General features: G+C 44.4%; 5 protein-coding genes, 4 long non-coding RNA genes, 1 other non-coding gene and 1 pseudogene across 68 annotated transcripts; 5 read left to right on the forward strand and 6 right to left on the reverse strand.

Moving 5' to 3' along the window:
* Window positions 1-51,736: 51,736 nt before the first annotated feature.
* Window positions 51,737-59,013, reverse strand: LOC144579968 (uncharacterized). Its single transcript, XM_078354573.1, has 3 exons — window positions 58,377-59,013; window positions 55,362-58,314; window positions 51,737-52,274 (listed from the first exon to the last, which is right to left on the reverse strand). The coding sequence occupies exons 1-2, from the start codon at window positions 59,011-59,013 to the stop codon at window positions 57,443-57,445; spliced, it is 1,509 nt and encodes a 502-aa protein (XP_078210699.1). The 3' UTR covers window positions 51,737-52,274; window positions 55,362-57,442.
* Window positions 58,346-99,810, forward strand: CTNNB1 (catenin beta 1). Of its 7 annotated transcripts, none has more exons than XM_078354742.1 (16): window positions 58,346-58,511; window positions 83,882-83,942; window positions 84,386-84,613; window positions 84,818-85,071; window positions 85,198-85,436; window positions 85,525-85,726; window positions 87,025-87,169; window positions 92,820-92,923; window positions 93,008-93,346; window positions 93,618-93,776; window positions 95,226-95,345; window positions 95,862-96,012; window positions 96,096-96,217; window positions 97,469-97,529; window positions 98,517-98,737; window positions 99,043-99,810. In XM_078354742.1, exons 2-15 carry the CDS (start codon window positions 83,930-83,932, stop codon window positions 98,723-98,725), a joined length of 2,346 nt encoding a protein of 781 aa, XP_078210868.1. In that variant the 5' UTR covers window positions 58,346-58,511; window positions 83,882-83,929; the 3' UTR covers window positions 98,726-98,737; window positions 99,043-99,810. The 7 variants fall into 7 exon arrangements, with proteins under 7 accessions (XP_078210868.1, XP_078210866.1, XP_054102809.1 ...); XM_078354740.1 differs by having other exon boundaries at window positions 99,203-99,810; XM_078354743.1 differs by lacking the exon at window positions 58,346-58,511 and adding exons at window positions 58,972-59,233; window positions 84,050-84,181 and having other exon boundaries at window positions 98,517-99,810.
* Window positions 99,811-106,274: 6,464 nt separating this feature from the next.
* On the reverse strand, window positions 106,275-783,821 carry ULK4 (unc-51 like kinase 4). 23 transcript variants are annotated; one of them, XM_054246822.2, is made up of 38 exons: window positions 783,790-783,821; window positions 776,116-776,301; window positions 768,945-769,044; window positions 766,077-766,216; window positions 757,665-757,827; window positions 749,969-750,070; window positions 749,019-749,102; window positions 746,579-746,654; window positions 743,752-743,844; window positions 742,497-742,612; window positions 742,273-742,342; window positions 740,392-740,488; window positions 734,737-734,847; window positions 731,298-731,358; window positions 729,398-729,579; window positions 727,837-727,883; window positions 717,338-717,416; window positions 677,928-678,035; window positions 659,974-660,057; window positions 643,978-644,139; window positions 634,258-634,440; window positions 603,723-603,850; window positions 569,050-569,183; window positions 567,139-567,260; window positions 566,929-566,985; window positions 557,146-557,197; window positions 556,950-557,044; window positions 531,454-531,505; window positions 531,211-531,355; window positions 511,117-511,209; window positions 463,456-463,504; window positions 408,687-408,792; window positions 335,200-335,337; window positions 307,930-308,096; window positions 298,707-298,805; window positions 245,815-246,000; window positions 108,854-108,939; window positions 106,275-106,488 (listed from the first exon to the last, which is right to left on the reverse strand). In XM_054246822.2, exons 2-38 carry the CDS (start codon window positions 776,251-776,253, stop codon window positions 106,425-106,427), a joined length of 3,969 nt encoding a protein of 1,322 aa, XP_054102797.2. In that variant the 5' UTR covers window positions 776,254-776,301; window positions 783,790-783,821; the 3' UTR covers window positions 106,275-106,424. The 23 variants fall into 23 exon arrangements, 15 of the variants coding, with proteins under 15 accessions (XP_054102797.2, XP_054102795.2, XP_054102799.2 ...); XM_054246820.2 differs by having other exon boundaries at window positions 783,645-783,795; XM_054246824.2 differs by lacking the exon at window positions 783,790-783,821 and adding an exon at window positions 777,652-783,731.
* LOC118149053 (U8 small nucleolar RNA) lies at window positions 733,076-733,207 on the reverse strand. Its single transcript, XR_004736219.2, has one exon. It is a non-coding gene; the product is annotated as a U8 small nucleolar RNA (small nucleolar RNA).
* A 2,211-nt stretch (window positions 783,822-786,032) lies between the features above and the next one.
* Window positions 786,033-791,312, reverse strand: LOC144579978 (uncharacterized). The gene is made up of 2 exons (XR_013528779.1): window positions 790,334-791,312; window positions 786,033-787,107 (listed from the first exon to the last, which is right to left on the reverse strand). It is a non-coding gene; the product is annotated as an uncharacterized LOC144579978 (long non-coding RNA).
* Window positions 791,313-795,215: 3,903 nt separating this feature from the next.
* Window positions 795,216-797,574, forward strand: LOC118148826 (gem-associated protein 2 pseudogene; annotated as a pseudogene).
* A 62,390-nt stretch (window positions 797,575-859,964) lies between these two features.
* Window positions 859,965-868,973, reverse strand: LOC144579981 (uncharacterized). The gene is made up of 2 exons (XR_013528781.1): window positions 867,602-868,973; window positions 859,965-860,473 (listed from the first exon to the last, which is right to left on the reverse strand). It is a non-coding gene; the product is annotated as an uncharacterized LOC144579981 (long non-coding RNA).
* A 5,157-nt stretch (window positions 868,974-874,130) lies between these two features.
* TRAK1 (trafficking kinesin protein 1) lies at window positions 874,131-1,041,327 on the forward strand. Of its 31 annotated transcripts, XM_078354750.1 has the most exons (19): window positions 890,390-890,523; window positions 892,312-892,417; window positions 895,700-895,813; window positions 904,362-904,660; window positions 938,792-938,986; window positions 989,913-989,989; window positions 998,170-998,286; window positions 1,001,236-1,001,336; window positions 1,002,205-1,002,313; window positions 1,004,701-1,004,779; window positions 1,007,228-1,007,358; window positions 1,008,277-1,008,351; window positions 1,009,232-1,009,369; window positions 1,013,863-1,013,939; window positions 1,016,462-1,016,698; window positions 1,018,010-1,018,326; window positions 1,025,674-1,026,030; window positions 1,035,305-1,035,407; window positions 1,038,561-1,041,327. In XM_078354750.1, the coding sequence occupies exons 6-19, from the start codon at window positions 989,939-989,941 to the stop codon at window positions 1,039,354-1,039,356; spliced, it is 2,688 nt and encodes an 895-aa protein (XP_078210876.1). In that variant the 5' UTR covers window positions 890,390-890,523; window positions 892,312-892,417; window positions 895,700-895,813; window positions 904,362-904,660; window positions 938,792-938,986; window positions 989,913-989,938; the 3' UTR covers window positions 1,039,357-1,041,327. The 31 variants fall into 31 exon arrangements, with proteins under 31 accessions (XP_078210877.1, XP_078210878.1, XP_078210873.1 ...); XM_078354751.1 differs by lacking the exons at window positions 890,390-890,523; window positions 892,312-892,417; window positions 895,700-895,813 and adding exons at window positions 874,131-874,398; window positions 874,959-875,026; XM_078354760.1 differs by lacking the exons at window positions 892,312-892,417; window positions 895,700-895,813 and adding an exon at window positions 1,036,220-1,036,298.
* Window positions 875,742-880,775, forward strand: LOC144579980 (uncharacterized). The gene is made up of 2 exons (XR_013528780.1): window positions 875,742-877,247; window positions 878,811-880,775. It is a non-coding gene; the product is annotated as an uncharacterized LOC144579980 (long non-coding RNA).
* Window positions 1,041,328-1,057,025: 15,698 nt separating the features above from the next.
* On the forward strand, window positions 1,057,026-1,063,471 carry LOC108588898 (uncharacterized). Its single transcript, XR_013528782.1, has 3 exons — window positions 1,057,026-1,058,384; window positions 1,058,603-1,062,654; window positions 1,063,053-1,063,471. It is a non-coding gene; the product is annotated as an uncharacterized LOC108588898 (long non-coding RNA).
* A 3,081-nt stretch (window positions 1,063,472-1,066,552) lies between these two features.
* On the reverse strand, window positions 1,066,553-1,073,572 carry CCK (cholecystokinin). The gene is made up of 3 exons (XM_002759760.6): window positions 1,073,506-1,073,572; window positions 1,072,232-1,072,447; window positions 1,066,553-1,066,965 (listed from the first exon to the last, which is right to left on the reverse strand). The coding sequence occupies exons 2-3, from the start codon at window positions 1,072,443-1,072,445 to the stop codon at window positions 1,066,832-1,066,834; spliced, it is 348 nt and encodes a 115-aa protein (XP_002759806.1). The 5' UTR covers window positions 1,072,446-1,072,447; window positions 1,073,506-1,073,572; the 3' UTR covers window positions 1,066,553-1,066,831.
* Between the last annotated feature and the right edge of the window lie 79,861 nt (window positions 1,073,573-1,153,433).

The raw sequence follows: 1,153,433 nt of genomic DNA on the forward strand, positions 1-1,153,433 counted from the left end.
TGGGCTACATTCCCATGCTTTTTGGCTTTCATTAACTCTCAGGCTCTGTAGACAGGTCTATTGTCAGTCAAACCTAAACTGGGTAGAAAATCCACAGATTACCAGGGTCACCTCTTTCTCCATTCTTGTGGTTCCCATTCAGATATTTTTACCCTAAAAACAATGCCTCTCTTTTGTAACTCCCAGAAGTTTCTGAAATAGGTCAAGAAAGGCCACTCACTTAACTCCAAAGTTCACTACCTGACAATTTGTCCCCAGTCTGTATCCCAACTATATCCAGCCTCACTCATCAGAGAAGATTATACAAGGAACTCAGTCCAACTCCAGAAAAACAAAAATAAAACTAACACTCACACACCATTACAAAGTTTCCACACAAAAATTACAGTTCTTAGAGAATATAAAAGTTCCAGCAATGCAATCAGTCTTCCATTGTCGCCACTGAGAAAGTAAAATCCTGAAATCAAGTATCTCCCACTTTGCTACTTAAAAAAATCGGGCCAGGCATCATGGCTCACATGTGTAATCCAGCACTTTGGGAGGTCAAGGCGGGTAGATCACAAGGTTAGGAGATTGAGACCATCCTGGCTAACATGGTGAAAGCTCGTCTCTACTAAAAATACACAAAATTAGCCAGGCATGGTGGCATGCACCTGTAGTCCTAGCTACTTGGGAGGCTGAGGCAGGAGAATCACTTGAACCTGGTAGGTAGTGGTTGCAGTGAGCCAAGATCACGCCACCGCACTCCAGCCTGATCAACAGAATGGGACTCTGTCTCAAGAAAAAGAAAAAAAAAAACAGAAATCAATTTTGCAAAATGTCCTTTCCATGTTTCTTTTCATTCTGCACACCCCAATCTGAGGATCGCTCTCCAGAATCTGGGGGGAGTCTTGGTTTCTTTCAATAGTTACAACATGGACTGGCTTGTTGAGACTGGTCTGACTCTTCCGATGTCTTCCAGGAAAGATTTATCCAATGCTAAATCTCCCATGGCTGCTACTGCCTCAAGTTTTAGATTAACAGGTCACATAGAACGACTCAGTTTCACCATGAAACACCCTCTGTCCTTCTGGTCACTCCAAAGGCTCATCGTGTAAACACGGCTTGCTTTCTTCCCAAAAGTGAGGGAGGAAACAAGAGAACAGCTTTAATCGTATCACTTCTACCAAAACCTGCGGTGGCTTTCCATTGCTTAAAGAATAGAACGTTACTAAATCTGTCTCCTGTCATTCAAGGACTTCCAGGATCTGGCCAACCCCCAGTTCTCCATCTCTGCATTCTGTTCATGCCATTCTGCTCATCTCCCATGTCCTCTCTTCCCTTTCCATTGCTTCTCAAGACTCACTTCATTGAAGTTCAGTTTAGGTTCCAGCTTTTCCAGGAGGCTTCCCTGGCTATGCCATCTACACACAGTGGTGTCTCCCCTTATGCCACCCCACCCAATCCCTAAACTCAGGGACTATACCTGTGCTGCTCACATGCCACTGACCACATAAACTGTCTTGTCTCTGGGCTCCCTAGTAGCGAAGAGCAAAATTGGTATCCTACATGGCCTTAGCAAGAGCCCTGCACAAAAAATGTGCTCCTACCCTCAGAGGGAATTGATATTGGCCGTTGAAAAGTCTCACTCGACAGGGATTTGACCTTATGCTAGTCAAGGTTTGGTTGTAAAGAATAAAGTCTGTTCTTGCCATGCTAGGCAAGAACAAATTATTACAGGCTCTTTAGAGCTTGTAGGATCGCGGGAAGCACTCAACAAACAAGTTGAGCATTTTAAAATGACTCCCAAAGCTACAGGAATAACTGAGCCACCAAAAGAGCTGCTGCCTCTCCCACAGTCGGGGGCCACTGTGGAGACAGAACCACCACCAGGAGACCATGACATCCAACCACTGAAAGCACGCTTCCCCCACCCCCCAGCTACACTTGGCATCTAAAATCCTCGGAGATAGTCGCTGGACCCTGGGACAAATACAGCCGGCTCCGCAGTGCCCCTGGCAACAGAAAGAGCAGACGGTAGGCCCCTGCTCCCTTCAGCTGCCCCACACTCACAAGGGTGCTCCTGAAAGGCCAAGTTCTAAGTTCTATCCAGACCTCAACCTGCAAGGGAGTCTGGGAAATGTAGTTCTTGGTTTCCCGGTCTCTGTAAGAAGGGAAGACCCTAGAAGGGTGGAATTGCTGATGAGAGTCAGCCCATCATATCTACCACAAATCCGCGGGTGTGTTAACCTTGCCTGTGAGCTTTATTGCAAACTAATGTATATTTGAATTTATCTGTGGTGCCTGACATTTTATCCTGGCGACCGCCATTCACCCCAGCTCTGTGAATGCTTTAGTATACCGAGGCAGTGTTTCTTAAATGCTATTGGCAGAATTCTTCCAGACTCCCAGTGTCTGTCAAAATTCTTTTTATTACAATGTTATTTAAAATGTAGAAACATAAAAATAGCTATAAAATTCTCATGGTTACAAAATCTTTTAAAAAATACCATAAAAATTAATATGCAAATTAAACCCGAGCAGAACTTTAAAACGAATGAAAGTCAAAGCAGCAACATTGCTCTAGGATGATGAATGATGTTGTTTTGCTCACAGGAAATCACCAATGTCGGACATAAACGTAGGAAAATTTATTTGCGCGTTTTACGTTTCACATGTTAATGGTCTGAGTTTTTGATTTTGAGTAAGACGGCCCATTGTTTTAGTCACTGTCAGTATCATTATCATTAGTTCTTTTTAACAATGAACTCATTTTTTAGCCACTGATTTTAATGGGCCAATCAATTTAATGGTGCACTCCAAAATAGAGTGCTGAAATTTTTAAAGCACCATTTAATTAAAACTTCTTCAGCGCACAATTACTAGTACCTTTATTGTTAATGAAGTGTGGAAGTTTGGTTTGCACAAAGTAGTGGTTTGTGCTGCTGTGAGGGTGGGTCTGACTGCCACGATGCCGGCTTGGTAGAGGTCCAGATGACTATACCACCATGGGCAGAGTGATGACTCAGGCCTCTCACCTCCTTTCTCCATACGAACTACTGGAAATCATTTGTTCCTACGAGTTCATTTGAGCTTTACTTGGCACCAACATGCTCATAAACATAAATGAAAATAGGGATAGCACATGATTAGAACAGTTCCTATGACAAAAGAAACTCTTCCCTGCAAATCAACAAGAACAAGTCAGTAAATGCAATAGGGGGAAAAAATGTACAAAGAGTATGAACAGGCAATTCAAAGAAGTGGAGGTAGAATGGCAAACAAGCATGAGAATTGATGCTTACACTGGCACAATTAATCACTAATTAAAATAATTATGAGATACCACTTTATAGCCATAAAATTGGCAAATTAAAAAGTCAGAACCATATCTTAATCATAATGGGCAAGCATTTGGGGGAAAAGGAACCTTTGTGCACTAATGGTGAGCGAGAAGGCTGGGTGCTGCACTACCAGCAAAAACCCAGCATCACTTAGTAAAATGAAGTATCCCTGTACCCGACGGCCCAGAGATCCGTCACTCTGGATATAGACCCAAGAAGAGCTGACACTCACATCCATGAAGAAACATGTGTGAGGGGGTTTTGGCAACTCTCTTTGTTTGTTTTTGGAAGCAGGGATATTGTGGTCACTGAGGCATCCAGCATTAGCAGAATGGATAAAAAAATTATGGTGCCGACCCACTAAGGAACACAGGAAGCAAATGGAAATAAGGAATTAGTGGTTCACAGAGCAACATAGACAAATATTTTAAAGTACTAAGCAGGTTAAAATTAGAATGAGATCTCTATTACAATACCATGTTAAAAATGAAAACACTTGCCTATTGCAAATACTGTGCATTTTTCAAAGGTGTATACCTATTACAAGACACATACCAAACACATCAGAATGTGCCTGGAGAGAAAAGGGATATGGGAATGTGCATAAAGAATAAGACAAGAAAAAGTAAAACATCAAAAGGAAGTGAAACCAAACAAAACAAAAAGTGCCCCTGCCTGAACTTACAACAATAACAGAGGCACATGGTGGACTCTGCTTTCTCTAGAGATCCAAAAAAGAAAGCAGGAAAATGCAGAGTATGGACATGTGATGTTATCTTGAAAGTAGAATCAATGGGATTTGATGATTGGATTCAGATGTGGAGATAAGATAAAGAGAGGTCTTTAAAAAATAACTTCTAGCATTCTGGTAATAAAGTGATTTGCTAAGATTACCTTTATGGAAAAAGATAATGTTGGAGAGTAATCATATTAGAAGAATAAGGAAACAAAAATGAAGAGTTCGGTTTTACTGAAGGCCTAAGGGTCATCCTGGTAGAAATGTGGAGCTGGATTTGGACAGGATCTCAGAAGAGAGGTCCGGGCTGGTTTATCACTTAATTAACAGGCTCAGTTGCAATAATGCAACAAAAAGCGTTCCAAATACAGATGCTTAATACAGTAGAATTTTACTGTGGTGTGACTCTGCTCCATGAGATAATTCAGGGCCCAGGCACATTCCATCGTCTTCCTACACCATCCTCAGAGTGTGTCCTCACTGGCAATGGCAAAGCTAAGTTCCCGCCTTGTCTGTGCCCCAGCCTGTGGGGAAGAAGAGAGAAAAGTCCAAGGCAAGTGGCTTGTATTTAAGCTGGAGATTAGCCAAAAGTTGCACCCACCGCTTTTGCTAACATCCTATTGGCTCAGACTTGGTGAACCCTCAAAGCTGGCCACACCTAGTCACAAGAGAGGGGGGGTATGTAGGGTCTAGCTGAGATGGCCAGGGTCTGGAAACAACTCGATTCCTAAGGAAGAAGAGGAGAGTAGCTCTGGGGAGATAACTAGAAGTCTGCCCAAGCTGGCAATTCAAGTCATAGACGTGCAAGTGGAGCTGAAAACCAAAACTGCAGATAAAATAGTGTAAGACGATGGCACAGGTAATTAAGAAAACAGGCTGACACCAAGCCCCAAGGCACTCCTGTATCTAATGAGGAGGGACTAGGGCCCAAAACGTAGACTGAAAACTAAGATGTATAAGGAAACCCAGCAGAGTGTTGGGGTGGATCACGAGGTCAAGAGATGGAGACCATCCTGGTCAACATGGTGAAACCCTGTCTTTACTAAAAATACAAAAAATTAGCTGGGCACAGTGGTGCGTGCCTGTAATCCCAGCTACTCAGGAGGCTGAGGCAGGAGAGTTGCCTGATCCCAGGAGGCGGAGGTTGCGGTGAGCCGAGATTGTGCCATTGCACTCCAGCCTGGGTAACAAGAGCGAAACTCCGTCTCAAAAATAAATGCTCCCAAGAAGGAACCCTCCCCCAGTGAGAAATAGGAGCCAGAAACAAATACCCCAACTTCCTCCCCCAACACAGGGACAATCACTCCCCCACTGAGAAACAGGAGAGCATAAATAAATACCCCAGCTTCCTCCCCCAACACAGGGACGATCTCTCAAGAATCCCCAGGGGGCCCAGCATGGTGGCTCACACTTGTAATCCCAGCACTTTGAGAGGCTGAGGCAGGAGGGTTGCTTGAGACCAGGAGTTTGAGAATAACCTGAGCAACATAGCAAGACCCCAAAAAACTACCTGGACATAGTGGCACGTATCTGTAGTGCTAGCTACTCAGGAGGCAGGGAGGGAGGATTACTTGAACCTAGGAGTTTGTGAGGCTTCATTAAGCTATGATTGAACCACTACGCTGCAGCCTGGGTGACAGAGTGAGACCCTGTCTCAAAAGAAAAAAATGAATCTCCAGTGACTTGAGCCCCCATTGCTGGCAGAGGTGACCTGCTCATTTATTCACCCTGGAGTGGCTTCCTTCCTTCCCGCCTCACTTTCCTGAATCCCTGGGTGCTTTAGGGGAACGCCAAACCAAAGGAAGGCCCCAAAATGCACTGTGCAAGTGTTACTGTGACTCCACACTTTTGTTCAGAGCAGGCTGAGGCTGGAGCCTTCCCTCAGGGCCCCAGCCACAGACCAGATTTATTACAAAACCCAGAAGACTGTATCTCCAGGTCACATCATCCCGCAATCCTGCTGGCTCTGGCTGTGACAGATCAGACTACGTTCTAAATTCAGTGCTCCACTGAGCTACAACAACAAGCCAGAGAGAAAAAAAACACCTCACCAGACACTCTACTCCCAAGAAAATAAATAAAATCTGTGTCTCTGACGGTGAGGTCGGGAGATGTTTTATTTTTCACACATTTGCACTGAGCCTTCACAGGCCGAGCCCATGAATCCTCCGTCTTTATCTCGACACTATATTAAGTGGGAAATAAACTGAGTGATAGTCATAGCTTCTTGCAAGAAGCTGAGGGAGAAAGCCGTTGGCAGCGTTTGGCAGAGCCCACCAGGGAGGAAGCAGCTCTCTCAGGGACGGGATGGGGGGCGGCACTTCTGGTTCTGGAAGCAAATCTGCTCAGCACCTACCTGCCTTTATTGTTCCCTAGGAAAAGCCAGCCACTCCAGGACTGTGACCTTCTCATCCCTCCCTCCAGCACGGGGAGGAAGCGCTGCATCCCGTGCTGCTTTGCAGGTGAACGTGAGTGCGTGCATATCGCTGCATGTCTAAAAGTTTGCAAATGTGGCTGAGCATTTGAAGTCTGTATCTGTGCTCTAGGACCCGTTTCCCCCACATATTGTGAAACTGTAGGTGGTTCACACACGTAGCCATAGAATGGGAAGGGAGGAGGTGTGGAAAACAAAGACAGGGACATTAGTGGCCAGATAAGGAAGTCCTCGTGAGTTACCTGACTACGTTTAAGAGGATGATGAAACCGTTGAAGGGATTTAAAAGAGCGAGTGACATGTCAGCTTGGTATTGCAGAAAGGTCATTTGGTTGCGACATGGAAAACGTTGGAAAGGGTAGAGAGCGGAAACGGGTAGGAAGAGCAGGTAGAAAACTATTCCCAGCAAGAGACAACCAAGAGTGTAGCAGTGGCAATGAAAACATGGGGCAGGTTCCAGAGAGATTTAGGCAACGCTGACCATCAGTGACTGAGCAGCTAGAGCATGGTGAGGGGTAAAAGAAGCATCAAGGTTGAGACCCAGGTCTTGCTTGGTCAACTGCGTGGAAGACAGTTACGTCAATAAGAGATGCACAAGAGAAGGAAAAGGCAAGTTTGGCTGGGGACGGGGGTGCTGCTTTGTGCCTACTGGCCGTCAGAGGCTCGTGAGATTCATGAGTAAAATGTCGATAAAGGACTTAGCCTTCCCAAGCGACCGACCAGGACCCTCAGGCCTGGGAGAGGCTTCAGGGGGCGTCCAGGCCAGGTCATCTGAGCAAGGCCTTGGGAGGGGGCGCATTTCCACCCACCTCGATGAGGCTGCCGGGGTAGGGAGGAGCCGGGGTGTGGAGGGAATCGTCTGAACCAGGGTTCCAGAAGTTTATCCCAACAATGGCGTGCTGGATGGACTCAGGGAAAAGGCTGAAGAAAGGGACCTGAGGAACAAGGAAATTTGAGATTGCAATAAGAGTGATGTTTTCTTTTAAGCGTTGAGAGTTAGACGGACCAGAGACCCGATCCCTAACTGTGTGGCCTTCAGCTGGTCAAATTACCACCACCAGTAAATAGAGAGCACTGAACATCTACCCCTGGGGCTGAGACTGCATCTCAGTGCCTGGGGCATGCTGGGTACTTCATAAACATTCATTTCTTTGTGTCTTCCTCAATCAGCCTCTCTCTAATTAAACTCTGCCTTCCAACTGTCCTGTTACTGCCACTGCGACTTCATTTCCCCAACTCTTTTCTTTTTTTTTTTTTTTTTTTTGAGTCCGAGTCTCACTCTCTCACCCAGGCCAAAGTGCAATAGCGTGATCTCAGCTCACTGCGACCTCTGCCTCCTGGATTTAAGCAATTCTCCTGCCTCAATCTCCTGAGTAGCAGGGACTATAGGTGCGTGCCACCATGCCCAGCTAATTTTTGTACGTTTTTAATAGAGACAGGGTTTCACCATATTGGCCAGGCTGGTCTCAAACTCCTGACCTCGTGATCCGCCTGCCTGGGCCTCCCAAAGTGCTGGGATTACAGGCGTGGGCCACCGCATCCAGCCCCATTTCCCCAACTCTTTAAACCCACCCTGTTCAATTCCCAGTTCAGCTACTCAGAACTCTTCCTAACTCCTTTACTTTGCTCCATGAGGCTGGGTCCATCCACGAAGCCTCCACATACGAATGGGGTCCATCCACATGTGAATGTATGTGGCTGAGGATGGGACTTGATTGACTAACTGGACATTCTGGCCCAACATGTAGAAGCCTGTGAGGTTCTGCTTCCCAACCCATTTTTAAGAGAATACACTTGCTCAGATCTGTCAGAAAGACTCCTCTCATGTATTAATTATGCCCCCACTAATTACACAGCAGGGTTCTAGCAGCATTATTGAAAGGGAGGGGCACAGGGCAGCCAAGGGAGTGATGACCCTGGCCACTGCCTCGTGTTTCAGGCCGGTCTGGATCTCAGAAAAGACTCCAACAACTTTGTTCCTCATGCTGTACACACAAAGGTGGGATTTACAGCCCCTGGTCTGATGGTAGCTGGAGCTGCATGTGTGATGAGGCTGGAGGTGAAAGGGAATAAAAGAGGAACGTTCCTGCTCCCTAATCCTGGAACTGCCCCTGTGACATGATGCGGCCATCTGCTTAATAACAGGGTTCGAAAAGAGCGTGGGGAAGGAACACTCCATGCACAATGCCCACTTCCCGTGTCAGAAACATTAAAATGCACAATGCCCACTTCCCATGTCAGAAACATTAAAATGCAGAAGAGAAAGGAATATGTGAAAATCGAGGGAACATGGTATCTGCTTTGCAAGCACAAAAGGAAGAGGAAAGCTCCTGCTCCGCCTGCCTCCCTCTCTCAGGAGTCTCCTCTGTCTGGAGTCAGCAGCCCCTTGCACCTCAGAGACCCATCAGGCTTAAGTTTCCAAGAAGCCAGCTGGACCCCAGGGAGGCACTGGCCCCTAGAAGTGATTGGGGCGCTCCTCCATCACTCGGAAACCAGCAGCTGCCAAGTAGAGGCCCTCAGGTCCCTGGACAGGCTGGGAAAGGTAGACCCAGAGCCATTCAAGGACAGTCCCCCCACCTGCCCCATGGTTTTGGCACCTGCTGCTTCTTTCCTCAGGCAGAGGCAATGGTTTCCATCTGCAGCCCTGGTCGAGATACTCCTTGGGAAGGGTAAATCCTTATAAACTATGTGTGGCCTGAAAATATGTGCTATTTATTTACATGGTGGTGCTGGTGAATAGCTTGTTCATCCTGAGAAAAGACTGGCCAACTGGGTGGCTTCAGGGCTTTCAAAACAGCCTGGTGGAATCTTTTAATATGCTTGATAATAGTTTTAATAATCTAAATAGCACATGTTGATTATAGAAAAGTCAGAAAAATCAAAATTAAAACTCTTGTACATAAGCGTGTGCTTGTCCACAAAGGCACCTGTACGAGGGAAGTTCGTTGCAGGATTCTTTGAGATGCAAAGAAACAGAAATTCCTCAGAGCCCAACAATGCGGAAAGGCCTAAGTAAATTACATTCTTGCAGCATAGAAAGAGTTAATGATAAAGTGTCATGAAAAATACAGACATAGAGGAACAGATATAGTGTAATTCCATGAATGGAAAAATTACTGTTTGTTTTTTGTTTTAAACAGAGTCTCACTCTGTCGCCCAGGCTGTACTGCAGTAATGGCGCAATCTCAGCTCACTGCAACCTCCACCTCCCTGGTTCAAGCAATTCTCCTGCCTCAGCCTCCTGAGTAGCTGGGATTACAGGCACCCACCACCCCTGCGCCAGCCAATTTTGGTATTTTTAGTAGACAGGGGGTTTCACCATGTTGGCCAGGCTGTTCTCAAATTCCTGATCTCCCAAAGTGCTGGAATTAGAGGTGTGAACCACCATGCCCAGTTGAAAAATTACTTTCAAAATTTGTGTTTGCAAACATAGAAAAACGTCTGCAAAGAAATACACTAAATTGATATATGTTTCCTCTAAGGAGGGAGTTGACAGAGTGGAGGGGGGTAGAACCCTCTGTTTTAGCTTACATGGATCTGAATTCTTTGAAATTTTTGATGAGTATTATGTATTACTTTTTCAAACTTAGAATTTAAAAAATGCAGAAACCCACATTAGCATCAAATAAATAAAAACCACTTATAAGACTAACCCCTGAAAATAACCCTAGTTGATATGTACCCTTCCAGGTTTCATTATGCGAATACAATTATATTCATAGCTTACATTTGTTTCTAGATAACATAGGCACCTCCTTCCAAGTCAATAAGCAAACATTATGTTTTCAAGGACTAGTTCCGATTTTATTATATGGATGCGTTAGATTTATTTAGACATTTAGATTGTTTTTGTCTTCATTTTCAAACAAAAATGATGCTGTGGTGAACATTTTTTCTGCTAGATTTTTGCATGTGATCATAATTATCTCCTTATAACTAATTTCTAGAAGTAAAGTTTTTGGGTGAAAGGGTGTGTACATTATAAGATTCTTTATATATATTGTCAAATTGCTCTCTAGAAAGGTTGACTATCCCTTGTCTACAAAACTCTGAGAACTATAAATGCTTTCCTAAGTTTAGTATCTAAACTCCTGTGATGGCACACCCTGACCTGAATAAACACGAGGCTGTTTACAGTCTTTGTTTATCCCCCTGAATTTGAGTATCTGTACATTTCACTGCAGACACATAAATGCGTTTGATCATGAGGTATTCCCCTCATTCCTGCAGCGAGTGTTATGTAATTACAACTTATACATCATATTGCTTTTCTAAAATCTGAAAAAGTCTAAATTCCAAGGGGCAAAGCCTGTCAGCAGGATCATGACACTGACTCCTAGATCATGGCTTGTGAGCAACCCCAGGTATCTGGGGGTTGATGGCTGTGCCTGCCTCATAGAGGCAGCCTTTGAAGCAGACCCAGCCTCTGGCTGCTACATGCAAATCTCCCTCTTCAGCCCAGCCCCTGAGCGTGTCACTCAGTCTCCCACAGGCTGGGCCAATGCATTAAGAACACAATGGTGGGGGCTGCAATCAGAGGTGCTGCTCAGTGAGGGTGGCTTTGGCCTATGGGAGAGGGATCTGAATCCTAATAAAGCCTGTCTCTCAGACCCTACAAGAACAACCTCAGCCACTTGTAGACACCAGCAGCTGAAAAGAGTCTTGATGCCGAGTCTTCCAGAGGGCGTCAGAGATCCCGGTGTCCTCAGATAAACAGTGCTTCCGCTGGGGCTTCTGAATGCCCGAGACAAATTAAGCAGGGAAGTGGGTCAAAGAGATTCCCAGGTAATATTTCTATATACAGTACCTCTCAGTGGCTCCTAATGTGAGTTACTGATTGGTTTTGAATATCAGTAAATTATTTAAATTATTATTAGGAGTCGTATTTGACACAGTCTCCCTTTGTTGCCCAGGCTGGAGTGCAGTGGCGCCATCTCGGCTCACTGCAACCTCCACCTCTGGGGTCCAAGTGACTCTCCTGCCTCAGCCTCCTAAGTAGCTGGGATTACAGGCATCCGCCACCACACCTGGCTAATTTTTGTATTTTTAGTAGAGACGGGGTTTCGCCACATTAGCCAGGCTGGTCTCGAACATCTGACCTCAGGTGATACACCTGCCTCAACCTCCCAAAGTGCTGGGATTACAGGCATGAGCCATGGTACCTGGCCTGAATGTTCTGTACCTAACTTTTCTCATCTGTAGAGCAGGGATTATTATGAAGGTCAAAAGACATCATATAGGTAAAATAAATCCCATAAAATAGTGCTTGATACGTGGTAATTATTAAATGTATGCTATTATTGCTGTTTTATTATTATCTGGGGTGATTACTTATATCAGATGAAAAATAGAAATTCTTTGATCATGAGCCTGGACAGTTTATTATAGAAAATAGTAGAAAAGAACAACAAAGAATGGCCATGGTCAAGGCTCCACCTCTAACTGCCAGACCAAAGGGAATCTGTGAGTCTTTCTGGTTAATCAAATGAATGGAAGAAGATATAAAAGAAGAGGTGAAGTCTCAAGACAGCAAAACAAGGGAACAGACAACAACTGGGGGGCTGCAGGGAGACTCTGCGAGCCCTGCCTGCAGCTCTGGGCTGTGCAGGGAAAGGGGGAGCTGGCGGTGTAGAACAAACCAGTAGAGGGCAAGCTGCTGAGAAAAGGGGGTCCAGGTCAGGCAAGGCAGGTCCATCCTTTGTCACTGCCATTGTTGAAATGAGCAGTTTGAAAAAACAAAGTTTGAAAAGAGGAATTTCTCTCTAGAATTGTAAACGTAAAAGGCATTTTAAAAAAACCTCTGGAGACTGAAAAGGATTAAAAGAAGGCAAGGATGTAAGACATCTCTATCTTACACTAGAATAGTGTCCAGCAGATGAAGTCTGTTTCCCAGAGAATACGTAGGCAGGTGTAGGGGTGGGTGGAATGGATGCAGTGCCCAGGGCATCAATTAAGTGTCACAAGTCACCGTAATTTTTGCCTCTCCATGGCCAACCCTGAGCTCCACCCAGAATTTGCCTAGGTTAGGAAGGCCAGGCAGAAAGGCAGAGGCATCCCCCACCTCAGAGAGAAGCAGTCAGGGTGAAACACCAAGGTGGGGAAGGGAAGAGGGGGCAGTTGTGGGCACAGACCAGGAGGGAGCCAGTCACGCCCCACGTGATCAGTTTCAGGTGTTCGTTCTCCACCCCCGCAGGGAAGAGGGGGCAGTTGTGGGCACGGACCAGGAGGGAGCCAGTCACGCCCCACGTGATCAGTTTCAGGTGTTCGTTCTCCACCCCCGCAGGTGGTCTGGGCACTGTGCAGATATCCTTGCCATCCACCCACATTGCACAAAGCAGGCAGAGAAGAGCTGTCTGAGGCCCAAGAGGGCTTGACTTCTTGCTTGACAAATGCCAGTTATGCCCACTCTGGGCAAAATAGGTTACAAAACATATCACAGAGAGGGGGCACAAATTCTAAAGAGCACCAAAAGTAACTTCAATTCACCAATTTTAGGGAACCAAAGACCTTCTTGGAGTTAACAGCATATCATCAGAGTTGTAAAGGACTATTTCAGGATAAAAAAAATCGCCTCAGGAACTCTCTTAGGGATAAGTCCAAGCTGGAATTCGGAAATAAAATGGAAAAAGGCGAGGAGACACAAAACGTGAGTACTTATTTTCTGTGAGTTCACACGTACCTACGTACGCGCATACGTGAGTGTCCGAGAGGCGGGAGGAGCAGAGGAGATCTGCGGAACCCTACTCCAGTCTCATGTGCATGACACAAAGAGGAAACGACTGGGACCAGCTCCACCAAATCTCCATAATGGAAGGTTTCGCATGGGCCAGCTGTAGGTCATCGTTTTCTTTCTTGAATGTTCCACTATTTTTGAAATGTCCAAGGCTTATGGTTTTGGTTCTGGCTTTTACAGAAGATGTTACATCCCAATGCCCTGCCTCGTAGGAGGCTTCCTGACCCTCGCTGTGCCCACTTTGTCCCTGGCCACCTCCCATGAGGGTACGTGTGAGGAGACGCAACAGTTAAGCCCTAAAAAAGTCCCGCTTCACCTTCCTCCCACTCTGCTCGCAAGACAAAACTGAATTTTTCCATGGTAACCTGCAGCCTCCTCTGTTAGACACAACAGCTTCACAGAGACAACTTCCAAACAGCAGCTTCTAAACAGCAGCTTCGTGGCCTCCTCCTGCCCGTACGGAAGACTTGGAAAAAGGCGGAGGAGAGCACACCAAATCGCTGGCTGTTGGTCAGCGGGCTGGTGGCAGCAAACCTGGTTGTTCTCATTTTTCTTTATGCTCTTTTTATAATCTGAATTTTTAAAATAATGACATATATGTTATATTGCTATATAAAAATAAACTAGATTTTTTAAGGAGAAAAAAGTCAAACTTCATTGCCCCGCCATGCTCTCAGCGTAGCATTCAATTTCTGAATGGCTCACAAGGCTTCAAGAGCTTGTGTCTGACTAGTTCGTGACATTTTAAATACTTGGTTGAAATACGTGCAACTGTTATTTTTCTTAGTTAAAATAGTCAGCTACTGGCAACTTGATATGGCTGAACCTACCAGGGCCTTCATCCTCACCTCTGCTGCCCCTCGACCTGCAGACTTACTTGCCCCCAGCCTGGCTTTCCTCCGCCTCCCTCCTTTCCACCCACTCCTTCCTTCTTCACTTCTACCCTTTCTTTAACTCTTCCAGGCGCCCTGCGTATCTTCCACGCAGCCTTAACTGATCCCTCAATGCTGGATTAGAGACTTCTCCCATGGGCTTTCCAAACATTCTACCCATTCACTCATTCATTCACTCAACAAATAATTATTAAACACCAACTGCATGCCAGCATAAATCTAGGAAATAGGGACACAGTCATGAAAAGGACAAAGTCGCCTAACCTCTAGTATAACATAATTTGGTTGGGTTTTTATTTCTGTTTATTTATGTTTTGTTTTAGAGTCAGGGTCTTGCCACGTTGCCCAGGCTGGTCTTGAACTCCTAGCCTCTAGTAATCCTCCCACCTCATGCTCCCAAAGTGCAGGGATTATAGGTGTGAGTCACCATGCCTGGCCTGGGTCCTTACGTCTAATTTCCTGTACTAAACTGTGAACTCTTACAGGTCAAGCTCTGTGTCTCACACACCGTTGAACGGTCACAGCTCAGCGTACCCAGCACACAGTATTCACATGCTTGTTAAATAAAAAGTAAATGAATACCCCGTTTCATCAAAGTATGATCCAACTTATTTTCCTTCTGTTACAGTTTTTTTTTAAGGTTGTTACTCTTACAATTTATCTTCTAACAGAAGGGAACAGCTGATAAAAGAAGCCCTCCTTTGTTCTGCCTTTCCTGTTCTCTCTGGAGTGCTCGAGGGGTGAGGTCAGGGAAGGGAAGGAGAAAACCCGCCCGCCTGTGCTGGAGTCACAGGAAAGCAACTGCAAGGCTCCCGCTGCGAAAGGGGGTTGGGGGGTGGGCAGAGGAGGAGGACGGTGACCAGCCTGGACAAACCCCAACCTGAGAAGAAATGCGTATTTAAAACCTACACCCAGCCTTGGGACCTGCCCGGCAAAAGCAACATATATACATATATGTTGCTTTTGTTGTGCTTTTGCATATGTGTGTATATATATATACATATGTGTGTGTGTATATATATATACACATGTGTGTATACATATATGTTGCTTTTGTTGTGCTTTTGCATATGTGTGTATATATATATACATATGTGTGTATATATATACATATATGTGTGTATACATATATGTTGCTTTTGTTGTGCTTTTGCATATGTGTGTATATATATATACATATGTGTGTGTATATATATACATATATGTGTGTATACATATATGTTGCTTTTGTGCTTTTGCATATGTGTGTATATATATACATATGTGTGTGTGTGTATATATATACATATATGTGTGTATACATATATGTTGCTTTTGTTGTGCTTTTGCATATGTGTGTATATATATATACATATGTGTGTGTGTATATATATACATATATGTGTGTATACATATATGTTGCTTTTGTTGTGCTTTTGCATATGTATGTATATATACATATATGTGTGTGTATATATATATATACTTTTGTATATGCTTTGTATATGTATATATATACACACATATATGTGTGTGTGAATATATGTATGTATATATATACATATACAAAAGCATATAAATACACACACACACACACACACACACACACACATATATATATATATATATTTTGCTTTTGTTATTTGCCCAGCACCTGTATATATATATATATATACATAGTCCTTGCCTATATATATATATAGGTTGCTTTTGCTGGGCAAATAACAACATAACTGAGCCTCAAACCCCAGCTTGCTACCCCAAAGTCTTTGCTTTTTCCTGGAGAGGCAGAGCTGGGAGACTTTACAGCCCACGACTCTTGGCTTCCACTCAACTGTAACGACTTTGGGTGACTAATCCACCCACATTATTTACTGAGCACCTATTATGTTCTAGCGCCTGTCTAGGTAGGCGGTAGTGGGGGAGGCAGATTCCCACACTTGAAAATCCCCAGAATGAGAGTGATATGATTTGTGGCATTCATAAAGTTGTGCAACTCCCCTGGGTGAATCAGAGTCTGAAGCACTGGAAGCCTTTATAGGAGGAGGTGGCCTCTTCAGCCTGCCCCTCCCAGAGCACAGGCTCTGCTGCTGGAGTCCTGCCTCTTGAGATGGTCCTAAGCAGGCGGGAGTCCTGAGAACCAGGACATTACAAGACGGAAAGGAAGTACTCCTTGATTGAACACCTGTGATGAGCCAGGCCCTGTACCCAAACCTATACACTATGTGCATCGATCCTTAAAACAATTTTCTACAGATTAAGAGACTGAGGCTTCAGAGAGAGGATTGTGAGAACCAATTTCTGGGGCATCTGCTGCAAGGCGCCCCACACCTGTATCGCTTACTCATAGTCATCAGACATTAACCACACTTGCCACGACAACTGGTCAGTGGCCACTTACAGTTTGTCCATATTGGACGGCACAGATTCTACAGAACATTTCCGTCACCACCGACGGTCCTATTAAACAACACTGCACCAAACCATGAGAGTCGGCAGCTTATGAAAACACTTCCCACTGCCCTGTATTTTTTTTTTTTTTTTTTTGGAGACGGAGTTTCGCTCTTGTTACCCAGGCTGGAGTGCAATGGCGCAATCTCGGCTCACCGCAACCTCCGCCCCCTGGGTTCAGGCAATTCTCCTGCCTCAGCCTCCTGAGTAGCTGGGATTACAGGCACACGCCACCGTGCCCAGCTAACTTTTTGTAATTTTTAGTAGAGACGGGGTTTCACCATGTTGACCAGGATGGTCTCGATCTGTTGACCTCGTGATCCACCCGCCTCGGCCTCCCAAAGTGCTGGGATTACAGGCTTGAGCCACCGCGCCCGGCCTGCCCTGTATTTTTAACCCCCCTTCCACTCTCACTTTCTCCAAAAGCGGCCGTGTAGTAGGGGACGACGTAGGTGCTCAGTAAATGTTTCCTGAATGGAAAAGGAAGACACAGCCTAAAGATGAGAAGGAGGTGGCTGCGGAGTTGGAAGTGGGCCTGATTTATTCAAGAAATGTTCGGTAGCTGATTGAGAGCTTGGGCAGACCAAGGAGTCCTTTCTCTGTCACCCAGCCACACCCATGGAAACACAGAGCTGAATGGTGATGTAATTTATGGGAGCGGTAAAAGGCATACCTACCCATTACCTCTTCAAATGACTCATGTCTGTATGTGCTCACAGTGAGTGTTTTAAACAGACCAGAACAGTGGTTCGTGCCCATGAGGACAGGTGTCTTTTTAAAATAAAAATTTTTAGTCCTACTCAAGTCAGAACTTCAGAACTAGGATCCTGGAGTTACTGTAATCCAGTTCTTTTATGGTTCAGTTGGGGAAACTGAGGCCCATCCTAGTGACTGGTCCACAGTCACACAGCCAGTTGGAGGCAGTAGTGTCCTCCTGCCCGCCCACCTGCCACCTGGAATACAGGCTAGAATGAGAGTAGATGATCTTTGTCGCAGTGGATGGACCAGGAAAGGGGAAGCTTGGTGTGTGGAGAGCCGGGGGTGAGGTAATGAGGAAACCAGGAATAACATAAGACAACGGGTCGGGACCAACCCCACAGCAATGGAGTCAACCAGGGCTGCACTGAGAAAGGGAAGGTGCTGTGGCCTGAATGTCTGTGTCCTTCCGATACTTATATGCTGAGACATAATCACCAAGGCAATGGCATTAGGAAGGTGAGTCGTTCGCAAGGACAGAGCTGTCAGGAATGAAATCCGTGCTTTTATAAAAGAGGCCCCAGAAAACTAGCTAGCCCCTTCCACCACGTGAGAACACAACGAAAAGGCCCCATCTGTGAACCAGGAAGCAGTTATACGGCTGAACCTGCCAAGGCCTTTATCCTCACCTATGTGCTGCCGTAGGTGAGGATAGAATCCCTCATCAGACTCCAAACTCACCAGCACCTTGATCTTGGGCTTCCCAGCTCTGGAACTGTGACGCATGGATTTTTGTTGTTTGTGAGTCACCTGGTTTATGGTATTTTGTTATAGCAGCCCAAACACACTAAGACAGAAGGCAATCGGAAAAAAACGAAGGCTGGCGGTGGCAAGTGCTGGCCCGATGGTGGAAATGAGCATTGCCGTGCGCTGCTGGTGGGGCTGCGCGTGGGTGCGGCCCTCCGAAGGCAGTTTGGCTGGCAGAATTTAAAATGCGTCTCTAGTCCCAGCAATCCCACGACTTCTGAGGAGGAACACTTGCACATGTGTACACAGGACGTGTACAGGGCCATTCATTGCAGCATTGCCTGTGATCATGGAAAACTCAGAACAACTCAAGTGTGCAGTGGTGGGAGGGATACGTAAAGTACACCACACCCACAACAGGGGACACTGAGGCAACGCAACAGCGTGTGGAGGATCCATCCAGGGCCACCACAGTGCTTGTCTTTCCATGAATTAAAATAAGATGATCCCCTCCGGGTGAACCAATTACAGAAAGGCGTCCCTTCCTCAGGGCTAATCTAGTGGATATGGGCGGAGTTCCAGCCTTCCTCACCCTCCTGGCTGTGACCAGACCAGCAGCTCTGAATCCAGTCCCGCCATCTGAACGACCCCGTCAAATGGATAAACAGGATGCCTTCAATATATTTGAGCGTGTATTCTTTATGTTTTCTCTAAGGATAGCAATACAAAATATGTGTGTTAATGAGTAGAAAAGGGAGGAATACGCGCCTTCCCTGCAGTAGGCGTCACCCCTGGGGAGGCCGGGGGTAAGAACCGTTGGTCAGAGCGGTCTTTAACTTTATCAGATGTGTTTAGATTTAACTTTCACAAGAAGAATGTACTTTCCTATAATTTGTAAGACTAAAGTTAAATTTTAAACTAAAAAGAATGGGAAGGTGAGCTTTGGGGACAGAAGGAGAAACTTATGCCATCCTCGGTGACACCCACCATCACCGCCACCACTGCCAACCGCAGATTTAAAGGCACACGGCTGAATGGGCCAGAATCCCACACAAGTTCATTCTGACCTCAACTCTGGGATGAGGTGGAGTAGAAAGTGACGGGGACCTCAGATTCGATGAAAAAAACCTTTTAGAGATCAGAGAAAAGTCGGCTTGCTCAGGCCACATCTCTTCTAGGCACATCTGCAGGCAACCTAAGTGACTTCAGCCCTAAGAATCCCAGCTTCGTCCCCAAGTCTGGAAAACAACAGAGAAAATAGGAAGAAGGGGATGGAGGCTCCCCATGCCCACTTTCTCCTGGAGCGCATTTGCAAGGAGCACCTCTGTGCCCAGCAGAAAGTGGTGACAAAGTCCACGCAGCAACTTCAGCAAGATCAAAGGAAGCACCCAGTGACTTTGGGGCCTCATCACAGGGAATAGAAGGTGAGGGAAGTTGGCTGGTCTTGAAATTGTCTTTTAATGGTTTGATTTCACGGTCCTCTTGTTACTTAAGTACCATTCATCTTCCTCCAAATCTCCAGCAGGAGTTTCATGTGGCTTGGCAGTTCAATTTCCTCTCAGCCTACTGGATGAGACCAAAGGTCCGCCGGTCACTCATCTAGGGAAGGCTCACTGTGAGCCATCAGAACCGGCCCCACCAGGCTCAGCATCCCTCTCCTTGCAAGATCGACAGCCCCCATGAGAATGGATTTATATCTCAAAACATGCTACTCTTGTCATCTCCATTCAGGAGCAACGCTTGTAGTGATTGTTCATGCTTCAGATGCTGCTTAATTATCTCTCAGAACGACTGGCCACTAAGTCAAGGAGATGTCACTGAATGACAGTGACGTTTGACTCAAATGTGTAACTGCAAAGGTACAGTAGTCCTGGATCTGCTCCCCTATTTCCTGCACATACCTCCCTTCCGTTAGTTACACCACCCTCTGTCATGCCCACCCGGCGCGGCCATAACCTGCTGCCCAGGTGCCATTTCTCTGCTGTACACTCTCTCCCGAGGCTCCCAGGAGCATGTCCCAGGGCCTGCTCCACATGGAGAAAGGTTGGCGCCCATGGCAGGGCTGTAAATTGACTCGGAGAGAATTAAAACTGGAATGAAAGGGCAGCCTACAGAATGATAGAAAACAAAGGCTGAAAAGCTAAGTCAGCATCCAAAAACTATGGCTACAGAAGGAAGAAACACTGGCTCCAGGCTGATCCGCCATGTGCCCATCAGCATAGTCTCGCTGTTATTAAACCCCGTGTATAGACATACCTCACGGTGGACTGCGGGCTGACCAGTGGTTTTCACTCTTGCTTCAGTCTCTCCATCTCCCCTCACTTGCCCGGCTCAGTCGAGCCCTCTGTCTTTGTTCACATTTCTGCTACTTTTGGGGACCATGACTCTCTTAGGTGCTTCTCCCAGAAGTAGACAGGAGTCAAGGATTCCAGATGCGATTGTCTGGGAGGTGATCTCAGGAAACACTGCTAGGGAAGTGGGGAGGTGAGATGGGGAAAGGAAGGGAAAAGGAGGAAGCCAGTAAGGAACGTGTGGTCAAGCATGTAGTCACGATGGGAGAGCCAGGCCCATCCTCGGAGACCTCGGAACTCACTTCAGGGGCAAAGAAATTAGGGCATTTATCCCGCATCTCCCACCCACGGTTGGCTGAGGGCTCCTCCCAGGGCTTCACCTCTTCAGCCCTTGCTGCCTGCCCAGCTCACTGTGGAAAGCAGACCTCGGGCTGAGACTCCTGTGCACGTAGTAGGCAGCTGTGAAACGTGCTGGATGGTGAGTCCAACAGATATGAGCAGTAACCCTTCAGTAACTGCTGCAACTCTTCACTTCGTTTCTGCTTTAACAAACTGTCATTTATCTTTTCAGATCCATGTGAAATTCAGCCTCCTCCGAGATGTCACCTTCCACACTCCCTCCCCACAAGGAAGAACTGATGGCTTCCTCCTCCGAGCTCTGCTGGCTGCTATGCTCACACTTCAGTTAAAGCAGCAGCTGTGTTCTGTTCTTGCTCTGACTGTTGTTCTTCCCAAAGAAGTTTGAGTTTGAAGATCAAGCCTAAGCCAGGTGGGTACTTTCGCACAGTCACCCAGTCATTTAATCTGTACTAGTGAGCACCTACTCTGACAAACGCTGTTCCAGGTGCTGAGGATACAGAAGCAAAATATATATATCTAAACACGAACTCCTTGCTTTCTTGATTTTAACAGTTGCGTGTGTGTGTCTCTGTGTGTGTAGATAACATATGAAAACAAATCAGTGTAAGATGTGAGTGGTAATAAATACAATGAAGAAAGACAGAGCCCGGCATGGAATAGAAACTCAGTATGCGTGGTCTCGTCTTTTACATGGGATGCCAGGGGAAGGCCTCTCTGATGAAATTGTATTTGAATGTAGGTGCTGGATAAAGGGAAGGGGGTGGTCCATAAGGATACGCAGGGGAAGAGCAATCTGGGCTAAAGGAATCATATGTGCAAAGGGCCTTAGTTGAAAGCATGAGGTGTGTTCTGAAAACATCAGGAAGCATATGCCATGTCCAGCTCGTGGCTGCTGTGATCATGCCCTGACCGTAAGACTCACCGCAGATCCCTCGTTTGGCTCAGCTGTCTCTCCTCCTCTGCACTTCTGTGTGACACTGTGACTAAATGTGTGAGATGACCAGGTGTAGGGACTGTGACTGCTGATCCTTTGCGTGTCGCTGGTGCCAACCTCAGTGCCTGTTCTGATGTAGGTGCTCAAAAAAATTCTTCTTAAACTGAAGTCCTCACTATTCTCCATACAAAACTTGGGAAAATAGAGATCAAATCACAGAAAGGGTCCATTTGAAGTGCGCGCGCGCACACACACACACCTATGCGCACGCACAAGTACACACATGCACATGCACACACGCGTGCACACACGTACACACCACACACACACACACACACACTACAGAGCACCTCTGCTTGCAAATTAAAATGAACACAGATGCTGGGAAGTAGCTTCAGAATTCTTGAAGGTAGTGGCCACTCTTGGGTGAAACTAGGACTCTGAGAGTTACAGCCCTAAAAAGCCGTCTTTTCTCTCAGGGGCGCTGAATTGTCTCCAGTGGTTGAACGTGTTTTCCAGTCTGGCCAGAGTGAATTTTGTGTGCTAAACGATGATGTATTACAGCTTTCCAGAAACCCCCCAATGTTCACGGCCTCTTCGTGGAGCAGAGGGAACAGGTGCTGAGAACTGACTCAGATATGGGCCTGACTGATTGTATTTTAAGGCTGTAACAGATGACAGGCTGTTTCAGAAAAAATGCCGTGGGCCTTGACATTAGTAAGGACGCTTAGGGTTGCAAGGACAATAGTGTTTTGCCTATTCAGCACCCTCTTCCCTTCCTTTAGGAAGTCACATCTTTCCTACTGCAAACACACGACTGGAGGGAGGGGAGAGGTGACAGTCACAGCTCCCTTGGTTGCACGATCAGCGGCTCCGTGAGGTAGGCAGTCTGACTGTTCCATTTTATGCGGGAATTACCTGAGGTTCCGCAAGATGAAGTTTCTGCCCAAACTTTTATTTTTTTAAATATATATTTTATTGCACTTTAGGTTCTGCGGTACATGTGAAGAACATGCAGGATTGTTGCATAGGTACATACATGGCAATGTGGTTTGCTGCCTCCATCCCCATCACCTACATCTGACATTTCTCCCTATGTTATCCCTCCACAACTACCCACTCCCTGCTGTCCCTCCCCTAGTCCCCTGCAACAGACCCCTGTGTGTAATGCTCCCCTCCCTGTGTCCATGTGTTCTCATTGCTCAACACCCACCTATGAGTGAGAACATGTGGTGTTTGATTTTCTGTTCTTGTGTCAGTTTGCTGAGAATGGTTTCCAGGATCATCCATGTCCCTACAAAGGACAGAAACTCATCATTTTTTATGGCTGTATAATATTCCATGGTGTGTATGTGCCACATTTTCCCTGTCCAGCCTATCATCAATGGGCATTTGGGTTGGTTCCAGGTCTTTGCTATTGTAAACAGTGTTTCATATGTATGCATGTGTCTTTATAATAGAATGATTTATAATCCTTTGGATGTATACCCAGTAATGGGATTGCTGGGTCAAATGGAATTTCTATTTCTAGGTCCTTGAGGAATCACCACACTCTGCCCAAATTTACTAAACCAGAAAGTAATAGGGCCAGTGGTCAAACCTGGTTCTTTGTGATTCCAGGATCCTTGCACCTCACTGGAAATTACAGGGAGTGGGGCAGCAATAGGGCAGAGGGGATGCAGACAGGAACGGGAAGCTGACATCAGGGCAACATGGTCCTGTAAGCCCAGGCCCCAGAGCTCAGGCAAGAGCCAAGGCGGAGCATCTGAGCATTTCCATGGTGGGACTAGATTCAAGAACCAGCTTAAGAACAAGATTCAGGGATCCAATGGACTTTTGAATGCTTGGAATTTCTCGTAAAGACACTAACTACCCTGGGGTCGGGGGTTAAGGTGTTATCTCCTTTCCCAAGAAACCAGAAGTCAGAACAAGACCATGCCTGAGTCTGCAGAGGCTTGCCTTGCATCTGAAAGGCCACTGGGGGCAATCCACAGGGCCCCATTTAAAGAGAACCTTCACATGCCAGTTCTAATAGGCTCAACCCAGAAGTACTGCCCATTTAAAATCACCCTTGACCTGTGACTTGAGTATCTTCAGAGAGCAACTAAACCAGCAGGGTATTGCCAAGCCTATCCGTGATGACTCTGGTATCAATATAGCATCTCCAGGGGCAGAAGGCAGAGCAGGGCCTCTCAGAGGTAGGGCCCTGTGTTGGTCAGGACTAAGAGACAGACTCAATTCTAACCAGCTTAGGCAAAAGAGGCAAAGTTTATCATATAAGACCACGTGACGGGCAGGCCCGGTCACCTGGAACCGGGGACTCAACAGCAGTTCCTTATCCCTTCTCTTCTCACGGCTTTACTTCCTCCTAGGAGGCCTCCTTTCCTTTCATGAAGCTGAAATCATGTTCCCCAGAGCTCTGGACATGTATTCTTTCAACTTCATCCAAGAGAGGAAGCTCCAATCAGATAAATCTCAGAAAAGGCCCTGATTTGTCCATTTCAAGACCAGCCACTGTTGCCAGTGAGGGAGGCACCATGACTGGCCCCATCAGGTCAAGGATGCAGGGCACCAGGAATCCAGGATCCAGTCGCCTTTACTGGAACTTCACAGAGCCATAGGTATCAGATGGAGGATGGGCAGTTCCCCAAATAGCATGGGAGCATAGCAAGGACAAGACCCCACAGGAACTGCTGAGGCCTGGCAGCCAAACCAGCAGTATCTATTTCAGCTCAGGACCTTTTACCCTCATCAGTCCAACTCCCATTCCTCCCTGGTGAGAACAAAGGGAGGGAAGGGAGTCTGAAGCCTATTCATTTTGAGAAATACAGTGGTTCGAGAGTTTGGGCTCTTTCCTAGGTGAAGGGGAAAGGGAGACGGTCTTTGCTATGGAGAAAACCAACATAAACAAGACTCATACTTCCTGGTTATCGGGCTCTCATTCTAGAACTCCGCATAGTGCAGCTCTCATCCACACAGCAAGGTCAATAGTGGTGTCCCATCTTGCAGATGAGGAAAAACAGGTTGAGTTCACAAAAGTGATTGCCGTGGATCACACAGGTGAGAAATGGGGAAAGCTAGTGAATTGAGCCTGTGTTTTCCCATTGGAGGCACTTCACAGGTGAGACTATTTCTTCCAACCTATAGAGTTTCTCCTCAATAACATTTGCACCTGGCCTGAAGTAAGGTACGTGCCCTGGGGGTGAACATCTTATCTGGCATTTTTCAGACTTCTCCTGCCCCCCTGTAGATATCTGTGCAGACTGCCATAGCCTGTCTGACACCCAAACCCACCGGGAAAATGACCTGAGCCACTGAGTAGTGGTCTCTTCCTTCATGCCTTTTGGTATCGAGGTAGCAAAACACTTTACAAATCATCGTAGCAGCATGTTGACCAGGTCTTACGTGAAGATGAGGTAGTGCTGATAATCCCCGCATTCTAAAAAGATGACGGGGTTTATTAGGTAAGAGGCAGAAGAAATGACCCCTCTGTAATCGACCACCAGCCCCACCCCTGGAGAGTACTCAAAGGAAACTACTGCGAGAAAGAAGGTAAAGAGGTCGTGGGGATCAGTGGAGAGAGCTGTGTGGCTTTCTGAGGAGTACAGGTCCCTGGAGAAAACAGACTTCTCGCCTCCCCACAAAGGATGGGGAGACAGGAGTGCTTTCTTCTCTTCACACCAATGGGAAACACGGTCAGGAAAGTAACGTGAAGATTGGGGATGTCAATGAGACTTCTCTCTCCTAGGCGCTGTATCACTGGCCACAGGTGGAGAGGAACATGTTTAGAGAATGCTTGGAGAATACGTAAGTGTCTTCTGAAGGTGAGGAGCACATGTCAGCGGCCTCATGAAGGTGAGGAGTACGTGAGTGGCCTCGTCTTGCGTGGGGTAGGAAGCTTAGAAGAGACTCAGATGAACAGTGCCTAGTAGGAAGAAGGGAGGCACCTCCACCCCAGCAGGAGTGTGAAGGTCAGAAGAGGGAGCGGGAACCACCGTCCCCCAACCAAGAGAGGAGACTCCACTTCAGAAAGGGCAGCAGGGACCTGGACTTCTGGTGTGGTTGACAGGAGACAGGGCCGCCCTGAGAGTCTTCCGTAACGGAAATGGAATGAAACTGAGCACCATCCCCAAGGAAAACACATCCACTGTCTACGCAGAGACAGCCACATCAGAAAAGACCTCAAGCCTCAGCCAGTACCGGTTTGAACCACAGAGAAACCAAGGCCACTCTACCACCTGAGACTCATGTAAGTTGACCCCTGCTTCTCACCTCTCTCTCCTTCCCCAGTGTAGACAAGCTAGAGACAGAAGAGGGAGGAGGAAGAAGGGAAAGGGAAGCTCATGCTCTCCCTCCATTTAGGTTCTTTGAGCCACAAGTCTAGATGGCAATAGCAAGGAAGAGACCATGGTGTTACTTAGAGGATTGGTGTTTTTAACAGAACCAGCCTGTGTTTAATCATCAGAAGTGGCCAGAGAGTTAGAGAATCTGTCAAGATCAAGGTTGAGAGAGGCAGACATCACAGTGCACAGCAATGAGTGGGAGAAAATGTCTCATGTTGGTATCTCTATTGCACTGAGTATTCTCAGTGAGTCACTTACCATTTGGATTCTCTCAATTGACCTATTTTCCCTGAGCCTCTTGAGCCATTCAGAGTTCATTTTTATGTGTCCTTTTAGCTGTGAGAAACAAGACCAGAGCCCTCCTTCTCTTTGTTTCGCCTGTATCTTCTTGGCTCATTATCTTGCAGAGCAGACAGGCTTTCTCTGGGTGACTGAAAACAAGGCCGCCACCCTCTCCAACTTCAGATTCTTCCTGATCCATCCCCCAGGCACAAGGCCCTCCTCCAACTCCAGCTGAAAAAAATCCCAGGGAAGGACTTTGATTGGCCTTGTTTGAGTCACATGTTTCCCTCACCAAGGGGTTAGTCTTGTGATGACCACACAGTCCTTCACCATGTGTCTGGAGTTAGGGCAGAAGAAGGTGCAGCGCCCCCAGAACACGGGTGGGCAGTGCTGGAGCGGGTAAGATGCTATGGATGGCGCACACGATACTCACATGCATTCTAAGCACAGTTCTTATCCTACTGACATCTTGGAATTCTTGTTTATCTACATAGTTTTAAACGATAGTTTAGATCATATGGGTCTTTTAAAAGCTTCTTTGAACAGAATAAAGTGATGTGAATGAAAGGGAGTGTCTGCAGTTTCCATATTTTAGGTTTCTCTTCTCTCAAAGTTATAAAGGCCCATTTGTAAACAAGTACCTCTCTTTGGCCATCCCTTTTTTTCCCCTTGGACAATAAGAAGATTAAAAAGTCATGTGGCTAGTGTCTACCGTTTGGACAGCACAGATTATAGAGCATTTCCCTCATTCCAGAAATTTCTGTTGGACGGCACCGATGTGGACACTCCACAGAAGCCAAACACACAGCAGAATGAGCCAAGAACACGCTGGTGATGAGGGCAAGACACGTACAGAACAAGGAGGGAGCAGACGCCGGAGGGCAGGTGAGTCTACGGGAATGGCTGGGGGACACATGTGGCCCCAGGGTTGGGGGTGACACCTTAGTCTCTTAGGTGGGAACCAAAGCCCTTACTGCTAGTTACTGGAAGAGCCCACGCCAGTGTCAGAACCAGCACTTGTGGGCTGGGCCAGCAGCTCATTCCTGTAATTTCAGTGCTTTGGGCAGCCAAGGTGGGAGGACTGCTTGAGGCCAGGAGTTCAAAACCAGCCTGGGCAACATAGGGAGACATCATCTCCCCATGTCTCCTGCTTACTGGAAGCAAGGTCAGTGGAAGGAGGGAAGCAAGTACAGCGGGCTGGAGTGGGGCACGCAGCGTAAGGGCAGGAGCAGATTTGTTCTGCACATTCCCTCCCTGTGGAGAGGCCTCACATGGGGTCCAACTTGTCAGGAAAGAAAAAGAAATGAAAACAAAATCACGTAAGCTGCCCTTCCTGGAGAGTCTTAACCTCTTTTTCTCTCTTTCTAAACTTTCTGATCAAAATGAAGCCAGGAATAAAGGCCTGGAAGGAGTCGGGCAGAGCATCCAGCCCAGAGTATTCCTTGTTATAGACGCCCCGGCATGCAGCCGTCCCCCATGCCAGGCACGCTTAGGCTGTCCTGGTCACCTCTGCTTAGCTAGTCCCTGACAGTGTCTGGCACAGAGTTGCTGGTATTCAGAAAATGACGTTGAATAAATTAATCAATCCCCTTTCAGTTACATAAGGAAACAGTGGTTGCCCAGGAAGACATCCATCTGTTCAGTGTGGGCATGAAGGGGATAATGGATATTGAGGTACATGGTTTAAGGCGGTGGCTGCTGCAGCACATCATGAGAGCTGGTTTGGTTTTACTTTTAGAGACAGTGTCAGTCGGCCAGGCTGGAAAGCAGGGCCATGATCATAGCTCACTGTAATCTTGGATGCCTGGGTGATACTCCTACCTCCACCTCCTGAGTAGCTAAGACTAGAGGGGCATGCCACCACACTTGGCTATTTGTCTCCCGATGTTGCCCAGGCTGGTTTTGAACTCCTGGCCTAAAGCAGTCTCCCCGTCTTGGCCTCCCAAAGTGCTGGAATTACAGGGATGAGCTGCTATGCCCAGCCCACAAGTGCTGGTTCTGACACTGGCCTGGGCTCTTCCAGTGACTAGCTGTGCTCCTTGGGCCTCACTTTCCTTATCTGTGAAATGGGAGTATTGCATTTGATGTGCTCCTTGGCTCTGCCCAGCTCTCAAACTCTCTGCATAATAACGCCTGACCTAGGCCGGGCGCAGTGGCTCAAGCCTGTAATCCCAGCACTTTGGGAAGCTGAGGCGGGTGGATCACGAGGTCAACAGATCAAGACCATCCTGGTCAACATGGTGAAACCCCGTCTCTACTAAAAATACAAAAATTAGCTGGGCATGGTGGCGCGTGCCTGTAATCCCAGCTACTCAGGAGGCTGAGGCAGGAGAATTGCCTGAACCCAGGAGGCGGAGGTTGCGGTGAGCCGAGATCGCGCCATTGCACTCCAGCCTGAGTAACAAGAGCGAAACTCTGTCTCAAAAAAAATAAAAAATAACGCCTGACCTTTCCTTCTTTGACCTAGAACACAGGCTTTCCTCCAACTAAAAGTGTAGTAAAGAGATTTCTGCTGTCTTTTTGGTGGGGATAAAAGAGCTTATTAAAGGGGGCAGGTAATTAACCCCTCCCTATCAAAGGTGAGTTTGGGAGTGTCCCCAGTCCACCTGGCGCCATCTTACCTGCGCTTTAAGTTGTATAACTATTCATGATTATGTACCTGTCTGTGTGAGACCACAGTGCTGGGGAGAAGTCCTCCCTAACCTCAACAGAAAGCTGGAAGCCAGCTTGTGTGATTGATTTCTGGAAGCAGAAAGAAGAATGTACAGCTCTGAGAAGGGGTTAATGCAGGAGGTCATAAAATTACAGGCAAGGAATTTAAATTAAAAAAAAAAGGCTAAGGAAACAGGCACCTTCAGGTAGGTAAGCAAAAAATAAATAAATAATAAGGCAGGAAATAACATGTAAGCCTACCTACAGCCTCTGTGCTTCCTGCATGTCTAACTAATATGCCTCTTGTTTGGGAAAATCAAAGCTGGTGAGTTCAATGTCATTATCTTCACTTTAGAGAGAAAAGTGGCCAGGAGAAGTTCTGTTGATGAATGTGCCTTACTGAGAGCCTATTAAGTACCAGGCATAAGTTATACAGCAGTGTATGTGATGCTCTTGAAACTACAGCTCACTGAGAGCTGTCAGACACTGAAAACTCGTTAGCCAAATAACTAATTATAGCGATGTGATGTACAAAAAGAAAAGTCCGGGGCACTCACTGGGGTGCGAGCAAGTCACAGGTGCAGCGATCTAACTTGCTGCAGTCAGAGAATGGCTCTGAGGAAGGAAGTGGGAATCTGAAAAACAGGTGGGGGGTCTCTGGGTGAGGGGCGGGAGGTCACCAGGTGAGGGCGGGAGGTCTCCGGGTGAGGGCAGGAGGTTGCCGGGTGAGGGCAGGAGGCAGATTGTGAACACTGTGCGACAAGCAATCTGCTAGAAATCCCATGCTAGCTGGAAGTCAGGTTGTTGCCATTACCTGTTTCCCCCTTTTCTCCTGTGCTTCAAGGCCCAAAGAGCATGGTCAGTTACCGGTGGAGCTCGCACCAGTATCAGATCCAGCACTCTGATGGGGTGCTGCAGCCACCGCCTTAAACCATGTACCTCAATATCCATTATCCCCTTTGTGCCCACATTGAACAGATGGATGTCTTCCTGGGCAACCACTGTTTCCTTATGTAACTGAAAGGAGATTGATTAATTCATTCAACGTCATTTTCTGAATACCAGCAACTCTGTGCCAGACACTGTCAGGGGCTAGCTAAGCAGAGGTGACCAGGACAGCCTAAGCGTGCCTGGCACGGGGGACAGCTGCATGCCGGGGCGTCTATAACAAGGAATACTCTGGGCTGGATGCTCTGCCCGACTCCTTCCAGGCCTTTATTTTCTTGGCTTCATCCTGATCAAAAAATTTGTAAAGAGAGGAGAGAGAGAGAGAAAAAAAAAAAGGATTGGTCCCAGCCAAATGGAGCTCAGCAATCATGGCCTTAGGAAGATCCCCCGCCCCCGCGCCCGACGGTGCTGGGGCTCCTGTCACCTTGTAGAATCCAGGTTTCCTTCCTAGCCCGAAGGTAATTTGCAATTATACGTTTATGTCTGAGATTGTTAGATTAATGCCTGTCTTCCGGGTTAAGCATGAGGTACAGGAGAGAAGGGACCAGTCCTGCTTTTGGTCACCGCTGTAGCCTCAGCACCTAATCCAGGACTAGGATGGAGAATATGCCCAATATCCATTTGTTGAGTGCATATGTGAATAAAGCTGAGAAGTGAGAGAAGTCTCATAACTGAAGAAAAGCAGAAACAGTTAATAAGCAGAACGACTTGACTTCCAGTTAGTGCAGGGACCTTGAGCATGTTGCTGGCACAGTGTTTGCATTCTAAGTGGCAGTTATTATTTAAGATAACTTTAAATAACCTGAAACTGGAGAAATAGCTGAAGCTTTCCTTCTAACACTGTGATGATTATCCCTGTTTTGGGGTGAGAGAAGTGCCGCAGCTTGACCGTAGCCACAGCTCCAGAGCTCTCGGCCTGATGCACACCCTAGAATCCCTTACACCTTGGTAAGAACCAGTCAAAGACGAGGCTGCCTTCTTCCTGCCTCCGGCCCACATGGTCCTATCATGAGCTCTTAGCAATCACCTCTGAAAAGCTCTGTAACACCTTCTCGGTTTTTTGTCTGTACCACCTAGACAATTATTTGCTTAATACTTTTCCTTAAATCAACCCAATGGGTTACTTTGAAAAGTTCAAAAGAAAGAACACTATCGCTTTTTCTTAAATATTGGAGAACTGAAATAAACATGATGAAAACAAAACACCTTGACTAAATTCAGACACGAATGTTTGAGAAAGGAGGTCGGCCTGAGGGCCGCTCTCTGCGTTGAAACAGAAGACACACTAGAGGAATGCTTTTACGCAGAAGGAAAGGCTCCCGGGTGGGAGAAAGGATGGGCGGGAGGAAATGCGGCGCACCTGCGACGGCAGATATCAACATTTTTCACGGCTGAAAGCAAAGACTACAATGTGTGCATGTGAGGTGTGTGTGTGTGTGTGTGTGTAAAACAGACGAACACAACAGCAAACAGGCTGGAGCAGGATAAATAGATTTAAATTGTAAGGGTCTTGCATTGTTCCGGTTGTAATAAAAGTGCTGATCTGAAGTAGACTGCAATAAGTTAAGGATGTATCTTATGATTTTTAGGGTAACCAGCCGCTAGAATGATAGCCCAATGCCCAACAGAAACGCTAACACAGGAGATAAAGTGGGCAGGGGAAAGAAGGCAGCAGAGATGTGTCAACAAAGGGAAAACAGCAGCGCCAGGGCAGACCAAGACTTCAGATCTGGATGGAGCTCAGAAAGAAAAGAAACTTCCTGCTTTTGATTCCGTGTTTTCTAACGCTGCACACATGGCCTACCTGGAAGTCACCTCCTGTTACCCGCAAAAAGGGGATATAGGCCTTGAAGGCTGCTTCACCCAGTGGCTGTGGTAAGGAGGCCATTTGTTACTGGGATTGGTGCTTGGAATCAGATGTTCGTATCCTCCTCCCTTTTCTCATGGGACGAATGTCAGAGCAGAATGGGACACTACATGAGGAGCCAGGTATCACTTCTAACCGGAGGCCTTTCTTCAAACCAGTGGTGGTCACTGGGAATGATTTCGTCCACCAAGGGGCATCTGGCAATGTCTGGAGACATTTGTGGTTGTCATAAGTTGGGGGAGGGGCCTGCTCCTGGCATCTAGGTGCAGGGATACTGAGGAATATCCTTCCACATGCAGGGCAGCCTCAACCAACACAGAAGTATGTGACCCCGAATGCCAATAGTGCCAAGGAGGAGAAACTCTGCCTTAGGGCGTAACTAATCACAACACCAAGCAGAAGTCTTGACTGGAAGCTGAGAGAGTCGGCAACACAAAAGCACTGTCCTGAGTTCCTCGCTGGTGGAAAAATGTTCAGCCCCGCTTCCCTGGGCTGGAATCAGCTGCATCACTAACACTGAGACTCTTCTCAGAGAGTTTGGTGACTTTCTAGAACACAGAAAAAGCCCTGGCTTCACAAAGCTCAGGTCCTGCAAATTAGGTAAAGGCCTTTTCTGACACCAAACTCCAGAGATACAGCCTTGTAGGAGGACAGTAAGACAATGAGCAGATGCTGTTTTGACATGACACGTCCGCAATACTCACTGAGTGAAGAAGCGACCTCCTTAATAAATATAGACGAGGCCTGAGTCCGTTTACCCATCTTCGCTCTACTTGGTTGTACAAAACACAGCCTGGTGTATTTCTCTTTTCTTTGCATCTGTGCATCTCACCAGGCACAGCTGTCACCCTTGCCAGAGTGGAGGCTCTGGAGCCAATGTGCTTTCTCCACAGTAGCGCCAAGCCTCAGGGGATGCTGCCCTCCTGTCTCCTGCTGACAGCTGGGGCTCTGCAGAGACTCAGAGGCAAGAAAGCAACACTCCCTGGAGGCCCCCTGCTCCCTGGCAGGCATCCCCAGGGATTCAGGACAGGCAAAGATTTCTCTCAGGGGCAAAGACTTGACTGCACCCCAGGCCTCCCTCCCACATGATGGTGGCCTGTGCAGGGGAGAGGAAGGAGGAGCGAGTGGGGCAGCCAATTGCAAGGCCTGGGAAGCAGGAAGGGAGGGCTAACACTCCTCTGAGAACACTAATCTCCCCATCTTCTGGCACCGCACAGAATCTCCCTATGGATTCTTCTTGAAGTTCTCCAAAAGCATCAGCTTCTGGAGGTGCAGCCTAGAACCCTAAGGATCTCCAGGGTGGGTAGTGCACATCCATGCTGGGATCTGATTGGTCACCCCGCTGCGTTAATGTCAAAGCCGTGGCTGTGTTACGTACGTTTTCTTTCCCTGGGTGGCTCATCCACAGCTGGTGCTAACCGCCACGGTGCAGACCTCACCTACGTCCTGCTGTTCACCACACTCAGCCAGTTCTACTCAAGTCTCACTGATATCCCTTCTCATTCCACCCTCTTCATCTCTGTTGCCTCGTCTTGGTCTAGGCGGGTCATCTCTTGCACGAATGACGAATGGATCTCTCTCACCTTCTGCCTTGTCTCTATGGCCCTCTGCAGACACCGGTAGAGGAGCATACACCTCCTCCTGGTGATTTTTCAGAAATATGATTCTGAGCATCCCCCCGCTTAAAACCTTTGGAATACTTACCCTGGCTTCCAGAAGCTTCAGATTCCTTAGTGCTGGGCAGAAGTTCCTGTCGGAATCTAGCCTTTCCTTTTCTCTTGAGCTCATTGCTGGCCAGTCAAACCCCCGGGGAGAGTGGTAATTATATGGGTCAATCAGAGAGAGAAAGCAAAACCGGCTGGCCCCATGGCTTTGCTCATTTTAAAGGTCATCCAGGGTGAGGCAGCCATTCACACCAGGGAGGCCAGTCAGAGTTGAGAGCATGGCTTCTGACTCTGAGGGGCAAGGGCGTCTGCTGTTGGCCCCAAACCCTGCTTCATCTCCTCTGCACTCCTCAAGAGACCATCTTTCAGGATTCTGGCCCCCTGTCGGGGTCATCACTGTCTCCAGCCACATCTGTGATGGGGTAATACCGGCCATTCCCTGAGCTGCTACTGCACATTCCGGGCACCTGTCCTGTCTTGCTGAATCCTGGCCCCCTGTCGGGGTCATCACTGTCTCCAGCCACATCTGTGATGGGGTAATACCGGCCATTCCCTGAGCTGCTACTGCACATTCCGGGCACCTGTCCTGTCTTGCTGAATCCTGGCCCCCTGTCGGGGTCATCACTGTCTCCAGCCACATCTGTGATGGGGTAATACCGGCCATTCCCTGAGCTGCTACTGCACATTCCGGGCACCTGTCCTGTCTTGCTGAATCCTGGCCCCCTGTCGGGGTCATCACTGTCTCCAGCCACATCTGTGATGGGGTAATACCGGCCATTCCCTGAGCTGCTACTGCACATTCCGGGCACCTGTCCTGTCTTGCTGAATCCTGGCCCCCTGTCGGGGTCATCACTGTCTCCAGCCACATCTGTGATGGGGTAATACCGGCCATTCCCTGAGCTGCTACTGCACATTCCGGGCACCTGTCCTGTCTTGCTGAATCCTGGCCCCCTGTCGGGGTCATCACTGTCTCCAGCCACATCTGTGATGGGGTAATACCGGCCATTCCCTGAGCTGCTACTGCACATTCCGGGCACCTGTCCTGTCTTGCTGAATCCTGGCCCCCTGTCGGGGTCATCACTGTCTCCAGCCACATCTGTGATGGGGTAATACCGGCCATTCCCTGAGCTGCTACTGCACATTCCGGGCACCTGTCCTGTCTTGCTGAATCCTGGCCCCCTGTCGGGGTCATCACTGTCTCCAGCCACATCTGTGATGGGGTAATACCGGCCATTCCCTGAGCTGCTACTGCACATTCCGGGCACCTGTCCTGTCTTGCTGAATCTTCACAGCAACCACACAATGCAGTGTAATCGTTGTGACCATTTTGCAGATGACCAAACTGAGGCCCAGAGGTCAAGCAGCATGAAGATTACACAGCCGGAAAATGGCAGAGCTGAGATTTCTGATCACAGGCATGTCCTATGCATTGGCCATACATTTCCCCGGTTAAGATGGGGGTACTGAAGGTGCTTCCAAGTTCAAGATGGGGAGGGCACTTGACAGCATGTTTCTTACTCTTCTGTGTGTATTTTCAGCATGTGTTAGCAGCCACTAATGTGCCATCTCCTTTGAAATGACGCTTTTGTCTTCCTTAAGGACTTACTCATCCTGTTTAATAGCAGGATTCCAAGTGTCTTGGTGGTAAGGTGCCTTTGCCTTAGCCCTCCTGCAAGAATGCTGGAAGTCTTGGCCAGATTTGAGAGAAAGAAGGAAACTCTGCTTGTTCGCCCTAATCTCAGAGGATGCAGGCAGGGACTCTCAGTTCAGAAAGTGACCTCCCACAGACCCAGAAGGGACTAGCTGCATCGTGAGCTGAAAACCATCGCTAGGCCTTTCCCAGAGACTGGAAGGGGTTCTGGTACCTCCGAGACAGCAGCTGAGCTGTGTGCTCTGTTTCCCCTCCAATGTGAAGAAAGCCTCACCACTTCCTATAGAAGAGAGGCTGTGAGACCGCAGCCCAGAGGAGGCTGGAAAGGGGGTCCCCGCCGTGGTCACATAAGAGGAGTGGCATTACACGTAAAGACCTGCCCTTGGGAACACAGAGGAGCTTTCCCAGAGGCCGCTGAATGCTTGAAAACGGAGTCTCTCCGGCTGCCCTGCTTGTCTCTCCGGCTGTTCATCTATTTTGTTTGGATTTAAAGGTCAGTGAAAATGCACAGCACAGGGTTATTTAGGGCCTTTCTCGGAGGATGTGGATGCCTTTTCAGTGGCCACACAGAATTCCACCTGTGTTACTCTCCCCGCCTTCTGCAGTATGGGGGAGCTGTGTCCGAGCCCTGGCCCTGTCAGGAGGTGAACCTGGCTGGTGGGGGACTGAACTGCATTCCTGGTATTCAGGAGAATACCTCTCCCTCAAGATTTATGGGCTTCATTTTATGTTTAAATGGTTTCTGTCAAAATTCCAAGAGGTTTTAGTGACTAATGGGAAGCAAAGAAAGGGGAAGAATACTCCAGGTGGTAGAAACAGCACGACAAAGCCTGCTCAGAAGGGAAGGCCATTTGTGCGGTGAATGTCCGCCGAGCATCTACCACACGTCGTCGTCTGATTCCCAGATAAAAGAGTTTGGACAGACTCTCCATGGCTGTTGCAAGGCCTGGCCCCTCTGGGAGACTGAAGGCCTGTTGTCATTTCTTCCAACTAGGGTTAGAGAGCAGTGTCTCAGAGGAGCCCAGTTCACACCAACCCTTCCTGGCCACGGAGGAGCTTCGGAAAATGGAGCCCAGAAGCAGATCCAAGATGGAAACACAAAGACAAGGAACTTGCTCTTTCCTAGTTCTAAATCTGGCACGTCCCCGAGTCCCTGGCAGAGTCACACCCCATCTAGACTTGATTTGGGCCCTGCTGATGTCTACACAAACTCACCCATCTGAGACCAAGGCACACCCCCCACGGGCCACCTAGAGCCTCTTGCCAAACACTGGGAAGCTCATCTCGTCCGCAGCAGCCTCTCAGCGCGATTTCACCATCTACGCTCCAGCTTCTCCTTCAAAATAAATGCATTCAATGCAAAGGCACAGAGTGGACGGAACTTCTTTCTAAATGCTGATTTCATGCCCCTCCCAAAGGCAGGCTTTTGTTCTGTTTAATTTTTACATCAGATCATTGAGAAACTCTAGGGTGGATTTGTCAAAGGAAACTGATAATTACCAATGCTGTACATTTTATATTGTTCATTATTTTGTTAACATCTGATTCTGAAAAATATTCTTCATGAATGGGCTGGAAGCTCATTCCTATTTCTGTGCAAAAACATCTTAGTGTAATAATAATAAAAATTATTATAATATATAATATAAAATTAATAATTTATATTAATTATATGATATTAATATATTATTATTTTTATAATTGTTATTATAATATATAATAATAATAAAATTATTAGCACTAAGAAGATGTTTTTGCACAGAAATAGGCTTCTTACCTGCCAGCTGCAGTTAAATGTGTGTGACTTGCTTTCCGGCAGCCAATAATATCCAGCAGGCTCCTTTCCACCTGCCTCCAGGTGAAAAAAAAAAAAAGCCTTAGAACCCAGGAGCTGGGATGTGTTTTCCTCTGCAGAAAGGTTCCCATCTTGTTCCAGTAGGATTCCTGGTAGGTGGAAAACAGATCAGCAGGCAAGTGAAGTCAGAGGTGAGCCTCGAACAGCACTGCAAAGGCAGTCGAGGGGCCGGTGTCCTGAAGACCGGTTGAGGTGGAACCCTGGGAGATCCCGCATTTGCTAAGAGGAGCAGAGAGTGTGTGCGTCAGTGGATTCATTCCACATTCATGAATACGCACAGGCCTCAGCAGAGGGTATTTAAGCAGTGGGTATTGCTTATTTCTGGATGCCTCCCAACATCTTCTCTTTGCGGGAGTTCGATGGTCTGTGATGCATCGCAGGGTAGAAGCTGGAATCGCTCCTGCCCATCCACTCATGCTGCTAAGATACAGGCAGGGGATTTAGGCTCTACTGACCTGATATGCTCACTTGAGGTTTTCACTGGGAAACTAGTACCGTGAAGTTGGTGCCACAGGGAATTCATTCTGCTGAACATAGCAGCAGATTATTCTAAGAAGCATTCAAGCCCCAGACTCCGGGGAATGAACACAGTATTTGTGCCCAGGGGTGTATTCCCGGAAGCAGATCTGTGAGGAAATCTGGCCACTGTTCTTGGTCACCAGGCTTTCATGTCTGAATCTCTGGCCTTCTCAGAGATCCTGTGAATTATCTAATATTCTTGAACAAATTCCCTTTCCACTTACAGTTTCCGAGGTTTTGCAACTGGGACCTCAGACTGTGATCAGAGCTTTATGTAACCCGCAAGTGACAGAAACTCAAAGGAAATTTGCTGAGTTGAGTTGTGTAAACAAAAAAAATCCAGTAGGCCTATGTGTGGTTTCGGATATGGTCAAATCCAGGGGCCAGGACTGGCTACATAATTTTCAGGGCCCAATACAGAATCTAAGTGTGGGATCCCTTTGGAAAAATCATTAAGAATTTCAACATAACAATATAAGAGCATTCAACCAAGCACAGGGCCCTTCTAAGCTCAGACCCCTGTGTGACTGTACAGGTTGCATGCCCATAAATCTAATCCCACTGGGGATCAAACAATGTCACGGAGATTTCAATGTCTCTCGCTACCTCTTGGCTCTGCTTTTTTCTGTGTTGTCTTCTTTCTCGAGCCAGTTTTCTCTACATGGTGTCCCCTGGCAGCTCCAAGCCTTAAGCCCAACAGAGAGAGAGGGGCCCTTTCCTAATTTCCAAAAAATAATTCCAGAAGTTGGTCCTACTGGACCACATACTTCTTGCAGAAGATGGAGTCGTCCCCACTGGAGCCATGTGACTTTAGAGTGGAGGAGAGGCGAAGCAGTGAATGGTACTAGCAAAAAGGAGAATAGACGGAGGGCAGGCAAAAGCAGCAGAGGGGACTACTGCACAAGGCACACCTGCTCTTAAGATGCTTATAAATTAATAGGAAATATGATCCCACAAGAAAATGTGAGAGTTAATGTTTGTCAACGTGCACTCCGCTCACTTCCAGCCTCCCTTCAATTAGGTTAGAACCTGAGCTAGTTCTGGATTGCAAATCCACGTAGTTAATTAAGAGCTAGTGCCTCTCTTCCATCTTTCTCCTTCTTGAGGCTACATGTTCCAGAAGCATAAAGATGAGGAAAAGCACGCAATATGCATTGCATTATATGTAAGCAAAAAATAAATCCTTTTTGTAATAAGCCATTGATATTTCTGACTTTGCTTATTACTGCTGCAAAGCATAACTTATATTAATTAGTGCATTTGAGAAGACAGAAAATAAGGCTCTCTGGACTCTTTGTGCCCTCTAGCTCCATGTGCTTGGAGTTTAAAAGAGCGCTATGGGTTGTTACGGTCAGAACATGTCTTACGGTGGAGGAGACTGAACCAAGGTCTTGAAATATAGGTAGGATTTAAATCAGCAGGGAATACTGTCATCCTAAGTAGAGATTTGCATGAATAAGTTGTACCGCATGAGCCCATGACCATTATGATGTTACCTAAGTTTGATTCTTTTCTTTCATTGTTGTAACATGTAAACTGCAGGTTTATCCATGCCTCCACTGGGATGTGTAGGGGCAGGAAAATGTGTGCAGATAACCTCTCTAGGCTGTTGCCCTCTGGTGCATGACTCCAAAGAGCACAGCCCTCGGCTGGACAGGGAAAAAGTAAGATGTGGCCGAAAGTGCTTTCCATCTCAGGTCTAGGAAGCAGCATTCCCCAAAGGCCAGTCCCAGAAGGCAACTGTCATAAAGGGTTTGGAAATCAATCCAGCTCTTTCTTCTGCATATTGGCATGTGAAACGCTTTGAGAATCCCACAGTTAAGTAACCTGGATAACTTGGTCCATGCGTTTTCCAAAGTGATTACACCGCGGTACTTCTTTTTCCCATAACACCAACAAAGGGCGCTCATGGACACTGCTGCCCAGTCGCCATACCATCTTATAACCTGACCTGTCTGTTGTACAAAGTGTGTATTGTAGATTTTATAATGAAAATTATGAAAAAGCTGTAAATGAGAAGTTCCTGGAGTTCAGACCTACTAGTCACTGCAAAGCCAGAGAGACAGTTATAGTCAATACTCAGCTAATCTCCGCTTCATAGTGAGCTCGATCTCAGAGAAAGAGAAGGACAGAGGGGAGGAGAGCGATGTGTCCACTTGGACTGCTCTTCACTGCAAGTGGCAGGGACAGCAAGAAAAAGTCTAGCTTACCTTAAGTAAAAACCATTTCTTCTCCCATAATAGATCTCAGGGGCAGGGCTTCTGACTTTCCCTTGAACTCCCCCTTGTTCCCATAATACAGCTGCCCGGGTTCCAGACCTCACGTTTGTGGTCAAGGCAGGAGGAACAGTGTCATGCAAAGGCATGATACTGGTTTTCTCTGTCCCTTTAATCAAGAAAGCAAGAGCTTTTTTGGCTGTCCCCAGCAAATAGTTTCTTCCATCTCACTAAATATGTCCCTAAATATGTCACATCTGAAGGGCAGCTGGGAAAGTGAGTTTGGCCTGTCTCAGAGCAGGCGAGGGAGGGAGGAAGGAATCCACCTGAGGTTAGTCAGCAGCATCTGCCTCATTCTGCTTCCAAATGTAATCAGAAAGACTCAAAATCTGTACTTAGATAGTTTCTTATTTCTGTGTGTTAAGACGTAGCTGATACTGCCTTTGTTTTATCTTACTGAAGTAAAACAAACATGGAGAAAAATACATATATTATAATGTATACCTTGCTGAATTTTCACAAGGTACACACACCCATGAAACAGCACCCAGTTTAAGAAACAGGACATTCCAAGCTCCCACCTCCCCCAGAAGGCCCCTCACATCCTCCTCCAGGAGGCAGCCACCTGTATGACTTCCCTAGCATAGATCAGTTTCATCTTGGCTTCACTCCGCAGTTTTAAGTGACAGAGGCTTGGCAACTTCTATTGTGTTTTAGGTGTGTTTTGTATCAGTATGGCAATTTTAGATGGTAGATGTTCAAAGGACACGTATGACATGTGAGGGGTATTGCGGGCTAGATCCTAAAGCACCAAATGATCTGCCTGGTCAGTACCTTTGTAAGTGAGAAATAATTCATTTGCACATTCGCATTTATACTAACCACGTGCCCCAGGTGCCGGGGGAAACCATGAACTATTGTTAAACAAATGAATCCTGGGTGCCACTCATCCTGGAGAGCATGGCACAGTTGCCCATGCAAGAAGCAGCTCACCTGCAGATCAGCTTCCACCTGTGCCTCTCTGAAGGACTCACAGTAGGAACTGTCATTTATTTTCCCCATCCTGAAATCTTTCCCCATCAGTAGTGTCTCAGGCCTCTTATCCTTTCTCCATTTTTCCCACTCTAGAAAATAACTGTTCCAGCTGAGCATGGTGGCTCACACCTGTAATCCCAGTACTTCGGGAGGCCAAGGTGGGCAGATCACCTGAGGTCAGGAGTTCAAGACCAGCCTAGCCAACATGTTCAAACTCCATCTGTACTGAAATTACAAAAATTAGCCAGACCTGGTGGCATGTGCCTGTGATCCCAGCTACTTGGAAGGCTGAGGCAGGAGAATTACTGGTACTGGGAAGGGAGAAGCTGCGTGCACCACTGTGCTCCCATCTAGGCAACAGAGCAAGACTCCATCTCAAGAAAAGAAAAGAAAGTAATTGTCTCTCTGTATAAAGTACCCTCAAAGTCCTCAAAGTGAATTTTATTCAAGCCATGTATACTATATTTTATCTCATAGAGAACGTATGTTCTAAATTTGGTAAATCAATGAAACTTCAACCAGTTGAAAGCTGATGATTATATAAATCACTGACAATCGTGTGAATTTTTTTAAGCAGAAGAAAACTATAGTAACTATGTACTAACTGGGTACTTTTTATGTGTTAGATGCTGGGTTAAGTGTATTGCATTTATCATTTTATTTAATTCTCACAACTACTTAATGAGGCAGAGGCTTCCACATCTTACAGATGAGGACAGAGAGGTTTGTGACTTGCCCAAGTTCTCACAGCCAGTAAGGGCTGAAGAGCAAACTGGAACCTAAGCTGTCTGACTTAGGAAGGCATGCTGACATGCTCAGCTGGTAGGAAACCTTATCCTGGCCCTCATCCTGCAAAGGCCAGGAAGTAGAAGTGGGTATCTTCTGAAGGCAAAGCAGTTAGGGTCTCCTAGGACAGTGGCAGACTTGGGTGAAAAGAGTGAGAGGCCAGGAGGACACTCAGGGGCCTCACCTGGGACCCAGGTTAGAGTCCAAGTGAGGGTAGATCTCCCTTACAACCCACACCTTCATGCAGGTGCAGAGAGCATCCTGAATGGGGGAGGGGCAGGGTGGAGTCACTTTCCTTCGGGCTGGTAGCACTCAGCCGGAGTCCCCTACCCCTACTCTGGTCAAAGCTGCCCTGGAACCACAATCCCAGCCCGAGGAACTGGGTTTCATCGAGGCCTTTGAGGGAGTGTAGGAAAAATGACAAATCCTAGCTGATCCCTTACCTGCCCAAGCACTGCAGTGCTCCAGAGAGAGAGGCCAGTCCAGACCCCCACAGCCAGTTGGCATGCACAGACCCGCTCTACCCATAGCATGTCCAGGCAGGAATGCTGACCGCACTGGACACATTGGTCAGCCAGATATGTGGAGTATGGTCTTAGGTTGCATTCTCTAAAAGCAGATTCTGAGATAAAGATTGCTGTTCAGGTGATTTACAAAGGAAGTGCTGCCATGAAGATGTGTAAGGAAACGGGAGGCAAGACAAGGAAGGAGAGGATGCCAAGCAAGGCTGTGTCAGAGTCCCCTGGGGGGTGGCTTCAGCCTGATCCCACAGGGAGCTCTGGAGAGTGAGTTATGCCTCAGAGTTGTTTGGACCTGAGATGAGGGAGATGGCATTTCATCTCTCCCCATCTGCACCCCTCAGTCATTGACTAAGGACCACTCTCCATGTGGGTGAACACAGAAAATTTCCAGGCTGTGCCAGTGGACAAAGTGGGTTCCAGTAGACAAGGATAATCTTCTGAAAAGGAGCTCAGGGCCAGGCAGGATGGTGCACCCCTCCATCCCTCCAGTCTAGTCCCAGGCTGAGGCGGGAAGATCACCAGAGCCCAGGAGTTTGAGGTTATAGTACATTATGATAGAGTAGCCACTGTCCTCCAGCCTGGACAAGAGAGTGAGATCTCATCTCTAATAATTAATTAATTAAAAGAGAGTGAAGCAAAGGAATGCACATACTGTACCGGCTCATGGGGTGAACACCAAAGTGGGGAAGGGTTCACAAAACTGTACAGGTGATCTAGGATGTAGGCAGGACACACACCCTGCATTCAGCTCCCACCTGCGGCATCCCTCAGAACTGCAGAACTGTGACGTGCCACCGGGAATGTTCATGCGTGATCCTTTGAGCCAGTAAATCAGGAAGCACATTCCTGGTGATGGGGAGGTCGTGATGATAGGTAATATGTACTTCTGACGTTCTATTTACCTAACTTTTAAAAATTAGTCTTTGCCTATCTGTAGCACATCTAAAAATTAGATTCCCTGTTTTGAAAGGAATCCATTACATAATCGCGTTTATAAGACCCCTACGAGTTTCTGAGTCTGTCGCAGGAACAAACTTTGCACAGACTCTGCTCATGTCTTCTGACACCTGCACTCAGTTACAGGCGGCCTTGTGCTGCTCCTAAGAGAGGAATATCCTGAGATTCACTAAGGATTGGATGCTAGAAAAATAGGACTAATTGTTAATGATAAAATATATGAGCAAATTGTACAATAGCTTTATTGAGGTATGATTCACATACTGTATCATTTCCCATTTAAAGTGTACAATTCAGTGGTTTTTAATATTTTCACAAAGTTTTGCAACCATTCCCACAATCAATTTTGCAATATTTCCACCACTCCAAAAAGATACCTCACACCCACTGACAGTCATTCCTCATTTCCCCCTAAATCCCCAGCCCAAAGTAAAAAGTAGATAGGGCTGGGAGACAGTCCCTCTTGTTCCTCATTTCAGGAACCATCCAGAAAGCCTATGGGAAAGAATCGCTCTGGAAAGTCCCCCACTCCCCACATTTGCTTCACAGAGTCACTACTTTGGAGTGCCTTCGTGATTGCCAAGCTCAGTGACTGGCAAATCAAGAGAAAGAAAGAAAGGGAAAGCCCGTGACACACTCAGTACAGCCAAGCTAGTGAATCTGGTTCCTGTTCCAGACTAAGAAATGTGAGCATTTGCACGCCCTGCCACATGAAGAGCAGCAGCCGCCTATGGCACGGGAGGCAGGGCTGTGGCCTGGCTTCTTCCTGAGCACCAAGGGGATGATGTCAGGCCACCCTTCTAGGCCACCCATCCTCAAATTCAGACTCGGGGAAACGGGGCACCCCTTATACAGGAAGCTGGCAGCACTGGGCAGGACTGGGTGAACCAAGTTATACATTTGCATAAAATCCTCCCTACCTTTTGGGAGAGGAAAAAGGAAAGCCTGTTAGAAAATCCTTTGGAAATATAAATTGACAATATTACTAAGGGGTTTATACCTGATCAAACATGTTTTATCTTTCCAACTGAGGCGAGAAGTCCAGAAAAAGTTATCCATGAGACTCAGGGTTATTAAGTCAATTAAACATGATAACCTGTATCTAATTTTGCTGTATAAAAATCTTGGCTAGAGTGTAGCATGATGGGGTTGGATGCATTCAGTAAACAATTATTTTAAGACCTTTTCCACTGAAATATAAGACTAAGGCAGTGAAAAGAATACATATTCTGAACATCACACCGGCCCCATTAGGAGGGCTCTGTGATCACATTATTATGTGCTTTGTCTTCAAACAGAGACTTCCCTGTCTTTTTCACCCATAAGCAGAACAAGTCCTCTCCATGCTCATTATCAGGCTTGCAGAGCCCGTTCTCTCTGATGTGCCTCCCTCCCTCACTTTGGAGCTCCACTTCCTTGAGATCTGTCATTGTCACCTTTATTATAATGGTCCTTACAATCCCACAGCTAGTGACACCCAGGGGAGGAGTATTCTGATGAGGAGGGTGGGGGTACCCGGGAGATGTCTGCGATGGAAGTTTCCACAGAGGCTACACTGAAAACTTGCAAGAGAATGGAGGACTGACAGGGAGATGGGCATTAGGCCACCCAGTTTTACTCCCCTGCTCTCATGCAAGAAAAAGTGAGTAAGATCTTTGAAAGTATTTGGGAACGTCGATCTTACAGTTACTCCATTTGCAACAAGCAGGAATATTTTCTTCCCAGGTAATACAAGCAGAGCCTGGTACACACAGAGGCAGGTGAGTAAACAGGTAGAGGTAGCAAGCTTTCCTTCTTTCTTTCTTTCTTTTTTTTTTTTTTTTTTTTCGAGATGGAGTTTTGCTCTTGTTGCCCAGGCTGGAGTGCGGTGGCTCAAACTTGGCTCACTGCAGCCTCCGCCTCCTGGGTTCAAGCAATTCTCCTGCCTCAGCCTCCCAAGTAGCTTGGATTACAGGCATGTACCACCACGCCTGGCTACTTTTGTATTTTTAGTAGAGATGGGTTTCACCATGTTGGTCAGGCTGTTCTTGAACTCCTGACCTCTGGTGATCTACCGTCCTCGGTCTCCCAAAGTGCTGGGATTACAGGAATGAGCATGTCTTCTTTCTATCACATGTGGGCAAAAGGAGCTTAAAACCCCCATGAGAGGAAGGAATGATGGCTGGTTTCCTTGTCTCATGCTAAGTAGGGACTCCGAGTGAATGGCAAGTCAGTATCAAGCAGGACAGTAGAATATGATGGGCTTCTTTCCTTCTTTCTAAGAAGAAACTACATGTCTGTTGTGAATGCTGCTCATGTAGAACAAAGTCAGAGATCAGGGACTACGATTCACCCACATTTGGGGGTAGAATTGGCCCAAGATATCATCAAAAGGTGTCAGAAGCACAAAAACAATGTTTTAAAAACCACAGCTATGCTGGAAAGGTTCAGTCCTTCCAGTTTTCTGCTTTGGCCAAAACAATGGAATTTGTTTTCAATTCATGTGCCATGTGATTTGTGTGACAGTTTATGATAGACTAGAGGTGAATAAAAGTCACGCTGTCTATTATCTATCTATACTTTCTGTCTATCATCTGTCTAAATAGCTATTGGCATTTTTCTCCCTAAGAGTGAACAACTATTAATTGAAACTGTACACAGCAATGTGATAAGTGGAAAAAGTCAGATTTTAAAAATCATTAGGGCCCTCTCAATCTTTTTCATTGGTTTTTGGGCCTGCAATTAAAAACATGCTGGCTGGACATGGTGGTTCATGCCTGGAATTCCAGCATCTTGGGAGGCCAAGGCAAAAGAATTGCTTAAGCCCAGGAGCTCGAGACCAGCCTGGGCAACATGGCAAGACCCTGCCTCTGCAATAAATAAATGAATAGCCAGGTGTGGTGGCATGCACCTGTGGTCCCAGCTGCTTGGGAGATTGAGGCAGGAGGATTGCTTGAGCCCAGGACGTCAAGCCTTGTTTGTGTCACTGCACTCTAGCCTGGGCAACAGAGCAATACTCTTTGTCAGAACAAAAGAAGAAGGAGAAGGAAAGGAGAAGCAGCAGCAGCTGCAATTGCAATTTTAGGAAAGACTGGATCCAATACCATATGAAAATGGCACAGAAGTTGCCCTGCCATTTTATGCAGAATGAAAGAAAAAATGAAGAGCTATGGGAAAGGAAGAAAACGAACACCTTCAGGGAAGATAGGTTGTAGGCTCGTAAAATAAAAAGATACAGAAGAGGCTGTTCCATAAAGATGGAGAGATGCGGTAGCAGGAAACTCTTCTGCTAATAAGGGAAGTAAAGGCCAGGTCAAGAGGAAAGGCAAGACACTCTTAATGGTTTGCAAGAGGAAACAGGCTCGGGGCAGTGAAATACAACATCTTGTTCAGAGTAATCCAAGGGCAGTCTTCACGGTGGGCGTCGATTCTGCGAGTGATTATGGTGGAAAAACAATCATCACAGTGAAGATAAAAGCTGGGGAACCTCTTCTAAGATAAGTTCCAAATAGAGTAAAGATATAAATATAAAATAAAAATTGTTATTAGAAAATACAGAATTACTCTTCTGTAACTTGGAATAAGAAAAGCATTTCTAACTGTAAAATGCAGAAGACACAAAAGAAAAGGTTGATTTGCCTAGATAAAAATCTCCTGAACGGCAAAAAGAAAAAAGGAAAAGACGGACGAGGAAGTGGAAAATGAGAAAGAAGAGGAGGAGGAGGAGACCAAAATTTAAAAACCATAAAAACATCATAAACAAGCCAAACACACTGAAAAAAATATTTGTATCACAAAGACTGAATCTTCCTACTATAGAGAATTTGTAGAAATTGAAGAGATCAATAGGCAAAATATATACCTATCAGTTTACAGAAATAGAAAAATATTCAGATGCATGAAAATATGTTCAACCTCATCCAAAAGAGGAATGCACAAATTACAGTGACATGTCATTTATAAAATTCTGAAAATCTGATGACAAACTGTTTGACTGGGTTCTCCCACGTATTTTAGTCTAAGTGGTTTATTTAGGGGATGATTTTAGGAAACACCCCAGGGAAGTGAGGAGGAGAGAAAAAGAAGTCCAGACAGGATGTGTTATCAAGCCGTTTAACACAGTGGAGATCTGGAGCCTGGGGACTGTGGGAGACAGTGTAGAACACACTTTCGAGTTACCCCTCTAGAAATGAGAAAGCAGGGTGTTTATCCACCTGCTCCACTCCTTATCATTGCTTGATGGCACTTCTGCCCTATCCCCACACTCACACACAAGTCAAACCTGCTTCCTAAACCAAAAAAAAAAAAAAAAAAAAAAAAGCCCTGGGGCAGAGAGTTGCAGCTGTAGTATAGAAATGACTTGTCTACAGGGCATGGGTGGGGCATCGCTGTATCTTCCACACACCCTCCATTGATGAAACTGCCAGAGAATAGTCATTCTCATTTGTTGCTGGTGAGAATGGAAATTGTCACAAAACTTATGATCATTGGGAATGCCTACTAGATATTGACAATTTGACAATATTGCACTGATTCGTCTCTCCTGGTGCCTATTTTTTTTTTTTTTTTGACTCAGCAGTCCCACTTCTCTGGGAATTGATCCTACAGCTAATATTTGCACGTGTAGCAAATGACAAATGTGCAAAATTATGATGCAGCACTATTTGTGATGAGAAATTCTTGGGAACAATCTAGTGTCCATCAATGGGGAGGGGTTAAATAAACTAAGGTACCATGGAATGCCGTGCAGTTATAAAAACAAACGAGGCCGCACTCTCGGTACTGATGCAGCCGCACTCTCGGTACTGATGCAGCCGCACTCTCGGTACTGATGCAGCCGCACTCTCGGTACTGATGCAGCAAGGTTTCCAGGATACGGTAAGTGACAAAAATAAAGTCCAAGAAAATTTCTGTCTTTTGCGTTTAAAAAAGAGAGGGAAAGTAACACAAATTCATGTTTTCATAGAGAGATGGACAGGATACAGAAGAAATTAATACTAGCATTACGGTAAGAGTGGCGGTGGTGGTGGGAACTGGTGGGCAGGGTGAAATTATATACAGGAATATGTATTTCTAAATAAATACCTGGAGGATTTTCCAAAGCAAGGACCAGTTTGCCACTTCATGGAGCCGATGACGTGTGGCCTTTTCACAAACGCACATCTGAGTGTTAAACATAAGATTGAGCACATAGAGTAGTTTAGAAATTATTTTAATGAAAAAAATGGATGTTCTACAAGAAAGTGATCTTCAGTTCTATTGAAGACCATGGAGACTTTTATTTCTAGTGTTTGGAGATAGATATTATAGCTAAACAAACTAATTTTAATAGAAAACATATATTTTACAAAAAGAAAGAAAGGGAAAGGCTATGTAACTCAATCAGGCTGAGCTAATGACTAGTATACCAGTCCAAGAGAAATACACGCATGCACGCACGCATGCATGCACGCACACACGCATGCTTGCACACCCACACGCACGCACGCATGCATGCACACCCACACGCACACGTGTGAATGCATTACTTAATTGGAAAATTAAATTTAGAAATACTGATGGATATCTGATGGCATGGAATTACGGGGAACTTTTCACTCTATCTCATACATTTTTATCTGTTTGAATGCTTTAAGTGATGCATGTATTATTTTGAAATCTGGAAAAATAGTAGAGAAATAATGACTAAATACAAACTAGGGAGGCAGACAATAGAAAATAACCCAGATAGAAGGTTTATCCGCCCAGGGGTTGAGCTGCAAGGAACAGCAATGACTGATTAAAGCAGTAAGGAAATGTATTGGAAGGATATTGGATAGTTCACAGAATTCCCAGAAAAGGTAGAAGCAACAGGCTTCAAATGCAAGTAGAAATCCAAGGGGGCTAGGGAGCAATAACTACAGAACCATCTGATGAATTGCCTTCTTACCCATTGGCCCTGGCTCCCTCTGAGTCAGACCAGAAGTGTCAACTGAGGCACCAGACTATAACGGTTTTAGATGTCAGAATGAAATGTACGGTAGACCACCAGGCCGAAAGGTCAAAGCAAGTGACCCAGAACTGGGAACACTGAGCACATTAAAGATATGAGAGGCTAAGACTGGGGGGCAGTCCTTGAAGAGGACCTTACAAGGGATTAGTGGAGTCCCATCATGCTAAGGGAGAGGGAGTCAGAAGGGTTTGCAGGAGAGCTGCGAATGAACCCATAAAAATGCCCACCTTTAGATACTGGCTGGACCCAAAAAGCAAAAGCCAGTTTATGACCGTAACCAGTCTGTTAAGAAATGTTGTATTCCTCTTATCTTTCCACATGGCCCAACCCTAAAGGGAACCAAAATAGCAGGTAGCCAGTGGGGAGAACGTGATGGTGAGAGGGAGAAGGCAGCTCACCCTCTTCACAGCCCTGGCTGGGAGTGGGAGAATTTTTACCTTTGCCTAAATATAAAAGCGTGATTAATAAACTGGGACTGTGTTTTGCAACTCAGTAACCATAGCACTTTGTTGTGACAAAGTGAGGGAAAGTCACTCAGAAACACTGCCAGGGAGGAAGCTTAAGGGAGTGGGCAAAAATAAAGTTGGTTTCCAGATGACCTGTCACAATTCCAGTAAAGTGACCACCACATAGAAACAGGACATCAGTGCTGCAGTCACTGAAATAATTAAAGCTGCCTCAGCTTCTTCGTGTCATCTGTACCAAAGTCCCAAACAGAACCATCTGACTGGTGGAGGGAGGACTTCATGCCCTGGCTGCCATGGTTCATGTGGCCCACATTATCTGCCTGCGGAACTCCTCACGCTTAGGAAAAAGGATTCAGGGGAGCAGGCAAAAACCTACCCACGTGCACTGTCATTCACAGCTTTGCATTCACTTCTGATGGGCACTGGACCCCGCTAAATGTGGGCAGGGGTGGCGGAGAGATGAGAGAGGACTGCAGGAAGGGTAACACAGGCCCTGCTCGCAATGAAGCAGCATTTCCCTACACTCCAGCCACTACAGCATAAACGTATTTCACTTTTACCTAGAACCTGAGAGCTTAAAACACTGTTTCATGTCATTTCATTTGCTCTTGACCACAATGCAGTGAGATAATTCTCCAGTGTCCCATGGGGTGACAGGCACAGAGTTGGTATTCAGTAAGTATCTGTTGAATGAATGAACAAGTAAAGGCATGAATGGGTGAGCAAGAATTAAACCCAGTGAAGTACACGCTTTGCAGTTGGTCAGCAGAGTTCAGGACTGTCCAGGGGAACTTACAGTAATGATATTTTTGTGCTGTGCAACATATTAGCTGCATATGGCTACCGAGTGCTCAAAATATGGTGTTTAATTTTAATTTTAGTAGCCACATGTAGCTCATGGCTATTTAACTGAACCGCACAGGTCCAGAGTTCAAATCCCAGCTCTGTCTTTATTTAGCTTATAACTTGAGCAAACTTTGTAATTTCTCTAAGTCTCATTTTCCAAAATGTAAAATGGGGAAAATGATGTTTTCCTACCTCAATAGTTGTGATGGTTAAAAGAGACTTCTATATGAAGAGTGAAGTTCACTGGGTTGTAAAGGGCAAAGCTCTTTCCTGGTGGCAGCTCAATAAATGGAAGCCACCACTGGGATGATTGTGACTTACTACGGCAGTAATGCCAAGACGCAGAGACAAGACTAAGAGCCTGCTCAGGTCACATGGCTAATGCACATAAGAATGGGGTTTGCATCTTCTGTATTCGTGATAGCAGTGGCTTTCTAACTATCAAGTTAAACAAGGCTCCAAGACCCCATTACGAGCCCTAATCAGTGTTCATCCATGAAAAATGAGTCTTCCACATTTGTTTGCAAATACTATTCAAAATCAGATGCCACTGCAATTAATAAACATATTTGTTCAAAATCAATACTGAATTTATAGCTTTTTGTCATTATATAGATTTTCAACAAACAGCTGCTAAAATTGCCACTATTATTGAGGCCCTGTGAATCTTTTGACATTGAACAGGCATACTTATTCTCTTTAATTACTTTTTGTTAAAATAGTGTGTGTGTATATATACACAGACACACACTGTCTTTTGTGTGTGCGTATATATCAAGAGACACTGGTGATGCAGGACACTCCACAAACCTGTATATACTTTCGGTACACTTGCTAGAAAAATGAATGGCAGTTTTTACCAAAGGGAGTTTATTTAAAGTCAGTTAATAGAAAAGATCAAGGTATAATTCCCTAAAGGATTCTGCAATAATCAGTAACTATAATAAATCAAGCTCTGAGTTTAGTTTAAAAAATGAATTTCACAAATTCAGAATAGGTGAAATAATGCTTTGAAGCTAATTATGGGAAAGATTTGAGAGTTTTAGAGCAGTTATCCTGAGTGGAGAGACTATGATCCGGAAGGCACATGAGGGTCCACCGGAATGAGGAAAAAGTTACTACAACCACTATATTTATTTTTTTTAAAAAAAGAAGTCAGGCTTCACTGATATTTAATATATGTAATTGGCAGCAGTACATATATATAATTTTAGTAGATATGTGTCTGTGGGTGCACATACAAAATTATTTTACTAAGAAGACTGTACCATTAAAAATCTTTAGAAATGCTTGTGTCAGAAGATAAGCAGCACACAACCCGCAGTATGATGTGATTATTTAGAACAAGACAAAATCTGAATTTTCTTTGTTCTATTACTTAGCTTTCCTATGTGACAAACCACCCCAAAACAAATTGGCTTACAACAACTACCATTTTTAATTGTTCAGAATCGGCACAATGTCACTTGTACTGACAGTCTATGAATCAGCGTCCTGAAAGGTAAGTCACAGGAGAAAGTGTTGAAGGAACTGGGATGGGTTTGCTATGAAAAGAGGACACTAGTAAGAAAAAGGAATATGTGTTAGACATTTACTATCTTTATTTCTTATAGCTTAGTTGCCAATACAATTTATAATGGACAGAAAAATGTTTTGAATGGATAATCCCTTGAAGCAACAGAAATTAAAGCACTTTTTTTCTTTCCCCAAATCGATTTTATAATTATAGAACTATACGATTTCAGTGAGTTCCATTTGGTAGAATGACACAGTCAGCTGACATGAAAATGACTAGAAATTCCCAGTGGAGATGTGTTTATCTCATACTTGTCCACTTTCCTCATTTTTTTCATGAAATTGGCCAGTTCTTTCTCCTCTTTTTAAAAGAAAATCAATATGACCTTTACTTCTTTTTCTTTTTCCCCCTAACTCAAATTCTACAATTGTACATTCAAAACATGAACAGATTTGAAAACAGATTATGAAGGAAAAGCTTTAGTACAAACAAAAGAAAGATGGAGTAAAATGCGTGTCCGTCGCTGCATGGGAAATGGTGTGGCAAACATGTGGTACCTCCGCACAGAGAAAGGTAGTGACTAAGAACGTTGCTTGTCCACCTAAAAAGAGGATGCAAAATAAAATATGTTTTAAAGAAAATCCATGCAAATGCTGTGTCCCTTCCAGGTGTAGCTGGAACAGCACTCTGTTTGAATAATTTTATACCTTCACCTAGAACTACAATTTCTGCAAAGTTATACCAAAAAATGCTCTTAAAATTTATGCATTGTATAAGCAAATACTGTATTATAAGATTTAGCATTAAATGTTAAGATCATCCAATATAATAAATGTTAATAATCGATAGCCTTGAAAATTTGGCCATGATAAAATTTATTTATTTTGCTTTCTAACAAACAAAAAATTAAGACTGCAATACAAACAAAAATGTCGTTTCTTTTGGCAGCATTATTAGAAGAAAAATCGGAAATGACTACATCCTTACCCTAAGAATGTTTTAGCCAAGTAGTTAAAAAAAATTCAATCTGTATGTTCTTCCACTCTTCTAGGCCCAAAGTTAATTTTTACTGAGTGGTACAAAATAGAAAAAGGACATTTGCTTCTGGCACTGTGACCCTCTCTAGGCCCTGCCCGTGTTACTCTGATACAACATATTTCTGGCACACACTTGTGATATAACCAGCAACCACTCTCCTTAAACACTCAACTGGACAGCAGGTGAAAGGGAAAATAAATTTTCTTTTCCATCGATAAAGAGTGCTACACTATAAACACACTCCATTCTTTGATAAAATGGATGATTTTACAAAATTATTTAGTTAGGTAATTGCTCAACTTATTTTTTTTTCCAGCTATACACATGGAAACATCTAATTTTTGTTCTGAAACCAATGAAGCTCAAACATATTATAAACAACTTATAATTTTTTAAAAGAAATATATAGCTGATCCATATGTTTTACAACTAAGACACAGTATAAAACCTCTATGTTTAAAAACGCCATACTCTCCATAGATACTCACACATACATATACACACCGATGCAACTCCACACTTACCCACTGATGACTAAACCTTTTAGCATGGATTGGTGAAGGGCAGGGGGAAAAGAACTGGGGAGAATTTTTTTCTCAATAGGCATGTTTACTAAACAGGACATTTTACTCAGTATTTTGTTTTAGTGTGGGGGGGATCCTAATCGTATTTAGACTTTATATGGCATGGGTTACTCAGTTCACAGCAGAAGCACCTGCAGCGAATTAATTTGTTGTAGCACATTAATTATCTCATAGCTTCTATTTAGGCTGCAGCTGTTGCTATTATGTTAATAATATTTTTTATTACCACTGTATACAACAGGTTATGTCAATAATAGAAATATCTCTTTCTCTCTCTCTTTTTTGGCATCTCCCCCCCCCCTTGTTGTTTTCATTTTTCTATGTCGGAAGGGGAGACTGAAAGAAATTTAGGCAAATTAAGCCCCAAAGCGCACTATAATTTTCTATTTCTGAACTGATTTGTAAGAGAATGGGTAAGTGAAATTAGCAAAGAATCACCCCACACAAAGATGGCGCGTGCAGAATTTGTGAAAGCGAAAAAGAAGACGAAGGAGAAGCAAAGAGGACGGAATACTGCGGTGCTAGGGTGGTGAGTGTTTGGATGGGGGCGGGGAAAGAGCTGCAGTTTTCATGAAATAATAAGGTGGGGGAAAAAAGGCATACAAAGAGTAGGTTTTTCATTGTTTGTAAAATATAAACACAGATGAATTCTGTCTTTGGTTTGTTCATGCTTTTCACTCTGCACAGCAGGGATGTTCTTAAGAAGTTGCCCTCTGCGAAATTTCACTAAATGGGAACCGTGGACCCTGCATGATGGGATTATAATCACACCAGCCACTCCTTTTACATAATTTTTTGTTTAAGATCCAGTAAGACTCCCTGTTTTTAATACATATAAAGCAATAGACATGTATATGTCGATAAACTGAGGGTTTGCATCCTTATTGCCTAGTGCAAGCTAAAACAAAAAACCGGTGATATCACATCTACAAATCTCAATGGATTCAAAAACAATATGAAAATTTTAGCTGACAAGAACATGTCTGCTGCCTGCAGTCCCTGCAATAGCTCACCATGTTGCCTACTAACCAAAAGATCAAAAATTATCGATTTCATGGCGCTGCGAGGTCTGGAAGGAAAAGCTACTTTAAAATTTGCATTGTTTAAGAAATGACTTAAAGAAAAGAATCATTTTTTTTCCTGAACATTTTGGAAGGTGAAAATGGCTTGTTTTAATCTTATCCATGATTTGCTATAATTCTATTATTTTTAGCAGCTGGAGTCCAGAAATGATTTTTTTCGGTGAATTTAGGATTTTGCCGCAGTATACATCTGCAGTCCCAGAATCCTCCGGTAAGTTAATCCTTCTTGCGATGGGAAACGCCTTTAACCTTCTTGTGAATGAAATATCTGCAACCATTTTGAAATTTTTAATAGAGGGGTGTGTGTGTGTGTGTGTGTGTGCGTGTGTTGCGGGTGTGTCTCCGAAGCATGATTTCTTAGAAATGCAGCGGTTCTTTTCTGAGTTCTTAGAAACATTGAGAAACATACATACCTTCATGTTCTTTGCATATCATGGATGAAGTCTCCATTGCTTCTCCTTCATACTTTGTACGGTAGCCATTAAAATATACTTCATCAGTATGGCAAACCAGTGAAGGCCTCGAGAACACATACCTCCAAGCATGTAGGGTGTTCCTGACATAACTGAAGTGACCAGGCCACAGCAACCACCATGGCCACTGCCTCCCGCCACCTTCAGCGCCCCTCCCTCGCTCTGCAGTGTACATCAGCTGCAGGCTTTCCACAGCGGCTTTTCGCCGAACTTGCCCAGTGGGTTCCTAGATTACTTGTGTGCGAGAATAGCCAACCATGTAGTCTGACAAGAGGTATTTACAACTACTTAGCCTGTTCAGCTGGAAAGAAATCAAAAGATAACACTGAACCCTGAGATGAGTATTACAAATCAAAAGTCCCAATCCATAAATAGCCCACTTGATGAACTGCTGAATGAGAAGCTGGTCCGGATTGCTGTCCAGTGTTTTTACATCGTCATAAGAAATATTCTTAACAAGCCTTCTTAGAGAGTTGGGATTGTTTTTAAATGCATGGAATATTATTCTTACCTTTCTGCTGGGTGGGGAGCCTTCCAAGGGGACTTGGATGTAGAGTCCGAGAGAGACCACACCCTAGCTTCACGGCTTGTTTTCTACGGTTTCTGCTTCTCTTAAAATAGGGTTCACAGTCACAATTTTACATTAATTTAAGAGACCTAATCAAAAGGAGCCAGTCATCGGTTCCCTCTCTCTAAGGGAAGCTCATTGTCTTAGGTGCTCAATAAATGTTTAATTAATGGATTTGATAGAGTTAAGGATCCAAAAAGTGAACGAACCTTCTTTACAACGCTGGCGTGATTCATATTTCTGTCTGAAGTGTGAAATAATCCGGGCTGCTTTTTTTTCTCTCTTTCTCTTAAAGGTAATTCAAAAGCATCTGTTTTAGGGAAGGGATGCCTTACATTCAAGTTCTGTCTTCTACTGCTTGATATGCCAGTGGCCTGATAGCATGACAAGAAATATCTTCTCTCTTAAACTAGCTGGAGACGCTTGGTTTCTAAGAACACAGCTTAAAAATTAGAACCACTTGCCTGTCGCCATTTCATAAAATTAATTTATGTCAAACCCAGGATGACTGGTTCTAGAAGGAAAAGGCTTTTAGATAACCAACTGTTTTTATGAAATGTATTGTCCAAGGTCAATTTTTAAAAAATTATTTAACAAAATTTCTTACTTCACCAAACTCAGGTATTTTGATGTTGTATTTTGCTTTGGTTTAGTGATAGTATTTGTCTTCATTCCATAGAAGATATTCAGCTCATATTTTTGGTGAGACAACTGGAACAATTTCTGCCTTATGAAACATGCAAATAAAAATTAGGAGCAATGCTAAGTTTAACTAACTTGCTTTAATGCTAGTCAACCCGTAATTCTTCAGTGAACTTATTATGATGGGAAAAACAGCATGTTGCATTGTTGCAAATTTTACCTTTTTTTTTTTTAATAACATGTATTTGTTTATGGTGTCAATACGGATTAAAAATCTGAATTCTAAATTTGAAGTATTTAAACTATAGAAAAATGATTCCATTATTTTGGTAATGGAACACAGAAACAGAAATATAGAAATGTTTTTTTACTTTAGATCTTCCAATGGTGCAGATATTTCTTAGCCAATTTCAAGAGTGCCTTATTCAACAACAAAAAAACTGCATATAGGAAAACAACATTAAAAAAAAAAACCCTTCAAAAGTGGTGAATCTGTCGTCTGATTTTGAATGTATGACTTTAATCAAATCAATTGCATATTCCTTAACTCTGCAAATGACAATTAAAATTAGGACTCAGTACCTGAAAACGCCATTTATACTTGTGAGTTTGTATTAGAAACATGGCTTTAATGAAATACCTTTTTCGGTTCAATCTTTGAATTGTGAGTACAACCAATAGCTATACTTAATTCTACAGAATTACTAAGGAAAGATACTAATGAGAAGGTCTTTCTAGACAATGGATCTCACTGAACGTCATCTTAGTGTGTGGACTTTTTCCACTGCAGTGGCCCACATGTGCTATGGTGACAGACGGCAGTTGGCATTACCATTTATATAGTAAAATATCTTTAAGACAAAAATAAAAGTTATTTCAAGAATATGCTGTCCCTGAAACATGAGCTATGCCTTAAACTACATATCCTACCTCCATGAGTGAATACGTAAGTGGGTTTCCTGCCAGCATGTATGTGTAAAGACCTATTGTTTGCATGTATTAATTGCGGTCCTGGGATAAAAGCACAGACGTAACTTTCACTGCTGCTTTTTGTACTCTCTCCAATGTTTTGGAGGAAAAATAAGCACAAACAATAGAATAGAGAAAGTGAAGCGATCGTAATTGTTGCAGCTTTGACAAACGCCAATTTTGCTGCATTACAATGGGAAACATTTTTCAGCCTATCAAAATTAATTAAAAAACGTTTTTAAAGTCAGTTAAAAATATTAGAGGCTGTCTAATCGATCGCTTTTTCTATAAACATACTTTGGTTTCTCAAGTAATACCGTAAAAACCTTCTTCTCCAAAGAAAAAATCCCCACAAATAAATCTATTGATACCTAGTGACAAGTGGAACCAGATAAAAATGGAATCTATAATAATTAAGCTAATGGACAGTGCTCCGGAGCGAATCCATTTCCACTAGTTACTTGCTCACAGTAGGTACTCAGAAGGACTTGTTGAACTGCGGGCTTGGCGCCCATTCTCCGGGAGTTCACAGCCCTCGCGAGCGGGATCGAGGGCGGCTTGGCCCGGTGATTCAGGTCGAAACTCAAGCTGAGCCGCCCGCTGCGGGGGGGGACCCACCATCCGGACAGTGGGGGGCCTCTGGGTGCCGCGAGACTGGGCTGCCAGCCAGGTCCAGCAGGGAGTGCGCGGCACAGACCGCAAGGTCGTAAGGCCCCGACACCCGCGCCGGGCCGGGAGTCCGCAGACTGGCGACGGGGCAGCGGCGGCGGCGGCGGCGCCCAGGAGCGCCCCGAACTTCCGCCCTCCGAGGACCCGTCCCGCCCGCCCCGCGCGGCCCCCGAGGGCCGGGGCCGAGGAGCCACCTTCCGCAGGCCGCGGGAAAGGCGCGCCGAGTCCTGCAGCTGCTCTCCCGGCTCGGGAAACGCGCGGGGCGGGGGCGTCGGGCTTGGGACGGGGGAGGAGACGGGGCCACCTTCCCTCACCCAGGCCTGCAGGGGCCCGGCCTCCCCGACGCAGACCACGGCGCCCTCCGGGGCCGCCCTCCGGTCCCGCGCAGCAGGCAGCCGCCAGCCTGCGCCCGGGGAGCGTCCGTGGGGAGCGTCCGCGGCGAGCGCGGCCCCCGCCCCGACCCGGAGCGCTCTCACGGCGGCGCACTGCCGGGCCGCGCACGGCTGGCGGCGCGGGACTACTTTCCCCCGCCCTCTCGCGCCCCGCCCCGTGTCCTCGCGCGGCGGAACGCTCCGCGCGGTGCCGGCGGCGGCAGGATACAGCGGCTTCCGCGCGACTTATAAGAGCTCCTTGTGCGGCGCCATTTTAAGTCTCTCGGTCTGTGGCAGCCGCGGTAGCCCGGCCCCGGGAGCGGAGAGCGAGGGGAGGCGGAGACGGAGGAAGGTCCGACGAGCAGCCTCAGTGCCCGCCGAGCCGCCACCGCAGGTCGAGGACGGTTGGACTCCCGCGGCGGGAGGAGCCTGTTCCCCTGAGGTGCTTGGGCGCTCCTTTCCTTATCCTTCCGGGGCTGCTCCCGCTTCCTCTCGGAGCCAAACTTCGTCGCAGGCGCGCGGTCCGGGCGGCGGGCTGGGAGCCGGGCCGGGCACAGCCCGGAGGCCTGGGGTGGGGAGCGGGGGTTCGGGTGGGGGACGGCGGGGGCGGGACGCGCCCGGGGCGCGGAGGGCGGTGGCCGGGCCCGGGTTCCGGTCGCGCTGCCCCTCAGGGGCCCCGGGGGCATCGCTTGCAGGGAGGGGGTGCCGCGGGGTCGCGTCCAGGAGCCCGGATGGCCGGCGGGTGGGAGTGGGGGTGGGGGTCTGTGGTTTCTGTGCGGGGCTCCGGCCTTGGCCGAGTTTGGGGGAGGGACCCTGTGCCTCGGGATGCGCTGGGGCCCGGGGTGGGGTGGGGGGCGGGGTGGGGACCGGGGGCTCCGCCTTTTCAGCTCCTGCGGCGAGTTGGGGTTCGGGGGCTCAGGCCGGAGCGCCACCCTAAGTCCCATCTGTCCTGGGGATCCGCCGAGTGGACTTTCTCTTAAGATTTCGGAAGAATAGAAGTGTTAATTTTATTATTATTAATTTTTGGTAATGCCCTGCCTGTGTGAGTTTGAATCGAAGCAACTTTAAACCTTAGAGTAAACTCTGAGTGCGGTCGGTGCGATGCGTCAGTAGGGTGTGCACGTAGAAAATCCGTGTCTTGCACTATTTTAGCGTACCGTGCAGGTGAGTGAAAGCGGTGGATAAAGTAGGGGAGTCTTCTGGGTTTATGGTAGTGGGCATGAGACCCTAGTGAAACAAGGGGGTGGAGGAAGGGCGAAGGTGATGGCTCACTGTTTGTTACCACGTAAACTGCAGGATTCGGCCTCTGACTCGGACCGCTTCGAGGATTTTGTTCGTTTGAAATAATTTAAATTTATTCAAATAGTTTGATGGCAGCTAAACTTGATTTTTAGAGCACGTTTTCTTTTCAGCGGAGTGAATGAAATTTTCCTTCTTTGCAAAACGGCCAAATGCAATTCAAGCAGTTGAAACTTCTCTGTTTTGTCTGGAGAGAGGACTTTGAACCGAGACTTTTCGAAGTTGAGTTCCTATAGCCCGCTTCTGAATCTGCCAAGCTGGAAAGCTTTGGCACTGGGTGTAGTTGTTCCCTTCGTTCTGTTCCCTTGTGGAGGGACATTGTCTCATACTTTGTATCTTGCAGACATCTGTGGTCTCCCCCGTCCCCGGCCCCCCACCCCTCGAGTTTGTGAGTGGTGAATGAAGAAAGACCAGGCTGCTGGTATGCAGAGGTCGGCAAAAGGAAATCGAGGAGTGGTTTTAGTGCAATGAGAGCTTTGTATCGTGAATAATGGTGGCTTAGGCTTGAAGGGACGGCAGCATTTCCTTTGGTAATGTCTACGCTAATGTTTTTCAGATCGCTAAGTTGTAAAGTAGTTTGTCTGGAATTTAGGAAGCCATTTCAGTGTTTGTCACTTGGTGAACGAACATTCAGTACCTTCAGATGTCTTCGTGTCGATCGATTTGTATTCATCCTGAGAAATAGTAAATATAGCCTGAAGTGTTATTTATATTACTATCCGCTTAAATTGTTGACATAAATTTCTACTTTGGAGTCGTTTCGTTTGAACTAAGGCTGCTGCGACATTTATTTTACTTTTATATTTAAATCTTTGAAAAATCTCTGATTAAAAAAAAGTACCTTTAAGGGTTTGAGGATGTCCTTTCACACCAGACAAAATTTAGTTAATTTGCGCCCAATATTCATTAATTTGACCTAACCTTTGTTCTGAAGGCCATGTACAAGGACAAGGCCCTGAGATTATTGCAACAATAACTTGAAAAACTTTCAGAAGTCTTTTCTGTAGGATTAAAGGAATGCTGAAACTATTCAAGTCTGAAGTCCTGGGGGTGGGGAGAAGTAAAAACCTGTGCTAGAGAGCTTAGTATAGCATGTAACTTTAGAGTCCTCAGGAGTCGTGAGTCTCCCACAGACCAGAGCAACCATTTAAAAGTTTTCAGGAGAAAACAACTTAAAAAAAAAATAAGGCGGCTAATAAAAAATGAAGCATTTAACAGTGTTCAGGTTTCAGAGTATCGAGGGGTTTTTAAAACTGTTACTGGATTATTTCCTTTACCAAGATGATGATATAGAAAAGTGTATTGCCAATATTAAAATTATCAGATTGAGCTTCTTACTGTTCCTGATGACTGGATAAAAATTGGCATAAATGAGGGTCTCTGTGCTTGTTTTCATAACATCGCCACCAAGATAGAAAATGAGGAGGCAAGTTTCTTTAAGAGTATTTTGAAATGTGTTACCAAAAACTGTCATAGATACCCTTTTTTGTTATAGGGCGTGGTGGGGAGAGGTGCATGCTAAATATTGTTGAAACTAGGGATGTGGAGAATTCACAGTTTCAATATCATTATTTTGTTACTATAAGTAGCAGTGAAATTACAACTCCTGCAACAGACTACATATTCAGTTAAATGAAACTTCAGTGTTATTGAAATGAAATAACACGTCTGTCCTGTTACAAGATTATTTTATTTCTCTTTGGTGGTTTCCTAGCTGCTGATAACCAATAATGGTAGATGAGTAGGTGGTAAATTTTAAGTTTGTACTTTGAGCCTAGTAGGAAGCATGCTTGACTGCCAACCCAGGTCACAAAGAATGAAGGCTTTCAGAATTGGACAAACGTCTAACTCTTCTGTAATGTGGCGAGTTGATTTGCAACATTGTTTTTGGAAATACTGTGTTAACTTCGTTGTTTTCTTGTAGTCCTCTTTTTATTGGAACTGTGGTATCTACTGTTGAAACTGCTTGACTGAGAACATTCTTATACTGTAAAAGTAAATAGTAAACAGAGCCCAGAAGTGCTTCTGATTCGTCCATCGTATTTAGCCATTGCCTCCTATACCCTCATTGAGAAGATACTGACGTGCAGGCAGGTTCAGTTATCCTTCTTTAACAGACTATATAATGTTGCAGTTGTGATTGTGATAGGTAAGTGGGCCAATCGGTTAAAATAAATACATACTTCTCAGGTTTCACAAAAGGAAAATAAATGATTGTGTTGATTGAAAAGAGTAGGAGTTAACTTCTATAGTTTTTCATCACTTAAACTTAGGAGAAAGTTATTTATTTCCTCCGTTTACTTAAGAGTGCTGCTTTGTGTTTCATGCAGGGCTGAGCTTGACTCAGTTGGAAACCTAGGCTATCTGTTGAGGCCTGAACCCTGCTGTCCTTGAGGTATGCATGTAATTGCTTCCTCCCTAAGGAAAAAGCAGCTCTTGAAAGATAAAGTCAATCACGTTGGGAACTCATTTTTAGGGTTTAGCTACCTTTTTTTTTTTTTTTTAAACTTATGGTCATCTCTTTCGTTAAGAGACATTCCCCACTCTCAGAGTTTCCCTTCGAGCCTGAAGCAGCAGAGTAAGTAGTGTTGGAGCAGGTTCATTCCATGCTTGGGTCATGTTGAGTGCCCTCCAGTGGATGTAGTATAATGCTTGTGACTTTTTTTTTTTTTAATTCCAGAGAAGTTTATGTGGAATATATTTGCGAATATCTCTGATGAGGGAGAATCAACTAAGAAACCTTTGGTTTCTAAAGTAATTCATTCATATCATTACTGCTAATTAAAAGACAGGCTTGAGAAAATGTCATCTCAGCCAATATTTGCAGTAGAAAAGTAGGGAGTTTTTTTAAGGTCACTTTGAATAGGCAGTTCTGCTTAAATATATCATGATGATAAACCAGAATCTCAATGTAGTACTTTAGGAGATAAAGGATCATAATGTTTAGCTATATTGATGGATTAGAGCAACTGAAATTCTCAGAAAAAATTAATGAAGAGGTGAATTGTCAATTTGTCTAAAATCAGTCACAGAGTAAAAGATGAGTAAGTGCTCAAGTTGATTATATCAGGAAATACATAGAAATAAAGGTATTGAGCCAATGTGTGTGACCTTAGTGACCACCAGGCTGGTCTCATCTGTACACAGTGGTGGGCTGTGATGAATTGTGTTTTGCTCTTTCAGTTTTTCCATAAAAGCTTTCTCCAGGTTCCTATGTTAAAGTTTATGGTTTTTCTATTAATATTATTTTCTGAAAATACTTGTTTCACATCAGAATCTTAATTACCAACTGGAATGAAGCTTATTCTAAATTAGCTTTTGGAAGTCAAATGGTCAGCTTATGGAAATTTTTCAGGTTTTAGATTTTTAAAAGTTTGTTTTTCAGAATATGTTTCTGGAATGACATTTAAATGTTAGTAAGTGTAGGGAGGGGAAACGACAGCTATCAGTGATTGCTTTACTTTGCCTTTGTAATTCTGTGTGGTTTTGTGGAAACATTGGTATATGATTTTTCACTAAGAAATGTATTATTGCTATATTTAGTTTTTTTTTTTTTTCTTTTTTTTAACCAAATAGGCAAGAACGCCTCAAGTGCTTTATGTGAATGATTATTTCTGGATGTATTAAATATTCCTCCATCAAGGACCATACTTGTAAATTAGTGATTTCCAAGTTGGTGCTTAGTATTGGCAGCATTTACTGTGTATAAGCTTCTGTTCTGATTTTTCAAGAGTTTTACGAGAAATGAGAGTAGATTTAAAAGTCCTTTGGAAAATTATGTACATACAGCGTACTGAAAAAATTGTTACTGGGGATTTAATTTGTCTCTTGAAATGGGCTACTTGCCTTCATTAATGTAGGACACTGCAATTTGATGTTTAAGTAATGTTACCAAGAATAAGATTGCTTTCACAAGCCTTACAGGATTGGTCTTACTGCATTATAGGGGGAATGGCTACTCAAATGTCTCCAGGGCCACTTAGTTATTGGCTAAATGGGACCATGTGGACAATGACAAATTGGAGTGCAAATGTCCCATTTAAGCAGCCAGTCATAAGCAGCTCCAGTCATCGTGTGGGAATATAGTTTATGTTGCCAGATCATCTAATTTTTTTTTCCCCCTAAGAGAAGTAGGAAATCCAGATTAATGTACATCTCTTGATTTGCAAGTGTCAGTGAACAAAATTCATATTTTAAGATGCTATATTCAGCACAAATTAAATATACTTACTGGCTGAATACTGCAGTAGACCCATTTGAAGTATGGTGTTTTCATGATTCTGTGAAATGACTGGTTCTGTGAATGTACATAGTTTAGCAGATAACATTAAGCTATTAGGTTTGTATTTAGGCACTTGGAAATACCTTGTGTCGATTACAGATTAGGAACTTAAGAGCAAGATTCATATTACTAACTTATTTGTGAAGACTGGAAAACTCACATTTTTAAAGTTAGGAATTAAGATGGCCTGGTTCAAGGAAAAGGGGGAGAAGTAACTTGCTTATTACTCGACCATCTTAAATAGAGTTCTTTAAGTGTATTTTAAGAGGTCTCAAAACAATCTGTGAAGGCACTTGGAATACTGGACAAATTAAATTCTGTATATACAACTCATGTCAGCCTCAGATATTACTGGCCTTTAAATCCTGTCCCTTTTACCAGAAGTTTGCATTTGTAAGCTAAGCTATTACTTTTAGATTAGATCCAAAACTTAAAAACAGTTAGGTAGTTAAAAATTAATTGATATGTTTTACTTAAATTAATGGCATATGGCTTTTTTGGTCAATATAAGTTTATGCAGGCAGTTAAATAGATTTTGGTTAAATCTTTTGCTGCTAACAAGGAATTTCCAGAATTTGAAAAGTGGGGTGGCCAAGTGTGGTGGCTCATGCATGTAATCCCAGCACTTTGGGAGGCCGAGGCTGGCAGATCACCTGAGGTCAGGAGTTGAAGACCACCCTGGCAGACATGGTACAACCTTGTCTCTACTAAAAATACAAAAATTAGTCAGGTGTGGTGGCAGGCGTCTGTGATCCCGCCTCGGGAGGCTGAAGCAGGAAAATCTCTCGAACCCAGGAGGTGGAGGTTTCAGTGAGCCGAAATTGTGCCGCTGCCCTCCAGCGGGGCAACAGAGGGACACTATCCCAAAAAAGAAAAGTGGGGTGTTTAGCCTTCAAATTCCATGTTTAAATGGACTAAAAATGCAAATTATAGGCCAGCATTGGTTTAAAAAGCATCACCTGAAAATAGTGCTGTATGGTCTGTAGTCATTTTTATTACAGTATGATGATGTAAAATACAAGCAGATCAGTGAACCTTTCAGGAAACATTAATCCTAGAGGTGCCCCGGCCTATCTCACAATCTCCATGTGACTCTTCATAGAGCCACTGTAAAGTTTCTTTTGTAATATCCTAGAAGTTTCCTACCTCTCATATCTTTTGAATTTGTTTTTCAGGCTTTTTTCCTCCCCTCTTGATGAGGTTTTGAGAAGTGTGAACAGCTGAATGATGCTGGGGTGAAACTGCTTCATCGTACTTCTATTTTCTCTGCTATTTATTTCCGTCTTTTAATTAATTTTTTCACTAATATCACCACAGTTTTACTCTGATTTAGTAATTCACATGTTACTGGCCTAATATTTTCTTTTTAACTGACTTGTAACAGATACGTTAAACCGTTTAAAACTTGAGGAATATTTTTAACCTACTTGAGTAGGTTAATCCATCTTCATGGCATACAGACCTTATGATTAATAAATTTAAATGCTGGTAGCGGAGTTGGAAGCCAAAGATGTACAAAAAAGCGGAAGGGTTAGGTTTAGTTTGATAAGCTTCTCTTACAGGGTTTTGTAATCTTGGAAATACATATATATGGATATATATATAGTATACCTTATTGGACATCCGTATAAAAATGTAAGAAGTTAAATTTACTGCCCATTTTCTTGGGAGTGCAATTTGAAGATGATCTTAAGTGGTGATAGTAATTTGCTATACTGAGGGATAGTTGTTGCAAACTGCTCCCAATTTTGCGTTACTATGAAGTAAACTGAACAGCTGTAACGGATTAGGAACTGCTCTCTCCTTTTTTTTTTTTTTTTTTTTTTTTAGTATAATTAACTGGTTTTAAGTGTAGGAAGTGAATGTCTTTGAAGTTTTGCATATACTAGATGAATGCCACCTGCATAAGGGAGGAAGAAGGGATTCTTGGAAATATTTTTCAATCCAGGTAACTATGGAGGCTTCCAAATGGAGTTCTGTTGCCGGTGTAGGAAAGTGCTGAGGCAGACCCTTAAATTTCTTACTGAGCCATTGAAAGAATGTCTTCAAACTTTGCTTATACTTTATAGTTCATTTAGGTACAAACGTACAAACTAAATGTTACTTAGGAAACGTAGTGCTCTTTAAATATGTTATAAATTTAGTATATCAGTTTTCTGGCATTTTGCTGAATTTTGTGAAGTTTGAAGCCCACCTCCTTTGTTAGTCTGTGTCTTGTATTTGTCGTCTGCTGATCACTATTTTCCTGCTTTAATTGTACTGTCATTTTTCCTAGATCCTGATTGAGAGTGCCAGCCATTCTGTTCCCCATAGCATAAGAAATAAGAGGCTAGAAAGTTTAGAGATGAGATGTCTCGGAATGCCAGAAGATCAGGGGTCACCCTTGAGGTAGAGTAATTATAGTTAAAATGGTATTGCTGATAAGTGGATGCTGGGAAATATTAAAATTTTGATTTTTTAGAAGAATATTTCTTATGCTTGAAGAATGCCCTGATTGTATGCTAAAGGGCCTTAGGTTTTTCCTGATTGCCATTATACCCCAGATTCCATTACATTTGTCTGAAATGTCTTAAGGCAGAAGGGCAGTTTCATACCTTCCCTTTTCTCAGCTTCCCCTCTCTCCACCATCAGGAGCTAAGTAGGAACTCCTTCACCTTGTTAGCATCAAGCTTCATCAGGGGTCTGTCTTGACATGAAGGAAGTAGTAGTACTGCCTTCTGGTCAGAGGCCAATCCTGAGGCTTGCCTTTTCAAGGATACTGTTACTTTAGTTACACTTGCTCTTCTTTGTTAACTCACCCCCCAGACTCTAATCCTGTTGCTTTTTTTGGTCCAGTCTCCCACCTTTCATCATCGGAAATCCATTCATTGTAACTTCTATAACTCGGTCAATCTGTTGTGTGAATGTTCCTTTCTTTCTTATTCCAACTGTAACCTAGCTTTCTCCCTGAGGATGCTACTTCTCTTGCAGCTCTCTGCAGTGGTGAGTTTTTCCCTGCTTGCACACCTTATAATACTGAACTCTAAGATGTGTGCACTAAATGTCTGCTTTTGTTCCTCATTGTCAACTTTTTGACCTTTCTTCTCCAAAACTTAAAGCTTTGACTTTCATGTGATCACATTATACCACCCACTGCCCATCTTTATTTCAAGCATTTACAAACGTTTCTGGGTCATTCACATTTTTCCTTGATCACTTTCTTAGCGCTTGCTCATTGTCACTTCTCTTTTATTTCTGTCATAATTCTTGGGGACATCAGTATCCATGTAGAGCAGTACTGGTCAAGACTTGGTCTGGTAACTGTTTGTAACCTGTATGAATTAAGGAAAAGTTTATGCCAGAATGAAGTCACCTGTGTCACTAAGTTTACTGTTTAGTTCAGCTTACTTTTTTTGTAGCAAGATTTTGATGAAGGAAGCGATATCCTGATTTACAATCTGGTACAAGCTTTGATGTACAAGATGCTTCCAATATCCTGGTCTCTTAGTTCCTTAATTTCCTCTCCTCCAGTGATCTTGTTTTCTACCCTAACTACACATTCCTGTTGTCATATCCTGGAATACTTAGTCTTTTATCAGTAAGTGTGCTCCCTTCCCCCAATCTCATTTCAAACACCCCAGTTTCTAATTCCTTTAGTGAATATATCAGCTCCAGCAACCCATCAGTCCCATTGGGACCTATAGTTTATGCAAGCTTTTCCCTGTTCCTCACCCTAACTTCTACACAGCTGAAGTTTCATATTGATTTATGATCACTTTCTTGTATACATGTTCAACAATCTTGTCCCTCCCTGGCTTCATGCCCAGTGATCCCTAGTATCTATGACCGTGTCCTTTATCCTCTCCTCTGCCACTGTGGACGAACTGTAGCCTTCCAAGATAGGGCCACCCAGTTCATTTGTACACCAGATCTCATCCCCTCTTGCTCTCTAGAACTTCACTTGTATCAATGGTTTTTCCTACTCTTCCTGCTCTTTTTAGGAACAAACATGCTGTTATCCCATTCTAAAAAAAAATTTTCTCCCTGTCTCTCCTTTCACTCACCACCTCAGTCTCTGCTTCTCTTTCCAGCAAAATACCTTGAAAAGTTGCTTTATGCACTCACTGTTTCTTTTAAACCCCTACCAGTGACCACCATGTTATAAATTTGTAGTTGTCATCTCCCTTAATCTCTTAGTAGTATTTGGCACCATTGCTACAGTTGCTTGAAATGCCTTTTCATTGGTTTTCACCATGTTTGTTAGGAGGTTTTCTTCTTACTTCACTGGCAGTTCCTTCTTTTTTCGTTATCTTTCTGACCTCTGTTGGAGTGGCTGAAGGGTTAGTTTTTGAATCTCTCCTTTTTTGTTGTGCATGTTTACTCCAGTATCATAGTTTCATACAGATGGTATTTACATGTATTTGCTAATGACTTCCAAATTGACATCCTTAACCTGATATCCAGCTATTTTTTGGTCAGCATTTTGGATGTCTTAAGCTTCTCAAACTTAATATAGATCTAAAACTGACCTCCCAGTTTTCCCCACAGCTGCATCTTAGTCTTTTCTGAAATGCAGTTCTGCCTTTCCGGTTATCTAGCTTAAAACCTTGCAGTTCTTGACTCATCTTTCATACCCCATATCCAAATTCTCTCTGCAAAGCTTGTCTGTTCTCCCTTCGAAATACAGTCATGTGTCATTCTATGATGGGGATACATTCTGAGAAATGTGTCATTAGGAGATAATCATGGTTGTGCGAGAGCATCATGGAGTATACATAGACAAACCTAGATGGCTTAGCCCAGTAAACATCTAGGCTATATGGCGTGGCAAATTACTGTAATGAATACTGTAGGCAATTGTAACATAAAGATAAGTATTTTTATGTAAACATATTGAAACATAGAAAAAGTACAGTAAGCCTACAGTCTTGAGAATAAAAAATGGTTCGCCGGTATAAGGCATTTACGATGACTGGAGCTTGCAGGACTAGATGTTGCTCTGGGTGAGTCAGCGAATGACTAGAGTCCTTGTGAAAGATATGGGACATTACACTAGTGTAGACTTTATAAACACTGTACACTTAGGCTGCACTACATTTTTTTAAGGTTTTAAGAGACTTTTTTCAATAATAAATTAGCTTTAGCTTACTGTCACTTTTACTTGATGAATTTTACTTTAAAAAATTTTTTGACACTTGTAATAACACTTAGCTGTTATAACACTTAGCTGGTATTACATTGTACAGCTCTACAAAAATTTCCTTTATATCACTATTCTATAAACTTTTTTCTATTTTTAAAATTATTTTTTACCCTTTACCTTTTTTGTTAAAAACTATGAATACATTAGCCTAGGCCTACAGAGGGTCAGGATTGTCAATATCACTGTATTTCACCTCCACATCTTGTCCTTCTGGGATGTCATCAGAGGCAGTAACAGAAATGGAGCTGCCGCCTCCTTGGAGAAAAGTGCCTTCTGAAATGCCTCTTGAAGGATCTACCTGTGGCTGTTTTAATAGTTAATTTTTTTTTTAATTTAAAGAAATAATAGAAGGAGTGCACTCTAAAATAATACCTGTAATGCAGTCATTGTCATTATCAAGTAAAGACAGGGTCTCACTATGTTGCCATGGCTGGTCTTGAATTCCTGGCCTCAAGTAATCCTCCCACCTTGGCCTTGCAAAGTGCTAGGTTTACAGGCATGAGCCACTATGTCTGGCCTGCTGTACTTTTATACAGCTGAAGTGTACGGTAGGTTTGTTTACACCAGCAACGCCACAAACACCATGAGTAGAGCATTGTGCTGCCATGTTACGATGGCTACATCGTCACTAGGTGATAGGACTATTTCAGCTCCCTTATAATCTTTTGGGACCACTGTTGTATGTGCAGTTCGTCATCAACTGAAGTGTCCTTACGTGGTGCATGTCTGCATATCCAAAAATCTTAATCATTTCTCACTGAAGCCATGCCATGCCATCTTTTGTTGGTATTATTATTTTTCAGCTTTACTTTAGATTCAGGGTGTGCATGTGCAGGTTTGTTACAAGGGTATATTGTATGATACTGAAGTTTGAGGTACAGTTGAACCAGTCACCCAGGTAGTGAGCATAGTACCCAGTAGATAACTTGTCTACCCTTCCTCCTCCTTCCCTCCCTGCTCTTGTCCATGTCTGTTGTATCTTGATGTCTGTGTGTACCCAGTGTTTAGCTCACACTTCCAAGTGAAAACGTGTGGCGTTGGATTTTCTGTTCCTGTGTTGATTTGCTTGCAGTAAACAGTCTCCAGCTGCATCCACATTGCTACGTAGGACCTGATTTTGTTTTTTATAGGCTGCATCAGATTCCATGGTGTATATGTAGCACATTTTCTTTATCCAGTCTGCTGTGGATGGGCATTTGGGTTGGTTTTATCTTTGCTGTTATGAATGGCTTTTGCCTGTATTATTGGGAAGGCCTAACTGGTCTCCCTGCTTACACCTGTTTCCCCCTTAAATGTGTTTTCAACATGGTAACCAGAATAACCCTTTTTATAACATTAAATGATGTAACTTTTTTGTTCAGAAACTTCCAGGGGCTTAGCATCTCATTCAGTAAAAGCTCAAGCTCGTATATATTCAGACCACATCCTTCATCACCTGTTACTTTTCTCCTCTTCCTCTTCAGCCTTTTTGTTTTTCTTCAAACTGATCCAGCATTCAAGACTGATGTCAGATATTTTGTCCATTGAAATTTTCCTTGTTCGCTCAGTTGGACTTGGTGATTTATTTTCATTTATTTGATGTATCTAATCACAATCTGAAAGTTTGTCTACTTGCTTATTTTCCCCCCTTTGAGGGCCCTTGCTCTGTTTTTGTATCCCTGGTAGCTGGACAGTATCTGGAACCTAAAAATGCTTGATAAAGTTTTGCTAAATGAATACTCTAGAATCGCCCAACCTTTTTTTTCTTCTCCTTTTCACGGACTGAAAGATACCCTCTGTATATGGTTCCACTTTTCACTCTCATCCCAGTTTGTGATGTGTTATTCCAATATGTTGTTATTAATATAATTCCAATGAACATGCTCTTGCTGAGATCACCACTGGACCTACACGTTGGCCAATCAAATGCAGACTTTATAATTTTAGTCTTGATGGACTTCTGCATTTGGCACATTTATTACTTTAGCACGGCACTGTCCACACTTTCTGAGACAGTGGAAATGTTCTCTATCTGTGCTGTTTAGTTGGTAGCAACCAGCTACATGGGCCTATTAAAACTTGAAATGTGGCTGTGTGATTAGTGGCTATTGTATTGGAGAATGCACTTTTAGAAACTGCTGTTTTTTCTTACATGGCACTAGATTTATTATCACAATCTAATTGTGCAGGCCAGATAGGTAGGACTCATCTTTATTCCTCTTACCTAATTTAATTTTCTCAGCTACTGTATCCAGTTCATCCCATCAACAGAGCCTGTTGTTTCTACCTCCTAAATATTTCTTTAGCTGCTTCTTGTCCCTAGCGCCGCCACCATCTATCAGCCGGACTATTGCTATGGCTGCCTTACTGCTTTCCCTTGTTTCTTGTTTTCTTCTATTTTTTTTTTTTAATTATAGCACGAGCTTTTAAAAATGCGAATGATAGTATGTTATTCACCTCCTTATAACCTTTCATGACGTTAGTGTCACATAGAATAGAAAACATCTTTCTTACCAAAGGCTAGAGAGCTCTACGTGTTCTGGCTATTTTTAACATTTCACTGCACTCACCCTTTTCCTCTATAATCAGACTACTCTGATCTCAAGGGTTAGTTCTTGAAAGATGATCATGTTATTTCATGACTTTGGGTTTTTGCACCTTATTTTCTATTTCTGGAATGTTTCTTCTCTGTTCCTTACATGCTGGCCTTTTTGCATCCTTCTTTAGGTCTCAGCTTATGGGTTACCTTCAAGAAGGCTTTGACCACTCTAAGTGAGACTTCCTTCCACTTCTGCTGTGTTCCACTCCCTTCTCCCACTTGTTACTTAGTTATATACTGTTTTGTAATTGTTTATTTGGTTGTCTGTCTCCCTCTCCAGAATGCAGGGACCATTTCTGCATTCGGCACTACTGCACACCCAGAATCTATTACAGATCCTAGCATGTAGCTGATGCATAAATATTTGTTGAATGAAAAACTATACATTGTATTATACTGTTGGTATTGCTGAAACTATTGTGTAAATAAAGGAGTTGTGGGAAAATTTGATTAACATCATAATCTGGTAAATTGAGAAAACAGCATATACTAGTGGAGCACTCATGCATAGTTTGAGGTTATGACTCATTTATTGGTGTGTCTTTGGACTCACAATAGAAGAAAGATGAGGGAATAGTCCTAAAAGTTCTGTACTGAAATAACAAAAAGCAGTCACATTTTGATAAAACAAGCTTCCTAGCTGACTCCTTCTGTCATCTTCTTTTCCTAACTGTAAGAGAGCCTCATAATTATGAGGCCTATTACTAGAGTAAGGCTGTCAAAGGCAGCAAAATGTCTCTCTGTTTGCAAGGATAAGATAAACTTGACATGTATGGTGGGGGAAGAAGTTTTCAAAAGTTTGAGAATCTGTATTGTCTTAACGAATAGATGCTGCTTTAACTTGGGTTATTTCCTAATGGCAGGCATGAAGTTTGGATCATATGGTTTGATTTTAGCTGCAGTCCTTAGCTATGGGGGGCAGCATCAGCAACCTGTGACACATAAATGAAAAATACAGGGCCAGGGCCCTTCCCCAGCCCCTCTGATAGAGAATCTCTTGGTATTTCTGGATGTTCCAGGTTAGTCTGATTAACACCCTTGGTTAAGAACCATTGGAAGGACCTGGTTGCCAGTTTAAGGGGACCTTCAAGCAAGCCTTTAGTCTTCATAGTTTAAAAAAAAAAAAAGATTTTTAAAAGTCATGCATATGTTGTGACTGAATTATGGTTTAGCACGTAGTGCTTTTAATGGCCTGAAACGGTTTTCCCAAATAAATTGTCTTGGTATAGCTTTCATGTGTGATTTGGTTTAGTTTCATGTTTTTGAAGATACTAATGAGGAAAAGAAAACTTTGTGATTTCTCTTAGTAACCCACTTAAAAACCTTTTTATTACAGGTCCTCACATTTAGGCTTAATGTGCATTATTAAAATGTGAAAATACATGTTCTTTTGTTCTCAGTGAAAGTATGTAACAAATAGATGAGGGGTTGGCAAACTACTGTCCACCGTCTGTTTTTTTTATGGCCTGTGAACTAAGAACCATTTTTAGATAGCTAAAAAAAAAAAAATCAAAAGGATAGTATTTTGTGATGTGAAAATGTTATGAAATTCAAATTTCAGTTCCTGCGAATGAAGTTTTATTGGGACACAGCTATCCATGCTCAGTAGTATGCATATTGTCTGGCTGCTTTTACTGCAGTAGCACAGTTGAGTAGTTGTGATGAAGAGTTTATTGCCCACAGAACCTAAAATATTTACTTTCTGATGCTTTTCAGAAAAACTTTTCTGAACCCTGTTCTCGATGATACCCATTGTTCATAAATGAATCTCTCATGGTTCTGAAGGCATTTAAGAAATCTCTTAGGTTATAAATAAATGTTGTTCCCTCTCCAAGCCTCCGTATTACATTTTGTGTGTTCTTCTGTCCACTTTTGAGCATTTTCTTTTTATTAACACGTTTAGTTCATCAAATATTTAAGAGCTTAATATACGCGAAGCACTTAAACTTTAGAAACAGTGAGAAGCTGTTTTAAAGGTACTGTCTCAGCTGTCACAGAGTTCACTCACTGGGTGCTTTAAATTTTCTTTTTTTAAAAGCATGCTGGTATAGTGGGGAAGGGAAACTCTTAATAACAAGTGGAGTAGAGAAAGGTTATCATTAAGGGATATAATTTGGAAGTCATTGAGTACCTCCCCATTAATTCTGCCTGTAGTCTGAATGTGGAGATTAACATCTAGAAACTTTCTTGAAATAAAATCTTCAATTTCTTTGGCATATCTGGTACTGTCTACCTAGGCACACAAAGTATGGTGTATATAGTGATTCAAATCTCAAATACTGAAATAATTTTTGGGGGGCTATAGTCACTGTTGAAAGGATATCATTCATTTTTTAAAACATATAGTTCTTTACTATTATATGTGATACCTTTATATAAAATTGGCTACCCCCTTTCTTTGATTTATCTGCAACGTTGACTGTTACCAGTTGTCTCTAACTTTGGTATGGGGGTGGCAAATATGATTAGATTGAAAGGGTACATGACTGAGCTACAAACAGACCTGGATTTGAATTTTAACTGAATGGCTTATTAGGTAGTCTTACATTAATATAGGCTAGTCAGTTTTCTTGTGATTTTGAGGAATGGTACCTTCTTTTTTTTTTTGAGATGGAGTTTCGCTCTTGTTACCCAGGCTGGAGTGCAATGGCGCAATCTCGGCTCACCGCAACCTCCGCCTCCTGGGTTCAGGCAATTCTCCTGCCTCAGCCTCCTGAGTAGCTGGGATTACAGGCACACACCACCGTGCCCAGCTAATTTTTTGTATTTTTAGTTGAGACGGGGTTTCACCATGTTGACCAGGATGGTCTCGATCTCTCGACCTCGTGATCCACCCGTCTCGGCCTCCCAAAATGCTGGGATTACAGGCTTGAGCCACCGCGCCCGGCCCGGAATGGTACCTTCTTTATGAGGTTGCTAGGAAGATTCAGTGAGATAGGCTCAGAACCAAAGCTGCTAGGAATTTAATTATCCTTGTTAAGTATGTCAAAGGCAGAATTCATTGTTTAGCTGATCCACAAGGCAGTATCCCAAAATTATGCTGTAAAAGATACTAAGATGTTGTAAGTGACTCAGAAACTTGGTGACTTTATAGTGCAGTTGATCCTTAGAATACTGTCACTTTAACAGAGTAAGATATAGGAATGAACAAATATTTATTAAATTACTAAAATACGAAATTTATTGATACATATAAAGTGACATTTGCTTAAAGATCGAAAAATTTGCAATACTATTTCCTTGCTTTAGAAAATATTTTTAGCAATTTGTTTCTGCCTTGAGGCAAAATGGTTGACTGAGTAGTTGCCACATTTCTTTTGTACAAAGTCCATTTCATACGTCACCTAGCTTTCATGCTTAGAAACATTTCCTTAACGTTATATTTCAGTATTTGGCTAACCTATATAGGGTTAAATTATATAACCCTAATATCTATAACCCTAACTTTTTGGACAAATTATTTCTAATAATACATTTATGTATTTGGTTCTGCAAATATATGCAAAAATATACCTAAAAAGATATACAGATGCCTTGCATACTTGCTATATATATATATGGTCTACATAAAATATATCTACATATATATTTATATATAAACATATAGATAGATAGATTTTTTATGTAGACCTTTTTCATTCTCTTTGATGACTGCATGGTAGTCCACCACCCCCTCTCACCTGGACAGCTATAGTAACCTCCTAAATGGTCTTTCTGCTTTGCTACTGCCCCCTGTTGTCTTTTTTCCTTCCCCCTTATAGCTGCTAGAGTGAGCTTTAGAAAGCTTAAACCATACATCACATTGCTTCACTGGCTTCCCAGTATACTTTGGATTTTATTTTACATCCTAACTGATCTGATTCTCTTAATGGTTCCCCGCCTTTAGTTCACTGGTGACCTTTTAATACCTTTACCACATTAAGCTCATTCCTTCATTTTCACTCGTTCTCTGCCCCATCTTTATGTGGCCAGCTGCTCCTCCTCTGATGAAATGTCTCTTCCTCACAGGCCTTCCCTGACCACCTGCTAGAGTAGCACACCTGCCACCTCATAAGCTTGTTTATTAGCAGTTCTCACTCTAAATTTTCTTTTGGTTTTTATTGCTTAATTCCCTAACAGTAGACTATAAGCTTTGCTGTATGTATGACCTTGACTCTCTTACTCATTGTAATACCAGTAATATAAAGGGTGTTTAAAATTTGTTCAGTGGGTGAATATATTCCATTTAATGGATAAATTATTTTTTATTCAGTCCCATGTTGATGGACATTTGAATAATTTCCATCTTTTTCTCTATGAATGCTTCAGTATACAGAACTCTTAGCATGCTTTTGGCAGTATTCTCACAGAATACATTTCTGTTATAAAAATTGAATTTTTGGCCGGGCGCGGTGGCTCAAGCCTGTAATCCCAGCACTTTGGGAGGCCGAGGCGGGTGGATCACAAGGTCAAGAGATCGAGACCATCCTGGTCAGCATGGTGAAACCCCGTCTCTACTAAAAATTACAAAAAATTAGCTGGGAACGGTGGCGCGTGCCTGTAATCCCAGCTACTCAGGAGGCTGAGGCAGGAGAATTGCCTGAACCCAGGAGGCGGAGGTTGCGGTGAGCCGAGATTACACCATTGCACTCCAGCCTGGGTAACAAGAGCGAAACATCTCAAAAAAAAAAAAAAAATTGAATTTTTAAGTCAAAGGGTAGTTGCACTTATATTTAATGTATAGTGCCAGCTTACTGTCAAAAGTTCTTGCTAGTTTAACCATATTTTTAATTAGCGGTAGATATTATCAATGTTTTCAGTCTTTGCCATTCTGATAAGCAAAAAGTAAATGGGTTTAATTTTGTATATAGTCATTGCTCACTTTTTGTTTTTCCTTTGAAAGGCTATTTCTTGCTCTTTCCCTGCAGTGTCATTTTTTTTTTCTTACTGACTTGTTCCCAGTTTTTTTTGTACTGTGGATATGAGCCTTTAATTATGTTACACAGGTTCTAGCATGTCACTTTTTGGAATATTTTATATGTGGTGATTTGTTGCTCAGACTTTAAAAACTACACACACAAATTATGTTATGTTTCCCTTTTTGGTTTTAATTTCAGCTCCTGCTTAATCAGTAATCAGTTGGGCATGGTTTTATTCTTACACACACATATTTTATCTCATGTTATTTTTTACATGTAAATAGTGAATATAGATTTAATTTTAATGTAAAATAAGGATGAAAAAAATGATAGTTGGAATTACAAGCCCATTTCTCCTAATACTTTTAATCAGGTAATCTACTAATTGAAATATTACCTTCTTCATTTATGAAATTGCCGCGTTACATCTGGGTGTTTTTCTGCCTACTGCAGTCTCTTACCCATTTCTTCCCAATAATACAATACTTGAATTGCTGTGGTTGTTGATTTATGATGTTATCTTAGGAATGTGATTGAACTGGTTCCTTCTTATAATTCTTCTGAAATCAAGACAAGAACAAGACACATCTTTCCATTTACTCTTGTATATATCTCATTTTACTGTTATGAATGAAATCTGTCCTATTTTTGTACAGGAAAATAGTTTTTGTATGTACTTGTGATGACCACTTATATTAAAAATTTAGTTAAATTAAGAGTTGCTTTCTGTTCAGCCTTGTCAGACTATAAAATCCACACGAAATGGGTATAAAAGTGTCTCAGGAATGTTAACTGGTATCCTAAAGTTTAAAAGTATTTAGCCAATCATTTTGTCAAGTTGGGAGATGTAGTGGAAACACTGTCTCACAGAGCTGCAGTCTTTATCCTTGTGAGATAGACTTGTAGCCTTGTTAGCATTCGTGACTGTTACCTTTTCAAGGAGATGGTAATATTTTATCCTGGTATTTGAGACTTGAGTTAGTAGTGTTTAAGCTGATTTACCAAAAGTGTACATAAAATACTCATGTCTCTTTTAGTTAGCTCCACTTTGTTTTTAAAAAATTAAGTACAAAGACTTATTTTCAAATTACATTTGGGCTTTAAATTATTTTATCTGAAGTGCTATTTTCTTAATTCAGTTTTTGCTCTACAAGATAACAGAACACCTGTATACTCACTTCCTAGATTAACAGATAGTTTTGCTGTATTTGTTTGATTTTTTTTTTTTTTTTTTTTTTTAAAACCAAAAAACTGCTAAAGAATTGAAGTCGTCTTTTTTTTGAGACAGGATTTCACCCCAGTTTCCCAGGCTACAGTGCAGTGGCGTGATCATGGCTCACTGCAGCCTCAACTTTCCGGTCTCACGTGATTCTCCCACCTCAGCCTCCCAAGTAGCTGGGACTACAGGGGCATGTGCCACCACACCCAGCCAATTTTTACATTAGTATTTTTAGTAGAGTCAGGGGTTTGCCATGTTGCCCAGGCTGGTCTTGAACCCCTAGACTCAAGCAATCCATCTGCCTTGGCCTCCCAAAGCATTGGGATTACAGTTGTGAGCCACCGCCCCTGGCCGAATTGCAGCCATCTCTAATACTTTTTTCTATCCTATTCCCTTTGCTGACCCCAGGCCTACTCTATTGATAGCCTACTATTAAGAAGCTAGTATATATTCTTTGTATACTTTTACTTCATAAACTATATGAAGCATTGTTTTGTTTTTTAAGTTAATTGGTATAAAATTATATTTTGGAAATTATAGAAAACGTGCCTGTGAGATAAAGCCTACTCAGGATGTATCTTAAAGGAGATAGCCATGTTTTAACATGTCAGTGTTTTTGGCTGCGTATGTTAATATAAGTTGGAGGAAAATGATCTGCTTTTTGTGATAATTTGTTCTTGGAGATGGAGTGAAAGATTGCTTTAAGGCACTGTCTTTTTTTTTTTTTCCCTGAAGGACCAGTACTATTTATTTTAGGATTATGTTACTGACCAAAGATGCGTATGGAGTTACTCATTGGTGAGACTAACAGTAAATCAACATGCAAAGGGTATTCCCATAATCTAATTATTTTAAATAGTAAAATTCTAAGAAATACACTTGGCCTAAGTGTGCTATATCAATGAATGTTCAAGGGGCTTTTTATGTATAATGTATACATGTACTTCAAAAAAATATAAAAGGATGACATGAAAAATCTGGCAAGGCAAAAGGCTACATTACATGTAGTAAATAAATAAGCATTTATCCTTATCAGAATTTAGAAAACCTTGTAGGATGGGTGGGTGATGGTATGTATGTTAGGTGTGTGGACATATCTATTAAAAGTTGTGTGAGATGACAGCTGATGCCGACCAGTCCTTGGTAAGATGGCCACTTGTTCAGTACGTTCTGTGAAAATTGTGTCAGTTTATGCTGTGTCAGTATTTTGGAGCTGTGCATGAAGGGACTTAAAATTCTTACCCTTTAACTCAGTAATACTATTTCTAGAACATCTGGTGGTGGAGGAATTAAGGGAATTATTTATACGCAAAGATGTTTATTGCAGCATTGTTGGAATAGATAAAATGGAAGAACAAGCTAAGAGTGGAGGAGATATGCTTATAGTATAGACATATGACACAGTCCAGATGGTAATATTTTATAGTAGTTTGATGAGGAGTGATTTTTATATTCCTGTTTTTAAAAATACATAGCAATCAGTTTAATATGCCAAATATACCAAAATGTCATCATTTACTGTGTGGTGGATTCATATGATGGAGATGACAAATAGAAATTCTAATTTATACTAAGCATATATTACTTTCTGGCTGAGGTAGGAAAACAATTAGGAAGAAATGAAGAGATCATTCTGTAAACATCCTAATTTTTCCCAGCCAAAAAGAGATTTCATATATTTATTTTTTTGTTTACCTTCTGTTTCCTACCTGAGAAGATTTCATATTTCCAGTAGCCATCTGTGTACCTATTTAAAGACAATACCAAAGGCATACATCTTAGCGTTCAGAGGAGCAAGGGTCACTTGATGTTTGATGCTTATTGGCCATTCTAGGATGACAAGACACCTCGGGAACACACACACACACACACACACACACACACACACACACACACTCCACCCCACCCCACCCCTCCCTGAAGAAAGCTGTGATGGAAGAAAGCAGAAAGGAAACTGGATTGAGTTGTTACTTAAAATGTTAGTGTTGGATGCAATGTGCTAACAGGAAGATTTGAGGAAACTGCATACATTTACTAGATGGCAAAGTATTACTGGTGACAGTTAACGAAAATGTATGTGCATGTGTTTTTGGATTTACAAATTAAATTTTACTAAGAGCTTTTAAAAAACCCCTGGAGGTTTATCAAAAGTTTATCATGCTTATGCCATAGAGTAGCACTTTCTAACTTTAAAACAGGGAATAATTCTTTGGATCTTGATTATTGTTAAAGGGAATTATGAATTGCAACTATAAAACTATGGTTTTAAAATATGTGTGCTTTATTTTTATGTAGCAGATTTACTCCTAGTTAATAATACTCAAACGTCTTGAAATCCAAGGTCATTAAGATAATTCTGTCCTGATGGGAAGAGGAAATATAACTTTAGTGTGAAATCTATTATATATTAGTTGTGTCAAGGTTTTTGCCATTGACTTTGACAGGAGACATTTATAGGGTTAAAAGCAGAAATAGCAAGATGAATTTTGAAGTATCCTTTATAAATTATGTAGTTGGAAAGAGTATCATGTTCATATTGCCAAAATATAAGATGCATGGATGCATCAGACTGAATGGAAAATACATGAGAGGTTGGCCAGTCCCCTCTTTGTCAGAACATCACTTGGTGATGGTAAAGCTGTCGGAACACACAGTATTCTAATGTAGCCTGTAGCTTAATGATCATCTGTCTTGAAACATTTAGTGTAGAACTTTGACAAACCTGGATGCCATAATGTACTGCACACCTAGCCTATGTGGTATAGTCTGTCGTTCCTAGGCTGTAAACCTGTACAGCATGTTACTGTAGGCAGTTGAAACAGTGGTATTTGTGTATCCTTTTTTTTTTTTTTTTTTTTTTTTAAGAGACAGGGTCTTGCTTGTTGCCCAGGCTGGATACAGTGGCGTGATCATAGCTCACTGTAACCTTGAACTCCTAGGATCAGTGATCCTCCTTGCCTAAGCCTCCCGAGTGGTTAGGACTACAGGCACAAACTACCACACCTGGCTAGTTTTTAAAATTTTGTTGTAGAGATGGAATTTCACTGTATTGCCCAATCTGGACTTGGAACTCTTGTGCTGCAGCAGTCCATCCACCTCCCAACATGCTGGAATTATAAGCCACTTCACCTGGATTGTTTGCGTAAACATAGAAAAGATCTAGTAAAAATACAGAATTACAATCTTACAGGGCCACTGTAGGATATGCAGTCCATCTTGACTGAAATGTCATTATGTGGTGTATGATTGTACTTCATAATTTTTAAGCACTCCTGCCTCTTGATTGGTACTTAGTGGATTTTTATCGTTTTTCTTTCTTGATAAGTCTTTCTGAAATGCCTACTAGTTGGACCTTTGAACTCCTGAATTGATTATTATTTATTCTCTTGTATTTTTTGTACTCTAGGAAGTTTTCTCAACTTTAGTTTCTATTCAGTTTTCTTATTATTTATTCTCTTCAGTCTTTATGGAGATACTAAATTGTTCTGTTTCACTCTCTACCACACTCCTAAAAGTTTCATCTCAGTTTCTATGCAGTTAATTTTTCTGTTGCTTTTTAAAAAACATTTTCCTGAAGTGATTGGTAAGTTTTGGCTAATTGGGAGCGCTAGAATTGGGACCTTAATGGTTGGCAGGGTGTGGTGGAGGAGATGCCAGCCTTAGTCTGAAGGCTCAGGGCAGAAAAAGGAGGAGGAAGGCTTTCCTTTTTGTTTCTGGAGCAGTTTTCTGCCCTAGTTCTTGCTGGGCAATCTGTTTGATTTCTTTAGTGGTTAATGCTCAGATTTTTAGTATATTTGGATCTGCCTCCAGAGCAGGTACGGGGTGAGAGGGACTTTGCTGTTACCTAATTAGATCCCCATTTCTACCCTTTGTTGAAGAGCAAGATGAATTTTTATTCATGTTGCATAAATTTTAAAGGCTAAAAAATAATATATGTAATGTTGGGAGGTCCCAGTGTACAAATGGCTGTTGTAAATTTGGAACATGAACTTGATTTTTTCCATTCTAAAAATGAAATCATTATAAATCATGGTCAGCTTACTAGGTCAGCCTGTACAGAGTTTACCCAGTATTGTGGGTAAGTGTTTTTTCTTTGCAGCAACAACAAGGGAAAACAGTTGTGTAAAGTTCTTGGAAGCCGATGTATCAAAGCACTTCTTAAGTAGCTATATGGCACATAGACATGACCAGTTGGTTTCTGAGTCTGTTGGCACCGGCCAAAGCACAAGTTGGTGTAGAACATGTTTTGAGTCTCCTTTTGCAGAAATATATTGCAGGTCGGAGTGGGGAGCCAATGTTTTGGAAGGGTGGCTAAGTAGTTAAATAGCCACTCTTAAAGACAGGCAATAGAAAGCAGCTAAGGTCGGGCGTGGTAGCTCACATCTGTAATCCTAGGACTTTGGGAGGTCAAGACAGGAGGATTACTTGAGACCAGGAGTTCTGAGACCAGCCTGGGCACCACAGTGAGACCCCATGTCCACCAAAAAAAAAAGAAGAAAAAAACTAGGCCTGGTGGCACAGGCATGTAGTCCCAGCTACTCCAGAGGCTGAGGTGGGTGGGAGAATTGCATTAGCTTAGGAGTTCAAGGCTGTAGCGTTCTATGATCATGCCACGGCACTCCAGCCTAGGTGACAGGGCAAGACCCTGTCTGAAAAAAAATAGACGCTAAAACAGCCTCAGTGTGCAGAGAATAGGGTGCCTTCCAGCATAGTATTTTCAAAGTGTGGTCTGCAGATAACTTGCCTGCATCCTAGAATGCTCATTAAAAATGGAGATTCCTATGCTTCACTCCAGTCCTATTAAAGCAAAACATGAAACACACAATCCTGCTTAGCAAATTATCCTAAAATAGAAGATTCTCAAGGACCGAATCACCTTTACTATTTCCTGTCCTTCATTTCGCATCGTATGTAAATTGTCAGTTGTTTCCACCATGGACACTGAACAACTGTCTGCAACTCTTGTCAGCTGTAGATGTCAAATGATCCTGGTGATTGTAAAAATCGAGTAATGGAAGCACAGTGTTAGAAATAATAAACACATACTCTTTTACATAGAGAAAATAGGACACAGTAAGGAGCTTCCTTCTTCATTAAACATTGACACGTCGCATTCATTGAAAACAAAGTCTGGACGTAGTCGCTCACGCCTATAATCCTAGCACTTTGGTAGGCTGAGGCGGGCGGATCACCTGAGGTTAGGCATTTGAGACCAGCCTCACCAACGTGGGGAAATCACGTCTCTACTAAAAATACAAAAATGAGCAGGACGTGGTGGCGGGTACCTGCAGTCCCAGCTACTGGGGAGGCTGAAACAGGAGAATCACTTGAAGCTGGGAGGCAGAGGTTGCAGTGAGCCGAGGTTACACCACTGTACTCCAGCCTGGGGAACATACCAAAACTGTCTTCAGGAAAAAATAAAAGAAAAACACAGATCACACTTACATATTTTATTCCATATCTTTACATACCCAGTATGTTTGTAGTTCAAGATGAATTTGTTTGGGACAGATTCTGTAATAAAGGAAATTTTGTTATTAGAAATACCTAGAGGCCTGTAAGTCCTTAAACTGTTCTCATTTGCAAATAGTTTCCTGTGTGAGGCAGTGTTTTTTTCTGAATGTTGCATAATAAAGTAAAAATACATACATTAGATGTTAAGATTTATATATATGATATTAATCAAAATAATACCTATCCCTGTTGGTGGTAACTGTATTTATAATAAATCATTGCTGTAAATTTGAACTTAGAAAAATTTCACTCATAAAGGTGCTTTTGTATTGCAAACTTTCATTTGAAAATTAATTTTTCTTTGTACTAAAAATCTTAAAATTTACCAGTCATCAAAGTTTGCTTTACGAGAAATAATTTTTGATGGCACTATATCAGCAAAGAAAACAACTAACTTGTTAATGAAAATGTGGTGTTTTAAAAATCCCTTTGGACCTCTGTTATCCAAAGGGGGATCTGTGAATTTTTCCCTGAAAGGTTGCAAAAGGAGAGACCTTTAGGAATTCAGAGAGCAGCTGATTTTTGAATAGTTTTTTCCCCTTCCCTAGATTTTATTATTATCTCATCACCATCCTGAATATCTGTAACTTAAATTTCTGCTGTTAATAAAAAGACATGTTTGGTAAGGAGGAGTTTTCACTGAAGTTCAGCAGTGATGGAGCAGTGGTTGAGGTGTCTGGAGGAGACCTTGAGGTCTGCATTTCACTAAATAACCTGGTAAATGAGGACATGGGGTGTTTTTATGGGCGTAGTAATGACATTTAACCGGTATCCCAGTGAATTAGGAGTATCAATCAAACTAGATTTAAATCCTAATGACTTTTGATTAACTTTTTTTAGGGTATCTGAAGTATACCATACAACTGTTTTGAAAATCCAGCGTGGACAATGGCCACTCAAGGTTTGTGTCGTCAATCTTTCGTTACTGAATTGGGGCTCTGCTTCGTTGCCATTAAGCCAGTCTGGCTGAGATCCCCCTGCTTTCCTCTCTCCCTGCTTACTTGTCAGGCTACCTTTTGCTCCATTTTCTGCTCACTCCTCCTAATGGCTTGGTGAAATAGCAAACAAGCCACCAGCAGGAATCTAGTCTGGATGACTGCTTCTGGACCCTGGATACAGTACCATTCTTCCACTGATTCAGTGAGTAACTGTTAGGTGGTCCCCAAAGGGCTTAGGTATTTCATCACTGAGCTAACCCTGGCTGTCATTCTGCTTTTCTTGGCTGTTTTTCAGATTTGACTTTATTTCTAAAAATATTTCAATGGGTCATATCACAGATTCATTTTTTAAAAATTAAAGCAACAGTTCCAATGTACTAATGGCAATACTGTTTCATATTTATAGCTGATTTGATGGAGTTGGACATGGCCATGGAACCAGACAGAAAAGCAGCTGTTAGTCACTGGCAGCAACAGTCCTACCTGGACTCTGGAATCCATTCTGGCGCCACTACCACAGCTCCTTCTCTGAGTGGTAAAGGCAATCCTGAGGAAGAGGATGTGGATACCTCCCAAGTCCTATATGAGTGGGAACAGGGGTTTTCTCAGTCCTTCACTCAAGAACAAGTAGCTGGTACAGTATTATTTTTCATTACCTTACTGAAAGTCAGAATGCAGTTTTGAGAACTAAATAGTGAATTTAGTGTATCATAGTTTAAATAAAATGTTGTGGTGAAGAAAAGGGAGTACTTGCAATGTTGCTTTTACCATTTAGGATAGCAGATACTTAGATAAATGCTGAACTATGGATAGTGAGTGTTGATTTAACCTTTTCCAGATATTGATGGACAGTATGCAATGACTCGAGCTCAGAGGGTACGAGCCGCTATGTTCCCGGAGACACTAGATGAGGGCATGCAGATCCCATCTACACAGTTTGATGCTGCTCACCCCACCAATGTCCAGCGTTTGGCTGAACCGTCACAGATGCTGAAACATGCCGTTGTAAACTTGATCAACTATCAGGATGATGCAGAACTTGCCACACGCGCAATCCCCGAACTCACAAAACTGCTCAATGATGAGGACCAGGTGAGCAGTGACATGGCTACCTTTTTAGTCTGCTTCAAAGGAAATGCTCAAAAGGAGTAGTTTCAGAATGTCCACCCAATACCAGTACTGGAAAACTAACGATGTTTCTTAATTCCTTTATTATAGGTGGTGGTGAATAAGGCTGCAGTTATGGTCCATCAGCTTTCTAAAAAGGAAGCTTCCAGACACGCTATCATGCGTTCTCCTCAGATGGTGTCTGCTATTGTACGTACCATGCAGAATACAAATGATGTAGAAACAGCTCGTTGTACTGCTGGGACCTTGCATAACCTTTCCCATCATCGGGAGGGCTTGCTGGCCATCTTTAAATCTGGAGGCATTCCTGCCCTGGTGAAAATGCTTGGGTAAGAAAACATTGTCAGAATGCTTGAAGCTAAAAAGTAGAAGAGTATAGTCATAGTATTTCTCATGAGGCTTGTTTCTTCTTCCCAGTTCACCAGTGGATTCTGTGTTGTTTTATGCCATTACAACTCTCCACAACCTTTTGTTACACCAAGAAGGAGCCAAAATGGCAGTGCGTTTAGCTGGCGGGCTGCAGAAAATGGTTGCCTTGCTCAACAAAACAAATGTTAAATTCTTGGCTATTACGACAGACTGCCTTCAAATTTTAGCTTATGGCAACCAAGAAAGCAAGGTAAGAGAATTGTTCTTTATGTGGTTTTCATGGAGCATCAGGGACTGACAGTGTCATATCATTCCATGCAGTGTTCCTAACCTTTTTGGCATCAGACACCAGTTTCGTGGAAAACATTTTTTCCATGAATGAGGTTGTGGGGATGGTTTCTGGATGATACTGTTCCACCTCAGATCATCAGGCACTAGATTCTCATAAGGAGCATGCAGCCTAGATCTCTCACATGTGCAATTCACACTGGGGTTTCCACTCCTACAAGACTTTCATGCTGCAGCTGATCTCACGGGAGGTGGAGCTCAAGCTGGCTAATGCTCACTCACCTCCTGCTATGCAGCCCAACTCATTTCTATTTAAAATCTTTGAGTTTTCATATGTAAAGCACTGTGCTAAGTCGTAGGGATATGATAGGCAAGCTTCTCTTCACACTTTTGTTCTAAGGTGGGATGTAGATGCTGAGAATAATAACCTAATTAATATTTAATTTATGTAGTGGGAAGAAGTGGGGCTATGAGAACACATAACAAGTGAAACAGGCCCTCTTTTTCAGGGTTCAAGGAGGCCTCTTGGAGGAAGTGATAGTTGAGTTCAGTGTTCAAGAATGAGAAGGGATTCACTAGGTGAAGGTTAGGTAAGAAAACAGCATCTTTGAAATGAAGGAAGGAGATGGAAAGTTTTGAGAATTTAAGAAATACTAATGAGGAAGGAGGAAGAAAGGCTTGAGGTGAGGCTATTGAGATAGACTCAGCAGATCTCATAGGGCTTTGTAGAACATGTTTAAAAGCACAATAGGAAATTTCAGAATCATGAAATGAAATTTGTTTTTAGAGAATTGGGACAGTGTCAAGAGGGAGGATATATAGGGAATGAAAGGGCAAGAGTGAATGATCCTTTTATAATATCTGTTTTTAAGGTGGATATAATTAGGAAAATTAAAAGGGCCAATTGATTAGGAGTTTTAAGTACCAGTTCTGGTTCAGATTTCAGTGAGTCAGTTTTGAGGGCATTACTGTTGCATACCAACATGGTTTCTAAATTTTTTTTTGTTTTTCTATGAGCAGTATGGGAAGAAGGAAATTGGACCAAAACTGATAACATTCTTGGGAGGACTGGGATGTCTGAATTTGAGTGGAATGCTTTAAAGGGACAAATTGAATAGGGCCCCAGTGTGGGGATCTGAGTGATGGGGTCCAATGGCAAGCTGGCTGAAATTCTTGTGTAATAAAATAGGTTGGTAATACAGCTTTTCTCAGACATTTGATCACGATTTCATGACCAACAGTATATGTACATCTTTCTAGCTGATTATACTGGCCAGTGGTGGACCCCAAGCCTTAGTAAATATAATGAGGACCTACACTTATGAAAAACTACTGTGGACCACAAGCAGAGTGCTGAAGGTGCTATCTGTCTGCTCTAGTAATAAGCCGGCTATTGTAGAAGCTGGTAAGTATATGTATCTGTGTCTGTAGTTCTATTTAGATTACTTTTATTAGAAAAAGGTGATAGCTACCCAGGAGGCTGAGGCAGGAGAATTGCCTGAACCCAGGAGGCGGAGGTTGCGGTGAGCTGAGATCGTGCCATTGCACTCCAGCCTGGGTAACAAAAAAAAAAAAAAAAAGAAAGAAAGAAAGAAAAAGGTGATAGTACTTTAACGACTGAAAATAGACGGTCTTAGTTTGCAGCCAAGATTACATTCAGAGTATGTGTCATCAGAGTACAGTAGCTAAATATTTAAGACTAGGTAGAGTTCTTATTATCTATCAGAAATTAATGGCACATATTGTACTTGATAAAATTTGTTTGTAATTTGTTTTGAGTAAACCTGAGATTTGCTAAGAGACCTATGAATTTATAGGAGAAATGACAAATTCTAGTATAGTACAATTTTATGAAGTAAAATGATTGCTTTATTAGTAGATGCTCATGAGCAGTGTGTTTTTTTTTTTTTTAACTTTTAGGTTCATTATATAGGTAAATTGCATGTCACAGGTTTACGTGCAGATTATTTTGTCACCGAGACAATAAGTATTATACCCAATAGGTAGTTTTTCAGTTCTTTATCTCCCACCCTTAAGTAGGCCCCAGTGTCAGTTGTTCCTTTTTTTGTGTCCATGTGTACTCAATGTTTATCTCCCACTTAATAAGTGAGAACATGTGGTATTTGGTTTTCTGTTCCTGTGTTGGTTTGCTTAGGATAATGGCCTCCGGCTCCATCCATGTTGCTGCAGAAGGCATCTTGTTCCTTTTTTATGGCTGCATAGTATTCCATAGTGTATATGTACCACATTTTCTTTATATAGTCTACCATTGATGGGCATTTAGGTTGATTTCCATGTCTTTGCTATTGTGAATAATGCTGCGATGAACATATGTGTGCATGTCTCTTTATGGTAGAAAGATTTCTTTCTCTTTGGGTGTATACCTAACAGGATTGCTGGGTTGAATGGTAATTCTGTCTTAAGCTTTTTGAGAAATCACCAAATTGCTTTCCACAGCGGCTGAACTAATTTACTTCCCACCAGCAGTGTATAAGCATTCTTTCTCTCAGCATCCTTGCCAGCATCTGTTGCTTTTTGACTTATTAGTAGCCATTCTGATTAGTGAGAGACATTATCTCATTGTGGCTTTGATTTGCATTTTTCTAATGATCAGTGATGTTGAGCTTTGCTTCGTAAGCTTGTTGGCCACTTGTATGTCTTCCTTTGAAAAGTGTCTGTTTGTGTCTTTTGTCCACTTTTTAATGGAATTGCTTCTTTTTTGCTTGTTAAGTTTATTGTAAACTCTTGATATTAGACCTTTGTCAGATGCTTAGTTGGCAAATACTTTCTTTCATTCTCTAGGTTGTGTTTACTCTGTTGATTTCTGTTGGTGTTCTGAGCTCTTTCTACTGTCCCATTTGTCAATTTTGGTTTCTGTTGCAGCTGCTCTTGGCATCTTCGTCATGAAATCTTTGCTAGGTCCAATGTCCAGAATGGTATTTCTTAGGTTATCTTCCAGGGTTTTTATAGTTTTAGGTTTTATATTTAAGTCTTTAATCCATTCTGAGTTGATTTTTGTATATGGTAAAAGAAGGGGTACAGTTTCAGTCTTGCATGTGGCTAGCTAGTTATTCCAGCACCATTTCTTGAATAGGGAGCCTTTTCCCCATTGCTTTTGTTGACTTGTTAGGTGTGCGGCCTTATTTCTGGACTCTGTTGTGTTCCATTGGTCTGTGTGTCTGCTTTTATACCAGTAGCATGCTGTGACTGTAATCTTATCTTAATAGTATAGTTTGAAGTGGGGTAAAATGCCTCCAGGTTTGTTCTTTTTGCTCGGGATTGCTTTGGCTATTCAGGCTCTTTATTGGTTTCATATAAATTTTTAAATAGTTTTTTTTTTTTTTTAATTCGGTGAAGAGTGCCATTGGTAGTGTGATAGGAACAGCATTGCACCTGTGAATTGCTTTGGGCAGTGTGGCCATTTAGCAATATTGATTCGTCTTGTCCATGAGCATAGCACGTTTCTTCACTTGTTGGTGTCACCCTGAGTTCTTTGAGCAGTGCTCTGCAATTCTTGTGGCAGAGGTCTTTCACCTCACTGGTTAGCTGTATTTCTAGGTATTTTGTTCTTTTTGTGGCTGTTGTAAATGGGATTGCATTCTTGACTTCAGCTTGCAGCTTGGCTGTGGTTGCTGTATGAACACACTTCTGACTTTATACATTGATTTTTATATCCTGAAACTCTGATGAAGTTTATTGGATCAAGGAGTTTTTAGTCAGAGATTATGGGGTTTTCTAGGTATGGAATCATATTATTTGCAGAGACTTCCTATTTGGGTGCATTTTCTTTCTTTCTCTTGCCTGATTATATGCAGTGTTTAGCCCCGATATTCTGTATTCTCAGTTAATAGATGGTCTAAGTTGGACAAACAGGTTTTTTTCTATTCTAAGTATTTTTTAAGGAGTAAACTTGTATGTGGTAGTTTGTATCTTGTGTATGTTGGCAATTGGGGTAAATAGATGGTTTGTACTAGGGCCTCGTGTGTGTGTGTAAAATAGTTACTCTTTAGCGACCTAGCATTTTTTATCCTTTCAGTAACCCACTGACAACATTTACCCAGAATTTCAAAACAAGCTTCAAATCAATATTGAAAGAGGGAAAAATATAAAGGCATTTAATGGAAGAAAATGTTGGGAGTAAAGTATAGGGCTAGCAACATGCATTTTTCCCACTTACCGACAGTACTTTTACTTGGGAATTTATGGGAAAGACATTATGATTGTTAACTGCTGGCAGTGGAACCATAGGCTTGGGAATAGACAAGCGTGGCTGAGTTCATAGTAGAATGGGGGGATGTAAATTCTGTCAGCTGTTTCCGCAGTAACCTGTAGAGTAAGCTGAAAATACATTTATTTATCAGAATCCCTGGAATGTTACTTTTGACATCAAGTCTCATAGTGTTTATATGAAGTGACTGGAAGGTCTGTAGACAGCTGGACATGTGTGGGACTGGAAGCCCAGGAATCTTGAGGTTCTTCCAGGTTATTCTTACATTTGTTCATTCTGAACATAGCATCTAACATATTTTAAGAAATGGAATAGGTACGTGGTATACATGGGGAACACAGCAGATAGGGTCCCTGTGCTCATTCTTACTGTCTTGTGGAGGTGACAAAAATAGTTTAAAATTTGTAGTACTTGTAAATATTAGAATGAATGTTATGAGAGAAATGAATAGCAAATAGCGGGAGGGGACTTGGCTAATTAGATGAGCAGGAAGGGGCCTCCTTGAAAAAGGGATGTTAAATGGGACTGCAGGATGAGAAGGAACCTATCTCTTGTCTGTATGAGAAGTCAGCGTTAAATGCTTTCCAGGTAGAGAAGAGGAACACCATGTTTTATGTCTTAGAACAGGGAGGGGTGTCCAGTCTTTTCGCTTTCCCGGGCCACATTGGAAGAATTGTCATGGGCTACACATAAAATACACTAATATAGCTGATGAGCTAAAACCAAAAAAACTGCAACAGAATCTCACAATGTTTTAAGAAAGCTACACATTTGTGCTGGGCTGCATTCAAAGCTGTCCTGGACCGTGTGGCCCATGGACTGCAGGTTGGACAAGCTTACCTTAGAAGGAAAGAGATCGTGGAGATCCAAGTGCGAAAGTCTGCATAAACAGAACTTAGTAAGTAACGAGGCGGACGGCCTGGTGTGAGACGACTTCAAGGTTAGGTAAGCATAGCCATAACATTCAGGACTTTCTAGGTTTCTGTAAGATATTTACTCTTCATGGAGTTTATTCATGCCTTATTCCTGCTTTGGAGTCATAGATACAGAATACTTTGGTCAGTTTGGAAGGCTAGGTGGGGTTCAAATTCTAAATGGTTCTTCAAGGTTACACTAAAGAATGTCTACTATCTCAAAAAGATGCTGAGACACTTTTGACAGTTGTTTATCAATGGCAAAGTACACAGTGATGTGTTTAAAATACTAATAGCAGCTTTGTATAAATTAACAGTTTGATTGACCAAAAGCTAGAAGATGAGACTGCTGAGATGTTACAGGTTTTTAGGCATGAAATAGTTTGGTTTTAGAGCTACATGGCAAAGGAGAAACGCCCAGGGCATGTGAAAGAATCATAGAATATAACAACAGGAGCTCAGGGAGCAACCAGCAGTGGTTTGTGGAGAGGACATTGGTGCCATGAAGATAAATGGAACCTCCTGAAGGCATTCTTAATTTAAGAAGCTGACTTAAAGTGACTTAAAAGGTCAGTACGTAGTTGGAAATGTATGAATGCAAGAGAGGCAGGCTAGAGATTGGCAATTTCCCTCTTAGTATATAGGGATAAGGGCAGCAGGGAAGGGGAGGTAGAGGTGCCCCAGGGTCATCTGCATGGGACTTTTTTTACCCTAGAACTGCAGAATGTGTGTGTTTTAAAAGTCTGTAGGCCATTCTGATGGACATCTCGGGTTAAAATCCATTCTTTTTAAAGTTAATGGTTGTATAAAGGGAGGGAATGAAGTCTTAATGAGGGAAAGAAGGTAGTCATTTCACAAATACTGAGCATCAGTCATATGCAGGTCATTCTATTAGCAGCTGGAGCTACTATGAGAAAGGAACACAATAGAGATGATCTTTGTCTTGTAGGGACAGTTGACTAACTTACAGTCATGATAAACACTATGAAGGAGAAGTTCAGGGTATCATAAGAATTACAGCAGATAGACCTCATCTGAAGAAATAAAACAGACCTCAAAGATGAAGAAGGAGATGAGGAAAAGCATCTCTTCCACATTCAGAAGTGATTTAAGTTGAAGATGGATGGGGAGAGTTCATCTAGTATGTGGGCATTGGGCTTCCATATATCCTCCTTTTCCAGAGTAAATGTCCCTCATTGAAGGGTCCTAAAGGATGGAAGGTTGCGAACCTTGGGAACACATGTTTTGTAGTCAGTGAATTGTATAAAGTCCCTGGCAGTAAGTGTTTCCATGCCGTCTTTCTGGATTCTTCTTACCCCAGGAACTTACCTAGCTTCTTCAGTCAGGTGTCATCTTCATGTGAGGTGACCTAATTACTTAAAATTGTAGCTGTACTCCATTGTTTTATTTTCCTCCATAGTGCTTTAATACCATCTGACATACTCCGTATTTCTTAATTGTATATTTGTTTGTCTGCCTCTTCAACTAAATCATAAATTCTGAGGATAGGAACTTTTGAATATTTTTGCTCACTGGTGCATCTCCAGTGCAGAACAGGACCTGGTACTGAATAAATATTTTCGAAATGACTGAATGGATGAAAAGAAATAAGAATAAGAAATAAGAACTATCCCTTAGGAGTATTACCTAAGGGGGACAGTGGAGATAACAAAGGCTTTTTCCGCTTAGGAAAGGAACAGTAGCTATTTGACAGTTTGTCACTAGTGAGGTAAACTGGCAAAGCGAGGGAAACTGAGCATCATTCTAGAAAATGGGAGGACATACAGCACTTAGGTGAAAGGAAAGTAACTCTGGAAATGAAGAAGGACACCTTCTAAGAGTAGAAAGATATTTAGGGTTGATAGGAACTTCTAGCGAATGACTATTGCTTTATATCCTTTTTAATTTTCCAGGTGGAATGCAAGCTTTAGGGCTTCACCTGACAGATCCAAGTCAACGTCTTGTTCAGAACTGTCTTTGGACTCTCAGGAATCTTTCAGATGCTGCAACTAAACAGGTAAACTCTGACTCAACTGGCACCGTGGGAATAGAGTCAAGATGAGTATGTACTTGTACTGACCATCTGATTCTATCTCCATAGGAAGGGATGGAAGGTCTCCTTGGGACTCTTGTTCAGCTTCTGGGTTCAGATGATATAAATGTGGTCACCTGTGCAGCTGGAATTCTTTCTAACCTCACTTGCAATAATTATAAGAACAAGATGATGGTCTGCCAAGTGGGTGGTATAGAGGCTCTTGTGCGTACTGTCCTTCGGGCTGGCGACAGGGAGGACATCACTGAGCCTGCCATCTGTGCCCTTCGCCATCTGACCAGCCGACACCAAGAAGCAGAGATGGCTCAGAATGCAGTTCGCCTTCACTATGGACTCCCAGTTGTGGTTAAGCTCCTACACCCACCATCCCACTGGCCTCTGATAAAGGTACATTGTCAAAGTAGAGTTTACCTTTGTTGCAGAACTGAAAATGAAGCACCTTTAGCTGTTAGATGGCTGTCCAACCATAGTGATCAAATAAATAGGAGTTGTATTCCTTAGTAAGTAGGAAGTATGGCTGCGATGGGGGGGGATTCTGAAATGTTTGTGTAGTCACAGCCCCCTTCAGTTGTTACCAGCAGACTTAGTGTGGTGGGAATTGTTGGCCAAGAAAATGATTTTGTTGAGTTGTATGCCAGTTCTTCCATCTGTTTTTCAGGCTACTGTTGGATTGATTCGAAATCTTGCCCTTTGTCCCGCGAATCATGCTCCTTTGCGTGAGCAGGGTGCCATTCCACGACTAGTCCAGTTGCTTGTTCGCGCACATCAGGACACCCAGCGCCGTACATCCATGGGTGGGACACAGCAGCAATTTGTGGTAGGTGATACCTGGCTATCTAAAAGGAGTGCATAAATCCAAAGGCTCCTGAACTTCTTTCGTTATTGGTCCCCCCATCCCTCTTCCTGAAGGGCTGCTAATGACCCCCCTCACTCAAAAAAACTGGCACATTTCTGTGGCTGCAGAGAAGATAAGGCATAGTGTGGCCCCAGTAATAGTTCCTTGGACACGTCCTCGACATGGTCAGTCTTAAAAAGGTGGGGTTACTGTGGGGTTAGGCGTTTCATGCAGTGTTCTCATTTAATCTACACAAAGGCCCACGTTTTTAAGAAGAGGTAGAGTCCAAGTCTAATTTCAGAGCTGCTTATCCCTTGCCTCATCATGAATTTTAACTATAAATATTTAGCAGTCTGTTTTATTTTTTCTGTGAGGGTTAAACTTTTTTCATAGACCGAAGAATCTAGTATTGATGTTATTTCAGAAATAAGTAGTACTATTTTTGGACTCTTACCCACAATAATCTCAGTCTCAAGCTTTGATATTAAGTTTGAGTCTTAAAAGTAGCATCATTAAAAGTATAAAGACACTTCTGATTTCTCAAGACTTTAAAACCTTACTTAATTAGGTTAGTTTAGAAAACAAAGATGTAGCCTACCAGCCATTGGGAATCTTGTTTTGCTGGTTGCTCTGCGGATGTTACTCACACTGGGCTTTCGCTTTCTTCATTTATTACTGTTTGTATTGGCCCATCTCCATGGGGTGACTTCATAGAATGTTGAGGGGCACTTTTTAAAATCTCTTTTCTAGGAAGAAAGGAGTTTTTGTATACTTGTAAGAACCAAATTATGTATAAAAGCTGCTAAATGTAGCAGAATCATAACCCCTTTTAAAACGCAAATACAGAAACAGGAGAAACAGATGGTACTTGCATATTGCAAACGCTAACTTCCTTCTCCTGTGCATGAGGCTGTCAGCTCAAGTGTCTTGGAAGAGTGAGGAGTGGATTTTCTGCTGGCAACTCTAGTTAGTTTTAGCAGTTGGTGCTAAAACTTGGCAAAGTTTTTACCAAATACATGGAAGATGTACAAAAATAGAGGAGGGATGTAAAAGAGAAACGTTGATTCAGTCTGAGCCTTACTTTCTCATCTTCTCTTTTTATATACCATTTACCCAGAGTAGTTGGTGCCCTCACTGTAGGAAAGTTGCCTTTTGGATTCAGCGCTGTATTGGAAGCTCCGTTGTACTGTGTATGGAGGGGGTGGGAGGTGCTAGTTGGAATTAGTGCTACCAGGAGGCCTCTTTTCAGTGACATTCAACTTAATGGAATCCTCCTTCATTCCTGAACTGATTGCAAGTTATGGGGAACTTCAGGTACATAATGTAAATAACTGTAGTCAAATAACTGTTTCTCAGCACGCAAAGCCTTTCAAGTTCAGAAACCTTACAGAGGGAGAATGCTCTACTTGTTAACCCTGTTTCTTCTGGTAGGAGGGAGTCCGCATGGAAGAAATAGTTGAAGGTTGTACTGGAGCCCTTCACATCCTAGCTCGGGATGTTCACAACCGAATTGTCATCAGAGGACTAAATACCATTCCATTGTTTGTGCAGGTATGTTGGTTTTAAGTGAAGTGTTCTATGTTTTGTGTCTATAAAATTTCCAGATTGTAATGATTAATAAAATTTCACAACATTAGGGACCAAAATAGGGACCAACATTTTAATTTTATGAAAATTACCTTCATTGTTTTGGTTGGTAGGAGAAACATTGAGACCAGAGCCTCAAGCCGAGGGAGGAGACTTCACATTTCACTTTTACAGGCATCTAGTTTTAGATGGGGAGAGCTGGCCTGGGCTGCCAGGGGCATGGGCCCCAAACCAATTCTGGGGTTTTCCAAATCTCAGATGAATCAGAGTTGCCTCTGCAGAAAAGTTTCATAGCTAAAAAAGTATTTTAGAAATCTAATGCTCTAGAGCATTAAACGCCCTAGGACATAAAATTCAGAGAATATTATTTACAACACTGCGAGTGCCTCTTGCACTCCAAACTGGGAATGTTTGCACCACAGTGGGGTGCTTGCCATGTTTTTAGCTTTAGATTTAATTAGGTTTGCGTTTTCTCCTTAGCTGCTTTATTCTCCCATTGAAAATATCCAAAGAGTAGCTGCAGGGGTCCTCTGTGAACTTGCTCAGGACAAGGAAGCTGCAGAAGCTATTGAAGCTGAGGGAGCCACAGCTCCTCTGACAGAGTTACTTCACTCTAGGAATGAAGGTGTGGGTAAGTAAAAAGGAACCGAAGCTTTTAGCAGATGTGTACACTGAAGTCAGTTTTTCATCAAGAGCCTTTTCCTTGTTTCTCAGCGACGTATGCAGCTGCTGTTTTGTTCCGAATGTCTGAGGACAAGCCACAAGATTACAAGAAACGGCTTTCAGTTGAGCTGACCAGTTCTCTCTTCAGAACGGAGCCAATGGCTTGGAATGAGGTGGGGAAAGTGAGCAGTTATCTGGTGGTTTCCTAGGGCGGGAAAGGCAGCTTGTTCTTTCCTCTCAGAACACTTAGTGCACATTCACGTGCATTGACGGCTTCCCTGGCTGGAGTATTCTTCTCTATGCTGTCTAGCGACTGCTCTGAGGAAGAAATGTAATAGAAGCTTTTAAAGAGCCTATTCAGAATCCTTACAGACAAACTGTGCTCTTAAAATGACAGTTCCCAAGAAAGATGAAAAATGTTACCAGATTAAAGATTGTTCAGAAGGGTGTAAGGAAAGGGACAGGGTTAAACACTGTTAGAAGTCAGTTTATCCTGTCTCTACTAAAAATACAAAAAATTAGCTGGGCATGGTGGCACGTGCCTGTAATCCCAGCTACTCAGGAGGCTGAGGCAGGAGAATTGCCTGAACCCAGGAGGTGGAGGTTGCGGTGAGCCGAGATCGCGCCATTGCACTCCAGCCTGGGTAACAAGAGCGAAACTCCGTCTCAAAAAAAAAAATCCGTTTATCAGTATCTTTTACTAAACTTTAATGAAACTTTTTACTTGAATTTCTGCTATGGATCTGTCTTCAGTATTTGTCCTCCATAGGGGTGCTGACTGAAACATTGTTTCTAATAAAACCAGAACCACCTGGAAGTTTGTTTTATCCACTCTACAGTGATCAGTGATGGTACAAGTCCTAGTCATACAGTGGATTATATTTGTTGAGTGGAGAGAGATTGTTAGGTTTAAAACGATGCAGCTCTTAAGGCCAGGAGTTTTAAGACCAGCCTGGGCAACAGAGTAAAACCCCATCTCTACAAAAAACTTAAAAATTAGTTGTGTATGGAGATGGATACCTATAGTCCTAGCCACAGTGGAGGCTGGAGCAGAAGGATCTCTTGAACCCAGGGGTTAAGAGGCTGCCCTCAGTGACAGAGCCAGACTCCAACTCAAAAAAAAAAAAAATGCAGAGCAAATTACCAGTGACTAGTGTCACTTGGGTTTTTAATACATCTTATTAACATGTTCCTATATTATATATAATATATACTTGTTGAAATATCAAGTCAGTATTTTTAATATGAGGTGCAAAGAGAAAAAATGTATCTTTGAGGGGTGGAGTTTTGAAGAACTTCATTTTCTAAGCATGTCTGTAATGTTGGAGTTACTTGTTCCTTTTACAATCTGAAAGTATGCTTCAAAAAAAATGAGAGTGTACTTTTACTTTCTATTCTTCCTTGCCTTGTGCCTGTTTATCTAGACTGCTGATCTTGGACTTGATATTGGTGCCCAGGGAGAACCCCTTGGATATCGCCAGGATGGTATGTGCCTCATATTTCTTAACTCCAGATCAAGCTAAAGTTCTAAAACCTTATCAGAAGAGCCACTTTGCTCATCTGGGAAACCAGTGTTGGCAGAAAAGTAGTGGCTTCCATTAAAAGCAGTTCCTAAATTCCACAGTCAGCAACAGTATCTCTAATGGAGCACAGGGAATGCAGAGGCACACACTGAGCATCAGTAGGGCTACACCACCACCAGAGAAACGCTGCTGCCAGGCCTCTGCCATGCAGGGTGCTGCAGTTTACCTGGTTCTTCATTCTCTTTGGCCAGAGGACTCACAGTACCTTTGTCTACAGCCTACCCAAGGCAGAAAGGCTCCGATTGGGGTTGGGGGTTACATAGTTGCATTATCAGGGTTTTCTTGAAAAGTTCATTCAAATCTGGATAATGAACATGGAGGATGGGGTAGACCACTAACAACTATAACTACCTTGGATTTATAACCTCATCTGCTTCTACCTAATTATGAAACCACTAAAGTGCAGGATTCTTGCTGTGACAAATACATGTCAAGCCTGAGGTAAAATTTGTTGAGGTTTAATTGAAATGGTGCCTTGAGCTTTTTTAGGACTTTTGTGGGAGTCACTGATAGATTACACCTGCCAGACCTCAGTATTTATTGTCTTGATCCTCTTCCCATGACTTCTCACTGCCTAGGTGGTCACACACAATTAGATCATTGCTGTTCATCTTTGGGAACCCCAAGTCTGATGGGTAAATGCAGAGTGTTCAGGGTTAGGCTGACGGTGTGACTCGGCCCTGCTGGTGTGCTGCTCGCATAGTCTCATGGGTGGCCCAGCACTGAGTCATTACTTGGCTAAAGAAAGCTATAAGTTGAAAGAGACTAGAAAGCATTGTTTTCCAACAAGTTTGCTGCTAAACTTCGGATGCCCTAACCGCAGTGTTAACGTCTGTGTCTGTTTGTCTCCTCTCTCTGGCCTGTTTTGTTGCCACTCTGCTTCTTCTAGACCCTAGCTATCGTTCTTTTCACTCTGGTGGATATGGCCAGGATGCCTTGGGTATGGACCCCATGATGGAGCATGAGATGGGTGGCCACCACCCTGGTGCTGACTATCCCGTTGATGGGCTGCCAGATCTGGGGCATGCTCAGGACCTCATGGATGGGCTGCCTCCAGGTGACAGCAATCAGCTGGCCTGGTTTGATACTGACCTGTAAATCATCCTTTAGGTAAGAAGTTTTAAAAAGCCAGTTTGGGTGAAATACTTTTACTCTACCTACAGAACTTCAGAAAGACTTGGTTGGTAGGGTGGGAGTGGTTTAGGCTATTTGTAAATCTGCCACAAAAACAGGTATATACTTTGAAAGGAGATGTCTTGGAACATTGGAATGTTCTCAGATTTCTGGTTGTTATGTGATCATGTGTGGAAGTTATTAACTTTAATGTTTTTTGCCACAGCTTTTGCAACTTAATACTCAAATGAGTAACATTTGCTGTTTTAAACATTAATAGCAGCCTTTCTCTCTTTATACAGCTGTATTGTCTGAACTTGCATTGTGATTGGCCTGTAGAGTTGCTGAGAGGGCTCGAGGGGTGGGGCTGGTATCTCAGAAAGTGCCTGACACACTAACCAAGCTGAGTTTCCTATGGGAACAATTGAAGTAAACTTTTTGTTCTGGTCCTTTTTGGTCGAGGAGTAACAATACAAATGGATTTTGGGAGTGACTCAAGAAGTGAAGAATGCACAAGAATGGATCACAAGATGGAATTTATCAAACCCTAGCCTTGCTTGTTAAATTTTTTTTTTTAAACTATATCTGTAATGGTACTGACTTTGCTTGCTTTGAAGTAGCTTTTAATTTTTTTTTGGCAGTAACTTAGTTTTTTAAGTCTCTTGTAGTGTTAAGTTATAGTGAATACTGCTACAGCAATTTCTAATTTTTAAGAATTGAGTAATGGTGTAGAACACTAATTCATAATCACTCTAATTGTAATCTGAATAAAGTGTAACATTGTGTAGCCTTTTTGTATAAAATAGACAAATAGAAAATGGTCCAATTAGTTTCCTTTTTAATATGCTTAAAATAAGCAGGTGGATCTATTTCATGTTTTTGATCAAAAACTTTATTTGGGATATGTATGGGTAGGGTAAATCAGTAAGAGGTGTTATTTGGAACCTTGTTTTGGACAGTTTACCAGTTGCCTTTTATCCCAAAGTTGTTGTAACCTGCTGTGATATGATGCTTCAAGAGAAAATGCGGTTATAAAAAATGGTTCAGAATTAAACTTTTAATTCATTCAATTGTGTCACTTTTTTTTTTTCTTGTCATTAAATGGTTTGTGACAGTGGTTACTTGATCCAACTCAGCTCCATGCTGAGGAAGATACATAGTGAAGTAATTTGTTGTAGTGATAGAGAAGGCAGGCCCTCTCTAGGTGAGATTTGCCAAGTTTCTTTAGCATTTGGCCCTGCATTACATTGCACCCCCCAAAAAAGTGTTTCCACCTTGTACACTGATTAATTCTGGGCTTTTGTGAGAGAAAGCCAGACAGTGTCTATCCCAGTCCCCTTCAGATAATATTTCATTATTACCTAAATGGAACGAAACTAACTACCTGGGTTTGGACTTCAAGCACCTTCACACGAGTGTGACTCACTGGGAGAGGGGAATTCCTTTAGCTCCACTTTGAACTAATAAATAGGTTTAAGTGTTGACATTTATCTGAACATAAACAGAACTAGAATGAGCCTTTCACGCTATCTGCCAGATGGTCCTATCATCCCAGTGGTAGGTCTGACAAGCTTAGTTCATCTCATCTCTTCAAGTAGACCTGTTAAGACCTGTGTTTGGGCTTTTAAAATGTGAAAGTGTTTTGTCTTTAGGGAGAGCTGTTTGATTTACTGTTTTTGATACATTCAGTTCCTTTTTGTTAAAAAATCAGCTTCATCAGAGGAGGACTTTTTGTGACTGCCCTCAGTTTTCAAAAGTAAGTGCTTCATTGTGGTCTAAAATGTAATTAATTAGGGTTTGAAATTAAACATTCACATAGCTGACGAGGTGGTGGGTCTCAGGTTCTGTCTCAGGTGTAATAAACCAAACCAACCAGTATTTCAGGAAGCCTAGAGCTGTTGGGAGGTTAACACAGTGAAGCTCTTTAGTGAATTCAGCTTTTAACATAAAGAGCCATTGCAGGGTGTTTAAAGAACTTTTTAAAAGCAGAAAACATTTTCAGAGCTTTGCTAATTCATTGTATTTTTGAAGTTTAAAAACTTACTGTGCGAGTTGATCCAGTTCAGCAAGGTGGTTCTGGAATTTACTTAAAAGTACTAAAGGTGAATAATAGCCAAGACGCTTAGGAAAAACAGGAGTATTTGCTGCTCCAGCAGCTGTCAATGCCTATAAACTTAATACAAAACTCAAGGTAGGTAACCCTGTTAGAGGAATAGGGATAGAAATAATAGAGATTAATACAGAGTAATACATAGGCACCTAAAGACTTCAGAGACAGCACTGGAGATCAGTGTGGGAAGAGTGACTTTCTCATAAAGATGTGAAACAGCCACTGGAATAAGACAAACCAATACAGAAAAACATCCATGACCAGCAGAAGATTTTAAATAAAGGCAGTATTACTGATTTTTCTTTTGCCTCAACCTCCAGTAAAGCTTGGTAGGGCACAATATGACCATCTACACTGGACACCCATGTGTCCAGCAGTCTGTTCACCCAAGAGACATCGCAGTAAAAAACGACAGCTTCAAACAGTGATGTGTCAGTATGGTACGCGAATCTCTCAAACATAATACTCAACAAAAGCAAGTCACAGACGCGCGCTTTCGGACTCCATTGAGTCACCGATTCAAAAGGAGGGACAAGCTATTTTAGGGAAAATATCCACAGACAAAAGCAAGGAGATGATGAGACGACTAGCAATCACAACAATGGTTACCTGAAAAGCGAGGTGAGGATGCTGGCAAGGCGCCCACCGTTCCTCTTCGTGGTGGGGAAGATGGTGAGGTCGAGTTTGTAGTACTAGAAGTGGTGAGGAGGAAAAGGCAAGGCCTAAATGGAATGCTGCCTACCTGCATTTCCAGGTGCAGGACGTGAAAATGACAAGATGAACATGGTCGTTGAGAAGAGCAGGGCTTCCCAGCGTGAGTTTTCTTTATTCACTTGTGCTGTAGTTACGAGACAGCCTGGGGAATTAAGACATTTGGTCCCATTGCGGCGACCACTATTGAACTAAAGAAGGAAGCTTTTCTATGGTGGAGCAGATGTTAAGCTGTGGGGCTTTGAAATCTGATGATCTGAATCCTTAATGAAAGATCTTCACACTCTTAACTCTTGGTTGCTATAAGAAAAAGATGTGAATTGTGCTGTTTTGTTTATAAAGTGAAGAATGCTGAGTTGATCTGCAGTTCTATTAAGTGAGAACCAGCCTTTCCTTGTCTTAAGCAGATCACTCACCGAAGCGCAATTATGAAATGAAGGGGGCCGCAGGGGCTGGCAGGGGCTGGCAGGGCCGTTCTCCCTTTTTCCGTATATAGAAGCCTCGTTCACGGAATTCTGTATCATGTTCATTCCACCACTTGAGACTGCAGTAAGCACAGAGCGAGGTGACAGGCTTCAGAGTTCAGGTTGTGGGAGAAGGTCAGAGCTCAGAACAGGAACGGGTATGCAGGAAGGCAAAGGAGAAACCCTATCCCTGTGCATTTCCAAGGTAGGTTTTGGCATCAGCAGGGAAATGCCTGTGTGTCCATTAACGTAATTTCCATGATAGACTGAGAGCCACTGTGTGACAAGGCAGTTCTCGGAAGTATCTGAAGTATATTCACAAGTCTGTACAAGGAATTCATTGTGGCCCTAATCAGAGATGGCAACCCAAACACCTACCAAAAGGGGACTAACCACAAAGCAAATTTTGATGCATCTATTTGGTGGACCACACTGCAGTCAAAAGGGAGAAACTGCTCAGCACATAAAGCTTTGTTTTGGTATAAAATGGTCTTCAAAATACTTTATTAAGAGAAAAAGCAAGGGGCAGAGTATACAGCTGCTGACATATGGGTAAAAATGGGTGGGTGCAGAATCTTTCTGTGAGACATAACATAGACCATCCCTGGATACATATCAAAGACCCTGGTGGCGGCCAGGCGCGGTGGCTCAAGCCTGTAATCCCAGCACTTTGGGAGGCCGAGGCGGGTGGATCATGAGGTCAAGAGATCGAGACCATCTTGGTCAACACGGTGAAACCCCGTCTCTACTAAAAATACAAAAAAAAAAAATTAGCTGGGCACGGTGGCGCGTGCCTGTAATCCCAGCTACTCGGGAGGCTGAGGCGGGAGAATTGCCTGATCCCAGGAGGCGGAGGTTGCGGTGAGCCGAGATCGTGCCATTGCACTCCAGCCTGGGTCACAAGAGCGAAACTCCGTCTCAAAAAAATAAATAAATAAAAGACCCTGGTGGCACTGGGCACCTTGCAGGAGGAGACAGAGTGACAGAGAGGCTCTGCCATCTTTCAGGTGTTTTCACCAGGCTTCTGGATTGAATAGTACCATTCAAGTGTAATTATTAATCAAAACACCTAATGAATACATTTGTCCACCGCCTCAACATCACCAAGCCTCTGCTGGGGGAGACCAGAGGCCGGATTTTAAGGGCCAGTTCAAAAGTCCTTGTTCTAGGCCCAGCTTCTTGCTCCCACACACCCCTTCTCAACCCCACCGAAGCTTGAGGCCAAGGCTGCCTAGCTTTGCCTGGTCCCCCCAGCCCCACTCCAGACACTCTCCCACGAGGCCAAGCCTTTCTTGTAGCCTCTTCTCTCCTTTCCTACTAATTGCTACCTTAGCCCCTGTATGTGTTAAGATTTATTCCTACATTGCGTTTTTCTGTTGCCAGGGAAAAAGGGCATCTGCATCAATTGGAGGCAGGAGAGACCAGGGGAGGGAGATTGCTTTCTCATCGCCTGGTCTTAGAGCCTTCGCCACCAGAGCCCCCATTTTCTATCTGGAACACAGGAATGATGGCTGCCCTGTGTTGACAGAACCGACCTGAGAACCTCATTAGCTCATAGGACAAACATGAAAAGAGAAACTGCAAAGAACCGTAAGACTACGTTCTGTTGCTACATTCCACTGGCTCACCTCCTTACACGCCGCGAGTGATGGTCAGCAGCTCTCAGGACACCTGTGAGCAGAGTTACTCCAAATGGTGCTGCACGGTGGGACAGCTCCGTGGGTATCCACACTTGGCTGTAAGTGAAGGCAAAGTCTTGGAACTTTGGATCCGCTGTTAGTGGAGGGAGAGGAGGAAGCCCTGTGTGCAGCCACTCAACTGGGCCTCCTGTGCCCTACTGCTTGTCACCTCCTTTGTCTCTCAACTCTGTGACTTAGTGACACCATCCATCCTTGAAGAGAGCCAGTGCGTAGCAGCCAGTTAGCAGAGAGCCAAGTTTGGTGATGGAAGGGAGGAGAGGGCTAGTAGGTGCCTAGGCCTGGGCCCCTTGCCACTGCCAGAATCCTAAGAGCTGAGGGGTCAGGGACCAGCTCTGCTCTCAGAATGGAGCCACTTAGGAATGTCAAATAGTAAGGTACAGGTCAAGGCGGGGAGCAGGTGGGGACAAGGAAGGGTTACTGCTCTAAGCCGCCCTCTGCGCAGCCGGGCTGCTCATACCCTGACCTCGGAACTCAAAGGGACCTGGGCTGGTGCTTTCCATAGGCACCTTCCTCTAGGACGCAGCCTCACCAGAGTACAAGGCTTGGCATGGACTAGCTTCAGTGACCCGACGCCTTCGGCAGGGCAGTGGCTCTGCTTTCGACCATCATCTCCTTGTCCTCACCTACCCAGATAAGCTTTTCCCCAAATGCAACACGGGGGCTGAGGGCCAGGAGTGGTCCACTGAACAGAATGGTTCTGGAATAGTGAAAGTTTCCTGTCCTATGTTAAACAGCAGACTCTTCCTTGCTCAAGTGAAAAGGGGGAAGAAGGAAGAAGAATCTTCCCTTGCTCTGAAATACCTTGAGAGGACTCCAGACCCAGAACCCCAGGGAAGTTCCCGCAAGAACTAAAGAAGGGAGAAGGCAAAGAAAACAGACCTGAACCTGTTCCTGCATCCAGCAGGCAACATCACTGGGGCTGAGGACCAAGTGTCTGGCTGCTCCATCAGCTACTCCCCGCTCACTCGAAGGCAAGTCCAGCCAGGCCAGGGCCACGTGGGCGCAGACAGCTGGAGATGAGCAGACTGCCGGGGAGGACTTACACAGTGAAGCCTGCTCACCACGGGCAGCGAGTAGGCTCTGCGCGGTCCAGTGAAGCTGCTGGGTCCTGGGTCACGCCCAGAGGACACACTCTCATGTCCCAATTCATCACAGCTTGAGCTTTGGGCTCGTCATCCCAATAGGGGTGACGGTATGGAGTCAGAGTCCGGGACTCAGCCAAGCTATGGGCCTTGGGCAAGTGGAAATGGCTCCTCTGAGTGTTTTCTCATCGATGAAACGTAGAAGGCCTACTTTGCAGGTTGCGCTGGGGATCACATGAGGTAACTGGCATTCCCTTTGATGCGGCTGTGCACAGAACTGTTTTCACTGTAAAGCAGTGAAACTATCTGAACCATAACACAGGGACGATGTCTGCCCTGTGTTCACAGGGCTGCCCGAGAACCTCATTAAGGAACAAGGTGGTGATGAGGATGCCTCTGGCTGGCCTGCAATGAAATGCTTTACAATGGAAACAACAGTCCTGTGCACAGATGCATCCAAGGGAATGCCAAACTGCCCAGATTACTGTGTCACAGAGGCTGGGCTGTTGGTGCAGCATGGCCCCTGAGGGGCAGGAGAGGGGCCACCGATGGGCCGGCATGGCCACTGCCTGGGATCGAATCCATCTGAGCATGTTAGAGAGCAAATCCCCTCAGCAGAAGCACCAGGGCACTGGAATTGGGAAGGGGGTTGGCAGCCACTGATTTAGTCTAGCCTTTTCATTTTGCAGATGGGGAAAATGAGGCCCCAGCAGAGCCAAGGCATGACCTCCACTTACCCATCTATCTGATTGGAGCTGCCTAGGGCCCACCTCTACCTACCCAGTCCAGATTCAAGAATGAGCCTGTCCACTACAGCAGTCCCACAGCATCCACCAAATACTGTCAAGGGCTTGACCGACTCTTACATAGGAGGTTCTAAGGCGTACGTGTGGGGGAACATGAGGCAGGAGCTGGAAAGGTTTTGGGGATACGGGATTAGGTGGCAGAAGCTGAGGAGAATGATTCTACTCTGACGCCATCATCCCATCGGGATGGGCAGACCTTCAGGGAAACCACTGTTCTTGAGCATTTTGCATTCCTTCAGGCAAACTTTTCACTATCTATGCTGGTCAGTGAGTCTTACCCTCCTCCCCAGAGTTCTCAGAATCAGTTTCTCCTGAAATGAACGAAAGCCAGGCAGGTAAAAGGGGAGGAAGACAAGAGGTTCAGAGATGAGCTTCCAAAGGCTTCTCTGAAGCTGGGTGGGAGAGCGTTCCTGCCTGGTCCTGCCCTTCTGCTCTTCCCGGAGGAGAGGGGCTCACAGATGCTGCTGGCAGGCTGAGGACTGTGCTTCTCCTCACTGCCTCCTTACCACAGGCAGTGCCAGCCTTAGACGAGGCCCACCTGGCCCACACACAGGGAAAGAACATTTCTGAGGACAGCTAACAAACCTGGGCTTCCCTGACGCATTCCACAGGAACTGAGGAAGTCTGGGCCCTGGGGATAGTGAGCACTTTGGCCGGCAGGTTTTGGGTTCAGCTGACTTTTATTAGGTCCAAATACAGCTGTGGGGGGATGCGGCAAAGAGGTCTGGGAGCCGACCTCACTTCTGAATCCGAGGGCTGGGGCCACAGGGTGGACTCCTGCTTGGTGGGCTCCTCCTCGGTGCTCTCTCACCTAGTGTCCAACAGCTTGGAGGATTTCCAGGGCCAAGGGAGCCACCATGCTGTTGGGAAGTGAACTGTGAGAAAAACCAAAATAGGAACACTTACAAGGCACCTCTAAGGTAAAATGCCCCCCCTTCAAAGGGACCAGCCTCTTTTGCACCCGAGTATTTGATGGACCAGCCACAGGATGCTCTTGGGAGGCAGAGGCAGGAAAGCCTGGCTCACAGTCCTGGTGGGGCTCAGAACTGGCCATGCCACCACCTCTGAGCTATTTCTGAGTTCCCGGCCCCAGCCACCACACACTGTCTGAGCCACCTCTGCCAGAAACACTGCCACTGAGCTACTGAGCCACTAAGCCGCTGAGCCATAAGCAGCCAGACTCCACCAGGCCTGGGGCCCTCAGTGGGCCTGCCCAGCTCCCGCCTGGAGCAGACTGTGTGTACCAGACCCACTCCACACGTGAAGCCTCCTGCTCCATTGCCCTTTCCAGCCAATCAGCCAGGAGCTTTCTTACTCTTATAAGTGTGACCGTGCAATTAAGAGCTTAAAATGGGAACTTTGTTACCGGAGCAGATTGAGACACGTTTAAACCTATGTGTAGCCACTGTTAGCAAAGGCAAGGCTGACACCAGTGATCCTTGAGGTGTAAACTAGCTTGTGGCACAGTCGACCGCACAGAAATACAGCTGTTACCACACAAATGGTGGGGGCACTGCATAAAAGGCAGGGTGGCAATGGGACGGGCCATGACCAGGAGACCGTGCCATGCATTCCTGCTCCGCGCATCAAAGCCCCTGTGGGACGGCAGGAATCTGTTTGAACTTGGCCCGCCCCTGGCTGATGCAGGCTAGACTAGTGTGGCCATGCTGTCCACCCGCACACAGCAGGCCCAGTGAGGCTGGCAAGGAGGGCAGAAACTGCTGGCAGAGCAGCACCCGAGCTGAGGGCAATGCCATCTGCTCATTCTTGGTCGACAAGAAGCGCCTTTCTGGTTAGGCCATCTGAACGAAGTCCAAACGAGACCACTTTGGAGGAGCAGCTTCCCACCTGACACGAGATCTGCCTGCACAGAACTGAGCGTGGGGGCAGGACAGACCACCAGCCTCACAGAGCACTGAACTTTGACACATTTGGTCCAAATTGGGGTCCAGCATGAGGATATGCTATTTTTGGCTAAAAGGCAGTTGGGGGTCCGTACTGGGAGGCGTCCCACACAGTGCAGGTACCTGCAGAGCGAAAGGGCTCTCTCGAGCTGCTGCCACACTCCACTCCCTGTGCCCTCCTTAGCGTAAGTCTGGGTAGGTGGCTTCATAATGGCATTTTGCACAAGGCCGGTGTCGGATGGCATGTGCTCCTCAAAACAGTCTCGCTGGAGGCCCGCAGGCCAGTCCAGGGAGTCACCGTCCACGCCTTACATGGTAGGGGCTGAGCAAGGTGCAAACGGGCCCTTGACAGCAAAGTCTGTCTCTCCTGCCCCTCACCTCACAGCAAGTCATGACGAACTTACTTCTATGGTCTACACTGAAGAGGAAAGGGGCACGTTAAAAATGATGGTACCCTCCTTCCCCCTCCCTATCCAGGATCAAACGCAAAAGGCTGGTTGCAACTGAGCCTTCTCTGCAAACTCGCCTTCTTAGCCACACTTCAGCCACTTATTTTTCTTCAAATTACTAACAAACCCAAAGTACACCAGGAAGCAGATTTCACAGAAACATGTAGTTCTAAAAACAGAATCTGCCAGGAAACCACAGAAGCATTCCAGGTCCAGCGAAGGTCAGGGACCCCGTAAGAGGCGGGTCCTCCCCAGGTGGGGAAAGGTCCACCGAGCAGCAGGCTCTCTGCAGGCTGGCTGGGACGCTGCTGCTCCTACAGCTTGTAACATGCTCCTGGGTGACAGGCCTATCCGGTCTGTTCTAGACACGCTGACTGTACAGCCACGGGTGGGAGGCTGGCCTGGCCTCATGCTGTCAGCAGCTGGTGTCAAATACTCAGTTCCCTGTGGTGCCTCTGAGCTGCCGGCTGAGGAAGGTGGCCTGGGGCTGCAGAGGAGGCTAAGCTGTCACATCTTCCCCAGCCCTGGTCCTTCGCAAGGCGGTGATGAGGACACCTCTGGCTGGTGCTGATGGGAGCACATGTGCTCAGCCCAGGGCTGCGTTTCTCATGTGTTTCCTTGCTCCTCCCACTTGATCATCCACTCAACCTCCTAGGTGCCTCAACATGGGGCACAGTTTCCACTAGCAGGACTCAGATCCCTGTGTCCCCACCTACCCCACCGTAACTGCGGATTCCCAGTGGGTGGAGTGGTAGAGCTTCCCTTCCCACATGGGGAAGGTGGTGGTTCCTGGTGTGGAGGGGAATGGGTGGGAGGAGCAGAGAAGGGAACGGCTGAGTGTGTTTGCCGATCCGGAGTGACTGCACTGATCTTCCCGACCCACTTACCCACGCCCAGGGGCCAGCCGCTCCAGGGCCTGCAGGAGGCTGTCCGCGTTCTTGAGGGTCTCCAAGTGCTTCTCATTGGAGGTGACCTACAGGCACGGGAGGACGAAGACAGTGGTCAGCTGATGCATCCCCGACTCATGCCCTGTTGGATGGGCACCCAGAGTGTCAGGCCTACATGGTGCTGTGGCTGCCTGAGGCACTGGGGGGTGTCCCCTCAGCTTGTCTGTAACCCCCTGTACCCACCCTTCCCCACAGAGCGCTGCTGACCAAGGGGAGAGAGGCAGGACCCCACCTGGGGAAGGCACAAGGCAGTCTGCTGGGGCAGGAGAAGGCCAGTTCAGGGCAGGGTGCCTCCTGCGGATCTCAGGGAAAGAACCCGGGAACCTGAACTTCCTAGTTAAAGCAAAACCCCGCTGTCTGTGCTGGGATCAGGAGGCCTGACCAGCAGCTGTGAATCTGCTCTGAGCCCAACGTGCTCTTTCACATGGGCAGAAGGGTGCCCAGAAGGTGACTGGGGACCTGGGGGAGAGGCATGAGGAACTCAACCCCAGGAAGTGTGCCCATGCTAATCGCCACAGTCCTGGGAGGAGAACACTTGGGCACCCCTGACTCTGTAGCACCTATTTGCAGAATCATAAACTCTTGGGCCTAGAATAGGCTCAGGTGGGGATTTGTCCAACTCTGGCACCCAGAGACCTCACAATTCAGCCCCTCTGTAAAATGAGTCCATGTCCTGAACAGAGAAGAGAAGGCTGTGATTCTACTAACAGACTTGCTCTTAATTTACCATCACCTCCTATTGTTCGTTAGTTTAACGTTTCTTGTAATAAACACTTGTACGGCACTTCATATTTCAGAAGCCTGCTTCCTGTGTGTTTTCTCAGCTATTCTTCTCAACAGCTGCATTATTGTATCCCTAGATCTGAAGATGCTGAGCATTTTTTTTTTTTTTTTTTGGAGACGGAGTCTCGCCCTGTTGCCCAGGCTGGAGTGCAGTGGCATGATCTCAGCTCACTGCAACCTCTGCCTCTGGGGTTCAAGCGATTCTCCTGCCTCAGCCTCTTGAGTAGCTGGGATTATAGGCATATGCCACCATGCCTGGCTGATTTTTGTATTTTTAGTAGAGACGGGTTTTCACCATGTTGACCAGGCTGGTCTGAAACTCCTGACTTCGTGATCTCCCTACCTTAGCCTCCCAAAGTGCTAGGATTATAGGCGTGAGCCACCGCACCTGGCCTTGAGGCTGAACATTTTTTAACCAATCAATCATGATAGAGAGGTCACGGGGTAACTAACCCTGGACATGAACTCTGGATTACATATGAATGCATTTGCACATACGCTGAGATCCCCTCCCACTTCCTGAGTGTGCCAGCGAACAGCTGCTAGTTCAACTGCTTCAGGTGTGATTTCTGCAAAGATTTACACCTCAGAAGAGCTGCATGTAAATTTGTTCTAAAATTGCACCCAACTTGATGTGTTCAAAAGGTTACTGCTTAAAAATGTCAGCCATAGTTCAGTTACGTCTGAAGTATACACAGACTTGCACTGCAGATCCACTCCACATCAGGGGTCTTCAGCGAAGATTCCCACCTGACTTTTCTCAGAGCTGCCTCAAACAGGTCAGCTGACTGCATCCAGGCTCACTGCCCCGGCATGGTCCGGTCCCGCCATGAGCCTCTGTGCAGAGGCTGCGCTCCAGGGAGATCACCCACACGTTGCAAACCCATGGCTAGACTACTTCCAGCCACAAGGCTGGTTAGAAGGTGCAAAGAGAAAACTACCGTGACAGTCACGTGATCAAGGGAAGAGCCCAAAACGTATCATGTGCAACTGACGTAAATACAGGCATAAACAAAGCCAACTGAGAAATATGTGGTTTGGCCAATTACCTGACTCTTCTTAACAACAGCTGCCGGGCACCGGGGCTTACGCCTGTAATCCCAGCACTTTGGGAGGCTGAGGCAGGTGGATCACAAGGTCAGGAGATCAAGACCGTCCTGGCCAACATGATGAAACCCCATCTCTACTGAAAATACAAAATTAGCCAGGCGTGGTGGCATGTGCCTGTAGTCCCAGCTACTCAGGAGGCTAAGGCAGGAGAATTGCTTGAACCTGGGAGATGAAGGTTTCAGTAAGCCAAAATCACACCATTGCATTCCAGCCGGAGCAAAAGCATGAGACTCCATCTCAAAAAAAAAAAAAAAAAAAAAAAAAAAAAAAAAAAAAAAAAAATTTAAAGTCCTCACTAGATGGACTCAAGAGCAGAATGGAGACAGCAAGAGGAATGAGTCGTCGGTGAACTGGAAGATAAATCAGTAGAAATTATCCAATCTCAGCACCAGAGATTAAAAAAAAAAAAAAAAGACTGAACACAAATGAACAGCACTTCAGGGACCTATGAGACCATAACAAGAAGTTTGTACCACTGGAGTTCCAGAATGAGAGGACAGAGATTAACTAAAACGAAAGAAATCTACAGATTCAAGAAACAGAGTAAACCCCAAACAAGATAAGCCCAAAGACATGTACATCCAAACCCATCAAAATCCAACTTGCCACAGACAAAGCAAAGGAGGCAGAAACAAAATGGATACATCACCTACAGGGTAACAGTAATTTGAATTACTGTGAATTTCTCATCTGAAACTAAGGAAGGCAGAAGATTTTAAGGCGCTAAACGCATGATATACCAAACGAGTTATAAACCTAGAAGATATTCAGAAACGATATCATGGTTTCAAAATGTTATTTAGGAATGAAGGTAAAATACAGACATTCTCAGATAAATGAAAACTAATAGAAGCAGAGCTGCTCTAAAAAAATTTGCTAAAGGAAATTCTTCGGAGAGAAAGGAACTAATCCAGAAGGAAACCTGGGACATCAAGAATGAAGGAAGAGCAACAAAAATGGCAAATGTAACAGGATATTATCTCTCTTTAAAAGCTGTTTGGGGCTATAGAAAAAAATACATATAATGTATTGATGGAGGTTTCAATGTATGTAGATAGAATATATAAGACAGCTGGAACTAAGATGGGGGAGGGCAAAGGAACCTACATGGTGGTAAGGCTTTTATGTTCCATTTGAAGGAGTAAAATATTGTCATATGTAGACTCTGAAAGGTTACATATTTTATAACTCTAACACCAACCACTTTAAAAAAAATTATAAAAAGAGATGTGGTAAAAAGAAAAAACCCACAATAGATAAATTAAAATTTAATATTAAAAATGTTCAAGTAGCTGAAAGAAAGCAGGAAAAGGAAAAGTGAGAAAATAAGACACTGTACCTGATCAGAAATCAAATAGAAAGGTAGACTAAGTCATAACATACCAAGAATTACATTACATGTAAATGGTCTAAATGCAGCAAGGAAGAAAGTTCCTGGATGATTTTTAGAAATGACCCAACCACATACTGTCTGTAAGCATCCTAATTCAAATATAATGAGTAGTGGTTTAAAGCAAGCGGATGAAAAACAATAGCACGTACACATTAATCGAAAGCAAGCTCCAGCATCTACAGTAATGTACGGCAAAGTACACCTCACAGCACAGAAAATAACCAGGGATGGATTCTGATTAAAGGGTTTTATAACCAAGTAGACATAACAAGAAACGTGTATACATCTAACAAAAGAAATTACACATACACAAAGCAAAAACAGATACAACTGAAAAGAAAAACAGACAAATCCACAATCATAGTTGGAAATTTCAAAACTCCTCTCATGACAAGAAATAGGATGCGGAGACAAAAATCAGCAAAGATGCAGAAGAACCAAGGGACCCCATCTGCCACCTGCGTCCTGTTGATACATATAGATTACTGACCCCGTCAACAACAGCATTCATTGTTCATATTGCAAGAATCCGGGAATACTTAACAATGTATACAGTATTCCATGTCAAAAAACATACCTTAACACATTAACACATGTAAAACAATATATTATCTGACCATAATGGAATTAAACTGGAAATTAATAACCAAGATAACAGGAATATTTATAGTCACTTGGAATTAAACAGCACACTCCTAAATAATCCAGGGGTTAAAGAGGACATTCCAATAAAAATTAGAAAATAATCTTAGCTGAATGAAAATGACCTTGATACAACATGTCAACATCTGGAAGGGGCTAAAGCAGGGCTTAGAGGGAAATTTATAGTACTAAATACTTATTTTAGGAAAAAAGAAATGTTCCAAATCCGTAATTTAAGGTTCTACATCAAGAAACTAGGAAAAAAGGGCTGGGCGCAGTGGCTCATGCCTGTAATCCCAGCACTTTGGGAGGCCAAGGAGGGCAGATCATTTGAGGTCAGGAGATTGAGACCAGCCTGGCCAACATGGTGAAACCCTGTCTCTTCTAAAAATACAAAAACTAGCCAGGTGTGGTGGCGGGCACCTGTAATCCCAGCTACTCAGGAGGCTGAGGCAGGAGAATTGGTTGAACCCGGGAGGCAGAGGTTGCAGTGAGTGGAGATTGTGCCACTGCACTCCAGCCTGGGCAATAGAGTGAGACTCCATCTCAAAAAAAAAAAAAAAAAAAAGAAAGAAGCTAGGAAACAAGAAGCAAAACAAATGCAAACTGGGAAGAAATCAAGAGGACTGTGGTAAATGTAGGCCCTCAAATATAAATTCTTACATTAAATGTGGATTTACTAAATGCTCCAAGTAAAAAATTAACATTTCAAGCTTTATATAAACAAAATAAAATACATCTCATATATAATTACATGCATCTATAACATATAATTATAGCTATATACACACATAAGTATCTACAACACTATATGTTATATATATAAATATATAGAGATATTTATATCTCTATATATTTATATATATATATTACTTGTGAGAAACATATTTTAAATATAAGGGCACTGAGTCCAGGTGTGGGGGCTCACGTCTGTAATCCCAGCACTCTGGGAGGCTGAGGCAGGCAGATCACCTGAGGTCAGGAGTTTGAGACCAGCCTGCCTAACATGGGGAAACCCCGTTTCTAATAACAATACAAAAAATTAGCCAGGTGTGGTGGCACATGCCTGTAATCCCAGCTATTTAGGAGGCTGAGGCAGGAGAAGCACTTGAACCCGAGAGGCTGCAGTGAGCCAAGATTGCACCAGTGCACTTCAGCTTGGGTAACAAGAGTGAAACTCCATCTCAAAAAATAAAAATGAAAAATATATAAAAATTATATATATAATTTTTAATATAATATATATATATATATATCACCAAACGGTTGAAGGTTAAAGAATGGAAAAAGAGATGACATGCTAACAGTAACCCAAGAAGGCTGGCATAGCTAACACCAGATAAAGCAGACTCTAAGGCAGTCATCATCATGAGAGATAAGGAAGGATATTTCATATTTATAAGGAAATAAATTGGCCAGGAAGATACAGCAATTCTAAATTTCTGTGCTCATAATCACAGCCTCAAAATGCATCAAACAAACTAATGACAGAATCAAAGTGAGAACTGGATAAACCCACAATCGCGTGGAGACAGTTTTCATTCTCTTCCAGCAACGTGCGTACAAAAAGCAGAGGGAGGCTGAGGTCCTACACAACGCGACTGAAGAACTGTCCTAGCTGACATGCATAAACAATTCACCTAGAAGCTGCACAACATATACTCTTTTCAAGTGCAGATGGGAACTTTCCAAAATATACCATCTGCTGGGTCGTAACGCAAGTTCTGACAAATTTCAAATCTGATAAAATATGTCAATATTTTAAACAACTCAAAATAAACAATTTCAAATCTGATAAAGTATGTTAGCATCTGTATGATAAACTATAAAATGCTGATGAAAGGAAATAAAGAAATGGCTATACTATGTTCAAGGATCAGAAGGCTGAATAAAGATTTCTCCCAAAATATAGGTCAAATGAAATTCCTACCAAAATATCAGCAGGAATCTTTTTAATGTGGAACAACTAAGTCTATTACTTCTTGGCCTCTGGCTAAGATCAAGTGAAGAATAACTGACTACAAAACTTTCGTGGAAAGGCAAAGGAGCCCAAAGAGCTAAAATAATTTTGAAAGAGCAGAATAAGTCTAAGGAGCCATACTGCCCAACCTTGAGAGGTCCTGCATGATCACGGCAACCCTGACAGTGTGTATTGGCAGAAGGCCAGACCCAGGCAATGGAATAGACAAGGGAGCCCAGAAACAGAACTGCACAAATATTGTTAAAATTTTGACAAAGGTGCAAGGTAAATTCAAGGAGGGAAGAACAGTGTTTTGAACAAGCAGTGCTAGAACAAATGGATTTGCACATACGGGTACACCTCAACCTAGACACGTTTTACATCTTATGTAAAATGTAATTTTAAATGGATGACGGATCTAAATATAAAATGTAAAACCTAGACAACTTCTAGAAGAAAACTCAGAAGAAATTCTGTGACCTTGGGTTTGGTGATGAGTTTTTAACATAAAAACATGATCCCGTAATTATAAATTGGACTTTATCAATATTAAAAACTTTATTTTTTGAAAACACTGATAAGATGATGAAAAGATAAACCACAGACCTGGAGAAAATATTTACTACTTACATATCTGATAAAGGACTTACATCAAGAACATGAAAGTAACTCTTTAAAAAAAATTCTTTTTTTTTTTTTTTAACAGGGTCTCACTCTGTTGCCCAGGCTGGAGTGCAGCAGTCACAGCTCATTGCAGCCTCATACTCCTGGGCTCAAGTGGTCTTCTTGCCTTGGCCTCTCGATTCTCACCTTGGCTGGGATTACAGATGTGAGCCACCATGCCTGGCCAAAAAGAACTCTTCACATTCAATATTAAGAGGACAAGCAGCCTAGTTTTTAAAATGAGTCAAAAATCTGAATAGACACATCACCAAGGAAGACATACGGGTGGCAAATGAGAAAAGGTAACTCAACATTGTCTGTCACTAGGGAAATGCGCACTGAAACTGTTGCACTGCATACCTATTAGAATGACTGAAATGCATAAAACTGACAGTGACAATGTTCCTAGGCATGCAGAGTAATAGCCATTCTCATTTACTGCTGGTGTGAATGCAAAATGGAACGGGGCTTTGGAAGATAATGTGGCAATTTCTTATAAAACTACACATACGGGCCGGGCTCAGTGGCTAACACCTGTAATCCCGACAGTTTGGGAGGCTAAGGCTGGTGAATCACTTCAGCCCAAGAGTTCAAGACCAGCCCAGCAACAAAGTGAGACCTTGTTGCTACAAAAAAAATAAGTAAGGCCAGGCACGATGACTCACACCTGTAATCCCAGCACTTTGGGAGGCTGAGGTGGGCGGATCACCTAAGATCAGGAGTTCGAGACCAATCTGGCCAACATGGTGAAACCCCATCTCTACTAAAAATATAAAACTTAGCTGGGCAGGGTCCAGCTATTCAGGAATCGCTTGAGCCTGGAAGGTAGAGGTGGCCATGAGCCAAAATTGCGCCACTGCACTCCAGCCTGGACAACAGAGTGAGACTTAATCTCTAAATAGATAAATAAATAATAATTAGCTGGGTGTGGTGGTGTAGACCTGTGGTCCCAGCCACTCGGGAGGCTGAACTGGGAGTATCGCTTGAGCCTGGGAGGTCAAGGCTTCAGTGAGACTTGATCAAGCCACTCACCCCAGTCTGGGTGACAGAGCAAGACCATGTCTCAAAAAAAAAAAATTAAACATAGTCCTATCATATGGCCAAACAATTGCACTCTTGGATATTTATCCCAGTGAACTGAAAATTTATGTCCACACAAAAACCTGTATTCAAAATCCTTCACGCTTTCGTTCATAAGCACTAAAATGTAGATGGAACCACGCTGTCCTTCCACAGTGAAATGGAAAAGCAAGGAAGCCATGCGCGCATCGCTTGGAGATAATCAGATCGGCAGAGTCTGGGTTGGCTTTTAGAATGAGATATTAGTAAAAATAAGTCTGAGTACTTTTTGAAAAAATTATGTGACCTTCGGTTTGGTGATGAATTTGCTAAATTATCGTAAACCATGACACCAAATCATTTCCTATAGCTGGTAATCCCCATGATATGAGGATTTCAAGTGGCTCTGAAATGAATGATCCTTGGGAGGGGGCTTCCGTCTCCCAGAGTTGAGTGTCCTCTTAGGCCACGGAAGGTTACAAATTGAGATGGGAACCAGCCTTCTTTTAGAAACACAGATTCCACTGTATCTTCCAGACTACGTGGCCTTGAAACTTCTATTTTCTCAGTACTTACATTTTCTTCAAAAACCAAATTATGGGTCTACTCAAAAGTCATCCCGCCTACTCCTCTTACAGCTACCTAAGCAGATAATATTCTGGGCAAACTGAAACCCTCAAAGAAATCTCTCCATTCTGAAGGAATTAGGAGTAAATGTGACCCTTGTCCACCGTGGTGCTGAATTCATGACTAAGAGACTGTTGGAGAGCTTATCCTGGCTGTGGTTACAGAAGTCAAGAAAAAGTACTGCAGGGACTCAGGGAAGAAAACAACGCGAAGTGTGCAAGCACAATACCTTCTACCCGAAATTACTGTCTGCGTTACTCGCAGTCGGTCAGCCAAGAGAGGCGAACTGAATTTTATTTTGCAATCATGTACTATAGCAGAGGTTCCAGGACCTCTGAGTCCATGAGTGGATTTCATATTTCAAAACATCGAATAGCAGCATCCATTTCCTGGGAACAGTCACGCCGGCCTCACATTTCTCCACTTGATGATGAAAATATATCAGCCAAGTCTGGAGTGCTAGTCCTTATCTCATGCTGCTAAGACATCTGCCTGGTAACTAAATGGCTAAAATCAATCAAAATGGAAACATGAATTATACTAAATATAGAAAGTTCACCTGGTAGACAGGTATTGTTCAAAATATGGGTCTTTAAAGGAAAAATCATAAAAGAATTTGCAATTTGAGCTTAGAATGAAGATAAACTTGGAAAGACAATTCCTGTATATCTGTTGAAAATCTATATATACGTACATACATATATAATCAGTTAACACACTTTTTGTAAATACATAATTTTATGCACCCTCTGCTACGGTCACTTTAACATGGCGCTGTGTCAATCCAGCATTCGCCCACAAATTGAAAGGAGATGTTAGTGTCCCGCAGAGTCATCTTCACATTCTCCTCCAGGCTCAGGAATCGTAAGGTAGTGGCCTTATACACAACACCCCGCGTTACAGAGTCTGGGCTGCTCTTCTCTGGATTTCCGCTTCCCCAAATGCAGACTAGCAAGTGGAGTCATCGTATACCCCCGATAGTGGCAGAAGCCTGCAGTTGGCAGCCTCTTCAGTTCACAGGAGAGGTCGAGAGAACAGAGAAAACAATGGTGTGCCCAAGGCAAATCGGCCAGTGAGGGACAAAGCCAGGCCCGGTGCTGATTGAAGGCCTTAAAAAACACTCACACCAGAATTCTCTTCTATTTTCCATAGCCATGGGCGCGTCAGGAATTCATGCTCACCCCACCCTCCTCCTAAAGCTCGTCAGAGGCTCCGGTGCAGGCTTCTGTACCTACACCTGTTTTCTGGAGTGGAGAGGTATGCGGCTGTACTGAGTCAGGTACGGGCAGGTTGCAGGACTTCATGAGTGTGCATAATATGTCTGTATCTGTAGTGATCTTGAATGTGTGTGGCAAAGGGAAGTCAAGTTAACTTCAGCTTTCTAATCATGAGTTCCTCTCAACAGGCCCAGGCAGTGCTGGCAGACAAGAAAGAGCCATCAGGAGATGAAGTGGGAGCAGCGAGACGACCCAGGTGCTTCTTGCTGCTTGTTATTACAGACACACGCTTCACACAGGGGAGGATTATTCTAATTCTGTGGCCCTCAGATCTCATAAATACAAGTAAAAACAAGTGGGTAACTGTGACAACTTTACTTCAGAGAGTTTACATTTAAAATATAACTCTATCCATCCAGCCCCTTCGTTCTGTTCTCTTAGTGTACTTTGCCTCCTCTTCAGCTGGGTTTTCAGGCCACTTCAAAGCCTTATCCCAACTGCCCGTGGAGACAGGCATCCCCTTGCCACCTGACACCAGGAGGGAGTCTGGAGGAGAATCTCTCATGGGTGTGATGCAATCTGGCAGGCCCGCCTTCACTTTCTCCCTGGCGTTGCGGTGTGCATTCTGGGTCCTTCCAGAAACGTCTTGAGCTGCTGCCAGGGTCTCACCTTTCGTATTCAGATTAAAGCAAGACTGTATTAGCACATCTTGCTCTGCGTCCAGGCCCATACGCTCAGTGCGTCTTCCATGTAGTGCTCAGTGCACTGAGACTGGATGGAGCGACTGTCATACATGGCCTTCAGCTGCCTCACAGCCTCTGTGCCTTCCCTGGAGTCCATTCAGAAACTATGTGCCTCAGCAAAAGCAGGTGAGGCCCGTTCTGTCCAGGGTTAGTGAGCAGAGGGGATGGTCTGAAAGAGATCAAGAGGTGTCCCTAAGGATGCCCATCAGTGCATCTGCTGATCACCAAGGGTAAGGGGGTAACAGCTGGAGCTCAAAGGAAGAGGCAGAGCCTTACAGAAGAGGTGGACCCAGTCACAAAGCCTTGCTCACCTAGATTTAACCCAGTTCCCCATGAATGAGCTTCTCTGGAGGGTGACGGAGACATTGCACTAAACGCCTGGAGCGGTGCTGGAGCATAAGCAGCACCACGTTTCTGTCCAGGAGGCCTGCAACGTGAGGCAGCCCTTCACTGTCGGCATTAGCTCACCGGGAGGCCCCCAGCGTACTGAGGCCTGCAACGTGAGGCAGCCCTTCACTGTCGGCATTAGCTCACCGGGAGGCCCCCAGCGTACTGAGGCCTGAGGAAGTGCTGGCATCAGGAATATCGTGATTCCTCGAGGTGAAGGAAGCTGGGAGAGGAGAGGAGGAAAATGGCAGGTAACCTCTGTTCGACAGCACCCATGAGTCTCCACGGGGTGTACTCCAGACAAGCCAGGTGGGAGGGGGGTCTGCCAGGGCATTAGGAGATATGTGGGGGCAAAGTTGACAAAACCCAGATTTCAGGTAGGAGCCACTGGGCTTCACTTTTACCTATAGGATTAAATGAGTCAAAAAGCCCTGGAGTAAAAAATGGCTTGAGATTGGCGGCAAGAAAGGAAGCTACCATCCCTGAGCATCTGCTATATTCGGGGAGTTACGCGCTTTCCAACATTTTATTTTCCTTTTGACAACTTGAAAAACAAGTATCAACTATGCTCACTTTACAGAGGAGGAAATGAGGGCCGGGCGGGCTCAGCAGCAGAGGCAGTGCCTTGGTGGAGATGTGAGCCAGCAGGTGGCTGCTGGGGTGGGCGTGGGGTAAGCCACGCATTGAGGACCCTCTCTTGTAGGAATAAATGCTGAAGGAGACCCATTCTGAGGGAACGGGTCCGCCTCATTCACCACATGGAAACAGAACTCCCGAGATTGCTGACGGAAACAAAGTAACTCAGGCACTCTTCGAAGAGGAGGAGAAAAGGAGCTTCCAAAATGGGCAACAGGATTCCACAGTCTCAGATCTGGAAGGAGCTGGGTTAATTGACAGTTGTTAGCGATCTCTTCCACGATTCTATTAGACGAGCCTTTTATCTTTCGGTAAGTTTGAAGATACGGTGGACCTGTCGTCTCTGTGAGTGAAGTCTTCAGCCTCCCCTGAAACTCATGTTTCAGCTGTTAGTCAACAGTCGGTCAGTTGCTGCCAGCCATGATTTCTGCCCTTAATAGCACGCTCTACTGAGTAGACACCTCTGCGGCAGTGAATCCACAGCGGGGAAGGGAGACTGGGACAGGGCACAGGGCTGGGCCTCCTACTGATCGCCACGGGCCTCAGAGAAACCACCACGAACTCCAGAGGCATCAAGCTGGGATTTATAAGGCAGGACAGAAGGCCTCAGGGATGCTGGGACACAAGAGGTCCAGGTGGCCAGGCCTTGAGAGCGGAGGCAGGGCCGACACTGCAGAATTCTCAGCCTCAGTCAGGAGGGCAGGTGAGGGACCATCTCAGACCCAGGCCACAGGGGGCCAATGTGTGAACCCGAGGCGGTCAGCTCTGAGAATGACGTGCGTGCTTCCTGGGACGGGGTCAGCCACCTCTGTGAGATGCACCCTCACCTCGGCCTCCTGCTGAGCACGAGTCAGAGCCAGGCTGAGCGCGGCTGAGCACCCACTGGAACAGCCGATGGCACCACGCAAGCTCGGTCACTGGCTCTGTCCTCCAAACTTCCTTGTGCTTCTGTGGCTCTCTAATGAAACATTAGGGGCCGCCGAAATTCCTTCAACTTGACAAAATTAGGAGGAAAATAATATGGAAAGGAAAATTAAAGCACATCTGGTTTACATTATTAAAGCCGTCAGGTATCCATTAATCAAAATTTAGGCCTGCCGTTGACTGCCGGACAGCTGAAAATGCCCATGCTGACTGTTATTCTTGTCAAGGGACTTCATCAAATTACCAACTCCGTTTGGAGACATTTCACAATGACCGTTTTGAGAGAACGAACAGCCCCTCTGCCAGACCTCACCCGTCCCCCCTTAAAGGCTGGGATGAAGCTTTGAGACTCTGGCTCCAGAAGGGAAGGGAATCATCATGAAGCCTGCGGGTTTTTACCTCACAGAGACAGGTCAGCTGACCCAAAAGCAACCGTTCTGCACAGCTTGGTGGTGACAAGTATCTCCGTGTGTGGTGGGGTTGGAAGGCTCCCAGGAGGCGCCTGCTGGCCCACACCCCCCGCTCTGGGTGAATCAGAGGACCACACAGGACCCAGCAGAACCTGTCTGCACAGGAAATAACTTCCTGGCTAAGTGTCAAATCAGCCTTGAGATAAAATTAACTGAAGCAAGGTCTCCCAGGCCTCCAAGGGCACCATCAAAGAGCCGGGATGTTCCTCTCTCAAAGGGTCTGACAGGCTGAGTGGATCAACCTCCTCTGGCCTCTGCTCCTTATCCTTGTGGACAGACCCAGCTGAGGGGGCGGCGGGTACTGGGGGCAGGACAGGGTTGGGGCCCTGGGCTCAGAGGAGCTGTGACCGCCGTGTAGCAGTCACTCCGCTGGGCAACCTCGGACACGGGCAGCAGAGCCCTGGTCCAATGAAGTACCTAACGGGTGAAGCTAAGATTCTAGAAAAGCCTCAGGCTGGCTGCAGACTCTGCCTGCACACTCTGCAGAGTAGAGAAGGATGCATGAAGAGAGGCCTCACAGACTCAAGGTCACTGAGACCAAGAGGCCCTCCCTCACAGTCCGGGTGAGCTGCACGGGTAATTCTTAGGCACAGGCTGTTTGGCTGCAAGCAGGCTGGACTTTGTCATTGTTTCTTTGCAGTTTTCTTGATGGCTCATAATACAAGGTTAGGCTTCTTGGAAGCCTAAGAATGTTATCCAAAAAGGCTGTTTTCAGATGGGTTAGAGTATAAAGAGTATAAACAGCTTACAAGTGCTTCATGAACGCCCAGTTCGAATGCAAAGGCATTCTTAGAAGGTTTTCATTGAATACAGGCAGGAAAAGAAATTGAGACCAAGAAAATGATTTCAACAGAGGGGTGAAGAGGGGGCTCCTGTTCTTCCCTCCAACAGCCCCCTTTACTTCCAGGCTCCTCTAAAAAGCACTTTGCTAGGAGTCGACTTACATGGAGCAAGACAATGATGCTGGAGAGCACGGCCAGCTCTGTGGCTTCTAAGTGGAAAATGTCACCCTCTTGCCAGCCACCCACGTGCCAGGTGTGTGTGTGAGTAACTGTGTGTTTGTGGGGGTGGAGGGGTGGGGTTAAGGCTTTTGCTTTCTTTTTAGCTTTTATTTTTCAAAAAAATTTTGAGCTCCGGGATACATGTGCAGAGCATGCATTTCGTTACATAGGTGTACATGTGCCGTGGTGGTCTGCTGCAGCTACTGACCCACCCCCTAAGTCCCCTCCCTTCGCCCACCACCCCCAACAGGCCCCAGTGTGTGATGGTCCCCTCCCTCCGTCCATGTGTTCTCATCTTTCGTCTCCCACTTATGAGTGAGAACATGTGGTGTTTGGTTTTCTGTTCCTGTTAGTTTGCTGAGGATGTTGACTTCCAGCTTCCTCCATGTCCCTGCAAAGGACATGATCTCATTCCTTTTCATGGCTGCATAGTCTTCCATGGTGTATATGTGCCACATTTTCTTTACCCAGTCTATCACTGGTGGGCATCTGGGTTGGTTCCTTGATTTTGCTATTGTACACAGGGCTGCAGTGAACATACGTGTGCATGTGTCTTTATAGTAGAATGATTTCTATTTCTTTGGGTGTATACCCAGTAATGGGATTGCTGGGTCAAACGGTATTTCTGGTTCTAGGTCCTTTAAAACTTACCTTAGACAGACTCTTCACCCTGAAATAGAGGACATGGTGGATGGTAAAAGGTGTGAGCTATGAACACCTTACCACTACAAACTCTGCTGACTCTTAGAACCTAGTTTGACAACAGCCACAGTGGAAAGTCCTGCACGTGACCTTCTCCTGCCCGCACAGATCAGTGTGAGTCCTGCTGCTACTCTGGTGTACAGACGAGGAAACTGCCACCCCAGGAGGCAAAGGGACTAGCCATGGTCTTCCCGACTTCGAATCCTCAATCTCAACCATCAAAGGACACTAAGAATGAAGGAGTCAGGAGCGTAGCTGAGGTGTCTGCCGCATTGAGAGAGCCCGTGACGTCGGAGTCCAGCTGCGGCTGCGCTCCAGCCAATGGCTTCACAGCACAGCTTACTACTTTACGGAGGTAAACTTACTAGTTTACCTCTAACTGGGGGTGACTTTGACCCCCAGGAGACATTTGGCAATGTCTAGAAACACTTTTGGAGGTCACACCTGGGGTTCAGGGGAGGTGGACTGGCATCTAGTAGGTGGAGCCAAAAATGCTGCCATACACTCCATGCTGCACAGGACGGTCCCTATGATAAAGAACTATCTGACTCACAATGTCACTAGTGCTGAGGCTGAGAAACCTTACACTAGGCCATCAGATCCCTGCTGAGTCAGACTGCGTCTCTTCCTCATGTTATACCAGGATACCTTTCTTTGGAAGGTTACTAACCACCCCCTCACCAGACTATACGCCCTTCTTTTCCTCTCTCCTTACGTTGGACTCCCAGACCAGTCTTTCCTCCAACACACAATAAATAATCTTACTTCTGCAGTACTGGGTTGGTGGCTATCACTTGGTGACCTCCTGTCCCAGGGGGAACCTGTACTTCAGGGTCCTTCCGGGCTGCCCAAGGTAGAGAGGCTCTGGCAGACTAGCATTAAATGCCTCATAATCGCTTATGCCTGTAATCCCAACACTTTGGGAGGCCGAGGCAGGTGGATCATTTGCGGTCAGGAGTTCGAGAGCAGCCTGGCCAACATGGCTAAACCCTGTCTCTAATTTTGTAAAAATACAAAAATTAGCTGGGCATGGTAGTATGTGCCAGTAGTCCCAGCTACTCAGGAGGTTGAGGCAGGAGAATTGCTTGAACCCGGGAGGCAGAGGTTGCAGGGAGCTGAGATTGCACCACTGCACTCCAGCCTGGCACCTGGTGATGGAGTGAGACTCTGTCTCAAAAAAAAAAAAAAAAAAAGGTCCTACACTCCATCATCTTCCCAGAAAGTAAAGACGCAGCTCTTCAGATGAAGGCTTTCCACACAGCTGCCACAGGGTCAGCGAGAAGCAGCCTTCGGTTGCAGCTCACAATGGCCAGCCCCTCAGCGGCTCCCTGGACCAAGGGCTCACTGGCCACGCTGACCCAACCAACCGAGAAGAGAGACTGCATAGCCTGACTGACTGGCACACACTTGTCACCAGGTATGACCCACCTGAGAATGTGAAACCAGCTTTATCACACACTCTGAAATCAGCTCCGTATGAGTTTTAGAGCCTAACAGGGTTCTGGCCGAAGATACGTGATGAGCAGGATGATTTTGTGTTCAGGGAATAATCACTCACAAGTGTCCCCTGCAAATGGATAATTCCATCTACCCCATTAACTTCACTACTGATTTTAATGCAAATCCACGAAAGGAATACGGTTCCCAGATGGTAGAAATGTGACACGTTACTCAACATGTCCTCGAACGGGCAATCCTAGAAGCAGAGACCTGGCCTGGGGTAGAATACCAGCTCCAGGAATTGATGGTCCTGTACAAACGCACAGTCTTCCGACACCTGGACGAGGTCGCAGAAGGCAGCACCATCCAAGGGCTCCCTTAACTGAGGGCATCAGGAGGCTACAGTCCATTTCACCCCATTACAAAACGGTGCCACCAATCAATTGCTACCATGACGATATACTTTGGTTCATGATAATGAAACATGACTTAAGGTCATAAGGATTCTAAAACTACTCAGGAGGCTGAGGCAGGAGAATTGCCTGAACCCAGGAGGCGGAGGTTGCGGGGAGCCGAGATCGCGCCATTACACTCCAGCCTGGGTAACAAGAGTGAAACTCCATCTTAAAAAAAAAAAAGAATTCTAAAATTGTTTTTAGGAAATATGACATATAAAGATGCAAACTTGTGAAAAATAAATTATTATACAGATTATCTACAGAAGAGAAGGACCTTCATAGAATCCTTATAAACATTACAATCTCAATAGTACAAACTTAAGTTATCCAAGTTATAAACATTTGGTTTTACCATTTCTTATAAAGTTAAATTACCTAACAGAGAGGTGTACAATAAAGTGCTTGCACGTGACTGGTTAAAGGGTGCTGGGGAAAATCCTTAACTCTTTGGAGACTCATCTTTTTGCTACCCTTAGTACTGTGCGATGACTCTACTCTAGTTTGAAGGTGCAATGAAAATACTATTATCAGTATGAACTGGTAAGTGTGAAAATTATAGAGTGTTTTCTATATAAGTTGGAATATATAGGTATCATATTAGGATAAATACACACGACATAAACGCACATGTACAGCCTAAGATAATTACGAGCAAAGTTGTTAGCTAAAGTTGGAGGTCAAGAGATTACGCAGGGAAAAAAAGCATTCTGCCACACGAAATAAAAAACTACCCGCTCAGACACGAGGCCTGGAGTCCAGAGAAAAGAGGCGGCCATGTGGCACAGTCGGGTGGGGAAGGACACAAAGCCCTCAACAGGAGAGTCTGACAGCGGGGCTGGACAGTCACACTGAGGACTCGGTCCATCATGCCCGACCCAGCTGGGGGCCTGTGATCTTGACGCAAGCCCTGACTGGCCCCACACGCGTCCACGGCTGTCCACTCTTCTCCCCGTAGGCCCGAGAGTTGTCCCGCACATCTGGGGGTTGGTCCTTGGAGTCAGTAAGCTGAAACGAAGACCTCAAGCCCTTTCCCTTTTCTCTCCGTCCCTTTTTTAGTTTTTGTTGTTTTTCTCTGAGTATGTAAGTGATGTGGGAGGAATTACCATTTTAAACTTCAACCTTCTGGATACAAGGTGGCCTTAGAGGCACACACGGTTAGTAGCTGGTAATCGTAAGAGCTAACAAGTATTGAGTGCTTACTGTATGCCATGTACCGTTCTGAGAACTTAGAAATGAGCTCATTTAAGCGTCTGTTAAATACGACTAATATGCCCTCACTGTATATGAGGAGATTGTGGCAGGAAGGTTAAATTTCCAAAGAAATCATTACAAATCTTACATAGAGCAATTAAAATTCAAATCCTGTAAATGACAAAGTCTGAGAACAGAGTATATTTTTTTACTTCTATTTATTCACTCATTCACCGGCGATACTATAATAACCTTTTTTTTCTAAATATAACCATCTTTCTAAATTATTTCTTTAAAGATATACTATTCATACTGTACGTTATTTTACCTACTTGTTGTAGGGCTTATAAAACTGTGATTTCTATAATTTTCTGTGTCTTTCTCATATTCTACTCTGTCTTAATATACTATTTTTGATAGTTTTATTGAAGTTTAACTGACATATATTAAACTATACAATTTGCTAAGTTTGAATATGTGTACAATCGTGAAACCAACACCACATCAAGACAGTGACTGTACCCACCATTCCCAAAGTCTCCTCATGCCCATGTGCACTCCCTCCCTTCTCACCACACCCAACTCCACCTTCTGGGCACCCGCTGATTTACTTGCTGTCATACTACTTTGCATAACCCAAAACTTTATGTAAATGGAATCATGCTGTTTACATTCTTCTGTGGCTTCTCTCACAAACCGTGATGATTTTGAGATCCATCCGTACTAGAGCATGTATCGATCATTCATCTTTGCTGATGAGTAGCACTCTACTGTGTGGATATACCACAGCTTGTCTGATCACCTGTCGACATTTGGATTGCTTCCAGATTTGGGCCATTACAAATAAGGCTCTAGGAACTCTCATAGTTTATACTGAGAACATCATGGGTGTGTAGTTACCATTTCTGATGCTTCTCATTCCTTTGGGCGGAGTGCAGTGACACAATCTTGGCTCACTGCAACCTCTGCCTCTCAGGTTCAAGTGATTCTTGTTCCTCAGCCTCCCAAGTAGCTGGAATTGCAGGCATGTGCCATGTCACCTGGCTAACTTTTGAATTTTTAGTAGAGAAGGCTTTCACCACATTGGCCAGGCTGCTCTTGAACAACTGACCTCAAGTGATCCACCTGCCTTGGCCTCCCAAAGTGCTGGGGTTAAAGGCATGAGCCACTGTGCCCAGTCCCAGATTTTAATTTGGTATCATTTTCCTTCTGCCTGAAGGGCCTCTTGTAGTATCAGTCTGCTGGCAAAAAATCAGTTTACCTTCTGTATATCTGAAAATGTCTTTTGTTGCTTTCAACTTTGAAAGGTTTTTTTTTTTTTTTTTTTTTTTTTGCTGGAAATAAAATTCTAGGTTGACAGTTTCTCCCCCGCTTTGGTAAAGACGCTGCTTCCTTGTATTCCCACCTGCACTGGTTATAAGAATTCGCCATCACCCTTTGTTCCTCCACGTGTAAATCTTCCTGTTCCTCTGGCTCCTTCGAAGATTTTCTCTTTACTACTGGTTTGGAGCAGTTGATTGTGATATGCCTTGGTGTATTTTTCTTTATGTTTTTAGTGCTTGAGGGTCATTGACTATATTGCATCTCTGGGTTTGTAGTTTTCATGAAGTTTAGAAGAATTTAGAGCATCATTCCTTCAAATATTTTTGCGGCCCTCTTCCATCTCCCCTTTTTCACTGACTCCAATCACACATATATTAGGCCACTGAAAGTTATCCAATAGTTATGTTTGTTTATTTCTGTGTTTCATTTTGGATAGCTTCTATACGTTCAAACTCAGTAATTTTTCTTCCACAATGTCTAATCTACTGTTGATGCCATCCCATGTATTTTTCCTCAGGTGTTAGTTTTCATTTCTTAACGTTTTCCTGAGGTCTTTTTTCGTATCTTCCATGTCTCTGGCTAAACTTTTTGAACAAGAGAATCGAGTTATAACTTTTAACATCCTTGCCTGCCCATTCTAACGTCTGTGTCACTTCTGGATTGGCTTTGACAAGCTGTATTTTTCTGCCTCTTTTCATGACTTATAACCTTCGATGCCAGACGTTGTAAAACTTATCTTGCTGGGTGCTTGATATAGTTGCATTCCTAAAAATGTTCTTGGTCTTTGCTTTGAAATACAGTCAAATTACTGGAAACATTTTGTTTTTTTTGAGGTCTTCATTTTGAATCTCCGGCAAATTATCTCCCCTGCTGGGGCAGGACCCTTCTGCGTATTCTACCGTAGGCCCCAGGAACTATAAAGTTTTCTAGTTTGCCTGGTGGGCATGGGCACTATTCCTGGCCCGGGGCCAGCACGGGGCACTGTTCCCTTTAATCCCTTTGGATGGCTCTTTTCCTCACCTCACATACAGGTGCTGAAATACTCAAGGGAAACCATCGTAGATTTCCAAGGTTCCTCTCCAGTACTGTGTACTACTGACCACTAGCTGGCTTGGTCTCTCTGGACTCAGCTCTGTCTCTTCAACTTGGACTCTGCTGGGCCCCAGCTCAGTTCCTCTCTCCTACAGTTTAGATATGATCTGCTTGGTCTCATCAAACCTAACGTTGAAATTTGATCCCCAGAGTGGGGGTGTCGGGAGGTGGGGCCTAGTGGGATGGGTGTTTGGGCAAGGGACCGGATCGCTCATGAATGGCTTGGGGCTATTCTAGCAGTATTGAGTTCTTGCTTTTGCAAGACTAAATTAGTTCTCGCCAGAGTGGACTGGTTCCCGTGACAGTGGGTTTGTTATAAAGCCCCTCAGATTTCCTTCTCTTCACACACATCTGCTTCCTCCTCGACCTTCTATACCATTTCGTGATACAGCACAAAAGCCCTCACCAGAAGGCAGGCCGTGTCCTTGAACCACCTCAGCCTGCACAACCGTGGGCTAAATAAGCCTCCTTTCTTTATACATTACCAAGTCTCAGGTTTTTTTTGTTTTAACAGCAACACAAAATAAACTAAGACACCCCCCCGTACTCTGTGGCCTGTAGACTCTCAAGGCAGTAAGCTGGGGCTGTCACAGGACTCACCCATTTTGTGTGCCATCTCTCAGAGGCCACTCCCTTTCATTGCCTGGTGTCCAGTGTCTCGAAAACCATCGCTTTATGTATTTTTTTCCTTTACTTTTGGCTGTTTTAAGACAGGAGGGTAAAGCTGGGCCCTATTACTCCATCTTGACCAGATACAGAAATTCTCATGTATTAATTTGTGACGCTTACATGTCCAAAATTTATGTAGCCATTTCTCTACTGTTGGATACCTGCGATATTTCCAGGTTTCATTTTTGTGTGTGTGCACTGGTTTGCCACATATTTGAAGGCTGCACAGTAACACAGCCAGCCACTAGTAACTGTTCACTAATAATTCTGTGTGGGAGTGTCTGGGATGCTTGCGCTCTGTGCTGTCCACTTAACTGGCTCTCATACACATCAGTTCAGTCCCAGTGGTAATGTTTTCTTTCAAAACACACAAATTAATCAACTTTTGAAAAAAGGTTCAGGGACAGACTCATGGATTTAAAGATGAGTGGCAACCACAAACCTTAAATTAAATTATTCCTAAGACTATTGTGGCATCAGATACAGCCCAGTTATTGTAGGCACTGGTCTGGAGTATATGGCTATAACTATACTGAACCAGGATAAAATGTGGGGGGTTTGATTTACTAGTTCCCTTAGATTTCTGATATGCCAAACAACCAGAGCAGTCAACCACACTCTTCGGAGCCGTGTTCCAATTTAATATTGCTCCAGTTTGCTGGAAGTTCTCTGAGTCTCGCGTATCTCATGGACTCGTGTACTAAGGACTTCTATTTATGTGGTGGCAGGGAAGATAAAAGGGTATGAGAAAAGATGCCTCCACGACAGCTACCCAACTCTGCTAAGCCTTCGGATTCAGTGCACTGCCTACTAATGACCCTGTGTGGGAATGCCTGAGACATCTGTGTGCTATAGGCTCATATTCCAGTGGGGCCAAAGTACAGGGAACTGGGTTGTCCCACAGTCCTCATGAGAAAGACACAGGCAATCTTGTGGTGCTTGGCAAACACCTCAGAAGTGACTTCCTTATTAATTCCTATAAAGAATGTTGGGACAGTGGCAAGTGTGTCATTTGCTGGTTGGTTGGGCTTTGGTGATCCTCTGGGTCAGCGACCCCTTGCTATGGAGGAAACCTAGAAGTTCTCTTTACCTTCTGCCAAGTTGGAAACAATTTGCTGGTTGCAAAGAACGAAGTTCTACAGCACTTCGTTAAGGGTTACAGTAAAGCATTGGTATGGATTTTGCTTTTGAAAGTATTTGTCTTATTTGACCTGATATTTAGGTGATTTTGAGGCAATCCATTAAGTACATAGAAACAAAACATTAGATCAAAAGATCAAACTTAAAAAGAATGCCTACAAGATCAAAGCCTCTGTTCATCCTCTTCCTGCAGGAGTGTCTAGCAGAGGGAGAAAACATTTCTTTTGAGAAATATCCTTTTCAAAGAAAGATTAGAATCTGGCTTTAAGAGAATGGCCAAAGGGTGGGGAGATAGGGGGTGAAAAACATCAGTCATGGCATTCAGAGCAAGCTTTTCCGGCTACCAGTCCTGACAAGTTGGTATATCCATCAGATGTCTGAATGCTCAGGACAAAACAGCCCAGCTGCCACTGAACTTACGTAGAATCTTTCTAACATTTGCAGAGCCCAAGGTGACACCATCTGCCCAAGAAATGTGCGTCTCTGCCATTCCCTCCAAATAAGACTGACCCAGCTGCTGCTGCCATCCGCGCCCAGGCAGAACAGGTGGTGAATGATCTGTCCTCACTGGACACGGGCTTTGTCTATGGCTGTAGGAAAGATGGAATACCAACACAGAATGGGACATCCATGATGCAGAAGGATGAAGAATTAGCTCCTCTGCCAGCTCTGACTCCAGGTTTCCACGATGACGGAACAGGTAACAGACAGGACTACTGCCGATTTCCAAGGGTACGGCTTAGCATCTCAGAAGAGCAAATGAGCTAGAGAAGATGTGTCTGTGAATGTGAGACATCTGCCACACAATGTGTCTCACACTGTGCAGGTTTCTGGGCACTGACTAGTTAGCTCTTCCATTCTCTCATAGTTACCTAATGATAGAAAGTGTAGAGCACATTTGGCACCCTTACCCCAACTCCAATTTAACAAAAGCCTCCGTTCTTCAGGTCTCTGAGGAATCTCCGTCCTCTGGTTACCTTTCTGGACCTTTGAGCCTCCAGGGCCAACCTTTCACTTCCGATCTTGAGAATCTGTATTCTCGATTTGTCCCAAGACTCAAAGTTTTGGACTCTTCCTTATTCCCTGGCCCATCCAGGTCAAAGCTCCAGCCCTTGCACCCTTCACTTGGCTAAAAGGGGAGGTCAGAGGATAAAAATAGGTGATCAAAAAAGAATAAATTCTCAAAATAGATTGACTGAAAGCAAAACCCTGGAAATGGGTTTTGCAAAATGACATTCTGCAAGGAAGCAACTATGAACAGAACAAAAAAGGAAACAATAAATAGGGTAAATAGTTGCAGCATTTAGCACAGAGGGCTTGGGTGTTTTCCTAGTAAAGAACTCCGGCAAATCAGTAAGTATAAGGTCAACTCACAGAAACTGGGCGAAACATGAAGACAGTAAACTACGTGAAAGAAATTCACATGGCCTTCAGATAGGAATCTGGGCTTAATTTCACAGTAACATACAAATGAAAACTATGCAAGATTAACCAAGAAAAGAAGAGAGAAAATCCAAATAACCACCCTAAGAAACAAAGCGGAGATTTTACAACTGGCACCACTGAAATGCGGAAGGTGATCCAAGGCTACTATGAACACCTTCACGCACCAACTAGAAATCTAGACCAGATAGATGAATTCCTGGGAAAATACAACCCTCCTAAATCAGGAAGAATCCAACACTCTGAACAGACCAGTAATAAGCAGTGAGAATGAAACGGTCATAAAAATGTACCACCAAAAATGTCCAGGACCAGATGGATTCACAGCAGAATTCTATCAGACATTCCAAGAACGGGTATCTATCCTTTTGACATTATTCCACAAGACAGAGAAAGAAGGAACCCTCTCTAATTCATTCTATGAAGCCAGCATCACCCTAATACCAAAACCAGGAAAGGTAATAACAGAAAAGAAAACTGCAGACTGATATTTCTGAAGAACATAGATGCTAAAATCCTTAACAAAACACTAGCTAACCGAACCCAACAACACATCAAAAAGGTAGTCCACCATGATCAAGTGGGTTTCATATGAGGGATGCAGGGATGTTAACATATGCAAGTCAGCAAATGTCATAGACCACATAACAGAATTAAAAATCACATGATCATCTCAACAGATGCAGAAAAAGCATTTGACAAAATCCAGCATCCCTTTATGATTAAAACTGAGCAAAATCAGCAGACAAGGGACATATCTCAATGTAATAAAAGCCATCTATGACAAACCCACCCACGGCCAACATAATACTGAATGGGGAAAGGTTGAAAACATTCCCTCTGAGAACTGGAACAAGACAAGGATGCCCACTCTCCCCATTCCTCTTTAACATAATACTGGAAATAAAGGGCATCCAAGTCAGTAAGGAGGAAGTAAAACCATCACTGTGTGCTGATGATATGATCATCACTTACCTTGAAAACCTGAAAGACTCCAGAAAGCTCCTATAACTGATTTAAAAATAATTCAGCAAAGTTCTGGATTAAAAAACTGCAAAAATCAGTAGCTCTTTTATACACCAACAGTTACCAAGCAGAGAATCGAATCAAGAACTCAACCCCTTTTACCACAGCTGCCAAAAAAGCAAAAAACAAAAACATACGAATATACCTAACCAAGGAGCCAAGAGACCTCTGCAAGGAAAACCACAAAATACTGTTGAAAGAAGCTGCACACAACACAAATGGAGCACGTCCTATGCTCACGGTCATAGATGGGTAGAATCAATATTGTGAAAATGAACTCACTGCCAAAAGCAATCTACAAATTCAACACAATGCTCATCAAAATACCACAGCCATTCTTCACAGAATTAGGAAAAAACAGTTCTAAAATTCATATGGAACCAAAAAAGATCCTGCACAGCCAGAGCAAGACTAAGCAAAAAGAATAGATCTGGAGGCATCACACTACCTTATTTCAAACTATACTATAAAGCCCTCATCACCAAAACAGCATCGTACTGGTTTAAAAATAGGTACATAGGGCTGGGCATGGTGGCTCATGCCTGTAATACCAGCACTTTGGGAGGCCAAGGTGGGCAGATCACAAGGTCAGGAGTTCAAGACCAGCGTGGTACACATAGTAAAACCCCACCTCTACTAAAAATACAAAAATTAGCCGGGCATGATGGCACATGCTTATAATCCTAGCTCCTCAGGAGGCTGAGGCAGGAGAATTGCTTGAACTGGGACCTGAGAGGCAGAGGTTTCAGTGAGCCAAGGTTGTGCCACTGCAGTCCAGCCTGGGCTTCAGAGTGAGACTCTGACTTAAAAAAGGTACATAGACCAGTGGAACAGAAGAGAGAACCCAGAAATAAACCCAATTAATTACAGCCAATGATCTTCAAACAAAGCAAACAAAAACAGGAAGTGGGGAAAGGACACCCTTTCAACAAGTGGTGCCGGATAATTGGTAGCCACAGGTAGAATGAAACTGGATCCTCATCTCTCACCTTACATAAAAATCAATTCGAAATGGATTACGTACTTACACCTAAGACCTGAAACTATAAAAATTCTAGAAGATAACATTAGAGAAAACCCTTCTAGACAGTGGCTTAGGCAAGGACTTCGTGACCAAGGACCCCAAAGCAAAATGCAATCGAAACAAGATAAATAGCTGGGACTTAATTAAACTAAAGAGCTTTTGAACAGCAAAAGGAACAGTCTGCAGAGTGAACAGAAAATTCACCAAGCATGAGAAAATCTTCAAAATCTATACATCTGACAAAGGACTAATACCCAGAACCTACAACACAAATCAGTAAGAAAGAAAAGAAACAGTCCCATCATAAAGTGTGCTAAGGACATGAATAGATACACAAACGGCCAATAAACATGAAAAAAACATTCAACATCACTAGTGATCAGGGAATTGCAATCAAAACCACAGTGTGATAGCAAGAATGGCCATAATCAAAAAGTCAAAAAACAGGAGATGCTGGCGTGGACGCAGTGATGAGGGAACACTTCTGCACTGCTGGTGGGGAGGTAAACGAGCACAGCCGCCCTGGAAAACAGTGTGGAGACTCCTTAAAGAACTGGAAGTAGAACTACCATTTGATCCAGCAATCCCACTACTAGGCATTCACCCCGAGGAAAAGAAGTTATTATCCGAAAAAGATACGTGTCTACGGCAGCACAATTTGCAACTGCAAAACTGTGGAACCAATCCAGATGCCTGTCAATCAATGACCGGATAAAGAAAAGGTGGTGCGTATGTACACGGATGGAATGTTACTCCCCGTAACAAGGAACAAACGGCATTTGGATGGAGCAACCTGAATGAGACTGGAGACTATTATTCTAAGCAAAGTAACTTAGGAAGGGAAGAGCAAACATCGTCGGTTCCCTCTGATACGTGGGAGCTGAGCTATGAGGGCGCAAGGGCATAAGAAAGACACGATGGACTTTGGGGACTTGGGGGGAGGGGGCGAGGGATAAAAGACTACAAATGGGGTGCAGTGTACACTGCTCGGGTGATGGGTGCACCGAAATCTCACAAGTCACCACGAAGAACTGACTCATGTAACCAAACACCACCTGCACCCCAATAACCTATGGAAAAATTCAAAACAATGGCAAAATACCATTTCTACCTAGCTGATGAGCAAACAGCCAAGGAGGAAGTGGGACAGGAAACACGCTGCAATATGCTTAGTGGCTGCCATTTCTGTACAGAGGGGAGGAGAATGAGTATCTAACACTTCCTCGCATATGCATAAAGCATCTCTGGGGTAATACACAAAAAAAGATAATAAAGGCTACCTCCAGGGAGGAGAATATGGTGGCTAGAGACGGGACTGGATCAGAGAGTGTTTATTTTATACTCTCCTCATTGATGGAAGTGAAAGCTGAACTGCTTTCATCAATATCTAGAGAAAGAGTATCTTTGTGGGACCTCGTTTTGATGCATATGCTGATAGGCCAGGCTGAGTGAGGGGCTATTTTATATTCAGAGATTGATATACAGTAATTCCCTTTAATATCATTATGGTGCATCATGATTAGTTTATAAAGGTCTTTCATGCATTACCTTCTTGAATCTTTGTAATCACCCTCTGAGACGGGCATTATTTTAATCTCTATTTTTCAGAGGGAGTGACTGGGGCTCAGAGAGACAGCCAGCTTTTTTTGGCCAGAGAGTCAAGATCCAGAGCCAGGATTTGGCACAAGTTAACGTGGTAGCCACATGAGGTTGCATTTATAGATATGCCCAGCCTAGGACAGATGTGACAAGCCCACCTTATCCCATGGGGAAAAGCAGATGAGGGAGTGGGAACGGCTGGAAAGCTGAAGCGAGGATAGCCAGCAGACGGTGCCTGAGACCTGTCCAGGAGGCCTTCAGGAGGAGGAGGCAGGGCAGTGATGAAAGTAGAACGGCTTCTCCAGGGTCCAGCTGGCATCCTAAACTACAGGCACAACCGTGACCAAGGGAAAAAGGAGGCTGATGCTGGGTGAAGACCCCAGGCCTACATTCAGGAGTGGCACTGGAATACAGATTTTGGGCAATGCTTCCTGCTGAAACCACAGGGTACCTTCCTTCTAGTCCATCCTCAGACCCTCCCAGACTTGGGGCCTGCTCTCCACACACACAGCATTCCTCCCTCCCTCTTACTGTCAAGGTCCCTCTGTAAGACCTTCAGCCTGGGAGAGACAGTTGCTCAGGAAGCAGAGGTTAAACCACTCTCCAGGGGCGTCTGTCATCTTAACTGTGCTTATAGGGACCAGAAGGCTACAAGACCTAGAAGTTCAGACCACGTCGTTCTCAGTGGTTTCATGTCATGATGTGCTGTCCATGCAAACGACCCACCGGCGAGACAGGTGTTGCAGACGGCTGTAATGAGGCCGGTCAGCAATCCTGGCACATCGAAGGGCCTGGCAATAACCCTAGGGGCTTATGGCAGAAACTGGCAAAAATCTCAATGGAAAATGGCAAGATCAGGGTAGGAACTGAATTTGGGGGGCAACAAAAAGAGCAGAGAGAAGGAAAGTTACTGGACAGGCAAGGGGTTCATATAGGCGGAATTCAGTGAGAGTTAGGGACTTTTTTCTTCTAAGAAGGAAGAAGAAAGAAACTTTCTGTTTAACTTAGTGGAAGGAAGGAAAACAGGACTGAGTGGGACTCAATTTCCTGCTAGCTCCAGAATGGAAATGATACGAGGAGAAAAACAGCGCCGCTTCTTCTGTTTTCTGCCCCTGGGGTATGGACTCGGCTGGGAATGGAATATGACGCTTATCTTTATATTGAATTTTCTTGGTCCAAAATTCAGAAACAAAATAAGGCCAAATGGGTCCCCGTGGAGAGAAATTTTGTTGTGTTCCTTTGCTTTGTAAAGAACAGGACAGACAGTTACAACAGATGGAGGATACATTCTTGTCTCCTTTTGAGCACTCTTCAAACAGAGACCTGATTTCCCAGCTAGAGACTTGGGTCTCATGGAAGCTGAGATTTCCTCTCAACCAAATACTCGCAGTGAGAACCTTGCACCCTCCTAGGATGATACTAACATTGGCCAGAGCACACACACAGGAACTAGAGTCACCCTGGAAAGGACTGCACCGAGGACGACGTCAGGTTTGTTCACAAGTACTGTTTACCAAGGTTACACAGGGGACATCTGAGGACAGGGCGGGCATGGCCTGCTTTCATAAACTAGGTTGAAACGTCTTTTGGATCTTGATCCCATGAGCCTGGCTGAATATAATCTGATTGGGTTAAATGTCTTTAGAGTTTCTTTCAGGCTGCTTGAGTCTGAGGCAGGTATGAAAAGAAATGGAGAACACGATTTCTTCTCAAGGATGAGAATGACACTGAAATTCAGTTTGAGTCTAGTTATTCTCTGTATATAGTTTCGCGGAAAACTAAAGCTAATTTCACAAACAGAAAACCTGAAATACAAGTAGATATCTCTGTGCCCATAAAAAAGCCTATCTCCCCCCTTCCCCTTCCTCATAGAAGTCCAGTTTTAAGTACCCACTCCTCGCCCACAAGGCTTGCTCCCAGGAAGATGAGCCCCCCGAGCACCAGGGCAGTTTCTGACCAGTCTGAGCTAAAGCCAGTACAGTGATTCTCAGGAAAGCACCAACCCTAATCTGGTCAAAGATACTTTAGGAAACCTGCGGGTGCCTTCTGGAAAAGGTCTCCATCTCTAAGCCCCAGGCAGGTCGTCTTAGAGAGCCTTTGGAGGTATGTCTTCGTCTGACTCTTCGTATGATGGGTGGAATTGCTGAAAACACCCTGCTAAAGTCCAAAAGAGCAGCACACGTGAAGCGGATGAAAATTCAAGAAAGAAGCCAGGCAGGCGTTGAAACCCCCATACCTCTGGATTCTCTGGGAAACAGAATTTATATTTACTCACTGCTCAAACCAACCTGACATGGTGTTTCTGTTATTTGCTGATGATGTAACTAATAATGAATACATAACCCTAAGAATACTCTGAGGGGCCTTATACCTCCAATGTATCAGCATGTGGCACTCAAGAGAAAGCCTGCCAAACCCACTCGCAGACCTGCCCAGGGGCTGTGTTTCTTGAGAGAAATAACCCACCTTGAAGTACTTCTTTCAATAGCCGAGGTTTCCAGCCTAGTCTAGAAATGTGATGATGGAAGATGGCACACCTTTGGGTCTCACTCTGTTCAGGGTCATGATGGAGCAGGCACGTGGCAGGCCCCACCTCTGCCTGTTGAGCTCCGCAGCACTGAGCGCACACTGTGGGTGGAGGAGGCACTCTCTGCACGCACAGTAGGCATGCAGGAGCTCTCTGTCACAGCACCACAGGAGCGGCAGAGCAGCCAGCAACTCCCACGCCTTTCTGCCTTTTTCTCTGTTCTTTTTCTGTTAGAGCTGTGCCTCATCTTTTAAAATTTTTAGTCAACCTATTTGAATTGCTTTGCTTTATTTTTTATGCTGCTGTTGTTATGCCAATTATAAGCCACATGGTAAAAATGTTCTAAACCCTAGAAGACTTCATGACCAAAACACCAAAAATTGGCAACAAAAGCCAAAATAGACAAATGGGACCTAATGAAACTCCACAGCTTCTGCACAGCAAAAGAAACAATCACCAGAGTGAATCGGCAACCAACAGAATGGGAAAAAATTCTTGCAGTTTACCCATCTGACAAAGGGCTGATATCCAGAATTTATAAAGAACTCAAACAGATTTACAGGAAAAAAACAAGCCCATTCAAAAATAGGCAAAGGACATGAACAGACACTTTACAAAAGACGACACACATGAGGCCAACAAACATATGAAAAAATGCTCATCATCATCACTGGTCATTAGAGAGATGCAAATCAAAACCACATTGAGATACCATCTCATGCCAGTTAGAATGGTGATCATTAAAAAATCCGGAGACAACAGATGCTGGAGAAGATGTGGAGAAATAGGAACACTTTTACACTGTTGGTGGGAGTGTAAATTAGTTCAACCATTGTGGAAGACAGTGTGGCGATTCCTCAAGGACCTAGAAATAGAAATTCCATTTGACCCAGCAATCCCATTACTGGGTATATATCCCAAGGACTATAAATCATTCTACTATAAGGACACATGTACACGAATGTTCATTGCAGCACTGTTTACAATAGCAAAGACCTGGAACCAACCCAAATGCCCATCGATGATAGACTGAATTGGGAAAATGTGGCACATATATACCATGGAATATTATGCAGCAATCAAAAATGATGAGTTCGTGTCGTTTGTAGGGACATGGATGAACCTGGAGAACATCATTCTCAGCAAACTGACACAAGAACAGAAAATGAAATACCGCATATTCTCACTCATAGGCGGGTGATGAAAAATGAGAACACATGGACACAGGGAAGGGAGTACTAAACACTGGGGACTATTGGGGGCAACAGGGGAGGGACAGCGGGGGGTGGGGAGCTGGGGAGGGATAGCCTGGGGAGAAATGCCAAATGTGGGTGAAGGGGAGGAAGGCAGCAAAACACACTGCCATGTGTGTACCTATGCAACTGTCTTGCATGTTCTGCACATGTACCCCAAAACCTAAAATGCAATTTAAAAAAATAAAAATAAAATGTCCTTACTTTCGGAATAACGTGCCATCATGTGAGTGTACTGAACAATTTTAAATTACAGCTATCACTGAGTTTCCTGGCTCAGGTGTTGGCGGGAGGACACGGTGCACTGAGAGGACTGGGACACATGATTAAGACCCCAAGGGCGACTCTGCCTACTCTAAATTCTCCATCAGATTTTACAATCGCCTGGACCCAACACCCACTGACAATTATGATGAACCCTGGAGCATTACTGAAGATATCCACAAAACAGGGTGGGCTCAATATGGTTTTGGTGCCTGATAACACATACTTGATGCTGACAAATGGCTGAGGACACAGTAAAAGCCTGGACAGTGTGCTAGGGCATCCCACAGAGCCTCGGGGTGAAGGTGGCCACGGAGCCCAGGGTGGACAGAGTGGGAGGAACCTCGGGGCCTATTCATCCAACCCGTCTTCTTGGACAGAGGACACTCAGAGCTCAGCACCAGAGGGGAGAAGCCCGAGGAACGGAGCAAGTCAGTCTGATACCAGCAGCTGACCCCAAGCCTGCATCTTCTTATTAGGTCAACCTTATTTATTCTTGAGATGCAGTTCTGCTCTTGTTGCCCAGGCTGGAGTGCAATGGCACCATTTTGGGCGCACTCCAACCTTTGCCTCCTGGGTTCAAGCGATTCTCCTGCCTCAGCCTCCCAAGCAGCTGGGATTACAGGCATCCACCACCCGGCTAATACTGTACTTTTTGTAGAAATGGAGTTTCACCATGTTGGTCAGGCTGGTTTAGAACTTCTGACCTCAAGTGATCTGCCCACCTTGGCCTCCCAAGTGCTGGGATTACAGGCATGAGCCACTGTGCCCGGCCCAACTTTATTTTGGTGTAAGACTGAGTAAGCTTTCTGCCATAAGATATTACAGGGATGCCGATGACGGCAGTGACAGAGGCTGACAGGTAAGTGTACGGAAAGTTTACTGTGACCAGTCACCTTATATGTATTCACTCATTTATAATCATGCAACAAGTAGATGCACAAACTGTTATTACTACCTCCCTTTACCAGATGGGGAAACTGAGATACAGGTTAAAAGTCACTTCCACCAGCTGGAAAGTAGGAGGAGCAGGGATCTGAACCCTCAGTCTGGCTTCAAAGCCCCTGCTCTTACTCTTCAGGTTACACTGCTGCTCTCCTAGGCTTTCGTCCTCTTCTACAGGCTTCCACCCCTCCGTGATCCCCTTTTGGCTCTGTGGTGGTCTGAGTGACTAGCAGGTTTCCACTAGGAAGGGGTTCTGGCTGCGCTCTGTCGCTGAGGCACTTGGCAGCGAGGAGGCAACATTATAAAGAAGGTACCAGGTGTTGACCGGAATCACCTGAACTCCTCTAGGTCACATGCTCCCCGTGGGAAAGGACTGTGGTTCACATATGCTCCTAAGCTGAAGACCAGCTCCTGATACTCAGGACTGTTCTCATCACCCTTCTATGTTCCTGCCTGCATGCAGGACTCCAGAAAACTACACTTCCCTGACTCCCATGCCAGCAGGTTCCTTTCCATTCTGCTGGTGAAATTAATCACATGACATTTGGAAGGTGGGCAAAGAGAGGCTGTTATTCACTGGATGCAATGCAGGCAGTGCCTGGGGATTAGTAATGGCCAGTGTGAGGTTTGCTAATGGCTTCTAGGCCTCCTCCCGGGAATTCCGTAGCATTGGCAAATGGGACTTGTGAGTGTGTATGTGGTTTGCTGTGATCCTTGCAAGTCCCAACTCCTTGAAAACTTGCAGAAGCTTCTGATTTTCACTCTCATCAACATTTCAATCTCCTGTCTTCAATTCCTTCCTGACTGGAATACCGAGAGTAACTTGTCTTCTTCACTAGACATTGATATAAAATGTGTACAGGATTACAGTGCTTTTCATAATAGGAGAGAAAGAGAAAAAAAGAGAGAGAGAAAGAAAGAAAAAAGGGAGGGGGGAAGAGAAATGGAGGGAGGAAGAGAGGGAGGGAGGAAGGAGAGAGAAAGAAGAAAGTAAGGAAGGGGAGGGGAGGGGAGGAAAGGAAGGAAGGAAGAAATGAAAGAAAGGAGAGAGGGAGGGAAAGAAGAAGGAAAAAGGAAGAAAGGGAAGGAAAGATGGAGGGAGGGAGAAAAGAAAAATAGCATAATATTTCCCAAGAGAGGAATGGATAAGCAAACTATTTTGTAATCATGTGATAGAACATTACCTCCAGCAGTTAAAGACTAATCTACATGAGTAAACATAGTTAAGCCTGAAAAACAGAAAGGGACACGAGGGGGCTTGTGGGGTGCTGCAATGATGCCTGACAGGCTGGGTGCTGCTGGCTGCACAGGTGCATTTGCTCATGAACATTTGTCCTGTGGCCACTTGTGATTTTCTCTAGGTATGTCACTTATCAAAAAGTTCACGAATAAACAGCAGCAGCAACAATAACTACTTCTAAGTGGAAGGTGAAGACTGTAACTAATTTGGAAAGGCAAGTCTTTCAACTCACAGCAACACTTTGAGATAGGGATTATTTTCCCACTTAATAAACAGAGACTCAGAAGGATCAAATGACTTGCCAACAATTCCCTGGATTCTTGTCCAAGCCTCTGGGTCCAGGACCTCAGCTTATAACTAATGCCCTCTACTGCAGGTGGATCACCTGAGGTCAGGAGTTCGAGACAAGCCTGGCCAACATGGCAAAGCCCAGTCTTTACTAAAAATACAAAAAAATTAGGTGTGGTGGTGGGCACCTGTAATCCCAGGTACTCAGGAGGCAGGGAGAATTGCTTGAACCCAGGAGGCAGAAGTTGCAGTAAGCTGAGATCGTGCCACTGCATTCCAGCCTGGGTGACAGAGGGTGACTTGTTTTAAAAAAAGAAAAAGAAAAAAAGACTGGGCACGGTGGCGCATGCCTGCAATCCCTACACTTTGGGAGGACAAGGCAGGTGGATCACGAGGTCAGGAGTTCAAGACCACCTTGGCCAAGATGGCAAAATCCTGTCTCTATTAAAAATACAAAAAATAATACAGTGGGCGTGGTGGTGCGCCACTGTAATCCCAGCTACTCGGGAGCCTGAGGCAGGAAAATTGCTTGAACCCAGGTAGTAGAGGTTGCAGTGAGCCAAGACTATGCCACTGCACTCCACCAGCCTGGGCGACAGAGCAAGACTCCATCTCAAAAAAAAAAAAAAAAAAAAATTAACACACCTTGTGGTCCCAGCAATTTCGGAGGCTGAGGCAGGGGAATTGCTTGAACCCAGGAAGTGGAGGTTGAGGTAAGCGGGGATCAGGACACTGCACTCCAGAGAGAGAGACTCCATCGAAAGAAAGAAATAGAAAAAGAAAAGAAAAATAGGACTGATAACCTAAAGAATATAAACAAGGTAGAAATGAATAAAAATAAGGCAAGGAAGGTATCATTCAGGTAACCAAGCCAGGCAACAACTTAAGCTTCACAGGAAAACAATGGTGGGATTGTCACAAGAAAATAAATGTGTACACAAACATACATACAAATAAAAGTTGAAAACAAAGCTGGCAGTATTCCGTGCAAGGTCAAGGTCTGAAGAGAATGAGATTAAAGTCAGGAAGTGGAAAGAGAGGCGAAAGTCATGGTGGCGAAGGTCAGTCCTCCGCTCACTCTGTCACCCGGTGCTGGGCCAGTCACAGACCTTGAGATGCATACGACACAGCCTCACTCTCAAAGACTCACCATCACATAGAGAACGAAACTCCCCAACAACATGCTACAGGCTGTAACATCAGACAGGAGCCTCTGAAGGTCACCTAGTGTCAGGAGCCTGAGCTTTGTAGTCTGACACCCTGGGTTCAACTCTTATCTCCACTGTTTTCTGGCGATATTATTCTCAGCAACATGCAAACTAAACTCCTTTGGCCTTGTTTCCTCAATGGTAAAATAATAGCAGCTCACAGAGCTGCTGACATAATTACACTGGAGACAATGCCTGGCATACAGTAACTTGTTGTCTATTCTTAGCTATTATTTTATATAAAGTGCTATGGAGCCCTATGAAAATGCTAATTTCATCTGCAGTAGGCATGAAAGGCTTCATGGCAAAGGTGACATTCATCTGCATCTTGAAGGATTAGAGGCAGTGTGAAAGGTGGAGAGAAAGCGAAATAACTCTCAGTAAAAAGAACAGTGTGAACCAACATATGAAGCTGTGGAAGACTGTGTGAATTCAGGACCGGAGGGCTGATGTCACTGGTAAAGTCTGCGATGCAGGATGCTGAGAGATGCGTGGAGAGATGCTACTGTCTGAGTGTGTCCTCCAAAATACATGCTGGACACAAGTCTCAGAGCCGCAGTGTCAGGGGGTGGGGCCTAATGGGAGGTCACGTTTAGGCCACAGGGGCTTTGCTTTCGTGGACGGTTTAGTCCTGCTATAGAAGAGCCTGCAGGAGCTGGTCTGCTCTCTTCTGCTCTTCTGCCATGTGAAGACAGAACCTGCTGCCCCTTGGGAGGATGCAGCATTCAAGGTGCCATCTTGGAAGCAGAGACTGGACCCTCACCAGACAATGAACCTGCCCATGCCTTGATCTTGGACTTCCCAATCTACAGAACTAAGATAAATTAATTTCTATTCTTTATAAATTACCTGGTCTGTGGTATTTTTATAGAAACAAATGGACTAAGAACAGATAATTTGGCTTTATGTACCATGTTAAGGAGTCTGCATTTTATTCTATTGGTAGGAGAGAATCATGAGGTTTTCTGAAAAAGAATGTAATCGTATGTGTTTCATAAAAACAATGTGACTTTTGGTTGATGTGGCTGGCAGTAAGGACGTGAAAAGTCCCCCTTTTGTCCACACACTGAACCAAAACATAAAAAAAAAAAAAATGAGGAACAAGGCAAAAATGGCCTCTCTCACTACTCATTTTCAACACTGTACTAAAAAGTATCAGCTAATGCAGTAACAAGAAAAGGAAATAAAAGATCTGTATGAGAAAAACTATAAAAATCTGATGAATAAAATTTAAAAAACTAAATAAATGGAGAGACATTCCATGTGCTCATTGGATAGGGACACTCAATACCATCAAGATGTTGGCTCTTCTCAACTTGATCTATAGCTTCGATGCAATCCCAATCAAAATCCCAGGAGATTATTTTGTGAATGCTGACGAACTGACTCTAAACGTTCTGTGGAGAGATAAAATACCCAGAACAGCCAAGAAGAACAGAGTTGGAGAGCTGACACTTTCCAACTTCAAGACATACCAAAAAGTGACAGTAATCAAAACAGTGTGATACTGGTGAAATAAAGACAAATAGACGAATGGAATAGAATAGAGTGCCCAGAAACAGACCCACATAAACACAGTCAATGGATCTTTGACTTAGAGTAAAGGGAAAATAATGGAGCAAACATAGTCTTTTCAACAAATAGTGCTGGAACAATGGGATAAGCACATGCACAACATGAATGTGGACACGGATCTTTCACTCTTCACAAAAATCAACTCAGAACGAATCAGACTAAATGTAAAATGCAGGACTGTAAAACTCCTAAAAGATAACATAGGAAAAAAAATCTAGACAACGTTGGGCATGACAATGACCTTTTACCTACAACACCAAAGCCATGATCCATGAAACAAACAACTGATAAGATGGGTTTTGTTAAAATTTTAAACTGCTGTCACAGACTGGGAGAAAATATTTGCAAAAGACACATCTGATAGACTATTGTCAAAAATATATAAATAATTCTTAAAACTGAAAAATAAGGAAACAGTTGACTAAAAAAAAATTAGCCAACGACCTTAACAGACACCTCACTGAGGAAGATACATAGATGGCAAATAAGCATATGAAAAGACCCCACATCGTGTGACGTGGAGAAATGTAAATTAAAACAATGAGACACCGCTACACATCTTTGAGAGTGGCCCAAATCTTAAACACCGAGACACCAAATGCTAGCAAGGAGGTAGAGCGACAGGAACTGTCCCTCACTGCTGGTAAGAATGCAAAATGGTGGAGCCACCTTGAAAGATTAAGTACGCCCTTACCTTACTACCTAGCACTTGTGCTCTTCTGTATTTACTCAAAGTGAAAACTTTCGTCCACATAAAAACCTACCCATTTATAAGCAGCGTTGCTCATAAATGCCAAAATCTGGAAGCAACCAAGGTAGCTGTCATTCAGTAGATGAATGAATAAACTGTGGTATATCCAGACAAGGAACTATTATTCAGCACTGAAAAGAAAGGAGCTATCAAGCCATGAAAAGACATGGAGGAACCTTAAATGTATATTATAAACGAAAGAAGCCAGTCTGAAGAAAGGCTACCAACTATATGACATTCTGAAAAGGCAAAACCCTAGAGGCAGTAACATGATCAGTGGTTGCCTGGGATCTGGGAGGGGGAGGGGAGGAACAGCCAGAGCACAGAAGGTCTTTAGGGCAGTGGGGCCATTCTGCCTGATGCTGTAACGGTGGAGACATATCGTTATGCATTTGTCCAAACCCACAGAATCTACACCACCAAGAGTGAACCTAATGTATACTATGAACCTGGAAATATGTCAGCAGGTTCATCCACCGTGACCATGTCCTGTCTGGTGGGGGATGCTGATGGTGGGGGATGCTGTGCACGTGTGGGGGCCCGAAGTATATGGGAAATCTCTGTACTTTTAATTTTGCTGTGAAGATAAAACCCCTCTAAAAAATTAAGTTTCTAATTTAAAAAAAGAAATATGTAACTGGCCTGAAAGAAAGTAAAAGGGCTCCTGGAAGGTACTGAAGAGAAGGGTTGGAAATAGAAACCCTCTGGGGACCTTGGCCAGGGCGTTAACCCAGGGGCACGCTTCAGCATCAGCCTGGTGGGCGCTCGAGGACACAGGCCCCAGACTTGGTAAACCGAGTTGAGCTTCCTGGCTGATGCTGGGTTCATGAAGGTCTGTCCTGCCTGCGGAACAGGCAAGAACATTCTTCCCACTGGGTGGGAACTCTGTAGGGAGGCTGCCATGGACGGAAAAAGAATTATTCCTGAGACATCAGAGGCCTTTGGTGGGAGGTGACATTTATGCTAAGGCCTGAAGGAAAAATGGAGGCAGCCACACCAGGGAAAGGACAAATGAGCAGAGGGAACTCCAGGCAGAAGCGCTCTAAGAAAACAAAACTCCTCATGGCTGGGAGCTGATGAGTGAGGAGAGAGGAGACAATGGCAGACCTGGAGGGACCCGAGTCAAGAGGACATCCAGTGGAGTGAGAACAAACAGAATGAGGCCCAGAAGGGAGGGCGAGAGGGAGGGAAGAAGACACACGTGAACGTGGAGAGGAAGGAGAGGGATGAAAGAGGGCAGAAGTGACGGACGGCAGGAAAGAGAGAGGGATGGAGGAGGAAGAACCGTGTTGAGGAAACAGAAATCAAACACGGTGAGATCTAACCCCACGTTTCCCTGTGCGGGAGCCCATCACGCTTCTGCTTCCCACAAACTGGGCCTGAAACAGTAAGAGGGGCTGCGTTGTGCTGCGATGGGACCTCTCCACGGCTGGGAACGTGCTCTCTCTGCTTCACTGAAGCCCATCTGTCCTTGAGGGGCCCACTTTCTCTCCCTCCTGCCGCCTCCATGAGCACCTGCTATGCCTCAGCCTCATGGAGGTCCACATCCATCCGCTGTGTGTAGACTTTGTGATCCTGGGATGACTTCTGAAACCCGAGCGCCTGCTTCTCTGCCATCGCTGGGCAGGGGTTGGGGCGACACGGCTTCTTCCTGCCACAAATGCTTGGAGAGCGGAACAGAGGGCATGTCTCAGCTTTCTGAGTTTGAGATTGATGTACCACGTGAGGGTCCATGAAGTGCTCCAGCATACTGCACCGGCAAAACAGGGGACGACCTGATGCTGTGCTGATGCTGACCCCACTTAAAAGGAGTGGCAGAAGCTTCTTCTCTTAACACATATTTAGTGCAAGAGGTCGCAGCCCTGCCACTCAGGAGAAACACTGATACCACCACGAAACACACGGATTTCCAGGTGCCTTCGGATCCAGCAAATCAGTGTCTTTGGGAGTTAGGGGCCAATCCTGTTTTTAAAGTCCCATAGATTGAGAGCCACTGAATTCAACTGAAGCCGAAGAAAAGTAAATAAAATAACTGATCTGTTTCCTCCAACACCTGAGACGCTTTCTGATGGCCCACTGCTGGTCTCAAAGGTGAACTGCCTGGCCAGACACAGCCACTGTGTCCCATAAGAGGCTGAGGATGGTAAGGCTGTCAGAAGTCTTCGGGTGGGACAATGCATTATCACACTGCAGAAGAGCATAAACATCAGCCCGCTGTATCCAAGGTCACAAAGGATGATGCTTCCCTGGCAATGCTACACAAACACTTTCAGCACCTACAGGTCAAAGGCCTCACACAAGTCAGTAAGTCCTCAGTCAACAACTGAGCAGGCAGCTGCCTCAGAGGCTCGCGGGAGATGCAAACTGCCCATCGCCACTCAGGGTGTTCCCTCTATCATCTGATTCTGCTGAGAAATGGAAAACTCAGACACGCAAATAATATCATACGCCATACACAGCAAATAATACGCAGCTTAAAATGCAATCAACGGAAAATAATATTTGGTTTATAAGACTAACGCATGAACCAGAAACCTACTGAAATACTTTTAAAAACTGGCTTTGGTTTTTCTGCCGGATGAACTATTTCAGTTTTCTGTCGATATGAAGAGATAACATTAGGATTCATGGGACAAGCACAATAGCTTTTTCTAAGAGTTTGAAGAGTTTAGGGATCTGTTCAATTTCAAATTGGACAGTCTCCAAAGTCAGTCCCCACAATGCTATTGCAGCATTGCCTCTGTCTAATGTGCTCTTGCTGTTAAACTGGTCAGTTAACCAGAATTCGTGTTATTCAGAAACATTTAAATCTTCCTATTGTTGTTTTTGCTCCCTCAAACCAAATAGAAAATAAGGTTCTGACCCAGATGCAGGGAAGACAGGTCTCAGCCTCCATAACCACACCGTCTGTTGCCGAAGATGAAGTCACTTGACAACCACCTCTCCGAACTGTGTGAGCAAAGTGATGCCCTGGGAAGGCTGTGAACTTTCATGCCCATCAGAGGGTCCTCAAGTCACAGAGAGGCAAACAGAGGAGACACTCAAAATATTTAAGAAGCTGCTGGTATGGCCTTGGGCCAAGCCGTCAGGATGGGCGCCACGACCAACTCAAAGGGGTGCATGCTGGTGTCTTGGCTGAATCTCAGCCCTGGGGTGAAGCATCAGATTCGGAATACCTGCACTCTTTAAAGCCTCATTGAAGGTTGTAAGGAAACTTGACAATTCAGCGAGTCAGGGTTAGTGAGTGATGCTTGCAGAAGTGGCTGCAATGACTCTCCTCCCAGCACCCACACCTCTGACAATGCAACACCACAGCTCCTCCCATCGACACGTAGAGTCTGTTTTCCATCCTTGAATCTGGGCTGGCCTTGTGACTCGTGTTGGCCAACAGGATGTGATGGAAGTGACGTTGTGCAGTTCCAAGCCTGGAACTCAAGAGGCTTTGCACACTTCGGTTCTCTGGTTTGCATCAATCTCTGTCTAGGAGAACAAGCCTGGACTATCCTGCTGATGAATGAGAACCCACGTGGCCCAGTCGTCCCAGCTAAGACTCCAAATACAGAGGACAGGCCAGCCGAGATCAGCAGTACCACCTACCCAACCAGCAGCTGACCAAGGATGCATGAGGGAGTGCAGCATTCCACGCCTAACCCTAACACACTGGATTTCAGGTTTCCTTATAACCTTCAACGGTTCTTTAAAGAGTTCAGGTATTAAAATCTCAAGCTTTATCACAGGGCTGGGATTCAACCAAGACAATCCCATCAAGACAAGCAACAGGCTTCCTGGCAGTGCCCAGCCTAAACGGCAGGCCGGCAGAATCATGAGCTACGTACGTGGCTCTTGTTAGAAGTCAGCAAATGTTGGCGTGATTTGTTAATGCTGCGATATTTAACTGAAGGAGTTGGTGGTCTCCTGAAAACGGAGATGAGGAGATTCTTATGTTCTGTGATCCTTCTGCTAAGGAGGAATAACTTTTCATTCCAGGGAGCACACTATTTTCATTGCTTAACTTCTAACCATCATATTTTAGCTTACATACTTCTCCACATTGCCAATCAGTATTTATTATGATAATCTCCAATGACTACAAATATTCCACTGAAGGAGTACAGTACCATTTACCTAATCATGCTCATGTTGGCAGACTTTCAGATTGCTTCACATTTCTGAGATTTATAAATAAGCTTATACATCTAACATATTCCACGTTTTGGATGATTTCTTTATGAGAGATTCTTAGGAGCAGAATTAGGAAGTCGAGGTTATTAACAGCAATATGGCTCTTGAAATAGGCCATCAGATACTTTCTACAGGGAATGAACCAATTTTCACCAACACCAGCAGAAGAACAGCACCAGTTTCCTCACACACTTGCCAGCACTGGATTTATTTTCAGGAGGTACAAATTTAGCAGATGAAAAGTGGAAAAATGAGAGCATTGGTCACATTTCTTTGAATGGATAAAATCCTGGAGCCACCATTGAGCTGCCTGATTTATATATTGCTGAATAAATGAGGCTGGCACACAATTTTGAAACTGCAAAGAACTAAGGAAGAGGTCAGTGCTACTCAGATATTTAATTCTGGAGCAGTCACAGCTCTAAAGTGTGGAAACCGGTGGGTATTTGCTTTTCTAAAACAAGTTTTAGAGGATGATCACTCATGTGAATATGTGTAAGTTTCCTCTCAATGTATGTTTCTAAGGGACATTATTTAAGATAATCATATTGAAGGGATAACAACTTGAAAGCAAATAAACTCTACAGGATTTTGCCCTAAGTTTTCACCAGTTTCTGTATTAACATTATTCTAGGCCGGGCGCGGTGGCTCACGCCTGTAATCCCAGCACTTTGGGAGGCCGAGAAGGGTGGATCACGAGGTCAAGAGATTGACACCATCCTGGTTAACAAGGTGAAACTCCGTCTCTACTAAAAATACAAAAATTAGCTGGGCATGGTGGCGCGTGCCTGTAGTCCCAGCTACTCGGGAGGCTGAGGCAGGAGACTTGCTTGAACCCAGAAGGCAGAGGTTGCGGTGAGCTGAGATCGTGCCATTGCACTCCAGCCTGGGTAGCAACAGCAAAACTCCATCTCAAAAAAAAAATTATTCTACAGTTGCCAAACACTACCCAAACAATAGGACACACCTGTGTGAACCTTTATCTTCATCAAGGTCTACAACGAATGTGCAACGTCACTGCGCAGCCTGGTGAGGCTCCTGTACCCTCTACAGTACCCCCAGAGGGTTGTACTGAAGGACCACACAGAGCCCAGTTAGGAGAATGCTATGGGGACACCCTCCTTGCCATGATACAAGTGATCTGTGGCCACAGCAGTTCACTGAAGTTCACAAAAGAGTTTTCTCTTCTCTCTTATGATTAAATTTTGGTTACTTTACAGAATACACACACACACACACACACACACACACACACACACACACACACACGGTATCTTGCTAGCCTGGGATAGCCAAGACCTGAAGTCACAACAGGGAAGTAGCTGAGCACAGACTGAGAAGGAGGACCATAAAAGGCTGTGAGGTGTGTCAGGTGTGACTGAATTCCTCAGGCTCAGGGACTTGTCCAAGACCTTGCAGCCCATGTGGATGGAGCAGGACTAGGCTCAGAAACGGTCAAAGGCAGCTGCTGGATTTCACCACAAAATGAAAAGCGTGATTTCTGAATCATTCATAGCCTGGGGATCCTCCACACTGCCTGCTGCCTTCATTAGTCAGACTGTGAGCTGAGTGACGCAGGCAAAATCAATCCCCTGCAGGGATGGTGCTGTTGATGCCCAGAATATTAGACTAACTAGATTTTTTCCCTCTTTTAACCAGCTGGCATTTTATTTCATTTTTTAAAAGAAATGCTATTCAATCCTTTAAGATGAGGGGAAATGTGCACTTCACTGTAACGACAGAATGGAATGGACAGCATCTTCCCAGTACCCAAGATACCTTCTAATTGGCTCTAAGTTATACACCAGGAACTGGTATACCACGAGAGCACTAACTTATTTAATGGTATATAGCTAGCTGAAGAGATCTACACCAACGCTGATTTATTTAACGTTCAACCAGACAATAGCTTAAGCACGGGGTCAAAGGGTTGATCACTATTTTCTACAGAGACAGACTTTCTGGTGTGCTGTTTAGAGTATTACAAAGGAATACATCTGAGCAAATGCATTTACTTTTAGTAACGCATTTTGAGTGTCTTTATTTCAAATATCTATCAATACAAATGAAGAAACGTGAAAAAAACATAAAATCAAAAGGCTGAATTGCATTCAATGCACCTTGTCAGATGTGTCACCACTGAATTGCCATTCAATGCACCTCGTCAGATATGTCACCACTAAAGTGTCTCACAATCAGTGTCTGTATGAAAACGAAATCAGTTATTAGTCTTGGGAAGGGGCATTCTATTTCTAAACGTTATTTGATGTTCACTATGTGAAGTAAAACTCACGTTTAAGGTTCTAAAACAATCTTGGTTTTTTTATTAAGAGAGGCCCAGACCTAACTGATACTGAATGGTAGTCAGAACAAGAATATGGATAAATGATGATCATGTGAAGCACCTGCGCGAGGGAGGTGAGCATTTCCTACGCTCTCACGAAAACCACTTACATACAAGCACTGTGGAGAAAGTTTGGCAAACAAAGACTCGAACAGATATACTGAAAGGTGTTGGCTGTTAGTTTAAAATGTGTTTAACTTTTCTATCAAAGATAAATGGAGTTTTTCCTCAACTCATTATTGAGTAGAAACAAAAAAGCCTTTGAATCAAGACTTAAAGGAATGGTTTAAGCAAGTGAGCAAATAGGGTTTATCTTATGCCTGGAAACCAGGAATGAGAGAGGAAAGAGACGCCAGCAGTCCCGCTTTTAAGTGCGGGGGTGGGGGTGGGGGTGGGGGTGGGGGCTGCTGAAGAAAGAATACAGAAGACTGGATGGTTGATGGGAACAAGGAGTGACAGATTATTCTCTGAATAATCAAGTCCGTCTCTAAAGAGGCAGTTTCATGGAAACTCAGCATGATGTAATGAGCCATTTATTTAACTATCTGCAAAGTTCTTGAAAGATTTAGAATGTTGCCCAGCTGCGGCTCGGGTTTATTTACCTCCCAATTACTCCAAAAAGTTCGGATTCCAACTAGCAAAACACTCCTTATTTTAAGTGAACAGACAATTTTAAAATAAAGAGTAATAACAAAAAGCTCTGATTCCAAATTAAAAATCCACAACGAATGTCTGCTGGGGGACTATGGGTAACTGAAAGCATTTCGGTGATCCATGTTAGCAAAGTATCTGCTGGCTCTACATGTCAAATTTCAGATAAACAAGTTCATTTAAATGCAGAAATCTGAATCATCTACTCTAATTCAATGTGGGGGAATTTTATAACATTAAAGAATGAAATCTTTCTAAAATATAGAACACACTAAAACAGACTGTAGCCAAAGACTGGAAGACAGAACAGTGCATTTATGTCACAAGGGACAAAATCAGTATCACATTCAAAAGTCATGAAATGCCAAGCATTCAAATATAAATGAGAAAACATTATAATTATTTTTAAGTCATTATAATTTTTAAAAATTATATGACTGGGCATGGTGGCTCACACCTGTAATTTCAGCACTTTGGGAGGCCAAGGCGGCCAGATCACCTGAGGTCACGAGTTCGAGACCAGCCTGACCAACATGGAGAAATCCCGTCTCTACTAAAAATACAAAACTAGCCAGGTGAGGTGATGCGTGCCTGTAATCCCAGCTATTCAGGAGGCTGAGACAGAAGAATCGCTTGAACGCGGGAGGCGGAGGTTGTGGTGGGCCGAGATGGTGCCACTGCACTCCCGCCTGGGCAACAAGAGTGAAACTCATATAAAAAAAAAATATACACACACACACACACAGACACACACTGCATTGCCTCTGCTGATAATTATTTGCCTTGTCTTTTAACTGATTTTGACTCATGCTCTTCTCAGAGTTTGGACCGAAAGATTCTCCTATTTTTGAATAACACTTAAAAGAGCTTCAAACTCAGAAACCTATTTGGGATATTTCACTCTGCCTAAGATTAAATTCTTAAGATTAAATTGTTGAAGGTATCACAGCGAGAAGTAAAACTCTCGGGAGGCTATTGACAATCAGCATTTCTAGTTCACCCTAGAGTATTAATCCACTTCCCAAAGAAAGAGGAGTGGTATTGATTAAAATTAAGACCTTGTAACTACAGAAATGTACCACCACATTTATATTCGAGCATATCAAGAATAACATACAGCTGTCTCTGTGAATTCAGTGGGGTTAGTGAGGTCTGAGCTTGAGTTTTCCCTATTTCTTTGCCTGTATGGTAAAATATAGACAACCAACTTTTTATTCACAAATGGAAGTGAGTTTCTGCAGACATGCCTGGCAGCGTCCTCTGAAATAAGGGGCTTCCTGGACCAGGGAGTAGTGATGTTCTTCAACATCACAGCCGTAAATGTGCTTTTTCTGTACGGTGGTTTCTTTCTTACCTGCTCAAGTCTATAATTCAGGGTCACCTTGGGTAGCATGGCCTGGGAATCCACCTGTCCCGGGAGGTAAGCTGGGAGAAGAGCAGCCTGCAGTAGTGTCTGGGATTGAATCTGGGGCTATGGGAGCAAGAGGTGTGTGGGGGAGGCAATAAAAGGCGTTCAGAGCTCTCCAAGAATATTTAGAAATATTTGGGAGGGGGGAAGATACATGCCAAATAGGTGCTATCACTATTGTACTTGGATGCTAAAGAAACAGAGAATATCTGAAGGCTGGAAAATGTGGGGCAACTCAGACTGATACATCAATCAGTGAACGATCTGCCTAGTGTAGGAGCCACTGGGCATCTCCACGCCCAGTGAAATGAAGGTGAAGGTCTACATGTAAGAGAAGGCCATGCAGAAAGAATCTGTGCACGGACAGCCCCAGGCGGGGACAGGCTGACTTCGGGGAAACAGAAGCGGTTAAAAGATTGATGAGGGTAGCACCTGGGTTCTTAGTTTTTAGTAGCAAGCTGCAGAGATGAACCCTAGTTGACTCAGCAGAGACAGTCTGGGACTTGGGACTCTGAGGGGAGCTGGAAAACTTGAAGCGAAGCTGCCAGGAGCAAAGCCCATCACCGCCACCACTGCTACAAGGCACTCCAGGACTACGAGTGGAAAGCCGCGAGGGATGCTGCAGCTGTGACCGCCGAGAGCCCTGCTGCTGCTCCATCGTGCCAGGAGGTGAAGCTGGCAAACCAGGGTCCTGCGCTTTTCCAGGCAGCGAGCTCATCGTCTCTTCCTGCAATGTCACGAGCTCCTGCGTCGATGTGTGGAATGAGGGGGTCTGACAGGGACAGCTGAGATCTGCCTTTGGCCCAGCTGCAGGGTGGGAGGAGGAGTGAGAATGCAGTATTATCAGCTGAGGCTAGCCTTTGTTTCCTGCCAAGTGTGATGGATGAGGTGGGGCACATTCCCCTAATACAGAGAAGGGTACGCAGGCTGGGCCACCAAAATGACACACGCTCTGCAGAAGACAGTTACTATCTGGTTGTGTTGCTCAAATGGTAGGGAGAAAAACGAGGAAAGATGTGAATAGGAATGAGGAGAGATGCCAGAGCTTGATGGAGATGAGAACAAATGGGGTGCTGACGTAGAAGGCGACTCCAGACTGGAAGAGGAGAGGGAGTGGAGACGCAGCAGCAGGCAAACGCCGGGAAAGGGCCACTCGGCCTGATTCCACGCACCACCCGTGGGAATCCTCTTCTGTGCTTTGACAGTGCGAAAAAGACCGTGCCGAGGAGAAAGACTTAGAACTTAGGGAGGGAAGCTCCAGCCCTTAGCGAAGGTAGGCGCTTTTTCTTTTAAACTAAGAATGCTCATATTTTTCCCGATGATAAAGATGCATCGTGGGAGACTTCCATTCCAATAACCTAACATTAGAGACTGGATAGACACCCTGTAAATGTGCTGATAAAACAGAGCCCTCATCCCCTTACAAATAAAGCTAAATTAGGCTGGGTGTGGTAGCTCACACCTGTAACCCTAGCGCTTTGGGAGGCTGAGGCAGGCGGATTCCTTCAGTTCAGGAGTTTGAGACCAGCATGAGCAATGCAGTGAGACTCCATCTCTACAAATATATTAAAAAATTCAGCTGGGTGTGGTTGCAAGAGCCTGTAGTCCCAGCCACTTGGGAAGAGATGCAGGAGGACTGCTTGAGCCTAGCAGTTTGAGGTTACAGTGAGCTATGATTGTACCACTGCACTCTAGCCTGGGTGACACAGCAAAACCTCATCTCATTCACTCACTCATAACGTACATATGTACATACATACATACATGCACAGCATGTATGCGTAGAGTATACATAGTATACAGCTAAAGTGGTAAGGAAACAGGAAACTCCTCAGTAGGAAAACACACAGAAAAAGTTAAACCTGCAGCTGTTGTGGCTGCCTCAGAACATGCCCATTTTGCTACCCAGAAACTTGAGTTTCCACAGCATGCAGGGGCAGACACAAGAAGAAACGTGAAAACAACACGTTCATGCCCTCAGGAAGAGAGTAAAAATTATGCCCGCTCTGACACGGGGACAGCTGAGGAAGCCTGACTTGCAGGGCCTGAGCGCTGAGTCCGAGCTAAACGTCCATGACATCGGTAACTATGGTCTGGCTTGTATATGGTTTGCTTTACAACTACTGTAGGTCCAGAAAACTTAGTGAAAACACACATGTGCATGTACATGTACACACAGGAGTGTGTCTTTGAGGGTAATACCCTCAGGGTACCTGGAAGAAAAAAAAAACAGTGCATGAGGGACATGTCCTCAATACAGACGGTGCAGCATCCCTACAAAAAGATAACTCTGAAGGTGACTATCTCACAGACTCAAATTACAAATACAAGGAACTTCATGTAACTAAATTATTGAATAAAAACTACAAAAAAGAATGATTACATTGATGACAGGTATAGAAGGAGGCATCAGGAAAGAGAAGATCAGGACAGAGATACGGGAAATAATTAAAAGAAAACTCCATTTAAATACAAAAAGCGAAAAAAACATGGTTGTTGAAATTTAAAATTCAAAGACTGGGTTAAGCAGTAGATAAGCAATAGAGGAAGAGAGAACAAGTAAGTAGAAAAATAGATGTAGGCTGAGCATTCCTAATCCAAAATCCAAAACCCAAATTGCTACAAAATCTGAAACTTTTTGAATGCTGACATGATGTCCTAAGGAAATGCTCACTGGAGCATTTCAGATTTCTAGATTAGAGATGCTCGAACCATATACCTATGCAAATATCCCAAATCCAAAACACTTGTGCTCCTTTTGGATTAGGAATATGTGACCGGTGTGAAGAAGGCATTCAGAACACAGAACAGAGAGCTCAGGTGAAGGAAAATATGTATAAGAAGTTAAGAGGGAAGACTTAGAGAAGCCAAGACTCACTGAATGAAAGCTTACATAGAGACAGCTTTATTGCTTTCATAACTTTCATAAAGTATGAAAATTGAAAGAAAGCTCATAACTGTAAAGCATGAAAGCTATTGAATCATAACTTTTGTACTTTCTAGAAAATTATCAGATAACACCTCTTAAATGTTGCTGCAAGAAGCAATATTTTGCTACAGGAATATTGCTTCAGGAAGCAACATTTTTGAGATGTTTCATGAAACACATAAACACGGTTGTGAATCTGTAGAACAACAAAGTTAAAGGGGACATATATTTTAAAAGAGGGGGGTCTCACTATGTTGCCCAGGCTGGAGTGCGGTGGTTACTCACAGGTGTGGTCACTGCATTCTACAGTCCCAAATTCCTGGGGTTGAGAAACCCTCCTGCCTCAGCCCTCCCAGTAACCGACACTGCAGGCACATGACATTGTACCCAGCTACGAGATTTCAAAATTAGAGGAAAAAGACTGATTACCTATTCAAAAATGGCAATTAGACTCAAATTAGGCTTTTTGACATTTACAGCAGAATGGCAGAAGACAGTGGGGCAACGTTGTAAAAGTACCGAAAGACCATAATAGACTAAATGTTTTAGAGCGATTGCTTCAGAATAGCATAATTTTAGTTATACAATCATGCAAGATGTCGGTTAAAATAAAGACACTTTTCTAAAAAACAAAAATAAAGTTTATCAGTAAAAACCCTTAAGGAAAAAGTTACCAAATGAAGTATTTTTAGAAATGAAGGATTAGAATCCAGAAGGAAAGAATAAGCGGCACTAAAAAATAATAAGCAAATGAAGTTTGGTAAACACACGGGTAAATCTAACCGATGCCTTTTAGAAAAATGAAAATAACATGACACATTTTAGAGGTATGTTTACAAATGGGTCTAAAACACTAGATGACAGTAACATATAGGGTGGAAAGGGGTAAACCGCGCGGAAGAACTTAACGTCGGTGCGTTGTTTGGGAGAAGGCTAGAAACCTTGAACTTCAGTGTTTTTCAAACTATCTGTTGCGAAGGCCACTCAACTTTTCTCCAGTCCATCATGGACGGATCTTTTATAAAACATAATAAAAATGAATCACTAGGAAAATGATCCTATCCTTGGATGTACTGGCAACATCAAATGAACCCATACGTTTGTAAATGCTTATCACGTTGTGAGTTAATACACAACAGTCCTTAGACTGGTGACGATCTGTGGGTCACACTCTGTGCCACGCTGTTTTTAAACTTTGTTAAATCAATTACACCTGTTAAGTTTTTAAGATAATTACCAAATAAAAGAAAAAGACTACCTTTCAAATCAATAGTAGAAGAGGGAAAAAAAGGTATACATTTGTTTACCTTACAATCAATGTATTGAAAGCTGGCAGTGGGGGCATGGGAAAGCAGGGTGTGGGGAAAATCAGAAAAACATAGTAAATAAACAACACAAAATAAAATAGCAGAAAAAACTAACTCTAAACATGATCACAATAAATGCAAATAGGATAAACTAACAAATTAAAACAGATTGTCAGAGCAGATAAAAACAACAAAATCTATGCTATTTACCTGAAATTTATCTAAAGCATAAAAACAGAAAGGCTGAAAGTAAGAGGATGGAAAATCAAAGAAGTGTAGGTCCAGCTGTGGGCAGTGGCTCACGCCTATAATCCCAGCACTTTGGGAGGCTGAGATGGGAAAACGGCTTGAGCCCAGGAGTTGGAGACCACATGTGTAATGTGGCAAAACTCTGTCTCTACAAGAAAAATTAAAAATTAGCCATGTGTGATGACATGTGCCTGTGGTCCCAGCTACTTGGGAGGCTGAAGTGGGAGGATTGCTTGAACCTGGGAGGTTGAGACTGCTGTGAACCATGATCATGCCACTGCACTCAGCCTGGGCAACAGAGTGACACCTTGTCTCGAAAAACAAAACAAAAAAAAGAAAGAGAAAAGGAAGGAGGCATGGAAGGAATGGAGAAAAGGAGGGAGGGAGGGATGTTGTGATGGTTAATTTGATGTGACAATGTGGCTGACCCATAGTACCCAGGTATTTTGCCAAACATTATTCTAGATGTTCAACAAACTAATGAACAAGCTCAATGTAGTGGACATTGTAATGGTTAATACTGACTGTCAACTTGATTGGCTTGCAGGATGCAAAGCATTGATCCAGGGTGTGCCTGTGAGGGGCTGCCAAAGGAGATGAACGTTTGAGTCGGCTGGCTGAGAACGGCAGACCCACCCTTCATCTGCATGGGCACCATCTAATCAGCTACATGCACAGCTCGAATATAAAGCAGGCAGAAAAACATGAAATGACCAGACAGGCCTAGCCTCTCAGCCTACATCTTTTTCCCGTGCCGGATGCTTCCTGCCCTCAAACATCAGACTCCAGGTTCTTCAGTCTTGGGACTCAGATGGGCTCCTCTCCTTGCTCCTCAGCTTGCAGATGGCCTATTGCAGGACCTTGTAATCACGTACATTAATAAACTCCCATACATATATCGCCTATTAGTTCTGTCCCTCTGGAGAACCCTAATACCGACATATATAGAGCATTATACCAATTAAGTGGAGGACATATTTCTTCTAACACACACACATTGATTATTTATTTATTTTATTTTACTTTTTAAGCAATGGTTCTTACTCTGTTGCCTAAGCTGAGGTATAGTGGCATGATCACAGCTTACTGCAGACTCAACCTCCTGGGCTCCAGCTATCCTCCTGCCTCAGCTTCCTGAGTAGCTGGGGCTACAGGTGTGCACCACCAAGCCTGGCTAATTTTGAAAAAATTGTTTAGAAATGGGATGTCACTGTGTTGCTCAGGCTGGTCTCAAATTCCTGGCCTCAAGTGATATTCCTGCCTCGTTTCTTGAGTAGTTGAGATTACAGATGTGAGCCACCATATGGAGTTGAATATTTATTTTAAAATGTTCAATTACTGGGCCATAAAGCAAGTTTCAAAATGTTTTAAGAATCAGAATCCATTACAGCTCATGTTCTTGGACCACAGTGCAGTTCATTTAGAAGTCAATAACAACAAGCAACCTACAGATTTTGATATCTAAAACCACATTTTTCAATAACTCATAATTCAAAGAAAAACATTAGAACTAAGTGATAACACAAAATTAGAACTAAGTGATAATTGTTTAAAAAAATCAGAACTAAGTTATAATGAAAACACTAAACATTAAAACTTGGGGGCCAGGCCTGGTGTCTCAGGCCTACAAACCTAGCACTTTGGAAGATGAAGGATGGGGGGATGCCTGATGCCAGGAGTTTGAGACCAGCCTGGGCAACACAGGGAGACCTCATGTCTACCAAAAAAATTAAAAAAAAAGAACTTGAGAAGATGGCACTGTAGGACCAACTCAGGATTGCAGCTCCCAGTGAAAACACAGAGGGTGAGTGGATGCCCCATTTCCAGATGGATCCTTATGGCCCACAGACCAGGAGATTCCCAGGTGTAGGAGCTGCACAGGCTGCCGGCATGGCTGTTTGGGCCGGGGCCACAGCACAGCGGCACTCCGTACAAAATACACTGGTTTGGTTGCCCCGTTAAACCGGCAACTGGAGATTTCAGAAGGCAGAGTAGCACATTCATCTGATTAAACGGGACTTAAACAGAAAGCCAGGCCAGGAGATTCCTGGGCAGCAACATTGTTCCAGCCAGTGCAGTGGGTTGCTGCACGGGAAATCACACAGATCCCAGCGCCCTTTCAGCAGGCGACTGGAACACCTGGGAGAGAGTCAACCGTTTAACTTAAAAAAAAAAAAAAAAAAAGGGCTCTGAGGCAGAGAGCCAGGTGATCAGGCTCGGCGGGTCCACACCACAAAAACAAAACAGAACTGGAAACGCTCAGGGTTGAGAGTTTCATGGTAAGCACAGCTGAACCCAGGATGGTGCAGCTTGGTGGGGGAGGGGCGTCTGCCATTACTGAGGCACTCGACCCCTATGGAGGTACTCTGCCATTGCTGATGCAGCCTGCCATTGCCAAGGCAACCCACCATAACAGAGAGTGTCCACCACTACAGAGGCGGGCCACCATCGCCACGGTAGCTCTAACCACACCCATACAAACAGGACTACAGGGAATTACACACGGCAGCAGGGCGGAGCCCACGGCAGCAGGGTGGAGCCCACGGTAGCTCAGCATAGCCACTACAGGCAGGCAGTGATTAGACTGCCTCCTTGCTGGGCAGGACAGAGCAACGGATACTCATAAAGTCCTAACTCCCCAGGACAGAGCACCTGAGGAAAAAAAGGGGCTTTATGAGTACTGCTGCAGCAGACTTAAACTTACCTGCCTAGCAGCCCTGCACTTGAGCTCCTATAAAGTACAGACTGTCTCCTAAAATATAAAGTACAGACAGTCTCCTCAAGCAGCTCCCTTTGGATAGACCCCCGTATATCCAAAGAGTCACCTCACAAAGGACTGGGATCAGACTGACATTTGGTGGGCATCATTCAGGGACAAAGATAGCAGAAAAAGAAACTGGTAGCAACCCTCATGGTTCTGCAGCTGCTACAGGTGTACCCCAGGCAAGCAGAGCCTGGAGTGGACCTCAGTAGTCCTATAGCAGAGGGGCCAGACTGTTAGAAGGAAAACTAAGTAACAGAAATACTTCATCATCAACAATCTGGACGTCCACTCAGAGACCCAATCGATAATCAGCAACTACTCAGACGACAGGTGGATAAATCCACAAAGATGGGAAGAAACCAGCACAAAAAGGAGGAAAACACCCAAAACCAGAACACCTCACCTCCTATAAGGGACCACAACTCCTCACCAGCAAGGGAACAAGCTGGATGGAGAATGAGTGTGATGAAATGACAGAATCACACTTCAGAAGATGGGTAATGAGAAACTTCTGTGAGCTAAAAGAACATGTTCTAACTCAATGCAAAGAAACTAAGAACCCTGAAAAAAGATTTGAGGAAATGATAACAAGAATGGACAACTTAGAGAGAAATATGAGTGAATTGAAGGAGCTGAAAAACAACACGAGAACTTCGCGAAGCATGCACAAGTTTCAACAGCCGAATTGACCAAGCAGAAGAAAGGATATCAGAAGTCAAAGATCAACTCAATGAAATAAAATGAGATGGCAAGATTAGAGAAAAAAGCACATAAAGGAATGAACAAACTCTCCAAGAAATGTGGGACTATGTGAAGAGACCTAATCTACATTTGATAGGTGTACCAGAATGTGACGAAGAGAATGAATCCCAGCTGGAAAATACTCTTCAGGATATTATCCAGGGAAATTTCCCAAACCTAGCAAGGCAGGCCAATATTCAAGTCCAGGAAATACAGAGAACACCACAAAGATATTCCGCAAGAAGAGCAACCCCAAGGCACATAATTGTCAGATGCACCAGGGTTGAAATGAAGGAGAAAATGCTAAGGGCAGACAGAGAGAAAGTTCGGGTCACCCACAAAGGGAAGCCCATCAGACTCAGCAGATCTCTCGGCAGAAACCCTAGAAGCCAGAAGAGAGTGGGGGCCAATATTCAACATCCTTAAAGAAAAGAACTTTCAGCCCAGAATTTCATATCCAGCCAAACTGAGCTTCAGAAGTGAAGGAAAAATAAAATCCTTTGCGAACAAGCAAGTACTCAGAGATTTTGTCACCACCAGGCCTGCTTTACAAGAGCTCCTGAAAGAGGCACTACACATAGAAAGGACCAACCAGTACCAGCCATTACAAAATGATACCAAATGCTAAAGAGCTTCAGCAAAATGAAGAATTGGCATCAACTAACGGGCAAAACAGTAAGAGAGCATTAAAATGGCAGTATCAAATTCACACATAACAATATTAACCCTAAATGTAAATGGACTAAATGCACCAATCAAAAGACACAGACTGGAAAATTGGATAAAAAGCCAAAACCCACTGGTGTGCTGTAACCAGGAAACCCATCTCACATGCAAGGATACACAAAGGCTCAAAATAAAGGGATGGAGGAAGATTTACCAAGCAAATGGAGAGCAAAGAAAAGCAGGAGTTGCAATTCTCATCTCTGATAAAATAGACTTTAAAGCAACAAAGATCAAAAGAGACAAAGAAGAACAATACATAATGGTAAAAGGATCGATACAACAAGAAGACCTAATGATCCTAAATATATATGAACCCAATACAGGAGCATCCAGATATATAAGGCAAGTTCTTAATGACTTACAAAGAGACTTCGACTCCCACGCAATAATAGTGGGAGACTTTAACACTCCACTGTCAATATGAGACAGATCAACCAGACAGAAAATTAACAAGGATATCCAGGCCTTGAACTCAGACCTGGAACAAGCAAACCTGATAGACATTTACAGAACTCCCCACCCCAAATCCACAGAATATACATTGTTCTCAGCACCACATCAAACCTACTGTAAAATTGACCACATAATTGGAAGTAAAGCACTGCTCAGCAAATGCAAAACAACTGAAATAACAAACAGTCTCTCAGACCATAGTGCAATCAAGTTAGAACTCAGAATTCAGAAACTAGCTCAGAACCACACAGCTTCATGGAAACTGAACAACTGGCTCTTGAACGTTGACTGGATAAACAATGAAATGAAGGCGGAAATAAAGAAGTTCTTCAAAACCAACGAGAACGAAGACACAACATACCAGAATCTCTGGAACACATTTAAAGCAGTCTCTAGAGGAAAGTATATAGCAATAAGTGCCCACATGAGAAGAGTGGAGCGATCCAAAATTGACACCCTAATGTCAAAATTGAAAGAGCTAGAGGAGCAAGATCAAAAAAACTCAAAACCTAGCAGAAGACAAGAAATAACTAGGATCAGAGCAGAACTGAAGGAGATAGAGACATGAAAAACCCTTCAAAAAATCAATAAATCCAAGAGCTGGTTTTTTGAAAAGATCAACAAAATAGACAGACCACTAGCCAGACTGATAAAAAAGAAAAAAGAGAATAACCAAATAGATGCAATAAAAAAAATAAAGGGGAAATCACCACAGATTCCACAGAAATTCAAAACATCATCAGAGAGTATTACAAACAACTCTATGCACATAAACTAGTAAACCTGGAAGAAATGGATAAATTCCTGGACACTTGTGTCATCCCAAGCCTAAACCAGGAAGTCGAAACTATGAACAGACCAATAACAAGGTCTGAAGTTGAGGCAGCAATTAAGAGCCTACCACACAAAAAAAGCCCAGGTCCAGATGGGTTCAGAGCCAAATTCTACCAGACACACAAAGAGGAACTGGTACCATTCCTTCTGAAACTATTTCAAATAATCCAAAAGGAGGGAATCCTTCCCAAATCATTTTATGAGACCAACATCATTCTGATACCAAAACCTGGCAGAGACTCAACAAGAAAACAAAACTTAACGCCAATATCCATGATGAACATAGATGCAAAAAGCTTCAATAAAATACTGGCAAGCCGATTGCAACAGCAAATCAAAAAGCTTATCCACCATGATCAAGTAGGATTCATCCCGGGGATGCAAGGCTGGTTCAACACATGCAAGTCTATAAACGTAATTCACCACATAAACAGAACCAAAAAAATGAAAACCACATGATTATCTCAATTGATGCAGAGAAGGCCTTTGACAAAATCCAGTAGCCCTTTATGCTAAAAACCCTCAATAAACTAGGTATTGATGGAACGTATCTCAAAATAATAAAAGCTATTTATGACAAACCAACAGCCAATATCATACTGAATGGGCAAAAACTGGAAGCATTCCCTTTGAAATCTGGCACTAGACAAGGATGCCCTCTCTCACCACTCCTATTCAATATACTACTGGAAGTTCTAGCCAGAGCAATCAGGCAAGAAAAAGAAATAAAGGGTATTCAAATAGGAAAGGAGGAAGCCAAATTGTCTCTATTTGCAGACGACATGATAGTATATCTAGAAGACCCCATCGTCTCAGCCCAAAAACTCCTGAAACTGATAAGCAACTTCAGCAAAGTCTCAGGATATGAAATCAATGTGCAAAAATCACAAGCATTCGTCTACACCAATAACAGACTTAAAGAGAGCCAAATCAAGAATGAACTACCATTCACAATTGCTACAAAGAGAATAAAATACCTTGGAATACAACTAACAAGGAACGTAAGGGACCTCTTCAAGGAGAACTACAAACCACTGCTTAACGAAATAAGAGAGGACACAAACAAATGGAGAAGCATTCCATGTCCATGGTTAGGAAGAATCAATATCATGAAAATGGCCATACTGCCCAAAGTAATTTACTGACTCAATGCTATCCCCATCAAGCTACCATTGACTTTCTTCACAGAACTGGAAAAAAACAACTGGAACTTTGTATGGAACCAAAAGAGAGCCCGCATAGCCAAGTCAATTCTAAGCAAAAAGAACACAGAAGGAGGCATCACACTACCAGACTTCAAATTATACTACAAGGCTACAGTAATCAAAACAGCATGGTACTGGTACCAAAACAGAGATACAGACCAATGGAACAGAACAGAGGCACCGGAGGCAACACAACATATCTACAACCATACAATCTTTGATAAACCTGACAAAAACAAGCAATGGGGAAAGATTCCCTGTTTAATAAATGGTGTTGGGGAAACTGGCTAGCCATGTGCAGAAAACAGAAATTGGACCCCTTCCTGACACCTTACACTAAAATTAACTCCAGATGGATTAAAGACTTAAACGTAAGACCTGGCACCATAAAAACCCTAGAAGAAAATCTAGGCAAAACCACTCAGGACATAGGAGTAGGCAAGGACTTCATGACCAAAACACCAAAAGCATTGGCAACAAAAGCCAAAATAGACAAATGGGACCTAATCAAACTCCACAGCTTTTGCACGGCAAAAGAAACAGTCACTAGAGTGAATTGGCAACCAACAGAATGGGAAAAAATTTTTGCAGTTTACCCATCTGACAAAGGGCTGATATCCAGAATTTACAAAGAACTCAAACGGATTTACAGGAAAAAAACCAACAAGCCCATCCAAAAGTGGGCAAAGGATATGAACAGACACTTTACAAAAGATGACATACATGAGGCCAACAAACATATGAAAAAATGCTCATCATCACTGGTCATCAGAGAAATGCAAATCAAAACTACATTGAAATACCATCTCACACCAGTTAGAATGGTGATCATTAAAAAATCTGGAGACAACAGATGCTGGAGTGGAGAAATAGGAACACTTTTACACTGTTGGTGGGAGTGTAAATTAGTTCAACCATTGTGGAAGACAGTGTGGCGATTCCTCAAGGACCTAGAAATAGAAATTCCATTTGACCCAGCAATCCCATTACTGGGTATATATCCAAAGGACTATAATTCGTTCTGTTATAAGGACACATGCACACGAATGTTCATTGCAGCACTGTTTACAATAGCAAAGACCTGGAACCAACCCAAATACCCACTGATGATAGACTGGAATGGGAAAATGTGGCACATATACACCATGGACTATTATGCAGCAATCAAAAATGATGAGTTTGTGTCCTTTGTAGGGACATGGATGAATCTGGAGAATGTCATTCTCAGCAAACTGACACAAGAACAGAAAATGAAATACCGCATATTCTCACTCATAGGTGGGTGAAGAACAATGAGAACACATGGACACAGGGAAGGGAGCACTACACACTGGGGTCTATTGAGGGGAATAGGGGAGGGACAGCAGGCGGGGGGAGCTGGGGAGGGATAGCATGGGGAGAAATGCCAGATGTGGGTGAAGGGGAGGAAGACAGCAAATCACACTGCCACATGTGTACCTATGCAACTATCTTGCATATTCTGCACATGTACCCCAAAACCTAAAATGCAATTAAAACAAAACAAAAAAAAAACAAACTGCACACCTGGAGTCCCAGCTACTTAGGCTGAGGTGGAAGGATTACCTGAGCCCAGGGGTTTGAGGTTACAGTGAGATATGATCACACCACTGCACTCCAGCCTGGACAACAGAGTGAGACCTTGTCTCAAAAACAAAAACAAACAAACGAACAAACAAAAACTAATCAGCCAAAGAAAAAACTTGTGGAATGCAGTGTAAGTAGCTCCCAAAGGGTTATCTGTAGCCCTGAGTGCTTATATTAGAAAAGAAGAAAGGCTGAAAAGCAATGAGCTCATCGTAAATAAATTAGAAATAGAAAAGCAGAAGAAATTCAAAGAAAATAATTACTGAGCAAAGAGTAATGCAACAAAAATGAACATATGCAAAAAAATTAACAAAGGCAAGAGATGGCTTAAGAAGGCAAACCTTTGGAAAGGTTTCTCCAGTGAAAGAGAAAAGACACAAAACACCACGAGGAATGAAAAGAGGGGAATAAACAGAGACACGGCAGAGATGAGAAGCAGCAAGGTAATGAGTGGCGAGTGTTGTTCTATGGGCAAGTTATCTAACGTCATGGGCAATGTAGGGTTATCTGAAGTACCAATTGCATATGGGTGCTGTGAGAATTAAACTCGCTGATATAATGTGCTTAAGTCAGTCTGTGGCAATACAAACTAATAAATTAGTGCTTACTGAATGCTGGCTGTTACTCCTATTGCTGGTGCTTACTTGTTCTCCTGTGTTTTCTTAGCTAGTTGGACTATTAACATTGTCAAACAACAGCTTTTGGTGCTGATCGTCTTCTCATTTTTGCATTGTTTTCTATTTCATTAATTTCTGCTCTTACATTTAGCATTTTATTCCTCTGCCTTCTTTGGGTTTATTCTATTATTCTTTTACAAGCTTCTTTAGTTGAACATTCAATGCATTTACTTTTGACGTTCCTTGTTTTTAAAATTCATCTTTAATGATAAAAATTTATCTCTAGCTAAAGTTCTAAAGTGCTGCTTTAGTTAAACCATATAATTTTATTTCTTCAGTTCTATAGTGGTTTTAAAACAGGCCCGAAAGTTCTTTTATACTACTGCCATCAAAAATAAAATTTAATTTCCCTCCTTTTGAATACAGACCAGGCTTAAGGACTGACCTTGAACAGATATAAGGTTTGACTTCCGAAGTTAAGTGACTTCTGAAGCTAGGACATAAAATGTGGCACAGCTTCTGCAAGGCTCTAGAGCTTGTGAGATGACCTTCCTTACAACCTAGCCACTGCGTCCTGGGAAGAGGCTACATGAGGAGGTCACGTACAAGGGGCCCAGCTTGTGCCACAAGCATTGACTGCCACCGAAGAGTGAGCCCTCAGACGATTCCCACACCCCAGTCTGAGCTGTGCCAGCTGATGTCCTGTGGAGCAGAGGTATAGAGACAAGTTGACTTCACTGGGCCCAACCAAACCTCAGATCTGTCAGCAAGATCGACGTTATCCGTGTAGACTACTACGTTTTTTAAACATTTTTAAATGCTCTATATCTTTTGGGGGTGCAAGTGCAGATTTCTTATATGCATATGTTGTGTAGTGGTCAAGTCTGGGTTCTAGTGTACCCATCACGTCAACAGTGAACACTACACCCAACTGGTAATTTTTCAGCCTTCAACCCCTCCCCTTCCCACCCGCCCACCCCACTTCTGGAGTCTCCAGTATCTAGTATTCCCCCTGTATGTCCATGTGCACCCACTGTGTAGCTCTCCCTTATGAGTCTGGACATGACATTTGACTTTCTGTTTCTGAGTCATTTCACTTAGGATAATGCAGGTCACTCCGATTTAGCATGGTTTGTTTTGTGGCAGTCTAAAACCACAACGGTTCTAAATATTTTCTATTCTAAGGTTGTCGAATTACCTTAATGGCACAAGTGTACATACGTCCCGCAGTTTCCAAACACATAATGCTAGTGGTAACAGTGGTGATGGGGGTGGCGCATTTTATTACTAATTTTTAATTTAATTATGGGTAGAAATATAGTCTGAGTATATAATTTATTTAAAATTTGTTTAAAAATTTAGTGATGGTCTGTAAGTGTAATTGTTCTAGGCATCCTAAAGAACACATCTTCATCTGGTACAGTGTGTGTGTGTGCGCGCACGTGTGTGTACGTGTGCGCATGTGTGTGTGTGTGTGTGTGTGTGTGTGAGAAACCACGGATCTAAGGGAGATTATATATGGATCTTTATGAGACAAGTGGTTTTCAAACTTTTTGGTCTTAGACCTTTTTATTTTTAAAAATTGAGGATCTCAAGGGAATTTGTTTATGCAGGGTATATTTATCAATATTTACTGTATTGGAAATTAAAACCAGGACATTTAAAAATACTTATAAATTCATATAAAAAACAATAAAACTGTGCAAATTAGCATGTCTTTTTAAATGTATTTTCTAAAACAAGAAAAATCAGGAACAAGAGTGACACAGTTTTACATTTTTGCAAATCCTTATATGTCTGCCTTACTGGAAGACAGATGCTCCTATCTGCTTGTACATTCAAACTGCTGGGATATACTGTTTTGGATGCAGTTTTCTAAAATTTAGAATTCCCATTTTTGCTTGAAAACTCAAATTTATGGCGACAAGTGCCGTCAGTTGTTTTTCTTGAAGTCACAGACTTTGTTCATTTCTAACAAAATGCCTGCCAGATGCTCAGGTCTAATCATAGTTAGCCCGTCAGTAGTTACGTGTTTGAGTAAAAACGGTGTTCCAGGCTTCTGGAATAGTGGTGTGAGGAGGTACGAGGGAGACCCATTCCCAGAGAAACAGGCGTAACTTGTAGAAATTTAAAAAACAATCATTTAATGTGTCTGAAATTGTCTTAAGTGTACAGAACAAATGAAGAAATGTTTATTCAAGAAAATCTACTAAACCTCAGTAAGAACAGTGTTAGTCTGCGGCATTTCAGCCACAGTCCTGTCCGTCCCTCCGCCTTCCCAGCTCAGCATGACAGAAACTCCACTCTAGGCTGGTGTAACCAAGAGCAGGGCTCAGTCTCCCATCACATCCCATCGGGGGGCAAGGGATCCAGGTAAACACTTCCTCAGAGGAGATGTACAAGCGGCCATGAAGCACATGCAAAGACAGAGGCCCAGTGTCGTGAGCCATCAGGACAATGCACACCCAAACCACGACGAGATGCCACTTCCCACCGACTAGGACGGCCGCAACCAAAAAGACAAACAGTAACCAATGTTGGGGATGATGAGGAGGTCGAGAAATCAGAGCTCTCATACACGACTGGTGGGACTGTAAATGGTCAGCTGCTTTAGAAAAGAGTCTGGGAGTTCCCCAGATGGTTAAACACAGAGTTATCAAATGACCCAGAAATTCCACTCAGAAGTACGAACACAAGAAAAATGAACACATGTACACAAAACACAAATGCTACTGTTTATGGCAGCATTATTAATAATAGCAAAAGGGGGAAAAGCCCAAATGACCATCAACTGATAAATGAATTTAAAAAATGTGAGCTTTGTCCATACAATCAAATATTATTTGGCAAAAAAAAAAAAAAAAAAAAAAAAGGCGCTGACACATGCTACAAAATAGGTAAAATCTGAAAGCACTGTACTAAGTGAGACAAGTCAGACAGAAAAGGCCACATATCGTATGATTCCATTTGAAATATCCGGAATAGACAAACCCATAGAGACAGAAATGCTAGCAGTTTCCAGGGCTTGAGAGGGGAATGGGCAGTGACTGCTAATAGGTAGGAGGTTTCTTTCTGGGGTGAAGAAAATATTGAAAAGCTGGTGATGGTTGCATAACTGCTAATACACTAAAAACCGCTGAGCTGTGCATTTGAAATGGGTGACTGGTATGATATGTGAATTGTATCTCAATAAAGCTGTTATTTTTTAAAAACGGAGAATGAAATCATATTCTTTACAGCAAAATGGATGAAGTTGGAGGCCATAATCCTAAGCAGATTGATGCAGGAAGAGAAAACCAAATGCCGTATGTTCCCACTTATAAGTGAGAGTGAAACACGGAGCACACATGGGCACAGAGATGGGAACCGTGGATTGCTAGAAGGGCGGGAGGGGTGTAGGCTGAAAAACGACCTACTGGGTACTGTGCTTACTACCTGGGTGCAATATACTCACCACGTGACAAACCTGCACATGAACCCTCTGTATCTAAAACAAAACTGGAAATTTAAAAAATCGACATATTTTCCTTCTCTCAGGTGTGCAAACTCCAGGAAGGCAGCACTGTTTGTTTGTTTGTTTTTGAGACGGAGCTTCGCTCTTGTCGCCCAGGCTGGAGTGCAGTGTCGTGATCTCGGCTCACTGCAACCTCCGCCTCCTGGGTTCAAGTGACTCTCCTGCCTCAGCCTCCCAGGAGCTGGGATTTCAGGTGTGCGCCAACGAACCCAGCCAGCAGCACTTTTATTTGGCTCACCACCACGTATGCTGTCATCTAGAACAGTGTCTGCCATGTAACAGACACTCAAATCATTATTAAGTGAGGTAACATCTTAAAATGTTTCCCTCTAGACTTTTGCTCTTTGTTCATATATTTTTCTATGCAATTTTAATTGAATATATTAGGTATTTTCTAAAAACATTAAGACTCTCCTTACACATACTATTTAATGATTGGAAATTTTGATGTAAAATAGTCAACTACATCTATTTTTTTCAACAATTCAAACTCATGTCTTCTGATTTTGAAATACTGTCATTTCATTTTTTTCCTTCTCGTCTGTACACAGCTGATTACTGGTAATTCTAAATGATCTAACACATGGATGGGTTAAAGTTCTATGAAGAAAGAGGAGATGAACAGGACGGTTCCAGACAGGAAAAGGCATGCGTGTTCCTCTACCCACACCCCCATTTACCAAAATGCAACAATCATTTTTTTCTTGGTCAAATAACACATCCCTCTGAATAACACATCACTAATTTTCTTATAATAATAACTCAAGATAAATAGCTGATGCTGGACAGAATTACAATTTTGAAAGAAAAAAATTACCAAAATATTCCAGAAGGTGATTTATGCTGCAGCCCCGTGCCATCCAAACCACAGACTGAGGCTCTGCCACCCCAGAATACCTTCCAGTGATTACAGTCAAGAAAGATTTACTTTCTGGGCCTGAGGCTTGGAAAGTTGCTGCCAATTCTTCTCCTTTTATATCTTCTTACTGTTAAGTCACAGACGCTGCAGGGAATTAGTCACTTGACCTCCCTGCTCCTGCTAGTGCCATTTCATTGACCCTTTAAACTAATCGGCGTAGCTAGCACTGTTGTCTCAGGGGTTAAGGTAAATTATTAATGAATTTAAAGGCAAAAGTTGCTCTCACCTCATCTTACCTCTTGAGAAAATCCTAATGGGTAAACTCATAAGTAAAAAAAAAAGAAAGAAAGATAAAAAAATGACTTTCTTCAGTTCTTCCATTCCATGAATGTTGTGAGAAATAAACAGTAATAGATGGGATTTTCTTTGGCAGAGAGAATTAGGAAGATATTTTCGAAAATTAGAGTCTCAAAAAAAAAATAACTGATTTGTTGGATAAACTTGGTATTTTAACTTTAAGAAGTCTACATTGGTTTGAAGTGGGTTGTTAGGTTTGATTTTAAAGATGATTTTTTGCATATTTTAGTAAAAATATGTAATTCGATTTGGTTTTAAATTCAGTAAGTAGGCACAGTTATATCTCGTTTTTGGTTCAAAACTTTAGTTTTCTTAAGTATACGTGAAGCTTAATTAGTACTGAGAGTCAAAATAAAGATTTGGAAGAAATGTCACAAAAAAAGGATTTGTGTTTGGGATTGTACCTGCCATTACGCTAAAAATATTTTAATGAGAATCTTCTCTATAGTTAGAGCGCTCTGCAGAGGGTCCAGTGCTTGTGGTGTGTCCTGAGGGAAAGCCTGAGGAGCAGGTCAGCCAGGCCACCTGAGTCATCCTGGAGTGACAGCAGTGTGGACTGTGAGGTCAGAGCAAATCTAGAAAAACAGCTTGGACGTGGTTGATCAATATTCTGTATCCAAGCATGGCTTGCAAAGAAAACAGCTGTATTTGGAATGAAGAGGGCTTAATCAGTGGTGCCCCTTTATAACCTGTAAAAGATGACAGATTCATCCAGAAACTCAAATCTACTTCCAGTGTTATGTTAACTTGGTTTTAAAAAGAACAATGATATGGAAGAATCAGTAACACTGAGGATATTGCGGTGAACTTGGGGGAATAAAAAACTGGGTCTGAAAAGATATGATTAGCTGTCACAGGTCTATGAAAATGAGTTTGGGTATTTCTCGCATGACTTCTAAAAATAGGGTCTTTATTTTACTTACATGTAATATTAAAGGTAGTACAAGACATTTAAGTGGCAGTGTGGAGGCTGTGGCAACCTTTGGAATGTACTTAAAAGCTGCATTATTCTGCCAGGTGCACCTGGGCATCTTCGTGTGGGACACTACGAACTAGTACCATGAAGTACTTGTGATTTAAACTCTTTAACTTATATATACTTCAATTTACATCCTTCAAACAAGATGGTCTCCATCCCAAGAGCTGTTAAGATGCCTTGTTTCTACTGACTTCTCAATGGCTCAAAAAGGCTAAAAGAACTCTTCATATGTGCATGATTATCTGATTATCATAATTCATCAAGAATTAGCCAAGTGTTTAAGTACTGTCAATTTCAAAAGGGAGAACCTGTAAGCCTGTGACTCTGAAAATCTAGTTTTTATTAAGTAAGAAGAAGCCTTCACATGAATTGTTTTACTATGCTAGACACATCTTGGGACATGGGCAAAGCAGGATGCCATCATGTCTAACCCGGCAAAGCAAAGGCTATCATATTCATTTTTTAAACATCTAACATTTACTTGATGTTGACCATGTGCCTGATACTTTTCTAAATACTTTATGTATTAATGTCATGTAATCCTCATAAGAACTACATGAGATAGGTATTACCATTGTGTCCAATTTATAGAGCTGGAAATGGAGATTCAGAGAGGTTAAATAACGCTCCCAGAAACATTAAATGAATAAATGGTGTGGCCAGAGTCAGTGAATTAATAAATGGAGAACCCAAGCCTAATCACTGTTCTACCAATAGTAAAATCAGCCACTATTGATTCCACAGTTTCTTCATGCACAACTTCTCATAACTTAAAGCTTAGTAATGATAAAAATGTTGTATTTGAAATATGTTTATACACTTGTGTTTTCTTCAAATTATGGTATATGCTACACATGATTGGAGAATCTGCCGCCTGAATTCTGATTCTAGCTCTGCTGTTTACTGGTTATGTAACTTAAAGGGAACTCTTCTAGTGGCTTTGGGCTTCTGTTCGTTCTCAGGAGCATGAAAGGTAGGGTGTGTATGCAGCACTCATCTCTTCCTGAGCACTCAACAAGGGGCAACCACTACAGTTATGAGATATTCTAGGGGAAAGTCCTGTGTAAACCATGCTGTATAATGCAGGGATGTCACAATTATTACCTTGATAGTGATGACAAATGTGATAAAACAAGTCAACTGTTGCAAGATCATAAATATTTTTCAATAACAAGGAGAGTGGATGCATCCCAGAGAGTCTAGTAACTCTAGCATAAATTCCTTCCGTTTCCATGGAACTGAGGAAGCCACTGAACTAGCCTGGCCCCAGAACACAACTTCTTCTTGCCACTGTCCCGGACGAGAATCCTTCTCAGTTTTGAATATTCTTCTAAAGTGATCCCGAGAGACCTAACCTTTAAATAAGCCACCTAGGGCTGGGCGTGATAGCTCATGCCTGTAATTCCAGAAGTTTGGGACACCAAGGTGGGCGGAATATTTGAGGTCAAGAGTTAGAGACCAGCCTGGCCAACATGATAAAACGCTGTCTCTGCTAAAAATACAAAAATTATCCTGGCATGGTGGTACACACCTGTAATCCCAGCTACTCGGGAGGCTGAGGCGAGAGAATCGCTTGAACCTGGGAGGTGGAGGTTGCAGTGAGCCAAGATCAGGCCACTGCACTCCAGCCTGGGCGACAGGGTGAGACTGTCTCAAAAAAATAAAATATAATATAAAAATAAACAAAAAAGCCATCTAGGCTGCTCTGGAACAAGTTTTAAGATGCAGTAATTTAATGCAGTGATATCTTACTGCCTTTTGTTTTTTAAGCCTGGAAACTATCCATGGATCTTAACTGCCAGGCCTCTCTGGTTTATTTTTTCCATTTATAATGAGACAAACTTACACCCTGGGAAGGTGCTTCCTCCCAATATCTCACATTTCTATTGAGAACCCCAGGGGGCTCCTTTAAAAGAGGAGGAGGAGAGGTGTTAATTAAGGTGGTAATAGGTTCTAGTCCTTAGAAGAATCAGTGCCTGTTGGAAACTCTGCATTGTGAAAAGAGCTAGGGCTATAAAATATTCAACAACTCTTCGGTGTAGAAACCCTGCTTCGCACATCCCGGCTGCAATGACTACAGTACCCAGTGGCTGCGTTGGTGCCGCAGGTTCCGCGGCATTCGCTCTGCTCGAAGTCCCTTATTTGTGTTGTTGTGGATGGTGTCCTTTGAAGTGATGCATCTGCTATGACTGGGTTACAGTAGGTAGTCAGACATGAGCAGGGCGGGAGACCTCCCCCACCACCACCCAGGAATGGGAGGTGACCATGAGGTGATGGTCAGGTGGTTGTCAGCTGTCTCTAAAACAATCACTGCTTTCAGCCAGAGCCAGGAAAGGCGGGCAGCCTCCCGACAGATAAAACACCTGACACTGGTGATGAGCAGCTTCCTGAGAGCACCTCAAAAACTGGGCGAGTGGGCTCAAGCAAGTGCACTCAGAGGCAAAAGGGTGGCGCTTAAGGCATGTCTGACCGTTCTCCCGGAACACTTGCCTGCTAGGGGAAACACCTCCAGTGAGCATGCGCACCACTTCGGCAAACACGGGGCATGGCTCTGCCCAAGCGCCGGCAGGCCACTGCGCATGTGGACAAGCCCCTGCGCATGCGGACGGCCCACTGCACATGCGGACGGCCCACTGCGCATGTGGACAAGCCCCCGCACATGCGGAAGGCCCACTGCGCATGCGGACGGCCCACTGCGCATGCGGACAAGCCCCTGGCATGTGGACGGCCCACTGCGCATGCGGACGGCCCACTGCACATGCGGACGGCCCACTGCACATGCGGATGGCCCACTGCACATGCGGACGGCCCACCCCGGGGGAAGAACAGGGGAGAGGCGACGCCGACGCCCAAAGGTGCCGGCCTGTAAGAGCTCACGTGAGAAGTCAAACCACACGCCGGAGTCTCTCAGGTCGTCCCCTTGGCCCTTCCCCGGTGAGGAAGGACACCTCTCCCTCTTGCGCTTCTAAGACCACTTGCCCTTAGCCTTCTAGAAGTAAACGTTGAACACAGAAGGGACAAGGGCAGTGGAGGGGACAGACCCAGTGCCACTCGCAGACCTGGGGGAGCAAGATCAACCCCTGCAGCCCCGATCCTGTGTGCAGATCACAGGCAGGTATGGCGGCGTCTTTCCCGGAGGCTCTGCTCACATTGCATCCACCGGGAGTCACGACTGCACCCGCGCGCAAGCCTTACCTCATGGACCACGACCCTCTCACGTGCACCCTCTAAGAGCGAGAGCCTTTAAACGCGGCAGGATTCTCCAGTCGTGGGGCTCAGTTCTTGGGACGCACGTCTGCCCAGACTCCGGGCCAAATGCAACGGCCACTTCCTTCCCAGTTGGGTGTTCGAGGTTTGTTTGCAGCCGCTCCGGCCTCACCAGTATACTTTCTTCCTTTTATTCCTGCTTTAAAACTTTTACTTATTTTGAGGCAGAGTCTCGCTGTGTGCCCAGGCTGGACTGCAGTGGCGTGATCTCAGCCAGGGCAACCTCCACCTCCCGGGTTCAAGCGATTCTCATGCCTCTGCCTCCTGAGTAGCTGGAACTACAGGTGTGCACCACCACGCCATACTACTTTTTGTATTTTTAGCAGAGATGAGGTTTCGCCATGTTGACCAGGCTGCTCTGGAACTCCTGGACTCAAGCAATCCACCTGCCTCAGCTTCCCAAAGGGCTGGGATTACAGGCATGTGCCACAGCGCCTGGCCTTTAAAACTTTTTAATAAACTTTCACTCCTGCTCTAAAACTTGCCCCAGTCTCTTCTTCTGCCTTATGCCCCTCAGACCAATTCTTCTGAAGAGGCAAGAACTGAGGTTGCTGCAGACCCGTGTGGATTCGCCACTGCTAACAATTTGACCCACATAAGATAGTATCTCTCAAAGTACTGACTGCAGACCACCTGAACTGGATAAAAAGCAGGTGACTGAGCCCCATTCGTAACCAACCAGAATCTCACCAGGGACCAACAATGGACATTTCTTCAAAGATCGCTGGTAATTCCCACCAACACTAATGTTTGAGAGCCAATGGAATAAGAATTAATGAATGCTTATTTCTTTCCAAGTTATTTAATGTTCAGCAGATACTGATTGCTAGACTACATCTCAAACATATTAAACTATATCCAGGAGTTTTGCTTCACTCAAACAAAACCAGAAATAAATGTGTGCCAAAGATTTACAGGATGACATTCCGAAAATTCTGGTGAGAACAAGGCATATTGTAGAAGGTTATCTTTATGACTAGGGATTAGGGAAAGTTCTTAAGCAGGGCTCTGTGAGTATATATAATAGCCGTGTGTGTGTGTGTGTGTGTGCGCACACGCGTGTGTGTATGCTTTTAAACTCCTTTCATGTTGCCACACCCACAAATGTCAGCTGCATATTCAAGGACATATATTAAATTCACTAGAGTGGGGATGGGGGAATGGGAGTGGATATTGGAGAGGGAAAAAATAAATTAAATCCCAACCCCTTCCTGAACAACAGTAACACACACAAAGACACACACCAAAACCCCGAAAAACAGACGCATGGCACTTCTGTCTAGTAAGAAAAACTTTACATTTAGCTATACAGAGAAATGAACATTTTTGCTAATCAGGGTGTAACTGACTAAAGATCTTCATTGATCTCAGTACTACTAAACCATAGAAAGCAAATTCTTCACCAGCTGGCCAGGAGCTGATCCAGGAAACCTACACCCATGCACGTAGCTTTGCCTTCTGCCCCCACATCCTCCCAGTGTCCTGTCCAAATCTCACTCCTACGAGCACTTGCAGCTGGAGCAAAAGCAGACATAGTCAAGGGGCTGCATGAACCCCTTTAAGGGTGTTTTTAATTGAGTCAGCAAAAAGTAACAAGCAAAAACTGCAACTCAGAAGCACCGAAGTATAGAGACTTTCGGATTTAGAAAATATATAGAAAAATAAATAGATTTGAAATGTTTCCCCTTTTTTGTGGATGGCATAGATCAGTTACTTTCCTGGGTTTATCACCTAAGAAGGTGGCAAAGTTTGCACCTGGTTATCTTGAGCTTTTTCAAGATCCAGCAGCACTCCTGTTATTTCACTTTAAGAGATTATAACTGTCACTGCAGGCTGAGCCCAGCAGGAAGCCAGGTCAGCCCAAGCTCAGGGTTCTAAGGTCATGGTTACTTCAGCTGGGGCCTTAGCATCAAGAAGGCAGCCCATTCTCTTCCTTTCAATTCACTGAGCAGGTTCAGAGACTCTGGTGTGCCCAGCCTGTGCTCAGGACCCACAGGGACATAAAGAAGATGCAGGCCCTGCTCCCGGGAAGGAGACATCTAGTTGTGTCACTATACCCCTACTGCACAGAGGCTACTACTCAGTTGTCTGCAAGTAAGAAAGCTAGTCTGACTGAAGGGGACCGCTGAACACCTGCTTCCTTCATGAGACCTTTTATCCAATTCACTGCATTTTTGAGTGTCTACTCTGTGCACAGAACTATACAAAGGTACGTGTACTCTGTGTACACAAAGGCCTATACACTCCATGCGCAGAACTATATAAAGGCACAGAGCTAGACAAAGGATCCATGCCTTATTTTGCCTGGAAGAGAAAATATGGAAAGTTAATAAAAGCTCAAGAATCAGATAAAACCACCATCAGGTAGAGAGGTTCACTGCCAATTAGAGGAGCAAGCACTCGGAGTGCTGAGAAGGGGAGGGGCTGGCTCAGCTATTCAGAGGGTAGATGGAAGTGGCTGTGGGCCGTGAGGGATGGAGGGGTTTGAACAAGTGGAAAGCAGGATGGGGGAACAACATAAACAAAAGCAAAGGTTTGAGTGGAAGGTCACCTTCTCTCTCTGGGCCTCCACCTGCCAGATGTTTCTCTCCTTTCATCAAAGGCAGTATGACAGCATTTTCCTCCTTCATCTCGTGTGCTGTGGTCTTAGGAGAGCCTCCTTTGGTGTTCTTGTTTTCCAGCCAGTGCCTCATGATAAATTATGCACCTTTCACTCTTGAGTGGAGGAAGTAGGCTAACACATTAAGTCGGAAAAACAGGTACCACGAGAGGAAAAACAAATGACCCTCTTTCCGAAGAAGGTAACTACCCAGCCAAATGAGATCATCTACACCAGCAGGGAGACGGGGAGGACCAGTAGGGCTTGTTAAGTGGTGAGAATGTCCCTGAGTTCTTCAGTGTAACCTACAATTTTCTGATGGTTTAAATGATATGTTTTTCATTAAAGTACAGCTTGACATCATACACGTAGTCCCTAGTGACCAAAAGATAGGTATAATGGCAATATTCTCCCAGGAATTACCAAGAAAACCACCCCTTTTCCAAGAAAAAGGCAATATCAGAGCTTGGTCACTCAGAAAAGAAACCCGGGAGGTGGGGGGATCCAGGGAGTTTGAAGAATTAAAATGAGATAGAGATAAACTGGAGACAGAAAGGCTTTTCAAAACCTAAATACAAATTCTTCACTGGGCTCCTAAAAGAAAGATCAGAGTTGAACTCCAGTTATCAAAAGGAAAGCAGATTTCATGCTGCGATGTGATAAACACATACTTTTGATGCAAATACTTATCCATTCAGTAAATTCTAGAATATATATTACTGTTTTGGTGAAAATGGTTTCAAAGAGACTGAAATTGCATGTGAGGAGAAAAGCTTATGACACTGAAGAAGGTATTTTAAATAAAAGGATGGATCTTATTTTGTATATAAAACATGTAATAGCTATATATAAATAAAGTATGTGTATATGAATGCATGTGTAAACAAATAGCTAAGTAATGGGTTCTGTGTATGATAAAATCAAATCAGGTCTATATCACATCCCAGCAAAAATCACTCTACACAATGATTGGGCTCCTGGACCCCCACGGGCTGGGACTATTGGCTTTAGCACAGCATGAGCATGGATGGGGGCTCCCAGAGAACAGACTGCTCTGATCTCTCTCATTCTCTCAGCAGGAAGCAAATTCACAGCATTCCAATCACGAGTAGCACCATTATACCTCACAAATCAATACAGACAACTCTTCAAATTCGATTCTTAAATACAAGTTTGCAGCTAATTCCTGCAAGGATTTCATTATTAACCGAAGTACAATTTAGAATCTTTGATTGAAATGCCTGCCTGCTACAATTCCCAGTTCTCTTTAACTAGATTACCCTACATTTGCTGAAAAAATGTACTAACCTTAAGTTAAAGAAAGTTATATTTACACGCATGTATATAAATAAACACACACACACACGAACAGATGCATAGTAGAGTAATAACATATGCTACCGCCTCTGTTAACAGTAAGAAGAAAAGTAACAGGTTGAAGGCAGACTTGAGGGAAAGAAGCTGACGGTTGCAAGATGGAAGGCTGGGGATTTCTGAATAAAAGAAAATGCTGCATGAAATGTGTTTTTGGCAGTCATGCGTGAAGTACATTTTACATAAGCTTTAAGGTGCGTCTAAAGGTTTCTTCCTCTCTCTGTCTCACTTTACCTGGACTGGTTAGGACAGATGGTTTGACTATTTCAAGGCCATTGAGAAATGGTCTTCTTTGATAGCGCATGACACTTCCAGAGGGACAAAGTAAAAGACACAGAAGGCAGGGACACCCCCTTAGCCAGACAATCAGAGGGACCCCTGACTCAGAAGCCAGATTCCCTTCTCACCCCATTAAGGGCAGGGCCTTTAGGACACTGTGGCAAATGTTTCACATAAGGACTATCAAGTAAATGCAATCTCCTGGCCAACCAGCTTAGGAATAACTATATAAAACTGGTCAGTATCTGGTAACACTGCACTTACATGCGATGCTCTCTGCCCTACTGTTTCCAAGCTTTTCATAACGTAGACAGGCATAGAATTTCACCAAAATTTCTTCTGGTGAAATGATTTTTTTTTTTAAAGAGGGTTGGGAAAAAAGGATGGCTTCCAGGTGAGGAAAAAAAAGATGATCTAGAACCTTCTCCATTTACCCTCACATCCTGAGCTATCGACTGGAAGAAGGTGTCTTGTTAAGAGAAAGCCCATAGAGCACTTTCAGGAGCAAAGTACACCAAATCCCTGGCCTTTCAAGTTTACCTTATTATATCAAGTGCACTTTTAAATCATGCCGAGAAATTGCCTCTGTGGTCATTTATGATTTCTCTCACTTTTTCCTACAGAGCCTCTAGTTCTTCTTATGTCCTCCTGCCCATACTCTGGTGCCTTGTCCCTGGCTACCAGCCTTCTCTGTAGTTTCCAGAGCCCACACACCTCCAGGACCCACTAAGGGAAGCTGCTTCCAAATTCCTAATTATTAACATAATTAACACCTTTTCATTCTAGAATAGGCCAGTAGTCACCTTTCAACTGCAGCAATTATGGAAAAAAGACAGCCAGATGTGTAGTAATTTCATAATAACTACACACCTAGGAAGCACCAGAGGAGACTGCAGGTTTCAGATCTGCTTAAGTATGCAGTGATGCTAATTAGGATGATAAGCTGTATTTATGCGGCGCCATCCGGCCCCAGCAACCCAAACTCTAATAGCATCAAGGCATACAATTAACAGTCACATACAAAGAGGTACAACATTCAGAAGACAAGAGGAACCTTTCCAGAAAGGGGCACAGGCAGAGGGAAAGCTTAAGACATGTCGGCATTTATTTTCTCGTGGAACAGGCTGTTCCAGTGAGTCAGAGGTGATGGCACAAGAGTGAAACTCAAGCATCTCCCTTCTTCATGTCGTCTGGAAAGAGGGATTATCCTACTGGCTTAGATGAAGACTTGGCATGTCAGAGCCTGAGACTGGGAAAATGTGCGTACGCCAGACGTCAGACCCCTGCAGGATGCAAAATGACCTCAGCCGGCCCTAAAAAGATGTAACTGAATGGGATAAAGACGAAAAACCTACTGCTGCTGAACATAATGGGGAGGATGAGGCGTCTCAGCAGCATGTGCAAAAGACCATGTGTGGGCACGTTGAGTCCACGGAGTGACACGGCGTCTACAGGTGGCCCTGTGACCTGCGCATCATCAACAGAAAAACCATGTTAGGGTTAGCAAGAGGGCCAACTAGCTCCGTTTCCTATTATCAGACCACAGACGGAGAATCATGTTCACCTCCGGCCAACGCATTTTCAGAGGGACGCTGACAAATGAGACAGTAGACAAGAGAGCCCAGAGTAGTGGTGAGTGCAGAAATCACGTGAGAGAAGCAGCAGTACAGAGAAGTGAGAGGGTGAGAGCAGAGGGAGGTGAGTGCAACACACTGATAGTCTCTAGAGCTGCATTAATTCTGTGTGATACCAGTGAGCAAAATTAGATTCTGCTGGTAGAAGTTAGATGCAGAAATTGCAGGCTTCATAGAAGGCAATATATGTAAATCCAATAGAAAGTTTTGAAAGGTGCTGAGCTTCCTGGTACTGGATTCGTTTAAACAGAACATGGACAATCCCTTAGAGTTACTGAATTGATGCCCCCAGCAGAAGTAACAGTGAGGCTGCCTCTGGGATTTAGCCAAGGAGAGAGAGCCCCATAGAGTGGGGTAGACACATGGTGCCAAACAGGAAGCCACAGCCAGGTTCTTGTCTGGGTTCAGACATAGGATATTCATTGGTTCCTTATTCCTTTGATTTTTTTGCTTTTACATATTATTTAAATTAGCAAACAATAAAATTGATTTTGTTTATAGTTCTATGAATTTTAACACATTAATCTCATGTTTACCACCACCACAATCAAGATAAAAAACTTTCTATCACTGAAAAAATTCCTCTGTGCTGCCCTTCTCCCAGACCCTGGTAATCACTGATAAGTGTCTCTGTCTTCACAGTTTAGTCATGCTGAGAATGTCCCGTGAATTCCGTCTGAAGTAGTATGTAACCTTTTGAGACTGGCTTGTTTCGGTCAGTAGAAAGCTTCTGAGATTCATCCGAGTTGCTGCAACGTATCAATACTTCAAATTCGTAAACAGAATATGGCTGGGAACAACCGGCTACTCCGAAATATGTTTTTTCAGGTTTTCCAAATTTGGCTCAATCTGGGGAGCAGTGAATTCAGTTTAAAGATGATCATAGTATCTGCTGCCTCTAGTGATCTTTTTCTTTGTATTGGTGTTTAATTTTACAGGAACTTTAACTCTAGACAAAAAAAAAAAAAAAAAAAAAAGCATGCTCATTGAAAAAGCCCAAATGCTTCAGGTCAATACAAATATAAGTGATTAAGAGGATAAAAATTTCCAGCTGGGTGCAGTGGCTCATGCCTGTAATCCCAGCACGTTGGAAGGCCGAGGTGGGCGGATCACCAAGTCAGGAGATCAAGACCATCCTGGCTAACAATGGTGAAACCCCATTGCTACTAACAACACAAAAAATCAGCCAAGTGTGGTGGCACATGCCTGTAGTCCCAGCTACTCAGGAGGCTGGGGCAGGAGAATCACTTGAACCCGGGAGGCAGAGGTTGCGGTGAGCTGAGATCGCCCTACTGCACTCCAGCCTGGGCAACAGAGCAAGACTCCAGCTAAAAAAAAAAAATGGTTTGACAACAATTCCTCATAGACTTTTTTCTGAACTTACTTTGTCACATATTTGAAATTCATAAAAAATGAACCTCACTATACAGTTGTGTAACCCAATATCACAAACATCTTTTCCTATCAATGCATCTAGCTCCATGTCATTAAGAACTGCACAGTATTCCATTATAAAAACGGATCAAAATTTACATAATAGATACCCCATTGATGAACATTTAGATTGTTTCCAAGTTTTCACTAACACAATGTAGCAATACACACTCTTCTTTATATAAGAGGTTTTAAATCATTTGGATGAAAAAATAAAGCTCTTTGTAAGAAAGGATATTTATTAGAAGAGCATATTAGATTTGACAAATGGCATTTGGAAAATAAAAATACAAAACCATATGAAATTACTGACCCGAATTAATATTCCCTAACTTGTACTAACAGGAAGGTGTTTCAGATGAATATCACATTAATTGACCTCACTTCCACAGGCCTAGTGGTTCCCCTCCACACAGTTAAAGTTGTTTCTCCCCCGAAGCAAAGAGCTGTTTCCTGCCACAGATTTCACAAGCCTGCTGTCACTGAGGTCTCTGCACTCAGTGGACTGGCGTCAATGCCGGACAGATTCGAATTTGCCAGCACAAGGATGCTCCCGGTCTCTCCAAACCCCTCTCTCCTATTTCTTTCTTGTTTCCTTCAACCAACTTCTATCCGCTTATACCCTCTCCCAAGCTTCTGGGGTCTCACAATGCTTTCCCAGGGAAATGCACCCTATACTGACTGCTCTCTGCAAGTTTTACAAGTTATCTGACAATCTGAGCACTTCTGGACTCACATCCTCTCCCACTTCCTCAGCCAGTGCTTACCTGCACATTTCTTACAGGCAAAACCAAAATTGGGTTATGCCCAACTCCTCTCCCACTTTTCTACAAACCCAAGTCAGGAATAAGGGTTCAAGGACACCATGGGAGCACAGAAACGCAGTTACAAAAGCCGTCGATGGCACTGTAAGAAGCTGTCGTCCTGGCGAGGGGTGACCGCGTAGTCAGAGGATGGAGCCAAGTCATCTAAAAATATCCGAAGAACCCTTTGTCCCCAGCACTTTGTGGTTTAAAAGACCTTTTATTATGGCAACACTGAGGCCTCACAGTAGTTCCAGGCAGCTGGGCTAAGGCTCTGGGAATAGTCTAGCCAAGGCCGCAGCAGTAGGCTGAGGTTCCAGCTTTTTACAAAGCCATGCTCTCACGCTCATATTGGCTACAGAGGTCAGACAGAAGCAAGGTGGGGACGTCAAAGGAAGGTGGAAGAGGCCAGGAGGACAGGCCAACCTCTGCCAGTCTCTACTGGGTGTCATGTGAAGTCTACAGCTCAGCACTTCAAGAGTCTGGTCTTTAACCCATACACACCCCTCCTGAAAACACCAAAGCAGCTTCAAGGCCCCTGCTCTTCCTAAACTTCCTAGTGAACTCTTTCGGGCACAGCAGCCACTTGGGTGAAAGAAGAGAGCTATCCACAAGCAGACTTGGGTATCCGTTAGCACTGTAGGTCTGGCCTGCGAGCACTCACTAGGGTTCAAGATGTAGTTCGTCTGGCTTGTACCAAGCAGATGTCCAGCTGCGGGCGGGGGCAAGGAGCACTTCGGGCCCACAGCTGAGGAAATGGCACAGCAGCGATGCATGTAAGAGACATTAAGAGAGCAGAATCGCTTGGGCAAGTCAATCCACACCCGGCGTGTACTCCAGGGTTCTCAACAGCTCATCTACTCCAATTATCCAGAGTGAATGGAGTGTTCGTGGGATAATAATGTGTGCAATTATACAATAAAACCTGACTGTTTCATATTAATTCCTTGCCTTTAGATCCTTGGCAAAAAGTGAAAACAAGAAGAAAAATGTCTGTCCAAGGTTTTCTAATGCTCTTTATTACCTGTCCGGTCCCCAATCCCAGGATACCAAACTGTCACAATGTCATTTAGGATTCCTCAGTTTCTCATTTTTTTCTATATTTATTTACGCATTTTCTTAAGCATTTTACAGATTTGAGGTAGAAATAAACTTTTTTTTTGGTGACCCACTTCCTTCACCCCTCCCTAACCAAATTCAAAGAATCTCTAAAGTTGTTTTGAGACAAATTTCTTAGCACTCAGTTTTATCCATGAGGGTCATTTAATGAGTTTTCCCTGAAAACTCAGTTAGTCTGTGTTTGGATGGCTGTCAATTACTTCTGATTCTTTCTTGGTGCCTTATAAACAGCAGGTGAACAATGGATGTTTGTGAATATGGATTAAGTAGAAGATTAGAAGGAAATATACCAAAATTATCATTAATAATTTATCTGGGACCATGGTATGACTTTCCTTTTCACCTGTCTTCCAAAGCTTTCTATATGCTAAATAAATAGTCATTAAACATAAAATAAAATTCAAAATTGTACAGGCTGCAGAAATAAAAGACATAATTAAACGAAGACCTTGGGATGTCCAGTCATAAAAGCTCACGACTCTTTCTTTAGCGCCCACTGGAAATCTGAGCGTGGCCACTGTGGGGAGTACAGGATAGGGCTACTGCTCCAATAAGCAGAGATTCTCCAGCCAAGAGGAAAAAAATATAATACAAACCAACAAACCTATGTTTCCATCTCAAAGCTTATCTGTTCCAAAAGCACCAATTACAAAGCAGATCTGGGGGACACAATAACATTTGTGACCGCCAATCAAACATTCAAATGATTTAGGGAAGTTCTGGAAAACAGTCAACTCCAGGCATGAATCACAACCTGATTTTATCATGATTATGACACTAGTGCCACAAAAGGGTGGTGTTTCCAGCTTCCCATCTTCCCGATGGCAGTCGTGATGGGGAGCCAGCAATCTTACCTGCTCAATGGATGAAGTCTGTACTGCTTTGCCTGGATGAGCAGATGGCGTGCCAGGCAAGGCAAAAGTCACTTAAGATCTTTTCTTTAAGAAGGTTGGTCCCTATCTCTAAAATCTTTAGACCAACTTTAACCAACATTTAAAGAATATTATTTTTAAAATAATTTCAACGTTTACTTTAGATCCAGGCGTATACATGCAGGTTATGTGCACACATTGTGTGATGCTATGGCTGACCCCATCACCCAGGCAGTGAGCACAGCACCCGATGGTTAGCTCCAGCCCTCTCCCCTCCACCTCCAGCAGACCCCAGTGTCTGTTTTTGCCATCTTTATGTTCATGAGCACCCACTGTTTCGTTCCCACTTACAACTGAGAACATGTGGTACTGGCTGTTCTATTCCTGCACTTAACCAACTTTTAAAAATACTTTGTAGTCATCTCATGTGAAACAAAGAACAAATGTTTTTGGAACAAAGCATTGCACACTGAGACCTAGAGGGTAGGAGGAGAACACACTTCTGGGCAACTTATGCAAAGCCGTGATAATCCCAACAACAGGAGAAAGAATCTTTCTTGAAGGTTCCATCGGTATAAGAAGCAGAATAAGCTGAGGATGTTGTCTGTAGTATTTCAGAGTAAGCACAGAATTGAAACCTGTGGACAGATGTGGCCTAGACAGTTTCAAAATGAAAAGCTGATGGCTCGTGGGATCAGGGAAGTGATGAGACCAGAGCCCAGGCCGCCGCACGCGGCCGCAACGTGCCTGTACTCAGAGGGGACCTGCTGCTTGGCGGTCACTGCTCATTTCCACCTGTGATTCCTTTTACATTCCTTTCAACAGGATTCACTGTAAAGTACTGAGAAATTCGTTCTGAGAATAAAAGTTTGCAGGACAGGATAACTAAGAAACGCATGCAGGGCACACACAAATCCGATTTGGGGGGGTCTCCACTGGGCATTGGCTTGGGGAAAGAGAACTCAGATCAATCAGCACATGCTTCCCACTCACCCCGGCCAGAATTACTCTTTCTTTGCCTTGGTGTCTGGTACTCTCTTAGGTCTGAAATCTTGCACATCTCACCTAAGGGTAAGCAAGGGTAGTGCCATCTTGTGACAAGTTTCATTTTTCTTCATCTGAAACATTACTTGTGTTCTTTTGTGATCTAGGCAAGATTGAACAGAGCTGCTTTCATGCTCCCGTTTGCTGTGCAGGATACACAGGGTCAGGATGCTGGCTATTCGGGTTGAGAACAGTAGAGAATAAACCAATTTGGCAGCACATCAGAATCAGGGGACATCAAAAATTCAGATGCCTGGGTCTGGAGTGGTGGCTCACACCTGTAACCCCAGCACTCTGGGAGGCTGAGGCGGGCACATCACAAGGTCAGGAGATTCAGACTATCCTGGCCAACATGGTAAAACCCCATCTTTACTAAAAACGCAAGAATTAGCCGGCCAGGGTGGCACGCACCTGTGACTGCACCACTACACTCCAGCCTGGGTGACAGAGCGAGACTCTGTTTAAACACACACACACACACACACACACACACACACACCACACACGCACAAAGAATTCAGATTCCTGAACACCAGGACTCAGTGATTCAGCTGGTCTGGGCTGTGGCTCAGTTGACTCCACAGCAGCTTGGGCCATGGACTGGTGCTGGGGAACTACTGATCTAAGTGAAATAGTGCCAAGTTCATAAAGCTTCCAGACTCGGTTTTCTTATTTTAATAAAGCATCTTATTTATTATACGATGTCAAGATCTTGAGAGGAGAATAAAAGTCCACAGGACAGGGTAACTAAGACAGACAGACACACACACACACACACACACACACACACACACACACAGGCAAAACTGAGGGCAGGATGAGGTCATATTTGGAGAACTGCTTCTTTCCCGGTTGTGTGTTATGAGAGAGAGTTGCTGTGGTGATGGGAAGAGGGCTGAACACGGAGGGCTTGTGAAAGGGGCTGCAAACCGACAAGGGCTTACCCTACAGAAACCTTGTTGAAATTATCTCTGCAACTTGGGTTGAGAGGCTGCCTCATCTATTCTCTGTCAGAGACCCGCTGCATTTCTTCAGGTTCTATTAGCCACTGTCATCCTGGGGGGATCCCAAGCCTCTGCCACAAGAGAGGACAGAAGTCCCACCTGATATCCTAGGATTCTTCCAGCCCTCCATTTATGAACCTATACGATGACTCTGGAGGATTTTTTATGAACTATTTTTCTGCAGAGGCCATGTGGGAAAAAAATTGGTACACACACTTTAAAGTGTGCCCATAAGTATATATAAAACTAAAAAGCGAGCCACGGGAAGCAACACTCTGGTGTGGGTATGCAGGTTCTCCTCTCTGCTGGAGCCTGCTGCGTCTCCCGCTCCACTTCCAGGCTCTCCAAATGGGGCAGCAGGAAGTCCCCTTGTGAGGTTACATATCATTAAGACAAAGAAAGAGTTCTAGGTCTTTGAAGTCCACTGCCTAAAGAAATATGTCTGAGACGTGTATTTTAATACACGAAAACATATTTGAACATTTGAGGAAAAGAATTAACCACAAATAGCATAATAAGTTTCATGTTTAATTAACTTCTGTTTTGATTCATCTTTTGAAGGACCAGAGATAAAGAAGACGCATAGAGGAAAGGAAGAAGTGAAGAGGGCAGAAGCTGCCCCGAATGTCATAGCTAGAGGGGAAGGAACTGCCAAAATGATGGCCCATTTACCAGGGATGAGAATTTAAGGCAGGATAAAAATACATGGAGTTGAGGATGAAAGAGAGAAAGGTCAACAAAAGTAAACTGCTATTTACACAAATAAACAAAACTTTGCCATTCTACATTAATTTTTTAAAGGTTTTTTGTTTGTTTGTTTTAGCAATGGCACACAATTCCTTCGTTATAATAGTGCCGTTTGCTAGAGAAGTGGAATGGCTAATTAAGTCAGGAACCTCATCGAGGATATGAAGTATCCTCATCAACAGTGAAGTTTTAAATTAGCTTCACTTAAATCAGGAGATGAGCACAGGTCATTTGATGCTGGTTAGCTTCCCAGTAAAGACGATCTGCTCCCTGTTAAAAAAGCACATTTCATGGCCTGGAATTTAAAGACTGATGACAGAAATCAGCAGCAGCTTAGGATCTCTATTTTCATTCATTTAATAAGTTCCTAGCTATTTAGGTAAGAGTAACTCCATCTTCATATTATCAAGTTTAATGGGGTTGGAAGTGGGTAAAATCACCACATCTTGGTGGTAACTTATGTTTATTAGGAAGACACTAAGAAATGGAGAAATTGTGAGATAAAGACTTTTCCCCCTTGTAAAAACATCACAACCACTGATGCCACAAGATATAAGAAAATGATGTCCTGTGATAGTGTCAGCAAACAGCTATTTTGTTGAAGAATACTGTGCCCGATGCTAACCTACCCCACGGAAACTGGTAACTACGAAGCAGCTGTGTCCTAGAGGCATAAGAAATTTCCAGGAGTTAGATGTCAGCAGCAGGAGGGCAAAAAAAAATGTACTTGGTCTTTGAATATCTTCAAAATTCTCATCTCAAATTATTTATTTTAGATATTGAAAAGCGTCCACCCCAAGCCTCTAAGGGAATATGTAGAGGTGAAAAGGAACACATCCACGAGGCAAAACACTCTACATTCTTTTAAAGAAATATCTAACCTGAGAAAACCAGCAGACACTGTGCCACAGCTGCAAGCCGGCCCTAGAACAAGGCTTTCTGAAAAATACTGCAAGGGAGGAAGAAACGAGCCAGGACAGCTGAATGTGCATGTGATCTCTGCCATCAAGAACTACGGTGAGCCTGTCCTCGAGCCAAACTTCCTCAGCTCTGGAGACCAGGCTAGACCAGGAGGACAAGTGGGAGAAGGACGGCTCAACTCACCGTCCCGGCAACACGCCTGGGCTCCCCAGTAGGACCCCAGTCCTGCCACCAGGAAAACCATCACGACCTCTTGGAAAAAAACACCTTCCGTACAAATCAATTGGCAAGAATTCTAGGAAAATAACATGCAGCAGTGTCCTCTCCAATCAAAAGCTGGAGAACTTCAAGCTCCCTCTCAAACACTCTTTAACGTTACTGGGGTCCAGATTAGAAATGAAAAACTGTGTCAGCGGAAGGCCCTATGGACTTCTGTTCTGTGTCACTTCTTCTGGACGAGCACAGAAGTCTACTTCTGCTCACCAGCTCTCAGGGAGGAGTCTCGCCTTGTGGCGTAAGGCGAGAACTTGCTGGAACAGGCAGGCACAGGTTGACTGAAAGGCACAGAAGGAGAAACAACATCTGAAACTCTTATTTTACCCCAAGCTCATGCCCACCTCCTTTCCAAATGCCCATGGTCTGTGCCTTTGGTCACACCACTAACTCCCTCTGGTAGGTCACCTGCATTTCTACCCACAAAGCCCGGGACTGGATGGTGCCTGGAAGGACTGCATCTCCTGGGCAGCCTGGAAGACTGGCAGCTCAAGTGAATGCTCGCTGTGTATCTGGAGCATGTGGGAGGCACTCATCAGGAAGCGGTGTGACTACAGCTCACTGTCGGTCACATGGAGGAGCCTAACCAATCTGGAACTCAGCTTCTTCATCTGTAAAACCGGGGGGCTACACTGCAGCTGCGAACCACTCTACCAAGGATGCTATGACACTAACTTGGTCATAGCAGGTCACACTTCCTCAAATGTCATCTATCGGATTGTCACAAAAATACCTCCACTGGGGCCTTCCTTCACTTCATTTTCTTTTCTTTCTTTCTTTCTTTTTTTTTTTTTTTTTTTTTTTTTGAGATGAAGTTTCACTCGTTACCCAGGCTGGAGTGCAATGGTGCGATCTCGGCTCACCGCAACCTCCGCCTCCTGGGTTCAGGCAATTCTCCTGCCTCAGCCTCCCGAGTAGCTGGGATTACAGGCACGCGTCACCGTGCCCAGCTAATTTTTTGTATTTTTAGTAGAGACGGGGTTTCACCATGTTGAGCAGGATGGTCTCTATCTCTGGACCTCATGATCCACCCGCCTCGGACTCCCAAAGAGCTGGGATTACAGGCGTGAGCCACCGCGCCCAGCCCACTCCATTTTCTAGATGGGGAAACAAAGGCTAAGGGAGAATGCTTGCCACATCACGAATCCACAGCAAATTCAGGCCTCAGATCCAGGGCTTATTACATAAGATCCCATGGCTCCAGATCAGGAGGATTCCATTTTATACTGAATTTTATATTTCTGGCTGCCAAGTACTGCTTTCTAATATACATTATATGTACATAAAATTGAGAAGTTTGGTAATTTTGGTAAGTTAGAATTGACATTGATCCGGCAGACTCCCTGTATGAGGCTGGGATGAGAGAGGAGTGCAGGAACAAGAGCTGTCATGTCTCTTTGTCGCTGTTGCTGCCTAGAAGGACCTGTGTGAGGGATAGGCCTCCTCGCCTCCTCTGCCCTGAGGGGTAAGCATGAAGGGAGGAGGATACCTGGCAGCTGAGGGGCACATCAACACCAACCACGTGTGCTAGAATAGGGAGGACGGGAAAAACACACATGGATGTGTAGATGTGCAGGTACACACACGTGTGCACACAGATGTAAGCACATACATGCACATATATAGAATTCTGAGGGCCTGGGGCCCAGCAACTAAAATTTCACAGAATTTTAGAGTTTGTAATGTACCCTTCACGCAATATGCCGAGGTACTGCTGTCCTCATTTCCTAAGATGGAATTTTCGTAGCCATTTAGCAGCAGAACTAGCTTCAACCACAGAGAGAAAATCCAAATTTGATTCCTCTCCCACTGCACGGGCCTGAACTCAGCCCTCTGTGTTTCCTGTCATAACAGGAATTCCACAATCTCAGGCTGCTCTAGGTGTGGCAGTCCTTGAGGTTTTGCATCGGGGACAGGCTGGCATCCACAGACGGATGGACACTGAAAGCCTTTCTGTCAATCCTCGTCGCTGAAAACCAGAGGGCAAGATTATGAGAGCTAATCAAGTTCCCGTGGCTGCGAAGCCGCTTCTCTCAAAAGCAGAGCGTTTTCTCAAATGGAAGAAAGTAATTTCTCTGCCAAGAAAGCTTTTATGTTCACCTTCAAAATAGCATTTCTGCTTCGCAAAGAGCCTTTCAGAGGGACAACTTCTTTGAAAGGAAGTAAATAAGAAGAGAGAAAGTGCCCGCAGCTCCAATTTTTCTCCAAGAGGACTGCAGTCCTTTGACATAAGAGCACCTGGCAGCTGGAATTCCAGCTTCTCTTTCCCCTCCTTGAAACAGGCATGGGGAGGCTGCTGCAGATGGGGCAGGACGGACCCCGGAGACTCTCTCTCTCTGCTGTGTAATGGAGCCCTCAACATTCTAACTGTGAAAACGGAGGAAGAACTGCAGCGGTCCCAGGCTTTATACAGAAATACTCAGATGCCGGAGCAAACAAGCCAACATTAATTTCTGGATTATGTGGGTTCCTTAGCCAGCCTTACCCATGAGTGGATCTCTCGATCTGAATACTTTCCCCACAAGCCTTTCTACAAATTTTCTCTATCGCTCACCCTCTGCTTTAAAATTCCTAATGTGAGCCGATGGAATAAAAGCCATTATTTTAAAAATCGCATTTGCCTGGTCGTAATTTACCAGGAAAATCTCCAGTCCCCACTCCAGAGAAAAGATCCAGTGTACTTTGTAGGGTACAACAGTGTGTTAGCTAGGGTTCTCCAGAGAAAAAGAACTAGTAGGATAATGTGCACATATACATGTTTGCATGAGTATGTATGTGTGTGTGTGCATATATGTATCTCAGATGTTTAACATATATATATATATTTATGTATATATCTCAGATGTTATAGATTCCAGGAAGATCCTGAAGGCCTGAGAACCAGAATGCCAAGAGCAGAAGAGCAGGGGCAGACTGACAGCACAGCATAAGCAGTCAGGTAGAGTGAATCCTCCCTTCTTCCACCTTTTTGTTCTATTCAGGCCCTCAGTGGGTTGGTGATGCCCGTCTGCTCTGTGGAGGGCCACTTGCTTTATTCGGTCTGCCAATTCAGTGCTAATCTCTTCCAGAAACACCCTTACACGCCCAGACATCATGTTTAACCAGCTATCTGGGCATCTCCCAGCCCAGTCAGGTTGACGCATAATTTAGCTACCACAAGCAGAAGGATGGGGCTCACAGCTGTGGTCAGGTGCCAGGGTGAGGCCCGGTGGACATTGCCAGGGCTTTCCCCAACCCCCTGGATCTTTTTTCTGGCCTTCACTCCTGTCCAGGGGCCTGCACCAGTAGCTCACGGCAGAGGAAGGCCCTTGGCCTATTAGCTGCTCTGTGTGCACTCTCAGAGAGCTGCCACTACCCAGGATTTACGTCCCACACCGTGGCCTTTGCCAATGACTGACTTGAGTGTGATGTGAAAAGCCCAGTCCCCTGGCCTCACCTACAAATTGTAAGATGAATCCAGCACTCTCTGTGGAATCAGGATGAAGCCGCTCTCCATGTGTTCCTGCAGGGCTCCCTCTGTACTCAGTTTTCTCTTCTTTCTGTCCTGCTTCTCCCACTCCCTTACGGGTTATTCCTGGGAGCACTTCCTCAATATACAACTTATGCCCAAATCTCATCTCAGAGTCTGCTTGTGAAGGACCCTAAGACCGAGTTCCTTGCTGGCAAGCGCCAGGTGGAACGGGGCTTTTCCGATGAGGTAGGAACAAGGCAATCTCATCTGCGTTTCAATTTTTTGCTTTGGGCCACTCTCATACAGTGAAGGTAGGAATTGTATTTTAGGATTTTGAATTCTCCACACAGCTAGAGGAAAAACATCCCTTTCTAAAGACAGCAGCTAGGCTTACCAGTGTATTTAATCATATTCACAGCCCAAGACCCATCTATTACTGGTGCCTAACACTGTGGGCAGTAGGGATGGTAATGCCTGCTGTTTTTCTCAACAGTGATTAATATTATTTGCATAAATTTGTAGAGGCGCTTACTACAAAGAAATAAAGTATCCACCTAAGCAGTGCATGAAAATCAGCATAATATGAACCAAAAGAGGAAATTAAAAAGGAAAATGTCACCAGAAATTTTAGCTTATCAATCTTCATTCTTCCTCTTTAGCAGTGTTTCCCCTGCTGCTTATACCACATTTGCATAATTAAATTGCTGGAAGCATGTGTTTTAATTTGGATGGAAAGTATATATTATTTCTACTGTGTAAAAATTATTTGATGTTTGATTGGGTTTTTAATGCTCACTCTTCAAATTACTGAAGAGAAAAAAACAGTTTTATTTTTCTGTCCTTTTTTCCCCCAACCTATTTGACCAAGAGGTGTTTGGATAATGCTAGAAGGTAACAAGTACAAAATTAAGGCAAACTAATGCAAATACAGGCCTGTAGGAGGGGAGGGAGAGGGGCACGCGCCCAGGGAAGGCTGGCTGTCCACGGCTCTGGGGCCTTGTTTTGGCTTTGCCATGCATTGGCCATGTGACCTTGGGTGGGGGGCATTTCTCTTTTTCATTCATTCATTTGTTCATTGAGAAACATCTACTGATGTCTACTCTGGGCCAAAAACAAATGACCTAGATCAGCACTGTCTAATAGAGTAGTTACTAGTCAATTTAAGTAAAAATTGATGAAAATTAAAATCCAGTTCCTCAACAGTATGAGACACATCTGGAGTGCTCAATAGCCACGTATGGCCAGGAGCTACTGTAACGGACAGGACAGATGCGAACGTTTTCATCATCACGGAAGGTTCCGGACAGTACTCAACTAAATGATCTCTACAGGTTCTTTCATCTCTGATGTGCTATGATTAGAGTGATGTGAAAATAAGCCCAGGTTCATAATGGTGGCCACTCTCAGTGCGAAGCTGAAGTTTCCGTCGTTTCATAGACATTCTCTGACATTCTCTGGGAATCTTATATGGAAATGGATGGGGTTGGGGCGGACACACAGGGGACAAAGGAGCAGGTTTCTCCTCTTGAAGTGTCCGGCTGAGGAGACAAACGTGTGCAAACAGGATATCTGAGGACAGGGGAAAGAGAATAATTTGTAAGCTGGATATAGAGCCATCCTCCTCAAATTTCCAAATGGAAGTCCAGCTGTGTGCCACCCCACAGCAGGGAGCATCTCAGGACAGTGGCATAACTGGTATTCCATCTTGATTTAGAGGCTACAATGTTCTCCAATGTATGAATTCATAACTGTCCACGAATCACTGCAGCTATACCATCAAGATGTTTAGACTCCTGCTGTCCATGTTTCAGAATAAACAGCGAGGGAGGAATGCACAGACTGATATGGGCTTTACCGTACACAGCCAGGCCCTGTGAGAGCTTATATTATTTTCAAACAAATATTCATTTCAGCTTGACCATGTAACTTTTTACTTCAGGGTGGATAAAGATACTTCCTACCTCCCTGATTTTACACTTGACCATGAGAGGAGACTTGATTTAGCTAATGGCATGTTAGAGGATACTATGCCAGCAGAGGCTTGGAATGTATTTTGAACAACTGGGTTTGGACTTCTGTGCTTCTGCTGCAGCTTCAGAAAGCTCTGACTGACCCACTGGCCTTGAATAATGGAGTAATGTTAAATCCAACCTGCAGGCTGGTAGGATGCAGCCCACTTGTAGAGGTAAAGAGCAAGGGAAATGAACAAGAAGGGTAGAGAACAAGCAAAAGGAAGGGCGGGGGGCTGCACCTGGCAATCAAGAAACCAGGGAAATGACTTAATGGTGGCTGCATTTGGTCCTACAGGCTCCAAGATGGAAGGCCTTGCTAAGCATCCCCACAGAGACCCCATTCCTACAGCTTACTTTCCTGTAAGGTCCACCCCTCAGAGGAGCAATACAAATAGCCAAATGAACGGAAATAAGATACTTTAGAATTTCTAATATTGTTTAAGAAATGAAATGGAACATGAAGCATCTGTAAAATTGTTTCATGAAGTCAAAAAGGAGTTTCCTGAACTAGCTATAAATGAATTCTACTATAGTAAAAGCCAACGGAGCACATTTTAGCAGATGAGTCAATTCAAGTGCTTTTGGGGTGAAAAAATTTTAAATATAGTTTATGATAAGATACATATAGTTTATGTTTCTGGGGTGAACAAAATTTAAATACAGTTTATGATAAGTGTAAGGCTGGGTGCCTCGCCGGGAGGCTGGACACACCCACCTCTGCACTCAGCACCTGACTCTGCACCCGGCACCAGGCTCTGCCACATGGCTCCCCTGGAAAGCTCTGGCTGATGCAACCCTGGCCAGCTCTCCCACTGGAAACCCCACCCAACAACCGAACAACCAATGGCAGCCTGCCCCGTCCCAATCCCGCTCCCCTGGAGCCAATCAGAGCACCCAGCTGTTGCTCGTTCATCACAGCCATAAAAACCCCACGCCCCAGGAAGTTGGCAAGTCAGTGTGACTTCTCTGGCCCCCTTTCCCTGGACCACAGAACCTCACCCGGGAGCCAATTAAATTTCTTTATTTCAATAACTGGCCTCAGTTGCCTCATTCAAACCTTACAATAAGAACTGGAATAAACTGCGGTAATGGTTTAGTAAGTTTCCCTCACTCCTTTTAAGTTCTTGGCTGGTGTTGAGTAGAGAAGCATATGGGGAGAGTAAATTAATGAGTTGACGGTTCAGAATCAAGCTTTTCTATGAGTTTTCATGCAGAGCAACAGGCAAATGCATCCAATCATATCAGAAATGCACAGCCATGAGCCTCTTCACATTTCCGGAGACAGATCAGAATGGAGAGGAAAAGGGCTGCCTGGAAGGCTAACAGACTTGTACTACAATCTAATGCGTCCATCTCAAATTTCCATGGAGCCCAAGGCTTCCAGTATGTTTTTCTTGTCTGTGTTACAATCAAAGCTGATTTAGAGGCCTTTAATATTTAGGATGTTGCTACTGTGATTACAGCTGAAGTCACGTAGGAAATACACAAGCAGCTACTCCCTCAATAGACCAATAATGAGTTATGAAATTGAGACTGTAATAAATAGCCTAGCAACCAAAAACAGCCCAGGACCAGACAGATTCACAGCTGAATTCTACCAGAGGCACAAAGAGGTGGTACCATTTCTACTGAAAGTATTCCAAAAAACTGAAAAGTAGACTTCCCTCTAACTTATTCCATGAGGCCGGTATAATCGTGATACCAAAACCTGGCAGAGATACATCATAAAAAAGAAAACTTTAGGCCAATCTCTCTGATGAACATCGACGTAAAAATCCTCAATAAAATACTGGCAAACTGAATCCAGCAGCATATCAAAAAGTTGTCCATCATGATCAAGTTGGCTTCAACCCCGGGAAGCAAGGTTGGTTCAATATATGCAAATCAATAAACGTGATGAATTCTGCCATTCAATTCTTTTAGACTTAGTTTAATATTTTCAAGTGTATAGAATACGTTCATTTTCATTGGGAATTACTTTTTGTAATAACTGCACAATTAATAAAGACATACATTTGTGTGCTGTGGAAAACGAGTCTGAAGTAAAAGTAATCGAAAAGGAAGACAGCGAGCGGAGATACTCTATCTTTGAGCTCTCTTCTTCTGAAATAATTCCTTTAAAAATCATTCCCCAAGTATTCTTAAGCATTAAGCATTTAACATGACAAAAGTGTGAGTCAGTCATTTGCGTATGAGGGCCCAGTCACATATAGACTCAATGCTTTTTCTGATGAGCTTCAAACTTTTCTAACGGCTTAAAAATAATCTACAATACATAGAGTCATTACTCAGGATTTATCTTCAAAGAACTCCAGTTACAGAATGTAGTCACTGGAATCCCCCCTTTTTAGACACAGGAACAAATATTTAGCGGAAAAAAAAACCCACACAGGATTCACATGTAAAGATTTATACCTTTTTCTGAATAGAGCAGGCGCTAAATAAAAGTGCCGTCGCTGGGGCTCTAGCTGAGTTCAAAGGCGCACTGCCACAGCTTTAAAGTTTGTTCCAATAATCAACTCAGTCCAAAGTTAGGCATGTGCTAACTAGACTTGCCATGTGCATACTGCTTTTAAGTCTTTAGCATGCAAAATGTCTCTTCACTATTGGAAAAAATCATAAAATAAAACATTCTTATGTTGGATATTTTGTTCATAGTCTAAAAAGCAAAACCAGACAGGCACAGCAAGTACACAAGACAGATGTTCTGTGCTCCAGCTCTCAAACATCACCAGATAGTGAATTCTCCCAGACCAGGTTCGGATTTGTCTCGCCGACTTCATTTCTTCCTCCTCTTCCCTTTCACGCACGCCACCCCCTATCTACAGCTTCCTTTCTACTCTGATATATACATGGTTCCTTCACACTTTCCAGCTTCCATACGCACACCCAGGCAGTGCCTCGTACCTGGAATGCTCTTCCCGCCACATCTGCATGACCAAATCATGCACACGTTTCCAAGCTCACCTTGGATACCTCCTTCTCTAAGAAATTTGCCATAGTATCTCCAGAGAAAAGGAGTCTCTCTGTCTATGGGCCACTCCTTTTTTTTTTTTTTAGACAGGGTCTCACTCTGCTGCCTGGCTGTAGTGCAGTGGTGTGATCTCCACTCACTGTAACCTCCACCTCCTGGTTTGAAGCGATTCTCCTGCCTCAGCCTCCCAAGTAGCTAGGACTACAGGCTCACACCACCAAGCCCAGGTAATTTTTGTATTTTTAGTAGAGATGGGGTTTCACCATGCTGGCCAGGAAGGTCTTGAGCTCCTGACATCATGATCCTCCCGCCTCAGCTTCCCAAAGTGCTGGGATTACAGATGTGAACCACCACGTATGGGCCACTTACTATTCCACATCATGTCATCTACTCTGGGCCCCCTGAGGGCAGGGTAACCCTTAGTGTACTGCTTTACTTCTAAGAAGCATCAGTACCTGTTACCTGCATGAGCAATAAGGTATTAGGAAGACAGAAGCAGGCAGAGTTCCTAAATTAATAAGCTTAAAAAGTGCATGGACCACCGGGCATGGTGGCTCATGCTACACGTGTAATGCCAGCACTTTGGGAACCTGAGGCAGGTGGATCACCTGAAGTCAAGAGTTCAAGACCAGCCTGGCCAACATGGTGAAACCCTGTCTTTACCAAAAATACAAAATTAGCCAGGTGTGGTGGTACACATCTGTAGTCGCAGCTATTTGGGAGGCTGAGGCAGGAAAATTGCTTGAACCTGGGAGGCTGAGGTTGCAGTGAGTGGAGATGATGCCTTTGCAGGCCATCCTGGGCAAAAAAGCAAAACTGTCTCAAAAAAAAAAAAAAAAAAGTACATGGACCCAGAGGTGGCAAAAAGAAGAAAATTTCAAATGTGAGAGCGTGAAGTTTTGGCACAGGCATAGCATTCACCTTCAGCAAATACAATTGAGCATTTCTGGGTGTCGGGGACAAGGCGGACTGCAAAACGAGGTAAAGACTATCATTTATACCAAGTGCAGGGTTGCGCAATGGATTTCCCGACATGGATATCTTTCTCAAAACAACTCTAGAATGTCTGTATTATTATCCTGGCTTTAAAGGGGAGGGATGGGGGCCAGAGAGGATGAGGGAGCTCAGAGAAGCCCAAACAGCTAAAAATCCTTCTGCCTCCAAGGTCCCACCTTTTATGCTGCCTGAGAACTTTCCAAGAGAGATAAATATAACTGAGCACATACACTAAACCTCAGTAAAACGTGAGTAAATGTAAGACTTCTTCGAGTACGGTTAGTTTTATAGCAAGAAAAATCAAACGAGGTTAACAGAAGTCCTTTATGTCATCATACTTCCAAGGAACTTCCATATTTATGAATTTTCAGACATATCAGATTTGGCATAATCTGAATTAGTAAAAACTGAACAAATGGGGTTTGGCCAGATCCCTTAGTTCTTAACTTCTGGGAGACTCAGAAAGCCCAGAGACTCCAGAGAAGTGTCGTCTGTAACGTCACTTAGAACCAATCTCCAAGAGACCCAAGGAACCAAAGCACCCTTATGAAGCTGTGGGCTAAGTGGGTTATTTTTCCCCAAGTCAGCCTCTGAAATGCTGGTGCAAACAGAAGTGGGGCTGTGGAGCCCTCCTGCCTGACGTGATGCATTCTGAGCACATCTGGAAGACCAGAGGCTCTCTAGCGCTCCAGCCATAACACAGGTCACATAGGAGAAGGCCGAAGTCCTACTGAATTCTCCATATATCCCCATTCCCAATTCATCATTCATAGAGCTGACTTTTCTCACACCACAAATATCCATGTATCCTATTCATATCTCGTATAACTCCTGGAAGGCATTCATAGACTCTTGTGATTCGGCATTTCCTGAATAACATACGCTCAGAAACAGCGGGTTCCTAGGCACATCCTTAAGGAGACCTGACTACCTAGGTTGGTTTGGGAGAGCTGGCCTCTAGGTCCATCTGACTTGGGATGACTCACACCAGACTTCTCTACCCTCTAGTCCTACATCCGAGTCTTCCTTGGGGACCAGCATAAAACTGTTCCATTCACCAATACTCGACATTCTACGGGCAGACACGTGAGGGGAACTTTAGGAGAAGTGGTAGCAGAACTACTACTGGTAGTCATAATAAAAAAGCCGCTTCTAAATCCCTGTCCCTCTTACAGAACTAAACTCTAGAAAAGGCAAAGTCGGGCAAAAATAGAATCTTCTTCACCCTCAGTCCATTTGTCAAAAATAAGCATAAAACTCCGATATCCCCTTGGGGTTCTGGCCACACATACAAGGCATGTAAGTTTCTCTTTGGACGGGTCTTGCTGAATGGGATGGAGAACCCAAGATATTTTATTCCTACTTTCAGTGAAATTGCTCAATATTTCTATAAATAATTTTCCCCCATGAAGTAAAGGAAATATCACCACAGTACCACTATGAAGGCTACACACATCTTTCTGAAAAATAAGATGAAGATTATTTTGTCCCTTTTGCCATTATTAATATGAATATAAATTCTCTGTGCTAGTTCATTGGCATAGTTTCCAGGCACACAGTATATATAATTTAATACTATATTATGATAAATGTGATTTGTGAAAGTCATTTATTCACAAACAGACCTTTCCATATTTTATGTAAACCTGCTATTCATTATATTTAACATTCTCATATTTAACCTAAGAAGATAATAAAAGTGTAAATTGAAAAAATAGTTTCATGAAACCCTAACTTAACTGTCTCTGTATTTCTCAGCAGAGGGGCATCATGTTCTTTGCTCCTTTGCTTTTGATTTTGTTCTTGTATTTTGAGTCATGTGCCTTTTTAAGAATAAGACCAAAGTTATGATTCCTCTTCTAGAAAAACATGCACAAAACAGAAACACAAGGTTTTCATACAACTAATTCATTTCATTGGAAATTTATTACCTTGATATAAATAGAAATCTTTATAAAGAATTATATATCTTTTGCTGTTTATGTTTATTATGCACATAATAACAAACATAAAAAAACAGCAAAATATATATAATAAAAAGTAATGCTGCTTAAAAATAAACAACTTGGGGCTTGCATAAGCTGAAATTGTGGTGTACTGTTTGACAGCCAGGAGTGGGTGTGTGTTTTAATAACTAGAGCTAGTTGTATCCAGCAATTCCAGAATCATCTTGACTTTGCAGAAAATTCATGGTTTACTCTTAACTGTCTTTCATAAGTGTCACTGTGCTTGGCAAGGTCTGACTCACTGGGGCTGCCTCTGTCATCACAGAAGAGACGGAGAAATCCAAGGAACCGTCTTAACGGAAGCAGGAGCAGCCTTCACGGGAGCTGGCTGGTGTTGTCGGACGTGTGCAGATTTCCTTCTGCAGAGAAATTAACAAGGCTTTGTCCTGTGGGAGAACAACCTGCAGATTCTCTTCTTCCATCACAGAGAGGTTCACAAGACAATTGCGTCCACCCACCTCTTCCGGAATCAAAGTGCAGAATGTCTCAGAAGCATCAGGAAAAGAGACTATGAGACTTTGTAATAACCGATTTCCTGCGTTCATGTGGCAGACATCGAAAGACAACCTGTAAGCAGGTCGGGTGATAGACTTCTCCCTGGCAGACTGCTCTGAGAACGCCTTTCCTGTCCACTCCACGTTGGAGCATACAGGACGGAAGGTGAGTCAAGTCGTGTGTTCTCTGGAGAGCCAGCTGACTTCTGGGGAGCATGAGCTTTACATCCAGCATATGACTTGGTGTACCCCGAACAAGCTGGTGGTTCAAGGCCTCGGTTCTCCTCAAACGCAACTCACCACAGAGGGAAACAGGACTTCCGTGGGATTGGTAGTGAATGGCCTGGTGCCAGAGCGTGTGAGACGAAGACACTAATGGTGCTTTCTTCCTCTTCGCAGGAAGTTAAACAGGAGCCCTTTGACTGCAGCAACAGGCACCTGACAAAAGCCATAGGCTGGTTTCTGAGGAATACATCAGGAATTTTACAAAAATGCTGCGGAAGGAAAGTGGCAAAGCCGCCAGTCTCTCCAGAGTGTATTTTCAAATGCTGAAAATTAGAACCTCCAGGGATTCCAGTGGTGCATTTGACAAGGCACTGCTTCATCCTTTCTCTTCCTATTCAAGCGACAGACTGCAGCACGCCACCCCCAGCTTCTCCAAAATGCTGCAGGAGCCTCACTGGCTGCTTAAAGATGAGGCTCTCCCCTTGGGACAAATCCAAGTTTCTGCCTTTCCACAAGGAGCCATCTTCTCACAGAGAAGATCCATGTGCCTGGTGAGTCTCCAAGCAAGATGAGAAGAAGGCGCTCCTTTTCCATCTGTGTCCAGCGTCAGACACCCCAGGGACCACTATGCTCATCCCACTGATAGGGTGGAAGATCTGACTTTCCGTCCTGCCTAGGTCACCCGCTTCTAAAACTGCATTCTTAACAGGGTGAAAACTGGCTCTGCAAGTGGGACTAAAGCTCAGATATGACCACGGTTTGTGCCTCTCCAAAGGACCAAGGACATACACGGACACAGTGTACATTAAAACTGCATAGAGAGAGGTAGTCGGGAGAATAAGCCAAAAAAGTTTCCTTAAAGTGCCTGTGAAAGAAAGGCTGAGCAACCTTGCTCCAGCGCATCGGAAGAAGGGAGCTGGGGTGTCTCCAGCCTGTTCCCATGCTACCCGGCCATGGCCTCGTATGCGTTACTTGGCTGCTGGCTTCCTCTGACCTGGCTCCTGGTTACCAGCTGGACTAGAGGACTACTGATGCCCCTTCCTGCTCCCCGATAAATGCTAAAACCATCATTGTGGGCACAGAGGCATGGTGAGGGTCACACACACACTTACACGGTCCTTGCCAAGAGTACACACTGCTTCCCCTTCCTTTATCCTCCAGACACGACTGACTAGTACTTATCACAGTATTTACAGATAGCATCAGAAGGGACTGCAGTTTCTAACAGAAAACTTAAATCTCTGCATCAAATTTTCATGTTCTCCTAGAGGAATCAGCCATATCCCACTGCCGGGGGCCCCTGTGAACCCACTGCTTTCCTTGTTCCCTTCATATTGCGGGGACCCCTCTCTTTCAGTTACGAGCTGCTTCTCCTCGCGCTCTCAGTCCCGTCCCATGCTCAGAATTCTGGTCACCAGGAAGCAGCCGGAAATAGTAAATGCCACATGAACTTCTCCTCCCAGGACAGTCATCTTTTGGTTTGCCCCGCAGAGCAGCTTAGATCGTCTGCTTATCCTCCTCCCTTGGACTAGGTTCCCAGCCTCATCTCTGCAGAGCTCAAAGCCCAAACAGGAGAGTCCTGGGCTTGCATGAAGGCAGATGATTCAGGGGCCTAACTAGGTTCTGGTTAACAGCGAAGCATGAACCTTCAAGGTCAAACAAGGCCAAGTCGCAAAACAGCAGGGCGCATGCATTGTTGGATCTTAAACAAAAGAGAACAGCACCGTCTTGAACAGCACTCAATCGGGAGTCTGGGAGTCAGAACAGCACCCACGGACCTGTGGATCTGGCCTCGCCTTCCCCTCCCCAGCTTTCCTCTACTGGACCTGCTTTCAAGGCCGGCAGTATGTGGCAGCCTTCCTTTTTGGATTTGGGAAATCTAAGAAAGGACTTGACTTTGACCGATTCCTGCCTACTATGTAGAAATGTTAAGCTTGGTACCCACTGCACCCGGGTCTCCCCATCCTACAACCCTTCCTGGAATTCTGATTTCCCCTGGCTCTAAGAACAAGCAGGACCTGGCTCCACGAAGCACTGGCCTGCCTTGCTGACGACAGACTAGATTAATCTCCATGCAGAGGGCCGGTGATACGGATGCAAATTTGCATTAACATATTTTAACAATCTGGAACAGTAGAATGTTAACATAAACTCAATAATAACTAAAGCAGGTTGGGTGTGGTGGCTCATGCCTGTAATTTCAACACTTTGGGAGGACAAGGGGAGAGGATTTCTGGAGCCCAGGAGTTTAAGACCAGTCTGGGCAACATAGCGAGACTCCGTTTCTACAATTTTTTTTTTTTTAATTAGCTGAGTGTGGTGGCTCATATCTGTAGTCCTAGCTCCTTGGTAGGATGAGGCAGGAGGATCACTTGAGTCCAGGAGTTCAAGGTTCTAGGGAGCTATGATTACCCCACTGCACTCCAGCCTGGGTGATGGAGCAAGACCCTTTCTCTGGTAACAAGAACTGCTGAACAAAGACAGACCCAGCCTTACATCTATAGAGCATGCCTCCTAGACCAGTTAAAATAATGCCAGATGAAGCAACAGATCCCTCCCCATGCCTTCCTTCACCCAAATCTCAGTAGCCGAACACCTTAGAATTGTATTTCTTGTTTCTTCTGACAGACAATTCAATACAAATTACAAAGGTGGACTGCTACCTGGTGCCTCAGAGACTCATGCTCCTTCCACTGTGGGGCTCCACCGTGCCATGAGGGTTCCAGAGCCCTCGGCATGTGGCTGGCAAGGGCAGAGAGAGGGCTGAGAAGGCACCTCTGCCTGCCAAGAAAATTCAACCAGAAGTCACACACATGTGCTCACACAGCATTAGTGAAAACTGAACATAAGGGAGGCTGGGATGTGCGGTCCAGCGTGAGCCACACAGGAGGATGAATGCGTTTGGCCCACTGCTGACCACTCTGCCATTCCCTGCCTTCTCCCCTCAGTCCACAGTGGCTGAGCAGGGGCTGTGCTGATATCATGGGGAGGGGCCTTATGAGACCATGGAGTTCAATCTGCTTTTACTGAAGTCTTGAGTAACGTGGGGGTTCTTTCCCAAGTGTCACTGCCCATAATTTCTGTATATTGTACCCTCTATAAATCAATCCTCTCTGACTGTTTCAGAGATTTCAGTAGAACTTGGTTTTCAACCGGCTAGCTCGTTTATGGACCACATTTGCAGACAGTTCTCATTTAATTACAAACACTGTCTGACAACGGTGTGTGGTAACATGTCTCTTACCCGTTAGACTGGGGATTCTCTGAGGTCAGGACACAGTAGAGAACTCTTGGTTATGCTCTCAGCTCTTAAACTGGGGACGAGCAGAAGCCAGGTTATGAAAGGGTCCTGGAAGATTAGGAAATGAGGTCCCACTCTGAGATGGGGCAAACTGTGCTAGGTTCAGGCAAGCCCACTAAAGCTGTGTTTATAAGATTGCAACTTGTTTTTACAACTCTGTATTCATTACAGACACGTGTAATTGCAGACCAGCACTTCTGTGCAGGCTTCTCCAGGCTGAACATTTGACCTCTATTTTATTACAGAAATCCAGAACGGTTTGCTGACCTCACCTCTGCCTGTGGATGCTCCTCCCGCTGATGATGGCCATCTTTCCCTTCCCTGAACATACGCGTCAAAGTGCTGTGCGGTTCCTGTTTGTCAGTCCTAAAGGAGTTGCTCTGGCCTCTCTACCACACTGGAGAGCAGCTAGAAAACTCCTGTTTGCCAAGAACATGACTGTGCTGAGGGTAAAGACATTACCTTTCCAAGAGTGTCTACCAAGGAGTGCTTAATAGACCCAAAGAAACATCTCTAATGGTAGAATTATAGAAACTAATAATGACTTTCAGAGAAGAACTGAAAGGCAGATGCTCTGAGGTGGAATGGCACTCCCATACTCTCCAGTTACCTTAGAATGGCAGCTTTTGGTCCACCCATATCTAAGACTGGACCTGGGAAAGAGATACAATCCTGGGTTGAGTCTCAGCCTCCAAACCCAAAATGCTCGTGGGCTTGTCAAAAACCCTACAAAACCTAACTTCTATTTACAGATCAATTATTGTACCCTGGTGATCTTTTCAAAGAGCCATTCTCTGTAGGATATACTCTTAACAGAGACTTTGGGATATCAAGTCTTCAGGGCAGTTGAGTATTCACAATCAACTTTCTTATTGTAAGAGAGCTGACTGTCAAGATTGTTGTTTGCAAAAATATTTTAGAAGGCCTCAAATCAAACTGTATAATCAGCACTCATGTTGGATGCAAATTAGAAGACTTTATATTCTTATACTGCATCATACGAACTAATCATCCTAGCACATCACTCAGAGAAAGCATCTGCCAACTGAAATTGAGAAAAACCGTTCGCAGTCTATGGAACTGTGCATCACCACAGATTAGACCTGTTATAAATTTATAATGATTTCATATAAAAACACCACATTTTAATAGCTGCAAGAAATGACAGGGGAGGGCTGGTATAAATGTTTAACTAGCACTCGCTCACATTTTACACTTTGTTTATTTCATTACCGGATATGCTAAAATGAAACAGCTAGCTTAGAAATGTCATCAAATTCAAAATGGAAAACTTGAGAACAAATACTCCATACAAACCATTTTTCTAGCCTGAAGGATATCCCAGAGCCTCTCTCAGATGAGCACCTGGATATGTAACTGTCACAAAATTTTTCCTTATAACTTACTTAAATTGTTTATCGTTCTGACCTTGGCGAGATGGAAAATAGGTCATGGCCTTGTAACTGAATTTTCTCCTGTATTTGAGGCTGCCACTGAGAAACCCAGTCCCCCATGTTCTTCAGGCCAAACTGCTCTTTGGTGCTTCTGTGACTTCACATGCTTTTCTATAAAGGAAAGCGGGTCACTCAAAACACATCGAGTCCTGTCAATATGAGACCGAGACGTGGCAGTCCTAGTTCACTGCTGACCACTACACAGACACACGGACGAGACCTGACGCTGCCTGGCAGGGACGCACTGGATTTGTCAGTGTCAGGTGTGTATCATCTCTTGCCCCTTCTCTTGATAGTCTCTCCTTCTCCAGATTCTCAGTGACTGTTCTTCTCTAACACAGTCACTCACAGAGGTGTGAGGATATGGTGGCATCCCAAACCACAGCATCAGTAATGATATCCTTACACCTATCAAGTGTAGCTGAACCAGACTAGAAATTCCGTGCCTCACAAGCCAGTGCAAAAAGGCAGCTGTGGGATGTGTACAACATGATTCCTTTTTTGTTTTTTTTCTTTATCATTTTAACTCGTTGTAATGCTTTAATTGTTTTTTCTAAAGGTCATTAAATAAAGATTTAATTTTGCTAAAAAAACAGATATTCTTCTGGTTAAGGTGTTTCACAAGGAAGACAGAATCAGAGCGGAAGCTGAAACCTGGCAAAGCCCATCAGAGCCAGGGCCTTCCAAGTCCGGAGGAGGAGGAAGGCAGAGGGAGCAGAAGTGAAGGCAAGAGGGCAGCCTGGGAAGGGGGGTGCAAGGCAGGAGGAGACCTAGCAGTTCAGGCAGCAGGTTGAAAACACCTGCTCCCCACACCTGCAGATGAAACAGAAAGGCTCTGAGGAAGGTGAAGGGTGTGACGGTAACTGGGGTGTGGGATCTACAACCTAAGCCCTTTCTACTTTTCAGGCATCTTCTGCAGCCACTGGAGGGTGTTGGACCCCAGGGTAGAGCAGTTCTTTTATCTGGAGATTAAAGGAAATAATCACCCTAGAAGCTTGGAATATGTGAGGACATTTAGGTAAACATTTGATCTTCAGAAAAATAAGTAAAGAAAAAAAAAAACCATTTGATCTTCACAGAAATCTATGAAGCAGATGCTATAATCTCTAGTTTTTGATAAAGAAAATAAGTACTTAAGGAAGTTAAGTAACTTGCCCCAGGTTTCCCAGGGTAAAGTGGAGATTTCAACCTAGGCTTGACATGAAACCTTGCCTCCTCATGAAAGATACCTTAGGGAGAGTGACAGCCCTAAGTCAGCAGCCTTGATCCAAGTGTGAGGATGCGTCCATGGCGTGTGGGGTACAATGCTCTCCGGAGTGCTGGGCTGGCAGGACCACCCCACAGCCTCAGAGGGGTGGGAGCCGGAAGATGCAATTACAGATGGCACGTGCTCTGCTTCCCACGGCGTCCGTTTCTGAGAGTAGGGCACTGGGATCTCACAGCTAAATGGGGTGGAGCTGAGAGATCCCTGATGCTGGGCACTGCCACCTGTGTCTGCTCACCGCCATCTGTCCCACGCCCAGCACAGGGCTCAGAACTTGTTTGTGGAAGACATTCATGACATAGTAACAGCTCGGGCACAGGTAGAGGTCTGCCGCCTGCCCGTCTGACACTGTCCCCTGCCCCTTACACTGTACCTCCAAAAGGAGACATGGGTTTGATGTAAGCTCACTGAATTCAGCTTGCTGTGACAGAAGTCATGGAGGACCCAAAGACAAATGACAGCATGACAGCTAACACGCAGCATCTGCTCTAACTGCTTTTACAGAAGTAACTCCTCTGTTCCTCCCAAGAGCCTCACGTATACGAGGAGAACACTATTAGAAGCCCATTCTACAGATGAGGAAACTGGAGGCACAGACAGGTTAAGTAACATATCTAAGTCAGAGGGCTAGTAAGTGCTGGAGCCAGGTTCAAACTTGACAAATTTGGCTCCAGAACTTGTGCTGTCCACCATTACACCACACTGCCTCTCATATGACCTCCAGCTACAGGGCATCGGAGGGTGAGCCCAGCACTCCGGAGAGCATGGCGTGCCCCACACGCCATGGAGGCAGCCTCGCACTTGGATCAAGGCTGCTGACTTAGGGCTGTCACTCTCCCTAAGGCAGTGACGTGGGCTCTGCAGAACAGACTGTGGCTCAAGCCCATCCCAGGAGGAACAGGTGCAGTTTACAAAAACTACTCATTTATTTAAACAAGCCATATTCCTAGTACAATTCTAGGAGCTAGGTATAGGGCACTGATAAGAATGTACACCTTCACTATCTTCGCAGTGCTTGTATGTGAGAGAGGCAGATAAACAACAGAAAATAAACAAGCAAATAGGCAAAGCACATTAAGATGAGACAATAAGTGTAAAAAAGCTAAAACAGGAGGCAGAGGGTGCAGAGGCAGAGAAAAGGCCCCAGATCCTGCAGGCTGGTCAGGGAAGGCCTTTCTGACAGGGTAGCATGCGGGTAATGACCTGAAGGAAGAAAGGAGGAAGCATGTAGTGTGGAAGAATCTTCCAGAAAGAAGGCAGAGCACATACAAAGGCATGGAGGTACAAGTATGCTTGGTGTGTCTCAGAAACGGCCTGTGCATCACGATGGGAGTGAGCAGGAACAAAAGAGGTTGGAGAGGGGGTGAGACATGTGGGTAGTGGAGGCTGACTGCAAGGGCCTCGTAGACAAGGTAGAACTGGATTTTACTCCAAGATGGACAGCCATTCCTCAGCTTGCATGCCATAAACTTAGGTTTTAACACGATGGCTCTGGCTGTCGTGTTGAGTGGACTGGGGCACCGGCAAGGGGCAACGTGGGAAGCAGGAGGCAAGGCAGTGACAGTAAGCCATGTGTGGGTGATGGACTGGGAGCAGGGGAGGTGGTAAAAGGATCAGATTCTTCACATACTTTGAAAGTAGAGCCCACAAAATGTGCTGGTGAATGGGGTGGAGTATGAGAGCGGGGAGCATTAGAGATGGCTTGTTCCTTCACTCCCTTTGGGCCTCTGCTCAGAGTTCACCCTACTGAAGCAGCATGCCTTGCCGATGCAAGGTCTGACTTGGGAAACTTGAAACTGCCATGACTAAGATGGACAGGAGTGAGGAAGGAGCAGGTCTGGGGAGGCCAGGAGAAGTCTCAGGTGCCAGTGAGTCAAGTGGGCAAAGACGTGGAGCATGTAAGTGACTCTGTCAGACCCCACTTCGGGCTCTGGGTGGGCTGAAGGGACAAATACAGAGGCCTAAGTGTAAAGATGATAGAAAAAGCCAGAAATTGGATGAGCTCCCCTGGGGAGCAAACCCAGATGGAGAGGAGTCGTCGTCTCAGGAGCCAGTCTTCAGGCAAGCACTGCGACGTTTAGAGACCCAGCCACGGACACCGAGAGGAATGGCTCCTGTGTCGGGAGAAGCAAGAGAGCAGCGTGTCCCAGAAACCAAGGAAGAGTCACCAGCTGTGCCAAAGGCCAAATTACTCACTAGTCACCAGCAAGAGTCATGGGTGCAGATGCTTGGCTAGCTGGAGGCGGTGCAGGAGTTTTGGTAGGGAGGCAGGTAGGGAGATGAGGCAGAGTTAGACAGGACTCAGATCTGGAGAGGCCTTTATTTTCCTTTTTAAAAGATGGGTGATATCTGTATACAGAAATCAACTCGAGATGGAGTAGGGACTTAAAAATAAAGCCCAAAACTATGAAAACCTTCAGGACATGGGCACCGGCAAAGGCTTCACAATGAAGATCCCAAAAAGAACTGCAGCAAGAGCAAAAATTGACACATGAGATCGAGTTAAACTGAGAAGCTTCCGCACAGCAAAGGAAACTGTCATCAGAGTCCACAGCCTACAGAATGGGAGAAAATTCTTTCAATCTATCCATCTGACAAAGGGCTCATATCCAACATCTACAAGGAACTTAAATATTTACCAGAAAAAAAAAAAAACATTAAAAAGTGGGCAAAGGATATGAACAGACACTTCTCAAAAGAAGGCACATATGCAGCCAGCAAACATGGAAAAAACTCAACATCACTGATCATTAGAGAAATGCAAATCAGAACCACAGTGAGATACCATCTCATGTCAGTCAGAACGGCTATTGTTAAGAAGCCAAAAAACAATGCTGGTGAGGTTGTGGAGAAAAAGGAACACTTTTACACCACTGGTGGGAATGTAAATTAGTCCAACCCATTGTGGAAGACAGCAGGACAATTCCTTAAAGACCTGGAGGCAGAAATACCATTTGGCCCAGCAATCCTGTTACCAGGTGTATGTCTAAAGGAATATATGGGTAAAGGGATGTAAGTCATTCTGTTATAAAGATACATGCATGTGTATATTCACTGCCGCACTATTCACAACAGCGAAAACATGAACTCAACCTAAACGGCCTGTCAATGACAGACTGGATAAAGACAATGTGGTACATACACACCATAGAATACTATGCAGCCAGAAGAAGGAATGACATCATGTCCTTTGCAGGGACACGGATGGAGCTGGAAGTCAGTATCCTCAGCAAACTAACACAGGAACAGAAAACCAGACACCATAGATGTTCACTTAGAAGCGAACACATGAGAACACACGCACACATGAAGGGGCCTGTCGGAGGGTGAGCGGTAGGAGGAGGGCGAGCATCAGACCGAACAGCTAGCAGAAGCTGGGCTTAATACCTAGGTGATGAGACCATCTGTGCAGCAAACCACCATGGCACACGTTTACCTGTGTAACAAACTGCACAGCCAGCACACGTACCCCTCAACTTAAAAGCTGGAAATCAAAAAAAATGAAAAGGAAGGAAAAAAAAGATGACTGATATACCAGCATATCATATTCTAACGGGAAAGAGCCAGGAAGCGCGCTTTGACAATGCAGGAGAGAGAAGGGGGATATCTGCTACGGATGTCCTTGAGCGAGCGGGAAAAGCCAGATCTGGCGCAGAAGCTGAGAGCTCGGCCTCAGGGAGGAGTCGGGTCCTCTGGTGAGAGGAAACAGCAGCCTGTAGCACAGACGCAGGCAGGTGGCAGATGTCAGGAAGAGAATTTGAGGTGTTCTCTGCTTATCTTTTCTGTTTTCTCAATGACATATGAAGATCATCAGCTGAGAGAGAAGATGATGGGTTTAAAAATCTTTTATAAGATTTTAAATAGAAAATGGTAAAGCTGTTGGGCGCTGTGGCTCACGCCTATAATCCCAGCACTTTGGGAGGCTGAGGCGGGTGGATCATCAGGTCAGGAGTTTGAGACCAGTGTGGCTAACATGGTAAAACTCCGTCTCTACTAAAAATACAAAAAATTAGCAGGGCGTGGTGGCAGGCACTTGTAATTCCAGCTACTCAGGAGGCTGAGGCAAGAGAATCCCTTTAACCTAGGAGGCGGAGGTTGCAGTGAGCTGAGACTGTGTCACAGCACTCCAGCCTGGGCAACAGAGAGAGACTCCATCTCAAAAAAGAAAAAAAGAAAATGGTCAAGTTAGATCTGATTGAGAAAACTCCAATTTGATAAGATAAAACCCAGGAAAAAATACATAAAATTAACAAAAAATATGAATTCCTTGCCCTATTGCTCAAAAAGGGCTTTTGGACACAAACTCATTTCTTCCTAGGAGCAGGCTTGGGTATATTCTTTGTGGAAGAAGCTGACTAAATCTAGAACTTGTTGGACATACAAATCAAACTGTTTAGAACTTTGAAAGCTATACAGTTAAAAGTACATCATTATTTGGAGATTGTTTTATATCACAACACTACTGTGAGATAAGTTTTTATATCCCAATGTGACCAGAACCTTTTTTTAAAGCAGCATTTTTCTGGGTGGTGGTTAAAGTCTTTCTTATTTTGTTTTCTGCACATTTTAGCATGAGTGTGAAATATTCATGATAAAATACAGCAGCTTATGCTTAATTTTGATATGATGAATTTTCATTCAATGCAAGTAAAATGTTTAAAGATAGACTAGCATTTTGGTATTGTTTCTAGGGAAGTCAGCTATTTTTTATCTATATCATTATGAAGAGCTTCAGCAGGCTTGTAAAACAAGATAACTGAATGACACTTCACTTGATGTTCTGCTGTTTATATCATGTGGGTCACTGCATATTTAGAAAGGAGTTCTAAAGAAGTGAACAAAGATTAATTTGTGTTGGGAAGAGTTTTGCTGATAAAGCTTATCTCAGCCTTCTGCTTCCTGAGATTATAGTTGGTTCAATACCTCCTCGATTAACCAGAAGTGCCCACTTTTCAGTTGTGTCGGACAGCACAGGGTTAACTATGGTAAGACAGTCAAGTCTAGCAAGTTTATTTCAGGTGTGAAAACCTGCAGGCGTAGACTTGTGGCTTAGAAACACAAAACATGCAACCCCTCCGGTGCAGTGCGGACTGGAGTATTCAGAAACTTATTAGGTATGATGATGCTATATTGTTCCGGAAAAGACAATTTTAACAGAAAAGGTAGAATTCAAATTTGTGACTGAATTAAAAACTGACATACTGAAGCTACTGCTAAAGCAGAGATGGGTTAAGAACATTAGAATCAGCCACACATTCCTCAACATAGATCCCTAGAGGATTTTGTCAATTCTTCCTTATCTAGGGTAAGTATGACACAATACACAATAATGATGATATATATAAGCGATACTCATACATTCAAACTGTAAGCTAGAATGTCTAGGTTCAAATCCTGGCCCCGCCTCTTGCTCATTCAGCCTCCTATGCCTCAGATTCTTCTCACCTGTAAAACGGGGTTAATCTCTCCTCTCATTAGGTCCTTCTAATATTCACGTCAGTGACTCAGCGGCCAGCTCAGGGTCAGCAAACACTCAACACAGGGTGGATTTTACATCATTATTAAGACAAAGGTCAAACACTAACTTCACAGAAAACCGTTTCCCAGTCTATAGAGATATCTGACTAACAGTTGGTGACAATAACCAGAACATCCCTGGGAGAGGCACTTAGTAACAGAGAACCTTCCAGCTTCCCGACAGCTCAGAAGCCCGGGAGATCCAGGCACTGAGAGCGCAGAGCCCTGATCTGGCTGCACTGCTCCTGGAAAGCTTCTGTGCAGTGATGCAGTCTCCAGTGTCATTCCTTGCAGCTGAGGCCTTGCCAGCAGGCTGGCCATTCGCCAACCTTTGTAGTGGTAATGGAGGCAGGAGACCTGCAACTTTGCAGTGGACTCTCTGAGCGACCCTGCCTGTCCCTACGATGCCCCAGGGCCACTGAAGAGACAACACTGGAGGCTCCAGCTCTCAGTGGCCATGCAATTAAGCCTAACAAGGCACAAGGAGCTCCCCAGGGGCACCAGAGATGCCCACGGTAATTGGCAATGGTCCTCAGGTTCCCCAGAGGCTGAGGATTATCTGTTGGCAGCAGGGAAGGGACAGAGAAGGGTCAAGACTTTGAGGGAGGCCAGATGGGATCACCTATCTTCATGCATAAGTCATGAGCAGCTCTGTTGACTGCTCCATGCTCTCCTGAGTCAGACACAGCAAGGTGGATGCCTGGTTTGGGGAAGCAGAAACAGAAGCTTCCTCCGTGTCGGGAGACGCTGGCCCGGGATAACTCCCTACCTCTCTCTGTGGCTCCAATGAAGCTGACTTCACAGCTCTGGTCCTTGCTGAGGCAAGCAATACAAATGTGTGCATTTTGCAGTGTACATTCTAGTTCACCCTCAGCAGAAGGTGTGTACCACTGACAGGATGGGTGTGCATGATCAAAGGGAAATGGGCCTTTCCTGAAGAAATCAGGATGAAAGCTTGTGATACAGTAGGGATATACTCCTGGGTGCCACACATTTAAGCTGACAAATGCCATTTCCAAAATATCTATCTGTGGGCATGGGCATGCATACATGTTTTTCATGGCTTTCTCTGTGCCAAGCACTATGACACATACTTTGAATATCTGCCTGCTGTAATTTTCATAAAAGGGCCCTATCAGGTAAATTACCACTCAGTGTTGAGATGTTAAGTGATGTGTCCAAGGAAGGGACAGCGTGAAGATCTGAACCCTCCGTCCAAGTCTGTCTCTCTCTCTTTTTTTCTGTAGATACAGGGTCTCACTCTGTCCAGGCTGGAGTGCAGTGGTGTGCTCTCAGCTCACTGAAACCTGACCTCCCCAGCTCAAGCTGTCCTCCCACTTCTGCCTCCCGAGTAGCTAGGACTACAGGCATGCCCCACCATGCTTGGCTAATTAAAACAAAATTTTTTTTTTTTGTAGTGACAAGGTCCCAATATGTTGCCCAGGCTAATCTTGAGGTCTTGGGCTCAAGTGATCTTCCCTTGCTGGCCTCCCAAAGTGCTAGGATTATAGGTGTGAGCCACTGCACCAGGCCCAAGTCTCTTCCCTTAATCCAGTCACTTGCTGGTGATTGATTACCTGGAAGGGCCCACTCAATACTCCCCACTCCACCTCCTGCCCATTTCCTGACCTTTGCCCCTGAACTGACTGATCAGTAACAACACTGGCCCAGCTGCCCTCCACCAGGCCTTGTGGGGCCCCCTGCATGCTACTATAGTCTTAAGGCATCAGTAAGTGGATGTAATCATTTTAACACAGAAGACAACTCTCCTGTTTTGGCTAGCCTGTTTCACAGGTTTATTAAATCAATATTTATTTTTCCCAGTATTTCTCTTCCAGTGCTGCTCAAAGTCTCTCCATTTGTGAATTCTTTACTAGATAAACAAGACTTTAGAGGCGAGAGACTGTAAACAGATATGCCAATGCTGACTGTTCTCATTATCATTTAATAAAGAAAAATTAAAGAAATAGAAAGGCTTTTCCCAAGTGGATGTTAGCAGGCCTTCTAGAAATAAACAAAAACAAATTGGAGTTCCGGTCCTCTTTCCAGCAAACATAACCGAACATATCTGGAACTGGCTAGAGACAGACCCGATTCTGAAAAGCGAAACTCTCAGATGCAAATCTTTTTTATGGCTTCAATAATCACCCACTCTGTATTGGTCAGAAGCAGCCTAGAGAGCAGCATTTCTCAAAAGATATGCATATGAATTATCTGGGGGATCTCATTAAAATGCAGATGCGGATTCTGCAGGCAAGGGGTGGGGCCAGATTTTGAATAGCAGGGGCTAGAGGTCCTGTCATCTCCATCACACAGAGTATCCCAGAGATGGCAGTATTTCAGCACTTCCACCCCACTCAGGATTCTGAATCCAGAAGTTCTTTTTGCCAGATAATCTCAATATCTGGTGTGGGAAGTCTGGCTGTCTTATCAGGGCTTCTTCACATCACAGTAAACAGTAACACTTGCCTCATTTAAGAGAAAGAAGAAGGGAATAAACCAAATTTTTCACTATTTGGTAGCCTTCGCAATCTTGAAGTCTGATGAAATTTTAATGAAGCAGATTCAAAATAGTCTCAAATAACCAGCTTCATGTTCTAATGTTTTGCAATCGTGTGGGCAAAAAATATTATGTATCTGGAAAATAAGACAACTAAGTTTTTTGCTGCAGCCAGAGAATGAATATCGCATAGGAATAAAAGTGATGACGACACCACCAATACGAGCAGTTTGAAGGCACATGCGAAGCACTTTGCTTATACTATATCTCACTCAGCCCTTGTAACGGTCTTACAGCAGAAATACCATTACGTCTGGTTTTTATGACAGAAAACAGAGACTCAGTGAAGACAGGTTACTTGCCCAATTATTTACCAGATAAAAGTGTGACTTGAACCCAACTCTGCCTAACCCACAAGCCCCTGCTCTTCACCATTATGTTACACGAGCATTTCACTGCAAATGCATAAGCAACACCTTGTAAGAATTAATGGAAAGACAACTATAGCGTAAGGTCAGATCAAATAAACTACAGGCTTTTGTAAAAAAGTAATAATAAAGTGAATATTATTGATTTCCGTGATTAAAGACATAAAGCAAGTTGGTTAAAATCAAATACTCCATATTGCAAAGTTAACTGTTCCAAAACCGTTTGGATAGACTCACTATTTACCTCAACAAAGGGTGATCTGTTAATTACACGTAGCGAAAGGCTGCACAGGTTAAATCTTCCAATTCAGAAGGATGGGACAGTCGCACAAAACGGGCCAATAACGGCACCATTTCAAGAGCTGGGGATGTCCTCAAAGCAAACAGCAAGTAGCACAGCGGGTGTGCGTTCAGCGCCCGCAGCAGCGCGCCCGGGCAACGCGAAGGAACCCCAGCCAAACGGCTTCACGGCTTCACTGCAGGTGCAACTCACTTCTGGAATCTTCTCAAAACTTACTCAGTGGAAAACCAAGGCAAACAGAGTTGCGGCGGTTCTCACTTAAGAGGGGCAACCGCTTAGGGGAAATACGAGGGAACGTAGGTAAGACGGTCTTTTATTTGTGTATTATGACGTTGGAAATATAACTCCCCAGAAAATATGTGCGCCTGAAAGTAATAGTATATATTTTATGCTTTAACAGTACAACACAACTGTATTTATTTGATCTAAGTAAATATGTAACAATATCCAGTTCAACTGATTCTACAAATGAAATGCCCCAAACACTTGTCTTTGGAAAATATGGCTGCGAGCTCATGCGTATGCATGCGTGCACACACACACACACACACACACACACACAGATACCATTTTATCTATATATCTATTGTACATATACGCACAGACACATACACTGTGTGCAGGTATACTTATATACATATCTGTATATGTCCACAATTTACTATTATGTACCATTGTCTATTACATGGCTGTAGATATACACATGAATATATACGATATGCAAATTGCTCTCACGCAGACAACATGGGGGAAATGTTCACAGGCCACAGCTGAGTCTCCTGTCCCTTCTCTCTATGGTGGGAGGTATTCAGTATTAGTACATCACCAGACCTGTGGTGCCAATACCCAGTTCCCATAAAGGCTTTTGAAGTTTTTAGATCTATGTGCCATGATTCTTAACATCTCTCTGGCTGTGCTCAGAGAGAACTCTTCAAGGTGGTCTTATAAGTAAGTCACTTGACTTCTGTCAGAGTCTGTTGTTATTCAATCTCTCTGCTGGGATTTAAAATTTGAAAGTCATATTTTATTTTAAGGAAATCTTAATTTTTTTTTTTTTTTTTTCTTTTTGAGACAGACTCTCGTTGTGTTGCCCAGGCTCTTGGCTCACTGCAACCTCCATCTCCCAGGTCCAAGCGATTCTCCTGCCTCATCCCCCTAGTAGCTGGGATTACAGGCACATGTCACCATGCCTGGCTGATCTTTGTATTTTTAGTGGAGGCAGGCTTTTGCCATGTTGGCCAGGCTGGTCTCGAACTCCTGACCTCAGGTGATCTACTCACTTCAGCCTCCCAAAGAGCTGGGATTACAGGCATTAGCCACCATGCCTGGCCCTAATTAGAGTATTTTTAAAGACCTGTTTCTTACATTATCTTTGTTTTTTCCATGCCTGTTGGCCTTTGGGTTCCCCTGTGGCCATTCTTTGGCTATGGACTTCCTCAAATGCCCAGCAATTCTTCCTCATCTGTTCATGTTCATAAATGAAGGTCTATGAGTACTTGCAGCCTGATGAGATAGCTCAGTAAGTTTTAAGATTGCGCTTTGATTTTCTTGGGGATCTCCTAAGTAGATGTTGCTGAAAGCTGTAGGCAGCCTCACCCTGGAGTTAGTGAAAAGCGGATGAGAAAAGAAGAAATATATCCATTCAGAGGAGGAATAGGGATGGAAGGTTGAGGGTCTTCTCTGGTGGAGAGCAATGACTCGAGGGACAGGACCACCCAGTCCAGAACTGACACACTCTTGTGCCCATCCCCAGGGCACCCTGGGGAATACCCCATGGTGAGCAGCATCATGGCTGGAGGGGTCTACGCTCAGCCCTCCCGGAGTCTGGGATTCCTTCAGAACTTTTCCATGACCTGCTTCCTGCTTATGGCAGTCTCTGGTCTTCTCAATCCTGAACTCCTTTTCTGTGAGAACTCCTTTTCTGTGTGTCTTCTAGTAATTTCTCAAATCAGGTATTTATTATTGATACCTTACCTGTTTACAGTGAGACTGTGCCTTTTTACTTATTTTCCTACTCATTTTGACCATTTCAATGGAATTTTGTGGAAGCCAGCAAAATAAACACATGAACTTTTCACTATTATGATTTAAAATCCTAATTCATTTAGAAGTATGTTAATATATGTATATATGTATGTGTATGCATGTGTATAACTATGCATACGTACATGTCGTGTGTGTGATTAGAAAGAAAACAACCAAAATATTGTAGCTATGTTAACCCATGCATTATATATTTAAGGAAGACATTATTTTCTTTACTTATGTATTTTCCAAGTTATCACCATAACTATATATTCCTTTTTTTGGTGTTGTGACTTTTTAAAATCACAAATTCACAAACCGCAAAATTCACCACTTTAAAGTGTACAACTCAGTGCTTTTCAGTACATTCACAGTGTGCAACCATCACCACAATCAATTTTAGAAGACCTTCCTCATTCCCAAAAGAAACTCATACCCATTAGCAGTCACGCCCACTCCCCCCTCGAGCCCCTAGCAACCACAGTCTTTCTGTGGATTCCACACATCAATAATCTATGTGTCATTCCAGGTATTTTACATACATGTAACCATCCATCACGGTGCTTTGTGTCTGACTTAACTTGGCACAATATTTCCAAGGTCCATCCATGTTGTGGCATGTGTCAATACTTCATTCCTTTTCATGACTGAATAATATTCTATTTTATGGCATACCACAATTTATTTATCCATTCATCAATTGAATCACATTTGGGTTGTCTCTGCTTCTTGGCTGTTATTAACAATGTAGTTACAAAATTCATGTACAGACTATATATTGCTTTTGTAATTTAAAAAATACTGCTTTAAAAATTGCAAAAATAGTTTTTCAAAAATAGTACATCAAACTTTTCACTCATTTATACCTGCTTTGCTCCCACCTAGAGCATATGGTTTTCTTATACTCTTAAAATCTGCCCAATACCTGCAAACACCTGGGTAGAATAAATTAACTAGGAATAAACAGGCATTCTTCCATGAATTGGTGGTAAACTAATAGAACTAATAATAAACCTTGAGAATTTTCTTTTCAAAATGATGAGAGTACTCTAATGTATGTTAACAACTGCTATGGCATTTACAACTATTATTTCAGAAGTAGGTCTTCCTTGTAAGAACATCACCTTGGAACCCTAGCACAGTGGCCCCTGCCTGTACCTGCACTTTGGGAGGCCAAGGCAATCGGCTGCTTGAGTCCAGGAGTTCGAGACCTGGACTTAGCATGGCAAAACCTGGACTCTACTAAAAATACAATAGATTAGCTGGGTGTGGTGGCACATGCCTGTGGTACAATCTATTCAGGAGGCTGAGGTGCGAGGATCACCTGAGCTTGGGAGGTCAAGGCTGCAGTGAGCTGATACTGTACCACTGTACTCTCACCTGGACAAATGGAATGAGATCCAGCCTTTAAAAAACAAAACAAAAAAAAAGAATATAATCTTGGAATATATCTTATTCTGTCAAATACAACAGTCATAAAACAATACTTTGTGTATTGAATTAAAACCTGCCCAGGCCATGAAAAAAAAATCTATTTTTCCACCCACTCATAGAGTACAGCCTTTAGACAGGGATTATTTCCATTACATTTTCATCAGAGACTGGCAAAGAAAATACATCATGTTATTACAGAGCCTGGAAACGTAATGACTTCCAGGTTGCTAAGCAACGCCACAATGTTAAAGGCCCCAGTATCTGTGATCTCTGGAGACACTCTCAAATTTCATTAAAACCTGCTCATAACCATCACACACAAGATCCATGTGGGGTTTATAAACAGGCTTGGTTTCCTGATATGACAATGGAGGAATAAAAAAAAAACAAGTAGCATCAAAACTTTTGTGGAACTTAAAACCAAACATTTTGGAGACCCAATTGATGAAATCCACAATGTTTCCAGGAGCATTTCAGTAGAAAGAAATAAGTGTTCAGTGGGGATTCCCAGACAAAATGGCTGAATAGGAACAGCTCCAGTCTGCAGCTCCCAGTGAGACCAATGCAGAAGGCAGGTGACTTCCTGTATTTCCAGCTGAGGTACCCAGTTCATCTCTCTGGAACTGGTTAGACAGTGGGTGTAGCCTATGGAGGGTGAGCAGAAGCAGGGTGGGGTGTTGCCTCACCTCAGAAGCACCAGGGATCAGGGAACTCCCTCCCCTAGCCAAGAAAAGCTGTGAGGAACTGCACCATGATGAACAGTGCACTCCAACCCAGACACTACGCTTTTCCACGGGTTTGCAACCAACACGGCAGGAGATTCCCCCGGGTGTCTGCCCGACCAAGGCCCTGAGTTTCAGGCACAACACTGGGCGGCTGTTTGGGCAGACACTGAGCTACCTGCAGGAGTGTTTTTTCATATGTCAGTGGTGCCTGGAATGCCAGTGAGGCAGAACCGTTCACTCCCCTGGAAAGGGCACTGAAGCCAGGGAGCCAAGTGCTCTAGCTCAGCGATCCCACCCCCACAAAGCCCAGTGAGCTAAGACACTCTGGCTTGAAATCCTTGCCCTCAGGGGCACCCACCAGATGCCAGGTGGAGCTCTTCTCTGTGAAGTGTCTGCATCTGGTGGGTGCCCCTCAGGAAGAAGCTTCCAGAGGCAGGAGCAGGCAGCAACCTTTGCTGTTCTGCAGCCTCCACTAGTGATAGCCAGGCAAACAAGGTCATGGTGGAGCCCCCAGCAAACTCCAGCAGACCTGCACAAGAGGGGCCTGACTGTCAGAAGAAAAACTAACAAACAGAAAGCAACAGCATCAACATCTACAGAAAGAATGACCATGAAAAAATCTCCATCCAAAGGTCACCAACAGCAAAGACCAAAGGTAAAGAAATCCATGAAGATGAGAAAATAGCCCCAAAAGGCTGAAATTTGCAAAAATCAGAATGCCTCTTCTCCTCCAAAAGATCACAACTCCTCGCCAGTGAGGAAACAAAACTGGACAGAGAATGAGTTTGTAATAACAAACTCCTCTGAGCTAAAGGAGTGCGTTCCGACCAAATGCAAGGAAGCTAAGAACCTTGAAAAAAGGTGAGAGGAATTGCTGACTAGAGTAACCAGTTTGGGGAAGAACATAAATGACCTGATGGAGCTGAAAAACACAGCATGAGAACTTTGTGAAGCATACACAACTATCAATAGCCAAACTGATCAAGTGGAAGAAAGGATATCACAGACTGAAGATCAACTTAATGAAATAAAGTGTGAAGACAAGAGAAAAAGAGTGAAAAGGAACGAACAAAGCCTCCAAGAAATATGGGACTATGTGAAAAGACCAAACCTACGTTTGCTAGGTGTACCTGTAAGTGACAGAGAGAATGGAACCAAACTGGAAAATATCCTTCAGGATATTATCCAGGAGAACTTCTCCAACCTAGTAAGGCAGGCCAACATTTTAATTCAGGAAATAGAACACCACAAAGATACTCCTCAAGAAGAGCAACCCCAAGACACACAATCGTCAGATTCATCAGCGTTGAAATGAAGGAAAAAATGTTAAGGGCAGCCAGAAAGAAAGGTCAGGTTACCCACAAAAGGAAGCCAAGAAGCCCAACAAACTAATAGCGAATCTGTCTGCAGAAACCCTACAAGCGAGAGTAGGGACCAGTATTCCACATTCTTAAATAATTTTCAACCCAGAATTTCATATCAGCCAAACTAAGCTTCAGAAGTGAAGGAGAAATAAAATCCTTTCCAGACAAGCAAATGCTGAGGGATTTTGTCACTACCAGGCCTGCCTTACTAGCGCTCCTAGAGGAAGCACTAAATATGGAAGGAAAAAACCAGTAACAGCCACTGCAAAAACAAACCAAAATGTAAATAACATAAACACTATGAAAAAACTGCATCAACTAATGGGCAAAATAACCAGCTAGGATCATAACAACAGGATCAAATTCACACATAACAACATTAACCTTAAATGTAAATGGGCTACATGCCCCAATTAAAAGACACAGACTGGCAAATTAGATTAAGAGTCAAGACCCCATCGGTGTGCTGTATTCAGGAGACCGATTTCACATGAAAAGACACTCATCTAAATAAAGGGATGGAAGAAGATTTACCAAGCAAATGGAAAGCAAAAATAGCAGGGATTGCAATCCTAGTATCTGATAAAACAGACTTTAAACCAACAAAGATCAAAAAAGATTAAAAAAAAAAAAAGACAAAGAAGGGCATTACATAATGATAAATGGATCAATGCAACAAGAAGAGCTAACTAACCTACATATATATGCATCCAATACAGGAGCACTCAGATTCATAAAGCAAGTTTTTAGAGACCTACAAAAAGACTTAGAATCCCACACAATCATACTGGGAGACTTTAACACCCCACTGTCAATATTAGATCAACGAGATAGAAAATTAACAAGGATATTCAGGACTTGAACTCAGCTCTAGACCAAGCAGACCTAACAGACATCTATAGAACTCGCCACCTCAAATCAACAGAATATACATTCTTCGCAGGACTACATCACATTTATTATAAAATCGACCACATAATTGAAAGTAAAACACTCCTCAGCAAATGCAAAAGAATGGAAATTGTAACAAAGAGTCTCTCAGACCACAGTGCAATCAAATTAGAACTCAGGGTTAAAAAACTCAAATCGCACAACCACATGGAAACTAAACAACTTGCTACTGAATGACTACTGGGTTAATTACAAAATGAAGGCAGAAATAAAAAAGTTATTTGAAACCAATGAGAACAAAGACACAATGTACCAGAATCTCTGGAACACAGCTAAAGCAGTGTTCAGAGGGAAATTTATACCACTAAATGCCCACAGGAGAAAGCAGGAAAGATCTAAAATCTCTAAAATTGACATCCTAACATCACAATGAAAAGAACTAGAGAAGCAAGAGCAAACAAATTCAAAAGCCAGCCAAAGAAAAGAAATAACTAAGATCAGAGCAGAACTGAAGGAGCTAGAGACATGAAAAATCCTTCAGAAACAAACAAAACAATCAATGAATACAAGAGCTCTTTTTTTTTTTTAAAGATTAACAAAAGAAGAAAAAAGATAAGAATCAAATAGATACAATAAAAAATGATGAAGGGGAGATCACCACCAATCCCACAGAAATACAAACTACCATCAGAGAATACTATAAACACCTCTGTAAATAAACTAGAAAATCTAGAAGAAATGGATACATTCCTGGACACATACACTCTCCCAAGACTAAACCAGGAAGAAGTCAAAACCCTGAATAGACCAATAACAAGTTCTGAAATTGAGGCAGTAATTAATAGCCTACCAACCAAAAAAAAAAAAAAAGCCCAGGACCAGATGGATTCACAGCTGAATTCTACCAGACACTTAAACAAATGTACAAGAGAAAAACAAACCACCCAATCAAAAAGTGGGCAAAGTATATGAACAGACTCTTCTCAAAATAAGACATTTAGGCAGCCAACAAACATATGGAAAAAAGCTCATCATCACTGGTCATTAGAGAAGTGCAAATCAAAACCTCATTGAGATACCACCTCATGCCAGTTAGAAGGGCGATCATTAAAAAATCAGGAAACAACAGATACTGGAGAGGTTGTGGAGAAATAGGAACACTTTTAAACTGCTGGTGGGAGTGTAAATTAGTTCAACCATTGTGGAAGACAGTGTGGCGATTCCTCAAGGACCTAGAAATAGAAATTCCATTTGACCCAGCAATCCCATTACTGGGTATATATCCAAAGGATTATAAATCGTTCTATTATAAGGACATATACACACGAATGTTCGTTGCAGCACTGTTTACAATAGCAAAGACTTGGAACCAACCCAAATGCCCATCCATCTTAGACTAGGTAAGGAAGATGTGGCACATATACACCATGGAATACGATGCAGAAATAAAAAGAAGGAGTTCATGTCCCTCGCAGGGATATGGATGAAGATGAAAATCATTATTCTCAGCAAACTCACACAGGAACAGAACACGAAACACTGCATGTTCACACTCATAAGTGGGAGTTGAACAATGGGAACCTGTGGGCACAGGGAGGGGAACATCACACACTGGGGCCTGTTGGGGGCTGGGGCGAAAGGGGAGGGAGAGTATTAGGAGAAATAACTAATATAGATGACGAGTTGATGGGTGCAGCAAATCATCATGGCACATGCGTATCAACGTAGCAAACCTGCACACTCCATGCCTGCATCCCAGAACTGAAAGTATATTAAAAGAAAGTGAAAAAAGAAAACAAAAAATTAGAATCCTGAAAAAAGTATGTACTGTATGAAACTATGAGACTTTCTTTGAAGAAGAGATAAAAATGTTCTATGTATACACTGGAAATGGAGGTAGAATAATCTGAAATCCGAGCCCTAATCATTACTTGCACGGAGGGTCCTGACAGCAACATGCTTTCAACTGAAAAAGGAAATCAAGATGCCACGAGAAACAATTCTCAGGAACGCTTTCAAAACATGTCCTTTAACGGTGGTGTTGGAGAAGACTAATCCCTGGGACAGAAAACGTGACAACAATCCTCAGTATTTCATGGGTTTTACTGGGAATCCAGTCGAGGCAGGTTGGCGCAATTGCCTAAAATGCCAGTGAGCCCTGTTCTATGACACACGTGCGGGGCACCCATCCCTGCCCAGCCATCTCCTAAATGTTCTAAGCTGAAAGATCAAAAGGAGACCATGTGGTTAGCTCAGCCTTACTCATCACCCCTACAAGCCAAAGTATTTTTTAAAAATCAAAGTAAATGCCTACTGAACAGATCAAAAGGGTCATTTACTATGATGCTTGATTTTAAAGGCAAATTCTTGAATAGAAACTATACATGCATGCAGGATCATAGGTTTGCTACACTAAATGGGTAGTCAGAGTGGCAGAGGATATGTAATACATAAAAATTTATTTTCAGTACCCTAGTCCCCAGGAACTCTGACTGATTAGGGAAAACCCAAGTCTTTAGGGGCATAAACAAGTTCACTGATAAATTGATGGGTAGTTGGCACATACTGCTCTCATACCAAACTGAGGAAAAAAAATTAAAATCTTGAAAAAGATGTGAGATTTCATAAAATCAGGGCCAGTGATGACAGAAGAATCACACCCAAGTCTTTGATGAGTGAGAGTCTGACAGAGCACAAAGCTAGCGGGTTAACAGTTGGAGAAGAGAAAATCTTTTCGAGGGTGAAAGACAAGGCAATTCAGAAGAAAATGCTAGTTTGAATAGCAATGGAAAACTAGGAAGATCTTACACAGTTCTACAACAAGAGACCCGTTTTTATGATGGGTCCGGGAAGGCTCAATATGGAGAATGTTACAATGTGCCATCGTGCAATTCTGATAATGTGAAACACGACACCAGCAACGTTTAGAATCATTGGTAAAGCCCCAAGTGATGGAGCAGAAAGGTCTGTCTACAGGCCTCTTGCCACACCCTCACAGCAAGACTGTGCCTCTGCTGATTCCCAGGGCAGGGAGACAGGGATCACCTCCATCCCAGCTGGAGTCAGGTTCAGGAGGAGTCCCAGAAACTCTTCAGGCTCCAGGTTCCTACAGCTCACTCCCGGCCTCACCCATCCAGGTGGCTGGGGAGAGTCAGGGCCAGCCTCATTCCTCATTGTGCCCAAGTTTTCGTAGGTGGCAAAGCCCAGGTCCCCCAGGTCAGCCTTCTTCCCCTGGGCTCTCATCCCCTCGAGCCTCTGTACTTCCTGTATTCTGACTCTCATCTTCACCCCTCCTCTTGAATCCCTTCTACTCACTGTGCCCTTTGGACAGAGTCGCCAGCAAAACCTCCTTTATCCTCAGACTCTTCCCTTCACCTTTCTGTGCTGTAACTGAAACTGAGCTTTTCCCTCGCGGCATGCTCCTCCTGCATGTGTGTCATAGCCCTGAGCTGCTGGGCTGGAGAAGGCTCCATGGTTCCTACTGCTGCCTCCTGCCCATTCTCCACCCCTCCTCCATGCATCTCCTGCCCCTCTGCCCCAGCTTGAATCTTATGCCTCCAGCGAACACCTTCTCCTCTTACCCGTGGCAGTTACCTGTGGGTCATCGGGTCACTCACACTCCAGACCTCAGCTCACCGGCAGTGTCTTCAAAGCCGCTCCTATCAAGCGTTTGGTCATTTCAAAGTCCACAGAGAGGGCCCTGCCAAAACTCCTCGTTTCTTTGGCTTTCCCTCCAGTAGTCTCGTCCTCCTCCACGCCTGATTTACTCACTCATTTTAACCTATTCCTGGTCACTACAATTAACCAGCAACCCTCGGAATCCACATCCAGGCACCCCACCTTCCATCACCGCCTCCCACCACTCTGCTCTGGTCCGGACCTCTGTCCGCTGGAATTCCAGACCCGCAGATCCAGCTGCCGGCTTGCCATTTCCACATGGCTGTCTGACAGGCATCTGAAGTGTCAAATGTTCACAATGGAGCTCCTGGCTTTCTCTAAGCCCTCAAATCAGCAATTCCTCCAGTTTTAGCCATCTCACTTGTCTTAGGCCAAAACTGGAATCATCTCTCACTATTTCTTTCACAGTCTCCAGCTACTCTGTCAGCAAATTCTATTGGTTCTGCTTTCAAGATATATCCAAAATACGACCCCTTTTTACCCTCTCCAAGTCATGATCGGGACTCTCCCGACACAACAGCCTCCCGACATGTATCTCCTGTCCTTCCCGCTCTTTAATGACTGTTCTCAATGCAGCAGCCAGATGGTCTCGCCCTTCAGCTCAAAACCCTCCAATGGGTTCCGCTTCCCTGGGGATAAAGGCCAGTGTTTATGAGGTTTGCAGGGCCTTTGTAGCCTCTTTCCTCCACAGCACCCCTCCCTGTTGTCTCCCTCACATCCCACATGTCTCCTTCTTGCTCAGTCTGCTCTGGACACAGGGGCTTCCTTATAGGCCCTAGAGCTCACCAGGGATGCACCTGCCTTGTGGCCTTGGCACTTGGTACTCCCTGCTCCAAACATGCCCTGACTGCTATCTCCACTTCAGATGTCACCACAGAGACACCTTCCCTAGCCACATCATCTAAAAGCTGCAAACAGCCTGCTGCCTCTCCTACCTTCCTTTCTCTCTACATTTTTCTTCTAGGTGCTTTTGCTATCTAAAATACAACACAGTTTATGTAATAAATGTGGCTATCATCTCACTCTCCCAGCACGCTCCATTACAGCAGCATTTTCTGTCTTGTTCACTGCTGTGTCCCCAACACTGAGAACCATGCCTGCCACAGAGCAGGCACTCAGTATCTACTTGTTGAGTGAATGGTCACTCGGTCTTATTGAGGACCTTTTCTGTGTGGTATTGAAAAACGCTGAATAACTCATTAGAATGACTTTATAACACTGTTAAAAGACAAAGTAAGTTCACTTCGATAAATGTTAGTTTCATGTTTTAAGACCAAATCCCAATGACCCTTCCGTCATTATTTAACATAATTGCTAGATTGCCAGTTTAAATAAATCTATCTATATTAAGGGGTTAATTTTCCAGTGTCGCTTATACGGGAACAAAAAGGAACTGCTGTGTTATAAAATCACATACCTAAACCTTGTCAAGTAGTTCTGTTGACTGAATTCAAGACACTAGTTTACAAAAAGACAAGAGGTCATACTTTACATGATATGTTTAAATCCAACTTATCTAACATTTGAACTGAAAATACTCTCTTGCAGAAATATGGTAAATATCAACTGAACTAATCTCTTTATCTTTATATTTTTCTGTGATTATTTAAAACCTGTGACCTGACTCTGGTTATTTGCTTTATATATAGCCTATCTACTTAGAAACAGTCCTGCTAAGAGCCATATTCCTATGAACATGTGGATATTATTTATTATTTCAATTAATGAAATTAATTTCTTAAAATTAATATACATCATATAAAGAAAAATATTTAAAATATTTTAAAAACAAAATTTAAAAACATTTAGTGTAGATACTCATAAGAGAATGCCCCCTCAGAAAATTGCCATTGCTGTTTACAACCACAAGGAAGTATTTATCTTTTTTTTTTTTTTTTTGACGGAGTTCCCCACTTGTTGCCTAGGCTGGAGTGCAATGGCACAATCTCAGCTCACTGCAACCTCCACGTCCTTGATTCAAGAGCTTCTCCTGCCTCAGCCTCCTGAGTAGCTGGGATTATAGGCACCTCCCCCACCATGCCTGGCTAATTTTTTTTTTTTTTTTTTTTGAGACAGAGTTTCACTCTTGTTACCCAGGCTGGAGTACAATGGCGCGACTCACCACAACCTCCGCCTCCTGGGTTCAGGCAATTCTCCTGCCTCAGCCTCCTGAGTAGCTGGGATTACAGGCACGCGCCACCGTGCCCAGCTAAGTTTTTGTATTTTTAGTAGAGACGGGGTTCCACCATGTTGACCAGGATGGTTTCGATCTGTTGACCTCGTGATCCACCCACCTCGGCCTCCCAAAGTGCTGGGATTACAGGCGTGAGCCACCACACCCGGCCCAAATTTTTATATTTTAAGTGGAGATGGCGTTTCACCATGTTGGCCAGGTTGGTCCTGAACTCCTGACCTCAGGTGATCCACCCACCTGGGCCTCTCGAAGTGCTAGGATTACAGGCGTGAGCCACCACGCCTGACCTGAAAGTATTTTTCAAACATACTCATTCTAACAGCTAACATGCTTTAAATGCTCACTGTTTTGAGAATGGTTTTGTTAAGAGCGTGTCATTAAGATATCCCAAATTACCAAAGGACTCTGCAGCATTCTGCAGGGCAAGAGCGCACAGTGAAGCTGGTGACGGTCAGAATGATTGCTAAGCATCAGGAAAACGCCACAGGAACTTGCAATGACTGTTATGTGAACCAGACGATAATTCCCGGTAAACGGAAATGTTCAGGGGTTGAATGAAGAAATGATCCCTCACAATAAGCTTTTCTTTTGTGTTGCTCCCACCTCTCCCCTTGGTTCTCAGGAGGCTGCAGAACGCAAAGCGCCGGGGACTCTTGGCTTTTACTTACAGCTTACATTGGGCAGATTCTCAGCGAATCAGTGTCACAGAAGGAGGCAGTATTCCCAGCAACTGTTCTCCCTTTTTGAGAGCTATTACGTCTGTTTCCAAGAATAGTAGATTGGTCTTTTCCACATTTTAAGTATTTCCCCTCAGGTGTTAAAATCAACCATTTTGCTCCAAAAACATTATCAAATTTTTATAGTTTTAACCCTTTTCTTTAAAAAGTCAATGTGGGGAATAAAAATATTCACACAGTTCCAATGTATCTCTCCAAGGATTACTTAGTGATTGCCAGGGAAACACATGCCTGCATGGTGAGACATGTGGACCGTCTCAACCAATCAACCAAACTTAGCATCACTGAAAGTGGAGATGACTGACATCACATGTTTTTTTGTTTTGTTTTGAGACAGAGTCTCGCCCAGGCAGGAGTGCAATGGCACGATCTCGGCTCGCTGCAACCTCTGCCTCCCAGGTTCAAATGATTCTTCTGCCTCAGCCTCCCAAGTAGCTGGGATTGCAGGCACCACCACCACTCCCAGCTATTTTTCGTAATTTTAGTAGAGACAGGGTTTCACCATGTTGGCCAGGCTGGTTTCAAACTCCTGACCTTGTGATCTGCCTGCCTCAGCCTCCCAAAGTGCTGGGATTACAGGCATGAGCCACCATGCCCAGCCATGTGCTTCTTAATATGATACAGTATAAGGGGGCACTATCAATGGGACACTCTGATCCAAAATATAAGGAAACAATCATTCTACTCCAGAGTATGGGATATTTTATAAAACACGTGACTCAGGCTTTTCAAAAACTCAATTTCATGAGGAAAAAAAGAAGAAAGGTTTTTCTAGATTAAAAGAGACCAGGAGACAATAATGAAGTTCAATATGTGAGCCTTGGTTGGAATGTGGTGCAAAAAAAAACCAAAACCAAACAAACTATGATAGTCATTTTTTGACAACTAGTAATCCCAGCATTTTGGGAGGCTGAGGCAGGTGATCAGTTGAGCACAGTTTAAGACAGGCCTGGGAAACATGGTGAAACCCTGTTTCTATTTTTCTGAAATCAGATGAGATGGGGCGCATTCAGGGTGTTATGGCCGTAGACTCTGTCCCTGCTTTTTGTTTTTTTCTTTCTTTAAAGACAGAATCTTGCTCTGTTGCCCAAACTGGAGTGCACTGGCACCATCTCAGCTCACTGCAAACTCCGCCTCTCGGGTTCAAGCGATTCTCCTGCCTCAGCCTCCCAAGTAGCTGGGATTACAGATGCCCGCCATCATGCCTAGCTAATTCTTCTATTTTGAGTAGAGACGGGCTTTCACCCTGTTAGCCAAGTTGGTCTCAGACTCCTGACCTCCAGTGATCCACGTGCCTTGGCCTCCAAAAGTGCTGGGATTACAGGCATGAGCCACTGCACCCTTAAGAGATATTCCTGAGATTTTGAGCAAGACAGACTCAGGAAATGGCTAGTGGAATAGGGTCATTTAGAGCCAGTCCTTCTCATTCTTTAAAAAAAGAAAATTAGCGGCCGGGCGCTGTGGCTCACGCCTGTAATCCCAGTACTTTGAGAGGCCAAGGTGGGTGGATCACGAGATCAATAGATCGAGACCACCCTGGTCAACATGGTGAAACCCCGTCTCTACTAAAAATACAAAAAATTAGCTGGGCATGGTGGTGCGTGCCTGTAATCCCAGCTACTCAGGAGGCTGAGGCAGGAGAATTGCTTGAACCCAGGAGGCAGAGGCTGCGGTGAGCCGAGATCCTGCCATTGTGCTCCAGCCTGGGTAACAAGAGTAAAACTCCGTCTCAAAAAAAAAAAAAAAAAAAAAAGAAAGAAAATTAGCTGGGCATGGTGATGCATGCCTGTAATCCCAGCTACTTGGAAAGCTGAGGTGAGAGAATCAACTGAGCCCCTCAGGTCAAGGCTGCAATCCCCATGATGGCACCACTGCTCTCCAGCCTGGACAACAGAGTGACACTGTCTCAAAAAATAAAAGAGAGAGAGAGAAAGTGAGAAAGTATTAAGTAGATATTAATGATATGAAATTGTTAATTTTCTTGGTTGTGATAATGGTATTGTGGTTAGAGACCAAATGTCATGATGTCTTCACTTTCACATGACTTAGAAAACACATACACACACAGAAATATGGTAAAATGATAATTCCTGATTACACAGGTGTTCATCCTATGATTTTTTCAACTTTTCTGGGATTTTGAGACTTTTATAATAAAGAATAAAAGTATCATCAGTGGCAACAGAAACCTGAAAGAGCATAAGGTGCTAGAGAGAGAGTAGGGAGGGAATTTTATGTGCTAGGATTACAGGAAGGGAGTGGGGGAGCTGAATCTCTTGAGAAAATAAATGAAAATAGAAGGAAAATTATGCTGCACAGGGGCTACGAATGACAGACTGGGGAAAAAGGAAGGGCAGACAACTAGCCTGGGCAACAGAGTGAAACTGTCTCTGAAATTAAAAAGAAAAATTATATCAACTAGGTACGCACAGCCACGTGTGCAAACAGATGCAGGAAACGAGAAAATAGTTTCACAAGGCAATATCCTATGAACGACAATTAAGATTTGTTACTCTGCTCTATTTCATTTTTCCTTAAATAACAAATGCTATACTGTGAAACTTTAAATTGCTTTCAACGGATCATGATGTGCAGTTGGAGAAACACAAATCTCAGTCAACTTGCTTGCTTTGTCAGTAGTGAAAGTTAGAGAGGCTGTGGCTTGTCTACTATTGCAGTATGAGTAGCTGACTGAAGGGCCGGGATTGGAACACCAGGCTTCAGGCTCCTCTCAATCCCACATTCCTCCTGACTTCCACATTGTTTCATCGTTAAAACATACATGAAGCTTTTCAACCTCCTTAACTGACAGTATTTCCCAAATCTCAAGCCATGGCTGATTATTATTGTTAATACTACTCCTGGGAAGAAATACTCTGTATCCAGCCACTCAGATCATAAACATCCTGACAGCAAAGGGCTTGCCTGTCTTGTTCTTCAATATACCTTCAGCACGTCGGTATCTGGCTCATAAGAGATGCTCAATATACTACTGCTGACTGAATTAATGACTCTACTCTTGTGGATTTAGCCATTATCTCAACATTGATAACTCCTATATATACATATTCCTTTTTATAAAACTAGAGTCTAATTTTGTTTTTCATTTTGTGGCCTGCTTTCATTTTCATCCACCCTAATTTTCAAACACCAGATCACTTTTTCACGATGTTATTCGTCGTTTTTAACCGAACACGTGTAAAATTAAACTTATATTGAATGGATCTTTCTCTACCACTACTTAAGGTACTAATAATATTCCAGGTATCTGAATGAGGAATTCTTATGAAGTGGGGTCCACAGACTCCAATTTTCTCAAAAGTCAGGCAGGAAACAAATGTTTGAATCACCTGGGTATAAAACAGGGAGAAGTGGAGCCACAGCCAAACCAGAGAACCCAGCACCACCTAAAACTTTTGTTGACCCTTTGTGTTCAATTTGTGAGCCATACTTAACTGACATTCCCCTGCCTCAGAGAGCTACACTCGATTGTTCACCAGACCTGGCTGATTTTTCCTATTAAATGTCTCTCGCAATGGTTCTGTACCACTCATCCCTACGTGCAATCAAACTGCAGGTACTAGGAGACTCCACGGAGGGAGGAAAGCAGAGAGCTGATATTTGGGGAAGTGAGACCTGTTCAGAGGAATCTTAAGGAACTTTCCCTGTCACCTCCCGTGACACGTGATCTTGTCGACACCTATGGTAAAGATCTACCTGTCACCTCAACGCTCTTGAGGTGGACTGTCATCTTATCAACAGTAATACAGAGGTCTGAGTCCTGGGACGGACTGGCTATAAATGACTGTTCCACTAGCCATTTCCTGAATCTGTCTTGCTCAAAATCTCAGGAATATCTCTTAAGGGAATGTTGTAAAAATTTTAGGCACTATTTCTTTCCTTTTTTTTTTTTTTTGATAGACTTTAAAAAAATTGGCAAATAATTATTGTACATTCATGGGGTACACAGTGACATTTCAATACATATAATGTATAGTAGTCAGATCAGGGTAATTAGGATAGCTATCATTTCTTTGTGTTGAGATGTTAAACATCTTTCTGTAGCTCTTTGACACTGCACGTTATTAGGAACCATGGTCATCCCACAATGGTATAGAACGCCAGGACTTCCTCCTCTTATTTAGCTGTAATTCGGTTTCCTTTGACATATCTTTCCCTATCCTTCCTCTCTTCCCCTTCCCCTCCCAGCCTCTGTTCTACTTTTTACTTCTAAGAGAGCAACTGTTTTTAGCTTCCACATATGAGTGAGAACATGCAGTGTTTGTCTTTCTATGCCTGGTTTACTTAACGTAGTATCATCCAGTTCCATCCATGTTTATTTGTTGGAACAATACAACAAAGTCATTCAGAGTTCCCAGTTTTACTTGCAAACCCTATGGCAATCAGTAGCGGAGAGAGCTTACCCAGCAGAACTACAAATGGGTGTGTACACATGTAAGGAAAGGTCTCTTTCAGAAATGCTCAAGAGCATCCTTCCGGGGTTTCAGGGAACCTTCTAAAAACCGGATTTCATAACATTGAATAAATTTACTTTTAACTCATTTGGGTGCATAATGTTTCCCTTAGAAATTTTACTGGTTTTACAACAATCCCCATTTTTCTTTCCTTTAAGAATACAAATCAAGAAAAGAAGGTTTTAACCACAAGAAAAATAAGATAGGAAAGAGAGGTATAATTTTACCTTTTTATTATATCTCAAGGAATCCTTACTTTTCTAGTAGAAACGGTGTCCCTTCTGATTCCAAATTCTACACCCCAACCCAGTGCTGAAATATTAAAAGAATGGCTGCAGAGGGACTGCTGGCAAGATGGCCGAACAGGAACAGCTCCAGTGCACAGCTCCCAGGAAAAGTGATGCAGAAGGCGGGTGATCTCCACATTTCCAACTGAGGTACCTGGTTCATCTCAATGGGACTGGTTAGACAGTGGGTGTGGCCCAAGTAGGGCGAGTTGAAGCAGGGTGAGGCATTGCCTTACCTGGGAAGCGCAAGGGGCCAGGGAACTCCTTCTTACAGCCAAGGGAAGCCGTTAGGGACTATCTCCTGCACTCTGGCCCAGATACTGCACTTTTCCCCTGGTCTTCACAACCTGAAGACCAGAAGATTCCCTCCAGATTCCTTATTTGTGTAAACACCTCTACACAAATAAACCAGTAAATCTAGAAGTGGATAAATTCCTGGATACTTTCACCCTCCCAGGACTAAACCAGGAAGAAGTCGAATCCCTGAATAGACCAATAACAAGGTCTGAAATTGAGGCAGCAATTAATAGCCTACCAACCAAAAAAAGTCCAGGACAAGACAGGTTCACAGCCAAACTCTACCACAGGTACAAAGACTAGCTGGTACCATTCCTTATGAAACTATTCCAAACAATGGAAAAAGAGGGAATCTTCCCTAATTCATTTTATGAGACCAACATCATCCTGATACCAAAACCTGGGAGACACAACAAAAAAAAGAAAATTTCAGGCCAATATCCATGATGAACATTGATGTAAAAATCCTCAATAAAATAGTGGCAAACTGAATCCAACATCATCACATCAAGAAACTTATCCATCACAATCAAGTCAGCTTCATCTCTGAGATGCAAGACTGGTTCAACATACGCAAATCAATAAACGTAACCCATCACATAAACAGAACCAAAGACTAAACAACACGATTATCTCAACAGATGAAGAGAAGGCCTTTGACAAAATTCAACAGCTCTTTATGCTAAAAACTCTCAATGAACTAGGTATTGATGGAAAGTATCTCAAAATAATAAGAGCTATTTATGACAAACCCACAGTCTATATCATATTGAACAGGCAAAAACTAGAATCATTTCCATTGAAAACTGGCACAAGATAAGGATGCCCTCTCTTACAACTCCTATTCAACATAGTATTAAAAGTTCTGGCCAGGGAAATTAGGCAAGAGAAAGAAATAAAGGGTACTCAATTAGGAAAGGAGGAAGTCAAATTGTCTCTATTTGCAGATGACATAATTGTATATTTAGAAAATACCATCATCTCAGCCCAAAATCTCCTGAAACTGATAAGCAACTTCAGCAAAGTCTCAGTATACAAAATCAATATCCAAAAATCACAAGCATTCCTATACACCAATAATAGACAAACAGAGCCAAATCATGAGTGAACTCCCATTCATAATTGCTACATAGAAAATAAAATCCCTGGAATACAATTAACAAGGGATATGAAGGACCTCTTTAAGGAGAACTACAAACCACTGCTCAAGGAAATAAGAGAGGACACAAACAAATGGAAAAACATCCCAAGCTCATGATTAGGAGGAATCAATATTGTGAAAATGGCCATACTGTCCAAAGCAATTTATAGATTCAATGCTATCCCCATCAAGCTACCATTGACTTTCTTCACAGAATTGGAAAAAAAACACCTTAAATTTCATATGGAACAACAACAACAACAAAAAAAAAAAAGCAGCAGCCGCCCACATAGCCAGGACAATCCTAAGCAAAACAAACAAACAAAAAAACAAAGCTGGAGACATCACGCTACCTGACTTCAAACTATACTACAAGACTACAGTAATCAAAACAGCATGGTACTGGTACGAAAACAGAGGTACAGACCAATGGAACAGAACAGAGGCCTCAGAAATAATGCCAAACATCTACCACCATCTGGTCTTTGTCAAACCTGACAAAAACAAGTAATGGGGAAGGAAGTCCCTATTCAATAAATGGTGTTGGGAAAACTGGCTAGCCACATGCAGAAAGCTGAAACTGGATCCCTTCCTTATACCTTACACAAAAATTAACTCAAGATGGATTAAAGATTTAAACACAAGACCTAAAACCCTAAAAACCCTAGAAGAAAACCTAGGCAATGCCATTCAGGACATAGGCATGGGCAGGGATTTCATGACTACAACACCAAAAGCAATGGCGAGAAATGCCAAAATAGACACATGGGATCTAATTAAACTAAAGGGCTTCTGCACAGCAAAAGAAACTGTCATGAGAGTGAGCAGACACTCTGTGGGATGGGAGAAAGTTTTTGCCATCTATCCATCTGACAAAGGGCTAATATCCAGAATCTACAAAGAACTTAAACAGATTTACAAGAAAACAACAACCCCATTAAAAAGTGGGCAAAAGATAGGAACTGACACTTCTCAAAAGGAGACATTTATGCAGCCAAAAAACATAAAAAAGCTGATCATCACTGGTCACTAGAGAAATGCAAATCAAAACCACACTGAGATACCACCTCATGCCAGTTAGAATGGTGATCATTAAAAAATCTGGAGATAAGAGATGCTGGAGAGGATGTGGAGAAATAGGAACACTTTTACACTGTTGGTGGGAGTGTAAATTAGTTCAACCATCGTGGAAGACAGTGTGGCGATTCCTCAAGGATCTAGAAATAGAAATGCCATTTGACCCAGCAATCTCATTACTGGGCATATACCCAAAGGATTACCTCATTCTACTATAAAGACACATGTATGCATATGTTTATTGCAGCACTGTTCACAAAAGCAAAGACTTGGAACCAACCCAAATGCCCATCAATGATAGACTAAAGAAAATGTGGCACATATACACCATGGAATACTATGCGGCCATACAAAACGATGAGTTGGTGTCCTTTGCAGGAACGTGAAGCTGGAAACTGACACTCTCAGCAAACTGACACAAGAACAGAAAACCAAACACTGCATGTTCTCGCTCATAAGTGGGTGTTGAACAATGAGAACACATGGACACAGGGAGAGGAATATCACACACCAGGGCCTGTCAGGGCATGGGGAGCTAGGGGAGGGATAGCATTAGGAGAAATACCTAATGTAGACGACGGGGTGATGGATGCAGCAAACCACCATGGCTCATGTATACCTGTGTAACCAACCTGCACATTCTACACATCTATCACACAACTTAAAGTATAATTTTTTTAAAAAGTAAAAATAAAAGGATGGCTGCAGAATTCCTAGTTTCCTCATCTGGTATCTTAAAAAAGGTAATGACTCTATACAGGAACAAATGCTACATTACACTCATTTTCAGCAACACGACATGCCTGTTCTCATTGGAATGAGGACTGGTGACCTACATGGGAATTCAGAAGGAAAATGATGGCGAGCACAGCAAGACTTTCTAAAGGCCACAGGGTCAAGATTCTTCACGCAACAGGCATTTGTAACAATCCTCACTACTAATCATCTTCAGAGAATTACTGCAAATCACACTCCTTCAACCTCTGCTGCACCAGGTAGACGGGTGAGAAGGTGACAGAAAGCACTCTATCGACTGTTTTTCTGCTTTCAGAGCGTAGTGCATAGCATATACTTAAGCCAATTTCAGGCACAGAACACATTTGTGGTGGTTCATGTGTAGTCAATATTCTGAGCGCTGGAGTAAGCCAGCTTTAATTAAGACACAAGCAGCTAATCTACAATCACTGCCCTGGGACAACTCCCATTGATATCCAGTTTAAGGGAAAGGTAAACTTGGGAGACACTTGAAGGATTTCCATCACATTTTTTAAGCTAAAGCAGAAAGTGTAATTATAAAACCTCCCAACTTCCTGTTAAATTACAGCAGATAATTAAATCGTTAGGTTTCTTCAACATTTTCTGGATGTTCTAAATACAGACTAAGTAAGAAAGAGCACCCTAGAGGCAAAACACATCCCACCTCCATTAGCAGAAATTAAACATCCTATTGCTTTGTTAGTGAAAAATACAGTTTTGGAAAATGACTGTCACAAGATTGGAACTTTAAAAAAAAATGTCAAGAATCCAGGGCCATTTCTGTGATGCACAGGGAGAAATCTGCCACATTATTCCCCAAGGTGATTCTCTAACAACCACTGTTTACCAGTCACTGACATGCTCAGTACCTGTAAATTATGGGGCCAAACCTATCTCGGGCTTGCCCTCTCTGAATCCATCGGGGCTGGCTCAGTTTCGGGTACAGGAGGCCACTCTTCCACCAGGGCTTTATAGGAGATGATTCACCAGCTTAGAATGCTCTTCTCTTTAGACATGCTCCTGGTGGGAGTGTGTACTTAATCAATGTCCTCTGACTAGGTGGTCCTCAGGAACTTGTCTTTTCCTCCTCCTTATGGTCAAGGAAATGCATTTTCGGGCTTCCTTAATCCAATTACTGGCGCCAGGTAATAAATCTAGATTGTCTCTCTTTCTCTATGGAATCTGATTCTTCTGCTCCAGTGAGCTCAGCCTGAGAGTTGGGTCTCCCTGGAGTCACGGGAATTTCTGCTTGTACTCCTCATATCAGCGAAGTTCCTGTCCTCCATCCACGTGCATATCCAATCTCATGCAGTCCTCAGAAACGTGACAGGGCTACCGTGGAGAAGACCGAGCTTCAGACTCTGGGGCAACCACACGTCTTTTACGGTCCTTCTCAGTCTGACCTATGTGTGTCTGCCAAGTGCTAACACGGGCTCCCAACAGGGACTAAAGAGCAGAAATGAACTGCTAATAACAAAATCGCTGTATTTTATGAACATTCCTTATTCAGCTCAGTAAATACTTCCTACACACCTATTCTGTGACAGCTACTATGGTAAAGTTTGGTTCCACTGTGAGGAAAACAATCCAATAAAGATGCTGCCAGCAGCCTTTTGTCTCAAAGACCAGAATTCCTCAATTTCATCAAAATGTCCAGACTGCAAATGCTCCTAAAGCTCACGTCTAGTAAAGCTCTGCCGTTCCCCGGCCCATTTCTTACGTCTTCCCAATCTGGCTCCATGGATTCCTGAGCCTTTGCTCAGGATGCACTCCTTCCTGCTCAGCGTGTAGAATACCAACACAGTCTTCCCACACTCAGCTTAAACATCATGTCTTGCCAGCTTCCTCCCCTGAACGATCGTTCCCGAGGAAACTTCTTGGCTCCTGCACCGTGGCACTGATTGGATTGTGCTTTGTAATGAAGCTGGTTGCTTCCCTGTCTCTCTGGCTAGAGATCCCTGAGGGCAGGGAGCAGCAAGATCAGGTCTTACTGTTTCAGGGCGCCCGCCCGGTGCAGTGCTGTGCACACAGTCGTAACTCTACCTATGACTTGAGTTTCTATGAATAAAAGAATGACTCTCTCAGGTGCTGTCTGGACCAACATTCAGTCAAATTCTGCCGGACAAATACCTGTGGAATTCAGATCAGTCCTTGGCAAAGCAACAGCCTGGGCCAGCTATTCGGAGGGAAAACGGGCCGGGGCAATCCGACCTGGGCTTGATACCAGCTCTACCCATTTCCTAGTTGGTGGCCTTGGAAATTATTTCCGTTTTACAGGTTACGTGTCTCCTTGAGCCTTAGTTTATAACCTGTAAAATGGGAATAATTTGGGAACAATCACTGGAACTGATCTCTAGGGATGCTGTAGAGATGGAAGCAGATTAATGCACCAAAAATCCCAACACAGGGACTTCCGCACAGTAGTACCCAGCATCTGAGGAACACCTTTTCCATGGCAGATATCGTAACACTCCAAAGATACAGCAGATAACAAGACCGACCACATTACTACCCTGGAACAAGGGTAATGTAAAGACAAGAGCAGAAAGCAAGCCAACAACTACAAAACAGAGGCTGCCAGAGAACTGAAAACAGAACAGCAGAACAAAGAGGAAGGACTAAATCAGTCCAGAAGCACGAGACGGGTGCGTCACATTCCTCTTTGGGTCGCCTGCTGTTTCTCTCCAAAGGTACTAGTCTCTGTACAGATGCTCCCTGACTAGTGATGGGGCTACTTCCCAATAAATCCATCCGAAGTTAAAAACAACGTAAATCAGAAATGCATTTAGTACGCCTAACCTACAAACCATCACAGCGCAGGTTCAGTGCTCAGAACGCCTACATCCGCCTACCTTCAGTGCTCAGAACGCCTACATCCGCCTACCTTCAGTGCTCAGAACGCCTACATCCACCTACAATCGAGCAGAATCATCTAATACAAACCCTATTTTGTAATACAGTATCGACTATCTCATGTAATTTATTGAAGACCATATTGAAAGTGAAAAGTAGAACGGTTGTATGGGTACTTGAAAACCAGTTTCTGCTAAGTGAGCACCAGTTTGGCCCCACTGTAGAGTTGAGAAATCCTGAGCTGAACCGTGGTAAATCGGAGACCATCTTTCTTCCATTTAATCAGAACTGAGCTTCAGGATGAGGTCACACCTGAGCCGACCGGGGCCCCTAGAATTTCTAATTGTCTGTTTTACGTGACTTGGCCCGACACTGACTGACCCAGGGTAAATCAGAAAGCTTTCCGAAGATTGTGAGGCATTTATCACACACGGCAGGCCTGGAAACATTATGGGCATTCTTGAACAACTGAAGGAGAGACATCAAAGGGGTACAGTGACCTCACAGACACCCTCCAGAGGAGGGAAGAAAACCATGTATTTTAACTCTCGGGACCGTCTGTTGCTGTTGCTGAGCAAACAGTTGTTGTAATCCCAAACCAGAATGTTTTTGCATCGTACTTCCTAAACACCACACAGAAAGGCTCCACAGTTCCTTGGAGGAATGGCTGATTCCAAGGCCACATCAGGGATACAACATGAGGCTGGAATATCACATTATGGTGGAAAGCACTCCCCACATCCCCCCGAAAAAGATGCAGAATGTCAAAAGACAGCAGACATCCAAAAGCCATTCCCATTAGCCAAATCTGGGGCAGCTGTGGATTGTCACCCACTGAAAAATCTACGAGCCAATCCTGATAACAGATATGTTTTAAAAGATCAATAAATGGGGCCGGGTATGGTGGCTCACAAGGTCAAGAGATCGAGACCATCCTGGTCAACATGGTAAAACCCCGTCTCTACTAAAAATACAAAAAATCATCTGGGCATGGTGGCACGTGCCTGTAATCCCAGCTACTCGGGAGGCTGAGGCAGGAGAATTGCCTGAACCCAGGAGGCAGAGGTTACAGTGAGCCAAGATCGAGCCATTGCACTCCAGCCTGGGTAACAAGAGCGAAACTCTGTCTCAAAAAAAATAAATAAAAATAAATAAATAAATTGGACAGAGAAGGTGGGATGACACAAACGTCCATCAATGTAGGATACATTTTTAAAATGTGGCATACACACATGATGGATTATTAGTCAGCCTTTAAAAAGGGAAGAAATTCTGGCACATGCTACATCATGGATTAACCTTGAAGTCGCTCTACTAAGTGAAAGAAGCCAAACACAACGGACAAATTCTGTATAATTCCACTCGTACAAGGGACCCAGAGTAGTCACAGTCATGGAGATGGGAAGTGGAGTGGCAGTTATCAGGCGCTGGGAGGAGGAGGACTGGGAAGTGACGGTTTAACGGGCACAGAGCTTCAGTCTGGGAAGATGGAAGGGCTGTGGAGACGGACAGCAGTGATGGCCACACAACAATGTGAATGTGCTGGATGCCACTGAACCACTGACTTAAAAATAACTCAAGTGACAAATTTTATGTTATATACATTTTACCACAATAAAAAGAAAATAGAAGAGCAGCACCAGGACCAACTTTTGTTTTCACGTAGAAAGGTAAAAATCACTGGGATTCAACTTTTCTTCCACACACAAAATCTGCCTGGCCCTATGTGGTAGGTCAGAAATTATACAGAAGTCATTTTATTTTTTAAATTGTATTATTATTATTATTTTGAGACGGAGTCTCTCTCAGCCAGGCTGGAGTGATGTGGTGTGATCTCAGCTGACTGCGACTTCCACCTCCCAGGTTCAAGCAATTCTCCCGCCTCAGCCTCCCGAGTAGATGGGATTACAGGCATGCTCCACGATACCTGGCTAAATTTTGTATGTTTTAGTAGAGACGGGGTTTCGCCATTTTGGCGAGGCTGATTTCGAACTCCTGACCTCAAGTGATATGCCTGCTTCAGCCTCCCGAAGTGCTGGGATTACAGACGTGAGCCACCGTACCTGGCTAGAAGTCATTTTAAATAGTAAAGCAAACTAAAAGATGGTGGAATCTGTTTATTTCAACCAAGTGGGGGTCTAATTAATTAATCTGTATGATTAATTTGATCAGTGTTTTAGTAAATAATATAACTTATTTCCAAAGACAAGTCCATAATATCTGCAATTCTAAAATCTAGAAAACTCTGAAAATAAAAACTTTTTTTTGTAAGTTTTGCTCAAAAACCCATTTGGTAGAAAAACCTGACCTGAACTCACATGAGCCCATGTTTGGTCTTTCGTTACCCCTGCTTGGCATAAATATTCATACATTTTTCCGCAGAAATATCACTGTGCTTATGATGGCATTGCCTGGGGGTCTCCTACAGGCATCGTATAATATACAGTATAAGTACCATGCCAAAACTGAAAATTCTAAATTAAAACAAAAATCTGGTCCTGAGTTTCAAAGAGACTGTAGATCGCTATAAAATTTAACCATATCAGATATCAGACCAATATTTTCCAAGTTTTTGACATTCTCTACCAAATTCACAGATTGGACATACCTACAGATCACTTGCATTATTATATTCTCTAGTACTTGTCTTCAGATTGACTCACCTTTTTCTTTAAATAAAGTAATTGTTAAAGAAACAGCTCCACTGTAAAACATGAGCACCTGAGAGGCCTGCTCTGTCTAAAAGGGGAGTTTTGAAGGGCTAGAGAGGTATTAAACCTGCAACAACAAACTGAAGCTTTTGCCTTGAATAACCAGAAAGACCAAAAGAAAATGGAGATGAAATAACGTGACTCCACGTTATCTAGTGCCAGGCTGGTGCACCATCTCCAAGACCTACTCTCCTCAGAATATGCACCCCACACCTGGGGAACTGACCCAGACCATCACAATCCTGCCACACAGGAATGGCTCCACTGAGATTAGTAAGTCTTGTTTGGGGCTGGGGGGAGCGGCCACACCCATACAAAAGCACAGTATAGCAGTGAGGGGCCAATCTCCTTTTCTCCCTTCCAGCTCTGTCACCCACCACCTGTCATGCAGGTTCAGCAGGGTCACTCGCTGCAACTGTCTACTTATCAAGTCGGTGCAAGTCACCCTGAGTACGGCTCTCAGCCTCCACGGGCCAAAGGACACTTCAAGGTGTCAGGATCTAGAAGTCAAAACAGACTGACAAACCAGAAGACGACAGGTGAATGGAACCTCCACCCTGTTCTAACTTAAACACTGGCGACTGTAAAGAGAGGCCTTCAAAATCAGCGGAGAAAGGTTTGCTGCAGAAACGGAATAGGTTTTCAAAAGCACTTTCAAATAGACAACAGCTACACATACATTTTTAAATAAAGTAAGCGAAGCAGAAGGGAAAGTTTTTCCTTACAGTAGAATGCTGGGAGTTAGAAACGTTGGGGATGAGAAAATATCCATTTTGCAACAACTACCAAACAACAGTAACCAACTATACGTAGATTAAACCAAGCGATCAAAATTAAAACCACCAATAAGGGGCAAACAGCCACCAGGAGCCTCTGGATGAGATGGACTGAGAAGGACCAGTTTACTTCTAGATTACTCATGAATCAAATCGTGAAGAAACACCACACAGACCCAAACTCAGGGAGATGCTACAAAATACCTGCCCTATAAGCTTCAAAAATATCATCAAAGACGAAGAAAGACTGAAAGACTAACGTGTGTCTACCAAACACATAATCTCCACTGTATCCCATCCCAGAAAAACACCTATGAAAGTTACTGGGACAGCTGACCCAACTAGAATATGGACAGAGGACTGGTAAGGGAATTTTATCAGTGTTAAATTTCCTGATTTTGACTGGTTAAGTACCAGAATATCAATTTTACTTTAGGAAATACATACTTAGATGTTAAGGGGCGTGAAGCACCGTGTCCCTAACATATTCCCAAATGATTCAGAGATGCAGATCAACAGGATATGACAAATGTCAACAGCGGGCGATTAAGGAGAAAGGTAACAGGGAGTTCTTACCACTCTTGCAAATTTTCTGGAAATCTGAAATTAGGTCCAAGAAATGGCTACTTACTGTCCATGTGGCAGCCAGCGACGTCACCCACAGTGTCCCCAGTTTCTGTGTGAACTCACCATTCTCCTGAGAATCCTTAACAGAAGCTTCTGCTCCTTTGGGTCTTCCTTGGATGTCAGTAAATGAGCAAAAATTTCCACATTTTCAGGAGAGAGGCTGTCTGGGTTTTCCCCTCCATACAGCTGAACCAGTATAGACAGACACTTGGATGAGACATCAAAAATCTCAGGATCTTCATTAGAAAGCTGAAAATTAACAAATATGCCTATTTAAATTCTGTTGAAGATGGTATCACTATTACTCAAAAAGCACAATAAAACTTGGCTTAATAATGGGGTGTCAGCCTGAGTAGTCTGCAAAATACTTTTTTACTTTTTTTGTTGCTGTTTTGAGACAGGGTTTCACTCTGCTGCCCAGGCTGGAGTGCAGTGGTGTGATCACAGCTCACTGTAGCCTCAACCTCCTGGGCTCAAGTGATCCTCCTGCCTCAGCCTCCTACAAGTAGCTGGGTGCAAAGGTACACAGCATCATCATGCCCAGCTAATTGTTTTTTTTTGGGGGGGGAGGGGCAGGGTAGAGATGTGGCCTCCCTATGTTGCCCAGGCTAATTTTGAACTCTTGGGTTCAAGGAACCCCCTATCTTCAGCCTCCCACAGCGCTGGGGATAACAGCCATGACACTTTTTAAATGTATCTTTTTCAAAGTGTATACAGCTGCTCAAACAAAGCTAACAGCACAAAATCAGAAGGTCCTATATAGTCCTTTCTTCTTTTAAAACGTTTTTCTATAATTTTATTTTTATTGATACATAATTATACATTTTATGGGGTACACTGTGAGGTTTCAATACACATATACAATGTGTAATATTCAAATTAGGGTAGATAACATATCCATACACATATCTTTTACTTGTGGTGAGAACATTCAGAATCCTCTCTTCCAGCTATTTTGAAATATACATTATATTTACTATAATGTGGCGAAACCCTAGCCCCACATTCCTCTACTGAATTGTAACTTTGTACCCACTGACTTGCTTCATGGTAACTCTGTATTTAACCTTTTGAAGAACTGCCAGAACCTTTTCCAAAGCCGCCACCTGTACCAGGAAGGTATGAAAAGTCCATTTTCACTGATATTTGTTATTATCTGTTTTTTTTTTTTGAGACGGAGTTTCACTCTTGTTATCCAGGCTGGAGTGCAATGGTGCGATCTCGGCTCACCACAACCTCCGCCTCCTGGGTTCAGGCAATTCTCCTGCCTCAGCCTCCTGAGTAGCTGGGATTACAGGCACGCGCCACCGTGCCCAGCTAATTTTTGTATTTTTAGTAGAGACGGGGTTTCACCATGTTGACCAGGATGGTCTCGATCTCTTGACCTCATGATCCACCCGCCTTGGCCTCCCAAAGTGCTGGGATTACAGGCTTGAGCCACCGCGCCCCGATTATCTGTCTTTTTAGTTGTAGTTATCTTTGCAGGTCTGGAGTAGTCACTCCTTGTGGTTTTCAGATGTACTTCCCTGATGGCTAATGATGGAGAGTATCTTTTCAGGTGCTGATTGATCATTGGCATATCTTTGGAGAACTGTCTGTGCAGACCCTTAGCCCATTTAAAAAACAGGCCATTTGTTTTTATATGGTTGAGTTCTAAGAGTTCTTTACATAATTTAAATTCAAGTCCCTTATAATTATATTATAAATAAAAACTTTTTTTTTTCCTTTCTGCAAGTTGTCTTTTCACTTTCTTGATATTGTGCTTCAAAGTAAAAAATGTTTTTAACTTTGAAAAACTCTTAACAACTTTTTTTTTTACTTGGGTATATGTATCATTTCAGTAACATATAGCTAAGAACGTTCTCATTATTTATTTTTGTTTTTGTTTTTTGGGAGAAAGCATCTCTCTCTGTCACCCAGGCTGGAGTGCAGTGGTGCACACAGCTTACTGCAGCCTCAACCTCCTGACTTCAAGCAATCCTCCCACCTCAGCCTCCTGAGTAGTTGAGACCACAGGGGTGCACTGCCACAGCTGGCTAATTTGTAAATTTTGTGTAGAGATGGTCTCATCATGTTGCCAAGGCTAGAGTTCAAGAACTCTTGGGCTCCAGCTGTTATCCTGCCTTGTCTTTCCCAAAGTGCTGAGCGTACAGGCAAGAGCCACCGCACCCAGTCATGCCCATGTTTCTTCTAAGAGCTTTATAGCTTTAGCTTTTTACATTGAGGTCTTTGATGCATTTTGTGTTAATTTTTATATATGGTGTAAGCAGAGGTCCAATTTTATTCTTTTGCATGTGAATTAACCTTTTATTTTGAGATATTTGTAGATTCACATGCAGTTCTAAGAACCAGTACAGAGAGATTCCATATATTCTTAACCCAGTTTCCCCAATGGAAATATCTTGTATAATATCTATGGTACAATATCACAACCAGGAAATTAACCATCAACCATATTCTGATTTTACTAATTTTATATGTGTGGGTGTGTGTACTCATTGTATTTATCTCTGTGCAACTTAATCACGTGTGAAGATTTGATGACAACCACCACCACCAAGGTAAGAATTCCATCACAAGGTGGTGGCTCACGCCTATAATCCCAGCACTCTGGGAGGCCAAGGCGGGTGGATCACGAAGTCAAGAGATCAAGACCATCCTGGTCAACAAGGTGAAACCCCGTCTCTACTAAAAATACAAAAGTTAGCTGGGCATGGTGGCACGCCCCTGTAATCCCAGCTACTTGGGAGGCTGAGGCAGGAGAATTGCTTGAACCCAGAAGGCGGAGGTTGCGGTGAGCTGAGATCATGCCATTGCACTCCAGCCTGGGTAACAAGAGCAAAACTCCATCTCAAAAAAAGAAAAATAAGAATTCCATCACAAAGATCGCATTATAGTAAGAGTCAACTGTCACTCTCCTTCAGCCCTAACCCCTGGTGACCACAAACTGATTTGCCATTTTGTCATTTTAAGTATGTTACATAAATGGAATCACACTATACATGGTTTTTGTCACTCAGCATAATTTCTTTAAAATCCATTCAAGTTTTTTGCATATCAGTAGTTCATCTATTGAGTAGTAGTCCATGACGTAGATGTACCATAGTTTAACTCACCACAAAGAAAATTTGAGTTGTTCCCAATTTGGAGCTATTCCAAATACAATTACTGTGAACATCCATACAAGTTTTCGTGTGAACATTAGCTTTCATTCCTCCGGGATAAATGCCCAAGAGTACAAGGGCTGGGTTGTATGCGAGACTCATATTTAGTTTTTTAAGAAACTGCCAAACTGTTTTCCAAGGCGGCTATGGTGTTTTACCATTTTGTAAAGTCAGCATCAATGTCCAAAAGATCCAGTTTCTCAGCATCTCCCCTAGCACTTAGTGTTATCATTTTTTTTTGAGACGGAGTTTCGCTCTTGTTACCCAGGCTGGAGTGCAATGGCGCGATCTCGGCTCACCACAACCTCCGCCTCCTGGGTTCAGGCAATTCTCCTGCCTCAGCCTCCCAAGTAGCTGGGATTACAGGCACGCGCCACCATGCCCAGCTAATTTTTTTGTATTTTTAGTAGAGACAGGGTTTCACTATGCTGACCAGGATGGTCTCGATCTCTCGACCTCGTGATCCACCTGCCCCGGCCTCCCAAAGTGCTGGAATTACAGGCTTGAGCACCGTGCCCGGCCCATTTTTTTTTTTTTTTTTTTTAGCTGTTGTGATAGGCAGGTGATGGTATCTCATTGTAGTCTAAATTCACATTTCCCTAATGGCAAATGCTAGTGAACGTCTTATCACATATTCATGACTTTGCCCCTTGTTAACTGGATGTTTTTTCTTTATTCTTGATATTTCAAAGTTCTTTAAACATTCTAGATACAACACCTTTCTCAGGTAGATGGTTTTGAAAATATTTTGCCCCAGTCTGTAGCTTGCCTTTTTATCCATTTTACTGAGTCTTCTGCAGAGAAAAAAAAAGTTAATTTTGATGAATTCCAATCACTGGTTTTAACTCTCGGCAATTCTGCTTGTGGTGGCAAGAACAACAAACTCTTTGCCAAAACACTTGTCCTGAGGCCTTTCTCCTGTATTTTTTTCTAAAGGTTTTATAGTTTACGTTTATTTAACTTACATTTAAATTAACTTAATTTGGGGTTAATTTTTGTATAAAATACGAGGTGTGGGTAGAGGGTTTTACTGTTGTTTGGTTTTGCCACCGTGCATCTAATTGCTCCAGCACCATTCTTGAAAAGGCTGCTGTCCTGTGGTATTGCTTAATGAACGGGCAGCTAGAGAAAGCTGGTCTCAGAAAGGCAGAGGAGCCTTGTCTGTGAAAATTAGAACCAAGGGGCTCCACAGTCCTCTGGCATCACTTCCATTTGTATCTATGGTTAGAAATGTACATGATAGGAACTCTAGGAATCTTATGGATCCCTCTTTTAGGGTCTCTGGTCAACGTGGCCACAATGTGACACTTAATGCTGCGTTCCTGTTTGAGGCGGTCATCTGCGAGGGCTCCTGCGTGTGTGCAGGGTAACTGTTCACATCTCGGATCCCTGATGATCCTGGGAGCCACCCGACACTTCTGCCACAATTTCTCCGTTTCAACCATTATACAATCAGTCACACAAGGGATACACTTGGCATATGGACCGCCCATCACTGCCTGCACTAAGTCCAGCATGGCTTTGATGGAAAAGTTGATAAAGTTTGTATCCACAGGATGCGGCAGGGTGGGCCCAGCTGTGTACTGTACTGGAAAACAAGCAGGCACGGTGCTGAGGAACTTGTCTGGCACTCTATGACCGTCCTTCTCCTCCGTCTTAGGTTTTAACCTGCCCTTCTCTTTGAGCCTTTGATCTGAGACTGAGCATTCGCTCCATGCTCGCAAACTGTCCCGCTTTCTTCTGCTTCCCCATGGCCGTGTCAGACCCTTGTTTCTTCTGGAATCTATTCATCGTTAGCACATGTTAGTATACAGAAACGCATCTGATTTTCTACTGAGGTATCACTGATATATAAAAACTTGCACATACTTCATGTATACATTTTGATGAGTTTTGTTTATTGATCTTGTATCCTGAAACCTTGATGAACTCACTTATTAATTCTAGGAATCTTTTTCAAGGTTCTTTGACATTTTCTACACAGATAATTGTGTCACCTGCAAATGCAGATAGGTTTATTTCTTCCTTTTCTTTCTTTCCTCGCCCTACTGCACTGGCTAGAACTTCCTCTCGGATGTTAAATGAGCTTAGTGTGAGTAGACACTCTTGCCTTGTACCCGATCTTAGGAAGAAAGGATTGAGTGGTTCATTATTAAGTACTATGCTCGCTGTAGATTGTTATAGCTGCCCCTATCAGGTTGAGAAGATTCCCTCTCTAATTCTAGTGTGATAATTTTTTATCATGAATAGGTGCTGGTTTTGTCAACCACTTTCTTCTGTATCAATCCATACAATCATGTAGTATTGAACCTGTTCATATGGTAAAATACATTAGCTGATGTTTTAACGTTGAACAAGCCTTACACTTCTGGAATAAATCCTGCTCTGTTCATTCTCTTTATACATTGATGTGTTTGAGTTACTAATACTTTGCTGAGGAGTTTCATATCTAAGTTTACAGGAGACACTGGTTGTCGTCTTTTTTGGAGTGAACTTTGTCTTAGTTTAGTCATCTAGTAATTGCACAACATTTCGTTTCCATTAACAATAGCTTTTTCCGTGTTCCCAGCACTGTGAGATATATTTAACCCTTCTCTGTTTTCATAGAATTTAGATACTTGGTGAGATTGAAGTAGGCTTCTATTTCAATCTACTCTGATATGTCTTTGTTTTTTAGTTCAAATAACTGGAGGATGTTTATCATAAGTAATATTTTAAATGGCAGTTTATTTTCTGGATCCTTGTAGATCCGAAAATGTCTTTGTTTTGCCATAAAAAGTAAGTATTTTACAGGTATAAAATCTTTCCATTTTCCCTGGCTTAACAAGGAAGGGTATACCCAGCTGCCTGAAACAAAAAACTAGCATACAAACGTATGAAGCGATGGTTCTTAAGATACTAGACATAAGATAATGAAGGACAGAGATACCTAAGAGATGGGACACAAAAACGATGAGACCTCTCCTACTGTCCTAGATTAGAGACTTGAGAGAGCTTCCAGGCCTATGTGCAGGGGGGACAACAGAGGTGGACCCCAGTGGACTCCTTCAGTTGAGGAGACAGAGCAAAAAGTCCTGAAAGACCAAGGCAGCTAGAGTTAATAGGACGAAGTGACAGAGAGAACAAATCAGGGTGAGGCTCACTCAGGAAGAAACAGATAACCTGGGTAGCACATTATCCATTAGAGAAAATAAATTTATGGCTAAAAATCATCCTACAAAAAAACAAAACAACAACAAAAACCTAAATACTCCAGAGTCAGACGGCTTTACTGGTGAATTCTCCCAAACATTTAAGGAAGAAGTAATACCAATTCTACGCAAAGTCTTCCACAAAACTAAGAAAAGGGAACACTTCTGAACTTCTCTGAGAGGAGTACCACCCTGATACCCGAACCAGAAAAAATCATTACAAACAACAACAACAATAAAAACAAAAGCCCACTATAGGGGCTTAAGAATATACATGCCAAAACCCTTAACAAGATAGTAGCAAACCAAATCAGCAATATGTGAAAAGCATTATAGACCATTACCAAGTGGGATTTATGCTAGGAATTCAAAATTAGTTTAACATCTGAAAATCAATCAACGTTAGATGCAATAGCATTAGAAGAACAGAAATGACATGATCTTCTCAACAGTCACAAAAGAAACAAAAGAAGCACTTCACAAAATGTACTAAAAACACTCAGCAAGTTAGGAACAGAAGGGAACTTTCTCAACTGATAAAAGATCGCTATGAAAAACCTATTGCTGACATACTTCATGGCAAAAGAGTGAACTAACTTCCCCTAAGATCATGAACGAAGAGAGATGTCCACTCTTTTTGTATTCATTATTATAATGGAGGTTCTATCTAGAAAAGTACGTAAGAAAACTAGCACCCAAAAAGAAGCAAAACTATCTCTATTTGCAGAAGACAATCTTATACATAGAAAATCCTGAGGAACCCTTTAAAGAAACTTTTAGGACTAATAAACAAGCTCAGCAAGGCTGCAGGATACGAGATCAATATACAAAAATCAATTGCTTTTTTTGTTTTGTTTTGTTTTTTTTTGAGATGGAGTCTTACTCTGTCGCCAGGCTGGAACGCAGTAGCACAATCCTGGCTCACTGCAACCTCCACCTCCTGGGTTCAAGGAATTCTTCCACTTCAGCCTCCTGAGTAGCTGGGACCACAGGCACATGCCACCATGCCCGGCTAATTTTTGTGTTTTTAGTAGAGATGGGGTTTCACCATGTTGGCCAGGATGGTCTCGATCTCTTGACCTCGTGATCTGCCCACCTCATCCTCCCAAAGTGCCAGGATTGCAGGCGTGAGCCACTGCGCCCCACCAAAAATCAATTGTATTTCTATACACTAACAATGAACAATCTGGAGTTGAAATTAAGAAAATAATTTCATTTATAATAGCATGAAAATAAATGGCATATTTAGGAATAAAGGCAGCAAAAATATAATACCTATTGAAAAGTACAAAACACTGTAAAAACATTAAAAAATTAAAGAAAGTCTACATAAATTTAAAAAAAACTTGCATTGTTTATAAACTAGAAGACCGAACATTGTGAAGATGGCAACATACTCAAAACTGATCTACAGATTCAAAGCATTCTCTATCAACATTACGGTTGTCTACTTCGGCACAAATTGATAAGCAGATCCTAAAATTCGTATGGAAATGCCCAGAACCAAGAGTAGCCAAAACAACATTACAAAAGAAGAACAAGGTTGGAAGACTCCAACTTCCTAATTTTAAAATTTACTACAAAGCAACAGTAATCCAACAAATGTGGCATTGGCCATAAGAGAGATATACAGACCAATGGGATAGAATTAAGAGCCCAGACAAACCTTTACATGCATGTCAACTGGTTTTTAACAAGGGTTCCAAGACAATTCAATAGGGGGAAAATAGTCTTCTCTACAAATGATGCGGAGACAACTGGATATCTACATATAAAAAAATAAAATTAGACCCCACATCACACCATATAAAAAAATTAACTTGATCAGTGGCTGGCAAGATGGCCAAATAGGAACAGCTCTGGTCAGCAGCTCCCAGCAAGATCAACGCAGAAGGTAGGTGACTTCTGCATTTCCAGCTGAGGTACCTGGCTCATCTCACTGGGGACTGGATAGACAGTGAGCGTAGGCCACAGACAGTGAGCTGAAGGAGGGTGGGGCACCACCTCACCCGGGAAGCACAAGGGGTTGGGTAACTCCCTCTCCTAGCCAAGGGAAGCCACAAGGGACTGTACCCTGAGGAATGGTGCGTGCAGCCCAGCCCACATGCTACACTTTTCCCATGGTCTCTGTAACCCGCAGACCAGGAGATTCCCTAGAGTGTCTACACAACCAGGGTCCTGGGCCTCAAGCACAAAACTGGGTGGCCCTTTGGACAGACACCAGGTTAGCTGCAGAAGTTTTTTTTTCATATGTCAGTGGCACCTGGATTGATAGCGAGACAGAACTGTTCACTCCCCTGGAAAGGGGGCTGAGGCCAGGGAGCCAAGTGCTCTAGCTCAGCAATCCCACCCCCACAGAGCCCAGCGAGCTAAGACACTAGCTTGGAATTCTTGCTGCCAGCACAGCAATCAGAAGTCGACCTGGGACACTTGAGCTTGGTTGGGGGAGAGGCATCCACCATTACTGAGGCTTGAGTAGGTGGTTTTCCCCTCACAGTGTAAATGAAGCCTCCAGGAAGTTCGAACTGGATGGAGCCCACTGCAGCTCAGCAAAGCTGCTGTAGCCAGACTGCCTCTCTAGATTCCTTCTCTCTGGGCAGGCATCTCTGAAAGAAAGGCAGCAGCCCCAGTCACGGGCGTACAGATAAAACTCCCATCTCCCTGGGACAGAGGACCTGAGGGTAGGGGTGGCTGTGGGCACAGGTTCAGCAGACTTAAACCTTCCTGCCTGCTGGCTCTGAAGAGAGCAGAGGATCTCCCAGCACAGCACTCAAGCTCTGCTAAGGGATAGACTGCCTCCTCAAGTGGGTCCCTGACCCCATGCCTCCTGACTGGGAGACACCTTCCAGCAGGGATCAACAGATACCTCATACAGGAGAGCTCTGGTGGCAGCTGGTCGTGCCTTTCTGGGATGAAGCTTCCAGAGGAAGGAGCAGGCAGCAATCTTTGCTGTTCTGCAGCCTCCGCTGGTGATACCCAGGCAAACGGTCTGGAGTGGATCTCCAGTAAACTCCAGCCAACCTGCAGCAGAGGGGCCTGTTAGAAGGAAAACTGATAAACAGAAAGAAACAGCATCAACATCAACAAAAAGGACATCCACAAAGAAACCCCATCCAAAGGTCACCAAAAGCAAAGATCAAAGGTAGATAAATCCATGAAGATGAGAAAAAACGGTGCAAAAAGGCTGAAAATTACAAAAACCACAAAGTCTCTTCTCCTGCAAAAGATCACACCTTATTGCCAGTAAGGAAACAAAACTGGATGGAGAATGAATTTGACGAATTGACAGAAGCAACTCCTCTGAGCTAAAGGAGCATGTTCTAACCCCATGCAAGGAAGCTAAGAAGCTTGATAAAAGGTTAGAGGGAATGCTAACTAGAATAACCAGTTTAGGGAAGAACATAAATGACCTGATGGAGCTGAAAAACACAGCAGGAGAACTCTGTGAAGCATACACAGTATCGGCAGGTATCAGTGATTCTGCCGAATCGATCAAGTGGAATAACGGATGTCAGAGATTGAGGATCGACTTAATGAAATAAAGCATGAAGAAAAGATTAGAGAAGAAAGAAAGAAAGGAACGAACAAAGCCTCCAAGAAATGTGGGACGATTTGAAAGACCAAACCTAGCTTTGATAGGTGTACCTGAAAGTGATAGGGAGAATGGAACCAAGTTGGAAAACACTCTTCAGAGTATTATCCAGGAGAATTTCCCCAACCTAGCAAGACGCTAACATTCAAATTCAGGAAATACAGAAAATACCAGAAAGATACTCCTTGAGAAGGGCAACCCCAAGGCACATAATCATCAGATTCACCAAGGTTGAAATAAAGGAAAAATGTTAAGGGCAGCCAGACAGAAAGGTTGGGTTACCCACAAAGGGAAGCCCATCAGAGTAACAGTGGATCTCTTGGCAGAAACCCTACAAGCCAGAAGAGAGTGGGGGCCAATATTTAACATTCTTAAAGAAAAGAACTTTCGGCCCAGAATTGCATATCCAGCCAAACAAAGCTTCATAAGCAAAGGAGAAATAAAATGATTTTCACACAAGCAAATGCTGAGAGATTCTGTCACCACCAGGTCTGTCTTACAAGAGCTCCTGAAGGAAGCACTAAATATGGAAAGGAACAACCAGTACCAGCCACTGCAAAAAAGTACCAAATTATAAAGACCATCAACACTATGAAGAAACTGCATCAACAAATGGGCAAAATAACTAGCTGGCATCATAATGACAGGATAAATTCACACAAAACAATATTAACCCTAAACATAAATGGGCTAAATGCCCCAATTAAAAGACACAGACTGGCAAATTGGATAAAGAGGCAAGACCCATCTGTGTGCTGTATTTAGGAGAACCATCTCACATGCAAAGACACACATAGGCTCAAAATAAAGGGATGGAGGAAGATTTACCAAGCAAATGGAAAGCAAACATAGCAGGGGTTGCAATCCTAGTCTCCAGTAAAACAGACTTTAAACTAACAAAGATCAAAAGAGACAAAGAAAGCCATTACATAATGGTAAAGGGATCAACGCAACAAGAAGAGCTAACTATCCTAGATATATATGCACCCAATACGGAAGCACCCAAATTCATAAAGCAAGTTCTCAGAGACATACAAAGAGACTTAGACTCCCACACAATAATAGTGGGAGACTTTAACACCCCACTGTCAATATTAGATCAACAAGACAAAACTAACAAGGATGTTCAGGACTTGCACTCAGCTCTGGACCAAGCAGACCTAACAGACATTTACAGAACTCTCCACCCCAAATCCACAGAATATACATTATTCTCAGCACCACATCACAATTACTCTAAAACTGACCACATAATTGGAAGTAAAATTCTCCTCAGCAAATGCAAAAGAAGGGAAATCATAACAGTCTCTCAGACCACAGTGCAATCAAATTAGAACTCAGGATTAAGAAACTCACTCAAAATTGCACAACTACATGGAAACTGAACAAGCTGCTCTTAAATAACTACTGGGTAAATAATGAAATTAAGGCAGAAATAAATAAGTTATTTGAAACCAATGAGAACAAAGACACAACATACCAGAATCTCTGGGTCACGGCTAAAGCAGTGTTTAGAGAAAAAATTATAGCACTGGATGCCCTCAGGAGAAAGTAAGACCTAAAATCAACACCCTAACATCACAATTAAAAGAACTAGAGAAGCAAGAGAAAACAAATTCAAAAGCTAGCAGAAGACAAGACATAACTTAAGATTAGAGCAGAACTCAAAGCGATAGAGACACAAAATACCCTTCTAAAAAAAAAAAATCAGTGAATCCAGGAGTTGGTTTTTTGAAAAGATTAACAAAACAGACAGACCCCCAGCCAGACTAATAAAAGGAAAAGAGAGAAGAATCAAATAGACACAATAAAAAATGACAAAGGGGAGATCACCACTGACCCCACGGATATATAAACTACCATCAGAGAATACTACACACACCTCTACACAAATAAACTAGAAAATCTAGAAGGAATGGATAAATCCCTGGACACACTCGCCCTCCCAAGACTAAACCAGGAAGAAGTCAAATCCCTGAATAGACCAATAACAAGTTCTGAAATTGAGGCAGCAATAAATAGCCTACCAACCAAAAAAAGCCCAGGACCAGAAGGATTGACAGCCAAATTCTACTGGAAGTACCATCCCTTCTGAAACTATTCCAAACAATAGAAAAAGGGGTACTCTTCCCTAAGTCATTTTATGAGGCCAGCTTCATCCTGATACCAAAACCTGGCAGACACAGTAACAAAGAAAATTTCAGGCCACTATTCCTGATGAACATCGATTTGAAAATCTCAATAAAATACTGACGAACTGAATCCAGCAGCACATCAGAAGGCTTATCCACCATGATCAAGTTGGTTTCATCCCTGGGATGCAAGGCTGGTTCAACATATGCAAATCAATAAATATAATCCATCACATAAACAGAACCAATGACGAAAACCACATGATTATCTCAATAGATGCAGAAAAGGCCTTTGTTAAAATTCAACAGCCCTTCATGCTAAAAACTCTCAATAAACTAGGTATTAATAGAACATATCTCAAAATAGTAAGAGCTATTTATGACAAACCCACAGCCAATCTAATATTGAATGGGGACACGTTAGAAGTATTCCCTCTGAAAACCAGCACAAGACGAGGAGGCCTTCTCTCACCACTCCTATTCAACATAGCATTGCAAGCTCTGGCCAGGGCAATCAGGCAAGAGAAAGAAATAAAGCATATTCAAATAGAAAGAGAGGAAGTCAAATTGTCTCTGTTTGCAGACAACATGAGAACTCCACTCTCTCAGCCCAAAAACTCTTTAAGAAATACCATTTGAACCATCAATCCCATTACTGTGTATATGCCCAAGGGATTATAAACCATTATACTGTAAAGACACATGCATACACATGTTTATTGCATCACTGTTCACAATAGCAAAGACTTGGAACCAACCCACATGCCCATCAATGACAGACTGAATAAAGAAAATGTGGCACATGGGCCGGGCGCGGTGGCTCACGCCTGTAATCCCAGCACTGTGGGAGGCCGAGGCGGGTGGATCACGAGGTCAAGAGATCGAGACCATCCTGGTCAACATGGTGAAACCCCGTCTCTACTAAAAATACAAAAAAATTAGCTGGGCATGGTGGCACGTGCCTGTAATCCCAGCAACTCAGGAGGCTGAGGCAGGAGAATTGCCTGAACCCAGGAGGCAGAGGTTGTGGTGAGCCGAGATCGCGCCATTGCACTCCAACCTGGGTAACAAGAGTGAAACTCCGTCTCAAAAAAAAAAAAAAGAAAATGTGGCACATATACACCATGGAACACTATGTAGCCATAAAAAAAGAATGAGTTCATGTCCTTTGCAGGGACATGGATGAAGCTGGAAACCATCATTCTCAGCAAACTAACACAGGAACAGAAAAGCAAACAACACATGTTCTCATTAACAAGTGGGAACTGAACAGTGAGAACACATGGACACAGGAAGGGGAACATCACACACTGGGCCTGTCGGGGGTGGGGTGAGGGGCTAGGGGAGGAATAGCATTAGAATAGATACCAATGTAGATTAGGGGTTGATGGGTGCAGCAAACCACCATGCCACATATATACCTATGTAACGAGCCTGCACATTCTGCACAGGTACCCCAGAACTTAAAGTAGAATAATAATAAAAATTAAGATAGATCAAAACTTAAAAATAAGAGCTAAATGTGGTTGGGTGCAGAGGCTCATGCCTCTAGTCCCAGCACTTTGGAGGCCAAGGCAGGTGGATTGCTTGAGCTCAGGAGTTTGAGAACAGCCTGGGCAATGTGCTGAATCCCCATCTCTACAAAAAATACAAAATTTAGACAGACACGATGGCACACACCTATAGTTCCAACTACTCAGGAGGCTAAGGCAAGAGGATGGACTGAGCCCAGGAAGTGAAGGTTGCAGTGAGCAGAGATCATGCTACCGCACTCTAGACTGGGCAACAGAGCAAGACTCCACCTCAAAATATATGTATATAAGATATAGAAAACACAGGAATAAGTCTTGTGACCTTAGGTCAGACAATAATTTCTTATGTTTTATGCCAAAAGCATAGCAACAAAAGAAAAAATAGATAAACTAGACTTCATCAAGATCTAAAACTGATTTGCTATAAAGGATATAATCAAGAAAGTGAAAAGGCAAACTACAAGGGAAATATTTTATAAATCTGAAACCTAATAAGGAACTTGCACATACATGATACATTCTTACAACTCGCTAATTTAAAAAATGATCAAATTTTTGAAAGAGCAAAAGGTCGATCTGAACAAATATTTCTCCAAAGAAGGTATGAATATAGTCAATTCATGAAAAGATGCTCAATATCATCTGTCATCAAGAAAGTGCTAATTAGTGGGTGGGCATGGTGGGCGCATCACCAGAGGTCAGGAGTTTGAGACCAGCCCGGCCAACATGGTGAAATCTCATCTCTACTAAAAATACGAAGATTAGCCCGGCGTGGTGGCGTGTGCCTGTAGTCCCAGCTACTTGGGAGGCTGAGTTAGAATAATTGCTTGAACCCAGGAGGCGGAGGTTGCACTGAGCAGACATCATGCCACTGTACGTACTCTAGCCTGGGTGACAGACGAGACCCTGTCTCAAGAAAAAAAAAAAGAAAAAAGAAAATGTAAATTAAAACCACCATGATAATATTGCTTCATACTCCACAGAGGGAGTATAATAAAAAACACAGACAGCAACAAGCAGTTGGTGAGTATGTGGAGAAATGGAAATCCTCACAAACTGCTGGTGGAAATGTTAATGGTGCAGGCACTCTGGAAAATAGTCTGGCAGTTCCTTTAAAGGTCAGACATAGATTTACCATATGACCCAGCTCCCAGATACATATTCAAGAAGAGAAACTATATGCTTATACAACAATCTGTACACAAATGTTCCTAGCAATGTTATTCATAAAAGCCAAAATGTGAAAGCAACTGACATGTCCATCAACTGATGAATGGGTACACAAATGGGATACATGTCATGGAGTATGGCTTAGGAATAACAGGGGATGAAGTCCTGATCCTTGCTACAAGCATGAAGGAGTCTTGAAAACATAAAGCGAAGAGAACAACAACAGAAAATCGAACTATGTATTTCCATATATATGAAATATCCCAAATAGCCAATTTAGAGAAACAGAAAGTAAATTAGTGATTGATCAGAGTTGTAGCAGGAGGGAATGAGAAATGACTTTTAATGAGTTTGCTGTTGGGGATGATGAAAATATTCTGGAATTGGAAAATGGTTGCACAACATACAAAAATACTGAATTATGTACTTTTGAAGAGTTAATTGTATGACATGTGAATTACTGCTGAATGAAACTGTTTTTTAAAAACCAATGGTAATTGTACACGAAGTGTTCAAGAAAACTGAAAAGAAATTTCTAATTCATTCTCTGAGTTCAGCATTATCCAAAATAGACAGCTTGGGAAAAACAACACAAAACTAAACAAAGGCAGCATAAGTGACGCCATTCTCCCACGTGTCTTTGTCTCTACATGGCTGTCTTCTCAAAAGGACAGCAGACATCCTGGATTAGGGACCTATACCTCTGGTATACCTCATCCTAACTCATTCTATCTGCAAGAGCACTATTTACAAATACAGGTATCCTAGAGTAGTGGAGGTTAGGACGTTAACATATCTTTTCCACGGGGCACAGTTACCCCATAACAATGTACCCCAAACCACAAGATCTTCTCAGGAGAAAAAGCATTCGACAATATCCAACACCTATTTACAACGTAGAACTAGGAGTAGAATGGAACTTCTAGTAAACCAAAAACAAAATGCCAAGGTTCCCCAACCACCTGAATGGCCTTCCTTCTCAGCCACAGCACTCTAAAATTTAACCTGAAAGACCGGTTCGGGGCAGTGGGGGGTCCAGACATGCCTCATTCCACCCTCCAGCATCAACATCAACACATATCTTTTGTCTGATAAGAAACATTCACAATCTATTCTCAGTGAAATCTGCTTAGAGGCTTTATCTGCAGGATAAAATGTTCTCTGCAGCCTCTTATCATGACCCAGACATTCCTTTCTCTCTTTTTTTTTTTTTTTGAGATGGAATCTTACTCTATCCCCCAGGCTGGAGTGCAGTGGTGAGATCTCGGCTCACCGCAACCTTAGCTTCCAGGGTTCAAGTGATTCTCCTGCCTCAGCCTCCTGAGTAGCTGGGATTACAGGCGCATGCCACCATGCCTGGCTAATTTTTGTGCTTTTAGTAGAGACAGGGTTTTGTCATGTTGGCCAGGCTGGTCTCAAACTCCTGACCTCAAGTGATCCACCTGCCTCGGCTTCCCAAGGTGCTGGGATTTCAGGCATGAGCCCAGCAACCGTTTTTTTTAAATTTTTTTATTTTTATTTTTTTGAGATGGAGTTTCGCTCTTGTTACCCAGGCTGGAGTGCAATGACGCGATCTCGGCTCACCGCAACCTCCGCCTCCTGGGTTCAGGCAATTCTCCTGCCTCAGCCTCCTGAGTAGCTGGGATTACAGTCACACGCCACCATGCCCAGCTAATTTTTTGTATTTTAGGTAGAGACGGGGTTTCACCATGTTGAGCAGGATGGTCTCGATCTCTTGACTTCGTGATCCACCCACCTCGGCCTCCCAAAGTGCTGGGATTACGGGCGTGAGCCACCGCACCTGGCAAGCCCAGCAACCTTTCTACTGACAATAACTCTTTCAACAAATTGTCAATCAGAAAAATTTTAAATCTACCTATAATCTCAAAGCCGCCCCTGCCCCCTTTTCTGTGGACATTCCTAAACCAGATAAAGGTTGTGTAGGAGACTGAATGCTTCCCCCTGAGATTATGAAGACAGACAGGATGTCTCTTCTCACCACTGTTTGGAAAATTCCGGCCAATGCAATCATCACAACCCCTACCAGAAGTTCCACCCAGTGGCATCCAGATTGGAAAAATAGGAATATAGTAACTTTATTTGCGTAAGTCTGATCCTGTATGTAGAGTATCAGATATAATTAACAAACAAGGTACTAGAGTACATGATTGAGTTTAAGGATGCAGGATTCAAGAAAAACACATAAAATCAATTGTAGTTTTCAGGTAAGTAGCAATCAGAAATTGAAATTAAAACAAACAGTATCAGTATAATAGCATCAAAAAATTGAAAATGCTTAGGGATAAATTTGACACAGGATGCAGGATATACACATGAAAAATACAAAATATTGCTGAAAGTAAAAAGGACTTAAATAAACGGAGAGATACACCTTGTTCATTATCCAGAAAACTTGATATCATTCCCAATATTTTCCCCAAATTACTCTGTATATTCAATACAATCTCATTAAAAACCCACAAGTTGTGGTGTTTTTGAAATTTAATTAAATTTTTTTTTTTTTTGTAGAAATCCGCAAGCCATATCAACATGTCATATGGAAATGTAAAGAACACGGAATAGCCAAAACAAATCTCAGGAGATGCCCAGAGGCTCACACAGTCAACTGATTTCTGATAAAGGTCCATGGCAATAGAGTTGAGATTACATTTTCTGTTTTCCTTGGGACAGAGTGGAGTGCAGGCTGGAGTGCAGTGTCGCAATCTGGGCTTACTGCAACCTCTGCCTCCCAGGTTCAAGTGACTCTCATGCCTCAGGCTAAGTAGTAGCTGGAATTACAGGCGTGCAGCACGACATCTGGCTAATTTTTTGTATTTTTAGTAGAGACAGGGTTTTGCTATGTTGCCCAGGTGGTCTCGAACTCCTGGCCTCAAGTAATCTGCCTTCCTCATCCTCTCAAAGTGCTCGGATTATAGGCATTAGCCACTGTGCCTGGCCAACGGAATACATTTTCAACAAATGCTCAAATATGCAAAACCATAAGCTTGTACCTAGCCTTTGCATCATGTAACAAAATGAACTGCAAAAGGATAAAAGGCTTTAGTAGCCAGTTCTCACGTTGCTGATAAAGACATACCTGAGACTGGGTAATCTGTAAGAAAAAAAGAGGTTTAGTGGACTTACGGTTCCACATGGCTGGGGAGGCTTCACATCATGCAGAAGGTGAAAGGTATATCTCACATGGCGGAAGACAAGAGAAGAATGAGAGCCAAGTGAAAGGGGTTCCCCCTTAAACAATGATCAGCTCTTGTGAGACTTACACATTACCACGGGAACAGTATGGGGGAAACTGCCCCCATGATTCAATTATCTCCCACTGGTCCCTCCCACAACATGAGGGAATTATGGGAGCTACAATTCAAGATGAGATTTCGGTGGGGGCACAGCCAAGCCCTAAAAGCTGAGACTATAAAACTGCTAAGAGAAAATACGGGAGAAAACATTTTGGTCTTGGACTGGGGAAAGGTTTAATAGGTATAATTGCAAAAACATGAATTACAAAAGGAAAAATTGATAAAAACCAACTTTAAAAAATTGCTCTTCAAAAGTCATTGTCTAGTTAATAAAATGATCAATAAAAAGTAGATATTACCACCTCTACCCTCATCATCACAAAGTGTAACTTAATGGAGATCCATGGAAAAATTTTCTTTCAAACTTAAAATCAGAAAATCTTTCTTGCCCCATGGAACTCTTTCCTTCTTTTCCTCCTCCTTTCTGGGCAATACACCTTGTAAACAACTATAAATATTTTTTGTCTGGCAACCAGGACTCCCCAAATCAAAACTATGACCCGACTTTGGTGATTTTGTTAGCCTCCTTTTTCTGGAAACTTCACCCTGTATTATTTCTGTTGCTGTCTTCATGCTCCCCACTTTACTTGGGGTTCCCAGACTTAGAAAAAGGAGGACCTGAATAAATCTGAACTTCAGATTTAAAAAGTCATTTTTAGCATAAGTATGTCCATTTGGCATCTTATATCTTCTGTCAACCGTAACTTTATTGCAGACATTCTTATTGGCCACCTCAAATGCTTCTCAGGAGAGATGAGATACAAATACATACACACATACAACTTGGAAATGCTTCCTAGTAAAGTTACATTTGGATTTTAAAAGCCTTTTTAAAACAATTTAAAATTACAGTTGTGTTTACTTCTCGTTATTCAATCTACTCAGTGTAACGCATTTCAAAGTCTTTCACATTTTATATTCTATTTTAAAAATAACACCTGGTGCAGTGCTTTGTCAAAAAGTATATGAAAATATTTATTTTCAGACAAGATATTAACTAACCAAGAAAGGAAAAATAATCACTAAATTCTACCTCTTTTTATATTACCAGAAAGCACATGAAGAAGAGACTCTCCATGTTGTTAGGACATCTTTGACAAAAGATCTCCCATTCGGACATCAATCCTGTTCCTCTTCATTTTCCTGTATCACTCTTGCCCAAACTCAGCCGAAGGGGCAGCAGAAAGCATCAAGAAGCTGATGAATGGTGCTAACTCCAGGTAACGCAGCTCAAGGGATCACTGCTGCCCAAGGCCTTGGCACCGTCCCCTTTCTCCTGAGAAGGGTACTTAGTCTCCTTTGACCCCAGACACCCTATATTTTTTAATGTGGGAATTCAGAGGGCAGAAAACCCGCCACCACCTTTACTGATGTAGTTTTAAGTCAACATATCACAGACTAGAGTACCAGGGTGTCAAAAAAGAAAGGTAAAACAAGTTGAAAATCACAGCAAGGGAAGCGCAACCTTGCCTCCTGCACTGCCCTACTTAACTCTCCTAAGGCTCTTCCTATGTCCAACACGTCGACGACTAAAGAGGCAGAAAGCGTCACCCATTCCTACGTCTAACCCGTCGACGACTAAAGAGGCAGAAAGCGTCACTCATTCAAAGAGTCATAACCATCAACACAGGAGATGTAAATGATTCTACTGAAGCAGCGAAGTTTCGGACCCCACAGAGGATGAATGTGTTCACAGTGAATGCTGGGACGCTGAGTTCTGCGGAAAGCCTCTGGCCTGGTCGTGTCTTTTGTGCTCTCTCCCAGCAGATTCTGTCGCCGCTGACTGGATGAGTCCCGTGGTTGTGACACAGCCACCCAGGAAGTAACCAGCGCCCCACGACGCTCCGCTTGTGCCCCTACAGTCCATTTTCCCCATCTCACCAGCACCCACCTCTGCCCCTTGCTCGTTGCGCCTAAACCCTCTGGCTTTCCTTCACTCCTCTAGACGTCCCAAGTCTGCTGCTGCTCAGGCCATTTGCGTCATCTGCTATCTCCTCTGCCTGGGGTGTTCGCTGCCTGTTTTCAAAAGGGTGCCTGCACACAAATCACAGCTCAGCTCAAATGTCGCCTCCTGCCAGAGTTCTTCCTTGGCCTCCCAATGTAAAGAGCCTGGTCTTATTCCCACTCTGGCTAATTACCCAGGAGGAAAAGGAGAGAGAAAGGGGCAAAAGGGAGGCTGGGAAATGTAGTTTTTATTCTGGCTACTGACGTGAACTCTGAGTGTGTGTATTTAGCTATACATACTACTCTGATATACTGTTGATTTAAGTTAAAGCCACTTGGAAAACAGCAGGTGTGAAAAGATCACGCTGACCTCCATGCTGTTTCTCAAAAGCAGGAGATGAAGTTCCCGTGTGAAAGATGACACATTCTTATTGTCAAGGATGAGACAGTGAGGCTGATGGAATTCTGTTCTAATGAGCCTTGTTGAAGTAACCCTTACCATTCTAGCTACTTCCACACCCAACAATCTACCCCAGTCCAGGCTCCTTTGCCTTACCATTTTCACAACTACAAGGTGACCCTTGAACAACAGGGTTAGGAGCACTGACCCTGTGCTCCTAACACAGTCCAAAAATCTGCTTGTAACTTTGGATTCCCCCAACTTAACTACCAAAAGCCTACTGTTGACGGGAGGCCTTAGTGATACTATTTGCACATAGACCAGTATCTTACATGTATCTTACGTATTCATGACATACGTTTTTCTCAATTCTGGTAGGGGGCGGGTATTTCTAGGCTACACAGTTTGTCTGCAAGTTTTCTCAAACTGTCACAAATCTCTAAAAGTTTTTCCAAAAAATGTTTATAAGTCCACATATAAGTGAACCTGCACAGTTCAAACCTGTGTTGTTCAAGGGTCAACTGTGCTACTCATTGTCCAATTCAGAATATAAGTGACGGCTTTAACTACTTCTTCTGGTCTTTACTATTGCCTTATGAGAACTCCCATGCCATGTGAAAACCTGTTCTAAAACAATGTGTATGCTTCAATCTATCTTAGGTCAATCTAATCCTCGGGACTGCTCAGGACCCTACGAGGATGGAGGTGGAGTTCTGCGGTTCCCACAGCATGCACAGGAGAATGGATATTGGTGGACAACGTTAAGTCTCTGCCAAATGCACCTACCATGAGTCAGGCATTGTGTAGATGCTACAGGAACAGGTGGACCACGCAGGTGAGGCCCTTCCCTCCTGGGGCTCTCACTCTAGAGGGGCTGGCAGACAATGCATGAATGGGCACATTGCACAGTATCAGGCCAATTTGCATCGGGTTGTTAGCAAGGGTTCTCTGAGAAGTGTTCTTTGGACAGACAGGCAGTGCAAGTGAGGGAAGGAGCCAGGTGAACGTTGGAAGAGCGAGCCTTACAAGGTTAGAACACCAAGTTCAAAAGTCCTGTGGCATTACTATCATGCATCAAAAAGTAAGATGGATAGATACATAGATGATAAAATAAATGCAGAGAACTTAAACGACGCAGGTGGCAATTACGTACATGCTCACTGTGCAGTTCTTTCAGCTTTTCTGTTTGAAAACTTTCATAATAAAAATGGTGGTGGGGAAAAGGGGAGGAAAAAAAGCCCAGTGGCAGCAGAGTGCTTGGTGATTCTGAGGACCAGCAGGCAGGCAGCATGACTCAGTGAATGTGCAACGAGAGGCTAGAAAATAAGGTCAGAGAGGAGAGCAGGTAACAGGCAGCCTCAGAAAGGCCAGTCAGATCGCCACCCTACGGCTCACACCACCGCCGGCTCAGACGCTCTTGTGCAGGTATTTTTTAGGCAACAGACTTCTAAGAATGGAGCTCAGGGGACAGGTCATGACTAAAGACACAAATTTGGAAATCCTCAAAGCACAGACACCATAGAAAGCAAGGGGCTGAATGACATCACTGGTGGTGAGAGGCAGAGGTGGTGGGGCTTGGAAAGCTTCTCTTCGGGGAGGGCTCACCATCACTACCATCACTTCAATCACCAGCACTCTGCAGAAAATCAGGACTGCTGTACTCTGAGGTACTGTCTGATTTCTGCTCAGCTTCAGCGTCACTGGGGGCAAAGTGCTGCCATCACTGTGGAGGCACGGGGGGGATGTGCTGGGCTGCCTGGTCGCTGGCATGCAGTAACTGAAGAAGGGCGTAAGAGGGAGGAGATGGCAGAGCTGTTCCCTACAGACTTCTGAAAATGCCCCTTCCATCTCCTCCCGAGGCCAGGGGCACTGTGAGAAAGCCACTGCCTACCGCCACGTGACCCCTCACAGGGTATTTGGTGGAAGCCCTATGCCAAAGGCTTCCACGTGCCTTCCACAGGCTCCTGTAGGGCCCCCGCCTCCCAGAAGTAGGTTGAAATCTTCATGTGCCACTGACTTCCTTTTCCCCTTTCTCCTCATTCATGTAAGTTTATTCCTTTTTGAGTTCCTGTGTTTTTCTCTAAAGACGTTCTGGGAGAGACAGAAGATAAATGTAAGGACAAAAAGAATAACAAAAAGAGGCCTTTCTGTTCAAAATTTTCGTGGCTAGTCTCTCACATTTATTTTGTAGGACTATTGTTAATATGCTAAAAAAAAAAGGGTAGGTGAGATTATGATAATTACTTTAAATTTATATTTTAATTTTGGAAGATTAGTATTTTCGATGACAGTCTTCTCACCAGGTACCTGGCACGTCTGTGATTTCATTTACATCATATTTTACCTACAGTCTTCAAATTTTTCTATAGTTATCATGTACAAGTAGTCATGAGTTGTATTTTCTTGTTACCTTTATTTTTGGGCATTTTATAGGATGATTTTACACTTCTGTGAAACAGATTTCCTCCCATTTCCAGTTCTTTACATTTTTTTTTTTTCTTTTGAGGTGGAGTCTCACTCTGTCACCCAGGCTAGAGTGCAGTGGTACAATCTCAACTCACAGCAACCTCCACTTCCTGGCAGCAATTCTCCTGCCTCAGCCTCCCAAGCAGTTGTGATTACAGGCACCAGCTACCATGCCTGGCGAATTTTTGTATTTTCAGTGGAGATGTGGCTTCACCATGTTGGCCAGGCTGGTCTTGAACTCCTGACATCAGGTGATCTGCCCACCTTGGCCTCCCAAAAAGGTGGGATTACAGGTGTAAACCACCGTGTCTGGTTCTTTCAATTTAATGTCAGTATTTTAAAAAGGCAGCCAGACACGGTGGCTCATGCCTGTAATCCCAGCACTTTGGGAGGCTGAGGCAGACAAATCACTTGAGGTCAGGAGTTTGAGACCAGCCTGGCCAACAAGGTGAAAGCCTGGCTCTACTAAAAACACAAAAATTAGCTGGGTGTGGTGGTGCATGCCTGTTGTCCCAGCTACTTGGAAGGCTGAGGCAGGAGAATCGCTTCAACTTGAGAGGCAGAAGTTGCAGTGAGCTGAGATTGCAGTGAGCACCCAGCTTGGGAAACAAATGAGTGAGACTCTGTCTCAAAAAAAAAAGAAAAGCTATTAATTTCTGTGTATTATATAATACCTGCTCACTAAAATTTGCCGTTTAGTACAAACAAATTTTTTGTTTTCTTTTTTCTAGGTATGAAAATCTTATTAAATGCAAATAATCATTTCAGACTGCAGATTTACTTCTCTTACTGTACAGCATGGTCTACGTCACACTGACCCACCCTCCCCATCACTGTGGACTAGCAGTGGCATTCTTCTTTTGCAATTTTAATGACAATGCTTTTAGAGTTTCTTTATTTAAAACGTTTACTATTGACTCTTAGAAAATAACCTTCAACGTGTTTGGGAGACTCACTCTACCTTCAATGGAGTTCTAAAAAAGAATGAATTGCTGGCTGAACTTTTTAGCATCAATAATTATAAACACGTTTTTGCTCACTTTTACTTTCTTAAAATATTAAATGTTTTTCTAGTGCTTGAACTGTTCCTGAATTCCACAATCAAATCCTATTTGGTTACATTAAGTAACATACTGCTAAATTTAATCTGTTTGGGGAGGAGGGGATTTTCTTGACTATAATCCTAAATGAAAGTTACCTTTAATTGTTCTGTACTAAGGTAGATTAATATGAGACTTACTATAGCTTCTCAAAAATGCACCAGGAAGCTTTAACTCTCTACATGCCAAATCATTTAGATAGCATCCGAGTTGCCTACTAATGCGCATGTAGAACCATCCAAGCTTGACAACATTCTAATTAAAGACCCTGTAGATGCAAAATATCACAGCACCGTAATCCACTTGTTTGCTGTTTGCTTTTTTCATATTTGAAGATTTTTTTTTCTTTCGGTAATAACAAATGAAATTTCGGTATTTACCCTTTAAACTGGCAGCCCTTCTAACTGCTTGTGAAAGAAATCTTAGCAGAATAATAGAGAAAAATGTTTCCTCTTTCCCTGAAGCTACAGAAAAGCAGATTCTACTCTCCATCATAAAACAGCCCTTGAAAATGTTATTTCTAATAAAGAAGTCTTGTAAGATCCCTGCAAGGCAGAAAGGGCGATCACATCCTGTGAAACCAACATTTATCTTTTAAAACACACAAAATTCTGATTAGTTGTCTTACCTAACAGCTTTGCTTTGGTGAGAGTTATATTCACATCTTTGAATTGCTACAGGGTGTAAATACTTGTAAGATTTCTTTGTTGGATTTTTTCTTTTCTATCTGCTTGTGGTGAACTTACACCTTGCAGATTCCTATTCTTATTTAAATAGAGGTTGAGATGCTAAAATGTTACATGATTTGAGAACTTTGAAGTTTGATATTATTATCTACTCTGATGTCAATTTTGATAATTTATACTTTTCTGTAAAATCATCCACTTCTGTGTTTCACACTTAGTGCCTTAGTGCCACACACATTCACATGCCTGTATTTCCTTTCTTACCGCTGTAGCCACCGTTCGAATGGAAAGTTTGTGATGTCATTTTTACCATCAAATGGCCAAAAAAAAAAAAAAGACTCAGAAAATGCAGTGCTGGTAAAAATGTAGAAAAGCAGGTACATTTATACAGTTTAGTTAGAATATAAACTGTTAGAATCTTCTGAAAAGTTATATGGTAATTAGTACTTATAAAATAAAAGCACGTTTATATCTCACCATCACACGTCTGGAGTTTATCTAATCAAGGGAAATTCAGAAGTACCACCCGAAGGTGTGTATTGTGCTACACTGATAATACAGAAAAGAAAATAATTGAAGACATTCTGCATGGCCATCCATCAGAAGATGTTTAAATCACATTCATACTATAAAATACCATGCTATTAAAAAGAATGAGATGAACGTGTAAGTACAGACTTGGAAAAGGTGTCCATAATATTGAAATAAATAAAAATATAAGCAAGTTACAAAATATTTATACTATTTTGTGTATGATCCTGTCTTCAGCAATGAAAGCAAAAACCAAAGAAAGAAAATGCCTGAGGTAAGTGCCTGTGACAGTGACCGGGGAAAAGAATGCCAGGGCCCGTGCCAGACGCAAGCAGTGGCTACACTGCAGTGGGGTCCTGAGAGAGGAAGACCTCAGGCTTACCTGAATCACGTCTAGATTGCTTGAATTGTTAATGTGCTTATGGTATGTTTTCTAACTCAAATGTCTGAAATAAATCTGCCTTTCCTACTCCTAAAATTTAAAAAAGGGAGAATTTGCTAGGCACCCTATATAATGACCCTCGTTTAGTGGGGTCAAATCCAAGACTTGCTATGGGAAGCACAGGAAGGGCTCGGCTGCCTTTAACAAGTCCAGAAACAGAGCGTCATGGTTTCCTGTGACCATCAAACGGGGAACAAAGAAACTGGAAAATCTGGCTTTTTGGTTATAAGATTCACAAGCATCTCATGGAGGAGGGGCCGAGATGGCCGAATGGAAAGAGCCGCAGCTGGAGGCGCCCACCAAGAAAGTAAACGGCCACTGAGGTTTGCAGGTTCTCTAGCTGGGACTGACTAGGCGGTTTTCTGGACCCATGGAGAGTGAGGAAAAGTGGGGTGTATGACAGCCCACGTGAGAGCCACCCAGGGCAAGGGAGCTTGCACCCCCAGCCAAAAGAGGCAGTGAATGAGCATGCCACCCTGCCTGAAAACCACGCTTTTCCCAGGGATCTGTGCAACCGGCGGATCAAGGGACCCCCTCGTGGGCCACACCACCAGGGCCTTGGGACCCAAGTACAGAGCTGTGCAGATTCTTAGTGGCCACTGGGCTGGAGACAACCTAAGGTTATGGAGTCCCTGGGGGGAGGGCTGACAGCATCCCTGAGGTTGCCTGTGCCTACCAAGACTGAGCTCTCGGGGCAGGGGTGGCCGTCACTGCAGCTCCAGTCTGCCGTCTTCCCCTGCTTGTTGGGGAGATGGATGGTTTGAATCCAGGAGGAATTCTCCACAGAGTGGCACAGAGGCTGTGGCAGGCAGTGGCCAGACTAACCTACCCCTCCTCACTGGGTGGGGCCTCCCTGTGGGAATTTCAGCAACTCCACCCAGGAGTGTAGGGTCAAAACCCTGATCTCCCTGGCCTGGGCCCCTGTGGGGAGAGGCAGACACATCTTTTAGGAGCAGCCAACTTAGTCTTGCCCCTGCTGGCTCTGAGGAATCCGAACAGTGTGGACATGTGTGATCTTCCCCAGTGCAGCACCCCTCCACCAGAAGAACCACGAATGCTTCGCTAAACGTGTCCCAGATCCCAGGCCTCCTGACTGGGTGAGAGCCCTCACAACAGTTGCCATACACCTTATACTGGAGCATTCTGGCTGGCATTAGGTCTGTGTGCCTGAGGGACAGAGATCCCAGAGGCAGGAGCAGGCAGCCATCTTTGCTTTTATGGAACTTCCACTGGTGACACCTCCAGGTGTGGGAGGGACCCAGGTGAATAGGGTCTGGAGTGGACACCCAGTAGAAGCACCCCTATGGAACAGGGGCCTCACTGTTAAAAGAATAAGAAATAAATAGAAAACAACAAAAACAGCATCGACAAAAAATGACCCCACCAAAACCCCATCCAAAGTTTCAAAGATCCAAGCTAGATAAATTCACCAAGATAAGAAAGAATCATCAAAAAAAAAAAAAAAAAAAGGCTGAAAACTAAAAAAGCCTTCTCCTCCCCAAAATCACAACAGCTCTCCACCAAGGGCACAGAACTGGGCAGAGGCTGAGATGGCTGAATTAACAGAAGTAGCCTTCAAGGGTGGATAGTAACGAACTTCACTGAGCGAAAGGAGAATGTTGTAACCCAATGCAAAGAAGCAAAGAACCAAGATAAAACATTGCAGGAGCTGCTGACCAGAATAACCAGTTTACATAAGAACACAAATGAACTGATGGAGCTGAAAAACAGTAGAACATCACAATGCAATCACGAGTATCAATAACCAAACAGACCAAGCAGAGGAGAGTTTCAGAGTCTGAGGATGATCTTGCTGAAATAAGGCAGGCAGAAAGGATTAGAGAAAAAAATAAAGAAAAGGAACAAACAAAATCTCGGAGAACTATGGAATTGTGCAAAAAGACCAAACCGATGACTGAGGTACCTGAAAGAGACTGGGAGAATGGAACCAGGCTGGGGAACTCACTTCCAGATATCACCCAGAACTTCCCCAACCTAGCCAGACTGGCCAACGTTCAAATTCAGGAAATGCAGAGTACCCCAGTAAGAAATTCCGTGAGATCAACCCCAAGATACATAATCAGCAGACTCTCCCAGGTCAAAATAAAGAGAAAAAAATGTTAAGGGCAGCCAGAGAGAAAGGCCACGTCACTTACAAAGGGAAGCCCATCAGACTAATGGTATAACGTCTCAGCAGAAACCCTACAAGCCAGGAAAGACTGGAGGCCAATATTCAACACAATTCTCAAAGAAACGAATTTCCAACCCAGAATTTCATCTCTGGCCAGACTAAGCTCATAAGTTAAAAAAAAAATAAAATCCTTTTCTGACAAACAATTGCTGAGGGAATTTATCACCACCAAGCCTGCTTTACAAGAGCTCCTGAAGGAAGCACTAAATAGGCAAACGAAAAACCAGTATCAGCCACTGTAAAAACACACTGAAGTACAAAGACCAGTGATACTGTGAATCAACTGTATCAACATGTCTGCAAAATAACCAGCTAGCATCATGATGACAGGATCAAATTCACAACACATAACAATGTCAACCTTAAATGTAAACAGGCTAAATGTGCCAATTAAAAAGTACAGATGACAAGCTGGATAAAGAGTCTAGATCCATCAGTGTGCTGTTTTCAAGAGATCTAACTCATTTACGAAGAAACAAAAAGGCTCCAAATAAAGGGATGGAGGAAAATTTACCAAGCAAATGGAAAGCAGAAAAAAGCAGGGGTTGCAATCCTAGTTTCTGCAGACTTTAAACAAAGATAAAAAAAGACAAAGAAGGGCATTACATAATGGTAAAGGGGTAAATGCAACAAGAAGAGCTAACCATCCTAAATATATACACACCTAATACCAAAGAACCCGGATTCATAAAACAAGTTCGCAGAGACCTACAAAGAGACTATAGACTCCCGCACTATGCTAGTAGGAGATATTAACACCCCACTGTCAATGCTACTCAGATTGAGACAGAAAACTAACAAGGATATTCAGGACTTGAATTCAGCTCTGGATCTAAGGGACTTGATAGATATCTATAGAACTCTCCACCCCAAAACAACAGAATATACGCTATTCTTGGTGCTAAATGTCACTTACTCTAAAACTGATCACATAATTGGAAGTAAAACACTCGTCAGCAAATGCAAAAAAACTGAAATCACACCAAACAGTCTCTCAGACGACAATGCAATCAAATTAGAACTCAAGATTCAGAAACTCACTCAAAACGACAAAACTACATAGAAACTGAACAACTTGCCACTGAATGACTCTTGAGTAAATAAAAAGAAAAAAAAAAAAAGACAGAAATCAAGAAGTTCTTTGAAACCACTGAGAACAAACAGACAATGTATCGGAATCCCTGGGATACAGCTAAGCAGTATTAACAGAAAAACTTACAGCACTAAATGCCCACATCCAAAAATGAGAAAGATCTCAAATCAATACCTTAACATCACAACTAAAAAACCAGAGAATCAAGAGCAAACAAACCCCAAAACTAGTGGAAGACAAGAAATAACCAGGATCAGAGTGGAACTGAAAGACAGAGACACAAAAAAACCCTTCAAAAAAATCACTGAATCCAGGAGCTGATTTTTTGGAAAAAAAATTAATAAAGTAGACACTAGTAGACTAATAAAGAGAAGAATCAAAGAGACACAATAAAAAAATGATAAAGGGGATCACCACTGACCCCAGAGAACTATAAACAATCATCAAAGAATACTATTAACACCTCTATTCAAATAAACTAGAGAATCTAGAAAAAATGGATACATTTCTGGACACATACACCCTCCCAAGACTGAATCAGGAGGAAGTTGAATCCCTGAGCAGACCAATAACAAGTTCTGAAATTGAGGCAGTAATAAATAGCCTACCAAATAAAAAAAGACCAGGACCAGATATGTTTACAGCTGAATTCTACCAGAGGTACAAAGAGAAGCTAGTACCATTTCTTCTGAAACTACACCAAACAACTGAAAAGAAGGTACTTCTCCCTAACTCATTTTATGAGGCCAGCATCATCCTGATACCAAAACCTGGCAGAGATACAACAACCAAAGCATCAGGCCAATATCCCTGACAAACATCGATTAAAATAATCCTCATCAAAACCGAATCCAGCAGCATATCAAAAAGACTATCCACTATGATCAAGCTGGCTTCATCCCTAGGATGCAGGGTTGGTTCCACATATGTAAATCAATAAACCTAATTCATCACATAAACAAAACTAAAGACAAGACCACATGATTATCTTAATAGATGCAGAAAAGGCCTTTGGTAAAAGTTAACATCCCTTCATGCTAAAAACTCTCAATAAACTAGGTATTGTTGGAACATACCTCAAAATAATCAGGGCCATTTATGACAAACCCACAGTCAATATCATACTAAATGGGCAAAAGCTGAAAGCATTCCCCTTGAAAACCGGCACAAGACAAGGATGCCCTCTCTCACCACTCCTCAACATAGTACTAGAAGTTCTGGCCAAGGGAATCAGGCAAGAGAAAGAAATACAGGGAATTAAAATAGGAAGACAGGAAGTCAAACTGTCTCTGTCTGCAGATGACATTATCCTATATCTAGAAAACTCCATTGTCTCAGCCCAAAAGCTTAAGCTGATAAGCAACTTCGGCAAAGCCTCAGGACACAAAAATCAGTGTGCAAAAATCACCAGCTCCCTATACACCAACAACAGGCAAGTAAACAGCCAAATCATGAATGAACTCCCATTCACAACTGTTATAAAGAGAATACAATATCCAAGAATACAGCTAACAAGAGAAGTAAAGGACCTCTTCAATGAGAACTACAAATCACTGCTCAAGGAAATCAGAGAGGACACAAACAGATGGAAAAACATTCCATGCTCATGGATAGGAAGAATCAATATCTTGAAAATGGCCATACTGCCCAAAGTAATTTATAGATTCAGTGCTATTCCCATTAAACTACCATTGACATTCTTCACAGAATTAGAAAAGATTACTTTAAAAATCATATGAAACCAAAACAAGAGCCTGCATAGCCAAGAAAATCCTAAGCAAAAGCTGGAGGCATCAAGCTACCTGACTTCAAACTATACTACAAGGCTACGGTCACCAAAACAGCATGGTACTGCTACAAAAACAGATTCATTGACCAATGGATTAGAATAGAGGTCTCCGAAATATGACCACAGATCTACAATCATATGATCTTGGACAAACCTGACAAAAATGAGCAATGGGGAAAGAATTCCCTATGTAATAAATGGTGCTGGGAAAACTGGCTAGTCATATGCAGAAAAGAAACTGGATCCCTTCCTTACAATGTATACAAAAATTAACTGAAAACAGATTAAATACTTACATGTAAAACTCAAAACTATACAAAACCTAGGCAATATCATTCATGATACAGGCATGGGCAAAAACTTAATGACAAAAACATCCAAAGCTATTGCAACGAAGGAAAATTGACAAATGGGATCTAATTAAACTAAAGGGCTTCTGCACAGCAAAAGAAACTATCATCAGAGTGAATAGACAACCTACAGAATGGGAGAAAATTTTTTCAATCTATCAATCTGACAAAGGTCTAATATCCAGAATCTATAAGGGACTTAAACACATTTATAAGAAAAAAACAATCTCATTAAAAAGTGGGCAAAGGACATGAACAGATACTTCTCAAAAGACGACATATGCAGCCAATGAACATATAGAATAAAAGGTCAACATCACTGATCATTAGAGAAATGCAAATCAAAACCACAGTGAGATACCATCTCATGCCAGTCAGAATGGCAATTATTAAAAAGTCAAAAAACAACAGATGCTGGAGAGACTGTGGAGAAAGAGAAATGCTTTTACACTGTTGGTGGGAGTGTAAATTAGTTCAACCACTATGGAAGGTAGTGTGGTGATTCCTGAAAGACCTACAACCCTTTGACCCAGCAATCCCATTACAGGGTATATACCCAGAAAATATAAATCACTCTGGTATGAAGATACATGCACGTGTGTATTCATTGTAGCACTATTCACAATAGCAAAGACATGGAATCAACCTAAATTTCCATCAATGAGACTGGATAAAAAAAAATGTGGTACATACACACACTATGCAGCCATAAAAAGAACAAGATCATGTCCTTTGCAGGGACATGGATGGAGCTGGAAGCCATTACCCTCAGCAAACTAATGCAGGAACAAAAAACCAAACACCACATGTTCTTACTTATAAGTGGAATCTGAACAATGAGAACACATGGACAATAGGGGAGGCACAACACACACTGGGGCCCGTGGGAGGCCGGGGTACATGGGGAGGGAGAGCATCAGGACAAACAGCTAATGAACGCTGGCTGGGCTTAACACCTAGGTGATGGGTTGACAGGTACAGCAAACCACCATGGCACGCATTTGCCTATGTTACAAACCTGCTTCTCTCACACATGTATCCCAGACGTAAAAGAATATTTCTCTTTAAAAACTGTATTACAGAATTATATGGTCTAGAAGTCTGTTAAAATTGCTGTTTACTGAAACCAGGATATGGAAAAATACATGAAATCCTCTTCATACTAAAATAATTCCTTTCTGAAGAACTCATACTTAAATAATACAAGATAAAGGTAAAGAATATATATTACATGAAAACCAATAGGAGATAATAAATTTATTCCTTAAAGGTGTTATTTCCATAAAAAAATAGATGCTTTCTAATAAAATTGCAAGGGTAGTAAAAACCACCACTTCCTAACAGCAGAAACTTAACAAACTAGGCAATTTTTACAACTGAAAGAAAATTCTCTATATAAAATGGCTTAGACATAGCTAAGCCTTTATTATCTAGGCACTCAGCGTAAGTTCCATAAGGTAAAGTTTCAGCTTTATAAACTGATGGTTCAGTTATTCAGAGGCTGATCCAAAATTGAATTAGAATGAGTCTGTCTGCAGTTTTACACTACAGAACTTGGTTGCCCCAAAGTGCCTTTACTGTGAGCTCTGCTCCATGTGCCTTCATGATCACTGGAGCTGAAGTGGCCGTTTGTGCACCAGTAGGGCTGTTAGGGCAGCTAATTTTAGAGCTACAATGAAATTATTGGAAATACCCCCGGGTACATTATTTCAGCACATTAATGAGGCTGTTCACAAAGAGAGTTTATTACAATAAGAGATGGATGTTTATTAGATCAGTAATATGATTATAGAACATGCTGCATGGGAAAGGCCTCTGGGAGCCACAGGCAGGATAATTTTGCAGGCATTAAACAAAACAAAGAAGCCAAACATCATTATCAAAACTGCTGCATTTACTGTATCACAGTTATGGGTAAGTAAGTATCCACACTATTAAATATCCACATTATTTTCCTTTCAAAGAGGATGCATGGGCATGCTTTCTGAGCTTACATGCAATGAGGTTTGGGGGTGGGGGTGGCAAAAATGAAACAAATCACACTCAGAGAATTTACTGTTGATCTTAAATAAGGGCCACTTTTAAAGACACCTAGGAATTGTATTTTGTTGACTGTAGCCATCACAGTCTTTCACTACATGTACTACTGAGTAATAAAGATAATAGGCCGGGCATGGTGACTCATGCCTGTAATCCTAGCACTCTGGGAGGCCAAGACAGGCAGATCAGGAGGTCAAGTGACCCAGACCATCCTGGCCAACATGGCGAAACCCTGTCTCTACTAAAAATAGAAAAATCAGCTGGGCATGGTAGTGGGCACCTGTAATCCCAGCTACTCGGGAGGTTGAGGCAGAAGAATCACTTGAATCCAGGAAGTGGAGGCTGCAGTGAGCCAAGATCATGCCACTGCACTCCAGCCTGGCAACAGAGCAAGACTCCACCACACACACACACACACACACACACACACACACACACACACACACACGCACACACGCATAAGATAATACCACTACTGATAACAATATAACAGATAAAAGCAAACATCCTGGTAAGGGGGTGTTTATCATATGCCCAGTGCTGTGCTAAGAGTTCTTCATGCATTCATCTTTTAGTTTTCTCAACAATCCTGAGGTGTTGTAATTCCCTCCCTTTTTTTGATGTGGAAAGAGACGCTTACTAACTTGCTAACAGTCATTCATCTGGCAATCAGGAAAGCCTGCTCAACCACAGTTAAACAAATGGGTGCTCAGGGGCGATCCAACTGAATCACAGAAATGCCCCATATTTCCTGCCAAACAGCCTCGTATCGAATGTCAGGTTAATTAGATAACGTCGCTTCGTTTTCAGTTTTTAAAGATGCGACCATTTTTTTCATTGTTGGTACCTGTAAATGCACAGCTCCATACTATTACAGGATCATCCCTGCTGATGACAAGGCAACAGCAGCTTCTACAGTTCACAAGCCTGGTACACACACATTTGAAGAGGGCGAGATTTTACCAGTACTGACAAGGTAAACTGCCATCAGTATGACCTTGAAATAGAGATTAGGAAAAAAATACAGGCATAATTATGTTACCCATTAACACCTCAACTTTAAATGGAGTTTTCCTCATAAACCCCCAGAAATCAACAAAGTATGTCTTCAGTCTTTTTCTCTCGGATGACCCAATGAAGAAAAGAGGTATTTCCAGAGGGAAAACCAGTCCTGAAAATGCTACTTTCTCTAGAGGATCACATAGTGTAAAAACAAGCCTCTTCTGTGTAATTCTGGGGGCCTATGCCAGAACAGCTTTCCCACCTGGAAGCCACTACTCACCTCATTTCTCTGGTATAAAAGAATCACTATCAATCATCTCCTTTTGGTTAGTTTTATTAGGAAGCAGCAAATTGTATTTTCATAGAAGATGCTTCGCTATTATTTTCCAGGACGTACACTACTCCCAATTACTTTATGATTATGGTGCAGACGGTAAATATAACCAATCACATTCAGTCAAAGAAATAACTTCATAAGATATGCAGGTGCCACTCCACTTATTTAATATGTGGCAAAGGATAACTAGACTCAATGGAACAAAATTTTATCAGTACTTGATGCTTGAAATCTTTTACCAATATACCACTACACAGATGTCTACCTATTCCTTACAATAACATAATTCTGAATAAATAAAATAAATGTAAAATATAAAGCCACGGAAGTACTAGAAGAAAATGTGGGTGACTGTATTTATAATACTGGAGTGGAAAGACTTTTTCAAGCATAACATAAAACTCAGAAATCTTAAAGACAAGGATAAATTTGATTGAACAGAACTATCTTTATAGTGAAAATACATATAAAAATTAAAAACACGAAAATAAACTGAAAAAGCATATTTGTTGTGACAAAAGGATACGCTTATTAATATGTACAGAGCTCTTACAAATCAATAAAAGAGGCGAACTAAGTAGAAAAACAAGAACAAAGATTACACTAAAGCAATTTAGTAACTGCATAAAAAGACACACAAATGACTAACCTACGAAAGATGCTCAACTTCACAAATGATTAAAGAAATGCAAAACACTAAAGACCTATCAGGATTCATGCATCAGAATGGCAAAAAGCTACTATTTCATAAAACTCAGTATCAGCAGGAAGACACAGGCGATCTCTTATTTTGCTGAGAATGAAAACTGGTCCTCCAGCTTTTGGGAAGGGCAGTTTGGCACTCGGTATCAAAACTAAAAATGCGCAACCTTTTACCTAGAATTCTATTTCTAGAAATTTGTCCTATAATTATATAAGCACAAGTAAACACAGTATACTAAACAAAAAAAATTTCAGTGCAGCACTATTTGTCAGAAAAATGTACCCCCTCCACATACACACACCTAGAAGCTTAAACATCCATTAATAGGAAACCTCACCAATCTGATTATGCTATGTTCATACAGTATGACAGTCATTCAAAATAGTTTTACAGATTGGGCATCTCAAATCCTAAAATCCAAAACCCAAAATGCTCCAGAATCCCAAAGTTTTTGAGTGTCAATATGATGCCACAAATGGAAAACTTCACACCTGAGTGTGATGGGTCACAGTCAAAACACAGATATACAATACAAAGATGATCAGTATTCTTGAAGGAGAAATAAAATTATCTTCATGCTATATGTACAAGGTGTAGATGCAACATAAATGAATTTTGTGTTTAGACTTGGTTCCTTTCCCTAAGATATTTCATTTTTTATGGGCAAATATTCCAAAATCCAAAACACTTCTTGTCCCAAGCATTTTGGATAAGAATACTCACCCTGTATTTATATGTACTGATAGGGAAATTTTGTTAAAATATATTGAGAAATGGGAGAGAAAGCACATTGCAGATCCACATGTATACTATGATTTCATTGTATAAACAGGGGCATATATACATTTATTTATACACACATACACACACACATATAATTGTAAAAGCAAACATTATTTTCTGTGAGTCTGGACAAGAGAGGAAGATACTTCTCATTTATTAACCCTTCCAAAGAGTTTGCATTAGTTTTACTGAACATATATAAGTATTATTTTTAAAAGAACACTAGTACATAGAATCTATTTGTCAAACACTCAAAATATTTGGAGATAACAAATGTAAGATATTGTAAATCATGCAGGTATATTTAAAACTCAGAAGACAGCAAATCTGCCCATCATCAGGATAGCAATTCATTTTTCATTTATACTTTTTGGTACCTTATATGTGAAAAGTTTCAGCAAAGAAATATATTATTATTTTTTTTATGTCATAGTGTGTTTGCCTGGTGTTAAAGATAAAAGTGTTTTAGTTTGAATTGACTTTAAAGAATAACTTACAGAGAAAGCTTAGCACTTAATTTATTTTTCCCTCAGTGATAAGGGAAACTGATCACTGGGTTAAACATTGAATTTTCTGTATTTGCAGTGTTTCTGCATGATAGATTTTGTAATTATCTTGGCCTCCAACTTCCAAACAGCTTTGAGATTTCATTTACATGAAATGTGAGTATCTTTTTTTGCTTCAAGTGAATCTTTAATTCACTTATAACCGTAATTATAAAAAAAGTTACGAGTTGAAAAATTCATCCTTCAAGATTCACACTGACAAACTCAAAGATAGAAACAGCTTAACAAAACGATTTATACTTAAGTTTACTCCTCTGTAAAATGGGTAACTACCTGCTGCATATGAAAGCATCAGTCCAACCAGGCATGCTCCTGATCGTAGAGGGATCTCTCAAGTCTTTAGTCATGTGGCTCCCAAGGATGCTTTAAGCCCAGGGACAAAAAGAACTGTGAAAATCTAACAACTAATGATCACAGTGTGTCCAGCCAAAATGGAAATAAAAATATCTAATAGAATATACTTATGCTAATGATCCGAAATAATTATATACCTCTTTCTAGGAAGGATGGTTAAGGAGATCAAATCAATCAAGGCTGACTGGTTTTACCAGATGCCGACGGTGTGGCCCAAAATAAATCAGCAATGATTAAATAATAGTTATGTGAGAATAAATAGTAACTCTGAACTGAATATGCATACAATTCCTTTTGGACTCAAGTGATACTTTAATAGCAGGAAAATGGAAAATACATGTAACCAACTACCTTAAGAACACAGACAGGCTGGGTGCAGTGGCTCACGCCTGTAATCCCAGAACTTTGGGAGGCTGAGATGGGTGGATCACCTGAGGTCAGGAGTTCGAGACCAGCCTGTCCAACATGGTGAATCCCTGTCTCTACTAAAAATATAAAAATTAGCTGGCTGTGGTGGCAGGCACCTGTAATCCCAGCTACTTGGAGGCTGAGGCAGGAGGATCACTTGAACCTGGGAGGTGGAGGTTACACTGAGCCTGGGCAACAAGAGAGACTCCATCTCAAAAATAAATAAAACAAAACAAAATAAAATAAACAATATGGACAGTTCCCAGCTTATCATGGTTTTACTTAAGGTTCTTTTGTCTTCATGATGGTGGGACGTAGATGCGCATTCAGCAGAAACAGTACTTTGGGCACTCACACAGCCATGCTGTTTTCACTCTCGGTACCATAGTCAATAAATACATGATATGCAACCCTTGACTGTAAAATCGCTTTGTAGTAGATGGTTTTAACCAACTGGTGGCTAACATAGGTATTCTGAGCACATTTAGGGCAGGCAAAGCTAAGCTATGAAGCTTGGGAGGTCGGGGCTATGAAACACATTTTCAGCTTACAATACTTACAACTGACGACGGGTTTACGGGAGGCATGACCCCATTGTAAGCTGAGGAGCGGCTGTATTTTTGGTTGATGCTTTTCAAAAATGCTATCCTATATTGTAGAACATAGTCTTATTTGAAACTGATACCGGCCAGGCGCGGTGGCTCACGCCTGGAATCCCAGCACTTTGGGAAACCGAGGCGGGTGGATCACAAGGTCAAGATATCGAGACCATCCTGGTCAACATGGTGAAACCCCGTCTCTACTAAAAATACAAAAAATTAGCTGGGCATGGTGGCGCGTGCCTGTAATACCAGCTACTCAGGAGGCTGAGGCAGGAGAATTGCCTGAACCCAGGAGGCGGAGGTTGCGGTGAGCGGAGATCGTGCCATTGCACTCCAGCCTGGGTAACGAGAGCGAAACTCCGTCTCAAAAAAAAAAAAAAAAAAAAAAGAAACTGATACCATGTATTTTTCATTATTTGTTACTTTATATTAAATTTTTCATGATCTCTTGGGTGAATTTTTAAATGATTGAGTTTGAAGGGGCCAGCAGGGCTCTTCCAGTGCAACCAATGCCTTGTAGGCAGAAAACTGTCATTTTAACTCCCTGAATCTTTCAAATGAACAGGATGAAAAAGGAGTCTTTATGCACTGTGTCAATCAACTGTACTGTGTTTTTGGACAGAAATATGTTAGGGGCCATCTGCCCAAAATGTCCTGACTTGCTTGGTAAGTGGGACCAGCCAGCCATGTTCTTTCATAGTAATTAGGAAGCAGACCCAAGGGCTTCTGCTTGTTTCAAAAATCAGGGCCCCCATGTCCTCTACAGCAGAGGGGCGCAATGCAGCTCCCTCAGGAAAGGCAGCAAGAATTCATTAAGATTAGCAAATGTCACAAGTAATATTTATGAAAGGAATCTCATCTGCTTTCTTCTAAAAGAAAGTACTATTCTTATCGTTTCATGAATACAGCACAAGGTGTCAAGACATGAACTTACAGAGTCTGACAGTGGAAAAGCAAAATACCTATATTGGAGATACAGTTTTATGCTCTGCTAAGTCATATCTAGCTGCTTATTTTGGATACAAGAAAACAGCACTACAGAGTGTCAATGTACTGCCACAGGAAAGCCAATCAAACTATGTCTTCACTCAACAGAACAGTACTCTGATTTTTTCTGGCAAAATTAGAGTGAATTCTGATGAAAACAGCTACTATGAGAAACTCAGAGTTGCCGAGCTGGTGAATATTTATGAAGTTTTCTTACTATACTGGCCACTGGCAGGGAGGATGGAAGGGGTGTGTACTTTTGAATGATCTAAGAAGCTTGGGGTTTCTCTATCAGATTTGACTCTAGGATTTCAAACCCTAAATTAGGAGAAAAATTCACTTTTCACTGAAAATGATAAAGTATATTAGGAAAAATGCTCAATATTCTGAAGCTAAAATCACAATTTAGATATTTCTCTCCATGTCACAGGGAAAATGTTGGGTATCTCCAGTGTGGAAAGAGCCGGCAGAGAGCTGCCACCTTGCTTTGCTTTTGCGTCTTACACACTATACTCTGGGCAGAGCAAGAAGATATCTTGGTCCCTGTAGATGCAAAGTGAGAGATGCTTCTGAGATCAGGTCCTCTGAGTAGATGAAAGTTTCCAGGGCTGAGGTGGCCTGTCACTTGCCCTGCTTCACCTCATGAACACTAAACACCTTTCATCTTATCACTCACACCCCAAATCAAAATAAGATGCCAAGATTTTCATTTTCTAATTCCAATTAAAAGAATTTCAAGTAGCATCATGGAAAGACTTTTTGAAGGGATGCAAGGAAGAAATTCTGTTTACAAGTCCTCTCAGTCCTTTCAGAGCACCTGAAAATTAGTTCCTGGAGGAAGAGAAGGAAGTGAGAAGCGTAACAGAAAATCATCTGCAAAGAAGACTTGGTGCTCTGGGGATGGAAAGTGGTCGGGGGAGCTGTGCCTCAACTCAGGAGAGATGAGAGTCAGGACATAGTTTATTTGTTTAGTATTTTCAAAATGAAAATAACTTTATCGTATTCTGGTTTTTAAAATAAATGTTTATTGTGAAAAACAAAAAAAAGGAGGATCAGCGCAGGGACAGCAAAGAAAGGCACCTTTTAAAATAAAACGTTATCCAGAAATACCCTAGTAATCCTTTGCTGTTTCTCCAGCTTCACTTCTTTTTGTACATTTTATACACACATATATAGACTGTGACATAAATCAGACCATAATTTTTTGTAACCAGATTTTGGCACTTCGTGTATCTTATTCATGGGTCCAACAATTATTTACTGAGAACCGGCTATGTTGAGCACTTTAAAATGTGACGGGGTAAAGCTGGCAACTATACAAGCATGTGACTTCCAGTCTAGATGGTGCATGAGTTCAAAATTTACACCCCTCCCCCATAATAACTATAATAATAGAAGCTTTTAAAAAAATACAGCTAGTTATCCCTGCGGGCCTGAATGGAACACATACACACAGCAGCCTGAAGTTCAAAAACCGTCAGAAGTAGCTACCAAGAAATAAGATCTTCACTGTAAGGAGACTATCACTCCAGGTGTGGCAAGACAAAAGCCAGCCGGAGAATGTGGAATGGGGGTTGGTGTTCCCTGTCAACAAAAGTAGACAGAAGAAGCTTTTCCAGCTGCGGGGCTCCTGCTAATGAATAAAGCTATTCTACTGTTGAAACAGCAGCCACAGAACGTGGGCCAAATTCACTGCAGGCTCAGTATCTGAATTTGGGGATAGAAATTTGGGCCTCGCATCTGTTTCTGGATGTGGGGATCCAGGGCAAGGCACCTACAGTGCTGCTAGACGGAAAGCAGTTGCTTTACAGAAAAGAAACAAGAGTATCACAAACACAAATACCTTTCACTCTTGATGAATTTGGGCAGGAAGCGAAAGAGAACCACCAAACAAGATGGCCACTAGGTGAATTCACCCAAAAAGAAATGAAAATAATAAAGCAGCCTAAAAATGAGTTATTTTCAACAGCTTCCTCGAGTCCTGATTGACATGCAATGACGTACACATTAAGTACACAGCAATCAAGACCGTGAACATAACTGTCACCCTCAAAATTTTATTTTTGCTAATCCCTCACTATTTTGATTACGGTAGCTTCACAGTACGTCTGGAAATCAGATAGTGTTAGACCTCCAACTTTATTCATTTTCAAAGTTGTTTTGACTATCCTTAGGTCTTTTATATTTCATGTGAATTTTAAAACTAGTTGGCCAATCTCTACAAAAAAAGCCTGTTGGGATTTTGACTGGGACTACACCGAGTTTACAGATCGATTTTGGGAGAACTAGCATCTTAACATTGAGTTTTCCCTCTCTTGAACCAGGTATCTCTCTCCACATACACAGAAGTCCTTTAATTTCTCTCAGCAATGTTTTGTGGTTCCATACCTTTTGTTAGATTTATCCCTAATATTTCATATTTTAATGCTATTGCAAATAGCATTTTTTATATCAATTTCAAATTGTCCATTGCCACAGATTTTTTTGTATATTGATTTTGCAATGTGGACAAACATCTTTTCTAGTAGCTTTTTGTTGGTTCCATTGGATTTTTGACATAGACATCCTATCACCTATGGATAAAGACAGTTGTACTATTTATTTTCCAATCTGAATGATTTTTATTTTTCCTGCCTGACTGCACTGGCCAGGGCCTCTAATACAATGGCAAATGGAAGTGGTGAAAGCAAACATCTGTGTTTCAGATCTCAGGCAAGAAGCATTAGGGCTTCTACCACTAAGTATAATGCCAACCATAGATATGCTCTATCGGGTTTTATCAGAAACAAATGTTAGATGTTTACCAAGTACATTTCTGACTCCACTGAAACAATCATATGGTTTTCCTTTTCTAGCCTGCTAATGCAATATATTACTTGATTGATTTTTAGATGTTAAACCAGTCCTGCATTACTGAGATAAATCCCACTTGCTCATGATATATTTTTTCTTTTAATATATGGTTAGGTCTGGTTTGCTAAAATTTTGTTTAAAGTTTTTACATCTATCGTAAAGGATACTGGTGGTATTCTGGGAACACCTTTCTTTGGTTTCTAGTGTCAGGGTAATGCCAGCTTCTAGAGTGAGTCAGGACACAGAAGGTCAATTTTCTGGGAAAGATTCTGTAAATTTGGCATTTCTGAAATGTTTCACTGAATTTACCACTGAAGCTATCTGGGACTGGAGGTTTCTTTATGGAAACATTTTAAACTAAAAATTCAGTTTCTTTAATACATACAGGGTTATTTAGGTTACCTGTTTTTTTCCTTGAGTTTGATAGTTTGTGCTTTTCAAGAAAGTTCTCCATTTGATCTAAGTTCTTTCATTGATGGGCATGTTATTTATAATATTCCCTTATTCCCTTTAATATCTGTAGAATTTGTAGAGATGTCTCTCCATATTCTTCTCTCATTTCTGATATACGCAATTTGTATCTTCTCTTTCTTCCCTGATCAGTACGATAATTGGTTTATCAATTTTGTTGACCATCTCAAAGAACTGGGTTTTGATTTTACTTATGTTCTCTACTGTTTTCCTAGTTCCTTGTCTCTGATCTGATTTCTGTCATCTTTATTATTCCCTTTCTTCTACTTACATTGAGTTTAATTTGCTCTTCTTTCTCTAGTCTTCTAAGGTAGAAGGTAAAGTCATTGATTTGAGACCTTTTCCAAACTTTTCTAACAGAGGAGTTATGCGCTATAAATTTCCCTCCCCAAGTACTGGTTTAGAAGCATCCCACAAATTCTGATATGTAGTGCTTTTACCTTCATTAAATTTGAAATACTATTTAATTTTTTTGATTTTTAATTCGACCCATAATTTTTTTTTTTTTTTTTGAGGCGGAGTTTTGCTCTTTTTACCCAGGCTGGAGTGCAATGGCGCAATCTCGGCTCACTGCAACCTCTGCCTCCTGGGTTCAGGTAATTCTCCTGCCTCAGCCTCCTGAGTAGCTGGGATTACAGGCACATGCCATCATGCCCAGCTAATTTTTTTTTTTTTTTTGTATTTTTAGTAGAGATGGGGTTTCACCATGTTGATCAGGGTGGTCTTGATCTCTTGACCTCATGATCCACCCGCCTCGGCCTCCCAAAGTGCTGGGATTACAGGCTTGAGCCACCATGCCTGGCGCGACCCATAATTCTTTAGAAGTGTGTTAGTTTCAAATATTTGGGGATCTTCCAAGCATCTTTTTCAAATTGGCTTTTAATTCCATGATGGTGAGTTCTAATAATTATCATTCTATAATTTCTATATATTCTAAAATATATATTTGCATAATTATAAATGTATATATATACTTTCTATGACCTGAATAATCTTAAGTTTGAGGCTTGTTTCATGGCTCAGAATAAGGTAGATCTTGGTAAAATGTTCAGTGAACACTTCAGAGAATGTATTTGCTTCTTTTGTTAGGTGCTCTGTGAATGTGAATCGGGTCAAGCTAGGTGGTGGTGGTGCTCAAGTCTACCGTTTCCTTGCTGATTTTCTTTCAACTCTGTCAATTATTAAAAAACGTGCACTGAAATATTTGATTTAACCTGCATATCTGTCTTTTTCCCTTGTGCTTCTAACAACTGTTGTGCTTCACGTGGCTTGTGTGGCACTGTTAGGTCTACTTGATTGACAATCTTATCATTAGAACATGACCTTCTTTATCATGGGCAATAGTTTTGCTCTGAAATGGACTCTGTCTAATATTTTAAAATAGCCACTCTCCAGCTCTCTTTTGATTAATGTTACCATGGTGTAACTCCTTCCTTCTTTTACCTTTAACTTGTGTGTGTCTTTATAGCTAAGACACGCTTCTTGTAGGCAGTATATAGTCCGGTCTTGCTTTTTTATCCTCAAAATGGGGAAAAATGAAAAAAAAAAAGCCCCAAAGTGGACTGTTAGCTGATGGGAAAGGGCTATCACTGATTTATCAGCGGGAGGACATTAGGGAGCTAGGACAGGACGAAGTGGGTAGAAATTTAATATCATTGTTTATGCTAAGGAAAAACAGGTAACGTAAGATAAAAATGGAGACAAAATGTTTTGTGTTTATAAAGGTGATAAAATTTTAAAGTAGCTTAAAGAAACTCTGAAACATACAAATGATTTAAGGAAGACAACAGAAATCATGGGTTGTTCTACCACCCAGAGTAAACCACGGCAAGCATTTCAGTGTGTGTGTGTGTGTGTGTGTGTGTCCTGTATTAAACAGAAGAGTCCTCACTTTACATGGAAGTACGGGACCATTAAAGCCACCACGCGAACGGGAAACATGCAAAATAATCTTAATAATGAATGGAGAAATTAGGGTTGTTCCATGATCTTTAAAATTTTTTTTCAAAATATTGAAAACCTTATTATTTTTAGAGACAGAGTCTCCGTCACCCAGGCTGGAGTGAAGTCGTGTCACCATAGCTCACTGTTACCCTAAACTCCTGGGCTCAAGCGATCCTCCCACCTCAGCCTCCCAAAGCACTCAGATTACAAGCATGAGCCACTGCACCTGGTCCTTATTATTGATTATAAATGTGTCCTTATAAATGTGTAGGGGAATTAAAAAAACAGTAAAATATTTATGTAATACTCTGTAATTTGAAACATCAAGAACACTGAGAATTAAAGCATCTTATTTCTTTGTAATACACCAAGAGTAGTTTGAATAATGCTTTTCTTCTCATCATATAATTTATCATGCGGAGAAAGCACATGGTCCAAGACTCGGTGAACTGTCATCCTGCTTTCTAACTTGGGTCAACTCTCAACATTTTATCCTTTGCACATTGAGTGTCATGGATATTTCCCAGAGTTCCTTTCATGTGAAGTGTTTGGCTTGCGTCACTTCCTCTGGGACATCTTCATTCTTTTCATGAGGAATCATTCATTCATTCCTCCTTCCTTCAATCAGTCATTCAAGGAGGAATCATTCATTCATTCCTCCTTCCTTCAATCAGTCATTCAAGGAGGAATCATTCATTCATTCCTCCTTCCTTCAAAGAGGAATCATTCATTCATTCCTCCTTCCTTCAATCATTCATTCAGGGAGGAATCATTCATTCATTCCTCCTTCCTTCAATCAGTCATTCAAGGAGGAATCATTCATTCATTCCTCCTTCCTTCAGTCATTCAGGGAGGAATCATTCATTCATTCCTCCTTCCTTCAATCAGTCATTCAGGGAGGAATCATTCATTCATTCCTCCTTCCTTCAATCAGTCATTCAGGGAGGAGTCATTCATTCCTCCTTCCTTCAATCAGTCATTCAGGGAGGAATCATTCATTCATTCCTCCTTCTTTCAGTCATTCAAGGAGGAGTCATTCATTCATTCTTCCTTCCTTCAGTCATTCGAGGAGTCATTCATTCATTCCTCCTTCCTTCAGTCATTCAAGGAGGAGTCATTCATTCATTCCTCCTTCCTTCAGTCATTCAGGGAGGAGTCATTCATTCATTCTCACCACCTTTCTCTGACTACATATGCAGAGCTTCTCAAATGGTAACAGTGTCAATCATCCTGGAGTCAGCTATTTCTCCTGCAACTCCACTTACATTCCTTTCAAATTTCACTTCCCAAGGGATTTTTAATTTCTTTGCTGCGATCATCTTTGGACAACTCCTTCTTCCCATTATGAATTTTTGGACTGATATTAACATTGAACTGAAATTTGTTCATATCACAACCATGCGGCGTGTCTCTAGCACGTTAAGTGACATCCTAATACCTTATTGTTAGAAATTTTTTCTCACAAGATTAAATGTGCTTAAGAAACGTGGCATTTTGAGTATCACAGAATCTACCATAAGGATGGAATTTAATTAATTTCCAATTGCACATATAGATTATCAACCAAGTTTTCAGTACTAAAAATGGTGCTGTAAAGTACATCTGTTTAAACAAATAATCCTGTGCTTCTCTGATTAATTCCTTTGCATAAGTTTCTATAAGTGGAATGATTATATTAAAAGGTATAAATAATCTTAAGGCTTTTAATACAGATCAATTAACTATTTAATTTACCAACATATATTCCCACAGCCAGTTTCCAACTCTGAAGACTGGAAAAGTAAAAACTTGCATTTCATTTAATTTTACTCTATTACCAGTAAACTTATAGGTGTTTGGTGAAATTAACATTGGGCATTTGTACTTTTGCTGTTGTGAATTACCTGCTAATTTCCTTGATCACTTTTCTCTTGGGGGTATCTATTTCAAAACGATTTAAGTGACTTCTTTATACATATCACCTCCTTACAAACACTATGCCTCATAAATGAATTTGTTGTAAGTTGTGAAACTCCAAAAACTATCAGTTATTACCACTCTGCCCAGTTCTTACATAAGTGAGATGTATAAATGTAATGTTTACTAAAATTCTGATGTGTTTTTACTGGTTCTAATATCTAGCTTTTAGATTTGGTTATTAGAGTCTATTAAGATTCACTTTCCTCACTGATGCACATAAAAACTCACCCATTAATTATGCAAAAGCATTTTTGTCCTACATTTTGAAATCAAGGCAAGTATGTTGAGAAAGAAAAGAAAATACAGCTTTAAAAACCTTTTAGGGAGGGAAGCTCTGCTTTCGGCCTGACCCGGGTTTCACAGCTCCACATTCGGTTCTTTCTTCAAGCCCTCTACCTCCCATCTCTCGCTTAGCGGTCTGTCCCGTTGCCCCGGTGAAATGTATTCATATGAAAGCACTGCTTCCTGAAAGAGGGCTTGACAAGAAGACGGGGGAATGCCAGAGTGTGGTCATCACAGTGAGGGGGACTTTCCGGAGGAGCTGCTTTATGGCATGCCTCACATCCCACCACAGAAACCAACGTTTTCTACTCAACCTAGAGCAGGCAGCCTCAGCCAATAACAAAATGCCATTAAAAAAACATATGGCTACATGACAGCCACTCAAGACAATGGCATAAAACGTAACAGGAGAGAGCAGAGCTGCAGTTCCCGGGCCTCTCTTCCCTAAAGCGCCACAAACCTAAACACTGAATGTCTCGGCCCCGGGGACTTGCCTGTTAGAAAAGGGTACCGGTGCTGTGGGATCTATTTTGACTGCTCAGAGGCTTCTGTGCTCAGGAATGCTGCCGGGATCCCAGGGCTGCGTTTTTATGCATTGGAGTGGCTCTAAGTAAAGCAATTTTCCAGCAATACATGGGTGCCTGGTAAATGGTATCTGCCCTTTTGTATCCTTTCTTGACAATCAAAGACAGGGCTTGGGTTGTTTCAGAAATACAGGCTGCCCAGTGAATGTCAGGGCAAACCCCACGAAGAAGAGGGCAACCTAGAGAGAAGCCTAAAGGGTGCAGTTTTAGAGTGAGTGAGCCGGGCTGCTAAGCCATCCCACCACCACCTCCCACCAGAGGCCAGCGCAGCACAGCAGGAGGGCTGCGGGCCAATTCTCGGAGTAAGTTGTGCTTGGGTCCTTGTCCTTCCAGACTGACTCTATCCTCAGTTGCACTGGGGAGATATGTCACGTTCGTTAGCTCTTCCTTTCCTGCACAAATATAATTAAATCCCTTCTCTGCACCAGGCCCCAAAGTGAAGCAAACAGATGTGGCTCCTGCCTTCCTGGGGTTTACAGTTTAGTGGCAGGGACAGAGACATAAACAAGTGATTGCGGTACAAGGTCACAGGAAGTGTTAGAACTCGGAGGCAGGGGATGCTACGGAAGCCGGTGTCTGAGACACGCTAACCCCGTCTTTGGGCCTGTAAGCAGCTTCCTGAGTAAAAGAAGACACTGAAGCCAAGACCCGAAAGCCAAGGAAACGTCGGCAAAATGAAAGGAGAATGAGCTGAGGGAACCAAGACATGTTTAAAGAACGGAAAGAAGTTGGTACACAGAACAGAATATGACAAGGAAAACCGAGAGAAAGTGCTAGAAACGTAAGAAAGGCTCCAATTATCTATGATTTTGTAAACCTATTCAGAAGGTGGAGTTTATTAAATCGATGAATGACAGGATGAGTTTGTATTTTGGAAAGGGCACTCTGCCTGTACCATGGAGAAGACAGCAGAGGGAGCAAGGACAGGCAGAGAACCCAGGTGGAAGGCTCCTGCGGTCCTTCAAGGGCAGGAGGCCAGTGCTGGCCTTCATGACAGTGCTCATGGCAGGAAGGAGAAAACGGCAGGATGTGATGTGTGATGTGTTTGGGTGGGAGAACAGCCAGGGCTTGACGAGGCAGGGCAGGATGATGAGACAAAGACAGGAATGATCCCACATTCTGGGCTTAGGCAATTGAGTGGAAGTTCGTTTCCTGAAAGCACAAACGGAGCAACACTTTTACTATTCAATTTTTTTTTTTGAGATGGAGTCTTGCTCTGTCACCCAGGCTGGAGGGCAGTGGCACCATCTATCTAGGCTTAATTCAGCCTCCGCCTCCCAGTTTCAAGCAATTCTCCCGTGTCAGCCTCCCGAGTAGCTGGGATTACAGGCACGCACAACCCCCGGCTAATTTTTGTGATTTTATTAGAGAAAGGGCTTCACATTACTGGCCAGGCTGGTCTCAAACTCCTGACCTCAAGTGATCTGCCCACTTCAGCCTCCCAAAGTGCTGGGACTACAGTTGTAAACCACCAGGCTTGGCCCCAGATTCTATTAAAAAAATTTTTTTTTTTTTTTTTTTTTTAGAGACCAGGCCTCACTGTGTTGCTCAGGCTGGTCTTGAACTCTTGGGCTCAAGCGATCCTCCCGCGTTGGCTTCCAAAGTAGGAACACTTTTGAGGAGATGCTTATTATGAGTTTGTTTTAACCCTATTGAATCTGAGGTGCTTCTGGTGTATCCAGTGGAAATGTCCAGAAGGCAGACGGGCGGTGGCTCCTCAGAAAGACGCGTATCACCTTTAAATGGAGTACTGACTCCTTGGCAGAGCTGCTCAGTACAGAACGAACAACATCTCTTGGGCTTGACCTGTAAAAACGACCACCTCCCCTGGGCTCCATCACCATAAACCATCATCACCGTAAAGCATGACCTGCATTTCATGCCTCTGACAGTGAAGTCGGCAGGAAGGAGAAGAACAGACAAGTACAAGTCCACCACCATTTAAAAAGAAAAGTCTGCTCATGTGTTTTTGAAAGAAAGAAATGTATTAATAAAAATGGAAAACAGAAATGGACTTTTTCAACGCTGTGTTTTATGTTAATTTACCTATTTTTAAAACTGGCACAGTGATCTCAGAAACATGAATTGATAAGAATCGTTAGATGCTCAGGCGACAGCTGGGTCTCCCAGTTACCGAGCACGGTCATACTGGTGCAAGCCGGGGACCGGGTCCTACATGGACTGTCGGGAAACAGCTTTCAGTGGCCAAAAAAGGCACACACGATTCATGTGAGATAAACAGAATCATATAAATTACTCTAAATACTGGCATCTCTGATACATAATAAAGAATATTTTAAAAATACCACCCCCTATAAATTTGAAGATATCTATTTTAATTGAGGGACAGGGAGGCTGCAGCATAATTTCTTATCCTAGGTAACTATCAAGTTTAAAATCGCATCTAGAATATGTAGTTTGGCTTCTCATTTTCTTTTTTTCGGAAATAGAATGCTGTGGTCAAACAATCCCCTCTGCTTTATCTTTCCTTCAGGAGACACAGTGGACTTGTCAGCCACGTCTTATACTGTGGTTACCAACTGAGGGTTTGAAGTTCCCCTGAAATTGTGAACTGCATGAAGAACTTTGCATATAAGCAAGTCCAGGCAATTTTAAGGTAAGAGAGTCAAGAATAATCAGATTGTCAAAACAGACTTAAAATCTCTGTCTTACATAAACGTTTCACTATGGTTTCCCACAGTGTATATTATAAATATAGGGCACAAATTATAGGTTGACAGGTTTCATATTCGCTTAAGGGTAAGTAGGTTTACTTTCATAAGACCATATCTGGAAAAATCCTCAAAGGCTAACAAGTTCATTCTGTTGCCTTTAGGCCAAATGCTTCCAAAATCATCCACGTCAGATGAAAACTGAAAGTGTGTTTACTTTTCCCTACGGGAAAGCAATTCCAGCACCTCATTCTGTAACCTACCACATTTTTTAACAACCACTGTAAAATTCATCTTTGCTCTGTATGTGCTCTGCTTTAGGTCCTCAATAGCCTTATTGCTATTTTTCTTCACTTTATACACAGCTATAAATGTGTATTAATCTTTCCAAGAGAAGACATATGGCAATGTTCTTGTCACAGGCCATTTTTAAGCCCAATGGTTCCAATGATAAATGAGTATACACTGTACACAGTGAAGCCCACACACATCAGACACACATGCCAGAACCTAACTGTGATCAAGCTACATGTAACAGGAGTTCAGTGTCACAAAGAGCTGGGAGAAGCCTCTTGGAGGACAGTTTTATTCCGGGCAGTCACCTGGCCTGAACACTGCACAGCATCATCACTGGGCTGTAGGCTCTAAGCCAGACAGTGGAAGCCACAGCTCCAGCAGGATTCTGCAGAAACGCAGGAAGACCTCTGACCAGGAGGGAGGATTCAAGGAAACTGGACCCTGTGCTTTTACACATGTCAATATTCAAGGTAAGAAACCAGAAGACAATCTGGAAAAGGACAGGGAACAAGAGGGGGCCTCTGGGAGGGACTTGTAACACAAGGGAGGAAGCCTGAAGAAGACTCCAAGACCCGTCTTGTAAAGAATCCTCAGCTGAGCAGAGGTCCAGCACTGGAGGCGGGCTGGATGACAGAGACAAAAGGAGCGCCTTATGAGGGCAGTAGAGTCTATTCCGGCAGATCATAGCAAGCAGTGGATAAGGCTGAAAATCAGACATAATATGTGATCAAAGAGGAACTTTTAGAGAAATGACACTTGAGCATGCTAGGCGCCTTCCCGGGCATCGTCTCACTTAATCCTCAGGCTCACAGGCAGAGCGCCCAACCCAAGAGCACACAGCTAGGCGGCAGAGCCAGATGTTGGCTTTCTTTTTTTTTTTTTTTTTTTTAGACAGAGTTTCGCTCTTGTTATCCAGGCTGGAGTGCAATGGCGCGATCTCGGCTCACCACAACCTCCGCCTCCTGGGTTCAGGCAATTCTCCTGCCTCAGCCTCCTGAGTAGCTGGGATTACAGGCACACGCCACCATGCCCAGCTAATTTTTTGTATTTTTAGTAGAGACGGGGTTTCACCATGTTGACCAGGATGGTCTCGATCTCTTGACCTCGTGATCCACCCGCCTTGGCCTCCCAAACAGTTTTCTTTAAGATAACTCAATTTACTTTTACTTGTAATGTATTCATATTATGAAGAAAATTCATTAAAAAAAATAGACACAGATATTAGCAAAAAAGTACATGCAAAGATGCTTAATACTACTGGTCATTACAGAAATGCAACTGAAACCACAATAAGACACCACCATCACCTTTTAGGAGAGTAAAAGAAAGTTTTTTAATAATAATTTGTAACAAAACAAAACATTCCTCCTCTAGAGTGAGTGTGACACTAAGATTTCTCAGTAGGTGGTGCTAGAGGAACACAGCTGGGGTTGGACACGCCTGCTCCTTCTGGTGGGTGCCCTTGGTAGGTGCAGGTGTGATGACTTTGGTAATGAACTACCCTAACCATGTGCCCGGAATTCACAGCCCCACAGCAACCCTCAGCCTCATCCTGCTGCCCTTTCAACATGGATACTGTGCACTTGCACTCCAGCTCCCCTGGCTGACGGGTGTCCTGCAGAGGTAACCCCAACAAGCGTGCCAGGCTACCCACCCACAGTGGATACCCTGTGGTTGCTTCCTGCTTTCCCAAGGACTGTGGACCAGGTCTGCTCCTGGAAATGGGCAAAGTGCACTGTGTTGTGGGCTGTTGCTATGCCCCCAGTGAGGTCTAACTCACAGGCTCAGGGAGATGGTTGCCCTTTCAAGTTCATCCTTCCTTGAGTATTTTCCCTCAGCTTTAAGGTACCGTACAGAGAGTTTTAAAAATCTTAGTTACTTTTCTATAGTAGTAGCTTAATACTGTTCAATATTAAAATTATATTTTAATCACTGTGTGGTTTCTATTTCCTGATTGGACCTAGACTGATATAAGTACAATATCTTATTCTTTTTGCCGATAGGGAGTATTTGCTAATAGTTCATTTTTTACTGTTTTTATTTTTTCTTCTAATTTTATTGTAGTATTGTGGTTAAAAAATGTGGTCTATACAATTCCTCTTAACTGGAATTTACTGATCCTCTTTTCACGTAAAGCATGGTCAGCTATTTAAAGATGTGCTTCAGAACACTGAGATAGAGAGGGTTTGCCCTCGTCCGTGTCTGTGCTTCTGCCCTAGTCTGTGTCTGTGCTTCTGCCCTCGTCCGTGTCTGTGCTTCTGCCCTAGGTCCGTGTCTGTGCTTCTGCCCTAGGTCCGTGTCTGTGCTTCTGCCCTAGGTCCGTGTCTGTGCTTCTGCCCTAGGTCCGTGTCTGTGCTTCTGCCCTAGGTCCGTGTCTGTGCTTCTGCCCTAGGTCCGTGTCTGTGCTTCTGCCCTAGGTCCGTGTCTGTGCTTCTGCCCTAGGTCCGTGTCTGTGCTTCTGCCCTAGGTCCGTGTCTGTGCTTCTGCCCTAGGTCCGTGTCTGTGCTTCTGCCCTAGTCCGTGTCTGTGCTTCTGCCCTAGGTCCGTGTCTGTGCTTCTGCCCTAGTCCGTGTCTGTGCTTCTGCCCTAGGTCCGTGTCTGTGCTTCTGCCCTCGTCCGTGTCTGTGCTTCTGCCCTAGGTCCGTGCCTGTGCTTCCGCATTTCTGGACGGCCCTACATGCCAAGTGTAACTCTAAAAGATCTTTTTGAAAAGAAACTGATTCCCATAGTAATGTCTTCTTCCTTCTTGGAATTCATTTGTTGAATTTCTTCACTTCACATTCGTTAAGAAAGTAATTTGATTTGAGATTCTGCCTTACCTAAGTATCTATTTAAATGAATAAGCCACCTGGTTTTAAAACTGAGATTTACTTTTCCAGGCCAAATAATCTTCTGAAAGTTCTTTTGGCTCTAGTTTTGAAGGGAATGAAAGTAACACAGAAATTCAAGAGATCATGAAATTCAAATGAAATTACTTCGACTTCAGTAATGTTCCAAAAGACACGCACACAGGTGATATCTTACCAGCGGAATGAGCAGGCTGATGAGGTCTGTCAGAGGCTTGCTGAGCAGCAGCAGGTCTTCGGCAGCCTGAGTGTCCTTTCCCGAGCCAGACTTCCGGGCCTGGAACAGGGAGAAGAGAAATGAAAGAGGGTCTCGGTGGTGAGTCAGCTTGGCTGAAGGAGACAGGACCACTCGGTCTGGCAGACACAAGGGGCTGAGGAAGCATTCCACCCCGGTTCCCAAGGACAGGGTACGCGGTGGCCCCAGAACAGATACCATGCTTCGTTGTAACACAACACAGAGTGTAGATACTGCCACTGCCGCCAGCTCAGGCTACACAGGCTGGCCTGCACAGCACACAGATAAAGCATTACAAGGCTGCTGCGGGAGAAATGATGGTGAGGTCCCATACACTGCAGTAGGGAAGCACTTTATCTTTGAGAAGGAGTCTGGCTGTCACCCAGGCTGTAGTGCAGTGGCATGATCTTGGCTCACTGCAGCCTCCGCCTCCTAAGTTCAAGCGATTCTCCTGCCTCAGCCTCCCGCATAGCTAAGATTACAGGCGCCTGCCACCACACCTCGCTAGTTTTTGTATTTTTAGTCGAGATGAGGTTTCGCCACGTTGGCCAGGCTAGTCTCTAACTCCTGACCTCAGGCAATCCACCCACCTCAGCCTCCCCAAGTGCTGGGATTACAGATTCGAGCCACTATGCCGAGGCAGGAGCGCTTTATCTTAACAACCATCCAGAGACCAGGTGCTGAAGAAAACTGAACTTTAGAGAAGCTAGGTAGTTTGTGTAACATTTCACAGATAATGGGTGACAGTGACAAGGCCAGAGGACCAAAGCCAGGCTGCCTCCAAGTCACAAATGCTAATCTCCCCTGAGCACATTTATGCACATACAATATACACCAAGTACGTTCTGCTATGCTTTCCTTCTCTATATGCACACATATGCTCAAATAACATCCAGAATATTTGTCCAACATAGTACCGCATGAAAAGGCTTCAAATGTGGCTCTACATTCCTGCATCCCTGTAGACTTAAATGGCAGTTAAAGTTAATGAGTGGTTTTTACATTGTGTCTTCTCCCAGGGGTTTTATAGAATTGTCTAATTCTGAAGGAGACTTCTATCAGAGACAATTTTATACTGAAGAAAGGTACTGATTATTTCTTTGCATTTGCTATAACACGTACACATTCACATTCTTCCTCTCTGTTTCTACTTTTACTCAGAAGAAACAAAACCACTTTTCAATAATGACCTTTGCCAGAGCCAAGTGAGCAGGCTGCCCTGCACTGTCATTCACCCGGACTCCGGGCCCTTCTCACAAATGCCTAGCTTCCTTCTGCACTTCTGGCCCATGCACAGAATTTCAGTTGCCTCTTTTCTTTGGTTCAGAAGAACCTGACTGAAAATCGGATGCCTGTCTTTGAACACCCTGCACGTCTCAACAGGTGAGAACGAGGGTCATCACCAGCGTGGAGTTTCCCTGTCCTCTCACTTCCCTGACTGACTTCATTGGAGATGGAGAATTTCCTTTCAGTAAACAAATGTGCAGCCCTATCCCAGAGGCCTGAACCTTCCTGAACGCTGGCCGTTGATCCCTTGCCCTCTGAAGCATGATCTGACATGGAATATCAGCCCTTCCACATCACCACATTATCCCTCAGAGCAGACTGGTTTCCTCCCGGGAAAGGTAAGGCCATCCTGCAAATCGGCAATGGGGCAGCAGCGAGGGGCAGGATGCCTCCTTTCCAAACACACAGAAGCAAGCGAATGGGGCCACAGCACAGAAAATTGTGAGGCTTTTTCCATCAGGATGTCCCAGGGTCCTCCGGATCCTCCAAGACCTACAGGGTGGGTCACAGTCACCAAGAAACATCGACCCCACCCACCAGTATCCACGTGCCACCTCCTTACAATGTTGCCAAGAGTTCCAGAAGGAGGAGGAAGCTACTGCTGTGCACAAGCACAGGGACACCGGCCTGGATGCAGCAGTGAGCACTGACGCCCCCATAAAGGAGACTGTGTGCAGCACAGGGACACCGGCCTGGATGCAGCAGTGAGCACTGACACCCCCATAAAGGAGACTGTGTGCAGCACAGGGACACCGGCCTGGATGCAGCAGTGAGCACTGACACCCCCATAAAGGAGACTGTGTGCAGCACAGGGACACCGGCCTGGGTGCAGCAGTGAGCACTGACACCCCCATAAAGGAGACTCTGTGCAGCACAGGGACACCGGCCTGGATGCAGCAGTGAGCACTGACACCCCCATAAAGGAGACTGTGTGCAGCACAGGGACACCGGCCTGGGTGCAGCGGTGAGCACTGACACCCCCATAAAGGAGACTCCGTGCAGCACAGGGACACCGGCCTGGGTACAGCAGTGAGCACTGACACCCCCATAAAGGAGACTGTGTGCAGCACAGGGACACCGGCCTGGGTGCAGCGGTGAGCACTGACACCCCCATAAAGGAGACTGTGTGCAGCACAGGGACACCGGCCTGGGTACAGCGGTGAGCACTGACACCCCCATAAAGGAGACTGTGTGCAGCACAGGGACACCGGCCTGGGTACAGCGGTGAGCACTGACACCCCCATAAAGGAGACTCCGTGCAGCACAGGGACACCGGCCTGGGTACAGCAGTGAGCACTGACACCCCCATAAAGGAGACTGTGTGCAGCACAGGGACACCGGCCTGGATGCAGCGGTGAGCACTGACACCCCCATAAAGGAGACTCCGTGCAGCACAGGGACACCGGCCTGGATGCAGCAGTGAGCACTGACACCCCCATAAAGGAGACTGTGTGCAGCACAGGGACACCGGCCTGGGTGCAGCGGTGAGCACTGACACCCCCATAAAGGAGACTCCGTGCAGCACAGGGACACCGGCCTGGATGCAGCAGTGAGCACTGACACCCCCATAAAGGAGACTGTGTGCAGCACAGGGACACCGGCCTGGGTGCAGCGGTGAGCACTGACACCCCCATAAAGGAGACTGTGTGCAGCACAGGGACACCGGCCTGGGTGCAGCGGTGAGCACTGACACCCCCATAAAGGAGACTGTGTGCAGCACAGGGACACCGGCCTGGGTACAGCGGTGAGCACTGACACCCCCATAAAGGAGACTGTGTGCAGCACAGGGACACCGGCCTGGGTACAGCGGTGAGCACTGACACCCCCATAAAGGAGACTCCGTGCAGCACAGGGACACCGGCCTGGGTACAGCAGTGAGCACTGACACCCCCATAAAGGAGACTGTGTGCAGCACAGGGACACCGGCCTGGATGCAGCGGTGAGCACTGACACCCCCATAAAGGAGACTCCGTGCAGCACAGGGACACCGGCCTGGATGCAGCAGTGAGCACTGACACCCCCATAAAGGAGACTGTGTGCAGCACAGGGACACCGGCCTGGGTACAGCAGTGAGCACTGACACCCCCATAAAGGAGACTCTGTGCAGCACAGGGACACCGGCCTGGATGCAGCAGTGAGCGCTGACGCCCCCACAATCAAATGCAGATGCCCAGGCTGCCTCGCCTCTCTGCCTCTCTCCAATTCTCCAGCATCACAGTCCCTCGTGTCAGCTACTGACTCCTGGGCGTGCAGCCCTCTGTGGGCATCGTGCGTGGGGCCTGTGTCCCTGACGTGACGCCATGACTGTCTGCGCCATCCAGGTCCTCCGCCCTGGCCTCTGGTCCCACTGAGCCCTTTCCAGAGCGCACTCTCTTCTGTCACTGCTGTGTGAACTCACCCCACTCCCAGCAAGCCCTCAGCTGTTACAGCCCAGGTGAGAGGGTGCCAGCCTGGGCTAGGGTGGCAGCGGCAGGGTTGAGAGAAGCAACCTGATGGGTTTGATATTTCTAGTAAAATCTACATGATTTGTTGACAGATTAGATGTGGGACAGCAAAAAGAGGGAAATTTCAAGAATGCATCCCAGGTTTCTGGGTTGCATGGCAGGGTGAGCGGGGAAGGGCTTGCTGGCAGGGAAATGGATTTGGGAGGCAGATCTTGAGTTCAGCTTTGGTCTATGGGGCATTCTAGGGGTCACAGTGTGCAAGCTACTAGCTATACAAGTGTTCATTTCACTGAAGAACTTCAGGTAGAAATATATATTTAATAGCCTTAAGCATATATAACTAAAGAAGCTGGCATTCCTTTGGAACCTGTCATCCTTTTAGTTAAACCATGAGATTCTAGAGAGCAGAGACGGAATAATATCCATCTCTGCATTGCAAACACGCACCGTGATGGTGTTTGGGGGCACAGTGAGTGTTGAATGGATCCGAGCCACACCATTGATGGTGATGCTCCAGTGTGTCCTAAAACCCGCTGGGGGTATAAGACAGGAACTGGGCTGGGTGTGGTGGCTCATGCTTGTAATTCCAGCACTTTGGAAGGCCAAGGCAGGCCACCTGTCAACTTCTGAGACATATTTAACATTAAATGGCAATACAGCATTACCTAAAATGAGATTACAGAATACAGCTAACTTGTCAGTGTTTTTTTAAGAAAAAAAAAAAAAAAAAGGCCAGGTGTAATACCATTCTCTTACTTCTAACATTGCCACATGAATCTAGTGCACAGAAGTAGGCAATCAACAGAGGTCTGCTAAATAAACATAGAGATAAGGCATCTGTAAAGAACAAGAGACAGCTAATTTCTCAAGTAGTTCCAGTCTTATTTATTCGGAGATGGAGCCTCACTCTGTTGTCCAGGCCTGAGTGCAGTGGCACGATCTCAGCTCACTGCAACCTCTGCCTTCTGGGTTCAAGCAATTCTCCCGCCTCAGCCTCCTGAGTAGCTGGAATTACAGGTACCCTCCACCACACCTGGCTAATTTTTTGTACTTTTAGTAGAGACAGGGTTTTACCATGTTGGGCAGGCTGGTCTCAAATTCCAGACCTTGTGATCTGCCCGCCTTAGCCTCCCAAAGTGCTGGGATTACTGGTGTCAGCCACCACGCCAGGCCTTTATTTTTATTTTTTGAGATGGAGTCTCACTCTGGCACTCAGGCTGGAGTGTAGTGGCATGATCTTGGCTCACTGCAACCTCTGCCTCCCAGGTTCAAGTGATTCTCCTGCCTCAGACTCCCGAGGCTCCCAGCTGGTAGTACAGGCATGTACCACCACACCCGGCTAATTTATTATTATTATTATTATTTATTATTTTTAGTAGAGACAAGGTTTCACCATGTTGGCCGGGCTGATCTTGAACTCCTGACCTCACATGATCCGCCTGCCTGGGCCTCCCAAAGTGCTGCAATTGCAAACATGAGCCACCACGCCCAGCCCAGTTCCTGCCTTATGACTCCAGCAGGTCTTAGCACACACTGGAGAATAACTGTCAATGGTGTGGCTTGGAACAATTCAATCCAGCAGCCTCTGTGCTCCCCAGACACCATCACGCTACACGTTCGCAACACAAAGATGAATGATTCAGTTCCCACTCTCTAGGATCTCAGGGTTTAGCTGAAAGGACAACAAGCTCCATATAACCGTGCTACGGCAGAATATGAGAACTGCCACAGTAGAGGTGGAAATAAAGTTTGGGTGAAGGAGAGGATGATGTCACAGTTGACTTCACCATCTGGACGGTGGGTCCACTAGAAGTCATGGAGTGTGGGTATTTCACACGTGGCACAGTTCATGAGGAAAGGCACAGGCGTGCCAAGCACAGCATCCATTTACAAGATGGCAGTGCAACGGTCTGCTTGGGGTATGGGAGCACGGAGCTCAGGCAGATGAGCTGGGGAGGCACCCTGGGGCTGGACTGCACAAAGCCTCAAATGCCTTGGCAAGGAGTCAGAGTTACAGATAACGAGGTGCCACTCAAGTTTTTCAAAGGAAGGGAGAAACTATGAGGACGATGGGCTGTGACAGAGAAATCTCATCTGCTTTCAACAACCAGACAGAGGGTGGTTCATGGTGAAGGTCAACAAGGGGAAGGCCGTGAAGGAATCAAGTTGGATAATTGTAAGACATGCTAAAAATAGCCCCCCAAAATAGACAGCCTGTATGTGTGTGAGAGGAAGGAAGCCTCAGTAGTCTCATCACAGCCTTTCAACAACGCGGACACATCTGCAAACTGAGAGCAGCATAACGGCCCTACTATCGGGCGGCTGATGTAAGGAGCTTCCCCACGCCACCTCAGAAAGGATAAACAAGGTCCAGATGGGAAAGTCAGGTGACCTGAATTATAATAATAAAGATTTCTCTTCCCCAGAAAAGCCCTCTGTAATCTCAGTGCTGGGTTCAGTCCCCCGTCCCATTATCCGCTGAACAGCATCAAACACGTTTCAATTGCTGCGTTTTCACACAAGCAGTAAGATGAAGACCTGCTTCGTTATTTGTACATTGACAGTTTCCCTATTAAACTGCAAGAACCAACAGCCTTTCTCTCTTGATTCCTGCTGAAATTACAGGAGCCTATGGTAGGCTCCTCTGTGGAAAGTAACTCATGAGCCTGCTAGGAGTCCGTCAGTAAATATGAACGGACTGCTGCTCCAGGCACCAGAACACAGAAATGAGACATTCAGGACCCACAGGAGGCCCCTGTAACAAGAAAGGAAGCACCTTTCTTCTTGTTGCATTGATGATAAGAAAACACTTCTTGGCCACCTTCACTGGGCCAGGTATATGTACGCCACTTTATATTTATATATAATTACATATATTTTATTCTCCCATTGAAGTCTCCCAGCCACCCTGCAGAGCAGTGATCACACCTACTTTGCAGATGAGGAAACTGACACTCAGGTGCAGTGACCTGCCCAAGGTCATACAGGGTGGAGAGTGGTATAGAGGTGTGTCTGGGCTTTGAATCTAAAGCATTCCAGCCTGCATGGCCCACGTGTTCCCACCACACCAGTGAGTCTCAGGCACTTTGTCTCTGCCTCCATATCTTTCACACATAACATTCAGGGGTGAGCAGGGACCAGTTCTAAATCAAGGGAAGGAAGTGTGTAGGGAATGAACTTCTGATGGAGACTCATACATGCCTGCCTCCGCTCCCCGGGACACATGCTTGCATCGCACCACTCTCCTCCCTGGAAAAGTGCTTTATGAATCTAAGCATCATTATAATTTTAGACGCTGGCCTCTCTCAATTCTTCTGCTCAAAGAAGCTGCTATCAGACATAGATATAGGTTTTAAGTGCAGAAGAATCCCCAGTGTGAGAAGATGTCTATAAATGGAGGGGGTGAGTTAGAGTTTTGGGAAGTACTTATGGCTCCGTGTTTCACGGCAGGTATGTCTTTGATTCACGTTCCATTTCTTTTCCCAACTCCTTCACCTAATTCAGCCTCAAGGACTCCCCCTCCTTCATATTGACACATCAAAGTCGGTGGTCAAAGCCAAAAGCAACACACAGCAGATAGTATGAGGGATGATTTAGAGAGAGGACAGCAGTGAAATGTACAGTGCTGTTGAAGACTATGAAAACAGAAAGAGCGGTCCACCAGGAAAATGGAAAGTTGGAAACAGAAAATTCAATTAATACAAAAATACTGTGTATTAAGAGGTTTGCTTTTAAAACATCCCTAAATATCTACCTCATCTCTTGCAGTAAAAAAAAGAATTTCTGGCCGGGAGCGGTGGCTCAAGCCTGTAATCCCAGCACTTTGGGAGGCCGAGATGGATGGATCACGAGGTCGAGAGATCGAGACCATCCTGGTCAACATGGTGAAACCCCGTCTCTACTAAAAATACAAAAAATTTAGCTGGGCACGGTAGTGCGTGCCTGTAATCCCAGCTACTCGGGAGGCTGAGGCAGGAGAATTGCCTGAACCCAGGAGGCGGAGGTTGCGGTGAGCCGAGATCGCGCCTTTGCACTCCAGCCTGGGCGACAAGAGCGAAACTCCGTCTCAAAAAAAAAAAAAAAAAAAAGAATTTATATTGTTCTGAAAATTTTTAACTTCTGATCCTTTTTTTTTTTTCTGGTCTACAGTTTACAAGACAGTCTTTTACAGATTATCATCAGGCATCCTGCAAGAAAGCTACCAACTACGTCTCAAAGGGTTACAGAATCAACGACTATGGAAACCCAAATAACAGTATTCTCTGAAGAGAAACTTACCAGAGGAGACAGGAAAGGAGAAATATGCCATTCCGGATTATTTAAGTATTCAACAGTGCTTTGCTATTAATTTGGAATTATTATAAATGAGGAAATAAAAGCCACCAGGTAATTCAAAGACAATGGCGTTTTAATTAGTCTACTGGCTTTACAGTTTGGGTTAAACACTTGGTAACTAACAATATTTGTTGAGGGGATCTTGGAATGGTTTCTTAAATCATGTGAGACAAGCTCAACACTTGAGCAGCTTAGCTGTGGATAAAAGCTGTCATTCGTCATAACCATGAACAACAGACTATCCAAGGGTCTGGGATTTATTCTTGGCTCTGCCACGTGACTTGGCAAAGTATGAAAACAGTTTGGTTTCAACTTTAGCTTCTGCATCTATCCAAGCTAGGACGCTGCCATCTGATAGACATCTCTTGCCAATTGTATTGGGATTTTAAATACAACAATAAATTCACATTGGCCCTGTCACTTTCACTTGATCTAAATATCAGCTGAGTCAATTGGTTAGAGCATTAACTGAAACAGGCACAGGAAGGTGCTCTGTAAAACCACACCTCCTTCCTGCCTTAGAGCACGATGCTAAGTAAATACAGATGACAGTTCATGGCTAACTGGCTTTTTCCGTAGCCACTGAGTACAGCTCTAGTCCTCAGGACCATCTCACAATTCCACGGTCTCAGTCATAAGGGAAAGCAAGTCAGCTTATGAGTTACGTAAGTATGTCTATGTACCTACAAACACACATACACGAGTATGTACATAAACCCCAATCCATTATTCCTAGAAAGCTGACCTGCCCTGCAGAAGGGGAACTGGAGAGCCACGTCGGGACGTGAACGGCTGCACACGGCTTGGCTAACCTCGGGTGTGCCTAAGGGAAATGCTCTCCTGGGTCAGGAGTGCTTTCCCACCTAATGCTCGCTAAGTCTTCGCTTAGCAGGCCTCTCCTTCTTTCCCTGAAGATTCTGACCAAATTCTCTGTTCTTGACGTTGGTCACCCAAAGACGACTGTTTGGAAGACACTCTCCACAGAGTGATGTGTTCTTTAAAATAAGTAAAAATACATTAAAAGAAGATGAAGAATAGAATGAAAGGGAAGCATGGCATGGCGTAGGGCTGCTCCAGACACAGGAAAACGGATTCTCTACCTGCAAAGCCAACCTCACAATCCCGGAGGTATAGGTCAGCATGCTGTGCAAAATTTCCAGCAGGGAGAAGAGCAGTGCCGCTGCCATCTCGTTGTTGGTTTTATTGTCCACATCTAAGCACAGTGTGGCAGTTTCAGTGAGTAGGTTACAGATGTGACTGACAAGTCCTGAGGGTAAAAAAGAAAAAGAAAAAAAAAACTCATCATAAAGTACAGAAATGTGTCCTATGAACCAAACAGAGAGGCACTCTGGCTCTATGCTGAATAAACCCTAGGCAGTACTTCAACCGTGCCAGATCCACTGAGGAAAGCTGTTGAAAATACAGGTTTCCAGGCCTCACTCCCAGAGAGTCTGCTAAGCAGTCGGGGATAGGGCTTAAGAAAGTACCCGTTAGAGAAGTTCCCCCACGTGATCTCAATGCAGACGTTCCAAACCACAGCCTGAGAAACACCGTCTTGCATGGGCCGGCTTCACGGGGTCTGAGGACTGACAAGAGCTGCCCCAGATTCTCGTTTGAAGGCAGTCTTCCGTGCATGACCAAGGACCACAGTGGACCCAGGGGCCTGGCCTATCAGTGGCTCTACTAGCAACTGCGTGGTCTCAACAATGCAGCTCAAAAATCTAAGATTCGGTATAATTTTCAGAAATGTGAAATTTAGAAATCACCAGGTGCCGTTCCTTTGTCTCTGCAACCCTCGTATTAACAGTATGGCTGGTCTTCACCAAAGTTTAGTCTGACACAGTCCATTACGACAAATACATTTGCACATTTCGGTGGTGTTGTTCACATTTAAATTGACATTTTTATGCTGTCGTATAGCGTTAGCCTCTGAATTCACAAACGTGAAATAATGTTATCACCTAAATGATAAGCGGGAACCTTGGCACCAGCAGAGCATCATAAATTCGATGTTCCTTTAAAAAAAAAAGTGAATTTTCAAAGATAAACATTTTATACGAGCAGATGGGGAAAAGCGCAGTGAGGAAGCCTCGTGTGTCTGATGCGTATTAAAAGCTGTATTTTATTGGACCTGCAATCTACTTGTCCCTAGTCCAGACCAGCAACTGAATGGAAGCTCAGCTGCGCACAGCCACACGGGTTTCGGTATCTGTTCCACGCAGTGCACCTTGTCACTTCCAGCAGAACAATCCAGTCCTCCTGACAAATGCAAAATTCTCATCAAATTGTTATCAGACTGCAAAAGTGAACTAATTTCATCACTACAAGCAGAGACACACCAAAAAGATACACATCATTCAAAGTTATACTCCCTGTGGCAAAAAAAAGGTATAAATCTCACACAACTGCTAAGACGCTTATAAAAACAAAAACAAAACCGAGTTTCAAGGCTGAAAAGAAACACACTTGAAAGTACAATGAGTTACTGTCAAAATTTCCTTATCAAATGACAAGGTCTGATAACCCACATCATCAATGGTACATAGCGCAGCAAAGCAATTATTACAGCGTGTGCACTGCACCAGCAGGCATTCTCCTCAGAGTTACAATGCATCACCCGTGCAGGCTATGAATCAGCACTTGGCATCTGGGAGCCGTGGACAGAGCAGAAGGGCTTGAAAACATAGTATCTGCTAAACATTTGCTGCAAGAGAACAGGTTTTTCATTTGGGGTCCCTGATGACTTTGTGACATGTCACGGAGATGGTCAAAGGTAAAGGGGCTGAGTACCGGTGGCGTTCAGCGCTGTGAGCAGCAGAGAAAGCTATGGTTCTTTAAGAAGCAGAGGTGGCCATTCTAACTGGCGTGAGATGGTATCTCAATGTGGTTTTGATTTGCATCTCTCTGATGATCATTAAAAAATCTGGAGACAACAGATGCTGGAGAGGATGTGGAGAAAAAGGAACACTTTTACACTGTTGGTGGGAGTGTAAATTAGTTCAACCATTGTGGAAGACAGTGTGGCGATTCCTCAAGGCCTTAGAAATAGAAATTCCATTTGACCCAGCAATCCCAGTACTGGGCATATATCCAAAAGACTATAAATCGTTCTACTATAAGGACACATGTACACGAATGTTCATTGCAGCACTGTTTACAATAGCAAAGACCTGGAATCAACCCAAATGCCCACTGATAATAGACTGGATTGGAAAAATGTGGCACATATACACCATGGAATATTATGCAGCAATCAGAAATGATGAGTTTGTGTCGTTTGTAGGGACGTGGATGAATCTGGAGAACGTCATCCTCAGCAAACTGACACAAGAACAGAAAATGAAACACCGCATATTCTCACTCATAGGCGGGTGATGAAAAATGAGAACACATGGACACAGAAAGGGGAGTACTAAACACTGGGGTCTATTGGGGGGAAAAGGGGAGGGCCAGTGGGAGGGGGAGGTGGGGAGGGATAGCCTGGGGAGAAATGCCAAATGTGGGTGAAGGGGAGAAGGAAAGAAAAGCACACTGCCATGTGTGTTCCTACGCAACTATCTTACATGCTCTGCTCATGTACCCCAAAACCTAAAATCCAATAAAAAATTAAAAAAAAAAAAAAAAAAAAAAAGAAGCAGAGGTGGGCCCCGGAGCACCCATCTCATCTACATACTGCTTACTTCAGAGTAAACAGCTGGTGGGTGTCAATGTTCTTCTTGATCTTCCTTCAGTCTTCAAGGAAGGAGTGCAAAGAATGAATGCAATTAAATCCCTGCTGGGACAGAGAGTATGTCTAGTCTGCTGTGTAAAAGCAGGCAACAAATGCCAAGCTCTGGCTTTACACACTGGAGTCACCAGCACCCAAGGGAAGGTTCTCAGATAAGACTAGAAATGAAGTATGAGATAAAAATATTTCTCCACAGCAGTGATAATGCCAGCAAAACCCATTAATACGATTGATAGGAAGCTGATCTCGGCCAGATTTTCAGAGTTCTTCATAGCCAGAACTTTCACTTCAGGGTCAAAATGCATGTTTTTGATGTTTAAATTTTTTTATTAAAACAAGGAAAGTCATGAGACTGTTCAGAAAAATAAACTTTCATTACCCTTTTCATCTATATCAACATTTTGACTATTTTATCTGTCTTGAAGCATTTTAAAGTGAATGCCAGACATCTTATCTCTCCTGTAAATACTTACGTATAACAGATACTTTTTTTTAACTATAATAAAATTGCCACTTTAAAAATTAATGTATTTCTAATATATTCCTCAACTGTCTCAAAACTACATTTTTTTTTTTTAACAATGAGTTTGTCTAAATCAGGATGCAAACCAGCTCCATAAATTCCACTTGGTCATGGACCTTAAGTCTCCTCTAATTTCTACTCACATTTTTAATCCCATGTATTTGCTGGATAAATTAGAAGAGTTTTCTTCTGGATTTTCTCATGGAATTGTTCCTATACCCCTACATGTCCTATAAATTGGTAGCTGCACCTAGAGACTTGATTTCATTCAGGCTCGATTCCTGTGGATGGACTCCTTGGATTTCCTGTTGCATCTTGTCCAGAAAGATACACCATTTGTCTTAGTGAAGTTAAAACTGATCCATGGACTGCAGGGTTGTTATTTTGAAAAGGAAAAGCAAGATAAATGTGTATTATTTCCTGTCATTTACCGGTTTTCAGAAGAACGATTCTGGAGTGTTAGCAACTACCACAGATAAGCAAGGTGGGAAGTGGGTACGGTAGAGGAAGACAGACACGGCCAAGGTGACAAAAGCAGTCATTCTGTAGCATCATTGTGGACATAATGGATTTGTAAACAATATGTATTACGGGTTCCAATGGATTTCAACTATTATTCATGAGTATGCTCAATATGTCCTATTTTTGGCCACTAAGAGGCCCCTGAAAGTATCCTTGTTTCTGCCATAGCAATGTGACTTGAGTTCATATTGTAGAATTCCTGTCTCTGACTGGACATTAAACACTTCTCCAAGAAGCCTGGTTTGGCTCAATGAGAATCTGTATTTAGAGGCCATGGTCTCAGCACTCGGGATGTTCACTGCTACTGGGTCACTGACTCAGTAAACGGAGAGCTATCTCTTTAAGAAAAATGAGTTCAGGCAGATATCTCTAATGGCAGAGTGCAGAAACAGACCCACAATTACACAGTCAAGTGAATTTCAACCAGAAACTCTTCAGAAAAAAAGAAATCCTTTTCAACAAAAGGATGAGGAAAAGCTAAGTATCCAAATCGGGGGGAGGGGGGGAAGAGAGATACCTGACCACCACCTCACACAATATACAAAAACTAATTTCAGATGAATGACAGATCTAAATATATAAGCTAAAAATATACAGGTTATAGGAGTAAACATAAGAAAAGATCTTTGTGGCAAGATTTCTTAGGATTCCCAAATATCTGGTCTTTAAAAAAATCAGTGAGACTTCATTAAAAATTAAAGCTTTTGCAAATCAGAAGAAACTATTAAGAAATAAATAAGAAAACCAAAGGCTAGGTGAAAATACACACTCTTTCTTTCTGTATAAGTGTATATATATATGTGTGTATCCAAAAACCTATATCCAAAATATACAAACAACTCCCACAACTCATTAAAAAAAATCAAATTTTTAAAAAATGGGTAATATATGTGAAGAGCCAGTTCACAAAATATGTAATAGTCAATAAGTATATGAAAAGTGTTCACTATCACTATCATCAGGAAATGCAAATTAAAATCATAATGGGATATCGCCACACATACATATAAATAATTATAATCTAAAAAACCAATACCAAACGTTAGCAATGATGCACAGCAACCAGGACTCACATATATTACTGATAAAAAACCGTTGGCATTTTTATTTTTAATAAATTTACATATACTTTACCATATTATCCAGAAATCCTACTCCAAGGGATTTATCCAAGTAAAATGAATACATATATCCACATAAAGATTCATTAGAGCCTTATTCAAAATAGCCCCAAACTATGGCCGGGTGTGGTGGCTCACACCCGTAATCCTAGCACTTTGGGAAGCCAAGGTGGGCTGATCACTTGAGGCCAGGAGGTCAAGACCAGCCTGGGCAACATGGTGAAACCCCATTTCTACTAAAAAGACAAAAAATTAGCTGGGCATGGTGGCTCAAACCCGTAATCCCAGCACTTTGGGAAGCCAAGGTGGGCTGATCACTTGAGGTCAGGAGTTGGAGACCAGCCTGGCCAACATGGTGAAACCCCATCTCTACTAAAAAGACACAAAATTAGCTGGGCGTGGTGGCACACACCTGTAATCCCAGCTACTCAAGAGGCTGAGGCAGGAAAATTGCTTGAACCCTGGAGGCAGAAGTTATAGCCAAGAGGTATAGGTAATGGCCAAGATCGTGCCACTGCATTCCAGGCTGGGTGACAGGGTGTGACTGTCACAGACAAAAAGTCCCAAATTAGAAACAGCCCAGGTATCCCTCAACAGGAGACTAAACAAATTGAGATATAATCATACAATGAAATATTACTCTGCAGCTAAAAACCTCAAACACTGAACTTTAAAAGAACATAGACGGATCTCAAAAAAAAAAAAAATGCTGAGAGATAAATTCCAAAAATTAAAGAATTCTATGAAGTTAAGTTGTCTGAACATATTTTTTTAAGGCTCTAAAGAAAACTTGTCTCTATTCACTGGGATCAGAAGTTATTTCTAGGAGAGGGGAAGATGGAATTTTCTAGGGTTACAGAAATGGTCTATATTTTCATGGGGTGTTGGTTACAGCAGTACATGCATTTTTCAAAACAAATGTAAGATTTGTACCTTTTACTGAATATAAAATATACTTGAATTAGAAAACACAGAGCTAAGAAAAAAACAAGATGAGACAAACTAGAGGAACGCGTGAGGAAGATAAATAAAACAGTCTGTGCTGTTAATAGCAGAATTTACTGAGCATTTGCTCTGTTCCTGGCACTATGTTCTCACTGGAAGAAACGGGGGAGTGAGTTTCCAGGTAATTTTAGGTTAATTTTTTTTTTTTGAGACGGAGTTTCGCTCTTGTTACCCAGGCTGGAGTGCAATGGCACGATCTCAGCTCACCGCAACCTCCACCTCCTGGGTTCAGGCAATTCTCCTGCCTAGGTTAACTTTTAAGATACACTGAATTTGATATAACAAGGGGGCATCAAAAGAGCCAATGTCCAAGGAGATTAAGCCCTGAAAACAGTTAAAACTGGAAAAACAAAAAAACAAACAAACAAAAAAAATGTGAGCAAAAAAGCAAAATATGATCCAAGAGAACAGAAAATTTCCCAAAGGACACTCAGCGTTAGAAAGAAACAGAGTCAAAGACTTGGGGTTGAATAAGTCCCAGACAAGGGCAAGGATTTACAGAGGAAATAAAGGCAAAGGCACTAATATAATAGAGTAGGAATCAGGACAATATGAAGTGATGGATATCAAGGAATAACTAGAATTAAAAAGAAAATGGGTGTCAGGAACGCCTAGTTGGATGTCTTCAAAATGGAAGAATAGGTCAACTTAGGCTTCACCATGCTCCACAGAAAGTTCTATCAACAACTATCCAGATATGAACACTTCGGCAAAATCCTCTAGAACTGAGGTCACCTGTGTGGCTTATGGGACTTTTCCCACATGAAAAGGGTAGGAGAAAGGGACTTATTTTGGCTATGCCACCCTTCCTCCTCCCAGAGGTCAGCATAGTGCCACAGAGAGAGGATACTCCAGAGACTGGGGTTTCTACAGAGGAAAAAGAAAACCAGAGGACGACGACCATCTTCCCTAGCATTCTGTGACACTTTCCAGAAAGCCCACTCCTATCCTACCTCACAGGGAACACAGGAGAAAATGGTACCACCAGACCAACTGGGATTAGGCAGAAGCAAAGAAAAGAGGTGGAGTTCAAGCAAACAGGACACAGATATGGTGTTAGCTTTGTGTACCTGTCAGCAGCAGTGCCCAATCAGTTGATAATCCATCTGACTTGAAAAGCTGAGCCAGTCTTTGCAGAAGTGATCCACAGTTCTACCTAGCTTAAATCCCTACACAGCCAGCCTCCAGGACCAGCATCACACCGTGCATCCAGGGAGAAAGGCAATCATCACAGCAAATCCACAAAGAGCACGGGCTCTATCTGACACACCCAGGAGTTTAAACAGCACTCAGTCCAGCTTCATGGCTCACCTCAAGAGCCTGCGTGGACAGAGAGACAAAACTCAACTGAGCATTTCTAATGAACACAGCAGCTGCTCCCATCTATTCCAAACAGCATCCTAATCACAGCCTTTCCTGCAACCCTGTTGAACTGCTGAACTCAAACAGTAAAACTACCCAGAGAATATAACCCTGTGGCTCAGCCCAATCACAGGCCACTGTATTGCCAGAGATCAACCAGCTGTTTTCACTGAATAGAAAAGCCCAGCCAACTGCCTCATCGAAATTGAAAGCAAAGGCAGTGTCCCAGCCATCTAGAGAGCCCAAAACAAACTCTGCCTGCCCATGGCCATTAAAGTTGGCCTATCTGCAATAAAAGCTAAATGAAATAGTAAAGGTCTATCCCTGCCAAACAAACAAAACACCCTAACAACCTAAAAACATGGCTATCTCCTCAACTGCACAAATACCAATGCAAGAATAAGAATAACAAAGAATCAGGAAATTGTAATATCCCCAAAAGAAAATAACAAAGCTCCAAATATAGACCCTAAGGAAAGGGTCAAATTTTATAAACAGAAATACTAGAGACAATACTAAACTAAAAAGTGCAAACAAAAAGCTTCAATATTAGTCTCCCTCAAACTGATGAATCAGTCAACTCGAAAATAAAACATCTGAAATCATCCAATCAGAACTGCAAATAAATAAATAAGAGTGAATAAAGCCTACAGGGAGTATAGAATATCATTAAGAGACCTAACCTATGTATAAGAGGAATTCAAGAAGGAATAAAAGAGAAAAAAAATCCAGAAAGCACTTTTAAAAGAAATAATGGCTGAAAACTTTTTTAAATTTAGGGGCAGATGCTAATCTTCAGGTAGAGGAAGCACAGAGGTCTTCAATCAAAGTAAACCTAAAGAAGAGTTTACCAGGACACATAATCAAATTATGAAAACTCAAAGATGAAGAAAAAATGCAGAGAGCAACAATAAACATTAATCCAAGCGAGTTCCAATACAACTCTCAGCAGATTTCTTAACAGAATTTCTGCAGGGCAGGAGACAGGGGGATGATTTATTCCAAGTGCTGAAGGAAAAAATGCTGTCAAACAAGAATACTTTACCCAACAAAAGCTGCCTTTCCAAAACAAGAGATAAACTTCCCAGACAAACAAATGCTTAGGGAATTCACCACTACTAGATCTGCCTTATCTGACTGGCTACAGGGAGTTCTTTAAGTTAGAACAAAAAACCACTAATTAATAACACAAAAATCACAAAACTCAATGGTATAAGCAATACAAAGCCATATTTAGGATACTTTAGAACTCTAATGGTGGCACATAAAGCAGTTTTACTCCTGGTATGAGAGTTCCAGGGAAAAAACTAATAATAACTATAGCTAAAATAAATTGTTAAGAAATGCATATTATAAAATGATGTAAATTCTAGTATCAAAAACGTGACATAGGGGCAATAAAAGTGTAAAGTTAAGAGGTTATTGGCTTGAAACAGACTGTTATAAGATGTTCTATGTAAGCCTCATGGTAATAACAAAATAAAAATAGATATAGACACACAAAACAAAAATAGAAAAGACTGAAAGCATATCACTATAGAAAACCATCAAACTGCAGAGGAAGGCAAGAGAGGAAGAAAGAAACAAAACAACTAATAAAATGACAGAAGGTCTCACCTATCAATAATTACCTTGAATGTAAGTGAATTAAATTCTCCAACAAAAAGACACAGTAACAGAATGATTTAAACAAACAAAAAAACAAAACAAAAACCAAAAGACAAGACCCAACTATAAGCTGCCTATAAGATACTCACCTCACTTTTAAGGACACATACAAACTGAAACTAAGAAAGTGGGAAGATAGTTCATGCAAAGGGAAACCGAAAGAGGGCAGGGATACTTATATTTATATAATACAAAACAGACTTTAAACCAAAATTACAGAAAGAAACAATGAAAAATGTCATATAATAATAAAAGGGTCAATTCAACAAGAGACTATAACAACTGTAAACATATATGCACCCAACATCAGAGCACCTAAATATATAAAGCAAATACTAAAAGATCTAAAGGGAGAGAGAGACTGCAATACATAGTAAGGGACTTATCCAACTTACAGCAATGGACAAATTATCCATTTATAATTATCCAGACAGAAAATTAATAAGAAAACACAGGACTTGAACAACACTTCAGAATGAACTAACAGACACATGCGGAACATTCCATTCAACAACATTCTTCTCAAGCACACATGGAACATTCTTCAGGATAGATTACATGTGAGGAAAAAGTCTTGACAAGTCCTCATCAGTATTCACAAATTTAAGAAGACTGACATAACAGCCTTTACCAACTAGAAAGGTATGAAACTGAAAAATCAACAACAGGAGTAATTTTGGAAAATTGACAAACACATGAAAAACAACACATTCCCGAACAAACAATGAGTTAATGTTGTTTGTTCCTAAACAGGAAATTTAAAAACAAATTGAGACAAATTAAAATGGAGATAAAAAATGCTAAGACTTTTGGGATACAGCAAAAACAGTTCTACAAAAAAAGTTTATTGCAATAAGTGCCTATATCAAAAAAGAAAGATCTCAAATCAAAAAACTTAATATTATGCCTCAAAAAAGAAACAAAAGAACAAGCTAAGCTCAATTTTAGCAGAAAAATATCAGCAGAAAACAATGAAACAAAACTAGAAAAGCAATATTATGTAAACTAAAACTTGTGGGTTTTTTGAAAAATATAAAAATAAAAATCGAGAAACCTTTAACTAGACTAAGCAAAAAAAGAGATGACTCAAATAAAATCAAAAATGAAAGAGAAGACATTAAACAGAAATATAAAGAAATCATAAAAGACTACTATAAACAATTAAATGCCAAAAAATTGAATAACTGAGAAGAAAGAATGTATTCCTAAACACATATAACCTATTAAGACTAAATCATGAAGAAAAAAAAAATTGGGGCCAGGCATGGTGGTTCATGCCTGTAATCCCAGCACTTTGGGAGGCAAAGGCAGGAGGATCACCTGAGATCAGGAGTTCTAGACCAGCTTGGCCAACATGATAAAACCCTATCTCTAATAAAAATATAAAAATGTACCAGGTCTGGTGGTACATGCCTGTAATAGCATCTACTGTGGATGATGAAGCAAGAGAATCACTTGAACCCAGGAAGCAAAGGTTGCAATGATCAGATTTCATATCACTGTACTCCAGTCTAAGTGACAGAGTGAGACTCTGTCAGAAAAAAAAAAAAATCTGAACAGATCAAAAGAAGATGGAAAAAATAATGAAAAGTCTTTTGTCAAAGAAAAGCCCAGGACCTAATGGCTTCAGTGTTAAATTCCACCAGACTTTTAAAGAAAACCTAACACAAATCCTTCACAAACTCTTCCAAAAAATAAAAGAGGAAATGATCCTTCCAAACTGTTTTTATAAACCCAGCATTACCCTCATACCAAAGCCAGACAAGGATATCATAAGAATAGAAACTCAGAGGCCAATGTCTTTGATAAACACAGATGTAAAAATACTCAATAAAATACTAATAAACTGAATTCAGTAATACATTAAAAGAATCATTCACTATGAGATTTTTCTCTGGCATGTAAGGATGGTTCAATATATGCAAATAAATATATCAAATAAGAACAAAGGAAAAAATTATATAATCAACAGATGCATAGAAATAATTCTACATCCTTTGCCTACATTTTGCTGGGGTTGTTTTTTTCTTATAAGTTTGTTTAAGTTCTTTGCAGACTGAACATTAGCCCTTTGTCAGATGCTGACCACAAAAATTTTTTCCCATTCTGTTGGTTGCCGGTTCCCTCTAATGACAGTTTCCTTTGTTGTGCAGAAGCTCTTAATTACATTCCAGAAGACATTTATGCAGCCAACAAACATATGAAAAAATGTTCATCATCACTGTTCATCAGAGAAATGCAAATCAAAACCACATTGAGATACCATCTCATGCCAATTAGAATTGTGATCATTAAAAAATCTGGAGACTACAGATGCTGGAGAGGATGTGGAGAAATAGGAACGTTTTAACATAGTTGGTGGGAGTGCAAATTAGTTCAACCACTGTGGAGGACAGTGTGGCAATTCCTCAAGGATCTAGAACTAGAAATACCATTTGACCCAGCAATCTCATTACTGGGTATATACCCAAAGGATTACATCATTCTATTATAAAGACACATGCGCATGTATGTTCACTGTGGCACTGTTTACAATAGCAAAGACTTGGAACCAACCCAAATGCCCATCAGTGATAGACTGGATAAAGAAAATGTGGCACATATACACCATGGAATACTATGCAGCCATAAAAAGGGATGAGTTCATATCCTTTGCAGGGACATGGATGAAGCTAGAAACCATCAATCTCATCAAACTGACACAAGAACAGAAAACCAAACACTGCATGTCCTCAATCATAAGTGGTTGCTGAATGACAAGAACACTTGGACACAGGGAGGGGAACGTCACACAACAGGGCCTGTTGCAGGGTGGGGGAGCTAGGGGGTGCGGGGTTAGGGAGGGATAACATTTGGAGAAATACCTAATGTAGACAATGGGATGATGGATGCAGCAAACCACCATGGCATGTGTATACCTATGTTACAATCCTGCACGATCTGCACATGTACCCCAGAACTTAAAGTATAATAAAAAATAAAAATAAAAATAAATAAATTTTGACAAAACTCAACATCTTTTCATGATTAAAAACTCTCAACAAACCAATGTACCTCAACACAATAAAGGACATAGATGATAAGCATAGGTAGCGTTATAGTCAATGATGAAAAAGTAAAACATTTTCCTCTAATATCCAGAAGAACACAAGGATGCCCACTCTTGCCACTTATATTGAACACAGTATTGGAAGACCTTACCAGAGTAATTAGGCAAAAGAAAAAAAAAGCATCCAAATAAAAAAGGAAGAAATGGAATTGTTGCTGTTTCTCAACAATGCAATCTTGTATATGGAAAACCCTAAAGATTCCACCACAAAATTGCTAGAAGTAATAAATACAGGCCAGGCACAGTGGCATACACCTGTAATCCCAACAATTTGGGAGGCCAAGGTGGGGGGATCATTTGAGGTCAGGAGTTCAAGAACAGCCTGTCCAACACAGTGAAACCCCGTTTCTACTAAAAATACAAAAATTAGCCAGGTGTGATGGTGGTGTCTGTAATCCCAGCTACACAGGAGGCTGAAGTAAAAGAATCGCTTGAACCAGATAGGTGGAGGTTGCAGTGAGCTAAGATTGTGCCACTGAACTCCAGGCTGAGCAACAGAGTGAGGTTCTGTTTCAAAAAAAGAAAAGAAAACCTAATATAGGGATATTTATTTAAAAAAAAAACTGATAACTAAGTTTCAGGGTACAAAATCAACACAAAAAAAGCAGTAGTGTTTCTATATACTAACAACAAACTTTCTAAAAAAAAAAAGAAATTTAAAAAAATCTCATTTACAATAGTTGTAAAAATACTCAGAAATAAATTTAAGATAGTCAAAGAACTGTACCAGGAAAACTATAGAAAATTAAAAAGAAGTGAACAAAGAAATGAATAAACAGAAAATTGTCCCGTGTTCATGGATTGGAGGAATTGATATTGTTAAAATAGTGATTCTGCCTAAAGCAATCAACAGATTCAATATAGCAATCCCTCATAAAATTTCAAAGGCATTCTTCATAAAAATAGTCAAAACAACTGTAAAATTCAAATGAAACCACAAAATAAATTCATATGGAGCCCCTAAATGGCCAAGGCAATATTAAACAAAAAGAACAAAGCTAGAGATGTCACACTTCCTAATCTTTTTTCTTTTTTTTTTTTTTTTTTTGAGACAGATTCTCACACTGCCACCCAGGCTGAAGGGCAGTGACATGATCTCAGCTCACTGCAATCTTTACCTCCTGGATTCAAGCAATTCTCCTGTCTCAGCCTCCCGAGTAGCTGGGACTACAGGTGTGCAGCACCATACCTAATTTTTTTTTTTGTATTTTTAGTAGAGATGGGGTTTCACCATGTTGGCCAGGATGGTTTCGATCTCTTGACCTAGTGATCCACCTGCCTTGGACCTCCCAAAGTGCTGGGATTACAGGCATGAGCCACCATGCCTGGCCCCACACTTCCTAATTTTAATATATACTACAAAGTAATAGTAACTAAAAAGCATGGTACTGGTATAAAAATAGAATAGACAGGCACTGGCAAGATGGCAGAAGAGGAACAGCTCTGGTCTGCAGCTCCAAGTGAGATTGACACAGAAGGTGGATGATTTCTGCGTTTCAAACTGAGGTACCTGGTTCATCTCACTGGGACAGGTTGGACAGTGGGTGCAGCCCACAGAAGGCGAGCCAAAGAAGGATGGGGTGTCACCTCACCCAGGAAGCACAAGGAATCAGCAGTTTCTCTCCCCTAGCCAAGGAAAGCTGTGAGAGACTGTACCAGGGAGAAAGGTGCATTCCGGCCCAGGTACTGCACTTTCCCTGTGGTCTTCAGAACTGGCAGACCAAGAAATTCCCTCTGTAGCCCACACCACCAGGGTCCTGGGTTTCAAGTGCAAAACTGGGTGGCTATTTGGGCAGACACCAAGCTAGCAGCAGCAGGTTTTTTTTTTTTCCCCCATACCCCAGTGGCACCTGAATTGCCAGCAAGAAAGAACCTTTCACTCCTCTAGAAAGGGGACTGAAGCCAGGGAGCCAAGTGGTCTGGCTTGGGGGTGGGGGTCGCACCGCCATGGAGCCCAGCAAGCTAAGATGCACTGATTTGAAATTCTCACTACCAGGACAGCAGTCTGAGGTAGACCTGGGACACTCAAGCTTGGTGGGTGGAGGGGTGTCCACCATTGCTGAGGCTTTAGTAGGCAGTTTTACCCACAGAGTGTAAACCAAGCCACTTGGAAGTTTGAACTGGGCAGAGTCCACTGCAGCTCAGCAAGGCTGTTGCAGCCAGAGTGCCTGTCTAGATTCCTCCTCTCTGGGCAGGCAATCACTGAAAAAAAAAAAAAAAAGGCAGCAATTCCAGTCAAGGACTTAAAGATAAAACCCTTATTTCTCAGGCAAAGAGCACTGGGGGGAAGGGATGGCTGTGGGCACAGCTTCAGCAGATATGAACATCCTGCCCGACAGCTCTCAAGGCAGTAGCTGATCTCCCAGCACAGAGCTTGAGCTCTGATAAGGGACAGATTGCCACCTCAAGTGGGTTCCTGAAACCTGTGTAACCTGATTAGAAGACACCTCCCAGTAGGGGCCAACAGACATCTCATACAGGAGAGCTCTGGCTGGCATCTGTCCAGTTCCTCTCTGAGACTAAGCTTCCAGAGAAAGGAACAGGCAGCCATCTTTGCTGTTCTGCAGCCTCTACCAGTGATTCCCAGGCAACCAGGGTTTGCAGCAGACTCCAGCAAATTCTGGCACACCTGCAGCAGAGGGGCCTGATGGTTAGAAGGAAAACTAACAAACAGAAACAAATAATATGAATATCAACAAAAAGGATGTCTACTCTAAGACCCCAACCAAAGGTCACCAACATCAAAGACCAAAGGCAGATAAATCCATGAAGATGGGAGAAACCAGCACAAAAAGGCTGAAAATTTCAAAAACAAGAATGCCTCTTCTCCTCCAAAGGAACACAACTCCTAGCCAGCAAGGGAGCAAAACTGAACAGAGAATGAATTTGAGTAACTGACAGAAGTAGGTTTCAGAAGCGGGTAACAACAAACTCCTCCGAGCTAAAGGAGCATGTTCTAACCCAATGCAAGGAAGCGAAGAACCTTAAAAAAGGTTAGATGAGATGCTAACTAGAATAACCACTTTACAGAGGAACATAAAAGACCTAATGGAACTGAAAAACACAGCATGAGAACTTCATGAAGCATACACAAGTATCAATAGCCAAATCAATCAAGCAGAAGAAAGGTTATCAGAGAATGAAGATCAACTCAATGCAATAAAGTGAGATGGTAAGATTAAAGAAAAAAACAGTAAAAAGGAAGGAACAACGCCTCCAAGAAATATGGAACCATGTGTAAAGGTCAAAACCACCTTTGATTGATGTACCCGAAAGTGATGGGGAGAATGGAACCAAGTTGACACTCTTCAGAATATTATCCAGGAGAACTTCCCCAACCCGGCAAAGCAGGTCAACATTCAAATTCAGAAAATACAGAGACCACCACAAGATACTCCTCAAGAAGAGCAACCCCAAGACACATAATCATCAGATTCACCAAGGCTTAAATGAAGGAAAAAGTGTTAAGGGCAACCAGAGAGAAAAGTCAGGTTCCCCACAAGGGAAGCCCATCAGACTAAAAGCAGATCTCTCAGCAGAAACCCTACAAGCCAGAAGAGACTAGGGGCCAATATTCAACATCCTTAAAGAAAAGAATTTTCAACCCAGAATTTCATATCCAGACAAACAGTTTCATAAGAGAAGGAAAAATAAAATCCCTTCCAGACAAGCAAATGCTGAAGGATTTTGTCACCACCAGGTCTGTCTTACAAGAGCTCCTGAAGAAAGCACTAAACATGGAGAAGAACAACCAGTACCAGCCACTGCATAAACATACCAAATTGTAATGATCATCGATATTATGAAGAAACTGCATCAACTAAAGGGCAAAATAACCAGCTGGCATCATAATGACAGGATCGAATTTACATATAACAACATTAACCCTAAATGTAAATGGATTAAATGCCCCAATTAAAAGACACAGACTGGCAAGTTGGATAAAGTGTCAAGACCCATCTCACATGCGAAGACACACATAGGCTCAAAATAAAGGGATGGAGGAAGATTTACCAAGCAAATGGAAAGCAAACATAGCAGGGGTTGCAATCCTAGTCTCCAGTAAAACAGACTTTAAACTAACAAAGATTAAAAGAGACAAAGAAAGCCATTACATAATGGTAAAGGGATCAACGCAACAAGAAGAGCTAACTATCCTAGATATATATGCACCCAATACGGAAGCACCCAAATTCATAAAGCAAGTTCTTAGAGACATACAAAGAGACTTAGACTCCCACACAATAATAGTGGGAGACTTTACCATCCCACTGTCAATATTAGACAGATCAATGAGACAGAAAATTAACAAGGATATCCAGGACTTGAACTCAGATCTGGACCAGATGGATGTAACAGATATCTACAGAACTCTCCACCTCAAATCAATAGAATATACGTTATTCTCAGCACTACATCACACTTATTATGAAACTGACCACATAATTGGAAGTAAAACACTCCTCAGCAAATGCAAAAGAATGGAAATCCTAATAGTCTCTCACACTACAGTGCAATCAAATTAGAACTCAGGATTAAGAAACTCACTCAAAACCACACAATGACATGGAAACTGAACAACCTGCTCCTGAATGTTTACTGGGTAAATTACTAAATTAAGGAAGAAATAAACATGTTCTTTGAAACCAGTGAGAACAAAGAGACAAAGTACCAGCATCTCTGGGACACATTTAAAGCTGTGTGCAGAGGGAAATTTATAGCACTAAATGCCCACAAGAGAAAGCAGGAAAAATCTAAAATTGACACCCTAACATCACAATGAAAAGAACTAGAGAAGCAAGAGCAAACAAATTCAAAAGCAAGCAGAAGACAAGAATCAGAACAGAACTGAAGGAGACAGAGACACAAAAAAATCCTTCAAAAAAAAAAAAAATCAATGAATCCAAAGTGGTGGTTTTCTGTTTTATTTCTTGTTTGTTTTTTTTTAGAAAGATCAAAAAAATAGACTGGTAGTGAACTAATAAAGAAGAAAAGAGAAGAATCAAATTGACACAATAAAAAATGATAAAGGGGATATCACCATCAATCCCACAGAAATACAAACTACCATCAGAGAATACTACAAACAACTCTATGTAAATAAACTAGAAAATCTAGAAGAAATGGATAAATTGCTGGACACAGACACCCTCGCAAGACTGAACCAGGAAGAAGTCAGATCCCTGAAAAGACCAACAACAAGTTCTGAAATTGAGGCAGTAATCAACAGCCTACAACCAAAAAATGTCCAGGACCAGATGGATTCATGGCCAAACTCTGCCAGTGGTACATAGAGAAGCTGGTACCATTCCTTCAGAAACTATTCCAAACACAGAAAAAGAGGAACGTTTTCCTAACTCATTTTATGAGGCCAGCATCATCCTGATACCAAAACCTGACAGAGATACAATCAAAAATGAAAATTTTAGGCCAATATCCCTGATGAACATTGATTCGAAAATCCTTGATGAAATACTGGCAAACTGAAACCAGCAGCATATCAAAAAGCTTATCCACCATGATCAAGTCAGCTCATCCATGGAATGCAAGGTTGGTTCAACATACGCAAATCAATAAACATAATCCATCACATAAACAGAAGCAAACGCAAAAATCGCATGATTATCTCAATTGATGCAGAAAAGGCCTTCGATAAAATTCAACACCCCTTTGTGTTAAAAACGCTCAATAAACTAGGTACTGATGGAACGTATCTCAAAATAGTAGGGGCTATTTAGGACAAACCCACAGCCAATATACTGAATGGGCAAAAACTGGAAGCATTCCCTTTGCCAACAGGCACAAGACAGTGATGCCCCCTCTCACTACTCCTATTCAATGTCATACTGAAAGTTCTGGCCAGGGTAATCAGCAAGAAAAAGAAATAAAGGCTACTCAAATAGGAAGAGAGGAAGTAAAAGTGTCTATGTTTGCAGACGACATGACCGTATATTTACAAAACTCCAACATCTCAGCCCCAAACCTCCTTAAGCTGATAAGCGACTTCAGCAAAGTCTCAGGATACAAAGTCAGTGTGCAAACATCACAAGCATTCCTATACACCAATAACAGACAAGCAGAGAGCCCAATCATGAGGGAACTCCCAATCACGACTGCTACAAAGAGAATAAAATACCTAGAAACACAACTTACAAAGGATGTGAAGGACCTCTTCAAGGAGAACTACAAACCACTGCTCAAGGAAATAAGAGAGGACACAAACAGATGGAGAAACAGTCCATGCTAATGGTTAGGAAGAACCAATATCATGAAAATGGCCATACTGCCCAAAGTAATTTATAGATTCAGAGCTATTTCCGTGAATCTGCCATTGACATTCTTCACAGAATTAGAAAAAACGACTTTAAATTTCATATGGAACAACAACAAAAGCCCATATAGCCAAGACAGTCCTAAGCAAAGGGAACAAAGCTGGAAGCATCATGCTGCTTGACTTCAAAGTTCACTACAAGGCTACAGTAACAACAGCAGCATGGTCCTGGTACCAAAACAGAGATATGGACCAACGGAACAGAACAGAGGCCTCGGAAATAACACCACACATCTACAACCATCTAATCTTTGACAATCCTGACAAAAACAAGCAATGGGGAAAGGATTCCCTATTTAATAAATGCTGTTGTGAAAACTGGCTAGCCATATGTGGAAAGCTGAAACTGGATCCCTTCCTTATACCTTATACCAAAATTAACTCAAGATGAATTAAAGATTTAAACATAAGACCTAACACTATAAAAACCTTAGAAGAAAACCTAGGCAACACCATTCAGGACATAGGCATGGACAAAGACTTCATGACTAAAACACCAAAAGCAATGACAACAAAAGCCAAAATAGACAAATGGGATCTAATTAAACTAAAGAGCTTCTGCACAGCAAAAGAATGTATCATCAGAGTGAACAGGCAACCTACAGAATGGGAGAAAAATTTTGCAATCTATTCCTGACAGAGGGCTAATATCCAGAATCTACAAAGAACTTAAATAAATTTACAAGAAAAAAACAACCCCATCAAAATTGGGCAAAGAATATGAACAGATACTTTTCAAAAGAAGACATTTATCAGCCAACAAACGTTTAAAAATGCTCATCACCACTAGTCATTAGAGAAATGCAAATCAAAACCACAGGATACCATCTCATGCCAGTTAGAATGGTGATCATTAAAAGTCAGGAAACAACAGATGCTGGAGAGGATGTGGAGAAAGAGAAACACTTTATACTGTTGGTGGGAGTGTATATTAGTTCAGCCATTGTGGAAGACAGTGTGGCAATTCTTCAAGGATCTAGAATTAGAAATACCATTTGACTCAGCAATCCTGCTACTGGGTATATACCCAAAGGATTACAAATCGTTCTACTATAAAGACACATGTATGCATATGTTTATTGCGTCACTGTTCACAATAACAAAGACTTGGAACCAACCCAAATGTCCAAAAGTGATAGACTGGATAAAGAAAATGTGGTACATATACATCATGGAATACTATGCAGCCATAAAAAAGGATGAGTTCATGTCCTTTGCAGGGACACTGATGAAGCCAGAAACCATCATTCTCATCAAACTAACACAGGAACAGAAAACCAAATATTGCATGTTCTCACTCCTGAGTGGGAGTTGAACAGTGATAACACGTGGACACAGGGAGGGGAACATCACACACCAGGGCCAGTTGGGTGTTGGGGGCTAGGGGAGGGATAGCATTAGGAGAAATACCTAATGTAGACGACGGGTTGATGGGTGCAGCAAACCACCACGGCTCATGTGTACCTAAGTAACAAAGCTGCATGTTCTGCACAGGTATCCCAGAACTTAAAGTATAATTAAAAAACAAAAAACAAATAGAGACACTGACCAGTAGAAGAAAACAGAGAGCCCAGACATGAAACACCAATTGACTCCTGAGAAAGGTATCAAGAACCTTTAATGTGGAAAGGACCATCTCCTTCAATAAATGGTGCTGGGTGAATCAGATATCCATACACAGAAGAATAAACTGGACCCTTACTCTCACTGTATATACAAAAATCAGCTCAAAATGGATTACAGACGCAGATGTAAGACCCGCTACTGTAAAACCACTAGCAGAAAACACAGAGGGAAAACTACATGACACTGGTCTCGGTAATAACTTTTTAGATTTGACCTCAAAAGTGCAGCAACAAAAACAAAAGTCGTCAAAGAGAACTGCATCAAAATATAAAATTTCTGCACAACACAGGGGAAAACACAGTGAAGAGACAAGCTACAGACTGAGAGAAAATACGCACCAGCCATACATCTGATAAGGTGTTAACATACAAAATATGTAAGGAACTCAACAGCGCTGCAGAAAGAAAAGAGTCTGATTTAAAAACAAACAAGGAACTTGAATAGACATTTCTCAAAAGAAGACATACAAACAGCCAACATGTATGTGAAAAGAAGCTCATCACCAGGGAAATACAAATTAAAAGCACAATGAGCTATCACTCACATCTGTCGGGGTGGTTATTATCTTTTTATTTTGATTAATTAATCTTTTTAGTCTGCTTTAGGCTTTGTTTTTAGTGCAAGAAGGGTGGTTATTACCAAAAAAGAAAAGATAAGAAACCTTGGCAAGCACGTGGAGAAAAGGCAATGCCTGTACCCTGCTGGTGAAATGTAGCTTAGCATGACTATTGTGGAAAGTATATGGAGGCTCCTTCGACAATTAAACACAGAATTACCATATGATCCAGAAATCCCACTTCTGGGTCTTTACCCGTAAGACCTGAAATCAACACGCTGAAGAGGTATCTGCACTCTCATGTTCACTGAAGCACTATTCACAGTAGTCAAGTTACAGAATCAATCTAGGTGTCCATCAAAGATAAAAGGACAAAGAAAACGTGGTACGTACACACAAAGGAAATGTATTCAGCCTAAGAAAAGAAAAAAAATTTCTGATTTGTGACAACATGGATGGACTTGCAAAGCATGCTATGTGAAATAAACCAGACACAGGAAGACAAATACCACCTGGTCTCATATCTACAGCATCTAAAACAACAAGATACAAAGAAGCAGAGAGCAGAACGGTGGTTACCAGAGACTCAGAAGCTGTGCAGATGGGGAGATGACGGCCAAAAGGTACAAAACCTCTACTAGACAGAAGAAATAAGATTGTTTTCTCTGACATATAATGCAGAGCACAGGGAATACTGTAAAGAATGATGTATGCTTCACAGTCACCAAGACAGTATACATTTCAAATATTCTCACCACAAAAAAATAAGTATTTGAGATGATGGACATTTTAACTAGCTTAATTCTTCCACATTATATTAAAAAATTACAGTATCACTTTGCACCCCATAAACATACAACTATAATTTACCAGTTTACAGTTTTTTTTTAAAGGATTAGAGTCATTTATTAAATGATTTTTTTGGCAGAGAACCATCACATTGTTAGGCCAATTCACTTTCTCTTACTTCCATCACGGGTCCCAGCAGTCAACTTTTTTTTAGGGCCATTAAAAATACATGTGTGTGTATATATGTATATAAAGAGATCAATGTTCCTCTGTTTGAAAAGTAACTGCGCAGGAGCTACTGCAGATGTTATAATGAATTATAGACCACAATATGAGATGCGTGAGTGCTGCGAGGCTGGCTAGGCTCACTCACTAGCTTAGTGATAGTCTTCTCTCTCCCAGCCTTGCAGTATCAATGATTTGACTTCATGCCTCTGTAAAATGACAAATTGTATGGGTCCTGATGTTTTATTTATTTTTTATTTTTGTTTTTTTAGAGATGTTGGCCAGGGTAGTCCTAAATTCTAGCTTCAAGTAATCCTTCCACCTCGGCCTCCCAAAGCGCTGAGATTAGTCATGAGCCACCACACTGTGCCAGTCCCTGACTTTTGAGGTCACTTCAAATAGCTGAAATCAACCTTTATGTCCACAAATACCCAAAGTCTACCATCTACGCAATCTTTTTAAGATCCTATCACTTTTATATGAAAATATTCATTAAAACCAAATGCCCAAAAAGAAAAAAATTGTGAAAACTCTAGGCCAGGGGCGGTGGCTCACGCCTGTAATCCCAGCACCTTAGGAGGCCGAGATGGGTGGGTCACCCGAAGTCAGGCATTCAAGACCAGCCTGGCCAACATGGTGAAACCCCATCTCTACTAAAATTACAAAAACTAGCTGAGTATGATGGCGGGTGCCTAAAATCCCACCCACTTGAGGGGCTGAGGCATGGGAACCACTTGAACCCGGGAGATGGAGGCTGCAATGAGCCAAGATTGTGCCACTCACTCCAGCCCTGGCAACAGAGTGAGACTCTGTTTCAAAAAACAAAATTGTGAAAACTCTATAGGTGTTTCAATGAATAATGTTTTAAATTGGTCTTTGAACTCAGTTCCAGGGGGGTATCAGGTATTTTCTGTTCTCTCTTCTTTTTTTTTTAGACAAAGTTTCATTCTTCTCGCCCAGGCTGGAGTGCAATGGTACGATCCTGGTTCACCACAACCTCCATCTCCTGGGTTCAAGCAAATCTCCTGCTTCAGCCTTCCAAGTATGTGGGATTACAGGCATGTGCCACCATGTCTGGCTAATTTTGTATTTTTTTTTTAATTGCATTTTAGGTTTTGGCATACATGTGAAGATTTTAACTAGCTTAATTATTCCACATTATATTCATAAATTACAATATCACTTTGTACCCCATAAACATACAACTATAATTTACCAGTTTACAGTTTAAAAAATTAAAAAAAAAAAAAACAATGTTAAACTGGGTAGTTCAAAAGCTGAGAAAAGTTCACGGATTTTGCAATTTCCAGACCACTGATAACTATCATCAGTAAACTGCTAGGTACTGCAGACTGAAGTCAGACCTCAAGTCACCGGACTTTCCATGCTGCATTTTCCCATGTACCATGCAGGTGCTGACGTGTTTGCTCCTCTACCGTTTCAGAATGTGCTCACAGGAGAAGTCAGGAAATAGGGAGGGAGGGAGGGAAGGAGGGAAGAAAAGAGGAAGGGGAGGAGCAAAGGAAGGAGGGAGGAAAGGAAGGAGGAAAAGAGGAAGGGGGCACAGGAGGCTAGGAGAGGAGGAGGAAAGAAATAAGGAAGGGAGGCCAGGCATGGAGGCTCACGCCTGTAATCCCAGCACTTTGGGAGGCTGAGACGGGCAGATCACGAGGTCAAGAAATCGAGACCATCCTGGCCAACATAGTGAAACCCCGTCTCTACTAAAAATACAAAGAAATTAGCCGGGTGTGGTGGTGCATGCCTGTAGTGCCGGCTACTCGGGAGGCTGAGGCAGGAGAATTGCTTGAACGTGGGAGGTGGAGGTTGCGGTGAGCCATGACTGCGCCACTGCACTCCAGCCTGGCGACGGAGCAAGACTCTGTTTAAAAAAAAAAGGAAAAAGAAACAAGGGAGGGAGGGAGTAAGGCTTAAACCTGCATTTGCATAGGGCTGACACCACCAGTGGTCCATAGCCCCTAAGGGTGCAAAGGGAGAGGGACCAGCTGCTGTTAGTCTCCCGCCTTTCCCGTGGGAACTGAAAATCAGACTACTAATGCTGGTTAAGCTCTGTCAACAGGGAAACATAACGCATTTTTCTAAATGAAGAAATAAATCTACAAAGAAGCAAAGCAAGTCAAGGTAGAAACCTGTGGTCTGGAGGGGGGAAAAATCAGCACTTCCCTGTCTCCCTACTTTTCTTCTTCACCAATGAGTCATGATCAAGACAAGATATTCCACCTCCAAAGAGATGGAATGAAGGTCATGGAGGCTGCCAAGGCTGCATTCTCCAGAGTTCAGACTTTCCAAGAGATCAAAGTGTCAGCGGAGATGGGCGTGTGGCTCTCTGTTCTCATCTTCCACTAAGGAGGCTGGTGACAACATGGCACAGCCAGAGGGCTGACCCCTTGGAAACGCTAAGCCATTCCTTTTTAAATGTTTTCCTCCTCCTCCTCTCTCCTCTCTCTTATCCAGACCCAGTCTAAGGTACAATAATTACTTGTGGCTTAGATCAGCTCTGCTTCAGACTTTTGGGAAAATGTATAGCCTTTTTTTGCTAATAAAAAATGACTTTTGCCTCTTCTACTTATTTAGCTGATACACAACTACTTGAAAGGGCAAGGTAAGCTTTCTTACATGAACGTATCAACACCGAAGACTGAAGTTTAAACACTGAGGTAAATGTACAGGGAAAGCCAAAGCCACCTTTGCCTCCAGGCTAGTAGGTAGGTATAGGAAATAGAGGAACATGTACCTCAGCGTAATGAAAAGGGCGTCTGCGCCCTGCACGCCTGTCATCTAAGATGCTGCTGGGATGCGTCTGGGGCAGTGTCCTAGTGCTTCCCCAATCTCTTGTCAAATGCTACCACAGTAATTTAATATTCCATCCCAACATCTCTAAAAGAAACCAAAATTCATTAATTCAAAGAACCCAAGAATTATTCTGCATTAATTATAACCAACTCCTAAAAAAATCCAAGACCTATTTTGTATTAATCATAAGCAAATCCCTAAAGGAGTCTCTCTATAAGTTATTTTCAAGTGTTTAATGTTCTGAAAATATTAATATACATGAACCGTTCCAACTCCAATCACTGTGTCCTTATTATTAGTTTCTCACAATCTGTGGGAGTGAGAGCTAATATAAGCATATACTTCGAATTTCCAAGCTTTAGAAAGTGCTTTATATTTCATCTTTAATGATTTGAAAATACAACACTCTTAAATGAAATACAACCTTCCTACATAGAGGCTTTCTTCTGGGTAATGTTACGCTTACATTATGCAGACCTGTGGTCACTAACAATAGGGTTCTTTAAAATCAACTGAAACACACTATCTGGAAAAGATGTTTAAAAGTATTTGTAAATTCAATGTGGGGACATCATTCTTTCCCCAATTGATCAATGCTTAACCACTAAAACCAGAAGTCACATTAAATCACGTAAGTTAAAGTTCGTTTTTAAACTGAAGAACTTGGAGGGTGAAAGGGGCAATGCTGTCCTGGACGCACTGACAGGTTACAAATGGAAGCATCTGTCAACTCTGGGGTCCTGAGCCACGGAGCACCCAAGGGCATGCAGTCTCTTCCGGCCAAAGGTTAACAGGCAGCCACTCACCTACAGGGTGGTCCCACATGACGGTATGACCAAACATCTCTGCGGTTAGACATTTCTGAGCCATCTCAGTGTAGGGTCTGCCTCTGCTATTTCAGCCCTGTTACGCATGGGTCTACCATGTCACCTAGGTTGGCATTAGTGACCACATAGGTGTCTACACTGTGCTTGTCACCAGGCCAGTACCTCTCCCCAGCTCTGGTCCTCCTCCGGCATTTGTACTCCTAACTCCGCAGTCCCTTTGGACTAGAGCTTTCGGTTTGGCTCCTTTACCTGAAATCCTCACCCTCACCCATGGGTCCAAGCTCCAGGGCTCATCGGAGTTTGCCCTTTCCGAGTCCGGTGGTGGGGGGGGACATCAAACACGTTTAGCTCCATGACTGTGACTAGCTAATTCACAATTCTGGGCTTTACTGAAAAGTAACCCATCAGACTCTATAATCTGGAAGAGCCCTGATGAATCACACACTGAGACGTCTCAAATATGACAGAAGCTAATGTTTCAACAAAACGTTCTCTTTCAAAAATCCAGAGAGACTCTGTATTCATTACTTTCATTCTGAATTACTTTCCCAGGAAAACTTTGTATATGAGAGTATCTGAAACTGGCCCCGCCCCCTTCTGAGCCCACAATGGTCTCTGGGTCCTCCTATGATTGGCATAGACCTTTGTGTCGAATTATTCCAAGCATATAATTTATTCCGGTAGCCTGTCCCAGGGGGCTACCATGCCCTTTTCTGGTTTAGGCAAAAATCCTGAATTTTGCTGCATGGCCAAAAAGAAGTCCAAGTTACATAATGAGAATGAAAAGTTTTGGATAGAATGAACTCCATTATAAAATCCCTGAAAGAAGTTTAACACTTAAGGGATTTCTGCACTGAAGAGACACTCATTTTGACTACTCAGAGACAGCTCAAGTGGCTTAGGATTAATTTAAACAAATATACCTGGAGGCATTTTTGTGAAAATACGGCAAGTAGGAGTGGCCACTAATCTCATACTCAAAACGTATGATACGATGTTATTTACGGCTAATTCAAAAACTAAATTCTGTTAACTGAAATGCATATAAACTTACTGTCCAATTATCTCAGGTAATAAGATGGCTAAGGAACAACTGATCATATATTCCAATGCCCAGGAAACGCTGGGGAGAGAGAGTAGAGTGAAGGTGTAGAGAAGAAAATCCTCCTGGAGTGGGGAGATCCTTCATCAGCAACACAGCCCTGGGCCTACCCCACAAAGCCTGAAAGCCTTATCAATTCAATTTCAACTATATTTCAGCATGTGCTCAATGAAGAAGAGATTTTTGCAAGCTGGGCAATGAGCTGCACATCCTCCAGAGCCCGACACCTCAGAAAATCTTCAGCCCTTCTTTCTCTGCCCCTGTCATCTACCTCTGAGATGGTAAGTAAATATTCAGGAGAAAAGCAGCATCACTCTTTTATTCACTGGCTCATCCGCAATACGCTAAGCATTTGTAAAGTAACTTTCACAATGCTGGGCTAAAGCAATTACAAAAAAACGTAAGGAATAGTCCCTACACAGCACATATAAATTACTGGAATATGAACTGGAGCACAGGATAAAGCACAAGTTGGAGAAGATGATGATCAACGGGAAGGCAGGGAAAGCTCTTGTGGGAAGGAGGAACGTGAAGTGGACTTTGCAGGTGCTGGGATTGGACAGGTAGAATGCGAGAAGAAAGGCAAGCCAGGCTTGGTCAGTAAACAATGAGAGGCTCGCAGTTGGGATTTGAACTTGCTGTGTTCAGGCAGTTGTGGGACGGCTAGCAGCCAGGGCCTGTGAAAAACAGCTGTGAGAGGCAGGGCAGAAGGGCAGAGAGACGTGGTGTGCAGATTCTACGACCCCTAAAGGACAGGAGACACTAGACTTTATCCTGCAGGCAATGCAATGTGGCGACAATTTCTCCCACTGTGTTTTAAATTATAAAAGCAATATATATTCTTTATAGACAAATTCCTAAGTTTTCCTTATCATACTCTACAAAAATTCAGATAATACTAATGTGTATATTTGCATATAAAAGTATTATACAGACAATGAAAACTTCATGGACGTCCCATTTCCTCAAAATGCACCATATGTACAAGTTTGCTATAGTGTCTAAGTATATGAAATACTTGCAAATACAAAGACATATTACACATGGGATATATTCTCTCACTTACTTTTTTCACTGAAGAATACAGCTGACGCCTGAACAACATGGGTTTGAACTACACCCACTTGAATGCAGATTTTCTTCTGCCTCTGCCACCCGAGACAGCAAAACCAACCCCTCCTCTCTCTTCCCGGGCCTCCTCGGTCTCCTCAGTGGAAAAACAAAAATGAAAGACCTGTATGATGATCTGCTTCTACTTAACGAATATATCTTCTCTTCCTTGTGATTTTCTTAATAATGTTTTTCGGTAGCTTTATTGTACTGCATTCCCCAGTTCTAGTGAAGAACATAGCATATGTATTAGTTCCTTCTCACACTGCCAATAAGACAGACCCAAGACTGGGTAATTTATAAAGGAAGGAGGTTTGATTCACTCATACTTCCACAAGGCTGGGGTGGCCTCAGGACACATACAATCATGGTAAAAGAGGAAGCAAACACATCCTTCTTCACACGGCAGCAGCAAGACCTGCAGAGTGAAGGGGGTAAGGCCTCGTACAAAACCGTCAGATCTCGTGAAAACTCACTATTGTGAGCACAGCCTGGAGATAACCGCCCCCATGATTCAATTACCTCCCACCAGGTCCCTCCCGCGACATGTGGGGATTATGGGAGCTACAGTTTAAGATGAGATTTGGGTGGGGACACAGCCAAACTGTATCAGTGCGTAATACATAAAACAGACAAAATGTATGCTAATCGACAGCTTTATATTGTCGGTAAGGCTTCCAGTCAACAGCAGGCTGTGAGTAGTTAGGTTTTTGGGTGGTCAAGAGTGACATGAAGGCATTTTCCATGTGGGGTGCTGGCACGCCTAACCACCACAGTGTTCAGGGGTCAACTCTGAATGAGACATATTACCACATTTTTAACACATAACTCATTGTTTTAATTTAAACTGCAGGGTCCTGTTCTAAAAATACGAACCCTTAGTATCATTAACAATGCCTAGGCAGAGAAACAGTGAAGCTCAGGTGTTGGAGGCATGTGAACCAGACTGACTCCATCTTGAATAGGGTAAGGCAAGGCTGAAATCGACTGGGCTGCATTCCCAGGAGGACAGGTGTGGATCTTTTAGGTTAAGGAAACAGATTAATAACATGCTACTAAACAGACCTAGACGTAGGTCCTGATATCCTAGTGCCTTGAGAACAAAAGCATTTTTAATTTTGCTTTAAAGATAACGTTGATTTTTGCAAAATAATTAAGAACACTAATCCTTTATCACAAACCCTCGTAGTAGAGCACATGTCCCTGTGATTTTCTGTTGTTGTTATGCTATAGACAAACAAGCATCGTACCTAGGGTGGTGTGGTCTTCCTCTTACCTTTGGGAATGTCCTACTCTGTGTGTGGAGTAGCTATTCTTTGGCCATTTTACTTTTCTTTTTTTTTTTTTTTTTTTTTTTTGAGACAGAGTCTTGCCCTGTCACCCAGGGTGAAGTGCAGTGGCGTGATCTTGGCTCACCACAACCTCCACCTTCCAGGTGCAAGTGATTCTCCTCTCTCAGCCTCTACAGCAGCTGGGACTACAGGCACACGCCACCACGCCAAGCTAATTAAAAAAAAATTTTTTTTCCTGGTTATCTTTAGTAGAGATGGGCTTTCACCATGTTGGCCAGGCTGGTCTTGAACTCCTGACCTTGTGACCTGCTCACCTCGCCACTTTACTTAACAAATGTGCTTTCACTTTGCATTGCGGACTCGTCCCAAATTCTTTTTTGTGTGAGATCCAAGAATCCTCTTTTGAGGTCTGGGTCAGGGCCCCTTTCCAGTAACACGGTTACCACCTAATTACTGCACAGCAGGCATTCTGCACAAGGGCACTGGCTTCCAGGCCACAGCCAGAAAAGGGCAAGGAAGGAGAAAACGGCATCTGAGAAACGCGTTTTAACATTTGAAAGCGACATCTTATTTCAAGGACAGTGGAGCCAGAAACTGGGTTACAAGTATAAAAAAGCAAGCTGTCGCCAGAGAGGAGGAACTTGGGGGCAAGGGGCTTCAGGCGCCACGTTTGGGTACTCAGTTCCAGCTGTACCTGGGACATAAAAATGGTTCTTGCCTAAATGAAGACATTCTCCTTTTCACTTGGCTACGGTGAGTTGAGTTTCTGCTATGAGCAGCTAAGAGTCCTAAGCGACACAAGGACTGGAAGTTTTGTTTTTTAAATCTTCTAGATTAGCAGTCTCCAGTTGTCAAAAGTCAAGTTACTTTCTTGACTTCGTACATTTTCCTTCCTGTTCCCTTTCTTTCTGTTTGTTCAGAGTTAGAAGTCTTACAGCAGTCCCAGGCTACCTTCCTCTCTCTGCAGAGACAAGTACTTTCAATTCATTTTTTAAAAATATTTAGGTCACAGAGAGCTTTTCATAGTTTATTTTGTTGTTTTGTTCAGATTTGTTGTTGTTTTTTAATTTTTGTGAGTATGTAATAGGTGTAAGGTGTATATCTTTATAAGGGATATGAGATATTTTTGTACAGGCACATGATATGTAACAATCACATCACGGTGAAAGGGGTCGCCATCACCTCAAGCATTTATCCTTTGTGTTTCCGACTCACCTAATTATAGTCTTATTTATAAATGTACAATTAAATTAGTACTGACGACAGTCACCCTGGTGTGCTAGCCAATGCCAGATCTTATTCATTCTTCCTTTTTTTGTGCCTGTGAGCAGCCCCACTTTGGGCTTCCCTCCCACTACCCTTCCCAGTCTCTGGCAATAACAACATTCCACTCTAGCTCTGTCATTTCAACTGTTTGATTTTTAGCCTCCACAAATAAGTGAGAACATGTGAGGGTTCACTTATTTTACTTGATTATTTTATTTGCCTCCATTTCTTTAAATAACACGTTTGTTCTGCTACTTTAAGATTTTTTTAGTTTTAGGCATTATCTACTGACTTCCTAGCATGGAACATGCAGACGAAGCTCTTTCCCGTCCCCGTCTCATAGGCATACTATTTCCACCCCCACGCCTCCCGCATGGTTACCTCTTACTTTTGCTCAGATCGATGTTCCGTGATTTGCTATGATTGTATAAACACTATTCCCAAGTAAATAAAATGGAAAATAAGGATTATCCTTTCCTGAGCAACGTTCTGTTTTCCCTTAATAGTTTAGAATACTCAATTCTCATTTAAATGACGTTTTGAGAGTGTGATAAGCTGAATCATGCTCCCCTGCCCCACCCAAGGACATCCACATCCAAATCCCTGGACCCTGTGAATATAATCTTACATGGCAAAGCGGACTTCGCAAATGTGATTAAGCTAAGAATCCTGAGACAGGAGATTTGCCTGTAATATCCAAGTGGGCCCATTAGAATCACAAGGATCCTCATGAGAGGGAGGCAGGAGGCCAGGCTGAAGAGCAGGAGAAGCAAGAACCTGAAGTGGTGCAGGGAGGGGACCAGGAGCCACAGAACGCAGAGGGCCCCTGAAGGTATTCAGCTTGGTTTTTCAAGGCAAGGAAACAGAAGCCCCCGAAGGAATGATGCCCTGAGAATATCTTGACTTTGGACTTCTGACCTCCAGAAGCTTGTGGCTTTTCTACTATGTCAATAGGAAACTAACATAAGAAGGGAGCAAAAGTCATTTCTTTAGCCTAGTCTGCTGTCTTTTCCAAGAAGCTTTCAGCCACTGTTCCTAGTAATGAGTGCACTTCTGAGTGAGAATCAGGTGATGCACCAAGAATTTAGAGAATCCAATTTGATATCAATATCAATAAATACAGGGTGTCTCCAATGTTTATCAAATACATTTATCAAGTAAATATTGGACACACCCTATATGTAGTACATTGTTCTGTGGGAAAAGTTTATAAATCGGCTCATTTTTGGTCTGCCAAAATGGGATGAAAACTGTATTGTTCAAATTGTAACAGAGAAAACCCACTGGACTGGGAGCCTGGAGACGTACATCCTGCTCTGAGCACTGACACATCTGAGTGACCTTTTCACCAAGGCTTCATTTCCTCATCTGAAAATGGAGAAGGAGCACCATGTGCTATCTAAGGTTTCTTTCAGCTTTGCTACTTTCTGAGTGAGACTGTGGTAAATGAGTATTATTTACCTCCAAACCTGTTAAAGCTCTACACAAAATTATTTCCATAAATTTTCAATAAAGATGTATGATAACAAACTGACAATCATTTGTAAGTCGATATTCTGAAGCTAAATATCAGACACTGGAATAACCTAGAGTAAAGCGGCAGCAATAACAGCAAACAGCTTCACAGGTGAAATGGAGTCAGGAGGTCAGGTGACTTCACCGAGGCCATGCGGCTCCACGGTCTGTGCTATTACCCATTTTGCAAGACTGCTTTCCTGTAACTACAATGACAGAAAAAGGGAAAAGGAGGAAAATAAGATCATCTGGCAAGTTTAAAGAGTGAGTGCAAGAAACAAACAAAAACCCAGAAGTGTTTTAAAAGGTGTAGCTGGGAACAGAGAAGAGTCAGAAAGGAAAGGGGAGGGCTTCGGATGGGAAGCTGAAGGTCTCCCCCGACTACAGAAACGCAAAGGGCTACAAAATAACTAAATAAGAAGCAACAGGAAATTGTCACAGCAGCAAGAAATTCCACCTTGAAAACAAATCTGCTTTGTTAAAATCTCATTTTGCAGAAGTTATTTCAGCATTTGTATAGAGCAGGGCAGTCTGTTATCCCACGACAATCTTCTACTTCAGCGGCATCTTTCTGCCATAGCTAATTAACAGCTGCCACTCAGAGTGAGTCCATTCCAGCTGATGTTGCAGGAGGTGTGCAGCAGTATTCAACATTCAACACCAGTGCTGTCAAGTAAATGACAACAATCAGCAGGGAGCGCGCTTCATTTTCAGCCTTCTGGGGGAGAAAATAAATTCTAAGAAGAATTGATATGCAGCTTTTACATATCAAATCTCTAAAAAATTGAAGTCACACCGAAATCAATTCAAGTTGTAAGCGGACTTCTAAATGCTCACTTTTAAATATGGATGTAAAAAATAAAGCTGACAGACATAACCATAAAGCAAAATAAATAAGGAAACGTGGTTAAAAGCCAAAGACCATGATGTTCATTCTTTACCTCCTTGCACTTGATCTCTGGATGGCTCTAAACACATCTGACCTTTTGAAAATGCTGCTGTTCCTTAGTTTGCTGGACCCCTCACTCTTCCGGGTTTCCTCCCTCAGCATTCCTTTCTGGTTTCCCAGAGCTCTCTTCCCTTTACCCCATGACCCAGTGTGTGCACTTATCTAACGAGTACCTGTCTTTCTACTACACCACACATTCCACAGGGGAGGACACACACCAGCTCGGGCTGTCACTACATCACCTGGCCTTGCACAGCCCCCAGCTCACAGTGGGTGCTCAAGAAACATGTGCAGAGTAACTGACATTAAAACACAAGCAAAGAAGGCTTCCTTCTAGAAATCTGCTGCCAATGAATCATTAGAAAACCGTTAATGAACATTAAAGTGTGCAGAAATAAATGAAGGTCACCCAAATGAGAACAACAGGAGCTACTGGGAGGTGTGTATGGTAAGGGAGTTGGCCTCATTTACATCTGATGGAGACTCAAAGGCGGGCCGGGGAGTGGGAGAGTTTTATCGTGAAGAGACTGAAGGGTGTCAGGTAAGCACTGGCTGGATGTTGTTGGCACGGGGAGGCTGCATGGAGGTGGAAGGCCTAACAGAAGGAGGGCACTGGTGCTCTTTGTATGGGGAGCATTTTTGTCTGTGGTTGGTCCCGAGTTGGAAGTAGGGGCGAAAATCAGAGAAGCTAGTAGTCACTTAGCAACTTGGGCCAATTTCTGCAGAGGCTGTGGGTTAGCCTTCCGGACTAATTGCTGCAGAGGCTGTGTATCAAGTGTTCTCTTTCCATACACGACCTGGCCATTGACCATCTGTATATACAATCTCAAGGGAAACACTAGAAGCACATCCATTCAAGTCAGGAAACAAGACCAGGAGGCCTACTCTCCCAGTTTTTACTCGGATTTGGTTAGGAAATCTAGCCAAAGCAATAAAGAATGGAAACAAGCTGAAAATACCAGAAACAAGTAAAATTATCATCAATTATAGAGAAAGTGGTTGAGAACCTAGAGGAAATGAGAAGAAACCATTACTAATCAGCATGTAAAGTTTTCTTTAATATCGGAAATATCCAGAAAAAATATATAATTAAAAAATTTCTTTCAGAACTAAACTACTACTTAAGCTATTTCTTAGGAATCAATTTGATCAGAAATGTGAGACCTATGTAAAGAAGAATCTAACACATTATGTAAAGATATGAAAGGAAAACTGAGTAAAATGGAAAGATACAAGACCTTCATTTAAAAGTATCTGTAAAGACACAAATACAATCCGAATTGGCATATAATTAATATTGGTGATCAAAATTGTACTGAGATTTTTGAGGAACATAACAAAGTTATGTGTTAAAGTTGATATTAAAGTTCATTGAAAAGATAAATGCACAAGAACAGTGGGATAAGAGAATTAAGTACTTGCCCTATTAAACATCAAAATATATTCCAATATTACCATAATTAAGATATTCTGATTCCAATACGGGAATTAAGAGCTGTACCAATGGGACAACACAGGAAGTCTAGATGTAGACAACAGGAGTCTGATGTGTAGACATATGAATTCTTGTATAAACAGGGATTTCAAATTCTATAAAGAATAAGTAATTATGGTATAACTGTTTAACCATGAACAAAAGTAAGGCTAAATCTCTACACTTCATATCTTCATATCATTCATAGAAACAAATCCTAGCCAGATTAAGCTTCTAAATATAAAAACAATCTCTCGGCCAGGCGCGGTGGCTCAAGCCTGTAATCCCAGCACTTTGGGAGGCCGAGGCCAGTGGATCACGAGGTCAAGAGATCGAGACCATCCTGGTCAACATGGTGAAACCCCGTCTCTACTAAAAATACAAAAAATCAGCTGGGCATGGTGGCACGTGCCTGTAATCCCAGCTACTCAGGAGGCTGAGGCAGGAGAATTGCCTGAACCCAGGAGGCGGAGGTTGCGGTGAGCCGAGATCGTGCCATTGCACTCCAGCCTGGGTAACAAGAGCGAAACTCCGTCTCAAAAAAATAAAAAAAGATAAAAACAATCTCTCAAGTGGGAAAGGTTACCAGAAGGCATAACAGAAAACATTGATAAATTTGACAACAAAAAAGTCTGTAATTGCTACATGACAAAAGTCTCAATAAAGTTAACATATATTTTTAACAAAAATTACAAACGTGTAAATATCCCTAATATAAAAAATCTTTTTCTAGTGATTCTTACAAATCACCAAGAAAAAGACAAATACCCTAGTTGCTCATGAGCAGAGAATGAGGGACAGCTATTTACCAAAGAAATACAAATGATCAATAATTCTGTGAAGAGTGCTCAACTTCACTACTCGGAAGGGGAAGGAAATAATGAGATTAGAAACCATGATAAAAGATGAAATAGAACCACATGCAAGTCATAGAATGGCAGCTATGACAAAATATGGAGAGCCAAGTCAGAGAACAATACATATAGAATAATCCAATTTGAGTTTCTAGCACATACAGATATTGAGAGTAACCTTTCAATGGAACACTTCCTCCTTTCAAGCACCGTGCTATTTTACACACAGTGTATTTACACACATTATCACATCCTCTGCAGTCACTCAGTTATTATTCCCATCATGCTGCAGAGGAGAAAGTGGAGCCCGTCCAGAGAGTCGGAAATTAGGCACGAACCCAGTCAAGCCAACTCCAGACCCGGATTCTTCCTCATCACCTAGTTCTGCTTGGTAAGCTCTATACACACGCCTAACCCAGATCATCTCTGGGAGTGAGTTCACTTTTAACTTCATACGCTTCGGCATTATTTGAATTTTTTATCATGAATATGTATTACTTTTGTGATTGGAAAAGATACAGATATTTAACATCTTGCCAAGAATTAAAAAGAAGGATTCACAGTTCTTCTGCATTTTAAATGGTGGCCTGAAACTCACCAGTTTGCTAGCAGTGAGTGAGGCTTCTCTTCAGGGTCCAGTTTGTACCCCTGTAACACCAAGTGAAACTCTTGCCGCATTCTGACACTTCGGTAACGTTTGCTCCATTTTGAAGAAAGTTTCAAGTGTCTTAGCTATGAGAAAGCTTGACACCAAGAAAAATACCACTCGGCCCCTTGTGGGACATTAAAGTGCTGGCTTTGCTTGCCTAAATGGGGTGACTTTGGCACAGGGGCACGATGTGAAAATCGAGGATATAAAAAAATAAAGCCGAGAAAATGGCACACTCCAGCCACCCTTCCTGAAGGTCTCGGAGTACGAGGGACTCCTTCCTTCTCAGGAGCCCCTCCTGGTCAGCACCCATCCCACTGAGGCTCTATCTCAGTCCCTTCTGCCTCCTGCAAACCCCCACCCCGACCCCCAGTTCATCCACTTTCATCTCCCCCTTTCATCTGTCTTTTCTCAAATATGCCAATTTCTCAATTCCCAAGGAAACCTTCAACTGGTGCTCCCTGAAAATTCCATCCTATCCTTCTTTAACTGACAACATCAATATGTTTTATTTCTATTTTTCCTATTAAAGTCATGATTTGAACTTTCAAAAGATAATTTACTGACAAACACTTCAGCAGCAGATCATCTATTCTCTGCACTGGCTTATTTTGCACTGCCCTGGTGGGTTTCCAGTGGCTCATCACTAGCTGACTTGCAATATAATCCTTTACCAGGTACAGTGGGAAGGTGATGAGGTCTTCAGAAGACTCAAAGTATTCAACAGAGGGCAGGGTGTGATCTAACTCATGCTTTCCTTCTCTTACTTGGCCCAGTGCCTCACAATCCTCATGTAAGGAAGCCAAATCCTACTAACAGTGCAATGAGCCAAAGAGCAGCATCCTCCCCTTCCTGGCACACTCTTTTCTGCCCATGACCCCCACCTAGGTGGGAATAGATGCTTTCTCCCTAACCTTCATCTGTCTAGACACTATCCGCAAAGTCCTTGCCTGTACAGGAAATGTAGCTACTTTGTAATTTTTTCCAACGAAGTCAGCACTAACACACTCTAAGATTTAGTAAACACAAGTTCTCCTGTGGATTCAAATCATCCCATTCCAGGAAAACTGCCCCCAGATGTCACCTCCTATCAGTCTTGGCTAGTAAAACTCTAGTTACTAGATTCTAAACATCATAAAGCCTAAAACACTAATATTAATATTAATACACACAGGGTGTGACTAGGATTATTCTCACATAGGAATTTTTTCTTTCCAAACTTTTACCTGATTCAGAGGATAGGACTCTCAAACTGACATCTTCAGGAACAGTCGAAAGGCATGAAGACGTTTCCTGTCGCTGTGATTTGAAACCTTGGTGGCAATGCTATCTTCTCCCACCCAACCCGTAGCTGTTACTCAGTCCTGACTGTGCCCCTTCTGCTGTGTCTCTGAAATGATTCTGTACGTTACAGCTCCTTTCCTGTTCCAGTTCTGGTGTTCATCACTACGTATGTCACTGCTTCAGCTCTCTACCAGTTCCCTCTGCCTCTGATCTCCAGCACATGATTGGGGCAGCCTCACGGTGCTTAACATCACTGACATAATAGAAAGTCCCTCCACTGATGAGGAGGCTGAGCAACGAGCCATCCCTTACCTGACCATTCTGAGTCCAGCCCAGCATTCAAGGCCCTCCACATTCCAGCTCCGCACATACCACACTTCCAGACAGAATGTATGTTCACAGCTGACTGCGGTCTCACCCTTCGCTCCTGCCTTTGCCCTGCTCCCGCTGTTCTTTTCAGCTGACGTGGTCTTGCCTTCTTACATGACTGACAGCCTCTGCTGCCCTCAAGGTCCACAATCCTCTGCTCGCTGTTTCCTTCTTTGAGCGCTTCTGTTCATGCTACTCATTTCTGCATCACCACCACATACTGCTTTTTATCCTTTCGCATTAAATGTTTCCCAAGTTTCTCAAAGAATGGAACTCAAATGGAAGGAAAAACACATTTTGGGACTATCAAAGGTATTCACTAAATAATTTCTGAATGACTCGATCAACAAGTAAATTAACTGGGATGAGAGAGACCACAATATAAGACTGCCAGTGTGTAAGGACAGGACCTGCATCCTTGGCATCATTACACCCAGATATGCTCTCAGTAGCTGATGCCAGTCAGTGCCCAATACATGTCTGTGTAAGAAAAACAGGATTTGTTGCAAAAAGAAAAAACAAATCAGTGAAAGAGAGTAATAACATAGAAAACCGAAGATCCAATTTACAAGAGCAAGGAAAAGATGAGGTGACTGAGAATACATTTAACAAGAACTGTCCAAGGCCTACTGACGAAATACTTAAAACAATATTGAGGGGCACAGAAGCAGGCAGACTGAAACAAACTGCCAGACCACGTTTTTGAATAGGAAAGCTCAATTTCTAAAACATGTCAATTCTTCCTAATCTATTAATTCAAAGTAACTGCAATAAAAATAAGTAGTCAATATGTTTCTCCATCTATAGAAGGTAATTACCAAGTTGTTTTGGAAAAAAATAAAAAGAAAACTGCCAAAGATGGAAACATAACTGGAAGCAAAAACAACCACAACATATCTCAATATATAACAATAGTACAAAAATTAAGATAGTTTGGCACTGCTACATAGGCAGACAAATCAAAGAGAAAAAGTGAAGAGGCCTAAAATCTACAAAAAAATATGTAGAAATTAAGTATAAAAATATGGCATTTCAGATCAGTGGAGAAAAGGTGAAATATTCAGTTAACAGCATCAGTACTGCTGAGCAGTCACAAAATAAGTCCTCCTCCCACAACTCCTAACACAACGCATTCCAGGTGGCCCAATGATTTGATAAACTGAATCCATAAAATTAACAGGAAAAAAGAGAATTCTGAAAATTCCGAGTTGAGAAAGCATCCATAATATAACACAAAAGCCAGAAGCCATCAAAGATTTATAAGTAATACTTATTAAAATATTGTATTTCTGTAGTGAAATACAACACTAACAAAATCAAAAATCAAACAATAAAGTGGTAAATATTTGTAAACATATCAAATTTGGAAACACACCAAATAAGTGAAAAAGAGGTCAATTTTCACTTCATTTAAAAAAAAAAAAAAAATACTGACAAACCAATAAGAAAATACTAAAAAGTGTAGAATGAACAAAAAGAAGGAAATATAAATCACTCTTAAATAAATGAATAAATGCTCATAAGTAAACTTCAAACTAAAATCACAATGAGAAAGACTCAAGACTGATAATCCGACAATGTTGATACAACTAGTACCAAACTAGTCCTGTCATAAACGTTAAGCCCACAAAAACATACACGAGGCAACTGCATTCCAAATGTTAGATAAAAGAAGTCTAAGACTCTGATTCGTGAGAGGAAAAACACGTACGATGAATGAGCCCCATAACTACCCTGGCACTCTGTCTGGAAGAATTTTCTAGACTAAGACACACGGTGACAGGGTTCAAGGAGAGGGAGTAGTCTTCCTTTGCTTGAGAGAGGGAAGAGCTTGGAGTTAGAGTTTGCTGAGGGAGGTAGAGTTTTCCTGGTAGAGTAAAATCCTCGATAAAATACTGGCAAAATGAATCCAACAGCACATCAAAAAGCCTATCCATCACGATCAAGTTGATTCATGCCTGAGAGGCAAGGCTGGTTCAACATATGCAAATCTATAAATGTAATCCATCAGACAAACAGAACCAATGACATAATTATCTCAATAGATGCAGAGAAGGCCTTTGACAAAATACAACAGCCTTCATGTTTAAAAACTATCAATAAACTAGGTATTGATGGAATGTATATCAAAATAATGAGAGTTATTTATGACAAACCCACAGCCAACATCATACTGAATGGGAAAAACTGGAAGCATTCCCTTTGAAATCTGGCACTAGACAAGGATGCCCTCTCACCACTCCTATTCAATATAGCATTGGAAGTTCTAGACAGAGCAATCAGGCAAGAAAAAGAAATAAAGCATATTCAGTTAGGAAAAGGGGAAGTCAAATTGTCTCTATTTGCAGACGACATGATTGTATATTTAAAAGACCCCATCATCTCAGCCCCAAATCTCCTTAAGCTGATAAGCAACTTCAGCAAAGTCTCAGAATACAAAACCAATGTGCAGAAATCACAAGCATTCCTATACACCAGTAACAGACAAACAGAGAGTCAAATCATGAGTGAGCTCCCATTCACAACTGCTACAAAGAGAATAAAATACCTAGGAATACAACTAACGAAAGACATGAAGAACCTCTTCAAGGAGAACTACAACCACTGCTCAACGAACTAAGAGAGGATACAGATAGAAAAACATTCGACGCTCATGGTTAGAAAGAATCAGTATCATCAATTATAGATTCAGTGCTATCCCCAACAAGCTACCACTGACTTTCTTCACAGAATTAGAAAAAAACACCTTAAATTTTATATGGAACCTAAAAAGAGCCCATATAGCCATGACAATCCTAAGGAAAACAAAAACAAAAACAAAGCTGGAGGCATCACACTACCTGACTTCAAACTATATTACAAGGCTCCCTAATCAAAACAGCATGGTACTAGTACCAAAACAGAGATACAGACCAACAGAACAAAACAGAGGCCTCAGAAATAACACCACACATCTATATCCATCTGATCTTGGACAATCCTGACAAAAACAAACAATGGGGAAAGAATTCCCTATTTAACAAATAGTGTCAGGAAAATTGGCTAGCCATATGCAGAAAGCTGAAACTGGATACCTTCCTTACACTTTATACAAAAATTAACTCAACATGAATTATAGATTTAAACATAAGACCTAACACCATTAAAAACTCTAGAAGAAAACCTAAAGGACATAGGCATGGGAAAGGACTTCATGACTAAAACACCAAAAACGATGGCAACAAAAGCCAAAATAGACAAATGGGATCTAATTAAACTAAAGAGCTTCTGCACAGCAAAAGAAACTATCATTAGAGTGAACTGGCCACCAAAAGAACGGGAGAAAATGTTTGCAATCTACCCATCTGACAAAGGGCTAATATCCAAAATCTACAAAGAACTTAAACAAATTTAAAAGAAAAAAAAATCCATCAAAAAGTGGGTGAAGGATATGAACAGACACTTCTCAAAATAAGACCTTTACTCAGCCAACAAACATGAAACAAAAGCTAATCATCACTGGTCATTAGAGAAATGCAAATCAAAACCACAATGAGATACCATCTCACATCAGTTAGAATAGTGACCATTAAAAAAATCAGGAGACAATAGATGCTGGAGAGGATGTGGAGAAATAGGAATGCTTTTACACTGTTGGTAGGAGTGTAAATTAGTTCAACTATTGTGGAAGACAGTTCAACTATTGTGGTGATTCCTCAAGGATCTAGAACTAGAAATACCATTTGATGAAGCAATCCCATTACTGGGTATATATCCATAGGATTATAAATTGTTCTATTGTAAAGACACACATACACGTATGTTTACTGCAGCACTCTTCACAATAGCCAAGACTTGGAACCATCCCAAATACCCATCAGTGATAGACTGGATAAGACGTGGCACATGTACACCATGGAATACTATGCAGCCATAAAAAAGGATGTTCATGTCCTTTGCAGGGACATGGATGAAGTTGGAAACCATCATTCTCAGCAAACTGACACAAGAACAGAAAACCAACCACCACACATTCTCAGTCATAAGTGGTTGCTGAACAGTGAGAACACACGGACACAGGGAAGGGAACATCACACACTGGGGCCCTTGGGTTTGTGGGGGCTAGGGGAGAGATAATAGGGGGTGAGGGCATAGGGGAGGGACAGCATTAAGACAAATACCTAATGTAGACGACGGGGTGATGGATGCAGCAAACCACCATGGCACGTGTATACCTATGTAACAAACCTGCACGTTCTGCACATGTACCCCAGAACTGAAAGTATAAGAGAAAAAAATAACACATAAAGCAGAAACTGATATAATTAGACAGAAAACCCCATCCTAACTGGAGATTTTAACACTTCTCTTTCAGTCACAGAAGCAATGAAAAAAAAAAGCATATAGAAAATCAGCTATAGAAACTCTGAACAGCATTATCAAATATCCTGATGTCAATGATTTCTATAGACTCCTACAGCCACAGCTGCAGAATATACATTCTTTCCAAGTAGACATGAAACCTTCTCTAAGAGAAACCACATGCGAGGCCAAAATCAGTTTAGGAATTTTCAAAAACGGAAATGCTTAGAATGTGTTCATTCAACATAACTGAAAATAAATTAGAAATCAATACAATAAAGTATCTAGAAGAGCCCCAAGTGTTTGTAAATTAAGGAACAGGCTTCTAAAATACTCATGGGTCAAAGAAAAAATCTCAAGGGAAATTAGAAAATATTTCAAAATGAATGATCATGAAAATACAATAGAGCGTGGAGTTGTGTAACTCAAATACTAGAAATGAAGAAAGATTTAAAACCAATTCTATATATTCTCACCTAAGGAATCCAGGGAAAAAGAACCAATTAAGCCCAAAGTAAGTAGAAGAAATGAATTAATGAAGCTAAGAGCAGAAATCAATGAAATTGAAAATACAAACATTAGAGAGTTTATTCTTTTAAAGATTGATAAAAATCCCTAGCAACACTGAAAGAAAAAACCACAAATTGAAATACATTATTACTATTCTTCAATAAAAAGGAACAAAATACTGATATGCTACAAAGGGATAAATCTCAAAAATGCTGTGGTAAGTGTAAAAAAGCCAGATCCAAATAGCTAAATATTCTGATTCCATTTACATGAAATGTCTAGAAAAGACCAATTTACAGAGCACAAACATGAACCACGGGTCCGCCTCATTCATTCATGCCCTTGCCAATATTTGTATTGAGCTAGGCACTCTAGAACACTGGCTTCAAAAGCTTTGTAACTGATGGAAAGGCTTTTGCTAGAATAAGCTTATGAAGAGCCCCAGTATGCAACAGAGCATCTTTAGCTCTGTCGAAAGAAGAGAAGAGTGTCTTGCTTTTGATCTCCCCTGGGTAATCAAGAGTTGAACATAACAAACAAAAAATTATGAATTAAGTATTTGCAAAACCTCCAAAATACAACAGAATCCCAGTATTTCCTGGCAAAGTGGCAGCTTCTTTCCTATCTGTAGGGTGTTGAGGGCAGGATACCTCGGGCAAATTTTTACTGATTGGCACAAAACATATGGTGGGCTCACAGCCTGGGTTTAACCCACTGCAAAGTGAAAAGAGCGGGAGATTAAGCCTTCCCTTCTAGGTACAGTAGTGACATTTAAAGACTTTTTTTCTGTTGTCCAGTTTTACTTTTGACTTTGGCAAATAAATTAATGTAGTGAAATTTGAATGAATGTGTGAATTACATAAAGGCCTGCCAACTTTACGTTTAACAAAACGGAGCATCCCAGGGGCAAAAGACAACACGTGCATGGCACACGGGGGTTAAGAATGAGGTTGTCTGTGGCCAGAAAGTGCCCACGTGAAAGTCCTTCCTTAATGTGAGAGTTCTGATTAGTGACATTTAACTGTGTCTAATTTTGAATAAATTATATGCAGCTTAGCTATAAAACCATTCAGACTTTCTACTTCTTGAATAAAGTTTGGTTAGGCTATATCTAAGTTTATTTTTCTATGTTTTCAAATGTACTGGCATAGTATTTCCTCAGTATTCCTTTATTCTCTCTCCAGTTACTGCTCTAGCAATGTCATTTTCTCTTTTTCATTCTTAGTTCTGTTTATTTGCACTTTCTCTCCTTTTTCTCTTAAGGCTATCTCGAGTTTTTTTCTATTTTATTAGTCATCTCAAAGATCTATCAGTTGGCTTTGCTGATCTTCTCCATTAATGAACTGTTCTGCTTCATTAATTTCTGCTTTTTTCTTTATTATTTTCTTCTTTCTTTTTCCTTCAGGGGTTGTTTTTTTTCCTTCCTTTTTTAGCTTCCTAAATTGCAAGCCTAGCTCAGCTCATTAATTTTCATCTTAACTTTTTTTTTTCCTGGCACTGGTTCTCAACAGTGCAAAACCCTGGTTTTAAAAACTATCAATGCCAAGATCCCACTATTCAAAAATCTTTATTTCTTTGGTCTAAAGGGGGGCCAGGATGGGAGTTCTCCTAAGTTACCTTTTACCTGCTGTGATGACTAAAGGGAGCATGTGTATGGAGGGCAAGGAGAGGCCCACCTCAATAGTGGTAGGCAACCTGCCCTCAGGAATCAGGGCTGTGGAGTGAGGGTCTGCACGTCCCTAATAGCCCTCTGGCCAAACCCCTGGATCAAAGCCACGGTGGAATTCCCAGAAATGCTGGTGGCTATCCCAGAGACACAGCATCCTCACCTATACACTCACTGGATACCACGGAGGCCAATAGATAATACCAAGCACAGACAGCTCTGGAATGATCTAGAGACTGCAGCTGAACCCTGCAACCTCCAAACCCTGGAACTCGGGGCCAGCAGACAGTGCAGCCTCATGCCACTCATCTCAAGTCGGACCATGACAACCCCTCCTTCATGCACCTGGACTTTTTACTCTGCTTACCGCGTGCGATGGCACATTTTTGTTATAACTATGCTCTTGTACGCTTTCTGGTTTTTCGTGGATTAGTTTACACGTCTTTGTTTTTGCTTCTCCAGGAGGCCTTCACTGTTGTTGTGTTCTCCAGTAATCTAAAAGGTTTATATGTTGTTTTAAGGTCTATAGTTACTAACTGGCAAATCAGCACAGCTCAACATCAATAGACCTAAGGCGATACAAATCAAAACCACAGGAGATACCACCACACGGCCACTGGAATGGTTAAAATTAAGTAGATCGACAATTCCCAAGTGTTGGTGAGAATCTCAAACAACTGGACTTCACATGCTGCTGTTAAGAATGCCAAGTGGCACAACCACTTTGGAAAACTGAAAGGCAGTGTTTTAAAAATTAATTTTTTAAAATAGACAAAAATTGTATATATTTATAAGGTACAGTGCTTTGATGATTTGACGTATGTATATATTACAGAATAATTAGATTAAGCTAATTTACATAACCATCACTTCACATACATTTCTGTGGCCAGCAGAATTGCAATCTACTTTATTGGCAACTTCTAAGTATACAGCCATGACTGTCAACTGTAGTCGCCGTGCTGTACAACAGACCTCGCGAACTTACTCCTTCTAACTGAAACTTTGTGTCTTTTGACCAATATGTCCCAATCATCCCCAATCCCTGCACCTCACCCCACCCCACCCCAATTCCTGCCGCCACCATAACACCTGGTAACCACCGTTCTCCTCTTTGCTTCTGAGTTTGACTTTTCTGGATTATGCTTGTAAGTGAGACCATGTGGTATATTTCTCTTTCTGTGCCTGTCCTCCAGCTTCATCCGTGTTGCCACAAATGACAGGATCTCCTTCTTTTTAAAGGCTGAAGAGTATTCCATTGTGTACATACTCCATACTTCCTTTATCCATTCATCCAGTGATGGACATTGAAATTGATTCTATCCTAGCTACTGTGAATAACGCCGCGATAAATACGAGAATGCAGATGTATCTTGTGGCATATGAATTTCATTTCCATTGGATATATTTCCAGAAGTAGAACTGCTGGATGACATGGTAGTTCCATTTTTAAATTTTTGAGAAAATCATACTATTTTCCACAATGACTATATTAATTTACATTCCCACTAACAGCGTACCAGGGTTCTCTGTTTTCACATCTTTGCCAGCACTTGTTATCTGTTATCTTTTGAATAATAGAGACAGGCAGTTTCTTGTAAAAACACATTTATCATATAACCCAGCAGTCTCATATCTAGGTATTTGCTCAAGAAAAATGACAACAGACGTGAACAGAAAGACTCACATGTGAGGGTTCATATTATCTTATTCACAACACTAATATTAGGAACAACCCAAAAATGCCCATCAGCTGGGAAATGAATAAATGAAATACAGCCATACGACAGACTATTCAAAAGAAAAATACCATCGATACATGTGACAACATGAATGAATCTCAAAACCATTCTGTACTGTGAAAGAAGGCAGACACAAATGTTTACGTATTGTATGATTCCATTTATATAACATTTTTTTCAAAATTCAAAACTATGTAGTCGTTTAAAAAAAAAAGTGGTTGCCAGCAGATGGGAGGGTTGAAGGAATTCACTTCAAGGGACACAAGGAAACGGAGGTGATAAAAATGTTCCACATCTTGATTATGGTGGTAGCTTCACAAGGGTATACGCATCAAATTGGACATGCAAGTAGTGCATTTTATTGTTTGTAAATTATCTCAATAGACCTGGTTAAATGTACAAATAGCACCTATCCATCAATTGGTGTAAAAAAAATGCAATGCCCTTTGACACAGCAATACAACTATTGATAAATTAACCTAAGTGGGGGGAATCTTTAGATACGCTTTTCAACAGTTACAGAAATTCCAAAAGGTACTGGAATGGTAACCAATTCTCTGGTTGACAAGGAGGACAGAGAACATCTAGTCCCATACCTATGTGAAAAGGAATCCTACATATCTAAAGGACTAAATTAGAATTATGAGCGCGTGTCAGTTAAACTGAACTTCAGCCTTCTAGAAGAAAGTAAGGCTCTTCTCAGCAAACCAACATTTAATTTCAAAACTCACAGGAAACCTAGTCAGTGCACCAAAACGATCTCAGGAAGCTGGAAGGGTTGTGGCTACAAGGAGTGCACAGGCAAACAACAAACTCAACGACAGACCAACACTTAGTTGTTGACAAACTCAGCATGTGTAAAGCACTTCACACGTTATTCATACAAATAAGCATGACCCAGCTGTCCTTTATGCTATGGGCACACTGTGACCTAAAGCTGACCTACGAAACAGAAGGGGACACAGGTGTCAGTCTGCAGATGCCAGCTGTCAGTGTGAGCTCTGCAGGGCACCCCACCTTCTGCCAGAACTCCTTACTAGCATGAGGAAATCAGATTAAAAGTCTAAAGGCCCTGTACACTCCAAAATTCTCTGAGGAAAATTCCTGCTAATGTCAAAGGACATCTAAATTTTTAAGAAATCATTTATGTAGATCAGAAAATTGAAAAATATAAAAACACTGTTCTGAACTTGTTTAAAAACTAAATAATGATGCCTCTTTACATCTTTTCAGATTATATTTAAAAGTAGAACACATATGTAATTGGCATTTGGTATGTTTTCGTCTTTAAACAAAAACAAAATCTGATGATTAACACCTGACATTCTCAATGTCCTAAAATGAAATAAAACAATACTCTCTCTTTCTGAAAAACATCTAGATCTTACTCATGTATGTAAACATATTTTAATAGTAAGCAGCTGCCTTGAAAAGAGCTAGAACTGGAAATGTTAACTCTGGAATCTCAACATTTGAAACCAGTCATTTGAATCAATGCTTTGATTTCAGAAATAGAAAAGGCCATCTTGGTTGAATCAAAATATACAACACCAAAGCTAACAAAACAAAAACAGCCAAATTACCCTACAGAAATAGAGAAATACTAGGGTACTTTCTTTTGGGTCATTTAACTTCAAATTAAGCCTGGAGTATTTAGCTGGTCAGGTGGAGAATGCTCGTCCCTACACATTGGCATGACTCTCCCTCCCTCCTCCACGTCTCTGCTCAAACATCATCATGAAAAAAGACTTCCCAATCACCTCTAACAACCTTCATCTTGCATGTCCTACCCGCTAACTGTTCATGTCAACATCTGACATACTTTTACAAGTTATTTACTGTCCCTTCCCTAAAACATAAGATAGGGGAGGGGCTTATTTTATTTTTTTTTTTAGTCTTGCTCTGCCACCCAGGATGGAGTGCAGTGGTGCCATCTCAGCTCACTGCAACCTTCACCTCCTAGGTTCAAGCAATTTTCCTGCCTCAGCCTCCTGAGTACCTGAGATTACAGGCATGTGCCACCACACCTAGCTAATTTTTTTTAATTTTTAGTAGAGGTGGGGTTTCACCATGTTGGTCAGGCTGGTCTTAAACTCCTGACCTTGTGATCCACCCACCTCAGCCTCCCAAAGTGCTGGTATTACAGGCTTGAGCCACAGCACCCGGCCTGTTTGTTTTATACGTTGTTGTGACCAGTGCCTAGAAGAGCAGCTGGAATTAGTTCTCAACAAATATTTAAATAAATGAATATGTGAATGACTAAGTGAATGGAAATAAAAGCCATTTCTGTTATTCTGGACTATAATATGACTCAGGCTTGCAGACTGACATATGCAAATATGGAAGTGAAGAGCATAATTTTGAATCTCATTTTCCATCAATGTCTGATTACCTACTGCTTAAATGTGACAAGCTACAAAAGGGAGGAAAATCATTATTAGATCCCAACCTATCATCTATAACAATCTAAATACAAGTAATCATATGTTTAATTTTACATAATAGCTTTCAGATGGAAAAAAAAATCCATAGGCATAATGTTGTAAAAAATCTCCAGTGAATTTTGTACTATATCTGAACATATCCACATCCATCTATAGTTACACTTAGATCTCTCTATATAAACTGTAAACATGTATTTAGAAATAACATTTCATTTACAGATACATCATTTTCAATCTAATCAATAGTCATAACTTAAAACTCACTAGAGTTGTTGCTTTTTATGCATAAACACACACAGTGTCCCCTAAAGGGAAAGAATATATTCTTGATGACATCCATATACCAATATTAACTCTCAGTGTAGCTAAATAAGCATAACATCCCCATCTTACATATGAGGGGGTAGTTCAGACATGTGTGCTGGCTGGGTGTGCAGGGTCACCCCGCTATTAGGCAGCAGTGTCAAGTAACAGTCTGGTCTGATTGAATCTAGGATGCACGTACACCAACGGTAAGCTACTGTCTGCGTATATAAAGAGACATTTTCAGAAAGACTTTTTACTGATGTGTAGTAGACACAGAAAATGTGTACGTAACACAAGAAGCTCAGAGAACACCTGTGAAACTCATCATAGAAAGATCATCACCCAGGCACAAAGTCATCAGGTTATCTAAAGTCAAGACAAAGGACGGGATCTAAAGAGCTGTGAGGAAAACACCTCGGGTAACCCACGAAGGAAAAACCATCACAGGAACAGCAGAATTGCTGTGAGGAAAATACATCAGGTAACCCACGAAGGAAAAACCACCACAGAAACAGCAGATTCCTCAGCAGAAGGCCTACAAGCCAGACAGGACTGGGGTTCTGCTTTTAGCCTCCTTGAACAAAATAATTACCAGCCAACAATTTTGTATCCAACTAAACTAAGCTTCATAAATGAAGGAAAGATAAAGTCTTTTCCAGACAGACAAATGCTGAGAGAACTGGGCACTACCAATGGCATTATGAGAACTGCTAAAAGGAGCTCTAACTCAAAACAAATCCTCAAAATACACCAAAACAGAACCTCTTCAATGCATACGTTTCACAGGATCTATATAACAATAACACAATGAAAAAAACCCAAGGTATTCAGGCAACAAATAGCAAGATGAATAGAACAGTACCTCATATCTCAATACTAATGTTGAATGTAAGATGGCCTAAATGCACCACTTTAAAGACACCGAGTGCAAGAATGAGCAAATTCACCAAACACGTTTCTGCTGTCTTCAGGAGACTCACCTAACACATAAGAAGAACTCATACAAGCTTAAGATAAACAGGTAGAAAAAGACATTCCATGCAAATGGACACCAAAAGTGAGGACTAGCTATTCTCATATCAGACTAAACAAAATTTAAAGCAACAGCAGTTAAAAAAGACAAAGGGGGGCATTAAATAATATGACCAGTCTAACATGAAAATATCACAACCCTAAATATATACACACCTAACACTTGGGCTCCCAAAATTGTAAAACAATTACTGCTAGTCCAAAGAATGAGACAGAAACACAATAATGGTGGGGGTTTTAAATACTCCACTAACAGCACTAGGCAGGTCGTCAAGACAGAAAGTCAACAAAGAAACAATGGACTTAAACTATGCCCTAGAAAAAGTGAACTGAAAAGACATTTACATAACATTCTACCCAACTACTATAGAATATACATTCTGTTCATCAGCGCATGGAACATTCTCCAAGATGGACCATATGATGAAGCACAAAATAAGTCTCAGTAAATTCTTAAAAATCAAAATAATATCTAGTACGTTCTCAGACCACAGTGGAATAAAATCGGAAATCAACACCAAAAGAAACGCTCGAAACCATGCAAACACATACAAATTAAATAACCTGCTCCTGAATGATCGCTGGATTAACAATGAGATGAAGATAAAAATGATTCTTTGAACTGAATGATAATAGTGACACACGTAACAGGAAAGTTCATTGCATTAAATGCCTACCTAAAAAAGTCTGAGAGAGCACAAATAGACACTCTAAGGTCACACCTCTTGAAACAAGAACAATCCAAAACAAAACCCAGCAGCAGAAAATAAATAACAAAGATCAGAGCAAAACTAAATGAAATGGAAACAAACAAAAAATATAAAAGATAAATGAAACAAAAAGCTGGTTCTTTTAAAAGATAAATAAAATTGACAGACCTTAGTGAGATTAACCAAGAAGACAGAAAATCATTAAATAAGCTCAATTAGAAACAAAATGGGATATATTACCACTGACGCCACGGAAACACAAAATATTATTCAAGGCTACCATGAGCACCTTTTCTCACATAAACGAGAAAACCTAGAGGAGATGGATAAATTCCTGAAAATATAAAACTCTCCTAGATTAAACCAGTAAGATACAGAAACTCGGAAGAGAGCAACAACAAATAATGAGATTGAAATGGTAATTTACAAATTGCCAACAACAAAAAAAGTCCAGAACCAGATGTATTCACAGCTAAATTCTATCGAATATTCAAAGAAGTGGTACCAACCCTAGTGACACTATTCCATAGAATAGAGAAAGAGGAAATCTCCCTAAATCTTTCCATAAAGCTAAAATCACCCTAATACCAAGACTAGGAAAAAACATACAAAAAAAGGAAACTACAGATCAATATCCCTGATGAACACAGATACAAAAATCCTCAACAAAATACTAGTGAACCCAATCCAACAGCGTATCAAAAAGATAATCCATCACTATTGAGTGGGTTTCATACCAGGGATGCAGGGATGGTTTAACATACATCAGTCAATAGATGTGATACACCACATAAACACAATTAAAAAGAAAAATCAATCCTCTCAATAGATGCAGAAAAAGCATATGACAAAATCCAGCACAGTTTATGATTAAAATCCTCAGCAAAACTGGCATAGCAGGGGCATAACTTAAGGTAATAAAAGTCATCTATGAAAAACCCACAGCCAACATCATTCTGAACAGGAAAAAGTTGAAAGCATTCCCCCTTAAAACTGGAACAAGACAAGGATGCCCACTTCCATCACCTCTTTTCAACATAGTACTGGAAGTTCTGGCCAGAGCAATCAGACAAGAAAAAGAAATAAAGGACATCCAAATTAGTAAAGAGAAAGTCCAACTGTTGCTGTTTGCTGATGATCTCGTCATATACCTAGAAAACCCTAAAGACTCATCCAAAAAGCTCCTGGAACTGGTAAATGAATTCAGCAAAGTTACAGGATATAGAATTAATGTACACTATTCAGTAATTCTGGGATACACCCACAGCAATCAAACTGAGAATCAAATCAAGAACTCAATCCTGTTTACAACAGCTGCAAAATAAATAAATAAATAAATGAAATATTTAGGAATATACCTAACCAAGGAGGTGAAAGATCTATACAAGGAAACCTACAAAACACTGCTGAAAGAAATCATATACAACACAAACAATGGAAGCATATTCCATGCTCATGTGAGTAAACTGTGAAAATGACCATACTGTCAAAAGCAATCTACAAATTCAATGTAATTCCCACTGAAATAGCACAATCACTATTCACAGAACTAGAAAACACACTCCTAAAATTCATAAAATAGAGCTGCATAGCCAAAGCAAGACTAAGCAAAAAGAACAAATCTGGAGGTATCACATTACCCAACTTCAAACTATAATATAAGGCAACGGTCACCAAAACAGCATGGTACTGGTATAAAAATAGGCATATAGACCAATAAAACAGAATAGAGAACCCAGAAACAAAGCCACATACTTACAGCTAACTGATCTTTGACAAAGCAAACAAAAAACATGAAGTGGGGAAAGGACACCCTATTCAACAAATAGTGCTGGGATAATTGTCAAGCCACATGTAGAAAAAAAAAATGAAACTGAAATCTCATCTCTCACCTTACAAAAAAAATGAACCCAAGATGGAACAAAGACTTAAATCTAAGACATGAAACCATAAAGATTCTAGAAGATAACATCAGAAAAACCCTTCTAGACTTTGGCTTAGGCAAAGACTTCATAACCAGCAACCCCAAATGCAACACAAACAAAGATAAATGGGTGTGACTTACACTAAAAAGCTTCTGCACAGCAAAAGAAATAATCAGCAGAGTTAACAGACAACCCACAGAATAGGAGAAAATCTTCACAATTTATACATCCAGCAAAGGACCAATATCCAGAATCTACAAAGAACTTAAACAAATCATCAAGAAAAAAACATTGCCATCAAAAAGTAGGCTAACAACATGAATAGACAATTCTCACAAGAGAAAATGCAAATGGCCCAGAAGCACATGAAAAAAAGGCTCAACATCACTAATTATCAGGGAAATGCAAATCAAACCCCCAGTGCAATACCACCTTACTCCTGCAAGAATAGCCGTAATAAAAAACTCAAAACATAATAGATACTGGCATGGATGCAGCGCACAGGGAGCACTTCTACACTGCTAATGGGAATGTAAACTAGTACAAACACTCTGGAAAACAGTGTGGAGATTCCTTAAAGAACTAAAAGTAGACCTACCATTTGATCCAGCAATCCCACTACTGGGAATCTACCCGGAGGAAAAGAAGTCATCACACAAAACATACTTGCATGTGCATGTTTACAGCAGTACAATTTGCAACTGCAGAAACATGCAACTAACCGAAATGCCCATCAGTGAGTAAAGAAAATGTGACACACACACACACACACACACACACACACACACGGCTGAGTATTCCATGGTGTGTACATACATATATATACGTATACATATATACGTATAGATACATACATATATTTTTTATATATATGCATATTATATGTATACACACACGTATGGCTGAATATTCCATGGTGTGTGTGTACATATACACATATATATACACACACAGGCATATACACGTATATATATACACACACCTGCATATACACGTATATATACACACACCTGCATATACACGTATATATACACACACCTGCATATACACGTATATATACACACACCTGCATATACACGTATATATACATACATACGTTTTATATATACACATTATATACACACACACACACACACACACACACACACACACACATATCATGGAATACTACTCAGCAATAAAAAGGAACAAGATAATGACATTCACAGCAACCTTGACTGAACTGGACACTGGTATTCTAAGTGAAGTAACACAGGAATGAAAACCAAACATTGTATGTTCTCACTCATAATTGGGAGATAAGCTATGAGGATACAAAGGCATAAAGATGATACCATGGGCTTTCAAGACTCGTGGGAAAAGGTGGGAGGGGGCTGAGGGATAAAAGACGGCACACTGGGTACAGTGCACACTGCTTGGGTCACAGATGCACCAAAATCTCAAAAATCGCCACTGAAGAACATATTCATGTTACCAAGCACCACTTGTTCCCTAAAAACCTACTGAAATAAAACTTTAACAAATAAACAAACAATATTAAGATTATTTAAAATGCCCTTTTCACAAAATTAGTTTCCAATTATTTGCTTCAAGAAGTGAAAAGTTTTCTTGTATTTCAACTGTAAATTTATTCTGAATTAGATACCTAATAAAATTATTTTTAATGGATTGTTTAAAAAAATGAAAAGAAAACCATTTTGAAGAAAGAGGTAGATTTTGCCTGGAAACAGGCAACCTACCAGTTTTAATGATTGAGAATCACATAAAGAACTGAGCCCAATTAAAGAGTTAATTTAAAAAACAGCCTTTTGGGGTGGGGGAGACAACTTAAAGGTTTTAATAATCTTACTTTTATATAAAATGCAGAGACAGATTTTCTTTTTTCAGGACCAGGTCAAAGAAAAGACCTAGGCCAGGCGCGGTGGCTCACGCCTGTAATCCCAGCACTTTGGGAGGCTGAGGCGGGTGTATCACGAGGTCAAGAGATCGAGATCATCCTGGTCAACGTGATGAAACCCCATCTCTACTAAAAATACAAAAAATTAGCTGGGCATGGTGGCACGTGCCTGTAATCCCAGCTACTCGGGAGGCTGAGGCAGGAGAATTGCCTGAACCCAGAGGCAGAGGTTGTGGTGAGCTGAGATCGCGCCATTGCACTCCAGCCTGGGTAACAAGAGCGAAACTCCATCTCAAAAAAAGAGAAAAAAGAAAAGACCTAGAGGGGGCTGTGTGAAGCAGAGGACCACAGAGTTCTGAATGCCCACCATGCTGGGAATAGTATCATGCTTGGTACATGTGACTGCAGGCCCAGCAAAGAAGTCTGTCCTGGTAAGACCCCAGCAATTTCCTGGGTGAATTCCAAGCTACTTCATGAACGCGTAAAACCTTCACAATAACACAGATACAAAAGTGACCTAGGTGTCCATGAGTGGATGAATGAATGAAGAAAGTGGGGCACACTTTCCACACACTCCATATGCAATGGAATATTCAGCCATGCAAACAGTGAAATCATGTCTTCTGCAGCAATGTGGATCAAAGAGGAGGCCATTCTCAAGCGAAACAAGCCAGGCGCAGAAAGACAAACCCTGCATGTTCTTACTAGTAAGTAAGAGTGGAAAAATGTGCTCATGTGGACACAGAGAGGGGGATGAGAGATCATGGAGACTTGGAAGGGTGAGGGGGTGGGAGGGAGGATGAGAAATTGCTTAATGGCTGCAACATATGTTATTCTCTTGATGGATAACTTTAAAGGCCTGACTTGACCACTATACAATCTATGCATGTCTATGTGCCCCTAAAATTTGTACAAATAAAAAGAAGAAAAAGAAATATTCAAGTAATTACTTTTTCTGTTTGTCATTAAAGAACAGATATGCTAGCTGGGCATGGTGGCTCATGCCTGTATTCCCAGTACTTTGGGAGGCTGCGGCAGGTGGATCACTTCAGGTCAGGAGTTTTTGTGACCAGTCTGGCCAATGTGAAGAAACCCCGTCTCTACTAAAAATACAAAAATTAGCTGCGTGTGGTGGTGCACGCTTGTAATCCCACCTACTTGGGAGGCTGAGACAGAAGAATGGCTTGAACTCAGGAGGTGAAGGTTGCAGTGAGATGAAATTGTAACACGCTACACTGTACTCCAGTCTGAATGACAGAGTGACTCCATCTCAAAAAAAAAAAAAAAAAGAAATGCTGCAGAGATAAACTATGACACAAAGATACAGAGAGATATGCTAAAGAGAAACTGTCATATATTCATACAATAGAATACTACATAGTAATTTAAAAAAGAACCACCACTGATAAAAACAACAATGTGGATGACTCACAGAAAATGCACTGTGAAAACAGCCAGATAAATAGATGTATTAGTCCATTTTCACACTACTATAAAAAGTTGCCAGAGACTAGGTAATTTATAAAGGAGAGGGGTTTAACTGACTCACAGTTCTGCATGTGAGTCATGGAGCGGGAGGCCTCAAAAAACGTCCATTCATGACAGAAGGGGAAACAAACAAGTCCTTCTTCACATGGCGGCAGGAGAGAGGAGTGCTAGCAGGGAAATGCCAGATGCTTACAGAACCATCAGATTCCATGAGACTCATTATCACAAGAACAGCAAGAGGGGAACAGACCCCATTATTCAATTACTTCCATCTAGCTCCGCCCTTGATATGTGGGGATCATTACAATTCAAGGTGAGATTTGGGTGAAGACAGCGCCAAAACGTTTCAGTAGACTTACTTTCTAATTCCTTTAATATGACATTCCAGAACAGGCAAAATTAGTCAAAGGTGACAGAAATCAGAAGACTGATTAGCTCTGGATATGAGCACTGTCTGGGAAGGGGCTTGAAGTGACTTTCTAGTGTACTAGAAATATTATTTACACACACACACATTTTGATGGAGTCTTGCTCTATTCACCAGGCTGGAGTGCAGTAGTGCAATTTTGGCTCACTGCAACCTTTCTTTCCCAGTTCAAGCGATTCTCCTGCCTCAGCCTCCTGAGAAGCTGGGACTACAAGCACGTGCCACCATGCCCAGCTAATTTTTATTTTTATCTTTAGTACAGACAGGGTTTCACCACGTTGGCCAGGACGGTCTCGATCTTTTGAACTCATGATCCACCCGCCTCAGCCTCCCAAAGTGCTGGGATTACAGGCGTGAGCCACCGTGCTCAGCCATGTTCTTTATCTTAATCTATATGTTGATTTTACATGTGTATATATCTATATAAATTAAGTTATATGCTTAAAATTAATGCATTGTACTGCATGCATGTTAAACCTCAATTAAAAAGTAAATAAAATATAACAAAAAGACTGAAAACTATTCACATCTATTTAAACATTTTCCAAGTGAAATTCAATCAGTCTTGAATCTATTAGCAATACAACATGTTCTGATTAGTAAGGACAACAATTATGAGAAAATGAAATTTTACTAGATGAATTATTTTTTAAAAAACCTCTGTGTAACTGGTGTACAGATTTGAAAATAAGTATCTGGGATAAGCATAGTCAAGAGTGCACTTTCTGTACTCACTTCACTCACTTCTATATATTGTTTATGGTTTACTTTTCAGCTATTAAAACCAAGTAGTAAAATAAACTAAACCCGAAGAAAATAAAAACACATCACAGACTAGAATAAAATATTTGTAAAACATATCTGATAAAGGACCTGTATCCACTATAGTACTCCACAATGGAATACTATTCAGCCATAAAAAAGAATGACAACACGGCTGGAACCAAAGGTCATTAGGTTAAGTGAAATAAGCCAGGCAAACATCACATGTTCTCACTTATTTGTGAGATCTAAAAATCAGACAATTGAACTCATAACCACAGGGAGTAGAAGGATGACTGAAGGGCAGTGACGGGTGGGAGTGGGGGAAGGTGGAGGTGGTCAATGAGTACAAAAAATCAGAATGAATAAGACCTGCTATTTGATAGCACCACAGGGTGACTGTAGTTAATAATAATCATGTATTTTGAATAACTTAAAGTATGTAATTGGATTGTTTGTAACGCAAAGGATAAATGCCTTTTCCATGTTGTTCTTATTTCACACCACATGCCTGTATCAAAGCCGCTCATGTACCCCATAAATATATACACCTACTATGTACCTATAAATGTTTTTTTTAAAGGAACTGAATCCAAAGTATACAAAGCACCCTTAAAGCTCAAAAATAAGAAAAGAAACCACTCAATTGAAAAGGGGCAAAAGATCTGAAAAGATACCTCATCAAAGAAGACATGCAGGTGGCACATGAGCACAGAAAAGGATACTCAATAGCATACGTCATCAGGGAATTTCAGACTAAAAGAACAAGATGCCACTACACACCCAACGGAATGGCTAAAATCCAAATGCCGGCAAAACGTGGAGCAATGGTGCTGCGATCCGCCAACAATTCATATACTGGAACCTACGACCCAATGTAACAGTATTAAAAGGCAGGGCCTTTAAGAGGTGATGAAGCCAGGGTTCCACCCTCATGAATAGGATCAGGACCATCCCTAAAGGGCTGGAGGGAACTAAGGAGGACCCTTCTGCTCCCTTCTGCCATCAGAGGACACAGCAAGAGGCACCACCTTAGACGCAGAGAGGAGCCCTCGCCAGATAGCACGCCTGCTGGTGCACTGACCTGGGACTTCTCAGCCTTCACAACTGTGGCAAAATCAATTCCTGTTCTTTATAAGCTACCCAGTCTCAGATATTTTGTTACAGCAGCAGGAAAAGTCTTTTTTTTTTTTTTTAAAGAATAGTAAACGGTGCCATGGCTAAGCACTTGCTGTTCTGAAGAGAAAGGGAGGTAATTCAGCCCTTGGTGACGGCACAGGGAGGAAGGGAGCCCCGGAGTCTCAGGGACAACTCAGCCACTTTCTAGCCAAGGGTCCTGAGCCAGTTTACGCACCTCACTGAACTTATTTTCGTCATCTGTACAGAGAGGGTTTTTAACAAATTATTTAGGTTGGTGCAAATGTAACTGTGTAATTGAAAGTAATGGCAAAAACCACGATTACATGTGCACCAACTTAATATTAAGAATACTTCCACTCTGAATACTGTGAGTCAAAAACGGTTTGTTGAATGACATTGAAGGGAACAACCCAAATCAGAACAACTGTATCTAACAGGAAGGGAAATCTTCTGAGTCTGGTAGGGAGTAAGAGCTGTAAGGAAGGAGGCAGAACAAGACAAACTATGCAAACTATGATGTCCAGAAATAATTCTGGTGGAGATTGTTAATGAAAGAGGAAGTAAATGGCCTATAATTTATTCAGCTATTTATAGCTAGCAACTGGGAGACACCTAGAGGAGAAGACTGGATTAAATCCAACATTTGGGGCTTATACAGACTAAAGATCATTTTACTGTTGGCTAATCCCTCATCTGTATATCAAGTAGAAAGAGCTGGTATCTTACCTCACATTTAAAATGTTAATGCCGGATCACTGCTCTTCGGGGACTCATTTTTACATGCGCAAAATTCTACAGGCTTTAACAATAAGATGCATATAAAGGCATTTGAAATCTAAGTGATCTCTTGACATTTGACTAAAAGTCAAAGCAGTGGACCACAAGACAAATAGAACACCTCACCCGTGAAGGCTGACTATTAGCTACGTTTCATGATCTGTGAATGAGTTATTAAATGCCTCTATAAAGTTTTATTACTGTTTTAATCCTACTAATAACTGTCCCCACTTTAAATGTCCTGCTGTTTGCTGAATATGGCAGCAATGTGCCTCAATAATGCTGCCTGGCACTAGGACTCTTTTCTGTAAAACTGAAGATCTAAAAGAGAAGGCATTAGAGACACTGGTTCTACGAGTTAAAGGCAAGAGCGGGCCAGATGTTAGCTGTCTGCCTCTGCACGGGTATAGCCTGCTTGAGTCCGAGTGCCAACAGCCTCGACATCAGGGAATAGAAGTGAATGTGTGTTTCAGCACATTAGGAAAGCACTTACAGAGAAAACAATCTACATCTTAACGGCTCTCATTACATTAACTTCTCTGCTTTCCGTCTTGGAGACTGCGGGAACGTCCACGAACACTAAATATGAGAAAGAATCACGGCATCTTGGAGCTAGAAGGGGCTCCAGAGGCATCAGCCCGCCTCCCACCCCTGCTGGAACCGCCCTCTCCTCGTCCCTTTAGCGGCTGCTGGGGCATTCACAGCGCTGACCATTCATCCCTACGTCCAGAAGTTGGCCTCCACAGAATTCCATCTTTAACCTGCTGGAAAGGTCTTTCTTATGCTGAACACAGAGTGGCTGCCCCAGAACTCTGACTAGGACCCTGGAGCTTCTCTTGGCACGCACCTCCTCTGTGCCTCACAGGAGAGGCAGACACCTATCTGAAGGCATCCCTTGGAGCTCTGGCTACTCAGCCCACCTACATGCCAAACATCCTAGCACCTTCCCCCTTCCACAGCATGCCTTGGAAGGAGTGCTTCCCACTTGCCTCACTACTGTGGGCACCAAATGATAAGCAGTTTCTAATTTCATATGCGGTATTTCTTTTAAAATGTTCCACTTAGCATTACATGCCACCTTCTTCCTCATACAGAAGAGACATTTGATGTTCCACAGCTGGGACTGCACACAGCTGTCCCCTCTGAAACACAGTGTGGTAGGGAATTTGAGTTGAAGGATACATAAATATGCAGGGAAAACAGGGGCAGGAGAATCAAGGTCAGTTAATGGAAGCTTTAATCACGGACAGCACGCACTAATAAAAGAAACGCTGTGTACATTTTATTCATTTGCATTGGTAAAATGGGAACTTTAAAGTGTATTTTTCCTGACTCGAGTTTGAGAGGAACTTTTCAGGGTCTCCAGACCTTACAGTCTCTAAATTGAATTACTACTTTGTAAGTTGCATGTACATCAACTTAAATTTGGTCTTTGTGGCCAAAAGAGCTGACTGTCCACAAAGTATTCACGGACTTCATTCCAAACTGTGGAACAATTACTGGGAAATGGCACTCAAACAAGCACCACATCACCCAAACTCTCTGCATCTTGACGTGGCCATAGGCCACCTCTCACCAGGGGAATGGGAACAAAAGGCATGTGGGTCCATTTCAGCTGGGGTTCACTGTTTAACGGTGGTAAAATATATGTACCATAGAAAGGTACCCTTTTAACTATTTATAAGTATAGAATCCAGTGGCATTAAGTACATTCAGTGTTACATACCCATCACCACTGTTTCCAGAATATTTTCGTCATTTCACACAGAAATCTCTGTACCCATTAAACCCTCACTTCCCGTTCTCCCCACCCCCAGCCCCTGGTAACTCCTGTTATACTTTAGTCTCCATGAATTTGATTTTTCTAGGGACCTCACACAAGTAGAATCATAACAATACTTGCTCTTTTGTGTCTGGCTTCTTTCAGTTAACATAATGTTTTCAAGGCTCGCCGATACTATGTTTTCTATCTCAACTTCATTCATTTTTATGGCTGAATAATACTTCCCTGTGTGCGTATGCCACAACTGGCTTATCTTTTCATCTGTTGACGGAGACATGAGTTGTTCCCAGCTTTTCGCTATTATGGATAATGCTATAATGCATATTTGTGTATATGTTTGAGTCCCTGCTTTTGATTCCTTGGGGAATATTATAAAAGAATTGCTGAAGCACATGTAATTCCTTATTTAACGTTCTGAGGAACCAACACCCCATTTTACACAGTGGCTGAACCATTTTACATTTCTCCCAGCAATGCACGAGGATTCCACTTTCTCCACATCCGCACCAACGTGCTCCTTTTTCATTCTTTCAATAATAGTTACACTACACACTGTGCAGTGGTATCTCATTGTGGTTTTCATTTGGATTTCCCTAATCAGTAAAGACGTTAAGTGTCTTTTCAAAGCTTATCAGCCATTTGTATATTGTCTTTGGAGAAATGTCTATTCAAATTCTTTGTCCATTTTTGAACTGGGTTAGTTTTCCCTTGTTGAGTTGGAGTTCTTTATATATTCAGGATATTAATTTCTTATCAGACATATGATTTGCAAATATTTCCTCTTCTAGCTAGGATTCTTAAGAAGCAGCTGTGCCTTTTTCACTATTTTATTCTTCTGCCTGTTGCAGATGATTCTAAGACCCACGGGAACGCATGGAAGAAAAACACCCACTGACCAGGAGAGCCACACATTCTCCTGTTAACGCTACTGGTAAATCAACTTCTTTTGTGCTGATATGCTGAAATTTTCGTTTCTTTGTTCTACCAGCTAGCATTACCCAACCTAAGAGTCCAGTGTCCACAGGTTCCCAGTCTTTCTGATAGTGTGACCCAGAAGATCATGATTTCCATCTCCCAGATCTCACCTTCATTAGTATCTCATATATATGGTCTCAAGCCTTTCCTGATTAGATCTTTTTCCCCCCAATTTTCAAAAACACAGCATCATCATTTTGTCTAGACAAATACATGTAGATCTGAAATTCTTCAATTCCTCCTTTTGAAAATGAGATATTTCCCATCCTAAACTCTTCAGCACCTTTGTTTCTTTGCAGCAATGGCTCTAAAATCCTGTTTGTGGATTTCTCAGTACTCTGGATAAGAATCTATTTGGGTTGGTAAAGTTGAACTATTTAGAACAGGTGATACTGTCTTCAAATCTAATCATGTACCTTGGATTCTCTTCAGTCATTCTCAAGATCTGCTTACAATAGTCCCATGTGATGAACACTCAGCTATTTTGGGTATTTACTTTTAAATACACTAATTCAGTTATTACAGATGGCAGAGTTACATGTAATTATCATTTAATTTTCAACACAAACACATAAAATAGAAACCGGTATCCCTGGAGAGATTAAGGCCCAAAGTATCTCACCAAGTAAGCTGTAGACTCTGGATTCAAACGCAGCTATTTCAATTGCCGGGCCATGTTACTTTCTGTCATTCACACGCTAACTTGCCAAATTATTTCCTAAACAGACGAATATCTTCTTTTTAGGAAGACAATTTCAATACAGAATCATTCAGGAGTTCTTTGTAGTTTTGATAGGAGGCACAATTCATTGTATGCTATTCTCTGATACTATTATATAACACCTAGTGTTATATGTCCCCCCTTGCTGTTGTAAACATGTTTTGAATCTAATCTACTCATTAAATGTCCTTTTTTTTTTGAAAGAGTCTCACTCTTTTTCCCCTAGGCTGGAATGCAGGGGCACATTCTCAGCTGACTGCAGCGCCTCCCCTTCCAGGTTCAAGTAATTCTCCTGCCTCAGCCTCCCAAGTAGCTGGGATTACAGGTATGTGACAACACACTCAGCTAATTTTTGTATTTTTAGTAGAGACGGGGTTTTACCATGTTGGCCAGGCTGGCATCAAACTCCTGACCTCAGGTGATCCACTGGCCTTGACCTCCCAAAGTGCTGAGGTTACAGGCATGAGCCCCTGCATGCCTGGCCAAATGTCTTCTCCTACACTGAAAAAACCTTTTGTGATAATTGACAATATGGCTTTGATATTTCCGAATATTTTAGACCCTCAGAAACCTAGCAGAACACTAGGGAGAAGGCTTTTGGGCTGAGGAATAATGACATACAGGCCATTCTACCTCAATGAAATATGAAAGAAAGAAAAATGGAAAGTTCTATTTATTTCTTAACATCTTATTCTCCATATTTCAAAATTAGGGAAGATAATATGAAAGAACTGAAAATGAAACAACTGCTTGAAAGTTTTTATGTCCCAAAATTGGTCTGTTACATCCACATTACAGTGTCAGTCTCTGCTCGATTTTCATTGTGTTCCAGAGCAAAAGGACCTGTCCCAGGGATCTTAGCCAGCTGAGTCCTGAGAGCATGTCGTTATCACAAGAGAAAGAGGGTAAGAACTGGTGAAAAACCAATCAGCAGATCAGATCAAGTTTGGGGTGTGTGTGTGTGTGTGTGTGTGTGTGTGTGTGTAACAGAGTCTTGCTTTGTCACCTAGGCTGGAGTGCAGTGGCATGATCTTGACTCACTGCAACCTCCGCCTCCTGGGTTCAAGCGATTCTCCTGCCTCAGCTTCCTGAGTATCAGGGACTATCAGTGTTTGCCGCCACACCCAGCTAATTTTTTCTAATTTTAGTAGAGACCGGGTTTCACTATGTTGGCCAGGTTGGTCACAAACTCCTGACCGCAGGTGATACACCTGCCTCAGCCTCCCAAAGTGCTGAGATTACAGGTGTGAGCCACTGTGCCCAGCCCCAGATCAAGTTTCATTCATTTTGGTGGCCCTAAAAGAATCTAGCGCATAGTGTCTTACACACATTAGGTTCTCAATAAAGATACATGGAGAGAAGGAAGATATGAAACACATCACTACTAATAAGCTTAGGAGTGGACAACACATGTGGCACAGGGCATTCTGGGACTGAGACTATGAGCAGAGGGCATTTATTCTAGAATCTAGAGATGGATGGTGGTGATGGTTGCACAACAATGTGAATGTACAGTTAAAAATGGTTAGGGCCGGGCATGGTGGCTCACGCCTGTAATCCCACCACTTGGGGAGGCCGGGCATGGTGGCTCACGCCTGTAATCCCACCACTTGGGGAGGCCGGGCATGGTGGCTCACGCCTGTAATCCCACCACTTGGGGAGGCCGGGCATGGTGGCTCACACCTGTAATCCCACCACCTGGGGAGGCCGGGCATGGTGGCTCACGCCTGTAATCCCACCACTTGGGGAGGCCGGGCATGGTGGCTCACGCCTGTAATCCCACCACTTGGGAAGGCCGAGGCAGGTGGATGGATCACAAGGTCAGGAGTTTGAGGCCAGCCTGGCCAATAAGGAGCAACCCTGCCTCCAATAAAAATACAAAAATTAGTCAGGCACAGTGGCGAATGCCTCTAACTCTAGCTACTCGGGAGGATGAAGCAAAATTGCTGGAACCCAGGAGGCAGAGGCTGCAGTGAGCCGAGATCATGCCACTGCACTCCAGCTGGAGCAACAGAGCAAGACACCATCTCAAAAAAAAAAAAGGTTAAAATGGTAAATTTTAGGTTATATTACAATAAAAAATAAATAGTTGTATAATACTTTTTTATGGATTAATAAAAAGAACACATCAGACATCACTTCACACCATTAGAATGGCCATAATTAAAGCCAAGTAAGTTTAGGAGAAGATATAGAGAAACTAGAATGTGTACACATTGCCGGTAGGAATGCAAAATGGTGCATCCATTTCGGAAGAAACATTCGGGCAGTTTTTCAAAGAAATCACAAAACTGGAGGATCCAAGATGGCAGATTAGACACAACTCCAGCGCACAACACGCAGAGAGAGAGAGACGCAGAAACCCAGAGATCTCCTAGCGCCAACCAAGGTACCAGGTGCATTTCAACAGGTCTAGTCCGAGGGTGAGCAAAGCCCACTCAGGGCAGACCGAGGCGGGGAGGGGCGCGGCTTCACCCAGAAAGTGCATCTTACTGGGGAGTCGGAGGCTCCCCCTCTGGCACTCCACTCCAGATACAGCGCTTCCCCCAAAGCCTCAGCAATACACAAAACAGGAGATCTTTGCCAGTCAAGCGCTGGGAATTACAAGCTCGGAGTTGAATATGAGCCTGTGGACTGAGCTATGGCCCCCTCTCCCCATCCTGAGAGAGAGAGGGAGCTGTAAGTGGGAGCAGCTGGGCGGCCCCCACCCCATGACGAGAGAGAAAGCTGAAAGGGGGGATGGCCTGGTGCAGCTGGGCGGGTCCCTACTGTCCCCCACAAACTCCAGGGGGCTGAAGCTCTGACTCTAGGAGGTTGTGCAGCCAGTGCCACAGTCTGAGATGAACCCTGAATGATCCAGCCCAGTGGAGGAAGAGTGCAATCCACCACTAGAGGGGTGGGACTGGGCTACATGTTTTAACAAAAAACACAGGAAGCGTAAGTAGCAACGGGATGGCGATACTGACAACCCAGCAGCTCCTACAGGTCAGTGAAAGAGGTGGGCCTAATCTCCCAGCATAAACAAAAAAGACACAGGAAGCTTCCCTAGTAACCTGAAGGAGTCCCTAGAAACCCAGTAGCGCCCCCACAGGCAGACAAGTGACCTCATCAAGCAGCTCTCTGACACCACAGCCAGGTAAATCCACAAAGATAGGGGAAAAAACAGCGAAAAAAGGTGAAACCACCAAAGACCAGAACACCTCTTCTCCTTCAAGGGATCACAACTTCTCAACAACACAGGATCACAACTTGACCGAGAAGGAGTGCGAAGAATTGACTGAAACAGGATTCAGAAGTTGGATAATAACAAACTTTTCAGAGCTAAAGGAACACAATCTAACTCAATCCAAAAAGACCGAAAACCTTGAAAAAAGATTAGACAAAATGCTAACTAGAATAACCAGCTCAGAGAAGAACATAAACGACTTGATGGAGTTGAAGAACACGGCACAAGAACTACATGAAGCAAACACAAGTTTTAATAGCTGAATCGATCAAGCAGAAGAAAGGATATCAGAGATTGAAGATTGACTCTATGAAATAAAAAGAGAATGCAATACAAGAGAAAAAAGTGAAAAGAAATGAACAAAGCCTCCAAGAAATATGGGATTATATGGAAAGACCTAACATACGCTTGATCAGTGTACCTGAATATGACGGGGAGAATGAATCCAAGCTGGAAAACACACTTCAGGATATTATCCAGGAAAACTTCCCAGGCCTAGCAAGGCAGTCCAAATTTCAAATTCAAGAAATACAGAGAACTCCACAGAGATATTCCTCAAGAAGAGCAACCCCAAGGCACATAATCATCAGATTCACCAAGATTGAAATGAAGGAAAAAATTCTAAGGGCAGCCAGGGAGAAAGGTCAGGTCATCCACAGAGGGAAGCCAATCAGGCTAACAGCAGATCTTTCTGCAGAAACCCTACAAGCCAGAAGAGAGTAGGGGTCAATATTCAACATCCTTGAAGAAAATAACTTTCAACCCAGAATCTCGTATCCAACCAAACTAAGCTTCATAAGTGAAGGAGAAATAAAATCCTTTACAGACAAGCAATTATTGAGAGATTTTGTCACCATCAGACCTGCCCTACAAGAGCTCCTGAAAGAAACACTAAGCATGGAAAGGAACAAGTACCAGTCACTGCAAAAGCAAACTAGTGGGCAAAGACCAAAAATGCAATGAAGAAAGTGAGTCAACTAATGAGAAAGAAAACCAGCCAGTAACAAAATGGCAGGATCAAATTCACACATAACAATAGTAACATTGAATGTAAATGGCCTAAGCACCCCAATCAAAAGACACAGACTGGCAAACTGGATAAAAAGCCAGAACCCAACGGTCTGCTATATTCGAGAAACCCATCTCACATACAGACACACATAGACTCAAAATAAAGGGATGGAAGAAGATTTACCAAGCAATGGAGAACAAAAAAAGCAGGGGTTGCAATCCTAGTCTCTGATAAAATGGACTTCAAACCAACAAAGATCAAAAGAGACAAAGAAGGACACTACAAAATGGTAAAAGGATCAATCCAACAGCAAGAGCTAACTATCCTGAATATATACGCCCCCAACGCAGGAGCACTCAGATACATAAAGCAAGTTCTTAACAACCTAAAACAAGATTTAGACTCCCACACGATAATAGTGGGAGACTTCAATACTCCACTGTCAATATTAGACAGATCAACGAGACAGAAAATTAACAAGGATATCCAGGACTTGAATGCAGAGCTGGACCAAGCCGATCTAATAGACATATACAGAACTCTCCACCCCAAATCCACAGAATATGCATTCTTCTCAGCACCACATCACACCTACTCTAAAATTGACCGCATCATTGGAAGCAAATCACTCCTCAGCAAATGCAAAAGAACAGAAATCAAAACAAACAATCTATCAGACCATGGTGCAGTCAGACTAGGATCAAGAAACACACTCAAACCCACACAACCACTTGGAAACTGAACAACTTGCTTCTGAGTATTGACTGGATAAACAATGAAATGAAGGCAGAAATAAAGATATTCTTTGAAACCAATCAGAATGAAGATACAACCTACCAGAATCTCTGGAACAACTTTAAAGCAGTATTGAGAGGGAAATTTATAGCAATAAACACCCACCAGAGAAGAGAGGAAAGATCTAAAATCAACACCCTATCATCAAAATTGAAAGAATTACAGGAGCAATATAAAAAAAACTCAAAAGCTAGCCAAAGACGAGAGATAACTAAGATCAGAGCAGAACTGAAGGAGATAAGAGACACAAAAAACCCCTTCAAAAAAAAAAAAAATCAATAAATCCAGGAGCTGGTTTTCTGAAAAGACCAACAAAATAGACTACTAGCCAGATTAATAAAAAAGAAAAGGGAGAAGAATCAAATAGATGCAATAAAAAACGATAAAGGGGATATCACCACTGATCCCACAGAAATACAAACTACCATCAGAGATTACTACAAACAGCTCTACTCACATAAACCAGTAAACCAGGAAGAAATGGATACATTCCTAGACACTAGTACTCTACCAAAACTAAACCAGGAAGAAGCTGAAACCCTGAATAGACCAATAACAAGGGCTGAAATAGAGGCAGCAATCAATAGCCTACCAACCAAAAAAAGTCCAGGTCCAGACGGGTTCACAGCCGAATTCTACCAGACATACAAAGAGGAGCTGGTTCCATTCCTTCTGAAACTGTATCAAACAATACAAAAGGAGGGAATCCTCCCTAACTCATTTTATGAGACCGACATCATCCTAATACCAAAACCAGGCAGAGACTCAACTGAAAAAGAAAACTCCAGGCCAATATCCATGATGAACATTGACACAAAAAACCTTCAATAAAATACTGGCAAACAGATTGCAACTGCACATCAAGAAGCTTATTCATCATGACCAAGTAGGCTTCATCCCAGGGATGCAGATCCATAAATGCAAATCCATAAATGTAATCCACCACATAAATAGAACCAAAGACAAAAACCACATGATTATCTCAATAGATGCAGAGAAGGTCTTTGATAAAATTCAACAGCCCTTCATGCTAAAAACTCTCAATAAACTAGGTATTGATGGAATGTATTATAAAATGATAAAAGCTATATATGACAAACCTACAGCCAATATCATATTGAATGGGCAAAAGCTGGAAGAATTCCCTTTGAAATCAGGCACTAGATAAGGATGCCCTCTCTCACCACTCCTATTCAACATAGTATTGGAAGTTCTAGCCAGAGCAATCAGGCAAGAAAAAGAAATAAAGGGTATTCAATTAGGAAAGGAGGAAGCCAAATTGTCTCTATTTGCAGATGACATGATAGTATATCTAGAAGACCCCATTGTCTCAGCCCAAAATCTTCTCAAACTGATAAGCAACTTCAGCAAAGTCTCAGGATACCAAATCAATGTGCAAAAATCACAAGCATTCCTATACACCAACAGACAGCCAAATCAAGAGCAAACTCCCATTCACAATTGCTACAAAAAGAATACATAGGAATACAACTAACAAAGAATGTAAAGGACCTCTTCAAGAACTACAAACCACTGCTCAATGAAATAAGAGGACACAAACAGATGGAGAAACATTCCATGCTCATGGTTAAGAAGAATCAATATCATGAAAATGGTCATACTGCCCAAAGTAATCTATAGATTCAATGCTATCCCCATCAAGCTACCAATGAACTTCTTCACAGAACTGGAAAAAACCACTTTAAACTTCATATGGAATCACAAGAGATGCCACATAGCCAGGACAATCCTAAGCAAAAAGAACAAAGCCGGAGGCATCATACTGCCAGACTTCAAACTATACTACAAGGCTACAGTAATCAAAACAGCATGGAACTGGTACCAAAACAGTGACACAGACCAATGGAAAAGAACACAGATCCCAGAAGAAACACCACCCATCTACAACCATCTGATCTTAACAAGCAATGGGGAAAGGACTCCATATTTAATAAATGGTGTTGGGAAAACTGGCTAGCAATGTGCAGAAAGCAGAAACGGGACCCCTACCTGGCACCTTACACTAAAATTAACTCCAGATGGATCAAGATATAAACATAAAACCTAACACCATAAAAACACTAGAAGAAAACGTAGGCAAAACCACCCAGGACATAGGTATAGGCAAGGACTTCATGACTAAAACACCAAAAGCAATGGCAGTAAAAGCCAGGATAGACAAATGGGATCCAATTAAACTCCACAGCTTCTGTACAGCAAAAGAAACAGTCATTAGAGCAAACTGGCAACCAACAGGATGGGAAAAAATTTTTGCAATCTATTCATCTGACATAGGGCTAATATCCAGAATCTACAAAGAACTAAACAGATTTACAAGAAAAAAACAAACCCCATTCAAAAGTGAGCAAAGGACATGAACAAACACTTTTCAAAAGAGGACATATATGAGGCCAACAAACGTATGAAAAAATGCTCATCATCACTGGTCACTAGAGACATGGAAATCAAAACCACATTGAGAGACCATCTCATGCCAGTTAGAATGGCAATCATTAAAAAATCAGGAGACAAGAGATGCTGGAGAGCATGTGGAGAAATAGGAACACTCCTACACAGTTGGTGGGAGTGTAAATTAGTTCAACTGTTGTGGAAGACAGTGTGGCAATTTCTCAAGGATCTAGAAATAGAAATTCCATTTGACCCAGCAATCCCATTACTGGGTATATGCCATATATACCCAGTATATACGGTATTTATTTTTATACTATATATTTATATATAGTATATATTTATATACTGTAAATCGTTCTACTATAAAGACACATGCACACCTATGTTCACTGCAGCCCTGTGTACAATAGCAAAGACCTGGACCCAACCCAAATGCCCATCAATGATAGACTGGACAAAGAAAATGTGGTACATATTCACCATGGACTACTAGGCAACCATAAAAAACGATGAGTTCGTGTCCTTTGTAGGGACTTTGATGAATCTGGAAACCATCATTCTCAGCAAACTGACCCAAGAACAGAAAGCCAAGCACCATATGTTCTCCCTCATAGGTAGGTGTTGAACAACAAGAACATGTGGAATCAGGGAGAGGAGCATCACACACAGGGGACAGTTGGGGGGTGTAGGGGAGAGACAGTCAGGGGGTGGGGAGGGATAACATGGGGAGAAATGCCAGATATAGTATGCACCTAAAGTAAGATAAATAAATTAAAAAAAATAAAACTAGATAATGAAAAAAAATCATAAAATTACCATATGATCTAACAATTCCACTCCTAGGTACATGCTGAAGGCAAATGAAAACACATCCACACAAACTTATACGAGAATGTTCAGAAGAGCATTATTCACAACTGCCAAAGAGTGGAAACAACCCATATTCTATCAACTGATGAATGGATAAACAAAATGCAGTATATCCATATAAAAAAACTCCGCAATCAAATGAAATGAGGTACCAATATATGCTACATTTTGGATGAGCCTTGAAAATCTTATGCAAACTGAAAGAAGCTAGCCAAAAGACCCCATGCTGCAGGATTCTTTTTATATGACATGTCCAGAATATTCAAATCTACAGAGACAGAAAGTAGCTAAGTGGTTGCCTAGGCAGAGGGGATTTAGGGGATGTGGTCAGTAACTGCTATGAGCAGAGTTTCTCTTTGAGATGACGAAAATGTTCTAAAATTTACTGTGTCATGAATACACTAAAAAGCACTGAATTATACACTCTAAATGGGTGAACTGTGTGGTATGTGAGGTATATCTCACTACAGCAATTGTAAAATTAAAGCAGTGGATGTAGGGTAGTGAAAGTGCAGAAATGAGTGACGTCATTTAATCAACTGTAGTGTCCCCTTTTGTTCTCCTCCATCTTCCTTCTCTCACTTCTTATTCCTTTGAATGGACTTTCAAAGAGATGCCCAGTAGTGACCATGGGAACAAGTAAATGGTCAACTAGGAATTCAAAAGAAAAGTACAAAGAAAACCAGTCAATACCATAATCCCTAGAACTGGCTATCCTGTTCTATTCTCCTCCAGTGTTTCCTCAGTTCCACAATTCTCACAATTAGAGCTGCATTTAAAACTAGCACTAAGTACAGAGTCCTTTGGTCTGAAGTCGACCAGAAGCAGGAACACACCGAAGAAAGGAAGAGGAATGTTCTTCCATTGGATTGCGTCCTCTTATTTTGTTGAGCAGTGGTTTATAGTTTTCCTTCAAGAGGTCCTTTACATTCCTTGTTAGTTGTATTCCCAGGTATTTTATTCTCTTTGTAGCAATTGTGAATGGTAGTTTGTTTTTGATTTGACTCTCTTTAAGTCTGTTATTGGTGGATAGGAATGCTTGTGATTTCTGCACATTGATTTTGTATCCTGAGACTTTGCCGAAGTTGCTTATCAATGTGAGAAGATTTTGGGCTGAGACAATGGAGTCTTCTAGATATACTATCATGTCGTCTGCAAATAGAGACAATTTGGCTTCTTCCTTTCCTAACTGAATACCCTTTATTTCTCTTTCTTGCCTGATTGGTCTGGCTAGAACTTCCAATACTACATTGAATAGGAGTGATGAGAGATGGTATCCTTGTCTTGTGCCAGATTTCAAAGGGAATGCTTTCAATTTTTGCCCATTTGGTATGATATTGGCTGTGGGTTTGTTGTGAATAGCTTTTATTATTTTGAGATACATTCCGTCAATACCTAGTTTACCCATGATCATGGTTAGAAATAATCAATATTGTGAAAATGGCCATACTGCCCAAAGTAATTTATAGATTCAATGCTATCCCCATCAAGCTACCTATGCCTCTTCACAAAACGGGAAAAACCCACCTTAAACTTCATATGGAACCAAAAGAGAACCTGCATAGCCAAGTCAATTCTAAGCAAGAAGACCAAAGTTAAAGGCATCATGCTACCTGACTTCAAACTATACTACAAGGCTACAGTAATCAAAACAGCTTGGTACTGGTACCAAAACAGCGATATAGACAGATAGAACAGAAGAGAGGCCTCGGAGGCAATGCCACACATCTACAACCATCTCATCTTTGACAAACCTCACAAAAACAAGCATTGGGGAAAGGATTCCCTGTTTAATAAATGGTGTTGGGAAAACTGGCTAGCAGTGTGCAGAAAGCAGAAACTGGACCCCTTCCTGACACCTTGCACTAAAATTAACTCCAGATAGATTAAAGACTTAAATGTAAGACCTAATTAATACCATAAAAACCCTAGAAGAAAACCTAGGCGAAACCATTCAGGACACAGGTGTAGGCAAGGACTTCATGACTAAAACACCAAAAGCAATGGCAACAAAAGCCAAAAGAGACAAGTGAAATCTAATTAAACTTAAGAGTTTCTGCACAGTAAAAGAAACAATCAGAGTGAACCAGCAACCAACAGAATGGTAAAAAATTTTTGCAATTCACCCATCTGACAAAGGGCTAATATCCGGAATCTATGAAGAACTAAAATAGATTTACAAGAAAAAAACCCATTCAAAAGTGGGTGAAGGAAATGAACAGACACTTTTCAAAATAAGACATATATGAGGCCAACAAACATATGAAAAAATGCTCGACATCAGTGGTCATTAGGGAAATGCAAATCAAAATCACATTAAGCCATCTCACACCAGCTAGAATGGCGATAATTTAAAAATCTGGAGACAACAGATGCTGGAGAGGATGTGGAGAAACAGGAACACTTTTACACTGTTGCTGGAAGTGTAAATTAGTTCAACCATTGTGAAAGACAGTGTGGTGATTCCTCAAGGAGCTAGAAAGAGAAATTCCATTTGACCCAGCAATCCCATTACTGGGTATATGTCCAAAGGATTATAAAGCATTATATTATAAAGACACATGCACACGTATGTTCACTGTGGCACTGTTTACAATAGCAAAGACCTGGAATCAACCCAAATGTCCATCTATTATAGACTGGACAGGGAAAATGTGACACATATACACCATGGAATACTATGCAGCCATAAAAAATGAGTCTGTGTCCTTTGTAGCAACATGGATGAACCTGGAAACCATCATTCTCTGCAAACTAACACAAGAATAGAAAATCAAACACCACATGTTCTCACTCATAGATGGGTGCTGAACAATGAGAACATATGGACACAGGGAGGGGAGCATCACACACTGGGGTCTGTTGTGGGAGAACTAGGGGAGGGACAGCGGAGGACAGGGAGGTTGGGGAGGAATAATGGGGGAGAAATGCCAGATATAGGTGACGGGGGATGGAGGCAGCAAACCACATTGCCATGTATATACATATGCAACAATCCTGCGTTTTCTGCACATGTACCCCGAACCTAAAGCGCAATAAAAAACTATATATCTAAGAAACTATATTTTAAAAAATGAAATTTCACTAAATACAGAAGTATAAAATATTAGCTAATGAAATATGTTTTTTTTCCTAGAGTTACCTTAAAAAGCTTAAAAATATGAACCCTTAAAAACCACTACAACTCTAAGGAAGGAGAGCACAGGAACCGCTGTTGGAACACATTTAAAAAGACAGGGTTCGGAAAACTGAGCTGAAATGTCTGGGACCAGCAAGGAAAATTAAGTCCAGGCAGCCAGGGAGCTACACTTGGCCCTTCAGTCACTAAAGACTGAAATGATTATTCTGGTGGTATGAACTGTGGCCACTGAGTGCATTTAGGGATTGGCAGGACTTCACCCAGAACCAAAAGGAACTGCACTAGAACCCAACTTTATTAGTCCATTGGAGCTACCCCACCTAAGCTGCCCCAACTCTGGCAATTCGTTAATGTGTATCACAGGCCAGCCTTCAGCTGAGCTCTCTCCCAACCTACAGACAAGAGTCAAGATAATAGATAATTTTTGTCTCAATTCACTGAGTTATGGTGGTTTGTAATTCAACAACAGCTGATACAACTTGAAAATAAACAACCTGAATTAATACTAACTGAATACATTCTCCTCAATAATGAAGTAAAATGAATGTCAAAATCAAGGAATGCCCAGTGTTTTGGCAGATACTATAACAAGGGATAGTTACAATAAATAGGTAAAGAAATAAACATGTTTCTCATCAATAGCTGAAAAAAATCAGTGTTTCTAGCATCTTAAATGTAAGATATTACAAGACACCAATTGTCATATTATTGTAATTTAAACTTTACTTGCATATAATACTGTAAGGTATTTTATTCCTCCCATACGTAAACTAAAATAAGAAATACTGTTTAAGTAGTTCCAAAGAGGAAAACCAGAATCAAATAGAGTAATAATTACACAGAAGCAATTTCAGTTCAATAGAAAGAAACACTTTGTAACAATTAGAATTTTCCAAAGGTAGAGTGTGCTGCCTTATAGGAAAAGGGATTTTCTAACCCCAGATAGATTCACACAGAAATCTCTCAAGATAACAGAATACAAGAGATTCCAGTCAAGTGGGAGCTGAGTCTACTGCAATGGTTTCCTAACCTAGATCATGATAATAGCCACACTTGGGAAGCTTCTAGGCACTTCTCTGAATCTGCTTCCCAAACCACTGGTCTAATCTGCACAAGTTAGCCAACCAAGATAGAGAGATAGGTAGACAGCCCCAAGTTCCCAAATGATTTTGATGCTTTCAAATAGGTTTTGACAAAAAAGAACCTGTGCAGCCTGACCACACCACCAAGTTCTGCTGATTTTTCTTACTGCTCTTCCCAGCATTTAATCTACTGCAACCACACATTCTACTGACTGCTCCTCTAATATTCCAGCTGTGCTCCCACCTTGGGCTTTTGCATATGCTGTTCTCTTCCCCTGGGTATCTGCATGGTTTCCCGCTTCACCATCTCAAGCTTTTATTTTACAATCACCTTCACCATGAGTCTACCCAGGGTCAGACTTCAACCCCCACTCCCATCCAGATACTTCATATCCCCTTTCTTCATTTTATGTTTTTTCTCAGTATTTATTACCTAACATCTCATGTCATCTAACATAAACTTCTCATTATTAATTTTGCTTGTTGCTTTTTTTCCCCCACCAAAATGTAAGCACCATCAAGGTGATATTTGTCAGTTTTATTCATTGCTGTATTCTCTGCACATAGAACAATGCCTATCATAAAAATATTTGTTCAATGACTTAACGAACTAGACCTGGGGTAGTAAACCCTAGATCTGGAATAAAGTTTTACTGGGACATAACCACACATTCATTTACATACTGTCTACATCTATTTTTTTGTGCCACCCAAGTGCAGTTAAATAGTTGTATCAGAGACTGTATTGCCCATAAAGCTTAAAATATTTCTTGTCCAGACTTTTACAGAATAAAATTTGCCAACCCCTGAACCAAATGTACCAATCAGAATGTCATGTAGCGTTCTGCTTCCAAATTTCTAGGTAACCGTGGTAGATTAAAGACTGCCACATACTCTTTGTGGTTCCCAGCACTAGGAGCTGGAGTCTCTTTCTCCACCCCCTGAACCAAGGCGGCTTAGTGATTTCCTTCAACCAATAACATGTGATCAAAGTAACCCGAGGGTTCCAAGCCTAAGAGCAAGAGGCCTTGCAGCTTCCCGTCAGGCCGTCTTCGAATCCGCCACCATGTTTAAAAGCCTGAGCGAGCCTCCTTAAGAATAAGAGATCATGTGGGGAGAGAGGTCCACCCCATACTGAGGCTCCAAGCATGTGAATGAGCCCAGCTGACACCATGGAGCCCAGACCACGCTGCCAAAGCATGCAACAGTGAGCAAGTAAATGTCACTCTAAGTTGCTTGGATTTGGATGGTTCATTATGCAGGAAAAGTTACTTGACATAGTAAGACTATGATATTCAGAATAAATCCTAGATTTTCCCGTTTTCCTTCATTCATCTCCATACTACTGTGGGAGCAGCAGCCTCAATCTCTATTTATTTATTTACATGTAATGTCCCTGTTACTTCAGTTAAATCACAGTTTAATAAGAAAATTTTATGATTATGTTGAGGTGTGCAGATTTGAGAGTAGTTTGGGAAGTGTTTAAATTAGTTATTGGACAGAGGTTGGCAAGCCATGGCCTGTGGGCTAGCCACCTAATTTTGTACATAAAATTTTATCAACACGAGTTATGGCCATTCTTTCACAGATTCTCTATGGCTCATCTTCATGCTATGTTGGCAGAATTAAGCAGCAGCAAGGGCAGTGTGGCCCACAGGCCTTAAATATTACTGTCTGGTCTTCGGGGGGAAGTTTGCCAGGCCCTGCTGTACAAAATTATTTTGAATGTTATTCTTAAAAGTAAAGAAATACAAGAGAGCAATCTGGTACACCTTCTTTATTCCTAACGCCCGATCTTCAGAGTGGTTTTTGGTCCTTGAGTAAGTACCAACTTAGACAGTTTAATAGTGAGCCTCATAAGAGGTGAGTAGTTTGATTTCTGACACTCCATATAAACCAAGAGACAAACGTATTTTCTTTAGATGCTTCTTTGGAGGTGCTACAGTTTTCTGGTGCTGCAGCGTGTTATGTAAATCCATTATTCTGACAGTTCTGCTGGTAAAAGCGAAGCTGGAATTAATATCCGTTATTGAAAGGTCATTGCACAGGAATGAGCTGGCAGCCAGTTTTAAAATGTTAATAATGGGTACATTTCAAATAGAAACAAAGATCTTACTCTGTTTTGTAATGATTTCTCTAAGTGTTTTATTTAAAAGAGAAAATGTTTAAGCAAAAAAAGCTAAACTATATAATGCATTTATATGCCGATAACATCAGTAAACCTACTTAACAGTATTTCTGTAGTTTGTGGCATGTCAACGGACATGAACTGAGGCAACAGACACTGAACTGAGGTCCTTACTGATATTACCATACTTCGCTGACTCTAAGATGCCACTGATCAGAAGGAGAATAATTTACAGACCATTAAAAATGCTAATTAAAGTATGTTGCATTCATTATCACTTAGAACCTCACCTTATACTCAATGCAAGTGCTGAGACTCTGATATATGAGAAAGTTAATTGACATAGTAAGATTTATCATGACTTTTAGATTAAATCCTTGAAGATATATCTAGATATATAGATATAGATAAAATAGGCAATATATGAGAAAAACCGTATCAAACTATATGTGTGTGTATATATGTATGTATTCACACATACATAAAAGGAAAACATAAGTTAATTGGTTAAGTTATTCTAAAAAGTTCTTCCACTTTGGAGCCTGATTCTTCTCATTTTTCAACTAAGAATTACGAATGCTTGCCTTTTTCCAAATCCTTTGTTCCATGAGGATTGGTGAATGAGAACGCTGCTAAAACATCGCCTCCTGAGGTCTCTGGGTTTTCTTCCAGGGTGCTCAAACCCATTACGCATGGTTCAACATGTACATTCTAGCAGCAATAATTATGTCACGGCTACTACACGGAGAGCAGTGGCTGATGTAGTGATTTCAGAAATTCCACAATATGAGGAAAAATAATGGGTGCCTTAGAATTCAGCCTTCTAACAACCTACCACTGACTCTTCGTGTGGATTGAGGATGAAAGTGTGACAATGACTAACACAATGCAGTGACGAGGCACTTAAGGCAGAGAACAATCATTTCTAGTTCTTCACGTACATTATTATATATCAGTATTAGAAATAGCACTGCATGTTTGAAATATGCAATTTAATTCCATATAAAATGCAATGAATATACAAACCAATGACTGAGACAGAATACATCAAAAGCAAAGACTTACAGCTGACTTCATTCAAACCACATACGCTCAATGCCCACACAGTGGCAGGTGACCTGAGACTCCGCATGTAGCCATGCTCCATGAATCTGTATATACTTTGGGTTTACAAACACACATAACATCTTTAACCAACTTCAGAAAAGTAAGCTCACACACTTAGCAGCCAGACCTGGGTGCTCATCTTACAGCGTGGACTCAGACTGCTCAAGCCACCTGGGCCTCCCCTCTGCTCTACAATCTACCAGTTGGGGCTAGGACAGGAGTCTCTGATCTCAATGTACTCCTGCCTAGAAAGCCCCATACTCTTCCTGGCCCCGCCAGATTCACAGTCCAAACAGCCTCCTCAGCCTTAAGACCATCTGGAGTCATTACATGTCTCTACTCATGCTGTAGCAAGGAGCTCAGGATCCTCAGGTCACCCCCCCCCCTTTCTCCTGCACATATCTTTCAGATGGCACATCCCACGCACACCAGCTCCTGACCCCTTCCACTGTGACCTTCGGAGCTCATAGTCAGTTATCAACAAAATCCCTCAGATTGTCAGCCTCTTTTCTGTATGTTTCTCTTACCTTCCCACTCTTATCTGAAACTGCCTCTCTCAGGGACTGTGTCTCCTCTGCAGGCCCTTTCAAGTGATGAATATTTCTTCTCACGTTCTGCATTCATTGCTGGGCCTTGATGATGTTGCCACATTTATGTTATTAGACTAGGAACTGGCAAACTTTTTCTTAAAAGGCAAGATAGTAAATATAGCTGACCCTTGAAAAATGCAGGCGTTAAAGATGCCAACTGCCCTCCACACCACCCAGCCAAAAATCCGCTTATAACTTCTGACTCTCCCAAAACTTTACTAACATCCTATAGTTGACTGGGAAACTTACTGATAACATAGTTGATGAACATGTTTCGGGGTTGATTTTGCATGTATTATTGACTGTATTCTTCCAGCTAAGTAAGCTAGAGAAAAGAAAATATCAAGAATACAACAAGGAAGAGAAGATAGATTTACTATTCACTGAGTATAAGTGGATCATTGTAAAGGTCTTCATTCTTCACGCCTTCTCACTGAGCAGGCGGAGAAGGAAGGAGAGGACGGGCTGGTCTTCCTGTCTCAGGGCAGCAGAGCCAACAAGGTGGAAGAGGTGAAGGGCAAACAGGAGAGGCAGGCACACTCAGGGTAACTTTACAGAAAACATCCTGACTTCTGCTTTTTCATTTCTCTAAAAACGTTTCTCAACAGTATGAATCCTTCCACCATTCGCTTTCGTTTCAGCACCGATATAAAAAAGGTCCATGTTATAAAAGGAGTCAAAAGCAGTCTTGAGAGTAACTAGAACCTTCTTCCTCACCATCTGCCAATAGTTCAGTCTTGAAAGTAACTAGAACCTTCTTCCTGTCAGACTGTTTAATGCCAATTCGTTTTCTGACACTGCTGGTTATACACCTTCTTCCTCACCATCTGCCCATAGTTCAGAAGCACCCCACTCCATCAAGACGCCTGCTTTAAACTCCTCTGCCATGGTGCCTGTTCGCTCTTGGATTTCGCCAAGATTCACACCTTGAAACCCTTCGCCCCAACCTTTCTGCTTGTTTGCCATACCCACAATCTCATGATTTCCTGGATTGCTCTGCCGTAAATCCTGTGAAGTCATCACATCTGGACACAGTTTTCTCCAGCAGGAATTTATTGCTTATTGTTTGAGGCTTGATCACTTCATTTTTTATTGTTTATTTTTGTTTTTTTGAGACAGAGTCTTGCTCTGTCGCCAGGCACCAGGCTGGAGTGCAATGGCGCGATCTCGGCTCACTGCAACCTCCATCTCCCGGGTTCAACCAATTCTCCTGCCTCAGCCTCCTGAGTAATTGGTACTACAGGTGTGCACTAGCACGCCCAGCTAATTTTTTTTATTTTAGTAGAGATGGGGTTTCACTATGTTGGCCAGGATGGTCTTGATCTCTTGACCTCGTGATCTGCCTGCCTCGGCCTCCCAATGTGCTGGGATTATAGGCGTGAGCCACCACGCCTGGCCACTTGATAGCTTTGTGGCTTTTTCTACAACAGTGGCCTCTTCAATGGTGTAACCCTCTCCGACTTTCATGATATGCTCTCTGTCAGGGGTTCTTCCAAAGAAGAACCATTTTCTTTGAAAATCTTTTTTGACATTTTCAAACCCTTGTTATAGAGTACATGTGTAATGAGCCTAAAAACTCCTTATGAGCCCTGATCTAGAGGCTGAATTGGAGATGTGATGGGGACAAGTAGACCATGCTGATACCTTCTGTGTTGGGCTCATAGGGTTCTGGGTATCCAGGAGCATTTCCAATATCAAAAGACCTTTAAAAGGCAGTCCCTTAAATGCAAGGTACTTAGTGATTTCAGATATAAAGCGTCAATGGAATCAGGCCAGAGAAAGTGTTCTCATTGCCCAGACCTTCTTGTTGTATAACCAAAACACTGGCAGTTAGTGCTTTTTCCCTTCCAGGCTTAGGGGTGAGCAGTTTTATAAATAAGGCAAGTCCTGATCATAAACTTTGTGTCAGCATTTGCACAAAACAGTACCGCTAGCCTATCCCTTCCTGCCTTAAATTCTAACGCTTCTATTCCTTATTAGTAAATGTCCTTTGTGGCATTATTTTTTTTCTAAAATAGGGCATTTTCACCTGCATTAAAAAAAACCTGTTCAGGCAGATACGCCTTCTCATCAATGATTTTCTGAATGGTGCCTGGGAACTCGTCTGCTGCCTCTTGGTCAGCAGAAGTTCCTTCTCCTGATTGTTACACTGGCATTTTCAAAGCCAAACCTCTTTCTGAAATTATCACACCATCCTTTGCTGCCATCAAATTCTCCAGCTTTAGATCCTTCCTCTTCCTTTTGCTTTAAGTTGTCACACAATGACTTTGCTTTTTCTATCATCGCATTAGAGTCTACAGATAGGCCTTTCTCACAGTAATGTTTCCCCAACATAAAGCTGCATCTTCAGTGTGAGATTAAAGACGGTACCACAAAACGTTTTCATGCCTGTTGGTGTGGCCACAGCAGCAGCATCACGAGTTTCCTTCCCTCTCCCCCCCACAATGGCCCTTACATTGGATTCATTTATCTTGAAATGACAGGCAACAGCTGCAAACTTCAACCTACAATACGTATCAAAGAACTCAACTTTTTGTGATAACGTCATGACTTTTTGCTGCTTCTTGGGAGCACTTTTAGTGTCACTAGTGGCATCTCGGATGGGTCCCATGGTGCTATTTAAGGATTACGGTATTACACTAAACACAATGAGAAATATACAAGAACCCGGATAGATCCCCTTTTACCATGATATGCAACTTGCTGGAGAGAGAACTGCTCGTGGGAGATGATTAACATCACAGGGTAGGTTAGATGGATCTCACACACCTCAGCCCACCACAAGTGCAGCAGGAGGTAGCTACATTATCATCATAGTAGTAAAGTATGTATCACTGTTAATTTTATGCAGGTATGATTAACACTGCGTTTTTACATTTGTTTTTATTTCTCCCATAAATGTCCTGTGTGGCATTTATGGAGAAAAAGATGCCATATATGGCCTATAAGCATGTGTATGCACGAGTTTTGATAAATTTTAACTTTTCATTTATGTATTTTATTTTATATATTTAAAAAAATTGATACAAATTTTAGATTTCTATCTATTTTATGGCAGTCAATGATAACACAGACTAGTATCCACATAGATTTTATGCATTCATGACATATCTTTTTCTTCCTTTTTTTCAGCATTTCTAGGCTAGGTGATTTTTCTGTGAGGTTTTACAAATTGTCATAAACCTTCTAAAATTGATCTGACATATTTACTGAAACAAATCCGCATATAAGTGGACCCGTGCAGTTCAAAGCATGTTGCCCAAGGGAGCAACTGTATTTTCGGCTGTGTGTGCCGTGCAGTCTTCATCTCAACTACTTAATGCTGCCGTTCTAGCATAAAACCAGCCATAATCAATACTCAAATCCGTGGACGTGCCTATGTTCCAAGAAAACGGTTTGTAAAAGGAAGTAGCTGACAGCAGGCTAGTTTACTGAATCTCAGATCACTAGCCTGTACCACCTACTTGCTCTCCCCAAGATGCCATTATCCTCAGACAATGGATTCCCTCCACCTTATTTTCTGAAGCTCACTGTTACCCCCCACCGCCAACACTACTACCACCACAATTACTTGCGTGGTTTCACTCCATAAAACCTAGAATGTGTCTAGGTTTTGTGAAAACTGAAGTATATATAGTTGGGGAACAGGGATGGACTATAGGAAGAAAACAAAATTAGGAATGTTAAATTGCCCCCATATAAACAAGGACCCCTGACACTTAAGCTTCAATGGCTTCATGATAAATCCACCTGTGATCCCTCAGGAACTCTGACTCTGACTGCTAAATGCAAAACTTCAGTTGCTACCTACATCACATTACAGACAAGCCTTTCATGCCTGACCTTGCCACTGCCTAAGCTCCTATCCTCCTCTGGGACTTCTGTCCTCCATCCCATCTCAGTTACACAATCCCATGCTTTCAGGCTTTTCAGGAGCTGCAAGGCTCTGTCATCTCAATTTTAGGCATCTAACTCCTCATCCACTATCTCAGCCAGTCTGAGACTACTAAGAATCTTAAAAGCATTGTTCGACAGTATCCTAACTGCCAGCCAAAGTTAGAGAAGAGACTGTTTTGAAGAAGTTTAAGGGTAGGATTTTTGTTTAATGGAATAAACATCAGTAATTTACAGAAAACAAAGTTTTTAATTGAATTGTATCATCAGAAGCACCTCCAGCTTGACAGGGACAATTCTTTTCAGAATGCGAAGAGGTCTCAAGGTCCCCAAAACTTCTACGGACAGGGATCAGGCTGAGAAATCTACTCAACTACAAATATGAGCCATTATTATGTAAAAGGAAGAAGGTTTGGAGAACGTAAAGAAGAGCCACAAAGAAGCATCCCCAAGGAGCAGAACTTTGCCTAAAGCAAGTAATACTTTTCCCCTAGAACAAAGAGAACTTGCCATCAAGTTTCCAACACCGCCATGGATCAGTGACTGCCAGGTGCCATGTGTTTTTCTACTTTTTAAATCAAAGTGTCTATGGCGGTGTTTCTTTCTGTGTCTCATCACTGTAGTCAGGGAATCTGAAGGAGCAGATGATCTGTGTCCTTGGTTCACAGGTCACCAAAACTGAAAGGAACAATATTTAAGGAGCTGCACCTGAGGATAGGGACCCAAGAAGCCTCATGTATATTTAGATTTAATTTGGATGGCAAGAGCCTTGGTTAGGAAGCCTGAAACTAATCCCGTAAGATGAGATCTGGGGGTGTCAGAACAATGTTGTATTGTGTGCGGAAAAGCCAGAATCATTAGGGGATGGGGAATACACTGCAATATTGGATATCCAAATACATTCCTCTGGGTTATTCTCTTGTATTTAATGAACTATCCCTGTTTGTAGTCACATTCTCTGTGGGATGTTTGTGATTACTAATCCAATCTCTTTGTTATAAGTTTATTCATTTTTTTCTATTTCTTCTTCAGTCAGTTTTAACAGCTTGTCTTTCTAGAAATTCCACCTAAGTTACCTAATTTACTGGCATACATTTTTCCATAGTATGCCCTTATCATCCTTTTCGTTTCTATGAGGTCAAAAGTGATGGCCTGTTTTCATATCAGCTCTTTTTTCTGTCAAGTTCAAACCTACCATTGACCTTTAGTAAATTGGTCACTTCAGTTATTCTACGATTCAATTCCAGAATTTCCGTTTGATTCATTTTGGTAATTTCTGCCTCTCATTGATATTCTCTATTTGGTGTGACACCATTTTCACACTTTCCTTTTAGACACGGTTTCCTGCAGTTCTTCGCAGACACTTAAAACAGTTGATTTAAAACCCGTCTAGTGAATCCCACATACTGGTCCTCTCAGAAACAGTTTCTTTGCCTTGCTTTTTTCCTGCGTACAGGCCATATTTTCTCAGTTTTGCTTTTTGGCATGCTTTGTGATTTTGTTGTTGAGAACCGAACACCTTGGATAATATAATGCGTCAACACTGGAAATCCGACCCTCCCACTGAGGATATTTTGTTACTGATGTTTTATTCTTGTCTGTTCAAAGACACTTTTGTGCTAATCCTGTAAAGTCTATATTCCCTGTAGAGTCTGGCCACAGAAGGGTCTGTTCATTTAGCTCAGTGACCAGTTAGTGACTGGCCAGACGTTTCCTTAAATGCCTTAAATCACTGAGTCTTTCACCCTTTGCCAAAGGGCTATGTACACGTGTTGGAGCACGCCTCCAACATTTAGGCAATTTACAATTCTGCACAGGGCCTCAACATCGGCCAGAAGAGAGACGGGGTCCTCTTCAGGTCTTTCTTGGTCATATGTACAGCCCTATGCATGGACGTAGGCTTCCATATTCCCCAGGAATACATTAAGAGATTTGCAAAGTCTCCGGTGGATATTTCATTGCCTAGAACTTCCTTTTAAGTTTCCTGACAAACTCTTCTTTGCACCAGATGGTCTCTCAACTTCGAGCGATGATGTTTAGAGACTGTCAATGACTGTGTGCTATGAATGCCAGTAGTATTGACTTTTTCCCTCAGATGAGCTCCAGTTCAGGTCATATAGTGGCAATGACCTATGAGTAGGGTTTTTCCAGGGAGGTATGAGACAGGTCAAATTGTGGCAATGTTCTGGGAGTGAAATTTTTAGGCGGGGTTCCAAATCCAAGTGGCCCATTCCAGAAGCTTCAATTCTGCTAGTTTTCACAGCCAAAGTGTTTACAAAGTTGCTAGTTTTCAAGGCTGCATGCAGGTATGAAAGAGAGGATGGGGTCAGATTAAGTCACACAGCACTACCTCACTGTTCTTACCGAGACTCATCAGTTTTCCTTGTATTGTTGCAATCCAGTGGTAACTTGGTAATTTACAGAATTCTGAATGTTAACTTTCACAATTTACCCAGTGCTTCTGTTGGTTTTATTGTGGGGCAGATTATGGAGGTTCTCAGTGTACCTTTCTGGAAGCCCACCTAGTCCATTTTAAGTAATTACACAGTAACAAATAAAAGGTATTCTTTCTTATTTAACCACATTTGCATTCTCTCTTGTGTACTTCATTTCTTACTGTAAATTTGAGTTTGAGTTTTCATCTGGTATCCCTTTGCTTTAGCCTGAAAAACTTAATTAAGCAATTCATGTAAAGCAGGTCTGCAGCTGATAAATTTTCTTAGCTGTCATTTATGTGAAATGTCCTTATTTGAACCTCATTTTAAAACATATTTTCTGGAGATAGAAAAATACAGATTGGCAACTTTTAAAATGGTTTTCTGCTTTTCTGGCCTCCACTATTTCTGACCAGAAGTCAGCCACCATTTGTATTGTTCATTACCCTTTATGTAATATATAATTTTTCTGTAAATATTTTCAAGATTTTATCTCCAATTTTTAGGAGTTTGACTATCTTGTGTTTAGATGAATTTTGTTTATTTGCTTCTTTATCTCCCGAGGGTTTTCTGACATTTCTCAATCTGTAGACAAACATGCTTTACCAAATTTGGGGATATCTTGGCCACTACTTCTTTAAATTCTTTTTTCTGCCCCATTCTCTCTCTTCTGTTTCTGGGATTCCAGGTACACATATATTAGAATCCCTGAAACTGTCCCATAGGCCAGAGATGCTTTTTCATTTTTTAAAATCTTTTTTTCTCTGCCCTTCACGTGGAAAAATTTCTATTAATCTTCTATGGTTTTTAATCTGCTGAAAAGCCCAGCCAGGGAATTTTTTTGTTTTAAATATTGAACTTTTTAGTTTGAGACTTCTATGTGGTTCTTCTTTATAGATTCATTACTCTGATGAGATTTTCTACCTCTTCACCTATAATGTTAACTTTTTGGCTTTGAATATATTTGTCTACTTGTTTCAAATTTCTGGCCTGTTAATTCCAACATCTGGGTAATCTTGGGTTTTGTTTCAGCTGATATTTTATTATGGGTAATATTCTTCAAATTCTTTCTGTATTACCTAAGTTTTGGTTTCTCCTAGCCACTGTGAATAATATGCTGTGGGGAATCTGGATTATGTCACCTACTTTTTAGTGGTACTGACTTTTGTTCTGGTAGGCAGTCAAACTCCTGGTGGCTCCTTTGACCCCAAAATGCTTAGTTTTACTCTGTTAGGACGGATTTATATTGATTTAATCCTTAGACCAAGGACTTAGCCCTGACTTTAGGACGTGACCTATATTCTAAAGCAGGTCAAAAGTGGCCCTGAATGACAGGCTAGTTTTACGCACACTCAGGTGCATAGCAATGACAGCCACTGCGGTGAGGATGGAGTTCCAACATCCTTCATCACTGCCCATCATGTCAGTTCAGCTCTCAGCCTTCCAACTCCACCTCTGCAAGGCCTGACACGATCTTGCTCTGTGCAGGTACAGCCCAGCCTTCACCAAAAACCTGTGGAAAACTCTGATACAGGTTTCTGGACTCCATTCCTCTACGAAACTCACTCCTCCCTTAGACCCTGCCCTGTGAATCCCCACTAGCTCACATCCTTAACCACTGCTCTCCTCCTTCCCAGCTCAACAGGACCTCTACTTCTACCTGGACTCTACTTCCCACCCTGGGCCAAAAAAAAAAAAAAAGAAAGGCCAGAGTGAACACAATGTTCACCTCATGTGTTTCACTTCTCTCAAGGACCACAGCCCTATTCTGTCTACGTTAAAAAATGTTTTCCTGCTCTTCTGGCCTCTGTTGATTTTGACAAGAGGACAGCTATCATTTGTATTGCTTGCCCTCCTTGATGTAATTACCAGTTTCTCTATGATTACTTTCAAGACTTTATTTTCCGTTTTCTGGTTGCTTGAGAACAGTTGCTTCACATACTCTGTTGAGTTTTACGGTCACTAATAGTGGGAGGACGTGCTACTACCAGTCCCTGTCATGAGAGAAAGCCAATATGCACCTTTTCAGGAGCACATTATATATCATGAAAATTGAATAGAGAAGGCTCACGGTAACATCAATACATTTTAAAAAGTAGAAATGATACTCCCAACATTTGTTGATCATAGTGCAGTAAAACTACAACTGTCTGGGAGGCTTTCAGGATGGTTGACTAGAGGTATACACGTTTCCACAAGGAAGGACCAAAACAGCAAGGAGACAATCATGTGTTTCTTAGAGCATTTAAGAGAGAGCACTGGAATTCAGCAGGGAAGGGACAAGGGAACATCCGAGGCACAGAAAGAGAAGTGAGGCAGCCACTGCTGCCTGGCCAGGATCAACTTGGAGTCCAGAGAGGCTCCCCAGTGTAGGGAAAGAATAAGGGACCCTGGGGTCCACACTCCCACCCCTGATAAGCCCTACCCACGGGAGAGCCACTTTACTCTTACAGGCCCTGAAACTAGCAGAGTGAGCTGTGTGGAGTATGGGCAATGGCACTGCTCAAGACAGAAAATTCACACTGGGTCCCGAACATTCCCCCAAGACCCAAGCAGCTGCAGAATGGCATTTTGAGCACCCAGCTCCCACCAGACTGTATTTTTTAATGGGGCCCCAAATCCCCTAAATCTCTACATCCCTGGAGACCTGTTGACATGCCTCAGTATTTACCCAGAGGGTAGCAGCAATGCAATGCCAGCTGGAAACATGATGTGGCCAGGTTCCAGCACTCTAGCCTATGCAGTGCCCCACACTGTGAAAACAAGCAGTGCAATGAGCTGGGGAGGCTGTTCCTGGGACATACGGAGCCGAAACATGCACTCCCCAGAGACTGAGAGTTGCCTCCCTGCCGCCTGGGGATGCTGCCACCAACAGCAACCCTGCACCCACCCTACCCCACAGTCATAGGGCTGCCGTGTATGTGCAGGTGTCTTCAGTGGGCCAGGGGACAAGCCCTCTAGGATACCACTGCAGGGCTTGAGAATAGGCTCATCTTGCCCACTGCTGCTGCCACTGAGCACACCGCACAGGAACCTGGGAATGCCCTTCTCCACCCACCATAGCCTGTGCCCATGTGTCCTTAGAAAGTCTGAGGAAAGGCCTGCTTTACCTGGAGTCACCCCTCTAGGTATCTAAGCATGCCTCCCAAGGGCCTGGGGTTCATCTCAACATGTCTGTTGCCCGAGGCACACATACACACCAGGAGGCCTGACACAGGACCCAGCGAACCCCAACCCCCACTGCCCCTCAATACTAACTGGGGGTCTGGTGACTAGCCCACTCCACCTATCACCCTGAGCAAGCATATAAACCATCAGAAACCCTGACAAAAGGCAAAGCCTACCTGCCACCAGCAGACAAGCACACTGTCTCAGGACCTGGGGACTCTCCTGCCCTATATACCCATACATGCTACCTGGGGGCCTGGAGACTGGCATGCTCAGAACATCATGACCACTGCTAGCATCAGCATATGCCATGTGGCAGCCCAACAGTGGCTGGCATCTCCAACCCCCAGAAAAATGTCACCAATGCCTCCATTAACAACCACATCCTGGCCAGAGAGGAAATCACAGGTAGCACTGATGGTGACCACAGCTAAAGAGATCATACAGACAGTGCACTGCGGCATGAGCCCAGAGTCCAAGCTGAAGTGCCCCACTCAGCCAGCACCATGTGGAATCACACAGACAGTGCACTGTGGCATGAGCCCAGAATCCAAGCTGAAGTGCCCTACTCAGCCAGCACCATGTGGAATCACACAGACAGTGCACTGCTGCATGAGCCCAGAGTCCAAGCTGAAGTGCCCTACTCAGCCAGCACCATGTGGAATCACACAGACACTGCGCTGCGGCATGAGCCCAGAGTCCAAGCTGAAGTGCCCTACTCAGCCAGCACCATGTGGAATCACACAGACACTGCGCTGCGGCATGAGCCCAGAGTCCAAGCTGAAGTGCCCTACTCAGCCAGCACCATGTGGAATCACACAGACACTGCACTGCTGCATGAGCCCAGAGTCCAAGCTGAAGTGCCCTACTCAGCCAGCACCATGTGGAATCACACAGACAGTGAGGTACCGCATGAGCCCAGAGTCCAAGCTGAAATGCCCTACTCAGCCAGCACCATGTGGAATCACACAGACACTGCGCTGCGGCATGAGCCCAGAGTCCAAGCTGAAGTGCCCTACTCAGCCAGCACCATGTGGAATCACACAGACAGTGAGGTACCGCATGAGCCCAGAGTCCAAGCTGAAGTGCCCTACTCAGCCAGCACCATGTGGAATCACACAGACACTGCGCTGCGGCATGAGCCCAGAGTCCAAGCTGAAGTGCCCTACTCAGCCAGCACCATGTGGAATCACACAGACAGTGAGGTACCGCATGAGCCCAGAGTCCAAGCTGAAGTGCCCTACTCAGCCAGCACCATGTGGAATCACACAGACACTGCGCTGCGGCATGAGCCCAGAGTCCAAGCTGAAGTGCCCTACTCAGCCAGCACCATGTGGAATCACACAGACAGTGAGGTACCGCATGAGCCCAGAGTCCAAGCTGAAGTGCCCTACTCAGCCAGCACCATGTGGAATCACACAGACACTGCGCTGCGGCATGAGCCCAGAGTCCAAGCTGAAGTGCCCTACTCAGCCAGCACCATGTGGAATCACACAGACAGTGAGGTACCGCATGAGCCCAGAGTCCAAGCTGAAGTGCCCTACTCAGCCAGCACCATGTGGAATCACACAGACAGTGCACTGCTGCATGAGCCCAGAGTCCAAGCTGAAGTGCCCTACTCAGCCAGCACCATGTGGAATCACACAGACACTGCACTGCTGCATGAGCCCAGAGTCCAAGCTGAAGTGCCCTACTCAGCCAGCACCATGTGGAATCATACAGACAGCGCACTGCTGCATGAGCCCACAGTCCAAGCTGAAGTGCCCTACTCAGCCAGCACCATGTGGAATCATACAGACAGCGCACTGCTGCATGAGCCCAGAGTCCAAGCTGAAGTGCCCTACTCAGCCAGCACCATGTGGAATCACACAGACACTGCGCTGCGTCATGAGCCCAGAGTCCAAGCTGAAGTGCCCTACTCAGCCAGCACCATGTGGAATCACACAGACAGTGCACTGCGGCATGAGCCCAGAGTCCAAGCTGAAGTGCCCTACTCAGCCAGCACCATGTGGAATCACACAGACAGTGAGGTACTGCATGAGCCCAGAGTCCAAGCTGAAGTGCCCTACTCAGCCAGCACCATGTGGAATCACACAGACAGTGCACTGCTGCATGAGCCCAGAGTCCAAGCTGAAGTGCCCTACTCAGCCAGCACCATGTGGAATCATACAGACAGCGCACTGCTGCATGAGCCCACAGTCCAAGCTGAAGTGCCCTACTCAGCCAGCACCATGTGGAATCATACAGACAGCGCACTGCTGCATGAGCCCAGAGTCCAAGCTGAAGTGCCCTACTCAGCCAGCACCATGTGGAATCACACAGACACTGCGCTGCTGCATGAGCCCAGAGTCCAAGCTGAAGTGCCCTACTCAGCCAGCACCATGTGGAATCACACAGACAGTGAGGTACCGCATGAGCCCAGAGTCCAAGCTGAAGTGCCCTACTCAGCCAGCACCATGTGGAATCACACAGACACTGCGCTGCGGCATGAGCCCAGAGTCCAAGCTGAAGTGCCCTACTCAGCCAGCACCATGTGGAATCATACAGACAGTGCACTGCTGCATGAGCCCAGAGTCCAAGCTGAAGTGCCCTACTCAGCCAGCACCATGTGGAATCACACAGACACTGCACTGCTGCATGAGCCCAGAGTCCAAGCTGAAGTGCCCTACTCAGCCAGCACCATGTGGAATCACAGACACTGCGCTGCGGCATGAGCCCAGAGTCCAAGCTGAAGTGCCCTACTCAGCCAGCACCATGTGGAATCACACAGACAGTGAGGTACCGCATGAGCCCAGAGTCCAAGCTGAAGTGCCCTACTCAGCCAGCACCATGTGGAATCACACAGACAGTGAGGTACTGCATGAGCCCAGAGTCCAAGCTGAAGTGCCCCACTCAGCCAGCACCATGTGGAATCACACAGACAGTGAGGTACTGTATGAGCCCAGAGTCCAAGCTGAAGTGCCCTACTCAGCCAGCACCATGTGGAATCACACAGACAGTGCACTGCTGCATGAGCCCAGAGTCCAAGCTGAAGTGCCCTACTCAGCCAGCACCATGTGGAATCATACAGACAGCGCACTGCTGCATGAGCCCACAGTCCAAGCTGAAGTGCCCTACTCAGCCAGCACCATGTGGAATCATACAGACAGTGCACTGCTGCATGAGCCCAGAGTCCAAGCTGAAGTGCCCTACTCAGCCAGCACCATGTGGAATCATACAGACAGTGCACTGCTGCATGAGCCCAGAGTCCAAGCTGAAGTGCCCTACTCAGCCAGCACCATGTGGAATCATACAGACAGTGAGGTACCGCATGAGCCCAGAGTCCAAGCTGAAGTGCCCTACTCAGCCAGCACCATGTGGAATCACAGAGACACTGCACTGCTGCATGAGCCCAGAGTCCAAGCTGAAGTGCCCTACTCAGCCAGCACCATGTGGAATCACAGAGACACTGCACTGCTGCATGAGCCCAGAGTCCAAGCTGAAGTGTCCTACTTAACCAATACTACAGATACATCTACAAGAAAAAGTCTCCCCCTAAGAAACCTATTCTGAAAAACAGGAAGAAGTGCCTGTTACACAAGATGCATAGACATCAACATAAGGACACAAGAAAAATCAAAAGGTGAAAAACAAAACAAAACGACACCAGCGAAGGAAGAAAACAATCCTCTAGTAATAGATTCCAACAAAAAAGAATTCATAGATATTTGTAAAGAAGTACTCAAAGTCATGACATTAAAGAGGCTCAGTGAAATGTAAGAGATACAGATGAACAAAACAAAGGAATCAGAAACGTAACTCATGATCTCAATGAGAATTTCACAAAAGAGACAGCTCTCACTAAGGAGGATCAAATGGAAAATCTGGAACTGAAGAATTAAATGAATGGAATAAAAATTCAATCAAGAACTTCAATAAAGACTATATAAAGCAGAGGACAGGATTTTTGAAATTGAAGAACGGTTTTTTGAAATAACCCAGTCCGATAAAAAATAAAATGAAAAAACCTTCTACAATATATCAGACACCATAAAGAGAGCAAATGTTCAAATTCTGGGTGTTCCAGAAGTAGAAGAGATATAGAAAACCTATGTAATAAAATAATAGCTGAAAAATTCCTAAGTCTTGCAAGCCCTTTGGAAACAGGAAGCTCAAATACTCCAAAACAAATACACCTCAAAAAGGTCTTCTCCAAATCACATTCTAGTCAAACTGTCAAAAATCAGAGTAAAAGGGAGAATTCCATAAACAGAAATACAAAAAAAAGTGTCAAGCTACATGTAAGGAAATGACCATCAGCCTAACTGGATTTCTCAGCAGAAACTCTACAGGTCAGAAGACAATTGGATGATATATTCAAAGTGCTGAAAGAAAAAGAAAACAGCAGCAGCAAAAAACTTGTGAGCCAAGAAAACTGTGTCCAGCAAATCTATCCTTCAAAATGTAAGATAAATAAAATCTTTAGCAGACAAATAAAAACTAACGAAGCTCATCACCACTAGGCCAGACCCACAAAAAAAATGCTTAAAGGAATCCTACATATGGAAGGGAAAGGACAATATTTATCATCACAAAAGTATTAAGCTTACTGGTAGAACAGACACAAAAATTAGATGGAGAAAAAACTCAAATGTGAGCAAAACATAAAGCCTAAGTAGTTATTGTTTAACTACAATAAACAATAAAAGAGAAAGAAACAAAAGATACACAAAACAACCAGAAGATAAATAACAAAATGACTGAAATAAGTCCCCACCTATCAGTAATAACCTTGAATGTAAATGGATTGAACTCACCACTTAAAAGGTATAGACTAGCTGAATGAATTTTAAAAACCATGAACCATCTTGCTGCCTACAAGAAATGTATTTCACCTTTAAACATACATATAAACTAAAGGTATGGAAAAAGATACGCCACGTGAACAAAACCCAAAAGCAAGCAAAAGTAGCTACATTTATATAAGCTAAACTAGACCTCAAGTCAAAAACACTAAAAACAAAGTCATTACATAATAAAGGGATCAATTCAGCAAGGGAATATAACAAATTTAAATATATATGTACCCAATGCCACAGAACCCATTTACATAAAGTAAATATTAGAGCTAAGGGGAGAGATATTAATAGATTTTAATAGTTTGGGATTTTGACATACCACTCTCATCATTAGACAGACAATACAGACAGAAAAACCTTCAACAAAACATTGGATTTAAACTACTTTAGATCAAATGGACCTAACACGCATTTGCAGAACATTTAATCCAACAACTGCAGAATATGCATTCTTCTCATCAGCACATAAAACCTTCTCCAAGATAGACAATGTCAGGCCACGAAATGAGTCTCAACAAATTTTTTAAAATCAAAATCATAAGAAGTATCTTCTCAGAACATAATGGAGTAAAACTAGAAATCAATACCAAAAAGAACATTGGAAACTATACAAATATACAGAAATCAATATGCTCCTGAATCACCACTGGGTCAGTGAAGAAATCAGAAAACACAAAGAAAAAGTTACTGACACAAATGAAAAGTGAAATAAAACATATCAAAACGTACGAGACACAATGAAAGCAGTGCCAAGAGGGAAGTTTATAGCAATAACACATCTACATTAAAAAGTAGAAAGATTTCACATAAACAATCTAACAACACACCTAAAGAAACTGCAAAAGCAAACCAAAACCAAAATTAGTAGAAGGAAATAATGAAGATCAGATTAGATCTAAAAAGAAAAAAAGAGACAAAAAAGTATAAAGGATCAACCAAAATGAAGTTTGTCTTTTGAAAAAATAAAATAAAAAAACCACTAGCAACATTACAAGAAAAAAAAGATCCAAATAAACAAAATCAGAAATGGAAAAGGAGACATTGCAACTGTTACTACAGGAATACAAAAGATCATCAGAGATGATTAGGAGCAGCTCTACACCAACAACCTGGAAGACCTAGAGAAAACAGCCAAATTCCTAGACATAGAAAACTACCAAGATTGAATCAGGAAAAAAAAAAAAAAAAAAAAGAAACCCTGAATAGACCAACGATGAGTAATGAGATTGAATCAGTAATAATAATAAATCTTACAGCAAAGAAAAGTCCAGGACCAGATCACTTCACTGCCCACTTCTACCAAACGTTCACAGAACAATTAACACCAATTCTCCACCAGCTATAGCAGAAAAATGGAAAGAAGATAACTCTCCCTAACTTATTCTACAAGGCCAGCATCACCCTGATACCAAATCCAGATAAGAACACAACTGCTACAAAAAAACCCTACAGGCCAATAGCCCTGATGAACACAGACACAAAAATCTTCAACAAAACACTAGCAAAGAGAATTCAACGGAACATCAAAAAGAGAATGCACTGTGATCAAGTGGGATTTATCGCAGGGATGCAAGGATGGTTCAACGTATGCAAATCAATCAATGTGATAAATAATCTCACAGAATGAAGGATAAAAACCATGCGGTCATTTCAAAAAATGCAGAAAAGGTATTTAACACGGTTCAGTATCTCTTCATGATAAAAACTCTCAGCAAACTAGGCACCCAAGGAATATACCTCAATATATAATTATAAAGGCCAAATAGGACAAACCAACAGCTGATATCATGCTGGATGGTGGAAAGCTGAAAGCCTTTCCTCCAAGAACTGGAACAAGATAAGGACGCCCACTTTCACCACTCCTATTCAACGTTATTACTGGAAATCCTAGCCCGAGCAATCAGGCCAGAGAAACAAACAGAAAGCAGTCAGGAGGAGAGGAAGTCAAGTTTGTGTGTCTTTGCTAATGATATAATCTTAGATCTGAAAATAACTAAAGACTCCACCAAAAACACTCTTGGAACAGATATATAAATTTAGTACAGTTGTACAATACAAAATCAATATACAAAAATTAGTGTCTCTATACACCAATGATAAACTAGCTTAGGAAAAAATATCAAGATGGCAAACCCATTTACAACGGTTTATAAAAATACCTAGGAATAAATTTAACCAAGGAGGTCAACTACTTCTAAAAGGAAAACTTTGAAACACTAATGAAAGAGACGGAGGAGGACAAAAATGAATGGGGAAACGTCCTACGCTCATGGATTAGAAGAATATCGTTAAAATGATCATACTGCCAAGAGCTATATTCAGATTCACAGCAATTCCTATCAAAGTACTGATGCCATTTCTTATACGAATAGAAAAAAAAAATCCTAAAATTCGTATGGAACCAAAAAACAGCCCAAATAGCCAAAACAATCCTGAGGAGAGGAGAAAAAAAAAAAAGAAAAAGCTGGAGGCATCATACTACCTGACTTCAAAATGCATTACAATGCTAGGGTAACCAAAATAACTTGGTACTGGTATCAAACCAGACACGCAGACCAATGGAACAAATGGAGATTCCAGATATACATTCATGTATTCACAGCTAACTGATTTTCAACAATGATTCCAAGAATATACAATGGAGGTAGGATTCCCTCTTCAAAAAATGTTTTTGGGAAAATTGGATATTCATATGCAGAAGAATAAAACTCACCTCACCTCTCACCACATACAAAAATCAACTCACGACAGATCAAAGACTTAACCGTAAGACCAGAAACCATAAGATTACTAGAAAAAAATACAAAGAGGTAACTGTTCAGTAGATTGGTCTAGGCAGATATTTTACAGCTAAGACAGCAGAAGCACAGGTAACAAAAAAATAGACAAATGGAACTGTATTAACCGTAAAAGCTTCTGCATAGCAAAGGAAACAGTCTGCAGACTGAAGAGACAACTTTTTGAATGGGAGAAAGTACTTTCAACCCATTCATCCAACAAGGAACTCAACAGAACAACAATAATTCCATTAAAAAGTAGGCAAAGAATTTGAATAAACACTTCTCAAGAGAAGACACGCAAACTGCCAACACGTATATGACAAAATGCTCAACATCACTAATTATTAGGAAAACGCAGATCAAAACCTCAATGAGATACTATCTTACTCCAGTCAGAACGGCTATTACCAAAAGGACAAATAAACTACAGATGCTGGAGAGGATGTAAAGAGGAGGGAACTCTTATACACCATTGGTAGGAATGTCAGTACAGCCATTATCAAAAACAATATGGAGATTTCTTTGTGTGTGTGTGTGTGTGTGTGAACATGGTAGATATATATATTTGTGGGGTACATAAGATATTCTGATATAGGCATGCAATGCATAATGACCGCATCAGAGGAAATGGGCATCCGTCCCATCAAGCATTTATCCTTTATGTTACAAACAATCCAATTACACTTTTAGTTATTCTTTCTAAGTATTTAGCCATCCCCACCTCCCCCGTCGGCACAACCCACTACGCTCCCAGCCTCTGGTAACCTTCATTCTACTATCTCTCTCCGTAAGTTCAACTGTTTTAATTTTTTGCTCCCTCAAATAACTGAGAACATGTGAAGTTTGTCTTGCTGTTCTTAGCTCATTTTACTTAACATTATAATCTCCAGTTTCATAGAAGTGTCACTTGATCAAGCAATTGAATGAATAAGGCCTAGTATTTGCTGGCCCAACAGGGTGGCTCTGATGTATATTTAAATATATACAGTTAAATGTTTAAAAAAGAAACTAAAAGTATAATTGGATTGTTTGTAACATAAAGGATAAATGCTTGATGGGATGGATGCCCCATTTCCTCTGATGTGGTTATGATGCATGCCGGATATTTACCCATAGGAAAAGAAATCAGTACGTCAGGATAATGCACCTGTTTCCTGCAGCAATAGCCCCAATAGCCAAGGTGTGGAATCAACCGAATAATATTCCATCCATGAATAGATACAATATTCAGTCTACAGACAAATGGATAAAGATAATGTGATATCTATACACGACAGAATACTATTCAGCTGTAAAAGAGAATGAAATCATATTGTTTGCAGTGACATGGATGGAAGTGGAGGTCATCATGTTAAGTGAAAGCAGCCAGGAACAGAAAGACAAGTATCACATGTTCTCATTCAAATGTGCAATCTAAAAAATAAATGTCCAAAAATCAAAAGCATTCCTATACACCAATAACAGAAAAGAGAACCAAATCATGAGTGAATGCCCATGGAAAAATTTGAAGTTTCATTATTACTACAGAGAAAAGCATCACAGAGCTACCACTACCATCATACTGCAAAAAGAGAGCACCGGTCAGATGACTTCACAGAGAAATGCTGCCGAACTTTTAAGGAGTAGATAATTTCAATAATACATGAACTTTCCAGAAATACAGAAAGAGGAAAAAAAAATTTTTTTAATAAGGCAATATAGCACTAATATTAAAATCTGGGCAAAGAATGTGTTTCTCCCATAAAAAATGCACAAGTAAAATCATACATCAATCATATCAATGAATGGCGGTGAAAAATTCTAAATAAAATATTAACAAAGAACCAAAGTAGCACAATTAAAGATCTCTAAATTATCAACAAGTGTGGTTACTGACTCAAACACCAGGATGGGTTCAATGTAAGATAACCTATTGAATAGAATCCATTATATAAATAGATTAGAGGAAAAATCATTCGATCATTTCCATAGAGGCTAAAAAAAAATCACTTGACAAAAGTTATTATTCCCAATTAAAAAGAAAACAAAAATTAAAATAGTCAAGTACCTCCTTAACCAGAAAAAAGTTCTGCAGATAAACCCAACACATCTTCTACCCCACTCTGAGTCTTGTAATTAGACCAGAAGGGAGAAATAGAATCATAACAACTGGAAAGAAAACCATTATTATTTACAATTATTAGTATTATATGACTGGAAAACGAAGAAAATCACCTAAAAACTATTATTATTAAGAATTATAAAAGAATTAACTTAGATACCAAATTGCATATACAGAAATCAAACACTTTCAGACGTATTTAAAATAACAAACTGTGGCCAGGCATGGTGGCTCACACCTGTAATACCAACCAGTGCTTTGGAAGTCCGAGGTGGAAAGACAAACTTGAGGCCAGGAGTTTGAGACCACCCTGGTTAACACAGCAAGACGCTGCCTTCACACACACACACACACACACACACACACACACACACACACATTTACCCAGGCATGGTGGCATGTGCCTGTTGTCCTAGTTACTTGGGAGGCTGACGTGGGATGGCCGCTTGAGCTCAGGAGCTCTAGGCTGCAGTAAGCTCTGATCGTGCTACTGCACTCCAGCCTTGGTAACACAGTGAGGCTTTGTCTCCAAAATCAAGTAAAATAAAACAATTTAAAAATAAATTGGAATATATAATGGTAGAAAAGTCCTCATTTTCATTGAAAGCAAAAAAGATAAAATGCTTAGGAAGACATAAACTTGACAGGAAATGCACAAGACCTATATAAAGAAAACTACAAAACATCTCTAAGAATGTAAAAACGTCTTGAACAAATGGGGAAGCAAAACATGCTCTTAAATCCAAAGACAAGCAATCTCATGTGTCCTGGTGGAAATTTAAGTTGGCACATCACTTAGAGCAGCTTGTCAACATCTACAGAAATTACATATGTATATATCCTTTGATCTAACAATTCCAATTCCAGGAATTTCTCCTATAAGCGTTCCTGCTCCCATGTGAAAGGATGTATGTATAAAGCTATTCATTGCAGAACTGTCTGTCACAGCAAAATATTGGAGCAGCACATATCTATCATTAGAGCCCCGGTTAAATAAATTATGCTACAATCATAAAGGAGAGAACAGGGTGTTGCTATGTGAAAGAATAAACATCTCTATGTACGAAAGCCCCACAACTGTTGGCAGTATTTATCACTGTGGGTGAGTGCCTATTTTTCTCAGGGGAGGAAAAAAGTATTACCAGCATTGAAATATATTAACCACACAGAAACAGAACTCTAGGCCGGGCGGGGTGGCTCGCACTTGTAATCCCAGCATTTTGGGAGGCTGAGACTAGTGGATCACCTGAGGTCAGGCGTATGAGAGAGACCATCCTAACCAACATGGTGAAACCCCGTCTCTACTAAAAATACAAAAGTTAGCTGGGCCTGGTGGCGCATGCCTGTAATCCCAGCTACTCAGGAGGCTGGGGCAGGACAATTGCTCGAACCCAGGAGGTGGAGGTTGCAGTGAGCCGAGATCGCGCCATTGCACTCCAGCCTGAGCAACAGAGCAAGACTCTGTCTCAAAAAAAAAAAAAAAAAAAAAAAAAAGAAAGAAAAGAAAAGAAAAAAAAAAGCAGAACTCTAAATTTTTTGGGGGTGGGATGGGCAGAAATTAAAACAATGACTTGGTAAATTTATTCAGTGACAGATTTTGTCCCAAGTCTTATTTTTGTGAAGGATTCCAGTGACAGCTATTAACGTGAAAGAGTAACCTAGACCGTCCTGCGCTGCTGATACTTCAGTCAACAGTAGACTGCATACACGACGGTGGCCCCACAAAATTATAATGAAGCTGAAAATTTCCTGTCACCTAGTGACAACTTGATGACCCTGATCCCATTTAGGTGAAGGTTAATGCGTGTGTTTTCGTCTTAGTTTTTAATACAAAAGTTTAAAAACTAAAAAAGTTAATCAAATTTAAAAATAGAAAAAAGTGGCCAGGTGCGGTGACTCACACTCATAATCTCAGCATTTTCAAAGGCTGAGGTGGGCAGACCACTGGAGCCCAAGAGTTCAAGGGCAGACTAAGCAACATGATGAAGCCCTGTCTCTACAGAAAAATTATCTGGGCAGGGTGGCATGCGCCTGTAGTCTCCGCTACTAGAGAGGCTGAGGTAGGACGATCACCTGAGCTCGGGGAGTTCAAGGCTATAGTGAGCTGGATCGCCTAACTGCACTCCAGCCAGGGTGACAGAATGGGACCCTGTCTCAAAAAAACAAACAAGAAACAAAACACTTACAGAATGAGGATATAAAGCTATGCCATGTGCTTGTATTCCAAGCTAAGTGTTATTACAAAAGAGTAAACAAGGAGGAAAGGATTTTTAAGTTATGAAGTTTAAAAGTGACAGGAAACTAAGGTTACTTTACTGTGAAACAAAGAAAAATATTTTGTATAACCTGAGTGTAGCCTAAGTGCGCAGGTTGATAAAGTCTACAGCAGTGCCCAGGAACATCCCAGGCCTCCACGTCCACTCACCACCCACTCACTGGCTCACTCAGCCCTGAAAGCTTCATCCATACTTAGTGCCCTACACAGACAGGTGTATCCTGTTTTATCTTTGATGTCACGTTTGCCGCACCTCTCCTATGTTTCAGTACCCAAATACTTAGAGCTCTGTGTCACAACTGACTACAGTATGGAGTCCAGTAACATGCTGCACAGGTTTGCAGCCTAGAGGCAACAGGCCACGCCACACAGCCTAGGTGTGTAACAGGCTATGCCACCTAGATTTTCTAAGTACACACTATGGTGTTCCACAACGATAAAATTGCCTAACAATGCATTTCTCAGAACACATGTCTGTAGTTAAGTAATGCACGAGTAAACATGATTTTTAGAATTGTAACAGTACAGACACGCATAAGATATAAAGTAAACCACTGTCAACTCATCCAGTTTCATTTTCCAAGGTGCTTTTGGTCATATCTGTTTTTATTTTGATTGGCAGTGTTAGAGGGTTCAAATGTTCATCCCCTCCAAAACTCATGCAGACCCTTAACCCCCGTTAAAATGACATTAAGAGGATGGGAAATCCAACTATGGTATTAGAGGTGAGAACTTGGAGTAGCAGTTAGGATTAGAGAAGGTCATTAGGAGGGGACATAAGTCACTGCATAAGAGGAGGAAGATAACCCTGAGCCAGCGAGCTCAGCCCCTCACCATGCGATGCCCTGCCCTGCCTTTGGACTCTGCAAAGAGTCTCCAATAGCAAGACGGCCCTCGCCAGATGCAGCCCCTCAATCTTGGTCTTCCCAGCATCTAGAACTGTATAAAAGAGACTTCTTTTCCTTTTAAATTATTCAGTCTCAGGTATTCAGTTACAGCAACAGAAAACAGATGAAGACAGAGACCAATCAGTCTCAATACTGTGATTATACTTCTGTTTCTTGGTTTGTCATCTTTAAGCAATGCCTACTGACTTTATGCCATGAAAGAATAAATTAACTTAGAGAAACCATCCCACACTTCCAACTTTTGCTAGTGATATGACTTAAAAATTATTAAATATCTATTTTGACTCATCAACTTCAAGGAGTACTTCTAGACTCTGCTAGATAAGATGAAGAAACTTACGAATAGGCAAAACTCGATCGGAGAGTAATTCTATGAAGCATTTACCTTGTTCATAAAGCAGCTTCATATTCGAATCTTTGCAGGCAACTAGATTGTTGAGTAATGCGATCACACTTTGCATGGTGTTACCCAGAATGCTCTCCTGATGCCCCTGCAATAGATCATAATTTCCATCATAACCACACAGAAATACAATCACGTCATCATAAAGACAAATGAGCAAAGCATCTCCATTGCTTCATTCTTTGCACAAGGTTGAATTATTACCTTTTTGCACTTTAATGACCATATTTTTCTGTGTTAAGGCAAATCTCATCAGTGAGTTAAGTGAGCTGGGAGGGAGGGTAACTGACTTAGAAACCAGTGCTGCAGCAGGGACTCCCCTGCCCGTCAGCTGAGACACACCACATGGTCCTCCATGCTTCAGGTGGGCGGCAAACGAATTCAAGTGTGTAGAACTCAGAAGACCAGGCTTGAAGATGAGTTTGAGATCAAGACCATCCTGGTCAACATGGTGAAACCCTGTCTCTACTAAAAACACAAAAAATTAGTGGGCATGGTGGCGTGTGCCTGTAATCCCAGCTACTCAGGAGGCTGAGGCAGGAGAATTGCCTGAACCCAGGAGGCGGAGGTTGCGGTGAGCCGAGATTGCGCCATTGCACTCCAGCCTGGGTAACGAGCGAAACTCCATCTCAAAAAAAAAAAAAAAAGAAAAGAAAAGAAAACTATTTCTGCAGTTTCAATATTATCCTGGTACTGATATTTCCCCACTTTGGCACATTTGATCTGATTCATATTACTGCCTCAGCACAGTAAACTACATGTGGACCAAAAAGAGCCAGTTGTGAATTCTGCTTCCCTCAACACAGCATCACGTGGTAGGGAGCAACTTAGGCCCTAAGGAGAACGGAAAATGAGTAATTCTTTAGTCTTAATTTCTCATTCTAAAGGCAAAACAACTTCTTGGTAATTTTTAAAGGGTTTTATGAACAGCTTGCGTTTCTTTTCTTCCCTTCTTCATCACTATGAATATTTTTTAAAACTTAAGCAATTAACACACATTATCAATGAAATTATTGAATTTCATGTAATTCAAAAATAAAGAGGAAGTCTTTGCAGTCTGGAACTAGCATGAGGCAAGAGAGACACAGGGGGTGCAAAATGTAAGGTGGTGCTCCTCTCAGTTCCCGTAAGCACCCCCGAGACTGAGGGCTTGTCCCACTCTAAGTCCTGTGCCCCTTCCCAGTGACTATTCTGCTAGTAACTAGTCCAACCCTGAAAAGCAATCAGGATGTTCACTAGCAGGCTTGACCTAGACCTTTTCCACCCCTCGCTCACAGAGAAACTTGTGGTTTGCTGTGGGGTTGTTTTCACATACAGCTATTTTGGGCCAGGCACTGTAGTAGGCACTTGAGGTATACTGGCAAACAAAGTCCCCTGTCCTCACATAAACAGACGACAAGAAGCATAATAAATAAGTGATCTGTATAATGTATTAGAAGATAGCAAATACCCTGCCAAAAAAGAAAAAAGCAGAGCAGGGAAGCAAGGTTGAGAGGGCAACATTGGGTGGTCAGGGTAAGACTCACTGAGGTGGTGTCATTTAACAGAAATTTTACTTTTTAATGAAGGCTCTTGGTATCTCTCATTTTAATGAGCTTTTCTTTTGAAATAATGTTAGCTTTATAGAAGAGTTTCAAAGATACTACAGAGAGTTTCCATATACCCATCACTCAGGTTTCCCTAATGTTAACATCTTACATGTGTTGTATTTATCAAAACTAAGAAATTTACACTAATACAATACTAACAATTCAGTTACAGACAATTTGAGTGGCGCCAGTTTTCCACTGATGGCCTTTTCTGTTCCAGAATCCAATCCAGGATCCTATTTTGCATTCAGGATGAGTCATTTTTGCAACAAATACTAAGCGCCAACGTTTCTAGGTAGTTGGCATATATCAGTGAAAGAAACAGAAGAAAGCCCTGCCCTTATGGTGTTTACCTTGTACCAGGAGGAGAGGACAATAAATGACATACTAAATAATTATGAGATATATTACAGCAAATAGGGTAACGCTTGGGAGTGCGGCAGGGGAAGCTGCAATGCTAACCAGAGCGAGCGAAGCGTAGCTCCTTCAGAAAAAGATGTCTGAGCAAAGACTCGAAGGCACAGAGCTGTGCTTCCTCTCCTGATGTGCTTCCCGACCCCATCGGCTTAGTTGCTTTAAGATTGCTGCATCTATGTTCATAAGTGATGCTGACTTCTGAGTGACACCCTCTTCTGATTTTAGCATCACGCCAACCTTGTCCATCCATTTCATTCCAAAAATATATATATATATTTTTTTGAGACGGAGTTTCGCTCTTCTTACCCAGGCTGGAGTGCAATGGCACGATCTCGGCTCACCGCAACCTCCGCCCCCTGGGTTCAGGCAATTCTCCTGCCTCAGCCTCCTGAGTAGCTTGGATTACAGGCACGCGCCACCATGCCCAGCTAATTTTTTGTATTTTAGTAGAGATGGGGTTTCACCATGTTGACCAGGTTGGTCTCGATCTCTCGACCTCGTGATCCACCTGCCTCGGCCTCCCAATCATTCCAAAAATATTTACTGTGCATGTAATATCCGTTTCTAGGAGATCTGGTAGAACTCACTCATAAAAGCAACCAGCCTCTGTGCATTTCTACCCGTTTTGTGGGAAAACACACAAACTCAAAGAGCTTTTTCTCTTCTCTCACTCAGTCATAATCAACACAGGAGCCTTCTGTGACCAAATGTGTGTGGGGATTTCTCCCCAACACAAAGCAAGCACTCGATTCTGCTGCTGCCACAAGCTAGGTGTTCCCTACCTCAGCTCCAACACTATCCACCTGGAGATAGGATCAGACCACATAGGGCGAGGGCTGAGTCCCACAAGGCTACGCACCCCTCTGCCTTCAGACACTCATCACAAGTCTGGGCCTCTGGAACTTCTGACCCACCGGCATCGAGTTGGGGTTCCAATGACCCCTTCTTTGGGTTCAATTACTTTACTAGGGAGGCTCACAAAACTCAGGAGAACATGTTTACCATTTTACTACAAAGGATATTACAAAAGATGTGGATGGAGAGACGCATAGTGCAACGCATGGAGAGAGAGGTGTGGAGCTTCCATCAACCCGTACATATCCAGCTATCCGGAAGTTCTCTGAATTCTGGGGTTCCGTTTTAGGTCCTTTAGGAGTTTATGGAAGCTTTGCTTTGTAGGCAAGACTGATTGTAACACTGACCATGAGTGATCAACTTAACCTCAGCCCCTCTATCCTCCCCAGAAGTTGGGGATTAGGACTGAAAGTTTTCAGCCCTCTAACGTTGCCTTGGTCATTCAGGTGACAAGTCACCATCCTGAAGCTACCCTAGGGGATGCCAGCCATCAACTCATTAGCATACAAAAAGACAGCATGTGAAGACAGAGTTTCTAAGGATTTTAGGAGCTGTATGCTAGCAAACAGGGGTGACGACCTAATATAAACTTCACAGTATCACAGCAGTAGACCTTAAAAGAAATTTAAAAACGAAGCACTTCTACTCAGGCATCTACAACATCTTGACGCAATTTGGTTAGTTCTATTTTCCTAGAAAACCATCTATCATGTCCAAATTTTTCAAACATACTGTAATAAACCCACAGAGCATTCCATTACACCTTCGCGAAACTTCCCTGACCCTGTTTATATTGCCTTTCCACTGTGTTCTCTCTCCTGTTGATCAGCCTCACCAAAGTTTCATCTAAGCCATCAGACTTTTCAAGGAACCAGCTTTCCATCTGAATCATTACCCTGCATTTTTTGTTTAGTCGGTCATTATGAATGACTAACCAATTTCCCACTTCTCTCTCCTGGGAATAGAGCAGAGTGGCATTTCCATGTCTGCTTGGAAAATGACACTAGTGATGAAACTGACACTTGCTCTGGCCAATTAAACTCAGGTGGGTAGAAGCACTAGGAGCCAGCGACAGTTTCATCATCCTCTCTTCTCCTCTGCCCAGTGACCTTCTAGATGGTGAGGCTTCTAATGGCCTGGGTATCATGAGAACATGAAGCAGGGAATCCAGGAACCTCTTGATTGGACAGCTGGCTTCCCAGGCTTATGAAAATACCCACACTGCATCTGGCTCTGAAACCGCTTTCTCAGCAGATTGGTTCCTCCACTGATGAGAGCCACGTGATTCCCTGTGGGTTTTGCCATGTACGCCATTGCTTAACACAAGACAAAGTCTTTGCTTTCCAAATACTGATGACTAAAAATTTTGAACTTCAGAAACACACGCTTAAGAGCACTTTTGTGGTGAACGTTAATGTTTGAATGTTTCACGGACACCAGCTTAAGATTAATGTGGAAGCAGTGGTCTGCCGCCAATTTCATCTAATTATTCTCACAGCTGGTTGGAAGGAAAGGCGGATTAAGAAGCACCAAGATGACACTACACGTTATTCGTGATAAAGTAACTAACGATACGTAGAAAACCTAATACATCTTCTATTTTTGGTTCCATTTGGTAAAATGACACATACCGCTCCTTGTTCAAAGACCCATCAGTCAGCAAATATAGGTCAGTCTTATTAGAAATAAAGCTACTGTTTGAGATACACATTTTTGTAACTTAATGCACATTTTCTATAATTCTCTTGGCAATTACTTTGCTTGTTCTGAAGCCAATACTACAGCTTTTCCTCCACTCATGAGTGAGTGCCACTTGACATAGGTACTCCCTTTACTACAAAAGCTAACTCCCAAACCCCTGCTAACTAACCCTGGATGCTAAGAATGCAGAATCAGATCCCAAACAATCAGGTCCCGGGGCTCCATGCTCGGAGGTCCCAGAGTCACTGCAGATTAAAGGCCTCTGCCAGTCCCACTACTCGATCTGCAGAGAGGTATAAAACTAACATATACTTGGCCAGGCGCGGTGGCTCACGGCTGTAATCCCAGCACTTTGGGAGGCCGAGGCGGGTGGATCATGAGGTCAAGAGATCAAGCCCTTCCTGGCCAACATGGTGAAACCCCGTCTCTACTAAAAATACAAAAAAAAAAAAAAAAAAAAAAAATAGCTGGGTGTGGTGATGCGCGCCTGTAATCCCAGCTACTCAGGAGGCTGAGTCAGGAGAATTGCTTGAAGTCAGGAGGCAGAGGTTGCAGTGAGCCGAGATCCTGCCACTGCACTCCAGCCTGGCGCCTGGCGCAAGAGCAAGAGTCTGCCTCAAAACAAACAAACAAAAAACTAAGGTACACTCTAATTATCAAACCTCCCCACTAACATTATTACTAGGGGTGCTCAGGAAAAAAATATTTGATGCACAGAATAAAAAAAAGAGACGAATAATCCCATAGTCACTCCAGAGGAAAGTGTTCCACTTCTATTCCTCAGGTTAACTAAAAACACTTGTTATTTTTTATTGTCTTTGTTGGTTTACAGACTATCCATATATCATGAACTTTGCTCAGTAGAAAGTGAGGGCTTTATAGAAATTATAATACAGAATATCTTTACTTGCTCTTCCCTCTTATGTGTGTCTTCTTACACAGTACAGCAGACGGAGACCTTGGTGCAGAGTAATTGTTCCTGCTCGAGATGAGACAGGGTCTCTAGGTGAACTAAGACTTACTGCTCTGGGCTAGAGCATAATTTTCCCAGAAAGAATGCTAAATACACGCAAAGGACAGTAGAGAAGGTGTAAATGTGAATCAAGCACACTTCTATGAACTTTTATCCAACTGTGCTATTTATCTGAGCAACTATAATAAGGTCTTTTCTGGTTCACAATCATATTAGCTTATGGGGGTAAACTGTGCATTGAAACCATTACATTTGCTTCTTAAAGTCAGAGGAGAGGAATATACGAAGAGAGAAAACATGAGCATGAATATGTGGGCTCCATTTCTTCTTGGGCCCATCTGGAAGATTGGTGGGAAGAGACAAGGGCACACACGTTTCATTCAAAGACCACAGGCCAGAGTTGGAGAGGAGGGATGATTCTGACTAAAGACTATTTCATCAGTAGATGCTCCTCTGGGAGCGTCCCTCCCACTCCCCCAAATTTATGACTGAGTCCCAGGGTAAAAGCGCAATACAGGAGACGAGTTAAAATCTTGATAATCTATATTTTTTTTCTATCTTCACAGCTCATTAATAAAGCAAGGAGTCTACACTGTCAGTGACCTGACGGAAGCAGTGAGGACCTTCGACAAGGCCTCTGGGACAGTGTCAGGGGATGGGCACCAGCAGAGCCGCAGCATGGGTCTGAGCTGGGCCACGACAGTGCTGATAATGCACTGAGAACCTCCTGCGTGCCACGGCCTGTACCCCAAGCACTTCCCCTGCATCATCTCATTCAACCCTTACAAAAACATAACGAGGGCAATCGCTGTACCCTTTTTATCCGTGAGGACTGAGGTTAGAGAAGTCAAGTGTAACTTGCCAAACTCTTCATTGGTGAAGCGGGAATTTGGTTTACGGGATGGCAGAAGCCTTGCCCCTAATCACCGTGAAGCATTGCCTACTGATCAGAGGAGGGTGGAGGGCCAGGTCACCGGCCAGTCAGCACACTCCAGGTTAACCAACAGCACCTGTGGACCCACCGTGTTACCTGGGAGGAGCTGAATGAAGCCAGCGTCAGGGGTGAAAAGGACCCAAGAAACCCTAATCTCAGCTGTCACGTGATGCTCGTCCTCCCTTCCAGGCCACACTGTCCCATGTCCCCTCCCCCGACCACCGCGGTCTTCCAGTTTCACAAGAGCCCTCAGTGTCTGTCACTACACTGCATGATGCACACCCCAGGAAGCACGACGTGTGTATCCGGCAATTACAGGAAAGAAGAAAATAAGCATATTGCCCCAAAGGGGGGAAAAAAAAATCCTAGAGCCACCGTTAACAGCCACATTATTCAGGTGCTTGTGTTCACACTGGCTGAGGGGAAAAGAGGAAACGACTCACAGAAGATGCATCACTGAGAGCCCACGAAAGGCAATCCCACTGCACTTCAAGATTATGACGAAAACACTTGACTCCTTCATCCATAAGCCGAAAGCCCAGCTGACCTAAGCTATGTGCCTCACACCATAGTGTATGGACATCTGATAAACAGAACCCTCGATGGCTCTAATAAAACAGCATTTGCCAGTAGAGATAATTAGAATTGAAGCAGCAAAACTCTAGTGTTTGGCAACACAGATGAGACAACTTCATTAAAACATACAGTTTCAGCAAATGAATGGCAGGAGAGCACTGGACCCTGAAGAATCGGCCTTCTCAAAACTGACTGCTTCAGTGCTTAAAGAGGACAGCTCTGAAATACCAAGGGCACAGCAAGGAAATGCTAGTATCATGACCAGCCTTTCCAAAGCAGTTTCATGTAGACAGGGCATTCTACTTTACTCTGATAACTGACATTGTAAATGCCATTGAAAGACTTCAGATATCTGGATTAAAAGTTTGGTAAAGATCTAAATAGAAAATACCTTTACCTAAAAGTAACAGGGAACCATGGTCACCTTTTGCCTTCGGTTCAGACCAGAATTTAACAACTAATTAGAAGACTACAGGCCGGGCGCAGTGGCTCACGCCTGTAATCCCAGCACTTTGGGAGGACGAGGCGGGTGGATCATGAGGTCAAGAGATAGAGACCATCCTGGTCAACATGGTGAAACCCCGTCTCTACTAAAAATACAAAAACTTAGCTGGGCACGGTGGCGCGTGCCTGTAATCCCAGCTACGCAGGAGGCTGAGGCAGGAGAATTGCTTGAACCCAGGAGGCGGAGGTTGCCGTGAGCCAAGATCGCGCCATTGCACTCCTGCCTGGGTAACAAGAGTGAAACTGTCTCAAAAAAAAAAAAAAAAAAGACCACAACTAATCGCATGAGAAACCAGAGAGAACGGAGAGAGCAGCACATACACAAGCTGTGCATGCAGCATCCACAATCTTAGAAATACAGCACATTCTACTCAACACATGCCTAAACCACGTTTCCGGAAACACATTCACGGCTGCTCCAGAGGACACGAGTCTACCGCGCACTCACATGTACCGTGGCACCAAAGTGCTGCTCCAGGATGTGGTGGGGCGTCCAGTCACTTTCCGTCACGAACATTCTCTCACCTGGCTAGATTCCTAGAGCTCTGACCCAAGCTCAGTAAAGTCCTCAGAGTACTCAAGTGAAATCAATATGTTCTGAGGGAAGAGGACACATTTCCATAGTACTGATGACTTTTCACAAGCCTGTGTCACTGGCAGCTTAAACTCAATGGAATCTACATTCAGTTCATCTCCCTTTGCCCTCACACTTTCTGGTTCCTCTTTCAATGGGAGGCCCCACACCTTGCCCAGCCACAGAGCCACAAACCTCGGGCACTGCCTCCCTAGGTCTCCCTCAGCCAGCCAGCCACAGGGTCTCCTGGAATCTCCCTTGAGCCCCTCCCTGCATCTTATCCTCTGCTCTCCATTCCCACTTACCTACTTAAGATCAGGAAACTGGCATCCTCAGCACGGACCACAGCCTCCTAACAGGTGTCTCCACTTCCAGCCCCATCTCCACTGCTGCTACCAGACTCCTCTTTCTAAACTGGTAGAGACTCTGTCTTCATCTGTGGGGCTTCAATCTGGAAGATGCCAGCCAAGGCAGGGAGCATTGGTTTACAGTAGGCCCAAGACCACTGTGTCCAGCTTCTGCCCACAGCCCTGGTGGGATTTAGAGCCCTGAAAGGAGGGGCAGCCACCAAAATCGTCGGAAGGCAGAAGCAGGGACACGGTTACTCTAGTGCTCTCAGGCCCACAAGATGATTTGGGAAATGTCCTTATGACTTTTTGAACCAAATAGTGACCCCTGGGGGTGAGAAACAGGGACGGGAACAAGCTGAATTAAACTGAAAGGGCACAGGCTAATTTAAAATTAATTCAGTCATTTACCTCCTCAACATAGATGTGGATTTCCTAGGAAGAAAGACCAGGATCTAGAGGTCCACAGAGGGGATGTGGCGTAGGATGAAGGTGCTGGGGTCATTGCCCTGGGCATTTGCTCTGTTGGCTGTGCAGCAGGTAAACAGCCCCTCTGCCAACATGGTTGGGGCTTCTAGGGGCTGAGGAGGCAAAGGGAGAATATTGAGGCATGTGTTTCTCCCCTCGGTAGACAAAAGCATATGGTGCTCTCGCCCCGGGCATCCGGAGGTACATAGATTTAAGCCCCTTCTTTTATATGGGGCACCATCAATTGAAGGCTTCCTCCACCTTTCTGATCAAAGACATGAGAAGGCAATTTAAAATTATTTTTAAATTTGACTGACAGATGCTGTAGGGGCCCTCTAGCAGCAGCGAATACAAGTTATGATTAGTGATGCATTCCAGCTGGCACAGAAGGGAGTATGTGGATGCACTGGTGCCGTTTGACATCAGTATGCTGAGCTTGTCTTCAGAACTGCAGTCCTCTTTCAGCACCAATAGCGGTGTGCTGTGAATGTCCTTCTGGCAGGTTAATTGTGTCACTTGGCTTTCCCAGCCCTGCCCTTTCATGTTATTAGGCTTCTAGAAGGAAGTGTCCATCCTCTTGGCTCTGCTGTGGCCCTATGCCTCAAGGCAGGAATAGTGGGCCAGAGCCAGTGCTGCCCAGGCAGGAGAACCCTGGCAATGGAGCCAAAGGGAAGCTGCCAGGACCTGCTCCCTGGAGATGGACTGTGCCCCTTTTATGTATCTGCCTGCAGTGTTGAAAGAGAGGCCAATCTGCCACACAACACACTATCTGAGCTAATGACCAGCCCAGAGTAGGGAGGACAAATGAGAAAACAGAACACGACCAGACACACACCTCCTTCAGCGTCACATCCCTGCTGCTGTCCAAAAGTAAAGGCAGCAACAAAAGTAACAACAACAAAGTCCTAGCAAACTAATGTCACTCTTAAAAATTCAGGCCAGATGTTGTTTCCTGAAGCTGGGGTCTGTGGGGAAGGCCGCCTTGTGCCGAGTCCTGTTCTCCTCACTTCCCCGTGCCTGGGGCATCGCTGTGCCCACCAAGCGTACAGAACTGTTGGTTAATCCCACTCCTCACCGATGCCGAGTGCCTGAGGGCAGGACTGGGGCTTCTAATCGTGTCCCCAGTGCCCACGTCCAGTCCCTGGTACACAGTGCTCTCTGAAAAATTAATGAAAAAACAATCCTGCTCAAAGTTGCTTGGGTAAAGGCAGCTGCAGAAGGCAAAGACGGTTTGAGAGCCCCCTTCGAGAAATTACTCATTGACGAGAAACTTTTCTAGTTTCTAGTGCCCCTTTTATGTATCTGCCTGCAGTGTTGAAAGAGAGGCCAATCTGCCACACAACACACTATCTGAGCTAATGACCAGCCCAAAGTAGGGAGGACAAATGAGACAAACTAGTCAATGACTAGTCAAAGACCAGAAAAGCCTTTAGTTAAGGAACTGATAAACATTCATTGAGCACCTAAAATTTGCTACATACCGTTATAAAGCAGAACTGTAAAAGGATAAAAACAGCCTTTCCCAAAATGCTTTCAATCAGTTTACATTTACTTTTGAATACTGTTTGCGAAAAGGGACAAATTCAGATTTTCTTTTTTTACTTTAAATACACAAAAATCTCTCTCATGCTAAATGCTGGTCAAGCACTCATGAAGCATTTGCATTGGCATGGAAAATGTATACTCCTAAAAGTCTGAAACGCACTTTAATGATATTCTCTGTAAAAGAGAACTGCTCACAGTGTCCCATCCTAAAGAAAGAAAATGGGACAGTGAAAAGGAACAGAAAGATTCATTACACACACTTATCACAAGGCAGTTTTCAATTAGAGTTGTCTTTCACTGTGGGAGTGCGCAAATTTTACCTAACGCGTTTACCAAGTGTCGGTACTAACAGTTTGTTTCCAAGAGGTACTAGTAAATCCTGCAGGAAAAAGGTTTCAGGGGAATTGACTAGAAGTTTATTTAAAGCTACAGTTGCGCGTGTGTGTGTGTGTGTGTGTGTGTGTGTGTGTGTGTTCGTTTTCAGACGGGATCTCGCCCTGTCGCCCAGGCTGGAGTGCAGTGGCACAATCTCAGCTTGCTGCAAACCCTACCTCTGGGGTTCAAGCAATTCTCCTGCCTCAGGCTCCCAAGTACCTGGGACTACAGGGACCCACCACCACGCCCAGCTAATTTGTTGTATTTTTAGTAGAGACAGGATTTCACCACGTTGGCCAGGCTGGTCTCAAACTCATGACCTTGTGATCCACCTGCCTCGGCTTCCCAAAGTGCTGGGATTACAGGCGTGAGCCACCAGGCCCAGCCTAAAGGTAAAGTTGTTGTAAACGTATAATGCGGTAGAGCAGGAAAAAAAATGGTAGAGCCCAGATTTCAGCCTTGGCCTGCCCTAAACCAGCTGAAAAGCCTAAGCAAAGCAAGAAAAGAAACTAGTAGACCTTGGAAGAATCTTAAAGACTTCTCTAGTTCAATCCTTTAATTTTTCATTTCTGTGAATACAGAAGAGGTGCATGTATTTAAGGAACACATGAGATGTTTTGATGCAGGCATGCAATGCATAATAATCTCAACAGGGAAAGTGGGGGAATCCATCACCTCAAGCACTTATCCTGTTTCACAAATGATCCGATTATATTCTTAGTATCTTAAAGTGTACAATTATTATTGACTACAGTTACCCTGCTGTGCTATCAAATACTAGGTCTTATCCATTCTTTCTTTTTTTCTCTCTCATTAACCATCCCCACCTACCCTCCACCCTCCCACTGCCCTTCCCAGCCTCTGGTATCCATCCTATTCTCTAGCTCCATGAGTTCAATTACTTTTCAATCCTTTAATTTTAAAGACAGATTGAATCTCTGAGAAGGGAATATAAAGAGGAAGGTCAGGACTTAAAAGCACATCTTCCTTTACCATTACCTCACAATTATTTACCTAAAAATCACATCAGGGCTTGCAGAGTCAAAGACGTAATTTTACACTTGATCTCAGCCAAAGGCCAAGGAGACATCCAAGGATGTATCTTGAAGACAGATAAGTGTTCTGCCCACACTGGAGCAACGCTGTCAACACGGCTCCCTGGAGCTGCACAAGGGGCTGCCCTTAACACCTTCCTCGGCAGGTCAGCTCTGACTCCTGAACGGCAAGTGATGAACAAACAGGCTGTTCCGGAGCAAAGGGGAATGCCCCAACAGGATGCACGCTGGCCCTCAGGCCGGAAACACTTCCCGGACCTAGCAGAATTTTTCAGTTTCTGCAGCAGAAGGCTATCTCTAAAAAAGGGATAGCCATCTTACAGTCAGGGTTGACATTAAAGCCAAGAGCACCTATTTTCCAATAGAATATTCTAAGCAGGTAGCTTAGAACTGCGAGCACGCACGTTTACGATAGGTTTAACAGCAGCAGGACGCAACCTGGATCGGTGTCACTCATGCTGGAATTGACTGCACTTGGTATTTTATGCGCGGTCACACCTCTGTTCCCATTTCCATAACTGAAGGCAATCAGCTTTAGACTCTGTCTCAGACTCTACTCAGATAATAACCATTAGACTTGACGGATCACTTTGGAACATTCAGTAAGCTCATTTTTGGCCGCATAATGACACAAGCTATACCATCTTGAAGAATTAATGGTTGCCACAGGATAAAACAATTCCAGGAATTTTTCACCTCTCAGGTAATCTTTCGTGTCTTTACGGTCATATTTTCATTAACTGGAATTAGAAGAAAGTGTAGACACAAGCATAAACTGAGGCGTATTAATGTGGGTCAATAAATTAATAAATGTGGGTGCAAAATTCTGTGCTAAACAATCCCAGGAAGTGTCCGTCAAGGAGTCTTCTGATGGGAAAAGGTTTGGAGGAAGGGATTCATAAACCCACAGACCCTACACATAAGTAGGGTATGTGCTGGACAAGCAGAAATAATAAGGAAACTCTAGAAGTCAGGAGACTGGCCAGCTTCATCAAGGGAGAAAGGGATTGTATACTGGCCAGTCTCCATTTCCGAAGTCCAGAAGGAAACTCTTGAGAGCTTCATTTCTTCAGTCAAGCTAGGTTGAGACTTCCCCAAGGGCCTTGAGACACCAGGGGCAACCCAAACTCCTCTTCAATGTTTATTCAGGGACAAATACTTATGGGGTTCTTGGCTACATGCTAAGCATGTCAGACTTATCTGAGAAGTACCATTTGCCATGTCCACCGTTTCTGCGTCAAAGCACCAGGCTCACAAGCCCACGAGAAGCCCCTTGAACAATGGAATAAGGAAATGGGAAACCAGGAAAGGGAAGGCTTGGTGTTTTTGTATTTTTAACCACTGTATCTCAATAAATGAGCTCCAGGTTTAAGGGTTTATAAGTCGAAATGGCTTGATCAAATTTTCCTCATGCAAATCAAAGAGAAAACCAGAAATCAAAATGAGTGCTAAGAAGGAGGGGAGGGAGGGGAGGGAGGGGAGGAAAGGGAGGAAAGGGAGGAAAGGGAGGAAAGGGAGGAAAGGGAGGAAAGGGAGGAAAGGGAGGAAAGGGAGGAAAGGGAGGAAAGGGAGGAAAGGGAGGAAAGGGAGGAAAGGGAGGCCAGGCGGGGCAGGCAGGCTTTACACATGAAGAAAACAGTCCAATGAGGCTGAGCCCGAGGTACAACCCCAACTCCACAGATGCTAGCTCCAAAGGCCTCCCCGTCACAGGGCAGCTGTCACATTAATCTGGAACTGGCATGTTTCTCTAGGAGTGAGTCCAAAGGCTTCCTGAGCCACACATTGCAGCGAGGCGCACAAACAGAGCATCTCTGTGGCTGCACTTGTGTCTTCCCGGCATGACCCATGCCATCCCCCAGACAGCAAGCAGAAAGGCAAGTGCAGTCTGTCTGACTCTCTCCAACCTGTTTTTCAGCAGGGAGCACGTGTGTGAGGACTGCCTTCTTGTGGGCATACTCCCACCTGGCCGCCCACTGAGAGTACACAGAGTAATGGTGTCACAGCCCCTTCTGCATGTGAATTTCGACGAGCTGCTAATGAGTGGACATGCCGTCCCCTCAGGCTGACGGGCTGGCACAGTCCTCCTGCCGGTGTGCACAGCAGTGGACAGGCAGCTGTCATGAGCTCGTACTTACGGGGGTGAGCACAGAAGTCTGCCGGTGATGCATCAGGGGAGGCCCCTGAGCTTCCGGAACACCCATACACCATTCTGCACCATCCCTATTTCATTATCAGCCAATCTTATTAGATAATCTTAGAACCTTCTCTCTTGAGGCACAAGTAACAAGTTAAACCAAGTTTTATTTTTTTTAAAAAAACCTGTTAGTGGTCGGGCGTGGTGGCTCACAGCTGTAATCCCAGCACTTTGGGAGGACAGGTGGATGGATCACTAGGTCAAGAGATCGAGACCATCCTGGCCAACATAGTGCAACCCCATCTTTACTAAAAGTACAAAAATTAGCTGGGTGTGCTGGCGTGCGCCTGTAGTCCCAGCTACCGAGGAAGCTGAGGCAGGAGAATCGCTTGAACCCAGGAGGCGGAGGTTGCTGTGAGCGGAGATCATGCCATTGCACTCCAGCCTGACAACACAGTGAGACTCTGTCTCCAAACAAAAACCTGTTTGTGAGGTACAAAATATCATCTATATATCAATATTAAGATATTTCATTTCCCTATGCTCTCTAGTTCAACACAATGTGGGCTCTGCCGCACCAGGGCTAGGATACCCCCAGAGAGAAAAATGTCAGCAGCAACGACTGTGAACCACGGCATCCAAATCATTGCCACCAGAGCCATTAAGGACAGAAAAAGAGGTGAAACTTTAGGTAGGTAGAAACATGCTGTTTAAAACTGTACAGGTAACAGAACCCTGTCCTTATAGCAACTGAGGGCACCCAGCACTGTGCCTCAGCTGCCTCGTCCGGGTGCACGGCTGGGAGCCCCACCCAGAAGCAGCAGCAGAGAGGGCACTGAAGCTTCCAGAGTGCCTATGGATGCCAGGACACAAGTGATCTTCTGGGGACTCAAGCCCTTTTCTGCCCTAACATTCTCTGATGCTAAACCCAACGCTGTATGTTTCCAAATTACTCCCAGAAAGACCATACAGGGAAAACATTTGAGTAAGAGGTCAAATAATGTCAAATTCTAGCAATTTCTAAGCTTTATGACTACATTCAAACAAAACAGTTCTGCACAATGTCAGTTTTATCTGTGGATTAAGGCAGAGATCATTCAAATACAAGTTTTAGCACAAGACTGGCATCCCCCATTCACCTTTTCCCAGAATGTACACTAATCAACCCAAGAACAATATAAAGTTGTAACATACAGCAAGAAAAACATCCTCAGGAGCCCACCTTTCTTCCATCCCAGAGGAACCCTATACACTAAATCCAGCTAAGTTCCCATGACGTCCAGCCTCATCACAAACACTGGCCAGGTAGGCGGGCGGGAAGGCAGGTGGGGAGTACGTCTACCTTCCCAGTCATAGGCTTTACCAGAGACTAGAAAAAACAGAGGACTCATTTGGACACAATGAATGGATTACAGCTAAGCCCCAACATAAAAACAATAAGAGGTTTTGATGAAAACGTGTACACATTTAAAAGACAAACATAAACAGATCCACGATAAAACTTTCACAAAATAACATGTGACCAATTTGGTTTTCCATCATTCTGTGTAGTCTTCCCTACTAACATCCCTGTATCACAGAAAACAGACTATTTTGAAAAAAAGTTAAAAAAATATCTCCACTGCACACAACTGAATGTTATTTCTTCAACAATCTGTATGAAGAGCAGGATGGGAAGGGCCCGGCCCACCCCAGGTCCTTACACTGGTCCCAAAGCTTCACCCAGAGATGAGCCATTAGGGAGTGTGCCATCCAGGGCATGGTAGGTCAGACAAACACAGCACGCTAAGGAGTGGTGCCACGTGCTAATCAAGGCATAGCAGGGGAGAGGCCAGAGGGAGCTGAGAGGTTTTAGGAAGGAGATGAGAATGAGCTGCGCCACAAGAACCAGCAGACTCGGACAGGACACGAACCTGGGGAGGAGCAGAGACGGTGGCTGCACAGGTGAGATCAGACAAGGTCTTGCGGTTGAGTGAAATGGGAAGTGACAAAGGCACACTGAGGCTGATTCCTCTGAGCACCTGGCCAGAACTTTTGCAAAAAACACTGAATCTTGGTGGTATGGGTTAGCTGTGTCCCCACCCAAATCTCATCTTGAATTGTACCCATAATTCCCATGTGTTGTAGGAGGTGCCAGTATGAGAGAATTGAATTATGGGGCAATTTCCCCCATACTGTTCTCGTGGTAGTGAGCACGTCCCATAAGATCTGATGGTTTTGTAAGAGAAAACCCCTTTCACTTGGCCCTCTGATTCTCTGTCTGCTGCCACATAAGATGTGCCTTTCGCCTTCTGCCATGACTGTGAGGCTTCCCAGCCATGTGGATCTGTGAGTCCATCGAACCTCCTTTTCTTTATAAATTACTTAGTCTTAGGTATGTCTTTATCAGCAACGTGAAAACAGACTAACACACTTGGTTAGTAAGGACCTAGGATATTACTTTCTTTTGAATTCAGGGGAATTAAAAACAAACCAGAAATACACTGTCATTATAAATCACCGATATCAACTACATTATGTCTGCATAGAGCAGGCAGGAGCAGCAGCCCCACAGAGCCTATGCTGCCGGCTGCTTGCTCCTCAACTCATCCCTGACGAGGTCTTCATCACCTTGCTTTCTGCTTTCACATGGCCCTGTGGGCCTCTGGGCATTGACTTCAAACTGAACCAAAATAATGAGGCTCCACCTCTCTGGCTGGAAAGGCCAGCACCCTCTCCCTTGTTACATTAAACTTCTGGACATTTTCAACGTGTGTGGATTCCTAACTACTCCTATTTCTCAAGTGCTACTAAACGTAAAATGCTAGTGCTATTACTGACTGTGTATTGTCTACAAATGTGACTTCGCTGTGGCTGTGCTTGAAGGCAAAGGGGTAACGAGAGTCATTCGAGAACCCTCAGAGTCCGCACTGTAGAGACATTCATCAGTCAGTCTTAGTTTTGTTTTCAACTTTAGAATCAAACTTTTTTGTGAAAGCTCTTAAGTAATGATATTTATGGCTTTCAGAAGATGGGGTGAGAAACCAGAATATATGAAATTCTGAATGTGAGACACATATCAAAGAGCAAAAATGAAAGAACAGAAAACCATTAGCTATTTTTGTTTTTAATGCAACTCAGAGACTTCTATACTCAGAGGCTCCCCAGATACGCCTCAGAGCTGCGGTGTGGCAGGAAGCCTAAATGAGGTCTCAGAAAAGATAATGGAGCTTTAATGATGGAAATAGTAAGAAAATTAAATCTAATCATGTTCCATTAAGCATACTCTTAGCTCCTATTTTTTCTAAATTATTTTATTATGAGTTTGCCTCTGTCTATTGAAATAACCTTTTACAGCGATTTGATTTGCAAGCATAAATAAGTCTCATTTATTTTCCGCTATGAACCTCCGTGGGATTAAGAAGAAGAGATGGATCATCTAAATTTTACCCATTCTGCAATCAGGAAGTAACCATTCAGAGAGATGAATGCTTTGTTTTATATTTATATTTCTGAGGAAAGCATTATACTATAATTATAGTCTCATTCAACAGTAACATATCACCTGCCAGGGAGATGATGTCAGACCAGGAAGCTACCTCTATACCAGCCTCTCGAAGGGGCAGCCAGAATCGCACACACCTCAGTGCGGCTCTGTCCTACCCTCCCAGCCACCTCTGCTGCTCAGGCCGCGGCCTCCTCGTGCTCCGCCTCACTCCCACTCTTCGATGCACTTTGACCACGTTGGAATGCTTTGTCGTCACTGACCAGAACTGCTCAATTGTTTGCTTCTAACCGGATGCTCCTGCAAAGCCATCTACCCGTGGACCCTGGGATGTGGCATGGGGAACTGTCAACAGCCAGCACTCTGTCAAGAGGCACACAAGTGTGGGATACCACAGAGGAAGATGGAAATGGCTGCAGCTCTGGTCTCTGCAGAGAACAGAAGCACCTGTCATATATGCAGATGGCATTTTAAAGAGTGTTTCCAAAACCCATTTGCTCCCGAAAAGTGCCATGATGAGAAAGCTATGAAGTCTAACTGAAATCACAATTCACTAATGAAATGGTTCTCTGCGCCAAATCTTCATTCAGCCTATCAGAAACGAGAGGACTTGAGGAGGAAAACCTCTGACTGAAGAACGACAGTATCAATGGGAGAAGAGACTGGGAGAAGATTATATGATGACCAGACACGAATCCATCCCTGCCTTCTAACTCTGTATTAAGATCTAAAGAGAGAAAAATATTATAAAGGATAAACTAACGAAGTAATCAACTATGTATCATAATATTTAGTCAAGATATAGAAACTTTTCTTTTGAGACAGAGTCTCACTCTGTCACCCAAGCTAGAGTGCAGTGGTGTGAGCTCAGCTCTCTACAACTTCCACCTTCTAGGCTCAAGTGACCCTCCCGCCTCACTCTCCTGAGTCCCTGGTACCACAGGTGCATGCCACTGTGCTCAGGTAATTTTTATTTATTTATTTTAGTGGAGATGAGGCATGACTACATTGTTCAGGCTGGTCTTCAACCCCTGGGCTGAAGTGATCCTCCTTCCTTGACCTCCCACAGTGTCGGGATTGCAGATATGAGTCACCGTGCCCAGCCAAGAAATAACTATTAATATGTACATTCCCAGTAACACAGTGACAACTTCCAAAAACCAAGAGATGTGGGAACAAATATGCAAAAACACACTAATAATAGGGTACTTCATTCACTTCCCTCAGTCTCAGACAGATAAAGGGGAAAAAATCAGTAAAGATAAGCAATATTTGAATGACACAGTAAGACTTATCTTATGGATAATGTCAAATTGTAACTCATAAGCAGAATAACCACGGACAATCTTCAAGTACACACAGGGAACTTACTAAAATGCACAACAGCATAAACAACAGCTAACAACAACTTGTCTGAAAAGGAAGTTAAGAAAACCTTTCCATTTACAGTAGCATAAAAAATAATAAAATCTTTAGAAATAACCCTAACCAAGGAGGCAAAAGACTCGTACACTAAAAACTATAAAACACTGCCAAAAGAAATCAAAGATACAACAAAATGGGAAGACATCCTGTGCACACAGATTAACAGATGTAATGCTGTTCAAATGTCCATACCACTCGAAGTGATCTGCCAGATTCAGTGCAATCTATAAAAATTCCAATGGCACATTTTTGTAGAAATAGAAAAAAAAAATCCCCAAATTCATATGGATTGTCAAAAGACCTAAAAAAGCCCAAATAATCTTGAAAAAGAAGCACACACTTCTCCAAGTTTTCTCACACTCACTGATTTTAAAACATATTACAAATGTAATATGTAATCGGGGCAGTATAGTACTGTCATAAATACAGACATATATAAACCAATGGAACAAAACAGAGTGCCCAGAAATAAACCTGTGCTCATATGGCCTAACAACCTTCGACAAGTTGCCAAGCCTACACCATGGGAAAACGAGACACTCTTGTCGACAAAGGTCATTGGGAAAACGGGATGTCCACATGCAAACAGATGAAGTTGAATCTTTACCTTATGCCACATATAAAAATAAATCCAAAATGGATTAAGCATCTAAATGTAAGTTCTGAAACTATAAAACTTCTCAAGGAAAACATAGGGGAAAGCTTCCGGACACTGGATTTGGCAATGATTTCTTTTATATGACACCAAGAGCACAAGCAACAAAATAAGAAGCACATAAATGAGACCACATCAAATTTTCAAACTTCTATCCTTCAAAGGAAGAAGCCAACAGAGAGGAAAGACAACCTATGAAATGAGAGAAACTTTGTGCAAACCAAACATCTGATGAAGGGTTCCTATCTACATTATATAAGAAACTCCTAAATTTCAATAACAATGACAACAACAGAACTAAAAATAGGCAAAGGACTTGAATAGACAATTTGTTAAAGATGATATGCAAATTGCCAACAAGCGGACGAAAAGATGCTCAACATCACCAATTAGTAGAGAAATGCAAATCAAAACCACAATGAAATATCAGCTCACATCTATTAGGATGGCCACTATACAATAAAAAATATAACAAATGGTGAGAATGGGCGAAATTGGAACCCCTGGACACTGTTAGTGGAAATGCAAAATGGTGTAACCGTTATGGAAAACAGTATGGAGGTTACTCAAAACATTTCAAATAAAATTATCACTTGATCTAGCAGTCACACTTCTGGGAATATATCCAAAAGAATTCAAAACAGGATCTCATGAGCTAACAGGCCATTCATGTTCACTGCTGCATTATCCATGGTAGCTAAAATATGGAATCAACTTGAGTGTCAATGAATGGGTAAGGAAAATATATTCTATATGCACATTGGAATACTATTCTCTTAAAAGAAGAAGGAAGTGCTGTTATTTGCAACAACATGGATGAATCTCAAGGATGCTATGCTAAGTGAAACAAGCCAGTCACAGAAGGAAAATACTGCTTTGATTCCATTCCATGAAGCCTGTAAAGAAGTCAAAATCCTAGAAACAAAGTAGACAAGAGATTCCAAAGAGAATAAGGGAGGGAAGAGGGTTGAAACCAACGTTTAATGGAAACAAAATTTCAGTTTTACAAGATGAAACAAGTTCTAGAGATTCATTGTATGACAAGGCGAATATACTTAATGTTAATAAATGTCACATTTTAAATGGCTAAAATGGTAAATTTGATGTTATTACATGTTTTTTGCCACAATAGAAAGATACTAAAAAGTGGCCAAAGAACATGTTAAGTGACACCATGAGAATGTAGCCTGAGAGCACCGTGAGAATGCGGTCAGAGGGCACCGTGAGAATGCGGTCAGAGGGCACCGTGAGAATGCGGTCAGAGGGCACCGTGAGAACGCGGCCAGAGGGCACCGTGACAACGCGGCCAGAGGGCACCGTGACAACGCGGCCAGAGGGCACCGTGACAACGCGGCCAGAGGGCACCGTGACAACGCGGCCAGAGGGCACCGTGACAACGCGGCCAGAGGGCACCGTGACAACGCGGCCAGAGGGCACCGTGACAACGCGGCCAGAGGGCACCGTGACAACGCGGCCAGAGGGCACCGTGACAACGCGGCCAGAGGGCACCGTGACAACGCGGCCAGAGGGCACCGTGACAACGCGGCCAGAGGGCACCGTGACAACGCGGTCAGAGGGCACCGTGACAACGCGGTCAGAGGGCACCGTGACAACGCGGTCAGAGGGCACCGTGACAACGCGGTCAGAGGGCACCGTGACAACGCGGTCAGAGGGCACCATGAGAACGCGGTCAGAGGGCACCATGAGAACGCGGTCAGAGGGCACCATGAGAATGAGGCCAGAGGGCACCATGACAATGCGGCCTGAGGGCACCATGACAATGCGGCCAGAGGGCACCATGACAATGCGGCCAGAGGGCACCATGAGAATGCGGCCAGAGGGCACCATGAGAATGAGGCCAGAGGGCACCATGAGAATGAGGTCAGAGGGCACCATGAGAATGCGGCCAGAGGGCACCATGAGAATGCGGCCAGAGGGCACCATGAGAATGCGGCCAGAGGGCACCATGAGAATGCGGTCAGAGGGCACCATGAGAATGCGGTCAGAGGGCACCATGAGAATGCGGTCAGAGGGCACCATGAGAATGCGGTCAGAGGGCACCATGAGAATGCGGCCAGAGGGCACCATGAGAATGCGGCCAGAGGGCACCATGAGAATGCGGCCAGAGGGCACCATGAGAATGAGGCCAGAGGGCACCATGAGAATGAGGCCAGAGGGCACCATGAGAATGCGGCCAGAGGGCACCATGAGAATGAGGCCAGAGGGCACCATGACAATGCGGCCAGAGGGCACCATGACAATGCGGCCAGAGGGCACCATGACAATGCGGTCAGAGGGCACCATGACAATGCGGTCAGAGGGCACCATGAGAATGCGGTCAGAGGGCACCATGAGAATGCGGTCAGAGGGCACCATGACAATGCGGTCAGAGGGCACCATGACAATGCGGTCAGAGGGCACCATGACAATGCGGTCAGAGGGCACCATGACAATGCGGTCAGAGGGCACCATGAGAATGTAGTCAGAGGGCACCATGAGAATGCAGTCAGAGGGCACCATGACAATGCGGTCAGAGGGCACCATGAGAATGCGGTCAGAGGGCACCATGACAATGGGGTCAGAGGGCACCATGACAATGTGGTCAGAGGGCACCATGACAATGCGGTCTGTAGGAAGCACCACAGGAAAAACTTTTTGTTTCTTCAATATCAGAAAGAAAGAAAAGGAAAAGATTTAAGAAACTCAAAATGTGTACTATCAATGTCAATAACTTGTTCAGATAAACCAGAATAAATCAAGTATAAGACAACTGAAAATTTGAACATTGAATATTTGACGGTATCAATAAATTACTAATTTTTAAGGGCAAAAAACACCACCAGCAGCCACTTAACTATCTTAGTTTCTGTAGGTCAGAATTTCAGGCAGGCTCAAATGAGTTCTCCACTTAGGGTCTCACAATACTAAAATCAAAATGTGGACTAAGTGGCGCTCTTATCCAGAGGCTTCATGGAAGAATCCTCTTCTAAGCTTACCCAGACCACTAACAGAATTCAGTTCCTTGTGGTTTTAAGACTGCAGTGCCTGTCCTCCTACTGGCTGCTGGATGAAAACCACTCTCAGCTCCCCAAAGGCACACTCAGGTTCTTGCTCCACGGATCCTTCCATTCCGAACAGAATTCTCTGGCATTAATCCCTTCTCAAATTTTGAGTATCTCTGATTTCCTCTTCTGCAACCCACTGAATACACTATTTTTTTTTTTAAGCTCCTGTCATCGGGTTAGGCCCCCCTGCATAATCTCCCTAGCTTAAGGTCAACAGATTAGTAATTTAATTAAGTCTGCAAACTCCCTTTTGGTATGTAGTGGGGTACAGCTCCTGGGGACACATTAGAATTCTGACTGCCACACTGACAGATGCACTGAGGTTGAATTTGACTCCATGGAGACACAGCTTTGAAATACTGAGGAAGAACGATTACCTTCTAGGTAATCAGACAAAAGCTGTGAAATATTCATTTGGTACCTTATTCCCGCAGTTCCCAGTAGCATTTATCTACTCGATTACAACCAGATGAAGCCACCTGAAGGCAAAGGCTAAGTATTATTTATCTTGGCAGACCTGGCACAATACCAGCGCTCAGTAACATTACCGTATGAATTGAAAACTGAAAACACCATGACGCTCTTATAAGTGTTGCTCACATCACAGATAAAATCTTTAAAATCGTTATTAGTATCGGTTAACTAGCACTTTTAATTTTTTAGCATTTAATGTATTTTCCTCCAATTTTTAAGTTGAAGACAATTTAAAGGTGATCTGTTATTTTGTTTATAACAGATGACAAGATATAATGAATAAAAGATTAAAATAATGATCAGGTTAAATACAGCTTAAGTCAGGAGCACTAATTAGAACTGCCAAACTACACAAAGGAACTAGAAGCTCTTTTATCCCAAAGATTGCTGTTGAAATCAGGCTTTGGCCAGATTTAAGGACATCTGGGCAGACAGCCTTCAGGATGCCAGTGAAAGGTGCCACAACAGAACTGCAAACAAAAGAAGCAGGTGGTGAGGGAAAAAAAAACCCCACACACAGCAATGATCTACACTAAAGGAACAAAAAGTAGGAGAAATGTATATATATATATGCACACACACACACACACACACAGAGCAATGATCTACACTAAAGGAACAAAAAGTAGGAGAAATGTATATATACACACACACACATACACACACACATACACACACAGATCATCTGACTGATGGTGCATTTTATTTAGTACCTGATTCTTTGTAAAATGCAATTAAAATACACTTTTGGGACCCAAAAATATATACTTGCATACAAACTTGCCTATATAACTTGATTTTTCAAAATCATTCAATTCCAAGACATTCAATTCCAAGACAAAATGATTATGCTTTGAATTTTCTTTTCAAATTTTCACAGAAAAATGACAAAAATCACAGTGCTTGCAGCTAAAAGAACCTGTGGAACTGAGTTCACCACTGAACTTTTATCTAGGGTCAAACTGAGGATCTGAGCACAACAGGCAACCACAGGGCAGCAAGAGAGGCCCAGGTTTCCTGTCGGCCACCACTCCAGCCTGGCTGGACATCACACACTCAACCCCTGCATCTACCAAATGGCAGGGCAGGCACACAGACCCATCTTAATAACAAGACCTTATCATTCCCTAATGCATAAAGCCATATATATTTTATAATGTGATTTATACTAATAGACACAAAATATTATAGTAATTTATGTGGACATATGAAATTTTAAAACATAAAAATTTAAGGTTACAGTTGATAAATAGGGTATCCAGACATTTAAATAAATTTAGGTATGATAGTAGTCTTATTGTAAGTCATAGTGAGAAAGAAAACATAAAACATATTGAACTCAGTACTTCACTGATTTTAAGATGGTCCTAAGATCTCAATCACTATTTCCATTTAGCAAGTTCTCATTACGTGTCCAGTGCTGGCTAGTGTTGGTGATTTCAGCCACACCGTCCCCGTGGTGTCATAAAATGGATACTCCCGGACTTCACCTTCCAGCCGTGAGGGATTCAGAGCTGGGAGATGAAGCTGCAATTACCCTACCTCTGTCAAACCCTAGAAAATAAGACAAATTTTAAAAAAAGAAACAAAACTTAGCATGGGAGTATGATCTCGAAAAGAGAAAAAGTAAGTGAGGAGAATCTACCACTGACCAGGTCTTCTACTGTGAGGCAGTTTTCAGAGGCCCAGTGACCAGGAACCTGCCCAGAGTCCAGCAATCGAGGGAAGTTAAGGAGAAAGGAAACGGAGTTTGGGGGAACTAGAATTTATGTGGCAGAATTCGAGAGAGAAGAGAGCTACACAGAGAAAAAAACTTGGGAAATCTATATAAAGATCCCAGTGGATTTCTCAAATCAATCTGCATATGGATAGGAAAAAGCACCACAAAGTCCAGGCCAAAAAAAAAAAAAAAAAAAATCCTGAGAAATGAGTTACTGGGTAAGAGTAAGAGTAACAATTTCCAGAGCTCAGATAAGGCCAGGGAGTCAGCAGAGCTCTCACCAGCCAGACTACGGAGGCCACGCTGAATACATAGTGCCTTTCATCAAGATAATCCAGAAGGGCAGTACCTTAGAAACGGAAGAGTCCAACTCCTAAAATAAAGGCACTTCTAAACATGCCTTAAAAGAGCTTTAAAGCAAACTCCTAAAAAGTTAAAATAATCCAAAAGTAACTTTATTGCCTAACAGAATAAAATCCAACACTCTTCAGAAAAATCAACATGACAGATTTAATGCAAAATTTACATCAAAAATTAAATGAAATATTGCTACACAAAAGAAATGCAAAAATGACTCATAAAAAGAAAAATCAAAAAAATCAAGATGCAGAAATGACAGAAATAGTCCAAGTTCAAACAAAAAGTTACAATTTCTATTATAAAGATACATAATAAGCTCAAGAGTGTAGAGAAAAATGAATATAATGAGGAGATAAAGACCTGTTCCAAACAACCAAACCCAAGTTTTAAAAGCAAAAGAAGGGCTGGGCACGGTGACTCACGCCTGCAATCCCAGAACATAGGGAGGCCGAGGCGTTTGGATTACCTGACGCCGGGACTTCAGACCAGCCTGACCCATATGCTGAAAACCCCACCTCTAACAAAAATACAGAAAAAAATTAGCCAGGCATGGTGGCGTGTGCCTGTAGTCTCAGCACTTTGGGTGGCTGACATAGGAGAATTGCTTGAACCTGGGAGGCAGAGGTTGCAGTGAGCCGAGATCACGCCACTGCACTCCAGCCTGGGTGACAGAGTGGGAGACGAAAGGAGAGAGAGAGAAAGAAAAGGAGAAAGAGAAAGAGAGAGAAAAAGAAAGATAGACATCTGAAGTAATAATTTCACTAGATGGGATTATCAACAAATTAAATACAACAACAGACAAACAGACCAGTGAACTTCAAGACCTAGCAATGGAATATATCCAAAACTAAGCACAGAAAGGAAAAAAGCGAAATAAACAGAGGCTCAGTGTCCTGTGAGATCATATCAAGTAGCCTAACATACATGTAATTGCAGGATAAAATAGGCTGGAGGAAAGAGGACAAAAAGCTTTTTGAAGAAATAAAGGTTCAAGAAGTTTTTATTTGAGGAAAATCATAATTCCACAGATCCAAGAGCTTAATAAACCACAGATGGCTAAGCACTGAAACACGCATAGGCACACATACACCCTCGACACACCAGGAGTAATCATAATCAGACTGCTGACAACCAGAAATGAAAGTCAAAGGGAAAAAAGACAGGACACAGAAAAGAACAAATACAAAAATGACGGCAGACTTAACGTTAGTAACTGTGTGAGCCAGAAGACACTGAATTAGTAAAAAGAAAAAGTAACAAACTAAAAATCATACCCAGTGAAAATATCTTTCAAATACGAAGGTGAAATAATAAAATTATTTTCAGCAAACAAAAATGGAAATGATACGTTACTAGTATCCCTGCAGGAAAAAAAAAGTGAGGAATGGGAAAAGTTTGTCAGACAATTTTTTTTTAAAAAAGATAAAGATGAAAGTTGAATAGAATCTAAATGGCTGTTCAGTCTTTTGGCTTCCCGGGACCACACTGGAAGAAGAATTATCTTGGGCCACACATAAAATACACTGATGATAATTGATGAGCTTTAAAAAAAAAAAAAAAAAAACAGTCTGTGAATAACCCTCATAATGCTTTAAGGAAGCTCAGGGACTTGCCTTGGGCCACAGGCGAAGCTGTCCCGGGCTGCAGGCTGGGCGAGCTGGATCTAGACAGGGAATGAAGGTCCGCTAAGGCAGTTAAGATGAGGAAATATTTTTTCAACTTATTTTTATCATCTTTAAATTTCTTCAAAATAATGGATAAGGTTAAAAATAATAATGTACAATCAGAGTCATAACCTATGTAGAAGTAAAACATGTTATGTGCAAATATTTGGCCCTAAGAATAAAGGTAATTCTTCTATTAGGCAGCCCTTACGTTGCACAGTTTGTGTGAGACTGTTAAAACGGCCAAACCAGCTGAAACCATATCAAGCCATCTCACTCATAATCAATAGAAAAAAATGACAATTGCTCCATGATCTTTAAAATGTGTTGTCAAGGGACCCCGGAGGGTCACGACGGACGGAGGCAGGACGAGGCTCCAGCTCCCACGGGGGCGGACACAGCAGCATGTGAGTCTCGCATGGTGAGCTCGCTCCGAACAACTGCAGGAATAAACCAGGAAAGCGGAGAACCTGCAGACCCACTGAAGGACCCGGGGGACACGCCAAAAACTGTGGGTGCCCCAACTGTGGAGGTGAGAAGGGGCTACTGTCTGCCCCTGAACACACACCCTCACTGGAGAACCTGAGGTCTGGATCACAGAAGACTCCGACCTCTACCCGGAGCTGAGTCAACTTAGAGAGCTGTGTGAAATACAGGGGTACAGGAAGCAGCGGGAAAAGCCCTATGGGCTCTCTGGGTCCCCAGGGAAACCATTCCTGCCTTCCCTCACAGGGGTCTTCGGGGCAGGCTGCCCGAGGTACTGGGAAAAGGCCACAGGGAGAAAGGGTGGGAAAGGGGTGAGGGATAAAAGCCTACATGTTAGGTGCCGTGTACACTGCTCAGATGACGGGTGCACCAAAATCTCGCAAATCACACTAAGGAACAGACTCATGTAACCAGACACCACCTGTTCCTCAATAATCTACGGATATAAAAATTTTTTAAATAACAAATAAGAATAAATAATCTTGTAAAAATATCAAAAACTCACCAATTAGAAATGTATAGAGATTAAAAATAGCAAAGCTAATACTTTAGTACACTGTAATTTAACACAAACATTGAGAGTTAGTTTCACTTCTCTGTAAAACACTTATGGAGAATGCTGCTGAGCCTTCTCTTTATCCTATCACTTACAACACAAAGTGAGCATCTTCTCTGTGCCTTGAGGGACTGTCATATTCCTCACGTTTTATCCTTTGTGCTTTCAAATGTTGCGACGTATCTGTGTGAGCTCTCTTAATGCCACTTTGTGTTTGACTGATGTCACTTCCTCTGGCCATCCTCATGCTTTTTGTCACAAGCACTTTGTTCCTCTGGCTGCATACCTAGGAATCCTAGGACAGCGGCAGGACACCATTACCACAATCAGCTATTTACTCCCTAACTCCACCTATAGTTAATTCGGGTTTCATTTCCAGAACCTTCACATTGTTTCTTTGCTGAACTTTTGTCCTAGTTGACCAGTCTCTCGACTATCCATTTTTGTAAAAAGTCACGTGAGTTTTCCACTGGGAGACAAGGAGAAAACACAAGTCTCCACTTTGCTGTCTAAGCAAGAGCTGACGCCAAGTGACAAATCACTGACTCTGAAAGAAGTGATGTGACAGGCCACTAATCAGGGTGCATGTCTCTTATTTGGCGATTTGTTGACTGAAGATCTACCAGGGAGGTTTGTACATTGTACAGTCACTCACCATACATCCTACACACACACGTGCACACAAAAACACAATGAAATCTGCAACTGAAACCTCAACCATGCTGCAGGGGAACTGGAGTTATTCAAACCATGGTAGCTGAAATTCATGGATGTCGGAACCATGCAAGGAGATGACTGGCTGTAGCTGACAGTTATATACATGACAGTAACTACAGAGAGAAATACACAGAAATATATACACTAAAATAAATGTTAACTACGATCATCTCTGGGCGCAGAGTCGCAGCTAATTTCTATTTTCTTTCTTAGGCTTTTTTGTATACTTTAGTTTTTATACAATGGTGATCTAAACGTACCACTTGTATAAAAAGAAAAATGTGCTGGCTGGGCACAGTGGCTCACTTCTGTAATCCCAGCACTTTGAGGGGCTGAGGAGGGCAGATCACTTGTGCTTGGGAACTCAGACCAGCCTGGGCAACACAGTGAAATGCTGTCTCTACAAAAATATCAAAGAATTAGCCAGGTGTCAGGGCATACATGTAGTCCCAGCTACTGGGGTTGAGGGAGGGGAGCTGAGGTGGGAAGGGGCTTGATCCTGGGAGGTGGAGGTTGCAGTGAGCCAGGACAGCACCACTGCACTCCAGCCTGGGTGCCAGTGACACAGAGAAAAGAGAGAGGAAAGGGATGAGAAGGGGAAGCAGGGAAGGTGGGCAAGCAAGAGTTATTTTTAAAAGATAGTAGTAATTTTTTTTCTTTTGAGGCAGAGTCTCGAAATTAAATTTTAAATTTAATTAAGTAAATTTAGAGTTAATTTTAAAATTTAATTAGTAAATTTTAAAAGTTATTTCTTACATGTTATCACTTCCTTGTTTAGAAAATATAATTTGTAATTCATCCAAACGATCAGAAAATCAAAATATGCAAAGTTTCTCACTTATACACACAAGAAACAGGAAGGGCACGAGAGGCTGGGCAGGGCAGCTCATGTCTATACTCTCAGCTCTTTGGGAGGCTAAGATAGACGACACCAGGAGCTTGAGGTCAGCCTGTGCCACGCAGTGAGACGCCCATCTCTACAAAAACACTGTTTAAATTAGCTGGGCGTGGTGGCGCATGGAGGCTGAGGTGGGAGGATCGCAAGCCCAGGAGCTGAAGGCAGCACTGAGCTATGATCACACCACTGAAGTCCAGCCTGGATGACAGACGGAGACTATCTCTTAAAATAAAACAAAAGGAAGGGCCCTGTGGCTGAAGAACACCGGAAGGGGTGAATGGTATGCGTGGTGTGGAAGAGAGATGAGAGGGACAGAAGTGGTGCTTTACATGCTCAGTCAGAGAGATTTGGATTTATTTTCAATTGGATATTAAGCCATTGCAGGTTTTAAGCTGGGGAGGAATATAGACGTTCCATTGGTAAGAAAATCAAATCTAGCAAATCCAGCTCAATGGAAGGCAAACAACGAGAGAGAGGAGAGAAGCAGGGAGGTGAGTCAGGCACCAGCCAGTGCCGCTGAGACAGGAGGGTGGCCTGGGCCATGGCCAGTCATGGAGATGGAGAAAAGGAGGCAGACCGAGCTCTGCTTGGAAGAAAGGATGGTCCCAGCCTGTATTACCTGGATAGGGAGACGTGTATGTCACTGAGATAGAAAAAGCCTCTGGAGGAAGCTGGTGGGATGCTCGAGGAAGGGCAAGGAGTGTAGGATCAAAAGATCTATTTGGCTACATAAAGTTTAAGATATTTACAAGATACTTGTGATCGCTTTTTCAGATTACAGATAGCATACTGATCAGATCCGGCGACACGCTCAAAAGGGTTTCACTAAAAATAATGTAAAGAAGGGGCTCTACAGATGTGTAGGTCAGCACCCAGAGACCAGTCAGTAACCCCCTTACCTGAAGTGACCTGACCTTTTTCCTCCTGCCTGCTGATCCTGCCAGGGTCAGCTGCTGGCTTCTAGTTGGGTTCTGCCAGAAGTTGACCCTGAAAAACTATCCCAAATCACCATAGCATGTGTATACCCAATGTAGCAAACCCGCATGTTCTGCCCATGTACCCCAGAACTCAGAGTAAAATAAGTAAGAAAAGCTAATGAAGAATTACTAATAAAAGAATATTTGGGCCAGGCACAGTGGCTCACGCCTGTAATCCCAGCACTCTGGGAGGCCGAGGCTGGTGGATCACGAGATCAGGAGTTCAAGACCAGCCTGGCCAAAATGGTGAAACCCTGTCTTTACTAAAAACACAAAAAATTAGACAGGCATGGGGGTGGGCACCTGTAATCCCAGCTCCTCAGGAAGCTGAGGCAAGACAATCACTTGAACCCAGGAGGTGGAGGTTGCAGTGAGCCAAGATCAGAGCACTGCATTCTAGCCTGGGTGACAGAGCAAGACTCCTTCTCCAAAAATAAAAATAAAAAATATTTGAAGCTACCAGCATGGACAGATTTACTCATGGGAAAATGTGTAGGTTGAAAAAAAAAAAAAAACAAAACATGTTCTAAGACAGAGCTCTGGGGTCCCTCTGAACCTTCGTGGTCAAATACAGCTTGAGGAGCGAGCAAAGGAGACTAGGAAGTTGTACTAAGAAGATGGGAGGGAGACTCAATGAGTGAGGATGGTCATTATTTTATTAAGAACTATTTTCAGGTCAAGGAAGTAAAACAGAGAGGTGATTAAGGGGTCTGCCAACGTGACAGTCACTGGTGACATTAAAAAGCTGAATCTCAATAAAGAGAAACCAAAAACCTACTAAGTAGCGGAGGAAATAACAAGGCAAAGGAAGGACAGCACCAAAGACAACTCTTCCAAGAAACTGAGCTGCGAGGGTAATCAGAGAAATGAAGGAACAGCTGCAGGGAGATGTGGGCTTAGGAGTATCCCTAGTATTTCCTAACAAGATCGTGAGAGAGAGTCGGAGAAGCTGAAACAGGAGACGACCTTACAAAGGCAAGAAGGAATGGGGCCCGGCACAAGGAGATGACTTGGTTTGGCTTTGATAGAAGCAGGCATGTTCTAGTCATTACCTGGGGGGGTGGCAAGAAAGAAAGGGAGTGTGAGTACACTTGCCTGCAGGTTGACAGGTCTGGTGCTGGAATGGAGCACTTCATGTCTCAATAGAGCTTATGGCAGCTGTGCATCGGGGGCACTTGTTTTACAGGGTGGGAATCATACACATAAAGCAGCACGAATTTCCAGCTGAGATAATGTCAAGCCATTTAAAGAGAAACCAGTTGGTTTAATTGCGTATTTTCTCCAGGAGATTTTTATTTTTCGGGTGCTGGTGAAGAACAGGAGAGTAAGGAGTTGGGCTTGATCAAAGCTGTTGCTGACAATTGAGGAAGATACAGGGAAGAGGGCAAGGGAATTCAGGTGTTTTCAAGGATTGAAATGGGCAAGTCACGGAATCCAAGCCATGAAAGGGAAGAGCGGACATAAAGAGTTGGGAAGACAGTGAGAATGGCTGGGTCAGTGGTCTGGACATTTCTGTGAGGGTGAAGAATTCCTGAGAGAACTGCCACGGGTGAGCTGGGAGGACAGGAGGTGGCATTCCGAGTGAGATGCGTGAAATCAAGGTCATAAAAGTAGTTTGGGAAAGATCACAAGGTCAGATGTGTCCATGGAATGTGTGCATGAGGTGTGTGTAGGGGATGGAACAGAACCTTAGAAATAAGACACCTGAGGTACCGAGTGGCCGAAGTGCAGGAGGCACCATCCACATGAAAACGGAAGTCACCACAGAAAGAAGGACACCGAGCCAGATTCTGGTGTAAGGTTTCTCAGTGCCAGCTGACACCTAAGCTAGGTAACGGCTTTGGGGGCTGCCCTGGGCACTGCACACTATTCAGCAGTAATCATCGCACCCCAGTCTCTCTGCTGCCCCCTTGGGTTGAGGCTGGTGGTCAGGAAGGAGAACAGGCCACCCCTCCCTGCACACTCCCCTCCCAGGAGTCATACGTAAAGTCCCGTGAGGGCCCCTGTTTTCACACAGCATGGAGGTGACTGGGAAGGGCAGGCTCCCCACTCTGCAGTGGGGCATAATGGAAAAATCTCAAAGTAAGTCCTTATGTGTCAACCACACAACATCGAAAGCTCACTCTTACTTGTTCTCTTGAAGCTGGACCTCGCCAAGGGATTCTCCAGGAAACACAGTTCAAGGAACTTCCTTTCTCCATGTGGCCAAGGGAGCTATATTGGTGGCTCTTTCCTTTAGGGTCAAAACCTGTAGGCCCTTGCACAAATCAAGACACAGCAAATTTTACAGCTGTCTTTTATCTCTTAAGTGAAAGTTGGCTCTGTAACATAATTCCTATCTCTCCACCTCTGCATAGCACATCCCAGGTTGAATGTTTTAGGCAGATAGTCCAGGCACCTGCCGAATTAAATCCCTGGTAAAACAGTGAGTTCCATAGAGGACCACCCCGTTCTGTCCTCTGGATTTACTGCCTAGGCCAAGGAGAGTGAGTACTGATTGGCCACACATGGAAACCCTTCAGGGAGGAAGAGGTTTCTGGACACAATGAGACCGTGTTGCCCATATGTAATCGCTTCTCTTTGATTACTGCCCCGAGAAGGCTGATTTACCACTGGATAATCCTTAAAGAAGACAAAAAGAGAAAGAGAGATGCTTCTCAAAATACAAACCTAGAGATTTTTGGGGAGAGGAGCAGCCTTCATAGCAGAGGCGAAATTTGCAACTTGCAATGCAACATGTGGAGAAAAGCGAAAGAAAGGAAAACGCCTAAGCACAGTAGCAGGTGTACCGAATCCTCTTAACACACATTTCCCTAAAGTAAAACAAAAAATAACTTTTTGAAAAAACTCATTTCCAAGCACATCTTTCCGTTCTAGCAGACCCCGACTTCCCAAAGGGCTGAAGCTAAAAAGCGGTAAGAGTTCTAAGGCCTGTTGCGATGAGTGGGCCTATTGAACATTACAGGAGTCCCCAGCATGCTAAACTAATCCAAGCAGGGATGTCCTGGTCCCACACGACCAGTTCCTCACTCCCTCCCAGGCCGCCAGCAGAGGAAGAGTCAGAAAGACCTGCCTGCTCATCTTGCTTCAGCCGCCATGCCAGCCACCCACCTAAACAGCTTCACAGCACAGCTCACTCTGCAAACCAAACCCTGTAAACTACCCTCCAAAATAGTGTTTAAAAGTAGTCCAACTGGAGCTATTAAAAAAGCTATCAAACATTGCTTGGTGAAATAAATAAAAATCCAGTGTTTCAACAGATAAAGAACATCTCAGGAGTCCAGACAGATAGAGAAACATGTGAGCAATCTCCTAGAGAATGCGAGTAATATATTTCAAATGAAACTCCGTCATGGAGAGCAAAATCAATCATTTTTACAACAAAACCTAGAAACTGCCACAGTTACAGGGCACAGCAGGAATTCTTCACACAGGAACCATGGGGCAACAGCATTAGAAAAAAATCATAAATTTTAATCTAAGAAACATCATCAAATATATGTGGCTATTTTTATGTCCCAGAGAATACACCGCCATCCACCCCCCACACATAAGAGTTTACATTTCATCTCAGTTGCTGCTTCTACAAAGACTGCTAGATATTGTTTTCATGACTATTTATGTGGTAGGCTTACTATAAAAAGAACAGTAAGAGGTATTATGTAAGTGTATCACTGCTGTAACAAATTATCACGAACTTTGTGGCTTAAATCAACATAAGTTGACTCTCTTACAGTGCTAGATGTCAGAGGTCCAAGAAAACTCACTGGAACAGAAATCTAGGTGGCCACAGCGCTCCATTCCTTTCTGGAGGCTCCAGGGGAAAATCCCGTCTTCTTGCCTTTTCCAGTTCCTGAGGCGGACAGCGTCCCTCCGCCTGTGGCTCCCTTCCAACATCAACGCTAGCAACGGCCAGGTGAGCCCTTCCCATAGTGCATTAACTCACTCAGGCAATTCCTTTTCCTGTCTCCTTCTTCCGCATTTAAAGAACCCTTCTGACTGCATTGGGCTGTGGGATGAGGATAATCTAATGACTATCAGCTGATTGGCAACCTTAATTCCCCTTTGCCACGTAAGTTAACCATTCACAGGTTTCAGGGATTAGGGCATAAACCTCTCAGAGGGTGTGAGCAGCATTCTGCCTACCAAAGGTACAAACTTTGAAAACCACAGGAGAGAATTTACGTTAACTCATGGAAACTACATGGAAAAGGCGGTTTTTTTAATTATCTTTTGTTTTTGAGATGCAGTCTCACTGTGTCACCCAGGCTGGAGTTCAATGGCATGATTTCGGCTCACTGCAACCTTCGCCTCCGGGTTCAAACAATTCTCCCATCTCAGCCTCCTGAATAGCGGGATTACAGGTACACGCCACCATGCCTGACTAATTTTTGTATTTTTAGTAGAGACCCGGTTTCGCCATGTTGGCGAGGCTGGTCTTGAACTCCTGGCCTCAAGTGATCCGCCTGCCTTGGCCTCTCAAAGTGCTGGGATTACAGGCGTGAGCCACCACACCTGGCAGAAAAGGCACTTTCAAACTGAGAAAGTTACTGAACAATAGCTATTGCTTAATATCTAGGAAACAAGCATTATCTGCTAACACTGCTTTACTCTTATGCTCCAAAATGTGTCCCTCATCTATATGACTCTTAGATGGATCTTTCTAAATACAAACCTAATAAACAAATCCTTGCTTAATAGCTTTCCAAGGCCCATCAGAAGACATGAGATAAAGTCCAAATTCCTTAGCACAGACTAAAAGCTTGTCAAAGTCTGGACCCAGTCCACCTTCCATCCACCGAGCCACCACCCCTCCCCCTCACCTACTGACTCCCTCGTGCAGGTATTTACTGAGTGCCTAATGTTGCCAGTCACTGGCCATGTGCAGGATACAGTGGTGGCTCCACATGACACAGTCCCTGCAGTATGAAATCAGTGATCTGCGGCGGGCTTTCATCAGCTAATCACTCAGAACAAATGTACACCTGCCAACCGTGACAGCTGCTCCAGAGACGTGTGGCTTGCACCTGTGGCCCACAACGCCAGCCCGGTCAGGAGAGGCCTGGAGAAGGGGAACCAATGGGAATTAACTCTCACAGGAGAGCAGGAGAGTTTTCCGAGCAAAGAAAGGGCAGATGCATATGGACTTGGTGAAAAGGCACGCGGCAGTACACACTGCAGCTCGCCAGCACCACTGTCCATTCTGCAAACGGCAACACTTCCTGCTCAACAGTGTCCCCTGTCCTGGATGGGGGTTCTAATCACCCCGCATCAGAGAGGTGGCCCCACCATGTCTCTGCAGTAACTTACACTCTACCGGACTGTAACTGTGGATTTACATCAGCCTCCACAGTAAACCATGAGCTCACCAGAGCCATGTCCTGTGCTCATTCCTCTCCCTAACCCCAGAAGTGGCAACCCACCAGCTGACTGAATTTAGCAATGCTTACCACAAGTCACACAGAAAACTTCCACATAACACTTCCCACTCACTTCCCTCCCTGGCACACCCCCAAGGAAACAGAGGTAGCTCTAGTTGAGACAATGAAAACAGACGCCTGTTATTTTACACAAGAAAAACTGATAAAAGGGTACGCACTTGAATCAAGGAATCAGGAAAGGAACAAAACTCTTATTTTAAAAAGGACTAAGATGTTTTATAAAACTATATAGTAAAATCAGTAGAAATGATAAATATTCGAGGGCTAGTTCTTTAGGAGAAAAAACTCATTATGGTAAATAAAACACTAAGCTATCTTAACATCAACTAAAATGGGAGAAGTCACAACTTGTCAAACGAGAAAGAAGAGAGTAAATAATAACATTAAAATGTATGTTCATACAATGCTACTCTAATAAGTAACAGAGTGAAAAAAAACCCTCAGATTTCTAAACTAAGAAAAATAAGAAACAACAGGAAATAAATTTTTTTAACCTTTTAAAATTATACTTTAAGTTCTAAGGTACATGTATAGAACATGCAGGTTTGTTACATAAGTATACACATGCCATGCTGGTTTGCTGCATACATTCCCCTGTCATCTACATTAGGTATTTCTCCTAATGTTAGCCCTCCCAAACACCCCAACCCCTGCTATCCCTCCCCTGACCCCCCAACCCCCAATGTGTGATGTTCCCCTCCTTGTGTCCATGTGTTCTCATTGTTCAATGCCCACTTATGAGTGAGAACATGCGGTGTTTGGTTTTCTGTTCTTGTGTCAGTTTGCTGAGAATGATGGTTTCCAGCTTTATCCATGTCCCTACAAAGGACATGAACTCATCTTTTTTTATGGCGGCATAGTATTCCATGGTGTATATGTGCCACATTTTCTTTATCCAGTCTTTCATTGATGAGCATTTGAGTTGGTTCCAAGTCTTTGCTATTGTGAACAGTGCTGCAATAAACACACATTTGCATGTGTCTTTATAACTGAATGTTTTGTAATCCTTTGGGTATATACCCAGTAATGGGATTGCTGGATCAAATGGTATTTCTAGTTCTAGATCGTAGAGGAATCACCATACTGTCTTCCACAATGGTTGAACTAATTTATACTCCCACCAACAGTGTAGAAGTGTTCCTATTTCTCCACATCCTCTCCAGCATCTGTTTCCTGATTTTTTTTTTAATTTTTTATTGGATTTTAGGTTTTGGGGTACATGAGCAGAGCATGCAAGACAGTTGTGTAGGAACACACATGGCAGTGTGCTTTTCTTTCCTTCTCCCCTTCACCCACATTTGGCATTTCTCCCCAGGCTATCCCTCCTCACCTCCCCCTCCCACTGGCCCTCCCCTTTTCCCCCCAATAGACCCCAGTGTTTAGTACTCCCCTTTCTGTGTCCATGTGTTCTCAGTTTTCATCACCCGCCTATGAGTGAGAATATGCGGTGTTTCATTTTCTGGTCTTGTGTCAGTTTGCTGAGGATGACGTTCTCCAGATTCATCCATGTCCCTACAAACGACACAAACTCATCATTTCTGATTGCTGCATAATATTCCATGGTGTATATGTGCCACATTTTTCCAATCCAGTCTATTATCAATGGGCATTTTGGTTGATTCCAGGTCTTTGCTATTGTAAACAGTGCTGCAATGAACATTCGTGTACATGTGTCCTTATAGTAGAACGATTTATAGCTGGCATGAGATGGTATCTCAATGTGATTTTGATTTGCATTTCTCTAATGACCAGTGATGATGAGCATTTTTTCATGTTTGTTGGCTGCATGCAGGTCCTCTTTTGAGAAGTGTCTGTTTATGTCCTTTGCCCACTTTTTGATAGGGTTGTTTTTTTCTTTTAAATTTGTTTAAATTCTTTGTAGATTCTGGATATTAGCCCTTTGTCAGATGGGATCTCAAAAAGTTTTTCCCATTCTGTTTGTTGGTGGTTCACTCTAATGATAGTTTCATTTACTGTGCAGAAGCTCCTAAGTTTAATTAGATCCCGTTTGTCTATTTTGGCTTTTGTTGCCATTGCTTTTGGTGTTTTAGTCATGAAGTCCTTGCCCATGCCTATGTCCTAAATGGTATTACCTAGGTCTTCTTCTAGGGGTTTTATGGTATTAGGTCTTATGTTTAAATCTTTAATCCATCTGGAGTTAATTTTTGCATAAGGTGTAAAACTTGGACCCAGTTTCAGCTTTCTGCATATGGCTAGCCAGTTTTCACAACACAATTTATTAAATAGGGACTCCTTTTGACATTGCTTGTTTTTTACAGGTTTGTCAAAGACAAGATGGTTGTAGATGTGTGATGTGATGTTACTTCTGAGGTCTCTGTTCTTTTTCATTGGTCTACATCTCTGTTTTGGTACCTGTACCATGCTGTTTTGATTACTGTAGACTTGTAGTATAGTTTGAAGTCAGGTAGCATGATGCCTTAACCTTTTTTTTGTTTTTGTTTTGTTTTGTTTTGCTTAGGATCGTCTTGGCTATGTGGGTTCTCTTTTGGTTCCATATGAAGTTGAAGGTGTTTTTTTCCAAATCTGTGAAGAAAGTCAATGATGGCTTGATGGGGCTAGCACTTATTACTCTGGGCAGCATGGCCATTTTCAGAATTTTCTTCCTCACCATGAGCATGGAATGTTTTTCCATCTGTTTGTGTTCTCTCTTACTTCCTTGAGCAGTGGTTTGTAGTTCTTCTTGATGAGGTCCTTCACATCACTTGCTAGTTGTATTCCTAGGTATTTTATTCTCTTGGTAGCAGTTGTGAATGGGAGTTCACTCATTATTTGCCTCTAATAGGAAATAAATTTTAAAAGGTGTCAGAGAATAAATGGGGGAGGGAAGACAAATCTCCTTTATGGAAAAATTCCAAATAATATCTGCACATAATCTGGTCCCAAGGAGGCAGAGCTCCATTTCCTATTCTTTGAGTGTCAGAAGTACTTAGAAACTTGCCTTCAAAGGGTAAAGTAGAAAAACTAGAGGTCTCTCGCAAGTAAGAAACCTGAAAAGCCTCAGCCACGGAATGAAGGTTAACATATTGACAGGCCGTGCTAAGTGTATATGCCCTTAATATGACATGATAAGATTGGCACCTTGCCTCTGGTTTCCTCCCCCAAACCCATAATGCTTATCTCATCATGACAAAAATATCATAATAAAAAAGAACACGCTTGAATTAAGAGACATTCTTCAAAACACCAGTGCAACTCAAAACCCCTAAGGTCATTCAAAAGAAGGAGAGTCTGAGGAGCTGCCACATATCCCAGGAGATTAAGGAGGTACGATGACTAAGTGGAATGTGGTATTCTGGATGAGTCTTGGGGAAAAAAATACTACAGAAAGTTAGTGAAACCTGAGCTGGACACAGTGGCTTATACCTACAATCCTAGCACTTTGGGAGGCCACGGCAGGAGGACCTCTTGAGGCCAGAAGTGCAATACCATCCTGGGCGACATAGTGAGACCCTGTCTCTACAAAAAGTAAAATAAAATCAGTGAGGCATGGTGGTGTGTGCCTATAATCCCAGCCACTCAAGGGGCTGAGGTGTCAGGATCACCTGAGCCCAGGAATTTGGGATTACAGCGAGTTATGATCAAGCTGCCCCTAAAGCCTGGATGACAGAGCAGGACTCTGACTCTAGGAAAGAGAGGGAAAGGGAAGGAAGGGGGAAGGGGAAAGGGAAGGGAAAGAAGATGGGAGGGGAAGGGAAAGAAGATGAGAGGGGGAAAGGAAAGGGAAAGAAAGGGGAAAGGGAAGGGGAAGAAGATGGGAGGGGGAAGGGAAGGGAAGGAAGACGGGAGGGGTAAGGGAAAGGAAGGAAGACGGGAGGGGGAAGGGAAGGAAGATGGGAGGGGGAAGGAAAGGGAAAGAAGACGGGAGGGGGAAGGGAAGAAAAGAAAGACGGGAGGGGAAGGGAAGGGAAAGAAGATGAGGGGAAGGGAAGGGAAAGAAGATGAGGGGGGAAGGGAAGGGAAAGAAGACGGGAGGGGGAAGGAAAGGGAAGGAAGATGGGAGGGGGAAGGGAAGGGAAGGAAGACGGGAGGGGGAAGGGAAGGGAAAGAAGACAGGAGGGGGAAGGGAAGGGAAAGAAGATGGGAGGGGGAAGGGAAGAAAAGAAGATGGGAGGGGGAAGGGAGGGGGAAGGGAAGGGGAAGGGAAAGAAGAGAAAAGAGAGAGAGAAAGACAGACAGAAAACCAGTGAAAACTGAATGAAGTATTGGATGGTTAGTCATGACAAATATACCACAGTAATGTAAGAACTTAACAATGAAGAAATGAGGCAGGGCACACAGGAACTCACTATACTATCTCTGCAACTTTTCTGTAAATCTAAAGCTATACTAAAATAAAAAGTTATATAAAAATTTTTAATAGCAGTCCAAGGACTATAATCTCCTAAAAATGAACCATAATCAATATGGCTTCAGAGCTGAATTTTTAAAAGAAACTTTCTGTGGTGGCAGATAAGGTTTCTATACTTTATTTAAACTGTGAAAATGATTAAAGCAGTAGACTGTAACTTACATTTTTCTAGTATGATATGGAGAGGAGAGTAACCACTAACAAATCTATACAGAGAGAGACACACACTACAGACAAATAAAAATGAAATTCTAAACAATGTCCATGTAATCTACAGGAAAACAGGAAACAGAATGCAAAAGAGAAAAAAACTGGCAGGCTCAATACAGATAACATTAAAAATCAGATTAAATATGAAAGGTCTAAATATACACTGAAAAGACGGATTTGCGAAATAGAGTAAGAAAATAAATTACCAACTGCATGTTGTCTACAAGAAACTCACTTAAAATTTAATAAAAGTAGAGTGAGCATAGAAAAGGAGACACCATGCAAACATTAATTAACAGAAAGCAGGTGTGGCTATACTGATATAAGAAAAATAACCTTCAGATGAAAGAAATTAAGAGGAACACAGAGAAATGCTACATAATGATAAAATGATAATTATCATTTTTATTCCATTCACCAAGAACACATAATCATTCTAAATATGTATGAGACAAGCAATTGAGGTGTAAAACACTGAAGCACAACCTGGGAGACAGACGAGAGAGGAGAAACAAACCCCACAATTAGAGCTGAAAACTCCAACACTCCTCAACTGACAGAATAACCTGAAAGAAAATCAGCAAAGATACAGAAGAACTCAACAGCATCATCAAGCGACAGGGTCTATCAGCGTTCATCTCACACCCCAATGAATAACAGTTGAATGCACATTTCTTTCAAGCATTCATAGAACATAAAGATAAACCTCAACAAATCATACACACTGAGATATGCACGCACATTGCACCAATGCAGATTTTCTTGTATAGATATTGTACTAGAGTTTACACGATACAACCGTTGGGAAAGGCTGGGTGAGACAGAGACTTCTCTGTCCTATCTCTGCAACTTCTGGTGAAAATATAAGTATTTCAAAATATAAAATTTAAGAAAGCATTAGCAGATGATACAACTACAGACCAATTTAATTTACAAATATTTATTTTTTAAATCCTTTAAAATGTGCCTATTAAATCCAGCACTACGTTAAAAGTAATACTTGCCTATACCATAACTATCCTATAGATACGTATTGAGTGGCTACCTAATACCTAAGACTACTGTGTGCTAGATGACAGATGAGGCTAAAGGGAGAGACACAGCTGATGATTCCCACGGGGCCACTTTAGATGAAGTAGAGAAGAAAGGCCTCTATGAAAATGGAAGGCTGAGAAACAGTCATACAAAGAGGAGAAAATCATGCTGGGAAGAGGTTCGAGGAAAAGCAAAGGTGCACAGTCAGGAAAAAGTAGAACTCCGCAGAGCGTATTCAGTAAACTAAGGGGTCAGTGCGGTGACAGCAAAAGAGAGAGGTGACGTGAGGTGAGAGAGGTAACCACAGCCAGACCAGGGAGGGCGCTGCAAGAGCTGGACTGTGTATGATGCATGGAACTGGAAGCCACTAAAAATAAAAGTACACTGATGTGAGTTTTTTGCATGAGACATGAAGTGCTGTAGAATAGGTTCCTGTATCACTGGAGGATGGAGTTCTGACACAAATGAAAACACAGAATGCAGGAAGCTTATGTATCACCCATAGATGGAGCCCCTGTGTGTGTATTCAGCGGAATTAGAAATGAATGAAAGGACAAAAAGATACATCGTATTCCTGAATCATTAAACACACATGAACTAGCTGGGCCCTAGATATTCACAAGACACCAAACATACAGGAAGCACCAAACAGGCAGCATCTGTGAAGTTTCAATGAAGCCGCGAATCGATGACAGCTACTCAGGCCCTGTGTGTTCTTTGCCTAAGAAACACCAGTAAAATTCACAGATGTTCAGCAAGTTTATTGTCACAATACAGCCAGGGCCAACTCTAAATGTCTCTAGGCCTGTCTTATACAGCAAATACATGTTTTTGACCCAGGATACCTTCCATCGGTGGACTTTCTTTCTCAAATTTCAACTCTGAAGAAGGCTGATGCTGCAGAGAGGAGGAAAAATATTCCCCAGGATTATTCCCCAGGATGTATGAGGCATGGACTTCACCCTGTCTGCCCTAAAATGTGTTCACTCGCCCCACCCCTTGCTTCTCACCGTGCATACTTAATTGATTTAATAAGTCATGTGGGGCTGGGCACGGTGGTTCACGCCTGTAATCCCAGCACTTTGGGAGGTCGAGGCGGGTGGATCACCAGGTCAAGAGATCGAGACCATCCTGGCCAACAAGGTGAAACCCCGTCTCTACTAAAGATACAAAAAATTAGCTGGGCGTGGTGGCGCATGCCTGTAATCCCAGCTACTCAGGAGGCTGAGGCAGGAGAACTGCCTGAACCCAGGGGGCGGAGGTTGCGGTGAGCTGAGATCGCGCCATTGCACTCCAGCCTGGGTAACAAGAGCGAAACTCCGTCTCAAAAAAAATAATAATAATAAAAAGAGTCATGTGATGTGAGCTGCTAAAATTGATCCTTTATGTTCAGTGAGCTCTTGGCTACTTTATCCAGCAGTGTATTTGGAGGTGACTAGTCCATCAACACAATTACTTCTGTGACAGCAGGTGGACTTGAATAAATTAAAAGTGTGTATGTGTTATCAACTATACCAACCATTAAAAAAAGGAAACACTCAACCGAGCCAAAAGAAAGCGGAAAAAGACAAAAGAGAAAAACAACAGAAGGTACAATAGAAAATTAGTAGTAAGATTTAAATATAATATCAAAATCAAATTAAATAAAAATGTTCTAAACACCTTTAAAAGGTTAATATTATTAGACTGAAAAAAGGCAAGGCCCAATTGCATCTATCTTCAAGAAAACAGTTTTAAATATAAAGGCATAAATAGGTTAAGAGCTAAGGAATGGAAAAAGATGTATTTAAGTAACACTAACTAAAAAAGCTGCAGTGCTAATATTAACATAACATAAAATACATTTCAGGGCCGGGCGCGGTGGCTCAAGCCTGTAATCCCAGCACTTTGGGAGGCTGAGGCGGGTGGATCACAAGGTCAAGAGATCGAGACCATCCTGGTCAACACGGTGAAACCCCGTCTCTACTAAAAATACAAAAAATTAGCTGGGCATGGTGGCGCGTGCCTGTAATCCCAGCTCCTCAGGAGGCTGAGGCAGGAGAATTGCCTGAACCCAGGAGGCGGAGATTGCGGTGAGCCGAGATCGCGCCATTGCACTCCAGCCTGGGTAACAAGAGCGAAACTCCGTCTCAAAAAAAAAAAAATCTCAGGACAGAGTACAACCAGGGATCAAGAGGGTCATCTCATAATGATAAGGGGTTGATTCATCAAGATGGCATAAAATCCTACATTTAATTTTTACATGGAATAACAGAGCTTCAAAACAGAAAACAAAACTGATCCAAGAGGGGAAACAGTCAAAGCCATACGAGGGGATGAGACTCTGCAGACCCTGTTACCCCTCTCTCAATAAGTGACAGAAGAGTAGCCAGAAAACCGGGCAAAGAAAAAGATGACCTGAAACACGGTAACAAACTATTGCCTCGTTGACATTCACAGAACATCCGACAGCAGCAGTATACACATTGTTTACCAAAATAGACTATCTACTCCACCGTAAAACAAGTCTGAAGAAATTGGACAGGATGCAAATAACGCAAACTACGTTCCCTCACTACAATGCGACTAAATTTAACTCAATAAAAAACGTATCTGACAGTCCCCCAAATACTGGGAAACTAAGTAGCACTTCTAATTAATCCATGAACCAAAGATAAAATCACAAGGTCAATTGGAAATTATGTTGAACTAAGTGAAACTGAACAGAGACACATCAAAATTTGTGAGATGGAACAAAGGCAGTGAGTGCTTAGGGGGAAACTTTAGCACTAAATGTTGGTATCTGAAAAAACAGAGGAGTCTCAAGCCAATCCCCTAAACTTCCACATAAAACAAAACAAAACTGAAAGACCGGGCGCGGTGGCTCACGCCTGTAATCTCATCACTTTGGGAGGCTGAGGCAGGCAGATCACGAGGTCAAGAGATCAAGACCATCCTGGCCAACATGGTGAGACCCCATCTCTACTAAAAATACAAAAATTAGCTGGGCGTCGTGGTGCATGCCTGTAATCCCAGCTACTCAGGAGGCTGAGGCAGGAGAATCACTTGAACCTGGGAGGCGGGGGTTGCAGTGAGCCAAGATCACACCACTGCACTCCAGCCTGGTGACAGAGCAAGAGTCAGTCTCAAAAAAAAAGTCAAGGCAGGGTGTGGTGACTCATGCCTGTAATCCCAGCACATTGGGAGGATGAGGTGGGCAAATCACCAGGTTAGGAGATGGAGATCATCTTGGCTAATACAGTAAAATCCCGTCTCTACTAAACATACAAAAAATTAGCTGGGTGTGGTGGCACATGCCTGTAATCCCAGCTACTGGGGAAGCTGAGGCAGGAGAATTGCTTGAACCTGGGAGCCAAAGGTTGTAGTGAGCCGAGATCGCGCCATTGCACTCCAACCTGGGCAAAAGACAGAGACTCAGTCTCAAATAAATAAATAAATAAATAAATAAATAAAAATAAATAAATAAATAGAATAAAAATTTAAAGATCAGAATAAAAGCAAAAAGTGAAACCCAAAGGAAACAAAAGAACAAAACAGTAAAATAAAGAAATCAATAAAACCAAAGGCGAATGACAGAATTTCATTCTTTTTTTTTCCGAACAATCTATTTCTCCATGAAGCCCGAGAATTCCTTCTTTTTTTTTTTTTTTTTGAGACGGAGTTTCGCTGTTGTTACCCAGGCTGGAGTGCAATGGCGCGATCTCGGCTCACCACAACCTCCGCCTCCTGGGTTCAGGCAGTTCTCCTGCGTCAGCCTCCCGAGTAGCTGGGATTACAGGCACGCGCCACCATGCCCAGCTAATTTTTTTTTATATTTTTAGTAGAGACGGGGTTTCACCATGTTGACCAGGATGGTCTCAATCTCTTGACCTCATGATCCACCCGCCTCGGCCTCCCAAAGTGCTGCGATTACAGGCGTGAGCCAGCGTGCCCGGCCGAATTCCTTCTTTTTATGGCTGAAGAGTAGTCTACTGTGTGTACGTGACACATTTCCCTTATCCATTCAGGGTGACTGCATAGCTTGACTATTGTGAACAGGGCTGCGATAAACACAGGGAGGCAAGTGTCCCTTCAACACGCTGATTCTCCTTCCTTGGATAAACCCAGCAGTGGGATTTCTGGATCACACAGCAGTCCTGTTTTTATTTCCTTGAGAATCTTCATACCGTTTTCCATAATGGCTGTGGTAATTCATGCCCCCACCAACAGGGTGTCAGAGTTCCCTTGTCTCTGCTTCCTTGTCAGCACTGTGATTTTGTCATTTTGATCACTGCTTCCTTGTCAGCACTGTGATTTTGTCATTTTGATCACTGCTTCCTTGTCAGCACTGTGATTTTGTCATTTTGATCACAGCCATTCTAACAAGAGTGACATGTCTGATCGCGGTTTTGTTTTGCATTTCCCCAGGGATTAGTGATGTTGAGCGTTTCTATACACTTGCCCATCGGTATATCTTCTTTTGAGAAATACCTATTCAGAGCCTTCGCTCATTTTTCATTGGATTATCTGTTTTCTTGCTGATAAACTGTTTGAGTTTGTTGCATATTCTGGACATTATTCCCTTGTTGGATGAAGAGTCTGCAAATACTTTCCCCCATTTCACAGGTTGCCTCTTCATCCTGTTCATTGTTCCTTTGCTCTGCAGAAGGTCCTTTAATTTCACAGAGTCCCATTTACCTACTTTTGCTTTTGTAGTTGAACTCATAAAACCTTTGCCTAGATCAATGTCCTGAAGCATTTCTCCTATGATTTCTTCTGGTAGTTTTACATTTTGAGGTCTTACATTTAAGTCTTTAAGCCATTTTGAGTTGATTTTGGTATGTGGTGAGAGAGAGAGGTCTCAAGGCACCACAACGATGGAGTAAATCAATAATCATTGTTGGAACATTAGCTTGATGACAATAAGAAGGAGATGTGGGGAAGAGATAAGTTGTATTTGTATTCATTCCTTAAAGCAAAATTATTTTGGAGCAAAGATTTACAACTTAATCATGAAGCCATAAACGTATGGAATAAAAAAGAATACTTTATAACCTTTTGAAGGAGAAGTCCTTTCCTAAGCATGCTAGGAAACATGTAAGCTTTGAGCAAAAACACTGATAAATTGGACTCTCATAATGAAAAGTGAACAGGTCAAAACAGAATTGACAGTTTAAAAGGCTGACAATATCAAATTATGCTAAGGGTGTGGCAAAGCAGGCCTTACTGTATGCCACTGTTATCAAGGTATCGCCCTTTGAAGCGTAACATTAAAATATAAAGGATGCATGTACTTCACTGTAACAATTCAACTTTCAAGAACGTATCCTACAGAAACTCACATAGGTAGACAAAGGTATGACAAAGATATCCTGTTTATTTTTCCCACATTTTAGAAAGTTGGGGAGAAATCTGGAACATCCATCAATGAAGACTGGCTAAATAAATTTTACTAAATATAATAATAAATACTACATGCTCATTAAATAGAATAAAAAATACCCATGGGCATCCACATGGGCACAGGCATGCCTGCATGCACATGTATGCATGTGCACACTCTACCACTGCTGCTGTGGGCAGTACAAAGTATGACAGACACAAAATAGAATATTCAGGATGGTCCCATTTTTGACAAAAGACATACAATACATGCATGGAAAATAATGAGGAGAACAGGCACTAGCGGTAAGTCATGAAATCATGAGAGACCACCACATGCTACGTTCGACATTGCTGTGTTGTTTAAACCTTTTAAACGTATATATTGTTTTTGTCACAAAGAAAAAAGATAAACCTAAAATTTCTACGTAATAACTTGCTCTTACTGACTTTCTATCAGTCTTTTTCCAATTTGGTATCTCTAATAAATCCAAAATGCAATTTCACTTGCTAGCACTATTTTAAAGGCTCTACTTTTCTCATAAATCTGTAAACTGATTTAGTACATCAGATTTCCTGGCTCAGTCTGAAAATCCTTTGCAGCTCTGGGTAAGTGCATAAATTCTGATTTTTCTTGTTCATCCAAAAAGAAAAAAGCAAAGAGCATCAAAAGCAAATGCTAATAGATGTTTGCTGCTTTCTTTAATCAAAACTAGCAACTCTTTGCTGACATTTCTACTGTCTTAAAATGTGGGTAATCTCAATTGTTTTTGTTCATGAATAAACTTTACAGGGTTCTGTGTTACTGAGTAATTTCAAGAAAAAGTAACATTCATTGGTTTCATATTGAGGAGAAATCACTGATTTCACAGTAGGCTTTTCCAGCAGTTCTCTGCATTTACCATCAGTCATTTGACTTTCTTCTATCTATTGAAGAACTCCAAATGCACACGTTTTGGGAGCAGAGTGATGGAGCAGTGCCTGACCACAGTAAGCATCTTATTTTTTAACACAAGCCTGAAAACAAAGTTGGCCAATGTAACTGAGGGTTAGGTTATCCAGAATTGTACCCCAGCCCAAGGAAGTTATTTTGCAAACATGTATTTATGACATAAGCCACCAAGAAGAAATTTTTTTTTTTTTTTTTTTGAGACGGAGTTTCGCTCTTGTTACCCAGGCTGGAGTGCAATGGCGCCATCTCGGCTCACCACAACCTCCGCCTCGCGGTGGCTCAAGCCTGTAATCCCAGCACTTTAGGAGGCTGAGGCGGGTGGGTCACGAGGTCAAGAGATCGAGACCATCCTGGTCAACATGGTGAAAGCCCGTCTCTACTAAAAATAAGAAAAATTAGCTGGGCATGGTGACGCGTGCCTGTAATCCCAGCTACTCAGGAGGCTGAGGCAGGAGAATTAATTGCCTGAACCCAGAAGGGATTTATATAAATCAATCTTCATTCCCAGAAGAAACACCTCACATATACTTAAATGGCAGTATGTGTTGGCAGTGTATGAAGACATCTTTGTGTACAACAAACAATTGTTACTTGGCTCCTTCTTCAATCTGTAAAAGCCCTGAATGGGTACAGATGTAGATTTATTGCCTGCATGCAACAGGTGTTAACTGTATACATTGAAAGATTTTCCTGAATCACACATTTTGAAATTGTAATCAAATCTTGTTTTCTGCCCAGGCACAGTGGCTTATGTCTGTAATCCCAACAATTTGAGAGGCCAAGGTGGGAGGTCTGCTTGAGGTCAGGAATTTAAGACCAGCCTGGTGAACATAGCAAGATGTCATCTCACAAACCCTAAAAAAAATTAGCCAAGCATAGTGGCATACCCCTGCAATCCCAGCTACTTGGGAAGCTGAAGCAGGAGGATCTCTTGAGCCCAAGAGTTCAAGGCTGCAGTAAGCTATGATCATGCCACTGCACTCAAGCCTGGATGACAGAATGAGACCTCATCTCAAAGAAAAAAAAAATAGTAAAGACAATAAAATTCAAATATTGTGGGGTTTTTTGAAACAGAGTCTTGCTCTGGTACTGAGGCTGGAGTGCAGCGGCGTGATCTTGGCTCACTGTAACCACTGCGTCCTGGGTTCAAGTGATTCTCTGTCTCAGCCTCCCGAGTAGCTGGGATTACAGCTGCATACCACCATGCCTGGCTAATTTTTTAATATTTTTTGGAGATGGGGTTTTGCCATGTTAGCCAAATTGGTCTCGAACTCCTGACCTCAAGTGACCCACCTGCCTCAGTCTCCCAACGTGCTGGGATTACAGGCTTAAACCACTATACTCAGCCAATATACTTTTTAAATCTTATTTTCTATTTTATTATAGAAATTTTCACCCATGTGCATAGCAAAATTTTGTTAATGGTATACTGAACATAAGCATGTAGATTCTTAAAATTAAAAGGAAGTTCTCTTTTTAACGTACGCTAAGAACCAATACATATTTGTTGAGTTACAAGTAGAGTGGAGAGCAAAGCAATTTTATAAGCCTGATGAACGCACAGGATTGAAAGCATCCCGTAAACGTAATGTGACTGTCTGTCTATGCTACATTGGTGCCTCAGCGATTAAATACGTTAAGCCTCCAGGGTCCATAAAGAGACTCTTTTCTAAAAACAGTTGACTTGAAAGATTTACTGAGGCTTGCTGCAATTGCTGTCCTTGAGAATTGTTAAAACAATATAATTGTCAAACTAGTGTACTGCTGATCCAATTTTTATTGTTAACATTTGCCACTGAAATTGCTTTTTAATTGTTTGTTTTGGAATAGAAACATAAAATATCATGACAGCAATATTTTGGCATATATTGGAAAATCTGCCGTGAATATTTTTTTTCCAATAAAACAGAGGTTACCTATATTACTTGACATTAAAATGATTTACTGAAGTAGGCCAAAACATAAACCACTGAAACAACATGAAGAAAGATTAGAATTATAGCAAACTCCAAACGCTGATACATCCAAATTCCCACTTCAGGCACATTGAAAAGCGACTTCTACTCTTTGGAAAAAGTGGAGAGAAAAAAAGAGAGTCCTCCATCCTGTGTATCCAACAATTCTGCACTCAAAGGCCAAGTCAAGAGGCTCTTCTCATGGCTCACATTCTTCAGGAACCCGCATTTATTAACCAGATCCAGACTGCCTCAGTGCGGCAGGCCGTGAAGACTGGGCATCCTATAATACAACTGCATTCAGCTGAATCCAGCACATGCTGCCTGGGCCTCCACTCCCTGTCCAACACAGCTGCCCTGCGCTGCCAACGAAAATGCAGAGGCCTCACCCAGGTGGGCTCTGCTTGGGGAGCAGCACCCAGCGCCCACAACAGCAATTTTTTGTAAGCAATCAGCTACCTGGCTTTCTCTGCTGTTTGGCCTGCCAGGGACCAGGTAACTTGAAGCTAGTGGTCAGGATTAAAAACATTCTCTGCACTTTCTGCCCTGGATGTGATGTTAGAACTCCTGGGACATTGGATGAGACATCTGAGACCTGCTCTGTATCTTACGTTCCCTTACCCACAGTCCCTTTGACTGATCTCAAAAGCCTCACTGATGAGAACTTACAGAAACTCCCAGAATCTAGTTTCCACCCTTCCAAGCTTCTCATGACTGAAGGAGGACACTCAAGTTTCCAGCACATGCCCATCACCTGAGCCTGATGTTTGCTGAGTCCCACACCTGCAGCCAGTCAGCCTGCCTCCTCATTGCACAGGCCTCCGAAAGCACAGGGCTTCTAGACTTTTTTTTTTTTTTTCAAATACAGGATACTACCTGATTTTGAAGAGCATAAACTATTTGCAAAACCAAACAAATAAGAAATAAGCACAGTATAAAGCCCTGTAGGTTTTCAGGTTAAACTACCCTTTGCCCTTATTCCCCACCATTTTTTCATGGTCCATGCTCCCTGTACTTGGGTTCATCTAAGGACAGTCAGCCCTGCTTATCCATGGGCTCCACATCTGTGCATCTGACCAACCACAGATCAAAAATATTCAGAAAAAAATTAAAAATAACAATACAAGAAAAAGTAACACAAATTTTAAAATACTGTGTAACAACTATTTACACAGCATTTACATTGCATTAGGTTTGGCAGGTAATCCAGAGATGATTTAAAGTGTACAGAAGGACTTGCAAGGGACTTGAGTGTCTGTGGATTTTAGTATGAGGCTGGTTCCTAGAGTGAATCCTGCAAAGACACTGAGAGCCAAGTATACCCAGCACTGAGCATACGGACCTAGCCGTCCCATTCCCCAAGTGGGAGTCCCTTCTCTTTTCCTCAAAATACCTCCTCCTCTGTCCCCAAGGCCCTGTTCAAAAGTTACTCTTTCTGGGAGATTCCTGCCTCCTCCCAGAGTTGGTCACTCCCTTCTCCAGGGTCCATAGCTTTCCACACCCACCTTTGTAACAAACAGCTATCAGGCTCCTACCCGACCATATGCATACACATCACTCTCCGCAACGTGAACTCAAGAGCGCCTACGTATGAGCCATCCAGGCAGGAAGTGGCAGTGTGCCTCCTCGGGAGGTAGTGACAATGGAGATAATTGTTAATTTTTTTCCTAACTAATAAAAATTAATTTCAATTGGTTACTTATTTAACCAGTTTGAATCCATACTTGGAGCTCATGGTTTGCCACACAACTCCAGAAATGTCTGTTCTTCCTAAGATTTCCATTTGGCTATTTTATATAGATAGGATGTCAAAATCAAAACTATAGTCCCTTCACCTCATCTGCCTGCAATTCCTGCACATCAGAAGAGACAGACCCACTTTCTTTCTTTTCTTTCCTTTTTTTTTTTTTTAATACTTTAAGTTTTGGACTGTTGTACAGGTACACACACGCCATGGGGGTTTGTTGCTTCCATCCCCCTGTCACCTACATCAGGCATTTCTCCCAATGTCATCCCTCCCCAACCACCCCACCCCACCGCTGTCCCTCACTGTCTGAACGGAAGACATCTAGGAGAGGAACACATCGTAGGAGAAACTCTAGAAAGGAAGAAGGAAGTTACAAAGCTCGTAAGCAGGTTTTAAGCACATCAGACAGAAGCTGGGAAACAGTGAGGAGCGGAGAGTAAAGAAAAAAGTCATCAGGAGGCCACAGCAGACTAGCAGCTAAATGAATCAAATGCTGTTTTGCTGTTTTCTTAATGGGTAGCCAGAAGGCATATGTGGCAGCCAACAGGCAGCGCCCCACACAATCTTCTCATTATGACTTGTTCTGATCAAATCACTGTAAAGCAGCCGGCATATATATGCTAGACAGCACCAAGGCCCTCAAAACTTAGACACAAACCCAAAGTGAAATATATACTATGTTTCCTTGAAACTAGAAATCCATCAGTTCTAAGATGCACCATTACTTTATCAAGCACTAAGAAAGAAAAATGCTGCCAATTAAACTGTGACATGGTTTCTTATTACTTAGAATTTTTATCTTCTTTTTATTGAAGGAGCTCTTTTAGACTTGTTCAGACATAGATTTTTATAATATATCACTTTTAGGCATTTACAAAAAGGAAAATAAAAGTGAAATAAATAGGTTAAGGCAATGACAACCAGGTCACCTGGCTGAAAGCAACTGTAAAACACCACTGATTTGGAAAGTATATCACCGTTTCAGAAATGCTAAAATCTGAAAAAAATGTGTGCATCATAGAATCAAGAAAATACTGTATTCCATCTAGCTTGGTGACAACAATTTGAAAAGGACAAAGTAATAGTTCACAGGGTACCTGCCATAAAGACATCTCATTGACTGAAATGTATTTCCACACAGAAAAAATTTGAGATGATTCAACTCAAAAAAGACAAAAGTAGAATAGGAATTTAATAATGTTCTTCAAGGACATCAAACTCTTGCCTCATAAAGCAGTGATTTCCAACACTTTTCTTCCTTACATTTTGGCAGCAAGATCTCTTTTTCAGATAATGTTCTACAAGAAATGTGAGCATGGAGCGTCTCTGGTTAGAGAAGGAGGATCATCTCAGACATGCCTGCGAGGCCAAAGGGCTCAGGACTGGCTGAAATGCTCATCTGGTGATCTGCAGAGTAGATATCACCTTCTACCCATTCCCTGTGACAGCTACACCACAACGACAAGGGTTCAAATTGTGACATTAATCAATTATTTAAACATTTATTATGCTTTGTAAAACACTTGCTGGGTGCTCAGTACACAGAGATTAACCAAGTATGAAGAGGTTCTGGTAACCTACAAAAAGGAATTCGTTATGGTGAAATTTTAGACCTTGAGATGATTGCCAAAGCATAAGGTAAGAACTTTCTGTCAGCCACAAAAGGAGTTGTATTGACCTAATGGGTTCAAAGCTCTCCTGCCACAGCAAGAGGATGAATCACATGGACCCGTTAAGGCCCATTTTAGCCCTAGGCTGTCTACAGGATGAGCCTCTTTCCAAATGCATCCAAATGTGGCTGAGTCCAACCATGTGGCCACACTCAGCAGTATGCTGCACCACTGCCTCCAAAACAAACCCAACTCTGTAACAAACTGGCAAGTAATGTGCATGGGACTGAAGGTGGGAACAGCTACACACCCACGTCATGGGTGAAACTTCACATCTCCATCAGACAGCTCTGGAGCTCCATGTTTCTTTATCTGCCCATTCTCCATCCTGTCTCCTAACATTGTCTCTAAAATTCTCCTTCACAATTCTAAGCAATTCAGTCCAGGCTCTAACATGACATATTCCAGTCATCGAGACAGCGGTCATCTTGAACATGCTTGAGCATCCTGAACATGCTTTGGGAATAGCACCCATTCCCATCTCTACTCCCCATCCAGTGCAAATAGCTCAGCAAATCCACTCAACAATCCTGAAAGGGTAAGAGTAATCTTCAGCTAAGGAAAATGATGGTTTTCACCATATGGACATGACAGCACACAAATGATTCACAGAATAATATTTTAAGATGATTAAAGAAAGATGATTTTCCATGTGGAGGGTTAACAGACTATCACAACTAATGCTCCCCCATTGATGAACTAGGTAAATTAGGCTGATCTGGCTGGGGAAGTGCCCCGCCCCCTTTGTTGTCCCTTGTGCTGTTACAGAGCTAGGGAAGTAAACTACTGAGTAAAAGGAGATAACACATCCAGGGACAAGAGAACCTTTCTTTGACTATGGGCACTTGCTTGTAAGTACCGACTCGGTTTCCAGCCTAAGTCACAGATCTGTATTTGGTATCACTAGGAATTTATCAGGGACAAGGAAAGTCAATCCTGCATCCCATTTTACTCTTGACATATAGGAAACACAAAGAAGATTTTCTTTAACAGATAGTTTTAAATTAAAGTATATTCTGTGAACAGAAAAAATGGTGCACAGGAGCGAAGACATTCTAAGTTCCGAAGAAAACTTTCTGACCACGGGCATAGAACTACTGATCTGGTGCCCAGTAGCTGCAAAGTCAGAGGGCTTCATACTGAGCACCAGAAAATTCATACTGAAGTGTAGCAATAATCATTCTTCCCTCTCTATACAAACCAACCTCAGATAAAGTAATCTATGTCAGAAAATATATATTGTTTAACACAACAGAACTAAAATGTAAAGGGCAGTCATTAACCAGTGTCCCCACATAATTTCAGAGCCTGACATTCCTTTAAAGATGAGGAAGCTGAATTCCAATGAGGTTAAGGGTGATGATGATGGACACACAATCCTTCAGGGCAAAGTTGGGGTAAGCAACCCAGCCATACAACATGGTTAAAATCTTTACCATTTTAAAATTTCATTTGAATTTCAAATGCACATTTCTGTTCTTACCAGAATTACTTCAAAAATGAGTGGGATCAGTTTGCTTTCTTTCACAAGTCTGTTAAAAAAAAAAGATAAAAAGATAAGTACACATTAGATAATTCATATTTAAACTGATGCTCTAATATGAAGCACTGCAGCCCCCATGTTTTATTGCTAAAATTCCATGACTAAGAAATCGTAGGATTAAGCATTCATTTTTAAGACACTGAACTACAGCAATTAAAGAAGAAATATGAGGCTTTTTGCAAGTGACTACTAGCTTAGCCTTATTGATGAGTACCAAGTGAAATCCCACAGAGATTGATACTTTTAATGTAAGAATCAAAATTCACAATTATTATAAAGACTATCAAAACTGGTAATATCAGCTGAAATAATGTAACCAACCCTCACTGCACAGTTAAATCATAAGAATGACACACTGTAATTTTTTTTAGATATGCCTCATTAGCTGTCTTCTCAGCATTAAGGAATTAATGTATGACAAATTTTAATGATCTCTAATTTTTTAAAAATTAGACACCAATCACCTGGTAGACTCTAGGTACTTTCCCTCATCAAATCTAGTTATCAATTGTCATCAATTGTAATACAAAAATTTTTTCACTAATGTTAAGAAAAAACAGACTTCATAAAAACCTAAGCCATTCAAAAGTCACAGTTTTGATTAAGAACAATATTTGTGACATCCAGGGAGGGGCCAAGATAGCTAAACAGAAACAACTCCAATTTGTAGCTCCCAGTGAGACCAATGCAGACGGCAGGTGATTTCTCCATTTCTGACTGAGGTAACAGGGCCTCACTGTTAGAAGAAAAACCAGCAAACACAAAGCTAAAACATCAACATCAACGAACACCCACACAAAAAACCCCATCAAAAGGCCATCAGCCTCAAAACTCACAGGTAGATAAATGCATGAAGATGAGGAAAACCAGCACAAAAACACGAAAATTCAAAACACCAGAATGCCTTTGCTCCTCCGAATGATCACAACTCCTCTCGAGCAAGGGCAAAACCTGAATGGAGAATGATATTGAGGAAATGACAGAAGTAGGCTTCAGAAGGTGGGTAATAACAAACTCCTCTGAGCTAAAAAAGCACGTTCCAACCCAATGCAAGGAAGCTAAGACCCTTGATAAAAGGTTACAGGGACTGCTGACTAGAATAACGGGTTTAGAGAAGAACATAAATGACCTGATGGAGCTGAAAAACACAGCATGAAAACTCTGTGAAGCATACACAACAGTCAAAAGCCAAACTGATAACTGGAAGAAAGGATATCAGAGACTGCAGATCAACTTAATGAAGTTAATTTTATTATAATAAACTTATATTAGTGAAAGACTTTAACACAACACTGTCAATATTAGATCAACGAGATAGAAAATTAACAAGGATATTCAGAACGTAAACCCGACAGGGGGAAGATGGCGCTGTAGGAGCAACTCAGGATTGCAGCTCTCAGTGAAGGGGCAGAGGGTGAGTGCACGCTGCATTTCCAGACGGATCTTTGTTACCCACAGACCGGGAAATTCCCAGGTGTAGGAGCGGCATGGGACGCCAGCACAGCTGTTTTGGCTGGTGCGGCCATTTCAGCCGGCGCTGCAGTGCAGCGGCACCCCGGACAAAATGCACTGGTCTGGGTGCCCTGTTAAACCAGCAATTTAAGATTTGGGAGGGGAGATTAGCATATTCATCTGATTAAACGGGACTTGGACAGTGAGCAAGGCCAGGAGATTCCCAGGAAGAGACGTTTGAGCCGGTGCAGGGGTGGCTGCATGGGAAATCACACAGATCCCGGTGCCCTTTCAGCAGGCGACTGAAACACCTGGGAGAGAGTCAACCATTCAACTTAAAAACAACAATAACAACAACAAAAGGGCTCTGAGGCAGGGAGCCAGTTGATCAGCTTGGCAGGTTCCACCTCAACAGGAACAAACAAAACGGCGATTGGAAACGCTCAGGGTTGAGAGTTTTACAGTGGGCACAGCTGAACCCAGGACAGTGCAGCTCGGTGGGGAAGGGGAATCCGCCATTACTAAGGCACTCCGCCCCTATTGAAGTAATCTCCCATTGCTGACGCAGCCTGCGGTTGCCAAGGCAACCCGCCATGACAGAGAGAGTCCGCCAATACAGAGGCGGGCCATCATCACCACAGCAGTCCTAACCACACCCATATAAACAGGACTACAGGGAATTACACTTGGCAGCAGGGCGGAGCCCACGGCAACAGGGCAGAGCCCATGACAGCAGGGTGGTGCCCACGACAACAGGGCAGAGCCCACGGCAGCTGGCAGAGCCCACAACAACAGGACGGACCCCATGGCAGAAGGGGGAAGCCTCGGCAGGCAGATAGTGACTAGACTGCCTCCTAGCTGGGCAGGACAGTGCAACAGATACTCACAAATAAAGCCCTAACTCCCCGAGACAGAGCATCTGAGGAAAAAAAAAGGATTTATGACTTCTGCTGCATCAGACTTCAACGTACCTGCCTAGCAGCCCTGAATGAACAACGGAGCTCACAGCACAGCACTTAAGCTCCTATAAAGTACAGACCAACTCCTCAAGCAGCTCCCTGACCCCTGTATATCCAAAGAGTCACATCACAAAGGACTGATCAGACTGACATTTGGTGGGCATCATTCTGGGGCAAAGATAGCAGAAGAAGAAACAGGTAGCACCCCTCACTGTTGCGCAGCTGCTATAGGTGTACCCCAGACAAGCAGGGCCTGGAGTGGACCTCAGCAGTCCTATAGCAGAGGGGCTAGACTGGTAGAAGGAAAACTAAAAAACAGAAATACTTCATCATCAACAATCTGGGCGTCCACTCAGAGACCCAATTGAAAAGTCAGCAACTACTCAGACGACAGGTGGATAAATCCACAAAGATGGGAAGAAACCAGCACAAAAAGGAGGAAAACACCCGAAACCAGAACACCTTACCTCCTACAAAGGACCAAAACTCCTCACTAGCAAGAGAACAAATCTGGACGGAGAATGAGTGTGATGAAATGACAGAATCAGACTTCAGAAGGTGGGTAATGAGGAACTTCCATGAACTAAAAGAACGTGTTCTAAATCAATGGAAAGAAACTAAGAACCTTGAAAAAAAGATTTGAAAAAAGATTTGAGGAAATGATAACAAGAATGATAACAAGGAATAGATTCCTTAGAGAGGAATATGAATGAATTGAAGAAGCTGAAAAACACAACACGAGAACTTCGTGAAGCATACACAAGTTTCAGCAGCCAAATTGACCAAGGAGAAGAAAGATTATCAGAAGTCAAAGATCAACTCAACAAAATAAAACGAGAAGCCAAAATTAGAGAAAAAAGCGCAAAAAGGAATGACAAAGGTCTCCAAGAAATGTGGGACTATGTGAAGAGACCTAATCTACGTTTGATAGGTGTACCTGAATGTGACAAAGAGAATGAATCCAAGCTGGAAAATACTCTTCAGGATATTATCCAGAAAAATGTCCCCAATCTAGCAAGGCAGGCCAATATTCAAGTCCATGAAATACAGAGAACACCACAAAGATATTCTGCAAGAAGAGCAACCCCAAGGCACATAATCGTCAGATTCAACAAGGTTGAAATGAAAAAGAAAATGCTAAGGGCAGCCAGAGAGAAAGGTCAGGTCACCCACAAAGGGAAGCCCATCAGACTCACAGCAGATCTCTCAGCAGAAACTCTACAAGCCAGAAGAGAGTACGGGCCAATATTCAACATCCTTAAAGAAAAGAACTTTCAACCCAGAATTTCATATCCAGCCAAACTGAGCTTCATAAGTGAAGGAAGAATAAAATCCTTTGCAAACAAGCAAGTACTCAGAGATTTTGTCACCACCAGGCCTGCTTTACAAGAGCTCCTAAAAGAGGCACTACACATAGAAAGGAACAACCAGTACCAGCCATTCCAAAATCACACTAAATGCTAAAGAGCATCAACATAATGAAGAATCTGCATCAACTAACAGGCAAAACAGCCAGCTAGCATCAAAATGGCAGTATCAAATTCACACATAACAATATTAACCCTAAATGTAAATGGGCTAAATATACCAATCAAAAGACACAGACTGGCAAATTAGATAAAAAGCCAAAACCCATCAGTGTGCTGTATGAAGGAAACCCATCTCACAGGCAAGGATACACAAAGGCTCAAAATAAAGGGATGGAGGAAGATTTACCAAACAATTGGAGAGCAAAAAAAAAAAAAGCAGGAGTTGCAATTCTCGTCTCTGTTAAAATAGAATTTAAAGCAACAAAGATCAAAAGAGACAAAGAAGGACATTACATAATGGTAAAAGGATCGATATAACAAGAAGAGGTAACGATCCTAAATATGGGTGGACCTAATACAGGAGCACCCAGATATATAAGGCAAGTTCTTAACGACTTACAAAGAGACTTAAGACTCCCACACAATAATAGTGGGAGACTTTAACACTTCACTGTCAATATTAGACAGATCAACCAGACAGAAAATTAACAAGAATATCCAGGCCTTGAACTCAGACCTGGAACAAGCAAACCTGATAGACATTTACAGAACTCTCCATGCCAAATCCACAGAATATACATTCTTCTTAGCACCACATCACATCTACTCTAAAATTGACCACATAATTGGAAGTAAAGCACTCCTCAGCGAATGCAAAACAACTGAAATCATAACAAACAGTCTCTCAGACCATAGTGCAATCAAGTTAAAACTCAGAATTCAGAAACTAACTCAGAACCACACAGCTTCATGGAAACTGAACAACTGGCTCTTGAATGTTGACTGAATAAACAATGAAATGAAGGCAGAAATAAAGAAGTTCTTCAAAACCAACGAGAACAAAGATACAACATACGAGAATCTCTGGGACACATTTAAAGCAGTCTCTAGAGAAAAATATATAGCAATAAGTGCCCACATGAGAAGAGTGGAGAAATCCAAAATTGACACCCTATCATCAAAATTGAAAGAGCTAGAGGAGCAAGATCAAAAAAACTCAAAACCTAGCAGAAGACAAGAAATAACCAAGATCAGAGCAGAAATGAAGGAGACAGAGACATGAAAAACCCTTCAAAATATCAATAAATCCAAGAGCTGGTTTTTTGAAAAGATCAACAAAATAGACCACTAGCCAGACTGATTAAAAAAAAAAAAGAGAGAGAACAACCAAATAGATGCAATAAAAAACGATAAAGGGGAAATCACCACAGATCCCACAGAAATTCAAACCATCATCAGAGAATATTACAAACAACTCTATGCACATAAACTAGTCAACCTGGAAGAAATGGATAAATTCCTGGACACCTGTGTCCTCCCAAGCCTAAACCAGGAGGAAGCTGAAACTATGAATAGACCAATAACAAGGTCTGAAGTTGGGGCAGCAATTAAGAGCCTACCACACAAAAAAAGCCCAGGTCCAGATGGGTTCACAGCCAAATTCTACCAGACACACAAAGAGGAGCTGGTACCATTCCTTCTGAAACTATTCCAAATAATTCAAAAAGAGGGAATCCTTCCCAAATCATTTGATGAGACCAACATCATTCTGATACCAAAACCCGGCAGAGACTCAACAAGAAAAGAAAACTTCACGCCAATATTCATGATGAACATAGACCCAAAAATCTTCAATAAAATATGGGCAAGCCGATTGCAACAGCACATCAAAAAGCTTATCCATCATGATCAATTAGGATTCATCCCAGGGATGCAAGGCTGGTTCAACATACACAAGTCTATAAGTGTAATTTTCCACATCAACAGAACCAAAAACAAAAACCACATGATTATCTCAATTGATGGAGAGAAGGCCTTTGACAAAATTCAACAGCCCTTTATGCTAAAAACCCTCAATAAACTAGGTATTGATGGAATGTATCTCAAAATAATAAAAGCTATTTACGACAAACCAACAGCCAATATCATACTGAATGGGCAAAAACTGGAAGAATTCCCTTTGAAATCTGGCACTAGACAAGATGCCCTCTCTCACCACTCCTATTCAATATAGTACTGGAAGTTCTAGCCAGAGCAATCAGGCAAGAAAAAGAAATAAAGGGTATTCAAATAGGAAGGGAGGAAGCCAAATTGTCTCTATTTGCAGACGACATGATAGTATATCTAGAAGACCCCATCGTCTCAGCCCAGAAACTCCTGAAACTGATAAGCAACTTCAGCAAAGTCTCGGGATATGAAATCAATGTGCAAAAATCACAAGCCTTCCTCTACACCAATAACAGACTTAAAGAGAGCCAAATCAAGAGATATGGACCAATGGAACAGAACAGAGGCATCAGAGGCAACACAACATATCTATAAGCATACAATCTTTGATAAACCTGACAAAAACAAGCAAAGGGGAAAGGACTCCCTGCTTAATAAATGGTTTTGGGAAAACTGGCTAGCCATGTGCAGAAAGCAGAAACTGGACCCCTTCCTGACACCTTACACTAAAATTAACTCCAGATGGATTAAAGACTTAAACATAAGACCTGGCACCATAAAAACCCTAGAAGAAAATCTAAGCAAAACCATTCCGGACATAGGAGTAGGCAAGGACTTCATGACCAAAACACCAAAAGCATTGGCAACAAAAGCCAAAATAGACAAATGGGACCTAATCAAACTCGACAGCTGCTCCACGGCAAAAGAAAACAGTCACAAGAGTGAATCGGCAACCAACAGAATGGAAAAAAATCTTTGCAGTTTACCCATCTGACAAAGGGCTGATATTCAGAATTTACAAAGAACTCAAACAGATTTACAAGAAAAAAACAAACAAGTCCATTCAAAAATGGGCAAAGGATATGAACAGACACTTTACAAAAGAAGACAGACAGGAGGTCAACAAACATATGAAAAAATGCTCATCATCACTGGTCATTAGAGAGATGCAAATCAAAAGCACATTGAGATACCATCTCACACCAGTTAGAATGGAGATCATTAAAAAATCTGGATACAACAGTTGCTGGAGAGGATGTGGATAAATAGGAACACTTTTACACTGCTGGTGGGAGTGTAAATTAGTTCAACCATTGTGGAAGACAGTGTGGCGATTCCTCAAGGCCTTAGAAATAGAAATTCCATTTGACACAGCAATCTCATTACTGGGTATATATCCAAAGGACTATAAACTGTTCTACTATAAGGACACATGCACACGAATGTTCACTGCAGCATTGTTTACAATAGCAAAGACCTGGAACCAACCCAAATGCCCATCGATGATAGACTGGACTGGGAAAATGTGGCACATATACACCATGGAATATTACGCAGCAATCAAAAATGATGAGTTCATGTCCTTTGTAGGGACATGGATGAATCTGGAGAACATCATTCTCAGCAAACTGACACAAGAACAGAAAATGAAATACCGCATATTCTCACTCATAGGTGGGTGATGAACAATGAGAACACATGGACACAGGGAAGGGAGCACTACACACTGGGGTCTATTTGGGGGAATAGGGGAGGGACAGCAGGGTGGAGAGCTCGGGAGGGATAGCATGGGGAGAAATGCCAAATGTGGGTGAAGGGGAGGAAGGCAGCAAAACACACTGCCATGTGTGTACCTATGCAACTATCTTGCATGTTCTGCACATGTACCCCAAAACCTAAAATGCAATAAAAAAAAAACCTTAAACTCAGCTCTGGACCTACTGGACCTAATAGACATCCACATAACTTGCCACCAAAAATCAGCAGAACATATATTCTTCTCAGAGTGACGCAGCATATATTTTTGACCACATAACTGGAAGGAAAAGACTCCTGAGCAAATGCACAAAAACAGAAATCGTAACAAACAGCCTCTTAAACCACAACACAATCAAATTAGAACTCAGGATTAAGTAACTCACTCAAAACCACAAAACTACGTGGAAATTGTTTGTGCTCCTGAATGACTACTGGGTGAATAATGACATTAAGGCAGAAATAAAGAAGTTCTCTGAAACCAAAAAGGACAAAGAGACAACATACCAGAATCTCTGGGATACAGCTATAGCTGTGTTAGGGGGAAAACTTCTTATAGCACTAAACAACCACAACAGAAAGCTGAAAGATGTAAAATCAACACCCTAACAACATAATAAAAAGAACTAGAAAAGCAAGAGCAAAGGAATTAAAAAGCTAGCAAAAGACAAGAAATAACTATGATCAGAGCAGAACTGAAGGAGCTACAGACACAAAAAACCCTTCCAAAAAAATCAACAAATCCAGGAGCTAGTTTTTTGAAAAGATTAACAAAATAGATGGACCACTAGCTAGACTAATAAAGAAGAAAAGTGAGAAGAATCAAACAGACACAATAAGAAATGATAAAGAGCAGATTACCACCAATCCCACAGAAATACAAACTACCATCAGAGAATACTAGAAACATCTCAACACAAATAACCGAGAAAATCTGGAAGAAATGGATAAATTCCCGGACACATACACCCTCCCAAGACTAAACCAGGAAGAAGTAAAATCCCTGAATAGCCCAATATCAAGTTCTGAAATTGAGGCAGTAATTAACAGCCTACCAACCAAAAAAAGCCCAAATTTGTACCACTGGTAGATTCACAGCCGAATTCTACCAGAGGTACAAAGACAAGCTGGTACTATTTCAAACAATAGAGAAAGAGGGACTCCTCCCTACCTCATTTTATGAGGCCAGCATCATCCTGATGCCAAAACCTGGCAGAGGCACACACAAAAAAAGAAAATTTCAGGCCAACATCCCTGATGAACATCGATGCAAAAATCCTCAACAAAATACTGGCAAACCCAATCCAGCAGCACATCAAAAAGTTTGTCCACCACAATCAAATTGGCTTCATCCCTGGGATGCAAGACTGGCTCAACATATGCAAATCAATAAACGTAATCCATCACATAAACAGAACCAATGACAAAAACCTACTGATTATCTCAGTAGATGCAGAAAAGGCCTTCGACAAAACTCAACACCCCTTCATGAGAAAAACTCTCAATGAACTAGGTATTGATGGTATATATATCAAAATAGTAAGAGCTACTCATGACAAACCCACAGTGAATATCTCACTGAAAGGGCAAAAGCTGGAAGCATTCCCTTTGAAAACCAGCATAAGACGAGGATGCCCTCTCTCATCACTCCTATGTGATATAGTACTGGAAGTTCTGGCCAGGGCAATCAGGCAACAGAAAGAAATAATGGGTTCAAATAGGAAGAGAGGAAGTCAAATTCTCTTGGTTTGCAAGGACATGATTGTATATTTTGAAATCCCCATCATCTCAGGCCAAAATCTCCTTAAGCTGATGAGCAACTTCAGCAAAGACTCAGGATACAAAATCAATGTGCAAAATTCATAAGCATCCCTATACACCAACAATAGACAAGCAGAGTCAAATTATGAGTGGACTTCCATTCACAGTTGCTACAAAGAGAATAGACTACTTAGGACTACAACTTACAAGGGATGTGAAGGACATCTTCAAGGAGAACTACAAACCACTGCTCAAGGAAATAAGAGAGGATACAAACAGATGAAAAAACATTCCATGCTCACAGATAGAAAGAATCAATATCATGAAAATGGCCATACTGCCCAAAGTAACATAGATTCAATGCTATCCCCATCAGGCTACCATTAACTTTCTTCACAGAATCAGAAAAAAACTATATTAAATATCATATGGAACCAAAAAAGAGCCTGTATAGTCAAGATAACCCTAAGCAAAAAGAACAAAGCTGGAGGCATCACACTACCTGTCTGCAAGCTATACTACAAGTCTATAGTAACCTAAACAGCACGGTACTCGTACCAAAACAGATATATAGACAAATGGAACAGAACAGAGACCTCAAAAATAACGCCAGACATCTACAACCATCTGATCTTCAACAAACCTGACAAAAACAAGCAATGAAGAAAAGATTATCTATCTAATAAATGGTATTGTGAAAACTGGCTAGCCATATGCAGAAAGCTGAAACTGGATCCCTTCCTTACACCTCATACAAAAATTAACTCAAGACAGAGTAAAGACTTAAATGTAAAACCCCCAACCATAAAAACCCTAGAAGAAAATCTAGGCAATACCATTCAGGACACAGGAATGGGCAAAGGTTTCATGACTAAAACACCAAAAGCAATTGTAACAAAAGCCAAAATTGACAAATGGGATTTAATCAAACCAAAGAGCTTCTGCACAGCAAAAGAAACTAGCATCAGAGTGAATAGGCAACCAACAGAATGGAAGAAAATTTTTACAATTTTTCTATCTGACAAAAGTCTAACATCCAGAATCTACAAGGAACTTAAATTTAGAAGAAAAAAACACACAATCCCATCAAAAACTGGGCGAAGGATAGGAACAGACACTTTTTGAAAGACGACATGTAGGTGGCCAACAAACGTATGAAGAAGAGCTCATCATCACTGGTCAGTAGAGAAATACAAATCAAAACCACAATGAGATACCATCTCACGCCAGTTAGAATGGTGATTATTAAAAAGGGCAGGAAACAATAGATGCTGCAGTGGACGTGGAGAAACAGGAATGCTTTACACTGTTGGTGGGAGTGTAAATTAGTTCAGCCACTGAGGAAGACAGTGTGATGATTTCTCAAGCATCTAGAACCAGAAATATCATTTGACCCAGCAATCTCATTACTGGGTATACACTCAAAGGATTATAAATCATTCTACTATAAAGATACATGCACACATATGTTTATTGCAGCACTACTTACAATGGCAAAGACTTGGAACCAACCCAATGCTCATCAATTATAGACTGCATAAAAAAATGTGGCACATATACACCATAAAATATTCTGTAGCCATAAAAAAGGATGAGTTCATGTTCTTTGCAAGGACATGGAAGAAGCTGGAAACCATCATTCTCAGCAAACTAACACAGGAACAGTAAACCAAACACTGCATGTTCTCACTCATAAATGGGAGTTGAACAATGAGAACACATGAACACAAGGAGGGAACATCACACTCCGGGGTCTATTGGGAGAGTGGGGGTAAAGGGAAAGGAGAGCATGAGGACACATACCTAATGCAGGCGGGACTTAAAACCTAGATGATGGGTTGACAGGTGCAGCAAACCACCATGGCACAGGTATACCTATTTAACAAACCTGCACATTCTGCACATGTATCCCAGAACTTCAAGTAGAATAATTTTTACAAAGAACAGTATTTGAGTCTCTAAATACTACTTGAGTCCAGGGCTCAGCAAATACTTTTTCTACAACAGTCCAAATATGAAATACTTCAGGCTTTGCAGGCCACACTGTCTCTATAGCAATTACTCAACTCTGTCATCATAAAGTAAAAGCAGCCATAAAGAATATAGGAAGAAATAAGCACGGGTGTGCTCCAACACAACTTTATATACAAACACCAGGCAGCGGGCCATGGTTCTGGGAAAGCTGTAGTTTGCAGATTCCTGCTTCAGCCCAAAAAATGAAATAAAATCATATTCCTTTCTACTATTTTATTAGAATTTTGTATGATGAATTAAAGAGCTTAAGACAAGTGTGTTGCACATGTTGTAGGTATGTGCAGTTTGTCTATTTCATAGAACACAACAAATATTTAATAGCATGATTACATGGTCATGGATAGACAGGGAATTTTAACAACTGGCCTCCCAGGAGCTCATTTGTCTACGATAATACATTCATAAAAGAAAAGACGATGAGACTAACCAAAAAAGACCGGAGTATTTACATATATTTGTGAAGAGCTAATGAGACACAGAGAGATTTACCAAAGACTGAAGCACTTAGAGAGTCTAACTTGATGTCTAGCCAAGATAAATGTGATTACTGTTCATTGCAGTATTACCCACAGTAGCCAAGATATGAAAACAGCTTAAATCCACATCAGATGAAAGAATGGAAAAAATGCAGTGTGTGTACACAATGGAATACTCGTCGGCTTTAAGGAAACAGGAAATTCTATCATATGTGACAACATGGATGAACTATCCCTAGTGTAACAAGCCAAGCACGGAAACTGAATACTACATGATCTCACTTACATATGGAACCTAAAAAAGTCAAACTCATAAAAGTAGAGGGTATAATGGTGGTTACCAGAGTGGGAAGGTGTGGACAAGGAAAGGAGAGACATAAATCGAAGGGGTCAAAGTTAAGCTGTCTAGACCGGAGGAATAAGTTAGTTAATGATAATGTAATATATATTTCAAAATTACTACAGGAGTACATTTTAAGTGTTCCCACCACAAAGAAATGGTAAATATATGACGTGATGGATTTGATAATTAGCCTGACTTACTCCACAATGTATATGTGTATGATAACATTACTGTGTATGCCATAAATACACAATTACAATTGTCACTTAAAAATAAAATTTTAAATAAATAATGTTGATAAATTTAAAAATTAATAAATATTATTAGTTCTATAGTTTCAACAAAAGGCGTTTTGAGGACAAATATTAAGTTCATTTATATTTTCTACCTTTCCTAGGCAATTGAAGGCTCATAAGTGAGGCTGAGGCTCTTTACATCATGCCTGGGTAAGACAGGAAATGCACAGACTCAAAACCACAAGGAGCTTCAGACCAGCATATTCATAGTCCTCCTCCTCGGCTTCCTAGATGTTAACTACCTCTTTTCTTAAATTGGTCTTCTTAAATTTTTATGACATATACTATTATTAGGCTTAGGCTAAAATAGCCAAGCACATACGTCCCAGAGTTGCCCTAGCAACCGAGGCCAGTAACATCAGATCATAAACGCCACAACTTCTCCAGTGGTACCTGAAGATCCACAGCGTCATGCACAACAATGGCCTTTTGACAATATATTTTAAGCTATATTCTACTAAGGCATAACCACACAAAACTACCATAATTCCTTCTTAAGAACTGCAGCTAGCTCTTCTCCGGGTTTCTGCATGATGCCCAGTCCGGCATGGATTACCTCTTAAGTCTCTTTGACTGTAAATGCTAACATTCCATTCTTACATTCTTCTGAATACAACAAACCATAACAAATTTGTTCTTTGATTTGACAAATGTTGTAGTGCTAAAGAAAATTTAGAGCTACATAAATTATTCCATAGTGAATAAAAAGAGAATTCGAGCTGTGTAATTTTTTTTATTATACTTTAAGTTGTGAGACCCATGTGTAGAATGCGCAGGTTCGTTACACAGGTATACACGTGCCATGGTGGTTTCCTGCACCCATCAACCTATCATCTACATTAGGTATTTCTCTTAATGCTGTCCCTACCCTATCTCCCCACGCCCCGACAGGCCCTGGTGTGTGATATTCTCCTCCCTGTGTCGATGTGTTCTCACTGTTCAACTCCCAATTATGAGTGAGAATACACAGTGTTTGGTTTTCTGTTCCTGTGTTAGTTTGCTGAGAATGATGGTTTCCAGCTTCATTCATGTCCCTGCAAAAAACAAGAACTCATCCTTTTTTATGGCTGCATAGGATTCCATGGTAAATATGTACTACATTTTCTTTACCCAGTCTCTCATTGATGGACATTTGGGTTGGTTCTCAATGCTATTGAGAACAGTGCTGCAATAAACATACGTGTGCATGGAATAATTTCTAATCCTTTGGGTATATACCCACTAATATGATTGCCGGGTCAAATGGTATTTCTGGTTCTTGGTCCTAGAAAAATTACCACACTGTCTTCCACAATGAATGAACTAATTTACACTCCAACCAACAGTGTGAAGTGTTCCTATTTCTCTACATCCACTCCAGCATCTGTTGTTCCCTGACTTTTTAATTATCACCATTCTAACTAGCATGAGATGGTATCTCATTGTGGTTTGATTTGCATTTCTCTAATGACCAGTGATGATGACCTTTTTTTCATATGTTTTTTGGCCACATAAATGTCTTCTTTTAAAAGTGTCTGTTCGTACCACTTGCCACTTTTGGATGGGTTTGTTTTCTTTTAAATTTGTTTAAATTCTTTGTAGATTCTGGATATTAGCCCTTTGTCAGATGGGTAGATTGCAAACATTTTCTCCCGTTCTATTGGTTGCCTGTTCACGCTGATGACAGTTTCCTCTGCTGTGCAGAAGCTCATTAGTTTAATTAGATCCCATTTGCCTATTTTGCTTTCGGTTGCCATTGCTTTTGGTGTTTTAGTTATGAAGTCTTTGCCCATTCCTGTCTTGAATGGTACTGCCTACATTGTCTCTAGGGTTTTTATGGTTTTAGGTCTTACATTAAAGTCTTTAATCCATCTTGAGCTAATTTTTGTATAAAGTATAAGGTAGGGGTCTAGTTTCAATTTTCTGCATATAGCTAGCCAGTTTTCACAACATCATTTATTAAATAGGGAATCCTTTCCCCATTGCTTGATTTTGTCAGGTCTGTCAAAGGTCAGATGATTGTCGAAGTGTGGCATTATTTCTGAGGCTTCTGTTTCATTCCCATTGGTCTACCTATCAATTCTGGTACCAGTACCATGCTGTTTGGCTTACTGTATTACCTTGTAGTATAGTTTGAAGTCAGGTAGCATGATGTTTCCAGCTTTGTTCTTGACTAGGATTGCTTTGGTTATATGGGTTCTTTTTTGGTTCCATACAAAATTTAAAGTAGTTTTTGCTAATGCTGTGAAGAAAGTCAATGGTAGCCTGATAGGGATAGCATTAAATCTATAAATTACTTTGGGCAGTATGGCCATTTTCACTACATTGGTTCTTCCTATCCATGAGCAAAGAATGCTTTTCCATTTGCTTATGTCCTCTCTCATTTCCTTCAGCAGTGGTTTGTTTTCCTCCTTGAAGAGGTCCTTCACATCCTTTGGAAGTAGGATGCCTAGGTATTTCATTCTCTTTGTAGCAATTGTGAATGGGAGTTCACTCATGATTTGGCTCTGTTTGTCTGTACTGGTGTATAGGAATGCTTATGATTTTGTATTCTGAGTCTTTGCTGAAGCTGCTTATCAGCTTTAGGAAATTTTGGGCTGAGATGATGGGGTTTTCTAAATATACAATCATGTCCTCTGCAAATAGGGATAATTTGACTTCCTCTCTTCCTAACTGAACACCCTTTATTTCTTTCTCTTGCCCAACTGCATTTGCAGGAACTTCCAATACTATGTTTAACAGCAGTAGTGAAAGAGGGCATCCTTCTCTTGTGCTGGTTTTCAAATGGAATGCTTCCAGCTTTTGCCCATTCAGTATGATTTTGGCTGTGGGTTTGCTCTTATTATTTTGAGATATGTTCCATCAATATTTAGTTTATTGAGAGTTTTTAGCATGAAGCAGTGTTCAATTTTAGGAATGGTCTTTTCTGCATCTATTAAAATTATCGTGTGGTTTTTGTCTTTGGTTCTGTTTATGTGATAAATTATTGTGTATGTTGAACCAGCCTTGCATCCCAGGGATGAAGCCAACTTGATCATGGTGGATAAGCTTCTGAATGTGCTCCTGGATTTGGTTTGCCAGTATTTTATTGAGGATTTTCCCATCGATGTTCATCAGGGATATTGGCCTGAAATTTTCTTTTTTTGTGTGTCTCTCCCATGTTTTGGTATCAGGATGATGCTGGCCTCATAAAATGAGCCAGGGAGGAGTCCCTCTTTTTCCACTGTTTGGAATAGTTTCAGAAGGAATGGTACCAGCTCCTCTTTGTACCTCTGGTAGAATTCGGCTGTGAAACTGTCTGGTCCTGGGCTTTGGTTGGTAGGCTGTTAATTACTGCCTCAATTTCAGAACTTGATATTGGGCTATTCAGGGATTTGACTTCTTCCTGGTTTAGTCTTGGGAGGGTGTATGTGTCCAGGAATTCATCCATTACTTCTAGATTTTCTAGTTTATTTGTGTAGAGGTGTTTACAGTATTCTCTGATGGTAGCTGTATTTCTGTGGGATCGCTGGTGATATTAGTTTTATCATTTTTTATTGTGTCTATTTGATTTTTCTCTCTTTTCTTCTTCCTTAGTCTGGCTAGCAGTCTGTTTTATTAATCTTTTAAAAAACACCAGCTCCTGGATACACTGATTTTTGGGGGGAAGAGTTTTTTCTGTCTGTATTTCCTTCAGTCCTGCTCTGATCTTAGTTCTTTCTTGTCTTCTGTTAACTTCTGAATCTCTTTTGCTTTTGCTTCTCTAGTTCTTTTAATTCTGATGTTAGGGTGTCGATTTTAGATCTTCCCAGCTTTCTCCTACGGGCATTCAGTGCTATAAATTTCCCTCTAACAGTGCTTTAGCTGTGTCCCAGAGATTCTGGTACTTTGTGTCATTGTTCTCATTGGTTTCAAAGAACTTATTTATTTCTGCCTTAATTTCAATATTTACCCACTAGTCATTCAGGAGTAGGTTGTTTGGTTTCCACATAGTTATGTGGTTTTGAGTGCGTTACTTAATCCTGAGTTCTAATTTGATTGTACTGTGGTCTGAGAGACTGGTATGATTTCCATTATTTTGCATTTGCTGAGGAGTGTTTTTTATTGCCACTTATGTGGTCTATTTTAGAATAAGTGAGATGTATTGCTGAGAATGTATATTCTGTTGATTTGGGGTGGAGAGTTTTGTAGATGTGTGTGAGGTCCACTTGGTCCAGATCTAAGTTCAAGTCCAGACTATCCTTGTTAATTTTGTCTTATTAATCTAATACTGACCGTGGGGTGTTAAAGACTCCCACTATTATCGTGTGAGAGTTTACATTTCTCTGTCAGTCTCTAAGAACTTGCTTTATGAATCTGGTTGCTCATGTACTGGGTACATATATACATTTAGGATGGGTAGCTCTTCTGGTTGCATTGATCCCTTTACTATTACATAATGCCCTTGTCTTTTTTTATCTTTTTTGGTTTAAAGTCAGAAGAAAAAGTTCCCTGACCCTTTGTGCTTCCCAGGTGAGGCGACGCCCCACCCTGCTTCGGCTCGTCCTCTGTGGACTGCACCACTGTCTAAGCAGTCCCAACGAGACGGGCCAGGTACTCAGTGGGAAATGCAGGGATCACCTGCCTTCTGCGTTGACCTCCCTGGGAGCCGTGGACCGGAGCTGTTCCTACTCACCCATCTTCCCAGACTCCACAGTCATTTTCTTTAGTTAAAAAAATTTCTATATTGTTTTCTATGACTTATGAACTGACCTCAAATGTAATTTCAACAGAAGAATTTCAAGCAAGTAAGGAAGACGGGTGCCTGCAAACATTCACAATTCTCTAACGCAGAATTTTTCTAAATTGCAGGAAGTGATCGGCAAGTGGACAACGAGATGAGTTTACTGGATATTAACTAGCATGTTTTTAATTAAAAATAATGAAACAAAGAATATCCAAGGGTATCGGACATAGTATTGTTCTATACTGTATTCAGCAGTAGCATAAAACGCTTTTCTTCTTTTTAACCATGAATTGAACAACTTTTGATAAAACCTCTGATATCCACAGACTTAAGGACATTGCTTTAGAGCCAGTAATCATTTGTCTTTCAGTACGTTCTTTTTTTTTTTTTTTTTTGAGATGACGTCTCACTCTGTTACCAGGCTGGAGTATCTGGGACTACAGGTGCCGCCATGCCCAGCTAGTTTTTATAATTTTAGTAGCGACAGGATTTCACCATATTGGCCAGGATGGTCTCAATCTCTTGACTTCGTGATCTACCTGCCACGGTTTCCCAATGTGCTATCTGGACTCAGTATGTTCTTAGAATGTGATTTTTCAAAGTCAGTCACCTTACTTTAAGCATCTCCTCTCACACAAGCATAGGTCCAACTGGTGGAGACAGTAATCAAACCCCAACGTACTCTGGGTCGTGGCGCCATCTACTCAGCACACCCTTCATTTGACGTAGCACTCTGCAGAGCAGCTCCAGTGCCCAGGCCTCTGTAGGCCAAGGAGGATGAGGCTTGCCACTAAAAAAAAGTTAATTCTCTGATTTCTAGAGAATTAACAGATAGTAAGTCTTAAATAATTAGGGCAGACCTTAGAAAATCATGACACGAAAGGCTCTTTTACTGCTGGGCTCTGCTGTGGCTGGCCACCATGACTTAAATCATCGGTATCATTTTACTATGTAAGCTTGTTGTACCATAAATCCTAAAGCAACGAAATGTCTGTAATTTATGGACGGTGTGAAGGACAAGAAGTGGAAAGATTTACTTACATTTTTTTTTAAAACCAAAACCAAACAAAATGAAGATCTTTTTGAAACGATCTCTGACCTTCAAGGACTGTGAACGTATTAACAATATGACAGCACGTTTCCTTGCTTCTGGCCAGCTAAGCACAGCGTGTTTAAGTAACTCCGGGTACGTACACTGAAGTACACTGCGCTTCCCAGATGCAGCTCCCAGGACCACTTTACCCTGGGGTCGCTTGGTTGCTCACCCGTTTAACGGTGCCGTTGGATGACAGATTGCCTGTGGTTGAGGCTCCCTGACAAAGTTTTGGTTCAGATTTGATTTGTGTATCTGTGCTTTATATTATTAACAAAGGAGGTAGTGTTTCAATTATCAGGTTTTGAATAAACTTATACAAACTTTCAGAATGCCCTATTTCACAATCTAACTCCCTCCTGTGTCTAAATGATACCCTGCATGTTGACAGTATTTAAAATTTATTAATGTTCGATAGTCCAAGTATAAACACACAGTATTTTAAGTGTCATGTATTTAAGTACTATTTTAATAAACCATATAATTAAATTATGGTAGTTATTTAGCTGAGATTCATCTAGGAAGCTACAAGCACAAACTGAACTATTCTGTCACAAAATTTGCCGTGATTATTAAATAATTAAAACACATACTTTAGATACTATGCCAATATTTTAATGTAAGACAGTATACGTGCTTTTATGGTACAGTCATAGCAGCGGCCTGTGGAATATGGTGGCCTTGGTCTTTCTCTACTTTCTGGCACAGCTGCATTTCATGTACATTGAAAACCAAGGCTAAGGAGAAAGTAAATCTGATAATATTTAGACATAAAGCTGTAATTTAGGAAAAGTAGGAATAAGGAGACTAACTTCGTTTACATTCAGAGAGATAAGGAAGTGGGCTGAGCTAAATTTCACACCATTATTAGCATTTTCTAACTTTCCTTTAAAATTTAAGAGTTTTGTCCCAAGGCCATGTAGGGATGAGGGAGGAATCAAGTTAAGAGGAATGAAGTCTCTCCGGCCCTACCCCGCCTTAGTCCTGTTTATTCAGAAGCAGAGGAACCAGGAGAAGAGGGAGGTACGGAAGGGAAAGAATTTCTACCTGTTTTGAGCTCAGTTTTGCAGGAAAGAAATCAGCTCCCCCAAGAGTGACAGGACAGGTCCAAGGAGATCGCTAGGTTGGTAGATGGAGCTGCCCTGTCTTAGGTTCACTGGCTTGCTTGCAGTTTTTATCTACCCATAAAAAAAACAGACAAGACACAGGAGGCAAGACACATGATGCCATAAGTCCAGGTCCACTGTCTCTGTAAGCCAAGCCCGTCAATCAAGGACACACTGTCATCTCCAAAGGCTTCTCCGTCTCCATCCACCTGCTCACCTCAAAGGCTTGTCCGTCTCCATCCACCTGCTCACCTCAAAGGCTTGTCCGTCTCCATCCACCTGCTCTGCCTTTCTGGCATCCATCTTTTCACACAGTTCTTACTTAGCACAGGGACTTGAATTTCTGGAAACTACCTCGGTATTTAATTTATGATTAACATTATTGAGCTGTTGCTAAGGGCTAATCTTATCAACTCAAAGTCCACAGATACACAAACAAACATAAAAGTGAAATTAACTCCTATCACAGATACGCACGTACGTACAGGACATAAAGGAACAAACATGAAGAAAACCTAGCTAGCCCAAACTGGTGAGAGGAGGCATTCGTGAGCCTTCAGAGACAGTAGGGACTGGGCAGTTCTGATGTGGTGAGGAAGAGAAGGGTAAGGAGGACTACCAGGAGAGTGTTTTAAGTGGTAAAAGGTAGTGTGACAGGTGGAGCAGAATGATACAGCCTGAACGCCATGCTAAGAAGTGCTAATGAGGCCAGGCGCGGTGGCTCAAGCCTGTAATCCCAGCACTTTGTGAGGCCAAGGCGGCTGGATCACAAGGTCAAGAGATCGAGACCATCCTGGTCAACATGGTGAAACCCTGTCTCTACTAAAATACAAAAAATTAGCTGGGCATGGCGGCACATGCCTGTAATCCCAGCTACTCAGGAGGCTGAGGCGGGAGAACTGCCTGAACCCAGGATGTGGAGGTTGCGTTGAGCCGAAATCACACCATTGCACTCCAGCCTGGGTAACAAGAGTGAAACTCCATCTCAAAAAAAAAAAAAAAAAAGAATGCTAATGAGTTTCGGTTTTACCCTAAAGGTTATGGGTAACCTCTGAGGATTTTAAGCACAATGACATAGCTAGATTTGCTGTTCAAATTCCAATCCGACTGTAACAGGAAAAATGAACTGGAAGAGTCTAAAACACTGCTATTCAATGCGTGGCTACAGACCAAAGACAACCAACTGACACAGGCCCATGACAAGATTATGCAAATTTCAAAGATAGTTTATGTCTGTGGCTCTAGTGATAAAAAATTGTAAGTTTGTGACAGTTTTAAAATATGATTTTAAAACAACAGGATATTTATACAGTACCTCCCCTAAGGTATTTATAGTATCTGAGAAACCTGGCGGACACCCCCAAGGGAGCAGGTTTCACATGACAGTAATGAGACACACAGCCATCATGTACACTCCAACAGGACGCACGGAGGAGGGGACAGCATGGCTTCTGTGTTGTTCTTGCCAAAAATGCATGACTCAATCTAATCACGGAAAAAACAGCAGACAAACTTGAATGGACGGGCCCCTTCCAAAGTAACTACCCAGTACACAAAGACAAGACAAGGCTGAGGAACTGCTGCGGACTAAGGAGCCATGAGGAACAAATGTGATGTGGGATCCCAGACGGAACCCTGAATCAGAAGAAGTGTATCAGCTGGACACGGGAGAAACTGGAATAGGATCTCCCATTCAGCTACCAGCATATCAGTGGTGATTTCCTGATCTTGATACTGATAACCGAGCCGTGGCTATGTGGGATGTTACCATTAGTGAAAGCTGAAGGACACATGTAGGTTCTTTGCACTACTTGGAAACTTCGCCGTAAGGTTAAAGTTATTTCAAAATGTAAAAGGTTTTTCAAAATGGCTTCTGATTTATTTGACTCTTCTCTGAGAAGGGTTTGTGTCTCCTTGTGAGTCTGGGTGGGTTTATGAGTGCTTTGACCAAGGGAGCAGCACAGCAGTGACACCGTGATTTCCACTTATATTCCGTGTGTCTTTTCTGAATTTCATCTTTATAGTATTTTATAAAAATACTTATTCTCGTTATCTCCTGCTGCATAACTAGTGCCTCCAAATTTGGGGGCATAAAGCAATAACCATTTTATGAAGCTCGTGGATTCTGTGGGTCATGAATTTTGGCAGGACACAGTGGGGATGACTTCTCTTTGTTCCGCAACGTTTGCAGCCTCGGCTGGGAAGGCACAAAAGCTGTCGGGGATGAGAACAGCTGGGGTGTGATCACCTGAAGGCTTCCTCACTCACACTTCACCTGGGCTGGGGATGACTCAAGGGAGGCCCGTCAGCTCTGCTGCCTGGGGCATCTGACCACGGCGGCACTCCCCATGTGGCTTGGCCTCTCTCTGCGTGACAGCTGGGTGCCGAGGAAGCATCTGAGGAGCAGGCACTCCAAAGAACCAGATGGAACTGCACGGCTTTTGTAACCCAGCTTTGGAGGCCACAGCACCACTTCCGTTGTGTCAGACGTGGGTATGTGTGAGTCATGAAGCCAGTCCCGATTCGAGTGGAGTGCAGCTGGACTCCACCTCCTGATGGAGCATGGCATGGCTACAGGACAGAAGGGCATGTGAGATGGGCAACAGGTTTGTGAGATAATCTGCCACAGTATTAGTCTGCAACAAATAGAACATTTTTAATCTGCTTCTTTGGCTGGGCGTGGTGGCACACGCCTATAACCCCAGCTATCTGGGAGGCTGAGGTGGGCAGATCACTTGAGCGCCAAGAGTTTGAGACCAGCCTGGGCAACATGGAGAAAGCCGGTCTCCACAAAAAACAGAAAAGTTAGCCAGGCATAGTGGTGTGTGCCCGTCATCCCGGCTGCTCAGGAGGCTGAGGTAGAAGGATCGCCTGAGCCCAGAGAGGTCGAGGCTGCAGTAAGTTGTGATAATGCCACTGTTCAATGTCTCCAATAAGTAAATAATTGCTTCCTCACCAGTCTGAGTAGCACCAGCGCACAGAACCGGACAGACCACTACAGCAATCCAAGGGGATACCACTGGGGCCTTGTATTCGTTTTCTATTGCTGTCTTACAAATCGACAAACTTAGCAGCCTAAAGCAACAGCCGTTCATTCGTCCAGTTACACCTGAATTAGTCCTACAGGTCAGAAGAGCAGCTCAGCATGGCTTGGCAGCCATCTCAGAATATCACAAAGCTGGAATCAGCGGGTCAGCTGTGCTAAGTTCCAGTCTGGAGGCTGGAGGTGAAGGGGATACATCTTCAAACTCACCCTTACTGTTGGCAGAATTCAGTCCTCATGTCCTGGCTGCTGCCTTCCAGGGACGCCTCTCAGCTCGTAGAGCCACACACCTGCCGTACTCCTCAAAACCAGCAAGCAAGAGTCTCCTCCACCACAAATCTTCTCAAGCTTCTAATCTCTTGGACTTCTGTCTACGAACTCTAGACCACATCTAAAGGGCTCATATGATCGGTTAGGCCCACCCAGATAATCTCCAGATTTTAAGGTCAACTAATTTGGGACCTTGATTACATCTGAAATACCCCTCACAAAAGCACAAATTGGTGTTTACTTGACTGGTAGGTGCTGGAGATCCGCCCACCAGAGCCCGAACTCGCCCGACCCCTTTCTTAAAAGTAGCTCATATTTGGGTCTCTGAGTAAGCTGCTTCTGGCCCACTTGTGTACCCACCAAAATACAAGCTGGACTTTGTTTAGCTTTCCAACTATGCCGGTTAGGAGGTTTAGATTTTACATTTGCTCAGCAACTGACCAAACGCTAGACTGTAAGCAAAGCTTTTTTGTTTACATGATTTACCAGTCTAGCAGACCAAGGACAGTCATTTTAAATTAAAAATCTCTAACATCAAGCTGAATTTCAAATTTTTGGATCAGTGAATCGGCTTCTAAAAGAAACAGTTTAGTTATGGTATGATATTATGTCTGCCCTGAAAGCAACAACATTGTGACATTTCTCCTTGAAGTGTCTGCCCTTGCCTGCAATTCTGGCTGATCTGCTTTCAGAGAATTGGCAGAAGAATTATCATTACAGTGCATATATAGGGAGTTGTTTGTCACACAAAAAAGGGGAGGGCAGGGTTGAGATTTCAGCAGCTTTAGTATAGATCAGTTTTAGAACCAGTCCTTTTACAAAGATCTACAGAGTCCTCCTTATGGACAGATATTATACTTCTTCCCAGAGGAAATGTAAACTCTAATAGGCACAAACATATATAAAAATAACTTAATCCAAGTTATGAGACTGACTGCTTAACTTACTGAGAAAGCCTTAGGATCAAGTTAGAATATGAAGCTCTTCTAGAATGTACCTCTGATTTAGGGAAACTGTCCATTGCCTAACAGCGTAAGAAATACGGATTTTAATAAAAGAAATTTGGTTAGGTTAAAAGCAAGTATTTTCCAATAGAAAGGAGATTTTAAATGTAAACAGAATAATTTTATGTTGCATTAACAGCTTTGTAAAATGCTTTTTACGCCTATCACTTCACTAGATGTTCAACACAGCCCTGTAATATTCCACACCTGTTGAGAATAAGGCCACAGACTGTTTCAATCACAGGAAGCACAAAAGGAGAAATGGAAAGCTGCAGTCAAGAGGCTCCCACAGAGTGTGCAGGACGCTTTCATGCAGCACCTCTGACCACTGCCGACCTGGATGCTGTGATGTGGCTGAGTCCAGTTTCATCCAGGGCTTACGTGGTCCGTCATGCTCCTGCCACCACCCAGCTGAGGGCTCTGGCCTCTAACCCCCACATTCTGCCCAGTGCTGTCCGTTCTTCCTGGGTCCTGAGCCCTCACTCTCTCTCTGAACCCCGCTGTTCTGCAGCTGGCCACCTTTCTCTAATGACTGAATCCGTGGCATTCTCCTGGAGACATGATTCCGTATTCATACCTGGGCTTTACATGTTGAAACCACATGTAAGAGGCATGCTCATCCTTGCACCAGAGCCACAAGGAGAGTGAACAGAAAGAGGCAGTGTCAGTAAGAGAAAAGACTGACAGCAGAGACGAAAGGCAAAGTCCCTAAAAGGACCACTAGATTGTACCCGTGTCCAGTCTATGATTACCTGACCATCACCCTGCTCTGAAAGCCTGACACTGTGTTCTCCCAGGCAGCCTGGGGAAATCCCTGTCAGGAGCATCCCTAGTTCTTCATCCGGAAGGTACAAACTCAATATACCACCACAATAGGAAACAAGATCAAAGAGTGTTCTTTACAAATCCTGGGCAAAAAAAATGTGTAATAAATCAGGAGGGCAGCCCTCCATCCCTGGGTCACATGAGGCAGGAATGAAGTCAGACAGAGAAAAAGAGAAATGCATGGCAAGTGGCAGCATATGTAAGGGAATAGGGTTATTTCAAGTTCACAGGCAAATGCCTGAAAGGTCCTTTAGAGAAAGCAGCAGGAAGTGGGAGCCCACTCTGCTGGGCAGGAGAGATGCCTCTAGGTTCTCATCTCTGGCCACTGGCTTGAGCCACTGGGGAATAGTGTAGAAATGGAAACCAAGTCAAGGGTGACTGAGCCTTGTTTTCTGTATGCAAAAGTTAAATTTACGTTGAATATGAATGTCATGGCAACATAAAATCACGAGAATTCACTACACCAAGGTAACAGAGCTAATCTGTTTCAGAGTTTATAACCTTAGCTGCTGTAATGTACAGGAGAAAGGCATGGCTGAACAAGGGGAGCAAAGTTGGAGTGGGAGGGGGGAAGAGGAGGAGGGGAGGAGGGGGAGGGGAAGGGGAGGAAAGAAGAGGAGGTAGGGAGGAGTGAGGGGAAGGGGAAGAGGAGGTGGGGAGGAGGAATGAGGGGAGGGGGACAGGGAGGGGGAGAAGTAGGGGAGGGGAGGAGGTAGGGAGGAGTGAGGGGAGGAGGAGGGGAGGGAAGAAGGAGTGAGGGGAGGGGGCGGGAGAGGGAGGGGGAGAAGTGGGGGGGGAGGGGGAGGAGGGGGAGAGGAGGTAGGGAGGAGGAATGAGGGGAGGAGGGGAGGGGAGAAGAGGAGGTGGGGAGGAGGAGTGAGGGGAGGGGGGCAGGGAGAGGGAGGGGAGAAGCCGGGGAGGGGAGGAGGAGGAAGGGAGAGGAGGAGTGAGGGGAGGAAGAGGGGGAGGGGAGGAAAGAAGGGGAGGTGGGGAGGAGGAGTGAGGGGAGGAAAAGGAGGGGGTGGGGAGGGGGTGGGGGAGGAGAAGCAGGGGAGGGGGAGGAGGGGGAGGAAAGGAAAGAGTCCAGGAGTTCAAGACCAGCCTGGGCAACATGGCAAAACCTCATCTCTACAAAAAATACAAAAATTAGCTGCAATGGTGTCCCACACTTGAAGTCCCAGCTACTTGGGATGCTGAAGCAAGAGATCACTTGAGCCCGGGAGGTAAGGCTGCAGCAAGCCATAACTGTGCCACTGCACTCTAGCTTGGTCAACAGAGCCAGACTCTGTTGGAAGAAAAGAAAAGAAGGAGAGGGAGAGAGGGAGAGAGGGAGAGAGGGAGGGAGGGGGAGAGGGGGAGAGGGAGAGAGGGAAGGAGGGACAGAGGGAGGGAGGGAGGGGGGAGAGGGAGGGAGGGAGGGAGAGGGGGAGAGGGAGAGAGGGAGAGGGGGAGAGGGAGACAGGGGGAGAGGGGGAGCGGGACAGAGGGAGGGAGGGAGGGAGAGAGGGGGAAAGGGGGAGAGGGAGAGAGGGAGAAAGGGGGAGAGGGGGAGAGGGAGAAAGGGGGAGAGGGGGAGAGGGAGGGAGGGAGAGAGAGAGAGGGAGGGAGGGAGGGGGAGAGAGAGAGGGAGGGAGGGAAAGAAAGAGAGAGGGAGGGAGGGAGGGAGGGAGGGAGGGAAGAGATAGTAGCTGTCTTACTATTTTTATTGTTGTTGTTTTAAATAATGTTTTCATGTGCATTCTTTCTTTTTAAATGGGCATTCTTATGTATAAACATTCATTAATATCTTTTACTATTTTCTTAGGATATATTTCTCAAAGTGGAATCAAAGGTGTTTAACACATACTGGCAGTATGCTCATCACAAAGGACATACTAATCTGTACCTTTATTTGTTAATCTTAATTTTAAAATGTATATATTGTGTATAACATGTCAACACATTTTGAAATATGTACACATTATGGAATGGCTAAATCAAGCTCATTGAAATATATATTATCTTCTTGTGGTGACAATACTTAAAATCTACTCTCACCAATTTTCAAGAACACAAATACTATAGTTAATAACTGTTATTAACTGTATGTGCAGGTTGCATATTACATCCTCTCTAACTGAAATTTCTCACCTTTTGACCAGCATCTCCCCAGCCTTCCGCCTCCTTCCGTCACCCCTCGGTAACCACCAGTCTCCTCTCTACATCTGAGCCAATTTACCTTCCACATGTAAGTGAGACCATGAAGCATTTGTCTTTTTGTGCCTCATTTATCGGACTTAACAGAACGTCCTGCAGGTCCATCCATGTTGCCACAAATGACGGGATTCCTTTGTTTTTAAAGGCTGAACGGTATTCTATTGTGCAACTCGACCACATTTTCTTACTCACCTATTGATGGACATAGGTTGACTCCATATTTTGGCTATTGTGAATCATGCTGCAATGAACATGGCTGTATAATATCTCTTTGAGATAGTTATTTCAATCCCTTTGGATACATATTCAGCAGTGGGATTGCCAGAACATGTGGTAGCTGCAGTTTAAATTTTCTGAGGCACCTCTATACTGTTTTCCATCATGCTGGAACAACTTCCATTCCCACTGACAATGTGTAAGAGTTCCCTTCTCTCCACACCTTCTCCAGTCCTCCTTATCTTTCACTGTTGGTTACGGCCATTCTACCAGGTGTGAAGTGACTGCTCTTCATGGTTTTAACCTGCACTCCCTGCTGCTTAGTGATGTTGAGCTTGTCTTCACACAGCTGTTGGTTATTTGCACATCTTCTTTTGAGAACTGTCCATTCAGATCCTTTGCCCATTTTATCCGGGGTTGTTTTCTTACCATTGAGTTGTGAGCTCCTTATATATGCTGGATGTTAAGCCCTTATCCGATGAGTGGTTTGCACATACTTGCTCCCACTCTGCAAGCTGCCTCTTCACTCTCGTTTCCTGAGCTCTGCAGAAGTTTTCTCAGTTGCCGGAACCCGTTTGCCCATTTTGGCTTTTGTTGCCTTTGCTTTGAGCTCGAAGATACGTATTTAAGAGGCAAACAGTGGGGTATGAAAGTACACATTTCACTAGACTCTCAGTAAGTGCGGCTAAAACTCAAACTCTACCATTTGGTTCTGTTTAAGTATGCTATCTTAATGAAATTTTCTTATTAATGAGAGTGGCTCTTTTTTATGTTTATTGTTAGGAATAGCCTTTTCATATCCTTTGTCCATTTTCCCTTTGGGCCTACTCTATGTAGGAATCTTAAGATATCTAATAAGACCTGTCCGAATCCCATTACTGGGTATATACCCAAAGGATTACAAATCATTCTATCATAAAGGCACACGCAAACATATGTTCATTGTGGCACTGTTTACAATAGCAAAGACTTGGAACCAACCCAAATGCCCATCAACGATAGACTGGATAAAGAAAACGTGGAACATTTATACCATGGAATACTACATAGCCATAAAAAACGATGAGTTCGTGTCCTTTGTAGGGACATGGACGAATCTGGAAATGATTATTCTCAGCAAACTGACACGAGAACAGAAAATCAAACACCACATGTTCTCACTCACGGGCGGGTGTTGAACAATGAGAAAACGTGGACACAGGGACGGGAGCATCACACACTGGGGTCAGTTGGGGGGGCTAGGGGAGGGACAGCAGGAGATGGGGAGGGTGGGGAGGGATAACATCAGGAGAAATACCAGACATAGGTGACGGGGGGATGCAGGCAGCAAACCACCTAGCCATGTATGTACCTATGCAACAATCCTGCATGATCTGCACATGTTCCCCAGAACCTAAAGTACAATTTAAAAAAAAGCTGACTGTTTGTTTATCCTGTAAACAACTGAGTTGAGGGGAATTGTGACTCCAAGCAGAGAGAGGAAATGCACACCAAAAAAGTGGTGTATTCTGAAGATACAAAGTGTCTTTGAGCCTTTACCTCATTGAAGGACCGTGACTTCACCGTCTGGGTTTTTCTCCTATGTAATATGCTCTGGCAAAGAATGCTAAGTGATAACACATGTTTGAGATGGTAACAAAAATGTACCAAGCAAATCACAGAACATTATCTGAAACTCAGACCACTGTTTAGTCTGGCAGCTCTTAATTACAGGGCTAAGGCCACGTCTGTACAGCAAACACGGTAATGTATTCTGGCCAATAACTGTCATCACATGAAATCAGAAGACGCTTGATATGGAAGGAGGTTTGCTGTTGAGACGTGACAGATGAATTCAGAGGCCGTGTTACATCCCATTCAGTCGGGTTTCACTTTGTGCTTAGCTGACTGCCAATGGCAGGTGTATGCAATGTGTTCACGGTAACGCGTGCCTTTAGTAAGACTAGACAACAACAAAGTCGCACAGCCCAAGTACTCTGTTAATTCTAAAACGGTAAATGACCTGGACAAATTGCCAAAAGAAAGCGTAAAGAGTAAAAAGGAACCATGAGGCCAAAGCAGGTCAAACATTAATAGTAGCAAGAACTGGTTCCCTCAGACGTCACAAGGTCACGTTGATCACATCAGACTCTGTGTAGCTATTATTTCTACAGTCAGAATACCATCGGCTGATGATTTTACCGGCTGCAAGACAAGTAATAGTTCCTGCATTAGCTACATGATAGGGAGACCCAGTAACCACATAAACACAAAACGTAAGAATGCCACAGAAATTCTCTATTGCAAGACAATGTTTCCTATTGCCACTGTCTTCAGTGCTGCACACTTTAACATCATTAGAAGCAAAATAAATTTGTTTTACAAGTTCGAAATAACGGAAAGACATTAACTGACAAGCCAAAAATCAAAGAAGCCAGAAACAAAAGTTGTCAACGCTCATCAGGCAAAAAATAAATAAACGGTTGGGTGTGGTGGCTCATGCCTGTAATCCCAGCACGTTGAAAGGCCGAGGCAGGCAGATCACCTGAGGTCAGGAGTTCGAGACCAGCCTGGATAACATGGTGAAACCCCATCTCTATTAAAAATACAAACATTAGCTGGGCATGGTGGTGCATACCTGTAGTACCAGCTACTCAGGAGGCTGAGAAAAGAAAATCACTTAAACCCGGGAGGCAGCGAGCCGAGGTAGCGTCACTGCACTCCAGCCCGGATGACAGAGCTAGACTCCATCTCAATAAATAAATACATATATCTGTCAAAATAAATGCTGCTAACATTCATATTCTGGTATAAGGCAACTGTCACTTTCATACACTCTCTAATAAATCAGTAAAATAAGATGTTAATCTATATTCTTTTCAAAAAATAAGTAATTTGAAGAATATTTCTTTTAAATCCTAAAGATAATGATACCTGTGACGTCTGGGTAAAGAAGTGGAAACTGTATTACGGGAAAGGATGAAGTGGACTGCTCTGACCCCAGACCTTTGTGTGCCTGAGAAACCAAACCCTCCATTGCAGCACAGCACTGAGTAAACTGTATTACGGGAAAGGATGAAGTAGACTGCTCTGACCCCAGACCTTTGTGTGCCTGAGAAACCAAGCCCTCCACTGCAGCACAGCACTGAGTAAACTGTATTACGGGAAAGGATGAAGTGGACTGCTCTGACCCCAGACCTTTGTGTGCTGAGAAACCAAACCCTCCACTGCAGCACAGCACTGAGTAAACTGTATTATGGGAAAGGGTGAAGTAGACTGCTCTGACCCCAGAACTTTGTGTGCATGAGAAACCAAGCCCTCCATTGCAGCACAGCACTGAGTAAACTGTATTACGGGAAAGGATGAAGTGGACTGCTCTGACCCCAGACCTTTGTGTGCTGAGAAACCAAACCCTCCACTGCAGCACAGCACTGAGTAAACTGTATTATGGGAAAGGGTGAAGTAGACTGCTCTGACCCCAGAACTTTGTGTGCATGAGAAACCAAGCCCTCCATTGCAGCACAGCACTGAGTAAACTGTATTACGGGAAAGGATGAAGTGGACTGCTCTGACCCCAGACCTTTGTGTGCTGAGAAACCAAACCCTCCACTGCAGCACAGCACTGAGTAAACTGTATTATGGGAAAGGGTGAAGTAGACTGCTCTGACCCCAGAACTTTGTGTGCCTGAGAAACCAAGCCCTCCACTGCAGCACAGCAGTGAGTAAACTGTATTACGGAAAGGATGAAGTAGACTGCTCTGACCCCAGAACTTTGTGTGCATGAGAAACCAAGCCCTCCACTGCAGCACAGCAGTGAGTAAACGGCTGCTGGCCGATAAAAGCTTCGGATGGCTTGCATTTTACCAGCGCCACCATAATCATCATCTTCTCATGAGCAATGACATCTCCAGCCCAGCAAACACAAAAGAGAGGTCCCATTTTTACTGGCACAGAGGCCACTTACAGCTCTCGCCTCCCCACTGGACCAGCTAGAAAAGCTCACTATGCACTCATACATACAAAACTGTAGAAACTCCTTAGAAAGCTTGCTTTATACAACTGAGTCTTTTCTTAAAAATGGCTGGTGAGTTGAGAAGCCTTCCACGGCCTGCTTGGAGCCTAGCTCTGGATTTTACGTGACACTCTAAGAGCCCCAGCAAGACTTCCTGCAATAAAATAATTCAGGTATTTAAGTGCTACTGCCTTCACAGCACTTTCATGTCACCTCCAAAATGGCCAGAGTCTGTTGAACCATCTCTGGTTTTGCCTAGTGGCCCAGGAACCCAAAGGCTCTTCCTAGGAGAGAACTTGGGAGGAGCTGTGGGCTGCACCCACTGCCCGCCCCTCCAGAGCTCTGTCAAACTTCAGCAGGAAACACACGGAGAACCATGGCCCCAAATTGTGTCTCAAAATGCTGAAGTCTGAGCAGATAACAAGCAGGTAATAAAATACGGCCAAGGGCATCGTGCACCTGGGACTTCACCAATATTCTAGACACACATGCAGCAAGGAACCTGGAAGACACACTTGAAGCAGAAGCTCAAGAAGAAAATGGAAGAATGATCCAACAATATATACAACTCTTAAGTCATAAAACCACAGTCTCTACAGCCTGGAAAATCCAGGCTGAAACCCACCTCTAGGACGAGTTCCAGAGCAGGCTGAGACTGAAACGTAGCAAATTCTGAACATGCTTAAATGGCGCATCAGGGGCAATGTAATACATTTTTCCCCGACAAGAATAATTATTTCCTAATAACTGTGTAAAAGGCAGGTATAAAAAAGGAGTTCATAAAAATGACCACAATTAATACCTTTTTTTTTTTTTTGAGATGCAGTTTTACTCTTGTTGCCCAGGCTGGAGCGCAATCGTCAGATTCTCTGCTCACGGCAACTTCCACTTCCCAGGTTCAAGCAATTCTCCTGCCTTAACCTCCCCAGTAGCTGGGATTACAGGCATGCACCACTATGTCCAGCTAAGTTTTATATTACTAGTAGAGATACGGTTTCTCCATGTTGGTCAGGCTGGTCTCAAACTCCTGACCTCAGATGATCTGCCTGCCTCAGCCTCCCAAAATGCTGGGATTACAGGTGTGAGCCGCCATGCCCAGCCAATACCTAATATTTTTTACTATTGATCTTAAAGTAAGTAACAAAGGATAGTACCAAATGACTACAGCTCCAAACAGAATTAGGTAAACAGTAACAAGGCACTAGGACAGCGTCAGTAGTTGTTTTTATGAATATTCTAAAAATAGCAATCTGTATATAGTTTCCAGTCATCCAAATAAGAATTCAATGCCCTGTCCACCCGGCTGACAGACCTCATCACTTGCAAACTGTTTTCTTAGCCTACCCTCAATCACCCAGTCAGCACCCCTTCAAAAATCTCACTTTCAAGCATCTCAATGCCTGAACACAACTTCTTAAGTTTCCAGCTCAATTACCCTCTCCACTTGTGACATCTCTTCTCCCTTAGGGAATGTTGGGGGAGGAGGGTGGGAATTCACAAGAAAGAACATCCATCTAGCAGGTCACCACTTGCCTTCCAGCATCACCAGTTTTACCCTTTCCAGGACAGAAAGTGTCAGAAAACTTTCGGTAAAAAGCCAGAAGCAGGCTGTGCATGGTGGCTCACACCTATAATCCCAGCACTTTAGGAGGCTGAGGTGGGCAGATTGAGCCCAGGAGACCAGCCTGGGCAATATGGTGGAACCCTGTCTCTACTGAAAATACAAAAATTAGCTGGGCATGGTGTCTGCCTGTAATCCCAAGTACTTGGGAGGCTGTGGCAGGAGGATTGTGTGAGCCAGGGATGCAGAGGTTGCAGTGAGCCGAGACTGTGCCACTGCATTGCAGCCTGAGTGACAGAGTGAGACTCTGTATCAAAAAAAAAAAAAAAAGCCAGAAGTGAATCTCCACAATGACTCAACTTTCCCACCATGATGCAAACATAGGCACAGACGATACAGGAAACAAAGGGAATGGTTGTGGCGGCGGCAGCCCATCTGGAGCCACCACTGCAAAGATGCCAGTGGTAGTGGGGGAGACGCAGCCAGAGATGCGTACTCTGTGAGGTGGCATGAACCAGGAACAGATGGGAACCCCGCCCTCCACAGAGTCAGCGGGGCAGGGGACCCAAGCTCCTGGCCATAGCCGCCTCCCAGCCACGGTTCCAACCCAGGCAGCCCTGAGCTCTCTAGGCCTAGAAAGTCCCTATACCCCTGGCTCAGAAGTGCCTGCTCCTGCTCCTGGTACCTGCTCCAGTCCTGGCTAAGCCTGGGCACTGTCGCAACCCAGCTAGGTGTGCGCATGCTCGGGGTGGTGCTGACACACCAGCCCCCTGCCACCTTGGCCCCCTCCAGTCTCTGGGTGCCAATGAGCACAGAAGGAAGGCCTGGTGGGGGGTGCTGAGGGTGGCTTGGCACAGGCCTGCAGGTGCCCCACAGCATGAACAGCCTGGGCCACCATGGATGGCATGTTGATGGCAAAAAGCAGACAGCTTCCTGGGCAGAAGAGGGAGGGCTCCTGGTGAAACCCCACCTTCAAGCCAGGGACAGCCTGAAGCCTGTGGACCAGGCTGTCAGTTCCGGGGAGACTTCGTGACCCAGAGTGAGAACTTAAGTGCTTTTTCCAGACCCACCCATGGCTGCCCATGGGCCAATCAGCATGCACTTCCTTCTCAGCCCATGAAAACCCCAGACTCACCCAGACTCAGAAAGACGTTGGGACGCCAGCTGAGGGAAGGAGGTACCCACTTTGGGTCTCCTCAAATAGTCAGGACAACCTGCCTGTGGAAAGGAGCTACCCGCCACAGGTCTCCTCTCCACTGAGAGCTGGACACCTGAGGGGACAACCTGCCTGTGGAAAGCAGCTGGCCACTCTGGGTCTCCTGGGAGCTGCTCTGTCACTTAGTGAAGCTCCTCTCTGCCTTGCTCACCCTACAGTTGTCCACATTCCTCATTCCTCCGGGATGTGGCACAAAAACTCAGGACCTACCAAATGGCGGGACTGAAGAGCTGTAACACACACAGGGCCGGAACACGCCTCTCCCTGCTACGCTGCACGTGACAAGAAAGAGAGAAGAGCTGCAGCCTCTCAAGAAGCCCAGACCCAGGGGCTCCCCAGGCCAGGGTGAGGACACCCTCTTTGGGGCTCTGTGGTTCCCAGTGCCTCCAGGCTTCTGGATGCTACCACATGCCCTGGTGTCCACAGTGGAAGCTGCCTGTGGTATATCTGGTCCAGCCACAGCTTCGCACAGAGCTGGCACCTGTGCTGGCATCTGGAGTTGCCTGCCCTGCCGTGGCCGGCACACCTGGCTGTGCACAGTGGCTGGACCCCATGCTCGCTCACACACCCCACACCACTAGGCGCCTGGCTGGCCTCGGCAGGCATGCGATCAGGCCGATAGCCCCAGCCGAGCACAGCCTGCCAGGCCAAGTGGGCAGAATGAGCCCAGCAGGCTGGAGTAAAATCCAGGTAAAGGCGCCCACAGCCACAGAGGTTTCCAGCTGCAACAGCAACAGCCTAAGGATCCTGTGACACCCTAAGGACCAGCCCCTACACTAGATCGTTCTTTTTAACACAAAGACAACACTAAAATGTTCATCATCTTAAATGAAAAGCCTCCTTTGACCCCCTCCCCCACGCCCACATCTCCTCCTAGCTCTCTTATTCCCCAGTTCTCCCCTCTGGAGCAGAACTCCATCAGTTATTGACGTTCTGTTTCCAGTTCATCACCTCCTCCTCAGTGCACACTACCAGGCTGGTGCCCCACACAGCACTGAAAATTATCCTTAAAGTACTTATGCCTTCTAATGCCAAAATCATGGTAATCCTCGGCCAGGCACGGTGGCTCACACCTGTAATCCTAGCGCTTTGGGAGGCTGAGGCAGGCAAATCAACTGAGGTCCGGAGTTCAAGACCAGCCTGGCCAAAATGGCACAACCCCATCTCTACTGAAAAAAAACATACATCCTTGAAGTTTGCTGCCTAGAGTTGGAAACGCAGCAGGCAGGTGGTCACGCTACAAGTTCTTTCTGGGCCTCTGGCAAAGGGAGTGGTCAGTGAAGGCCATCGTTGCCATGGGATCTGCAAGGCTGGTGTTTTCGGGATCTGCTGTCCACAGCTCTCCACTGTAATCAGAATGCTTTGCCAGTGCACTAATCTCTTTGGAGATAAAATTCATTAGTGTGTTACTAAATGTTAATTTTCTTTTGCAGAAAATACAGTACCATGTCTGAATTAATTATTAATATTTAAAATATTTCATTCCTTAGCTCTCCCTGATTTGCTCTGCCCACAGCTATTCAGTTCCTTTTTTGGAAGGATTCTGCAACATGTGTCTCACCCACTACTGAGATTGTTCAGCCCCTAACGTATTTGTATTGATTTGTTTCTGGTGGTAGCTTGTCCTAAAATGTGTGTAGAAAGCAAGCGTTTTATGATAAAATTGTTGTGTAGTGCACACTCTGTGTGGAATTCAGAGGAAAACCCAGATTCAGCGATTAACAATGCCAAAAGAGGCAAGGAAGCAGCCATTGTTCCAATGACAGTGGTGCTGTTTCTCTTTGGTGGCCTTTTAGACTTTTGTTGCCCTAAACTTCCATTTTACTGGGAACCCATTTTCCACCTGGTCTTTCAGACAGGGTTTTTTTTTCTACTTTAAACAGTTTCTAAATAAAATTCTGTATTTCAAGAGTAAAAAAAATAAAAATACAAAAATTAGCCAGGCGTCATTGTGGGTGCCTATGATCCCAGCTACTCAGGAGGCTGAGGCAGAGCATCATTTGAACCCAGGCAGAGGCTGCAGTGAGCTGAGATCGCACCACTGCATTCTGGCCTGGATAAAAGAGCGAAACTCCATCTCAAACATAAATTAATTAATTCGGAATGGTATCCTCTGTTTTCCTCATACTGACCCTCTCAGCAGCACTGGATATTGTTATTCTCTCCTTCTGAAAGTCGCTGAAAATTGGGGCTTGCTTTTTAAACACTGCAGCTGGCACTAGCACAGCCAGTTGGCTCCCTCACCTCAGGGCTACATGTCACCTTCCCAAGAAAGGCTGTCTTTGTCCACCTTCTCAAAAACAGCCCACCCCACCTCATAAAACTCTCCATTCTCTTAGTATCCTTCACTGCCCTCCACAGCACCTGTCGCTAGTGGAAGGATGTTTGTTTAAGTTGGTTTCCTTGTTATTATCTATTACACTCCACTCAATCATAAGCTCCATCTAAAGCCAGGACACTGCTTGTTTTGCCCACCTCAGTGAACATAACTAGTTGTAAAGTGACTCAATGAATAAATGAATGAATGACAACTCTTTTGCAGGCAGAAAAATGCAACATGATTCTGTTCTGAAGTTCCACGATTCAATGATATAAATAAACTGTAAGACGTCAAGAGGCAGAAAAATAAAAAGGAATTTTCCTGTGGGCAACTCAGGAAATATTTTGGGGGAAAATGTTAGGTAGCATTCCATTAACAGTGATGGTCTCTAAATTTCTATTTAATACAGAAGGAAGGACCTGTCTGTCAGTGTAGACTGCAGGCCCAAAATACCCAGGCACTTCCAACACAAGCAGCACTGAGTGACTCTAGCTTGGGCGGCATGTGACCATGGGGAGCTCTCTGCCAGGCTCTGGTTACCCCTCCTTGAGAAAAGCTATCACTGAACCCATGAAAGCCAGAGAAGAATAACTATACTGAGCAGGCCCCTAACCTATAGGGCTGCTATGAAATATGGATTTGAAAGATTAAGTTATTCCTGACAGCAGAGATGAACAGTCTCAGCAGACGCAGCTGAGCCTGAGACGATATGGATAGGCAATGAAATGTTTACCAAATTACCATGAAACAAGGGGAAATCTCTATGATGGGAAGCAAGCTAATGGAAGAAAATAAGCAGAAATATTTACCACCTAGAGCAGCAAAACTCACGTAAGATGTTTCATACCCTGGAAAACATAAATCACCTCAAGACGGGCTTAGATCCATTACCATTGATCTTCCCTATGAATACGTACGAAAAACAGAATACCTGGGACAAAACTCCTAAGCATTTAGGTTGTTTTTCTACAGTCCTATCAGAAGGATACTGGGGTAGGTGGAGATAATTAAGGGCCATTTCATCAGTGCTTAGGTAAAGACTTGGGTTTGCTTCTGCAGGAGACAGTGACGAGTACTATCATAATTAACATACGCAGGAGGGATGCCAGCCCTCTCAGTTCAGTTTAAGTCATGCCAGAATAGGGCTCAAGACCTAGGACAGTGGGAGAAGGAAGAGGCTAAACGGAACGAGGACGTAGACGCAAACTACCAATCAAATAGTGCCAGGAGCAACAAGTGGTGAAAAGCGAAAAAGAGATCGGGGCGGAACCTCACGCTGACGGCAGGGGAACAGGGCGGAACCTCACGCTGACGGCAGGGGAACAGGGCGGAACGTCACGCTGACGGCAGGGGAACAGGGCGGAACCTCACGCTGACGGCAGGGGAACAGGGCGGAACCTCACGCTGACGGCAGGGGAACAGGGCGGAACGTCACGCTGACGGCAGGGGAACAGGGCGGAACGTCACGCTGACGGCAGGGGAACAGGGCGGAACGTCACGCTGACGGCAGGGGAACAGGGCGGAACCTCACGCTGACGGCAGGGGAACAGGAGAATTACACTTCTGTTTTTATTCACATGACACTGAGAGTGACTGTGTTGACAAATTGGACTGTTCTAAGTGCAACACGATGAAACTTAAAACACTTTGACTTTAAGTCCTTCATGATACTCATCTGGATTTTTACAGGAAGAACGGGGTTCTGCTGAGTAGTACAAAGCACCATGAATAAACCAGATGTAAACCCAAAATGTGTTCTTGCTTCAAGCTGCCTGTGGGGTTTGGCATACACAGGCTACTGGTGGGGCCTCACTTTCCTGATGTATAAAACGAAAACACTGGCACCGTATACTGACAATATCTTTTTCCTCTGTATTTCTGATGCTTTCCTATCCTGGGGTCTTACTAATCTCGAGCCAATGGCTGCCCCAGGCCTGGCTAATACCTAGTGACAGCAAAGAGCGAGCCTTTGCGCGTGTCCTTCCTATGCAAAGCAACCAGCGCTTAGCTCATACCCGTAACCGCCTCCGTTACTGAGCTCATAACACTGCAGGCCAGTACTCCCCTGCCCTAATCACTCCAGAGCAAGGTACCAGACACCCAAGAACAGACCCTACACTCCAGAGCCCACTGCAATTATTCAAACTAGCCAGTCTGAAGCCTGCTTACCTGGTGTTGGCTGTCCCTTCCCATCAAAACCAGTTTTCCTCTGCCCGCTGACTGACCCTGGCTCCTCCTCACTGGCACCCAGTGGCATGGTGTGCTCTTCCCCTTGGATCTTTTGGTAACAAAGTATTTTTTCAACGGCAATTCTCTCCTCACCTATTAGCCTCACCATCCCTGAGTAATAAAATCTACATTTTAAAATACCCAGATGATCACCACAGTTCCATGTAGCTCTAAAATTCCAGTACTTCTGTTCACATGAATAAACACCAAAAAGTTCTATTCCTTTAAAGAAAGAATCAGCAAACACTTTCTAAAAAGTGTCCAGAAGTAAATATTTTACGCTTTGCCAGATACAGAATCTCTGTCTCACATTCATCTCTCTAAGTTTTATAACACTTTAAAAACGTGAGCACCACTCTTACCACCCAGGCCTCACACAAAAACAGGCGGCAAGCCAGCTGACCATATGGGTCACAGTTTGTCAGTCTCTGCTTTGGATGACAAGGGAAAGTTTACAGACCTTAGGAAGTCTTGCAAAACATAAAAAGCTTGACTGAATCCACAGGCAGATTTAAAACCACTCTGCAATGCACAGCTGGGGAATCACTATTTATAAATGTACACAGTCAGCCTGAGTTGTGTCCTTTGAATCTCACACCAAAAAAGCCATCCACTGCTGACCCAGAAATAACTGCTAAGAATTCATGTGACCACAAACTCACATCTATGTTGAAAGCAAACAATGAGAAAATATCACTGTGTTGAAACAACTATCCTGGCTGGAGTCCAACACACACAAACTCAGCAGGTTCAAAAATCAAGAAATGCACTGCAAGGACAACATGTATCTATTCTAAATATGCTTATAAATTGTGGATTTCTCTAGAACCGGACAAGACAACATGAAAAAACACATCCAACTATCCACATGTCCTTTAGAATGAGAGGTGCTATTTTACTAACAGCTTTCAAAGATAGTTAACAACCACTAGCAGGTGAATCAGGAGGAAGCATTTCCACAGGAAAAACAAAATGCTAAACTTCTCAACAGCAAAATAAAACTTTATGCTCAGTACTGTTAATCTCACTGAAAGAATATAAAATACTCTAGCAAAGCCAACCATTAGGACAATTTTAATTTGCTCAGTGTTTTAAATAGTTTACGCTTGCTTTACCCCCTAAAATTCTACTTTGACAAACAGGATGGATGTGTAGCCGATTTAAACAAGTGGCTGAGGGCGTTGGGACATGAGCTATGGTCCACACAAAGAATAAAGAGCCAGTTCAAAACAGATGCCCAAGAGCTCACTCCCCACTAGGGAAACCTTGTAGCTCAGTCTGCAGAGGGCCAGAGAAGAATAAATCAGAAGCCACATATGAGTGACCCTCAGACAGACACAACAGCTTCACAGACTCAGAGACTGACCTGTGTCTCATTATGAGGCTTTCCAATATACACAGGCAGCTTGAGAAGCAGTAAATTATTTCTGAAGAAATCAGTTCATTCTAATAAAGTTGGTGGGATGCAGTGGCTCACACCTGTAATCCCAGCACTTGGAGGCTGCGGCGGGAGGATCACTTGAACCCAGGAGTTTGAGACCAGCCTGGGCAACATAGCAAGATGCCATCTCTACAACAAAATAAATTGAAAAAGTATCTGGGTGTAGCAGCACGCACCTGTGGTCCCAGCTCCTCGGGAGGCTAAGGTAGAAGGATTGCTTGGGCCTGGGAGTTCAAGACTACAGTAAGCTGTGATCACATCAGTGCACACTACAGCCTGGGCAACATTAGAATGAATTCATGACACAGTTACATAGTTATTTAAGTCACTGAGAGTTCATCAAAGGAAATATTTTAGCTGTATAAATTCAGCTAATTGAGGGTAAAAAACTTAAATGGCTTATTTTAACAAGTTTCACAAACATCTCAAACATCTCTGATGATGTTTGATAAATTAAAATACATAAGAACATGGCAAAGCCTAACTTTATTAAGGCATATAATAAATTGAAAGGCAGACTTAAGTGGACTTGTGTATCCTCGATGGCTTGCACTACTGCTTTCCAAAGTCAATTAAAAAAGACCGTCCTGCCTATGCAGTGTTTTTCTGCTACTGAAAAACTTTTTCCCCCAATTTTTTTGTAGGGTCCTGAAGCTCTGGTTTGAATCAATATCACTAGACATTTCTAACTTCTGTCAAAAGAATTACCTCTTCTAGGAACACTCATAGTAATATTCCTTCCTCTAAGAATAATGGAAAGGATGAGGAAAGGGGAGCGGGGGTGGAAAGGGAACACTTAATACTGCATTGTCTATGGACTGGGGGGGGGCACAGAAATATTGATATTTCTTTTATTCCTCTCATTTTCCAGGGCGAGGGAATTTAGGTACAGACGAATGAAGTAACTTGGCCAAAATCATACAGTTAGTTGGGTTAAATTCTTTTAAATGCTACTATCATCAAAAGACACAGCATTAAGAAATCATTACATGTATTAAAATCATTACATTGTTTAATAAAAGCTATTCATAAATCTGTCTCTTCCATTTACTAAGCACCCTTAGGGTAAGAACTTCCTTATCATTTATTTTTGCCATCATTCAGTAGTTGCTAATTAAGATGTTTGATAAATTAATGAATGAAAGAATGAACAAATGAACCAAAAATTAATGAGAAGTCAGCAGAAGACTGGTGAGCGTATGAGCAGAACTACTTTTCACTGAACACTGTATCATTAATTCACTGTACACTGCATCATTAATTCACTGTGAACTTCATTTAAGAGAACCCTAAAATTTCATTCCAATGAACAGCATTTTATGAATCTTTTGTTATAAAACAAATAGCTCTAACAAGCAAACTAAAATAACAATTCTTAGATATAGAACATAAACAATTTTTTTTTTTTTGCAATTCAAAAAAACAGTTAAATTTTGCTCGAAAACAACTCAAAGAAGTTAAAATCTAATTCGTTTGCTAAGGAAGATTTGCTGAAAGCTAATTATCTCTTAATGGAAACAAGATTCTGGAGTGCTGCTTTCACTGAAAGGAATGGTTTGGTGCAACCTACTGTAAAATTAAGGAGAGAAAAGGTCAGAGCTCAGGGGAGTTAACACATCCCTCCGAATAAAACTGCGCCAGCATGGCCAACAATTTCCCTTTCTGCTGTACCTCAAGAATAAACTAGATCCAGGAGGGCGGCCCTGTCTAAAAAACAAAAATCCCAGCCATGTACAATGCAGATTTGATCACGCTCGTCCCTCACTTGAAGGGGAACAATAAATTCCCAGCAGTCATATGACTAAGCTTTGAGGGCTTCTGTCAGCTAAGAATCCTATAAAATAAGAATAAACATATAAAAATAATAATGCTTCACCTGGCATGGGATGGTTTAATGCTCCAATAGTTATTACTGGGTACTCTAAACTCATAACACATACAAACAAAATTACAATGCATACCCTTCAAAGAACGTGATGCTGTTGGATACAATTAATAAGCAAGTTAAATCGGCAACAAAGGGTTCGTGGTTATTTTTACACATTTGGAACTCTATGTGCACAGACAGTCGAGCCACTCTACTCTTGGTATACATCTGTAGTCGAGCATTTTGCCTCCAAACCACTCACACCAAACTGCTGGGGAGGCTCTCTAAGGTGACATTCCCCAGCACGAGGCCTAATGTTCTTTTGGAAACAAACAGAGCATTCACAGAAATTGCCCATATATCAAGCCACAAATAAAAGCAAATAATAAGAAACAGAAATAGAACAAAAAAGATGACCTGATCAGAAAGCAAGAAAACCGGAAATTCACATCAGGGACTGACGCCACCTGAGGGAAGGCAAAGATCACATATGCACGGATTTGATAACAGTTCTGAATTGAGAGGCACTTGTACACAGATGACAGACAGAAAACTGGTACAACTTAGACCGGGGGAAATTTGGCAACATTGCTCAAAGTTACAGATCCTTAGACCAGTGGTTCTCAAACGTGTTTGCATAGTTAACAGCTGGGAAGCGTCTAATTACTGATGCCAGTTCTAGCCCTAGAGATTGTGACTGACTTGGCCTAGGGTACGACCTGGACTTCAAATGTTTTCAAAGTTCCCCAGGTGATACTAACGCACAGACAAGTCTGAAAACTGCTTGCTTAAATACCTTTTGATAAGCAATTCCACTTCTCATTTACGCTACACATATATTCACACATATGATCAATGACCCATTTCATTAAATGTGGCTTTGTTTATAATACCAAAAGATTAGGAAAGAACAAATATTCATCAAAAGGAGACTTGTTAAATCCATATGTAATATTCATAAAATGCAACACTATGTATCTGTTTAAAAGAGTGGCACAGAGAGCATATGAATTACATTTCAAAATAATTTTTAAAAGAGGTGCAGAAATGGTATAGACAGCATGCTACTGTCTATGTGAAAAACAGTACACACACACACAAACACACATACACTCACACACACAAGCACACTCACAAACACAAACACATACAAACACACACACAAACACACTCACAAACACATACACACACACGCACACTCACAAACACACATACACTCACACACTCAAGCACACATACACTCACACACTCAAGCACACTCACAAACACACATACACTCACACACTCAAGCACACTCACAAACACACATACACTCACACACTCAAGCACACTCACAAACACACATACACTCACACACTCAAGCACACTCACAAACACACATACACACACACTCAAGCACACTCACAAACACACAAACACACACACACAAACACACACACATACACTCACACTCAAGCACACTCAAACACACATACAAACACACACATACAAACACACACACAAACACACTCACACATACACTCACACACTCAAGCACACTCACAAACACACATACAAACACACACAAACACACACACAAGCACACTCACACACATACAAACACACACACATACAAACACACACACAAACACACTCACAAACACATACACTCACACACACAAGCACACTCACAAACACACACACAAACACACACACAAACTGGCAACAGTGGCTCTCTCTGGAGGAAGAACTGCTTTTCTCTGTGTACCCTTTCACATACTGAAGTTCCAAACATGTTATGCATTAACTCTGAAAAATAAATGTTTAAAACTAAAATGAAATATAAAATCAATGTGGTCATACTCCCCAAGCAGAATTTTTATGAGGTGACATTCAAAGGGGCACAAGCGAACTTTCTGGAATGACAGAAACCCTCTATATCTTGATTGTGATAGTGGATTACATAACTGTATACCTCAAATGAGTGATTTTACTCCATGTAAATTATATCTCAATAATCCTGTGTTTATTTTTTTTAAAAAAGCTTACATGACACCCAAGGCCCCTCGAACAATGCTGACAGAAATGTAAACTGGTACAACCAACCTGGAAAACTCCTGTACCTTTGTGGCACAGTGTACCTGTCGGATCTGGGTGCGCACACGCCCTCGGACCCTGCGTGAGTACCCAAAGGACACGCGCACAGGGATTCACCACAGAGCATGCAGAGGAATATTTGTGGCTGCACCATTCATGACAGCAGAAACATGCAACAACCCAGCCTTGGTTAAAAGTAAAATGGATTGGGTGACCGTGTGTATTTGTGCAATGGAAAGCCAAGGGATGATTTGGTTTGAAAGGCAGTGTTGCCAAGACCAAGGAAATGTTGGCAAAGGCCATAAGCAGAAAAAGATACACACACATCCTTGACCATGAAGGGGCAGTCATTCTCACTCATGGTAAGAGAAATGCGTGTTAAAATTACTCTGAAATAACTAATTTCACCTGTCACAATGGTATTGTTGCAAAATTTAACCAATTTTGATGGCAAGACATGTAGAGGAGTAAGCATCCCCAGATATCTCCTTTGGAAGTGTAAAACCGTACCCTGCAGGGAAGGCAATTTGGCCATATTAATAAAAAGTTCAATGCATTTCTCCTTTCATACAGCAATACATTTGTAGGAACTGTCCTATAAGATAATGTGTACAAAATTACACATTTTAAGAATATTCATTATTTGCAATTACAGATTAGAAACAAGTCTATTAGACACTAGATAAATTATAATATATGCATGCAATGGAAGATCTCACCAATGTAAAACACAGTGTAGAAGCTCTCTATGTATTGATAAGGAAGCAAATCTAGAAAACAGTTAAGTGAAAAAAGAAAAAAAAAACGAAAGGAAAAAAACATACACAACATGTTAGTTGCATACAAAAGGGAAAAAGGAAGACAGCTGCAGTGATTCATACCTGTAATCCCAGCACTTTGCGAGGCTGAGGCAGGCAGATCACCTGAGGTCAGGAGTTTGAGACCAGCCTGACCAACATGGAGAAACCCCGTCTCTACTAAAAAATACAAAAACAAATTAGCCAGGTGTGCTGGTGCATGCCTGTAACCCCAGCGACTAGGGAGGCTGACGCAGGAGAATCATTTGAACCTGGGAGGCAGAGGTGGTGGTGAGCCAAGATCGCACCATTGCACTCCAGTCTGAGCCACAAGATCGAAACTCTGTCTCAAAAAAAAAAAAAAAAAAAAGGGAGGGGGGAGAAATGAAAAAATACGTGTTCATATTAGCTTGCATTTGGATACATAATAAAAATACTGAGCCATAGGGAATAACAAAAAAGCGGAGGAAAGAACAGGATAAACGGGAAGAAATAAGAATTCTCAGTATCTAGCTTTTTAAAAATATTGTTCTTTGTTCCCCCACTAAAAATTCACTACTCATTCCAAAATTGTGCACTTAAAATCCATCCTTGAACAGTTAGGGAAATAAACAAACTCAGAAGTCTGATTACTTTTTCCTCCTTTAGCCCTTCCTTAAGGTGTATAAATGGACTTTGCAAGTTGCACACATGCTGCTAGGACCCCCCTTTGAAGTGTGGGGGACAATAACTGGTCTTTAACACATTGCCCTTGTCCTCCTTAACCTTGGGAGCCTCAGCCACAACTGACATGAAGCAAGACTTACTTTAATGCTGTTTCTCAGGAAAAGACACACAGAACCCAGAAAGAGATCACAAATAAGACAAAGTTGCATCTAACGGGGAGAGGGGGGTAAATAAGTAATTTCAGTTAACAAAATGATTTAGATATCTTTGCACATCAGTATTCAAACTGTATCTTCTCCTTGAAACGGTTACATAGTGTTCTGCATTATAGCTATATCAGAATTTATGTTTTACTTATATAAAATTGTATAAATTTATAAAATTTTCTCATTTTTAAAATTATTTGCCTTAGTAGAATTTTATTTGTGTATATGTGATTTTTCTCTAGAACAAATCCTTCGAAGTAGAATTGAAGGTTGAAGGCTGTGTACCTTTCACACTTTAATTAAATACAGTGAATAAACGTTAAAAGAGATACACTGTTATTAGTTAGTTACTTGAATGCAAATAAAATGAGATCCCATTTTCATTCATTTGTTTGGCAAAGATGTTGACAAGAGTATGAATAAATATGATATGAAAAGATCTCCAAATCATTTTCATAAGTAAAAAAGCAAATTTCAGGAAAATACACACAGAATGATACTATCTAGGTTTTTTGAAATCAACCACCACAAATTAAATCTATTTATTTCAGTATTTATGTGTGTGTGTGTGTGTATGTGTGTGCATGCACACAGGTATATACACATAAATATATGTATATTCATATATATACACACACATATATACATACAGATAGGGAGGCAGGCAGGCAGGCAGAGAGACAGACAGAGAGAGAGATAAATACATAGATAGACGATAGACAGACAGACAGAATTTGAGCAGCCAGAAAACAATTCAGGAGGACATACACCAAAGTAACAACAACTATGAACACTACTGTGAAGCCGAGGATGTCGGGGATAGAGAAGCCACAGAGATCTCTTGATTTTATGGTTAGAATTTAAAGCAAAAGCATATATTCAAATATAGTTCAATTAAAACAAAAAAAATACAAAAACTACTCCACTAAATTCTGCTTGTCAAGTTTTTTTTTTAAACTAGAGTAAATGGACTTCTAAACCTGCTTTCTAATCACTTTTAAGGTGAAGAGGTTGTACAGAGGCTAAAGAACTGCTCCTACTTCTCCAGGGTTTTCTATTCAATGTGAGGAAATCCAGCTGAATAGAGATGGCGAGAAGGAAAAGGAGTCTTGAGAACATGACGCGTGAATGAGCCCAAGTTAACACTTAAAAACGTGGCTGCAATATGCTCCGTCTAATGGAAGGATAAAACGAGGACGCAGTGTTAGCACTTGATGTCAAAAGTACAGGAAAGAAACAACTATCAGAATTTTTATGCAACTTCTAGAACAGATTCAGTCTTTAGAATTAAATTTCTTTTTTAGGAATGGAGAGTGATGCCTTCTGAGTGATGAATTTGGAAGGCTCATTGCTCAGGCTCTCTGAAAGACTATAGAAACAGTGAAGGAAACACTTTGCTTCCAATCGGCAAAGATAAAAAGGGTATTATTGCAGTGCTCCCCGGAATCTTTTGCAACATGGCTCAGAGAACAGAGGGCAGTATTTGCATGGCATACTTTAGAAATGGATGAGGGAAAGAGGCTCTGGAACCACCACAGCCCAGCGCTGCAATAACCCAAAGACAAGAGCAGCTTGGCACTTGTGACTCGGTCAGGGCATATCTGTGTCCTGACACAGCCACTGGGATGAGTGTTTGAGATATGTACTCATATCCCAAACATAGCCTTTCTTCTTTCCTGGTGACAGCAGTCAGAGTGGCTCACAAGAATGCAGCACTTTCTGTGACCGGACCACAGACCAGAGGAAATGGAGACAGCTGTGGCTATGTGAGTTAGTGCTTTTTTAAAGACCAACCGGTAGCTCTGGTGATGCCCTGCACCTACAGACGGTATTCAAATCCCAGAAGGTCCTCAGACAACACCTGGACACAAAGTCCTCAGACAACACCTGGACAAAAAGTAATTTCCTTGTTTGAAAGCAAAAAGAACCTCTACCTTTCTTCCGCTTCTGTGGGCCCGGGTGTTCTCTAAGACAAGCTATTCTTTACAAGACTAAAAACAGCCTCAGCAACTAGTTCTAAAGAGATGTGGCATCATCATATTCAGTACCTTCAATAAAGGTAAAGCTCTCTACCACTTAAAGAGAAGCACAGCAACTAAATAAAATGGCAACAAATAACAGTCAGTAAACACTACTGACATTTAATAAACTGTTCAGTACAAAATGAGGCACCAATGGACATTTTTAAAGTACATATGTTGTCTTATTTCTTAAAGAGATTATCATTTTAAAGCAGCATGCATTCCACAGTATGACAACTCTAATAAAACTTTAAAATATGAGAAGAGTCAAAACAGCATAAATGACAGATATTACAATTCATGAAACATAAAAAAATGAGATTCTGAAAACTCAAACATTGGTCTTTTGGAATCTCAGCATCTTCAATAACATTTTCAGAATACATAAAATTAATTTTATAGGTGAGACACAAGAAAAAAGAAATGTGAACTTCCAGTACCTGGTAAAAGCTGGGCTGTGTTCTGTCATTGCAACAAGCAGTTTCAGAGCATATGCTGGTACTGGGTCAGGTTCCATGAGAATGTGCTCATACCTGAAACGGTAAAGACATTTTAAAAACACTCAGCAGGAAAAATTATGTCCAACCTGGAATTCTATATCCAGCCAAACTATCAACTTAGCTTGAGACAGAAAGATATTTTACACACTAACAAAGATTTAAGTAATTTACCTCTCGTGTGCCCCTTCTCAGAAAGTTACTGGCAAATGTGCTCTACGGAAATAATAGAATAAACCAAAAATAGAAAGATAGAAGCAAAAACAACTCAGCAGTTTTCTTCACTTAAATGCTACTCTGAAAATAGAAATAATATAGTATACCATAAGGTACAAACATCTGAAAAATATACAGAAACTGAAATAAGCTTATGAGTTAACAGACCTATACAGGTTACTTAACCTCTTAAAGTTTGAAACAACTGCACTTTCCAGTCCTGATCATGATCATCACTAACCTCATAAAACATTGTCCTTGGGAAGATTCAATGAGATAATCCATGTAAAACAATTAGTATTCAGCTGGGCATATAACAAGAGATCAATGAACATTAGGCGTTTGTGTTAAAGGTCTACAAGAACACCCTCACATTCAGAGACTCGCTAGATAATTCACAGGACTCAGCAAGGCCACAATGTAGCACAGCAGTGTAGAAAGGCCGCCTTCTGAATCACATGGGAAAGGATGGGCACAGAGGACTGCAGGATGCCAGGTGCCAGTTTCCTTATATCCTCTGTCTTCCATGAGGGGTCACACTCTTACCCCAGCATAAAAATACAGCACATGTGTGGGATGTTTCTGCCCAAGGAAGTCTACTGGGTACTCAATGGCCAAAGTTTTTATAAGGGGCGGGTCATGTAGGCAGCCTTGATCTAAAATGTATCAAAATTCCAGATTCCCAGAAGGAAAGCAGCTGTTTTCAGGATAAACCATTCTGTTTGCTCAAACAGTCGAGGCGCAGTGAACTACCCTTACCAGCTAAGTGTTAACTGGGTGCGCTCCAACAGCCAAGTTCCTAGATGTCTAGCCAATTACGATTTTGCTTACAAAATTTTTGTGGTTTTTTTTTTTTTTTGGATTGGAGGTTTCAGTGGGACGGGAGAATCACAAGGAATCAGGTGTTCAGAGGAATGTATTGAGTAGAGGTGAGGAACTAGGATGTTGAAAAGTAAAAAAAGGAGAGAAGGAGAGGAAGAAAGAGGAAGAAAAAGAGGGAGAGAGAACAGGAATATTGCTTCATTCTAAAAATGGGTATTAATAATGGCCAATCAATATTTTGTGTATTTGCAATGGAGAACTCTATAAATATTTATTGAGTTTACTTGTTGCAGATCTGAGTTGAAGTCCTGGATATCCTTATTAATTTTCTGTCTCGTTGAGTCTAAATCTCGTTATGGGTCTTATGTATCTGGGTATTAAGATCTCTTACCGTAAATTTTTTGTAAACAAAAAATTTTTCTGGATAGCAGTATCAGGCCTGCTATGTTAACTCTTTTCTGCACAGCAATTATTATTATTAATACTTGAAAACCTAAATTTATTACCAAAGAGAATAAAACTCAAAATGTCTTCATCAAAATTTCCACAACAAAATTCTCCCATGCTTGTTTTCCAATGTGATTTGCTAGGCAGAGGCTAGTCTATGTGCTATGTCTTACCTATTGAGGTTCACAGTCCAGTATACAGCGCTGTATAAACAAGCATCAAACGAGCAAACCAACAAACTAACCAATGTTATGATTTAATTCTCTGGAATAGTCAACTACTAAAAAGAGAGAAAAATACCTCTAAAATTCCTAACTGGATATTTAAAAATCTGTGATATAAAACAGACGCTTTTCATCTAGAGAATAGGGTCCCAGGCTGACTCAGAGCTTATTTACTCTCATTTTGGAAATAATTGTACAACAAGCCTAATTATATAGCCTGTATGCAAATGTATATATTTGTTACTCAGGAGGCTCAGGCAGAGGACTGCTTGAGTCCAGCCTTCTAAGGCTGCAGTGAGCTATGATGGCGCCCCTCCATTTCAGCCTAGGTGAGAGAGCAAGACCCTGTCTCTTAAAAGAAAAAAAAAAAGACAAAAAAAAACCTGTGAAACATTACTGACTGAAATCAAAGTGTCCTGAGACTGTTTGAGGTTATCTAACCTTGAAACAGGAGGGAAGAATAAAGCTTGTACTACTAGCTTGTGCATAAGAATTTTCCCAAAGAACATTGTTCTGTTTTCCTCCTGTTGGAAAAAATGAAGGGCAAAATTCATAATGGGCATGTTTGGAATACACATATTGAATATATTTTAGTTTAACCAAATGACAGTTTTGTAATTGTGAGCAAGATCTAGCCAAAGGTAGGCTGTGATTTATTTTGTCTTTGAAAGCACAGCTAAGCTGATAGTAATTGAGTCCTGCACTCCTTTGAATGCAGCTTAGCAGAAAAAAGTACACAGTGATGAGCCCTGACTCTTGAAATGGCCTCAGAGAAGGCTGACCAGTGAAGAGCTGGCCCATTTTGATGGACAGGGGCTGGAGAGGAGCACTCCACGAGCCCCGAGGCTGGCCACAGATTAAGATCACTGTTGACATCACAGTGCCCAGTGCAGACAGCATTCCTGAACCTCACACTTCTACCTCTAGGATCTAATCTAAACAAGATGTCTTTGCTAGAAGCCAAAGCAGCAGAGGTCCAGGCAGGAAAGGCCATTCACACTAAATTCACATCCATCCCGAAGAAGAGAAAATCCCTTTTAAAAAAATCACATTTTCGGGACCTAAGTCAACAAGCTGAAGGTGAGAGAGTCCTCAACTCTCCATTCCTCATTACCAGTTCTATAATTAATAAATCCCTGTCTTGTCAAGTGCCTGTTATAAACAAGACCCAATTAGGTCAGCTGGGAGAAAACGGAAACTGGCTAAGTCACTCTGGATTACCACGAGAAGATATTCTGAGGGACGTGAACAAACCATTGGTCAAGTAAAGGAAAGTGTCTCCTTCTTGAATAAATGAAGAAGTCCATTCTGCAGGGATTCAGCCAGAGACTCAAATTTACATCTCAATGAGTGTGCTGAGAATGTGGGGGGGGGGGTCCCAGAATATTCCACACACTTGAGGGTGAAATAGAATGAGGAAGATTCTGCTAAATAAAAAGCTAGAAAACAGTATCAAACCACAGTAATTATTACATACAGGGTGGACTAAAGAATACACACACAGTCACGTGCCACGGAACAACATTTTTGGCCGATGACAGATGGCATATACAACAGTAGTCATATAAAAATGTTTTCTATACCTTTTCTATGTCTGGATACATAAATTCTTACCGTTGTGTTACAGTTGCCTGCAGTATTCAGCGCAGTAACATGCTGCGTAGGTTTGCAGCCTGCGAGCAACAGGCTATACCACATAGCCTCGGTGTGTGGTGGGCTCTGCCACCTACGTTTGTGTATGGTAACCTCCATGATGTCTGCACAATAATAAAACCGCCTAAGGGTGCATTTCTCAGAACATATTCCTAAGTGACGCGTGACTGTGTCAAAAGGAAAGAAAGGTAACACCTAAGACTGAACAGGAAGAAGTAAATTTAGAAAGGGAGTTACACTGGTCAGACCGTATCTCAAGGAAATGTATATATAATAAATTAAAATTTTAAGTTAAAAATTTTGACTTCATTAGAATACTGAAAATGAGTAAATATTCACATATCATTGGGTAAAAAGGCCTCTTCAGCATAACAAATGTAAAATGAATGAGAAAAATATTTATAACTTTAAAGTTTTTAAAAGTTAAATATTTCTGAATGGCAAAACCACCATAAACAAATCAAATGAGGAAAAGATTATTTGCAGAATGTGGGTGAAACAAAAAAGTTAATGTTCCTACTATATAAAGAGCTACTGCAAATCAATAAACCTACCACAGAAAAACAGACAAAATTCACCAAAGAAGAAAATAAATGGCCAAGAAGCATGGGGAAGACATGATCTACTTCATCACCATCTGGAGGGACACAAAGCAGAGTCAACGCAGGTACAATAAAATGGGCAGTTTCATAAAAGGAAGCTGGTAATATAAGGGCGCATCCTGTTTGGAAAAAAAAACAGCAGAATGTATTAAATACCTTTAAAATGCATATGATTTTAGGGGTTAGGGAGAGAGCACTGCTCCCTTTGTTGCCCAGGTTGCAGTGCGGTGGCAAGATCCTGGCTCACTGCAGCCTCGATTTTCCGAGCTCAAAGGATCCTCTCACCTCAGCCCAGCTCCCTTCCCACTCCCACCCCAAAGTAGCTGACACCACAGACACATGTGACCACACCCATCTAATTGTTTTATTTCTTGTAGAGACAAGGTCTCACTATGTTGCCCAGGCTGGTCTCGAACTCCTAGACTATAGTGGCCCTCCCACGTTGGTCTCTCAAATGCTGGGACTACAGCAGTGAGCCATGGCACCTGGCCAAAATGTATATAAACTTTTACACAGAAATTTTACTCCTAGAGATTCTATAAAAAGAAACAAGAATGTGTCCAAGGATGTAGCCATAAAAAATGGTATTTGAAGCATTATATATAATGTAAAATATGGAGAACTCCTAAATGTTTAGTGATTGGGAATTGTTTAAATGATTTTTAGTACACTTATAAATGTAGGTATACATAATTTCATTATGAGACAGCCAATTATATAGTATTACATAAATATAGATATAGTGACAGACACAGATAGTAATAATACAATGTCCATGAATAGGGGGGACAGACAGGTTCCAAACAGAGAATTTCGGAAAGTACTGGGCAAATCTGACCAGGAATATGAAGGAACCATAGAATGGAGCAGGAATATATTAACTTAAAATGGTAGACAAGAAGCAAAACACTGAGAGTCTTGAATATTTGGGTAAATACTGTTAATGTGTTCTACAATCTTTAGGTTAAAATGTTTCTAAGCAAGGGAAGGATTTGAGGAAGAAAGAATTTGAGGAAGATTTAAAATGCAAATCTAAAAGAATGAGACATGGATCTGAGGCTTGAAGAGTTTACAGAGATGTGTGTGGAAAGAGATATTCTGGGTTTAGGTATAGAGCTGGTTGCCAAACAGCAAGGACCCTGAGGTAAAATCTAACTAATGAGAAGGTCCAGGACATTCCTCTAGACTGCTACAAGAAAGGGGTAGATGGCTGATGCTTTTTGGCATTTTCTGTACAGTCTCTTTGAAAATGTGAACTAGGTGACATCGTTAGTCAACTCCAAAACTATGGGGATTCAGTCAGGGTGCTGGCAAAAATATTAAGGGAAAAATATGAAAGAAAGTTAGAGAATGTAGACTCAAACCCTTTTGGAAAACCTAAGGGTTTTTTCTATAGTTCATGGCTGAAGTCAGCCTTCTCCCCATAGTTAAATAAATTAGAGTAGAAACAAAGGAATGTGGGGAGTTTATCTAACTAACTTGTTTACTCATGTGGTCTTAAAACTAACCTTTGAGCCAGATGGCCCTCTCCGGGTGAGGTGGACCAGGGAAATTACCCTCTGATGGTGTTTGCTTTGGGCTCAGAACCTGGCCTTTAATCTTTCTCTAGAAGCGTGCTGACTTAGAGCCTCTGTTGTTAAATCTTTACTGAATAAATGCGAAGAGGGCCAACTAGTCAGGGTTGTGTAGCTGCAATCTCTGTGAGTGGCTCATGAACACTTGTTCACTGGAAATTTGTGTCTGAGTGCATTTATCACCTGTCACACAGCTGAGGTCTGTGGGACAGACCCTGGCACAAAACTTTATAAAATGAAATTAAGTACAAGTCAAACAATAGTTAACTTCAGGACTTTCCAGTCTTGTGATTTTTATGTGATTTGAGCTCTGTGATTCTCTGGTGTTCTGCATGGATACACAGACAAAAGTACATCAATAGTTAAATAGATACATAAAGAAATAGTGAAATGGACAGTCTGGTGGGAAAACCTATATATATTCATATAGGTATGTATATACACACACATACTTTTTTAAGTAAAAGAAAGGTAGGTACTTCAAATAAGTGTTAAATATAATTGCACACAGTAAACCCTACTCTCTTCTGGGTTGTCTCTTCAATTAGATCAACAGCAAATTTTCATTATGAAAGCCTAAAACAGATAAAAGAAATGACTTCAATAAAGCAACACCCAAGATTTACAAAACATATCCAAAGAAATGAAGTGGTATAATTATCCTGATTGAGAAGGAGCAAATAACATTTAACTTTATGTTCTATTACCTACCACAACTCTCAAACTATCCCAATTTACATTTCAGTAGTTTGTATCCACAAGAAGGAGATCACTGTACCTAAATGTGCCAATTTCAGCACAGACTCAAAACATTATACAATAAGTAAAGAAGGTAGAATATTATGATGCTTTTGATGCAAAAATATCTGAAGTTAAATTTTATCTACAAAAGATTTATCAAAGGTGAAAACATCCTGTGCTCATAGATCGAAGAATTAATATCATTAAAATGACCATACTGTCCAAAGCAATCTACAGATACAATAAAATCTCTATGAAAATACCAAGGACATGTTTTACAGAAATAGAAAAAGAATCAAAACATTCATATGGAATGACAACAACAGAAAAGGCCGGAAGAGTCAAAGAAATCCTGAGCAAAGAGAACAAATCTAGAAGCATCACACTACCTAACTTCAAAATATGTTACAAGGCTATAGTAACCAAAACATCATGGTATTAGTATAAAAAGACACACAGACCAATGGAAGAGAATAGAGAACTAAGAAATAAATCAACACATTTGTAGCCAATTAAGCTTCAACAAAGCCATGTATACTTGGAAAAGGACACTCTCTTCAACAAATGGTGCTGAAAAAAACTGGATAACCAAATGCAGAAGAATAAAACTGGATCTCTCTCTCATCATATATATCATAATAGATTAAAGATGTAAGACCTGAAACTATAATATTGCTAAAAGAAAACACAGGGAAAACTCTTCAGGACATTGGTCTTGGCAGAGAATTTATAGCTAAGACATTAAAAGCACAGACCACATAAACAAAAATAGACAAATGGGATTATATTAAACTTAAAAGCTTCTGTGCAGCAAAATAAAGTCAACAGAGTAAAGAGACAATCTGTTTAATGGGAGAAAATATTTGCAAACTACACAACCAAGAGGGGAACTAATATCCAGACTATATAAGGAACTCAACTTAGCAGTGAAAAACGATAATAACAATAATCCCATTTAAAAGTGGGCAACAGTCATAAACATTTCTTAAAAGAAGGCATACAAATGGCCAAAAGGCACATGAAGAAAAGCTCAATATCAAATCATCAGGGAAATGCAAGTCAAAACCACAATGAGATATCATCTTACGACAATTAAAATGGCTGTTATTAAAAAGACTAAACAGAAGAGATGTTGGCAAAGACTAAGAAAGAGGAATTCTTCTGTATTTTTGTTAAGATGTAATACGGCCATTATGAAAAACAGTATGGAGAATTCTTAAAAAACTCAAAACAGAACTACCACATGATCCAGCAATCCCACTACTAGGTATTTATCCAAAGGAAAATAAATAAACATATCAAAGAAACACATGCACTCCCATGTTCCTTGCAGCACTATTCACAACAGCAAAGATCAGGAATCAACCTAGCGTCCCTCAACAAATATGGTATACACACACAATGGAACACTATTCAACCATAAAAAAGAAAGAAATCATGTATTTTGCAGCAACATGGATGGAAATAAATGTCATTATATTAAGTAAGTAAAATAAGCCAGGCAGTAACAGACAAATACCACTTGCTCTTATATGTGGGAGCCAAGAAAGTTTATCTAATAGAATTAGAGGGTGAAATGATACATTCCAGGGACTAGGGAGGATGTCTAGGTAGAGTGGAAAATGAAGAGAAGTTGGTTAATGAGTACAAACATGCAGTTAATTAGAAGGAATAAATTCTACTCTTTGATAGAGAAGTACAGTGACTGTAGTTAAAAGTGTATTGTACTTTTTAAAAAGCTGAAAGAGAGGACTTAAAATGTACCCACACATAGAAATGCTAAATACCTGGGTGGTAAGATACCCCAAATACTCTGACTTAATCATTGCACACTCCATGCATGTAACAAAACTTCATATGCACCCAAAGTATATATAAATATAATGTCTCCAAAATTTTTATTTTTTGAGACAGGATCTCATTCTGTCACCAAGGCTGAAGTACAGGGGCATGATAATTGTTCACTGCAGCCTTGAATTTCCTGGGCTTAAGTGATCCTCCTATCTCAGCCTCCCATGTAACTGGACTATAGGCACAGAACACCACGTCCAGCTAATCTTTTCTAATTTTTTGGAGAGATAGAGCATCACTATGTTTCCCAAGCTAGTTTCAAACCCCTGGCCTCAATCAATCTGCCTGCCCTGGCCTATCAAAGTGCTGGGATTACACATATGAGCCACCATACCCAGCAATAACTTTTTTTTATATAGTACAGGAGTATAAAAACGCCATTTCTTTTACTATTACTATACATTAAGTTTTGGGCTATATGTACAGAATGTGCAGGTTTGTTACACAGATAAAAATGTGGCACAGTGGTCTGTTGCACCCATCAACCTATCAACATTAGGCATTTCTCCTAATGCTATCCCTCTCCTAGCTCCCCCACCCTCCAACAGGTCTCAGTGTGTGATGTTCCCCTCCTTGTGTCCATGTGTTCTCATTGTTCAACTCCAATTTATGAGTGAGAACATGCAGTGTTTGGTCATCTGTTCCTGTGTAGTTTCCTGAGAATGATGGTTTCCAGTTTCATGTCCCTGTAAAGGACATGAACTCATCCTTTTTAAGGCTGCATAGTATTCCATGGTGTATATGTGCCACATTTTCTTTATCCAGTCCATCACTGATGGGCATTTAGGTTGGTTCCAAGTCTCTGCTATTGTGAACAGTGCTGCATATGTGTGCATGTATCTTTATAGAATTATTTATAGTCCTTTGCATATACACCCAGTAATGGGATTGCTGGGTCAAATGATATTTCTGCTTCTAGATCCTTGAGGAATCACCACACTGTCTTCCACAATGGTTGAAGTAATTTGCACTCCCATCAATAGTGTAAAAGTGTTCCTATTTCTCCACATCCTCTCCAGCATCTGTCTCCTGACTTTTTAATGATTGCCATTCTAACTGGCATAAGATGGTATCTCATTGTGGTTTTGATTTGCGTTTCTCTAATGACCAGTGATGATGAGCCTTTTTTCATATGTTAGTTGGCTATATAAATGTCTTCTTTAGAGAAGTGTCTGTTCATATCCTTTCTCCACTTTTTATTGGGTTTGTTTTTGTCTTGCAAATTTAAGTTCCTTGTAGATTCTAGATATTAGTTCTTTGTCAGATGGACAGATTGGAAAAATTTTCTCCCATTCTGTAGCTTGCCTGTTCACTCTGATGATAGTTTCTTTTGCAGTGTGGAAGCTCTTCAGTTTAATTAGATATTGTTTGTCAATTTCGGCTTTTGATGCCATTGCTTTTGGTGTTTTAGTCATGACGTATTTGTCCATGCCTATGTCCTGAATGGTTATTGCCTAGGTTTTCTTCTAGGGTTTTTATGGTTTTAGGTCATAAGTTTAAGTCTTTAATCCATCTTGAGTTAATTTTTGCATAAGGTGTAAGGAAGAAGTCCAGTTTAAGTTTTCTGCATATGGCTAGCCAGTTTTCACAACACCATTTATTAAACTTTCCCTATTGCTTGTTTTGTCAGGTCTGTCAGAGATCAGATGGTTGTAGATGTGTAGTGCTATTTCTGAAGCCTCTGTTCTGATCCACTGGTCTATATATCTATTTTGGTACCAGTACCATGCTATTTTGGTTACTGTGGCCTTGTAGTATAGTTTCAAGTCAGGTAGTATGATGCCTCCAGCTTTGTTTTGCTTAGAATTCTCTTGCTATGTGGGCTTTTTTGGTTCCATATGAAATTTAAAGTAGTTTTTTCTAAGTCTGTGAAGAAAGTCAATGGTAGCTTGATGGGAATAGCATTGAATCTATAAATTACTTTGGGCAGTATGGCCATTTTCATGATATTGATTCCTCCTAACCATGAGCATGGAATATTTTTCCATCTGTTTGTGTCCTCTCTGATTTCCTTGAACAGTGGTTTGTCCTCTCTGATTTCCTTGAAGAGGTCCCTCACATCGCTTATAAGTTGTATTCCTAGGTATTTTATTCTCTTTGTAGCAATTGTGAATGGGAGTTCATTCATGATTTGGCTCTCTGTTTTATCTATTATTGGTGTATAGGAATGCTTGTTATTTTCTTCACATTGATTTTATATCCTGAGACTTAGTTGAAGTTGCTTATCAGCGTAAGAACTTTGAGCTGAGACGACAGGGTTTTATAAATATACAATCATGTCATCTGCAAACAGAGACAATTTGACTTCCTCTCTTCCTATTTAAAAACCCCTTATTTCTTTCTCTTGCCCCATTGCCTGGTCCAGACCTTCCAATCGTATATTGAATAGGAATGGTGAAAGAGGGTATCCTGGCCTTGTGCCAGTTTTCAAAAGAAATGCTTCCAGCTTTCACCCACTCAGTATGATGTTGGCTGGATGTGAAATTCTGGGTTGAAAATTCTTTAAGAATGTTGAATGCTGGCCCCCACTCTCTTCTGGCCTGTAGCATTTTTGCAGAAAGATCTGCTGTTAGTCTGATGAGCTTCCATTTGTGGGTAACCCGACCTTTCTCTCTGGTTGCCCTTAACATTTTTTTCCTTCATTTCAACCTTGATGAATCTGACAATTATGTGTGTTGGAATTGCTCTTCTCGAGGAGTATCTTTGTGGTGTTCTCTTTACTTCCTGAATTTGAATGTTAGCCTGACTTGCTAGGGGAAGTTCTCCTGGATAATACTCCGAAAAGTATTTTCCAACTTGGTTCCATTCTCCCTGTCTCTTTCAGGTACACCAGTCAAATGCAGATTTGGTCTTTTCACATAGTCCCATATTTTTTGAAGGCTTTGTTAGTTTCTTTTCACTCTTTTTTTCTCTAACCTTGTCTTTTCACTTTATTTCATTAATATTTATCTTCATTCTCTTGAAGATAAATTGATGATTTATCTTCATTCTCTGATATCCTTTCTTCCACTTGATCAGTTTGGCTGTTGATAGTTGTGTATGTTTCACGAAGTTCTCGTGCTGTGTTTTTCAGTTCCATAAAGTCGTTTATGTTCTTCTCTAAACTGGTTATTCTAGTTAGCAATGCTCCTTTTAGCTCAGAGGAGTTTGTTATTACCCACCTCTGCCAGTTCTGTCAATTCATCAAACTCATTCCCTGTCCAGTTTTGTTCACTTGCTGGCGAGGAGCTGTGATCCTTTGGAGAAGAGGCGTTCTGGTTTTTGAAATTTTCAGACTTTTTGTGGCTTTTCCCTCATCTTCGTGGATTTTTCTTGGTCTTTGATGGTCTTTGATGTTGGTGACCTTCTAATGGGGTTTCTGTGTGGACATCCTTTTTGTTGATGTTGATGCTGTTTCTTTCTGTTTGTTAGTTTTCCTTCTAATGAGCCCCTCTGCTGCAGGTCTGTTGGAGTTTACTGGAGGTCCACTCCAGACCCTGTTTGCCTGGGTATCACCAGCAGAGGCTGCAGAACAGCAAAGATTGCTGCCTGTTCCTTCCTCTGGAAGCTTCATCCCAGAGGAGCACCTGCCAGATGCCAGTCAGAGCCCTCTTGTATGTTGACCCCTGCTGGGAGGCGTCTCCCAGTCAGGAGGCATGGGGTCAGGGACCCACGTGAGGAGGTAGTCTGTCCCTTCACAAAGCTCGAGTGCTGTACGATGAGATCCACTGCTCTCTTCAGAGCCGGCAGGCAGGAAACATTTAAGTCTGCTGAAGCTGCTTCCACAGCTGCCCCTTCCCCCAGGTGCTCTGTCCCAGGGAGATGAGAGTTTTATCTGTAAGCCCCTGACTGGGGCAGCTGCCTTTCTTTCACGATGTCCTGCCCAGAGAAGAGGAATCTAGAGAGGAGTCTGGCTACAGCGGCTTTGCTGAGCTGTGGTGGGCTCTACCCCAAAACATTTTTTTAATTAAAACAAATTATCTAAGGAAAGAACAGAAATGAAATACTCCTTTGTATTAGAATTCCTATCAAAGATGGTCAGGTTTATACCTATTTTCACACAGATTGCTTACGGCTAAGGGAGACAAAGCAGCAATGCAGAATCATCCACTCGTGACGTTTACGGGACGTTCTTCCTACAGCAGCTAAATAAGCCTACAGTGTGTTGCTGCTAATAGAATCCACCTACAAATTCCAATTCCTAAAAGGAAATGTCATTTTAATTTGTAAGGAATCATTCTTTCTCGGATTCCAAAAAACAAAGCCTGAATAATTTATGAAGCTACTATGGCCCTGATGATTTTACAAGTCACAAGAGAATTACAAAAAAGAAGGGCTGTACTCATTTTCCCTGGGAGAGAAATGTTGAATGCCATACTGTCAAAAAAATGCTGCAAGCACATTTACATCAGCATCATCTCTTTTCAATGCAAACACGCAAAGCTAAAAAATATACATCTAAAACTAAAATGTATGTTGGCAAAATGGTTCCCGTCTACCAAAGGCAAATTGCGTGGCAAATGTTTCCCACAACTTGTGACATCACTTAAGCCTTGCCTGACTATGCTATTCAAAACAGCCAGCCTCCCCCATTCCCCTTCCCAACACTCACTCTTGCCTCATAATGGTTCATAGTTTTCTTTACAGTACTCACAATTAGCTGAAGTCATCCCACATATTCATCTCTTCACTGCTTTGTCTTGCTCACAGGAATGTAGGCTCACTGAGGGGCGGGGATTCACTCTTGTGAACCATTGCATCCCCAGTGCCTGGCACACGGAAGTCACTTAATATGTATTTATGGAATTAATTAATATAAAAAAAGGAGGCAGGGAGGAAGACTGGAACGGTCTTAAAGGGCATATGCACAATCCCACCATACAGTATTAATACAAATTAGATTTGCATTCGTGAGAGTATTGAAATTGCCACCACCCAAGAAAAAGCAATGGTGTTTCCTCAGTGAAAAATCTAGTCCCATGCACATTTAAATACTAAAAGAGAAATGTCCTCACCTTATGTAACAAGTCTCTGGAAAAAAAAGTCCAAATAGTCAGCAGAAGACTACTTTTAGTACTCAGATTTCATTGATAATGACTTTGATATTAAACTCCTGAGAGGTGCTGATTTTAATTAATAAGGTCAATTTGGGCTTAAGTTCCATTAAATACTGCCTTGTCTCTTCTGCATAAGCCTTTAAAATTAAATCTTGTCTCTCAGCTGAATATAAATCATGGGGTAGTTTTCTGAGTATATGTGGTATCTTTCCTCCCAGAAGAGAAAAAAATCTATGCTCATTAATCACACAGATAACTCAGTTATGACACTGGCATTCCAACCGTATTAAAGAAAGGAAGGTAACTGACTGGAGAGGGTGAGGGCACACACACTGAGTTAAGGGCAAGGTCAAGATTTGAATCCAAACAAAGAGCCACAAGATAAAGATGACCATGCCCAGTATCACCAACTTAATAAGCACAGAGTTTCCTCAAGCTGGTGGCAAAATGTGAAGTCAGCGTCCAAGTATGTCAAGAATTTGACACACCGTTTCCAGCTTGTGGATGGAGGGACTCTGTAAGAAGAAATACAGGCAGCACAGATATGGGTACTCTAATCCTACAAATGCACCATGGGTTGAATAATTGCCCCCAAAAAGGTATGTTCGAGTTATAACACCCAAAACACATCAATGTGACCTTATTTAGAAAAAGGGTTTCTGAAGATGTAGTTAAAAACTCAAGATGAGATCATCCTGGGTTAGGCTGGGTGCTGTGGCTCACACCTGTAATCTCAACACTGGGAGGCAGAGGTGGGCAGATCACTGAGGTCAGGAGCTGGAGACCAGCCTGGTTGACATGGTGAAAGTCTGTCTCTACTAAAAATACAAAAATTAGCTGGGTGTGGTGGCACCACACTTGCAGTCCCAGCTACTTGGGAAGCTGAGGCAGAAGAATCGCTTGAACCCAAGAAATGGAGTTATAGTGAGCCAAGATTGCACCACTGCACTCCAGTGGGAGACTCCATCTCAAAACAAAACACAAAGAAAAAGATCATTCTGGATTTAAGATGGGCCCTAAATCTAAATCCAGTGACAGTGTACCCATAAGAGAAAGGCAGCGGAAAATTTAAGGCAGGGGCCCAAGGGAGAAAGCCACATGAAAGCAGAAGCACAGATCAGACTGACCCACCACAAACCAAGCATCGCTGGAGGACACCAGAGGCACAGAACGGATTCTCCCTCAGAGCCGCCCAAAGGAACCACCGCCACCAATGCCTTGATTTCAGACTTCTGGCTTCCCGAACTGTTACAGAATGAATTCCTTCTACTTCAAGATAGTTGGTTTATATAACTTGTTATAGGAGCACCAAGAAACTAATAAAAACAAGAAGCTGAATTCTGTCCACAACCTAAATGAGCCTGGAAGCAGATTTCTCTCCAGAGACATTAAAGGAGGACCCAGCCCAGGGGATGCCTTGATTTCAGCTATGTGAGAACCTGAGCAAGAACCCAGGGACAGTGTGGCAGACTTCTGACCTTGGAGCTGTGACCGAATAAATGGGCATTGACTTGAGTCACTAAGTTCATGGTAATTTGTTATGTGTCAACAGAAAGCTAAGCAAATATTTAGAGTTTAATTTTCTTGTATTATATTAATACTTAGAACCTAAAGTTATATAAAGTTTTGATGGTGAGTATCCTTTTCTTTTCCTGACCTTAGTGAAAACGTCCTTAACTAAGCAATACTTCTAAAATGGTGACGGAAGGAGCACTAGAATTCTGAAAGATGTCAGTGGGTAGGTCATAGGAAATAGCATCCTCAGGGCACAGAATGCTGAGAAAGCCTGAGCTTTAGGAAGTGTGAATTGTAAAACTCAAAACCAAATCGGTTTCAGAAAGAACACGTTCCCTCCAGATTTACTAACATTATACAGGCGCAGAGCTTAATAAAGGTGGCTTCAAGATAAAATTAGTATTTCAGTAAACATTTTTACATACATGACTTACACACTTCTTCAGTTAAAGAAAAACAAAAACTTCTGAAATTCTTAGAGCTGTCAGAGAGTAAGTTCTGTGGAAAGGCAAAGGCTATCCTGATGTTGGTCATTAATGTTTCCAGCAATTAGGAACATGCCTGTGAAATCAGATGCGTTTAGTATCAGGTTGTAAATGAGCTGATGAAGAGAGAAAATACTGTCTCTCCAGCTTATTTCAGCTGACTCTCAATGTGCAGGTTTCTGCAGGAAACAAACTAGCCTGCTTCCTGCCCAGTATGCTGCCTCTTCCATAGCTTTGCTTATCCCCTTCTTGTCTGGGGTACCTGCTCCCCTTTTCTTTTGAGACAGGGTCTCACTCTGTAGCCCAGGCTGAAGTGGTGCTGTCACAGCTCACTGCAGCCTTGACCTTCCTGGGCTCAGGTGATCCTTCCACCTCAGCCTCCTGAGTAGCTGAGACTACAGGCGTGCGCCACCATGCCTAGATAATTTTTGTATTTTTTTTCTAGAGATGGGGTTTCGCCACATTGCCCAGGCTAGTCTCAACTCCTGGGCTCAAGTGATCCACCCACCTGGGCCCCCCAAAGTGCTGGGATTACAGGCCCAAGCCAGTGCGCCCACCAGCCCTATTTGTTTCCTCTCCAGCCACACTCAGGTTTCAAAGTCTAACTCAAATACTATCTCTTTACAAATGGTATTATAATCCACATGTGACAGGCTGTAAGCAAATACTCTGAAGTTCATTCTTTAGAAAGCATGCACACTGAGAAAGGGTAATGATTTTTCAAAATTAATGCATCAATTTAAATAGTAATGAGTTCATTGACAGTATTTTGATAGACATTGTGATGGTTAACCTGATGCGTCAAGTTACTCACTAAGTAGGGTACCCAGACATTTGGGCAGGCATCACTCTGGGTGTGGCTGTGACGGTGTTTCCGGATGACAGTAACGTTTGAATCAGTAAACTCAGGGAAGCAGACGGCCCTTCCTAACAGGGGTGGATCTCATCCAATCAATCAAAGACCTGAATAGAGCAAAAAGACTAAGAGGGAACCCCTCGTGCCTGCCTGCCTTGAACTGGGACAGAGGTCTCCTGTGCCTTTTAACTGGAGCAGAAACGCCGGCTCCTCTTCAGCCTTGAGCCCGCCAGCTTTCAGAAAGCAACGACGCCACCACAGGCTCTACTTTTGATTCCTGCTCTGCATTTGTGTTTATGGTTTTCTTATGCATTCTTTGGCAATATTCTGCAGTTAAGTCTGTTTTTAGCATGTAATTTTGTCTGTCTCCAGCTTGTCAACCGCAGACCTTGGGACCTCTCAGCCTCTGTGACATGCAAGCCGATTTCTTAAAACAAATCTTTATTTCATGTATGTGTGTGTGCGTGTACACACACACACACACACACACACACACACACAGAGCTCCTATTGGCTCTGTTTCTCTGGAGAGCCATCATATTGAGATTTGTTCTTACAACTGAGCTTTTGTTCCTATTACACAGCAGTTGTGATAAGCACCTGGCACGTGGGTATTACATGGTACTTAACAAGATTAAATTATTGCCCTTCCTGAGATTGTTTCCTGAAGTATTAGAAAAGACATCCACCCTTTCTCTAGGATTACCCTCTCTGCCAGGAACCATTTAACTACCACGTGGCTGAGAACAGGAGTCTATCTGAGAACAAAGCAGAGAAGATGTAGGCAGAGCAAAGAGATGGAAAGAAAGACGTATCCATGGAGTATCACAGACAGAAATCAAGCCCCTAAATCCAGCTGTTTACACAAGTCTTTGACCTCTCAGTCATGTGAGCAAACAAATTATCTTGTAAGTTAATTTGAATTGGGTGTTATTTGCAAATAAAGTGCTGACTAATGAAACACCTCCCTGTGCAAGCTGGGGTCCCTATCGTACATGTGCATGAAAAGCGTGTCCCCTTGGCTTTATCAAAAGTATCGTTTAAGGTCAAAAGAGGGTGAAACCTTTAACAAAAGAAAAACACGAACACCAATGTGTCTACTTGCTAAACTGAAGTGGGCGCCATACGGTTCCCATGGACTCTAGTGACTTCTTCATTCTTAAGCTATTATGTTCACATACTCAGTGGAGAACATGGACTTTCCATTTTTAGTATTTCTAAACTTATTCTTACCAAGAGGTACCTTCAAAGATCAAACTCCTTGCCAAGGTTCTAGTTTTCCAGAGTCAAAGAAGTTAAACGAATGTGTTACTTATATTTCCTTTACAATTTTTTTTACATTTCTTCTATTAGCCCTTACTATATATGCCAGGAAGGCACGATAAACATTATCTATTTTAATGGCCAATTCATTTCTATGAAGTATGTACCATTACTATTATTGTTCTATTATGATCTTCACTTTAAAGATGAACATGAGATTAAAATAATGAGCCTGGTAATAATAGTGACAGTACTAAACACTTGTCAACAGGGTACCATTTGCCATACGCTGTACTAAGTGTTTTAAAAGAAGCACCCTATGTAATCTGGACAATGATCATCTGAGGTAGGTACTATTCTACAGATGAGAAAACCAGGGCTTGGAGACTGAGATGAGGGCCAAGGCTTACACTCCACGACAAAATCAGTCTGAAAGCTTTGAAAACTTTCCACATCACATCCAGATAAATTCCGCACTGTTATCTGAAGTGCATTTCAAGTTGTTCAATAAAAACTTGAACTCATCTACATTACTTATGTTCTTGAACTATCGTGTGGTTTACATTTGCATTTTCCTCTTTAATGCCTCGTCTCTGGAATAAGTACAGACTCACACCAAAGGAAATCTTTAATCCCAGCTCGAATCAGTAACACAGGATCACTGAATTAGAGTTAATACTTTTTATTATAAACTGTGCCAAAACCGGGAAGACTTCAGAGATACAGAAATGTGGTTTCAGATTAACAGAGCTGCAAAAAATCTATGCCTGGACTGTGAGGTCCTGTTTGAGTAAATGTGATCCCTACCGTGCAGGGCAGACAGCTCAGGTCCTGAGAACACTTCTCTACAAGTTCTTACACAGCATATATCCAAAGCACGTATTTTCTTTTTCTTTTTGTTTTTTGTGAACTATGCTGCCCAAGCTGGCCTAGGCAATCTTCCAGTCTCAGCTTCCCAAGTACCTGGGACTGCAGGCATGAGCCACTGAATTCAGCTCTCAATGAACATCCTTTGAGTATCATATTTTGTGCGAAAACTATGTTTAAGGCATTTCCTTTTCTGAAATATGCTTATAATTATACACGAATACTTTTCAAAACATAGAACACACTAAAAGCATTAATCCCATTAGAGAAGGGTATAATCACTTATTGAATTCACGTAAGTGTAGAGCACAGACACACACTCATACATCACGAATATAACTGAAAAGGTACTTACTGACAGCTCATCATTGAGCAAACTCCACATGACACAGTTTCAGAATTTTTTCATACAGATAATTGTCTTACTTTGGGCATCAAAAGTATTCTTACAGTACATATTAATGAGCTCTCCCTGAAACCAACTGCAGAGTGTAAAAGGAAAAAAGACACAAGAGTCGGGCCTTTCAATCAAGCCGTTACAGACCAAGCTCCAGCCAGTCAGGACGGGCTCCCCCAGACACTGGAAGGCTGAGGGTGGACACAGAACAGCCACACACTTAGTGAAAGGCACCTGCTCAACCAACTGGGGTGGCTGAGTGCTTCATCCACAGCAACCGGCAATTTCAGTTATTTGGGTTTTCTTTAATGTGAACCTCGTATTATATGAGAGAGTTCAAACTCTTAACACTGGCCAAAATCAGAATGTAATTACATCAGTTTCTTTATTATGATCATTATTTTTTTTTGACGAGGACAGATCTTAAGAAGTTGCAACAACAGAGGGAAGTGTTCATTAGGCTGCCTTTCTTGTAAATCTGCGGAGCTGACCCCAACTGTGGCCCAGGCCTGAAGAAAGCCGTGATCAGGCAGCATATTAATGCATAATACACAATCTAGCATTGGTTTAATTTCGCAAAATCTTCTTTAATACTGACATATAACATGCAGGTTTGGGAACTAACTTAGATAAAATTGACAGCGTCCTCTCTGGAGTTTCGCACGTTTGCATTAGATGGTCTCAGGAGTCATCCTGCTGTGTGTTTGCTCTACGAGCGATGGAGTGAAAGAACACAAAACCCCTTTCTCTTCATGAATACTCATTACCTGTTCCACCTCCACCGAACCCCTGAGAAAGTCCTGCTCATAACTAAACATAATTTCAATTCCAAGAGTTTGGGGAAAGGGATCACCTCTATCTCACTTATACCCGAGTACAACCAGGAGAAGTCTCAATTTCATGTTCCCATAGTCTTGTAATATTGATCTTGAATCATAACCCTTACCCCTTGAGCCATGAACACCTGTAAATCTGTATAACTGCTGGGTGCAGTGGCTCACGCCTGTAATCCCAGCACTTTGGGAGGCCGAGGCGGGTGGATCACGAGGTCAAGAGATCGAGACCATCCTGGTCAACATGGTGAAACCTTGTCTCTACCAAAAATACAAAAAATTAGCTGGGCATGGTAGCACATGCCTGTAATCCCAGCTACTCAGGAGGCTGAGGCAGGAGAATTGCCTGAACCCAGGAGGCGGAGGTTGCGGTGAGCCGAGATGGCGCCATTGCACTCCAGCCTGGGTAACAAGAGTGAAACTCCGTCTCAAAAAAAAAAAAAAAATCTGTGTAACTTCAAAATCATGTTCTCCTGAGTCTTCTGCAGGCTAACAGTTACTGCATCTGTCTCTAAACTTTTTTTACAATGAGTACGTAAGCATATGTGTATAAATATAAAGCCAGGAAGACCCAGCGCCGTCACTGAACCTAGTTCGACAGAGCCTCCTGGATAGCCCACCCTTCCCTGCATGAATACAGCTGCATGATACTTACTGGGGAAGTAAGACATCTCGAATGAGAGCCAGAAGACTGCTGTCAGAGTCAACGCCGGCCGCCTCCTTGCCATCCCCAAACTCCTGGTTCACAAGTAGAGATGCAGTTTCTGAGAGCAACCGCAAGCTGAAGAGTCTCCACTCCACTGGGAAAGAACACAACGCCAAGAACATGGCTCCATGGAGACAGAATGAAAATGGAATGTGTAGCTGATGGAATTCTTGCTGCTGACATCACACTTACCATTCTGGCTTTGGACCAAGGACACCAAGGGTGGCAGGATATACTCAACGACCTAAAAGAAAGCACGCAGAACACTCAGTTCCAATCTCTATCAACACTAAACTGATATCAGCCACAAACTACATCTTTTTCCACAGATAGAATCCCTAATCAAAGGGGTAGAAAAACAATGGCTAAGTTTATCCCAGATTTAAACTCTCCATGACATTTCATAAACCACCAAGTTCATTTAACTCTAAAAAAGCCGTCAGGTCAAAATGACATCATGAAAATCAAAACAGCAATTTCTCAAAACCTTCAGGGTCTATGAAACGAACTTCAGAATGTAATGCAAAATCTAGTCAGCACAGGTTGGCATGAAACCATCGAACTGATATGTATATGCTGATGATCACACGTCAAGTGTAACCTAAACAACAGTCAAAATGTTGGGGAAAGAAGAGACACAGAGGCCCCATGTTTTATCAAATACGTCGAACAACTACAAGCTCGTCCTGGTTATTTTTAGAAACAGACCCCAAAGATGTAAATCCCTACCCAAACCAGCCGTCAGCTCCTAGTCACATCACAGCACAAACGTGGAGTGAAATGTAACCCAAATAAACAAGTATTTTCCTCCAAAATACCAAAAAAGAAAGAATAAATCCCTACTCTAGCCTAACAATGAAAGCGACTGTTTCATTTGATGAATTATTTCAGTAACAATAAACGAAATTCCCATTGTTAGTGTGCTCGTTCTCTCTATACTGGTAAAAGAGCAGGAGAATCTGTGCACACCCAGATGACATCTTGCTGTCCCTACAAACAAATCAACGTCCCACACAGGCAAGAATCTCCATACGTGCTTGGTGGCCATCTGCGTTAACATGTTCTGTCTCCACTTGACATAGGAAATGTACATGCAGTAGTGTATCTCGATATTTTTATGAGGACCCTAAGAACCAGTGGTGTTTTGTTCACCCTCTTCCAATAAGTGATGTCCGGTCACATCACCCAAAGATACCGTGCTCCACCAAAGCATTTTGAGAACTCCAAACCTGCAGTCATGTCTGAAGCAAAAACTATGCAAAGGAAAGAAATACACACTGCTCTCGACGATATCAACATGACCAACAGCTATCTTAAAGGCTGAAGACTGTGTATCAGGAGAGGAGTAAGACTGAAACAAAGATCTAAGAGCCCATCTCAAGAAATTCAAAAACAATTAAACATGGCCAGGAAAGAAAGCCTGTCAGACAGAAGAAGAACACAGAAAAATCAACAGCATTTACGACACACAGTAGGGACAAGGCTTGGCTCCAGCTCACCCTTACTAGAGCACTCTTTCATACACATTCTTCCACGCATTTCCCCTAATCACAAAACCCACACCACTGCCTCACTGATGCCTCACCCACTAACCCCAAGGCTTTACTCACGCTCTGGCTCTACGCTCCCATGTTTAACCGTGCCTTTTACTTAATGAATTCCAACAACTGGCCTTGGAGATCCAAAACCAACCATGGAGTGTCCCCCTCAGGAAGGAATGACAGCTTTGTGCCACTGGCCAGACCACCACGGGTCCATTTCTTAAGATAAACATCGCAACCAGCTGTGCTGACCTGCACCCTGACCCTTCACGTTCCGCTTTGCCCAGCCCAGCCTGCATACCCTACCCTATTTATCAATTCCTGCACTTTGCCTAATAAAAATTCCAATCAGCTCTTCAGAGAGGCAGTCAGGGAATTCTCTTTCTCTCATGATGCTTCCCTTATGCATGAGCTCCAATGAAGCCTTGTTTGGGAAAACTCTTTTGGCCTCGTCAATTTCTATTGCACTGAGAGCCCAAGGACCATGGTCAGTAACATTTATACGTACCTCCAACAACCAATCAAATAACTCAAAAAATATCCTGTTGACAACGGCAATATCATGATCTTAGCAAGAATATATATATTGATATAAATGTATACATGTGCATATTTGTGTGTATGTATATGTAAATGCATATATTTACAGGTACTATAGTCTCTGATGGACTTCTGGATTCTAGACCAACATGTCGAGAGCTTGGAAATCATCACAACCAACCATACCACAAAGAAAAGGCTGAACAACTAAAAATCAACCACTTTTCTTAGATACATCAAAGAACTGAAGTCATAGGAAACCATCAAGCCCAGAACCAGAGGGACAGCAAATTTGGAAAATCACAGCTTACCAGGAGCAGGACTCACCACTGGAGCCACCAGAACAGCAGGTAAAGGGTGGCTGACTGACTGCTGGAGACTGAGCATGGACTAGCTCAGGAGATTAGTCACTCCTGGAGACCCAGCGTTAGGGGAGCCACTAAGTGTTACCGTCAGGAGCTCCCCACCAACACCACTTCTCAGAGTGAATGTGAAAAAATCTCCCGGTACTTCAGTAAGGGAAGAGGAAATTTACTATTTTGAAGTATGTCCAGAGCATTGTTTAACAAAGGTCTGGACTCAAGGGAAACTATTTTACAACAGCCTAACTTAATGGGGTTTTAGCAGAACTTAACTCCCCGGGCAAGGGAAATACCCAACTCCAGGCTCCTCTAGCCTTCTTGTCTCACCTACAGTGGGAGGCTGGGGACACTAAGAAGCACTTGTGAAGGTCACACCCTAGGTACTAACTAAAAGAGTAAGACCTAATCACAGAACTATGCAACGCCCCTTCCCCCACCACCTTACCACAACATTAACATGGGTTCAGTTTAACACTGTCTTACGAGTGGCACAGGTGGTATTTAAGACAGAGTTCTTTGGAGGGAAACCCGAAGACAACAGCAGAGAAAACAACTCAGTTACTAAAGGGAATCTTAGTCTCTGAAACCTACAACTATCGCAAACAAGGAACACAGACTAGCTCCTGGGCTTCGATAAACATAAAAACTTACATGAAAGGCCCATTTACCTAAGTTCAGTCCACCTGAAACACTGTGCTGGAATGAAATGTCCAAAGTGCTAAGAGAAAAAAGCCGCCAACCTAGAATTCTGTATGTGATGAAATTATCCCTCAAAATTGAAGGAGAAATGAAGACTTTCTCATAGACAAGAATTGAAGAAATGTTTCACCAATAGATTTGCTTTGTAAGAAATATTTAAAGAAATTCTTCAGAGGGAAGGAAAATTGTAGATCAGGAATATATATCTACATAAAGAAAAGAAGAATGTTAGAGAAGTGGATAAATGAAGGTAAAACAGTTGTTTTGTTTTGTTTTGTTTTGTTGAGACGGAGTTTCGCTCTTGTTACCCAGGCTGGAGTGCAATGGCGCCATCTCAGCTCACCGCAACCTCCGCCTCCTGGGTTCAGGCAATTCTCCTGCCTCAGCCTCCTGAGTAGCTGGGATTACAGGCACGCGTCACCATGCCCAGCTAATGTTTTGTATTTTTAGTAGAGACGGGGTTTCACCATCTTGACCAGGATGGTCTTGATCTCTTGACCTCGTGATCCACCCACCTCGGCCTCCCAAAACATAGTCTTTAATAAGAAGACTCAAGAGAGGCCAATTCTCTGAAAATTAATCTATAATTCCAACACACACACACAAAATCTAACAAGGTTTTCAAACCCTTCATATTGACTCTGTAATATATATGGAAAGCAGAGGTTCAAGAAGAACAGAAAACTGTCCAGGTACAGTAGCTCGTGCCTAGGAGCCACTTCGGGAGACTGAGTTGGGCAAATCACTTGAGGTCAGGAGTTCAAGATCAGCCTGGACAACATGATGAAACCTCATCTCTGTTAAAAATGCAAAACTTATCCAGGCATGGTGGTAGGCACCTGTAACCCCAGCTACTTGGGAGGCTGAGGTGGGAGAATCGCTTGAACCTGAGAGGCCGAGATAGCAATGAGCTGAGATTGTGCCACTGCACTCCAGCCTGGGCAACTGAGACTCTGTCTCAAAAAAAGCAAAACAAAACAAAACAAAAAAAACAAGGATTACAGAAAACTTCCAAAAAAGCTTGGGAAAAGGATGGCTAACTCTAATAAGTTTCCATATTTACTCTGATGGAAATAAAATGCTACAGCACAGAGTAGACAAGATGAATGGAACAGAAAAGGGAGTATAGAAACAGACATGTATATGAACTTGGAAGTGGACGGAGTACCACCAACAGGGGTGTATTAGTCATTAGTCCGTTCTCATGCTGCTACACAGAAATATCTGAGACTGGGCAATTTATAAAGGAAAGAGTTTTTATTGACTCACAGTTCCGCATTGCTCGGGAGACCTCAGGAATCCTACAATCATGGCAGAAGGCAAAGGAGAAGCAGGCACCTTCTTCACAAGGTGGTAGGATGGAGTGAGTGCCGAGGACACGGGGAAAAGCCCCTTATAAAACCAGCAGATCTCATGAGAACTCACTCACTAACATTAGAACAGCACAGGGGTAACCGGCCCATGATTCAGCTGCCTCCCACCGGGGAGGCAGGGACACGTAGGGATTATGGGAACTACAATTCAGGATGAGATTTGGGCAGGAACTCAGCCAAACCATATCAAAGGGAAACTTAATAAAATAATACAATATATGTCCATATAAATCTCACGGGTTATTTTCTCTCTCTAAATGATAAAGGGAAATTTGTGTGACTGATACATCCAAATGCTGGCACAAACATTGTTTGTAGGCCCACATTAGATACATACAGATAGAGACACACAAACACGAAAGTAACTATTTAGATGAGCTGACACAGTATGTAGGTAAAGGGATTTTGTCACTGCCACTATCAAAATTTAATAGCTATTACGGGCTAGGAAAGAAAAGACCCAATTCATAAGTATGTATTTACACAAATATAAAATAACCAACAGTATATAAATAGGGATATGCAGAAAATCCAGGTTTCGTGGAAGAGGCCGACATGCGTGCTACTGTTACTGCTGTTTTGAGGCCTGAATTAGAGTCATGGAATGACTTGGGTCTTCTTTTATGTATTTATTTGAGATATTTAGAGAAATTTATTTTTACTTTAATTTGAAAATGTACAGATGAAAATTAAAACAATCATCTAGATAATAATCCAGAGGACACCAGACAAAGATAAGAAAGTAACCTGAAATTAAAAGAAAAAAAAATTTGCTCAAGTGACATATTGAGCAAAAGTTCTAGCCTCAGCCTCTGGCCCCAGATCCCTCGAGGTGACACTTCCAGGAGGACTACTGTAAAATAAGAGAGAGCTGCTCCACGGGTACCCAAAGTGAGGTGGCAGAGCTGGGCCAGAACAGAAAGGAGCTCGTGGAAACACAGCAAGCATGACTACCTCGCAAGCATCAGGAAAAATTTCTTCTCTTTAAAAAATATTTTTTAATTCCAATACATACAGTTTCCTAAAAAACTGTATGTATTTTATTTATTTTCTGCATTTAAAAACATCATTCTGAGGTTGGGCATAGTGGCTCTTGCCTATAATCCCAGCACTTTGGGAGGCTGAAGTGGGAGAATTGCAAGAGCCCAGGAATTCCAGGTTACAGTAAGCTGTGAGTGCACCACAGCACCCCAGCCCAGGTAACAAAGCAAGACACGGTCTAAAATAATTAATTAGATGTGGCATGGTGGCTCATGTCTGTAGTCCCAGCCCTTTGGGAGGCTGAGGCAGGTGGATCACAAGGTCAAGAGATTGAGACCATCCTGGCCAACACAGTGAAACCCCGTCTCTACTAAAAATACAAAAATTAGCTGGGCATGGTAGTGAGTGCCTATAGTCCCAGCTACTTAGGAGGCTGAGGTAGAAGAATCACTTGAACCTGGGAGGTGGAGGTGGCAGTGAGCTGAGATCGCACCACTGCACTCCAACCTGACGACAGAGAGAGACTCTGTCTCAAAAAAAAAAATTAATTAAATTTAAATAATACACAAATATTTTTAAAATTTTAAATATTTAAATATTGTATATTTTAAATATTTTAAATAATAAAAGCATCATTCTGAGAATGCATCCATAGGCCTCAATAGACTCCCACAGGCTTCCAAGGTACAAGGATCTTTAATGTACAAGGTAAACTTCCCTTAAGTGTCGCCAGAATGGGACAGCAGAAGCTCAATGAAATAAACTCATGAACAAATCAGTGTCCAATGTCAAGAAAACCACTCTGCTGCGTTGACTAGATTCCTGTACCTTCCCATGTAAGGATATCGGTGGTGGGGGGGGCACCTGTACAAAATTTCTGACCAATCCCTATGTCTTGAAAAAAAGACTAATTTCACCAAAGGAAAAAAAATCTAACAAGAGGGCCATCAAGATAAAGACACTTCCAAGTAAGAACTTCTGATCAGAGTGTTTCAAATGCTAGCCCGACACCTGTGAAGGGTATATTCCTGAGAACGCACTCGACAGGTAAGGCATTGTTCCCACCAGCTCCCAAGCACATGCCGAAGCTGAGGCAGCCCAGGCAATGCTCCTTTCTAACCACCTGTCCACGGGGGCTGGGCGAAGGGCTTGACTCTCAACCCAAGGCTAAGGTGAAGGGAGGTGGACACAAACACGATTCTTTCTGCCTACAACACTCACTCCTTGCCTTCAAGACTTAGGTCAAGAACTGCCTCCTCTTAAAATCATCTCCAGACTCTGTTAGACCAAACAGGGCTCCCAGCATGCACGGTGCACACCACCAACACAGCACTCTTCAAACCGTGCTCCAGTATCGGTCATCCCCTCCATCCTCATCCCACCACCTCCCCCAACAGAGAAGACATTCAGAGTAGGACCTGACTCTGGCTCACTATTAACTTCTCAAAGATGGTAGAGCCGAGCATGGTGGCTCACACTCGTAGTCCCAGCTACTTAGGAGGCTGGGGTGGGAGAATCGCTTGAACCCAGTTGTTTGAGACCAGCCTGAGCAATAGGATGGAACCCCAACCCTAAAAAACGAATAAACAAACACACAAATGGCACTTACTAAGAATATATGAGTAATGAATACATGAGCAAACCAAATAGCTAAAAGGTTTTCTTGAGACCACTTTTTATCTCACTGCTGTAACTCTATTCATACTATTTTTTTAGTATGAATAAGATAGTTTTAAAAAGATCTGAACTTATAAAACTATTTGTTTGTGGTACCGAATGCCAGTTTCTTTAGAACGAAAGAAAACTTTATTTGCTTTTGTATCCTGATTATCAGCTGAGACTACCCTAAACTTTGAGTTTCAAATAAAACCATCAGCCCTACATGCTATAAGCAATTTAGTGTCCTTTCCAAGGTTTCTGGGACTTTGCAGAGGCTTATTTACTTTCCCACGGTTCACTGCCAACTCTGAGTTTCTACCTCACTTATCTGCTTTTTACCTTCTCCTGCCCGCTATTTGCTTCTGGGAGATTGAATATACTGGTGGTAGCCAGACTATACATGACAATGGAACTCTAACTCACGGCCTCTACTGAAAGCAGGAGGAAGGCCAGGACCACAACCTCTGCAGCAATCAGCCTGGGATGCTTAGGGTGTAGTCGATGACTGTCAGCTTCAGTTTTTTTTGTACTCGTCCAAATTAGAGCCAGCTAGAGAAAGCCAAGTACATTCCCCTAACCAATCACATAGGATGTCCTGCTTCTAACAAGCCCACTTCCAGATTCCCCCACCAAGAGCCTCCCATCAGGGCACACTGAAGCCTTCCCTCTCCCACTCCCCTACTTGCCTTTAAGTCTCTGCCAAAGGCCAGTGATGGCCAACTTCTCTGCTGTAGCAGCTCTGAAAAAACCACCTGTTGTTCTCATTCGGTTGGTCTTTGTTGATTTCTACCCACCAGTGAAAGTCATAGAACATAGCCGCTGTTTAATAACTAAATTTAGAGGACTCACAAATTGTTGGTATGTATACCAGATTTCACTGAGAGTCTGCAGTGACTCATCACAAATCGTTGGTATGTACACCAGACTTCACTGAGAGTCTGCGGTGACTCATCACAAATTCTTGGTATGTACACCAGACTTCACTGAGAGTCTGCGGTGACTCATCACAAATCGTTGGTATGTACACCAGACTTCACTGAGTCTGTGGTGACTCATCACAAATCGTTGGTATGTACACCAGACTTCACTGAGTCTGTGGTGACTCATCACAAATCGTTGGTATGTGCACCAGATTTCACTGAGAGTCTGCGGTGACTCATCACAAATCGTTGGCATGTACGCCAGACTTCACTGAGAGTCTGCGGTGACTCATCACAAATCGTTGGTATGTACGCCAGACTTCACTGAGAGTCTGCGGTGACTCATCACAAATCGTTGGTATGTACGCCAGACTTTACTGAGAGTCTGCGGTGACTCATCACAAATCGTTGGTATGTACACCAGACTTCACTGAGTCTGTGGTGACTCATCACAAATCGTTGGTATGTGCACCAGATTTCACTGAGAGTCTGCGGTGACTCATCACAAATCGTTGGCATGTACGCCAGACTTCACTGAGAGTCTGCGGTGACTCATCACAAATCGTTGGTATGTACGCCAGACTTCACTGAGAGTCTGCGGTGACTCATCACAAATCGTTGGCATGTACGCCAGACTTCACTGAGAGTCTGCGGTGACTCATCACAAATCGTTGGTATGTACGCCAGACTTCACTGAGAGTCTGGGGTGACTCATCACAAATCGTTGGTATGTACGCCAGACTTCACTGAGAGTCTGCGGTGACTCATCACAAATCGTTGGTATGTACACCAGACTTCACTGAGAGTCTGCGGTGACTCATCACAAATCGTTGGTATGTACGCCAGACTTCACTGAGAGTCTGCGGTGACTCATCACAAATCGTTGGTATGTACGCCAGACTTCACTGAGAGTCTGCGGTGACTCATCACAAATCGTTGGTATGTACACCAGACTTCACTGAGTCTGTGGTGACTCATCACAAATCGTTGGTATGTGCACCAGACTTCACTGAGAGTCTGCGGTGACTCATCACAAATCGTTGGTATGTACGCCAGACTTCACTGAGAGTCTGGGGTGACTCATCACAAATCGTTGGTATGTACGCCAGACTTCACTGAGAGTCTGCGGTGACTCATCACAAATCGTTGGTATGTACACCAGACTTCACTGAGAGTCTGCGGTGACTCATCACAAATCGTTGGTATGTACGCCAGACTTCACTGAGAGTCTGCGGTGACTCATCACAAATCGTTGGTATGTACGCCAGACTTCACTGAGAGTCTGCGGTGACTCATCACAAATCGTTGGCATGTACGCCAGACTTCACTGAGAGTCTGCGGTGACTCATCACAAATCGTTGGTATGTACGCCAGACTTTACTGAGAGTCTGCGGTGACTCATCACAAATCGTTGGTATGTACGCCAGACTTCACTGAGAGTCTGCGGTGACTCATCACAAATCGTTGGTATGTACGCCAGACTTCACTGAGAGTCTGCGGTGACTCATCACAAATCGTTGGTATGTACGCCAGACTTCACTGAGAGTCTGCGGTGACTCATCACAAATCGTTGGTATGTACGCCAGACTTTACTGAGAGTCTGCGGTGACTCATCACAAATCGTTGGCATGTACGCCAGACTTCACTGAGAGTCTGCGGTGACTCATCACAAATCGTTGGTATGTACGCCAGACTTTACTGAGAGTCTGCGGTGACTCATCACAAATCGTTGGTATGTACGCCAGACTTCACTGAGAGTCTGCGGTGACTCATCACAAATCGTTGGTATGTACACCAGACTTCACTGAGAGTCTGCGGTGACTCAGGTTTTACTGCAGTGACTCCAACTGAAGTCTACCTGTTTTTAACCATCTTCAATCACTTGCAACTTTAACTTTTCTCACAGGCCTTCGTCCTTCACCAGCTCTGTGTTCCTGCCCTGCCGCCTCACTTTCTGGCTTCTAGGCAGCCTTTCCCTTGCTTCCTGCCTCCTTTCCTCTTTTCTCAGCTCTGCCAGCAACCAATGCATTTTTATTTCTTATGCTGACAATTTTAGCTACTCTGCTACCCCCATCCCTTCCTTCATCCAGGGTTTAAGGCCACTCCCCAATACTACCTACAAAAAAAACAAGAGGCTCAGTACAGACCATCCATGGCCTCACAGCTACAGAAGGGCCAGGCATATGTTTCCAGCTAACAGCTTCTCTCTGTCTTCAACCAGACCACTTTCCAGGACAGAGCACCTACATGCAGAAGGGAGGTTCTTCCCTCATAATCCAAGCTCATGCTGTGACAGCAGGTAGTCAGGCAGACATGAGCTGGCAGGAGAGGGACCCCACCCCAACCAGGAATACCAGGCGACATCGGGTGATAGGCAGTTGTTACTGTCACTCTAATCGGACACAAGTCAGTGCCAGCGAAGACAGTCTCCCAACGGATAGAAACATCTGGAACTGGAGATCAGAAGCTTCTCAACAAGATCTTAGGAGTTACGTGACTGGGCTCAATGTGCACTAAGAGGCAAAACGGTGGAGTTTAACTGGCATAGGACCTTCTAGTAGTAAGGGAAGAACTGCTCCAAGTGAGCATGTGTACAACGTCACACAGTGAGCACGCGGCCCCACAAGTTCTGGAAGCCACCGCACACGCGGACAACCTGCCCCAAGGGAAGAATCAGGGGAGAAGAGATGAGACCTGGGAAGCATGTGACATTTAAAGCCCCAAGTCCAAGGTCAAACCACAAACTGGACTCTCTCAAGGTGCCCACCTGGCCCTCTTCCAATTGTTGTTTACTTCCTTTGGTTCCTGCCGTGAAGCTTTTAAATAAACTTTCACTCTGGCTCTAACACTTGCCTCGAGCCTATGCCCCTCAGTTGAATTCTTTCCTCTGAGGAGGCAGGAGCTGACACTGTTGCAGACCCGTACAGATTTGCTGCCACCACCAGTACCTCTGCCCAGAGATGGCAAATTCTCTCTTCCAAATATCCTTTTAAACAGTAGTATCCATTTCTTTATTTCCTTTAGCATCCATTGATTCTTGTCTAAAGTTGTGGCTAAACTGTCTATCAGGACCTGAGAAATTTCAAAGCCATAACATGCCGACACAAAGAATGAGTTAATACTCTATTTACTGAGTAATCGTGTTACATGAGGTCTCCTGATTTAAAAGAATAACTGGAGAGTGCAGTCTGATACACGGTGAACCTCAGTCTGCATTTTGAGAAGGCAGATTAGAACTGTATGCTTTAATGGCAGCCCAACAGCAAACAGCAACAATGCAGCAAGACAAGAAAGAGCAACAGAAAAAGGACAAAGCCTAAAAGTTCTTCATTAAATCACTTCCAAGTCACAGTGACAAAACCGTGATGACAAAACCTGACACAGTATATGACAGTGAATGTGCTCCAAACCTTCAAATGGGCATGGCTTTGCCCACTGATACTAGGTCACCTTTTTAAAAAGAGACTGAATCTGCCGGGCGCGGTAGCTCACGCCTGTAATCCCAGCACTTTGGGAGGCCATGGCGGGTGGATCACGAGGTCAAGAGATTGAGACCATCCTGGTCAACATGGTGAAACCCCGTCTCTACTAAAAATACAAAAAATTAGCTGGGCATGGTGGCACGTGCCTGTAATCCCAGCTACTCAGGAGGCTGAGGCAGGAGAATTGCCTGACCCAGGAGGCGGAGGTTGCGGTGAGCCGAGATCGCGCCATTGCACTCCAGCCTGGGTAACAAGAGTGAAACTCTGTCTCAAAAAATAATAATAATAATAATTAATAAATAAAAAGAGACTGAATCATTGAGACAATAGACAATGAGTGCTTTTTGCTGCTGTGGAGTTGGCTAATTTGCTCACCAGTGTTCTGCCCTTCCAGAATCTTCCACAGAATTTATATACATATACATCACATGTTTATATGCACTACTATATGCTATATATTTTGTAACATCTATACTCATATAGCTAATGGTATTAAAATAAATACAACTGCACCCTAATCAAGCTCCTCTGTACCAGTGATCTCCATTAAAAAATTCCATCACTAATTATTTATTTCAGTGTAGGTATAATACACTTACATGGAATAATCCAAGGAATTTTAATAATACTAGCAATATTGATTTCTTGAAGATATTTACTTGTGCAAGTTCATTTGTCAGCGTGTTCTAAAAGCAGAGACCTACTGAACTCTTTGAAAATGGAAAATCCCAAGTCGGGTGACTTTTATTTCTTCGCTCAAAAACTAGGACCCCCACCCATTTTTTAAAGTGTGTGAATATGCATGCACATTATTAGTTTCTCTGCATGTTACTGATTCTCAACGGCATGTCCCAAACGAAATGAACGCCTATGACTTAGGAATGCTAAGAGAGGTCTGGGACATATAAGCTAAACAACAGCAAATAACACTTGCTTCACTGAACCTTATTTCATTTATTCTTAAAGTTACTGTTGCCCAAGATTGGTGCTTTGTTTAAATCTTCTTTGCAATATTAAATAGCTATAAAAATGTTAAGAATTGCTATGGTCACATTCAGTGGGTAACACATTATTGGCAAGACGGTGTCAAAACAGGCATTCTCATACACTGCTGGTGAGAAAGACAATGGTAAAAGCCCACATAAGGCTAACAAAAGTGCAAGTACCTTCACCCTTTGATCCCAACATCACCCTTCTAGTGATTAAACTGCCAGATTGCAATTTATCCTGAAGATACACCTCCAGTAGGAATGTGAACATGAACAAGGTTATTTGCTGCTTAAAACTGCAAATATTAGCAACTACCTAGAGGGCCAAACACTGGTGGAATACTATACTGTTTTAACAAAGAGTGAGAAAAAGCTCTATGAACTGATATGGAGTAATTTCTAATGCTCATTATTAACTGAAAAGGCAAACTGCAAAAGAACATATATGTTACATTCAGTGTGAGAAGGAAAAATAAGAAAACATATACTCACTTTACAGAAAGAAATTATTAAAAGGATAAACCAGAAAACAATGAAGTAGGTAATCTGCAAGAGTAAGGAGAGCATGACGGAATGGCAACGGAGTAGAGCAGATATATATTTCAGGGAAGGGAGTGACACTGCTCTGAATATATCTTTTTCCATAGTTTTGACTTTTTGGAAGCACATTCATGTTCTACATATCTAAAAAAATCAAAAGCAACAGAAAAGGAAGGAGCAAAAGAAAACCTAAAATTGAAAGCAAATGGACACAAATCTACTGTGCTTCAAACAAATACTGTGACTACACTAAGAGTAGGGAAGGGCGCTAAGCCAAGCACCTTATGAACACAGTATTGACTGTATACCCCCAAGTGCTGCTTGAGAAGAGGGTGGGAAGGCAAGGAATTCTGCAAACAAATCCTGACTTCATTTGGTTTGTTTTGGTAGTGGTTTCAGTGAAGCAATTCCATGACAATTTTAGATATATTACAGGAAAGCAAATGAGAAAATGCACTGGAAGCCAAAACTTCCACAAAGGGGCACACAAATACAGAATGGGTGAAGGCAAGAAAGAACTGTGCAGGGGGCTGAATATGAAGAGAGCAGTGTGAACTCACAAATCCAAATATGTATGTGTGTGCATACAGGCACGTGTATGTAAGTACATACAGCTGTCCCTCAGTATCCACAGTGGACTGGCTCCAGGGAGAGAACAATGTGTCAACACATAATTGAGTAGGAGCATAGCATAGTAAGGGCTGTTACGATGGGTGGTATAGAAAGCTATGGACCCCAGAGCAAGGAGGGCCTGTCTCTGCTGGGCGGGTAGGAGAGTCTCACAGAGGGACTTTTGAATGGGGCTTTGAGAGAAAAGGAGGAGGGAACAGAGCAGACAACCTGACTTAAGGGATGAGAAGTCTAGGTTCACACAGGGAATGCTGAATATAACTGGGCCTCAAAATGAGACAGAGTTTGGTACTAGAATCCCTTCCCCATAACAAAATCCAGGGATCTTTAAGTCCTTATATAAAATGGCGTTAGTATTTGCATATAAACTACACACAACCTCCCATATACCTTAAATCATCTCTAGGTGACTTATAACACCTAATGCAATGTAAGTGCCAGCTAAATAGTTGTTATACTCTATTTAAAAAATTTTTTTTATTGTTATATTATCATTTTTCATTGTTTTTCAAATACTTTTTATCTGCTGTTGGTTGAATCCAAGGATGTGGAATCTGTGGATACAGAGGGCCAAACTGTCTGTGACTGTATGATATCTATGTGTGTTCATATGCATATGTGTTGGTGTCTATGTGTGTTCACATGCATATGTGTTGGTATCTATGTGTTCATATGCATGTGTGTTGGTGTCTATGTGTGTTCACATGCATATGTGTTGGTATCTATGTGTTCATATGCATGTGTGTTGGTATCTATGTGTGTTCATATGCATGTGTGTTGGTGTCTATGTGTGTTCATATGTATGTGTGTTGGTATCTATGTGTGTTCATATGCATATGTGTTGGTGTCTGTGTTCATACACGTGTGTTTATCTATGTGTGTTCAGACATGTATGTATTGATATTTATGTGTTCATATGTATATGTGGTAGTATCTATGTGTGTTCATACACATATGTGTTGGTGTCTGTGTTCATACACATTGGTAGCTATGTGCATTCATATGTGTATGTGTTGGGATCTATGTGTGTTCATATGCGTTTGTGTTGGTTTCTATGTGCTCATATGCATGTGTGGTTGTATCTATGTGTGTTCCTATGCATATGTGTTGGTGTCTATGTGTGTTCATACATGTGTGTTGGTATCTATGTGTTCAGAAGCATATGTGTTTGTATCTATGTGTGCTCATATGCATATGTGGTGGTATCTACGTGCATTCATATGCATGTGTTGGTGTCTATGTGTGTTCATACATGTGTTGGTATCCATGTGTGTTCAGACGTGTATGTGGTGGTATATGTCTGTTCATATGCATATGTGGTGGTATCTATGTGTGTTCACACACGTGTGTTGATATCTGTGTTCCTACGCATGTGTGGTAGTGTCTATGTGTGTTCCTATGCATATGTGTTGGTGTCTATGTGTTCATACACGTGTTGGTATCCATGTGTGTTCAGATGCATATGTGGTGGTGTCTATGTGTGTTCATACACATGTGTGTTGGTATCTATGTGTGTTCATATGGGTATGTGTTGGTATCTATGTGTGTTCCTACACATGTGTGGTGGTATCTATGTGTGTTCATATGCATATGTGTTGATTTACTCAGGCTGCTGTAACAAAGGCCTTAGCCTGGGTAATTTCATAACAGAAATTTGTTCCTCACAGTTTAGGAGGCTGGGGCGTCCAAGATCAAGATGCCAGCAGTTTCGATGTCTGGTGAGGGCTGCTTCCAAGGTGGCATCCTTTAGCTGTGTCCTCACATGGCAGAAGAAGTAGAAGGCCCAAACCAACTCCCTCAAGTTCTTTAAAAGGACACTAACTGCATTCATGAGAGGGGAACCCTTGTGATCTAATCACCTCCTAATACCGTGACTTGGGGATTAAGTTTCAACATATGAAGTTTGAGGACACATTTGGACCATCACAGTGCATATACCTGCATGTATTTCCTAATGTTTCTTGGAAGGGCTAGAAGCTAAGATGTTCCAGAAGACAGGAGCACACTTAGTGCCCCTCTGATGCCATTTCCCAATAAAGAAAACCAGGGCTCCTCGGAAATGCCTAACTTCATAGCCAGGGCCGAGTAGTAACAAACTGAGGATGGAATATCTTGTTGTAACATAAAATAAGGTAGCACTCAGCAAAGGACAGGGTATGTCACAAGGACCCGTGACAGAGGCCAACCTGAAAGAGCTTGCGCTAGCCACATCTGGAGAAGAGCAGCACCAAGGCAATACAGTAATGAAGCCATTGATAAAACAGAAATCTGTGGTGAACGACGCCTCTCCAAAGACGGCCATGTCCTGATCCCCAGAACCTTCAAGTCTTATTTACACAGCAAAAGGGAGTTTGCAGAGGAGATTCAGTTCAGGCTCTTGAGAGATATAATATATATCCAATATAATAATAAGGATCCTCAAAGGGTGACAGGATGGTCAGAGTCAGAGAAGATGTGACAATAAAAGCAGAGGCTACAGAGAGATTTGAAGATGCTGCTCTGCTGGATTTCAAGATGGAAGAAGGGGCCCGGAGCCTAAGAATGAATGCAGGTGGCCTCAAGAAGGTGGAAAGGGCAAGGAAGCAGAGCCTTCCCCTAGAGCCTTGGGAAGGTTCACGGCCATGCTGACACCCCGAAACTCATTTCAAGCTCTGACTCTCCAGAACGGTAAGAATATATTTGTGTTGTTTTAAACCACTAGGCTTGTGGTAATTGGTTACAGCAGCAACAGAAAACTAATACAGAATATGAATCCATACCAATAAAAGAGAGAGCTGCTTATTCGTATCAGTTAACTTTATATATACACAGTCACGCACGGCATAATGACGCCTTGGTCAGAACAGATGATATGTATGAGGATGGTCCCATAAGCTGATAATGGAGCAGAAAATTCCTGCTGCTTCTGACAAGGTCTTAATGATCCGGACCCTGTGTAAGCCCAGGCTAACTGTGTGTCATTTCGTCTTCATTTTTAACAAAAGTTTAGAAAGGAAAAAAATTTTAATTAAAAATTTCAAAAGAAAGGCTTATCAAATATGGATATAAAGAAAATATTTTTCTACAGCTGTACAATGTGTTTTAAAATGAGTATTATCACAAAAGAGTCAAAAGGTTTTTAAAAGTTCATAAAGTAAAAATGTTACAGTAAGATACAGAGAATTCAGTATTAAAGAAAGAAAAATATATTTTTTTTGTTTTCTTCTGTTTATTTTGAGGCAGAATCTCACTGTTACCTAGGCTGGAGTGCAGTGGTGCGATCTTGGCTCACTACAACCTCTGCTCCCAGGATCAAGTGATTCTCCGGCCTCAGGCTCCCAAGCTGGACTGCAGGCACCCACCATCACACCTGGCTAATTTTTGTATTTTTAGGAGAGATGGGGTTTCACCATGTTGGCCTAGTTGGTCTCGAACTCTTGACCACAGGTGATCCGCCCACCTTGGCCTCTCAAAGTGCTGGGATTACAGGACTGAGCCACCGTATGTGGTCACAGATGGGGTTTCACCATGCTGGCCTGGCTGGTCTTGAACTCTTGACCTCAGGTGATCCGCCCACCTCGGTCTCTCAAAGTGCTGGGATTACAGGAGTGAGCCACCGTATGTGGTCACAGATGGGGTTTCACCATGCTGGCCTGGCTGGTCTCGAACTCTTGACCTCAGGTGATCCGCCCACCTCGGTCTCTCAAAGTGCTGGGATGACAGGAGTGAGCCACCGCACCTAACCATATATTTTTTTTTCTACAGGCATGCACCACGATGCCCAGTTAATTTTTTTTTTTTTTTTTTTATAGGCAAGGGGTTTCACTATATTGCCCAGGCTGGTCTTCAGACTCCTGGCCTCAAGTGGTTCTCCTGCCTCAGTCTCCCAAAGAACTAAGATTACAGGTGAAGATGTGAGCCGCTGTGCCTGCCCGAAAAATATTTTTTAATAAATTTAATGTAAGCCGGGTGCGGTGGCTCATGCCTATAATCAATCCCAGCACTCTGGGAGGCCAAGGAGGGCAGATCACTTGAGGTCGGGAGTTCGAGACCAGCCTGACCAACATGGAAAAACCCCGTCTCTACTAAAAATACAAAAAATTAGCCGGGCGTGGTGGCACATGCCTGTAATCCCAGCTACTCGGAAGGCTAAGAAAGAAGAATCATTTGAACCCAGGAGGCGGAGGCTGCGGTGAACCGAGATTGCGCCGCTGCACTCCTGCTTGGGCAACAAGAGCGAAACTCCGTCTCAAAAAAAAAAAGAAAGAAAGAAAAAATTAGTGTAGCTTAAGTGAACAGCACTGATAATGTCTACTGTAGTGTATGGCGATATCCTAGGCCTTCACACTGACTCAGCTCTCAGTACTGACTCGCCCAGAGCAACTCCAGTCCTGCAAGCTCCACTCAGTGTAAGTATCCTACCAGGATATACCATCTATCTTTATGCAGCATTTCCACCAGACCTCTGCTTGATATACTTACCACCTGTTACACTCACCTACAATACTCAGTGTAAGTATCCTATCAGGATATACCGTCTATCTTTATGCAGCATTTCCACCAGACCTCTGCTTGGTATACTTACCACCCGTTACAATCACCTACAATACTCAGTGTAAGTATCCTATCAGGATATACCGTCTATCTTTATGCAGCATTTCCACCAGACCTCTGCTTGGTATACTTACCACCCGTTACAATCACCTACAATACTCAGTGTAAGTATCCTATCAGGATATACCGTCTATCTTTATGCAGCATTTCCACCAGACCTCTGCTTGGTATACTTACCACCCGTTACAATCACCTACAATACTCAGTGTAAGTATCCTATCAGGATATACCGTCTATCTTTATGCAGCATTTCCACCAGACCTCTGCTTGGTATACTTACCACCCGTTACAATCACCTACAATACTCAGTGTAAGTATCCTATCAGGATATACCGTCTATCTTTATGCAGCATTTCCACCAGACCTCTGCTTGGTATACTTACCACCCGTTACAATCACCTACAATACTCAGTGTAAGTATCCTATCAGGATATACCGTCTATCTTTATGCAGCATTTCCACCAGACCTCTGCTTGGTATACTTACCACCTGTTACACTCACCTACAATACTCAGTGCAGTAAAGCGCTGTACAGGTTTACAGTCTAGAAGCTACAGGCTATACCGTGTGGCCTAGGTGTTAGTGGGCTGCACCATCTAGGTTGGAGTAAGTGCATTCTGTGATGTCTGCACAGCAGAAAAGATCACCAAACAAGGCATTTTCAGAATCTAGCTCCATCCATAAGCAAGGCATGATTGTACGTACAATCCAAAACTCTAAAATCTGAAATGCTCCAACATTTGAAACCTGTTTCTCTTCCTTTTAGAAATGGGGTTAGGGCTACGTTGCCCAGGCTGGCCTTGAACTCCTAGGCTCAAGCTATCCTCCCACCTCAGCTTCCCAAGTAGCTGCAACTACAGGAGCTTGGCACCATGCCCAGCTTGAAACTTTCTGAGCACCAATGTGACACAGAAGCACTGCTCACTGGAGTGGTTCAGAGCTTCAGATTAGGCATGTCCAACCAGTAAGGATAATGCAAATATTCCCAAAATTCACAGATTTCCAAACCCCAAACCACCCAAAATCTGAATCACTTCTAGTGGCAACTGTTTTAGATAAGGGAATAATCAACCTGTATACAGGCTTAGACCTTTACCAACTTCTAAGCCTTTTTTCATATTTACGTAAATTTTTAATTCACAAATAAGATCCATACATAAGATGTACTTATCCTAAGTATACAATTTAGATAATTTTCGCAATGTGAATACACCATGTAAGCAGCACCGAGATGAAGGAACGGGATATCGTGAAGCCCCCTTTGTCAAGACCTACCAGTCACCACCCAAGAGTAACCACTATCCCAACCTGGAATAGTTTTGTCTATTCTTAAACTTTTTGCAAATGGAATCACGGTATTTTGTATTTGTTAACTTTAGTGCCATATTAAATGTGTAAGGTTTATCCATGCCATTACTTGTAATTGTAGGTCGTTGATTTTCTCTGTGGAAGAACACTCCGTCATTTCACTATACCATAATGTATTCATGCATCGACTGCTGATGGGCATCTGGGTAGTTTCCAGTCTGCAGCTATGAGCATTCTTGTGTATATGTCATCCTATTGAATATATGCTTAGAAGTAAAATTGCTGAGTCACAGTATACGCCTATGCTCAGCTGTAGTTAACTACTGCCAAACAGGTTTTCAGAGGAGCTGTAACAACACACACTCTGCGTGTAGAGTTTCTGGGTTCCATTTCCTCCATGTCCCCACCAACACTAAGTATTAATTCAAATAAGTGGTTTAGGGCTAAATTATTCAATATTTATTAGGCTCCAGCCTCTCCCTGAAAAATTTACAAAAGGATAGGGTTTTTTTTGTTAAAAAGTATGAAGGCTTAGCTTACTTTCTAAACTTAAAGACAGAAATATTTTAATTAAATTATGTATATTGCAGCCAGAATTTTCTAACAAAGAAGTCATCTTCATTTCTCCCTTTGCTGTTAATATTTTCCTAAGTCACCATGAGTGGGAACAAATTCTCTGTACAAAACAAACATGTGGCTTTCTGACTGCCCTATAGGCCAGATTGATTATTTCAACTCTGAGGAGCTAAAGAGTCTAAAACTCTGGGGAAAATCTGAATTAAGTGTCTGTGCTCAGCAAGAACCAAATGCATTTGGCCACTTCATACAATGTAGTATTGATCAACAGCCTTGGACACCACATGTGCTAACACTTCAAACAACAGTACGTTCCCTGGGGTGCTGGGTCTTCCTCTTCATGTATTCCAGTCATGCTCAACAAGAGGTAATTAGAAAATTTCTTATGAGTTATAACATTAAAAAATGTTTTTATGAAGCCAGTAAGTTGCAATAATACCTTTTCTACCACAATACATGCTGTAGTTACAACAATTAGTATGCTTGCATTTCATGATTAGAAAATAACCTAATTTCTATTTAAATGCAATATAGACATTTATAAATACTGGACCATAACAAATTAGCCATAAGGTTACTGTTCATTAGGCAAAAGAATGAGCAAGAACATCCCAGCAAGTCATAGCTTATTTGATGACTTGGAATTCGTTGCTATGACCATGACCATGACAAACAGGTTCCTAGTTAGGGTAAGTACTGTGACTTGGATTAACTCTCTTACTGAAAACAATGAAAAATGCCAGATAAAATATAAATACCCTAAACCTTAAGCTCTGAAAACAGGGGGAGCTTTCAGACTAGTTTCTGAAGGAAAGCCTTAGGCAGAGAGTTGAGAACGTGAGAGCACGGAGCTGACTGTGCCCAGCAGGCACTCAGCAACAGCACAGCACAGGTATCAGTGGGACCCCTGCACTCAGACCCTCCCAGCACACAGAGTTTTATGAGTCACCTCACACAGAAACGGGCACCTGCAGAGAGGGGGTTATCCTCTCAAAGTAAAGAAAAACTAGATCCATTCGCCAACCCTTCCACACACATTCACGCTCCTGAAAACTGAGAAGGCTGCCCTGGGAAGTTACAGTCTCCTACCTACACTGTCAGGGATTTACATACTGATGCTGTACAAAGGATGCTGACCTGAAGCCCTGCCCCAACTGGCAGAGCCCTTAGGTGCCTGGAGAAAGGAATATCCATACTTGACTTCAGGGAATGCCCTGTAAAGAGTTTCAGGAACAGTGTCCTGGAAGGATAGACAACATTCAGGCCTCCAAGAAACCAGGAAGATCTGGGCATGAACAAGATATGACAGGCACCACAGACAGAAGATGACCTTCTTTAATTGTACTCTAAGTTCTGGGTACATGTGCAGAGCGCGCAGGTTTGTTACATAGGTATATACGTGCCATGGTGGTTTGCTGCATCCTCCTCCGTCATCTACATTAGGTATTTCTCCTAATGCTCTCCCTCCCCAACCCCCAACCTACCAACAGTGCCCGGTGTGTGATGTTCCCCTCCCTGTGTCCATATGTTTTCATTGTTCAACTCCCACCTGTGAGTGAAAACATGCGGTATTTGCTTTTCTGTTCTTGTGTTAGTTTGCCGAGAATGATGGTTCTGATATTAGAATGACCACATATACTGTAGAACTACATTTAATAAACATGAATAAGTAAGTCACACACTAGGAAATACCTACAGGGAACAGGAAATTATAAAATAAAAAGCAATACAGATTTGAAAATAAAAAGAAGCAGAATTTCTAGCAATGATAGACTTCTACAAATGAAAAATAACCAAAATCAGAAACTCAAAAACTGTAGAACACAGGGGAAAAAGGAAATATCATTTGGAATATAACACTAAGAAAGAAAAAGCTGACATGTACAAAAAGACAGTAAGAATTAGAAAATACAGTGAGAAAGTTTAAAGTCTACGTGATCTGAATTGCTGAAGGAGACAGAACAAGAGAGACAGTAAGCAATGATAATGGCAGAAAGTTTTCCAGACTGATGAAAAAGGAGCATCCATAGATTCAAGAAGCACAGAGAATCCGAAACAGAGTAAGTAAAAAAGAAACTTAAATTTAGTTACATCACAGTGAATCTACAGAAAACTAAATCTACATCTCCTCCCCCAAAAAATGTTTTAGAAGGACACAAGGGACAAAAAGAGAGATTTCCTTCAGAGGAAAGACTTGAGATGAACCACAATCCTCTCAACAGCAACAGTTCAGAACATGAGATAAAGAAATAACATCTGCGCAGTGCTGAACAGTAATATCAAAAATAACTACCAACTGAAATGTAATGCTCAGCAAAATATCCCTCAAGGAAGAAGGACTTTGTCAGACAGACAGTTTGCCCCCAAACGAAGCTAAAGGAGACTAGAGAGGGAGACTAGAGATAAGTGAAGGCCGCAGGGGGTGCTCTGCCGTCAGAGATAAGTGAGGGCAGTAGTGAAAACTGAGAAGAAATGCAGTAAGTGTGCGGATAAATGCAAATGCACATGAACTGCACTGAAGCGGTGATAACAAAGTCTGGTGGACATTTAAAAGAGAGAAACACACAAGGCAGACTGAAAACTGCCGCAAAACACCGCCAATAACATACATATCCCGGGGGACTGCGCGGAGTTACGCAGGCTGAGGTCTGTGTATTACTAGGAGAAAAGAAAGCTGCTCTTCCAGTTTGGCTTTTAATACATTAATATGCATGATGAAAATTTTAGCGTGACCCGTAAAAGAACATAAAGAGAATATACAAATACCAATCTTACATAGGGGAAAAACTAAACGAAAAATAAAATATCAATGACACATGAGAGTGGAAGTAAGAAGACAATGTATGACAACGTTTGCAAGACTAAAGTAGGATGAATCTGAAAAGACCAACAATTACACTGTGTAAACAGAGTACATGTTGTAGTTAGAAGTCAAAAATTGGCCAAATTATTTTTATTTACTTACTTACTTATTTATTTGAGACAGGGTCTCACTCTGTCACCCAGGCTGGACGGCAGTGGCATGATCTCAGCTCACTGCAACTCTCCCTCCCAGAGTCAAGCAACTCTCCTGCCTCAGCTCACGAGTAGCTGGGATTACAGGCATGTACCACCACACCGAGCTAACTTCTGCTCTTTTAGTAGGGATGGGGTTCCACTGTGTTGGCCAGGCTATTCTCAAAGTCCCGACCTCAGACGATCCCCTCACCTCTGCCTCCCAAAGTACTGGGATTACAGGCGTGAGTCACCACGTCCAGCCTGGACAAATTAATTTTAAAATACTATATGATATTCATATTACAGAGATCTAAAACATAATAAGAGAGATGTTGGAAAGAAAAGACTGAAAAAAGATAGAGCAGGCAAGTATCAATCAAAAGAAAGTTTACATGATTATGCTAAAATGGGACAGAGTAGTGTAAGGCAAAAAGCATTACTAGAGATAAAGAGGCCACTTCACAATGACACGAGGGTGATTTCATTAGATGACATAATTTGAAATTAAAATACACGTAATAACATGGCCTGAAGATACATAAAACAAAAATTGTCAGAACTACAAGAAATAAATGCATGATAGTAATAGTAGATTTATACACATCTCATTCGGTAACTTACAGAAAACGCAGGCCAAAATTAGTAAGGGGAAGATTTGAACAAGGTAACTAATAAATGATCTGATGGACATACATTGAATACTGCACCGAACAGCTAAAAAATATATTTTTTTCAAACACACTGAATATTTACAAAAGAATAACCTCACAATGTGCTATAAACACAGTCTTGATGAATTTCAACATATTAAAATCTCCCAGACTACGTTCTCTCACTTCAAAGCAGTTAAACTAGAAATCAGTATACAAAGATAACTATAACGTATCCACACGACATTTAAATAAGTGTATATTAATAACCCATGATTCAATAAAGAAAATATAAAATACTTTAACTGAAAGATTAAAATTATGTGTGTGAAAATTTGTGAAGTGACACGAAGGCAGTGTTTAAGAGAAACATCATCTCAAATGCATAAATCAGAGAAGAAACATGGGAAACTAACAAGCTAAATATTTACACCAAAATGTCAGAAAAATACAAAACAGACCTAAAGAAAAAGGAAATAAGAATTACAACAATCAAAACAAAAAGAAACAGAAGTGATTAGCAAAAAGAAACAATGACATTCTAAACCATGTTTTATAAATTCAAATTTCTAAATCTGTATAAATAAAAACCGAAAGTAGAAGTGAGGTAATTCCGAGACGTCACGAGCCAAAGAACATAGAATTTAAGTGAAGGGTTTAATGCACACACACAAGTTAACTGTGTTTCATGGGTGGGGGCAGAGGGTAGAGAACTATGTGAGGAAACGAACTGCAGAATTCACTTCTACAATGGTAACTACGTGACCATGAAGGTGTTAAAATTAACTTTTTCTTTACTTCATAATATCTTTTTTAAGTACAGTTGTGATTTCTAAATTCGGTACTGTTATTCATGATCATGACAAGCAATCCAGAGCTCATGACTGACTGCTATCTAAAATTTTCCCTATACAGTTAGTTCGAAATTGACAAACAGTTTCACATCAGACTCTGCTGAGTTATGCTTTGGATGTCCTCGTAATTTGTTATCTGAAAGCGGTCACTATTGCTTGGGTCAAATGCTAACTGGGGCAGATCACTGGAAGCAGGCATAAGGCTGAGGTGCAAGAAACACATCCCCCCTTTACCACATCACCCATGCTCCAGTGAGGGGGTGGGGCAGGAGTTGGGAGGGCTCAGGAGGGCAGGAGGGAGCCATGTCCCTGCTCCGCAGCAGCTTCTAGGGAAAGCCACTGGCTGGCAAAGCCTGCTACTGCTCCTTGCACCATCAGCTAGTCTTCCTAACTGGCTCCTCTTCTGGGGGCCTTTCTGCAGAAAGAAAGGGAGGGGGATTTCCTCCTCCCATAGTCAACAGGCAGCTCACCTAAGGATCCTTCTAAGGCACAGTTTCTCAAATGAGAGCAATTTTGCAACCCAGGATACATATGTCAATGCGTAGAGACAATTTTGGTTGTCCTACTGAAGGGAGAGGAGTGGGGCTATCGGCATCTAATGAGCAGAGGCCAGCGTTTCTGCTAAATACCCCACAGTGCACGGGACGGCCCCATAACAAAGAACTGTCCATCCCAAGATGCCTTCAGTGCCAAGGCTGAGAAAGCCGGTCGGAGGATTTGTACTACCAGTTACGATAAATAGCCAGGCAAGAAGAAAGTACGCTGAGGGACAGGTGTGGGCCAGGAAGGAAAGAGAAAAACAAAGAAAAACCTTTAGAAAGTCAACAAAGGGAAGGGATTTCCTATGTTCACCCTGCCAGGGTGGCAGGGTTCTCAGTGGTTACTTCATGAAGGGAACGCGCACGTCTGAACAAGCACCCTAAGCTAGGGCTCCCTATACAGAATTACCAAGGACATTTAAAAAGAACTTTTTTCAAAAGCTGCTGGAACTGACCGTAGAGTGATAGTCTTTCAACACAACAGGATACTGTACGATTGCTTCAAAAGCAGACAACGTGATGTTGATCAATTCTTCTGACGCTGTCAGTCCTAGGAATACAGGTAATTATTACAGGTACGTATTTACATGTTTAAATCGCAATATCCAAGTACCTCAAACACACACATAAAATGCTCCACGGTCTACTCACCCATGGCTCCATCTATGTTTGTTTCTCCTGAGTCTACAGATTTAATATGACTCTGAAAAGAATAAATATTTTAATAAATAGAGTTTCAAAGTAACTCTGAAATAAAATGCAGGTAGTTTACATTTGCCCAAAACTGTACCTATTGCTCTTAATAACTCATAGACAGCAACACTCTACGTACATTATAAATACCATTAGTTTTTAAATTATATTAAATAATATATGTAAATTATTAACTACAATCATTTTTAAATATACAAATCACTATCAATGAGATTTAATGTTGGAATACGGTCAGTGGTAATGTAAGCACTTGCAAAAGTGAGAATAACAGAACTGATATATAACCATCTCCAACCATGTGCCACACTTAGACATTTGCCGTATCGGCAGTTAGTTAGAATGGCACCTAAGCAGGGGGACAGTCATCTCAAAGGAAGGTCAAGCCTTCGGTGCCCTGAATACAAAGTGTGTCAAGACAGCAGTTTTGCTCTCAAGGCCTGTCTTCAAATTTCACCATGTTTTAGTTCCTGCTCTGTGCTCCCACGCACCTCGCAAGGTGACACCCATTGCTGTTTGAGAGGAAGACCTTTGTAGCTTGGCTGTGAGCTCTCTGAGGCCTCAGCTCCCCGGATGAGGGGGCTTCCCAGTGTCTGACCAAACGCTCTGGACAGAAAAGGCACTCCACGAACACGGCCTCAATGAAACACTCACTGCCACGCGAGGCAGAGCCCCCACGTTACCGTCTGCAAGAACACTGCAACAGAGTTCTTGCCCTAGTGAACAAAACAATACATAGACATTCTTTTATATATGGTAACAGGCGGCAAATAAAATGTAAGATGACCTTGTAGGTAAAAAGTGATGAAGTATGAGCAATTAGTGAGCAGTAGAAATTGGTCTACTGTGCTCCATTTTAAGACAGTGCTATGTCTAAAAACATCTAATACAATAGAATGTACATAACAGGTACAAAAGAACGCAGGCATATATTTTGTGTTAGAAAGAAAACGCTTAAACACCACCCAAGGTAAGGACTAAGATGTCCCCAACTGGTTGCATGGACTCCCCTTTGCCGCCTGCCTACCACTTCCAGAGATAACCACGGCCACGTATTTATCATTTCCTCAGTTTTCTTAAATAGTTTTAACACACATACACGTGTCCCTAAATAGTGAACTGTCTGTGTATTTTTGAGCCTTACTGAAATTATACCAAACTAGCTACAGTTCATACAAACAGAATAGCAGCCGCTAAAATCTTCAGAAAACGTAAGACCCAAAATCGGAAAACAACTAGAAAAAAACAGAGGGTGAAGCTCCAAGACTTTGGTCTGGGCAACGACACTTTTAGGTCTAACCCAAAAACACAAGCAACAAAAGCACAAACAGACAAATGGGATCACGTGAACCTAAAAAGCTTCCGCGCAGCCAAGGACACAAAAGAATGAAGACAAGCTACGGAATGGGAGAAAATCTTCGTAAACCACAAATCTATAAGGGGTGAGTATCCAAAATATATAAGGAACTCAACTCAATAGTAAGAAAGCAGATAACCGAATGTCTTCAAATGGTCAGGCCAGGTGAAGTGGCTCATGCCTGTAATCCTAACACTTTGAGAGGCCAAGGCACAAGGATAACTTGAGGCCGGGAGTTTGGGCAACTTAGCAAGACTGTCTCCACAGAAAAATAAAAAAACAGCCAGGCATGGCAGCATGCACTTGTAGCGTTCGCTACTCAGAGGCTGAGGTGCAGGATCACGTGAGCCCAGGAGATCAAGGCTGCGATGGTCTATGCTGGTATCACTCCACTCCAGCCTGCGCGACAGAGCGAGACCCTGCCTCCCACAATAAAACGTCAAAGGAATGAATAGACATTACTCAAAGAAGATATGCAAATGGTTAACTATGAAAAAAACGCTCAACATCACTAATCAGGGAAAGGCAAGTTAAAACTATAATGAGATATCACTTCGCATCTGTAAGAATGGCTACTATCAAAGAGATAAAAGACGAGCGTGCTGAGGATGCTCAGAAGGGGAACTCCTGCACACTGTTGGTGGGAACGTAATTAGCACAGCCATTATGAAAAACAGCATGAACATTCTTCAAAAGAATTAAAAATAGAAGCACCACATGATCCAGGAATTCAACTACTGAAATACATATATACGCATTTCCAAAGGAAATAAAGTCAGGATGTTGAAGAAACAGCTACACTCCCATGTTCACTGCAGCCAAGATATGAACCAACGCAACTGTCCATCAACAGATGAATGCATTTTACAAAGGTGGCGAATATACACAATGGAATTTTTTGAAAAAGGAAAACCTGTCACTAGCGGCAACATGGATGAACCTAAGGTTCATCCTTATGTTAAGGGAAATGAGCCCGGCACAGAAGCACAAACGTCATGTGATCTCACTTACAGGATGGAACCAAAACAGGTGAACTCTGAGTGGAGAAGAGATAGTGGTTACCAGGGACTGGGGGTCAGGGGAAGACACTGGTCACAGGACACAATTTTGTTTACATAGAAGGAATCGGTATGAAGAGATGCAGAGTACATAGTGAACATGGTAGAAAACTGTAGACTTGAAAATCAGTAATGGCAGATTTCAAGTTTTCTCATCACAAAAACAAGTGTGTGAGGTAACAGATACTTTCATTAGCCGATTTAGCCATTCCACAATGTATACATATTTCAAAACAATCTGCTGTACACAACGAATGTACATCATTCTTATTTGTTAATTTAAAATTAAATTTTAAAATGTTTTTAAGAGGAATTTTTTTTAAGTTATGGGAAAATACCTAAATGCAACCTAATTGGTTTTTTTTTCTGGTTTTTTTTTTTTTTTTTTTTTTTAGGAGAGAGAGTCTCACTCTGTTGCCAGGCTGGAGTGCAGTGGCATAATCTTGGCTCACTGCAGCCTCCACCTCCCAGGTTCCAACAATTTTCCCGCCTCAGCCTCCCAAGTAGCTGGGACTACAGGCATGCATCACCATGCCCGGCTAATATTTGTATTTTTAGTAGACACGGAGTTTCACCATGATGGCCAGGTTGGTCTCGATCTCTTGACCTCATGATCTACCCGCCTTGCCCTCCCAAAGTGCTGGGATTACAGGAGTGAGCCACCATACCCAGCCAAATGCAACCTAACGTTTTTAAAGGTAGAATATGAATCTATGGACACAGAATGGTCTCAACCACATGTATTTGTATATGTCACATATACGTTATAGATACATAAATAACTGTGTCTACAATACAAACACATCTATATGAATAGAAAGCATAAGAAAACAAGAACAGGTTAACAACGGTTGTCTCCTAGTGTAGAGTTATAATTTTATAAGAAACAAGAACAGGTTAACAATGGTTGTCTCCTAGTGCAGAGTTATAATTTTATTTTTTCAAATTTCACAGTTTTCCACATTTTCTTTAATAACCATAAATAATTTAAACAAAAAAACTTAAAAGACATTTATTGTCTAGGTTATAAACAAAATCAGAAAGCCTAAAAAATGCAAGCCCTTTAAAAACTGAAAATAAAGGATATCTTCCAATTTTGGTGGGGGGGGGGCGGTTCAAAGAAACAAAATTGACTTTAAAATGAAGTTAATTTTTAAAAGTAGCAATGTATGCTTTTCATGATAATTTTGTTAAAATCATTTCACATAATTCCAAAATGGGCACATAACTTTTGTTGAATAAAAAATTCAGAGAGAGTGAGAGAGATATCTTTTCACTTCAACAAATCTACTTAAACGTCTATGAATCACTAAGTAAAAAAAAAGAGGACACAGCACTGTATGTAACAACAATCCCTTCTGTGTAAGTCCCTTAAAAATATATACATAGGCCCACTGCAGTGGCTCGTCTGTAATCCCAGCACGTGGGAGGCCAAGGAGGGAAGATCACAAGGTTAAGAGATCAAGACGGTCCTGGCCAACATGGTGAAACCGTCTCTACTAATAATACAAAAATTAGCCAGGCGTGCTGGTGCGCGCCTGTAGTCTCAGCTACTCCAGAGGCTGAGGCAGGAGAATCGCTTGAACCCAGGAGGTAGAGGATGCAGTGAGCCAAGATTGCACCACTGCACTGCAGCCTGGCAACAGAGCAAGACTGTATCTCAAAAATTTTTTTAAATAAAAAATACACACACACACACACACACACACATGCAATATACCAATGCTGGTGATGTGAACAACAATTTTTGAGGAAGAGATCACTGGCAAGGACAAGTGTCGCTTCCTTTGGGAGCCTGAGGAGGTACGGACACTTCCCTGCGTTTTCTGCCTTTTGCTTCCCTCGGGACGTTCTAACCACTCACACGCACTGCCTTTTTCTTTTATATATATAAAAGAAATAAGCTTGACTAAATGCTGACATTTATTCTTTATTATAAAGAATTATGAGATTCTTTTAACTGATTTCCTACCTTATATTTTCCCTATTTAACTTTTTTTAAATCCCTACTAAATATTTCATTCATTTATCAATTTCAAGGTCTTTTGATGTATTTCTTCCTTCTCATTCTCAGTGTAATAGGAAGTAATGAGGGGGGAGTGAGGACGGGGTAGGAGGCATTGGAGATTCAAGGAGAAGGGAACATGGAAATAGCAGCTGATGTGAATTTTAAGACAGACCAGTTATTTGCATTGTCCCCCCCGTCCCTGCCCCCTCACAGCCATATTTAGCCACTCAGAGCAGGGCTAAGGTAGGTGGAGACTTAAATTTAACTAGCATTAAAATTTGCCAGGGAGCCAGATGCAGTGGTTCATGCCTGCAATCCCAGCACTTTGGGAGGCTGAGGCAGGCAGATCACTTGAGGTCAGGAGTTCAAGAGCAGCCTGGCCAAATGGTGAAATCCCATCTCTACAAAAAAACATAAAAATTAGCTGCAAGTGGTGGCACACACCTGTAATCCCAGCTACGTGAGAGGCTGAGGCATGAGAATTGCTGGAACCTGGAAAGCAGAGGTTACAGTGAGCCAATATCGCTCCGCTGCACCAGCCTGGGAGACAGAAAGAGACTCCATCTCAAAAAAAAAAAATAGCCGGGTGCGGTGGCTCAAGCCTGTAATCCCAGCACTTTGGGAGGCCGAGGCGGGTGGATCACGAGGTCAAGAGATCGAGACCATCCTGGTCAACATGGTGAAACCCCATCTCTACTAAAAATACAAAAAATTAGCTGGGCATGGTGGCGCGTGCCTGTAATCCCAGCTACTCAGGAGGCTGAGGCAGGAGAATTGCCTGAACCCAGGAGGCGGAGGTTGTGATGAGCCGAGATCGTGCCATTGCGCTCCAGCCTGGGTAACAAGAGAGAAACTACGTCTCAAAAAAATAATAATAATAATAATAATGCCAGAGGAAGACAAGGAAGGAAGAGGGGAATGGGAGCTCCGATCTATGCGAGGAGGGATTAATGCTGGACCAGGCGCTCTAGGCAGAGTAAAGAGAACGTGAAGAAGCAGAGCCCTAGCAGGGCAGAATGGTGAGTAGAAAGCAGGCAGGAACAATTAAGTCTCGCAGGAACAATTAAGTCTCAAAGGAACTGAAGAGCTGCTGGGGAGGAGAGAAAAGGAGCTGAAAATCAGGGCTGGTGGACCGACAAGGGGATGCTGACAGTAAGGTCAAGTGTTTGAGCATGGGGGCAGCCAGCTGACAGGAAGACAGACAAGCTCTTGGGGAGAGAGGCAGCCAGGGAGCTGTGAGGCTGAGGCACTGGGAGACCCCCCAGAGGGATATCAAATTCCCCACCCATGACGCGGAAGCCCCAAGGAGAGGCTCATGGCTAGCCAAGTGCTAAAGGAATGCTGAGGAACAAGGGCCAGTGACACGGAAATCTGCAGATGACCACAACACAGAGGGTGACACTGTATCTTCTCACAGCGCACACTTTAAAGCGGGGAGTCTTAGCAGGGGAGCAAAAGAGAGCAGCCACTCCCCTGGCAAGGTCCGCTGGCTAGGGAGTGCGGGCAGTGTGTGCCAGTGCTGTGTTTCATTCAGTGCTCCCCAGCAGACGCTGAAACGAGCTCCTTCAGCAAACTGGGAAACAAATTCATGATGTGTTAAAGGAATAAAGACAAGAACATCTGGGTGGCACCAAATAAGTGAATATATACGACCATCTTCCGGAAAATGCAAGCCTGCCCCACCTCCGGCTTTGCTATAGCTGAAGTCAGTGTCTATCAACAAACCAGCATTGCTTTACCAAAAAATCTACAGAGGGCAGGAAGCATGTGCTTTCGTAGTTATTTATTGTAGAAAACGATCACCACCACAAGCCATTTTACTTGTATAAACTAACGAAGCCAGAACTTTGACACAACAAAGTGTGCTTCCCCTGATCATTAATCAAAAGCATTTTCAAAAGGACATAAGAAATGCAGTGAATGTTAGGTTAATACATATCATGAGCTCTTGAAAATATTTCCTTAATTTACTACTTCCTATTTCCCAGCCCAATTCAACGGAGGACCAAAAGAAGCATGCTGTTCGCCAGAGAACTTCTCCAGAGACCAGACTGTTGAAACCTGGAGAGGGAGCGAGCCAGAAGGCAGGCTGCTTCTGCCAGTAAGAATGAAAACAGCGATTATCAGCTGGGCAGTCCTCTTTTGCTAGGACTCTTTCAAAGCTTGATAATGGTTTAAAATTGCTCTGCTGAATTGTTTCCAAATGCTAGTCTCCTTAAAATATAAGACAATCAAAACTTCATTTTCCTTGGGGAAAAATTTTTACAAAAAATTAATTCCTGTATTTATGCCTCCATACATAAGAAGTATCCTGAATTTCTGTACATCAAAAAAAAAAAAAAAAAGTCTGTAGGTCAACTAGGCAAACAGTGACCTAGTGGCATTATAACACTGAAGCCAATGGGAAGCACAATTCCAATGCCCCTCTCCAGCCTGTTCCTTAAGAACCCTTCCGACCTGCAGACATCACAGCAACCCTGGCTGCTATCTCCACGCCCACCCACGGCAGGCCAGCAGCTCGTGGAGAGCTGCCTCAATGGAAGCCAAGAAGTTACTGGATTGCTGCTACTGGATACAGCTTCTAAAAGTGGACTAAGCTTGAATACCCCAAATAAGTCATACCTTTAAAATATTAAAGGTCAATATGCCTGCCATAAGACAATCGCTACTCCACAAGCATCATTTTGAGAAATACTGAAAATAACATTTATCTCCTGATGTATCAATAAGTCTTTCAAAACACAATGCTGGGCAAGGTAGCTCATGCCTGTAATCCCAGCACTTTGGGAGGCTGAGGTGGGTGGATCACTTGAGTCTAGGAGTTCAAGACCAGCCTGGTCAAGATGGTGAAACCCCATCTCTTCAAAAAAATTTTAAAAATTATCCAGGCATGGTGGCACACACCTGTAGTTCCAACTACGTCAGAGGCTAAGGAAGGAGGACTTATTGAGCCTGGGAGGAGGAGGTTGCAGTGAGCCTGATTGTGCCACTACACTTCAGCCTGGGTGACAAAGCAAGACTCTGTCTCAAAAAAAGAAAAGAAAAGAAAAGAAAAAAAATTCACAAAGCTAAGTATGTAAATATAATAGACTATTTCCCTATGTCACTAGAACCAAATAAGCACTATGCTCTGGACAGTTTTACATGATCATTCTGTGGACTGGGCTACAGAACATTCATAACTGTGCATCCCCACCACTACCACCAAAAAAAAAGACGGAGGGAGGGAAGGGAGGGAAGGGAGGGAGGGAGAAAGGGAGGGGAGGGAAGGGGAGGGGAGGGGAGGGGAGGGAGGGAGGGACGGAGGAAGGAAGGAAGGAAGGAAGGAAGGAAGGAAGGAAGGTAGGAAGGAAGGAAGGAAGGAAGGAAGGAAGGAAGGAAGGAAGCCTTTGCCTAAAAAAATTTGTTAAATTATTAAAACTCAAAAGGCTTTAATATGCTAATGTGCACTGTAAATTTCTAAGGGTCTCCTGGCATCAGTAAGGCACTGTAACCTGAATAACATTTCTGCTGTCTTCTGGAACAGTTTGCAATCCGTATGGCTAACTAAAGCCAGGTCCTGAATTTGAGTCAGTAATGCCCTCTTGTCAGGGCCATCAACGCTGAGTATGCAAAAGGGGAGCACACAGTTAAGGCCAAGCATCAAGCACAATCGGAAAAGTAATTCAAGAATTCTGGGACTGGCCATGATTCAAAATAGGAAAACAGACTGAAGAGAGGCAGAAAACTCATTCTGTTTCCCTAAACTTCCTCTAATTGGGTGAGACTCTCAAGAAAAAAACTGCTAAAATTTTTTCAGTATCTTAATGATCTCTAAAGCAACCGAGTTATTTTCCATTTCCTAAAAGTGCCTATATTGAAAAGACCCAACAGAGCAGCACACAGAAGACTCAGTGTGGTCTCCTCCCTTGTCTCTGAGCACAGAATTACAAGTAGCAGATGTGTTCTCCCTAATATTCATAGAACTTATGAAAGCCCATAAAAACTTTTCTGTTAGAAAAACTTGGTAGTTACTTAAAAACCTGAAGCATATGTAGTTAATGTAGGCAGAAGAAAATACTACCCATGAAAGAAAAGAGAGAGGGAGAAAGAACAGGACAGTTATACCCATCCCAAACAAACACAGTGCCACAATACTCCCAACGTGGGTACTATGACAAAATTTCCAATTTCAGGCATCAATATGCCAGTGCGATGGAATCAGTCATGCTAAAATGATGCCTATGTTGTACTTAAAACCAGGTAAAGAGACGGTGGTCAATACAAAGTCTCATAATGTGCAATTCCACAAATGTGGTACCAAAATTACAGACTTTGTAGAATTCAGGATTCAAAGTACTCAAAGATAAAAATTTTAAATTGAGCACAAAGGGACCTCTACTCCATTGCTTCCTAAAAATCAGCAACCGCTACTCACCACTTACACTTACAAACATCATACTTCACCCTATAATTAAATTTCTAGACGAGGATGTTCTCACTTGTGTGTTGCAATCTTTTTTTAAAAAATCCCAAACCAACAATAAAATTAAGATGCTGACTTCCCTTTAACTAGTTACCTCAATGGCATTTTGAAAATCTCTGTTCAGTTTATTATTAATATCAAAGTGAGGCTGGAGAAGCTCGGTGTCAAATGTTTTAGCTTTCCCTCTGCATGGCTCCTCATTTTATCAGTCATATATACTGCAAACACTACTAGCAAGGGAAAAACATAACATAATTCATGACCCGTGAGCTAAACAAAAGACCATTTTTGTGAGCAAAAATGGAAGTGAAAACTAACACAGCGATTTCTCATTTCTACCTGCATCCTCAAAATTAAAGAAGAAGCTGAACTGAGCTTAACAGAGAGAAATGCCAGCACAAGAAGAGATACCGCACATGACTAAATCCAGGTCCTGAATTTCAGTCCATAATTCTCTCCCTTGACTAGTATTACTATTTACTTCTGACAACGCAAGCTGAAGTAAATCATAATGATAGCACGATCCCAGCATTCCGTTCGTCAGTTTTATTAAATGTTTTCATGATGCTCAATACCACATGTGTGAAAGTGTTTCTGTGGGCATATTTACCCTGTTTGGGCTGTCTCTGAACAAATACATTATCAGGAGAGAATGTGTTTTCTCCAAATGTCAAATTTTATTACAGTCAACAGATAAAAATATTAAAAGGTCACTTCCCTGGAGACAAATAAATACCAAGAGGATTTTTATATTACCTCATTCTGACACCAATTCCACAAATGGTAGAGGCAGCCACTTTTTTATTAGAAACAAGAAAAATGTAGTGTTACTCACAAGAATAGTTCCGTAGCTGAAAAGAAACTCTTCTGTTACAACCTGAGGTCGAAATACCTGTGTGATGAGAGATCCTGTAGATTAAATTCTGGAAGCTATGTACAATTTAGTGCAATAAAAAATGGAAACTGTTTTGAGTTAAGGATTCTCAGCTCCAGTTTACAAAGAAAAGAGGCACGGATCCCCTTTTCCTCCTCAATTTCATCATACCTGTGAGGTCACGAGGTGAAGCACCACAGGCATCAGGGGGAGACACAGCTTCAGCTGCTTCACTTGAACTGTTGATGGGTGTTTACGCCCAGAAACATTAGCCAAGGCGTTCAGAATGTCACCTGGGAAGCACAGCCCAGAGCATGCATGCAGGTTAAAAACCACAAATACTTAGGAGCTGCTGGTCATTGCTGGAATACTAATGGGACTTCTAAGGTAATTAATCTCCAAATAAAATAAACAGATATACTTATTCACAAGTACTGAAATTACAACAAACACTTATGACCTCTTGGGACAGAATGTGACACTCGGCAAACACGCTATCAATGAACTCAATGTCTCGTGGAAGTGAAAAATAAAATTTAATAAATTATAATAGTTTTAGAAATTTTTTGTATTTTCCAAACGTCAATCATGAGTACTTGTTACTTCTGCAAACAAGAAAAAATATTTAAAATAATAAGCGAACGGATTACAGAACACGACCTACAACTGTAAGAAAACAGAAGAGGTTGGGAGTAAAAAGAGGTCGATTCCCAACACTTCTCATTGGACGATAAATAGAAAAATAAATACAACTTGCTTTGCGGGCACCAGAATCTTACCGTCATACCCTAAAACAGGATAAGTCCAGGAATAAAGAATTCAGCTACCAACTGACCAAATTATAGCCTTCAGGTTAGAGCTAAAAATGCTTACAATTCGAAATAAATTTTCAGAGGCTCTATTTTCAGTCATCACCAGGCAAAAATAATCTCCTAAAGTATCAGTAAAGAGCAAAAAGTTACTGTCAGTTGGCCTTGAAGATATTTTCATCACTTTGATTTAAGATTCTGGATTCCTGAATCTAAGTACTCTCTACTCTAACAGCTTGAATCAAATTTAACATTCTAAACATTTCTGGTTTACAGCTACATCTGCTGGAAAAGCATGGAATGGGGTTCAAGCTGCATGTACATGCTCCTTAGCTTATTTTCATTTCTGCAAAAACAATGAAATACAGTATTTCTTTAGCTGTAATAAACGTCCTTTACCAATCATTAGAGGTTTTTATCGTAAGATAAATTCTTCAAACAAAGAAAGTTTCAAACTTTAAACGAATGTCAAAATTCTCTCACATTACAGTTGAATATTTAAAATCCAAATCCATGCCTTTTTGTTCTCACTTACTGTGGGCGTTAATAATGATTACGTGGCAGAAGAAAACGGACAGCAACACAGACTGAGAAGGGTGAGCGGGTGTGGCGGGATGACGAAGAAAGGCGGGTCAGAGGGTACGAGCATACAGTCAGATGGAAGAGTAAGTTCAAAGCCTGACGGCAGAGCAGGTGACTAGTTAACAAAAAGGTACTGGAGGTGGGTGTCACACACCCTAAATGTGCCGACTTGATCGCTATGCATTTTATACATAGAACGACGTTTCTCACATACTCTACAAATTTGTACAAATAAAAGAAAATCTTGTTTCAGCAAGGGAAAAAAATAAACAAAATCTATGGATTTTTTATGTTTTTTTTTTTTAACAATAAATAAATTTTTGGCTCTAATCCCAAGAGAAAATTCGTCTGATTTAGGCAGGAAAAAATCTTAAGAAAAGTTAGCCCCAAATACGTAAGTCCAATTTTAAGCATTTAAAACACTTTTCTTTTATATATTTTCTCAAATTGCCAGTTTACCTCAGATCACACCTTAATGTGACATGGTGTCATCAGGCCTCATCACTGTCATTGATGCAAAATAATTACAAAAACAGATAAAGCAAATTTAAATCTTGAAACTACACATTCATGAAAAGGTGACTTTGCCTTCAAGAACAGGCAAGTGAGAATTAAAAAAGAACTGATGCCTAAAAGCCAGGTCTTAGAAAGGAAAGCAGAAACGGGGCCTGTGGACAAGACTCCAGCCTACCCAGGATCCGTGGCAGCTCCTGCACGATGTGACAGATGAGAAGATCCAGGCATCTGGACAGGTATTCATTGCCGCTTTGCTGCTCCTTGCCTGGGGTGGTCTTTCTGCTGTCTCTCTCGATGTACATCACCAGTCTACATGCAGGAAAGTGCAGAGATTACCTCTCAGGATAAAACACTTGATAGCATCTGTCCGAAAATGCCGCCACGGCGAGTGTTTCCGGAGGGCGTCCGTCCAGTCACATTGATGTTTACATTGGCAGCAACCTGTCAGGGACAATTTTTGCCTCGGAAAACTTAAAACACTTATGGAGAAAGAAAATAAGGCAACTTTGAATTTCTCTGCTAATGTCCTGATTTCATTTGCCTTGGCCAGTGGAAACAATCAATATTCTCCAGGTGATAAATGAAAGGCAAAGAGATGTCTGGGCAGAAGAGGGCTCCTTATGTCTCAGAGGTTCAAAGCAACCACAGGTTAACTACACATTTGTTTGTCATCAGTACTGAACTTGCTTGGGAACCTACATGATTCACATGAATTTCAATTCTCTCAGCAAATAGTGTACATAAATCCAAAGAAAAGGTTTCATTTTAACAATGGGTTATACAGATGGCGGATACTAAATACCTGGCTTTTACATGTCTCTTTATCTACTCGTTTTATGGTACCTGCCTTTTAAAGTTAACTTGTGCCTTCTTTCAAAATACTGGTATTCTTTAGACATTCATTTCTGAACTAACCACTTCCAACCCAGAACTAGGGAGTCTACTGGACCACCACCTTAGACATTTAAGATGTTACCACATCTTAACTTTTAGGTCCTCTCCCCACTTTCTCCCCTTTGCTGGGCATACTAGTCATTTCCTCAAGTTCCCATTCCCCACAACTCCACTGATTTCATCATGCACAAGTCCCTTTAAAGCAATCTCCATGGTCACTGCCATCCATCCATCCATCCATTTCTGTTATTCTCACCCATCCAGCCAGCTTTTACTTCTCAGAAAGTACTTCCAACCAATTCCCCTTGCAAACTGGAGCTGTACTCACAATACACACATGTAGGTCAAATGTATTGAAATCCTGACACAGCGTGGATGGGGCTCTCTCAATGGATTTATTCATGTATTTGCATTTCTGTGTACTACTGTTCGGAACTCACTAGTGAACGTGTGAGGATGAACTTGAATCAGGAAGCTGGCCTTGATGCTGTATCCATCAGGTAGCACCCTCTGTTCTAGGCGCTGATTATGTGGATAGAGCCATAATCACTTTCAACCTAGTTGTTCCTCAACCACCTTCAATCTGACTTTCTCTCTCTTTGCCATCTCTAAGGTCACATGACATCAAATCCAATGGGCCTTCATTGGCCTTCACCTACACAAGTCAGCAGCATTCAACACTGCTGCCACCCCGCTGCTCCTCCGCCACGACGTCTGACTTTACTGGTTTTCTTCTCCAGTTTCTCTGGTTGTTCCTTCTCCATGTCTTTTGCTGGTTCACGCACTTTTCCTTTTTTTGAGGCAGAGTTTCACTCTTGCTGCCCAGGCTGGAGTGCAGTGGTGCAATCTCAGCTGACTGAAACCTCTACCTCCCAGGTTCAAGCAATTCTCCTGCCTCAGCCTCCCAAGTAACTGTGATTACAGGTGCTACTGGCATACACCACCACGCCCAGCTAATTTTTTGTATTTTTAGTAGAAATGGGGTTTCACCATGTTGGCCAGGCTGGTCTCGAACTCCTGACATCATGTGATCTGCTTGCCTCGGCCTCCCAAAGTGCTGGGATTACAGACATGAGCCACTGGGCCCGGCCAGTTCACACTCTTAAATGCTGAAGTTTATCAATACTGAGTTCTAGGCCCATAGCCATCCTCTAACTGTTTAACCCAGGCTATCTAATTCCTACCAATGATTTAAATTACTACTTTTCTATACACATAATCTTCCAATTATATATCTGGAGCTTGATCAAACCTGGTCCCTAAGTTATATACCAATATATTCAACTGCTGACTTGACATCTGATTTTAGCTGTCTTAAAGGCACTTCAAACTCCATATCCAAAATAAACGTCATCATCTCACCAAACCTGGTTTTCTTCCAGAGCACAATATCCCACTGTTTAGTATCACTCTCTACCTCACTAAACAAACCAGAACCTAGGAGAGTCATCCTTTTCTCTCACTTCCCATATTAAATCAATCATTGGATATTCTTCAGACTCTTCCACTTCTCCACTCCAAACCAAGAGCAAGCGACCGTATTTCCTCCTCCTGGCCTATTACCCCAGCCTTCTAGCTAACTAGTCCACCTGCTTCTCCTCTGTCATTCCAATCCTTGCACACCCTACATCTAAACTAATCTTCTCCATCAGGTCACTCCCCTATTTAAAACCCTTCCAAGGCATCTCACTGTTCCTCAGATGGGAGTTCTTAAAACTCCCTATCATGACCTACAAGACCTGACCCCCAATTACCTCCCCAGTTTCATCTTGCTTTCTCTCCCTCCAGTCACACTGAGTTCTCTGTCCCTCAAATACAGTACCTCCGCCCACAACAAGCTACACAATTAATCCACACACATAAGGGGACTGGCTAGGTAAAAATGGTACATGATTAGAATGCAGGTGTCAAAAAGCAGCAGCTCTTTATACACTATATGAAAAAACTACAAGATATATTTTTAAGTAAAACAAGCAAGGTTCAAAATAGAAAACTTTTGCTTATATAAAGGGAGGGAAATAATCAATATTGATATTTGCTTAGATTTTTTAAAAATCCAGCAGGATAAATGAGCTAATAATGATGCTTAATTTTACGTGGTGGTAATCTAGGGTAATAAAGTATAGGTGAGAAGTTTTAACTTTGAATTTGTTTTTTTGGTTTTTGAACCATGAGTCGGCATTACCTACTCAAAGCTTTCAGTGTAAGTTATTTTTCTTTTGAGACAGAGTCTCACTCTGTCACCCAGGCTGGAGTGCATGCAGTGCCGTGATCTCAGCTCACTGCAACCTCTGCCACATGGGTTCAAGCGATTCTCCTGCCTCGGCCTTCTGAGTAGCTGGGATTACAGGCACCTGCCACCGCACCCAGCTAACTGTTGTATTTTTAGCAGAGACAGAGTTTTGTCATTTTGGCCAGGCTGGTCTTGAACTCCTGACCTTGTGATCCACCCACCTCAGCCTCCCAAAGTGCTGGGATTACAGGCATGAGCCACCATGCCCGCAGAGTGATTTTAAACATTAAGTGATATTGTTGTCCTACAGACCCTTTTAAAAAATATTTTTAGGCGATTAATGCTTAATTTCCTAGGATACCCTACCAAATATAAATGCTGAGTGCAAGGCAAACAGACAAGCACATTTGTAAGATTTATGCTTTCTCACGGCGTCAAGTGTCAGGCTGCCTTTACAAAAGAAGCAAACCGACAGTGCTCTGGCAGTACCCCACAACTTTACTGTGGCTTGTGTCCATTACGATTCCTGGACTCCTTCCTTCACAGGGTCAAATCTTTGCCTTTGACTATAATGAAACAGAGATGTCAACCAAACCTGGAAGCAATTCTCAGCTGCTGCACTTCCTGACAGTGTGATCTTGTACAAATTAAGCTCTTACAGACTTCAGTTTTCTAATTACAAAATGAGATGAGAATGCCGGCCTTACAGGACTGCTGCGAGGAAGTCAATGAGTATGTAAATACTCAGGAAACCGCAGCTGCTTTATCACCACCAACAACCTTGGGACACTGCTTTCTTGAGTACACAAATCTTAAGAGAAAGTCCGTAGAGAAGGCTAACACTCTGCTTTTCATCCCGTTCTCCGAATCACCAATCACCATGGTCAAAAGCCCTGCCCCACTTCTGCATCTGAAGCACTGACTCAACTTACTAAAATGAAGGAGAGCCGGACGTCTCTTCAGAGATGAGATAGAATTTGATGCCATGAAAATTCTTCTACTTTTGATATAGGAAGAACAAACATATTCTTTAAGAATATAACTAGTTTTGTCTTCATTAAACATGCAGAATATATAACCATTTATTTACCCATCATTCTATTGAAAGACATGAGGGGTGCTTTCAGCTTTTGTTCTCAAAAAACAATGCTTGAGGAACACTGCTTTACCTGTTTCCTGGTGCACATGTGCAAGAGTTGCTAGGGTGTATAGGAACAGAAGCTGGAATATTCAATGTCACAACCCTGCCAAACTGGCCTCCAAGTGGTTGTCCCAATTTATTCCCACCAGTAGTGTATGTGTTCCCTCTAAGTTACAACCTCACCAATCCCTACTGGTATTAGACTTAATTTCTGCCTATCTATCTATGGGGTCTAAAGCGGTACCTTGTAGTCTTAATTTGAATTCTCATAATTATTAAGGACAGTGAGAATATTTTGGTAGTTATTTTCTATTCATATTTCCTCTTTTCTGAGGAAAACAAGAAAATATCAAAAGAGAAAACATAAACAGCAAATCCCTGAAAATGCCGATTTCTGAAATGCCTGTTCAGGTTTTTTGCTCATTCTCCCTTGGGGTACTGATCTTTTGTTACCAATTTGGAGGTCTGGATCTTTTCTCTTCTTTCTCTTAGTCCCCTTCTTTTTTTTTTTTTTTTTTGAGACGGAGTTTTGCTCTTGTTACCCAGGCTGGAGTGCAATGGCGCGATCTCGGCTCACCGCAACCTCCGCCTCCTGGGTTCAGGCAATTCTCCTGCCTCAGCCTCCTGAGTAGCTGGGATTACAGGCATGTGCCACCATGCCCAGCTAATGTTTTGTATTTTTAGTAGAGACGGGGTTTCACCATGTTGGCCAGGATGGTCTCGATCTCTTGACCTCGTGATCTACCCGCCTCAGCCTCCCAAAGTGCTGGGATTACAGGCTTGAGCCACTGCGCCCGGCCTAGTCCCCTTCTTTACCCTCTTTCTTCCTTCTTCCTGTTTCTCCTTCTCCTCCTCCTCGTGTCTTTCACATTGAATTCCTCAATCCACTAAAAACTGACTTATCTTGTGGGTTGAGGTGGGAATCTAATTCCATTGTTTTTCCAGGTGGACGAGCACTTGTCTGATACTATTTATTGAAAAGCTCTTTCTAAAACTAGGGGTGAGGAAGGAGGAGTAAAAGATCAAATATCTGACAAAATGTGATGAAAAAGTAGTTTGAACCTTAAATTACCTCCTGTAGCCAATATATACAGGTAACGTCCACTAGGCTTGCGCTCAGGCAGAAGTCTGAACATTTATTCTCTAGAGAAAATAAAATAAAAACCATCTGGACTAAGAAAGAGCGGACCAAGTTTAAGAGGGGACTACTAAAGTGCACATAGGGAGACGGAGGGAATTTACGCACAGTGAACACTGAAACTTCAGCCCCCTACGCCCAGTGGGCTCCTGGGACCCTGGCAGCCTATTTGTTTCCTTCCAAGCATGTGGCTGCAACACTCTTCATATGTTCTTCTTTGGCAAAACGAAATAGCCCAAGAGAAATAGCCAGAGATACTCATGCTGAAGTTTACACTAAACATGCCCGTATGGAAGATCTTAGTGTGAAGCTCAAAGTCAACATTCACCAATACACTGAGCACTTCTAAAAAGAGGCTGTCGTTCCCTCAACTCTTAATCATAAGAGATGAAACAGTACCAAACAGCTGAAAGCCTGGCTTATCTGCTCTATATTTACGCCTGCTCATATTCATCCATATTCTTTTTCATTGCTGTATAGTGCTCCAGTGTGTGAATATACGATAATTTTCTTATCCATTTTGTTGTGGATGAACATTTGGGCTATTTCAATTTACGAACAGGGATAAGCATAACTTATGCTAAATACATGCAAACATTTCTACTGGATATACACTTGGAAATAAAATTGCTGTGTCACAACGCATGCCTCGATTCCGTTTCATAGACACTGATGAACAGTTTTCTAAAGTAATCATTATGTCAATTTATACTCCAACAGGTAGATGTAAGAATTCAGGTTCTTCTACATCCTTGCCAAAACCCCACATTATCAGACTTTTAAATCCTAGCCATTCTGGAGGGCACACGTTGGTACCTCATTGGGACTAAATTACATTTTCCTGATGACATATCAGGTTAAGCACCTTTTCAGGTGTTAATTGGCCACCTGGAGGTACCCACTTTTATAAAGTGCCTGTGCAAGTCTTGTGCTCATTTTTCTACTGGGTCATCTGTCCAATTTTCCTTGATGACATAGGTGTGTACCATGATTATCTCAACTGACGCAGAGAAGGCCTTTGACAAAATTCAACAGCCCTTTATGCTAAAAACCCTCAATAAACTCGGCATTGATGAAATGTATCTCAAAATAATAAAAGCTATTTATGACAAACCAACAGCCAATATCATACTGAATGGGCAAAAACTGGAAGCATTCCCTTTGAAATCTGGCACTAGACAAGGATGCCCTCTCTCACCACTCCTATTCAATATAGTACTGGAAGTTCTAGCCAGAGCAATCAGGCAAGAAAAAGAAATAAAGGGTATACAAATAGAAAAGGAGGAAGCCAAACTGTCTCTATTTGCAGACGACATAATAGTATATCTAGAAGACCCCATCGCCTCAGCCCAAAAACTCCTGAAACTGATAAGCAACTTCAGCAAAGTCTCAGGATACAAAATCAATGTGCAGAAATCACAAGCATTCCTATACACCAATAACAGACTTAAAGAGAGTCAAATCAAGAACGAACTGCCATTCACAATTGCTACAAAGAGAATAAAATACCTAGAAATACAACTCACAAGGAACGTAAGGGACCTCTTCAAGGAGAACTACACACCACTGCTCAACGAAATAAGAGAGGACACAAACAGATGGAGAAACATTCCATGTTCATGGTTAGGAAGAATCAATATTGTGAAAGTGGTTATACTGCCCAAAGTAATTTACACATTCAACGCTATCCCCATCAAGCTACCAATGACCTTCTTCACAGAACTGGAAAAAACCACCATAAACTTCATATGGAACCAAAAGAGAGCCCGCATAGCCAAGTCAATCCTAAGCAAAAAGAACACAGTGGGAGGCATCACACTAACAGACTTCAAACTATACTACAAGGCTACAGTAATCAAAACAGCATGGTACTGGTACCAAAACAGAGATACAGACCAATGGAACAGAACAGAGGCATCGGAGGCAACACAACATATCTACAACCATACAATCTTTGATAAACCTGACAAAAACAAGCAATGGGGAAAGGATTCCCTGTTTAATAAATGGTGTTGGGAAAACTGGCTAGCCATGTGCAGAAAGCAGAAACTGGACCCCTTCCTGACACCTTACACTAAAATTAACTCCAGATGGATTAAAGACTTAAACATAAGACCTGGCACAATAAAAACCCTAGAAGAAAATCTAGGCAAAACCATTCAGGACATAGGAGTAGGCAAGGACATCATGACCAAAACACCAAAAGCATTGGCAACAAAAGCCAAAATACACAAATGGGACCTAATCAAACTCCACAGCTGCTCCATGGCAAAAGAAACAGTCATTAGAGTGAATTGGCAACCAACAGAATGGGAAAAAAATTTTGCAGTTTACCCATCTGACAAAGGGCTGATATCCAGAATTTACAAAGAACTCAAACAGATTTACAGGAAAAAAACAAACAAGCCCATTCAAAAGTGGGCAAAGGATATGAACAGACACTTTACAAAAGAAGACAGACAGGAGGCCAACAAACATATGAAAAAATGCTCATCATCACTGGTCGTTAGAGAGATGCAAATCAAAACCACATTGAGATACCATCTCAAGCCAGTTAGAATGGTGATCATTAAAAAATCTGGAGACAACAGATGCTGGAGAGGATGTGGAGAAAAAGGAACACTTTTACACTGTTGGTGGGAGTGTAAATTAGTTCAACCATTGTGGAAGACAGTGTGGTGATTCCTCAAGGACCCAGACATAGAAATTGCATTTGACCCAGCAATCCCATTACTGGGTATATATCCAAAGGACTATAAATCGTTCTACTATAAGGACACATGCACACGAATGTTCATTGCAGCGCTGTTTACAATAGCAAAGACCTGGAACCAACCCAAATGCCCATTGATGAAAGACTGGACAGGGAAAATGTGGCACATAAACACCACAGAATATTATGCAGCAATCAAAAATGGTGAGTTCGTGTCCTTTGTAGGGACATGGATGAACCTGGAGAACATCATTCTCAGCAAACTGACACAAGAACAGAAAATGAAATACCGCATATTCTCACTCATAGGCGGGTGATGAACAATGAGAACACATGGACACAGGGAGGGGAGCACTACACACTGGGGTATATGGGGGGAATAGGGGAGGGACAGCGTGGGGGGAGTTGGGGAGGGATAGCATGGGAAGAAATGCCAGATGTGGGTGAAGGGGAGGAAGGCAGCAAATCACACTGCCACGTGTGTACCTATGCAACTATCTTGCATGTTCTGCACATGTACCCCCAAACCTAAAATGCAATAAAAAAAAAGAAATAGGTGTGTGCATATTTCTCTTGAGACCGCTAATGATTACATTTGTCATTTATATATGTCTCTTACTCTACGGCTTATGTTTTTACTCTTTTAATCATGCCTTTGAATGAACCATCATTTTAAGATAGCCTGATTTATCAATATTTTTCTTTCTGACCATGCTTTTGTGTTCTGTTAAAAAAAATTTTCCATCTACACAAAAGTCATGAAGATATTTCCATATGCTATCTACCAGAAGCTTTACTGCTTTACCTTTATAAATTTAAACAGAAAATCATAAAATCTACCTGTACTGATCTTCGGTACAGTGCAGCTTAGGAGTAAAGTTTTTTTTCCTATATTGATATCCAAATTATCTATTACCATTTATTGCAAAAAAAACACCACTTTCTCACTCCTCTCCTCTGTATCTCTCCAGCACTTCTCCATGTCTTCCACACTTTAATCTCTCTATACTGATCTCGGACTTCTGCTAGATATTATTTCTCTGCTTAGGTCAGTCTAATCTGTTAAGCAAATCCACTGAGGTTTTACTTTCTGTTATTGTATTTTTTGGTTCTCGAATATCCATTTGGGTTTTTTTAGTAGCTCTAGTTCTCCACTGAAATCTTTAATCTTTCAAATTCCTTGACTATATTGATCAGTTATTGTGAAGTCTGTATCTGATAACTCCACTGCCTGTATTCCCTGAGGGTACTGCCTCTCTTGTTGCTCTTACTGCTTTTATTCATATCATCTTGTCTCCTCATAGGCCTGATTACTTTCTCTTGAGTATTAGACTCTATACCTGAAATCCAGGAAGATATTCCGAGGCCTGGGGTTAGAGTTAGACCTATCCACACAGGACTGACATTTGATTCTGGAAGGCAGCTAGAACCCCAAACAATCTAGATCATCTTAATCCAAACAGAGACTGAGATGGTTCAAAAATAAGCTTCTCTTCCTGTCTTACGAAATCCTCTATATCAATAACAGCTACCCCAGAAACAGAAAACAGAGAAAATAGAAATGTTATCTTTTGGCAGTCAGGGAATCCCATAGAAATCCTCTCCAAATGTGCAGAGTATAAAAAAAGCAAATTCACACTTGTCTGTGAGGAATCAGTTTTTCTCTGAAGTTTAAATTATCCATTATAAAATTTGATAATGTGTTGCTAAACTACCATGGTTTGAAATGTCTTTTACTTAAGGCAAAAACTATTCAAATCATTTTCAAACACTAGCACAGACTTAATACATAAGAAAATATCCATTACATCTGCTGGGAGAAATAAAAGACTAATGGGATCCATAACAACATAAACCTGACTCTAGAATGATGCTCCATTTCTTCGTGCCGTCCCCAATGCCTCCCCATTACAAGATGTGTTTTCACAGGCTACCGCAGAATAAATTGACTTTACTGACAAGAGAATATTATTTTCTAAAAGAATTCACATTCTGTAACGGAGATAAAATGTGGAAACATTTGAGCATAGTGTCCACAAACACTTCACAAGCATTCTACAAAAGGCAGCAAACGCTATTTCCCAGTGTTCTACAAGGGTTGTCAAGTTAAAGAGGTAACACAGTGAATAGAAAACCAAATAAACTGCAATAAACAAAAACAATTCTCCTCTGTGTCCCTTATTATCTTTTCTTCTGTTTGTTTAATGGAGTCTTGCTCTCTCGCCCAGGCTGGAATGCAGTGGCATGATCTCAGCTCACTGCAACCGCCACCTCCTCCCGGGTTCAAGTGATTCTCCTGGCTCACCTGGCAGCTGTGATTACACGTGAGCCACCACACCAGGCTAATTTTTGTATTTTTGTTTTGTTTTGTTTCATTTATTTTTTGTATTTTTAATAGAGACAGGGTTTCACGTGTTGACCAGGCTGATCTCGAACTCCTGACCTAAAGTGATCTGCCTGCTTCTGCCTCCCAAAATGCTGGGATTACAGGCATGAGCCACATCCCCCAGCCAACTATCTGTAACAGTATTACTTCTCCCTGGAACATACCCGTTTCCCAAACTACTGTCACCCCAACCCCTGCATTTCTCTCCATTTATCTCCCTGATTCATTCTCTCCAATCTGACCACAATTTTCTTACTCTTACCACCACAGGAATCCTATGCTCAATAAACATACATCTGCCTTTAGGTAACCCTGATCCACCTTCTATTAAGACCTCCCACCATGCCTCCGTGATTCTAAGGCCAAACTCACCAAGTCCTCTGTCTAATATCTACACCGGTACGATGTCTACAGCAAAATGAATTCAGTGAGTACAAGGATGAGGATGTCAGTTTACTCACTCAATAAGTATTTATTGTATCTGCTATGTGCTAAGCATTTTTCTAGTTGATGTATATACAACCCATGGAATGCATATTCAAGTGCAATGAAACAGCCAGGAAGTAAGCAACCAGAAAATAGCTCAGCTGGTGACAAGTCCTATGGAGAAAATCAAAGAAGAGCAAGAAAACTAGTCTCTTGCCAGAGGAAACCTCTCTGACAGGATGTCAGCTAGGCAAAGACCAGAAGGAGCAAAACAAGCATGCAAAGTGGACAAAACATTCCAGTCATTGGTAAGCCCCATGCAACGTCCCACAGGCAGACGCAGGCTTGCTGTGTAGCTACAGCTCAGTGTAGGAAAGATCCAAGAGGTTCTTTCTAAGAACTCCGAGCCACGAAGGGGCTTGCATGCCATGGTAAGAGGCTTGAATTTTACTCTTGAGGCAGGCATCGGCTGATATGTGGTTAAAAACAATAGAAGCAACTTGCAACAGCTTGGATGAGAAGTCATGGTGGCTTTGGTTAGTGTGGTAGTGGGGAAACGGTGTGAATTGATGAAATTATGGATATCTTTTCATAGTACAGATAATTAGATTTGCCGTTGATTGGATATGAGATGTAAAAAAGAGAAATCAAGAATAATTCCACACAACTAAGCAACGGGAATAACAGAGCTACCATTTACTAAAGTCGATAAAGACTGCCAGAGTAGCAAGTCTGGAGCAGAAAAATCACTATCAAACATTAAAGTTTGTTTCACATGGAAGGCTGGTATGGAAGTGTGAGTGTGAGAAAAGGCTTGGGCTCTTGAAATTAATCTGAGAGTAGGCCATAGATAGATGGTATTTAAGGCAATTGTCTTGGTCCATCTGTGTTGCTATAAAGCAATGCCTGGGGTTGGGTAATTTGTAAAAAAAAATAATGTGTATTTGGCTCATGATTCTGAAGTCTGTAAAAGTTCAAGAATGAGTAGCTGCATCTGGCAAGGATCACAGGCTGCTTCCACTCATGGTGGAAGGCAAAGGGGAGCCAGGATGTGCAGAGGTCACATGGCAAGAGAGGTAAAAAAGAGAGCGGGTAGGTACAATCCTCTTTTCAATAATCAGCTCTGGCAAGAACTAACAGGGCAAGGACAGTCCCCAGTCATTCATGAGGCCCAAACACCTGCGATTAGCCCCACCTCTAACACTGCAGATCAAATTTGGAGGTCTGAGGAACGAGCATCCAAACTCTAGAAGCCATTAGATTAAATGAGATCACCTGGGGAGTGAACGTCCAATGACTGAGTCATGGAATTAGTGGAAAGGCTGACAATGAAGAAGGACCAGCAGAGGGAATGAGGAAGAGTGACTAGCGAAAGGTGAAGAAAACCCAAAAAACTGCCCTGGGTGTCAAGAAAGGACTTCAAGAAGGAACGCAGTAGAATTCTAGTTTCTGGTAAATGTGAATTAGGTTATTCAGACAGACATCACTACTACAAATCAAACAAAACTGAAAAGATACATATATCCACTTAGCATATAAGTATACACATATATAATGTATATCCACCTGAACCATAATCACACCAAACCACATGGCTTATAAGCAAACACACAATGCCTAAGATGACTGTCTGATGTTATGTAAGAATCTGCAGTTTTATCCTGACGTCACCAAGATGGCTGACTGCAGGTGCCTGACACTCGTGACCCCAACTCCCACAGAAAAAGACCAAAACAATGAATCGCCAACTCCATTTTGACTCGAGTATCTGAGGAGAACACTGAGTGCAGCGGTGGAGTGGGAGACTCAGGACGGCATGGCCGGGTTGAGAAGGAATGCAAATACTCTACTCTCTGCCACCCTGTCTCCCCAGTTGGGATCAACTCAGAATCATGAGGAAATTCCCTACAAGAAAGAGGTAAGCGTGGAGCCCCCAGTAGCTCCTATCGGCATCATGAAGACCTGCACTTTTTGTTGCTGAAGAATCTTGCACTCCTCCTGGGCCCCAGTCCCTGCTGAGGAAGCTGCCTGGAGTCCACATGGCTACACCGTGCCATAGAAGAAGCCGACATTGTGCCCTATTTTCCCCCGACCCAAGCTGCTGCTGCACAGCGTTCCTGCGAGAACACTGCGAGCTGCAAGAGTGTCCCTGCCCCGGGAGCCAACAGCCACTGTATCTCCCCACCCCAAAGGCTCCACCACACTCAACAGCCCTGCGGCCCCTTGGAGCAAACAAGCCTGCCAGTGTGCTCCCAAAAGAATAATGCCTGATCTACCAGGCAACAAGCTCCATTCCCTCTTGGCATGGCACCAGAGACAGCTTGTTACTTCCACCTCCAAAGGTGGGGAAGCAGCTGAGCTGCCAGTCAGCCAGCCCGGCACTCCCTTGGTGCAGTGCATGCAACGGCCTGCCACCCTTCCTGCAGGGAAGCAGCCCAAGCCGGCAGAGCAGGTGCACAGACTCCAGCAGCCCAAGCCGCTGAGGTACTCATAGGCATTGTTAACACTGACTGTCGCTGAGGAAACTGCACAAAGACTAAGCTACTCCACCTACTCAACACCAAAGCAAACAAATCCAACACAACCAACGCCAGAGGACGGATGTTCAAAATTAGATTAAGTGTGTTTTCTGACTACAATGAAATAAAACTAAAAATCAGTAACAGGAGGAACTCTGGAAGCTATATAAGCACATAAAAATTGAATAATATACTCTTGAACAACAGAAGGCTCAAGGAAGAGTTTTTCTTTACATTTAAAAATTTAAAAATTCTCTGATACAAATAAAAATGGAAACACGATATACTGAAACCCGTGGGATACAGCAAAAGCAGTTCTAACAGGGAAGTTTAGAGCAATAAATGGCCACATCAAAAAATCAGAAAGATCTCAAACAACATAACATTACACATACTTCAAGGAACTAGAAAAACAACAGCCAACTAGACCCAACATTAGCAGAAGGAAAGAGGTGCCACTGAGCAGAAATAAATGAAATGCAGACTTTTTCAAAGTACAAAAGGTCAGCAAAATACAGTTGGTGCTTTAAAATATAACAAACTTTAGGCAAAGAAAAACAGAGAAGATTCAAATAAATGAATTTGGATATTAAAAAAATAGATATTGCAATGGATGTCACAGACTAAAAAGAATCACAAGACTATTATGAACAACTATACACCAAACAGTTGAAAAATCTATGAAAAATGGACAAACACCTGGACACAGTCTATCAAATTGAATCATGAAGAAATAAAAAATATGAAGAGACCAATAATAAGACGAAGTCTCCCATCAAAGAAAAGTCCAGAGCCTGAAGGCTTCACTGCTGAATACTATGAACATTTAAAGAAGAACTAATACTAACCCTTTTCAAAGTACTCCAAAAAAACTGCAAAGGAAGAAGTCTTTCAAACTCATTCTACATGGTCAGTATCACCCTAATAGGATAACCAGAGAAGGAGGCTTTAGGCCAACATCTCCAATGAAAAGTCATTCACCATGATCAAGGGTAATTCACCCCAGGGATGCAAGGATGGTTTAACATATGCAAATCAATAAATGTAATCCATCACATTAACAAAATCAAGATGATTTCAATACATGCAGGGAAAACACTTGATAAAAGTCAACATCCTTCAAAATAAAAACTCAACAAATTAGGTATAGAGGAATGTTTGTACCTCAACACAATAATGGCCATATATGACAAACCCACAGCTGACATAATACCTGAATAGAAAAAAACTAAATGAAACGCTTTTTCCCTAAGATTTAGAACAAGACAAAGAAACCCACTTTTATTCAACATGGGCAGGAGAAAGTACATTTGAACTGAAAAAAAAAAAAAGAAGAAGAAGTCCAATTGCCCCTGCTTGTAAATGGCATAATCTTGAAGCTACAGAAAATCCTGAAGATTTCACTGGAAAACTCTTAGAAACAGTAAGTGAAGGCTGGGTGCAGTGGCTCATGCCTGTAATCCCAGCACTTTGGGAGGCCGAGGCGGGTGGATCACGACGTCAAGAGATGGAGACCATCCGGGTCAACATGATGAAACTCCGTCTAAAAATACAAAAATTAGCTGGGCATGGTGGCACGTGCCTGTAATCCCAGCTACTCAGGAGGCTGAGGCAGGAGAATTGCCTGAACCCAGGAGGCGGAGGTTGCAGTGAGCTGAGATCGCGCCATTGAACTCCAGCCTGGGTAACAAGAGCGAAACTCCATCTCAAAAAAAAGACAAAAACAGTAAGTGAATTCAGCAAAGCATTTCTATATATCAATAGCAATGATATATATGAAAAAAAAATCAAGAAAGCAATACCACTTATAAGAGCTATTTTTTTTAATCCTGTTAATATGTTTAGCCAAGGAGGTGAAAACCCTCTACAGGAAAAACTACCTAACAGTGATGAAAGAAATTAAAGAGGACATGAGTAAACGGAAAGATACTCCATGTTCATGGATTGGAAAAATTGATATTGTTCAAACATCTATATTACCCAAAGTAATCTACAGATTAAATGCAATCCTTATCAAATTACGAATAACATTCTCCACAGAAACAGAAAAAAAACCTAAAATGTGTACATAACTACTAAAAACCCAAAATAGCCAAACCAATTTTGGGGGGGAAAAACAAAGAAGAACAAAAGCCAGTAGCAGCAGACTTGAAAATGCACAGTTTTTTTGTTTGTTTGTTTTTCTGAGACGTAGTTTCGCTCTTGTTACCCAGGCTGGAGTGCAATGGCACGATCTCGGCTCACCGCAACCTCCGCCTCCTGGGTTCAGGCAATTCTCCTGCCTCAGCCTCCTGAGTAGCTGGGATTACAGGCACGCGCCACCATGCCCAGCTAATTTTTTTGTATTTTTAGTAGAGACGGGGTTTCACCATGTTGACCAGGATGGTCTCGATCTCTTGACCTCGTGATCCACCCGCCTCGGCCTCCCAAAGTGCTGGGATTACAGGCTTGAGCCACCACGCCCGGCCCAAAATGCACAGTTTTAATAACCAAAACAGCATGGAACCAGCATAAAAGACACACAGGTCAATGACACAGAATGGAGAACAGAAACGTAAAACCACGCAGTCACAGCTGGTTTTCAACGAAGATACCAAGAACACACTTAGCTGAGATGACAGTCTCTTCCATAAAGGAACCTGGGAAAACTGGGTGTCCACATGCAGAAGAGTGTAGCCAGACCCCTCACTCTCACCATACACAAAACTCAAGTCAAAATGGATTAAAGACTTAAATTTAAGATCTGAAACTATGAAACTACTAGAAGAACACATAGGGAAAGTGTAGCATAACTACAACAATAAATTAAATATTCACAATCACAGGTAAACAGTCATCTACTGCATCAAATTCATTTAAAAATTTATATAATTACCATGTTTTCGCCTTTAAAAAAACTTACTTTTCAGACATTCCATTGAAAAATTAGGCTTTCATATAATCAAGATTGCCTTGAATTCAACCAAACACAAATGTTTTCTTTTTCTTTTTCTTTTCTTTTTTTTTTTTTCTGGAGAGAGAGAGTCTCACCCTGTTGCCCAGGCTGGAGTGCAGAGGCATGATCTTGGCTCACTGTAACCTCCACCTCCCAGGTTCAAGCAATTCTCTTCTCAGCCTCCCAAGTAGCTGGGATGACAGGTACCCACCACCACACCCGGCTAATTGTTTTGGATTTCTAGTGGAGATGGTTTCACCATGTCAGCCAGGCTGGTCTCAAACTCCTGACCTCAGGTGATCTATCCACTCAGCCTCCCAAAGTGCTAAGATTACAGGCATGAGCCACTGCAACCAGCTAGATGTTTCCATCAGATTGTTCCAGCTTTCGTGTGGAAAATGTATTATTGAGTCAGAGGGGGTTTAAAGACTAGAGGCAGGAGGCCAGTGTCAGAGCAAAGAAGAGATGCTGTTGGCTTGGTTGGGGATGTCTAGAAAGAAGTAGATAAGCGGGGACCATCTTTTGTAGGAAGAGATTGTATGACTTGTTTATTAACTGCATGAATGATAAGAAAAAAATATGGGTTACTCAAAAGTTTGGGCTTGAGTAACTGGATAGAGCGTTGTTGAACATTTTTTACAATTACTGAGTAACTGGATAGAGTGCTACTGAATGTTTTTGATTCCCAGTCTGGGAGGTAGGACGAAGTTAGGAAGCATGTTTGATTTGTATATGTTAAACTTAAAACTCCTCTTGGGCATGCAGCTGAATATGCTACGATAATATAAGCCTGGAGTAGAGAAAAGGTCTCATCCAAGAGCATATCAGCACACAGGCAGTGTTTGAAGCCACAGGATTAGAGAAAATCACCAAAGGACAGTGACGGAAGAGAGAAAAAGAAGGCTCAGCACATGAAGCAGAAAAGCAGAAACCAGCAAAGAAAGGACTGACACGGGAAGACAGCAAGGAATATACATCAAGCCCCTATTATGAACCCTAAAACTACAAAGGTAAACTCCAATTTAAACTCCTAACACTTCACTGTCAGAATTAGACAGATCAACCAGACAGAAAATTAACAAGGATATATAGCAATAAGTGCCCACATGAGAAGAAAGAGAGATCCAAAATTGACACCCTATCGTCAAAATTGAAAGAGCTAGAGGAGCAAGATCAAAAAAACTCAAAACCTAGCAGAAGACAAGAAATAACTAAGATCAGAGCAGAAATGAAGGAGATAAAGACACGAAAAACCCTTCAAAAAAATCAATAAATCCAGGAGCTGGTTTGTTAAAAAGATCAACAAATAGACCACTAGCCAGATTAATAAAAAAGAAAAGAGAGAATAACCAAATAGATGCAATAAAAAACGACAAAGGGGAAATCACCACAGATTCCACAGAAATTCAAACCATCATCAGAGAATATTACAAACAACTCTATGCACATAAACTAGTCAACCTGGAAGAAATGGATAAATTCCTGGACACTTGCATCCTCCCAAGCCTAAACCAGGAGGAAGCTGAAACTATGAATAGACTAATAACAAGGTCTGAAGTTGGGGCAGCAATTAAGAGCCTACCACACAAAAAAAGCCCAGATCAAGATGGGTTCACAGCTAAATTCTACCAGACACACAAAGAGGAGCTGGTACCATTCCTTCTGAAATTATTCCAAATAATCCAAAAAGAGGGAATCCTTCACAAATCATTTTATGAGACCAATATCATCCTGATACCAAAACCCGGCAGAGACTCAACAAGAAAAGAAAACTTCAGGCCAATATCCATGATGAACATAGATGCAAAAATCTTCAATAAAATATTGGCAAGCCGATTGCAACAGCAAATCAAAAAGCTTATCCACCATGATCAAGTAGGATTTATCCCGGGGATGCGAGGCTGGTTCAACATACGCAAGTCTATCAACGTAGTTCACCACATAAACAGAACCAAAAACAAAAACCACATGATTATCTCAACTGATGCAGAGAAGGCCTTTGACAAAATTCAACAGCGCTTTATGCTAAAAACCCTCAATAAACTCGGTATTGATGGAACGTATCTCAAAATAATAAAAGCTATTTATGACAAACCAACAGCCAATATCATACTGAATGGGCAAAAACTGGAAGCATTCCCTTTGAAATCCGGCACTAAACAAGGATGCCCTCTCTCATCACTCCTATTCAATATACTACTGGAAGTTCTAGCCAGAGCAATCAGGCAAGAAAAAGAAATAAAGTGTATCCATTTAGGAAAGAAGGAAGCCAAATTGTCTCTATTTGCAGATGACATGATAGTATATCTAGAAGACCCCATCGTCTCAGCCCAAAAATCTCCTGAAACTGATAAGCAACTTCAGCAAAGTCTCAGGATACAAAATCAGTGTGCAAAAATCACAAGCATTCCTATACACCAATAACAGACTTAAAGAGAGTCAAATCAAGAATAAACTGCCATTCACAATTGCTACAAAGAGAATAAAATACCTAGGAATACAACTAACAAGGAGTGTAAAGGACCTCTTCAAGGAGAACTACACACCACTGCTCAACGAAGTAACAGAGGACACAAACAGATAGAGAAACATTCCATGTTCATGGTTAGGAAGAATCAATATCATGAAAATGGCCATACTGCCCAAAGTAATTTACAGATTCAATGCTATCCCCATCAAGCTACCAATGACCTTCTTCACAGAACTGGAAAAAAACACCATAAATTTCATATGGAACCAAAAGAGAGCCCGCATAGCCAAGTCAATTCTAAGCAAAAAGAACACAGCGGGAGGCATCACACTACCAGACTTCAAACTATACTACAAGGCTACAGTAATCAAAACAGCATGGTACTGGTACCAAAACAGAGATATAGACCAATGGAACAGAACAGAGGCATCGGAGGCAACACAACATATCTACAACCATACAATCTTTGATAAACCTGACAAAAACAAGCAATGGGGAAAGGATTCCCTGTTTAATAAATGGTGTTGGGAAAACTGGCTAGCTATGTGCAGAAAGCAGAAACTGGACCCCTTCCTGACACCTTACACTAAAATTAACTCCAGATGGATTAAAGACTTAAACATAAGACCTGGCACCATAAAAACCCTAGAAGGAAATCTAGGCAAAACTATCCAGGACATAGGAGTAGGCAAGGACTTCATGAACAAAACACCAAAAGCATTGGCAACAAAAGCCAAAATACACAAATGGGACCTAATCAAACTCCACAGCTGCTCCACGGCAAAAGAAACAGTCATTAGAGTGAATCGGCAACCAACAGAATGGGAAAAAATTTTTGCAGTTTACCCATATGACAAAGGGCTGATATCCAGAATTTACAAAGAACTCAAACAGATTTACAAGAAAAAAGCAAACAAGCCCATTCAAAAGTGGGCAAAGGATATGAACAGACACTTTACAAAAGAAGACAGACAGGAGGCCAACAAATATATGAAAAAATGCTCATCATCACTGTCATTAGAGAGATGCAAATTAAAACTACATTGAGATACCATCTCATGCCAGTTAGAATGGTGATCATTAAAAAAATCTGGAGACAACAGATGCTGGAGAGGATGTGGAGAAAAAGGAACACTTTTACACTGTTGGTGGGAGTGTAAATTAGTTCAACCATGTGGAAGACAGTGTGGCGATTCCTCAAGGCCTTAGAAATAGAAATTCCATTTGACCCAGCAATCCCATTACTGGGTATATATCCAAAGGACTATAAATCGTTCTACTATAAGGACACATGCACACGAATGTTCATTGCAGCACTGTTTACAATAGGAAAGACCTGGAACCAACCCAAATGCCCATCGATGATAGACTGGATTGGGAAAATGTGGCACATATACACCGTGGAATATTATGCAGCAATCAAAAATGATGAGTTCGTGTCCTTTGTAGGGACATGGATGAACCTGGAGACCATAATTCTCAGCAAACTGACATAAAAACAGAAAATGAAATACCGCATGCTCTCACTCATAGGCGGGTGATGAACAATGAAAACACATGGACACAGGGAGGGGAGCATCACACACTGGGGTCTGTTGGGGGGAACAAGGGAGAAACAGCAGGCGGTGGAGAGGAATAGGGGAGGGACAACAGGGGGTGGGGAGTTGGGTAGAGATACCATGGGGAGAAATGCCAGATATAGGTGAAGGGGAGGAAGGCAGGAAATCACACTGCCATGTGTGTACTTATGCAACTATCTTGCATGTTCTTCACATGTACCCCAAAACCTAAAATGCAATTAAAAAAAAAAGATGGAGTCTCGCTCTGATGCCTGTCTGGAGTGCAATGGCACAATCTTGGCTCACTGCAACCTCTGCCTCCTGGGTTCAGGTGATTCTTCTGTCTCAGCCTCCTGAGTACCTGTGATTACAGGAGTGTGGCACCACTCCCAGCTAATCTTTGTATTTTTAGTAGAGATGGGGTTTCACCATGTTTGGTCAGGCCTCATGATCTGCCCACCTCGGCCTCCCAAAGTGCTGGGATTATAGGCATGAGCTACCACACACTGCCCCCCATACTGTTCTAATGAAAGTGAGTGAATTTTCATGAGATTTGATGGTTTTATAAGGAGCTTCCCCCTTCAGTCTGTATTTCTCCATCCTACCACCAAGTGACGGATGTGTTTGTTTCCACTTCTGCCATGATTATAAGTTTCCTGGGGCAGCCTTCTCAGCCATGAAGAACTATGAGTCAATTAAACCTCTTTCCTTTATAAATAAAAAAAATAATTAAAAATAAACAAATTCCCTTTCTTCTTTCCTTTTTCACACATTCCCACCAGAAAATCACGTTAGCCCTAAAAACAAGAAATTGTACCATTCAGTCAGAACCTTCAAAAACTTCTTAACAATGATGGTGCAGATTAATGGATTGAGAGAGGGCCCAAGAACAGGTGAAGGAAAATGCGGACCGGAGAGTAGGCAGAACCCCAGCAGCACCTCAAGCCCTAAACCGCAAGGGAACAAGACAAGTTTAGGCTTTAGGGCTGACGGGACGACATGAGGTTTCTCAACCCTGTGAACAGAGGAACTGGGTGCCAGAAAACCTGGCACAAAGGTTATGCTAACTAAAAACAGAGGGATTGCAGGGAGCCTGAAGGAAGGCAATTGTTTAAAGGAAAGAAACGATCTGATGAAAGTGGCATTTGGGGAATACTAACTGGCAGCGGCTAAGCTAACGAACAGCTATTAGGAGTCACAGGTGTGCAGGTGAAGGGGAAAACAGAACACAAGAGAGAAGAACCGACCGCCTGGGAACGGTTATGAGACAAGGTTCCAGGAGGATACTGTGACACAATGTAAATGAGTTTTCATTTACAGTGTGGAGACTCAGTTACACAGGCTCCAGAAACAGAGTTCACCCTCCTTGCCTTGACTTAATCTACGTTTCTCCTTGGAGATGCCTCACGCCAATGTCCCTGGGCCAACGTCACTCCCTTCGATTCCACCGAGCTCTGTGTGCCCATCAGTGGACTAGTGCACTGCCTATTTCTACTTCGGCTCTTCTCATGTGCGGGATGCTACTCGAATGACGTGTAAACTGTAGACATCCATCCCATTTGAATTCATGCCGGACATCACAGCTGGTTCCACGCTGAGGCCATACGCTGTTTACAGAGACTCAACACTACAGTTTCTCCTTGCTTCACTTCACTCTAAGTCCATTTTTATCTCTTTAATGCGCATTCTTTAATTTATAACTGTTGTTCTCCCCCATGCAGAAACAATTTGTACTTTAAATAGGGAACGAATTTCTCCTCTTTCATCTCCCTGCCAGAATCCTCAGCAAACTCATCGTCCAATTCAAAGCCTCTGTTTGTAATTAAACGTCGCAGAATGAGCATGTGCGTGTTCGCTAACGGGCATCCAACTGAGAGGAGGCTCTGAAGAGCCAAGTGGACAAACGTCAACGAAGACTCCTTCTCCAGCCACCCAGGGCTTGCTCCATGGGCCTGTGTATGGCGGAGCCAAGTGGCAAAGATGGAGGCTGTGCAAGGGCTCAGCAAAAGGATTGCTCCTGCTGACGTCCTCATCCGCGTTTCACTGATTACTAATGATGCTGGGTATCTGTTCACATCATCACGCATCTCCTTATAGTACACAGATCCTGATTAACTATTACATATGATGCAAAATGTTGCAGCTTTTGTTAGCATATAAATTTTATTTATGATTTTTGGCAGATGAAAAGTTTCTAATTTATATGTAGCCAAAACTATCAGTGTTTCCTTTTATGTCTTATTTCATTGCCCTTCTCCTCAGAAAAGCTTTCTCTGCCCATATTTAAACATATTTTCTTCCAGCTGTTTACGGCTTTTTGGTATATAATTCTTCAATCCATCTGGAATTGACTTTCGTATGGCATAAGCAGAGAAAATAAGTTTTCCCCACACTAACCAATTACCCAGAGCAAGTATTTCTTTTTAAAAGATATTTATTTTAAAATCAAAGCAGTTTTGTTTATTTAACTGATTACTACATTATTAGCAATATTATGGGAAAGGAAAAAAACAAACTCCAGGAAAACCTGATCCATCAGGAGCCACTGACATTTCAGGCTCCTGGCAAACCTATATAATCAACTTATAAGATGATTCATCCTCTAAAAGAATTATCATTTTGAGAGATGCATAAAGCCCTATTTTATTGCCTGTCACAGTAACACGAGTATGAAGCCATTTGGAGAAATAGGTGGACATTTGTGAGCCATCATATCATTTTTATCTGATCCTGACAGCTCAATTTCACTACCTGTGTCATGCCAGATCGATTTCAGAGCTGACATCATAGAAAATGTGCTGAAGTGTAATCCATAAAAGGCCAATGGTGAGGATGTATGCAGAAAAACATATTTGCATAATGGAGCATAGGTCATCCTGGGCTACTGATATGAGGCTTCCATTCTCAGGCAGATGGGCAGCTCTGTGATTTGTTCAGGACTCAGCAGCTGGTGCAGTTTCAAAGGACAAGTAAGGAAGGGAGAACAATTTCCTGAATAAACTCATCACAGAGAATTTTAACGACTCTCTGGCCTGAAGGCTGGCTCTCTTTTGCATGCCTTTATATTGAACCGTGCATTTTATACTCACATGAATATAATACATGGGCTGCAAAGCACAAAGGAACAACTACTATTTTCCGTAGTCTGCACCGGCTGCTATTCGTTTCTGACAATAATTTATACTACTAAATTTAATCTAAGTGAACTTTTATGGCCTCAAGGATCCCCTTAGTCCTTCAAAACCAACTGGTACCCAACGCTAACATTTCCTTTAGTTTGTTTTTCATTTTATATATACGGATACATATGCATATATGCATATATATTTATATATAAAATTATATGAGTGAAACATGCTTATTGTAACAGCCTAAAAATACAAATGAGTGAAGATAAATGATCACCCTATCACATCCTCCTGACATAACCAATTTGGTAATATTCTTTCATGCCCTTTTTTATAATTAAACTGTATACAAACCCATGCAAATAGAAGTTTTGCCATTTTCGCTTTATAAAAATAACTTCGTAATTAACATATGACTCTGCCCTTGCCCTTTTTTCACTTATCTATATACAGTGAACATTCTTCCAGGTTAATTAAATGCTTCATTTACATCACAGCTATACCATTATTTATTGAAGCATTTCAATTCCAATGGATATTAATATATTTCTAGTCATTCCCCACCTAGAAATAATGCTGCACTGAATAACCTCCAGCATATATCATGAACGATTCATACTTTTATTTCTAGTGGCTAAATCAGACACAAGCCTGTTGAAACCAAAGCAATGTGTATCTTTAACAGTCACAGCTTTTTTCCAAATCACTTATATCATTTTTTTAAAGGTTGCAGCAAGTCACATTTCCTCAAGCAGTATTCAAAAGCCAATGTGAAAAGTAGGCCAGCTAACTACTATACCACCAACTCTAAAAGTGACCGTGGATGTTCAGTTCTGCCAAAATAGGGTAGGATCAAAATAAGCACAGGAAGACTTTGAAAGGCAGAAAGAAGGTGGACTGGCTACAGAATGAAGGACTTGAGGAATGACAGTAAGTCTTCTTGCTTTCTTATTGCCTCTCCTCTATTCCTCTCCTATATTGCCTCCGATGCAGAAATGCCCCTCATAAAAACTCTATGAAAAGCCTGCTCTCCCTGGCCAAAGGACCAATGAAAAGACGGCCTAACAAAGAAATTCTTTCTGGCAATACCTGCCCTACTCTGGCAACAGAAAATCACATACAACTCTTTCCTTCCCAGTCCTCCACAGTTTTAGGGGGACCATGGGAATTTGATCTACCTTAACCCACCCCCAGGGACACATGTGGCCCTCTCCACTCCCCAACTGAGCAGTATGCGCAAAGCTAATGTTCCATCCCCTGCCAAGTAGAAGCAGTCAGCAGTTATCCAACTCCCCTGCAAGGGTAGTGTCTGTAAGACTCAGCGAGAGCTGACCCCTCCATTCCTCGTCCAACAGAAGCAGCCCATTCTTTAATTTCCCTGCTGTGACAGTGTTAAGGTGTCTGAGTGGGGAGCTACCTCCCATTCCAAGCAGCAGAAGCCGGCAATGGTCTGATTCCCCTACAAAGCTGGCATCAATGAGGTCCAGCAACAAGCAACAAAACCCCCACTCACCAACAATAAGACTTAATGACACAGCCCAAGATGAGGACTGAAGGCCTAGGCAAAATGTCACTCAACAAACGAGAACCAAGGAAATCCCACAAATCAAAAAAGACCATCAACACATATTATACCAGCAAGAATCAGATGCTGGAATGATCTAACAATGATTTCAACGCAGCTATCACAAAAATGTTTCCAAAAGTGTTACAAATTATCTGAAAACAAATGAAGCTGTTTAAAATCTCAGATGAGGAAAAAGGTTATAAAAAAGAACCAGTGTACAATATAGAACTGAAAAAATACAATAACTGAAATAAAAACCTCACTGGATAAGCTCAATGGTAGAGTGCAGACGACAGCTAACAGAATCAGTAGTCATTAGCACAAATAAATGAAACTTACAAAATCTGAAAAGCAGAGAAAATATAAACAAAAGAAAAATAGAGTCTCAGTGATCAGTAAGAGAATAACAAAATACCTCACATTCATATCACTGGTGTCCCAAAAAGAGGAAGAGAGAGAAAATGGAACTGAACAAGTATCCAAAGAAATCGTGCCCAAAAAATACCCAAATTCAGCCGAAGACATAAATCTATAGATTCAAGAAATAGATCAAACTCCAAATAGGATAAAAACCAAAGAATCCACACCAAAGATATACCACAATTAAATTTCTCCACCCTGAAGGCAAAGAAAATACCCTCAAAACAGAAATAACATATTACTTATAAGGAAAACTAACTGAAACAACAGACTTGAAACCACGGTAGGAAACCACAGGGGAAAGAAGAAAGTAGAAAAAGTTTAAAGACTAAAAAGAAAAAAACCTGTCAACCACAACCAAATGCAGTAACCTTCAGGGATAAAGGGGGAATAAGATTTCTCAAAGAAAAACTAACCATTTTTTTCAACAGCAAACCTACCCTTAAAAAATGTCTAAAGAAAGTTCTCTGATCCTAAAGAAGTGATAATAGAAGGCTAAGAATATGGAAAAGAGGAACATGAGAATGGGCCAGAAGCAGATGTAACGTCTAACTTACTTCTAATACATTCCTTAAATCATATTTGATGATCAAAAGCAAAGAATATAACACCATTTGTTAAAATGTTCAATGCATGCAAAGAGAACATCCTTAAGACAATTTTTTATTTTTATTTTTTGAGAGGAAGTCTTGCTCTGTTGCCCAGGCTGAAGTGCAGTGACACAATCTTGGCTCACTGCAACCTCTGCCTCCCAGATTCAAGCAATTCTCCTGCCTCTGCCTCCCAAGTAGCTGGGATTCACTAGAAAATTCTACAATACATTTAAAGAAAAATTAACAATTTTTTTTTGAGGCAGAGTCTCTCTCTGTTGCCCAGGCTGGAATGCAGTGGCATGATCTTTGCTCACTGCAACCTCTGCCTCCTGGGTTCAAGCAATTCTCCTGCCTCAGCCTCCCGAGTAGCTGGGATTACAGGCACGTGCCACCACACCCAGCTAATTTTCGTATTTTTCTTAGACATGGGGTTTCACCATGTTAGCCCAAGATGGTCTCGATCTCCTGACCTCTCAATCCATTGGTCTCGGCTTCTCAAAGTACTAGGATTAAAGGCATGAGCCACTGTGCTCAGCCAAAAAACTTGACAAATTTTATACAGTCTGTTCCAGAAAACAGAAACAGAAGGCATACATCACAATTCATTTTATAAGGCTAGTATTGTATTAATACTAAGAGAAGGAGGGAGAAAGCAAGCAAGCAGACTACAGCCGAGTATCTCTCACGAACCAAAAGGTAAAAATCCTCAACAAAATATTAGCAAATCAAATCCAGCAAAATATAAAAGAATGAACACACTGTGACCAGGTGAGATTACTCTAGGTATGCAACTGATGTAGAATCTGAAAACCAATTAACATAATTTATTGTAGAAACAGCTAAAAACATCATATTAACTGATAGAGAAAAAACATTTGACAAATCCAACAATTCATGAGAGAAAAAAACTCTGAGGAAATTGGAGATAGAGAATAGGATGAGAGTGACCTTCCTCCACTGATCAAAATCATCTACAAAAACCTGGAGTTAACACCACACGTAATAGTGGAAGCCTCAGTCCTTTCCCTACAAGGTCAGAAACAAAGCAAGGACATCTGCTCTCACCACTCTCACTCAACATAGTACTGGAAATTCTACATACTAAAATAAGGCAAGAAAAATAAATAAAGGGAAAACAAGAGAGAAAACAATAAAACTGTCCATATTTACAGATGACACAATTGGCTATGTAGAAAATCTCCTGGAATTTACCCAAAACAAACAAACAAACAACCCACCTAAAACTGATGAGTTTAGTAAGACTGTGGAAGATAAAATCAAAAAACACAAAAATCCCATCAGTTCAATGTGGAAACTGAAATTAATGATGCAACATGATTTATAATTGCTCCCCCCAAAAAAGAAACACGAGGTGTACACGTAACAAAACACGCTGAAGTTACAGAAAGGAGGTTAAAAAAAAAACAACTAGACAAATGGAGAGAGACCCGTTCAAGGATCAGCAGACAACAGAGTAAATGTATCAACTATGCCTGTGTTGAGCATTAGTTTAATGCAACCCCAGCAAGGCTTTGGCAAATATAAACAAACTCATTCCAAAACTTATATGGACAAGCACAGAGATGCCAGAACAGCTAAAACGATCTTGACAAAGAATAAAAGGAGAGGAATCGCTCCGCCCAGTATTGAGCCTTACTATGATCCAGTAATCTTAATGTCAATGATCAAGACGATGTTGCACTGATCACGGGATAGACACACAGATCGATGGAAAAGTTTAGAAGTAGCCCACACAAATACACCCACGTGATTTCTGACAAGGCACAAAAGCAATTCAATGTGGGAAAGACAGCCTTTCAACAAGTAACACCAGAGCCCTTAAATAATCACAGGCAAAAACCAAAGCCAAAAAGAAAACCTCTGATTAAACCTTACACTTTACATAGAAATTAACTCAAAATGGATCACAAACTCAAATGTAAAGCATATAACCATAAAAAATTAAATGTAAAGCATATAACCATGTATGTATACCATATTGTATACATATATGGTCTCTATGGTGTGTGTGTGTGTGTGTGTGTGTGTGTGTGTGTGTGTGGCCTCTATATACATATGGTATATATATATGGTCTCTATGGTATATGTGTATGTATATACATATGGTTATATATACACCATATATATATACACCAATATGTATACACCATATGTATATAGAGGCCACATACACACACACACACACACACACACACACACACACACAAACGCCCCATAGAGACCATATATACACACACACTATATATATATAATTTCAAAATGGCAATACTTATACACTGACAACAAGAACACTGAATGCAGCTTAAGGTTTCTCAATGGGATTTTGGTCACTAAAATATGTAACAGAAATATCCTGCCATAATACTGTGATTTAAAAGCACTGTAAATATCTCTTCTCTGGGGACTCATACCACCAACTTGACGCACAGATTGTTTTCAATTTTTAAGGACCACTTTATTTTTATCGTTTTTATTTTTGACATTATATAAAACATTTACATGGCTCTTAAGTCTAGATCATACAGCAGGTACATTCAGAGAAGCACAGCTCATTCCAGCCCCTGCACCTTCCTCACTCTCTTTCTAACCCTGAAAATCACCACTCATTAATTTATTTAACTTTCCATTCTGTCTTGTGTAAAATATTAGTAAAATTACATGTCTTCTCTCTTTTCACCCCATCTTAGACAAAAGGTATTAACAGTATGCTATGGATACTGCTCTACCTCTGACTTTTATCAGGATAATAGTATCTCGTAGATGACTCCATGGCTGTGGACAGACATCTTCCTTGTGCCATCCATTCCGGGGATTGCGGTTAGCAGAATGCTAAGGATGCCCCTGCCCTCCAGGCCCTACCATCCCAGTACTCAATCAAACACTAATCTGGATACTACAAGTGGTCCCCAACTCACAATGATTCAACTTGCAATTTTATGATATTTTAGCTTATGATGGTGCAATATTCAGTAGAAACCATACACGGAATACCCATACAACCATTCTGCTTTTCACTTTCAGGGTGGTATTCAATAAATTCCATGAGATGTTCAATACTTTATTATAAAACAGGCTTTGTGGTCACGGCACAGTGGCTCATGCCTGTAATCCCAGCACTTTGGGAGGCCAAGGCAGGTGGATCACTTGAGATCAAAAGTTCAAGACCAGCCTGGCCAACATGGTGAAACCCATCTCTACTAAAAATACAAAAATTAGTCGGGCATGGCAGCATGCACCTGTAATCCCACTTTGTGTTAGATGATTTTGCCCAACTATAGGCTAATGTTAGTGTTCTGAGAGCATTTGAGGTAGGCTGGGTTAAGCTATGATGTTCAGTAGGTTATATGTATTAAATGTGTTTTTGACGTGACATTTTCAACTTATGATGGGTTTACTGAAATACAACCCCACCATTGTAAATCAAGGAGCATCTGTTTTAGGAAGTGAGTTCAAAGGCATCATTAAAGTCCCACTTCCATTCATCTTAACACACATAGATTATCTGAATGAGCCTAATCCAATCAAGTGAACATTTAAAACTCATTTTCTCTGACTGATGGCGGATGAGGGAAGTGAAAGATGTTTGAAGCATGAGGGGATGAGTCCCTGCTTCTCAGGGCATGAGGCACTCCTGCTGCCACCAAGGGAAATAAACAGGTCTGCAGTCAACTGTCCATGAAGAAGAAGGACAGATTCCTGGAGCTGAGTGTGAATTCCAGGCAAACACCGACAAGAAGGTGAGGCTGTCAGTCCACAGACTGCAAGAAAATGAATTCTGCCAATCATCAGTGAGCTTGGAAGAGGACCCGGAGCCTCACCTGAGAATCTCGGGAGCAGCCAACACCCTGACATTAAGTCTGTGAGATGTGAGCAGAGGATCCAGTTATACCAAGCACAGACTCCTGCCATGGAAACTGTCAGATTAATAAACAAGCACTGCCTTGAATCGTGGCGTCTGTGGTGATTTTCAACTCCCAAAATACAGACAAGGTGACAACATTCATCTGCTGTAGCCATCTTTCCCTTTGCTTCTGCCCGTGTGGTCTTGTGCCTTTTAACTCTTCTATTCTCCTTCCAGTACAGTATCAGAAGACAGCATGATCAACCAGAGGATGAGCGCTATGATTTCCTCAACTGCACTCCTCCTCCATCTGTTCTTCGCTCCTCCTAAAACTCGTGGCACTCGGCACGTGAGGTCTCCTGGATCTCCACTCCGTATTTCTTACTGTTTTCTCTTTGTCATCAGCTCTGAATGGTTCAATGTGCCCTTTCATACTGCCTTTCAAAGCATCACTGCTATCCCTAGCAAAGGCCATTCTCTTTCAGTTCTAGAATTTAAAAAAAAAAAAAAACACTGTCTTCTCCATAGAGTTTTCAATGTTTGTTAAAATTATTTTCTGTGTCTTCCATTAGTTCTGGCTCCGTAAGAAATGCCTAGTCTGGCTGGCTGTGGCAGCTCATGTCTGTAATCCCAGCACTTTGGAAGGTCAAGGTAGGCAGGTCATTTGAGTGAGGAGTTAGACACCAGCCTGACCAACATGGTGAAACCCCGTCTCTACTAAAAAATACAAAAATTAGCTGGGCGTGGTGGCGCACACCTGTAGTCCCAGCTACTGGGGAGGTTGAGACAGGACAATCACTTGAACCCGGGAGGTGGAGGTTGCAGTGAGCTGAGATCAGGCCGCTGCATTCCAGCCTGGGCCACAGAATGAGACTTTGTCTCAAAGGGAAGAAGGGAAGGGAGAAGGGAGAAGGGAAAAGAGAACAAAAGAGAAAAGAAAAGAAGAGAAAGAGAAATGCCTGGTCTTCTTTCTCCTTCAAATACTGTTTCCCTAAATGGGCTGATACAAATCTCTGCCTACTGAGTTCTTAATCTGTTTGGCACCCAATCAGGACCGCTGTGGTGAAGAGGCAGGTGGTAAGAGAGGCTGTTCTCTCAGGGCAGGAAGGTGATGCCGTCTTTCTAAAACCTTATGGACAGAGACAGACTGTTCCACCATTTCAGTTCTGCTCGAGATCTCCTGGGAGTAAGACTGCAAGCCCAAACCACCATATGCAGAAAGCATCTGCATTTTAGACAGTACAGAAGCTCCAAGTTCTACTATTCACGCCGAGCTTAGGGGCCCAAGGACAGGAGCATCATCTCTGCCACACAGCGGAGGAAAAACAGAGCCTGTCTTACCTCCCCTGCAAGGTTAAGATCACCGGCCAGACCCTCTCTCTAAACTCCCCCTGCGTGTTGTGTTGCTCCAGAGAGTGAGAGGAATGCAGGTCAGGGTCAAGGGCATGCCTTCAGACCACTATGTTCCCACCACTGCTCCAGCGTCTAAACATTGTTTCCGAGACAAGTCACAGCAATTCCCAGGGAGGAAGGACCACATGTGTCATACCCAGGCTCTGAAGGTGTACGTGGTTCGGTTTCTTCCAGTTAAAGAGTTTCTGAAATTGAGGTTGCAGTAAGTATTTTAGACAGAGTCATCAGGGTGGCTCTCAGAAGTAACCCTTAGACAGAGACTGGAATAATCTGAGGAAGCCAGCCATGCAAGCATCTGAAAGAAGGGACACAGGCGCAGGAAACAGCAGCCAAGAGAAGCCCTGAGGTGAGTGAAACGGGCTTAGTGAGTACACAAAGCAACAGCCAAGCCATGGGCCGGAATGCAGTGTGCCCAAGGAAGACCGGACAAGAACTGGAAAAGGCAGGACAGGGAGGACATGGAGGAGCGAGGCTGTCATTCCAGAGTGACTGGATGCTGCTGGAGGGGTCAGAACAGGGAAGGAGGGGTGTCATTCCAGAGTGACTGGATGCTGCTGGAGGGGTCAGAACAGGGAAGGAGGGGTGTCATTCCAGAGTGACTGGATGCTGCTGGAGGGGTCAGAACAGGGAAGGAGGGGTGTCATTCCAGAGTGACTGGATGCTGCTGGAGGGGTCCCCGCAGGGAAGGAGGGGTGTCATTACAGAGTGACTGGATGCTGCTGGAGGGGTCAGAACAGGGAAGGAGGGGTGTCATTACAGAGTGACTGGATGCTGCTGGAGGGGTCCCCGCAGGGAAGGAGGGGTGTCATTACAGAGTGACTGGATGCTGCTGGAGGGGTCAGAACAGGGAAGGAGGGGTGTCATTACAGAGTGACTGGATGCTGCTGGAGGGGTCCCCGCAGGGAAGGAGGGGTGTTATTACAGAGTGACTGGATGCTGCTGGAGGGGTCAGAACAGGGAAGGAGGGGTGTTATTACAGAGTGACTGGATGCTGCTGGAGGGGTCCCCGCAGGGAAGGAGGGGTGTCATTACAGAGTGACTGGATGCTGCTGGAGGGGTCCCCGCAGGGAAGGAGGGGTGTTATTCCAGAGTGACTGGATGCTGCTGGAGGGGTCAGAACAGGGAAGGAGGGGTGTTATTATCCAGAGTGACTGGATGCTGCTGGAGGGGTCTGAACAGGGAAGGAAGGAAAGCTGATTCTCAGTGTCTCAGCAGGCATTCCAGCTGCTACATGGAAACCAGACTGTGAGAGCAAGAAATGATGTAAGAGCATCCATTGAGAACATTTTTGCTATTCTTTCTCTCTTATTGTTTCATTTTCTCCTTTTTTTCTCTGTGGTTTCTTGCCCTAACTCTGCACAGTAAAGCTGTGGAGAAACTATGTTAGTTGTTCCAGTGAAAAATGATGGTTAAACGCCAAGACAGATCAGAGGTAGCAAAGCCAGCGGTGAGGTCACTAAAAATACATAGACAAGGGCAACTTCCACTTCTGGCCATAATGGACTAACAGAAACAGGATTCACCATCCCATCTAAAACAACCAAGAAATAGACAAAATACATGAAATATCACACTTCAAGGCATCGGACCTAAAACAAGGAAAAACACTGATCTCTAAAAGTCGAGAAACAAGGAGGTTTACTAGGAAATTCCACACCCTCAGCTGGAAGTGATTCATCCACCAGGAAATGCCATCCTGAGACACAGAAGTCCAGAATCTTACAGAATGCCGCACATGCCTTCCCAGTGGCAAATGTGCTCACTTAAAATCACATGTTCACGAGTTGATACTGTTATTTGGCAGTATCTATCTGTGTAAAACATTTTCGAAGACAAAACACATTAAATCACATTAAAAAACCAGCAGTAAGGTAAGAACATTCACAATTGATTTAATGATAGGGACACTAACTTTGATCCCCAGTTAAGCAAAATGTTATCTCCTCCTTCCCCTGAAAATAAAAAAGAATTATGTTCTTCTCGTTACTAGCCCTGTATTACAAAAGAAAATTTTCATTAAATTATTAATGGTATATTTTTATGTTTATAAAATACGTGGGCTGGGCATAGTGGCTCATGCCTGTAATCCTAGCACTTTGGGAAGCTGAAGCAAGAAAATCACTCAAGCCCAGGAGTTCAAGACCAGCCTGAACAACACAGTGAGACCCTGTCTCTATCAAAAAATTGTAAAAATTATCTGGGCATGATGGCATGCACCTGTAGCCTCAGCTACTCAGGAAGCTGAGATGAGAGGATCGATTGAGCCTGGCGCAGGGCTCAAGGCCACAGTGAGCCATGATTACACCACTGCACTCCAGCCTGGGCAACAGAGCAAGACCCTGTCTCCAAAAATACACACGGAAATTTGTTTTCCTGTTTGTTATATAGGTCGGTATATAATAGCTCCAGTTTTCCCTCTTGATCCACAAAGCCTTCTCTCTCACTGTTACTAGGAACAAAATTTGCCAACCCCTAATCTAGATCAATCTCAGCAATACCAGGCTCTGCTCAGTACTCTAGAACAATAAAAATCTGGATCCAGAAACAGACATTAAACTAAATTTTCAGGGCCCCTCTGGGCATCGACACAGCACTGATCAGATGGTTCAGATGTTAATGGGAAAGCATCAGGACGTGAAGCAGACCTGAGGAGCATCTAGAACTGCTCCTCCTTTAGAGGAAGGCATTCCAAGCCAGGAGAAACACCTGTCCTTCCTAGGACCAGTCCATTAACTCTTGCCCTACCCTGCTCCTCCTTCTGAGCCTTCAGCTGCTTATTCCAGTATCTTACAATACGGAAAATTACAACCAAATCCCTGGTCCAACATTGACTCCAGTGGTACAAATCAGAACCATCTCAACACCCTGCCTTGGATTGTTCTCAGATCTAGGGCTGTACTGGCCCACTGCCACACTGCTGTGAAGAAATATCTGACACTGGGTAATTTATAAAGAAAAGAGGTTTAATTGATTGACATTGCTTGGGAGGCCTCAGGAAATTTACAATGATGGCAGAAGGTAAAGGGGACACAGGCACCTTCTTCACAGGGCGGTAGGATGGAGTGGGTGCCAGACGCTCATAAAACCAACCGATGTGGTGAGACTCACTGATTATCACAAGAACAGCATGCGGGATAATCCAATTACCCCACTTAGTCCCTTGACACATGGGGATTATAGGGATTGTAATTCAAGGTGAGATTTGGGTGGGGACAAAGAGCAAAACCGTTTAAGGTCACACCAGGCATTTCCCAGCCTGCTATGGTTTCAGAGGTCCTCTCTTGGTCCTCAGTACTTCCAAGCTCAGGTTACAGGAGACATATTAAACCCCTAGAAAAGCCCTTAAAAACATTCAATACCAAATACACGGAGGCCAAGAAATACCCTAGAACCACTAATGCAACAGGCTCTAAACTGAAGTTGCTGATGAAAACATCAGAGAAGATCTTACCTTGCTTGGCAACTGAGCAGCAACATCTCGCGGTTATAAACCAAAATATACAGAAGAACCAGGAAGGCTTTTGCTCTAATGTATGTTGAAGGGCTGTCGAGTAAGTGGATAATTGTGGAGACAAAATCCTGTGGAAGACATTTAAAAAATTTTTTTGAGAGAACATTTAGAAGAATAGGGCCGTCTCAGTTCTCAGAGTGAACGGACTATAACAATCAAGCAGATGGCAGGAAGTAAATAAGGGCAGCTACTGTTTCACAGTCTCCGTTTGTGCTGGATCCCGTAATTAAATTTTAAGATTATCTCACTTAAATCTGAAAGTTAGTCATAAAAACTTGACAATATTGTCCCAACTTTAAAGAGAAAAATGAATACTGAAAAGTTAGGCGTTTACCCAACTTCAGAGCTGGATAAAATCCAGGCCAGTTGAACGACAAAGGCTGCCCGTTGGCTATGCAATCACACAGCTGGAAATGTGGCAGCAAACAACACAAGTGCATGGGGACAGGTGTGTCTGAGAAGACCTGCACAGAGAGATCATCTCTCTAGTCTACACATCTGAGGGCTTAACGGACACAAAATAAAGACAGTACTCAGTACACGACACAAAGAAATGTGCACTCCTATAACACCCTTTAATTAAAGGTATAGTTCAACACAGAGGAATAAGTATTGACAGGGAATACTGCTACTTTCCCTATTAAAACACAGACTATACATAATTTCTATCAATATGTAAACAGAAAGCAGACACACACACACACGGTTACTGAATGTAAGTAGTCAGAAATATGGAATCATAATATCAGCAAGATGGCTACAGAGAACAGGAATACACAAGTTCCCAAGAGAGCTTAACAGAGACCAGCACCTAACAGTAACAATGAGTGTCCAAGGCAGATTGAAGAAGCTCATTTTTTTTTCTTTCTTTTTGCCACACTCCAATCCTTTTCTATTCGGTGCTGTGTTTCCAGGTAGGAAGAATTTACACAGTCACGTACATGCCATGTAAATTCTATGCTACTTAAGGACACAAACATATCTAAGCATCGATCTCACCTAGCTCTTGAACCAAACTGTCAAAGCCAAATTATTCACCTCAGGATAAAAAAATAAATCAATGCCGAGTCATCCTTGAGTAGAATATTTGTTTTCTACCTTTCCTGTATACAGACAGTAGAAAATCCATTTCCCCCGAGTCCATTCCTGATCCTGATTTATCCCCTGTGGCCTAAGGACCACAATCACACATGTGTCTCCCACGTCGGCACCACCCCCAACATACATACACGTAATTCCAAAGCCATTCAAATTTCCAGCATTCATAGGCTGAGAAACTTCCAGATTATAAGAGATTAAGAAGACATGATAACTGACTGCAATTCTAGATCTGGAAGTTCTGTTCCCATAAAGGACACTATTGGGGCAACTGGATAAGGTCCCCAGAGCAGCTAAAAACACTGAACCAATGCTAATTTCTTGATTTTGAAATTCATGGCTTGTTTCAAGGAAACATTCTATAAGAGCAAATATAACTCACCTACAAAATATTCTCAATAGTCACTCAACCATTAAAAAGAAGCTAAAACTCGTCATGGCGTATGTGGTCCTTCATAATCTGGCTTTTCATTGTCTTTCCAAAATCATGCATCAAACCATCAACTCCACTGAACACCTTCAACACTCACCACGAGGGAATTAAAAACGGAAGATGAGAACACTGAACAAGGGAAAGGAGCAAAGGGAATCCCGGGATGATTCCAAGGTGACAGCCTTCACCAGACAGAGGGCAGCCTATCTGTGCGGAAGCCAGTCAGAGCCCCCAGAGAACGCAGGAGAAATCAACTGGCAGACTATTTGAAGCACCTGAATGTAATCTGAAACACGAAGTTATGTAAACAAAGAAAGATCCGCTAGATATCCATCTCACTAAATTAACAGACTGAGCACATCCGCATGTTGGAACCCGTCCCATGTACTACTTCAAAATAAACAAATCTAAGATTTAAAAAATAAACACAAAATGATTCAAAGATCTAGAGGAGGCCATAGGAGGTAGGGATACAAACATATACAGATACGTATATATATATTTCGATCTCAGACTGGGGAAAATGTTCATAAATAATTTATTAGAAAGAACAAAATAAGCGTGAGAAATGTAAATACAAAAAATGTTAAATGCTACATACATATAAAACACTATAAAGAAAAAAAACACATAAACTACAGAATATATTTGCAGCACATTTTATGAATAAAGGGGTGATTTTTTTCATATATAAATATCAATAACTAAGAAAAAAACTAAAGAACTAAGGAAATAAGAGCTGAGAAACAAATGAAACCTCTGATCTCTTCCACATGAAATATCACATTAACCAAAGAGAATATAAGGTATTTCAAAAAATACAGAGCATAGGGGGCAAGTTTCATATAATGCTATCCATAAGTGAGGAAACAGCTGCAAAGATCACATGCAGCATGATCCCATTCATACGACATTCTGGAAAAGACAAAGCTACAGGGGCAGAGACGACATCAATGATTGTCAGGGACTGGGATATAGGTGGCTTGTCTAAGAAAAAAAGCAGCACAAGGTCATTCTTTGGAATACTGGAATTATTCTGCATCTTTCTGGTGGCGGTAACAAGAGCCTATGCATATATTAAACCTCATAGAACTGAGTCCCCACAAAAGTAAATTTTATTAAAAGTAAACTTCATTGTATATAAATTCTAACATTAAAAAATATTGTATGTATATAAAATATATATGTATAATATACTATTACATATTATATGATATAGTATGTATGTTATAGTACATGTGTACATATATGTACATATTATTGTGTATATATGTACATATAATATACATATTTGTATATTGTTGTAAATAGCATATAATATGTACATACATATTAATTATACAAACATATATGTACATATTATATGCTATTTACAACAATGTAAAACACAATGATTATAGCAATGAATGTTATGCCTTAAACAGTATAGCAACCACCTTTCTAAAGTAAAAATTACATAGGATACAAGCAGCAATAAAATATTTTATCACACTACTGTCAGTTCGAGACTTTTAAAAGAACAAAAATGAGGACATAAAAGACATAAATAACATAAACAATACATAAGATATTATGGGTAGGTATCAAATTTTACATTCCAATAATGAAGCGTATACCTTTTTCTAACCATAAAACGTTTCTTTAAATTGATCACATAACAGATCATGAAAAAATATTCATATATTACACAAAGTAAAAATAATTTTTATGATCACAATGCAATAAAACTAGAAATCAGGCTGGGACCGTGGCTCACACTTACAATCCCTGCACTTTGGGAGATTCAAGCAGGAGAACTGCTTGAGCTCAGGAGTTCCAGAACAGCCTGGGCAACATAGCAAGACCTCTTCTCTACTTAAAACAATTAATAATAATAATTAGCCAGACATGATGGCATATGCCTATAGTCCCAGCTACTTAAACGGCTGAAGTAGGAGGATCACGTGAGCCCAGGAGGTCAGTGCTGCAGTGAGCTATGATCCCATCACTGCACTCCAGCCTGGACAACAGAGTGAGACCCTGCCTGTCTCAGGGAATAAAACCAAACAAATAAAACTAGAAATTAATTAAACATCAATAATCCAAAAGGCCCTTCTACCTACAAAATATTTTTAACTTTGTATTAAACCTTAAGAGAAAATAAAAACCAAAATTGCAAAACTTAAAAATACTGGATCTTACTCGTTCTATCTGACTATATTTTTGTACCCATTAATCAACCACCTCTTCTCTCCCCTCAACTACCCTTCCCAGCCTCTAGCAACCATCATTCTATTCTTTATTTCCATGAGTTCAACTGTTTTAAGTTTTAGCTCTATGCACCCACAAGAATTTAGAATGCTTTTTTTAATTTTAAAAACTAATAAGTAAATAAAATAAAAAGGTAAAAACACTATTGTAGCAGCCTGTTCTCACAGGGCTATTAAGATACTACCTGAGACTGGGTAATACAAAAAGGAAAGAGCTTTAATTAACTCGCAGTTGCACATAGCTGGGAAGGCCTCAGGAAACTTACAATCACGACAGAAGGTGAAGGGGAAGCAAAGCATGTCTTACATGGTGACAGGAGAGAGAGCAGCAGAGCAGGAAGTGCCGCACTGTAAGACCATTGGCTCTCAGGAGAACTCACCCACTACCACGAGAGAGCAGGAGGGAAGCCACCCCAGGACCCAATCACCTCCCACCGGATCCCTCCCTCCACATGTGGGGATTACAATTCAAGGTGAGATTTGGGTGGGGACACAGAGCCAAATCCTAGCAGCTATATATGGGATAGGATAAAAGTAGAAATAAAAAAATAAATAACCCATAATTATATTTGGAAATAAAATAGTAAAAATACCTGAATCTCCAACATAAAAAGCTGAAACATGAAAAACAAAGTATGCCAAAATGAAGCAAGAAAGCTGTAAGCAGTAATCACGAGGTGGGAAAACAATGTTTAAGGAGAGCGATAAATCAAAATCCTGGCTCCAAAAAATAACAACAGGCCAGGTGCGGTGGCTCATGCCTGTAATCCCAGCACTTTGGGAGGCCGAGGTGGGCAGACTGCTGAGCTCAGGAGTTCACGACCAGCCTGGGCAACACAGTGAAACCCCATCTCTCCTAAAAAAAAAAAAATACAAAAAATTAGCTGGGCATGGTGGCATGCACCTGTAGTCCCAGCTACTCGGGAGGCTGAGGGAAGAGAATTGCCTGAAACTGGGAGGTGGAGGTTGCAGTGAGCCAGGATCGCGCCACTGCACTTCAGCCTGGGCAACAGAGCAAGACTCTGTCTCAAAAGAAAAATACCAACAAAATAGATAACTTACTAACTAAAATCAAGAAAAAGGGGGAGATAGCAAAGATATGCAAGAAAAGAAATGAAAAGAGGGAAATTACCATTGTCGGCTTCCATATAATGGAGTGAAAGCTGTATAGATCACCTATAGTAGTAGTTGGTATTTTATCATTGTATAATATTCCATTGCGTGAATTCAGAAACATTTATATACCCATTCCACTTCTGGACATTTGGGTTATTTAGAGTTTGGGTCTATTAGAAGCAAAGCTGCCATGGACATTCTTCCACGTCTTTTTGTGAACACGTGCATTCACTTCTCTTAGTACACACCTGCCAGAAGGATTGCTGTATGAAGAGGCAGGTGTCTATCTAGCTTTATCAGAGACTGCCAAACGGCTCTCCAAAGTGGCTGTACCAATCTACTCTCCACCAATAATGAAAGATGCAACTGTCTCACAGCCTCGCCAACACTTACTGTTGTCCATCTTTTTCTTCTATTTAAATGTTTAATTCTCAACTTAGAGCAAATATTAGTAAGTACACATGGCAGTCAATTTCAGAAGAAACTTTCTAAAAAGTCTACTGTTACTCACTTAAAAGCAACCCAAAGGATAATGCATTTCTTTTTCTTTTTTTTTTCTTTGACACAACTGAGCAAACCTTCTGCAGGAAAGGATAATACATTTCTTATTCTAATCCATGAAGAATTTTCAAAGTATTCATGGTGAAGAAGAAAACCTATTTAAATCTCCCTGACAAGGAGCAAAACACAAGACTTCGGCATAAACAATAATAAACCAAGAAAATGAAAAAGTGTATAAACTTAAAGAAGATATAACCTTACAAGTGATTTAGCTATGCTTTAAAGATGTTCATTTATATTTAAATGCATTTTATTAAATTGTATATGAAAACGAACATTTTCTTAAACATTTAGATGCAGCACTTATAAATTCAAGTACAGAAACATGGTAAAAATGCAATTGGTGCTTCTTCCTTTGGGGATGCCTAGTAAAGTAACTAGATAACCATAAAGATTGAGGACTCCACAGTTTCCACTACAATTACAGTGTAACTTTTGAAATCTCATTAACAAACAGCAACAAAAATACAAACCATATTAAAAAAAAGTGGGTCAGGCATGGTGGCTCACACCTGCAATCCAAGCACTTTGGGAGGCCAAAGCAGAACTGTTTGCGACCATCCTGGGCAACACAGCAAGGCCCTGTCTCTACACAGAAAACAAAAAGCTTAAAAGAGAAATGTAGGATTTAGACAAAGAGAACTACAGATTTTTACTGAGTGGTAAGAGGGTACTTGAATAAATGGAGTGGCAGTATAATATGCTAGCAAAGAATTTGAGCTTTGGAGTCAGTAAGACCTGAATACAAATGCCACATTTCTTAACAAAATAACCACTGTGATTCAGTTTCTTCAACTTTAAAATAAAGTGGAAGAATTACAATGACACTTCTCATAGGCCTGATGTAATGACTGAAGGTTTTTGTCCAAATATATCATAAAAATATCATAATGCATAAATCTGCAGGAAGTATTCATTTTTGAGGACTTCTGGAAGACGGCTGAATAGGAACAGCTCCGGTCTGCGGTTCCCAGCGAGAGTGCCAGAAGACAAGTGATCTCCGCATTTCCAGCTGGTACCAAGTGCATCTGACTGGGACTGGTTAAACAGTGGGAATAGCCCAAGGTGGGCAAGCCAAGGCAGGGTGGGGCATCGCCTCACCCGGGAGGAGCGAGGGGCCAGAGAACGCTCTCTCCCAGCCAAAGGAAGCCATTAGGGACTTCCAGACACTCCAGCACTCCAGCTAAGATACTGCGCTTTCCCCGTGGTCTACACAACCCGCAGACCACGTGATTCCCTCTGGTGCCTACAACATCAGTGCCCCAGGTTTCCAGCACAAAACCAGGTGGCTGTTTTAGTCGAATGGCGCCTGGAACGCCAGCGAGACAGAACCACTCATTTCCCTGAAAAAGGGGGCGGAAGCCAGGGGGCCAACTGAGCTGGCTCAGCGGGTCCCACCCCGATGAAGACCAGCAAGCTAAGATCCAGCAGCTTGAAACTGTCACAGCCAGCATAGCAGTCTGAGCTCAACCTGGGACATTGGAGCGTGGTGGAGAGGAGTGCCAGCCATTGCTGAGGCTCAGGTAACATTTGTTTCAACGTTGCCTGTGTAAACAAAGCCACTAGGAGGTTACACAGCAGCTGAGCAGGGCCCAGCACAGCAGCTCAGCAAGGCCTCTGCAGGCAGACTCTCAAGCAGATTCCCTCCTTGCTAGGCAGGGCATCTCTGAAAAAACAAACAGCTACCCATCAGGGACTTACAAAGCCCCTACCTTCCTGGGACAGAGCATCTGGTAAAAGGGGAGGTGTGGGTTCCCCCTGAGCAGACTTGAGCGTCCCTGCCCAGCAGCCCTGAAGGATCGCTCAGCACAGAGCTTGAGCTCTGTTAAGGACAGGCTACCTCCTCAAGTGGCTCCCTGACCTCCCCACCCCCACCCGTGTGTCCTAAGTGGGAGACACATCATACAGAGAGCTCTGGCTGACATCTGGCAGGTACCCTTTTGGGACGAAGCTACCAGAGGGATGAACAGGCAGCAACCTTTGCTGTTCTGCAGCCCCTGCAGGTGATTCCCAGGCAAGCAGGGTCTGGAGTGGACCTCCAGCAAACTCCAGCAGACCTGCAGCAAAGGGGCCTGTTAGAAGCAAAACTAACAAACAGAAAGAAACAGCTTCAACATCAACAGAAAGGACATCCACTAGAGACTCCATCCAAAAGTCACCAACTTCGAAGACGAAAGGTAGATAAATCCACGAAGATGGGAAGGAACCGCACAGAAAGGATGAAATCACCAAAAGCCAGAAGACCTCTGCTCCTCCAAGGGATCACAACTCCTCACCAGCAAGGGAACAAAACTGGATGGAGAATGAAATTGACGAACTGATAGAAGCAGGCTTCAGCAGGTGGGTAATAACAAACTTCTCTGAGCTAAAGAAGCATGTTCGAACCCAAAGCAAGGACACTAAGAACCTTGAAGAAAAGGTTAGATGCAACGCTAACTAGAATAACCAGCATAGAGAAGAACATAAACAACTTAACAGAGCTGAAAAACACAGTGTGAGAATTTCGTGAAGCATACGCAAGTGTCAATAGCCAAACTGATCAAGAGGAAGAAAGGATATCAGAGACTGAAGATCAACTCAATGAAATAAAATGAGAAGGCAAGATTAGAGAAAAAAGAGTGAAAAGAAATGAACAAAGCTTCCAGAAATATGGGTTTATGTGAAAAGACCAAATCTACGTTTCATCTATGTACCTGAATGTGACGGGGAGGACAAATCTAAGCTGGAAAACACTCTTCGGGATATTATCCAGGAGAAAATCCCCAACCTAGCAAGGCAGGCCAACATTCAAATGCAGGAAATACAGAGAACACCACAAAGATATTCCTCAAGAAGAGCAACCCCAAGGCACATAATTGTCAAATTAACCACAGTTGAAATGAAGGAAAAAATGCTAAGGGCAGTCAGAGAGAAAGGCCAGGTGACCACAAAGGGAAGCCCATCAGACTAATGGCAGATCTCTCAGCAGAAACCCAACAAGCCAGAATAGAGTGGACGCCAGTATTCAACATCGTTAAAGAAAAAAATTTTCAACTCAGAATTTCGTATCCAGCCAAACTAAGCTTCATAAGCAAAGCAGATATAAAATCCGTTATGAAAAAGCAACTGCTGAGAAATTTTTTCACCACCAGGCCTGCCTTACAAGAGCTCCTGAAGGAAGCAGTAAACATGGAAAGGAAAAACCAGTACCAGCCACTGCAAAAACACACCAAAATGTAAAGACCATCGACACTATGAAGAAACTGCATCAACTAACAGGCAAAACAGCCAGCTACCATCAAAATGGCAGGATCAAATTCACACACAACAATATTAACCCTAAATGTAAATGGGCTAAATGCCCCAATCAAAAGACACAGACTGGCAAACTGGATATAAAGTCAAGCCCCATCAGTGTGCTGTATCAAGAGACCCATTTCAGATGCAGACACACATAGGCTCAAAATAAAGGAATGGAGGAAGACTCACCAAGCAAATGGAGAGCCAAAAACAGCAGGGGTTGCACTCCTAGTCTCTGATGGAACAGACCTTAAACCAACAAAGATCTGAAGAGACAAAGAAGGGCATCACATAATGGTAAAGGGATCAATGCAACAAATATATTGCACCCAATACAGGAGCACCCAGATACAGAAAGCAGGTTCTTAACAACCGACAAAGAGTCTTAGCCTCCCACACAATAATAGTGGGAGACTTTAACACCCAACTGTCAATACTAGACAGATGAACAAGACAGAAAATTAACAAGGATATCCAGGACTTGAACTCAGACCTGAACCAAGCCGACCTAACAGACATCTACAGAACGTTCCACGCCGAAACCACAGTATATACGTTGTTCTCAGCACCACATTGCACTTATTCTAAAATTGACCACATACTTGGAAGTAAAACACTCCTTAGCAAATGCAAAAGAATGAAAATCATAACAAACAGCCTCTCAGACCACAGTGCAATCAAATTAGAACTCAGGATTAAGAAACTCACTCACAACTGCACAGCTACATGGAAACTGAACAACCTGCTCCTGAAAGACTACTGGGTAAATCACAAAGTTAAAACAGAAATAAAGATGTTCTTTGAAACCAATAAAGGCAAAGACACATCGTACCAGAATCTCTGGAACACATTTAAAGCATTGTCTAGGGGGAAATTGATAGCACTAAATGCCCACTAGAGAAGCGAGGAAAGATATAAAATCGACACCCTAACGTCATGATTAAAAGAACTAGAGAAGCAAGATCAAACAAATTGAAAAGCTAGCACAAGGCAAGAAATAACTAAGATCAAAGCAGAACTGAAGGAGATAGAGACACAAACACCCTTCAAACAAATCAATAAATCCAGGAGCTAGTTTTTTGCAAAGATCAACAAAATAGATAGACCAGTAGCCAGACTCAAAATGAAAAGAGAAAAATCAAATAGATGCAACAAAAAATGATAAAGGGGATATCACCACTGATACCAGAGAAATACAAACTGCCATCAAAGATTCAACATCTCTATGCATATAAACCAGTAAATCTACAAGAAATGGATAAATTCCTGGACACTTACATCGTCCCAAGACTAAACCAGGAAGAAGTTGAATTCCTGAATAGACCAATAACAAGGGCTGAAGTTGAGGCAGCAATTAATAGCCTACCAACCAAAAAAAGTCCAGGAGCAGAAGGGTTCACTGACAAATTCTACCAGATGTAGAAAGAGGAGCTGGTACCAATCCTTCTGAAACTATTCCAAACAATACAAAAACAGGGAATCCTCCTTAACTCATTTTATGAGACCAACATCATCCTGATATCAAAACCTGGCAGAGATGCAACTAAAAAAGAAAATTTCAGGCCAATATCCATGATGAACATTGATGCAAAAATCTTCAACAAACGACTGGCAAACCGAATCCAACAGCACATCAAAAAGCTTATCCATCACCATCAAGTCAGCCTCATCCCGGGGATGCAAGGCTGGTTCAACATCCACAGATCTATAAACGTAATACATCACATAAACAGAACCAAAGACAAAAATCATATGATCATCTCAACAGATGTAGAGAAGGCCTTCAACAAAATTCAACAGTCCTTTATGCTAAAAACTCTCAACAAACTAGGTATCGATGGCTCATATCTCAAAATAATAAGAGCTACTTATGAAAAACCCAGAGCCAAAATCATACTGAATGCACAAAAACTGGAAGCATTCCCTTTGAAAATTGGCACAAGACGAGGATGCCCTCTCTCACCACTCCTATTCAACACAGTATTGGAAGTTCTGGCTAGGACCATCAGGTAAGAGAAAGAAATAAAGGGTATTCAAATGCGAACAGAGAATGTCAAATTGTCCCCATCTGCAGATGACATGATTGTATATCTAGAAAATCCCATTGTCTCAGCCCAAAATCTAAAGATGATAAGCAACTTCAGCAACATCTCAGGATACAAAATCAGTATGAAAAAATCACAAGCATTCCTACACATCAATAATAGAGAGCCAAATCATGAGTGAAACTCCCATTCATAATTGCTACAAAGAGAATAAAATACCTAAGAATACAACTAACAGGGGATGTAAAGGACCTCTTCAAGGAGAACTACAAACCACTGCTCCAGAAAATAAGAGAGGACACAAACAGATGGAGAAACATTCCATGCTCATGGTTAGGAAGAATCAATATCATGAAAATGGCCATACTGCCTAAAGTAATTTATACATTCAATGCTATCCCTATCAAGTTACCAATGTTTTTCTTTACAGAATTGGAAAAAACTACCTTAAACTTAATATGGAACTAAAAAAGAGCCTGCATAGCCAATACAATCCTAAGCCAAAAAACAAAGCTGGAGGCATCACACTACCTGAACAAGGCTACTGTAATCAAAACAGCATGGTACTGGTATCAAAACAGAGATATAGACCAATGGAACAGAACAAAGGCCTCACAAAGAACGCCACAGAACTACAACCATCTGATGTTTGACAAACCTGACAGAAATAAGCAATGGGGAAAGGATTCCTTATTTAATAAATGGTATTGGGAAAATTGGCTAGCCATAGGCAAAAAGCTGAAACTGGATCCCTTCCTTACACCTTACACAAAAATTAACTCTAGATGGACTAAAGCTTTAAACATGAGACCTGACACTATAAAAACTCTAGAAGAAAACCTAGGCAAAACCATTTGGGACATAGGCATAGGCAAGGACTTCATGACTAAAACACTAAAAGCAATGGCAACAAAAGCTAAAATAAATGGGACCTAATTGAACTTAAGAGCTTCTGCACAGTCAAAGAAACTATCAATAGAGTGAACTGGCAACCAATAGAATGGGGAAAAAGTTTTGCAACCTACCCATCTGACAAAGAGCTAATATCCAGAATCCATGGATAACTTAAACAAATTTACAAGAAAAAAACAACCCCATCAAAAAGTGGACAAAGGATATGAACAGATACTTCTCAAAAGAAGACATTTATGCAGCCAACGAACAAAAAAGCTCATCATCACTGGTCATTAGAAAAATGCAAATCAAAACCACACTGAGATACCACCTCATGCCAATCAGAATCATGATCATTAAAAAATCAGGAGACAACAGATGCTGGAGAGGATGTGGAGAAATAGAAAGTTTTTATATTGCTGATAGGTGTGTAAATTAATTCAACCATTGTGGAAGATAGTGTAGCAATTCCTCAAGGATCTAGAAATAGAAATACCACTTGACCCAGCAATCCCATTACTGGGTATATACGCAAAGAATTATAAATAATTCTATTATAAAGACACATGCACATGTATGTTTATTACAGCACTGCTCACAATAGCAAAAACTTGGAACCAACCCAAATGCCCATGGACAATAGACTGGATAAAACAAATGTGGCACATATACACCATGGAATATTATACAGTCATAAAAAAGGATAAGTTCATGTCCTTTGCAGGGACATGGATGAAACTGGGAACCATCATTCCCAGCAAACTGACACAAGAACAGAAAACCAAACACCACATGTTCTCACTCATAAGTGGGTGCCGAACAATGACAACACAGGGACACAGGGAGGGAGCATCACACACCAGGGCCTGGGAGGTGTGGGATTAGGGGAAGAACAGGGAGTGGGAGGACTGGGGAGGGAGAGCATTAGGAGAAATACCTCATGTAGATGACAGGGCAATGGATGCAGCAAACCACCACCGTGGCACATGTATACCTATGTAACAAACCTGCATGATCTGCACATGGAGCCCACAACTTAAAAGTATGATAAATAAATTTCTTCTTAAAAAAAGACAACAGAAAGAGGAAAACCAACATAAGTATATATAAGCCTCTAGAAAAAAGACTTTTCATTAAACGATATCCTTACTTTATTTCTTGTACTAGAAAGACTCCAAATTAAAAATTTAAGCAATATTATTATACAGCTTTTAAAATGAATATATTATCTTGGAAAATGAATTGCAAAGAATCACTGCTTTATTATAAATGACATTTATTAATAAAAATGAACACTCCAATAAAACAACAAAACGGCATGAACAGCAAACAAGTGACAAAAGAAATCTGACCCACCAATAAGCAAATGAAAACATGGTTGTCGTCACTAGTAGTCACAGACATCCCAAGTTAGTGAGAATAAGAATCCAGTTTAAAATATGAAAGTGTGACGAGGAAAAGAAGAATATCAACTACATGCTTCCTCTAAGTCAGGCACCGTGGTAGGTGACTTAAATATATTACTTCAGTTATTCCTTTAAGGAAGATATTATTGGACTCACAGATGAGGAAACAGAAGTCTCAGGAAACCAGAACATTTTTAATACCTTCCCCTCCTGGGGGGACTTCCGTCTCATACCAATTCCACAACTAGCAAGGCTTCTTCTAGGAAAAAACACAACCACACAGGTGTACACAGAATATGAATAAGTAAAAATGTGAGATTATGCATTAATAAGACAGTGGAGGTAAATGTGGGTAATCTCAAAACTGGTTAGGTGTTTGTTTTCTCTTTAAGTTTTCTTAATCTTAATGGTGTTTTAAGAGCTTATTTGGAGGTTCTAGCAAGGAAGCACAGCTACCTGTATATCCTTGACCAAAGCATGGTCCTCCTCATCAAGGAATGATCTGATCAACCACAGGGCTTTGGCTGGAACACACATGGAGCCGTAGGAAGGGAACACCTGCCTCGCCAGCCAGATATGCTGAATGAACCCTGGTGACCAGTGGGGCGACACATGTCACAGCCAGATTGCCCTCATATCCCTTAACAGTGTTTCAAAAATTGAAAGAGCTACTGGAAGTTTATGCATAGGTCTAAGCTAAGATGTAAACACAGAGTGCTTGGTTAACTGTGAAATATGTTCGTTTCCATATTTATGTTGTTTCAATTGTTTAAAAAAAGAGATTTGTCATCACACATTATTTTCTTGTATTCATTTGCATATGGATATAGATATTGATACTGTAAATTATTTTGTTTAGTGAATGGTTTAAAAATACACTTTTTGTCCGGATAAGTAAAAAATACAGTTGTTTAAAAAGTTGAAGCATGTTAATTTTCCTCACAAAAATGTATACTTGCAAGTTATAAAACCTTTGCAAAATACAGAAAATTAGAGCCAAAAGAAAAATCATCTTTCTTGATTTTTCTTACCTGATCCAGAGACAGACACTGAACTTATCTGAATTTGGTTTTTAGTACGTATTAAAATACTTTTTGCTTTTTTAATTAAAAAAATCTACACTGTTCATAAAAAGTCATCTGCTCCCCACACTTCTACCTCCCAGTTTTTGTGTACCAAGCACAATTAATCTGAATGCAGCTATCTGTCTTATCTATTCACACATCTGTTGCTTTCCTGCTCCTTGCCTCCCAAATACGCACTTCTCCTCCCTCAATTATCCAATGGTTATATTACAAGTCAATGTGTATATTCCACATGTATATCATGACTGTTCAAATAATATTCATAACTGAGCCATGCAAAAAAAAAGGAATCACTTTATTGCAAATTAGACTCGCAAAGATGAAAAATGCATGGCAGCCAGTGTTGGAATGGTCAAAGGTAAACAGATAAATCTTAAATACAGCTAAATATTCAGCCTTTCCTACAGCTGGTAGAAAAGTGAGCTGCTATTTCTCAAAGGCCTTAAAAATGTTATTTTCTTTTTTTGTTTTGAGGTTTTAATATATGGTTTTTTTTTAATTATTTTTTTATTGCATTTTAGGTTTTGGGTACATGTGCAGAACGTGCAAGATAGTTGCATAGGTACACACATGGCAGTGTGTTTTGCTGCCTTCCTCCCCTTCACCCACATTTGGCATGTCTCCCCAGGCTATCCCACCCCAGCTCCCTCCCCTATTCCCCCCAATAGACCCCAGTGTGTAGTACTCCCTTCCCTGTGTCCATGTGTTCTCATTTTTCATCACCCGCCTATGAGTGAGAATATGCGGTATTTCATTTTCTGTTCTTGTGTCAGTTTGCTGAGAATGATGTTCTCCAGATTCATCCATGTCCCTACAAAGGACACGAACTCATCATTTCTGATTGCTGCATAATATTCCATGGTGTATATGTGCCACATTTTCCCAGTCCAGTCTATCATCGATGGGCATTTCGGTTGGTTCCAGGTCTTTGCTATTGTAAACAGTGCTGCAATGAACATTCGTGTGCATGTGTCCTTATAGTAGAACAATTTATAGTCCTTTGGATATATACCCAGTAATGGGATTGCTGGGTCAAATGGAATTGCTATTTCTAGGTCCTTGAGGACTCGCTACACTGTCTTCCACAATGGTTGAACTAATTTACACTCCCACCAACAGTGTAAAAGTCTTCCTTTTTCTCCACATCCTCTCCAGCATCTGTTGTCTCCAGATTTTTTAATGATCGCCATTCTAACTGGCGTGAGATGGTATCTCAATATGGTTTTGATTTGCATCTCTCTGATAACCAGTTATGATGAGCATTTTTTCATATGTTTGTTGACCTCATATGTGTCTTCTTTTGTAAAGTATGTGTTGATATCCTTTGCCCATTTTTGAATGGGCTTGTTTTTTTCCTGTAAATCTGTTTGAGTTCTTTGTAAATTCTGGATATCAGCCCTTTGTCAGATGGGTAAACTGTAAAAATTTTTTCCCATTCTGTTGGTTGCCCATTCACTCTAGTGACTGTTTCTTTTGCCGTGCAGAAGCTGTGGAGTTTGATTAGGTCCCATTTGTCTATTTTAGCTTTTGTTGCCAATGCTTTTTCTTCTGACAAAGTTGTTACATCTCAAGAAACTTATCTCAAAGTGATGAACAAATGAGCTTATGTACATGAATACTCATAGCAGCACTGTTTATTACAGGGGTCCCCATCCCGCAGGCCACAGACCAGTACTGGTCTGTTAGGAACCAGGCTGCACAGCAGGAGGTGAGCAGTGGGAAAGCTAGCATTCCCACCTGGGCTCCGCCTCCTGTCACATCAATGGAGGCATTAGATTCTCATGTGAGCATGAAACCTATTGTGAACTGGGCATGTGAGGGATGTCGACTGCACACTCCTTAGGAGAATGTAATATCTGATGATCTTCTGAGTTGGAACAGTTTCATCCCCAAACCATCTCCCTGGCTCCGGTCTGCTGGAAAAAAACTGTCTTCCATGAAACTGGTCCCTGGTGCCAAAAAAGGTTGGGGACCAGTGGTTTATAAGACAAACAACAAATGATTTTAACAACTAAAACAAGAGATGTGTTAAGTAAATCATAATTGTAGTAAATACCCCACCTATACAATATCTGGACTAACCTCCTTCTTTCACGACACTAATGAAGTATATGGGGATAGGAGAAGTGGTAGAGGTGATGTTACCTCCAAGGCTAGGTTTCACACGGTCATGTATACTCTATCTGGTCCTCTGGAAACAGTCACTCTTGGAACTCAGCCACCATGCTATGAGGAAGCCCAAGCAGCCTGTAGAGGCACACATACAATGCAACTGAGGCTCCCAACCTACAGCCTGAGCTGAGTTCTCAGCAAACAGCTTGTACCAATTTGCCAGTCATATGAATGAACCATCTGGAAAGGATATTCTCCAGTCCCACCCCAGATAACACAGCCTTGCTCAAATTACAGATCTGTGAGCAAAATAACCTATTGTCTTTGTCTAAACCATAACCTTTTTGAGTGGTTTATTACATTGCAGTAGAAAAATAAAATATAACTTAAGTATATAAAGAAAGAAAAGAAATTCCAGGCACAAAAAAGTTTCAAACAGCAATAGACATAATTTAAAAACACAGAAGTGTTCAATAATAAGCAATAGATCTATTATTGTATTTCTTCTTGATATACAGATGCTTTTGAACTTACAATAAACCCACTGTAAGTCAAAAAAAATCATAAGTTAAGCCATTATAGATTAGGGACCATCTGTAATGTTACTCAGCTATAGTAATAAACTTGCAAAATCAAACTAATATGCTCATGACTTGGGGTGAAACAAACTAGGCCAACTATAACAAATATCAGAAATAAAATAAATCGCATAGATTTATTTGTAACACAGTAACTCTGCGTCCTTTAAGAAGCTGTAGCCCAGTTTTAGATCTAAGCCTAAAAACATCTTCTGCCCTAAATAAATTCTCGTTTGGTCATTTCAGAAAAACCGAATCAACAGTAATGACTTTGACTCCCTACAACTGGCGGCCTAGGGTTCTATCCTTACTCTTAAGCAACGTGTACCACGCCTCTCCAACAGTTTTAATCTTACAACACTTGAGGAGGGAAGATTACAGGCTGCAGGCAAAGACTTAGTGCCAAAGATGAGTAATCAAAACTACCTTTAGAGAACCAAAAATGACCTCAGGTCACTTCAGCTAGCAATCCACTATGTATTCAGCTTTGACTGAAATTCATCTTGTCATACTGCTCCACACACCCAAGTATTACTGTGCAGAACAGGAGCAGAGGCTATTTAGTTCTATCACCCAAATCACAGCACCAGTTTCTGTCCAGCATTCACAGCCAGAAGCAAATAGTATTCAGCAGTGATTTCAGAGTGGGTATTTCTAGCCTAACTTAAAGATGATATAATGAAATATTCAAAATGATAGGAATCTCTCTGAAATACATAAAGCTTCCATCACAACCAAAAATATTTCACTATCAAAATTAAGCATAACGGGAATATTCCTTTGGTACACATCACACAGGCAAACATTCAATAATGAGGTAGAGAACTTCAAAATTATCTCTTGCAAATCTCAAGGGGCAAAATCTGCCTCAACTGTGACAGCTAAAAATCAGGATGTATGGCCTGGGCAACAACTGCAAATAACCTCAAAGAAAAGCACCAGAAGTCACGTTGACAACCATGCGGGCACCGTGTTTCTCCTTAACATTGATGGAGAAAAACGAGGTACTCAAGAAATCTAAAATTGCTTTGGGTCACAAATTTCCTTCAAAAAGTTTAGCCAAGCATCTAAGTAAAATGTCTTTCAGAGAACACATATTAATGCAGACTAAAAATATCATGATGTACACCCATAATCTAATTAATATGTATAAATGAATTTCATATTTTAAACGCTTGATTTAAAAAGTGAGCAAATGTATCTGAATTTTTCAAAAGTTTACATGCATCGAATTTCACAGTGATCTTCCATGGTGCTTCCAAATTTTACAGAGATCAGCAGCTTTGCGCTTATTATTAATCATTGCTCTGTTACAGGTTTATGTCAAAACATAACATGACCAACCCAGCCCTCGGTCCTTCAGGCTTTCCATGTTGACAGGAAAATTTTTTTGTAGGGAGGTAACCACATGTTACTCTTTCACATTCATAAAATAATTTTCCTAATACTATGAGTAGGGGATTACCACCAAAAATTGTATAATGTATATATTGATTTTACAGAATGATACTTTTGTTTCTTTGAGACAGAGTCTCACTATGTCACCCAGGGTGGAGATTAGTGGAGTAGTCTTGGCTCACTGCAACCTCCAGCCTCCTGGGTTCCAGTGATCCTCCTGCCTCATCCTCCCGAGTAGCTGGGACTACAAGCACACCCCACCACGCCAGGCTAATTTTTTTGTATTTTTAGTAGAGATGGGGTTTCGCCATGTTGGCCAGGGTGGTCTTGAACTCCTGGCCTCAAGTGATCTGCCCACCTCAGCCTTCCAAAGTGCTGAGATTACAGGCATGAGTCACCATGCCCAGGCAAAATGGTACTTTCTGAATCATAAGTAAACAGGGTTAGGGAGAGAGCCTGGTAGAGATCTATGTGAGAAATATTAAGTTACTTTTGAAAGTTGAATTTCTAAAAAAGCATTTTTTTTTTAGCTAACTTCAGATTCTCCTCAAATTAAACAACTATGGCTGCAGTCATCCATGAACACCTGTAGATTGAAAGATGACAATGGATTTATAAATACTAAGAGAGAATTAAAAAGAGTAACATTGTTTATATCTGAAATACTGAGTACTCCAGCTAACAATACAGCTTCCCATAAGAACAGCTCACTCCATCAAGTAGTAAGTTTCCCTACTCCCTTGCATACCTAAGTCACAATGTATCCTCTATAATTTCTTCAATTATAAAACACCACATAATCTGTCAGAATATTTCCACTAAAATATGTGGTAATGTACAAAGTTAGCTAGTGTGGGCCAGGCACGGTGGCTCAAGCCTGTAATCCCAGCACTTTGGGAGGCCGAGGCGGGTGGATCACGAGGTCAAGAGATCGAGATCATCCTGGTCAACATGGTGAAACCCTGTCTCTACTAAAAATACAAAAAATTAGCTGGGCATAGTGGCGTGTGCCTGTAATCCCAGCTGCTCAGGAGGCTGAGGCAGGAGAATTGTCTGAACCCAGGAGGCGGAGGTTGCGGTGAGCCAATATTGCACCATTGCACTCCAGCCTGGGTAACAAGAGCGAAACTCCATCTCAAAAAAAAAAAAAGCTAGTGTGATAATCCATACCATTTTCAATGAGAGATGGAGTTCCTAAAATCCAGTATATTCTGGAACTTTCTGTAAACTTTCAGAAGAAATATAATGAAATAAGAAAGAATACATTGCCACAGTGCTTTACAAATGATGGCAAAACTCAGGAAATGTAAACTAATGATTTGGGCATTCTATCATTACTAATAAGCACCAAAAGGCACATAAGAATTTTTGAAATAAGAACTTACTCTCACTTCCAACAACAAAAAATCCTGAGTATCTGTGAGATGTTACAGCAGTTGCCCTTTCAAATCACACTGTGTGTGAGTAAAAGCTACCCCTGTGGTAGGAAGACTGTAATACCTAATGCTGTCACTACCACCGCCACACACACAAATCCCTCAAGAGAAAATCACTGACTTCCCATCACTACCACCACCACACACACACAAATCCCTCAGAGAAAATCACTGAAAAATTCAAAAGTGAAGCAAAGAAAAAGTAAAACATTATAGCAAGTCAAGTACATATATATCATCAATCCTTTTATTTAAATTACAGAACATTTCAAAGATACAGAAAAGGAGGGTGATTTTTTAAAAAATCTATTTGACTTTACCAAATCTTAATATTTTAAATTTATAAGCCCAAACCCTTTCTTTAAAAAAAAAAAAAAAAAAAAAAAACAATGAATTAGAGAGGCACAACTGAAGCCCCTGCCCTCCCTCCATCCTCAGAAGCATGCTCTGACTCTGGTGGGCATCACCACAGATATTTTTTACTACATAATCATGTACCAATAAGAAATATAAAGATTTATACTTTTTCACAATTGTATTTTACTTATCCTGACCAAGAAGTGTATCTTTAAGCCATTCACTAAACAAAATAATTTACATTATTAATAATTTCCATATGCTAATGAATATAAGAAAATAACATATATATGATGTCAACTACTTTTTTTTAAAGTGATGAGATCTTGTTCTATTACCCAGGCTAGAGTTCAGTGGTGCAATCTGGGCTCACTGCAACCTCCACCTCCGAGGTTCAAGCGATTCTCCTGCCTGAGCCCCCTTAGTAGCTAGGATTACAGGTGCACACCACCACACCCGGCTAATTTTTTTGTATTTTTAGTAGAGATGGGTTTCACCATGATGGCCAGCTGGTCTCAAACTCCCGACCTCAGGTGATCTACCCAAATCAGCCTCCCAAAGTGCTGGGATTATAAGCGTAAGCCACAGCCCCCAGTTGAAAACTCCTTTTTGTAAAACATTGAAACAAAATAAATGAACTATTCATATATGTTATTACATTGCCCATATCTTTCTGCAACTTGCCTTTTTCACCCAAAGTTTTCTTTATAAAGTCCACACTAATTCTTTTCAATCGAGTTTGTTCAGTTTTAATTACTTTATAATATTCCACCACGTGGATATGAGTTGAATTATCCCATTGTTAACGTTTGCATTCTGCACCACCTCACGTTACTGCCAACACTGCTGTGATAAGCCGTTTCTCCACATTTCTTTGTACACATGTGTTTTTTAGCTCAGGTATGTATATCTTCAACTTCATTAGAGATTATAAAATTACACTCCACTTTACCTGGCTGAGTTTCCAATGGCCCATATCTCTGCCAGCAATTCTGTCAGACTTACATTTTTGCCAATCTGGACATTGTAAAATAGTCATTTTAACTTTCATTTTATCCGTTAGTTTCTAGTTCAAGTGTCTTTTCCCAAGTTTACTGACCATTCCAATTTCTTCTTCTGTGAAGTCACTCTTCACACCCTATGTCCATTTTGTCTTAACTTTTCCTTTTCATTATTAGGCTATTTTTCATATCCTGGATACTAATCATTAAGAAGTTTCCCTACAACAAGATCACAAAGACAGTTATGTAAATTTCATTTTAGTTTTTCAAATTTTCCTTTTCATATTTTAGTCTTATAATGTCAGTGAAAAAAGATCTAACACTCAAATGTCAATAAAAAAAGAGTTGAATAAAAATGTGTTACATTCACACTACAAAGTACTAATTTAAAAAAAGATGAAGAGCATTTCTATAAACAGATATGATGTGATCTCCGAGATACACTGCAAAGTTTAAAAAGGTGCAAAACGGGCCGGATGCAGTGGCTCACACCTGCAATTCCAGACACTTTGGGTGGCTAAGGCAGGCAGATCGCCTGAGTCGAAGAGCTCGATATCACCTTGGGCAGCATGGCAAAACCCAGCGTCTACCAAAAAGCAAAAAATTAGCTATGTGTGGAGGCACATGCCTGTGGTCCCAGCCACCCTGAAAGCTGAGGTGGGAAAACGGCTTGAGCCCAGGAGGCAGAGGTTGCAGTGAGCCAAGATCACACCACAGTACTCCGGCCTCGGTGACAGAGTGAGACCCCATCCTGGGCCAAAAAAATCAATAAAATGCCCAATGGTGTATGCTACCTTCATATAAGGAAGGGAGAAAACATTGTGGCACCCACCAAAGGACTTTTTAGAGCCAATCAAGCACACAGATTCAAAAGTCTACCCAAGATCACATTTTCTATCAGTTTGTCCTGGAACCTGAGCCTGCCAGCAAGGCCATAACTGATGCTCTCCTCCTGAGGGAGTAGTGACTGCCACCGGGGCAGCACAGCGCAGGTGCACTGAGAGAGCCACACTGTCCTCCTGAGGGAGTAGTGACTGCCGCCGGGGCAGCACAGCGCAGGTGCACTGAGAGAGCCACACTGGGCAGGTATGGGAGCCAGCCTGGCTTAGAAACTCCTGACCACACAAGTACCAGGATATCCTGTAACAACTCCATAACCACAGCTTCCCGAGTTTACACAGAGACCAGAGTCACTGCACTCAGGGGAGCCCCAGAGCTAGAGCTTCCTACCGAGTATTTATCATTCTCCCAGCTTGGATGCAACTGACCAATCAGGGATCATTTTTACCACAAGCAGTCTTGCTTGATAAGGCAAATAACAGATCAGTCTTATTGGGTTCCCAGAGACACAGAGTTCAAAAGTTAACTGAAATTCAAATTCCTACACAGAAGAGGGAAAGGTTTTGTTAACCCTTTACTCATAGATAAGCAGAGATATGCAGAAAGAGAGGTAAACATAGAGAAAGAGAAGATAGAGGCAGAGAGATTTATACAGAGAAAATGTATATACACACAAATACATATATAAAATGTACATGTATATACACACAGAGAGAGATGATGAGACATATTTACTTTTATTTGCAAACAGATATCTAATTGAAACAGATAACCTAGAAAAAATCATTTATGAAAAAGTGAAGAGAATGTGAACTCTGGATTTGTGGCTATTTTGAGAATCTATTAATTTGGGGGCATTTAATGACATTGTGAATATATTTACTTTTAAAACTTCCTTGTCTTCTACAGATACATGCAAGGTAATTACAAAATGATACAATGCATAGGTTTTGCTTCAAAATAATTTGGAGGAAGAAGGACTGAAGTGGGAATATAAATGAAACAAACTGGCTGAGAATGACAAATTGCTGGTGACGTGTACACTTAGGGCAATTATTATCTTCCCAAGTTATTTAGGTTTGAAACTCTTCCTTGCAGACATGCGCACATATCTTGATAACCGAGGCTGCCTCCCATTATTCTCGTAGTAGCCCGTCTGATTTCCACTTCATCTTCATTCTTAGATATTCTGATCTTTTTTTTGGCAAGTTCAAGTATATCTTTGCAAGGACTATCTGGCATGTTTATTTTATAATGAGAGAGCGTTTGCAGAGTATCTACTCAGCCATATTATCAGAAATATTTTCCAGATTCTATTCTTGTCTTATTTAGATATTTTAAATTCCAAGAACAGTCATCTTCTACCAGACACTCTGATGTCAGAAGACAACGCGTATTTTGTAACTGGCATGATTTCTGGGCTCAGATTTAGAACAGAGCCACAGCTTTCAACAACCCCAAAATAACTTACTGTGACTCACCAAATTTAAAAAGATGGAGATCATTAAAAAAAGAAAACCTTAATTTACTATGTGACCTCAAAGTATCTCAGCTGAAAATTTTAAAGATAGAAAGGTAAATCAACAGGTATAGAGATTGTAATCATGCACTCAATGAAGTGCTAAATCCAACTATTTTTGGCATGTATGAAAGAGTTTAATTTTATCACGTTTTTTACTGACACTATAGCTGTGTGCAAGTACATATAAAACTACAGTGTTATATATAAACTACCAAAAAGAACTTTTAAGAAATGAGACTAATCTAGCAACTTTATTTAAAAGTTTATCTTCAGGGAATAATTAAGGATGTCCATACACAGGGATTTAGCCATGAGAATGTTCTCCCTGTCAAATCAATGAAAATTTATTGTTTTTTTAATGATTACTATTTTGAGACAGAGTCTTGCTCTGTCGCCCAGGCTGGAGTGCAGTGGTACCATCTTGGCTCACTGCAACCTCCACCTCCCAGGTTCAAGCAGTTCTCTGCCTCAGCCTCCTGAGTAGCTGGGATTACAGGCACCTGCCACCACACCTGGCCAGCCTGGTCTTGAACTCTTGACCTTGTGATCCACCTGCCTCAGTCTCCCAAAGTGCTGGGATTACAGGTGTGAGCCACCATACCCAGCCTGGAAATTATTAAATGTGCAAAAGGGAACTGTTAGAATAAACTGTAATACCTTCATATGATTGTATATCATTACCTTTTAAAATGACATTGAAGAGTTGCATAAATTGACTTAAACACACATTCATAACACATCACTGAACAGGAGAAATATGGGCCAGCAAAGAACATACAGTTGGTCCAATTTCCACAAAGAAAATAAAAAGACACTAATAGCATGACAGCAGGGAAGGGGAATGTGTGAACATATATATGTGTATATATAATATGCATAGCAAGTATGAACTTGAAAGGCTATATATCAAATTTTTACAGACATTACCTCAGAGAGGTAAATATTTAACTTCAGCCTTTGGTGATCTGTATTCCACATATTCTGAATTTTCATTTTATTATTGAAATAGACTTGGTCCTAGCCAGGAGCATTAGCTAACCCTGTAATCCCAGCACTTTGGGAGGCCGAGGAGGACAAACTGCTTAAGGCCAGGAGTTCAAGACCAGTCTGGACAATATGGCAAAAATCTGTCTCTACTAAAAATAAAAAAAATTAGCCAGGTGTGGTGGCTCATTCCTGTAAACCCAGCTATTCAAAAGGCTGAGGCATGAGAATTGCTTGAACCAGGAGAGATGGGGTCTCACTATGTTGCCCCAGGCTGGCCTTGAACTCCTGGGTTCATGCAATCCTCTGGCCACAGCCTCCCAAGTAACTGGGGCTACAGGCGCGCACCACTGTGCCCAGCTTGAATCTTCTGCACTTCATCTTAGCCAAAAGGCCAAGAAGCGATCAAGCTTCTTACTACTCATATGAGTCCTAAAATTTGTTGCTATAAATGTAATCTGATAACAATTGAAGTAAATTAGCATTGACTACTTTAAGTTTTTAGATATTATAATAATAGAAAATTGTAATGAGCTCATCCAACATATTTATCCCCAATAAACAGCAGGAAACATCTATGAACTCTCAAACTCCTCAAGCCTTGAAAATGAAATATTTGCAGGAAACATTAAAAGCTTGGAAGTGCCAGAAAAATGACTACAAAGTAAACTAGAAAAATAAAAGAGCTTGTTGGACAAGGATGAGTAGATAAAGTCATACCTAAGCCTACAGAGTTTTTTCTTCCACTTGATCAGGTCTTCAGAAGTGTCTTGGTCAGTCATTCAAGCATCTGAATTATAAAAGGTAATAAATTCCCTACATCTAGCAGTGATTCAAAAACCACATATAAAGTACCATCTACCAATAATTCAGTAAGTTTCCTATTCGGTGTTTAGAGGAAAACATGGACAAAGCGGTTTGTCACTTTGATTTTTAATCAGGAGTCCCTTCTCACTGTGGTTATGATTGTTTTTACACCACGGGGCATGGAACTAACACTTGTTTAGATGTGCTTCTTCCATTAAGCACATTTATGGGCAAGCAAATCATTTTAAAGACGATGACACAGAACAAACCAGGCACTAATGATGTAAACGGCTGCTCAATAATAACCCTCTAAGGTCACTGACACCCAGGCAGCTGATGCAGACGACGGTGTGAACGGGTCAAGTTCCTTCAACACGTGAGCATGCACTCGGGAAATTGCGCTGGTTCAGAGGACAACAGACTCCACCATCTAGTTAGTGTAGTTTAAGACGAAGACCGGGCTGCGGTTACAAACCTCAAATGGAGAACCAGAGATTAATCACAAACTGCAAATAACTATGAAACACGGAAGGCACTGCTAGTTAAATAATGTTAAACTCGGATTTTACAATGAGAAAATACAGCAGGTGGCTTAAATGACTGCTGGCGAAATGTAACTCAACAGTACTCACGACGTCCACCTCTCCAGGAAACAATCTGGCACCATCGATGTGGAGCCTCACAAATGTGCGGAGCACTTGAGGTCGTCTAGCAGAGGTGAACAAACATGCGCGAGGCAGGCTATTCACCAAACCAAGGTAAGAGGAAGCCAAAACACAGGGGCCAAATGGCTCAACCATGGCGGAAGACCTAAATTACCGGTGTGTCACAAAATAAATCATGTAACAAGGTAGTTTTTTGTCCCTGAGGAATATTTAATGACACAGTAAAACACTCATGAAAATAGCAAGAAAAATCAACACGATTTTATTTTAACTCGGTAAATATATGCACAAAATGCAGAGACGCTGACAGAAAACTAAAGAGATAAACCAACATGTTAACAATAATTACGTCTGCGTAGTGAGATTCCAGTCGATTTTTTCTTCTTTAGAGTCTTCTAAGTTTTCTGTAGTAAACAGTAATTCAGCTTTTATTTAAAAGGAAGGGAATGGAACTCTTTTGGAGGCTGGATTTCCATTATAAAAGACCATAATATATGGGCATAAGTCCTGCCAAAAAACAGTATGTATAATTCCCTCTGCCTGTTCAAGAGGAAGCAATTTGCTCCTGGGTTTCCCCATCTTCCACTATTCTAACCTATCAACAATAAGGCTGGTAAACCTGCACCTCAAACACCCATGTATAGACAAATACACTCCCTTTTCTTTAAGTAGCAATAAGACAATGATCGTTGCGCTAAACCCCCTAGGAAGGCTAATATCATGACCCTACGTGACCTGGGTCTGCTTCCAACTGCCCAGATTCTTCCATGCTCCCTCCTCCCTGCTGGCTATGCCCCGCGCTGTGGACCTTCTTTCTCTCCCCACATTTCCCTAAGACTCACACTTCAGGAAGGCTGAACCACCACGTTCTTCCCCTACATCTTTACATTTCAAGCTCTTTCTTATCATCCAAAGCCAGAATGTGCCTCTCAGAGAGGTCTTCCCTGACTGCTCCCCATCCCAACCCAGGCTAAGACTGTCTGGCTCCACTGCACCTGCACACGGCCCCTTGCAGTCACTCTATCACATACCCTATTCTATGTTCTTCAGGGAACTATCCCAAATTACTGTGTTTTCCTGTTTATTATCGGCCCCTCCTGTTAGGGCATAAGCTCTTGTACCTAGCACTTATGCACTCCAATAACTTGACAAAAATACTCAACACACTGTCTCATCTGTGAAAGACCCAGAGTTGAAAATCATTTGACCCAAAGTAAATGTCCAGGGCCAGGCATGGCGGCTCACACCTGTAATCCCAGCACTGTGGGAGGCTGAGGTGGGGGGATCACTTGAGTCCAGGAGTTCAAGATCAGCCTGGGCAACATAGCAAGACCCCATCTCTACAAAAAATATATATATTAAAATTAGCTAGGCATGATGGTGCACGCCTGTAATCCCAGCTACTCAGGAGCCTGACATGGGAGGATCACCTGAGCTCAGAAGGCCAAGGCTGCAATGAGCCAGAATTGTACCACTGCACTCTAGTCTGGCAACTGGAGTGAGACCCTGTCTCGAAAAAAAAAAAAAAGGTAAATGTTCAATAAATTCTAAAATTTTATTAATCCTTTTTTATTAAAATAGAACCTTGCATTCTAAATAAAAATTCATTGTACATTACTGAGGTGTCACAGATACAGTTAAAAAACCAGAAAACAAGAGAGAAAAGATGCACTTCTCCCTATTCCTACCACTAAGTACAGCTAAAATCCCTGGACAGTATACAGGAAACAAATAGAAGATGACAGATACATGGAAAGAAGGCAGCAGCCAGCTAAGGACCTTGAAACCTGAGGATCAAAACAGGAATGCATTCACTGACTTGTCTTTTTGCCTCTTAAGTCCCAGATTGGGTGCTGAAGAACCCAAGAGCGTAGAAATAGCAAGAGGTACACATACAGAAATAAACAAGAAAAACCCTTCTCTCAAACCAAGGGACCGAGAGATGGCAGCCTGGCAAGACAGAAGATTTTCAGAAAACAGCTACTCTACTTCAGCCAAACACCGTGGAAAATCCACACCCCAGCCCCACCAGCAAAGAGCAAGTAGGCAGCCTAGACTTCCAACCTCAGGTGACCATACAGCAAGGTGCCCCAGCACTATCCCCTGCCAGAGTGGTGTCAGAAAAGGGCAAGCGGAGAGCTGGAGCTTTCACCCCAACCCTAGCATAGAAAGTCCTCCATTGTGCTGCCCGTTTCCCTCCACCAGCATCAGCGGAGGCGATGATGAGAATGCCTTCCCCCAGCAGCCAGGGTATCATCAGAGGAGCCCTAACAGAAAGCCTGACCTCCCACTCTCCCCCAGCAGTAATGAGGAGCTCTTCTACCTCCCGAGGTGGCAAACGTGGCCCCCTGGGGACCCATGCTTCCATCCCGACCCAGCAGCATCAATGCAGCACCCTTCTTCCCACTGCCAATTCAGTGTCAGATTTAAACAAAATATAACACCACCCAAAATGCTTCATGGGTACAGAGTTTCTGCTCTGCAGGATTAAAAGGATCTGGGGATCTGTTTCACGACAATGTGAATTTACTTAACACTACTGAACTGCACACTTAAAAATGGTTGAAATGATCAATTCTACGTTCTGTTTTATCTACCACACAAAAAAACGTTTTTAATGTACCAATACTAATAAAAAATAAAAGACTGTTTATCATTCCATACACTTAATGGCTCATTTCCTTAAGATATGTGGAATAGTAGTTATATATTATAAATGATTAAAATTATATTAACATACATCCTATTTTACTGCTTTTGTAAAATACTATATTTGAAACTTAATCCATGCCTGTGCTGGGGGTTAAAAAAAAAAAAAAAAAACAAATTCTTCTAAACCTCTCAGCCTCTCTAACCATGGATTACACAGTAAAATTATTCTAGGATTACTTTGTCTAATACAATGATAAGAACATTTAAAGACTGAAAATTTAATAGTAAAAATTAGACGCACAGATTTGTTGGAAAAAAATACTTTCTCTGAGGCACAAATTTCTTAGCAGAATCTAAATCAGAATAATTGAAGACAAGAAGTGGTTTACTCTCTATTTGGACTTCTACAGATCAAGTTCACTAAGTAAATCTGAGAGGTATTCATAGTAGTTACTGAAATTAAGTTTCATGATAAAAGACAAAATTTAATGTGTTTCATTTAATGCAGAAGAACCATGGTAAACAGCCTATTTAACTGGTTCCATTCCACACTTCTGAGCAGTATTACCTTCACCATAGACTGCAGAACTCTGAATTGAAGGTACACCTCGGCTAGGCGTGGTGGCTCACGCCTGTAATCCCAGCACTTTGGGAAACCAAGGCGGGTGGATCACCTGAGGTCAGGAGTTTGAGACCAGCATGGACAACGTGGCGAAACCCTGTCTCTACTAAAAAATACAAAACTTAGCAGGGCATGGTGGCAGGCAACTGTAGTCTCAGCTACTCAGGAGGCTGAGGTAGGAGAACTCCTTGAACCCAGGAGGCGGAGGTTGCACTGAGCCAAGGCTGCACCATTGCACTCCGGCCTGGGAGACAGAGCAAGACTCCATCTCAAAAGAAAAAAAAAAAGGGAAAAAAGAAAGAAAGGTACACCTCTCTACCCCTGCTAGAAGAAAAGAACAACTGGTTGAAATAACGCTGCACACTGCGTTCCCCTCATGAGGACTCACAGTAAGTTTAAAGAACGCTGCTTGCTACATTTTAAAGAATCAGTTTCAAATGCATTCCCCTCATTAGGAATCACATTACACACTTGCATATTAAAAACTGGGAAAAAACTGTACAATGGAAAATATTTCTAAGTGTGACTCACTGCTTTCCAAATTTCTATACAGCCAGGTGTACTTTACTTTTTACATGTTAACAGTCATCAAACACTAATATTCTCAGGCAAAGCTTCTCAAGCCATAAAGTTCAAACACATCACCTAGAGATCTCGCCACAATGCAGATTCTGACTCAGCCAGTCTGCATGGGGCCCACGAGTCTACATTTCCAACACGCTTCTAGGTGGTGTCAGTGCTACTGGTCCAGGGACCGCTCCAGCAAGGGGCTAAAGACGCTTTGAGAAAGGCTACTACAGAGATCTGTTTCTCACTATGCAGTTCTGTGATGTGAATTCCAAAGTCACAAACGCGACTGTATCTATAATAAAGGCACAAAAGGACTGGAAGAGGGCTAAGTTAAAAGCACAATGGGGGCTCTATAATTTCGACTGGCGGAGTATTACAAGGAAGGGAATAAAAACAGGTCAGACTAAGCAGAAAATATAAAGAGATCCCCTCCCCCTAAAATAGCAAAGAACATGGGAGAAAGATGGAGGCTGGAGCTGCTGAGGCATAAGAAATGCCAGCATACAGCAAGGGCTCTAGTTTAACATTACCGAAACGGGACAGGCAGGCAGAAGCCGCTTAAAAACTTTCTATTGTAATCACTGAGAGCCTCTTAAAACACGTTAAGATGAACCCTCTGTGGTACAAATGATTGGCAACGTTCAAAAAGGCCTCTTGATATGAAAAATAAATTTTGCAAACATGACATGATTTGTGGAACCACCAAAACTGCAGAAGAAAACAACAATTTTAAATGCAGAAGAACAGGTGAAATCTGAGTCAAACCTTTTCTTGGACGAGTCTTTGAAGATGAATGCCACAGGACAGCATGGCCGTGAACAAGGTCAACATGTACTGCTGAACTTTGCAGATGGCAGAGGCCAGCGAGCTTATGACTGAGTTCAGTCCCACCTTTTCAATGACGTTCTGGAAGGCCGTGGGAGAATGGCGAGTGATTCTACACAAGGCCTAGGAAGACAAGAGAGCAGATCTGTCAGGAGCTCCAAGTGCATCAGTCATTCCCCTGGAAGGTGACGCAGCAGGAGAAGGTGCTTATCTGGCTCTTTTATCACTTATTTTGGCACAAGAAAGTTTGAAATTTTCAACAAACTTAAAAATAAAACAATCATTGGGTTGCCAATAAAAACTAAAGTTGTCTTAAAACACTAGAGACTATCGTAGTAATAACCATTAAATTGATAAATTAACCCATAAGCCTACATAGAAAAACTTCCCTTTAATTAATAAAACACACTATCAAACACCTTCAGACAACGAACTAAGTACTGAAAAATAGTCCTTCCAGTAAATATCTAACATATATTGTTTATAACGTGAGGAACACTGTCTGTAATCATCGGAAGAGTGTCTCATTTAATTCTCCTAACAAATATAGGAAAGGTAGTACTATTAGCCTCATTTTATAGATGATAAAACTAAAGCATTCATCGTTAAGTAACTTGCCCAAAGGCAGGTAGCTGGTAAGTAGCAGAGCAAGCAATTAAACCGGGGTAGTCAGACCCCAGAGCTGTTCCTAAAGTGCTCACAGACCTTTAGACATGAAACTTAAAATCAGCTAGGAGAAAGCAGTAAGTGTTAGAGCAGAAGTGGGCTCCATCAGTTGCGTTTGGAAAGGGGAAAAAAAGTCAACAAAAGCTACATCAAGATGACGCTGAGCCAGTTTTTGAAGGGTAGGGATGGGAAATATGTGGAAAAGTGAGTAAAAAAACAAAATTCTAGATTGAGAGAACAGACGTATTCACATGGAGACATAAAGATTAAGTTGTCTGACTCAACCGGGACATTTATCGGGTGCAGAAAAAGAAGAATACAGTAGGAAAAAAGAGACCTCAAGCTCCATCCAGAAAAGCAGGCTGGAACCAGAGTTGGTCCACAAAGCTGGGAACTTAAAATGTTATGCCATAAGGAAAGGGAAGCCCTTGAAAGTTTTGAAGGAAAAGAAAGAAATGATGATATTCTGTGTGTACATGAGAGACTCCAAAGAGAGACACAAGCTTAAACTAGGAACAGTTTTATATAATATCATATAAGCTCCTTCTCCCTGGTTTATATTTTAAACGGATTTATAAACTTGATTAATAGCAAAAACATCAAATATAAAACAAATTGTTAGAAGTAATGATGTCATGAGGAAGGACGGGAGGAAGGGAGATATCGAAAAAGATTTTGAACAATACTTCCATTTTCTTAAACATCTTAGAAAAAAATTAAAGACATTTTCTCTACAAGAATAAACTTCTTTTAAACGTTATAATAAAACAAGGAAAACAATACTTAATTGGCATAAAACACATTATCGACCCTCAAAATGAAATTCTTTAAAGTTAATGTTTTTACTTAATGCTAAACCTCATTTCCAAATCTTTTTTTTTTGTTTTTAAACAGAGTCTCACTCTTGTCGTCCAGGCTGAAGGGCAGTGGTGCAATCTCGGCTCACTGCAACCTCCACCTCCAGGGTTCAAACGACTCTCCCACCTCAGCCTCCCAAGTAGCTGGGATTACAGGCCCCCGCCACCACGCCAGGCTAATTTTTGTGTTTTTAGTAGAGACAGGGTTTCACCATGTTGGCCAGGCTGGTCTCAATCTCCTGACCTCAGGTGATCCACCCACCTCGGCCTCCCAAAGTGCTGGGACTACTGGTGTGAGCCACTGCACCCGGCCTCAATCTTTATGAAAATGCTAAGATGGCTTTATTATAGCCAGAAAGGAAAAGGTAAGTGTAACTCATGTCACAGAAAATGAGAAGGACTTTTTCCAGATGCTTCCTCTTGAGGGCAGGAATGAGAGGGGGGAGGTAGGAATCGGGCCGTGAAGAACCTTCAATCTTTCACATTTACACCATTCAAATTTTTCAAATAAATGCATATTAGTTTTATAGTAATATTTGAAGTTACAATCTAATGCCAATGACCATATTACGTTTTTACTTGTATTTTTTACTTCCATAAACATTTATGGAAGTTTTTAAATTAATAATATATACATTTACTGCCATTTCTGCAATAAACAAGTAAATGTGCACTGAAAAAATGAGCATTTGTAGGGTACTGACTAGATACTTCTCCCTAAAAACAAAATGAGTCCCTTTCCTTGTGGAACTATCGCAGGAAACACCTGTAACATTTTATAAACACCTATAAAGGGAATAATCACTGACTCCATTTCAAGCATAGGCCAGGGGTTTGTATTCATTTGGAGCTACCCATGTCAGAAGGAAATTCCGTCAAACAATTAAACTCTGCTTGGGGCATTTTTCAAGTAACTCTTCAGTGTGTCCTCTTCCTTTCAAAGGAGCTGTGATGGATAAACCAGACATCACGGTTTAGGAAACACAAAACTAGAGTTCTTCAGATCTAAAATGCAAATTGCTGAGTTTTGGTAGAAAAGTATTAATAGTAATATCTGAAAAGAGTAATATTAAAAATGAATTCACTATTTCTCTGTGTCCATGTAACACAATAGAAAATGAACTCACTTCTAAAAATCTGGTCCTGATTTTACAATTTTCAGACATATGTAGGGGTGTGTGTGTGTGTGTGTGTGTGTGTGTGTATGTGTAAAAAGTATTCTTTATTTTGAGACAGTTTTGCTCTTGTTGCCCAGGCTGGAGTGCATGGCACAATCTCGGCTCACCGCAACCTCTGCCTCCTAGGTTTAAGCGATTCTCCTGCCTCAGCCTTCCGAGCAGCTGCATGCCACCATGCCCAGCTAATTTTTGTATTTTTAGTAGAGACAGGGTTTCAGCATGCTGACCAGGTCTCAATCTTTTGACCTCGTGATTCACCTGCCTCGGCCTCCCAAAGTGCTGGGATTACAGTCGTGAGCCACTGCACCTGGCAAAAGTATTCTTTAATTATAAATAAATTTAAAATTTTAATTAAAAAATAAAAATTGTCAAAGTTTTAAAAACTCATTTGTAAGGGATCTAAGAAAATGGCTGTTTATGAAATCAAAACAATATTGTTTATTTTCCTAATCCAAGTGACGTCCCTAAAAATCAGAATTTTTCAAGCAAATTAGGGTTCTCTCAGCAATGACTTCAACACAGCAAAACAATGAGTCTCAGCCCAGTGCGGTGGCGCACATCTACAATCCCAGCCCTTTGAGAGGCCAAGGTGGGCAGATCATGAAGTCAGGAGTTCGAGACCAGCCTGGCCAACATGGTGAAACCCTGTTTCTACTCAAAATAGAAAAAATTAGGTGTGATGGTGCACACGCCTGTAATCCCAGCTACTTGGGAGGCTGAGGCAGGAGAACTGCTCGAATCTGGGAAGCAGAGGTTGCAGTGAACCCAGATGTCAACACTCTACTCCAACCTGGGCGACAGTGAGACTCCATCTCAAACAAACAAACAAAAAACAGTAAGTCTAAGTCTCATTGGCACTGCAATGATTCTTGGAGGAGCTGGCACTACAAACCGACTTTCCATTGAAATAAAATCTCTACCCAGTGGTGACAAGGAAGTTTCTCACTAAAAAGATTTTCCCAGACTACTTCTGGGCAACTGGAAAGCCTCTTGTTCAGAATGCTGCCAAAAGCCTAACGGACCTTTCGTTTTGAAAAGCTCATGCAGAAATATTATTTAATTCACTTCTGAATATCAAACTCGGTTGAGAGCTTCTGAGCAGCTGAGAAGACCCACAGAATCTTAAGAGGACACTTGTATTTTCTGAATCAAAAAAAGAAATCACATCAAGGCTGATCTTCAGTGATGTGGTTTTTAAACATTTACTTATTAAACTGAATCTGATCCTGTATTTTAAAACTGGAAAAAACTGTTCCAGTTCAAAATTCACATCAAAATTTACTTCCAAAAGAACGTTTAGCATTACCTCCAGAATTTGGATTTTCTTACACTCTGTTCAATAAAAGCAGTTTCCAAGAAAGAGACTCACTCAAAATTGAAGACCGCATATCTGTTAGAAACATACGAACAGAATCGCCAAGGAAGAAAAGGTTTAAGTACCATTTCTTTTGGTATTTCAAATGATTTTTTGATGTCATATGAAATTACCCTGGGAGGTTTTTCAAACTACACACACTCTTATCTGACCCCTGAGAGATCTTAAGACATATCAGAATAGGGGCAGGGGGTGGACAGAGAAGAGGAAGTAGTCCATGTTGCTTGAAAAGCTCCCCTCCAGCCCCAGTGAGGACCACTATCCTGCACGCTTCCTCACTATTCGACACCTTTTCATCTCAGCACTTCAGTAATTGTGATTACTCCGGCTACCTCTCTCATAGGAGCCACTTAAGTCAGTCTAACTCTACAGGTCTCCCTGGTTCTCACCATGGTCTCTATAGAGGCTTTTCCCTATAATCCCAATAGGTCTGAGACTCACTTTTATCTATTCAGCACATTCCCCAAGTCAGGTCCTCTCCCTCCAGCTACCAATCCCTACCAACGCTGCCACTCCATGTGAAAAGGACAAGTTGCTATCTTTTACGGTAAGCCACACCGGCGCATTTTAAGACCTCCAAGGGCCAGGGCAGTGGTTCGTGAGCATCGGCAGGCTAGGCAATGTTCAAGTCGAAGTGACTGGCCTCTCCCCTGGGGGAGTCTCGGTCACTAAGGCTGGGTTTGGGCCCGAAAATCTACATTTCTGCCAAGTTCCCAGATAATGTGAATGTTGCTGGCGTGGGGAACACACTGGTGTGGAAGAATCTATGGAGCCATGAGATCATCAGGAGAAATCAGCCAGCAAATCACTGACAGGCAGAAAACAGAGACAGTTACAAGTGAACAGCAAGTGCAGGTTGCTCCTCGGCACAAAGCAGTGCGACCCTCCACCTGCTCATTTGTCCACGTGACTAGCAGGTAGCTACCGAGCACTGCCAGGAGCTTAGAAAAGAACAACAGGACTTTGGCCTTCCTGGAACTTACGTTAATGAAAACAACTGTGGTAAGTAAGTTAAACAAAGCTGCGTTCACTAGAGGGGAGAGCCAAGTCACGGGGTCCTCACTGAGGAAGTGACACTTACGCTGAGACCTGAAATAAGGAATTAGCCATGTAAAAAGCCAGCAGAGAACATACAGGCACGGCAAACAGCAAGGAGAAAGGTCCTGAGGCAGAAAATGCTTACGAATCCTGGGAAATGTCTGAAGGTAAAGTCTGGAGACAGAGTGATGGAGGGAGTGAGTGTTACAAGACAGAGCAGAAGAGGCAGGCAAGGGCCAAACCACGCAAGACACTGAAGGTCACGTTAAGAACTCTGACCTGTATCACCAAATGTATCCATTAACCTCCAGGACACGCTCCTGAGAGGTAAACAGCGAAAAATACCTGAAGAAGAAGGTTCAGCCATGGAAGCCACCCCAGAGAGGAGGCGACTGTCCTTCCCCGCCAGGAATGTGCATGAATTATTTTCAGAGCACATGTTCTCCGTTTGTATAACCTCAGTCTTTAGTAAACCCTCATGCAAATCTGTTAACCGTGTAGGTGCACTTTTTTTCGTAAGACCGTGATGTCAGAGTAACTGTACAATGATCTCATGCTGTTCTCCCACCTGCCTTTTATTATTATGTTGTGGCCTATTCCTCTTTGTCTCCCAGTAAGGACGGGAGTTTAATCTTATTAACCTCGGCCCTCTGCTCACATTTGGGCAGGATGCTTTTCTTTGCAAGAAGAACCTTAACTTGCAATCAACAGACCTGGTGTCAAACAGAGAGAGAAAAACAAAACATAACCCTAAATTTCAAGGAGTTTAAAATGTCTAAGACATTATAATAAAATAAACGAACAAAACAAATTGACTAAGCAAAATGTGCTGCTTTAAATATTAACATTACCTTAAAACAAAGCAGTCAATTCTCAACTTCTATCTAGGATTATTAATAAAGTATTATTAACTTTTCCAAAAAAAATGAAAGCTTTGAAAAATGTGCGCAGATAAGAAGAGGAGATATGATTCTATAAAGTTCATTCTGTGGGGAGAACCAAGTTGGTGGAGCCTAAAAGTGGCCTTTGGAAGACCATTTAGAAAGCTACTCCATGCTGGGCGTGGTGGCTCACGGCTGTAATCCCAGCACTTTGGGAGGCCGAGGAGAGTAGATCACAAGGTCAGAAGATCGAGACCAGCCTGGCCAACGTGGTGAAATCCCGTCTCTACTAAAATTACAAAAATTAGCTGGGTGTGGTGGTGGGTGCCTGTAGTCCCAGCTACTTGGGAGGCTGAGGCAGGAGAATCACTTGAACCCAGGAGGCAGAGGTTGCAGAAATCACGCCATTGCACTCCAGCCTAAGCGACAGAGCAAGACTCTGTCTCAAAAAAAAAAAAAAAAAAATTAACAAAACTCATTTTACATTTTTAAAGGGTTACTGAAAGCAAAACCAAAATATGCATGAGAGATTGTATGTGACCTATAAAGCCCAAAATATTTATTATCTGGTCCTTTACAGAAAATATTTGCCAACCTCTGATGTGAAAAGAACAATGCAAACAGATCATCATCACATGGCAACCACCACAGAGGTATCTGCTACAGGTGAGAGTCGTCGATGGATGCCATGGAGATTTAATGAGGAAACACAGACAGACCCAGGCTGAGCTCCGCCCTACAGAACAAAAGCCCCGCAATCTAAAACCTGTAAACGGTCTGAAAACACAAGGACCGAAAAACCCTACCAGACTGGAGGAGACTAAAGAGCTAAGACAACAAAACACAGGCCAGGCGCAGTGGCTCACACCTGTAATCCCAGCATCCTAGCACTTGGGAGGCCAAGGCGGGTGGATCACCTGCAGTCAGCAGTTCAAGACCAGCCTGGCCAACATGGCAAAACCCCGTCTCTACTAATAATTCAAAAATTAGCGGGGCATGGTGGCAGGTACCTGTAATCCCAGCTACTCAGGAGGCTGAGGCACAGGAATCGCTTGAACCCGGGAGGTGGAGGGTGCAGTGAGCCGAGATCGCACCATTGAACTCCAGTCTGAGTGACAAGACCAAAACGCCATTGAAAAGAAAAGAAAAAAAAGCCAAGACAGGATGGGACAGGCCAGGACAGGACAGGCAAACCATCCTCCTGAACAGGGACAGAATCTTGGCACAGAAAAGAAAACAGAGACACTGTTGGGACAACTGGAAAATTTCTGCGAGAAAGTAATGATTCAGATAAACGCTAGGAGCAAGTCAAAGACTCAAACCTGACGCGTCGGGTGGAAGGACTAGAAGACATGAGGTGGAACAACTGAAAAACACCTTGCCAAGAAGACAAACCATGAGAAACCATGCTGAGCACCAAGATCTTAATAATGTGATCTTTATAACGCAAACCCAATCAAAACAAGAGAGGTTTTTCTAAACGCCCAGGATTTAAATGAATGCCTTGAAATAGTTTTCAATGGTGCCTCAACAAAGTTCACTGTGTACTGTGTAACTCTTTCTGATTGTTCACCTGTAATTGTTAGCACCACAACTGGTTGTGGATTTCTGTAATTTTGAAAACGTGTGCATCCTGAAACAGATGTGTGTATAATCAGTGCTATACATCCTTTCTTAATGATATTCAGGAGAGGACTTTTAACCGCTGAACTTCCAGATTATATACGTAGCACAATATGAGAAAATTCCAGAAACGCCCACAGGATTTAGCAACATGGAAGTTATTAGTAACCTTAGCAAGTTTAGCTTCAGTGGCATTTTTTGGACAGCACCAGATTGGGCTAAAACGGAAATGTAGGCCAGAAAGGAGCAGCATGTGGCAATGGGTCTTCAGAGAGGTACAGCTAGGAATGGGGGGATAAGCAGCATAGAGACTTTTCAGTGTGAGTGTGTGTGTGACTGTGTGTCTGTGAGTGTGTGTGCAAGTGTGAGTGTGTGACTGTGTGTGAGACTGTGTGTCTGTGTGAGTCTGTGTATGTCAGTGTGCGTGTGAGTGTGTGTGTCTATGTGTGTGTGTGTGAGACAGTGGGGGGGGGTCTGTGTGTGTGACTGTGTGTGTGAGTCTGTGTGTGTGCGCGCACAAAGGTATTTTAATGAGGTAAATTAAAGAACACCTAAATGCTGACTAGAAGAACTTAGTAGAGAAGGAAAGATTTGAGATCTAGGAAAGGGTAAAAAGAACCATTTAAGTGAGGTTCCCAAGAAGGGACCAGAAAGAAGACTTGGAGGAGCATGAAGAGGATCGTCTCTGACAGGAGGATGGACAGCTTGTCGACAGCGCCAGGACGGAAGGAACTGAGAGACACAGGTGTGCAGTGAACAGGTCCTACTTACGTGGCACAAGGCATGGCATCATTCCCCTCGGAGGGCTTCGCTTTTCTCTGGGCAGCAGGGGGAAGGTCCTGAGTGAGGAGGCGTGATGAAAACGAGAGGATGGGGACATAAGGAAGGAAGACAGAGTGAGGAACTGCCACAGAGAGAAGTGCAGGAGCGGCCAACCAGGGAACACAAGGATGCCACCTAACGTGTAAGAGCCCAGATGAGATCGCTGACTCAAAGGGGTATTCAAACAAATCACATGAGAGGGGGTTGTATTTGGTCGGTAGACTATTAAATTGATACAAGCATGTTAAACATCTTCATACGTAATTATCCTTTATATCAAGTTATTAGAACCATGTGAGCAAAGTAGCAGGCAACCAATCAAAACACAAAAACGGCAAAGTCACAGACCCCTGAGCATTAAATGAATCCATCTGAACCACATGATAAACTCATCGGACACAGAATCTGAATGAGGATGCCAACAGGGAAAAGTCAGCAACATCAAAAACAGAGTAACCCAAACCCTGTACCCCATATACTGCCACAGTTTTCTACTATCACCTCTAAATAGTTTTTGAGGCTGGACACGGTGGCTCATGCCTGTGTAATCCCAGCACTTTGGAAGACAGGCAGATCGCTTGAGGCCAGGAGTTCAAGACCAGCCTGGGCAACATGACAAGACTCCGTCTCTACAAAAATACGGAAAAAAATCCAAGCATGCTGGTGCATGCCTATAGTACCACCTACCTGGGAGGCTGAAGCAGGAGAATTGCTTGAACCCAGGAGGCAAAAGTTGCACTGGGCCAAGATCATGCCAGTGCACTGCAGCCTGCACGACAGAGGGACACTCTGTCTCAAAACAAATAAATTAATTATTAATTGGTTTTTAAAACCATAATACCATAGTCTTTTTTTGTTTTTTGAGACAGACTCTAGCTCCGTTGCCAGGCGCCAGACTGGAGTGCAGTGGCGTGGAGTTCTCCTGCCTCAGCCTCCCGAGTAGCGGGGATTACAGGCACGCACCACCACGCCCAGCTGATTTTTGTATCTTTAGTAGTTTCTTAACAAGGTTTTACTGAAATTCTCTCAAAGTCCCAAGGTTTTCCAGTCCCCAGTTTTCAAAATCCTATTTTAAAAGGAAATCAAGTTATTTCTCTCTATATTACTCTGAGATTTCAGTTTCCTACCTATTCATTTAAGTTTACGCTTATTCTGATGTTTTCTTCAAACTTGGTGTTTAAAGATACCCAGATATATCACCAAAAGACGCTCCAGCTTACCGATATTGCTGTTATCCTAAGGGAATCAGCAGTGGAGTGTCTGAACAGGTACCATAAGACAGGTCCGACTTCTGCTGTAATAAAGCCCTTGGCCTGAGCAGAAAAGGTGGTACAGACATTTTCAATTATTTTTGCTGCCATGTGATTCACAATGCGTTCTTCCTAGAGAGAAAGGATACAGATCAAGGAGATTAAAATAGTATTAATTAGTGTGAGAATAAATACATGTTATTTCTTTATAACCACTACAAATAATTTTTTTTTTTTTTTGAGACGAAGTTTCTTTCTTGTTACCCAGGCTGGAGTGCAATGGCACGATCTCTGCTCACGGCAACCTCCGCCTCCTGGGTTCAGGCAATTCTCCTGCCTCAGCCTCCTGAGTAGCTGGGATTACAGGCACACGCCACCATGCCCAGCTAATTTTTGTATTTTAGTAGAGACAGGGTTTCACCTTGTTGACCAGGATGGTCTCGATCTCCTAACCTCGTGATCCACCCGCCTCGGCCTCCCAAAGTGCTGGGATTACAGGTGTGAGCCACTGTGCCCAGCCCTGCAAATAATGTTATGATACCAAGGCTGTATCATCTGCCTCCAGATGTGTAAGGCATCTTAGGAGAAATGATAACTCTTTCAGATCACTATGAAACTATTACATATAATCATTTGGTAATTCACTAGCAAGCTAGCATAACATAATTCTCCATACATTTTAATAAAACAAAGACACTGAAACAATCTGGAAAATAAACAATATAACTATAATATAAAAATTGGAAGATAATTTTAAAATCATACAGAACAGGCAAAATCATCCTCAGAAGCCATCCAGTCCTAGGAATAATCTGTGTACCAATCAGCCAGAGTGGAAAGATTGCCTAAATAAGGGACATCAAGGAGAATCCTAAGAAAGGTATTGCTTCATTGGCGTGACCAGATTAATCCAAGACTAAAAGCCATTCTGGATGGTCCTAACGGTGCAAAAAAGTTAGCCTCAAAAAGATTCAACTGTTTCCAGGTAATAAAAATGGGCCCAAGAAAAAGCCCAGAAGTACAGACACTGTAAAAACGTCAGCACCCAATCACATAAAATTCAAAGTGACAAACATCTAATTAAGCATTGCCAAACACGCCAAGCTGAAAACGCCGATTCATAATTCAATCTCTAGAAATGACTGACAGACTTAGCAGAAAGATATTAAATGGCTATAGTAAATACAGTCCACATACTCAAGACGGAAGAAGAAAGCAAAAACACGATAAGAGAGAAAAAAAGACACAAAATTCATTCCAATCAAAAATCTACAGATAAACGATGCAACGCCTTGTATTAAAAATACACTGAATGGGATTAACAAATTAAGACACTACAGACTAGATGATTAGTAAACATGAAGACATAGCAATTAACAATAAACATCTATCCAAAATAAACACAGAAGAAATAAGACTTGAAAAAAAAAGAAGAGAGCATCAGTGAACTGTGGGACACCTTCAAAAGACCTAATAAATGTGTAGTTGGAAAAATGCTTGAAATTTTGTCTGAGAATTTTTCAAATGCATGAATACTGGTCATTCCAGGTCTAAGAAGCTCAATGAGCCCTCTGCGAAGAAACAAAGAAAAATCACACCAAGGTACATCATAATCAGACTGGTAAGAAAAGAAGACCACACACACACACACACACACACACACACACACACACACACAGAGTAATAAAGAGAAAACCTTATGGACAGGGGCAAGGTCTCATGCCTGCAATCCCAGTGCCTTGGGAGACCAAGATGAGAGAATCCTTTGAGACCAGGAGTTCAAGACCAGCATGGAAAACACAGCAAGACCCTTTCTCTACCAAAAATTCTAAAAATTTGTCAGCCATGGTAGTGCATGCCTATAGTCCCAGCTACCTGGGAGGCTGAGGCAGGAAGATCAGTTGAGCATGGGCATTGGAGGCTGTAGTGAACTGTGATCACACCACTGCACTCCAGCCTGGGCAACAAAGCAAGACCCTGTGTCAAAAATAAAAACAGGCTGAGCACAGTGGCTCACATCTGTAATCCCAGCACTTTGGGAGGCCGAGGCAGGTGCATCACGAGGTCAGGAGATCAAGACCATCCTGGCTAACAGGATGAAACCCTGTCTCTAAAAAAAATTAATTAATTCTGCAGACCACAGTTTGACAACCCCTATTCTAATCCTTCTGTTGGTTAATTACACTAAAATTAATAAACTGTTGAGCCCAAAAAAAAAGTAATTAATTAATTAAAGTAAAATAAAAAGAAAACTTTACAAGCAGCTAGAGTAAAAAGGCATATTCCATAGAGAGGAACAAATATGACAGGGAATTCTCAGAGAAACAATACAAATCAAAAGACAATAGAGTAATACCTTTTAAGTATCAAAAGAAAAAAATGGGTAACTGTCAACCTACAAATTTACACAAAAATAGCATCTTCCACAATAGAGGTAAAATAAATACTCTTCCAACATACAAAAGTTGAGAAGATTCATCACCAGGCAGAACTGCACTATAAAGTATTAAAGGAAACTATTCAGGCAGAAAAAAATGATAATGAGAAGAAAATTAAATGTATACAAAAAGAAGAAGAAAAAAATAAATATGTTAATAAATATATAGGTTATTTTCCTTAATTTTTGAACCTATTTCAAACATAACTGCTGCTGTTCTTATATACTGTTATAACAGTATGTGATAAATTCGACTTACATACTGTCAAAAAAAGATTTATAATAATAAGCCCATAAAGGTGATAAAAAGGCAGGAAGGACACAGAAGAGCAGGATAACACTATCAACTGACTTTTACAATGATCCAACGCTCTGCCCAAAACAGGTAGAAGACACATTCTTCTCAAGATCACAAGAAACGTTACCCGGTTAAACCATGTACATGGCCATAAAGCATCTTAGCAACTCCGTACTCACAGATTAATTTGAGGTGAATCACAAACCTAAATGTAACAGTTAGGACCATAAAGCTTCTAGAAGAATTCATAAAATACATATTGTGGTAGGCGAAGCTTTCTTAACCAGGACAAAAAGGTACTAAATATGAGAAAAAGTATTAAATTAAGCTTCGTTAAAATTTTACATTTCTGCTCATAATGACACCATTAAACTTCATAGTATCTCAGACCAGGAAAAAATATTTACATCCAGGCACCGTGGCTCATGCTTGCAATCCCAGCACTTTGGGAGGCCATGACGGGTGGGGATCATTTGAGCTCATGAGTTCAAGACCAGCCTGGGAATCACGGAGAAACTTCTTGCCTCTACCAAGTGTGGTGGTGCGCACCTGTAGTCTCAGCTACTTGGGGGGCTGAGGTAGGAGGGCGGCTTGAGCCCAGCAGGCAGAGGGTGCAGTGAGCCAAGACTGCACCACTGCACTCCAGCCGGGGTGATACAGCCAGGTCTTGTCTCAAAAAAAATCTACAACACACATACATTAAATATCGGAGCATTTTATATAAATAATACCTTAATTAAAATAGTAAAAAATACAGTAGAGATTATATAATCCTATATCTAACAAGGAAAAATATATATGCAAATATTAACATATACATAAAGGAAGGGCAAAGAAAGGTATATAACACCCTGTGAATGATGACTGTAATAGGAATGGATTGTGGGGAGAAGGGGCCCATTAATTCAACTTTAGATATTTTTATATTGCTTGGATTATTGCAATAAGTATGTATTTTTCCAATCCATATTTATGTATTTTTCATATAAAAACATCTTAAAACGAGCAGAAGATACAGAGTAATAATATCTAAGTTTACGCCATCGCTTTTGAATTTTGCTAGCTATGTAACCTTGAGTATTTTTGTCTCTCTGCCTGAGCTTCACTATCTATAAAACGAAGGTAACAAAACAAGCAGTTAGAGCTTGAGAATTAAATGAGATAGCATACATGAAGACTCAATCTAGAGCATGAAAAGTAGTAAATTCTCAACAAATGTTAGCTTTTCCCCATTATTATTAATACCACACAGTACAAACTACAAGGTTGCTAGGAACAAAAATGTAAAGATCCTTTAGTCTCTCAAACTTCAACACGTTTTCATTTCTCAGAATGAGTATCTGAGAGAACTCTTCCTTCCCAATCCTGTTGCCTTCAATGCAGCCAGAAAAAATTAACCTAACACTTCTAGCCTCTGTGTTCCTTTATTCACTCTACTTGGGGACATAAAATGTGACATCTGCTTGACAAACGTGAAAAGAGAAACCTGGATATTTCTGAGTGCTCAGCTCAACTCTTCCCCCTCTTCCCCACCGCACAGGGGTGTCCTCACCTATCTCCCAGTTGTAAGGTCGGCCTTAACTGGACAGGTACCCCACGTGGAGACTGCCGCTGTGTCTGGGGAAGGCTAAGCTTCCTAGGGTGGCGGGGATCCAATATGCGGAAGCCTATTTGCCCACAGAGATAAGCTGCATCCTCTATCCTAGTTCTCACTACAGACAAATACTGATATTTTGTCCTCATATGCCTTGCTCTTTGCCTTATTTCTCATGAAGTTCTAAAACCTTTTTCCTGAATGTAGAGGGGAAATGAGCTATTTATAAAAAGCCCCCGCAAACACATGTGCTTTACAGCACAACTGTCAGTCAATTCCTAGGACTCATTCCTAGCACCAGAAAACCACAACGATTTTGGCAGCTGGGCTGGAAAGGGGCCACGTGTCAGCCCAGTGCTCTGTAAAGTCAGAGAGGTTGTCAGGCCCATTCAACCTGCTCCTACCTAAAGTAGGAGGCCCTAGTCCATCGGCAATCCTGGGTGGGATTCTGTACAAGCAATGAGACTGGTGGTGGTTTATGCGTAGCTCACTCTTTGGGAAGGGTAACTGCACTAATGCCCGTTGCTTAAATCAAAGACCTATTTCTTCACACTGTTAAAATGAAAGCAAAGATTATTTTTAAAATAGCTAGGCTTATTAATGAAGAGCTGTTTTAATGTTGTTAAACAGATGTAATACATTGTAGGTGGTCTTACAAAAAGTTTTCTGCCAATCTAATTATACTCAGGCAGGCCCTGAGCCTCGCCTCTCATTTCCCTCATTTCCCTTGGTGGGCAAATGCTGTCAGGGCAAACACCAGCTTCAGTGTTCTGGGCACCTCTCAGGGCTCTTGTCTACACAGTTGCTGGCTTAAGAATCCCATGATACTTTATAGATGCTTTCAAGGTGGTATTCTTATTAATATTATATTATATCCAGTGTTTCTGGTTGCTTTCAGAGGGGTAGGGCTGTCCAGGTAACCTCCCCACTATACTGCAAGAAATGAAAATCCTACATTCTTGGTTCAACGAAATACTAAAACAATAAAATATGTTTAAAAGAAAAAAAACTCCAGGTACCTCGAAGCCTTTAAAGGAAAGATCAATCCACAAATGTGAAAATAACTAACGTCAGTATTTCAGATGCTAACTTTGGTGCTGTTTATTGGAAAGCAGGCATGCAGACTAAAACTATATCTGTGTGTGACACTATGTTGAGTTCTAATTTTGTTTGTAAACATAAATACAGACAGTCAGCTTCCCCACATCGCTGAGTCACAGTCCGTCTTCTCTCCCCGCTCTGCCCGGCCATCTCCGCCTCACCAGCTGGCGTGGCTCTTTCTAGGCTCTGCTTGGTTGGCCTATTGATCCCTGTGCCACACTATCTAAATTAACAGTCTTTACTTTTAATATACCTTTTGAATATATGCAATGTTTTCCCTACCAATATAATTTTTCAATAATCTATTTTTGCCTTTTTTCATTTGCGTGTAATTTCTAAAACCCACTTTAGTTTACCTACTGAGATGCTGACTGAGAATATGTAAATTTGAGAAAGATAACTGATGTTAGGAGAAAATAGAAAACATATTCAATGAAAAGATTAACAGTAAGAGACAGACACATTTAAACTTAAAAACGCCGGAATAAGATGGCAGCTGATTGAAGTTCCTTTAAATTCTCGATCACATTCAGCTAATGTGTTTATTACTTAAGCTAGCTCTCCAGTGTAAGTCCAGCTCTTCATAGTTAACATGTATGAAACTACATTTACACATCATACACTGTCTGAGTGTAGGAAAGGCACTGTCCTGTCTTCATTTATTGGGAAACAGAAATGGCTTTTATCCCTGGTTCTCTACTCCAGCTTTGTATTGTTTTATAACTTCATTTGCTTTATTTCTTTCTGTGTCATTATTAATCATTTAAGGCTATGAACTTTCCTTTCAATCCAGTGTTAGCAATAGCCCATGAGTTCTGACATGCAGTATTTCCATTATTGTTACTATATAGACAGGCCCAAGTCTAGTTTTAAATTTCCTTCATCTAGGGTTGTTTATGGGATGGTTTAAAACTTTCCAGGTGGGTGGGATTTTACTGCCTTCACTCCCCTTTGTTGAAATAAAGCTGCATTACCTAATAGTCGAGAACACGGTCTGCTCTATTTCTCTGTCTCTTTAATGCTGTGGCAATAGCCAGGAGTGGTGGCTCACACCTGTAATCCCAGCACTTTGGGAGGCCAAAGCAAGAGGATCGCTTGAGCTCAGAAGTTCAAGACCAGCCTGGGCAACTTAATGAGACCCTATCTCTATTTAAAAAAAAAAAAAAAAAATTAAGACGAAAATAAAATAAAGTTGTGGTTATATGTAAAATAGGTATAACATAAAATTGACCATTTTAACTTAATAGTGTATAGTTCTGTGGCATCAGTCCATTCACACTGTTGGGGTAGTTCTCGTTTTTACATCTGAAATGTTAATTGGCTTATTTCGTTTTATTCCCCCCACACCCACATTCAAAAGCTGGTAATGCACCTTGCTGAGCATGGGCCATTTATTGATTTACTTTTTAGAGACAGGGTCTTGCTCTGTCGCCCAGGCTAGAGGGCATCAGTGTGATCACAGCTCACTGGAGCCTCAAACTCCTGCGCTCAACCAATCCTTCTGCATCAACCTCCAGAGTAGCTGGGACTACAAGCGTGGACCACTACACTGGGCTAATTTCTATTGTAGAGATGGAGTCTTGCTATGTTGCCCAGGCTGGTCTCGAACTCTTAGCCTCAAATGATCCTTCCACCTAACCCGCCCCAAAGTGCTGGGATTATGCGTATAAGCCACCCACCTGGCCTTTATTTATTTTTACATTTTTTTTTAGAGATGGAGTCTCATCCTGTTGCCCAGTCTGGAATGCAGTAGCACACTCATAGCTCACTACACCCTCGAACTCCTGGGCTCAAGTGAGCCACCAAGTAGCTAAGACTATAGGTGCCCAGCCAGCTAGTGTTTTTAATTGTTTGGAGACAGGGTTTCCACCACTTGAGCCCAGTGATCCTCCCGCCTCACCTTCTGGAGTTGCTGGGGTTACAGGTGTAAGCCTGGTGCCCGGCCAAACGTGGGCTATTGGTCCTGTCTCTTTTCCTTTTCCTTCTAATCTTTGTATTGGAAAGAAAACAGTATAGAAATCTTATTTCTTCATTTTATTGATATGTAGATCTCTGCTTAGAAGGCAATTTTAGTTTTACATTATAAATGTTTTGTTCATTATTCACAGAAAGGTAGATCTGCTGTGGGATATTTACCAATGTTGCAGGAGTGAAGGGTCTCCTAGTCAAATAAGCTGGAACACATTGGGTTAAACAAACTCGGACAGTTTTGTTTCTAGGAAATTTTAGAGCTCTGAATTATGATTCTACTCAAAAGGATACTGTATGTGGCATTTTCAAAGTCACCTTATCCTGTGTCACGCTGTAGTTACACTTTGGGAGAGGAAGCTATAATCTTATACTGAGACTGTAATGGATTAAAGTAATTTCAGTAGCTTTCTCTTTTTAGAGTTACCTGAGAAATTACAATGCCCTTTTCCAAACAGACCAACCTGCTTTGTGAACATGATTTCCGTAATTTTAACAATGGTGAGGCCAGGCATGGTGGCGCACACCTGTAGTTCCTTCCAGCACTTTGGGAAGCTGAGGCAAGAGAACCGTTTAAGCCAGGAGTTAATACCAGCCTGGGCAACATGGCAAAATCCCATCAACACAAAAAATACAAATTAGCCAGGTATGGTGGCGCACACCTGTAGTCTCAGGTACTCAGAGGCTTAGGTGGGAAAACTGTTTGAACACAGGAGGTCAAGGCTGCAGTGAATGGTGATCACGCCACTGCACTCCAGCCCAGGTGACAGAGCAAGACCCTGTCTCAAAAACAAACAAAACAAAACAGAAACAAGGGTGAGAGACATGTTACATCTTTTTGTCTCTGCTACAGATGTCAATGCTCAGATAGAAAGAGGGGAAGTATTTACAGTGAAAACTTTTGGTGGAACACACATAAAAACAGGAAGATCAGGTATAACTGCTCAAAAAAAAAGCGTGTGGCAGTACAGAAGAAGAGGTGTCCATGAAAATACAGAATAACAATTTCAGAGCTGGTGCTGGGGTTTCAGAGACCTTGCGTTGGGAGTCAGAAGATGGGAACTGCAGTCTCAGACATGCTGCTCCTTAGAGATTTAATACTGACTAAACCCCGGGCCCTCTACTTGGTGGTGTTTGCTATTTAAAAAAAACAAAACATGTGCCAATGACCTTCCACGTGCTTCTGACTTGAGCCCCACCCGAGTCTGCACACTTACCCTTCCACTGCTTTGCTCTTCAAGTTTGTGCCCATTAGCAAAGAGAAATCTCCTTGGGATCACTGCTGTGTTGCTCTCAGAAATAGCTGGCATTGAATTTAAATAACATAGCTTTCATATGTGTGTGCAACAGGGAGGCTGAGAAAGTTGTTTTTAAGGTGTTCATTTTGGGGAAAGCTAGCAGCCCACTCTACAAAGGTCGCGGAGGCTGGAAGTCGCCCTGAGAGAAATGTACACATTTGCATCTCATCAACATTTTTAGCTTACATCATAGTCTGTATAATTATGGCTACTGAACTGACACCTGGCATATGCTGTATTTTAAAATGCAAGGTTCAGTGAGAACACATGGACACAGGGAGGGGAACAACACATACTGGGCCTGTCAGGGCTTGGCGGGGAGGAGCATCAGGAAAAAAAGCTAATGCATGCTGGGTTTGACACTCAGGTGAGGGGTTGACGGGTGCACCAGACCACCACAGCACACATCTACGTATGCAACAGTCCTGCACATGTACCCTAGAACTTAAAACAAAATTTTAAAAATAGTAAAAAATATGAAATTCAGAGCATAAACTGTTCCCTTATTTGTATTTTCTTAATAATTCAGAAATCATTTTCTGAAGTGTAGTTTATCAGATAATTTTGATGTAACAATTTTTAAGAGGAAGTTTAATTTTTAGTTTTTAACTAGGGCTCTTTTTTCTTCTGAGAAAGCCAGTGACAATTTATATATTTAACTAGAAGAGGCTGGGCTTGAATTTTTTAAAAGCACTAGAAATAGCCATTATATAAGTTATCTTTGAAATGTTTTAGACCCGAATTACCTAAACAAGGAGCAAATAAGTTAAATCTCTTGGATTTAACAAGAGCTAAAATGTACAGTTGCATTTTCTGGTTTTTTGAATGGTTACAGTTCTTCCTAACGGAGCAATGTCTGCGCCGTCAGCATCAGGTTCTTTGTGGACTCACCGTTCCCCTTGCCTTTTATCAGCGAAGGAGAGAAACGTGTGTGGAACAGAAATGATGCCGCTCTCTTTCTTCTGAGTATCACTATGAATCTAATAATTCGAAGATTCCTAACTTTCTGAAAGCCTTATTAGCAGGATGCAAATGGCTCGCCAGGTATAGAGTTGCCCGATGTGCCCTGGAGTGAACTATTGGGAGTGGTATGAGGAAAGTGGCTCTCAGCTGGCACTGAGTGGAGCAGCCGCTTCCAGAGCAGTGATGGGTAAGGCGCGCACACAGTGTGGCATTTCCACTGCAGAGGGAGGTCTGTGCTGCCTCTCCTCCTGCGGCAGGTCTGCTCACCAGGGAGGATCCAAAGTGTGGCTTTGCTGGGTTTGGCGTGTGAGAACTGATGAAACATTTGTACGTAGCGTCTTTCAAGGGTTTATATTGGTTGGATTTCTGTGTAAATTTTCACATCCCTTTGACTGCTTTACCCATTACAAGCTTCATAAGCTAAACAAAATCTGTAACTCCTCTGTCACATTCTCTTTAGTATCTGCCCTCCTGGCTTTTTACTTTATGTTTTTATTATTATGTTTTTATTAATGACATCATGATTAGAGAGAAAGATGTATACATGGTTCTGCTTATTAGGACTTTGTTGAGATTCTCCTTATGGCTCAGTATGTATATACTGGGTGGGGGGTGAACTGTCACTTTGGAGAAATGTGTTTTTCTGTACATTAGGTCAAGCTGGTTAATTTTCTAGACAGACGTAGATCTTTTATGTCTATGCTGATTTTTTTTTGTCTGTTTTATCAGATACTGAGATATGTGTGTAAATTGCCCCATTAGGTAGGATTGCAATTTTGTCATATTTTGCTTTCATGTATTTTGACTGACAGTTATTAGAGATATTAAAATATTAGATTGCCTTTTCCCTTGGTTTATAATTTTCGCCATTATTTGTGACCTTAAAAGATCTCCCATATTGCTTTTTATCCAAAGCCTATTTTATCTGCTAATAATATAGCTAACCACCCCTCTCTGGGTTAGGTACATACGACATGTGTTTTTTTTCATTCTCTTTCAGTCTTTCTATAACTGTATGTTTTAGATGTCTTTTCATACCATTCATTTTCAAATTCTGTTTGTTTTCTTGAAACACAGTCTTGCTCTGTTGCCCAGGCTGGAGCGCAGTGGTGTGATCTCAGCTCACTGTAACCTCTGCCTCCCACATTCAAGTGATTCTCCTGCCTCAGCCTCCCAAGTAGCTGGAATTACAAGTGTGCACCACCACACCTGGCTAATTTTTGTATTTTTAGCAGAGATGAGGTTTCACCATATTGGCCAGACTGGTCTCAAACTCCTGACCTCATGATCAGCCTGCCTCGGCCTCCCACAGTGCTGGAATTGCAGCCATGAGCCACTGTGCTGAGCCTAATTCTGTTTTACAGTCATTTTCTATTAACTATTTAGTCCATTTACATTTATTGTGATTGTTGGCTTAGTTTCATTTATAACGTTCATCTTATTTTGTGCTATCTGTTCCATCTGTTTCGTATTTCTTCATGTCTTCTTTTTTGCTTCTCTTTCTCCTAATTCCTTTTATATTCATGGTTATTCTATTGTTCCTGAAATATATATTTTATGTGAATACATTTGTGAGTTGACAATACTTTATTAGCAATTAAATATACTATGTCACTTTTTTTTAACTACAGTTGTTGCTGCTAAGAAATTAGCTGTCAGAGCAACTGTGGCCTCTTGAAAGAAATTACAATCAAGTGATGACCTGCTATGCTTTTAGCTTCTTGTGGCCCTTCCCTCCTGCAACCTGCACTCCCATCTACAAATACAACCTCAACGCTCTACTCAGATCAGTGGAGTATCAGGGAGATGGGGAAGTTATTGTTCATATTTTTATGCTTAGTTGTAGGCACTGGGGGCTCTGACCTTAAATTGGGTCTAGATAGGAGATTCTTCATTTGACTGTATTTATTTTTAAAAAGCAAACTGGACCTACACATAGCAACACACACAAAAGATAATTACAAAGAGGTAACACCTCTAAATGGGAAAAGAAAAATAAGACTTTCAAAACAAAATGTAATAGACTCTCTTAAAGATGTTGGAGGAGGGAAGCATTTCATAAGATACAAAAAGCACAAATCAGAAAGGAACAGATAAACTGAGCTACACAGAGCATAGTGGCATGCCTGGCTATAACCCCAGCTACTTGGAAGGCAGAGGCAGAAAGATCACTTGAGCCCAGGAGTTCAAGACCAGCCTGGGCAAAATGGCAAGACTTTAAAACTATATATGTATACACACACACAAACACACACACACACACACACCGAGTCTTATATATACTATTATATATTATATACAATGTGACTACATTAAAATTAAGAACTTCTGCCTATCAATAAACACTATAAAGAAAGTGAATATATGCACACACACATGGATACACGTATGCTCACACACACACATATTACGGCAAAGCAAACAAGACAAAATGTTTACTCGTTAATCTAGGTGATGGAAACAAAGGTGATTACTGTGGCTTTCTTTCCTTTTCTAATGTTTGAAACATTTTATAATAATAGGTTGTAGAGGGTACAGAGTTCCTACAAAGCAATAGGAAGAAAACTAGTTTGAGACTTGACAAGTACTTTTCAAAAGAGAAACCCCAAAAAAGGAGATAAATAGAGAAAGATAGCCATCCTCCTTAGCATCAAGGAAACACATGTTAAAACTACTGTAAGAAACCAGGGCTGGCATGGTGGCTGGCACCTTAATCCCAACTCTTTGGGAGGCCAAGGCAGGTAGGTCCCTCGAGCCTATGAGTTCCAGACCATCCTGAGCAACATGGTGAAACTGCCTGTACAAATACAAACATTAGCCGAGCATAGCAGTATGCATGGGCAGTCCCAGCTACTCAGGAGGCTGAGGCAGGAGGATTGCTTGATCCTAGAGGCAGAGCCGCAGGGAGACAGGGACAGAGTGAGATCCTGTCTCAAAAGAATAAAAATAAACCACTTAATGCCCATCAGATTTACAAAAATTTAAAGTCTATGTCAAATGTTTGAGAAGACATGGGTTAATGAGTACTCCCAGCCCCTGTTGGTGGGATTATAAACTGATACACACATGCACACACAGCACTGAAATAAATAAACCAACAGAACCAAATAGAGTCCAGAAAGAGACACTTCAATTAATGTGACAGAGGTAACACTGCAGAGCAGGGGAGAGAAGACAGACTTTGACCAGACTCAGTCATGTGGGGAAACTGTGTGTGTGTGTGTGTGTGTGTGTGTGTGTGTGTGTGTGTGTGAGAGAGAGAGTGCACGCACGTGTGCACTGAGGCATATTTCAACAACACTCTACACGGTGGGCCAAATGAACTACAGTCTACACAATCAGCATGTAAATTAACCTAGCTTTAAAGGCAAAAGAATTAAGTCTGAAAAGACTATGGTGCCATTCCATTTATATAGAGATCAGCGTTAAGAACCAATCAATTCACTTTGGGAGGCCGAGGCGGGTGGATCACGAGGTCAAGAGATCGAGACCATCCTGGTCAACACGGTGAAACCCCGTCTCTACTAAAAATACAAAAAATTAGCTGGGCTTGGTGGTACGTGCCTGTAATCCCAGCTACTCAGGAGGCTGAGGCAGGAGAATTGCCTGAACCCAGGAGACGGAGGTTGCGGTGAGCCGAGATCGCGCCATTGCACTCCAGCCTGGGTAACAGGAGCCAAACTCCACCTCAGAAAAAAAAAAAGGACCAATCGATTTACTCTTTAGCTAAATGATATTTCATGGTGTATATATGCCACATTTCCTGTATCCATTCATCCATTGATGGACACTTAGGCTGATTCCGTATCTTAGTTGAGGAATTAATAAGCAGAAGACATGGAAAAAGAAATGTAATAAATATATATCATAAAAAACTATGCAGCCATAAAAAATAAGAAAATCATGTTCCAGCAACACCACGGATGCAGCAGGAGGCCATTATCCTAAACAAATGAAAGCAGGCGCAGAAAACCAGACACCACGTGTTCTCACTTACAGAGAAAACCAGACACCGCGTGTTCTCACTTACAGGCGGGAGCTGATCACTGGGTACACACTGACAGAAAGAAGGGCACAGCAGACACTGGAGACTTGCAGAGGGCAGAGGGTGGGCACAGGGTGGGCAGAGGGTGGGCACAGGGTGTGCAGAGGGTGGGCAGAGGGTGTGCAGAGGGTAGATCGAGTGGGCACAGGGTGGGCAGAGGGTGGACAGAGGGTGGGCACAGGGTGGACAGAGGGTGGACAGAGGGTGGGCACAGGGTGGACAGAGGGTGGACAGAGGGTGGGCACAGGGTAGACAGAGGGTGGGCACAGGTTGGACAGAGGGTGGGCAGAGGGTGGGCACAGGGTAGACAGAGGGTGGGCAGAGAGTGGACACAGGGTGGGCACAGAGTAGACAGAGGGTGGGCACAGAGTGGACAGAGGGTGGACAGAGGGTGGGAACAGGGTAGACAGAAGATGGACAGAGGGTGGGCACAGGGTAGACAGGGTCGACAGAGGGTGGGCATAGGGTGGGCACAGGGTGGACAGAGGGTGGCAGAGGGTGGGCAGAGGGTGGCAGAGGGTGGGCAGGGAACGAGGGCTGAGAAACTCCATCAGTCCTTATTCTTGGATACTATACTCATTACCTGGTTGACCCACAAACTTAGCATCACACAATATACCCATAAAACAAACTCACACATGTTCCCCCAAATCTAAAATAAAAGTTGAAATTTTAAAAATGATAACCAGCATATGTAAGGACTTCAACTCTATAGTAAAAAACCCAAATAACCAAATTCAAAGATGGACAAATGATCTGAATAGACATTTCTCAAAAGACATAAAAATTGCTAAGAGGTACATGACCAAAGGCTCAACAACTCGAATCCTCAGGCAAATGCAAATCAAAACCACAGTAAGACACCATCTCACCCCAGTCACAATGGCTGTTATCAAAAAGACAAACAGATGCTGGCAAGGAAGTGAAGAAAGGGCAACTCGTCTACACTGCCGGCAGGAATGGGAACAGGAGTTAGAACAGCCGTTATAGAAAACAGTATGGAGTGTCCTCAAAAAAAAAAAAAAAAACCTAAAAATACAGGCACCATAGGATCCAGCAGTCCCACTGCTGGGGAGATGCGCTAAAGAAAGAAACCCGGTGTCTCAGAGAAACACCCACTCTCCGGAACCCCCGTGTCTACCACAGCACTGCTCACAGGAAGGTCGCTGCACCGACGGCAGGATCCCTACGAGCCTCCTCTCTCCCTTGCGTTCCTGCATTTGCTTCTTTTGCATTTATGCGTTTGGCATGTTCCACTGTACATTTTTATTTTCGCTCCCACAAGAGGTGAGATCTGTGTGTGAACAGGAATTCCTTCACCCGTGTGCCTCCAAGCGCACCTACCTTGAAGTTTTAGTGTTAAACCAAACATGTCCTTCCATGAGAGCTGAGAATGACTTAATTCTCATACTGACAAAGTACAATTGATACCATACACCACACCCCATCATGACAAACCACTACGGATTCAAACCCAGTCTGGGAAGCGTCACACTTTTCTTCTGGATCACTAGGGGAAAACCTCGGAGTTTTTCTACACTGGGAACATGATTCTGTTACCATACAAAGTAGGAAGTAACTCAAAAGAAAGATGTTTATCCTGATGTATCTTTTTCATTCCTTAAAGAATGCTTCCAGCCTATGGCTTTGCCTTGGGTGAACCCATGTCAAATGATTTAATGCAAACGGAAAATGCCAATCTTTTAGGTCACTTAGTCCATCCTGTACACAGTTACACACGGGAGACACATATAGGGCCAGCTCTCGGCCATTAACAACTGCTTAATAAACTGAAAAATCACCTCACATAATGAATACGACTTAATATTAAAATCAACGGATACCAGAAGCTTCCCTGTTTCTAAACCTCAAAATGGCAATCTGACAAGATAATCATGGGTGGCTCAGCTCCCAGAACATTCTCTGCATACGCCTCGCTTACTAAACCGGTGTATCTGCAACCTTAAAGGGGGAATGGGGAGGGTAATTAAGAATGTGCTATGAATGCTAGTTCCCTTGTTTATATGTGCTGTCATTCCTTTAAAAAGCCAGACATTTAAACAAGTGAATGAGAAAGCTGGATCATCTTCACACTTGCCCCACTGCAGGTCACTTGCTCTTGGCAGGTTGTCGGGATTATTTAAATTCAGGAGCAGTACTTGGTTGACAAGCTTCTGCACTGCTGCAGGCTACATCCTCCTAGAGCGCCTGAAGGGTGATTACAATTGCCAGCATCTACAGAGGACAACAAAGGAGGCTTACCCCTTCCCGAAGGCACCTCATTAGCACTGTGTATGCAGCCAGGGGAACAGCCCAGCACTCTCTAGGGTTCTTTTTTTTTTCTTCCTAAAATGAAGTGGGGGGAAAAAAGGCAGTGAGGCTCATAACACAAAAGATATTAACCCATTCAAGCAAATGGCACAACTCAGTTCCAAGTATACAAACTATCTAAAACTTCTTAATAAAACATTACTTACTACCTGACGATAATGACCAGATAAGGATCTTCTATTGCATTGCACATACAAGGTATTTCTTCTATTTCTCATTGCATTACATGTGATGTGGAGAAGATCCCTTCATTAGAAGCTAGATGTAAAAAACTGAGAAATGATAATATGATCCAATACAATCTGACAGAGAAATCATCCTGTTGATAATTATAGATGATAATATAGAAACAACTATCTAAAAAGCATCACATTATCTGGAATGATTTAAAAGCACAGAAAACCGAACTTTGAGTGATAACTCAGGAGAACCCCCAAGCACAAGTAATAGGCAGTATGTTACCCAGTAAGACAAAAAGCCAAATAAAAATGAGCACATGAGCAGGTGCACTGATTTTAATGACATCAGGAATAGTTCCCTTCCAGAAGATTAACCAAATTAGTGTCATACCCACAAGCACACTCCTGCAACCTATCAAATACAATCACAAAATAAATCAGGTGCCACAGAGAAAGATGAAAAAAAATAATTTTTAAAGCAGAAACAATTAGGTTCTCCTTACAGAATATACTCAAGATTGTCCAGATGACAGAAGTGACACCTTATTAAATTACTTCAGCCACTGTGAAAAACAGTCTGGAGATATCTCAAAGAACTAAAAACAGAAACAGGATTTGAACCAGCGATCCCATTACAGAACGACCATCTGAACCAGCGAGCCCATTACACAACACCCATCTGAACCAGCGAGCCCATTACACAACACCCATCTGAACCAGCGAGCCCATTACAGAACTGCCATCTGAACCAGCAAGCCCATTACAGAACGACCATCTGAACCAGCAAGCCCATTACAGAACACCCATCTGAACCAGCGAGCCCATTACACAACACCCATCTGAACCAGCGAGCCCATTACAGAACACCCATCTGAACCAGCGAGCCCATTACACAACACCCATCTGAACCAGCGAGCCCATTACACAACACCCATCTGAACCAGCGAGCCCATTACAGAACTGCCATCTGAACCAGCGATCACATTACAGAACTGCCATCTGAACCAGCGAGCCCATTACAGAACGACCACCTGAACCAGCAAGCCCATTACAGAACACCCATCTGAACCAGCGAGCCCATTACAGAACACCCATCTGAACCAGCGATCACATTACAGAACACCCATCTGAACCAGCGAGCCCATTACAGAACTGCCATCTGAACCAGCGAGCCCATTACAGAACACTCATCTGAACCAGCGAGCCCATTACAGAACTGCCATCTGAACCAGCGAGCCCATTACAGAACTGCCATCTGAACCAGCGAGCCCATTACAGAACACTCATCTGAACCAGCGAGCCCATTACAGAACTGCCATCTGAACCAGCGAGCCCATTACAGAACTGCCATCTGAACCAGCGAGCCCATTACACAACTGCCATCTGAACCAGCGAGCCCATTACACAACTGCCATCTGAACCAGCGAGCCCATTACAGAACTGCCATCTGAACCAGCGAGCCCATTACATAACACCCATCTGAACCAGCGAGCCCATTACAGAACTGCCATCTGAACCAGCGAGCCCATTACAGAACGACCACCTGAACCAGCAAGCCCATTACAGAACACCCATCTGAACCAGCGAGCCCATTACAGAACACCCATCTGAACCAGCGAGCCCATTACAGAACTGCCATCTGAACCAGCGAGCCCATTACAGAACACCCATCTGAACCAGCGAGCCCATTACAGAACTGCCATCTGAACCAGCGATCACATTACAGAACACCCATCTGAACCAGCGAGCCCATTACAGAACACCCATCTGAACCAGCGAGCCCATTACAGAACTGCCATCTGAACCAGCGATCACATTACAGAACACCCATCTGAACCAGCGAGCCCATTACAGAACACCCATCTGAACCAGCGAGCCCATTACAGAACACCCATCTGAACCAGCGAGCCCATTACAGAACGACCATCTGAACCAGCAAGCCCATTACAGAACACCCATCTGAACCAGCGAGCCCATTACAGAACACCCATCTGAACCAGCGAGCCCATTACAGAACACCCATCTGAACCAGCGAGCCCATTACAGAACTGCCATCTGAACCAGCGAGCCCATTACAGAACACCCATCTGAAGCAGCAAGCCCATTACAGAACTGCCATCTGAACCAGCGAGCCCATTACAGAACTGCCATCTGAACCAGCGAGCCCATTACAGAACACCCATCTGAAGCAGCAAGCCCATTACAGAACTGCCATCTGAACCAGCGAGCCCATTACAGAACTGCCATCTGAACCAGCGAGCCCATTACAGAACGACCATCTGAACCAGCGAGCCCATTACAGAACTGCCATCTGAACCAGCGAGCCCATTACAGAACACCCATCTGAACCAGCGAGCCCATTACAGAACTGCCATCTGAACCAGCGAGCCCATTACAGAACACCCATCTGAACCAGCGAGCCCATTACAGAACGACCATCTGAACCAGCGAGCCCATTACAGAACTGCCATCTGAAGCAGCAAGCCCATTACAGAACTGCCATCTGAACCAGCGAGCCCATTACAGAACTGCCATCTGAACCAGCGAGCCCATTACAGAACACCCATCTGAACCAGCGAGCCCATTACAGAACTGCCATCTGAACCAGCGATCACATTACAGAACTGCCATCTGAACCAGCGAGCCCATTACAGAACTGCCATCTGAACCAGCGAGCCCATTACAGAACGACCATCTGAACCAGCAAGCCCATTACAGAACTGCCATCTGAACCAGCGAGCCCATTACAGAACTGCCATCTGAACCAGCGAGCCCATTACAGAACTGCCATCTGAACCAGCGATCACATTACAGAACTGCCATCTGAACCAGCGAGCCCATTACAGAACTGCCATCTGAACCAGCGAGCCCATTACAGAACACCCATCTGAACCAGCGAGCCCATTACAGAACTGCCATCTGAACCAGCGAGCCCATTACAGAACGACCATCTGAACCAGCGAGCCCATTACAGAACTGCCATCTGAACCAGCGAGCCCATTACAGAACGGCCATCTGAACCAGCGAGCCCATTACAGAACGACCATCTGAACCAGCAAGCCCATTACTGGTTATGTACCCAAAGGAAAACAAATCATTCTACCAAAAACACACACAGACTCCCATGTTCATCGTAGCACTATTCACAAGAACAGAAACATGCAGCCGACCTAGGTGCCCGTCAGCAGTGAACTGGATAAAGCAAATGTAACACGTCTCCACCGCGAAACACTTCTGCAGCAACGTGGATGCCACTGGGGGCCATTATCTTAAGCAAATGAAAGCAGCAACAGGAACCCAAACAGCACGTGTTCGCACCCGTGAGGACTAAACATGGGGTTCACTCAGACAGAAGACAGGAGCGAGAGACACTGGCACCACCAAAAGTGGGGAGGCGGGACAGGAGAAGGGCGGAGAAACTGCCTCTGGACGGACTAGACACTCACCATCTGGGAGGCAGGATCGGCCACACCCCAAAGCTCGGAATCGGCAATCTATTCAAGAAACAACCTACACATGTATCCCCGAATCTAAAATAAAGTTGAGATTTTTAAAAAAGAATTAGTACATTACTAATCCAAAAGTATTTGACGCCCATGAGAAGAATGATGGCCCATCAAAACCATACCCTTACTGGATTATAGAATCCCACATATGGCCACACCCTGAACATTATGATCAGGAGCTGCTCCAACCCAAAATTCATAAATTGACAGCAAATTTAACCTGCAAACACAAGGGTCTTCCCTTCCCTTATTCAACATGCCCACGCAACCTTTACCATCACTGGAATCTGTCATCTCCCTGGCCCCTCTTCCTTGCTTCCGTCAACAGATGGCCACCTTCACTCCCTGCCGCCTAATCCCTGGCCCATGACGTAATCACTCCTGCCCAAAACCTCACCTTTACTCTCGTTTGGGAAACCTCAACCTCTGAGAAAGCCGGCTGCTTGTTTTCTCTGGGTCTGCTCTCGGACAACTGAGCCCTTAGAGAAAGTGGCTCCACAGAGCAGAGTCCATTACTGACTCTGGATCCGCATTCTCAGGGTACCTTCAGCATCACTCTCCAGACCTGCTGCTTCTCTTATCACCGCCCTCCCTGCAAAGGCTATTTTAAACCTGTGACCCTCCCACCACTTTACCTACTTTCCTCCGTCACAGATAATGAGAATGGAAAAGGAGAACACTTTCATCCACATAACGCCCTCTGCTACTCCTGCCCAACGGCTGTAACAGGACAGGCCCCTCCACTCCTCTCCCTCCACTTGGACTCAGGATCCTCCCATTCCCACCCTGCCTTCTTCAGGGTCATTAGCTTATGAACGGTCCCTTATGGCTCCAAATTTTCCACGTCTTGTCCCCTCTGATCTGTCCTGTTTCCACCTGAATAGGACCACTGCCTCTCGTTTTGAAAACCAGACCCTCTCCATCCCTTGGTCCCTTTTCACAACTATCCTCACTTTACACTGACTTTCTCCGTTTCCTCACCATCCACTAAATCCTCAACCCACTCCAATGTGACTTCTTCTAACCCCCTCATTCCAGGGAAAATAAACAAACATGTACAAAGCTCTTGTTGAGTTACCAGTGACTTTCATGTCATTAAATCCAACAGGCCCCTCTTAGTCCTTTAAATTGGACCTTAACCTACATTCGGCCCTGCTGACTTTCCCTCTCCTGAAATACCCACTTCTCTCTCCTAGTTTTGCTGCTGTTTTGCTTACTCCCAGCCAGGCTCGCAGAATTCTGTCTTCAGTCTTCACTCAACTCTTCATATTTAAGCCAGAGTAATCTTTCGGGCATGCAAATCAGCTGACATAATTGCTCTTCTTCAAACTCTTTAATGAGTTCCCCTTGCTCCTAGGATCAGGGCCAAGACCTGTGACTGGCAAGGAGCCCTTTATGGTCACTGGCAATCTCTCCAACCCTGCCTCCTTCCTCACTTCTCTCCTGTCCACTGGCCTCGGTGAAGTCACACATGAAGAAAGCACCTACTGTGCGCCAGGAGCTCTTCTTAATAATTGCCATACACCATAACAAGGCAGATCAATTTTCTTCCTTGGTAGTGCATAGTGGAAGATTGAGATTTTTGTTTTGTTTTGTTTTTTTGAGACAAAGTTTTGCTCTTGCTGCCCAGGCTGGAGTGCAGTGGCGTGATGTCAGCTCACTGCAACCGCCGCCTCCCAGATTAAAGTGAATCTCCTGCATCAGCCTCCTGAGTAGCTGGAATTACAGGCATCTGCCACCACATCCGGCTAATTTTTTGTATTTTTAGTAGAGATGGGATTTCACCATGTTGACCAGGCTGGTCTCAAACTCCTAACCTCAGGTAATCCACCTGCCTTGGCTTCCCAAAGTGCTGGGATTACAGGCATCAACCACGGCAGCCGGCTGAGTTTCTTTTTTTTTTTTTAAGAAGTAAAGAAAATAAGTCAGTCAAAATAATGCTGAGTGCCACAAAGAAAAACAGCAGAGGAGGAGGTTGCAGAAAGACTGCAGACAGGCTGGCTCCATCTCAGATCATCAGCCACGGAAAGGCCTTCTGAAGGGATTCATTTGAGCAGAGAGAAAACACAAACATCTCAGAAGCAAAGAATGCAAGCAGGAGGAACAGCAAATGTCAGTGTGGCGAGGCAGAACCATGGCGGGATGGGTGTAAGGAACTGTGGGAGGTGAGTATGGCTGGGAGGAGTGAGTGAGGGGGAAGGTACTGAGGACTTAGGTCACATAGGTTCTGGGGAACCAGCCCGTGAGGGCCCAGAGGGCAATTAGACTTTGGCTACGATAATGAACAAGGCGAGAAGACAGAAATTATGGGCTAAAACAAACAAAGAAGACAAAATAAGAATACCTGAACTCAGGCATCCTCGACAAAAGAGAAACACAGGAACTGGAAGTGAGTTGCCTTACAGCATTCTCTGCAGAATCAGTCTGAAGCCTTAGGGTGTTATTAGAGAGTCAGTAAGACTTAGGCTTGTGTATGGTACACGACTATCCGGTTATCCATTATCGTCAGCTCAGTCCCCACAGGTTAGCACTGACCTGACACTTTAAGGTTTATTGTCATCAAAGTGTGAATTCCACAAAGCCCTCAGGTCCTGAAGTTATTTATTTTTGTAGATCGAGGGACTTAACTTCCTTTTCCAGTCTGCTATCATAAGATGTAGTTAAATGTCATGGCCACAGTATCATCCCTTTATTAAAATAGCCTAGTTTGTATTCAATTAAACTATATACCAAGGGCTGGGAGTACTGGCTCACACCTGTAATCCCAGCATTTTGGGAGGCCGAGGCAGGCAGATCACTTGAGGTCAGGAGTTCGAGACCAGCCTGGCCAACATGGTGAGACCCTGTCTCTACTGAAAATCAGCCGGGAGTGGTGGTGTACACTTGGAGTCCAGCTACTCAGGAGGCTGAAGCAGGAGAATCGCTTGAACCCGGGAGATGGAGGTTGCAGGGAGCCACTGTGTTACTGCACTCCAGCCTGGGAAGACAAGGAGACTCCATTACAAACACCACATACCGAGGAAAATGATTCTCTAGATCTACTTTTAGATCTAGCAGGAACATGGTTCTGTATGGTTCCATCTGCATAAGATTCTAGAAAATGCAAACAACAGAAAGCAAATCAGTGGCAGTATGGAGACAGGAGAGCACTAAAAAGGGTGCTGAGGAAATTTTGGAGGTGACAGGTTCATTTTTGTGTGTGGTGACGGTTTCACAGGTATATACATAAATCAACATTCATCAAATTCTGATCTTTAAATACATGTTTATTGTATACCAATTATATCTGAAGCAGGAGGCAGGGAGGAAAAAAACTACAGGACCGAAAAAAGAAGAATTAGTCTAGACTCTGATTCTCGGTAAGAAGGCAGACCAGGTACCTGACTACTCTTCTAATAAAAGCAACTGTTTTCATTTTGACATCCTTAAAATGCATCAAAGATCTGACAAGATAATAATGAATAATTAAGCCAAAAATCAGACAATTGAAAGCATGGGATAGACTGAGCACTGAAGTTTTCTTTTACTCTGGGGGCATATAAAACTTGGTAAGTCTGCCTTGAGGGTCCAAAACAGTGGTAAAATAGAAATAAACTCTCCATCCCTATCCCCAAAGAACTGCAAGGAAAGGTATCTTTCACAAAACTTGGCACACAGTATACATCACACAGCGAATGTTCTCCTAATTATTTTATTTATTTATTTATTTTTTAGACAGGGTCATGCTCTGACACCCAAGCTAGAGAGCTGTGGCGTGATCACAGCTCACTGCAGCCTCAACCTCTCAGGCTCAAGCAATCCTCCCAGCCCAGCCTTCCACGTAGCTGGCATTATAGGTGCACACATCTATACACAGCTAATTTTTGCATGGTTTTTAGACGAGCTTTAACCTTGAAGACCAGGGTGGTCTCAAACTCCTGGGTTCAAGAGATCCTCCTGCCTTGGCCTCCAAAAGTGCTGGGATGGCAATGTTCTATTACATGAAAAAAAGAGGGAGCAGGGAGCTACAAGTACCGACTGAAATATATCTATGGTAATTTTAAGAAATGGCTCCAGCGGCTGTAACTCCATATACTATTCTTTTTTTTTTAAATGGCTGGTATCATCGCCTACCAAAGTATCTTGACCTTGATGGAGCTTATGTTGAGAAATAAAGGTTACATTTTTATTGATATATATAAATGTGTGTATCAATAAAAATCAGTATCAGTATATATGTACACACACACACACACACACACACTTTTTTCCATTTTACTTTAGGTTCCAAGGTACATGTGCAGAATGTGCAGGTTTGTTACATAGGTATACATGTGCCATAGTGGTCTGCTGTACCTATCAACCCATCATCTAGCTTTTAAGCCTCACATGCATTAGGTATTTATCCTAATGCTCTTCCTCCGCTTCTCCCCCAACCCCTGACAGGCCCCGGTGAGTGGTATTCCCCTCCCTGTGTCCATGTGTTCCCATTGTTCAACTCCCACTTATGAGGGAAAACATGTGGTGTTTGGTTTTCTGTTCCTGTGTTAGTTTGCTAAGAATAATGGCTCCAGCTTCCTCCATGTTCCTGTAAAAGACATGAACTCATTCCTTTTTATGGCTGCATGATATTCCATGGGGCATATGTGCCACATTTTCTTTATCCAGTCTATCACTGATGGGCATTTTGGTTGGTTCCATGTCTTTGCTATTTGTAAATAGTGCTGAAATAAACATTCACATGCACGTGTCTTTCTAGTAGAATGATTTATAGTCCTTTCGGTGTTCGCCCAGTAATTGTATTGTTGGGTCAAATGGTATTTTTGGTTGTAGATCCCTGAAGAATCACCACACTGTCCTCCACAACAGCTGAGCCAATGTACATTCCCACCAACGGTACAAAAGTTTCTTATTTCTCCACAGCCTCGCCAGCATCGATTGTTTCTTGACTCTTTAATAATCGCCATTCTGACTGGTGTGCAATGGCATCTCAGTGTGGTTTTGATTTGCACTTCTCTAATGACCAGCAATGGTGAGCTTTTTTTCATGTATGATGGCTACACAAATGTCTTCCTTAGAGAAGTGTATGTTCATGTCTTTTGCCTACTTTTTGATGGGGTTGTTTGCTTATTTCGTTTAAGTTCCTCATAGATTCTGGGTATTAGCACTTTGTCAGATGGGTAGACTGCAAACATTTTCTCCCATTCTGTTGCTTGCCTGTTCACTCTAATGCCAATTTCTTTTGCTGTGCGGAAGCTCCTTAGTTTGACTAGGCCCATTTGTCAATTTTGGCTTTTGCTGTTGTTGCTTTTGATGTTTTTAGTCATGAAGTCTTTGCCCGTGCCTATGTCCTGAATGGTACTGCCTAGGCTTTCTTCTAGGGATTTTATGGTTTTGGGTTTTACATTTAAGTCTTTAATCCATCTTAATTTTTGTATAAGGTATAAGGAAGGGTTCCAGTTTCAGTCTTCTGCATATGGCTGGCCAGTTTTCCAAGCACCATTTACTAAATAGGGAATCTTTTCCCCATTCCTTGTTTTTGTCTGGTTTTTGTCCCCATTGCTTGTTTTTGTCTGGTTTGTTGAAAATCAGATGGTTGTAGATGTGTGGTGTTATTTCTGAGGTCTCTGTTCTATTCCATTGGTCTATATGTCTGTTTTGGTACCAATACCATGCTGTTTTGGTTATTGTAGCCTTGTGGTATGGTTTGACTTCAGGTAGCGTAATACCTCCAGCTTTGTTCTTTTTGCTTAGGACTGTCTTGGCTATAGGGGCTCTCTTTGGTTCCATATGAAATGTAAAGTAGTTTTTTCTAATTCTGTGAAGAATGTCTATGGTAGTTTGATGAAAATAGCACTGAATCTATAAATCACTTTGGGCAGTATGGCCATTTTCTTACTGACTCTTCCTGTCCATTAAATAACCTTCCTATCCATGAGGATGGAATATTTTTCCATTTGTTTGTGTCCTCTCTTATTTTCCTAAGCAATGGTTTGTAGTTCTCCTTGAAGAGGTCCTTCACATCCCTAGTAAACTATACTCTTTTTTTCTTCTTTTTTTATTGTATTTGGGCTCTGGAGGACATGTACACACCTACATCCTGCAGGAGTGTTGCGTAGGTACACACATGCCATGGTGGTTTGCTGTCTCCACACCCTTCTCCCCCACGTTGCCTACATCAGGCATTTCTCCCAGTGTTATTCCTCCCCATCCTCCCTGCTCCCCTTCATGGTCTCTCCCCTCCCCTCGCCTCCACCCCACAACCTAGCCCTGTTGTTCCCTTCTCTGTGCACAAGTGTTCTCATTGTTCATCACCGCCTATGAGTGAAAACATGTGGTGTTTGGTTTTCTGTTCTTATGTCAGTTTGCTGAAAACAACGGTTTCTAGATTCATCCATGTCTCTAAAGAAGACATGAACTCATCCTTTTTTATGGCTGTATAGTATTCCATGGTGTATATGTGCCACACTTTTTTGTCCAGTCTATCATCAATGAGCATTTGGGCTGGTTCCAGGTCTTTGCTATCATAGCATCACAATGAACATACATGTGCATGTGTCTTTATAACAGAATGATTTATAATCCTTTGGGTATACACCCAGTAATGGGATTGCTAGCTTAAATGGAATTTCTATTTCTAGATCCTTCAGGAATTGCCACAGAATGATTTATACTCCTTTGGGTATACACCCAGTAATGGGATTGCTAACCTAAATGGAATTTCTATTTCTAGATCCTTCAGGAATTGCCACACTGTCATCCACAATGGTTGAACTAATTTACACTCCCACCAACAGTGTAAAAGTGTTCCTATTTCTCCACATCCTCTCCAGCATCTGTTGTCTCCAGATTGTTTAATGATCACAATTCTAACTGTCATGAGATGGTATCTCAATGTGGTTTTGATTTGCATTTCTCTAATGATCAGTGATGATGAGCATTTTTTCATATGTTTGTTGGCTGCATATTTGTCTTCTTTTAAAAGCGTCTGTTCATATCCTTTGTCCACTTTTGAATGGGTTTTTTGTTTTTTTTCTTGTAAATCTGCTTTAGTTCTTTGTAGATTCTGGATATTAGCCATTTGTCTGATGGGTAGATTGCAAAAATTTGTTCCCATTCTGTTGATTGACGGTTTACTCTAATGATTGTTTCTTTTGGTGTGCAGAAATTCTTAAGTTGAATTAGATCCCATTTGCCTATTTTGGCTTTTGTTGCCAATGCTTTTGATGTTTTAGTCATGAAGTCCTTGCCTGTGCCTGTCCTGAATGGTGTTGCCTAGGTTTTCTTCTAGGGTTTTTATGGTGTTAGTTCTTACGTTTAAATCTTTAATCCATATGGAGTTAATATTTGCATAAGATGTAAGGAAGAGGTCCAGTTTCAGCTTCCTGCATATGGCTAGCCAGTTTTCCCAACACCATTTATTAAACCAGGAATCCCTTCCCCATTGCTTGTTTTTGTCCAGTTTGTCAAAGATCAGATAGTTGCAGATGTGTGGTGTTGCTTCCAAGGCCTCTGTTCCGTTCCATTGGTCTATATCTCTGTTTTGGTACCAGTACCATGCTGTTTTGATTACTGTAACCTTGTAGTATAGTTTGAAGTCAGGTAGTGTGATGCCTCCAGCTTTATTCTTTTTGCTTAGGATTGCCTTGGCTATGTGGACTCTCTTTTGGTTCCATATGAAGTTTAAAGTGGTTTTTTCCTGTTCTGTGGAGAAGGTCAATGGTAGCTTGATGGGGGCAGCACTGAATCTATAAATTACTCTGGGCAGTATGGCCATTTTCACAACATTGATTCTTCCTAACCATGAGCATGGAATGTTTCTCCATCTGTGTCCTCTCTTATTTCCTTGAGCAGTGGTTTGCAGTTCTCCTGCAGAGGTCTTTTACTTCCTTTGTTAGTTGTATACCTAGGTATTTTATTCTCTTTGTAGCAAATGTGAATGGGAGTTCGCTCATGATTTGGCTCTCTGTTTGTGTGTTATTGGTGTATAGAAATGCCTGTGATTTCTGCACGTTGATTTTGTATACTGAGACTCTGCCAAATATCAGCTTAAGGAGGTTTTGGGCTGAGACAATGGGGTCTTCTAAATATATGATCATGTCGTCTGCAAATAGGGACAAGCTGACTTTTTCGTTTCCTAATTGAATACACTTTATTTCTTTTTCTTGCCTGATGGCTCTGGCTAGAACTTCCAATGCTATATTGAATAGGAGTGGTGAGAGAGAAAATCCTTGTCTAGTGCAAGTTTTTAAAGAGAATGCTTCTAGTTTTTGCCCATTCCATATGGTATTGTCTGTGGGTTTCTCATAAATAGCTTTTATTGTTTTTAGATATGTTCCATGATACCTAGTTTACTGAGAGTTTTTAGCATAAAGCACTGTTGAATTTTATTGAAGGCCTTCTCTGCATTAATTGAGATAATCATGCGGTTTTTGTCTTTGATTTTGTTTATGTGGTGAATTACATTTATAGACTTGCGTATGTTGAACCAGCCTTGCATCCCTGGGATGAAGCCTACTTGATCATGGTGGATAAGCTTTTCGATATGCTCTTGGATTTGATTTGCCAGTATTTTATTGAAGACTTTTGCATCAATGTTCATCATGGATATTGGCCTGTAGTTTTCTTTTTTAGTTGTGTCTCTGCCAGATTTTGGTATCAGGATGATGTTGGTCTCATAGAAAGTTAGGAAGGATTCCCGTTTTTTGTATTGTTGGGAATAGTTTCAACAGGAATGGTACCAACTCCTCTATGTATGTCTGGTAGAATTCAGCTGTGAACCCGTCTGGACCTGGACTTTTCTTCATCAGTAGGCTATTAATTGCTGCCTCAACTTCAGACCTTCTTACTGGTCTATTAAGGGTTTCAACTTCTTCTTGGCTTAGTCTTGGGAGTATGCAAGTGTCCAAGAATTTATCCATTTCTTCCAGCTTTACTGGTTTATGTGCATAGAGTTGTTTGCAGTAATCTCTGATAGTAGTTTTTATTTCTGTGGAATTAGCGATGATCCCCTTTTATCATTTTTTTATTGCATCTATTCGATTCTTCTCTCTTTTCTTTTCTATTAGTCTAGCTAGCAGTCTATTTTGTTGATCTTTTCAAAAAACCAGCTCCTGGATTTATTGATTTCTTGGAGGGTTTTTATGTCTCTATCTCCTTCAGTTCTGCTCTGATCTTAGTTATTTCTTGTCTTCTGCTTGCTTTTGAGTTTTTTTGACCTTGATTCTCTAGCTCTTTCAATTTTGATGATAGGGTGTCAATTCTAGATCTTTCCTTGTTTCTCATATGGGCATTTATTGCTATAAATTTCCATCTAGACACTGCTTTAAATGTGTCCCAGAGATTCTGGTACCTTGTGTCTTCATTCTCATTGGTTTTGAAGAACATTTCTATTTCTGCCTTCATTTCATTGTTTATCCATTCGTCATTCAGGAGCAAGTTGTTCCGTTTCCATGTGATTATGCAGTTTTGAGTGCTTTTCTTAATCCTGAGTTCTAATTTGATTGCACTGTGGTGTGAGAGACTGTTAAAATTTCTGTTCTTTTGCATTTGCTGAATGAGTGATTTACTTCCAATTATATGGTCAATTTTAGAGTAAGTGTGATGTGGTGCTGAGAAGAATGTGTATTCTGTGGATCTGGTGTGGAGTGTCCTGTAAATGTCTGTTAGGTCCACTTGGTCCTAATCTGCATCCAAGTCCTAGATATCCTTGTTGGCTTTCTGTGTCTCGTTGATCTGTTCAATATTGTCAGTGGAGTGTTAAAGTCTTCCACTATTATTGTGCGGGAGTCTAAGTCTCTTTGCAGGTCTCTAAGAACTTGCTTTATGTATCTGGGTGCTCCTGCATTGGGTGTGTATATATTTAGGATAGTTAGCTCTTCTTGTTGCATTGATCCTTTTACCATTATGTAATGCCTTTCTTTGTTTCTTTTGATCTTTGTTGGTTTAAAGTCTGTTTTATTAGAGACTAGGATTGCTACCCCTACTTTTTTTTGCTCTCCATTTACTGGGTAAATCTTCTTCCATCCCTTTATTTTGAGTCTATGTGAGTCTTTGGATGTGAGATGGGTCACCTGTATATAGCACACTGATGGGTCTTAACTTTTTATCCAGTTTGCCAGTCTGTGTCTTTTGATTGGGCATTTAGGCCATTTACATTCAATGTTAATATTGTTATATTTGAATTTGATCCTGCCATTTTGTTCCTGGCTGGTTGTTTTGCCTGTTAGTTGATGTGGTTCTTCATTGTGTCGTTGTTCTTTACCATTTAGCACATTTTTGCAGTGGCTGGTACTGGCTGTTCCTTTCCCTGTTTAGTACTTCCTTCAGTAGTTCTGTAAGGCAGGTCTTGTAGTGACAAAATCTCTCAGCAATTGCTTGTCTGTAAAGGATTTTATTTCTCCTTCACTTATGAGGCTTAGTTTGGCTGGATATGAAATTCTAGGTTGCAAGTTTTTTTTTTTAAGGATGTTGAATATTGGCCCCCCACCCCCTTCTAGCTTGCACGGTTTCTGCTGAGAGATCCACTGTGAGTCTGATGGTCTTTCCTTTGTGGGGGACTCGACCTTTCTCTCTGGCTGCCCTTAGCATTTTTTCCTTCATTTCAACTCTGGTGAATCTGACAATTACGTGCCTTGGGGTTGCTCTTCTTGAGGAATATCTTTGTGGTGTTGTTGTCTGTATTTCCTGGATTTGAATGTTGGCCTGCCTTGTTAGGTTGGGAAAGTTTCCTTGGATAATATCTTGAAGAGTGTTTTCCAACTTGGATTCATTCTCCCCCGTCACATTCATGCCAATCAAGTGTAGATTAGGTTATTTCACCTAATCCCATAGTTCTTAGAGGCTTTGTTCATTTCTTTCCAGTCTTTTTTCTCTAATCTTTCCTTTGTTTTATTTCATTGATTTGATCTTGTATCTCTGATATCCTTTCTTCTGCCTGATTGATTCGGCTGCTGAAATTTGTGTATGCCTGGCAAAGTTCTTGTGCTGTGTTTTTCAGCTCCATCAAGTTGTTTATGTTCACCCCTAAGCTGGTTATTCTAGTTACCATTTCGTCTAACCTTTTTTCAAAGTTCTTAGTTTCTTTGCATTGGGTTAGAACATGGTGTTTCAACTCAGAGAAGTTTGTTATTACCCACCTTCTGAAGCCTGCTTCTGTCAATTCGTCAGATTCATTTTTTTTTGTTGTTGTTGTTGTTCCCTTGATGGTGAGGAGTTGTGATCCCTGGGAGGAGAGGAGGTGTTCTGTTCTTTGGTGGTTTCATCCTTTTTGTGCTGGTTTTTTCCGTCTTCATGGATTTATCTCCCTTTGATCTTCGAAGTTGGTGATTTCAGGAGGAGTCTCTGGACGTTTTTTCTGTTGAGGCTGGAGCTGTATGTTTTTTGGCCTGTAGAGAGCATTGCTGGGCTCCCGGGTTCAAGTCAGGTTGCTGGGTAGGTGGTGCTTCCCTGGGGTTTGTTTGCAGGTGAGAGTGGTCCTGCCTTCCCAATGGCGTCTCTCCAGAGCTCTATCTGCCTGGGTGGGGTCAAGTTGATGTATTCGCTGCCACGCCCTCTGGCACGCGGGCTTCCATTTGAGCCCTGTCGGCGGGGGGGGCGGCCTACCAGGCCTTATGGTCTGCTTCCCTGCTCTCAGTGCTGCCTCCCTCTGTGGGACAGTGGGTCCCGCTGGCGCTGGTCCAAACTCAGGTCCACCCAGGTCCGTGTGACAACTTGCCGCGGCCGACTGGGGCCGCTGCTCAGATGTGCATCACTGCCCATGGCGCCCCACAGTCTGGCAGGGCTCTCATGGACTGTGGGTGGTAGGAGGGCTGAGGTAAGCACAGGATCTGAAACAAAGCACCCAGGGGGTTAAGCTCCCCGACCCTCCGAACCGGCTGCACGTTTCCGGTGGGGACGCACCCCCACTCCCCGTCCTGATTTGCCCCCCTAGGCGGCTATCGCCCTGCGGCATCTTCCCTGGGCTATTTTCCGTGCCCCGTCGGTCCCCCTGAAATGCACCCTGCACCTCATTTGGAATCGTGAAGTCCCCTACCCTCTGTGTCTCATTCGCCGGGAGCTGCATCCCAGTGTAGCCTTCCCACGGCCATCTCGGTGCCCCCAACTTGTAAGCTATATTCCTAGGCATTTTAGTCTCTTGATAGCAACTGTCAATGGCAGTTCATTCACAATTTGGCTCTCTGCTTGTCTAGTGTTGGTGAATAAGAACGCTTGTGAGTTTTGCACACTGATTTTGTATTCTGACACTTTGCTAAAATAGTTTATCAGCTTAAGGAGCTTTTGGGCTCAGATAAGCGAGTCTTCTAAATATAGAACCAGGTCATCTGCAAACAGAGACAATTTCACTTCCTCTCGTCCTATTTAAATGCCCTTTATTTCTTTCTCTTGCCTGATTGCCCCAGCCAGAACTTCCAATACTATGTTGCTCCACATACTGTTCTTTATAGTGTATAACTACTGAGTGAAAAAGTGTTTCTACCTGCTGCATAAAATGATACAAAATCTACATCTGGATTTATGTACATAGGTACAAAATTAATTCGGTAAATAGAAGAAATTATATTTTATATTATTGATATTACATTACATATAATTATAATATTTATTGGGGAACTAGACAGATCGGATACAAAGCTATAGAAAGGCTTCTCACCATACACCTTTCTTCACTTTCTAGTGTTCCAGGTTCGTGAATATCTTGTCCCTTTGAAATACAAAATTACCTGAGAATAAATTCAACCAAAGAAAGATGTACAAAGCCATTCTGTAAAGAAGAAACGAACTGTAATAAATTTTTCAATACATTACTATATGGAAATACTACTTTTGTGCACTGGAGGACTACATAAACACCATAAAGATAGCAATAATTCCCAATCAATACAAAGATTCAGGACAATTCCAAACGTGATTCGGAAGATTCAAAATCATAACAATATTAGTTCTCCTCAAATTTATCTGCGTAATCAGTATAGTTTTTAACAACAGAAGTTCTGCAGAACTGAACAAGCTGATTCACGAAGGGCCAGGAATAGCCAAGACACTCAGAAAAGGAAAGAATAAAGAGGAGAGACCTGCTGCGTCAGGTATCAGGACTCATTATGGAGTTAAACAAGTTAAAATACTGATGTTTTATGACAATCGTGGAAACTGCCTTAAAGTGGTGATTGTTCGGAAAGTCGGTTTAATTTAGATACTAACAATATTGAGGTTATGAAACACCGGAGCAAGTTCTAGAACCAAAACTCAAGAAATACAATGACAGTCGGGTATAATGGCTCACACCTGTAACCCCAGCACTTTGGGAGGCCAAGGTGGGCAAATCATTTGAGCCCAGGAATTCAAGACCAGCCTGGGCAACATGGCAAAACCCCTTCTTCACAAAATGAACAAAAAAAGATTAGTCAGGCATACAGAGGTGCACACCTGTAGTCCCAGCCACCCAGGAGGCTGAGGTGGGAAGATGACCTGAGCCCAGGAGGTGGAGGCTGCCACGAGCCGCGATCATGCTACCGCACTACAGCCCGGAAAACAGTGAGACCCTGTCTCCAAACAAACAAACAAACAAACAAACAAAGAAACGCAATGACAGAACTTCCTTAATTGCTTATAACTTACCAGTATTTATTTTAAACTCTAAGAGTAAGACACGAAATGACTAATCCATAATTTATCACTATCTATTCCATAATACTTAAAAAACACACACACACACATTAAAGAAATATTAAATTTTGCCTTGTTGAATTCAGTAGCACTTCCATATCGTGACTTTAGATATGAGAAGTCAAATTCTGCCTTCACAAATGCCCATAGTCATGTTAAAAGCTTTATTTGCACAAAGTTGTATTTTATTTAAGCTGAAATGGAACTTTCTTTGGAAAGAACCAATGGTCTCCTCTTGCCTGAAGGAGTCAAAGATGGCAGCAACCTTGGGAGTACCATAGAGATTTTCAGCCCATTGGTTTTTAAAATACAGTCTTCAAATCTACATTTTACAGGAAAAGAGGCACTGAGAGGGAGGGAAGGAGAGGGACAGGGTAAGATAGAAAGAAACCGAGAAACATTGAGAAATTCTTCCCCAAGAGGTAAAATTTCTCCTAAATTCCTTAGGCATGCTCTAAGGGGCAAAGTCAAAAATCTTTTATAGGATATTAATACTTGTCAGCCAGAGTATGTCAGAACATGTCAAACAGCAATAGAGTTAATCAGACAGTCTCACCTGGGTGGCTACAAGATAGATCAGCTCCCCGAGGGTTGGTAAAAGGCACTGTTTTAATTTGCTGTTCCTGAAGTTTTCCCTAATTAATTCAGTTAAGAGAACAATTGCCTGCAAAGAGAAAAAAGTAAATTGTTAAAAGCAAGATACTCTGTAAAAGTCACCATTTTTAAGAACTATTTTCCAAGTTATTTTCAAAATATGGGCCTTATATTCTTGAAGAAAAATACAGTAACTCTCCCAGATGAAGCTTAGAAATATATCCAGCAAGATAAACGCATACAGCCCTTTTCAGTTTATAAAATGCACCCCAGGCTGGAGTGCACTGGCATAATCTTGGTTCACTACAACCTCTGCCTCTTGTGTTCAAGAGATTCTTGTGCCTCAACCTCCTGAGTAGCTGGGATTACAGGTGCATGCCACCAAGTCTGGCTAATTTTGGTATTTTTAGTAGAGGCGGGGTTTTGCCGTGTTTACCAAGCAGATCTCAAACTCCCAGCCTCAAGTGATGCACCCAACTCGATGTCCAGAAGTCCTGGGATTACAGGAGTGAGCCAGTGCACCTGCCCCATTCTTCAGTCTATAAAACACTTTCACTGTATCACTGATCCTGAGAGGCAATGCTGCCCTATCTGTAAAGAGTAAACAGAGGCTGAGAGGGGTTCCAGCAACTGGCCCCAAGCCATCCAGTTCCCTTGGACAGCCAGGATCTGAAAACAAATGTTACCATGCCAGCTCCCTGGTATGCTCCAGTACACCGCAGTCTGAAAAGTTCTTAGATTGCATTAAACTATTATGTGATTCCTTAAGAAATCAGAGACTGGGAATGTTATGCCCAAGGGGTAATATAATGCAGGCTGCCACTTGGCAGCATGTCTTATCAGATCTAGTTAATTTCCTAGGAGTCACACTAAGAAAATCACATAGACTCACTGCCAGAGTACATACACCAGAACACAAGCTAATCAAATCATAGTGGAGCCACAATTAGACAGAATGGTTTCAGAATAACACATATGGAATGGCTCCATTCTGACAAGGAAAAAAAAAGGGTATGAAATAGTGTAGAAACACTCATCTCATTGTGACTCAGACTGTCTCATCAAGAGGGCCCCTGACCCCCATGTATCCTGACTAGGAGACACCTCCCACTAAGGGCTGGCAGACACCTCATACAGGAGAGCTCTGGCTGGCATCTGGCAGGTGCCCCTCTGGAATGAAGCTTCCAGAGGAAGAAACAGGCAGCAATCCTTGCTGTTCTGCAGCCTCCACCTAGGCAAAAGGGACTGGAGTGGACCTTTAGCAAACTCCAGCAGCCCTGCAGCAGAGAAGCCTGTTAGAAGGAAAACTAACAAACAGAAAGGAATAGTATTAACATCAACAAAAAGGACGTCCACTCAGAGTCCCCACCCGAAGGGCACTGACTTCAAAGACCAAAGGTAGACAAATCCACAAAGATGGGGAGAAACCAGTGCAAAAAGGCTGAAAATTCCAAAAACCAGAACACCTCTTCTCTTCCAAAGGATCACAACTCCTCACTAGCAAGGGAACAAAACTGGAAGAAGAATGAGTTTGACAAATTGACAGAAGTAGGCTTCAGAAGGTGGGTAATAACAAACTCCGCCAAGCTAAAGGAGCATGTTACAATGCAATGCAAGGAAGCTAAGAACCTTGAAAAAGGTTAGAGGAATTGTGAACTAGAAACACCAGTTTAGAGAAGAACATAAATGACCTGATGGAGCTGAAAAACACAGCATCAGAACTTCATGAAGCATACACAAGTATCAATAGCCAAATTGATCAAGCAAAAGAAAGAATATCAGAGAATGAAGATCAACTCAATGAAATCAAGTGAAAAGACAAGGTTAGAAAAAAAAGGGTGAAAAGAAACGGAACAAAGCCTCCAAAAAATATGGGACTATGTGAAAAGATCAAATCTACATTTGACTGGTGTACCTGAAAGTGAAAGAGAGAATAGAACCAAGTTGGAAAACACTCTCCAGGGTATTATCCAAGAGAAATTCCACAACCTAGCAAGATAGGTCAACATTCAAATTCAGGAAATAAAGAGAACATCATAAAGATACTCCTTGAGGAGAGCAACCCCAAGACACAATTGTCAGATTCACCAAGGTTGAAATGCAGGAAAAAAATGTTAAGGGCAGCCAGAGAGAAAGGTCAGGTTACCCACAAACAGAAGCCCATCAGACTAACGGCAGATCTCTCAGCAGAAACCCTACCAGCAAGAAGAATGGGGGCCAATATTCAACAGTCTTAAAGAAAAGAATTTTCAACCCAGAACTCCATATCCAGCTAAACACAGCTTCATATGCAAAGGAGAAATAAAATCTTTTCCAGACAAGCAAATGCTGAGAGACTTTGTCACCACCAAGCCTGCCTTACAAGAGATCCTAAGGGAAGCACTAAACATGGAAAGGAACAACCAGTACCAGCCACTGCAAAAACGTACCAAATCGAAAAGACCATTGACACTATGCAGAAACTGCATCAACTAACAGGCAAAATAACCAGCTAGCATCATAATGACAGGATCAAATTCATACCTAACAATATTAACCTCAAATATAAATGGGCTAAAGGCTCCATTTAAAAGGGACAGACTGTCAAATTATATAGTCAAGACCCATCAGTGTACTGTATTCAGGAGACCCATTTCACGTGCAAAGACACAGATAGGCTCAAAATAAAGGGATAGAGAAAGATTTACCAAGCAAATGAAAGCAAAAAAAAAAGGCAGAGGTTGCAATCCTAGGCAAAGAAGGGCATTACCTAATGGTAAAGGGATCAATGCAACAAGAAGAGCTAACAATCCTAAATATACATGCACCTAATACAGAAGCATCCAGATCCATAAAGCAAGTTCTTAGAGACCTACAAAGAGACTTAGACTCCCACACAATAATAGTGGGAGACGTTAACACCCCACTGTCAATATTAGACAGATCAATGAGACAGAAAACTAACAAGGATATCCAGGACTTGAACTCGGCTCTGGACCAAGGGAGCCTACAGAACATCTACAGAACTCTCCACCCCAAATGAACAGAATATACATTTTTCTCAGCACCACACCACGCTTATTCTAAAACTGACCGTGCAACAGGAAGAAAAACACTCCTCGGCAAATGTAAAAGAACGAAAATCCTAACACACAGTCTCTCAGACCACACTGCAACCAAATTAGAACTCAGGATGAAGAAACTCACTCAAAACTGCACAGCTACATGGAAACTGAACAACCTGCAACAGGAAGAAAAACACTCCTCGGCAAATGTAAAAGAACAAAAATCATAACACACAGTCTCTCAGACCACACTGCAATCAAATGAGAACTCAGGATGAAGAAACTCACTCAAAACTGCACAGCTACATGGAAACTGAACAACCTGCAACAGGAAGAAAAACACTCCTCGGCAAATGTAAAAGAAGGAAAATCATAACACAGTCTCTCAGACCACACTGCAATCAAATGAGAACTCAAGATGAAGAAACTCACTCAAAACTGCACAGCTACATGGAAACTGAACAACCTGCTCCTGAAAGACTATTGGGTAAATCACAAAGTTAAAACCTAAATAAAGATATTCTTTCAAACCAATAAAGACAAAGATACAATGCATCAGAATCTCTGGGACACAGCTAAAGCAGTGTTTAGAGGGAAATTTATAGCACTAAATGCCCACAAAAGAAAGCAGGAAAGATCTAAAATCAACACCCCAACATCACAATTAAAAGAACTAGAGAAGCAAGAAGAAACAAATTCAAAAGCTAGCAGAAGACAAGAAATAACTAAGATCAGAGCAGAACTAAAAAAGATAAAGAGACACCAAAAAACACTTCAAAAAAATCTATCAATCCAGGAGGTGTTTTTTGAAAAGATCAACATAATAGATAAACCACCAGCCAGACTAATAAAGAAAAGATAAAACCAAATAGACAAATAAAAAATGATAAAGAGGAGATCACCACTGATCCCACAGAAATACAAACCACCATCAGAGAATACTGTAAACACCTCTACACAAATAAACTAGAAAATCTAGAAGGAATGGATAAATTCATGGACACATACACCCTCCCAAGACTAAATCAGGTAGAAGTCAAATCCCTGAATAGACCAATAACAAGGTCTGAAACTGAGGCAGTAATTAATAGCCTACCAACTTAAAAAAGTCCCGGACCAGACAGATTCAGAGACGAATTCTACCAAAGGTACAAAGAGGAGCTGGTACCATTCCTGCTGAAACTATTCCAAACAACAGAAAAAGAGGTACTCCTCCCTAACTCATTTTATGAGGCCTAACTCATTTTATCATCCTGATACCAAAACCTGGCAGAGACACAGGAGAAAAGAAAAATTTCAGGCCAATATGGACACCGATGGAAAATCCTCAATAAAATGCTGGCAAACCAAATCCAGTAGCATATCAAAAACCGTATCCACTTCAATCAAGTCGGCTTCATCCCTGGGATGCAAGGCTGGTTCAACATACACAAATCAATAAACATAATCGATCACATAAACAGAACCAGTGACAAAAACCACCTGGTTATCTCAATAGATGCAGAAAACACCTTTGACAAAATTTAACAGCCCTTCATGCTAAAAACTCTGAATAAATTAGGTATTGATGGAACATATCTCAAAATAGTAAGAGCTATTTATGACAAACTCAACAGCCAATATCATAATGAATGGGCAAAAGCTGGAAGCATTCCCTTTGAAAACCAGCACAAGACAAGGATGCCCTCTCTCACCACTCCCATTCAACATAGTATTGGAAGTTCTGCCCAGGGTAATTAGGCAAGAGAAAGAAATAAAAGGTATCCAATTAGGAAAAGAGGAATTCAAATTGTCTCTGCAGATGATATGACTGTATATTTTGAAAACCCCATCTTCTCAGCCCAAAATCTCCCTAAGCTAATAAGCAACTTCAGCAAACTCTCAGGATATAAAATCAATGTGCAAAAATCACAAGCTTTCCTATACACCAATAATAGACAGAGAGCCAAATCATGAGTCAACTCCCATTCACAATTGCTACAAAAAGAATAATATGCTTAGGACTACAACTTACCAGGGATGTGAAGGACCTCTTCAAGGAGAACTACAAACCACTGCTCAAGGAAATAAGAGAAGATACAAACAGATGGAAAAACATTCCATGCTCATGGTTAGGAAGAATCAATATCATGAAAATGGCCATACTGCCTAAAGTAATTTATAGATTCAACACTATCCCCATCAAGCTACCACTGACTTTCTTCACAGAATTGGAAAAACTACTTTCAATTTCATGTGAACCAAAAAAACAGCCTGCATAGCCAAGACAATCCTAAGCAAAAGGAACAAAGCTGGAGGCATCATGCTACCTGACTTCAAAGTATACTACAAGGCTATAGTAACCAAAACAGCATGGTACTGGTACCAAAACAGACATATAGACCAACAGAACAGAACAGAGGCCTCAGAAATAACACCACACATCTACAACCATCTGATCTTTGAGAAACCTGACAAAAACAAGCAATGGGGAAAGGATTCCCTATTTAATAAATGATGGTAGGAAAACTGGCTAGCCATATGCAGAAAGCTGAAACTGAATCCCTTCCTTACACCTTATACAAAAATTAACTTGAGATGGAATAAAGACTTAAACATAAGACCTAAAACCATAAAAACCGTAGAAGAAAACCTAAGCAATACCATTCAGGACATAGGCATGGGCAAAGATTTCATGACTAAACCACCAAAAACAATGGCAACAAAAGCCAAAATAGACAAATGGGACCTAATCAAACTAAAGAGCTTCGGCACAACAAAAGAAACCATCATCAGAGTGAACAGACAACCTACAGAATGGGAGAAAATGTTTGCAATCCACCCATCTAACAAAGGGCTAATATCCAGAATCTACAAAGAACTTAAACAAATTTACAAGAAAAAAAAAAACATCTAAAAGTGGGTGAAGGATGTGAACAGACACTTCTGAAAAGAAGACATTTATGCAGCCAACAAACATCATTACTAGTCATTAGAGAAATGCAAATCAAAACCACATTGAGATACCATCTCACATCAGTTAGAATGGTGATCATTAAAAAGTCAGGAAACACTTTGGGAGGCCAAGGCGGGTGGATCATGAGGTCAAGAGATCGAGACCATCCTGGTCAACATGGTGAAACCCCGTCTCTACTAAAAATACAAAAATTAGCTGGGCATGGTGGCGCGTGCCTGTAATCCCAGCTACTCAGGAGGCTGAGGCAGGAGAATTGCCTGAACCCAGGAGGTGGAGGTTGCAGTGAGCCGAGATCGCGCCATTGCACTCCAGCCTGGGTAACAAGAGAGAAACTCCGTCTCAAAAAAAAAAAAAGTCAGGAAACAACAGATGCTGGAGAGGATGTGGAGAAATAGATATGCTTTTACACAGTTGGTGGGAGTGTAAATTAGTTCAACCATTGTGGAAGACAGTGTGGTGATTATTCAAGGATCCAGAACTAGAAATACCAGTCGACCCAGCAATCCCATTACTGGATATATACCCAAAGGACTATAAATCATTCTACTATAAAGACACAGGCACATGTATGTTTACTGAGGCACTGTTCACATTAGCAAAGGCTTGGTGGAACCAACACCCAAATGCCCATCAATGACAGACTGGATAAAGACAATGTGGCATATATACACCATGGAATACTATGCAGCCATAAAAAAGATGGGTTCCTGTCCTTTGCACAGACATGGATGAAGCTGGAAACCATCATTCTCAGCAAACACAGGAACAGAAAACTGAACACTACCTGTTCTCACTCATAAGTGGGAGTTGAACAATGAAAACACACGGACACAGAGAGGGGAATATCACACACCAGCGCCTGTCAGGGGGTGGGGTCTAGGGGAGGGATAGCACTAGGAGAAATACCTAATGTAGATGATGGGTTGACGGGTGCAGCAAACCACCATGGCACATGTATACCCATGTAACAAACCTGCACATTCTGTACATGTATTCCATAACTTAAAGTATAATTTAGAAAAAAAAACTAAGAGTAAGTGCTTAAAAACTTCAAAGCAATTTGACAATTACACAACATCCAACGATGCAATCACTGGTCTCGTTTTGCACATAAGAATATGGAAAAGCTGGTGATGCAGGTGGGATAGCTGCACAACAGTCATGTGCTGTAGGAGCACTGGTCAATGTGGTATTTAACAGCTTTACTCAAGTATAACTTACATGAAATAAACACATCTATTGAAAGAGTGCAATCAGACACATCTGTTGTATGTATACACTGAAATTATCACTACAATCAGGATAGCAAAAACCCTCCAGTGTTTCCTCCATGTCCCTTTTAATCCCTCTTTCCTACTTCTTTTCTCTCCTCCCCAGAAAGCCATCAATTTACTGTCATTAGTATGTATTTTCTAAATTTTATGTATATTAGATCATATACTATATATTCCTTTTTGTCTGGTTTCTTTCACTCGGCATAATGCATTTGACATTCATCCATCTTGCTGCATGTATTAATAACTCATTCCTTTCTGGTATTTTTCTTTTTTGTTTGTTTGTTTGTTTTGAGACAGAGTCTCACTCTGTCGCCCAGGCTGGAGTGCAGTGGTGCGATCTCAACTCACTGCAACCTCTGCCTCCTGGGTTCAAGTCATTCTCCTGCCTCAACCTGAGTAGCCAGGATTACAGGTATGGATCAACTCCTCAAAAAATGCAAACAATCACACTTCACCCAATACAAAACAGATAATCACTTGCAAATGACATGACTGTCAACACAGAAAGTCCCAAGGAGTCCAAAGAAAAAAACCAGAACTAATAAGTGAGTTCAGCCAGGTCACAGGATACAATGTGAACCTTCAAAAATCAACTGTACTTCCACAGATTAGCAATGAACACATGGAAACTGAAATTTAAAACACCATTTACAATCCCCCCGCAAAAAAAAATAATCCTCAGGTATACATCTGAAAAAACACATACAGGATTTGTATGCTGAAACCACACAATGCTATTTAAAGAAATCAAAGAACAGCTAAATAAATGCAGTAATAGACTACGTTCACAGAGAGAAGACTCTACATAGTGGAAAACGTCAATTCTCCCCGTGTTAATGAACAGTTTTAACTGAATTTCTATCAAAATCCTGAAACAATTCTTTATATATATCAAAATTATTCTAAAATTTATAGGGAAAGGCAAAAGAATCAGAACAGCCAAAATAATTTTGAAAAAGGAAGAAAATGTGAACCGGGCACAGTGGCTCAGGCCTGTAATACAACACCTGGAGAGGCCGAAATGAGAGGATGGCTTGAGCTCAGGAGTCTGAGACAAGCCTGGACAACACAGCAAGACCCCATGTCTACAAAAATAATTTAAAAAAAGAATGAGCCAGACATGGTGGTGCATGCTTATAGTCCCAAGTAGTCAAGAGACTGAGGTGGGAGAATTGCGTCAGCCCCGAAGTTGAAGGCTGCAGTGAGCTACGATCATGTCACTGCACTCCAGCCTAGGGAACAGAGTGAGACCCCCATCCAAAAAGGGAAAAAAGAAGAAAAAATGGTTGCAATGACTCTACCTGGTTTCAAGACTCATATAGATACAGTAATGAAGACTGACATTGATAGAGTTTGGACGTTCATCCCCTCCAAATCTCACATTGAACTCTAATCCCCAGTGTTAGATGTGGGGCCTTGTGGCAGGTATTTGTATGATGGGACAGACCCCTCATGAATGGCTTAACGCCATTCTTGTGGGACTGAGCTGAGTTCTCGCTCTTAGTCCTCTGGAGATCTGGCTGTGAAAGAGAATCAGGCACCTCCCTCCCCTCTCTTTCCTTCTCTCTCACCATGTGACAGCTACTCCCCTTCACCTTCTGCCATGAGTGGAAGTGGCCTGAGCCCCACCAGAAGCACATTCTGGCCCCATGCTTCTTCTATAACCTGCAAAATCGTCAGCCAAATAAACCTCTTTTCTTTATAAATTATCTTTCCTCAGGTATTCCTATATAACAAAGTGAAACAGGCTAATACAGGCATTACTAGTGAAACAGGTACAGAGATAGATGGAACCAAGCAGAATTCAGAAGTATCTCCACACAAGAATGGCCTCTCACAAAAGTGCGAAGGAGAAATGGAGAAAAGTCGACCTTTTCAACAAACAGTGCTGAAGCAATCGGGCATCCAGAGGAAAGCAAAAACTGAACCCTGACCTAAGTCTGGCCCTTGACACAAAAAAATCACCTCAAAATTGGATCATAGTTAAATATAAAACACAGGGTAACGTCTTTTTAACCTAACACTAGGTTAAAAAGCACAGAGACATTGTTCCAAACTGGACATGCAGCTGGCAGATCAGCATGGAAAAAGATGTTCAGCATTGCCTGCAACTAGGGAAATGTCAATTAAAACAAAGTAAGTTATCACTAACACTCCTCAGAACGGTCAAAATAAAAACCGGTGGCAATGCCAAAAGCTGCCGAGGATGATGAGAAACACAATCACTCACACGTTGCTGGTGAGAATACAAAACAGTATTTGGCAGTTTTTCTTAAAAACAGCAACAATTAAACCTGCAAGTACCACAGAACCCGCTACTGCACTCCTGAGCACTTACCCAAGAGAAAGGAAGACTTCTGTCCACACAAACATCGGTAAATGGACGTTTACAGCAGTTTTATTTGTAACTGTCAAAGCTGGAAATGACCCCGATATCTTTCAATGGTTATGTGGTTCAATAAACTGTGATTCAGCCACGCCACAGCACAGCAATAAAAATGAACAAACAACAGATACATCCAACATCCTAGATGAATCCCCAGAAAATCATACCAAATGTGACTATTTACACAGCATCCTCAAAATGACAAAAATACAGAAATGGAAAACAGATTGGCTCGGGGGTGGAGGCAGCAGGGGCAGCAGGGGCAGCAGAGCGAGACGCAAGGACCACAACAAGCTCACAGGAGGGTCCTTGCAGTGCTGAAGCTGTTCTTCCCCTTCACTGAATATTCTGGTGGTATATCTTGTACTACACTTTTGTAAGATGCAACCTTTGGGGAAAATGGGATGAAGTATATGCAGGATCTCTCTGTATTATTTCTTACAGAGAGAAATTATTATTATTCTGTATTATTTCTTACATAGTTTGAATATCTGTCATCCCCCCCCATCTCATGTTGAAATTTGATCCCCAATGTTGGATCACAACTGGGGATCCACAATTACCTCAAAATAAAAAGTTTAATTTAAAAAGCTGTCAACCTCATATCAAATTCAAAACTCATATCTGGCTTTCTGCTTCACAAAGTTAGTGGCAGGGATTTATAGCATTTCTCCATTTTAAAATCCACTGATATTTTGTGTCAGTAAGCGTCACTGGAAATTTAGAACATTTTAATGCTACAGACCCTTAAGTGATAAAACTGTCTGGACTGCCTCCAGCATAATAGAAATTGCTTTGGAACTCAGTGTCTTGTAAATAGACACACATCATATAATGTATTCCAGTAATGCCACAGCAACCTCACATCTCACTTGCAAAAGTTCACTTTGGGTAGCATTAAAAAGTACTCAACAGATAACAGTTCCCTCAAGGTTATTTATATAGATTTTCCATTTGTGGTATTAAAAATTTAAAGAAATGCTAATAACGAAAAGAAAAATATAAGCATAAGCAACAAATATAACACATAAATGACAAACACCAGGGGGAAAAAATGTACCTGCTGACCTAGGTACAGTGGCAGTTGAAAATGCCAATACTGAATGAACAAGGAAGGTAAAATAGATTTAGTTCTTCAAACTCAGAAATTCAAGGAATATGTGGGTATGATTCTTATGCATGTTTTCTTCTAGACTTTAAGAATCCTCCTAGCCTTCTAACATTGAAATTACTGTTAAAAAAATCCTAACATTGAGGCCAGGTGTGGTGGCTCATACCTGCAATTCCAACACTTTGGGAGGCCGAGGCGGGTGGATCACCTGAGGTCAGGAGTTCAAAGCCAGCCTGGCCAACATGGTGAGACCCTGTCTCTACTAAAAATATAAAAGTCACCCAGGTATGGTGGTGCACAACTGTAGTCCCAGCTACTCAGGGGGCTGAGACAGGAGAATCACTTGAACCTCGGGGCAGGGGTTGCAGCGAGCCAAGATTGCACCACTGCACTCCAGCCTGGGCGACAGAGTGAGACTCCATCTCAAAATACAAACAAACAAACAACCACCATTGAAACTAAAAGATAAAAATAGGATATTCAAGTATCACGCTATTATCGTGTGCATTTTTAGAAAACCATGCATGAAGGAAAATGGGCAGTTTTAGGTCTTATTTCTAATATTATGCTTTGAGGCACATCTACACGATCACTGGTTCTATTAACCTAATGGAGACTATTCTTGGGCAGCCACCGGCATGATGGGTTGGCTGAATACTGTAGACAGTGATTTAAGACCGTGCTGCCATTTCCCAAACTACTTATTTGAAATCAAAACCTATTTTATAACAAATATGACTGGGTGGAGCCAGGCCTTGTTGGCTTTATCTGAAGTCATCTGATAGATACGAAAAGGTCAAATGTGCTACAATCTTGTATACCCAGGACTGAGTCTCTTAGGTCAAAGATTGGAAGATGATGAAAGAGAAAACGAATTCCGATAAACGTGGAAGTTCTGCGGTTCCGCAAGTATTATTCTGATACTTGCAAAGATATAATGTGCTTGCTCTTGTCTCTCAAAATATGGTTGTTAGATGTCCATGTTAGTGGATACACAATTAACAACAGCTGTAAGAAGAGACGGAATTAAGCTCCAGATTTAGAAACTATCAGGCATTTCCTATTATGATCAGTGTTTTACTAGGCCGAAGGGACATGTAAAAACCCTACTTAACTACTTCCAATGGGAAATACAGTAGAAACTACACCAACAACACAATTTTTTAAATAATCCAGTGTTTCTTCCCTAAACCCTGAAATAAGGGGCATTCCACAATCCCAAACGAAGAGGGAATTCTATTCTAGAACACGCTGCCCTTTGTTCTAAGTGGTTTCTCAGAACAGTACTTTCCACGTTCCAGACACAGCGAGGGCACAGAAAGTCACACTGTAAACCTCATAATCCCCCCGCCTTTTAAATCCATGTTCTATTTTATTTGTATTAAATCTTAGATTCCTTTGGATGCTGCATATTTGATTAAGCCTTGGCAAGTAAAATCACATCTGTCGGCTTGAAACTTCAAACTCTCAGTTTCACAACGTTGGTTAAAAAAGAAAATGGACATGCTGGATACGTAAGGGAAGGCCGGTAACGCCACGGGGAACAGATGATGAAACTGAAGAGAAAACAGCTCTGAAAGAAAGAAAAAAAAAAAAACCTAAAAAACAACTAAACAAAACAGAACTGAAAGAGAATAAAGTTCTGTTCTGCGTTTAGTAACTCTGAAAACGTCCTGGCAAGGCTGTCTATAAGAAGATCTCTTTGGTGACGTCTGGACCATAATCGAAGTTGTAACATTATCTCTAATTCTCTTCATGTTAATTGGCTAAATGCATTCAAACTGGCATCTGTAATTGGCATCTGACTCCTAAAACTAAATCAGCGAGAAGCAAGGGCCGCTGTCTTGTCACTTCCCTGCCGAGGCCTAAACGTAAACAAACAACCTGTAACTGGGAGATGCCTTCTCTTAAACATAATGAACTGTCAGGAAAGGCGAGTGGAATGCGTGAGTGGATTTCTCACACAGTCTTTCAGTCATTTAAAAAGTTTGGAGACACTAGGTACACAAACTTTATAAACTTGCTGGATTTTTTTAATTAGATGTCAACAAATGTCAGCCACAAAAGAAATTTGCCATTTTTTGGTCACCAGTCATCCAGTCCCTCTTCCCAACACCACTCAATTTCCTTTTGAGGAAATGTCTTTCCTGCACTGTGCCTGGTCTGTAGAAATGACAAATCAGACATTCTCCTCTTCAAACACAAAACCTGAAGAAGTCCCCGGCTCTCCTCAGAAACACCTTTCCTCTTACAGTCTGGTACAGTCAAGGGCAGAGCCACAACCTAACTTTCAGCCAGCAAGGCTCTTGCTCAGGAATCTGAACCTTGGATGGAGTGACGCGGATTGAAGGAACAGCTGGAGTTCGCTTTTTCATTCTCCCAGTATCCCCACAGAAGACTAAAAGAGCCCAGGTCCTGAAACCCTCTGAAGCTGCCAGGTCCAGCTGCCAGGAATAGCCGACTACTCCAATCTTCTCTTGGAGCCTTTGACATTGCTCATTTCCTTCTAGAAACTACCCTTTATGCCTAAGGCAGGATCAACCTTAAAAAGTAACAGATGGCGCTGTCCAGTTTCCCGCCCTTCCTGGACACAAAAACATTTGTGCCCCCTTAGAGTCAGGGAGGGCCATGTGACTAGCTCTGGCCAATTAACTCAAAGTGGAAATGATGTGTGTATTCCTATGTGCAATTCTCCATACTCTCTTCCTCTGCCTCAGGAAACCATGAGGCACTATACTGGATAGAAACAGCATAGTAAGATGAAAGCAGCCTGGAGTGCTGAGGTCAGCTGCCCACAAGAGCCAGCTAGGCCTGCAGCCAGACTCTGAGATTCTGATGGCTTTCGTTACCATAACATAAGCTGGCCTATCCTGACTTAGGCATAACCCTAATCATTCAACAGCCTCAAGACAAGCACTACTGAAACATTCTGGAAGACCATGGAGACCTGAAAAGGTCAGTGGCTGCCAGGGGCCAGGGGAAAGGAAAACTAAAAATAGGCAAAGCAGAGGGGATTGGTAGGGTAGTGAAAAAACTCTATTTTAAACTATGATGCTAAATACATGTTTTCATATATTCTTCTCAACCCAAAGAAATGTACAATGCCAAGAGCAAAGCTCAGTGTCAACTACAGACACGGGGTGACAATAATGTGTCAGTGTAGGTTTACCGACTGGAAGAAACGCACCGCTTTGGCGCAGGACGTTAACATGGGAGGCTGTATACATGTGAGGGCAGCGGTGTACGAGATACCTTTGTGCCTTTCTCTCAGTGATGACGTAAACCTAAGCTGCTCTTTAAAAAAAAAAGTTTTCCTTTTAAAAACTGTACTGATCAATGTTGCCATGCAGACTAAATTAAGAAATTGGATATCAAATCACAATAAATCTGTAGTTCAAAACCAGATTACTCAATTAAAACTACCTTTTTCCATTTCTGATGAATAGCAGGCAAAATCTTCTGAATATTCCTTCCATTGAAAGGAAAAAAAAATACTGGATAAAATATCTTTATAAAATGCATACCTAAATTTGCAAGAAATTAAGAAAACCTCAAAGGCCAAAAACAGAGAGAAAAGAAGAAACTGACAGAAAAGGGGAAACAGAGAGCAAACAGGACAACAGAGAGAGAGCGAGAGAACGGCAGAGAACAAACAGAAGCCACAGAGAGAATCGGGATAGTTTAACCTGGGCTGGGCAAGGGGGAGATGTGCTAACCTCTTGGTGACCTTGAAACGACCGAGACAACCGTCAGCTCCTGCCCATAGTGTGGTATCAGATAGGGGGCCATTCAGATTAAGTCGGTACCTCAAGGACACATGAATAAGAAATGAACCAGCCTGCAAGAGAAGCTGGCAAGAAATATTGACACCTTGGCACGAAATGAAGCAGTGGTGAAAAAAATCTCCCCTGAGAATCAAAGCACGTCTGAAAAGCATCTCTGCAGCTCACATGCACGATGCCTCACCTGGGAGACCAGAGAGTCAAACACCTGGGCGCCTGCTAGGCTGGACAACTGAAACACGGCCTCTAAACGGTTAAGTCAAAACGCTACAGTTTCCCCAGCACACTCTCGAGCAGTGCTTCGCAAATTTTAGGGCACATCAGAATCACGGAAGGGCCTGTGAAAACAGGTCGCAAAGCCCCATCCTCAGAGTTTCTCACCAAATGGATCTGGGGTAAGGCCCAAAAATCTGCATTTCTAACAGCTGCCACGTGATGTTCGCACTGCCGGTTCAGGATTACACTTTGAGAACCGCTACTGTGGCACTCAGTGCTGACTGCACATCACCATCACCCACGTAGCTTTAAAGACTAGATACCTCCGGCCACCCCCGAGATCTGGACTAAACGGTATGGGGTACAGCCCGGACATGACAATTTACTTAAACGTTAAAATAGAGCATAAGACTGACAGAACAGACTCTCCGTTGCAATAAGATGCTAAGTTCTAAACAAGACCTAAGCCCGCACTAGGCAAGGGTTAGATCACACACGTCACACTTAATAAACTGTTCTAACGCCTCAGGGCTTTCTGTTTTTCTCTAGCAGCTAAATAAGCACTGGCCTCAAGACAGGCATGACAGAACAACCGCAGCCCGTCCACAGCCAGATGCTGGTAACCGACAGCCTCTCCTGCTCCACAAGCCAGAACAAGTTTTGACTGGACAAGAGACCGAGTTCAGTAACTTTCTCCTGGTAGAGGCCACAGACCAGGGACTGGCTCTGGCTGGTTTACGGAGGGTGCACACTGAGTGCCGTCCCATCCCCCGCGTCACCTGGGGCCTGACTGGGATGCATTTCAATGTTAAGTCTCCACCCCGAAGTGAACATGGGCTGCATGTAACATGCATGTTTACTTTCTACACATGCGTGTGACCCCTTTCATGAATATTCACAGCTTCTCTTATCATCTTTAAACATGTACATTCAGCCACCTCATTTGGCATAAATTCCTGTTCCATCCTTCCATCACTCCGATCACCTGCTTTCAGCTTCTGCTGGAAGCCACATTTCCCAGCCTGTCAGGATGGCCAACCTGCAGGCTGCAACCCCTTATAAGAAATCAAGCTCTCTTTAAATTTAGGAGTCTTGAGATTCTTCAGTTAACACCAACATGCAGCAACCCAAGGGTGAGAACCACTGCCAGAGAGGATGGAATAGAAAAGCTCTGGAAATTGGAAACGCTGGAATGCTTCAACAAAGTCCGGCCTGCCAGCCACCCCATAAACCATTGCTCTTACGTGACCCTGGAAACCATCTTAGTGAAGGGGCACCAGCAACTCTGAAGAGCTCTAAGGTGGCTATCCTTAATAGGCCAGAGATGATAGTGAAATACTAACAGTGGAAGTGGGTTTTCTGATCACAGTGGAAATCATGAGATTTGGGATTTCTAAGGCCAGTGGCAACACTTACCTGCACAGACAAGGTGGGCACAACGGCCACAGTGAGTCAGAGGGCAATGTGGTAATGAGAATATCCTGACCCACAAGAATCAATGGTAAACTGACCATCAGGTCAGTCTCGGAATTCTTAATAAGAACATTTCTAGATTTACTGAGCAGAAACCTAACTCAAATCCCATAATAATTCACAACTTCTCACCCAGATTCCAGATCGAACACTCTTCACAGACCTCGAGCTCCTCAGCTAAGCTAGAGAGAGGCTCCTTGAGACTCCTGAAAAGTGGCCACAGTCTCACAACACTTCCATGCTCCAGAGAGTCTTCAGCACTTACCATGTGGCTGAGCACTGAGAAATGGAAATACCCAGACCCTTTGACGTGCCACCATAGTCCAATCTCAGGTTAAGAACTTACCTAGACCAGGTGCTACCTGGAGTATTAGCCCAAATCCACCTGACATCTGTACAGCGGGCCTACAGACCCAGCCTTGGGAAAAAAAAGCACCAAGAAACTATTGGGATCACTAGAGATAACAATCCATGTATCATCTCAGAGACGTACCACAGAATCAGCCTCTGAATCCCCCTTTAATCCACCCATCAAGCAACTTCATGGCAGTGGCCAAAAGAGGAAGGTGCAAAAAAGAACCTAGCAGTCAGCAGAGGCCTCCCCACTCTGAAACCCACCTATGATGGCGGTAACAGTAACGGTGCTCTGTGTCTTCTTACCAGTATGGGGTGCCTGGACCACGACTCTTAGCAGCTATACCAGAAAGAGAAGCATACCCTTTTTCTACCCTTACAGCTGCCCTCTGGAAACCACAAACAAAACCTGATGAATTTGGAGGGAGAAACCACTCCAGGCAGACAAAACCACGCCAGAGGCACAGAATCCAGGTACTGCCACACTCCTCAACTAACCTAAAGAGAAGCTCCTTGAGACTCCTGAAAAGTGGCCACAGTCTCACAATACTTCCCATCTCCAGAGAGTCTTCAGCACTTACCATGTGACTGAGCATTTCTGTATCTGATGTAAGCGTCTACTGGGGTGTGTATGATACACACATTTATCAAGGGTTATAAAAGACACATTTTCAAACAGCAGAACCACAGCTATGCCTCCTACATGAATGTTTTCTTAAGAAGCCAAGTTACTATTGCCCTGTTATTAAAATTGGCTTTTAGAGGCTGTAATAATTTAAAAGTTATGGCACAGAGAACATAACTCCAATATTACAATTTCGAGCTTGCTAAATATAACCAGTATTATTGACTTGTTACTGTACTATTAAAAGTCCGATCTTCAGCACTCCTCAAGCAGCAGACATACAAAGGGAGCTCACTTTAAACTGCATCTTTCTGCTTCAGGGATCAGCTCTGATTAGTTATGTTTTGTGCAATTCTTTCCATCTCCAATTCTGTTTCCATGTTTCCTTCATCTACTAGAAAATTAAATGTTCTGCTTTGCTAGGTTCCCAAGGATTACTAACTTACATTACATTCAGATATGTTAGTCTCATAACTGCTGCCTGAAAAATACCGCAAAGGTACACTCATAGCCCAGAAGAAAACGAGCACCAAAATGAGTCAGAGCAGCAAACACAGAAGCTAAAAACTACTCTGAGATGTCAGATAAGAAATTAAATGAATTCCATCATTATAAAAAATTAAAAGGCATGTCTTTTAAGCATTCTTTGATGTGAGATATTCAATTTGTATGCAGAAGTGATTCAAATATGGCAATTCCCCAAATGATATGTACTTTAGCATCACAGCTTAATATAAGAAACAAATCCAGAATGTTTCACTTCATTCTACACAAAAATGTGATTATTATTCAACTCTTGCTTTATCACTTTCAACAAATTTGCTACTCCTACTGTCCAAAAAATAACAGAAAAAGAAGTGTATTTAGCTGTGAGGTACAAGGATAAATTCACTGAAATTAACAATGTGGGGAGTTATAAATGATATGTCTAAGCTTAGGGGGAACAGAGAAGCAGGAAATAATCACACACCGTGTCTGATGTAAAATATGGCATCCTAGGGCCCCTCACAATAGTATACAAAACAACTGAGAAAACCACACCAAAGCAGGAACGGGGTACAAGGTACTCCATGAGGACACATCAATAACACACAAAAACATAAGCTCAACTTCAGCTTCAAACCCAACAAGATAGTTTTTCCAGAAAAGCATCTAAGACTTCAAGACCAGCCTCAACAACACGGTGAAACCCCATTTCTACAAAAAATACAAAAATGAGCCAGGCATGGTATGGTAGCGCATCCCCTGCGGTCCCAGTTCCTCGGGAGACTGTGGTGGGTAGAGAGTGAGCCCACCCCAGCCTGGGTGACAGAGTGAGATCCCGTATCAAAAAGAAAAAAAAAAAAGAGAGAGAGACGAAGTCACTTAGTCTTCTAATTCCTTTTCTTCACTTCTCACAGCTTTTCTTCCCTTGCTTTCTGATGAGACTGGATAAACTAGGTTCTGGGGTAAAAGACCCAGAAACACAGGGCTTTGTGCAGGAGGGCTGGAAGCAGTCACTCTCTCCCTCCAAAAGAAATCCAGTCCCTCTCTGGACTGAAACTGTCTTCTGGAGAACAGCATAAGCTAGGCTGACTTCTTTCACATGAATTCTCCAGCACAAACCTGGTTTCTCTGGAGCCCTATTCTCTTTCCTAGAGGGCCAGCTTTCCCCTTCTCTGAGATGGCAGCTTCTTGTCTCCTCCTCTGCTCAAATCCCTGGGGTACTCATTACTATCTTTCTAATGAATTATCTTTCCAATGTATTGCTGAATTCAGTTTGCTAGTATTTTATTGACGATTTCTGCATCAATATTCATCAGAGATATTAGCCCGTAGTTTTCTTTTTAAAGTATGTCTGTCTCAGATTTTGGTATCAGGGTAATACTGGCCTCGTAGAGTAAGCCTGGAAATATTCTCCCCTCGTCTTTTTTTTTTTTTTTTTTTTTTTTAATAGTTTGAGTAGAATTGGTATTAGTTGCTTCTGCTTTAAATGTCTGGTAGAATTCAGCAGTGGGGCCATCGAGTCTCTGGCTTTTCTTTACTGGGAGGCTTTTTATTATGACTTTTACCTCGTTATTCATTATTAGTCTGTTCAGGTTCTGGATTTCTTCATGGTTCAATCTCGTAGGTATCTAGGAATCTGTCCACTTCCTTGAGATTTTCCAGTTTATTGGCATACAGTTGTCAGAGCAGCTACTAAGGACCCTCTGAATGTCTCCAGTATCCGCTGTGATGCCTCCTTTCTCATTTCTGATTTCATCTGGACCCTCTGAATGTCTCCAGTATCCGCTGTGATGCCTCCTTTCTCATTTCTGATTTCATCTGGACCCTCTGAATGTCTCCAGTATCCGCTGTGATGCCTCCTTTCTCATTTCTGATTTCATCTGGACCCTCTGAATGTCTCCAGTATCCGCTGTGATGCCTCCTTTCTCATTTCTGATTTCATCTGGACCCTCTGAATGTCTCCAGTATCCGCTGTGATGCCTCCTTTCTCATTTCTGATTTTACTTGGATCTCTTTCTTTTCTTAGTCTGGCTAAAGGTTTGTCAATTTGGTGTAATTTTTCAAAAAACTACTTTTTGTTTCGTTGATCTTTAATTTTGTTTCTGCATTTCGGTTTCATTTATTTCCGCTCTGATTGTGATTTCTTTTCTTCTAATTTTAGATTTGGTTTTCCCTCGCTTTCCTCACTCTTTAAGATGATTGTTAGATTGTTCATTTGAAGGTTTTCCTCTTTTCGATGCAGGCACTTGCAGCTATAAAATTACCTCTGAGTGCTGCTTTCACTGTATCCCACAGGCTTTTCTGGTTTTTGTTTTTGCAGAGTCTCACTTTGTTGCCTAGGCCAGAGTGCAGTGGTGTGATCTTGGCTCACTGCAAGCCTCCAGCAGGCAGGTTCAAGAAATTCTTGTGCCTCAGCCTCCCAGGTAGCCGGAATTACAGACACCTGCCACTGCGCGTGGCTAATTTTTGTATTTTTAGTAAAGAGGGGTTTCGCCATGTTGGCCAGGCTGGTCTCGAACTCCTGACCTCAAGTGATCCGCCCGCCTTGGCATCACAGAGTGCTTGGATTATAGATGTGAGCCACTATGCCAGCCTCCCAAAGGTTTTGGTAAATGTGTTTACATTATCATTTGTTTTCAGAAATTTTTCCATTCCCTTTTTTTTTCTTGAGACAGAGTCTCACCCTGTCACCCAAGCTGGAGTGCAGTGGCACAATCTCAGCTCACTGCAACCTCCACCTCCTGGACTCAAGCCATCCTTCCACCTCAGCCTCCCAAGTAACACAGACCACAGGCACATGCTACCACGTCTGGATAATTTCTGTATTTTTTTATTTTTTTTTGTAGAGACAGGGTTTCACCATGCTGCCCAGGCTGGTCAGGGACTCCTGGCCTCAAGTGATCTGCCCACCTCAGTCTCCTAAAGTGATGGGATTACAGGCATCAGCAACTGTGCCTGGCCCAAATTCTGTTTTTTTCCCATGGAAAGCAGAAAGATCATGTATTCTAAAAGATGGCAGAAATAATAAATTCATGCTGAAAATACAGTTAGAGGTAATTCTGCTGAGACAGCTCTTCCCTCTGAAAATGGTCTCCTACCGACTGCCACGCTGGAGTCTTACTTGTCTTGTAGCAGTTTCTAAACACTTCGCCTATTCCCTTGTGAGAAGGCGGGAGCCATCTTCGAATGCACAGATTCCAAGGAGAGAGTGACATCTCTCTCAGAAGAGCATCTTCCGTCTCAGAAGAGAACATACTCACTGTGTGGATCGGGCACAGTTCAGTTTAAGTAGGCACATAATTCATTATAGTGTAAAAAAGGGGAAGGAAAAAACGATACATTGGAGAATAAGACATTCAAATTCGGCGCTAACGTTTAAGGCGGCTGATGGCCAAAATGGGCAAGTCAAGAAAGGTGGTCTGGTTGGAGGTGATTTTGCATCTAGAAGGCATCCTCTTCTGATGACCTCAAAGACTGCGCACTGTAGAGCACACCTTCTCCCTCAAGGACAATAATGCTTCACATAGCAGACAGTTTCATTTTTCAACTGTGGTTCAAAGAGAGGGCTGAGTTGGGCTAGAAATTGAAATCAGCCAAAAGAGTTAGCAGCAAACTGAACAGGTCATCAATATGGTGACCATAACACCCCAGTCAGGACCCTGAGGGATCAACCAAGGCTCCCAGAAGCCAACAAAGCCCCAGAACACGCTCATCACAATGAGGCAGCAGGAGGCCCTGCTACGCCACGGTCGCTGCCAGAGATGCCAGCCCTGCCCAGCCGCCTCACTTCCCAAATTCCTTCTCCACTTCTTCCCTGACCCACTGTCATTCAGGAGCATTACTGTTTACTTTCCCTGTATTTGTAGAGTTTCCAAAATTCCTAGTTATTAATTTCTAGTTTTATTCCACTTTGGTCAGAAAAGATGCTTGATATTATTTCAGTTTTTTGAATGTTTTAAGACTTGTTTTGTGATCTAACATGTGGTCTAACCTTCAAAATGATTCATGTGCTGGGCAAGAGAATGTTTATTCTGCAGCTCTCAGATGAAATGTTCTGTAAATATTAGATCCTTTTTGTCTGCAGTGCAGATTAAGTCTGATGCTTCTTTGCAGATTTTATGTTTGGGAGATCTGTCCAATGCTGAAAACGGGGTGTTGACGTCTTCAGCCATTTCTGTATCTGGGCCTGTCTCTGTAGCTCTAATAATACTGCCTTTATGCACCTGGGTGCTCCAGTGTTGGGTGAATACATATTTTACATTGTTATGTCCTCTTGCTGAACCGACTCCTTTACCACTATGTAGTGACCTTCTTTGGCTCTTCTCACAGATTTTGGCTGGAAATCTATTTTATCTAACGTAAACGTAACTACTCCTGCTCTTTTTTGGTTTCTGCTAGCATGGAATATTATCTCCCTCCTTTATTTTCAGTCTGCGTGTGTCTGTATAGGTGAAGTGTGTTTCCTGCAGGCAACAATCAATGGGAATCAGCATTCCATAAATGTTAGTTCTTTCAGTTTCATCAATATCATTCAGATTTTCCATGTTCTCACACAAGTATCATCTACTTATTTTTAAAATATCCAGCAATGATGAATTTGTCATTATCACATTCTCCTTTCAGTTGTGTCAATTTTTCCTTCATATATTTTAAAGTACTCACATTTTATAGACAAATTAAAGACTGTTAATGCTTCCTAATGAACTGAAACTTTCATTATTATGAGCTGTCTTTGCCCCTTACTTCCTGCTGTGTGATTAAAATAGCTACCCACGATTTCTTGTTACCAGCCTTTCCATGGCATATCTTCTTCTGTTCTTTAACCTCTGATTCAAAGTATGCCTCATATAAACTGTATATAGCTAGCTCTTTTTATTAAAAAAAAAAAAAAGAGGGCCGGGCGCGGTGGCTCACGCCTGTAATCCCAGCACTTTGGGAGGCCGAGGCGGGTGGATCACGAGGTCAAGAGATGGAGAGCATCCTGGTCAACATGGTGAAACCCCGTCTCTACTAAAAAGCCAAAAAGTAGCTGGGCACGGTGGCACGTACCTGTAATCCCAGCTACTCGGGAGGCTGAGGCAGGAGAATTGCCTGAACCCAGGAGGCGGAGGTTGCAGTGAGCCGAGATCGCGCCATTGCACTCCAGCCTGGGTAACAAGAGTGAAACTCCGTCTCAAAAAAAAAAAAAGAGAAAGTCTCACTCTGTCACCCAGGCTAGAGTGCAGTAGTGGGATCTCAGCTTACTATAACCTCCGGCTCCAGGTTTTAAGTCATTCTCCTGCCTCAGCCTCCCAAGTAACTGGGATTACAGACGTGTGCACCACCACGCCCACCTAGTATTTTTGTATATTTTTTTTAGTAGAGACAGGGTTTCACCATGTTGGTCAGGCTGGTCTTCAACTCCTGACCTCAAATGATCCACCTGCCTTGGCCTCCAAAGTGCTGAGATTACAGGCGTGAGTCACTGCACCAGCCTAGGTCTTTTTCACTTTTTTCAGTCTAGTATGACAATCTCTGCCATTTGTTGGGAATGTTTAGGCTACTCATATTTAACACAGTTATTAACATGGTGAGGTGTGGCCATGTGTGGTGGCTCACACCTATAATCCCAGCACTTTGGGAGGCCAAGGCAGGAAGATCACAAGGTAAGGAGATCAAGACCATCCTGGCCAGCATGGTGAAACCCCGTCTCTATTAAAATACAAAAATTAGCTGGGCATGGTGGCGCATGTCTGTAATCCCAGCTACTTGGGAGGCTGAGGCAGGAGAATCACTTGAACCAGGGAGTCGGAGGTTACAGTGAGCCAAGATCATGTCACTGCACTCCAGCCTGGCAACAGAGCAAGACTCCATCTCAAAAACAAAAACAAAAAAACGCACTATATATATATATAGTGAGGTTTAAATCTATCTATAATCTTGTCATTTGCTATTTGCCCCATTTGATCTTTCTTCCTTTATTCCTTCTCTCCTGACTTACTCCTGATTAAATGTTATTTTAGCAATCTTTTTTTTCAGGCTAGTCAAGTGAAACCGTGGGAGTGGAAAAGAAACGAATCTGTGACTAGTTGAGATCAATTAGTTGTAAACACCATGGCCCTAGATGAGACAAGTATTCCTTTTTATCTCTTCTATTCACTATTTAGTAATTACTCTTGTTTCTCAGATAATTTTTTACTGGACAATCTTCCAATTATGATAGCATGCATAAATTATCAGAATTACCCTTTAATCAACATTACACTATTTCACATACGTGTAAGAACATATACAGCATTAGCTCGTACAGGGTGCAGTGGCTCATGCCTGTAATCCCAGCACTTTGGGAGGCTAAAGAGGAGTTCAAGACCAGCCTGGCCAACATGATGAAACCCCGTATCTACTAAAAAATAAAATAAATTCACCGGGTGTGGTGGCACACACTTCTAATCCCAGTTACTCAGGAGGCAGAGGTGCAGTGAGCCATGATCAGGCCACTGCACTCCAGCCTGGGTGACCAAGTGAAACTCTGTCTCAAAAAAGAAAAGAAAAGAAAAGAACACACACATACAATATAAACGTAAAACCTAATATACACAGAAAATATAGTGATACAAAATTCATATTAGACTTCCGCATATGTTCCTCCAACGCTTTATAAATTGCTGTCATATATTTTACGTCTACTTATGTTATAAACACATAATAGCTTTTCCTAGAGTTAACGTATTTAATAAGTTATAAAAAATTTTTTGTTTTCCAACATATTTACCACGATAGCACTCTTCAATAATCCTTATAAACTCAGGCTTATATCTGCTCATTTTCCTTTACAGGAAAAACTACTTTAACATTTCTAGTCAAATTTTCTCAGTCTGGAGACTAATTTACCCATTTATTTCTTCACTTCCCTTTTATTTTTGAGAGTATTTTCGCAAAATGTAGAATTCTGGGATAGCAATTTTTTCCTTGGAACACTTTAAAAACCCTGTTCCACTGTCTAATGACACATATGGTTTCCAGTGAGAAGTCAGCACACATTCGCACAGCTGTTTCCCAGCATGGAATACCCAGGATTTCTCTTCAGCTTTGATTTGCAGCATTTTGACTATGAAGAGCCGAAATGTAGGCCTTTTTGGCTTATCTTGGTCAGGGTTCAACGTGATGCTTGGGAATGTGAGCTGACATCTATCATCAATTTGGAAACATTTTCAACAATTATCCCTTCAAATATTCCTTCTATCTCATTCTGTCATCTTCTGAGAGTCAAATCATGTGACGGTTAGATAATTTTATATGCCATTATTCCACAAGTCTTGGACACTGTGTTCCGTTTTCTTCATTCTTTTTCCTTTGTGTGACAGTTTTAGCCATTTCTATTATTCACTGATTCCTTCTTCTGTTACGTTCTGACTGTGACGTCCATCCAGGAAGTGTTTCTGAACTTTTATTGTGAAATGATTATGAACTCACAGGGAGTAGGAAAAGCAGCACAGAGAAGTCCCACACACCCTCCTCCAGTTTCCCACAATGGTAACATCTGACGTAACTACAGACCAAGATCAAAGCCAAAAGTCTGCCATTGGTACAATGTGGATATATAATTCTACATCACTTTACCACGCAGCTTCACACAACCACCACTGCAGTCAAAATACAGAACGCTTCAATGATGACAAACATCTCCCTCATGCAATCGTTGTGCATTCAAACTCTCTCTCTTCCCCCAGTATCCCTAACCCCTGGCAACTGCTGTGATACGGTTCGTCTCCGTGTTCCCACCCAAATCTCACCCTGAATCGTAATCATCCCCATACGTCAAGATTTCATGGAACCAGGTAGAGACAGCTGTGTTATGGGGTGGTTTCCCTCACGCTGTTCTCATAACAGTGAGCTCTTACAAGATCTGATGGTTTTATAAAGGCTTTCCCCCTTCACTCGGCACTCATTCTCTGCTCCCTCCACGTGAAGAAGTGCCTTCTGCCATAATTATAAGTCTCCTGAGGCCTCCAAGCCTTGTGGAACTGTGAGTCAATTAAACCTCTTTTCCTTATAAATTACCCAGTCTCTGGTATTTCTTCATAGCAGCATAAGAACGGACATCTGGATATGTCCAAACAGACAAACAGACAATGGATATCTGTTTTCTCACACTCTAATTTCAAGAATGGTATATTAACATGACCTTTCACTCATCGCAATGCCTTGAGAGCCATCCACGTTGTTGAGTATCAATAGTTCATTTCTCCTTACTAAGTAGTATTCCATTCTAAGGATGTAGCAGTTTGTTTAACCATTCACAAACTGAGTGACACTCTGGTGTTTCCAGTATCGGCCTATTAAAGCTAGTATGAATACAGATATAAAGAAATAGAGAGAGAAATATCAATATTTGTATAAACATAAGATTTCACACCTTTGAAAAAAGCTCAAAGTGAGTATGAAATATGCATATTCATATGGATATGTATTATGGAGTTATAATAAGGTAAGTAAATGTTTAGTGTACGAAATGGCCAAAATGTTTCCAGAGTAGTTGTAGGATTTTACACTCCCATCAGCAATGTACACAGCTAGTTCCTCAGCATCCTTGAGAGCATGTGGCACTGCCACTGTTATACTGTTTTATAGGCGCACAGTTGCAGAATTAGTTCACTTTTCCCTAATGGATAATGACAAGTATTTTCTCATGTACGCATTTGTTATTCATATAACCCCTTTGGTAAAATGTTTCTCATGTCTTTGGCCCATTTTCTAACTGAATGTTTTCTGCTGTTGAGTTTTGAGAATATTCCAGATATGAATCATTCGTCAGACACGTAGCTTGTAAATATTTTCTCTATGTGTCTAGCATATCTTTTCATCATCTTAACAGGGTCTTTGGTGGAGCAAATGTTTTTAATTTTGATGAAGTCCAATTTATTAACTTTTTTCTTTTATAGACAATGCTTTTGGCTTTCAGTCTAAAATCTCTTTGTCTAAGCCAGGATCTGCAAGAGCTTCTCCTCTGAACCTTCTGGATGATATACACTGGAGGCTCTGGATAACCTTATCTTGCTCTAGAGCACTGGGCGGCGTTCCGGCAAGCAGCATCTGGACAGTCACTCGATCCTGTGGAGGCTTCTTCTTGCTCTATTAGTACCAGGCAGCCCTAGGGCACAGCCTCAGTCCCAGGACATGATTCCTAGTCCTGATGTGTGGCATGGCCCTTCTCAAATTTCAAAGGAAAGAAGGCCAAGGCGTCTCCCAAGCCCCTCTTGACTTGGTGAGTCTTCCCCTCCAAACTCCCTCCCTGGCACCGAGCACCTGCCGGAACTTTGCTCACTCTTTGAACTCCCAGCTTCTGCTTTCTGCTGGTTCCATGGGGTGTCGTTCAGCACATGCCCAGCTTCAAAGTTAGCCGAGGACTGTAGAGGAACTTGTACACATATTTTGTGACTCTGCTTGTATTATGATTTTTCCCCCACTCATTTTCCACCACCCTTTCCCAGCAGGGCCGAACTGCAACCCCAATTCCTTGGCCCAGCAAGAAGTCACTTTCTGCCTAAACTCTATTCCCTTTGTGTGAACTCAGAGCATCAGCAGAAGGAAAAACCAGTTAAACGTACAGCTCAGCAGGTCACTTCCCTTCTTTCAAGTGGTGTGTTCGCTCTAGTTTCTACCTACTTTTGTTTTATATTCTGTCCAGATGTATTATTATTTTTATTATTATTATTGGCTAGAGAGTAAGCCCAATACAGCTCCTCGACCATTACCAGAACCAGGAGCCCAGGTGTGGTTTTTATGTTCATTTTCTAGTTTAAGAGATGTATAAACTCATACCCCAAAACGTGAGTAAAATTGAAAAAAAAAACCTGCAGTTGAAAATGTTTATGGAAGACATTTTTTCCTCTTTCTAGAGCTGAAGATAAAAATCACCAAACTTCTTTTTTATCTCTCTGTGTAGATAAGCGAGTTGCCTTTTACCTTTCCAATTGCCCATTTTATTAAAAGGACAGCTCTTCAAGGCTCTTGGCTCTGGCTAACTGCTTCAAGCAAACCTCAGACCTCATCTTCTATCTTAAATTCTATCAAACCTCAAAACTATGACACAACAGCAATACCCACCAACTCATCTTGTCCCAGACAGCCTTTCAGTGTTACCATTTCAGGATTTTAGTTGTCCCCATTTCTGACTTTTGAAAATTCCCCTCACTTTCTTGTTCAAGCACACATGTATTCCAAAGTCTTTTTGTTAAATTTTATCCTGCATTTCATAGATTTGTTTGTTTTGAGTTTTTTTGTTTTTGAGATGGAGTCTCACTCTGTCACCCAGGCTGGAGTGCAGTGGAGCAATCTCAGCTCACTGCAACCTCCGCCTCCTGGTTCCAGCAATTCTTCTGTCTCAGCCTCCCGAGTAGCTGGGACTACAGGCACACGCCACCACGCCCAACTAATTTTTGTCTTTTCAGTAGAGACAGGGTTTCACCATATTGGTCAGGCTGCTCTCAAACTCTTGACCTCAGGTGATCTGTTCACCTCAGCCTCCCAAAGTACTGGGCTTACAGGCGTGAGCCACCCAGCCCACCGCTAGGTTTGTTTTTGTGTTGTTTTTTTGATGGGGGAGGATCACACATAATTGGCAAGATTATCTCAATAGCCAAATCGCCATAATTAGAAGATCATGTGTTATTTTTATAATTAGGATATTTACAAAATCATAAATGCTACATGGAAAAACCATAGTGAAAAATACGTCCACATATCTATATAATTCATGTATCTCAAAAAGTACAAAAAGTGCTCTGTGTTCTTAAAAAAAGGTTATAAACTGAAAATGAGGGCTACAGAAAACAGGACAATGACAGAAGTGGCTGTGCGTAGTTGTTCTAGCAGCAAAAGCAAAGCAATTCCTCTGAAGCTAGGAGACGGAGAGGAGGAAGCCGCGCAACGGCATGTGAACATGGAGCGAGAGCCCAGAGCGGGGCACACAGCGCAGCCCTTGAAGTGGATTCACATTCACTACGTTTAGAGTTTCCAAAAGCACACACTCTTCAGAAAGAACTAAGCAATGCTTCAAATCACCATACATCCACTTTTAACATAAATTCAATTCCAGAACCAATTCAGTAGAATGGAAAGAACTTCGTGCCGATACTTTTAAGTCAGTAATTCTTAGGATATTTCACTTCTTTAAAAAAAAGAACCATGTCATAAAATGTGATTGCCCCACAAAAACCATGAGGACATAGAATGTAAAATACATTTTTCACATTAGAGGCCAGCATTATTCCAATTGAAGTCACGTAGGAATAGAAACCCTAGTATCAAATGTTCCCAGTTATGAGTGGGAGCTAAGCTATGGGCGTGCAAAGGCATACAGAGTGGCGTAATGGGCACTGGAGGCTCCCAGGTGGGGGAGGGGAAGGGATTTAAAACAACTACGTATTGGGTACAATGTACACTATGTGGTGACCGGTGCACTGAAATCTCAGATTTCACAGTTACACAACTCATCCAGGTAATCCAAAACCACTTGTACTCCAAAAGCTACTGAAATAAAAAATGTATATTAAAAATATACTAATTAATTGATTAGAGGTCAGGTGCAGTCGCTCATGCCTATAATCCCAGCACTTTGGAAGGCTGAGGTAGGTGGACTGCTTGTCACCAGTAGTTAGAGACCAGCCTGGACGATAATACGAGACACTCTCTCTACTAAAAGTAAGAATTAAAAGATGAGCAGACATGGTGGCGTGTACCGGTAGCCCCAGCTTCCAGGGAGGCTGAGGTGGGAGGATCACCAGCCCAGAAGCGTGAAGTTGGGGTGACCCACGATCACGCTACTACACTCCAACTTGGGAAACAGAGTGAGGCCCTGCCTGAAAAAACAAACCTTAAATTAATTTCAAAACAGTAATGGTGATAACGTTGCACTGCACAATGAACTTAGTGAATTAAAATCTGCTGAGGCCAGGTCTGCTGGCTCATGCCTGTAATCCCAACAATTTGGGAGGCTGAGGAGGATGGATCACTTGAGCCCAGGAGTTTAAGACCAGCCTGGCACCTGGTACACAGTAAGCATTCAATAAAGCTTGGCTAAAATGATTAAAAAAAAAAAAAAAAAAAGACCAGCCTGGGCAACACAGGGAGACTACGTCTCTACAAAAAATTTACAAAAACAGCTGGGTAGGATGGCACACACCTCTAGTGCTAGCTGGTCAGGAGCTGAGGTGGGAAGAGGGCTGAAGCTCAAGGTGTGAGCTGTGATATACAGTGGGGCTCCACCTCAAAAATAAAAACAGTAATCATCTGTTGAAAATGAAGAGAAGATGCAATGGCAATTAATGACAATGAGCACGATGATTAACACTTCCTGAACTAACTAAAACTGTTTCCTTTAGAGAAATGAAAATGTTAAAAGAGCAGTTACAGTCTATCTAATTCTTAATATTCTGTTCTTACTGCATACATCACAAGAGAGCTAAAGTGGCACCGCAAAGGGAAAGATGCAGCTTCACAACGGAGCTCCAACAGCGCCGCTTTAATCAAAGGATCGAAGCAAGCGCCTGACGCGGATGCTTCCTGGTTACTTCAAATACGAAGTGCCCAATGTCACCTGTGATATGTTCTCACCAAAAAGAAAGGTTTAACCTGAATCCAATGAAGTCTCCAGACCTAACTTACGGTTCACAGGGAATGTGTGCACTAGAGGAATAAGTTAGCAATACCAAGGAAAAGCAAGCAGACAAATCTGGACTGTGGAACATTCTACAGGACAAACAGGCTGGACTCTCCAAGAAATCAATCTAATGTGGCAAGAAAAAGTAGAGAAACAATTCTAAAAAAAAAAAAATAGGAAAGAGATTCCAACAGCGAATTATAGAGAGCACCAAGTCATTTCTTCTAAAGATGCAAGGTCATTTATTTATAGTAATTCTATTAATATAATCCACCTATTAAGAGAGATAGGAAGAAAGATTATATACTCATACTTTCAGACGCCATACGAAACTGAATAACCATTAAAGTTAAAAGCATAGAGGAAACTGGCAAATACTTATTAACATCATTGCATGCCGACACCGAATATTAAGGAGAAGGCAGAGCACTGAACATTCTTTCATTAGTCAAAGCATTTTAATTCATACAACCTTTTTGGAAAACAGCTTAGATTATCTCCTAAAGTTGAACACACACATATCCTATAACCTGCCAATTCTGTTCCTACACGCACCCAACAGAGAGCTTGCGCAAGTGCATCAAAACGTGTGTGCAAGGTTTGTAACAGCCAGATACAGAAAGCAATCCAAATGCCCATCACCAGTGACGTATATGCATGCGATAAAAATGAATGACAGGGATGTGTGACAGGGATGAATTCCACACACATAGTATGAAATAAAAGAAGCCAGATACCAAAGTATTCATATCTTATGGCTCAATTTAAATGAAATTCAAAAGCAGGCAAAGTCATCATAGAATTGGGAGTTACAGTAACTTCCTTTGTTCGGAAAGGACACGCGGGTCCTGGGTATGCTGGCAATATCCTACTCAACGTTCTACTCGAACCCAGGGCAGCTTCTTGGGTTTTCACACTTTTAAGCAATACATGTATGTTTTGTACATACTTCTGTATATTTCTAGCACTTATAAAAAGGGATTATAATTTTCAAACCAGAAAGTACAAAGTAATCCTTAAGTATCTAGGGAAAAGAAATTGGAAACCTATGTAACTATATATCATATTGGTAACAAGCACAAAGCAAAGATTTAAAACTCAGCATTTTGACTGTATATACCATCCAGTGGGTTATATCCCAAGGGAAAAAGTACTTAACATGTGTCTTGTAGTTTTGTTGTTAGTAATAATACGTGTACTACTATTTTTTACCTATTCTAAACTCTAAGCTAAAAAAAAGATCATTATGTTAATGTAATTAACAGCCAAGAGTTTTCTTTTTTTTTTTTTTGAGATGGAGTCTCGCTCTGTGCCCCGGCTGGAGTACAGCGGTGCAATCCCAGCAGCCTCCACCTCCTGGGTTCAAGCAATTCTCATGCACCAGCCTTCCAAGCAGCTAGGTAATTTCTGTGTTTTTAGTAGAGATGGGGTTTTGCCACCTTGGCCAGGCTGGTCTCGAACTCCTGAACTCAAGTGATCCACCCACCTAGGCTCCCAAAGTGTGGAGATTACAGGCAAGAGCCACTGCGCCCAGCCAGGATTTTTAGCTCATGAGAAGAAAAATAAAAATTGTAAATCAAGAGGTAAAAACGAATTTTAAATCTGAATTGAGGCCAGGCACGGTGGCTCATGCCTATAATCCCAGAACTTTGGGAGGCCAAGGCAGGTGGATCACCTGAGGTCAGGAGTTTGAGAACAGCCTGACCAACATGGTGAAACCCTGTCGCTACTAAAAACACAAAATTAGTCGGGCATGATGGCGCATGCCTATAATCCCAGCTACTTGGGAGGCTGAGGCAGGAGAATGTCGCTTGAACCTGGGAGGCAGAGGTTGTGGTGAGCCAAGATTGCACCATTGCACTCCAGCCTGGGCAACAGGAATGAAACTGCATCTCAATTTAAAAAAGAATCTGAATTGGAAGGGTATATGTAAACTCAGAATTTTTCTCTTTTTAAGAAACAGTAGTACCTAGATCTGGCCTCTGAAAAGCTCTACAAGGGAAAAAAAATCCTAGAGAACCCATACTGCCATCTCTGACTACATCTTCTACCAAAAAGTAAACGAGATTCCTTGCAGAAGTGGTTTCAAAATTAGGAGCTGACTATTCCCAAAACAAGCCTGTGAAAGTTCACCTGGGAGAAGCCAGCAAGCTATCAGAGACAGGAGCAGGCTCGTGTCAAAGGGAGGAAGGGGCGGGCTTGAAAGGGCTCCCACTGGATGGAGATGAAACCATTTAGGCATCGAAGAGACCATGATTGTGAAGGACTAGATGATACACATATACTCGTATAACCGGTGAGTTCTCAGAACATAAAATCAATCTCGATGGACACTTAGGAGATCACGAGGGCACACATTCTTTATTCTGCAAACTGACCCATGAGGAGAAACAAGCATTTATCCTGCCTTGAGAAACACACTCTATTTTTGGATAACCAAACAGTTGATCAGGGAAACCTCTTCTGTAAAACTTCCGACCACAAATAGAAAGGAAATTACAGAAGAAGACAATTAGTATTTTGCAACTCTGAAAGATCACTCCATGAAGACAATAATCGATCGATGTTAAAACTATTAAATAAAAAAGTGATGAAGAAAGAAGAGTGATGGGAATATGTGTAATGAGGCTGACCGCATCTGACTCTAGCCATGAACTTTAACTACCCTCTAATAGGGGCATCTACCGTTTAGCTGTCTCACTTTCTATGAAGCAACAGGAGAAATACAGCACCAACTATGACAAATTCCTATTTCCCCAAGCTGTCCTCCCCCAAAAAAAGTGCTGAATCAAGGGTCCACAGCCAAGCAGCAATGTGCAAGGAAGGAAAGACAGGTGATAAAGGACTCTCTTAAATAACACCAGAAGAGTGCAATAAAGCTTCTGATATTCCAATTTGGGCCAAGACAAGGGACAATCTGTCTGTAAGAAATAAATATCACTAAAAAATTAGACCAGGAATTAAGAGACTTAAGGGTCACGTTATCTAAGCACAATCCTGGCTCAAAGAAAAATTACAAAATGACATGTATGACACCACCAAGAAAATCTGAACGTTAACTGGGTATCAGATTATACTCAGGGACTACTGTTGAAGGTATTGGGTGTGACAATAAAACTGTGGTTATATATTTTTCTAATTATTTTCTGTTAGAAAAATATATTTTCTAGTAAAATAATTTTTTTATTGCATTTTAGGTTTTGGGGTACATGTGAAGAACATGTAAGATAGTTGCATAGGTACACATGTGGCAGTGTGATTTGCTGCCTTCCTCCCATTCACCTATATCTGGCATTTCTTCCCATGCTATCCCTCCCCAACCCCCTACCCCCCGCTGTCCCTCCCCTATTCCCCCCAACCGACTCCAGTGTGTGATGCTCCCCTCCCTGTGTCCATGTGTTCTCACTGTTCATCACCTGCCTATGAGTGAGAACATGCAGTATTTCATTTTCTGTTCTTGTGTCAGTTTGCTGAGAATGATGTTCTCCAGGTTCATCCATGTCCCTACAAAGGACACAAACTCATCGTTTTTGATTGCTGCATAATATTCCGTGGTGTATATGTGCCACATTTTCCCTGTCCAGTCTATCATCGATGGGCATTTGGGTTGGTTCCAGGTCTTTGCTATTGTAAACAGTGCTGCAATGAACATTCGTGTGCATGTATCCTTATAGCAGAACGATTTATAAAAATACTCCTGCAAGACAGAGAGAAGGGGGGAGAGAAAAAGGGAAAGGGAGAATGAAAGCAGGAGACACAGACGAACAAGATGAATCAGTGCTGATGCTGCTGGGAGCAAATGATGCTACCTCATTATTCTAGTCTTGCTACTTCTGTAGATGTTGAAATTTTCCACAATAAAAAAACATTTTGAGACAGGGTCTTGCTCAGGCTGGAGTGCAGAAGCATGCTAACAGCCCACTGTAGCCTCAGCCTCCCAGGTTCACGTGTAGCCTCCTGAGTAGCTGGGACCACAGATGTATACCAGCACGCCTGACTGTTTTCTATTTTTTGTAGAGAAGAGGTCTCCTTATGTTGCCCAGGCTGGTCTCAGACTCCTAGGTTCAAGTGATTTTCCCACCTCAGTCTGCCAAATACTGAGATTACAGCCGTGAGCCACCATGCCCAGTCAATAATAAGGAAATTTAATGAATGGGTTAACCTAAAATGTCTGTTAATATTCCTATTGGCTGGGTGTGGTGGCTCACGCCTATAATCCCAGCACTTTGGGAGGCTGAGGCGAGTGGATTATTTGAGGTCAAAAGTTCCAGACCAGCCTGGCCAACACGGTGAAACCCTGTCTCTACTAAAAATACAAAAAAAAAATCAGCTGGGCGTGGGTGCATGTCTGTAATCCCAGCTACTCAGGAGGCTGAGGCACAAGAATCACTTGAACCTGGGAGACAGAGGTTGCAGTGAGCCAAGATCATGCCACTGCACTCCAGCATGGGCAACAGTCTAAGACTCAGTCACAATAAAAGAAAAAAGGCCAGGCACAGTGGCTCAAGCCTGTAATCCCAGTACTTGAGTGGATCACGAGGTCAAGAGATCAACACCGTCCTGGTCAACATGGTGAAACCCTGTCTCTACTAAAAATACAAAAATATTAGCTGGGCATGGTGGCGCGTGCCTGTAATCCCAGCTACTCAGGAGGCTGAGGCTGGAGAATTGCCAGAACCCAGGAGGCGGAGGTTGCAGTGAGCCGAGATTGCGCCATTGCACTCCAGCCTGGGCAACAAGAGAGAAACTCCATCTCAAAAAAAAAAAAAACCTTTCAGTTCTAGAATTTGATGGGTCTATATTAAATTATTAAAATTATTAAATTTCCTAAAATATATTCGCTGCATGCTTCAGACTAAATATGCTGGCTTAATATCAAAAATATTTCTTAAATTATTACACACAGAAACCACAATGACTACAGAGTGGTAAATGTGTTATCTAGGAAAATAATCTTCAGATGGTTATATTTTTCTGTAAAAAAGATACATATGTCAATAAATGCTTCTAAATGCATAAAGGAGATGAGCAGTTATTTTCCGTAGCTGTTGATGAGACAGTAAGATGAAAGAGATTTAAATTATATTACGAGGACAGTAAAATAAATTTTTGTTCCATTTTTTCTGTCTCTTTGTGACAAATTACACCATCATACTCTCCGAATATTCTTTTAATCATTCATTAAGCTCTTCAGCATTGACTAAGTGCCTGAAATACATATTACTTTGCTAGCTCCGCTCTGTGGGGTACAAAGGTGAGTGACAAAATGAGGTTCTATGCCTTTAAAATACTTACAGGGGCCAGGTGCGGTGGCTCACGCCTGTAATCCCACTACTTTGGGAGCCCAAGGCAAGTGGATCACTTGAGGCCAGGAGTTCAAGACCAGCGTGGCCAACATGGTGAAACCCTGTCTGTACCAAAAATACAAAAATTAGCGGGTCATGAACCTGCAGTCTCAGCTACTCATGAGGCTGAGGCTGAGACTGTCCTTGAACCCAGGGGGAAGGGGTTGCAGTGAGCCAGCAGCCCACTGCTGCACTGTAGCCTGAGCAACAGAGCAAGACTCTGTCTCAAAACATAAACAAGTAAAATATAAAATAAAATGCTTATAGGATCTTGAACCACAATTTTTCTTGTTCACTGATAGTAAACCTAATAGTGAATTCAGGATTTATCTCACACTTGAAATTTTCTTACTGATTACTGGAAAATATCCACAATCATCTAATTGTGAGTTTTACAAAAACCTGAACTAAAGATTGACCAGCAGACTCCACAAGGTTCCCAAATCCCCCAAAATCACATGCTCAGTGTCGACTGCATCTTTCTGAAGAGGCTATAATGGTTTTCATGGACCTTTTTCATCACAAATAGTAAAACATCACCAATGGAATGGAGCCAAACATCTTGTAGCAAAAACTTTTTTTTTTCCTGAGACGAAGTCTCACTGTCACCAGGCTGGAGTGCAGTCGTGCGATCTCTGCTCATGGCAACTTCCACCTCCTGGGTTCAAGAGATTCTCCTGCCTCAGCCTCCCGAGTAGCTGAGACTACAGGTGCGCACCACCACGCTCGGCTAATTTTTTGCATTCTTAGAAGAGATGGGGTTTCACCATGTAAGCCAGGATGGTCTGGATCTCCTGACCTCAGGATCCACCCACCTTGGCCTCCTAAAGTGTTGGGATTACAGAAGTGAGGCACCGCACCCACCCAGAAACCTGTTTTTCCAGAAAAAAACAGGACAAAGATGAAACATGGTACCATGTACCTGCTCAACCTCCAAAGATCCTGCTTCTGGAAGTTGAAACATAAATTCTTAAAACTTGGCCAAGCGTGGTGGACTCAAACCTGTAATCCCAGCACTTTGGGAGGCCGAGGCAGGCAGATCACAAGGTCAGAAGTTCAAGACCAGCCTGACCAACATGGTGAAAACCTGTCTCTACTAAAAATACAAAAATTAGCTGGGTGTGGTGGTGTGCGCCTGTAGTCCCAGCAGGAGAACTGCTTGAACCCAGAGGTGGAGGTTACAATGAGCCGAGAGAGATCGCACCACTGCACTGTAGCCTGGTGACAGAGTGAGACTCCATGTCAACAACAAAACCAGCTTGCACAACTTTTTTTCTAGTGCTTGAATGACCTCTTGTGGCTACTTCAGTTATCACAGCCAATTGCTCACAGCAGGAATCAAGTTAGTACAAAAGTAATTACAGCTTTTGCCACTAAGAGCAATGACCAAAGAACTAAAAAGTGTTGAAATAACAAAATGAAGATGGCATCGCAAAGGAGCACCTGGCTCAGTTTCAAGTTATTGCATAAGTTCTCTATTATCCAACCAAATTTAGTTCACAATACAGTGTGTGTGATTCAAAACGGTTCACCAGATAGTCAAGCACACATCATTCTTTTCATGAAGTATGATTTTCCCTAAGTTACTGCATTTCAAATGAATAAAGCATCAGCAAACACCCACGAAGAGAACAGTACTGGAATAAACGAAACAAGAACCCGGGGAGTTAACACCCACCCCGTCCTCTCAGTGGAGGCAGCAACAGGAACACTGTCGGCAAACGGTACAATTGGAGAAGAAGTACTGTGAGAATGCAGACTGGCCACGGAACTCAACCTGAGTGGGCAGAGGTAACAGAGACGGTTCATGCACGGCCGGGCCGAACCCTCCAAGTGGGAGTGCAGCAGCAGGTACCAGTGAATGTGGGCTGCACATCACCCAGGGTGACTGGCAGGTCCCAGGTTACTTCACACACCCTCTGCCCAGTCCCTTGAGAATTCCTGCAGTAGCAAAACACAGCATCTTCCAGACACTGCTACAGGGAGTTCCAAGCATACTGGTACAGTTTTACTCATTCATTTCAAAGTACTTGTCAGTATCCATATAGACACAAGGTACGGTCTACGCACTGGGGTGGAGCATTGAACAAGACGGTTCAAAATCCGTATTCCAATGGAGCTTGTAGTCTAGTGCAGGAAGAGAAATGAGCACATAAAATGTCAGGTGGTGATACATGCTGTGGAAAAGATAAAGTAGAATAATCGGGTTGGAAATTCCAGGCTGGCCATAGCATTCTTTCCTGTAAGTTGGTCATCTCAATTCAGACTGGCTGCTCTTCAAGCCACAGTGGCTGGAGGCCGCCATGCTGGATAGTGTAACAAACCTGAAACTATCATCCATGCCTTTCTAGTTCACAGTCTTTACCCTCTTTCTAAATCCTAAGAAAATTCATCCAACTGATCTTCAAATCCACTAACTCAGCTTCCTAAAGCATCCATGCTACTTATCACTGTAACTACTGAATAACGTAATTCAACAGTCACGTTGCACACCTTCAGAGGCTCTTTCTTCACAGCTCCTGAGCAGCAGGCGCCTGCCGTGGCAAGGCAGGTACATCCTCAAACTCCTGGGACCCTGTCTCCGACTTCAGGTTCTCCCCCATCTCCTACAGCGACTCCACCCCACTGGAGGCCTTTTGCTCGGAGCCATCAGAAGGAACCCCCACTTTTGAGAACCTAAGCCTTCTCATCTTCCTGGTCAGTACTGCCCAATGTGCTCGATCTTTTGGATAAAAATCTACTTGACACATCTCTGAGAACCAAGCTGGGTACCATCAGTGATCACATAGGGTCACAATTCATTTATTTTAGGCCCTCCAAAAAAGGGAAAATTCAGACTTAGTGGCATTTGACTAGTAGCTCAGAGATCCAACCGTTTGCAGGAAATAGAGAAGGAATTGTAAGCAAGGTATTGAAATACAGTGAGATTAAATTAAACTCCACCCAGACACTACAAGGCCAGCTGGGATACTACCCCAGCAACTGGCCACGGGAGTGGATGGCACAGACGGAAATCTTTCCAATTGTTCTTAGAGTTCCAAATACCAGCTGGCTACTATAGAGAACACCACAGTCACAGAAAGTTTTCCAATTTCTCTTAAAGCCCCAAATACTACACAACAGCTTCAGCTCTGCAGTCCCCTCTCCTGACCCCTTTCACTTCCTTCAGAAGCTCTTGCTTTCTTTTCACCTACACTGACTCTTGAGCCTCTCCCAGTTCAAGGAATAAAACTCCATTACCAATTAAGTGTAATAAACATTAACATAATGGGTAGAAAGGAGTCTTTAGTATGAAAACACTAAATTCTAGGTGAAATGCCAGAAGAACTTGCATTTTGAATTATAAGCTATGCTTTAAATAGGAAATACGTTAGTTGTAATAAAATGTTGGACAGACTACAAGAAAACTAGAAATGAAAAAAGCCTTATTCAAAAACAAATGATGAGTAGAGTTCACAACCCTTGCTAACTCTGCCATGCCACTTTAATGATGGACCACACTGTAAATGAGCTGCTGTGTTTAAGCCTAAAGGTCTGTTGAGGTGATAGTTTCAGAACAATTGCCACAATCCCACAAAGAAAAAACAAGTGAAGGTCAACGAAAGCTGCACGTTCTAAATTACAGAAGCAAGGACAGTATTTGTCATTCGTCCCATTTCAGTAATAAAAGACATTACCTCAACAACGGGTGTATTTTCCTGGAGCTCAGTTGTGTGCGAAGCCACTAGACCAATCACCCGAGCAACCTTGGCCCGTCTGTAAATGAGAGAAAAAAGGCTCTGAAGAGAGGAGTCAGGGACCGAGGAAAGCAACCCCAGCTAGTTACATTACGCAGTGATGAGCAGTACATACGAGACCGTGAAATAAAAACTGAACGTGACAGGTCAGGCCCACACTCCCCCACGTATACAGCCCACAGAAACTCTCCCTCAGACACACAGGGAGACGTGAGCTGCAAGGTCTGCTGCGATACTGCAATAGCGACAAAATTTAAACAAGTTGTGGGTCAACCAGAGGAAAGAGCGAAACAGTAATTACCCCTTTCATTGCCGGGTACAGAAGCATTTGGCTAAAGGTCTCTTTCCTACTTGCTAGTCGATCAGTGAGTGTCTATGTAAGTCGTAAATAGAATCTGAACAGTGACATATCTATATATATTCAGTTTAACAGAAACTTTTACAATCGAAAGTTTTAAAAATATCGTACTATTTGCATAAACACTGGTTTTTAATGAGGTGTTCCCTCAGTATCCAGCAGAAAACTGAGGTTGACAAATTACTATTAATGAATCACATGCACTGTGATTTAAAAAGTTATTTCATGCAGAAAAATTAGTTTTAATGAGTTTTTTTCTAATTGAAACAAATGGTGAGTTGATGAGAAATGCACTCTTATTTAGTGATGTCTGCATGTTGTCAGAGATGATCAGTATGTAACTTAGTTTATATTTTTTACCTTCTTAAAACAGACCTAGGTGGGCATCCATGGAAGAAACCAAACCAGACTCAGAGAAGTGCTACAGGGAAAAGGTCTGCACTTCCAGACTCCAACACACAGAAGTAATTCTTAGAAATTTCAACACTTCTTAAATTGCCCATTAAAATCTCGTAACATATACAAATTAAAGAAGTCCTAGGCAATTGCAGAAGTAGCACCCCACCTCTGACTAAACAGATTATACTTTAAAAGTAATCATTTTGAAAAATGTCTGCAGGATAATTGGAAAAACCATCCTCCCAGCTCAACCCCCAAGTAGCTGGGGCTATAGGCGTGCATCACCATGCCCAGCTAATTTTTTTTACTGTTTGTGGAGATGAGGGTCTCATTATGATGCCCAGGCTACCCTTGAACTCCTGACAAACAATCCTCCCATCTTAGCCTCCCAAAGTGCTGGGATTACAGGCCTGAGTCACTGCACCTGCCTATCTCTTTTAAAAGAGAGGCTCAAAATACTTATGAAACACTGAACCATTTTTCAATCTATAAAAGTAAATATTAGTTACCAGATTTATTCAACTAAAATAAAAATGTACCCACATGCCAATTATTTTCCATAATATAACCAAAAACAATTCCTATTAGAACAAGAGAAAATACACTACCTAAAAACCCTATACTTTTAAAATAGAAACTTTAAATAGCTTATGAATAGTCACGTTTTACCAGAACCCTAAATACAAGTACCACATACACTATACACAACACCCTCACAGTACAGGCTCTTTCTCAAAATTCAAGTTTTCTCAGGTCACCACTCCAGGTGCCCCAGTGACTGCACCTCAGAACCAGCCCAGCTCCATGACAGCATCTAAGCCAGCACTGTCTAACAAGCCTTCGCGCCCTGACAGCCGTCCCACACCTGCACTGCTCAATGCAGTAGCTACTACACGTGACTATCAGGCACAGGAAATATGACAGATGCAAGTAAGAAACAAAATACTTTATTTATTTATTTATTTATTTTGAGACAGGGCCTCACTCTGTCACCCAAGCTAGAGTGCGATGCTGCAATCTCCGCTCACTGCAACACCTCCCAGACTCAAGCAATCCTCTCAACTCAGCCCCCAAGTAGCCGCGACTATAGGTGTGCCCACCACACCTGGCTAATTGTTGCATTTTTAGTAGAAACAGGGTTTCACCATGTTGTCCAGCTGGTCTTGATCTCCTGAGCTCAGGTGAGCTGCCCACCTCGGCCTCCCAAAGTGTTGGGAGTACAGGCATAAGCCACTGCGTCTCGCCGTGATTTTTAATTTAAAAACTACCCCACAGTTGAGGGTAAGGGAGACAGCACCCTGGAGTAATCACTCATCTTTCATGTTCCTGGTCCTGGCTACCTCGTAAGTAGGACCAGTAACACTACCTCCCTCAAGTTGTAGGAATCACAGGAGATAATCCCTGTGCAAAAGTACCATCGTGTCTGACAATATGTGCCGAATGAGTAAGCTACTATTAATTTTTAATTTAAATAATCCCCATGAAGTCAATGGCTACTACACTAGAGCAGAACTATAATTCGGTAGTTACTTTTTCATTCATTACTTGCTTATTATCTGTCTCCCCGACCAGCCCAGAGATCCATGAAGGCCGGGCTGTATCCCGACACCATTGTGGGCACCTCGTCAGTGCTTGGGGGCACTCAGGCAACTAAAAATGTTTGTTTAATAAACACATCAACATCAAAAGCAAAACGACTAAACACGTTAGCAGGAAAGGAGTTCACGGAGGTAGGACCCTGCAGGCAAACAGGGTTTCCAGTTTCCAAAGAGACGCTCAGTAGAATTCAAGGCTGAACTCATGGAAGAAGATTCCCTTTAAACCAAAAACCTTATGACCAACAAAAGACGGAAGGTGTGAGTCTTCATAAACCAAACAACAAAGCACGAAAGGTAAACCCGGAGCAGCGGCAGACTTCCAAGCACAGAGAGGCAGCAACAGTGAATATACAGTCATCGACACATCCACACGTTCAAGCATCCTAAATAAAACTCACAAGGTCAAAGTATCAGACGCATCTATCAAACTCTACACCCTACAAGCACTGACCACCCTCACCCAGTGGGAGGCTGTGCAGGATGGTGTCTAAGACTCCGAGATTCAAGGCCATGGACCCCACCATTGGGGGTGAGGGAGACAGCAGCCCGTGATAATCACTCATCAGTCACGTGCCTGGTAGGCACAGTAAGTACAACCAAGAGTAATACGTACCTCATATTGTTCTAAGAACCGGGAGATAATCCACATGCAGAAATTACCACTGTGTCACGACGACTTGTGCTGAATGAGTAAGCTACCATTGCTACATTATTATTAACGACTACATTCATGGCATGCATTAAAAACGATTTGTATTAGACCGCAAAGATAAATTAATAGAATTCCCTAACACAGAAATTATACAGGACTCATTTTGATGTAGTAAAAGGTGAAAAGTAAAAATAACAAATATAAACCAAAAAGCCTAAACACTGGTGAAGTTAAAGCACCTCTCACGCCTGTAACCTCAGAACTTTGGGAGGCTAAGACAGGCAGATCACTTGAGGTCGGAAGTTCCAGACCAGCTGGTCAGCATGGTGAAATCCCATCTCTACTAAAAAATACACAAATGAGCTGGGTGTGGCAGAGGTAATTACAGACTCACGCCTGTAACCTCAGAATTTTGGGAGGCTGAGACAGGCAGATCACTTGAGGTCGGAAGTTCCAGACCAGCTGGTCAGCATGGTGAAATCCCATCTCTACTAAAAAATACACAAATGAGCTGGGTGTGGCAGAGGTAATTACAGACTCACGCCTGTAATCTCAGAATTTTGGGAGGCTGAGACAGGCAGATCACTTGAGGTCGGAAGTTCCAGACCAGCTGGTCAGCATGGTGAAATTCCATCTCTACTAAAAAATACACAAATGAGCTGGGTGTGGCAGTCCACACCTGTAATCCCAGCTACTCGGGAACCTGAGGCAGGAGAATCACTTGAACCTGGGAGGCAGATGTTGCAGTGAGCCAAGATCTTGTCACTGTACTCCAGCCTGGGTGACAGAGTGAGACTCTGTCTCACACACACACACACACACACACACACACAAAGGGGAAAAGAAAGGCACTTCTATGTATCATATACATCCTATTAAAAAATAAAAACTTTGGCTGGGTACAGTGGCTCACACACTTTAGGAGGTGTATGAGTAATCCCCAGCACTTTAGGAGGGCGAAGTGGAAGGATCACTAAGGCCAGGAGTTCAAGACCAGCCTGGCCAACATAGTGAGACTCTGTCTCTACACACACACAAATATATATATGTATATATATATATATTTCAATTTAGCCAGACATGGTGGCATACACCTGCAGTCTCGAACCAGCCTGGGAGACACAATGAAACCATATTTTTTTTTTACAGTGAGTCTCTAAAAAAAATAATAAAATAAATATGGGAAGGAAACAGAAGGAAAAATAAAAGGGAAAGAAAGCAAGCATCCATAAATCACAATAATGTAAGTAACACAGATCCAAACTTACGACACATGCTCTGTCTTTAATGATTGCAGACTAAACACCTGACAGTCACTTTTCTGATCCCCCTACAGTCTGCTAAAATACAAGTTCTTTTATTAAATGATAATTGGAAGCTAAAAGGAGGGCTACGAGTGGACCAGAAAGTTTAAGAAAATCTCAGATGACATGCATAGATAGAATCAAGACTGCCAGGACCAACAAAGGAATCCCCTGCCTAAAGAACCACAGGTAGACAGATGTTCCCAAGGAAGCCTCAGGGACTTTGAATAAACTAAGACCAAAAGCAAGAACGAGCCACAGGACCATCATCAGAGTAAACAACTGTGCCAGGAACAACTGCGCCCTTGTAAAAGGAACACTGAGCCAGCCAGGCCCTACCTCTTTTCCATCTCCCTTCCCTGCCACACAGAATAGACCCTGCAGCCCTGGGCTCCTGGGTGAACATGGAAAATTGTTCCTACAGTGAGCAATCCACCTTGGGGTGGGACACAGACATCGATGTGGGAAGAAAGACTGTGGTCCTCCAGATACCAAAGCAAGGAAGGGGTTAAATGAGGAAAGCCAGCTCCACTCCAAAGAAAAATCCACCCTGGCAACTGCAGAGGGCTCCAGCCTGCCTACCTCATCTTCAGCCAGTGAAATCCCAAATTCAAGTCAACCAGTCAACAGGGCTCCCTTATCCACATACCAGCCCTTTCTTTAAAGGACAGGCTATTGGAGAAAGAGACTTAGGCAAACATAAATGAGACTTGTACTGCCAACTTCTAAACCAATTTAATCATTTGTTCATAATATAAACTAAGAACCGATCAATTTAATCATCTAATCATAACACAAACTAAGAACTAGATCAATTTAACCATCTATTCATAACACAAACTAAGAACCGATCAATTTAACCATCTAATCATAACATAAACTAAGAACCGATCAATTTAACCATCTAATCATAACACAAACTAAGAACCGATCAATTTAACCATCTATTCATAACATAAACTAAGAACCGATCAATTTAACCATCTAATCATAACACAAACTAAGAACCGATCAATTTAACTATCTATTCATAAGACAAACTAAGAACCGATCAATTTAACCATCTAATCATAACACAAACTAAGAACCGATCAATTTAACCATCTAATCATAACATAAACTAAGAACCGATCAATTTAATCATCTAATCATAACACAAACTAAGAACCGATCAATTTAACCATCTATTCATAACACAAACTAAGAACCGATCAATTTAATCATCTAATCATAACACAAAGAACCGATCAATTTAACCATCTAATCATAACACAAACTAAGAACCGATCAATTTAACCATCTAATCATAACATAAACTAAGAACCGATCAATTTAACCATCTATTCACAACACAAACTAAGAACCGATCAATTTAACCATCTATTCATAATGTAAACTAAGAACTAGATCAATTTAACCACCTAATCATAACACAAACTAAGAACCGATCAATTTAACCATCTAATCATAACACAAACTAAGAACCGATCAATTTAACCATCTAATCATAACACAAACTAAGAACCGATCAATTTAACCATCTATTCATAACATAAACTAAGAACTAGATCACCAGGGCATGTGAGAAGTAGAGAGCATTAAAAAAAGCAGGGCCATGAAGAAAAAGAAGTTGTGACCTACAAGTTCAAGAGACAAGAATACAATGTTTTCTTATCCTAATTTTTTCCTTTTTTTTTCTTTTTCAAAGTCCAGGTTCCAGGCTTATCTTATATAACCCTAATGTTTAACCTTAAATATTAATAACAATATTTAATTCTTAATTCTGCCCCAAAAAGAGAATTTTTATAATCCTAATATTTATCCTCAAATTCAAAAGCATATTATACACCACATATAGGCAGCTAGGAAAAAGGACCCATCAAAGAAAAAGAAAATGGTGGGGAGGGGAGGAGGAAGGAGGTGGAGGGGGAAGAAGAGGGGGGAGGGGAGGGGAAGGAATGAAGGGAGGAAGGGAGGAAGGTAGGGAGGATGGGAGGGAGGACGAGAGGCAGGGAGGCAGGCAGAAGAGAGCAACTGAAGTGAATTAGTGAAAAGAGATTCCTAGAAACAATCTAGTAAAATTTACAGGCCTGGAATAAAAAGAAAAGCTAACTCAAACGAGACACACAAAAGAGAACAAAAAGGTAAGACTGACCCCCAATCCCTACAGAGCTATAGTTAGTACAGGGAAGAGAGCTCAAACTCCAAAGTGTGACACAGAGGTGAGTCACTGAGAGGCCTTCTTGAAAAAAAAATTACTGGCCAGGTGTGGTGGCTCACACCTGTAATCCCAATACTTTGGAAGGCTGAAGCAGGTGGATCACCTGAAGTCAGGAGTTCAAGACCATCTGGTCAACACAGTTATACCCCATCTCTACAAAAATACAAAAATTAGCCAGGCATGATGGCAGGTGCCTGTAATCCCAGCTACTTAGGAGACGGGAGATTGGCTTGAACCCGGGAGGCAAGGGTTATAGTGAGCCAAGATCATGCTACTTGCACTCCAGCCTAGATGACAGAGCAAGACTCTGTCTCAAAAAAATAAAATTAAAATAATCTAACTACCAAATTATGAAATCTAATCAACCAAGAGGAGAACTACAGTAAAGAAACATAAAACCTGTGTTTGTAATTTAAAAATTAATGATGGATGAGCACTCACTTTTCCTTATTCAAGTATAAAACTCTTATTTAAAAAATAAAAAAATCCTTCCTAAATTCGTATCTCAAAAGGCACTTGCCACAGTAAAAAGTAACCTATGTAATGAGAGAAGATATTTGCAACCATTTATCTGACAAGGGGTTAATATCTAGGACATACCAAACAAATACCTACAACTCAACAACATAAAACTCAATGCAAAAACTGGCAAAAGACTTGACTAGACCTTTCTTCAAAGAAGATATACAAATAGCCAACAATCACATGAAAAGATGTTCAACATCACTAGTCACAAAATACAAATCAAAACCATGAGATACTACTTCACACCCATCAGGATAGCATTAGCAAAAGCAAAAACAGGAAACACTAATGTTCTTAGCAGCACTGTTTACAACAGCCAAAAGATAAAAACAAGCCAGGGCCCAAAAATAGATGAAAAGATAAACAAAATGCAGTATATACATGCAATGGGGTATTATTCAGCCTTAAAAAGGAACAAAATGCGCACACGTTAGTTATAACATGGGTGAACCTTGCAAATGAAACCAGCCCAATTGTCCTATAAAACTGATGTTTACAGTCTTCTTCAATAAACATAAAAATGGACCCTCCCAGCCTTAAAACTTGAGAAAGTTACATTTGTCTTATCTGAGTTCCTTTCTCAGGAAACCAATCATCAGGCCTCCCAGATAGTTATCAAGGAACTGAAACTTACCAGATCACCACATCTAGACCATAAGACACCAGATCCCCTCACCCATCATGACTGCCTAACCAACTACCTGCTTCCTGTCAACCAACTCCTCTTTCTCACCCTTCCCTAACTCCTGTTTTCCCATGCATGGTTACATTTCTTCCCTGCCAAATAAACCCCTGGTTTTAGTCAGTTGAGGAGACAAATTTGAGACTGATCTCCCATCTCCTTAGCAGCAGCACCCAACTGAAGCCTTCCTCCCTGGCAACACTCATTGTCTCTGGGATTGGCTTTCTGTGCTGTGAGCAACAGGACCTAGACCAAACCCCCTGATGTTTCAGTGGCAATATGAAGTACTCACCATAAGCAAATCCACAAAGATAGAAAGTAAAATATAGGTTACCAGGACTGGGGAAGGGAAAGGGGGAGTTGTTTAATAGATAAAGAGCGTCTGTTTAAGATAATGAAAAAGTTCTGGAAATGAACAGTGGTGACGATTATGCAACAAGAATGAAACTAAATGCCACTGTACACATAAAAATGGCTAAAATGAAACATTTTAGACTATGCATAATTCGCAATTAACAATTTTTTAAATCACAGTATTACATTATTACTATATGTGAATTATTCCTCATAAAGTTGACTGGCAAGGATAAAGGGATATACAATTTGATAAATACCCAATGTTGGAAGTTCGAACAAAAGGCATTTTAAACACATTGACTGGACATTTTTAAGAGCATTTTAGCAATTTTTCAGAAATCACGAAAATATTTATTTTTGCCTTCTACCCATTTGTTCTAATTCTATGAATCTTCCCTAAAGGGAAAAAGAAAAAGCAGGCGAAAGATTTAAGCCCAAAAATGATCATCAAGATGTTGTTTATGATATTATAATACTATCCAAAAATAGTAAATGAAATGATCAGATATTCACAACATATAAAAAGTTTATCTTAAGTATTATGTATTTTATTTTTAAATGTTAATAGCATTTAAACTACATAATATATGTTATGAAGGAAAGCAAACTTATAAAATTGTATCATGTGATTCTAATTTTTTACATGCAAAACAAAACTAAGGAATAAATATATCTATTTCAATAGTAATTACCTCCCAGACTAAGTTAAGGACCCTTTATCATATGCTATCAAAGCAATATAACCTGAGGTCAGAGAAAACCTCGCTGGAAGTAGCTTTGAATGGAGGAGAATAAAAAAAGATTCCTACCAGCGAACTTGTCCACCTCGGTATTTATCACTGTGTTCAAATTAAAACTGTTTTATAATCAAACTTCAGTTTTTAAAAGCAGGGTGAAAACCAGTATGTGTGGATTTTGGTATCCAAGGGGATGCTAGAACCAATCTCCGGGCTGATACATGGAGATCATGTACCTGGAAATGATTTGGATTGTGTTTTACAACGTCAGCAGGGGGCACTCCATTCAAGGATATTATGCGTTTTAGATAAAAGTGTTTAAACAAGTATTTCCCTGATTCAGTTTTAATGGGCATATCATAAGCCTTCTCAAAATATTAAATGCCCAATCGTTACCTAAAAATCCTAGTTTCTATTACCAGATGTTACTTTGGGAGAGTAATATTAGAAGATGTATAAGAATTACTCTTATTGTTAAGCATTTTCTAAACTCCTGTTGTTTCACCAGTATTTCACCAGCACAGAAGAATAATTGTTATCATACCACTGCCACAATTCACAAACTCCTTTCGCCTCCATTTTTACCTGTGTCTGTCCTAACAATCATGTGAGATAAGCAAGCCTGGTGATAATAACACAACTTCTACAGCCCCAGCCCCATTGTAAATGAAATGTCCTCCAAGAACCAGGCACCATACAAGGTCTCTCACAGATTTACCTCATTCAAAGTGAGTCATTACCAAAAATTCATGAAGTATTTCTCTCAACCCAACTTTACAGATGAGGCTACTGAGGCTCAGCAATTAAAGTAACTGGCCCCGAAAACAGATCTGTGATCACACACCCAGGCCTGTCTCAATCCCAAACCTATGCCATTTCCTTGTCCCACCCACACTCCCCAGGAAAGAGAGATTGAGAAAAAGATAATCATTAGGCCAATTCTCACTGACAACCGGAACCCAGAGCCTTCTAACCCTTGATCTGCTGTGTTTTCCGTATGGCAAACTGCTTCTATAAAAAGCCAGGACACTTCCTTCCATCATAAATGGATTTATAAAACATAATCCTATTAGATTATAAAAAACATCATAGGGAAACTACGTGCTATATGAGGGAAAGATAACGGTGTCCAAGGGAAACCTTGAGGAAGTATAACTAAATTAATACACAGGGACAAGGGTTTAAGTATTTTATAACCAAAACTCAAAACAGTAACAGTCAGCAAGCTGCAGTGGCTCACACCTGTAATCCTAACACTTTGGGAGGCAGAGATGGGAGAATCACTTGAGCCCACGAGTTCAAAACCAGCCTGGGCAACATAGTGAGAGATCCCGTCTCTAAGAAAATAAAAAAAACGGTAACAGTTAACAAAGTTTCCAGGAGTAGCTTAGATAATTCCAGAATTGTATTTATAATATTAGGAGAAGGGCTATTTTAAAATATTCCAAAATTTATCATTGGAATGCCCACAAAAATTGCCTACGGGTAGAGTCATCATTATGTCAGAATAATTTATTATTTAGGACTCTGCCTTTGATAAATATGTATGCTGTAACTACTTAATAAAGTCATGAAAAATAATTTTTTAAATATAAACGTTACTTACATATCCCAGTTCGGAGCTATCCGCAAATGCTGGATTAGTAACTGGAACTAGAATAAAAAATTAAAATGTAAAAAAAGGAAAAATTAAAATATTGAAACCACAAAACACAGAAAGTAACAGCAAAGTTAACAGCTCGGATCTTCATAAAAAGGAAATTTACAATGTACACCAAAAATGATGTTTACCAAATTACCAAGACACTAGTCTATGAATACAATTAAAATAAAAACTAAGAACAGTACTTTTAGTTTCTCCCAAATGACTGCCCTTACCTGACAGACACACACCAACTATCAAAAAAGGTAATATTAATACTATCCTGAAAGCAAACGAACTGAAAGTTTTTCAAGCAAATTCCCAAATGGGGCCCACTACAGAAAACACCTCTGAACCACAGTAATTCCTGCCTGAGGATGACCTCAAACGCTCTGCCAATCGACGCTCAAACGTGAGCCAAAAGAAACAAAAGAACTCTGACAAATTCCCATGAGCTTACAATGGACCAACACAGTCCAGAAAGTAAATTCCCAGGGGAAGAGGAAAAACGTGTCTTACAGGGTGGATGTCTTTCTCCAGCGTCACGTCAGAAACCGAGCAGTTGACCCGACGACCCGGTAAAGGACCGACACCCCCACCCATTCCGCACCCCCACCCACTCCACATGGGCAGTTCACTCCGGTCACTGATGAGAAGGTAGAAGGTCTGTCTTAGGATATCACACTATTTTTCTTTTTTGAGACCAAGTTTCACTCTTTTTGCCTAGGCTGGAGTGCAATGGCACGATCTCAGCTCACTGCAACCTCTGCCTCCCAGGTTCAAGTGATTCTTCTGCCTCAGCCTCCCGAACAGTTGGGATTATAGGAGTGCACCACTATGCTCAGCTAACTTTGTGTTTTTAGTAGAGACCACATTTCGCCATGTAGGCCAGGCTGGTTTCAAACTCCTGACCTCAGGTGATACACCCGCCTTGGCCTCCCAAAGTGCTGGGATTACAGGCATGAGCCACAGTATCCGACCTGATTTCATATTTTTTTTAATCTTACAAGTTAACGTAAAATGGAAATGTGAGCATCAAAAAAAAAAGTTCAAAATCACCATCTACTCTCATCTACTTTAAGACCTAAGAATTAAGCAGAAGATAATTTTCAGAAACCTAAAATCATGATAAATCAGATTTTTCATGGTAGTTAAATCAAACTGATATTTTAGTACTTCTTTGAGCCTCTATAAAAACACAAGCTTAAACCAGACGCGGTGGCTCAAGCCTGTAATCCCAGCAGTTTGGGATGCCAAGGTAGGTGGATCGCAAGGTCAGGAGATGGAGACCATCCTGGCCAACATGGTGAAACCACGTCTCTACTAAAAATCCAAAAATTAGCCAGGCATGGTGATGGGTGCCTGTAGTCCCAGCTGCTCGGGAGGCTGAGGCAGAATTGCTAGACCCTGGGAAGCAGAGGTTGCAGTGAGCCAAGATTGCACCACTGCACTCCAGCCTGACAACAGAGCAAGATTCTGTCTCAAAAAAAAGTGTAAATGCATAAGGCATGTCACAGAGGCCTACCAGCGGAGAGTGGAGGAGCCTGGTGGCCACCTCCTGGTGACCAGCCACCACGCACAGATAGCAAAGGAGATTCAGCTTGGCGCGGGAGGCCCCCATGCTCTTCTCGGTGCAGTCGATCTGCGAGCACACTTGTTGCAAAAAGTCATTCCAATCTTGGTCTTTCAGCAACAGTAACTTATCCACTGCCAAGGAAAGAAAATGATAAAAGCATTTATGAGAAAAAGAACTGCCAGAAACATTACATGAGCAATAAACACAGAATGACAACGGCTGACGACAAAGAAAACACTGCACTGTCAGAACCAAAAATAACTCCAAAGATGACACGACTTGTATGTGTCCTACTTCCTCATCTCTTTACCTATCCACGGAAACTTTTCAACCATGTCAAGGGAAAACCATGCTTCAAATACAGCGGATGTCTGAAGCACAACTGTCCCACAACCTAGACTATAACAGAATGCAAAGTTCAATACAACCGAAGTCAAAGACAAAAGAGCCTTTGTATACATAAATCCACTCTGAAACACCGGGAAAAGCACAAATCTTACAGTTCTTACAAAGTTCCAACAGCCAATTGCGGAGGCTGACGCCTGTAAGCCTGGCACTTTGGGAAGCCAAGGCGGGCGGATCACGAGGTCAGGAATTCAAGACCAGCCTGGCCAACATGGTGAAACCCCGTCTCTACTAAAAATACAAAAATTAGCTGGGTATGGTGGTGTGCTCCTGTAACCCCAGCTACTTGGGAGACTGAGGCGGGAGAATCACTTGAACCTAGAAAGCACAGGTTGCAGCCAGGATGATACCACTGCACTCCAGCCTGGGTGACACAGCGAGACTCTGTCTCAGAAAAAAAAATTTCCAACAAAATTACTGTAAAAAAAAAGAAGGATAACGTGATAGGTAAAATCACCTGAAATTCCAACCTCTAAATCCCTATACAAAAAAAGGCAAAATCTAAGAAATGTGATACCCCCTAAAATTAACATATTTTCCACTGATCTCTATCTTTAGACAAAATAAACTGTAAATATAATTCCTAAATAACTCAAAGAAGAAAAAGGAAATCGGATTCCAGGTAATAATTCTCTAGGTTTGCATAAACAGTCCTACTTGGCACTGAAAGCACTGTTAATAATATTTTGCTTCACTTTGGTCTTTCACAAACGTCCTTCTACACAGTTTCTTTTCTGTTTTTTATCAGTAATTAAGATGATCGATATAAACCCTTAGCTGGTTTATTTAAAGCTAAATTTTATTTAAAGCTATATTTTAAATTTACTTCAAGTAATAGATTCTACTCTAGCCACGATGAATGATTTTTCCCAAATCCAGTTTAACAACTTAAATGTAATTTGTTTAAAAAAAACAGTTTAAGAGATGTAAAAATATCTGCCATTCACCCTAAATAAGATTTTCATTAGCGCAACAGAAAGGTAGAAATCATCCTATAAGCATCTCCACTCCCACACCATCTCCACAGTCACGAGCCACCTCGTTCTGTTCTCAAAGTCCAGTCCCTCCAACAAATCCCAGTCCTTCATTGCTGTCCCCAACCCTGTGCACCTACAGCAGCCATAAATGGTGGAAATTCAACCAGCTCTATGAAGGCAAGGGCAGGAGACCCCCACCCACTCTACAGGAAAACTCCCCAGATCTACAGGAATCCCCTACCCACAAGAGGACAGGGCAGCGCAGGCTCAGCTGAGAAATGTAAACAGCTGGCACAAATGAATTACAGATTGTTTACAATTCGCCTAACACTGCCCCAAGAATATAACCAATTGTCGAGAAAAAATAAATTTAGCTTTTCACATACAAATATTACATTTGCAAGGAAGTTTCATATTTGTTTCCATATACAGAGTCTACATGTTCAGTAAGTCCTTTACAATCCTACCTGAATATGCTGGTAGATGCAATATTTTTGGATCAAATTTAACCGGTGGTTGTTTCATTATCTGCAGTTAAAAAGGAAAAAAACAACTTTCGAGACTACTTTTTTTAATTGCATTTTAGGTTTTGGGGTACATGTGAAGAACATGCAAGATTGTTGCATAGGTACACACATGGCAGCGTGATTTGCTGCCTTCCTTCCCATCACCTATATCTGGCATTTCTCCCCACGTTATCTCTGAGACGATTTTTAAGATGGATTATCTGTCTCCTTATACGTCCCTTATGTCAGATTATAAATCAATGAGGATAAAAAAAGAATGTGTAAAATGTGTTACTAAAAAAAAATAAGAATTCAACAATGCCTTTCAGATTAAAACATACAAATACAGGTAACAACAACTTTTTTAATTATTTCAGTTGATATCTGTAATAAAATAAAGCTTCATAGAAAAAAATTCAGCCCTCTCTCGGCTTCCATTTTAGCTAATTAACCTCTAGATTAAAAATTTGGTCATTTAACAAATATCTATTGGGTACCTGCCAAGGTAAGGTAAGGCTCTATGCGAAACGCTCGTGGGAATACAAAGGTGTAAAAGACACAATCCTGTTTTCAGAAAGCTGACATTCTGGTTGGAAAGACGAGACAAACATCTGTTAACAAAATATTTCACAATTCAAAACAGGCAGGACATTACAGACGAAGCACTGGACAGAAGAATGTTTTTGTAAATAGTGGTTTAGAGAATACAGCAAGCACCTTAGCTGATACAGTTAGGACCAGGCGTGCAGGAAAGAAAGAAGGCGGGCTGCCGTCCTGAAGGATTAGAACTTTATTGTTATATCAGAGAAGACGGCATTCCGGGAAGCCAAAATGGCATGAATTGGAAAGCGCACAATTAATTCGAGAAACGTGAAGAAACCACGTAGTTGGATTCATGAGCTTAGGACAGACAGATACTTCATCTTGAGACTTTGACTTAAAAAAGCAACCATCATTTCTATACCTAACTTCTGCAAAACTTCTATATGTAATATTTTTAAAACCTTTACTAATAAAGTAAGTAACCAGCATGACTGTATTTATTGTAGTATTCTTACTAAAATGCATATTATCATTCTAATCTCATAATCCAAATTCATAGTATCATTCTAATTATGAGAAACCCTTAGACAAACCTAAATTAAGGGACATTCTATAAAACACTCAACCAGTTACTCTTCAAAGTGTCAAGGACTTGAGTCATATGTTTTATAACATGTATTACAAAAAAACACGACAGGCGCAATGGCTCAAGCCTGTAATCCCAGCACTTTAGGAGGCTGAGGCAGGTAGAGGAGGTCAGGAGTTCAAGACCAGCCTGGTCAAGATAGTGAAACCCCATCTCTATTGAAACTACAAAAATTAGCCAGGCGTGGTGACAGGCACCTGTAGTCCCAGCTACTCAGGAGGCTGAGGCGGGAGAATTGCTTGAACCCGGGAGGCAGAGGTTACAGTGAGCTGAGATTGCGCTACTGCACTCTGGCCTGGGCAACAGAGTGAGACTCTGTCTCAAGAAAAAAAAGTGTCAAAGTCATGAAGACAAAGTCTGAGAAATACTGACAAGGCCGTGAAAGACCAGGGCAGACTGCAGGAGACTAAGGGGGCAGAACACCTAACTGTAATGTGGCATCCTGGAACGAAAAGAGAGGACACTAGAGGCAACTGGGAAAATTCAGGTCAGGTTGGCAGCGTAGTCAACAGCACTACACTCAGGAGTTCTTTTATCTTTCCCTTTCTTTTTCAGGAAGACCAGTGAGGATACTGCAAGCCCTCATTACACAGAGACGTTAATCAAGTATCCTGCAACCCTGATTACCACATTCCACTGCCCTCCAGAAGGAGGAACAGGTAAGGGTTATCCTGCTTGACTAACTACAGCAGTGTCAATTCCCAGGCCTTGCTAACTAGACGACAGACATGTGCGATGTCAACACTAAGAGCGGCTGGGCAAATGGTACACGGGAACCCTCAACTTCTCTTAAGTCCAAAAGCAGTTTAAAATGAAAAGTTCAACACAAAATTTCCACTCACTAAGGCTTCCCAGAAACTATCAAATATGGTTACAAGAGGAAAACGACACAGAATATTGTCTAAAGCAAGCCTATCCAACAGGCAGCCCAAGACGGCTCCCAATGTGGCCAAATCCGTAAATTTTCTTAAAACATTTTGAGATTTTTCTGCAAACTGTTTGCTTATTTAGTTCATCAGCTAACATTAGTGTATTCTACGTGTGACCCAAGACAATTCCTCTTCCAATGTGGCCAGGGAAGCCAAAAGATTAGACACCCCTGGGAAAGATACCACACACTGTTCTAGAAAGACCACTCTGAAAATGCCCCAATGCGCATCACACTTAGCGTAACAAAGTTTTCCGCCAGACACATTAACTCACGAAAAGAATTAGCTCCATTATGAAAAATAGCTTAAAAATCAATATGAAATACTATCTAGAAAATAAATGTGAATCCAAGAATTCCTGTGGTCTAAAGCACAATGATGTTCCCAATGAGATGTAAGGAAAAACAGTCACGAATTAATACAGAAAAACACATTTTAAAAAGAAAAAGCAGAAAAATTAACATGGAGAATAAGCAGTGGAATGTGAGCATGGTGAGGAGCTTGAAGTCAAGACGAAGCAGAGGGACTTGGAAATGAATTTGTTTTTTAAAGTAGATACTCATATCTATCCCCTGGCCATAAAGTATCATATTCCAAAGACGAGAAGTGAGACAGCTGGCAGTGGCTAGGAAGTACATTGTGAACCATGACCCCTCCAGCCCCCCGTGGCTCCCCACCGTCTCCCCTGCAGTCTCAACCTGTGAGAGGTGAGGGCTTCTGTGTGATCTGCCTGCCCGGCCAAACCTGGCAAGCACTGCCCTCTGACCGCCTCTGCCTTCAAAATACATCAGAGACTAAAATATTTAGAGGGGTTCGCAGCAGTGAACGTGGAGAAAGAAAGGGATGAGAGCTAAGGTCTGAGGCCAAGAGGGTGGCAGCCCCTCCGTGGCATGTGGAAGGTCTGAGGCCAAGAGGGTGGCAGCCCCTCCGTGGCATGTGGAAGGTCTGAGGCCAAGAGGGTGGCAGCCCCTCCGTGGCATGTGGAAGGTCTGAGGCCAAGAGGGTGGCAGCCCCTCTGTGGCATGTGGAAGAGAGCCGCGGTGAGGGGCGGAGCTGACTCGTCAAAACGCAGGAGAGAACACTTACAACTCCAGTGAAGTGCAGGTAAGGCAGAGGACAGGGCTGCCGACAGGAGAGGCAGACACGCAGCACAGTGAGTGAGACAGAAGCAGACAAGAGCAACAGGAAAGGTCAGGCAGTAAACAACACTCTCGATGAAAACCCCGTGCGCATTTCAGGTCTCAGTGAGGTCTACCCCTCAGTGGTGAGCGTCTCTGCACACCTTTGGGTTGTCGATAATGGGGGTGACGAGAAGATCTGAGTCCGTGTAGATCAGCTCCCTCATCCGGGACTCCAGGTCCTGCCGACTCAGGTGTCCACTTGCAACCTGAAACTGGAACAAAAATTAGACTTCGTTTCTGCGACTCATGTAGAGCTTCAGAAGACTGAACTAGTAAGATGCCGAGGAAGACCCCACTGTCAGAGGTCCCCTAGATGGATGCGCTTCAACTGCTATTCGAGACACCTGCGGGCTCATGTGATTTTCACAGAAACCCCAAACTGTAGGCACCATCATTCCCACTTTACAGATAAAATATAAGACTGCGCAAGTAACTGAATCGCTCATGTTACCAGTAAGGCTGGATAAGAAAAAAGATCTTTACAGTTCAATGTTCTAAGCTGTGATGAGGCAAATTGGTTTTTTGATTAATTACCAGCACGGCTGTTTGTTGTTGTTGTTGTTGTTGTTTTTTTTTTTTTTTTTTTTTTTGAGACCAACTCTCACTCCATCACCCAGGCTGGAGTGCAGTGGCACACTCTCAACACTGCAACCTCTGTCTCCCTGGTTCAAGTGATTCTCCTGCCTTGACCTCCCAAGAATAGAATTACGGGTGCACGCCACCATGTCCAGCTAATTATTATATTTTTACTAAAGACGAGGTTTCACCATGTTGGCCAGGCTGGTCTCCAAATCCTGGCCTCAGGTGATCTGCCTGCCTCAGCCTCCCAAAGTGCTGGGATTACAGGCGTGAGCCACTGCGCCTGATCCACGGCTTTAGTTTTCATTCACAGAATGCTAATCAATTTATTTCCGCTTTACAGAATATTCAACATGAAGCTGAAGCTGTACACACACAAAAAAAATGTCAGACTTAAATACAAACCTGTTACCTAAGGGTTAAACATCAATTATTTATTAAGCCTAGTCAGAGCTGATAACTAATAAAATGAATCACCAGACATTCACCATCAGTTATGCCTTTGAGATGGTTCTTTGTGCTCTACTTAAATGTAATTTGTATTCCTAGTACTATGCCTCAGTATTTGCCAACAGGGAAAAAAAAAAAAAAAAAAAAAAGGATTTATGCTTCAGAACCGTAAGAGAAACAATGACTAGCAAACTAAATAAAACAGAAAAGCGAATCTGTGAAGTAAGCAATAAGAAAAATAAATTATTCAAAGCTGAGCAAGCAAGGGTCATGGATAAAGGAACAGAGGAGTTCGCTAAGGAAGTTCCTGGAAACCCAAAATGCCCCTTGCAACTCAGAAGAAAGACATAATGAAACATACAAAGAAGCTGGGCATGGTGGCTCATGCCTATAATCCCAGCACTTTGGGAGGCTGAGGCGGGCGGATCACAAGGTCAGGAGTTTGAGACCAGCCTGACCAACATGGAGAAACCCCATATACTAAAAATACAAAAATTAGCCAGGCATGGTGGCAGGCACCTGTAATCCCAGCTACTCAGGAGGCTGATGCAGGAAAATCACTTGAACCTGGAAGGCAGAGGCTGCAGTGATCCAAGATCACACCGCTACACTCCAGCCTTGGCAACAGAGGGAGACTCTGTCTCAGAACAAAAGAAAAGAAAGAATGTAAGATTAGTAAGGTGGACCAATTAAAAACTTGTATGCAAAAATTAATTTCCTATAGGTAAACTGAATATATGCACAAATGCCAAGTTGTAACAAATATCCCACTCACAATAGCAAAAATATATAAAATAAAATGTTCAGGAATGAACTAAATGATCAATAATTGCAATGAGATCATAATCATTAAATTAAAAACAATTAAAATAGGTTGAAATTTTGAAGAAATATTTATCCAAAGAAAATAGATAAATGGTCAATAAAATACATAAAAAGATACTCAACATCAGCCAAGTGCGGTGGCTCACGCCTGTAATCCCAGCACTTCAGGAGGCCAAGGCAGGCCTATCACCTGAGGTCAGGAGTTCGACACCAGCCTGACCAACATGGTGAAATCCCATCTCTAGCAAAAATTAGCTGGGCATGGTGGTGGGCTCCTGCAATCTCAACTACTGGGGAGGCTGAGGCAGGAGAATCGCTTGAACACAGGAGGGGGATGTTGCAGTGAGCCGAGATCACGCCACTGCACCCCAGCCTGGGAGACATGGCAAGACTCCATCTCAAAAAAAAAAAGTTCTCAGTATCATCAGCCATCAGGTAAATGCAAATCAAAACCACTAAGACACAGAATTTCACACCTACCAGCAGGACATGGTGACTCATGCCCATAATTCCAGCACTTTCAGAGGCTGAGGAGGCGGGGGGATCATTTGAGGTCAGAAGTTCAAGACCAGCCTGGCCAACATGGTGAAACCCCGTCTCTACTAAAAATACAAAAATTAGCTAGATGGTAGTGGTGCATGCCTGTAATCCCAGCTACTCGGGAGGCTGAGGCAGAAGAATAGCTTAAGCCTGGGTGGGGAGGTTGCAGTGAGCCAGGATCATGCCAGTGCACTCCAAACTCCAGAGTGGGCAACACAGTGAGACCCTGTCTCCATCAATCAGTGGAATGTCACACCCGCTAGGTTTGAAACAGCATGGCTATCGTAAGAAAGACAATAGCCAACAGGTGGAGCAACCCAGGTGTTCATCAACAGACGGGAAGATAACAAAGCGTATTCAATACACACAAGGGAAAATTATTCAGCCTTAAAAACAAACGAAATTCTGGCACATGCCACAACGTGGATGAACATTAATGACATTAGGCTAAGCAAACGGAGCCAGGCACAAAAGGGCAAATACTATATGAGACCATTGGTGCCAGCAGTCCCCAAACTTTCTGGCATCAGGAACCAGCCTGGCAGAGACAGTTTTTCCACAAACCAGGTTGGGGGAAACGATTTGGGGATGATTCAAGCACATCACATTCATTGTGCACTTTCTTTCTTTCTTTTTTTTTGAGACAGAGTCTCACTCTGTCAGCCAGGCTGGAGTACAGTGGCACAATCTCGGCTCACGGCAACCTCCGCCTCCTGGGTACAAGCAATTCTCCTGTCTCAGCCTCCTGAGCAGCTGGGACTACAGGCACGCACCACCACCCGCAGCTCATTTTTGTATTTTTAGTAGACACGGGGTTTCACCATGTTGGCCAGGATGGTCTCGATCTCCTGACCTCATAATTTGCCCACCTTGGCCTCCCAAAGTGCTGGGATTACAGGTGTGAGCCACCATGCCCACCACAGTGAACTTTATTTCTCTTATTTTTATACTGTATTATATAATGAAATAATCATACAACTCACAGAATCAGTAGGAGCCCTGAGCTTGTTTTCCTACAACTAGGCAGTCCCGTCTGGGGGCGATGGAAAACATTGACAGAGCACACAGCCTAGATCCCCCACTCGGGTAGCTCACAACAGGGTGCACGCCGCTCTGAGAATGTTTAACGTCAGCACTCCTCCGACAGGGGTCGGAGCTCAGACAGCAATGCAGGGGATGGAGAGCGGCTGTGAATACAGACGCTTCATTCACTTCCCACTGCATGGCCTGGTTCCTAAGTGGCCACGGACCAGCAGCAGCCCTTGGCCAGGGGCTAGAGACCCCTGACTTATGCAGTGCACCTAGAATAGGCACATTCATAGAGGCAGAAGGTTTAACAGTGGTCGCCAGGGGCTAAAGATAACGGGAAATGGGCAGTTACTATTTAATGGTAGAGTTTCAATTTGGGATGATGAAAATCTTCTGGAGACAGATGGTGGAATAGCTGCACAGCAGCGTGAATGTACTTCATGCCCCTTGAACTGTATACTTAGAAATGAGTTACAATGGTAAACTTTATGTAATGCATTTCTTACCACACTTCTTAAGACCAGCAATACCAAATGTTAGTGAGAGTGTGTAAAAGTGGATACCCTCATACACTGCTGGCTGGAATGTAAAATGCTGCAGATACTCTGAAAACAGTTTGACAATTCCTTGAGAAGTTAAACAGGGCCAGGCCCGGTGGCTCACGCCTATAATCCCAGCACTTTGGGAGGTTGAGATAGGAGCATCACTGGAGCCCAAGAGTTGGAGAACAGCTTAGGCAAACAGCAGGACACTGCCTTTAGCAATGATTTTTGGTAGTGGTGGCATATGCCTGTACTTCCAGGTACTTGGCAGACTGAGGCAGGAGGATCCCCAGAGCCCAGGAGGTCCAGGCATCAGTGAGCTATGATTGTACCACTGCACTCCAGCCTGAGTGACAGAGTGAGACTTTATCTCAAAAACAAAAAGTTAAACAAGGAACAAGGAGCTAACACATGACACAGCAATTCTACTCCTAAGTATATACCCAAAGAGAAATAAAAATATTCATCCGCACAAAAACATGTACACAAATCACAGCAGCACTTTCATTCCAGCCAAAAGGAAGAACCCACCCAAATACTCATCAACTGATGACTGATTCAAAAAGATATTGTATATACAATAAATTATTTGACAATAAAAAGGAATCTAGTACTGATATATGCTACAACTTGGATGAATCTTGAAAACCTATGTTAAAAAGGCCGAGCGCAGTGTCTTGCGCCTGTAATCCCAGCACTTTGGGAGGCCAAGGCAGGCAGATCATGAGATCAAGAGATCGAGACCATCCTGGCCAACATGGTGAAACCCTGTCTCTACTAAAAATACAAAAACTAGCTGGGCATGGTAGCTGACGCCTGTAGTCCCAGCTACTCAGGAGGCCAAGACAGGAGAATCACTTGACCCCAGGAGGCAGAGGTTGCAGTGAGCCGAGATCTCACCACTGCACTCCAGCCTGGCTATAGAGTGAGATTCCATCTCAAAAAAAAGAGAGAAAACATATGTTAAGTGGGAAAAGCTTGTAACAAAAGACCACATATTATTTGATTCCATTTATATGAAATGCACAGAACAGGTAAAATAATAAAGACAAAACGTATACTAGCGGTTGTCTAGAACGAGCACAGAGAAGAACAGCAGAAACGTGGGGTGGCCGGCGGCAGTGCCTGCTGATGGATGATGAGACAATTAACTGTGGTGACAGGTGCACAACTCTGAATATGTTACTGGTCCCTGAATTGCACCTTTTTAAGAGGTGGGGTCTCACTCTGTCACCCGAGCTGTCACAGCTCACTGCAGCCTGAATCTCCTGCACTCAAGCACCTCCCCTGCGTCAGCCTCCCATGGGGCTAGGGCTACAGGTGTGTACCACCAAATCCACGTAAAAACATGTACACAAATGTTCACAGCAGCATTTTCATTACAGCCAAAAGGCAGAATCAACCCAGCTAGTTATTTTTAATTTTTGTGTGAGGACAGGGTCTTGCTAAGTTGACCAGGCTGGTCTCAAATGCCTGCCCTCAAATGATCCTTCTCCCTCAGCCTCCCAAAGTGCTAGAATGACAATTCACACACAGCCCAAACTGTCCGCCTTAAATGGGTGAATTGTATGGTATGTCAACTGTATCTCAAGGAAGGTCTTACCAAAAAGATCAACCATGGAGCACCTAAATGGGCTCTCTCTCTCACAGCACTTACAAGAAAACCCGTAGCCATCAGGAAAGATGATCTCATTGTGAATTTTGGAATCATAAACATAATTCATTGATCAACTTACAATTATTCTTTTGGGCTTCTACATCTCCTGTAGGAAGTTTCCCAAGTCTGCTTACCTTGGTCAAAGGAGAAGTCTTCTGCGGTGAGCTGTGAGTCACGTCCTCAGCAGGACCTGCTTCCACCGCACTGCTAGTTCTTGGAGTAGGACGCGAACTGAAAAACCCACACCAGTTACCATTACACAGATCTCAGAGTTTATTGTTTACTGTTTTCCAGAAGAAAACATGTCTCGTGAAAACTAGTATGATAATTCCATATGATCTCAGTACAAAAGTCTAGACATCATTTGTTCATATAATTTTTATAACTGCTACTAATTTCCTGGCCAGTGTATTATTTCTTTTATTTATACTTTCCATGCCATATACAGTATTCTCATTTTTAACTAGAAAGCTTCAAACATTAATCTTTATAAATGTCTTTTGGTACTGACAGGATTAACATAAATAAAATAGATCAGATATTCTACAAAGAATGGAAAATATTTGTAGCTGTATGTCAGAAAATTTTCGAAGAGGAAATTACCCTGGCACCTATTTAAAATAAGTAGCAAGTAGGCTACAATCCATATGTATATGTAAGAATCCCTCCTACACATACAAATGCTGCTACACTGTACGAGCCACTGCACTTTTCCTGAATCTACGGTTTCAAGCTTTTCACTTTTTTGTTTTGTTTTGTTTTTTTCAGATGGAGTCTTGCTCTGTCACCCAGACTAGAGTGCATAAGCAGGATCTCGGCTTACTGCAACCTCGGCCTCCCCAGTTCAAGCCATTCTCCCACCTCAGCCTCCCAAGTAGCTGGGATTACAGGCACCTGTCACTGCATCTGGCTAATTTTTGTATTTTTATTAAAGATGTGTCTCACCATCCTGACCCTGTGATCCTCCTGCCTCGCCCTCCCAAAGTGCTGGGATTGCAGGCGTGAGCCAATGCACTGGCCTGAGCTTTCCACATTTTAAGAAATCCTTCCCCTCAGAACATTAATCTTTTTTGATTATTTCCTTCAGGGCCAAGCACAGTGGCTCATGCCTGTAATCCCAGCACTTTGGGAGACCAAGGCAGTCAAGATCACTTGAGGTTAGGAATTTGAGACCAGCCTGGCCAACATGGTGAAACCAGCCTCTACTAAAAATACAAAAATTAGGCCAGGCACAGTGGATCATGCCTGCGATCCCAGAACTCTGGGAGGCCGAGGCAAGCAGATCACCTGAGGTCAGAAGTTCAAGACGAGCCTGCCCAATGTGGCAAAACCCCACCTCTACTAAAAATATAAAAATTAGCCAGGAGTGGTAGCAGGTGCCTGTAATCCCAGCTATTCGGAGGCTGAGGCAGGAGGATCACTTGAACTCAGGAGGTGGAGACTGCAGTGAGCCGAGGTCATGCCAATGCACTCCAGCCTAGGTGACAAAGTGACACTCTATCTCAAAAAAAAAAAAATTACCCAGGAGTGGTAGCAGATGCCGGTAATCCCAGCTACTCGGGAGGCTGAGGCAGGAGGATCACTTGAACTCAGGAGGTAGAGACTGCAGTGAGCCAAGATCACGCCACTGCACTCCAGCCTGGGCAACAGAAGGAGATCTTGTCTCAAAAACAAAACAAAACAAACAAGCTGGACTTCTGAAATTTTACGTTCAATTTTATTTTAAGTTAAATAACAAAATGAAGAGACAGTAACCCTTACAAATGTAAACAATGAGTTGGTTTGGTAAAAACTAAGTTGGTTTGGTTAAAATTTTTCAAAAATCCTGTATATAGCAAAACCTACATTTCACTGGCCAGTACCTAACGGTAACTTTGAAAACAGAGTGAAACTGGAATTTGGCACTAAAATTCCTGTTCTTTATTTCCATGTAACATGGTTTGCACCAAGACAGCAAACGCTTTAAGAAAACGTAACTTTTGTCCAGCACTGCTCCCCGTTTTCATTTTACCTACCTGAGAAGAAACATGGATTCTTTCAACTGACCCTCCAGAGTACTCTTAGGCCGAAATTCGGTTGGATTTTCTGTAGCAGGAAAGTAGTATGTTATCCAGAAAAGAACAAAAATATCATAGGCAAGGTATAAGATACGCAAGATTTCAAGGGAAATGACACTGAAATTAGGAACTCTCTCAAACAGCATTCTCAGCAGCGTGAATGTGCTCAAATAAACGCTTACCTAGTCTGAAAGAGTGACCTAGTGCTTGACCACTCTGGTGGCCTTTTGCTTGTCCACTCTGAGGGTTCTGCGGAAGCTCCCTGGAATCTTCTTGCCCAGAACGCTCCGTCATGTTTCTGTCATTATTGGAGGAAACCAACACAATCAAACTGACTTTGGAGTTCTCTACAGTTTTGTGTTAGAAGAAGAGGTTGGAGAAGATCAAGTTACACCTGACATTTAGCAAAGCTACAGAACCTCTTAACTTCGTGCCTCACTCATACACATAGCCATCAAAGACTGGCAGGGCAGCTACGTCACCGCAGTCCCTCAAGATCCAGGCTAAAGCCGGGTGTGATGGCATACACCTGTAATCCTAGCACTTTGGGAGGTCGAGGCAGATAGATCACTTGAGCTCAGGAGTTCAAGACCAGCCTGGGCAACACAATGAGACCTTGTCTCTATTTTTTTGTTTTTAACACATTTTTTTAAATTTATAAAAGAAAAGAATAAATAAAAAGACCCAGGTTGACAGACCAAGTATGATGGCTCACACCTATAATTCCAGCACTTTGGGAGGCCGAGGCAGGCGTATCACTTGAGGCCGGGACTTTGAGACCAGCCTGGGCAACACGGTGAAACCCCGTCTCTACTAAAAATACAAAAATTAGCCAGGTGTGCTAGCCCGTATCTATAGTCTCAGCTACTCAGGATGCTGAGGTGGGAGGATCACCTGAGCCCAGGGAGGTCAAGGCTGCACTGCGCCATGATTGCACCACTGCACTCCCGCCTGGGTGACAAAGTGAGACACTGTCTCCCCAAAAAAAAAAACACACACACAGATCCAGGCTGACAAGAACCCCATTTTGACATTTTTCTTCCCAATCACCTCGTCATGAGGAAGAAATGTGGTAAATTACCACCGCTCTTCGATTTTAAATATGAGAATAACACACATTACTTTTGCCAACATTTTGTTTCCCAAAACAAGACACATGACCACACCTAACTTAAAGAGAGAAAAGTTCCTACCATTTACTTGGGAGGTGGAAAACCAGAGTTATTTGGCGACAGAACTAACGACTATCACATCAATGACTGAAGAACAGAAAATAAGCAAAATCAAGAACACAAAAATATCGTGATTAAACTCCTTAATCAAACAAATGCTGGGCTGTCGCCTGCTAAGAAAGCAGACACATTCAGGTCATTGATGCTGCATCGTTAGAACAGTCACGGGCCTGAGCGTCCCATACGCAAAGGGAAGTGTATCTACCTGAGACCAGGGGCGCCGATGCCCGCTTCCGGATCTGCCCCAGTGAAAGCTTTCTTCCAAAATGAATGCTGCAGTAGACCTGTCCAAGTCATTCTTTATAAAACATAAATGGTAAAACTCTACTTTAACATGATTTACCATCAGGAGTTCCCAAGATACGTCCCAATTACACATAGCAGACTGTACAATCTCTATCTCCTAAAGGTGCATGTGTACCTTTGAAATCACTTTATATTTTATTCTTTCATTTTTGTATGCGATTAATCTCTTTTAGACAGCAAGATCAAAAGAAATAATTCAGAAGACTTAAATGGTACAGAATGAAATAGTCTGTTAACTAAGTATTAGAAGTTTCAGGGTTCAAATGCCATAGAGTCTGGGTTCTCCGCCCATTCTAGAAAAAAGGGAGTCTATAAATAAACTGAAAGTCTGAAGTAAATATTCAGATATCTATGATCCTGCCATCCTTTATTTCACAAGAGAGGCAAGATTATTTTACTTACCCTCACTGACACTCTTCAGTTTTGCAACTATTCTATTAGAACTTCATTCAGGAATAAATAAGGATACCAGGCCAGGCACAGTGTGGCTCACACCTGTAATCCCAGCACTTTGGGAGGCCAAGGTGGGCAGATTGCTTGAGTCCAGGAGTTCAAGACCAGCCTGAACAATGTGGCAAAACTCATCTCTACAAGAATTACAAAAATTATTTGGGTGTGGTGGCCCACACCTATAATCCCAGCTACTTAGGAGGCTGGGGTAGAGAATCTCTTAAGCCTGGAAAGCAGAGGTTGCAGTGAGCCAAGATAACCCCACTGCACTCCAGTCTGGGTGACAGAGTGAGACCCCCCCATCTCAGGGAGGAAAAAATGATATATATTTTTTTTCACATTCACACCTTGTTTAAGAGTCAAAATAATATTACCTAGCTAGTTCACTTGCATTAAAGTGACATTAGGCTGTATTTAAAACTCAGGCTCCCTTTCAAAAGATTAAGTTCCAGTACTAATACAGTATACCTCTAGGCATACACTCACCAGATTGAGAAAATTAAGCCTGACTGAAACTTCAAAACGAAAAAGAACTAATTTATAGTTGATTAATCATTCAAAATTTCTGTATTAAATAAAAATTACTTTAATCAAAAGTAAAACACAACAGGATTTGCAACCACATATAATATTCCTTTACACAAAAAGCTCTTGTGATTCACTAAAGGAGAAATAAAAATAGCCAAAGAAGTAAAATTTATTTTCATCCACCAAACTGCCAAAAATGTAGATCAACAAGGCACACTGCAGGTGAGAGCGGGAGGGAAGGAGCTTTTTAACACACTGTGGCTGGAAGTGCACAGCAGCGCCTCTTCCCAGAATGCAGGACACGTACCCAACTTTCTAAGCGCTCTTGGCCTTCAGCCAGCCATTCCACTTGGAGAAATCCATATGAAAGAGATCGCTACCCAAGTAAACCCCCAAAACTGAAAAACACTCACAGAAGGACATTTACTGTTAACAATGTATGTAATATTTCAAATCAGGAGGCAATGTAAATGTCTGCTTTTTTGTAGATAATTGTGTATACATTCTACAGCCATTTAAAATGACCAAGCAGCCAGGCACGGTGGTTAGCATCTGGAGTCCCTGCACTTTGGGAGGCCAAGGCAGGAGGAATTGCTTGAGGCCAGTTCAAGACCAGCCTGGCCAACATCATGAAACCCCGTCTCTACTAAAAACACCAAAATTAGCTGAGTGTGGTGGCATGTGCCTGGGATCCCAGCTGCTTGGGAGGCTGAGGCACGAGAATCACTTGAACCCGAAAGAGAGAGACTGCAGTGTACCAAGACTGCACCACCCACTCCAGCCTGGGTGACAGAGCAAGACTCAGAAATGGAAATGGAAAAATATGCATAATGTACCATGAGAGGAAGAAGTAAGTTACAGAATAGTCCCATGTAAGCAAAACATTATATGGCACAGGGTTATAAATGTAGGAATGTGTAGACACACCATCTGAAATAGAGTAGGTATAGTTACACCTTATCAAAAGAGGTCTGAAAAATTATCCACCAAAATAGGTAAAAGATGTTTGTCCTACGGCTTATACAAAAGTCATCATTTCCTTCTGCAGTTTTAAATATATTTAATAAAAGAATAGATTCTTGTACATGCTACACTAAATTTATTCCCCATTTTATAAACTGAACCCTCCTCCCATCCCCCATCCGAGTTATCTGATGGCAGAACCAGAACCGGAACCTAGCTGGTGGGAGCTCTTTCCCACTCAGGGCCACCTCCCAGGCTCCCCATCCTGTGCCTCAACAACGGTTTCTAACGTGGCCGTCACTGCAACAGAGAAACGCACCACGTGCCTATCATTCTGTCGCTTACCATCCCCATTATGACAGGACTGTCATAAAAACAGGTGGCATTACATGTCACTCAGTTAACAGCACCTTAACCTGACAACATCATCCCTAGGGCGATAAACAGTTTTAGCCTGAAATACGCAATAAAAGAAATGGCACTTCTTGGATTTGGGAGTTTTCAGAAAATTTTTCAGCTATTTAATACATGAAAGAAGAAACTGACTTCAAAAATTCCTCATGATTAAAAACACCTGCCAACTGAGAGAAACCCTTTTAATCCAAAGTCAGACTTCTTTAAAAAATAATAATTTGAATAGCTATTTGTATATTAAGAACAGCACCATTTTAGAAGTACATAAAAGGGGGAAGAGATCCCACTACTGATTCCCATTAAAATACTGTCCCTTACTCCACTTGCAGAACCCTAAAGAAACATTTTTAAAAGCTGAAATACTGCCCTACCTTTTTTGAGGATCTCTTTGAAGTAACCCATCAAGCAAATTGATAAAATCTGAAGAAGCTTTAGGAAGAGAAGAATCTATAAACAAATTAATTTCCAAGAAAAAATAAGTAGTATATACATATCAATTTTATTTTTATATTCTGCATCAACATTTAAAGTCACAGTATTTTAAACACATAAATTATTCATAAGAGAACACTGACTCCGTTAACAATTACATCCTCTACTTAACGAGGAGGATAGGGAGGTACAGAACACAAAGATTAAAAACATTTTTTCCTTGATCACAAAAAAGAAATGTAAATCTCAGCTGGCATGGTGGCTCACGCCTATAATCCCAGCACTTAGGGAGGCCGAGATGGGTGGATCACCTGAGGTCGGAAGTTCGAGACCAGCCTGACCAACATGGAGAAACCCGGTCTCTACTAAAAAAAAAAAAAATTAGCCAAGCATGGTCGCACATGCTTGTAGTCCCAGCTACTCAGGAGGCTGAGGCAGGAGAATTGCTTGAGCCTGGGAGGTGGAGGTTGTGGTGAGCCAAGACTGCGCTATTGCACTCTAGTCTAGGCAGTAAGAGTGAAACTCTTTACTGAACAAAACCAATAAGGATCGCCAGCTTAACAAACTCAAACACTTGTCTTCAACTATTCTGGGTATCTTTTTTTTTTTTTTTTGGACACAGGATCTTGCTCTGTCACCCAGGCTGGAGTGTAGGGGCACAATCAGGGTTCATTCCAGCCTCTACCTGGAGGGCCACTGGCTCAAGTGGTCCTCTCACCCTAGCCTCCGGAGTAGCTGGGACTACAGGCATGCGCCACCACACCTGGGTAATTTTTGTTTATTTTTTGTAGAGATGGGGTCTCACTATGCTGCCTCGGTTAGTCTCAAACTCCTGGGCTCAAGTGATCTACCTGCCTTGGTCTCCTAAAGTGCTAGAATTATAAGTAAGCCACTGCGCCCAGCTCAACTTTTTTTTGTTGTTATTGTTTTTGAGATGGAGTTTCACTCTTGTTGCCCAGGCTGGAGTGCAGTGGCGTGATCTTGGCTCACTGCAACCTCCACCTCCCAGGTACAAGTGATTCTCCTGTCTCAGCCTCCCAAGTAGCTTGGATTACAGGCGTGCACCACCATGCCTGGCTAATTTGTTTGTATTTAGTAGAGTTGGGGTTTCACCATGTTAGTCAGGCTGGTCACTAACTCCTGACCTCAGGGGATCTACCCACCTTGGCCTCCTAAAGTGCTGGGATTACAGGCATGTGCCACCGTGCCTGGCCCCAGCTCAACGATTAATTACACTTTATTCTTTAAAGTATTCCTAACTTGAACAACTTTGCATTATAATGTACTATGATTAGAACATCTGCAATCCCTCTGTTAAGATTTTTAACAGAAATAAAAAGCATTACATTACGACACTGTCCAGTGCCACTAATCTCGTAATATTTTATCTTTCTAAATAAAATGCCACATCCAGGTCATCGGTCTACGGTTAGAAGAAGTAGTAACAGCCACACACTGTGGCTCCTACTTGAAATCCCAGTACTTTGGAAGGCCAAGGTAGGCGGGTCACTCAAGGCCAGGAGTTCGAGACAAGCCTAGGCAACATAGCAAGTCCCTGTCTCCACAAAACAATTAAAAAACGAGCCATTCCTGGTGGTGAGCACCTGCAGACCCAGCTACTCAGGAGGCTGACTGAACTACTGCACTCCAGCCTGAGGGACACAGCAGGATGCTGTCTCTCAAAAAATCATATACATATATATACATATTAATGTGTATATATATATCTACACACATGTATATATACACATATATATACAGCAAAGATTTTTGTAGAATCCTGTTTTCATTTATGGGTCTTAAGATAAACTCTAACGACGTACAGCAAAACGTTTTAACATCTTTGCCTTTTTTCTTTCCTTAAAAATTATTGCTGATAGACTGTAATATTAACCACAATTTACATGATTAAAGTTCCAACACTTTAAAAACACTATGACTGTATACAATTTTAAAGATTTTTAAAACTTAGAAGGGTAGCATTCTGATTCATCAAGATAAGGAAGTGGCAGCTTTGTTCCTATTCCAACAGGAGGCAGACAACCACGTGGGATGTGACCACAAAGGACATGCCACACACAAAAAGCTGCGTCACGTAAGGGTTTCAGATGTTGAATCCTTCGAGCTATTCACGTTTTATACAGATGCATGAAATAATTTGTTTTTAAATACGGGAAATCTACTAGTACTTTGTTCTCTGTTTCAGTATCTTTAAAAAAACGGCAAAGGAAGCACTAACATTTCGAAAAATAACAACTTGGGATCACTTATAAAACATAACTTCGGGGACTTATGAATCAATAATAGCAAACTTTGGATAAAGGTACACTCTATTCACTGTAAATGTAAATTAATTCCATTTATCACAAGAAATCTTACCTTTCGGAACAGGTGGCAAAGGATCTTCATATAAGATCTTTTCCGTTAATTCTGAAATACTTTCTGAGAAGAATGGAGGTTTTCCTGAAATCACATGAAAACTTGTAAAATTAAAGACGTTTGCTATCACCAACAATTCTAATTTCATCCACAGATATCTCAAGATTATACAATTTATAGAAAAAATATACAGCAATAGCTAATTATTTAATGCCTTGTATGTACCAGGCACTGTCTATATATTTTCTATTTATCTTAGTTCAAAATGCATCATTCTAACAAATACACAAACACACATACGGACCACTACTGGGAACCATGGTTGGCACGGGCCACGCAACACATCCGAATAATACACAGGTGCAAGCCATCTTCACAAAAATGTCTAACGACTGCACTTTTTGAGTTAGGCATATTTCAGCATTCCAGATTATTACCATGAAAAATTACCTATTTGTCAAAAAGTTCCTAGAAATCTGCCTACGCGTAGATACCAAGCAGCTCTGCCAAAATCAGTATACATAAAAATTTAATAAAGTCAGTTTTTTAGCCAGGCACAGTGGCTCACACTTATAATTTCAGAACTTTGGGAGGCCAAGGCAGATGGATCACTTGAGGCCAGGCGTTCAAGACCAGCCTGACCAACAGAGTGAAACCCTGTCTCTACTAAAAATACAGAAAATAGCCAGGAGTGGTGGCAGGCACCTGGAACCTCAGCTACTCAGGAGGCTGAGGAAGGAGAATCGCTTGAACCCAGGAGGCAGAGGCTGCAGTGAGCCGAGATTGTACCAGTGCATTCCAGCCTGGGTGACAGAGCAAGACTCTCTCAAAAAAAAAAAAAAAAATCAGGTTTTTTGACATCTTATAGGTAAAACATCCACAAACTATAGACTTAACCTGGTTTTGTTTTAGTCAAGCTCTGATTTTCTACCTATTCAGGAAACAATTACCTGCAAACATTTCATAAAGCAGACAGCCCAAAGACCAGAGGTCGCTGGAGATGGAAAAGTCGGTACCCCTCACAACTTCTGGTGCTGTATATGTAGGAGATCCTAAAAGCAGGGCATGAAGAACAGCTCTGTTAGGCATCTGTACTGCTGCCAACACGGACCTGCCTAGGAGAGGCCTGATGAGATGCAAATGCGCAGGAGAGGAACAGACGCACGAATAAAACTTCCTGTGCATTTCACATTTGTAAATGTTTCCTAATTTTAAGGTTACATTTTGCAGATGGGTGTGAATTTAAAATCTTTTAAATTTCAATTAGAATAGTTTAAGCAGCAGTAACAACCCCAACATCCCACCGGCTTCACAGCAAAGGTTTACCTATCACTAGACATGTCCGTAACAAATCTCCTAAGAAGCTTTGCTCCTCACAGTCACGCAAAGACCCAGGCTAAGAGAGGCTCCAGCTCCGCTCATGCTTCCTCAGTTGGAGGCAGGGAGACAGAACGCAGCTGACTCAACACTGGCTCCCACCTCAAAGTCACTCACATCACTTCTGCTCACACACACCGGCTTTGACAGGGGGAGGGCGCAATCCTACCGTGCATCCAGGAGAATCCGAAACACTGAGGGAAAAGCACTCACGTGTGCCACATACACTTTATACAAAGTTTAACATTACACAGAAATTTCATATCTTAGAGCCAGAAAGTCCCCTCATTCACTGACAAGAGAAAAGGAAGCTTTAGGGGGGTATGGAAGCTCCACTTCATCACACAGCTGGGCACTGCAGAGCACCGGCCAAGGCCAGGGTCCTTGTCTCTCCCTGGCGCACACTCTGTCCATTCCATCTAACAAATTCCCACCTCCCAGGGAGAATCTTTTCTCTAGGAAGTAAGTAACCTCCAATGATCTGGAAACAAAATTCCCCTGAGGTAGGCCTCCCAGCAAACCCTACATCCAGAGCCCACGACAGCCAGATCAGCAGCTTCGTGTGCCCTGAGGGGGACTGCAAAGTTCTCCCGTGGAGGATTTCCGCTGCGCTATCACACTGCATCTGCAAAGCTCTCCCGTGGAGGGTTTCCGCTGCGCTATCACACGGCATCTGCAAAGCTCTCCCGTGGAGGGTTTCCGCTGCGCTATCACACGGCATCTGCAAAGCTCTCCCGTGGAGGGTTTCCGCTGCGCTATCACACGGCATCTGCAAAGCTCTCCCGTGGAGGGTTTCCGCTGCGCTATCACACGGCATCTGCAAAGCTCTCCCGTGGAGGGTTTCCGCTGCGCTATCACACGGCATCTGCAAAGCTCTCCCGTGGAGGGTTTCCGCTGCGCTATCACACTGAATCTGCAACGCTCTCCCGTGGAGGGTTTCCGCTGCGCTATCACACTGAATCTGCAAAGCTCTCCCGTGGAGGGTTTCCGCTGCGCTATCACACTGAATCTGCAAAGCTCTCCCGTGGAGGGTTTCCGCTGCGCTATCACACGGCATCTGCAAAGCTCTCCCGTGGAGGGTTTCCGCTGCGCTATCACACGGCATCTGCAAAGCTCTCCCGTGGAGGGTTTCCGCTGCGCTATCACACGGCATCTGCAAAGCTCTCCCGTGGAGGGTTTCCGCTGCGCTATCACACGGCATCTGCAAAGCTCTCCCGTGGAGGGTTTCCGCTGAGCTATCACACTGCATCTGCGAAGTTCTCCCGTGGAGGATTTCTGCTGCGCTATCACACTGAATCTGCGAAGTTCTCCCGTGGAGGGTTTCCGCTGCGCTATCACATGGCATCTGCAAAGCTCTCCCGTGGAGGATTTCCGCTGCGCTATGACACTGCATCTGCAAAGTTCTCCCGTGGAGGATTTCTGCTGCGCTATCACACTGAATCTGCAAAGCTCTCCCGTGGAGGGTTTCCGCTGAGCTATCACACTGCATCTGCGAAGTTCTCCCGTGGAGGATTTCTGCTGTGCTATCACATTTCATACACATCCACAGAAGGCATATTTGCCTGCACTAGATGTTGAGGAAACAGAGACAAATAATGCCCATGGAACGCACTTTTACTCTGCCCAACACTAAATAGATGTTTCGTTAATATTTGTTGAATATGAATATTTGTTTTCCTGTCCTTCCTTCTAGTACCTAGAACATGCCTAAACTAGTCAAGTTAAGAAATAAATGTGGGCCAGGTGCTGTGGCTCACACCTGTAATCCCAGCACCTTGAGAGGCCAAGGCAGGCAGATCACCTGAGGCCAGTAGTTCAAGACCAGCCTGATCAACATAGTGAAAGCCCATCTCTACTAAAAACACAAAAATTATCTGGGCATGGTGGAGGGTGCCTGTAATCTCAGCTACATGGGAGGTTGAGGCAGGAGAATCACTTGAATCTAGTAGGTGAAGGTTGCAGTGAGCCAAGAGCACACCACTGCACTCCAGCCTGCGTAACAAAGCAAGACTCTGTCTCAAAAAATACACCAATGTGGAATTAATGAATAAATGCACTAATGAACAATGGAATTAAAGTCCCGGGGTTCACACACAAATGGGTAGAAAAAAAACACACTGAACAGCATATTATTACATGGTAAGTTAAATGGTTTATGCACAAAACATGAAAGTTATAAAAGAAAACAACACTTAAGTATTCAGTCTGATAAAATCTTGCCACCCAGACAGACAAAGAAGTAAGGGAGTCTTTCTCAACAAAGCTGAAGCCAGGCTGGGTGCGGGGCTCACGACTGTAATCCCAGCACCTTGGGAGGCTGAGGAGGGAGGATCACCTGAGGTCAGGAGTTCAAGACCAGCCTGGCCAACACGGCAAAACCCCATTTCTACTAAAAATACAAAAATTAGCCAGGCATGGTGGCACACGCCTGCAGTCCCAGCTACTCGGGAGGCTGAGGCAGGAGAATTGCTTGAACCCAAAAGGTAGAGGTTGCAGTGAGCCAAGATTGCGCCAACGCACTCCAGCCTGGGCAACAGAGTGAGACTCCATCTCAAAATTAAAATTTAAATTAAATTAAATTTTAAAAAATGAAATAAGAAAGCTGAAGTCGGGGCTGGGTACAGTGTACAAGCCTGTAGTCCTAGGTACTTGGAAGGCCAAGGCAGGAGGCTTACTTGAGGCCAAGTCTGAGACGAGCCTGGGCAGCACAGCCAACTCCAGTCTACAAAAACTGTAAGAACTTGCCAGGCATAGTGGCACACATCTGCAGGCCCAGCTACTCAGGAGGCTGAGGTGGGGAATCGCTTCAGTCCAGGAGCTCAAGGTCAGAGTGAGCTATGATCACTCCACTGCAAGATGAAAGGAAGGGAGCAGAGGGGAGGAAACGGGAGACAAGAGAAAGAAACAAGAACCAAGAGCAAGGGCGCGGCGTGAGCAGCTGTGCAACACACGCAGGAAACCGTGAAGACGACGTGTTGCTGCAATATAAGGCCAAGGGTGGGGTTAGGGGTGAGGGGGTGGGGTTAAGGGGTGAGGGGTGGGGTAAAGGGGTGAGGGGGTGGGGTTAGGGGTGGGGTGGGGTTAGGGGTGAGGGGGTGGGGTTAGGGGGTGAAGGGGTGGGGTGAAGGGGTGGGATTAGGGGTGAGGGGTGGGGTTAGGGGTGAGGGGGTGGGGTTAAGGGGTGAGGGGGTGGGATTAGAGGTGAGGGGTGGGGTTAGGGGGTGAAGGGGTGGGGTTAAGGGGTGAGGGGGTGGGATTAGGGGTGAGAGGTGGGGTTAGGAGGTGAGGGGTGGGGTTAAGGGGTGAGGGGTGGGGTTAAGGGGTGAGTGGGTGGGGTTAAGGGGTGAGGGGGTGGGATTAGGGGTGAGGGGGTGGGGTTAGGAGGTGAGGGGGTGGGGTTAAGGGGTGAGGGGGTGGGGTTAGGAGGTGAGGGGGTGGGGTGAGGGGTGAGGGGGTGGGGTTAAGGGGTGAGGGGGTGGGGCCTGGGGGTGATGGGGAAGATGGGATGAGAACTGTTAGTCTGGGCCCCCCAAGAAGCAGTCGCCAAGGCAAGATTATCCACACAAGGATTTTATTACAGGAAGCACCTATGAGAAAAAATGTGCTCAGACTACAGTGTACGGTGGACTGGAAGCCAAGAGAAAGGGAAGGAAGATTAGATGAAATCATCCTTAGATAGATGCCATGAAGTCTTAAGAAAGCTTCTTCAGGGTCATCAAGAATCCCTGAACCAGGCCAGGCACGGTGGCTCACGCCTGCAATGCCAGCACTTTGGGAGGCCGAGGTGGGTGGATCATCTGAGGTCAGGAGTTCGAGACCGGCCTGGGCAACGTGGTGAAATCTCATCTCTAATAAAAACACAAAAAAATTAGCCAGGCATGCTGGCAGGCGCCTGTAACCCAAGCTACTCGGGAGGCTGAAGCAAGAGAATCATCTGAACCTGGGAGGCACAGGTTTCTGCACTGAACCGAGATCACGCCACTGCACCCCAGCCTGGGCAACAAGAGTGAGACACTGACTCAAAAAAAAAAAGATTCACTGAACCAGGCTGGGCACAGTGGCCCATGTCTGTAATCCCAGCACTTTAGGAGGCCAAGGTGGGCAGACTACTTGAGGTCAGGAGTTTGAGACCAGCCTGGCCAACATGGTGAAACCCCATCTCTACTAAAAATACAAAAATTAGCTGGCATGGTGGTGGTGTGCACCTGTAATCCCAGCTACTCAGGAGGCTGAGGCAGTAGAATTGCTCGAACCCAGAGGCAGAGGTTGCAGTGAGCTGAGATCAAGCCACTGCACTCCAACCTGGGCAACAGAGCAAGACTCCATCTCAAAATAATAACAATAATAATAATAATCCCTGAAGCAATGTCGCCCACCAGAGTGCCTCCCAGGAGTAGGCCTGCCTTACTGTCCCCTCCAAGCTTAGCCATTAGCTGGGTGCAGTCATGAGAAGCTGGCCTCACTCTAAAAGCACTGGTGGATTTCTTCAAGCAGGCGGAGGCCTTGCTTAGTTGCACCTGCAGTTGAAGGACCGTGAAACACGTTCTTGTGGCCACCGCAAGAACAGACAGGCAATGCAGGGCCAGATCCTGGAACCTGAACTCCAACCTGCAGGTAGGGGATCCTAAATTTGAAACTCTTTTCATAAATCGGCCCAGATTTATAATTTCTCTCAATCAACATTAGGTCAAAATTGAGCCTAGTTTGACATAACTTCCATCAATCCCTCTTAAACTGGGCCACATCATTGGTTTATATAACTTTTCTGTCCCTGAATTTTGCAACTATGATCCAGCCAACCTCCATTCCCCTAATTTTCCACAGGAAATTAAAATTCCTAGCAGCTATGTGACACTACTCTGAAAGTTACAAGAAGCAAAGCAGAACCAGAATCCAGGTATTTCTGCCCTGACATCAGCGTCTACGTGAACGGATTCTTTATGGCTGCACACCACCACTGACCCATCATCAACGCCACCACAGCACCCGACTGGTCACATATGGCAAAAGGCTGGGTGATTATTTTTCATGTGCCTTGTTCATTGCCACACTTAAGAATGAATTAAGAAGAATTAAGACTCATAAAGAGATTTAGACTCAATGAGACAGAAAATTAATAAGGATATCCAGGACTTGAACTCAGATCCGGAACAAGTAAACTCAATAAATATTTATAGAACTCTCCACTTTAAATACACAAAATATACATTCTCCACCTTAAATACACAAAATATTGATCGGCCATTATTAATACCCATTTTTAGAATAAAGCTACATTCCTGTTCTCTCTCCCTCTTTTTCTTTCTCTTTTTTCCTCTCCTTCACTCCTTTTTTCTTTCTTTCAAAAAAATAATAATAATAAATTCTCAGCCGGGCGCAGTGGCTCAAGCCTGTAATCCCAGCGCTTTGGGAGGCCGAGGCAGGTGGATCACAAGGTCAAGAGATCGAGACCATCCTGGTCAACACGGTGAAACCCCATCTCTACTAAAAATACCAAAAAAAAATTAGCTGGGCATTGTGGTGCGTGCCTGTAATCCCAGCTACTCAGGAGGCTGAGGCAGGAGAACTGCCTGAACCCAGGAGGCGGAGGTTGCGGTGAGCCGAGATCGCGCCATTGCACTCCAGCCTGGGTAACAAGAGCGAAACTCCGTCTCAAAAAAAAAAAAAGACTGAATTCTCAGTCTCCAGGAAAACGGAAGTGGTTTTACACTTTATCTTAATACCACGGGGATGTGAAGGTTAATTGCCTACGAAGTACATGATCCCCAAAAGTCAGCGCTGATTCTACCCTGCTGGCTGCAAACAGACCAACCTGCCCTGTCAGAGACTGCTCTTAGATTAAGCTCAGAAGTAAGCATCACTGCTAGAACTTCTGGCCTGTTTCTCCAAAACACAGCTCTCTTCCCCGTGCTAAACCTGTATTTACACTGACATATACCGCCAGGTCCAACCTGCAGACCCTGACCCAGCAACGGATGAACAAATGCACTCAGACACAGATAATCAGTAAAAGGGCAGGCTAGGGGTCCGGGCCACTCACAGACACCAAGGAGGGTGCCATAAAGAGTCAGGAGTCACAGCCCTGACCAAGGCATTTATTTAGTATAGATTCAGTGACAAAGGCTTTGAGTCAACACACTTGTGGAAAATTAACATTGCTGACCCCCACCCCTCAGTAGAGAGCAGGTAGAATGATCAAAGGTCGGTCCCAGGACCACATGAGTAAAGAAGCTCTTTAGAGAAATTCCCCACACTCCCTTGTTATTTGCTTTTTGCTCTTTTAGTGCAAGAGGATTAGGCTGCCTTCAGCTATAAATCTGTCCTGAGGCTTCTGCAAAACCTTCCGGCCTTCCCAGAAGGTTTGCATCTATTTTACAATTTTTCCCACCACCCTGACTGAACCCCTACAATACACTGACCTTGTTTTCTACAATAAAATTTTACACAATTCAAAACTTCATATCCTACTAACATAGACCACAATAGTCACTTTCATAGAATTCAGATAATTCTGTGAAATGCAATTTGAGGACATTAAAAGCCTTCTTCTTGGGCATGAAATCTTATCATATACAAGCTGGGCCTGAAACTTTCATTTCCTTTAGTCCTACTTATGAGGCCTACGACTGACCTGCTGTTCCCCGTCCTCCTCCCTCATCCCTGGCCACACGACTAGCAAGTCCAGGGATCTGCCACCCTCTGAGTGCCCTTTCCTTCAACCGCCACCCAGCTCAGCTGACAGCATGAGGAGTGTCACAGCTTCGACGGCCCATCGTCTCCAGTACCTGGACATAAAACTTGAGGAGGAAAGAGCTTTACCATGTGCCCCAAAAGGTATAAGAAACATCACTTCAGACTCTCCCCTCGAGTATAGCAATTTGAATACCCCTGGCCCCATTTCACATGCCAAGAATACACCCCAGAAAAAGGCTTCAACTGCAGAATATCATTCACTTGACTAATTTCTACTGAGCCACTGATACACGAGACACCATTCCCCGCCTATGTGCTAATTAGTGCTCAGTAAAACATAAAGCTAAGGGCAAAATACAGACTCTGTTAAAGTTTCTCCAGGCCTGACAGAGTAGGTCCACACTGAATACTTCAGGCACGCAGAAAGCCATCCTATGTAGAGACTTTGTCTGCTGGCCATTATCATTTTCAATAGGTTATTTGACTGGCAAAACAAAAGACTGACACTCTCCTCAACACAGGCGTGGCATGCTCCACAAGGAGAGTTAGACCTTTAAGTTTCCCAGGTCCACATACCTCTGACTCGACTTTTCATGCTTTTCTTCAGGACATTCTCTCCACCGTCACCTCCTCCTTCTTCTGCTGCCACCAAAGCAAAAAACTCTTCCAAATTTTCACCTTGAACTTTTGCCAAGCAAAAGTTGCTAAACTTCAGTGTGCCAGGCCCTTCCAAGAGTATCTACGAGGAACAAATAGATGTTTTCAGAAAAAATTTAGCTTTGTTTGTACATAAATCAGTACCTCTTATAATTGCACTAGAGAACTTTTGAGCACTGGCATTCTTTCTCTATCAGAACTCAGAAAAACAAACGCTCATAATATTTCTAAAAAGCTAAAGAAAAACAAATCCAACTTTTCATAATCAAATAAAAAACTAAATTACTCATTCTCAGATATAATGAGCACACTGTGTAACCACTGTAGAAAACCTCAGGTCTGGGGAAGGTAAGCCACGAAGAGAATACAACAATCTGCACTTGCAGAGTCGGGACTGAAGTCACCGCACCTGCCTGCGTGTGTTCACGTGAGGACATGACGCAGACTCAGGACTGGTCACCGCACCTGCCTGCGTGTGTTCACGTGAGGACATGACGCACAGTCGGGACTGAAGTCACCGCACCTGCCTGCGTATGTTCACGTGAGGACATGACGCAGACTCAGGACTGAAGTCACCGCACCTGCCTGCATGTGTTCACGTGAGGACATGACGCAGACTCAGGACTGGTCACCGCACCTGCCTGCGTGTGTTCACGTGAGGACATGACGCAGACTCAGGACTGGTCACCGCACCTGCCTGCGTGTGTTCACGTGAGGACATGACGCAGACTCAGGACTGGTCACCGCACCTGCCTGCGTGTGTTCACGTGAGGACATGACGCAGACTCAGGACTGAAGTCACCGCACCTGCCTGCGTGTGTTCACGTGAGGACATGACGCAGACTCAGGACTGAAGTCACCGCACCTGCCTGCGTGTGTTCACGTGAGGACATGACGCAGACTCAGGACTGGTCACCGCACCTGCCTGCGTGTGTTCACGTGAGGACATGACGCAGACTCAGGACTGGTCACCGCACCTGCCTGCGTGTGTTCACGTGAGGACATGACGCAGACTCAGGACTGGTCACCGCACCTGCCTGCGTGTGTTCACGTGAGGACATGACGCAGACTCAGGACTGAAGTCACCGCACCTGCCTGCGTGTGTTCAAGTGAGGACATGACGCAGACTCAGGACTGGTCACCGCACCTGCCTGCGTGTGTTCACGTGAGGACATGACGCAGACTCAGGACTGAAGTCACCGCACCTGCCTGCATGTGTTCACGTGAGGACATGACGCAGACTCAGGACTGGTCACCGCACCTGCCTGCGTGTGTTCACGTGAGGACATGACGCAGACTCAGGACTGGTCACCGCACCTGCCTGCGTGTGTTCACGTGAGGACATGACGCAGACTCAGGACTGGTCACCGCACCTGCCTGCGTGTGTTCACGTGAGGACATGACGCAGACTCAGGACTGAAGTCACCGCACCTGCCTGCGTGTGTTCACGTGAGGACATGACGCAGACTCAGGACTGAAGTCACCGCACCTGCCTGCGTGTGTTCACGTGAGGACATGACGCAGACTCAGGACTGGTCACCGCACCTGCCTGCGTGTGTTCACGTGAGGACATGACGCAGACTCAGGACTGGTCACCGCACCTGCCTGCGTGTGTTCACGTGAGGACATGACGCAGACTCAGGACTGGTCACCGCACCTGCCTGCGTGTGTTCACGTGAGGACATGACGCAGACTCAGGACTGAAGTCACCGCACCTGCCTGCGTGTGTTCACGTGAGGACATGACGCAGACTCAGGACTGAAGTCACCGCACCTGCCTGCGTGTGTTCAAGTGAGGACATGACGCAGACTCAGGACTGGTCACCGCACCTGCCTGCGTGTGTTCACGTGAGGACATGACGCAGACTCAGGACTGGTCACCGCACCTGCCTGCGTGTGTTCACGTGAGGACATGACGCAGACTCAGGACTGGTCACCGCACCTGCCTGCGTGTGTTCACGTGAGGACATGACGCAGACTCAGGACTGGTCACCGCACCTGCCTGCGTGTGTTCACGTGAGGACATGACGCAGACTCAGGACTGGTCACCGCACCTGCCTGCGTGTGTTCACGTGAGGATATGACGCAGACTCAGGACTGGTCACCGCACCTGCCTGCGTGTGTTCACGTGAGGACATGACGCAGACTCAGGACTGGTCACCGCACCTGCCTGCGTGTGTTCACGTGAGGATATGACGCAGACTCAGGACTGGTCACCGCACCTGCCTGCGTGTGTTCACGTGAGGACATGACGCAGACTCAGGACTGGTCACCGCACCTGCCTGCGTGTGTTCACGTGAGGATATGACGCAGACTCAGGACTGGTCACCGCACCTGCCTGCGTGTGTTCACGTGAGGACATGACGCAGACTCAGGACTGGTCACCGCACCTGCCTGCGTGTGTTCACGTGAGGACATGACGCAGACTCAGGACTGGTCACCGCACCTGCCTGCGTGTGTTCACGTGAGGACATGACGCAGACTCAGGACTGGTCACCGCACCTGCCTGCGTGTGTTCACGTGAGGACATGACGCAGACTCAGGACTGGTCACCGCACCTGCCTGCGTGTGTTCACGTGAGGACATGACGCAGACTCAGGACTGGTCACCGCACCTGCCTGCGTGTGTTCACGTGAGGACATGACGCAGACTCAGGACTGGTCACCGCACCTGCCTGCGTGTGTTCACGTGAGGACATGACGCAGACTCAGGACTGGTCACCGCACCTGCCTGCGTGTGTTCACGTGAGGACATGACGCAGACTCAGGACTGGTCACCGCACCTGCCTGCGTGTGTTCACGTGAGGACATGACGCAGACTCAGGACTGGTCACCGCACCTGCCTGCGTGTGTTCACGTGAGGACATGACGCAGACTCAGGACTGGTCACCGCACCTGCCTGCGTGTGTTCACGTGAGGACATGACGCACAGTCGGGACTGAAGTCACCGCACCTGCCTGCGTATGTTCACGTGAGGACATGACGCAGACTCAGGACTGAAGTCACCGCACCTGCCTGCATGTGTTCACGTGAGGACATGACGCAGACTCAGGACTGGTCACCGCACCTGCCTGCGTGTGTTCACGTGAGGACATGACGCAGACTCAGGACTGGTCACCGCACCTGCCTGCGTGTGTTCACGTGAGGACATGACGCAGACTCAGGACTGGTCACCGCACCTGCCTGCGTGTGTTCACGTGAGGACATGACGCAGACTCAGGACTGAAGTCACCGCACCTGCCTGCGTGTGTTCACGTGAGGACATGACGCAGACTCAGGACTGAAGTCACCGCACCTGCCTGCGTGTGTTCACGTGAGGACATGACGCAGACTCAGGACTGGTCACCGCACCTGCCTGCGTGTGTTCACGTGAGGACATGACGCAGACTCAGGACTGGTCACCGCACCTGCCTGCGTGTGTTCACGTGAGGACATGACGCAGACTCAGGACTGGTCACCGCACCTGCCTGCGTGTGTTCACGTGAGGACATGACGCAGACTCAGGACTGAAGTCACCGCACCTGCCTGCGTGTGTTCAAGTGAGGACATGACGCAGACTCAGGACTGGTCACCGCACCTGCCTGCGTGTGTTCACGTGAGGACATGACGCAGACTCAGGACTGGTCACCGCACCTGCCTGCGTGTGTTCACGTGAGGACATGACGCAGACTCAGGACTGGTCACCGCACCTGCCTGCGTGTGTTCACGTGAGGATATGACGCAGACTCAGGACTGGTCACCGCACCTGCCTGCGTGTGTTCACGTGAGGACATGACGCAGACTCAGGACTGGTCACCGCACCTGCCTGCGTGTGTTCACGTGAGGACATGACGCAGACTCAGGACTGGTCACCGCACCTGCCTGCGTGTGTTCACGTGAGGACATGACGCAGACTCAGGACTGGTCACCGCACCTGCCTGCGTGTGTTCACGTGAGGACATGACGCAGACTCAGGACTGGTCACCGCACCTGCCTGCGTGTGTTCACGTGAGGACATGACGCAGACTCAGGACTGGTCACCGCACCTGCCTGCGTGTGTTCACGTGAGGACATGACGCAGACTCAGGACTGGTCACCGCACCTGCCTGCGTGTGTTCACGTGAGGACATGACGCAGACTCAGGACTGGTCACCGCACCTGCCTGCGTGTGTTCACGTGAGGACATGACGCAGACTCAGGACTGGTCACCGCACCTGCCTGCGTGTGTTCACGTGAGGACATGACGCAGACTCAGGACTGGTCACCGCACCTGCCTGCGTGTGTTCACGTGAGGACATGACGCAGACTCAGGACTGGTCACCGCACCTGCCTGCGTGTGTTCACGTGAGGACATGACGCAGACTCAGGACTGGTCACCGCACCTGCCTGCGTGTGTTCACGTGAGGACATGACGCAGACTCAGGACTGGTCACCGCACCTGCCTGCGTGTGTTCACGTGAGGACATGACGCAGACTCAGGACTGGTCACCGCACCTGCCTGCGTGTGTTCACGTGAGGACATGACGCAGACTCAGGACTGGTCACCGCACCTGCCTGCGTGTGTTCACGTGAGGACATGACGCAGACTCAGGACTGGTCACCGCACCTGCCTGCGTGTGTTCACGTGAGGACATGACGCAGACTCAGGACTGGTCACCGCACCTGCCTGCGTGTGTTCACGTGAGGACATGACGCAGACTCAGGACTGGTCACCGCACCTGCCTGCGTGTGTTCACGTGAGGACATGACGCAGACTCAGGACTGGTCACCGCACCTGCCTGCGTGTGTTCACGTGAGGACATGACGCAGACTCAGGACTGGTCACCGCACCTGCCTGCGTGTGTTCACGTGAGGACATGACGCAGACTCAGGACTGGTCACCGCACCTGCCTGCGTGTGTTCACGTGAGGACATGACGCAGACTCAGGACTGGTCACCGCACCTGCCTGCGTGTGTTCACGTGAGGACATGACGCAGACTCAGGACTGGTCACCGCACCTGCCTGCGTGTGTTCACGTGAGGACATGACGCAGACTCAGGACTGGTCACCGCACCTGCCTGCGTGTGTTCACGTGAGGACATGACGCAGACTCAGGACTGGTCACCGCACCTGCCTGCGTGTGTTCACGTGAGGACATGACGCAGACTCAGGACTGGTCACCGCACCTGCCTGCGTGTGTTCACGTGAGGACATGACGCAGACTCAGGACTGGTCACCGCACCTGCCTGCGTGTGTTCACGTGAGGACATGACGCAGACTCAGGACTGGTCACCGCACCTGCCTGCGTGTGTTCACGTGAGGACATGACGCAGACTCAGGACTGGTCACCGCACCTGCCTGCGTGTGTTCACGTGAGGACATGACGCACAGTCGGGCCTGAAGTTGGAGATGTGGATTTTAAACCCGGGTCCACCATTTACTTGGTGTCTGACCTTGAAGAATTTATTTAACCTTTTTAATCCCCAGTCTCTTCACCTGTAAAATGGGGAAATGATACCTAACTCTTCAGACTGCTGTATGGATTAATCGAGTTAAACATGTAAAGCGTCTGTAACAGTCGCTGGTAGGTGGTGAGAGTCTCCTAGTATAATTTGTGATTAGAAGCCATGGATTGTTGAAAACATGCCAGGAACTAACATTCCGTTACTTTTATCATTTCCTCTATTAAAAGTATTTCTAGATCAGTGCAATGGGTCAGGTGGCTTTGTGGCTTTTCAAAGCAATGTAGGGTCAAATGCAGTGGTTCACGCCTATATTCCCAGCACTTTGGGAGGCTGAGGTGGGTAGATCACTGAGGGCCAGGAGTTTGAGACCAGACTGGCCAACATGGTAAAACCCCATCTCTACTCAAAATACAAAATTTAGCTGGGCATGGTGATGGGTGCCTGTAGGCCCAGCTACTAGGGAGGCTGAGGCACCAGAATTGCTTGAACCTGAAGGGAGAGGTTGCAGTGAGCCAAGGCTGCACCACTGCATTCCAGCCTGCATGAGAGCAAGACCCTGTCTCAAAAAAAATAAAAGTAAAAATAAATAAAATAAAGGCAATGTGAAGTTAAATCTTACCTTCTAGTCACAAACACACAGTAAGGATGTCTGCTGGTCTACGATAGAGGCTTTTACACTCATGTGAGCATCACAGGCCCCTGGAGGACTTGTTAAAGCACAAAGGACCAGTCACTACCCCCCGAGTTTCTGATTCAACAGATCTGGGATGGAGCCTGTTTCTACCACGTCCCAGGTCAGGCTGATGCTGCTGGTCCAGAGGACCACCGGCGTGGATCAGCAAACACTTTTGCTGTTGGTAAAGAGCCGGCCAGTAAATATTTTAGACGTTATGAGCCATACAGTCTGTCTTCACTTCAATCCTGTTGCACAGCGGTAGCCACTGACAGCACATACAGCAGAGACTGTGGCCGTGCGCCACTCAGAGTTCATTCACTAAAACTGGAATCCAGCCCAACCTGTGCTAACCCCCGTTCCGGAACGCAGGTTCAGGTCACAAAGCGGCCTGACCTTCTCACATCCTAACACTCAACAGCTCCCGCACAGATTTCAGCAAACTACAGCCTCTGGGACAATCCCTGGCCACTGCCTGCTTTTGTACAGCTAGGAACCAAGAGTGTTGAATTTAAGAAAAAAAAACTATCTGAAAACTGCCACACACAAAAAAAAAATGTGGTTTTTGGCCAGGAATGGTGGCTCACGCCTATAAATCCCAACACTTTGGGAGGCCAAGAGAGGAGGATCACCTGAGGTCAGGAGTTTGAGATCAGCCTGGCCAACATGGTGAAACTCCGACATTACTAAAAATACAGAATTCAGCTACGTGCCTCTAGTCCCAGCTACTCGGGAGGCTGAGGCAGGAGAACTGCTTGAACCCGGGTTGCAGAGTTTGCATCACTGCACTCTGTCTCTGGGCGACAGAGAGATTCTGTCTCAAAAAAAAAAGTAGTTTTTATATTTCTAAATGGTTTAGGAAAAAAAATGTCTAGACAGGTGACAATGAATTACATGAAACCCACATTTCCATATCCATGAATGAAGTATTGAAATACAGCCACATCCAGGTATTTACAGGCTGTCTGCGGCTGCTTTCAGCCCTGTAATGACAGCTGAGTAGCTGCAGACTTGAGGCACACATCTGAGTATCTCAAACAAGAACTACTATTCATTATACGGGATTTTATAGAGTTTTTTTTAGCTTTAATTATCTTCTCATACAGATGGCCTACAAAAATAAAATTTCTAGTGAAAATAAAATTTCTGATTTCTAAATGAAATATTCAGCTTTTGATTTCATTGGCATAAATTAAAGGAAAAGTAAAAACTTAAACCAGTAATATGTACAATTCCTCGGAGTATGTACTTACAAAGACAAGTATTGACATCGCTGTGAGCCCACTACTTACCAAAAAGTATCCTAGAAACTTAACCTAAATATAATAGGTAATCCTCACCAGTACCTTGAAAATTCTATCTCCATGTGACAAAGAAACTAAGGCAAAGACAGGCAGGGTAACTTGTCCAGGTTCACACGGCTTCTAAGTGCAAGCGTTGATTGCAACTCAGAAACCAAGCAGGTTTCACAACTCCACTACATGGAAGCACAGTTAGTTGTGAATAATTTTACCAAAAAAGAAAATATGTGATCCATAATATCAGGAATCATACATATATAGCCAAGAATGCCACTATCAAGCTAAAATAATAATGTTTTCTAAACGTGTCCGATGACTTTGGAGCTAAGAGGGCCTTACCTTACAGACCTACTGTGTTCATCATATACAATATAGGTTAGCAGCATTAAGGCATTACTCAAAGAACTCTGACAGGGAGACTTCACATTCAAAAAGCAGCTTCGGCACCTAAAATACAGTACCATGTACTTCCTTTTATTTACTTATTTCTTTTTTTTTTTTTTTTGAGACGGAGTCTTGCTCTGTCACCCAGGCTGGGTACAATGGTGGCCCAATCTCGGCTCACTGCCACCTCTGCCTCCCAGGTTCAAGCAATTCACCTGCCTCAGCTTCTCGAGTAGCTGGAATTTCAGGCATCTGCCACCACACCTGGCTAATTTTTGTGTTTTTAGTAGAGACAGGGTTTAGCCATGTTGGCCAGGCTAGTCTCAAACTCCTGACCTCAAGTGATCCACCTGCCTCGGCCTCCCAAAATGCTGGGATTACAGGCATGAGCCACCATGCCTGGCCTCCTTTTATTTTTAAAAAAAAAAAGGTTAACTTAAAATTTCAAGATGTTCTACACCAAAATTTTATCTAAAAATAAAAACATCTTTGAGAAAGCACTCTAAATTGAGACAGAAGCAGTTAGGAAATAAAAACCTTTCATGAATTACCTTCTCAGGAGAAATGTCACAAAAGAGAATGCCAAGTTTATGAAGATGATGTAATCCAGTAATCAGGTCAATTCCAAATTCTCTCACAACATCTTCTGGGAGGTTTTCATCTTGAGCAATAACTGTTTTTAAGGAACCACCTGCAAGAAGTTGATTAAAATCATCCACTTCAACCCACTGCCGTCCCCGAGTGCCCGAGAGGTTCCATGCTGACAGATGCCAACATTAAAAACTGATCAAGATCATCAACCCCAACAGTCTGCTGGAGGAGCACGTAGGTGGGTGAACACAGTGGCCCGAGCACTTCCACAGAAGTCTACGCCCAAGCACCAGAGACAGATTCAGGAAACTGCCTGCTCCCTACGGACGAATGGTGAGAGGCAAGCAAGGTGAAAGGATAATAATCCTAACAGCTGCAAGTATTAACGGTAAATACAACTCCAAAACGGTGCACTTACATCACATTACGCAAAGTACAGTCAGATCACCTTCCGCAAAGTGCTGCACAGCAAAAAAGACTATGCTCTTTAGATAATCACACCCCTTAGCATGCACCATTGATGAAATATAAGGCCGACGTCAGGTGCACTGAGAATCCCACTGCTATATCCTTCTCCACCAGTTACTTCTCTTCCCAGTTACTTCTCTACCAGTAAAGTGCCAGAAACAAACTTTTTTTTTTTTTTGAGACGGAGTTTCTCTCTCGTTGGCCAGTCCGGAGTGCAATGGTGCAATTGCAGCTCAAAGCAACCTCCACCTCTCGGGTTCAAGCGATTCTCCTGTCTCAGCCTCCCGAGTAGCTGGGATTACAGGCATGTGCCACTGTATCTGGGTAATTGTGTTTTGTGTTTTTTGTTTTTTTTGAGACGAAGTCTTCCTCTGTTGCCAGGCTGGAGTACAGTGGCACAATGTTGGCTCACTGCAACCACAATCTCCCGGGTTCAACTGATTCTCTTGCCTCAGCTCCCGAGTAGCTGGGATTACAGACGTCTGCCACCACGTCCGGTTTTTTTTTTTTTTTTTTTTTGTATTTTTAGTAGAGATGGGGTTTCACCACATTAGCCAGGATGGTCTTGATCTCCTGACCTTGTGATCCTCCTGCCTCGGCCTCTCAAAGTGCTGGGATTACAGGCAAGAGCCACCGCGCCAGGCCAATTTTGTATTTTTATAGTAGAAACAGGATTTCTCCATGTTGGTCAGACTGGTCTGAAACTCCCAACCTCAGGTGATCCGCCCACCTCGGCCTCCCAAAGTGTTGGGATTACAGGTGTGAACCACCACGCCCACCACAAACTGTTTCTTAAAGGGTCAAGATTACAACAGCCAATCCATGAATGGATGAATCGATAAAGAAAATATGGTACATATCCACAATGGAGTAGTAGTCAGCCATAAAAAAGAGATTTTGTCATTTGCAACAACTTGGTTAAAACTGGAGGTCATTATGTTAAGTGAAATAAGCCAGGTACAGAAAGACAAACATCGAATCTTCTCACTCATTTGTGGGAGCTGAAAATTATTTGAAATCATGGAGATAGAGAACAGAAGAATGGCTCCCGGAGGTGGCAGGGGAGTGGGGATGGCATTTGGAATAAATGGAATAAATAAGAACTAGTATTTGATGATACAACAGGGTGGCTGAAGTCAGTACTAATTTAACTGTACATTTTTAAATAACTAAAAGAATGTAATTGCATTGTAACACAAAGGACAAATGCTTGAGGAAATGGACACCCCGTCTACCCTGCTGTGCTTCTTACACACGGCACGCCTGTACCAACGTATCTCATGTACCCCATAAATATTCATTTACGTACCTACTAAAGAGCCACAAAAGTTAAAAATTAACACAACAGCTAAATTCAGAAAAAGTCTCTGCTGGCATTGGAAAGCTGAATAAGAACTACCATAATGAAGGGAAGAGGCATTTGGGGTTTTCTTCATTTTGTTTTGGTGGGCGAGGGGCCGTCACAGATGCAGGCATGTTTTACGGTTCGGGTTTTGCACCTGGTCAGAGGTCAGAAATAACAGCTTAAGCAAAAACTAATTACAGGACGATCCCTTGATGACCTTGCCAATGCGTACATCTGTGGAAGTAATTCAACCACAATGCTGTCCTACTGATTCAAAAATAAAATCAAATAAGTTATTAATCCAAATTACTTCTTTAAGAAGAAGTTTTATAAATTCCAAGTATCAATATGTTGGATTCACAAAGCTAGCAATAAGTATATCGTATTTAATTATCCTCTATTGTTACTAACATATACAGAGTACACAATAGTAGTACTTACTAGGAGTTAATGGTAGCTCTTAGTACTGATTACATTTTTGGCCTGTTTACCTCCTAAAACTTTGAAACCAAAAGCCCAGATGATACGTATCTAGTCACCTTTCTCCCTGTTCAGTCCCACAAGGCTGTATGGAGCAACAGCTGTAAGTGTGGGTTCATCTTTGTACCTTTCCACATTGCTTAAAATTTTATGAGGTACAGAATGCGTCTCATAAAAACTAAAGATACTTTAAAAATTTACTAGTTAATTAATAGCTACTCAACTTAAAATGTTTGTTTTTATGGGGAAAATGTTTTTGATAAATTCATCATCACTTTAAAACATTTCTAATTTTTTATGTATGTAATGTAATACCAAAGTCAAGTCAACCCAAAACTGAATTTACATAATTCTTCTTCCCAGACGCCTTTGCTCTTTACCCTTCCCTGAAATCCACAGAACAATAGATTTTCAAGTTAACATAGTAAATAACATCAACACAACTTATATTTACAAGATAAAAGGAAAGTAACGAAACTTACAGCATTTTTTTCCAATACCGTATTCATAGCACTTCTTACATACGCTTTCTTACCTGTGCAGAGTTCCACTACTAGCCAGAGGTGATTGCTGGTTTCATACCATTCATGAAAAGTAACAATATTCTTGTGTTTAATTTCATGGGTGAGACGGACCTATAAAAACACAGAGCATTCACTCTAAAAAGAAATTCCTAAAGCTCTTACCTCTACTGAGAAAAACCTAAATATGCAATTAGTAAGTGGATAAGAAAATGGTGACATTTATTTGGTGAAATTCTGTACAGTTATTAGAAATGATGATTATGAAGGGTAATTATTACACAGAAAAACACGAACTTAAAAAGAAACTTTCTTGGACATGCACAGTGGCTCACACCTATAATTCCAGCACTTTGGGAGACTGAGGCAGGCAGATCACTTGAGGTCGGGAGTTCAAGATCAGGCTGACCAAGATGGTGAAACCCCATCTCTACTGAAAATACAAAAATTGGCCAGACATGGTGGCACACATCTGTAATCCCAGCTACTCGGGAGACTGAGGCAGGAGAACTGCTTGAACCCAGGAGGCAGAGGTTGTAGCATGCCAAGATCACGACACTGCACCCTAGCTTGGGCGACAGAGCAAGACTCCATCTCTAAATAAATAAATAATTTTTTTAAAAACTTGTGTAATACTCTTTTGTCTGTCTGTGTAAACACAAATTTGCATAAGAATTATTTATAGGAAAATGACCAGAAGATATTCACCAACATAGCTACTTTTATTGGTTAAACTGCTGGTGTTTCTAATTCTTTTCTCTCATTTTCTATCGTCTATACTAAAACACACTACTTTTTAAGCCAAGGAAGAAGAAATAATTTTAAAGGAAAAACTTTTTGCTAAGTAAACATAACCTAAATACTCAATAACACAATAGTTAACTTGTATTATCTAATAAGTATCATCAACATTAAAATGTTTACTTAACACATAGAGGAATGAGTATTATCATGTTAAGTGAAAAGGGTAAGAAACAAAATTATACCATGGCTAACACATTTTTAAAAACCCTCAAAAACTAGAAGGAAACAAACCAAGACATGAGCAATGATTATTATTTTATTTTTTTTGAGACAGACTCTTGCTCTGTCACCCAGGCTGGAGTGCAGTGGTGTGATCTGGGCTCACCGCAACCTCTGCCCCCAGGTTCAAGCAATTCTCTGCCTCAGCCTCCTGAGTAGCTGGGATTACAGGCACACACCACCATGACCAACTAATTTTGGTATTTTTAGTAGAGACAAGGTTTCGCCATCTTGGCCAGGCTGGTCTTGAACTCCTAACCTTGTGATCCTCCAAAGAGCTGGGATCACAGGTGTGAGCCACCGCGCCCGGCAGAGCAATAATTAACTTTAGGTGATAGGACAACTGTCCTTTTTTTCTTCTATTCATTTTTCCGTTGTCCAAGTTTCTGGTGAACACCCTGCAGAGTAGCGGAGACCACAGGCTTGCACCACCACACTGAGTGAATTTTTTGATTTTTTGTATAGATGAGGTCTCACTTTCTTGCCTAAATTAGTCTTGAACTCCTGGGCTCGAGCGATCCTCCCACCTCAGCCTCCCAAGTGCTGGGATCACAGGAATGAGTCACTAGGCCCAGCTGAATAAAAACACACACTTTTTTTTTTTTAAAGTCCCATCCAAACTCTACTACCACTTAACACAAACAAACGAGCCTGGGCCCATATGTACAGAGCTCCCCACACTTTTTTTTTTTTTTTTGCGATGCAAGTCTCACTCTGTCCCCCAGGCTGAAGTGCAGTGGCACAATCTCGGCTCACTGCAACCTCCACCTTCTGGGTTCAAGCAATTCTCCTGCCTCAGCCTCCCAAGTAGCTGAGACTATAGTCGTGCACCACCACACCTGGCTAATTTTTGTATTTTCAGTAGAGATGGGTTTCACCATGTTGGCCAGGCTGGTCTCAAACTCCTGATCTTGTGATCCACCCGCCTCGTCCTCCCAAAATGCTGGGATTGCAGGCACAAGCCACTGCACCCGGTCTGGGCTCCCCATTTTAAAAATGAAACGCTCTGAACAACTAGGTGGGCTCATACTGTAACACAACTAGAGGAAAACAGATCCACATAACTTCGACGATAGAGGGGTTAAAAAACAAAAAGCACAGTGATCGAGAGAAAATTTAAGGAGCACCGTGTAAGAAACGACAAATCTAAAATAAAAAAATTAGCCAGGCATGGCACATGCCTGTGGTCCCAGCTACTATGGAGGCTGAGGCAGGAGGACCCCTTGAGCTCGGAAAGTCAAGGCGCAGTGAGCCGAGATCACACCACTGCACTGCAGCCTGAGTGAGAGTGTGACCCTGTCTCAAAAAAAAAAGAGAAAGAAACTGCAAAACTAATAAGGCCACCAAAGAATAAGAAAGACCAGCTGGTGAGCATGTTTAAGGACTCCCACCGCATCAGGCACAAGAAGGGGAGGTCCCAGTGAAAAATAAAGGGGGTACGGCAATGCCAGCAGAATCACCAACAGAATCTGGGCCCCAACACTTCCTTCCAGCACTCCTCATCGTTCCACTTACGCCCCGTGCCTGCTCTTCCAAATGCTGGGCCAACTGCCTCTCAAAGTCTCACCTCCGCCTTCACCTCAACCACCTGTTCATGGTTACTCCACAGACCTACAGTATTCAATGTGGGAGCAACGTGCCACGCAAGGCTACTCAGAACTCGAAAAGTAGCTTGTCTAAGCTGGGACGTGCTACAGATGTGAAATACACACAGTGTTCTGAAGACTTCATACCAAAAACCAACAATAAACAATATCTCAATAATAGTTTTTACTGGCTGGGTACAGTGGCTCATGCCTGTAAAACCAACATTTTGGGAGGCCAAGGTGGGCAGATCACTGGAGGTCAGGAGTTTGAGACCAGCCTGGCCAACATGGTCTCGACAACAAAATACAAAAATCAGCCAGGTGTAGTGGTACATGCCTGTAATCCCAGGAACTCAGGGGGCTGAGACAGGACAATGGCTTGAACCTGGGAGGTGGAGGTTGCAGTTAGCCAAGACTGCACCACTGCACTCAAGCCTGTACAGCAGAGCAAGACTCCATCTCAAAAACATAAATAAATAAATAGTTTTTACCAATACCATGTTGAAATTATTAAACACTGTATATACTGGCTTCAGAAATATATTACCAAAGTTAATTTCACCCATTTGTTTTTCATTTTTCAATGTGGGTACTAAAAAGTTCAAAATTAGATTTGTGGCCCCCCTTGCGAGACTTTTACTAAAAACCGCATCACCACCAAAATGTCTTCCACACATCCCAGCCTGTGACCACATCCACACATGTTCCAGCTCACTCCCACAACCACTGCAATTCTCGTTAAACTCAACCAACCCTCTACGTACTCTGCAGCTACTCTGTTTGCTTATTTTTGAGACAGGGTCTCATTCTGACAGTCACGTTGAAGTGCAATGGCACAATCACTGCTCACTGTAACCCCCACCACCTATACCCAGGCTCAAGAAATCCTTCCACCTCAGCTTCCCAAGTAGCTGGGACCACAGGTGCCTGCCACCAACTCTGGCTTTTTTTTTTGAGACAAAGTCTCATGTTGTTGCCCAGGCTGGAGTGCAGTGGCGCAATCTTGACTCACTGTAAGCTCTACCTCCCGAGTTCAAGTGATTCTCCTGCCTCGGCCTCCCAAGTAGCTGGGACTACAGGCATGTGCCACCATGCCCAGCTGATTGCTTTTATATTTTTAGCAGAGATGGGGTTTTACCATGTTGGCCAGACTAGTCTTGAACTCTTGGCCTCAAGTGATCCGCCCACCTTGGCCTTCCAAAGTGCTAGGATTACAGCCATAAGCCACCGTGCCTGGCCCACCCCAGGCTAGTTTTTGTATTTTTTGCAAAGACACAGTTTCACCATGTTGCCCAGCTGCTCTCGAACTCCTGAGTTCAAGCAATCTGCCTCCGCCTCCCTCAGCCTCTCAAAGTGCTAGGATTACAGGTGTGAGCCACCATGCCCAGTGAGAATTTCTAGACATTAACAAATATACAATGGAAAAAGGAAACTAAGAAAACAACTCCATTAATAATAGCAGCAAAAACAATAAAACACACAGGAATTAACTAAACAGGTGGAAAGACTTATACAATGAAAACTACAAAAAACTTCTGAAAGAAATTTTTAAAAGATATAAATAAGTGGGAAAGTATCATGTTTCTATGAATTGGAAGACAATATTCAGATATTAACAACATTCAAATACCACCCAAAATCAGTCTCCCCAAAGCAATCTATGCATTCAATAAAATTCTTATCAAACTCCCAACCACTTTTTTTGCAGGACTAGAAACAAATCTATCCAAAACTTCACATGGAATCTCAAGGTATGCAAAATGGCCAAAGCAATCTTAAAAGAAAAAGAAAAAAAGGCTGGAGAACACATACCTCCTGATTCTAAAACTTACTACAAAGCTACAGTAACAAAAACAGTATAGCACTGCTATAAAGACAAACATATACACCAACCATATAGAATAAGGAGCCCAGAAATAAACCCTCACACATATGGTCAAATGACATTCAACAAGGATTCCAAAACTATTCAATGGGGAAAGGACAGTCTTTTCAACAAATGGTGCTGGGAAAACTGGATATCCACATAAAAAGGGAGAAGCTAGACCTTTACTGCTTATGGTACGAATGTGTCCCTCTAAAATTCACATTGAAACCTAATGCCCATTGTGGTGGTATTAGGAGGTGGAACCTTTAAGAGATGATTGGATCATGTGGACTCTACCCTCATAAATAAAATTAGTGCCCTGAGAAGAGAGGCTTAGGGAGCCTGTTTTCCTCTTCCACCATGTGGGGACACATAGAAGGCACCAGCTTTGAAAAGGACAGCAAGCCCTTACGAGACACCAAAACTGCTGGCACCTTGATCTTGGACTTGCCAGCCCCAAGAACTGTGGCCAATTTGTTATTTATAAGCTATCCAGCCTAAGGTATTTTGCTTTAGCAGCCCAAACAAACTGAGACACTTACTGAACACCACATACAAAATTTAACTCAAAATGAATCAAATACCTAAATATAAGAGGTAAAAATATATAACTCTCAGAACAACAAATAGGACAAAAGCTTCATGACACTGGGTTTGGCAACGATTTTCGGATATTTGGATATGACAACAAAGACATAGATAACAAAAAAAAAAGACACACAAATGTGGCTCTGCACAAATTTTTAACTTTACTACATCAAAAGGCACTAACAACAAAGTGAAAAGGCCACCTAAGGAACATGAAAATGTATTTGCAAATCATCTATCTGATAGCAGATTAGTATCTAGAATACATAGATAAGTCATAAAACTTAGCAAGAAAGCAACTGGATTAGAGGGTGGGCAAAGGACTTAAGGAAATGGGCAAGAAGAACCAACGTCTCTCCAAAGGAGGAATACAAATCGTCAACAAGCACATGAAAAAGTGTGGCTCGGCACCACCAGGCACTAGGGAAACGCAAATCCAAACAGTAATGAGATGCCACCTCACACCCGTTAGGATGGTTACTGTTGAAAAAAAGAAACGAGTACTGACAAGGATGCAGGGAAGCTGAACCCTTGTGCCCTGATGGGTTGCAGCGTGAAGATGGTAGAGCTGCTGAGGAAAACAGCACAGTAAGTCTTTAAAAACTCAAAAGTAGAATTACCATAGGACCAGCAATTCCACCTCTGGGTATATACACAAAAGAAAGCAGAATCTCAAAGAGATATCTGTACCTATATATTCATAGCAGCATTGTTCACAGTAGTTAAAACACAGAAGCAACTTGTGTCCACTGATACATGAATAGATAAGCTAAATGCAATATACGTATGTACAATGAAGTATGATTCAGCCTTAAAAAGGAGGAAATTCTGATCCAAGCTGCAACATGGATGAACATTGAGGACATTATACTAATTGAAATAAGCCAGACATGAAAAAAGAAAAATACTGCATGATACCATTTACATAGAATAGTCAAAACCACAGAGACAAAAAGTAGAATGATAGTTGCCAAAAGCTGAAGGAGAAATGAGGAATTACAGCTCAATGGGTATAGAGGTTCTCTTATGAGAAGCAAAAGAGAAAACAAGTGAAAATACAGTATAAACAAATATGGAACGATATTTCCATGTAATCCTAAGGATTGTAGGAGTCAATCCAAATTTCATTAACACTGCTGGTTGGCTCGTAGGCCAAACTGCACATGCCGCCTGCTTTTGTAAATAAAGTTTCATTGGAAAAGAGTTATAGAGATTGGTGGTGGTGACACTTGAACAGCAACATGGATGTGCTTACTATCCCTAAACTGTACAATCAAAAATCACTGAGGTGGCAAACCATAGGTACAATTAAAAATCACTGAGGGGCAAACTTCATGTTATGTTGTATTTTACCACAATATTTTGTTTTAAGCTAGGTATGTTCCAGGAAGCCTAGGCTATAAAGTGATACAGCTATTTCAAACCCCAGGCACTCTCACCCACTGTCCTTCCTTGACAGTAAATTGTAGGCCTGGGGGTGGTGCTTGTTTGGGAAACAAGCGGGGAACTGCTTGCTTCCTAAACACACCAAATTCAAAAAGTAAACTATCTATTATAGAATATAGTTTCCAGGCTGGGCACAGTGGCTCCTGCCCGTAATCCCAACACTTTGGGAGGCCGAAGCGGACAGACTGCTTGAGCACAGGAGTTCAAGACCAGCCTGGGCAACACAGCCAAACCCTGACTCTATGAAAAATACAAAGAATTAGCCAGGCATGGTGGTATATGCCTGTGGTCCCAGCTACTCTGGAGGCTGAGGTGGGAGGATCGTTTGAGTCTTGAGGTCGACGCTGCAGTGAGTCATGACTGCACCACTGCATTCCAGTCCGGGCAACAGAGCAAGGCCCTGTTTCAAGAAAGAAAAAAAAAAAGAGTATAGTATCCCTGGTTTATACCCCCACAAAAAAATAAAACAAAATAAAATAAACCTAAGTTAGTCATGACTTGGATATGCTTATTACTCATTACTCAGGACTGGTGGCACTGAACAGAGAGGTCGCCCATTCCAGATAGAAAATGTGGCATTTAATATAAACAGTTCAATGGCTCCTGTGAAAATGCTACCCCCTTCTACCTATTGCAGCTCTCTTTCCCCATACCAGTGGAAACACAGTGACTTACCCAGTTGGTTATTTCAGGCCTTTTACACTTATCAGTACAAAGAATGGCTACAAAATGGACTGTGCCCTTCCGTCGCCCTTTATACACAACAGTCTTGCTTCCTCTTCCAATCTCCTCATACAGAATGAAGTTTTCCATCCCTGGGCCGACTTCTCACATACGATAGAATAATGGCATCCCTGGCTCCTAAAAAGTAAACAAAAATGACATTGATAAGTACAAGCTAGTTGCATAATCAGCCTAGGATAATTAGCCAAGAGTACTTTCTACTGAAAAAAAAAATTTCTTTGGGAGGCCGAGGCGGGTGGTTCATGAGGTCAAGAGATCGAGACCATCCTGGTCAACAAGGTGAAACCCCGATCTCTACTAAAAAAAAAAAAAAAAAAAATTAGCTGGGCACGGTGGCATACGCCTGTAGTCCCAGCTACTGGGGAGGCTGAGGCAGGAGAACTGCTTGAACCCAGGAGGCGGAGGTTGCGGTGAGCCGAGATCGTGCCATTGCACTCCAGTCTGGGTAACAAGAGCCAAACTCCGTCTCAAAAAAAAAATCTAGCAATTCGATAAATTCGGAAAAGTGACTTACAAATGTTAAATACTAATGTTGATATATTTTGCAGGATGAACAAAGCTAAGGGTCAAATAAATTAAAAATTCCCAGCCAGGTGCAGTGACTCACGCCTGTAATCCCAGAACTTTGGGAGGCGGAGGCGGGGGAATCACCTGAGGTCAGGAGTTTGAGACCAGCCTGGCCAACAAGGTGAAAACCCGTCTCTATTTAAAATACAAAAATTGGCCGGGCGTGGTGGCGCGCGCTGTAGTCCCAGCTACCCGGGAGGCGGAGGCTGTGGCGAGCCGAGATCGCACCACTGCACTCCAACCAGAGCGACGGAGCGAGACTCTGTCTCAAAAATAAATACGTAAACAAGTATTCGCAAAGCAGTATTCAAGCTCCATCAATAAGATCTTTAAAACACAGCGGGCGGTGGCCCGTGGCCCCAGGGTAGTGGACATCCCGGCATTCCCTGCGGTGGTGGACATCCCGGCATTCCGTGCGGTGGTGGACATCCCGGCATTCCCTGCGGTGGTGGACATCCCGGCATTCCATGCGGCGGCCCTCAGCTGTGGCGGCCGCCATTGCAGGGCGGCCATGGCTGCGGGCGACCCTGTGGCCGTGGGCCTCGATGAGGGCCACAGCGTGACCAGAAGCGGGAGCAAGCCGGCCCAGCCACCGCCGACGTGGGCAGCTGAACAAGCACGCCGAGTCCGTGCGGGACGTGACCCCGGAGGGGTCCGGCTTTGCTCCCCAGGGGCCCGCGCCGCAGAGTTGCTCAGGTTGACCCAGAAAGGGCGGGGGCACATCCGCACCAAGAGCAAGAGAGGAGCTGAGAAGCGTCCTGCCCGTGGGGAAAGCGGCTGCCAAGAGGGACTGCGGCCCCTGCCCTCTGCCGGCAAGACCTTCGCCGAAAGGAAGTGAAAGTGACAGCTAGTTCCAACACCAGTCGCGGCCTCAGCCTCAGCGGGCGAATGAGACTTTACCCAGAGCGTCTCCACGGCTTTCTTACTGCCTCGGCGACAGCGGAAACCTGGCACAATGGGAATCAACGTCTGCACGATGGGACAATATGCGTGAGGCAGGGAACCTAAGGCTGTGTCACAGGGACTTCCTGCAGCTAAGTAGAAAGGAAAACCCTAACTTTCCATGCCTGGGTAACAAAAAAGGCCAGCGGCCATTCCGTCTGCAAACGCCCCACTTTATCGCCGCCTGCAACCAATCAGACTGATTGGGGCGGAGTCTTGGCTGCAACTTTGTAACTTCACCTTAGCATCTGACTGGGTGCAGACAATGGAATTCTGAAATCCATCAGACCCACCGCAGGCCACTACTTGTACTTTCGTTTTCAACAAGTCCCTGCTTTTGTTCTGTTGTTGCTTCATTCTTTCTTTGCTTTGCTGGGCATTTTGTCCAGTTCTTTGTTCAAAAGGCCAAGAACCTGCACAACTTGCACTCAAGACCCTCTACCGGTCTTGACGGGCATGCCCCACCTAAACCTTATAAATTATGAGAAGCAAAAGAGAAACATATGCCCCACCTAAACCTTATAAATTATGAGAAGCAAAAGAGAAACATGCCCCACCTAAACCTTATAAATTATGAGAAGCAAAAGAGAAAAAAGTGAAAACACAGTATAAAAAAATATGGAATATTTCCATGTACTCCCTAGAGACTGTAGGAGTCCATCCAAATATCATTAATACTACTGGCTGGCTCCTAGGCCAAATTGCATGCTGCCTGCTGTTATAAATAAAGTTTAATTGGGAACATAGCCACACCCATTCATTCGTATATTGCTTATGGTTCCTTTCAGACGGCTATATATTGCCTATGACAGAGTTGAGTAGTTACGACAGAGACTCTACGGTCTGCACAAAAATATTTGCTATTTGTCCCTTTATTTAAAAAGTTTGCCAATGCCTGCTCTAAATCAAGATGTTGGTTGTTTTGGGTTTTTTTTTTTTTTTTTTAACCAAGCACTTCATCCTTCACCTAAGGTATAAGAAGTTAAGAGTTCGTTTTCTTGGCCAACATAACCCTTTAATTTTCATAAGTAAATAAGGACTTGATGTAATCTTTTATCAAACTAGATCTTATTTAGAATTTCAGTTAAGGTAGAATTAGAGTCATAATATGAAAATTTAATCAATCAATCTTTCAGGCTAAGTGTGGCGGCTCACACCTGTAATCCCAGCACTTTGGGAGGCCAAGGCAAACTGATCACCTGAGGTCAGGAGTTTGAGACCAGCCTAACCAATATGACAAAACCCCATCTCTACTAAAAATACAAAAATTAGCCAGGTGTAGTGGCACAGGCTTGTAATCCCAGCTACTCAGGAGGCTGAGGTAGGAGAATCACTTAAACCTGGGAGGTGGATGTTGCAGTGAGCTGAGATTATGCCACTGCACTCCAGCCTAGGAGACAGAGCACCACTCAAAAAAAAAAAAAAATCAATCTTTCGTAACCTGGCATCTCTTTGGAAAGGTATGTTAGACTATATTAAACTTTGCAAAACCTCACAACATATCTGTATATCAAAACAACACACTGGCTGGGCACTCTGTGATTACTGGCTCACACCTGTAATCTCACCCCTTTGGGAGGCCGAAGCAGAAGTATTGCTTGAGCCCAGGAGACTGAGGCTACAGTGAGCTACAACTGCGCCACCGGACTCCAGCCTGAGCAGCAGAGTGAGACCCTCTCTCAGGGAAAAAAAAAAAAAAAAAAATTCAAAAAGCACATTGGGCTGGACTCAGTGGCTCACGCCTGTAATTCTACCGATTTGGGAGGCCAAAGAGTGAAGTTCACTTGAGGCCAGGAGTTTGAGACCAGCCTGAGAAACAAACACCATCTCTACAAAATATTTTTAAAAATTTTTAAATTAGCCAGCAGTGGCGGCCTCTGCATGTAGTCCCAGCTACTTGGGGGACTGAGGCAGGAGGATAGTTTGAACCCAGAAGGCAGAGGTTGTAGTGAGCCAAGATCTCACCACTGCACGCTAACCCAGGCAACAAAGAGCCTGTCTCAAAAAAACACACACAAAAAAAACCCTGTACACCTCAAATACATACAACTATTGGTAAACCATATCTCAATATGGGTATATTCCAAAAAGAATTAAAAGCAGGGTCTCAAAGAGACATTTGTACCCCATATAGTCACAGCAGCATTATTCACAATAGTTAAAACATGGAAGCAACTTGTGTCCACTGATATATGAATAAGCAAAACGTAATATATTTTGCTTTTGCAAAAATAAAGTTTTAGAGATTGCTGCACAGCAATGTAACTGTTCTTAACCTCTACTAAACTTGTACCCTTAAAAAGGGGTAAGATGGTCAATTTTATTTGTATTTTATAATTAAACATTTTTAAAGACTTCAAAAAATTAAAATTAAAAAATGGTTAATATATTGGCTGGACGTGGTGGCTCATGCCTGTGATCCCAGCACTTTGGGAGGCCAAGACAGTGGATCACCTGAGGTAACAAGTTTGGGACCAGGCTGCCCAACATGGTGAAACCCCATCTCTACTAAAAATACAGAAAATTAGCTGGGTGTGGTGGTGCGTGCCTGTAGTCCCAGCTACTCGGGAGGCTGAGGCAGGAGAGTCGCTTGAACCTGGAAAGCAGAGGTTGCAGTGAGCCGAGATTGCGCCACTGCACTCCAGCCTGGGCAACAAGAGTGAAATTCCGTCTCGGAAAAAAAAAAAAAAATTAAGAAAACTCATTTTACAGATGAAAATATTTCCAAGATTGCTCTATCAAGGGAGAGAAAAATTTTTTCTACAAAATATTACAGGGGTAAACATTTTAGGTTTTACAGACTTTACGGTTTCTGTCACAGCTACTCAGCTTTGCTCTTGAACTAGAAAAGCAACCAGAGACAGTAAGCAAATGGATAGGTATGGCTGAGTTCCATTGACACTTCTATTTATGAGCAGGGTGAGGTAGCTCATGCCTATAATCCCAGCACTTTGGGAGGCCAGGCGGGTAGGTACTTGAAGTCAGGAGTTCAATACCAGCCTGGCCAATCTGGCGAAACCCTATCTCTATTAAAATACAGAAATTAGCCAGGCATGGTGATGGGCGCCCATAATCCCAGCTACTCCAGAGGCTGAGGCAAGAAAATGGCTTAAACCCGGGAGGCGGAGGTTGCCGTGAACTGAGATCCTACCATTGCACTCTAGCCTGGGCAACAGGAGCAAAACTGTTGCCTCAGAAAAATAAAAAATAATAATGATGATGACTGATTAATTAAAACAAAAAGGCACAGCTTAGTTTTCTTTGTTTTTTGAGACAGAGTTTTGCTCTTGTTGCCCAAGCTAGAGTGCAATGGTGCGATCTCAGTTCACCGCAACCTCCACCTTCTGGGTTCAAGCAATTCTCCTGTCTCAGCCTCCCCAGTAGCTAGGATTACAGGCATGAGCCTCCTCACCCGGCTAATTCTGTATTTTTAGTAGAGATGGTGTTTCTCCATGTTGGTCACGCTGGTCTTAAAACTCCTCAGGTGATCTGCCCACCTTGGCCTCCCAAAGTGCTGGGATTACAGGCATGAGCCACCGCACCCAGCCAGTATCTATTTCTTTTAATGACAGTTTCCCTAAGACCTTTTAACATTCCTCTTCATTCTAAAACCTATGCTTTAAAAAGAACCAATCCTGGCCTAGCGCAATGCCTAGTGTCTGTAATCCCAACACTCTTGGAGGCAGAGGCAGGATTGTTTGAGACCAAGAGTTCAAGACCAGCCTGGGCAACATGGTAAGATCCTGACTCTACACAAATTAAAAAATAGCCTGGTGTGGTGGTGCATGCCTGTAGTCCCAGCTATGTGCTATGTATTGTAACCAAAATAAGATTAAACTGACAGTATGTTTAAATGGGAAGATGTTAAACCAGAGAAAAGATCATCAGAAACCTTATTCACCAATTGTCTACATTAGAATATATCAGAATAAGTTGATAAGTTACCATATGGTCTGTATAACTGATTTCTTGAAAATAAAGTTTTAGGCTACAGGGGAAAAAATAAGTAAAATCTTACATATATATATTTTTTTAAGGGAGGCTAGGTCTTGAACCCCTAGGCTCAAGTGATCCTGCTACCTTGGCCTCTCAAATTTCTGGGATTACAGGCTCAAGCCACCGCCCAGCCAATCTTGAAATACTGAATTTGATTTAGGACAAATTCATTTCCTTAACCTTTATTTTAGTTACATCTGACCATTGAGTAACATCTGAACGATTTCATTCTGAAATTAACAAAACATATTAGTTATAAATCTGCTTAGATGGGGTGGTGTTACTTTCAAGCATTTCTCTCCTCTGGGACTCAATTTCCTTAGAGTAAAATAAGAATTGGATCAAATGATTTTCTACTTTTTTTTTTTTTAGACAGGCTGGAGTGCAGGGGCAAGATCTAGGCTCACTGCAAACTCCACCTCCGGGGTTTAAACGATTCTCTTGCCTCACCCTCTGCCTCTGCCTCTGGCACGCCACCATGCTAGGCTAACTTTCTGCATTTTTAGGAGATGCGGGGTTTCACTATGTTGTCCAGGCTAATCTCGAACTCCTGGCCTCTAGTGATCCGCCCACCTCAGCCATGCAAAGTTCTGGGATTACAGATGTGAGCCACCACACCTGGCATTATCTTTCAATAACATTAATAGTAGAAATTCCATGAGTTTAAGATTGTTTCTCAGTCCAAAGTCGTTCCCCATTACAGACCTCCTAATATTCATTTTTAAATCCGTAACTTCTTAATTGTAAAATAAAACACAAATACAGAAAACGCCACAAATAAATATATAGTTTAATGAATAAAGAAGGACACACTCCTAACCACCACCCAGGGTCAGGAAGTGGCATTTTGCCAGCCACACAAGAAGCCCTCGGTGAGCGTATCGCTATCACCACCCCTCCTGATCCCCCAAAGTAACCACTCCCTGACTTTCGTAGTCATCACTTCCCTACGTTTCTTCCTGGTTTTCTCACTCGAGGGTGACCTCCCAGAAACCAGTTTAGTCTCTCTCAATTCACAAGTTCACCTAAGACGCATCTGAGAAGCCAGAAGGCAGAGCAAATCACACACGCGTGCCAATGAGGCAGGTCCCACATTCAAGGAATTCGGAGAGCGACCAGGTGATGAGAGCGCACAGGCGCCACCTTCAGCACAACCATGACCCCCGCAGCAGGAGCAAGGGCATCACCCGGGGCTTCACAGACATGCAAGTTCGCGGCCCCGCGCCAGACTAACAGACTCAAACGCTGAGTGGTAGGGCCCGGCCTTCCCAGTTACTACCCGCCCTGGGGTGGCAGGGAAGCGCTCCAGTCTGCGAGCCGCCGGCCACATCAGCCTTCCTTCCCCTGGGCTCCAACCGACGGCGCGCGTTCGCTAAGACCCCACAGGTGCTCCTCCTCGCCGCACTTCACCGACTCAGGGTCGCCACGGAATCGCTCGCCCCCCGCCCCCCAGGCAGCTGGCGGCGGGCGACTCAGCGGCCTCGCCACGTCCATGGTCCTCCGCCCGCGAGGCCGGCAGGGAGCCCGGGAAGCGCTGCTGGGCGGTGAAGACGCCACATCCGTCCGGCGCATCTCCAGAGCCGAAAAACACGAGCACCCTCGCTCCGCGCTGCAGCCAGGTCCTAGAAGGAGCGAGCCGTGTGCCCTTAACCGAAGCCCGGATAAAAACGGGCGGTTTTTCCTTTAACATGAGCGTAAAGTGGGGCCCGCAGGAGCCAGGTCCTAGAAGGAGCGAGCCGTGTGCCCTTAACCGAAGCCCGGATAAAAACGGGCGGTTTTTCCTTTAACATGAGCGTAAAGTGGGGCCCGCAGGCAGAAGCCAACGTGGGGGAGCGCAGGGGCACGGGGTCCACGCGCAAGAGAGAGCACCCCTCAGGCCTGCTCGCTCTTCTGCCCCCGCCTAGACAGAGACACAAACCCAACCCGTGCCGACTAAAACCGCCACCGCCACGCACCTGGCAGCCAAGTACCGCGAAGCCTCAGCCCCCTGGACTGCTCCCGCGGCTACGCGTGTCGCGGCCTCCGCCTTAGGACAGGTCCACAGGCCCAACGATGGGGGGGAGCTCAATGAAGCAAAGCGGGACGCGCGGAGGCGCCTACCAGACTGACGGAGGCGGCACCCCTCCAGGTTTGGATTTGTCCACACCGTTTCCAGGGCAGCAGGCAGGACGCCGGAAGCAGCTCAGGAAGCTGAGTGGCTGAGCGGTTTCCGTTCCTGTGGGCGGGGCCGGAAGTGAGCGACCACGAGGGCAGCTTCCTCCACCCAAAGGGCATCGCGCGGGCCTTTGGACGAGCCCACAGGCCCGAGATCGGGGCAGGAAGTGATGGATTAACAGTCCATCCACTGTTAGGTCTTGAGCCACCACCCCTCCATGTTTGGATTTGCTCCTTCTATCTCCATGGCAGCACGCAGAACGCAGGGAAAACGCAAAGCGCTGATTGGCTGAGAGACTCCGTTCCTATTGGCTAGAGCCCGAAATGGGAGCTCGTGAGGGACCATTCTTCAATCCTAAGTGGGAGCGGAGGCTGGAGTGTTGGGCCATTAGAGCTGACCTTCCTGGGTAGCGCTGGGGGCTGTGGAGCCCTGGGACCTCCTCATTTCTTCCCTCCTCGTCCCCTCAGCCCTTCTGTTTCCTTCCATTTTTTTCTTTCTGGCGTCTTTGGGAGTTCAGGTGGACGTGATGGCATAGTCTGGATAACCAGTGGCTCAGAAGCAGGGGCCCGTGTTCCTAACCCTTTAGAAAAGAGAAAGCTCTGAACTTCCTTCCTTCTTGGGGATGGAGGAAACAGATCAGACACTCCATCCCAAGTTGATTGTGTAAACCAAAACTAAAAGTACCAACTGAATGCATCCCTCTTCTATGCCAAAGGCATGCCAAAGTTAACCTGAAAACTAGTTCAGGCCATGAGGGGAAAGTGGGATGGGACAGGCCTCATTATACCCTCCTCCCGTTGGAATTCAGGCACAACCGATCAGTGTTAACAATTAAAACAGAGCTCATGAGTGTAATCCCAACACTTTGGGAGGCCAAGGGGGACGGATGACCTGAGGTCGGGAGTTCCACACCAGCCTGACCAACATGGAGAAACCCCATCTCTACAAAAAAATACAAAAAAATTAGCTGGGCATGGTGGCACATACCTGAAATCCCAGCTACTCAGGAGGTTGAGGCAGGAGAATTGCTTGAACCCGAAGGCAGAGGTTGTGGTGACCTGAGATCACGCCATTGCACTCCTGCCTGGGCAACAAGAGTGAAACCCCATCTCAAAACACACACACACACACACACACACAGATTTCTGGCCCCACCTACAAAACTACTGATTCTGTATCTCAATGGGGCCTAAAATTGTGCGCTTCTGTTACCAAGTAATATCAATGTTGCAAGGTGAGCACCACACTTTTCAAACAACCATTTGGGAAGAAGAAAAGCTCCTTTTTAAGTTTCCTTTCTTGTTAAAGAATAAGTATGCTGATAACTTTGTGAAGCCCTCTCCTATATAGCTGTTAGACATGCCATGCTTACAGGCATGTAGTACATCCTGTGTCCTTGTACTTTAACCAAGATATCTGTACAGGATGTGCTCAGAGGCATGTCCCAGCTCTTCATTGCTTTTACCTGTTTAGAAAAGTTTTAAGGTGTCATTGGGAGGCCAAGGTGGGTGGATGACGAGGTCAAGAGATCGAGTCCATCCTGGTCAACATGGTGAAACCCCGTCTCTACTAAAAATACAAAAAATTAGCTGGGCACGGTGGCGTGTGCCTGTAATCCCAGCTACTCAGGAGGTTGAGGCGGGAGAATTGCCTGAACCCAGGGGGCGGAGGTTGCGGTGAGCCAAGATCGCGCCATTGCACTCCAGCCTGGGAGTGAAACTCCGTGTCAAAAAAAAAAAAGAAAAAACAGAAAAGTTTTAAGTTGTTAGCCAATCGGGTTTTAGTTTAGATTGTGAGGTCTGGCTCCAGCCAATGGAGATCAGACACAGAAGTAAGGACGGCCCCAAACGCGCAAGGGATACATTTGTCTGTTTTTCCTTTGTTCATCGTACTCTCGTGGCACTACGGCTGGTGAGGGTGCCCTTCCTGCAGTCCAGGAAGTAAAAATTGCGTTGCTGAAAGATCCTTTGTCTCAGGGCTAGTTTTTTCTTTGCGGCACCGAGCATCTATTTCCGACAAACTATCTAGAAAAACTGTTTTGATCTCAGGTAAATCAAATCTCCTTTTACTTCTAATCCTTCCTGCCTTCTCAAGAATCTTGCAGTTATCCATTATTGTCAGTTCTATGTATTTAACAGCTTTTGTGTGGAAAACATTTCCTCATGGACTACCTCCAAATTAATGAAGATTAAAACGCGAAAGTATTTTGTTTATTCTGAGTTTTGATAACCTAAAAGTTAATGTCAGAGGCAATATCAAATCCTAGGTCTTCTTAGCCTAAGTTCCTCAGATGCTTCTGTCAGAGGCATGCGAATCAGAGTGACTCCATCTTGGATACGGGCTGGGTAAAATAAGACTGAGACCTACTGAGTTGCATTCCCAGGAAGTTAGGCATTCTTAGTCACCGGATGAGACAGGAGGTCAGCACGGCTACAGGTCACAAAGACCTTGCTGATAAAAGTTTGCAGTAAAGAAGTCGGACAAAACCCACCAAAACCAAGATGGTGACGAAAGTGACCCCTGATCATCCTCACTGCTCATTATATGCTAATTAAATGCATTAGTATGATAAAAGACACTCCCACTAGTGCCATGACAGTTTACAAATGCCCTGGCAACATCAGGAATTTACCCTAGATGGTCTAGAAGTGGGAGGAATTCTCAGTTCTGGGAATTGCCCACTCCTTTCATGGAAAACTCATAAATAATCCACCCCTTGTTTGGCATATAATCAAGAAATAGGCCAGGCATGGTGGCTCATGCCTGTAATCCCAGCATTTTGGGAAGCCAAGGTGGGCAGATCACTTCAGATCAGGAGTTCAAGACCAGCCTGGCCAACATGGTGAAACCCTGTCTCTACTAAGAATAGAAAAATTAGCCGGGCACCGTGGCATGCACCTGTAATCACAGCTACTCAGAAGGCTGAGGTGGGACAACTGCTTGAACCTGGATGGGGTATGAGGGGGGCAGAGGTTGCAGTGAGCTGAGATGACACCACTGCACTCCAGCCTGGGTGACAGAGTGAGACTCTGCCTCAAACAAAAAAGAAAAAAAAGAAAGAACTATAACAATTATCAGTCCAGGAGCCAAAGCTGCTGCTCTGTCTATGGAGTAGCCATTCTTTTATTCCTTTACTTTCTTCATAAGCTTGCTTTCTCTTTATGGATTCACCTCAAATTCTTTCTTGCTTGAGATCCAAGAACCCTCTTTTGGGATGTGGATCAGGACCCCTTTCTGGCAACACTTCTGGGCAATACATGAACCTGCAAAGACAGTCAGTTTTCGTATGCATGTTCATTTTTCCTGGCTGGGGGGGTCTGTGGGTTTGGTTAGATTCTCTAAGGGGCCAATGACTCAGAAAAGCTTAAGGGCTCCTGCTGGAGATAATTTTAAGACAGTATCACAAAAGGCAAACTAGAGAAAGCATGGACCCTACTCAGTAACGACTACAGGTCCAAAGATTAGACCTTGAGAGACATTAGTTCAATTTCAAAAAGCATAAAAGAGTTGAGTGCTGTTTAGATTCTTAAGTAGTACTGAGAGCTGAAATGCCACGTTTTGAATTTTGCTTAAATTCCCAAGTGCTTTAGAATGACCTTTGCTTTCATCTCAATTTTAGATGTTCACTCTCATTATAATTGCTAAGAGTGAATCTGACATGGAGAATATCAATACTGAGTTATTCAGGCAAATTCTTCCTCTCAGAAACAACTAACGTCTCGTCTTCCTCACTTCTAGATGATCATAAAGAAACTCTTCCTGGGTCCAGTGGCTCACACCTGTAATCCCAGCACTTTGGGAGGCTGAGGTGAAAGGATCACCTAAGCCTAGGGAATTAAGGCTGCAGTGAGCTATGATCGCACCACTGCACTCCAGTCAGGGTGACAGAGTGAGACCCCATCTCAAAAAAAGAAAAAACTCTTCATTCAAGCACATAGCTACTTCCTTTTTTAAGGCCAAGCACGGTGGCTCATGCCTGTAATCCCAGCACTCTGGGAGGCCGAGGCAGGCAGATCACCTGAGGTCAGGAGTTCAAGACTGGCCTGGCCAACGTGGTGAAAGCCCATTTCTACTAAAAATACAAAAATTAGCCAGGCGTGGTGGCACACAGCTGTAATCTCTGCTACTATCACTTGAACCTGGGAAGTAGAGGTTGAAGTGAGCAGAGATCGTGCCACTGCACTCCAGCTTGCTGACAGAGCAAGACTCAGTCTCAAAAAAAAAAAGAAACTCCCTTTCTTAGGCAAAGAATTGCATTAAATATTGTAGGGGAGAAAAAAATATTTTCTTCCTATAAAATGTATATGAATAATAATAATAATGCATTTAAAGTCAGCAAAAAAAAAATTCATTTTTAAACTTCTTTTTTTTTTTTTTTTTTGGAGACGGAGTCTCCCCAGGCTGGAGTGCAATGGTGCGATCTCGGGTCACCACAACCTCTGCCTCCAGGGTTCAAACAATTCTCCTGCCTCAGCCTCCCAAGTAGCTGGGATTACAGGTATCTGCCACCACGCCCAGCTAATTTTTGTATTTTTTAGTAGAGACAGGGTTTTGTCATGTTGACTAGGCTGGTGTTGAACTCCTGACTTCAGGTGATCCACCGCCTTGGCCTCTCAAAGTGCTGGGATTACAGGTGTGAGCCACCGCACCAGGCCTAAATTTATTTTTTAGAGACAGGGTCTCCCTCTGTTGCCTGTGCTGCAGTGCAGAGGCGTCATAATAGCTCACTGTAGCCTCAAACTCCTGGGCTCAAGGGATTCTCCCATATCAGCCACCCTAGTAGCAAGGACTACAGATGCACACTACCATGCTTGGCTAAGTCTGTGTGTGTGTAGATGGGGGGGGTGTGTGTGTGTGTGTATGTGTGTGGAGATGGGGTGTGTGTGTGTGGAGATGGTGTGTGTGGAGATGGGGTGTGTGTGTGTGAAGATGGTTGTGTGTGTGGAGATGGGGTGTGTGTGTGGAGATGGGGTGTGTGTGTGTGTGAAGATGGTATGTGTGTGTGGAGATGGGGTGTGTGTGTGGAGATGGGGTGTGTGTGTGGAGATGGGGTGTGTGTGTGTGGAGATGGTGTGTTGTGTGTGTGTGGAGATGGGGTGTGTGTGTCTGTGAAGATTGTGTGTGTGTGTGTGTAGATGTGTGTGTGTGTACAGATGGGTTGTGTGTGTGTGGAGATGGTGTGTGTGTGTGGAGATTGTGTGTGTGTAGATGTGTGTGTGTGTAGATGGGTGTGTGTGTAGATGGGGTGTGTGCGTGTGGAGATGGGGTGCGTGTGTGTGTAGATGGGGTGTGTGTGGAGATTGTGTGTGTGTGTGTGGAGATGGGGTGTGTGTGTGTGGAGATGGGGTGTGTGTGTGTGTGTGTGTGGAGATGATGTGGTGTGTGTGTGTGGAGATGGGGTGTGTGTGTGTCTGTGAAGATGGTGTGTGTGTGTGTGGAGATGATGTGTGTGTGCAGATGGGGTGTGTGTGTGGAGATGGTGTGTGTGTGGAGATGGGGTGTGTGTGGAGATGGGGTGTGTGTGTGGAGATGGTGTGTGTGTGTGGAGATGGGGTGTGTGTGTGTGGAGATGGGGTGTGTGTGTGTGGAGATGGGGGGTGTGTGTGTGGAGATGGGGGGTGTGTGTGTGGAGATGGGGTGTGTGTGTGTGGAGATGGTGTGTGTGGAGATGGGGTGTGTGTGTGTGGAGATGGGGTGTGTGTGTGTGTGGAGATGGTGTGTGTGTGTGGAGATGGGGTGTGTGTGTGTGGAGATGCGGTGTGTGTGTGTGGAGATGGTGTGTGTGGAGATGGGGTGTGTGTGTGTGGAGATGGGGTGTGTGTGTGTGGAGATGGTGTGTGTGTGTGGAGATGGGGTGTGTGTGTGTGTGGAGATGGTGTGTGTGTGTGGAGATGGGGTGTGTGTGTGTGTGGAGATGGTGTGTGTGTGTGGAGATGGGGTGTGTGTGTGTGGAGATGGTGTGTGTGTGTGTGTGTGTGGATATGGGGGGGGGTGTGTGTGGAGATGGTGTGTGTGTGTGTGTGTGTGTGTGCGTGTGTGTGTGTAGATCGGGTCTCACTGTGTTGCCCAAACTGGTCTTAAGCAATCCTACCATCTCTGCCTCCCCAAGTGCTGGAATTACAGGCATGAACCACCGTACCTAAAAAAGTTTATTGTCTGAAATATGCTTTACCCTCAAGTTCTAAAGGCGCCTAAAAAGGAGGGGGGGAAGTTTGATCACGTTTATTTTAAAATAGTTTCATTTCTACAAGTTCATGGGGTAGATGTGACATCTTGTTACAGGTATATAATTCATAGTGATCAGGCCAGGGAATGTAGGTGTCTGTCACTCAAGTTCAATACCTTTCTGTTGAGGATTGTTACCCTGCTCTGCTATCAAACGGTGAATTTCTTCCTTCCGTCTTACTGTACTGTTGTTGATTATACTTCAGTACACGTTACTCCACTACCCCCTCCTCCCACTCACCCTTCCCAGCCTCTGACATTTACCTTTCACTTCGTATCACCATGCGGCCAGTGTTTGAGCTTCCACATACAAGGGAGCACATGCAGTATTTGTCTTTTGGTGCCCGGCTTATTTCACACAAGATAATGGCCTTCAGTTCCATCCACGTGGCTGCAAATGACATTTCATTATAGAAAAAACAAATGAGGGAAAAGGAAAATAAATTAAGAAAATTCACTTGAATACTGGAGAGCAGTTAGAACAAATACTTGAAGACCAGGCACAGTGGCTCATGCCTGTGATCCCAGCACTTTGGGAGGCCAAGGCAGGCAGATCACGAGGTCAGAAAATCGAGACCATCCTGGCCAACATGGTGAAAATGCGTCTGTACTAAAAATGCAAAAAATTAGCCAGGTGTGGTGGAGCGTGCCTGTAGTCCCAGCTACTCGGGAGGCTGAGGCAGAAGAATCACTCGAACCCAGAAGGCGGAGGTTACAGTGAGCCGAGATCGTGCCACCGCACTCCAACCTGGGCAACAGAGTGGAAAAAGGAAAAAAAGAACAAAGAATACTTATTTTGAAGGCTCTGAAGGACCTCAGAGGTGCTCAGCGTAGCCCCTAAGACAGACTCTCCACTTCTACTTAGAAGGGAACAAAAATAAGACACTTGGGAATGGCTACAATTGTCCTCATCAAATAATTTAGACTTAAGATTCAAGGTGAAGAACTGAACATATGAATTTACCACAAATCCTCCTAAAATCTCACTAAAATGACTGAATTGAGATTGAGATCATAAGGGCACTTAAGGAAGGGAGCCATCATTAGGCGGAAGCTCTGAAGCGTTCTTTGGAACACAGAAAAGCACTTAACTTTAGATGAACCGAGGATTCAGAGCCACCCCACTCAGCCACTGACATGTGAGTCCTGCAGCATTTATCCTCAGCCTGTTAAGGATGACAAGATTCCACCTTGAATACCAGCAGACCTCGGCACCCCAGGCAAGTTTCTCCACGCAGTAGCATTTACCTTCAAGGCAAAACATGGAAATACTTTCTAAACAATATGAACAAAAGGCTTGGGACACTGGAGAATGAGTGAAAATCTGCCCTTTGAACCACGAAGCCTTTCTTTAGCCCCCACTTCCTGCAAATCGTCATGACAATTAGTCTTCTAATCTTCAATTAAAATATTGGAATATTATTTATTGGGAAAGCGTTGTGTACAAGAAATAGTGACCTTTGGCAAAAGAAGATGTTTCCTAATTTTTGTTTGGTTTGGTTTTTTTTTTTGAGGCGAGGTCTGGCTCTGTCCCCCAGGCTGGAGTGCAGTGGTGTGATTTCAGCTCGCTGCAACCTCTACCTCCTGGGCTCAAGCCATCCTTCCATCTCAGCCTCCCAAATAGCTGGGACATGGGTGTGCACCACCATGGCCAGCTAATTTTTGTACTTTTTGGAGACACAGGGTTTCACCATGTTGCCAAGTTTGGTCTTGAACTCAGGAGCTCAAGCCATGCTCCCGCCAAGGCCTCCCAAATTGCTGGGATTGCAGGCATGCGCCTCTCCAGCACTTTGAGAAGAAAAAAAAGGTGGGGCATGGAGGCTCACGCCTCTAATCCCAGCACTTTGGAAGGCTGAGGAGGGCAGATGACGAGGTCAGGAGTTTGAGACCAGCCTGACCAACTTGGTGAAACTCCGTCTCTACTAAAAATACAAAAAATTAGCTGGGTGTGGTGGTGCGCACCTGTAATACCCGCCACTCCGCAGGGGAGGCAGGAGAATTGCTTGAACCCGGTAGCTGGAGTTTGCCGTGCTGGGACTGTGCCACTGCACTCCAGCCTGGGCAACAGAGAGAGACTCCATCTAAAAATAAATAAATAAAATAAAGGAAAAAAGATAACAGCAAAAAGATCACAGTGGAAACGGAAGAAAAGCATTACCAGAGATAAAAAAAGAAATGAAAGAAATAGAAGGGGGAGAATCTGCTAGCCAGGGACCTAAATTCAGAAGGCAGGAGATGGTTTCCATGGTGCTCTTCTGGCTCGCAAAGCTGGCCATGGTGTCATGGGGTCTCCAGTCCTCTTTACGATGTAGTGTGTGCCACTCTCAGATCACCAGTTCAGGGAACGATTCTCCTAGAGACAGAAACTGGAGTCTGGTAGCTTCAAGACTGTTGCTGCCCTTAACCCTGGAAGGCCTGGGAAGCAGGAGGATCACTCTGTGTTCGCGAACACACTGGAAGAGTCAAACACCTCCCCCCTTGGATGGGAGGGTTTCACCCTTACAGTAACACTCTAAGAGCCCTTAAAATGTGTGGCCTACTGGGATGTCCTTTTCCATTAACAGCAACCTTAATGACTCCAGCATCCATTGCAGGGACTTGGCAACTCCAGAGCAGACGGGATTTTCAGGGAAATCGTATTGTTTGGTCTTTTCTCACAACAAGTTCCTTAAGTCTTGCTTCCTTCTTATCTTATCTCCAGCACATGCTGGTCTCATCGGACCCTGCTTCCCCTCACGCATTTGACAGTGTAGAAGGGCCCTTTTTCCTCTGTTCTCGTAAGTTCTGTGACTGGGGCCTGTGACGTTGGCAAAAGAGAGATTAACGGGAGAAAAGCATACACATTTTATTTGATAATATTCTAAATTTTATGTGCACATGGAGCCCTTCAGAGAAAAGAAAGGAAGCCTCAAATAAATGGCTAGACCCAGGGGCTCACACAGCATTTTAACAAAGAGTCATTATAGAAACAGGAAGAGGCTATGGAAAAGGAGATCTGAGCTGGGGGCAGTAAATTACAGGAAGGTGACTAGGAAATATGCAGGGAAAATTAATGGAAGATTTTTGTTGCTGTTGTTGAGATGGAGTCTCCCTCTATCACCCAGGCTGGAGAGCAGTGGCGCAATCTGGGCTCCCCGCAACTTCTACCCCACCGGGTTCCCCCTATTCTGCCTCAGCTGGTACTACACATATGTGCCACCACTCCCGAATAATTTTTGTATTTTTGGTAGAGATGGGGGTTTCACCATGTTGACCAGGCTGGTCTTGAATTCCTGGCCTCAAGTGATCCACCCATCTCAGCCTCCCAAAGTGTTGGTATTACAGGCATGAGCCGCTGCACCCCGGCCACATGTATTATTTTAGTAAGGTTTGTTTCTGCATATTCATGTTGGCGTGAATTCCCGACCTCCAGTGATAAGAATGTTCTCCTTTTCCTGGTGCAGGGAGGTTACCTTTCTGACCGGAAATTTACACCCTCCTTTTAGGTAGAAAGAGGAGGTTAGGGAATCCTTCCTGCACCTGCTGTTTCTCTCATCCAGGTATTAACAGGACTGACCCTGAAATCAGCTGTCTCTCAATTGCCTTCAGCTCAACACAGTCAACATGTCTAAGTGGCATGTTTTGGGGTGACATGTTCTGATCTTCTTCAACAGTACCGTTAAAAGTAATTTCCTTCTCCTTCTTCATTCCCCAAAGCCCATGTTACTCTCTGACACATACTTTTACAGAACGTGTGGCAATAAGAGAAGTTACAGCGTAGAAAGAAACCAACTGAAAATGGAGTATCAAACCTGGTGACGGTAAGGGTGTCAGGGAGCAGGCACCTGCACATTGCTGATGGGAGAGCATTTGTCAGTGTTCCTGAAAATGGCAAATGCACATCCCCTGTTCAATCCAGCAATTCCACTTCCAGGAAGTGGCACGATCTCAGCTCACTGCCACCTCCACCTCCCAGGTTCAAGCGATTCTCCTGCTGCAGCCTCCCGAGTAGTTGGGACTACGAGCGCCCAGCACCCACACCTGGATGATTTTTGTTACTTTTTAGTAGAGACAGGGTTTCACCATGTTGGTCAGGCTGGTCTCCAACTCCTGACCTTAAGTGATCCGCCCACCTCGGCCTCCCAAACTGCTAGGATTACAGGCGTGAGCCACCACACTCGGCCTGTACATCATATAATTTAAATTAATATTTTTCAATCATATATGTGAGTATACAGTTATATGTGTATATATGCACACGTAATATATAAAATATCTTCCGGGCGCGGTGGCGCATGCCTGTAGTCCCAGCTACTCTGGAGGCTGAGGTGGGAAGACCGCTCGAGCCCAGGAGTTCTGGGCTGTAGTGCACTATGCCAATCCGGTGTCCATACTAAGTTCGGCATCAATGTGGTAACCTCCTGGCAACGGGGGACCACCAGGTTGCCTAAGGAGGGGCGAACTGGCCCAGGTGGGAAACGGAGCAGGCCAAAACTTCCATGCTGATCAGTAGTGGGATGGCACCTGTGATAGCCACTGCACTCCAGCCTGGGCAACATAGCAACACCTAGTCTCAAAAAATATATATATATGCATTTATATATATTTTTTATATATATAACATATAATGTATATATGTGTATATACATATACATATACATTATAGATATATAAATGTGTATATATATATACATGTATGCATTATACACATATAAATGCATATATTCCAATTTCCTTAATAGCTCTTTTAAAAGAACTGTTTGCATATACATGGATGTATGTATACAGGTATATACGTGCATGTCCGCCTGCTGCCTCAGACCCACAGGAACCTAGGGCTCTGCCTGAAGCTCGTTCTGTTTTCCCTTCTCGCCTTTTCCACCCAGACTTGGGTTCCCCACTTTCTTCCTTGTCTTCAGGGAAAATTGTAAGTCCTACTATGTGATTTGGGGCAGCACTTGAAGTCTGTTAATCACTCCCCTCTAGATGAAACTGACCTCGTCTGTTATCTCTAAACATCATTAAAGAGTTTTCCTAAATAAATGTCTCCATTCCTGACTTTTGCCTTTAGCAATTCAAAGAATCTGCAGATTATTATAGTTTAGAGTTTTCTCTTACAAATTCAGGCCTAACTATTTGGTCAGGCTCCCTGAACATCTCCGATGGGATGAGGGAGAGGTGCTCTTTCCTTGTCCAGAATGAAAGCTGGCTTCCTTTTCTCTTTCATGGTACACAGTTAACACTGAAAAGAACTTTTTTTTTTTTTTGAGACAGAGTCTTGCTCTGTCACCCAGGCTAGAGGGCAGTGGCATGATCTGAGCTCACTGCAACCTTAACCTCCTGGGTTCAAGCCATTCTCAGCCTCCCAGGTAGCTGGGATTACAGGCTATTATTTGTATTTTTACTAGAGACAGAATTTCACCACTTTGACTAGGTTGGTCCGGAACTCCTGACTCAGGTGATCTGCTATAGGTAATTACAGGTGTGAGCCACCATGCCTGGCAAGAACATTCGTATACATCAGTCTTGGCCAGCATGTCAGGTGTTTTTGTCTGATGATAAATTCCTATGTGATAGGGTGGTGTCAACAGTTTACAGTTTAACATTTCCTCTGTGGCTTTAAAAATATTGTCCTTGGCCAGGCACAGTGGCTCGTGCCCCTAATCCCAGCACTTTGAGAGGCCGAGGTGGGCAGATAGCTTGAGCTCAGGAGTTCAAGGCCAGCCTGGGCAATATGGTGAAAGCCTGTCTCTACCAAAAATACAAAAAAAAAAAAAAAAAAAACCTGGTGTAGTGGGGCAAGCCTATAATCAGGAGGCTGAGGCAGGAGGATCGCTTGAGCTCAGGAGATGGAGGATGCAGTGAGCTGAGACTGTACCACTGCACTCCAGCCTGGGCAACAGAGTGAGGCTCCATCTCAAATAAATTATTATTAAGCTTAGAAAGGCATTTTTCATTTGGAGAGTACATATTTGCATATTTTTCTACTTTTATTCTTTCAGTTTTCACATCAGATTATTTAATCCATCTGGAATTTATTTTGGTGAACATTGGGAAATTAGGGCATAACTTGATTACCCCTCAGAATACTTAGCCAATTATCGCAGCACTAAAATTCTCCCTTTCCTCAGGAATGTGTGATGCCCTCCTCATTACAGACTGGCTTTTTGATATATGCATTAGGTCTGTTTCTAGCTGATTAATTTTGCCCCATGAAGCTCTATTTTTGCACTAGTTGGAGAAAGTTCTTAATAATTTTGTTTTAAATTATTATAACAAGGAAGGAAGAAAAATTATCTGCAGAGAATGAGGGCACAGAGATGATAATGAAGACATGAAAGGCGAAAACGGTTAAGACGAGGCAGGGAGTGTGTGGAACGAGGAGTCATTTACAGCTGAATAGCTGAGGCAGGGCTGATCTCACGGCCTGGCTATGGGTGGAAAAAATCAGAATGATTAGAGAAAAAGTCTTCCATCAGTGCTCTCTGGAATCCACATCAATTTAAAAGCAGAATCTGGCCGGGCACAGTGGCTCACACCTGTAATCCCAGCACTTTGGGATGCCAAGGCGAGCAGATCACCTGAGGTCGGGAGCTGAAGACCAGCCTTGCCAACATGGGGAAACCTGTCTCTACTAAAAATACAGAAGTTAGCGGGGCTTGCTGGCACATGGGGAGGCTGAGGCAGGAGAATCACTTGAACCCAGGAGGCGGAGGTTGCAAAGAGCCAAGACAGTGCCACTGCACTCCAGCCTGGGTGACAGAGCAAGACTCCATCTCAAAAAAAAAAAGAAGTTGAAAAGGAAGCAAAGTGTGAATATTTTTCTTTCGGGATGCCAATCTGCCCCTGAAGGTTACTCCCCAATACTTCAGTGGCAATAGCAACAAGTGGCACTGTTTTCAACTGTTCGACAGAATGTGAACAAGCACGGAAGTCCCTGGAGGTGACAACAGTTGGACAGTAGTGTGACTACACCAAAATCTGAAGATGAAGAAGGCTGGAAGAAACTTTGGGTGAACAGTTAGATGCCGACGCGGCTGTTGGATCAGCCAGAAATGAAAGTCCCCACGTAGGTTCTGCCCAAGGAAGACGGCTTGTGCTTTACTGGCGTGTCTGCAGAAGCCTTTATTACCTGAGGCTCAGTCACCGATTCGGCAGCTTGCAAGAAGATGCTCCGAAGTGAGGCTCCTAGTGGGTAGCAGAGATGATGGGAAGGGTCCTGCTTCGAATTTATTAATCTGCTTGGTTGGCAGGTATTTTGACCAAAGTGATTTAGCTGATGAGCCTCTGGATTAGCTGATCTCTCAGGGATAGAAGGTATGTCTCATGTAGGCAGCCTAGCTCTGAGGAAGTGCAAGGGAACGTTCCACGTTGTGTAAACGGTTTGCATCTTAACCTGTACCATTCCGGTTGATACTCAGAATATACATTGTATCGATTTGAATGTCTGAAATAACAACAAAAAATCCCCCCCCGCCCCGTTTTTGATGAACAGTTTTCTGTAATCAAGCAGCTCGCAAAGAAATTGCGTGATGGAATTTTACATAGGTTCTTGGTGCTCCTTTGTCGTTTATCTACATATATACACATAAAATGTTACTGAAAACACGTTTTGGTTACTAAAATTTTGTTTGACTCCTAGGAAAAGACAATAGATGGCCTTAGCATTAGAATTAAAATAATCTAGATTAAATGGCAAATGAGTTCATACTAATAAAATTAATCCAGGATTTTAAACAAACAAACAAAAAAGGTAAGATTGCCTGGCCATGGTGGCTCATAATTGTAATCTCTGCACTTTGGGAGGCTGAGGCAGGAGGATTGCCCGAGCTCAGGGGTTTGAGACGAGCCTGGACAACATAGCAAAACCCTGTCTCAAAAATTAAAAAAAAAAAAGGTAGGATCCACCCTCCTGGAACTTCCTGAAAATCGAGAAACGGTCCCTGGAGTAGGATATTCAGCCAATGAGGGTATGCATTCTGTTTTCTTTTGTAATAAAGATAGACATTCTAGACATTTCTCAATGTGGGCAGACAGAACATAAATCTCCTTCTTTTTTTAATTTTATTTTTTTTTGTGTGTGTGACAGAGTTTCACTCTTTTGCCCAGGCTGGAATGCAGTGACAAGATTTTGACTCACTGTACCTTCTGCCTCCTGGGTTCAAGCGATTCTCCCAGCTCAGCCTCTGGAGTAGCTGGGATTACAGGCACCCACCACCACACCTGGCTAATTTTTTCTTTTTCTTTCTTTCTTTTTTTTTTTTTTTTTTTGAGATGGAGTTTTGTTCTTGTTGCTCAGGCTGGAGTGCAATGGTGCAATCTTGTTATTTTTGATCAGTTCACCTTTTCATCTTTCTACTCAAGATATGAGTAGTTCACACATCACAGTTACAGTATTTTAATACTCTGTGTTTTTCTGTGAGCTTACTATTACCAGTAAGTCTTGTCTTCAGAAATTTCTTGTTGCTCATGAAGGTTGTTTTCTCTCGGATTGAAGAACATCCTTTAGCATTTTTGGCAGGACAGGTCTGGCGTTGATGTAACCCTTACTTTTTTGTTTGTCTGGGAAAGTCTGTCTCTTTCTTTTCTTTTTTCCTTTGCTGTTGTTGAAACGGAGTCTTACTCTGTTGCCCAGGCTGGAGTGCAGTGGTATAATCTAGGCTTACTGTAACCTCGGTAACCTCCGCTTTCTTTCTTTTTTTTTTTTTTTTTCAGACAGAGTTTCGCTCTTGTTACCCAGGCTGGAGTGCAATGGCGCGATCTCGGCTCACCGCAACCTCCGCCTCCTGGGTTCAGGCAATTCTCCTGCCTCAACCTCCTGAGTAGCTGGGATTACAGGCATGCGCCACCATGCCCAGCTAATTTTTTATATTTTTTTTAGTAGAGACGGGGTTTCACCATGTTGACCAGGATGGCCTCGATCTCTTGATGTCGTGATCCACCCACCTCAGGCTCCCAAAGTGCTGGGATTACAGGCGTGAGCCACTGTGCGGGTTCAAGCGATCCTCTCACCTCAGCCTCTCGAGTAGCTGGGACTACAGGGGCATGCCATCACTCCTGGCTAATATTGTATTTTTAGTAGATACGGGGTTTCACCACGTTGGCCAGGCTGGTCTCGAACTTCTGCCCTCAGGTGATCCACCTGTTTCAGCTTCCCAAAATGCTGGGATTACAGACATGAGCCACCCACTGCCAGCCGGAAAGTCTTTCTTTCTCCATCATATCTGAAGAATAGTTTCACCAACTATATTGCTTTAGGATAAAAGACTTTTTCCTTCAGCACCTTAAATGTGTTATGCCACTCTCTCCAGGTTTGCGAGGTTCCCACTGAAAGGTGGGCTGCCAGACATACTGGAACTCTATTGTATTATTCATCTGTCTTCTCTTGCCTTTAGCATCATTTCTTTATCCTCGACCTTTGGGAGTTTGATTTTTTTTTTTCTGAGACAGAGTCTTGCTTTGTCACCCAGGCTGGAGTGTGGTGGCATGATTTTGGCTCACTGCAGCCTCCGTCTCCCAGGTTCAAGCGATTCTCCTGCCTCAGCTTCCCAAGTAGCTGAGACAACAGGCATGTGCCACCAGGCCCGGCTAATTTTTTGTATTTTTGGTAGAGACGGGCTTTCACCGTGTTGGCCAAGATGGTCTCCATCTCCTGACCTCGTGATCCACCTGCCTCGGCCTCCCAAAGTGCTGGGATTACAGGCGTGAGCCACCGTGCCCAGCTGGGAGTTTGATTATTAAATGCCTTAAGGGGGTCTTCTTCGGGTTAAATCTGCTTGGTGTTCTGTCACCTTCTTGTGCTTGGATACTGACGTCTCTCTCTAGGAATGGGGAGTTCTCTGTTATTAACCCTTCGAATAAACTTTCTACCCTCTCTCTTTCTCTACCTTCTCTTAAGGCCAATAGCCCTTAGAATTGCCCTTTTGAATTTATTTTCCCGTTGTGTAGGCATGCTGCATTCTTTTTGAAATCTTTTTTTTTACTTTCCTCTGACTGTGGTTTTTTTTTTTAATTTTTAAAAAATTAAAAAAGAATTTTGAGACAGGGTCTCACTCTGTTGCCCAGGCTGGACTGCAGTGGTACAAACAAGGCTCACTGCAGCCTCAACCTCCCAGGATCAAGCAATCTTCCCACCTCAGCCTTCTGTGCAGTTAGGACCACAGGTGCACACCACTGTACTCAGCTAATTTTTAAATTTTTTGTAGAGACAGAGTCTCACAACTACTGGTCTCAAACTGGTTTTGAACTACTGGGCTCAAGTGACCTTCCTGCCTTGACTTCCCAAAATCCTGGGATTACAGGCATGAGCCAGCACACCTGCTGACTGTGTATTTTCAGTTAGCCTGTCTTCAAGCTCACTGGTTCTTTCTTCTGCTTGGTTAATTCTGGCATTAAGAGACTCTGATGCATTTCAATGTGTCAGCTGCATTTTCCCATTCCAGAATTTCTGCCTGGAATGACATTGAAATGATTTTTAAAAATCATTTCAATGTCTTTGTTAAGTTTATCTGATGGGATTCCGAATTATTTATCTGTGTTATCTTGAATTTATTTGAGTTTCCACAAACAGCTCTTTTGAGCTCTGTCTGACAGGTCTCATGTCTCTCTGGGATCGGTCCCTGGTGCCTTACGTAGTTTGTCTGGTGAGTCACGTCTTTCTGGATGGTCTTGATACTGTGGATATTGGTCGGTGTGTGGCACTGAAGAGTTAGGTGTTTATTGTGATTTTCACAGCCTGGGCTCGTTTGTTTCCATCCTTTCTGGGAAGGTTTTCTGGACAATTGAAGGGAGTTGGGTGTTGTGATCTAAGTTTTTGGTCACTGTCACGGTTCCTGCGTTAGGAGACATGTCAAACCACGTAACACTGTGGCTCCTGAAGACTCATAGAGGCACTACCTTGGTGGTCTTGGGTAAGATCAGGGAGAATTCTCTGGATTACCAGGTAGAGACTCTTCTTTTTCTCTCTTACTTTCTCCTAAGCAAACGGAGTCTCTCTCTCTCTGTGCTGAGCTGCCTGGAGCTGAAGGAAGGGTGACACAAGTAACCCTGTAGCCACCACCACTTGGACTCCACCGGGTCAGACCTGAAGCCAGCGTAACACTGGGTCTTGCCCAAAGCCCAGTGTAATCACTTCCTGGTTACCGTCTGTGTCCACTCAAGGCCCTGGGGTGCTACAGTGACTTCCCGGTTACCGCCTGTGTCCACTCAAGGCCCTAGTGTGCTACAGTCACTTCCCGGTTACCGCCTGTGTCCACTCAAGGCCCTGGGGTGCTACAGTCACTTCCCGGTTACCGCCTGTGTCCACTCAAGGCCCTGGGGTGCTACAGTGACTTCCCGGTTACCGCCTGTGTCCACTCAAGGCCCTGGGGTGCTACAGTGACTTCCCGGTTACCGTCTGTGTCCACTCAAGGCCCTGGGGTGCTACAGTGACTTCCCGGTTACCGCCTGTGTCCACTCAAGGCCCTGGGGTGCTACAGTCACTTCCCGGTTACCGCCTGTGTCCACTCAAGGCCCTGGGGTGCTACAGTCACTTCCCGGTTACCGCCTGTGTCCACTCAAGGCCCTGGGGTGCTACAGTCACTTCCCGGTTACCGCCTGTGTCCACTCAAGGCCCTGGGGTGCTACAGTCACTTCCCGGTTACCGCCTGTGTCCACTCAAGGCCCTGGGGTGCTACAGTCACTTCCCGGTTACCGCCTGTGTCCACTCAAGGCCCTGGGGTGCTACAGTCACTTCCCGGTTACCGCCTGTGTCCACTCAAGGCCCTGGGGTGCTACAGTCACTTCCCGGTTACCGCCTGTGTCCACTCAAGGCCCTGGGGTGCTACAGTGACTTCCCGGTTACCGCCTGTGTCCACTCAAGGCCCTGGGGTGCTACAGTGACTTCCCGGTTACCGCCTGTGTCCACTCAAGGCCCTGGGGTGCTACAGTGACTTCCCGGTTACCGCCTGTGTCCACTCAAGGCCCTGGGGTGCTACAGTCACTTCCCGGTTACCGCCTGTGTCCACTCAAGGCCCTGGGGTGCTACAGTCACTTCCCGGTTACCGCCTGTGTCCACTCAAGGCCCTGGGGTGCTACAGTGACTTCCCGGTTACCGCCTGTGTCCACTCAAGGCCCGGGGGTGCTACAGTCACTTCCCGGTTACCGCCTGTGTCCACTCAAGGCCCGGGGGTGCTACAGTCACTTCCCGGTTACCGCCTGTGTCCACTCAAGGCCCTGGGGTGCTACAGTCACTTCCCGGTTACCGCCTGTGTCCACTCAAGGCCCTGGGGTGCTACAGTGACTTCCCGGTTACCGCCTGTGTCCACTCAAGGCCCTGGGGTGCTACAGTCACTTCCCGGTTACCGCCTGTGTCCACTCAAGGCCCTGGGGTGCTACAGTCACTTCCCGGTTACCGCCTGTGTCCACTCAAGGCCCTGGGGTGCTACAGTCACTTCCCGGTTACCGCCTGTGTCCACTCAAGGCCCTGGGGTGCTACAGTGACTTCCCGGTTACCGCCTGTGTCCACTCAAGGCCCTGGGGTGCTACAGTCACTTCCCGGTTACCGCCTGTGTCCACTCAAGGCCCTGGGGTGCTACAGTGACTTCCCGGTTACCGCCTGTGTCCACTCAAGGCCCTGGGGTGCTACAGTGACTTCCCGGTTACCGCCTGTGTCCACTCAAGGCCCGGGGGTGCTACAGTCACTTCCCGGTTACCGCCTGTGTCCACTCAAGGCCCGGGGGTGCTACAGTCACTTCCCGGTTACCGCCTGTGTCCACTCAAGGCCCTGGGGTGCTACAGTCACTTCCCGGTTACCGCCTGTGTCCACTCAAGGCCCGGGGGTGCTACAGTCACTTCCCGGTTACCGTGTGTGTCCACTCAAGGCCCAGGGGTGCTACAGTCACTTCCTGGTTACCGCCTGTGTCCACTCAAGGCCCTGGGGTGCTATAGTCACTTCCTGGTTACCGCCTGTGTCCACTCAAGGCCCTGGGGTGCTACAGTGACTTCCCGGTTACCGCCTGTGTCCACTCAAGGCCCTGGGGTGCTACAGTCACTTCCCGGTTACCGCCTGTGTCCACTCAAGGCCCTGGGGTGCTACAGTGACTTCCCGGTTACCGTGTGTGTCCACTCAAGGCCCTGGGGTGCTACAGTGACTTCCCGGTTACCGTGTGTGTCCACTCAAGGCCCAGGGGTGCTACAGTCACTTCCTGGTTACCGCCTGTGTCCACTCAAGGCCCTGGGGTGCCATAGTCAGTGAAGCCAGCCAGTCTGTGTCGTCATCAGGGTGGGAATTTTCCCCAAAGTCCAGGGGAGGCTAGAACTGTCATCCGGGAGCCAGAGCCTTGCAAATCCACCTGGTGCTGTATTCTACTCCGTCTGAGGGGGCGCCTGAGCCACAGGACAAAGTCCTTCCCACTCTTCCCTCCCCTTTTCCCAGGCAGGAGAGCTTCTCTCTGTATCCACCACTGTAGGTCCGTGGGGAGTATTACCTGGCAATTGCTTACATTTACTCAGGGCCTGTACGAGAGCCCTTCCGTCCGCTTATGATGCATGCTGCCAGGTCTGGGACCCAGCCTTCAGTGAAGTTATCCCTTCTCTGTCCCAGGGTAGATCCAGAAACACTGTCCAAGAGCCCACGCCTGGAATCAGGTCTGCAAGTGCCCTCTTGTTCCTCTGCCCAACTGTGGCTGAGCTGGTACTGAAACTCCAAGTCAAAGTCCCCTTCACTCTCCCCTTTGCTTTTCTCAAGCAGAAGGAGTCTCTCTTATTTTTGTTTTTTGTTATTTTTATTTATTTATTTATTTTGAGATGGAGTCTCGCTCTGCCACCCAGGCTGGAATGCAGTGGCTCAACGTTGGCTCGCTGCAACCTCTGCCTCCAGGGTTCAAGCAATTCTCCTGCCTCAGCCTCCCGAGTAGCTGGGATTGCAGGCACCCACCGCCATGCCTTGCTAATTTTTGTATTTTTAGTAGAGATGGGGTTTTACCATGTTGGTCAGGCTGGTCTGGAACACCTGATCTTGTGATCCGCCCACCTTGGCCTCCCAAAGTGCTGGGATTACAGGTGTGAGCCACCGTGCTTGGCTGGGGTCTCTTTTTATAGCCACTGCAGCTAGGAATGTGCTGGTTTGTACCTAATGCCAACACATCTCAGAGTCTCACTGAAGGCCCACAGTAAGTACTTCCTAGTTATTGCCACTGATTATTCAGAGCCTAAGGGCTCTACGGTCAGAAGGTGATGAATCCTGCCAGGACTGGGTCCTTCCCTTCCAGCCCAGAACAGCTTTAGAACTGTGGTGTGGGAGGAGGGCCTGGAATGAGACCTCACGACATGACCTGGTGCCTGTGCTAGTCTGGCTATGATGGTACCCATGTTGCAGGGCAAAGTCCTCTCTACTCTTCCCTCTCCTTTCCTCAAGTGGAAGGAAAGGGTCTCTTCTGGAGCCACGACGGCATTGTCTGGGGCTAGGGGAGGGGTGGCACAAGCACTCTCTCAGCCACAGTGGCTGCTGTTTCACTGGGTCATGTGCCCCCACAGGTCCTCTGGCTCTGAGCCCAGCACAGCACCAGGACCTGCCCAGGAGTCGCAGTCCTAGTGGGCCAGACTGCCTCTCAGGTTCATTAGAATATCAGAGCAGCACCTGGCCCGCAGTGGCAAGGCTTGCTGAAGCTCAAGTTCTGATCCCAGGAAAGGGTCATTTCCCTCGGGCTGGGGCTCATCTAGATGCTCCCTCCACGATCGTCGATGGAGTTCTGCTCAGTGTTGGCAGCTCTGAGTAGCAATGCAAACCCCACAGTCACTGTACCCCCCACCAAGCGCACAGACCCTCTCTCTGTGCCACCTGACAGCTTCTAGGGGACGGGGGAAACGGCACTGGCAATTCAAGACTGTCTTTCCTGTCCTTTTCAGTGTCTCTTTCAATGATGAGAAGCTAAAACCAAGTACTGTGATTGCTCACATAATTTTTGATTCTTATAAAGGTGGTTGTGTGTGTGTGTGTGTGTGTGTGTGTGTAGATGGTTGTGGAATTTCATGTTCCTGCAAGGACAACAATTGGTGGAGGCTTCTATTTGGCCGTCTTGCTGTGACTCCAGCTTCAATAATGTATTTTAATTTTAAAATACTCATATTTTCCAAAATGATGTAAAATCAGCGAGCAGAGTAGCATTTTTAGGAGAGAGCTGGATTCTTACAACTGCTTCTACATTCCCTCTGTTGAGATGACATGTCATGTAGTCTCTGGAAAACTTCACTGTACATTCATGAGAGAATATGAGTGAAAAGCAAGTAACAGGGGGCTGGGCACAGTGGCTCATGCCTGTAATCCCAGCACTTTGGGAGGCTGAGGTGGGAGGATCACTTGAGCCTGGGATTTTGAGACAAGCCTGGACGACAAAGCAAGATCCCATCTCTACAAGACATTGTAAATTTTTTTTTTTTTTTTTTGAGACGGAGTTTCCCTCTTGTTACCCAGGCTGGAGTGCAATGGCGCGATCTCGGCTCACCGCAACCTCCGCCTCCTGGGTTCAGGCAATTCTCCTGCCTCAGCCTCCTGAGTAGCTGGGATTACAGGAACGCGCCACTATGCCCAGCTAATTTTTTGTATTTTTAGTAGAGACGGGGTTTCACCATGTTGACCAGGATGGTCTCGATTTTTTAACCTCATGATCCACCCGCCTCGGCCTCCCAAAGTGCTGGGATTACAGGCATGAGCCACTGCACCTGGCCTGTAAATTTTTTAAATGAAAGAAAAAGAAAAGCAGGTACATCATAGTACAATGAAAATAGTTTTGAGATCACACAGCCCCTGAAAGGATCTCAAACATGGCCAGGGTTCCCTGGGCCACACTTTAAAAGCCATAAATATAAAGAAAAGGCTCCAGAGACTTTGAGAGGACCTAACTACCTTTCACATATGTACTAGAAGACTGTTCCTTTATCAGGGCCTTGAAAAATATACTGGGAGAGAGGGATAAGCATCTCTTCAGAGCACATGAGTGGTTTTGTCTGTACACCGTGAACACCAGTGGGAAATGTTAAGTGGGAATGGCCTTTTTCATTTCAATGGGAATGGGAGGGTCCCAGGAAGAGGTGATCATACAACAGCTCTTCATGGTGACAAACAAGATGCACATTGTCATCAAAATAGCAGGGACAGAGAGATTAACAGAATGTTCTCTCCCACAGGGATGTTTAAGAGGGGGTATTTGATTATGTAATTGCTATTACTAAATAGATCTGTAAAAAGAATAACGTAAAATTAGTAAAATAGATAATAAATACAATTTGATTTGTATGACCCACACAAAAAAATCAGGTCTGAAAAACAAATTTGTAATTTGAGATATTATGATAGAGAATCATGACCCGTCACCCATGTGCCCGACCTAAGACTTATCAGAATACAGAGTCCTTGAGTGAAAGGAGGGTCCAAATGCTCATGAGAACACATATGGTAATGGTGTGTACGGAAACTTACCGTGTGTCTTCTTCCTAGCATTTCACAACGAGACTTGAAGGCACCGATCACAGTAACAGCACACCAGGTAAAGGGAGACACTTGGCTTGCCAGGGCACTGTGGAGCACTGTGGGACCCCTGGAGTCCCATAATCCATGTGATCCATAGATCAGAGTGGAACTTTGGGGTGTGAAGTGATTAATGGCGTTTCCTCAGTGGCCATCTCACAGTAGGCCCAACAAAATGCTAAATATATTCTAGGAATTTTTTGCCCCCAGATCCTGGGTGTGATTTGGAATATACATTTTCAGCAATTTCATAACATTCCTTGACCTGTGACATAAAGAATATTTCGGCCTCGAACTCCTGACCTCAAGTGATCCTCCTGCCTCGGCTTCCCAAAGTGCTGGGATTACAGGCATGAGCCACCACATCTGGCCAAATTTGGCATCCTTCTCACATCACTTAGTAACTTCAGAGGAGCGCATCTGAATGTGGTACACGTCATCTCACAAATCCAACGAGGTCCGGCAAACATTGGCCATTTTTCTCTTTTTCCCTTCATTTTGTTTTTATTACAGCTTCTTTGCTCAATTCACAGCGAGCAGAAGATAAGCTGGGTCCTGCTTTCATCCAAATGTTGGTGTTTCAAAGGTTGTACACAATATTTGTTAAAAAGAACACATAAAAATACCTTTTCAGGAGCCTCTATAAGAAAGAAAACACAAAGTTTAACCCCAACTTTCCTCTTTGCTAGAACTGCAAATTACTGCTACAGTTTTATATAGTCTTCTTGTTATTTAAACTATACGCCCTTGGGATATGAGCAGCTTATCATGAACTGAGTTAAAAGAGCCACCAAGCCATAAAGATGAGTGAGCCCAGTGTCACCACATCATTAACCGCGGGCCCTACGGGTACCAGAAAGTTGCCGTGTTTCCAGCACGCCTACTCCTGACGCACAGCCAACCCTTCCTAGCCCACAGCTTTTCTCTGATGGGGAGTTCCCTCTGACTAAAGGAAGGAAAATTCAATGCTGGCTTGGGGCTTGCTCTGCAAGGCTTCCTGGAGGAAACTGGAAGGATACCGCTTTAGCGTTCCAGGCACAGAAGACAAAGAGACAGCCTGGGCAACATGATGAAACCCTGTCTCTGCAAAAACTACAAAAAGTTAGCCGGGCAGGGCAGCGTGCCCTTGTAGTCCCAGCTATTCAGGAGGGTGAGGTGGGAGGATCCCTTGAACCCAGGAGGTGGAGGTTTCAGGGAGTGGAGATCATGCCAGTGCACTTCAGCCTGGGGGACTCAGTGAGATCAGTCCAGAGAGGGAGAGAGAGACAGATAGACTAAAGGAAAGAAAATCCTTCCCGCGAGGGAACCCTTGGACAGCAAATCCACTTTCCCGGATGAAGAGAAGGCCTGAGGTTAAGAGCTGCACAATTAATAGGCAGGGACCAACATGTCCATGAGAAATCGAGGGCGGTGGGCCCCGGTTCCTGTCCCGAAACGGGCTGCACAGCACCCTGCCACGCGCCCTTCCCCTGCGTCTCCCTTCCACCACGACTCAGCCTGTCATGAGACAAACCTACCGGCAACGCTCAGGCCATGGCTGCTTTTCACCCGCAGCGCTAGTGACTGTTTCCCCTGCCCATGGCACTAACGACACTCTCCCCCGTATACTCGGAGCTACCCGCTCCTCATTCTTTGTTAAACTCATCCCATCACACACAATGCTGGTGAAACTCACCTCCCCTCTGCCCTCCGTGCCAGCAGGAGCAGAAGATGGAGGCTGCGGTCAAACGCACAGCCGTGGCCGGGCGCGGTGGCTCACGCCTGTAATCCCAGCACTTTGGGAGGCCGAGGCGGGTGGATCACGAGGTCAAGAGATCGAGACCATCCTGGTCAACATAGTGAAACCCCAGCTCTACTAAAGATACAAAAAATTAGCTGGGCATGGCGGCGCGTGCCTGTAATCCCAGCTACTCAGGAGGCTGAGGCAGGAGAATTGCCTGAACCCAGGAGGCGGAGGTTGCAGTGAGCCGAGATCGCGCCATTGCACTCCAGCCTGGGTAACAAGAGCGAAACTCCATCAAAAACAAAAACGCACAGCCGTGCTCACCTGGGGCCTGCCTTGGATCTGCAGCCCACGGCTCTCCAGTGGCTTCCCAGGCCTCCACATTTTCTTAGACTGTTTCCTTTCTTCCAGTCTGAGCTATTTCACGACTTCTCTCTCCTTTAGCCTCTCATAGTGTCATCCCTTCCCCACTCTCCCCGGAATCACTGAGTCAATCCATTTACATGCATGAACACACAACCCGTCTTCCCGCGGACACAGCGGCTGGTGACGGACGGTCGCCTCCGATTTAAGGGCAACACCTCCGCTTCTTCCCTGGGTCCATCCCCTTTCATCTGCACGGGACCTCTGTTCCTCCCGTGCCCCCTCTTTCCCCCCTGAATCAGCCAGCAATGGCTCCTTTGGCATTAGCTTGCTCTATCTTAAATTGTTTCTTTTGCCAGATGCCATTTCATAAAAATAAATGAGAAAATTTAATGAAATTGATCTATTTTTAGCAAAATTCAGATAAACAAAATAGACACAAAAAGAGCAGGAAATCAGAATAAGATAATATCCACAGAAGAAATTGAAAAATTTGTGAAAGATCTCCAGCCCCACAAAAAAGCCATGGCAAGATAAAAAGCCATGTCAGGGTGAGTTTTGTCAACACCGTTTCCCTAGTAATATGTACATTTCAGGTAACTTGTCATGAGAGTCTTCTTATCTTTTAGAGATGCACATTGAAATATTTACTTTTTTGTGTGTATGTGTGAGACGGAGTCTCTATTTCCCAGGCTGGAGTGCAATGGCATGATCTTGGCTCACTGCAACCTCTGCCTCCCGGGGGTTCAAGCAGTTCTCCTGCCTCAGCCTCCCTGGTAGCTGGGATTACAGGCATGCACCGGCACACACAGCTGAGCTTTGTATTTTAGTAGAGATGGTGTTTCACCATGTTGGCCAGGCTGGTCTTGAACTCCTGACCTTGAACCATGTGCCTTGACCTCTCACAGTGCTGGGATTACAGGCGTGAGCAACCACGCCTGGCAGCACTGAAATATTTATGAATAAAATGATATGATGTCTGGGATTGGGATTGAGGACTGAGAGAGACCAGCTTTGGGTTGATAATTCTTGGAGCTAGTGATAAATACATGAGGGGTCCTTATATGATTTGTTTTCATTTTTTGAGACAGCGTCTCACTCTGCCACCCAGGCTAAGAGTGCAGTGGATCACCTGACCCTCCCACCTCAGCCTCGGGGTATCTGGGTAGCTGGGACTAGAGGCTGTGCTCCCACACCGGGCTCTCCCACCTCAGCTGAGTAGCTGGAAGTACAGGCACAGCCCACCATGTCTGGCTGTGTAATTATATATATACACGTTTACACTTAATAGAATAAGTTATATAATATATTAACATTATATATTATTACATAGATATATAATGTATACAGGTATTACATATAATGAAATATGTGTATAGATAACATATAAACATTAAGTATATACATGATATATGTTACATATAATATACAAACATATATACACATATATGTGTGTGTGGATATACACAGGATTTTGCCTAAAACCCATGTCACAGTAGACACCATATGACTAATACAATTTCTTAAGGTTTTCTTCCAGTAGAACAGTTCCTATCTGAATTATTCAGGAACCCAGAGAATCTGCAGTACTAACAAAGAGAAAATAGTGCCCTGCTAGATATAAAGCTAAATCCTCACAGATCTATTATTCTGGTTTTAACTCTCAGTTCTGTGCAGTTGACATATTTGTCTATTCCGATGACAGAAATAATCCCTTAGTTACTGTGACTTTATGTTACATTTTGTTTTCTGGTCAGGAGTAGTAACCCTTGATTTTTAAAAATTGTCTTAGATATTCTTACGTATGCATTCTTCCATAGCAAGTTTAGAATACATCGTAATTTCCTTAAAATAAAATTCTGGTACATTTGGTTGGAATTACGTAAAATTCACCGATTCATCTGGGGATAGATGACATATCACAACCAGAGTCTTTCCATCTGGTTAACTTGGTTAACATATAATTACTATCCCCAGGTCTTAGTCAATTCTAATTAAACGTGACAGCCTTACATTAGCTGTGCTTGGGTAGACAGTCGTGAGGCCTCCAAGTGGCCTGGATTGAAAAGACGTCCAGAGGCAAGAGACCTGCAGTGAGTCATTTAGTGGCCCGAGGGATAGAGGTGACAAGAATAAGGGAATGGGTTTTTGGAAAATGTAAACATGTTTCAAGGTCCTCAGATTTACTGGGGAAAAGGGTAGAACCCACTGGCGTCAGGCCTGATGAGGATTCAGGCTGTGAGAGCCGGCTGAGAAGCACAGGAAGACAGACGTTCAGACCACCACGCTGTAGTGAGAGCCACCCACGCTTCCTTTTTCTTTCTTGTCTTTATTTACTGTGCATTCTTCTGTTACATTTTTGCCCTTCCCACTACCACTTTTCAACTTTCAAAAAATCATGCTTTTTCAGATATGTTTCTGTAAGTCAGTTCTGTGGAGCTAGATTTTCTTTCTCTCTCTCTCTCTCTCTTTTTCTTTCTTTCTTTCTCTTTTTCTTTCTTCTTTCTTTCTTACCCACTCTGAGAGCCTTCTCTCTCTCTCTCTCTCTCTCTCTCTCTCTCTCTCTCTCTGTCTCACTCTCTCTCTCTCTCTCTCTGTTTGATTTTGAGAAAGGGTCTTACTCTGTCACCCAGGCTGGAGTGCAGCTGCATGATCATGGCTCACTGCAGCCTCTACCACCTGGGCTCAAGCAATTCTCCCACCTCAGGCTCCCGAGCACGCGGGACCACAGACATTCACCACCAGGCCTGTCTAGTTTTTGTGTTTTTTGTAGAGATGTGGGTCTAACCTGTTGCTCAGGCCAGTCTCGAACGCCTCAGCTCAAGTGATCCACCCACCTCAGCCTCTCAGACCTCTGGGATTACAGGCATGAGCCATAATGCCCACCTGAGCCTTCTCTTTTTTAAGGAGAATTTAACCTTTTAGTACTTACTGTAACCATTGATTACTCATTGGCTTTATCCTTGCCGTATTTAATGTTTTGTCTATATTACACTTTATCAGTTTCTGCTCTATTGATAAAGGTGTTCTATAATGATTTCTGTTAACGCCTAACATCTAAGAAATATATATTTTTTCCATAAAAACCATACGTGAAACAGGATGAAACCTACATTTATTTATTTATTGAGGTTCTCACCTGTTACCCAGGCTGGAGTTCAGTGGCACAATCATAGCTCACTGTAGCCTCGACCTCCAGGGCTCAGTCGATCCTCCCATCTCAGCCTCCTGAGTAGCTGGGACTATAGGTATGCACCACCACATCTGACTAATCTTTGTATTTTTGGTAGACACAGGGTTTGCCATGTTGCCCAGGCTGGTCTTGAACTCCTGGCCTCAAGTGATCTGCCCGCCTTGGCTCCCAAAGTGCTGGGATTGCAGGCGTGAGCCTCCACGTCCGGCTGAAACTTCTCAATTTACCTCATTTCTCCATCCTCTTCCTTCTCCTATGACGTCTCAAATTTTATAGAAAAAGTATATTTTAACTTTAAATTGTATTTACTTTTTACACTTAAGTATTTCTTTAGTAACCGCTTCATTAAATATCTTAATCATATTACAAATTATTTAAACTATCTTTTTATTTTAAAAGTATTTAACCACTATACTATCTATGAGGAAGAAATTATTTAAACTTTATTTGTTTGTTTGTCTATTTTTGAGAAGGAGTCTTGTTCCCTCACCCAGGCCGGAGTACAATGGCGTGATCTTGGCTCACTGCAAGCTCTGCCTCCTGGATTCAAGTGATTCTCTCACCTCTGCCTCCTGAGTAGCTGGGACTACAGGCACGTGCCACCAGCCTGGCTAATTTTTGTATCTTTAGTAGAGACAGGGTTTCACCACGTTGGTCAGGCTAGTCTCAAACCCCCGACCTCAAGTGGTCCATCTGCCTTGACCTCCCAAAGTGCTGGGATAACAGGCGTGAGCCACGGAGCCCAACCAAATTATTTAAACATTAAATCATACTGGTTTCAATGTTTATCCCTGTTTTAAAAATAAACCTTTTATATTAGAATAATTTTAGATTCACAGGAAAATTATAAAGATAATACAAATTGTCTCCATATGTCCCACACCCGGTTTCCCCTATCAGTGACCTCTTACGTTAGTTTGAGGTTGATATGTTTGTCATAATTAATGAACATATACTGACGCTGATTATTAATGGCAGTCCTCATGTTGTTCATGGTTACTTGGTTGTTACTGCCTGTCCTTTTTCTGTCCCAGAATTCCATCCAGGATGCCCCATTGTATCTAACCATCTTGTCTCTTTGGGTTCTTTTTGGCTGTGACAGTCTTTCCTACTTTCCCAGTTTCTGATGACCTCATCGATTTTGAGGATTATTGATCAGGTATTTTTAGACTGTCACTTAATTGGGATTTGTCTATCTTTTTCTCATAATCAGACTGGGGCTATTGGTTTTGAGGAGGAGGCGAAAGGAGATCAAGTGCCATTCTCATCACATACTACTAAGGGACATTCTACCAGCGTGACTCACTACCTCTGAGTCAACCTTCATCACCTCACTGCTGGAGGCGATGCTTGTCCACATCTCCACCGTGAAGGTTCTTTTTTTTTTTTTTTTTTTTGAGTCAGAGTCTCACTCTGGAGTGCAGCGGCACAATCCCAGCTCACTGCAACCTTCACCTCCCGGATTCAAGTGATTCTCCTGCCTTCTGACTCCACCTCCCCGGTAGCTGGGGCTACAGGCGTGCACCACCACACCCAGCTAATTTTTGTATTTTTAGTAGAACGGGGTTTTGCCATGTCGGCTAGGCTGGTCTCAAATGCCTGATCTCAGGTGATCCGCCCACCTTGGCCTCCCAAAAAGCTGGGATTTCAGGCATGATGCCCAGGCCATACTGTACTCTTTTGAAGGACGTCACTTAGCACAGCCCACACAGACAGAGTGGGAGTTGTGCCCCATCTGTTGGAAGTGGAGTTCTACATACTTTATTTGGAATTCTTCTGTATGGGAGATTTTTTTTTCTTCTTCCCCACATATTTATTCATTCATTTATTTATGTCAATATAGATTCATGGGGATTTATTTTGTACTTTGAGTTATAATCTAATACTACTTTATTTATTTTGTTGCTCAAAGTCTTCCAGCTTTGGCCACTGGAAACTTTTTCAGTTGACTCCTGTGCCCCTGTGACATAGACCCCATGAGAGTGGGTTTAATTTTTGTTTTAGCATTTCTTTATTTCCTGGCTTTACAAGATACTCCAGGTTCATCCTGCATCACTGTGGTTTGCATGTGGTCTTTTAGCCTCTTTATTTGGATTTTTTTTTTTTAAAGACAGAGTTTCGCTCTTCTTGCCCAGGATGGAGTGCAATGGCGCAATCAATCTCAACTCACAGCAACCTCCACCTCCCTCCTGGGTTCAAGCGATTCTCCTCTCTCAGCCTCCCGAGTAGGTGGGAGTACAGGCATGTGCCACCACATGCTAATTTTGTATTTTCAGTAGAGACGGGGTTTCTCCAAGTTAGTCAGGCTGGTCTCGAACTCTAGACCTCAGGTGAATCCCATGCCTTGGCCTCCCAAAGTGCTGAGATTACAGGTGTGAGCCACCGCTCCCAGCCTTTTGTTTGTTTTTTGAGAAAAAGTCTCATTCTGTCACCCAGGCTGGAGTGCAGTGGCACAATCGTGACTCACTGCAGCCTTGACCTCCCGTCTGCCGAAGCCTCCTTAGTCACTGGGACCACAGGCCCTCACCACCACGCCCAGCTCGTTTTTTATTATTATTTGTAGAGACAGGGGTCTCCCTATGTTGCCCAGGCTGGTCTTGAATTCCTGGACCCAAGAGATGCTTCCCAGAGTGCTGAGATTACAGTGAGAGCCACCGCACCTGACCCTACAGTGTATTTTTTTGTTGTGGTTTTTTGTTGTTATTTTGAGACGTAGTTTAACTCTTGTTGCCCAGGCTGGAGTGTAGTGGCACAATCTCGGCTCACTGCAACCTCCACCTCCTGGGTTCAAGCGATTCTCCTCCTGCAGCCTCCCAAGTAGCTGGGATTGCAGGTACGTGCCACACGCCGGTTAATTTTTGTATTTTTAGCAGAGATGGGGTTTCTTCATGTTGGTCAGGCTGGTCTCAAACTCCTGACCTCAGGTGATCCACCTGCCTCAGCCTCCTAAAGTGCTGGGATAACAGGTGTGAGCCACCGTGCCTGGCCAGTGTATTCTTAAGTAAGAGTAACGTTTCAAAGTATGATGTAGGCTGATGCAAGAAAAAAATTAGCATCTTATTTTAATATAAATTTGTCAAATATTTAAAAATAAATATATTAAAGAAATAGAAACACATTGTAAAACTTTTGAAACAGCTGAGAGGGGCAGAAAAAGAACCAATAAAATGTGCTACATTCAACAAAGGTTTTAAATGGAAGGGGCGTGGTAAAGGAAAACGTGACTTCATCCAATTTCTTCAAATTGTGTGTTTGTTTCTCCTGCTTGCCGCTGGGATGTGCAACCCGGAAGTGTGGTTTGGACGGGCTTCTAAACAGAAGCAAACACAAGTTTGAGTTCTTGTCGAGAGAAACACCCACCCTCTGGGCAGCAATGTCAAGGTGGCGGCCACAGATGTTCCTGCTCTTTGGTCTTGGCCTTGTGCTTCGGTTGCTAAAACCATCCACGTGGGTGCGGCAGCGTCTGTGTCCTGCCGCGTTCGGTGGCTCAAACAAAAGGAAAGGCACGAGCACTCCTGGCTTCTATTCCCGGAGGTCCTTCTTTGTTGATTAATCCAACAAGCCTGGGACGCTCCTTTGAGAACCTGCGGCTGCTGAGTCCCCAGTTTGATTGGTCTACGTGGCACGGGTTTGGGAAGAATAAATATATTTTCCCGGATACTTTCCCTCAGCTAAGTTAGCTCCATCTTTGCCAAGTTCTTGTAACCTATGTAGAGGTTGTTTCTTTTGGGCTTATTTATATCTAAGGCCCAGTCAGAGCACCAGGAGTCTATTCATACAGGTCAACTGTGTTATTTTTATTAATATTATTATTATTATTATTTTGTGAGACGGAGTCTTGCTCTCGCCAGGCGTCAGGCTGGAGGGCAGTGGTGTGATCTCAGCTCACTGCAACCTCCGCCTCCCTGGTTCAAGCGATTCTCCTGCCTCAGCCTCCCGAGTAGCTGGGGTTACTTACGGGCACCTGCCACCACGCCCAGCTAATTTTTGTGTTTTTCAGTAGAGACGGGGTTTCACCATGTTGGCCAGGATGATCTCAATCTCCTGACCTCGTGATCCACCCGCCTCGGCCTCCCAAAGTGCTGGGATTACAGGCGTGAGCCACCGCGCCCGGCCCTGTTATTTTGCTAAATGTATTAAATTTGGTAACTCCCGGAGGAAAACATTCCACTAGCTGGTGCGGAGCAGCACACACTGGTCGCTTTTGTTTTCTTTGGTCTCACGGAAACAGCGGGCCCCGCCTCTCCTCACCTCACCACCCAACGTGGCATCATCACCGGGTCTGAGAAGTTTCCCTGGGGGATCCGTGCTTCAATCTGGCAGTCGCCAACATACAGACCTTGTGCTAAACTCTGACCAGACGCAAAAGAGTAGCAGTAAGAGGTGTCTTAGTTTGGGTCCTCCTAAAGTGGCCCCTAAGACATGCAATTTATCTGGAAGTGATCCCAGGGAACACCGCCAGGGGACAGAGAAGTGAGACAGGAGAGGAAGGTGGCTGCTGATGAAGGGGGTTTTATCAGGCAAAAATAACTGGAGCCTAATCACATGAAGGAAGTCTGGGAGCCAGCAGAGAACAAACAGTGCCCAAAGGGACAAAGGAACAGGGATTTCTGGAAGATCTTCAATTCCCCGTAACTTCCAGCCCACTGCACTGAGCAGGGCAGGCTTCGGCAGCCAGAGGATTAGGTCAGCACGCTGGCAGCTGGTCCTGGCTCCTCTACAGCTGTGAGGCTGTGGGGGACATGGGCAGAGTGCCAGCACTGTCCCCCACGGTAGGTTTCTCCCCGTTTTTATCAAGTAATTCGTTCAGATGTCAACATGGTGTGGTAATGCTTGCACCCTGCCCCACCATATGTAGCGGCGTCTTCTCTTGGTAACAGGCCCTAAGCTTTAGTCTCAACAGCCACGACCCAGCTGGGCCAATCAAAATCTCATGCTTCCTAATGAAGCATAAAGTGAACTAAAACCAAAATCTTGAAATTTGAACTTACAAAGCGGTTTTCTTTACGAAACACTTTCAGAATAACATAAAATAAATTGATTAAAAAATATATTTTGGCCGGGAGTGGTGGCTCACGCCTGTAATCCCAGCACTTTGGTAGGGCGAGAAGGTTGGATCACCTGAGGTCAGGAGTTCAAGACCAGCCTGGCCAACATGGTACAACCCTGTCTCTAATAAAAATACAAGAAATTAGCTGGGTGTGATGGTAGGTACCATGAAGGAGGCTGAGGCAGGAGAATCGCTTGAACCAGGGAGGCAGAGGTTGCAGTGAGCTGAGATCGCACCACTGCACTCCAGCACTCCAGTACTCCAGCCTGGGTGATGGAGTAAGACTCTATCTTAAAAAAAAAAAAAAAAAAAAAATTATCTATTATCTATCTATCTATCTATCTATCTAGAGAGAGAGAGAGACAATGGGTGTGTGTGTTTGCCCAGGTCTCAGACCTCCTACGTCAGAAAATGCTGAGTACCAAAATCTAATCTAGCCTCTCCTTCTTCTTTGTTGCTCAGCTGGACTACATTTCCCAGCCTCCCTTGTGGTGACGCATGGCCATGTGATTAATGCCTCTAGCCAGTGAAATCTGAGCAGAACTGAAGTGTACCCGTCAGTCCTGGCTCATCAGACCTCTCACACATACTCCTCCACGCTCTCTCCTTCATCCCCTAAGTGGGATGACCATGCCAGGGTGACCGGGATTTACCCAAGTCTTTGAATGAGTACATGGAACGGAGCTCCTCCTCCAATCTGGGGTCACTCTCGACTGTTACTTGAGTTAAACAAACATGACATTTTAGCTTTTATTTATTTATTTTTTTTTTGAGATGGAGTCTCACTCTGTTGCCCAGGCTGGAGTGCAGTGTCAGTCACATCTTGGCTCACTGCAGCCTCCGCCTCCCAGGTTCAAGCGATTCTCCTGCCTCAGACTCCTATGTAACTGGGATTACAGGGGTTTACCACTGCACCCAGTTAATTTTTGTATTTTTAGTAGAGACAGGGCTTCACCATGTTGCCCAGGCTGGTCTTGAACTCCTGATCTCAAGTGATCTTCCTCGGCCTCCCAAAAAGCTGGGATTGCAGGCATGAGCCACCATGCCCGGCAGGTTTACTTATTTTCATTTCAGTATAGTCCTCCCTAGCATATATACTCCCTGATGTCCGCCCTTGAACTGCCATGAACCCTGAGCCTGGGTCAAGATTGCTCAGGGGAAAACAAAAGAAAACTTAGAGAGCTAGAAGCCTGTTGCCACACTTAGAATATCGGTTACCAGAAACTCAGAAAGGCATACACATTTGGAAAGACTTAAATAAGAGCAACTAAAGAATTAAAATAGCAGAGGTATTTTTCCGTGAGGATAAACTGTGACTAATTCTCTTCAGTTTGGGGCTGAGCATGGTGGCTCATGCCTGTAATCCCAACACTTTGGGAGGCCAGGGTGGGAGGATCCCTTGTATCCAAGAGTTCAAGACCAGCTTGGACAACATAGTGAGACCCCCATCTCTACAAAAATTTGTTTAATTATCCAGACGTGCGGTGCATGCCTGTTCCCTAGCTACTCAGGAGGCTGAAGTGGGAGGATTGCGTGAGTCCAAGTGTTCAAGGTTACAGTGAACTATGATTGTGCTACTGCACACCAACTTGGGTCACAGGGCAAGACCTAGTCTTAAAAAAAAAAAAAAAAAGACACTTTAGCTTAGGAAGAAGATTAAATGAGTTCAAAGTTCATAAAAGCCTGAGATTTAGCTGGTGTCAACATATCATTATCAGAAAGTAATAACTCATTACCCCAAGAATATTACTGTATGTCTTGAATACAAATAGGATCTGGCAAGGTTTTGAAAGGTGGTCACTTTATAATGAGTTGTGAAGGGGAAGTTAAGGAGATTCAGGACATATTCTCAAGCTCTTTTAACTTTGATTTGAGAAATGAGAGTTACTACACGCTTCACGCCCAACAAAACGACAAAATGTTAATCAATGAACGTACTCCAAGTCCTACAGATCTGTGGTTAGAGCCTGAAGGTTTAATGCAACCAACAAATATTTATTGAGCAACTGCTATGTTCTAGACGTTGTGCTGAGAATATATATGAGATTAAGGCCACCTCGTGAATTAAGAGAGTTTAAGAAAATAAATAATATATTAAAATGTGCTAAAGTTTAAAAAAGATAGAGCAGGTTAAGGGGCATTGAGAGTACCGAGGAGAATAAGTGGCAGTATTAATGAGATGATTCACTGGTGAGCCATGTGACTCATGCCTATAACCTCAGCACTTTGGGAGGCCAAGGAGGGAGACTCACTTGAGGCCAGGGGTTTCAGACCATCCTAGGCAGTATAGCAAGACCCTGTCTCTACAAAAATGAAAATAAAAAATTAGCCAGCATGATGATGCGCACCTATAGTCCCAGCTACTCAGGAGGCTGAGGCAGGAGGATTGCTTGAGACCAGGAGTTCAAGGCTGCCTGCAGAGAGCTACGATCATTCCACTGCATTCCAGCCTGGGTGACAGAGCAAGACCCCTGTCTCAAAAAAAGTAAGTCTTATTGAGACAAGGAGAAGAGCCATAAGGGCAAGCGGAGGAAGAGCATTCCAGGCAAGGTTCTGAGGTGACAGTCTCCGACATGCTCAAGGAACAGCAAGGTGACCATTGTTCCTGTGAAGTCAGTGAGCTGGAGGGAAAAGGAAAATGAAGCCGGTTAGATCAAGGAATAGATGTGTAGGTCTTTTCTTTTCTTTTTTTTTTCTTGAGACACGGTTTCTCTCTGTTGCCCAGGCTGGACGGCACCGTGACAACTGCAGTTCACTGCAGCCTCAACCTCCTGAGCTCAAGCAGTTTTCCCATCTCAGTCTTCCGGGTAGCTGGGACTACAGGTGTGCACCACCTCTGCTGGCCCTGTAAAGAATTTTGCTTATATTCTGGGAGGAATGGGGAACAACTGGAGGGTTTTGAACAGAGGAGAGCCACGATGTGACTCACGTTTTACAAGATCATTGGCTGCCGCACTGAAATATGGACTGAGGCAGGGCAGGGGCAGAGGGCAGGTGAGCAAGTAAGAATGTGGGAGGTTCTAGCAGGAATCCAGGAGGAATGACAGTGACTTGGTACGGAGGGAGGCAGTGAAGGTGGTAAGAAGTAGGTTCTGGATCATATTTTGAGGGTAGAACCAACAGGCTTTCCTAACAGACTGGATGTGGGGTGAAAAAAAAGGGAGAAATCAGAGATAAGTATAAGGTTTTTGCGCGGACAACTGAAATCTAGGAAACTGTGGAATAGTGCTTGGGAGAAGTCCAGCAGCTCCATTTTGGGCATGATAAGGTCGAGATGCCTATGAGACACCCAAAGGTGAGGTCAAGCAGGAAGTTTGTTTACATGAGTCTGGAGTTCAGAGGGAAAGTCCGGGCTGGAAGTGTAACCGTGGAGTTGTCCGTGTGCAGATGGTGTCTAAAGCCTGGAGAGCAGATGAGGTCACTACGGAGTGATTGTACAGGGCAGTTTCCTGGAATCCAAGTCAAGAAGGTGTTTCGAGAAGCAAGATGACAAAGGTTGTGTCAAATGTGGCTGAGAGGTCAAGTGAAAGAAGAACTGGGAATGGACCCTCAGTCGGCCAAGTGGAGGCCAACGGTGACCTTGACACAGGCTGTTTGGGTGGAGGAGTCTGAGCGGAACAGGCTTAGGGAAAAAGTGGACAAGAATTGAGACAGTGACAATAAGCAACTCTTCAAATAGCTTTGCTAGGAAGGGTGACAAGAAACGGGTGGCATCTGGAGGTGGAAGTAACGTCAAGAGAATACCGTTCCTGGAGTGAAGGTCTGGGCTATACCCCTAGATCATCAGGGAGGGGAAGAGTTTACAACACAGGCATGATAGCATCCGGTTTGTCTGAGGAAGGTAGATGGATTCAAGGCAAAAGACCAGATGCGGTAATGGAGTTATCATTATTAATCCATGCTTTTTCTTCTAAAAATTCCATGAGCAATGAATCTGGTTCATAAACACAAGTCTTCATGTATTTTTTTTTTTTTTTTTTTTTTTTGAGACAGGGGCTGGCTCTGTCACTCAGGCTGGAATGTAGTGGCTTGATCTTGGCTCACTGCAACCTCCGCCTCCCAGGCTCAAGCTACCCTCCCACCTCATCTTCCTGAGTAGCTGGGAGTGCAGGTGCATGCCACCATGCCTGGATAATTTTTTTGTATATTTTGTGGAGATGGGGTTTCACCAGGTTGCTCAGGCTGATCTTGAACTCCTGAGCTTAAGCAGTCCACCCTCCATGGCCTCCCAAAGCGGTGGGGTTACAAGTTGGAGCCACCATGCCCAGCCCTTCATGTCTTAATCCTAGAATTCTTTTCCCAGGCAAATCCTCACCTCTTCATTCTTCCCATTACCCAAGACTAAGGTTGACTCTCTTTTACTTAGCAGAGACAAAAGCGAAGTGTTCAATCAGTTATACGGGGCTAGCAGCCTGGCTTTTTCAATAGTTTATGACCTTCCCCAGGGGTCAGTTTCCCTATCTATAAACTGCAGATGATAGCTATCCCAGAGTGGCTGTGAGAATGAAGGCACTGACGTTATGAAAGCAGTCAGCACGTGGCTGCACGGGGGGCTCACACCTGTAATCCCAGCACTGTGGGAGGCCACGGCGAGAGCGTCACCTGAGGTCAGGAGCTGGAGACCAGCCTGGCCAGCATGGTGAATCCCCATCTCTACTAAAAACACAAAAATGGCCGGGCACGGTGGCTCAAGCCTGTAACCCCAGCACTTTGGGAGGCCGAGGTGGGTGGATCACGAGGTCAAGAGATCGAGACCATCCTGGTCAACGTGGTGTAACCCCGTCTCTACTAAAAATACAAAAAATTAGCTGGGCACGGTGGTGCGTGCCTGTAATCCCAGCTACTCAGGAGGCTGAGGCAGGAGAATTGCCTGAACCCAGGAGGCGGAGGTTGCGGTGAGCCGAGATCACACCATTGCACTCCAGCCTGGGTAAGAAGAGCGAAACTCCGTCTCAAAAAAAAAAAAACAAAAAACCAAAAACACAAAAATTAGCCAGGTGTGGTGGTAGACGCCTGTAGTCCCAGCTACTCAGGAGGCTGAGGCAAGAGGATTGCTTGAAGCCTGGAGGCCGAGGTTGCAGTAAGCCGAGATCTTGCCACTGCACTCTAGCCTGGGCAATAGAGGGAGACTCTGTCTCAAAAATAAATAAACAATAAAATAAAAATTTAAAAATAAAGCACTTAGCACCGTGCTTGGTGCAAACTGTGCTTAATAAATGTGAGATTAAAATCTCGCATAAAATATTCCATGGTAGCTGGGCATGGTGGTTCTCACCTGTAATCCCAGTACTTTGGGAGGCCAAGGTGGGGGATCACATGAGGCCAGGAGTTCAAAACCAGCCTGTGCAACATAGTGAGTCCCCCTGCCATCTCTACCAAATAAAAATAAAAACTGGGCCTGGTGGCCTGCACCTGTAGTCTCAGCTACCCGGGAGGCTGAGGCAGGGCTCCTCGAGCCCAGGAGTTCGAAGCTGCAGAGAGTGATGATAGTGCCACTGCACTCCAGTCTGGGTGACAGAGAGAGACACCGTCTCTAAGGAAAAAAAAGGGGTGGACACAGGTGCAGTGGCTCATGCCTGTAATCCCAGCACTTTGGGAGGCCGAGGTGGGCAGATCACTTGAGGCCAGGAGTTTGAGACCAGCCTGGCCAACACAGCCAGACCCCAGCTCTACTAAAAATATGAAAATTAGCTGGGTGTGGTGGCAGGTGCCTGTGATCCCACTTACTCGGGAGGCTGAGGCAGGAGAATCACTTTAACCTGCCTCAGTCTCTCGGGAGATGGAGGTTGCAGTGAGCTGAGATCTCACCACTGCACTGCAGCCTGGGTGACAGAGCAAGACCCTGTCTCAAAAAAAAAAAAAAAAGAGAGAGAGAGAGAGAATGAGATTTCAGGATAATGTGCATGTGGATGAAACATCATTGGGCTTTGCTCTCATTCTGGAATGGTGACAGGTTCAAGCTCTTCTCTTAGAGGATTATGTGCGTGGGGTGCTTGTAGGTGAATACCCTACAATCATTTGGGGTGCTCTCACTTCAATTCAAGCTGATGCTTTGTTTGTAGCAATTGTTCTATTTCTTACACAACTGCTAATGAATAATAGAAAACGTTTTTCCCCTTTCCCTCACATAGTAATTGTAAGATTGTCTGAGAACTGTTTTTTTTTTTTTTTTTTCTTTTAAACAGGATCTTGCTCTGTCGCCCAGGCTGGAATGCAGTGGTGCAATCATGACTCACTGAATCCTCTACCTCCTGGGCTCAAGCAGTCTTCCCACCTCAGCCTTCTGAGTAGCTGGGACCACAGGCATGCAACGCCACACCTGGCCAACTAAAAAAAAAATTGTAGAGACAAGGTCACCCTATATTGCCCAGGATAGAAACACTGGTTTTAATTAACTTTCAGCTATGCAACCCTTAGTTTACCAATTGCCATTTTTGAACCCATTTATGTCACAGTGAGTTGCAGCGTATTCCTGAAGAATTACTGGTGGCAGTAGTGGTGGCAGAGGGGACGCTGTGGCAGCTGACCCTTCTGGGCTGGTCTTGATGTGATCTGGTATTCCTCACACTCTCCACAGCCAGCAACATGGAGGTTCCTGATTATCCGCTTGAGTTCATCCTCCACACAGCGGCTAGAAGGAGCTTTTTAGAAAGTGAATGTGACTATGTCACTCTTACCTAAAATTCTTTATTCCTCACCAGAACCATTGAGGCCCAGCACCTGGCTCTTCCCTGAAACCCCAGCATGGCTCCAGCCATGGAGGGTCTGTCCCCTGATGCTGCCCCCCCGCCCCCAACTTTGCTCCAGCCACAGCGGGTCTGTCCCCCGATGCTGCCCCCCCCACTTTGCTCCAGCCACGGCGGGTCTTTCCCCCGATGCTGCCCCCCCACTTTGCTCCAGCCACGGCGGGTCTTTCCCCCGATGCTGCCCCCCTCACTTTGCTCTAGCCACGGCAGATCTTTCCCCCGATGCTGCCCCCCTCACTTTGCTCTAGCCACAGCAGATCTTTCCCCCGATGCTGCCCCCCTCACTTTGCTCTAGCCACAGCAGATCTTTCCACCGATGCTGCCCCCCCCGACTTTGCTCCAGCCACGGCGGGTCTTTCCCCCGATACTGCCCCCCCCACTTTGCTCCAGCCACGGCGGGTCTTTCCCCCGATGCTGCCCGCCCCTCACTTTGCTCCAGCCATGGCAGATCTTTCCCCCAATGCTGCCCCCCTCACTTTGCTCTAGCCACAGCAGATCTTTCCACCGATGCTGCCCCCCCACTTTGCATGGCTGCTTCCTGTTCCTCCTTTAGGTCTCAGCTAAAGTGTTAGCTCCTTAGATCTTCCTCAACTGACTAATCTATCACAAACCCCGATCTTATCCTACTTACAGCACCTGCAGCCTTTTATTTATTGCACTTTTCACAAACTAATTTTGTTTGTTTGTTTGAGACAGAGTCTTGCTCTGCCACCCAGGCTGGAGTGCAGTGGGACGATCTCGGCTCACTGCAACCTCTGCCTCCCGGGTTCAAGTGATTCTCTCACCCCAGCCTCCTGAGTAGCTGGCATTATAGATGCATAGCACCATGCCCAGCTAATTTTTGTATTTTTTATAGAGATGGGGGTTTCACCATGTTGGTCAGGGTGGTCTTGAACTCCTGACCTCAGGTGATCTGCCCGCCTTGGCCTCCCAAAGAGCTGGGATTACAGATGTGAGTCACCACGCCCAGCCTTCACAAACTAATTAAATATGTATATGTGTATTACAATATCTGACTCCTCTCTTGGACAGAGAGGTCCACTAGGGCCAGCAATATACCCATTTATTTTTTTTTGACACTGGCTCTCCTTCTGTCACCCAGACCGGAGTGCAGTGGCACAATCGTGGCTCACTGCAGCCTCCACCTCCTGGGCTCAAGCAATCCTCCCATCTCAGCCTACAAAGTAGCTGGAACTACAGGCACATGTCACTGTGCCTGACTAATTTTTTGATTTTTTTGTAGAGATGGGGGTCTCCCTGTGTTGCCTGGGCTGAGGAGCATACTTGTTTTATTCACTACTCTATCACCCTAGCCCAGTCCAATACTAATAAAACACACACAGGCTGGGCACGGTGGCACATGCCTGTAATCCCAGTGCCTCGGGAATCTGAGGTGGGAGAATTGTTTGAGCTCAGCAGTTGGAGACCAGCCTGAGCAACACACAAGACCTCATCTCTAAAAAAATAAAAACAAAACCCGAAAAAACAGACAGACAGGCGCACACACACACACACACACACACACACACACACCTGTCAAAATATGACTTGTGAAACCGGGTGTGCTGGCTCATGCCTGTAATCCCAGCACTTTGGGAGGCCAAGGTGGGCAGATTACGAGGTCAAGAGATAGAGACCATTCCTGGCCAACATGGTGAAATCCTGTTTCTACTAAAAACACAAGAAAAATTAGCTGGGGATGGTGGTGCGCACGTGTAGTCCAAGCTACTTGGGAGGCTGAGGCAGGATAATTGCTTGAACCTGGGAGACAGAGGTTGCAGTTAGCCGAGATTGTGCCACTGCACTCCAGCCTGGCGACAGAATGAGACTCTGTTTAAAAAAAAGAAAAAGAAAAAAAAAAAAAGACATATGGACCTACTTTTTGTAGTATTTCAGTCTTTTTTTTTTTTTTTTTGAGACAGAGTCTTGCTCTGTCAGACAGGCTGGAGTGCAGTGGAGCAATCTTGAATCACTCACTGCAAACTCTGCCTCCAGGTTCAAGTGATTCTCCTAGCTCAGCCTCCTGAGTAGCTGGGACTACAGGCATGTGCCACCACACCTGGCTAATTTTTTGTCTTTTTAGTAGAGATGGGGTTTCACCATATTCACCAGCTGGTCTGGAACTCCTGACCTCAGGTGATCCGTCCACCTCGGCCTCCCAAAGTGCTGGGATTACAGGCCCCGGCCATTGTTTATTCTCTATCTAGTGACTGGGCATCCATGAGTCAGGCACTGTTGTTTGTGCTGGGACGGCATCAATGAATGAGGCTGGTGTCAGGCGTCTTGTATATATGTCCCATGCCGCATCTACTTTTTTTTTGAGATAGTGTCTTGCTCTGTTGCTCAGGCTGCAGTGCCGTGGTTTGGTTATAGTTCCCTGCAGCCTTGAGATCAGGGGCTCATGCAATCCTCCTGCTTTAGCCTTCAAACCAGGCTAATTTTAAATTTTTTCTTTTGTTGAGAGAGGGTCTTGCTATGTTGCCTAGGCTAGCCTTGAACTCCTCCCACCTCAGCCTCCCAAAGTGCTGAGATTACAGGTGTGAGCCACCACCAACTGGCCTCAGCACCAAGTTGACCAGTGGGAGATAGGAACTGGTGGCTAAATATTCCCTCCTTCTGTCTTGCATTCTTCGCAGTTCCTCAGGGGCCTCCGTGGGACTAAGCTCCAGTTGTTCACAGAAATTTCACATCCTTGGACTGGCTTTCTTTCCTTCCTGTTTCATTCTTCCTAGTCCCAATTTCTTTTTCCACCCATATCCCATGGGCTCATTCCCCAACAGAAAGTATCTGCCCAAGAGTCCTTCTCCAGCACTGCTTTTGGGGAACCCCGGCTGACACAGCCAGCCTTTTAATTGCTTTTGTTGAGTCGCTTTCAACATTTCCACCTCGGGTCCCCGGCTGCGTTTTTGTTTCCTAACAGGCAGGGATCAGATACTCTCTATTTTGTATTTTCCCACAGTTACTAATGAGGAAACATAGATTAATTTCAATCTGATTCAACAAAAGGAAAGAGTACAGTGGCTATCCGTGGCTCACAAGAAGCCAGTTGCTTCTGTTGCCGGGACCTGTGCCTCATACTGCATAAAGTGAGGACTCGCCCAGGCCGTGACTGTTTTCCCTTCTTGAATCCATCCTGCTTCTCTCCCAGGTTCCTGTTCCGCTGGCTTCCAGCAGCAGCAGGCCAGCAGCCGCTCCAAGCAGCTCATCAGCTCAGGCAGGTCCAGAGTTGGGGCTGTCACTGGGGCCTCGCCTGCCATCTGCTTCCTCCAAGCTGGGAGTAGGAAAGGAAACTGGCCCCTACTCCTCAGGAGCAGCATCCAGATGCCTGTCATCTGGCACCACAGAACAAGGCAGGGACCCCAAAGAGTGAATGACTTCAAAATTTTCTACCAGCCTTAACTGAATCTCACAGATCTAGGGAGTGGCAGGCAGCTGGTAAAGGTGCAAAGAGAGTGGAACATATTTGACAGACAAGCGGTAGTTACAGGTCTACCGCTAATTTGATGCTCCTGTGGACACACACTACTTTTCTGCCCACAGTTTCCTGCAAATGAGCAGGTTAGACCAGATGATCTCAAAGAACCCCCAGCTCTAGGGTTCTTAAATCACAGTGCTGGAACGAATCTGATCTGTCAGTAATACTTCAAATAGTCTAATTTTCTTCTTGAGAACCTTCACCGTGGGCAACAGCACCGTGTCTGTTCTGGATCCGCTACGGGACCTCCGGCGTATCTGCTCCGGCATGCTCCCAGATGGTATGCCCATTTACATACAGTTTTTTTGTAATTAAACATTGTATTGAGATAACGGTAGGTTCACGTTCAGTTGTAAGAAATAATATATTTGGCCTAGTTTTCCCCAATGACAACATTTTGCAAAACCTCAATATTATACCATATACTAGGATATTGGCCTTGATATAATTTACCTGTCTTATTCAGATTTTCCCAGTTTTCCTCGTACTCATTTGCATGTGTATCAAGTTCTAGATAATTTTATCACCTGTGCTACCATAATCAAGACGTTTAGCAGTTCCAAAGTCACAAGGAGCCCTTGTGTTCCCTTTTACATCATACCTGCTTTCTCCCCACCTTACTTCATCCCCAACGTGACGGATTTTCCAAATCTTTTTGTCTGGAAATAAGTTCGAACTTACAGAAATGTTTAAGTACACCCCACGCACAGATTTACCGATAATACGCAGCTTACCTTTATTGCCCACTTAGCTTTATCATTTTTCCTATCGAGATTGTTTTCCCCAGAGTCATTTGCAGGTAAGCTGCATATGCTGTGACCTTTTACTCTTACAAGAGGCTTCAGTCTGTATTTCCTAAGAATGAGATACTTTTGTACATGGCCATAGTAGAAGTTACCAACGTCAGTAAGTTTAACATTGATCCAATGCTTTAATCTATTACATGTATTCTGACTCAGCTGGCATGCTGGTGAAGCATTTCCCCTCCTCTAGAACAGGACGCAGTCCAGATCAGGCACGGCCTTTAGCTGCCCTGAGTCTTTAGCACCCTTTAATCTGGAACATTTCCCGAGCTTTCTTTTGATTTTAAGGACACCGGCATTTCTGCACAATGCCGCCCCTTCCTCTTTTTAGTGGATGGTCCGTATTTGGGGTTGTCTGGTGTTCCATCATTATGATTCAGATGACGCTTTGTCCCCAGGGATACTGCACGGCTGATGTGGACGTCAACTCCATCTGCTCTCACCTGCGATGGAAATTGTGATCACCTGGTCAAGGTGCGGGCTGCCTGACTCTGTCTAGTTCCTGTTTCCGCTCTTGCCACTAACAGGTCTGAACCACCTATGGGGAGACACATCAGCCCAGGCAAGTGTCTGCCCCTAGAGTCGGCGTCCATGGATGGTTCTTGCCAGAGCCAATCTCCAGTGCACACTCGATGATCTCTCCGAGTCAGGTCGGCGCCAGCAGGAGAAACCAGCTTTCGCGGCGTTCAGTTTCCTTACACCTTTGGATCCGGTCTGAGTCTTCAAGTCCTCCCAACGTCCTCTGTGACCCCTGGGCAGAGAAGAAGTAGACTCAGCAGCCTCAGCTGGAAATGCGATCGTGTGGGTTGCTCCCCGTTAAACCGTCCACAAGTGATTTGCATAACAGGGTGGCCTGCGAGCTAGACTTCCTGGATCGGTTCCTGATTTCCCCGCGCTGTCCCCCGCCCCCGCCGCCCGCACCCTTGGGTGGCATCTTGCCCCGAACGCCAGCTCCGTCCCCCGCGGCCTCCTCCCCGCCCAGCTCCATCCTCCTCCATTTGAACCCACGGGCGTCTTTGCCCTGCGGGGACAGAACGGCTGGACCTCCGCGGCGTTCACGACCCTCAGCGCCCGGACTCAGGAGGGAACCGCACAAGTGCTCGGAGTAGAGCGGCGCTCGGGGCGGGGGCGATCAGCTTTTCCGGATCCAGGTCCTGACCGGACGCTTCTCTGCGCCCCGCGGCGAGGGTGACAGTGCAGGGGCGGCCGCGGGCGAGGGAGCAGGAGCTGCTCTGGGGACCGGGACGAGGCCGCGGGGCATCCCGGAGGGCGGCGCGCAGGTGGCGGCGCGGGCGGCGGGCGGGGCCGGAGGGGGAGGGCTCGGTGCGCGTCGGGCGGTGACGGCAGCGCGGAGGGAGGGGGTGGAGCCGCCGCGCGCGGGGGAGCCATGGCGAGAGGCCGTGCCGCGCCGCCCGCATCGCAGCCCGCGACCCCGCCCGCCGCCCCCCGGCCCGCGCGCCCGCCGCCCCCGCGCGCCCGCAGCCCCCGCAGCCCGTGACGCCCGCGCGCCGCGAGCCAGGCCCCCCCCGGAGCGGGGCCACAGGCGGGAGAGCCCCGGCGCCCCTGAGCGCCCCCGGAGCCCCGCACGCCCCGACGACCCCGCGGTCGGAACCCGGGCCCGAGCCCAGGAGCACCCGGGCAGGCGGCGGCGGCGGAGCGGATCGGAGGGGACCGGAGCCGCCGGGCGGCCGGGGCCGGGCCGAGAACGACGCGGAGGCGGCGTAGGAAGAACCGAGCGCCCGGCACACCCGAGCCCCGGGACCGCGCCTGCCGCGTCGCGCTCCGTGCGCCTCCTGCGGGTAAGCCCGGGCCGGGGATGGGGGACGCGGCGTCCGGAGTGTCCGCGTGAGACCGGGGCGGCGGGAGGGGCCGGGACCCTGCGGGGACGCGCTCGGGCGTCCCGGCCGCACCGGCCCGCGGCCCTCGGACCCGGAGAAGTGCCCCAGGGCTTCGTGTTGGCCCCGCCGCGTGGCCTGGATCCGCGCCCGGGCTCTGCGAGGTGACAGTGAGGCGACCTTCAGAGAGCGCGGAGCGGCCAGGCCAGCGCGCGGGCGGCGCCCGGTTCCCACGCACCCGCAAGGTTTAATGAAAACTACCCCCTCTGGGCGCGGAGGGACCGCAGACACGCGTATAGGAGCCTGCTCTGCGCCCCGGAGAGCCAACAAGTTCACTTCCTCACTCTTTTGACTTGATTTTTAAAGTTCTTTTCTGGTGTCCAAGGTCAGCCTCTTGCAGGTAAAAACAAATGCAGTGAACCGCATCGTCTCTTCGTTTCTAAAGTTGTGTTTCAGGAAAGATGTGAGAAGTCGGCCTGCGGCGAGGCTGGCGCTGGGCGCCCCTCCCCGTTCAGCTTCCCGGTTTTAGACCCTCGGCCGCTCTTGTGCAGACACTGAAATTCGCGTCGGCTTTGAGAGCCTCCGAAGTATTCGTCGTTGGACCGCTGATTTTTTTTTGTTTTCACCAGAACTTTATTTGCTTCCAAGGTGTGAACGTTGTCAGTTCTGTCTGTGAGTGTGATCGGGACTGGTCGCCTTTCCTGGAGAGGCTTTTGTTTACCCGGAAGGGGGGTGGAGGTTACCATACAGAAACGATCTCGTTCCACGGTCCGTTCCCGTTTCCAGCTACCATAGCAGCGGAGAGGAAGGCGCTCAGGCTGAGCTCTGCTTAGCCCTGGGGCCAGTCCACTGGGGACGGTCTCCCAGGTGCAGTGCAGAGACCACAGGCTGGGAAAATTGGGCCTGGAATGACAGATGGCGCCTTCCCCTCTGGCTCTGGAATGGTCATGCTCCGTTGCTCTTTGATCTTTGACCTCCGCTTTGTCAAGAGGTTCCCAGGCCAGTGTAGTCTAAGCCAGCTGGAGAGCTGAGCCCGGCCCTGGGGGATGCTGAATTGGGCTAAAGCCCTTGTCCCGGGACTGCGAATTTGGCAAGAGTCGGGCTTCAGCTTGGCCCCAGCACTGGCTGCTTCCTGTTTGATGCCCCAGGGACCAGTTTCCATTCCCCACCGCTCGGCCCAGGGTGTCTCCACCCTGGCTGTGTGGCGTCTCCTCTCTGGTCCTGGAGTGGGAAACTTGGACTGAAATTCCAACCCCTCTCTCTTTATTGGCTGTGTGACCTTACTTAACCTCTCTGCCCTGCTGTCCCCTCTGTGGGAGACAATGTTTTAAATGCAAGTGTCTGTCTGTAAGAAAGTTTGAACGACATGGGAGCGCATTGAGGTCTCATTCCAACCTGATTCAGTTTGTAATTTAGTAACTGTTTTGAGCCTTAGCAGGGATAATAAAGCGTGTCACAGTAATTATCGTTTTATAGGCTTCTCATGAGGGTCAAATCGGGTAATATAAAAGGGCTTTGGGCCGAATGTGGTGGCTCACGCCTGTAATCCCAGCACTTCGGGAGGCTGAGGTGGGCGGATCACTTAAGATCAGGAGTTCAAGACCAGCCTGGCCAACACCGTGAACCCCCGTTTGTATTAAAAATACAAAAATTAGTTGGGCATGGTGATGGGCACCTGTAATTCTAGCTACTTAAGAGGGCGAGGCAGAATAGCTTGAACCTGGGAGGCGGAGGCTGCAGTGAGCCAAGATCACCCCACTGCACTCCAGCCTAAGTGATAGAATGAGACTCTGTCCAAAAAAAGGAGGGGGGGGACTTTGAAAATAACGGAGCACTATTCACATTGAAAGAAGTTCTTAAACGTTCACTTTCCAGACTTTTAAGGTTTGCCATCTTAAGTGGATTTTGTTCCTGTCATTGCATTCTTTTTTTTTTTTTTTGAGTGTCGCTCTGTCACCCAGGCTAGAGTACAGTGGTGTGATCTCGGCTCACTGCAGCTCTGCCTCCCGGGTTCAAGCAATTCTCCAGCCTCAGCCTCCCAAGTAGCTGGGATTACAGGTGCCTGCCACCACGCCCAGGTATTATTATATTTTTAATAGAGATGGGGCTTCACCAAATTAGCCAGACTGGTCTCACGTGATCTGCCTGCCATGACCTCCCAAAGTGCTGGGATTACAGGTGTGAGCCACTGCTCCCAGCCCTTGTCATTGCATTCTGAGTCCCTGCCTCTGACCTTGTATGTAGTAAGCCTCTGTAATTGACGATTCTTGAATTAACCATCTTGGTGCCCCATCTTGACTCTGTGCTCTGAAGGTAGAGAACAGACCTTGGGCATTCTCCTCTCAGCTGTTAGAGTTTTTATAGATACGATTATTCTGTTGTATCGTACAGCCCATAAGAGAGCCAAGGAGAATAAGCAGATAGGTGGCCAGTTTTTCTACGAGGGACAGTTCTTTTTTTCTACAAGGGACAGCCCTTTGGGGCTCAAGTGAGAAAGGCGAGGGGGAACAGTTCATTTAAGCTCACTGAGGGTTGCAGACGTCAGTAAAGCCTTTTGTGCATGCCAAAGTTTAGCACTATATGATTGGAAAGTTTGATAAACTTGTGGTCATGTTACCATGACCAGCCTCTTCACATATATGATTCTGTGACCCTTGGTTTTGAAAATGGGCTCTGATCACTGGATGCGGGGGTTGACATCTGTAATCCTAGTATTTTGGGAGGCTCCAGCAGGTGGATTGCCTGAGCTCAGGAGTTCAAGACCAGCCTGGCCAACACCATGAAACTCCATCTCTACTAAAATACAAACAAATTAGTAGGGCGTGGCCTGCACCTGTAACCCCAGCTACTTGGGAGGCTGAGGCAGGAGAATTGCTCCCAGGAGTTGGAGGTGCAGTGAACTGAGATTACACCATTGCACTCCAGCCAGGGAGACAAAGTGAGACTCTGTCAGAAAAAAAAAAAAAAGAAAAAAAGAAAGAAAGAAAATGGACTCTAATCCATTTAACTCATCTATGTTTGGCACGCACTGTCATTTTTGTAGGGGGAGACAAGAGGATGCTCTTTTTAAAAGATGGAGAGTTAGGAGGAAGACTGTCTACATGAACTCAGGGGCTCACCTGGGTTCTAAGGTTTTATTTTATTCTCGGAAAGAGATACACTGTTGTTCGACAGAGTTACACTGTTGAATGAATGGCTCTTCTGGCTTCTCACCTCCCTTATTCCCTTCTTTTCAAACAAATGTTCCCTATTCTGACTTGTCTTCTTAGCTGCATCTAAATGGAGGCCACTTTCCATATTGAAAAGTGTAAGTTTTAGTGAAGAGACAGTAAATAATTGGGTATGTGTAAAACTGGATGTCTCCTGAGTGACGTAGAATACCAGTGATGTGAGCTGCTGAAAGAAAGGCTTTGATGGGCGTTTTATGAACGGCTGTGTAGTATTATTCATTATAGTGAGACATTTATTTAATTATTGTTACTAGTGCCCTGAGGCGGAAGAGGGTTGAATGGGGTGGGGGGGAGCTCTTGAAATCTTCATTTGGTCTTCCTTTTTTCCCCCCAAAATGTATTGTTTTTATTTGTAGCACTGTTTCTTGTGGAGCAGGGCTAACATGGGCAGTGTGCCCGTAGTAGCCTGTTTGGACTTCGTTAACTTTTTTTTTTTTTTTAAAACAGAGACAGTGTTCTTGTTATATAACAGATGAAGCTGGGAATAGCCCTTCCTAGAATGCCGAGGTGGGAGGATCATTTGAACCCAGGAGTTCAAGACCAGCCTGGGCAACATAGTGAGACCTCATCATTACAAAAAAAAAAACAAAACGTAGCCAGGTGTGGTGATGTGCACCTGTAGTTCCAGCTACGAGGGAGGCTGAGGTAGGAGGATCTCTTGAGCCCAGGAGGTTGAGGCTGCAGTGAGCTGTGACTGCAGCATTGTACTCTAGCCTAAGTGACAGAGTAAGACCCCCATCTCAAAACAAACAAACAAAAAAATTGCTGTCTGAGTCGAAAAGTGCTTTTTTTTTTTTTTTAGGAGAGACGGTGTTTCGTCTTGTTGGCCAGGATGGTCTCAATTTCTTGACCTTATGATAGGCTCTCCTTGGCCTCTCAGAGTGCTGGGATTATAGGCATGAGCCACTGTGCCCAGCCTCCAAAAAGTACTCTTAAGGAAAATGTACCTTATTTTCGCTGAGGTTCTGTGGACTCCCCAGCATAAGGACATGTACCCCAGTTTGAGAATCTTGGGTCTGTATTATTTCTAGGGTCTCCGCTAGTCCCAGGACATTCAAAGACAGAAGATAATCTATCCAGAGGAAATGAATTTTGTGCTAACATCCGACAAGGATGCTCCATCGCAGTATAAATTATCCACATTTGAATGTTAAATAAGACCATGCTGTGGGTACTCAGGTGACTTTAAAATCTTTTTTTTTTTTCTTTTAAGAAGTAGGTGAAAATTACTGTGAACATGTGGACTAGGTGGCTTGGCATTTTCTGAAAGTGTCTCTTTAGCATAATTCAGGGCACTTCTCTCTTACTGCCTTCCACCTTAATGACTAGAATTCGTTACTAGATAACATGATTATGTTGATTAAAAGATGCCACTGTCTACTGATTTATGTTCATACGAATTCACTATTAGCAAATCCGATCTTCCATTACATAGATGCAGGTTGATTTACGTCACTTGAAATGCATATTAATTAGAATAGGGATATAGGACCTCACTTTTTCTCTCTCTCCAGGATTGCTGAGATAAAGCATTTATGCATGTGGAGAACCCTGGGATGTTAGAAGTTGTCCATCCGTCCCTCTGCTTGTTTTGGTAAAATTAGAACGTTCTTTTTTTAGAGATAGAATCTCTGTTGCCTGCGCTGAAGTGCAGTGGTGTGATCATAGCTCACTGTAACTTTGAACTCCTGGGTGCCAGCCATCTTCCCGCTTGCCGCCAAGCATGTGTGCCGCCACACCTGGCTAATTTTCTTTTTCTTTTTAAAATTTTTTTTGTAGAGATGAGGTCTTCCTATGTTGCCCAGGCTGCCCTGGCCTCCAGCGATCCTTCCGCCTTGACCTCCCAAAGTACTGGGATTACAAGCATGAACCACTGTACCTGGCCAGGCAGTCCTTTAACATGAACCACATGTGCTGTGGGTCTGGATGTTTCTTGTGCTAACCTTCTGTAAGCTCTCGGTTTTTTAGTTTTGCAGAATGTGGAGCAGATACGCTGCAAGCTGCTCTTGATGCGCAGCGCCTCGTGCAGGCTGCGTCCTTTGATCATGGATTGCTGTCAAATGATTTCTAGTTTGAGATGTGACCGAAGATAAGGTGTCTCCCTATAATGTTAGCAGTGGTTTGGCTTCACCTGTACTACTACGTCAGGAATTTGGACCTTGAGGAGCAGGGAAACCATGAGAGCAGAAACCACCCTTGAATTTATGTTTGTCTGCAGACCATTAGGGAATATTTCTTGGAGAGTGGGGAAGACAGATTCCTTTGACTTCCAGAAGGATTGGTTGCCCTCAGCGTGATGAGAAGATCAGGCAGAGAGGGACTGCAGGCAGCTCGGCGGTTCGTGTCACAGGGACTGATGGGCCAGGTTCATGGTGGAACCAGGTGGCCGTGTTCTGGCTGCAGAACACAGTGGGAAGAGGACACGGCTCACGAGAGGCGATGGCGGTCTCTGCTTCTGCCCGCCTTTTGCTTGCTGCCGTGCTCTGTGAAACAAAGAGTTTATATGATGCTGCATTACCGTCGAGGGCTGACAGATTGACTGAACCTTTCATTATCTTGGCTTTGTTGCTTTTACTTACGTACAGCACTTGTACTGCCCGTGACTCCTGTAGGTAGCCGCTCCTGTGACCTGCGTTACCGTGGGATAGTTGTGTCTGTTTTTGAACCTCATGTAAACAGCATCGTATAGTGTGCACTTTTGTGTCCTGTCTCTTTTGCTCAACGTTTTGTCTGCAACATTCACCCATTTGTTGCGTGTTCTGGTGCTTCTGCGACGTTCACCCACTTGTTGCGTGTTCTGGTGCTTCATTCCTTTTTGGTGCAGAATAGTATCCCATTGTGATTTGTTCATACAGTTACCTGTTGATGGACATTTGGGTTTTTTCCATTTGGGACTATCATGAATAAATCCGCTGTGAACTAAGTATATAAGTACTCGTTTCTCTTGGGTGTATGCTCAGGAGTGGATTATTAGGTCGTAAGGCGTATGTTCGGCTTTAGTAAATGTTAAGTTTTTCAAGTGTTCATTCCTCTTTGGATGCGGTATATGAGACTTGCAGAAGAGAAAACGGTAACTCAGTAAAACAGTGTGCTACGTCTTGTGATTCTGAATACAGGGCTCCCGCAATAAAATAGGTTTGCCTGTTGGGCTCCAGTTGGGGAGTTTGGTAACCTGATATCTGAGGAGGTCTAGCAAGACAGTTATAGTATCAAGGGGAGGTCCAAGGGTGTGGGCTTTGCCCACTGTAGAACTTCAAACCTGGGAAGAAACTTGGAGGTTTACTTAAACTAAAGGGACAGATTCTTGTCATGTTACAAAGTTGGAATTGGCAAGCTTTATGCTGGAGAATTAAAAACACTAAACAAACAAAAAACCAAACCTATGATTCAGGAATAGCAGTACAATGACTTAGAGGAAAGGTGGGGAGGAGGAAAATGAGTAATTTGTTATGTGTGTGACTCACTGGTGCTGTGTCTCTGAGAATTACAATTGGGTGCAGAATTTCCAAGACAATTGATTTACTGGCTTTCATAGTAGAGAAGAAAAGAGTGTCACCTAGATAGCGAGTATTTCTTTTCAACCTTTGCCTCTAGAATATGTTTTAAATAAAATACAGAATACAGTTGTACAGTTGCTTTGTGTGCCTGAGTGAGATGTAGCTGTGTTTTCATTCATTAGTTAAACAGTTAGACCCTTCCTATTTAAGTGTAGACACAATGCAGCACACCACTGATGTGTGTGAAGCCATGTTCCTTTTTCCCCTGTGAGATTGGTGCTTAGGTGCGTTGAACCCAAGAACTCCTGTTTACGACAGGCAGCCTCGGAATCATCCCCTGATATGATAACCTCATACAGTTATTTTTTTTTTTAATGGAGTCTTACTCTGTCACCCAGGCTGAAGTGCAGTGGCATGATCTTGGCTCACTGCAACCTCCGTCTCCCAGGTTCAAGCAATTCTCTTGCCTCAGCCTCCCCGGTAGCTGGGATTACAGGCACCTGCCATTACGCCCAGCTAACTTTCTTATCTTTGTAGAGATGGGGTTTTACCACGTTGGCCAGGTTGATATCAAACTCCCGACCTCAGGCGATCCACCTGCCTTGGCCTCCCAAAGTGCTGAGATTCCAGGCATGAGCCACCACACCCAGCACTCTTACAGTTAGGAAGTGGATTATGTGAACTTATACATATGGTTGGCTGAGAGGAAGCATTTGTGTTAGCCATAATTACTGTTTACTCAACTCCTTACGATCCATTCATCCACGAATAGTTTGGGAACACCTCAAGGGTGGGGTGTGCACTGGCCTTCATCTGTATGACAGTAGCCCCGTGGCCTAAAGCACAGATGTGGGCTATGGCTTTTGCTCACCTGGCGAGTAGCTGCCCTGCTCGGACTTTGAGGAGAAAGGGTTAACTTTGCAGTGGTCCCAAGACATTAGAAGAATCCCTTTGGATTTGAATATCAAGACATTCCAGAAGTGTCTTGTGGAGAAAACACAGTTTGGTGTTATATGTTTGAGGAAACATGTTTCTATTTGAGAAAACAAGCAGATTGTTATTATTACAGCTGAGGATAAAAGGCGTGACAGCCAAATCGTTGGCAAAATTGGACTAAAATGTTGACTGGTGCAGTACATGTTTTACACTGTATTTGAAAGATAGGAAAGTAATTCGTCTTATTAAATTTCTGGCCATGTGTGGCAGCTTTGCCTTGTAATGTCAGGACTTTGGGAGGCCAAGCAGAGTAGGTTGCTTGAGCCCAGGAGTTGGAGATCAGCCTGGGCAAGAGGGTGAAACCCCATCTCTACAAAAACTACTAAAATTAGTGGGGCATGGTGGTGTGTCCCTGCAGTCCCATCTATCTGGGAAGCTGCAGCAGACGATTGCTTAAGCCTGGGAGACAGAGTTTGCAGTGAGCCATGGTCATATACCACTGCACTCCAGCCTCGGCAGTGGAGAGAGACCCTGGCTCAAAAAAAATTAGTACAAGAGGAATGTTTTTACAACAGCTGAGTGTTAACTTGCAAAACTTTTAGCCGGGCTAAGTCTCTTGATGTTATAGTAGAGATGGCCGTCGTGAAGGGAATAAAGAAAAATATTCTGGCTGGGCCTGGTGGCTCACGCCTGCAAGCCCAGCACTTTGGGAGGTGGAGGTGGGCGGATCACTTAAGGTGGGGAGTTCGAGACCTGGTTGACCAACATGGAAAAATCTCTTCTCTACTAAAAGTACAAAATTAGCCGGGTGTGGTGGCACGTGCCTGTAATCCCAGCTACTCAGGAGGCTGAGGTGGGAGAATCACTTGAACCCGGGAGGCGGAGGTTATGGTGAGCCAAGATCATGCCACTGCACTCCAGCCTGGGCAACAGGAGCGAAACTCCGTCTCAAAAAAAAAAAAAAAGATAATGAAAAGTTCTGGTTAATTCATCAGCTCTCGGAACAAGCCTGTCTAACCCGTGGCCCAGGATGGCTTTGAATGTGGCCAAACACAACTTCGTAAACTTTCTTAAAACACTGAGACTTTTTGCAATTTTTTTTTTTTTTTAGCTCATCAGCTATTATTAGTGTATTTTACGTGTGGCCCATGACAATTCTTTTTTCCAATTTTGCTCGGGAAAACCAAAAAAATTGGACACTCCTATCTTAGGTGGCAATGCAGCATGATGTAATCCATTTATTCAAATATTCAAAGTCTGATGTCACTGTGTCACACTGACACACACACACACACGCACACACACCCCTCCATAGGTGGTCCTGAAGCTGCTGTCCAGTCTTTGATGTAGCTAATGAGCCTGGGTGTTTCTTCCTTCCTTGGCTTGCCCCACGTGTATTGTTATTAATGTGGGCCAGGGCCTGAACTAGGGTTGTACAAAATTTAAGGGAGGGTGCCAAAACCCTCAGTCATCAAGATAAATAGCATTTTAATGTAACACTTAAAAATATAAATGCAAACAATTTTGTGATGAACAAAATCTCAAAATTTTAATTAAAGCCAGGAGTGGCGGGCCGGGCGCGGTGGCTCACACCTGTAATCCCAGCACTTTGGGAGGCCGAGGCGGGTGGATCATAGGGTCAGGAGTTTGAGACCAGCCTGACCAACATGGTGAAACCCCATCTCTACTAAAAAAAAAAGTACAAAAATTAGCCGGGCATGGTGGTACAAGCCTGTAATTCCAGCTACTCAGGAGGCTGAGGCAGGAGAATTGCTTGAACTGGGAGGCAGAGGTTGCAGTGAGTGGAGATCATGCCACTGTACTCCAGCCTGGGTAACGAGCAAAACTCTGTCCAAAAAAAGAGACAGGATTGGCATTATTGGATATTTTTGCTTTTGGCTCTGATATGGCATAGCAGGGCACTGTTGTGGACCTGAAGGCGGAGCCAGAAGGAGTCTCTTAAGACTTGAGCAAGAGTGACTTGACCTGGAGGTGGGACCGGAAAGTGAAAAGGCAAGATTGGAAGAGTGAAGACCAAGATTGCAACCGATCATGTTAATGCTCCCGTTGTCTTGTGAATGGAAACAGCTGCGCTGTGTGTCCAGGAGGGCTCCTGTCAGTTTAGTAAACATTGCAACAGAAGGGAGCAAGGTCTAAAAGTATTGATGATAGTCCGTAGAACACTGTGTCTTTGAAGTTTAGTGAATTTTGCAGTGTTTAACTAATGGCAACAACAGCATTGGTGTTTTTTGTTTTTTTTTTTGAGACGGAGTTTCGCTCTCGTTACCCAGGCTGGAGTGCAGTGGCGCAATCTCGGCTCATCGCTACCTCCGCCTCCTGGGTTCAGGCAATTCTCCTGCCTCAGCCTCCTGAGCAGCTGGGATTACAGGCACGCACCACCGTGCCCAGCTAATTTTTTGTAATTTTAGTAGAGACGGGGTTTCACCATGTTGACCAGGATGGTCTCGATCTCTTGACCTTGTGATCCACCCGCCTCGGCCTCCCAAAGTGCTGGGATTACAGGCTTGAGCCACGGCGCCCGGCCAGCATTGGTGTTTTAAGTTAAAACGGCATTGTCGAGGGTTACATAACTTGTTCATGATATTAATGAGATAGAAACGCCGTGTTTCTGTAACTGTTTAACAGTAGGTGAAGTTAACGATTGCCCACTTGTAGCTAATCCTGTGATTGCTGTTGAAATGAATACTTGCTCGACAGCGATAAGTCTAGTACTGTGTTAGCGTCAGTACTTCATGCCCGCACACACACCATGCTGCGTTTCCAAGCCTGCGTTTTCAGACGTGGCCTTCTTTGTCCTTTGCCGGAGAGTGAACCCCAAGTGTCTCACCGTAGCCATTTGACTTCCTGGCTGTCAGGATGTGTTGCCCTGGACTGAGAGTGAGTGACCGCAGATTTTTCAGCTCCTCTTCAAATTGCTATGGACACCACATCCGTGCCAACTGAGTCCTCTTGCCACTTTCTCCCGCCTCCCCTCAGGAGCCGAACCCCTTCCCCTTCCTGATGCTAAGGCACAGTTTCTTAAAGTGCTAGAGAGCTTTTGAAAGTATACAGTGATGGGAATTAGTTTCAAAGGGTTATACCAGACGGGGTTAAAACTGCCCAACCTTGTGAGAACCTCACGGCTTTGTTTACTTCCTCCCTGCCCGCCCTTGTGCTGAGCCTCGGCCAGTGGGAAAGTCTTCCTGCCAGACACAGCCTCCCTGCCCGGTGCTCCTGAGACGCCTGCACCTCGGACCCTGGCAACGAGGCACGCTGGGGCACGCTGGCCTTTCGTTGTGGTGTAGAAAGTCTTTCATTTGGAGTTCTGTTTTACAATAGATGCAAGGTTATTTATATCTTCTTGCCTTAACTCTGATAAGTTGTGTATTTGCAGTGCTTTATCCACCTCAAGCTGCTGAGTGAATTGATGTGATTATTACTCTCAGTGTCCATAAGATCTGTAGTGATGTCCCCATCTTTGATTTCTGGCATTTGCCTTTCACGTTACGAATGTGTCCAAGGGAGAGGGGAAGGAAAAAAGAAGAATGTGTCTGTTCAGAGGAACTGCTGCACCACAGTAATGCAGCTCCAGAAAGCGGGAGGGGGTGGTTTCTGGAAGGGGAGAGTGAACCAGTGGAGGGAATAAAGCCTGCCCGTGGGGGAGGGCGGGATGGGGACTGTGCTCGGTGGCAGCCTCCTCTCTCTGGAGAAGGAGCCGTCACGTGGGTGGTGAGCTCATTAGGCTGGGGACACCAGCTGTGCTATTATTAGGGCTTTTAAAGTCCGTGGCAGATGTTCCCAGGCGGAGTTCCAGCCTTGTTCGCTTCCCGCATATGGCCTGATACAGTACACAGAAGAAAGAGGGACTCTAACAAGCAGCTTTCCTGCAGCACGCTCCCCGTTTCTCCTCCGAGGACTTTTCTCTTTTCTTTCTTCGCTGTGTCTCTCTGTTTCTCTCTCTGCTGCTTGTTCTTTCTCTTTTTCTCCCTTTCTCTTTCTCCCTCTGTCTCTTTCTCGCTCTCCTCTATTTTTCTGTATTCTCATTCTTTCTGTCTCTCCCTCCATCCCTCCCTTCTTCCTTCTTTTATCCTTTGAGGCCCCTTTTATTTAATCCTTTGTGGAACTGGAAGAGGACTCAGTGGGACATGAAGCAGTTTTGCTTATTTTAGATTAAAAATGAGCCTTGGGCTGGGCGTGGTGGCTCACACCTGTAATCCCAGCACTTTGGGAAGCCGAGGCAGGTGGATCACAAGGTCAAGAGATCGAGACTATCCTGGTCAACCTGGTGAAACCCCGTCTCTACTAAAAATACAAAAAATTAGCTGGGCATGGTGGCGCGTGCCTGTAATCCCAGCTACTCAGGAGGCTGAGGCAGGAGAATTGCCTGAACCCAGGAGGTGGAGGAACGGTGAGCTAAGATCGTGCCATTGTACTCCAGCCTGGGTAACAAGAGCGAAACTCCGTCTCAAAAAAAAAACAAAAAACAAAAAAACGTGAGCCTTGGCATTTCACAGAAAGTGTAAGAAATGTGGGTAAGTCTCAGGGTGATCCTGTACTAAGGTTTTTTTGACAGGAGCCTGGTTTGAACTGGGTGGTTACCTTGCTGTCCTCTTCATCCCATGGCTTTTGCACGGGACCACTTTTACCTCAGTGGACTGGGAAGCTAGCCAGGCACTGATTAGTTCTGCATGCCAGTTCGTGTGTTGTTGGTTTGGCTAAGCACCTTTTCTGCAGCTGTTGTCCTGGGTCTCAGTGAGGAAGTGATTAAAGAGATCAGTGATCTTTCTTTTTTATTTTGAGGTAGAATCTCACTCTGTTGTCCAGGCTGGAGTGCAGTGGCGTGATCTGAGCTCACCGCAACCTCTGCCTCCCAGGTTCAAGCAATTCTCCTGCCTCAGCCTCCCGAGTAGCTGGGACTACAGGTGTGTGCCACCATGCCCGGCTAATTTTTGTATTTTTAGTAAAGATGAGGTTTCACTGTGTTGGCCAAGCTGGTCTCCAACTCCTGACCTCACGTGATCTGCCCGCCTAGGCTTCCCAAAGTGCTGGGATTACAGGCGTGAGCCACCACACCTGGCCAGTAATCAACTTTTATCAGTAAGTTTCCGTGTGTACACCCTGCCTCTCCTCTGATTTATAGTAACCCATGTCTTGGCTTGGAATTACAGGGTATAATCAACATCAAATCTACTCAAATAACTGCTCTGGAAGACTGAATTTCTACAGGAAATGGGCTCTTATGTGAATATAATCTCAGTGTGTACTCTAATAAAATCTCAGAATGATGCAAGCTTCATTATAGGTGTTTCCTACTGTTTATTTCAAAGTTCTGATATTTTGATGTATATACACTAATTTTATAGCTAGAGTACAACATTTATTACCCGATCATATTTTTATTTCAAAAATAATGAGATAATATATGCATACTTTATTGGCATTTCTTACTCTAATAATGGCCGCAACTGTCAGAAGTACATTTTCAGAAAAGCTTTTATAATCTGGGCATTTTTATTTTTTTTTATTTGTATTTTTTGAGACAGTGTCTTGCTTTGTCACCCAGGCTGGAGTGCAGTGGTGCGATCTCAGCTCAGTGCAACCTCTGCCTCCTGGGTTCAAGTGATTCTCCTGCTTCAGCCTCCCAAGTAGCAGGACTATAGGCGCACACCACCATGCTGGGCTAATTTCTGTATTTTTAGTAGATATGGGGTTTCACCATGTCGGCCAGGCTGGTCTCGAACTCCTAACCTTGCGATCTGCCTGCGTTGGCCGCCCAAACTGCTGGGATTACAGGCATGAGCCACTGTGCCCAGCCAATCTGGGCATTTTTCTTCAAAAGAAAGTAAATATATCTATTTTAGAAAGGTACTTCTATATTTTAAACATTATTTAGTTGTAGAAAAAATATTTTAAAAAGCCCAAAACCTAAACTATACAGTGAGGCCAGAATGAGAAGAGAGTCACTTAACTGGGTAACTAATTATTAATATGTTCATTTCCCTGCGAATTCAGAGCTTGGGAAAGAAAACCAGGAACAACCGTTTTTCGTTTCTCTCATTTCATCTGAAGGAGGAGAATCGTAAAGTAGGAAGCCACTCATGAAGCCTTTTCTCTCAATGGCAGACTCTGTTTTTCTTCTTTTTGAGATGGAGTTTTGCTCTCGTTGCCCAGGCTGGAGTGCAGTGGTGCGATCTCAGCTCAGTGCAACCTCTGCCTCTGGGGTTCAAGCGATTCTCCTGCCTCAGCCTCCTGAGTAACTAGGATTATAGGTGCCCACCACCATGCCCAGCTATTTTTTTGTATTTTTAGTAGACACAGAGTTTCATCATGCTGGCCAGGCTGGTCTTGAACTCCTGACCTCAGGTGATGCACCCGCCTTGGCCTCCTAAAGTGCTGGTATTACATGTGTGAGCCACCACACCCGGCTGCAGCCTCTGTTGTTACAAACTAGTGGACGCAGGTACGGGAACACCAGGGGACGGGCCACGTGCTTACAGGCTGCCTAACATGACAGTTGCTGAGTGCTTTATGCTTATCCCAGAAACGTATGGTTGGCCCTGATTTCACACGTCTTCAGCAGGTAAAAATCACCTGATTAGAGTCAGGGGATTCCTGGGAGAATGGGGAGTTGGAGACCCACCTAGATCAATAATTGCTAATTGTGTGCTGCGTGGCTTCCCTGGGCCAGGCGTTGAGTTCTGACAGTAAATGAGACTGTCCAGGTCTGGGGGCAGATGGCAGAGACACAAAGTAGTAATAGGTGTAGGATGTGATGCCATGTAATGATTAGAGGAGAGAGTGCGGTGGCAGCAGAGGTGACTTTAGGGAGGTCATGGGTGAGCAGAGATCGAATGAGCCATGGGAACATGGAGGCAAAGCTTCCTAGCAGAGCGAACAGCAAAAGCAGAGGCCTTGGTGAGAAGGCCAGTGTGCTGCAGTGCAGGGGCCTCCTGGGGAAAGCGGGCATGGCTAAAGCCAGGAGCCACTCAGTGGAGGGCCGCATACCCTTGCAGCCGCCCGCTCTAAGGAGTGGGTATTCTAATCTGCGTAGGATTGGGAGCTACTGGAGGATTCTGAGTATGGAGGAAGCTGCAGCACAGTGACAAGAATTGATTGATTTTTGGATGATTTATTTGTGAGACAGGATATATTAGGCTAGTCTCACATTGCTATAAAGAAATACCTGAGATTGGGTAATTTATAAAGAAAGAGGTTTGACTGGCCCATGGTTCTTCAGGCTGCACAAGAAGCATGATGCTGGCATCTGTGTGGCTTCTAGGGAGGCCTCAGGAAACTTACAGTCGTGGTGGAAAGGAAAGGGGGAGCAGCACTTCACATGGCTGGGGCAGGAGGAAGAGAAAAGGCGGAGGTGCCACACGCTTTAAACAGTACCAAGGGGGGTGGTGGTAAACCGTAAGAAAGCACCCGCCTGGTCCCCTCACCTCCCACCAGGCCCCACCTTCAACACTGGGGATTACAACTCAACATGAAACTTGGGCGGGGACAGATCCAAGCCATGTCACAGTGTCTTGCTCTGTCACCCAGGCTGGCAGGCAGCAGTGCAGTCTCAGCTCATGGGAGCCTCAACCTCCTGGGCTCAAGCGATCCTCTCCCCTCAGTCCCTCCAGTAGCTGGGACTGCAGGTGGGTGCCACCATCCTGGCTAATTTTGTTCGTTTTTGGTAGAGATGGGGTCTCACTATGTTGCCCAGGATGGTATTGAACATCAAGCCATCCTCCCTCCCTGTCGTTCCTGAGTGCTAGGGTTGCAGGTGTGAGCCAATGTGCCCAGCATGATAAGACTTTTTTTTTTTTTAGACAGAGTTTTGCTCTGTTGCCCAGGCTGGACGTGGTGGTGCGATCTTAGCTCATTGCAGCCTCCCAGGTTCAAGTGATTCTCATGCCTTAGGCTCTCGAGTAGCTGGAATTACTGGTGTGCGCCACCATGCCCGGCTAATTTTTGTATTTTTGGTAGAGATGAGGTTTTGCCATGTTGGCCAGGCTGGTCTCAAACTCCTGGCCTCAAGTGATCCACCTGCCTCGACCTCCTAAAGTGCTGGGATTACAGGTGTGAGCCACTGTGACTAGCCCTGATTGACTTTTTAAATGAAACCTCAGCTGCTGTGTGGAGCCAGAGCAGGGGAGGCAGGATTGGAAGCAGGGATGGTAGAGAGGGTTTCGCACCGGGAGAGGCAGGAGGAGGGTGGTAGAAGGGGGCATTTCAAGGCAATAGAAGGATGTGATATGCCCTGAGGGGTAGAGGGACAGGAGGAGCCAGGGGGAGAGAAGAGGCGAGGGTGAGGCCTAGATCTCACACACATCTAAATGGAATTTTTAAAGTCAGAAAACATTTACATAATTTTTAAATCCTGGTGTTAAAAATTGTTGTCTCAGTGCGGTGGCTCATGCCTATCATCTCAGCACTTTGGGAGGCTGAGATGGGAGGATAGCTTGAGGCCAGAAGTTCCAGACCAACATGGGCAACATTGGGAGGCTGAGGTGGGAGGATCCCTTGAGCCCAGGAGCACAGGCAGCAGTGAGCTGTGATCTGGCCACTGTACTCCAGCCTGTGAGACAAAGTGAGACCCTGTCCCTCTCTCTCTATATGGCCGGGGTAGTGGCTCACGTCTATAATCCCAGCGCTTTGGGAGGCCGAGGTGGGTGGATCACTTGAGGTCAGGCATTCAAGACCAGCCTACCCAACATGGTGAAACCCCGTCTCTACTAAAAATACAAAAATTAGCCAGGCATGGCGGTGTATGCCTATTATCTCAGCTACTCAGGAAGCTGAGGCAGGAGAATTGCTTGAACCCAGGAATGGAGGTTGCAGTGAGCCAAGATTGTGCCTCTGCACTCCAGCCTCAGCAACAGAGGGAGACTCCATCTTAAAAAAAAAAAAAATATATATATATATATGTATGTATGTATGTATGTATGTATATGTATATATATATATGTATGTATGTATGTGTATATATATATGTATGTATGTATATGTATATATGTATGTATGTATATGTATATATATATGTATGTATGTGTATATATATGTATGTATGTATATGTATATATATGTATGTATGTATATGTATATATATGTATGTATGTATGTATATGTATATATATGTATGTATGTATATGTATATATATGTATGTATGTATGTGTATATATATATATATATATATATGTATGTATGTATGTATATGTATATGTAACTTGTTGGTCAGGCAGTTAGTAGGAACTGCTTGGGTTATAGTTTTCCCAGCACTTGAGAACTAGGTGGAAGCATCTTCATCTCAAGCTAGAAGTAGTGGATGAGGAGGAATGAGAATGTTTTCTTTTGTTGCTGAGAAATTACTTTCGTCGGCAGAAGAAAGAAGGTAAACCTCAGACTTCATTCCAAATCGATGAGCATGGGATGACTACTGAACACAGTTAAAAGAGAAAAACAATACGGTGTGCTCAGCGCAGCGTCGGTGACATTAGGAGAGTTAACCTCAGTTATTTGGATTTTCAAAATGGATAGTTTTCCAAAGATCCTTGACTGGGCATAGTGGCTCATGCCTATAATCCTAGCACTTTGAGAGGCTGAGGCAGGAGGATAGCTTGAGCCCCGGAGCTCGAGCCCAGTCTTGGCAACATAGCGGGACCCCTATCTCTACAAAAAATAACAACATTAGCCAGGCATGGTAGTGCGCCCCTGTAGTTTTACCTGCTCTGGAGGTTGAGGTAGGAGTTTGAGGTTACAGTGAGCCACAACTGTGCCACTGCACTCCAGCTCAGGACAGAGTGAGACCTTGTCTCAAAAAAAAAAAAAAGTTTTCTGAACATTCTTCAGGTGATTTGATAATACTTCCTCGGTATATGTGTTGTGAACTTGGCGTAGGCTGTGTCTGGATGCAGCGCTCCTTTGAAGTTTACTGTTTTAAAAATGATTTAGTGGGGCTGTCTGAGTTTCCTCCTGACATGCATAATAACGTGCCCCCAGAGTGAAGATCAGAATTCCAGGGACCAGGGAGAGTATAAAAAGATTAAACAGCTAACCCAAGGCTCATCATTATCACTCCTGCTCACCTCAACAATCTGAGATTAGTTCCCCGCCTGCAAAGCTGCTGGCCCTGAGCAGCATGGGTCGGGCGGGGGCGTGGGGGGTGGAGGGTGGAGTCCGAATTCTTCCCCATCTCCTGAAAAGTGAGGGGAATCAGCTCCCTCACCCGCAAGCCTGGAGAGACTGAGTCAGGGATGCTTAGCAGGTTTCCTATTTCAGTGGGCGCTGATGCTTCAAGTGGGTAAGTGGCTGAGGTTGTTGGTAAGGAATCTAGACGGTGCAGTTCTCTTGGAATCTGAAGTACTGAGGACAGAAAACCATGCGGCTTTCTGGTGGAGTATGGTAAGAAGAATCAGCCCCGAGACGGGGGATTTTCTGGGGGCCGCAGTGGGCGAGGCCTGCCTGGTTGATGCAGAACGTTGATCTTCCCAGGCTTTGCTCTGAGCAGTGCAGCCGGCTGCCCCTTGCCCCTTGCCCCGTGTTTGCAGCCAGGCGCGTCTTGCCAAGTTACCGTGAGAAACCCCAAGATTTTGCTCAAATGCACCTAGAGTGGGTCAACCTGGAAAAACCATCTTTGCAGCCTCCAGCCTCTTCTCAGGCTTTTCCACTCTGTCTTATTAAAATCCAAATAAATAAACATCAAACAAACGAAGCGCCAGATGAATACTGTTGCCATCTTGTGCGCGAATGTCGGCAACGAGACTATTGTCCTCTCTTATTTCCTCAAGGTTTCTTTTTGATCCACGTCTGTGGCACCAAACATTTTGTCACCCCGTAAAACAAGTGTGGTGCTTTTCTCATTATAACGAAACTTCGTTGTCATTGGAGTCAAAGCACCGGCTGCCAGGCATGGCAGTGTGAGCGAGTAGTTCCAGCTACTTGGAGGCTGAGGTGGGAGGATCTGTTGAGCCCGAGAGTTCGAGTTCGAGGCTGTAGTGAGTCACGACTGCACCACCTGCACTCCGGTGTGGGCAGCAGAGTGACACCCACTCTCGAAACAAACCACTGACTGGCTCGTGTGGAAATGTGGGAAGGAATTTTTCCTGTGGAGTTATGATCGACTCAGCTCTTTTAGAAATATAAACTCTAGGCCAGTGTTGCCTTAAGCACCGATATTTGGATGTGTCTGCCCTGGAACTATTAGCGCATCACGTTCCCAGTGCTTTTTACTGGGCTCTGGGTCGTCACCGAGGCCTCCCGTCTCAGCCAGCACAGTAAGCCATTCAGGAGGGCAGCGGGCTGGTTACCCAGCAGCCTGGCAGTCCCCGACCCCTCCTCCTCAGAAATGGTGTGAGGTGCAATTAGAGAGCTCTGGGGTGGGGATAAGGGCTTGCTGGGGCATAAATAATGCAATCTATCCTGTCTCTCTGTGAACGTGGTGGGGCGGAGCAGAGCTGCTTTGGTGTTTGGAAGCCCGAACCCCAAATTCTGGATTCAGCATGTTTAAGATCTGTGATCTTGGCAGGCTGGGTAATGAAGTGAGGCCTCATGTCTACCAAAAAAAAAAAAAAATTAGCCAGGTTGGTGGCACACGCCTGTGGTTTCAGCTATTGAGGGGCTGATGCGGGAAGATCACTTGAGCCCAGGAGTTTGAGGTTGCAGTGAGCTGTGATTGGGCCACCACATTCTTTTTTTTTGAGACCAAGTCTCTCTCTGTTACCAGGCTGGAGTACAATGGCGTGATCTCGGCTCACTGGAACTTCTGCCTTCTGGGTTCAAGTGATTCTCCTGCCTCAGCCTCCCGAGTAGCTGGGATAACAGGCACACGCCACCATGCCTGGCTAATTTTTGTGATTTTAGTAGAGACGGGGTTTCACCATGTTAGCCAGGATGGTCTCGATCTCTTGACCTTGTGATTTGCCCACCTCGGCCTCCCAAAGTGCTGGGATTACAGGCGTGAGCCACTGGCCTGGGCCATTGCATTCTAGCCCAAGCAACAGAGTGAGACTCTGTCCCAACAGATAAATAAGTAAACAAACTTCAAGTTTGGGAAAGTCTGTAGTCTGTGAGCCTGTTTCTCCACCTATAGAATAAGTCTGTGCAGTGTGCTTGTGGGGATTAGAGAAGGTAATATATGTATAGTTCTGCCTTGCTCTTGCTTGTTGATGGCCTGTAGGATACATTCGTTGAAGGGGTCTCTGAGCTCTGTTCCTTTGGGACAGGTGGTGTGTTGAGACCTTCTCTTTTTCTTCCCTCTACCCAAAGACGCTGTGCTTCATTCTTTGAAGACTGGGGCATGTGGCTCCAGGTTGTCTTCCCCTGACACGCTGGTGTATCATTCTGGGTTCCGATGACTCCCCTAGCATCTTGATTCGTCTCCTGTCGAGCGTCACGTCTTCCGCCGCTTCACCACAGCCCTTGTCACAGCCTGGACTGTCATCTCCTGGAGTCACCCGTTCACTTGCAATCCTGAGCAGATTCCCTTGTTCTCTGAGTGCCAGTCCTCCTGTCCCTCTGCACACATTCCTTGCCACACCTAGGTTCCTGGCTCTTCCCTACACCCTGTCCTTCCATCATGGAGCACCCGCTGTCCTTCCTTTATGCACGGGGCGGGACTCTGCCCCTGCCTTCTGAGAGTCGCTAGAGAAATCACACAGTCACCTATCAACCCAGCACGGTCAACCCTGTAAACCAGCTTCAGCTCAGTCATAGGGTCCTGTTTTAAAAATGTGAGACAGAGTCTCACCGTGTCACCCAGGCTGGAGTGCTGTGGGATGATCACGGCTCACTGCAGCCGTGACCTCCCTGGGTTCAGGTGATCCTCCCACCTCAGCCTCCCGAGTCGCTGGGACCATAGGCATGCGCGCCACTACACCTGGGTAATTTTTGTATTTCTTATGAAAATGAGGTTTCTCCATGTTGTCCCGGCTGGTCTAACCGCTGGGCTCGAGTGATCTGCCCGCCTCGGTCTCCCGAAGTGCTGACGTTACAGGCATGAGCCACTGCATCCGGCTCCATTCGTGTTTCCTTAGTCTCTGTCTGCCTTCCGCCAGGATTGCTGTTCTGTGCTTCCCGTGTCTCTCTCAGACCTGTGCTCCGTGCTTGCCCTGTCCTTAACAGCGTGAGCAGGAGCACCCGGAGGGGGCCTGCAGCCCTCATGCCCGGCCGTGTAAGGGCTGTTCTTCTGGTCTGCCTCCTCTAAGGTGAAGGAGGGGCCCTCTTCCTACCTGAGCTGGTTGTGCTGCCAACATAGACCCCACCCCACCTCCTCAGGAGCAGCACTTGGTCCGTGAGCCCCTCTGTCTCTTCAGCCTCCTCCTGTCCGTGGCCTCCATCTCGCCATCCTTTAACATGCTCAGTTCTCCGCCCGCTTTCTGGACCACATTCCCCAGGGCCGTCGCTCTTCCCCACTTCATTGCGGGTCTCACGAAAGTGTCCTCTTCCTCCTTACCGTGACCGTCAGGTGTCTGCCGTCAGACGCCCGGGTCTGTTATTCCGCCACCAAAACCCAGTGAATTTGGTGCTGGGTCCGTGGCCCCCCTTCTAGTCCCGGCATTCTTTGACCTTGGACAGCGTGGCCTGTACTACCTCATTCTTTCCTTCTGGAAAGGCTGTTTCCCTGGCTTCTGGGAAGCCACGCCCTCTTGGTTTTCCTCCTACTTCTCCAGCCACCCCACCTTAATTTCCTTGTAGACCGCAGGCTCCTCTGCCTCCATTCAACCTTTGAATGTTGGTGTCCTCAGGGTGGTTCTGGTGCCTTACCTGGCACCCTGCTCCTGGTCACCTTGCCAGCCAGTGCCCTGGTTGCCGTCACTACCCAGATCTTGGGCCAAACCTGTCTCCTGAGCTGAGGACCTGTTCACCCACCTGCCTGCTCATTCCACACTTCCATCACAGCCTGTGCACCGCCACCATTACCCGCTCCCTGCCACCGCCAAAAAAAAGGGTCTACCTGTGAGCAGTGACATGGAGGACACCGCTGTCCTCAGCTGCTCAGGCAGGAGCCAGGACCTTTTCCTGACGCTTCTTTCCGCTCTAGCATCTTCTGGCCGGTCACCTCCCAGACCTCCCTGACTGCCCTGTTGGGCTTGGCTGTTCTGATATTGTCCCTACTCTGGTGCTCGGTGACCTTCCCAAAGTGCAGATCAAATCCCATCATGGCCCTGCTTACTGTCAGTTCGGGAGCTCCCCATGGGGCAAAAGAGGCTGCTGCCCCTCCTGCCTTTGCTAAAGCCCTTCAGACTGTTTTCAGTGTTCCAATGGGCCATGCTTCTCCCTCTCCAGGGCTGTGCTTCTGCAGTTAAGCTCTGCCTGTGTAGAGCGCCCTGGCCACCCCAAACCCCAGCTCCTCTCTGCATAGCCCGTTCTGGCAGCCCCGGCTTCTTCTGGCAGTCTAGGTATTTCCTGCTCACCTTTTTAAGTTGGACCTACCGTTGGCCTGGGAAGCCTTCCTTGACCCCAAGTGACCCATCTGTACCAGCAGTTTTGACAGTGGCCTGGCACTGCTGCTATTTTGGTCCGTGGCCTCTTGAAAGTCAAGACCATCTGTGGGAGGCTTCGTTTGGACAGTGGCTGATATGGCATCTAGCACTTGACCCAAAGGGTTGTTCTTGTCTGTGTGTTACAGGGGCCAGAGCTTGCAGCGATCATCACTCCGAGCAGACTGTAGGCTCCACGAGGGCAGGGATTTTTGCTGGATTCTCAGCACTTGCAGTGCCTCACAGTAGTGCCTGGTACACAGTAGGTACTCAGTAAATATTCATCGAATGACTGAAACGTGAACTTCTCAATCTGCATTTGGGTTTTCATGATACCCAAAGTGTGTTCCCCACGACTCTTAGAAGTTGCTGTGTCTCTCTGCCAGGGTAGATAGATGGGCAGGGATTTGGAAGTGGGCTGGCTAACGGGAGCGGGGTTTTCTCTGCAGCCTCTCTGCTCCTTCCCCACATGTTTGTGAACCTCTTGAAATCACAAGCTGGAATCACCAGAGCAGTGTAACAGAATTCCTGTGTCACGAGGCAGCCGCGACCGTTCTGACTCATGCCACACGAGGGGAAGGTTAGCGTGTTTCCAGCCCTAGGAGTTAGAGACTACCTAGGCTTGACTCTGTAACAGTCAGATGCCTTCGACCCTTCTAGGAGTTTATTATTTTTTATTTGCTAGCTTTTTGAGACAGGGTCTTGCTCTGTCACCCTGGCTGTTGAGCAGGGCTGCGATCATAGCTCACTACAGCCTCCAACTTCGGGGCTCGAGCGATCCTCCTACCTCAGCTTCCCGAGTAGCTAGGAGTACAGGTGCACACCACCACACCTGGCTAATTTTTAATTATTCATTTATTCTATTTCTGTAAATATTTTTTTTTTCTCTGCTGCCTGAATCAGCATAATTTATTATTTGTTTTGTAGAGACGAGTCTTGCTACGTTGCCCATTCTGAGCTCAGACTCCGAGGCTCCAGCTGTCTTCCTACCTGGGCCTCCCAAAGCATCGGGATTATAGCCATGAGCCGTCACGCTGTGAATGTAACCTGGCCGAGTGCAGCAGATGATGCCGGGTTGCCGCAGAGCAGAAACATGCTGCTGTCGTGGTGTGACGCCACGGGAGCTGCTTTCAGAGTTCTAGGATTCAAGTAACTGGTTAGATAAGGTTCATCATCATTGTTCTATTGACAGATATTTACGATGTGTCCATTTTAGGCCCATAGTCTTTAATGATCTTATTCACTGGCTTATGGGTTTTGTTTTCAGCCTTCCCTCTGAGTAGACCAGAAGCTGCCCGAGGTCAGGGGCGTCCTCTGTGCTGGTTCCTGCAGATGTTCAGGGCCTAGAGAGGTGCCTGGCAAGAGCTGAATGAATGGTAGGCAGGGTACTGGGGATGGCGAGCAGGCATGCCGATGCGGAAACCCTCATGGAGCTTACAGCCAGGTCGTGTAGACAGACGTGAATGCATTTTAACAAACAAATGTCAGGTTGTAACAGTGACAGCTTCTGTGGCAGGGACCATTGTTCTCAGGACTAACCTACAGCTTTGGCTTAGTCAGGAGTTTGGGAAACCTTGCCGAGAGCTAAAGCAAAGGTACCCAGGCGGAGGGAGGCTCGTGACCCATGTCCAGAGAGTGTCTGTTAGAGGAATGACTGGAGAGAACCTGGAGTCATGTCTCTCCATCTCTAGGAGCGGCTCTGCCCTATTGTATGCCTCTCCTTTATGATAACAACAAATAATTAGTGAGTCTTCTCGGGCTGACAGCAGTACAGGGTTCCATCCCTCCAGTGACCCCCGAGTGGAGCCTGGGAATCCGTTAGTGGTCAGGGGGCTGGGTGAGGGGTTTGAGTCCAGATGGCCTTTCCCTCTTCCTGATATGAGCTGTGTGTGGTGTGATGTGTAAAAGATACCATCAGTCCCAGATTCTTGCAAGGTCATTCAAAGGGATGCTACCCTGAGAGCTGCTGGGCCATGTTTAAGTGAAAGACAGGATTATAACATCGTCAGCCACTTGCCTGACAGAGATTTGGCTCAGAGAGCTCAGTTGCCTTTTCTAATGCAGGACCTCGAATGGAAAGGGAGGCAGTGGGTCGGAGACCTCCCAGAGGTGGCGGTGGCTTTAACATCCTTTAAATTTGTCTCTTTCTAGGTGTGGTGCAAGGGTGTTGGGATAGGGGCAGGAATGCTGAATTGAACTGAATTTGTCTAGCCACAAATACCAAGGAGATATTGGTGTTTTTCTGAGTCAGGTTCTCAGTCTGTCGTCCAGCTTGGAGTGCAGTGGTATGATCACAGCTCACTTCAACCTCAACCTCTCTGGCTCAAGTGATCCTCCCACCTCAGCTAGGACCACAGGCATGTGCCACAACATGTGGCTAATTACTTTTAAAAATTTTTTGTAGAGGCCGGGTGCGGTGGCACGCGCCTGCAATCTCAGCACTTTGGGAGGCCAAGGGAGGTGGATCACCTGAGGTCAGGAGTTCAAGACCAGCCTGGCCAACATGGTGAAACCCTGTCTCTACTAAAAATACAAAAAAACAAAAAATTAGCTAGGCATGGTGGTGGGTGCCTGTAATCCTAGCTACTTGGGAGGCAAAGGCAGGAGAATTGCTTAAACCTGGGAGGCAGAGGTTGCAATGAGTCGGAATTGTGCCATTGTGCTCCAGTCTGGGTGACAGAGGGAGACTCCATCTCAAAAAAAATTTTTTTTCTTAAGTTTTTTTGTAGAGACAGTCTCCCTGTGTCACCCAGGTTGCTCTCAAATTCCTGGGCTCAAGCAATCTTCCTGCCTTGGCCTCCCAAAGTACTGGGATTGATTTTTTTAAAATCGGCTTTGAGATTAATTAATATACCTTACAATTCATCCAATTAGTGATTTTCAATACAAGCTTGTGCAACTGTGATCACAATAAAATTTTAGAACATTTTATCCCATAAAGGATAATTCCATAGTTACTAGCAGTCAATAGTCAGTCCTCCCTCCCTCCATTCCCCAGCCCTAAGCAATCTCTAATCTGGGTATGCCTATTCTGGACACTTCATGCAAATGGAATTATATAATATGAGGTCTTTTGCGTGCGGCCGTTTTCACCTGGCATAGTGTTTTCAAGGATGGCTCATGTGGCATGCAGCAATTCTTCATTTCTGTTTCTTCCCAAATATTTGTCATGTGAGTATACCACATTTTATTTTCCATTCCTCAGTGAGTTGATGGATGTTTGCATTGTTTCTACTTATTATTTATTTCTTGAGAGGGAGTCTTGCTCTATCACCCAGGCTAGAGTGCAATGGCACGATATTGGCTCACTGCAGCCTCCGCCTCCTGGGTTCAAGAGATTCTCCTGCCTCAGCCTCCCGAGTAGCTGGGACTGCAGGCGTGCACCAACATGCCCAGCTAATTTTTGTATTTTTAGTAGAGACGAGGTTTCGCCATATTGGCCAGGCAGGTCTCGAACTCCTGACCTCAAGTGATCCTCCTATCAGCTTCCCAAAGTGCCTGGATTACAGGCGTGAGCCACCATGCCAGCCGGCCACTTATTATTTATCTTAAAAGTAATGCTGTGAACATTATGTGCAAATTTTTGTGTGGATGTATGACATGTTTTCATTTTGCTTGAGTATATATCTAGGACAGAATTGTTGGTCACAGTGTAACTCTATGTTTCACTTTTGGGGGGACTACCAGACTGTTTTCCTGGGTCTCTGCACCATCGTACATTTCCACCAGCAGTGTATTATGGTTTCATTCTCCCTAGATCCTTGCCAAAATTTGTTACTGTTGATATATTTGATTGTAGGCATCCTAGTGGGTATGAAGGGCTATCTCACTGTGACTTTGCATTTTGGGGTTGGCTAATGGTGCTGAACACCTTCCCATGTGCTGACCGGCCGTTTGTATATCTTTGGAGATATGTCTGTTCAGGCCTTTTGCCTATTTCTGGGTTTTGCTTTTTTTTAATGTGAGAGTTCTTTATATATTCTGGATACAAGTTTCTTATCACATATAGGATTTGCATATATTTTCTTCTTTGGATTGTCTTCTACTTTTTTGTTGGTATCGTTTACAGCACAACATTTTTAATTTTAATGAAGTCTTTATTTACCTTTGGTCACATGTGCTTTTGGTGTCATATATAAGAAATCATTGCCTACTTTAAGGTCACCAAGAGCTGCTACTATTTATTTGTTTATTATACAACTGTTCCTTGCTGAGCAGGACTCTCATAGGCAGTGTGCCCAGAGTTGGTCTATTACTTTTTTCTGTTCTAAGAATGTAAAAGTTTTAGCTCTTATATTCAGGTATATGATCCATTTTGAGTTAATTTTTGTGAGGGAGGGCTCTAACTTTGTTCTGTGAGGTGAAGGTACAACTTTATTGTTTTACATATGGATATCTGATTGTCCTGGTACCATTCATTGAAAAGACTGTTCTTTCCACAGAATTGTCTCATTGAAAATCAAATGACCATAAATGTAACAGTTTAGTTCTGGGCCCTTAGTTCTATTTCATTGATCTGTATATTCTCATACCAGTACCACACTGTCTTTTTTTTTTTTTTTTCCTGAGACAGAGTCTCACTCTGTCGCCCAGGCTGGGGTGCAGTGCCATGATCTCACTGCAACCTCCACCTTCTAGGTTCAAGCGATTCTCCTGCCTCAGCTCCCAGATAGCTAGGACTGTATGTGTACACCACCACACCCGGCTAAGTTTTGTATTTTTAGTAGACATGGGGTTTCACCATGTTGGCCAGGCTGGTCTCAAGTGATCTGCCTGCCTTGGCCTCCCAAAGTGTCTTGATCCCTGGTAGCTGGGTAGTAGGTTTGAAATTAGACGGTGTGAATCCTCCAACTTTGTTGGATTTTTCTCCAAGATGTTTTTGGCAATTCTAGTTTCCTTCATTTCTATATGCATTTTAAGACCAGCTTGTTAATTTATGCTTAAAAAAAACAACTGGGATTTTGGTAGGAGTTGCATTGACTCTGTGGATCAATTTCAGGAGTATTGACACCTTAACAATTATTAAGTCTTCCAATACCTGATCATGGGATGTTTTCCCATTGATTTAGACATTCTTTCATTTCTTTCCACCCTGTAGTTTTAGGTGTACAAATCTCTTACTTTTGTTGAATTTATTAAGTATTTTATTCCTTTGATACAATATAAATGGAAGAATTTTCTTAATTTCATTTTTGGAATGTTTATTGCTAGTGTGTGAAAATATGACTTACTTGGTTTGTTGATCTCGTATCCTGCAACTTTGCTGAATTTGTGTATTTGTTCTAATAGATTTTTCCTGGGTTCCTTAGGATTTTCCGTATGTAAGATCATGTCATGTACAAATGGTGATAGCTTTACTTCTTCCTTCTCGATTGAGGGCTGTTTTGTTGGCCCCCGGCCCCCTCCCACCCCACCAGTTGCTCTGGCTAGAACCTCCAGTGATGTTGAATAGGAGTGGCAAGAGTGCATGCCCTCCCGATCATAGGGGCAAAATATTCAATCTTTCACTATTAAGTCTGATATTAGCAATGGGTCTTTGATAGATGCACTGTATTGGGTTGAGGAAGTTCCCTTCTATTTCTAGTTTTTTATTTTTTGAGATGGAGTCTTACTCTGTCACCCAGGCTGGAGTGCAGTGGTGCGATCTTGGCTCACCACAACCTCTGCCTCTCAGATTCAAGCGATTCTCCTGCCGTATACCCTCCCGAGTAGCTGGGATTACAGGGATGCACCACCACACCTGGTGATTTTTGTATTTTCAGTAGAGACGGGGTTTCTCCATGTTGGTCAGGCTGGTCTAGAACTCCTGGCCTCAGATGATCCTCCCGCTTCGGCCTCCCAAAGTGCTGGGATTACAGGCGTGAGCCATCAAGCCTGTCCTATTTCGAGTTTGTTGAAGGTTTTTATCATGAAAGGGTGTTGAATTTTGTCAGATCGTTTTTCCGCATCTATTGAGATGATCATACATGTTGTATCCTTTGTTTTATTAATATGGTCTATCATAAATGATTTTTTAGATGATGATGATCTTGAGACAGGGTCTCACTTTGTTGCCCAGGCCGGAATGCAGTGGCACCATCTCAGTTCACTGTGGCCTCACTGGTTTCAAGCGATTCTCCTGTCTCAGTGTCCAGAGTAGCCGGAATTACAAGTGTGCACCACCATGCCTGGCTAATTTTTGTATTTTTGTAGAGATGGGGTTTTGCCATGTTGGCCAGGCTGGTCTCGAACTCCTGGTCTCAAGTGATCTGCCTGCCTCGGCCTCCCAAAGTGCTGGAATTACAGGTGCGAGCCACTGCGCCCGGACAGATGATTGTATTACTTTAAAAATACTGTTGTTTAGACTTCCATTAATGGAACGTTTTTCTTTTCAGTGACATAGAGTTTTGAGTAGAGATTTCTTCTGCTTGCAAATTTTCAGTGATCTCGTGAAAATGATTGCTTCACAGTGTATGCTCCAGGAGGGAATACAGGTTTTTTTGTTTGTTTGTTTTTTTAAATGGAGTCTCGCTCTGTCACCAGGCTGTCTCAGCTCACTGCAACTTCCGCCTTCTGGGTTCAAGTGATTCTCCTGCCTGAGCCTCCCGAGTAGCTGGGACCACAGGCGCGCGCCACCACACCCGGCTAATGTTTGTATTTTTAGTAGAGACAGGGTTTCACCATGTTGGCCAGGATGGCCTTGATGCCTTGACCTCGTGATCTGCCTGCCTAGGCCTCCCGAAGTGCTGGGATTACAGGCATGAGCCACGGCGCCCAGCCCTGGGAATACAGTTCTTAACGTGGAGGGCGGGCTGGCTCTTCCTCTCTTTGGGGCAGATCATCTATTGTACTCACTGCTCTGATTTCTTTCTCTAATATTTAAGTAGACGTGACTTGTCATGGTCTGGACATGTGGCTAATTGTACTTGTCTCCTCTGCTCTTCTTTAAAAAGGAGTGATCTCAGATTCTTATTACTGGACGATGTTGGCCTCCTTTGTGAAGAATGCACTGGGAAGGCCCTTCTGTGGAGTTTGATGCCGGGGACTCTGACTTCAGAGCTCCTGCTGATCTTTCCCCCGCGTTACGGGCAAGGACTAGTGATCGCAGCCGTCTCCAGGCGTAAGCTTTGTTATTGTGGGCTAAGGGGCAGCAGCTGAGCAACCATCTCAAGGCATTCCGCTGTCCCCTGGGCCTGTCTCTGCTTGTCACCGTCTCCTCCTGCCCTCCTTCCCCTCCCTCTCCTCTTGCCCATTTCCCTTCTTTCTTCCCATGTCCTTTTACGGTTTCCTCCTTTCCGCCCCCATTCCTTTCTCCTGACCCCTCCCCGACTCCCACTCGCTCTCTGCCCCCTCTTCTTTCCCTCCTCCTGGTTCCTTTGCCTTTTCTCATCTGAGCTCCTCCTCCTGACCCCTACCCTCCCTCTGTCCCTTTATCTCGGGAACCCTTTGTCCTTGGGACCCCTCCACCCCATCCCAGCCCTGTGAGCAGACCTCTCTGGCTTCTGGTGGACGCTGTCTCGGGCTTTCCGCCCGGGTGTTTTTCTCCAGCTCCAGACCCTGTGTCTTGTTTTCTCCGTGGAGCTGGGGAGCAAAGGGGATGCCGGTTCTCATGGTGTCCGGCAGGCCCGGTCTGCAGGGTTTGGCCGTGTCTGAGCCAGTCCCTGGCTTTGTTTCTCGGTATCCCTGATTGATTCTCCCAGTGGCCTGTTAGGTTGACAGGACCACCCCTCCCCCGCCACCCCAGCTCCTCAGCGCGAACACAGGTTGGAAACAGGACCATGCTTTGGTCTCGAGCACTGGATTACTTGGCAGACCGCCTTCTGTACCTTTTAGTTGGTGGGAGGCCAACTGTTTTTTTTTCTTTTTAACTAATTTTAAATTTATTATGAATAGTTATTCCTGTGGTCAAGTTTATCATTTTGAAAATGGGAACTCGTGTCTGCCGTCTGCTGGTGGCCCCCAGGCCTGGGTAGGAGCCCAGCTCCAGGTGACCCAAGATATCAAAGGCACTGGATTGTTTGATTTTGGATCTTAAAACTGATTTTGGAATTTTAAATCCAGTTTTCAGTTATGCCGCAGTGTCCAGTCTGTCCGTTTCATCCCAATCTGCTTTTCATTTTATTTATTTTTCGAAACAGGGTCTCGCTCTGTCGCCCAGGCTGGAGTGCAGTGGCACGATCATGGCTCACTGTAACCTCTGCCTCTCAAGCAGTCCTCCCATCTCAGCCCCCCTAGTAGCTGGGACCACAGGTCACACCGCCACGGCTGACTGATTTTTTATTCTTGCTAGAGACAGGGTTTCACATGTTGCCTGGGCTGGCCTCCGGCACCTGAGCTCAAGAGATCCACCTTCCTTGGCCTCCCAAAGTGCTGGGGTTACAGACATGAGCCGCTGTGCCCAGCCCATTTTATTTTCCCGAAGGCCGTTTGAATTTGGGTTGTGTTAATGGAAGGAGTTTTCTCTGTTTAGGGGGCAGCTTTCCTGGAAAGTAGCCGGTGAGTCGGATTTGCAGAGGTTGGGCTCTGGAGCCAGAAGACCCAAGTTCAAGGATGTCTGTGCCACGTGCTGGCCGTGTGGCTGTTTCTTGAGCTCCCTGGTACGGCTGATGTGGGTGCCTCCTCCATCTGCGTGGGGAGAAGGGGAGGTGCTCCAGGTTAAATGCTTATTAATAAATGGTTTATTTTTTACTAAGATTTCATGGAACACATCAAGCAGTGACACAGTGCTACAGGTTAAATGCTTATTAATAAATGGTCTATTTTTTAGTAAGAAGATTTCATAGAAAAGATCAAGCACTGACACAGCCACGAGTCTGCTGCCGGTTTTCTCTATTTTCTTTCCTGTGCTCTGGTTTCTCACTTGAATTAAACGATTTCTCTAGATGTTTATGTTACTTTAGTTCTGGAAGCTAGAGCTACAAAACCAGTGTACTTAACACAATAAAATCTTTGGCTGGGCACGATGGTTCACCCCTATAATCCTAGCGCTTTGGGAGGCTGAGGCAGGCAGATCACCTGAGGTCAGGAGTTTGAGACCAGCCCAGCCAACATGTGAAACGCCGTCTCTACTAAAAAGTACAAAATCAGTCAGGCGCGGTGGCACGTGCCTGTCTTCCCAGCCACTCTGGAGGCTGAGGCAGGAGAATCGCTTGAATCCAGGAGGCGGAGGTTGCAGTGAGCCGAGATCGCACCACTGTACTCCAGCCTGGGCAACGAGAATGAAACTCTGTCGCAAAAAAGAGAAAAGAAAAGAAAATCTTTGCCAGCTGATGCTTTTTCCCCTAATCAGGAAATTGGATGTAGCAATTTTGAAATGTGGTGATTAAAATTGTTCAAAGGAGAAATCTATGCTCTTGAGTATGGATTTCATAGTGCGTTACTTCTCTACAGATAGGTGCTTTGCTTTCTTTTAAACCTATTTAGAAGCTGGACTCATGGCTTCTGTTAAGGGAAACCTACTGGTGGGAACTGTTGGAGGGTAAAAATTTTGAAGGGAGGCCGGGCGCAGTGGCTCATGCCTGTAATCCCAGCACTTTGGGAGGCCGAGGCGGGTGGATCATGAGGTCAAGAGATCGAGACCATTGCTGGTCAACAAGGTGAAACCCCGTCTCTACTAAAAATACAAAAATTAGCTGGGCATGGTGGCACGCGCCTGTAATCCCAGCTACTCGGGAGGCTGAGGCAGGAGAATTGCCTGAACCCAGGAGGCGGAGGTTGCGGTGAGCCGAGATCCCGCCATTGTACTCCAGCCTGGGTAACAACAGCGAAACTCTGTCTCAAAAAAAAAAAATTGAAGGGGAATCACATTGTTATTCATTTAAATATAAACCAGGCTGGGCGTGGTGGCTCATGCCTGTAATCCCAGCACTCTGGGAGGCCAGTGCAGGTGGATCACCTGAGGTCAGGAGTTTGAGACTAACCTGGCCAACATGGTGAAACCCCGTCTCTACTAAAAATACAAAAATTAGCCAGGCCTGGTGGCACGTGCCTATAATTCCAGCTACTAGGGAGGCTGAGGCAGAAGAATCGCTTGAGCCCGGGAGGCAGAGGTTGCAGTGAGCCCAGAGAGTGCCGCTGCACTCCAGCCTGGGAGTCAGAGCAAGACTCTGTCTCAAAAAAACTCAAAAACCATCATAAACCCAGTGTTCTCTGTGAGGTGCTGGGAAAACGCCCTTTGCCTGCTGCTGATGCTTCAGGTGTGGCTGCTGAGCACACCTGGTATGGACTTCAGAGATATGGGAGTAGGGGGGCATTTGCTGCACTTGAATTTACGCCTGTGGCTGGGTCCCAGGACCCAGGCTCACCATTCGGAGACTGTGAGTCTAGTTCTTACCCTGGCAGCAGTTACTCTGATTCTGAGGCAGTGCTGTCTGGCTGCCATCCTTCCCCAAGACTCCTCCGGGAATGGTTGTAGACACCAGGCTGCTGTGGTTAGTAGGCTGAGACACTTTATAATGTGCTTTGTTCAGAGGGACCCAGTTCCCAATCAGGCCTCTACTCCAGGGCCATTGCTGGAATTGCTTACTGGCGTATATAGACAGTTTGAAAAATCTGAGTTTTTTTGCTTATATGGACTTTGGATAATTGAGCGATTCAGTATGTTATATGGGGGGAGTCCCTGTGCCTACACATCTCTGAGACTGCAGAGAATGACCCTCTAAGCCAGTAATGTGCATTCGGGGCCAGTGGTCCCCACACCAAATGGCAACCAGATCAAAACTGGAGACTTACTTGGGTAGCAGATAACCAAATTTGGAACCAGAAGCTTTGCTTCCTTGACAATCACGATTTTCACTGAGCAACTTTTACAATTTTATATCTTCGTGTCGATTTAAAACTTGAGTAGAGCACATTTGAAAAAAAAAAAAAAAAAGACCACACATAATTTTTACAGCATTCAGGAGCTCCTGGGAGACCCTCAGGAGCCCATAGCCTGGGAGAGGCTGGAATAGGGACCCCGTCTCTACGGCAGGGTGGAGCTGGAGGAATGAGGGTTTCTGTGCGTTTTGGTGGCCCTCTGGCCATCGCGCCTGACTGCCTGGACTTTCCCTCTGGATGGATTTATTGGCTCATCTAACAAGCCAGAGGATAAATGAGCTGGTGCCTAGAATTCCCACTGCTGGGAAGATGAAATTAAGAGAATGTCTACAGAGTGCTTGGAGCCCTTCTGAAGGAAGATTAATCACTGGGTTTACCATTAAGTCTGATGTGTAAGGCCCAGTGTCTGCTAGAATTTATGTAACTTGTTTTGGGTTGCAGAAATGTAAACTTTTCTCCCTAAGACTAACTCCCCATCATAAACCCCTAAGCACTAATGGTGCTAGTTGAGTACTTCTCGCTTCCTTTTCAATATGTGCATGTTTTTTGTTTATTGATTCTGGATTCATGAGCTTTGGTATTTATTTCCGGGGTGCCTTGTAATAACTTTATTTTTTTTTTAAATTAGGATGGCCTCAATTTCATTTCATTTTTAAGGGGTTCTGGAAACTGATTAAAATGGAAGATACTCGTAGGCATACCCTACCTGATTTAGGATAACATTTTAATATTTAAATTCATTCATTAAGTTAAACATGGCCGTGGCCAAGGTATTAGCTTGTGCTTTTTAAAAGGTAAAGGTCTTCTAAAATGCATAATTATTATGTACCTGAATTGTCTTCATATGTTTAATGGAGGCAGAGAATACTCTCACAAAAGCTGATCTTTTGTTTTTTTCTCTGTCGCCTAGGCTGGAGTGCAGTGGCACAATCATAGCTCACTGCTGCCTTGAACTCCTGGGCTCAAGTGATCCTCCCGCCCCAGCCTCCCAAGAAGCTGGGACTACAGGTATGTGCCACTGTGCCTGGCTGATTTTTTTTTTTAACTTTTTGTAGAGATGGGGTCTTCTTTGTTTCCCAGACTGGTCTTGAACTCCTGGCTAAAGCCAGATTCTTAAAAGCCAGATTCCTGCTTAGCCTCTCAGTGTTGGGGTCACAGACATGAGCCACCACACCTGGCCATGAAAGCTGGTCTTTTAGCAGATCTGAGAAGTCGACAGATGGACTTATTTAGGATTTACCTTTTCTCATTTCTGTCCCATACTTCTAGGTTTGGCATTAATTAGGTAAAGCCAGGACAAAAGAAGGAAGATGGAAACTCTGGCACCCATGGGTGTGAAAAATTAGCCCATGGACAGCTATAGTTGACTTTCATGTAAAATAATGACTATTTTTGTGTTCCAACCAATTTTGAAGGTTCTAATTATGTAGGAAAGAGATGAAAGTAAGAAGCCATCCCAACTCATGCTACAAAGAAATACTTAATGTTGGTAACAGGGAGCATCTTGCCAGAGAGTCTTCTGTGTGTGTGACGTCTGCCTGACTTTATCTTTACATGATTCATCTTCATCACGGCAATCATACGCACATAGCTTTTTAAAAAGCACTCCCCCCCCCTTTTTTGGGTAAAATCACATGCAGATACAGAAAGCCACACAAAACAGTAATAGGTGGTGAATTATAAGATAAGTCCTCCTGTCATAAACATCCAGGTCAGAAAATAGAACTTTGCCAGCTTCCCTAGAAGCTCCTCTCTCCCCGCTGCCAAGAGTAACTGCTGTCTTTTCATCACAATCGCTAGGCACATAAGATTTTACTGTTCTTAGGAGCTGGGTGTGTATGTCGTCTTTTTAAATCTGCAGATCCCCCCCGCCATGTGATTTTTTCTTACATTTTATCTCCCGATGGACAGGCTGTGGGACCTGCAGAGTTTACCGTGGGTCTGAAATTACTTTTGTGCAAAGTCATAGTTCAGGTCGACATGGCTCTCAGTCCAGTGTATTTCCTGCTAATTCCATGTACGTGGTTTTTAAAAAGTCAAAAAGGACTCCAAGGTCCGTTAGAACCACTGTGAATTCCATTCTGTGTTCCACCTGCTCCGCCGTTAGTCTGGTCCCTGAAAAGTCACTGTTTCTAACTTGTAGCTTTTTCTTTTTCTTCTGATATTTGCCTCTATGGTTCCCCTTTTTTTTTTTGAGACAGGGTCTTGTCTGTCGCGCAGGCTGGAGTGCAGTGGTGTGATCTCGGCTCACTGCAACCTCCGCCCCCTGGGCTCAAGGGATCCTCCCATCTCAGCTTCCTGAGTAGCTGGGACCACAGGCACACATTACCACACCTCACAACAATTCTTGTATTTTTGTATTTTTAGTAGAGATGGGGTTTCACCATATTGCCCAGGCTGGTCTTGAACTCATGAGCTCAAAGCAATCAATTTGCCTCAGCCTCCCACAGTGCTGGGATTACAGATGTGAGCCACCACGTCTGGCCTGCCTCTGTAGTTCTAAATAATATCCTTCTGCATGGGGCATTATTATTTTTATTTTTTGAGAGGGGTGTCAGTCTGTTGCCCAGATTGGAGTGCAGTCTCAGCTTACTGCAGTCTCAACCTCTTGGCCTCAAGCAATCCTCCTGCATCAGCCTTCTGAGTAGCTGGCACTACAGATGCCCACTACCATGCCCAGCTCTTTTTGTTTGTTTGTTTTTAGTAGAAATGGCGTTTAACCATGTTGCCCAGGCTGGTCTTTAACTACTGGGCTCAAGCAATCCATCCATGGCCTCGCAGGCATGAGCCACTGCACCTGCCAGGGATGTTATTTTTGTTCTGCTCTTATGCTTGAGTGCTAGTTGGAATGGGTGTGGAATTCTAGGTTGAAATAATTTTGCCTCCAAGTTCTTTTAACCTCCTGTGTTGTTGAGAAGTCTTTTATCATCTTGGTTCCTGTTCATTTTTATGTCATTCATTTTTTTTCTCTCAAAGTTTTTAGAAATATCTAAATTTGGGGGTGCTGGGTGGGACTTTAAAAATTTCTTCTGCCAGGCACTCAGTGGGCTCCTTCCGTCTATTTTTTAAAAATAATTAATTATTTATTTAGTTATTATTTTTTCCATCACTCGTTTCTTAGCATGAACCTTTCGATCTAGAAGTTTATGTGCTTTATTTCTGGGAAAGTTTCTTGTATCATTTCTTTGATAATTTCTCCTCTCATTCTCCCTCTCTCTTCTCATTCTGGAGCTCCTCTGGGACTGATCCTGTTTTTCTTCATTCTCTAGTCTTAATTTTCTTTCTTTTATTTTCTTGGATATTTCCTCAGTTTTATCCTTAGTCCTTTTATTTTTCTTATTTCTACTATTAATTCTTTAATTTTCCAAAGCTTTCTCTATAACTTCCAAAAGCCCCTCCTGACTTTTTGGAATCAGTATCCTAGTCTTATTTTCTGGATACAGTGCCTTCTCTCTCTGAAGGCACTGATGATGAATTCTGGAAGTTTTCTTCTGGTCTCTGCATTGTCTCTGTTTCCTGGCTTCCTTTTCTCTGTTTGCTTTGGTGTCTGTCTGCAAGTTAGAGGCTCTCCTTGGGCGTCCGGTGGCCTCTGTTGAGGCAGCTGGCCGGAGCTCTGTGCAGAGCGGGGCGTGTTGTCTTATGGGCGATAAGACACCACCTTTTTCACCAGGAACTCTTTGGGTATTGGTCGTTTTGTCCCTTGGACTGATTGGTTTGCCCAGAGGGGAGCCCTCTAGTCCCTGCCTGGCTGATGGTGCTTCGTCAGTGGAGGGGGGGAAGGGAACTGAGGGTGGGGAGGTGTGAGGGTGGGGGTCTCGTACTGCTACGTGTATAGACTTATAGTCCATTCTCGGTCCTACCTTCATCTGTGCTCGGTGTTCCAGAACCCAAGCTTCTGTGTTCACCTTCTCTGATCAGTTTCTGCTGGAGTGCAGAAGGGATGTTGCCTGTGTGATCAGGAGGGTGAGGCCCTTCAGGAGCTGGGGAGGTATCAGTGCTCATTTCTATGAACTTTGGGCCAGTCCTCCTGCTTTTAACTATAAGCCCGACTCCCCTTCACTGCCCTCCAGAGCCCAGGCCCTGCAAGCCCAGAGCCCCGTTGACGTCACTGCTTTTCCCTGGGCCCCTGCAGGCAATCCTGGCCTCGTCCCACCGAGGCAGTTAGGCTTTGTCTGGCTGGTTTTTCATCTTCCAAAAATCTGTCAAAAATTTTCATCCTCTCTTCTGTTTTCTTTGTATTCGTGGGTTTATTATATCTTTTTAAATTTTTATTCTTTGAGACAGGCTTGCTCTGTTGCCAGGCTGGAGTGCAGTGGTGTACTCTCGGCTCACCGCAACCTCCGCCTCCTGAGTTCAAGCGATTCTCCTGCCTCAGCCTCCCGAGTAGCTGGGACTACAGGCACGCACCACCATGCCGGGCTAATTTTTGTATTTTTAGTAGAGATAGAGTTTCACCATGTTGGCCAGGATGGTCTCGATCTCCTGACCTCATGATCCACCTGCGTCAGCCTCCCAAAGTGCTGGGATTACAGGTGTGAGTCACCGTGCCTGGCCTTATTTTTATTTTTAAGGTTGGAGTGCAGTGGGGCTATCTCGGCTGTCTGCAACCCCCGCCTCCTGGGTTCAAGTGCTTCTCTTCCCTCAGCCTCCCGAGTAGCTGGGATTACAGGCATGTGCCAACACACCCCGCTAACTTTTGTATTTTTAGTAGAGGCAGGGTTTCTCCCTCTTGGCCAGGAGGGTCACTATTACATATTTTAAAAACCTCCTTTATGGTCACTTTTATAGGAATTAAGGAAATAGAGTCGGAGGTCCTCTGGTTGACTTTCTTATTTTGAAGGAAAATTTTTATTATATGTGGAAGAGCTCATATTATACATTTGATTCTTAAAAATTTTAAATTTTATTATTTTTTATAAAACAACGGGGTCTTACCATGCTTCCCAGGCTGGTCTTGAACTCCTGGGCATGAGCAGTCTGCCTGCCTTGGCCTCCCCAAGCGCTGGGGTTACAGGCATGGGCCACTGCGCCTGGCATTCATTTAATTTTTAATCCAGCTTCATGGCAACTTTTGTGGCCTTTGTCTTTTCCAGGTGGGCCGTGCAGACCTTGGGTTTGGGGCCCAGGCACTGCCTCCGCAGCACGGCAGCTGCCATCGTGTCGGTCATTGTTTAGATCCTGAGAGCGTTCACCAGCCTAGCCGGAGAGAGCTCTTAGTGGTGGGAATTAATCAGCGAAGGTGAGGGTGGTGCCCATCTTTCTGTGGCGTTTCCTTTGATAATTCAGCGCGGACCCTCCCTTCTATGCCCAAAGGAGGGAGGAAGACCCCAGCCTAGTGGGGCCCGGCGTTCTTGCTTTCTGCGCAGGTGGGATGGTGTCAGCCCCGTGGGAAGATCAGCTTGCTCTTCGCCCGGGCCTGCCTGGCCCAACATCTGCAGCTGCTTTTCTTGCTTTGGCTCCCAATTCCACTCATGGAGCAGCCTGAGCAGCCGGTGGCTTCTCCACGGCCCCTGACCCGAGTGGACTGGCCTTCAAAGACTCGAAGGAGACGGCTAGCCCTTTGCCACCAGCACTTGAATGAGCCATTCTGAGAAAGAGGCCGTGGAGCATTCTGAGTGACCGGGAGACCGAGACACACGATGGAGGTCTGGCTGCCTCGTGCCCAGTTCCCAGAACACAGTCCCGGTGGCCGTCCGGGTGCGTGTGGCTGAGATTTTCCTTCTTAAGCTTCTTCCCCTCTGAGCCCTGTCTTCTCTGCTACCCAGTGACGTGACTCTGCGAAGCCACCCTGTGCCCTTGTGATACGATAGCTTAGCATGCCGGCAGCATTTGAATGACTCGGTCTGCAGACGCTGTCAGACACAAGGGGTAATCCGTGAAGTCCAAACTCATGAAGATGGAAAGATGGTGATACATTAAAGAAACTCCACCTGGGCGGCTCTGCAGGGGACCAGGCGCCGGGCCTGTGCGGAAGAGGCCGTCGCGTCAGGTCTTGGGGCTTATGTGGCTTCACGTTGCTTGCTCTCTCAGCCGCAGCCCTCAGTGCGGTCCCCAGCCCATGTCCTCAGCGTCCCTGGGAGCTTGTCAGAAATGCAAATTCTCGGGCCTCACTTCAGACCTCAGAATCTCAGGCAGGGGCCCTGCAGTCCGTTGTAACAAGCCCCTCAGGAGGCTGTGCTGCCCCTCGCGGGTTTGCGTGACCCTGTAGACTGGCGTGGCAGGCCCTGCTGGGTTTGGGGGTGGCCCCCACATAGCCTAGAAGGAGGGAACAGCAGCCTCCTCTGAGGCTTCCAGAGGGAAATAACCCTCCAGCGTTAGGCTCCTTGTGCTGTTGTTGAGCGGATTCAGCCTTTGATTTGGGAAAGTAGCCAGTCTTGAAGGAAAAAAATAACTCGGGTGCCTGCGTCATGTGGAGATGGAACTGGGTCTGCGTGTGGATGCCAGCGTTAACAGCTGGCGCGGGGGGTTTCCTTCGGACCTTGATTCTGGGTGCACGCAGGATGTGCATTTAACCCAGCTGGGCTCCCATTGTGTGCGATATTGTGCCCTCCCCCATTATGCAAGGGTCCCTGACACCACAGCGTTAAGGCCTGGGGTGCTGAGGTCCCCAGGATGTGAGTGGCTGTCAGAGGAAGTCATTTTCCCAAGGCCTGTGGAGCTGCTGGTGCTCCTGGCACATTTCAGACCTCCGTTAGGGGCAGCCAGGGAGCCGACCGTGCTGAGGTCCCCAGGATGTGAGTGGCTGTCAGAGGAAGTCATTTTCCCAAGGCCTGTGGAGCTGCTGGTGCTCCTGGCACATTTCAGACCTCCGTTAGGGGCAGCCAGGGAGCCGACCGGTGCTGAGGTCCCCAGGATGTGAGTGGCTGTCAGAGGAAGTCATTTTCCCAAGGCCTGTGGAGCTGCTGGTGTTCCTGGCACATTTCAGACCTCCGTTAGGGGCAGCCAGGGAGCCGACCGGCTGGGCTCCTCCATTGCCCTTCAGATTCCCTGACTCTGCAGGCCGGCTGAATGCTGCCTTTGCATGTGCTGCCTGGACTGAAGCTGTCTGATTCTTTCCCCCTGAACAATGGCTGTTTTTATGAGATCTTGCCTCTCCCGGGCAGTGGCCTGCACAGAGAAGTCTTTTCTTTCCCGTTTGTGTAAGCTAGTGGACCTTATGGACTCTGTCTGGCTGACTTTTCTCTAATGTTTACAGTTCGTATAGTGTGATAGCCGAGCTCTTTTTTGTGTGTGAAGAAAAGGAAAAGGTGGATGATGGACCTCCTCCCCCTCCCTGCCTCCAGAAAAAAAGGCACTCAGTGGAAGAGAAAAGACTGCCATCCCATTCAGAAGTGGGGGGCTGGGGGATGGCAGAGGGGGAGGGTAAAAGAGGCCCTTAGGGCAGTAACTGTTCTGGGGATGGGGCGGGGAGTCCCCCCTCTTGGGGGAGCTGGGGACACTGTCTAGGGCCCCATTCTGTGGTATGGGCTCCTTTCCTCCCGGACCCTGGTGAAGGCTGGAGAAATCGGTATTACAGAAGCCACTGCCTCCTCACCCTGCCCCCAGGATCTAGGCCCAGAGGAGTGGGCAAAGACTGGTTGGCACCCACCCCCAGGGCCTGCCTGAGCCAAGTCCACACTGCCCCTGCCTGACCCGGGCTGGTCAGGGAGAGTAGGCCTGAGCTGTGACAAAGATACTTGGATGCACAGAGGCCTCTTCTGAGTTTAACTGAGATTTCTCTAAGCGCTCTGCCTCCCCCTGAATCTTCCCTGTTCCCTGAGACCGGCATCGTGGTGTGAGCACGGTTAGTGAGCACCTGCTAATGTTACACTGGGGTGTCGAGGATTCAGGATGGACAGCAACCTGTGCTTGGTAAGCAAGCTAACATTTGAGTGTGTGCACCTATGGCAGTGATTTATTCAGGTAAATAATGAAAACCATTAGTAATCACAGCTACCACCATTTATTCAGGTAAATAATGAATTATTCAGGGCTCCTTATGTGCCAAGTACTGTGCTAAGCATTTTGTCAACATGATCAAGAAATACCTGTGAAGTGAATGACCTCCTTCAAAGCCCCCTTGGCTGGACAGCCAGGCCTGGCTGGTCTTGTGATCCAGCTGTTGGTAAAAGAGCAGAAGGCTGTCCTTCCCCAGCCTGGCGAGGAGAGGCAGGAAGAGGCAGGTGGAGGGTGTAGCCTGAGAGCCTTGCAAGCCAGAATCAGGAGCTTGGGTTCTTTTTTAAATTTATTTATTGTACTGTAGGTGCATGGTATATCTGCGATTTCTCCCCATGTTATCCCTCCCCGCCTCCCCACCCACCACTGTCTCTCCTCTACCCCCCTCAGCTGCCCCTAATGCATGATGCTCCCCTCCCTGAGTCCATGTGTTCTCGTTGTTCAACACCCACCTATGAGTGAGAACATGTGGTGTTTGGTTTTCTGTTCTTGTGTCAGTTTGCTGAGAATGATGGTTTCCGGATTCATCCAAGTCTCTGCAAAGGACATGAATTCATCGTTTTTTATGGCTGCATAGTATTCCATGGTGTATATGTGCCGCGTTTTCCTTGTCCAGTCTATCATTGATGGGCATTTGGTGGTCATTAGGGAAATGCAAATCAAAACCACACTGAGATACCATCTCACGCCAGTTAGAATGGCGATCATTAAAAAATCTGGAGACAACAGATGCTGGAGAGGATGTGGAGAAATAGGAACACTCTTACACTGCTGGTGGGAGTGTAAATTAGTTCAACCATTGTGGAAGACGGTGTGGTGATTCCTCAAGGACCTAGAAATAGAAATTCAATTTGACCCACCAATCCCATTAGAACTATAAATCATTCTACTATAAAGACACATGCACACGTATGTTCATTGCAGCCCTGTGTACCATAGCAAGGAGCTTGGGTTTTATTTAGCCATGTTGGGAAGCCATGGGTATTTAAGTAGGAGAATCAGAAAGCACTCACCGCAGGTCACCTCACCAGTGAGTCAGTTGTACAGCCAGACCAAGAACCAGGGACTTCACACTCCTCTGTGGCCTGGTGCCTGGAAGAAGCAGCATTTATTCCATTGGAAGGCTCATTGTTTTCCGTAAAAACAGCCTTCTGCTCTTTGACCACCATCATACTCGTTCCCAGCATGGTAGAAATATTTTGAAGATACTGTATGTATGGTGGAAATTGTATGTATGGTGGAAAGTGGAAAGAACTTTCTCATTCACCGAAGCAAGTATAACTAAGTCATGGAAAGGCACATCATTTTTCATTTTACAGACTGGCCACTGCCGTGATTATCTCTGAACTTTTGTGAGTAATACATAGGCTGTGTATGCCCAAAGCCACAGCCTTAATTTTAAAAAAATTTTAGAAACGATTATACAGCAAACTAGTTTTTCTTTTTTGAGACCATCACCCAGGCTGGAGTACAGTGGTGCTGTCTTGGCTCACTGCAACCTCCATCTCCCAGGTTCAGGAAATTCTCGTGTCTCAGCCTCCATAGTAGCTGGATGAACAGATATGTGCCACCACATCCAGCTAATTGTATTTTTACTAGAGACAAGGTTTCCCTATGTTGGCCAGGCTGGTCTCAAACTCCTGACCTCAAGTGATCTGTCCACCTGGGCCTCCCAAGGTGCTGGGATTACAAGAGTGAGCCACTGTACCCGGCCTGAATTTTAACACATGTATAGAGTCATGTAACCACCACAAGAATACAAAATAGTTCTAACACCCCAAAGAAACTGCTGTGAAACTCTCTCTTTATGAAACTCTCTTCCATAGACTTTTTAAAAAGCTTTGTTAAAATAACAGCTTTACTGAGATATAATTAACGTACCATTCAGTTGACACATCTAGAGTGTGGAATTCAGTGGTCGTCAGAGTTGTGCGGTGTCACCACAGCAAATCTCATTTCATTTTGTTTTTTGAGACAGGGTCTCGCGCTGTTGCCCAAGCTGGAGTGCAGTGGTGTGATCATGGCTCACTGCAGCCTTGACGTCCTGGGTGCAAGCAGTCCTTCCATATCAGCTTCCTGAGCAGCTGAGATCACCGGCATGTGCCGCCATGCCCGGCTAGTTTTTTAGTGTTTTGTAAAGGTGGATTCTCCCTATGTTGCCCAGGCTGGTCTTGATCTCCTGGCCTCAAGCGATCCTCCTTCCTCAGCCTGCTAATGTGCTGAGATTTTAGATGTAAGCCACCACGCCCAGTCATCCACAATACACTTTAGAAAACTTTCCTCACCCCCAAAAGAAGCCCCATGTACATTAGCAGTTACTCCCCACTTCCCCCAATCCTCCAGCCCAGGCAACTACTAACCTACTTTATGTTTGCTGTACCGTTCCCTTCTGGACACTTGTGTCAATGGAAGCATACGATACGTAGTCCTCTGTGGCTGGCTCCTTTCACTCAGCATAATGTTTTCAGGGTTTGCCCACCATGTAGTAGGTATCAGTACTCCATTCCTTTTTATTGCTGTATAATATTTCATTGCATGTATTTTTCATATTTGGTCACCCATTCATTAGCTGGTGAACTTTTGGATTATTTCCACTTTTTGGCTATTGTGGATAGGATTGCCGTGAACATTCGTGGACTCTTTTACTGTGGACATTTGTTTTCATTTCTTCACGTTGATACCTGCAAGAAGAATTGCTAGATGATGTGGTAACTCTGTTTTTACATTTTGAGGAATTGCCAGACTGTTTTCCAAAGCGGCTGTGCTGTTTTGTATTCCCGCCGGCAGTTTGCACACGTCCTCACCAGCGCTTGTGGGTTTCTCTCTTTTTGATTGTCGACACCCTTGTGGGTACGAAGTGGCATCTCGCTGCGGTTTTGATTTGCATTTCCCTGATGGTTAATGATGTTGAGCATTTTTTTATTGGCTTGTTGACTTTTGAAATTATTATTGAAATAATTCTTGGGTAACAGACATTGAAAATATTTCAAAATAAATGGAAATATTTTATATAATTGATTAAAAAGTTTTTTGAGCAACTAGATTAACTGCTTATTAAATAGATTATTTTACCCCGGTGAGTTATTAGAAATTTTGAAATTAAAAACATTCTTTTGTTTTGTTCACTCAGAAATCTGGAAAAAAGGTAAAAAATCTCGCTTTTTAATACTATCCCGAGCGCAGCATGAATGTATGCCTTTTTCTTACATGAATGTCTTAGCCTTTAAGTGTGCGTCATGTGAGGATACAATACTGAGTGCTTCATATTTTTGAATTCACAGTCCTCACTTTTTCCTGGCCCTGATTATAATAATAGGTGATTCTGCATCCTTCTTTATACCTTCAGGTCGGCATTTCTATTTCCAGTGTTAAAGTTTTAAAAATAAAAATCTTGTGTCAGAGACAGAGTGAAGTAGCAGAATCGTCTCAGGGAGAGACCCGGTTTTCCGTGGACGTGAACCAGCCTGTGACCTGAGCTGTGCACAGCTGCTAGGAATAGAACAGGGGCTGGTGAAGGGCACCTTCTGCCAGTCTGGCTGATGCAGAAAGAGCAGCCTCCTGGCTGGCAGCGGTCCTGCAGACGGGAAGTAGGGCAGCGGCGCATTTTAAGGAGCAGTCATTAAAAGCACTCCAAATTCGTCTCGGCTGTTTAGACCACCTGGCTGTCCAGTGTTACTTTGGATACCAAGGAAAATGGAATATTGTTATGTGAATATGGATGGACCATGAGCTCCTGGAGGGCTGGGATCCAGTTTTGTGCAGCTGTTTTCTCCACCAAGACTGACAGGAGGCCTATGGTGCTGCTTTTGGAAGAAAGGGAGGGAGGGAGGAGAGAGGAGGGAGGAGGGAGGGAGGAGGGAGGGGAGGAAGGGAAGGAGGGAAGGAAGGAAAGGGAGGAAGGGAGGAGGGAGGAGGGAGGAGGGAAGAAGGGATGAGGGAAGGAGGGATGAGGGAGGGAGGAGGGAAGAAGGGATGAGGGAAGGAGGGATGAGGGAAGGAGGAGGGAGGGAGGGAGGAGGAAAAAAGGGATGAGGAAGGGAGGAGGGAGGGAAGGAGAAGAGAGAGGGAGGAGGGAGGAGGGAGGGAAGGAAGGAAAGGAAGGAAAGGAGGGAGGAGGAAGGAGGGAAGGAAGGAGGAGGGAAGAAGGGCTGAGGGAGGGAGGAGGGAGGGAAGGAGAGGAGGGAGGGAGGAGGGAGGGAGGGAAGGAAGGGAGGAAGGAGGGATGAGGAAGGAGGGGAGGAAGGAAGAAGGGCTGAGGGAGGGAGGGAGGGAAGGGAGGGTAGGTGGGTAAATGATGGGAAAAACAGAAATTGCCAGTTCTCATCCATCTCTGCCACACTTCCTTCCTTCCTAACAGAGTCCAGATTTCATTCTATTCTTAAGTCTCCTTTGCAGCATGCTGGATGGGGGTTGAGGAGGTGTCAGGTGGGTATTGATTGGCCTGTTCCCTCTGCTATAGTTTTGACTGGGCCCAGTGGGATCAGAACAAGCCGGCTGCAGCCTCCCGGGGAGGGTCTTGTCATGTTTTACGGGCGATGCTGTATCTGCTGCCCTCATCTTGTGATCTGAGGAGAACCTGCTGGAAGGCGAGCACTGACCTGCTGTGTGTGGCCAGGCAGAAAGGGAGTGGAAGAACTCAGGTTCTGGGCTTGGCTCCCTCTCACCTGCATCTCGGGGAGGCCACATGTCGCTCCTCCCTCAAGTGTCCTGTGCCCTGGAGAACTCACCCTGGTTCACCTCACACATGGCCCACACCATGTTCCTCAATTTGTGCTTTTATTCTTATGTATTTGAAGAAACCAGAAAATTCAACCAACTGAAAGGCGTTTTCATTTTAAATGCCAGTAAAGCTGAACGTGCCCTTCAGGGAGCTTCCTGGTAGAGCTGAGCTCAGGCATCACTTCCTCCTTCACTCCTTCCCACACTTGCCCTTTGTCCCCTGGTCGGGTTATTTCTGCCACCGTTGAGTTCTCCTGGCCTGGCTGCTGCCTCTCCTACTGCTCTGCCACAGTGGGCATTCCGTTGAGAAGTCAGACCTGTGGCCGCTTTGGGTAAAATCCTCCTTGGAGCCTCTTCTTTCAAATATAGGTAATCCTCATGCGTCCTGGCAGCTGTGGCGATTGATGAAGATAAGGTCTGTTTCTGAGTATGCTTTTGCCCTTAAATTTCATTTTATCATGTTCATCTTTATTATAATAACCGAGGACTGGAGGGAGCCTTTATTTTGATTAATTTTTTTTTTTTACAAAGAGCGCTTTATTAGGCAGAGAGAGGAGAGCCTTTAAAGTCAGCCTGTCCGGGCTCCTGGCCGACGCAGGGATCTCCCTTTCGTGTCTGCCGTGGTCTTGCCCCTCATTTGGTGGCCCATTTGAATCGTTGCTCTGAACTCCCATCCCCACATGCAACAGATCGTAAGATACACCGTTGCTTTATGTACCTCTAAGAAAGCAAAAAATGCTAGAGTAAGCATAGGTATATGACAAAAGGTAATTTGAGAGATATTAAAATGTGTATCTTAAGAGATTTGCCCTTTACCATCTGTTCTTTGTACTGTAGTTTCTTTTAAAGGATAAAGTGCTCATTTACGGAATTTAAAATAAATTCAGGTGTGTATGCATGTGCTTATACATGTATGTGTGTGTACACACATATGCATACATACATATGATGGCAGTAGGCTTTGGACTTCAGGGAACTTTTTTTTAGGCAGGGTCTCATTCTGTTGCCCAGGCTGGAGTGCAGTGGTGCAATCACGGCTTGCTGTAACCTCCACCTCAGCTTCCCGAGTGGCTGGGACTATCGGCGTGCTCTGCCATGTGTGGCTAATTTTTAAAAATTGTTATTAGAGAGGAGTGTCTTTCTGCTGCCCAGGCTGGGACCTCAGGGCACTGGCAAGTGTGGTTCTGAGTGTATACAGCTTTTGAGATTCCCACCTCAACTTTCCACTCCAGGATGGGACCAGAGTCCACTGAATTTTAGAAAGATAGTGACTTGTCTTCACCAGTAATCTTTCTGGTAGTTTTTATGAATTCTAATAAAATTTTCAGAACAGTGGCTAGAACAGAACTGTGGCCCGTTTCTCCCTGTGCCTGTCAGCAGGCCACAGGTGTTTCCTTCCCCTGGCGGACATATCTGCATTTTCCTGCAAGAATAGATATGGTGGGTCATGTACGGTTTTCCTGGATATTTGTCTTTAATTAAAAACCTCATCCCTTTGGGAGGCCGAGGCGGGTGGATCACGAGGCCAAGAGATCGAGACCATCCTGGTCAACGAGGTGAAACCCCGTCTCTACTAAAAATACAAAAATTAGCCGGGCATGGTGGCGCATGCCTGTAATCCCAGCTACTCGGGAGGCTGAGGCAGGAGAATTGCCTGAACCCAGGAGGCGGAGGTTGCGGTGAGCCGAGATCGCGCCATTGCACTCCAGTCTGGGTAACAAGAGTGAAACTCCGTCTCAAAAAATAAAAAAAAAATAAAAAAATCATCCAACTCAGAAACCTTATTATTTTCTAGGAAAAAATGTAAAAGTGACTGATTTCAGGGTATTTTTATTCTTCTACAGAGAGACAGCTAGCTGTGATGGAAGCTCTTCTAGGCAAGATGTGGGGAACTTAGTTCCTGTCCTGGCTTCACAGTTTCCTTGCGGTATTTCAGTTTCGTCCTTTGTGCAATGGGAGTAATAACGCCTACTTCTGAAACTTCACAGGTCACTGAGAAATGAGTGAAGTCATTTATATAAAGTAGCATGTACTTAGTACAGGCAGTAATACAGTATTTAAAGCATGGGGGACAGAGTTACAGGTACATAGCAGTTCTGAGAGTGCTTGTTTGATGAATCAGTTCTTTCTTTCCTCCTGCATAAGAAATGTCTTATCTTTTTAAAAATCTTAATGATTCCAGAGAACCATGTCAAGAAGCTCATAGGGGACAGCCCAGAGAAGGTTTTTAAGAAATCATGTTAGCAGTGAACAAAAAACACAAAATCTCCACCCACATGGAGCTTACACTCTATTTGAGAGAGAGGGGAAATAAACAAATGCATATATTGTAGTATATTAAAGGGAATCGCTTCTAAGAAGAAAAATAAAGGAAGGGGATGCTGAGGGGTTAAGGTGTCAGCTAAGATCTGAAGAAACAGAGATGGCCACAGCGTGCCGGTGGGGGGGGGATGGGTGGGTGGGTGGTAAAGGGAGATTCCAGGTAGAAGAAATAGCAATACTAAGACCCATGGGTTCTGAGGAGCAGGAAGGAGGGAGATGGGTAGCTCTGAAACTGTGGGACGGGAGGGTAATGTAGTGGTAAAGGACGGCCTCTTTCCAGGCATGGTCCCTTAGCAATTTCATGGTTTATAGTCTCCGTCTGTCATTGGGAATAATCCTTAATGTGAATGTTGTCATATTAATATCACACCTGTTTGTCAGGTGATTTTTCTTTTTTTTTTTTTTTTCTGAGACAGTTTTGTTCTTGTTACCCAGGCTGGAGTGCAGTGGCGTGATATCAACGTACCACAAGCTCTGCCTCTTGGGTTCAAGCCATTCTCCTGCTTCAGCCTCCCGAGTAGCTGGGATGACAGGCACCTGTCACTACACCCAGCTAATTTTTTGTACTTTTAGTAGAGATGGGGTTTTGCCGTGTTGGCCAGGCTGGTCTCGAACTCTTGGCCTCAGGTGTTCCGCCCGCCTCGGCCTCCCACAGTGCTGGGATTACAGGCATGAACCACCGCGCCAGGCCTGTTTTTGTTTGTTTGTTTGTTTTGCAGTGTTTTGGGGGATCTCATCAGGTTCATTCAGGGCCAAATAAACTGACCCTCCAAGGGACTTAATGACTTATGCTGAAGGACCCTGTGAAAACCTAAATGGTATGCTTTAGGCCTCGAAGCTGACTGAAGAGTGTGTTTTTAAAAGTTCTTCTTTATGGTATAATTTTAGATTTACAGAATTACAAAGAGAGTGCGGAGAGTTTCCAGGCACCCTTGACCTGCTTCTACTAACGTTAATATTACGTAACCATTGATCTTAGGTCTCAGGGGTGCTGGTGTGTGTGCTTCTGTGCATTCGTGTGTGTTTCATGCATTTGCGTGTGTGTGCTTCTGTGCATTCGTGCACGCAGGCACACACGCACGCACATGCACACGCACAGTGCGAGGGAGACAGCCCTGTTGTCCGTCAGTCTTTCATAACTCATCACATTTCTATGTCCTGGGTACAGGGTGGACTCTGGCCATGGCAGAAGCAGGCAAGGAGCTACTTTCAAGCTGAAGTTCCAAAGCAGGAGATACGGGGAGAACAATCAGCTGCTCCAGAGCTCTGAGTGTCATGTGAACCCAGTGCCACTTGAACTTTATTTAGTAGAAGATTGGCCTGAGATACTTAATATAGAAATCCCAGCTGTCATGTGAGAATTCCATTCTGCACAAATACAAATACAAGAGAATTTGGGGATGTTCGCTTTGGCTTGAGTCATGCCAGGTCATCTCACTTCTTTCCCGTCAAATTCACGAATGAGAACACCAACAATGTATGCCACTGCGTTAGCTAACCGTGCCACTGAGTTAACTTAACGTGCCACTGCGTTAACTAACAAACATGCCACTGTGTTAACTAACATGCCACTGCATTAACTAACACGCTGCTGCATTAACTTAATGTGCCACTGCGTTAACTTAATGTGCCACTGCGTTACAAACATGCCACTGTGTTAACTAATGAATCAGGAGCATCCATCTACCCATCTGCAGGGATTTGAGCTTTACTCAGTAGTTCTTTGCCCTGGAAGTGGTCCAGGTTATTTTGGAAGGGGATATTTGATTCAAATGATGGCAGCCATTGGCGCTCACGCCCGGGCTCAGGAGGAAAGCCACTCCCTTCCAGGCTGATGCTGACGCCATCCCTCCAGAATGCAGCTGTCTCTGGCGGAGGCTCTGGGACAGTTTTCCAGACGCAGGAGTGGAATGCTGCCTGTTAATGCTGACTGAGAGGAGCTCTGTCTCTTCGGGGGCTCCTGGCATTATAAAGGGTGCCGTATCAGCGGAGGTTCAGTGCTTTTGATTCCTTTGGCTAAGCATAGATCTTAATTTGAATCATCTTTTTCCAACTGAAGCCAAATTCAAAAAAATAAAGTTTGCATCCACATGTTTAAATATTATACTTTTAGCATTACAAACATGCTTGTCTCAGAGACTGTTTTTTATTTAACATGTCAGAATGTTAAATACAAAACCAGCTTAAATTCAGCGTGGTGATACTGCTATGCCTCTGAAAAACTTTGTATTTGAGTGAGGACACCTCTGAGGCTTGCTCATGCTGGAAGCTTTTTATTTTCCTTTTCACTGACCAGGCGTGCTACTCTGTGTGAAATAGGGTTTGTGAAATAGATGGTGTCAGCGCTATCCGTGTGCCTTAAAACAAAGTATTGCCAGGCGTGGTGGCTCACGCCTGTAATCCCAGCACCTGGGAGGCTCAGGCGGGTGGATCACTTGAGGTCAGGAGTTCGAGACCAGCCTGGCTAACACGGTGAAACTCCATCTCCACTAAAAATACAAAAATTAGCCAGGCATGGTGGCGCACGCCTGTAGTCCCAGCTACTTGGGAGGCTGAGGCAGGAGAATTGCTTGAACCCAGGAGGTGGAGGTTGCAGTGAGCGGAGATCACGCCATTGCACTCCGTGTCACTGCGTGACAGAGTAAGACTCCATCTCAAAACAAAATAAAACAAAACAAAAAAGTATTTTGCTGTTAAGAAAATGCAAAACAATGGTAGGTCTTGAACAGAGACTTGAGGCTAGTGCTGCATAGTGTGATTCTCATCGGTGTCCCCTAGTGTCCCTTGGCGGGACTTCCCTGCAGCCCCCTGAGCTGTTCTCCAGGCTCTGCACTACAGCGAACGCGTGTTTGTCTAATAAGGGGACGTGCACTCACTTTCACCTTATCCCCTCACTGCCCCGAATGACCTCAGGGGTTGGACGACATGATCCCGTTTGTGAGAAATGGAAGAGACACTTAGGAATTTTAAGAAACTCAAACAAGGTCACACTGGCAGTGAGTAGTGAAGTCAGAATTCCAGACCTGGATTTCAATCCACTGCTTATTCTCCCAGACCGCGGGTCAGCAAATTGACCTCTGGGTCAAATTGATCCCCCTGCCTGCTGTCATAAATAAAGTTTTATTGAGACACAGCCACACCCACTCATTTCTGTATTTTCTGTGACTGCCTTCCTGCTACAGCTGCTGAGTTTACGTTGCCCTCAAAACGTGAAATAGTTACTGTTTTCCTCTATGGGAAACGTTTGCCAAGCCCTGCCCTGGGCCGTAGCTGAAGGAGCATCCCAGCTGTGTCTGTCAGCAGATTTTTCCCCACCACAACCGGGATTGCCTTTGTGATGGAGTTCACGCTCTTTTGAAAAGGCGTGACTGAGTGTGATGGCTTGTGCCTGCAATCCCAGCACTTTGGGAGGTGGGCAAATCACTTGCGGTCAGGAGTTTGAGACCAGCCTGGGCAACATAGCAAAACTCTGTCTCTACAAAAATCACAAAAACTAGCCAGGCCTGGTGGTACATGCCTGTAGTCCCAGCTACTTGGGAGGCTGAGGTGGGATGATTGCTTGAACCTGGGAAGCAGAGCTTGCAGTGAGCTGAGATTGTGCCACTGTACTCCAGCCTTGGTGACAGAGTAAGACTCTGTCTTCAAAAAAAAAAAAAAAAAAGGCCAGGCGCAGTGGCTCACACCTGTAATCCCAGCACTTTGGGAGGCTGAGGTGGGTGGATCACTAGGTCAAGGGATCGAGACCAGCCTGGCCAACATGGTGAAACCCCGTCTCTACTAAAAATGCAAAAAAAAAGAAAAATATTAGCCTGGCGTGGTGGTGCATGCCTGTAATCCCAGCTGCTCGGGAGACTGAGACAGGAGAATCACTTGAACCTGGGAGGCGGCGGTTGCAGTGAGCCAAGATCACACCACTGCACTCCAGCCTGGGCAACAAAGAGCGAGACTCCATCCCCCCAAAAAAGTGGCTGAGCCACACAATGAAAAAGAACCTACGTGCTGGGGCAGCCCAGCTGTGCCTTACTGTCTGCTGTCTGGCATGCTCCCATCCAGATGTAGGGTCTGTAATCTTGCCCCTGGCATCTGGGCTGGCCTTGTGACGTATTTTGACCAATAGCTTGTGGTAGAAGTGACACTGTGTAACTTTCAAAATTGAATGTAAAGAGATCTGCGATTTCTGCCTCTTCCTTTGAACACCCCTTCTTGGGATCCAGCCACCATATGAGAAGCCCTGGTGGCCACGTGGAAACTGTATCCACAGGAGAGAGAGGCCCAGCCATCCCTCCCAGAGCACTAGTGTGGGAGGAACCCACTGTACACGTTCTGGCTCTTGTTACTATCTGACCCGAGGGAGACCCCAAAGCCCTTCTGATTGGGTGGTAATGACGCATCACAAAAATGCCTGTAAACCCAGCATATTTCGAGGCCTAGGTGGCTGGATCCCTTGAACCCAGGGGTTCAAGACCAGCATGGGCAACATAGCAAGACCCTGTGTCTCAAAAATACAAAAATTAGCCAGTCTTATAACCTGGTCTCAAATGAATAAATAAATAGATAGATGGATACAAATTTTTTAAAAATTTAAAAAGAATGCTCTCTGCCAGATGTGGTGGCTCACACCTGTAATCCCAGCACTTTGGGAGGCTGAGGTGGGTGGATCACAAGATAAGGGGTTCAAGACCAGCCTGGCCAAGATGACGAAATCCTGTCTCTACTAAAAATACAAAAAATTAGCTGGGCATGGTGGTGCATGCCTGTAATCCCAGCTACTCAGGAGGCTGAGGCAGAGAATTGCTTGAACCTGGGAGGCAGAGGTTGCAGTGAGCCAAGATGGCGCCACTGCACTCCAGCCTGGGCAACAGAATGAGACTCTGTCTCAAAAAAAAAAAGAATTCTCTCACAGACAGTCTCATGTCAGTGTTGGACGACTAAGAAATAAAACAAATTTCTGAGCTGTCTGATTACCCAAACGTAATTCCTAAGAACTCTAAACTATTATCAACTAGAGTCTAGAAGCTACCATGTGATCCTAGGCTAATATCCTAGAGTGAACGTTGCTTCATTATGAAGTTACTATGGAAATACAAGTACATGATAAACACGGAAACAGATTCCAGAATGTTTCCTAAAATACTGAAGTTAAAATGTTTGTGCTGGACTTCCTGGAATGAAAAGCTTTTCTCATAATGATTTATGAATTAGTTTTACCATAGAATAGTAAGGGTATATTTTTAGTGGGTTAAGTAGCTATACTTAAAAAAAAAAAAAAACAGGCCGGGCATGGAGGCACACATCTGTAATCCCAGGACTTTGGGAGGCCAAGGGTGGATCAGTTGAGGTCAGGAGCTCAAGACCAGCCTGATCAACATGGTGAAACCCTGTCTCTACTAAAAATACATTAAAAAAATACATTTAAAAAAATTAGGCAGGCATGGGTGCAAACACCTGTAATCCCAGCCTATTCAGGAGGCAGAAGCACGAGAACTGCTTGAACCTGAGAGGTCGAGGTGGCAGTGAGCTGAGATCACAGCACTGCACTCCATCCTGGGCCACCGAGCAAGACTCCATCATAAAATAAAATAAAATAAAATAAAATAAAATAAAATAAAATAAAATAAAATCCCTTTCCCAAACTGCTTAGAACCAGAAGTGTTTTCGATTTCATATTCTTTTAGAATTTGGAATATTTGCATTATATTTGCTGATCAAATGTTTCAAATTTGAAAACCTGAAATCCAAAACAGTGCAATGAGTACTTCCTTTCAACACCATGCCGGTGCTCAAAAGTTTTGAATTCTGGAGCATTTTGGGTTTTGAATTTTCAGATTTGGGGTGCTCAGCCTGCAGTTATGCTGGGTAAAGTCTACTCAGTTTGTTATTAATCAGATGGTATCAAACAGAATAGCCTTTACCCAGCATAACTGGGTTACAGAATTGTGGAAGTACCAGAATAGTTTATTTATTTATTTTTTAAGAAACAGGGCCTCATTTTGTTGCACAGGCTGGAGTGCAGTGGCGCAATCATGACTCTGCAGCCTCGACCGCCTGGGCTCAAGCCATCCTCTCACCTCAGCCTCCCAAGTATCTGGGACTACAGGCATGTGCCACCACACCCGACTAATTAAAAAAAATTTTTTTTTATAGAGATGGCCCCCCACTGTGTGGCCCAGGCTGGTCTCCAACTCCTGGGCTCAAGTGATCCACTTGCCTCAACTTCTTAAAGTGCTGGGATTACAGGCATGAGCCATCACACCGGTCACCTCTTGAATCTTAACTCCATGTTGAGCTTTTAAAGGGTTTTCTTATTCCTTCTGCCAAAAACACCTTTCTCACCCTTCCAATAGAACAAACACCTATTAAAGTTTTAGTTGTTGGGCTGGGCACTGTTGCTCACGCCTGCGATCCCAGCATTTTGGGAGGCTGAGGTGGGCAGATCACTGGAGGCCAGGAGTTTGAGACCGGCCTGGCCAACATGACAAAACCCCATGTTTACTAAAAATCCAAAGATTAGCCAGGCGTGGTGGCACGCACCTGTAGGCCCAGGTACTTGGGAGGCTGAAGCATGAGAATCACTTGAATCTGGGAGGCGAGGCTGCAGTGAGCTGAGATCATGCCACTGCACTCCAGCCTGGGCAATAGAGTCAGACTCTGTCTCAAAAAAAGGTAAAGTTTTCATTGGGAAGGGGAAGCGCTGAAGTGTGTTAGACCTAAGGCCATGGAGGGATTCCCTTGCTCTGAGATGGGATGGTCATGGAGAGACAGAGAAAGAGCCTGGTATGGGAAGGCTGGGTGTGGATGTCGACCCTCGCCCCTCCCCACGCCCACCCAGGGGAGCAAGGGCATGAGCTGTACAGAAGCGAGACCTCCCGCTGTTGGTGCTCCTGGAAGTAGTGCCCAGCAGGGACCAGTGAGGAGCCAGTATTGCTTACCCTGGGCACGGCGCAGCCCTCCCTGCCCACCGTGCACGAAGTTCCCAGCCTGCGTGTCTCCCGTTTTCATTTCCTGTCTTGCTATTGCCTTTATGCATTGTGCTTATCAGGCCCAGTGAGGCCCAGCTGTCACTGTACACTTAGTGTGTATGTGACTGTTTGGACCCGTTTCCTGGTAACCGCCCTGTTCATTTCAATGAGAAAGGCTAATGGGTGCCTTTTCGGGGACGGGAGCGGGGAATGGCGTGCTCCCTTTAGCCCTGGGCATTCTTATACAGAGGTTCTCGGCTTCTTCCCTCAATACCACACATTCCTAATTAGTTGAGCTACTTCTTGAGTGATCTGAGGTCTGCTTTGGATTACTTATCGAAAGTGGCTGATAAAATCTGAGCTGTCATTTCCCAGATGCGTGTGTTAGAGCTTTGTAGAGAATTTCTTCTTTTCAGTCAAGCTGATCTGGAATCTGACTTTTAATTGCAGACCAAGCAAATCCCCCGTGCCTCTCCAGGGATTATTTGGAATTAATAAAACCAGGTACGTTCTCACACACGTGTCTGAAGTAGGGATTGTTAACTGAAGGAACTTGTATATGGTACAGTTTGTTCTGAAAATTAGGTATTTGAGGAGTTTGTCCATTATGGTTGAGCACATTTTTTTATTGAAAAGAACAAGATATGTAGCTAAGTGGCTATGTCCAGGCTGAGATGTTCCTTCTCACTCGATCCTACAGTGAAGTCAAAATGTAGCGACAACTGCGGTTTCCATAGCTGCAGAATCTGTTTTCAAAAACACACGGCTGTGGTTTCACCGTAGTTCAGTGCACACTGAGAAGCTAATATGGAAATAGAAATGAAGCTTTTGGAAATACATGCCTTGAAACAAAAACTTCCAGCTCTTCTTTGGTGCTTGGCTGCGTTTGTCTTTTTCAGGCTTTGCAAGGTTTGCAGGTTAAATGGGAAGTTGCTGGCGATGAGACCTGGTGGACCGTCAGGAACCCCTCCCACACTTCCTTCTCATTTCCGAACGCGACAGATGGGTCGGTGAATAGCCATGGTGCTTGATAGGGTGGTATATTTGTAATTGGCCTGTCACGGTCATTTTTTTTTTATTTTTTGGCAATTAGCTTTTTTGATGTGAATTTTCAAAAAATTTATTTATTTAGAAACTGGTTCTTGTGACCAGGCGCAGAGGCTCACCACGCCGGTAATCCCGGCACTTTGGGAGGCCAAGGCGGCGGATCGCCCAAGGTCAGGAGTTTGAGACATCCTGGCCAACATGGTGAAAACCCTTCTCTACAAAAGTACAAAAATTAGCCCGGCATGATGGTGGGTGCCTGTAATTCCAGCTTTTCGGGAGGCTGAGGCGGAAGAATCACTTGAATCTGGGATGTGGAGGTTGCAGTGAGCCAAGATCATGCCATTGCACTACAGCCTGGGCCAGAGAGCAAGACCCCATCTCAAAAAAAAAAAAAAGAAAAAGAAAGAAACAGGGTCTTACTCTGCCACCCAGGGCGGAGAGCAGCTGCGGCGTGATCAAAGCTTACTGCAGCCTTGAACTCCGAGGAGCAAGCAGTCCTTCTGCTTTGGCCTCCTAAGCAGCTGGGACTCCAGGCGTGCCACCATGTGCAGCTGGGACTCCAGGCGTGCCACCATGTGCAGCTGGGACTCCAGGCGTGCCACCATGTGCAGCTGGGACTCCAGGCGTGCCACCATGTGCAGCTGGGACTCCAGGCGTGCCACCATGTGCAGCTAACTTCTCTTCTTTTTAAATTTTTTGTAAAGACTGAGTTTCACTATGTTGCCCAGGCTGGTCTCAAACTCTTGGCCTCAAGCGATCCTCCCGCCTTGGCCTCCCAAAGCCCTGTGATGACAGGCGTGAGCCACTGTGTATAGACCACGTAGCTGTAGTTAAAAGAGTTGGACTGGTTATTCTTTAGTGCCTTGTGCATAAAGGGCGAGTCCTTAAGTTCATTCTGGACTCACTGAGTTTCACCGTGTTTCAGGCACTGAGGTCAAACAGTGAACTAAAACAGTCTTTAAGGAAAGATACCTAACTAGTCTCCCCTTGAAATTTGTGCTTTATTGAAATAGGGTCTCCATTTCGCCAACAAGTTAGCCTCTACTACTTATAGGAAATCACCTCAGCTGCAACTGCAGAGCAGTTATTATTGAGCACTTACTGTATGCTTAGAGTGCATTTTTCCTTACGTGATCGTATTAATTCAGCTAATCCTATAACCGCTTCCCATTTTATAGATGAGGAAACCAGGGGTGGTAGGGGTTTTTGATTTGGCCAGCGTCGTATGGTGACCTGTTCTGACTGTGTCTGTCTGTCCCTGTGGGGTTTGAACTTACAGGGGAAGTGCTTTAGGAAATGCGTTTGTGTCTGTGTGGTCATGGTTAGGAGATGTGCTTTTGTCCAGTTGTTTAAAAGTTGTGGAGGCCGGGCGTGGTGGCGGGCACCTGTAATCCCAGCACTTTGGGAGGCTGAGGTGGGTGCATTACTGGGGCACAGGAGTCAGAACAACATGGTGAGACCCCGACTCTGTACACACACACAGGATTAGCCGGGCGCAGTGGTGCATGCCTGTAGTCCCAGCTACAGGGGAGGCTGAGGTGGGAGGATTGCTTTATCCTGGGAGGTCAAGGCTGCGGTGAGACTTGACTACGCCACTGCACTCTAGCCTGGGTGACACAGCAAGACCCTCTCCCAAAAAACAAAAGCTGTGGGCGGGTCGGATGGTGCAGTGATGCTAAGCTCACTCAGTTCTCAACAGGGAGGGCTGGGTTTGTCACGTTGGAGGTCAAACAAGGACCTCATAAGGAGGGTAACCGAGGACTGTTGGGTGTAGTTCTCTGAGTGGGGATGGGTGGGGAGCGGCTGCTTTCGAAGATGAAATTCTATTGGAAATATTCTTTAATTACATTGTACATGTCTCACCCTTATTTAAATAGAGATGCTGTGTTCTGCACTTTGTTTTGTGACCTGCCATTTTCGCAGTCTCTCCCGAGAGCGCCTTTTCTTGGCTACTGTGTCATTCTCTGCAGTGTCACTGGATGTGGTGTTGAATTGAAAAATGTGCAGACGTGACATATGGGAGGACCATGCCCTTATTTAATCAAAATCTGTATTATTAGATATTTTCACTTTCCAATTTTTAACAGTTATATAAATGCTGAGAAAAGTTACATCTTTGTATGCAGTTGTGATTTTTCTTAGAAAATAATTAAAGAAGTGGAATTGCTTTTTTTTTTTGAGACAGAGTTTCACTCTTGTCGCCCAGGCTAGAGTGCAATGGTGCGGTCTCTGCCACTGCAACCTCCACCTCCCGGGTTCAAGCGATTCTCCAGCCTCAGCCTCCCCAGTAGCTGGGATTACAGGTGCCCACCACTACGCTCGGCTAATGTTTGTATTTTTAGCAGGGTGGGGTTTCGTCATGTTGGCCAGGTTGGTCTCGAACTCCCGACCTCAGGTGATCTGCCTGCCTTGGCCTGTGCTGGGATTACAGGCGTGAGCCACCGTGCCTGGACTGGAATTGCTTTTGATTCGTGCTCCTGGGTGTGAGTGAGCTTCTTAACTGCACCCTTGTCAGCAGCATAGGTTATAATTATAATTAACGCCAGTTTGACTGATAAATGATAGTCGCTCATACTTGTTTTATTTTTCATTTCTTTGATTACCAGTGATATTTTTTTCCTGAAAATTTTATTACTGAATTTGATTGTTGTTGCTGTTGTTTTGGGACAGGGTCTTGCTCTGCCACCCAGGCAAGAGTGTGGTGGTGCCATCATGGCTCACTTCAGTCTCGGACGCCTGGTCTGAAGCAGGACTCCCATCTCAGCCTCTCAGTAGCTGGGACCACCGGTGTGTACCACTGTACCTGCTACTTCTGTTTATTTTTTGTAGAGATGAGGTCTCACTTGTTGCCCAGCCTGGTCTCCAACTCCTCGGCTCAGGCAGTCCTCCTGCCTTGGTCTTCCAAAGTGCTGGGATTACAGGCATGAGCCACCATGTCTAGCACTGAAGTTTCTCTGCTAAAGATGCAGGTGCGGCACAGCGGCTCGTGCCTGCCAGGTGTTCTTTTTATGTCCCAGCTTTTTATTCTGATATGTTTTAAATCTGTGAGTGGTGGAATAAGAGTACAGTGAAGTACACGATGTTTCTCTTATGCTTTTATTGCATGGTTGCCAGGTGCCGTTACAATAAACAGGCTTGGGCTCAGCACCAGCTTCACCTGTTGGTTCTTAGTCTGTGGGCAAGTTACTTCCGGCCCCGGTCTCCCCACTGGTGACTTGAGGAGGGTGATGATGTGGCCCCATGGGCCGCTGTGAGTTTTGGACGGACACTCCCTGGGGTAATGCACCCAGGCCTGGCCAGGCACATGGTCACTGTGCAGTAAATGGCAGCCAGTAGTGCTCTTTTCCTTGCTGGAGTCCCGATGTTTTAAAAGCAGGTTCCTCCTAGGGAGTGGGTGCGGTGAAAGCCAGGCCTGAGGAGGACTCACAGACAGACCTGTTCTCTTCCTGTCCCACCGTGTCTCATACTCCCGGACCGCTTTCTCACGCTAGCTATCATGTTAACTCTGTCCTAGGCGGTGGCAGCTAGGCAGCTGTGGGTTCGGGTGAGGGTCATTCAGGCCTGTTCATTGGGAGGCATGAGGCCCCATGTGCCTGCCTTCCTGTAGATACCCACACTTGGCAGGGCGCGGTGGCTCACGCCTGCGATCCCAGCACTTGGGAGACGGAGGCGGGCTGATCTCCTGAGGTCAGGAGTTTGAGACCAGCCTGGCCAACTTGGTGAAACCCTGTCTCTACTAAAAATACAAAAATTAGCCAGGCATGGTGGCGCGTGCCTGTAATTCCAGCTACTCAGGAGGCTGAGGCAGGAGTATCGCTTGAACCTGGGAAGTGGAGGTTGCAGTGAGCTGAGATTTTGCTTATTGCAGTCTCGTCTGGGTGAAACTCTGTCTCAAAAAAAAATCCACTCTCTTTTCCCCCTTTCTTTCTCCCCCAGAGACCCCCTGCCATTCAGGGCGATGACACAGGCAGTGTGGGCTTCCTGGACAAAGCTTTCCTCTTCAAAGCAATAGCTTTTCAGCCTGGAGTCTCATGTTTCCAACAAGCCACCCCACAGAGATTTGGGATGAGGTTACCACTCCTACCACTCTTCCTGGCTTTGGCCAGCTTCCAGAATTCTTCTGGTGTCCTGGGAATGCAGAGAACCCCGCTTCAGGGTCTGATTTTCTGACTGGAAGTTACAGTGGGGCATGTAGCATCCTGCTGGGATGCTTCTCTGAAAACTGTCTTCATCCTGCTGGCTGCCTGTCAGGCTGGCCTTGTGCCCCTTGGCTGGCAATATTAAGTGTCCAGAGGCCACTGTGTACCCCAAAGAGCAACCCCGTTAGCCCGGTTTGCTGGGGAAGCCCCTTTGCAGGGCAGTGTCCTATAGTCACCATTCCTACACTGGCCTGGGAGTGCTGTCTCTCTCAGGAGTCGTCGATAGCCAAGTTTTATTCAAAACTTTTATTCTGACTTAGCTTTTTGGGGTCTTTGAGATGGTGCGTCTTCACTGGCCCTGGGCCAGCGGGTCTCACTGAACTTGCTTTGTGCCTGAACACTCTGCTCGTAAAGCTTCCGTTGTAAACGAAAGAGGAGGCGGCTGGACGCAGGCTCTGCAGCTCAGCCTCTTAGCCTGGTTTCCTGTGTCAGGAGAGGGAGCTATTTATGGCGTTTTATAAATCTGCTGCCATCAGCTAGGGAGAGTTGCAGACCATTACGTAAGGCAGTCGGTGTGCAGCTTTTCCCCTCTTCCTCATTCTGGGCGACAGGGATGAGCTTGCAGAAGGCAGCATGGTTTGGGATTTCTTTGCTCTCTCAGTTGCAGAATTATTTTTGGAAATGGGGATTTGGTCACATGACAGCAGCTTCCATTCATGAGACGCAGATCGATTCAGTAGGTGTTTACTGGGGGCCGTGCACGTGAGGGTGCATTTGCTTCCGTCCTGAGCAAGGTTTAGAGAAGACAGAGGGTTGGATTTGGGAACGAAATTGGGTCATAGTTGTTTTTTTGCAGTTGCCTTGAGTTGTGGAAATTTTCTTTGAGTGACCATTGATTTATTAGGGGGATTCACTTTCTCCAGAGCCAGAGAAAGGTTTAGCCTTAAAAGTGGCATTTGTTTTGTGTGTATGTGTGTGCATATGAGTGTTTGTGTGTTCCTGAGCCCGAGTGTATGTGAAATGAGAGCGAGAGGACAGACACGCGTGATGCAGGCACCTGCAGCCCTGTCCACGTTCAAGTCTGCCCTGAAGTCATTCGAGCAAAATCTGTGACGTGGCCGCCCGGGGCCTGAGCTTTCCCGGCTTGTGCTTTTCAGGAGGCCCTGGGGTCTCCCCCAGGAGCTCACCGAGGCCCTGGCAGCTGCCCTTGACCCTTTGTCTTCTTCTTTCCCGTGCTGTGGTTACCCTGACCCCGCTCCCACTTCCTGAGTGCAGTTGCGGCTGTCAGCTCCTCCAAATCTTTCTCATTCTGTGGGGGCTCACACGCACCCCCTCTTCCAAGGTGCTGCCCCCTTCACAGCCCAGGGGAGCAGTAGTTGCAGTTTTCCAGTGATCAGCAAAGCTTCCCAGTCTGATATGTACAGTTATTTAGATAAACTTTGGTGAAGTCACTTCATCTTTCCCCAAGTCTTTTCCCTAAGCCCTGCCTCAGAAATGGGGACAATTCTACCAAGCTCTAGCATGTGACCGCTGTACGGTGGGACCCGTGGCCCGTTGCCTGCGAAAGCCCACCACGAGCTGCGTAGCATGAGGGTCCTGTGAGGCCGACGGCGGCTTCTTGGCACGCTGGCTCTTTGGTCCACCCGGCGCCATCACTGTAAGCCTTCAACTCATCCTCCACCTGTCTGACTTTTACCCGCTATTTTCCACTGTGCAGCCACTTGTCCAGTTATTTAAGGAGTTGGCCCGGACCGACGGGAACGCCAGAAAGGTCAAATGAGGCAGAAGAGTGGTGGGATGAAAGGAGGGGACAGACCTCTGGCGTGGCTGCCCATCAGCTGCCCCAGCACAGCTCAGCCCCGGCCACCATCGGCCCCACCGTCGGCCGAGCTGGGTGTACGTACTTCTCACATGGACTTGAGCAGTCTCAGTGGGTCTTGGCTTTGAGTTCCTTTGCCCCATTTCAACAACAGAGTTGTTCTAAGAGAGTGGACAGAGGTAGGAAAATGGTCAGTGGTCGAGATCACGTGGAATGTGATTCTCCTGGACCGTGAGCTCCTTTAAGAACAACACTACACAGCCGTCACGGGGCAAGCGGCCTGTTTGGAGCCATTCAAAGCTAGGCTCACATCCTGGCCCCGTTTACCCTCTGTGCTTCCACTCTTGTAATAAGTGGGTGCTGATGTTACTTTAGAGGCTGTGAGCCTTAAGGGGGGACATGCATGCAAATTACTGGGCATAGTGCCAGACCACTGGCTTGTTTTGCAAGGCCCGTCATGAGTGAGCTGGCCGCAGAGGAGCTGAGGTCCTAGAGTGCCCACCCTGGTTCCAAGTGACTGTCTGCAAGTTAGCTAGCTTCCACGGTGCTTGATTGCTCCTCAGGTAGAAGCACAGGGCCGAAAACACATGCCTCCATTGCATGTTCCGCAGCAAAATGCCTGCGATGCTGAGGGTGAGTCTCAGACTTTTTTCTTTTTCTTTCCAACTTTTATTTTAGGTTCAGGGAGCATGTTACATGGGTGAGTTACCTGCCACAGGGGATTGCTATACAGATAATTTCATCAGTTAGGTAACTAGCACTGCACCTGATGGATTTCAGTCCTCACCCTCCTCCTGCCCTCCTCCTTCAGGTAGGCCCCGTTGTCTGGTGTCTGTTATTTCTTTGTGTCCATACGTATTCAGTGTGTAACTTCCACTTATCAGTGAGAAAATGTGGCATTTCTTTTTCTGTTCCTGCATTAAATCACTTGGGATAATGGCCTTCAGCTCCATCCATGTTGCTACAAAGGAGATTATTTTGTTCTTTTTTTGTGGCTGCGTAGTATTCTGTGGCATCTGTCCACATTTTCTTTGTCAGGTCCACCACTGATGGTCATCTAGGTTCATTCCATGGCTTTGCTATTGTTTATTATTATTATTATTATTATTATTTTTAATTAAAAAAATTTAATCAAGGGATGAGTCTGGTCAGATGCAGTGGCTCACACCGGTAATCCCAGCTACTCTGGAGGCTGAGGTATGAAAATTGCTTGAACATGGGAAAGGGAGGTTGCAGGGAGCTGAAATAGTGCCACTGCACTCTAGCCTGGGTGACAGAGTGAGACTCTGCCTGCCCCACCCCCTAAAAAAAGAGGTATGAGGTATCACTATGTTGCCCAGGCTGGTCTTGAACTCCTGGGCTCAAGTGCTGTTGTGAAGAGAGCTGGAATGAAGACCCATGTGCATGTGTGTTCATGGTAGATGATTTACATTCCTTTGGGTATTTGCCCAGTAATGGGATTGTTGGGTTGGATGGTAGTTCTATTTTAAATTATTTGAGAAATCTCCAGACTGCACTCCACAGTGGCTGAACTAATATGTAATACAGTTCCACCAGCAGTGATAAGCATACGCTTTTCTCCTCCACCTCACCAGCATCTGTTATTTTTTGACTTTAGTAGCCATTCTGACTGGTGTGAGATGGTATCTTATTGTGGTTTCAATTTGCATTTCTCTAATGATTAGTGATGTTCGGCTTTTTTTCATATGCTTTTTGGCCATGTGTATGTCTTTCTTTGAAAAGTGTCTGTTCACGCCCTTTGCCCATTTTGAAATTTTGTTTTCATTTTTAATTATTGAATTATTATTATTTTTTTGCTCTGTTGCCCAGGCTGGAGTATCGTGACACAATCTCAGCTCACTGCAGCCTCTACCTCCTGGGTTCATGAGATTCTCCTGCCTCAGCCTGCTGCCTCACCACATTGGTTAATTTTTTATATTTTTAGTAAAGACAGGATTTCATCATGTTGGCTAGGGTGATCTTGAACTCCTGACCTCAGGTAATCTGCCTGCCTCAGCCTCGCAAAATGCTGGGATTATAGTCGTGTACCACTGCACCCAGCCTCCTTTGCTCATTTTTTAATGCTTTTGTTTCTTGTAAATTTATTTAAGTTCCTCATAGATTTGGGATATTAGACTTTTTTTTTTTTGAAGCAAAGTTTTACTCTTGTCACTCAGGCTGGAGTGCAATGGCTTGATCTCAGCTCACCGCAACCTCTGCCTCCTTGGTTCAAGTGATTCTCCTGCCTCAGCCTCCCAAGTAGCTGGGATTACAGGCACCCACCACCACTCCCAGATAATTTTTGTCTTTTTAGTAGAGGCAGGTTTCACCATGTAGGCCAGGCTGGTGTCAAAATCCTGACCTCAGGTGATCCACCTGCCTTGGCCTCTCAAAGTGGTGTGATTACAGATGAGAGCCACCAGTCCTGCTCAGATATTAGACTTTTATCAGATGTTTATCTGTGGGTTGTCTGTTTATTGACAGTTTATTTTGCTGTGCAGATGCTCTTTAGTTTAATTAGATCCCACTTACCAATTTTTGGTTTTCATTGTAATCGGTTTTAGTGAAATCTTTGCCAGGTCGCATGTCTAGAATGGCATTTCCTAGGTTTTTTTCTTAAGTTTTTATAGTTTTAGGTTTTATCTTTTACTCTTTAGTCCATCTTGAGTTGATTTTTGTATGTGGTAGAAGGAAGGGATCTAGTTCCAATCTTCTGTATATGGATAGCCAGTTATCCCAGCACCATTTATTGAAGAGGGAGTCCTTTCTCCATTGCTTGTTATTGTTGGCTTTGTAAAAGATCAGATGGTTGTAGATGTGTGGCTTTATTTCTGGGTTCTTTAACCTGTTCCATTGGTTTATGTGTTTGTTTTTATACCAGTACCATGCTGTTTTAGTTACTGTAGCCTTGTAGTATAGTTTGACCATTTGGGCTTGTTGTTGTTGTTGCTCCGAGTGAATTTCAGAATATTTTTTTCTAATTATGTGAAGAATATCATTGGGAGTCTTACAGGAATAACATTGAATCTGAAATCGCTTTGAGCAATATGGTTATTTTAATTATATTGATTCTGCCTATCCATTAGCATGGAAAGTTTTTCTTTTTTTTTTTTTTCACTTGAGACAGAGTCTCGCTCTGTTGCCCAGGCTGGAGTACAGTGGCACCATCTTGGCTCACAGCAACCTCCACCTTCTGGGTTCAAGCAGTTCTCTTCCCTCAGCCTCCCAAGTAGCTGGGATACAGGCATGTGCTACCACACCTGGCTAATTTTTGTATTTTTAGTGGAGACAGGGTTTCACCATGTTGGCCAGGCTGGTCTTGAACTCCTGACCTCAAGTGACCCACCCAATTTGACCTCCCAAAGTGCTGGGGTTACAGGCGTGAGCCACTGAGCCTGGCCTGTCTCTTCGTTTGTTTCTGTCACCTCTGATTTCTTTCAGCAGTGTTTCATAATTCTCATTGTGGAGATCTTTCTCTCTCAACTTCCTGGTTAGCTGTATTTGTAGGTATTTTATTTATTTATTTATTTGAGATGGAGTCTTGCTCTGTTGCCAGGCTGGAGTGCGGTGGCACAATCTTGGCTCATTGCAACCTCTGCCTCCCGGGTTTAAGTGATTCTCCTGCCTCAGCCCCCCACGTAGCCGGGACTACAGGTGTGTGCCACCACGCCCAGCTAATTTTTGTATTTTTAGTAGAGATGGGGTTTCACCATATTGGCCGGGATGGTCTTGATTTCTTGACCTCGTGATCCTCCCAAAGTGCAGGGATTACAGGCGTGAGCCACTGCCCCCGACCTGGTGTTTTATTCTTTTTGTTGCTGTTGTGAATGGGATTGAGTTCTTGATTTGGCCCTCAGCTTGGATGTTGTGGGTATGTGGAAATGATACTGATTTTTGCACGTTGATTTTGTGTCCTGAAACCACTGAAGTCGTGGGTCAGAACTGGGACCCTTCGGACAGAGACTAGGGGTTTTCTAGGTGTAGAGTGATACTGTCTGTGAAGAGAGAGAGCATCTCAGACGTTCATACAGTTTCAGATCTACCATCCCACCCTGGCAGCCACCTACTCTCACTGTGTCTTCTTCTTCTGCAGTTTGACAAGCAGGTGGTCACACCACGTTTTGTAGATGGAAGAAATTTCAGAACCTGGCCAGAGGCTGCTGTCAGCAGCTGGTGGCTAAGCTGGGACTGAGCCCGGGGCCGTCTGGTACGTCAGCTCTAAATCTGACCTTCTGGGGCAAAGGGTCTGAGTGGCTGCTGGGGTGACGCTGGTTTGCCTTCCCACTAGGCTGGGGCAGCAGGGGGCTTTGGAGGCAGAACATGCCTTCAGAATCAAAGGCCTCTGTGGGAGGCAAATCCAAACTCATCCCCTCACGATTTCCATCCACTGGTTATTAAGTCAAGCACGGACCCAGATGCTCTGTGAAGGAACTGTGCACATAGAATTAGGGCTGTTAATCTCTTGACCTTAAGATAGGGGCATTCTCCTGGATGATCTAAGTGAGCCCCGTGTGATCATTGAACCCTTAAAAACAGAAAAGTAAGGCAGAAAAGGAGGATGGAAAGACAAGGCAGAAGGGGAAGTCACGGAGATTTCTAGGATGAGATGGATTCCACATGCTCTTGCTGGCTCTGGGATGTGGGAGCTGCTTGTGAACGCTGGAGAGAGACCCCCAGGAGCTCATGGAAAGCATAAGAAATGCAGGAAGAAATGTTGGCACCCAGCTGACAGCCAGCAGAAAATAGGGGCTCAGTCCTGCAACCACAAGGAATGGAATTAGGCCTGCAGCCTGAATAAGTGTGGATACCAGTTCTTTCCCAGAGCCCCAGTAAGGAGCTCACACCCCAGTGACATCTGGATTGGAGCCTGGTGAGATGCATGGTGGATTTCCAGTCTGTGGAACCGCGATCTGAGAAATGGGTCTTATTTCAAGATACTCAAGTTGTGCTCATTTGTTACAGCAGTAATAGAAGACTGACGTGTCCCAAGAACAGTTAGTCCCTTTTGAAAACTTTGTCCGTACTTGGACCTGTGTGTTTAGAATTGCTGAGGAAAGTCCCTGGTATATCAGAGGCCTCTGCCCAGAAAGAGGAAACCTTGAAAGCGCGGGGGCCTGGCTGGCCATGGAGGGGTCACCCAGGAGTAGCTTCTCCTTGTTACCTTTTGGGCTTCAACCAGGTACTCTGGTTCTGATTTTCTCCTTACAATCTGAGTTTGTCCTGAAGGAAGCTCGCTCTTTTTTTTTTTTTTTTTTTTTTTGGGATAGAGTCTCGCTCTCTCACCTAGGCTGGAGTGCAATGGCGCCATCTCGGCTCACTGCAACCTCTGCCTTCTGGGTTCAAGCAATTCTCCTGCCTCAGCCTCCTGAGTAGCTGGGATTACAGGTACCATGTCTGGCTAATTTTTGTATTTTTAGTAGAGGCAGGGTTTTGCTATGTTAGTCAGGCTGGTCTCGAACTCCTGACCTCAGGTGATCTGCCCTCCTTGGCCTCCCAAAGTGCTGGGATTACAGGTGTGAGCAACCGCAAGGTGCTTTGTCAGAAGCTCCTTTTTTGACCCCTTGGGAAACGGGTGATTTATTGCTCACAAAGGGCAGTTCTGTCTGCGCGTGATCCCCTGCTAGAAGCTACCTGTGTGTGGGTGAGCATGGTTTCACGCTCATCACACCAGGGAGTGGAGAAGGACTGGGTACAGTGCACAAATCCTCCTGCAATTCCACCTGCCCTCTTTTGTAGCCCATGTGGTGGCATAGCTGGAAGGCAGGCTGTGGACGGTCGCTCGGTTTCTTGGTCCCTTCCTCGTCCAGATGAGGGGTCTGAGGCCTGGGACGTGACACAGTTTTCTTAGTGTCAAACGGCTCTTCAAGTTTTAGTTCAGGTTCTGAGTCACAGAAATTACATAGGTTGGAGGGGAATGGGGAGAAAATATTAGGATCGTGCACAGGTGTATTTTGTTAGCAAATCTGAGTTCAGTAGCAAACTGGCATGACGTTGAACAGTGTGTTAAGTACTCTTGACAAGCGGGGGGCTGGAAGTGTTGAGCACGGAGTTGAGAAGAGTGGGGCGGGGGACCCGGGCCGCCCAGCCAGGCTCAGCTTCCGTGTGTACTTTATCCTACTTCTTTTCCCGGCGCCTATTTTGCTGAGAAATTGACAAGGTTGCAGAATTTCTCACTCCTCTGCTAAGAAAAATCCTGCCTTCCTGCAGCTCTCTGGGTGGAATTCAGTCAACTAAACAGAGGCGCTTTCATCTCTCAGGGCCGTGCCATCCACTCTCACTTTTCTTAAGCCTTGTTTGTTTCCTCTGCCTGAAAGGAGCCTTTGCTTGGTGTGCCAGGGTTTGCTGGAGCCAGAGGGCATCCAGGGCAGGAGTGCTTTGTTCCTGAGCCCCTGTGAAACCTCAGAAACGCCCGTTTACATTAGAGAGAAGTTAGGCTGGCACCTTGGGGAAAGGTTGTCACCTTTGCCCTACAAATTCCTAGGTGTCCCCAGAGGGCACATGCTGTGGCTCATTCTCCAAGCTAGAAAGTGGGTGGAGACCTTGCAAACCAGCTTTTGAGTGGTCTATAAATGAGGTCTCTTGATCCTTGAATTGTTGTGTCTGGGTCATTTTACATGTTTGACTATTAAACTACATTTTTGGGGGGGGCAGGGGGCGGATAGGATCCCACAGTCACCCAGTCTGGAGTGCAGTGGCACACTCATGGCTCTCTCAGCCTCAACGGAACTTCCCAGGCTCAGGTGATCCTCCCATCTCAGCCTCCCTAGTAGCAGGGACCACAGACACATGCTACCATGCCTGGTCAATTTTTTGTATTTTTTATAGAGACAGGGTTCTTCCATGTTGTCTAAGCTGTCTTGAACTCCTGAGTTCAAGCCATCTCCCTGCCTGGGCCTCCCAAAGTGCTAGGATTACAGGTGTGAGCCACTGGGCCTGGCCTCTTTAAGCCACATTTGCTGTGTGTTGGTCTGTATTGAAAATGAAGTAAGGACACTGGAGCGGTGCAACAGAGCCCGCGGGCCATGGTCTGCATGTTTGGAATGCTTAGGAGTGCCTCAGGTGGTTTCCATGGATTCCTGTTGGTCCTCAAGGTTAGCAGTGTGAAATTTGGGAGTTTGGACCCTTTGGTTCCTGTATAAATTATAAAACCTCAGCTCTAAGCTTCAGGGGATCCTCAGAGTTGTTTGCACCAAACCCCTTCTTCATTTGTCATTATTTATTCCGTAGACATATACTTAGAACCTAGTATGTGCCAGTGCCAGGCCATGCTTCCAAGGAGCTCACAGTTTTTGGGGGGAGATCGGCACTGGACAGACGGTGGTGGATGGACAGTGCACGAAGCTTGTGTCTGATGGAGAGGCTTTCCCAGAGCGTCGTCCGTGAAAACAGATGCCACGTAGGTAGGTGTGTGGAGAAAGGTTCGTGGTAAAACAGGTTTGGAAATGCTGGCATGTGAATGTTACAGTACAGCCAAGAAAAGTGCCCGATTCTGAGAATCTGGAAATTATAATGTTAATGATAGTAATTATTTTGAGAATCTAATTCGTACTAGGCACAGAGGTAAGTGCCGTCTATGGATAAGTGCCTTACATTTTATAGAATTCAGTTGTTGGGATGTGCCGGAATGTATAACTGTTTTTCTATGAATAGAAATTGAGGTTGTTTTCCATTTGATTTTAATGGGCGAAAGTTCAGTCATGTCATTTCAAGAGGGGCCTCTCAGGCATCTGAATAGCTTTGCCAGTTGCTGCACATGCAAAATGTTTTCTGGATTTCAGAACATGGCTTGTGTGCCCTTTGGAGTCTTGAGTGAGGTGACCATTTGCTGATGTCTCCAAATTTCGTTTTTTTTTTGAGATGGAGTTTCGCTCTTGTTACCCAGGCTGGAGTGCAATGGCGCGATCTCGGCTCACCGCAACCTCCGCCTCCTGGGTTCAGGCAATTCTCCTGCCTCAGCCTCCTGAGTAGCTGGGACTACAGGCACGTGCCACCATGCCCAGCTAATTTTTTGTATTTTTAGTAGAGACGGGATTTCACCATGTTGACCAGATGGTCTCGATATCTTGACCTCGTGATCCACCAGCCTCGGCCTCCCAAAGTGCTGGGATTACAGGTGTGACAAATTTCAGAAAGTGCTTATATGTGCAATGTTTATTTTGTAGCAGTATGTTTCTGGGTTAAGTGTCTGACAGCTATAAATGGAAATGTAGGTACCAGGAGGAGGAACGGTGGTGATTTGGGGTTACTGATGAGGATTTCGGCCATCTCCCTCATTTTATAGATCGTGAAAGGGAACGTTGTCTAAGGCTTGCTTGTAAAACCTCTTTAAGAAATCTTTACATATTAGGGCCAGGCCCTGTGGCTCATGCCTGTAATCCCAGTACTTTGGGAGGCCCAGGTGAGTGGATCACTTGAGGCCAGGAGTTTGAGACCAGCCTGGCCAACATGGTGAAACCTGTCTCTACCAAAAAATACAAAAATTAAGTGGGCGTGGTGGTACATGCCTGTAGTGGCAGCTATTCAGGAGGCTGGGGCAGGAGAACTGCTTGATCCCAGGAGGCCTAGGCTGCGGTAAGCTGAGATCGTGCCACTGCACTCCAGTCTGGGAGACGGAGCAAAACCTGTCTCAAAAAAGAGAGAGAAATCTTTACATATTAGAACCTTTGTAAAAACAAACAAAAAACCATATTGATTTATATGAAACTGTCTTAGTTTTCAGAAGAACAATTGCATTTTGCAAAGGGAGAGAGTATTTCAAACTTCTGTGTATGTAGGTCAGATGGAACGCGGCTGAGTGCAGGCTGAAGAAGGCTTGACGAAGGCTCGATTTGTTGGTGCATTTCAAAAGATTTTCAAGTCCACGTTCGTGACCTACTGTTTTTCTCCCTGGAGCATCTTTCTGTGCGGATTCATTCCCGTCTGCTCTGACGCTTCCTCCTCATGGCGGCATGGTTGACTTCTTGAGAGCCGTCCCATAATTGATGGCCGAGTCCTCTGCTGTGGCTTGTGAGGCTGTTCCTAGCATTTCCTGTGTCGTGCATACTCGGGCCGGAGAGCCAAAGTACATTTTGTCAGGCTGTTCTTCCAAATGTACTCTCCTCGCCTTACTTCAGTCATACGTAAGGCTGCAGGTTCCCTAAGTCAGCTGTGAATCTGGACGTCGTTATACTTTCAGAATCTTTGTGATCGTTTTTTAAATTCACTGTTAAGGTTCCTTTCACTGTTTGGGAGTGGGTGTGTGTTGGGTTTTGGCTGCAGGAAGGAACGTTTCTATCCTTCTCCCGTTTTTCTTTTGGGCTGTTTGCTTTGTTTGTGAATGAAGTGCTTTAGTCACATGTCGACTTTAAGTGTTCCTGGTTTAATTTCCTGCCGGTTTCACTTTGCTCCGTCTTCCTCACCTGTCGAGCTCTTCATGGTGACCTGTGTTAGTGAGAGCCCATGAGGCGTCATCCGTCATCAGAGTTGGAGCTCCTGAGGAGCATCGGAGTCTTGGAGCTTCTGAGTATCTGCCAGTTGTTTTTGTGTATAACAGTAGCTTCCGTGGGTAGAGAAGTCTTACGTGACTGCCTTTCACTTAGATTTCTGAAGAACTGGCCAGGTGCGGTGGCTCATGCGTAATCTCAGCACTTTGGGAGGCTGAGGCGGGAGGATCACTTGAGCCCAGCAGTTTTAGACCAGCACGGGCAACATGGCAAAACCTTGTCTCTAGTAAAAATACAAAAATTAGCTGGATGTGGTGGTGTGTGCCTGTAGTCTCAGCTACAGGCTAAGGTGGGAGGATCACCTGAGCCTGGGAGGTCAAGGCTGCAGTGAGCCGCGATGTGCCACGGGCCTCCAGCCTGGGTGATAGGAATGAGACCCTGTCTTAAATAAATAAAATAAAATTGAATTAAATTCTGAGGAATTATCCCACTGGCACGGCATGTAGACATGTGGGGATGCCTTTTTAATGTTTGTCATATTTTTATCTAAATCTTTGGAATTTAAATTTCCCACTAGATAACATCTAGGAGTTTATTTTTCCATGGATTTTATTTGGGTCTTGGTGTAGAGCCTTTTGACTGAAAGGTGTAAGGCTTCTCCTCTAGAAAAGCATTTTAAAATGAGTGTTTGTATATACTTTTCTCTTTTGTCTCAAGCCTTTCTTGGTTTTTCTGGGACTCTCATCAGTGTCTCTTTTTATCTTAGTTTAGGGATGACTTCTCAAGCTAATTTACAGATTCAGCATCCGCATTCACTAATCTTTTCACCACTTAACTGAAATAGACATACAAAGAAAGAGTATAAGGGCTGAGCTTGGTGGTGTGCACCTGCAGTCGGGCTACTTGGGAGGGTCAGGCAGGAGGATCACTTCAACCCAGGAGACCAACCTGGGTTACAGTGTATGACTCCATATTTTTTTAAAAGTGTGAAAATAGTGTATGAATTGTAAAGAGTGCAGCTTGATGGAGTTTCATGCACTGATTCTAGTCGGCAAATTGGTATCCAGACTAGGAATCACAACTTGGCTGTCATGGAGACGTCCCATTGGGCCCCCCTGGGGTTGGCTGTGACAGTGCCCAGCTTCCCTCGGCTGCAGCCAGTGAATTCCCATCGGGCCCCTTGACCACCAGTGGTGATGCTTGGGGGTCTTCTAGTCCACCCTGCTCAGTCCTCTGCTGCCTGGAATGTTGTGGGTTCTGCTTGAGGATTATAGACTTTTCTAGTTAGGTGGTTTATCCATTTGTCTGTAGTTGAGTCACTGACTAGGTGTGACAATCCAGTTTTCTTTTTTTTTTCTTTATGCCAATCCAGTTTCATCTACATGTTGTTTTGCAGAAACTCCTAAAGGTCCCAAGCTTCTCTTGTTAACTTTCCCTTCTCAGCGGGGATATACGGTCTCTCCTACCCCTCCCTCCCATTTTCATATTTATTTTTTCATTTTAGTGAGGGCAGGAAGTGTATTGCCTGGGCTGAGTTCATTTATCCAGGCTGAGTGTGTCTGATGTGAAAATGTGAGATTTGAAATGTTTTGAGTGTTTACATGACACTCAATGCAAACGCTCATTGGAGCATTTCAGATTTCAGATTTTTGGATTTGAGATGTTCAACTGGTAAGTATAAGGCAAATATTCCCAAACCTGAAAAAAATCCAATTTTTTTTTTCTTTTTGAGACAGAGTCTTGCTGTGTTGCCCAGGCTGGAGTGCACTGGTGTGATCTCGGCTCGCTGCCCCCTCCTGGGTTCAAGTGATTCTCCCGCCTTAGCCTTCCAAGTAGCTGGGATTACAGGCATGTGCCAGGACACACAGCTACTTTTTGCATTTTTAGCAGAGATGAGGTTTCATCATGTTGGCCAGGCTGGTCTCGAACTCCCGACCTCAAGTGATCTGCCTGCCTTGGGCTCCCAAAGTGCTGGTATGAGCCACTGCACGTAGCCAAAAATCAAAAATTTGGAAGACTTCTGTCCGCAAGCATTTCAGATAAGGGATACTCAGCCTGTAATAGGAGACATAAGATGTGAAACCGCAGGGATACGAAAGCTCCATTACTTCGCCTTCAGATCAATGACATCATCACACATAATGTAGTCTCTGGAAGATTCCACGCACATCCATGGGAGAGTGAGAGCGAGAGCGCCTTTGGCCTCGTAGACCCTCTGAACCGGTCTCAGGAAGCTCCAGGGATTCTCAGACCACGCTTTGCGGTCTCCTGTGCTGAGGAATGTTTTCTAGGCTTCCTTTTCCGTGAAGCTCCTGTTTGGCGTTTTGAGTGTACACCTGTGGTGTGTGTGCAGGTGGGCCGGGAGGTGGGGTGTGAAAAACGCCTGCGTGCGGGTGTGCTGTGGCTGGAGCGGAGCAGATGCTGGACAGCCTGTCATGTGCCATCATTTTCTCAGTAGGTATCTTTAGTCCGTCAGGTTTTAAATGGGGGTGAGTTCATAGTTTTCATCAGATTCTTTTTTTTCTTTTCTTTTCTTTCTTTTTTTTTTTTTTGAAGTGGAGTCCCGCTCTGTCGCCCAGGCTGGAGTGCAGTGGTGTGATCTCAGCTCACTGTGACCTCTGCCTCCCGGGTTTAAGCGATTCTTCTGCCTCAGCCTCCTGAGTAGCTGAGATTACAGGTGGCTGCTACCACACCTGGTCAGTTTTTTTTTTTTTTTTTTTGTATTTTTAGTGGAGATGTGGTTTCACCATATTGGCCAGGCTGGTCTCAAACTCTTGACCTCAAATGAGCCATCCTCCTCAGCCTCCCAGAGTGCTGGGATTATGGGGGTGAGCCACTGCTCACCCATTTTTATCAGGTTCTTAAAGGAATCCCTCATTTCTCCCTGTAGCTTAAGGTAGGGACATACCTTAAAGTCCTTACGGAGTTGAGAAGTTACTGTGGTTGGAAGAGTTTCAGAGAAACATATCTCATGTAATTCAATATACAAATAAAGATGTGACCACTGTGTGTATAAATCCTGTAGGAATTCAGGTTTAAGCTGTGCTCCAGTGTGTCTTACTTGCTTAGAGCTACTTCCAGGCACGTTTCAATAAGCAAATGAAGCCACGGACTCCACATTCTGGTCAGTGTGATACCTGATTAGCTGAACAGAGCTTGGCTGCAGTTGTCTTACTGAAACTAAACAATGTGATTGCAGACGTCTCGACGTGAGGGAAACGCTCCTCAGAATTCAGTCTGAACGCACGCCATCTCGGGCCCTTCTTTTCTAAAGCTTTGTTGGGGTTTACTGACACACTCTAACTGTGCCCCTCTCTCTCAATTGTCCCATAGAGTCCCTGTAAGGAGCCCCTGCTGCTGCAACGGAACCACTGGGGGCCATTCGCCCGCTGCCCCAGACTCCGGCAGTGGGGCCCCCAATGGCAGTGGGCACCTCCCTGTGAAACCTGCCAAGCTGGACGCCACAGCTCTGCACGACGACTCTTCGGCCAGCCCCGTGCCCGCCCCGGACGCATGCAACCATGCAGTCCTAGCCTGCAGCCCGGGCATCCCTGAGGAGCACTACGTAAGCGAGGCTGTGGTGGAAGATGCTCCCTGCTACAGAGGGTACCGAGATGCCTGCACCATTACCGGTATGTGGCCCTTTCCCTGCCAGGCAGGAAGGGAGGGAGGTTTCAGTCACCGAGGACTCCGGAGCAGGGGAGGGTCTGGGGGAGGTGCGTGGAGAGGAACCAGCAAAGCGCGAGAGAGAGGGGTTTGGGATTGTGAGGCCTCCCGCCCACGGCCGTTCTGCAGTGAACGTTTGTCACCTGGGGCAGTCGTTGACCTGCTCTCCTGACTGAGATGCAGACAGCACCTCAGTGAATGATCATGAAGGTTAAAGATGGTAACACGGAAACCTGAGCAGCCAGTGTGGCCCATCGCAGGCACGCGGTGTAGACTGGACCCTTCCTTCCGTCTTTGGGGTCAGCTTCTTCAGATAGAAGACAGCGTCCCTGTGGGATGCAGGCAGAGGACTTCACGCAATGCCCTTTGTAGACTGTTGGACTTGCGCAGACGCGGGTCCTACGGATGCATGTGTCAGTCGTGAGTCTCTGAGTCCCAGGCGGTAATCACCTCCCAGGGGAACGTCGCCGTGCAGGCACTCAGTACTACCTGCCCTCTGCTTCATTTTCCCCAAGGAAACACTGAGGCGAGTGTTGGAGCTAGCACAGAGAGGGCTCTCAGTGGAAAGGGTGGAGGGCGGTGTGCGCACCAGCGGGAAGCCGCGGAATCGGAGTGAAATCCAGCTGCATTCCTGTAGTGTGTACTCAGTTTCTCACCTTCGTCTGCAGTGTTTGGTTTTGTTTGTCTGTTTGAAGTGATGCCTGATGACAGCTTAGTGGATGCAAGTTGGGTTCCAGTGGCTTCTCTTTGTCATGTGTCACCAGTAAAGCCTTGAGGACCTCCTGTGTGTCGGGGTTTCCTGGATGCAGAAAGGCACAGAGGAGGCCGGGGCTCCCAGCCTGGTGACTGCTCCTCCTCTCCCTTTTTGTCGACTGGCCCACACCCGTGACTGAGCCCCTCTCCCGCCTGCCCGCCCCGCTGAAGGACGCATTCCAACGCCTCCCTTTTCTCCCCTGCATCATCCTTTTCCCTTTGCACTGGGACCTTTCTTACTCGTGCAGAAACGGCGGTGATCTCTGTCTTCTGAAACGGAGTCCTCCTCAGCCCCGTGTCCCCGCAGGGTCTCTGCTCCCCTGCTTGCTTGCTCCAGCTCTTCTTCTGTTCTCTCTGGAGGCTGCTGCAGGCAGGCTCCTGCCCCACCGCTCTCACAGCCTGGTGCAGTGCAGGGACCGTCCTCTGTCTTCGCCTGATTTCACTGCTCAGCGGTCGTCGACACCGTTGCCAAGTTCTGACCCCTGGAAGTACAGTCCTCACTTGGCTTCTGGGTCTCCACACTCTCCCTGTTCTCCCGCCTCAGTGTCTGCGCTTCCTCTTCTCCCAAGCCTGGGAACGTCGAAGGGCCCGGGGCCCAGTCTTCCCACCCCTATGTCTGCACCCAGGCAGCACAGGACCTCACCCAGCACACAGGCTTTAAAACCGCCTTCTGTGTACTCAGCCTGGACCTTTCTCCCTAAGCCAGACGTTTCAGGCTGAAGACTCCACGTGCGCTTCCACTCAGGTGTCTGACAGGCGTGTCAAGCTCACGTGACCAAAGCCGAGCTCCTGGTTTCCGCCTCCACCTGCTTTCCTCGGGGTCTTCCCCGCCCTTGTAAATGGTACTTGCATTATTCTGGGTGCTCAGGCCAAGCATCTTGGAGGCATTTATGATTCTGCCCTTCTCTCTTTCATACCCCAGTTTCTTAGGAATGCTATTGGCGCTGTCTTCTGAGTGTGTCCAGAATCTACCCAGGATTCACCAGGTCCCAGCCACCCCCACCTCACACCGGGGTGATCGTGCTGGCTCCCAGCGGGCCCCTACTGCTGCCCTTGGCTCCATAAAATTCTTTCTCCACGCAGCCGTGAGAGTTGGCTTTTAATACAGTCCGATGGTTTAACTCTTCTCCAAACTTCCCGTGAGCCCCCCTCCTATAGAGACCTGGAAGGAAGGGGCTGAATGATGGGCATCCCTCTTTGCCCCGCTGACCTGTCTCCTCTCTGCCCAGCCTGCTCCGGGCACACTGGCTGCCTCACTTAACCTCGAACTCACCAGGCACATCCAGCCTCAGAGCCTTTGGATCGCCTTGACTCCAGGTAGCCTATGACCCCCTCTTCCTTCTCCAAGTGACATTTGACACTTCTTTTTTTTTTTCTTTTTGTGGAAAACGAGGCCTCACTATATTGCCCAGGCCAGTCTCGAACTCCTGGGCTCAAGCTATCCTCCCGCCTGTGCCTCCCTAAGGGCTGAGATTACAGGTGTGAGCCACTGTGCCTGGCCCCAAATGACATTTTATTTGGTGCTTTTTGTGACCCCTCGCTCCCCACATAAAGAGTGATCTTCCCCACCTTTCCCCATTTCCCTTTCCTGCTGAAATTTTCCCCGGACTTCACCATCCTCTGAGCTCCTGCATTTGCGTTTTGTCTGGCAAACTTGCAGCAGACCGTCGACTCGCAGAGGGCAGGCTGTGTGCCAGCTTTGTGCACTCCTCCGTCCAGTGACTAACGTCGTGCTCAGTGAACGTGTGTTGGGTGTATCAGTTGTGTCTGTCTGTGAAGTGGGCACTGTTACCCTCTTTGCGTAGATGAAGAGTCTACATCTCAGGAGGCTCAGCACGTTGGCGGAACTTGCATCCAGGTCCATGGGACCCCAGGGCAAGGGTTCTTTGCTGCCCGAGATGCAGTCTAGTTGGGGAGACAGATGAGTGAGTAGAAATTGGCTGTACACCAAGGTTGGCACAGTGGGAAGCACAGCACAGGAGGGCACCAGGGAGGGTGCCAGGCTGAACCTCGGAGAGGAAGGACAGGAGCCACCACAAGGGCCTTGTGGAGGAGGTGACGTCCCAGTGGCACCCACATTTGTCCAAACAAGGAGCTGATCCTTGGGATTCTCGTGGTGTCTGTACCAGTGAAATCCAGGAAGCCTGCAGCCTGCTAGGCCGGTTTCACTTTCTCTGAACGTGGCAACGGAGGGTAGAGAAATGGCAGAGTGTAATGCTGACACTTCAAACCCTATAGGATGTGGTGACTTGGGGGTTCTTTGTTGGGACTGGAGGACGGCTGAGAAACGGCTCAGTGCTGTCGTGTTTAGCAGTGGCTTGGTAAACTGCAGTGAAAACACAGGTGTGGGCTGCCAGGTGATGGAGCGCGAGCATGCTCGGATTGGAGTTTTATTAGGCAGCCACTGAAAGGAAGACAGTAAATGGAAAAAGTTCTCCGAGAGACCCAGTGTCCCCGGGAATGCATCTGTGGCCTCCCAGGGCTCAGCCAAGTGCAGTCTCAGGACACCGCCTGGCATCCAGCCCCGATAATTCACTCCTCCCCCAGTTCCCAGCAAGCCCTGAGATGAACAGCAGAGTTTTTGTTCCACTTTAATTTTTAGGCAGGACCAAATGCCCATCACAAAGCGCCGTTCTCCTTGCGACTCCCCTAACCCCAACTTGGAGGTATCACATACTTGGGTGCGTCATTTTCTGTCTGGGATGGCTTAACAAGATGAGCCGATGGGGTTCCCAGGCTGCCTGGGGTTACATAACCCATTGTGCTCATGATCTTAGGATTTGCCCTAACAAGCAAACTCAGAAAACTGCTGAGGAAGGCGCGGGCGGGCGGCCGTGCGAGGCTGCCTGGGCTGGGGTCCCGCGGAGGCTCTCTCTGTTCTCTGAAGTGCCTTTGGATTTATGTCTGCACATGGCATTGCTTTTTCAATTCGGGCAGCCCGTCAGGGCCCAGTCTCTGCCAGGACGCTGCGAAGTCCAGCTCATTCAGACAAACTCCTGCGGTAAGTACGTTTGCCAGGTCTGTCTGTATCTGTTTTCTTTGTGGTGTGGCCCGAAAGGAGGAGACCACAGGAGAAGCTGTCCCTCTCTTGCTCTGTGCTGCCTGGGAGGTTGTTCTTGGCCATGTGGTAGAGAAATTACCATGTTGAGTGACAGACAGGCAGAGTGAAGAGACTTTAGAGACATAACCAGCGCCCTCTCCCCGCATTTCCGGGTCCCCTTGTCCCCTTGCCCATGCTCAGAGGGTGCAAGTGGCACCTGCAGGGCAGGAGCACAGGGCTGAGTTGAGCCCAGGCCCCTGCACTCCCCGCCGATTCCCTCCGAGTTCTCTGCAACTCTTCTTCGCAGGAGCAGGGCTTCTGCGAGGGCTCTCATCCCAGGCCTCGTCTTCATCCTGGTTTCTCAGACACTAACCTGGTATCTTGTGTCAGCAAGGAATTTTTCAGAAGGTAAAGGACAGAGCTGGACCGTCTCCCTCCCTCCCTCCCCGGCTCTCTCTTCCATCCTCCCTTTCTTTTTTGTCCTTTACTAAACTCTTGGGCCTGGGACTCGGACCCACACCCCAGTGACGGAGGGCTTGCTAATCAGATCTGCTGTGGCTTGTCTCTCTGGCTGTGGGGCTGACCTCTCACTCCTTCTAAGCTGGTCAGAGTCTGGTGGTTGATGACCCGTCTGGTTTCTGTCCTGTCTCCACACAGCTTCCTGGGAGCTGTCTGGACCAGAAAACAGTTAATCCCTGAGAGACGCGAGCTCCTGTTGCGTCCCAGCCAGTTTTAGGCTTACGACGTGTAAATCTGTTTGAGTAAACCTAAAGACACTTTAAACATGCATCTTACTGAGGCAGTCGTATTGATTTTTGTGTGTTGGCCCCAGGGCCAGCTTTTTTTGCTGGGTTTATGTGAATTCCTGGGGTTGGTGAGGACCGGCCCTGCTCTCAGAGCATAGAGGTGGGCCAGGGGATAAAGGAGAAGCTGTGAACCAGTGAGGATTGCCCAGGAATAGTCTGCTGACAGGAACGGCCCTCCCTGGGGCACTCTTCATCAAAGGACCATGGCTTAGAATTTGTTGTTTTATTTTGAGACTCACTGTGTTGCCCAGGCTGGTCTTAAACTCCTGGGCTCAAGTGGTTCCCCTGCTTCGGCCTCACAGAGTGCTGGGGTAACAGGTGTGAGCCGCCCTGCCTGGCTCAGGTTCTGTTCCTTTTCTGTCACTGACTTAAGCCATAAAACTTGATGTCTTATCCTTGAAAACATGCTCAAATAAAATATTATGCAATTATTACACATCTTATTAATTACATTTAAGGCCTTGTCAATTTCTCGTGTAATTTTTATATGTGTTTTCTATTGAAAAGTTATAATCTAAATGGGTCTCTTATCTGACTGTATTATTGATCGAAACAGAAAAGAATGGACAGTGCAGTATATGTCCCTTTTATGACAGAGTGAGAAAATTAAATTATAATCTAGGGAATTACAAATATTTTCTAAATGTAACTTAGAAGTGTTTTTCTCCTTCCCTCAGTGCAATGGCCTCTATTTCACAGCTGATTTGCTTTTGCAAATGGAATGCAGAAAGGACCTGTTAAGCTGATTGCTGGAGATAACATTTGGTCTTTGCCAAACCACGGAAACATTCACCTCTGCCTTTTCAATGTGCCGTCAATGATTTTGGGGGCCACCAGCTAATCATCCTGTCCTCCAGTTCCCTTATGATTAGGGAGGAGGTAGAATATTTATCACAAGATTTTTGATGTGAGTTGTGAAATGTATTTGTCAGATTTTTTTCATGTGATTTGGGACTTTAGTTCTCAGGTATTTGATATATTTTTATCTTCTTAACTGGTTTTATTTCTGCATCTGAAGCAGTCTCTTCTCTCCCATCTCCCCTCTCCTCTCTTCTCTTTTTTACTTTTATTTTTTTGAGACAGAGTCTTACCCTCTTGCCCAGGCTGGGGTGCAGTGGCATGATCTTGGCTCACTGCAACCTCTGCCTCCCAGGTTCAAGCAGTTCTCATGCCTCAGCCTCTCGAGTAGCCGGGACTACAGGCGTACCCCACCATGCCCTGCTAATTTTTTGTATTTTTAGTAGAGACGGGGTTTTGCCACATTTCCCAGGCTGATCCCAAACTCCTGAGCTCAGGCAATCTGCCCGCCTAGGCCTCCCGAAGTGCTGGGATTACAGGCATGAGCCAGCGTGCCTGGCTGAAACAAGTTTTTCGTGTATATAATGGATCAATCTTTGTTTACCCCAAACTATTTTAGGAAACTGGCACATAATAAATTATGATAGAAAAAATGGCAGTTGTTGGCAGAGTGGTCAGGTGCGGGCTGTGGCACCCTGTTCTTCCCGCTCAGCCAAGGTCTGTTGTAGGAACCGGACTGACGAGAGGAGATTCGGGGTGCACTGATGCCAGCCTCGGGCTGAGGAGCTGGGCGGGCATGTGAGTCTGGGACCCAGCCCCGGGAGGAACTTTGGAGTCGGAAGCTTCTCTGTTTTCACTTGACCCCTGATCGATCGTTCATAAACATGGAAAAACTTGAGCAAGTCAGGCTGAAACTCGCAGGAGCTGAAAGCATTTTACTTTTAGAGTCAGACTCTCATTCTACCACCCAGGCTGGAGTGCGGTGGTGCAATCATGGCTCACTGCAGCCTTGAACTCCTGGGCTCAAGTGATTCTCCCACCTCCACCTCCCAAGTAGCTGGGACTACTGGCTCAAGCCACCATGCCTGGCTATTATTTTTTAAATAGAGATGGGATCTTGCTATGTTGCCCAGGCTGGTCTTGAACTTGTGGCCTCAAGCGATCCTACCACCTTAGCTTCCCAAAGTGTTGAGATTACAGGTGTGAGCATCAGGACCTGGCAAAGCTGTAACTTTATAACTAGATCTGGAAGAAACAGAATTTTATAAATCCTGTTCTAGGTTTCTCTAGAGAAACAGAGCCAATGGGAGAAGCATATATACAGATTCATCAGAAGGAATGGTGTTACTTGATGATGGAAGCTGACAACCCCAAGATGGGCAGTTGGTGAGCTGGAGCCCGCGGAGACCTGATGGTGTGGCTGGAGCCCAAAGGCTTGACAGGATTGAGGCCCAGGAACTGGGATTCCAGTCCTCAAGACCCTGGGGGTGGGTCAGCCTCTTTGCTTCATTCAGACCCCAGCTGATTGGATGAGGTCCTTGTCACTCACAGTAAGGAGGGACCTGTTTACTCAGCCTCCCCGCTGATGTTAATCTCACCCAGAAACACCGCCACAGACACATTCAGAATACTTCTTGACCAAATTTCTGGGCACCCAATGGCCCAGTCAAGGTGACCCATTTGTACAAGCAGACTTCGCAGATCCTGACAGTGGCTGCCACTTACCGAGGAGTAGCTCTGTGGCTGGCAGGTTTCCAAGGGCTGCTCCTGGAACTCACCTCGCCCTCAGCACAGCTCTGAGGTGGGTGCTGTCGTCACCCCCACCTTTGAGGAGGCGCAGAGCAGGAGGCTTAACCGCTTGTGTAAAATAGGGGTGCTTGAGGGTTAGACCCGGCAGCATTATTTTCTGACCCTCTTTAAGTTACGTTCTTCATTTTTTTTTTTCCTTTTTTAATAATTTCACTTACTGTTAAATGGGTTTAAAAATTATGAAAATAACACATGCAAGTGGTGAAACTGGAAAGTGTACCGAAACGTAGTCAGGGCAGAGCAGCTCTCACTGCACCGTCCGTGCCTTTCACCGCTAGAAAGGGCATTCCAGGAACTTTGTACGCACGTGTTCATTGTCTAACAAACACAGATGGGACCATGACCTATTCCTTGATCTGCGTTTTAAGACCATGACCAATATGACTTAAAATGAATCCACATACTGTTACCTTATTCTTTAAAAGAATGACATCGTCTCCCATTGTGTGGCTGTATCGTCAGCATCACCATGAGTCATTTAATTAAGCCAGGCTGTGTGAATGTTTGACTCCCCAGAGTGCGCAGGTTGAAACCGAGTCGGCAGTCCAGTGGTGTTAGGAGGTAGAGAGCCTCTGGCAGGTGTGAGGTCACAGAGACGGAGCCCTGATGAGTGGATTAGTGCCCTCGTAGGAGAGGTTTTGGAGAGCTAGCTGTTCTATCCTGTGAGGACGGAGGAGAATGTGCCGTCTGTGAACCAGGAAGCAAGCCCTCACCGGACATCTGCTGGTGTCTTTCTCTTGGACTCATTGGCCTCCAAAGCTGGGAGAAATACATGTTTATTGTTTTCAACTCACCAGTTTATGGTATTTTGCTCTAGCAATCTCAACAGGCTAGGAAAACCCGGCAGTTCTCCGTCCTGGGAGACTTAAGATTTCTTTTTAGAAGAGGCATTTTGTAATTCCTTTCTTATTGCTCTTAAATGAAATTAATAGATAACAAATTCTCTTAAGAACATAATTTTATTTATTTTCATTTTTATCTTTTTTTTTTTTTTGAGACGGAGTCTCGTTCTGTTGCCCAGGCTGGAGTGTAGTGGTGTGATCTCAGCTCACTGCAACCTCTGCCTCCTGGGTTCAAGTGATTCTCCTGTCTCAGCCTCGGAGTAGCTGGGACTACAGGTATGTGCCACTATACCTGGCTAATTTTTTGTTTTGTTTTGTTTTTGAGACGCAGTCTCAGTCTGTCACTAGGGTGGAGTGCAGTGGCACAATCTCTGCTCACTGCAACCTCTGCCTCCCAGGTTCAAGTGATTCCCTTGCCTCAGCCTCCCAAGCAGCTGAGACTACAGGCGCCCACCACCACACCCAGCTATTTTTTTGTATTTTAGTAAAGATGGGGTTTCAATATGTTGGCCAGGATAGTCTCGATCTCCTGACCTCATGATCCACCCACCTCGGCCTCCCAAAGTTCTGGGATTACAGGCATGAGTGATTGCGCCCAGCCAATTTTTTGTGTATTTAGTAGAGATAGGGTTTCTCCATGTTGGCCAGGCTGGTCTTGAACTCCTGTCCTCAATTGATCCGTCCATCTTGACCTCCCAAAATACTGGGATTATAGACGTGAGCCACCGCACCCTGCCAAACACATAATTTTAAAAAGATCAATGTAATGCCTCGCCGTACTATAAAGGAGAAACTAAAGAAAAATGACAGCCTGTATTTCAGATGTCACTGAGTGGACATAGCCTCATTAAGACATGAGAGGAGCAGTCAGGCCCTGCCCCAGCAGGTAGCATTGCTGTGAAAGGGGCAACCAAAAGGCGGCTAAGCAGGCGGACTACTCAAGGGTCAGAGAAAGGTCCGCGAAAGGTCCACTGCAGCTGCCCCTGTTGATAGGGGCTGTGAGTGGTGTCCAGTTTTTGCATTTTAAATTGCACCTCAAGCGGCATTCCTACTCACCCTCTGAAGCACTGGTTTAAAAGGTGTGCAGCAGGAGAAGTGCATACGGTGTAAAGAAGACACTTTGAGGTTTCCTACCTTCGTCACACTCCCAGCCTGCTGCCTTTCCTCCCGAGGGAATGGCTGTTGCTTGTCTATCTTTCCAAAAATGTTCTGTGCACACGTTTGTACAATATGTATGTCCCTCCCTGCTTTGAAAGCTTTCTCCAAATGGAGACATACACTCAATGGCTGGCTGCTTTTTCTCCTCAGTAATCCGTATGGGAGACCTTTCCACTTAGGAGACCTCCATCATATTCTTTTTGCTGGCTGCCTAGTTTTCATTGTGCATAAGCCCCACGATTGATTTAATTAACTCCCCATTGGAAGACATGTAGATTGTTTCCAATATTTTGCAAATACCACTGGGGTTGGCGGGTAGCCGCGTCCCCACATATTTAAGCAAATAAGCGATGAGCGTGCCTGTGCGAATTCCTGGGCTGGGGACTGATTTGATGGCGCGAGTTATAGAGGTTGTGTGGTGTGTGTTGTTCAGACGACGTGGGAGCATGTGGGCGCCTGCCGCCTGCACCCCCGGGACGAGCGCACTCGCGGTTTGCCAGCTGAGGTGTATACACAGCAGCAGCGTCTGATATACATTCTCAGGGTGTAGAGGCCGAGCGATTTCGGTATTTCCTCGAGGAATTTTATTGTCTTTTCTGTGACCCGAGACAAATGCTGAACAGTTTCTGCTTCAGCTCATGGAGCGATTGCCTCCAGAACCCTAATCACTGCGTGTGCCCTGTCCACACGCTTTCCTTTCCTTCCTCTGGCACACCTCACTGCCTGGTCCACGTGGGGTCTGAATCCTGGATTCTGAATACCAGGCGCCGCCCCCCGGTCCTACGCAAACCTCCCATCAAGGACTCCCACATAGTTTATGGTTTGAGTTTTTAAATTTCCCAGACGTGTGTCTTAGAAAACAGACCAAACACATACTGATAGGTGGCCCACCAGGGCGTGATCTGGGAAGGGCTTCGGGCTCTCACCTTTTAAATGGCCATGATATTGGCAACCGTGTCAACAGCAGGGCTCAGTGGTGTGTCTGCCTCCAGAGGAGTACCCTGGAGGACCTTTACTTTAAGTTTTCCTTTTTCTCACCCTCTTCTCTCCCCCATCTCTCTCCCAGTTTGTCTGTTCCCCGCCCTTCCCTGTCTCTCCTTCCTCCTGCTCCCCCTTTCCTTCTCTTCCTCCATCCCCAGACCCCTCCTTTCTCTGCTTCTCTCCTCCTCCTCTTCCTTAAAGAAACAGTGTCCTTTTTCTTTTTAATAATCGTACAGCTGAGGTGGATGTAGGTTGGGGATGCCTTTGGAGGCTTTGCAGCATTCCACAGAGCTTCTTAGGTGCAGGCGGCGGGTAGGTCACAGGCTGTGCCGGGTTAATGTTCTGCCCACAGGCCGTGCCGGGTTAACGTTCGGGACTCAGGCCATGCCGGGTTAATGTTCTGCCCACAGGCCGTGCCGGGTTAACATTCAGGTCTCAGGCTGTGCCGAGTTAACATTCAGGACTCAGGCCGTGCCGGGTTAATGTTCGGGTCACAGGCCGTGCCGGGTTAACGTGCAGGACTCAGGCCGTGCTGGGTTAACGTGCAGGACTCAGGCCGTGCCGGGTTAACGTGCAGGACTCAGGCCGTGGCGGGTTAACGTGCAGGTCTCAGGCCGTGCCGGGTTAACGTGCAGGACTCAGGCCGTGCCGGGTTAACGTGCAGGACTCAGGCCGTGCCGGGTTAACGTGCAGGACTCAGGCCGTGCCGGGTTAACGTGCAGGACTCAGGCCGTGCCGGGTTAATGTTCGGGTCACAGGCCGTGCTGGGTTAATGTTCGGGTCTCAGGCTGTGCTGGGTTAATGTTTTTGGTGCTTTTCCAGCACGTGGAGGAAGCGAAGCCGGCCCTGTGGTCAACTGGCCCTTTCCCAGCTGAGTCTGCGTGCTGTGAGTGTGCGGTGTGTCCTTTGAATTATTAGCTGGAGTTAAATGGGAAGAAAGAGGTGAGGATATCAGTAACGTGAGGCAGGAAGGCTGAAGCCTGTGAGCTCTGTGGGGCTCACCTGACCTGTCAGTTCTGTGGGGAGAGGGAGGAGAGAGCACAGAGCTCCAGCCAGCTGACCCTTTGGTGCGCTGCCCAGAAGGCCGTCTTGCCCTAATTTACAAATGTCCTGCCCTGCTGAGGCCGTATTCGATCTGGGCTCACTTCCCATTCTGCCACCCTCTATCACAGTGTTGGAAAGGAAGGGGTGCCTAGCAGGGTGGGCCCTTTGAGGATGGGAGTCCACGGGGTACCCCTTGGAGCCCAGCTGCAGGGAGAGCAGGTGGACAGGTGGTTTCATCCAGAATTGGGTTTTGCCATATGGGTGCCTCGAAAGTCCCACAGGAGTGAGGTGGACCAGCATTGCCGGAGCTGGGGGGATTCCAGGTGGACAGAGAGAGGACGGCAGAGGCCGTGCAGAGGTATCTAGGGGCTGGGGGTCTCCAGGTGGACAGGAAGAAGACAGCAGAGGCCGTGGGCCGGGGCATTCCAGGTGGACAGGAAGAGGATGGCAGAGGCCTCACAGAGGGAACTAGGGGCTGGGGTTCTCCAGCTGGACAGGAAGAGGACGGCAGAGGCCGTGGGCTGGGGCATTCCAGGTGCACAGGAAGAGGATGGCAGAGGCCGTGGGCTGGGGCATTCCAGGTGCACAGGAAGAGGACGGCAGAGGCCGTGCAGAGGCAGCTAGGGGCTTGGGGTCTCCAGCTGGACAGGAAGAGGACGGCAGAGGCCGTGGGCTGGGGCATTCCAGGTACACAGGAAGAGGACGGCAGAGGCCGTGCAGAGGTATCTAGGGGCTGGGGGTCTCCAGCTGGACAGGAAGAGGGTGGCAGAGGCCGTGGGCTGGGGCATTCCAGGTGCACAGGAAGAGGACGGCAGAGGCCGTGCAGAGGTATCTAGGGGCTGGGGGTCTCCAGGTGGACAGGAAGAAGACAGCAGAGGCCGTGGGCCGGGGCATTCCAGGTGGACAGGAAGAGGACGGCAGAGGCCGTGGGCTGGGGCATTCCAGGTGCACAGTAAGAGGACGGCAGAGGCCGTGCAGAGGCAGCTAGGGGCTGGGGGTCTCCAGCTGGACAGGAAGAGGACGGCAGAGGCCGTGCAGAGGCAGCTAGGGGCTGGGGGTCTCCAGCTGGACAGGAAGAGGATGGTAGAGGCCGTGGGCTGGGGCATTCCAGGTGCACAGGAAGAGGACGGCAGAGGACATGCAGAGGCAGCTAGGGGCTGGGGGATTCTGGGTGGAATCGCGGGAATGACTGAGGGAGAGCTGTGAGGGTGGGGTTGCAGTCAGGACAGGGGGCATCTGAATCCCAGACTTCAGAGGTGGCCCAGGTGTGGCTGGCAGAAGTGGTGTGTGATAGGACCATAGAGGTCCCAGACACAAGAGCTGGGGAGTTGGGTGCTGTCAAGTGTGGGGTGTCAGCCTGGATGAGTGACTGCACTTGGAGAGGATGAGGATGGCCGCCAATCTCTACCGGCCTGGAGTTGCTGATGGGTGGACGTGTGGGCATAGGCAGGGGTGACCCAGCTGGATGGCTGTTTCAAGCGAGCAAGGATTTTTAAGTGCAGGTGAGAAATGAGCTGGAGGTGGGTGGAGGAGGCAGAGGATGCCGGCACCAGCTCCAGATCCGAGTGCAGCAGCTCAGAGCAACACCCTAATCCTCACCCTCCGGGGGTTTAAACCCTAGTTTGATTTTGACCGAGACGGTGGAACATACGCGTGGTACAAACTGAACCTTCTTAGTGGGAGGGATGGAGATGGCTGGACAGACGACGGCCAGCGAAGCCTGTGGGCAGGGCCCCTCCTTGAAACCCCAGCCCGCAGAGAGGGAGAGCCATGCTCAGGGACCCTGATGTTCTTCTCTTAGTAGGAATTTTGGTCTCTCTCCCAAACCGACGTGTTCGGTTTCGGCTTATCTGATAAATAAACGATGCCGTTATGTTCAGCTTTGACCAATCCTGCTGTGGACCGTTCAGGTTGTCATGCCTGCGCGTTCCAATTCAGTGCCCCGTGCTGTTTTAAGTGTCGTTTCTCCCTTTCGATGCGAGTAGACGTGAGAAGGGGGCAAGGCCACTTGGTGGCAGGGCCTGGAAGCCGTCGGTGCCCGTCTCTCTGCCTTTGCCTTTGGTTCGAGTTCAGGCTGCCTGGGATGGCAGGTAAAGAATGGGCCCGTCCGGGTGAGGCTGCAGCACCACCTAGTGGCCAGAGACACACTAGCAGCAGGAGCCCCGTGCCTTCGCCGGGTTTTGCAAGTTTTGGAATGGATTGAGGGAAAGGGAGTTCACTGTAGGAAGAGACTGCCAGGGCGGGGCCCGTGGCCTACACCTGTCATCCCAACACTCTGGGAGGCCGAGGCAGGAGGACATTGCTTGAGCCGAGGAATTCGAAGCCAGCCTAGGCAACACGGTGAGATCCGCCTCTCTACAAAAGTTAGCTGTTTGTGGTGGTGCATGCCCTGTAGTCCCAACTACCTGGGAGGCTGAGGTGGGAGGATCACTTGAACCCAGGGTGTGGAGGCTGCAGTGCGCCATGACTGTGCCATTGCACTCCAGCCTGGGTGACAGAGCAAGAGATCTTGTCTCTCTCAAAAAAATATGGTGGCGGGTGAGGCGGGCAGCTTTAACTGGGTAGAAGAAAAGGACTCTTCTCCCACCTCATCGTTCTCCTGCCTTGTTCCATCTACCTGTACTCTCTTCCCATCCGCGTTATTTCCTGGAACTAACTCCGGAAACAGTTTCTGTAAGGGATGGTGTCAGTATAGCCAAGTGTGGCCGTGTTTTTCTTGTACGGAGATTCCGACGGGGCTGTGACTTCAGTCCCATGTGCTGGACTTTACTCTGGCTGTCAGTGGTTGTACTTCACAAGACTTTATTTATTTTGAGACAGAATTTTGTTCTTGTTGCCCAGGCTGCAGTGCAACAGCAGGGTCTCGGCTCACTGCAACCTCTGTCTCCCGGGTTCAAGTGAGTCTCCTGCCTCAGCCTCCTGAGTAGCTGGGATTGCAGCTGCCCGCCACTGTGTCTGGCTCATTTTTTTGTATTTTTAGTAGAGACGGGTTTTCATCGTGTTGGCCAGGACTTTAAATTAGCTATGGATTATATAGTGTTGCTGTAGGACACTATATAATCCATAGCTAATTTAAACATTTGTTTCTTGCTCACAGACATGGGTCACCTGAGGATTGCCTTTCTTTGTCTCTTATTTGGGGATTTGGCCCAAAAGGTTGGTACCTACCTAGGGACATGTTCTCCTCTGGGCAGAGGATAAGTCAGGAGGACAGACCCAGCCGCCCCACACAGCAGGCTCAGAGCCTCCTGCTGGACATGGGGTTATATCGGCCACAATGAGTCGTGTGACCCAGCATGAAGTCACAGATTTGTGAAATATTTTGCCCATATTGGGCAAATGGTGAACCACAGCGAGGGTGATTCAGGAAGGATGAAGGAAGAATCACGGACAAAATGAACAGCTTGGACTCTAGGATACTCTTAGGTGACAGGAGTGGCACCGAATGGCACCTCGTGGTGCCAGTCATCTCCGAATGACTGGCTTCTTCTCTTAGCCCTGCTGGGCTGGAAATGTGGGGGTGGAGGATGGGGGAAGGAGATGACTCTTACGGCCCAGAGCAGCGGTTGGCAAACCCTGTAAAGGGCCAGAGAGTAAATCTTTGAGGTTTGCAGGTCTGCGGGCCTTGGGCTCAACTGCTTGTCTCTGCTGTTGCAGCGCGAAGCAGCCGACACTGCCTAGAGGAGCAGCGGTGCCAAGTTTCAGGAGCACTTTTCCTTATAAGAATAGCAGGGGGCTGGGTTTCCCCTGGGGCCATAGTCTGCAGACTCCTGGTCTGAGCTTCACGGAGTGATCTGTATCATGACACCAACTTAATGTTAAGAGGGTGCTGGGAAGCCCCTCTTTTTAGTTGGGAAGCCCAATGGCATTGAAGGAGCTGCTGAGGAGCCCAGCTATCTCCCACCTGTCTGCTCAGCACTGTTAGGCTGTAAACATGTGTTTCGCGTCATTGAAAATCTAGGCAACCAAAGCTTATTGTTCTTAAGCATGAAATGTCATTTATTTATTTATTTATTATTTTTTGAGCTAGAGTCTCATTCTGTCACCAGGCTGGAGTGCAGTGGTGTGATCTCAGCTCACTGCAACCTCCACCTCCCAGGTTCAAGTGATTCTCCTGCCTCAGCCTCCCAAGTAGCTGGGACTACCAGCCCACACCACCATACCCAGCTAATTTTGTATTTTTAGTGGAGATGGGTTTTCGCCATGTTGGCCAGGCTGGTCTCGAACTCCTCACCTCAAGTGATCCGCCTGCCTTGGCCTCCCAAGGTGCTAGGATTACAGGCATGAGTCACCGCACCCAGCCAAAGTCTCATTTTACCTCTCTTACGTTATTTTCAGAAGAAATGTCTGTTAAAGGTATTGAAGGTCCTTTTACCTTGGGCTTTCCACACAGTTGATGTGGAAGGCAGTTTAATCTTTCTCGTGGATTCAGTTATCTTTGTGAACAGTGTTTCCGTTTTCCACGTTTGCTGATGTGTTAGGGTATGGTGCTGATGCAGGTTATTTCGCTCCTTAGCCCAGCAAGGTCCAGGTTCTCGTCTCCTGACCAGGGAGCAGCAGGCACACAGACGCTCGAAGCATGAGTGGAATTAACTCTCAGCAGAGAGAGGAGTCCTGAAGGCAGGTCGCCGGTCTCCCGTTGCAGTTGAATACAAGGGCTTCTCCGTCTGCGGAGGGGGCTGTGGTCCTGATTTGTATGAGGTGCGAGTTTCTGGCGGCCCCACCCTGACCTTGCAGTGTGCGTGTGTGCCCTTAGCCTGAGCCATTCCGCACTGATCTGTTTCCCTCACTGCGCGTGTGTGAAGGGATGGAATTCTTCACTGCTGGTATGTGTAGGCAAGTGCCCTGTGCACAGTGACCTCAGAGGGTTGGAAGTTCTCCAGGGACCCTTCCCTGCCTGCCCAGGGGAGTTCTCTGCTTTCTGCCTCTACTGAGCACGCGTGCTCTGCAGCCCTACTCCACGTTCCTTGCGGTTACATTATTTTTTTCTGTAACAGCTTCATTGAGATGTCGTTCGTGCTCCGTGTGGTTCATCCGTATAGAGTGTACTGTTTGGTGGTTCTCAGTGTGTTCACAGGGGTGTGCAGTCATCACCAGTTCAGTTGGTGAATCTGTTCAATTTCAGAACATTTTCCTCCACCCCCCCAAAAGCTCCACACCCTTTAGCTATCATCCCTCGGTCTCCTCAGTCTCCCCCAGTGTGGCTGCATTCTTGTTTGTTTGTTTTTGGAGATGGAGTTTCACTCTTGTTGCCCAGGCTGGTGTGCAATGGTGCGATCTCGGCTCACCGCAACCTCCGCCTCCTGGGTTCAAGCAATTCTCCTGCCTCAGCCTCCTGAGTAGCTGGGATTACAGGTGTGCACCACCATGCCCAGCTAATTTTTGTATATATATATATATTTTTTTTTAGTAGGGACAGGGTTTTGCTGGATTGGCCAGACTGGTCTCAAACTCCTGACCTCAAGTGATGCACCTGCCCCAGCCTCCCAAAGTACTGAGATTACAGTGGGAGCCGCCGCGCCTGGCCATGCATTCTTAAGAAGCTTTCGAAACTCTCTTGATTTCTGCTTTGTTCTTGATTCCGACAGGCTTGCCCCTAACCTTGGAGAGCGGTGGTGAAGGTCCTTCCTGAGAGGTCATCGATGCTCTCTGAGTGTACACTTCACAGACGCTTTAGGGCTGGGCTTGTGTCTGTGATCTCAGCTCTTTGGGAGGCTGAGGTGGGAGGGTGAATTGAGCTCAAGAGCTTGGGACCAGCCTGGGCAACATAGTGAGACCTCTTCTTTATTTAAAATAAAAAATAGAATAATAAAATAGAGACTTTATGTGCACTGGACACTTGTGTGTAGTGATTATATCACCTGAATAATTACTTTTTGAGACTAAAATGTCGTATTTGTCTATTGTTTTCTGCTTTGTAGGTCGTCCTTTGGAATTTTCCACAGTTTGAATCTATATTTGCGTTCATTTGAGAATTGGTTCAAGTAAATGTGGAATCACGTTACCGTCAGGGTTCGTTTGTTTTCCTTGCCTGTTTTGCTTAACTGCGTGTTGTCAGACTGGTAGTTTTTGGATGGGCTTGAAATCTTTTAACATCCAGATGATCTCATTTGATGTTTTGAAAAAGTAACCATTGTTCATTTTTAAATAGAGTTTCCTGTTCAGGAAATAGTTTAGATTAACAGTAAAACAGATGAATGCATTGAATGGTAGAGGCACAGCTGGCACGTGGATCTCATGAGATTTTGTACTATTAATAAAGTAGGTTTTCCTAATGTGGCACTTAACTCTTTCAGAATTTGCTCCTTGACCATAATTAAAAATATGATGCAGGGTCGGGGCAGTGACTCAAACCTCTAGTCCCAGCACTTTGGGGGCCAAGCTAAGTGGATCCCTTGAGCCCATATCAAGACCAGCCTGGGCAACATAGAGAAACCCCATCTTTACTAAAAATATAAAAATTAGCCAAGTGTGGTGCTGCCTGCCTGTAGTCCTAGCTACTCGGGAAGCTGAGGCAGGAGACTCACCTGAGCCCAGGCAGTCGAGGCTAGCACGATGAGTAAATGCTGGAAGTAGTTCTTAGCTTAAGGTCACCCTGGCCACTGCCTGGCGCCCTCCATTCCCAGCGCTGCTTATGGACGTTCTATTCTAAATCACTAGAAGAAAAAAGAATCTGGCAGCACATCCTCTACAGCGCGAAAGGCAGTAGAGTAACGAAACCTCCAGAGGTGGAACCTCCAAGAGGCGTGGCCGCGGTAAGATGATCTTACCCAGTTCGACCAGAATGCTCCCGGTCGAAGACAAAGCCCCAGAATGGGTGAAAAAGTGAAGATTTATCTGTGTGCTTTGCTAAGAAATTCTCAAAGTGTGCAAGAGACTGGAAGGTGGGCCAGGAGAATTTAGAGAAAGAAGAGTTAGAAGGAGGGATTATTTCGTCAGTGAGGCCAAGATCTTTGGAGCCAGAGGCAGGCAAGGGTGAGGTGGGCGTGGGTGGTGGTCAGGATTGTGACCTCTTGAGTTCAGATCTGTTGGAAAACCAGTTCATTGTTTACAAGCTGTGTGATGTGGGTCTAGGTATTCAATTCTCTCTGCTATAGTGTGCTCGTTCTCTGTGAAGTGGGGATAAATGTTAGGACTGTCGGGAGGATTTAATGAGTTAGTGGATGTAAAGGCTCACAGTCCATGAATGTTTGCCGTCATTACCGATGTGTTTGTTGTCGTTATAAGAAAGTGTGTACCTGGATCCCTGCGTAACTCCATCAAACCCAATAAAATCCAGATGGTTCAAAACTGATTCAAAGATGTAATGCTGGCTGCTACCTAGACACACTGCCTGTGACTTAGCCCTGCTTCGCAAACAGCAGTGAAAAAGAATTTAAGAAAGGAGATATAATGTTAACAATTCAACCATAAAAGTGCTAGAGGAAAATATTACGGGGTATTTTACTAATCTGGAGCTGGGGAAGGCCGTCCTAAGCAAGACGTAAAGGCGCGGACTGATCGCTCTGAGTGTGCAGAACTCAGCTGTATCCAGGCGTCCTGACTCTGTGTGTCTGTTCCTGAAAACCCGGTGTGTGTTGCAAAATTGGACGCTAAAAATACCAGAACTAATGCAACTCTGTCGCCAGAACACTTATAAAAACTGTCCCTGTGGGGATAACTTGGATAGCCCCGGGCAGTTCCTGGCTGTGGCTGGAGCCGCACAAACAATAGAGGGAAAGGCTGTGGGGCGTGTCTGTGTGTCTGCCTGTGTCTGTGTGTGTGTGTGTCTGCATATGTCTGTGTGTCTGCATGTGTCTGTGTGTGTTTGTGTGCCTGTGTGTGTGTCTGTGTGTCTGCGTGTCTGCATGTCTGTGTCTGTGTCTATCTGCGTGTGTCTGTATGCCTGCGTGTGTCTGTGTGTCTGCATGTCTGTGTCTGTGTGTGTCTGCGTGTGTTTGTGTGCCTGCATGTGTGTCTGTGTCTGCGTGTGTCTGTCTGCGTGTTTGTGTGTCTGCATGTGTGTCTGTGTGTCTGCGTGTGTCTGCATGTCTGTGTCTGCATGTCTGTGTCTGCGTGTGTCTGCGTGTGTTTGTGTGCCTGCATGTGTGTCTGTGTGTCTGCGTGTGTCTGTGTGTCTGCATGTCTGTGTCTGCGTGTGTCTGTCTGCGTGTGTCTGTGTGCCTGCGTGTGTGTCTGTGTGTGTCTGCATGTCTGTGTCTGCGTGTGTCTGTGTGTGTCTGCATGTCTGTGTCTGTGTGTGTCTGCGTGCCTGCATGTCTGTGTCTGCGTGTGTCTGTGTGTGTCTGCATGTCTGTGTCTGCGTGTGTCTGCGTGTTTGTGTGCCTGCATGTGTGTCTGTGTGTCTGCGTGTGTCTGTGTGTCTCCATGTCTGTGTCTGCGTGTCTGTCTGCGTATGTTTGTGTGCCTGCATGTGTGTCTGTGTGTCTGCGTGTGTCTGTGTCTGCATGTCTGTGTCTGTGTGTGTCTGCGTGTGTCTGTGTGTGTCTGTGTGCCTGCGTGTGTCTGCATGTCTGTGTGTGTCTGTCTGCGTGTGTGTGTCTGTGTGCCTGCGTGTGTCTGCATGTCTGTGTCTGCATGTGTCTGCGTGTGTGTGTGTGTGTGTGTGTGTCTGTGTGCCTGCATGTGTGTGTGTCTGCATGTGTCTGTGTGTGAGTGTGTCTGTGTGTGTCTGAATGGGTAGGGGGTGGGGTTTGGTGGATCTGGGTTCTGGTGCTTCTGCTAAGGTGGGCACAGGAGAAAGTGCAGCCCTCTGCAGCGGAGAGCCACACAGGGCAGGGGCGCACCTCTCTGGGGATGGAGGCCATGCAGAGCTTTTTAGTTCTTTTGAAGTAGGCCTGAAAGGGCTCTTCCTGCCTTTGCAGCCTAAGAGCTGCAGGGCTTTTCCTGTTGAGGGTGTGAACATTCTCACTCTTCTGACTTTTCTTGCTCAATTCAGCTTCAGGTGTTGAATTTCGTTGTCCTGGTTCTGCCCCCTCGCCTTTTATAGGTGGGGTGTGAGCTTGGCCATTTGACAGCCAAGCTTTTTGTGGCCCAGGGAGGAGGAGAGGAGAAGACAGAAAAGCAAGTCTTGCCTCGTGCATTTCTGGACCAGGAGAGAGGCATCATTTTGGCGAAAGCCCCAGGTCTCCTACAGGTGTTTGCTGAAGGTCCTGGCCACTCTGCTCGGCATCTGTTCGATTTTCCCAGTGCACGGCGCTGCAGGCGCCTGTGAAGAACCCACTGGCTGCTCGTTCCATTCTGCAGCATTTATTGAGTGTCTGCTCTGGCCCTGAGCAGACCCTGTCCTTGCCCTCTTGGAGATGTATGTAGTCCAGAGACAGAGACTGCGACAATCAGTCACTAAATCAATGACTACAAATTGAGATTGGTGGAAAATGCCAGGTGCCACGGCGGGTAACTCAGCCCACCTATCTAGGGAGGTGGCCCCCAAGAAGTCACTCCATCTGGGATCGGAGGGCAAAGGGGTGACTGGCAGGCAAGGGAAAAACGTTCCAGACAGAAGGCTCAGAAGGAGCTGTGAACCCAGAAAATCTGAGACGGTGCAAAAAGATTTGACCCGACTCCATCTTGCTCTTAACCTCCAAGCTGTCCTTGTTCATTCCTGGACATAGGCTGAACTCACTTTGGGAGGCATTTATGTAGTTTAGCTTTGAAACAAAGACGATACCAGACCTGTCCCAAAACAAGCTTCCTTATTGTCTATGAACTAGACCGCCTAAAGCCACAGGATTAGAAGTGAAGGTATTAATCTTACTAACCTCAAAATGCAGCTGTTTTCATGAAACCTCTATCAATGTTTTCTTTATTAAAAATCAAACAAAGATGATAGTTTTGGGCTGGGTTTATAGTTTTGTAACCCCTGTGCCAAAGTTTGACACACTACATAGTATTTGACAAGGATAAGTATGAAATGTGCCAACATTTTTGTTTTGAAAGATGCTATGGGCTGGGCCCCATGGTTCACACCTGTAATCGCAGCACTTTGGGAGGCTGAGGAGGGATCATGAGGTCAGGAGTTCGAGACTAGCCTGGCCAACATGGTGAAACCTAACCTAAAAATACAAAAATTAGCTGGGCGTGGTGTCGTGTGCCTGTAATCCCAGCTACTCTGGAGACTGAGGCAGGAGAATTGCTTGCACCTGGAAGGCGGGGGTTGTAGTGAGCTAAGATCATGCCACTGCACTCCAGCCTGGGTAATAGAGCGAGACTCTGCTTCAAAAACAAAAAAAAAAAATTTATTTTTAAAGAGATGGGACTTGCTGTCTCCCAGGCTGGAGTGCAGTGGTATTGTCACAGCTCACTGCATCTTCTAACTGCTGTGCTCAAGGGATTCTCTTGTCTCAGCCTCCCCAGTAGCTGGGACTACAGGTGTGTGCCACCACATCTGGATTTTCAATTTTTTTTTGTAGTGATGAGGTCTTGCCATCTTGCCCAGGCTGGTCATGAACTCCTAAGCTCAGGTGATCCTTCTGCCTCGGCCTCCCAAAGTGCCGGGGTTACAGGCATGGGCCAGCGCACTCAGGCTAACAATGTCATTTTAAAAAGTATTATAGGCCAGGCGCTCTGGCTTATGCCTGTGATCCCAGAACTTTGGAAGGCTGAGGTGGGCAGATCAGTTGAGCCCAGTTCAAGGATGTAGTCAGCCATAATTGCAGCACTGCACTCCAGCCAGGTGACAGAATGAGACCCTATCTTTTCAAAAACAAAATAAACATAACATTTGTCATTTAACCATTAACAAAATTAATTTTCTTAAAAACTTTTTTTTTTTTTTTTGAGATGGAGTCTCGCTCTTGTCGCCCAGGCTGGAGTGCAATGGCATGATCTCAGCTCACTGCAACCTCTGCCTCCCAGGTTCAAGTGATTCTTCTGCCACAGCCTTCCAAGTAGCTGGAACTACAGGTGTGTGCCACCACACCTGGCTAACTTTTTGTATTTTTTAGTAGAGACAGGGTTTCACTATGTTGGCCAGGCTGGTCTAGAACTCCTGACCTCAGGTGATCTGCCCACCTCGGCTTCCCAAAGTGCTGGGATTACAGGCACGAGCCACTGCACCCGGCCAAAAGCATTATAGCAATGGGATGTCACTATGTTTCCTAGGCTGGCCTCAAACTCCAGGGTTCAAGTGACGCTGCTGCCTTGGTCTCCCAACGTGTCGGGATTACATACATGAGCCACTGTGCCCAGCCCAGTTAACGGCGTTAAAGGGCATTTAGTGCATGTGAAATGTGCACCCATAACCATTATTTAGTTCTAGACCATTTTCGTCACCCCAAAAGGAGACCACCTGCCCGTTAGAAGTCACCTCACGTCGTCCCCTTCGCTTGGCCTCTGCCAGCCACGAATCTGCTTTCCGTGTCTGTGGACTTACCTTTGCTGTACGTGTCATGTGAATGGAATCATTCCACGTGGGGTCTTCTGAGGCCGGCTTCTTTCACTAGCAGAATGTTTTCAAGGTTCACCATGTTGCAGCGTTTGTCAGTCCCTCATTCCTTCCTGTGGCTGAACGATACTCCTCTGTAGCTACACATTTTGTTTATCCGTTCATCTGCTGCGTGTTAGGACTGTTTCTATCGGAGCTACTAAGAACCTGGGTGCTTAAATATCTGAGTTCCCGCTTTCCCCGCTTTTGAGATAAAAGCAGCGGCAGGAATTGGCTGCAACGCAGGGTCACTGTGTTTGACTTTGTGAGAAACCTGGTCACGGCTGTTTCTAACTTTGTCACGTGTACCATAAACACGCTTGTGAATTTCACACTTTACGCCGTCGATAATGTGGATTTCACACTCGACGCCGTCCCTCTTGCTTTCTGAGATGTAATCGCAGGTGCGATCACTGGTTTAAGGATCGTGGACACATTTTTGGTTCTCTCCACATACTGTGAAACTGTTTACTGCAGGTGCCGTTCCAGCTTCCACCAGCTCCGTCTGTCTAAACACTGCTCAGTTGCGAGCGTGTTAATGACATTCGTGCGGCACTGGATATTTTCGTGTAAAGCAGCCCTCCCCTGGTTATTTAATAACGGTAGTATGTTACATACTTTGTTTTTTTTTTTTTTGAGACGGAGTCTCCCTTTGTTGCCCAGGCTAGAGAGCAACTGCATGATCTCAGCTCACTGCAACCCCCACCTCCTGGGTTCAAGTGATTTTTATACCTCAGCCTCCCAAGTAGCTGGGCTGAATGGCATGTGCCATCACACCCGGCTAGTTTTTGTATTTTTTGTAAAGATGGGGTTTTGCGATGTTGGCCAGGCTGGCCTGGAACTGAAATGATCCGCCCGCCTCAGCTTACCACAATGTCGGGATTGCAGGCGTGAGCCACCGCGCCCAGCCAGCATTCGCTTTTTTTTTTTTTGAGACGGAGTTTCTCTCTTGTTACCCAGGCTGGAGTGCAATGGCTCGATCTTGGCTCACCCCAACCTCCGCCTCCTGGGTTCAGGCAATTCTCCTGCCTCAGCCTCCTGAGTAGCTGGGATTACAGGCACGCACCACCATGCCCAGCTAATTTTTTGTATCTTCAGTAGAGACGGGGTTTCACCATTTTGACCAGGATGGTCTCGATCTCTTGACCTCGTGATCCACCCGCCTCGGCCTCCCAAAGTGCTGGGTCGCTTTTAAGAGAAATTATCAACACTAGTGGAGAACAAAAGTATTTTATCTTTTTATTTCCTAGTAAAACAAATTCAAATAGACAGTAACAGTCTTTTTTTTTTTTTTTTTTTAGTATTTTCCTGGAGATTTCACTCCGAACTTACACACGTTAACTTTTCCATTTAAAATAAATTTCTGTACAATTTTTGCTTTATGTTTTAGTATTAGAATCAATCTAATACTAACAACCTGTAATGCAATGATTGCCTGTTTCCGTAGATCCCTATATAAGGTCTGTTGGAGTTAACTGTTCCTGAAAACCCTGAATTTAGCTGTGGCATGTGGGGCCTGCATGGCGGGGTCCTTCCTGTCTATTGCCCTGCCTTTCTCATCCCGTCTTGTGCCCAGCACCCTGGCATGGCCGAGTGGAGTGCGCCACGCCCAGATGCCCCTTAGCCTCTTGTCGGAGCCGTTTCTAAACACAGCTGAGTTGGCTGGACTGGCCGTCTCTGTGCGGCCGCCTCCTTCGGGGTGTGTGTCGCCGGGCTGGTGCGTATGTATGTGAGTAGATGGAAGCTCAGCACCTGACACCAGGCTGTGTGGAATTCAGCCAGTGTAACTTCTTACCCGTTTTCTTAGAGTTTCTTCTGGTTGTAATGAAGGCCCCTGCGTTCTAGGCAACCCCCCGCATTGGGTTTTGTTCCTGTCTGTGGAGTGGAGTTTGTTAGCCTTTCTTTCTCATTCTAGAGGGTTTCTCTGCTTGTCCTGCGCTCCCCTGGAGATCCCCCTTCACGTTCACAGCAAGCGAGCTGTTCCTCAGTGGAGAGAGGGACAGAAAAGGAAGACTTGGACCTGCCCTTGTCCCTCTGTGGCTGGGGTGCGAGCCAGGCTGGAGATGGAGGTCCTGCTTCCGTTCCTGCCCCCGCTGAGCCTCCAGACTTCCCCCGCGGCTCTGAACCTTGCAGGGCCTCTGTCTCCCCTCTGTCCTAGATCTGCCCCATCCCAAGGCCCTGACATGGTGGGACCTGCCACATCCCAAGGCCCTGACATGGTGGGACCTGCCGCATCCCGAGGCCCTGACGTGGTGGGACCTGCCGCATCCCGAGGCCCTGACGTGGTGGGACCTGCCGCATCCCGAGGCCCTGACGTGGTGGGACCTGCCGCATCCCGAGGCCCTGATGTGGTGGGAACTGCCGCATCCCGAGGCCCTGACGTGGCGGGACCTGCTCCATCCCGAGGCCCTGACGTGGCGGGACCTGCCCCATCCCGAGGCCCTGACGTGGCGGTACCTGCCGCATCCCGAGGCCCTGACGTGGTGGGACCTGCCGCATCCCGAGGCCCTGACGTGGTGGGTCCGACCACGTCCGGAGGCCCCCAATGTGGTGGGACCTGCCGCAGGCCAAGCGCCCATCTCGGTCTGTTGCTTCCTCGGCCTGAACAGTGTCCTTTCCTTCCAGTCAGGGGGCTGTGCCAGTAGCTGTTAGCCCTAATGTCCCCTTTGTGATCTGTGGAATCACAGCTTTGGTGGCATGGAAAGTAATTCCTGAGACCGAGGCTCTAAAGATGCTCAGGTACAGCTCTAAACAGCATGGTCCCTTGACAGAGAGGAGTTTTCTAGAAGGTTGTCTGGTACCGCTTACAAAGTATCGCATGCGTCTGCAGCACCAGTGTGGCCTGTGTATGAGTCGGCTGCGCCCTTTAACCCTTCTGATTTTAAGAAAAGGGAATCGTTTCCGAGTCTGTGGTTTGCAGGTGGCTGAGCAGATGAGGAGTGTTGTCTTGTGAAGTCGTGAAAACGCCACTCTGGGTTTGTGGTCACTGCCGTGGGTGATGTGGCAGGAGAGAGGGTTATCGCCCCCAGCCAGGACCCCTCCTGAGCACGGCCAAGGGCCATGCTCGGCCCCCACCTCTCTGATGGCCAAGTGGAAACTTGGTGGGTAAAGAAATGGAAGGGGAGAGGGGCAGGCAGGAAAAAATAGAAAAGAGGGACCTCCATAATGTGGCCGTTGTTTGAAGAGTGAAGGTCCCTTCTGTTGTTCTGATTGTCACCTTCAATGTGTCCTGCATTATTCTCTGAAGTCCCAGAGTCCTGGAGGCATGCGTGTTTCATCTGGCCCTGGGTTAGTATTCAACATTCGTAAAAATATAGACCCCTGGTCTCTGATGGAGTCAGCATGTCAGCGTGGCTCCGGGGGCGTCGATAGAAAGCGCTGAGTGGTGGCTGCCCCAGAACTCCTGCTCTCACTGCTCAGAGGAACCGAGGGTGTGAAAGCAGCTTTGCGGCAGCCACGCGCCTTTGTTCTACAGATGAAGAAACTGCGCCTAGGTGTATGAAGATGTGATTTGCCACAGTGACAAGGTGAAGCGGGGTCAGAACCAAGAAGGGCTCCCTTTCTCCTGACTCTGGACACCGTGCTCCAGGCGGGCACCCAGGGCCTCCTGGCTTCTTCCAGCAGGTGGCAGCTGTGGTGCTGGCTTCCTGGCATTCATCTTGGCCTCTCCTCCTCTGCTTGCCCCGAGCTTTCTCTCACCAGGTTTTTCTTTCTCTCTCCTGTTGTTTTTTCCTCCCTCTCCCCTTCTGTTTTCCCACATCTCCTGCCAGCCGGGTGAGTGTCTACGGCTACTTTTCATCTAAACAGCTCTCTGCACACTCCACCCACCTTGGAGCTGCTCAGGTCTCTTCTCCTGGCCTTAGAGCCCCCAAGCTCCAGCGTGCAGGCAAGAGGCCCAGAAGCCCTTGCCTGCTGGGGTGACCGCACTCCCTCCCCGGGACAGCCACCACTCAGCATTTTACTCCTCGGTGGAGGAGGGGGGCCTTGATCCTGGATATGCTGACTTCTTCTGAGAGACCAGAATCTGTATTTTTGATTTTTTTGAGATGGAGTTTTACTCTGTCACCCAGGCTGGAGTTCAGTGGCACGATCTTGGCTCACTGCAACCTCTGCCTCCTGGGTTCAAGCGATTCTTCCTGCCTTAGCCTCTCAAGTAGCGGGGATTACAGGTGCCCACCATCATGCCTGGCTAATGTTTTTGTATTTTTAATAGAGATGAGGTTCCACCATGTTGACCAGGCTAGTTTTAAACTCCTGACCTCAAGTGATCCTCCTGCCTCGGCCTCCCAAAGTGCTGGGATTACAGGCGCGAGCCACTGCGCCCGGCCAAGATCTGTATTTTCACACCAGGTTCTGAGTGTTAAATGTTCAATGCTAATTTAGAGAGGCTGTAAAACGTCAGCATTGTCTCAGGCACCTGCAGGTTTTGTGAAGCTGGCATGTCCCGTGAGCATCAGTGCAAATCCCTAGATGGAGGAGCCGCCTCCTAGCCGCTCTCTGCAGGCGAGGATCTAGCCCAAGCCTGGTGGAGAACGGACACAGCTGCTTCTACAGCTCCACACCTTCCAGGTGCTAAGCAGGCTCCAGCACCCTTTCCCCACTCCCAGGCGGCCCTACCGAAGCCCACATTCCTGGGTAGGAGGATCCATTCTGAATCTTATGCCTTGGAAAAATCCTAGAAAGGGTTATAGCTCTGAAGAGGTGAAGAGTCCTTTTATGCTTTTTGCTTCCAAAGTGGTGCCCAGAGAATGGTGGGCATTGGATTGACATCTGCTGAGCAATCCAGAGGACGTTCACTATCCACGGACTTTCCTCTGTGCTGGATAAAGAGGAGGGGGATACGGAGGCGGGTTTGAGAAGACCTTGGCACTAGATGTCCCCCGCCTCATGCTGCAGGCTGGGCGCATGTCTGTCCTGGGTAGGCAGGGCGTCACAGGCAGACCTGCCATGGGACACTGCCCCTCCTTCTCTTGCTGCCTCACTCATTTCACACCACTGTTGCCTGGCAAAGTACTAAGGGCTGGGCAGAGCGTAAGGCGGATAATTCAAAGCCTTTTCTCTTGAGGGGCTCACAATTAGTAGGGAAGGGCCACAGAGAATACACTTCTTTTTAATTTTAATTTTTTTTAAAGATGGTGTTTCACTGTGTTGGTCAGGCCTTGGCCTCCGAAGTGCTTGGATTACAGGCATGAGCCACCATGCCCGGCCTAAGAATACACTTCTAACAGTGAAGTGATTTGTGTACTAAGTACTGTGGAAGTCGGAGAAAAGGGGTTAAGGGGGCTTTGCAGTACAGAGTGACATTTGAGTGATATTTTAAGATGGAATTTGCTAGGCAGGGAAGGGTATTCTAGGCAGCTAAAACAGCTGGTGGAAAAATGCAGATTTGTGGGAAAAACGTGTTTGGAAAATGGTGAGAAGTTGGCATGCCTTAAGTGAAGGGAAATTGGGGAAAATAGCAGAACTGCGCTGGGTAAGAAACGCCATTCCAGCATTGAGTTAGCTGCTTTAACAGAGACCAAAGCAATTGGAATTGTGGCATCAGTAAGGCGGCCCTTTGTGTCTTTTGCTTTTAAAAGGCCAAGTGGAAGGAGATCCAGGAGCTCCCTCTCCACCAGGGTGTTTCAGGCAGCTGAGGTAGCTCTGGTCATTTCCTGGGCATTGCCTTGACTAATTCAGCTGAGCATGGCTCCAGCACCAGCCCAACTCTGCAGCTGGACAGGCGGAAAGTGCATGACTTGGAAGTTCTTTTGACCAGGCCTGTGGACACGCTTCAGTGCAGGGAAAGCTGGGAAACGTAGTTTTTAGCTGGGTGGCCGTGGCCCAGCCACATCTCGGGATGGCATTACCAAAAGGAAGCAGCAGAGACTGCGTGCTGGGAAGCATCTGTAGCCTCTGCCGTAGAAACAGGCAGAATGATGAAGCACTTTACAGGGACCTGGGAGGTTTAAAGAGCAACAGCATGATTTAAAAAGCTCTTTGGGAGGCCATGATGGGAGGGTCATTTGAGGTCACGAGTTCAAGACCAGCCTGGTCAGCATAGTGAGAGTCCGTCTCTATTTAAAACAAAACAAACAAATAAAAAAAAAATAAATTAAAAAAAAAAGCTTTTCTCCAGAAATGGCACCAGCCTCAATGTGGCTGGCCACCAAGGGGCCATTACAGTAACTGGGCGAGGAGGAGACGCTGAGAGGTGAGCCTCCCCTGATGGTTGGTTTGACAGGCTGGGAATCGGTGGGACTTTGGGCTGTCGTTACTGCATGTCTCCCTGAAGCCATGGACCTTCGGGCTTTGGGATTGGTCAGGAAATTGCTGCCCTTCATCCGAGACTTCCGTGAGAACACATTTTACAGCTTGTTACTAACATGAATTGCACCTTCGGGGAGATGGTGGCCACAGAGCATGAAGGGCCCCTTTCCTCGGGGTGGGTGGGAGGCGGCTGTGTCCATTCACAGCGGGAACTTGAACGAGTTCCTGCCCCCCCAGGCCCCTGACCCTCCGCGGTTCTGCAGACAAGTCTCTAAAGTCTTGCCCCTGCTTCCTGTGCTTTAAAGGGGAAAATCATTCCAGCACCTCCCTCATTTGAAAGTGTTTCATTTTACAGGCCTACCACACGTATGAAGCCTTCCACCGGTTTAGAACAAAAGCGTCCTGATAGTGACATCCTGGGAATTCCCCAGCATTTCAGGTGCACCCTCCTAGGAGCTGGGCAGCAGGTGGGGGAAGAAAGAGCCCAGCTTTCCATGGAACAGCAGAGGGTGCACCTGCCTGACCCACTGTGTAGTTAGCTGAATCACCTTGACCAACAAGCTATCCCACAGCCCCTTTGCATCTCAGCTTACTGATCTGTCACAGAGGCAGACATCTGTGTCCCAGGTTGCTGGGAGGGTGAGAATGCCCTTCGTGGTGTTGGGCACGGTGAAAGCATTCCTGGGGAATTCTCGAAGACTCTTCCCTTATCTTTACCTGATGTCAGGCCCTGGATGCGTCCTCTCCTTGAGGCAAACATGGTGTCTCCTTCCACAGGGGGTCCGTGGGGCTTTAGGCTTTGTGGCCAAGGTCAAGGAGAGCTGCATGGGCCACCTCTCAATTCTTTGGACCTTTAAAGCATGTGGAAATTTGCTGCTAATGTTTATACGGCTGGTCTCATCACACAAAAATCAAATATACAGAGGCTTTTTTAGAGACTGAGTCTTGCTCGGTCACCCAGGCTGGGGTGCAATGGCTTGATCTTGGCTCACTGTAACCTCTGCTCCCCAGTTCAAGCAATTCTCCTGGCTCAGCCTCCTGAGTAGCTCAGATTACCACCGTGCACCACTTTGCCTGGCTAATTTTTGTATTTTTAGTGGAGACAGGGTTTCACCACATTGGCCAGGCAGGTCTTGAATTCCTGACCTCAAGTGATCCACCCACCTCAGCCTCCCAAGATGCTGGAATTACAGGTGCCAGCCACTGTGCCTGGCCCAGGGCTTTTTAAAAAGGCGTTTTGGCATCGCCTCACCTTTTGATACTTTACCTCACTGATCATATGCTCTAAGGAAAAAGAGATCACTTGGGCACAAGGACACACACTGTAAACAGGTTGACCTTCAGCTCTGGAAACATGGAAGGAGGGGTCAAGTCTCCACTTTGAGCAACCGAAAGCATGCTCAGCAGTGAGGCGTTATTCTTAGATTTCTTAGAAGGAACTTTGTCTTTTCTAGAGTCTGTTGCCTTCCCCACCACCAAACAGCTTTGACAGCAGATGATCCCAGCCTGTCGTGTGGGTGCGTCCTGTGGGAACGTGTTGGTTCCCTGCCTGCTCGGCTGGTGATGGGCTGGCACCCGCTGTGTGGAGTTGCCGTGGAGTCCTAGTTTAGCCAGATGCTGCCTACTGGGTGTCAGCCCCGTTTGACCCCACGTTCCCTCAGTTACCTGGTGGCATTTTATGGCTGTGAGGTCTTTCCCAGAGATGAACTTCATGGGAACTTACCGAGACCAGCTCGGCCGTAGAGACCCCACCCAGGCGGCGCAGAGGGCATTGAGAAGCAGACACTCAGGTAGAACAGCCAAGTGGGACTATCCGGGGCCCACAGCCTTCCGAGCCGAGAGCCTCGGGCTGAGGGCCTCGAGCAGACGCTGACCCACCTAGTTACTGTCTCTGAACAGGTGATGCGTATTCACAAACAGGTGTTCTGCGTTTTCTCATAGAACCAAGATAAACTAGGTGGGCAGCTGGCACCTACTTACCACTGGTACCAGAAAGTATTCTCCACGAGGGAGCCCCGGGGGCAGGTCACATGTCCCGTGCTGAAAGAATTGTTTTCACTGGTGTATGATAGAGACATACTGTTTTGCTACTTTAGAATGCCCCAAGCAGTTTTCCTCTTATGTGTGTGTTGGGGGAGCACTAGGTTTTCCTTGCTGCTGTTCTTAGCTAACAGTATATTTTACCGTACACTCAGCATTTCTCAACACTTACTCTTTACTTGATAGTGAGAAGAGGAAATATTTGCTTATTACCGGCCCATCTTGAGCCTTTGGATGGTGGTTTATTGCCAGTGGGAGGAAATATGAGAAGTCTTCTGTCTTGAGGTTGGGCTATTGCTCTGCCTGGGGGAGGAACAGCTTTGCAAAGTGAGGGAGCAGGTCTGGTCTTGTTTTTGGCTGGCTGAAATGCCATGTGTGCTTGCTGTGACATCTCCCCCCAGAAGCAGAGAAGTCCCAGCAGTGAGATGTAGCCCTCCCCGACCCCCCCAGGACTGAACTGCTTTCCTGAAGCTCCACGTAAAATCCTGCATGTCCTCACTGTCTCATTTTTAACCCTTTCCTTGCATTTTGGAACGTGCTGACCACTGGGTGGACGTGCTCTATGGTGAAGCTTTGCATATGAAGTTGAGGGAGAACGTGGGAACCGGAGGGTGGGGAGCTGCTGGAGGGTGGGTGCTGACAGGTGTTTTCAGTGGGTGCCTTCCCAAAGGGTGGTGAGTCATAACTACGCTCTTCTTTTCCCATGAATTCATATTTTTTTCATCTGCTGAATGGCCTTCTTATCAGACACGAGGTCTTTGCTCTTCTTCCAGGCACGTGTCCCCTGTTTACCTGAGTGTGTGCAGCCCCCGGTCACTGCCTTGCTGCCTTCCCGGCCCTGGCTCCAGCAGGGAGAACAGGGAAGGGACTGCTCCTCCCTGCTGTTCTGGCTTTGGTTCTGCCGTGAATCCATCCCTACCCCAGGCCCTTCCTGCTCCCTCTGACAGCTGCCTCCCTCGTGGAGCACGCCAGGATCTACTCCCACTGACCGCACTAGTCATTTCCTGCATGTATGTAGACACGTGCCAGTGAGTGTTCATGTGTAAGACTGGCCCCTTCTTCTTCAATGAGATCTTCCCATGTTTAGGAAAGCCTCATACTTCTGGTTCATCCTCAGCATCTCCTCTTTGTTTTCCCATCCGGTTGTGTGGTTTTATTTGTCACAAGTAATTTTTTTTCTCCTCTGCCCTCTCTAACACCTCGGGGTGGGCGGATGGAGACTGAAGCTTGAGTTTGGTCCTTCACTTGATCCGGGTTCTCGTTTTTGTTTTCTGCTTCAAAGCGAGAACATGGTACGGTGACTTTGACGAGAATTGACCTCCGGCCTAGCAAGATTTCTCATGCTTGTGATCCCGGCACTCGGGGGCAAAGACAGGAGGGTTGTTTGAGCCCAAGAGTTCAAGACCCACCTGGCAACATAGTGAGACCTTGTCTCTACGAAAAGTAAAATGAGCTGGGTGTGCTGGTGCACATCAGTGGTCCTGGCTACTCGGGAGGCCAAGGTGGGAGGAACGCTTGAGGCCAGAAGGTCAAGGCTGCAGTGAGCCAAGATCGTGCCACTGCGTTCCAGCCTGGGCAACAGAGTGAGACGCTGTCTTAAAAAACAGAATCGACCTCAGTAATATTCTTATCTTTTGATTCATTTTTCTTTGTTGAAGACTCATTCCTAGAACAAAACACCAAGTTAACTCTCCTCTCTTGTCTAGCTGCGTGCACCACAGGCACCTGGTTTATTTACGGATCGACGGAGCCACCGCTGCTCCCATGTCTTGGTCACAGGTCTCAAATGCCTCCTGCAAATCGGGCTGATAGAGAGGAGGACGTCAGAGTTACCTGACAGAGAGTTATCACTCACCCATTAGCACTTCCTTCAGTTTCTGCATTCTCCTTGATGAATAGCCCTGGGATAGAGAAGTAGGGTACACGTCCTGGCTATGTTTGCCGTGCCTTCGTGTGCTTTGTGTGAATTGGTTCTTCACAGGCATTCTTATGCACCCCCGAGCACAGCCTGGCCAAGAGCTGCGGGGTACAGGTGGTGGATCAAGGATAGCTGTGTATGGAAGTTCGCCCTCCCCCAACAGGATAAGTCAGATACTGAAATAGCCTCAAGACACTTAATAAGTGTAGCAGCGGCTGGGCGTGGTGGCACAGGCCTGTAATCCCAGCACTCTGGGGAGCCAAAGTGGGTAGATCACGAGGTCAGGAGTTCAAGACCAGCCTGGCCTATATGGTGAAACCCCATCTCTATTAAAAATACAAAACTCAGCTGGATGTGGTGGTGTGCGCCTGTAGTCCCAGCTGCTCGGGAGGCTGAGGCAGGAGAATTGCTTGAACCCAGAACATGGAGGTTGCTGTGAGTTGAAATCACACCACTGCACTCCTGCCTGGTGAAAGAGCAAGACTCTGTCTCAAAAGAAAATAAAAAAATAAAAAATAAGTGTAGTAACTGAAGTTCTGACAAAATGGCATGTCAGTATAGAAAGGGCAAGGCAGATTAATTCTGCTTGGTGTACTCAGAACACCAGTATGTCAGGTGTTATTCCTTAAAGAATGGGCACCTGTTAGTGTAATTGCTGGATGCTCCCTAACGATATGTGTCGGAAGGGCAGGACCGTGACTGGTGTTCACTGCCATGTCTTCTCTGCCTCTGGTACTCAGGATACATATGGATGGATAGGTGGAAGGAAGGAAGTGTGGATGAATGAGCAGATGAATGAATAAATTAAATGAAGGCAGAATTCTAGATGAGGGGATAGCTCGAATGGTAAAAGTGTCAGGAAGCAGTTAGGCATATTGGTAAAATTAATACTGGTTTGGCTGAAGTGTAGAAAGCTTGAAGGAGAATGGCCGGAGAAAGGGTTAGAGGAAAGACTCACATGATAAAAGCTCAAAAATGTTGGCTTTTCTTCCTAAATAGTGGACACTGAACAGCCGGAGGCATTTTGCGTAGGTCCTGGCAGTAAACCTGCAAAATTCGCAGCTTCGAGAATGGAGTTTAAATAGGGGAAAGACTCCTGATCTAGCCTTGCCTGGCTTCTTTGTGCTGTAGATGAGTCTCCGCAGGTGCCAGCTGCAGGGCGGGGGTTTAGTTCACTGGCAGCAGCGGGGCTGCGGCCCCGCCCGGCGCTCATCTCTCGTGGTCTTGTCCTCAGATGTGTGCAACAGCACCGACCTTCCAGAAGTCGAGATCGTCAGCCTCCTGGAGGAGCAGCTGCCCCATTACAAGTTAAGAGCCGACACCATCTACGGTTATGACCACGACGACTGGCTTCATACACCTCTCATTTCTCCCGATGCCAACATTGACCTCACGACCGAGCAAATTGAAGAGACGCTAAAATACTTCCGTAAGTAGTGTCCACGTGTGCTGCGACAGCAGCATCAGGACCAGTCCTTCTTAGGCGTGGCCCCAAACAAGTTCTTGCTCTGCCCACCCTGTGCTGTGCCTTGCCACCTCTGGAAAGGTGGTCAAAGAAATGCAGCTGTAGGGGTTACCCACATCGAAGCTCCCAGTTTTAAATGTTCTGCATAGACATTTTAGAGGAGTGGGGACCAAGTAAGATTGTCATTTGATCCAACTTTTTATTTACTTATTTTTTGAGATGGAGTCTCGCTCTCTCACCCAGGCTGGAGTGCAACCACGTGATCTCAGCTCACTGCAACCTTTGCCTCCTGGGTTCAAGCGATTCTCCTGCCTCAGCCTCCCAAGTAGCTGGGGGTACAGGCACGTACCACCTTGCCTGGCTAATTTTTTGCATTTTTAGTAAAGAGGGGGTTTCACCATGTTGGCCGGGCTGGACTTCAACTCCTGACCTTAAGTGCTCCACCCACGTTGGCCTCCCAAACTGCTGATTACAGGCGGGAGCCAACTTTTTTTTTTTTTTTTTTTTGACTGTACAGAAGAATTTGAAAATATTCCTATTCCTGTTTCTTACGAAAAGTACCACAAGTCCTTAGAAACTCACTGGAAAGGAGTTTGTCTAAATTTAAAACCAAAGATATTGGGAACATCCAGGCTGCTGATTTATGTGGCATAGCAAGACGTGTGTACCAAGGCTGATAACTCTTGTGTGAAAGCTCACTAAGCGGTTATTCGGAGAGGCCCGGCGTGCTGATGGGCTGCAGAGCTGATACCTGGCAGGGTGAGCAGTGCACTCAGTGAGGGTTTTCAGTGTGGTCGTGATTGCCAGCCTGTGCAACTTGATGTTGCAGACTCGGAAAAAAGGATAATTTAAACAATTAATACTTTATGTTTCTGATATTTATTTTTTAGAGGTAATTTCACTCTTTAAAAATTTATGGCAGCCAATAATTTACATATCTGTGTATCACTGTGTCACTTAAAAAAAAGTACAGCAATCCTCCTACCTGGAGATAACTTGGTTCAAAACCAGCTTACATCGAATCTCTAAAGATTTCCTGTAATCATTTTTTCTAATACAGGCTGATCACTCCAATTTTATTGAATTAGTGAGATCATTTATAATAAGCAAGTTGGTACTACAAGTTTCTCCAGGGGACGTCTAGGGATGTTTTCAGGTTTTCTTTATTAGATATTAATAAGAAAAAAATGTTGCTTACATTGACTCATAAACCCTACAGAGTCCTTGTGAGCACAGCAGATAATCAGCTTCGATAGGGATAAGAATAGAATAACCTCACGGGTAGATATGAAGCGTGTTCGACTTGTACTCATGTTAAAGTTGAAGCAAACCTCCTTGGTAGGTTTGGTATTGACTTTTTTCAGATTGTTGAAGTCTGCAAAAGAACTCACAGGAGAAGAGTGGAGTTTGTAACAGAATTATTTTCTGGGAGATCTCTCAGTGTCTGAGGTTTCCCTGAGGAAACGCTCCTGTGAGTCTGCAGTACCTGTCATGGCTGTTTCTGCCGCAGGAGGCTCCTGGTTCCCACCCACACACTTTCTTTTTGAGACAGGGTTTTGCTCTCTCCCAGGCTGGGGTGCGGTGGTGCACATGCAGCTTATCGCAGCTTCGACTTCCTGGGCTCAAGGGAGCTAGGACTTCATGTATGCACCACCATGCCCAGCTCATTGTTCTTTTTTTTTTTTTTTTTTTTCTTTGAGAAACGGGGTCTCCCTATGTTGCCCAGGCTGGACTCAAACTCTAGGCCTCAAACAATCCTCCTGCTTCAGCCTTCCAAAGTGCTGGGATTACAAGCGTGAGCCACGGCACTCAGCACCATTCACACTTTAATTCATCACTGGCATTTCCATTGTAAGTGGAAGACCATCCGTGGACAACACCACGCAATTTTCAGAGAACTTTTACACAAAGTGTCTCATTTCATTCCGTGAAATACCTACAGCTGGGTAGGGATGGCTTCATTATGGGGAAAATAGATGTGGGAAAGGCTCAGTGTTTACTCCATGACGCTGAGCCACAGCTTCTAAAATCGGTTTGACAGCAGACCTCAACAGAGAGAGTGTCTTTTTTTGTTTGCTTGCTTTGTTTTTAGTTTATACAGTTAAGAAAAAAGAAGAAATCCTGGTGAGTTAGGCATTAGATAACACAACTTATAATAAAACTGGAAAAACCAAAATAAACATTGAGCGGAGAGTCCGAGAGTTCTTAGAGCGTGCTTGCATCAAGCCGTCCCTTACTGCTGTGTCTTCTGTGGTTCCTGCTGCTAGAGGATTATTCCCTAAGCATCTGTTAACTGAATGATCAGGTGTTAACTCCTAAATACAGGACCCTGTAGAGCAGAGCTCTCAGGCTGAGACGCCTTAGTGTCTGTAGGGAGAATTTAGGGCTTCCATGAATTAGTAAAGGGGAAAAATTACTTTTAGTTTTTATTAGCTTCTAACTGAAACGCAGCATTTCCTTTAATTATGAACGTAGACACACACAGGCACAGTGGTGTTAGCAGGACCTGTGACATTGTCACCAGTAGATATCACAGATATTTTCGCATCACTGCCATGAAATTACTTGTTGCTAAATGTGCTGATTGATCTTTCTTTTCATGTTACTGTTGGGTAGGACTGTTTTTTTTTTTTTTTTTTGAGATGGAGTTTCCCTCTTGTTACCCAGGCTGGAGTGCAATGTCGCGATCTCGATCTCCGCTCACTGCAACCTCCGCCTCCTGGGTTCAGGCAATTCTCTTGCCTCAGCCTCCCGAGTAGCTGGGATTACAGGCAGGCGCCGCCATGCCCAGCTAATTTTTTGTATTTTTAGTAGAGACGGGGTTTCACCATGTTGGCCAGGACGGTCTCGATCTCTTGACCTCGTGATCCACCCACCTTGGCCTCCCAAAGTGCTGGGATTACAGGCTTGAGCCACCGCGCCCAGCCAGGGCTGTTTTTTATAAGTGAAATGGAAGTGTGGAAGGCTCAGTGCTGTGGCATGCGGAGTCATGGAATGAGTCTTGTTTTATTGACTTAGATCTTTTATTTCTTTATTCTTAATGAAGAAGCACTCACCAGATGTCACAGACTCTTTTGCTGTCATTCACATCCCAGAGTTTTTCAAGTTTTAGTTGCCATTGTTTTCCTTTGCAGTCCTGTGTATTTTATGTTACGTATTCAATTTTTGTCTGAAGAAGGGTCTGTGAGCCTTGCCAAACTGGCGGAGGGTCGCCAGAGGCACAGGTCAGAGTCCTGCTGTGCGCCTGGTGCCCTTTTTGGGTTCCGTGTGTTTGTTCACACGTGTGTAACCCGGGAGATGCTGTGACTCCCAGCGTGCTGAGTCAGCTTTGAGACGTGTGAGAAGACAAGGCACCTCCATCCATGAGGGCAGAGGTTCTCGGTTGTGGGTGGGCACGGGGATAAGGAGCGCCGGGTTCTGATGCGCTCCCCTCCGTGAGGCATCCTGGAGAAGAGGCCCAGCTACGCATTGCCGCGCACATCAGATCAGAGCAGACACGGATGCTTCCAGCACGCCATCCCCTGAGCAGAGACACGTGGCTTCACCTTTTAAAGGTGGCCCTCACTTGGCTTCCTAAGAAGAGGAGACAAAGCTTTGGGCATCTACCTTTACCAGGTGGTAGAATGACCTTTTCAGAGAAGTTTTAGCACTTCTCCCAGTCAGGTGGATTTCTAACTCCTGAGTCTGAGAAACACAGAAAATTCAAATGACCCACAAAACAAATATACCCACAACCATGGGACATTTGGGCGAAGGCACAGTCAATACACAGTATTTGCAGTGTGCTGGGTAATCCTCAGAGTGGCCTGAATCTAATACTCTTGCTGTCCCCATTCTGCAGATGAGGATGGCGAGGCTCAGGGCAGTTGGGAAAAAGTCACAGACCGAACAAGGTGAGGGGCTCAGATTCAGACCTAGTTTGTCAGAGTAGCTACAGAGGGGACAAGAAGACTTCTTGTTTAAGAATAAAACTCATCTGGTGAAATATAAAAAAAAAAACCAAAAACCCATCAAAACCTTAGTTTTAACATCTGTCAGTAGATTGTTTTTATAAAATATGTGTCTAACATATTCAAAATTCATAGTGTTTTCATGGCTCAGGGCATTGTCCCAAGTGACACTTAGCTTGATACAGCTTAACTTGAAGATGAGGTTTCCTTCTTCCCTGTGACTTTCACCTCCATCCTGTGGCCTGTAGGATACACTTCCCTAATCCCTGGTGGGAATGACATTGTGTGCGCCACACTTCCGCAGTCACATACCAGGCAGCAGACACCCGCCATGAAAGTTGCTGCACTGGCAGTCCGGTGGCTGTGGGACTCTGGTTCCTTCTTCCAGAAGCTGCTGTATGTAACTTTGTGGTTAAGCAGCATTGATTGAGAAAAAAATAAAATCCGTATCTCACCTGCGTATGATCTGCTGACCACCCTCCCTCAGAGTTTACCTGGGGCAGTCTTTTTCCTAAGAAGGGAAGGTTATGAAACAAATGAGTTTCTTGAAATACCCATCCTTTGCTTTACTGTAAAGGAAACAATGGAGCGGTGTTTTGAGAAACTCCCATTTGTTTAGAAACAAATGAATTAGCCAACAGTATTTACCGAGCGGCTGGTATTCACCTCTAATCCTTTGAAGACTTGTTTGCATTCCAGCTCAGGCTTTCTGACTAAGAAGGTAAAATCATCTCCTGGACTATTTATTTTTGCCATGACCTAACCCAAGGACTTTGCACTGGGTTGGACCAGTGCAGGCGGCTCCATCCTTGGGCGCCATCCTGCCCTGCTTTGCTTACCTTGCTGATGTGGGAGGAGGGAGTGGGGTCTGGGAACCTACATGTTAAACCAGCTCCCCTTGCCATTTTAACTTCAAAATATTGAATTTAAAATTCAACAACAACCACAAAGACCTTCGATCTAGTCCGGCCATCATTGTTCACATGGGGTCCCTGAGGCGCAGCGTCCTGACTTGCTAAGCCTTGCGTGGCTGGGGTATGTGGGGCCGGGAATTGCGTGTGCATCTCCCCACTCCTCCCCCGAGCACTCTAGAGTGTGTCCATAGAGTGGAACCTACAGTGATACTATTGTACCCCCATTTCCACCTTTCCTCATTCGCGTGTGTCCACACAACCACAGCCGTAGCAAGTGTTTATACAGTTGGTTTTATGGGTGTGCACAACAAACCTCATGTGTTTTACTCATACAGGCCTCACCCCAGGAGATTGGAAATTTGCTCAAGATAAGGCATGATGGCCAGGCACAGTGGCTTACACCTGTAATTCCAGCACTTTGGGAGGCTGAGGTGGGCGGATCACCTGAGGTCGGGAGTTTGATACCAGCCTAACCAACAGGGAGAAACCCCATCTCTACTAAAAATACAGAATTAGCCTGGCATGGTGGCGGATGCCTATAATCCCAGCTACCTGGGAGGCTGAGACAGGAGAATCGCTTGAACCTGGGAGGCCGAGGTTGAGGTGAACTGAGATGGCACGGTTGCACTCCAGCCTGGGCAACAAGAGTGAAACTCCATTTCAAAAAGAAAAAGAAATAAATAAGGCCTGAGGACCCAGAGTATCTTGCATGGGGTTCAACTGGAATCCCTCTGCCCGCCCCCCGCCACTGTGCCTGGAGGCTCCTGTGTCCCCTCATCCTGCTTGGCCTTGAGGGGCCCACAGCGCCCCTCCCTTCTGGGAGCAGTTAAGCAGCATTGACTGAGAGAAACCCAGTACCTCACTTGCCCCAGAGTTCCATCTTGTCTCTGTTGAAGTCTTTCCCGCGTCTTTCACCAGTTCTTTCTTTTCCTCTTCCTCCGAGCTTCCAAATCAATGGCTCTCAACCCTGATGCACCTAGTGCTTTAAAATAGATGGTCCAACCTAGCACAGTGGCTCACGCCTGTAATCCCAGCACGCTGGGAGGCCTAGGCGAGCAGACCACCTGAGATCAGGAGTTCGAGACCAGCCTGACCAAATGGTGAAATCCCATCTCTACTAAAAATACCAAAGGTAGCTGGGCATGGTGGCATGCACCTGTAATCCTAGGTCCTCGGGAGGCTGAAGCAGGAGAATCGCTTAAACTTGGGAGGCAGAGGTTACAGTGAGCCGAGATTGTGCCATTGCGCTCCAGCCTGGGCAACAGAGCAAGACTCTGTCTCAAAAAAAGAAAAAGAAAAAGCCAGCCATGGAACCAATCCCCTGCAGATACCCAAATCCACGGATGCTGAAGTTCCTGCTATGAGATGGCGTAGTGTCTGCGTTTAACCCGTGCACATCTTTCTGTAGACTTTCAGTCTAGGTTAACTGTATTGTAAATGCTGTGTTTTTTGGCTTTTGGGTTTTATGTGTTTGTTTTGAGACAGAGTTGTCTTCTGTCATCCGGGATGGGGTGGCCATCTTGGCTCTCTGCATTCTCAACCTCCCAGGCTCAAGCCATCCTCCCACCTGAGCCCCCCGTATTTGGGACTACAGGCATTCTCCACTATGCCTGGCAAACTTCTGTATTTTTTTGTAGAGACAGGGTTTTCACCATGTTCCCCAGGCTGGTCTCGAACTCCTGGGTTCAAGCAATCCTCCCGCCTCAGCCTCACAAAGTGCTGGGATTGAAGGAGTGAGCTGCCATGCCCAGCCTAAAATTTTGTATTTTTATTTTATATATATTCTTTTCCTCTGAATATTTTTGATCCACGGTGGATACAGAGGGCTGACTATATACGCTTCCAGGATGCACCCTCACACACAGTCATCGTGATTGGCCCTCAGGTGACTGGTGTGCCCAGCCCACTGCTGTCTGCATCCTCTCTCCCAAGGCTGTAATACCAGCCACATGCTGGTGACTGCCAAATGTATGCCCACCCCGACCTTCTCTTTCTTCCTCCCCCAGACTCATATACCCACAGACCGAGGTTATCAACTCATCCACTGCGGAAAGTGGGTTGTTCCCCCATCCACACGCGTTTGTCTTAATAAATGCAATATGGTTTACCCCATTTCCATATCCTCCTGGCCGTCCACCGGCCCTGTTAATTCTTCCTTCAGATATGTCGCAGACACATTCTCCTGGGTAGGCTGGGACTACAGGTGCCCGCTGCTGTGCCCAGCTGCTTCTCTGTTCTTTGGTTCTCAGCAGAAGTGTGCTGACCACCCCAGCTGTGCTGTCCCCCGCTGTCCTGCCTTCATGGCTCTGACCCCCCCCTTATTTGCTTATGTAATGATAACCAGTATGTGAGAATGACTCACACCTGCTTGCCAGGCTGGTGCTAAACGCTTTACCTCTGTGAGCACTGCAGGACGTAGAACTGGGTTTGTGGTCGGACATATCTTCTTTTCGTTTAAATGATTTTTCAAATATATTATAATTGTTTTATCTAAATTAATTGGCCTTTTAATTCTTAATTGTTTTTTAAGATATTGAAGTTAGTTTACCTAGCAATAACACTTTTTTATAGCAATGTAAATGGACTAAAAAGAAAAAGAAATTTTAAACCGCTTTTAATACTATCCATGAAATAATAAACAGAATTATGTAATTACATTGATAAGCAAAACAGGCATGAACAAACAGATTGGGAACACGCACACATGACCATTTTTCCTTTGGGGAAAATGCTCAATTCACAAGAGCCCAGATGCCTGGGCACACGAGACAGTGATCAGCTGGCTGGCAGTATCAGCAGGCTGTGGGCCGGCCTGCCCACCCTCCCTCCCTCCCTCCTTTTCTTTCCTGCCTCCCTCCCTCCCTCCTTTCCTTTCCTGCCTCCCTCCCTCCCTCCTTTCCTTCTTCCGTCCCTTCCCTTTTTCCTTACCTTACCTTGTCCCTTTTACCTTACCTTAATCTTGCTCTTGCCCAGGCTGGAGTGCAGTGATGGCAGTTGTGGCTCACTGCAGCCTCCACCTCTTGGCTTCAAGTGGTCCTTCAAGTAGCTGGGACTACGGTTGCACACTACCATGCCCAGCTAGTTTTAAAATTTTTTGTAGAGACAGGGTTTGTCATGTTGCCTCAGCCGTCTCACACTCCTGGCCTCAAGTGATCCACCTGCCTTGGCCTCCCAAAGTGCTGGGATTACAGGTGTGAGCTAAGCGCCTGGCCTTTTTTATTTTCTTAGCGACAGTCTTGCTGTGTCACCAGGCTGGATTGCAGTGGTGTAGTTATAGCTCACTGCAGCCTCGAACTCCCGGCCTCAAGCAGTCCTCCTGCCTTTCCCTCCCAAAGCTGTGGAATTGTAGGCAGGAGCCCCATGCCTGGATGGCTTCTGGAGGCCATGGCAAGAGCAGGCTTGTCAGAGGAATTGGAGAAGCAGGGATTAGCTAGGAAAACTTCTCTGCTTCTGCCTTGTGTTTCATGCCAGGTGGTGTTTGTAACGTCAGAACCGGCCCTTACCTGCCTACCTGCATGCTATGCTTGTTTCACCTACTGTTCTCTGCTGTTCAGGGAGTGCCCTGAGGGCAGAGATCGTGTTAGTTTGTTCCCCCTTCTGTCCAGAAGGAGGACGTGCTGCTGCCGTCTCTGTATTTCTAGGTGCTCCTCGTTGACCCCTAGCTAAGATGTTGTCTTCTGAGCTCTCTTGATGGAGGGGTACCACGGTGATGATTGAACATGAAGTCTTGGCACAGTAGCTCACGCCTGTAACCCTAGCACGTGGGGAGGCCGAGGTGGGAGGATTGCTTGAAGACAGGCCTTTGAGACCCGCCTTGGCCACAAAACGAGACCCCTTCTCTACAAAAAAAGAGAGAGAGAGGAAGAAAACAAAAACAAGAAAACATGAAAAGCGTCATCCAGAGTATTCCCAGTGGGAGGCTTTACCCTCTGTACAGAAGGCAGAACAAAACTAACACGACCTCTGCCCCGGGGCGCTCCCCGCCCAGCAGGGACGGTAGGTGAAAGGAGCATAACATTAGGTAGGTAGTAGGTGAGGGAGTTTTGCTTCCGCCTGTGTCTGCGTGGAGTGGGATGTCCACACGAACCTGGTGCCCTAGCTCTCCTCTGACTGCTCGTCCCTGGGTTTCGTCCATGTTTTTGGCCAAGCTCCTTTCTCTCTCTGGTGCGCTTGGATGCGGACGCTCAGGCCTCTGGCTTGGGGTCCCCTCTTGCCCCCACCTTCTTTGTGGACACTCAAGTCCTCTGGCGTGGGGTCCCATCTTGCCCACACCTTCTTTGTGGGTGCTCAGTCCTCTGGCGTGGGGTCCCCTCTCTGGTGTGGTGTCCCTCTTTGGCGCAGGGTCCCCTCTCTGGCATGGGGTCCCCTCTTGCCCACACCTTCTTTGCGGATGCTCAGTCCTCTGGCATGGGGTCCCCTCTGTGGTGTGGGGTCCCCTCTGTGGTGTGGGGTCCCCTCTGTGGTGTAGGGTCCCCTCTCTGGTGCAGGGTCCCCTCTGTGGTGTGGGGTCCCCTCTCTGGCATGGGGTCCCCTCTCTGGCGTGGGGTCCCTCTCTGGCGCAGGGTCCCCTCTCTGGCATGGGGTCCCCCCTTGCCCACACCTTCTTTGCGGATGCTCAGTCCTCTGGCATGGGGTCCCCTCTGTGGTGTGGGGTCCCCTCTCATGGGGTCCCTCTGTGGGGTGGGGTCCCCTCTCTGGCGTTGGGTCCCCTCTCTGGCATGGTGTCCCTCTCTGGTGTGGGGTCCCCTCTGTGGCGTGGGGTCCCCTCTCTGGCGTGGGGTCCCCTCTTGCCCACACCTTTGCTTTTCCTGTTGCCTCTGCAGCGATGGCTTCGTCTCTCTCTCTCTCTCACCTGCCCTGGTGTGTTGCCAGAATCTCACAGAAACCGAATGTGTGCTCGTCATCCTCACCCCAGCTCTTCCTGCCACCTGCCTGGCTTCCTCAGGAGCCCAGGGCAGACTCGCCTCGGGCCCTCACCAGTGACCCTGTCCGTTCTCAGAGACACCTTCCCCTGCTCTCCACTCCCTTGCACCTCAGTCCTGGTTCTGGGACCTGGTTTTTTTTGGCATAAAGAAGTCACGGAACCTCTCTGTACTTTGGTTTCCTTTTTTGTGGGTTTGAGGAAGGTTCTGTGGCTTCGTTGGTGATGACATGGCGGAGAGCCAGGGCCCGTTTCTGATTTCCAGAGTGAAGAAGGAGGCATGTGTAGGGACCTGTGGCGCTGACCCTGTTCTTCAGCTCTTTGTGCCTGCCCTTGTAATGAGCACAAATGATCCTTAAAATAAGCTAGGTTTTAAAAATAATATTTTTGTGGCTCACACTTATCATCCCGATGCTTTGGGAGGCCGGAGGCAGGAGGATTGCTTGAAACAAGGAGTTTGAGACCAACCTGGGTGGCATAGGGAAACCCCCGTGACTACAAAAAACTGCATTTTTTTAAATTAGCCAGGTGGTGCATGCCTGTAGTCCTAGCTGCTCGGGAGCCTGAGGTGGGCAGGTCTTGAGCCCAGGAGTTCAAGGCTGTAGTGAGCTATGATTGTGCCACTGCATTTCAGCCTGGGTAGTTGAGTGAGACTGTTTCAATAAGAGAGAAAAATAAATAAAATATTTATTTTCTTTTGTTTTGAGATGGAGGCTGGCTCTGTCGCCCACGCTGGAGTGCCATTGCATGATCTTTTCTCACTGCAACCTCCACCTCCCGGGTTCGAGCGATTTTCCTGCCTCAGTCTCCCGAGTAGCTGGCATTACAGGCCCCTGCCACCATACCAGGCTAATTTTTGTATTTTTAGTAAAGACAGGGTTTCACCCTGTTGTCCAGGCTGGTCTCAAACTCCTGACCTCGCGTAATCCACCCCCCTCCACCTCCCAAAGTGCTGGGATTACAGGCGTGAGCCACTGCTCCCGGCCAAAATAATATTTCTTTCTATCACAAAAGTATGCTGATTTTAGGTGATTTTGAAAATAAAAACAAAAAGATGACTAACATGGCAATCGCTATTCTCTTTTTGTGAGATTTTTCTAGATTTTTTTTTTGGTTTTATTCTGCAACATTTACATATTTAAGGACATAATACTTTTAAAATAAATATTATATGTTGACCAATTTCCCCTGGCATTAAATCTCTTAAAAAACACAATTTTCACTGTTACTTAATATTCTGTCAATTATATTTGACCATTCATCTACGATTAGGAATCCACGCTGCTTCTACTTCTTCCCCAAATAACACGTGGGCGAAAACCCTTTTACTTCCGGATGTCAGGCCAGATAGTACTTACCAGCAATTTGCCTGAAAACACTGAATCTGGTCTTCAGGAAGCCTAAACGCATCCTAGAGATATTTTTATTAGATGCCTGAGGAGGGATGTCTTACCTCTTTCTTAGCGAATGTTTAGAAAATAGCGCTGGCTAATGGCCAGGAAGGCGAAGACTAAGGTTGGTGTGAATGCGGCACATCGTTTCAGGAAATACAAGTCGTTTCCCTTAAATTCAAAGTGTTATCAAGAGACCCGTTTCTCAAACTGTAGCAGGGCAGTTTTGTGGGGGACAGCGGTAATGCATGTCATTTGTGAAGTTTCGCTAGAATTGAGAGATACACCTGATCCCTGTGTGGGTTGGGTAATGTCGCTTTAGAATGAAGGGTTTCTTCTTCCAAGTGGCTCTGAGAGGAGAGAAAGTGGCTGCAGACTCTCAGTCCTGTGTTAGAGCCCGTTTCTTAATCATTCACCGATTAAATATGCGACCTTGGGCAAGTCACTTGTCACTGCATTGAGACTCGGTTTCTTATCTGGGAATTAATCAGCAGTAAATATGTTATGGTTCTCTGAGTGTTTCTTTGAGAGTTGTTCACTCTCTAGTTAATGGTATCCCATGACGAAGGTTTTAAAATTGTTTTATGGCCATCTCTTAGAGTTTTTCTATGTTGCAAAATAGGAATTAAGAGAATGGAGACTTTTAATTTTTGTTTTATAAAAATTGTAGTGTTGCTTTCTTTTTCAAATGCAAGCGCTATTAAATTGCTTTCCGTTAATAATCTAGGGAATATCTTATAAGTATTCCCAGAACACTACAGAAATATGCAGTTAACTCTCTAGCATGTTTTAAATTATCAAGGACTTTTCTTGTTAAGATTTAGATATGTACTAGGCTTAAATTCTAAAAGGTGACAAATTGTGGAAAATAATTTTCACCTTCATAGAGCAAATGAAAATGGAGCAGAGTCCATGTCTGCTTGATCCTTATCCCAGGGCCTCATGTTGAACAGGTGCCTAATAAATTCTTCTTAAATAAGTAAAAATGCAGAGACACGTTTTTAAATAAAAAAAATAAGCTCTATCGTTTCTTATCTTTTTTTGTAAAAGCAAAACAAGATTTAAAACCCACACATAGAACAACAGGATCATTCTATCTGTTGCCACCTTCCAAAGATTGCCTTCATTTTAATTAAAATCCAAGTGAAACAAAAATAGAGACACTGGCCAGATGTGGTGGCTCGCACCTATAATCCCAGCACTCCAGGAGGCTAAGGCAGGGGGAGTTCGAGACCAGCCTGGGCAGCATGATGAGGTTCCATCTCTATTTAAAAAATAAAAAGTGCTGACATGCAGAATGCAGTGAGCCTATACAAATTAAATGAATAAATAGCACATAGTGCTGACCTTCTGAAGGGGAGAGCGGTCAGTAATTGTATTATTTTATGAGGTGGTGACCTAAAAGAAAGCTGTGTGTGTGCGTGTGTGCGTGTGTGTGTCTGTGTGTGTGTCTGTGTGTGTGTGTGCGTGTGTCTGTGTGTGTGTGCGTGTGTGTGTGTGTGTGAGTCTGTGTGTGCGTGTGTGTGTCTGTGCATGTGTGAGTGTGTGTCTGTGCGTGTGTGTGTCTCTGTGTGTGTGTGTCTGTGTGTGCGTGTGTGTGTCTGTGTGTGTGTGCGTGTGTATGTGCGTGTGCGTGTGTGTGTGTGTGTGTGTTTGGGGGGTGCCTCTTGGAACATTGAGGAGTCTGTTGTCACCTAGACGTGTGTGTGGGAGGCAGGGTTGAATGAAGGAAGGAAGGATAAATTGTTGGGGTGTAGTGGAGGTTGTGCTGAATTGGAAAGGGAATCTAATTGCCAGGAACTTTTCATTATCATTTGCTAACAAAGCTAATGGCAAGACCTATACATTATAATGTATTTATAAGTCATTACCAAGAATTTCTCTTGTGTAAATGTCCAAGTACTCTGGGTATGTCTTTTCTGCCATCCCCAAGCTCTGGGCCTTTTTGTTTTTACAGGCCAGAACCAAAGTGAGCCCTGGAGTTGTGCCTTCTCTCTGTTTCTCTTACTCACTGCTCCGATAAGCAGACTCTTCCGTGGGCCCACTTTTCACCGCTGTTAGCTGACACAGACGCCTGCGAGATCGAACGTAGAAGCAGAGACACCACAGTCGTTTCCTCCAGGTTAGCCATGTGCAGTCACGATGGCTCCACCCAGGGGTGGGCCTGGCGCCAGGTACTGAGTGGAATTGAGGGTGCCTATCTCAGGGAGGTAATTGAAGGCAGCCCCATGCCAGGGTGCAGGACAGCACCAGGAGCCTTGCACAGTGCCTGGTGGGCACGGCAGCCAGGTACTCGCACTGGTCAGCAGAGCCACCCTCATGGTCCCTGGGCACACTTTGTCCCCCGCCTGTCAGCTTTCAGTTCTTTCTCATCAAACCAGATTCCAATGTCGAGTGTTTTTTTTTTTTTTTTCTTTCTTTTTAAGAAGAAAAATGCCTGGCAAGCAATTCTGTACAGATTGACAGTTTTTCTTTTTCATGTTATTTCATATTTCGTATTTGTGAGCGTATCTAAGACAAAGCTGGAACGGACTCAGGTGGGAAACTGACATGACAGCTCACTAACATTCCGCCCCCGTGATGGGCTCAGGCTACTGTGGTGCAGCTGACTTGGCGAGAGTGGAAAAGGGGCCATTCGAGCTTCTGGTTTACTTGTGTTTTGAGGCCTGTGGCACCTGCTGTGTGACCTGCTGGACACGGGAGTGAGATTTCCCATTCAGCCTCCCAGGCTGGGAGGAGGCAGCTCAGAACTGTGCAGGCTGCGTACTGCTGTCCCCACGCACCCGAGCTCTTTCTTCCGTCTGTGCTTCTCAGAGGTGAGGTTGGTGGTGACGAGAACGGCATGGAGGCCAGGATGTGTGGTGGCTCCTGAGTGCTCTGCCAAAGCCCTCTCCCTGCTTTTGGATGTGTTCTGTACAGGCCCGGCTTTGTTCCCCCACCTTCCCCTGGAGGTGGGTTGGTGCCCGCTTCTCCTGTGCCTGAAACGAGGGGTAATGACAGCAAGCTGTTCATTAGCAGCCTGCCTTCTGCCGTGGGTGCTGTGACTGGCAGCGGCAGCGTTTTAAAAAACAAAGATCAGAAAGAGAACTCTGCAGAAAGCAGCACCCTGTTCAGTTACTTTCTGAAGCAGGTGGAAGGAAGGCCTGCTTTCAAGGCTGTCTTTCGCGTGAGCCCCATGGCCCCCTCAAGGACAGAAGGTTCGGAAGCCTCTTCCGGGTCTTCTTCTCTTCCACTATGGCCTTCTTGGCTGCCCTGGCATACAGGTGCCCTGACCAACAGGAGGAAAGCTCTGGAGACTGGGAGCAGGTTCCAGAGGGGAATTGGGACCTCCAAGGGCTGTGCGTGCCGGCAGGAAGGAGGAGCACTGGGGGGCGAGCAGGAACTGGAAGTCGTTTTGTTCAGCCACATCAGGGCCCCTGCATGCTCATGCTGGTCACCTGTGAGGCGCGGGGCAAGGTGGGATGTGGCAAGGTCTGTGAGGTCTGAGAACGGGCAGACTCATCACTGCATCGTTTGTATTGTTTATCGCTCCTTGTTAGTGTTCATTCCTCTTTTTCATGTAGTACGTAAATTGAAATATATACTCACACAACTAGTAAGTAACATTATTAAATTCTTTTAAACATTTAAATTTGTTTACAAATATATCTACTTAGACCTGCCTTAACATCACAGACCAAATCTGTTAGATGCTCTTCAATACGCGCGAAAGAGAACGTGTAGGTCTTGTAGCGGCACCAGCAGAACTCCTGATAACACTTAACGTCAGCATCAGTGCTGTAGGTTTGAGTCATTTCTTTGTGATTTCTGCACCTATTTTCTATTTTTCCAGTGATCTAGTAACCTTAACAGATATTAAAGAAAGTGTGATCTCAGCAGCTGTGTTAGATTCCTGGGGCTGCCATAACAAATTACCACAGACTTGGTGGTGTGAGACCAAATTTATTCTCTCACGGTTCTGGAGGTCAGAAGTTCGAAGTCAAGGTGTTGGCACTGCTGGCTCCTTCTGCCCCTCTCACGGTTTCTGGTGGCTGCCGGCCATCCTCGGCATTCCTTGGCTTGTGGCCTCATCCCTCCAGGCTCTGCTCTGTCTTCACATTGCCCTCTCTTCTGTGGGCCTTTTCTGGTCTTCTTTTCTGAAGACACTTGCCATTGAATTTAGGGCACACCTCAATCCAGGATGATGCCATCTCAAGACTTTTAAGTGATTTACACCAGCAGGGCCATGCATGGTGGCTCAGGCCTGTAATCCCAGCACTTTGGGAGGCCAAGGCAGGAGGATAACTTTAGGTCAAGAGTTCAAGGCCAGCCTGGCTAACATGGCAAAACCCCATCTCTCCCAAAAATACAAAAAAATTAGCCGGGCATGGTGGCTTATGCTTCCAGCTACTCAGGAGGAGTCCCTGAACCTGGGAGGCGGAGGTTGCAGTGAGCCGAGATGGCGCCACCGCACTCCAGCCTGGGTGACAGAGTGAGACAACGTCTTAAAAAAACAAAACAAAAAAAAAAAAAAAGAAGAAAATGAATTCTACCAGCAAAGACCCTTTTTACACCTCCACAGCTTCCTGGTGGACTTTATCTTTGGAGGGGCCACCTTCAACCTGGTGTCTTTTCCTGAAATGACAAATTCTTTATATTTGGCTAATGTGCTTGTGACCCATTGTCCCATCCAACTGACACACTCACCTGGAACATGTTTGAAAACATACAGACTTTGTCAGTGCCTTACTGGTGTCATGAGCAGCTCTTAGTGAGCTCTTATCTTCCAGGAATTTGGGGCCCCAGTGTGGGTAGTCAGCTCTCCTCGGGGGCCCTCCGGCTAATCCGTCATTTCACAGCTCATCCTGCTCCTACCTGAATGTAGTCTGTGCAGAACGTCAAGCCTTTCTGTTTTTGAGACTTGCTTCCTCCTTCCCTGTAGGGTTGCCTTATTCAGGGCCATTCTCCTCAGAGACACATTTGTACGCTGTCTTATAAAAGGTATTAGTGGCAGAAACCGAGCTGTCATACACACCCACCTCTGCTGCTTCCTCAAACGGATTAAAAATAACTTCCAACATATTCTCCCTTCCCTTGTTGCCCTTGGTGCGCCTTTCATGTTGATGTTCATTGATGATTCGTGGCCTTTACAGGCTCAGCTTGTCCCCTTTCGCCATTGTTAACTCTGCTCTCTTTTGGATGTTCAAATTGTCACAACACAGCACATGGTAGTCCTTTTAAGAGGGCTCTTAAAGGGGCCGGGCGGGTGGCTCACGCCTGTAATCCCAGCACTTTGGGAGGCTGAAGCAGGTAGATCACGAGGTCAGGAGATTGAGACCTTCTTGGCTAACAGTGAAACCCCGTATCTACTAAAAATACAAAAAATCAGCCGGGTGTGGTGGCACGTGCCTGGAGTCCCAGCTACTCTGGAGGTCGAGGCAGGAGAATCGCTTGAACCCAGGAGGTGGAGGTTGCAGTGAGCCAAGATCGCACCACTGTACTCCAGCCTGGGCAAAAAGAGTGAGACTCCGTCTCAACAAAACCCAAAAAAGATGGCTTTTATATACCGTATCACTTCTACCCAGACCTCCTGAAGCGGTCTTTGCTTTCTGGAAACCTGGTGTTGCAGGTCCCGCTGTATTTCTCCCTGCCCCAAGATATGGAATGGAATCAGCAGCTCCACAGGAGCCCTGTTAGGCTCTAACCTGAATCTGGGCACCAGAATGTTGACTTGCCGCTGATGGGTCAGAGGCCGTCCTTTGGAGCCGCTCGGTGACGGAGCTGGAGAGGGTTCTGTTTGTTTGTTTTCTCTGTGAGGTGCTAACTTGAGTCTTTATCTTCTTTCATTGTACCTCTTCTTTTTTTTTTTTTTTTCATTCAAATTCCATTAGCAAATAATCCCTGGATGCTTTGTCGTTCACTTATTGAGAAGTGGAAAAGGCTTAGGACGGAGGTAATTTCTGGTTTATATCCAGAAGCTTTTCGTGCGCAGTCCTGGCAAGTGACTTAAGCCACTAAGACCCCTTTCCTTGTCTCCGCAGTGGGAGAGTCGTTAGGTCGCAGGAGTCTGAGGATTAAGTGAGATAGAAGCTCTGAAAGCCTGGAGGACAGTCGGCACTTCCTGAACGGGGCGGCTGAAGCAGGTGGCTAAGGAATGGCTGACTGGGTGGCCATGAGGCTAGCCCGAGACTGCTCCTGGGACCTGTTCTTATCCCTGACTTCCTGGTGGCAGTGATGGAGGAGCGTAGGGTCGTGGTAGGAAGGACGCTGCTTTTTCAGCTGCAGTGAACCTGGGCTGAGGAAGGGCTGTAACCCTCAGGAGCGCCGGGATTCTTGCGTGAAGGAAAGTGGTTTTGGTGTCAGACGGGTTTTAATTGTGAAGCTCTGCAAAGCTGTGGACAGACTGCTTTGTCTTTCTGAGCGTAGGAAATAGTTCTGGTGCAGTTCACTTTGAAATTGCTGGAAGCCCCTAAATGATGCTATTTCCTTTGTGCTTATTTTGTACATTGTTTTGTTTCTTTCCCTTTTTCTTAAAAAGTGAATTGGGTATGTGCAGCCTTTGGACTTAACATGAGCTATGCTCAGTCACGTGTTGTCGCTGTTTAGAAATGGTCTCACTCCTGCCTCACCCCACCTGTCACTCCTGCTTGTTGCTGTGAGCGCAGTGCCTTTGAATCAGTTATGCTGGGAAAAGCTTATAAATGGCATTTCTACCTCATTTCCCTAATTATAGCTTAGGAATTTGTACCGTCTTTTTAATTGTTTATTTCCTGATAATTCCCCCCCACTTAAAAAAAGTTAGAGTGATAAAGGTGAACGCAACTAACATTTATTGTAAAGTCACTTCGCGCAGGCACTGTACTGAGCGCTCTGCCACACGCTGACTGATTGTAGCTTCACCTGTCTCTGTGCAGTGTGTTATAATCACCCCATTTAGCAGGTGAGACTGATGTGTCTACCAAGGTCACAGACATGGAAAACGAAGAGCCCGAAGCAAACCTCAGACCGTTTGACTCCAAAAGCACATGCTCCTCACTGTGCAATCTTTTATTTTTGACTTGTTTTATGGTAATGGGGTAGGGATAAAATGTTAAGCAGATTCGTAGTGCTGTAAGGTCAATGTGCCAAGCTCTGTGTAAACAGTTTCTATCAAAACAAAAAAGCAAGCAGATAAGGGATTTATTTGTATCCTTGTCTTTTTTTTTTTAACTTTAACAAAATTCATTCTTATAATTTGAGAACATATTGTCCCAAATAGATCGGATTATTTTATTAAAATGTATTTGTTTCTTGATTCCGTTACATATAAAGTTATATGTGGAGAAAACATGCAAAGAGATGGCTAGGATTCCAGTAAGAGAGAGGTTTCTAGTGAAAGCTGATGTTTTATAGAACTCTGGGGAGCCATTGAGCCCTGCTCAAGTGTTATATTTCTTCAATTGTGCTGAATTTCATAGAATGTCAGTTTTTTCTATGTCTATTTTATTTAAGTAATATTCACTGCATTTCAATTTTTTTTAATTATGTAAGTAACACAGGCTGACTGATTGGTAAAGTGGCTAGCAGTCTGTAAGTAAGACACACAGTCTTCCACCTCCTCTCCTCCGCAAAGGAGCTACTTTAACATGTTAGTATATATTTTCTTCCAAAAAGTTATATGCAGTTTTGAAAATTTCACAGCTGCCTAATTAAGAATGGGCAAAGGGAGCTGAGCCTCGTGGCTCATGCTTATAATCCCCGCACTTTGGGAGGCTGAGGCGGGAAGTTCACTCGAGGTCAGGAGTTTGTGACCAGACTGGCCAACATGGTGAAATCTCATCTGAACTAAAAATACAAAAAATTAGCTGGGTGTGGTGGCGTGCACCTGTAATCCCAGCTACTTGGGAGGTGGAGGCATGAGAATCGCTTGACGCTGTGGTCAGAGGTTGCAGTGAGCCAAGATCGCGCCACTGCACTCCAGCTTGGACAACAGAGCGAGACTCCATCTCAAAAAAATAAAAACCCAACAAACAAAAAACAAAAGTTTTGTGCATTTGTGAACAAAGATCTTTGATATGATTTGTAAACAAAAAATGTATCCATTACATTTTCATGCATTAGCATAATTTTCAGTTGCTGAAACTCAGAAACGTGTTGATATTATTAGATTTGATTTACATCTCATTTACTTTTCTGTAAGTAGATACAACTTTTCCAAATGTAGTCGGTTCCTCAACTTTCTCAGCGTTCTTCAGAAGCATCAGTCTTCTCAAGACGATGAATATCACACACCGTACTGAACAGCCATCCGATTTCAGCACGTGGAACATAAGCCGGTGGGCCCGGTGTTTGGTTGGGTCATAAGGAAGAACACACACGAGGCACTGAAGCCCTTTGCCCGGGACGGACAGTACTGTATCTGCATAAGTTTGAAACCTCCTGGATTCCTGCAGCCAGCGCTCCCCTATCCCCAATTCTGTCAAATTTGTTGATATGTGTTCGAGGAAGATCAAAAATGCTGCAACAGTGAATGAAATGTTCTGTGAAGAACTCTTACATACTTTGGCTCCAGGAACTTAGGTGATTAGTTCTTCTGGGTAAGAAAGATTCTGCTCTGTAAAAAATTCTTGTATCCCAAGTTCACTGATTTATGCACCGACGACACTATGTCCCTGGTCTGGAACCCATTTCATCTCAACAAAGAGGGAAAAATACCTTCCATCTACGCTCGCCCTTAAGAAAAGTATCCAGATGCTTCTTCAGCAGCAGATGCCCTTGTTCTTGGCGGAAAGCAGTACTGTAGTTCACCCACTCCTCCTGCCACCCTCCAGAGTTATCAGTACTTGCCTTTTCTGACCTCAGCAGTGGGATACTCTTCCATATCAAGCGAAGCTCTTGTCTCATCCATAGTTTCATAGATACCATTGTCTCACAATGTTGTTAATGCTTTACTGGTTTATTACGAAGGAAACTGCAAAGGATGCAGATGAAGAGGTGTGTAGCTGCGGGAGCCTCCATGTGTTCAGCCATTGAGAAGCTGTCTGACTTTCCTATGATGCTTTGAGGAGTTTGCCTTTCCTCTTCCTCTAGTTTATGTTTTTAGTTTTTGAGGTAGGGTCTCACTCTGTCATCCTGGCTGCAGTGCAGTGGCACGATCACTTCTCTCTGCAACTTTGAACTCCGGGCTCAAGTGATCCTCCAGCCTCAGCCTCCCAGGTAGCTGGGACTACAGGCATGTTGCCACCATGCCTGGCTGGTTTAAAAAATGTTTTTGTAGAGATGAAGTTTGGCTGTGTTGCCCAGGTTGGTCTCGAACTCCTGGCCTCAAACTGTCCTTGCTTCTTGGCCTCCCAGAGTGGTAGAAGTGCAGGCATGAGCCAATGCAGCCAGCCCCCGGTTCCTCTATTAAACCATCTTGCAAATTCTTATTCGACCTCCCCCACCCTGATTGGATGGAACTGGTAAACATTGCTGATGTTTTAGGAGGTGCTTGTTAACCATCTGCCTGTTTAGAATGCCCATCATCTTTTTGTAAATACCTTAAGGAACTTTAAACAAAACCTTAGAAAAACTCGGGACTCCGGCCTCTGTTGTGAATGTCTCGAGGTGAACATCTGAGGGGGCTGTTTGGTGGTCTGCAGTGGGGCTCTTGAGAGGCACCATCATGGTCAGAGATAGGATGAGATGAAAGACTAGAGGGAGGGGTGAGATGTGTCAGATAGCAGAAGCAGTTATAAGAAAGGGATAAAGATCATTGTCTGCTGACTTTAAGTGGGTACCCGTCCTAGAAGACTGAAAATGTATCCTCAAGTTGGGATCAGGGAGAGGGAGTGACGTAAGTGAGGCAAGCTGACACCCACTTTGACCAGAGAGAATGTGCAGTTGGGCTGGGGGTACCTTGGAGGAGGAAGAGATGAGGCCAGAGGGCCACAGGTCCTCCAGGGAATGGGTGGCAGCCAGAGGACACCATGGCTGGGCATGATGTCATTCCCTTGTCCCTACATTTTCTGGACTTTTCACCCTGTTAACAATTTTAGCCAAAATTCGCATCAACATCAGCAGTTCCTCTGCCCCGTGCAGGATGGTTCCTTTGTCTGCTTTTGGTTTGGGCCTCTGCCTTTCACTTCCCTTCTCCCTCTGGGACTTGAGGCTCCGTTATTCGTAGTGCCAAAGGGTTGGGTCCCTACGGTCCACAGGTGGACAGGATCTGCTCTCAATAAAGGCTGGGCCAAATGGTGTCGTCCAGCCACCTGGCAAGTGGGAAGGTCTGATGTGGCTTCCTGCCCAGGTGTGCCAGCAAGGCCCGATGAAGAGGGCCAGATGTGGCCCTGACATGAAGAAAGGCTACCCCATTTCTCTGGGGACCTCACAACACAGCATGACAGACTTCAGCTTCCAGTGATTTAGGAAGACTGAGATGGATTGGTACAAAGTGTAGATTCCATCTAAGGTTCTGTATGTAAGATGCACATGTCTATGTGATTTTCCTTTTAATTTTCTATTTTACATACAGAAGCAGACACCCCCCCCCCCACACACACACACACACTCTCTCTGTTTTTATATATGCTACTGTTGACACCAACAGATTCTTACAGTACCTGGCTGAGAGGCCAGTGAAGAAAGGAAGTAGTTTTGGTTTAGGGCAGGGTTTTCACCAGGCAATTCTGCATCCAAGGGACATTTGGCCTAGAGACATTTTGGTTATCACATCTTGGGGGTAGACAGAAGTGCTGCCCGCATTTGGTGGGGGGTGCCAGGGCTGCCGCTGAACGTCCTGCGATGCTGAGAACAGCGTTTCACGACGAGAATCATCTTACCTTAAATGCCACTCGTAGTGCTGAGCTTGAGAGACCCGGCTCTAGGGAATGAAATTCAACCTGCAGCTTAGTCTAAAAATCGGTCTTCTTATCCACTACCTTGTTTTGTTATGAATCTTTCAAACACGTCAGACATTTAGAACTTGTATTAACTGTATTTTTTAAGGAAATAAACCACACGGGTGCATTTATAAGGAACGTTTAAAGCCCCATTTCCTCACTGCTTCCCCGGAAGCAGCTACCTTCCTGCAGTTGGGCTGCTTCCTTCTGCTGTGCATTTTTGCACCTTGATTACACGTGTAAGTGTCCATGAAACAGCATGTTGCACTGTACAAGCCCTTTGTGCTGGCACTCTTTTCTATTTGCATGTGACAGGCTGTTTTTCTAGAAGTTTGAGCAAAGGCATGAGAATAATAGTGCATCTAAATGAAAATGCTTCCATTTTCTTTTTCTTTTTCTTTTTTTTTTATTTGAGATGGAGTTTCGCTCTTGTTACCCAGGCTGGAGTGCAATGGCGCCATCTCGGCTCACTGCAACCTCCGCCTCCTGGGTTCAGGCAATTCTCCTGCCTCAGCCTCCCGAGTAGCTGGGATTACAGGCACGTGCCACCATGCCCGGCTGATTTTTTGTATTTTCAGTAGAGACGGGGTTTCATTATGTTGACCAGGATGGTCTCGATCTCTTGACCTGGTGATCCACCTGCCTTGTCCTCCCAAAGTGCTGGGATTACAGGCATGAGCCACCATTTTCTAAGTGATTTACAGTTCCTTTACGTTGTGGTCAAAAATTATAAAAGATGTTTAATGTGTTAAGTCAGGTCGAGGGAAGGGAACCAACAGTAATGGTCTGTAGATTTTAAAAGGTGGCAGATTTCAAATCAGAATCTTCCTTCTATCATGACCCAGCGTAGGGTGAAGAAGCGTGTCCTCACATTTGTTGAAGGTGGTGATGGTGCTGACCCCCCGTCTCTCCTTGCTGCACCCTCTGTCCTCCCTGCCTGGCGTCTCCCAGCCTCTGCTCCCAGCATCCTTGGAAGACATTTCCTCCATCTCTGCATCATTTTTCAGAGCCAGCCAGTTTCCATGGCAACGGTTAGATTGAAAGATGAGCGGCAAGCAGGCGAGGAGGCTTGAGTGAGGCAGCCGGCGGTGGTGTGTGTCCCTGACGTCAGCCTGCGGGCGTCTGGATAGGACGAGCCTGGCTACTCCCACTCAGGGCTGCTGTCCAGTGCCGCTTTATTGGCAGTGCTGCCAGGGTCTCCGGTAGCTCTGCAGATTGCCTTCCTTTCTGCTCCTCCTACTCCCTCCTTCCCCAATAGAATTTTTCTTTTCATTGCCCGCTTTCCTGTTTTGGCTCCAGACTGTCGTTAAGAATGCACAGCCTGATTCCGGTGTGTTTCGGGATGCTCTTCTGCCCGGTATTCTGGAAGGGCGGGGAGGCATGGCAGCCTTTTACTTGACGTTGATGGCGCTCTAAAGTCCGTTCTTTCCTCCGCAAGACCACTGACTATGCAGAAATTTATCGAAGCGGATTATTATGAACTAGACTGGTATTATGAAGAATGCTCGGATGGTAATTATGGCCCCTGCAAAATAGAGCCGGCATGTTTAGGGGCACTGTCTCCTTCAGGGTGGGGGGGCGGTCCTGAAAGCTTTAGGGGAGACAGGCGGCCGGCGAGGGTGGGCACCAGAACTGGCGCCACTGGCTCTGACGATTGCAAAGGCACGGTGGAGGAGGTGGCAGGTGGGCAGGGCTCTTCACTGCGGGAGACGCCTGCGGTGTCTATGAGGGTCTGCTCAGAAGGGGAGATGGTTTTGGCGTGCCGGGCTTGCGAGTGTTCTACTTCTATTGGATTGAATTCTCTCTGGTGTGAGACGTGAGTGTGCTGTTGCACATATGTGTGCAAGTGGAAGTGTGTTCCCTGTGCTCCTGCGTTGGAGGGTTAGGAAACTGGGAGCTTGGAATCGTGTGCTCAAGAGGTGGCTTCCTGGACGGCCAGCAGCAGGCCTGGAAGACTCTGCCCTTTTCTGAGCCAAGAGCTGGGAACCAGCAGAGGCTGGAGAACAGGCAGGAGCAGCCTCCCACTTAGCGGGTGATTCAAATGAAGCTGCTTGCTGGGTCCGGCAGAGATGGGGGCGGAAGGTGATGGGAGGGCAGGAAGAGAATGTGTCCTTCTGTCACTACCTTGGTTTGTGCAGGGAGGGTGTGGCACATTCCAGAGGAGGCTGGGTGGAGGCCGAGCTGTGTGGCTGGACAGGCCTCAAGAGGTTTCAGGCACACGGAAAACAGCACTGAGGTGCATTCTCTGAGAAATCCCAATGGGCGGGTCTCAGCTTGCTGGGGTGTTGGGCATCAAAACGGTGTATTACACGGTTAATCTGTCTTTTTAAATTTCTTCTTGAAAATGATCGTCATATCACATCCCTTCACAAAAAAGGGCACAGTTAATATATACACTTTGAGGGTCTGTTCCCCAGTGATGATGTGCTCCCAGCCCTGCAGGAGCCATTAATAGATAAGGTAAGTGCTTTTTAATTGAGTCGGGAGTTTCAGAATGCTCTAGTCCCGACTACATTTGATTAACCTGAATGATGTAACGGGCTGGGACCTGGCCTAGTTAGTCCCGGTCGAAAAACTACGTAATTCTCTCTTATCCACTGATTTTTGCCTCGACTGTGGGTTAAGGAGAGGGGCCAACAGGCCTTCTCGGGGCTGGTATTTAAATGGGCGGAAAAACTCTGCCAGTTCAGCCCCATCGTCCCCCGGCATTAGATGCAGACATCGTCATGTTGGTTCCCTGTATGTGTTTAAGTATCTCAAGCAACAAGGTTTGGCAGCAGCTCCCAGGGTCATGAGGGGAAAGGATGAATGAATTCTTTTTTCTTTGGAATATATCCTTCTTAAAGCAAGTTCCCATCCTGTTACCTAACTCCAAAAGGGAATTCTAGAGATGCTGCTTTTTGGAAACCATCATTAGTTTTCTTGGTGATTTGTGACTACCCTCCATAATTTTTTTTTTTTTTTGAGACCATGTTTCACTCTTGTTGCCCATTCTGGAGTGCAATGGTGCAATCTTGGCTCTCCGCAACCTATGCCTCCCAGATTCAAGCGATTCTCCTGCCTCAGCCTCCCAAGTAGCTGGGACTCTAGGCATGTGCCACCACGCCTGGCTAATTTTTTAGTTTTAGTAGAGATGGGGTTTCTCCATGTTGGTCAAGCTGGTCTCAAACTCCCAACCTCAGGTGATCCACTGGCCTTGGCCTCCCAAAGTGTTGGGATTATAGGCGTGAGCCACTGTGCCCGGTCCGTAACTTTTTAAGTGATTCAATACATTCTCACTGTACCATTGGATTAGGGAGCACTGGTGATGGCAGGGTGCTGTCACAGGCCCGTGGATGGGTCAGGTGTGGCCGTGGCTCTGTGGACGTCATCGTAGAAGTGGGAGAAGAAGGTTTCTTAATATCATGACCCAATTACCACACCATCCGGTTCCCTTTACACCCTGAAATAAAGCCAGTCACTGCCATGGTCAGTCTGGAGGGTGGGCAGAGGCCTGCTCTTATCTGAGTGTCCATCAGAAGGATTTTCTTACCCAGCACTTCCTCAGTTGAGTCTTTTGGCCCAGAGAGACCCTGATCTGTCTTCCTGTAAGAGCAAAGGAAATGGAAGAGGAGGTGGCTCATCTGTTCAAAGGTAAACATACTGATTCTCTTCTTGTCTGAATGTATGTTGAGCCAAACAATTGTCTTTTACCCTGTCTCCCATTTTGGATGATGGGAAGAAGGTTTTTGAGACAGTTTCCTGGGACCATGGGAATTTTCATGATCCCATTTAAAGAGGTAGCAAAGTAGGGAATAAAAGGCACAGAAGTCCAGAAATAAGCTGGTTTAGGGAAAGTACGAAGAGGGAATTTCAAGCACGCGCTAATTTTGTGGTTACTTGCTTACACGTCTAACCAGTTGGGTTCCTTCCTAGCTTCAGGCAGGTTAGTCTGGAAATGAAATTCAGCCCTGTTTATTTATACCTGTCTTGAATTTGCTTCTGTCTTTCTTATTGCAACTTAATAGACACACACCATTGCTTTGTCTCTCTGATTATTTGGCATTTGAATCGTCAATGAGGGAACCTTTTAGGAACTGTTAATACTAATAAAAGGTGAGTCAAATGTTTTGAAAAAGATGCAGAATCATTTATGTCAGAGTTACTGACTCACACTTAAATTGCAGTGTTAGCACTGAAAAAGAAAGGGGTCTGGTTGGGAGTATAGATTGCAGGCCAGTTAGAACCCCTCTTTTGAAGTTGGAATTAAGGGATAGCTACCAGTCCCTCCAGTCTTTGAGGGTTAGGAGAACTTCATTCGGTGTTGAATAACTGTATTTCCCCGTGTGTTAATGTGCATTGTGGTGGCCTTCTATTCAGCGTCCATCTCTGCCTGCCCTGCTTCCCCACCTCCAGAGCAAGACCCCAGAGGATATAACAAGAGGCATGGGACAGGGGCTTATAAAGACAAGACGTTGGAGGGGTTGATGACTCCGTGTCTTCAAGTACCTTTTACGAGAGATTTGAAATGGCCAGCGGTCGATACGGAATGGCAATGGCCCTGGCAGAATGTGCGCGTGCGTACCCAGTGTTGACAGTTACTCTGCCGTCAGGCGGGGGCTTAGTCCTGCAGACTGGATGCGTCCCACCTCTGAGGCAGAGCCTTGAAAACGAGAAATCGTTGAAAATCATTAGCTGATTTAAAAAGCAGATTCTCAGATTCACAGCAGACTGGGAAAAGTCCTGAGAGATTTTTGGCACATGCCTTGGGGGATTCTATACATCACGTGTGTTCGGGAAACTGCTGATGTCCAGGGATGGGGAGGGGGAGGAAAAGAATCATTGAGGTCCGTTTAGGGATCTTAGATTGTTTCTTGCCTGCACTGGTCACTTTTTAAAGTGTGCTTAGAAAGAATATGACCCCTTTGTAATTTTCAAAAGGGCTTGGGTTCAGTGTATGCCCTTATAGTAAAGAAACAGTCCTCTTTGTAGTTACTTTAGACACGGGCAGAACGGCAGGAAGAGCCCTGGCTCTCTGTATTTGAGGCCTGTTTCGGGCTTTGTGTAGCCATGTGTATGGGACATCCTGGGATTTCTGCGAGCCTAGATTCCCCATCCGGAAGACGGGAATAACAACACTGGTAGAAGCCGCTGTGGAGCGTAAATAAAGTGATAGCTTTCTATAAGCGATGAAGAGCCAGGTCAGTGTTTAATTTTATTTTCTCAGAAATAGTACTACTTACTAAGGCCTTTAACAAAAGAAATCTCTTTGAAAAGGCTAATGGGGGCCTGGTGTGGTGGCTCACACCTGTAATCCCAGGATTTTGGGAGGCTTGAGGTGGGAGGATCACTTGAGGCCAGGAGTTTGAGAGCAGCCTGGGTAACATGGTGAGATCCTGAGCTGCATGTGGCGGCACACACCTGTAGTCCCAGCTTCTCGGAAGCCGATGTGGGATTATTTGTGCCCAGCAGGGCAAGGTAAGCTATGATTATGCCAGTGTGCTCCAGCCTGGGTGACAGAGTGAGATCCTATTTAAAAAAGGGCGGTGGGGGGAATGCTATTTTGAACAAGGTACAGCGTGTTGACCACCTGTTGGTGACATCACTTTCCTCTGTAATGAGACTTGCTTTCCATCCCCGCTCACCTCCCCATTTATGACCCGACAGATTTGAACGCTGGGGCGGGAGGTGGTCTAGTTCATGCCGATTTCACAAATGAAGAAACTCAGGTGGATTGTCGCTGAGGTTATTCTGACGCCTTCTTACTCTCTCGTGAAGACCGATATGTACATGAGGCCAGTCTCATGTGCTCCGTTCCTCCCTTGGTTTCAGTGATCTCCGAAACGTCACCCAAGATGGCGGTGGCTGGTTCGTGAGTGAAGTTTTATTTATTTATTTTTTGGTGCATGAGTGAAGTTTTGTTAGAGGTGATTGAAGTATTAATTGAAAAGCTGTGATTTTGAGCCGAGTTTTCGAATTTTCCTACGCGTTGATGCAAACAGATCCCCGTTTCTCTCTTGTGTTTCATCGTGTAAATGCGCCCGTGAAGACAGAGGCTGACTTCTCGTTTTCCAGACACAGCATCTAACTCCTCTGTGGTTACTACAGGGATTAAGAAAAGAAAAAGAATGAAACGTAAATGGTTTCATAATGTAACTGTTTTAGAATTAAGTTTTTGTGAACATCACTGGGTTAGGTGAGACAGAGAGAAGGTCCTCTCTGACGTAGGAGCTGAGGACTAGAGACTTGGAAGAAAGCCGGAGGGAGCCCAGAACCCAAGTGTTTGGAGCTCTGTGATGCTCTTGTTTGTTTAATTTTATTTATTTATTTCTTTATTTTGAGATGGAGTCTTGCTCTGTCACCCAGGCTGGAGTGCAGCGGCACGATCTTGGCTCACTGCAACCTCCGCCTCCCAGGTTCAAGCGATTCTCCTGTCTCAGCCTCTTGAGTAGTTGGGACTACAGGCACCTGCCGTCACGTCCAACTAATTTTTGTATTTTAAGTAAAGATGGGGTTTCACCATATTGGCCAGACTGGTCTCAACCTCCTGACCTCAGGTGATCCACCCGCCTCGGCCTCCCTAAGTGCTGGGATTGCAGGCATGAGCCACGGCACCCAGCCTTATTTGTTTATTTATATTTATATTTTATATATTTATTTATTTTGAGGCAAGGTCTTGTTTTTGTCACCCAGGCAGGAGTGCAGTGGCGCAGTCACGACTCATTGCAGCCTTGACCTCCTGGGCTCAAGTGATCCTTCTGCCTCATTTTAAAATTTATTTTTGTAGAGACGGAGTCTCACTATGTTGCCCAGGCTGGTCCCGAACTCCTAGGCTCAAGTGATCCTCCTGTCTTAGCCTCCCAAAGTGCTGGGATTACAGGTGTAGGCCTCTGTGCCCAGCCTTATTAATTTATTTACGTCGTATGAGCAAGGTCTTTGGGGACATGAGCCTCAGTAGGGTCAACCCTGCTCTGTGGGAGCAGAGAACTGAAATGTGAGTGTGGAGCACTGAGCATCAGTGGGGCGGGTGAAGTGGAAGAAGGATGCCCGCACCTGAAATGAGAGGGGAGCCGTGCTGAACCAGACCTTGAAAGCTCAGGGGATTTAGGCCTGGGGGGGTGGGGATGTTGAGGTGTAGCAGAGAAAAAGCTTTATCCCTCTACCCTGCTTGATTCGGTAGCTGGGCGCCCTGAGCCACAAACTGATAAAAGACATTGACAAGAGAAAAATCAGTGTAATTATGTAAGTAGGTACTGGCAGTCACAAAGAAATAAGAGTCAAAGTGGCAGTAAGAATTTGGAAGCCTCTGAATCATCCCAAAGGGCAGCAAGGTGTGGAGAAAGGGTGAGACAAAGGACAAGGGGCTGGGGCTCCCATGGAGGGGGTGAGTTGTGGGGAGGCGACCTGGACACGTGGACATGCAAGGCCGGTTTAATGAGGTACGTGCAGATTCAAGTGGGTGCCTCATCCATCGATAAGAGGTTATATGGAAGACGGAGACACCCTTCCACATGTACATTTGCTTTAAGAGGGAAATGTATGCTCTGTTTTTAGAGCTCTTCCGGCATCTGCTGTCCCTCAATTTGTTCTGCTCAAAAGGGGTGGCAGTGTGGTCTGCTTCACAGGTGAGCTAAGGCAGTGGCGTTACATAGGCAGAAGTTAGCAGCTTGTTTTGTCTGCTTGAGGTGTGGTGGGAAGCCAGGCTGGGAGCAGAGGCTGCCGGGGAGATGCAGGGTGTGGAGCTCCCATCTTGAAAATAAGGGGCACGCTTTAGATCAGTGCGATCCAGTGACACTTTTTGTAATGCTGCCAGTGTTCTGTTCTCTGCTGTCAGATATGGTAGCCACTGGTCCCGTGTGGCTGTGAAGCCCTTGAGATGTGGCTAGTGTGACTGGATTTTAAACTTTTTAAAATTTTAATTCATATAAGTGTAAACATAAATAGCCCCAGTGGCTCGTGGCCACTCTTTGGACACCACAAGGTAGAGCTTTGGGAAGATGCCTTCTGCGGAGTGTGTCAAGTAGATGTGAGCCGGACGCAGAGAACCACGTGCCCCTGCCCTGCGACAGGTGGCTGACCTTCCCCTCCGCTGGTCTTCCTGTCCGGTGTTCCTGGAGATGGAGCAGGAACTCACTCTGCTTCCCTGCTGTGGGTCCCCATGTCTAGTCTATGCCTTTGGAACAGCACGCACATCTGCTCCTCAACTTCCTTTCATGCCTCCAGCTCCAGCCTCCACGTCCAGCCTTGCCCCGCTCTCTTCATCCCTCTGTCGGCACGGGGGTTCCCAGGCTTTCTTGCCAGTCTTTGGGGGTTGTGTTTTGCTTAGACTGTTGGAGACACTACACTCTCAGGGAACATGCTCTTTGTATCATCTCTGCCTTTAACGGTGAAGTGTGCATGAGTTTTGAGAACTGTCTCACACCCCTGAGTCAGGAGGAAAGGAAAGATCAGGTATATCCTGAGGAGTGTCTACACCCAGAGAAATGGGGTGACATGAAGAGTCCAGGGTGATCCTGTGTTCAAAGTCTCACGTCTTACACAGCAGCCAGCCTGAAGGGGCTTCCCCTGGCCTAATATGGGCAATTTGAACATCCAAACACATAATAATAGTAAAGGATTATAACTGTGGAATAAAGGAAGAATACATGAGTCTATACTGACATAAATAAATGAATGGCTACATAAATGCGAGGAAGAAAAGGTTATTGCCAACAATAGAAAGCAAACTAGTAAATGTTAGAATGATGGAATTAGAAATTCACCACTTTTCGTCCGTCCACATAACTGATTAAGACAAGACTTACTGGGCTGGGCGCGGTGGCTCACGCCTGTAATCCCAGCACTTTGGGAGGCCAAGGCAGGTGGATCACAAGGTCAAGAGATCGAGACCATCCTGGTCAACATGGTGAAACCCCGTCTCTACTAAAAAATAAAAAAAATTAGCTGGGCATGGTGGTGCACGCCTGTAATCCCAGCTACTCGGGAGGCTGAGGCAGGAGAATTGTCTGAACCCAGGAGGCAGAGGTTGCAGTTAGCCGAGATCGTGCCATTGCACTCCAGCCTGGGGAACAAGAGCGAAACTCTGCCTCGAAAAAAAAAAAAAAAAAGACAAGACTTATTAAAACTAGTGGTCTCAAAGTATATATCACCATGAGACACTTTTGAATAACAAAGGGAAAAATAACAGCTTTATAGTGAGGAAACCACGTAATCAAAGTTAACATTGGGACTTTAAAAATTGGAGCTTTAAAAATTACTGACGGGGGCCGGGCATGGTGGTTTGTGCCTGTAATCCCAACACTTTGGGAAGCCAAGGTGGGTGGATCACTTAAGGTCAGGAATTTGAGACCAGATTCACCAACATGGTGAAACCCCCTCTTTACTAAAAATACAAAATTAGCCGGGCTTGGTGGCAGGCGCCTGTAATCCTAGTTACTTGGCAGGCTGAGGCAGGAGAATAGCTTGAACCCAGGAGGCGGAGGTTGCAGTGAGCCAAGATCGCACCACTGCACTCCAGCCTGGGAGACAGAGTGAGATTCTGTCTCCAAAAACCCCAAAAATCCAAAACAAACAAACAAAATTACTGATGGGACCAGGCATGGTGGCTCATGCCTGTAATCCCAGCACTTTGGGAGGCTGAAACAGGTGGCTCACTTGAACCCAGGAGTTTGAGACCAGCCTGGACAACACAGTGAAACCCTGTCTCTACAAAAAAAAAAAACAATTAGCAAGGTGTGGTGGCATGTGGCTGTGGGGCCAAGTGCTTAGAGGCTGAGGCGGGAAGGTCGCTTGAGCTTAAAGGTTGAGGCTGCAGTGAGCCATCACCACACCAGCGCACTCCAGCCTGGGCAGCAGAATGAGACCCTATCTCAAAAAATAAAAATAAAGTTAACATTGGCAGTAGTGGGATTGCTCCACAGCAGACCCTCCTGAGAAGATGTGCTGAAGAGAAAGTAGCACCACCTCTGTGTTTTCTGTTCATAAACAGAATCTAATCATGAGAAAACACCAGGAATACCCAGAGCGAGGGACCTTCTACAAAATAATTGGCCTGTATTGTTCAAAAAATCAGTGTCTTGAAATACAAAGACCCAGAGATTGTTCCAGATTGAAGAAGACTTAAGAGACCTGTCCATTGAATGAAACACGTGATCTTGGATTTCTTTTGCCGTAAAGGCTGTTATGAGGGGAATCTCAGGAAGGTCTGCGGGTTAAAAATAGTGCTTCAGTGTCAGAGACAGAAAGTAAATGCAGTAAGTGTGACCATTTGGGGACTCTTTTTGAACTGTCCAGGAGTTTTCTGTCCTGTTCTCGTAGCTTTTCTGTAAATCTGAACTGTGTACCCCCCCAAACAAAATATTCATTGTTCATTTCTGATAGAGGCATGCCAGTGTTCACTGTAGTGTTCTTTGAACGATTCTATATATTTTAAATATTTTTGTGATTAAAAGTTGGGGGGAAGTAATAAAGTCATGTTCTAAATATTATGTAATACATAGAGACTTGGGCATCATTTAGAATATGTAAGTCTCTGTATTTCATAATAGGGATCATCTAGATGCAAATTAAAAGATGAGTAGAAATGACTTTATTATGAGTAAGTCACTCGGTAGCATTTTGAATCCGTGAAATTCGCTTTTGTTTTCCTTTCTATACACTGTTGCCAGCACAATATCCCATGTGTCTTATGTCAGTCTGATACTTGCTAAACGAATCATGCACGAGGTGGAGGTTCTTCCTCTCCCCCTCCTTCCCCGGGGTTCAGAATAACCATTGTGTCATTCACAGCACTTTGAAGATGTGCCCACTGTCATCTGAACTGAATTCGCCTAATCTGATAAAGCCTATGAGATTAAAGAAACTTTTTTTGAGTGTGTTTATATTTAAAGCTTATGCAGTATTTCAAATGGAATTTTGAACTCCCTGCCTACATTTTTTTTGGGGGGGTGGTGGGTGAGAAGAACACACCTTTAACATGGTGAAGTGCAGCTCTCATTTTCAAGTGCAAAAAAGTTAACTAGAGGATGCATATGTCCTCTGGTTTTCTATTTAGAGTCACTTGTATATGATCTCATAGTGGTCTTTATGGAGGTAGTAATTCAATTTAGCAGACATTTTCAGCCAGCTAAGCAGAATTCTCAGCCCTGAGGATTCAAAGATGATGAGATACAGTTCACAAACTCGTGCGGTCTGTGAAGATCTCTCTCGGCTAGCTTGTCAGAGAGCTTAGAATAGGTGTCCTGGTGTCACTGTTAGGAGCAGGAGACTGGCACGGTGTGGGTGAGGTGGTGCTGAAGCACAGAGACGACAGAGCTGTGATTCTCTGACGTGATGAAAGAACCTGCCATTCTCACAGTTGCAGGCAAAATCAGACAGCACAGAGGAACTGACACAAGGTTTGCGATTAAACTGTGGCTGCTTCTGCAGGCAACATCACAAGCTATTAGGCTTTAGGTTTTTTTTTTTTTATCTTGGTCTAGCAATTACAGAGATCTTTATAAATTTGGCTGTGGAGACACAGATTTAGGGTAAGAGCAGGATGTTATGAAATGCATCTAAGGTGACAGAAGATAACGAGAAAATGCAGGTTATCGTCAAAGGGGGACGGGGATGAATCACGCTTACGAGGTAATGGCGACTGCATTTTTTCCCTTTTGCCGGAATGGTCCCTTCCTTCCCCTGCTAAGCACTGTCAGTCTGGCTGTTGTCACAGTCAGGATTGTCCCCTTATCTTATGCACGCCCACAGGAAGTCTTTCATCTGAGGGCACTGGGCAGTGCTTCAGAAGGACACCTCCTCCGCCAGCGCCCCACCTTCAGACAGGTGTACCTGCTCTAGGCTTGGCTGGTGTTGCCCCATGGGGTTGCTGTGAGCCTTTCGGAAGCTACCATTCCTCACTGCTCCTGGGGGAGAAGAGGTGGGGAGAGTCGAGGTGGAGAGCTAGCCGAGGCCCTGCACCTGCCTGCAGGGCTTCCCTCAAATCCCCTGTGCCTGGCTGGGCATTCCCACTCCGCCTAGTGCTTCTCCCCGCCCGCCCCTCCTCCGGGCTCCTGGGAGCCACCCCCTTCCGGGTCCTTCCCTGCTGATGCTGGGCCAGGAGCTTTGTGTACACCCCTGCCCTTCAGCTCAGACAGGGCATGTCTGCGGCCCCTGCCGGGGCACAACGTGTCCCCTGGGGGCCCGGGCCAGCATGGCTCCTCTGGGTAGGGGGTTGGGGGCACCCCCAAGGATGGTCCCTTAGGGTGATGCTGTGGCTGTGGGGTGACTTCAGCAATGTCCCTGAGAGACAAGAGCAGGGAAGAAGAATGTTTTGAATATGACTGCCAGGAGGAACCGAGGAAGCCCACCCACAGGCAGCATGACTCCCAGGACCTCGTGGAGGAGGGTAAATTCTGCACTTGGCTCAGATCTGATCCTTTCCTTCTTAGGGTCTAAACAGGCTTGAGTGTTCTGCTGATTTCATAGCACTCTTATTTTTCTTTTAATTGAGGTATATCTTAGAGATCTTCCGCAAATGGTGTAAAGCCATCCTTGTAAGACCCGCACCCCCCAACCCAGAGACAGCATTTCCAGCTCCCCAGGAAGTCCCTAGTCCCTTTCTAGTTTACACCTACCTTCCCAGAATCAATTGTCATGACTTCTGTCACCTTAGATTTGTTTTGCCACTTCCCGATCTTTGTAATGGACTCGAACAGGGTGTCTTCCTCTGTGTCTGGCTTCTGTTGCTTAACTGCGTCTTTGAAATTCCTCCTTGTTGTAGCAAATATCACTAATTGTTCTTTTTTTCTTTGTGGCATTCCGGCATTCTGTTTTAAGAGAGTCGGTTGTGATCTTGTGACTAGGTTTTGATAAGTTAATGGATAAGAGACCGAGTCTTATTAAATGAAGCATGTTTTTGTTCTGGCAGTGTTTACTTTTTTAAAAAAAGTATTAACCACTGATCTGAAATAAAGATTTTTTAAAACTTAGAACTATTTCAGAACGAACAGCCCAAGGCTGATATTGAAATCTGGGAGCCCACTGCCAGTTCTCTTAAAGAGATGCTGCTTTGCAGGGAAAAGGGAGGGTGTGTGAGCTTTCTAGCTGGGCTTCCGGAACTGTCACCCGCAGCCTGGACAAAGGGGCTTTAGGGGCTGACCAGGATGTTTACACAGTGATTCGGATGTTCTTTAGGGCCCTTGAGTAAAAACAATCAGAACATGACGCTCCAAAGTGCTGCTTTACGGTGCTCTGTTTTCCTGTCTCAGGATAACGTCTCTTTTTCTTTTTTCTTTCTTTTTTCTTTCCTTTCCTTTCTTTTTTCTGACGGCTTCTCCCTCTGTTGCCCAGTGCAGTCCTGGCTCACTGCAGCCTGGCCTCCCAGGCCCCACCTCAGCCTCCCGAGTACTGAGTGGCTGGGCCCACAGGCACACGACAACAGGCCCAGCTACTTTGTAAGTTTTTTTTTGTAGAGACAGGATTTCGTTATGTTGCCCAGGCTGGAACTTTTGTTTTCAACATTATTTATAATCGGCCATGTACCAAAAGTCTTTTTCTTTTGAAGTCACTGTTCTAAAAATACTGTTAACACTTCCCCACCAGGACAGCTGCAAATATTTTGTTGCAGGAAGGGAGGAAACTGGGAGAAGCCAGGAGAGAGTGAGGGACCCCATCCATGCTGAGGCCTGCGTTCTGGCAGGTGCCCTCTGGCCTTGCCTTGAAGGAGATGGGGGAGGGGAGAGGAGTGACAGGTTGAGGATTTGTTAGGTCCCTGGATGGGATCTGGAGAAAGGCGTCCATCTGCCCTTGTAGAACTAGGGCTTCTCCAGATTTAGCTGGATTAGCTTCCTGCCCCTTAAATCTCTGCTGCTTCTGCCAGTGCCCTCATCACTTGGGAGCTTGCTAGAAACGCAGAAGCTCAGGCCCCAGCCCAGACCCACTGAGTCGGAGTCTGCGTGGTAACAAGATGTCCAGATGATGGGCATGTACATTAAAGTATGAGATGAGCTGCTGCCTTAAAACCCACTCAGAGTTCTGGCCGGGCACGGTGGCTCACACCTGCAATCCCAGCGCTTTGGGAGGCCCAGGCGGGCAGATCACTTGAGGTCGGGAGTTTGAGACCGGCCTGACAAATATGGAGAAACCCGGTCTCTACTAAACATACAGAATTAAGCAGATGAGGTGGCGAGTGTCAATTGAGTCACCCGGCTGGGTGACAAAAACAAGACCTCGCCTCAAAATAAATAAAGTATAAATATAAATAAATAAGGCTGGGTGCCGTGGCTCATGCCAGTAATCCCAGCACTTAGGGAGGCTAAGGCGGGTGGATCACCTGAGGTCAGGAGGTTGAGACCAGCCTGGCCAATATGGTGAAACCCAATCTCTACTAAAAATACAAAAAATTAGCTGGGCATGGTGGCGCGTGCCTGTAATCCCAGCTACTCAGGAGGCTGAGGCAGGAGAATTGCCTGAACCCAGGAGGCGGAGGTTGCGGTGAGCCGAGATCGCGCCATTGCACTCCAGCCTGGGTAACAAGAGCGAAACTCCGTCTCAAAAAAATAAAAATTTTTGATAAGAATTAAAAAAGAAACAAACAGTCATTTATCTGTGTGATTCTAAATTAAAGGCTATAAAATATTCTGGAGAAGTATCATATATCTTAGTCAAGAGGAAAAAACTTTGTGTTGTACACATTTCATATGTATAATATGTATGTGATAAATATAATATATGTAAATACATATTATAAATATGTATCATATATAAATACATGAAGAGAGAGTGTGTCTCTGTGTGTCTCTCTTCGTATATTTTGTCAACGAAGTGAAGTCACAGCCACTAGAACTGAGAGAAATCACAGTTTATTCTGAGCCAGGTTTGAGGACCGAGCCTGGGATCACAGGCTCAGCACTGACGGGGAATGTGTCCTGACGTCGATGACTTGAGGCACAGGAGAGGTGCATGTTCTAACAGGGGGATACGTGTGACAGATGGGAGAAGAGGGAGAGTGAAGCCACAGCTCCTTTCCTGGAATTCTGTTTGCTGTGCAGAGGTGCTGTGCGTAAGATAAGGCAAATATGCAGCTGAGCAGTAGGGAGAAGGTTTAGGTGTCTCAGGGGTCTCTGGAGGGTGGCTGATTTTGTCAGTCCTGCCTTTTGTTCTACATCTGATAAACAGGTTTCTGACCAGTTCCTGTCAGCAAAACATTTGACAAACTCTAGTTATCAGGCATGCGGTCAGCTTTAGTGAATAGGCTTAGGTCTGTGAACCCCGCGCTCATCCACAGCCATCATGGGCCACTGTTAAAACTTTTGTTAGAAATCTTCTTTCCCTGAAAATTTCTATAGATACATGTGTGAAAGTTTTTTTAAAAGCCGAGAGCCCGGAGGTGGCGTTAGAGAACGTCCCCGTGCACTTCCTAAGTACTTGGCACGATTTTCAGTAAGGTGGATTCATACATTGAACGTTTAAAACATTCATTTGAGGTCACGTACTGTTGTTATTTCCATTTTATAGGTTTATGGGAGGAAATGTGAATGACTTGTCTAAAGTCACAGGGTGAGTTAAGTGGTCCTCGCCTGTTGAGAATGGCTGTAGAACTCTCTGCTCTTATGCTGTTGGCTGTGATGCCAGCGGTTCTCAGAGCATCAGCGTCGGTATCACCTGGAACTCGGTAGAAATGCACCTTCTTGGATCTCAGTCCAGACCTACTGAAGCAGAAACAGGCGTATCCCAGCCAGCTGAGTTTTAACACGCCCTCTGGGTGACTCCAACGCACGTTGTCCTTGGCTGATCCACACCTCATAGATGATGGTGTGTCTGCCTCATAATCGGATTCCGGGGAAGAGATTTGTCACCTTACGATAATTACTGTGTATTCTCTTCTGCTCTTGTTTTCTTCTCTCCAGTGTTCCCTCATACTCCAGGAAATCATTTTTAGCAGTCCTGTAGGAGAGGTGTTAACAGTATTTTTAGGACAGTAACCTCAAAAGAAAAACGCCATTGCCAACATGCTTAGTTTACTTTGTAAAATGAAACAGACTCACTTCTAAGGTTTGCTCCTGACATGAAAGCAGCCAGGCCGCGGTGCAGATCAGAAAGACAGAAACTGAGAATGTTTGGCGTCACGGCCGGTTTTGCTGGAAACATGTCGTGTGTCTCAGAGCAAGCTGGGCAGGACCCCATTTTTCTCTGTCACGGTCACACAGAAAGCCAATCCCACCTGTGAAGTAGAAATACTCTGTGAGTAGTGAAAATATGCGTGGATTTGGATCTGACTGTGTTACCTGGATTTCGAGGTCTTTCTACATTGTCAGCTTGTCTAAAAGAGGTGCTTTTGGTTGAAATCTGTAAGACACAGTTGGTATTTGAGTTGCTCTGATAGTTATGGATACAGAATATTACTGTTCTCCCCAGGTCACCTTGTAGAATACTAGGCACTTTCTTATGTCACTCATTTAATCTTTATAACAGGCTTTCAGGTAAATACTCTCTCTCATTCTGTAAGCACCGAGGCTCAGGCACTTTGCGGTTGTGTAGAGTCCCCCAGCTGTAAGCACGGAGCAGGGCCTTTGCCTTGCCTTGTGAGACTCTGTGTTTCGCCACGCCCAGGCACTAAGCTGGCAGAGTTCTAGGCCCTTCCCTTGAATTATCTCACCGATCCCCTTATCCTAGGAGGTGGGTGCTCCTGGAAGACCAGGCGGCAGGAGACGACTTGGCTCTCACTGTCTTTCCAGGGAGAGGAAATATCCAGGCCCTGTGTCTTCTGGCGACTGAAAACTTGCACAATGAGAAAGCAAAACGGATGTCGGGTGCTTAGTGGTATATTCAGAGTCGGGCTCCGTCTGCTTTTTGAGATCCAGAGGGCTGAACTGTGTGAATGAAATAGTGGGTCCTGCCCCGTCTCAGTGCCTGGGCATCTGTATGAGGAAAACAGTGGTAAAAAGGGAGGTTTCACGGTCACTTTCTTGTGGCCTGTTACCTGGCACATTCCCGGTGTTGTTGTTTTTAATGAAATGCATCATGAAGCCTGACATCCTAATTTCTTCTCATTGGGGCACTTCCAAAGCGATTGCCCATTTGCAAGGTGAATCACTAAATTTCTGGCAGATGTTACTCAGCATTGCTCAGGAGAAGGTGTGATTTGGAAAGAGATGTGCGATGGTCTGGAGTTGGCTGGGCGTTCTCATTACCAAGCTCAGGTTCCCCGACAGCACGGGCTGCAGGAGAGAGGATGCATCCCGCTCTCCCTAGGGGTGGCTGCTAAGAGTGTGTGAGTCGGCAGTCAGTCTTCCGCGCAAAGGGCAGCTTTCAGCTGTCGAACACTAGGCAGACATCATCATCTGGAAAGACATGGGTGGAAAAAACGCCAGTCAGTCGTGGGAACCCAGAGCCTCCTGCGTCTCTGTCCAGTGGCTGCACCTGCTGGCCGTTCAGATTCTCCAGCTGGTGGGTTCCCAGGTGAGTCTGGGGAGGCAGCACAGAGAGGGCATGTGTCTCCAGCCTGGGAGAGCACTCCTGGGCTACAGAGAGAGGACTGGGCTGTGGGGGTGACTGGGTCCAGATGTGCTGTGTCCCCGAGGTGCTTGTGATGCCTCAGGCTTTTCTGGGCTGTGGAGTTGGGAATGTCCCAGAGAAGGGGCCGGAGTCCTGGGCCTTAACATCGTGTCACGGCAGCGTCGAGGGTGCTGCGCACGGCTTTCCCGGTGGGTCAGAGTTGGAGGAGGAGCTGACCTGGCATGTCAACCCACTGCAGCACTCTTACACGCAGGTCTCTTGGTTCACGGTTTCCGTTGTCCTGGTCTCTGCTCGGGGTGTGATTCTCAATATCCATGCCTGCCCCACACAGGCCTCCCGTGGGGTCAGGCACTCTGGGTGGCTCTCCTAATAGAGGGTTCCAGCATCACCCCAAGGCTGGCCATGGACAAAGAGCCTGCTCACGATCTCTGTGTTTTGGGGTCCTTTTACTGCTCTGCCCACTTCTGGGCTGTCCGGTGTCCCTCTGCCACCCCCAGCTTCCTTCTGCCCTCCAAGCTGCCTAGCAGTGTCGCCCACCTGGCACTTTCTGCTTGCCCCTCTGTTACGGCAGTTTGTGCAGGCGCCTTACCTTCTCAGCTGGTTCAGGAATTCCTTGAGGGTAGGATTCATTCATTTACTCAACAGATATTGAGAGCTCCAACGTGGGGATCAGACAGAGCAGGCCCTTCCATAATCGCTCTGTAACCTTGGGCAGTTCCTTTATGTCTAAAATGGGACAAGAGTAACACTTTCCTCATAGGATGGATGTAGATGCTAATGGTGGTGACATGCAGGCAGCTCTTAACAGAGTGCCAGGCTCATGGTTCCGGGGCCAGGGCGAGCCATCTGGTTACCGCCTCACTAAATGTCTCGGTGACAAATGGCCACTGTAGATCAACACTGGGATTTCCAGTCTGGGGCGGGGTGGATGGTTACAGCATCTAGCAAACCTGGTCCAAGTCCAGGGTTGTGTCTCTCTTGACCTTGGACTAGCCACTGGCCTTTCAGTCTGGTTTGTTAAATGAAGATCCTATTTATGTAATGGGGTTCTTCTGAGTTTTAAGTGAAATAATTCTTGTAAAATGCCTGGGGTAGCAGCTGGCACATTGTAGACACTCAGTCATGGTATACTCGTTTCATTGATTCTTCTCTGCTGCTTACGTAGGTTGTGTTGGTGCCCTGCGCTTAGCCAACAAGGCATAGGAACGTGAGCCGGTAGAATAGTCACACTACAGCTCAGTGAATAGTGACACTGATAAGCAGTAAAAGGAAGCCAGAGCTGTGCTGTGTTGGTCTCCGTCCCTGGCAGGTGACAGCATGCTCCTGCCTCCCTATGGAGAGGCCAGGCTCCACGCAGACGGGGGTAATGCCCGTACAGACCACTGTGCGGAGTGGGCCTGGCTCTGGGCTGGCCTCTGCCCCACTGCTGTCCCCGGGACCTGCTCCTGTGCCTTGTTCGGAATGCCACACAGGCCCGAGGCAGCCTGGGAAGCCAGCGCCTCTCTGGGAGGAGCGGTAGCGGTCTGCCCGTTTGCTTCTGGCCTAGGACAGCCACTGAGTTGATACATCTGACTTAGTACCTTCCCATCTCCCTGTCTCTTTGCGTCGCTTCTTTTTTGCAGGGAGCCTTGTGGCCAGGACAGACTCCCAGGACTCATGCTGATGTTGGTCCCGTGACACGCAGGCTTTTCACGTTCTCATCCCTTTCTGGGGTGTCGGGTAGAAACAAACTGTTCTTTGCAAGTAGAACAGAGCTTTGCTCTGCTTTTTTTTTTTTTTTTTTTTTTTTTGAGTCCCAGCTGTGTGGCCTCAAATGAGAAAGCGCTTGGCTGCCTTCACGTGACCTGGACAGCCCAGGTGGGAAGGGATGTTTGTAAGCATTTGGGGGTTGTCCTGCCTATCCTGCTGTAGCCATTTTTGACATGAGGACATCGAGATAAGAACAAAAAGAATTTGTTCCTTCTTTTTGCTGTAATTGCTGAGTAATGAGCATCGTTTTTTATTACTGAGTACTGTGGGCCCTCACCCTGTGCCAGTGGCCACTTCAAAGTCTTCATCAGAATAGCTATTTTGTTTTGTTTCTAAAGCCACGTAATGTGTGTCTTAGGGGTGAGTAGTCAGTTCACTAGGACTATTTGATCAAGTCTAAATTACTTTGAAGATAAGTGTTGAAGGTCAACCGGCAAGTGAGGGACTTGGCCAAGGCTTCAAGGAGGTGGCTGTACCTTGGGAGGGAAGATAGAAGAGGTGTGTGCCTGGGAAGAGGGTTCAAAGTCAAACTCTTATCAGTTATGGCTGTATCATGAGATTATTTCTGTGATCGGACTAAACTTTATTTAATAACAATTCTCTAATTTTAAAATAGTCTAGTAAGTGGGGCGGATGAGTACCTTTATGTGCTGTTTATCGTGCTGGTTTGTTAGTGGGGTTGAGACCACGCAGTGGTATTTTTGCATTGCCGTGTAGCGGGGGAGTGGCTGGAATATGGCGTGGTTCGAGGATGCTTGCTTGCGTGTTATTTATTTGGTAACTTAAATATCACCCATTTTAACCAGACAACTCAAACGTCTTCCCTAACTTCATTGAGTTGTGAGGCCAGCAGCATAATTCGGTTTTAGACCTGGCGTTCCCCAGCGAAGGTCCTTTGTGCCTGCGCGCAGTCAGCTGCCGTTTCCCGCTCAGGGTTCTAGGCAACCACTTGTCTGCTTTCTCTTTCTTTTTTTGAGACGGGGTCTCACTCTGTCACCTGGGCTGGAGTGCAGGGGCGCAGTTTCAGCTCACTGCAACCTCCACCTCCTGGGCTCAGGATATCTTCCCATCTCAGCCTGCTGAGTAGCTAGGACTACAGGTATGCCATGATTTCTGCCTAATGTTTTTAATTTTTGTAGAGATGGGGTTTTGCTATGTTGTCCAGGCCGGTCTCGAATTCCTGGGCTCGAGGGATCTTTCTTTTGCTTATTGCTGTTATGTTTTGAGATGGAGTCTCACTGTGTCACCCAGGCTGGAGTACAGTTGAGTGGTCTCAGCTCACTGCAACCTCTGCTTCCCGGGTTCAAGCAATTTTCCTGCCTCAGCCTCCCGCGTAGCTGCGATAACAGGTAATTTTTGTAGTTTTAGTAGAGACAGGGTTTCACCATCTTGGCCAGGCTGGTCTCAAACTCCTGACCTCAGGTGATCTACCTGCCTCGGCTTCCCAAAGTGCTGGGATTACAGGCGTGAGCCATGGTGCCCGGTGAAGTGGTCTACTTTCTATCTCTGTAATTTGCTCTCCTTATACATTATATGAATGCATTCATACAATATGTGGTGTTCTTGTGTCTTTTTAAACTGAGCATAAGAATTTTGCATGCTGTAGCATCCGTGCACTTCATTTCTTCTTATGGCTCAATCGCTTCCCGTTTATGGACATGCCCTACTGTGCGTATTCATTCTCCAGTTGATGGACTTTTTGGCTATAATGAATAACGCTGCTAGGAATGCTGATATGTGTGCTTATCTCTGCATGTGCATATATGGTTTCATTCATCTTGAGCAGATACTTAGGAGACCTTAAAAAGTGTTTGTGACCTTAGACAATTCACGTGACTTCTCAGAGCCTCAGTTTCCCTGTCATATAAAATGTGGAGGTGAAAGTATAAGTTACCCAGCACTGGGTCTGGCAGAGACAAGTGAGCATTGCTGCTGAAAGCTGAGTCACAACAGCCATTGAAAGATGTTTCTGGCCGGGCGCGGTGGCTCACGCCTGTAATCCCAGCACTTTGGGAGGCCGAGGCAGGTGGATCACGAGGTCAAGAGATCGAGACCGTCCTGGTCAACATGGTGAAACCCCGTCTCTACTAAAAATACAAAAAAATTAGCTGGGCACGGTGGCATGTGCCTGTAATCCCAGCTACTCAGAAGGCTGAGGCAGAATTGCCTGAACTCAGGAGGCGGAGGTTGCAGTGAGCTGAGATCGCGCCATTGCACTCCAGCCTGGGTAACAAGAGCGAAACTCCGTCTCAAAAAAAAAAAAAGAAAGATGTTCCCTTCACCAGATGTGCTTTGCGAAATCAGCCTGCCCTAGGTGTCTGGGCAGACTGTAAAAACTACAGATCTTACGAAAGGGGGCAGAAGAGTGGACCCTTGGACAGGGAGCTATAGGGAGGCACCTTCCTTTTGGCCTATGGGAAGAGCAGGAAATTCCCAAACGGAGAAGTGAGAGAAAGACAGTCTGTACAAGAAGGAAACAGCAGGCATACAAGTGCCAGTCCAGACATCAGCAGATGTGGAGGAGCCATGGTGAAGAATGAGCTTGGATGGCAGGGGAGGCTGGGCCAGGTAGGGCTGGCTCCTGTAGGTCCGGTGTGCTGAGGCTGCTGCTTGTAGGAGGTGGCAGAGCTGGGGAACATCATTCAGCAGAGCAGGGACTAATTAAGTTCAAAAGCTGCATGCTTTCAACAGACCTCTGAAGGACATCTGTTTTGTAATGCCTGGTAACTTGGATGAAGGGTGACTCATCTGGAATTTTATGGAAAGCTTTTTAGCTCCCAGGTTCTGGGACCCCAGGTTGGCTCCCAGGTTCTGAACCTGCATCCTCTGCCCGTGTGAACACTGCAGGCAGGAAGTGGCTACTGAGTTTACTTCCTGAAGCATTAGGGGCAGGTGTAGTGTGCTGCTTTTTCACCCCGATGACTGCTGCCGCTCGTCAAGAGAGGCAATCGGCTGGCCTGTGAGCCGTTCTCTCGTCTGTTTCAACCGCGTATATCAGAACTGCTGGGGGTTCTGGTATACTTGGAATGTTTATTCAATCCGTTTGCAGTTTTTGTGATGAAAATTATAGAAAATTGACCTTTAAAAACACTGATGCTAAGGTACAGAAGACAGGAAGAAAAATTATTGAGGGGAGGATGGAGCTCAGTTTCTTTAAAAAAAAAAAAAAGCTTTGGAAAACACTGTTTTAATTAAAGAAATGACCCATAAGTAAGGCAGAACGCAAACAGCCCACAATGCAGACACACCAGGCAGTCTCGAATATCTTTTCTACTCGAGGCTACTTGTTCTTTGAGTTATAAGGAAACAGCGTCTTCTTGAGGGTTTGGGAGGTTTTTCTCCTTACATTCACACACACACGCATACACACATATGTACGTGTGTGTAAAATAGTTACTCATTTATTCACTCCAGAGATACGTAGAGTGACATCAATGGGAAGAATGTGACTAGAATTAGGTGAAGAAACGATGAGAGCTATTCCTTCTAGCAAAGTTATGAGAATGTTTTCCTCCAAAATCAATGAATGGGAAGGGAGGGTTTTCTAACTGTATTTTCTTAAAGAAGACTGATAGGACCAAAATGTCAAAAAAGCTTTTGTCACGCCTGTTAATTGGACATACAGCATGGAGACGCAGGGTCCTTTGGGGAGGGCAGGTTGCTGTGATGAGCTGTAGGCATCTGCCCACCCACCACCCCTCAGGTTAGGCCTCTGGGCTCTGCCTTCTGCCTGGGTCTCAGATCTTACCTGCTCCAACCCCCAGCTCCGCTCCTTCCCACTTCTCCCAGCTCGTTCGGAAGCCCCGGACAGTGTCAAGATAGAAACCCCAATGCTACACCGCCTTTGTCTTCTTCCCATGGGGTTTCCCTTGGGATCTTCAATTCCAGTCACTCCTGAGCTTCCCACTGGCCAGATCTTCTTGTCATCAGGCAGGGACATGTTCTGTTCTGCTCTGGGCCTGCCCACCGTAGATGTTTCGGGTTTTTGGCCGCTATGTCCTGGATGCTGGAAGATGGTTGCCAACATTTATTGTTACAATCATTTTGAGCATGGTTTAATTCCACATAAAAGTTGCTTTACTGGTTTTCAGACCAGGGCGGTCCATGGAGCCCACCCCACCTCCATCCCCCTGTCCGCATCGGCTGTGACAGCCAATCCTATATCTCCTTACTTTACCTGCCATGCCAAGGACTTGATTCTCCTCTTATCTCAAAGTGGATTCTCCCAAACCAAAAATCTCCCTCCTCCGGCTCTAGGAGGGTGTTTCTGTCAGGCGGGCGTCTTGCCCCTGTGTATTGTGGGCAGCCCTCTGTCTGGCACGTGACTGCAGAGGGTCATCAGCTACTGTCCCGGTGCCAGCAGTTTCTCGGGGCATCCTCATCCTGCCTGATTTTCCATCTCCTGCCCGTTTTCAGAGGAGACACTGCTCCAGCCCTTATTGTCCCAGGGAGAAGCCCCAATCCACTGCTTTTTTATTTACTTCCAGCCTTGATTCTGGTCAGGGTGCCCTGCACCTCTCCTCCATGGCTGCACACTGGAGCCAAAATGTCTTCTGAAATAGCAATCTCATTGCATGCCCCCCTACTTCAAAAACTCTCTGGTGGCTTTCAGTTTAAGTCCACAGTCCTTAAAGGGACCTGTCAGGCTTCGAACCCTCTGAGCCCCATCCCTCGGGTTGCCCTGTTTTCTGTGTGCCTCAGGAGGGCAGGGGTCCTGCCTTGTTCAGTGCAGAGCCTGGTGCCTGGTAATGGTTGTTTGGTGTGAGCGTGATGATGCCAGAGGTGAGACATATGTACTTTACTATGTTGGCTAGGCAGGAAGTTGCATCAAACTTCTTCTAGGAGATGGACCATAATTTTCTCATATTAAATTATTGTAGAGGCCAGGCATGGTGGCTCACACCTGTAATCCCAGAACTTTGGGAGGCTGAGGCAGGTGGATCATCTGAGGTCAGGAGTTTGAGACCAGCCTGACCAACCTGGTGAAACCTTGTCTCTACTAAAAATACAAAAATTAGCTGGGTGTGTTGGTGGGCAACTGTAATCCCAGCTACTCAGGAGGCTGGGGCAGGAGAATCACTTGAACCCAGGAGGCGGGGGTTGCAGTGAGCTGCATTTGTGCCACTGCACTCCAGCCTGGGCAAGAGTCAGACTCTGTTTCAAAAAAAAAAAATCATAGAGGTTTATGGTGGCTCCTTTACTTTCCCTCCCTCCCTCCCTCCCTCCCCCCTTCCTTCCTTCCCCCCTCCTTCCTTCCCCCCTCCTTCCTTCCTTCCTTCCTTCCTTCCTTCCTTCCTCCCTCCCTCCCTCCCTCCCTTCCCCCCTTCTTCCTTCCTTCCTCCCTTCCTCCCTCCCTCCCTCCCTTCCCCCTTCTTTCTTCCTTCCTTCCTTCCTTCCTCCCTCCCTCCCTCCCTTCCCCCCTTCTTCCTTCCTTCCTTCCTTCCTCCCTCCCTCCCTCCCTCCCTTCCCCCTCCTTCCTTCCTTCCTTCCTTCCTTCCTTCCTTCCTTCCTTCCTTCCTTCTTCCCTCCCTCCCTCCCTCCCTCCCCCCTCCTCCCTTCCCCCTCCTTCCTTCCCCCCTCCTTCCTTCCTTCCTCTCTCCCTCCCTCCCTTCCCCCTCCTTCCTTCCCCCCTCCTCCCTCCCTCCCTCCCTCCCTCACTTCCCCCCTCCTTCCTTCCTTCCTCCCTCACTTCCCCCCCTTCCTTCCTTCCTTCCTCCCTCCCTCCCTCCCTCCCTCCCTTCCCCCTTCCTTCCTTCCCCCTCCCTCCCTTCCCCCTCCTTCCTTCCCCCTCCTTCCTTCCTTCCTTCCTTCCTTCCTTCCTTCCTTCCCCCTCCCTCCCTCCCTTCCCCCCTCCTTCCTTCCTTCCTTCCTTCCCCCTCCTCCCTCCCTCCCTCCCTTCCCCCCTCCTTCCTTCCTTCCTTCCTTCCTTCCTTCCTTCCTTCCTTCCCCCCTTCCTCCCTCCCTCCCTCCCTTCCCCCCTCCTTCCTTCCTTCCTTCCTTCCTTCCTTCCTTCCTTCCCTCCTTCCTTCCCCCCTTCCTCTCTCCCTCCCTCCCTTCCCCCTTCCTTCCTTCCTTCCTTCCTTCCTTCCTTCCTTCCTTCCTTCCTTCCCTCCCTCCCTTCCCCCCTTCCTCCCTCCCTCCCTCCCTCCCTTCCTTCTTGCCACATCTTTTGGTTGGAAGTGGATTTATTTGGTAGCACTCCTTGGGTCAGAAATGCAACTTCTCCTTGAAATACGTTCTTGTGAAGAGAGAAATTGACCACGGTGTATTGTAGATTTAGTGTCTGCAGCAGTCACTGTCTGAGGCACGGTGTGTTATTTCCCACCCTCATTGGTCTCACGCCTGCTTCCTTATTTCCTAGAAGAGGAATTCCAAAGCACAGAAGTTAACTGATGGCCGCTCAGAGCCCCGTGACCTGGATAGAGTCTCCTGTGAAAACCTAAGCCTCTGAGCCCAGCTCCGGGTTCTTTCCCCTGGGCCCAAACGCTGCCCGCTCTGTTTACACACTTCCTACACATCCATGCCTTGCGCCTTGTTCTCGTGTCCTTTAGGGTCCTCCATGTCAGTCCAGGAGCCAGACTGGCCCAGGTACGGTCCCTGCAATGCAGCCTCGTTCTCTGCGACCTCAGTTGGGTCCTTAGTATCCAGAGCCTTAGCGTCTCAGAGCCTCAGTTTTCTTGTCTGTGAAGCAGTCATCGCGGCAGTGCCCACCCGGCAGGGTTGCCGTGAAGATGAACTGAGAAAGCGTGTTAAATCCCTCGACATAATAGGGGAACCATCAATGTTAACTGCTGCCTTGACCGGAAGTTTGTTATTTTGAAATCTGCCACCTGCTAGCTGCGTGACATTGGCGCGTTATTCGGCCTCTCTGGGCCTTAGTTTTCTGTTGTAAAATGGTGTCAATGTAAGCGCTCACCCCTCGTAGTATTGTTGTGAAGATGACATGAAATAATCTCTGTGGAGGGCTGTGAGTGCCGCCATAGTTACTGTGCTTAGTAAAGGTCGGCTCACTGCAGCCTCTACCTCCCGAGTCCAAGCAGTTCTCCTGCCTCAGCCTCCCGAGCTGGGCTTACAGGCGTCTGTCGCCATGGCTGGCTAACTTTTATGTTTTTAGTTAGCCAGCCATTGTATTGGGTTCCATTTTTAAAATATTGCAAAGCTTTATAAAGAGCAACACGTGGGATCCTCGTAAGTGGTAGACGTGTGAACCAACACAGGCAGTAACATTATATAGAGCTTCTTGCACAGAAAGGAGTGCGAGTGAAATGGGAACTGTGGGGAAAAGGCATGGGTTGCATCAGTGCTGATGTCCTGCTGGGGATATCATGGTCTTGCACAATGTTACCATTGGGGGAACTGGATGAAGGGTACACAGGATCCCTCTGTGTTATTCCTTCCTTTTTTTATTTTGAGATGGAGTCTCGCTCTGCCGCCCAGGCTGCAGTTCAGTGGCACAACTTCTGCCCCTGGGTTTAAGCGAGTCTCCTGCCTCAGCCTCCCGAGTAGCTGGGACTACAGGTGTGTGCCACCACACTTGGTTAATTTTTGTATTTTTTTTTTTTTTTTTTTTTTTTTTAGTGGAGATGGGGTTTCGCCATGTTGGCTAGGCTGCTCTCAAACTCCTGACCTCAGGTGATCCACCCACCGCCCCACCGCAGCCTCCCAAAGTACTGAAATGACAGGCGTGAGCTCCCACACCCAGCCCCCCCCATATCACTTCTTGTTTCTGCTTGTGGTTATCTACAAATGACTGACTATATGAATAATTACAGTTATCTCAATTCAAAAACTTAGCCTTAAAAATTGGCATGTTATCTCTAAATAATATAGGGTTAGAGAATAGCAGCTCTGAATCTTGTCATACAGAGAATAGAGCCGGGTTAGTTAAAAATATAGCCCAGTTTCCTTTTTTCCCAGGAAAGTGGAGGACTCAGTCCTTCGAGGAGAGTGGGGGCCAGAGAAGGGGGTGATGAGCAGGTCATCAAGTGACAGCACAAATGTAAACACGGAGGCCACCTAACTGCTGCGGGCTGTTGCCTGGTGTATACAAGGCGCTGCAGGGGCGTTGGGTGCTGGCTGGGGGGCCGGGGTTTTGATCTGCACTCTTGCAGACCGTCACAGCTGTGTGTGAAGAGAATAACGTGGTTGGTGGCGTAGGAGTCTCACTTAAGCACCTGTGTGACCTTGAGCTGATGGACTATCTAGAGCAATTTGAGCTGGACTTCATCTACATCAAATTAGATCCTGGTTTAAAGCTACTCTTACACATCTCCCTTGCTGCTCCCTCCCTGGCAGCCCCATCTGAGGCAGCGTATTTCCCCCTCTTGAACAAGAGGGGTCTCATGAAAGTGCTGGGTGGAGGGGTCCCGTCTGCTGGCTCTGGCGGCGCTCTCTTGGTCGGGTTTCAGATTTAGAACCAGATTTCAGGTCTCCTCCCTAAGCTAGAAAATCATTCCAGCAGATCCGATTTCTCTGAGCTAATTTACTAGGATGATCTCTGCTTGCATTTAATAAAATATTCAGAGACCTATTGAATTCCAGTTGCTGTTTGCCATTTGTAATGCTACTGAGTTTGACTTAATAATACGCTTCAATTCCCAGATGGGTTGCATGGGCTGTCCCTGAATGTGGGTCATTAGGAAAGCTTTGACTCTTAACAGAATCTTTCACTAGAGTCTTAGTTACAAAGCATTGCTGAGAAGTTACTTATTCCGTCCCCAAGTGGCAGGTTTCAGAAATGTTTGTGCGTTGGCCCTGAATCCCTCTGCATTCCCTCCTCCCCCCCGTGAATAAAACTTACGCTGCCTTCTCGCTGTTTGTTGAACTGCAAATCAATTCCTTTTCATTGATTTAAAATAAAGCAACCCCGATGTATCTTTAGCAGACAAAAGCCTTCTTTCATTTCACAACCCGTTTCTTCAACGGAAGGAGAACAGACACGTTGTCCTGAAGTGCTTGTGTGCAGATTCTTATGACCACAGTAAACTGTGCGTGTGACGAAGTAGCACTCTCAGTGCATGTGCATGTGTACGTGTCGGGGCCATCGTAGCAGGCTTTTTAATGTATATTTAAAATTAACAGCCTAGGTTTCATGGTATGGAGCTGGTCACATCACCTTAGAATGTAGGCCGCTTGGGGAGGAGGGGCTGCGCCACTGTGAAATGCTCAGTTTAAGACTGTTGTTGAATAATTATGCCAACAGCTGCTTTCCGAAGGATCCCGCTCTGTTCCTACGGTTGGGTCTGTGTGTCGTTCTGATCATTCACACATGGGTGGCTGTGCCGGCCCCGCCCCCCAGTTCACTTTGCTGAGTATCGTGAGGCCAGACCCCTTCCCCTCCATCGCCTCACCCTCAGCACCTGCTCACACACACACACACACACACACACACACTCACACACACACACACACTCACTCCATGTGAAGGTTTCTCAGGGAGTGCACGTCCTCCTCCCCGCAGACTCATCCTGCAGCCACTGGCCCAGGGAATGGAGTCTGGTGGTGAGTACAGCCGGTGCGGGCTGAACGCAGCAGAGCCGGCACCCCTCCGTGCCGGACGCGCTGCGACGCTTAGGGGCTCTTTTTCACATGAGGTATTTGTTTGGCAGGTTTGTGACATCGGGATTCTCATTGTCGTTTTTATTTCTTACAGTTTTATGTGCTGAAAGAGTTGGCCAGATGACTAAGACATATAATGACATAGATGCTGTGACTCGGCTTCTTGAGGAGGTAAGTGCTCCAGGGAAGGCAGGAGTTGTTTGTAAGGCCCGACCTTGGTGGGTGCTGGTTAAGCCATGCCTCATGGCCTGTTTCACTCAGGAATCTTGGAAAGTGGGCTCTTTCGGGGTGTCGTTCAATGGCTTGACCTTTTGAGCTGGTAGCTATGTCGGCCGTTACAGCTGTGATTTTGTGCAGGTATTTTATGTGTTTAAAGGAATATATGAATGGCACCAAATGTGCTGCATTTAAATACTTGGTAGAATATCCAGTTGTCAGTATAAAAAAATCCTGCAACGTTGATATATTTTAAGTGTATCCAAAAATGTCAGAAAAATACGTCATCATCCGTGTCTTCCTAATGGATTTTAAGTTTTTACTTAGGTTAGTGGAATAATTTGCAGTGTCAGCATGGAAATCAGCAAAAGAAGCATGGCAAGAAACATTTAAGAAAGTCGCTTAAGATTGGGTGAGCTGCCTGCATTTTAGAGTCTGTAGTTTTCTGAATTTCTTCTGATATTCTGCTGGGAATTGAGAATTCAGTGCTACGAAGGTCTCTAGAAACAGCTGAGGATGATATGTGTATCTGCGTGCCAGGGACACGCCAGAACGTGGTGGGTTCTTAGTGTTTATGGAATACGTGCCCATCATTAATACTCCACCCCTCCCCTGAATCAGGCCTTAAGTGGACAGATGCTGATGTGTAGACCCTTGCTCCTCCTCTAGACTCTAGAATGACTTCGGGGTGTGTGGCTGTGATGTGGGGGACACAGAAATCATTGTTACTGTTTTCAGCCAGTGGGCGGTCAGAGTTGAAGCTCAGACAGAAACTGGGTCACACTGGTTTTCCCAGACGATTTTTTTTTTTTTTTTGAGACAGTCTCACTTTGTTGCCCAGGCTGGAGTGCAATGGCGCGATCTCGGCTCACTGCAACCTCTGCCTCCAGGGTTCAAGCGATTCTCTTGCCTCAGCCTCCCGAGCAGCTGGGACTACAGGCGTGTGCCCCCACACCCAGCTAATTTTTATATTTTTAGTAGAGACAGGGTTTCACCATGTTGGCCAGGCTGGTCTCGATCTCTTGACCTCATGATCCGCCTGCCTCGGAAGGTTTGTTTGGGGTGCCTGGCATTCTCTCCCCGTGTTTGTGTCTCTCTCTTCCCATGTTTCTACCTCTGCACATCAGCTTTCTCATCCTGGTCCTGCAATCTCCTCCTGTTCGATCCTCTGAAGTAGGGAAGTCACAAACTCATCAGAAACAATGTCAGGGTGTTTGGCTGTGTGACAGGGTGTCGGGGTGGTATTTGGGGCCCCGCCTTCAGCCTTCGGCGCCCGCCCGCTGCGGCCATCTTTGGCATCAGCCACGCGGCAGGCTGCCTTGGCTGGCACTGCTGACTTGAAAGCGGTTTGTTGCTGGCTCCTTCCTGCAGCATCCGTTTCCCCCAGCAGTGCTCTCCAGAGCTTACAAAGTGCTTCTGGCGCCCACTCATTGCCCCTTGTTCAAGTCATCGAGTCTTCTGAGAGGGGTCCCAACTCCGTGCCTTTATTTTTATTCCAAGGCCACCACTCAAGCTCTTGGGGCCTCAGCAGCGAGATCTTATGTTCTCTCTGCTCTAATCTTCCTTGCAGCTGCCCCCGTCCAAGCCCTCTGTGACCCCCTCACCCTTTCTCTGAGGCTCCTCACGGTCCTGAGCCCTCCTCTTCCCCCCGCTATCTCTGGGGACATGGCCCATGCTCTCCCCACTTGGCCCTCTATGCCGTTTAACTGCCTTGGTTTCTTCCTGCTTCTCAGTCTTGGGCTGCAGCGTCCACCAGGGACCTTTGAGGCCGACCCCAACTCCAACCCCATCCCCAGCTAGCGGCGCCCTTGCCGAGCCCCAGGTATAGGAGTCACCCCACAGTGTCGTTTGTTCTGTGCATCCAGCCGGATGAATAATTTATGTTTTATTTTTTGTAGAGATGGGATCTCCCTGTATTGCCCAGGCTGATCTTAAACTCTGAGGCTCAGTCTTCCCAGCCTGGTGCAATGCCTCACACCTGTGAATCCCAGCACTTTGGGAGGCCAAGACAGGTGGATCACTTGAGCACAGGAGTTTGAGACCAGCCTTACCAACATGGCCAAACCCTATGTCTACAAAAAATGCAAAACTTAGCCAGGCATGGTGATGTGTGCCTATAATCCCAAATGCCTGTAATCCCAGCCGCTCGGGAGGCTAAGGTGGGAGGATCGCTTGAGCTCGGGAGGTGGAGGTTGCAGTGATCCGAGATCGCGCCACTGCACTCCGCCTGGGCACCAGAGTAAGACTGTCTCAAAAAAACAAACAAAAAAATTAGAACCACACTGCAGCAGCACAGTCACTGTTTACTGGAATCTCTCACATCTTTAAATTTAAAAATTCTCTCACCTTGGCCTCCCAAAGTGCTGGGGTCACAGGCATGAAGCACCCAGCCTCTGTCATTTTTAAAGCCTCATCATGGCAATGGTCTGTTTGTGTCTGTGTGTTCCGTGTGTAATGCTGCTCTGTTCCTGTTCCGATAAGACTCACACCTGAGTCACTGCCTTTCCTCGGACCTAGGCGGGGGTCCTGGTTAAAGTCTCACTGTCCCAGTCATGTGGCAGCCGCGCTGTGCCGCGCTTTTCCTGGGCTTTGGCTGCTTCTTCTGTTCTGCTGCTGTGGTTTGCACGGCTGCCCCCGGCAGGCAGGTGGGGTGCTGGGGGATTTGCTCAGGACGCCAAAGCACAGCCCTCCGCCGGCCGGGAGTCTGCTCTGGCTCTAAGAGGAAGACGATGCTGAGGCTTGCCTGGGCTGTCCAGAGTGTACCTCTGAGCAAAGCTTGCCTCCTCCTCAGTTACGGAGAGGGGGATTCCACTGGCCCTTAGTCACGCTTTTTACCTTGAACTTGGTGAAAGGGATGAGTCAGTTGCTAAGCGTAGGCAGCAGGCTGTTGGAATCTCTAGTGGGTGTGCCAGTCAGCACAGGAGTTCATTGGTGAAAAGGGCTGAGACTCGAGTTACAGTCTTTTTAAGTCTGTGCTTTTAAAGCTCAGTGAGGAGAGGGAGCCCGCAGTTAGAATGAGCACTAGCTCGCCTCATTTCCAGGGGAATAAAGGAACTAGTAGTGCTGGGCGCGGTGGCTCACGCCTGTAATGCCAGCACTTTGGGAGGCCGAGGCGGGTGGATCACGAGGTCAAGAGATCGAGACCATCCTGGTCAACATGGTGAAACCCCGTGTCTACTAAAAATACAAAAAATTAGCTGGGCCTGGTGGCACGTGCCTGTAATCCCAGCTACTCAGGAGGCTGAGGCAGGAGAACTGCCTGAACCCAGGAGGCGGAGGTTGCGGTGAGCCGAGATCACGCCATTGCACTCCAGCCTGGGTAACAAGAGCAAAACTCCGTCTCAAAAAAAAAAAAAAGGAACTGGTAGCTCTTTTAATGGCTTATTTCCAAGGCCCTCAGTTACTTCTTTGTGGTCTCTTTTTCTCATTGTAATTTAATCCGGTGGCTGTCCTCTAGCTGTTTTCTTGTTTTTATCTCTTTTATTTTTGTAAAGATGGGGTCTCACCATGTTTCCCAGGCTGGTCTCAAGCTCCTGGCCTCCTCAAACTCCTGATTCTCCCACTGTGGGCTCCTGATTCTTCCACTGTGGGCTCCTGATTCTCCCACTGTGGGCTCCCAGAGTGATTACAGCCATGAGCTGCCATGCCTGGCCTTTTTTCTTATTTTTAGAAGTAAACACTGTATTTTGGCTAGAGAAATGGGAGGTTTTTTCATTCTTGTAATTCTAAAAGAAAAACCAACCAGCTTGTTGCCTTAGTAAAATTAAAGAGAAAAAACTAGAGACACTATAATAACGTTTTTGTTTAAATTTTCATTTCATCTATAAATATTTTTGATTGAACTTTGTGAGTACAGAGTAGGTGAATATATTTAAGGGGTACATGAGATACTTTGATAGAGGCATATGATACATAATAATCACATCAGGGTAAATGGGGTATCAGGCTGAGCAACGTGGCTCACGCCTGCAATCCAAATACTTGGGGAGCCTGAGGTGGGAGATTGCTTAGGTCAGGGGTTTGAGACCAGCCTGGGTAACATAGTGAGACCCTGTCTCTACAAAAATCTAGACTCTGTAACTGAGGCGGAGGCAAGCTTTGCCCAAAGGTACATTCCAAAAGTTAGATAGGCGTGGTAGTGCATGCCTGTGGCCCCAGCTACTCACAGGCCGAAGTGGGAGGGTGGCTGGAGCCCAGGAGTGTGCGGCTGTGGTGAGCTGTAATTGCACCTCCCCACTCAAGCGGAGGCAACAGAGCGAGACCTGTTTCAAAAAAAGAAGGTGGAGGCAGGGAGAAAGGAAAGGTACCATCACCTCGCGCATTTATCACTCCTTTGTGTTATAACCATTCCAGTTACACTTTTAGCTATTTTTAAATGTGGAATAAATTACTGTTAACCGTAACCACCCTATTAGGCTGTCAGATACCAGATCTCATTTGAACTACGTTTTTATACCCATTTGCTATGACTTCTTGCTTTTTCTTCTGGCAGAGAGTATTCTTTAAAATTAAAGATCACATTTCTGGTATCGACCAGGGAAGTGTGTCTTTATGGGGCAAGAAGGGGCGAGGCAGCTCTTGGGTGCAGGGTTTGAGGTGTGACCGGTAGACACAGGACTTCATTGTTGAGCTCCCGCTCCACCTGTTTGTCCTCCCCGTCCTGTCTCCCAGTTCCTGTTGGCTTCTGGCCCTTCGTGAGCCTTCCGCATCCTTCAGGCGCTCTGGCATCCCTTGCCTTGCCTGACCCATCTGCATTATTGTACTCTGTGCTTCATTTGTTTACATTGAAATGTGCATGCAGGACGTGGTAACGTCCAGGCGGGCATGGCGGCTGACGCCTGTAATCCCAGTGCTTCGGGAGGCTGTGATGGGTGGATCACCTGAGGTCAGGAGTTTGATACCAGCCTGGCCAACATGATGAAACCCCATCTCTACCAAAAATACAGAAATTAGCTGGGTGAGGTGGCGTGAGCCTGTAATCCCAGCTACTCAGGAGGCTGAGGCAGGAGAATCACTAGAACCCAGGTAGCACAGGTTGCAGTGAGCTGAGATCGCACCACTGCGCTCCAGCCTGGGCAACAGAGCGAAACTCCATATAAAAATACATATGTGTGTGTATGAATGGCTAAGGCATACAAAGTGTCAGCGCTGGTTGGAACTTGGCAGCCTGCGTGCGTGAAGGCAGTGCAGAACAGGGAGTGAGCTGCGGAGCACTGACGAAGCACCAGCCTAGTGTTCCAGAAGAGATGTTTGGTAGACTTGAATTAGATTTATGGAGACCATACTTCCAAAGGGAAGTGAACATTGGTACTGCAGTTTTAACCACATCCAGCTGAAAGCACGTGGGCTAGGTGCTGGTCTTGAGTCGGCCCCTGGAGACTTTAATTCTGTGCAGTGTCCCTCACACGCCTCTTTGAACCCTTTCCTCTAGGTGCCCAATAAGCACAACTGTTGAGTCTGAGACATGGCAAAGGGCTATGAGATGAGGGACCTTTCTTTCCATTTTCTATCTTGAGATGGGGTCTCCTCTGTTGCTCAGGCTGATCTTGAACTCCTGTGCTCAGGAGACCCTCCGGCCTTCGCCTTCCAAAGTGCTGGGATTACAGGCATCAGCTGCTGCCACCGGCCAAGGGAACTTCTTAGTAGACACTGTGACCCGTGTGGATGAATGTGCAGAGATGAGCACCTCGGTTGATTGAGGAGTCATGTGTCCCCTTTGCCCATGAGCGGGCCCTCTCCACATGTACCATGTTTCCAGAAAGAAGCGTCATGATGAGGAGGCACAAGTTGTGGGAATGAGTTGGGTAATTTGTAGCTCTTTTCTTTTTTTTTTTTTTTTTTTTTTGAGACAGAGTCTCCCTCTCCTACCCAGGGTGGAGTACAGTGGGGTGATGTCGGCTCACCACGAGCTCTGACTCCTGGGTTCAAGTGATTACCTGGCCTCAGCCTCCCGAGTCACTGGGATTATTGGCTCCCACCACCACACCCAGCTAATTTTTGTATTTTTGGTAGAGATGGGGTTTTTGCCATGTTAGCCAGGCTGGTCTCTACCTCCTGACCTCAAGCGACCCCAAAGTGTTGGGATTACAGGCGTGAGCCGCTGCCCCCAGCTCATTTTTGATAACTGTGATACCTGGCTGGCTTCTGGGACTGTGGCGACAGCAGTGCCATTTTGGGGACTGTGGAAGGCCTGGAGGAGAGAGCCGTCATCCTGCAAGAGGGAGCCAGTCTTAGACCTCAAGTGCGATGCTCATCTTCAGTGGAATTCCTGGGCTTTGCAAAGGGAGACGTGGGACTATTGCATGGAAGAATCTGGTGGATATCTAAGAAATTAGGAATAAAAGTTGATTATTCTACTTATTCTAAAACTCAGTGAGTCACAAGGCTAGAAGAGTTTTTCTAGAATATCTCAGCTAGCCTGCCCCTTTACCTCCCTTTAACAGTTGAGGGAACCCGCGTTCACACAGAGAACACATACTCTCCCAGTGTGCAGTAGGCTGGTTCATCTGGAGCAGCGGAACTTGTGACCGGTACGTGCCATAAGAAACACTCTTAGGTTGTGACCCAGTACTCACATAGGGAAATATGTGCCGAGACAACTGTTTAAACATAAGATAATACTCTTATTACATACGATGCACTTCGGTGTTTTCCATTCTGTGCCACTGTATTTAAGTTAAAACAAAATGTTGGTTGCTGTCACTAACCCACTAATGGGTTTGAAACCTGTGGCCTGAAAAATGAATCTGTTGCCTGGACGCAGCCGCTGATGATTGTAATCCCAGCACTTTGGGAGCCTAAGGAGGGCGAATCACTTAAGGTCAGGATCTGAGAGCAATCTGGCCAATGTGGCGAAACCTCGTCTCTACCTAAAATACAAAAATGAGCTGGGCATGGGTGGCGCGCACCTGTAATCCCAGCTACTCAAGAGGTCGTGACAGGAGAATCGCTTGAACCTCAGAGGTGGGGATTGCAGTGAGCCGAGATCGCGCCATGTGCTCCCTGGGCAGCAGAGTGAGACTCTGTCTCAAAAAAAAAAAGAAGAATCTGTAGTGTGCCTGATTCTGTGAGGCAGAAGCCCTTTGCCTGGGACCGTGTGGTAGTTAATAGCAGGTGCTGGCACAGAGCCCAGGACTCCTCCCCAGCGATTTTCCTGCCCCAAAGAACACATCCATTCTTTCTTTCAAACCAGATGAACAGAGTCATTAGCGCAGACTTCTAAAATGATTTCGTTTTTCTGACTTCTCCTCCCTTTGCCAACACCCAGGTTGAATCAGACAGTGGTAGCAAACCACCAAGTCTGCATTTGCTGATGGCTCCTGTCCCCTATCAGGGGACATCTTTCTTCCCACAGAGGCTACCCTGGCTTTACACGCCACTCCCAATTTTCCTGTTTTTTTTGTTGTTCTTGTTTTGAGACAGTCTCTCGCTCTGTCTAACTGATGCCATCAGCTGAGCTAACAGAAAATTCAGTGCCTTAAGCATGTTTTTGTCTGTGAAGTATGGCCATTTTATGCATAATATCTCCATTTCGGAAGTTGTTTTTTTCTTAATGAAGCTCGAGTAGCCTTTTCTAAGTAAAAAACACAACAAAAAAGCACGGAATTGTTTTTCAAACATTTTTGTTTCACATGAGGCAAAAATAAGGAGCTCAATGCATTCCAGCCTAATGTGTGCTAGAGAGGCTGCCTCCCTGTGTCAGCTCTTGGCTTCATTGTAAGAGCATTTTAGAATTTCTATATTCATGCATTCATTCATTCACTTAACAAATAGCTGCTGTTTCCTTGTGCTGGGCCCTGGCAATGCAATAGCCCAACCCTCAGGTGGAGAGACTATCCCATGATTGCACAGTAACTGTTTTGAGACACATGTTTTTCTTTTGTGAAGGAATGAAGCTTTTTTCATTACATTTTCAGGCCTCCCTTCTACTGCGCGATGACTGTGTAGCTCTCACACACTATGTGGGCAGAGGTTGCACCTGTTTTAGCAGGCATCGGATGCCAGCACGGCTGTGAATGATTAATTCCTCTGTTGTTCCTAGATGCCCTTGTTTTCCTCACTTGACGCAGAGCACCGCTGGCTCCTTCAGGAAACGCAGGTTTTTGAACCCTTGTTCTCCCTCTTTCCTTCCGCAGAAAGAGCGGGATTTAGAATTGGCCGCCCGCATCGGCCAGTCGCTGTTGAAGAAGAACAAGACCCTCACGGAGAGGAACGAGCTGCTGGAGGAGCAGGTGGAACACGTCAGGGAGGAGGTGAGAGTGGTGGCCGAGGCTCGCAGGGGGTCCAGGGGCTGTGGGCGCGGCTGAAGGAGATGGCTGAACAGGGTCCTAGTTGGAAGGTCCCTGAGCCCCGAACCGTCTGTTCTGAGATGGGCAGCTGGGGCCTGAAAGCCGCCCCCCCTGCAGCTCCAGCTGCTGCCCGTGCCTCCTTTCTGTCTCAGGCAGTGAGGATGGATGGGTTGGTCGGGCGGGCACAGTCCTCAGTCGCACGCCTGTGTGACCTTTTGGGTCAGCCACAGTCCTTGCCCTCAGAGAGTCCAGGCCGACCCAGACGCCCCATGCGTGGCAGAAGGGCACCCAGGCAACCACCCCAACAAGCAGGGCTTCCCAAGTCGGGCCGGGTGTGGGCAGCTGGAGAGGAGCCCTGGGAGGACATCAGCTCTGCACACAGAGGAAAGCGGAGACTTGCATCATTGTTACAGTATAATTTTGAACTGTAAAACAAAACGAAACAAAAATGCCAATTGTTTTCATGACAGAACCCTCTTATTTCCATGATGTGAGTCTTGGCTGGGGGATATGAGTGATGAGAGGAAGGGCATGGGACTTCTGGCCCACCTTAGGGTGCCTCGGCTTAGGAGGAGTGACGCTGGTTTTCTGGAAGGGACATGGCGTGCATGGGGGCGGGGGGGCAGCTGGGTGTCGGGGGCGATGGCTGGAGCAAGGATAAGAGGCTTAGAGCCACGCCCTCCTTAGAAGCTTCCTTGCTGTCACCCTGTTCTTTTAACAGTGAATTTTAACTGTGAGAACTCTCCTCCTCGTTTCTTTTCCCCACTTTTCTTTTCTGTTTTTTTGAGACAAGGTCTTACTCTGTCCCCCAGGCTGGAGTGCAGTGGTAAGATCACAGCTCACTGTAACCTCCACCTCCTGGATTCAAGTGATCCTCCCACCTCAGCCTCCCCAGTAGCTGGGACCACAGACATGTGCCACCACACCCGGCTAATTCTTGTGTGTTTTTTTATAGAGAAGGGTTTCACCATGTTGCCCAGGCTGCTCTCAAAGTCCTGGGCTTAAGCGATCCACCAGCCTCAGTCTCCCAAAGGGCTGGGATTACAGGTGTGAGCCCCTGTGCCTGGCCTCTTCTCCCTTGTTTTCTATCAGAAGCTTCCTTAGTGGGAGTGGATGCCCTGGTACCTAAGATGCCTTCAGACTTCTTTCTTGTTAAAGCTATTCCCAGTACATTGCTGTCTGGGTTTAACAATAGTTTTAATATGATGAAGCATGGTTGCCACTGTATAGAAAAGTTTTAATCCTAGCCTTTCTTTAAAATACAATAAGGGAGAACGCTGCTGTCTTCTAGGAGAAATAACGTGATCCCTGCATTCCCTGTCCCCAGCGTCATGCCCTGGATTCCCTCTCACGTGACTGATGGGAAAGCTTGCTGGGTCAGGCTGGCCCCCTCCCGGCCACTTCTGAGCAGAGAGACCTGCCACCCGGTAGCCCGCAAATGGCCAGCGTGGTCGCTTTACTGTCCTTGCATGGGGCAGGCCTCACTTGCACAGAGGATGCGGCTCTCTGGGAGTGGAAATGCCTTTTCCCCCGGGAAAAGCTTTGAACTGAAAGCTATAGCATCTTTCCCTTCGGCATATTATTCAATTATCAGTCTAGGTGTCGAAGCTAAACCCTTCACGCACATAAAATTGTCTCCTCCATGGAAGACGCCGTAATCCACTGTGTTATGTAGAAAAGTTGCAATAAACCACAGACCCCAGGTCAAATGACAAACAGAAAATTAAAACATAATTGCGGTTCTTTTTCTAGCACTGGTTCCCTATTCATCCGTGCTGCAGAGTCAAAGGGCAAATGAAAACTTTTACAGTAGGACTTGATTTGAAAACCTTAAGTACAAATCAGGGTGGTTTGAAAGCATCTCAGCTGGAGTCAATGTGACCTTCCCTGCTTGTTGCCTCTGTTCTTCCTGTGTCGGAAATTCTTACCCAGCGAGCAGTGAACACACAATGAGGTGTGGCCAGGCACGGCCAGGAGACTTATGAGGGGGCATCACAGAGTGGGGCCGTGTGGGCATCCGAGCAGGAGAGCAAGGTCGGCAAGCTGCTCGTGCTGGCCCGTGCAGAGCTGCCATCTCCAGGGTCCTATTTGGAGTTGGGATTTGGTTCTGACAGAAGTGAATGAATGGCCTCCTCTTTCATAACATGACCCATTTTTCTGGCCATTTGCCCAGCTGTTCATCTGGCTACATCCAAAGCCCCTGGCGGTCTCATCCCCCACAAGCATCATTCTTTTTTTGAGACAGAGTTTCGCTCTGTCACCCAGGCTAGAGTGCAGAGGCGCGATCTCGGCTCACCGCAACCCCTGCCTCCTGGGTTCAAGCGATTCTCCTGCCTCAGCCTCCTGAGTAGCTGGGATTGCAGACATATCCACCACTCCCAACTAATTTTGTATTTTTAGTTGAGATGGGGCTTCTTCATGTTGTTCAGGCTGGTCTCAAACTCCCGACCTCAAATGATCCACCTGCCTCAGCCACCCAAAGTGCTGGGATTACATGCGTGAGCCACCACACCCAGCCTAATTTTGTATTTTTAGTAGAGTTGGGGTTTCACCATGTTGGTCAAGATGCTCTAGAACTCCTGACCTCAGATCCGCCTGCCACCTCGGCCTCCCGAAATGCTGGTATTACAGGCATGAAACATGGCACCCGGCCACCAAGCATCATTCTAGTCCCCTCTCTGCTGTTCCTTGTACGAAAGTAAAAATTACAACTTCAGACAGCTTTCTGCCAAAAAGTAATTGTGTTTCGTTTAAATAGATCAAATGAAAGCCTATTGTTTTGAGCAGCACAGAATCAGTTTAAATGCTTTTACTTTCAATGGTGAATTTTAAGAAAATACTGTCACCAAGTGGTAAGTGTTGGGATGGAGTTACCTTTGGGACGCAGTTGATGGCCCCGCTCTGCCTGTGCAGGTGTCTCAGCTCCGGCATGAGCTGTCCATGAAGGATGAGCTGCTTCAGTTCTACACCAGCGCGGCGGAGGAGAGTGAGCCCGAGTCCGTGTGCTCAACCCCGTAAGTCACCAGAGGGCTGTGTTTCCGGAGGCCAGAGCACAGGCTGGCCGCTGTTATGTCCTTGGGGTCACCTAGACAGGGTCACCTTCATCAGCAGTGGGGGTCACCTGGGCTCAGCCTTCTCTGGGCCAAACGTCTCCAAGCGCCTCAGACAGATTCATGTTACCGTTTTAGTGGGACCGGTGGACAGGTTTTTAGCTTTCCTTTTCCTGGGTCTTATTGTTTATTTGTCAATTTACACCGATGCGCCCTGGCACATTAGTGGATGATGGGTTAGGCTCTGCTGTTGGAGGAGTTCAGGGTTCTGGAGCCAGAGGTGCTGGGGCACGTCCTTGGGACAGAAGGTGTGGTGTCTTCTCTGAGAGTCCACAGAGCCTTGTGTCGGGAGCCTGAACTCTAACGCCCAGCAGGCTGGCTGCACATCTTGGCTCCGGGCCTCACTAGCTGCATGCTGTGGGCTAGATGACTCAACCTCTGTGACTTGAGTTTTCATCTGTAAAATGGAGATAGCAGTAGAACTTAGGTCACAGAGTTATAAGCACTGATTGAGTTGAAACATACAGAGTACTTAAAAGAGTTCTTGGCACATGCAAATGCATTATGAGCATCAGATAAACTCCCAGTTATCCTGGAATCGTGTAGGCTTTAAACGGAGTTGGTGGCCCTGAGTTCCGAGGTGACGTGGCAGGTTGTGGATACAGGTCAGCTGTGGGTCTGAATCGGTGCACCGGGCGCTGCCTTCCTGGGGCTGGGAGAGTGGTCTGGTGGGTCACTGTCCTTCTGCACGCCCCTCCTTGTGTCTCCACGTGGTTTCCCAGGTGCTGGGAGGAAGCGTGGCTCCCTGGATTGAGTGTGCTTTCTCCCCAAGGTTGAAGAGAAATGAGTCGTCCTCCTCAGTCCAGAATTACTTTCATTTGGATTCTCTTCAAAAGAAACTGAAAGACCTTGAAGAGGAGAATGTTGTACTTCGATCTGAGGTGACGTGCACTCCCTGCTCTTGCCCCTGCTGGAAGGGAGGTGGCCCCATTCCCCTTATCTGGCGAGGTCAGCCAGGGTTAAGTGCCCTCCTCAGCGGTGGCAGTCTGTGAAGAGCTGTGCCAGGTGCTCAGCAGACGTGCCTCTGCTGTGCTCCGGGCACTGCCTTCCAGCCCAGCACACACCTCCTGGCTGGGGCTGGAGAACCTGGTAAATGACACAGTGAGGGGACTGGGAAGACTGAAGACCCCTCCTTCACCGTCAGCCCTGCAGTGAGGTCTCCCCGGTGTGCTCCAGCTCTGACCACAGCACCTGTGGAGCAGCCCAGCCTTGCTTTCATGCTGCCACAGAGCAGATGATCAAGGAACGGGTCCACAGGTGCTCACAGGCAGATTTCTTTTTTTTCTTTTCTGTTTTGTTTTGTTTTTCTTTTTCTGAGAGTCTCACTGTGTCACCCAGGCTGGAGTACAGTGGTGCAATCTCAGCTCGCTGTAATCTCTGCCCCCTGGGCTCAAGCAATTCTCCTGTCTCAGCCTCGAAAGTAGCTGGGATTCAAAGCGTGCGCCACCACATCCAGCTGATTTTTGTATTTTTAGTAGAAACGGGGTTTCACCGTATTAGTCAGGCTGGTCTCGAACTCCTGACCTCAGGTGATCCACCCACCTCAGCCTCACAAAGTGCTGGGATTACAGGCGTGAGCCACTGTGCCCGGCAGAGCCATATTTCTTAATTAACTCCAAAAAGCCTGAGCCGAGGTGACTGGGGACTTGTGCTGTTAATTTTGTTGCCAAGTGATTGTGCCAGGGCTTTTGCCCGCCTCATTTTTTTAGTCTTCACAACAGGGCTGAAAGCTCATTACTCTGATTCTCATTGGAACAGTGGGCCCCCAGGCTACTAGGTGTTTTGATAACCCAAGGTCAATCGAGTGAGTAAATGACAAAGCTATGATTTGCAAGTCTGACTCTAAGCCCCTTGTTTTCTGCCTCCACCCACTGCCCCCTCTAGAAACACCAATGGGTGCAGATTTAGTACTGTTTCTCTTAATCAGTGGTGAGTTTCTGTCCTCTGGCCGAAATATAGCCTGTTTATCAGGCCTGTGTCAGATGGGAGCTGTGTGCCCACCTAGGCTGGCCCTGGGCTCCTGGGAGCCCCTCGAATAGTCCAGACTGTCTGTCGAACTTTCCCACACCTTGGTAAGATCTTCACGCCCCACCTGAAGAAGATGCTCTTCTGCACGCCCTGTTCTCGTGGACCTCACCTCTTCCAGCCCCTTGTTCACTGATGGGTCACGTAAACCCAGACTGACCAAGAAGGCTGCCCAGGTTTGCTCTGCCAGCCAGTAGCCAAGCAAGGCAACAGCCCCCTGCTCCCCATTGCGAGTCCAGTGCCACCTCTTCTAGCACCTGACATGGGTAAATGCTCCAGCCCCAGGCGCCCAGGAACTCAGCCCTGTCAGAGTGTTCACTCAAAGCCAGCTGAGGGAATCTGATCCCAGCTACAGACTCCTGCTACCCCACCTCCGCTCCCAGTGTAATGTCTTTCTGGAGCCAGGACCCAGGGCTCAGACACTTCTGTCTAACTGGTGCCCTCCCTCCCTCCCTTCCTTTCTTCCCCTCTCTCTCTTTCTTTCTTTTTTTTTGAGATGGGGTCTCGCTCTGTCACCCACGCTGGAGGGCAGTGGCATGATCTTGGCTCACTGCAGCCTCCTCCGCCTCCTGGGCTCAAGCAGTTCTCCCTCCTCTGCCTCCCGAAGTGCTGGGATTCTAGGTGTGAGCCACTGTCCCTGGCCTTCAGCTGTCTGTCACCCCCCCTTTTCAGCCAGGGCAAGTTATCCAGCGTCCTGGGACGGTTCTTGTGCCTCTGCATCGTAATGCTTTTGTGTCGAGCCTTGTTCTTAGTAAACTCGAACACAGCGGGTTTAAGTGCAACTCAGAACCTCAGGGTTCGGGGCCTGGCACATAGCAGGTGTTTGCCATTCCTACGTGGTTATCCTTAGGGTGCCTGCTGTGGGCAGGGTAGGGTCCTAGGCATTGTGAGGGCCACAGAGCATCCACATTTAGGAGCCGGGACAGCTACAAATGAACAGATACGAACAGATGTGAGGATAGGATGGTGGTGGTCGCAGCGTTGAACAGAGCACCTGTGCCCACGGCTCTGTGTGGCGCCCTCCGGTGGTACACGGTTTTCAGCTTGAGCGCGCGCGTCCATTAACTAAGTAGGGAACTCAATGGACTTTGTGTATCTGAGGCTGCGACCGGGGACACGTGGGGGCTGCTGAGGGCAGCTTCCCTCCCAGACCCAGGTTAGCCCTGGCTTTACGCCTCAGCTTGTGTCTGCCTCACCTGGCCAGGTGAGAACGCGCGGCGTCTGACCTGGGTCTCGTCCGCAGGCCTGCCAGCTGAAGACGGAGACCATCACCTATGAGGAGAAGGAGCAGCAGCTGGTGAACGACTGCGTGAAGGAGCTGAGTGCGTCCCGCCCCGCCCCGCCCCGCCTGCTGCCCCGCCCCCTCACCTGCTGCCCCGCCCCGCTTGCTGCCCCGCCCCCTCACCTGCTTCCCCGCCCCGCCCCGCCTGCTGCCCCGCCCCCTCACCTGCTTCCCCCCCCCCCGCTTACTGCCCCACCCCCTCACCTGCTTCCCCGCCCCGCTTTCTGCCCCGCCCCCTCACCTGCTTCCCCGCCCCGCTTGCTGCCCACCCCGCCTGCTGCCCCGCCCCCTCACCTGCTTCCCCGCCCCGCTTTCTGCCCCGCCCCCTCACCTGCCTCCCCGCCCCGCTTGCTGCCCCGCCCCCTCACCTGCTTCCCCGCCCCGCTTGCTGCCCACCCCGCCTGCTGCCCCGCCCCCTCACCTGCTTCCCCGCCCCGCTTGCTGCCCACCCCGCCTGCTGCCCCGCCCCCTCACCTGCTTCCCCGCCCCGCTTTCTGCCCCGCCCCCTCACCTGCTTCCCCGCCCCGCTTGCTGCCCCGCCCCCTCACCTGCTTCCCCGCCCCGCTTGCTGCCCACCCCGCCTGCTGCCCCGCCCCCTCACCTGCTTCCCCGCCCCGCTTTCTGCCCCGCCCCCTCACCTGCTTCCCTGCCCCGCTTGCTGCCCACCCCGCCTGCTGCCCCGCCCCCTCACCTGCTTCCCCGCCCCGCTTTCTGCCCCGCCCCCTCACCTGCTTCCCCGCCCCGCTTGCTGCCCCGCCCCCTCACCTGCTTCCCCGCCCCGCTTGCTGCCCACCCCGCCTGCTGCCCCGCCCCCTCACCTGCTTCCCCGCCCCACTTGCTGCCCACCCCGCCTGCTGCCCCGCCCCCTCACCTGCTTCCCCGCCCCGCTTGCTGCCCCGCCCCCTCACCTGCTTCCCCGCCCCGCTTGCTGCCCACCCCGCCTGCTGCCCCGCCCCCTCACCTGCTTCCCCGCCCCACTTGCTGCCCACCCCGCCTGCTGCCCCGCCCCCTCACCTGCTTCCCCGCCCCGCCTGCTGCCCCGCCCCTCACCTGCTTCCCTGCCCTGCCCCTCCTGCTGCTCCGCCCTGCCCCGCTTGCTGCCCCGCCCCCTCACCTGCCCCGCCCCGCCTGCTGACCCGCCCCCCGCTTACTGCGCCGCCCCCTCACCTGCTGCCCCGCCCCGCCTGCTGCCCCGCCCCGCTTGCTGCCCCACCCCGCCCCTCCTGCTGCTCCGCCCCACCCGCCTCCCCGCATCCGCTCTCGCAGTGACACAGCCTCACAGCATCCCTGAAGGGCAGCTTCCTGCCAGCCTACGGCTCAGCAGCATTTTCCCTAAAACCAGAGGCCTCCCCAGCCTTGCGTGCCACCCCCTCCCCATTAATCAACTTAGTGCTCAGTTGCCAGCTATGTGTTATCTCAGTTTATTACTGAGGTGGATATTTAAATTTGATTTTGGCTTTCTACTGGAATATTGGAATTATTGTTATTTTGAGATGGAGTCTCACTCTGTCACCCAGGCTAGGGTCCAGCGGCGTGACCTGGGCTCACTGAAACCTCTGCCTCCTGGGTTCAAGCAGTTCTGCCACCTCAGCCTCCCAAGTTTACAGGCACCTGCCATGATGCCTGGCTAATTTTTGTGTTTTTGTAGAGACAGGGTTTCACCATGTTGGCCAGACTGGTCTTGAACTCCTGACCTCAGGTGATCTGCCCGCCTCGGCCTCCCATGGTGCTGGATTGTGAGCCGCTGTGCCTGGCTGGAATATTGGAATTTTTTAATGTCTAAGTTAGGGCCACCCACAGAAACCTGTGTTGCTAATGTGGAAGGACAGCTTACAACCAATAATTTGATTTGTGGAAGTTGAGGCCAGAGTTCTCACCTTTGCAAACAAATATTTCCCTCATCCTCTTCATTTTAAGTTTACAAGTTAAGACAAAAGGTCAAAACACTAAGTATTTTGCATTTCAGCCAAATACTAAGTAAATGAAACATCTAGCCGAATGAGTGCTAGCTCTGAATATGGGTTGGAAACCCCAAGGGATTGTGCTGTGCAGGCAGAAGTTCGCTTCTAGAACTGGACACAGCAGCGCGTGCCTGTTTAGACTCACGGGTTGCTCACGTGTGGAATGTAAGGATTTGGCCAGGCGAACTCATGTCTCATCACTTTCTTTCTGACTCCCGGAGCCTCCCTGCTTTGTTCTGGGGACACAGCCTTGGTGTCCCCAGAACAAAGGGTGGGCTTGGGGCCCCACGCTGAGTCCAGGAATGACAGCTAATGGGGTGAGCTGCTTTTTCTGAGCCCTGCAGAAGCTGCTTTGCTTCTCCATGTGGGAAAATGGTCACTATGAGTTCCTTCTTCCTGCACCCTCTCCACTCCAGCTGTCTGGTAATAAGCATGGTTTTTCTTGTGCAGAGCGCATAGAAACTCTTCTCTCTGGTTCTGCGCGTGGGGTTTTCTGACTTTCTCTTGTGGTTGTTTCTTTGTTAAAGGGGATGCCAATGTCCAGATTGCTAGTATCTCAGAGGAGTTGGCCAGGAAGACAGAAGATGCTGCCCGCCAGCAGGAGGAGATCACACACTTGCTGTCGCAGATAGTGGATCTGCAGAAAAAGGCAAAAGCTGTAAGGCTTCTGTGTCTCTGGCTGATACAGTGGCCACGCTGAGATGGAGGAGGGACGCTTACTCCAGAAGACAGCCCCCTTTCGTCTCACATCTTAGCAGTTTGTGTGGCCCCTTTGCAGAAGAAGCTTAGTGGACTCAGAATAAAACCGACTGCCCTAATGGGTGACGAGTCTCGGTTGTGACCTCTTATCTCCTAAAATTATTTGAACTCATTAAAAACATGCCGTAAATATGGACTTTTGGAGTTTAACTCATGGATCATCTAGTCTAGTGTTTTTATTTGTTTGTTTGTTTTGTTTTTGAGACGGAGTTTCGCTCTTTTTACCCAGGCTGGAGTGCAATGGCACGATCTCGGCTCACCGCAACCTCCGCCTCCTGGGTTCAGGCAATTCTCCTGCCTCAGCCTCCCGAGTAGCTGGGATTACAGGCACGCGCCACCATGCCCAGCTAATTTTTTGTATTTTTAGTAGAGACGGGGTTTCACCTTGTTGACCAGGATGGTCTCGATCTGTTGACCTCGTGATCCACCTGCCTCGGCCTCCCAAAGTGCTGGGATTACAGGCTTGAGTCACCGCGCCCGGCCTGCTGTTAGTTTTTACACAGAGCACTAGGTATGTTCTGCAGCAGAGCAGAATCCTCTTCAGATTTAAGAAGAGGCAACAAAATGGGCTTTGCTGTTAGTGTAGGGTAAAGTGCTTCCGAGAGCTTTGGAAGTGGGGGCTGGGGTGGAGGGCTGTAGAGAATGAACGTAGATCTAGGAAAGACATAACCTTCAAAATCATACGAAAAACAGAACTCGAATATGAGATGAGCGTGTCTTCGTAGAAAGTGAGGAGATCGTCGTGGATTAGGTTAACGAGGGGAAAGTGGGACAATCTGAGTGTCTTAGAAAATGTTCTGTCTTTGCCATGCCGTAGTGCGCGGTGGAAAATGAAGAGCTCGTGCAGCATCTGGGGGCTGCGAAGGATGCCCAGCGGCAGCTCACGGCCGAGGTGAGCACCCCTCATTCCTGCAGCGCCTCCGACTGCAGCGAAGGTGGACCAGCCTTCCCCGGCAGCAACGGTCCCGTCCATCGTAACCACCGTTTATATTTTGAATTTCATTTCGTTTTTATTCATGGGATAGTAAACCTGGTCACATCTTGATTCTGTACCCACGGGCACGGTTGCTGGTTTTGATCACCTGTGGGGCGGCCTCTACACCAGCTGAGCCTGGCAAGTGCAGATGCCCGAAACATGTTCAGAGAAATGAAACAGAGCCACACAGAGCACTCTGGGAGAGGAACCTCAAGCACAGCTGTGGCCTGAAACATGGGTGTGGCAATTTTCTTTCTCTTTTTTTTGTTTTATGAGACAGGGTCTCATATGTCACACAGGCTGGAGTACAGTGGCGTGACCATAGCTCACTGCAGCTACACCCTCCCCAGGCTCAGGTGATCTTCCTGAGTGTCTGGGACTACAGGTGTGGGCCATATCCCCACCTAATTTTTGTTCTTTTGTATAGATGGGGTTTTGCCATGTTGCCCCGGCTGGTCTCAACTCCTGGGCTGAAGTAATCTGTCTGCCTTGCCCTCCCAAAGGGCAAGGGCTGTAAGCCATCATGGGTAGTCTGATTTTTCTTTTGCATGAAGTTGCTTTTATTCCATTTGCCCGCTGTTGGTATTTTAGAAGGTTTCTGAGTCTGTAAACTTGCCTCAAGTCAGAGAAAAAGCAAGCCTTTGAAAATTCTGTAATTGGGCCATAGGCCCACAGGGCAGCTGGTTCCACGCATGCTGGGGACTCTGTCGGTGTCTTTCCGGCCCTCAGGTGGGCAGATGTGTGCACGCCTGGGTGCCCAGGAGACCCTGACCCTCTGTGTCTTTGCTGCCTGCAGCTGCGTGAGCTGGAGGACAAGTATGCTGAGTGCATGGAGATGCTGCATGAGGCGCAGGAGGAGCTCAAGAACCTCCGGAACAAGACCGTGCCCAGCACCACGTCGCGGCGTTACCACTCGCTGGGTCTGTTTCCCATGGTGAGCGGAGCCTTATTCCCGGCCGGAGGGCAGGGGGGGTCCAGGCGGTGGGAGCTGTGTCGGACATTCCGGCCACCGGAGTTGGGTGTTTACAGTTTGCTTCTCGTTGCTCAGTTCAGATCTGAGTCTGAATCAAGGACGCTTGAGTCTGGCTGGTGGTTTCTTAACTACGTGAGACACGTCGGTCCTTTCTTTTCCATTCCTCTCAATCTGTTGTCTTTTCTGCTCCTGCCATTAAAAGCTAAATGTCTCAGGACCTTGCTTTAGTAGGACCCTCAGGTACTGGAAGACCTGACTCATACAGGTTGAGCACCTCTGATCCGATATGCTTCACGATGCTCTAGGAAACGGTCATTGGAGCATTTTGGATTTCAGATTTTCAGATTAGGTATGTTTAGTTGGCATATATTCTGAAAATATCCCCAAATCTCAAGCACTACTGGCCCCAGGTATTCTGGATAAGGGATATTCACCCTGTTCCTGAGGGTTTTTTTTTATTTTTTGGTTTTTTGTTGTTTCTGACCTTACTGCAGTATGTGCTGTTTTGGCCTCATAAGTACATTCCAGAATTTTTTAAATGCCCTTCCAGTTCTGCTGATTCTTTCTACGCTTATTAATCATTCTCTTGGTGAGTTTCAATATCTGTGATCTGAAAAACAGAATTCTCTCTGTGCTTAGGCTAACAATATTCTCTCTCTCACTTGCTCTCTCTCTTTTCTTTCTTTCAAAAATAGAGATAGGGTCCCGCTCCATTGTCCAGCCTGGTCTTGAACTCCTGGCCTCAAGTGATCCTCTCACCTCAGTCTCCCAAAATGCTAGGGGTACAGGAGTGAGCCATACACTCAGCTACATTCTTCATATTATTTTGCTACAGCCGTGGCCTCATTTACTTCATGTGCTTTGGGGGAACATGATTGACAAGGTCATTTTCCAAGAGGCTGCTCTCCTTGTTGAAATTGGGCAGCACGGGGCTGAACCCCGTGGCTGATCACTGCCCTGTGAAGAAGTGTTATAGGGGAATGAGCTTCCTCATGTCATCTTCTGTCAGACTAAAGCCCCTGGAAGGTGGGGACCCTGTCTTCTTTGTAGCTTTCCCCCTTCCTAATACTCTGTACCTAGCCCAGCGCTTGGTATGTTGTAGAATTGTAGACATTTAATAGACATTACGTTTAGATGGATCTGATGGCCTGAAGAACAAACTCAGGAACTCCTGGTCGTTCAGGCTCTATTTCCATGGTTTGATGAAAGCTAAATGCTCTCTGAGGAGAGAAGAGCTTTGTAGAGACACTCCCCCAAGTGAGATGGGAGTGGATGGCTGCATAAACGCTTGTGAAATTCTGTCCCTTCTGAACTCGGCCTTTCCTTGGCGCTCTCTCCCTTCGGCCCCTGTTGGCAACCGCCATCCCTTACGCCTTGTTGTCTGGCCCACTTTCCCTAAATCATGTTTTTTTTCTTCTTTGCTCTCACGCATCAAAGTCAGGCTGCAACAGCCACCACCCCTCTACCCCACCGGCAGGAAACTTCACTGAAATCTCAGGGAAACCAACAAGAAAGACATATAGTCAGCTTTCTAAGGCACGGATGGGCCATCCAGTGATTCCAGGAATCTCAGTAAAAGCAGCAAAGAATATTCAATCCCCCAGGTTCCCTGATGTAGCGCTAACCGCACTTGGCTCCCGGGCTGCAGGCTCCTTGCCGGGCGGGGTTCCCTCCTTCCTGGCTTCTCATCTTGGTGCAATGAGCTCCTGGCACTGTCGCGTTTGCTGGGCACCAGGATCCATTCTGCTGCCTTCCCCACTCTCAAGGACGGACCTCTCTTTGAAAACTAAACTATTGCGTGAGAAAAGTTTACTCGAAACTTCCACTTCAGTTTCTTCTGAGGGATTCTCAGCTTTCGCATTCGCTGAGATAGAGTTTTTGTTTGCCCTTTTCTGTAGCTTTTGGCACAGCCCGGTTTTTGAAGATGGCTGTTTTTTGGTGCATTAAAGGTATTTGAAGCAGTCTGCAGACTGCACCGTGCGGATTGCCCGGATCTGCCTCTCTTGCTCCTGGCCGTTCTAACCGCTGAATGGAACAGTGAGTGGCAGTTTTCACACAACTGTGTTCCCAGTTCCCTTGCCTTATGGCAGTTCATCTGGGATGCACAGACCAAATTCGGGGGGCCTGTCAGATTAGTTCCTAATCGTACTCAACATTTCCTTTATGAAGGTCCCCAAGCCACAGTGACATTAGTGCTCCTGTGACTTTGTCATCATTAGAAATCACAGGCATTTTTATGGTACGTTTCTTTTTTTTTTTCTTTCTTTTTTGAGACGGAGTCTCGTTCCGTCGCCCAGGCTGGAGTGCAGTGGCGCAATCTCTGCTCACTGCAACCTCTGCCTCACGGGTTGAAGTGATTCTCCTGCCTCAGCCTCCTGAGTAGCTGGGATTACAGGCTTGCACCACCACGCCCAGCTTTTTTTTTTTGGTATTTTTAGTAGAGATGGGGTTTCACCATGTTGGCCAGGCAGGTCTTGAACTCCTGACCTCAGGTGATCCCCCCCACCTCAGCCTCCTAAAGTGTTGGGATTACAGGTGCGAGCCACCCTGCTGGGCCCTATGGTGTTGCTACAGGTGCCTCACACCCCACGGATGCTGATCTCCGCTTCAAAATGACAGCAATAACCAGTCCTGAACTCTCCTCTCCCTCTCTCCCTCTCCCTCCTCCCCCACAGTTATATTGATTATATATCTGCCTTCTTTTATAATCCTCATAATTTTATTTTCCTAAAAATATTATTCTGAGAAGGGGTCCAGAGACTTGCCTGCTTCGCCAGAGGAGAGAGGGTCATGGCCATAAACAAGTCACAGAGCCTGCACGTGGCTTTATCTCAGTGTTGCTTTGGAATGAGTTATTCCTCAGTATCTGAGGGCAGTTGGTTCCAGGACCCCCTGCAGATACCAAAATCCTCCAGTGCTGCAGTCCCTGATGTAAAAGAGCATCGTGTTTGCTTGTAACCTATGCATGCTTGTCCACATACAAAAAGCCATCTCAAGATTACTGGTAATACCTCATACATTGTCAATGCTGTGTAAATAGTTGTTATACTGTACCAAGTGTTAAATTTTTATTATTGTTTGTTTTCTAACCCCCAAATTTTCTATCCAAGATTAGTTGAGTCTGAGGAGCCCACAGATACGGGGGGCCGACTGTGGTAATTTGACAGTTCATTTCTCTTAAGCTGTATGAAGGCCCTTTCCTCTCCATGTTTATAAATTCTATGGTGAATAACAGTATTAAAAAAATAGGCTGGCTTAAAAGATGTCAGACTCACCTAGGGAAGCCCTTACTAGACATCATGTTTAATTGCAATCTGTGGGTAATAATTACAAATTAAACGCACATTTGTGAATAAGGATTGAGAGCAAGCATGCTAGCCCTTTATTCATCCAGCTTCCTGCTGGCGCCTGTGCCGTCTCCTCACTTGGTTCCAGCCTCCAGACTCGAGCATCCCCGTGGATTGTGAAGCCACAGAGATGGATGCCCTGGAGGCCCCAGGCACCGTCTGCTGGGAAGCCACTGGCCACGTGTGGCTATGCAAATTTAAATCAATTAAATTAATATATAATTATGAATTCAGGTCCTCAGTCACACAGCACATCTCATGTGCTCACTAGCCACCCCTGGCTGGTGCCTTCCCCTGCCCCACAAAGCTGGAGAGAGAAATATGTGAGCTCTTGAAGAACGTGGCAGAGACTTCCTACGTTTGGTGTCTGCTTCTGAAGAAATGCGGATTCCTAGTGGAAGCAGGAACCCTGCATTTCCTGGGCAGGTTGTTAAAAGGTGGGTGGGCCGTGGGTAGTTGGTGGGGAAAGGAACTTCCCTTTCAGGAGGGCGGGGAGGATGAGAGTGGAGACCTAGAGATGTCAGGGTGTGTGACTCAGGCCACATGTATGAGATCTCGCCAGCCCAGAGCCAGACTGCCCTTCGGAGGTGGGAAAGGCTTCCCTAGGAGCTGAAGTTGGAAGCACTTGTCTATTCTTTGTCAAGATCTTGGACACAGAGGGAGTGTGACAGACCCTGTAGATGAGGGGGACGGTAGCTTTGTGTGGCCTGTGTGGGCTGTGGTGCCACATCTCACTGTATGCTCAGAGGTATTTGGAAATTCACCTGTCCCCATCATTGTGAACGCATTGCCCTCCCCCATAAGCTCCGCCTCCCACCTTGTGGCCGTGGTTGCAGCTCCGTGGTTTGGCCAAGGGAACAGAGAGTTTGCTTTCGACACCTAACAGTGTGTGAGTCAGCAGCTGTGCGCTCCGTGCCCAGAACCTGCCCGGCAGACGCTCAGCGAGGGTCTCGGAAAACAGAGAGTGCTGTTCACCTTCCGTTGTGGGGAGGCTGTGGGCTTCTGCTGCCTTGGTTTACTCTCTGTGGCGCCCCTGGCTGCGTGCCTCTCTCAGAGACAGAACATTTGAACTGGCGCCCACTTGACATCTGTCTTTGGTTTTCCCAGGACTCCCTGGCAGCGGAGATTGAGGGAACAATGCGCAAGGAGCTGCAGCTGGAAGAGGCCGAGTCTCCAGACATCACGTACGGCCGGGCGGTTTCTCGGTTCCGAGCTTCCCAGAGGCAAACTCGTCATCTGTGCCGTTCAAAACCTAGCAGCGTTGGGGTTCTGGGTACCAACAGTGGTTGACTCTTGTCCTTCCCCGTCCAGATTAAGGGAAATGATAGAACACAGCTGGCGGCATCCCTCAGCTTCTCTGATTAGCTTTTGTTCATGTTAATTTTTATTTATTTTTTAGAAATGGAGTGTCTCTGCTTCTCACGCTGCAGTGCGGTGGTGTGATCATAGCTCACTGCAGCCTCGAACTCCTGGGCACGATGATCCTGCCGCCTCAGCCTCTTGAGTAGCTGGGACTGCATGTGTTGCCACCACTTCCAGCTAATTTTTAAAAATCTTTTGTAGACATGGGGCTTCACCGTGTTGCCCGGGCTGATCTCAAACTCCCGGCCTCAAGTGATCCTCCTGCCTTGGCCTCCCCAAAGTACTGGGATTACAGGTGTGAGTCACTGGCCCATGAGCCCCTGTGCTCCTCTTCTTCTTAGGTTTTGAAGGCAAATTTTGAACTTCCAGGAAGTCCTAGAAAGGGAGATACATGTTTTCCATCTCTCTTAACACAAGCTTCATCTTGACATAGCTGCACGTTTTTATCTTTCCTTTCAGTGGAAAACATTTTTTAAAAAACTAAAAGCAATGTAATATTAGATTCAGAGGATCCGTAGAGATTCTGCACACGGCTTCCATCCCCTTCTGAACACACCTGGGGTCTGAGCTTCCCGCCCCCCCCACTGCCTTCCGTCTTCCTAACACAGCCCTGTGCTTAGCCTGCCCCAAGCTGTTCGTAAGGAACCCGTGGACCAGGTTTTATTGTGTTTTCTCTGAACCCAGACTCCATGGACAGAACTTCAGTGAGACCCTGGGAGTGACAAGTGTCCAAGTGAACTTCAGTATATGTGTGACACCCTCTGCAGCCCAGAAGGAAGTAGCCATCTCAGAAACATGCATACCCTTTTCTCTTTAAAAGGGGACAAATGAGCATCACAGTGTGGTTCTGTCCCTAAAATAGCACTTTCCAAAAAATAGGCAAATCTAATATTTACCATCTCATTATAGAAGTTTAAGACTACCTTTAAGTCTTGCTTTTCCTCTGTGAATGTTTGGCAAATGTGCATTCTGTAAGTATCGGCTGAATCTCTGCGATGAGCTGAGCATCCTAGTGATTGTGAAAAGAGAAAACCAGGAGGCAAAAGTCAGACTGAAGTATTTTTATTTGTAGGTTAAGCTTTAGGGATGTGAAACGTGGTTTCACTAGCGTCACCCTTAGGGTACAACCAGGTGTTCAAGTCTGGATTGAGTGGGTGTTTAATCTCTCAAGTTTCACCTGGTGACAGAGGCAACCGACACCCTAAGAAACACATGGCAGACACAGGACAGTGGGCTGCTAGGGACGCGCACAGCCAGGTGTCCTTTCTGTTCCTCAGTGCACAGGACAGTGGGTGGCTAGGGACGCGCACAGCCAGGTGCCCTTTCTGCTCAGTGCACAGGACAGTGGGCTGCTAGGGACGCGCACGGCCAGGTGCCCTTTCTGCTCAGTGCACAGGACTGGGCTGCTAGGGACGTGCACGGCCAGGTGTCCTTTCGGCTCCTCAGTGCACAGGACAGTGGGCTGCTAGGGACGCGCACGGCCAGGTGTCCTTTCTGTTCCTCAGTGCACAGGACAGTGGGCTGCTAGGGACGCACACAGCCAGGTGTCCTTTCTGTTCCTCAGTGCACAGGACAGTGGGCTGCTAGGGACGCACACGGCCAGGTGTCCTTTCTGTTCCTCAGTGCACAGGACAGTGGGCTGCTAGGGACGCGCACGGCCAGGTGCCCTTTCTGCTCCTCAGTGCACAGGACAGTGGGTGGCTAGGGACGTGCATGGCCAGGTGTCCTTTCTGCTCCTCAGTGCACAGGACAGTGGGCTGCTAGGGACGCGCACGGCCAGGTGTCCTTTCTCCTCCTCAGTGCACAGGACAGTGGGCTGCTAGGGACGCGCACGGCCAGGTGTCCTTTCTCCTCCTCAGTGCACAGGACAGTGGGTGGCTAGGGACGCGCACGGCCAGGTGTCCTTTCTCCTCCTCAGTGCACAGGACAGTGGGTGGCTAGGGACGCGCACGGCCAGGTGTCCTTTCTCCTCCTCAGTGCACAGGACTGGGCTGCTAGGGACGTGCATAGCCAGGTGTCCTTTCGGCTCCTCAGTGCACAGGACAGTGGGTTGCTAGGGACGTGCACGGCCAGGTGTCCTTTTGGCTCCTCAGTGCACAGGACAGTGGGCTGCTAGGGACGCGCATGGCCAGGTGTTTTTTCAGCTCCTCAGTGCACAGGACAGTGGGCTGCTAGGGACGTGCACAGCTAGGTGTCCTTTCTGCTCCTCCGTGCACAGGACAGTGGGCTGCTAGGGACGCGCACGGCCAGGTGTCCTTTTGGCTGCTCAGTTGATGATTCTGGAGGTGAGACTCCCGGGTCGTCTCCATGTTGGCTCACTCATGGTGTGCTCCCTTCTCCCTAGTCACCAGAAGCGCGTCTTTCAGACAGTGAGGAGCATCAACCAGGTCGTCAGGCAGAGATCTCTGACTCCTTCCCCCATGAACATCCCCGGCTCCAACCAGTCCTCGGCCTCGCACTCCCTCCTGTCCAGCTGCGTCAGCACCCCCCGGTCCAGCTTCTATGGCAGCGACATCAGCAACGTGGTCCTCGACAACAAGACCAACAGCATCATTCTGGAAACAGAGGCCGCCGACCTGGGGTGAGCGCGCTGGGAGCTTTCGCTTCTCTGTTTTAGGGTGAGGAGCGGTATGGATTGCCTGTGGGCTCAGTCATTGTTAAGACGGGGGTGGATGAGAATTGCCTGAAAAATACAGACCCGGCCAGGCGCGGTGTCTCACACCTATAATCCCAGCACTTTGGGAGGCCAAGGTGGACGGATCGCCTGAGCTCAGGAGTTTGAAACCGGCCTGGGCAATATGGCAAAACCCCATCTCTACCAAAAAGAAAACAAAAAAATTAGCTGGGTGTGGTGGCGGGTGCCTGTAATCTCAGCTACTCGGGAGGCTGAGGCAGGAGAATTTCTTGAACCCGGGAGGCGGAGGTTGCAGCTAGCCAATGATTGTACCACTGCTCTCCAGCCTGGGTGACAGTGAGACTCTGTCTCCAAAAAAAAAAATGCAGACCTTCCAGTTCTACCTGCCCACTGAGCCCGTGCCTGTCCTCGATATGATATTTTAATCGGCTTGAAGTCGTATAACAAGATGATACTAGAAAGTCTACACTTGAAATGATTGACGGGAGGATTACTGCATGTTTTGTTAATCTTCATGGTAAGGCTACAGAATAGACATGTTTTGTGACCACTTTGTAGCTTGGATGTTGGAAAGACTGAGGAGCACGAGACTGTCTTGTGACCAGAATGTGGTCACAGGGTGTAGAGGGTGGGGTACAGGGGGGTCAGGGTGCCCAGGACTGGGCTTTCTTCAGGAGTGGTGAGTTCCTCTTTGTCCTGAAGGCAAACAGGTAGACACGAGCAGACGCGCGCGCGCACGCGCACACTCACCCACACACACCCATTGTCCACTTTGTGTACCCTTACAAACACACACACACACAGCCCCATTGTGCACTTTGTGTGCCCTTTTTCTCTGACCTAATAAAACTGATTCTTCCTGACCAGTGGGATCACACAGACAGGAGCCTCCCTGGTCGGGGCAGGTTTTGTTCAGAGTCGGGGTCTGGGCTCCTTTTCCTCAAGGGGAGAGAGAAGCATCCCTTAACCCGCTCCCTTCTGGTAGCCAGAAACAGCAGCTTGCAGGCTCCTCCTACGGGTTCTTGAGGGAGATGTGTAGACGCACTGAACTGACTCAGTCTGTGTGCAAATACTCATCCTCAGTCCCCAGAAAAGACCCTGGGCGGGAGTAGCTCTGGACACACGTTTGTCCCCCTTTTGCCTGAATGCCAGCTGCTTGCCTTGGTTCCCGTGGAGAGTCCTGCAGCCCCAGGGACACGGCTGCTGTGCGCTGGAGCCCTGCTTACATTCCACCCTCACGCCCGTGTCTTCTTCCAGAAATGAGGAGCAAAGTAAGAAGCCAGGGACGCCGGGCACCCCTGGCTCCCACGACCTGGAGACGGCGCTGAGACGGCTGTCCCTGCGCCGGGAGAACTACCTCTCGGAGAGGAGGTTCTTTGAGGAGGAGCAAGAGAGGAAGCTCCAGGAGCTGGCGGAGAAGGGCGAGCCCCGCAGCGGCTCCCTCACACCCACCGAGAGCATCATGTCCCTGGGCACCCACTCCCGCTTCTCCGAGTTCACCGGCTTCTCCGGCATGTCCTTCAGCAGCCGCTCCTACCTGCCCGAGAAGCTGCAGATCGTGAAGCCGCTGGAAGGTGATCGCACAGGGCCTCGGCCCCTCTCCGTCCTCCTGGGCGACTCCCTGTGGTCCCTGATCCACCTGCGCAAGGCGGGGCACCTCTGTCACGCCTACTCCTTCTTCTTCCGCGACAGCCACCCGCGCTGCTGGTTTGAGTTCCTCTAGGGTCAGCCTAGACCTCGTGCCTCCGCTCTGGCTGGCAGGTGTGACAGTGCACACACAGGCCACCAGGCCTGCCAAGGAAACACAGGCCCGTGCGCTGTGGTCCTCTAGTTCTTCCCTTTGCTTTTAGAACCTTAGAAATAAAAACCTTTGTTGGCGTGTGCCTGTAGTCCCAGCTACTCAGGAGGCTGAGGCAGGAGAATTGCCTGAACCCAGGAGGCGGAGGTTGCGGTGAGCCGAGATCGCGCCATTGCACTCCAGCCTGGGTAACAAGAGCGAAACTCCGTCTCAAAAAAAAAAAAAAGAAAGAAAGAAAAACCTTTTGTAGCAGTAGCAGCACTGCTAGCAGATTCGGAAATTCATTAGGTTTTGCCTGTGGGTGTGAGGAACGCAGAGAATTAATGCTTTAGTGTCCCCGGCGTTTTGGTGTCAGGGAGCAGTGCCACGCACACTCTGTTAAATGGAGATCTTTTCCCCCATAACCACCGAATGTGATTTGTGGGCTTGTGTGTTCTGATTTGATCTTCATATAACAAGCTTGTGGCTTTCGACAGATGCGGTGTGTTCTGAGCTCGGCCCCTAGAATCTGGTTTAGAGCCCCAGAAGGGGTGGCTGTGGGGACAAGTGAGTTTCTACCTCCTTAAGCCCCCCTTTTCCAGGGGCAGCTCATGTTTTGCTATCAGGGGCACCTCAGACCATGAAACTTGGAGAAACTTCTTCCCCCCACCCTCTCTCTCTCTCCCTCTTTTCCTCCCTCCTTTTGTTTTTCTTTTTTTTGAGTTTAGGCACTTACAAAACGTTTTCCTTCTACCTAATACCACCCTGCCAAGAGCCAGCGAGTGTTTCTATTTTTCATTTTTTACCCCTTTAGTTTGAAAAGCCATATACGTTTGAGAAGGTGTTTTAAAACTCTGTATTAACGCTTATGATATGAAGCCAAATTAGAACTTCTGTAAGGCAGCGTCTCCCAGCTTTTTAAAAATTATTGTCCCCACTAAGGAGCCTCCCTGGACCTTTTTTTGCTAATCACCCCCATGGCGTTTCAATACCACGGATATATTGTTTGTGTACTATCTGCATATCTACATACGGTACGCACCGACAGTGTTTCCGTGGTAGGGAAACGAAAAAGAATCTAACCACGTTCACCTCAGAAGAACCTGTCTCTGCCCCGTGGAGCAGAGCTGCCCCTGTGAGAGGCATAGGCTGTAAGGCTGTGCTTGTTGGAAACCCAAGACCTGACTGGGTTCCTTAGTCCCCAGAGGAAGAGGGCGGGCTGCTTTGTTTTTATTATTACTTTAAAATTGTATAATTGGGGTCCTTCTCAGAGTTCAGAAGAGGTGCGGCTTACCCGCCTCTTTTTTAATTGTTTATTTAGTTGTAAGCTTGGTGATTGTTTTCTGATTCACTTTGTGTCTGTTCTTCTTTCAATAAAATCTTCCATTTCTGCAATTTTACTTTCTGCCTTACTTTTCTTTTTTCTCCTCTGTCACTCAGAGATCACTGGAATTTATCATCTCTGTCCTGTCTGCTTTCTACATTTGACTGTGTTTCATTAGATCATCTAAGAATACGTTTTTGGATTCATTTTCAAAGCACACAGTTCGGCTTTCTTTCTTTTAATTTTGTGACTTGATAGTATTTTTGTGATTAAAAATAGGACAATAGGAAATCCTGTTAGATTAGCAAGATGCCTTTCATCTGTAGTACTCTGCTACCCAGGAGGTGGCAGATACCATTAAAAAGTTATGTCTTATCATAGTGGCCTGTAACACAACCTCATGATATAGATCCTTTGGCTCCATTTGGAGTTCTCTGACTTGTTAGCTGTTTATCTATTTATTTACTTTTTGAGACAGGGTCTTGCTCTGTCACCTGGTCTGCAGTACAGTGGCGTGATCATAGCTCACTGCAACCTCTAATTCCTGGGCTCAAGCAGTCCTCCTGCCTCAGCTTTTCAAGTAGCTGGGACTACAGGAGTGTATCACCACGCCTGGCCATTTATTTGTAGAGACAGAGTCTTACTATGTTGCCCAGGCTGGTCTTGAACTCTTGGCCTCAAGTGATCCTCCCACCTCAGCCTCCCAAAGTGTTGGGATTACAGGCGTGAGTCAGCACACCTGGCTCAGACTTCTTAGCTGTTTAAAATACAACCAATATTTTCTTCATCCCCTCTTCTCCACAGTTATTTTTTTTATTTTTTATTTTTTTGAGACAGAGTTTCGCTCTTGTTACCCAGGCTGGAGTGCAATGGCGTGATCTCGGCTCACCGCAACCTCCACCTCCTGGGTTCAGGCAATTCTCCTGCCTCAGCCTCCTGAGTAGCTGGGATTACAGGCACGCTCCCCAATGCCCAGCTAATTTTTTGTATTTTCAGTAGAGACGGGGTTTCACCATGTTGACCAGGATGGTCTCGATCTGTTGACCTCGTGATCCACCCGCCTCGGCCTCCCAAAGTGCTGGGATTACAGGCTTGAGCCACCGCGCCCAGCCCTCCACAGTTATTTTTTTGTTACCATGTTTAATAAGATAAGATGGGGTGCTGATACGGAAGTCAGCCTGGGCCGGGTTCAGTACGGCTCCAACTGTGACACTGGGTAAATTACGCCACTTCCTGAGCCTTGTTTTCTTTTGTTGTGGTTGTGAAATAGGCTGATGGCTACCAAACCGGGTTGTGGTAGGAGTAAATGTGAAGTGTTTTATATCGTGCCTGGCATCTAGCAGGTGCTTATTAAAATTCTGGCTTCCCAAACTGGCTCCCATCCAGGTGTGTAGGGCTGAGTTACTCGTGTTGAGATCTGGACCAGCATTAGGGTCACATTCTTAAACTATCTCCTCCTGTTGGTCTACTGAGAAGCTGATACGATTCCCATGATCACCAGCAGCCCAGGTGAACGTACCTGAGGTGAGGTCCCCGGAGACTGCTGGCTGCGATCAGAGCAGGTAGCCAGTCAGTGTCCTCCGTCTGGCTCCCTTACCTGTTTAACTCATCTTGCCATCTGCTTACTGTGGCAGCGGAGACAGCTGGCACACGCTTGTCTCTCCATCTTGCCTGACCTGTTTCAAGCAGGTGAAGAACAAACAGAACATGCAGACTAGAAGGAGACCTGTGTTAAAAAGACCAAGGCGGGCGGTGTTTTCTTCCTGTAATTTGCTCTTCCTTTCTGATTAGTCATAACCAAGGCAGCATGTCCAGATAGATGATGTGTAATTAGGGGAAAGGATACACTGGGGAGCTGGACCTTAGCCAGCAGGCCTCGTTCTAGTGTCTGAGCCCTGATGCTCCTCTGACGTTAGTAGATTTTGGGGTTTCCTCTCTTTTGAGGATTTGAAAATGTTCTAGCTGGGACACCGGGGTGTGGAAGGAAAGCAGAGGGGGAAAGAGGCAATGAACCTAGTTATGTTTTCCCTGCTGTCCATGCTTTTTTCCCATAGAACTTTACCTTGGAGCCTGCCAGGAAATGAAGCTTTCTCTCTGGCCCTGCCCTGTGTTCCTGGTTCTTGTGTGTGAGAGGAGTGAGCAGCTCTTGAGCTGGTAATGGGAGATAGTTCATTTTACAGTGTCTGGCAGGTAAAGGAAGCCAGGCTGGGGAGCGAGCTGGAGAAACGGATAGGAAAGAGGCAACGTTGGCTCTGAATAAGATGCAATTCCTATTTATTTTTTAATTCACGTACCTTCTTGTATGAAAGGAAGGACTCCGGGCAGCCAGGAGATTGGTAGAATTCCTACATGGCTTAGGCAGCAGCAGGGAGGTGAGGCAGGAGGTGTCCTGCCCAGTCGACGGGCTTGGCAAACCCCCCGGGGCCTTGGAACCAGCCAGAAGTGGAGATAGTCCACAAGCCCCACAGCATGACAGAACTAAAATAGCACAGCCAGCTTTGAGACGACACGTGCGTGAGTGTCTGGAAAGGCATTCAGGCGTGTTATTGACCAGGTTTTGGAGATTCTCGTGTGAGGCCTCTCACTGCTGAGGGTTAAGCCAGCCTTGGTGTCAGTCCCAGATCAGTCAGCCACTTGCCAGCAATGCAGCTGCTAGCAAGTGACTTTCCTTCCTGTACTCGAGTTTCCTCATCTGCAAAGTGCAGACGGCAGGGATAACATGAAGATGAGGTGAGTTCCAAATGCAGACCTCAGAAAGGTGCCTGGCACTTAGCAAATGCCCAGTAACAGCTGGCTGTTCTTACGTGAGTAGAGGATGCCCAAGGCATGGGATAGAAATCTGAGTACCATGCGTCTTTCCACATAACGTTTTAGTTGGAATTTCACTAAGTTTCCTTGGCTGTGGAGTGTCAGAGAATGCAGGTAATTCCACGCATTTCTGTCGCCTCCTTAACTCCAAACAGCAGACCCTTCACAGCCTCACTTCTCTCTCTCCAGCCCATCCTTGGGAGCAGGCAGGGGGAGCGAGGGAAGGGGCAGATTGTTAAACAGTTAGAGGAGAAAGGCCTAGAGTGCTGCTAGGGCCCAGACCTCCAGCCTCCCTGGGCTCTCTCCCAGTGAATCGTAAATGTCCTCCCCAGAGAAGGACAAGGGGCTTCGGCATCTCCTTACCAGGGTTCTTCACCTTCCAGAGTCTGTTGGCATACCCCCTTTTTCCCTTCCAAAAGTAGAGGTGACATGGCCATATTGTACCAGGGCTTTCTCGTGATCCTTCTCAGACTCCCATGTGTCCAGTCCCAAGCTGAACTTGATAGTACAGTGGCTTTTTAAGACTTCCCGAGGTGCTGTTTTGCTATCAGGGATGCACCTGCACAGCCGGTGGGCATTCGCACTGGAGCGTGCTAGGCAGGGTGAATGGGAGTCCCCGGGGACAGCAGAGAGCGCCTCTCAGCAGGACTGTCTCCTGGCAGGCCCTGGACACCCACCTGGAAATTCTGCTGCTGACCATTTGTGCAGCTGGGACACTGCGTCCTTCCTGTCCTGAGGCCTGTGGGTTGTGATGGGTGGGCAGCGTGAAAACCTGGTCTTTAGTGCTGAACCCTGGCTATGCCACCACTCATTAAGTGGCTTTGGAAGGTTATCTAACTTCAGGCAGCCACCACTCCCCTATCTGTAAAGTGCGTAATTATAATACTTAGTTCCTGAGTTGGTTTCAAGGAGTGACTTGGTATCACAGATGTAAACAAGGTGCCACGCAGGCCTGCCTCAGTGTAGAGAAGCTTGGTTTAAAAACTCACAGGGATGCTGTGGCAGGTGGGACTCGGGAGCCCGTGACCTGGTCTCTGCAGGTCTGCGAAGCCCTGGGCTCATTTGCTCAGTGTTGCTAGCATGCATGCTTCCTTAGGAAGGGGGTCCACAGCTTCCTTCAGATTCTCAAGACAGCTGAGAATTAAGGACCACAGCTCTAGAGGAATCTCTCAACGCCAGCCCTGCTGACATTTGGGGCCAGTTTGTTCTTTGCTATGGGGCTGCCCTGTGCATTGCCGGATATGTGGCAGTGTCTATGGCTTTTACCCGTGAGATGCCATTAGCACCAGATGCCATTAGCGCCAGACGCCATTCCTCCACAGCTGAGACAGCCAAATGTGTCTCCAGGGCGGGGGGACGGGGTGCAAAATTGTCCTTAGTTGAGAACCATCGCTCTGGATGCGTCTCAGCACCTAGTGAGAGAATAGATTTGTGACACCCTCTTTCCTTATAATCTTTCTTTCCTAATTCTTTTTGAAAATTTAGTGTATTTTCTATTTATATTTAATATATCCAGATTAAGTATGTTGCTCTTGTGCCCGTGAACTCTTAAAACTGGGCTAGCCCTTGAAATGGGTGTCTGGGAACTCTGAACATGTATTGGCAGTGTGCGCCTTCTTTTCCTTCTAAGTGGCTTTGAAATTGCTCCTTTATAAATCCCTTCCCAGCCTCTCTGGCTGAGATCGTCCCATGAGATGTTATTTCCAAGGGCTGTTTGGAAATGGCAGACTCCATGCCCACACCACAGGCCGCTCCCGCACCCGCCGCCTCCCGCCTCCACTTGTCCACGTGCCCCTCTCTTCTGTCTTGACTTCCTGAGCTGCTGGCTCCTGGCAGCCTCGACTCCCGTGTCTTCGCGCCCCAGGGAAGCCTGGTATCCTAAAGGGCTTCTTTCCTACCCAGCAAGCACAGCCTCGGTAAGCCAGTGGTGACTGCCCGAGCGTCCATTTGTGCAGGGAGGCTCCTGCCTCCCAGGGCCTGAGAACCTCTTCGGAAGTCTCTCCTTTGAGCGTGGAATATTTATTTGTGTGGCCATGTGCATCTGGGTGCCTTCTTCATCTGCAGAGTGGGGCTAGTGCTGCCAGCATCACCCTCACGGGCAGGGCACTAGCGTGGTGTCACATGCGGTGTTAGTAAGTGTTCCAAGGGTGGAAGTGTTCCTCTGCGAAATAAGTCTGGCAAGGACACTGTGGCGTACGACAGGGTCCGTGATGCCCCTCGGCAAAAACTCTTCTCTAAGTTTCCTGAGCGTGCTTGGCTTAGGGACACTTCTCTTTGTAGAGCACCTGTGACACCTTGAGGTCTTCAGGGACACACTGCAGTGTCATTACAGACCTTGCATGGTGTCATCTGAGTCCTGGGGTTTGGTGTCATCAAGAAGACGGGCTCCCCTGCGTTAGACCTCTGTGTGGACTGGCTGTTCTTAAATCACACCTCTCTGACCTGATTCCGTCTCCCTAATCCAGCAGCCTCTCACGGTTGCTGGCAGAATTTAGAAAACCTCAGACAAGGGGGTGATGGTCGTAGATACCACAGACTTATCTCTGTGATGCTTTCATTTCTTTTTGCTGTGGGTCCTGGGCCCGGTTTGATGTGATCTTATTCTGCCTGAGCTCGTGTCTTCCCTGTTCCCAGCGGTGTGTATTAGGCATAGAATCAGTACATGTGTCCCCCCACTTTGATGCTTACCTTGCCATGTTTCCCCTTCCATTTTGTAAAATGAGAAGGCGTTGAATTTTGCGGTTGACATCGGTTGATTAAAACAAAAGCCTTGTCCCCAGACTTCCTTTGCACATATTAAATGGTTGATTTTTTAACTTGGCACCCCTTCCGGGCGTGGTAGGGTTAGGGTTAGGGCAGCTCCCGAAGTTCCCACTGTGGTCCACCTGGAGGCCCAGGCCCTGCTGGGGTTCACACTGAGCGCTTTGAGGGTGGTAAGCAGCCACTGTCCTGGACTTCCATCCTAAGCCTCTCTTCTCCTTGTCCCCTTCTTCCCTTCCCGGTCTCCTGCAGGTTCTGCCACCCTGCACCACTGGCAGCAGTTGGCCCAACCTCACCTTGGGGGCATCCTGGACCCCCGGCCCGGTGTGGTCACCAAGGGCTTCCGGACGCTGGACGTTGACCTGGACGAAGTGTACTGCCTTAACGACTTTGAAGAAGACGACACAGGTGACCACATTTCTCTCCCGCGCCTAGCTACCTCCACGCCAGTTCAGAACCCAGAGACCTCAGGTGAGAGGTCCCGAGCACGTGTGACTGTCTCAGGCAGCAGAAGTTACCCGAGCCGGCCTCAGGCTTCCCCAGAGGAGATGCAGGAGCCGCCAGTGGCCACGGAGGAGGAGGAGGAGGAGGAGGAGGAGGAGGGGTCCGGTGAGGGCACCATGATAAGTCCTGTAAACTTGGCACCTTTCCCGGAGGCAGAGTTTTGGGCCATTCTCACCTCTGTTCCAGGCACCATCCGTAGTGGCTCTCTGTCTGTAGCTTCTGCTCGTCTGTGTGGGTGATGATTAAAGCATTCTCATTGTGCGGTTCTGTTTTTAATACAGAGTCTGATGCCTCCTGTTTGTAACAATGGGTGTCGCTCCCCTGCCCATCTTGGAGGTGCATGGCCCAGCAGGGATCTTAAACAGGGACCAGGAAAGGCTGCTAAAAAAAACAAGTGGGCTGTTGGGTGGCTGAAAACATCGGTGCCCTTCTTCCTGGTCGGGTGTCTCCCTGAGTCTAAGGGGAAGATTCTCAAGTTCCCTGGTGATTTCCAAGCGCAGCTGAGCAGTTTCAGGGAAATTGAGTGCTGGGTCATTCCGAAGGCAAGTGAGACCATCTGTCGCCTGTACGCTGTATTAAAATGGAAAGAACCGGGAAAGGTTCAGGATTTCAGATCTCCGCCAGCCTATTCACCTTCCCAGCTTCAGTGTAGGTGTATGCATCGTCTTCTTTCCAGCTTACGCATGTGTTCAAAGTGGGCTTCTTAAAAGTGTGTCAGCAACACTCCTTAACCAAATAAGCCTGTGGAGAGTGTCACTAAGCTTTTCCGGAGAGAGGGCCCTAGCTGAAGTTGGGAAGGAGCTCTGGCTGATCCCACCCACTGCGTCCACGCACTGAAGCTGTGGCCATGAGTTTACAGAATTACCCACATCCCAGTTGCCCCTGGGATGAAAAGCTCTGTGCTCACAGCCCTGGGAATAGTAGGATCACATGGCTACTGCTTTCCCCAGTAACCCTGGGAATAGTAGGATCACATGGCTACTGCTTTCCCCAGTAACCCTGGGAATAGTAGGATCACATGGCTACTGCTTTCCCCAGTAACCCTGGGAATAGTAGGATCACATGGCTACTGCTTTCCCCAGAAGCCCTGGGAATAGTAGGATCACATGGCTACTGCTTTCCCCAGAAGCTCTGCAAGCACTGGGCCTCGCAGCCCCTTGTGCTGGGAAGGCAAAGCTTTTGTGGAGTCAGGGGAGAGACTGAGAAGAAATGAGTTAACCCTGTGTTGTCATCCTCACGTCATTCCCAAGTCACCAGGTTTGAAACGAGGACATTCGTCTTCATGATTCGTAATTTTCCTCTGTGAATGCCGCAACTGTCCCCATGAAACACAGGGCAGGAAAGAGCTGGGGCTCCTGGCGGTGTCTCCCATTCCCTGGCTAATTTCAGGCAGCTCTGGTCAAGGGATTTTATGCGGGATCAAGTCTTTCTTTTGTCCTTGACGTAACCTTATAGAAGTCATCCAGTCATGTGATTTGTTCAGTACGTAGGTTTATTAATGGTTTGATTTTTTTAAGCGATTAAATTACTAGATTAAGCTTGTGAGGGAATGAAATGTTTTTTATTTCATATCTACGCACTTGAAAAAGGAAAACCAGCTGTGGGACTGTCCCAGCTTTGTCATCCGCGCCAGTGCCCGTCAGGAAGGCAGGCGGTGCCACAGAGTATGATGCCTGACTGGTTTTTGTGGCTGAAGGGGTAGGCGTCATGTCAATTGGGATGCTCCCTGGCAGCCTCTCAGGCAGAATAAAAGGTGAATTCTGGAAGTGGAAAGAAGCACCATTAGTTGCATCTTCGAGAAGTTGTACAGAAGGACTGAAGCTTATCAAGTCAACAATGAACTTCTCCTGGAGGACACAGAGGGAGAGAAGGGGCCAGTGACAAGGACCGATGTCCTGACCACGCTCCTGAGCGGAGGCGCCGGCGGCTCTTGCTTGCTTGTCCCCTCTGCTCAAACCTTAGCAAATTCATCCTGGCAACTTTATCTGAGGAGGGGCATGAACATTTATAGTTGAAACTGTAGCAAGGGTCAGGTTGGAGGTGTAGTTAAGAAAAGAATTATCTAGGTTGCTGAAGGTAATTTAGGAAGGGTCTGAGCATTTAGATGAGAGTTCTTTGGGGCTCATTTTCTGGGTAAGACTCATCTTTAAAAACTGGCTTCAGAGGGGAGCAGGGTGAACAGTGAGTTGGCTCTGTTTTCTCTATTGGGAATTACAGGACCATTGAAATTCTCATAACATAAAAGCACATCACTAACAATCATCCCGGAGGTCCCAAGCAGCTATTCCTGCAATCATGGAGACACAGGCAGACAGATAAGCTTCCTGGGAAGGGCCTGGGGCATCCTCTGCCTTGCGATTTCTATGCACGTTGGCCTGGTCCCTTTTAATTTGTCCTCTACACTTGGGCTTCTCTGTTCCCAAACGGCACTGTCCCAAGAGCTGCTGCCTGCCTGGGAAGACTCAGTAGGGAGATCCTTTGGGGACAGAAGGCGATTAACCTTTTTATGCATAGCTGGCATGATTGAAGGAAACTGGGAAGACTTTTTAAACACTGAAAAGGTTGGATTTATGTATTTAAATGTCTTATTTGAAGTATCATCCACTTGTTGATTTTTATAATCCCACGTCGTAAGAAGGATGATCCCATGTTATTGTATTGTACAACCCTTAGATGATTAAAATGGAGTGTTTAAAAAGTTTCAGATCATAGTTTCACTTTCAGCGCTATGTTTTATGTTTTAATTTATATAGAAAGCATATCAGAAGCAGGCACCTTCCTGTTCTGTCAGTACCCTGCATTTAGGCGTTTGTGTGGGGAAGAGCCTGCGTGTGGCGGGGAGTGAGTCAGACAGTGCCGTTGGTCGTTGGCTAGCGATGGGCCGTTCAGTTGAATTATGTTGGATGCCTTGATCCTTGAAGGTGAGAAAGAAGTGGGATTAAAGCCACATGTTAGAGAAAACCGATGGTCAGTTTATTTTACAGACTTTACACAGCAAGCCTGGTTCATATGGAGGGGAAATAGCCTCAGACACTTACCCGAATCATGGCATCTTGGCATCTTACCTGGCCACGTTGGAAACTGTGTCCCAATTGGGGCTGAGCTCCTCTTTTTTGACAGAGTCTTGCTCTGTTGCTCAGGCTGGAGTGCAGCGGTGCAATCTCGGCTCACTGCAACCTCCGCCTCCCGGGTTCAGGTGATTTCCCTGCCTCAGCCCCTCAAGTAGGTGGGACTACAGGCGCGTGCCACCACACCCAGCTAATGCTTGTATTTTTGTAGAGACGGGCTTTCGCCCTGTTGACCAGGCTGATCTTGAACTCCTGGGCTCAAGTGATCTGCTTGCCTCAGCCTCCCAACTTCTGGGATTACCGGTGTGAGCCACCGTACCTGGCCTAGAGCTGAGATCTTAAAGTCAGAGTGGAAGACAAAAAACACACTTGGCCAAAATTGCCCGTGAAAAATTCCCTAACCCTCCAGCAGCCAGGCCACCAAGGCAAAAGCAAGAATCAGCCGCTTTCATTGCCTCCTTGTTTGATACATAGGCCCAAGGTCAGGAGCAGTGGCTGAGTGAGGAAAGGGTGGAGAAGGGCTGTAGTGGGAAGGAGCCAGGTGGAGCCAGGGGAGCAAGGTGGAGCCAGGGGAGCAGGGTGTTCTTGCAGCTTTGCTGGGTGGGGCAGGTAGAGCAAAGCCCAGACGGCTGGTATGCTGTGCCCCCCTTCAGTCCACCACAGATCACAGAAGCGGGGTTCAGACAGGCTTGTGAGAAGTTGGTTTGGGGACTTGGTGGGTCTGGAAGGAAAAGTCTGGTGTGCTCGGTTCACAGACCTTTGGGTGCAGGGAAGTTCTTTCCCGTTGTCTACACTGAGAGAGTTGATGTGAATTCCCTCTCTGTTGGGAACACTTTCTGATTCAGCCTGGTTCCGTGGCAGCGATGAGGGAGTTTGGTTGTTATGGACAGAGCGGATGGCCGGCTCACAGCCACCGGTGTTAGGAGACGCTAAGGAAACCCCCACGCTCCTCCGTCAGAATGCACATCAAGCCAGAGTAAAACAGACCAGCCACTGCCCGCAAGTGGAAAGATGAAGAATGAAAGAATTGACTCCTTCAAAACAGACAGCATAGAGTCAGCCCTGCTTAAAATACCCGGAACGGAGCCCCCTTGTTGAGCACGTCCTCTCTTCTGAACACCCCGGTGCTCTTAGAGGCACGTGGGTGGCTGAGGAATAGGTGGCCCCACCGACACCCATCTAACGTGGAGGGCCCTTGAGGGAGTGCCAGTGTGGAGAGGAGTGGAGCCCACGGGACATGCTCTCATGCTGGCCTTGAAAACACCAGTGGGGAAGCCTCGATGCAGCCCAGCCAGGCCAGCTCCCTGCGCTGTCGGTGTCTGCACACAAGGAAGGACGAGAGAACAGAGGGCACGGGGGCCAGCCTTGTTGGTGTCTGAAGACTACAGAGATTTCACATTTGCCCTTTTGACATTTTAACAGCATTCTAAAAATCCCCCTTTCTCTGGAAGATACCCCAGGGACACTTGAGAGGATTTATGACCCTCGCTGCGCAGTGCTGTGAAATTGTCCACCTCTTATATCACGTACTCTTTAGATGAAACAGAGTAGGCAACTTGGTGTCGCAGCAAGAGTTGACTTTTCATTTTACAGAAACCAAAAATAAGTTGTGCAGAAATCAGAAAAAGATCTTGTGATGTGGTTCAAATCTCTGTGATAGAAACCTCCAAGTTCCCGCTGGCCAGACGTCCGCTCACGGAGGAGCTCGGGCTCTCCACTGAGCTGCGGGAAGCGGGCCTGGTGAAGAAACGCAGAGAGCAAATAAATAGCAAGACTCCGCGAAGCCCAGAACCAAGGCCTTTAGAAGCGTCGTCTCGTGCAGCGTGTTTGTATTTTCTAAAACAAGAAAGCCGCACCGCTGCGTGTGAAACTGCTCGTGATCCCCCCTCCTGACCTCCAGAGAAAACATTGATAGAGCCACAGGAACCCCTACACAGGACTTCTGTTCATGCTGAGTCGTAGGGCAGACAGGTTGCGTGGAGCTTTTCCCACGTGAACTCATCACAGAGTTTTTTTTTCCCCCTGAAAATGTCATGGGCAGAGTGACCTAATGAAGACACAGGAACATCTTTACAGCATCTTCTATGCCCTGATATTTTAGTCTTTTAGGAAGAGATAAAGCATTGTTTCTTCCCTGTCTGTTAATGGAAAGGGAACTATTTCTCATGCAGTTGACAGGCAAAGACACATCTCCCTCTCCCCCTTCCACCTCTCAAGCAAAAGACCACAGAGTCATTAAAAGCTGGGCCTTAAATATCCAAAGCAGGCTGTGGTCCCAGGGGACACTTCAAAACGTGCCTGTAAGCTGGATGGACAATGGCTTTTATTTTCAATAGATATGTTTTTACGTGGCTAGAGCAGGCAGGCCTGTGGGTGCCACTGCTGGGTGGCGGGGGCTGTATTAGTTGAGGAATTTATAGCACTTGCAAAGCAGATCCAAGTCATGTGACCGCAGCATCTCATTACATGTTCAAGTTGAAAAAAGGAAGGAAGGTCAGGGGCATAGGGTTTATTTGACAAAGTCAGCCAGTTCCCAAGAATGGCAGAAAGGACATGGAAGGCCTTCAGTGCATCACTAAGGCGGGGTCCCTTTTCCAAGATCTTGAGGTGCTTCTGTAAATGTGTTTTGCGTGTGTAGACGTTACTTATGTGAGTTGTTGAGAATCAGCTTGCTGTGCAGCATGGCCGCTGTCTCCATCCTCAGAGGCTTCCTCGGAGGCAGCTGTGTCTGGTGAATGCTGCACTGTCAATCTCCCCATAGCAGCACACCAAGTCTGTCTCCAGCTCATGTGAGGGTTGTTTTAAGGGCTGGGTTCTATGGTGCCCTTTAGAGAGAAGCAAGCTTCTGTCCCCAGCTCTTCCCAGGGGTGATGGGGAAGGAAGGGCATGAGCAGGTGTGTACCAGTTGTATCTTGTGGATGGCAGACGGGCAGAGTCCTCATCATCCTGCAACTCCCTGTGGAACCTCTGGGCCCACTGCAGTGACCCAGCCTCTTCTGTGCTCTCTTCTCCTCACTGTGAAAGCACTGGGCTGTGGGAATCCGCGGGCCTCCTACCTGTCTTCCCTGGGAGGCTTCAGCAGTCCACAGAGCAGCAGCCACCCCACTCTGTCTAGCGCAGTCTGAGGAGCATCCAGGGAGTGGGGGCCACGTCGGGGATCCCTCCTCACTGGCTTCGGCAGAAGAATCTCAACCACCCAGTTTTCCAGTCAGTCCCAGGCGCCATGGCCCCCGAGGAGCATGGCAGTCAGTGCCACTTCCCAAGTGTACCTGCCCCAGGCAGAAAGCTCGCCAGAGTCCAGCAGTGAGAGCAGGTGAGCTGTCGCTCCGTTAGTGTGTGGGTCCGGTGGCAGTTGCCCTGGCAGAGTCCTCCGCCGCATCCCCCTGTAGCTAGTGGAAGGGTGTCTGTTTGCATGTGGTAATGTTTTCACGACAAAACATCTGCACACTGGCCATGGGCGGTTCATCACCAGAGAAGATCTCGAATAATCGAGGATTCATTAAGTTTAAAACCTCTCACATTTTGTACCAGTGTCGGAATCTGAGGCAAGAGAAACAATTAAAAAAGAATTAGGGGTTTTTATTGGTAAATGCAGATCTATTCCTAAATAAAAACATATTCTTCGTCGTTAATACTCTCACCCGTTTAACGTATGCCCGTCTCTTCGCAACACCAGGAAGCCCTTCGCTCAGGTTGAGAGAAAAAATTCAAATAGGGAATTAAAGCATGAAATCCAAGAGAGCCGGTCCTTTCGGAGCCCCCAAATTGAGCAGCATGGGATGAACACGTGGCGGCATCTTCTGCACGGAACTTTCCGTTTAGATAAAGAAGGGGGCTGCGGTGCGAGGCGAGGCTCGGCGACTTCACAGTGAGCCCTCACCCCCACCCCCATTTCCTGACAAGAAGGATCGTTGATATCTCTCCCGTTTTGTTTTTTTTTTTTTAGAACTTGTTTTCTTCCTGCATCAGGGCTTTAGGAATCAGCCTGTTGCTGCTCTGTAGCAATTGACGACCTCAGTCTTGGGTGACTCACTGTCTCTATGTTGTGTCTCAAGGAGGGGAGGTGCAGCGGCCCGGGGATCAGTGCTGACGTGCGGAGAGCCCGCCGCGGGTCCAGGCGTCCTGGTGGTATTTTGGAGGGGCCTAACCTCTGGCTTTAGCACTTCGGACACTTGCTGATCTTGGTGTTCCAAGGCTGTTGATTGCTTCTGGGGAATGGTGACTTGGGAACTTTTAGCAGCCTTTCCTACCTCCAAAACCCATTCGTATAAGATGGGTTTGCTTCTGCTGATGCAGCTGTGTCTCTCAAACGTCCATCCTACGCTCCCTGTTGCAACTGAAGATCCAATATGTAAAGGGTGGAGGAGGAAGTGAACATTTGCGACCTTTTGATTTGATATTCTGGCCATGTGTTTAAGTGGGGGGATGCTTCTGATTTTAAATCCAGCTTCCCTGGTTTGATTTCTCTTAAATGTTCTCTCTCTTTCAACTGTCTTACTCCTATTCACTGCTTTCCCTCTCCCTCTTCCCAAATGCCCTTCCTGCCTTACTCCTATTCACTGCTTTCCCTCTCCCTCTTCCCAAATGCCCTTCCTGCCTTACTCCTATTCACTGCTTTCCCTCTCCCTCTTCCCAAATGCCCTTCCTGCTGTTATCTGGGATGCTTCCCCAGGCTTTCTGTTGCTTCTGCTTCTATACCTTATTGCAGGAAGAGAGTCGTGATTGTCGGCTGCCTTCTCTTCATAGCTCGTTCCATTTTTGTTTTGCTTGTGACAGTTCCTTTCTTACTGAGTTCCTGAACCATTATGTTTACTGATCGAGAAAGAGTCATAAAGGCCATTTTTATGTGTTTCCCCCTCCCTCCTGCTTTGCCTGGAGCTCCACATGGCTGAGACTTTTCTCCTGTGGCCGTGCTGCTGGCAGTCCCGCCAGGGCACACAGACCGGGCCAGACCTTCCAGAGCGGGCAGGCTGTCTCGCCTTGCTCCTCCCGTCACCGTCACTTCCGTGCTCTGGATCTGCCCTGCCCACCTTTGGCTTGTGTCTCCAGCATGTTCTGTTTGTTTGGTTCCTGGTTTTCAGACACGGTCACTGTGTGTGGACCTGCAGGTCTGGGGCAGCAGCAATGCCGCTGTGTTCCTTTCTGTCAAATCCAAGAGAAAATGTGCCATGAGGAGCTGGAAGATTCTAGTTCAGCCTTTTGAATCTTCACGGCCTCTGAATCCCCATGGCCTCCGATATCCGAATCTGTTTTCTCCCAGGAGGTCTCTGGGGGCTGAGCTGCTGCAGGGCGGAGGGTGGGGCGGGGCCGGGTGGGAGAATCATCCCAGTACTTCACCGTGCATGCTGTTTGGGGCGGCATCTTGTTTTTCCGATGCTTGAGTTAATGAGGATGAACCTGCACAATCATGATGTCTCCCGCAGACTCTGCTCCTCTTCCAGCTTTCTCATGCATGGTCCTGACACCTCCATGATTCACTTTGCTCCAGGCCATAGTCTCAGCTGCCTCAGCGACGGCTTGTTAGCACATTACAGGGAAGTAAATTGAGGAGTGCTTGCTGCCATCTCATTCTCGTTAGACATCGGACATCTTAGAGGTGTCAGGAAAGCAGCTGGCAGCTGGGGTTCCGGGGGACGCAAACTGCTCACACCGAGTGCATCAGACCAGACCCGATCCTGGGGCTTAGGGCCCCGGAGAGCCCTGATCTCTGGAACTCTTGCCACGTTGTTGCTGAGGCAGCTGAAGTCTCCATCTCCCACCATGGTGATCACAGACAGGCAGTAGTGGAGCCAGCGTCCCTAAGCCCCTTTTTGTGTGAGCAGAAAGGGAGCTGTGAGCCTTGCCCTGCTCCCAGGTGCCAAGTGGCTCTCCCCGCCTGGACCCCTCCCCTTCCCCTGAGCAGAACTTTGGTACCTGTTGCCAATGCAAAGAAATGTAAAGCCACAAAAGAAGACAGCAGGTCTGACTTGAGGCAGGAAACAAAATTGCCCCCCAAAGTCCCATTACCCGGCCCCCCCTACCCGCCTCCCACCCCAGACTGGATCCACTACTGGCCCAAGAATCCCGATGAGAAACCTTGTCTGGCTTGGGTCGGAAGCTGGAATTTGGTGCTCTGCAGACCAGTGCTCAAAACTGTGGTTATTTCTGAGGACTCCCCTTCAATCCAGAACATTTGCGTTTCACCTTCCTCGCCCAGACCAGTTAACAAGGTAGCTCATCGCTTCTTGCATCTGTTGAGTGACGTGCTGCATTTGAACTTTTGCTGTGGTCGTACGTGGATGCAAGGATGTGTTTTGTTCCTCCCCATGCAGCACACCATCCTGGGAAGTGCATGTCTCAGACCAACTCCACCTTCACCTTCACCACCTGCCGCATCCTGCACCCGTCGGATGAGCTCACTCGGGTCACACCAAGGTAAGGGAGCGTGGCCCTGGGGCGGGCACGGGCGGGTGAGGTCGGCACTCCCTGGCCTGCAAGGCTTACTGCTGAGGAAAGCCAAGTAGAGAGGCTCATAGAGAAACCAACTCAAGCCAGCATGTGCAGGCACTTGTTCTGGGTCCCATCTTTCTTTCTTTTTTTTTTTTTGCTGTCGCCCAGGCTGCAGTGCAGTGGCGTGATCCTGGCTCACTGCAACCTCCACCTCTTGGGTTCAAGCCCATCTTTCCTTTTGAATTAAGGCTATTGTTTATCTGGATCTGGCTCAGATGAAGAGACCTGGGCCCGCCTTCGGCTGCCCTTTAGTTGGCCATGGAATGGGTTGTTAGGCCTGTCCTCAACCAGCTGAGTTGACACGACCACAGGCCTGTTGGATTTTTGCCCCAAAGTCTGTCAGTAGAGCACAGAATTCTTTTCATTACGGATGGAGTTAGGGAGTCCTGCGGAAGCCCGTATGCCTCTGGAATAGGCCCCAGGAACCATGCCCCACAGCCAAACTGTAATGGCCGAAATGAGAAGCCATCAGGACTGAGCCACGTGCCCAGCAAGGTCCATTTCACTCCGGAGCACCGTCTATGGGGAGGACTTGTCTGGTGTGAGTTGGTCTGTTTGGCCTGATTTCAGGCCTTTCGCTGCTTCCAGCAAAAGAGAAAATGGTCTCCCCTAGCAGAGTAGAGCGACCCCCTCAGCTGTCTCCTCTGTGGTGCGAGATGCTGGGCTGCCGGAGGGTAAGCAGAAGGGGCGGGAGCAGTGAGCCGGGGGCACCTTAAACTATGAATAATTCTCCGCAGGTCATGTGAGGAGGACGTCGAAGCAGCCATATGCCCCGTTGAGCTGAGAGGAGATGTAGGGCCACGGGCGAGGCAGGGGGTGAGCACACCGCCAGCAGTGCCTGCCCTGGCAGCGCCCTGGGAAGGGGCTGTGTGTGCACGCGTGGCCGTCACTAACCTGGGACTGAGGCGTGGCTCTGTCTCTGTGGTTCTAACTCGGCCTCGATGGTCGATGCCCTTAACCCATCTAAACACCCCCAGTGAAGCCGAGTGCCAGCACTAATACAGGCCTAACCTTGAGTTCTCACAGACGGGGATCCGTAAATTTGAGCTTTGTCTTCTCCGTCTCCCTTCCTGCCCCTGGAGAACGTGGCCTCCCCGTCCTGTGGCTTTATGTGGGGAAGTGGCTGTTTTCAGAGCCGTGGAGCATCCCTGATGAGAGGCTGGTGCCCTGGGTTGCTGGAGGGTGCTCCTGACTGTAGCCGTAGGACTCAAGCTGCACACAGGTCGTCATGTGGCTGTCAGGCCAAGCCAAGCCCGGGAAGTCAGTAGCAACAGAAGGCTTTTTTTCCTTTGGCCTGAGTTTGAAACAAAGGCTGCTTGAAATAAAACGGCAACAAATAAATTGAAACAATGTCCCTCAGGATGGCCATGTAGACATGGTCTCAAGTCTGCGGCTTTTTGTCTTTTATTGAGGGTACATCAACATTTGTCAAACTCCACCCATGCCTTTAGGAAAAAATCCACGTTTAGCCTTAGGTATCTGTTGTGGTTTCTAATCATGCTTCTCTGAGTGCCCCCGGCCCACCAGCATCCCCACCCCTGATCTTGTGTGAGACGGGCCGTTCTGGGATGCCCACGCCATGCTGACCTCCAGGACTGAGGTCCCCTGAGTGCGGAGCCAGATGGTGCCGCTAGCTTGTGTGTCATTTTGAACTGTCTCCCATGAGGGAGGGGGCCCTTCTCTGCTCATTCCAAAGACCTGCCTCAGAACGGGCCCTTTCCTTCCCTTTCCCTCCATTGGTGCCTTTCCCAGAGTGCTTGGACTTAAGTCTCCATCCTCAGCTCTCGGGGATTACACAGCTGACCTGCTCCAAGGTGCACTGGCAGCCCCAGCAAAATCCTGGAGCCGGCGAGGACACCAGTGTAGGGGGCCTGTGCCCCTTTGCCTCCTGGCTGCTTGTTTAAGAGCAGGGTAGGGCTTCCATGCCTGTTGGCTCTTGGTGGCTCATTTAGATGCAGCGCAGAGCTTCCTTGCCTGTTTGGCATCCCCGGACCCTGTAGCAGCTATTAAAAGAGAACCTCTCCCAGCTTTGCAGGCTGCAAGTATCATAGCCAAGAAGCTTATTGCCAATCGGAAACTTTCCCCAATACACCGCAGTGGTGACATGCAGTGTAGGCGGCACTGGCAATTGCTGACAGTCCCTAGGGAGACCGAATTATTAGGTTGGTGCAAAGGTAATTGCAGTTATACATATGAAAAAAGAGAGAACCTTTCCTGCTTTTCCAGCAGACAGCAATGCATTTCCCTCCACTGCCCTTCCGGAAACTTTTCAGTCCTAACGGTCTCCACTGCTGGATCTCAGCTGTTGGAACCAGCGAGTCCCCGGTGAGCAGGACCCGCGTGAACAGATCTTCCTGCTTTCCTCGCTGCCTCAGGCTCCACACGCTGCGGTGGGCCTTTCCTGGGCAGCGCCATGCCTCCCCCGACCCTCTAACTCCACTGGTTAGCATGGATTTGGGCAAGTGTTTAAAAAGGGTTAAGGCAGCATGGGACAGAGGCAGGAGCTCTGCACCGAGTCAGGAGCCCACGGCCACAGCGGACTGAGGGGCACAGCCCAGCCTCAGCCCACGTGCCGTGGCCATCCTTGCCCTTCCTAAGAAAAAGTGTCTCATCTCCCGGCTCACATCTTGCTTCAGGGAGAAGTAGGTACTAGGAAGGAGCACTGGAATCTGGATAAATCTCGTGGGGAGAGAGTGCCTGTTTGCCAAAGGGCTTCTTTACTTGTTCTCAGATAGATTTAGAGTCACTCAATTTGTGGTGTCCACTTAGCAGCCAGATGTGGCACCAGGTAAACCTCTAGCTCTGAGCCTGTTCCTTCAACTGCAAAGGCGACAGCTGGACCCACCAGCCAGGGATGGGCAAAGGGGATCACTGCAGCTTCCTGTTCACTGAAACATGCTCCCCTTGCAGGGTGAGAGGGAGGAGCAGATGTGGTCGGAGCCTTTGGGGACCTCCGCTGGGGGAACCCTCCCATCGTGTCCTGGGTCTCTCCACAACCCCTGCAGGAGACTGGCCTCTGGCGCTTTCTGTGGAGCTCGCGGGCACTTCTGGTGAATAACCTGTCATCTCTCCTTCCAGCCTTAACTCAGCCCCAACTCCAGCTTGTGGCAGCACCAGCCACTTGAAGTCCACGCCGGTGGCCACACCATGCACTCCACGGAGACTGAGCCTGGCTGAGTCCTTCACTAACACCCGTGAGTCCACGACCACCATGAGCACATCCCTGGGGCTTGTGTGGCTGCTGAAGGAGCGGGGCATTTCTGCTGCCGTGTACGACCCCCAGAGCTGGGACAGGGCTGGCCGGGGCTCGCTCCTGCACTCCTACGCACCCAAGATGGCCGTGATCCCCTCCACCCCGCCCAACTCGCCCATGCAGACGCCCACGTCCTCCCCGCCCTCCTTTGAGTTCAAGTGCACGAGCCCCCCCTACGACAACTTCCTGGCTTCCAAGCCGGCCAGCTCCATCCTGAGGGAGGTGAGAGAAAAGAACGTCCGCAGCAGCGAGAGCCAGACTGACGTGTCCGTCTCCAACCTCAACCTCGTGGACAAAGTCAGAAGGCTCGGGGTGGCCAGAGTGGTGAACTCAGGGCGACCCCACATCCCCACCTTGACTGAGGAGCAGGGACCCCTCCTGTGTGGGCCCCCGGGGCCAGCGCCAGCCCTTGTCCCCAGAGGCCTGGTACCCGAGGGCCTGCCCCTGGGATGCCCCACTGTCACCAGTGCCATCGGCGGGCTGCAGCTCAACAGTGGCATCCGGCGGAACCGCAGCTTCCCCACCATGGTGGGGTCCAGCATGCAGATGAAAGCCCCTGTGACTCTCACCTCAGGCATCTTGATGGGTGCTAAGCTCTCCAAACAAACTAGCTTCCGGTGAGGACCGCAGGGGCCGGGTGCCCTGGAGGAGGCCGGTGTTCTCCGGCCCTGCTCCCTCCTCTCTCTCCTCCCCGTGGTGCACTCCTTCCCGCTGCCCTTCTCTGTCCAGCCCCTCCTGAGCTAGACAAATCAACCTCGTGCCTAAGGGAGGAAGAGTGGAAACTGTAAAATGTGTACATAGGACTTGGAGACCTCGTGTCCGCCCTGCTCTTTCTTCAGATCCCACGGGAAGCGCCTCTGCACTGTCATCACACTCACGAAGACTCCACCTGTGCTAACGTGGGGGAAGGTGGGGTCCTTTCTTCTTTCCTTTTAGAAGCACTGAAACTCCCAAGTATGTTCTTATCCTATGGATAGGAAACCAGTGAATTCTGTGGCTGGCACGCCACGAGCTGTCACGCGGCATGGGTCATAACACCTCGCCTCGCCCACCCTGTAAGGAGCTGAAGGAGCCTCCGTCCTCAGCCACATGTGGCGGACGTGGCTTTCCTGATCGGAGGGCTTTCTTTTTATGGGTGGCCCAGCTTCTTCAAGACCTTCACTACTCCGCCTCAGTGGACAGTCGTTTCTTTTCTGAGGTGTGACGTTTTGTTTTCATGCCTTTCCCTTGAGGTCACCCTGTGTTTTGTGAGCAGCTGTGAGGCCCGATGTCTGACCTGAGAGAATGTATTTATCGTCCTGCTGCGTCGTTCAGCAGCCCATCCGTGTTCTGTGTGATGTTTTAATTTTCCTTTTTTTTTTTTTTTACTATGCAGGGAAGTCATGGTACTGGTAATGTATGTTCTCTATATGGTTCAAATATGCATTTCAAACACACCAAGCCGCTAAAGACATAGCAGCTTTTTCTGGGACCCGGCGTCACAACCAAATTGATGTAAGACCAGACCCAAAACACCTTTAACAATAGGATTAAAAGGAAAAAGGACAGGGGAAAAGCTTATTAAAGAAATTTGTCAACACCAAAAGTAGAGGGGAAGAGCCACGCAGGCGTAACGCCACATTGGTTCCTGGGAGAGCAAGGCTTCGGCATTCCGCTGGCTCCAGCGCCGCCTCTGGAACCCGAGGCCGGCCAGGGTGTGGTCGCCATGCGGTCTCCGATCGCAGTCATTCAGTGCCCACATGTTCTGCCTTCCTGTTTGACAGCAGCACGTGGTCACGACAGGTGTTTTCTTTCCCTCGAAGCCTTTTGTCTCCTTGTGCCGATTTTTACCCTTAGGAAAAGACACAGGTGCTTGAGAAGAGAAGCATGAGGCCAGTCCTGTTGCTGTCGCCGATTCGGTTTTAAACTTTTATTTATTATTTGTGTCTGCCGTGTTTTAAGTAAACATTCTCTTTCCTTCCAGTTCCAGTCATAGGGTCTGTGGCATCCCAGTCCAACCACAAACTTACTGATTCTAGTGTGAGGGCTGCACTGTACATCATGGGGTCCTGTGACACCGTGTTCCAGACATGTATGGAAGGAAAACATCCCACGTAAATGAAACTGTCATTCTGTGTCCTCCCCACCTGCAGAAGATGCATCCTCTGTTGAGTGAGGGTAACCTCATGCCCACCAAGGATAAAGCCCCTAAGGAGCAAGCTTCAGTCCCACGGTTTCAGACTATTTATTCTCTGAACACAAGAGTGTTGGTTAATTATGTTCTCAGCTGTCCTTACTGTTGTATGTGTGCACTCACTGCAAGTAACTTATATCTTTTTATTTGAATGTATTTTAAAGAAGTAGGTAGAATAACAAAGGAATGTGAGAATCGTAGACCGAATGGACCAGTCTGTATTGAGAGAGAGGAGCCACTCGTCGTTGCCAGAAAAACCGTGTAGAAATTGGCAGCTGAGAGGTTGCGGCTTTGAGTGTGGTCAATAAACAGCCAACATTGCGCAGCCACTACCAACAGTGCGTTGTAATGCACCAAACAGCGACGCAATTTCACTCGCTGATGAGTACCAATAAAATAAGTTCAAACGATGGAAACCACGCTGGGATTCGGATTTGTATTTTGTTTTGTCTTTTCATCAAGGAGACGATCTCTTTATGTAAGACTTGAAAGCGTTTAGCAGAAGAGTAAATGAAGGCGTATACTTTACATGCTGCTACATGCCTTCTTTCAGCATGACATACCTTAGACAACTTTCCAATCAGACTCTGAAGGTGTCCCTCACTTTTCAGGGCTGTGTGCTGTTCCACTGAGTGTATATTCCCACCGTGAATATTTACATACCCTTATGAACCATCCCTTACAGATGGTCACTGGAATAATTCTTTTTTTTTTTTTTTTTTTAGACCAGATCTCACTCCATTGCCCAGGCTGCAGTGCAGTAGCACAAACATGGCTCACTGCACCCTTGACCACCTGGGCTCAAGTGATACTGCTGCCTCAGCCTCCCAGGTAGCTGGGACCATAGGTGTGTGCCACCATGCACAGCTAATTTTTATTTATTTTGTATATTTTGTAGACGTGGGGTCTCGCCGTGTTGAAGTCCTGGGCTCAAACGATCCTCCTGCCTCAGCCTCCCAAAGAAGTGAGATGACAGGTGTGAGCCACTGTGCCTGGCGTCACTGGGTTAATTCTAATCTTTTGCTATCACAGTGTTGCCATGAAAACCCTTGTATGTATCTGATCAGCCCATATGTGAGCACATCTGTGTAGTACATTCCTAGATGGATATTGCCAAATTGCCTTCCATAGCATTGGGTTAAGAGACACCCAAGGACAGTGGAGGTCCACCAGATGGAGAAGAGTGAGGAGAAGAAAAGGGAAAAACAAACATTCTGCCCCCTCAGTGCTTGAAAGTCGGGTCAGGCAGACAAACGCTGCTGTAAGACGTGCTGCTGGGTCTGAAGTCAGATGTCACCCTGGGCGAGCCACGCACCCTCTTTAGGTCCTCCATTTTTTTTTAACCTGTGACATGAAAACAGTAATGCATCTTAGAGTTAATAGTTGAGTAAATGTGTTCTGAGTACCCGCCATGTGCCAGGCGTCATAGGTGCTGGGGATGAGCAAGTGAGCCGGGCTCTGCTGTCACGGGGGGTGTGAGAACCACACAAACGTAGAATAACAAGGGCTGTGCAGAGAATTAAAATAGGGCGTGTGAAGGAGTGGGTGGCTGCTTTGGATTGGACAGTCCGAGGAGGCCACTCCAGGGAGGGCAATTGAGGGAAGCATGTGAGAGCTGGCACAGGCCTCTCGGCACAGAGAGCAGCTGGTGTGAAGGCGCGGAGGCAGAAAAGCACTTTGGTGCCCTTGAAGAACAGAGAGGAGGCCTGTGTGGGCTGGTCCAATCAGGGAGCGTGCTGGTGGCAGAAGTCACGGGGCTCACCAAATGATCTGCCTGAACCCCATTTCCCAGCCATTGCAGTCGGGGAGGTCACATGATTAGTTCTGACCAGTGGGCAAAATAAGCAGAGGAGCATCCACGCAGGACTCTGTGGCCTCTCTTTCAAACCGCGTACTGAAGTGGAGGCGTCTCATTATCCTGAGGTGTGTGGAGCACAGCTTCCTGCCAACCTGGTTGTCATGTAACCTGAAGGAGAAACAACTTTCTTGTTAAGCCAGTAGGATTTTTTGATAGTTCATGGGAACCCCAAGTCTGGGGCCCAGGTATCTGTGTTGTAACAAGCCCTCAAGGTGATTCTGGTGTGCACCAAAATTTGAGGCCCACCGCACTAGACCAGGTGGAGTTTGGGTGGGAGTTCTGCTGTGGGAGGAGATTCCCCTTTTCGGTCTCTCCTTGTCTCGGGGGCTCTAAGAAGGCAGGCAGCTGCAGCCCATCTTACTTGAAGGGAAGAGAGAGCGAGCCGGTGGGTTTAACTACCCCAGCAGGGGCAGACGGAGGGTGAGCCTGGATCTGGGCTGCCAGAGTTTGCCAAGTGGGAAAGGCATTCCAAGCAGAGGGAGGATGGAAAGGGCAGCCTGGAATGCATTCCTCTAAGCTCTTCCTTACAGCGGAAGGAAGGTGAATGACAGATACAGCAGGGACAACAGAATCAGAAAAACAACCATTTTGCGACCATAATACTAATTCAGACAACAATGGGCGTGAAAACCGCAGGGGAAGAAACTGTCAGGCAGCAGGATATTTACACCTGTTGTATCTTCCCACAGAATTCTTGCTCATTTACAAAGCGGGGAAGATATCTTTGCAGTGGACGACTCTGCTGTGCAGGACGCCACTTTAAACAAGTCATAAAATTTAACGTTACCCAAAATGGGACAAACTGCTGGAAGACACCCCCTGTTATGAGATGTATTGGGGGGGACACACGCCACGCTGTGCTGTTCTGCCACAAATGCAGAACCTGAATCACGAGGATGGCAAATCGAGGGACATTTATCATCTTATAAAACAATGTACCCGTCCCTTAAAAAACTGCCAGTGTCCTGACGAAGAGTGAGGAACTGTCCGGATTAGAGGAGGCTGAAGGGACAAGCCAGCGAATGCGATTCGTGATCTGAACTGGATGCTGGAGTGAAGGCGGTGTTGGGACAGTCATCAGAGAAGTCTGAACATACAGCCTGTGTTTCTAAAACTGTGTCGGTGTGAAGTCTCCTGAATTTGGGAACTGCACTGTGGATGTGGAAGGGCATGTCCTAGTTCCCAGGAGCTGAAGGATTAAGACAAAGGGACTTGGTGTCTGCAATTCACTTTGAAGTGTTCTCAGGAAAAGTAAAGAATAAAACAAGAAAAATTAAAAAGGTGTAGGAGGAAAAAAAGAGTGACTCTCAAAAGTCAGGAAGCCCTCTGATGCCGTCTACTGATGCATAAGCCCTAGAAGGCATTCCCTGTCTTGTCAGGGTGACAGAAGGATGTTTACGGTAGTTTGGGGCGTCTTCCCTGTTCTATGTCACATTTCTTCATGTGTGTCCCACAACCAGAGGACACCGTGGCCTGAGGGAGAAGTTCTCAAAGAGGCATTTGATGCGAGCAGGATACAAAGATAATAAAATTCTTGGTTTTCAAATATGAGGAAGGACAAAGCTGAGTATATGTTTTGGTGTGAGACCAAAGGTTTGGAAGGAAACTTGTGGAGCCGGTTTCTCTCTCTCTCTTTAAAAAAGAATACATTTTTAAGTTTTTAAAGCATCAAGTTGGTGAAACAGTTTCTCTTTTCACGGCTTACTCCTCTGCTACTCCTGCTTGCCAAGCACAAAGGACAAGGACTTCATGCAGATGCTCCAGGCGGTGGGAGTGGGAGAGGGATGCCAGCATTGAACCGGTGTGGGGGCCTTTCTCTTCTCCCTGTCTGTGGGCCAAGGCCAAGGTTATAGAAGTCCCCGATGAGCTTGGGGCTCCAAGGACAGATGAACTCATTTGGCAGGGGCCTGGGGAAGTGAGGATGTTCTAGCTCCTCTCCTCAGCAGCTCACCCCCATCACAGGGCGGGGACCACATGGAGCAGTGAGGAGGCAGAAATGGCAGCGGAGGCATCTCCGTGGAGAAGTCCCTGGAGATCCCGAAGTGCCTGGCCTCAGGCAGATGTGGGAATTACTCCACACATTACCTGGGAGCAGAGAGGCAGGAGCATCCTGAAGAGCCTTGCCAACAGGACGGAGGTGACACCAGCCTCTCCCACAGCTCTGGCCAGAACTAGATGCCACCTGAGGAGAAGCTGGCGGGGGAGGAAAGCCATGCTGAGCTACCTGAGTTGATTGGGAGCTTATAATAGGAGTTACGTTGAGATTTAGAAAAACAAAATGAAATTGTTTGTACATCTGAGCTCATGGCTCGAAATCATCATATCCTAAAAGGTCTATTTTCCGTAGCCAGCAGAGGGCGCTCGGAGACAGCAAAAGACCCGAAGAACCCGCCCTAATTCAATCATGGGGTCAGGTGGGTTTGCTTTCCCTGAAATGCGGTTCAGGGCGGGCAGCTCTGCCTCCTGGAGCCCCAACATCCTCGCTGTAAATAGAGCGCTTGTTTCTGGGGTGCAAGGTGAGAGGAAATGCTCAAGAAGAAGGCTTGCCCCTCACATTCCAGAGCCCCTCCTTGGGGCCAGAAGTCTGGTGTCCCTTCTGGAGCTTGGGTGGGTTCTCAGGCTGCTGTGGTGGGGGTAGGGGTGGGAGGGAGTAGGGGTGCCATGCCAGATCCCCAAGGACTCTGTAGGTGGAGGGTCTTCCCGCCTAATTCCAGGTTCTTCCATCCCACTCTCCCTCTCGAGATGTCCTGGCTCAGTCAGACTCAGTTCCATGCTACTCTGGGCAGACGAGCCCACACAGCCCCAGCCTTGCGAGGGCCTCCATTTTCGCAGGCAGAAAGAGGGTCATGGAGACAGTGGAGGAGACCTTCTGCTTGGGGGGCTCGGGAGCCGCTTGAGGGAAGGCATGAGCCGGGTCTCAGTTCTCCAGGAGAACTGGAGGCAGGCACTGCAGAACAAGGGAACAGCACGTGCACCGCCTTCAGTGTAAGGGAATGAATTAATCAGAGAATGAGGAGGAAACCACCTGCTCATCATCCTGTTGCACCCAGGAAGTAGGAGGGCAGTTTTAAAACGAGCTCGCAAAGCGTATTCTGTATTAGAGTGCTTCTCACCTTGTGAAATCAACCTGCTTCTTTCTAATGCATCTTGTTAGAAAATGTTTTGCTTTTTTTTTCTGAAAACATCTGAAAGTGAGAGCCTTTTCTCCCTTCTACTTCAGCCCGTAGATTCTAAGCTCTGCAAAGCCACAGCACAGTGGCCGAATCCAGGGCTGAAGGACGCGTTTCTCAGGAGTACTTGAGTGTTCACCATGCCAAATGCCCGACGTTCAGGCCAGTCCTACTTTGAAATCCCAAAGAATTGAAAACCAGTGAGAGAAATCCAGGCCTTCAGCTTAGACACGCAGCCTCAGGGACCAGCAGCGCAGAGGCTCAGCAATGCCTGTACGTCAATGTGACGAGATCCAGGGGCAGGAAGCAAGAGAGAGACCTGGGGCCCCCAGGAGCAAAGCGGGGCAGAACCCAGCGGGGTTTCCCAGGGCCAGGCGGCTGGTAACAGTGAGGGCCATTGATAGAGGAGATTCTCGCCTGGCAGGCAAAGGTTTAGGCACGTCTTTTCAGAGAAGAAAAGAACAGAACAGTGACGTGTTATTCTCCCACACCTCAGTTGTGCAAACCCACAGTCCTCCCTGGGGCCTCTGTCACCTGTGACGCTAAGGCCCAGATTAGCAGCAGCAGCCTCAGACCCCGACTCTCCTGGTTGCATGATTTCAAGCCAGTGGTAGCTTTTGTCACCCTTGGGCCACTAGCCTGTGACTGGAGAAGAAATGGTACTGTGTGTTTCGCTGTTCTGGGGTTCCACAGAAACTATGGAAATGACCATCAAGAAAGTGAGCTGCCTGGCTCAGGAACCCAGCGTGGTGGCACCCCCAGCCCCGCCAGCTGCAGTCCCGGCTCTGGTCCTGCTCTGCCACTGCCCTCTCAAGGCTCAAGTCCTGACCCAGAGTGGCTGTTCACAGGGGTGAAGGGGTCAGTTAATCAGCTGTGAACAGCCAGCTGCTTCCCTGGGACTTTATGGATGCACAGAACTGTACTTCTCAAACCTTAGTGGTGAAAGACTGGTGTGCTATTTCTTCAAATCGTCTGTCCACCGTGGGCCAATATTTTTATAAAATACAATAATAAAGAATTCCAGGAAAAATACAATACAATACAAAGAAGTATAAAACAAAAGCTGAATTTTTAAAATATTAGTTTCAGTAGACATTGAATCACCTTTCAAGACCGGATGTGGTGGCTCACACCTGTAATCCCAGCACTCTGGGAGGCCAGACTGGTGGATCACCTGAGGTCAGGAGTTTGAGACCATCTGGCCAACATGGTGAAACCCATCTCTACTAAAAATAAAAAATTAGCTGGGCCTGGTGCCACATGCCTGTAAGCTCAGCTACTTGGGAGGCTGAGACAGGAGAATCACTTGAACCTGGGAGGCAGAGGCTGCAGGGAGCCAGTATGGCAGATTGCACTCCAGCCTGAGCAACAAGAGTGAAACTCCATCTTCAAAAAAAAAAAATTACCCTTTAAAAATATGAGAACAAACAGGGAAATATAAAATAGTTATGAAGATAGTGCATATTATTCATTGAAACTGTGCACAGAGCGTTCAGTACAGAGATCCACTATTACACTCAACCTCGGTCATTCTGCACTTATAACTAAACAAAACCTCATGAGTGAAGTAGTGATTTTGTATGTGACATACATGCTGTCACTTTGAATACATGTCAATCATCTTCCTCTACTTCCCCGGCTCTCCTGGCCTTCACCACCCCTCCACGTCTGCCAAGCTCTCCCATCATCTGGCTCTGGAGTCCCAGTTCCTCTACTTCCCTGGCTCTCCTGGCCTTCGCCACCCCTCCACGTCTGCCAAGCTCTCCCATCATCTGGCTCTGGGGTCTCAGTTCCTCTACTTCCCTGGCTCTCCTGGCCTTCGCCACCCTTCCACGTCTGCCAAGCTCTCCCATCATCTGGCTCTGGGGTCTCAGTTCCTCTACTTCCCTGGCTCTCCTGGCCTTCGCCACCCCTCCACGTCTGCCAAGCTCTCCCATCATCTGGCTCTGGGGTCTCAGTTCCTCTACTTCCCCAGCTCTCCTGGCCTTCGCCACCCCTCCACGTCTGCCAAGCTCTCCCATCATCTGGCTCTGGGGTCTCAGTTCCTCTACTTCCCTGGCTCTCCTGGCCTTCGCCACCCCTCCATGTCTGCCAAGCTCTCCATCATCTGGCTCTGGGGTCTCAGTTCCTCTACTTCCCAGGCTCTCCTGGCCTTTGCCACCCCTCCATGTCTGCCAAGCTCTCCATCATCTGGCTCTGGAGTCCCAGTTCCTCTACTTCCCTGGCTTTCTTGGCCTTCGCCACCCCTCCACGTCTGCCAAGCTCTCCCATCATCTGGCTCTGGGGTCCCAGTTCCTCTACTTCCCCGGCTCTTCTGGCCTTTGCCACCCTTCCAATCCTGCCAAAGCCATATCCTTGAACTCACCACCTGAAATCACTCAACTTCTGAAATTTAAAAGTCAGTTACCCGACTCTTTCACACAACCTCTTGGCACGTGGGTCTCTCAGTCAGAACATTCCCCTCGTGTTCTTAGACCTCACAGAAACAGCTAGTCCTCTCCTCTGCTTTTCTAATTTGCCAGTCGACTGCCCCCACCATCTTCTTGCCTTTTCTTCTATGAAGCCTAGACCATGGCCTATAGTTCCAGTACCTTTAATTCCTAAGTTTCATGGTCTACTGTTGCAGTCAGTTCTGCATCATTCACCTGTTCACCTTCTTTTCTCCTGACCAAACCAGGCTGCTGGCTTCCAGGGAAAACAATGGGTATGAGTGCCGCAGTGTGATGCCAAGTTTGTGGTCTTCCACCTCAACTGGGACTTCAAGGAAGCCAGGAGACCCTGCATTTCTCCAGTTAGCTGTCTCTCGTTCTCTGTAGGCACGATCTCAAACCTTCCTCATTCCTCACTTTCTGCTACGTCTCTCCCTCTCTCTCTGACTCTCGGCAAAAGATATTTGCCCTCTTTCCTAAAGAAAGCAGAAGCATCACACAGGAACTCTTCCAACTTTCTGTGCTCAAACCTGTGAGCCTGCTGCGGGCTCACTCACTGCTTACTCTGTTCTGTCTGATATAAAGGAGGTTGGGTCCTTCATTCTAATTCTGGCCCATTTCTCCACCAATAACATGGATCTCAGCCCCTCCCTCCCCCTGTGGGGCCTTATTTCTCCACTGTGCCCTCACTTACCTGTATTTTAAAAACATTCTAGGCTGGGCGCGGTGGCTCAAGCCTGTGATCCCAGCACTTTGGGAGGCTGAGATGGGTGGATCATGAGGTCGAGAGATTGAGACCATCCTGGTCAACATGGTGAAACCCCGTCTCTACTAAAGATACAAAAAATTAGCTGGGCATGGTGGTGCGTGCCTGTAATCCCAGCTACTCAGGAGGCTGAGGCAGAAGAATTGCCTGAACCCTGGAGGCGGAGGTTGCGGTGAGCCGAGATCGCGCCATTGCACTCCAGCCTGGGTAACAAGAGCGAAACTCCATCTCAAAAAAACAAACAAAAAAAACATTCTTCAGGAGGAATGTCAAGAACGACATCACTGATGAATAGTGATGCAAAAATCCTCAAGAAAATACTAGCAAACTGAATTCAACAGCGCATTAGAAAGGTCACTCATCATGACCAGGTGAGACTTATCGCTGGGATACAAGGATGGTTCAACATATGCAAATCAATTAAAGTGATACATATCATCAACAGAATGAAGAATAAAAACCACATGATCCTTTCAACTGACGCTGAAAAGGCATTTGATAAAGTTCAACGTCTACTTATGATAAAAACCCTCAAGACCAGGGTATTGAAGGAACACATCTCAACATAATAAAAGTCATATACGACAGACCCACGGCTAGTATCATGCTGAGTGGGGGAAAACTGAAAGCCTTTCCTCTTAGGTGTGGAACACGACAAAGATGCTCATTGTCACCACTGTTACCCAACATAGCACTGGAAGTCCTAGCTAGAGCAATCAGACAAAAGAAAGAAAGAAAGGGCATCAAATTGGAAAGAAGCAGCCACTAGCTAGAGCAATCAGACAAGAGAAAGAAAGAAAGGGCATCAAATTGGTAAGAAGCAGCCACTAGCTAGAGCAATCAGACAAGAGAAAGAAAGAAAGGGCATCAAATTGGAAAGAAGCAGCCACTAGCTAGAGCAATCAGACAAGAGAAAGAAAGAAAGGGCATCAAATTGGTAAGAAGCAGCCACTAGCTAGAGCAATCAGACAAGAGAAAGAAAGAAAGGGCATCAAATTGGAAAGAAGCAGCCACTAGCTAGAGCAATCAGACAAGAGAAAGAAAGAAAGGGCATCAAATTGGTAAGAAGCAGCCACTAGCTAGAGCAATCAGACAAGAGAAAGAAAGAAAGGGCATCAAATTGGAAAGAAGCAGCCACTAGCTAGAGCAATCAGACAAGAGAAAGAAAGAAAGGGCATCAAATTGGTAAGAAGCAGCCACTAGCTAGAGCAATCAGACAAGAGAAAGAAAGAAAGGGCATCAATTGGAAAGAAGCAGCCACTAGCTAGAGCAATCAGACAAGAGAAAGAAAGAAAGGGCATCAAATTGGTAAGAAGCAGCCACTAGCTAGAGCAATCAGACAAGAGAAAGAAAGAAAGGGCATCAAATTGGAAAGAAGCAGCCACTAGCTAGAGCAATCAGACAAGAGAAAGAAAGAAAGGGCATCAAATTGGAAAGAAGCAGCCACTAGCTAGAGCAATCAGACAAGAGAAAGAAAGAAAGGGCATCAAATTGGAAAGAAGCAGCCACTAGCTAGAGCAATCAGACAAGAGAAAGAAAGAAAGGGCATCAAATTGGTAAGAAGCAGCCACTAGCTAGAGCAATCAGACAAGAGAAAGAAAGAAAGGGCATCAAATTGGAAAGAAGCAGCCACTAGCTAGAGCAATCAGATAAGAGAAAGAAAGAAAGGGCATCAAATTGGAAAGAAGCAGCCACTAGCTAGAGCAATCAGACAAGAGAAAGAAAGAAAGGGCATCAAATTGGAAAGAAGCAGCCACTAGCTAGAGCAATCAGACAAGAGAAAGAAAGAAAGGGCATCAAATTGGAAAGAAGCAGCCAAATCACCCTTGTTTGCAGATGATTTTATATTTGGAGACACCCAAGGATGCCAACAAAAACTGTTAGAACTGATAAATTCAGTAACGTTTTAGGATCCAAAATCAATGTACAAAAATCAGTAGCATTTTTCTGTGCCAACAGTGAACAATCTGAAATGGAAATCAGGAAAGTAATCCCACTTACAGTAGCCACAGATAAAATAAGACACCTAGGAATTAACCAAATAAGTGAACGATTTCTACAGTAAAAACCGTAAAACACCGTAAGCAATTGAAGAGGAGACAAAAATTGAAGTATGTTCCATGTTCACAGCTCGGAAGAGTCAATATAGTTAAAATGTCCATACTACCCAAAGCAATCTGCAGATTCAATGCAATCCCTACCAAAATTCCAGTGACGTTCTTCACTGAAATAGAAAAAAAAAATCCAAAATTTATATGGAAGCACAAAAGACTCTAGATCCACACGTATTCTAAGAACAAACTGGAGGAATCACATGACCTGACTTCAGAATATACTAAAGTAACCAAAACAGCATGGTAGTGGCATAAAAACAGACACACAAACCAAGCAGAATAAAGAATCCGGAATCGAATCCATACTTCTGCAGCGAGCTCATTTTTGACAAATGTGCTGAAAATGTTCATTGAAGAAAGGGCGATCTTTTCCATAAATGGTGCTTGGGAAACTAGACATCCATATAGAGAAGAATGAAACCAAACCCCTATCTCTCTCCGTATATGGAAACAAAATCAAAATGGATTAAAAACTTAAATCTAAGACCTCGAACTGTGAAACTCCTACAAGAAAACTCTCTAGGATACTGGACTGGGCAAAGATTGCTTGAGTAATACCCCAAAAACACATGAAACCAAAGCAAGAATAGACAAATGGGATCACATCAAGTTACACAGCTTCTTCCCCAGAGCAAAGGAAACAAGCAGTGACGAGAGGAAACAGCCTACAGAGTGGATTTTCAAACCACCCATCTGACGAGGAATAACCAGAATATGTAAGGAGCTTAAACAACTTCATAGGAAAAAAATCAATAACCCAATTAAAAAATGGGCAAGAGATCTGAATAGACATTTCTTGAAAGAAGACATACAAATGGCAAACGGGTATATGAAAAGGTGCTCAGTATCAGTGATCCTCAGAGAAATACACATCAAAACTACGATGAAATATATCCAAAAGTCAGGCAGGAACAAACTCTGGCGGGGATGTGGAGAAAAGGAAATCCGTGTACACTGTTGGTGACGATGTAAATCAGCACAGTCATTACGGAGATCAATATGGAAGTCCCTCTAAAAACGAAAAGTAGTGCTACCATGCGGTCCAACAGTCCTCTTCCTACTCAGTATATCAAAGAGGCGTCTGCACTCCCATGTCTACTGCACTATTCACAATAGCCAAGACTTGGAAGCAACCTAAGTGTCCATCAACAAACAAATGGATTTAAAAACGTGGTACATACATACCACGGAGTAGTATCCAGCCACAAAAAGAACGAGATCCAGTCATTTGCAACAACGTGGATGGAACCAGAGGTCATTTTGCTAAGTGAAATAAGCCAGGCACGGAAAGACAAACTTCGCATGTTCTCACTTGCTTGTGGGAGCTAAAAATTAAAACAATTGAACTCACAGACATAGAGAATAGAAGGATGGTGACCAGGGGCTGGGAAGGGTAGTGGCAGGTTGGGGTGGAATGCAGGGATGGCTAATGTGCACACAGAGTAGTTGGGAAGGGTAAGTAAGACCCACTATTTGATAGCACAATGGGGTGGCTGTAGTCAGATTTGATTCTATGTTTTTAAATAACTCAGAGTATAACTGGACTATTTGTAACACAAAGGATAAATGTTTGAGGTGATGGATACCCCATTTACCCTCATGTACTCCCTACATAGATATACTTACTTTTTACCCAAAAAAAATTTAAAAGTTCAAACTTAAATATATGAGTAATGTAATAAATGGGATATTCTGACCATCTGCATCAGTTAAGCCTCCTTTTTTTTGAAACACAGTCTCACACTGTCACCCAGGCTATAGTGTAGTGGAGTAATATCAGCTCACTGCAATATCTGCCTCCTGGGTTCGAGCAATTCTCCCACTTCAGCCTCCAGACTGGCTGGGACTACAGGCGTGCACCACCATGCCCAGCTTTTTAAAAATATTTTTAGCAGAGACAGGGTTTTACCAGCTTGGCCAGGATGGTCTCCTTCTCCTGACCTCGTGATCCACCTGCCTCGGCTTCCCAAAGTGCTGAGATTACAGGTGTGAGCTGCCGCACCCCGCCAGTTAAGCCTCTTAATTATAAACAGGAGAAACCTGCTCTTGATGGCTTGAGGAGAAAGAGGATTTATTAAGGAAAAAATAATTATATTACACACTCTCCCTAAAGACAGAGAACCAGGCTTGGAAGCCAGGGAGGGAGCAACATGCCCAAATCATACGAGCAGCCCACTCCTGGAGAGCCTGTGCTCCGGCTGCAAAAGAGGCTTGGGAAAAAGTTTCTGGTTCCTACTTTGGGGAGGTAGAAAATTCCCAAACAAAAGAAGGGTGTTTAAAGGTGCTGCATAGACAAGAAGAATATTGACTGTCCACTGCAGTCCACCCCTTGGCTGTTTAACGCCTAACTGCACTCTTCTTCCTCACTTCAACCCATTTCCATTCAGCACAACGCAGCGATCCAGCACACAGACCAAATAAAATGCAGGATATTCTCCAAAGGGAGGCTGCGGATCCATAGAAGAAGGAGGTTCAGACTTCGTCTCGTCTTGATGTGCTGGAACCTGTGGAGCACTGGCGTGGTAAGCATGTCAACACAGCCTGGGTTAGAAAGTCAGGGAAAACCAGCTATGCCCATTATCACGTTATGTCTCTTATCTGCAAATTCACTGTTTCATGCCTTCCTGGAGCTGGAACCGCAGCTCACTTCCGTGTCGGATGCTGCTCATAGGGACATCGCTGGGGGCTGGAGGAGGGAGAGGGGACATGTTTCTTCCTGTCTGTGTGCTGTCCCCGTCAGTGTCTGCCCAGAAACTTCTTCACCCAGCAGCAGCATTTGGTTCCTGTCTGTAGTTACCCCCTCATTCCTAGAACGTGTCTTATCACACCTTCCCCCTGCTCAGTGACAACAGCCAGGTAGCACAGTCGCCTCCGAGGTTTGGCTTCCTCCTGCTCAGTGCCACTCCTCTAAGCTTCTCAATGTATTAATCATGACCTATTCGCTTGGTTCCTGCAGCCCCAGAGAGGCAAGGACTCTGATCCCTGCCACTGCAGGTGCTGTGTTATCTCCATGTTGCTTTTTGCTTTTTCAGTCTTCCAACACCAGTTCACACAGTTCTCTGTATTCCCCGGGCTGGACACAGCCAGCGTGGTGGTCCTTGTCACCGATGAGTGATTGTGACTTCACTCCTCCACCACCTACTTCCTTTGTCCTCAGCTGCTCAGAATTCTTCACTCAGTGGGAAGAATACAAATTTCCATTTCACAAAGATCTGAACCATAGGTGGCCACGCATACGTGAGCCTGCCGGGAACAGGGAAGGCATTTCCAAGTGTGGCCTCATGACCGGGTCAGAAACAGGGACTATAGTGCATCACTGTGATTACGTCTGTAAACTGGAGGGCAGAAGTGGGAAGACTAGTTGGGAGGCTTTTACGGTAACCCGGGGGAGGGAGAGTCATGGCCCAGACCACGGCAGCAACAAAGTGATGAAAGTGGGTGGATTCCAAACACACTTTGAAGTGAAGCCAACGAGTTATGCCGACGGATTAGATGGAGGGTGTAAAGGGCGGGGAGGAGCCGAGGACTGTTCCCAGGATTTGGGTCTGAGCTGGAGCTGCCATCAGCTGAGTTGGGGAGGGCACTAGGTAGAGGAAATTTGAGGGAAACTCATGAGTTGGTTTGGTTATGTTGAGACGGAGAGGCCTCCTAGCCATCCGGTGAAAACATCCCTACATCTCTGACTCTGGACCAGATCTCTTGCCCCCCCGCTAGAATGAGAAGGCCCTGGCGTCAGTCCTTTGGCTCTGGTTCAGTGTCTCAATGCTCAGCGCGCTGCCTGGGCCATGATCATTTCCGTAAATAGCTTCTGAATGAATGAATAAACGAATGAAAAAAACAAACAAACAACTTTTACCGTGTAGGCCGAAGTTTGTCTTATCCATGCCCACCCCCACCATTCTTTTCCACCGTTTTGTTCTGCACACTGTGACCCATGTTCATCGGAAACCTGTCTAGTTGCTTCACTAGTTGTCGACGAAATCTTTCTTCCTTGAAGTGGAGAAATCCCTCAGAGAGACCAGAGCCTTCCTGCCTCCTGTTACAAGCACGTGTCAGCCTGCATTCAGCTGGAGACTTGTTCAGACTAGAAGACAGGGCTTTGACCATGGTCTCGGGGTTGGGAGAGTCTGAGGGCACCGTATCATGCCTCCTCTTCTCTCCTTCCCCTTACATGGGTGTGTTTTTTTTTTGTGTGTTGTGGCTTCTTCTCATAGGAAACTTGAAGTAGACCCAGGAGAGTTTCCCTTGGAGTTTCTCTCTCTGCCCAAGTTCAAATCCCAGTACTTACAGAGTCCCAATTCAGTACTTCTGATAGGAAGCAAAAGTAGGGTTCATCCTCTCCCCCGTGTCCAGTATAGAACAGGAGGCATTCATCTGGACGGTTTCACCCTAATTAGGCCCAGTTAGGACTCCTGTGTCAGCTGCCTCTGCAGCGCACTGCCTGCCTCCCTGCCCCCTGACCTCTGGTGTCACGTCCTTCACGGAGACTTTCTTAGCTCCCAGTTTCGGTTTATGAGGTATTGCTATGTAGGGAGAAACACGGGAGGTGAAGGGGAAGGTGGGGTGTTGATCTGCTGTTAAACTTCTGTATTTTGTTTTTATGTCCAAAATACATGATTACCTGTACTGGATGGAACGTAGCATCTTTGCTTATTTGGAATTGTTTTTTTCTTTCTGTTTTTCTTCACTCAAATCTGAAAAGCATAAGGTGTTCACTAATTAGAGGTAACCATAGTTACCAAGTTGTCTTCAGAATACCCCTAAGAGTTCCTTTTTATTTTTTCAGTGCTTATTCTACAAAAAGCATTTCACTTCTCTGTCTTCTTTGTTCCCTTTTCATTTTCTTGGGGCGATTTTCCAAATCTGGGAGCCTTTTGGTAGCTCTGTTAAAAGTAAAACAATAAAATAAACGACCTACTCTTAGAAAACAGTTCCATGCCCCAAATCATCTGGTTTTACAATTTCAACTGACTGGGTGGCAAGAAGAAATAGATCAGAATCTTGCAGGTTTCAATGCGTATAGAGTCGTCCCCTATTATCTGCAATTTAGCTTTCTGTGATTTCAGTGACCCAGGGTCAACCGTGGTCCGAGGACATTGAAAGGAGAATCTGAGAAATAAAAAATTCATAAGTTTTAAACTGAGCAACGTTTTGAGTAGTGGGATAAAATCTTGTGCCCGCCCGCTCCGTCCTGCCTGGGAAACAGAGACCCATGTGTGTCCACTGAGACCCATGTGTGTCCACTGAGACCCATGTCTCAGTGCATGTAAAATGCAAAAAATCTGAGACCCTTGTGTGTATGCTGCCCACCCATTAGTTACTCAGGAGCTGTTGCTCTTATCAGCTCTGAAAACACAGGATCTCTAAGGCTCAGTGCCACCCGCAGTTTCTCACATCCACGGGGTGTCTTGGAATGCACCCCCATGGATGAGGGTGAAACACTGCACAGCTAAAACCCTCAACAGAGAGAAGCGGGCACCCTGAGGACTGTTCTGTAAAGTTTCCACTGGAGGGCGTTGTCGTCTTCTGTACGGGTGGAACTGACAGTTTTTCCAATTGTTGGTTACTGCATAGGAAAAGCTTCACTGACACCCAGGTTTCATTCGGTTGGAAAATCCCTGGAGATTTTCCAAAGCCAGAAGTGTCTTGGAAATCATATGTATGAAAGAATCCAAAACTAAGATAAAATAAAACACCCATTCTTAGAGAAGAGCCTGGTGCCTGAATTACTGGGTCTTTTTTTTTTTTTTTTTTTTTTTTTTCAGTCTTTCTCTATTTCCCGGCTGGGTGTAGTGGCAGGATCTCAGCTCACTGCAAGCTCCACCTCCTGGGTTCAAGCGATTCTCCTGCCTCAGCCTCCTGAGTAGCTGAGATTACAGGCACACGCCACCATGCCCAGTTAATTTTTTGTATTTTTAGTAGAGACGGGGTGTCATCATGTGGACCAGGATGGTCTCAATCTCCTGACCTCGTGATCCGCCTGCCTCGGCCTCCCAAAGTGCTGGGATTACGGGCATGAGCCACCGTGTCCAGCCGAATTACTGGGTCTTAACATTTCAGTACCTCTTGACATAATATTTCATCAAGATTCTAGAGTTCCCACAGAAATTTCCAGGCCCTGGCAAGCTGAGAAAAGGCAGGGGCAGGCCCTGAAGGCCGTGGCTGGTATCTTTCTCAAAGGTAGGTGGCAGGTGGACAGACACAGAAGTCTAGGTGGGCACAGCTGGACCTAATTACTCAGATGGGGCTAAGGTCTTGGGTGAATAGCAGGAGGGAAAAAGGGGGCCGGGTGTGGTGGCTCACACCTGTAATCCCAGCACTTTGGGAGGCCGAGGTGGGCGGATGATGAGGGCACGCAATTGAGACCATCCTGGCCAACGTGGTGAAACCCTGTCTCTACTAAAATGCAAAAAATTAGCCAGCCAGGTGGCACGCACCTGTAGTCCCAGCTACTCAGGAGGCTGAGGCAGGGGAATCACTTGAACCCAGGAGGCGGAGGTTGCAGTGAGCTGAGATCGCACCATCGCCTTCAGCCTGGGCGACAGAGGAAGACTCTGTCTCAAAAAAGAAAAAAAAAAAAACAGAGAGAGAGAGAGAGAGAGAAAGGAGGGGAGTGGACAGAAGATCAAAGGAAGGACCCCAAGAGGGGGCGAATCAGGGTAGAAGAGGCTTCAGCCAGGGCTTGGAGAGATGAACTTGGGCCAGAGCCTGGGGAGGCAGGAAAGAGCTGGCCACAGAATGACATAATGATCCAGGAGGCAAGCTGCGTGGCTGAGGCCCAGTGGTACCCGTGTGGTTACCTTTTGGAAATGGTTGGTTCAATCTTCCCCTACGCTGGGGCTGCAAATATCTCACAAATGTGTGAGCTGGCCTGTCTAGAGGGGCAGCCGAGTGTTGGCCTCCACGTAGTCATTATGCAGCTTTGAAGGCTCATCAATGCCAGATTTTCAGAAGAAGGAGGGATTTTACTGTGAAATTTCTACATTGAAAAGCATGGTGTTCTGATTCCAGGTAAGATGGAATAAGTGCTCCTCACCCATCCTTTCTGTTGGTCAAGTTTACAGCAGCTGTTTGAGGACAGTGAAAACAGGAAGGCATATCGGTGAGGAACACAGAATTCGAAGCACATCAAAGCAGTCGTGAGTATCACTTTCCCAGCTCCTGTGTCCCTTGGTTTGAACTTAGCAGAGCCAGAAGCTGGAAGTGGGCTCTGGGCTCAGACAGCTGCAGGAGAAGTTCTTCAGTTTTGGCCCAAGGAGGGAAAAGAGGAACTCCTAATGCCCAGAGAGAACACAACCATCCTCACCCTCTCTTCTTTTCTAAAAAATGTCTTCTCTTTCTCTGTTTCTCATGCCAGAGGACCTGGGCAAAGCCACACCTGCAGCGTCAGCAGTGACAGGACTGGCCGGAGCCCAGACTCAGGGCGGTAAACATACTCTTTGTTCAGAAGAACTGTGACCACATAGCGGGTGAGACTCACTTCCACTGATGTTTTTCTCTCTCTCTGTTCTCCTTTCGCTTGGACCTGAACGTGGGCTACAAACATAGACGTGTGTAGAACAGAGTGACCAGAACCCCAGCTTGGGGAGGAGGACCACGAAGGGGAGCCTTGGGGAACTGGGAGTACCGGGGAGATTGCAGAGAGGGCGGAGCTCAGGGAGGGGACTCCATACAGCTGTGTATGAATTCCAGGGCTCACTCCCAAGCCAACGTGTTTGGATCTGGTTCTAATGAACACCAAAGTCTGAGAACGGAAGTAATGGACAGGTCATCACCGCGTTCCCAGCCTGGCTTCTGGGTGGTGCACGCCTGAAAGGGAGACGAAAAGCAGTTTGAAAACCGAGTGGACGTTGACATCGCTGTGCTTGGCAGGTGAATTTGATCTGTAGACTGAACCTAACCATGTCCATCACCTGCTGAAACAAAATATCAACATTTTTCATGATATTTAAATGAGAACCGGAGTCTGACGATATAACATTCAAGTGGTCCAGGATAAAATAAAAAAATACTGAGCATGCAAAGAACCATCATAATTTAGGTCAGCTTCTCCTTTATCCCCCCACTGCGCATTGCGGGTTCTGTCATTCCCCAGCCGTTCCCGATCCCACCCCAGTTTCCTTTGGGAAAGACAATCCGCAGACACAAGTGGAGAGATTTCACAGGCGCTGGAATTAATGGGCAGAGGCTTTAAGGCAGCTATCAAGAAGTGCTCCAATGAGCAGTCGTAAACATTCTTGAAACAAACATTAATATAGAAAATCTCAGCAAAGAAATAGAAATTTCAGAACTTAGAAATGCGAGAACCAAATCAAGAAACTCATTGGTGGACTCATTAGCAGAATGGAAACAATGGAATAAAGAGTCAGTGAACTTAAATATAGATAAATATAAATTATCCCCTGTAGACCGCAGAGACAAGAAATAGAATGACCAAAAGAACAGAGCCCCTCTCAATATAAATTACCCCCTGTAGACCGCAGAGACAAGAAATGGAATGACAAAAAGAACAGAGCCCTCTCAATATAAATTATCCCCTGTAGACCGCAGAGACAAGAAATGGAATGACCAAAAGAACAGAGCCCCTCTCAATATAAATTACCCCCTGTAGACCGCAGAGACAAGAAATGGAATGACCAAAAGAACAGAGCCCTCTCAATATAAATTATCCCCTGTAGACCGCAGAGACAAAAAATAGAATGACCAAAAGAACAGAGCCCTCTCAATATAAATTACCCCCTGTAGACCGCAGAGACAAGAAATGGAATGACCAAAAGAACAGAGCCCTCTCACGTGCGCAACAACAGCGAAAGTTATACCATGCAGATCTCAGAAAGGAGGAAGACCGTGACGCTGAAGACGTTTAAATAATGTTCTTAAAATGTCCCGAGTTTGGTGAAATATATAAACTTACACATTCAAGACTTGAATAAACTCCAGACAGGATAATCACAAAGAAATCTACATCCAGACACACCATAATCAAACAACCGAAGGCTGAAGACAGAGGACCCGTCTAGAAAGCAGCCAGAGGAAAATGACTCAGTATCTGCAGAGGCACAAGGAATGACTGCAGATTTCTCACCAGAAACCATGGAGGCCAGAGGAAGTGAGACAGTATTTTACTTATGTATGTATGTCTTTGTTTTTTTAAGAGAGGGCCTCACTCTGTTGTGCAGACTGGAGCACAGTGGTGCGGCCACCACTCAGTACAGGCTCAAGTGATCCTCTCGCCTCAATACCCCGAGTAGCTGGGACTGCAGGCATGGGCACCACCGTACCTAGATCATTTGGGTATTTTTTGCAGAGACTGGGTTTCTCCATGTCGCCAGGCTGGTCCTGAACTCCTGAGCTCAAGCAATCCATTTGCCTCGGCTTCCCAGAATGCTGGGATTACAGCGTGAGCCACCAATCCAAGCCTGTGATATAGTATTTATAAAGTGTTGAAGAAAAGCGTAACTGTTAACTTAGAGTTCAAAACCCGGCAAAAACATCCTTTAGGGATGAAGGTGAAATAAAGACATTCTCAGCTGAAGGAAAACTAAAAGAATTCACAGACGCAAACCTAAAAGAACGGATACAGGTCTCCTGACAGAGGGCAGGCCCTGGTTCTGTCCCAGCAGCCAGACTGTGGCCCTTCGGTATTATCCCTGCCTTGCTGAGCCTCAAGGTTGCCGCCGGGGTAAAGAGTGGACTACCCTACCATTGTGACTCAATCTGCCATTGTCTATGCATAAGGCAAACGCAGAGATTTCAGAGATACAGATGGTGTTTCTGGAAACCTTTGAGCAGAAAAGGGACTTCCACTTTGAGGGGTGGCAGCCTAGTCACTTGGTTGGGGCAACTGGTCTCTTTGGCAATAACTGCTTATCAGAGAGGTTCCCATGGCATCCAGGCCCTGCAGGGTGCTGCTGAGACCCAGGGAGGTGAGAACAAAGTGGTAACCTTGTGGCCCAGGCTTCCAAATGAGGACAGAAGGCACCAGAAGACGCTCAACGCTGGTCCAAAGCCTGCAGGTGTGCACGGCAGATGGAATGCTCATTTCCGCCAGCAGAGGTGATATTTTCGGGGGGCTTCATGGATTTGGTGAGAGAGAATCGAGGAACTGGAGAGGGTGAACACTGTAGGTGGCCACACATAACCTCGGGGAGCAGCAAAATCATCTGAGGAGACTCGGGTTGTTTCCTTGGAAAGGAAGTGGCTGAAGAACCAATTCCGTGGCTGTTCTTACGACTCTGCGTCTTGCTGTAGACCAGCACAGCCTAGAAAACATGCGCTGCAGTTGTTAGAAGGACAGTCTACAAATATTACAAGAAATTTGGAGAAGAGAAAAGAAAAACCCCTGGGATCCTATAACCCTAGCAGGACTGTCACCGTCTCACATAATCCCATTCATCGGAAAATAAACAATATGATCAGAGGACCTTTTCACTTGACGTGGGTCACGATCATTTTCAATGTTTCTACATCGTCCTCACACTCATCACTTAAATACCTGCTTGATTAAATGGATGCACATCAACTGACTCAATGCACGTTAATTTCCTTAACAGCCCCTCACTGGGGGACACTTAGGCTGCTTCCACCTCTCTAACATTCTGAGTAAGTGCAATGGACCCCATCAATGCTCCTCTTTTTTCCTCTTTGAGATTCCCAAGCCTTTCTGGATTTTAATTGCAGCAAAAGAAATAGGGCTGGACCTGCATGTGTGTGAATGTGCAAGGTGGGTGTACTTTGGTGCATGCCACCGCTCTCCACGGATGCTGGGAACACGCCAGCCATCTCTGTGTGAGTGAGTGCTCTGTTTTCCAGTGTATGCCTACCTTGGGGGCACTTGGCCCTGTCACTGAGCCTGCTTTACTTCTCTTGTAAAGTAAATGTCTGATGAAACTGCCTCTAACACCAATCTGTTACCTGAGTAGCAGGGACCCTGACAGATTTTTCCCTTCCTGATTAATGAATGAATGAATGAATTAAGGGAATATTTGCTGAGTAACTACTATGTGCCAACCCTGTAGCAGGTGTTGGAAATATAGCAGTAAACGCAGCAGGCAAAACTCCCTAATCGAGCTGACAGAACATTGGTGTTCTGTATTCATTGGTGAGATGGAATCAATGAATAAATACATATACAGTGTAATTACAGGAGATGATAAGCATTTGAAGAAGAACAAAGCAGGGAAGGGAGAGGGGGTAATGGAGGAAATTTTTTTTTCTTTACAATATTTTTTCTTTTTTTTGAAATAATATCTCCATATGTTGGTTACCCAAGGTTGGGCTTGAACTTCGTGACTCAAGCAATCCTCCCACCTCAGTCTCCTGAGTAGCTGGGACCTTAGGCATGGGCCATTGTGCCCAGTTCAGAGAAGCCTTTTCAGAGGGGATGGTCAGGAGCTCCTCTTTGAGCAGGTAATTTTGGAGTTGAATGGGCTGAGAATCCAGCCATGCTTTAGGAGGGGACGGCAGTGCAGAGGCTCTGAGTGAGGAGTGAGTTCAGTGTTTCCAGGCAGTGAGGCTGGAGTGAAAGCAGTGAGGAGGGCGGTGATGAGGCGAAGGCAGGGAGGTGGGAGTGAGATGAGCTGTCGGGGCGGGGCGGGGGGGGGTCTGTCTGGCGTGGCCTGGGGAATGCTGTGGAGTCCAGGGCAGGTGCTCTCTCATCTGGGACCCCCGATCTAGATCAGAGCAGGAGGCAGCCACAAACTGATCATTTTAATATCTGGTGATAGATGTTTTCAGAACCTAGAACTCAGGGGAAATTAGTGAGGCAACGATTTTCTCTCTTTCTGCTTGACTTCTACCTTATTTAGTTTCAGGACTAGCAATAATTCGAAGGAGCTGGAAAAAAATATTCACAGTCCCCGGAAATCTAGCGACGCGATGAGGATTCTTTCCTTTGGCTCTTCAAACCGAAGTCAACAGAAAAAGGTGGGGGTGGGGGGGCGTGTTTTTTGTGGTTCTATCTTAAAAGAAAGAATAAACACACACTTTCTTCCATCCTCCTTTCCTTTTACCTGGTTTGGCTGAGCCTGAGAGCAAAGGTTCCATTTGGGTTCATTCCTTTCTTTGTGGGGCAGACGTCCTACAGCCTAGTTTTGGTGACGCAATCTTGGAAGAGTGAATCCTGTCCACCCACTGGCTGCTGGCCATGGGAATGTTAGCAATTGCGGGTCAGGGCAGGTCAGATCTCCTAAACAAAGGTCTGTAGGCATCAGCATACGCAGGGAGTACCAGGCAAATCTGTCCCTCATTCATTGTGTGATCTTGGGCAAGTTTATCTGTAAAACGGGAGTGGCTGGGTGCAGGGCTCACGCGTGTAATCCCAGCACTTTGGGAAGCCGAGGCTGGCGGATCGCCTAGGTCAGGAGTTGGAGACCAGCCTGACCAATGTGGTGAAACCCTGTCTCTAAAAAAAAAAAAATAGCCAGGCGTGGTGGCAGGGGCCTGCAATCCCAGCTACTCAGGAGGCTGAGGAAGGAGAATCACTTGAACCCAGGTGGCGGAGTTTGCAGTGAGCTGAGATCGTGCCACTGCACTCCAGCCTTGGGGACAGGATAGGGTGTGGGCTGAGCTAAAATCATAGCCATTGCTCTCTCCAGCTTTTAAATTCTGGTGGATCAACAAAAATGAAACTTCCGAGCACCCTTAATTGGCAGAGCTGAGGACGCAACAGCAGGAGTAGCTGTAGAGGGTGTGGCCTGGGTGGACTTCCTGCACTCCCAAGGGATTTCAGAACAACAGCTAGCAGGAAAAGTGGGGTCAGCGAGGGGAGGATGGACAGAGGGGGAAAAGACTGGGCATGAGCTTGCCTGGGATCACACAGCTGGGTGGAGGAGGAGGAGGGCATGGCTTTGTGGCTGTGTGAGTTCAGGCCTCTTTAAAGTGGGGTTAGGAGGGGCTGGCTTCTCTGTGTGAGTTCAGGCCTCTTTAAAGTGGGGTTAGGAGCTCTAAGTTCTTTCATAGAGAAGTTCCAGAGCCAGCAGCTTCCATTTTGGCACTGCCATTTCTGGGCAGCATGTGAACCTGCAAGCCACTTAACCCTCCTGAGCTCCTGTTTCCTCTTGGAGGAGTGGAATCATGATTCGCTCACGGGAATGGGACTGTTTCCTGGGCTGATGCCGGGGAGACTGTACAGCACACAAGGGGAGGCCGGGATCGTTGTTGCCTTTCCCTTTCCTCAGTTAGATAAAGCTGTGAAAGGCTTGGACACGGGCAAAGGGGATGACTGGGTGTCCTTTGAGTGGAGCGCTGGGCAGTCATCTGGTGGGGCTGGGGTCTGTCTTTGACTCGGTGATTTACAATCCCTGGAAAACTGAGAGAAATGCCAACAATTCCTGCTTATTAAGCATAAGTGCGGTGGCTCGTGCCTGTAATCCCAGCACTTTGCAAGGCCAAGGTGGGCGGGTCGCTTGAGCTCAGGAGTCTGAGACCAGCCTGAGCAACATGGCACAACCCCGTCTCTCTAAAAAGTACAAAAATTAGCTGGGAGTGGTGCACACACCTGAAGTTGCAGTGAGCTGTGATTGCGCCACTGTATTCTAGCCTGGGCAACAGAGCCGAGACCCTGCCTCAGGAAAACAAAACAAAACTTAAAGAAACATAAGTGAATTTTGTCCTCTAATGACACAACTGACTTGTATTGCGGATAACAGATCATTCCAGACGGTGTGTTTTCTCGACCTGCGGATGTGAACCTGTTTCCTCTCCGTTGGCATTCCTAGCTACCTGTACATGTCTCTCCTTCAGATTCTGCTGTGAAGTGCTTGTGGCATCTCACTGGTTCCTTTAGTAATTGGAGAGCTAAATGATACTTTGACATATTTTGTGTTGTATGAGTCATGACTTCACCTTTGAAAACGATATTTTAACGCCCACTTCCTTGATGATTCAGAAATCAGTAATTGAGATCAGACTTTCACCATCCATTCCCCACTGCGGATTCTATATTAAATTCCAAGCCCTTCATTCATCCCCCATCCCCAATAAAGAAACAGTACACACACACGCACAACACACACGCAAGGGCACATAACCCCCACAGGCCCATAAAACTAGTGATTTTTGTGAGGGGAGAGGCATCGGGGTATTTTGGTCTGAGTGGGGGAGGGACACCTGAGCTATGAGGCAGTCTTCGGTCTTGGAGAACAATTGCAGGGACCAAATGAGACCGTACCTCAGGAGGGACCAATACGGTGTTAGCATTTGGAGTAAGTTTTACACCAAATCCCAGCTCCAGCTCAAGTGAAAGGATTGTACTGACCACGTCTTCCTGGGGCTCCCTCCCAGTGTCCTATCCCCAACACTAAAAAGGGGGGCACCGAGCGCCAGCAGTAGGTAGTGCTGGGCTGGGTAAGGCTTTAGATTTGCCATATTGTTTTCAATGCCTTTCCCTTGGGGGCTGCCAGGTTCTGCTCCACTGGGCACCCAGGGCCTCTGCTGGACGAGGATGGGGGGTCTCGGAGGCCTCAGCAGGAGGCACAGGAAGGCTGCACTGTGGGTGGTGGGTACCGGATCATCCCTGGGTGTCGCTCCGGACCAGTTTCCCGCACTGATTCCTGCAGAGAACCCACAGGCAGATTGGCTTCTGTTCTGTGTAACCACCAGCGTCCCCGCAGCATTTTGGAGTCCCACCAACTCCAACACACAGCGGGACACAAGGAAAAGCAATTACAGCCTCTTCTCCGCAACCAGCAGCACCGATGTCACCTGGGAGCTTCAGGCTCCCACCCAGACTTGCTGAATCCGATGTGCAGTTTAACAGATTCCCCGAGGGTTGATTCCTGTGCACTCAGCTGGAGAAGTGCTGCGGCGACGAACGGCCTGCCAGCCTAGGAACGTACGGCCTCCCGTCTGAATCTCATTGGCACTGAAGTGAAACAGAGGTGAAGGGGCATATGGGTCAGCCACCTTCGCTCTTGAGAGACTGCTTTCTCGTCTATAAAGGAAGGATGATAACCTCTGTGCCACAGAGCCACGGGGGATCAAATGTATCCAAACCACTACCAGCTACTGCGTGTAACTTGTTTAAAGGCCAAGAGAACCTCAAGGGAGCCCTGGTGGGAGTAGGACTGGCAAACAAGATAGGGGGTCACTGTGGCCAGGCCTGGGGTCTGGAGCTGCCTAACGATGGCCCTTTCACTGTCTACCCGGCCTGCAGCAAAGTCACCTCCAGGACTGAGCTGCGTTTCCCAAGCCGTTTCTAGGGACATCTGCTACAGGGATTTGTCCTGATGTAGCATCTATCAGGCTTCCCTCCTTGCACGTTCTGAGGACCAAATGGAGCCCTTCACCCTCAGTAGACGCAGGGAAGGACAGGGCAGAAGGAAATCACTTTAATAGCGTAACAACATTTTCAGACCAGGAGTCACAGATGAAGAAAACATTTTGTCTTCCATTTGCACAATTCTGCTGAGGTGTGTGGCTGCACTGGACAATCTTACAGACACATTTTTCACATTGAGAGCTTAATAAATAGATACATACAATGTCAGACTCCACAGACAATGAGTTATGAGTGTGATCATTTTCTTATTCTGCCTCCTCTGGGTTGGGAGGGTGCTTCCCTTTGGGCTGACGGAGGCGGGGTCATCTAGGAGGGGTACTCATACTCCTCGGCACTGCGCCGGCCAAAATCCATCCAGCCCATGTAGTCCCGGTCACTTATCCTGTGACTGGGGTCCAGGTTCTGCAGGTTCTTAACGACGGACATTCGTCCAGAAGGAGCTGCAAGGGGCGGGGAGGAAGCAGACAGGGGCGTTACATTTAAGAGCATCTCTAGTCCAATTTGTGAAGGAGAGCAATGGAAAACGCCAGACACAATATAACAGACACCCACTTTCAAGGTCTCCGAGAGCTATCAAAGTAGTGGAATTGATGGACCAAAATCTGAAGGAGGAGAAGGACCTGTGTCTGTGTAACTGCAGGGAGGACACTGTTTACAAGTTAGGGGTGTGCTTTGCGTTCTGCAAAGAATTTAGATGGACTCACTTTCTCTAGCCTTGCAGGCTAGGGACTTGCCTAGATCTTCCTGAGTCTCCCTGCCTTTTCTTCCATTTTGCGGGTGGGTGTTTTCCTCCTATAGATGGCCTCCGCTGAAACCAAGCAAAGATTTCCCAGTACTTATGTTCCTAAATTCACCCCTGAATGTCCATCAGCACACCTGACTCGTGGAGACCTCTTGTTACTAAGGAGCACAATTAACAACAGACGTTGGAATGGTTAAAATAAAATCGTTGGTGGGAGTGTACTAGTTCAACCATTGTGGAAGACAGTATTGCAATTCCTCAAGGACCTAGAACCAGAAATCCCATTTGACCCAGCAATCCCATTACTGGGTACATACCCAGAGGAGTATAAATCATCCTGCTATAAAGACACCTGTGCAAGCATATTTATTGCAGCACTGCTCACAATAGCAAAGACTTGGAACCAACCCAAATGCCCATCGATGATAGACTAGATGAAGAAAATGTGGCACATATACACCATGGAATACTATGCGGCCACAAAAAAGGATGAGTTCATGTCCTTTGCAGGGACATGGATGAAGCTGGAAACATTCTCAGCAAACACAGGAATAGAAAACCAAACACTGCATGTTCTCACTCATAAGCGGGAGCTGAACCATGAGAACACACAGACACAGGGAGGGGAACATCACACACTAGGGCCTGTTGGGGAGTGGGGGACTAGGGGAGGAATAGCATTAGGAGAAATACCTAATGTAGATGATGGGTTGATGGGTGCAGCAAACCACTATGGCACATGTGTACCTAAGTAACAAACCTACACGTTCTGCACCTGTATCCCAGACCTTAAAGTGTAATAATAAATAAAAAATAGGCTGGGTGCACTGGCTCAAGCCTGTACTCACAGCACTTTGGGAGGCCGAGGCAGGTGAATCACGAGGTCAGGAGTTCAAGACCAGTCTCGCCAAGACAATGAAACCCTGTCTCTTCTAAAAATTCAAAAATTAGCCAGGCCCAGTGGAACCCACCTGTAATCCCAGCTACTCAAGAGGCTGAGGCAGAGAATTGCTTGAACTCGGAAGGCAGAGGTGGCAGTGAGCTGAGATTGCACCACTGCACTCCAGCCTGGGTGACAGAGCAAGACTCTGTGTCAAAATAAATAAATAAAATAAAATAAAGTGCCTTCGCTCTATAAATACTCTTTAAAAATATGAATTTGAAAGTTTTATTCAGAAAGTCTTTTGTCATTTATCAATAAGTACTTTGAAAAGATGATTGTTTTATTTTTAATGATAAATCAATATCATTTTTAAATGATATTCAGAAAAAGACTGTCAGATGAAAACCTTGGCAGCGCAGTAATAAAGAAGGGCAGGAGGGAGGTGATTTAAATCAGCAATTTTGACCAAAATACAGTAACTGAACCTGAATTGGGCCCTTTAGAAGTTAAGTCTTCAGGAGCAGTGTGACCCTTTTGTAAGCTCACACTGAGTGAGCAGGGACATGTAGAGGCAGTTTATTTGGAGGCATGAGACGGTCCTAGCTCAGAGTTCACAGACAGTAGCCTCCTGGGGTGGCATCAGCAGAGCACCTTCTGTGCAAGCTCAGGCTTAGGAGAGGCCCTGCAGAACCTCAGTGCACAAAGCCCAGGCCAATTCAAGGGCAGAGGAGTGGAGGCCCATTCAAGGGCTCCCATTGTGTCCCCACCTCCTGTGACACTGGCCTGTGTCCCTTCTGCATGAGGCTGCCCTTGCCAGCTCTTGCCCACAGGCTGAGTGGAGTGAGACTGTGGCTTATTTATTCATAAATAAAAATGCAAAGGCAGTTAACCTGGGTAATAAAACTAAGCAAATTGAATTTAAAACAGAAACAATGCAGGGAGATGTCCCCATCCTGCCTCTCCCCAACCCCAACGCTTTCCAGTTTTGGAACCAAGTGTCAAGTCAGCACATTCCAGGCCTTTCTGCAGATGCCCTCAGCCTACGTAGAAGAAAACCAGCCCTGCTATTTAATTGTTCACCATTCAGGTGAAATATTAGTCCCTGAATTCAGCAAAACCTACAGACCCAGTTACCTGTCCACAGTCACATGGAAATATGACCTGTCCTCCCGCCTGCTGTGTGAGCCTGGGCACGACCCAGATTTCGATCTAGTGGAAGCAAAGTGACAGCAGCAATGCCAGCAAGCAGCCTCAGTTAACGGTGGGGGCACCGAGTTAGGCCATGGAAGTTGTATTTATCTTGTACCCCGACTTCCCCGTTCCACATACAGTTCTGTGTATTTACCAGGGTCCTCACTCACTTTCCCAGTGCTGACATAGAGTAGGGGTTTGCATCTGATGTATGGAAGGGATCAAAGCCTGATCCTCTGGGCCACAAGACATGAGCGGGCCTCCCTCTGAATCACACAAAGAATTGCAAGAAGCTTAGGGGAATGCTAGCCTCAGGACGGGACTGTCTGCAGGCCACTGGGCTAGCGAGACGCTGAATCACCTCATTCCCGGAGAAACGCTTTGGTGCTGAGAAAACAGTGACTTGCTCAGCTCTTGCTACAACTGAAGGGCTTAGCTCTTTTACACTTTAAAAGGTGGGATAGGCAGCACAGAGGGCTTCCAGGCCCTCCTGGGGGGAGCAGGACTGGGTAGAGTCTCAGCCCTGCTGTTGCATAGATGTGCAACCACGTGTAGGTTACCCAGGCTTCTATAGGCCCAGCTTCCACGCTGGCAAAATGGCTACAGTATACTCACTGTGCAGGACTGCTGTACTGTGAGAGGCAGTGTCAATGCAGCACTGAAGCTCTGCTGGGCACAGGGCAGGTGTAACTCAATGCCTCTAGGTGGCTTTACCCACTGCCCTCCAATAGAATTGCTTCTTCTTGGGCTATTGAAAGCACTGCAGACATTTCCTAATGATAAACTCTTAAGCACTGCTCAAAGAATGTAATCTGGTTTAGAACTTTTAAGCCTAATACATTCATAGTGGAGCAAAAATCTGATATGATTTCAAAATATGTAAAATACTCAAAGAAACTGTGCAGTATCTATATGTGTAAGGATTTATTCCCAGCTCGTGTTTGTCACGTCAAAGAGTCTGGTCGTTTTCAGCTAGCATCGATCCTGGGTGTTGGCATCTAAACTTCCAAGTGATTGCTGTTCCCTCCCGGCTTTGCTCGGTACGATCCACTGAGAAGAGGGACTAGAAAGAACTTTCCGGCTAAGATTTATCTCTAAGAGCCATCGTCTAGTGTTGGTTCTAGAAAATAATTTGGTAATAAGTTTTTTTTGACTAGAACAATTTTGGAACCAAGAGTCAATTTGACACATTTCAGGCCTTTTTGCAGATATCCTCAGCCTATGTAGAAGAAAAACAGGTCTTTCCTAAATTGGGCGAGGGAAGTTCCAGACCCACAGATCGATGAAAAGCCCAGGACATTTCAGACTGTTCTGGCGGAAATTCAGCCCGTGTCTGGGGACAGGTACTAAATTATTTTCAGGCAGAGGAGAGCAGAAGCCCAGAAGCTTCCAGACCTTCTCCACCTGATTACTATTCCCATCTTTTTCAACTTCATTAGCAGGAAAGCAAAACAGAAGGTGGTAGCCAGGGCCATTTCCCAAAGATAGGAAGAAACACAACCAATCATTGATTTGTTCTTTCCTCCCGAAGCCCTTTGGTCAAAGAGTTCCAGTCTTCCCTTCATGTGAATCCACAGAACTCTGCAGAGCCAAGCTCTTCATCTTATCCCTCTCTGGCCAAATCCAGGCCCTGGCACACAAGATGGGTAAGAGAGCTTCATGGAAAAGGCGACACACCTCCCACACCCCTTCCAGCAATGTTTGCTGAATTCTTTTTTTTTTTTTTTTTTTAAGATGGAGTTTCGCTCTAGTTGCCCAGGCTGGAGTGTAGTGGCGCAATTTCAGCTCACTGCAACCTCCACCTCCTGGGTTCAAGCGATTCTCCTGCCTCAGCCTCCCACATAGCTGGGAGTACAAGCATGTGCCACCATGCCCAGCTAATTTTGTATTTTTAGTAGAGATGGAGTTTCACCATTTTGGTCAGGCTGGTCTTGAACTCCTGACCTCAGGTGATTCACCCGCCTCAGCCTCCCAAAGTGCTGGGATGACGGCTGTGAGCCACTGTGCCTGGCCTGCTGAATTCTTCTAATTCCGGCTGTGTTTGTAGTGTTCAGCACACTGTCCCACAGCCAGTGTCCATTGTTACTGTCACTGGAGATAAAGTTGGAGGAAAGAGCTGCCCCAATCCAAAGCATGATCCCCATGGGTCCCAAGAGGGGCTCCCTCGGAATCACACGAAGAATTGCGGGAAGCTTAGGAGAAAGCTCTCCTCAGGTCAGGGCTGCCTGCGTGCCACTCAGCTAGTGAAGTGCTGAATTCCTGGAGAAAGGCTTTGGGGCTGAGAAAACCGACTTGTTCCGCTCTTGCCACAACTGAGACCACTGTAACACCAAAGGAAAAACAAACGCCGCCCTTGCTGGGTCATCATTTCTAAGTCATTGCAAGGAGAACAGAAAACTGCTGCTGGTTCTTTCCTTCTGTGACATGCTTTGGTGGAAATGGACACATTGGCATTGCTGTTTAAAACGGTTGTAGCCAGACCTCAGGCATTCTCAGCACTGACCCCTTCCTGCTAGAGGATTTCCAAGGGTTGGTATACTGGGTGGCTCCCAGGTCCTTTGCGTTTTCAGTAGAGGGCTTTTGGTGTATCTGGGAACGCTTTCCTCAGGTTCAATTATTATCTTTTACTGGTTTGGTAAAATGGTGTTGAACTTAATAAGCAACACTGTGCTAAAAATTAGTTCAAAGAAAGCTTTTTAGGAAGGCTCCCCTTACTTATAAATGAAGTCCTCCGTACCCCTTCTCAGATTGCTACAAAGGACGGCCAGAAACCACGTTGCTTGGTTCCTACCGAGAGAGGTTACCTCCATCGGGCCGGCCCTGGAGAAGAGGGTCTGCATGGAGCCTGGGAACCAGGGCAGAGGTGAGGGATGGGGAGGCGCATTCTTACCCTTCCGGGCCTGCTGGATGTATCTTGCCAGCAGCGCGCCCAGGTGCGCTCGGGACTCGCCGTCCGTTCTCTGCACGGCCCTTAGCTGCCTTCGGGGCGCCTCCTCTGCCCTCTGCAGCCCGGAGCCGGCCGGTTCTCCGGGAGGCACCGGCTGCGTCAGGGCGCCGGCAGCCAGGACCGCCATCAGCACGCACAGGCCCACTCCGCGGTTCATGGCTGCAGGGAGCAAAGGAGGAGGGGGCGTTAACGGAGGGGCTGGGCGTCCGAGAGCTCCTGCGGCTGCCGGGCACCCAGAAGCCGGCTCAGGACAAACACAGGCAGGCGCTCCGGACCCGCCAGGCCGCTGCAAGCACGCGGGCGCCAAACGCGGACCCCAGCCGTAGCGCGCGCCCGGGCGCACCTGGCTGGTCTTTGGGAACTCCGCATCCAGAGACCCTGTTTTCTGCCGGGTTCAGCAGAAGGAATGTTTTCTGATTTTCTAAAGTTTGAGGAAGTGTTTGTAGAGTGCCTCTAGCTGAAAGACGAAAAATAAAACCCCAAGAGATTAAAAATAGTGTGAAACAAATATCCTAAAGGGAAGACTCCGTGGGAGAAATGAGGACACCGGCTAAAGGAAGCGTCTTTCCAGATGGCGAACAAGCTTTCAGCGTGGAAATACAGCAAGTGGTGAGAAAGAGCAGCACAGTTTAAAATGTAGGAGCAGGAAATAAAACCCGTATTTATAAAGTGTCCTCAAAGTGTACGTGGAAAATGGCAGTAAACCACTAAGCAAAACATCGGCAGGTTTTAAAATCACAAGGGTGTGCCCAGCATTCAGGCTTCCAAAGCCCCGCTGCATTTTCGATTGCTGGCGGAGAAAACACCCGCAAGTTTACATCCTGAAAGCCCCGAAATTTTCTGCAGTATTTAGAAAATGAATTTAAGTCTTAAAACCCTCTGATGTTTTACTGGAAAAGATTGCAAAGTCCCCTGCACCGCTGTGTTAACAGACGGCAAGTATCAATCTGCGTGCGAATCCCAGCAAATGGACAGTTCGTCCCTTGCTTGCAAAAGGTCGATGCGGGAGCGTGAAAGGCTCTGAAGCAGCTCTACCCACCCAGACCTCACTTTTAGATCTAGAGCCCTGATTTCTGACTTTAAGAAATGTCTCTGGAGCTCTCGGAGGGAAGACGCAGGAAACAGAAAAGCCAAATGGAAATGGGCACACAGCTGAAGCAGCATCCTTCACAGACACAGGACGCTGGGCGCCCCCGCCGACGAACCGAGAGACCTACCTTCTGGATCAGGGCGCAGCTGGCCTGGCGTTTCCCCCCGGAGCAGCCCGGCCGCCGAGCCAAGTTCAGGGCAAACGGGCGGACGCTGCCTCTTAAATAGCCCCGCCAGGCGAGGGCGGCCAGTCCCGCGTCTCCCAGCGCTGACGCAGACGGGCGGCCACACGTGCGCAGAGGCGGCGGCTGGAGGTGGCTCGGGGGGAGGGGAGACGGTCCAGTGGGGTGCGGTTAACCCCTCCCGGGCGGGGCGCCCTGTGTCCGCGCCCCTCTCGGTCCGAGGAGCTTCGCCCCAACCCTTCCCTGTCCCCGCCCCCCTGCGCGTTCCAGGGCGGGGCTCTCGGAGGTGGGAATCTGGAGTCTGGCATCTCCTCCGGGATGGAGAAGCAGCCGCGAGTTTGGTTGGCTTTGGGGACCGGAGGGGCCAGAAAGGAGACCTGGGGGCGGGAGGGGGCGGACCTGGGGCCGGGCTGAGAGTTCGGATGCCGCGATTCCGAGAGGGAGAGGGCGGCCCCCACCCCGGAGCGTCCGAGGCGGGGACTTCACACCTGTGTGCGCTCCTTCGCGGGAGAGAGGAGGCCTGGGGTCGTCACCTTCTTCTTAGCCCGGTGAAAAGCCCTCGCAGTTCTCCAGGCTCCCCAGGGCCACTGATCCGGGTCAGTGACAGGGCTCCGGCCCAGCTGGCTGTGGCGTCTGGGGCTTCTCTTTCTTTACCCAGCTGTAAAACGGGGGTGACAGCATCTGGCTCTGCTCAGAGGAATCCGGTTGGGGAAGAAATGTGTTTCCTTCCCGGGCGAGGGTCCTGGGAGCTGGCCCTCCGCACGCCCGCGAGGTCGGGGAGACCACGGCATCCCCGTCCCGGCTTCCTGAGGCCCCACAAGCTCACACCCTGGCCAGGACCCCCAGAACTGAGCTGAGCAACCTGCAGATGAGGCCCTCGCCGCTCGTCGCTCGCCCGCCTGGTGGAGGGAAGGGAGGCCCCGAGGCTGCCGTGCGCCCTTCCCTTTCTCCCGGCTCCGGAGCGCCTCTGTTGTCGACACCCTGAGGTCCTTTGAGTTCTAGTCGGCTTGCCGGTGCTGGAGTTTGCCGCGTCCCTGCAAAGGCACTGCCAACCCCATTGCACAGATTGCAAACCGAGGCGCCAGGACAAGCAGCGCCTTGGCAAGGAAGGCTCCACCACGCGCCCCTCGCCCGCCCTCTCCATGTGCCCAGGCCGCCCAGCCTGGGACCTGGAGATCGCCAGGCATCGCTGAACATTGGAACCTCCGCTCTGTCCTTGTCTTTCCCCCATCGTCTTAGATGCAAGGAGAAAGATTTAGAGGCGCTTCTTTTAAAATAGGAATCCCTATTCTGCCTTGGAATTCCCTCTGGAATGGGGAACTGTGGGACTGTGGCAACGCTAGTGTGGGGGTCCAGTGGGCAAGGGGAGGGGGAGATGTGGCCCGGAGACGCCTCCGGTTGCTGCTCCACTTTCTAACCCTGAGATGCAGCTGCCTTTCTGCAACCTATGGGCAACATGTTTGAAAGAGCTGATTAAATGCTCCCTGTGGTTTCCCCACGAACATGCTAAGGTTTGTGTAGATCAGCTGGAAAACTAGTCTTATTTATGATTGTGGCAAGACTTATCTGGAAACATAATCTTATTACCGAAATACTCCCAGAGCTTCTAATTCAGTAGGTCTGAGGAAGGGCCCAAAAATCCGGTTTTTTTTTTTTCTTTCTTTCTTTCTTTTTTTTGAGACAGAGTCTCACTCTGTTGCCCAGGCTGGAGTACAGTGGCGTAATCTTGGCTCATTGCAATCTCTGCCTCCTGGATTCAAGCAATTCTCCTGCCTTAGCCTCCCCAGCAGCTGGAATTACAGGCCTACACTGCCATGCCCAGCTAATTTTTACATTTTTAGTACAGATGGGGTTTCACCATGTTGGTGAGGTTGGTCTCGAACTTCTGACTTCAGGTGATCCATATGCCTTGGCCTCCCAAAGTGCTGGGATTACAAGTGTGAGCCTCTGTACCCCGCCAAAAACCCACATTTCTGACAAGTTCCCTGGCCACATTGAAGACGCTGGTCCACCAAGCACACTTTGAGACCATTTCTACAGAGCTTCCCTGCCTCATGCCATTTACTCGACTCCTGGCCCTTGGTTCATTTAATTCGTGTTTATTCAACACTTACTTTGTGCCAGGCCCCCAGCTATTCAGTATGAACAAGAGCTGACAATATAACAGGGGAGCTGAAGAAAAAAGTGGACAAACACCTCCCCATGATTCTGATATTTAGGGACTACGGAGTGGAGATGGTAGGAGGTAATCCTGGGGAAATGTGTTTGTGAGGGGGCTGCTAGATGGCCGTATGGAAGCTGCCCCAAGAGCAGGGGAACTGGAAGGGGAGGGCTGGTTAGGAGGACCTCAGGGCTGGGCAAGCAGGACCAAGCAAGGTAGACTGATGTTTAGGATGATGGGCCATGATGAAACCTATTCATTATTAGGAAGCATGATAAATATTATGCAAGTAGTAAGTGTTCATCAGAGAACATTCAGAAGACAAAAGCAGAGAAAAGAAGAAAGATTCCAGCCTCCCAGGGAATACGCTCTTGCTGCTCAGGAAACTGGTAGAGGGAACGGGACTTGGTGACTGAGGCTGACCTTGAGTTTCCAGGCTGAGACACAAGGGTGGGTGGTGGAGTATTACCCAAGACAGGGATTCAGGAGGAAAAGCAGGATTGGAGTGTGGCCATGGAACGGGTAATGAGCCCAGGACGGGATTGGTTGCTCGTCTGCGCACTGACAGTCCAGGAGGAGGTTGGGAGCTTTTGTGTTGAGCAGCAGGACACGGGAGGGGTGGGCCCAGAGTCTGGCATGTGGGTGGTGGCTGCCAGCCTGGGAGTTAGAGGGAGAGTCAAGGAAGGCAGCTGGCAATGGGTGGCAGGCTGCCTCTAGACAGACCCCTGAGGAGTGACAGTGTGAAGGAGTGGGTGGAGGAAAAGGAGCTGGTACAAAACCAGACACGTGGGCCAAGAGGCCCCCTTGGAAACGCCAGTGCAGAGCCCAGGTGACAAGAACCATCAGAAGCTGAAGAGCTTGCACAGTGGGCCTTTCTCATTCACAGTGGAGTTGTAGCTGCTTGCCTCTCAGGTTTGGAAATGCCGAGCAGGAATGTGTGATAGAAGAGCTGCTAGGAAAATGAAAAGGCATAAGGGATCTGAACTCCTTGGCTGTAGAAATGCCTTTCCCTTCGTACAGGGGCAGCGGGTACTAATTATTCTATCGTCCTTAAGCAAGTTGGGCCCGGAGCCGACACTATTCCTGTAATCCAGGTGCATATCTGCATTAGAGATAATCCACTTGTTCACTGAATAAAATGGGCTCGATGCGTCCTGAGGCAGACCACTTCCGTGCTCTTCAGCACAGCTCCACGCTCTGCTTCTGGCTCCAGCTGCAGCCAGGCCGGACAGTTTTCAGCAGGCAGCACTCCCACTTCAGGCTTCCAAAGCATCCTTCTCTGCTTGGCTCCTTCAAAGTTCAGCTCCTGCAGAGGTTCAGCCTGGAAGTGTGGGTGTAACTCCGCAGAAGACAATCTTCAGTCAGTGGGGAATGGGAACCCCAGTCTCTCTGCATGAACCATTCTGGAAGCTTCTAAGAACTTCTCAAATTTCCTTTGCCTGTAGTGGCGAACTTGATAACAGCTCTCTCTCTCTCTCTCTCTCTCTCTCTCTCTCTCTCGACAGGGTCTCACTCTGTCATCCAGACTGGTGTGCAGTGGCACAAACGCAACCTCCTGGCTTAAACAACCTTCACACCTGGGCCTCCCTAGCAGCTGGGAACACAGGTGCACGCCATCATGCTCTGCTAATATTTTGGGGTCTTTTTGTAGAGATAGGGCCTCACATGGTGCCCAGGCTGATCTCAAATTCCTAGGCTCAAGTGATCCTCCCTCCTCCATCTCCCGAAGTGTTGGGATTACCCGTGCGAGCCACCGAGCCCCAGCTGATGACATCTCTTTAGTTGGTCTTTCTTCCTTCTTCATCTTATTTCTCATATCTTCCTCCTCTTCCAAATAAATGACATGTCCTCAAGTCCGTACACTTCCAGTCAAATCCTACCAAAGATGCCAGCCGTCTTTCAGGAACTGCGGGGATCCAAAGGTGGGCAAGAGCCAAGTCCCTGTGGTTATGCTGCTTCCATTCCAGTGGAGGAGACAGACAATGTAAAAACACAGGGCAGGTATGGACAGTGACGGATGGGCACACATGTTTTCAAGAAAAGCAGAGTTGGGGGAGGCTCTGGGGAGGACCGGGCAGGGACCCCAAATGAACCGACACAAAGCACTGCTGGAGGACACCCCATTAGGCTCTCTGCTGTGTAGATCTTGCTGTTATGTACGTTATGGAGAAATGATTTTGCTTTTCAGTCCAAATAGAGAAAAAGGAAGTTGTATGGGAGCTCAGGCTGTTTGGAGGTTGTTTTGTATTTCATCCAGTGTGAGATGGTAATTAACTTTTCTTCCAAGTCGATCCTCTTGTCTCAGAAGAGAAATGGAAAAGGCAGTGCCCTTTCGTTCTCCCACCACCACGCACCGTCTGCCTTCATGGAGTGAGATGCACCAGCTGGTTCCTGCCGTTATCCCAAGAACGGAGAGTGGAGCGCACCATATCCAGAAGCCGCATTTGAAAGAGAGGAAACCTGTGACTGACTGTTCACTGCTCTGGAGTCTAGACATCCCCTTCTGATTGCGGTGAAATTGATTTAAGTGAGATCTTGTTCAGAGTTGTGGAGGTATCCCCTAATATCAATCCCTGAAACACACATATTTTCAAGACATGACTTTTTAGTCATGAGACCGATCTCAAAGACATATGTCCATTTTGTATTTGTAGAAAACTTAGTGGAATTTCCAGGGACATGCGAGAGCCTCCTGATTTATTATTTATGGAATTTAAGCTTGTTACAAGCAACCCCCATTTACCAGAGGGCAGGAGGCTATTTGCTGTGATGAGAAATGTGATGCTTTGTTTTGGGGGTCTTTTTTTTCTCCGGAACATGTATTAAACATGCTGATATTTGTCCTGGAATATTTTAAATGTTCACATTGCCAGTATCATCTGCCAGTATCTGGAATTATTTGCCTGTAAAGAGGGAGGTAGCTATTGTCATTGCGAAGTGTTTCCTTTTCCTAATGATGAATTTCTTCAGAATATCTTGTCGCAGTTTGTGTTTCTACAAAAGCAGAGCCTGAGACAGCACCTGGGTGCAGGTAATGTATTTGGGAGTGATTCCAAGGAAGCAGGACTGGAGAAGCAGGAGGGAAGACTGAAGTAATGAGTAGAGTGGGTGGCTGCTGTGGACCGAGTCCCCTGAGGACTCTGAGATACCTCTTGGACCATGCCTCATAGCCAGCCTACCTGAGGCCAGAGGGAGAGCTGGGAGCACCAACTCCCATTTCCCATTAGTTGAGGGCTGTTCTAGCAGGTGTTATCTTCCCCTCACTTCCAAAGAGGCCTGCCTGCTCCTGGAGAGCCAGAGAAAGCCCTCGGGTAGAGGAGAGAGAAGCAGATGGCTGAGGTGGGAATGGCTGCAGGAGAGGAAGCATGGAGGGGACATCAATAGTGACTGTGTTACTGTCACCTTAGGGTGCTGTAACAAATACTGTGGACTGGTGCCTTAAACAATGGACATTTATTTTTCACAGTTCTGAAGACTGGGACATTTGACATTAGGGTGCCAGAATGGTAGGGTTCTGGTAAGGGCTCTTTTCCTGGCTTACAGATGGACTGCTTGCTGTATCCTTGCGTGGCAGATAGAGGGAGGTTGGGGGGGGAGAGGTGGGGAGGGGGGGAGAGAAAGGGGGTAAAGGGAGACAGAGAGAGAGAGGAAGGGTGCTAGCTCTCGGTGTCTCTTCTTACAAAGGCATTAATCCCATCGCGAGGGTCCCCCCTCATCTGACCACATCTGCCCCTAATTGCCATCACCTTCCAAAGTGTCCACCTCCTAATGCCATCACATTGGGGCTTAGAGCTTGTTCAAGAAAACCAAATCTCAGGAAGTCACAGGACCCCTAAGCTCATTATGTCAAGGGGAGAGGGAAGCCCAGAGACGGAGCCGTACAACACCCACTTTCTTTTTCCTGAAACAAACAGCTACAGAGAAGCAGATGGTCGAGGTGGGAATAGCTGTGGGGAGGGAACATAAAGGAGACACTAACAGTGACTGTGTCACTGTCAACTGAGGGTGAGGTGACAAAACACCACAGACTGCGTGGCTTAAAAGACAGACACAACCCTGTTTTCACAGCTTTGTACATAAGCCAAGTTCCCACAACCATGAAAGACCTTCCACCTCTCTGGATGGCCACCCTCACAAATTGCTCACAAGGAAACTCCTTGCAGGCCTTAAATCTTTCAAAATACATATCCCCCCTCCAAGAGACATATCCCCTCTCCGAGATACATATCCCCCCTCCAAGAGACATATCCCCGCTCCAAGATACATATCCCCCCTCCAAGATACATATCCCCCCTCCAAGAGACATATCCCCCCTCCAAGAGACATATCCCTGCTCTGAGATACATATCCTCCCTTCAAGATACATATCCCCCCTTTGAGATACATATTCCCCCTCCAAGATACATATTCCCCCTCCAAGATACATATCCCCCCTCCAAGATACATATCCCTCCTCCAAGATACATATCCCCCCCCTTCGAGATACATACCCCCCGCTTCGAGATATATATCCCTCCTTCGAGATACATATCCCTCCTTCGAGATACATATCCTCCCTTCAAGATACATAGCCCCCCTTCAAGATACATAGCCACCCATAAAACAAGCACATATCAATTGTGACTTTAGGTCTGTAAGCCAAGTTTAACTCCTAAAACTGAGTTCTTTTCAATCTCATTCTGACAATGTCATTTACAAGCTTATCTTACTGGGTATAAAACAATATAATGCAGTCTGGCTGTGTTCCCATCCAAATATCATCTTGAATTCCCACATGTTGTGGGAGGTATCCAGTGAGGGGTAACTGAATTATGGAGGCAGGTCTTTCCCATTTTCCTGTGCTGTTCTTGTGATAACCTCATGAGATCTGATGGTTTTGTAAGATGGAGTTTCCCTGTACAAGCTCTCTCTTTGCCTGCTGCCATCCATGTAAGATGTGACTTGCTCCTCCTTGCCTTCTTCCATGGTTGTGAGGCCTCCCCAGCCACATGTAAGTCCATTAAGCCCCTTTTCCTGGATAAATTACCCAGTCTCCAGTATGTCTTTATCAGTAGCATGAAAATGGACTAATACACAAAGACAAGATGAGATTAATCGCTCTTCCACCTGCCCAGAGATGGCTGCGTTATCAACTTTCCCCTGTACTCCCTCTTTTCAGATGTTTGCCTTGTCTCATACAGAGTGTAGGTTCGCTGGGTACGAATCAGAGCCTCACAAGCAGGTGGCCTTTTGCCTCAGTGCCTACACCTTTCCCTTTGTTTCTCCTGCTTGCTCTTCCCCCTTCAGTACTGAGTTTCCTGGAAAGGACAGGTTGCAGATGCTTCTGTGACTTGTGCTTTTCCCATGTGCATCCTCGAATGCTGGCTCAATAGACCTGTTCTGGGATTTGGACACTTGCCTTAGTCACTCGCCTTTTGGTTAGCAGTGCCAACATACGAATTTGGGGGGACACCAACTTTCAGCCCACAATAGAGTAAAACAGCCCTGCAGATCGGAAGACAGTTTATTAGTTCACTGGCATTTCTATAAGGTTCGTGGAATAAAGGAATCCTAAATCTGGGGTGGACCTTGAGGACCCTCTTACTCAAGAGTCACAAATTCCACCACCACCCAAGGGAGAGAAGAGGGCTGTGGGTGAGAAGAACAAGAGAAAAAGCACAGAGATCATGGGCCAGTGAACTGTGGGTGGTGGTTAACCTCTTGAGGCACTCTGGAGGCCAGAGCAGAACGTGGGCCTCAGAGCCATCTCACCCGAGGGCATGAAGGTGCCTGTCTGTCTATACTCAACTCCGGTCACTCACTGCCTGAGGGCAGCTCCTGGGGCATTCATTCCCTAGCACTTGTGGCCCACCTAGGTCCAGGCCCTAGTGGGGCAGCCACGGAGCCACTGTGCCACCCTGGGGGACATGAGTGGGGCAGCCATGGAGCCACTGTGCTTTCCCAACACTGCACGTACTCAGTGTTAGAGCTCACCATGTTGTACCTTCATTTCCTACAACAGGGCTTGGGACACGGTTGCTCAATGAATATTTCCCGAATGAACTCTTCATCTGTATGAACCTCTCATCTGCCATCTGACATGCTGGAAAGCAGAAACCATGATTTATTCACCCAATGCAAAGATTGTGCTGGACCCTGTGAAGTGACCGATAAAGTTCACCAAATGTGACTGTTAGTTCATCAGTTTCGTTGACTGGACTTGCAAGATGGAGAGCTGTGAACGAAAAGGCATTTGCTGACCCTTGGCTGAATCGTGGACTCCCAGTTAGCCACAGGAACTGTTCTTAGCACCATTTCATTTAGCCAGGGTTATAAAAGCCACAAGAAATGGAAGGTCACCTCGCGAATGGATGTCAGGACTGCGAGGTCAGCTCCTAGCTGATTGAGCTCTCTGCAGAAAGAGCCTTCCATTCGCTTTTCAAACTAATATTGAAAAGCCAATGGAGGAATGATAGTTGCCGGGGAAACCAGCCACCAGTGTCCTCCAGCCTGCTGCCTGGCTTACTTTCTTTTGAGGAAGGTTTAGAAGAGGCCTCCATGGCTCTACTTGGGATGTGTAAGCAAACGGTGAGACTTGAATTATTTGAAGGGCAGTGTGGGAGTCTCTGTGGTCCTGCTGCTCCAACTTCTCTCTGAAGCTGAGGTCCCCTTGCAGCAGAGGGCAAGTTCGTGTCCCCTGGAAGCTGAGGTCCCCTTGCAGCAGAGGGCAAGTCTGTGTCCCCTGGAAGCTGAGGTCCCCCTGCAGCAGAGGGCAAGTCTGTGTCCCCTGGAAGCTGAGGTCCCCTTGCAGCAGAGGGCAAGTCCGTGTCCCCTGGAAGCTGAGGTCCCCTTGCAGCAGAGGGCAAGTCTGTGTCCCCTGGAAGCTGAGGTCCCCTTGCAGCAGAGGGCAAATCCGTGTCCCCTGGAAGCTGCGGTCCCCTTGCAGCAGAGGGCAAGTCTGTGTCCCCTGGAAGCTGAGGTCCCCTTGCAGCAGAGGGCAAGTCTGTGTCCCCTGGAAGCTGAGGTCCCCTTGCAGCAGAGGGCAAGTCTGTGTCCCCTGGAATGGTCCCAGCTCCCAACAGAAACATCTCCAGCCTGCCTGGTGCCTGCACAGCGGCCACTGGCCCTGCTTTGAGCTAAGGCTTTGGGGCAGAGCTGTTCAAGGACAACCTTATCAGAAAAGGCTCATAGTTGTAAAATTTAAAATAAAATGGCTTGAATAAATATTAAGTGCACATAATTCAAAACTTAAGAAGTACAAAGGGGTACAGAGTGAAAATCAATTCTGCCCCTCACTCTCGTTCCTCCAACATGTAGAGGCAGGGAGTGCTTTAGTGTTTAGTAAATTCTTCCAGATAAAGTCCATGCACATACAAACAAATCAGTAAGTATCAAAGAAACACACACACACACAAACACACACACACATACAGTCTCCAAATTGAAGAATATAATACAAAATGTTCTCTACTTTGCTTTTTTCACTTAAAATATGTATTTGAGGTAGGCTGCTTTATACTGTTAGCATAATTCTACCTCAATATCTGTAAAATATTCTACTCTATAGATGTACCTGATTTCATCTAGCCCTATTCATAGAACTTTAAGTAGGTTCCAATATTTTCCAATTATAACCACTGCTGCTTGACTATACATCGCTCTGCACATGCACAAGTTCACCTGTGGGATGAGTTCCTGGACATGGAACTGCTGAGTTAAAGTGTCTGTTCATTGAACATGCCGCTGAATATTGCCACGTTGCTCTCTGGGGCAGTTGTTCCTAGCTGTCAAAGACAGCATCTTTATCTCTTTTTTCTCAGCCCTTTTATTACAGAATGTATTTCGTATTTCTATTAGTCTGTTTTCACACTGCTGATAAAGACATGCCCGAGGCCGGGAAATTTACAAAAAGAAAGAGGTTTAATTGGACGGACAGAGACAGTGGCTGGGGAAGCCCCACCTCGTGGCAGAAGGCAAGGAGGACAAGTCACGTCTTACACGGATGGCAGCAGACTAGAGAGAGCGTGTGCAGGGAAACGCCCGTTTTTTAAAACCGTCTGATCTCGTGAGACTCATTCACTATCACCAGAACCGTGAAGGAAAGACCCGCCCCCATAATTCAATCCCCTCCCAGTGGGTTCCTCCCATGACCCGTGAGAATTGTGGGAGTTACAATTCAAGATGAGATTGGAGTGGGGACACAGAGCCAGACCGTATCAATATTCATAGTATATTTCTTTTTAAAAATATCATGGTATAGCATCAAAGATAAACAAAGCTGGACGGTAGTCAAAGAGATAACAACAGATTTCAATCAGTAATATATTATCGCAATAGGAAAAAGAGTCAAGTGTGAACTGAACTCAGTCTTCAGTTTGTGTAGAGGCGGCTGGATGTATTAAATGGAGAAGAGGGAATAGGAAAAAGGGTAAGTAAGCAGGGTCTCAGGAGAGTCAGGGAAGTGAAAAATTATAAAAAGTGGGACACGGTGTCGGGGGAAGGTGCAGTGGTCCATTTGGAACCCATTTGGATTTGTAACCTGGTGCTTTTCAAAGCCAGGCTCTTACCCTCCCACAGAGGCTGGGAGACAGGGGTTCTGCACCCAGGAGTTGGATGGAAAAAACAGTAAGTTCTTTTGGCGACCTTGAGTTTTCTCAGGGAGGGTCTTCAAGAGGGAAGGGAGAGAGAGTTATCCTGAGAATTCGGCCGAGGTTGATGCCTAGTTGAGAAAGGGCTCTGAGGAGCCTAGCTAGACTTTGGTCAAGGAGACAAGCTTTGTCAGTAGGTATACTATGATCATCGCACATGTGACTTTAGGGCAATAAAGGTCAGTAGGTACATTATGATCATCTCACATGTTACTTTGGGCAATAAAGGTCAGTAGGTATATTATAATCATCACACATGTTACTGTAGGGCAATAAAGGTCAGTAGGTATATTATGATCATCACACATGTTACTTTAGGACAATAAAGGTCAGTAGGTGTATTATGATCATCACACATGTTACTGTAGGGCAATAAAGGTCAGTAGGTATATTATGATCATCGCACATGTTACTTTAGGGCAATAAAGGTCAGTAGGTATATTATAATCATCACACATGTTACTGTAGGGCAATAAAGGTCAGTAGGTATATTATAGTCATTGCACATGTGACTTTAGGGCAATAAAGGTCAGTAGGTACATTATGATAATCTCACATGTTACTTTAGGACAATAAAGGTCAGTAGGTATATTATGATCATCACACATGTTACTGTAGGGCAATAAAGGTCAGTATGTATATTATGATCATCTCACATGTTACTTTAGGACAATAAAGGTCAGTAGGTATATTATGATCATCGCACATGTTACTTTAGGACAATAAAGGTCAGTAGGTATATTATGATCATCGCACATGTTACTTTAGGTCAATAAAGGTCAGTAGGTATATTATGATCATCACACATGTTACTGTAGGGCAATAAAGGTCAGTAGGTATATTATAATCATCACACATGTTACTGTAGGGCAATAAAGGTCAGTAGGTATATTATAATTATTACACATGTTACTTTAGGTCAATAAAGGTCAGTAGGTATATTATGATCATCACACATGTTACTTTAGGGCAATAAAGGTCAGTAGGTGTATTATGATCATCACACATGTTACTGTAGGGCAATAAAGGTCAGTAGGTATATTATGATCATCGCACATGTTACTTTAGGGCAATAAAGGTCAGTAGGTATATTATAATCATCACACATGTTACTGTAGGGCAATAAAGGTCAGTAGGTATATTATAGTCATTGCACATGTGACTTTAGGGCAATAAAGGTCAGTAGGTACATTATGATAATCTCACATGTTACTTTAGGACAATAAAGGTCAGTAGGTATATTATGATCATCACACATGTTACTGTAGGGCAATAAAGGTCAGTATGTATATTATGATCATCTCACATGTTACTTTAGGACAATAAAGGTCAGTAGGTATATTATGATCATCGCACATGTTACTTTAGGACAATAAAGGTCAGTAGGTATATTATGATCATCGCACATGTTACTTTAGGTCAATAAAGGTCAGTAGGTATATTATGATCATCACACATGTTACTGTAGGGCAATAAAGGTCAGTAGGTATATTATAATCATCACACATGTTACTGTAGGGCAATAAAGGTCAGTAGGTATATTATAATTATTACACATGTTACTTTAGGTCAATAAAGGTCAGTAGGTATATTATGATCATCACACATGTTACTTTAGGGCAATAAAGGTCAGTAGGTATATTATGATCATTGCACATGTTACTGTAGGGCAATAAAGGTCAGTAGGTATATTATAATCATCACACATGTTACTGTAGGGCAATAAAGGTCAGTAGGTATATTATAATTATTACACATGTTACTTTAGGTCAATAAAGGTCAGTAGGTATATTATGATCATCACACATGTTACTTTAGGGCAATAAAGGTCAGTAGGTATATTATGATCATTGCACATGTTACTGTAGGGCAATAAAGGTGAGTAGGTATATTATGATCATCACACATGTTACTTTAGGACAATAAAGGTCAGTAGGTATATTATGATCATCACACATGTTACTTTAGGACAATAAAGGTCAGTAGGTATATTATGATCATCGCACATGTTACTTTGGGCAATAAAGGTCAGTAGGTATATTATGATCATCGCACATGTTACTTTAGGGCAATAAAGGTCAGTAGGTATATTATGATCATCGCACATGTTACTTTAGGACAATAAAGGTCAGTAGGTATATTATGATCATCGCACATGTTACTTTAGGGCAATAAAGGTCAGTAGGTATATTATGATCATCGCACATGTTACTTTAGGGCAATAAAGGTCAGTATGTATATTATAATCATCACACATGTTACTGTAGGGCAATAAAGGTCAGTAGGTATATTATGATCATCGCACATGTTACTTTAGGGCAATAAAGGTCAGTAGGTATATTATGATCATCGCACATGTTACTTTAGGACAATAAAGGTCAGTAGGTATATTATGATCATCGCACATGTTACTTTAGGGCAATAAAGGTCAGTAGGTATATTATGATCATCGCACATGTTACTTTAGGGCAATAAAGGTCAGTAGGTATATTATGATCATCGCACATGTTACTTTAGGGCAATAAAGGTCAGTAGGTATATTATGATCATCACACATGTTACTGTAGAACAATAAAGGTCAATAGGTATATTATAGTCATTGTACATGTGACTTTAGGGCAATAAAGGTCAGTAGGTATATTATAATCACCACACATGTTACTTTAGGGCAATAAAGGAGGAATATAAAACATCTGTTGTCAAGAGGGGTTGCAGAGTCAGAGGGGCCAGGAATCCAGGTCTGAAGAGTACAGATATCTAAGGCCTAATCACACTCCACCTGTTTCCTGCCACCGTGAGTCCACCTGGGGAAAGCAGAAGAGCCAAAGTTGGGCTCAGGGATGGAAGGCAGGGGCTCCAGCCAATGGGTATGGGTTGGAGTGTGGAGGTCTAGGGGAACGGGGTCGGAACACAGTCACCAAAGCAGAGAAGTGGTGTAGAAAGATTACTGAACGCACGTCTCTTCTTCCTCCTCACCATGTCAATTCTTGACCACTGGGCCAGACCACACCAACCAGTCTGTACTTGGCTTCTCCTAGGCAAGCCCAAGATCCAAGGGCCTGATTTGCCAGGTCCCAGATTTCAGCAAGGAGGTGGACAGTGCCATCTCTGGAAGTTCTCTGGAGGTCCAGGGTTTTAGAAAACCAAAAAAACAAAAGCAAGTTTGGAGCTACTTTGCATAGGGATAGTGCTGAGCACTGCTCAAAGGGCATGTCGGTGGAGAAGTTACCAAAAGAAAAAGAGAAAACAATGTTATGCTAAAAAGCAATGGTATTTGGTTGGCAGGAATTTTACCATGAAAGTAAAAGTTCTATGTAGATTTTTGCAACGTCCGTTCCCTAAGGAACAGCATGATACTCCAGCGTGTGCAACAAAATGCCAAACGTTGGCAGCCGGGAAATGAGGGGTCTGTGCACATGTTTTCCAAGCACCTAGAGTGACAAGGGAAGGAAGGAGATGTTTACCATCTTCCTCAATATCCCCAGAGATGGCTGGCAACAGACGGGCCTCCAGATGAATGAAGGGCTTCTGAGTGCTGGGCCCAGGGTCTGCTGAGAACTTGAGGAGTGTGAATGTGATTTTATCTGCCAGACTGCAATTCTTACGTAAGTTGCTGGAGCTTGAAGTTGAGAGGAAAGAGACTCAGTCTTTATATTTTGGGTCTCTGTCTTGCTTCGTATAGCTCCCTCCAACCCCACAAGAAAACCAGACCCTGAGAAGAAGATCTAGATGCAGGTGGTGTATTTGGGAAAGCATCCCAGAGAGCTGAACTGGGGAGGAGGAAATTGTGCCAGGAAAGGGAGAACAGTCAGTGACTTGTGAGTTACAAGCCGGTCACTGCTGGTGACGACGGGACTCAGTCCTGCCAGGGCTCCTCTGAGAAGCGGAATGAACGCCCTGGGATTGTCCCAAGGGAGCATTTATCCATGGCCCCTCTCTCCTATTGTTTGAGGCTTATTCCAGCAGGCAGAGTGCTAGGACAGGCAGAGCAGAATGGGGCTGCTACTCAGTGTGGGAAGCCAGACTGTCTCAGAATAGGCTCCTGCAGCTGCAGGTGAACCAGGGTGGGCGGAGGGGCCCTGGGGTGCAGATCAACACTGTCTCCCACAGCCCCTAAGCACAAACTTCAGGAAAGACTCTATTATCTTCTCAAACCACAAAAACACACAAGTGCCACTCTTTTGTTCTTTATTTTGGGGAAACACGTGCACAAAGACATACAAATATTTTGCCTGGAGAAATGCTCAAGAAATGTGTTCTTTTTTCCATGCCAGACACTGTTCTCTTTCCTCTCCGACCCTGGAGATTTCACAGTGAAAATGATACTAGATTTGAGTCCTGGGTCTCCCATCCACTCTCTGTGTAACTCAGGGCCAGTAACTGTGGTTTTGTGGCCCTGCATTTGCACAGCTGTCAAATGAGGTGGATAGGAATCACTCCCTAGAACACTGTGAGGTCTGAAGGGGCTAAACCATAGCCACACAGCCATGTGAGGTGGGGCCTCAGGACCAAGAAAATCTGCATTTTCAGTCATTTTCCACATTCAGCTCTTAGAGCAAAAAGACTGGTCCCTGAGTAGGACATTGAGGAAGAAACAGCCCGTGGAGGCGGGGTGGAGTGACAGGCACCTTGGGACTGTCTGGGTTGTGTGAATCCACCCCAAGGCTCTTCAGTGTCATCACTCACTCTCTTTCCTGGGAACGGTAGCTTCTTGAGGTAAAAGCAGCAGGAAAACAACACTAAAAGCTCAAGTCCACTAAAATGGAAAAGCTGCAGAAGGTTTATTCTGGCTCCCTGTGGACGACCCCTCGTATAACGAGATGCTAATTTTAAAGATGAATTATGGTGCAGAGAGCAGGAGAGAAAGTGCAGCTATTTCTTGGCAGCTGTAATTGCCGCGAGAGGTGCCAGGCTGCTAAAGGCATACGCATGTGCTGTGCACACAGCCGAGAAAATCAGAAGCCAGGAGCGGGGTTTGTTACCAGCCAAAGCCCTGGAGCTTACAAAGCAATCTGTTTTCCTTGAGAAGACACAGATGGGCCTAAGGGTTGATTTAGAGAAGAAGCTGCTGGTTTCACGGATGTGTTGTGTTTCTTTTTCTTCCACACTTAACTGTTTTCTTTCTTGCTTTAAAAAGGACCATGCCAAAGGCAGTGTGATTGGGAAAAGCTTGCCTTCACACAGCAGGCTGGCATGTATTAACATAGATGCTTTACCAGAGGCTGGGTTCCCTGCCCACGTCTTTTCTCTATTGGCCTGACCCAGCTCCCTGCTCCTGTGCCTCTTTGCTCCCTGCCCCTGTGACTCTTTGTTCTTTCTGGTGGGGGGAGCCGGGTTTCAAGTGCTGGAAGATTAATGGCCCGTGGGAGTAGCCCTCTTTCAGTAACTAATGGGAATTGGTGGACAATCACCAAAGCTCTCCCACCCTTCCAGAAGATCACAGGCCGTGTTCTACGGTGGCTCCGGGAGTTTTCCAGCAGGATTCAGCTCCAGGAGCCCTTGGTGGTAGCATGTGCAGAAATGTGCCCTTTATTGGCGGAAATTCTCTGCCCTATCTCACCTCCTCATTTTCAAACCTCTGTTTCCTGGAATCACCTCCCAAATAAATCACTGGCCCTCAAAGCCTTTGCTCAGCATCTACTTCTACAAAGGCACAAACTACGATGGTTGAACTTTCAGCTTCCATCAACTTGAGTTGTGTTCCAGAGTTTAAAATATTTTTGATGTGTATCACCCCTGTCCACAGGCAATGAACCTCCAGCTGATCACGTGACTAAGAGACTTGCCCAGTCCTAGGATCCTTGATAAATGGGGCAGTGGTGTTTAGCTTTGAAGATTTTATTTCGGCCAGGGGCCAGGGACCGTTGTGTGGATGTGAGCACTAGGACTTACCTTGGCAGGTTGAGAAGGCTGCTTTTATACAAGTTGATAAACCATTTGCTGAATGTTTCATGGCCCCTAATGTTCCCTCAGGGGTGGCCTCACCCCAACATCCAGAGCCTCATGCTTTCTTTAGGACCATCAAACCGCATTATGACCCCCAAGTGCACATTCTTTTTCCTTGAATCAGAGTGATATGGTTTGGCTCTGTGTCCCCACCCAATCTCATCTCAAATTGTAATCTCTACATGTTAAGGGAGGGTCCTGTAATCGCCACCTGTCAAAGAAGGGATATGATGCGATCATGGGGGCAGTGTCCCCACTTTGTTCTTGTGATAGTGAGTGAATCCTCACAAGGTCTGGTTTTAAAAGAGGCAATTTTTTCCCCATATTCTCACTTCTCCCTCCTGTCACCATGTGAAGAAGGTCCTTTCTTCTCCTTTGCCTTCTGCCATGATTGTAAGTTTCCTGAGGCCTTCCCAGCCATGTGGAACTGTAAGTCAATTACACCTCCTTTGTTTATAAATTACCCAGTCTCAGGTAGTGTCTTTATGGCAGTGTCAGAATGGACCAATACAGTAAATTGGTGCCAGGAGTGGGGTACTGTTATAAAGATACCCGGAAATGTGGATGTGACTTTGGAACTGGGTAACGGGCAGAGGTTGGAGCTCCCTAAAGACCTGTTGAATCCTTTTGACCAAATGCTGATCGAGTTGTGGACCATAAAATCCTCAGATGGAGAGGAGGAACTTACTGAAAATGGAGTAAAGGAACTCATGCTATGCTTTCGCAAAGAGACTAGTGGCATTTTGCTGCTGCCCCAGAGATCTGTGGAATTCTGAACTTGAGAGATGATTTAGGGTATCTGGCGGGAGAAATGTCTAAGCAGCAAAGCACTCGACGTGTGACCTGGATCATTCTGAAAGCTTTTCAATGTATGTGCTCACAAAGAGATGTTTTGAAACTGGAACTTGTGATTAAAAGAGAAGCAGAACGTAAAAGTTTGGAAAGTTTGCAGGCTGTTGATGCAATAGAAAATAAAAACCCATTTTCTGGGCAGAAATTCAAGCTGGCTGCAGAAATTTGCATATGTAATGAATAGGCAAATGTTAATAGCCAAGATAATGGGAAAAATGTCTCCAGGGCATGTCAGAGATCTTGCTGGCAGCCCCTCTCATTACAGGCCTGGAAGCCTAGGAGGGAAAAATGGTCTCATGGGCTGGACTCAGGGCCCTGCTACTCTGTGTAGCCTCAGGACTTGGCATCCTGCATCCCCGCTGCTGCTGTTTCAGCTCCAGCTGGTGCTGAAAGGGGCCAAGGTACAGCTCAGGCCAAGACTTCAGAGGGTGCAAGCCCCAAGCCTTGGCAGCTTCCCTGTGGTATTGGGCCTGGGGATGCACAGAAGTCAAGAATTGAGGTTTGGGAACCTTTGCCCATATCTTAGAGGATGTCTGGAAATGCCTGAATTTCTAGGCAGAAGTTTGTGGTAGGAGCAGAGCCCTCATGGAGAACCTCTGCTAGGTTAGCATGGAAGAGAAGTGTGAGGTTGGAGCCCCCACACAGAGTCCCCACTGGGACGCTGCTTAGTGGACATGTGGGAGGAGGGCCACTGTCCTCCAGCACCCAGAATAGTAGATCCACTGACAGCTTGCCCCTGGGAAAGCTGCAGACACTCAACAGCAGCTCGTGAAAGCAGCTGGGGCAGGGGTTGCACACTGCAAAGCCAAAGGGGTGGAGCTGCCCAAGACTATGGGAGCCCATCCCTTGCATCAGTGTGCCCCAGATGTGAGACAGGGAGTCAAAAAGATTATTTTAGAGTTTTAATGACTGCCTGGCTGGAATTTGGACTTCCGTGGGGCCTGTAGCCCCTTCATTTTGGCCAATTTCTCCCATTAGGAATGGGAGCATTTATCCAATTCCTGTACCCCGATGTATCTAGGAAGTAACTAACTTGCTTCTGGTTTTATTGGCTCCTGGGTAGAAGGGACTTGCCTTGCCTCAGATGAAACTTTGGTCTTCGACTTTTGGGTTAATGCTGGAATGAGTTAAGACTTTGGGAGAAGGCATGATTAGTTTTGAAATGTGAAAACACGTGAGATTTGGGAAGGGGCAGGAGTGGAATAATATGGTTGGCTCTGTGTCCCCGCCTAAATCTCATCTCGAATTGTAATCCCCATCTGTGAAGGAGGGAGGTGATTGAATCATGGGGGCAGTTTCCCCATGCCGTTCTCACACGATCTGGTGGTTTTAAAAGTGGCAGAGTTCTTTCCCTGCATTCTCGCTTCTCTCTCCTGCCTCCATGTGAAGAAGGTCTTTGCTTCTGCCTCACCTTCTGCCATGATTGTAAGTTTCCTGAGGCCTCCTCAGCCATGTGGAACTGTGAGTCAATTCAACCTCCTTTGTTCATAGACTACTCAGTCTCTGGTAGAATCTTTATAGCAGCATGAGAATGGACTAATACACAGAGTCATTTGTTTTGGATTGTAAACTAAAAATAAAATCCTAAGTCCCCCACCTGACTGAATAGACCCCGTGTTGGCCAAAAAGACCCCAGAGAAACCTTAAAAACTGAGTTTCTAGTCACGATGGGCTGGGAAATTAGATACGCTTCATTATGTCCCCTCCCTTTTGTGCTTAGATGCAATGGAACAACATCGATGTTAAAATAACCATAAGGTGCCGGGCACGGTGGCTCCAGCTGTAATCCCAGCACTTCGGGAGGCCAAGGTGGGTGGATCATCTGAGGTCAGGGGGCCAGCCTGGCCGACATGGTGAAACCCCATCTCTACTAAAAACACAAAATTTAGCTGGGTGTGGTGGCGGGTGCCTGTAACCCCAGCTGCTAGGAAGGCTGAGGCAGGAGAATCGCTTGAACCCAGCAGGCGGAGGCTACAGTGAGCTGAGATTTTGCCACTGCACTCTAGCCTGGGCGACAGAGTAAGACCTTGTCTCAAATACAAAACAAAACGAAATAAAACAACAACAACAACAAAAATACCCATCAGGCTGATGGAACATGCTCTTTATAGCAATAGGATACAAAATTAGGAACAGGGTCTGAGGCCATTCCGGGCAAGGGTAAGGTCGCTCCCTGCCCCGACACTTACGGAATAAACCATGTTTCAACTGCCACAGGGTCTTTCCTTCTCCCCAGCAGCTGAAGAAGCACAACCTTGACATAAGCAGTAGTGAAACAATCCACAGCTCATTCACGGCCAAGTGCTGACTACTGACTCCTGTTCCACCAGCCTTGACAGGACAGAGGCTCATTTCAGTGACTTTCTCCTGATAAGTAGAGCCCCGGTTCTGGCTGGACACAGTGGCTGCGCACTTGAGTGCCTTTTGTCCTGAAAAAAGCTATTGCTATACAAGGCCTAACTGTAATATATTTAAATGTTTAGTCTCCACCCAGTGCTTGCATCTGGATCCCTTAATGAATATTCATAGTTCATTCTTTTATGTTTGTTTGTTTGAGACGGAGTCTCTCTGTGTCGCCAGGCTGGAGAGCAGTGGTGTGATCTTGGCTCACTGCAACCTCCTCCTCCCAGGTTCAAGTGATTCTCCTGTCTCCGCCTCCTGAGTAGCTGGGACTACAGGTGCACACCACCACACCCAGCTAATTTTTTTTTTTTTTTTTGTAGAGGTTTCACCATGTTGGCCAGGATGGTTTAGATCTCCTGACCTTGTGCTCTGCCTGCCTCGGCCTCCCAAAGTGCTGGGATTATGGGCTTGAGCCACAGTGCCCGACTTCATAGCTCATTCTTAAACTGGTGAATATGTCTGTTGAGCCAGCCTGTTCAGCACGAGGCTCCTACCCAGCCCCTCCTTCTTCTAAGCGCCTGCTTCTGGGCTTTTACCAGAGGCTGCGTGTCTTAGCTTGTCAGAATGACCATCTTTCAGGCCATGGCCGTTTATAAGAAATAAAGCTCTCCTTTCCCAATTTATGAAGACCATAGGATTTTTTAGTTATCAGAACCAGTCATTCGCAGTGTGGATTCACTGATCCTTCATTTCGGAATCATCTAGGATGCTTGTTAAACAGGCAGAGCCTACTGCCTCGGAATCTCTGGAGGGAGGGCCAGGACCTGCTTTTTAACCAGCTACCGGAATGTCTTAGGCTGGCTCTGGGGGAGCCAGACAGGCACAGGACGCCAAGGAAGGGTGTGATCTCCGACGGCCAAAGTCCCAGCCTGAGGCTGCAGGGCAGATCCGCACAGTGTGAGGCAGTGGGGCTGGGCTCTCCTGCTCCTGAACTCCTCAGTCATTGGCTGTTTTGGGGTACTTCGGGTTCTCTGCAGGTGCAGGCAGAGAGACTTCCGTAGCCTGAGCACAGCCCTACATATTGAGTCACACGTGGAAGCCACTGGAAGTGCACGAAGTGAGAGGGAAGGACAGAAGCAGCAAAGGGATCCCAGGGCCTCTGAGCAGAATGCAGTGCCCACTACAGCAGGTGACTAGACCTCAGGATACTGACTCTCATCTCCCTTCCCATCATGGAGTGGGGACAGGGGAGGAGTGGGCTTTCCTTTAGTAATTCCAGATGGGCTTGGCTCCTAGCCAGCTCCTTTTGAGATCACTCTGCCACTGAGATGAGCAAATATGCCTTATCATTTTTTGCAGTTGTATGGTGGGTAATGTTTAGTGTACACACCTCCCCCACACACACATGCACGTGCGCGAACACATACACACACACACACACACACGCACACACACACATGCACAGCATTAGAGAAAGCATAATTGGGTGAAAGCTTCAAAGCCTTTTTCTGCTGGAAGGGAATGGAAGCCTCAGGGCATAGTGCCAAGTTCCTCCTCTCCTGGTGGACACTGAAGAGGACATCCCAAGCCCCTACGGGTTTCCAAATGGAGAGGCTGCTTGTAATCATGTGAATGCTGAGAGAGACACTCCGCAGGCTTTTATTTTTAAGCAGTTGTTTTGATGTCAAGCAGCAGGACTGTTCTGGGAAAACTAGGCTCATGATTATTTCTTTTTTTGATGGAAGAGAGATTGTGACTACATAAAATAAATGAATTGCTTGGAATCATAAGGGGATGAGAGATTACTTAAGGGATACAATGGATGTTATTTGGGTGATGGATCCCCTAAAAGCCCTGACTTTACCACTACACAATCTATGCATTTAACAAAATTGCACTTGTACTCCATAAATGTATACAAATAAAAAAAGAAAAATGAATTGCCGGCTGGGCATAGTGACTCACGCTTGTAACCCGAGCACTTTGGGAGGCCAAGGCAGGCAGATCACCTGAGGTCAGGAGTTTGAAACCAGCCTGGCCAACATGGCGAGAACCATCTTCACTAAAAATACAAAAATTAGCTGGGCAAGGTGGCAAGCATCTGTAATCGCAGCTACTCGGGGGCCTGAGGCAGAAGAATCACTGGAACCTGGGAGGTGCCACTGTACTCCAGCCAGATAGAGCAAGACTCCCTCTCAAAAAAAAAAAAAAGAAAAATAATAGAAATGAATTGCCAAGTTATTATGAAAAGGAAAAAAGAGCGGATACCCTTAGGAAAGGGAAGGAGGGATGCCAGGTGCCACAGGCCTTGTAACACACCCTCCCTCACTCACACTTTCATCTGTGTCCAAGGGCAGCCACCTCTCAAAAACTCCTCAGAAGGACTTGTCAGTGAGGTTGACCAAGTCTCTGTGCGGCTGGCACCTGGTCACCTCTGTCAATGAAAGCATGCTTTACCTTTCAGGGAAAGTGTACAAACAGACCCTTTTTTAGGGCAGCTTCCAAAAGGTCTGATGCTTTATTGTTCAATTTTGAAGGCTTTGAAAATGGAAATTCTGGCGCTGGACTACTTGAGTATCCCTCAGGGCTTGGAGGCGCTCAGCTTTCTGGGTCAAATCAGAGGTGAAGTTACCTTTTTTCTCAATCTGTATAGTTCAGGTCCTCGTTGACTCTTACCTGGGCTGTTATCCCGCCCTCTTTCTCCTTTTCTCCCTCCCTCCCTGCCTTTCTTCTTTTGTTTAAATATCTTGCTGCATAACTAATCAGCCCAACGTGAACCTTTTCAGGATCTCTTTCTGATAGTGGCCTCTGTGTTCTCCTGACAGTGATGTGTGCTTTCCCCGACAGTGGCCTCTGTGTTCTCCCAACAGTCACCTCTGCCTTCTCCCGACAGTGACCTCTACCTTCTCCCGACGATGACCTCTGCCTTCTCCTGACAGTGACCTCTGCCTTCTCCCGACAGTGACCTCTGCCTTCTCCCGACGGTGACCTCTGCGTTCTCCCGACGGTGGCCTCTGCCTTCTCCCGACGGTGACCTCTGCCTTCTCCCGACGGTGACCTCTGCGTTCTCCCGACGGTGGCCTCTGCGTTCTCCCGACGGTGGCCTCTGCCTTCTCCCGACGGTGGCCTCTGCCTTCTCCCGACGGTGGCCTCTGCGTTCTCCCGACGGTGGCCTCTGCCTTCTCCCGACGGTGACCTCTGCCTTCTCCCGACGGTGGCCTCTGCCTTCTCCCGACGGTGGCCTCTGCCTTCTCCTGACTGCAGGGTTTGTCCACCTGCATCTGTCCTCCCTCTGAGCCTGAGATCAGGGGCCAAGCCAGAGTAAGCACATTTAAGGAAGAATATTTCTGGAAACAGGTGCCTCTCCTTCCTACTCACTGTTAGCTACTTTTTCAGCCCTGGAGTCTCTCTCTGGATCCTAAATTTTCAGCCCTGGAGCCTCTCCTAATTTTTATTCCTGTAGCCTTTCCCTGTCAGCTAAATTTTCCAATTGCCTTTCGCCCTTGGCCAAATTTGGGGCAAGAACACCTGAGGGCATATTCTCATATCCCTCCTTCAAGCAAAAATTAGGGATTGAGTGAGTTCTGAAAAGCTAGGAATGCATGGACTTCTCATGATGTTGAGGAATCAGGTAAGGACCAAGCCTGCTGTGCTTGAAGAATGGGCACCAGCTGAGCTTCCCCCACTTTTCTGGGATGGGACACGTGCAGCCAGTTGTCAGTTCACTCTCCACTTTGAGGTATGAGCTTAGCATCTATTTCTCACCTTCTCAGACCGTCCTTTGGATGGAAAGGTGTTGTTTTGTTTTGTTTTTCGCAGAGTCTTCTTTGCCACCCAGGCTGGAGCGCACTGGCGCAATCATGGCGGGCTGCAGCTTCAACCTCCTGGACTCAAGCGATCCTCCTGTCACAGCCTTCTGAGGTGTGTGTCACCACACTTGGCTAATTTTTGTACTTTTTAGAGAGGTAGAGTTTTACCACGTTGCCCGGGCTGGTCTCAAACTCCTGGGCTCAAGCTGGAAAATTATTTTTAATTAAAACGGCAGATTATACTTGAATGGGATTCGGATGGGGAAGCATGTGCGCTGGGGAGAACATTCTTTTAGTCCTGAGTATTTGGGCTCTGGTGTCAGATAAGCTAAATTTTAAACACCTGCTTTGTCCCTGTTGGCTGTGTGGCCTTGCCTGTGTTACTCTGTCTTTCTGATCCTGTTTTTCACCTGCAAAATGAGCATTACAATGACACCTACTTTTCTTGGTAGCTGTCAGGGTTAGATCATGTACATGAAGTTCCAACATATAACCCACATCATATGTACCAATAATTACCATATCATTGAAAATTAAAGCTTGCTATTTGCTTGTTGGGATATCCTGAGTCTTTCAAGTGTTTTGGAAACTTGAAAAGTCAAAACCCACTTTTAGAGTTGGCTCTAAACTCTCGCCTTGCCTAGATCGTTTCCAATTTTAGAAAAGTTAAATGCACTTAAAGCCAATTTTAAAAGGTCTGGATCTTTCATGTATGTTTCTGGGGTTGAAGGTTGGAGAGAAGGTGTGGCATTGTGTCATCTGAGTGGCTCCACAACAGGACTCAGTCTAGAGCTCGGAAGTGTCTTGGTCTTGCTTCCAAGAGTGACTACGAGTCCCAGAGAGGCATCTTTGCCCCTCATCATAGGGCAGGGACATACACAGCAATCACTCACTTTGAGAAAGAGCCCTTAGCTAAGTCAGTCCTTACAGCAGAGGACATACGTGTAGGATTACTTACACTTTCCCATAGGGTGTGTGTGGTGAGTGCAAAGAATGCCCACACTGTAATTATTTTAATTTTATGAGAAGTGTGCTTAAATCACAGTCCCGTTTACAAAACTAGGCCAACTAGCAGGTCAATGGTGATGTGATTTTGAAGTGTGCTTGAAGTTGTCCAAATGGGGACAGCAATTAGAAGGCCTTTTTGTGAGTACGTTATTTCCTTCGGATATGGCTCTGTGTCTCATATGCAGATACATACAAATTATATTTACCATATTTTGTAAATTCTAAGTTGTCTTTTTCACATGGTAAGATCATGGAGATCAGGACACGTGTCACCATCTAAGGCACCTTACGGTCACTGGAACTAGATGGTCTGTGGCTGTCGTGGCCTGGACACACAAACTTGGCCTTGCTTGTACATACTGACGTCACCTGACCTGACTGAACGCTGGCCTGGATGACAGAGTGAGCCCCTGTCTCAAAACAAACAAACAAAGAAGCCCCAAGAGACCCAACAACAACACTAAAAAAATAGCTCTGGGTACTCAGGCAACCGGGGCAGTGCCCTGTGGTGTGGCTGTGGGCAGTGCCCTGTGGTGGGTAAGAGCGCAGGCGACTGGGGCAGTGCCCTGTGGTGTGAGTGGGGGCAGTGCCCTGTGGTGGGTAAGAGCGCAGGCGACTGGGGCAGTGCCCTGTGGTGGGTAAGAGCACAGGCGACCGGGGCAGTGCCCTGTGGTGTGAGTGTAGGCAGTGCCCTGTGGTGGGTAAGAGCGCAGGTGACCGGGGCAGCGCCCTGTGGTGTGGCTGTGGGCAGTGCCCTGCGGTGGGTAAGAGCACAGGCGACTGGGGCAGTACCCTGTGGTGGGTAAGAGCGCAGGCGACTGGGGCAGTGCCCTGTGGTGTGGCTGTGGGCTGTGCCCTGTGGTGGGTAAGAGTGCAGGCGACCGGGGCAGTGCCCTGTGGTGTGGCTGTGGGCAGTGCCCTCTGGTGGGTAAGAGCGCAGGTGACCGGGGCAGTGCCCTGTGGTGTGGCTGTGGGCAGTGCCCTGTGGTGGGTAAGAGCGCAGGTGACCGGGGCAGCGCCCTGTGGTGTGGCTGTGGGCAGTGCCCTGTGGTGGGTAAGAGCGCAGGTGACCGGGGCAGCGCCCTGTGGTGTGGCTGTGGGCAGTGCCCTGTGGTGGGTAAGAGCGCAGGTGACCGGGGCAGCGCCCTGTGGTGTGGCTGTGGGCAGTGCCCTGTGGTGGGTAAGAGCGCAGGTGACCGGGGCAGCGCCCTGTGGTGTGGCTTTGGGCAGTGCCCTGTGGTGGGTAAGAGCGCAGGCGACCGGGGCAGGGCCCTGTGGTGTGGCTGTGGGCAGTGCCCTGTGGTGGGTAAGAGCGCAGGCGACCGGGGCAGGGCCCTGTGGTGTGGCTGTGGGCAGTGCCCTGTGGTGGGTAAGAGCGCAGGTGACCGGGGCAGCACCCTGTGGTGTGGCTTTGGGCAGTGCCCTGTGGTGGGTAAGAGCACAGGCGACCGGGGCAGGGCCCTGTGGTGTGGCTGTGGGCAGTGCCCTGCAGTGGGTAAGAGCAGACTCTGGACCCAGACTGCCTGGGATGAGGTGCTGATTCTTCTCCTTAGCTGTGAAAATTACTCTTATTCTTTCAGAGCCTTCATTTTGCCATTGGTAAAGTGAAGACAAGAATAATAGTGTCTTTCTTTTGGAGCTATTGTGAGAATTAAACAAGGTGAATGTTAAGTACCCTTCTCAGTGCCTGACACAGACTCAGTATTGTTTTTTAAATGGTTTAAATTTTTCTAGGGCTCATCTCAGAACTCCAGTGCAGCATTCTCTCTTTTTGGTGGCCTTCAGAAGGAGCCTCATACCTCACGAGTGGGCTTTAACCCTACTTTGACAAACAGTTGACGTGGGTAATTAAGGTAACTTGGGTAGCAATGGCCACAGGCTTATGGAAAGTTTACCCAGGTTTTTGAATTTGTTCAATCTCTCATTTTCCTCTAAGGGGGAAAATGTGAGATAGTGATTAGGCATGTGTGGTGGGGGTGGGGGAAAGAAGTCAGAGAGAGAAAAGAAGAAAAACTCCACAATCAAAATATGGCTTTACTCCGTCAATTGCTTTTAAATTAAAAACATTTAATATCAGCTTTGAGGGGAACTTTTTAAAAATGTGGATCCAAATCTTTCTCTTTTTCCCAGCTGTCAGGAAAGTGCGTGTGTGGTGTGTGTGTGGGGGGGAGGGGTGTGTGTGGATGTTTATGGGTGTGTGGGGTGTGTGTGGGTGCATGTAGGTGTGGATGTGGATGTGTTTGCGGGTGTGTTCGTGGGTGTGGGTGTGTGGTGTGTGTGGGAGGGGTGTGGTTGTGGATGTGTGTGGGTGTGTGGGGGTGTGTGTGGATGTGTTTGCAGGTGTGTGGGTGGGTGTGATGTGTGGGTATGGGTGTGTATAGGTGTCTGTGTGGTGTGTGTGTGGGTGTGTGTGAATGTGGGGGGTGGGTGTGTGGGGGTGTGGGTGAGTGTGGGCGTGTGTAGGTGTGTGTAGGCATGTGTGGGGGTGTGGGGGGAGTGTGGGTGTGTGTGGGGTGTGTGTGGGTGTGCATGTGTGTGTGTTTCTGGGTGAATGTTTCAATTTTTACTGACTTCCTTGTCTTATAACCCTGGGTGGCCAGGATGCTCCTTGAAATTAAAGTAGGTCACATTGTTTATGCTGTTCATGATTTGAAGATGCCATCTGAGACTCTATTCTGCTCTGGGGGGTTAATAAAATAATATTAGGCTACTTTATCACATCTTAATAAAGGTACTTATTGTTGAGCCAGGCAGAAATATTCGCGTAATGAAAAAACAACCATGTGACAGTATTTCTCATTTGAAGCAGGGATTTTCCAGTGTGAATGAATGTAACAAACCATGCAGGTAGGCGTGAAGGTGCCATTTTCTTAAAACCTTGTCTTAACTTTCATCTAGTCCGTGCAGCCTTTCCAATCACCTTACACCATGATGCATCTCTCCTTGTATGCACTCTTTCTTTCTTTCTTTCTTTTCTTTCTTTCTTTCTTTCTTTTTCTTTTTTTTTTTTGAGACAGAGTTTCACTCTTGTTACCCAGGTTGGAGTACAATGGTGCAATCTCGGCTCACCGCGACCTCTGCCTCCTGGGTTCAGGCAATTCTCCTGCCTCAGCCTCCTGAGTAGCTGGGATTACAGGCAAACGCCACCATGCCCAGCTAATTTTTTGTATTTTTAGTAGAGACGGGATTTCACCATGTTGACCAGGATGGTCTCGATCTCTTGACCTCGTGATCCACCCGCCTTGGCCTCCCAAAGTGCTGGGATTACAGGCATGATATTTCTTTCTTTCTTTTTGAAACAGAGTCTTGCTCTATTGCCCGGGCTGGAGTGTAGTGGTGCAATCTTGACTCACTGCAGCCTCCACCTCCTGCAAGCAATTCTTGTGCCTCAGCCACCTGAGTAGCTGGGACTACAGGTATGCAGTACCATGCCCCTCTCACCCCTCTCATTGCTCTATTTTTAGTAGAGACAGGGTTTCACCATATTGGCCATGCTGGTCTCACCTGACCTTAGGTGATCCACCCACCTCGGCCTCCCAGAATGCTGAGATTATAGATGTGAGCCACTGCACCCAGCCTGTATGCACTTTTTTGTTTAGATACTTCTGTCCAATTCCTGACAGCAGGGAGCGTGTTTTATGTTCCTTTCTTATCTCAGTGCCTACAATATACAACAGTGCCTGATATACAAATGTTTGTTGCTGTGAATGCATTTAAACCTATATTTATTAATAGTATCATTATTAATTACAATTAGTGTCATTTATTCAAGTCTTAATGAGACAGGTTATAACCCACAGAAGATATTTATTGTGGCAATTTAAATTCCCAGTTGGTTGATACCCTAAATGTTAAATTCATTTAAGATATATAAATCCATCTGTAATAAATGAGTCATTTAATACTTGGTCCACATTTGTGTGGAGTTCGCTTTGGAGTCACGCAGGCTGGAGGCTGACATCTGACCACGGTTCTTAGCTATGTGGCCTTGGGGGAGTTCATTTCCTCTTTTATTTTTGTAAGTTTTTGCTTGAAGAGCTTCTTTTTTTCCAAAGGGTGATAGGTAAAACGTAAAAAGTGTAAATTAGGAAGATATAGCTACATTTACAACCAAAATCTACAGACACATGGACTGGAAACATAGTAGATACGTACAGTAGTGAGCTGGGGGTAAAGGTACAGGTGTGGGGCCTCCAGCGGCAGGGACAGGCAACAGCAGGACTTCACACTACTTGAGAAAGTGCAGGCTAAAATTGCTCCATACAAGGCAGGGCTCCAGATCCAGGCCCACCCATGCAAACCACAAGCCAGGCTGGGGTTTCCTTGCCTAAGAAACAAGGTGTGGAAGGAAAATCATTCCCCATCATTTCCAGGAATTGCGTCTTACTTAATCTACCTTCTCAGGGTGGGCAAAGTAAGCAGACAGAACTTCAGAGCCAGGACCTGACCAAGCCTGGGTAAATGGATATCTAGAATCTCTAATATCATCACAAGGCAGCTGGATGTCCTAAGAGGATAAGTAGAGGCAGTAGCTAACCAGTTATTGGGAAGTAATTAACTTGAGGGGTGGAGAGAGAGGGAGAAAAGAGAGGAGAGGCAAATCACTTCAAGACAGGCTATGAAATGAATTTGAAGACACCCGAGGAAAAACAAATTCTAAGAAAATCAGCAACAAAATCAACAATCAAGAGATGAATTCATACCAGATAAAATGAAAATACAGTTGACCCTTCAACATAATGGGGTTAGATACACTGACCCCCCCCCCACCACAATACAGTCAAAAATGCACGTATAACTTCTGGCTCTCCAAAAGCCTAGCCAACATTGACTGGAAGCCTTATCAGTAACATCAATGGTTGATAAATACATATTTTGTAGCCATATGTATTATATATTATATTTTTACAATAAAATAAGCTGGAGAAAGAAAAATTACAAAGAAGAGAAAATATATTTACTATTTATTAAGTGGAAGTAGACCATCATAAAGGTCTTCATCCTTGTCATCTTCACTTTGAGTACACCGAGAAGGAGGAGTAAAAGGAGGGGTTTGTCTTGCTTCAATGGGAATGGTGGAGACAAAAGAACACAAGTGGGGCCGGGCATGGTGGCTCACACCTATAATCCCAGCACTTTGGGAGGCTGAGGGGGGTGGATCATGAGGTCAAGAGATCGAGACCTTCCTGGTCAACAAGGTGAAACCCCGTCTCTACTAAAAATACAAAAATTAGCTGGGCATGGTGGCGCACGCCTATAGTCCCAGCTACTCAGGAGGCTGAGGCCAGAGAATTGCTTGAACCCAGAAGGCGGAGGTTGTGGTGAGCTGAGATTGTGCCATTGCACTCCAGTCTGGGTAACAACAGCGAAACTCCGACCCTCCCCCACCCAAAAATAAGAACATAAGTAGACCTGTGCAGTTCAAACCTGTGTCGTTCGAGAGTCAACAGCTACAGAGCAATCTGAAAGCCACATATGCTAAAAACTCTCAAGAGATGAATAAATAGCTGTCGAATGAGAAATTACTGAACAAAAACAAACAGAAATGAGACCAGGTAAATATGCTAAGAACCAAGTAGAAATCTTAGAAATGGAAAAATAAGGTCACTGAAATAAAGTCCAAGAGACAAGGCAAAATCTAGTATTTTATTAAGCACTTGGAAATTAGTCCTAAAGGAGAAATCCAGAATGTAGCACAGAAAGAAGGAAGGATAAACACACACACAAAAAAATAGGGTAGTTTGAGAGTCAACATCTAAAAGGAGTTCCAGGCCAGGTGTAGAGGCCCCCACCTGTAAGTCCAGCACTTTGGGAGGCAAAGGTGGGAGGATTTCTTGAGGCCAGGAGTTTGAGACCAGCCTGGGAAACAGCGAGACTCCATCTCCACAAAAAGGAGAAAAAAATATCTGGGCATGGTGGTGCACCTATATACTTAACACCAGAAGCTGAGGCAAGGGGATTCCTTGAGCCCAGGAGTTCGAGGTTGCAGTGTGTGTCATCACACCACTGAAGTGCATCCTGAAAAACAGAGTGAGACCCTGTCTCTGAAAAATAAATAAATAAGTAAAAGGAGTCCAAAAATTGAATTACAAAAATGCAGAAAATTAATATTCTAAGAAAATTCTTAGGATTTTCTTGAATTAAATAAATACATAAGTCCTTGAATTTATAGTATGTACTCAAAATCGTGCAGGATAAAAATAAATCCAGATGTAGACACATTTGATGAAAACTGAAGAACATTAAGGATGAGGGAATTAAGAAATTATCAAAGAAAGAAAGGAAAGTCATGCAAAATAACTATAATTAGCTTGACAATTAGTTTCTCCACAGTGAAAATATTAATACATTTCTGGAAACAATAGATTAATATCTTTAGGGTACTGAGGAAAAATAAATGCCAATTTAGAATTGTGTCCCTAGCAAGGCCCCGATCCTGATGTGGGTCTCCAGGGCAATATCAAGCCACTCATCCCTTCCCCAACCCACATCATGTTAACTGTCTAAGGATTTACTAGTGGTCTGGGAACCCAATCATTTAAATCCAAGAAAAGGATGACAAGACATCTCTCTCTGCCTGAACCCTCACTTGGCAACCAAGGGGAAGAAATTATCTAGGGCTAAATGGACTGGAGGGGAACAGAGGACTTCTCAAACTCAGCGACCATCTGAACTGATATAACCAAAGCTTGGAATCCACCAGTAAAATTAAATCTGGCAATCTTTCTAGGGCTTTCATCACTTCAAGTTGTTCTAGCATAACTTTTCTTCAAACTTTTGTCCTTGCCATGTTTGATCTATAGGAATAATAGTAGGACAATAGGATAATTAACTTTCTTCACTGAAACCCTTTGAGACTACCCTCTGTTTCTTGCTGAGACCTGGCAGTTCTTCCCCCAAACCAAAGGAAAGATAGGAGTGTTCCATACAAAAGGAATGACTGGAACCAGGGTTGAATACCACTAGCAGTTTGTCTGTCTCTGTCTCCTCCTCTCACATTTCACTCTAGACCTGTTTTTTCCACTTGGCCAGAAACACAGGTACATGCATAGCTCACAAATAGAGCATTTGAAACGGGATCCCCTTGTGCTGTCTAGTTTCAGCACCGCTGTGGAGGACAGTTCCCCGCTGCGCCCGTCGGGTTTCAGCACCGCTGTGGAGGACAGTTCCCAGATGCCACTGGCTTCCACACAAAACCTCAGGCTTTCACGTCAAAGGTAAAAGATTACTTAGCCAGGTGCAGGCACATCTCAGACGTACAGGGGAGTTGCCACTCCCAATCCTCAATACTTGTTGAGATCATGCCCCTGGTCCTTTTTTGGGGGAAAATTGGAGGCACATTTTTACATAGCTCCTCAGAGAGGATGCAATGGATTGAGTCCCAGTCGCCCAGAAGTTCACTAATGTCACGTGTCTTGGTCCTTTTGTGCTGCTATGACAGAATTCCTGGGACTGAGTTGCTTATTTTAAAAGCCCAGAAATTTATTTCTTACAGTTCTGGAGGCTGAGAAGTCCGAGATCAAAGCACCAGCATCTGATCAGGGCCTTCTTGCTGTGTCCTTAGATGACAGAAGGCAGAAGAGGAGAAGCAGAAAGAGCTCCCTCCATCAAGCTCCTTTATAAAGACACCTAATCCCATTCATGAGGGGGGTCCTCATGCCCTAATCCCCTCTTAAAGGCACTGGCTGTTAATACTGTGATGTCACTGGCCACACTTGAATTTTGGAGGGGACACATTCAAACCATAGCACCACTTGTTGGCTTGTCTCCTTTGTCTGTCTTACTTTTTCCCTTCCTCACATCTGTCTTCTGGGATCACCTCACAAATAAACCTCCTCACCCAAATTCTTGTCTGATGGTCTGTTTTTGGTAAAACCTAAACCAGATAGAGAAGTTTTCATCTTTCTGGTGCAGCATATGGTGTGTCATCTTCTGAGAGGAAGGGAGAGAGGTCACAGTAGGGTGACTTAAGGGAGGTAAGAAACATCAGTGGGATGGTCGTGAAGGGGTCAGCTGAGATTGGAATTCATCCTCTTGAGGAGGGTCCAGCCATGCAATGCTGGGTCCACGTGGCCCAGGCTGGGAGAGAGCAGGAGGTGGTTGAAGAATGAAAGACGTGCAATGGAAAGGACCCCCAGACACTGCTTCTGGCTGTGGGTTGAGTTGAATTTTCCCCACATCACTTATTTTGGGACGCAGGCTGGATGGGAGGTAGCTTCCTGGGGAATGCTGTCCTGATGACAGATGGCAGAAGCCCAAGAAAACAAGCCAATCCACACGAGCATATTTAATGCCTTTGGTTGAATGGGCATATGGTGCCTCTACTCACATTCCACGTCACAGATCAAACCCAAAACTAGTGGAGCAAGGGTGTATACACGGCCAACAATAAAGCCTTGGCAAGGACAGCAAAGGACAGCAAGGATCAAGTAACACCGTCTACCTTTCCAGCCTACAGAAGGCATGTGGCTGGCTTCTCCCTTCTTCCGTTAAGACACAGGGACACCAAGCGGTGCTCTCTGATGACTGATTGTATCTGCCCAGTTTCCCATGTGTCACTCAAATACAAATTCCTGAAGTGGTCTTTAAATCTGTGTTCTCACATCCTTTCTAATCAAGCCTAAGCTTTATATTTCTCTACTTAGCAGTCAGGATACGAAACAGGGCAGAGGGAATGACATCAGAGCTCAGGGTTTCCTTCTTTTCTGCTCTTGGAGTAGAATAATTTTGCAGGAGGCATGTCTTCTCCTTTAGGTATGAGGTGAGAGCTGGATGAATGCCCCCTGACACTATGGCGTCACCGGGGTCCCGTGAACGGTCTTGATGGGAGTGTAGCCCAGATGGGGGATGTGCCAAAATACTTTCCTAATGACAAACAATGCACATGGCATCTACATCACCAGATTATTGCGTGTGTGGGGACACACACACACACACACACACACACACAACTGTTTTTTCCCTCTTTTTTCCCATCATTGCCTCAGTGGTTGATATGTTTTGGATCTGGGTTCCCACTCAAATGCCATGTCAAATTGTAATTCCCAGTGTTGGAGGTGGGGCCTGATGGGAGGTGACTGGATTAGGGGGAAGTCTCCAAGGGTTTAGGATCATCTCCCAGTGCTGTTCTCATGATAGAGTTCTCACGAGATCTGATTGTTTAAAAGTATGTGGCACTGGCTGGGTGTGGTGGCTCACATCTGTAATCCCAGCACTTTGGGAGGCTGAGGTGGGTGGATCATGAGGTCAGGAGATTGAGACCAGCCTGGCCAACACAGTGAAACTCCATCTCTACTAGAAATACAAAAATTAGCCGGTGCAGTGGCATGGGCCTGTAGTTCCAGCTACTCAGGAGGCTGAGGCAGAAGAATCACTTGAACCAGTGAGCCGAGATCACACCACTGCACTCAAGCCTGGGTGACAGAGCAAGGCTTCTTCTCAAAAAAAAAAAAAAAAAAAAAAGTACACAGCACCTACTTGCTCTCTCCTTCTCCTCCTGCTCCAGCCAGGTAAGATGTGCCCTCTCCTGCTTTTCCTTCACCTTCTGCCATTACTGAAAATTCCCAGAGGCTTCTCCAGAAGCCCCTATGCTTCCTATACAGCCTGCAGAACCAAGAGTCAACTAAACCTCTTTTCTTTATAAATTACCCAGTCTCAGGTATTTATAGCAATGTGAGAACAGACTAACACAGTAATGCTGATGAAGAAGTAGGCTGGCTATGCCTCGGAGTCAGGAGAAACGGGATGCAATTATGCACGGACTTGAGAAAAGCATTTGATAGAAACACAGTTCTTAGCATAGCACAGAGATCTAGAATGTGTGCATTAATTAACATTTTAGGAGTTGTGGATATCAACTTTCACTGGTATATAGCAAGTGTTTCATAATACAATTGCAGTCTGTTAAAAATGAGGTTCCAAAACCCATGCCAGTTTTTCAGGAAATAAATTGTGGAAACTTTTTCCGAAGTGTCTTCCTGCAAAAATAGGTCTCATTGTTTCCATTGACCTTGAGAGAACAGACTTAGCGAGATCAGAATATTTGCCAAAGGCCACACAGGAAAACGGCAGACTGGGGATGAGGGAGGTGTGACGTTCAATGGTAAAAGAAAGGCCCTGAGGTTCAATGGTAAAAGCTAAACCTGCTTTTGAGCCACAGGGAATTTTAGCTAGTGTCCCTGTGACTCAAAAGCAGGTCTAGCATGTCTCCTTTCTCTAGGGTAGACTAGTACTAAGTAAGGAAGGAGGAGAAAGAATCTCAAGTTGCAGACTTTCTGAGAGACCCAGCCTCAAACTTGTAATAGAAGGTAATTATATAATAGGTTCCCCCCTCTGTCATGAATATCTGTCATCATATATGTAAGTCTCACAGGTCAAGGCAAGAATGGTGATACTTTATTCATCAGTACTTCCCTCACCCTCAGAGTGGCTTTCCTCTCTGTGAAGGTCAAGTTTCTCTCCACTCTGAATAAATTAAAAGCTGGCATCGTGATTTTCCTGTGAATGGGGAGGGCAGGCCCATGGCCTTTCCTGCTGCAGAAGCAAGATAGCAGAGGCGGGGGATTCGCCTTTCTACCAAAGCTGGAGTCTCTTTTCCCCCAGATGAATGAGAACTGGGGAGGTTCACAAGAGAGAGAATGTCTGCGACCCTCCAGGTGGCAGAAAGTGGGAGAGGGTTTTTTTCTTCAGACAACAGCCTTTCTGGTTGGAGGTGCCAGCTCTTCCTGTTCCTCTTTTTAGTGGACTGTGATGGCTTCCCAGCATGCTCTTCTGTTCTTGTTCTGCCAACAGAACTCCTCTTTAGGGTTCTTCTTCGGCAAAACCTGTGATCTGGATGGAGCTGTAATTACTCCCCCCCCCCTCAGTGTAATTACTCCCTTCCTCCCCACCCTCTCAGGCCTAGCCACAGGACGAACAGTGACCACTGATGTAACCAATCAGAGCACCCCATTCTGCTGGTTGCAGTGATTGGTCCACAAATGAGCACTTAGTCCAAGCAGAGCCAATCAAAGTTCTTCCACAAGATTTGTTATATTAACAATGAGGCAGCCACCTCTGTCTTTATCCTGGATAAAGTAGGATGAGTCAGTCTGCTTTGTAATGGAGCCAGCAGAGAGGACTGAGAGGGGTAAGAGAAAAGGAAGGGGACAGAGGTTGGACAGCATCCTTTAACACCTGAATCCATCTATGGAGACCAACAACTGGATTTCTTACCTACAGTAGTTAATAAATTCCAATTTCGTGCAGCTCATTTGAGCCAGGTTCATGTTACATTCAATGACATTTGAACCTTGACTTCTATAGATTCTGTACTGTGTTTATCCAGGTGAATGGTGGAAGAAATCTTTTTTCTTGGGGTGGGAAGAATATGTGTGACTAGAATCAAAGATGCACACTCCTTCTTGGAAAAGGCCATTTAAATATGCATACATGTGTTGATTATCATCTTTTCCTGCTGTCTTCCACCTTGTGCTGGAGCTAAATGCAATTTGAGTCCTCACTCTGGAAGGCTCTGGAGTTGTAAAACGCTCAGGGTTCTCACAATCTCTCTCCACTGCTCCCCATGCGGATGGAGTATATGTGAAGGGGAGAGTTTTAGATCTCTTCCCTATCACACAACTGGAATGATGCTGGGAAGGAAACAGATGGTGAACCCCGTTTCAATTCAGCAACCATTGAGAATGCATAAGACTTAGCTGTGGTCTTGAGAACGTCTTGGTGAGGGTTGGGGGGTGATTGTCCATATGCATGAAGTTGAACGTCCTCTTCAGAATATTCACCTATGAAATGTCCCTTGTACTAAGCAAGTTCTGCCTCTCTAATGTCACAGGGTGGCCGGCACACAGCTGAACCACACGTGTTCCTGGCAGGAACAAACTGCAATCTACTTAATTTACGTGAGCCCCATTGACAGTGAAGTGGCTACATGATTACAGGGAGCTGAGGCTGATTTACAAAGTAGGGCCTGTGCAAAGTTGTTGCCCCTGTGGCTTCAAGCTCTGACGACTGGGGAGACGCACTATTGCCTTTGCAAATTAGTAATCCAAGCCTTCTGAAATTAGGCCACGTCTGAAATAAGTTGAATTAAGAGCTAATACGAATTTAAAAAATAATTATAAGTTCATTAATGTATAACTGAAGTACAATAAACTACACATACTTAGAAGGTACCATTTGATCTCTTTTGACATTTGTCTACACCCTGGAAACCATCATGACAATCAAGGTAACAAACCTTTCCATCTGCCCCAGAGTTATCTGGTGCCCCTCCCTCCTTTAATCCCCTTCCCGCACAACCCCGATCTCTTTTCCATTACTATAGTTTCCATTTTCTAGAATTGCTAATAAGAATGTCAGAGTAAGTTTAAAGCAGTATCTAGATGGGCCAGGGCTGCCTCCACTGAACAGGTGGGGAAGGTGCCCCTGAATTTGTCCAGTTGAGGGCAGAGCTGCCCCACTCTAAATTCCTAATTTCTCTCCCACTGTCCCTTGAGAAACAAGCCATATGCTAGCTGGGGTGGGGATAGGTAATACAGAAACTTTGCAATAGGAGCTAGCCAGGAAGAGCCAAGCATGTTATGGGATGGGATGATGTGAAAGGAGGGTGACAGGTAGGCAGGGTCTGATCCTGGGTACTACATCTTTTTCAAGGTTAAATCAAAGAAACGAATTTTAACCCCAAGCACAGAACTGTACCAGGATTGCCTTTAAATGCCAATGTCTCTGAACAATGAAGCAAGTTAGTGGCAGAAATGGTGAAGTTGTTCCTTGCGGCATTCTATTTTATTTTAAAAAGATACATTCTTATCTTTATGAATCCAAGTAGCCATGGTCCAGTCTGAAGGCAGAGGAATGAACTAAAGACATTCTAAAATGTCTGTAGTTCTGTCATAAATGTTTAAAATGTTTTACATAAACATAAAGAGTAGCTGGCTGGATGCGGTGGCTCATGCCTGTAATCCCAGCACTTTGGGAGGCCGAGGTGGGTGGATCACCTGAGGTCAGGAGTTTGAAACCAGCCTGGCCAACATGGTGAAACCCTGTCTCTACTAAAAATGCAAAAATTAGCTGGGTGTGGTGGTGCGCACCTGTGATGCCAGCTGCTCGGAAGGCTGAGGTGGGAGGATCGCTTGAACTCAGGAGGCAGAGGTTGCAGTGAGCTGAGATTGAGCCACTGTGCTGCACTGCACTCCAGTCTGGGTGACAGAGTGAGAGTCTGTCTAAAAAAAAAAAAGTAGCTAATTGAGTGAATATTTATATTTATTTATTTAATTTATGAAACAGTCTTGCTCTGTCACGCAGATTGGAGTGCTGGGGCAAGATCTCAGCTCACTGCAACTTGAGTGAACATTTAAAAGTGCCTGAACTCAGCTTGACAAGGTCCCTTTTGAGACTGAGTGGTGAAGCCTTAGCGTCAAGATCGGCAATGATGTGGGACAGGGGTCTGTTCTGCAGCCCAGCTGCAGTGTGCACATTCTGCTGTCATCCTGGGACTCGAGATGAAGCAAAAGTGACCCACCATTGCCATTAATAAAGTGCGTTCGAAACATAATTTTAGGCTCAGTGAGCAGCATCATTAAAACTGTAAGAAGGCATCATTAAAAGTGGTATTATTTACATGTACAAATAAATCATGCTCAAACTTCCCCCCTGCATTCTCTCTCAAGCAATAAAAAAAAATTGATGGATACAATTCTATTGTTGAACAAATATCAGTTCTGATATCTTGGATCTCTTCAACGTTTCAGGGCTACAGGTGGCCACTATTTGCTACCTGAAATATCATTTTGTTTATCTTTTATAAAGCTACATTGCCATTACATTAGATATTAATGTCAAATGAATTGATAATCAATTCTTGAGTGCTTCCTCATCTGGGGAGGAGGTGGAGTCTGGGGGAAGTACCCTGAAGTCATTAGAGGTAGACAGTTCTCCCCTGTGTTTGCTCCTGGAGCTGATTCTCAAGGCAGAGGCCATGTTTCCCTTTAAATTCTTAGTAGCTAACCCAGTGTTAATACATAGCAAGAGCTAAATAGATGTTTATTGAATAAAAGAATGAATGAACCAGAGTTGCTAATGTCAAATATTCATTTTTTAAAGGTTTTTCATAAAATAGATGAGTTCTTAAAATATTCACGAATAGATCTCCCCCCACCACCACATGGGTTCCTTATTTTCTCAAAGTATGATTCTATGAATTTGATTTTTGAATGAAGGGATACATTTTTACCTTTTTTTTAATTTAATATTGCTTTTAAATGTCATTTTAAAGTCAATTTATAATTGTAACATAATAAAAAATGGGGCGATTATCACAGCACAGAGACTTCCTGGGTCTCCTACAGTGCAGCTTGAAATACACAGTGCAGTGACATATTTTTTACAAAACTTTTCACCTTGATTTAGAAATAACTTTAGTCTCAGAAGATGGGTGGTTTGTTCTGTCTGATCAGGTCTGTTCAACTGGTCAGTGTCATGAAGCAATAAAAAGGGGGAGGCCAGGCGCGGTGGCTCAGCCTGTAACCCCAGCACTGTGGGAGGCCGGGCGCGGTGGCTCAGCCTGTAACCCCAGCACTGTGGGAGGCCGGGCGCGGTGGCTCAGCCTGTAACCCCAGCACTGTGGGAGGCCGGGCGCGGTGGCTCAGCCTGTAACCCCAGCACTGTGGGAGGCCGGGCGCGGGGGCTCAGCCTGTAACCCCAGCACTGTGGGAGGCCGGGCGCGGGGGCTCAGCCTGTAACCCCAGCACTGTGGGAGGCCGGGCGCGGTGGCTCAGCCTGTAACCCCAGCACTGTGGGAGGCCGGGCGCGGTGGCTCAGCCTGTAACCCCAGCACTGTGGGAGGCCGGGCGCGGTGGCTCAGCCTGTAACCCCAGCACTGTGGGAGGCCGGGCGCGGGGGCTCAGCCTGTAACCCCAGCACTGTGGGAGGCCGGGCGCGGGGGCTCAGCCTGTAACCCCAGCACTGTGGGAGGCCGGGCGCGGGGGCTCAGCCTGTAACCCCAGCACTGTGGGAGGCCGGGCGCGGGGGCTCAGCCTGTAACCCCAGCACTGTGGGAGGCCGGGCGCGGGGGCTCAGCCTGTAACCCCAGCACTGTGGGAGGCCGGGCGCGGGGGCTCAGCCTGTAACCCCAGCACTGTGGGAGGCCGGGCGCGGTGGCTCAGCCTGTAACCCCAGCACTGTGGGAGGGCCGGGCGCGGTGGCTCAGCCTGTAATGCCAGCACTTTGGGAGGCTGAGGCAGGTGGATCACGAGGTCAAGAGATCAAGACCATCCTGGTCAACATGGTGGAAAAACCCTGTCTCTATTAAAAATACAAAAAATTAGCTGGGCACGGTGGCACGTGCCTGTAATCCCAGCTACTCAGGAGGCTGAGGCAGGAGAATTGCCTGAACCCAGGAGGCAGAGGTTGCGGTGAGCAGAGATCGCGCCATTGCACTCCAGCCTGGGTAACAAGAGCAAAACTCTGTCTCAAAAAATAAATAAATAAATAAATAAATAAATAAATAAATAAATACGGGGAGATAGAGGATATTCTAGATAAAAAGAGGTTTGAAAGACACAACAACAAGGCAACATGTGGACCCTGACTGGATGTTTCTTCAAACCTACTAGCTAAAAACTCATTTGGAGGACCACTGGGAACATATAAACATAACATGAATATTAGATAATATAAAGGATATTTTTACTTGAGACAGCCTCACTTTGTTGCCCAGGCTGTAGTGCAGTGCTGTGATCTTGGCTCACTGCAACCTCCTCCTCCTGGATTCAAGTAATTCTCTTGCCTCATCCTCTTGAGTATCTGGGACTATAGACATGCACCACCATGCCTAGCTAATTTTGTATGTTTTTAGTAGAGGGCTTCACCATGTTGGCCAGGCTGGTCTCAAACTCCTAACCTCAAGTGATCTGCCTGCCTTGGCCTCCCAAACTGCTGGGATTGCAGACGTGAGCCACTGTGCCTGGCCAAACCTTTCCTTACAGGTTGGAAAAATCCCTTTAGTATTTCTTGTGGGACAGGTCTGGTGTTGAAATCCCTCAGCTTTTGTTTGTCTGGGAAAGTCTTTTTTCTCCTTCATGCTTAAAGGATATTTTCACCAGATGCACTACTCTAAGGTAAAAGTTTTTTCCTTCAGCACTTTAAATGTGTCATGCCACTCTCTTCCGGCCTACAGGGTTTCACCAAAAAGTCTTCTGCCAGTCATTTTGGAGCTCCATTGTATGTTACATGTTTCCCGTTTTTATCCTTGACCTTCGGGAGTCTGATTATAAAATGCCTTGAAGTAGTTTTCTCTGGGTTAAATCTGCCTGGTGTTCTATCACCTGCTTGTCATTGAACATTGATGTATTTCTCTAGGCGTGGGAAGGTCTCTGCTATCAACCCTTTCAGCAAACTTTCTATCCCTATCTCTTTTGCTACCTCCTCCTTAAGGCCAATTAGTCTTAGAGTTGCCCATTTGAGGCTTTTGGCTATTTTCTAGATCTCATGGGGATGCTTCATTGTGTTCTAATCCTTTTTCTTGTCTCCCCCTACTGTATATTTTTAAAAAGTCTGTCTTCAAGCTCACGCATTCTTTCTTCTGCTGATCGATCCTGCTATTAAGAGACTCTGACGCACACTTCAGCATGCCAGCTGCATTTTCAACACTGGAATTTCTGCTTGATTCTTTTTAACTATTCCAATCTCTTTGTTACATTTATCTGATAGAATTCTAAGTTTGTTCTCTGCATTACCTTTGAGTTTCCTCAAAGAAGCTATTTTGATTTCTCTGTGTGATAGTCCTGTTTCTCCAGGGTTGGTCCCTGAGAGCTTATTGAGTTTATTTGGTGAGCTCATGTTTCCTGGATGGTGCTGATGCTTGCCGATGTTCTCCAGTGTCTGGGCATTCAAAAGTGAGGTATCCGGTGTAGTCTTCCCAGCCTGGGCTTCTTTGTAACTGTCTTGGGGACGTTTTCTATGTGTTCAGAGACTTGGGCCTCAAGCCCAATAATGCTGTGGCTTTTGCAGACTCAGAGGTACCACCTCTGTGGCTTAGATAAGATCCAGAAGACTTCTCTAGATTACCAAGCAAGAGACTCTTGGTTTTTTCTCCTCTTACTTTCTTTCAAACAAGCAGAGTCTCCCTCTGTGTGCGGAGCTACCTGGAACTGGGGGTGTGAAGATGCAAATCCTTCTGTGGCCACCACCACAGGCACCACTCGGGTCAGACCTGAAGCCAGCACAGCACTGGGCCTTGCCCAAGGCCCTTCCCTTCAGGGTGGCGAGTTTCCCCAGGTCCAGGCATATCCAGAGATGCTGTCTGGGAGCCAGGAATTGTAGTCAAAAACCTCAGCAATTTATCTGACATTCTGTCCTATGCAGCTAAGCTTGCACTCATACCACAATACAACGTCCTTCCTGCTCTTCCCTCCCCTGGGAAAGTCTGTCATGCATCTGTTAAACAAATTTCAGAATTAAAAATCAAAACTTCTTGCAGTGTTATCAAAAGCAGATCAGTACTTCAAGAAAATTTTGTCGTTTCAACTTAGGAGAAGAGATTTTTTGTTTTCTATCAGTGTATTTTTAATATCACAGCTCAACATTTAGGACTTATCATTCCCGTCTAATTATAGCCAACTTGATCACGCACAAAAATGTCTTTCATAAATTCATCCTTCACAAACCTTTTGTGACGTACGCACACCTTCCACAACACACTTAGATGTTCTGCTTTGTCCAACACTTCGTCTGCCTTAAACCAGCCATTTGACTTTCAGACAAAAACTTACCACACATGATTCTTTCCCATACAAAATTATCCTCTTTTTTTTTTAACTCTCTTTACCAAAGCTATGTCCTCATACTGATGACTTTCTTTACGTCTTTCTCTCTCCTACTTCTGCGTTTCTTTCTATCTCATTTCTATCTCCTTCCTAAATTCACACTTTGAAATAACCTTTAATAACCTCTGAACTTAGAATAAGAACACATGATTTTTTATTATTCTAAATGAAGAACACATTTTTATGCCTTTCTTATGTTTTATCTCATAAAAAATTTTAATATACAGAATTTTATGTATTAATTAGAATTTTTAACTCAATACCTTTTCTAGTGAAAACCTAGGAAGCAAGACATTTTTTTAAATGTTATGACAACATGTTTGTTTTTAAAATATTTTTATTTTTGTACATTTTGGAGGTGCAAGCGCAGTTTAAAAAATAGATTTAGGAGGTACAAGTGCAGTTTAAAAATAGATTTAGGAGGTACGAGTGCAGTTTTGTTAATGGATATATTGCATGGCAGTGAAGTCCAAGCTTCTAGGATAGCCATCACCTGAATAGTGTTGCAGCCATCAAATAATTTATCAGCCCTCACCCTCCTTCCACCCTCCCACCATTCCAAGTCTCCAGTGTCTATTATTCCACTCTACGTGTTCATGTACACACATTACGTAGCTCCCACTTTTTTTTTTTTTTTGAGCAGAGTCTCATTCTATCACCCAGGCTGGAGTACAGTGGTGTGATCTCGGCTCACTGCAATCTCTGCCTCACAGGTTCGAGCAATTCTCCTAACTCAGCCTCCTGAGTAGCTGGGATTACAGGCATCTGCCATCATGCCTGACTAATTTTTGTATTTTTAGTAGAGGTGGGGTTTTGCCATCTTGACCAGACTGGTCCTGAACTCCTGGCCTCAAGTGATCCACCCGTCTAGGCCTCCCAAAGTGTGTGATTACAGGCATGAGCCACCGTGCCCAGCCTAGCTCTCACTTCTAAGTGAGGATATGCAGTATTTGACTTCCTGTTTCTGAGTTATTTTACTTAAGACAATCTCCTCTAGTTTCATTTGTGTTGTTGCAAAAGACATGATTTCATTCTTTTTATACCTCAGGAGTGTTTCCTTTATCTGATCGTGGACGGACATTTAAGTCGGTCCGTATCTCTCTGCTTTTGTGAACAGTGCCACAACAGACCTAGGAATGCAGATGTATTTTTTAATGTAACGATTTGTTTTCCTGTGAGGAGATAACCAGTGGTCAGCTTGCTAGATGGAATGGTGGTTCTATGAAAGATATCTACATTGTTTGCCATAGAGGTTGTAGTGATTTACATTCCCACCAATCGTGTTTAAGAATTCCTTTTTTCCATATCATAGCCATTCTCATCGATATAGAAGGTATTTCATTGTGGTTATAATGAACATTTCTTGGCTGATTACTGATGTTGAGCATTTTTTCATCTGCTTGCTGGTCATTTGTATATCTTATTTTGCAAAATACCTGTTGACGTCCTTCGCCCGGTTTTCAGTGGGGCTATTTGGTTTTTGTTGTTGAGATATTTTAATTTCTTGTAAATTCTGAATATTAGTCCTTTGTCAGATGCATAGTTTGCAAATGTTTTCTCCCATTCTGTAGATTGTCTTTCACTCTGTTGATTATTTCTTTTGCTGTGCAGAAGCTTTTTAGTCTCATTAAGCCCATTTGTCTGTTTATGTTTGTTGCATTTGCTTTTGAGATCTTAGTCATAAATTATTTGGCCAGGCGTGGTAGCTCACGCCTATAATCCCAGCACTTTGGGAGGCCGAGGCGGGTAGATCACGAGGTCAAGAGATGGAGACCATCCTGGTCCACATGGTGAAACCCCGTCTTTACTAAAAATACAAAAATTAGCTGGGCATGGTGGCACGTGCCTGTAGTCCCAGCTACTTGGGAGGCTGAGGCAGGAGAATTGCTTGAACCCAGAAGGCGGAGGTTGCGGTGAGCTGAGATCATACCATTGCACTCCAGCCTGGGTAACAACAGTGAAACTCTGTCTCCAAAAAAAAAAAAAAATTATTTGACAAGCAAAGGAAGCAATTTTGAACTGTCACATATCAGTATTTCATAAATGAGAATTTTATTATTTTAGAAACATTTCCCTGTAATGTAATTTTTATATACTGTTAGACCCAAATATACTTAGTCTTTCTATAAAGTTTAAGAAGCCAAGGACAAACATATTCATGTTCAGCAATTTATGTTTGGAATTTTTCTTATTTGACAATGACTTGAACATTCAGTGAGTATCAACGTAACTTTAGAATTTTATTTATTTATTTATTTATTTTTCATTCAAAAGGGTATGGATAAGCTTTTGTTTATTCACATAGTGGAATACTACACAGCGCTTAAAACAAATGAACCAAGCCACGTGTATCAACATGGATAAACCTCAGAACTTACTGCCGAATTACAAAATAAGACCCTGGCCAGGCGTCTTGGCTCATGCTTGTAATCCCAGCAGTTCGGGAGGCCAAAGTGGGCAGACTGCTTGAGTCCATGAGTTTGAGACCAGCCTGGGCAACATGCTGAAGCCCCATCTCTATGAAAAATACAAAAACTTAGCCAGGCATGGTGTGCCTGTAGTCCCAGCTACTTGGGAGGTTGAGGTAGGATGACCACTTGAGCCCAAGGAGGTCAAGGCTGCAGTGAGCTGCGCTCTAGCCTGGGCAACAGAGTGAGATCCTATCTCAAAAAAAAAAAAAAAAAAAGTGAAAGCACACTATTTACAGAAAAATCTAAAACATACGAGAGAATTCCAAAATACATATATCTCTTCAAAGTGGAGGGGGTTAGTTGTATCTGTAAATGTTGACAGCAATAGTCCAACTGTGAAACATCTAAGGAGGTTTATTCTGAGCCCACTATGAGTGACCACGGCCCACGGCACACTCTCAAAAGCCCGGAGAACATGTGCCCAAGGCAGCGGGTCAGAGCTTGGTTCCATACATTACAAGACCAGTCAATACATGTGAGGTATACATTGGTTCAGTCTGGAAATGGGGACACATTGTGGGGAGGGTGGCTTCCGGGTCATAGGTAGATACGAAGGTTTTCTGGTTGGTTGAAAAAAGTTATTATCAAAAACCTGGAAGCAATGGAAAGAAGTGTCTGGGTTAAGGAGTTGTGAAGTTCAGGGTTCTGATTACCTAGACGAAGTCTCAGAGGCCGCCCTTAGAGACAATAGATGGCAAGTGTTTCCCGTTCAGGTCTTTAACAGGTGCGAGACCCTCGGCTAATCTCCTCGGGACTGGGAGGGCCTGGAAGGGGAAAGCCCATTATGTTAATAGAGACTCTTTACAGCTGCAGAAAAGGGCCTTTCAAAATATGGCCAAGAAAGAGTGAGGAAAGGATTTAGGACTGATAGGGTTGGATACGTTTTCTTTAGTGAGTTTATGCAATGGCTTAGTTAGAATAGCAACACCTGGTATCCCGAGGTGAAAGCAGCAACCACACCCAAGAAGGAGAAAAGCTGTTGTTTGATGGATGGGGTTGGGGTTGGGGAAATTAACTGAATACAGTTGGCAGGGAGAGCGCGTGTATGCTGGGGAAAGATTGTAACAGATGGGGAAGAAATTTGGGCTTCGGAAGGGGATACACGATACCTCTTTGAGTATAGATGCTGCAGAAGCAGGAGGGTGAATTAAAAGGCCATGTTGTAATAGAGGGTGATAACAGGCTTTACTTTTAAAGCCTGTTGTGTGATGGGGTACAGGGCTGGGCAGTGTAAGGGTGGTTAGGTTTTAAGGGGATGATGAGGGATGAGTGACTTGTAGCAACGGATGGGAAGGCGGTGTTTTACACCCTAGGATTACGGCTGGGGGACATAGGGGAGCTATTGAGGGAGGTACAGCTTTGGGGGAGGGCGGCAGTGAGGCGTGACTGTAGCCCAGGAACAGTGAAGGAGGCAGACAATTTCGCTAGGATATACCGGCCTAACAGGGGAACCGGGCACGTGGGGATGATTAGGAAAGAATGTGGGAGGGAGTGCTGGCCTGAGTGACACCAGACGTGGGGAGTTGTGAGAGGCCTGGAGGCCTTCCCGTCAATTCCTAACACAGTCATGGAGGCCAAGAAGACAGGTCCTTGGAAAGAAGGCAGCGTGGAGTGGGTGCCTCCGAGGTGATTAAGAAGGGGATGAACTTATCCTCCACATAAGAGTTACCCAAAGTTTGGCGTCTGTGATGGTCCAGGGGGCTTCCTAGATGCTCCGGTAGCATCAGTCTTTAGCCACCAAGCCAAGGATTGGAGCTTCAGGAGCTCTGGGAGCAGCGACGTGAGTCAGACAGTCGACTTTCTGCGGGGGCCCCGCACAGACGGGGCAGGGCTTGGGAGGAATCCCGGGCTGTGGGCATTTCTTGGCCCAGTGGCCAGGCTTCTGACACTTGGAGCAAGGTCCTGGCGGGGTGGCTGGACGCGCTGAGTCTGGGCACTTTGAAGTCTTTGTGAGCCGGTGGTGTGGCTGGGGTTCGTCTTACGGAGGAGGCAGCATCTGCAGTTTTTAGGTGCGCGGCCCCCAGGCAGATTTTTCCGTTATTGAACACCTTGAAGGTGAGCTTGCTTCATTCCTGGTGTGGGATTTGAGGGCCAGATTTTAATTTTTGTAGCTTTGTGTAATGTTGGGGTCGATTGGGTGATAAAATGCATATCAAGCGTTTTTTAGGGGTGAGAGTAGACATAACGATGACATTTAAGTTGCTCCAGGTGAGATTATAGGACTGGGTTAATTATTGGAGGATTTGATGAAAAGGAGCCTAACCGGTGGCCAGTTGGAAAGGTTGGATAAAGGAAAAGGAATGTGCCCCTAACTATGCCTTTGGCTGCAGCCACCTCTGGAAGGGGGAATTGTTGAGGGCCAGAGGAGGTAGCCAACTTTAGAATTTTAAATGACACAAGGTTCATTATAATTATTTATTCCATTTACATTTACCTAATTTATTTATTTTTATCGATATTACATTACCTAAATTACTTATGAAAACTGAGATATGAGATAAAGCTACTCATCACTAAGTAATTTCCCTGTTAAACATGTGTCCAGCCTGTGAATACCAGGTGTTCACCTAAGTCTGAACGTGAACGTTAATTATATGGGTATTTTGCTGATGACTCAGAAGACATAGCTGTTTTTATTAAGCCAACACTATTAAATTAGTCGTACTTGTCAAAGAGTTACACAAACAGAGATTATTATGTTTTCAGGCTGGGTTTATAGTTTTATGATCTTAAAATATCTAGCAGGGACAAATATAATCTTGTCTGATTAGCAAACTCAGACAAAAGTGTATGCTGAAACTGAAGACGTTTTGATTTTATTTCATCAACAGATTTAAAACCAGCTTATTTATTAAAGATTTACTTAAGTCACACGCACTGAAAGGCATTTGGGTTGATTACACCATAATTTATATGAGCACTCATTTATCGAGGCCAATCTGAATAGAATTCCTTAAGGGATTTCTAGCTGACTATGCCAGATTTTACCATGCAGACACAACATACGACATGTGCAAACACACAGAGACACACATTCCACATACAAATAAAGATCTTTCCGCTTTCATTTTAGAATTTTAGTCATGCGATAGTAATACATGGTAATATATACTTGTTGGTTTAGAAAAGATAGTTGGATCCAAATTATATTTCTTAGAAAATGGGGTCTGTTCATGTAGCTGTTATTCACCCTGATATCCCTAGTCTAATGAAGGCTGTGGACCAAAATTTTGAACAAAACAGTTTGGTTTTCTTTTTTTTAAGTCTCTTTTGCCCCTTTACCCTCTTTTGAAAAATCAGTTTCAAACAAATTTAGGGTTAAACATTCAAATGTTTATTTTTCAGCTTGAATTGGCTGAATTGTGTAAGAAAAACAAAATCTCCAAACGGGCTTGGGTTTTTTAGCAACAAATCTGTCTTTGGTTTCTCTGTCTGGTTTGATCGGTCAACGTGGGAGAGAAAACATTTTAGCAGGTTTTTGTTTTGTTTTATTTCGTTTTGTTTCCTTTTTCCAGGCATGGCAGACAAAGAAGCCATTTTTATGCCAGAGAGACACCTTATATTATTGCTCTGAGCTCAAGATTTTGACCTGTTTAATCTGAGGGCCTAATTTATAAACATTTATCTAGTTATTTAATTTTAGAATATCAATCCATTAATTGACTGTTTCATCACTCTAAGCAATTGTTTTTCAGGCAAACCTGAATTTCCATTTCAGGTCTAGATTGTTGGTTGCCATGGAGCTGTTGAAGTTTGTAAAGCCAGTAGTTTGAAAGCCTTTTAAAATCTTTAAAAAAAAATCTTGTCTGGAATGCCATAAGCAGTGTGTTTATCTCAATACAAGTAGAAAAGTCAGCAGATTCAAAGTAGACGGAACGAAAAGAGAGAGAGAGAAAACTTAGAAGACTCTACGTGTTAGCTCTGCAGTTACAGTTTCTATTCAGCTTTAAGTAAAACAAATCCCCGTGGCAACCACTGGTTTAAAAACATGGCTGGGCATAAACTCATGCCTGCAATTCCAGTGCTTTGGGAAACCAAGGCAGGCGGATCACCTGAGGCCAGGAGTTCACTGCCATCCTGGGCAACATAGCAAGACCCCATTTCTATAAAAAATACTTTTTAAATAAAGTGAATGAGAAAAAGTCATGTAATTGGCAGGAGTCCCCCAAAACGTGACATGCCTTAATGTTTGAGAATATAATTTTATTTTATATTAATCTCTTAAGAGTGAAGAAAATTACATAATTCTTATCAGGGAGTTTGGACTGATGTTTTAGATGGTGGTGACTGTCCTAGTGGTTTTTAATTGGCAAAGTGTTTATATTCGCTCTTGGAAAATGTTTAGAAACAAGCAAAGGGGGAAAAAGAGTCAGATCATTTACAGATGCACATGCCCAAACCCAAATGAAAGAAAATATAAGAGTGTTCACAAAAATTTTAAGCCAGGTATGCAGACCACACAAAATACGACGCCAGGAAGACAGCATCAGACAAAACGTAAATTCTGTAGAACTCAGAGGACTCAGATCAGAAAAACATGGTTTTTATTCCAGATAGCGCCTACCAGAAAGGATAAAACATCTTTTATCATCTTAGAAAGTGAAAAAGGATTCACCGAGGGAAGGGAGTCCAAGAATTAAAAAGCATATTTGCTAGAGCAGAAAACATGAGTCATGGCAGCAGAGAGCACAAAGCGCTCAGTCACTACTTCACTCGATTCCAGGGGCCACCGACTCCTCTGAGATCGGTGCATCTGGGTCCCACTTTTGAGATACCATTTTATCAATCTAAATAACAGAGAGGGAGGCTCTAAGAGAAAAATGTTTATTTGAGAATAGGACACTGCAATGGGAACATGTGTGCCATAGTAAACTATGTGTATATTCAGGGAGGTAAAGACAGACGAACATTTTTGAAGATAAAAATGAGGATAATTACATAATTGTTTTGGGATAATTATCCTTAGCGGCAAGAATTGATAACAAGAGCGGTGCACGTTCAAGGTTAGATAGGCAGTTGCTGGGCAGATGTTCTTGCAGAAGAATGTGTGTGTGTGTGTGCGCGCATGTGTGTGTGCGTGTGTGTGCGTGTGTGCGAGCGTGTGTGCGTGTGTGCGCACGTGTGTGCGTGTGTGTGTGTGTGGTTGTGATGCCTTTGTGCAACGCTTTAGTTTTCAGTCTTTGGTCTTAATTCTTACCAGGCATTTGTGCATGAGAAGTCAGTCTTCCTCCATGCCCTTTCTTGGCTCCGTTTGTCAGAGTTTTTAACACAAATGACTTCATTTTTATTCAGACAACCTTCACAGCCATAATCCAACATGACTGGTGTCCTTACAAGAAAAGGAGAAGAGACAGAGACAGACAAACACAGTGGGGAGGTGTTCCCAAGATTCACAAACAGAATACAATATGATGACAGAAGCAGGGAGTGGAGTGATGTGTCCACAAGCCAAGGACTGCCAGCAACACCAGAAGCCAAGGGAAAGGAGTGAAACAGATTCTCCGGTAGAGCCTTCCGAGAGAGGAGGGCCCCACCCACACCTTAATTTCAGACTCCTAGCTTCCTAACTGTGAAAAAATACATTTCTGTTGCCGGGCGTGGGGGCTCATGCCTGTAATCCCAGTACTTTGAGGGGTGAGGTGGGCAGATCACCTGAGGTCGGGAGTTCGAGACCAGACTGACCAACATGGAGAAACCCCATCTCTAAAATAAATAAAATAAAAAGAGAACAACACCTATGAGAAGTGAGGAAGGCAGGCTCGTGAAGGGGAGATGTTAAACTATGAAGCAGTTGAGGAGAGGCTTCAGCTGAGTCTATGACGAGGTCTGTAGGTTGGAGAGCCCTTCAAAGCTTTTTTGGGCCAGGCGCGGCGGTTCACACCTGTAATCCCAGCACGTTGGGAGGCCAAGGTGGGCAGATCACCTGCTGTCAGAAGTTCAAGACCAGCCTGGCCAACATGCTAAACTCCATTTCTACTAAAAATATAAAAATTAGCTGGGCATGGTGGTGGGCACCTGTAGTCCCAGCTACTCATCAGGAGGCTGAGGCAGGAGAACCACTTGAACCCAGGGGCCAGAGGTTGCAGTGAGCTGAGAGGGCACCACCGCACTCCAGTCCAGACAACAAAGTGAGACTCTGTCTTGAAAAAAATAAAAAATTTCCGTTGTTGCAAGTCACCCCGTGTGTGGTACCTTGTAATGACAGTCTTAGAAAACAAATGCATACTCTATGAAAAATAAAAACATTGGCTCAGGAAAAAATCATAAACACAAGTACAAATTCAGTGATCACGTTCCAGTGGAAAGGTCAGCAAGTGTTCTCTTCCAGAAGCAACTATAAAACTGAACAAAACTAAAAGAAAAATCACTTCAGGGCTTTGGAGTAGACCAAAGGCAAGCAACGAAATGAAGAGCTTTTATTTATTAACAACTGCCCAACTTTGGGTAAGAATCGTCTAGTTTTGCTTAAAATGAATTTTTAACATGATTATAAGGGAAGGAGGGAAGATGTCATTTCATGCAGCTATTATCCTGCTAGAACTTCTCATTGAGTCTCAAAAAAATGTAAACACACCAACGACACATGAATATTTTTTCATGGCAAAATAGAAAAACAGTCTCAGTGCAATGAGATTCCACATTGATTCCCATCTTTCATTCTCACTTCTCTTCTCTGACAGTACTGCAGCTAGGAAGGTAATTTAGTTTGTGTTTGTTTGGGTATTGAATAAATAATATCACAATGTTCTATACCACTGCGGCTGGGGCCGCATCGGCAAAGTCCGGGGTCAGTTCCCGTGTCCCCAGCAGCGCTGGTGGTGGGGGAGCTGGGGCCTCCAGTGACCCACCCCGTAGTGGCGGCAATCAATGATCTCCATCTGGGTAAGAGTCTCATTCTACTCCACATTAGATTTATATTTTTCAGAATGTGTCATATTTCATCATAAAAGAAAAGAGTTTTCAAAACTGAATTATCTTTTCTCCTCTAATGAAGTCCTCTGCAGCACTCATTTCTTTGCTCTTGTTTCTGGAAACGTTTAAGACTTCTTTTCAGAGAATATAACAGCACAGTAGGGCTGCCCTCCAATAGTTCTGTTCTCCATTACTTCTGATGCGGATTACACAGGCGTGTAAGAATTTAATAATACGCCTATATGATGATGAAGTGAGTGAGGACGAAGCCACAGGAAAATGGCTTCGTTGGGGGAGATGCACATCTGTGAGAAACGCTGTGCAGAGCTCTTTAGCATCTCCGAGGTATTGGAAGATAAGAAAATCACACTAAAAATTTACCTGTTCTCATCGTGAATGACAGCAAGGGGCCAGTGTCTTCGGAAGACCTCTCCAGAGCTGTACTTAGCTACCAACCATCCAGTCCAAGCAGTGAGGATGGCCATGGGGAGAATGATGGCAGCTCAGGGGACATGAAGAAGCCCGTTGTGGGCTCTGTGGTGTACCTAAAGACAGAGAGGGCCCTGGCACCTGCCTCCAAGACATAAGCTGTTTACAGATGTGACCGTGCAGGCACTGAGAGGCACCGAGGTGGCGGTCAGTCAGCGGAGTGCAGGTCTGGTGCCTGACCCAGGGCCTGGCACCAGCAGCACCCATGGGTGCTTGAGCAGATCCTGTGTCTGCAGCAGAAGCTTCAGAAGGCCCAGCTCACCCAGCAGATCACACCCAGGTGCACACGTGGCCCTCTCGTGCCCTCCACTCTGGCGGCAGGTGATGACCTTGGGCAGCCATATGTCCCAGCAGGTTTCTATGGCTGTAACTTTGTTCAGCTGGAAAGCTGGAAGCCAAGGTCTGTCTCTGGATGCCTTGAAACAAGCCAAACTACTTCACATCAACACCCCTTCTGCCGCCAGCTCTCTGTCCCCAAGGCTGACGCCCTTTGCTCTGAAGCTGGATGGAACCAAGGTGCTCCCAAACGCCACATCTCCTCTCCCACCGGCTGTGCTTCCTCAGGCGTCAGGCCCGGTGCTCTTCCAGAGTCCTTTCTCCACGGTGGTGCTAGACCCTTCCAAGAAGGGAAGAGGAAACCACCGAACATCTCCACAGCTGACATCAAACCTGGGGATGAGGCGGTCCTCTGCAAGCACAGGTGTGGAGCAGTCTCCCTTCCATGCTTGTCTGAGCCCAGCCAACCTGTGTCCAAGTGGAAGTTTCTGGCACGTTGGTGGGACCCCCAACATTGTCCCCAGGATGACCCCTCCATCAGCAGCCCAGTCATGCTGAGCAACATGGCTGCACACAGTGTGGGAAGCACTTCTCGCCCACTGGCGCTCTTCAGAGTCACGAGTGGACTCACACTGGAGAGAAGTGTCTGATACGCAACACTTGTAGGCGAGTTTAGCCACTGAAGCCAACCTGAAGGTCGAACAGTAACTTGGCCGCCATGGGAGGGAGTGGCCCTCGAGAACACCATGGCTCTGTTAAGAACAGATGGAAAAAAGTCTTGGAAGTGTTTCCCAAGGAAATCCTGGCCCCTTCGGTGATTGTGGATCCTGTGATGTGGAACCAGGACACCAGCATGCTCAATGGCAGCCTGGCCGTGGAGACCAGTGAGAGCCCAGTGATGGGAGTGGGGGTGTCCTACCCGCCTGGCTTCCTTGGAGGCCAGAATGACATCACCATGCCCAAGATGGTTGGCTCCAATCAGACATCAGTGCAGATGTGGGAAAACCAGGTGCTACTGACTGACCACGTTCCTTCACTTCCTGGAAGAAAGCAAGATTGCAGTCAGCGAAGCTAACCGAGAACTTTCATGGAAGGAGAAATGCAGACAGTGAAATCTCTAGACTCTGCTTTTCTGCACTCACCTCCTGTCTTCTTTTTCTTTCTGATATGCAAATGACATTTTTGGAGGTTGTGACTACAACTTCAGGCAAGTCCCACAGTCACGATTGTTGCTATGCTGCTTTGCAAAAAGTGGAAAAATCAAACAAAAAAAAGTTCATACCAAAACAAAGACAAGCATTAAAAAAAAAAAAAAAAGGAGAAAGAAGCAGGTCTTGCAAGGTAGCTTTTGTACCTGTGACAAACTGTAGGCATAGAACCTTCGTACAACCTGGAATTTTTTCCGAAGACTGTTACCTGTGTCAAGGTGATCCGCTGCAACTTACTGACCCAGCATGGAAAAGACGATGACTTGGCCTCATTGAGGGAGGGGTACCGTGTACTTCCATGATAACTCACACGTGGCAAAAGGACAAGGTCTGCCACCCAGATTAGGGCCTATCCATATACGCCCCACCCCTGTCCCCATCTTATTGTTTCTTTGAACGTACTTAAAGAAAAGAAAACTAACGGTGCAGAATTAAAACATTGCTTCAACTTTTTTTTTTTTTTTTTTTTTGAGATGGAATCCTGCTCTTTCACCCGGGCTGGAGTGCAGCGGTGCCATCTCGGCTCACAGCAGGTCCCACCTCCCAGGTTCTAGCGATTCTCCTGCTTCAGCCTCCCGAGTAGCTGGGACTACAGGAACGTGCCACCACACCCAGCTAAACTTTTTTTTTTTTTTTTTTTTTTTTTAGTACAGATGGGGTTTCACCATATTAGTCAGGCTGGTCTTTAACTCCTGACCTCAGATGATCTACTGGCCTCGGCCTCCCTGTGAGCTCTGGGATTGCAGGCGTGAGCCACTGGGCCGGGCCTGCTTCCACTTTAGAGTCGGATGCCCTCAGACGGGCTTGCGGTAGCGCTTCGGGAGTGAGCGTGTGTGTTGCTGCTTGTTTAAACACAGTTCAGTGGGCGCCTGAGAGCGTCCCTGCCCTCCCCACGCTTCCCAGGTGCCTTTCTCTCCCCGAGAGCGCCCCTGCCCCCCACGCTTCCCAGGTGCCTTTCTCTCCCCGAGAGCGCTCCTGCCCTCCCCACGCTTCCCAGGTGCCTTTCTCTCCCCGAGAGCGCCCCTGCCCTCCCCACGCTTCCCAGGTGCTGTTCTCTTTCTGCACCTGAGCGGGGAATCTCAGGCGGCTTCATTTCGTTTCTCAGTACCTACTCTGTTGAAGAACTGGGTTTTCACTCTTGAGAAGAAACTCCTGGAAGGGTGTGTTTCCTGTCACTGGTTCACATACTGATTTTTTTTGTTGAATTTCCTTGTTGGGACTTAAGCCAAGTAATTAGAAAGATTGTTTTCTTCCTGAATACTTCATGAAGGCTAGAAGTCAGAATAGGCAATTCCTGGGTGTGAAAGCTTTAATTTATCTACCTCATTTATTTGTATATTCTTTTGTAGCAATAGGGTCAGTTTTCCTGCTTTAGGACTGACGAAGTGTTCCCAGGTCCTGTCCAAAATCTAGCAGTGTGTTGTTGGGGAGAGCTGAACGTTCCCGAGGTTTCTCTGGTGCCTTTTTTTGTAGTCTCCTTTTCTAAGTGTAATCGAGCAAGTGACACATGGCTTTCCTAGTTTAACAAGAAAGGAGAAAGAAAGAAGGACTCTAACTTCTGGGAGAAAAGTCTTTTCCCTCTGGGTGGAAGGCCCCGACTGAAAAGCGGGTCCAAGACTGTTAGTCTCTTAGTTACTGCACTTGACTGTAGGGTTCCCCAGGTATAATTAGTATTATTACTCTTTCTGCCAAGTGCGTACCTTTCCTTCTGGATTGTAAGTGGACACAATACTAGCACCTGTTTAGACCGCGAAATGGATGTCACGAAAACACCACTGGCTTTCTCACTGTTGAGCTAATAATGCCTCGTGAGTGGCAGATCTGTGGAGAAAACCCTTCGTTGTACCTGCTGATGCTTTCTGTCTGTTGGAAAATACATTTTCAATTTTTTCCCCCAAAAAGCTTACCTATTTTATTTCCTGTGAATCTGTAATTATTTCAAAATTAAAACTCAAAAGTTATAGACAAGGAAAGAAACCTTTTCTTCTACGCTTTTTGCCACTTCCACAGCAATGCTGGTATTTCCTGTTCATTATATAATACTGTTTTCATCCCTAGAGGGAAATATTTCAGGCCTGGGCCTGTGAGTAAGAGGCTCCCTGCACCTACTTGCTTATGTCTCTCCAGCCCACTGCTACTTTAGGAAACAACATAACCTAATTTCTGGCCAAGAAAGCTACGGGTTCTCCATTAATTTAGAGATTGAAAATAAAGGGAACTGCAAGACAGGGACAGAAACCTGCCCACGGTTTTGTGGTTGGTTGATTTTCCCCCAGTTGTGTACTCACGGCCTCCTGCCCCTGACCCCACTGCCCGTGGGACGATTTCCAGCGTGTATTCTCCGTGTATTCTGCCCACTGTGTCTCCAGCGCCTCTGCTTGTTCACAAGCTCCAGTCCCTCCCAGGTCATTGTTTCCTTGTCTAGTGTATCACGTAGCAGAAAAATCAGAGTCGCACAGTCTTAGGTGCAAATTTCTGAGTGCAAACTCACCCCTTTCCAGTCTTGTGAACCCAGACCAGCTTTTCCACTGAGCCTTGGTTTCCTCGTCTCTCCTTCTGGGGTGACCCCTTTCCCCCAGGACTGTGGAGTGCAGTTGGTGAGGACTTTAGGAGAAAGCCCCTCGCCAGGTAAATATTAGCTCCTGTTTTCTCTCCCTGACTTTGGCGGCTTGCCCTCCCGGCCAACATTCCCAAGTTCCTCTGAGAGCATCTGTGGAGGCTGGTACCATGTTGCCTCCTGTTCGCTCCTCGCCCACTTTGGTCTGGCTTACGTGCCCACATTCCCACGGCAGCAGAATTTTCACAGGATTTACAGATGAATTTCTAATTGCCAGACAGGACAGATTCTTCCTCAGTCTTCCTTTCGCTTGACCCCTCACAGCATTCTGTCCACTCTTTCTCTCTCCTTCTTGGCTTCTACAACAGAACATCTGCCTGCTTTCCTCACTCCCATTGTCCTCTCCCCTTGGTTTCCTTCCTCTGCCCCCTCTGCCCCTCAGATACGGAGCTCTGACCTACACACTTCTCTGGTCCCCTCCCTAGACTGGCTTCATCCTCACCACAGCCTCCAAGCGTCTCACGTCCTGACTATTCTCACATCCACGTTTCCAGCTCTGGCCTCTCTTCTGAGCACCAGACTGAGCTTCGACAGCTTTTTGGACACATTTTCCATTGAATGTTCTGTAGACTCTCAAACGCTGCCAGCTTCCCAGTCTCTTGCTTCTTCGAATAGAATGTCCTTCCTTGTGTGGGACACCAAACTCGGGCACCTTATTGGATTACTTTGCTTCGTCCCTCCTCCTCCCCCACCCCACCCCATCAGGTCACCCTTCAAACATGAGATCAGACTTCCTGAATGGTTGAGAATGAACCAGATGCCACAACTTGGAAAGACTAAGAATTGTCTCTTTGTGAGGTGAGGTTTGACCAGTGAAAATGGGAAATAGGAGGGATCGTGTCTCTCCTGTGGACCACTTCAAGGTGATCTGCCATGCATGCTGGACAAACGTCCTGTTGAAAGATTTTCCTTTGTTTGTTCCCCCTAAAGCAGAGCCAGAGACAAAGGTAGCAGGCAGATAATTTACCTGGGAAATGATTCCAAGGAGCAGGAATGAGAGACAAGGGGAGTGAAACACAGAAGGTGGGAAAGTCAGTACAAAGATAATTATTAAGTAGGCACCACTGTGGGTGGTGATTGATGCTCAGTGATGTCAGAGATCTAAGGAGCTTTGTGAAACGTGTCTGAGAATCACCCTTCTGGGAACATGAAAGGGGGACACCTATCCATCGGCTCCTGTTTCCCGGTAGATGTTAACTCCTGGGTACTTCCTGGTTGTACATGCAGAAGTGCTGAGGGGGCTCTCCCAGCATCCCACCATGGCACCACAGCGACCCTGGAGCAGGGGGAGAGACACCAGGGAAAGACACTCTCAGGTTGTACCTGTGTCGGACTGCTGCTGCAGAAGTGATTGGAGTAGGAAACAGGGCTGAGGTTTGACGTGGAACGTAACAGTTGTCACATGTGGACCCACTGCGTCTCTCAGTGGCCTCATTGTGGAGCAGTGGTCAGTGCAGTAATTACTCACCTCACACTGCCTCACACATTTTTTTCTTGCTTCACTTCCTATTTCCTTCTCCCTCACTTTTACGGGCTGGTATCTCCATAAGAAGGGGTGAGCTCTTCAGTTCTTGCCTCAGACTCTGACTTCTCAATGACTCATTATAAGGCAGTGTTTTTTTTCTTTTCTTTTCTTTTCTTTTCTTGAGATGGAGTCTCTCTCTTGTCGCCCAGGCTGGAGCGCAGTGCTCACTGCAACCTCCATCTCCCAGTTTCAGACAACCCTCCTGCCTCAGCCTCCTGAGTAGCTAGGATTACAGGCTCCCACAACCATGCCCAGGTAATTTTTGTATTTCAGTGGAGATGGAGTTTCACCATGTTGGCCAGACTGGCCTCAAACTCCTGACCTCAGGTGATTCACCTGCTTCACCCTCACAAAGTGCTGGGATTACAGTTGTGAGCTACCCAGCTGATAGGGCAATATTTTAAGAGGCTGGATAGTAGCTTCTCTTAATTGCTATGGAAATAATTATTATTAAAAATCAGTGGGTAATAGTTCGATTATTTATAACAACACAAGAGAATGGCTGGCTCAAGGCAGTCAACATACTTTTAAAGCCAGAGAGCTTCTATGGCAACTGTTATTCTTTTAAACTTTTTTCACAAGCAATATTTTTTATTGAAGTGTAACCTATAGAAAAGTGCACGTTAACTACAGACTTTGATGAATTTTCACAAAGCAAGCACAACCATTAACCAGTCCTTGGATTAATAAATTTGCAGTTATTATCTATGAAGCCCTCTTATGCCATCTTCAAATTCAATTACTTTCTCCTTCTTTCCAGCAGTAACTGTTATCCTGACTTCTCACACTTCTATGACGACTTTTAAGGAGATTGTTGTGGAAGCAGTCACAGGTCAGATTGTGCTGAAAATCAGACCCAGAATCTGATTATGATGACAGCACAGCAGGAAAGACTATGTGAGGTAGTCACATAGTCCTGTAAAAGCTTGAGACCTGAATTAGGAACATTTCGGTAGCTGAATGCAACTATCTTAAACCCTAACATTCCTTTGGAGTCTACCAGTTGGCAAAAGCAATCTCTTCCCTCTGCCAGAGGAGAATAGCTTCCCCTTGCCTGGAAATCATGTCAACCTCACTTCAATTGGTGCCTCACAAAGAGGCACCAGTTCTCCTCTTGATTCTCCTCAAGTCTTGCTGCCGTTATTCATCATTTCTTTCAGGCCAAAAACTAGTCAGACCTTAGCACAGCCTCGATGGAGAAGGAATAGCCTAAATGTCAAGGGAACTTTATAAAATGAGCTAGGCTGGATCTTGGAATTGCTACCTCAAGTCCCAGGAATCAAACCCTGAGGTCTCTAGAAAAGCTCTGTGGGAGGGATCCTCTCTCTCATGGGTGTCCCCGTCTGCCCACATTTGCATGTTCTGAGTCCCACTCTGTCTGTTGTAGGTTCAAGATTTTATGATAACATCTCTATTTTATCTACTCATGAGAGACAAAACTGGTGCATGCAGAGTCCTTAGGGCCAGCACTTGTCTTGCAGGCACTGCAGGCTGCAAATGTTCCTCTCCTGCCTTCCCGGACACGGTGCTCTAAAGAGGAGGTTGGAAATTTTTGTCTCTTATAACTTACTTTATTTTCCCAGACTGGGTCTTGCTCCATCGCTCAGGCTGGTCTTGCCTCAAGCGATCCTCCTGCCTTGGGCTCCCAACATGCTGGGATTACAGGTTTGACCCACCACACCCAGCTATTATTTGCTCTTGTGGCTTGAAGATTTAGCCTTATGAATAAAATGCCTATCAGCCATATATTGGAACTTAACCCTTGAAAGTGACCCTCATTTATTTTGTGGGGGTTGGGGTGTGCAAAGTGTTGGCTCATATTGTTCACAAACTGCCATGTGGCAGGTACCTCTGTCTTCCTTTCTCTTTCCATTTGTCCCCATTGGCTACCTGGAGAGGATCCTTAGCTGGCAGGGCCAATCATTAGTGATGTTGGAACTTGCATTCTATCCTGCTACACTGTCTTCTGGGTATGTATCACCCTTCATAAACAGACACACAACTCAATTTTTGTTGTTTACATATGTGTGTGTGTGTGTGTGTCTGTAACTTTCCCAATTTTGTTCTGAAGCTGACCAATCCTCAGATTTGTTAGAAGCAGCATAATGAGCCAGAAACCACTTTGGCTGGGACAGCTTGACATACACGGTAAATGCACGCACCCACAGCATGTGGTTAATGGATAAATGGAGAGTGGAGTGAGCAAGTCTGGGGAAGCTTACCATAGGGGCTTGTTTCATTGCTGTCCAGGTACTTGCAGGTACCAGTTACAAAGGACTGCAGGTTGTTGGGAAGATCTCCATCCCCTGCCAGGAAATAGTTTTCTTGTTTGATAGGCAGGGAACACAGAGAAATCCCTCTTTAGTTACAGGTGTAGGGGCATGCCTTCGCATGAACTGAGTTTGGGTAATGCTTCCTTTAAAATTTTTCTTTTAAAAACCTTGGATCTGGCCAGGCGCAGTGGCACACGCCTGTAATCCCAGCACTTTGGGAGGCCAAGGCAGGTGGATCACAAGGTCAAGAGATCAAGTCCATCCTGGTCAACAAGGTGAAACCCAGTCTCTACTAAAAATACAAAAATTAGCTGGGCATGGTGGCACGTGCCTGTAATCCCAGCTACTCAGGAGGCTGAGGCAGGAGAATTGCTTGAACCCAGGAGGCGGAGATTGCGGTGAGCCGAGATCGCGCCATTGCACTCCAGCCTGGGTAACAAGCACAAAACTCCGTCTCAAAAAAAAAAAAAAAAAAAAAAACCTTGGATCTGTATATAATGAACATAATAAATTTTTATTACAGACAGTTTGGAAAAAATTTTTTTAAGCATCAAAGAAAACAATGGTCTGTCTTAATTCACCATCTGAACATGACTACTCTTAGTTTTTTTTGCAAATTCTTCTACTTTTAAAAATGAGTATATGCTAGATGTCTTATAAAAGTGTGACTGTATTGATGTGAAGCTTTACATATTGCATGTTTCATTTCACATGCCTTGAGCATGTGTCCTTCTAAACCTGACTTTTTTTCTGAAGTGAAAAATCCCCTGTTTTTGCAATCCCTTTTTCAGAAGTAACCACTTTAGCAATTTGACACATATTCATCCAAATATTTTCTGTGTTTATACAGATACAAAAAATCTTTAAACACATGTATCCGTTTGTGTTTGGAATTATGTTCTATATATGGTTTACTTTTGTTCACTAAACAAAGTATCTACTTACTTATTCAATACTTTTGTTTCAGCCTGAGCAACATAGTGAGATCATAGTCTACAAGAAAATACTTAAAGTTACTTGGGCATGGTGAAGTGCACCTGAAGTTTAACTGCTGGGAGGCTGAGGCAAGGGGATCATTTGAACCCAGGACATCAAGGCTGCAGAGAACTACAATTGTGCCACTGTACTCCATCCTGGGTGACAGAGTGACACCCTGTCTTTTAAATTTTTTATTTTTTTGTGATGTCTCTATGCCAGGGACTAAGAACCCTGGATACCTTCTTAGGGCATAGCAAGGAATTCCACCTCACTTAGAAAAACAGGCACAGAGTATTTCATATATAATTTATTTAACTATTCATCTACTCTTCTAGGTTGGTTCTAATATTTATGTTTTGACTGACAGTGTTCCTCCCATTTGTCTAACACTCTGCTAGCCCAGATAAGAAGGAAAGTGGTAATTAATTCAGCAAGTAGATTAATTACACTCTCATATTAACCACCACCTCTCTTCTGGATATGCTATTTAAAAATACTAATGGCTATTATATTTAATTAGCACTGTATTTGGGTTTTCTACTGTTACTGTTCTAAAAATTCAAGTAATTTTATGTTTGTGATGAAGCTTTTAATGGATTAGATAAAATGGGAATTTGCTAAGAAGTTTCTGGGACCCATCTGTGATAGTGTGAACTAAATATTTGACCTTTCCCCCCATGCTCTGGCATACAAGTGCTAGCAGCCTTAGGATCTCCAAAGGGTGGTGTTTTTGTATGCTATTAAGACTGGTGGCAGGCATTCCCCAGTTAGCTTCAGGGTGGGGGTTGGTCATAGGAAAGACCAAGGCATTGTTAGAGGGTTGAGACTCTTCAGCCCACCTAAAACCACTTGGGAGGAGAGGGGCCAAAGGTTAAGTTCACTAATGGCCAATTATCTCATCAAGCCTTCATAAAAGCCCAAAAGGACAGAGTTTGGAGAGCTGTGGAAAGCACACCTCAACTCCGTGGGGACAGACACTCTCCTGTGCTCAGGACACTTCCACACCTTTTCCGAGGGATCTCTTCATCTGCCTGTTTATTTGCGTCCTTTATAAGCTATCCTTTGCAACAAACCGGTAAATGCAAGTCTTACCGAGTTCTGTGAGTCTCTCTAGCAAATTAATTGAACCTGGGGAGAGGGTTGTGGGACCCTTGACTTACAGTCAGAAGCACAGGTAAAACGGCCTGGGGTTTCAGATTAGCATCACAGCAGGGGAAGCAGTCTTGTGGGACTGAGCCTCCCCCTGTGGGATCTGATACCATCTCCAGATAGTGACATAGTTGGAATTGAACTGGTCTGGAGGACCCCCAGCTGGTGTCTGCTGCAGAATTGATTGCTTGCTTGGCCTATGGGGGATGTCCCCCCACTCCCCCTGCACCACAGCACACTCATCTGGTCACAGAAGTCTGTGTTGATAGATGTGGTGTGGGAGTGAAGGAAAACCCATTTGTTTTTCCTCACACCTCTAGACCTCCTCACCTGCTGCTGGCGAGCCAGGGTTCCTTGTCCCTGCCCATCTCTTTCAGTCTTTAGGGTGGGAGCTGAGTACTGATTTCTATTTATACTTCAAAAGGCTTTTAGAGGGGAAAAGTTATGGGGGTTGGTCATATTATTTCACAGTAAGCCAACTTTTAATACCTTGAAATGTTTTTAGTTATGATTTTCAGTTACTGAGTAATGGAGAAGAACCTTGCCACGTCAGCTTCACGCTGCTCCACGTCACCTGCTCGTCAGCAAATGTGTCCTTCTTCCCAGCCCTTCTTGACACTTGCTCTGATGTGCTTGCCATGGGTAGACCCCTGGGCTTGTGCACACATGCCCCCCTGACCAGCCCCATGACCACTTCAGCCTTAGGTGCCAGGTCTACCCATGCCACCCGCCCTTCAGTTGTGTTGATGAACTGCAGGTCCCGGAGTGAGCTGCAAGTGCCAGGACCCTCTCCTGTAACGCAGACTTTCCTTTATTGAAAGCACACCCCCTTCTCCTCTCCCGAGCTAACTTCCTCTTAAGAATGCTGAAATTCACTACAGGACTGAAACACCCCAGCTGGTGTACAGCAGAAAGAACAGTTCAGTTAACATGAAACAAACATGGGCATCCTGTCTTAGGTTCTGAAGCCAGTTCATCATGGAGCAAAAGTCCCCATTTAGTTACAATATGAAATACCAATTAAATACTTAATGCTAAATAGTAACAGTCACACGAAGAATTATGATCTCTAGGAGGTTTGCCGGGTGATACTCTTAGTATGACATTGACAGGCTGTGCTGTGATTGGCGGGCTGTGCTGTGATTGACGGGCTGTGCTGTGATTGACGGGCTGTGCTGTGATTGGTGGGCTGTGCTGTGATTGACGGCCTGTGCTGTGATTGACAGGCTGTGCTGTGATTGACGGGCTGTGCTGTGATTCTTTTTTACACTATCTCCGGGATTTGCATGATTTCCCTTACACAGTGGTTCCCCCTTATCCATATCCAAAACCCCTAGCGGATGCTTGAAACCACAGAAGTACTGAACCCCACAGATACTATTTTGTTCCTATATATGCATACTCACGGTATTGTTTAATTTATAAATCAGGCAGGAAGTAGATTAATGAGAACAATAACAAAATAGAACAGTTATAACAATGTACCGTGATAAAAGTTGTGAGTTGATATGCATAAGGCACGTAATCAGTAATGGCTCAGCTAATTCACTCAACTAAGAATACTTCTAAATTGTTGCCTTGCTGCCTAGAAGACCTCAATGTTGAACGTGATTTCTGCCTCAGAGAAAGAACTGCCTCAAAAGTTATAGCTTCAGTGCTGTTAGGACATTGAATAGTTTTGTGTCTGACTTCACAATCTCTTCCATGGTAAGGTAGTAAATAAATGCCAACTCTTATCATTAATCAGCGGTGATGATGATCATCCTGCTGCAGTTGTCCCTCGTGAAACTGTTCCTCAGCTATATTAGAGGAGGCAGCAGTGCCGTGCTCAGGAAGAAGAGCTGATGGTGCCCTGCTCTGCGGAGCGGGGAGGGGAACCGTCCTGGGCTGTGCGGTCTGGGAGTGTGAGGTGGCCCTGCAGTAGTGTGAGCTGGGTTCTAGCATCTGCTTTGCCCAAGTCCTCTCCACTCATAGCCCATCCTAACCATGAAATTGGTAAAGAAAACCTTAGTCTTTCAGAAGAAACCCAGAAAACAAATACCAATTGGTTCCTCCTGGAGCAGGGTCCATGTGGGCATCATTCCCTGAATTTTTCTGCCCGTGTTTGATGGCAGCATAACAGACTGTGTGGTTCCTCAGAATCATTTCTGACACAAGGAGTGACCCCTTCTGGGCCGGGCGCGGTGGCTCAAGCCTGTAATCCCAGCACTTTGGGAGGCCGAGGCGGGTGGATCACGAGGTCAAGAGATTGAGACCATCTTAGTCAACATGGTGAAACCCTGTCTCTACTAAAAATACAAAAAATTAGCTGGGTACAGTGGTGCGTGCCTGTAATCCCAGCTACTCGGGAGGCTGAGGCAGGAGAATTGCCTGAACCCAGGAGGCGGAGGTTGCAGTGAGCCAAGATCGTGCCATTGCACTCCAGCCTGGGTAACAAGAGTGAAACTCCGTCTCAAAAAAAAGAAGCGACCCCTTCTGCAGGAGGGCAGTGTTCTTTCAACCCCACCTGTCTTCTCCCTGGCTCTTCAGTGCAGAGTATGGCCACCAGGCCTTCAAGGTGTTTCTTTACTTCAGTTTCCGTCTGTTTGCCTCAAGCCTTCTATTCTTTTGAGCACCTAGAATGCTCAATACCGGCAACATCTGAGGTTGTTTCTTATTCCTCCAAGGAAAGATTCAGCGCCCCCAATTTCACCTAGATAGAATTAGAGTATACCAAACTGCACACATGCACCAGCTGGACACATGTATACACCACCACAACCAAGACAAGGAACATTCCCGTCACTGCGTGAGTCTCCTTGTGCCTGCCTCAAGCCCGTCTTCCCTCCCATCCCTGTTCCCACGCAAGCTCTGGTCTCCTTGCCGATGCTATAGAGGAGGTTGCATTTTCTGGAACATGAATCGTTGTATACAAAGTATTCATTGTGTATCAGTGGAATCATTATCTCACCTTTTCTTACATAATGGTGATTTTGAGATTCATCGGTGTCATTGCCTGTATCAACAGCGCTCTCTCTTAATGCTTAGTAGTAGCCCACCCTGCGGATAACACAACTGCTTGTACCTGGTAACGGGCACTGGGGTTGCTTCATCATGTCCTGATAATGCACACTTAGGTTGCGTCCAGGGTTTTTGGTTTTTGGTTTTGCCATTACAAATAAAGACTTGCTATGAAGTCTTTGTGTGGGTGTATATTATCTGTTTCTTGGGTGAAGAATGGCTGGACCATATGGCAGTGTGTGCTTAACACTTTAAGAAACTGCCATGCTCTTTTCCAAGGTGTTTCTCTCACCTCACGTTCCTGGCAACATTGTATGAGTGTTTTGGCTTCTCCACACCCTCACCAACACTTGGTATGGCCAGTCTTTCTCATTTCAGTGATTCTAGTAAGTGTACAGTGGTATCTCGTGATGCTTTTAATTTTTATTTATCTAGTGACTGATTCTGTTAAACATCTTTTCATGGGCTTATTGGCTATTTATGTACCTTTTTGTGGGAAGTATCAGTCTAACTTTTTTCTATATTTTCAGATTATATTGTTTCCTTTCTTATTAGTGACTTGAAGAGCTCTTTATTTGTTTTATGTATAAGGTTTTTTTCCTATATATATATTGCAAGTATTTTCTTACCATCTGTGGCTTGTATTTTTATACTTTTTTTTTTGAAATGGAATCTTGCTCTGTCGCCCAGGCTGCAGTGCAGTGGTGCAATCTCGGCTCACTGCAACTTCCACCTGCCGGGTTCAAGCGAGTCTCCTGCCTCAGCCTCCCAAGTAGCTGGGATTACAGGTGCACACCACCATGCCTGCCTAATTTTTTGTATTTTTAGTAGAGATGGGGTTTCACCATGCTGGCCAGGCTGGTCTTGAACTCCTGACCTCATAATCCCCTGCCTCCACTGCCCAAAGTGCTAGGATTACAGGCATGAGCCACCACACCTGACCTTGTATTTTGTTTTAAAGAAACAGAGTCTCTGTTGCCCATGCTGGAATGCAGAGGCATGATCATAGTTCACTGTAGCCTCAAACTCCTGGGTTCAAGTGATCCCCCTGCCTCAGCCTCCTGAGAAGCTGAGACTACAGCTGCATGCCATCACACCTGGACATTAATTTTTTTTTTCCAGAGACAGGGGTCTTGCTATGTTGCCCAGGTTGGTCTTAAATTCCTGGCCTCCAGCAATCCTCCCACCTTGGCCTCTAGTCAATTTTTTTATAGTTCATGTTTTTTTTTTTTTTAACGTTCTAAGAAAACTTTGCCAACCGTAGGTTGCAGAGACTTTTATGCGTTCTTTCAGACTTTATAGTTTCAGGCTTTACATTTAGGTCTGTAATCCATTTTGAGTTAATTTTTCCGTATTGAGTTAATTTGATGTATGTTTGGTGTTTCCCACATCGATGTCCAAAAGATCCAGCACCATTTATTGGAAACACAAGATAAAGTTTGCGATGTAACCACCTTCCCGGTTAATTTTGTCAGAAGGTTTTCTTGGTCACTGTGTCTCAGGGAACCTGGTGCATGGGGCTAAACCCTGCACCGAGGAACGATTTGATCTCAGCTCGGTGAGGGGTAAGAGCGGACTGTCACCTTTTTGTTTGAGATTGGGCACCTCTCCTCATGCAGCTCTATGTGAGGTGACTCGTTTCTGTTGTTGCCGTTACTACTTTGTCAGCCATATTGAGCCATTTACTCACAGTAAGTTTAGAAACAACTAAAATATCTGTGTCTTCCTTACATGCACTGCTCTGTAGTCACATCCCCTCCAGCTGAGTTTTACGATTCAAACCCATGGCTTCATACTTTTGAGCATTAAATTTCGCCTGGCTTGCTCTGGCCTGTGCTTCCTGTCTACTGATCCTAATTTTGCTGGGTAGCACAGTTTGCTGTCATCCAGCTTCCGTCTGCAGGCCTTGCTCACCTAGGCATGTGACCCACCTGCAGCAGGTACGGAGTCCATGATGTCCCAAGGAGTTACTCAGGCAATCTCTACTTACTCAGTCTGTATTTTAGGGGCTTATGGTGCACAGATGAACAAATAGAGGTCCTCAGCTCAGGAGCTTCCTTCCCTTCTGTAGAAGGAAGTAGGATGAAGATGGCCAACCCAGTAGAATGGAGTCTGTGGCAATAGAAGAAAGTGTTCAGGGGGCACAGGAGAAACATCTAATCATTATAGGATGGCAGAAGGTTACAAAAGGCTGCCAAGCTTTATTGCTTAGTCTCTATCATGTATTTGCTGCTGCCCTAACTCTCTCTGCCTCCTCGATGGTAACACTCACTGTGGAGAGCCACCCTTTCCCCATCTCTGCCTAAGCCTTTGGGTAGGGCACCCACTCTCAGCTCCAGGGAGCATTACCTGATCAGTAAATTCCAAAGCCCAAGTTGCCAGACAGAGCATGGAGCAGACATCACGGAAAGGTATAAAAATCCAAAGACACATGAATGTATGTGTTCTTTATTCCCACTTCCCTTCACCTCATTTAAGTCAGCTTGGTGGTCATTGCTTCACAGGAGGCATGTGGCAAGTCAGAAAACAGAACTACCCTAAAAGTCTGGCTGGCTTTTTACCCTTAGAAGAAGTAGATTCCTGCGAACGATCATAGTTGAAGAAACATGAAAGGAGAAGAATTTTCCCCAGACTAGTAATAGATTTAATAATAAACAGATGATTTAATAATAGATTTATAATAGATTTAATAATAGATGATTTAATAATAGATTTAATAATTGATTAAATAATAGGTTTAATAAAATATTTAATAGATGATTTAATAAGATTTAGTAATAGCTTATTAAAAATAGATTTAATAATTGATTTAATAATGGATTTAATAATAGATTATTTAATAATAGATTTAATAAACGATTTAATACATGATTTAATATTTAATAATAGAGTATTTAATAATAGATTATTTAATAATTTAATAATAGATTATTTTAAAATATATTTAATAATAGATTTAATAGATTAATAGATGATTTAATAATGGATTTAATAATAGAAGTTTAATTAATATTAATAAAATTAATATTAAGTAAAATTTTATTTATATTTAATGATAGATTTAATAATAGATGATTTAATTGATTTAATCATAAATGATTTAATAATTGATTTAATAATAGATGACTTAATATATTTGATAATAGATGATTTAATAATCAATTTAATAATAGATTGTTCCAGGCTGGGAAGAAGAGAAGAGTGCTGTAGTGCCAGGAGTAGAGGGATGTTACCCTGTTTTTGTTTTGTTTTGTTTTTTGTAGCCCTGTTAGGGCAAGAATCCAGAGAAAGACACATTCCAGAAAGGCTGCCAGCACAGAAATAGCTGAGACCTACCTAGCCTTGAAGGAGTTAGGAGGACAGCGTAACCGATGTCATTGTGACTTCCCATAGGCACTGATGACTTAGGACCAAGTAGCTTTCCCCTACCCCCAATGCCTTAGCAGTACCTTAGGCTTGTGTGGGCTTCCCAGAAAAAGCTGACGTGGTTTTTCCCGTAACCCAGCAGAGAAACATTTTTTGTAGAGGCTGAGTTTTGCTGTGTTACCTAGCCCTCAGACCCAGGGCTTGAGTCAGAAATTAAGTAGAGTCATGTACCATAAAGCAAGTTCTAGTTGTTGGACTTCTTAGTTCATGAGCTGAAATGTACACTCGCCACACACCCAAGGATACCTACAATCCCTTCTGCCCCTACTCCATTTCACCTTCTTTCCTTGCAAATGGCTTCTAAGGCAGCATAACCAAATCATCACCTTTCCACTCCATCCAAGTCATGCAGTGTCCATCACAAACTTGTTCTGTCCTATGCAGCGGTGTTCTTAGTAAAGCAACATTAGACGAATCTGAACACCGTGGTAGACAGAGGCTGACCCCACTCTACCCACCCCAACACCACTGGACACGAATCTCAACACCACAGTAGAAAGAGGCTGACCCCACTCTACCCACCCCAACACCACTGGACACGAATCTCAACACCACGGTAGAAAGAGGCTGACCCCACTCTACCCACCTCAACACCACTGGACACGAATCTCAATACCGTGGTAGACAGAGGCTTACCCCACTCTACCCACCATAACACCACTGGACACGAATCTCAATACCGTGGTAGACAGAGGCTTACCCCACTCTACCCACCATAACACCACTGGACACGAATCTCAATACCGTGGTAGACAGAGGCTGGCCCCACTCTACCCACCCAACACCACTGGACACGAATCTCAATACCACGGTAGACAGAGGCTGGCCCCACTCTACCCACCCAACACCACTGGACACGAATCTCAACACCACAGTAGAAAGAGGCTGACCCCACTCTACCCACCCCAACACCACTGGACACGAATCTCAACACCACAATAGAAAGAGGCTGGCCCCACTCTACCCACCCCCACACCACTGGACACGAATCTCAATACCATGGTAGACAGGGGCTGGCCCCACTCTACCCACCCAACACCACTGGACACGAATCTCAATACCATGGTAGACAGAGGCTGGCCCCACTCTACCCACCCAACACCACTGGACACGAATCTCAATACCATGGTAGACAGAGGCTGGCCCCACTCTACCCACCCAACACCACTGGACACGAATCTCAATACCATGGTAGACAGAGGCTGACCCCACTCTACCCACCCAACAGCACTGAACACACGCCAACAGACAGCTTTGAGGACAGACAACACAAACAGTAGCTCAAACACATTTTTCTGGGTATCAAATGTCAAAATAAAGTTATTTAAGTGACTGAAATAGAGATTAAAGACTTTGTCCAACTGCTACACATCAGAGAGTATCTAAAGGGCAGCTGGCCCTGCATGAAAGTGGGGCTGTGCTTTTATACGACAGGGAAAGCTGAATGCATGACCTTATGGTTTGGGCTTACGCAGCATTTTTCACTTTCATCAAGGCTCATAGTTGGAGGTCATTCTACTTTTCTGCCTCTTGCTTAAGGTCATTGGTACAATTCCATTACTATCAAAATAGTATTTTCTAAGAAGTATTTGGCAAGCCTTGTGGCTTAAGTAAAAAACATTCCTGGACATATTTTAAAAATAATTATACTGAGGTATCTGCCCGGGGACTTGTGGCGACCTGGGCCTGAACAGCTGTCAACCAACCTGGCTTTCCATGGGTTTGTGACAGAGGTGACAAAACAACATGTTTCCAGGACGGGAGGCTGCAGCCATGGAGTTTAAGGCTGTTGCAGGTCATGCCAAGTTCTAGCTGGTCATAACTTTGCTCCTGGAGCATTAGGTTGAAGCATATGCAATAATTGACGTCATTTGTCAAAACCAGTATAATATCAGGAGTTTTACAGGGCTCAGCCTAAACAAATGTGGGCAAGGCTCAACATGGCTCAGTGGCTGGACCTGGTTTCAGGCTGAAGAACCTTGCTTCTATGTACCTGCTGTCACTCTTCCAAAACAGCTAGCCGGTTTTATCTTTTCAGTTTTCCATGTTCGCCTCACCTGGAGGCTCGTGTGCTCTTGGAAAGCTGGCTGTCCTGTCGGAAAGCGGATCTAATCCAGCCCTTGCCACAGGAAAGCATACTCTGAGCTTTCTCCATCTCAGATGGGTCAAAAACCATGACCTTGTATGTGTCATTCGGTCCATGTGATTGGAATTTAGGAGCTATCCCTCCTAAATTGAGAGACAGAAATAAAATTTTAAAACCATTTTCTTAACAAACATATTACAAATAATTAATGTTAAATGGCAGCAAAGTGTATCCCTGGTGTCTGAGCGTCTACTTTTGAGAGCCCCTGCTAAGCTGCCTATTGCCTTTGCTGGAATATTGCACTAATAAAAGGAAAGGCATTCTCATAACCAGATACTAAATGAACATCCTCCAGAAGAATTACCATAATACCCTTTATATCATATAATTTTGTGAACTGACACAAGCAGCTTCTGTCTGTCAAAGGCTTTACAAATGGCACAGAAAATGAGTACCCTGCGGCTGGCATCTATTAACAAATTGATCATCCAAGGCACACTATTTCATGACTCCCACTGGCTCCCAGAGGTATAATTAGGGTTCAATTTTTCATGAACATAAACAGCATTTTCTTTGTCTACTATGCTGTGCTTTGTGCCTATTTCCAACACTCCACTCAGGAAAACAGAAAAGGAGAGAAGGAAGCACATCCTCATTGACCGAAAGCGATTCTGTGGCTTGCTGTGGGGGTGCCCAGACCCCTAGCCTGGAGCTGGGAGTCCTCTTCCAGACCTGCTTTGCCCTCTCCTGGCTTATGCTCAGGTTGGAGAAAGACCCAGCATGATCACCTGGAGCTGAGTCTCTCTTGTAGAACTCTCAGGTTTTGGAGACATACATATGCTGTCTTCATTGTTAGTCTACTTACTCTGTAATTTTTAAGTCATTTCTTAAGAAAAATTAAAGTGCTGTGGCTGTCATTGCTCTTGTTCCTCCTCTGGGTTTATTTGGTTGGATGACATCTGGTCTGATTTGCTGTCATGTGTGAAATACTTTGCGGAATTTGTGAGCCCTTGTCCCCAGAATCTCACTAAAAGGTAAGTCTAATCATGCTATGTCCCTGCTTAAAACCTTTCAATGATTTCCTGTCACCAGCGGGAGGAAGTCCAAGCTCAACAGCATAGCCTGTGGGGCCTTTGTGATCTGCCCTGAAGGATCTCCGTCTAGCTTCCTGTCTCTCCCTTCACAGGCAATCTACTGTCCAGCCACATTGAATGTCTGATAGTTCTCTAATGGTGCCTTTCTTTTACACAGTCCTGGGACACAATCTCCCTACATGTCCACCTTGCTAAAAGTAACCCTCAAAAGTAAAATCAAGTCTTTGTGTTTTGGGCCTCAGAAAAGGAGAAGAAGAAGGAAAAGACTATTTTCCTAACAGACTTTCTGGCTGAGGATGGGGGCACTGGTGGAGGAGGCATCTATGTCCCTAGACTGGGCTGATGAAACAGACGAGCCAGAAGGAGATGTTTCAGCCACTTGACACGGTAATGAAGACCATGTGTATAGGACACCTCCGATCCCCCATTCCATCCTTCTCACTGCTCCGTGATGACGATGTGTATAGGACACCTCCGATCCCCCATTCCATCCTTCTCACTGCTCCATGATGACCATGTGTATAGGACACCTCCGATCCCCCATTCCATCCTTCTCACTGCTCCATGATGACCATGTGTATAGGACACCTCCGATCCCCCATTCCATCCTTCTCACTGCTCCATGGGATGCCAGGGGACCCCATATTGATTGAAGACATCTTCCCAAATCACCACCCTGCATGCTCTTCTGGGGGACCTTCTCTAAGAGGTGACAGAAGATTCAATTGAGGAATTCTTTCGAGGATTAAATGTCAGTACAGTGCGTTTACCACGTGAACCCAGTATTCCAGAGAGGTTGAAAAGTTTTAGTTATCCTGAGTCTAAGGACCTGGATCCCCTGCTCAGTTCCCTGGGTCTCAGTGAAGAGTCTCTAGGTAACAGGATAATTTGAATGAACATTGCTGACCAAGCACAGGATAAATACAGGGATAATTGTTCTCTTGGCCAGGATAGAAATCAGGAGCCATCCTGCCACAGGCAGCTGTGAGGACTGCCTACCTAGAAGAGGTAGCTCTGGAGGTAAGTGTGGAGATCACTACAATTCACGCCAGTATTGTGATGGGTATCAGGACAGGTACAGAGATGGCTCACTCCAGGATATGGATTGACAGGGGGGCCGGGATTGACCTGATGATTGAGGCAGTGGACACTCTGGTAGAGGCTGTGATTCCATGACAGGCAGTGGCAGAAGAGCATTTGGTAGTGGGCTCTCAGAGATGATGACTGCAGGGGAGGCAGGACCACTATGAAGACGAGTGAGACAGACAAGGCAATTGGTCCCAGAAGCGATTACTCTCGGGATGATTACAGGCGTGATGACAGCGGTCCCTCCCAAAGGCCAGAACCAAATCTAAAGGCTCAGAGCACTCACAAGAAAGATGGTTCCTCTTCTAGCATTTCCTAGCCCAGCTGAGTGGTGTCTGTCTTTGGCAGGGCAAAGTCCGTTGACAGAGGTGCCGGAGAAAGAGGAGCAGAAGAGCAGCTACAGAAGAAACCAGAGAAGGTACCGTGTCAGCTGGAACCTGGAACAACGGCTTCTGGAGGACAGCCAAGCTGCCAAAATGAAGAAACCCGGGAACGGGAACGGTGATGCCCCTCAACTAAATATCTACACTGGCTGCTCCCACCTGAATGATGACACCTTTGTCCTCTTTCGCTTGGCATAAGAAAAGGGGCTGTTTCTCCTGCCATATTCCAGCCAGAGCCGGTTCAGATATCTATACCTGCCTCTTCAACTTGGAGCCCCCCTAGCACACCTCCCTCTTTTTTAAGAGTTCTTCCTTCGCCTGTTTGCGGATTTGGTTTCCCCCTTCAATGTGATCTCATTTGCCTTCTGATTTTCAGGCATCTCTCGTAGTTTTCACCAATAGCCTCCTCTCCTGCTTCCAATATAGTTATGAATCCTAAAAAGATACATTTTCTTAATTTCCTAAGGGTTTGTCTGGGAGGCTGCAGCAAATACATGTAGTTCTCCCGATTCAAGAGATGTACTTTTCAAAAAGCATAACCAGGCCATTAAGCAACATTGACGAAGGCGTTCTTGAGTTCCCAGAGCAGAGATGAGAGAACAGCAAAATTAGAATCGGGCCTGTTTCCCGTTAACAATTCTAAGACTGAAAGGAAGGACTCAAGGGGATCACGGCGTTCTCGAGTCCCACTCCTGCCTAGGTTCATCTATTATCCTCACAGTGACAATGACTCGTCCCATCTGGTGACACTGCTGCTGTCTCGGAAGCCTACAGATTCACAGTGTTCAGAAGCGAAATCAATCCCACTGATTGTAAGAGGTAAATGATTCTGAGGCACAACCCATACCTGACAATTGCCACTTTATCAAAGGAAGATGCCTTCAAACAAGCTTTAATAAGAATGTTCAGTGCTTTGCAGGCAAGAGCTTGAGAATAATTACAGATGGGAAGTAGTCACTGCTGTGAAAAGAGGTTGAATTAATTTGCAACCCGTTAGGGAGTTACGTGATACCGCAGACATTGCACATGAAAAATAGCAGAGATAACAAGAATACTCACACGGTCCTACTCTCTCCAGCTCCTCTGAGAAGGAGCAATAGACAGCACCCCCATCAGGAGTTCCTCCTGCCTGGGTCCTGACCCCACCAGAGGAAAGGGCAGAAACCTTAGCAGTAGAGAAGTTTTGGCTCAGTTTCTGGTGGCGATGGGCCCTGTGTGAGCCCCGGGGACCTGCCTGACCCTGACCCTCTGCCGCTTTGGTTTCAGCCCATGCTTCTCATGCTGTTGAGACATGAGAAGTACATTCCAAGGACATTCCAAAGTAAACCTGAAGTTCGGTAAGACTTGTTTCTTAGGACCTGTCGCAGAGACCCGGCTGATGAAACAGGATGTGGTAAAGAAGCTGTCTGAAACGAGCCAACATCAAGACGGTGTCAAAGCATCCTCTACTTGTCCTCACTGCTCACGCATTACGTGTTGATGATAGCGCACGAGCATGCTGAGTAAGAGAAACCCCCACCAGTGCCATGCAGTTTACAGATGCCACGGCGACTTTTGGAAGCTACCCTATATGGCCACGAAAGAGGAGGAGCACTCAGTTCTGGGAATTCCCTGCTCCTTTCCCAGAAAATGGTGAATAATCCACTCCTTGTTTAGCACATGATCGAGACAGAACCGTAAAAGCAGCCAAGCAGCATCCCTGGGAGCTCCTCTCCCTGAGGGGCAGCCACTCTCGTTCATCCCTTTATTTTCTTAACAAACTTGCTTCCACTTCACTCTCTGCTCTCTCCCTTGAATTCTTTCCTGTGTGAAGCCAGAATTCATGTGGCCTCCTGGGCTGGGCCTCGATCTTGAGATTACACCTGTTCCTGGGTGTGGGTCAGGCGGTGTTCCACAGCAGGGGTGTGAGCAGTTGCTGCATGAAGGTGCTCCTTTTATCCAGCCTATTCATTTTGCTAGAAAACGTCAAGGAGAAAACCCCACAATTTTGTGTAAGTCAGCATAGACATATTACGGAGTAGAACTCAATATTAACATTCATTTTTAAGATCAAATATGAGACCAGAAACATTAGGATTATAGAAAGTGGTTTTAGGCTTTACCTCCACACCGTTCATAGTATTTTTAAAAATTTTCCTTTTAACTTTCCTTCTTGAAAGTTTTACTGGAAGAGCTTGGGAAGCCGTATTTGTAGAGGCAAATACAGTATAGACAGAATCACTCCATATCCGCAGACTCACCACAGCCCTCTTCCTTCAGCTTGTGTTTCTGTTGTGGGGCCAAGGCCTGTGGCCCCTTAAAGGTTCACTGAAAAACCACAAATGCACACAAAAAATAAAATTCTAAGCCCCGCAACTGACCAGTGGGCTCCCTCCTCTCTGCCAAGGACATTCCAAAGTAAACCCAAAGATCTGGTTCAGGCCAGGATGGAGGCGGGATGGGCATACTTCACTCTACACGCCTCCCTTTGGAATTCAAGCACAACCAACCAGCATTTACATTAACACAGAGATCGTAAGACTGCAAAACCAAAAAGCAGACTTTCTGTAGCAACAAGACACCAAATTCCAGCCTGGCTCAAGTACAGCGTCACGTGACAGACAGCAGGCCCTGAAATAAAGTATTTTACCCCAAATGGATTTCTTTGACATGTTTTGAAATGGCCCTGCAAAGCTGTCTCTTGTGAGGAAAATCTACATCCTGTAGAGAATTTCCTTTCCTCTCCAAGTCTTTTCCTTGATGCAGGAGAAAAGTAACTAAGTGTCTGGGACTTTTTGAGGTCTGATAAGAGCTCTGAACCCTGCGACCTGGAGCCTCCATCTGCAGGATAAAACCTTGGTCTCCACAACCCCTTATCTTTCTTTCTCTTTCAGTTTGTATTTCTGCGGATATGTAACAATTATATGTACGTGGGGCACATGTGGTATTTTGATATAAGCACATGATGTGTAAAGATCAGAGGTGAGGGGTATCCCAAAACACCCAAATCTGATCATTACCTTTAAAATCGTTAACATACATATTTACCTCAACAAAGGCTAGAATTAAGGCAAAAACTAACCTCTACTTGAATTATATAAAGCTTAGCTGGTATATAACTTTGGTTAATGGTTTTTTAAATAATCTTTTATTTCAATAGCTTTTGGTATACAAGTGGTTTTGGTTGCACAGATGAATCGCACGTGGTGAAGTCTGAGACTTTAGTGCACCCATCGCCCAAGTAGTGTACACTGTACCCAGTATGTCTTTTTATCCCTCACTCCCTCCCACTCTCTCTATTTTGATTCTTAAACAGCCACAAAATCGCTCTGTCTGCCTTTGCGTACCAACACCTTAGCTCTCAGCTATAAGTGAAAACATGCAGTATTTGGTTTTCCATTCCTGAGTGACTTCACTTAGAATAATGGCCTCCAGTTCCATCCAAGTTGCCACAAAAGACATTCCTTTATTCTCTTTGTGGCTGTATAGCATTCCATGGTACATATACCAAATTTTCTCTATCCACTCGTTGGTTGATGGGCACTTAGCCTGGTTCCATATCTTTGCAATTGTGAACTGTGCTGTGATAAACATGCGTGTGAAAGCGTCTTTGCAATTGTGAACTGTGCTGTGATAAACATGCGCGTGCAGGTGTCTTTGCAATTGTGAACTGTGCTGTGATAATCGTGTGTGCAGGTGTCTGCAATTGTGAACTGTGTTGTGATAATCATGCGCGTGCAGGTGTCTTTGCAATTGTGAACTGTGCTGTGATAATCATGCGCGTGCAGGTGTCTTTGCAATTGTGAACTGTGCTGTGATAATCATGCGCGTGCAGGTGTGTTTGCAGTTGTGAACTGTGCTGTGATAATCATGCGTGTGCAGGTATCTTTGCAATTGTGAATTGCGCTGTGATAATCATGCGCGTGCAGCTGTCTTTGCAATTGTGAATCGTACTGTGATAATCATGCGCATGCAGTCTTTGCAATTGTGAACTGTGCTGTGATAATCATGCGCGTGCAGGTGTCTTTGCAATTGTGAACTGTGCTGTGATAATCGTGTGTGCAGGTGTCTGCAATTGTGAACTGTGTTGTGATAATCATGCGCGTGCAGGTGTCTTTGCAATTGTGAACTGTGCTGTGATAATCATGCGCATGCAGTCTTTGCAATTGTGAACTGTGCTGTGATAATCATGCGCGTGCAGGTGTCTTTGCAATTGTGAACTGTGCTGTGATAATCATGCGCGTGCAGGTGTCTTTGCAATTGTGAACTGTGCTGTGATAAACATGCGCGTGCAAGTGTCTTTGCAATTGTGAACTGTGCTGTGATAAACATGCGCGTGCAGGTGTCTTTGCAATTGTAAACTGTGCTGTGTTAATCATGCGTGTGCAGGTGTCTTTGCAATTGTGAACTGTGCTGTGATAAACATGCGCGTGCAGGTGTCTTTGCAATTGTGAACTGTGCTGTGATAATCATGCGTGTGCAGGTGTCTTTGCAATTGTGAACTGTGCTGTGATAATCATGCGTGTGCAGGTGTCTGCAATTCTGAACTGTGCTGTGATAATCATGTGCGTGCAGGTGTCTTTGCAATTGTGAACTGTGCTGTGATAATCATGCACGTGCAGGTGTCTGCAACTGTGAACTGTGCTGTGATAATCATGCATGTGCAGGTGTCTGCAACTGTGAACTGTGCTGTGATATGCACGTGCAGGTGTCTGCAATTGTGAACTGTGCTGTAATAAACATGCGTGTGCAGGTGTCTTTGCAATTGTGAACTGTGCTGTGATAATCATGCGCGTGCAGGTGTGTTTGCAATTGTGAACTGTGCTGTGAAAATCATGCGCGTGCAGGTGCCTTTGCAATTGTGAACTGTGCTGTGATAATCATGCGTGTGCAGGTGTCTTTGCAATTGTGAACAGTGCTGTGATAAACATGCATGTGCAGGTGTCTTTGCAATTGTGAACTGTGCTGTGATAATCATGCGCGTGCAGGTGTCTGCAACTGTGAACTGTGCTGTGATATGCACGTGCAGGTGTCTGCAATTGTGAACTGTGCTGTGATAAACATGCGTGTGCAGGTGTTTTTGCAATTGTGAACTGTGCTGTGATATGCACGTGCAGGTGTCTTTGCAATTGTGAACTGTGCTGTGATAAACATGCGCGTGCAGCTGTCTTTGCAATTGTGAACTGTGCTGTGATAATCATGCACGTGCAGGTGTCTGCAATTGTGAACTGTGCTGTGATATGCACGTGCAGGTGTCTTTGCAATTGTGAACTGTGCTGTGAAAATCATGCGTGTGCAGGTGTCTTTGCAATTGTAAACTGTGCTGTGTTAATCATGCGTGTGCAGCTGTCTTTGCAATTGTGAACTGTGCTGTGACAATCATGCACGTGCAGGTGTCTGCAATTGTGAACTGTGCTGTGATAAACATGCGTGTGCAGGTGTCTTTGCAATTGTGAACTGTGCTGTGATAATCATGCGTGTGCAGGTGTCTTTGCAATTGTGAACTGTGCTGTGATAATCATGCATGTGCAGGTGTCTTTGCAATTGTGAACAGTGCTGTGATAATCATGCGTGTGCAGGTGTCTTTGCAATTGTGAACTGTGCTGTGATATGCACGTGCAGGTGTCTTTGCAATTGTGAACTGTGCTGTGATAATCATGCGCGTGCAGGTGTCTGCAATTGTAAACCGTTCTGTGATAAACATGCGCGTGCAGGTGTCTGCAATTGTGAACTGTGCTGTGATAATCATGCGCGTGCAGGTGTCATTTTCATAAAATGACTTCTTTTCCTTTGGGTAGATACCCAGTAGTGGGAATCCTGGTAGATCTGCTTTTAGTTCTTTAAGAAACCTGCACACTGTTTTCCATGGAGGTTGTACTAATTTACATTTCCACCAGCAGTGTATTGTTTTTTGACCTTATAGTAATGGCTATTCTTGCAGGAATAAGGTGATATCTCATTGGTTTTTTTGTTTAATTTTGTTTTGTTTGTTTGTTGAGATGGAGTCTCACTCCATCACCCAGGCTGGAGTGCAGTGGCATGATCATGGCACCCTGCAATCTGCCTCCCGGGTTCAAGCGAACCTCTTCCCTCATCTCCCGCCTCACCTCCGAGTAGCTGAGATTACAGGTGCACGCCACCAAGCCAGGCTAATGTTTTATATTTTTAGTAGAGATGGGCTTTCAACATGTTGGCTAAGCGGTCTCAAACTCCTGACCTCAAGGGATTCGCTCGCCTCAGCCTCCCAAAGTGGTGGGATTACAGGCGTGAGCCGCTGCACCGGGCCTTCCTTGTGGTTTTAACTTTTATTAAACCCTCTCCCATTCTTGGGCTGTCTGTTTACTATGGCGACTA

This window comes from Callithrix jacchus, chromosome 17 (assembly GCF_049354715.1).
Source record: "Callithrix jacchus isolate 240 chromosome 17, calJac240_pri, whole genome shotgun sequence".
In the NCBI taxonomy this organism is placed as follows: domain Eukaryota; kingdom Metazoa; phylum Chordata; class Mammalia; order Primates; family Cebidae; genus Callithrix; species Callithrix jacchus.

Bases quoted from the DNA above. Each gene is read 5' to 3' on its own strand.
- LOC144579968 (XM_078354573.1), bottom strand. From the start codon at position 59,013: ATGGGACTTAGGGTGGCGCTCCGGCCTGAGCCCCCGAACCCCAACTCG. The intron at 58,315-58,376 runs GCTACCGCGGCT...AGCTCTTATAAG, and splicing joins CTCTCCGCTCCCGGGGCCGG to TCGCGCGGAAGCCGCTGTAT.
- CTNNB1 (XM_054246834.2), top strand. The intron at 93,777-95,225 runs GTAGGTGATACC...TTCTTCTGGTAG, and splicing joins GGACACAGCAGCAATTTGTG to GAGGGAGTCCGCATGGAAGA. The intron at 97,530-98,516 runs GTATGTGCCTCA...TGCTTCTTCTAG, and splicing joins CCTTGGATATCGCCAGGATG to ACCCTAGCTATCGTTCTTTT.
- ULK4 (XM_054246822.2), bottom strand. From the start codon at position 776,253: ATGGAAAACTTCATTCTGTATGAGGAGATTGGAAGAGGAAGCAAGACT. The intron at 731,359-734,736 runs GTGTGCAGAGAC...TTTTAACTGCAG, and splicing joins CCATTATCGACAACCCAAAG to ATAATGAAACAACCACCGGT. The intron at 531,356-531,453 runs GTAAGTGTGATG...GTTCTTTCCCAG, and splicing joins CTTGGTCCAAAGCCAGAATG to TGGAGTGGAGACTCTTCAGC.
- TRAK1 (XM_078354746.1), top strand. From the start codon at position 890,504: ATGAGACGCAGATCGATTCA. The intron at 904,661-938,791 runs GTATGTGGCCCT...TCTTGTCCTCAG, and splicing joins AGATGCCTGCACCATTACCG to ATGTGTGCAACAGCACCGAC. The intron at 1,008,352-1,009,231 runs GTGAGCACCCCT...TGCTGCCTGCAG, and splicing joins AGCGGCAGCTCACGGCCGAG to CTGCGTGAGCTGGAGGACAA.
- CCK (XM_002759760.6), bottom strand. From the start codon at position 1,072,445: ATGAACCGCGGAGTGGGCCTGTGCGTGCTGATGGCGGTCCTGGCTGCC. The intron at 1,066,966-1,072,231 runs GTAAGAATGCGC...CGCCCCTTGCAG, and splicing joins CATCCAGCAGGCCCGGAAGG to CTCCTTCTGGACGAATGTCC.